This window comes from Agelaius tricolor, unplaced genomic scaffold (genome assembly GCF_023055355.1).
Source record: "Agelaius tricolor isolate 1412-34295 unplaced genomic scaffold, bAgeTri1.0.p SCAF_10, whole genome shotgun sequence".
NCBI lineage: Eukaryota > Metazoa > Chordata > Aves > Passeriformes > Icteridae > Agelaius > Agelaius tricolor.
This window is the reverse complement of record NW_027269270.1, coordinates 16254120-17146620: the sequence shown is the minus strand read 5'-3', so window position 1 is coordinate 17146620 and position 892501 is coordinate 16254120. Positions and strand designations below refer to the sequence as shown.

At 38.6% G+C, this 892501-nt stretch overlaps 22 protein-coding genes and 1 long non-coding RNA gene across 41 annotated transcripts; 16 read left to right on the top strand and 7 right to left on the bottom strand.

The window, feature by feature from the left end:
- The first annotated feature begins 17952 nt into the window (after window positions 1–17952).
- Window positions 17953–115724, top strand: CERS6 (ceramide synthase 6). The gene is made up of 11 exons (XM_071434972.1): window positions 17953–18294; window positions 51735–51840; window positions 54199–54329; window positions 67112–67169; window positions 80367–80417; window positions 82998–83090; window positions 89080–89208; window positions 92582–92688; window positions 106429–106585; window positions 107557–107580; window positions 109869–115724. The coding sequence occupies exons 1-11, from the start codon at window positions 18125–18127 to the stop codon at window positions 110028–110030; spliced, it is 1188 nt and encodes a 395-aa protein (XP_071291073.1). The 5' UTR covers window positions 17953–18124; the 3' UTR covers window positions 110031–115724.
- Window positions 115725–117960: 2236 nt separating this feature from the next.
- On the top strand, window positions 117961–124446 carry LOC139593715 (uncharacterized). Its single transcript, XR_011680378.1, has 2 exons — window positions 117961–118431; window positions 119222–124446. It is a non-coding gene; the product is annotated as an uncharacterized lncRNA (long non-coding RNA).
- SPC25 (SPC25 component of NDC80 kinetochore complex) lies at window positions 121691–125182 on the bottom strand. 2 transcript variants are annotated; one of them, XM_071434970.1, is made up of 7 exons: window positions 125011–125182; window positions 124583–124751; window positions 124429–124494; window positions 123555–123701; window positions 123302–123406; window positions 122902–123000; window positions 121691–121948 (listed from the first exon to the last, which is right to left on the bottom strand). In XM_071434970.1, exons 1-7 carry the CDS (start codon window positions 125164–125166, stop codon window positions 121815–121817), a joined length of 876 nt encoding a protein of 291 aa, XP_071291071.1. In that variant the 5' UTR covers window positions 125167–125182; the 3' UTR covers window positions 121691–121814. The 2 variants fall into 2 exon arrangements, with proteins under 2 accessions (XP_071291071.1, XP_071291072.1); XM_071434971.1 differs by lacking the exon at window positions 125011–125182 and adding an exon at window positions 124861–124975.
- A 6673-nt stretch (window positions 125183–131855) lies between these two features.
- G6PC2 (glucose-6-phosphatase catalytic subunit 2) lies at window positions 131856–140471 on the top strand. Its single transcript, XM_071434962.1, has 5 exons — window positions 131856–132073; window positions 132393–132502; window positions 135559–135670; window positions 136493–136608; window positions 137817–140471. The coding sequence occupies exons 1-5, from the start codon at window positions 131856–131858 to the stop codon at window positions 138326–138328; spliced, it is 1068 nt and encodes a 355-aa protein (XP_071291063.1). The 3' UTR covers window positions 138329–140471.
- Window positions 140466–173086, bottom strand: ABCB11 (ATP binding cassette subfamily B member 11). Of its 2 annotated transcripts, none has more exons than XM_071434967.1 (24): window positions 172854–173086; window positions 171092–171179; window positions 170073–170206; window positions 169238–169409; window positions 166968–167092; window positions 166015–166189; window positions 162837–162950; window positions 160782–160892; window positions 159715–159840; window positions 158719–158922; window positions 157318–157488; window positions 156735–156936; window positions 155900–155978; window positions 154826–154961; window positions 153102–153260; window positions 150369–150473; window positions 150109–150270; window positions 148122–148325; window positions 146024–146265; window positions 145767–145923; window positions 144814–145011; window positions 143840–144046; window positions 142976–143122; window positions 140466–142418 (listed from the first exon to the last, which is right to left on the bottom strand). In XM_071434967.1, the coding sequence occupies exons 1-24, from the start codon at window positions 173075–173077 to the stop codon at window positions 142218–142220; spliced, it is 3843 nt and encodes a 1280-aa protein (XP_071291068.1). In that variant the 5' UTR covers window positions 173078–173086; the 3' UTR covers window positions 140466–142217. The 2 variants fall into 2 exon arrangements, with proteins under 2 accessions (XP_071291068.1, XP_071291069.1); XM_071434968.1 differs by having other exon boundaries at window positions 155900–155975.
- Window positions 167394–191155, top strand: DHRS9 (dehydrogenase/reductase 9). Of its 3 annotated transcripts, XM_071434965.1 has the most exons (8): window positions 167394–167485; window positions 168686–168775; window positions 169146–169449; window positions 181982–182105; window positions 186093–186423; window positions 187971–188229; window positions 189453–189616; window positions 190448–191155. In XM_071434965.1, exons 4-8 carry the CDS (start codon window positions 182058–182060, stop codon window positions 190696–190698), a joined length of 1053 nt encoding a protein of 350 aa, XP_071291066.1. In that variant the 5' UTR covers window positions 167394–167485; window positions 168686–168775; window positions 169146–169449; window positions 181982–182057; the 3' UTR covers window positions 190699–191155. The 3 variants fall into 3 exon arrangements, with proteins under 3 accessions (XP_071291066.1, XP_071291065.1, XP_071291064.1); XM_071434964.1 differs by lacking the exon at window positions 169146–169449; XM_071434963.1 differs by lacking the exons at window positions 167394–167485; window positions 169146–169449 and having other exon boundaries at window positions 168352–168775.
- Window positions 191156–192760: 1605 nt separating this feature from the next.
- LRP2 (LDL receptor related protein 2) lies at window positions 192761–303658 on the bottom strand. The gene is made up of 79 exons (XM_071434966.1): window positions 303443–303658; window positions 288564–288671; window positions 286484–286606; window positions 283951–284067; window positions 275922–276032; window positions 275709–275822; window positions 275129–275245; window positions 274158–274301; window positions 272618–272737; window positions 270801–270929; window positions 269493–269662; window positions 267053–267276; window positions 266073–266279; window positions 264881–265083; window positions 264109–264249; window positions 262990–263193; window positions 262064–262256; window positions 260799–260924; window positions 260362–260492; window positions 259467–259604; window positions 258256–258537; window positions 256821–257060; window positions 256072–256191; window positions 255607–255723; window positions 254084–254461; window positions 252962–253210; window positions 250564–250775; window positions 249911–250095; window positions 248796–249024; window positions 247534–247711; window positions 245433–245561; window positions 244289–244455; window positions 242485–242628; window positions 241408–241517; window positions 240332–240509; window positions 239808–240021; window positions 239110–239349; window positions 238787–238975; window positions 236882–237802; window positions 236168–236333; window positions 235533–235691; window positions 234327–234616; window positions 233123–233326; window positions 232513–232755; window positions 231783–231908; window positions 229974–230093; window positions 229029–229160; window positions 227973–228174; window positions 227225–227520; window positions 226208–226724; window positions 224339–224491; window positions 223718–223888; window positions 222201–222424; window positions 221614–221791; window positions 220486–220682; window positions 218679–218924; window positions 217896–218024; window positions 217619–217738; window positions 216955–217071; window positions 216568–216684; window positions 215030–215167; window positions 214159–214281; window positions 213138–213266; window positions 210881–211012; window positions 209442–209573; window positions 207650–207793; window positions 206733–206898; window positions 204942–205070; window positions 204057–204277; window positions 203449–203625; window positions 202812–202931; window positions 200851–200941; window positions 200215–200282; window positions 199935–200055; window positions 197475–197604; window positions 195450–195569; window positions 195247–195354; window positions 194751–194822; window positions 192761–194271 (listed from the first exon to the last, which is right to left on the bottom strand). The coding sequence occupies exons 1-79, from the start codon at window positions 303534–303536 to the stop codon at window positions 194110–194112; spliced, it is 13986 nt and encodes a 4661-aa protein (XP_071291067.1). The 5' UTR covers window positions 303537–303658; the 3' UTR covers window positions 192761–194109.
- A 21407-nt stretch (window positions 303659–325065) lies between these two features.
- On the top strand, window positions 325066–357838 carry LOC139593431 (collagen alpha-1(XXVIII) chain-like). The gene is made up of 35 exons (XM_071434255.1): window positions 325066–325225; window positions 326000–326568; window positions 328215–328235; window positions 329549–329608; window positions 330742–330795; window positions 330873–330917; window positions 331736–331762; window positions 332041–332085; window positions 332739–332783; window positions 333419–333472; window positions 334224–334292; window positions 334976–335044; window positions 336807–336875; window positions 339091–339159; window positions 339591–339659; window positions 339746–339814; window positions 340981–341049; window positions 342249–342320; window positions 342902–342970; window positions 343608–343679; window positions 344539–344607; window positions 345031–345099; window positions 346801–346869; window positions 347913–347981; window positions 348437–348505; window positions 349884–349952; window positions 350661–350729; window positions 351543–351623; window positions 352652–352687; window positions 353813–353849; window positions 353978–354535; window positions 355216–355457; window positions 356012–356099; window positions 356184–356273; window positions 357624–357838. The coding sequence occupies exons 1-35, from the start codon at window positions 325066–325068 to the stop codon at window positions 357821–357823; spliced, it is 3591 nt and encodes a 1196-aa protein (XP_071290356.1). The 3' UTR covers window positions 357824–357838.
- A 1810-nt stretch (window positions 357839–359648) lies between these two features.
- BBS5 (Bardet-Biedl syndrome 5) lies at window positions 359649–370459 on the top strand. Its single transcript, XM_071434959.1, has 12 exons — window positions 359649–359793; window positions 360978–361060; window positions 361876–361941; window positions 362772–362821; window positions 363349–363476; window positions 364350–364485; window positions 365489–365584; window positions 366091–366153; window positions 366820–366954; window positions 367066–367149; window positions 368906–368929; window positions 369044–370459. The coding sequence occupies exons 1-12, from the start codon at window positions 359732–359734 to the stop codon at window positions 369143–369145; spliced, it is 1029 nt and encodes a 342-aa protein (XP_071291060.1). The 5' UTR covers window positions 359649–359731; the 3' UTR covers window positions 369146–370459.
- A 606-nt stretch (window positions 370460–371065) lies between these two features.
- On the top strand, window positions 371066–378015 carry KLHL41 (kelch like family member 41). Its single transcript, XM_071434961.1, has 6 exons — window positions 371066–372354; window positions 375048–375205; window positions 375297–375404; window positions 376240–376425; window positions 376909–377055; window positions 377881–378015. Exons 1-6 carry the CDS (start codon window positions 371098–371100, stop codon window positions 377990–377992), a joined length of 1968 nt encoding a protein of 655 aa, XP_071291062.1. The 5' UTR covers window positions 371066–371097; the 3' UTR covers window positions 377993–378015.
- Window positions 378016–379220: 1205 nt separating this feature from the next.
- On the bottom strand, window positions 379221–398688 carry FASTKD1 (FAST kinase domains 1). Of its 2 annotated transcripts, none has more exons than XM_071434957.1 (17): window positions 398555–398688; window positions 396731–396890; window positions 395223–395309; window positions 393960–394461; window positions 393528–393596; window positions 392534–392659; window positions 390960–391358; window positions 389766–389876; window positions 388471–388602; window positions 387019–387505; window positions 386156–386270; window positions 385569–385697; window positions 384671–384802; window positions 383541–383654; window positions 383123–383261; window positions 382043–382160; window positions 379221–381054 (listed from the first exon to the last, which is right to left on the bottom strand). In XM_071434957.1, exons 4-17 carry the CDS (start codon window positions 394292–394294, stop codon window positions 380965–380967), a joined length of 2496 nt encoding a protein of 831 aa, XP_071291058.1. In that variant the 5' UTR covers window positions 394295–394461; window positions 395223–395309; window positions 396731–396890; window positions 398555–398688; the 3' UTR covers window positions 379221–380964. The 2 variants fall into 2 exon arrangements, with proteins under 2 accessions (XP_071291058.1, XP_071291057.1); XM_071434956.1 differs by lacking the exon at window positions 398555–398688 and adding an exon at window positions 398004–398125.
- Window positions 398689–398783: 95 nt separating this feature from the next.
- PPIG (peptidylprolyl isomerase G) lies at window positions 398784–424865 on the top strand. Its single transcript, XM_071434958.1, has 13 exons — window positions 398784–398924; window positions 406452–406531; window positions 406644–406718; window positions 408830–408937; window positions 409435–409479; window positions 411369–411456; window positions 412551–412580; window positions 412673–412812; window positions 416183–416387; window positions 418089–418256; window positions 418725–418809; window positions 419614–419750; window positions 420078–424865. Exons 2-13 carry the CDS (start codon window positions 406471–406473, stop codon window positions 421195–421197), a joined length of 2262 nt encoding a protein of 753 aa, XP_071291059.1. The 5' UTR covers window positions 398784–398924; window positions 406452–406470; the 3' UTR covers window positions 421198–424865.
- A 2228-nt stretch (window positions 424866–427093) lies between these two features.
- On the bottom strand, window positions 427094–435321 carry LOC139593702 (cilia- and flagella- associated protein 210-like). 4 transcript variants are annotated; one of them, XR_011680375.1, is made up of 8 exons: window positions 435004–435321; window positions 434087–434243; window positions 432962–433101; window positions 432475–432667; window positions 431766–431930; window positions 430973–431079; window positions 430069–430266; window positions 427094–427518 (listed from the first exon to the last, which is right to left on the bottom strand). XR_011680375.1 is itself a non-coding variant. In XM_071434947.1 (7 exons), the coding sequence occupies exons 1-6, from the start codon at window positions 435099–435101 to the stop codon at window positions 430978–430980; spliced, it is 855 nt and encodes a 284-aa protein (XP_071291048.1). In that variant the 5' UTR covers window positions 435102–435321; the 3' UTR covers window positions 427094–427518; window positions 430973–430977. The 4 variants fall into 4 exon arrangements, 1 of the variants encoding a protein (XP_071291048.1); XR_011680376.1 differs by having other exon boundaries at window positions 430069–430234; XR_011680374.1 differs by having other exon boundaries at window positions 430069–431079.
- Window positions 435322–435345: 24 nt separating this feature from the next.
- Window positions 435346–445508, top strand: PHOSPHO2 (phosphatase, orphan 2). Of its 4 annotated transcripts, XM_071434950.1 has the most exons (5): window positions 435346–435483; window positions 440501–440632; window positions 441597–441750; window positions 443140–443260; window positions 444192–445508. In XM_071434950.1, exon 5 carries the CDS (start codon window positions 444194–444196, stop codon window positions 444917–444919), a length of 726 nt encoding a protein of 241 aa, XP_071291051.1. In that variant the 5' UTR covers window positions 435346–435483; window positions 440501–440632; window positions 441597–441750; window positions 443140–443260; window positions 444192–444193; the 3' UTR covers window positions 444920–445508. The 4 variants fall into 4 exon arrangements, 3 of the variants coding, with proteins under 3 accessions (XP_071291051.1, XP_071291050.1, XP_071291049.1); XR_011680377.1 differs by lacking the exon at window positions 441597–441750 and having other exon boundaries at window positions 444237–444254; XM_071434949.1 differs by lacking the exon at window positions 441597–441750.
- CFAP210 (cilia and flagella associated protein 210) lies at window positions 436841–443532 on the bottom strand. The gene is made up of 9 exons (XM_071434944.1): window positions 443436–443532; window positions 442131–442342; window positions 441715–441888; window positions 441424–441620; window positions 440372–440528; window positions 439225–439364; window positions 438224–438416; window positions 437735–437899; window positions 436841–437240 (listed from the first exon to the last, which is right to left on the bottom strand). The coding sequence occupies exons 1-9, from the start codon at window positions 443476–443478 to the stop codon at window positions 437031–437033; spliced, it is 1491 nt and encodes a 496-aa protein (XP_071291045.1). The 5' UTR covers window positions 443479–443532; the 3' UTR covers window positions 436841–437030.
- Window positions 445509–445642: 134 nt separating the features above from the next.
- Window positions 445643–453748, top strand: KLHL23 (kelch like family member 23). The gene is made up of 3 exons (XM_071434943.1): window positions 445643–450803; window positions 452414–452566; window positions 453089–453748. Exons 1-3 carry the CDS (start codon window positions 449591–449593, stop codon window positions 453397–453399), a joined length of 1677 nt encoding a protein of 558 aa, XP_071291044.1. The 5' UTR covers window positions 445643–449590; the 3' UTR covers window positions 453400–453748.
- Window positions 453749–456396: 2648 nt separating this feature from the next.
- On the top strand, window positions 456397–465273 carry SSB (small RNA binding exonuclease protection factor La). The gene is made up of 12 exons (XM_071434945.1): window positions 456397–456454; window positions 459647–459721; window positions 461237–461340; window positions 461508–461682; window positions 461805–461912; window positions 462003–462103; window positions 462298–462369; window positions 462453–462495; window positions 463100–463240; window positions 463604–463787; window positions 463962–464093; window positions 464818–465273. Exons 2-12 carry the CDS (start codon window positions 459656–459658, stop codon window positions 464913–464915), a joined length of 1224 nt encoding a protein of 407 aa, XP_071291046.1. The 5' UTR covers window positions 456397–456454; window positions 459647–459655; the 3' UTR covers window positions 464916–465273.
- METTL5 (methyltransferase 5, N6-adenosine) lies at window positions 464932–470477 on the bottom strand. 4 transcript variants are annotated; one of them, XM_071434952.1, is made up of 8 exons: window positions 469308–470477; window positions 468833–468954; window positions 468062–468176; window positions 467453–467634; window positions 466986–467068; window positions 466661–466712; window positions 465949–465998; window positions 464932–465039 (listed from the first exon to the last, which is right to left on the bottom strand). In XM_071434952.1, exons 2-8 carry the CDS (start codon window positions 468939–468941, stop codon window positions 464992–464994), a joined length of 639 nt encoding a protein of 212 aa, XP_071291053.1. In that variant the 5' UTR covers window positions 468942–468954; window positions 469308–470477; the 3' UTR covers window positions 464932–464991. The 4 variants fall into 4 exon arrangements, with proteins under 4 accessions (XP_071291053.1, XP_071291054.1, XP_071291055.1 ...); XM_071434953.1 differs by having other exon boundaries at window positions 469655–470477; XM_071434954.1 differs by lacking the exon at window positions 466661–466712.
- On the top strand, window positions 470449–567914 carry UBR3 (ubiquitin protein ligase E3 component n-recognin 3). 4 transcript variants are annotated; one of them, XM_071434940.1, is made up of 40 exons: window positions 470449–470995; window positions 482485–482624; window positions 483012–483170; window positions 484159–484302; window positions 484924–484973; window positions 487550–487616; window positions 491193–491323; window positions 496553–496781; window positions 498786–498965; window positions 499702–499835; window positions 501966–502052; window positions 502502–502567; window positions 502656–502745; window positions 504263–504391; window positions 504489–504541; window positions 505167–505300; window positions 505790–505877; window positions 507278–507417; window positions 510462–510558; window positions 510978–511119; window positions 513351–513455; window positions 514316–514489; window positions 514708–514737; window positions 515956–516416; window positions 519322–519410; window positions 525881–526030; window positions 526453–526586; window positions 528158–528268; window positions 529821–530021; window positions 530815–530951; window positions 536480–536565; window positions 543925–544030; window positions 550955–551055; window positions 557210–557334; window positions 559844–559951; window positions 560503–560613; window positions 561435–561611; window positions 563230–563439; window positions 564716–564855; window positions 565467–567914. In XM_071434940.1, exons 1-40 carry the CDS (start codon window positions 470550–470552, stop codon window positions 565582–565584), a joined length of 5580 nt encoding a protein of 1859 aa, XP_071291041.1. In that variant the 5' UTR covers window positions 470449–470549; the 3' UTR covers window positions 565585–567914. The 4 variants fall into 4 exon arrangements, with proteins under 4 accessions (XP_071291041.1, XP_071291039.1, XP_071291043.1 ...); XM_071434938.1 differs by having other exon boundaries at window positions 529821–530033; XM_071434942.1 differs by lacking the exon at window positions 514708–514737.
- Window positions 567915–580733: 12819 nt separating this feature from the next.
- On the top strand, window positions 580734–767716 carry MYO3B (myosin IIIB). Its single transcript, XM_071434937.1, has 36 exons — window positions 580734–580793; window positions 580994–581030; window positions 600907–601090; window positions 602512–602646; window positions 605823–605927; window positions 606191–606290; window positions 609827–609903; window positions 622015–622160; window positions 643160–643225; window positions 654355–654510; window positions 664660–664756; window positions 665636–665752; window positions 666582–666686; window positions 668817–668900; window positions 669569–669771; window positions 670134–670232; window positions 670837–670951; window positions 671342–671468; window positions 671612–671822; window positions 672892–673039; window positions 673276–673429; window positions 675899–675987; window positions 677495–677624; window positions 691476–691555; window positions 694614–694634; window positions 695662–695739; window positions 697679–697884; window positions 706564–706675; window positions 707763–707925; window positions 708625–708705; window positions 717346–717466; window positions 724454–724517; window positions 725401–725539; window positions 765299–765405; window positions 765780–765826; window positions 767084–767716. Exons 1-36 carry the CDS (start codon window positions 580787–580789, stop codon window positions 767214–767216), a joined length of 4044 nt encoding a protein of 1347 aa, XP_071291038.1. The 5' UTR covers window positions 580734–580786; the 3' UTR covers window positions 767217–767716.
- Window positions 767717–787833: 20117 nt separating this feature from the next.
- On the top strand, window positions 787834–790173 carry SP5 (Sp5 transcription factor). Its single transcript, XM_071434936.1, has 2 exons — window positions 787834–788032; window positions 788583–790173. Exons 1-2 carry the CDS (start codon window positions 787982–787984, stop codon window positions 789633–789635), a joined length of 1104 nt encoding a protein of 367 aa, XP_071291037.1. The 5' UTR covers window positions 787834–787981; the 3' UTR covers window positions 789636–790173.
- A 25563-nt stretch (window positions 790174–815736) lies between these two features.
- Window positions 815737–849094, top strand: GAD1 (glutamate decarboxylase 1). 2 transcript variants are annotated; one of them, XM_071434934.1, is made up of 17 exons: window positions 815737–816401; window positions 817546–817691; window positions 819432–819494; window positions 824747–824905; window positions 825609–825851; window positions 828546–828636; window positions 832707–832819; window positions 834168–834283; window positions 834420–834499; window positions 834704–834758; window positions 835745–835861; window positions 836021–836085; window positions 839350–839428; window positions 841030–841179; window positions 842479–842586; window positions 843275–843364; window positions 844930–849094. In XM_071434934.1, the coding sequence occupies exons 2-17, from the start codon at window positions 817622–817624 to the stop codon at window positions 845101–845103; spliced, it is 1773 nt and encodes a 590-aa protein (XP_071291035.1). In that variant the 5' UTR covers window positions 815737–816401; window positions 817546–817621; the 3' UTR covers window positions 845104–849094. The 2 variants fall into 2 exon arrangements, with proteins under 2 accessions (XP_071291035.1, XP_071291036.1); XM_071434935.1 differs by lacking the exon at window positions 815737–816401 and adding an exon at window positions 816999–817021.
- A 17122-nt stretch (window positions 849095–866216) lies between these two features.
- On the top strand, window positions 866217–881896 carry GORASP2 (golgi reassembly stacking protein 2). The gene is made up of 10 exons (XM_071434933.1): window positions 866217–866369; window positions 874600–874680; window positions 875403–875606; window positions 876049–876135; window positions 876585–876715; window positions 877312–877444; window positions 877567–877690; window positions 878048–878134; window positions 880073–880168; window positions 880858–881896. Exons 1-10 carry the CDS (start codon window positions 866307–866309, stop codon window positions 881175–881177), a joined length of 1326 nt encoding a protein of 441 aa, XP_071291034.1. The 5' UTR covers window positions 866217–866306; the 3' UTR covers window positions 881178–881896.
- Window positions 881897–892501: the final 10605 nt, after the last annotated feature.

Below are 892501 nucleotides of genomic sequence, written 5' to 3'. Positions count from 1 at the left end.
TTATTTTAATCAACATTACTGTAATTTGGGCCAAGGTTTTTTAAAACCTGTCTCTTGCCATTTGTCTGCATTTTGGTTTTGGAATACAGTCTTTTGGGGTGGCACAGACTGACCAGAATAAATGCTTCTGGGGGCACATGGGGCTTTATTTGAACAGATTTCACTTGGGGCAATGGTGCTGCCAACAAGTATCCTGGGGGGGCTCAGCTCTCCATGATCAAGGGATCTGGTGTGACTGAGGGTTAGAACTGGGTAACAAATTACCATGGGCAGTTACTATTTCAGGAGGCAGAGTCTATCAAGCAGTGTGCCAGTCAGTGAAACACTTCCAAGGGCCATACAGGCAGGTCCCAGGGATAGTTTAAGAACACTGAAGAGCTGAGCCAGATCCCGCCTCCACTGAAAATGCAAGAGATCGAGCTAGAAATGGTGCCTGAATTCTGCACAGACCAAGAAGATTTGGATGCACAACAGATCCAAATTTCAGGATGAATTACCAAGAGTCCTAGTGGACTTTAGGACTCTGCCAGTAATATCATACACTACCACACTACCTATTTACTGTGGAAATTACATTTTTTCCTGTTCTGCAGACTAAAATTATCCCTGTTTGACAGCTGGAGAGGAAGCAGAACTACAGTGATATGAAGCAATTTGTCTAAGGTCATGTTGTGTTCCTTTCACAGACATAAAAACATGAATTCATGTTCCTTGGCTCGCAAGCTAGTTCTGGTTCCTATTCTTATTCTTACATCTTAATCAAGTGATCCTTTTTTTAATGGTTTTTACAGATTTCTCCTCCTGACACAATGATAAATGGTTGTGAGCATTTAAGTAGCTTGCTAACCTGTTTTAAGACAGCAGTGGAATGTACTTGACATAAAGGCCAGAATCAATTTTTGAAAGCTGAAATTAAGATACAAAAGGAGCTCACTCACCTGATAGAAGTACTTTTGTGGCCAGTCGTTAGGCAGCTCTGCTAAACTGGTTTCACAAAAGTATTTCATAGTGTACTCATGATGAGAAGTGCTGCTGAACAGTTCATTTTGTGTAGAGCAAAGCACTTAATTCTCAGCTTCAAGGAAATCTTTGATCAGATTGTTCACGCAAGTGTCATTGAAGGCTTGTCATGGCTGATATGGCCAGAAAGTATCAAACAAGGAGGGTAAGCACACATGCTCTGGTATCACTGAAGCTATCAGAATTTTCCCAGGAATATAATAATAAAACAGCACCATTATGCTAAATTTAGGTAACTAATAAGAAGTTATTTGCCATATTTTTTTAAAAGGCTAAAAAAAAAGCATGTTTCATTAATTGAATACACTTGACTAAGTGGGGTTCCTAAACACATTTTTAAGTAAGGTTTAAAAAATCTTACAGCAAACAGGCTTGTTTCATAATTGCCAAAAATTATCAGTATTAGTATTAAAATAGCTTTAAAAACTTACCCTACAATTCCCCCAAACTCATAATTTCCTTGCACGTCTAATATTGTGAAATTGTAATATAAAGGTAAATATAGAGGTATTTTTAAAAATTATGTTTTATTTTTGTCACCCCAGTTTACTTCCACAACAGAAAAGAAGATGAAATTATCTAGGAGGTCATCACGTAGGAAATTATCTAGGAGAAAGCATAGCTCATGAAAAGAGAGTGGAATATTTTAAAACAGTCTTTCTGAAGTTTGTCAGATGAGACAGAAAAGATTTTTCAGTGCTGAAACATGCAATCTATTGTAGATTGGAAGTGAAAAATTAAACTAATCATATGTTTCATAGGAGTCCAAACTAATTTACAACTTAAAATGAAGCAGCATTGCAGGTTTCTCAATGCGCATTGGTGGCCAGAAGAGCAAACAAGTCAGTAAAAGGCAAGAAAAGAATAGCAAATACACTGAGATGGAAAAAAAATCTGTCATTGTTTGTATTAACACTGCAGCATCAGCTGCATAGTCTTCATAACTACATTTCAAATGGATATCACAAAGGGAGTTAGAGTGGTTTCAGAAAAAAAGGTAAATCAAAAAAAGATGGGAATGGAATCAAGGGAATGGAAAAACTCTCACATGGAGTCCAGTTAAAAATACAAGATATGTTTGCTTTAATGTGAAGATAAATAAGAATATAGTAGGTAAAAATTATATGATGAACTTACTTGAAGCTTTCTGTCTGCAGTACTTTTACAGGAAAGAACAAGACAGCATTCAATTACACTGAAGAACGGGCATACAAAATGAGGCTCTACACTGGGCAGCTAATATAATCTTTGTATTCCTCCAGCATGAGGAAAGTGATGAAGACTGACAAGTGATAGTCAGAGTTTCTCTAAATAACAAATAGCCAGAGTTTTAACTATGGTCAGAGCTCTCGGAAAGGTTTTTTTAGGTATTTAAAAATCTCTATTAGATCAGGAAGAAACCAAAAGCATGTGCAGGGTGAGAATAGAAGACACAATGTTTCCCTCATACACTGGCTGCATATATTCTTCTGAAACACCTTGTACTGACTGCTGGCAGACAAAAAGAGTCCTTGGTCTGATTCAGCTGCCAAGTTCTTGATTTGTTCTGGGACACATCAAAATATTAAGTTTTTGACCTTACCTTTCAGAAATATATTAATTGCTTTAACTGCACTGACAATCAATCATGATGATACTAAATACTAGCATGTGCCTGATGATGAATTTCAGACACTAATTTAGAAGGCTGGAATGCCCCTTTGAGTCTGTTTGCAATGGCCTGCACTATGTGTCAGAAGAGCTGCAGAGCCCTGTCCCAGACCACCTGCAAAGGCTGTATCTGCCCTGAACCCTCTGGGCTGCATTCTCACCACGGGGCTCTCTCTGACATGATGTGTTTTTCTTCAGCCTCCTGCAGTCATAAGCTCCAGAGCCTCTGCTCTGTCCTCCTGCAGGCCTCCTAGTAGAGCAGGCCAAAGGATTATGAGAGGTTCTCCCAGCAAAGCAAGGTTTCTTGTGCAGTAGGTATCTTAAAGCCTCAAACAGGAGAGGTCTCTGTAAAACTGTGCCGAAAGGAAGTGTCCTCTGGCTGTAGCTGCTTGAATTTTTGAGGTATCTTTGCTCTTTTTCTGCAGGGATATTGCTTTGTATTTGGGACAAGGGCAGGGTGCTGGGACAGTATTCCTTTAAGGGAGGAGCAGGCTAGGTGTGGGTAGAAGGAAGTAATTTGAAACTACTTGTGTTTCAGAGGTCTCCAATTAAAACACATCAGAATACAAATTGCTCAGCTTATATTAATATTTCCAAACAAAGCAATTATTGAAAAAGGAATACACTTCATCCAGACATTATTATTCCTAACATAGTATTTAAATGGTGAGCAATCACCCAGTAACTACTTTTGTTCTGGTACAATGAGAATCTGTGGTTTATACACTGTTAGCTTTTCAGGCCAAACCCTAGACCTTATGCTAGGTTTCATTTTAACCAGCTCATGACTGCAAACTTTTCACAGCTTGGTTTACACTAGGATTTGAAAAGGTGTTAATAAACAGTGCATGTTAAACTGAAGCATTCTCCAGCAGAGAGGCAGTAGGGTAAGCATAGCCACAGGGTACATAAGGAGAACAGCTGCCAAGTGAACTGAAGGATTTTTCACGATGGGGTATTCCTTTCTCCCCATTCCCAGCCTGGCAAGATGGATATGATCTTGCTGCCAGCAAATGCCACTGCCCGAAACTCTTGCATGCCAGAAAGCTGACTATTTGCAACACTTGGTTTCCACACAGCATGTGCACAAGGAGGCCAGATTTCCAAACAGCAGAGTTTGCCTTACAGGTGAGGCCACATCACTCAGACTTCCAGGGAGTTACACAATATCCATACCAGCCTCCTACTTTCCTGCCAGAACATGGTCTCCAGACTCCCTAAGGTTGATGGCTTGGCTTTTTTTAATCCTGCCTTCAATTTTGCATCATGCTCTCCTGGACATCTAGCCCTTGGGTTAGCTTTAAGGTATGGTAGATGTAGCACATTCTTCAGTAATTTGTCTGTAGTGTGAAGCCAGGAGGAATGCCCCAGGAGAAGACTGTGTGTTTGCCATGCGAATATATGCAAAGCAATTGGAGTAAAATGACTTCTCCCCTGGGGAAATCTGTCTCAGAAAAGAACTTTGATATGTAATGATACCTACAAGGGTCCACCAAAGTGAATGGGTGTGGGACAGTCCCACTGTGCCTTCCGGAACCCCGGGCATGTGGGCAGCATGTGGGCTGCAGCTGTTGCTCATCCCTGTGGCATGTTTCCCTCCTGGCATGTTCACACAGGTGGCATTGCAGTGTGGAGTTTTCTTGGAAAGCATGTGACTCTACTTGTTTATGTTTAATTAGTGTATTCCTCATTCATCATCAGTTGCAAAAGGGAGTGGACCCCCTGCACCTTGCCCTGCTGGCCCATTAGCATGGGGGGGCAGGAAGGCAGCACCAGTGGGAGCCCAGGGTTAGCTGGGAGGACAGGGCAGCGTGGGCTGTGCTGCACCAAAGCCAGCTGCTCCACCAAGGCCACCCCTGTGGTGGGGCACCAGGCACCCTTGCAGCAGTGATAGAAGTCCATCAAGGAGTCAATCATTTCTGTCCCCCCCAGCTGCCTGATGAGCCACAGCCTGCTCTCCCCCAGGTTATGGCATCTGAAGACAAAAAATTCAAAAGGTCCATTAAACAGATTTTTCTCTGAGTAAATCCCAGTCTAGAAGCCTGAAGCATAATGGAGTGCCAAGTCAATTATTTTTTCTTCCAAGTGTTAATCTTCCTTAGCTTCTGGCTGTCTTTTTGCTGATTCTCAGAAAGGGTGATTTGTAGGTGTTTATTGCTGGAATTTGAAGTGATTTAAAATTAATGATTAAACGTAGTATGTCTTTCAGAACTAAGTTATTAATATATTACTAATTTTCTAAGCAGTTAATACTTTTTAAGGACTCTTGAAATTTACTAGCACACTTCATATATTATAGTTTATGCAGAAATGCCAATTAACCCACACAATGTGCAGTCAAGATAGATGAGGATTAAGTCCCTACAGCCATTGTAATAGAAGAGATGCAATGACCTGAAAATTGTGTCCTTAGTTCCTTTGCCTGTAATTAATATAAATTCACCAGTGAAGTGCCTTTCCTCTTTTTATTAATCCCTTCTCTACAGTCCTGGATCTCTGTTGTTCAAGCAATTAGGACAGATGTCATATGTTTTCTTGATTCTTCAAATCTGACTTCAGACTTGCAAGGGCTGCACAGCCAGGCTTGCTAAGCTGGGGGCTTGGGAACAGGATACAGCCATCCTGGATATGTAAAATAAATTTCCAGCTATGCAGAAAATGCCAAGGTATGTAACCAACCAGCTCTCCAGCTCCTATTTTTTGTGCCTTTGTCTTCCTTGCACATCTGTGAATAAGCATTATGTCTCCTCTTCTTTACTCAGTGTCAGCCCTTCCACATCAAATTTTGTTCATTGCTGTCTGCTAGCTCACAAGTAAAACAATCAGTGCAGAACTATGGAGGATGTTCTATGGGCCTGGAGCAGAAGCTGAGAATGAAGGACTCATGACCTTGTCTGCAGTCACAGAGGCATGGATCAGGATAGGATGACCAAAATATTTTAATAGGGGGGAGAAGTTACTGCTTCCATGCTGTCCCCCATGTTTCCAGAGGCACATGGTGAAAGTAAAATCCTACTGTTCTGACTCCAGTTGCTGTGGATTGCACACATTTTCACACATTGTTTCTGGTTTGCAGTTCAGAGCTACACAGCTGTCACTGGAACCAGGGAAATGAGTAGAGTTGTAGATACATGTGGTTAGCTGAGAGAATATTTGAATATTCAAATAGAATAGAATATTTGAATAGAATATTTGAAACTGCTCAAATCCTGATGTGGCTATCAGGATATCAGAAAAAAAGGCATAACTAACAGAGGCTCTGAGAGACCAGTTGTGGTGAATGCTGTGAGGTAATTCAGATTTCAGGTTGGCAAAGAAGTCATTACAGTATTCCTTTTCCCTCTGTGAAATTAGTTAAGATTTAGCCTCAAAAAAAAAAGAGAGAAATGCAGTCCCTTGTTTGTCCATGAAGACAAAACATGCCGTATACTGTTTCTGCTATTTTACAAATGCATAAATTAAGGTTAAGGGAGGAAGTAGGACTTCACTGAGACAATAGAATTTCAAAAGTAATAGGATGCTTATGCTGTTTAGTGTCACAGGAAGACTAACCAGTGTTTTGGTTTAGAAAGCTTGTCCCATCAGCTGAGTTATTTATAACATTATACTCCCCTATGTCCTTATATATACCTCATTTTTTTTCAGAAGGAGGGGGTCTTAAAATTGATAAAATACTCCTTTAAGAAGATCTGAAATCAAGGAGAACTAGAAACCTACAGCAAAATGAAATTATGGAGAAGGCATGAGTCAATGTGTTGGGAAACAAGCCAAGAGTCATGGTGACAAAAGGATCTCTTAGTCACCACCTCACAATCCTATAGTAGGACCGTGGAAGGAAATGCATCTAGTGACTTAATAGGCAATATTGATATGATTAGACCAGTGCTGAGAAGCAGCTGTAGAGTCATATGTATAAGATGGAATTACATTAAAATTAGAAGGTCAGAGGATTTAAGGATTTGGAATATTAAGCTTAGAAAAATGGTAAACTCAGAAGTCAAAGCTGCTAGACAGTTGGTCTTTGGCACAGTATCAGTTACTGCACCAGGGGAAGAATAGTGGCATTTAATTGGCATAGCTATGTAGTTTGAGCCATGTAAAGAGAGGCACTTGTCCTGCTTGTAAAACCACCAAAGTATCTTCAAGTTATGCATACACTTTTTTAAGGCCTTTAATGCTAGCTGGGAAGGCAAAGATTGTTAAGAGTCTTTTTTTCAGTATCCATCCTGATATGTGTCAACAGTGCAGACAAGATGAGAAGAAACTTGCTATTAATTGCTGGAAAATACCACGGTACTCATGGTGATTTCTGTGATGATAGTGGAACAGTTCACTGTTAACAAAAGGTAGATCTGCTTTCCATTTACAGTACTTCTACACAGGTAACACAGACATCCTGTCAGCTGACCCCCAATATTATGACATGGCCAACCCAAAGAGGGGCACTCAGTGGCTGCTCTGCTAGCAAATCTCATTCATGGGCCAGGGCTCCATAAGGTATTTTTGTAGTGCTTTTAGCTACTAGATTGGGAAATAGCATATGAAGCGTCCCTTAAGGTAAGTGCTGGGTTGTGGACAAGCCACTGGTCTCTACTCCTGCCAGGCAGACAGGAGCCTTCTCACCCTTAAATAATTTATTGTCAGGTGCAGTTCCTTTCATATCTTCTTCACTTGATCCTTGAGTCAATCTGAGTTACCATCAGAGCTCAGGCTTCTGCTACTGCTGCTTCCTGCTCCTCTGAAGTCGTGGCAGCAAAATCCTGCTGCTGGTAGTGTTTCTCATGCACCTTTCAGTCACTCTTTTTCTCTGTTACCTCAGCTTTTTGCAGAATTAACAGCAAATGCTAAGGTAGACAAAGAATGAAAGATGAGGTTTTAAAAAACACAGATCCATTTATCTCCTTGGCAATATGCATTCCTTATAGCTGGTACCTTTTTCCATACTAAAATTGAAAATCTGGTCATGTTGTTTCACATCCAATTGGTATTAGATGCATCCTTACTCGTATTTGCCTTGCTGGCTTAGGGGACGACTAAACATGCTGAAAATGTTTTGGTAAACATGACAACTATTGTCAATATTTCTGGGTGAGTGATTTTAAAAGCATATTTTAGCACCCTCTTAATTCCTATTTAAATCAGCCTCTACCTCTATACTTGGTTCCTAGGATAATCTAGTAATCAAATCAGCATGAAGTAAAACAGAACATCATAATTCTGTGAGTGCACTAATAAACACAGTGAATGTCTCAAATAATACTTCAGTAAAAAGATACATATTTTCATGGCTTAACTTTACTGAACATTGTATTTGAATAATAACTGAGTGGGAAAATGGCCACATACACAGGAAAGAACAGAAGAGAGGCAGGTAAGTGAGAAAGAAAAAATGGCATAGAAGCTAATAAAAAGTCTGCAGAAAGAAAGCATTAAGAAATTGTTGATGCAGAAAGTCAAGGAAATAAATAGCAATTACAGATTTAAATACATAATTAATGTTATCTTGTTACAAAAGAACACCTGCAAAGCACTGGCAGCTGGTCTTTTTACAGTTACCGATTGGTGGAGTAAAAATAAAAGGAGAAAATTGTCACTGCCAAGTGTTGTTAAAAGGAGTTGACAAATTGACATTAAGTCCTCCCTCACATGGTGACTATCCACACTGTTATTAGCTCAGCCCATCCTTGCAGATGCTTGCACTTTGTTTAGTGCTCAGTGTTATGATCCCTTAATTCCTCCTCAGTTTGTTCTATATCATATATAGATTTGGTGAAACACAATTCAACAGAATAAACTAAATTTACCAAAGGAAAAGCAGGAATGGTTTTCCTATTTTACTATATTTTCTTGATGAATGACTTTTAATTTTAAAAGTAATTAAAACTTAAGTATATGGATACTGACAAAATACTTGTATTTATGAAGTGGGATTTTTCTACATTTTATAATACTACAGAGCCTGAGTCAATATACTGTAGTGTGTAACTCTCATAAGATTTGTTTTGAGGGTTTAATCCCAAGACTTTGTTAGGACCCTCTACTTTCAGAGTGACTTATGGAATATTATTGTAGTGAAATAAAGACATCAAACATGATGTTATGGTACATGGAAAATCCTACACACATACTGGAACAAGCAGAGGATTATAGCAGTTGTATTGTGACTGTACCTGCTGACTAACTTCAAACAGGATGTAAACACTCATGTAGCAGGAAGGCACAGCATATGACCCAAAATAACATGCCAGAGAGTTTTCATTTTGCTTTTCAGTGAAAACTCAAGGTAGAAACGATATTTTCATTAAAATGGTAGAACTGTGCCCATCCTGTCGCCATCATGCAATAGCCTGCCCTCCAAGGCATCCTCTAGAGGACGTGAAAAACATAACACAACATTAGTGTGTTTTAAGGAAGTGGCATTTATTTAAAGACAGGCAAATTGGTGAGGGGGGTGGGGTGGACTGGTTGGTATATTTTGGAATTCAATGCAGCTCTGTGTGTCTGCCTCTGCTTAACCACAGCTCATGTGAAGGGGGTTTGTGTTTGAAATTATATAGCTACAGGATTTTAATGAAATTATATAGCATGTCTTGCTCTATCATTTCCAGGAAAAGTTTGCTATGGTGCAGGCATATCTTATTCCAAAAGTGAGGCAGCAGCTCTATTCCCCATTTGTAAGGGCCACAGCACATCACGAGCAGCATAAATTGAGCTCTGAAAAGGAAGACTGAAGAACCTGAACTGGTTGTGGCAAGACTGGAGAGAGCTGACCTCATTGAAGAGATGTGGGTTCAGCTGTAATAATGTCAGAGTGCTTCTCTTCTCGAGGGCAGAACAAAAGTAACTTGTACTTGGTGATCAAATCCACTGGAAGGTGCAACAGGATAAAGAAAGATAGTATTTAGCTTACTTAAACTATGTCTCTGTAACTTCCTTTCCTACTCCCACTGTCAACACCAAGTCAGCTGCATCTTCATTCTCTGCTGATGTCCTAAGTGCACAGTTAGAAATGAGTGCATTGTGGTTTGCATTATTTCATTTGTTTCTGTGATGAGTTCTTATTTCTAGAAGCAGCATTTTCTTCCTGAGGTTTAATCACTTAGGGTTTTAGTAAATTAAAGTCTCTTTTATTGATAAACAATAGCAAATAATGACAGTGATGAGAATGCTAGTTAAAAGATTATGATTAAAATGAAATTATACCGTTTTCTCCCTATGGAATATCTTTTCCAAGAAAAAGTCATTGTATTGACAGAAACTGCATAGATTTTTTTTTAAAGAAAGTCTGCCAATGTTAATTGATATTATTCAGCTACCTTCATTTGCTTGGCTCAGAGTACTCCTATTTAATTTATCTGCCTTGATATGGACCTCATCCACCAGGGAAACTCCCTTACTTTTGCAGCTGTATTTATTCTTATCTTTTATGAAGTGGGTTAGCTAACAAAAAGTAGTTTTCAATGTACAGTTTATGTTTGCAAAGTACCCAAATTCCAGCCAGGCCCCCTTCATTGTGCAGAAGGAAAGGCTTCCTCAGCACTGCAGCAAAAGCCAAAGTGTAAGGAGGCCACATTAGCATGAGCAGGGTTTTGCAACAGTGCTGATCAGCATGTAGTGTGATGCCTGAATTTGGTTAGTCTGGAATGAGCACCACCAACATCAACAATATCTTTAAAAATCCTCAACGATAACTTTAACTGGGAAATGAATGAAACAGTACAACTGTGCTGCATGTGGCAAAAGGGTGCCCTTCGGCAAAAGGGTGCCCTTCACCAAAATTCTACTTCCAGAAAGTTATTCATTGGTGTACCTGGTTTGTTCAGGTCAGTTTTATAGAAATTCATTAGATGGTACATCTAATCAGTTAAAATAGCCTTCTCCTATTTTTTTGTTTCCGATTTATACAAAGTTTAAATGTACACTAGTTACAGAAAAATAACAAGAGCCTGATGACAGAGAAAATAATAAGCTCAGCCCCTGCCTTTTCTATTAGTCTGGTAATATTCCTTAGAAACCAGAGACAAAACTGCCACTGACTTCAGAAATGGATTGCAAGGAATTTGGCAGCAATTTCAAAAGCCTTCAGCAAGGCTTTCAACACTGCATCTCACAATATTCTCCAGGAAAGGTGGACTGGATGAGTGGACAGTGAGGTGGATTGAAAACTGACTGAATGGCACATCCCAAAGGGTTATAATCAGTGCCATGGGGTCTAGTTGGGGGCTTGTCACTAGTAGTGTTCCCCAAAGGCTCAATAGTGTTTAACTTATTTGTCAGTGATTTGGATGGAGGGGGAGATGCCTACTCAGCAAGTTCACTGAGGACACAAAGCTGTGAGGAGCAGCTGATACCTCAGAGGGCTGCACAGCCCTTCAGGGCCTTTATTGGTTGGAGAGATGGGCAGAAAAGAACTGAAATGCAAAAAAGGCAAATGCAGGATCTCTTAATCCTGCATCTGTGAGATAATAACCCCATACACCAGTACAGATGGGGGACCTGGGGGTCCTGTTGGACAACATGCTGTCCATAAGCCAGCAGTATGTCCTTGTGGCCAAGGTGGCAAAGGTATCCTGACTACGTTGGGAAATGTGCAGAAACTGATGCACAGGAAGTTCCACCTGAATATAAGGAAGAACTTTTTACTGTGTGGGTAACCACACACCAGAACAGATTGCCAAGAAAAGTTGTGGAGTCTCTCCTTCACTGCAGATATTCAAGAACCCTCTAGATGCAATCTTGTGCTCCAGGATGAACCTGCTTGAGCAGGGAGGTTGGACCACATGACCTGCTGTGGTCCCTTCCAACATGACCCATTCTGTGATTGTACACAAATTATATAAAACCACAAAACCACTAATACCTAGGGCTTTTTTTCTTAACGCTACACGCTTTTAAGAACTCTGGCTTCTAGGTCAAAGAGACAAAGACATTAGAGCTTTAGAATCTTTTCTAAAAAAAATCACCTCAACTCTATATACATACATTGTGCTAAAAATAAGTTTCTAATAACCACTTTTAGTCCTGTTTGATAAAATTTTGATATAGTTAAGTATGCAGATTATAAACTTAGAGTTGCATGTCTTTCCAAGTACTTCTTGTTAAGTTCCCTAGGCTGAGTGAGAAATTTTGCAGCCTTCCATACCATTCCATGAGGCTGTCTGTGATGCAGTCAACTTTAGAATCAGCCTCATTTTATGGAGCAGGAGGAGCCTTGATCACACCAGGATTTTCCCCTGCACCTGAGAATAAATTGAAGGAGAGATATATCCCTGAACAGATTCTGCTTCTGTGCCCATGCTGCTGTGCCTGGACACAAAGCAGCTATTAGCCTGGGTTGACCAGTTGATTTGGAGGATGGATAGCAGCTTTGGGTATCAAGAGGGAGACAAAGGCTCTGAAGAATACAAATGGGCTGCAGCCATTAACTGGAGGAGTGTTATCCATAGGAAGAGGTAAAATGATGACACTGGTAAAAGACTAAATACAAAATTTAAATCAAGGTGTAAATAAAATGTTTTGTGTAATAATATAGTACCTATACATATAACCTGGCAGACAAAGGTTTTTGGGCTTTTTGTCTTCATAGGAGGAACAAAAACAACCCCTTTTTCATAGCTGGGATGACAGTACTCTCATTTTTCTGTTGAATAATTATCCCCCCTAAACTTGTAAAAGACAAAGTGTTGTTCTCTGGTTTTGCCTCTCCACAAGTCCAGAGAAAACAGAAATAGAGTATTATACTGGCAATTCAGAAAATGCTTAAAGCCATGCCTAACTAATCTACTGTGTCACTGCCCATAATAGATGTGGCCTGTATCAGAGGGAGGAGATAAGATAGCCAGGTTCCATTTTTGGAGTCAGGACTGTATTTACAGGACACAGTAAGTTGTCACGTTCTCTACAGAGCATAAACAGTGGTAGTTACCCCAGCAGGAAGTATGGCCCATTGAGTTACCACTTCTGCTTTCTGGTATCTTTTCCACTTAACTGATTTCAGTGCAATAATGTGTGACTTATAATCTTGAGAATTTGGACACAGTCAGTAAAGCTAAGGAAATCTTTAATTACTATCGAGAGTTTTAAAGATAAACTTGTAACAAACAATTACTGTGTGTCTGATTTTACCCAGTCCTTTGATTTATATTTTACTTCCAAGTCACATTAAAAAATGAAACAACCTTATTCTTGCAATGTCATTATGAAATTAAAAAAAGGATGTTTCGGTTTAAAAATGTCAGAATATATACATGATAATTGGTGGAAATTAAAATGTTAATTTAATAATTTCAGCATTAATTTAGCAATATTTTCAGCCAACCTGAATGTATATTTGTAAATTCTGTACAGCTGTGACATAAGTATAGTGAAATTCATAAAGAAGATATTTAAAACTGTGATAAGAAAATACAAATTTATTGCTAGCTGTTAACTGTACCCTAGCTCCTAGGAAAATAGTAATTTACATCTAGATGGGGTTTTAAAACCAAATACTAAATAGCATTGTTGATATTCAGATATGAACACAAAGTATTACCAAGTAGCTGCCAGATGACATAGTGACAATGATGTTAAATGAGCTTTGAAGAAAAATCTGGAATGACCAGGTGAACGTTCTTCTGAGCGGAATGTAATTACCTTGGAAGCTGTCTGAAAATGACTAGAGAATAAGAAAATTTAGTTCTGACAGTAATTTCTGGAGTTTTGGGGTTTAATAAGACAGCAAATGACTGCCAGGCTGACAGGATTGGAGCACAGCTTAGAGCCACGGCATGGGAGGTACTGATCTCACAGAAGTTCACACTGACAATGCAAATTCCCTGTAAGTGATATGACAGGTCAGCATTGCAGTAGCTGACTTTTTATGCTAGATTAGAGCTCCCATTGCATGGAGAGCCAGGTATTGTCTGTCCCCTCATAGCTGACACAAAGCTGGCAGAGACTCCAGATTGCATGTTCATTGACAAGTCGGGCACACCAGTGTGGCTGGTCAGAGCCCAGATTTCACTGAGCACTGGAGACAAGGCCTGGCTGCTGAAAGTCTGCAGTCCCATGGAGCATGTCTGGATGCTGGGGAAACAAGATACATTCAGTATACAATAAATTTTGGTGTCATGCAGGTTTGAAAAGTCCCTTTACTAAGTAAATTCTAATGTGACTCTATAGCCCAAACTTAGCCACATGAATGTTTCTGGAGGGCCAGTTGAAGTGTGACACAGTGTATCTAGTTTAAGATAAAACCGGCACTTTTTCCAGCTGCCTGTCTTTGCTGAGTTGTGCAAACCTCATTATAAGGTTTTTTTCCATGATAATTTATTTAAAATTGGTATGGAAGACTCTGACTACTCTTACTGTAGTTTGAGTGGGCCTAGTTCAGTGTGGAATACATTTGGGTAGTTAAGTAACATTGCAATTAAGTGAACTATGATGGTATCATAATTAGGACATACATTTTCACACACTTCCTCTAGAAATCTAGAGCAGGAAGCCAAATCAAAGTGAACAATGAAAACAAATGAAGCATGGAGACATACAGACTCAGGCAATCCCTGCTTTCTACTCTCCTTCTGAACTGTCCTCACAGGGCAGCTCTGCTTCAGCTCAGCACAAAGCAATAACCATCCCAAGGCTTGTAAACTTTTCTTTCAGCTAGAGCTATTTGTCCATGTATCTTCCCATGGCATGTCTTTCCAAGTGACAAAACTTGCTTGTCTGCCAAGATAAAACATTTGGAGGGCTGTGAAGTGATGTAACCTGGGTACACCTCTGTATTGCTGTATTTTCAGTGCTAGTACACAGAGCTGTTAGTGACTTGGATTCAGGGCATGTTGTGTGGGGATTGGGTGAAGCCAGACTGATCTCTTCAGACTAACACAACCCCACAGAGCAGTCAGGACTGATGTGACTGGCCTGGCATAGGTTTTGTAATGAAGACTGCTGTTCTGTTAGTGTGATTTTTAGGTGAAATTATTAGAAAAGCTGGCAAAGCTAGTAGCACAAGAAGCTAGAAGGGAGCACAAAGCTGCTGGGACCAGCAGGTAGAAGACATGTTAGAAGAATGGCAGCTCATTGCCATGACTTGCACTGCCACTTCCCCTGTGCCCATGGTCCTTCATCTTCCCCAGAAGGGCACAGAGCAGTCACACAACACTCGGGCAGTCCTTGGCCATGCTGCTTGGCACATCATTAGCAGTCTAATGACATTGACCTATGGAAATGGGACTGGCACCAATGCTTTTACAAGTACCAACCATAGCCATCTCTTCTGCTTAGGAGCAGTTCAGATTTGGGTAACAAGAAGTCTCAGTGCATCGTGTTATTGGCACCTGTACTACCCAGTTCATTAAAGGGACTGGCCCAGAGTCTTATCACAGCTGCCTATGTGCGAGCCTGATGCTACTCCAGAAATACAGTAGACTAAATGAGATTTTTTTTTTAAATGGCTGATTACTTTCAAATCTTCAGCAAATCTTTAAAATCAAGAGGTTTTTCTGCAGCTTCTCTTCTTTTAGTGGACAAACTCCTCCAGGTGGCCAGCAATATGGCTCAAGGTCTTGAACTAGCAATGTGTAGGCTATCAGTTTTCTTTTTTCCTTTTTGGAATGGTAACATAAGTTCAGTAAATTTTGCAGAATCCATGTATCTGGTTTTGTTTAGTTAGTACTAACTCTTGTTAGTAATTAAAAAGTTCCCAGGCCGGGCTTTTGAGGAAACATTCTTAGTTTCAGCCCTTTACCTTCTTTTAGGACAGCCAGGTTTTAACACTATCTTGGAATAAGTTCCTTCAAGATATGGGACCACGGTTTTTTAAGTTCTACTCGGCTCCATTTTGTGGAGGGCAGGAAAGAAAAACACCGTGGTAATATCTCCCTTCAAAGCACAATATTCAGGCATTCTTGTTCCATAGTCATATCTTGGCTACAGCTACAGTTTGAATTCAATTAAAAGCTTTAAATTGGTCATCCTTCCAAATATTTCCAAACTGTCATTCACTTTCACCTAGAGATCTATTGTCCTAACATAATTTCCGTCTGAGACAGAAGTCAATTACACTAACTGTGCAGCAGGAATTAACCTCTTCTGCATCATCAGATTATTACTGTTGCTAGGTTCATTTTGCAAAGATCTTTCCTTTATTTGTACATAAGTAAAGATAAGCACCAGCGCTTGTGATTCTCAGTACTGACTGGGAAATAATTACCTTATTGGAATGAGAACAGACATGTATATTGAATGTACTTCTAAAACTGATTAGAATATTGAAATAGGCTGCAAAAAGACAGGTCACCTTCAGCTATGGGATAATGACACTGATTCTCTGATCAAAAATAGCTTTGCCATAAACACAATTATTAACAAAGTAAATGGTTATCTGTGTGTTGACAGATAGTAAAACAATATCTAAAGAACTTTTAATCAAAGTTGATACTTCTGAGGTCATTCTGAGGATGTGCCCTTATACCTCCATTTAAAACTCACTTGTGCACGTCCATTGAGAAAATGGAGTGATCTGGAGGATTTGAGAGGCGTATGTGTACGTGCAGGAGCCAGCTCAAGTGTAAGTGAGAATGTGGTGAAAGACAAGCTCCCAGGGGAAATTCTAGGAGTTCTCGGAGTTCTAGGTCAGCTGGAAGAGAGACGAAATATGATTGTGAGGACAAGGCACAGAAGTTGGAAGGAAGAAGGATAGGCAATTTTTTGGTACTGGATAAAAGCACTCTTGATGATCTGAGTGAATAAATGTTTTCTTATGCTCAGAAAATCTTATTTTTATGTGAGGAAAACTTCATTAGGGATGTGGAACTCATGGTCTGCTTTCCCTCTGAACTGAAATTCCAGCAAAGCCCTGGATTTTGACAGGTCATGTCAGAGAAGAATCCTGAGACAAAATGAGGGAAGAGCTGGGACCAGGCAGATCTGGCAGTGGTGCTAGAACTCACACTTTTTTCCAGACAATTTGAAGGAGAGACTGTACTCTCTCCCCCAGAAGCAACCACAAGAACTGAATTGGAATAATAATACAGCCACTTAGGAAATTGTCTCATCAATAAAACAAAAACATTCACTGGCAGCTTTACCTGCATGGCTTGTCAGCCATCCTACCAAAGCATTTCCTGAAACTTCCCTGAAATGTCCTAGATGGAAATTATCTCCATATACAGAAGTTGTTTGCTTCCTTTAAATTGATGCGGCGTTTTCCACAGCATTATGTTTGACTTATGATTTTATTCAGCACAGAAATGAGGAGCTGTGCAATTAATTTTTCAGGAAGGGCAAATAGAGCCAGTGGGGTAAAAAGAGCAAGTTAGCATAAAACATAAAAGTGGGATGATAGAACTCTGAACTATGTGCAGAGGTCTGAGTCTCAGTATTCAATAGCCTGATGGAAAGTGTGATGATACAGTGAAGAAAACAGAAGGCATCTAAAATAAACTGAGGCAGGGCAGAAAAACAATGATGTTACAGGAGCTACTACTTCAAGTAATTTTGTGTGTGCCAGGACCACCATCCATACAGTCCTGTGGCAATAGCTATAGTAAAGCCTGCTGTAAAGTTTAGTCAAATCAATTGTAGTTTTCCTCTTGCAGCATATCTCTAGCAACACATGGCAATGATTTAAGGAATCAGAGGTAAAAATCTACGTAAAACGAAAGAGGTTTTTTTTAGTCAGGAATGCAAAGCTACAGTCCTAACCTCAATCTTGTTGCTGATGAGTCGTGTGCCTTTAGATGTGTTTGGTGTACTCGCGTCCAGAGTAAAGTCACTGCATGTTTGAGAGCCCTTCACCCGGGACAGTCCCGTTCCCGGTTAAACACCTCAGCAGAGAGGGCGGGGAGCAGCGCTCCGGGCAGGAGCCACTCTAAGGGACCGGTCTGCGGAAACCGACCCCGGCCCACCTGGCTACGCAGAATTCATAGAGGGCTCTTCACTGCTGCCACCTGCCCACTCCTGCCGGGCGACAGCCTTTCAGGCTCGCCGGGACCCCGGCTGGGCGGCGAAAGGCCGGGCGGGTGACAGGGCGCGGAGCCGCCAGGCCGGCGGGCCCCGGGCCAGCGCTGAGGCGGAGGCTGCCCCGGTGGGTGCAGCGCTGCTGCTCGGGGCCCCGGCCGCGGGAGTGCCCCTGGGACGGGGTCCCTCTCGCTCGGGCCGCGTCACTCCGGCCTCGGGCTCCGGTGCTGTCTTTAGGCAGGGGAAAGGGGCGGGGGAAGGCGGCTCCGGACCGCCCGGCCGGGGCCCCGAGCAGCGGCGGGAGCCAATGGGTGCCGGCGCGGCCGTGTGACAGGCGGGGCGGCCGCTGCCCCCGCCGGGCGGGGAACCTGCACGGCGGCGCTTGGCAGCATCATCCGCGGCTGCGGGGCTGACACACGCCTCCATCCTCCTCTCTCCCGGCAGCCGCTCACACGCGCCTCGCCGCGGGCGGAGCGGAGCGAGGGGCGCCGCGGCAGACAAAGCAAAGATGGCAGGGATCCTCGCCTGGTTCTGGAACGAGCGGTTCTGGCTGCCGCACAACGTCACCTGGGCGGACCTGCAGAGCACGGAGGAAGCCGCCTTCCCGCAGGCGGAGGACCTCTACCTCGCCTTCCCCCTGGCCTTCTGTATCTTCATGATCCGGCTGCTCTTCGAAAGGTAACGCCGAGCCCCTCGCGTCGCCCCGGGCTTGGTGGGTTGGGCGGGCCCAAGGGCAGCCGCGGAGCTTTGTCAGACCGGCATCTTCCCCGCCGCCGCTGCACTGCCGGCCTTACCGGGCCCTTGCGTTATCCCTGCCCCCTCGGTCGGTCACGTAGCGGGCCCGATGCAGGAAGGTGGAGGGGTTCGAGAGGCAGCCGGCGCGCCGCTCCCGCTGCCTGCAGCGCGGCCCGGCGCGGGCGCTAGGAGGCGAGGTCTGCCCGGGAATGGGCGCAGCCCTCCCGCCACCTGCGCCGGCCGCGGCGGGCGGGGGAGACGGGCCCTCCGGCACCTGTGCGGATCGGGGCGCCTGCCCGCGACCCACGGGCTGCGGCGGGGTCCTGTCCGCCCCCATCACGGAAGCTCCGCCAGAAGAGTGGCGGCCGGCCGCGGTGGGAAGCGGTCCCGGCAGGAGAGTTTGCCCGCGCCCCCGCCGCAGGGCCGCTCTCCGCAGCGGAGCCCGCGCTGGGTCCGGGAGCGGCCGGGAGCTGAGGCCGGCGGCTGTTCCGCTGTCCGGCTGTTCAGCGTGGGGCCTCGGGCGGGAAGGGGCAGTTCTTGGTGAGCTGAGCAGAGCTGTGCGTGGCCAGTGCAGATGGTGTCGGTGAGCGATGCCGAGTGTTGGAGCACTCCTGGGGCTGTCGGAATGTGGAAGCTCAGTGATGAAACGCGCCAGGCGCTGTTCATCTCTGAACCAAACTCACCGTTCATCGAGGCTGCTGAACTCATAAACCACGTTTCACAAATACATAAATACGTATATATGTATATTTAAACATAAGGCGTCCGACTAACGATCGGTCGGCAGGGACGGTGTTTTCTGTGCGTGCTCCCGAGCGGGTGCTGAGCAGGGGCCGCCTGGCACGGGGGGCAGCTGAAGCCAGGTGGGTGCTCGCTTGCGCTCGCTGCTGCGCCGCCTGACAAAGGTGCTGCTCCCTCAGCCGCTGAGAACAAAAGAGCGATTCCTTATGCCAACACCTACGTGTTTTCAGTGTTGTTTTCTTAGGCATGCTGTTAGGGTAGTCAAAGAAGATAAAGAAAGACCGGTAGTTACTACATGCCAGAGAAGGGCTGTAAAGATACTTTAAAAATGATAAAAGAGCTTATCTGCCAGGTACTACTTCAAATTTCCTAAGCATTCTCTCTCCCTGGTTAGAACTTGCCTGTATTCCTAGCTTGGTTGAGAGAACCATATTTGTTTTGAAAAATAAGCTGTCACAGGCTGTTGTTATCTTCTGTGTTGCTTTACAGATTTACTGAACAGCAAAAATTGTCATCTGCCTGAAAACCTGAGGTTGTGAAAAGTTAATCGAAGCAATTGAGTTAAATACTGCAGTATAGTTACAAGTGGAGTAATGAGTGCAATTACAAGTATTTAGATTATGTCAAATAATTAATCTTTTTTTGCAATCTGTATGGTGTGTACTTCTGAGTGTTGAAAGCGGGTGCATGATATTGCATCTCTTGTCATCTGAACTGCAATAAGCATCACAGCAGGACTGCGTTTGATGGATGAACAGCTAGTCAGAGATACAGTTTCAGCCTCAAGTTTAACTCACGTTTCTGCTAATCTTGAGGTGGCTTGATTGTAGAAGCTACTCTGATTATGTAGTAGTTTGTATCCACTTACTCTGGTTAATGTTTAATTTTGCAAAGCGTTATATTTTTAAGTGTTTATTATACATATAGATGAGAATACCAGTATTTTTTAAATTCTCTTGTATTCATTAGGCAGATTTTGAAATTTATATCTAGAAATGTGTTCTGCTAACCTGATTGTAGGTGAGAGACCTCCAAAGATGTTTTATTAACAGTTACTTGGGTATGTGTTTTTTCCTTTTAAAGGTAAAATCAATTTCATAACTCCCCTGTGAGAATAGGATCAGGCTGTTTTGTGTGGGATTAATCCACATGGCATGGTACAACAGTGATTTTTCATGTAGAACATTTTATTACAGCAGGCTGGGCAAAAGCAACGGAGCCTGTTTCCACTGATGAAAGCAGGGGGATTGTGTATGACTTTGAACGATCAAGCTTTATTATTGCTCTTTGTTAATTGGTTTTTTCAGATTTCTGTGCTTTGGTTGTTGGGAGCTACAGAAATCCTTCATGCACATCGTCAATTAAAGATCTGAAATTATGCATGATTTAGAAGGGGGAAGAGAGGAATATCTTTAAAACTGATTTTTTTTTTTCTTCTCTATATTAAAACATGGGGTTTTTTTAAACTCAAGTTGTGGATGACTGATGTATGTGCTGCATCCTGCAACATACTCTTACAGATGTTTAGCAGCTATGGTGATAGCAGCTAAAGAAGAAATAAAATTAGATTCTGTGACACATTTTAGGAACTTGCAGATTTATTTTAGATCTATGACTGTACTGTAATATTTGTAACATCAATGTATTGTCTATTTTGTTTTGTAAGATACCCTAGCTCCAATACAGGTGCTCTTGTAATTCTGTACACTGGTAGGTAAGCAAGGTGTTAAGAATCTGATGATGCGTTTTATATCCATTATTTTCAGACTGCTTCATAGCAGCTGACTGCTATGCTGCTGTAGTAGTATGGTTTATTCCTCTGCTTCATAGAAAGGGTTACTAACTTCATGGATCCTCACAATTGTAACAAATACAGTTTGGGGGAGGTGGACTTTACACGTCTTTGCTTACAAAGTTCTTGACATGTTTGGGGGATGCAACTTGCAATGCTGAAAGTTGATATTATGTTTATATTCTATATACATATGTATTTGTGTGTACATATTTGCAGGTGGTATTGAAATGATAGAACTTGGAAATTTTGTACATATACATGCATTAATTACAGAGTTAATCCTAGGAAGATTGTTGTTGTTGTTGTTTGTTACTGGTTTGGTGAATCAGCTAACCAAGCCAAGAAAATAAGCTAGACACTACTTTTTTTTTTTTTTTTTTTCTCCTTTCAAATGGGTTACTTTTTTATTGATTTCCTTGTCCTGCTATCCCTGACCAGCCCTCTTGAATGAATGGAAAAGAATGATTAGAACATTAATGGTATGCTCAGTCACCTCAGCAAGTGGGTCTGATGATGATGAGTGCTCCCAAAATAAGCTTTGGTCTGAGGTACAACCTCATAGCCATGAGATTTAGTGGTTGTATCTGCTGAGGTTATTGTAGTTATGGTGAGGTGTTAAAATACCTTAAAAGCCTTTTTTCCCTTCCTTCTAGTCCATCTTTCTTTAAACACAAAGTACATTTTAGAAAATTACAATAACTAAGCACAAAGATAGTGTTACCTAGTAGTTTGGAAGATGGCAGAAGTTTAGCAATGCAGTGAGTAATGTGGAACATATTTCCCCTGAGTGTGTGTCCATTTTGTGTGCCTTACTATGTTTTTTAAAGGCATGTAACAATTAAGGATACCCCCTGTACTATACAATGCCTTAAGGTAATGTAAGTCTCAATAGTAAGTCTCTGTCTCCCTGGATCCTTTCCAGTTCTGCTGTGGCAAAGACAGCTTAAAGCTGAATTGAAACTGGTCTTACTAAGAGCAGGGTGTTGTAGTTTTGATTGGCCTAAAAAAGATAAATAAACACCTGTTGTTCTGGGTAAATATAATTTTTCTTCTTTTGTTTATGGGATACCATGGCTCTTCTCCCTCTGTGCTAGACCTCACTGCTCAGAAGCAGCATCCTTTCCTAAACTCCTAAGCATTTCCTCTGTGAGGATTGTGTGCTTATACAGAAACTGTATTCTCTCAGCAGTCAGTGTGCTTGATGGACACAAAGCAAGAGGGTAACACTTCTGTTTTAGAGACTTCTCTCAGAAGAGAAATTGACTGAATTCTCCAAAAGGATTCCTGGCAAAACAGATTTCTGATGCGGTCCAGCAATCTTCTGAGTCAAGCAGCCTGATAGTACTGCTTTCTTTACACTTGGCTCACCTATTGAAGTTACTCATACTTCATCTTTGCACTGTAGTTGCACTTTATTTTATTTCCCTCATCTTGTAAGCAGCAGTTTAGGCTCAGATCTAATGAAGTCACTCAATGAACCAGCAAACCGCTTATACTGCTTATATTGTAATCCAGCCTTGATGGGGAGCAGTTCTCAAAGGTGATGCTGATATCCTGCAGTTGATGGAATGGCTCATAAGGTCAGAGATAGCTTGATTATATATAGCAACAGCCCTCCAGCTGCACTGACTTGAGCTGAGCCAGCCACATCAATTACTACTACTCCAATCAAGATACTGTAGACACTGAGCATATGGAAATTCATGGCTTTTATTCGAAACTGCTTTTGTAATGATAATTCAGTCTCAGAGGTAACCTCAGCTGATTTTCATTTAGTATGACACAGTAGAATACCTAGTGAGTCTGGGTGACATGATACAATGACTGTATGAGCATGTATATATATTTTTTTCCTACCTTTAAAAATTCATTCAGATGACAATACATACAGTCTTATGAGTGTTTCTGGTGTTTAGTGTATATGTACAAATTTTATTTTTTTACTCCATAGGACACCTAGTATCAGTGTTTTTTTACAATAAAAGAGGCTAGACAGGATACAAATTTTGGAAGTGACTGTATTAACTTCCTGTACTTCCAGCGGCCCAGAACCTCATCTGGAGTGGTTGGGTGGGGCACTGATGGCTCTTTCTGTCAAAACCTTTTTCCAGGCTGTAATATTTATAGATTTTTTGCTTACTTCCCTGTGTGTTAGGCAACATCTGATCATTCAGGTGTAATTCATTTGTATGTAATTGGGTGCATGTGTTCTGACAAAAACTTTCTCAGTTCTTTCTTTACCTTTTTTTTATAATTTCTTTTTTTTCATGAGATGACATATAGGGCTTTTTCTTTTTACTTGATTGCTATTTACTAAATGTTTAATTCTGTTGAAATTGAATAGGATATTGAAATTGCTAACTTGTATGAAAAGACAGACCCTGTAAATAAAATAACTAAAAAGCTATTTCTTTTCAAGTTTAAATCAATTTCATTTTAAAAAGTAACAATAGATCCTTACCAGTAAATAGCTTTAAAATGCATTTATAGCTTGCTGATTGTACTATTCATTTCTATGTGTTTAAGTTACTAATTTTCTGTCATTTATCTTTTTCTTTATATAACCAGTTTTTGTTTCCTAGGGTTTCAGGGTTGGGCTTCAGCCACTAATACTTGCAGACGAACACTTCCCAACAAAAGGATTGTTTTACCTGGAGAGCTGCTGTCTGTCTTGGCCTCTTACCAGCTCAGACCAGTGCAGTGCATGCTCATGCACACCGGTGCTACCAGTGCTGGCTGGTACACATCTCTGCTGTGTAATGTGGTTGTGTGCTCACACAGAGGCTTGGAGTGTTCCTTTAAAAGAAGGTGGAGTGGATAAAATGCACACTATTTCAATGTCCTTCATATAAGACCATTTACAGATGTGCGTTAGTGTCGGTCTTAAAATTAGGAGTTAAATGGGAAACGCGTGCTGAGCTACAGAAGAGAATGCCATTAAAAGTGATTCCTAAAATATCCACGTGAGAGAAGTGTGACAGCTAAGCCACAGCTCTGCCAATGGAAAGGTTTCAGTGACAGGTCACTAGTGGGTGCTGGGAGCCTATTAGTGAGGCAGAGCCACAGTTAGTGGGGTTTTGTCTGAGTGCAGGTTCCAGTTACTGGTAGCAACTCCAGTTTGGTTCCAGCCTGGATTCCTGCAATCGCGCAATTGGATCCAAATTACCTGTGTTATGTCTCTTTCTGCTGCCCTACTTCTGCCCCTGTCACTGATTAATAGGTGTTTGCCAAGGATTTATTTTTGGAAAAAGAATAGCTTCTGGTATGCTGCCCCTTTCTAAGCATCTGCAGACCAGTGTCTTATTAGTCCATATGAAATATTTAGTAAATTAACATTTGGGATATTCTGTTCCCTTAAATCTATCTCTGTTCCTGTCAACAGGGTTGATGCCTGAGCTGAACAGCGTTTATTTGACTGTATTTTGGGGGAAGGTCTGTTCTTTTTTCTCAAGTTGTTAAATATCCCATGCCTGCCCTAGGCTGACAGTTTATCAGCATGTGGTGTTTCTGTGCCTGTCTCAAGAGGGTCTTGGAGTTTTGAGAAGAAAGTTAAAATTACAGCATAAAACTATATAACTTTTGTAAGTGATGTAACCTTATATAATATCCAGCTGTATGCTTAAGACTGTGGTTGACACCTGATGGACAGTGAGATGCATATGATGTGTATCAACAGTTCCTTGGAGTTGTTGATCTAACACCTGGATTGCCCAGTGAGTGACTTCCTTCACTCACTGGGCACTTACAGATTTTGTGAGACAGCCAAGGGAAAGGAAGGGTCTCTGACCATGAAACACGTGAATCTCTGATTATTTGGAACAGGAGGAATCACTAATGTCTTGCTTTAAGGCGAGCAAAGTTTCTGACAGTTAGATGGGCTGAGAACTTCTGTCCTCTGGGAGGAAATGTTTTTAGCACATAGTCCTTACAGAAGACCAACTCTACACCCTATGGTGTCCATCAGTTTCTGGTGATGCCTTTCTGGTTATTCTGAACTGGTCAAACTGCAGCCAGGGTGAGAGAACTGGAGTATTTAGCACAGTCAGTTGAAATCTTAGAGATGGTTTTCAGGTGGAACTGTAACACAAAGTTGTGACTTCTGCACATAAAATAGAGAGTAAACTGTACTTTTTTTTCCCCTATGTAGTTAATACCTCTCTTCATAGCAAATTCTGCTGTTGTTAAGCTTTAATGTTTCTGAGCAATTGTATAGCCTCATGTAACTATTATTGATGTAGCACAATCAAATTTTAACTCTCAAGGTAATTGTACAATTAGTAAGAAAATTTAAGAATTGTAAAGGAGCGTAACATCCCGTTAACCATGTCATGTATATTGGCTATTAATCCAAGTTATGTTTTGCACAGGGAGGAATGAAATGCTAAGGGTCTCCAGACTACCTTGTATTAATGAAATAACTTTCAGGTTCACTAACCTAAAACTCATTTTAATATTATAAATGATGCACATTAGTTTGGTCTGAAGTGATGAAAAGCCTTCTCTGTGCTCACAGGTCACACTAGGATAGTTAAAGCAAAATAGCTAAATCACTTGTATTTTTTTGCAGTGCAAGTGCAGTAGAAGCTTCCTTTTAATAATATCTTCACTGTATTGGTTTCTCCTGTATGGATGAGGGCAATAGCCTATAGTACTATATTAAAAGAAATAAATCTAGCTGACATAGTGAATAGTCGTGCACAAACAGAGGTCAGAGTTTGGAATGTGTTCATTGCCATCAAATCTTACGTTCTTGAGGCTATTTGAGTATTTGTGCTCTCAGTAGTGTTTATCATTTGCAAAAGCTAGTAGTTCTATTTTTACCAGTAGTGAAATAACATAACATGTGGTGTCATCAAATCTACTCACTGCCCATTTGCCATCCTCTGAGGTAAACTTAGTATTTTTTAGCTCTGCAAGCAGAAAGAGAAAAAGACTTAATTTTGATTTAATAAAAATGATGCTGAAATCCTCACTTCAGCATTGGGATCTCTTCAGTCCCTTTTCACCTCTGTTCCTGACTGATTTCAGTTTTATATGACATTGAGGAAGTTCAGATACCTGAACTTTAATTGGGACTGCTGTTTACCATGTCTGTGGGACTCCTGTCTTTTCACTGAGAAGACAGTGGAAGTGAAGACTACTCTCAGTTCATACTTTCCTAAGGTTTTTGACAGAACTTTAAACTATGAAAACTGCTTTTGTACCGATACTGTCTACCTTGAAATGGTACAAACGAGCTAAACTGCCTAGACTAATGAGAGATGCTTTCCTTCAGTGGCAGGGAATTGCTTATTTGGAAATAAGACTGTGCTCTATAGCTCAAAGTAAAGAGCTTACTCAAAAGCAGTCCCTGATCACAGAAGTAATGTGAAAGGAAGATCAGAGTGGTGTGTTGTGATATCCCTTGTGCTTGCTCTTCCTCCTGTCTGTTGTGACTGTGTGATGTATGTATTGCTGAGACACAGTTGCCTCCATAGTTATAGACTGCTTGGTGTGCTTTTTTTAAGGGCACTGCTCAAACAAGGTGTGTGCTTAAGGTGCACAGAAATTAGCCTTGATATGGCAACTGCTGAAACACTGTAAGTGGGCAGTGTAAATGTGCAATGCTAGTGTAAACCAGTGGGCATTACAGTGTGACAAAACAGACAAAATTAAATCTACATGAAATGAAAGTGAGCTCAGAAATTTTTGGAGTGGTGGGTGAACTCAGGTAGCACTTCTCAACCAGGAGGAGACCTGTGCAGCTGGGGAGCTGGAGGGCTCCAGTCTCTCATCAGCTGACTATCAGGGCTACAGCTCTCCTGAGCTCTGCTATAGCAGATGAGACCAGTGCTTTGTCAGGACCAGAATCCCCCTTACAACTTGTAAGACCAGTTGTTTCTGTTGAAAACAAAGTTCTAGGAAATGAGTGGGTCATGAATATGTGCTTGATGACAAGCTTTTCTGCATTTATCCATTAGCTTTTCTCAAAGATTTTCTGCATTTGTCCATTACCTTTTTCCACTTCAATACTTGTGGTTGTCCAAAGCATGCTGCTAGCTGATGTGATCAGGTCCAGTTGGGTATAATTAATTCCTGTTATGGGCATCATATTGGAAAGAAACTGTTGAGAAAAAGAAATGCAGATGGTTAGACCACAAGCAGAAACGTGTTGTGTATGTATTGAAGCAATAATTGAGTGGTTGATTCTTATCTGTCAATTTTTCCCACACAGTGGTATGAGAGGAGGGTGAGAACTGATATGATAAGAGAGTAGCCTGAAAATATTTCAGTAGTTCCGGCACCAAACATTTCCCAGTGTTACAACACTTGTACTAAATTAACAGTGATTGCATTGTTATGATGATGACAAATTGAACTGTGGATGGAGTCCTGGGAGTGCTGGTGGACACAGATTCTTCTTAGTGGTGTACAGTGAAAGGACAAGAGGCAATAAGTAATCAATATGCAGGAAATTCTGTTTAAACAAACTTTTTCTTGGGATGGTGGTGAAACACTGTGACAGGTTACCCAGGGAGGCTGTGGAGTCTCCAGTTGTGGAGGTACTTGGAGAACATGGACATAGTCCTGCTCTGATCCAGCAGACTTGGTGATCTCCAGAGGTCTCTTCCAACCTTGGTGATTGTGTGAAATCACAAACCTCACAGAATGGCAGAGGTGCAGGCCTCCAGGGCACTCCTGAGACCTGTGTCTGGATGAAGTTTGTAAACTGTGTTGGAAAACTGAATAGGAGAGGATTAAGTTGAAGTTTACTGGAAGCTTACAGAAGAAAATCAGGGCAGAGCACGTAACATTTGATTGAATGGACATCTGGAGTTCCCATTTTCTGTAGGATGGATCTTTTGATTTTTATGGTAGTCTGGTGTGTGAGCAGACGGGATGTAAATTGATAAATAGATGTGGACCTCCTCTACCTAAGACAGGAATTAACTTATGGGTACCCAGAATGAAGTCTGAGTTGCTTTGAAATAAACACATTCTGTTCCCCTTCAAGGAGGAATGCTTTGAGTCTCCTACAGCACAAAATTTGAATATAATAGGCCATTTTGAGGATAATTATACTTTTGTTCCACTTAAGTTTTTTCTTCTCAACACTGCAATATTTTAAGATGATTTTGGGTTTGAAAAAATTCATGGAAAGAGGTGCTTAGACAACAGAAAACAGAAATCACATGCTTTACTGGAAAAGCTTTTATTCCCTTTGGGTTCAGGATAATAAGAATAGATCAGACTTAGGGAAAAAAAGAGAGAAGGCAGTCTTTAGTCTCATGTTCAGTAATTCTTTATATTGGTAATAAAATGCATAGTTGAAAATATATTTGTATATGTGTGTGACAGAGAGTAATTTATATGCCACAGTGGTGTCATATCACTCTGATGCAATGTGCTTTTTTCTATTTTTTTTTAATATCCTTTAATCAAAAAATAGTTGTAAGGTGTGGATGTAAAATACTGACTGCTCTAGAAAATGAGATATTTCAAAATGTCACTTTTTGGGGTGATAATGAAACAGTGATACTTGACACAAGAAACATATCTTTTCTCCTAATTAGAGGTACTGTCATGTGTGCTAATCTGGAATTGTTATTTTCTAGAGCATTTACAGGAAACATGAAAAATACTTGATTTTCTTCCAGTTTGGAATGAAATGGAAAGTTAGAAATGTCAAAATTTCATCAGGAGCAGATGTCCTGGCTTTCAGCCAACACTGATAAATGGATTTGGTTACAAGACAAGGATGTAGAGATAAAAATGAGATCTCTGTAGCATTACCAGCCTCCAGAATCACACATTCTATTCTCACCAGAGTTAGCCAGTTTGTATCATGCATGATACACAGAAAGTTTCATTGTGTTTTTCTGCTTGTTTGTTTGTTTTGTGTTTTATTGGAGGAAAAAACTACCCCTTAACAGGTACTGTGTAAAATTGCCTCTTAACAGGTTGATTTTTTTGAAAATAGGCTGATGGTTTGTTAGAGATGGCAAGAGTTGGAATCTCTAGCCTGACATTTACCTTCAGTTGCAAAGATGAAGAGTGATGGCAGAAATAGGACACTACTTCATCTTGCTTACTCTTTCACTCAGAGCTGCCTCCGAGGTTTGCAGAGAGCCCAGCTGCTTGCATCCATCGCAGGAGTATTCCCTGTGTTTGGCCTTGTTTCCCCAATAGCTCAGGTGTAACACCTGAGTGGTTTAGAGCTTTAAATACTAACAACAAACCTCTTAAGTAAGTTGCTTCAAAGGAAAGAAAACTTCAAATTTCCCTTGAAGGATCTGCTTTTACACTTATTTTTATGGATTTCAAGGTTTTCAAGTTGATCCTAATTTTATCAAGGATCTTTCTCAGTTTGGTGGAAAAACAATGTGTTGGTCATCCTCAACTGAAAACCCTTCATGTGCTTATCAGGAAGAAACCATAGCTTCTTTGACATTTTCTCTCTGTAAAGTCCTGTATCTATTACAGGAAATATTTTTTTTAAATGGTTTGAAAATAACCCAAGTGCATTGACTAAGAAAATGACATCTGCTAAATAATCTGCCATCCTCTTCCAGCTCTCAGACTGGAGCACAGCACATTGAGAAGCTATAATCAGAGAGGAGGTATCTGTCAAAGCAAGGACGTTGCCAGCTATGTGGTCCATAAAGTGATTCTGGGATTTCAGTCCTCCATATCCAGTGTTTTGTGCACAATATGCACAGGACCTCTGCTTCCCTTGAATACCCATGGCTGACTTGAGACCTTGACCACAATAGGAAGGTGATATTATGGACTTTGTTTGACTTTTTTGTTTATTTGTGGTGGTGGGTTTCTGTCTTGGGGAAGGCTTGTTGGAATGAAGAGCCAAGGCACTAGTATCCAACATTTTACCTTCCTGTTCAAATGTAGAAATTTCAAATAAAAAGCAAGATTAGTTCATCTTCATATATAAAAACAGTCCTTAGAATCCAGATATTACCACTTGCATCTTGTCTTCTTTTTCAGACTTGTATTAACTTCACCTGGGGCTCCTGTGAATCTCTTGCAAAGCTTTAGGCCTGCCTGGTGCACATGGACTGGTAAATCCTAAGTCATACATGAAAAAATAAGGGCCAGGGGTTTTCATGCTCCCATCTCAGTGACTTCATAGAGTTTGCTGTGGAGCATCCTGGATTCCATACATCAGGGTAGTTGTTGGTCTTCCAACATTAGCATTTGTTTTCTTTAATATAAAAAGAGCATTAATTTTGTGAAACTGTATTACATGCATAAAGAGTTTTTTTCACACAGTTTTATCAGGTTATTTGCAAACAGTAAGGTCTGCAGGAGGTGTAAATTACAGTGTCTTTGAGGGTGGTTGAACTGATTTGAGGATCTGCATTACAACTTGAATATAATTTATTTACTCAAATGTCCTGAATCTGATTTTCTGCCAATATAAATTAGAAATCAACTTTTGCTGAGTTTTACCAGCATACAACTTCTGTGAAAGACCAGAAGTTTTATGACATTATGCATGGTCATGTGTATCCATGGAATTTTAGTAATACAGTAATCTAATCTAGTAATTAGGTTGCTGTTTTAGTAATTATGAAGCAAAGCAACTCTATCTCTACCTGTATATATAAATATGTAAAAAAAAATTTTTTTGCACTGCATTTTTCTTTCCTTGACTAAGTGCCAAGTTTTCCCCCCTCTTCCATTTTTTCTGGACTAGTAGTATGTGTGCAGCCAAAAAGTATTAATTTTGTCTGAAAATCCTCACACACGGAAGGTTAGTTAACATTTCATGTCAACTAGAATGACTTGTTCTTTTTTCACAGAGTAAGAAGTGCTCCTGCATTCTGCAGGATGATGGAGCAGTGAAAGGGAGCACACTGAAGACTTGCTACTCCTTCCCTCAGTCCCTTTAACAAGAACAGCTCTAACAGTGACTGAAGCCTGAGCCTGCTGCTCGGTGACAGGCTGCTGGTACACACCTTGTGGGCAGCTTTTCTGTGTCCTGCCTTGGTTCTGCTCTTGCACAAAGCTGCTTTATGGTGGAGAAGAAGGTCTGAAACATCTGTGCAGTGGTTGTAGCTGCCGTCTGCATGTGGTCAGGGTGGCCTGGCAGCAGTATTCAGGTGTTGCCCTAGCAGGCAGTGTGCTGCAACTGCAGTGCTGTCAGTCTGTGTGATAGGCAGTTTAATGTGAACCCAGGCATTCCATGTGTACTGTAGTCACTGCCACAGTAACAATATTAGCAGCTATTGAGAGCTCTGAGTACAAACAGAAAAAGGAAAGTGTCTTCCTTGATGATGACAGTGTTTGTTCCACATGTGATGATTTTGTGATTTAGAGAGTACAACAGGGTAGGTGTACATGTTGATATTAAAATAGGTTGTAATGATGACCTCCATCACTGTCTCAGCAAGTCTGCCACTCTGCTTCACAACAAGGCTTTTTTGCCTTGCCTGCTACTGCTGCAGGTATTTGTTTATACTGAATGACATAAAGAGGCCTCTGAATGAGTACACTTGCATAATGAGCAGTGCATTCATTGGATCCACCCTGTGTTTTCTTCCAGCCTCCATTCACTGAGCTTTCTTCAATTGAAGGCTTGGCAAATGTTCCCTCTCAGCTTTGCCTACAGAAGAGTGGTTACCAACCAGGAAACTTAATCATAGGAGTGAGCCTTGCATCCTTCTGACCCTCCACACTTCTGGCCTGTAGGAGAGTAATGAAAAGTATTTTGGTCTGGTTTTGCTGTTGACATTGAAAGAGTGAGGCTCCTGATCTCAGGAGGTCTAAATTTGAATATTATAGTCAAGTAGAGGACTAAAACTTAGTGTGCTTGTGTTTTCTGATTATTTTGAGTAATCTATCATGGGGCCTGGGATCCTTTTTTTATGATATGGACATAACTTCAGTAACTGATTGTTGATTCTAAAAAATTTTTAGTGAGAACTATCACAGATAGCAAGAAGTTTTTAGAACTTAATGCAGAGTGAGAAGCTCTAAGCTCTAACAGCCACTGAAGAGTTAATCTTTTTTTTGCTTCTTAACACCTTCTTGACTATTGTCTTGCCTGGAAATTTTCTAGCTTATTACTTAAAAGAAAGAAAAGAAACTTCATGGTTGCAAAATGCAAACTGTCAGGTTATCTTAATTTTAATGGTATCACCTTGTTTATCCATTTACAGTGTTCCCAGAAGAGTCATACACATTTTCCTTTCTCATTTCTTACCTCAGAAATTGTATTGAAAGCATAGTAATAATAACAGTAGTAATAGTAGAGTAGATTATTTGCCTGTTTTGAGGGGGTGTTTTCTGATGCAGGTCTATAAAGGGAACTTAATGCACATGAACAGTTGAGAAAGGTCTGAACAATAATACGATGATTGCATCGCTGCCTGTGTCTAATAAGGCTGTGTAAAAGTAAAAAACCAGCAGAAGGAAATGCTGATGCTGTTCTACATTTGGCATGGGATAATGCTTGGCATGAAGACCTGTGAGTGGAGGAGTAGCAGTGCACTACACCAAAGAGATGTGTCCTCTTTATTCGGCTAGAAAGAAATAAATTTTCTAACTCACTAAAAATATGGACTTTAATAATGCTTTTGGACACCTGAATCTTATCTAGGACACAAAAGAAAAAATACTTACAAAGTTTTTCTCTTGTAATTGTTGTAATTTTAATGAAGGACTTTTTACCCTTAGGGTTTATTTATGACAATAGCGCACTAGTGGAGTGTGCTTCAGCTCTGAGTTTGTAGTTCTAGGTTTAGATCTTTCTTCTGCAGCTGGATTATTTATGGTATAAACAAAATAATGATAAAATGTAAGTTCTTTTGGTCCTACTGCAGAACAAGCTGAGCGAATTTGGCATTCCAAAACCTCTTAACAGCATTAAAAGAATGAGTTATAAAACCAGAAGTTGGAATACTTCTGTGCCATCAATAAATATTTGCATCTCAGATGACAGATCATGACAAGTCAACCCCCTCATGAGTGTGAGTAATGTAGATAATTTTTGTGGAGATGCAGTGCAGCAGCCACATGACTTGTGGTGTGACAATCTGCTGCTCTTCAGTATCTTGACACTTCTGTTGCTTACTTGAAATTTAAAGTTTAGAGAACTAATTACTCACCAAACTCTTCCTGTACTTGCTATTTAAAAATGATTAATGAAAGAGGTTGAGGACCAGAGGTAGGGATGGGGCAGAGAAGTAGAACTGGAAGGAGCTCACAGATATCTTATGGAGTGGGAGAGGGGAGTGGGACTAAAGATATGTTGTGTGTGGGGAAAACATGACTGTGATGTAAGTCTGTGCACCTGGGCGGACTGTGGTGTAACCAGGCATGCCTGTTTGTTTGTGTCACCAGAAACAATGTGTTTGCAAGTATTCCCTTCAGATACACTTCTAAATTCAAAGGTATATGAGAACACTTATATCCTAGGCAAGGAGGAGGCTTGATGTATGCATGTCTTGTCTTCCTCAAGTTGCTAGTGAAACATGAAACAGACCTGAAAATTCTTCAGAAGAATCCAAATTTTACCTTTTTTAAATTTTTTTTTTGGCAGTAAGAAAGCCATAGCATTGTATTATTGCGGTCTGGTCCCACGTGGAAAGGTGTAGCATGCCTGGGCCCCACACCCACCTTCTTGCAAAATCATTAATGAAGACAGATGACAACTAAGAGTTGCCAGCTGTGTCAAAATGATTATGGACTGGTATATATTTAGCTCTTCTGATGACATCTAGAAATCTGTTATTTGGGAGGGACAGCACCCTTTCTTCTCTTTCCAAAATAAGTCAATTAATAACCTTCCAGGTTTGTTTGGAAAATGTAGGTACTGTTATTTCTGGAAGATCTTAGTGGTAGATTCAGCAGAACCCTGGATGGTCAGTGAGACCAGGAAGTGGTTTGAAAGGTAACTGAAAGGAAATAAAGGAGATTTATGTAAAGTGTCATTGGGGAAAGTGACTTGCATCTGTAGAGGTTAAAAATAGTGTTAAAATGAGATGATTTCTGATTGATGAGCTGAGAGTTCCAAGAACAGAGGATTTACAGCTGAGGTGACAAACCCCAATATAGCCAAGAACAACGGGAGACCTTGAGTATGGAGCAAGTAGGTGAAATTTGAGTCCGGTGAGCCTTTTGTGAGAAAGAGAAATATTGCTATTGTTACTTGTCTAAAGTGAATTCTGCTTTGTCCATTGCAACTGCCTGACAAACTCTGTTGTTGGCAAACCAGGACTGATAAAAGGATTCTTGATTTTAAGATAAAGAACATTTCCAATCAGCTAGACAAGGCATCCTTCATGTTCTCAAGCTATCACAGTACAAAAGTACTGCTTAAATCATCTGGGGACCCTAATAGCGTGCTACTCCTATAACTTGAATAGGAGGGAAAGTTTCTTTTATGACATTAAGAATAATGCTAAAGAATTGTTCGTGTTTTATGGTGTGCTGTAAGGGGGGATGTGTGCCTGTGTGTGTGAGAAAAATGGTAATGTTCTCTAGTAACCCAGAACAGTTATGATTGCCTGGATCATCTAGAAGCACAAGATGTTTTCAGCAATTAATTTATAGACTGAGCAGATGTTCATTGTGGCAAGAACCCAATAGAGGACTAGAGCTGTTCTCTGAAAGACTCACAGATATTTTCCCAATAACTGAGGCTTAGGGAAAAAAATCTGCAAACTTTATTTGGGGATTTTGAGAAACACCTGTTTCATAAAGGAGATCTTCTGTTAAGTTTGTCTTTAGACTATCAATCATAAGATACATTAATGATCTAACACAAGGAATTTAACAACTGAAAAAAATTGCTTTCTTTAAATAGTTTGAATGGTTTTGAGAGCTATTGTAAATTGTATAAAATATTAGTTTGAGTAGCTTTTTTAATAAATGAAGGAGAAAGTAATTTCCAGCTTAATTTTTGTGATGTCAGCTACTATTTTAGAAGCCAAAATAAACTTGGCATCATAGAGGAAGCAAACCTAGCTGACAGTGTTGATCTGCTAGACATCGTTAAATAACAGCACCAGTTTCTGATTGATTTGTGGGGAAAAAAACCCCATACTAATGCAAATGAAGTTTCACAAGTTATTGTACAATTTATCTATTGAATAGGGTAATGAAAAAACACCTTTTTGAATCTCAGTGTTTTTCATTGTGGGGCAATATTTAAAATGAAAGATAAATGAAGGAAGTATTTAGGTAAATGCAGACATACTATCTCACCACTGTTCAAAGGATTAACACAAAATGAGTTTTGCATTTTTCTAGAAGCAAAAGATCTGTTTTAGACCATCATGCATGAACACAGCTCAAGGAGAAGTACTGAGTGTTAAAGTACAGGCTTCAAAACCGAGTAAATGTGCCAAATGTTGCTACCTGACAACGTAGTGGTTCCAGAATGTTTTTAGTTTGGCAATTCTCTTGCAAATGCTTGTTTTTCCTACTTTACTTTGTCAACTCCTCATATCTACCTCAAGAATTCCATCCTTGCCATTTCTTTGCTCACCCTCTGATCCAGTATACATTCAACCGAGGGTTCAAATTCTGAATGTCTTTCTGGGTTCAGGTCCAAGATGCTTCCCCCTTCTAAATGTTTCACTGTTAAAAACCTGATGAAACAAACATGAACCAATCAGCCCAAAAGAGAGCCCAAATGTTTTCCTCAGGATTTCCATAGTTGTTTATCTAAGGTACTAAGGCAGTAATTGTTTATGGCTTAATGAGTTAAGGGTGAAAAATTATTCAAGACAATGAAAGTACAGCTGTAACTGCTATAAATAAGATACTACTCAGAAACAAAGGCTAAATGGGGCTAGTTTAGATGAGTTATGTGTAGCATAGCCTCAGCTTCAAAGGAATTTAGCCAAAGGCAGGAATCGTAAAAGTGAAAAAAATTATCAAAGACAAAGGTTCCCTGTGCACATTCTAGAGTTTAGGGTGCAGTCTGTGTAGTCTGCTACTCAGCTGTATACTGTGCTCCAAATGGCTTTTCTGGGTGGTCTGGGATAGTCCTGGGTTTGCTGGGGAGAGAGAATGGCTTCAACAGCACGACATAAACTCTGCACAGCACCTCTGTGGAAAGTGAAATGATGATGCTTTCCATTGAATTGAACTAAAAGGGCTCAAGACTGGCTGTGAATTTTGCCGGCCGGCTCTGCATGTGTCACATTGCACGCTGGCCATTCTTTTCCACAAAGGAAATGAACGAGGCACTCCTGCCCAGCAGCAGCACCCTCCCCTCTGCTCCAGCACTTGCTTTCCCACCACTGGAGCCCCTTGGCTGCAGTCCAGTGCCCCTCACATGGAAGGCACCAACAGCAGCAGCACACAAGGCTGCTGGCACCACATGGTTCAGGAGGTGCTTGTCAGTAAGAGTTGGGACTGGTCCACCCCAGCCTTCAACTGCCAGTCAGCAGTCCTGTGGCCCTGTGGCATTCAACCATGTGCAGGCTGTGGTATGAGCCTTGCCAAACCAGTTAGGTTGGCCATCACTGCAGTAAGTCAGGAAGTTGATTTCTTCACCTTCTTGCACAAACTTGTCCGGTAGCACATTGCATCTGGTGGAAATAGGGTTCAAGAGTGATTTGTTTTAGTATTTGCCTGATACAAAATGGCAAATTTTTTATGACCATGAAATAGAGTCTCTTCTGTCTCTGCAACAGAAGGAGAGAAATGAGTAAAAATGAGTAAGCTGCAATTCGACTGCCTTAGTCCCTACATTTTGTGAAGATTGAAAAACCCACTTAATGCCTTTGTGATGGTGAATATATGAATTCCAGTGTGTGAGTCCTTTTTTCCAGACAAGAATTGTTTAAACAATTCTCAGGGTGATGAGTAGATATAAACCTAATAGTATAGTTTCTCTTTGAAATCTAGTGTCAAAATGGAGATATTTATGAGATTTCTAAAACTGTTCACCAGGAAACTGTACAAAATACACTAGCAAGATATCATTAAAAGCAGCAGATGCTATTATGGTTTTGCTGCAAGCACAGCAAAAGTGAAAGCACAGCAATTCCTCTATTTTTTCTTCTTTCTAGCCTATATTTGTCTGTCTCTTGCCCCTTTCCTTCTACATCTATTTTCTGACATGCATCATTTATTTGATTGCTAATGGACCCTAGTATATTGAGTACATGTGCTCTAGGATTAGGATTTGTGAATAGGAAAGACTATAATGATTTAATTTTTTCCCCTTCCATCTGTAGTTGCACAGATGACCCCTCTGATATGTACCAGGCAGAAACAATTTGAGACCTGCATGACAGGTCTGTTAATTGATTCCTTCAATAACTGCTGAAATCTAAAGGGGGGGAGGGCTGGGGAGGAATGGCAGTGAGGTTGACTAGCAAAAGGTTTGACCTAGTTTTTTCAATCTGCATGGCTGTGCAGACAGACTCAATTATAAATCTGCTGCTTTAGAAGAGCTTTTTTTCCCCCCATGTGAACAGCTGCATTGATTTTGAATGTTCAAATTTGGTGTGTTAAAACATAAAATTTTGTCATTATTGTACATAGTGTAATGTGTCATGAAATATGCATGTATGGTGAGGAAGTAAGGGAAGTCACCTACTTCTGGTGGATTTCTGTGGGGTTTGCTGCTTTCTGCCCTGCTGCTTGATCCTCTCCTGTGTGACATTCCATGCTTGGCTTTTTGTCCTGCCTGCAGTATTTCTCTGTACGTGAAATACACTCACTATTTGCTTTGCATAGGAGTTATCTGGTACTGCTTTGCACACAAAGCTAAAGGAGGCTGAAAGACTTTTGTTTTAAATTTTTTGATAGCATCTCTAAACTAATAATTTGGCCTTCTTATATCTATTTATAGCACTTGCCCTGGCCTTTGCTTGGTTTGCTTGTTTGTTTATTTTTCTTTCCTTATTTAGCAATGAAGCACCAGGGATTAGTACTAAATTCTGCAGCAGCATGGGGATTCATGACAGGCTTTGACCAGAGCTTTGATCCTCCAGATGCTCTGAATAAACATGACAACAGGCATTTGAAGGGATATTCAGTTGCTGAATAGATTTATGGATAATGTTTTTCTTCCTTTTGATTACAGATTCCTTCTAGAATGCTTGGTTAACTGATGGGGTTGGCCAGCCCAACAAGGGATTTTTACCTCTTCTGCATTTCTTAATAACTGGTTTGGTTGTTGAGCTGTTTGCATCTGCTACAGGAAAACCATAACCAACTGAAAACCAGGAAACTGACTTCTGTTCCTGAAGCTGCTGTGAGATCCTGCTGAAATGGAGACTGCATAAATCCATCCTTGCTGGTTACAGCCTGGCTTCTTAGCTCTCTGCCTGGAGGCTCTCTTTCACTGTGCTGTAGGCAATGGCTTAGAATATGGCTTTGTGCTGCTTTGCAGTTTCTCACTATTTGCTTGTGATGTCTGCTCTCTTATGGCACTGGCTGTGGCTCCAGTGTTGGTTGGTGCCAAGTGGAGAGGCTCTTGAAAGGGCAAGAGTTTGCAGCTCTCAGCTGGCAAGGAGGGGACCAGAGTGCTGGGGAAAGAGCAAAGCAAAGGTGGTGCTTGGAGCAGAGGAGGTTCTGTAGGCTTTGTGGGAACTCCTCCCTCAGCCAGCCTGTATGTGTCAGTCAGCAATATTGCCCTGCATTACTGGAACTGGATACATGCTGCTGTGCCCTTGGTGTAGCACCATTCATCAGCCCTCCTTCTTCCTTCCCCCTTTGGTTTGCCAGTGCTTCTCTCTGAAGCTGGAGGGATATCCCTCTAGGTAGAACCTGATCTTGCAATAGAATCATTTCATCACTGTTTCCTATTCTAAAGGAAAATTTGGAATTATGCCACAGTCCAGGGTTTTCTTTATGTGCCTGGCTGTAGCTGGTGGAGTCAGCAGTCAAGCTTTTTGGGAGCCAAGCTGTGCCAGTAATATTTCTCTAGAGGGTCATGGCTAACATGCATGTCAAGAAAGTGACTGTCAGCCCCAGGAGCTGAAAGGAGGTGCTCTGAGTATCCTTCTTTGGCATCATATCTGCTGGCCTGACATTCCCAGTCCCACTCTGAGCAGTGATCTTGGGCTGAGGTACTTGGTCGTGTATCTTGGGTATAGACATCATGTCTAATTTGTTCTCAAGGGAGGACAGAGTTAGATCTGTGATTCTCTGTAAAGTTGCTAATTACCATGTCCTCAGTGCTTGCAAAGCCTTGCTGCAGTTCAGGCACTGTGCAGACACTTAACTGATGTGCATGCTGAGTGTTTGGAGTGTATGCAGCAGGGAAGTGTGAGGGTCTGGGCAGCATGCTGGCCAAGTGCATGTGGTGGGCTGTAACATCTGTGTTTGCCTAGGCTGTTATGGGCAAGGCTTCAAAAGGAGTCCTGCAGTAACTCCTGCTTCAGTATTTCTCCTCCCTATTCCATCTTCTCCTTTCTTTGTCCTCTTGCCAAGTGTACAGCACTCCAGAGTTCAAGTGCAGCAATATTGCACATGGCTAATCTCTAACCCAGCTGGGTGAGAGACTGGCTGTCGCTTCCATTTGAATTGTCAGATGAACAGAGTAGATAACATTCTGGAGAGACTTTGTGCTTTTTGGGCTGAGCCGCTTCATAATTGTCCATGTGCACCAGAATGCTCAGTTTAGTGCAGTACCCAGAGCAGTGGGAAGAGCTCTGAAGATCTGTGGAAGAGCTGATCCCCAACAAGGCAGTGTGTTTGTATCTTGTGTTCTGCTGGGAGGGTTTTGGGCGAGCTTTCAGAGGCATGTACACACTGCTGCTTTGCTCAAACTGCACCCAGACATTGCCATCAGAGTCGTTGTAAAGGATTTTTTTTCCTTTTTAGTTGTACTCTTAAGAATTACTCAGTGACTAACCTTAGAAATTATGTTTCTTACCATTAAAAAATGTAACTGACAATCTACAATTGTGTAAAAATCTTCTATAATTATAAAACTTGTATGGGTTCCCAGTTTTGGTTTGCATCCCAAGCAGCATGCATTGTGGTGTGTTTAAAAACAAATAAATAAGCAAGACAGTTCTAATGATCCAAAGGAGATGAAAAGGATTATGGCACCCTAAACAGGAATACAAAGAGTAACAAATACTTGCCACTTGAAGGTTTTGAGTAACTATTTATCTTACACATATTTTGTGACCAGCCAGGGGAGATAGGTGCTCTGTGTACTTTTCAGCATGAAGCACCCTTCTTCTTATTTTTTTCAAATTCTTAATAGTAAAAAGCCACCTTTTCTGTTACTATCTTAGCATCACTTATTTGAGGCACCTAATAGCAACCACTGGGGAACAATGTTACAGCGTCAGCTCAGGCTTCCTCAAGTACCCACCTGCCCAATTTATTTTTTTTCCTTCAACTTCTGCTGGTAGAGGTGGCTGTTTATATTGCAATACTATTAGGAAACCACGATTTGGTCAGGTGTCCTGTAGTCAGGTGTCGTTTGAAATTGTAGTGTGCAAAGTTGCTGACAAAAATCTTGTCATGAGCTAAAATAAAAAATAATTGCAATAGTTTCTTGTGTGTTTTGATGTAGAAAATACACTTGCTTATGGATCCAAAGTGTAAATCATTCAGAAATACCCAAGACATGAGATGACTTCTTTTTTTTTCATTTGACACGTGCTGCAGCATGTTCAAATGCTGTCAAAGCTGGGGGGCCAGCATTGCTGCTGCAGGGTGAGCTCCTCTAGATGGCTGATAGCTGTGCGTGCAGCTCACCAGTGCATCCTGCCCCATGGCTCCCTTCCCTGGCTGAGGTTTCTGGCTGCAGCAGCCCAGGGAGTTGTTTCCAAAGTGTCGTTTGGGTGATCCGCTAACAAATCCTATTATTTGTTAATGGGATTTGTTCTTGCACTGTTTGGTCCGATCACTAATTGTTTATCATGCATTAGGGCTACAATGAGATGCCTGTCAGCTGTGTTTTGAGCTTTCTGTGTGCAAGACTCATTGTTTGCCTGTGATGGCAGGTTTTGCTTTGGGACAGCCTTAGTGTGGAAGGCAGAAAACATAAGGCTGTGCATTTCAAACACTGCAGTGTAGTATTTCCTGCACTCTGGTGGGCACTGCTTTCCCCAACTCCCCAAGACAGGCTCAGAGGGTCAGTAACTCATTTGGGGGCCTGGGTGTTCTGCACTTCTGCATACAGAGCTGCAGCTGCGTTCCAGATTGCTGCCCTACCTTTCTGAAACAGTGTCCTGTTGAGCTGGCAATTAAACAAGAAAGCTTTAAGAATATTTAGTAATAGAATAGAAAGATGAAAATGTACAGGAACACTTGAAAGCTAGTGAGGCCTTGCTTTTCATCTTTGTTGAATGTTTTGATCAGTCCATATGGTATTTAATGATCATACAATGCAGGTAGAAGCTACTTCTTAAAAGGGGTCCATCTGAGCTGGCTTTAGAGATTTTAGGTGTGAGCACTTGTATAAGTATTTTAATAAATCTTTTTCTGAAGCACTTATTTGGAAAAAAATATAAAAAATCTTTTGAATTATAGATATCCTAACATGTTTTTTAAATCTTTTTTCTCAGAAGAGAATACACTGTAAGAAATACAAAATCAAATTTCCAAAGCAGAATCTGAATATGGTCCTGTGATGGCTTAACTTGAGCATCTAGATAGTTCACCTTCAATTTTCCAGTGTCTCAGTTTAGTGATGCTGTGTTGATAGAGTGAATAAGATCAGATCACTGATCCAGCTGAAAACTCCATGCTCTTCTGGGCTGGTGTGCAGTGATAGTCTTCAGTTTCTTGAAGCCCAAATCGGCTTCTTCTGTGGCTGCAGTAAAAGTGGCAGAAAGGGACAAGTGAGGGAGAGGGAGCCCAAGCATTCAGGGCTGCCCTCGCTCAGGGTGTGGTACCTGGGCAGGTAGGAATGGCTCAGACCAGCCTGCCACATTCTGTCTGCCAATTTTGAACAGTCCTTATTTGCTTAAGTAATACCAATTCAAGGATACAACAGGGAAAATAATTTATTGTGTTGTTTGGCTGTATGCTTCTTTAGGAATAGGTTTCCTGAATATCTACATGTGTCTCTTACCTTTTTGTATTGGAAGCTAATCAGAAATAAACCAAGGAACTACATTTTTGTACCAGATAGGAACTGGGTTTTGTTCTGAGTTTGTGTAAAGTGTCTGGAAAGAAATAAGGCTCTAATTCTTGTATTTTAGTAGTCAGACACTATGCTGAAGTTTGATTGTATATACACACATATACTAAATGTACGTACACACAAATATATAAAAATATATTCTATTACATATGGTTTATATATATATATGGTTGTTTCAGTGTACATATATATTTGTGTTCATATACATACAGAAAATACAGTGAATTAATACTATTGTGATCATTTTTTGTGGTTAATACCTGCCAGCCAGAATGAAAATTGGTTCCTCTGGAAGCTCCTGCAAAAGATTTGATGATTTCGTGACCTAGCTCTTGGAATCAAAGCTTAACCTCCAAGTCAAACCAACCATCCCTATTTCCAGTACTTGCAGAAGTACAACCATCCTGCAGGGAGGAATCCATGACCAACAATTCCCTCTTCAAAGGGAACAGACTAAAGATTTAGTATGAGCACTCTACTCAGAGCAGGAAAGTTCCTGAAACATGTCCTACCTCCTAAGAGAAATAGGATTTGCACCAGAGGTAGTGGCTTGCCCATAACATTGAGGCACATATTGAAATTCTCTGTCTTATGCCATGACAGCCCACCAGCAGTACAGAAGCTGAACTCAAGGACAAAGAGAAATCTTGAAAATATTGAAATCCTTTGTTGTGTGTGCTTTTCTTAAGTTTTTGGCACTGCCAGGTGGTGTAATGACAATGTTCAGGAGCAGAGCATGCGTTCAAATCATGCAGGCAGGCTGGGTCATTTGCTCAAACACAAATGCACACTTGGAGCAGTCAGACAGAGGTTTGGGCTTTACTTTTCTGGCAGCTCCTGCCCTTGCTAAGGGCCTTGTTGCATAACTCATGGAGCAGGGCAGGAGGTAGGATCCTTGTGCCCCTCAAGCCCAGAAATATTTTAGCAACTTAATTGTTTTTTAATGTTCCATTGAATATAAAGCATTATTTATCTTCTCTGCTTTGAAAAAATGTTTTCTAACCTGATATAACTTAATAAGTTTCTGTTCTTGGTGTCCAGTATAATTTCCCAACATTTCAGATACTTGTTAATATTTTCCAGGAAGTTGTTGCTGAACTCTTCAAGTTCTGTTCTGTGACTTGGTAAGATCTTTAGACTGTTTGTTGTTAGTGATTGCTAGCGGGCTAGGGGTTTTTAACAACATCCTTCATTATTTGGCCTTCTGGTAGTAAATAGATCAGTAAATAGATCAGAAGGCAAATACATTAGAATGTAAGGGGACTTTGATGAGACAAGTTACCATGTGCTGATCAGGCTGAGACCTACCATGGGGGAACCTGGAGGAGTAGCATTGACTTTCTAGTGGGCAGAGCTATGTTATTTATCAAAATGATTGCTGAGACTTTTGCTTTAAACAGTTGCTGTAAGCCACTTCGCAACTTTTGTGTCTTGCCCAAGTGGCAGGTAATTGCAGTTTCTTTTGCACGTTGGAATCTGCCTTGGTGGGTAAAGGAGAACTGCAGTACAAGAACGTGCACCTGTCAAGAGGCCAGTGGACAGCATGCCTTGGCTGTTCCTTTACTGTAGACATGGGGATCAGTCACAATTTTTAAATTTTTTTTTTCTCATATGTTAAAGATATGACCAAAGTAAAAGATAAAGAGATGCTGCAGGGCCTGGGGGATTAGAACAGTGTCATTGTGTTATGGTAACCTACTGCAATTTAAATATTAATTTCAAATTAAATTTTCAGTCTTTAATTTCTTTCTGTGCTGTCTTCCTGCCCTTTTCCCTGTCCAGCATCAAATCCCATTTGGACCCTGTGTCTTTTCATATGTAGATGTTTTATGGTTGGTTCCTTGCTTTGGTTGTCCCACACTTGCCGAAATGAAGCGACTTATCAGCTCTGCATTTTAGAATTGGCAGAGGAAAGTACGAAATCTATAGAGTCAGGAGGGACAAAGGATGCTTTGGGATTGACTGTGCATTTTTACCCAGTGCAAGAAATGAAAAAGCAAAACCAAAACTGGCCAGCAATGAGTTCAAAATGAAGTGGATGGTTCTCCTCACGGAGTCTGAATTTACACTGGAGAGCTCTGCCACAGACCGTGGAAAGTTTTCACAAGCTCAATGAGCTACTACTGCAGCCTGGGGAGGAAGGGTCAGCTCTTTGGGGACTGCTATGTGCAAAGATGCCTTTTTTGGTCTAAAAAGTCCCTAAGCCACAACTTTCTAGAAGTTGGGAGAATATTTTTGTCTTCAGTGACCTTTAGCAGTGGGCTACAATTTTGGAGCCTGAATTTTACCATTGACCCTGACTCGTGTGTCCTGATTTTAATGCAAAAAGGGTGAGAGTGATATCTTCAGAATTGTATCATCCATACCATCTACTGCCTTGGTGATGGTGGTGGAGGGCAGCTGAGAGAAGGCACCATGTGTTAGAGGTGGGGGGACTGGAGTCTATCACCATTTCCATTCCTTCTCCTTCTCCCTGATCTGTGCTTGGAAAGTTACAGAGTGACTAAACTTTATTTTTAGAGATTACAAAGAAAGAAAGCATTAGACAGCTGGCTGCAAAAATATTTATTTGTGACCTTTGTCTGCATTTGTGCAGTGCTTGTTGCTATTCTGGAGCATGTAGTTTCCCTTGATTTCACTCTTAGAGTTTAAGGAGAAACTGAAATGCTTAAAACTTAACGCATATATATATTTTAAAAAAATTGCTTCTATATTTGGAAAAAAGAACTATTTCTGTTTGTAAAGTGCTGGCCTTATTTGTTTCCCATTTTTGTAGTAACATATGGACTGGAAAAGCAACTGGAGCACTGCTGGTAGAGGCTGGGCTGGAGTAGTCCCATAGTGGTGGCAGAATACCTCCTGCATGAGTCAGTGCCATTATGAAGTAACCTGCAGAAAGGATGAAGTAGATTTTCCAACTCTGTAGGGCACAAAGGATTAGCACTATGTGGGAATAGGGTCTGGAATTGGGTCAGTGATCAGTGGGGTCTGGCCTGCAGCTTGTGATGGGAGCTAGCAAGTATGCAAAGGTAGCTCAAACCAAATGTTACTGGGCATGGTTTTTGTTACTGGATCAAAATCTTCAGAAAATGGGAGTATTTTTAACTTTGCACCATGAGGAAATGTGTCCTTGAGATGTGTATTTTCAGTCAAAAAGGCAGGAAAATATAAATGTGAGAAATCCATTGCGAAGATGAAACAGTTTGACAGTGATTGAAAGAAAGGTATGGGTCAGTCATATCAGTTGTGTTTCTTAAGAGTAACTCTGTTAGGACAAAGCATTTCCTAATACTGCTGTTGAGTGATAATTTGTTTTATTTACTTAAAATTATGTGGTTTTGCTCTGTACTAACCAGTAAGTCTGAAAGCTGAAATACAGATACCAAATCTGTTTTTTTACACAGCTACCTTAGCTTTTGGTTTTTTGTAAACACATGTGGATTGCCCCATATAGTTTTTATTTTGTATAATTTAATGTGAGGTATGGGATAATGATGCTGATGTGGGAATTACAGCTAATGCATGGAGAGGAGAGGAGAGCATTGAACATCTCAGATGAAAGGCAGGTACCTATGTGTGCTTTTCTGAAGTCATTGCAGCAAGGTTTGGAATAGATCCCCCTGGGAGGCTTGGCTCTGTGCTGTCCTTTACACTGCCCTCTGAGATGCTGCTGAGGATGCTCTGTGGGAGAAGGCTCTTGCTGACACACCGAGTTGTGTGCTTGGCTTTTTGCTTGGGCAGACAGGTTCTTTCCTTTGAAAAGGTTCCATTGTGGGAGTTCTGACCCATTTCTCAGCACATCCAAAAAATGTCAGTGAAGTTAACTTTCCTGTATACATACATTTTGGATGAGATTACCTCCATGAAGAGCCCTGTCTGTGCTTCAGACATTGTGTCTTATTGGATCTTCTGTAACATGAATTATTGTGAAACATAAAGCCAAAACCGCTGCTGGGATAGGTATGCTGAAGCAACAACCCTGTTTACCTACTGATTTTGTTCTAGAACTATTGAGATTTTTCTGGATTTTGTAGGGTGTTTTGTTTGTTTTATTTTAATTATTGCTAATACAAGTAACTTCTGAGTTAAGTAGGCCAGCTATACCAAAATAACAAATTCAGCAATTGTTTTTGAGTGTTGTGGCAGTAAATCGGTTGAGCATCTGCTCAGAAACAAGCCTCTTCTGCTTTTACTGATCCTTTGAGCAAATTTAGATTGTTTCTGTTTAAAAGCAGCAAGCAATGTCCAACAAGTGCAACAATTGTAATCATAAATCCCTGGAATAATCTGTGTTTAGTGAGCATAAAGTAGATGAGCTGGGAAAATTTGCTCTGCATCACTCTTTCAAAAAAGGAGCCAGACTCCTCTAAACAGATCTGTGTACATCTATAGCACAGAGAGGAATTTTTGCTGGTTTAACTAGCTGCCCTGATATCTTTTAAGTGTACTGATAGGAAACTGAGATTTTATGGACATATTTGATTGGCAAGGAATAGTTTGCTTGGTTTTTTTAGGAGCTCACAGCTGGCTTGTGTTAGCAACATGAGCAGACTTTTATGCAAGCATCACTTGAACTATGCCAATGCCTGAGAGTTTTTACCTGTTTCACAGGGATACTGAATGTATGCAGTCAGAGCCTACCACTTATCTAGAGTGTGGTATCCCTGGAGATCCTCTAGTTATACTTGGGGTGACTCAGAGATGTGCTGCACACCTTAACATTCACCACAGTTTTTTCTAATTACTGTACATAGATGCATCCTCAGCACAGAAAGAGGAGACTCGCCTCTCATCGTGCATTGACAAGTAATTAACTCAAATATTATTGTGGACATGAAAGGCTAAAAAACCCCTGCATATTCTCAGGGTACATGGGGATGTCATAGCTTAGGTCCTGCCTGTTTGCTTCATGATATTTTTCATCTGTTGGCAGAGGTCATGTAGGAGCAGTCTCCAGGGTGATTTTATGCAGATCCTTTGTGCCATGCTGAGGTATCTTATCAGAAAATAGATTGTTAGTTAGGGAATGGATGGTATGTAATAACAGGCCATTAGTCATGTCTCTTGGTCCATAATGTGACCTACTTTTGATAAAAATGAATGACAAAAGTGACTGATTTAAGCTGTGATTAACCAAGATATTTTAAGAAAGTGTGAAATATGCACTGGCTTAGCTTTTCTCACTTGCACTAATGAAAATTTCTGAGTGGGCTTCTGTATTGAAGTTGGCCACAAAATAAAGTTACTTAAGTGAGGGAAGAAACTTTGTGTGCTTAAAATCCTACTAGGAAAAAAAAAGGCTTACTAATGCGTGGGATGATGTGTACCTAAAAGATAACAATGACATCATCATCATCAACAACAACAACAACAACAACAACAACAACAACAATAATAATAATAATAATAATAATAATAATAATAGTCTAAACTTACTTTGCCAGTTATTGCTGGGTTTGAGACCTGGTAGGACTCTTGCAGATCCTTCCCTCTGATGATGACTTATTTTAGATGTGCCAGTTTTAAGTGCAGAAGTATAAAAAACCCTTTTTCCTCTGTATCAACCACCCTTGTTTTGATTTCGGTTCTGTTGAATGGGTAATCTTATCCTTTTGCAAAAATAATTGGTTAACATGTATCACTTACCTAACACTGTCAATTATTTTTAGACTAGTGTTTCTCAAATTGATAGTTTAGAAGAAGCATTATTTTCTTTTCATACATTAAAAAGAGTGTGAGTTACATGAATCTAATATTCATTAGCTCTGTTAGCTTAATTTTTGGGTTTTTGTTGGCTTTTCTGGGTTTTTTGGCCCTCTTTGGAAAGCCTTGTTAATTCTTGCAGACCTTTAAGTCTGTTTAAAAAATCCTGAACCTGTAATCCCTATTTACCTGCTGTGGGCTCTGTTGTGGTTTAAATATGTACAGAGCTGCTGAGAAGCTGACAGACATGGATTTGCTAAAGGGCAGCTACTCTGGTCAGCTGGGAAACGGCAGATGACCTGCTGGTGTGAAAGCACTACATTCACATCCTATCAGAGGGCCTACAGGCACATTCCCAGTGCCCCAGATGACCAAAGAGTTCTGTATCTGTGTCTGGCCACATTCAGGGCAAAGATGACATGTTACAAGTAGGAAGTAGGCCTGTTTGATTTATAGTAAGGAAAGTTAAAGCCTTGGGCTTGGGGGGGTGGGGGGGTGGTTTAAATGTGGCTTCTGTCTGTGAATGAGGAACCTGCCTTTAAGAAGGGTACTGAATTTTGATTTTAATTCCCTTGTTTGTGTTAGTCTTTCCTTTCTAGATCCAGAATAGATGGGGCTATATTCAGCAAAATGTGTTTGTCCTTAAATTTCTGTGTAATTGAATACCAGCTTGCAATTCAGCTGTACTGAAATCCATTGAAAAGGAGATATTAATGTGGTCTTGGTTCAGATTTCCATGTTTTAAAGAGAAAAGCTGGCAATATACTCAATTCCACTCTCCTTACTCTTTCACAATAGTTGCTCCCTCTTAATTGCAGTACCTTATGCAATAAATGGTCCCATGGGATTCACTAAGACTGTTTAGGGAATTGAATACCACAGTGCTAGCAGAAATGGAAAAAATTAACAGTGCTTTTAAGAAGTACAGCATTTGGCAAAACACTCAGTTTGTACATGTATCAAACATTAATTCTGTTTTTCTACTTATGAATCAATTTAAATTATTACAGAGGAATATCATGTTAATTAAGCTTTTTATGGCACTTGTGAAATTTGCGACCCTGTTAAATGAATTGTACTTTAAATGACTTTGAACTCTACTACTGTAGCCTTGAAAAACATTCTTTATACTCTAAAGTATATCTTGATTTGGTTGGGTTTCTCTTTGAAAAAAAGAATCTCACATTTTACAAGTTCTGCCAAAAGCAGTCACATGGACAAAGCTTGGCTCATGCATACTTGAATTAGTGCTCAAACCTGCTCAGTATTGCAGGTGTCTAAAATGTTTCAGTTAAAACTGCTTTTTCTTGAGTGTCCTGGTGGGACCTTTGTGGGTTTTTTGTAGCTTTGCCTGTCCCTTTATCACTGACATAGTTGGCCAAAATAACCCTGGGTCTTGCAGCTGTGTACTGTGGACAAGCTCTGCTTTAAGTCACATGCCCATCCCTCCCAGGCATGTGACAAACATAAGCAACAAAGGCAGAAAAGCTCATGTTTGTGTTTAGAAAATGTGTTTTGTTTTAGGTAATGGGTATAACATCTATATTATAATTTTAAGGTTAAACAAACATCCCACTGGGTCTGTGCTTTGTCCTGGATTTACCTAGGCTATTCATTAACATCACATGTAATTTTAAGAATATAATTTAAGCAAACCCAGCTGGTTGGCTTAGATTTAAATTAATATCAGCTCAGCATGAAACATGTTGGAATTATGTCTTGTTGAATTTTTTTCTAACTGGGACTTTTTATCTGCTTTTTTCCTTTTAAATTAACATGTTTAGGGAACTGCCTTTCAATTGGAGTTATATCATGGCTATCACATTCCTTCACTCAGGAGAAGGAGAAAAGCAAAACAGAAGTTGCAAGATGTATTTTATTAAAAGAATAGCGAACAAATAAAACAACAGAAAAACCCCCAAGCAAACAAATAAAACCCCCCAAACCCTCCAAATAAACAAAAAAATCCCAAATCATGTCTCATTTCAGAGGAGACTGACTTAAGAAGTGCACAGAAAAATCCATCTGAAACAATTTTTATTTTGATTTTTGTGTTTATTTAATGACTGTTTCTTGATCTTGCTGTTGATGGTGGAGGCTGAGCTTGGTTTCCTCTGTGAATGCATAAAGCTGCTGCAGTTGTCTTCTGTTTCTTTTATTTGTTTTCGCTCTGCCTACAGCATTCCCCTGTCCCTCTACTTTTAAATGTTTCCTCTAATGGCTTCATAAAATTAGCTTTAATAGTGATTGACATCACCTTTATTGTCTCTAAGGATTGACTCTTGTCTAGCTCTGTGGCTTACTCTTCAGGAAAATGTTTTATTGTCTTTATTATTAAAGACTTGAATTTCCGGCTGTTTTACAGCTTTTTGATACAAAATAAGGACATAGATGATAATATTCTGAGCCCTATTGTTACATTATGAAGTGTTTTAGAATTCTTTAGTAAAGTAAACTTCTGAAATCAAATTGCATTGGCTTCTTCAGCTGTCTTTTTGGTTATCAGTTAGCAGCAATTACCAGCACTGCTTTGGTTATGTTTTGAACTTAAGAATGCAATTCTCACTTCTTTTGTCAGCTTATGCTTTAACATACAAGTTTCCAATGTGGCTTGATTAAACTGTATTTACATCTAACATGTGCAGAGCTTACATGCTTCTTTTTCATGAGTAGAAGACTGGATTGCCTTCTTGAGCTTAGTAGTGAAACTGGATTCATCAAAGCTCTGAACTCTAAAGCAGGGAATTTACACCTGATGCAGTGCCTTTAATTTGGTTGATGCTATAGAGGTAGCATGATGGTTACAATCTGCAATCAATTTAGGTTGCCACCAAAGTTTTACAGAGTATAAGGGTTTTTTTTTTTCTTCTGTAACACGCTAGGAGCAAATAGTGAGATCACCAATAGCATTGCATGTGTTTTTGAATATTTGTCCTCTCAGTCAATCACCAATTCAGGCTACAGAATTGTCTTTCGTATGGATTTGTGTCAATGTATCAAGAATTTTTCTCCAGGAAAACAAGGTGGTCTGGCATCACCCATCTTTGTTTACCAAATGCTATTGCTGTAACCACTATCACACTGATTAGGACTTAATTCCCTTTAATCAGCAGTGCTGTCTTAAACATGGCAGAAACAGCAGTTGTAGCTCATAACAGGGCTTAAAATGGGGCTCGTGTGTGCATAAGAATGCTGGGATTTTTTGTAGCTTGTGGTCATTCAGCTGGATAAATGTGGAACCACTTAAGTACCAAGTGCTGTTTTGGTCCTTGTTGGCAAATGAAGTTTAGGGAAAGAGAAGCTGTTTAAGTGAAGTAATGAGTTATATAGCTCAAAGATAGCAGAGGTTCATAGTGTTCAGATATGAATGGGATTCCTATACAATGCTTTTAGCTTTCATGGGAATTCCAGATTTAGACTCGTAGTTACAAATAATTTAATTTTTTGTGAGTAGAATGGTGGTCTTTGACTATATGTAAACTACACAATTCAGCTCTAAAATGTCTCAGAGAACTTATGGATTGGTGTTAGGATTTTGGACAGCCTCATACTTCATCAGAAGAGAATTGCTTGTGTCTCTGTACCATGAAAATTTTATGCTTTTTGGAAATTGTATTGACTGGGCACCTTAAGTGCTTCCTGCCTTTCAGGATTCAGAAATTCCATTGTGCCAAAGGAGTCCTGAGGTGGTAGCTACTTTGGAAACTGATTTTTAAAAAGGCTGTGTTTGGAGGATAATATATGCTCCTCAAACTGCCCTGCTCTTCTCTTTAGTTGGTGCTTCTCTAGGTGGCATTCCTCTCAGGCTTTTGTTCTAATCTCTTTCTTCACAACATGAAAGAAAATCCTCTGTTTCATGTGTTCTAGGAGTTCTTTTCATCTTTCGAAGTGATGTTCCTTACTTTGTGATGTAATTGCCTACATGAGCTTGTTTTTGAGCTGTAAAACTAGGTATTGTTTTTGTTGGCAGGGTTATAATGTTTGCCATTTACCACATGCCATTGATTGGTAACAGTAATGAAGTAAAAAACTGAATGTTTTCTTCTCTCATTTTTCTGTTTCTCACAGGTTCATTGCTAAACCATGTGCCTTAGGCCTTAAAGTCCAAGCCAATGGACCACAGAAAGCTCAACCTAATGCTATCTTGGAGAAGGTTTTCACAGCTATTACAAAGGTAATGTGTCTGACTAAAATATTTACCTTGTGAAGTGGGATGTGGCACTGTGAACTATGTCTGAACAAAGCAAGGCTAACAGATAAATGCAGTGCTGCTCAAATCACAAATTCAGATATTGGGGATGTCATTAATGCCAGCTTGAGCAGTTGTGTATCCCTTTATGATGTCTCCTGTAAGTTTTCAATAAAAAATTGTCACAGAAACACATTGTAGGTGCCATATGGCCACCTACATTTTTTTGCTTCTTATCTGTTTTTGCTTCTTATCTATTTTGTATCAATTTTGCAAAATTGTTGGGGTTTTTAGAAAAAAAGGGTTCGTTGTAAGCCAGTAATATTGATACTGAGTTTTCTATGAAACTTCAAAGCTACTCCTTCTAGGGAAAGGCCTGTTTTGCTGGTGTCCCAGCTAAAGGAGAACAACCTAGAAAAGTGGGGAGAAACTGACTTAAAAATGTTTTGTTTACAGCTTGCATATCTTTCTTGTACAAGATTTCCCCCCACAACTTACATAACTGTCTCTACATCTCACACCATATGACATCTCAACCTGTTTGTTGTTCTGTCCATGCTTTTCAGGCATCCCAAATTTTTCTGCAGGAGCTTTCCATTCCCACCTTGGCTCCAGACTGCAGCTGGGCAGCAGTGTAAACAGAGAGTATTAAAGTCATAGAGGATAAAACTGGGTTCAGTGTCACAGACAGTGAAATAGGCTGTGGATCTGTCTTGCTTGTGTGTCCTATACATCCCAGAGATCACCATGGCACTTGCTGTGACTTTGTCCTGTTCTCAGGGAGGGAATTGCATGTGCCTTGTTTCTGAAAGCTTCAGGTTATACTCTCACACAGACTGAGCTGAAGGAAGAATGATTAGGTTTTGTTAGTTGTGGGGTTGTTTATTTGTTTGTTTTTAATATTTCGTCATAAAATCTGGTAGTCAGACAGAGGGCCTGAAATATCTGTGAGTGTGAAGAGCTCCAAACAAAAGTGTCTGCTTTCCTGCAAGAATCTGGTAGCTGCTCTCAGAGAAAGTGTCCAATTTAGCTACCTGCCTTTTTTGAATCCTATACAGCAGTTCCCTCTAGTCCAACTCCCAAGAGCTGCATCAAACATTTCATTTTTCTAAGGTTACAGAAATTGCTTTTCTTAACCTTCTGTTGAAAAACTAGTAGATACTTTGGTTGACTAAAAAACTTTGTTGAGATGGATGCCAAATCCATCCAACTTCAACCTTCTCTTGTCTCATCCTTTAATTTCCTTCTCTTTCCTGTGTTTTCTTGGAGGCTGATAGACAAAACTTCAGCCTAACAGAAATTTGTTCGTTTGTGTCTTGCAACAATTAAAAATTTAAGGCTCTTTGTTGTAAGAGCTCTTGTACTTTATTCAATATATGTAACTGGTTTGCAGAAATAAAGCTAAAGTTCCAGAAAACAGATTGTGCATTTTTCTGTTTATTTAAAAAATGATGTGATCAGGAGAAATATATAAGTAGTACATATGCCTCACTGTACATGTAGAATTGCTCTATGATTGGAGATTTGTCCAGTTCTGCTCTTCTAATTAAAGACAAACTAATTTTCTTTTGCCTTACCTCTGCACTGGTTTGCACCCACGCTAATGATGTGAGACTTCTACATTTTCTGCTTTGGAGAATATTCGTGTGTATTAGTTTTACAGAAAACAATTCCAGAAAATGTCTCCCTGTTGTCAAGGTGATTTGCCTTTTGAAGTTGCCACTTTGTTTAGCGACCTCATTTTTTAACATTATTGTGCAGAAACATGGGATTTATCTTTTTTGCGTGTCAGTCAAACCATCTTCCCTAGTGCAACAGTCGATAGGACAAAGATCCTGATGTAGGAGAGTGGAACAGGTATTAGGACAAAGATCCTGATGTAGGAGAGTGGAACAGGTATTAGGACAAAGATCCTGATGTAGGAGAGTGGAACAGGTATTAGGACAAAGATCCTGATGTAGGAGAGTGGAACAGGTATTAGTGTGTGGCAGGCAGTGGAGTGTTTGTAAGAGCCACTGCTCCAGAAATGCATGGCATTTTATGGCTGCTAAACTTCACTTCCAAGTTTCAAGTAAGTTTCAATCCCATTGTCCCTTAAAAGTTTTTTATCAGTAATGGACCAGCATGGCATATTACAGCATCTGTCCTTCTAGATTAATTGTCATTGTAAATGTATTCTGACGGGAATCTGCCAATAGAGATTTCTGTGAATGTATTTCTGTGTATCCATGTGTCTGACAGACAGCCTTGGTAAGAAGGCAAGAGTCAATTTCACTGGTTCTGAATTTAAAGTGTTAATGCAGTTGAGCTAGGGAATAATTTTTGTGCTTCTCTGTTTTGTAGCATCCAGATGAGAAGAGGCTGGAAGGGCTCTCCAAGCAGCTGGACTGGGATGTGCGCAGCATTCAGCGTTGGTTCCGACAAAGGCGCAACCAGGAAAAGCCCAGCACCCTTAGGAAGTTCTGTGAGAGCATGTAAGGATGCATGTTCTCATCTTGAGTCTTGTTGAGCCTGTGTTCTCATCAGTTTTCCCCTTTGTTTTTCACAGGTACTTTTGCAGACAGTTAGAAAATTATACAAATTGGTAGAATATAAATAATGAGAAAATTAATCTTCATTGTCCTGGAGGAGTCAGATTGTACTTTTCAGGTATTTTCAGTGGTCAAAAGCTTCCAGAAATCATGTTGCTGTGATTCTACACTATCAGGGCACCAGCTAACACCAAATCACCTGATGTTAGTGTGCTGTGCTTACAGCATTACCTTTAGCCATACAAGCTGATGGATGTCTGAAATGGAGGAATAAAGATAAAAGGCAGTTGGGTTGTTAAATAAAAAGAAGACAAAAGATAAATTGTCTAAAGATGATTGCCCTTAGTTAAATCTGTCCATCACAGCGCTAAGTGAGGTACTTCAGAAAGTTTTGACCAAAGAAATCCTTTGGTATGGGGTCTGTAGCCTTTTCATAGCTATTCAGTTAATGGGGTGGCTTTTCAGACATGTAGTGACTGTGTGTGACAGGTGCTTTGAAGCTCTGAGCTCCTGAAGTTCATGTTCCCACAGCAGTCATGGGAAGGGGAGCACTCCAGTCTTCAGTAATTCAGGTGCCAGGGGAGAGTTTCGACAGAACAAAGTGTGCCCTTATCTCATAAGCAAGAGCAGAGCAAGCAGAATGACAGTGATCTCTGCCTACACCTTCATCCTGCTGAGCTGCTGTTGTCCCTCCAGAGAAGGCTTCAGTTTTCCTGGGAACAGCACTGATTGACTGTGGCGTGGGAAGAAAAGTGAGAGAACCCACGGCAAATGTGGATCTGCCTAAAAAGAACTCCAACTCTTTTCACATGGAGACGATTTAATTTACTGCTAGACAAAGTGTTCCTTGGGCCCAGAGTGGCTTTTCCATGATGAAGGGGAAGAGGAGCTGTGCCAGAAGGGCTGTAGGCCATTTTTGACTGCCTTATCTTTCTTGCAAATGAATAGCGTGGGCACTATCTAAGGTAGAGTAGCTTCAATGTGACAAAAGCTGAGAGTGAAATTTAATGATAAACACACTTGCCTGAGATGAATGATGCCAAAGATCCAGCTCCAAACACACTATGCCAGTAACTTCATTACTAGATTCTTATTGTCACAGATTTCTCACGTTTTCTAACCCTTCCCTTCTTTTCAAACAATTACAATTCTGATCATGAACAGAGTGCAGAGAAACCCCAAAACCTACACTGCTCGCTGCTTCTTGAGAGGGAAGGGGTGTTTGGTGGGTTTTTTAGTTTTGTTTTGCTTTTGTTTTGTTTGTTTGTTTTTATAGGTTTTTTGTTGTTTTGTGCTGTGGGTTTGGTTTTTTTTTGTTTTGTTGTGGTTGGTTTGGTTTGGGTTTTTTTTTTTTTTTCGTGGGGAGTATTTTTTGATGGTTTTGTTGGTTGTTTGAATGGAATAATTCCTTTGCTGCCAGCGTTTGTAAGATATTCAGGCCACGGGCAGATGATGGTTATATGAAGAAAAACACAGTAGTAAAATCTCCTGTTTATAGATACTGTTTGTGTCGCAGCATTATAGTGAAAATAAATTACTTTTTCAGGAACCTTTCATAACCAGTATTCACGCCATAGAGTTGTGTCTGTCAATGTGGAAGAGAAGGTGTAATTTGATTTTTGGAGCCACAGAGACCCTAATGGTAGACCTTAGTGGTGTTACATACCTGCTTAAGCTTTCAGATGTTATGGTGATAAGTATTTATATGAAACATGAAATAGATAATTTCACTAGGTGGTGATTAATGTACATAATCACCAGGTGGTGATTAATGATCCAGTCAGAAAGTAATAAATGCAGCACTGAGTATTATTTTACTAGCAAGTCAGTCCTCATATCCCAAGGATTAGGTGATTCTGGCATGAAACCTGGAGTTCAAGTCACAGTTTGTAGTCACTAGGAAAGGTATCCACCTAGTAAACCTCAGATTGTAAAGCTCAGGCACTTAGCCCACTCTATTAGTTGCAGAGAATAGTCTGTCCATAGCTTTTCTTTCTATTTTGTGAATTTAGAACATTTGCACTCCTTTCTTCAACTTGAAAGTCCAATATGCTTAAAGGAGGGGAAAAAAGTGGTCAACTAAGTGTGCAAAATGAACTTTTCTACTTCCATGTATTTCTGTTGGGTTTTTATTATTCTTTTTTCTCTCTCCCTATGGCGCAGCCTAAATCAAGAATATTACTTTGCTTATTGCCACACAGAATACAGAATCCAATAATGTCTTTGTTAATGTTTGATGTGTCAGAAAGCCAATGCAGGAGTGATTCCCAAACCACTTCCAGTGTCTTCCCAGTTTCAGTGTATTGTTTCTGCTCATACTACCAGTGTGTAGGCATGTCTGGTTTTCTCAAAGGAAGAGAGAGCATTCTGTCCTCTCCCCTTGTTGTCTGGCACAAAGGGAGAGAACCTGTGATGCTGTAAGTTACTAGCCTGGGATTTTGGAATGTCATCAGGCCGATGGCTTGTCTGTCCTACAGCTATGTACATTTAAGCAAGCTGTTTATTAGAGATATTTATGTGGTTTCTAAGGAGTGTCTGGAAGAAACATATGGCCAAGAGAGATGTTTTGAGTTTATGCAACATTCTGCATGTGAAAACATGGAAATGTGCAGACTGAAGAGCCAAAGATCTATTTTTTCCTCCCCTTTATTCTCTAGAAGAAGCTTGGATACTAAATTGTCTGTAAGTAGGGTGTCTTTTAGTTTTGATGTAGGGGAGAGAAGAGCCTCTCTCTTGTATCCTAGCTAGATATTCTTTTTACTAAGGAATTGAAATTTTGTTTATGCACATTTTGTTGTTGCTTTGGAGGAAGATTTTATCTGTCTGTGCCTGTATATATGTGTGTGTGTGTGTGCACATGTATGTGTATAGATGTAGAGGAGTACCAATTGGGAGTTTTTTTGCTTGTTATATGCATTTGTGTGAAAATTCTGTGGGCTGTTTGCAACTTCTTGGACATACTGCTTTTCTCAACTAGCAGAGTAATTCTGTCCTACAAAGTTGTACTGGAAAAATAACTGTGCAAGGGAAAGAAATGAAGACAGCTGTTTGGTTGTTGAAATTCTGAACTGTGCTGATGCACATGATAACAGAATGTGTGAAAGAATTAATCAATCTGTGCTCTGTGTTGAGCAGTAAAGCATTAGAAAATAAATAGGCTTTTAGCTCTGAGTATTTAATAGCACCAGGCTCTCCTAGGCCAGCTTCTAACACACTTCTGATCTGAGGAAAAATTTGTGGTAGATGGTACTTTGAGTCCATTTAATTTTGATTTGTCAGCTGCTCCAGTGCTAGATGGAATGAAGGACTTACCAGTGTTTCATGACTAGAAAAGCAAAGGGGGGATGAGTCTGTGAAGACCCACAACATGCTCTGCAGCAAGTCTGGTAGTTACTCTTCAGTGGCCACAGAACTGCACTATCTCCTTTGTTTTCCTTTGCTGTTTTCCATGGAATGGGAATTGCTGTTACTTGGGCAATCAGATATTTTGTATTGTGTTGATAAGTGGATTATGACATGAGGGGCAAGTAGGCTCAGGTGTTGGCAGAGTCACATTTGTGAGGCAGCTTTTGGATGAAGGATGTAGATGTTCAATGAAATGTGAAGGGAGTGGGAGTCTGTGAAATTGTTCCAGAACAGGGAAGATGTGACTTTGCTGAGTGCAAGAGGTGTTTATTATGGCTTCAGGTGGTAGGGCAGTTGAGAAAGGAGACTCTTAATTGCTAATAAATGGTAACTGAAGCGCAGAGTAACAAAGATGATCTGGCAATTTTTATCTGTCCTAAGCATGTAAAATACTGCCTTTTTACAATAGCACTATAAGAGTTGCATGTAGACTCTGGAGTTAATACATTCAAGGACCTATTACTCTCTTAAAAGAATTATGTCTAGTAACATCACTGAAGAGAAATGTGCTCGAATGCAAGGCCTCTGTAGAAAGTAAAAGTGAATGAGGCATTTATACTGAGACTCACGTCAGGGAAACTAGAGCTATACAAAAAGGCCTGGAGTCATGTTTGACTATGTAAAACCAAGACAGAAATCCTGATCTGTTTTACATCAGGGTAAGATGTTGCTCCACAAGAGTAGCACTCAATAGTTCTGCATGTTACTGATTCCTTTGCTACTCTCTAAGCCATATATGAAGTCAGTATGGAAAAGTATTGATGGAGCCTTTTATTTTATGTAAATGTATGTTTTTGTATGATGTCATTCAACACTGGTTCACTGATGGCCTCCCTGCTCAAAGAGAAAGAGAGTTAAGACAGTATTGATTGCCTTGAGTTATGTAATACGAAGTAATTTCTAGCTTGAGTCCCTGGACACACAAATAAGTGAATGGCTGGCAAGTTGTCCTAATTTTAAAGTTGTGAGAGCACAGTGCAGCCATGTCAGCAATTTTAATTCTTCTCTAACACTTGTTCTCTGCTAAATCTATATTAACCATCTTCCATGTACCTCCTCTCCAGTACACAGCTTGCCCAGCACTCACACTTCCAAAGGCAGACTCTGGGCAATCATGCCCGGCTGCTACAGCGTGGTTTGCTGTGGGTTTATGCCTTCAGCTTTGCCTCTTGGAACATCTGTCTTTTTAGGCTGGGCCTCAGGACTTCTCACTGCCCTAACATGGTGTTAGGGAGAAATTACAACATTGGTTAAGTGTCAGCAGTTGCCAACCCTCTTTCCCTGCTATTCTGCTGGAGCAGACAGGCAAAGATGTCCATGCCGTGTCCTCAATAATATGCTCACTGTATTTTAAGACTTTAGTGCTTTAAGCGCTTATTATTTTGCATCTTGTGAAATTCCCTCTTCCCTCAAGTTGAATTATTTAAAATTATGAATTCCCTGCCCTTACTACCTTCTGTGACACAGTTTTTAACACAATTAATAAATTTAAATTAACTCATGCGCTCATCCTGCAAAGACACCATCACTTAGCATTATCATTGTACATTAAGCAAGGTTATAATTAACTAGTTTTCCATTCTCTTGTGGGTTGTATGGGCTCACCATTATCTTATATTGTGGAAATTAAATAATTTCTCCCTAAGTTCTAATTAATGTGAACACAAATCCAAAATTACAGTCACAGTATAACAATTTAAGACAACTAAAGGAAAACTGAAAAGACTGCAGTAGCTACTGTTTTCTTGTGTTCTATGCACCTTAAACTGTCTAGTTCTTCATTGTGGCAGAACAAGCTGCCACCTTCAGTCAGCCTCAGCTTTAAATGAAGTTGGCAAACTGGAGACAAGTGCCTTGAAAGAGTTAAGTGGCAGTAAAATATTATTTTATACACAGCAATGAATGAATTTTATTTTATATACTGCAAATCCTTACTTCTCTCTTCTCCCTTGTATTTATGCTATTACACAATTTTATTTCATATTTGATTGCCTTTCATTTTATAGATCCATGGACTATGCCTCTTCACAGAGACACAGAGTTAAGAGGAGAATTAGCTTTCACATTGTTTAACATTTTTCACTTACATATAACTAGGCATATAACTACACTGTTTTCTGTGTTAGTAAGTTGTCTGCCAATGGCAAGGGGCTTGCAGCTGTCTCTGTGAGAACATGTACGTGATGCTGATGGAGATGAGAAACTTCCTAGTTTGTCTAATGCTTTTGGGGATGATGGTAGGTAATGTAGCTATAGGCACATGGTAACCTATGTTTGATACAGCTTCTGTCTTCTGCTTTGGTGTCTCACCATTGACCTGCTGTGGCAGCACACAGAGCCCAGGCTGCACTGGGGACCTTTCTGGTAACTTCATCTCTATGCTCCTGTTTTGCATTATATGTAAACCCATGAACTCATTACATTTTACTGATACTATCAGTGTGACAGGCCCTTCTGCTTGTATTGACTGGTGACCAGGATTTGCTCATACAGGCATGTTTATTTTTCACTTCCCTGAAGTTCAAGAAACTAGCAGATTTAAAAAAGGGTATGTGAGATTTAAATACTTCACTAATTTTTTCAGAAGATTCAAGTAGTGCATCAGCTCATGTAGTCCTGGTTATTGGCAGGGTAAATCTTCTAAGCTCAGGCTCTGAAACAGCCTGAAATTGTGACTATCAGACAGGAAGTATTCAGTATAAGGTGCTGCAGAAAGTGTGCTTTGAAATTCTTGATGCTATCCCTTATGGTTAGTTTTTGAAATACTTTAAGACTAATGAATATAGTTTGGTTAGATGGTGCTTCCTGGTAAATTTGGAGTTCTATCTTCTTTATCTGCTCTGATAAAAGCACTTTTGCAAGAACAATAGTACAAAAATTTCCTGTCCCTCTTTCTTTGTACAGTGCTTGGAATGCTGAGGGAAAATAAATCTTTAAAGATAAAAAATGGACCAAAAAAAAAGCCTTCACTGTAATGAGCAACTTGTAGAGGTTTTTTTTAAGTTTTCAATGATCCAACAAGCAATGAATGAGAGACACAGAAAGGATGGAACATAAATGACAAAGTAAATACATTTCTTTGGCATGTAAAAGGGAAAACAAAATTGACAAGATGAGGTTTGAATACTCTGCTATAAACATTGCTTATCCTCCAATTTTAGCTAGAATAGCCCTGCAACTCCCACTTGGAAGTTGGGGAGGTTTATCTTCTGAAATGGAAATACAGAATGTGAAGACAAAGCAGGCCCTCCCTGGCAGACTGATCTCTGCCCGTGTAGTCAGAGGCTGTGTGGCTGCTGTGCACAGCCTGGGATGTGCTGCCTGGATCGAGCACAGCCAGCAGCTTCCTCAGGGAAATGGGGAAGCAGCACTGGCACCCAGCCTGCCTCCACACAGGTCATACCCCTAAGGGTTCAGCATCTGCTTCAGCAGGGCAAAAACCACTCTGGGGCACGCTTAATGCTACAGGAATGTAACATTCAGCATGGGAACAAAAGAAAAGAGGTAATGCAAGTTGGTCTAAGAAGGTGGTTACCTGACACAAAGGTGCCCTATGCATACAAATGTTGGCCATCATTGCTGGACAACATTATTAGGTGAAATTCAAATGCAGTCTGGAAGATCCAAGTTTTCATTCCTCTAGAACTGTAAAGGAGTGGGACAGTGAGCAGCTGCTGTGTCTGCAGACAGGTGAGTCGTGAGATCATTGTGAGAATGGAGAGGGGAGGTCCCTGTTAGAAAGACTTTGGATTGGTTTCTCTCTCCAAGACTCATCAGCTGTTTGCATTGAGCATCACTGATGAGAAAACAGGTCTGCTGGTCAGACCACAAGGCAGCAACATCTGGTTTTTCTGTGTGTGCTTCCCATGAGCTTTCCAGATAATATCTCTTTGTAGGTCAGGATTTGGCAAGGATCATAGGTCTCTGAGGTCTTATTTTTATTTTATGTAGCCCTCAAAGTACTCAGAAGAGAACAGTTGCATAATCATTGAACAGAAACTATGAGGCCTAGAATGAGTTACCAAAACACCTTTTGTATTATACATATTTTCTGGCCTAATTATAAAACCACACTTTATTATTTATAAAACTGCATCACTTCAAAATTTATTACTGTGTTTCCTTTCCTCTTTTCTGCGCTACTAAATTTTGCTCTTAAGACTTTCAGAGATGCATTTCGAGCATACAAATTTAGGACAGGACTGGTCTCAAGTGGCAGTGTAATACTAAATATTAAATAACTGATTCAAACTGCAACCAAGAGGAAAATCAGATGACAGTCAAGTCTTAATCCAGAAGATTGAAGAGGAGAGCAATGCAGTGTTCTCTATTTATCATGCCTGATATTTTACACATCTTAGTGAGTTGTACATAACTGCCTTCTTCCTTATATAACATCTGCTTAACCACAGTGCAGGAACTATTTACCATTTGCATGGTCCAGGCTGACTCCATGCCAAAAGAGGCAAGAAGATTTTATTCATTTATTTACCTATGTATTATTTTCAATTAACATTTTTTTGTATCTGCTTGCATCTGTCAGGCTTTGTGGAAATGCAGCAAATTATCATTACAGAAATCTGGGAAGGCAGGAAATTGGAAGAGTGGAACTTCTTCCATCAACCATACAGTCATACTTGGAGCTTTGTATTAGAATAGGTATCAGGATTGAAGATAAGTAAAGATTTAGTGGAGTCTACTGTTTGACCTCCTATTTATTGGATGGATTAAGCATTATTTTTCACTGTTCTGTCTTGTATTTTTACATGATTTGTTGCCTAAAAATAGTATCTTTAGGGACATTTTTTGTTGGTTTTGGGAGAAGGGTTACCTTTTGTTGTGTTTAGTTTTGGTTTTAACTTAAAGTTGGAGTAATAGGTAGGTAGACAATGTCACAAATATTAAGAAGTTGATCCAGAAGTTCAGAGTCCATTTTTTTTAGGATGATCCTGTAAATATTTGTCTTTAGAGGTAGTCATCTAGAAGGAATGTAAACCTCTGGCTATGTCAGAAGCAATATTAATTGGATTAAGTATTCTTGAGTGAATCAGAAAGTTGAAGGCTGTCATACTGTAGTTGGGGGAGCAGAAAAATGCAATTTGAGGATAAAACAGACTGCTTTAAGTCACAGTGAGCATGTGTGGAACTTAGTGGTGCTTCTCATTTAAAAGAAATGAACACTGAATACTGCTTAAGCTCAGCCTCAGAAATGCTCCTTTGAGCACTCTCACAGTGAATAAAATTTTCACAGCCAAAGGAAAGCATTGCAGCAAAAAGTAGTTTTCAGTCCCAGCTAATGAGTCCATAGCCCAGGTACATGTTTGTGCAGTCCATTCAGATTGTGAGGACTGGAATGGAGAAGCTGTGTAATGGTACTTCAAGCCTTCTCATCTCCAGAACCAAGACCTGCAACTGTGGAGATTGCATGAAGCTCAGTTTGACTTTCAGTCCAAAGCCTGAGCACAGAGGTCTGTGAGCCACTGCCAGAAGGTGAGCAGGGGATGATGGAGAACAGCAAAACTTACATTTTACTGGAATCCTTCATTTACACATGGAAGTGTATTTCCATGGAAAAACTTCAGGCATCTGCATTTTCTCTGAAAATAGTTTTCAGAGCCAGAGAGCCAGTTTCTTCAAGTGCAGACAATGTGGTGAGCCTATGACTAGTTGCTAAATAACAATGAGGTTTTTTTAAGGTTAACTGTTTTGAAGTGTGGCATTCTTACATTGCTGTTTGTGGCCCCGTCTGTAGCAAACCACTGGCAAAGGCATCTCTGTAAATAACAGCTACAATTCTGCAAGAATGATGGGTTTTATGTTTTTAACATTCTGTATTTACTGTGTTTGGTGTTTTGTTGTCAGCAGTTAGATAGCTTTGGATCCTTGCTGAGCAGCAGACACTGGTTTGGCATCAGAGCCATAAGCACTGTGCACTGCGAGCTGGGTGCTGCAAAGTTCTGCAGGAGTGCCAGTGTTCACAGCCTGGCCACTCAGTCTGCCTGCAAAAACAGTGGAAAAAAGGGAAAACTGCAGGAGCAGAGAGGCCTTGTGGCTCTTCACCCTTGCCCTAGGGAGAAGTGTTGTCCATTTTTCTTAGGGAGGCACCCCTGCTGAGCTCACTCAGCTGGACATGAGCCCCATGTGGTGAGTTCTGCAAAAAGTATGGAGTAGGGAAGTGCTTTGCTTGACCACTGATTAAGCCTTTTTTTTTTTTTTTTGTTAGCCATAGTTTAATTGCATATTTCAGTGCAAAAATTCAGAGGAAAATTTAAAGGAAAAAATTTCATTGGTGTGATGAAGGGAACCTGACAAGACATAAGCATGAAATTGGTGAAGTGCTTGCTCAAGTGGGCACTTTAAATAGTTTTTGCTGAATTGAGCATGCCATGGGTATATCAGGTTAGTTGGTGGAGGCTCTCCAACTTTTCCATCTTTTTAGATGATGTTCTGTGTCATGCTGAAGCATCTTTAAAATTTCATTAGCAGCTCAAAGTTAAAGGGGTTGAGACTGCTGTGGACTGGGAATGCATTCAAATGTAGAACAGGAGCAGTCAGGTCTGCTGCTGCACCTTTGAGGGACTCTACAGCATTCTTTTTAAGACTACATTAGAAAATAATTTATTTTTCTGTTATGGCAGAGTCACTCTTCAGCTTGACTTTTGCTGCAGGGTGTCACATTCATGTTTGAAGCACTGGCCTGGTAAGCAACAGCACAACCTGAAGAATTTGCTGGAAGGTCCATAAGTCCATTTGATCTCCCTTATTCAGATGCAAGCCTGGTTCAGTTTGGAAGTCTTATAGTGGAGGACTAAAGTGAACCTCATAAACCTTATTGTCAGCAGAGAGATCAGGTCTTTCAGAGCTCTTGTGCCTTGAGTGCTTTCATCTAGGTTTGTTGGATTTAAACTAACTTCAGCCTTTCAAGCAGCACACTTAGTCTGTAAATGGGTAATTCAGGTTTTGTCTCTATACAACTGACCAAAGGAATGTTTGAAGTCTGAGGGACAGAGTAAATTCTCACAAAACAGAGAAGCTTCAGCTGTTTTCATCTTTCAGTCAAGCATGAATTGATGTGGCAGTGGCCCATGATGGAGTGCTTCACCTTGTGGCCTCATCTGTAGTCTTTAATAGGGCAGAGAATATTGCTGGGGGAAAAGGGGAACAAGAGATATTTTAGTGTGCATCTTGCCTTGCTTTTCCTGTTCTCTTGGGCTCTGCTACTGCTGCCTTAGAAGAAGTTGCTTTCCCTGCTGAAGACAACCAGCTGTGACCAAACAGCAACAGTATCCAGTGACATGTGGACACTCAGCATGAGCTGCTGATGCTTAAGGAGGATATTAGAAAGTGTCCTAGGAGGCACCTAGGACATCTTCCCTTTCTTGGGTTCTCTAACTATTCAGACTGTGCTTAGGCTAGAGGCACAGACTTTTCAACATTAGATTTGGGACTACTACCTAGGACAAATTTGAGACAGCGCTTCATCAACTACCACTTTGTGAATTCAGTTGGAATAAAACTCAATAACCACACACTAAGAAAGGTGTCCTCTTCCATGATGTCCTGTGCAGACATTTTGCCCAAGTTCCCAAATGCAGAGATGTTTTGGACACTGGGCTAAACCGTGAATAGGTGTGATTACTGCTCATAACATTTTCCCTTTATTTGCATTTCCTCATCAATGGGCTTCAGTGAGACCCAAATAGAGGCATTAAGAAGTATGTACTGTAGATTGAAATCCATCATTCATATTAGAGTACTTGTTGCAAGAGAATTGATTTGAGAGTTCACCTTTGGAGGAATCTTGCTTGGACATATCTGCACTGTATGAAAGGTATTTCTCACATACATTCTGTCCAAGTACTCTATGTTCACAGTGTCTTGAAAGTGCCAGCATGAAAACAGTGTGCCATGTTACTACAGTGCCCAAACCCTTGAAGGGTTTGCTATTTCTCTCATATCAGTTTAATAAATCAATTTCTTCCATGCTATAGGACTACAGTGTAAAATAGAGTTTCTGTTCAACTGAAGTATTGCACTTTAAATCTCATTGATGTTCTTACACTCTCTTCAAATTGGCAGAAGGTTATTTATGTATGACACAACTGTCTTTCTAAATACTTGTAAAAGTAGTTTTGAAGATAAAGGTTTGGATTAACCTTTAACATAGGAACATTTTCAGTTTTGTAACCATTCCAGTAATGTTTGAAAGCACTCCAGTGCCAATTAACTGGAAGCTAATAGTTTTGCCAGTGGAGAGAAAGTTGTAAGTGCTGTAAAATTTGTCATTGAAGATGATTCACGTTGCAGCATTGCTTCACACTAAGGTAGCTAAATCTCATCCTGCTATAAACATTATGATTATTACTTCTCTGGTGTTTATATTAAGCATGTTTGTGTAGTCAGTCCAACCCTTGGGAAAAAAAAAACAAATGAGGAATTCCTCTAAGAATTTATACGGCACAAGGTTGTGATTTTATTTTCTTAGACTTACAGTAGTTCTTTCATAAGTGAGTAATGGGTCCAAGAGATAGGAAGTTACTCTGTCTTCTTTTCTTGAAGACTGGAGAAAGACAGAGGTGAGGATGATTTTGTATTAAATCTCCTGGTGTTTTCTCTTATTTTCCATGGAATCCTGTTCTTAACTTCTAGTTTGCCTCTATCTGAAAAGAAAAACCAGAAGCTCAGCAATTATTCTGAGTGCATTTGGGAAAATGTAGATCATTTTTATCAAGGGATGCATGGGAAGTGGATGTAAATTATGGATATATATCTGTATCCAGCATATCTATCTGTCCTAAATGCACTCCCTAAAACCAAATGTGGAGTGCTGGGATCTGCCAAGTGAATTTCCAGCTCATTGTGAATGGCACTTTTCATTTCTAAAGAGTCTGTTTGACAGGCAGTACTCCCAAGTCACCTGTTGAAGTCTTAATAAAATTCTTATTATCTTTTTCCTGGTGTCTAGTAAGAGATGAACTTTCCTGCAACAGATGGGTAAATTGTCCTCTCTCCTCCAATGTCCTGCTAGTTTTCATTAAACTTTTAAAAACTTAATATCTTTGAAAATGTGTGAGGATTTTCTTCCCTCTGTTTAGATAAAATCAGCAAGTATTTTCAGAGAGCTGATGAGAGGCCAGGAAAAGCAAAATGAGCACAATGCTTGATAACAGAAGTTGTAGAAAACCAGACCAAAATTTTGCTTCAACTTCTGTTAATTTAACCAGGGTGTGGTGGTTTGGTGGTGAAATAAGAAATCATGTGTTGAACTGTAAAATATGTAAACCTGGTATCCTAGAGTTAATCTCTTGTGCCTTTTGCAGGTGGAGATTTACATTTTACCTTTATATATTTACCTATGGAGTACGGTTCCTGAAAAAGGTAGGCACTTATATTATTATACTTTCATAATCACAGACTTGAAGTCTTGTACAGGTACAATATAAAGCTCAGGAATAAAGTCAATGTTCACAAGGAGTGAAAATTGAAATTTAATTTGCATTCATAAAATGCTTTGCTACTAGCATTGGTAAGGAATATAAGTTCTTATCAATATTTAATGGGGTTCTTCTGTGTGAGGAAATGGACCAAGATACCAACTTTGAAAGAGAAGATGATACTTTGTTACTAGCTGCCAGCTCCAGTCTTTACTGTTTTTAGATCAGGTTTAAATTATTTGTGACTGCAGAGTGGGTGGGTGGCCCACAAAATCATTTAATGTGAAGCATTTCCATCCAATCCTCATTGCCCCCATTCTTTGTAAAATGGCAAATGCTAGATGTGACCATCCCCATCTTAGTTTTCAGACTTCTGAATGAGGTGTTTTAGCACTGAAGGACAAAAGCTAGCATACACTACAGCATTCTTTGTATATTTATAAATCACTAATATTTGAAACATAAAAGATAAGTAACCAATTAAATTTCCACTTTGATCATGTATATGCAAATTCTTTGGTTTCTGAATGAAACTGAGATTTTTCAGCTCTACCATTTGTTTCATTTGCATGTCTACAAAACACTTCTTTGCAGAGTACCACACCAATAGTCATGTCAACAAAACATTAAGTTCCAGTGAGTGCCAGTGGCATTAAACTGACTGCTTTGCTTATCATTAACACAGGAATGAGATAATGTTTTTGTTTTCCTCAGTAATATTTGTAGTTAAATAAATGGTGGCTTTGCTCATTAAGAGTTAATGGTCTGACTGTGCTCCAATTAAATGGAAAAAATATCATTATCTTTGGTGATAAAGAAACAGAGCAAAGAGTTCAGGATTAGCTTGTTTCTTGCTTGCTCACCCTTGGTGCTAAGCAGTGCCTGTATAGTGCTGTAAAATGAAAAAACAAGCATATGGAAGCAAAGCTTCCAGGTGACATATATACACTTTTCACATTTAATTTCCTTTCTTTAATTGCCCATGAGAATTAGAAACTCACAGAAGAGGATTAATTTTCTGTGAGTCTTCTGAAGTCTGTACTGAGACTTGGAAACCTGAAGTTGCATGTAGGTATTCTACTGGGAAAAGAATCATCAGCCTGGATAAACAAATCAGACTGAATTTTTCAAATTCAGTCTTGAAGATGATACAAGTATGCTGTGGCTATATTTAAAAAATGCTAGGTGCAACAAGCTTCTGTGTGTATGCAGCTGATGGAGTGTCCTTCCTAATGAATCACCCCCTACGGGAGGACTGAGAACTGTCTGGTGGGTAGTTACAATTTCTAGTGGTACATCTAGCTTGCAAAAGAACAGGGAAAGCCATGTTGAAGTGTAAATTTGACTCCAAAAGGCCACTCAAGGGACATAAATGTATGGAAGGCAAATAAAAAATAGCAGGGTAGTATGAAGGAAAAAAACTCGACAGGTAGAGCTCCACTTCTTCTGTTATGAAATTTCCCCTTTCTTGAAACTATAGGATGTTTCAAATGAAGGAACTGAAGTGCTTATCCTCATGTGTGCACTAACCACTGAGCCAGTGAGCTTCTGTGTGACAGCAGGAGATGTTCTGTTAGTGGCCCACAGTTTCTGTGTGCACATTGAGAGAAACTGGCTTCATGCTTTTTTGTGAGAGACAATGTTGTGTTCTGTTGCTCAGCTGAGTTGACTGATTCTTTGCCTCTTTTTGGAATAAAATAGCAGCAGCGATACATGCACATGCTATAGCCCAGAGAGAGTACTGTAGAAATTGTGATTTGTAATTTTCAGATTGCTTGTAGTCCAGAATTTTAGAGCCTAAAGTCAGACCACCTTCATTAGAAAGACATGAAAAGAACTTGTTAATAAAGTGGTGGCTGGTTATTGACATTGTTTCTGTATTACAGTTCACCTATTATTCAGATTGTTAACTTTAGATGAAGAAAATAATAGCTGTTATGCACAGCCACTTCATAAAATTAAATTGCTATATTCAAAAAATATACTGGTGCTCTAGACAGTTTTCAGTCTTTGTAGCAGTAGGACAGACTTGATTTTGTCATAAAATTTCCTCAGCTATTGGAAAGCTATTTGCAGAACACATTGCATGTTACATCATTTGGAGCAGAAAAAATTACCTGCATCAGAATATTCAATATTTCATTTATTGTTTCCATCTTTTGTTGCCCTACCTGCTGCATCTACTTTTTCATGAAACTAATGCTGCTGCATATTTTGTGGAACAGAACAATAAAAGAAATGCAGCATCTTGGAAAAATGCATACCACTGTTTGGATTAGGTCTGATTGTCTGATTCATAGAATAAGACTCCTTAAAGCAGGTAGATTTTTTTCTGGTTTTAGCACTGAAATACCAAAGCATGAGTTTGGAAAATATTTACCACCTTGGTTTAAATCACAGCTGATTCTAGCAAACAACACTGTGGCAAAAGCTGGGAGGGAGGGGGTTTACCTCCAGAGCTCTTGGTGTCTCTTTCACTTATTAATCAATTGAGCAGGCCTTCTGCTGGGCACATTTTCTGCTCTAGTCTGCATCTGTTGTGATGCTTCCTTCCCACATTCTTCCCAAAAGGTTGTTATATTATCTGTTACTGAAGCCTTGTAATTCCTTTTGTTCAGAGAGCTTATTTGCCCAATGCTGGATAAATATTCTCATTTAAATGAAGAATGCCAGAGGCCACTGTGGAGCCCTTTTAACACAATGCTGATATTTGATATTGTACTGTGCTATTAGCAGAGGGATAATGTGATACATAGGCCACTAAGGGAGGAAATGAAGCCCGCATTTGGTAGATTGTACTTGCTTTAAAATTGATTTGGATTCTCTGGAGGGTTTGATTCCTTTTTTATTTTTTACTCATAAAACCAATTTCTGAGTTTCTGTAAGTCATGAAAATTTTTAAGCTAAAATAATTTTGGATGTTAAAATTGAATTATAACCTTTTTCCTTTCTGTGAAAGCAGGGCTGAACATTAGGTGATAAATAAAACAATTTCTAATTCACTGAGTGAGCAAAAAAGAATACCTATGCTCTGGAGTCTTTTGAAGAATGCCATTGTGAGAAAGGGGAAATACCATATTACATTTTTAAATACGCATCACAAGTGGAAAAGGTTTCCAGGAAGACCATAGTTAGATGCTATCTCATGGAAAAGGAATTTGTTTCAGATTTATCTTCAGAAAGGCATAAAATTTGTTGAGGGCATTTAGGAGAGATTGATAGAGTGTTTTGAATGCCTGAGATCTAAATCATGAGTCATACTGTGAGAAAGATCAAAGCTACTGAAGAAACCTAGTTTTAAATGACTGCAGCACCTCGGTGTACATCAACAAGGAGAATGAAAGCATTTTGGACAATGAGGCTTTGTAAGAGAAGGCGAGTCAGCATAGGAAGTAATTCACTGTGTAAGCTGTTGGAAGTTAAGATAATAACTGCATCAGGCAAAAGAGGACAAAGCTAGGCAAGCTGGCAGAATTTATTTCTGGCTGAAAGGAAACTGAAGGGTTTTGAAAGAAAAAGCAAAAGGAGAATATCAATGGTATCCTAATTCAGTAATAGGATGACAACAGGACTTTCAAATGTATACAACGGGGACAAATTTTACATAATCATAGGAAGGAAAAGCAACACACTAATTTAAAAAATGCGTCTAGAATTGAATTTCACTTTATCTGTTTTGAATCCAGCTGGGGGTATTTAATAACATCAGAGTAGTAAGTAAATGCTGTGTAATCATTAAATTGGCAAGTTAAGCTGGTACTGAGCCATGTACAGCATCTCTGCTGCTTGTGCATTGCGCTGTCATTTGGGGCAGTGAAGGAGGGGCTGCCACACCTCATATCCCCCTGTGGACTGGTTGCTAATTTTGCCTTCAGCACAGTCAGTATTCATTTTCTTGGCAGCCCAGCTTTCTGAAAGACTGAAATTTTTTCAGGGTCATATCATAAAAAATGGCAGATATAGAAAAAATTCCTCACAAAGTGTTATATTTGGGCAATTTTATGATAAAAATAGTATTAATTCATCTGTAAACTGAGGTAGCTCATTCATACCTGTAGTAAAGTATTAGCTCAGCACTCTATTGCCATGAGCTTTTCATGTTTTTCTATTCAAATTAATGAAGCAGTCCTGTTTTTCACAGCTAATTAAACCTGAGCAAAGAGTACATGTTTGGATGTAAGCAATAGTAATACAGGTTATTATACAGTAATAGTAATACAGGTTATTACTAATGTAACTGGTGCCTTGCATTGCCCTTGTTCAGTTGCACTCACTACTGACTTGGAGGAGGATAGCTGTATTCTCAATTATATTAGTAAAACCTGTCGAACAAAATGTATTTTTATACCATAAGTGCTTCAAATCATTAAGCTGCTTCATTTTATCTTTCAGTAGTAGAGGAAAAAGTCTTGGCAATGAATAAATATATCATCAATGATCTTTTTTGGGTTTTTTCCTATTATATTCCCTTCCTATGTTAACCTGTCACAGCTCTCAGAGCTTTATCATTTCTTCTCCCTATTGATGCTCTTGGCTACTGGCTCTTGAACAGTGCCAGGTTAGCATGGGGAAGTACTGCTGTAAATTTGAAACTAATTCAGAGTTTTGCTTCTATTTTTTAATTGCTGTTATCTCACAGGTAACTTAAGAAGTTTCTTCAGGGATTTTTGTCCTGTTCCCAGAAATTGTAGGCTCAAGAAGATGAGGAAGAGAAAATTCTTTCCTCTTGCCCAGTTACTTTAGGTTTTTTTCTGTGGCACAAATTTACTATTTATGGTTTTATACTAAAACTTAGTACAAATTTGTGATTTATGAAACAAAATCTTATGCAATTTATGATAGTTCCCTTGTTCTCATCCCTACCAGCCAGTGTTATTGCTAGTTGTTTTAATAGATCAGTTGCAGAAAACTGCAAGTTATGTCAGTAGATCCATCAGCAGATGACAAATGGAAACATCAGACTTGTGTCTTTGCTCTTCCTTAGCAGGAGGGGAAGGTGAAAAACAGAGAGAAAATGAATATAACATTTTATGTAAGTTTAGACATTCTGGGAAATTATTTTGGCTGTCTTCTTTTGCTTTAGAGAAGAAAATGTTGTTATTATGGTCACTGACTCAGAACTGAGCAGGAAAAAATTCCTTGCAAGCTGTGTTTTTATATTTAAATTAATTAACATTTCCCCCTTCTGTCTTCCTGTTAGAGGTAAACACAATATGAGAGAGATTCTCTCACTGGGATTTTTTTTCATTTAGTACTTAGTACTTGTGGCATTATTACATACACCAAGAAATGTGATTCTTGGGGTGTTCTCTGCAGGGCCAGGAGTTGGACTTGATGATCCTGATGGGTTCCTTCCAACTCAGCATGTTTTGTGATTCTAAGTATTTCAGTTGTAATGAAAAAATGCAGTGGTTGCAGGAGTGGAAGGGAAGCAGCTGCTTCAGTGTGTCCTTACTCACTGTTGCTTAGGGTTGTGCCTCATTTTAGCTGTGCTCAGTGACCAGGGTGCTTAGAGATGGGTTCCAGTGCAGTGCCCACACACTGGGGTGGCTTTTGGCCTGCCTGTTCCAGCAACCTGTCTGAAGGAGTTCTGCTTGCTCAGTCAGGTGGGACTTGTGGTGTCTGTGTTGAGAAGCAGTCAGCTCCTTCTGCCAGGGTTTTAGTGGCACTACTTGAGAGTGGGAAGTTCACTAATGAAAGCTCTTCTTCACCACCTGCCCATTATGGCACTATGTGATTCAAATATATTCTAGCCTCTCCAAGGCCCTGTGAATTAGAGAAAACCTGTATTTCCTATTAAAGATTCTGCAGTTGCAGTAACTTCCTAATTTTCAGACTGTCAGGGATGATCCTGAGACCTTGCTACAATGTGCCTATATGAAAGTACAGTAAAAGACATCAGCTGGGGCTTTGGTTTGGCTTTTCTCTATACAGTGTGTTTCCAGTAGGCAGTGTAGGTTCATAAATACCACAATCTTAAACATCTGGGTTCAGGCATGAAATTTTATTTGATATTTACCTTGGTATGGAGTTACTACTATTAAAATTTGACTCTGGCTCCCTTCATGGACTGCATGCAGTGGTGGAACATGTTGTATGTCAGTGAAGCAAGCCACAGCGAATCCTGCAAGGGAAAGCAGCTGCCTGAGGATTTCCAAAACTCAGCATCAGGAGTACAATGAGTCTGGTAAACACTTGCCATCAACACATGGTATTGGAAGGCAGTGGCTGGCAGAATCAGACACATGGACTCTTCTGGCAGAGCAGCCACAAATAGGAACATAATTACAGAAAGTAGATATGTAATGTTGAGTTTAATTATTCACCACTTTCCTGTATGCCTTTGAGTAACCATAGTATCAGAGCACTGGAAACCCTGGAGCTTTGTTGAAGCTGCATGCTGTAGGAAAATTAGGAGTAGTCTGAAATGATATTACTCTGCAATGATCAATAAGGGTTGAAGTGCCCTATTTTATTTTTTTAATGATTTGCTCTTGGGATTTTTCCTGGTCTCTTAAAAGGTTTAATTTTATGCAGGTCTCCCTCCTACCAAGATAAGGTTTCCCAAGTGTAAACTTCAGTACTCTCTCTGAACAAACTAATTTCAGGCATGCAGTTATGTGTTGCCTTTTTAAATAAAGTAAATCCATAAATATCCTCCTAGATGCAAATGCTAGGCTAATTGATGTGGTCTGGCATCGTGATCAAAAATAGAAGGCAGCTCTAAAGCTAATGTACAGCTGCTTTGCTTCATCAAAGGGTTGTCAGGCATCTGGAGTGCTTGGGTGAATGTGTCCACTACTTTCTATGCACAGTTCTTACAGTGTAGATTGAGGAACTACAAAATACATTGAATAGTGTTTCTGGGAACTCTAATCTAGCTCCTGTAATATTTATGTAGATATCCAGCTGCTCTGAAATGTCATAGCACCAATGGCCACTCAGCTTGCTCATGACCAAACAGTCCTTGAAAACGTTGTCATTACACATGAAGGCAAAAGTTTTTATAAGTTTTGTTTACTACAAAGCAACCAGCAGAGCAAGTGTCAGAAGAAGAAGGTACACTAAAGAGAGCAAATATTTTGATGGCTGGGCTTGGTAAGGGGACTGGTGGCTGTCTGGGAGAGGAGAAAGAGGAGATGCTGCAGTCACCAAATTCTCTGTCTGGAGTGTTCTTCAATTCTGTTCAGTGCATTGCCTTAATATTAGGACCCTTCCAGATTCTAATTATCAGTTCCTTTTGCCAGCTTCATTTTCTTCATGAGCTGTAAATTGAAAGTAAACTTTTATCAACACAAGACATAAGCTCCAGATCTCTGTACATAATATTTTTAAAGAGAAAAGTGGATGTGTGCGTGGAGCTTGCTCTGCCTTTCCAAATATCATTTTATATAATACATTAAAACTTGAATTTGTATTTTTTTCTAAAACCTTTTTTTGAACACACATATATTTGCATTTGAATGTCAAGTGCATTGTGCAGTGATTGTTATTAATCTTAGCCTTTATAGTTCTTCCATATTTTATGGTTTCCCATTAGCAGAAGTGTTATGTTTGGAAGTCAACAGTGCAGATTGCTGAGAGGAAACACTGAGCACTCTTCATTGCAGAAGCATTTTTTCCCCTAAAACCTTTTTTCTACAGACACAAAGCACTAAACTCTAGAGGGAAAAAAAAACCCAGTTCTGCAGAAACTTAAAACAGCTTGCTTAGTCACAATATATGAAAAAAGAACCTCAGGAGGTTCATTGACAATGTGTCATATTGTCTTCACTTCTGTAGTTAGCTATGCCAAGAAATACCAACAACTGCTTGGATCTGTGAAGGATTTATGAAATTTCTATTCCTGGTGTGAGAAGCAGCTGCATCCTAAACCAAATCAAGTCACTGCAAGGAAGAACCTGCACAAGTTGATGCAAAATAGTAGCCACGGATTTTGTTGTTTTGCTGAGTCCTCTTTGTTCCCAGCATGGTGTTTTGTCAGAACTCGGTGATTTTGTGGGTAGGGGGAAGCATACATGATTTTGATGTGTAGGTGACCTGCAGTGGTGCTTGCAGAGTCAGTTTATTGCACAGTTCAGCCTGTGCTCTTGGCATCGTTGGCTGCTAAGGCCGTGCCCTCAGAGCCTGTTGTGCGTGGCCAGTGGAGACCGGCAGCTGTCTGATGTGTGCTTTAAATCAGCGGAACTTTAGTCTGAGAAATTCTTAAGTAGTAGCAAAACAAATACAACAGTAGCAAGGGATGTTGCTATATTCAGGGCAGCTTTTCAGAGGATAGTAGGAAAAAGCACATCTTTAGGAAATCAGAGAGTTTCCAAGACATCATAAGCAGACTTAGTGGAAGATGGTAGAAAATTTGAAAAGCTGACTCAGAAAGTTCTGGTTGTTGCGTTACGAATTTTCTAAAAATCAAGAACAATGAGGAATCATTTCATTTTCTTTCTGCTGGAGAGAAGGAAGCAGCAAAATATTTATACTTGTGAAAAAAAGAAAAGGTGACTTTTATAACTTTTTAAGTGTTGGCTTGTTTTACGACAATTAATACCTAGGAGTTTTTCTGTAGTTAAGAGGAATAAGAATGTATTTGTTTGTATTTTATATGCAGAAGCAAATATTTTCATGGACATATATGCTCCTTAAGAGTGAAAGATGGCAGCAGTCTGCAGTTACACTGATCTTCATTGAGCAAAGAAGATAGGGAAGGAAGCCCAGGATCATTGTGGAATTTGTATCTAAGAGACTAACTTATTAAAACATCTCTTGGGTTTGCCATGCATGGATGGAGTAATTTTTATAGTAGAACATAGAGCCACTGGTAGAGGAGAGTAAGGAATGATGCTTTTGGTGTTGCCAGGTAATCTAACTTTCCTTCTAATGTCAGCAGCCATCCAGCACACCATGCCAAGAGGATGCAGGTGTTGCAGGGAAAAAAAAGAAATCGAGCATTTCAATTTACCTCTAAGCAAGTGCTTATTCAACCAAGTGATGTCCAAAAGGAATTTTTATTAATACATTGTAAAAGAAAAAGGTTGCTATAATCCCTACCCATAATTGGGGGAAAATTACTATTGACATACTATTTCATTTAGACAAGTAGAAATGCACAAAAACAAATCCAACCAATGGAATAAAACCTAACAAAAAAAACCTACTACCCAACACCCCAAAAAACCTGTTAATTATGAATAGTTGTCCTTCTCCTAATGTTATGAAAGGTGCAGTTGACTAAATGGCTATCAGTTCCAGTTCCTGGATAATAAAACATCTGTGCGCAGTGTCAAATGTTACTGTATTTTGCAGTGAACAGAAAGCTGGTAGTCTCCTCCTGTGCTGTTGCAGTTGCACTTTGGGTAGATGAGATGTAAAGCTGGGGATACACTGAAGGAGGGAGGGGTCTGCCAGGGGGAGCAGGAGCTGCTGCTCTGCCTGTGCTGGGACAAGGCAGCTGCTGCTGAGGAGGAGAGTTTGGCTGTGTCTTGCCCTGTACACGGGTATCAGACAGTGGAGGTTTGCCCCTGGGGTGTAAGAGCAAATTGCACACAGCATTTTGGGGCTAAGTGAGAGCTGATCAAGAGGAGATCTTCTGGCCTTACTTTGCACCACTTGTTTCTGTGAAGAGCAAAGCAAGGACCTGCTGTAACTTAATGAATGTAGGTAAAAATGCCGTGAGACATCTTTGGCATCTTTGCCTATATCAGCCCCAAAAAAATGAGATCAGGAGAGCTTTGCTGAAAGTATATATTATCTTGACTGTAATTAATAGTGCTTATTTCCATTCCACTTAATATTGCTTGTAACAAATGATACAAAATTCTATTCAAATGCATTAACCAAGACAGATAAAAATCTTGGCAGAGTAGTGAACATGTACACAGTGAATGCTCTGTATTTTGCTGGTTTTGTTCAACAGTTTCAAAAGCTATCTAATTTGAAAAGCAACTTTAAATATTTTCTTTTTGGACTAAGGATGTCTTATTTTGATTTGAAATGTGTTTTGAACATAAATTGACTCTAGTGAAATGTGGGGATTCTGTCTTGATGTTCCTGGATTTTTACATGCTGGATTCTGGTAAAAAGAGATTTCTTTTTTTGGTGGAAAAATCAGAGGATTTTTCTTACTTACCTAAGAATTTTGGAAGAACCCCTTTGGGAGCTAAACCATGACCTCACAGTCATGACTAAATCAGGTGCATAACAGCTCTTTTGTGATAAACAGGAAGTTTTTTATTGTACTGCTTATTTTTCCCCCTTCATTTACTTTCACAATTGACCTTTCACATACTAGATTCTAGCAGCATTTTTACCAAGACCTGGAGATTTTAACTTCTTAGGACTTTCTAAAAGCCAGGGGCCAATTAGATGCTTTCTCTAGAGATAAGTAAATGAGGCTTCTGGCTAAGTGTGCAAACATCAAAGATAATTTTGGAAGGGTTTTCTGGTTTTTTTTTTCCAAAATCCTTAGTAATTTCCTTGTCTCAAGAGAAGTTTTCTTTCTGAAGGAATTCTTTAAAATTACTCTATTTAATCACAGAGATGGAGAGAGATTTGATGGAGTTTTTAATAGATATTCCTGTAAAGGAATTATGGTGATTTGTTCCTTAATACTGTAAGTCTCAACAGATTGAACAGCTGTTTACATCCTCTGTCACTGACATTGCATTCATTTGGCACTGCACCTAAGTGTGGTAGAACTTCAGTTTCCATCTGAGCTCCTTTATGTTCCGTAAGGCAGGCTGTCAGTAGTGCTGGTGTGGTCCTGGTGCTCTGTGCCTAGCATAATTGGTACTGAAGTTTTTGGTATTCTGTTTCCAGGTTAAGTGGGGGCCTTTTTGTTATCAGGATCATTGCATTTCCTCTCTTCCCCAATCCCCTTGTGTCCCTCCCTTCCTCAGACATTATATACCAAGAATAGGAAGTAGAATGAGAATTTGGTATTCAGCAGGCAGCAAAAAGAGAAGGATGCTTTTATTTTCATCAGAAAAGGATTTGTTGTGGAGCTAAGTCACTGACCTTTTCTTCTCATCTAGCATGGGATTTTCAGGCCGAACTGTGCTCTGCTTCACAGTGACCTTGCCTGTTATGAGGAAATTTGCAGACGTCCTAGAAGCACACACAGGACTCACTTGAGCCCTGGAATGTTGGTCTAGGTCCCTTATGATTAATCCACCTTTCACTGGTGGGTCTAGGTCTCACACTGCAGACTCTGTGAGCTTTTTTTAGGTTGTTGCTTCCTACTGAAGCCTCTACACAGTATTCCACAGTTGTGAAGTTCACAGAGGACTAAATAAGATGCTTCTTTGTCCAACTGTAACCATGGTTTACATTTAGGTGTTGAGTGCAGTCTAGGGCTGTGCTCATTGTGGAGGTCAGAGAGGAAGGCTGTGCTTAAACCAAGCTCTTCCTCCACCTCTTCCCTAAAACCCTCCAGACAAGCATAACCCAAGTGCCCTGCTGCTAAAGCTATTAACAGCAACTCAGAGATGCCAAGGCAAGTCAAGGGGAAGGGGACACTGGGGAGCAAAGAAGGGTAAGAAGGTGCTGCAGGCGCCCTGGTATTTTAAGTGCTCTTGCCCACAAAGGATCCATTAGGTTCCCAAACAGCTACTCAGAAGCATTTTGTCTGAGATGGCAGCATGGCTTTCTGAGCCTTATGAGGCTCAGAAGGGGCATATATTCTGCTGCATTGGTCTTTGAGGCTTAATGCATGCATTACATTATTTGTCAGTTGTGATACCCTGTAGGGCTTTGTGGTTATAGGTTCATCAAGAAAGGCCTATTTTATTTAGCAATCAGCATTTAAATTGCTCATAAACCTCTGTATCTGTAGCTCCTGCAGCAAGCATCTCTATGAAGAAGGCTTAAGATGTCATAATATTTGAAAGAGAAAAATATGCTTTTTTTGCTAGGACCTGTAATTTAGATAGAAAAATAATTGGGTAGGAAGCATCTCTTATCTTTTGATGAATATGATATGAAAGACAGTTACAGCTTTTCAAACCTGGCTAAAACTATGAATTATCCTAGAATATTTATGTGGATCTAATTTAGGCACCTGTCAGACAGAAATATTTTAGATTCTTTATATTGTCTTGCAGAGATACTGTGGCTGTTTCCAAAGACCTTTTTTTATTGCATGAAATGAGGGAAACTTGTATAGCACAGTAAATACTGTGGAGACCTTAGAACTAAATAATTGGTTCCATGAAGAAGTTATTTATGATGGAGGGAAGGATAAATTTGGATGGGCTTTAAGCATTCTTACGGCATCCTTGAGAGAGGCATATCAGAATCTCTAGGAGGTCTGTTACTGCAAATGCTGGCATACCTTTCAGGCTACTGTAAGAACTATTCTTTGTCATTTCAGAAGCACTGGGGGTATTAGTGTGAAAATTTCATTTCATCTTCTTTTTCATTAAAGGGCATATTCAAAAATCCTTCCTACCTAGCCTGATTCTCAGCCTGGGGGCTTTACCATTCTGCCTAGTGTCTGTTTTCTTGCTTTGATGCTCACCCACTGTATTTTGGATGAGTTTGATATGGTTTGCCTGAGCTGAGCTGCTCCATCTGATGGTAAAAACAAGAACAGGCCTTCTCTCAGGCAGTGAGGATTTATCTGAAAAACTGTGATCCAGGGGAAGCATTTAATGCTGTAAGTGTAAGCTGTGTGCTGCCTTAATCCAGGAGACTGACTAATGATGTTCTGTCCCCTTTGTACTCGAATGTAGAGTAGATAAGGCTAGGTAAAGGTGAAGGATGGATCCTGTATGGGAGAATGCCTATATATAATAACACATGCAAGGAATCTTCTTTGAAACATTTAAGCTGGCTGAGGTACAAATTTCCTGTGCTATTGAAAATAGTGTGAGATACGACCATCCAAACATGAGCTGGTTACTTTCAGTCTGCACTCTTGCAGAAGTGAGGTCATGGGGTACCAACAAAAACAGGCGAATTGCTCTAATTCATGCTCTGAAACTCTGAGAAGTCTCCTTGTTCTATTTGGTTTTCATAGTCTCTATCAAAAAATGCAAATTCTAAGCTGTTCCTATATTTTTTGTCCTTCATTGGTATTGAATATGTACACTTAACATAGCACAAAGTGGTCTGTACTGACCATTGTTTTGCTTTTTCTTCCTTTCAGACACCCTGGCTCTGGAATACCAGGCAGTGCTGGAGTGGGTATCCATATCAGGTAAAAGTTACAGTGCTGTCTAAGAACAAGCACGACACTTCTACAGAGCCCTGGTTTTATAATGGTGGAGCTTTGTGCCAGTATGTTTGTGTGAATGGGCTACTCAGCATTTCAGAACGTTGCTAGATTCTTCTCATCTTGCTTGAGTTCAAGATGGGAAAGATGGACATAGCTGTCATACCTGAATTCCACACAATAAATTCCAAAAGCTCCAAGAAGAGTTTGCAGTTTAAGGAATTTGACTTAGGGTGTAAGTATACATGTGTGTGTGTATATATATGTATATATACATACCCTATATGTATAGGGTATTTTTTTTTCCTTCTGTAAGAGCAGGGAAGGGGGGAAAAAAGCAATTGCCTGACTGGAAAGTGTGAATAAGAGTATTTTCCCAAAGACACATGAATCCCTGTGACAGTCAACAGCCCTTGACAGAACAGAGACTGAGCAGAACTGTGTTTGGATGCTACTGTTCTTGAAGTTTGTGTCTCTGTTGGAAATAGTTCATAGAGACAGTTCAGCAGAAATCTTGATCCAAGAAATATTGAGGGAATTTGGTCATGTAGCCTCAGAAGAAATAATGACTTAAATTCTATCCAGAGACTGGAAGGTGAACTAAAAAACATTAGGGAAGCAGCAGCAGAAATTGAATGGGGGAAGTGCTGAAAGTTTATCCCTCAGAAACTTCAGGTACAGTTGTTTCTTAGATTGATGTAGCTACAGTCACTGGTGCCTCTCAGCCCCATTTCCTACTTTTTTTGTGTTATTACATGCAAGAAGAGGTTGACTGAAAACAAAAGACCCTGAAGGTTACTGATTGAAGAACATATCTTTACCAGACTTACCAGAAGAACAAAGTCATTTAAAAGTCGGTTACAGCTTTTAGAGTGTGGGAGGTAAAATTACTATATCTAATATTGTTCTAGTAGTGGTGAGGGTCCAACATAAAGCAAATTGTCAAATTAAAGTCATTATGAAAATCACTGTCTTGAAGATAAAAATATCTACTAGGTGCTAATCAGGGCTAAGTCCTGGGGTTTCAATTTTTTCTGTTGGTTTTTTCCACAACTAGATAAAATTTCAAATCTTTTATTTGCTACAACTCCTTTGTAAATTACTGAACAATGCACTGCAGAAATCCAGCTGGACTTTACTGTAGACATAGTCAAACGGATCATTTGGGTGATGACACAGCCATAATCACAGGTTAACCTATTGAGGTTAGGTCTATGGAGAGCTGGAACCTAACATTTGAACTAAGTTAAACACACTATTGATCCAAGAAGGAATCTGTGACATCTTTAGAATTGTCCTACACTATCACTATGTATGGCTTGAGAAATACAAATGCTGTTGTTAATAAAGCAGCTGAAAAATCTTCATTTTTTTACTAGAAGTTTTCCCCAGAGAGTTCCCTTGCAATAATGATGCAGTTCATTGCAAGCTCTTATTTCTTTCCCTCTTTAATTATACATAATCAAAAGTCTGTTGGCAGTCTCTCTGACTCAGAAAAGAGTTATATTGGCCCAAGAGATGGCTTTAAAGGATAGATTTTGAGTTACACGTTTTTCATAAAGCATAAGCATATGTCTATGTTAAATTAACACCCATAGCATATTTCCTGGGAATCCAAGGCCTGGCTTTCAGCTGCAAGGAACTTGTCTGCAAAAGGGAATGGGAATAAAAGGTGCAACTGAAATACCTCTTGCCAATGGAAACAGCTCATACCCTCCTTGGCTGCACAGTTGTGCCAGTGCAAGGGGTTCTAGAGATGATTTATCTAATCCCTTGGGAGATGCCCTCAGGAGCTTCTCCTTTGCCAGTGTCCCTGTCTGTGCTGCCATGGAGGTGTGACTATCATGGAGGCACATTTAAATTAGAGTAGCTCCTAGGACTGGCTCTCTTAGGCTGAGGGTCAAAGTGTTTATGTGTGCTAACAGTTACCTTCTTTGAAGTTACCCCAGGTTGGTTTTGGTTGTGGATTTTTTAAATTTCTTTAATTTTTAAACAACTCTGTAACCATGTTGTATAACAGACAAGATGCTTGCATAAATTTATTTTACTCTCTTCTTTCCTAATGTTAATATATCCCCAGAAAATGGTTAAATTCTTCAAAAATGGACATTTGTATTATAAAGAGCTCTGCTCAAAGCCCACATTTTCATCATTATCAGATGAGATTATATACTAGCATTACTTTTTTTTCTAGTCTACTCTAGTATTGGTTTTTTGCTATGCTTTAAACTCACATTATTGATATACAGCAAGATCTTTCAAGTAAACTTTCAAAACAGACTTAGAAATACTCAGAATTTAGTTTGCTCTGGGTTCCAAATGTACAACATCATAATTTTTGGTATTACAGTATTGTCTGGGCTAAAACATTAGAAGAGAGTATGTTGGGAAGCTTTATTTTTCCAGAGCCATCAGAGTTTGAAAGGGGCAACCATCATCTTTCTTTATATAGGATACTTATGTATAATTCAACAATCCCCTGCAATTAAACATGTTTCCTATAGATCACAGCTGCCTGTAATGTCAGTTAGACTCTATTAACATTTTCTCATCTCCATCTTTCAGCCCCTGATTCCTGACCTGCATTACTACTACATAGTTGAATTGTCTTTCTACTGGTCCCTAATGTTTTCTCAATTCATTGACGTCAAAAGAAAGGTAAGAACAACGAGACTGAAAACACAGAGAGCTTTAAGCTTTAGCATATAATTCTTTACTTGAGGAATAGCTGCATTACATGTGCAGTGAACTGGAAATACAGTTCTTTCCAGTGTTCAACTCTTGCAGATACTCATCACTGAGAAACTGTGATTGTCTTACTCTGCTCCTTGTTGCTGTAATGTGAGGTTTTCCTGCACATGGAAAGAAGAGCCTGGAGAAAATATTGAAGGGCAAATAGCAGAAGCCAAAAGAACCTTCTGGCTTTCATGCAGTGACTTGAATGGAATTGAACAGGTAGTATCTGGTAGATGTGCTGCTTCTTCTAAGAGTTAAACAATGAAAGACCAAGAAAAGGGCAAGACTGCCTCATAAATTCACAGTATCACTTTGTGAGGTAAGATCTATGAGGGCTTTCAGATTTTTCTACAAAAGGACAACAAAAACATTTAATATTAAGAAGTGATGTTATATTTAATTTTTACCCTTCCAGTCATGTAGCTGAGCATTGCTATTAGAGAGTTGTTAATGAAAAAAACCAAGACTCTATCCAAATAGAAATATTTTTCCAGAAATAGTTGCAACCTGTTCCATATTCCAAGTTCTCTCCTCTGAGGAGAGTTCTAGTCCATAGCAGAACAAGCAGCACAACTCTGTAATAACAGTCCATTGAGCTATTCTTGCAGGGGCTTTAACATTTCAAAATTGATTTTTTTAAACATTTGAAAGGATTTTATAATATCTTGACGTGTTTCCTTCAGCTGTCATTTAAATAAATGATTATAGGCTATGCTAATGGAAAAATTCCTCTTTATTAGAATTGTAGCAGGAGCATAACTCTGAAAAGAGTAAATGAAGGATGCATTATGACCTGAATAAACTCATCTGTCACTAGAACCACCGTGTATTCCTGGGAGTCCTATGCCAGAGCTACCTATATAGAAACACACTCCTCTATGTGGATTTCCAGATTATTCCAGATGTAGAAATCTCAAGAAAACATCCACAAAATTTAAATCCAAATTGGAGGATAAATTGTAAATAAAACAACCAATTTATGATGAATACATATAAATCCCCTGCTTGCATTGTCTGTATATGCTAAACATCTGTTAATCATGAGCTTGAAATGAATACAACAGTTTCACAAACTGAGATAGAGACAATGCTTAAGGGAGCTGTATGATAATGGAGATGAATTTAAGTCAAGAGAAATATTAACTAATATGTTACACTGCAGGGGCCAAGTCTGTTTCTTAGTTATATAGAAATGACTTGTACTTGTTATCAGAAAAACCTTGGGGCAACCTGCTGTGGAAATAGGATGGGACCTGGAGGTGGGAAGTGAATTGCTAGCAGCCTATTGACACCCCAGCCACAGCTCCTGTCCCAAGCACCAGCTCTGTCTGAGAATGTGCAGTGTCCAGCAGAGAGCAGGAGCACATCTGCAGTGCAATGATAGCAAGTCAAAAGCCTTTCATTATCAGCAGCCAGCAGGGAACAGGGGAGATGCCATATTTATAAATGACCTATTAAACCACTCACCGGTTTGGACTGTGGAGACAGCTCTTTTTGTAGTGTAAGCAGAATTGATAACGAGAAAGATCAGATTGGAGAAATGCAGCTGTGCCCTGGTGTAACACAGTAAAACTGTTTGGAGTGCAAGCTGCCAAGGAAACCCACTGAGCTGAAAAATGTTACTACTGGAGACTTACAATAGCTGGCAAAAAGGAGTACAAGCTTGACAGAGACACCAGTTCTTGCAACACCATAGTAGTTCTCTTTTAAAAGAAGGCTGAGTTAAAAAAAATGTGGAGGCCTTGTAATGCACCCCATATGCAATGTGTGGAATGGTGCCCACATGAAATAGGGATCTGTTCAACAGGAAGCAGGAAACTTGCCAGCTAATATCAGATGTTATTGTAATATTTCACAATTGACTTGTATGGAGCAGATTAACAGTTCTCAACCTGAGTAAGCCACTGATGTTTTCATGTTACAGTGAAAGGAATATTTTTATCTAAATCTTGGTTATCATTTTAGATACTTTAAATTCAGCAGCAGTGGCTGTGTTGTATTCTGGGACAGTCAGAAGTGCCCAGGCAGTTTTGAGCACTGCAGGAATTCAGCCAAGTGTTTTTTTTCATGTAGTTGGGTTTGTCTGAAGGAGAGGTGCAGTGTGTCCTTGCTGGAAGCAGCAGCCCTCAGCACTGGCCTAACTCCAGAACTGGTCTTTTATCTACTGTAGATCAAGAGAAATGTACTTACTGTTTCCCATCTCCATTTTATTCTTCTCTGATAGCAAACTAATGACTTCAAAAATTACTTCCAGGGTTGTTTTTTGTTTTTGGTTTGGTTTTGGGTTTTTTTGACTTTCAAATACTTGTTTATCTTTATTTAAGTGTTACAAATTCCACCAGATTGTCTTTGCCTGACTGGAGGTGTGAGCAAACTAGGTTGCTGCACAAACCTACTATTGGCATTAAGTCAGTGAACTGTGTGTATCAACTTCTACAGTTTTATAATGGCATGCTTTTAGCTTCAGAAATAACTACTATTTTGCCATAATGATTTTCTCCCTTAAGGGTGTTCATTTCCAAAGTATGAATTGTTGTTTTATCATCTTTTTCCAGCTTCCCATGCTCCTGTTTTGTAAAACACTGAAAAAATAATTAGAAAAATAAAAACTGAAGTTTGTCAGTTTCAAAAGCACCTGATAAACCTTAAAAGCAGTGAGGCTTATTTACATGCTTTCTGGATACCTGATGTGTTGTTTAATAGAAAAACATTTGGCAGGGACATTTAAAAGAATATATTAAACTTCTATTCAGAGTTTTAACAGGTTTGCAGAAGGACTAAGAGACCTTTCTGTGTATTCACACCTTTTATTTCCAAGCATTTGGCAATTCCTAGAGCTTCTGTGTTTTGCTTTTTTTTTTTTTAATGACAGTTCACTTATTCCAAGAACAAAATTATCTGTAGCTGCTGATTTTCTTGAATACTGAAATTTGATTCTAGAAAATTTACACTATATTTTGCTAGATTTGGATACTAGATTTCTTTCTTCAAAGAGACTTTTCTTAGCAAAGAAAGACACACAGAATTGGTTTCTTTTGTTTCAGTGGAAGCAGTTTAGATTGCATGTGTTTTGCAGACCTTTCCCTTTCCTTGTTGATCTGTAATATAAGCCATGCAGTTGCTATTTTGCCCTTCAGTGGCACTAATGCTCCATGGCCCCTTGGCAGTTCAGTCAGTGAGTGTGACACGTTAAACAAATGTGGATGGCAGAGGCCTTAATTCCAGAGGGCTTGTCTACAAGTTGAGACCCATGGGGTTTCTCTGCTGTCTGCCCTCTGTTCTTCCCACTGATGGTGTCTAGAATAGGTTCCTTCTCCTATTCTTAACCACAGATTTTCTTAACCTAGGCACATGACATCTTCCAGCAGTTACAACTGGAGGCTATGAATCTTCTGTAAATAAACACATCTTTCACGAACGTACATGTGATTTGAAATACATTAACAAAAAAACAAACAAAAAAACCCCACAAAAATTAAGAAGCCCATTCCTGTACAGCTGCTACTGTATGTGGGTGAAAATGCTGGAGTAGGATGGGAACACAGGTACCACTTGGTATCTATGTGTTCAATACCCTTGTGTATAACTAAAGTCTAACAGGTAGCATATTCAGAGCATAGTATTAATTAATGACTTTTGAAAGTGTCACAAAGAGGAAAGAAAAAATCCCAATAACAAATCAGTATTATTTATATAATTACTACTTTTTTTCAACAGTTTTCCGTAGGTCAGTCCAGCACCTCTGTTTCAGAGGTGGCAGAGTCAAGTAACTGTCTTTTTTAAGAAACATTATTACAGGAGTTCCCCTGACAGCATTTCTTTAAGAAGAGTCATGCAAAAATGCAGAAGACTGCTGCCCAAGATCATTAGGATTTCTTAGGAATAATCCATATTGTCAGGAATGCCTTGAAGAATATCCAAGAGGGACTAGAAATCTTGTATTTGTAGAACATGAATGTGTCAGCTGTGAAAATAGAGGAGATTTTCTACTTGACTTTTTGCCCCATTAGGACTGCCTATGTGCTAACATAATTGCTTTTGGAAGGGAAATTAAGAACAGTGCCATAGTGCCTGCAGGTGAAGGAGGTAAAGAGCACTATGACCACAGGGCAATAATAGTAGCTTACCCAGGGCAATAACAGTAGATTACCCTTGTAATCCCATGTAAGAAGGTAGGTGCTTTGCTGGTTTTATTATTGTGATGTGGTGAAATGGTCTTTATGTGTGTATTTGTAGTTCCTGAAATGACTGAGATGCCATACCCTTGTTTTCCCTCAGGACACTCAGAAAGGCAAACAGCCTTTGATTGTCTTTTTCTTCTGTCTGTGTTGGAGGTACTGGCAGTGCCTACTGAGGAGCAGGAAATAGGATCTTGTAGCACCTGACAGCACTGAACATAAGTGATAGGCTGGGAGCAGGCCCTGTCCCTCTGCAGTTAGTGAGACCGCCCAAGCTGCAGGTTTTTCCATGGACTGCAGGTGCTGGTACTGGGAGGCAGTGGCACTGCACATCCTTAAAACCAGTGGTGCCTGCTGCATTCCCAAAGAGAGCTGTGGGAACACTGTGCAGGGTGCTTCTCAGGACTGAGCAGACAGTGCAGTCAGGGGCTGGAGCTGCTGCTTTTCCAGAGCTGCCCCTGTGTTAATTGGAGCTCATGGCACTTTCCATAGGGCCCTCCTGCTCAGCACAGGTTCCCTTTGCAAACCAGATGCTGCCCCTCTAAAGGCACAGTTTTGGTTTTCTCTGTTGTAGGCCACTTAGCTGAAGACTACCACAGCTCAACAGGACTGGCCAACAAAAGCTATCAGAAAGCCAAATTCCACCTCCCAATACACTTGGTGAGCAGGCTGCCTTAAGGAACTGCTCCTTTTGACTGCCTGGATCTCTCTCCTTTCTGACAGCTCTGCATGAGAGCCACTGAATCTGCTGGGAGCTGTGCTACAGATTTTACATCTGGTGCATAGAGAAACTTCCCAGTTAAATGTTGCCTGTGATCTTAAGGGTTTTAATATCACTTCTTCAAAGCTGTGCAAGTCATTCAGCAAATGCCAACAAGACTATTTTTGACTGACTCAGTGCCTTGCTGAGAAGAGTCTCATTAGGTCCTGTTCTCTCATTAATCAGTCTGGGAGCCTCGTCCAGGCAGGCAGGTTGTTCCCTCTGCTTTATCTGCCCCGTGGCAAGTATCTGTGAGGGTACTTCTGGGAGCACCTCCACTCCCAGATTTTTCAATAGTAACAGTTACTTTATGGCCAAATAACTGAGTTACCGGTGTGGAGACCAGCTAGCCTGCATCATTTGGGAGGCAGTGGGTTAGAACCAATTAGGAGGAGATGCTCCAGCTCACTTGAAGACTTTCCTGACCCTGTTACAGTGTGAAGACAAAACACCTTGATTAAAAACAAACAAATAAAAGTCTGGATCTGGGATTCTCCCAGTTGTTCTTGGTAGGTGCCTGCTGTCCTAGTGTACTAGTGCCTTCCTTTGTAGCTATTTTCTCTCTTCTGAATGGTGAATTATTTGGCACTTGGTTATGCATATTGTTATAATAATATGTTACTTGATGCATAAAAACTACAGTGGAATTTGATTTGCATGTACATATGCCTTTTCAAAGTAGCTTCAACTGCAAATGTTTACTTTATTAGGTTAAATTATTTTGAACTGAGAAGTGTGGTCATTGCCTAGTTTTCAATAATGTTTTTGCATTTGGTTAACATATAATGATTTTTTTATTCAGTCTAAATGAAATATAGAGCAGGGTGTATAATACACTTATATAGTAGATATTTTTTATAACTTAAATATAATGCTGGATTTAAGAAACAACCGTCCAATTTTGTATATGAGTACAGAATATCAGTGTTTGCTTCATTGTATTTTTTGTTTTTTATGTCTTCTGCTTCTCTAGGACTTTGGAATCATGTTTACACATCACATTGTAACAGTCACCCTGATTACCTTCTCATATGTGACCAATCTGACACGAGTGGGAACCTTGATCTTGTGTCTCCATGATGCAGCTGATATTGTCCTAGAGGTGAGATCATTCCTATGTCATCCTGTCTCTAGGCAGAACCTTTTTACTATGCAGAACAAGTGTTTCCTAAGCCATTTCAAGATGGTAATGGTGATTAATATAGTGTATTTCCTTGCCTAAATATCTTGCACTTGTAGCAGTGCATATTTCTGACTTCAGACTGGTTTCTCCTTCAATATGTTTCTTGTACAGAGCAGAGACTGGTAATGCATTGCATGCCAGGGAGGGTTACATACAGATTCTAAATACAGCATGGGAAAATCAAAAGCTAAAATTGCAAAATCTGGAAAGTGGTGAAAGTGGCTCACCTGGTTCTTAACCCCTGTGACGTGGTGTGTGGAGCAATGACACTGACATTGCTGAAAGAATCAAGGTGTCACGGTGTGTTTCTGTTCTGCTTTGCTGGGCAGAGGGTGTTGGACAATTTAGTGGCTTATTTGGGCATGGCCAGTGAGCTGACCTCTGACTTTCCAGGTTCCCATGCCTCTGGATCCCAGTACCAGCAGCTGTATTTGGAGAAGAAGGGATGATTGAAATTCTTTTAAGGCAAGATGGTCTGAACTTCCATAGTGGCAACTTAGAGATGTTATCATCCTTTATCTGCATCAGTTATGGGTCATGCTGGAATTTTACTGTCTCTGAACTCTCCTCCAAAGTTAATAACTATTTTGTCTGAAATTATTTTTTATTCAAGTACCTGCAAGGATACCTGTTATGCAAGAAAATAGACTTACTGCGTGAGTCACCTATTGCAAAATCAAGATCCTGCCATTCTGATTCAGTAGTGCTGTAAATATGTTGTTTTTTTTTTAATCTTTTTTGATCTGGAAAGCACATGGCTTCCTGAGATAGAAACCAAAAAAGAATATGGATTTTTTGGGATAAAAATAATCATATCTTTGCAAGTTTATTTTTCTGTTTTAGCGATGTGTATAGCTAGCTGTGACTTCACCTAAACTTTCATCATTCCTCTTTTCTCACCACCAGAAAGAACTACTTAAAGATGTTTATTCTAGATCAGACCAGTGTCTGTGGAACTATAAAAACACTAGAGAGCAGCTGTACTAGGCTAGCTAAAACTTTACCCTCTGGTTATTAACTGAGACAAAGAGGAATTGCTGGTGTTCTCACCAGTTGCAAACATTGATCAGATATGCTTCCTCATGAGGCACATACTTAAGTGGGCTTTCTAGTCAGGTCTTTCAGTCTGGTTTGACTGGAAATTCTGCTAGGGCAGTGGGTCACAGCACTGGTGCCATATGAGAGGAGATGGACTCTTGCAGAGTGCTGACATTACTGAGGGGAAGGTCAGTGCAGAGGAAGAAAACTATCAAACTGCAAAAGAAGTTGGTTAAATGGCTTGCGGTGATGGGTCAGTTGTTCACCTGACTTGTGTTACCTATTACATATTTGTAAAAATGAAAACCTTTTTCTGGAGGGCGCTAGACTCTTTCCATCTACCATTTCATAATGGAACACATCCACTGGAAAGCTGGAAAGCACCATTTTTTGTTATTCTCGTTGCAAAATGTAGTGTGCATTGGTGGGAATACTGGAGGTGATATTTTTTCCACTGATCTTAAGGTATCTGGAAGTATGGAAGAGCCATAGTAGGATTTTCAAGAATTTTTAATGCTGTGTTCCTCAGTTGTAGTCATGGTTTTTAAATTCAGAAGATAGTGTTCTATTGTCTTAGGTGGCCAAGTTCCATCCAACAACAACATATTCATTCCCCTTTTTTCTAGTCTTTCTTTATCACTATAATCTGTAGAATTATTGTAATTTGTTATTTGAGAACCAATGCCCAATAGCTGTACTGTTTTTGAGAAATGGCATGATACTACTACAAGTTGCTATAGTAATATCAGCCTCATGCACTAAGAAACCAGTTTTTCAGACTGCCACCATGGAAATACATCTAGAATTCCTGGACTGAATTTTCCATCATCTGAAAAGCAAGGAAGTTAGTAATGCTTCTGCTTTGAATATTGGCACCAAAGTGTTCTCTTTCCCTTCAAACTAGGCTATTTCCTTCAAACTGCTAGGAAATTTGTGTGTGTCCTCTAGAAAATAGGACTGATTCAGAAGGATTATGTTTTCTTCACAGCAGTGATGTCTTTCCTCATATTCTGGGAGCTTCTTAACTGGGTTTCTTTAGTGAGGAATAATCTTCATGTTCTGGTTTTTAGTTGAACATTGAAGAAATTGGGTAACATCCAAAAGTGCAGGTTTGGTTTTGGCATGCAGATTATCTCTTTCTCTGGTTTGAATTCTGCCCTATTCTGTAGGGCTGGTTGTAGTAATTTTGCTCCCTCTTAGTACTCTGGAAGCCTGCACAAGTATCTTCTGGGGTACTGGGAGCTGGATGCAGGTCCCCTCAGAAAGGAGCTTTGAAAGGGTTCCAAGTGGCTTAAGTGGACACAAAAGAGTTCCCAGTGTCTTAAGTGGACTTTCTGGATACATTTGACAGAAAACATGAAGAAAGACTGACCCTGCCTCAAAGCAGATGTTATTTTAAAATAATTAAGTGCTTGCACACATTAACACTGTAGAAGCAGCATGGACATCTTAAAACAAGCTTCCTTCCCTATATACCATTTTCTTCAGGGAGAAAAGGGTAAAGAAACTTCTGGGAAGATCAGTGTTTTAATGAGCAGTTTCAGAGAAGAGTAATGAATTAGTGAGTCCTTCACTGGGAAAGAGTCAGAAGATTGCATGAAGACAAGTGAGAAAAGCATGTAAATATAAGCATAAGACAACAAGTTAGAAAGCAGAAGCTGAAAAGAGAGCCTTGGGAAAATACTTGAAGGGGAGGGGTATAATCTTTGAGGTGGAAACTATTCTGTTTAGGCAGAAAAGGAAGAGATGCTTCAGAAAAATGTAGTACATGGGGTGTGCTGGAGAAATTGAGACAAAGTTTATATATAGCAGCTACTAGAAGGTCAGAGAGCATGGGGCACATGGAAGGTAGATGGATGCTGAAAATGCCAGTGGAGCATACTGGAAAGGTGAGAGATAAGCAGGTAAAGAGGTTGGGGACAAAGACAACATAAACATACTGGGGTTCAGTAAAAGGTTTAGTAGAGTTTTGCAAATCTGAAATTGTAGAATCTCAAAAATGATACTGAGTGGGAAATAAAGAAATTAAATACATACTCTATTTTTATGTAGTCTGGTTTGGGATTTTTTCCAAAGAAGATATTTTTCAGCTGCTTGGTGAAGAGGAGTTCCAAGATCACTGTGAGGTGGCCCAGTGAAAATGTTAGCGATTTCATAAAAATTTGATTTCTTCTTTTTCTTACAGCTTATATACACAGTACAAGAGAATTCAGTTGTCCTCATGGAAATAAAAAGACATATTTTTCTTTTGCAGGCTGCCAAAATGGCAAACTATTGCAAGTGTCAAAAACTGAGTGACCTTCTGTTCCTCACATTTGCCGTTGTCTTCATTGTCAGTAGGCTTGGCATATATCCCTTATGGTGAGTAAGGACATTGTTTTGCTCAAGCTCTAGGCACCAAACAAGCTTGGAAATAACTATGTTATAATTGAAAACGATTCATTGCTGTTACTCTGTTTCCCAAAGCACCAGGGAGGGTTTCAGACATAACCAGGTGTTGAAACAGCCTGTTTGCTAGAGTGCCATTGCGTTTACTGTGTGCTAGATGAGAAATATCTGGCCCTTCTGCTGGTTTTAAGCTAGAAGTGGGCTGGAGACAGCATAGCTTCAGACTAGCAGGTGGCTGGCTGTGTTAGCAAGAAAGGAGAGGAAAATGAAAATATTAGTCACCAAAAAAACCAACCAGCAGCTAAGCTTGAAGCTAGAATATTCTCAGTAGCTTTCAGTGCATGCTTCATGAACACCTTCAGCTTAAAGAAAAACACAGTGGAATAAGTAAAATCTGACCTGCTGAAATACGTATAAAGATGTTGTTGCCATACAGATTGAGATACTGCAGACTACTCCTTTTCCACCTCTCCTTTGAATTGGGGCCCCTGGGGCAGCTGTGTAACACTTCTGTCCAGGTGTGAAATTACACAGCTCTTACTGTGGTCTCACATCTTCCCAGACAGTCAGCTGCTTGCATGTGCTCACACTCTTGTAGGTACACAGACATGCATGCACACAGACTGAGCACAGTTGTTTGGTTCTTTAGCTGGGGTCTTCTGATCAGGGGGCAGATGGCTAATTAGGAAACACATGGATGTACTTCATGTAAAAATGCATTAAAGTTTTTCTGCATCCTGTACACTATATATGAGGAGGGCTGAGAGAAGGTGTTGGCCTTGGCTCTTTTTTCAATCTTTTCTTTTTTATAAACAGAACTAGCACAGATACCTGTATTTCCAGGCAAGTAAGAGAGGTCTTTCATTGCATCAGAAGATTACCAATGACAGTTTTGTTTTTGGGAAGCAGCAAGAAAGCCAGAAATTGTACCCTTTGTAGAGTTTATTTAGATTACCACTGAGCTCCTTATATGCAGAGGATTTACAGATGCCAATGTCAACCTCCCTGCTCCAATTTCCTTTCTAAACCTCGCTAATGATATCTCTTTGAGGTTTTGTTAATGCAAACAGGGTAAGAGCAAGATGCCCTTAGGGAGCTGTGTCATCAGCTCTGCTTAACCCTACAATGTAGAAGTCTCATTTAGCATTTGATGACTCCAAAGATATTGTCATAATCCCTGCTGTGTTGTGAGTTGGTGAACAAACATGAGAAAACACGAAAATGGATAGACACACAATCTGCATGTGTGTGAAACACTTGTTATTTTCTTTGAGGAGCATTTTTTCCTTTCTTAAACAGTTTTGCTTCCCTTCCTCTGTCCTTCCTTGAAGCCAACTGGGCCATTCACTGAATTTCTGTAAATGAAATAAGCTGGGTTTTTTTACTTCCATGATCTCAGATAGGAAAAATGGTGGCATTCCTGCTCATAGGATTTCACCTGACCCCTGTTTTCTGTTTTATATTGAGAAATGGAGGGAGGACCCAATTTCACCAGTGCATTTGTGCTGCTGGAGACTGCAGTATATGAGTGTGCTTAAGGGAGGGCTCAGTCAGATGAGGACTGGATGGGTTTGCAAAGGGGAACTCATACTTGGCCAACCTGGTAACCTTCTATGATGAAACTACTGGCTTGTAATTACATAATTACTGGATTATTGGGCAGAGCACACCCTCAGCATGTTTGCTCATGTTCTCACCTGTGAGGAATGGCTGATACACCACAGGGTTGTGCTGCCATCCAAAGGGAAGGAACCTCAACAGGCTGGAGATACAGCAAACAGGAGCCTCAGAAGTTCAGCAAAAGCAGTGCAGAGCCCTGCAGCATTTTCTGGGGGCTGATCACCAGGAAAGCAGCCTTGCACCAGGGAACTGGGGGCTCCAGTGGACACTGGGGTGAACATGAGCCAGTTCTGTGCCCTCGGGGTAACAAAGGCTGCTGGAACCCTGGGCTGCCTTAGGAGGGGGTGGGCAGTGGGCTCAGACAGGTGACCCTGCCTTCCTACCAGCCCTGCTGAGGCCACATGCAGAGCACTGTCCAGTTCTGGCCTCCCCAGTAGCAGAGAGGCACAAAGCTACTGGAGACAGTCCAGCAAGCAGTCACTGAGATTGATCAGGGGACTGGGGCACCTCTCACATGAGGAGAGGTTGAGACAGGCAGGATGGTTTAGCACAGAAAAGAGAAAGCTCAAAATGGGTATTATCAATATAGAAATACATGAAGGGAGATTGTAAAGAAGAGTGAGCCAGGGATTGTCCATTGACAGGAATGCAGCAACTGACAGTGTGCTGTGTGCTCCCTGTCACAACCGGAGTGGTTACCCTGGTGATCCCTTTGCTTTGTCATGCTTTAACCCCAGCTGCCAACAAAGCCCCAAGAAGCTGCTCACTCACTTCCCACCAGTGAGATGGGGGAGAATCAGGAGGGTAGAAGGGAGAGAACTCATGAGCTGAGATAAAAACAGTTGAATAGGCTGAGGCAAGACCACACAAGCAAAGCCAAACAAGGCTTTCATCCATCACTTCCTGTGGGCTGGCAGGTGTTCAGCCATCTCCAGGACAGCAGGGCTCTATTTGTAATGGTGACCTGGGAAGTGCAAACACTGACACCCTAAACATGATCCCCTTCCTCCTTCTTCCCCCAGGTTTGTATGCTGAGCATGACACCATATGGTGTGGAGTATCCCTGGGGGCAGCTGTGCCAGCTGTGTCCCTTTCTAAATCCTTGTGCAGCTCCATTCTCCTCACTGAGGGCTGTGTGAGGAGCAGAAAATGCTTTTGCTCTGTGTGAGTACTGCTCAGCAATAACAGAAACATCCTGAAATTACCAACACTGTTTCCAGCACAAATCCAGAATATAGCCCTATGCTACCTACCGTGAAAAAAAACTACGCAAGCCCAAGCCAGTGTATCCCTTAATCAATGAAAAATACATTTATTTATTTGAATATGCAAATAGTTTAGTGTGGTATAAAAATTTTCTTTGATTTTTTAAAGACCCTTTTATTTCCAGACCAAAGCCTTGATGTTTGTCAACTTTGAAGCATTGCTGGTAGGAGTACTGTATGGGCCATTTGCTTAAGAGTTGGACTCGATAATCCTTGTGGGTCCCTTCCAACTCAGAATATTCTGTGTATCTCTTCCTCATGGCTACCCTTAGATAAAGCCAGAGGCAGTTTCATTGTTCTCAGCTGTACTGCAGGCAATGCATATGGGAGTCAGAGTTGGCAGGGATGAGCCATGGCATACATGAGCTTGTCTCCCAAATCCTTTTCCTCTATGAAACAGCAATTCTAAATCTTCAGTTCTATTAGTTTGCATGTCAGCAAAGATGACTCACTGGAGTGGCAGCAGGCCAGGAAGTATAGTTTTGCTCTTCTTTGCTGAAAATTCAAAATAACAAAATTTGGTGCCTGATTAATATTACATAAATATGCAAATTTTGCTAGCATAAAGGCTGAGAGGTATAAAATCAGTGTGCATGTAATGTAAAAGCAAGGCTGTAATTTGTAAGAAAACTTCCCCCACACAGGAAGGTGAATACCCCAGACAGGCTGGCAGAGACGTCACTTCCCAGGCCCTGCTGTGCTGCCCCTTGGCACAAGAGCCACTTCATTGTACATAGAGGTGCTCATAGAGAATTCAGAATGTATCAAATGCTGTTGTTTGAAGGGTGTTTAACAGCAGGGCTAAGACAAAAGGAACTGGCAATTAGGTATATATTTAGCAGTCTTTCTGCAGGCATCTGGAGTTCATTTCAGCAATAATTCAAAAACCCCAGGATACTTTCTGCCTCCTGCTGCTAAGTGAATGTAGGAGTAAAACTGCTATTTTCACTGACAAGACATTTTGCTTGTGAAATTCTCCCACTTGCACATAATCACTGTTCTAGCAAATTACAACATAGAACACAACTCTCCATGAGTCAGGGGGAACATGGTGCCTTCTCAGGTGAACCAGGATTGTAGGAAGAATGAAAGCAATCTCAACCAAAAATTAATATAAATTATACAAGCCCTTGTCTAGTCTAATCAGGCTGGGTAAAGCAGTTAGTTCAAGCTCTCAGGGAAGATGGGCTTATATTTATTTACCAGGTTTAGGGGCCAAGCCAGTTAAATTCAGGCTCTTTCAAATTTCTCTGACTAGTTATTAGCATGCAGTTTTCTGGAGTTTTTCACTTCTTTTGATTACTTTTATAATGAGTTATATTGTCTGGGAGGTAAAAACGTGTGTTTCAGGGAAGTGTTGCTGACAAGTACTGCTGTCAAAAGACAAGGACACAAGCAAACAGCCTTGGCATTCATGGCTTGACCTGTGAATTCTCAGCATGCTCGTATTACACACATGCACTGAGAAATATAAAATAGTGCCTTAACAGTGCAGATTTAAGTGAAAGCCTGATTGAAGCAGATTATAAAGAGCAGAGGTCATGTTCTGCATATGCTGTCCCACAAGTTCTCATCTGGACAAATTTGGTATAATCCAGGTAGTCCTTATTATGCCCTTCTGTTCTTGATCTCTTTGTACACTGTCAGTGTCCAGAGTGTTGTATCACATTAAAAGCTGTGAAGATGGACAGTCAACTACTTTGATTAGTTGGTATAGTCTTGTTTCATGCCAGTAGGTACATCTTAGCTGGATCTTCTTTTTGTGAGTCTGTTTGGAAATATTCTGGGGGGAAAAAATGGAAAAAAATAATTCTCACTGTTAAAATTCAAAGCTGTTTCAGATGTATGTCTCCTCATCAACTGCAGTGTGTAGCTTCTAAATGAGATTTTGGTGCCAATGTACCTTATATAAGTATGGGTCAGCCAATCCTCAGAAGAACAGCTTTGTTCCTTGCTATTCTTTAATTTTTAAAGCTTGTTCATGGCAGTACACACAGTCTGGCTCATGGCTGATAATCTAATTGCCTTTACATGGCAGTGAGTATCTGCATGAACCAGACAAGCCTGGTGTGATTCTTCATGAGTTACAATTCACTTCTGTTCAGCATGGTGAGCTCTAATGAATCCTAGTTACTCATTACCAGAGCTGCAGTCATCTCTGCATGACTGGCAGGACAGCTCCTCCTGAGTTCCACCACTGGCTGAACACCAGTGTGGGGCATAGCCCTGTCCTTAGTGCACACACTGTGTTTCCAGACAGTGATACAGTACTGCCAGTTTGAACTGCTCTCTTTCCTTTCATTTATCCTGGAATCAGCTTCTCTCTGAGCAAATAGGGCACTGCAGAACCCCCATAAGAAGCAGCTGCTACAAAGATTTGCTGACCCTCTCATTTTGTTCTTTAGCTGATATTGGCTGGGTTTGTACAGCTCTTAAGAAGCAGTGAAGTTGAATTGTTGTCTCTCATGCTGGTTTTCTTTCCTGGCACGTTTTGTCCTGCCTGGCCCTTGGAGTATGTGCGCTGTGTGGGAAGACAGCATGTGGACCCCAGCAGAGTCACTCTGCTTCACTCCTCTGAACTTACTGGTGAAACAGAAAGCTCCAACCTACCCTTTAAAGCACCCTACAGTGCCAAAGCAATACATAGGCAGTGGTTAAAGCAGAGTCCTGGTCAGGTTCTCCACATAGTGAGAATTCAAGTAGTTAGATGAATCCCAGCTGCCCAGACCTTGTCTGCCCTCTGAATGAACACAATTGTTTTGCAATGGTTTTGGTTACTGTTGTTGGATTGTAAACCTTTCTAGCCTAGCTAGGATAATTTAATAATAATAATAATTTGTTAAGATGATCTCTTCTGACACTGTTTTAAGCTCATTTTGCCAAGAATATTGTCTAAACCAGGGCACAATCATAATCACATGTTGCTTGTGGGTAGCAGATACTGAAAGAATAAATTATGATTTTGATACTTGATTTCTGATGCTATTCATACTGTCATTGAGTGGATGCTGTAGAACTAGCAAAAATTATCTGCTTACATTTCAGCCTGTTTGTAGTTTCAGCAGGCAACTTATAATCAATCAGTTTATCAAGACCATTTAATAACAAGGTTTTGGCAAACTAACAATAGTATATTCAAATATGGATTAAAAAGAATGTTTAATTAACTAAATCTCTATAAATTTACTCACAACTCTCATCTTAGCTCTTTAGAAGAGTGTATATAGTGTTGTCATCCCATCTGCTTCTGACAGAACATTATCAGATGTTATCCTTTCTAATGCCTAGTTATTTTATTTCCTTCAATTTTTTACAGCATTTGTGAACTCAGGCCTCTGGAGTTTTACAAGAAGCAAGGGTGAAATCTTTGGAGTACAGGTTAATACTTATCCAGATATTTACAGGGAAGCTATAAGAAATGGAAAGGTTAGAGGCATCAGTCACCATTATGGGCTTGCAATGTAAATAACAAAATGTGGCATTTGCTCAGAGTTGCCATTTTTAAAATTTTCGTGTGATCATAGCAGGAAAAAATTATATGAAAAAAGATTTCATCAGACTTCCAAAGCCATTCTTATCCTCATTTTTAGTTTCTATAGACTGTACTCTGTGGCTATAATAATTCATTCTGTTGTAAAGGATAGCCTATTCAGCTGGGTTCTTACTTCTTTTTTAATTAAGAAAAATGTCCTGTCTAAAACCTGTGCTCCAATTGGAAACAGGACAAATACCTGTGCAGTGGCACTTCTCTTGCTCAGAATTATTCTGCCATAAATGTGTCAGGGCAAAGGAAGCAGCATGGTTGTTTTTCTTGTGGCCAGACATCTTAGCCACTTTTAAATCAGCTCAGGTAGGTAGTTTGAACTTGTGCAAACATTCTGCCTCTTCTCAGCCCCTTTTCTCTTAGAGATATCTTTAGCCCCAGGCACATATTTTGTGGTGCTACAGAGTCAATACAAAAGCAGAACAATGCTACTGCAAGCTTCTGACAGATGTGGGATGTAAAAATCATAGCTGTGCAAAAGCAGGAGAGTAAGTTAACTTACCAGCTTGAAACAGTCAAGACTTTTGACCACCATGATCAGCAGCCCTGATGGAGCTGGCATCTGATTTGTGTTCAGCTAGGAGGGGGTCATGGTGGCTGAGCACCCTGGGAGAAACCTAGCCCCATGTAAATGAGCACATTCCATAGCTTTCATTGGTGTTGCACAATAGCAGAGCTTGACCCTTAATATCTCTGAAAGCACAAATAATTATTAAAAAAATTGGATTAAACTGAAAACTGTTTAGAGATGATTTCAGCAACATTGATGTTGCATATAGTTAAGCACAACTGCACTTAGTTTTACTCAACAGAAAGGGGCAGGAGGATGGCTTTTTTATACTCTGATACTCTGTTTTGCAAAGATTGGAAACTATATAGTTTACAAGAAATGCTTTTCCTCTTTGGAGAATAACATGCACTCCAGGAAAATGGATCTTGATATATGTTCTCTGTTGCTCATATAAAAGTTTTATATGTGCCTGAAGATTTTCAGATTTGGAAGTGTCATTCTTAGCATAACACAGTTCTTCAGTACATGTGAGTTATTATCATGGGCCTTTACACAAGCATTTTGTCATAACACATTACTGATACAACATCTTGCTGACTATAATTACCTTCTGCTAGGAAACTTGAGTTCTCTCCATAACCTGATGTCTATGAAGGACTCTTCTGAGGTTTGAGTATGGATTGTGAAAATGCCTTGTATCTTTTTTTTTTCTATCCACAAGAGTGTAAATGCTACTATTCATACCAGTGGCTGCAAAATCAGCTAATGGGCAGTAACTGCTGATGAGAAGGAATTGAGTGAAAAGCACAGCTGTAACCAGGACAGTGACAGCTTGATCAGGTCTCTTCTACAGTACATCAAACATGAATAATTTCCTGCCTGCTCCATCATTTTAGTTAAGTAATTGGAAATCCTATTGATCTGCACACAGGACTTAAAATAACAGTCTCAGTGGCAGGGCTGTAATTTCTGCAAAGACATATTGTTGCTGATTAGCATTAGGACAAGAGCCACCCATCCCCACAGCAGCTGGGCATGTATTGGTACCCTGTCAGGAGATCCTCTGCTGTGGGGCTGCTGCAGGTGAGCCGAATGCCGTGTGGAGGTGACCTCACTGATAAAACTGAAGTGTGTGGATTTAATGTTGCTCTGAATACTGACTCAATAGGTTATATTCTTTCTGTCACTGCATTTTGCAGAAATCTTTCATCAGCTCTCTAAAAGAAGGAGGGTAATGAGCATCACCAAGCAAACAATCTGATGAATCAGTCTGAGATGCTGTTGAAAGATCATCTCTCTCTCTCTCTCTCTCTCCCTCTGCCTCTCTCCCTCTCCCAGTCCTTTCCCTGCTTCATTGCTTCTGTGTGGGTGACTGGTTCATCTGACTGTTCTCTGTTCACAGTGGGTCTCTGCTACTTATCTTGTATTTACCATGCACTGAATACTCTGGAGGGCTGAAAATGTAAGAGACAGCAGGATCTGGAAAGGGAAACAAGCTTGTTCTCCCACTCAGCAAGAACCAAGAAGCAGAACAGTGATATAGACACAGCAGCTGGCCAAGTTGAAACTCAGATGAAAAACTTGGCAGTGTAGCCCTTAATGTACTGGATTTGCTATAATTAAATATTTAGCTGCACTGCAGCTTGAGGACTCCAGTACATGGAGTGCTATAAACCAAAGTTTCCTCAATTTGATGACTGTTTTGTGTATGATTCCATACACTTCTCAGGTAAAAGGCTGTTTAGGTCATTTGAAGTTTCATGCAGAAACATCTGTGTGTAAGGTCTGTTGTGTAGCACTGGCCTTAAAAGTAACTAGGACAGCCTGGGATATGAAGTCCCATCTGATTTCAGTCAAGGTCTAAATCCTAGAGATGAATCTTGCCCACTGATGAAAGTATCTGATTTATCATCCTGTGGCTGATCAACATGTGCACATACATGTACTCTCACGCTCCACTGCTCTTCATCTATCTGTGAATCTCAGTGGCATTTTTTTCTACCTATCACTTTTATGGCATCTGTTAAGGAAGTAGTTTTTTATCAAGCTAATAACTCTCACAGCATCTTTATGTGGCCAACAAGGTGTGCCAATACTTTGTGCCCATCTTTACCAAAAAATGACTTGTGTAAAAAAATTTGAGAATTTCTTACATCACATACGTTAATATAACAGCTAAATCCACAATTTAGAACTCCTGACTCTTTATTCTCTGGTCATAGTCACTTTTACCACATATAATAAAGAATAAATGACTATGTTTTGGTGCAAATGTTTGGGTTTTTAAAGGAAAAATTTTAAAAAGGGGCAGAAACTTTGAAGCATTGCTGGTAGGAGTACTGTTGAGTTACTTGCACCAAACGGGATAATTAATGTAACTACATAATTACATAAATGTAATTACGTATATTCTTGGTAATGTATGCAGTATTGAAAGGTGTCCCAATACAGGTGTTGCGGTGCAATATAGAATACTGTTGTCTAATATACACATAATGGGGATAAAGACATTCATTCTGAATTATTTAGACAAGCTGGTATTGTATTGTGCTGTCCTTGGTCATATCTGAGCCTTCCATCTCTTGTGCTGTGTTAACAAAGTGACTTTAATTCAGCATGTTGCAGCAGAATATGGGGCACTGGACAGTGCTGCAGAAGGGAAGGCAAACTTGCAGTAGCACTAATTTCAGCTGCAGTTTCTGCTCCCCTTGGATGTGATAATAGTGCCCATCATGCTGTTATGCATCATTCTGCAGAGTTTATCTCTAATTTCTTGCTTGTCTGGAAGAATACCTGTTCCTTTCACATGATCTTCCTTTTCAGCTCTTTTTGTTTCTCTCAGGATCCTTTCAGAAGCAAACACAGAATATTTTTGTCAGTTCTCAGACAATATAGATAAGGATTTTACTCTTCCACCCATTCCTCTCTTTCTTTATCTCCCTTCATCTCCAGGTTTTCCTTTCATCCTTAGTGCAAGACAAGGAATCAACTTGCCAAGAATTAGTAGCTGACACCCAAGAGCCTGGATTTGGGCCCACTAAGTAGGGGAGTGTAATGTTAATGAGTCACTGTGGATCTGTTACCTCTAGTGTCCCAAGTACGGCTTTGCTGGCTAGATAAAGAGCTAGACACTAGAGGAAAAACCTGTGTTACTGTTGGTGTGTTGCAGGTGATTGTTTAGTAGTTGTTGAAAATGTGTTCATTCTATTCTGAGTGTTTAATTAGAGTGGTACTACAGTAAGTACAGGATTATCTCTCCCAGTGGCTCTGATATTGTGGCAGCATTCCTGAAAAAATACCACAGATTTCTGTAAGAGTAAATTGGAACTTAAGCGGTGAATTTATTTTTATTTGCTTTCATCAGCCATACTGCTTAATTCAAGATGCTAAACTGAGTGCTTCACACAGCCAGGTGCACAACCCTCCTTGGAATGCATTTAACGAGGGAAGAATGCCTTCTATGAAATTGTGTTGTGTTCTCCAGCTTCTCAAAATCTTCCAGGGGCTCAGAAAACAAACAGTCCAAAAATTATTTTCAAAAGCAGAAGCTAACATTTAGTTGCAAATTGCAAAGACTTGAGAAATGCTGACAAAAGTTTTCAGAAAGGTAGAGCACTTGCAGCTTAACGTAATTTTCCCCTGTGAGATCAAGTCCAGCTGTTTCCAAGTCAGAGACCCAAAAATCAAAGTTTCCACCATTCATTATGAAAAGCTGCAATTTAATCACTGGAGAGCTTTGAAAAGTCCCAGCAAGAGTGTTTACAGATTTAAGTGCTTTTCTGACTATTTTAATCCAATATTTATTTGCATATGCATCTTATAGGCACTTTCTCCTCCATCTATTTTTGTGCTGCTATTTCCAGTCCCTATTACTTGTGTAGTTGATTAAAATGCTTCCATTGAATACTTGAAGCAGTGAAATTGATGGAAAGTGGTCTAACCTGTCTCTCCTCCCCTTCTTCCTCAGTCTCTACAAGTAGAATTTCTCTGTATATTCTGACTCATAACCTTATGAATTTTTTCCCATTTCAGACTTCTAATATGAAATTATTTATTTATTTATTTTGAGAGTTTATTTGCTCACTTCTATTTTTTCTGTAATTTTCTGTATTTTTCACTCAGGTTCTGCTCTGTAGGTGCTTAGATATAGCCTTAGCTCCACATGAACACCTAGCCTGCACATCAGACCACTGAACCTTCTTAGCATTGCTGGGCAATTAATGGGATCCTTTTTGCAGCTTTAATGGAGAATTCCAGTCCTGTCCTTAGTTTGCCAGACATAACAGATTAGAAAACAGTCTTCTTTTTCACTGCGGCTTATTTCCCTATCTAATGCACAATATATGAGTCATTTGCACATGGGACTGTTTTTGATACCAAAAGCACTCTTTTTGGCCTTGCTTTCTTCCTGACTTCTGCAAGAGTGGACTAACTCATCTCTAATGCTGCTTTTTTTTTACTTGACTTCTGTGGAAGTCCCCAGAGATGAATTTGGTCCAGTTAATAAAATATAAACAGACACCTGCAGAAGGTTCACTTACAATTCTGTGGCATTTGAAGTTTTAGACATAGAGACAGTTGAGTGTAAACAATGGTAACTTTATATACAGGAGTTGTTGATTTCAAGTTTGAATTTGATATAATGGTTAGAACTGCAGTAAGCACTGGTGAAGTTGAACAGAGCTGACTCCACATCTGTTTTGATGTGATGAGAGTGTCCCCTTGAACTGTAAAGTGGGGTGTTACTGTGACAAATATAGCTACCACTGGCAGAACAAATTGCACAAAGCTGAGACTGAAGAGTTCCACCTGACAGAAGCAATAATATATTGGGGTTTTTGCAAACTGGAAAACATTTTCTGGTGCTCACACCATAAACAGAAGACAGTTTAAAAACACTGTCTAGGAAGGTTATAAAACATTCAGCTTCTGTAAGAAGGCAAAAATGAAAAGGTAGAAGTACTATGAAGTACCCCTACAGTATTAAGTCCAGTGTATGAGCAATCACTGGTTGATTTTTGATCAATGGTGTTACACACATTGGGTGTTTCATCATTACCACTAAATGTGGTATTCCGGATTTTGTTTGTACATATTTCATACTAGTACTACTTTTTTTGTTTTTTAATTGGTTTTATGTTTCTGGAAAGAGCTGTGGGGAATGTGGTTGTTTATTAGAAAGATGAGACAAATGTCCATAATTTCTCCGCGGAGCTGAGCGCTGCTCTGTGCCCGTGCGGGGTCCCGGTGCTGGCCGGGCTGAACGCGCCATCTAGTGACCAGCGCGGCTGGGCGAGTTAAAGCAGGAGCAAAGAACAGAGAGGCAGCGGAGTTTTTCATGAATTTCTGCATCAGCAGGGAAAGTAGATGAAGTTTGACAAATCCTTATATTGCCTTATTTTTTCCCACCTAATTAACAGCCGTTCCTAGATTGTTATTTGTTTTTAAAAATACCATTGTTTCTATTGTCTGTTCTCCACTCTGCTCTCAGGCTGTTTGCTAAGATAGATTGAAATCACCTGCTGTGGCAGGGTATTTGAGCAGAAAGTTAGTGCTGGATTCACAAAGCTTCAGAAGTCATTATAACATCAGTTTACTGCCTGCATCTGAAATGCTGATTCTCAAAAATTTGTTTCAAATGTGTAGAACTGCCTGGATTTCTTAGGGTCATAGAATGATTTGGATTGCAAGGGATCTTTAAATGTCATTTAGCCCAACCCCCCTGCAATGAGCAGATGTTGTCATCTTATTGCAGGGATTCCATACTGTTCTCTCCTTATCACAAAAGTTTCAAATCTTCTTGCTGTTTCTCGTGGGCAGCTCTCAGAGCACCGACTCTTCTTCATAAAGTGGCCAACTGACTCCAGTTCCCTTCTCAACCACCCACCCCACGCTTTTATAGCACTCTTCTTCTCATTGGTTACAGCTGTGGCCTGGTAAAGTCAGGCCTGTTCCTCATCTTTGATAATTGCCCAGCTGCAACTCCTTAGGAGTAAGATTGCTTTCTACACTATCTTGATTTGCTTATATTCTATCCCACTACAAGCAGGGACATCTTCATCTAGATCAGATTGCTCAGAGCCCTGTCCAACCTGGCCTTGCATGTTTGCAGGGATGGGGAGTCTAAAACCTCTCTGGGTAATCTGTTCCAGTGTTTTACCACTCTCATTGTAAACATCCTCTTCTTTAGATTTAGTCTCAATCTACCCTCTTTTAGCTTAAAACCATTAGCCATTGTTTTATCTCAACAGGCCCTACTTAAAAGTTTGTCCCCATGTTTTTATAAGCCCCCTTTAAGTACCAGAAGGCTGCAATGAGGTTTCACATCCCTCCCTGTCCATTGCCCACCTGTCCTGGATGTAACTGCCAAGCCTCACTCTTGGTTGTACATAAGTGGTGTGCAAATCGGATTTAGTGCAAAACAGTGGCTAATATGGGGGCCAGTAACTTTTGTTATCAATCAGGGAAGGAGTTATTTGGGTCAACCAACACCTGCTAGCTGTAGAGATGAAGAGAAGAAATGCACACTGAAGACCTTTCTTTTTTGTATGCAATGTTTACAAATCAAGTTAAATATTGAAAGCAACATTTGGGTGTTGTTTCTCTCTGGAGACACCTGTGTGATTCAGTCCAAGTCACTGTTACTTTGAAAACCAACTGTCCATGTGGATTCCATCTAATGAAGTACTTGTCATTTTGATTTTAAAATAACTTCTTTGAAATTGTTGGCTTAAGGAAATGGTTATTATTTTTCTGTCGCTTGTTTTTTCTAGGATATTAAATACAACGTTGTTCGAACTGTATGAAGCTCTGGGCAATTTTCCTGCCTTATGGGTCTTCAATGTGCTGCTTATGGTTCTTCAAATTCTGCACTGTTTTTGGTCTTACCTAATCATAAAGGCAGCCTACAAAGCTATTTCAAAGGGCAAGGTAAGACAACACGGTTCTGTTTCATGATTTTAAATTTTCCATTATCAATAGAGGTCACTTTTTGTTTGGGTTCATTTTTTTTTCTAATCCACAACATACTAGTGAAGATGCATCTTGTTTTAGATAAACTCTTCTTTCCTTTCCTGAAAACTTTTTCCCACTCCTAATGATTGTCAGATAGGTTAATAATACTCTGTATAGTGATTGTCTTTATATGTACTTCTGCAATTCCTTTTTACAATGTGGTACACTGAACTAAACTACATTAGGGAAACCAGGTTAAAGAAACCCAACAAGTAAACTGCTTTCTTGGGGCTGCCAGTTCTGTTTTTCTTCTTTATAGTAGTTCTTAGCAAAATGTTCATTTCACAGCTGGAAATGATAGCAGTAATAATACAAAATTAAATTCTGCTGTGTTTGCTAGTGGCAAAATTACTGATCACAGCCCCTTCTGGGTTTTGGTATTAATGAGGTATTGCAAAGAGCTCTGTATTTTCTTTCTAGTATTCCCAGAGCAAGACTGTTTGGGCTAGACTTTAGTGTCTTGCTGCCTGTGGTACATTTGACAGGAAGATGTCACCCCCAGAAATACATTACAGTTGCTGTGCAGACACAGGGCTTGTGTGCAGATGGTAAAACTAATCCTTACAGATCATGTAAAGTCAGGACACTTTGCCCCATTGATGTGACTGACCCAAAGTGAATGGGATTGTTCTCCAGAAAATTGCTATCTATGAATGTACTGGAGAGCTCGGCCATGCACTGGCAGAGCCCAGAATCTGCCACTCCATCTGTGAAAGACAGTGCATTCACGAGCTGTGTTTTGCCTGGTAGGCATGCTTTAGTCTGCTCTGCTTTTAGAAGTTATTAGCCTCAGCTGTCCTGTCTGAATTATACCAGTGACTTCAAAGACTGCTTCCTCCTGTCTCTTACTCTGCTTGTGTATGCTTTCCCTTGTGCTGTGCTGGAAGGCTGGGAAGTGGAACCCCTTGCACGTAAGTTTCTTTAAATTTACTATGCAAAAGATTTATTCTGACAACACTGGTGTTTGTGGTTTGGGTTGCTTTGGTTCTTTTAATTTGTGGTTTCTGCTTGGTATTTATCCACTGTTTGTATTTATATATTTAAGTAAAGACTATCTTGAAAGCCTATTTTACTTCTTGGCTATGCATCACCTAAAACCATTCAAACCCACTTCTATCTGTAGTATCTGGGTGCTATTATGCTTCACCTTTTTACATACAGGGATAGATAAATACATAGATAGATATAGAGTGTGTATACACATACATATGTATATATCTCAGCAGGATAAGCATCTGCTCTGTCAGCATTCAGGGCACACACTTGAGACTGTAATTCCTTCACCTTGTAGTTCTAACAATTGCACAGGAGAAAACTGAGATCTTACGGAGTTAAAGCAGAGTCAGACACTTGCAGTAACACAGTGACCAGGTTAGAGATGGATATGTATGACATATATACAGAGGATTAATTTTCCCTCAGATCTTAAGTTCCTCACTTGCAATGCCATTCTTTCTATTTCTGCAATAAAAGTAAGAACTGTTTTCACAACACATTACAGATATCTTACAGATAAATACTAAGTACTGCAAGACGTGTTGCATTCATATCAGGTTTTAAGTGCAAAGACCTTGCCTGCTTTATTGCTGCATTTAAAAAAAAAATGGGATCTGCTCCCGTTTTGCAGAACTGGCTACAGCATAGAATCTTATTTTGATTTTTGGCTTTGGGGCAGGACCCTAGCAGAAAAATTGGCAGTGAATCTACTAAGAGAATTTAAGTTGAAGCAGAATTGTTCAGTCATCTGCTCTGCCATCACATAGATCACAGATGCTCCGTACTGTCTGCTGAGACCATTCTCTTCTGTCTGATAAGGGTATAATTCTAAGTGTATTTCTGTACTGCCGCCAGCTGCAATATAAAAGTTCTTTCATATGAAAGACGTTGAAGTAACCTATTAATTGAAGCTCTGTAAAGTATGGAACCGAATTTCTGACCTCAGCTGAAGTCCAGTTTCACAGGTGTCAGAATTGTGGGCTTGCTAGACATTGGCATTGAAAACTTTACTTACTGGGAGCTGTATGGGAACTGTTTTCTTTTTTCACTGGTTCCAAGCAGAATGGTGTCACTCAGGTACTGTGATTTTGCAAGGGCAACACTGAGAGCTCCAAAGGCAAATGGCTCTTTCTGACATGAGAATGGAATTGTCAAGAAGACTTTGCAAAGGAGAGAATGACTGTAAGCGAAAAATTACACAGTGGCCCTGTTCTTTAAGCATTTTTAGTTCTTCAGGAAAAAGACTCGCCATGTGTTTGCCCCCTTTTATGTCCATTTGCTATAGTGAAGTCAGCTGTAATTGCCTGATTTTGGCAACCAGCAGATCAATTGTGGGTCGATCATGAAGAAGTTGGGATGCTCAGCTATACAAACAGGAGTAGAAGCAGGCATGAAAATGGTATCCTTAGAGCTGCATGCCAGTTAAACTTCAGACCTCTTTGTGTTGATGCTGGTTTTTTTGTATTATATCTGGTGGACTCTTGATAATTTTGGAGATTTTCAAGATTTTTCAAAGAAGTCAGTTGAAAATTAGCAGGAAATCCCTAACAACTAAGGTCCACCTGTTTCTGAAACCCCTTTCCAGTGACACAGTGGGGCGCACAGTTGAACTGTGATTCCTGTTTTAGAGATTGAACACGTTTTGCAAGTGCCATTCTCACCTCTTGTCTGAAGTCAGAGACTGGAGTTACTTGATGTGGTGGGTTTTATTTCAAGCAGTACTCGGGTCTCCTCCTGCGAGCACACAACGCTGTTCCCTGGAGCCATGTGGTCTCCAGTGAATTGGGAATTAAGGGGCAGGAAGTTGGGTTGAACATTTTGTATTACCAAAGAGCAGCACTTCAAATGAAATACAGTTGTAGTTAGTAGAGGGGCAGAGGGGCTGAGCCTAGGTTGAATTTGGGAGCTTGGATTGTTGTTTACTTCGGTCTGTGCAAAACTCTTTGCCTTGAGCACTTGGCCATACTACCTGCAGTGCACCAGTGCTGAGTTCTCATCCTGCCTTTGCACGTGGCATAGTATGTGCAGACATCTGTGTTTGAAGTGAGCACAGGCAGGCAAAGACAGAGAAGTGTGCCAGAGCTGAAATCGCCTTCAAAACTCAAATTGAAAAGATGTGTGAATTCTCTGATTCTCTTGAACCAAAGAGCTGAGTTGTTTCCTTACAGTCACCTACTGCCCACTTCTTTTCCACATTCTACAGGTAGCAAAGGATGCCCGAAGTGATGTTGAGTCAAGCTCAGATGAGGAGGAAACAGTACCTCGCTCAAAGGCCCCGCACAGCACAGTCGCCACCAACGGCACCAGCGGTGCCAACGGGACAAATGGGTATCTCACTGGTGCCACTTCCTCAGAGGAGCATTAATCCTTCAGTTCAATCATGAGACACGAACAGAATGAACTGTTTGCTACTGGAAGTAAATTATAAGTCGTGAATGCAGTTTATTCATGTATTTCAGCATCAGAAAAAAATTAGGAGTATCAAAGCATTCTGATAGCGCACTGCCATATTTCCTGTTTGTGAATGAAGACAGCACACCATTCTGTATACGTAGGCATGCTGAATGTGTATGTAACTGACACAATGGGAGCAGTATTTTCACTTGTACTGTCTGAAATATTATTTATTTTTTATTCTTTTGGGAAATTCTGGACAAAAGGGAATATCCATTCTCAAACTTTGTGTCTTGGATTCTCGGTAACGGAGAGCACCGTGCTCAGATCTCTTCTGTCCATCCCTGTTGGTTTTGCTGAATCTGCTATAAGTAATAGTTGCTTGATTTGTTACTTACAGTAAGATAGAACATAGCTTTATAGATTTTAGATCTGCTTCAGATATTTTTGCTATCTTTATGTTTTAAAGTACTGGTTTTGAAATTGCCTATCAAATCACAGTTACTGTTCTTCCAACATAATTTGGGGGGGGGGGGGGGGGGGAAGTGGTAATTGTGGGATATTATTTTAGCGTAATTTAAAATTCAATTTGATGTTTAAATTGCATTAGAAGTAGACTTGATTTGTTGTGCAAATACCCAAAAGCATTGTTGTCAGAACTTTGGATAAATCCGTTACTACCTTTTATTTTGGCCTTTCAATTTTTGACCTCTACAGATTGTAGCTTTTTGCAGAGATTCCATGTAAGAAGGTGTTTCTTCAAATGCACCATTCTGAATCCAGACTTAACTCCTGAAATTGTTCTTGCGTGTTCACCTGATTGAGAGCAGGGGTGTAATAGAAAAAACAGCAGATGAAAAGTTCATTTCTTCCTCGGACTCAGCTCAGTTTAGGTATTGTTCTCAAAATTATTGCTACTTCCTTAGCAGAGTGAAGAGAGGGAGGGCAGAATGTCATACATTACTAAAATTAGTTTATTTTTCACGTGTAAGAACTTGAGCAAAATTCACTTAGCATAATTCACAGCAACCTTTGAATGCTCAGCAGTATTTCATCACCTTTACAAATAAAATTAGGGGGCGTTTGTAAAATAACTTTGCATTCCTTTTTATCCAAGATTTACAAATAGTGTCCCAAAGAAGACATAATAACAGCCTAAGTAAACATATTTTCAAACATTATATACGTACTTCTTCCAGTCTCCAGATCAAAGTTCGATGTAGAATGCTAAGGATCATACAGCTCTTGCAGGACACTTCTGTGATTTGTGACAGCAGGGCCAAAAGTAGGCAGGGTTCTTGGGTAACAGATTCTATGCAACCTACTGTTCAACAGTATTGTGTGTGCACACAGAACTTATAGACCTTATAGACCAAAGACTGACGTACACACACAGACCACAGACATGTATATATACAAGTTAAAAAAATAACGGAAGGAAAAAACCAGGGGAAAAAAATCTCAAGTGTGTCTTCTATATACAAAGGGATTGGAGTGCTGTGTTCAGCTGGAAACCTGAGCCCTGAGGTCGTTTCTGATTCCTTCCACCTATGCAAACAGTAAAATATAGATGGTTTCTGATGCCATAAAACATGTTTAAAGACTCTGTTTATATAGACTTCAATGAAGAAAGTTGTGTTGTCACTTCTTTCTTTTGAAAACTGAGATTTGTCCTATTCTACTGGTCACTCTTTAAAACTTCTAAAACTTTTATTATCCATAGAAACTCCTGTGTGTTAGGAAAAAGGTGGTGTGCTAAAAGCAAGATTGGAATGGCATGAATGGAAATAGTACCTCAACTTAGTAAAGAATAAAGGTAAGAAAACTCAGAAACTCAGATCACAAAAGATCTGTCAGTTCTACTACCCACAGAGCATCTTTTGAAAAACCCAGATAACTTTGTAATCCAGCAGCTGCATAGCTTATATGTCCATGAATATATCTGAGGGAGCAAGGGAGCCTTACTTAAATCTCCTTCTCCCCATAAAGTTTCTCTGCCTCTGATTTTTTTCATCTGTCTCCTGTGCATTTGATTTTATACAGTTTTCTGCAGGGCAGGTTATACATGTGAAAATATGCTGATTGCAATGGAAAGTATCCTATCTATGGTGTTTGCAGCTGTGTAGTAATTACTGTGAAGATGATTCCAGGATTTTAAAATAAAACCATCTTGGGACCAATTAAATTAAGATTATAATTTTTGAAATCTGACCTGCTAAAATGGTAATGGAGAACATCAGTTTAATTTCATGGTGTTGATTACTGCCACTGAACCATTTCCCTTCTGCAAAGATGGTTACAAAAATGGCATTCTGGCAAAATATTTTGCCTCACATGAGAACAGAATGTTGCTCTGAACTGTCAACATGCACAACATAGACTACATGCTGCAATGTTGGTGATGCAGGGCTGTCCCCAGCAGCAATCCCTGTGCCAGAGGCCTTTAGTCCCTGTTGGTCCTCTTCAGCAATGCTCTGTAATGTTCATTCAGATGTAGAGTCAAGGCTACAACCCTTGAGATGATTTACCATCACTGCATATGCTGTTAGGGTATCACAGAATCATAGAATGTTAAGGGTTAGAGGGGACCTTGAATCATCTAGTCCCAACCCCCCTGCCATGAGCAGGGACACTTCACCCTAGGCCAGGTTGCTCAAGACTTTATAAAACCTGGCCTTGAACAGTGCCAGAGTTGGGGCATCCACAGCTTCCCTGGGCAAGCTGTTCAGTATTTTACCACCTCTGAAGTAAAGAATTTCTTTCTAATAGCTAATCTAAACTTTTCTCCTTTTTGCTCCAGTCCTCTTATCAACTTCATAGCCCTTCTCTGGACGTGCTCCAACACTTCTATGTCCTTCTTATGTTGGGGACACCAGAGTTGGCTGCAGTACTCTGGGTGGAGTCTCACGAGAGCAGAGGGACAGAATCCCCTCCCCTGCCCTGCTGCCCTCACTCCTCTGGATGCAGCCCAGGATACATTTGGCTTTCTGGGCTGTGAGTGCACCCTGATGGCTCACAGTGAGTTTTTCACCAACCATCACTCCCAAGTCTTTCCACAGCGTTGTTCTCAATCACTTCTCCACCCAGCCTGTAGGAGTCCCTGGGATTGCCACAACCCAGGAGTAGGACTTTGCACTTGGCTTGCTTGAACTTCATGAGGTTTCCATCAGCCTCCCTCTCAAGCCTGCCAAGGTCCCTTGAGCTCCACTGTTAAATGGTGCATCTGGGATTGAAACTCTTCACTTGAGGTTTAAATTCAGTTGCATCTGTGAAATGCTAAAGCATGTATGCAGTTACCTTGGTTCAGCTAACACACAATGACATACTTGGCCCCTATAATCCTGGCTTTTTGGAGTCTGTTCTTAGCAGTTAGTATAAACTTCATACAGATAAGTCTGGAAAATAAATGAGGTAAGAGAGATTCAAATGACACATGTGGGGGAATAGGGTAAGAGGAAGCCTTAAGAACTTCACCAACCTTTGCTAAACAATGATCTTTCAAGCTAGAGGTTTGTTATAAAAATTATGAATTCACACTTTTTTTCTGTCTCTGGTGGGAAGGACCAAGTGATTTAGTGATCAGACATGGCAGTGTGCTTTAATTCATTGTTTCAACTAATGGGTGTGAAAACTTTGGCTTCATCTTCCACTCTGCAGAGAAAATACCATGCAATTATTTCCTTTTTCATTTGAATTTGATTGCTTTTCTGATTAAGAGCTTTGCAAGGTGCATTTGGAGGTCATCGAGTATTTAGAGGTTGATTGCTCATATTTTAGAAGATTGACTGAAATTATTCGCATGGTTCATGGTAAATGTGAGACCTTAAAATGTTCTGTATATTCACACCTTTTGTAGAATTGTAATTTAGTAATTCTAGAAATGAGAGTTTGTACTCTATAACTTCTCTGTCTTTGAGTTCTATGGTCCTTGTTTATAGTACAGTACATGACACAGTGGTTGAGATGTCAAGGTAGAAAAATGAGGAAATTAGAGTTTATTAGTAAATAGTAAGAATTTGTCTTCTCTCCTAGACAGAGCCCAGATTACAGTAAAATAAGATTCAGGTTATCCTTTGTGTGGTGTTTCCCATATTGGCATATTTTGTATCAAAGAAAAATACATGGTGGGTTGGTGGTTTTGTTTGGTTGTTTTTCATAAAGAACAATATTGCAGAAAAAGGTAAAAATACCTGATCAAACAACATGGGTGGACATTGGAGTCTTTTGGGTCTTGATCAATGTTAAGTAGTGCTAGTTTTAAAATACCAAAGTGCCCCATGCTGTTTCCTTGTTGCCCTTTTGTAGTTTTTTCTATCTGTTATTTATTTAATGATTCCAGCAGAATTGGTACAGGTGTCACAGCTTCATATCTCCTGCCTCAGCCTGTGACCATTCTGTGACCATGTGATTGCCAATGCCAAATGCTTTTTCTGAGACCAAGTACATGCACTAAAGCTTTGCTTACAGTGAAGTGATTCTTGTCTTAAATCTGTATGTGATTCAGGTGAAAATCACTTCCTGGTTGTGAACAGGACATGAGGGCGAAAGCTGTGACCCTGCAGCACACGCCACTGCTGCTCACTGCTGGGTGATTGAGGCACTCCCTGTTTTACTCAGAGTGCTCCACTGGGAAGCCTAATGCCCATTTCATTCATTTTCTCATTACCACAGCCTTCTGTATCTCAGAGAAATATGGGCTACCATTGGTTTTATACAGCTGATGCTTTGGTATTTTCTTAATCTCTTTGCTACAACTCATTTTTGTATGTCTCCTATTGTCTACTTCCTGTGACATTTGTGGGAGAGGAGTATTAAATACTTTTTACCCTTCTTGTAATGTAGACCCTCTTAGGCCTAACTTCAGTGTTCTGCAAACTACAGTTGCCTTTAAACCATGAAGCAAAACCAGTTTGTATTACTTGTTTTGACTGGTTTTGATTTGGAACAGGGACCTAATGGGAACTTCAGTAAGACAACATTATTCTTTTTTTCCCTTTTCTTTTAAAAAGCTCTAGTGGAGGTTTGGAAAGGTGGTGTACATGTACAGCCTTTACACTGTAAAGATTTCTGATTGTAGTTGCAATGAAAACACAGTGTTTGAGTGTGTCTCTGCAGACTTCTCAATCTTTGAAATTGCTTTCATTTAAAAAACTGGAGGAAATACCATGAAAGGATGTTTTGGAGTCACGTCAACGATCACACGTGTCAGACAAAAGGCAAAAAATACTGTCTTACATGACTTAAAATGGGTGCAACAAAACACATTTTCTGACTTCTGCTGAGCTTCAGCTTTTTGCTGTTCTTGTTTACACAAGCTCTCATACCATACTGTGCATGTTGACTGCTGCAAGTCAGGGGGAGGCAGATGTGACACATTTTCACCTGTGTTTTCATACAATCCTGTGCTTGAGCAACTCTTTCAGAAATCTGGTGATGTGTAGGAACTCCACTGTTCTGGATACAGTGATGCACTAGCTAGAAGTCCTTTCATGTATAGCTATTGTGTGGAACTTTGGGGGTTATTTTGTCTTTTATTTGACTGGGTTTGGGGTTTTTTCTAATACGGAGAAAAATTATTCCTCATAAAATCTCTGGAACCAACCAGTATTGTGGGCTATTTTAATTTGGAGACAGTTTCATAATAAACATAAGTATTAGAAATGTAGATTTTGTTTTCTTATTTTTTTCTATGAGATGCAGACAATGTTTTCCTTTGTTTTAGCTCAAAGATTTTTACCCACACTGTAGACTCCAACACTCTTTGGACAGATCCAAGTATGTCTTTGCTGTATTCATCACTCTAGTACTTTATGTTATTTCTTGTATGAAACTGTTTGTAACAGGAAGTGTTGGAAGATCAAGTTCTCTCAATACAAACAAAAATATTTTCATTACCAAAAAAAAGGACAATTTTCTAGGATTTAAACATCAAAATTTTGCATGGTAATAACTCCTGAATGTCCAACTGGGCCCACTTTGGAAAAGATGTCTTTTTTTCAGTGAGCAGATTTTCTTTAGAAATACACATTCAGTTTTCTTTTAAGGAGAAACTGTCACTCAGCAAAGCACCACCTACTATCCTCCTGTGGAAGTGAGAGAAAAGAGCTCTCTTAGGACTGGCTCTCTATAGGAAAAGCTGCAGCTCACCAAAGTAAAGCCTACAAAACACCATTATCAGGCAGGCTCTGCTGCAGCATTAAAAGATGATGAGGAAGTACTTAGAAATGGGATGCCTTAAAAAATTCTGGTAACTTCAGCACAAAGAAATTTAGGCAATTTAGTCCTCATAACACAAGTATCAGTCATATAGGGATCTTCACACATCAGTTGAAGTTTTACACTGGAAGAGAAGTAAGCCTTTTTGCAAATGGGGTGTGCATTGTGTTAAAGAACTGTAGACCTTTAGCAATTGTAGTTGTTAATATGGCTCTGTGATAATATATAGAGACTCTTGTGTTACATTTAATATAGCATTTCAATTCATGTTTATTGAAGGTATTTATGAAGAGATTTACTTATGTGGAATATCGTCCAGTGGTATGTCTAATGTCTTTTGCTCCCTATGCCACATATGCTCCTCAACTTATGCAGCACAAGGGAGAGCCAGTGTGTGCATAACGTGATACAGAGAGAGACCTTAATGCTCTGGCTCTAAGTCTGTAAAGGACCCTTTGCACAGGAAACAGTGGCTCTCAGAGGACAGCAGGAGGACAGCTGCTTCAGGAGAGTTAGAAGGCAATGACACAGTTTCCTGTAGATTTAGAAGGTGAGTGAAGGGAATCCAAATGTGTAGCTGTACCAGATGAGCAAATTTCTGCACGACTCAGTAGCTCATCATGCTGTGATGGACAGAGGCTGGGAGCTTATGTGGAGGGAAGTTAGTCCCAGGTCTGCTAGTGTGGGTGGAGGGTTCGTTTCCCTAAATTGTGCTGGGGTTTTTGGTCTTTTTGGTGATCCATTCTGCTGCAGCTAGTCCTGCCCCTGGACAGATTTTACACTGTCTACTCTTGTCAGCCAGTAACCTTCTTAAGTGGCTTAAGTGGGTTTCACAGAACAAGATGCCAATTTGTATTTTATGCCCACCTTCTCCAGCCCTGAGTCTGCCAAACCAATGATGATTCTTGTAGAGGGATTTCTTAAATGCAGAGTTGTGTGCAACAATGACATGTTCCTGAGGTTCTGACTTTCAAAGGTTATTGTTTACATGTGAGACACAGAACTGTTAGCTTTTGGTCACTGGAAACTGTAATATAAAAGTAAGTATTAGAAGTTGAGTATTGAGGGGTTTTAAGAGTAACATGACCTACTTGTAATGTTACTGCTAAAGTTCACTGATCAGATGAAAAGGTAATGTACTCTTAAGCTACTGGCTGGCAACATATATTTACATTCCTAAATTATTGCTCTTTCATGGACATCTGAAAAACACCACAGTGGGTGAGGTTTTTTTATGCTTTTTAAACATTTCAAAGTGTAAGGTACTCTCCCTAGAAAATACTGTGCAGATTATTTCTCAGTTTTCCAGAACAACCAAGCAAAGTCCCTGCACAACTGCTATATTTCTTGCATATTTACATGAACTTTTTGCAATCTCCCCTCACAAAAAAAGTCCTGAAACCCAAAGATGAAATGTGATCCTTCCTTAATTAAACTTGCGTCAGCTCTCTCACATTAATCTAACTAGCAATTTTATGTCCTATTTCTGAGCCTATGATGAGGATAACCTCACCTTTTAATTCACAGTAATGGTAATTATAATTACTGTTGGGTCTCCTAAGGTGTCTTTGAAGGAGCTGCTTCCTACCAGAAAGCAGCTATTTGCTATTTCATAGTTACTTTTGTTTAGTCCCTCATTTAGGCTTAATTTAAACTTAATTCATCCAAAGCATTTAGTTCTCATTTTTACATGTGGTTTCTCACAGAACTATCTCCCAGGGGAGATCACTGCCCATAGCTGTTACTTTATGGGACAGTGTATTCATATTTCAGTTCCAGAAAGGATTTGCATATAAATAGTCTAGCTCACTTACAGGTCCAACATTTGGTCCTTCAGCAATGTTGAGGAAGTGATGACCCAAGTTGTGGCACCACCTGGACTGGGTGGATGTAAATAACAGTCAGGACTGCTGTCCAGACTACAAACAGCCTTTTCACATGATTTTTTTTTTTTAATAACTGTTCCACTTTAATACAAATTTCCTACTAACTGAATCTCATTTTTTCTAAGGCTTTTTGTTAAGGAGCATATGAACCATTGAGATTATGTATAGTTAAGCTGTGATGGTCTGCACTACTCTTGCAACTTGTCCAAGCATCCAGCACAAACACAGCAGCTGTTTTGCATAGAAGAACTCCTCTGTAAGATTTGTCAGGTAACTATTATAGACTGCTAACTGTATTATCTGGGAGAAGAAGAATGGGTTGCTAACAGCAAAGGGAAACAGCAGGAGCAGTTGGGAACAGTAAACCATTTTTCTTGTGTAAATTGCATTCACATTGATTGTGGATTTCATATTTTGATTCAATGGGATGCCATTAGCACAACACTTAGTAAAGGTGATGCCTAGTGTACTACAGTCCCAAGCAGACTGTCAGAATTGTGGACTAACCTTAGAGAAGGCTGGAGCCTAAAAAGATGGGTAATTGCTGCAGAGTTGCAGTTGACAGCATTGAGAATTGCATGCCAGAAGAGGATTTTCTTCTTTCCTTTAGAAACATGAGTTGATCAGATGGCTTATCTGCCTTTGCAATAAGTGCAGGAAAATACAGGCCAGTAAGTCATGCTGATACAATACTAAAAAAATAAAATTACCTATTTGCTGCATTGTCTTTCCATTATAAGGTTGGGTCATACATGGAGTTAAACAAGCAAAATTCTCTCATTAGCTTTGCATGGGAAGATAAGTATTAGTTGTTTGCCTATGAGGTAAGCATTTACATTAATGTATTGTGCTGTAACTTAGCTAGTAAACCACCCACGAGGTCACCTATCACTTCGACCTATTCCTCACTTAGCCAAAAGGTTAATGTATGCAGTCTTCTCTGAAAAGCCTGATTTCCTTTATGGTAATTGCAATTGCCATCAGTATGAAATGTAGCATGCTTCTAAATCAAAATAGTGATACATAGCTGGTGTTCTAACAGACCTGTTTCTCTGCCCAGCCAGTTATTCCAGCTGAAGCTGTAGAGTAGAAGATAATGGATAATGAAGAATTGAGCTCATGATCCAGTAGCTAGTGCAAGTCAGTCAAAGAGCATGTTTCCACATAGAGAGTTATCTATCAGTTACAAAACAGGTGAGTTAGTAGCAATTTGCATTGTTCAACATGCTGTGACTGAAGAGGGAGAAAATCACACTGAAGTTAATTGTATCTTATTTCAATTAATCATTTCAGTGCATAACTACTTATGTATATCCATAAAAACGTCATATGAAAAACCACCACATGCTTGCATGGCTAAACACTATTTTTAGCTTCTGTCAGTCTCCCCAGCAACTTTTGAATGTGTTGCTCAATTAGTCCAAATTTGAAAAGAAGATTGTGTTGCAGTTATCCCTGTCCTTATAATGTACTTAAAGTTAGCAGTCAGGTACAGAGGAGAACCACAGATCAATGCACTGGACAAAGAGTAGGCAGGGTGCAAGTGGTGTCCTGCAGCTTCAGCAGCAGCAAAGCAGGAGCCAAATGGCATAACTCAGGAGTGGTTCTATGGCTCTGATCCTTAGAGTGTAAAGAAGAGCTGAATATCACAGTGAAGAGAATGGCACTGTTCAAGGACAAACCCACAGATCTGGAGGAAATCAGGCTTCATTGCCTCTGCTTCTGCTACAACAACTTATAAATAAGCTCAAGACTCTAAAGAGTTCTCTGTGTACAGAGCCGTCAAAGTAATTAGGGATAATATGGATAAAAAGAATGGAGTGCCACTGTCTGGCAATCAGCGCCATTCCTCCCAACCCTTCAGGCATACAATCCCGTTCTAGCAGTAATGCCTCATATAACTGAATTGCAACTATTGCTTTCAAAAAGGTAAGACTAATACCACAATCATTTAGTATAGCTTATTCACACAGTTGAAATACATACTCTTACTGTGCCTGTGGGACTGATTTATGCATGCATATCTTTGTTATGTCAAGTTCCACAAGCCTTTTAAAAAGTTATAAATCACAAGTGAGTTCACAGCAATGTTACGGTATTACAATGACAAAACTAATTTAGACAATTTCAAGGTTCTGAATAAATGCAGTTTATTGACACAGTAGAGAAGACAGTATGGCACAAACAGAGCATTCTTCCTGAGAAGTACCTGCAACTTAAATCCTGTTAATCTGATTGAAAAGAAAGCAAATCCACTAATGAACAATGAGACCCTAAAGTCAGGTTCCCATCCCTCATCTTTTTGTACCATTGCCAGTTACAGAATTCTAAGAGAGGACACAGGGTTTGTCCTGAGAGAGGACACAAAGCAGAAACTGAGGATTTGTTTTATTTGAGATGTCACTATAGTAATGCTTAGTAATTCTCTGCTGCTATTCTGTTCCAAAATTGCAGTGTAATCAATTGGCACCTTTACCTTTCTTACTGTTCTTTGTGTATAACTGGCTGTAACACAAGAAAAAAAATCAATAGGGCACACCAAGGAAAATGATGCACTACTTAGGAAAACAGCAAATTATGCCCTATAGAGAAGAAGAAATGGAAGATTATCTCTTTTACTTTTTTTGTTAAGTTGTGCTCCTAGAAGATGAGCGTGTAAGTCTGTGGTGCACCCATCAAGCTATATGGTTAAGTTCAGACAAACCAAATTATTTAAAATACAGTTCACATGTGACTGGGAAATATTCCCAACTGTACTAAGAATATCTGATCAGATCAGATCTGATCTGATCACCACATTTAAACATGCCTAAATGACTAGGTCGTACATATTAGTTTTTGATTCACTAGAATTTCTAGGACTGAACTTCATCAAGACTTTATTTGAACTATGGTATATTATCAAATGAAGCATTTTCTTTCTTGTTATAACAGTCCTTTTAAATATTTCTGTAAAAATGAAAACAGTTTACAGGATAGAAAAAGAATATTTTCAATCAAAGCTGAGCATTGTGGTAGTAATAGTCTTCTTGATAAGATTAAAAATACACACATGATTTATCTGTCACCACTATATTTCATACTTCAATACACTATACTTCAGGCTTTGCCATGTCAAAAGATTTCCAATGACAAAGTTTAACAGACCAGAAGAAAAACAACCATTTAGATGCATGAATAGAAATGCTAACACAGTAGAGTACAAGTTAAGGTAAAAATCAAGACAATGACCTATGACACAAGTAACTGAAGTAAGTGCTAAGCTTCAGCACACTTTTTTTAATACGTTTCAGGCCTACTTCAAATATGGAAAAACTTTAAAGACACATCAATGCTTTTGGAAAAGATAATCAAAATAAAGTAGCTTCTGTAGTTTGTGTATCTCCCTGGGGCAGCTAAATACAAACCATTGCATCATTAATGCACGTAATGGATCAAAATTTACATGTCCAGAGACATTCAGTTAAGGCAGTAGTTGGTGATACCAATGTTCAAAGAATGATTCAAAATGTGTCCAGATAACAGTAGATTAAAATACTGCTTTCATTATCTTTATTTAGAAATTAGGAGTCAAACATTGATAAATACACCATTTCACCAACAGGAAGGGAGTAAGAGTGCTCTACATCCAGAAAGAGAGGTACAAACCAGTTTCATGCATGCTGTTTATATGATAAAGCAGTGAAAGCTTTTCTGATGTTGGCAACAAATGCAGAAAAATTGTTAGTTTCTCTCAGTTTAAGCTGTAACTCTGCAATACAGTCCAGAGGAGGAGTACAGGAATTCACTAGAATGACACAAATTTGCAAAATATTAGACTACTATTAAAAGAATAAATCCATACCAGTGTTTTCCTGCACCTATGAAATACTAATGTAGTTTCTTGTCATTTTATGTTTTCACTTCCACCTGCATTATTTTGGAGAAGCCTCATTTTCTTTCAGCAAAGAGAAAGCCTCAAAGAACTTAACAGGTTTTTTGCTTTACTGACCTCCCACTCAGTGCTGTGCTCCTGCCTGAGTTGTTACAGCAATTCCCAGGAATCCACAGCCTACTCAAGAACTGAAACACATTCCTAAACCATGTTGTTGCTCTGCAGACAAGCAGATTGTAAACTGATGTAGCCCAGCTTATGATAGACTTTTAACTTCAATAGTTTAGGTCTGAATCAGTAAAACCAGAAATCTGTTCAGTTCATACCCAGAGGCATGGCAGAGCCCCAGTAGCATCTGTCTAGAAGCTATCCAGCACTCAAATTCCATAAATGAACTAAGATCCATATAGCCAAACCAGCTTTGAGATCCAAAAGGCTGTGCCCTTACAGAAGGGGAATGCTGGATTTCAAGTTTTATTCTTTCACCTATATCAGTCACCCTTCTTTTGCCTCTAGGCTTCTAGAACAAGTTGAAATATGCCTGTCAGCATACACAGGCAGAAACTGTAGCAGAAACAAACTGCAAATGAAGCATCCTCATCTCTGTATGTGGTCCTTCTCTTGCTTTGCTTGATACAAAGTAAACAGCATCTCCACAAATGGAGGGCAGTGAATTTAAGCAGTCCTATTTTCATGTAAGTTAACAAGACAAACATAATTAAAGAAACAGTATTACCATTGCAAGATTTTTCATTTGGCAATTGGAAGATAAAAGATTACAATTAAATTGCACTTTACTCCTCTCCTTTTTTCAAATAGACGTGTCAGATTCAGTCCTCTACTTTAAGTATTCAAAATACACATACCTTCATAGTCACCTTGTTCATTTATGGAAAGGGTACACACATATGGCTTATCAGGATCTTTGTGGTCAATGTGTCTGAATATAAACTGTAATTGCTCATCTAAAATGAACACAAAAAGAAGTAATTAATTAACTTCTGCTGCAGAGTCACAATGATGATTAAAAATCACAATACAAAGTTAGTTTCAATTAATATTCTTAGAACACTGACAAATTAAGCAACCCTGGCCTCTTTGCAAGACAAATGCATTTTAGCATATTTTGCCATTTGAAGGACAAATGTATTAGCTGGGCTAATCCAACTGATCAAGTGTGTAAGCTATGTGCTCTTCACTGCACAATCCAACATGAACCACATTGTATCAGTGCACACAGAAACTATGGAAGCTACAGAAACCTACCTGGAATTCTACGCATCTCCAATGCAAGATGCTCTTGAAACAAAGTTTTAATCTTGCTCACTTGTTCCAGTTTCTCCTTGGCAGCTTTATTTTTAGAAGATTTTACTAGAATTTAAAAGTCCGTCGTAAGTATCAAAGGCAAAACAAGCACATAAAAACCATCTAGAACAGCAGAAAAGCCACAAAGAGCAAGTGTTAAAAACAACCCCTCCTTCAGTTACAAAAATTTACTTATTATCCTTTTCTTTCTTACTTTCCCTTTTCTTCATCAACTCTTGTTTAAGCTCTTGGATGCTGTCAGTCAAGTTCTTCTGCTGCTCTTGTTCTTGATTTAGCTTTGATTTTATTTCTGTCAACTGCTCTTCCTTTTCTGCTATGTATTTGCTCTGCTGGAGAATCTCTGAAAGGAGGCAAGAAAATATGAACATACACAGTTGATTAAGTATGTCCCTGCTATTTAAAACTTAAGTAGTTTGAAATTATTTGTATTAATAAAACACAGTGGAATGCATGCTACCATAGCTGCAGAGAGAAGTCATTCCTAAGAGAAGCTACAAAGTATGGAGCTGCTCTGATACTTAAATGAGATGAAATTTGTTTCTGGTGCCAGCACTACATTCATCTCAAAGCATGAAGATGGTGGCTCCTGCCCACAGGTAATGACAGAAAGCCAAGAATGGAAACACTGACTGATATGAGAGCTGCAATCATTTTTACCTGATATTCTGAAGTTTACAAAATTCAGCCAAGTTAACCCTAGACTGATGAGCTGACAGTATTCTCTTACTAATATGGAAAAGACATAAATAACTTCACAATACTTAGCTTTACTAAGCAATTTAATTTACTTTTCCTACTGCAGTCAAAAAATCTGACACTATTGTTTTAAATACTTATGCTCTATGCAGAAAACTTATATTTTTGCATCATCAAGGAAGTTTTTCAACAAATTGATTTTGACTTGAAATTTACATTGTAAATTTATATTGTAATCAACCCATTATGTTTGGGTTTAATTCTGTCTTCATTCTGATGTTATTACTTACCTTTTCAAACGTGAAGCTAAACATACTATTCAGCTATACTAAGTTAATTTTATAAAGGTTGGACACAATAAATAACCGTACCATTGTTATACTCGTGAATTTTGTCAATCATCACGTCCTCTTCTTTCAGCTTCTTGGACCATTTCTCTGTAAGGGAAAGTTACTTCAGTTATCTGAAAAAGTTTGATGACAACTTGCAAAAAGCAGAGTTAACAGGAGCATAGAGCCTTTGTACCTGTAAGAGCTTCTAAAGTCTCCTTGCACAAATCTCTCAGAGCTGAAGTCTGGTTGTTCTGTTCAGTGCCATAACTGATTTTAAACTGGATCCAAAACTCTTTCATATCTCTTTCAAAGAGTGTTACTTCATCTTCCGCCGGTGCATTACCCATAGCGCTGTGCCAGACCTGTGCGGGAACAGACGCAGCGTCAGGGCACGGGAGGCAATGGCAGCACGGCTAACTCAGAGCGCGAACGCTCCGGGCTGGTTCTACCGCCCCGCCTTGTCGTTCAAACCTCTCCGCGCAAGTTGTTTTTGTTGTCACCATCGGCTCACTGGGAGCCACGTTTCCCTCGCCACTCTCCCGACGCTCAGCTCCCGCGCCAGGGGAGGTTCCCCCCACCGCCCCTCACCGCCCGCCGGCCCCATCCCCGGCCCGCACCCACCGCGTCCGCGCCGCGCCGCTTCCCGCCGCCAACGGCTGCTCCCGCCCGCCCCGCAGCAAGCGCGCCGCTGATTGGCTGAGCCCCGTCCCGGGCCCGCCGGCCGTTGCTGCGGTGACGAGCGCGAGGCGCGGCCGGCGTGAGGGGCGCGGCCGCCATGGCGGGGCGGGCTGGCGGTGCTATGAGGGGCGGCTCCCGGCTGCCGCCCGTTCCCCTCGGGATTGCTGCTTGGGAGGCGCTCTCTGAGTCTGCTGCCTGTAGGGCTGGTGGGGGAAACAGCCTGCTCGGTGCTGAGCAAACAGCGCTGCTCATTTACGCTCCTCTGAAGGCACAGCTTGTTCCCCCTGTCTGGTTTACTCGTGGAACACACTTACGGTAACTGATCTTAAATTTTGTGAGTTTCCCGATAGCCTTTTAATTTGACCGACTTGAATTCTCTCAGGAATGTGGATGAAGTTCGTTCTGACAGGAGAATGACCTGCAGGGGTAATTGCAGTCCTTTTGGTGCAAACAAAACCACCATACAGTAGCCCTCCCTGTACCCAGCCAAACATTTGCCATAAATGTCTGTCAAAGTGAGTTTGCTCTCTATGACAATGTGACTGGTTTTTCTCCAGTTGTTTATATTCCCTTTTAGCTCTTGATAAGCACTAGTTTGTGATCCAAGGTGGCAGCTTTCAATTTATTAAGAAAGCTACTTTTAATAATTTTTTTGCCATAGCTAATGAATTACTCCTAATTTTAGTTTATGCTAGTGCTATCTAGGTAATCCCAGAACAATGTATATTTAGCATTGCTTTGAGGATTGCTGTCTAAAAGTACTAATTACTATCTTCCACCTGTGCAATGCTTAGCGAAGTCTGAGCTGGGACCACCAACCATTAGTTCCATTACTCTTACACAGATTTCTTGTATAAACACTTTTACCCCACTGTATTCCTGTCTTGTTTAACTTGGACACATTGTTCTCCAGATTTCAGTTTCCTCAGCATTGTTCCTAAAGCTAATAAACCCCTGTTTCTTACCTGCTTCACACTTAAATGTGCTGAAGTTGGGCTGGTCCAAGGATGATTACCTAGCTGCAAATGGATTTGGGCACTCTGAACCTGTACCTTATGGCTTTTTTTATTTAGCAACATTTCTTGCCTAGGCAAGTGCATGCTGTTAATATAAAGTTTCAGTGTTGCTCCTGACAATATTAGCTTTTATTATTTGAGTTCATAACTTTCTGAATACACAATTTTCCTAGTCCCTGGAGTTTTGTAAATACAAGTTAAACTAATCTAAACAAGTCCTGTTTTCTCAACCATAATCTTTTGGTGGGTTCTACAGCTGGATAACACAGATAATGAGTTCACTCCACAGTAGCTGGCTCAAAAATGTTAGGTATCTTTTCTTCATCAGTGAAGTTTTTCTAGACTCATTAGTCCTATTTCTTTGTTTTACACTTTCACCCACCAAAGACTAAATGCACGTGACATTTACTGGCAGAATCCATACCTTAATTTATCTCTTTTCTGATTATTTAGAGGTTTTGAGAGACATGAACTGTACTATAACCTATCTTCAACCTTTCCCACTACTGTCCACCATCAGTTTACCAAGTGTGTGTTTCAGGGAAGCACAGTGATTTTGGCAAGTCCTAATTTTCAGTTCAAACTGATGGTTTTTTCCAGCTGCAAACAGGAATGTGGCTTCATGGCCCAAACTAGTGCAGGTCAGATGCTTCTTCAGTCCTCTTCTGGGTCTGATTAAAGAGGCTCCATAGACAGAAATGCTGGCAGCCAACCCACCGTAACTCTAGCCCAGACAATTGTTCTGAATTTTTGCTTTCCAAATGTCTGTCCTAGCAAGCCATGGAGTAGTCATGGATGGAAAAAAGTTTCATGGTGATTTACCCTATTTTTAACACTATGGGCTTGGCTGGAGACCATTAATTGTGCTATTTCTGCATTTTCCAGCTCTTCATGGGTGTCCTTTTAGGCCCAGCCTACTTGGTTAAACTCAGGGTTCCTGGGGGTACAGCAGCAGCCACAGGGTGACAGTTCCCTGCAGTCAAACTGAAGGGCAGAATGTTGCCGACAAAAATCTGCTGCTTTATTTTATTGGTAACAGAAAGTATGTCCTGGGCAGTTCTGGGTTAAGAAGCAGCTGAAAAGTCTAGCTCAGGGCTGGAGAGCTGCTGAAGCTTATAAGGACATTCTAAAGGAGCACAGAATTGACAAGCTGGTAGTAATAAACTGACTCAGCTACTTCTTGTGGCAGGTTTCTGACTCCCAGGGCTATTGTTGGCATAGAGCTAGTTTTAACAGTTAGAGCAGGCTAGGGATTAGAGAGTGACAGTAAGGCAGGAATCTTATTGGAAAGGGAATTGAAAAAATGGGTTGGGGATTGTTGCTCTAATGGGTTCAGTTCCATTTCTGCCTGCAGTTCATGGAACTTGAAGGAATTTTACCCCTCTAGGTTGCTTCTAATTTCTAAAAGGTAGTTCTTCATACTTAAAATAAGTAAAATTCCTTATATGTGACTTTTTCATAGGCATGCCAGAATTGTATTCCATGCATTGTTTGTATAATTTATACTGTTGCACTTATAAACAGAATGAAATCTAATTACATAACTAATTTACATTACTAATGTAAACAAATATTAAGGTCTGGCAGGTCTGGTTATTGTTATAGTGCACAGATTAGTTTTGTTGGCTTTGTGTGCTTGCATAGTTAACTTTATAGCAAAGAGTAATGACTGTACTAACTGGGAAAGACTGGATTAAGGTGGCAGAATGAAGAGAAGGAGACTGGGTCACGTTAACTATTGCTAAACCTCTATTGGTCAGCTCAACCCTAAAAAAGCCTGAGTCCAATGAGGAATGCTTGAGGACATGGAATAAGAAAGAAAGTAAAAAATGAGAGGGCACAAGCTTCTTGAAATATTCTTCTCTTCCTAATTAAAAAATTAAGGTATATCTTTTCAGTGTTCCTCTAGGAAAACGTTCACACCTGAGAAAATGCCTGTCAGCTGTTGTATAGAGTGTCTGCTGGTGAACTTAGCAAATTGCTTGTTAATCCTTGTAGTTGGTCCAGTGTTAATGGAAATACTGGTGTGGAAATTCATGTTATTGTTCAATTAACTAAGCATAATGTACCAGAAAGTTAGACCCATTACATAGGCGTCCATTAACAGTGTTTCAAAAAATGTTTGCTTTGGTGGCTTTTCCATGCCTTGCAAACATTTACTTAAAAGCATCTGTTGACTGTTATGTAATATTTGCTCTAATATGGAGGTGCAAGGCAGCTGTAAACATTTTATCCTCCCTTCAGTGGATCATCAGCATGACTCTTGCTTTTACATTTTATGTGTGTGTATATATGAAGTCTTTGTTTTTGTGTGTCTTGGAAAACACAGTAAATCAAGAAATTATCAATAAATTTTAAAATGTATGAACAGATAGCATTTGAAAGGTTTTTGCTTTGAGCTAAGAACTAATTTATGTGAAGGCCAAACCTTGGCTCTCCAATATCAAAACAAGAGAAAGTTTCAATTTAAAAACCTAATTGCCTACACATTCTGACCATTTTGTATAGATCATTAGGTTCCCTGCAATTCCCCATACTAAAATACAGGAAACAGTTTTATTTTGAGTGAGTTTGAAGCACTAGGGGGATTACAGAAGCTTTTTGCAGTGCTTTGCATAGAGGAGTGAGGGAAGGTCTATTGAGGAAGTGCTTTTCCTTTGTCAAACAAGTTACTAACTATAGTATTTCAAGTCATGTTTCACCATCTTTGTTGGTTATTACAGCTGGGAAGGTCTTCAGTGTCTCAGAGTTGTATTGGCTGTGTAACACAACAGGCAGGACAAGAGATTACTAGCATGTCAGTTATTGATTTCCTCTTGGATGGAGCAGAATCATGGCTGACTCCAGGCACGGTGGGAACTGCCTCTCCCACAGAAACACACTTACCTGTTCCAAAACTTCCATGGTGTCTGTGAGGTTTTTTAAACATCCTTTATAAACATGATTCCTCTGGTATCTCTAAGGTGAGGATGTAGGAGAAAATGAAAGACTCAGAAAGAATATAGGAGAAAATGAAAGCCTTTTCTCTTACTGTTAGTCTTTATTATGTCTAAGGTGCTTATCTTTCTCTATCTAAGCATAAGACTCAGCAGCAAAATCCCGGAAGTTAATATCAAGAGGTCTTGAGCATTTATATTAAAAGAGGTTACTTTACTGAAACATTGCCAAGACATATCTTCAAGCATTAAATTTACAACGTTTCTGGAGGGCCAAAGTGTGCCTGAGGGGTTCTGTGTGAAGAGGTCAGCCTGAGCAGATGCATCGCTGTCCTGGTGCATAGATAATATGGGTGGGTGGGTGGGAATTTACAAATAAAGCAAACATGCAAAAAGTTATTGCAATTATTGCAATGCTTTTGCACATCCTGTGTCAGAGGCAGTTTTTCAGATACCACTGACTAACAGTGGTGCCATTAAAGAGGGACTGTAAAATGACCTATTTTATTACTTGGTAGACTCTCCTGAGGACATTAAATTGTATTTGATGGAAAGTTATGGACTGCAAAGTATTTTTTCCTAATAGGACAATAGTTATTTAGACTTAACTTCATTATAATTGTTACTCTTTCAACCAAGTACTAGAAGTAAGATGTCTGTTATTCAGCTGCCAACTGACTTGGCATTTGCACTCATGTTTGAAGCTAACTGTCCTTGCTGAACTAGATTGGAAAACAGCAGACCTCAGATTTTCTACATTTCTGCATACTAAATCCAGACATGTCTAAAAGAGTGATATTTTTATTGTTATAGTAAGTCTTACTTATCTTTAAAGGCAAGATACTTTAGCTGTAAAAAAATGTAGCGAAAGAACGTTTTCTTCAGCAAGAGAGTACAAAGAGTTATTGGAGAGAGATTTCTAAATAAGTATGGTCTTGAGGAAGTACTGGGAGAGAGAATATTAATTCCTTCCATTCATTTCTATGAGAGTTGCCTTGCTACACACTCTGGAAAACAGTAAAGGTATACAACTTAGCAAGAAACAAAACATCCTCAAATATTTTCAGCTAAAAAATCTAGGATGGATTTTTTTTTTTAAATATCCTGAAATTTTGAATCTGGAAGGGTTTCCCTTGAAATCAGATACCACTACTTAAAGTGAATAATTCGGTCAGTATATAGAAAAATATTGTAGTTATTCAGAAGTAGCACATTGAAACTTTTAACTTTAAGGTTTTCTATATGGCTTAATGCAATTGGTAGCAAGAAACATACAGGATTTAAATCTGCTAAAAAATTTCTGAAACCAGACTATTATTAGCTAAATTAAATGGGAGTAGTTAAAGTAAATGTGAGGTTGTGTCAGGAAGAGAAATCTTCTACGTCCATTTAATTGTCATGCCTTATTTGTTGAATCTACTTAGTGTTTCCATGTGACTTCCCTGACCACACATCATGAAGCCCTCTTAAGCCATTAAGCCCCTCTTCAGCAAAAACAGTTAAGTGGTTCATATCTTTGTCTCCACAGCTTGTGCAGTTTAGCTTGAAGTGCATGGAAAGAGTATTAGGGAAGTGTGCACTCCATATATAGAGCTGCTTTTGTCTTCTGACTCCCACTGTTTCAGATACACAGATAATAATTTGATATAAGATATGACTACATCAGAATATTAGAGCCTGATAAAGAGCTTGAAGTTTTCCTCTGATTATATCAGAAGTTGGTATCATCAGGCTTTTATTATCCATTTAATCTCTTGTAGAAAAAGTTTTTTCATGAAGCCACCTCAAATGAACGTAATATTTTATGCTACAGTTATTAGTACTAATATTGATAAATCTGATATGCTAATATATTGTCTGCTGAAATCTTTTAAACTCCTGCAGTTTGGCAGACTCTGCTCTTGGCTGTTGGTTCTGGAGAACTGCTGTGCTTCACTTGGGAATAGTTCAGGGAAATACTCCTGATGATGTGTTCCCAGCCTTGCTGTGGTTCGTACAGCAGGTCTCATTTCTGTCCGGCTGGGCAGCAGAAGGGGGGGCTGCAGCCTCTCCTGGCAGAGGGCGCAGGACTGGTGCCATGTGAGCAATGCCCAAGAATGGTGGTACCGAAAGATGACTCACACTCTGAGCATCGTCTGCATTGGGCCTGGATTAACAGGCCTCTTGTAGGAAGGAAACAATTGTTTTTCAGTATTTTAAGGATATTGTTGCTTTAAAAATAAATCTAGAGCTCAACAGCATGGTTGATATAGGGATGCTGGTTGCATTTTCCCTGACTGAAAAAATGTGTTGTGCAAAGTATTAGTAACAGCCAAGTTCTGTTTCAAAGTGAAATGTACAGCTTCAGTGACAGTTCTGTGAAGATCAGTAATTTGTGTATTCTTTCTATCCTCTGCACAGGCAACACTTAATGAAGTACACACATTAGTAAGATGTCCATCCTGCTGAGAAATGAACTGTGAAAAAGTTTAGGCAAACATGTTCCAGCTGCTCCTACAAAGGATTGCACGAGTCACACATTTTGTTTCCACAAAACTTTCCCCACAATTTGCTGCTGCTCAGCATGTACTAACATGTACTTCACTTAGCTTCCTACAATTAAAATTTGCAAACAAAAAAGCTTTCCAGTGCTAGCAGACTCGTATGCTTTCCCAGAGATTTGGAGCCACGTGTTTCAGGAATGGCTGGGTACACCACACCAATATAATATAAAGGCAACGTCAATCACCTTCTCTCACTTTTTAATAGCTCCCCTACATGATTCTCATTCTCTGTCACTAGAAACTTAAGATTAAAGGAACTTTACTGTATTTCAAGTATAGTTTAATCCATTAAGATGGATCTCCTCCACAGCAATGGAGTGCTTATCATTCAGCATTTACAGAGGGACTACAGGGCTTACCAGGATTTCCTTAATTTTATGTCACATGTTGGTGATCCTCGGAATATATTTTCAATTTATTTTCCTCTTTGGTTTCAGCTCAACCAAGTGGTTGGTACTAAAATGATATGGGTGGCTGTCATTGGTGACTGGTTCAACCTCATATTTAAATGGTAAGAAAAATTTGGTATTTTTAATAATAGTTATTATATGTACCTCAAGTTTAGAAAATTTTCTGTGAATAATGTACTAGTAGATTTTTCCCTGGTAATTATAAAATAGAAATTCACAATGAAGATATTGAAGATATGTTTGAAACAACCTTGTAATAAGATGAGAAGAACCTGTAGAACTATTATAGAATAATTAGCTTTGCAAATATAGCTCTTCATATTATTTGTAAGATTCTTTATCATGCTTTGCTGAGGCCTTCTTATGTAAAAATATTTTAATTTAATTTCTTCCTTTTTTTTTTTTTTTTTTGGGGGTCAGGATTTTATTCGGCCATCGCCCTTACTGGTGGGTGCAAGAAACAATGATTTATCCTAATCAGTCAAGCCCATGCCTTGAGCAGTTTCCTATAACATGTGAAACTGGACCAGGTAAGAAATGTTGCAGATTTTCTTGGTATATTTGATAGGGATAGCGGCTTCAAGGGGGAGAGAATGGCACTTAGGAAGGTCTTATATGATTCAGAAATCTCAGAGCTCATGCATAAAATAGCACACAAAACAAGTAGAGGAAAAGGAAGAAACACAATAGGTAGGTATTTGCTGTATGACAAGAGTATTTCCTTCTTTTCCTTTAAAAGATGCAAGGGAGGGGGACTTGCTTTAAAAATAACTACTACTAGAATGAACTGGGGTATTGGAAAGAAATTTTCACAAAACTTGTGAAATACATTGTTTATTGGGTTCCAAGTCAGGTCCCAGGGCTGTTGAGTTTGAGGGCTTGTTTGCTGTTGCAACAAATATTCAAACCCCATAAACTAAGTAGATGATTCAGTGCAAATAACAATAGTCTCAGCAATTGATTACATAATGTATCACAAGGGGAAAAGAACCAGAACCAGACACTGCCACTGAATGTGTGTGTGGGAGTATGTGTACAAATATAAGGGGAAAAATTATTTTTGAATTGTACCTTTTCAATATATTTTCACTTTTTATGTCTCATTATTTTCTCTGTGGAAATCAAATGCAATACTGATCAAGCTAAATGAACTTGTGCAACCCTAATAGGTGCAATAAGATGAACTTGCATTGAGCTAACTGAATTTAGTTTAATTTGTTGTGCAAGAAAATACCAACTGTGGAAATTATATGCTTTGCATCTTGTCGATGCCACTGGAAGCTTTGAAACAGTTTGCACAGCTGTATTTTGTTAACAGTACTCTGCATTACATCCCATTGTAATTGTGAGCAAGAAGCTTAAACCCTTGTATGAGGCAGGGTTTAATAATGCCTGGTCTTTATGTCTGCAGTCTCTTTCAAGTTACTTCATTTGATACCTAACACAAAGTATTGAAGCCTTCAGATCTTCTCAAAAGCCTTGAGAACTGAGCCCAATCAGTGCTGTGTAGATCCGAGCCCTGGCTCAGGAGACAGTCAGTCAGTGTGTTTCATTTTGATTCATTGAACCAGAAGGCGTTTCCTCTTGTTACTGTCTTTCTGAAAGGTCATTCCTATTTCTGTCCAGTGGGTACAACTGTCATACTGATTCCTTCCTTGCACTTATAATGACCACATTTTTTCCCACCTCCAGACTTGCACGGGACCATTAAGACTGTCACTGACCTGTTTCTCATTAACAAGAGGAGGCACAGTCAGTGCCGGTGTTACACGCACACAATCATTGTATAAGCTTACATACTTTTAAAATAGCAATTTATGTTAAAAGATTAGAGAGGCAGCCACAGACATGAGAAAAGCAGCTCCAAATACTGCTAGGATAGCCTGAACCCCAAACTCCATGTCTCAGCAAAAGGGAAAGCTGAGGGAACTGTTCATATGACTACATGGCAAACAGTTTAGGACCCGAATTTGGTTTGCATTTCTGGAATTAACTGAACTAAAACCCAGCAGCCATTTGTTTTCTAATGTTTGTAAAACTTTAAGAATCTAAACCTTAGGGTAGAATTTATGCTGTTTTGAGTAGGTAATTTGCAGATAAGCTAAGAAATATTATTCCTAGATGGCATTTTCCTAGATGACAACAAAGAGACGCTTTTCCATTGCTGACATACAACATTATTGTTTCCTCATCAGTGACATTTGTTCCATTGTGAGGTTTAGGAGTGCACATCTGATAGGAAATTAACAAAAGAACTGGTAGAGTGACTCTAAATGTAGTGCCAAGCAGAATAGCAAAAATGAATGCAGGGAGTTAAAAATCATTGTGCTCATCCTGCCTAGACGTTTCTGCTTTGCTACTTCACTGAAATATTCTTTTACTCTACACACTACTAGATAGTGCTGGCTCATAACACATTCTTGAGCCCAAATTATTTCTTCTGATAGTGAAATAACCCTGTCCCTTCTCTGTCTCCACAGAAAGCCAAGATGTTAAGGTCCCAGGTTTACAGATTCCAATGATCTAATTTTTTCTTTCCCTATTTTGATTTGTTGAATGTAAATCTGGTGAACATGAGAAAGGAAATTGCAGAGTAATTTTAGGAATCACTTCCCTTGCATCATGTCATCGTACCTTGTTTTATTGTGATTTTCACAGTTGCAGGAACTTCTCTGTGGTTTCATATTGCTTCCAGTAAAATTGAGATTTTACTTTTTAAATTAAAACAAATTACACACATACCTGGACTAAAAAGAAATCACTGTTGTTCTCTATATGAGAGAGTATTCCCTATTATAGACTGCTGTAGGTGGACTACTGTGTGCTGTACCTGTGGGTACAGCAATTAGAGCGTCATATCATGTGCCAGTTTCATTGACAATCTGCCTTTAATCTGGTTGATATTTTACAGCTCCTTAAACTTTATAAAATTAATCAAAGTAAATCATAAAGACATATTTTTTTTTCTGTGTTTCAGATGCATTTCTAAAATTATTACAAAACTACTCAAAATGTTAATTACCTGCATTGTAATATTGCTAATGAGACACAGCTCACAATTGTTAACACCATGGTAATTGCCAAAGCAGATAAAAAGCAGCTTGGAAGTGCTATCTAAAGTTTTACTGGTCCTTTAGTTTAGAATGTTACAAAGAGTCAAATTTCTGTTGCTCCTGTTAATTATGGGGAGGCTCACTCCAAACTTTTTTTTATGTGATCCTCATACATAATTTCTACTTCCATGCTACAGCTCTAAGACAGCCCTAGGTGCTTTTTAAAATTTTTTAATCCCAAGTAATGGGAAAATTTCCTATCAAGATTCCAACTCACACCAATATAAAATGAGTAAGCTATTACCTTTTTTATTTCAGACAAGTATGATGGATTCCCTATAGATGAACCTTCTGAAAAATTCTTATGGAAAAAATTAACTTTTGAGAAGCAGTTTCAGCCTTTGTTAGCCATTTTCCTTCTAAATTATTAGGTGCCTGAGTAACTACCAGTAGACATTTTCTGTATCACAGACATTTTCTGTATGTCACAGTCTTCATTCTTGAGTTGAATATTTCCTTTTTGTTTTTACTAGGAAGCCCATCTGGACATGCCATGGGATCATCCTGTGTTTGGTATGTAATGGTCACAGCAGCACTTAGCTACACAGTTAGATGGAAAGATAAATCAGCTGTTACTCTTCACAGGTCAGTGTCTTTCCATGATTCTAATTCATTATATTCAGATATTTCTTTAAATATATGCTATGTTTTTAGTGGACTTAATTTAAACAAATATTCACAGTTTGGTCTATTTTGTGAAAAAAAAACAACAACTCTTTATTATGCTCTACTTCAGCTGAAGAAGAAGTATATTAAGACGATTTATCTGTTTGTATAGTCTGGTATTTATTTACAGACATTGCATACAATTACAGACATTGCATACAATATCTATGAATCAGTCCTGAATCTTCAGTGCTAGAAATTTTTAATTCTATAATTGTCACTATGTGTTGGATTTTTTTGGTTAGTACATAAATTTACTGCTTTGATGGTTATCCTTCACCCATTTTAAAGCAAGTGCACATAATGCTGACAAAATTCACTGTAATGTGTTGCTCAGCTCTATGGGAAAGTCCTGCAATTGCTTTGGTGGCTGTTCTTTCTAAGGCTGCAAGGTTGTTTTCACACCGTGTGAATTTTGTCATGAAATAATTGAGTTTTGCATATAGTTATGACTTCATGATAAGAGATATATTTAAGGTATTAGTCCTTATTTAATCTGCCATTGATGACTTTCATCACTTAAACCACAGAGGTGTCTTTGACCTGAAACTTCTGAGATCTTTTCCTGTAACTGCTTTTGATAATATTTTAGTACTGACTTCAAGTTTTAATCACCTGATTCTAAACTACTCAGTAAACGTGTGCTGGTAAAAGCATGAGCCTTACATGATGGGTTTTGGGGTAAATAAGTAGATGAAATATCTTGTTTTAATTTTTAAGCATCTTCCTTTTCCCTCTTAGACTAACATGGTCATTCCTCTGGAGTATTTTTTGGATTATCCAGATCAGTGTGTGCATCTCAAGAGTATTTATAGCAACACATTTCCCTCATCAAGTTGTTCTTGGAGTATTTGCTGGTAATGCTGCTATTTTTTCTTTCCTTTTTAACCTATATGCAATTATTTTTTTTTTAAATATGAGAGAAGACAAGAGATTTTTAGTAGTTGGACTTTTCTTGCAGCCCTGGTGATGCTCTCCACTCTCTGGAAAATCAGCGATTTGATTTTAGTCCGAAGGTAAAATTTGTAAGGTAGAATGTGCCTGGTGCCTGTGTAATTCACAGTGAGGGAGTGAGCCCTGGTCCACATGCCAGTTGATGCTGACTGTATTGTGTCCACACTGCCCCAGACTGGCTGTGACTGCTTTGGACTGCCTGCATCTGATCTTTAACTGTGGAAGACATCAGAGAGGAAATTGCTCCTCCATGGCTCTGACCTTTCCTCTCAGGAGGAAGATATTCGGGTCACTTCAAATGGCGTCCAGGTGCAAAATAGCATGTGTGCAATGTGGACAAACACAGAGACCTGGGGCAAAATGGAAAAAAATTGTAAATAGCAGGACAAACTCCCCTGGGTGATTTAAGATGCTAAAATACATTTTTCAGAGTTACTTAAGCATATTATAAATTGGTACTCAGGGAGTGCAAACTATAACAGTATCTCTGGTATCTATATGATTTTAAGGAGGGTGACCAGTGCTTTGAGCAGCGGCTTCCTGCTCATGTTCTCTTTCATGAAAGCAGTGCAGCCTGGGCAGCCCTGGCTAACAGCTTTCCCTCTTCACAACCAGGATAAAATGAGTACAAGAGAAGATAAGTGTGTTCTGTGTCTTTTCCTTCAACACTCAAAGCCTGTGTGGGAACTGGTGTTGAATTCTGCATTGCTGGAGCCAGTCTTTGAGTGAGGGACTCTTTTGGAAAAGGAATGTTCCAGTTTACATCTAATATTTGATAGGTTGTCATCTGGGAGATGCAATCAGGCCTTAAGGTATGCCTCATATCAAAACCATGTAGTGCTTGGTTTTGGGTTTTTTGGGTTTTTTTTTCCAAAGTGGCAGTTTTGAGTGGGAGGAAAGGTTTTGTAATGTATTGCAAAAGGGGTAAATTGTGTATGTATATGTGTGTGTATAAATATATATATAAATATATATAGACACACATGTAGGTATTTATTACATAGATATATTCTTCTGTCTTTAAAAGTCAAATTCTATAGGGACACTGTAAAAAATGCTTTTCAAAGTACAAGTGTGTTGTTCCTTGTAACACTGAGTTTCTAATCCACAGGCATTCTTGTGGCAGAAGCGTTTGAGCATACCCCTGCTATTCAGACAGCAAGCTTGAGAATGTACATCAAGACAAACTTGTTTCTTTTCCTCTTTGCCCTTGGCTTTTATCTGTCCCTCAAGCTTCTTGATATTGACTTGCTATGGTCTGTTCCAAAGGCTAAGAAGTGGTGTGCCAACCCAGACTGGATAAACATTGACACAACTCCATTTGCTGGACTGGTGAGGAATTTAGGTGCACTCTTTGGTTTAGGTCTTGGAATCAATTCTGAAATGTTCATCACGAGCTGCAAAGGTAAAAATAGCTGCAAGATAAGTTTCCGCATATTGTGTATAGCTGCTTCTTTAGCTACCCTGCAGCTGTATAATTTTGTTAAGATACCTACTCATACTGAGTATTTGTTCTACATTCTCTCTTTTTGCAAGAGCGCAGCTATGCCTCTCACTGTAGTTGCCTTGGTTCCGTACTGTGTCCACTCGTTAATGAGGACAACTGAAAAAAAACTTAATTAGGTAAAGTTTCAAAATGGTTAGCAATGTGGGGATGGATGTGAACTGTTTGAGAACCCCCTGCAAAGGCAGTTTTGCTAATTCATTTAAACCAAGAGGATGCCACTGCATCTGTGATGTGCTCCTGGTAAGTAACCAGTACATCCAAAATCAGTACACTCAAGCAGCTGAGACATATTAGTTGCTGATTTTATTCCTAGAAATATTGCAAGCGCACTGCAGTATGGTTAGAAATGGCTCAATACTCTGGGTCATAATGAAGTTTTAAAGTATAACCAACCATCTTTATTTAGCTATATGGTGGTCTTCTAGTTCTGTCCATCTCTAGCTAGATAATGCTTCAAGCATCAGCTGTACATAGTGATACTCAATGTTTCATTTTTTTATAAATAGATACTGTGTGTTATACTGCTACATAATGGTGTGACAGTATCAAACCACCTACTGTACCCAGGCACTGTGAAAAAGGCCAGCATAGTTATAAACAAGGCTTTAGATTTAATTTATTGAGCTTCCTGAGCAAACCAGCTTCTGATTAAGTCAGATGAGAAAAAAAAAGTTTATTTCCATTGGACTCTGTAGAATATATTTTTGCATTACTGTGTGGTTTTTGTAATTTTTACTTTTTGGAAGGGGTCACATGAGTCATGAATTATACAGATCACAACTTTGATAGGGAAAATGCTTAAATATGGTGTAAAAAATGTTTGGTTTCTGTACATCTACGCAGAGCAACAAATGAAAAAAGGTGTCAATAATGAAACTATCTCAGTATATGACCTCAAGAATGTTGTTCATGCTCCTGTATTGCAACATTAATTCCCTGCTAATTCTCTCAGATCAACAGTCACAAGCCTGAATCACTGTTAGCAGTTGTGTAAATCATGAAAATATGGTTGCAGACTGTCATTTCAAGTTTCTATTCTTTGTTTAACTAAGCACACAAGTAACTAATATGTTGAATATATGTTTGCTATATAAAATGGATTTTCTAAAGGGGTACTTTCCATTTTATTCATTATTTGGCATCTATTGTTGTATATTCCCTTTCAGTGCACAATCTTTAAGTAGTACTTTGCTGATACCATCCCATAAAACTCTCTCTCTGTCTATATATATATATAGCCTTAGTATGCCTGGTTTGAGTAATGAGGGCTGCATATATATGATCTGAAAGCAGTAAGACTTAGAGGATGTAAACATTATATTGCTTCTAGACTTCCAATTAGGTAGGAGGTAATTGAAAGAATCTTATTTAATTGGGTAAACAAGGTAAATAGTTTGGTGTTGGCCTTTGGGAATGAACAAGATACAAATTATAGAAGCAAATCTGAAACAGGCATCCTTAATTAAGAGCCTAGTAAGACTACCATGACTTAAGAAAATTAATCATCTGCTTTTAAGTCTGAGGAGTATTCTGCCTCATGTATCTCCTGATAGCTTCTCTAATGGTTCTCTGAACTTCTTCCCACAGCAGCTGACCTGAAACCACTCTTTTCTATAATTGCGACTCCTTAACCAAAATCACTAAGTTCATGGGACTAGACACAAACAATGAAGAACAAAGACAGCTGGGACAAAAATTTCAGCTGTGTTCAAGTTGCTGTGTGCTTTGTTATTCCCTACCATGTGAGAGGACCTACAAAGCCTTCGCAGAGCAGTAGCAGGTTGATTGAGTTGTTGTTCTGTTCCTGGCTCCTCCTAGCCAGCAGTAGGAGATTCTTCATGCACAGCTGTCCAAGGTTCTTACAATAGCATTTGCATTTGGTGGCAATTTGAAGCTGGGAGTTATGGGTAGGGATCACATTTCGAGGCTTCTAATCACGTGAGAGTCTCTGTTTCCCAACACTGACAAAGAATCTGTTGGAGTAGCACCCTTCCCAAAATTTAGCTCTCTGTTTCCCAGTTGCCTGGAAAGAGGATAACGTTATACTGAAGAGCAGCAACACAATCACCCAGCTTGGGCCCTGGCCCTGTGCTCCTGCAGGGAGACAGCAGGCTCCTGTGCAGGCAGGAGTTGGCCTTGTCTGCAGCTCTGTCCTGAACAGCAAACCCTTGTCACAGACATGGTACTTGCTGGCTGCTGCCAGATACTCAGTGCTTAGCTGAAGGGTAAGAGAAGAAATGCTAGAGCACAAGAGCCAGTAAAAAAATACAATTTATTGATTTAACTTGGGTCACAAAGGTATTGCCCTTTAGGAAAAAGAATTATTAAATAAGTTTACATAGTCATCGTAATTTTTAATGAAGAGTTATTATTTTTCTGTGTCCTTAAATAATAATATTAATTAAATACCATATACATATGTCTGCAGGTTATTGATAGTCACTCTGTCAATAGTTTCCTGAGCCATCAAACTACTTATTGCTCTGAAATGTAAAAAGGTTAAAAAGATTAAAGCAAATAATGCAGCTTTTTCTTTTACTTTTCAGTTAAGGTTTAAAATACAGACTTCCGCAGAGAAATTGCCATTTCAGTGCTGGTTGTGTGATTTCAGTAGGCTATGTGGAAGTGATTCTGTTAATGGAGTTGTATAAAAGTTGAAATTGTGTTTTGCTACCTGGAATTAAGGGATGTATCCTAATAACATTTTTACCCTTACAGCTCTATTTACAGTACTGCTACTGTTGCAGTGTTTTATAAGTGGTGTGACTTCTTATAAAGTGAGTAGAAACTTGCCTGCCCACCCCCTACCCAGCCCAGATGCAGATTTTAGGACATGGAGAATGACCTCCAGTTAATACTCTGTTGTTTAAAATTAATATTTAAATATTGAAACTTTCTTTCTATCTGCTTTTCTCCAAGATCCTAGTCACTAAAGGAAACAGTCCTGTTCTGCTGCAGACAATAACCAATAACATATTTCAGTGAAACTTGTAGTAGATGCTACAATAAACTGTGACAGATACAGGTTTCTACCAAAAGAAGCTCCTTCCTGACCATTGTAATTTATGAATATATTGCTGCTCTGTTATCAACTGTATTTAATACAAAGAACTAATAATGCCTATTTTTCCCACCTGCACTCATGATTGCATTACCTTCTGAAAAAAGAACATATCCATCACCATTTCAGTAGAAGTGGCTTAAATAACTGATTATTAACCATAGAATTTTACATTAATTTAACCAAGGCATTTATTCCTATTCAAAAATCTTTTTGACAGCTGATTAGAATGATGAGTATTAGCTGGAGAGTGGTGGACTAGGAAATGATCCTCACCAGCTTCTGTTCCTTACCTTGGTTGCTTTCCTTACTTTTGTGGAGCTGCCCTCTTTGTAAGTACTGAGTGGTTTGTTGAAGGGGCACAGCTGTGTCAGTGCTGCAGGTGCACACAAGGGAAGCCCAGCCTCCCCCAACAGAACAGCTGATGTGTGTGGCACAGTGGGTGAAAGAGTGGGGCTTCTGCTTGCACAGGAAAGGCCTCTGCTGAAATCGTCTGCAGACCAAACGTTAGCACAGATTGGGTCCCTTCAGATGTACAGCATCATGTGAAGGGTTGTTTTCACTCATTCAGCTTACCTAGAGAAAGGACAGTTTCCTGAACACCAGAGTCTTCCTTGATTGCTAGGTGAGGCATCAAAGGACTGTGCAGTCTGACTGCAGGTAGTGGCAACTCCCCAAATCACCAGGAAAGATCTTTCCCAGTTTCAGGGTTTTTTTCCCTTATCAGTGGGCTAAGATACTTCCTAAATGCATCAGCCTGTGCTTAGTGCCTTGCATGTGCTGGCCAAGTGTGCCTGATGCAGACAGCTACTTACATTAAGGGTTCCACAGATCTCACTGTATTGTAGAGCACTCCCTCTGTAGCACAATGGAGCACCAACATACACATACCTACCACAAAGTATTTGCTTACAGAAATCTTTCAAATTGAGAATCACAGTAATTCAGCTAATTGGGGCTCCAGTAGTAACAAGTTTCCAGTAGGCTCCTTCCATGGCCATCAGTTCATCATGAGTGCCCCTTTCAATGATGAGTCCTTGGGACATCACAGCAATGATGTCAGCGTTCTGGATGGTGGACAAGCGGTGGGCGATGATGATGCAGGTGCGCCCTTCTCTGGCTTTATCCAGCGCTGCTTGCACAGTCTAAAGGCAAGAGACAAAGTGTCTGAATAAAAATGTGCAAATACAACAGGGCTCAGAGCTGGAGGAACCCAGTTGTTTCAGATTAATTAACCATATTGTGCAACACTTGTAAAAGGGACAGTGGGACTAAATCAGAGGTTCCGATATTGATGTGCTTAGCTAGGTCATGACTTCTGTTTACCAGTATTACAAACAAGAGACAGCTAAACATAGAGGTAGAAATAAAGGAAGGTCTTTACTCTGCTGCCATGCTAAATGTCAACTGAATGCTTTGAAATCCAGGCAATTCAGACATTTCTGAAGAAGTGCTGCCTCTCTTTTCAGAAGTTTAAGAGCACCTGGGGCTGGCTGCTTTTTCTTACAGCTGTACCTGAAGTGCAGGCACTCCTCAGAAAGATCATTAAAGGTGAAAGTGCTGAATTCACAATTTGGAATAATGTGCAGTCATGCAGCAGAGTATGCTGGCATATCTATAGAACAGAAAAGGTGGTATGGACCAGCTATGTATGTTGTAGGCCATTAACTTTTCCTTATCAATATCATCACTGCGCATTTACCTTTTCACTTTCTGTGTCTAAGGCAGATGTAGCTTCATCCAGTAATAAAATTTTAGGGTCTCGTATGATGGCCCTTGCTATGGCAATGCGTTGCTTTTGCCCACGAGACAGCTGGGATCCCTGAGCCCCAACATTAGTTTCATATTTCTGAAAAATACACAAAGAGATTATTTTATTCAGGTGTAATTTAACACACCAGTAGACAGCTAAAGCAAGAGCAGGAGAGAGGCAAGAAAGTCGACCACTGCGGACCACTTGCAGAACCTGGGAATGCAGAAATAATGTACAGCAGCAAACATGTTTGGGGTGAGGTTTCCAAGCTGTTCTTTGTCTGCACATGGCCCTGAGGCCCAGGCAGCACAATCATGAGCCTGGAAGGAAAATGTGATAGCAAAATGTTAGCTGATTTTTCTGAGGCAAAAAGAATTCTCCCTGCCCTAGATTTGGGAGAAGAGGCTGAAAGTGATTTAAAGGCTTTCTAGAAAAGTGCTTTGTTTGGGTCCCTAAACTGTATCCATTCCCTATATGTTCTTTTTATATTTATATTATTTCAGTGCATTTAAACTGCTCAAGTGTACATAAGCAACCAGCTTCAAATATTTTTTGTCCAAGTGTCACGTCCTACTCACAAGGCAAATCTCCCACAGCTGGGAACAGGATTTATGTATGTGCCTACTGTCTAAGAATTCAGTAATAACTCACACCCAAGTCTTAAGGAACACAACAAATGGTCACAGCACCCTCTTGCTCCTACTGTCACAGCTCTAAAAGGACATAAAAAGTGCATGCATGTAGCAACTTCATCTGGTTTCAGAGCAACTCCTGCAATGAACACTGAGCAGCCAAGGCCTTGCAGGTACTTACGTTAGGCAGAGACATGACAAAATCATGCAGTTGAGCCTTCTGGGCTGCTTCTATGACTTTTTCCATCGTTGCTTCTTTTGTGTTACTGCCGTATTTGATATTATCAGCAATGCTGCAGTCAAATAGCACAGGCTCCTGTGACACTATTCCGATTTTTGATCTAAGAAACTGCACATTTACGTTCTTAGAGTCATGTCCATCTATTAACTATGAGGAAATGGAATAAAACTTGAAACATCATTACAAAACAGCAGCTTGCAACACCCAAATAGTTTATAGCAAAATAAGTGATTTAACCATATGATTAAAACACAAACACAGCTGATTGAAAGTGGTTGAATTGCTTGTCTCTGATTCCTTTGTGCATGATGTGTATTTTGTGATACGGCTTTGATCCATACCACAAAATACACTAGACCATTTGCTCAACAGAGGTCCTAGTGAACTATTTAATTGCTTAAACTTAGGCACATGCTTTATTGTCCTCCTGACACAGTGATCATCACACAGATTTTTTCCAGAGAAAGATAAATAAATCTAGATAGGTAAATATTTACATTAGGAAAACATAAAAAAGCTTTCTAAGGTATCAGTAATTGAATAACTGGAAGTTAAATCTAGGCAAGTTCCAGGCTCTTTGTTGCTCCATTCAGACTTGATTTTGCTTGTGCTCTCACAATTCACGGCACACATTTGTATGTTTCATACAGAAGCTACCAAGACAAATGCCTACAGCCTACCTAATGCATAAGACTGCACCTGAGGCAGGTTGTTCTCTTATCTTATCTGAATATGTCTGAGATTATACTTGGGAACTGTCGAAACAGTCCACATGTGTCCTTTTGAGAAGGAGAGGAAGCCTCAAACTGCACATTATGAGCAACCACTGCTAGGCTGCACAGTAGGACACAGGCAGAAGGCCCTTGGAGCACTGCTGAAAACCAGAGGACAAAAACCACATTTTCTTTGCTTACCACACTTCCTTTCTCAGGGTCATAGAAACGCTCCAGAAGTTGCACACTGGTGCTCTTACCACAGCCACTACTTCCAACAAATGCCAAAGTCTGTCCAGGTTTAACAGATATAGAGAGTCCTTTCAGGACCTGAATATCAGGCCGAGAAGGGTATGTGAATTTACAGTTAAGAAATTCAATGCTTCCCTTGAAATCATCCTGGTGAAAAGAAAAATGAGAAAGATGTTACAGTGAGCTTGAGCTCAACCCTGTAAAGTACAAGACAGCTCTTCCTCAGATCCATTCTTGCATCTTTTGCTTAAAATTTGACATTTGTACTTATGAAATTATCTCAGGAAAAGGGAGAAAACCATACTGGAGTAGCTGCCCTAGGGGTGAAGCAATTAGTGATAACACTGTTTCTCTGCTTATTCTTCCCTGCATGGCACTGGTCAGAGGCATAAATTGGAAATGGCATTGCCTTGCCAATGGACACGTTTTTCATTTTAATATAGACACTGTGTATAAAATAAATCATTTCAATTTTCTGGGTCTGACTTTCCAATTCACCAGAAACTGAGCATTTTCATTTTGTCTGACTGAACAATTCTTTGCCTCCTTATGAACACCCACCACCAGTTTGATGTAAATGGAAAAACCTCCATCATAATCAGCAATAGTAAGATTTGCCGTAAAGCAGGAAATAAGAGCTTGCCGTTCTGTGAGTCATAAAAATCAGTTCTATTCCAATTTACAGTAGTTTTACACTGACAAATTCCTACTGGCTGATTTTATACTACTCTTTATGTCTAGTACAGAACTTGCTTCAAAAACAGCAAAGACAAACAAAACTTTTACAATCAGCATAACCTTCTTGTAAAGCATTGATCCTCATTGACTCCTAAATCACTAGTGCAAAATCCATGCCTGTAGTGAGCTGACTGACATCACAAATTACACATCTCCATTCTTACCCATTTCTCCCCTTTTTCACTGTAAACACTTATTTTAGGATGCCGATCAACCAGTTGAAAAAAGCGTGCAGCAGATGTTTTGGCTTTGGCATAGTTTGGGGTGTAGGAAGAAGCTCTTCCCAATGCAGTTCCACTGGTGACAATTGCAGAGATCACCCTGTGGAGAAGGGGGAAATGGTCATTCTTGGGAAGCCATCAGGAAACTGAACACCACACCGAGTCCAGAGACCTCTTTGTGGCTCTGAGCAGGCTCTCACCTGAACACAAAGCTGTAATGGAGCCCTTCAGCGTCAACGAGAAATCCCCCGTAGCGGTAAGAGACAGAGTTGGCAATGAACACAATGCTCTGGGCAAAGCCAAAGCAGATTCCGTACACGTGTGCTTTTTTGATTGCAGCTTTGTAGGGCATATCCAGGTGCTTCTCAAAATTCTCAATAAACATCTTCTCTTTTCCTATCCCAGCTACTGTTCTGATGTTAGAGAGAGCTTCACTGGCAATCTGGAAGAGAGGAAAAAAAAAATGGGTAAAAGCTCCTTATTTTTACTTGGAAATGTAGAGTCAGGTCTCACAAGTGCATGATTCTTTCATGAACTCAGGACACTGATGCAATATGTAAATTCATTCAGACATGATACAGACTGGCCCCAAACATCATACAGCCTAAAGAGAACTTTTCCTACAAGCAATTTCCTATTGATTTCCTCGAGAGCAATGCTCTGCCTGCTCCGCTGGAGCTGTTACTGTAAGCACTTTTAGGGAATCAGGCACGTGCTCTAGCTTGTGACTTATTTCACATAATGTGAATAAATGTGACACCCACAAAAGGAAAAATTGTTTTAGGAACTTCTTTGGTTGCATGGATTTAATATGTTTATTTCAATTGTTTTCTGTTACTTTTAGCAATAGTCAAAGAAAGAGTTAAAAGGAATAGCATCCCCAACTACCATTTCATAAATTGAATCCACTTGAATTTACTAAGTTTCCTCACCTGCTCACCCTCCCTCCTGCTGATGTCCAAAAGGCTGATGAGATAGAACATATGAATCTTCAGTGACAAAATTTCCAAGATTTTTACCTTGTACATAGGCAAAGAGTAAGCAAATGCTTGCCTATGCACATATGAAAATGGAACACAGGAAATTATGAGATAATCACCACAGAAACTTGTGTGGGACTTGTATTAGTTGTAGGCTTCATATTATAATTTATTGCCAGTCAGAATTTGGGTTTATATCCCAACAAAAGAGTACCACAATTTCACCTACAAAAGTAAATTGATAGCTTGTTTGGTCCTAATTTCACCCTTTTAATCTCAAGTAATTTTACTAAGAAATTGTATTAAAATGCTGTTGTTTGCTCGGACTTTGATAGTAGATTCATAATGTAACACATTCCTTTGGGAGGCAAGTGTGGTATTATAGCTTATGAATGTTTTCAGCATGTAGGAAAAGATCTGAATGTAGACAATCAGAAATCCAGTTTCAGGGTTTGTTTTTTTTCTGGCCAAAATTGAGAGTCAAAGTCTTGCATTATCACTCAATGTGAAGGAGCAGATAATAGGTATTGAGAATTGGATTGTGCAGACGTTTTCCATGTTTAGCATGGCTCATGAGCAATTGCTTTGAAAGAATTCAGTGTTTTTTGCATTTGGATGCAGTGCTGGCAAATAAATTAGAAAATAACACCAGAAACAATCAATCGTCACCAAAACTGCTGAAGCATTGCTTAAAATATGACTTCATCATAGCCTCTGGGTTGTTCTATGTAAGAGCTGTTGCCTGGACTGATTAGTGAAGTTTCTCTCCTTGTCAAGAAGTATTTTTATTTAAGACTTTTGTAAATAATTAATTATTCTGGTTGTGGGCAATTGGTCAGGTCCTAATTCTTAAGATGGAAAGGGCTAAGAGCTTAATTCTTAAGCTGCTATGACCAACCAAAGGCACAACTGTCCTTTTTAAAATCCACAGACTGATTCGTGGTTCAGTGCCAGATTCTCAGGTGCGAGCACTTCTAGGTGAACAGCTATCACTGCTTTCTGAGGGCAGCTTAATCACTGGCCATCAGCAAATGGGAGTTTAAATAAAACCCAACAAAGGTGAACCAGACTGCTGAGAGATCTGTGTCTGCCACTTCAGTCCAAGAACTTTTGCAAGGTCAGTCACAGTCCATGCAGCAAGTGCTTTTGCAGTTAGGGAGTTCCCAATGCTGTTTCAATGGTTTAACAAGCTGAAATATTGCAACTTATTCACAAACCATTACCAGTTCCATGACATTTGAATTACTGATGGTCCCTAAGGACTGATTTTTCATCTACGTGTGACTGTGAATATAAATTAGTCTTTAAACAGCATTACCCGTCCAGTAGCTTCCAGTGCTTTCTTGTCCTGCGAGGCAAATCCTGTCAGCATTTTAGCCTGCACAGCTCCAGATAAAGCCAAAAATGGCAGGAAGCACATTATTACCAAACTCAGTTTCCAGCTGAAGTAGAAGGCAATGACCATGGCCACCCCAATGTTAGTAAAGGAGTTGACAATCATTCCTATCTGCGATCCAGTTGCCTTTGAAGAAAAGAAACAGACATCATTGATATGTACTTCAAAAACAATTTAAACAAATCTTCCGATAAAACTTAGAAAACTGCAAATTAAAATAACATAAGACACTAACAGCTAGACTGCACTGGAGTTCAGCCAGTCTGGATATACTGGTTCCAGTTATTTGGATGAAGAGCGGGACTGCAAATGTCCAATATTCCTTTGATCCACCAAATTTTCCATTGAGAATTCAGAAGATTGTTTCTACTGTTTGTGAGAAAGATAATGTAATTATTGAAATCTGTTGCCTTGGTTCCCTGGAGAATAACTCATCTGAATACATTGTTTAGCTTCTACATTTATCTATGTAGATTTAAATAATCAGCAGGACCATTTTATAGCTTAGCTATTAACAACAAAGCCTCAGCAGTGCTAAAATCAGTAAACGACTTCACTGAAAAGGGATGAAACGAAGTTGTATTTCTGCCTATCCCTTTATTAAGGAAAAAAGTTAAATACAGCTTTGACATCATCTTTATTGAATTTGTCTGCTCCTTATGTACTTCAACAATGCTATTCTTTCTAATAGACTTATTTACTCAAAATTAGTTTTCTTTCATAGCAGTAAACAGCACTCTAAATAGGAACTATATTGCTATGTATTAGAATAAAAATGTACGTTTGATATCCTTGATGATTTTTCAGTCAAACTCATTTGCAGAGTACGAACTTGGCAGCACAAAATGCTCATCATCTCCTCCTCCTCTGACCTGCAGCAAGGTCTGTGTTAGGCAGTGAAAGGTGCAGGGCACTGCTGCACAGGTAGCTCTGGTCTCCCTCACCCCCTGCAAGCTGTGGGTTGGATGGCTGTGCCTCACTGTTGTGCTTCAAACAAAGATGTCCCTTAGGACATTAAATGTTTAGTCAGAGTTTTACCAGTTTATTTATTTCTATTAAGACACCCTGTGAGGTTTCCAGCAGGTTTCCCTGATTCTGTAGAAATTGCTGCTGACCAGGGCTTTTGGAAACCTCTTCTCTAAAACCCCCCATTAAAAGTTTTTTAAAACTAACTTAAAATCTTCAGTCAAGCTGAAACATGACAATTTTTGCAACAAAAGAAATCTCTATGTCTCCTTCCTTGTTTCTAGAAAATTGCTTGCACTGCAGCCCAGCAAAATGGCATCTGACTCACTTCTACCTAAGGATCAGTTCAGATAGGGAACATATATAGCTCAGCATGATTTAACCCTCAGCCACTAAGGAACACAATGCATGCAGCTGGGGTGTCACTTTCCCAGACACTGAAACTGGCTGCAGGATTCCCAACTGGAGCAACAGCCACTACTGCAGATTGGTTTTTCAAGTGAGTTGTTAGTTTAAATCAAAATTGTCACAACATGCACAATACCATGCTGAAAACTGGAAAACATGGTTATTAACGACTGTCAATAACGTACTATTTTGACATGTTTTTAAAATAAACCCTTTAACATTGTGACAAAAAGCTAATTCATCTCCAGAAAAAAAAGAAAATCAAACTTCTGCACTGGGTGTTCCTTCTCATTCCATTGTTGGTTGGTTTTTTATTGATTTTTGTGTTCTTTTTTTGTACTTTTAGGGTATACCATATACTAGTATTGGTTCCAAAGTGGCAGTCTATTAATAGAAATAGCTGAATTGGCTTACTAAGAACTGACCTACACTGATCTGGCTGGTTGCATGGCAGCTAATTTCTGTGAACCACATGCCAAAATAAGCCTTCAGTCAGTGTCTACAGTAAAACAATTCATAAGGTGCCAGGTCTTACCCCTTGGACCTGTGAGGCATCTGTTGCAAGCCTGGTAGTCAAAGCCCCAGGGCTGTTCTTCCGGTCATCAAACCAACCAATGTCTTGCCCGAGCATGGCCTGGAAACCAATTTTCCTTAACCGTCTTGTAAGCAGCTCACCAGACTTGGCAAAGGTGTATCCCTGGGGTACATGAGAATAAAAACAGACTGTGCAGAGAGAGACACACACCAAGAAAGGGAGCAAAACCAAAAATATGTATTGCTAAATTGGACTGTTACCTGGAGGAACTGTGTGAAAAATGAGAGAACTCCGACTAAGACAAAGAGCACACAGACACCATTGATCTGGTTTTTTTGGTTTTCTTCATCAAGAATGGAGAAGGTCTTTGAAAAAAAAATAATAGAAATGTCAGTTTTGCTGTGTGTGACATATGTACTTGATTGCCAAGTGCAGAAACCCATCCTGCAACCAAAGCCAGAACACAGAGCTCTCCCTCACCCCCTGCAAAGGTCAGATTCTTTATTTTTCCTAAGGTGAGCCTGGATTAAAACATAATGGGTTTTACTCCTGTTAACCAACGAGTTCAGTATGCTTGGTGTCTGCACTCACTACTCCTATTTGTGGCCTATCCCTGGTTATAATTAACCACTCATCCCCCACTGTAAATAATGATAACAAGAAAATAGCAATGTAATAAACAGCATAGCAACAAAACAACAGTAAAATCTGTCCTGTAAAATCAAACCATCCCATTCCGCAGCTATCCTAACATGGTTACTTATGTTTTTAATCTGTGCTCTTTATTAAAAAAATAACACTGATCATGGCAGCATGCAGCATGGACAACATCAGCAGTATTAAAAAGAAAGATTTGTTGCTGAGGTGTCCATTTTCAGATCATATAAGTCTCAACAGTTTTAGTGTGGACTGTCTTTCATCTGGAGCCATGGGACTCCATGCTCAATAGGAGTAAGAGCACACCTTTCAGTTGAGTTTCACTGGAAAGGATCCATATTCTGAGACAATTCCACAGGAAGAACCAAAGCATCAGTAAAAGAAACTACTGAAAACATTGTTCAAAAGGTACATACACAGTATCATCTAGTTCTTCATTGACTTTTTGGGACTTATTTCTGAAAACTTTGAGGGCAGACTTAGCTAAATTTTTCCTTTCACTTCATAGCTGTGGGGATTTTACCCTCACTTCCCCAGCATATTTGTCCCAGAGTACAAGCCCACATGTCTGACACAACAACATTGCAGATATTTGGGCAGATCTGAAAGCAGATGTGTATTCCATCTGCCTGACTGCTTTGGCACCAGGCAGAAATATTTTATATTTATGAATAATAAAACACAATAATAAAACACAGATATTGGATATCACAGATATTATCCCTCATGTTCATTATGGCTTGCTTTTTCTTGCAGCCTCTCTCCTTTGATCGACTGAGGCCTTCAAAAGAAGGAATTAATCCTTGGCAGTGAAGGTATTTAGCATCATTAGCCCCAGACCTCCCAAGGTCTAGAAGACTCCTTTCCAAAGGAATCAAAGATTCACAGTGGAATGTGTATAGCAGTGTCTCACCTGCTGTCTAGTGAAAGCCACAGTCCTTGACATGAGGTCTGGACACTCAAAAAGTGTTTGGAGGTGGCACACCTATGCCTACAGGCCGAGGATTTTGGGCAGAAATTTTAAGTGGATCAACAGGGCCTGGAACATCCTTTTTTCTCCTGCTCACGGGATCTTACTTAAATGCAAAACTGCAAGTAAATGTGATTCAAAGTTCTAAGCAACTTCCCAGTGAGAAATGTCTAAGCCAAAACAATACTCCCAAAAAACCAAACATCAAAAGGTCAATCTTTTTTTTTTTTTGACAGATTGTTGGCACTACTCTTAGAATCCTTTTCTATCAGGAGCTCAAATGCTGGGTCATTCATTCATTCATTTGCTTTTTCCTGCCTGTAAGGTTTTTGACCTCCAACATTGTCTACCTTTTAGGGCATATATTTTTGCACTCATGTGTACCTACCATGACCTCGGCAAGTGAGTGAGAAGCACATCAGATGGGTAGCAAAACCACAAAAAACCCGTGGCATTCCCATTTTGTTCCCAGTGAATGTGTTGTTTACTTAATAAGATACAGCTTGAACAGATGGGATTTCTCTAGCCTAATTCTTGAAAATTCAGGACAATTTCCTAGGCACCAGTCAGAGCAGCACTGAATATCTTCAGGCAGCCTCCACTTCCCCACCAACTTGGCAAGCATTTCCCTAGAAAGCTTCTACACAAAAGGGGATGCACCCTTTTGTCTATCACCACAAGTTTTTGAAGAAATAAACACTCATTGAACTTGATGTGTTTCAAGAGAGGTGGTGGTAGCGGATTTTGATAATGTTGTATCTTTTAGTGAATGTTAAAGTTTAAAGCATATTCCTACTTCCTGCTTCCAAAGCTATCGATGCAGGCCTACTTGTTGCTGGTGGCTGTGGACCCAGGTACAATTACCTACCTCTCCCTAGGCATTCTGCAGAGAGCAGGCAGCAAAAATGTGCCTGAAATATGTAAACAAAAAAGTGAAGTATTTTTTAGATATGATCCAAAGCTTTCTCAAAGTCTTTCCAAGTCTGTATAAGAAAATTCTGCAGAGAATGACCTTTGCATGTGTCTCTCTCCACTGTACCTGCATGTGAGGTATTTTTTGTCTCATCTAAAATAAACTGTATGCAAGTATAGAAACCCATTCCCAACAGTTCCTGGAAAATGAACAAAAGAGATAATGAAGAACACATGACAAATGCTGATAAGCTTGCCCCTTTAAAGAGCTCTAATGATAGTTTGATGACAGTGATATAAATATCTACTGAATAATTGTTTATAGGCAAGAAGGTTAACCCCATTTTCATTATGAGATCCAAAGATTTGCCAAAACATGTCAAGTTAAGCATCATATATTTACTCTCCTCTGTTGCAGAGCTAAAATACACTTTAAAATGTTCCCATAACATACCCCAAGAATCTGACTGAATAACAAAGCATAGAGTGGATTGACGGCTCCATTCACAGCTGCTGCCAGAGATCCAAGCACCAGGTATGGCCATTCAGAGGCATTGTATTTCAAAATTCTGGTAAATGGTACAGGCTTGGCATCTTCCTCCACAACAGGTTCCTAAAAAAAACAGGTTGGATTTCTGAAGTGAATGCATTCCATCAGTGATTCTCTCCCTTTGACAGTGAGATAAAATAGTGAGCCTAGTTTGTTAAACTAGTGGACCAAACAGCTGCTCTAGCTTTGGACAGGAGGGGCAAATGGACAGGAGGATGCTGTCTGGACCTCTTTTGTGGACCTAATAAGTCAAGTTTAAAAAACACTTAAATAAACAACAAACTTTATCATGCCTGGGGGAAAAGAGAGAGATTCAGATCTTTTGCAGCTCTAATTGTTCCAGCTGCAGAGGTTATTTACAACCAGTTTGAGATTTTCTGCCACTGAAACTCAGGCTATTCCCTTTTTCAGCTGTCTCTAGACAAGGTGTGATGAAATACCCAGTGCCAAAACTTAAATTCCCTCCTCACAAGCAGCTTTATCTGTCACTCATTCAATCTCTTAAATACTATTTTAAAGTATTGTGAGTGACCACACTGATCAGACTGCATCAAATTAACAGGTATGTGATATCATTAAAACAAGAGAGATTTCAGAGTGATAGCTGGATTCAGGCTTTTTACATGGTAATTATGCCTCCCTTCTGTGAAACATCCTCAGACTATATGCTGAACTCCCATAATTATGCCCAGAAAGGGAATATTCATCATCAAATTATAACTTATCCTTCAGTTTGATTTGTACAGAATTTTTGTAACACTTTGTGTGCTCAGCCCTACTCATCTCCCTCAATTCATATGACTGGAAACAGTCAGACAAAAAAGACACTGTGAAGACCTGTCTTTTGGAAATATGCAGGGAGGAGTGGGTGGAAACATCCTGTATTTTCTCTTTTTTCTGAGCTGGTGTCAGAGTGATAGCACTCAAGCCCTCTATTTATCCACAGAATAGGCTTGGCAATAGCAAGAAGGGTAACTTCTATCTGCTGCTCTCTGTACTGAACAACTGCGGCCATGCAGATTGATGCAGGGAGCTTCAGAGGCACTTTGGAAACCCATTGTGTAAATTCCTACATATTCTGTGTCATTTTAAGGCATGCTGGCCTTTATTTTCCATGCCAGTTGATTGCATGAGGATACTGAAGTGAAAGGATTTTGGGTTAGGTTGCAGTGAGGGTGTCTCTCTGCTCAAGTCTCCAGATGATTTTTAGATGAAAGTGAATTTATTCTTTACTGAACAAGAAGCAGTGCCATTTATATCACTGAGGGCCCATTAATTACATTTCACCCACTGAGCATTTTGCTTTTTGTCCTTTAATTCAATTTTTAGGAATGTATGTTTTTCAACTAAATTTACATCATATTTACCAACAGGTAGAGAGCAAATAGCAAAATTTCTCTGCTAGAAATTTTATATGGACCAATAATCAAAACAGCCCTCAAAGTGCAGCCTAGGGTTTACACAGAGATAAGAATTGAAGCTGTGGTTTTGTTTAAGGAGAGAAAAGGATCAAGCCAAGATGTACCTGCCAAGAACTCTTAAGGTAAAATCACACAGGTACAGGTGATCATTAATGAGTAATATAACCTATTCAGTTGAAAATTTCATAACAAACTATTGGACCTGACCTTTTTTGCTTTTCCATCATCTTCTCCATAAGAAGGGGCAAGATAGTTAGACTCTGCATGGTCTCCTCCAATAGACAGTGGAGGGTCAGGGACCACGTTAGAGAGCTGGGATCTTGAGCGCTGCCGGAGTGAAGCTCTGCAAAGAGAAAAGAAATGGCCTGCTCTTTACAGCTTAGTAAAAACAACAATTGCTTGCAAAGCAGGTGCAGTTTTCATGTCAATTAAATCAGAATGCACTGAAGCAATTCATAGGAATCCCACAGATTTTTTCTTTCTTGAATATGTTCTCTCAACTTCTCGGGAAGAAAATTTTTCACCAACTGGGACAAATACTTTTCAAAATCATATTCCACTCACACCACTCAGACATTGTCTTAGATGGACCATGTATTGTGTATTTGTTAAGTAAAACTGGGGTGTGTCCTAGTACATTTGCACAAGTTATTAAGACACCAAGTCAAATCACCACTACCAGTAATTCAGTCCAGCAAAACAGGAAGCTGAAACAAAGCACCTCTCTCTGACCAAACATAACTCTGCAATGTAGGAGATGTATTCATTTGCACATGCCTGACATAGGCTTGCCTGGAAGAAATAGTAAGTGTCTAGATACAAAAAGTCTGGCTGTAAAATGCTTTAATTTTCATCAAGTAGAAGCCATAATAAAAATGTGCTTGTGGATTGCATTGATTTCTCCAGTAATTGCACAGCAAGTTATTTTTCAAACAGCTGGACAAAAAGTGCATTAGATATTACAACTAAGGCTGTATGTTAGTAATATCAAACCCAGAACATTAACAGAGTAGATCAAAATTGGAGACAAGGTACTACGGACAGAAAGGACCAAAATTAAGAGCCTTGCTATTTATCCATGGATTTCAATCAGTAACATTATTACTCAAGCTATCTCTTTGCAAGAGAACTCTATCTCAGTAAAATGCTCGCAGCCCTTCAACCCTCTTTTATATAGCACACAGAAAAGTTATTTATTAGGATTTTGGAATGGTGGGATGAAGTAGAAACATTGAGAGTAGTCTGGAAACATTGAGATTTACAACCATTTTTAAGACTCACCGCAAACTGGCCTGATAGCTTCCCCTGCTGAATGACTGAACATTCTCAAGATTTGGCTCAACCACATTATTCTCCGCTGCTGCAAAATACAGTATAGAGAGCTCTGAACTTAGTGCCAAAATTGAATACAACCTAAATACACTGTGGTTTTGCAAAAAAGTGCATAGCCTCCAAGCCATAAATGGAATACTTTGTATAAGGAAAGGGATGTATTATAACCTTGCTACTCAACCTACATGTTTCACAAGGTTTACATTTGTATTTGACATAATGATGTTAACTGAATATTAGCTCAAGGACCGTCTCACTTCAGATGTGACTGCTAAAGTATTTTTACCTATTTTAACTCTGCAATTGCTCTCTTATTTCAAGATAATAATATCCAATGCATGCTTCACAAAAATACAACAGATCATTCTATTGAACCTCAATTTCCAGAAGCTTTAATTCAAATCTGCCTCTAGCAAAATACATAGGATGATTTCAGCATAGTCTGTAATGTGCCTGAATCCCAAATGCAGCAGAACAGGACTTTTGACACTCAGTGAAGTTATAAAATGATGGATATTTCAGGTCAGAACTAATGTTTCAGGGCAGACTTATATTAGGAAGGTCTTTCAGTGCGTATGCAGCAAAACCACTTTGGCCAGGGCTATCAGTGTATTAATTCTATGAATTATAAAAATCAGCCATAAAAGGAGAAGAAAAAAAAAAAAAAGCAGCTATTAGCCCTCACAAAAGGTAAAAAAAAAAACAACCAAAAAACCCCAACCAAACAAACAAAAAAAACAACTCTGCATTCTGTGGGATTTTATAAAAGAAAACAAATGCTTACTTTGTGTTTCTTCTCTGTTAGGTGCTGTGTCTCCTTTGCTTTGTAAGGTCACCAACATGAAATAAACCCCTTTCCTCTGCAAGAGTTCCTCGTGAGTTCCCCTCTCTACAGCCCTGCCGTGCTCAAAGCCGACGATGACGTCGGCAGCTTTGATGGTTGACAGGCGGTGAGCGATGGAGATCGCCGTGCGGCCGAGCCGAGCCTGGGGGAGACAACAACAGCGCCACTCCCAGCACAGCAGCCTGAAATGCTGCCAAGGAGCTCTGCAATCTAAAGGCTCGTCAAAATAACTGGCGTCCTTCTAGTGGGTCCTTCAGCCCACTTTAACTTTAGCTCCATCCACAGCAGATGCAGAGAAGCATCTGTTTCTGGGCAAAGGGAGCTATAGGTTTCTGTTGATGTCCCAATGTAAGTAAAAATTATTCTCAGTCCATAATACTAAGTTTCTACTTGTACTTATAAAACAGTAGTTATTAAGAAATGCTTCTGACTGATTTGTTACAATCCAGGAGCACCCTCTGCAGAGTGCATTATAAATAATTTCTGCCCTTTCGAGTCTGATTTTTGCTATACTATAGCAAACCTTATGAAGCGCTTCTTGGACAATTGCTTCACTTTCATTATCCAGTGCTGACGTAGCCATATCCAGGAGCAGGATTTTGGGGTTTCGCACCAAAGCTCGAGCAATAGCTATCCTCTGTTTTTGACCTCCACTCATCTGGCTTCCACCCTCTCCAACATGAGTGTCAAATTTCTGTGTGAAGAAAAAAAGTTAAAGAGACAAGCAAAAAGCCTGTTAAGATCCTGGTGAAGGTGGTGGTAAAATGTCTCAGATTTGTCCTTGGAGTAGACTTGAAACAAAAACATTGTTAGTGTAGTAGATTGAAAGAGCAACAGGTGAAATAACTTTCCTCATAATGTACAAGATCATTTTGCCTGAATCAGGTTTTCAACCCCATACCAAAAGTATGCACTTAAAAAGGTGAGATGTTCTGGTTCAGCTTGAAACAGCTATATCAGCAGAAACTGAAATGGAGAGGAATCACCCACCCACTCTCCATCAGATGACAGACAAGCAAACTTTTCCTAGCCTTGTCTGCTGATGACCTGTGACTCATGAACACTGTCTGCGATTCACGGGTACCATACTCTGGCAGCATTGGGTTCAGGTAGAGAATTAACACACAAAGCCTGGCATATTGAGAGACAGGATCATTATATTCACTTAGAGCTAAAGCTTTTTTATTCCTCCATTTCCATGAAATAAATAGGGGCCTTTGAACAGCCTTTCAGTAAATAGTTTCCTGGAAGCCTTGAAATGCATAGATGGAGGATAAAGAGAATGTACTAATATTAGTTAAGGGTACTTGAATCATGTCAAACATTCACTGTTGTAACATGTCATTTCAGAAGCTACTTGGCAAAATAACATTCTAGAAAAGTAGAGAGCTCCATACTACCCAATTTGGGTTTGTAAGGACGAATGATTGAAGCCCTGTCATCATTAGGGAAGAAACTGGAGAAGAAGGAGCCTCCAGCTGGTTTACAGAGCTCGTACAAGGAGGTGAGGTTGTGAGCATCAGTACAGACAGGTGAAGTAACAAATGCTGGCTAGTGAGAGGCTGAGCTCTACATTGCTTTTGGCCTGAACAGAAACAGATCTCCAAAACATGAAAAATACAAATTTTTAAACCATGCTGTGATTATTCCCATAATATTGAATGTTGTGTAAATGATTCCTGAGGAATTAATTCTTTTCAGGGTTGTATTTTGGGGTGGGATTGTTTGCTTTTGTAACTTCATAGCATACATGGCATAAGACGTAAATGACTGTGATCAAAGGAAAGGCAGTTGCCTCCTATCTGAATTAATCTTATGTCTTTCCACTTGAGCACACATTGCTGCAGGCTAGGAGGGACAAAAGGACAAAAAGATTGTTTTTTCTTACCAAATTCTGCCAAACACTTTCCAAGGCATAGCATACCTGTGGTAAGTCCATGATGAAATTGTAAGCATTGGCCTGCTTGGCTGCTTGGATGATGTCCTCCATGGTAGCCTCGTCCCGGCCGTAGCGAATGTTCTCTGCAATCGTGGTGGCAAAGAGCACTGGCTCCTGCTCAACGACGCCGATCTGTGAGCGCAGCCACTGGATATTCAGGGAACGGATGTCGTGGCCATCCAGGGTAATCTACCATTAGAACATGGACACAAAATCAGGGAAAAAATCAGGGACGTTGTGCCCTCCACTTCAGGGACAAAGAAAGACACAGTAGAAGTGAAGGGCCTGTGATGCTGTGTTTCCATGACCAGCATAAATATCAGATAAAGAAGGCGGTGCAGCGGTAGTAGGAATATTGGCTCTCAGAGTTGTGCTCTTTGATTTCATTTCCCATTTCTGCTTGGCACCAGAAATAAAACCAGGTGAAAAGTAATCATGAAAGTGATGATTATGTTATTTACAGTAATTTGTTTCTTTGTTTTTTATATGTTCAAATACAGGTCAACATGTACGTGCTTATCTGTTCCTGATATAGGAACTCATAAATGGAATGAGATTTTGAATAGCTATAATTCATATTCTTAGCCAAGGCATTACTAAGTGGTAATTGCATATACTTAAGTGATATTATGGGTTAATGTTTAAATGTTCAATACTGTGTTTTCCAGGAAACATTTTTCACTCCTGAATTATCATTTCTATAGGTATAGTTTTTACACAGATTTAGCACTGAATTTTTATTTTCTCCTAAACAATTTGCTTTTTCACATAATTGTTTATAAGACTACTAAGCACAGCTTTATAAAAGAAATGTGTGGAAAGATATTTCACTCCTTTAAAAAATAATTGGGAAAAAAAAAAAAAGAAGAAGAAATAAATGAAAAGGAAGTTAGTACTATTGCCTCCCACCTTGGAGAAGAAACCATGCTATTCTTTCAGTTTCTGGGGCCAGAGAAACACATTGTAGGCTGGGACACTCACCATGCCATCAGTGGGGTCATAGAAACGCTGGATGAGCTGTATTGTTGTACTTTTCCCAGCTCCACTAGATCCAACAAAAGCTGTTGTCTCTCCTGCTTTAACCACCATATTAAGGTTATCCAAAATCTGGATAGGAAAAAGAAAAGAAACAGAATCTATCTATTTTAATTCTCCACGGTCATACAACCAAGTGAGTATATTCTGTATCTTAAAGTAAAGATTCAGAGCAATTTTACAAAATTCAGAAAAGTATTATGAAGGAAAAGGATAAAGCAAGCCACATATTTTTACTCTGTTTGAAGACTTTGTAGATGCAGAGCACACATTTCTACAACAGGCAGGCAGATTTTGACCTTTCATTGTTCCTGTTGTTTATCATAAAGAACTAGTCAAGTTAATACACTAGAGAAGTTAATTAATTATATTCCCTTTAAAGAACACTCTGTGTGTATTGTGAATATATGTTACAGCATAAATATTAAGAATGTAACATGAAATTTTGTAGAAAAATCTGATACAACATGTGCTTCCATCTTTAGAAGTAATAGCACTAATATGCTTGTCCAAAAACATGCTTTTCCAAGGAGAATTTGCCAATTCAAACACAGGAGTAGAGAAAGAGTGGGATATACAGCCTACCCTCCTGTCCCTTTCCTAGCCTTTTAATGGGTCACATGGTGCATCCCCAGGGTAATGGAAGAGTTTTATAAAATCTCCTTGCACCATTCAGTTTATTACTTTGTGTTCTGTCTCTTACACATTGATACAAGGGCATCGCTGATTGCAAGAGAAGCTGTACGCAGGTGAATTTGCCCAAAATTACAGGGAGTTTATGTTCAGCAGCAAGGAATATGCAGATGTGACAATGGATGTGTCAGAATGGTAAAATAAGCCAAACAGTAAGCAGAAGAACACTTTAATGGAAGAATTATTCAGTCTACTTTTAAGCAAAGAGTCTGGGCTTCTGGAAAATAATCTCTACGGAAAATCTAGAAATTGCTGGCACAACCAGGATATTTTTCTTGTTTACAATAATTGAGTTCACAGCATGGGTGATGAATAATTACCTTTATGTCTGGTCTGGATGGATAATTGAATGTTACGTTATGAAATTCAATTTCCCCTCGTACTTTATCCAGCTTGTAGCCATCTTCTGACATGCAGTCAATGGTGGGTTTCTAGGATGAAATTCATTGGGTTATTTATTTGCTGTTAAACAGTCAAGAGTGCTGCAGTAGATAAATGCAACAACATACAAAGCCATGGCACTTCTGTTTGAGCAGCACTTGGCTGCGTGGAGCCAGCTGCAAGCTCTGCCCCAGGGCTAGCAGGCAAGGGACATGGGATTGAGGGCCAGAGTGATGGGGGAGTTGGCACTGGTGGGTAGCACAGACAAGAAGGATGCATCCTCTTCTCATTGTAGGCTTACTGCAAACACCACGGCCAAGGACTCAGGCAGTTTTGGCTGGAACTGAGCAGCTGACTGACAGAGGCATTTTGACTAAGCTAATTTAGCCAGCTCCTCAGGGATAAAATGGCACTACCTCACTCAAAAACATCCTCTCACAGCACTGAACAACCAATTTATTGCTGAAAATCTTCAGGCCTTGCCACTTGGCAATTAAAATATCTGTCCTTGTGCACCCAGTCCTAAGAGCTGAAATACTGTAGTTTTCCTAAGAAGTGCTTCAGGTCTCACATAATTTTGGCCAGGTTTTGGGTATTGTGGATTTCTAGACATGAGCAGAGAACTAAGAAATTTGAGGAATCACAAATAAAATTTTCTAAGGATAGATTTCTGAAGCATGGAATACAAACAGTAAATTAAAAGTATAGCAATGAATATTTGATAACTGAAATGTGCATGCCTTTTTAATATAGCCTAACAGATTGAAAGGAAAGTTCAAATGAGAAATGTGTATGTTCTAAGATGTTAAGAACAGCTACAAGATTGGTTTCACTTTAGGAATATAACTTACTTAAGTTCTGATACTAATCTGTGATGAAGTTTCACTGATCCTGCCAATGGGAACCTCAACATGACTAGTTTTATTACCAGGGCAGAGCTGTGCTTGTACTGTCTAATCACAAATCTACAAATATGGCAAGCAGATGGATGTAATTTTGTCACCCTTTCTCTAGATAGATGAAATGTGACGTTTGTTTGCTTTTTTTACCCTAAGATTATGTGACTCAGCCTTATTCTGAATATTGTGATTAATCCTTACTGTTGCAACTCTTTTTGATTTTAATTTTTTTCTCAGAAAAATACATCCATAATCCATCTCTATTTTCAGTTCATTTTAGAGCTTTAGCTTATGAAGTGTGTGTGTTTTATCATTATTACAGAAGTTTGAAGGGTTGCTAAAAAGTTTTAGCATTACCATAGCCTTATGTGCTCTGTAGAAGACAAACAGCATTTTAATGTGTTTACACAGCTTTCAGCACAATAAAGCTTGTCAGTGAACAGAGATAATACATACTTTAAGAAATCAGCAGTATATTTCCAACCACTAAATTTATAAAGCTATAGAAAGGAATCTTCAAGAAAGGAATCAATAAATGTCAGTGGCATCTCAGGGTCTCTCATACAATTATTTCAAGTATCTGTTTAGATAATATTGTGATTAACATTTATGACAGCTGCATGATCAGTGCCTGTGCCCATTTGGTCCCATTTCTGCTCAGGGTAGCTCTGGGACAGGTGACAGAGGCCACCTTCACCACTAATGCCAACAGAGCCACAGCTTTTGATGCCATCTGGAGTGTGGGAGCTATGGGATGGTTGCTGCAAGTGTGGTTGCAGAGTGGCTATTACTGCCTGCCAGTACACCTTCCATGGGCCAGCACTGATAAGTAATTGCCTGTAAGGAGAAATGGGAACAAGGAACAGCAGCAGCCAAGGTAAAACGTCAGAACTCACAACCAGGGCACTCAAGAAATCTGTTCAATGTGTTCTTTGAGTCCATGTGCATCCCACTAGACTTTTCTATTGCAGTCAGTTTTTCCTTAATGAGACTCATTTTTCCTCATTTACACTGCAGATAAAACTAGTACCACTTCAGCCATATTTAATTATTTTTGCACTACAAAGTAACACAGCTTAGAAATGCATTACTTACTTTATCTATTGTCTCAAAAATGTTTGTTGCAGCCCCACGACCAGTGGCAAATGCTTCCAGACAGGGAGATGCCTGGCCAAGATTTAATGCTCCTATTAAAACACCAAAGAAAACCTGAAGAAGTGGAAAAAGAAGTTAACAAAATATGACATCACATTTTTACTATAGCTTACAGCTTAGACAGGCAAACCCAACTACAGTAGCTTTATGATTTCTCATGCATCTGCTGAACTGAAGTGTTCCACTATATGAGCATTATAAGCCAACAAGAAAGCAAATAAGTGCATTTCAGAAGGTATTTTTGCTGTCTTTTACAGATCTTCAGCTTGAGGCTGAAGTAAATCAACTCATATTTGTCTTTGCCTAAAAAGTTTGCATCTGGGTATGTACTGAGATGCCACTGATATATTTTTAAGCCATCTCAGTTTGACTGGGTGCCTTTTCCTTGAAACAAGATCCAGAACAGGACATTGGTGGGAATTAGATTATTTCAGGGATGCCTTTCACCAGTAAGCAAAAATAGAAAGAAGCTTAAACCACTGTATTACAATCTTTGTATATTGCAGCTCCTGTGTGATCCAATACTCACAAAGCTTACTTTTGAGGGAAGAACCAGCTATAGAGAATATCTTTTCTTTGTCTCACAGAGGAATTAACTGTAAGGGTTGCTACAAACACTGGATAAGCCACTTTTTGATGTGAAAATATTTTATCATTTTGGGTGAAGATTTTCTACAGGTAAGACGTACCCAATGGGCTCACAGTTTTAAGTCCTTCTCCAAGAGCCAAAATGAAGAGTTACTCACTAGTAATCCCCTTCTGAAAGCCCAAGGATCCCCTTTTTGCCTAAGCCTAGGACAACATGAGAGAAAATGAGCAACAGCATCTGCTCTTCCTGGGAAGACTGACAGACAATAAAGGCAGCTGGATTGAGTATTGAATATCAGAGGACCCTCGAGTCCAAGAATTCAGCCCTGGTGTGTGGCCTTGTGATCAGAAGCAAGTGAAGCTGTAGCATATCAACTAAAACACAAAAGTGTTTGTTAGAGATTTCCTAAGAGCTGCCAATACTTCATTTCTATGAAAGCTTTATATGAAGGTTCTTAAATATGGACAGGAACTAAGACTGCAAATGCTGGCAGGGACTTCAAAGAACAGGACACTGGAAGGTGGTGAACATAAAGAAGGTAGAGGCTTCTTTAGCACTTGTACACCACATAGATGCAAATTATTTCATTGTCTGTTTCTGCATTGTATTGTAAGCATAGCTTTTTCTTCTCTGTGCTACCATATGGGGTGTGCTTTTGAACACTGTTTGACAGGTTTTTTCCTAGAATTTGCTCTGTTTAATTCTCCTTAGTTTTTCAATTACAGAGGTGTTTTGGCAGGTAGCTGAGCTTATAACTTAGGTTATAAGGGTTGGACAATGCCTTTGGTGTAGGCTTTTGGTCCATTTTGTTGCTTTATTGTGGGTGCTAGTTTAAACATTCACCCTGCACATAAAATATGGAATGCTATGTCTGGTATGTCACCATTTGCTCTAGCCTGGCCTGCAAATTCTGCTAAGAAGCAATCAAGGACCCAGCTACACTTTTGGATATAACACAAACAGAACTCAGGATAAATGGGGCAAAGTGTGTAAGGAAACACTACAGTTGAGAAAGAACATAGGACAGTAGAAAGAACATAACAGTACATAGCACTCAGTTCTCCTTTGCAGTATAATGATGTTTACTGGGAATATCCCTGTAGCTAAAGTGGAGGAATCTACTGAATGCACACTGTGCACTGCAAAGGTCTTCACTGGGATGTAGAGATCATGCCATACATTTACACTCAGCTTTATTACCAGCTGATTTTCTTGTGGGAATGAGTCTTAAAGCAAGGGGGTTCTAAGCCTGTCAGAGTCTGTCATGAACAGGAAGGAGCATGTTCTGTACACCTGGCAGAAGAAGAAGGGAAGGCAATACTTAGTACATCTCAATGCAGTATGGTGGCTGTATGACTTTCTGAGAGAGCAGGAAAAGCATATTTCAATGTTTAGTATCTAGAAATTCCCCCTCCTGCCCCCTGCCAAACTAGGAGTGTATGGTAGAAAATAAAAAGTAGAAGAAAATGACTGGAAGCTGTGAGGAAAGGTATAAGGGACACTCTCTCCATTGGCAGCTACAGTTTTTCAGCTACAGGGTAGCTCCCCACTGTTTGCCATTTGTCATTTGGAAACACTGGACTATAGCAAGGCAAAAAAATTGCTGATTTTGTTTTTCACAGCACTGCCTCATATCAACTATGGGTATTGAGAGCTGGTGCAAATTATTTCCTCCTTGAACAGAATGACTCAGGTTTACAATGTTCTCAGGGTAATTTGCCAAGTTCCATTTAGCAGGAAACTTTGCACTGTGTGTAGCAGGTGGTTGGGAACTCTGATGGTATGCAACAGGCAGAGAAGGAGCAAAAGTACATGTCTCATCAGAATACCCAGCACTTACTAAGGTTCAGGAAAAGTTGTTCTGAGTTTGGACTGGAGTCTGCCATTTGGGCAGTCCTGGCTTAAGCAACCAACCAAAATACCTGTAGATGTTGGCTTTGTTGCATTGAGGCCAGAAGTGTCTGAAGCACCTACTGAGCAGAAGTGAATGCATGAGTGCCATGCAGGTTAACACAGTTTTTGTACATGCTGTAGGAGCCACAGCCAGGTGTGTTTTTATCTGCATACATGTTTACATGGCCTTTGTAAAAACAAAACAACAGGAAATGGTTTCTCAAAGGAACACAAAGTGTTCATGAGAAATTAGATGTGACAAGGCTTTCTTTGGTTAGGTGTCTCTTTACTACAACATTTTTCATCATAAAATTCTTCAGAAAAGCCAACATCCCAGAAGCCCATGCTGACCCACAAAATGGAAAAGCTAGTTTCAGGCCTCTGATAGTTGTGTGGGCTGTCAAATGAAGGCATTATTCTGATAACCATAGGTAATATTCAAAATATTTAAAATAAACATAGATTTTTTTTTTTTAATCTTATCCACTTGTGTCATACATATAGTGAGTAATGATCTTTAAAAGACATAAATAATGTTTGTTACCATGGAGCCACCAGACACCACAACAGATATGTGTTCCAGAATTATTATTTTAAGAACAGTCCAGAAAAGTTGCATCAAGCTAAATTGAGTACCTGCAGAAGAGTGCCAGGTGAATATTCTTCTTCCTCAAGGACAAGTTTAGAGCCATACCAAAAGGCTAATGCATAACTTAGAAAAATTATACACCACATGTAACCACTGAATAATCCCATTATCATTCCTTTTCGAATTCCCCAGTGCTGAGCAAACACCAAATTCTTATCATATCTGTAGAAAGAGAGAAAAATAAGGGGGAATTAAATAAATTTGACAGAAATTTCAAAATGAGCAAAGTTCATATGAGGCACCTTTGATGACTCAGCAGAATGTCCACACATAAGGTCGAAACAGAATCACTCTGAAGTGAGAGATCACTGCTGAAACCAGCAATGCTCCCAGATCATTAAATCCTTGTATGTTCTAGTGTAACAAGCACAAGAAAAGCCACACTCATTGCAGATACCTTATAAAGGGGTTTGGAGTTTTAGCAGATTAACACAGGATTTGAGAATCTGGCCAACACTCCAGAGCACATCCTACAGCCATATTATGTTTTCATAGAATTTAAGAGAAATTTGCAGAAGAAAAACCTGATGTTTTTCTGATGAAAAATGATGTCATGATTGAATGTCATCATGAGGATGTCCTGATGAAACTAATTCTCCTACTTAGCTTGAAACTACTCAAAGTTTCCAGATATGCTGCAAAAGTGATACATCAGACAGCATTTAGGGAAAAATTTGACAGAATGTTCCTACAGGTAAGCGTGAATGAAGATAGTATTGCTGATGCTTTATTTCTCTGATAGACTGAATTATAAAACTAATTCTCCATACACTACTTGAAACCTAAATTTCTGAAACATACATGCATTTAAGTTTCAAAGCTATTAGATAGTCATAGTTGTAGAATATAGCAATTAATTGTTATGAATCTGATGTGCATTACAGCATTACATTGCTTCAGGAAAAAGAAATCAGAGACCTTAGAGTTTGTTCAAACAAACCTTTCAACTTCTTTCTTCTCCCCACCAAAAGCAGCCACTGTTCTGATGGATGAGAGCACTTCGTCAGCCACAGCTCCAGCTTTTGCATAAGCCTTTAATTCTCGGCCTGTTAGTTTTGCCACAGCCTACAAAGGCATAAGCAGTGCTGGTTACACCTGAACTTCAGGTACAGAAAAGGACAGAGATGAGCAATGCTGGCTATCACCCTGTGCTGGCTGCTCTGCACTGGGTCACCTCCTGCACTCCAGGCATGCTGCACACTCAAAGACTTAGATCTTCTAGTGCTAGGGCATACACCTTTGGAGCATATGTTTTGCAACAGCTCTGCTCCAAGTAGCTGACAGAAAGAGCAGCTGACAACTGCTGCTTTCCCTGCCTCCCTCCCTCCCTCTCTCTGCTCTAACTAGGCTGAAGCAGATTGCACACTGAGGGTTTGTGCACAGTGGGAGGAGGGGGAGCTTAAGTGCCAGGAGCAGCCCTTTAACCACCGTGGCAGATCCCAGCTTCAGGAAGAAGAGGTAACCGTAGTGGTGGGGGAGGATAAAAACAGATGTTGCCACCACTGTGCTTTGTTTCATGGGCTGTTAGCAAACAGGTCCCTACACAACAACCAAGAGCTCACTGGATGCCAAAAGCTTACTTAGACTCAAAAAACTGCTCAAATTAATGGAAGAAAATGTAGTAATTTACAATTCTATGTGACAGTGTTCACAGGGGTTTTCAGGTGAGAGAAGAGACGAAAATGTTGACTTATTGTTCAGAAGGCTTGATTTATTATTTTATGATATATATATTACATTATAGTAAAAAGAATAGAAGGAAACGTTTCATCTCAGAAGGCTAGCTAAGCCAAGAATAGAAAGGAATGAATAATAAAGGTTTGTATCTCGGATAGAGAGTAAGTTAACTGGGCTGTGGTTGGCTATTAATTGTAAACATCTCAGATAGGCCAATTACAGATGGACTTGTTGCAGTCTACAGCAGCAGATAACCATTGGTTACATTTTGCTGCTGAAGCTTCTCAGCTTCTCGGCAAGAAAAATCCTAATGAAAGGATTTTCATGAAAAGATGTCTGTGACAATTCTATACAGAGATACCACATTGACTTGGGAATGAGATATCATTAGAAAGTGTAATGTGTCAGTCTTTGCTTTCTCTTTCCAAATACCCTACCCCTTGCATCTATTAGTCCTTTTTGAAGACAGGAAACCAGGCCAGATTGACTTTGGGTCTATTTTCTTTATGGTGTAAAACAAAGACTTGGGCTGGAAAGGCTCATAATGAGGAAAACCTTAAAAGTAGGTATGTGTCTGGAAAGAGATGGGTAAAGTAAGAACGGAAAAGGAGAAAATTATAAAGATAAAGGGGAATAAGGCGGAACAAATGAAGAAAAAACATTTTTTGTTTTATTTCATTCCCTGCCAAGCTTCTGCTCTCCCACTTCACATGAGTCATTATTCATATCAACTACTTGCAGCCAGCACAAGGTGATAAAGGAGAGCTGGAGGACAAGAAATTAGTCACAGTTACATTAGGTGTTTTTGATAGCAAAATGATAGCAAGCTGTTCCTGATGTGAAAGAAATGAGATTGCCAAAGGACTGAACCCAACAAAAATGAAGAAGATGAGCAGGAATTACCCAGCCCTGCTGAGTGTGGGAGAGGAGATGAGAGGGCAGAGGATCCTGCAGTTTCCCTTTTCACTGTCCTTTGTACAGTGACAGGAAGTTTGTAGGAAGTGGATGGAGAAGCAGAACAGGAACAACTGGAGAAGGTGCAGCAGCTTCTGGGAGCAGGGACAGTTTGAGGTAAGTTTGAGTAGTTGTTTTCAACCATTTTATGTCTCTGAAACTTAGAACCCATAATGTCACTAATTTACATAGAGAAATCAAGTCCTGTATCTTGTAGCCAGCCATCTAAAGCAGGTATGTAGTAATTGAGAAAGGCAAAGACCTGCTTCTGATCTCAGCATTAATACCTACAGGTATTAATGGACCTACACAGGACCTACAAGAAGGTAAGCTTACACTCCCCTCTAAGAAGCAGGTTTTATTACTCTGGGAATCAGAAAAAACAGTGAGAGCAAAGCCCACCTCCCCTCTACCACACCCCTCCCTCTATCCTGCCCCTCTCCCTCAGTGCTACTGGGACCATAATCTGTCTCTCTTCACTTTTAAGGGGTGTGATCAACTTCACCAGTCCTCACAGCTTTCTGGCCAGATCTTTCCTGTTCATTATTGCTCAATGGGAACCTTTCACAATTCACTTACCAAGCCATAGAGAGCTGCTCCAACCCCAAGCAGAGGGCTGACTGCAATGATAACCAAGGTCAGTTTCCAGCCACTGACAAATCCCAGGAGGAATCCACCTACAAAGGTGGTTATGCGCTGGATGAAGATTGCTACTTGATCAGCAATAGCCTCATTAATTTTGTTAACATCACTGGAAAACAATAACAGCAACAAAAGGCAACAGAAGAGTGGTGAGCATAACTTCAGTTTGTGTTGCAGGTCTTGGCCACATTTGGGTTAGTTGCTTTTCACTGGAGAGGGCCCATCCTCATCCCTATTCTTTCACCATTACCCCATACAAAGACCCTGGAGTACAATGAGAAAAGCTGATGCCTTTGCAATGGCAAAGCCTTTTAAGCATGAATATTGCAGAGAATATACTGTCCTTTCCCAGGAAATGTTCTGGCAGCAGACTGACTCACTAGCTGGCTCTTCCTACTGTGCCCCAGCTGATTCAGGAAGTGTGCACTGGCAGCCAAATTACACATCACTCTGAAATGACTGGGCACAAAAGGAGAAGAAAGGAGAGGACAAACTGGAAAAAAAACTGCACCCCAAAACCCATCTAACCCACCACCCACCCACCCACACATTTGCTGTCAGACAAGGCATGAAAGGGAAATAATTGTGGTTCAACAGTTATGGTACTTAGTTCAAAGATGGGAGGGCTGATCAGTCTGGTTGCTGCTCCCACGAACATAGCTGTATTTCTACCAAAAGGTGTTTGTCACATGCCTGGTTATTGGCATTCTGCAGTGTTTGGAAAGAATTGCAACATATTTTCTGTAGCATATGAGTTTCTTAGATTACTTACTCAGAAATTCGGGTGTTCAGTTCTCCTACAGATGTACAATCAAACCAGCCTATATCCATTCGCATTATTTTCCTGAAATAAGCTTTCCTGATTTTCTGTATCTGACGAGCTGCAGACATAACCCAAAAGCAGATCTGGGAAAAGCACAAAATAGCTGATAATTGCAGTAAAAAGTCTTTCTACTCCCAACAAATCAGAAAAAGCAATTTGACTAGAATGGGAAAGGCTGTTGATAAAATTACTATTCAGGTAAAATACCTTCTGGCTGCATAGACATGATAGCTGTTTCGGTCTTTAAATAATCCAACAATTTTATATAGCCTCTGGATCAGGCATTTGTCTCAGTTCTGATAAAATGGGAAGAGAGGCAAGTTACTTATGCTGTTACATGACTGCCATATGGACAACATTTTTTTCCATCTACAAGTATAAGTAATACAGAGATGGCAGCCATCCTACCTCTGCAGAATTCTTGGATAGTTTTCAGGAAGAAGATTGACAAGTGATGTTTGCGATTATAAAAAGCTTCAAAAGCCATGGGCCCTTGAGCAGACTTTGCAGGAATCATCCAAGCTTTTGACTCACTTCAGTCATAAGGACCAAACAATTACTACAGAATATGTAGGGTATAATTCTTGTTCAACATTAGTTTTACACTAGTATTGCTCTGTAATATCTCTGTAACAGAAACAGGGCTCAACACAGTTGAGATGCCTACTGGGAATCTGCATGCCCTTCAGCTGTTATTTTTGGAGGGCATGTGGATTCCATAGTAGCTACACTTGATCAAGTATTGCTTGTGGTATGGGTAAAATGCATCCTTTTACAAAGGTATGCATGCCCAAATCCTAGTAGCTCTCAGATTGCCAGAGCTAACATATTTCAGCGATGGAATGAGAACTGAAAGCATCTGTTCTGCTCAAATAAGTAGCTAAGCAGTTAAAACCAACATAATAATTATAAATTTAATTATTTAGTGATTTAAACTTTGAAATCAAAATGGAAAACAAAATACTGACTTGGAGGTATCCTAACACAAGTATGGCACAACCAATTCCTGCATAGTATCCAGCAAACTTGGTCATTTCATATTCAATGTCCAGCAGCCTGAAAAAAGGAAAAGGAAAAAAAAGGGAAAAAAAAGTGAGTAATACTTTTTTAAGTTTCTCACACGTTTCTAATCTGATCCTCAAGTTAGATTCAGAGCAGGTGGAAGTCAGCTTGTTTTGCTAACAGAGGCATTGTTTCCCAATATCAAAGCTATTGCAAGTGGCTGGTTTCCTTGTTCTGGCTGTTGCAAAGGGGTTGGGAGCTGGCAGCTACCAAAAGAAGCCCCACCATCCTGCAGCACCCCTGAAGTCCCCAGGCAATGCCCCCCGACTGCCTGCTCCAAAACAGCACAGGTGAGAGGGGGTTTCAGAGAAGAGCTGCCCAACAAGTTTTCATTAGATGTTGAATGTGCTTGCTTTGTGCCAAGCAACTAATAACATTCAGATTTCAACTTCATTTTATAGGGAGAAGTGAGGGCTGCTAAAGTCAAATAAAATATTACTTTGTACCATAAACTCACTAGTCTAAAATGATCATTTGTTCTGTTACACAAGTAGTAGTGATAATTACTCCTCATATCAGTGAAGGGCACTTAATTGCTGCTTATGCATTTAATCGACTTTGAAATAGGTTGTTATAGGTTATGCATTTAGAAAATTTTTTCAAAAACATCCTGCAGAACAGCAAATTTTATTTAACTTACCCAAAATTTTGTACCCTGAAATTTTAAACCACAAGGTAACATTCTGCACCTGACTTCATCTCTGACAAAAAACAGTCATGGAAACAACTTAGGTTTTTAACCTAAGTTATCTGACACAGATATCCAGAACAATTTTACATGCTAATTAGGATCATGGAACAGATCCTCCTAGTAACTGTGCTAAGGCATATCATAAATAAGGAGATGACTGGTGACAGCCAGTGTGACTTCACTAAGGGCAACTTATGCTAGACAAATTTGGTGGCCTTCTATGACAGAGGTACAGCATTGATGGATGAGGGAAGACTGACTGATATCATCTTCTAACTGGATTTGTGCAAAGCATTTGATACTATCCTGCATGACATCCTTGGCTCTAAACTGGAGAGATGGTGGATGGACCACTTGGTGGATAAGGAATTGACTTGTAATGATGCACCAAGAAGTGATTCTTAGGAAAGGTTACAGGTTCAAATTTGGCCTTTACAGATATCTGAATGAATTCTCTAGACTCCATTTATTATATTTAATGGAAAGAAACAGCAAGTCTTATGGGGCAGTTCTTTTGATCTGCCTCAGACATCCCCCATAAGCTAAGATGAATTGCATTGTAGAAATGCTCATTTCTCTCTGTGACAAAAGTTTAGGTAACTTGCTCAGAAGTCAGCAGGCACCTACAGGTAACTAAATTCTGACCAGAATGACCAGAAGTCATTACTACCTACAGTGTAATCAGAGAAAATATATTCATGAACTCAGATATTTAGCATATATATCTGTTATCCAAACAATCATAATAGAAAAATATTCTTGCTGACAACTATAACTGAAAGACCAAGATCCAAGCTAACCTTCTGTCCCTCCAGATAATATTGCCAGCTCAGAAACAGGACTATGTAACCAGAACCATCTTATGAACAGAAAATATAAGATTTAGAGGCTGAACAGAACCTTCAATAGCAATGCATTCTCTCTGACAAGCTATGATAACAATGGGATATGATAATAATGATAACATCTATACTTACCCACATCTGATTGTGGTGTTCTTTTCATTCTGATGAATAGTACCATTAATCCACACTATGGTATTATTTACACATGTCTTGTTTGGGTCTTTAAGCTCTTGCATTTCAATGTCATATTCAATAAATGTGTCTGCCATTGCACCAAACACAAGCAACACAGCTGGTTGGGCCACTCCGTGAACAACAGCACACAAACTACCAGCAACCATCATTAAAATCTCCATAGATGATGAAAATCGAAACTAAAGAGGGAAGAAAAAATTATGGTCTCTGCTGTGAGGCAGTCCTCATACTGGTTGTGTAAGGATAAATCATTAATTAGGTGGATCAGATAAAAAAACATTCTCTTTTAATTTCAGAATTATCTTCAATATAGAGAGAAGAAAAATCTCTCTGTCCAATCTAATCTAATTACATCTGTGATTTCAGCCTCATAAATTATTACAAGCTTCCTTTTAACATGTGAATGAATGTATTATCAGATAACATTAATAGCTCAATATCATTCTCCATGATCATCATTCCAGAAACTAGGTAAGAGATTAAAAATAGTAACTATAATTCATATATATAGTCTGCTTTGCAGACTTCCAGTGGAGAAAATGGGAGGGGAGGAAAAAGCCTTAGGGCATTATGTAGAGGCTCTGAACAGAGTCAGCCAATTTCTCAAAAGTCTGTGGTGCTGTGGTAGAAAACCAACTAAATATCTCAGAGCAAGTTTTCATAGCCAAAAATGCATTTTCATTCTAAAATGCTTTGGCTGAGCCAGGCTCTTAATCTGAGAGAAATGTGTAGAAAAGAGTTTTCACACAGGTAGCTCGGTAAAGATACAGTGATTTAAGTTGCCTTTGTCATGATTGCATGAAATCTGATTCTCAGGGCAAAGTCAGGTGCAAATATATAGATTAAACTGTCCATATAGACTATCAGTATCAAATGCTATACATTTAAAAATAGGAGTGTCAAGAGGAGTCGTAGCCTGCTGAGGAACCTGTCCAGGTTCTGTAGGTGCTATAATGTGTCCTAGAGAAGAAAGGGTGGGAATTTACAGCATCTATGGAAAGGGACATTAGGGCAAAGACAATAGAAAGGGAAAACCAGTTAACACAAAAGATAAATAAAACATCCTTCTACAAAAAAAAGAAGAAAACAAGGTCAGAAGAAAACTGTACCTCTACACTGTTTTACAAACCTTGCTCATAAGAAGCCTAGGAATTCACTTGATTTTTGAAAAAAGCACACAGAAAATGCACAGATATGTGATATCTGATTTCTCAGCACATCTGAAGCAAACATACTGTATCCACCAACTGCACTTCAGGAGTTAAATATCTGTGCAAACCTCTCTGCTTGCCTTCTGTGGGGACAGACTGTTGTCTCCACCCAGGCAGAGCTGAGATACTTAGCCAGGGACATTGCAAGGTATGTTACTGCACTAGCCTGCTGCTACAGTCAGGGCCATACTTGTTTGGACACATTACAGACTAACTGACTGGGCTGTGTGCAAACCAGGAGTAGTAAGATCTCTTAGCTGCATGCTGCTGGGTTGGATACCTCTTGACTACATTTATTTTAAAATTTAGATGAACCCATTGTAATTACATCAAAGGCTAGATGTAACTCATACCATATGGTATTGTGCATCCACAAGTTTCCATTGCAACCAAATCTTCTAAAACCCATGCAACAATTATGAGGGAGCTAAATTGTCTGCCAAATATCACACAGAAGACTTCTGGCAGAAATAAGAATGAACCAAGGTCACCTAAGTCCCTGCTATGCAACTTAGCTCATTTCCATTATGTACCTGTAGCTTAAATATAATGTGTTTAATAGACATTTTTGACACCAAACTGACAAGACAACGAGGGGTTCTAGTGAATTCCCACTGAATTTTATTGGTAGGATTTCAGGCCAAAAGATTTAATCCTTAAAAGTTCAGCTTAGTCACAGCTATACCCCGAAACAACCTTATTGGTTATTGTCACTTATTCTGCAACATAATACATGTCAAATATTTATAGATATTGCTTTCATTACCAGCTGAAAGAAGCCAACATGAACACTATTTTCTTTCTTCTTTGATGACCTTCAACAACAGAAAACATAAAATTATGAACTTGTATTTTAGTACATATTTTGTTTTATATGCTAAGTATAAAGAATTGAACTTAACTCACTTTTCACTTTTCTTCTCTAGAAAAGGTTCTTCAGATGCATAGAAATTTCTGGCAAAAAAGATAAGATTTTACATTATTACTTTTACTCTCTTGGTTGCTTCTCTAAAATTACATTTTACTTGAGACATTTTGCCCAGAATTTTAAGAGACAAGCTGTTTCTTTCAGATTTCCTTGGAATCAGTGATTTGATGGTTCCTTGAAATTTTAGACAGAGACTAGAATGGAGGTTAGGTTAAAATTTTCTAAAGGTTTCTACTTTGTTCCATAAGCAGCTCCTCAACACACTGTTCCTATAATGTAGATTGTGGGTTCTTTAAGGTCTGCTAAAGAAGAAGAACCTACTGCTCAAATTGTTGGATAATCCTTCCTTTAAGACAGAGAAAGTTCCTGTTCCTATAGCAAGGGATCCTCATCAGTTGTGTACATTCAGTGATGAATGAATAGGGATATTCTGTTTGTGGTGGGTTGTTTCGGTTTGGTTTTAATGAAGCAAACTATTCAAGCTGTATTTGTCATAACCTGTTTTCAGAAACCAGATCCTAGAAAGCCTAAAGGAAGCTTTCCTTCAGGTGTGTATGGATCACATGCGTGTTACATGTGTAACAGAACTTGGGTTTCACAGTGGAAAGACATGGTAGACTTCTAATACTGGGCTGGTGCTCTCTTGGCTCAAATTATAGTATTGCTAGTGGCCAGCCTGCTACAGAGTTGTCCAAAGGTCTAGGAATGAGGGGGCTCTTAATTCCAATCAGACCTCTAATAATAGCTGAAGGTCAAATTCTCTAAATCATCCCAAATTTTGACTATCCAGAATTCTACACTTAAATCTTAGTATCTGAGAAATTTTGTTTTAAAATCTCACAGTTAAGTTTTAAGAGAAATTAATCAAGTGTGATTAAAATTCCTGAAAAAGTGATTTCTCAAACTAAAAACACTGAAGAAAGATAAATTTGAATATCAAAAACATTTTCAGAAGGAAGATCATATTGCTAGCATTTGTGTTTTTGAAAGTTTCTAGGACTGCTTTGGTCTACCTGTTACAGTTGTCTCAAATAAGGAGGTTCAACCACTAGAGAACAGCTTTTTTTAAAAAAAATAAATATTCCATCAATTTGATCCAATAACATTAACTTCTTTGAATATTCCTAGAAATATTGATTGCTCCAATAATGTACATGACTTACCCTGATTTCTTGAAGCTGTTACCTGTGAAGGAAAATAAATACACAGTCTAGTTAATGATTATTGTTAAAGTACATAACCTTCTGTAGATATGTGAAACATAAACTCTAGAACTCCATGGGATCTGATCATTTGCATATTGCAAAGGAAAAAGGGAAAAAAGACAAGCTCTGATAAGAAGAGGGAATGCAGATCTTAGCATTAGCTAAGATCTTAGAATTAGTTCATTAGAATTCTGCTGAATACATGCATGACTACAAATATGAGTGTTTGCTGGGAGAAACTGTGTAAGACAGCACTTTTTACTTTTTTTTCTTCAATAGAACCCTTTTACTTGTACAACAAAGTACTGAGTGCAAAAACCTATGCAGATACCTTGAACTTGTTAGTTTATAAACTTGTATGAACTATATATGAACTTGTTACTCATAAAGATTGTCCATGAGTAGGGACTATTATATTTTTTACAGAAAAGTTTTGGGGGCAGCATACTTATGACAGCAGGTACCATATAATCCTATTTATATAACCCTATTTATTCCACAGACTATTTGCTTGTATTCTGTAGACTACTTCCTTTGCTTAGGCCACCCACCACCTATTCTACATGCTTTATAACATAAGGAGGTGACTACAGAATAAACTTCTTACATTTGCCATCTGAGTCAAAAGCATAATTATCCTCTCCCAGTCTCTTGATGCTACGCAGAACTACTGGGTCAGACATGATGATTATTAACTTCAATCAAAAATCCTGAAAAGAGATGAGGTGTGGGGATGGGAAAAGAAAGAGTATCAGCTTACATTTGTTTGTGAACATAAAACAACATTGTGTTAAACTCCCCCTTTGCCCTCATGATCCCAGAATGATGCCACTGATTACAGCACAAGTTGTTACAGGACAGATGTCATGGACTCAGTGAAACCCCAGCATAGAAAAACACCTCAGAGAGTGCCCAACCCAGCCCTGGCAGGCCTATGAGGAGGCTGCCCTGCAGGGCTTGGCAGCTCCTGGCAAACAGCCCTGTCCCCAGGCAGGGCTCTGCTAAAGTGAACTACTGCCTCTGTGGGTGGCATCTGGGAGGGTAACTCAGAGGCTGAGACCATAACAGGACAGATCCTGCCTCAGTTACAAGGGAGCAGCAGAACCTGCCCCTGCCTTGTGCTGTCCCAGCTGGCAACAGCTGGGAGAACCATGACAGGGGGCAACTGGGGCTCGGGAAGGGAGAACGGTGGAAGCCCCATGGCCACATCGACATCTGTGCCATCACCACCAGCTCACTCCCACAGCTCTTGGCTACCAGAGCTGCTCCTCTGGGCAGTTTATTCCTGTCGTCACACTGATGTGCTGAGCAGATATCATACATGAAAAGAAATAAGAAGACAAAGTTAATACCTTTTTGTTAAAGAAGTGCTTTCATGAGGAAAAATCTGCCAGGGAAGCCTGGCATCCAAGATGCATCCAGGGGGAAATGCTGCAGAAGTCATCCCCAAAATAAGCCCTTTCACAAGCAATGTTTTCTCATCTACATCTTTTCTTAGTGTAATGTATCCCAAGGCATAGTTATTGCACCTTCTTCCAGTCTTTAAGTATCAACACTTACATGATTATATGTCTGTATAAAATACTCACAACCTCTCATTTTAAGCATTACATAACATAGTTCAGTTGTCCTTATTTCATTTCAACAAATGTTTATCAATTTTGTAATTGATAATTGTAACTTTTTTTAAAGCCTGAATGCTGATGCAGTTTTAAGTAACAGGAAAAGTAGGAAAACACCAATGATTGACAGACTTGACTATCCCACATTTCTGAATAATTTTTCCTATTTTTTCTAAAGCTCAACACATCAACTGCTGTCCTGTTCCTTAGGCATCATTCATTAGCTTACTTAAACAGATTAGTACAGCAGATTAACGTGCTGTACTAGATTATTAAGAAAACCTTCCTCAGGGTCTGAATTTTTAATGGGGATCACTTAGAACATCTTGAAAAATACTGTTGTTGATGTTGCAATTTAAAATCAAGATAATAGAAATCAGAGAAAATATAAGGTAATAGACCTACCCATGTGTGTGCAGAATACAACCTAGTAGCAGGGAAATCTCAAACTGCACTCAAATGAAATAGCATCTTACTCTAGCCAGTTACAGCGCAGCTGCTGGATTTTTGAGAAACAAAAATCTTTGAGGAACTCAAAATCCAGATTTAAATAAGTGATATTGAAATATGCTAACAAAAGAACACATCCTGTAAATCGAGTAACATTAGGACCTGATCCAAAGTCCTTTGAAATCTATTTCAAATCACCTCTTTATACAGATCAGATCTTTAACATAAATGGGAGTGGAGGGGTGGAGAAAAAAAAAAAAAAAACAATTAAAATTATCCCTGAAAGCACTATCCTTCATGTTTCTCTGAAGTTAGGTTCCTCACATATTGGTGATAGCATTTATGCAGAAAGACATATATTAATTCAAAATAGAAGTTAAATGTCTTGTTCTTCAAACAGTCCCATTAAAAAAAATTAAAACTGAAGAAAAAACCCAAAACCAAATGAAAACAAAAAACCACCAACACTAAGTGTGCACAGGAAATGCAGCATTTAGGTTAAATTGTCCCAAAGGAAAAAAAATACCAATACCTTTCAGTTCAGAAAGTGTCATCAGTTAACTCTGAAATAATAAACAGGACAAATTTGTTACTCACCTGTGGCTGTGAAAAATCATAGGATCATAAACAAATTGCAAGGACTCTGTTCAATTAGTCAGTAAAGCATTTGAGCATTTTCCAGCATATTTTTCATTATTTTAACCCATTTGTCAGAACTGAATCTTTCAATTGGGCCTTGGCTATTTGCACCTGGGTCAATAACCATGCGGTCACAATGTTTTCAGTTCATTGACATCTAATGGAGTGTTTAAATTTGACTAATGCAATCTCAAAACAAAGTCAGTGCACTTTGAAAACAATTATACTTGAGGAGACCAGACAGTTCTCTGGAAAACAACTCACAGTTGAATGCACAGAAAGAATTAATATAGTGTAATTTTATCAGCAACTTTATTTGGCAGATAATAACTGTGTATGCTCTTGTCCCAACCATCCATAGCAACATCAGCTGAATAATGTGAGAATTGGTTCAGAGATTAAGCTAAATTCAGATTAAAAACTTGCTCAAAAGCTTGGTTTTCTAACTAAGTCTGCCTGTTTCCACATGGCTTCTAACTGTTTCCAATTTTTCCTTTGAAATGAAGATTTTACAGCCTGGAAGCTCCTGAGTAGTAGTGAATTTTTATTGGATACAAGCCCTCCATGAATTTTTCAATAAGGGACACTGATGAGAACAGAGTGCTATGACCTCAGAAAATATCACCGCATAGCTTAGAGGGAAATGGCAAACAGGGTTTAGTTCCTCTGTGAAATCAGTTCTCACTACAGAGGCTCCTGACTGAGAGGATAAGATAGAAAGACAATGTCTTAATCACAGTGATTGTCAGGTCTCTTCAAGACTTCTGTGCTCTCACACTTCCTATGATAAAGCCTCATGCCCACAAGTGTGTCACAATTAAATGTAGCTAAGCAGAAATCCAATTTTCCTCAGTTAGCATCATTATTGTGTTTACAATGACAGCATAACTAAGGGCAAACCAAGTGTCTTGCTCCCACTGTTTTACAAAAAGAAGTCTCCAGCTATACCGCTGTACACAGCAGAGATTTAAGAATAACACTATTGGAGGTAACATCACAGTGATAACAATTAGTCCACCACGGCACAGAGTCAGAGTAAAACAAACAGTTACTGGCAGTGCAGGGACAGTTACATTCATGTAGTGGAAAGGCTGGAAGGAAAATTATATGATGAGCAGAACTCTGCTTTATTTCAATACCCACTGACAGCTTCTTCAGGAGCAAAGGCAATGCAATGCCTTTGGTTTCTAGGTACTTTAGCAGAGTTCACACTGGCACACTCTTGATGAGCCCTTTGGGTTTTTGGGTTTTTTCATTTTTGGTTTGTGGCCTCCATAAAAAAATGCAGGTAGATCTTTACTTTGCAAAGTTGGACAACTGCAGACAGACTGGACCTGTCAGTCTCCCTGGCAGGCTGGAGATAAAACAGACTGTGGAAAGCGCTCTAACTGAAAGCCTTGTAATTACAGCACTTCTATTAATTTGATATAAAGTTCCACTCACTGATGAAAGCCCACAGGGATCAGTTTAAGTCCCATGTTTGTAGACATGTCTGTTGTCATGGCAAAAACAGGCTTTTTTTCTTCAGTCCAGCTAAATTGGCTTTTATTTTTGTTTATTGACCAGACTGCAGATCAAGCCAAAACTCTGTTGTTTTTATATTGATTTACAAATATACATTATAGACTGCAACACAGCTGCAGGCAAATGAATGCTTCAGCAAAGGAACACAGCAACTCCAAGCAGAGTAAGGGATATTATAAAGAAAATGGTACTTTTAATAAGGTTTGCAAGAGAAGGAAAGCCAGCCTGTGTACTGGGTCTGTTCTGCAGGCATACATATGCCAAGAGAAAAATTTCCTTGACCTAAAGGAACTCAGAAACACCATACAGGGAAGGCAGTTACCTAATCTGTTCCTCATACTTTCTTCACTACTGATGCTGCAGAGGAAGTAAAGCAATAAAAACTAGCATCTCTCAATTGCAACTTTTACAACATGCTGGGTAACTTCCAGCCAGCACAAGAAGCTGCATTTCAGCAGCATACATATATGTAAAGCACCATAAGCAGCCATAGGGCTTGCAGTAAAAATGGGTGTATTAAACCTGCCATGTCAGAGCAGAAAGCAGATATATGAGCAGAAAATAAAAGCAGTGATCCTGTTCCTACTATTATGCTTAAAAACATGTTAAGTGATTGCAATTTCCTTTTAAATTAAGCTTAGCCAGAGCAGAATTTGACCATAAGTGCAACTTCATTGCATCTTGCCCTGCAAGAGATGGATTGTCCACAAGCAATCTCTAAAAGGTTCTGTTCTCTAAATCTGTTTAAATATTTTTTTCTTTGATTGCATTAGGCATTCTCTGTTTTCTGGGCCAAGAGTGCTCACAGAAAAATATAACTGAACTTTAAGCAGAATTTCATCCGTCTTATAAATTATTTACTTATAAATTGACTACTAAATCAATTGGTGTATAATCCCAGATATGCAGGCTCTTCCCAAAGGTATTTTACAGTATTGATGTTTTCACACAGCCTAAGTTTCAGCAGGTGAAGTGCTCCAACCTGCACCCTCATTCCTGTGCTCAGGGACCACAGGCAAACCCCCACAGCCTAGTGGTGCAAATTTATTGCTTCAGAGGCAAAGAGGCTCCCTTCTTTTCTGACACTCCAGCACTGATAGCAAAAGGTTTTAGTAAAATAAAGCTTTTCTGGGCTGCATTACTTCAGTATCCACAGTAATGGGAAAGGTTCTGGGTCCTGCTTGCTTTGCTTGACTTTTTGTGGTCTGTTGGCCTCAGCTCAGTAGATTAGTTCTCCTTAATGAGCCTTGACTGTCCCCCAGGCTCTTTAAATCACTATATATAGTCAGCAATGCTACTACAACATACGTAGGTGAGGCAGGCATAGAGCATAGCCAGAAGATTAATACTAAGCATCCCTAAAATAGACAGATCACGGTACAAGTCATTAGCAATAGCAGGGAGAGGGGCCCTGCTGATGTGCTGATTAGGAAAGTACCACCAGACACAGAATTTATGAGATTTTTTTCTTTTAACCAACATGCAGGTCTTGGCACACAGGTTTATGAGCAAATTGGGCTGTTTCTACGTTCTGACACTGGAAAAAACTGTGAAGGCAACTCATGAGCATGTGGAGGTATAGACTGAGCTTGCAGATGTCTCCCCAGAATGTGAGTAGAACTTACATCTACTGTTATAGTGAGCAGTACCTATTATATGCATTTGCAGGATATCTAAGAGAACTAAACATTTGTTTTCTAGTGCACAGACAAGAGAATATGCAGTCCCTTCCTTTCTAGAGTAATTTTAAGAATTGTTGCTTATCTTAACACCTACAGGGTCTGAATAAAATGCTAACACAGAAATGTTCTTCCCAACATGTGGAATCTTTCCCTACTTCAATTTTCAAATACTGGATCTGTGATCTATGATTTTAAATGGTTTTGTTTTCCTAGGGCTTTTATGATGCTGTGGTAAAAATGTGAAGCACAAGCCATACAAAGAAGATACAATCACAGAGTTTTCATCAGCTGAAAACTCACTGTACCAGACTACATTAATCTCCCTACAAAATGCTGTATAGGAGAGTTTGGAAGTGTATTTCTTTTCAGGTAAAATATGAATTTGTTGCCCACCAAACCAAATTATCACATATTTACACAGCATACCAAAAAGCACTCCTTTTTCCATGAAACAGAAGTGCAAAGCTCTGCATGTACAGGAACAGCTCACCCAAGAGATCTGATGTTTTGTGACTGCCAATTTGTTCAATTAATTAACTGAAAATTAGAGGTTTTTAGCTATGGAAGGGTGACTCTGGAGAGCTGCTGGATGATCTTTCAGTGGGCTGCCTGATATATATAAACCTTCCACTGTGTGCTATGTGAGTGCTCATTCTGAAGAACCACAGTGCCTAAATTTCCCATTGGCAGTTTTTCCTCAGGATGCCTGCAGGTCATTCTAGCCCTTGCAGAGCACTGACTTCTGGAGCTTCGCACTGCCTGCACAGTGCGGGGTGAAGGAATCCAAATCACACACAGGCCCCACACATCACCCCAGCCTCAAATTCTTTGGCATAAGCAAACTTCCTGTGGGAGTAAATTAACACCCTCCTGCAATTATGGGGTCTGTGTGCTTTGGTTTCCTTTAGTGCAGAGCAGCAGAGGGATGCTGTACTTTGCATCATCTAGGGATCTTAGAGGGCTCTCAAAGCAGTGATGCTGCTTTTCTCTAAAATCAATTGCTTTTATAATGGCTCATGTGTAGGCACGAGAAGCCAAGCTCTATCACACAAGTTCTCAACTTGCCAGGCAAATATCAAAGTTTGATGGAAAACAGAATTTGCCTTTAGTTATTTACTGGCTACATTATTAATCCAAATGCAATATTTATGAAGATACGTCAATACTCTTGAAATATCATGCTGACATTTTCTCTGGAAATGCACTGTTTGCAATTCCACGCAGCTATTTCAAAATCAGTATGATCTTGGAAGCCAAGTGGCTTTTTTTTTTAGCTTTTGTAGAATCTTCACAATTATCAAACAAGAGATATTTTGAATAACATTGTGCTTTCACAGAATTAGAGGATTTTCTTGTGAGAGAACTTTAACTGAGACTTTTTCTCTTGGTCCTGACCCCAGGTTCCTTCCAGTAATGACATCATCTAGCAGAATACATAAGGCAGAAGGCTCAGGCAGAGCAAAACCTACCATGATGCTCAGGTCACTGTGTTACTGGAGAGGGAGTGCTAGCACATGGCAAGAACTAGGCAGTAAGGAAATACAGACTTAGTAACACTGGCCCAGGGCTGTCAGGGGAAAGAAGAGCAGTGGAGACTCCACAGTGCTGCCCTCTCAGCTGCCTCCCCTAATCTTTTGTCTCACAGAGCTTCTGTGCCAATTATTGCTACATAAACACAGTGGCTAACACTAACCAGAGCAATCCCTGGCATTTTCCTTGCAGAAGCCAGGTTGGCATCCTGGCCAAACACTCCAGCTCTTATCTACAGAGCCTCTTTTCAAATTTAACTTGTTTTCCAGTAGTGCAAGCTCACTGCCCACTGCTTCCTCCCTACAGCACAGCCGAGAAAGGAAGATGTGATTTACAAGTCCTGTTTTCAATTAGGTTAATTGTTTGCCCAAAACATGAATTATTTTGTTTAATTTTGTTTTGGAAAAAAGGAAACTTGAGTCCTAAAGTTATGTATATGTGTCACTGCACTAGCTTGCCAAATCCCTTGCTGTGATTTAGTGGCACGGGGTTACCAGAGTCTGCTGACAGCAGGTCCTCTCTCTTTTTGTGTCTAGCACTGCTCCAAATTCTAAAAGGGCAGTCAAAGGAAATGTCATTGCCTGGCACATCATTGCAAATGGACAGGGGGGATCCATGATCAGCTGCTAAAATATTCTGTTTTCAGAGACTTTATTTTATATTACAAAAGCCTTTGTTAGCCTTAGTGCTTTCACATTGTTGTGGTGGCACTTTGTCAGAGCACTCTCTGAGTCCTCTCAGAAAATAAATGTCACCAACACAGGGAAAAATTACAAAGATGATTTCAAAGTGCACACATTCAGGAACACTGCAATCCTTGTCAAATTTAACAGGGACATTCACAGCAAGAAAGCCAAGTGTCTAACCAAAGTACTTGAGCTAGAGGGTTGATTATGTCAACCTCAAAACAACAGTGAGATGGGCCACTAAAATAAGCACTGCAAACATCCCAAAAATTTGGGATTTCAGTTTTCTTCTCCTTCTACTGCAGTTTACAGGAGGGCTTTCACTGAAAACCCTCCAGTAAACTGTAGTAGAAGGAGAAGAAAACTCTTACCTGTATATATTTGCTTACTGGTTCAAAATCAGAGGTCATTAGTCAATGGCTCAGAAGTTCATATTGATGGCTACTGAGGCACTCAAATATCATTAAGAGGTAATGGATGTTGTCACTTGTTATACTTTATTAGCTTTGTAACTGATGTAATTATTTAATGAGAGTTCAACATCCATTCACTATCAGATTCTGAGAATTCTTTCCATAACTACTTGGTGACGTGACAGCAAAATTTAGGATCAGAATAAATGCAAATCAGTTCATGAACTCAGTAGAGACAAGAACAACAGACAGACTCTAGCAAACAGGCCTAATAGATTGAGCTTCCTTTAATATTCATGTCTTGACATAGAAATAATGTTACACAGAAGGCAGCCTTTAAAAATGTCACATTTAAAGGTGAGATGTCTGCACATCTATACATACATAGGTAACTAGAGCCTAGGTGACTGCTTAGAACCTGTGAAAAAATTTCTCTTAACTCTGGAATGTGCTTGTTGGCTTTTATGAATTAATTTGGTTTAGTTCTTGTAAAAACCAAAATACAAATAGAAAACTAGTAATCAGTTATCAAGGTTAGGAAACCCTGAGTTTCCTCAGGGCCTTTTTTTTTTTTTAAGGCAACATCTCCATGCATTTCCACATTTCTTTATATAAACACACTTTCTATATAGCATGTTCTGCTATGCTGTGTATCACTGCTAAACAGGCAACAAGTGACAGAAGACTCAGGCACTGCCCCAAAGTCTACCTTGTCTAAGGGGCAGAGAGCAAATCACTCACTGTCACACAAGTCACATACCAAATTAGTCATCAGATCCACCACTGCAGCTTACACTTCTCTTGAGTTGTTCCTGGGGTCACTCTGCTTCTGTGTTACAGATAAGAAAAGCAGCCTGGGTAGCACCATAAAAGTGGTCAAAGAGAATCATCCTTTTTCCCAGGGGAATTTCTCTCTCTGGTACCAGCATAAATAATGACCAATGTCCACAAATAAAACCTTTCAGAACTGATAAGGTCATTCCTTTCAGTCTGAAATGTCCTTAAAGGACAGAGCTGACTAGAAAGTCCGGTCAGCAAAGCTTGAAAGCAGGAAAATCTACTGAGAAGAAAGATACAGAAGGTTTTGTCAAGGCACACATTATTCATGGATCCCGATCGCATTGTGCCAAAGCTCCTATTCCTGCTCTCCTCTAACATACGGTGGTCTGGAAGGGCTGCAACCAGGAACAAAGCCCCTACCAGGAGTTGCATCCCAGGAAGTTGGAGGGTTGGCTGAGCACATTTGCTTCATTGGGCTTCCACATCATTAACTTATTTGCTTGTAGCTCTCACTTTCAGACTCACTGCACATAGCAGTTTTGGCTTCCATACTTTCTCTTATCATTTACTGGATCATCAGAGACAGATACAGAGTGAGAAACCTGAATGGAAAGCATGTCTTCATAACAGGCTGTGACACTGGACTTGGAAACTCACTGGCTAAATGGCTTGACAAAAGGGGATTTTGTGTCATTGCTGCATGTGCCACAGAAAAAGGAAGCCAAGAGCTACAGTGCTGCTCTTCACTCTCACTGAAGACAGTGAATCTGAACTTAGCAGACTCCAGCAGCATTGCCAGGGCTGTGGTGTTTGTGACTGAACAGACAGCTGGCAAGGGTAAGTGACAAGGCAACTTCTCAGAAAGATGATTCAATATAACCAAATCTAGTCTAGCTAAAAGTTCTGTTGCCTCTCTACTCACTGCAGAGGCATTTTTAATCTCACTGATGAAACACATTCACTCCTCAGCTCTGTCATTTCTCAGTTCAAAGATATTCTCTCCAGCAATACTGCCCATTGCTTTCACCAACAGGATACCTAAAAATCTATATGCTCTGTCTGTTAAAAGCAGATCATTCCCAGGTGTGTTTTTTAAACTCCTTCTGATGTAGTTGAAGAATGTCACTGGAAGGAAGGTACTAACTGTACCAGGAAATTTTCTTGACAATTAAGCCCACTCAATTAAAAATGGTTAATTCAGGGCCTCTGTAGTCCTCCTCTAGTAAAGATAAGAGTATATTTTTGCATGCCTTGATAAGTCTGACATTTGCATTGTACTGAACAATTGCACTGACTGCAACAGTGAAACACCTGCAATTTCAGCCAGTTTCGTTAGAGTTGCTGTAGCTGTCACTACCCCTATCATACACCTCTGAGTACTCCTGTAAAAGAAGAGGAGCTCACCCTTTGATACCTATGAGACTTCAGTGTTGGGTTTGGCTAAAAAGATCTGCATGGTAAATATATTCGACTGTGGCAATACACATTTATCAGCATTGATAGCTCAGACTAAAGGCTACCAAAGGGCATCACAGCACTGTAACTACCAGTTGTAAACACAGTTACACCAACTATTCAATAGGCTTATTAATAAATTAAGTACTTAAAACAGCAAAACATGTATCTTCTACCATAAGACTTTCTCCTCAAAGCTTGTAATAGGCTTTTGGCCTTATCGTGAATATTCCAAACCATTCTTGAATGCAGAGATTGAGAGCAAGTATAACAAAATTATTAGCACTTACCTCCTCCAGCAGGCTCTTGCTCCCAACTTGTAGAAAGCCCCAGGTTCTCAGCCAGGACAGCCACTGCTAATGCTTTCCATTCAGTGTGTAAGACTCTTTATGGAGGCTGAGTGCTGGACTTTCGGCCTCTCACCTCAGGCACAGCCTGTCCTCAGCAAACTCTAGGAAACGTCACTATTTATCTGAAGTTCCTCGAGTAATTTCTAAAGGTAGTAAAGCAGCAGTATCAATACACAGGGCTAAGCTAGTATCTTTAGAAGCATTGACTAAGAACACATTTGGTTCAGACCTTTAGACCCCAAACCTGAACAATCAGTCTCTCCACTTCTATGCAGACCATTTGATTTTCACAGGAATACAAACGCGTATTAAGAGCCTACATACCTGAGCAGATCTGGATAAAGCCCAGCACGGTGGCCCACACCTCCAGACAAAATAGCTTTCCTTTAACACTTTACCCATGCTCTTCAGCAAGTTCTAACAGGTGTACAAACTAGACCATCCAAACATATCCCAGATAACTGTATTCATCTCAGTGAAGTTTTTGCAGACTGTGTGCTTGGTTCCCAATGCACACATGATACTCCAGGGTAAGATATTGCCATATACTGAAATAAAATGGTTTTGCATTCCTCCTAGGGCTTTTTGGCTTGGTGAGCAATGCTGAAGGATCAGCACCGGTAGGACCCACTGACTGGCTGAGGATTGAAGACTTCCATTCAGTCCTGGATGTTAGCCTGCTTGGACTGATTGAAATCACACTCAAGCTTCTGCCACTTCTGAAAAAAGCTGAGGGAAGAGTTGTCAATCTAATTAATGCCAAAGGTCTCATGGCTTTTGTAGGGGGTGGCTACAGTCTGTCCAAATGGGGCATGGAAGCTTTCTCTGACACTTTAAGGTAAGTAGCCAGAAACACATGCGTGAATCCAAGAACAAATTCCAGACATGCTGAGGAAGGGTGACTGTACGTTTGCCCATTTTGATTCTGCTCTGGAAATCTTGCCTAAAGGGGAAAAGGAAAATAAGAGGACTGGTCACTTTTTTAAGATTTCACTCTCCAGTACTATGGACAGACCCAGCAAGAGGCTGCACCTGGAAAATTTTCATGTCCCAGACAAGTTGTAAGTATGCAGATTTCAGGCATGTGAATCCAGTGCATGCCTGAAAGTAAATCAAAAATATAGCTGGTCAGACATCCAGTTTCTTGGGCAAGTTATACTTGCTTGTATATTTTGCTCTAATTCTCCTCAACAATCTGAGCTGGGAAATTCTAGACAGCAACCATACTACCAAAGGTAATTGTAACTTCAGAAAATTAAGCTGAACACCTTTGCTGAAACAGCTGTATTGCACTGCTTCTAGAAAGCTAAGGCCCAGCCCAGTGAGTCAAGTCTTCATGAGTCAGAACGACTAGGAAAGCTGGTTTCAAACCATTATGAGTACTTACTTAATGAAACTATATATCCCAAAGAAATAGAAACTAATGGCTAACATATATGTGGTCCATTCCTTTACACACTGTAGAACATGGGTTCCTCGGTCTCTTAAGCTGTCCAGCAAGACAAAAATGCCATTTTCACCCCAAAAGAGTTGCACTGCAACTTGAAATTACATTGAGGGAACTACACTATGAGGAAGCCCACTAACCTTTATTGCATTAACATTTAATAATTTAACCATAGCCATTTAGCCATAGGACAGAGAATGAAGTTCTACTCTAATTGAAATTTTTTTCACTTTTACATTTTTTCAGACACTTTAATGATCTGCTCTTGCTGTGAACTAAAATAATGCAACAGTATATGAAATTGTCAAAAGCTTTCGTATGATAAGACATGACTAAGATGCACTTAGCTGTTACACCCTTTACAAGAGTCCAACATAAACCACACAGAGAATTGTGAATCTACTTGACACTGCTTTTTTCCCGTCAGTTGTCTGCTCTGCTTTTACAGAACAAGTACACTGTTATGAATCTAATTTGAACCTTTCAAAATAATTCTGATATATTAAGATAATAAAATTCTCAAATATTAATGTGACAGATTTTCAACTTACTCATGATTCATAGTTGCGCCATTATTGGATGTCAGGGAGATTACTGGGTTTCTTTTCTTCTAGGATAGAAATGCGGCATTTTGGAGTGAAAGTAAGCATTGTTGAGCATGATTTCTTTAAGGCAGAAGAAGTTAAGTCAGAAATCATTGAGAAAAACCTCTTCAAACTTTGGAACAGACTGACTCCTGAGATCAGGGACTCCTATGGAGAAAAATACTTAGTTGAATGTAAGTAGAAAAAGGATTGTATGAAAGCTCAGGGGGAATATTATTAACATATATAAATACCTGAATTGAAGCTGTAAAGACAACAGAGCCAAGACCTTTTTAGTGTTGTCCAGGGATAGGATTCAAGGCAAAGGGCACACACTGAAACACAGGATGTTCCTGCTGAACATTTCAGTGTGAGGGTGACTGAGGAGTAGCACAGGTTGCCCAGGGCAGCTGTGGAGTCCCCCTCTTTGGAGATATCCAAAACCATCTGGACATGTCCTGGGCAGCCTGGTCTAAGTGACCCGGCTTAAGTAGTGGGGCTTGATGCCAGGGGTCCCTCTCAACTTCAACCTATCTGAGATTCTGGGAACATTTACTTGACATCATTAATGCTCATTAAGGACCCATCACTGACTGTTCTTTACTATGTGCATGTTAGATGAGGCCTGAGATATTACTTCACACATGAGACTGGTGAGATACAAGGTCATGCTACCTTTCCTTGTCCCTCAATACTCACAGGCAGGATGCCCAGTGGAAATGAGCTGCTATGGCCATATGCTACATTTATTGCTTATTGGTATCTGAAAATTTAGTGCAATGTGACACAGAACATACTGTACAGAACATCTGGTTCAAGTATAGGCCAGAGAGGTTTTTGTTTATTGGACTTCTGGGTGTTTTGTAGCCTTTATTGTCTCTGCTTTGCTGTAGCTATACTGCTTTCAGCACTTGAGACAGTAGTTTAAAGCAAGCCTGAAGCTGTAGCCAAACCTTTGGATATAAAGAACACCCTCACAGAGATGTTGCATATAAATGCTTTCAGGATTATTTTTTTCTTTACAGATATGAAAGTCCAAAGATCATCAGTGAAAAGACTGTGTGACTATGATATTTCTAATGTCATAAAATGCATGGAACATGCCCTGATAGCAAAGTACCCCAGGACAAGATACAGAGCTGGATGGGATGTAAAGTTCTTCTGGCTGTTTCTCTCCTATGCCCCGAGCTGTTTGTCTGATATGCTGCTGCGTATTACACTTCCAGCTCCAGCAGAGAGCAGGAGACCAGTTCATGGAGTTCTGATGAGTGTCTAGAATTAACACAGTATCAGCTGTGCAGAAATAAATATTTATCCTACCAAAACTAATGTCCTCTTCTTTACCAGTTATTAGACTGTTAAAATTCTTCTCAGAAGACATTTTCTCCATCCCTCACCCAACCTTACCTGAAATTCTGAGTTCACAGGTAGGCTTGTAAATCCAGCATGTTTTTGAAGGCTGTTGCTCAGAAATTATACCTCTGTAGGATCTGCATTCATAAAATTTTCAGCTACAAAACTAGTTAATACTATTCACACAAGACATGATGTCAAATAATAATGAAGTCCAGCTATCACAGCATATTCCAGAAATTACAATTATAGTATCTGACCACTTGATTATTCAATTCTGCAGGAAAAAAACCACAAGCAATTTTACAGATATGCAATTCTAGGGAAAATCAAAACTTCACTGTTCTATGCAGAGTATCGAAAGGCATACTTTTACTGTCTTCCTAATATTAGTATAGTTTATGGGGAAAATACAAAAACAATGTGCATTTGTATTTCTTTCATCCTCAGTGTGTTTTGCAAGCTAAAATTATTGTTATTTCACTTATCAGATGAAGTAGGTCATTAGTGTAGGCTATAGCAAATCCTTTCAGTTGTACAGAGCGTGTTCAGAATGGCAAAACATAAGCTGACATTACTGCACCTTTTGTACACTATTTCTATCTCTTGAGCTGTTGGCCAGAGGCTTACAAATTGGTGCTCCTAGAGATATTAAAATTGAAGGGGTAAAGGTTTTATTTGCTGAAGTGCTGTGCTGGTGATTAATCATTAATGTGCAATTCAATTAAGCTTAAAAAAAATACCATGTGCAGGTCAGAACTCCAAACACAGGAAAAGAAGTTTCATCACTATGTATGAGAGGGCATGTGTGTGTGTTTGCAATGGGAAAAAAAGGGACAGTATGTAAAATGTGCTAGTAACCTTCAAGTATTTCATTGAAGTTCTATTCTCTAGCAAATGGCTTCAAGAATAAATATATTTTACTTCATTTCACAATAAATACTTGCAGAGAGAGAAATCTTTCTATCTGGCCAGGCAGCTCTAAAGAGAATCTACATGAAGAAATTAATGGTGTCATTTATCAGCTCTGTAGTCGCAGAATACACGCAGTTGCTGAAATCTCTAAAAATCAGCTTTCTTTGAAACAGAAAGAGTCCAAAATTTAAGAATTCAAGCAGGGACTGTCCTGATAATGGAAAAAGAATACAAGTGAAAAATTAATATAATCTAAAACTTCTGTTGTACAAAGAACCAAAACCTAAATTTTACATAATCAGAAGGGTACACTGATGAAGAGTAGATAATCAGAAGGATACTCAGTAGCTATGCTGCTGAGAGGAGGAGTCCCAGTTGAAGCTTAGGAATCCTTCACCATCAGATATGCTAAACAACCAAACCTACATACTACCTAACTAGGGAGTAACCCAGGGACTGTTTTCTTCCATATCTGAAAAGTTAAAATTATTACAGGAAAAAAAATAGTATTTCTGATACATGGCTCACATATTAGCAGTTTTCACCAACACTGGTTCCAAATCTTTGAATCTTTGAATTCTTTCCTTAAGAACAGCACCTTGCATCTCAAAGAAATCCTTACAGATGTGTCTGTTGTGTTGAAAACTCTAAGGAATTTTCTACATTAATGCACTCCAGAAAAAACTCTTTTAAAAACACATAATGTGCTTAAAGAAAAAAAAAATCAAAGCATCAGATTCTGACATCAGATATGAAAGGTAATTGAAATAAGGTTTTAATCACTTATGTCCATACCACCTTGATTGTCAGTCTCTCAATAGTTAGTGTTTCCTGCTTCAAGGGCCAGTTTATTGAATGTCTGTAACAGGGCAGCTTTCACACTTACAGAGATACAGTGTCAGTATCAAGACATCATCTTACAGGAAGAACTTTAGACAGTTGTGTAAAGCAGTAAGCACTATTCTTATTTGATTTTATCTAAGGCATTGTTGTTTTCATCTCAGAGTTCATGGAAGTCTCCACAACTGAAAAAAGTACATAGAGCCTTGACACAAATTATGGAATAGGAATGTGATAAAATAATATGTTTATTAGACTTATTCAGCAGCATCATTTTACAGTTGTCTTTTCTAATTAAAGTATGTTACAATGTAATTACAAGCATTCTAATTAGAAATAGTATATATTTTGAGAATTTAGATATAAAACAATTAAGTAGCAAAAGTCTCAATCATTATAAATTCAGGAATCTTTGTATGAGTAGCTAGCCAGGAATACTGAAGAACATGGTCCTGCAATCAGAGTTTTCTCAAATGGTTCATGTTGTGGAAGCTATTTTGGCTAATTATTAGAAGAGCTAAAAAGATCAATAGTATATTCTGATGGAAGGTTAGAGGAACAACCAGATAACTACAAAGACTGCATTAGTAGAAATTGTTTCCCTTTCTATTAATATCCACCTCAGGAAATAAATAGTCAATAAAATGAAATTTTCACATTTAAAAAAAACCTGAAGGAATTCTGAAATGAACCAATATCTTTCACATTTTGCTGTTTGGAAATAAGCTGCTACAGAAACCTATCTACGTCATAGTACAAATTGGTTCCAGAGACTCCAGCCAAGAACAGAGGTATTCCACTGATGAGCCAGAGAGAAGCTCATTAAGTAGTTGTGGCACTAAAATCTAAATATATCCAGTATTCATAGGAACACTATTAATGGAATTGTGTTAATTGGAGCCTAGAAGAAAAGTATGTGTCTTATAGATTGAAAGGAAATTATGTCAGGCAATTAAAATATTGTAAGAACAACATTTTGCACAGGTAACTATTCAGCATAATAGTGCTACATTGACTCTTTCATCTTTTGTTTAACACAAGAGGAAGAGATACCCATTTTTATATACAGTACTATATAAAATAGATGGCAAAGATGCCCAGAGCACCAGTAGAATTTTTTAAAGGTGCTGTTATTAAAGGTACATTCTAAAGAAAGACCCTGTAACTCAGTAATGTTCCTTTATTTGCCTTGTTTGGTTCTCTTTTTTTTTTTAGTTTTAAGCATTTATATAATTAATTTAGCCCTAAATATATGACTGATTCCATACAAATTTCTACTAGCAACATCACTGAACAAGATAATCTCAGAAAAATTTACAAATGTACAATATATTTATAACATTACTTTCAGACAGTTTCAGTGCAAAGATATACATATAGTACATCACGATAATCGTTCATAAAAATAGAAATTGGCATTTGTCAAAAAAACAAGGCATAGTTTCAACATACATCTCCAGCCACTGGCTAAGAGATGTATATATTTTTATAAAGCATTTGAATGTGAACCTTACTCTTCTGTTTATAAAAAATATATGTGCAAATGGATGTGTCTAATTTCCCTAAATGAGTTACCTAGTTACACCACAGAGTCCTCTTTAACAAGGTTGGCGGTGTCTTTAAATGTATCCTCTGTTGCTGTGTAAGCTAGTGGTTGGTCTCTCTTCAGAATAATCTTGGGAGGCAGTGAAGGAGAATGGGTAGGGACATTTTCTGTGTCCTGTTGCTGCTCCTTTTCCATCTGGAACAATAATAATAAAATAAAACCTTACATTCTAATGCACCATACATCCAATATTAGCTTTCAGAAATAAAGTAAATAAATAAATATTCAGTAAATAAATATTCCTCAAGTTAAATGTCATGATATAAATTATTTCTGCAAAACACCACCTGTAACAAAATGAAATGCTAATTTCAGCTTAGATAGTACAGCTGAGTAAAAACAATACTAGAAATTTATACTCCATACACTGAAACTTCTACTCTAATGCTTAATGTCAGGAGCAGCTGTGCCACCTGAGCCAAGCCTGCTCAACACCTCATTGAGCATGACATTTAGTAACCTCTGACAACCACTTCATTCCCTAACCTGCACTGGAATTTCTGTGCTGTTCCACATAGCAGCAGAATCTACCAATAATCTTTATCCTATGAAAGCAAGAACAAAGTCCATCAGTACATTGGCTGAAAAATAGAATTATATAATATAAACAATACCTCTGCATATATTGGGTTTTCAAAATTAGTGTTTTGTTTCTTTTTTCTCTTGAAGAAACTCCACTTTGATTCCTGAAACATAAAAATTATTAGAACTTCACATATTTTTCTCAAAGCTTCTCTGGAAACTGCCATTACAGTGTTGGATTTCACTTGCATTGACTGCTACCCCAGTGACTTCAGATGGATGTTCTTACATCACTAGGTTGTATAAGCATGGAACAAAAATTTATTTTTTTCCTAGATTACCAAGTTATTTCACCTAAAGAAGTATTCACAAAAGACTAGCCAACAAAAATTACCAAATTACTTCATGAAATCTTATATACCAGACAAGTATATCAAAAAGGAAAAAACTATCTTGAAAACAACACAAGGGCAATTATTGAGGGATATGAAACTACATTAAGTTGACTGCATCTTCCCTAGCAATTCAATTTTTCTGATCTGGAGCAGAACATAAACAAGGCAGCCTTAGAGCATTTTTATTTCCTACCGGAGGTGTATCTGTACTCTGAGGGGTTTCCTTCGGGCTAGTAGATATCACAGAGGAATACACAGGGTTTTCAAAATTTTCATTTTCTCCACTACCAGCTGCTGCTACCTGTTGGAGAAGGAAGAAAATCAACATTCTTCAAAGAAGAAAAGGTGGTCATAAGGGAAAATGAAAGGTGAAAGTCAAGCCAAAATTTATCTTACAAGTGTTGGCCGAATGACTGTAACTGCACCAGCTGTGCTGGCTCCACCATCTCTGGTTGTATACATTGGATTTTCAAACGTGATTGGTTGTTTCCCCGACTCCACTGCAAAGTTTTCATTCTATGGAGGAAAAAACCCAACAACTGCAGTGGAATAAACACCTCCATACTCCTAGGAATTAATGTGTAGTCAAACTCTTCATCTTGGGGAACAACACATGGTTACTTTCATGTAGGCTTAGACAAAACCTTTATCTGTTAAAATCACAACATCAATTTACTTTTACTCTCTGACTTGGCAGCCTGGACTACTGAATGTTCCAGTATTACCCCATTTCTTAGATGGACAACCCCCCTACACATTTCAGTACTTGACTCAAAGTATTTTATGATAAGGAAAGATGACTTTCATAAATCATACCTTCAACAGGGAAGAGACATCAAAGGAGGAATAATATCCAAATAAATATTTTAATTTAGACTTCAAAATGACATATGAATTAATAAGCAGTAACTGATATATAAGAGAAGGGGATTCATTAATTTTGTCCCAGCAAGGAGATTGCTGTATTTTTTGAGACAAAGCAGTGTGTCCCCTCAGTTACGTGAGATGAGTTACAACAGGTAAGAGGATAATGAAAACAAAACCCCACCCAGACGCACTTGTCCTGCTCTTTGACACAGCCTCATGACAGAACCAGCAAGGAATAGCACAGGAATAGTACAGCAGCTAGTCCCTTAAACCTGCCTCATTTTCACAAACACTGCTTCATGCCCAACGGATTAACCTTTTTGCTACCAGAATATGGCAGTAAACTCTTGTCAGCTCCCTCAAACTAGACTGACTAAGAATAGCCCCATGGAAAAATATCCAACATCTACTCAGGCATATATGACTTTACAATTTTATGAGGCATATCCCACAGTTCTTCATTACTGTACACCAAACCTTTTGAATTCTTTTCCAGTGAACACAACAATTTTTTTGTTTATATTCTGATTACTAGGGAGAACTAACGTCACACAAGTAGAGAGAGTCTTGATACAGACCTGTTATTGGCAATGTATAAACTGCATTGTTTGAGCTTCAGGATGTCAGTATGAGGCCAGAAAATGCCAAGCATGGACAAGTCCTTTGTGCATGAAGAAGTTTTGGGGTAACATACAAGCCTAAAGCTATTTTTCCAGTATTTACCAAAATGCTTATGTGGATGTTTTGTTACACAAGCTGCGTAATTTTAACAATTACTGTGTTTCTTCATCTAGGCAAAGGTCATACTAGCAGCTTATCTTCTTTAGCTGTTTCATTTCATATCTATTCACCATCAGTTTAGGGAGTTCCCACCTTATACTTGGCAGCAAGCGCTTACTATTTAAACATACCCATGATCTGTTTCCTACAAGCAAAATCATTTGTACACTGTACTTGCGGTAAATGGGAATAATACAGGGATCTGCTATTTCTCAGATGTGCATAACAAAACGTGCATTAGGTAGAGTTACACTTTATGATGTCCCCATAACTGTTAAATGTGATTTGTTTAAACTTCATAAACTAAGGAATTTTCAAATCTATACTGTATTGCACAAAATAGTGAATCCTGTGGTTAGGAATGAGTTTTACCTCTGAATGCTCTAACATACTATCTGGTTTTGAAAACTACACATTTTAAACTGTTCTATGGAACACAGAGATCCTAAAGAATTCCCTGTTACAATGCTTTCATTTGTCTAGTCATTCCCTTTATATCCCATGAACGTACTGAAAGACAAAAGAGAGTAATTGACCTAATTTCTGCTATATAAATCTTAACAAAATGCACATTATTTTAAAGAACATCCTATATTTGTCCTTGCTTTCAAATTATGAAAAGCTATTTCAGGAAACTATCAATCATTGTTCACTTCTTTTCTAGAACACATTTATCATCCCACTATCATTTTATAGATAAAAGGCTCCCTTCTATAAGCTACTAATTACATTAAAAGAACACAATTAAAAAATTATTTGAGAACTAAACCTTACCATTTGCATTGCTCTGTCTATAGCAGAATCTCCCCCAAAGCCAGAGACTCCTATGTCCATGGTCACATCTGCTCCCGACCGGAAAGTTACCCCATTGCCATTTTCATTAGATTTTACAAGACTGCTCAAACTATAAAAAAACCCAAACAGACAAAAACAAACAGACAAAAATAAAAAGAAAGTAGAAGAGATTACACAGAAAGAGAGTTTATAATACAGTTTTTTTCAGTTGCATTTCTAAGCATAATTGTCACTTTGAATTTTGGCAAGCTAGCATCAGAAGTTGTATTTCTTTATTAGTTTAATGAGTTTTTCAACCTAAGTTAGCCCCCTCAGAATCATCTCAAATACCTTTGTGTGCTCATGTAGACATCAAATGATGTCAATGAAATAAAATTTCACAAAATTTACCTACATTTTGAATACACTTAATGTTGATTTAAAGACAAATGCATGGATCCACTCAATTACTCAAATTCATTGAAACTGGTTTTTAAAACACACATCTGAAATTTGACAAAATAAATCTGCCAACACCTATACTGAAGATTTATGCATGCAAATAATGAAGATACCTACAAGACACTGTTTTCATACTAGTGAATGTTCAGTCTGTGTATAGATTTATGACAACCACAAGTGCACTCTAGATATTTATGAATAATAAAATAAAATGAATAATAAAAATGGAAATGGTCTGAAAGCACACTGTTGGGCTAAAAAATAATAGGAGAAGGGAAAGATAAAAAGATAAAAAATAAAAGTAACCAAATACAGGACATTCCCACACAGAAATCCGAGTATGTAACATCCCTGAGGCATCTAACTACAAATCTGCTCCATAGCTAACCTTTGGTTTCATTTTGTCAAATTTGCCTAACTTGAAGGAAGGCAGAAGTGCTGGAATTGTATGTCCAGTTGTATGTCCTCACTGGATCTGGCTCATGGTAGACTTCTTTCCTACAGCTGGTGCTGTAGGAAACGTCACCAGTCGGCCCTGTAAGCATCAGCTGATTCAATTTTTAAATGGTAGCTCTTAGCTACAAATCCTGTACAGGGACAGGTCTCGTACCACAGGCAAGAGTAAGCTGTAGCTGAGTTAAGTCTGCTGTAAAGGTATGAGTTCTGAGTTAAAGAGGGATTGAGCAATGGCAGCACTAAGACATATGGCAGAAATAAATAAACTCATGAAAAAGTTGGATTAGAATCACAGATTCACAGAATGGCTAGGGCTGGAGGGGACCTTAAATATCATCTATTTTCAACTTCCCTGCCATTGGCAGGGACCCCTTCCACTAAACCAGGTTGCTCAGAGCTCCTTCCAACCCAGCCTTGAGCAAATGCCAGAGACGAGGCATCCACAACTTCTCTGGGAAATCTGTTCTAGTGCCTCACCACTATCACAAAGAATTAATTCTTAATACCTAATTTAAACTTACTCTCTCAGTTTGAATCCATTCCCCCCTTGTCCTGTCACTATGCACCCTTGTAAAAAGTCTCTCCCCATTTTCCTTCATCTACTAGAAAATCATCCTCAGGCCACTCCTAAACCTTCTCTTTTCCAGGCTGAACAAACCAAGTTCTCTCAGCCTTCCTATGTAGGAGAGTTGCTCCATCCCTCTAATTATCTTGGTGGTGTTCATCTGGGCTCACTCAGTGACACTAGTTTAGTGTTATCCTCCAGTGAGGAAGCAGTTTTAGCTTCATCCACATTACTGACTACAGTGATTTAATTACTACAGTGATTTAAGAGCTATAACTGGGAAATTGGTGCAAGGATTATGAAATGTGCTTTTATGCATTTTAAAACACGTAATTAGCTTAAAGCTAAAAAAATTCAAAGCATCATATTCTGATATCTTTTCTAAAACAAATTAATTTTAAATAATTAAAATATATTTCCTTCATCTTCCTTTGATTTAAAACATCAAATATTTTTGATGTCATTTCACAAAGCTGGTTTTCACTCAACAGTTTGACTGTCAGCAGCGTAGGCATTGTCTCAGGCACTGGAAACAAAAGTTTACTACACACGTGCCATATTTTTAAGCACATGAATACAGCACTGCAGATGAGTACAGACTTTCACTTAGTAAAAGATCTCTTCAATTCATCTCAGGTCAAAGTCTTAGAAAAAATGAAAACATTTCACTGTGGTCTTTTTTATCTTTTTGAACTGAATATGCAGCTTCAGATCTGGTAAATGGTCTTCTATATTGCCCATTATTTAAAAGCTAATTTAGAATGTCAAAGAGCTTTACAGTCATCCTTTGTTATACAATAATGATCAGCTATGGTATTGCCTGGAATGAAAAATTCACTGGAGATACTGCAACACTGCACTTCCCATATTCCACCAGAAAGGGCACATGGCAAAAATTGATTTTTCAGAAATATTTAGAAACAAATCTACATTTCCAGTTCACAGACATTCCTGCTCTGAAAGTCTTCAAAACTTACCTTGGTAATTTGGGAAGCGCGGGTAAAAGGGAGCCTGTCCGTCTGTAGTTGAAAAAGCCTCCGACCGCTAGCACTCCAATGATGATGATCAGTATGACTGTCAGCAACACTGCTACTGCTGCTGCCAAAGACAGGAGAATGAGAAAACATTCAAGCAAGCATAGTTCTGTGCAAAACAAGAACCCAGAGAATTAAAAGCCTGACCCTGAACAGGTATCATGGTGAGGTATTACAAATTCTTTAGCTCAAATGTCAAGTGCAATATATTCTTGAAGCTTACTTGTTCCAGGAGGGACTCCTTTCGACAATCCTATTTCACAATAATTCCCAGTGTATCCATAAGAACATCTGTAAATGTAAGAAGGACAGCTGACTGAATGGCTTTTATTAAGTTTGGGATCTCAGCTATATGATTATATTCTGAAATGTTTATCTACGACCCAAAAATTTTAACTCCATGCTCAGTAATTATATATTGCACTGACTGTATGTAAATGTAGTATGTCTCCTATATTCAGAGAACTAAAAGTGAAAATAAAAAGTGCTGAGTCAAAGGTCTGGTTTCAGTGGAGCACTGGTGGCACCTGCTGGCTGTTCCAAGCTACATTTATTGAGAGTCACTTTTCCATTGTTGTAATTTTGGGGTATAGCACTTTAGAATTTTCAGAGGTTTGCCTCTTTGGGGTTTTGGTTTTGGGGTTTGTTTGGGTGTTTTTTTCCCCAAACTGATACTTTTACTTTACTTATTTGTTGATATTTTTATGCATGTGTTTTTCAATAGTTGTTTTAAAAATGCTACTGCAGATGTATGACATCTTCTGAAGTGTTTCCAACAGATTTCAAAGAGTTTAATTGTTTCATGAGACTAAACCAGCACAGTCTGAGCCAGGACTACCCTAACAACATACAGACTTACTTGCATTTGGGAAGACTGCTTTCATCTATATAGCATGTTCCACCATTCATGCACCTGCAAGCTGGTGGCATTGTGGGAGGGGATTCAATAGCTGCAAAATTCAGAAGCCACATATGCATTATCAAGACATCCTTAACAAACTAAATAATATCAAAAATGCATTTTCTTTGTTTCTATAGATCTTGCATGTGCAAACTCACAGGCTGCTTTTCAGAATTTTTGATTTTGATAGTACATGTTCTAGTTGCTCTTGTGTCTATTTTTTTCTGCCAAATCAACTTAAATTAATTGAAGCAAAACCTCTTCTCAGAACATAGCAACTTAGCAGAGTGTAGGCACAGCCAGCTCAAGAGCTCTGTGTCTGCTCACTTTCTTTTTTTCATGCAATACAGCCCAACACCACCCTTCAAACCTCTCCATTCAGAAAGCAGCAATGCTTTCTCTCTTTTAGACTCTTCCATTCTACCAGCAGGAAGTTATACAGAGAAGGCCAAACTGGAATGCAATTACTTGTGAAGAAAAGCAATGGATGGAAATACACATAGAGGAAGAGCATTATTCTAATGGTGAATCAAGTGGGGAAAAAATCATACTAGTCTTCAGTAAGAGCTCTGGATATACTGTCAGAAAAGTGCACTTAATATAGGAAAAGCCCTGGATCTGAGCCATTATTACAGGCTATAGAGCAAGGATGTACATAAATCACAAAATTGTTATCAGCCAGAGGAAGGGTGTTGCTACAATGTTTCTTACAGGTAAAACACCCTTCAAGTAAATGAGGTACAAAAAACAGGAAAGGAAGAGGTTTTACAGGCTGTATCTCAGTAGCTGCACTAGGACCAAATAAACTAAATACATCTACAAAAGCTATGTTTGGTCACTGCACAAGCCCAGTTTTCTTAATTCCCAAACATTTTATATAAAGCAGTGTGAGTAAAGAATATCAAATTCAGTGTCTCCAGAGCAACACGCAGCAATTAGCAAATGCAATCAACACAGTTATTGATCCCTAATTTAAATGCATATTGCATATATTCATTGACTATTACATATTACTATAACCTCTTTCTGCAGCTCACATCACATGGCAATAGAAAATATCACTACTAATTATTAAGAAAATTTAATTTAGAGGAAAGGCAGTGTCAAAGTGATAACATTTTCTCTTTCAGTGCAATAACAATATAATTCAGAGAAAATTAACCATAGGAAAGATGCCAGACATAATGCTACAAATCATTAAAGATCCATTCCAAGGACAAATAGAAGGACATCTGGCTACCACCTCCACCACTCTAAGCTAAGAATGCAGACTCTCAGCTAGAGAGAAATAGAAATTCTGCAGTGGTATTTTCACTGTTCTCAGTAAAGGCTGAGAAATTCTATTTGATTTGTGCTCCTGGAAGCACTGTGAGGGTTTTGCTGCAATGCAACAAATGCATTGCAAGCATGAAATTCTAGTGCCTAAAAGACTCTCCAGAGTACAATTATCCAGAAGTTATCTCTGTTCACACTCTTGAGTTCTGTAAACTTTAAGCTTCTATGATACTGATTAAATAAGAGCTTCCACAGAATTGTAAACAAAATTGTTAACAATAATTTGTCAGAAACTCTTAGTTCTGAAATCAAGACATTCTTAAAAAAATACTTTTGAAATTTCAAAAATATTTTGGAATTTCAAAACAAAAATCAGAAAGTGTGACCAGTTTTGTAGCTGGGTCTGGTTTGGATGGATTGACAGACCTATATCCATTTTACAAATGACACGCAAAGACATTAAAGAAAATGTACAAGATGACCACAAATCAGTGATGACTGAGAATAAAAGCCAGATATTCTGATTTACCAATATCTATTACATCAGTTAGCATATCTCTCCATACTTCTAATTCAGTAATGCATTTGTATTCCTAAAGAAAAGCTTCTGTTGCTTTCATTTCCAGTTTGACAAATTATTCTACCTGCATCACATTCCGTGCTGCTGCCTTCTAGAAACCGAGTCCCTTGAGGACATGAGCAGGTGTATCCTCCTGGTCTCAGCAAGCAGAGGTGGCTGCAGACATCTTTACAAGGATTAGGCACTGAAAAAGTGATAAAGTGATAAAGATTTGAAGAAGCAATGTAGCATATTGGTAAAGGTAAAGCAGGGCAATTCCATAGTCAGTTGTGTCAACACACCACATTTATACTAAAACCTTCTCTCTGCCTTTTCTTACACCCTTACATTCTTAAGGGAGAGACAATGGCTGCTGAGAGCCCATATAGCACCAGGAACAAACTACTCCAAGTATTAAATGATCTGCACTTTGCCAGGATAAATATATATTATGACTGTCCTTGTGAGGGAGGGGGAAAAGAGAAATGACATGGTCATATTTTAGAGACTCGAAAGACCGGTGTGTGGTGTTCCACTATTGATTTCATCTTGGCTGTGCAGGAAATACTTGTCAGCCTCTATTTAATTTTTAGGTTTTCAGAAACTAATATTATCATTTACTAATAGACACATTATCAAAAGTTTCCTAAGCTCTTTGCAGACATCGATACCAACTTCAATTTCACAGCAGGAAATGGCTCACTGGGATCCTGATTACCCACCTGACTGATTGTATCTGTGCTGGTGATAGATGCGCACTTGGGTAAGCCACGGATTTACGGTCAGAACTTTCACTTTTTCTCCATTTCCAAATTTATCCTTCTTCCAGACTTCTCCTCGTTCTTTAGCTATCCAGTATAAATGCCCTTCAAAGACATCAAGGCTGTATGGACTGCCTACTTCTCAAAGGAACCAAATAACAGACTGTTAGCAAGCAAATCTTCAGTGGAACAGACAAAACTGCTGTTCTTCAGCTTAAATACATTATTTATTGCTTTCATTTTAAGACACATGCAGTCATATGTTTATATCCTCATGTGCCAGACCTCTTCATATCTCAGTGGCCACACTGATTAATACTGATTAATAGTGTACATGAAAAATAAGAATCTAGTTTTCCACATTACTTCCTATTTGGATCACAAACTCCACTCTGGGAGTCTAGTTACCAGGCATCCCTGAACCTGGTGTGCCATTGATCACTGTATAAAGGAGAAAACACTACCAAGACTTAATGTTTGAAAAGCTCCCAAATGTAGCCCCACTTGTGAAGCCCAAGTGCTTGTTAGCACACATCTTGGTTACTATTAATTGCATAGTACATTCTTACCTCCATGTAGTACAATGGTTCTGTCTGTCCCATCAGGTCTCATGGATTCAATTATATTTTCTTTAGAATCACTCCAATAGATCCTATCATTGTTCAAATAATCAATAGAAAGACCAGTTGGCCAGCCAAGGTCTTCAGAGACCAGAGTTTGTCTTTGTTGTCCATCCATCCAGGCACATTCAATCTTTGGCTGCCTTCCCCAGTCAGTCCAATACATGAGCCTGAAAGGACAGAATGAGAAATGGATAAGGTTCAGAATTTGGTCACTGTGATTATCCTTTGGAGTTTCATGGAAAAGGTCAGTAATGGAAAAAAAGCTGTTCAGCAACTTATGTTTTGCAGATGTGATTGGGAAGGTCACAGAGAGTTCACTGAACAATAAATACCAAAAGAACACCCATCAGTCACAACAAAGCTGTAGCATCCACGTCACTTCATGGAGCTATGCTGCTGTAGCCCAACTGAGAGAAGCACATATCACAATATCTCATGATCTACCATTTAATCCAAGTTGCAGCAAGCCCAGCTACTGAATTTACAAGTGCATTTACATTGCTTTTCCCCATGGAGGAGGCTATGACTGTCCTGCTTGGAGCTGGTGAAGAGACAATCCCATCTATTTCCCTGTTTCAGCAGTAACAAAGAATCTTGGTGGGCACATTATAATGTAGAAAAGAGATTTTTATTTGAACCATCTGGTCTTGTCACTGACACAGGCATCCATGTTAATCCTAAAATGCTTTCCCATGCACACAAATTTTGCAATGTTAGTAAAAGGAAGTTCCAGAAAACATTCCCTTAGTCTTTCCTGAAAAATTACCACGGTGGGGTTTTTTGGTTTTGAATAGTATTGGAAATAATTCTGGTAAATCCTGCAATACTCACCCACGTTTTGGATTGACAGCAATAGCTGCTGGTTGATCCAGGTGAGAAAAAATAAGCCATTTTCTATAGCGTCCATCTAACTTTGCCACCTCTATGCGATTAGTTCCTGCATCAGTCCAGTAAAGATGTCTGAATTGCATAAAACATAAAACATTCCAAAAGTAAATAGTTTACACTTGGAAGAGGAATAAAAAAAGTTAAGACACACTCTATCAAACTTGAAGAAAATTAATAGTATGAACCTGTATTGATTACTGAACTTGTATAGAATATACAGACCCTAAATATAGGTAAGTTTAGCAAATGTGTGTGATCTGTTGGCTCACTTGTTTTTCTCCTGTGAAAAAGTTTCTGCAGCTACCTCTGGTCCCTGTCAAATAATCTTCATTGAAGGACTACTGAAAACTGTCATTGTTACTTTTAAGCAGCAGAAGTGGCTAGTAAGCATCTTTAAAGACTCTGTTTTTCAGAAGATGATGAGGTTCATTACAAATAAAAATTCATTTACCATGTAATTTATGCAGCAGCTCTGGAGATATCCAGCTTATTAGTTCACAGCTCCTCTCTAAACTATTGTCTTCTGACAGAGATACTAATGAATAAATTGTTCCCATATCAGATGAAAATGCTTTTAGTCTTAATAAACAGGGTGCTCAGTCTACTCTTCCTTGAATTTTGTTTATCTTTATCATCATGCCTTTATAATTTTTAATTTTTTTGACCTTAGATAATAAACAGACTCATTATTATGCACTCACTAATCATACGGTGCCTTCTGCTTGAATAAATTATCTCCTAGCTGACCTGGGAATGTGAAAAAATACTGTAATTTCTATTTGGCAGATGAGCAGCAAGACTAAGTGTTTCAAACCATGTGTAGCATTTTATATAATGTGCAGATAATGAAACATAGTTTTTTAAAATACATTTCAACATTGTTCTGAAATCGGTGCAGCACTATATTTGAAGTGCTGAAGTTGCTCACCAAGATGAAGCTGAAGCCTCACCAGGATGCTTGTGATATATTATCCTGGATGCATCAGGTTCCTCTCAACATTAATACCACATGAGCTACAGCTATACCTGTCCACCATGTCCTTTAACAGTTATATTGCAAGATGAAATGACACCATAAACTGAAATCAAACTTCCAAGACTCAGGCCCAACTTTGTCCCAGCTCTTCTCCAAGGTACTAAACATAAGGAGTGATCTCATGATTTCTATGATTAAGTTTAAAAAATTACCATGTTTTAGGCTAAAAATATCCACAGTCAGTAAAGAGAGAAAGACCTCTGAAACACAATTACAAAAACTTTACCATTTTCTGAGAAAACACATCTATTCATCAAACTTCAGAGCTCCTTCTGTTTTAGGATTGCTCATACAGCACAGGGTTGGTAAGGAATGAGCAAAGATAAAAGATAAAATTCTACTGTGGGCTGGGGAGCTTTCCTTCCAACAGCAAAGAAAGCTTGTTCCCTGGAGTGTACCTAAGTCATTGAAGAAGAATCCATCTGATATGGAGGCTTGAGTATTATCACTTTACTGATGCACAACTGATCTGCCAGTTGCACAGAATATGTGATGCAGTCAGCCACATGCACACCTATTAACCTGCTGTCTGGGCAAGGACAGCTTACTACATTTTTCTGACCTACCTTCAGACTAGACATATTCAGAGACAATTCATAAGGAATAAAAAAGTGGATTTTGCACAGCCTGATCAAATTCACAAACTGACACATAGAGAGAGAAGGTACAGCATTTTTCTAGCTTTTCAGTGTACTTACCTTCCAACCCAATCAACAGCTAACCCATCAGGATTAACTATGTATTTGAGATTCAAGTCAACTTCCTTTGTTGGATTGTTCCTACTGCTGTCAAATGTGGGGAGATAAGCACGTTTGATGGCTCCAAACTCAGAACCTTGTCCCAGAATGCTGAAGTACACAATACCTTAAAAAAAGATGAGAAATGTCTAGTTAATTACGTATTTGTCAAAAATTCTAATTTTTCTGAGGCTCTTATGTGAAATTACCAGCCCCATTTATTTATGAGTAAGGTTGTGTCAGTGTCTAGTCATCCATCATATGCAAGATACACATCCAAAGTCATCTTGAGACAGATTATCAAGAAATATATATCACATTTTCAAGAGCAGAGGATCTTAGCTCTTTACACATGATTTTGAGAGTAATTTAGACTCTCATGGAGAGTCATGTCTCATACTCTAAGGAGCAAGTATGGCCCAGAACAGTGGCCCTGTGGAAAGAGCAAAGAAAGGGAACTTGAGGAATAAGCAAAAAAAAAAGTTAATACAGGGATCTTTTGGCCATTTCTGCTTAGTTTAAGTTCTTGCAAGGTTTGGGAACTTTGGGCCAGGTTTGGGAACTGCAGAGGCAAAAGGAAAAGGAAGGGGTTAATAACAATCTTCTATTGCAGCATAATCCTAAAGAGCCACAATTCTACAGCTAAACTCACACTCAAACTAAAGGAAAACCAGATCAAAATCCCACTAAGCTAAATTAAAGCATTAAAAGAAATCCCAGTGATGATGGAGAATGAGTAGAGGGGAGGGGCACATTCAGTGGAGACCTGGCCAATTGATCTAATTTGATTTTGCTTTCCAGTGTAAATTAAACACCCACGCTGCAGAAATGCATCTTTTTAAACCAACCACTGCATGATTGAGTATTAGCATACTCACTCAGGCCTATTCCTTCAGGGTCCCAGTCATAATCCAGAGCCTGGATGCGCTCCTGGTTATCGATGTAGTCAGAGTACTGTTCTGATGAGATGTTGTACCTTCGAATGCGCACATTATCTGGCAGCAGTAACAATGGAGGATTACCTGGAAAACAATCATGAATTTACTTTCACGTATTTCTCATTTTAGAAAAAACAGATGAAAGTCATTTCTAATTAAACCTAAACGGGATTTTCACAAGTTGCATCTGTACAAGAAGCAGAGGGAATCTAGGGCCTCTTCTAAAGCTTCAGAGCTATCCAAACTTCACAGATTTCCAAAATTCATAAAAATTTAAATGCTTACCACTGAGGGTAGTATTATCCCTTTCACCATAGACCTTGCACAGACATAATTCCATAAAAATTCTTAAAAATTCTATTGTTGGCATATCACTGCATCTCAAAAACAGAATGCCACTACACACTACATGGTTCCACTTTCCCCCTCAAAGTACAGCAAACTATTTTGAAAATACAAATAAATTGCCAGTCCCTTCAGCTTTGACATGTCCAAGTTCTACCTTAAAGTTTGTGAATTCTAATGTCTCCATATTCAGATGAATGTTCTCCTGGCCACAGTTTAATTTTGGGTTAGTCTGATAAAATCCCGTAACACCCTCATTTATGAAGGCTGTGAGATGGTATGACAAAACAGGGCAGAGTTCTATTCTACAGAAATAGAACTTAGGCACAACAGTTTTCATTGTTACCAGCTACAATTATATTATCTTCTATCACTTAGCCTTCAATACTTTGTGTGTCTAGATGCTTCCTGAACAAAGCCTGTGAAGAAGGGTATCAAAAAACTGGATTTCTGACACAGGCATAAACAGGCAGCCAGGCAGAAACTGAACTGGAAATGTCCTTTGCATTTCCAGTCTAACAGCAGTAAATACTTGCTGAACTAGGCCCCTGGATGGGTAACCTGGAGACTTCATTTTCTTGTAGCATTTTTCATATTACAAACAATTTTTAGGTTTCAAAGCCTCCAGTAGCATGTAAGTTTGGTCACAGGCATTCTGTTCTGAAGATTTTATCATTTGACTAGGCACACCATATGTCTGTCACTTAGCTCTTAAAGCTGTTGAAGTGTAACTACTTTTCTAGATACAGTACTGCTTTCGGTTTTTATATAATGCTGCTCCATTGTCACTTTTTTCTCTTTTCTTCACCTCTTTATTTTTATTATTACTGATTTATTACTATTATTTTCTGAGTCAACTCTGCCTATTCAAGGACTGTCACACACAGTAGTCCCTGCACTGCAGTATGATAAAAAGCTACTGACTGATCTGAAACATTGGCTAAAGTCCTTCTGTTTGTGTGCACTAGTCCATGAACAATGAATGGCAACCTGTCATCAAACTGCCTTTGATTTATACCAGTTTAATGCAACTTTTTTCTGATGCATTATTTAGTTGAAAGAATCTAAACTTCAGGAATAGGCAACATTAATTTCCTTCTGATGATAACCAGAGGACAACAGGTTTTTGTTTGCAGAAAATTTCAGGAGAAATGAAGGCAGGCATACAAATCAAGGTATCATTTCTAATGTTTACAATTGGAAGCAGAGATGAGCACTTTCATTCCTAATTATGGAATAAGTGGAATACACAGATAGTATTGTCTTAGAGAATAAGGTTTAGCTTTGATTATCCTCTTCTTATAAAAGAGAGGATTACATTCATTAAGTTGCTATATAGCACTTGCTCTTTACAGGTGGCATTCAATCTTGCTATCAGTTAACATACCATCAGCTGCACACTGCTTCCCTTGTTGATCACCCACAGACCTGAAGCCATCTGCACAGAAACATTCATAGCTTCCTTTGGAATTCTTGCAGTCCTGGGTGCATGTTCCAAAGATCTCACACTCATTGATATCTAGACACAAGAAGAGAAAAGATTCCTAAAACTTGCTCTCTTTCTTGTTTAGTCTCTAGAGCCTTGTTGCTCTATACAATTCCCTGAAGTGAGGCTGTAAGTGAGGTGGGGGCTGGACTCTTTTATGCTGCCTGCAGTGAGAGGAGCTGATGAAATGGCCTTAAGATGAGACAGGGGAAATTCAGATTAGATATTAGAAAAAAACTTTCACTCTAAGGGTGGTCAAGCATCAGAGTAGGTTGCCCAGGGAGGTGGAGTCACCATCCCTGGAGGTGTTTCAGATGCATCTTCATCTGGTGCTGGCTGATGGTTTAGTGATTTAGGGGTTACAGTGGTGGTGCTGGGTTGATGGTTGGATTGGATATTTTTAAAGGCCTCTTCCAACCTTGATGATTCTATGCTGGTCATCTTTACTTCATGAAGTGGTAGGTTTGTGCCTTCCCCACATACTCTAAAAGATCAGTGACCTCATAAGTGATCCTTAAAATCAGCATCTATTATCAAACAACTCCTCATCACTCATCTGCTGTTTACCATGTCTTAACTACAGATTGCCAATAGTTACTCCAATCCTGCTTAACAGATTTATTTTCAGAGATGCATTTTTGTGTTAAATCAATAAGGCAAGACAAAAGATGAGGTATGACTAAAATGAGATGCAAGAGCAAAGTTTTCTTGAAATGCTGAAGACAAGACACATAGTCCTCAGAAACTATATCAGCAGGCAGGAAAGGGAGGGGTGGCCTTGGATCATTTTCAATAAAACCACACAAATTGTCCACAGGAGCTGGGAGAAACAAGCAGAAGGGTTCTCATGAAAACAAACTGAAACACCAACTGGGAAGGTACTATATCACATGACCACAAACCATGGCCTTTGAGTAAACTCCTCACCACATTTTATCTGCATAAAATCCACGGCAAAAATACGACACAACACACCTTTACAGCAGGTCTCTTCAAGAACAGAACAGAAGGAGAGTATAGCCTGCAGTAAGTCTGTTTTTAATAAGGAAAAATAAAACAATCACATTTCTATCCCCCAGATTGCAAAAATATGACAAAACCTATGTGCTGTAAAACAAAAACATATCTACAGCCAACAAAAGCTTAAAAGAAGTCTTAACTGTGGAGCCAATTTTTTGTTGAATGAAGCATACATGTTAGAAAATATGATTCAGTGGCAGAACTTTTTAGGAAGCATCTGATAAATCCTGTTAGAATGTGAAAATGAGTGGTCACATTAGAATGATGAAGTGACAGGTGAACACTTATCAGCAAGCAGACATTTTTAAGATTAAAAATACCTTCACAGGAGTTGCGATTATTTTCACTGGCCTTGTACCCTGGCCTACAGGAACAGATAAAGCCTCCTTCATTCAGATTGGTACAGTTATGTTCACAGATATTTTCTGCACAAGTTCGCTCTGTTCCAGGATCTGAAAGAAAAAAAAAATTATACAATTATAACCAAAAAATGAAGTGATAAGGGGAAGGCATAATAATTTTGATCATTATTACAATTAAAATAGTTTTCAGAGAGATTAAGTTAGTTTCTTTTCCTTTTTTTTTCTGATTAAAGTTAGAAGACAACGGTAACCACTGGTTAAGAGAGCTGTCAACGAGTGAAGAGGGTCAGGAAAAGATCCCTAATCATTAAAGCACACCTTCCTTAACAGAAATTACATTCTAAATTACCACCAATCTGCAGCAACTGCAGAATTTAAGAGATTTGAATCTAATGCCTAACTTTGCCAACAGGGCTCATTCTTATCCAGTGCTTTCTTATCATCTGAACAAGAAATACTCTCAATTGATATCAAGTATAACACAGGACCTACATTATTAACATCTGGAAACTAGAGAGAAGATGGCATGTAGTTCATGCCAAACCTAATCTAAAGCCTACTGCAGACAGTACAGGTCATTGCACAGAATGTACTGCCCTTTAAAACATTCCTATAATGGAAAAACCAAGTCAGGGATAATAGTCAGTCTGTAACAGATAATGAAAATTACACACGTCTTAAAGTACATATAGAAATCTATTGGTTTATAAATACTCTATATATGCATCAAATACTTGAGTACAAATGCAAATCTGTTATATAAGCAGAAAAGATAAATAGTATGCTTATTGGAAGATAATGAGGAAAAGATACAGATGTATAGCAAAAGCATTTTAACATTAAGCTGATTATGTTCTTTTTCCATACACATTCTAGTGCTGATTAAATTAAGTTTAAACAACTAATTTCATATACATGTAGAAGCATAAATTCATTGTACACATACACACACAAATATTCCACTTTCATTATAGCAGGTATTTGAAAGGCTCCAAATGTCACCATCTGATCTGTATTCACATTTATCCCCAAAGAGCTGAATGCAGACATCAGGTGGTGTCTGTTTCACACTGCTTCATTGCCTTTTTATACTTCTATATTTTCATCAAGTCATTGCATTGGGCTATATTACCTAAAGACCATTGGGATGGTAATTGAAACAGAGAAATTAGCTGCTTCAAAATGGACTACACTATAGGCTTCCAAGTTATTTGTGTTTTGGAAGTCTGCTGGATTGCAAATCACCCGTGTAGCATTTGGCACATATTCACTTGATGGCATCACAGCCTGACAAATTGAAATTACAAGTGTATGCTCATATTACCACTCTGCAGCTGTCTATACATTGACATAAACAGTCAGGATTTTGTTTTGGTTTTTTTCTGAGGAATACCTCAGAAAAAGGTTTGGTTATTTTATGGAGTACCTCTCATGTCAAAGTTCAGGTCAGAGCTTTTACATTTAAATGGATGCTAGTAAATATATAATAAATAGTGCATAAAAGCTGTACAGAGGATCTGAGAAGGCCAACAGGCAAAGGACTAGTGGTCCTTAAAGCATTCTGTGGTCATGTCTGTAAAAAGGAAAATAGAAGCATCTCAATATACTTTTATTTTTAATAGGGCTAGAGCAACATGTATCAGTTCAGAGTCTGCCTACTAATAACTCCATAGGTTGGTCTATTGCAATTATGGTTGAAATAGATGGATGTTCTTGCCTCTGTAACACAGCCTAGTTTAAAACAAGATCAGAACCAATATCAAATATTTTCTTTTTTTGATGCATAAATACTCTAAGCTTAAAAAAGACTGTATTCAGATCACTGAATTTCATGAAACAATGAAATTATTCAAGCTGGAAAAGATCTTTAAGATCATCAGGTTGTATTATAAATCAAACACTGCCAAGACCCACTAAGCCATGTCTCTAAGTAACACATCTATATGTTTGTGGAAGACACAAAAAAATGAAAACATAAGAGAATTAAAACAAAATAAATTAAAATAATGAAAGAATGAAAACAGTAAATATTGTCCTAGCTAACTGAATAATTCTAGAACAGGCTTATTAAAAAAATAAGGAAATTCACACAGGCTACTTAAAAAACAATACTTCTTAGTATGGTATTCAAGAAAAAACATTCATTGCTTTCAGTTTCAGAAATATCTATTTCAACAGCATTGTAATTTTGTATTTTATTGATATTATTACTTACTGCAGCCTATTTCATCAAAATGGTCTCCGCAGTCATCGTAATTGTCACACACATAATGTAGGGGAATGCAATTTCCATTACTGCACTTGAATTCTTCAGCTTTACAAGGTCTTGGGGTTGGCTCTCTACCTACAATCAAGAAGAGAAATATTCCTCTGTCACAGTTTAAGCTATGAAGTACCAGCAGACAGCCCTATTCCCCATTGCTAATGGGGAAGCTGATGCCATCTGGTAAAACAGTAGCAAGGCTACTTTGGAAGTCTGTATAAAGTTAAAACCATAGCCAAGATGTAACATCGTGATTTCTAGTCACATCTCCATGAATTGAAAGAAGTCCTGCTGTTTTACAAAAAAGACAGAAGGAAAATTCTTTGTGTTAACAGTTGACTAAACTTTCCTTTTAATAGTGCAAACTTATTAATATCCTTTAATGATATACTTCATACACCTACTGCAGATTTCAAGAAATTATAGAGATATTAGTAAACTATTAACATTTAGAATATTGTACAATAAAGTCAGCAAACAATATCATTGAGCAACTAAAACTATTATTACACTTGAAAATGTACAGCACAGTCAGCGAGAACTACATAAGATTTCTGAGGGCAAAAACCTACTGAATCTTAACAGAGACACAACTTCAGGAAGTATTACCATTTGTTTATTTTAAAAGTCCCAGTTAGCCATCCCATCCAATTTTACCATACAGCCAAACTCTTTCCTCTTCCTCCTTTTAGGTAGAACTCATAATAAGATGAGCAAATATGTAGCTGGTGCTTATAATAAAATCTAGTATTGTTTGAAAATCATGCTCTTTACTTTTCAGAAAAATGTTTGACCATTTTTGCTACTTGTACAGAGAGCTATAAATACATAGTACCAATAACCATAGTTAAAATTATTTCATAGTGAGCTCTTGTTTTCATTATCTAAGGTTAACTTTGACATCCCTTTGGTATTATTAAATATTAAGCACATCAAAATTACTGAATTTGATGCTCAGTTTTTGTAAACATACAGTGTTCCTCTTTCTCATCACTTCCATCTCTACAGTCGTCCTCCTGGTTGCACAGCTCGTGACTGTAAATACAGCGATTGTTGTCACACCGGAAACGGAATGGAGATTCACAGGCAATATCCACTAAAAGCACAGAGGTCAATCAGTCACATTGTGATACTTCAGGCCACTGGGTCACAAATTATTCATATGACTTTTCTCTTGGAACATTTATGTGTTTTGTATATTTCAAAAGGTAAGGAGGCATTCAGACAAAAAAATACTTTCTGTATATTTTGGTGATTGTATGTTAGGATATTACACTTTTTTTAATCAGAACACAGTACCTCATCTTTGGCCAAAGACAAATCTCTAACTACATATAACACTGAGGTTTCTAGGTTTGTTTATGAAGGAAATTGACTGGAAATCCAACATGTTATATTTAAGTGCATTACTGACAAAACCAGTTTAACTAGCACCTCCAACACCTAATTATTAGACCTCAAGTCAGGACTTCTTAGCCATATTTACAAAGATGTCCTGGCAACACTAATAGCTTTGAAAGTTCAGCACTTGTGACAATATACATATCTGAATTAATCTTTTATTTCAAACTGACATTCTTATTTTTGATAACCAACTTGAAAAATGTGAAATAGTGAAACGTGAATAATGAAGCTTATCTCTGATATGCTTCTCCCTACTTTCATAACCACATATACAAACATCTGCAAAGCAGTGAGAAATACTGCCACAGAATGAAGTGAACTTTCATGTAAAGCAAAATTCTTAGCACTCATCCCAAATAATTACAATTTATTTTCAAATTGATCTATTATATTTAGAGATTAAGCATATTGTTCATTTTAATATCGTTTCTCTCTCTTACAGCAAAGATGAAGTTCTTCATCAGAGTCATCTCCACAATCATTATCCCCATCACATTTCCAGTATGGCTGAATACAGACATGGTTTTTGCATTCAAACAGCATGGGTGGACAGTATGTACCATTAGGATAACGTGTTGCTGAAAAAAAAAGAAAATTATTACATTTTCATTTACAATAAAAATGTTATGTTTTTTATGAAAAATAATCAGTCCAACCCCATATTGTTTTTAAAAACACTTAAATCCATAATAGGAGATACTATATGAGGTGCTTCAAAAATGTACAGCAACAACAGGCTGCAAGGACTGAAGATTTCTTCACAGCTACAAGTAATTAATTCAGGTTTCAATGAAAAGTGAAACAAGTTATGTTAGACAAGCTTTTGAAAATAAAAAAATTAATTTAACAAATGCTACTTGAATTTGTTATTGACAAATCTAGTTCAATAAAAAAGATAATTAACCTCACTGGCACCAAACAGGAATTATTGAAGGAGCAGGTAAGATATGCAATTTCAAAAGGAGTCATGTTGATATAGCAAAAAGTTCCCACTCATATTTTGTAAAAACTGTGAAAGGAACTTAACTAAACCAAAAAAAACCCAAAAATATTATTCTACCATCCTATATAAATAAACCATACCCTTGCGCTTTCAATACCTTCTCATACATTTTATCCTCCATTTAAGAACAGTCAAATGTTTTATAACTCAGGTTCTGAAAGACAACTGCTGTGATGTATGTAACAGGATGTGGTAACCATCAGAAAAATAAAGATAGTACTGTGCAGATGCCCTTTCTTACTTAAAGCACAGGTGTTAAAATTAAGTACGTGGAAAGATGTACAGAACTGCCCTGATAGCAACATGAAGAGAAAGGAATTCTCCCAAGTACTGAAGCCTAAGATCATGGGAACATGTAAGTCAGAACCAGCACATCAGTATCACCCAAAAAGCCGATGTCAGTCAATGCAGATACAGCACAGAGGGAATATTTTCATTCCAACTGGGAACAATACTTTCTGGGTAAACTGCTGCAGCTGTAGATCCAGGCAAGCTACAGACATTTTTTTCATAGTAGATCAATATACCAAAGAAAAATAGAAATGGAAAAGTGCATTATTTCCTTGGGTTCACTGACACTTTAGGACACTTTACACTACTTTGAGTATTATAGAAAACAATCTCATTAGAAACCTTGTTAGAATTTGGTACAACTGAAACAGTTTGGTTCTTGCAGTGCTCATGGGATAGTGAAAAATTTTAATTCAATCACATGTGTATCTTCTCCTGGACTTGGTAAACACATTCATTTCCTACCATTAAGAATGTGTTTACAATCAGTGTAAGAGACGGGAACCCATTATTATGTTAAAATGCTGATTCAAAATATTATGCTTATCCTGAATTTTTACTAAAATCATTGAGCATTGTAGAATTCTATATCTCTAAGGAGTCATCTCACTTAAAAATAGGGAAAAGTGCAAATATTCCTGGAAGTGACTACAATGAGCACCAATTGCAAAGCTTATAACTCACGACAAGTTGCTTCATCAGAGAAATCAAGGCAGTCTGCATTTCCATCACATCTGAAGCGCTCTGCAACACAGTGTCCACTCTCACACTGGAAATAACCTGGGTGGCAGGTTCTCAACTCTGAAAAGATTAAGAAGTAACTGTTGAAAGATCTTCTTGTTCAAAGACAGAAAAACTTTTTATATTTTGAAAACAATCTTCTAAAAATGCTGGAAAATCTCAGACTACTAAAACTGTGGTATTCTCTATTTTTGGTGAAGTGACTAACATGACAGGGTGAACTTTACTTCTTTAAAGATGCTTCCCATAAAAGATCATTTTGCAGAATAATTTATCACATTAGAAACAAGAGTGTGAACATGTAAGAGGTAGCATTCAGATAATACACACCACAGTCACGTTCATCTGAATTGTCCTCACAGTCGTCATCGTGGTCGCAGATCCACCGGGAAGGAATGCAGCGCAGGTTGTCACAACGGTATTCACTTTCTGTGCACTCACGAGGACCTTCATTTAAAAATCAACATACAAATAGGAAAAGTTTCCCAAATGCAAAGTTAAACATCCACACCTGTCTCATTGAACCAGACAAAAGTAATGTGGGCAGAGGTAAAATCTTAAAAATTAAATTATGTTAAAACATCATTACCCCCAAGTACTCTTTAAATATGGTCGATATTCCATGTCCCTCTTGACACAGAAAAAAGGAAAATCACTGCAGACTTTGTTTCAAAACAGAATTATACAGAAGCTTTTAATTCAAATAAGAGAAAAAAGATCCACTGATATTGTTTAAGAAACTATACATTTGCACACAGGATAAAATTCAAATGTCACTTCTCAGTGGAAAACAGGAATTTGTGTTATTGTGATGACTGGATGGATTAGTGTTTTTATGCATCCTTTATATCAGTGTGGTATTTCAGCAAATAAAAGAGAGACTACCATATAAAACAAAGGGTTGCATTTGAGAGCTGCTGTGTTCTCATAAAAAATAGAAGGATATTTAAGTCAAAAGTGGAACTGTATAGTTATGAAGAAAACAAGAACTCACTGCAGTTATGCTCATCAGAGTTATCTCCACAGTCATCATCTCCATCACACTTCCAGCGCAGCGGGATACATCGATGATTGTCACAACGGAAATCTCCAGAAGGACTGCAAGTCATCTCCTCTGAAGTGTAGACAGGTTGACAACAAAAGAGCACATATTAGCATAGTCTTTGCCCAGGTACATTATTACTGAGGGCTTTCAGAAAATCTGAGTGTTTGCAAATTGGAGAAATATTCTAGGCACAAAGTTACGTTTAAATGACCATCTCCAAACTTACCACAGCCTTGCTCATCACTGTTGTCTCTACAGTCATCATTCCCATTGCACACTGCCCACAATGGTACACAACGGTAGTTGGTTCTACAGCTGAACTGTGTGTGATTGTCACACCGATAAGCAGGTCCCACTGAAAGAGGCAGTTGTCCAAATTAATGGTGTTACTTAGCCATTAACCATCCTCTATGCTTTTCTGCTTCTCCTAACCTTTTATGATTTACATTCAATTATTTTGACTAAAAAGAGTGTTGTAAAAGAGAAAGCATTAAATGAATCTGATTTTACTATCTTTTCCAGTCTATGCTGCTTGTATTCTGCATATGCTACAAACCCATCACAGGATCAAATCACACTCATTGTGGTTTTCCCTAAACTATTCAGACCTGGTGACACTGGCAAGAGCCCCAAATGTGGAAGCCAGAGGAGGCAGCTTGTCCTCAGATGGCAAAAAACTGGTCACAAGCTCTTGAAGACACCCATTAGTTCAGAGAGACATGATAGACCATATAGGAAAATCCTAGCATCAAGAAAGTCAGAGTGAGATGCTTCCAGTTTCTGATAATCTGGCCAGGATAAATAGGCTTTCTCTCCTTCAAGAATATGTAAATAGTAAATTATCACATAGTCTCTATGTTTTCTAACACTCTTTACTACACAAATGCAATTAGCTTGCAGAAAATACACCTTTCCAATAAACTTTCAATCTCAGGAAAATTAAATTATGTGGTTCTCTCTGCTATTAGTGCACTTTATTGTAGGCATTTTACTACAGCTGTGTGCTTACTGCATTCGTGGAATGGCTCATCAGAGTTGTCACCACAATCATCATCCACATCACACTTCCAGGACTGTGGGATACAGCGGCCATTGTCACATTTAAATTGGCCTGGGGGACAGGTTCTACTGGCACAGTGATCACTGTCTTCATCCGAGTTGTCACCACAGTCATCCTCTCTATCACACTGCCAGGCTTCTGGGATACATCGTTTGTTGGCACACTGCCACTGATGAGTTTCACACTGGTGATTAGCTGAAAGAATACAGATCAGCTGTTAGGATACTGAAACTTACAGAAATCATCTGCTGCTGTTATATCAATTGAGCCCTTACGTTTACATCAACAGTTAAAAACAAAGCCAGAAAGAAATTTAAAATGTCACATATACTTGCCCAGTTAAAGCAGTTAAGGTACACATTTCTAACATGACATTTCACATTTTCCCCAGGTATCTTCAGACAAGCTCACTAAGGCTCTACAGTTTTCTAGGAGCAAGACATATACTACCTTCTCCTAAAGCAGAGGGAAGTAAACCCAGCATTAAACATGATTGAGGCAGGGTCTCCCACTCACTTCACAGAAGAGCTAAGTGGCATTTTGGCTCTGACCATGCTATCAGCTTAGGTGTGTATTGCCTGATGAGCCTGTTTCTCAATGAATGAACATGACAGAAAACATAGGAGAATACCATGCTAATATCAACTGCACAACATAGAAAAACCTCTATTCCCAAAGGACAAAGCACTGAAAGGTGATATCAGCGGTCCTGGCAAACTGGGGTAGCTCTGAAAACAGAAGTCAAAACTTATCCCTGTTTCCAGAATTTCCTGCCATACTCCACTCTACTACTTTCTTTTACATACAGTGCCAAACTGTTCTGGAGAAAACAGTGTATTTTAATTTCCATTAACATTCTAGACCAAAGGATTCTGTTACCATGCACGAGATAACAAGTAAAAGGAATTCCATAGGCCTAAACTGATTTTTATTGTACCCAGTATGTTATGCTGTACCCAGCATTACACAGCTGCCATACTTCTACTTTTAAGTTCCCCTGTGGCACACTTAAAATCTTAGCTATTTGAAACTCAGTTAAAATTGACATTTCATTTAATTCTGTCATTGTTAGAACCATGTTGGAATGGAAGGCAATGACACTATCAGTTATATAACCACACTACTTTCCCTTTTGCTTTATATTACTTGCTTGCAACTGCCAGAACTACATTATTTACAAAAAGAGAAGGAGGGATAGGCTTTTTAAATTAGACATAAGTATGTGGAATAGCATACGTTTTTAAGGAGATAACATTATTCCACAAGCATAATTATGTTACATTTCTGTAAGACTGCTATCACAAACCGCTCTCCAAAACAAATCTTTCCACATGAACTGGATTTTGTGCAATGCAGAGGATGTAATAATTTTGTCCCATCACACAAAGTAGAACAGAGAAATTAGACTGACCTGGGCATTAGGAAGCCCTAGACTCTCCATAATCACCATGGCTTTACTCAGAGCAAAACAAAGTGAGCCCTGTTTCTAATATTTGATATCTCAGATGGTAATTTACCTCAATGCAAATTTGTCTTGGAGGTATAGAAACTGTTTATGTTTTGATATAGTACATTTTTGCTCACCTTTACCCTGCTTGCACAGAGGTGAATTGCTCCAGCAGGTGCAAGACTACAGAAGACTACATCTGTCTATCTCACCTTTTTATCTTTGAAAAAGCTATAGTGATTATGAAATTTATATGTGATTACATGTTTTCTACTGGAAAATCAGCTTAATTTATGTGCTGGAACATACCACAAAGTACAGGATCTTCGTCTGATCTGTCATGGCAATCCGGCTGGGCATTGCATAAGAAGTGTGAACTTGTGCAGTTCCCATCATTGCACTGGAACTGCCCCACAGGACAGTACCGGTGCGGACAGGTCGGGGGCTCATCTGAGCCATCTCGACAGTCCCTCTGCCCGTCACATTTCCACCAGATGGGAATACACCTACAAAGAGAAAGCAGTGTGTTCTTTGTTGAGGATATGGCTTTACAGATGTACAACCATCCTTTTACAGCACAAAAGACAGTCTTGTCTTAGTGATAATTTATTGAAACATCCAAAACATCTTGAATTTTATGCCTTCTATTTCGTATGTTAAATGCTAATAAAATATGCCAGAGTACTGTCACCAGAAACAGATGATAAACAGAATATATTGGTCAACCTCTAGAAGGAAGTTCACAGAAAATAATAAAGAATTAATTTTTATGTTTATTTGGGGTAATCCTCTCTGATATTTTTTAGATCAACCATTTATTGAGGTCATATTTCAATAATTCACCCAAACTTTAGCACAAAAAATTTCACTAGAGATTATCATTATAACACTGCTTCAAAAGGCAACCCAATAAGCAGATCTTCCTCATAGGCTCCAGGGTGATACATCAGTACAAGAGCTCTTATATCACCATTCCTCTCCCTCCACTGCTGTCTCAGTAAAAGGGGTTAGAAATGCGCCCTCACATCAGCTAAATGGCTTTCCTGGGACACTGGCAGACAGTATATTTTTGGCAGAAACAGATACATTGTAAAAGATGTTTAAAAATATATATAAAATAAAATTCCAGGTTTGAGAATTCAACAAGAAATGTTTTCTGGAGGTACATGCTTCTAACAACCCAAACTTTGCTACATCAGCAATGCCTATAATAGAAGGAAAAGTTAAAAAGTACTACTTAAGGAACCAGCCTAGAAGTACTCTTCCAAAATGAAAGCCTGTCTTCTTGTTTTTTCCTAGTTTTCTCTCTGCAAGCATGTCACAAATTCATAATGAGAACAGAAGGAAGCCCTAATTTCCTGCCCTTTTGAACAGATTAAACTGTAAAACATAGCCTTAAAAACACATGGAAAAAGGGATGGTGAGACACAGACTTACCTCTCAGTGTCTGCACAGAGAAACTGGGTGCTAGAGCACATTGGAAGGCAGTGGGCTGTATTGCCAAACTGTATGACCATGAAGTTATCAGGACATTCACAGGAAAACCCCTGACCACCAGCTTTTATTAGGCAAAGATGGGAACAACCACCATTATTGGTGCCACAAGGATTATTAACTGGTAAAATAGAAGAGTAAATATTACCATACGTCGTAAATTCCAGAACACAAATGTTTCAATCTATGACAGATTCCTCTAATACTGTTTTGAAACCTTAAATGTAAGAGGTTGAAAACCAAAACCTAGATAAGTAGACATTTCATGAGAGAAATATGTGTCATTTCATGTACACAAAATCTATGCTATCAAGCAATGATGTTTTAGAAACTAATTTAAAATTATGCATTAGCAGTTATTGCTTTTCAAAGAGAGGGCAATTCATAAATGTAAACTAGATGCCTACATTTAATCTGTACCTTTTATTCCAGTCAGCAAAGGCAAAAGCTGAGTGCACTCAGAGTCCTTTACAACTAGTCCCCAGATAACAGCTGACCCTCTAAATGCAAATCTAATTCTGTTTTCTCACCAAATGGTTGTCTGTATGGATGGTAAACATGGATGTCAAATGGTCTGTGTGTGGTATTCACAAGAACAGTCCTTTCTGATCCATCATATTTATTTCCTTTTTCAACTGTCCTTGTGTTCCAGTCAGTCCAATATATTGTGTCTTCAAAAACTGTTATTGCAAATGGATGAGATAGAGTCCCATCATACACCGTGTGACGATGATGTCCATCCAGGTCAGAGTACCTTCACAAAGAAAAATTTGTGCAAAACATTCAGATAAATGCTAAAACTTCTTTCCATCTTTTCTCTTCACACATTATGTATGCTTATGGTCTTTCATTATTGGTGACCAGAAAAATGAAATGTAGAATTGCAGCTTCTTTATGCCCTAAAGACAGATGACCATCCTTAGCAAATTCATTTTAGTATATGGAGGAAAGTAAAACAGGCTATTTCAGGGAAATAAATGGAATAGAGTAACATCCACTGAAATGTACAGTCCTCCTGAAGCACATTAGCTAGAACAATGAAATTTTGCACATTTATTGCCTTAACAGCGAGTTATTTTTGTCACAAAAGAGACTAGCTTGCCTAGGTGATTCAGACTGCTAATATTGAAACACTGAAAACAATAATAGCCTTCCTCTATTCCTAAATTTTACATGTCTTTCTGATTTAGAGCTTCCTTTGTTGAGCTATCTTTGACAAGATTTTACATTTTTCTATACCTTCCTCATATATGGGGAAATTATGAAATACAAGAGAGGAGAGAGAGAAAGAGAAACATACACATAATTAACTCACATTTTTAAAAAGACATCTCTAATACTTTATCATAGAAAAGGCTACCAGAAGAATTAATAGAGAAGAATAGAAGTAAATACAAATATAAATCTAAATGTGCAGGCAAATATGAATACAAATATGAACACTAACATAAATACAAGTTATTGGTTTCAAAATATTTCAGTATTATGAGTTTCAAAATTTAATTAGTCAGATAACTATTACTTATTTTTACTGCTATTTAGGTGGAATTTTCTTGTACTAGAAGCAATGTATAGATTTTTCTTGATTGACAAAAGAATCCCACTTGCCAACAGGAAATCCCATATCAAACTTATGGGCATTCAGACATCTTCTAAAGGTTTGTATACAACTTATTAGCACATAACTAGTTTAGTTACAGCTCAATTCTCATCTATAACCAAAAACAAGAGAATCAAAAAATAGGGAATTTATAGTCAATTTTGCTTTGTTTCAGGTTGCATAACTAGACACAGAGAAGTTGCATCTTTTAGTACAGAGTGTGAGCCTTTTCACTGTAATTTTTCGAAAATTTTCATTGAATGTAGCAACTCAGTTACTGTGTCATCTAATGATCCATATCATCTACTACTCCAGGCATTTTGACTCCAATTTTCTATAAAGTCAGTGGGCAGAAGTATGTATTCTTTTCACAGCACCAAGAAATTCTCCCACCACAATCTGACATGAGCACTCATTTGGTTGTTTTAATATTTCCTGTGTACATACTCAATATAATTTAGATGGGCATCTGTCCAGTAGAGCTTGTCATTGGTGTAATCTATGGTAAGTCCATTGGGCCACTCTAACTTTGTAGAGATGATTACAGTCTTCTCCTTGCCATCCATGCCAGCTCGTCCAATATAGGCTCGATCTGCCCAGTCTGTCCAGTAAATCTGTCTGTTCAAATGAATACCTAGAGTTAGGATTGTTGAAGTAAACACTAGAAGCCATGCCTCAAATATAGTATTTCCTGCCAAGAACTAAAGCAGAGATTGACGAAGAAGAAAGCTAATATATTTCTTAGTTTAACTGCTACAGCAGACAATTGTGCAATCACAATTTAATTCAGTCAGCCCTAACACCTATCAAACCATACACACTTCTACCACCCTTTTTAGCCTTGCAATCAGAACTTTCTAGTCCATATGGAACCAGATTCCATTTTCATTGGTAGCTGACAGCCATGCATATACACCCACAACAGGCAAGCTACTATTTCTCCTAAGCTGCAAATAAGTACTAACACCACAGAAATCTAAATGCAAGCAGCCCAATCTTACTTCAGATTTTCAGAATAGTGCAAGATTATTTGCAAAATAAAGGAAAAGGACTCTTGGAAAGTCATACCCATATTTTGGATGAACAACAACTGCTCTGGGATACTGAAAGCAGAAAGTATTGTTGGCATCCACACACCGATCCAGCAGTTTTTTCCGGAATCTTCCATCAAGTTCAGAGACGTAGAGACAATCTCGGTAGGCATCCACCCAGTACAATTTTCTGAAATATTTGAGAGTTAATTTATTAAATATTTTTCCCCCTTATTTTGCTTCACAACATCTTTAATTTTTTTTTCTCCTAGAAGCAATGCAACCACTGCAAAGGAACATATACTTCATTGACATCTCTTCTACACCATGCTCCAGGCTGCCCTTTTCACTTCTGTTTTCCTTGTAACCACAACCAGTGGTGCTAAATTCAAACTTGCAGGTGCCCAGTTGAGTAATAATATGCCATTTGCCTACAAATTCCTGAACCCCTCTTCCCTTTCTTTCCTACCAACAATGGCCAGGAGCAGGAAAACAGACATGCAGTGCAATGGACTGTGACCAGGGCTGTAAGGCATTGTAGAGTATCCTCAACTGTTCCATGCTGCCACCTCTGCTATCGTCAAAAAGCTAGAAAAGTCCCAAGTAGTTTCACACCCTAATTTAAACTTCACCTTGAATTTTCTAACACTTCTATTACTTTGCCTGGGAATTACACACAGCTGTAAGCCAAGAAATCATACAAGCAGAAGCGATGATTTTTTTAAAGCATCAAAGCAAAGCATTAAATTCAATTAGAACTACTGCAGAATCCTTTGAAATTCTCTGCAGAGCTGGCCAGCTCCAGCATCTACACTGTCATTCCAGAAATAGCCTGACAGATATAATTCTGCCTACACCACCCTAAGTAGCACCATTCCCACCAGGAAGGAGGAGAAAACAGTCTTCTCCAACCTGCATCTCATGGCAACTTTTAATCCTCTCTCTGCACAGAAAACAAGCAGGAAAATTCAACCATTGTACTGTTCTTCAGCCTGCCTGGAACACCTAAACAAGAACTGACTGAAGACATAACTAATGGTAGCTGAAATAATTCAAAAGCTATATTAGAAATGAAGCTGTAGGACCAGTTCAGCTAAAATTTGCCTTTTGCTTCATCATCTCTCCATGATTCATAAAACATTTGGGGCTGCCGGCAACATTAATTATCATTAGTTTAGAGACAAAGTGGCTTAAAAATAAAAACTATTACATAGATATAGTCATATAAACACTCTCATATAAGTTCCAAAAGTGACTTTTTGAACAATTCTATTTGGTTTACAGTCTGATCCATGTTATTTAAACTTTTCATACTTATATTACTGCACTTGGAAAGCAAGAGGAAACACAGCAAGACCACTGTCAGAGTGGCCACCACATAATGACAGAGGTTCTGGGGCAGTAAATCAGACTACTTTTTGAAACACAGCAGGCAACTAAAAATTTACCATATTGAGATGTGTTTTCCAATTACCTCACCCATATGCTGACCTCTTGACAGAAAATTATGTGGGTCACGTTGTTTGAGTGTGTCAGTTAAAGGTGCATTTTTTAAGAGCCAAAGACACATGCTCTTCACACTGGTAGAGGAGCTAAATTTCATTAAGGCTTACTGTTACTTACTCCACTGGGATCTAGAACCTGCATGCCAATCCCAACAACTGCTAGCAAATGATCAATGGGAGAGCAAGTCTGACAGAACCTCAGTATACTACATATCAGAGTAATTTAAGTATTAGATGCTAATAAACAATTTCAGAGCAGTTGTGTAATACTACATCCACAACCCAAACTATTTCATTACTCATCAGGAATTTCATGTGGAGTGAGGAAAAAGCCCTAAGATAAAATTCTTCACACATCATTTCTTCAGTAGCTCAGAAAGACAAAAAATGTATTTTCTTACCTGCCAACCCAGTCAACAGCGATACCTTCCCCGTTGGGCACATCATCACTTATCACTGTCTCCTTATTTGTCCCATTTAGGAACATTCGTTCAATGACATTCCTCCCCACATCAATCCAGTATAACCTCTTTTCCACCCTGTCAAAGTCCAGTGCCACCACATTTCTCAGTCCTTGCAAAATGAGAGAGTAAGACTGGCCATCTGCTGTGAGATTTCTCAGATAGTAACGGTTGCTAAAAATAAGGTATGGGGAGATATTACTATTTTGCCGGCAACTTTTTCCATCAGGCTCCCGGATATAGCCTGGGGCACACTTACAGATGTAGGAGCCAGCTGTGTTCTCACAAATCTGGCTACATACTGATGGAGTTTCATTGCACTCATCAATATCATCACAAGTCCGTTTATCAGACATAAGTTTGTATCCAGGATGACAAGTACAGTAGAAACTTGTCTGTGTGTCTGTACAGTCATGATCACATCCACTGATTGAAGGGTCACTGCATTCATTTACACCTGGGAAAGGAAAGGAGTTCTATTCAAGGAGCCAGCTAGCAGAGTAATAGTGCAGTCACTTTCCAATGCCCTCTGTCTCTCTCTCCTTGCTACCACCTGAAAATGCTGAATGTGGATGTGGGCTGCTGTAATAAAGGAAAAAAGTAAACAACACAATCTAATATAAAATTATTCTACCACCTCTGAAGTCTGTCACAAAACACCGAGTGCAAAGTATGGGCTATGGCATATTTTGGAAATGCAAGGGCAATGTGTAACAATGTATGAAATACATTTTGTTTGTATCATTAGCTCATCAACACAGTCAGTTAAAGCAGAGCATGGTAAGTATGACTTAACTAAAGCAAAAACATTTAAAATTTACATTTCTTATAATTTTAATTTCTGAGAAACAGCCATGGAATAGATATGATTGGAATTAAGGAATTTTTTTAAGAGTGTATTTTATCAAAGGTGCCTAAGATTTTTAAATTAGACAATACAAATAAATGTATACATACCACATCCTTTTTCATCACTGTTATCTAAGCAATCATCCAACCGATTGCAGACTTTAACCAGCTCAATGCAGTTTCCATTGTCACATTTAAAATGATGGGGAGAACAGGTTGCTTCTGGTGTACTACAGAGATGTTCCAGCTCATCAGATTCATCACCACAGTCATTATCCCCATCACAGATGTAGGCTTTGGAAATGCAGCGCCCATTCTGACAAGTAAACTGGTGCTGTTGACACGGTTCATAGATGCATCCTCTTTCATCACTGCTGTCACCACAGTCATTCCGCCGATCACACCTGAAGAAGAATGAACACTCTCTTCAAATATAAGAAGGCAATCACTGTCTTCAGGGCAGATGAATATATACACTCTCCCAATTTTCAAAGAAGGTTGATATTTTTAGCTCCCATAGAAAAGACTTTCAGAAACTGGGGTGATATTGTATAGTCTGATCTTGTGAGTCCCGCTAATATTCCCTGTGTGCATAACAAGCTAGACAGAATCACCACAGGAGTGGTTACTAGTGACAATAAGAAGGATTAAATGCTAATGGTGAGCAATAGGAATATTAACAGAAAATTCTAGAGCTTTTTCAAGTCAAAGCTAAAGCACAAATGCAGAGCAGATAAACAGTTTCATTACAACATGTATATCTAATTACAACTAAATGGTGTGAAAAAAAGGTTAAATTAGCCCTTCACAATTAGCAATTTTGAGAATCTCTACAGCTGCTTGGGAAGTTACAAACCTGTATGTGCTACGGATGCACAAGCCATTACTACAGGTAAACTCATTTTCTGTGCAAGATCTTCGTGTGCAGTTCTGGTGTTCATCAAGAGCATCACTGCAATCAGCATCACCATCACAGACCCATGCCCGAGGAATGCACCTCCTGAGGGGAGGTCGATTGTTGGCACAAGTGAACTCTGCTGCTGTGCAGTTGCGGTTTGCTGAAGGAAAAGCACATCCACTAACCAAGTTACACTCTGTGTATGTGACACCCTCCTCCACCACCCACACAGACAGCTTGGATATCCACCATAATCCACAACAGAGCCATGTCCTGCTGCACATGCAGAGATAGATACCACTGTATCTTCTCACTGACAAACTGCACATTGCCTTTCGTGGAGGCTGAGTGGGAGCTAAAGCATTCCTATGTGCAGAAATCTGCATCTTACTGGATTCTCAAATAAACTTTTTCAGCCAGATTTTCTGGGAGCTGAACAGCCTCTATTCCCTATTTTGTTCAAGGTATTCTGTGCTCCAGGGAGCAAGCAGAGGTAGAAATATTACAGTTAATAAGGGCAAGGACTACAAGTATAACCAGCTATTCTTGAAAGAATCAAGAAGCAGGACCAGTCTTGGTGAACCTCCTTCCTTTGTTCACCTTCTGAACAGATACACTTATTTTGTTCACTAATTTTTAAAGATTTTAGGCCACAAACATGTGGTTATTAATATGCACAAGGTGCAGTGCATGATCACTAGGGAGTACCTCCACTGAAGCTGCTCCAGCTGCCCAGATCACACACACAACCAGGTTAATTATATCTCCATTTCAACTCAACAATTCAAAGAAGAATAACTGCAAAATTAAAACAATGGTTTTTTGGGGTTTTTTTACTAGTAAAATATTCAATTTAGATTCAATATCATGAAAAGGATGGTATAGAAAGATTGTACCTCATGCTTAATGTGCACCTTTTATGGGGTAGAAAAATAGGCAGTGTTTGGGGGTTGGTTGTTTTCTAAAAAACATCTGCAGGACAAGGTGCAGTATCTACTTGTATTAACCACCTACCACAATTATGTCTTTGATCCTCATCGCTCATATCCCCACAGTCATTATCACCATCACAGATCCACGTTGCTGGGATACATCTGCCATCATCACATCTGAACTGGTCACTCGAACAAGTCCGCATTTGGGGCACTTAAAAATGAACACAATCCTATGTTTGTTAAACTAACCTGCACTGCCATGAAATCTACTGAGGACTAGTTCAGTCAGAAGCTTAGGACAGTGAAATGTAAAATGAAAGCTTAATTGTAAAATAGTTAATGTATAAGATGCAAAACATTTTCTTAAGCTAAAGATGCAACTCCAATAATGTGCAAAGCGAAACCACAGAAGAATCTTTCCTTGTGTTATTCTTACTTTTACAATGAGAATAATAACTATGTTATAATATCAATTGTCAGTGAGTTCAGTTAGCTCCTTCTCTTCTTCCCTGGATATCACTGTCCTTTTTTTCACCTCCTACCCTACTCCTCTGCTTATTCCCATCAGCTTCTATTGAACATACAGGATTTTTTTACTGTAATACTATGATACCCATATACTGTGTCAACACCATTCTCCTCTGCATCCCACATTCCTTTTTTCCCCAAATGTAATACTGCATGCACACTTTCTGAACAGCATGGCATCTGCTTTTATATGCAAAACAATACCAAAATACTTGCTATTTTTTGCCATTTGATTCACTACCATCATAGTCTTACAGGGATAGGAGATTATACATTAAGAGTATTACAATTAGTTGTTGCAACTAAAAACCTTCATATTTCATAGACAGCTTTAAGGATTTAAAACTCAAATTACTCAGTGACTCAGTTTAGCGAGAGTGAATAAAACCCAGAAGATACTTATTTTCCACCTAGTCTGGATTAAAGCTTCTGCCTACAAGACAAAGTATTGATTTGTCATAACCCATCATGTTGTATCTTCTCAGTGCAGACTTACCACAGGAGGCAGGTTCATCAGAGCCATCAGCACAATCTATTCCTTGATCACAGTACCAATGGGCAGGAATACAACGTCCCGATGTACAACGAAACTCACTATTTGTGCAAGTCAGAGAGACTGGAAGAAAAAACCTATGCATGACTTCTTTTTTTCCCCCCTACCCTTCCAACTTGTTTTAAGTTGCTTTTGAGTCCATGTTATGCAAAAAATATTACAGTCCCCAAAAAAGAAAGAGAAAAAATTATGCTAGGAAGGATGACTTTTCTCAGCCTCTCTGGAAAGAGTTCATTGTACAAACCAGCTTGATATTGGTACGCAAAAGAATGTGCTCAATTTTCTCCCTGGGCATACGTACCAGCTAGTAAGTAGACAGAATTTGCCTTGGAAATAAGATTGTATGCAGCAACTGTAGATATATTCTACATCTATGCTTGAGATTTGTGCACAGGAAAATGACCACATTCCAGTGCACTCATTTCTCCAGTGCTCAAACCAGGAATAACAGACTCAGTGCTCTACAGGAAATCAAAATGTGCACTAAGGAAGCAATATCTCATGGTAGAGAATTTTCCTTCCAGCAATTTTTCTTCACTTGCTGGTAGGAATCTTTCCTTACTGGCAGTGAAGAACAAACTGTAACACTGAGTAGTTCCAGCTCAGCATGCTGCAAGTACTCTCTGCACCTCAGCCAAGCCCCTTGATCCTGGCATGTATAAAGGGTTTTGACAATTTCTTCAGCAGTTACCAATATTTTCCTGTACCCTCTGATGGTTTCAAAATACCAGAAGGATTAAGTCTGGCCTTTTAAGTTGCTCTTCCCTGTGCCTTTAATGATGGAAAACAAGGACAGTTAACTGTTTCTCATTAACATCTTGGTGTTTCTTTCATCTCTCATTCTCTCTCTCCCTCTTCCTTGCCCTTCACCACTTCTCAATTTATGTAATTCAGCAGGGACATAAACAGTAGAAGGGACAAAGCACACCTTTGACAAGTAGAACAAGGCTCACTATAGCCACATATTCTTGACGCATTGGTGTCCATAGATAAAAGTGGCCCCATTTTGGCTACAAAAACTGAACTCATATTTAAAAAAACTCTGGCATAGTTAGTTCAAGGCACATACCTTTAGAAAAAATAGTGAAAGCAAAAATTATCTACTCAGACAATACTAAAACTAAATCACGACCTGAAAATATCCATTATATTTTACAAATTGATCCATAGTATTTCATATGGGAAAACTACTACCTAACTTCTACCTAATAAAAATGTCCTAGCAAAGTTAATCTGGTTTGTAATTAAGGCTGATTGAAAACTAGGCACTTCCATATCGTAACTGGAAGATACAAGAATCAAATCAAGATAGAAGACACAAAATCAAATAAAGAACATATCATATGCTAAAGTATAACCACATGAAAGAGCTAAAAGAAATTTGAGACCATAGACAAATTCATTCAGTTAGAAGGAAGAATATTCCAATGTTAAAGGTATGGAAAAAGACAGCTCTCTATAATACTTAAGTGCCAAACACCTTGTAAAACAATAAAGAATACAGACCAAAATAAGCAAAAGGAACAATCTTCAAATGCTATATTAAAACTCTGCAAAATTTATGATCTTTTTTATCCAATGAAACCATTATTTAAATAATTATAATACAATAGTATCATGTATATATAACTTCAGTATTACAAAAGTAGATGCTTTGAGAACAGTTGGAGTTACATTAAAAGAAAAGAGCAGTGGAATAAATTACAGAACTATCAGAGAAATAACACAGGCCCTTTAACTCTCTTAACTTACCACAGTGAGTAGGACTCTCATCACTCATATCTCCACAGTCATTATCACCATCACACAAGTACGTTCGAGGAATGCAAATATTTGTGCTTTGACATTTTGTAAAACCAGACTGGCAGGTACGCTCCGCTTTAAGGAGGGAGGAAAAAACCAAAAGTGCTTTAGAGCTATTTTAAACACTGTTATGCCGTTATTTTCATGAACTGCAAAAGTAGCCAATATTGAACTAATCACAGTTTACATCTTAAAGAAAACAAACATAACTGATAACTTTTATAAGGCGAGTAATTTTAAACTGTGCCATTATGGGATCCCAATATACGCTCCGGATTATTAAATATAGTATAATTAATATAGCATGACACAAAGTAAAAGGCCGCTGTCAAATTCCAGGCTAATCCTGCAAAAACATAAACCCTGAATCCAAGTTATCTGAAATAATATTTTTGAAATGTTATTCACAAGAATTAACATTACATACTGCATGAGCATTTGTTGCTTCAAGGCAGACTACTTACAGCAACATTTATTATGTAATATCTTAGGGTGTTCCAGAACATGATTTAGCAACTCCATTTGCTTCAAACAGCACTAAACAGTATGTAATGTAAATTTAAAAAACTTTTGTCCTTCTTGCTGGTTTTGTCAGATTTCTTCACATAAAACTACATTTCCCTCTTCCTGTCTAGACAGTCAGACACCAACAGGCACTAGGTACTAAGGCTCAACTTACGACAATTCCTCTCATCTGATGTGCCATTGTCATAACAGTTGTTTACTCCATTGCAGACATACTGAAGGGATATACACCTTCCATTATTGCAAGTAAATTCCGTGTGGGAGTCACAGGTTCGGAACAAGCAGCCAAGCTCATCACTGTTATCTCCGCAGTCATTGTAGTGATCGCAGCGGTAATGATAGGGTACGCATCGCCCGTTGCCACAGGTGAAAGCTGTTGGCTGACAAGTATGGAAAGCTGCAGAAAATAAAAAAGAAAAAAAAAAGTGCATAAAATATAATCTAAGTTCTCTGACAAAGTAACAAGTAAAATCACAATATTTTTACCTGCCAGAGCAAACACAGCTGCAAAACGGACTGCATGAAAAGTAAAATACATATTTAAATTAAAAAATTAGAAATTGCCTATACATGACAAAAATTCAATACTACAGTGCTTCTGGATTCTAAAGCAAACCACTAGTCTTTCAGACCTCAAATCTGTGAGCAAGCAAGGGATTGTATCTAAACTACAGCCATAAGATCGATGAATATAAAGCCATAAAAGTGACTACAGAACAGGCAAGCAGAGTATCAATTCTAAAGCAGCTATTTTAAATGCTTACCACACACACTTTCCAACTCATCACTGCCATCACCACAATCATTGTCATTGTCACATTTCCACCGCTCAGAGATACAATGTCCATTAAGGCATGTGAAGAAACCAGTATCACACCTGGTACCGTTATCCACAATACAGTGTTTGTTGTTATTGGCTAAATACCAGCGACCTTCAGAGGGGCACTGACATTCTGCACCAGCTGGACCTAAATTTATGTTTGACAGATTAAAAAAAATTAAAATAGGACACAACAAAAAGGACACAAATTTAACATTGATGTTTCATATAGACTTCCATGAAAGTGTTCACAGCTGTAACACTGGAAAAGGCAAAGCAATTTTCATAATTCCTATACAATCCATTTGCTTAGATAGTAGTGTGGTGACTTAGCCAGACTTTTATCTCAGTTAAGCATATGCAAACCCATTAAAACCCACAAAAGTTATTTCAGAGTTCTTTAGAGGAACTGAGATCAGAATTTGGAGTATCTTAGTACTTGCTTGTTGTCCAAATGCCCTTAGTGGCAGCAAGATGGCATGTTATGCTTTCAAATATCACAGCTATATCCACTGAGACTTTATCCCTCAAAATCAAAACAGGTGTTCAAAATTTCTTGTAATAGACAAACTGCTCTTCTCAAAATTAATGAGAAGTTTGAGTTGTTTTCAGGCAAGATAGATCTTTACTGGTATTTAAGATGCTACTAATGAAAACAGGCACTGAATTACTTTTTCAAAGTCAAGGATCACAACTTCCAAAAATCTACAACACATGAAACAGCTTTGTAACACTTATGTAAAGAAATAGCAACCATAAATTTTTAGAATGTCTTGTAGGAAACATCTGATTAATAAGAGCATATACTCTTAAGGTAAGCATATCCTGCAGCACTCACTTCATATTTCACCCAAGGAAAGTTTAAACCCCAGAAAAAAATGGTTTGGCTTAAGTTTGGTTTAAGAGAAACCCATAATTTTCACTTGCAAGGATTCTCAGACAAGATTTCACAACCCCTAGGTGTGTTTGTGAAACACCATGATCTTAAAAGGCAATTATTTTGATTGCATTTATAAACAAAGTAGATATTAAAAATTTGTGAACACTAAGAAATATTTCAGCTGTCCCCATGTGACTAGAATTGTTATAATCTAAAGTCTAATACAGGCAGGAGTAATAGCTTACAGTCATCAAGCATAACAGCTTACCTGGTGCACAAATGTGACTGCAGCCACCATTGAACTGGTTGCAAGGGTTCATACACTGCTGCTGCTTACTTTTTGCCCAGACATGAATATCCATTGGTCTTTGTGGAAGATTCATGATCATTACAATCTGATCTGAACCATCATACTTATTAGCTCTGTAAATGCTTCGTGTGTTCCAGTCTGTCCAATATATGTGCTGATCAAACACTGTCATTGCAAATGGATGCAGAGCAGTGCTAACAATTACCTCACGATTTGTACCAGTGAGAGAGCATCTCTCAATCTTCTGCCTACAATAACAAAGAAATTATTACATCCTAAAGTCTTTTAACTTATGTATAAAACCAAGCTCTAATTAGTCTGGCAACTGACATCCAGCATTTCAGTAGTGTTCACCAATATCTCGGGTGCTGCTTATGTTCCCCCAAGTCCATTAACTAAAGTTTGAAACAGAAAAGTGTACGTTCCATTTGACATCCTGAATTCCTCTTATAACAGACATCCCATTACAAGTGCCTTGCCCTCCTTCATGCAGATAAATCCAACAGCCACCTTCTTCCCAGAAGATTCCATAGAGACACAGGCCATGGGATTTATATTACACTACAGAGAACACTCTTCTGATACAAAAAAAAAGTCTGAAAAATAACCTCTATGCTGCAGGAATCAGAGGGGAAAGGTCTGATTGCTGCAGTGGTTTCTCTGAGACCATGGGTAAATTTTAATGCTTAGAAAACAAAACCATTTTTTAAAACTTTCCTGCTGATGGAAGAAATTCTGTGGCATAAATTCAAGGTAGAGCTCTGCCTGGTAGGCAACAGCAAGAATATGAGGCCCAATTCCACAGGTGATAGGCATTAACTATGAACAATGAATACTGTAAAATGCGTACTGCAATTGTATTTGTTGGAGAAGACACTTATGAAAATCCTGAATTGCATGTAAGACAAACAAACTGACAGCGGGTGCAAGTGCATAAAGCAGAGAACTACACCGTGACATAATGTAACTTCTTATTGCACAGCAGTTTCACAGCAATATTAAAACTTGACATTGCATTGCTATTAAGTAACTCCTAACATTCTATAATGTCAAGTGCCAAATTCAACTGAAATGCTGAAAATCAGCTAAGAAATGAGGAAAAATAAATAAAGCTATTAAAATATTAACTAAATGTAAACCAACAAGTGTGTTTTCAATACATACAGATTTGCATCAGCCCAGTACAGCTGCTGTTCTTCATAGTCCAGGGTAAGTCCATTTGGCCATACTAAGTTTGTGCTCACAATGGGTGTTCTGAAGTTTCCTCCAAGTGTAGCTCGTTCAATCTTTGCATTTGAACTCCAGTCAGTCCAATACATATACCTGTCAATAACATAATTATATTTTCATAAAACAAAACTCACAAACTCTGCTTTTGGTAGCATTTCCACCCTCATGTCCCTTACTGAAGTGTACATTGCAAAACTACAAGAAAAGATCTTCTTTCTCTATTTTGGCTCGCATTGACGAGGGAGTCTTCTAGAGGGATCACTGGGGTCCACTGCAGTGAACTTCAGAAAATTTTTTCCAGCTCCTATGTGAATTCACTAACGTCAATTAATCTCTTTTTTATCTTTCTTAATTATAACACAGCATAACTGGTAATGAAATTAAAAGCACACTATCATACAGTAATGTCCCCATCCTCTCAGGAAATGTTGATACTGAAACAAGAATTCTTCTGAGGCATTCAAGGAATACAACAGAAAAAGGGTTAGGGTTATAGGAAGTCTCTGGCAGCCTTTGTCAAGGTCTAAATTGTAGTTTCACCTGCAGTTAAAACCAAGTGCAACACATACCCTCTGCAGGGATCTAATACAATGGCTCTCGGCCGGGGCACACGGGCAATCACGGTGCGGTTTGATCCATCCACAGCCATCGAGCTGATGGTCTGATTGAGGTAGTCGCTGTAGTAAACTCTGTTGTTGATCCAGTCAAAGGCTATGCCATCTGGAGTCCCCAGGTCTTAGGCACATGCAAGCAAACACACACAAGCTCAGCATGGTTTCCTGAGATACTTCAGCACTCTCCATCTATTATAATTTGGCTACACTGAAGACTTCTTTGAAATGCCATTGGCACCAGTGCAAATCTGTCCATTCAAAAAACTGGAGTAGTAATACTTGGGAATCAGGCAGACCTGGGTATATAACAGTGTTACAAAGACATTTCCCTCACATAGATTTAAGTTCTGCTTGCTATTCTTCATGTAGCAGGAATCCTCCCTTACTCCATTATATTAATTTATTACATATAATTTTAATTTATTGTGTACCATTTTATATACAGAATAATATCTATCCAGTTTTATATTTCCATATCATTGGGATCAAGATAAAATAAGAATCTCAAAAAAGGAAAAAATGAGAAAGAAAAAAGAGCATTTTATTAGATATCTTAACTAAGTGGTCAACCTTGACCTTTAATATAAAAATACCTAGGCTAGTGGTAGGTGCTGCAGGTCATTTTTTTTTAATATCTGATTAAGTTCTACTATATTTCAGTGCACTTACCAGATGCAATTACAGTTGGAGAGCTAATTCCTGAGTAAATACTAACATAACTGATTCTTCCTGTTCCTGAAGGGTAACTTTGTGTAAAATATATTCGGTTGTTTATGCTGTCAAAATCCAGGGCCACAGCAGTTCTTAACACATTGACTGCGCGGAAGGGAGGACTGTGGTTTTCTGGATCTAGGTGGATACTTCTGAGGCCGTTTTCAAGAGCAAAAATCAGGTAATCATCTGTTGAAATGGAACATCTCTTGCCATCGCTGCCTAGTGTTCCAAAGGCACAACCACATTTCGGTGTCTGAATGTCAGGGAGAGCAAAACAGAGGTGAGAACAACCTCCATTGTTGTCCAAACAAGGATTGTTGTTGACATCAAGGGGAGAACGTGACTGGAAATTAGTGTTGTAAATTGTAACATCCCTCAGCCAATTAATGTTATCTCTTATTACTGTTGGCTGATCAGTATTGCCTGGCTGCTTGCTGGCCTGGAAGACTTTTTTCAGGTTTCGATCCACCCAGATCATGGAATTGCCGAAGATAGTGATACCATATGGAGTTGGATAGCGACTGCCATAACGCACAATTTCAACATCACCACCGTCGGGCTGAATTCTTGCAATCATATCTAAGGAATCGTCCACCCAGTAAACATAGCCATTGCTGTGATCTATGGCCAACCCACGAGGTGTGACAATGCCCTCAGACACAAGAACTGTTCTGTTGGTGCAGTCAAGAAACGCACGTTCGATCTTTGGATTTTGCCCATAATCAGCCCAGAAGAGATATCTGTTTTTTGGGTCAACTACTATGTGCCTTGGCATGTCTATGGTAGTTTTCAGAAGCACACGGCGATAAGTTGTGTTTAAACGCAAAACTTCTATAAAAGTCTCTGTCAGGAAGGCATTTGTAAAATAAAGATTTCCTGTATACAAAAACCAAAACAAAACAAAACAGAAAAGCAAAAGAGAAAGTTAATATTAGCATCAATACCTGAGAAACCCAAGTTGCTAAGACACCAAACCACAAAATGAATAGCCATCATAAATATGTTAGTACTTGGATGCATAAGGTATTCACCTACCATCAGATGAATTAGAAAGAAGACAGCCAAATTGACAGTAGACAATTAATCTAAATTCTCATGGATGGCCATGGGTATCAGTAGTACAGTTGCCTTTTAAAACACACAACTATAAAGTCCATGTTATGGCACAAGACTGTATACAGGAACTAAATTAAGTGTTTACAGCAGATGATTATTCTAAAACTCATCCCAACAAGCCTATCAATCAACTGAAGAACTTTTGCAAAACATATATACAGTACATATATATATACAAAACTAAAGTATTAATAGTAATTGTTGATTAATACATTCTGAAGAGTTAATATTTTAATTAATCTCTAATATGTTTAAATAGGAACAGGAAGTGCACATGTGGAAATTATAGATCAAAGATAAATATTTCTTCTGCTTTTTTTACTTTTCATTATAACTTATAATATGTGTACACCGGAATCTGAGGGTAGATAAAAAGTCCTTTCTTATTTACAATGTCATAAGACAGGTTTTGTGCATTCCTCTCTGGTACATGCTTTCACAATGGTAGTTCACAGCTACTTACAAATGTACAGACAAGTGCAGAGGCCTAAGACAAAATATTAAAGCATCAGGAGAGAAAAGGCTCTGTACATCTTCTCTGATAAACTTTCACCTTTACAGATATATATAAATAAATGTAAGAGCCATTCATTACTCCCTCTTATTTTAAAATTAGTCCATTAAACCACAAGCTAGAACCATGGTATTTCCATTCAAAATAGTTCCATTAGAATCTGCTTATGTTAGCCTAAAAATTTTATAATATGCAAAGAATAACATTCTCCTAAATTCAGCTGTGCTTACCTGCTACCCAGTCAATTGCAATGCCACGGATCCCATTTCGTCCTATTCCATTTGTAACAACATTTCTAAAATAAGAACCATCAGGTTTAATTTTACGTATTGCATTCTGAGAAGAAACTGTGCTACTGAAGTCACACCAGAAAATGAAACCAGAAGGCATGTGAACATCCACATGAAGTGCATTTCGTCCTGAAATATTTTGAAAAGTATTAATTAATGATTATTTTATAGAAACTAAATTCTTTAAAGTATGTGCTATGTTAGAAAGAAATGCCAAAATACCAGGCATGACAAGATTTTTTCCTATTATAATTTTCACATACCTCTTCCTGCCAGTGGTACCATGGCTTCAGAGTGATCTGATGTCTCTAAACTAAATCCTTTAATTGCAGAGAGCATAGAAACAACTACAAATGAACTGTATGGGGAACAGGTTCTGTTATCAGGATTTAGCTGAAAGCCAGTAGCACAGGCACAGGTGAATAATCCACCAGGTACAGGCAGGCAAAGCTGCTGGCACACTCCAATATTATTACTGCAGCCATTTGTGGAACCGGCAGAATCTGCAAAAGACATACATGGCAAAACAAAAATCTCAACTGCATCATCACAAACACCCATAGATATACACCCAAATGCATATAGTTGCATAGTATTAACAATCAGCTGACAAAAATAAAGATCCTAATCAGAATACATTTTAGCACAGATGTGATAGCAATGGGTTTACTGGTCTCTTGTCATCTAAGATCAATGGGGCCAACAGCCAGATAAAACAAATTTGAAGCTAAAGTAACAAAATTTCTTAGTCAACACAACTTTAATAAAACTACATGAGCCAGTAGATGCCTTAACTAGATGGTGGAGCATCTCTTTACCAAAACCAGGCAAAATGCTGCTGACACTTTTCCTGTAAGCCAAATCAAAGAATATCCTTTGAAAGAGCAACCATTCTGTCTCTAAGGAAAGTTCGAGTTTTTGCAAGTTGAATATCCTGAAACACCTCTCTACAAATACTCACTGTCTCTGTAATACACTCGTAGGCTCTTCAGTCTTGGGACATTATCTCTCAGTACTACTTTGTTTGCACCGGTGGCCTTGTCAACTCGTTCAATTACTTCATAATCTCGATCAGTGTAGTACAGAAAGGTACCGTACACAGCAACTCCCCAGGGATGAGAAAGATGAACCACGAGAGTCACACGATTTGTACCATCCAAATTGCCTCTCTCGATCTAAGAAATCATTTTAAAGATTAGGATTATATTTCCTATAGCAACAGTTCAGGTTATAAAACAAAAATGCAACGCATGATACTAACATCTCTTTTGTGCATGAAATCTTTAGGTACAAGGTAGGACGGAAAGGCAAGCAGTATATGATTTCTGATCTTATACTTTTGATAGTATTTAATAACAACTATCCAGATTTTGCTTGGTCCTGCAACTCCCATTTATAAAAGAAAATTGAAGTAACTAAATCACTCATGTGAACCATAGATGCAGAGACAGGTAAAGAAGCAATTATTAAAAATATATCTCCTACCATTCCTGTGCTTGTGACAGCCCAGTACAACTTTTGTTCCTTAATGTCAATGGTAAGAAACTCTACATGGTCCAGGTTGCCAGTGAAGAGGGTTTGTATGCTTGAGCCATCCATGTTTGCACTGGCAATCTTTGCTGGGACTCCACTGTCAGTTCCCTGGTCTGTCCAGTACAGCTTCCTGTAACAGACATTAGCAGATCTGTTAGCAAAACTAGAAGCAAGAGAAATCAATGGACCAGAGTCGCTTGAGCATACGCTTAAAACCAATTCCTCTGTCAAACACCTCAGCACATGCTGAACAGAGCTCATGCTGAATCAAATCACAGTTAAAAAGAGCTTATTTGAGAAAGAGAAGAATGCTTGTTCTCTCGACAAAGAGAAACACCTGCTTCTCTTGAAAGAGAGGAATGCCTCTTAAATAATTTTTAGAAATCCATAACCTCGCCTATTTTGTCCCATGATACCATCAGCAAGTAAATGCAGTAGAGTATTATGACCATAACATAAAGGACTCCTCTTTATAATAATAATTCTGTTTCACAGATGGCTGCAACATTTCAGAGTGAGTTTGGTTTCAATTTTCAATTAAAACTACAGAATTAGAAAAAATCTAGATGAAACAAAAAAAAAAAAAAAGCAAATTGTTCTTTTTGGGAACAAGCAGCGAAATTATATTTAGTGCTATACTTTTTGACATGTGACATTTTTCCCATGTAATACGTATTTCTAGGCTTAAGTCAGACATCACAAGATATTTTACAGAAAGACACTGGAGTACTCTTTATTCTGGGTTCCCATTTTTCAGGGATTTTTTCACAATCATAATATTCTGAGATTTTCTTTTACATTAAAAAATGGTGCTATACAAGCATGTTGTAAATTAAGGAGGATGAACATCTATGTAATAATTTAGGACGCTATGCACTTATTTTTTACAGCTTAAAAAGAGTAAATAAATTCTGTCCAAACATGAAACAAACCAAACCATGTCAAATCCAGGATGAAAATCCTAAAAAACAAGAAAAATATGGAGAATATATTCATGAGCAAATACAACAGTAGTTCTGGAAATTTACCCTCTTGCTGGATCAACTGCCAAACCAATTGGTGTGCCAGCTCCCAGAGAGGTGCCATCATTGGTAATCAGTGTTTTCCTGTACATTATGTCACCATGCAGCTTCAGGACCTATGCAAACATTGGACTTATCAGATCATGCAATATAGAACTTACAGTGCATTTTCAAATTACAGGAATGAAGCCTAAATCAACATGGAGTTGAAATTGCAGAAGACTTTCTTGAATACCATGAAGACAAAGCACATTGTTCTGTACTCTAACCACCGCCTTTCTCTAACATGCACCCCTTGAAAGAGCTGCTTGCAGCTAAGAACCTGCCTATGATAACAAGGAAGGCTCTTAAGCATAAAAACAATTTATCTTTCAGTTTCCATAATATCTTGAAGGACTGAATGGGTAGATGAAATTCTGATTTAGGAAGTATCCCGTTTCATTTGCTCAAATTAGCTGCCTTTTAATTTAATAGTAGGCATTTATATTTTGGAACAAGAACTAATGACTGGGTTTATTCACAGTCATTACTATATAATATATTACTTATCCTCCATTTCCCTACTCTGAATGACAATTTTATCATTCACATACCATGAGACTGCTTGTCTCTAGAAAGCTACATGATACATTATCAAAGCATTTGGGAATGGATCTTACTGCGTTCAAGGGCAGCATTCCTTTACTATCAGGGGCATTGCATTCGGATCATTGATTTGAAGGAAGGATAATACCAGAAGTAACTCTAGTCATCATAGTGTTAAACACACCTGTGTGTTAAACACTAGAAGCCTAAGGCATTGTAGGGAGAAAACAAAAAAAGAAATTTATACACAAATAAATTTTGCAGGGTAGATCTATGCACAAATAAAGTGTCCAGAATATATCACTTTCAATCTTTTTGACTATGTTTAAATTTAAGTTTCTGTTCAAGTTTGAGAAGTATTTTTCTACTGACAGATTACACTTTAAAGTAAATCTAATTTAAGCTTTTCACGAAATAAATATTACTAATTTTAACCTGTATACATAGCAGTGAAAAATCTAGCCTCTTATTTTCCAATTGTCCCTCTTAAATAATTACCTCAATTGACTGTGTCCCTGGGTTCGTGTAATACAGGTTTGCAGATATCCAATCTAGTGCCAGACCAGTAGGAGCACCAATAACAGCTGCTGGAGCAAAAACTGTCCTGTTGGCTCCATCTGACCTCACTCTGTGAATTTCGCCCTTGGAAAGAAAAATAACAAAAGTTTAAAAAGTGTCAAGAGCAGAAAACACTCTTCTATTCCAACTACACTAGCACTTCTTTTATACTGCAATCATTTCTAATCACAGTTCTAGGCAGAAGGCGGCAGAGGCAGAGATAGGGCAGAACCAGGAATATAAAATGGAGAACAGGAATACAGAAATATCTTTTTTGCAGAGGGTGTTCCATGACTGACACAGGTGTCTCAGCTCTATTTGGGAGCAACCGAAGCCTGAGGCCTGCAGGTCAGGGGAACAGCTGGGAGGCACAGCCCAGAGGCACACCTTTGGCAGGCCTTGTCAAGACCCACCTAAAGCAGACCTAACACCTAACACTTGCCCTGTGAAGGCACCTGCCATTCCACTTAGCAGGATTTAACTTGCTGATAATGGATGTATTAGCCCTTGACTGCCCACACTATTGTATATGTCAGCTGGGTCTGCTGGCTGACATCTGTCAAGAATATTTTTTCAGACTGCAGGGAAGATGAAACAGATTCCCAGGTACTTAAGTAATTTCTCGGGCAAAGATTTGCTTAAATAGGTCTATTTAACTACTTCATTGAACTAAACATTCTAACTCTAAGAACAAATGATTAAACAAAATGTAATTTCTTTATTAGTGGCATAGAATACACTTTAAAATTAGTTCTTTTAAAAATTGTATTTACTTCAGAGCTGCAAAATGTAAAGAAAGCAGATTGGGAAAAAAACCCAAAAATCTTGTGTGGATGAAACATAACAAGTTTGTGTGAATTGTTTCTGTTAAAACATAATTACAGAAATCTCCTTATCTACCATCATATTTCTCCAAGACCTAATTATTGCTTTTCTTGACAAAAAGAATTGTTTTTAAGTTTCCAAGAGTGAAGACATATTGCAGAATCAGTAGTTTCCTATCACATCGGTCTCACAGACTACCATAGATTTTTTCCTTTTGAAGTGTCCATTCACAAAAATTATGTAATTTTTTCCCCTTTTGTTTTTTGTGACAAGTTAGCCTTATAGAACACACATAGTTTCTTAGTTCATGACCAGCAATAAAAGCAATTAGTCAAACAATTATAAATAACTACTAAAAATTAGTTCAAATTCATTTTTAAATCTATAAGCCTCACATGTGCTACCTGGAAATTCTTGTGAGTTTGCAACCATCTATTTAAAGAAAAAGATGCTTCTTTATGATGTCAATTCATTAAGTGCTCAGACTAAATGCACATACATTCATTCTAATGCTGTGTCACTGTGTCCAATGCACTGCTCCCATGGAGAAGTGCTCTGGCTGTGTTTGCAGAGTTGACTGCTAAGTCAAGAGAGCAGAGAGAGCAAACTACAGCACAGCAGGGCTGAGAGCATGGGTCTGTCAATGCTCTCCAGTATTTCCTCTTCATGTCTCTGAGCCAGGAAAAAACATTAATCAGATGTTCCTGCTGACAAAAATAAGAACTACTTTACAAAAGACACAAAGCTTCTTTACTTGCCCTGGGGGAACAACCAACAAAATAAGAAAAAATTTTGAAAAAAAAAACCCACCACACCACACCAACAAAAAGAAATGCTAACATATTTCAGTCCAAAATACTTCTCAAAAATAAAAAAGGTTTTAATTTAGTGCAAATTTTGAACACAAATACTAACTTACTGGATTTTCAACCCAATAAATCATCTGTTCAGAGTCATCAAAGTCAACATCAACACCATTTTGAACTCCTGCTATTGGAACCATAGCATCATTTGTCTTCTCCTCAGGGTTCAGAGAAATTCCATAAATTATATTATCTCTTACAGCAATAAGGAAAGGGTGTTCAACTGTGAAAACAAAGAGTAATTCAGAGTTGCTTCTGGTCAAGAAAAAGGCATTATGATATGCTTTTGATATGCTTTCGCCCTCCCACCCAAAAGTTCCCTGATGCTGAGAATGGCTCAATATTACCAGTGATGTTTTGAAAACACTTACAAGAGGTTTGTTCCCTCACTAGGAACAAGGTTATCAGTTATTTAAACTGCTGTAACATTTTAAGTTTCAGCACTGTGCAATCACAAGGCAAATTCTTGTGATTGAGCAGAAGGAAGTAAATAAGGCAGGATCACTCACTGCCAAACAAAAGAAGGATATTTATGCAGCTGCTCTAAGCTGCTTTTTCAAATCTTTGAGAAGGGGAACCAGCCAAAGCTCTGAGGATTCTGCAGGACCTGCCTGTGATAGGTTCTAATGCATATTAAGCAGGACCTACAAGCATGGAACAACATCACAGGGCAACTGCTGATCATTATTACAAAATATAACTGCAGAAATGTTTTCTGGTTTTATCCCTAAGGGAACAGACATACTCCCTTTTGGTATATTTATTTTTAGGTAAACTTGTACCCTTATGCTTAAATCTTATTAACAAAGGGCAATGCATTGGGTGATCTGAGAAAGTGCATCAGAGAGCTGCAGAGTGAGAGTCAGCAACTGCATTTCTCATCTGCTAGGGACTAGGGGAAGAGAATCTCCTGAGCACAGATTCCCTCCCCTTTTCCTTGTGCTTTGGTCTTTGGAGAACAAATCCTACCCTCCTCTTCCCACAGGCACAAGCTACCACTTAACAGGGAACTGGGCTGTAGAAGTAACCCATTGAATCTTTTATAATAGATCAAATACTTGGTTGGTTGGTTTGGTTTTGATTTTCTTTACTGGCTGCTTAACACCTTCATATAAATTTTGCAGTAAAAAATCTGGCACGAAAAACCACAAAACACAGCATCACTGCACCTCTCAAAATCTCATTCATATACTGCCCTACCTCTCATGCAGTTCCTGTTATCAGGAGAAAGGATCCACCCTGAAGGGCAAGCACAGGAAAAAAAAAGTGGTCCAGATGAAGAAAGTAAGCAGAGATGGCTACAGGGGGATGATGCACAGGAATTAATACCTGAAAATAAGAAAGGAGCTATTAGCAGCTATAACAATATAAGCAACTAGAGACAATATTCTCATTGCTCCTGACATTAACCCAGAACTAAGAAAGTTTTGCTATTTCCTTAAGATTAAAACAATGAAATGATTTCTAAGAACAACAAGGAATACAATATACTTGTGACAGGATACAATTTTCCATGGAAAACCAGTACATTATCATAGTAATCTTTGCAATTTTTATGCATCACAAAAAAAGCTTTCAAATTCTATTTCAAACTTTTCTTAACTGCATGAGGAAACCTGTGGGATTTGCAGTCCTTGATTGTAATAACCCTTCTAGATGGAGGATTTAAATTATTTGCTGAAACTTCTTAGAGAAACTAAAGAGAAAATAGTTGCAATGTCTTACTCAAAGATAGTGGGAATTCAACACCAAATTTCTTAGCTCACTTTAAAACTGTGAATCGAAAGTTGTAAAATGTAAAAAAAAGACACTGAAAATGTCTCCTGACTGCTATTATTACTATACACTAAAATTCAATCTAAACCACTTCCACAAACTTGCTACTGTACAAGATTTTTCAGAATGAGTAATCTTCATAAGAAAACAAAAATCAGATTTTGAGTACATCCTTAGCAATGGCAGCAGACCTTACTCTAAAAAGCTTGGAAGTTCCAGGAATTTACACAATTGTTACTAACATAAAAACTAACAAGAACTGAAAACAAATTAACATGACAATAAAATAATGGCATAAACTCAGAACTCAAACTGTAAGAAAATTGTTCATGTCATCAGTATAAAAAATCTAAACTCTGGTTAGTGTAAGATCCAATGGTTTACAAAATAAGAGAGTGGATGACAGTTTTATTACTGCATCTGGAACTTCAATCAGCATGTAATTATTCCTTCATTTGTCAACATCAGTGTGTTGTGCTATTCTGCAAGGACTCTATTCTCTCCCTTTTCGCCTGGCCACATAGAGTACAATAGAATAAGTCAGAATGAAAAATTATCAAATGTACTAAATACAATGAAGAAAAAGAAGAAAAAATTCTCCAGGGATAGAATTTTTTTTAAACCTTAGGTTGTAAAATAAAACCTCTCAAACCATAATTATGATGAATCAATTAAAGCTATGCCCTGCTAACTGAACAATTGACAGTGAGAATAGGCTTTAGTTTTGAACATGTCTGAGGAAGGCTTTGTTCCAAAATAAATCCAGCACTGAAAGTACTAGTGCCTTACTCAGATACTCAGGGAAGTCTCCACCTTCCCTGGCATGGGGGTGTATTTGAGGAAAAAAAAGAAAAAAAAAAGTAATATTTATTAGCTAGAAACACTCCATACACAAGAAATATAACTGAAGCTGAAAGATAATATTCATATCAACATGCTCAACACTCTTCAAGTCATGCTATGAAATAACAAAACAGTCTGATATGAAAGATCTCTACCTAACAGAAATAATTTAGGGTTTTTTAGTCTTTAAGCTACAAGAGATCTCCTGCACAAGATCTCACAGAGAATATTTAACGCAATGAAGGGGATTATTTATCATTATTGTTTCATTGACTAAAATAATGTAGAAGTACTTTCAGAGAAAGTTGATGACAGTAATCTTTTCAAAAATTATTATTACCACACAAGAAATTGAATCTAGTATGCCACAGAGAGAAATTTTTTAAATTAAAATGCTTTCCAAAAATGCCTCAATTGTCTTGTAAAAACATTCAGAACAAAGTGCAAGAAAATGGCACACACTACCTCCTTCTTTTTCTTTTTGGCTAGTCATCATCCTGAAATGCTGCCTAGGTGGTTGCTTTCCCTAGCACCAGATTGAACAGCTGCAAGTCAATAGTATGAATCATTTGCTTGTTTTAACCCAACCCATTTGCTGAAAAGACTGATTCTTGGTGTTCCAATGAATGACATCACTGCATGCTTATTTCTGCAATTACCAAAGTTGTTTTGATGAACTTACCATTAGGCTGCTTTACAGGATGGACTGCCACAAGACCCAAAGGCTGGTGAATGTTATAAATCATAACTGTCTGGTTTCCTCCATGCCATTTATTGGCCCGAATTACTCGATTAGTATAGCGGTCACTCCAGTACACAAAATCTTCAAAGACAGTTAGACCATGTGGATGCTGCAATATCTAAAAAGGCAAGGTTGATTACCAATTTACTTCTGGAGATTTGCAGATGTAAAGCTTGCAATGAAGTAATAACAGAGGTGAGCATAATTTTTAAATAAATAAATAATGAAGCAACGGTGTCTCAAAAGATATTTTTCAGAAAAAAAAATGAAATGTCATCTATAGTCTAAAAATAATACATTAATAATGAGGAAAATATATATTGTTTTAAAGTGGAATGCTATAGAGATCCTGTGAGATAAAGAGAATGAGGAATTAAGAAAGCAGTCTAACTACTTTGGGTAGAACCCACAGATAAAGAGCCAACTGTAGGTTTTCAAAAAGCACAGGAGGAAATGTCTAGTAAGAATTATGGATTTGTCAAGAACCTGCATCCTTGATAAGCTCCCCTAAAATTTACCAGAGGATCAAAGAATGAGGTTTATCTAGATTTCAGATAACCAGGAGTGGAAAGATTGCCTTGGCTCCTATATCACACTAATTGTCTCTCCAGCCAAAAGTAAAAACCCAGGAGTCAATTATTGAAAACATTCACATGGTTATTGATACCAGCTTCTGTGTGCCAGCTGAACATCTGTGCTATTGTTTTGGTACAAGGACAGTGCTACAAGCTGCCAGCAGCACTTCACTGGGAGACAGACTGTAAGAAGGATTGTCTTGATGGAGTTGCTGCACACAAGTCATAGCACAAAACCCTTCACTCCTGTCAAGAATAGTAGCAATAATCACTCACAAAATACCAGGAAAAGTTTCTCCAGGCTTTCTCTACTATACTTGCCTACAGAAAATGTACCACCTAGTTGCAGCAGTGTCTGATGTCACCTCCAGATTTCACACATGCAGACAGAACAGATGAGAATGCTATAAAGCACCAAGTCTACAGGCAGCTCCAGACTCTGCTGAAGATCTCCTGAGAGACTGAATAGGATAGCAACTTCTCTTTTTCCAGCAGCAGGAAGCAGATAAAATACTTCACATCTGCTTCACTCAATAATTTTGAAGAAAAATGCACCCAAGTCTATGACAATGCTAATATATTTTTCAGTACTATCAGCAGGGACACAGTTCCTTATTAATGACTTACCAGATCACTTGCAACCACCTGTCGTCTGTTGTTTCCATTGTAATCACAGAAATCGATATAATCAAGATAAGCATCAGCAAAATAGAGAAGTTTATTTGGATAATCAATGGAAAGTCCATTGGGCCAGTAGATTTTATTATTGACAATCACTGTGCGCATTTTGCCATCCATGCTGGCTTTTTCAATTCGGGGGTTTTGGCCCCAGTCCGTCCAGAACATTACATGAGCACTGAAAAAAGTAATTCATGGTTAGCAACCTGGGAAAAAAACTAGCAGCCTATTGAGAAACATTCCATAAAGAATCATTAGCCAAAAAGTAGAAGCAATCTTTCTATGAACAGTCCTACATAATGATACTGAAATAACTGACTTTAGCAACATGCTTACTGAAGATATTACAGTAATTTCTGTTATAAAAATTCTTTTAATACTTCTATTGTTGTTTCTATTTGTCAATAATAGCAGCTACTGGTTTTGTCAATATAGAAGCTACTGGTGTCACTGGTTTTTAACATTTATTATAATCTCATCCTCTGACTGCTACATAATAATTTTATACAGGCTTACACTCTAACAGGTATGCATTGATAATGTTAACAGCATTGAAACTGGCAGTAAACAGAGTTCAAGGCATTGAAAACCTCAAAAAAAGAGTAAAATTTTGTACATGAACAGTTCAAATCATCACATTAACTCTATACCACTTGCTATCTGAAATGGGAAGGTGCTTTTGTGATAACAATACAATCTGGATAATTATTTCAGACTTGGAACTATGAAGGTAGGCATATGACATGACATCACATTGTTTGTGGTATACCACCAACTGAAGTGATACATCATAATTTTGAATTAATACTTCTTAACTCAGAAGCAAATGAAGAAAAATCTTTTATAGGTGAAAAACCATCTTGCTGCACTGAAACAGAGCAACATATCACCAGTGATTACTTAATGACTTGAAATATTAATCAACTCTGCAAACACACTAAATTATTCTAAGTTGTTCCTTCCACTTGTCATTTACAATTCCAATACAATTTGGACATGTCTTAAATTTTAATAGTTACATCATAAAATAAGCATCTTAATAAAAATAATATGAAAAATCTTACTCAGTTCTAGGATCTAACACTAGTCCTCTTGGGTTTGTTATATTTTCACTGATCAGCACAGTCCTGTGGCTCCCATCCATTTTGGAGACTTCAATTGTTTCCAGAACAAAGTCTGTCCAGTAAAGGTTACGACCCACCCAATCCACTGCTATACTTTCAGTCACAGTGACACCACTGTCAAACACCTGTTCAAGAACAAAAAAGCAGGTGGGGGAGAGGAAAAAAAAAGATTATATTAAATTTTACCCTTTGCATTTCTATAGATACGGAAAATTATGAACCAAGTTTCCAAGGTCTTCTAGGTCTACAATGCAGAATGAATCACAACGTACGTATTCAAAATGATGGCAAAGCATAAACCCAAACACTCCTACTAACTTCAGGAGGCCTATTGAAGAAGTTAGAATTTACTAATAGGAAAATCAGTTTATATTGTGATGCTTAAAGAAGGGCTTCTTGAAAGCATTCAGTTTCCCTTTTCAAACAGCTATTTGAAATGTTAGCTTAGCTTATCTACAAAGTTATTTCATTTTGTCTCTGTTATCTCTTTTCTTACTATATATGGATTTTCCTCTTCTCCTTCATTAACTAAAGATACAGTGTCTTCATTTTCTCTCCATAAAAGACAAGAAAACTTACTCGGCAAAACTTACTATTTTTCGGTCACTCCCATTTTGATAAGCACTCCAAATTTTATCCTGTGTTGTATCAGACCAAAAGATACGATCTGTGACTGAATCAAAATCAATAGCCACAATATTTGTCCCATCCCGAACCAGAGAATAAATACTGTGTGACTGAGAAGTGATGTTATCCACAACAATTTGGTTACGACTTGCCACCAGCAAAAGAAGATTCCCAGATTCTGTCAGAGGAATAGAAATTAAAATAAACCAATTACTATTCAACAGTAATTGGGAGAAAAAGAAACCCTGAATAATTTAACATGACTTTCTAGCATCAACGCTATAGTATCTAGACATAAATATTGAAAGGACAAATTTAAATCAATTCCCAGGCCAAGATATAGTATCATACCCAGTCTGTCCATCCTGACTTTTAAATATACATTGGCTTTTCTCCATAACTCCTTTTACAAACTTCCCTCCCAGGCTCCTATCTGGACCTTAGGTCCTATTGCCCACTGTCTAACCAGTTTGCTGCTGATATCCAACACTCATTCCTCCATAAAACTCTTTCATCTCCCACTCCCAATTCAACTCCCAAAGTTTTTGGCACTTCCAATTAATCTACTCAGCCTGGTCTCCCTCCTTTGTAACCCACCTTCTCTTTTTTCCCCCTTTGGACCATGTGGGAACAAGGGAGAAGAAGCAGATTACAGGAAAGCCATAGATTGCTGTAATTAGGTTGCACAGATAAGATGCTGAAAAACAACTGAAGAGCATCAACCATAAAGACAGCAAAGTACAAGAAACTCCCTATTAGTAACGGCCAAACATATGTGCAGAGAAAATGCAAGTGTCTTCCACAACCTGAGTATATCCCTAAACCAGGAAACTTGTAGAGATAAATTCCACGGGGTTTATGGCTTCTCTTCCCTGTCAGTGTACTACAGAAGAGACAGAGAACAACTGGCATCTAGGCTGCATCAGTGATGTCTGCTCCTTAGAAATGAGCAAAGTACAGCATAGGCACCAGGTAAGTCTTATGAAAGGCTGGGATTTTAACACTTTGTGAGCATTGAACTTTATAAACAGTTAATTTTGGCCTACGGCTTACAAGCCTCTGACATTGCTTTTCTTCAAAATATATTTTTGATCATTGCAAGCTGAAAAAAAATAGCGTTCATTGAAATATACTAATTCTATGAAATATTAGTTTCTAATTAACCCTACAGCTGACAGTTTTAATTCTCACGGTCATCTGCCATGAACAGCTCTAAAATCAACTCTTTTAAGAGAAAAAGATCATAATGGCAAAGTGTTGGCAGTTAGATTTTTCCTTTAGTTCCTTTCTCTCAGGGAATTTTCTCCAATTTGTTGCTAAAAGATAATTAAGGACTGGTACTTAAGAGAGACAAAGGATATAGCCCAGGAGAAGGGGGATGAGTGCAGCTGGCTGCACTATCTAGCTGAGGGGCATTTTCTTGGGAAGGGCAGCAATACCTCGAGATTTTGGCTGGGGGGTGAGGGGCTGGGCTGGACTCCATGCTTTTGCTGTCGGCATCGGAGGAGGACGGTCAGTCGAGCTGATGCCACTGCCACCGCCCCACCCCGTACTGCTTCTTCCTTACTGTGGGTGAGCCTCGGCTTGTAAGAGCAGCTGGTGGACTGGCACCTTCTTAACACCCTACCGCACTAGAAAGGGCCCTCACCACCTACCTGAGTGCCTCAGGAGAAAACCTGGGACCCCCTCGAAGGAGGCTCTCCTCCGGCTGCACGGAGCGGGTCTGCCGCTGCCCAGCCCTGTCGTTTTTCTGCCACTGCTCCGGGTTTTCGCTACACTCCAACCCCACTCCCCTGCCTGCTGGGAAGCCCCTGAGGCTCCTGCTACCGCTGTGGAGTTTCTGATACATTTCCTTTCCTACTCTGGGGTTGCAGCCACCGCTCCGAGGTTCTTACCGCAGCCCAATTCACCATCCCTCCCGTGAGGGGGACGCGGCCGATCTCGCGCCACAGCGCCCCCTGCCGGCGCAGGGCAATCACCGCAGCCGCCCCGCCGGGCCGGAGCCAGCAGCGCCCCTGGAGGCCGGGAGCGGAACTGCAGCGAAGGGAAGCGCCCGCAGCCCAGAGGAGGCGGCCCCGGGCGTCCGGTTCGGTTCGGTTCGGTTCGCTGCTGCTACAGGGGTTGGCTATTTGTCTTGTTATACATATCTACATGTGTATATATATTAATAAAGAACTGCTATTCCTTTTCCCATATCTTTGCCTGAAAGCTCCTTAATTTCAAAGTTATAATTATTTGGAGGGAAGGGCATCATATTTTCCTTTCCACCTTCCTTGGCAGAGACCTGTCTTTCAAACTGAGACACAAAGCTGGACAGTTTTCAGGCACTGCTGTCATTCTTAGACTAACATCAATGTTTCTCACCTGCTGCTTTACAAATCCTCCCATTGGCTTCTAGAATGTATCCTTCATCACAATAACACCTAAAGGATCCTCTCTCGTTGTAACAGTGCTGACTACAAAAGCCTGGAGGGTCACATTCATTAATATCTTCACAGGTCTTGGAGTCATTTGCAAGCTGGTATCCAATAGGACAGGTACACTGAGCTCCAAAAGGTCCTTGAATACATTCATGAGTGCAGCCAGCATTATTGTCAGAGCAGCTTTCCTGATCTGAAGATGGGTTGGGGAAAGAGATAAGCAAATAATCAACAAATGCTTCCTGTGATAAATTTAAATCTTTACAATTGTATTATTAGCCAAAGACTGCTACTAAAATGACCGCAGAATCTCAGTTATGCAGTGTGAGAATGGACTGTGATCCTTATGCAAAATACAGCAAACACAGTGCACATTAAGGCAGGTAACAACATCACCTGTACTGAATCTCATCAAATGAATGCCAAACAGAAGGCTAAGTATATACAACAACTTTTTCAAAAATAGATAGAAATATACAAAATTTACTTTACCACTCCAATCTTAAAGTTGTATAAATAATAATTTAAAATAGTTTATAATCATACCTGGCTGGGGTTCATCTGAGAATGTGCATTGATTAAAGAGAAGAAGGAGGAAAGAAGGAAAGAAAAAGATTATGTTTAAATCAATTAATAATCAACATAAATACAAATTCTCACTACAAATGAACTTCTTGATTTTAATCATGATTCTTGAAGTTAAAAATTTACAAGAGAATATTAAGGATTGAATCACATTGCATCTGAACATAAAGCATATTATGCTTTAGTGAATGTGTCCAGGAACACAAAGTTCGTTCCCATGTAATTATATAAAAATCTAAAGTCAGTGGGAATCACACTGGAATTCAGAGCACAAGACTGGACATAGCGAATGAATTCCTCAGTCATCATTGCAGTATCTTTTCACTGGAAGCAAGTTCTACTTAGAAATGTGAGTTCAAATTACATTGTGCTTACATTTCCACCAGAAACATTGTGACATTAAATAGAGCATGCTGAGTATTTCATTTCTTCCTGAAGACATGACACATAGTCTACAGTAGATACTTGAAGAGTAACTTACTGCACAGTGGGGATTCATCAGCTCCATTAGGACAGTCAGCAGAATTATCACATACTTTGCTGAGATTCACACAGATACTGTGACCTGGACATTGCCACTGCCAGCTGGGGCAGCGGAAGGGCTGAGTTGGACAATCCCTCTCATCACTCATGTCCCTGCAGTCGTTATCCCCATCACAGATCCACGCTCGGTACACACAATTGCCATTATCACAGCGGAAAAGCGAGGGAGGACATGTTCTGGGAGGACACCTGTGATGTTCATCTGAGCCATCTGCACAATCAACATGGCCATCACATTCCCAGTGATCAGGAATACAACTGCCATCTGATTGACACTGGAATTCATGCTGGTGGCACATCCCTGGTGGTCTTGTAGCTAGAACAGTGACAGTCAACAGTTCAGAAGCTGTTTCAATTTTAGACAGAGAAGCAAAAACACTATGTGTATTCATCCCTTATATAACTAGTTACAGTGCTATTAAGAAATGTGTTGCTTTTAGATCAGGGCATAGATTCACAGTCAGTCAATTTTGACATTTCAAAATGTGACTAATTTCACTCCTACTTTATAATGTGGTCAACAAGGCAATTCAACTATTGTTATACTTTAAGCAAGCACATATTTATACCTATGTACCTGTCCAAAGCTACAGAAAATCAGTTTCTCTTTCACCACCCTGTGTTGTAGCATTTTGACTAATTTAAGTATAAAAAATTACTAAAAAAAAAGTTTCAATATAACTCTCATTAATACCAGGTTTTCATATTAATAAACTTTATTTTGCTTTAAAATCCTGAGACTGAAATGCCAAGTAAAACAAAATGTTATAGCCAAAAGGAATGCAAACTGTCCTCTTTGTTTGGGCCATCTACTCTTGCCAGCATAATCTGCTTAGTCTATTCCAAGATTGTTAGAGGGATGAAGCACCTCTCCTACAAGAAAAGACTAAAAGAATTAAAATTGTTCAGCCTGGAAAAGAGTAAAGCTTAGGGGTGATCTTATTGTGGCCTTTCTTATAGGCTCCCTTCAGGTACTGAAAGATGGGGAGAAAATTTTTACAAGGGTATGTAGTTACAGGACAAAGAAGAATGGCTTCAAACTGAAAGAAAACAGGTTTAGATCAGATATTAGGAATAAATTTTTTGCTGTGAGGAAGGTGAGGCACTGGAACAGCTTTTCATGAGAAATTGTGGATGCCATATCCCTGGAAGTGTTCAAGACCAGGTGGGATGGGGCTTTGAGCAACCTGGTCTAGTGAAAGGTGTCTCTGCCCATGGCAGGGGGGTTGAAATTAGATGATCTTTAAGGTTCATTCCAACCCAAGCCATTCTATGATTCTATGACATTCTTACACTGGAACCTATGTTTGAAATTCCTGCTCAGGAAAATGATGTAAAGACAAGTTTCCCTGAAAAGAATATTAAGATTTCAAGGACAGTATTTTACATAACAGATTAAAGGAAATTTCCAAAAGCATCACTTAATAACTGAAGTATTTCTTTCAGCATCAATATACTTACGGCAATCGGCCTCATCTGAGTGATCATTACAGTCAAAAACACCATCACACTGGTAATAGGTGCTGATACACTGGTCTCCACTTAGACATTTAAACTCTGTGGCACTGCAGTTATATACTACAAAATTCAAAAATATTGAATGTTATTTATTTATTTTACAGAGCTAGACTGCATCAGATTTATCCTACAGGTGCTTAAGTCTGATATGGTATCAATTCCACAGAAGACCATCATTTCCCTAAAACACAGAAAATGCAGTGACTTTGCAATTCACAGAAAACAGAGGAAACAGATTTCAGCCCTCCACAAGCAGCCCAGAGATCAAAAGCATCACAAACAGGATTAATTTATGGATAGGTTTATTATGCTATCTTGGAGCTGGTAATATGAGATGACCAAGGACTCCTTTGGGGGCAAGAGGGAGGAAACAATAAAGAGACATTGCACAAAGAAAGTTACACTTACTGCAGTCATGCTCATCAGCACCATCTATACAATCTTTGTCCCCGTCGCAGACATAGAATGGGTCAATACAGCGATGGTCTGGACACTGGAATTGCCTGGGTTCACAAGTACCTGTGAAAGCTATTAAGAATGACAATAAAAGCAAATGTGTTTGTTTCCTCTCTTTTGAAATCAGCATATTGCTGAGAAAGTAGAAAAACATTATCCCTAACTTGCAGCATATAATACAGCAACTAGCCATCATATAAATTATAAGCACTAATATCAGGTAATTTTTCACTTATATGTAGGCTTGGGCTCATGGAAAATAAAAAAAAAGATTCCACATAGTAGTAAATAGCTCAAAAGAAAGTATATAAAAAGCTACTATCTTCGTCTGGTAAAAACTTTGAGCCTAGGTTAGCTGACTACACCATAAGCCATCAGTGAGATCACTCATGAAGTAGGTGTTTAGAACATCTCAGCATTAACTGCTTTTTGCTAATTACAGTGGATGACATTATGCAGCACCATGATTACGATTATCACATTTTCCCCTTTTAATTTTTTTAAGTATTTCTCTGCATTCTACTTGGCCCTGGAACTTCAAATTAGACAAGTTTTCCACATCTAAAAGACTACAAAATATCAGTCTAAATTAGATAAGAGTCCTTTTTTCCCAATTTCATTTATTGTCCTTATACCAACAGATATATCTATGAAGATATGCACAGCTGACTATAAAAACAACAGATAGTCATAATACTCACTGCAGTTTTTTTCATCTGAGCCATCACCACAGTCATTATCAGTATCACATAGCCAGATTCTTGGAATACACCTTCTATTATCACAGGTGAACTGGGTTGCAGGGCATGAAGAGGGTCCTTGTGTAGGACAATTCAATTCATCACTGCCATCAAAACAGTCATTATGTTTATCACAATGCCAGCGCCCCGGAATACACTGTCCGCTGGCACAGGTAAAAGCTGAAGAAGCACAAGTATTGTCTGAATAAAAAAAAAAAAGTCTTTATGAAGATCTTCAAAACTTGCCTTTCCTGCAACAGTTATCAGTACATTCATTACACGTAGAGAACGCCTAAAATATGCATCAAATTCCAAAGTGCACATTGCTTAGAATTAAAATGTCTGTTATGCAACATGCTGCAGAACTGAACAGAATACTTACAAGCTTTTCTTAAACTGCAAGAAGCAATAAAAATTTAAACAGTTAACCACTCGACAACAATCTAAAGAACAAGAAAAGGAACATCTTCTAGTGACCATTTGCTTTATACTTTTCCCCAGAAGATATTCTAGTTATTCTAAAATGGCCCATTAATAAGAAACAGTTTATACCTCAGTCGTACTAGTTAGTCCTGTGCATTAGGGAGCACATTTTACTACTCTGTCCTATTTTCTTGTTTGTGATTTAAAATAATTAGCTCTGAAGAAGCACCAGATATGTCATAAAAGCCTCTTCAATATCTTCAGTATCTTATCCTCTCTTCAATTCCTTATCAACTGTGATTATCCCACTGTTCTCTCATTTACTTGAACAACAAAATATTTACTCTACTGTAAAACCAGGAAATGAACCACTGTGTTTTTAATTTACTTAACTGTTAAAATCCAGATGTAGCAAATAGATTAGCATTGCCCAAATATTATGAAAAACAAATCTTTTATTCTGATGTTAAGTGAAATAAAAGGTGCCGCTGTTATCTTAGAGGAAGGTTAGGCAGTGTAGATGGTTTTATTGTTTTTCTTATGGTGCTATTTTTGAAGTGTCTTCATCTATACTAAGATGGCTTGCTCCTCTCCACGCATCCAAATTAGGCAAGCTATTGATTTTTCAATATCTTTCAAAATTTACCAAAAAATAAGAATAAAGACAACATTTTTCTTTAGAAAATAAATTTTTGTTACTCTGTAAATTGAATTTTGAGAATGGCGAGATATGAATATTTTCATGCACTGTTTAGGTGGCTGATACTGAATCCAGTATTACTATGATATAATTTCCAAAGTAACTAATTATATTCCAAGTAATTTCCAAAGTAACTAATTTCCCAGGGAGATTTCAGATTCACAGATGCAACACTAAAAAATTGGAATTTATTCCAATGAAGCCATACTGACCCATAAAATTTCCTGAACTGCAAACAAGGAACACTAGCTGCAGGTTACAGGGATTACTTACTTAAAGAACCACAGTTTTGTTCATCACTGTTATCATGGCAATCATCAACACCATCACACTGATAGTATCGAGGCACACATCTTCCATTACCACAGGAAAATGAGTGGGAGCCACACTGCAAGGTGGGTGGCTCATTGGATGGATCTTCAACGCATGTCAGGTGATTCAGAGCCAGCTTCATGCCATAAGGACACCCACAAACTCTCTGAAAATTTGGTACTGGGAAGCAGAAATGGCTGCAGTCTCCATTGGGATTTGTGCCTCTATTACAGTAGTTAGAGCCTTAAATAGTGATAGAGAAGATCAATGCACACACTGCAGATAACATCTTGGCAACTATTACAAGTGCACAATAACTGTAAAAAAAGTGCTGTAGCAAGTCCTGGTTTTGCATACACTGCACAATAAGGTCAAGCTCAGTGACAGCAATAGTAGCAGTATCATAAAAGAGTGTTGGATTCCATATACTCTTCCTGACATAAATGTTTATGGAAGACAAAAACATACTATTAAATTTCATCCCATTTTCTGACAATTTTCAGCAACTGTCTGGAAATTAATATACTACCACAAAAGAGAATCTCTGTCTGATCAAGGCTGCGAGAACAGATGAATCTTTTGATACCAAGTAGTCTGTGAACCTTAGATTAAATCATATGTTTGATGAGTGTATTGGCTGTTTCACAAAATTAACCACAATACCAAATACTTGGCTTAGATCATACAATCGCATAGAATTTGAGAAAATGAGAAAATAAGAAAAAATTAGTGATTTATACATAGTAATTACTTGAAGAATAGTTATTTGATTAATAAACATTTACCCAATTCTTCAAAATAAATAATTTTGAATAAGTTTAAATAAAACTTCAACCAGAAAAGGAGAAATACAAAGTTGCAGTTGGTGATACAATTACACAAAACACAATGGAATCATAAATTCATTTTGCTTGGTTGTTAAGTACAGTAATAGAAGGGATAGAGGGAAATTGCATCCAGTCACAAAGCAGCGACTGGATGCAATAAAACAATGGATTTAAACAACTGGAAATAAACAATGTGTGATTACAAGTGCTTATGCTGCCTCCTGTGCGTGTCAGTTATGATTCAGTGAAGCTATTCATAGAATTGAAACTGGAAATCTGCTGTCCTGACATTTTGTCTCTTATTCCCTACCTCACATCCTCCCTCTGCAGAAGAAAGAGGCTCACCTATTTGGGAATGAGCGTCGTATGCTTTAACATGCATGATGTTACTAATGCCCCTCCTAATAATAGTCATTTCTCCTCCATCAGACTTCCTTACTCGAACTATTCCACCAAGTCTCCAATCAGTGAAATAGGCATAACCTGTTTTGAAAAATATTTAACATATTATACAGAAATATGGCATAAAAGAGCAAGTATCATAAAAAAACTTTAGAAGAATTTTCATGAAAATTTAACCATTTTTCATAATTGTTTCATGAAAAAGACAAAAGGACCTTCACCACTTATAATGCTGTCAAAGTGAGCCTTCAGTCATAGGCAGACATAACTTACATAACTTAGGGAACCCTCTCAAATTTTATTGAAATTGGCTCATAAAAAATTCAACTAGAATTTCAAATTCCAAGGCAATTTTAAGTAATTCATTAAGACTACTTCACAGAAAATGTTAAAGTATTTCTGAAGATATTTTTATACATGATCAAAAAAGGTCACATACTGACATCTTTCTTCAGACACAACATAAATCCAGTAACAAACTTTAAATATAATTGTTAGAAATGTTGACCATCTCTGGAGTGGTGTTTGACTTTGTCTGTTCAGCACGAACAGCTCACCTTGGAAGCTATAATTAGTACAGCATATCTGACTTGTTGCACTACATGAATTACCTGACCTATCTAAAATGATTTTAAAATAAATATACACAAAACCAGTTCTAAAAACAAGCAAGAAGTATTAAACACATATTTTTAGTAGAAAGTTTCAAGAGTGCTTTTTTGGGAAAATCAGTATTGCAAAATCTCTGCCATTTTGTGTCACAAACTTTCATATGTTCACCATATGAAAAGAAAAATCTGTGGTAATAATAGATAATATTTTTCGGTGCCAGACTTACCTCCAAAAATTGTAAGGCCAAATGGGTGAGTCATCTGAGTAATATGTTCAAGAGTCCGTCTGTCCAGCCCATCAAAGGTGCTGTGCTCAATTTTATCAAAAAAAGCGTCCACCCAGTACAGCCTCAGAGAACTAGAAATAATGAAAATGTTATATGAAAATGTTATATCTTTTTAAGTGACATTATGTCCATTACAAAGCACTAGCATTTTCTTAAATAATAATCTTCAACCTACAAGAAGCTATTGGGGAGTGTGGGGAGGGACTCTGAGAAAACCTTATATTGTAAGCCTTTTCATCCAATTGAAAGATAAGTCTTCAATAAAAGAGTGCCAGTGCATGCAATCTGACATCATTCCTTTATTTTTACTCCCTAACAGTTTAAAGGAAGAACCATGTTTGCTCAGAAAGCTTCTCTGCCTTCCGCGTTGCCCTTACCTCCAGTCAATGGCAAGGCCATTGGGCCAGCCTAGCGTAGTATTGACAATTGGCAAGGCATGGGATCCATCGCTCCAGGCCCTCATGACTTTTGCCGGACGGAACCAATCTGTCCAAAATATGTACCTGAAAGAACACATGTCAGAAGACACATAAACTAAATTATATCATGTGATTAAACAGAGCAAACATTTGAAACAGCATTAACATTTTTCTTTGTATGACATTCTTTGCATAACGTTAAAAAATACCATTTTGTGTTGTCCCTCTCCTCAATTGGCAGTAGTACCAACAAATCATTTTTCCTGTATACAACCACCAGAATCTTTGGAAGTATTTTGGTCCTTTAGATATAAAATATCCATAATTTGATTAAAGTTGTTAAGGTTCTCATGTAATTACTGACAGATAAATAGAACCAATAAAAATGCATCTTCCAGCATGAATACTACAAAGAATTTTCTCCAGATCCATTTAACTTATGCTTACAGTCAAAGAGTTGAAGTTAATGTTAAATAATTTTATAAAGCAGCAAACAAAAAATGTTGGGATATCCAAGGATCCAGGTTCAACATTATTGTTATGAGATTACTTTCAAAATAGTGGATTTGGTTACTCATGAAAAATCAATATCCAAGAATCAAGAAATTCAGTAGTACAACATTATGAAGCCAAACTATGCTGTGAAAGTAACACTGCCTAGGCATTGGTAAAGAACACAGAGTATGGAATTTGAAAGGAGGCATTTCCATCAAAGAAAAGCAGGGTTTATTTTGTGTATGGAGTCACATATTTTAAGGTCTGTATCAAATACAAACAGTAGTATCCAATATGGTTCAAATAAAGAAATTCAGAGAGATAAAACTATAGAATCAATGTTAGCAGTCTGGAAATTGAAAGTATATTAAAAACAATTTAGCAAACTCCATCTTTCAACTACAAGAAATAGCTTTGTGAGTGATACAAAGAAACCAAGTTCTTTTGCTTTTTTATCAATGAACAGGAGTAAAAGGAAAAAAACATAGTGCTTTTGAGGAGAGTTCTTTTGAGTGCTTCTGTCATGTGCAAGCTCTCTCACCATGCCCTTTTCTCTGGTTGCTGAATCCTAGGCTGGAACAAAACAAACAAAATAAAGACAAGACAACTGAAAAGAGACGGTATTTTGAAAAGAACAAAAATCCAGAATCAGATGTAAATCTAATCTCACCAGTTCTGTTTAAACCATGAATTTGTACATATAGTTTAAAATGAGAATCTAAACTTACCCAATAACAGGGTGAACCACTATTGAACGAGGATTATTTAAATTCTGAACGATAGCTCTCCTGGATTTATCTGCCAGCCTCATCACACTAATGCTCCTGTATCGAGGATCTGTCCAGTAGAGGTTCTTTGAGATCCAATCAAAAGCTAAATCTTCAACACTTTCCACTCTATTAGCAGTCAAGATCTCTCTTCCTAGAATTTATAACACACATGATTGCAATTGTTTAGGAACAGGGGAAATAACATGAGTGCAGTATTCTATTGACAAAACTTGTAGTTCCCCTTGATAAAAATGCTACCTCTGTGCTACTTAAAATAAAGACAAATAACTATGGGGAGGGGAGAGGTGGCCTTTGCTCTAGACAAAGAAGGTGTATGTCTATGAGCACAACTGGAAAAGAGGGGAAAAAGACTAGCCAAAGGTCAGAGAAAAATCTGTCACTAAGTTTACACTGAGGATTTTGCAAATGAAGCTCAGTAAGGTCAGTGCAGTAATGACATCTTGCTCAACAGCCAGACTTTATCTACTCTTTGCATAATAATGGTCAGCTGCAGTCTACCATTGACCTGACCCAAGGCAGCAAGCAAGTGCAGAAGACTATATGCTGACATTTGATCATCGTTATAAATTGGAGAGAAACATTCTTTACACTAGCATAAATAGGATTTCCAAAAATCTCACTAAGTTAATAATCTTTTTCTATATTACAGTATCATAGCAAACATGCTGCTCTCCAGATATGATTCAACAAGCTTAATATGAGTTGTACAAACATTTTTGAGAAACATTTTCCAGGTTACTGGGGTCACACTGAGATTTATCTGTATATCTCATAATGTGACTTTTCACTATTTTTTTTAGAAAAAATAAATATTACAGTCTCCTTACCATAATTACTCTACAATTCCCAAGCATGATTCTCACCTGAACCATCAGTTTTCTGTTTATAGATCATGTCTTTACTTGTGTCTGAAAAAAAAATTGTGTCATCCTGAGCAGAGAAGTCGATTCCAACAAAGTATGAAGGACTCCCTGTAACAGGTATGATCACATCTTCCTGGGTAGAGAGATTGAATGGGATTCCCCGCACTGCCGTCTGCGATGAAAACAGCAGAAACTGTCGCACAGCTGTGAAAGGAAAAATCAGACACAGGCTTTACTGATTCACAAGGGAGGACACCTGAGCATTAAGAAAACCTTTGTTTTATTTTAACAACACTAATAGCCTGAAAGTAGAAAAAGAAGAATGAGAAAATAGGGATTTAAATACTGACAAGACTTAAAACTGAGGAAGAAAACCAAAACCCTATCCAAAATATTATGTAATGTGGTCAAGTATTCTTTTTTCATTGTTACTGTGGTCCTAATACACTTTAAAAGCATACATTGTGCCTATGGAAGCAGAAATCATCTTCTGTACTCTTCTCTTTATAATAATCTATAAAAAAATAAGTCACAGGCTTTGTCGAGACACCATAAAACTAGACAATACTTGGGGTATCCAGATAAATGAATGGCTAAATACTAAAATTATAGACAACATATATGACATACTTTGTCAGTAGACAGTCATAGTAAGTGTGCATCAGTGACAATTCTGTACTCAAACAGGAAGCAGAAGATTGCTGATGGAAACACACAGCTCTAAACCTGTGTCTATTATTCTTGCCATGTGTTCAAAGGGAAAAGACCAACCTAATCTGTGCAGCACTCCACAGGAAAGCAGGCTTATATGTTCAAATAATGCAAAATCTGCATATTAGCAAGCATTCATGCTTGATATCAGGATTAAGAGCTCAGTCATACAGCTGTCTACATATATTCCATATTTAACTCAAAATCCTCATTAAAGGAGGTGAATTGAAGTTGTGGCTTGAAAAGAGCATCAGCAGAAATGACTACATTTAAAGCTGTCAAAAAGAGTTGTGGTGACAAGACAAAAAGCCCTCAGTATATTGAAGCTACTGAGGAAATATGTTCTAGAAACAGCTCTAGAGCTAATGGAGTAGCATTACTTGCAACAGTTGTAAGACATTTTCTTACCAACACAATGCCGTCCATCCACGTGTAGGTCAAAGCCCAGGGTACACCTGCAGCGATAACCTAGGCCATCATTATCTGTTTTGTGGCTGAGAACACAGACCTGTTCACATCCCCCATTATTACTTCCACAAGGATTTCTTACTGGAAAATAATACAGATAGAATTATAACTTCCCCTATCAACCAAATGGCATCATTATCTTGATTTTTCAGGGTTTTCTCCAACATCCACAATAAATCATGTGGATTATGTGAGAGTTACATCCCATGGACAATATACCCCACCAGATCTAATGTGGAACACACCAAAATCACATCAGAGGTAACCATCATTAAGGAATTCAGCTTATACAGAGACACTCAACACAAAGCATTAAGGCCATAATTTGGGCTATAGTCTTCTGCACCATAGACCTACTTCAGAATTATATCTCACAGAATTAATTGAATACTGGTAGCCTTTTCACTGCATTCATTGCAGTGTTGAGAAAAAAACTCCTAAACACCAATACTACTCAGACCCACAGGTTTGACTCCACCAAGTATCAATCTATTTATAAAGCTCCCCCTACTCTTGAATGTTGCATTTGACAGTTCATCAGCTACAGGAGTTGGATGAAACAACTGGGTGATAAAAATTAGCCCAGTTTTACAATACAAATCTATGTATCATAATTACAGCTCCTTACAGCAAAGTAAAAGTCTCATAATTTTTACCAGTTTTTGGTAACATACTTCCTAAATCTCCCTTCATAATCTACTTGTGGTCTTACCAAATGGCTGCCTGGCAGCGTGGTAAACTGTCACTCCATAAGGTCTCAGTGAAGACTGGTAGATCACTTGAGGGTTAGATTCTGAAAATTTGTTAGCTTTCACCACTGCCATTTTGGTCCAATCAGTGAAATAAACATTGTGTTCAAATAAAGTGATTCCATATGGATGAGGAATCAGTGAGCCTCCATGAGCTACTGTTTTCCTGTTATAAAGACGTTTAACATTATTTATCAAATATTACCTAGACAATAACATTATTAACAGAAGAAAGGATACAGTATTTTTAATTCACTCACTGGTTTTTGTTTTAACATAGAAGCTACTAAAGATCAAACTAAAAAGATCAAATGAACTGAAGAGAAAAAGCTAAACATACAATTCATCAACGTAAAGGATACAGCAGTGAAAATAGAGAAAAAGTGGTAGCAAATTCCAAGAAAATACAGTGAGTAAAGATGAGAGGAGAAAAGATACCAACATTAATTTTATAGTTTAGTAAGTGAAAAAATACATTGAACAATAGACCTGTCAAATGAGCAGAAGACTGTTTTTTGAAGTCAATATATAGAAGGTATGGGTATGCTAGAAGGGGACATTTTTTTCTTGTTTTGAGTAACAGATACTAATCAGAGATACAGAGATAAGCAGGCTTCTAAACAACACTATGCTGTAAGACACAGTCCCATAAAAACTCAAGGACTCCCTTCTTGCATGCTGTGATTTAGTTTCCCCAGCATCATAATAAGGTGAAGGATGGCTTAACTTTTAACAGCAAAGATTTATAAAATGTAACAAAAGCATTTAATACTTATCACACAAATTAGTGTTTTGATGTGGGATAGTTCATATAAATTCATTCATGAAAAAAATGCAAAGAAATTATGATGGAAAATAATATAACTGAAAAATAATAAAAGGCAAATGCTCTAAAAATGTGTACTGTACTGGTGGACTATAAAATTACATTATAAAATAAGGGCAAGAGGCATTCAAGGTCGAAAAAGAGCAAAGAATAATGAATTAAAGAATGTCTAGAAGCAGCGTGACACCATAGAGACAAAGGTGCATCACATTCATTGTGTTGGAATTTTCATCCTTTGTGTATCTCGTTTTGTTAGAGAAATCTTTTTTTGAACTAGACATAAAACAATCAGTGTATCTGTAGCCTCCAAGGAATAATATTTCACCTACCTTTGAAGTCCATCATAAGTTACAGTCTCAATGTAATCAAACCGGCTGTCAACCCAGTAAAGCCTCTTTGACACAATATCCAGGGTTATTCCAGCAGGCCAGCCTAATTTTGTTTTTATCAAATCCTGACGATTTGTGCCATCCATGAAGGCCCTTTCCACTTTAGGATCACCAGACAGACTGTCCCAGTCTGAGAAAAACAAATAACTATAAAGAGATAAAAAAGAAAAAAGGTCACATTTCTTTGACATTTTATAAGAAACCCCAGCATTTCACATGGAATTTAAAACCAGCACCCTTACAGAAGAGAATTTGTTTCTGGCATACTATGACAACATACTTTATACTTGCTACACAAAAAGTAATTTTCATTTTCTTTTATAGAATAAATCCATAAAGAAGCATGCTTTCACCCAAAAGACCTCAGAAGTACTAGTTTTCTTTAGTAAATCACAGACTTAATTTTACTGCCAGAAATAAACCAGTGACAAACAGTTGCATCATGAAAGCAGCAGCCATGACTCCAAGTTGCATGAAATTCCTCTTCCCATTCTCGGAAGATCCACGTTTTCATGGTTCACATATACTTGTGAAGCATATGGATTAGGAGACACTAACTTTCCTGGCTTCATTCCATCTCCTTTTTTCAGATAGTAGGAGATCTGTGGGTTCTACCATAACTGAAATCTTTAAGGATAATACTCCTCTACAGGGCAATTCCAAAGGTCCAATTTTCAGTGCTGCTCATGCACACAGAACTCCAGCCATGAAACAGATTCCACACATTACAAATAAATGCACTGCACAGTCCTCTCATTAATTAAGGTGCAGAATAGGTTAGGATAGAATGCAAATGTTCAAAATATTTTATATCTGATTCTAAAATGACTATTCTTGCTGTTTTCCTAGTTGTTTTCCATTTACATGGGGATAAGGGAATTTCTGACATCTTTTCCCATTATCTGATAAGTATCACTTACCCAACAGTTGGATCAAGTGCTATTCCTCTAGGATTTCCAAGATTTTCAGCAATAAGAGTCACACGGTTTGTTCCATCCAAGTTAACCATATCTATTCTGTTCACACTGGTCTCAACCACATATAGCTTATTGTTAACCCAATCCACTGCTAGATTTTCAGGTGTGTCAACTGAAATATTTAAAACTTCTTGGAAATCAGAGCCATCAATATTAATAGAAAAAACCTGAAAACAATACAAACATTGTCAGTACCCACATGATGTTTTGACATGGTATTTCTCTTTTATCATCACACTGATCACCAATCCACAACTATATCTGTATCTGCCAGCAGATAAAAGCAAGTTACCCTCTAAGTTATTCCTTAGGTAAGGATTTTTTGCAAAAATCTGGAAACCAATGCAAAAATTGCCGAAGGCTTCCCTTCAACAAGCATTTCTGCAAACTGGACAAGATAAAAGTCTAAAACAGCCTTGTCTGTTAGCAAATGGTTAAAAAAAATAGTAAAGTGCATTTGCTTTCCTGGAATCTAGCAAACCCCAGAATTTTTATTGATTGAAAACAAATTATCATGCTTTGGTAAAGCTCTCAACAGTGGCCAGAAACAAGAGGGGGAGCTCTTACTACAGCTACCAGGAAGGGGAACCAGCAAAATGAAGAAAGTAAGGGAAAGCTGTCCATCCTCACAGAAAGGAGCTCTCAGCTTGTGGTCTCCTTTATCTAAGGCTAATTTTAAGAGCATCCTGCTCAAGAAGAATAATGCTGTTATTTTACAAGCAAGTTCAGAGCTACATGAAGTAAACAGCCCAAATACAATAATTTTACATATACAGTAATTGTGTGATTATAACACTGGGTAATATGAAAAGATAGATTTTTTTTTTTTTTTGGAACAACAGCATAAGATTTGAAATGCATTTACATGAAAACAGACAGGACCAAGTAAATATATGCAAGAAAACTAAGAGCTGAAAGAGTTGTATAATTTTAAATATTCTTCAGTTCCAAGTAACAATAATCAAGATAACCACTTAACTGTCTACTCTGTTCTTTGGAAACCCTGTTGATGAAAGAGCTTATGGGCATTAGGTTATCTGGCAGTACAATAAATTAGATAAAGATGACACAAAGCACAACCCACAATTTTCTGGTTTAGCTAATGTTTTAAACTTAAAAAAGAAAAACAAAAGGCAAAAAATGCCCTAGTAATATTATTTTAGGACATCGGGTGGAAATACTCATCATTTAAGAAAATTCTAAATGCAAATGTTTTCGTCTGGATAGTCTAGCTAGGACTTAATTAGATTAATTAATCTTAATTATTAATTAGGATTAAACTATATTGGGCAGATAAAAAGGCAGTCCTGGCCACCTGGGGTGTGCAGCAAAAACCCCCATATTATCTTTTATTTACACCTATTACAAAGACAGAATAAATCTCCTGTCTCATAAAAGTGCAGATTTGACCCTGACTACATTCAGCCATTCACAAAGCAACTGCAGCAACAGGAACCTACTACAGCCACAATAAAAATGCCAGAACTGTGAACAAGTCAAAAACTGTGCACACAAATCTTGCTCTACTTGACAGCCATGCAGTGAATGTTCTTTCCACAGAACCAGCATGGAACTGTGGTGAGAACTGTAGTGTTTATTGGATGTCCTATGTGTAGGTTCAGAATTATGACAGTGACATCAAATTGATCCATCAGTGGCATTAGCAGGAGCCAGGTCACAAATTCTCCTTCACTCTGCATGACAATCAACATGAGGACAAAGACTATGAAGTTTCAGCATTTGATCTAAGATTTTCTTTGGTTTCCGTAAGTTATGCATAGAAAAAAAGAACAAGGGTGCCATCCAACTTCCACAAGAGTCTCCGGACTGTTTTTTTTTTAAATTACTTGGCTCTACAGTGTCTTGAAGCTAAAATAATTACTCTTAAAAAAAAAGAAAAAGAGAAAAGTAACACAATATTGGCTCATTACACAAAATACTGTCAATATTTGTTATTCAAGCTCAATTACAGTGCCATTTGAAGTATATGAAGAAGTCTGATTTTTATCATCTTGGAAGGCACACAGCTTTTACATTTTAAATGATCATGTTTCAAAAATTACCAAGAAAAATTTGTTCCGTTTTGAAAGAATGTCTACTATTTCTCTTAATTAGTGTTTTGGACTCAGTCTCAAGTAAAATTAAAAGTTGCTCAAGACATTCCCATATAATAGGATTCTTTGTTTAATATGTCACATGTAATAGTATAGTTGAAAAAATGCAGTCATTAACATAAAACATTTCAAGGAGCTTTTTTGTTAGAAAACAAAAATACAGCCAGCTTTGGCTCTCAAAAAATGAGGGCCTATCAACACATTCTGCCTCTTGAAGTTCTCTACTTCCAGGTACACAGAATTACATTCTTCTTGAAACTTCTACCAACCTTATCTTGCACTGTGTCAGTCCAAAAGATTCTGTGCAAGTAAAAGTGAAAGTCCACTCCCACTGCAATCCCACGATTCTGTGACTGCACCAAAGTACGAAAATTCCTTCCATAAAGATCTCCAATCAGTAAATCACGGCCATTGGAAAAAATAATCGATGCAACACCAGCTGAAAGCAGGAGGGACAGAGACATGATTACTCTGCAGGCAAGATATTTTGCAAAGGGGCATTGCAATATATACACATTGGTTCATACACATTGGACACAAAGTTTTAAATAGATGCTCAGACTACAACCTGTATAAATGTTTCTGTGTGAGTACTAACTTGCTGTGATTTGTGTTTGTATACTTGGAGCAAATCAGGCAGGAACATGTATTTAAAGCCATACCAGCTAAAACTTTTATACAACCCCTGTGCAATCACCAAAAGACTATTTCTATTAAAGCTAAAATGAACCCACTGAAACTGACTGACAGCAGCTACGAAATTCTCCCATTTATGAGAGAGAAATAATACTTAGAAAATGGTGAACTGAAGACTGGTGGCTGAAGAAAGAAGGAAGGGGGAGGGAACTGAGCAGTTTTTGCTTTTCTAAGAAACAAGACTGCTAATCAGCTATGCCAAGAAATTCCCATTCCCACCAATTCTCTACAGGCAGGAGCACCTGCCTTACACTACAGCCTGTTAGGACATTACATCTCCACAAAGCAGAGTTTCCTGGGGCCTGCTTTCAGAACTGAGCAGGTCAGGAGAAGGAGCCTACAGCTGATGAGGAACTACTCTCTGAGAGACAAGTATTCTTCAGAGTGCAGACTCTGGGACACTCAAAGCCAAGAGCATGGTTTCTCTCACAGGTAAGTGTTTGATCTCACCATTCAGCAAAACCATCTTCAGGCACAGTTCTAGAAAAAATTAGGTTTCCTGATTTCTTGACAACACTAAGTTCCACAGAGAGCATGACAGAAAACTCCCTCACAGAAATAAGAATATTTTTTTTGTTCAGGAGTGCTCTGGCAATAACCTCCCAACTCTGAAGAAGTCAGGAGTGAGGAAAACACAATGGAGCCTAAAAGACATTTGTTGATTAGAGGAGAAGCAGCCCTGATGAGGCAATCAACACTGACTTGCACACGCTGGCGGATAGAGAGTTCTAACATTTGCTGGTATTCTGAAAGCTGTCCTGACTGTAAGTCCTTAAGGGCAGAGTTAAAATCAAAGAGAGCTGTGTGGCACAGACATTAAAACTACCCCATTTTACCTGGCTATATCTATTTGCTCAACAAGACACTTGAAGTGCACTAACCTGAAGTGTTGGCCCGACAATGCCGATGATGCTCTAGGAAATAACCTTCCACACAGTGGCACTGGTGGTGTCCCACACGATCTTCACACAGCTGGTCACAGACACCCCACATCTGACAGTCATCAAAATCTGTCAAGTGAATAAGACATATTTATAAAAAACACTTGGTATAAAATTCATGTCATAATTAAGACGCTGCAAGTTTGTCCTCTCTGTTTGCTTTATATCTTTTTGCAAAACTATTGCATGAGGAAAGTGAGTTTGCATGTTTTTCCAGTGTTTCAGTTCTGTATTTCTGGATAACAAAACCCTCTTTCCTGCCCAAGGACCTACCTGCAATTCTGCCCCCCATGAAAAAATACTAACCAACCAACCAACCAACAAAAAAAAAAAAAATCTAAACCACACCTGCCAGAAGAAAGGAAAAATCATTTGAAGGCCTGTCATTGTCTACTTTCCACAATACAGAATATGTCTATTAAGCATTTTTCCTGCAAAAGGTCTCTATACTTGGCACACACACTTGGCTGGATTTAAGCCCACTCTGAAGGTGAGCTCCACCTTTATTTTAGTGCAGTGCTTAAGCCTTTAAGTCCTACTTGAAGGCAGTGTTTATTAGCTCAGATTTAGTACCACGCTAACAGGTATCTGATTTACAATTAAAAGCTGTCTGTGCACCAGCACCAGCAAGAAAAAGTTCCTTTTAGCATGCAAAATACCATATAGGTAAAATACTGGAACTTGAATTATACAGTACTGACTGTCAACCATTCCTTCATGACAAGTTTTGCTCTGGTCACAAATATATGCCTAGATTTCAGCAAACCAAAATACATTGACTCAGATTTACAAGCCAGAATCTGATAACTAGGTTTACAGGACAGTCAAAAAAACAGAAGACTCTCTGAGACTGCACCAGGTTTGGGAATGTGTCCTTCATGTATTTCCCACAAATTGTGAAAAAATGGAGGAAATTTCATGCCTTATTTTTCTGCCTCTACAAAGAGCAACCATTCTGCCATTGCAGCTTATACAGCCTTTTGAGAATACACCCAGTATTCTCAAAAATATAAAAATCTCATTAGAGACTGAGCATCTGAAATGCTTTTTTAATGGCACAAACACCATAGCTTGGGTTGAACACTCATAACAGATATTTACCCCTTTTATTAGGCAGTGCTAACTTTCATGATTCTGAAGCTACTCAATTTCCAGCTGCTGAGATAAATAATTTCTGCTACCAAGTTACAGCAGCTTTACAGTTACCCTTGCATTCTCGTAAATATTCTTCTTTTTCATGTAAATTATGTATATACTGAAACCCCACAGAAGACACAACCTTTCCATAACGCAAATACAAAACAACCTTTTTATTTTCAAGTGTAATGTTCTGCTGTCTGCATATACAGCCACTTTCCAAGAGTAACAATCAATTCAACATCATTAACTGTTTTTCCAGGCATGCAACACACACTACTGAGGCAGAACAAACTCTCTCTATGTAAACACTTAAAGACCAGTAAAAACTCTTGATAATAAGCCAGCCATCCAATAGTACATATTTTTAAACCTAATCATGCTGTCATTATGTCTTTAGGTCAAAGTGAAAGAGGTCTTTATGATATCTCTGTGGTTGGTTTCTGTACCACTATGCTGCCATTGTGCTACTAAAATTTTCATACATTTGCTGACTCCTGGGATTTTCTCTTTGTCAGTACCTCCACACAATCTGAACTAACTTGCCTTCCTGGAATCCCAGCTCTCTCAAGGGGTTGTGAGAAGGTACTGGATATCTCTAGTCCCTGAGCTTTACTCACCAATACAAGTACGACTGTCATTGCTGCTTATGGTATATCCTGCAGGGCAGTAGCACATCCCTCCTGAGGGAGAGGAATGGCAGCGGTACTGGCAGCTCAGCGCAGCGCAGCGCGATACGTCTGAAAGGCAAAGACAATATTTCACAAACACTCCTATAACAGAAGAACAGCTTTCTGCCTTATTGAGTTACAAAGCTGAAGTCTTTTCTATGATGAGCCTTCAATTTCAAGTACAGCTTCTTAAAACTAATCTGCAGAGAAAATTATGTACAAAGTTCTACAAAATCACATACATTTACATACATGCAAGCAAGGGCATGGAACACAGAAGAGAAGGTACTGGTTTTAACAGGTTTTTAGAAGAATTAAAGGATAAGCATCAATTTTATATGAACCACCAATGGCAAGCGCTGTGTAAAAAGGTGACTAGAGGAAGCCATCTGTAATGCCCCAAAACTTTCCATGGTTCCACAAGACCTGCTTATGAGCTCCATCTATTGGTACATAACCACATCATTTACTCTCCTATGTGAAAAACCCCTAGTATGTTATACTAAGAAGGATATGTATATCATTCCAATGTATTAGAATATACTGTTTGCATTGTGTTCATGGACAAATGATTCTTTATCCGTTAGTTCTCCCGTTCTCTCATTTTTCCCTCACTAATTCTACTAGTATTTAATAAACAATTCAGTGGCAAGCGAGTAATGATTATAAAACACTTGAATTATGATTGCAAAACACTTGATAAAGAAGGAGGTGAAAGTCAACATTTTCCTTTTCCTCAAATTCTTCTGTTAAATGTCTTGCTTTGCAGCTCGTACTTGCTGTAACTACCAAACCACTCATAAAAGCAAGAGGTGCTTTTTTACAATAAAGTTTCATTTCCCCTTATTTTTTCTGCCCTCCTATTCCAAAAGGCACAATTTTGTTAATAGGAATTTTTATCTTCCTACAAAATAAAATACACTCATCTTTGTCCTCAGAGGAATTTGATATTTGTACGATTAGAGTGAAATTAACAGGAACTATGCATGCTCATTGCCTCCAACATAAAAACGCAGTGTACCATTAACTGGAGAAACAGACATCCCAGGTAATAAGATTTTTTTTTTTAAATCCTAATCTTTAAAGTGAATTAGTCAAAGCTTAGGATATACTTATTCAATTCAATCAAGTGTTTTGCAATCATAATGTTCTGATCAGCACAAATCATTACTTCTTACACAAAGGGACAAACAGATATTTAAACAAAGAAGGCATGTAGCACACCCTTCCCTGACTTCACAAACATATTTTAGGGTATGGAGAGTAAGTTAAAATCCTTATTTGTGAAATTTCATGTACAAATTTTAAAAAAAGAAATGGTCTTTTTGCAGCATATATGGCTCTTCCAGATCATCCAGTCAAAACAGTGACAGTGAAAATAGCGAGCTTCTAAAATTTCAGTATTGTTTAGGAGACAAAAGGCGAATGTAAAAAGATGTCAGTGCTGATATTCCTGCTAGTCTTGTATGTGTTTCATTCTAATACATACTGCAGTGTCTGCCTGCAGTGATGTTCGTTTCATCTTCTCCTTCAGGGCAGTCTGCGGCTCCATCACACACTTTCCCAATTGGAATGCAATGCCCTGATCCAGGGCAGGCCCACTCTCCTGGGTAGCATTCATGGCGACCACTTTCTGTGGAAAAGAAAAACAAGAATAATGAAAAATATATTTCAAATACTAAAATTTCTTCTCCAACAGCTTCCCAAAGCACCTCTATCCTTCAATATCCAGTTTCCATTTCTTGCACACAGCTGGGAAAGACTATAAAGAAACACTATTTATACTTACTTGTCATGCTTACTTTTACATTCAAACTACAATGCCAATGATACTTGGGTAGACAACATATGAATCTGTTTAGTTTTCCGTTTTGTTAGAAACAGTAACACCATTTAGCTTTAAACTAACCAGTACACTAGAAAGGGAACTATAGTTTTGTGCTTTCAAAACATATAAATGCTATCTGGACAACGAGAATCATGTTCGTCATAGAAAAGGCCAATGAAAAAGAAATCTCATTCACACTTTCATTCATTTAAGCTTCTGTTTCTCACACGACAAATCTTGGCTGGATCTGAGTAAATTTCATTTTTAATCAATGGGGTTTGGTTATTAGAAGCCTCGTGTCTCTTAACAGATGATCTGAAAAATCTCCACAGGCAGAAGAACCAAAACAAAATATAAAAGAGAATATATAAAAGAAAAAAAAATATATATATACACATATATTGCTATATGCTAAACTTAGTTTGCATCATACTCAGTATCACAATAATTCTCACACACAACAACAAAAATATTGCCGAAGTTAAAAAAAGAAATAAAAATGAAGGTGGAATTCTAAGGTTTTAAAAGAAATGAAAAGTATTTAGAACATCTTGACTGGTCCAAATTTCATAGATGTAGGTTAGTGTCATCTTCCTCTGAAAGTACCATTGGAAGTTAGCAATAGTATTTACCACATCCTCTTTCATCTTCATTGTCTTCACAATCATCATCTCCATCGCAAATCCAGCTCTGATGAATGCAACGGCCACTCGGGCAAGTGAAGAAGTTGCCTCTGCAAGTTGCATAAGCTACAGAAAGAAACATTAGAAAATCTAATTGCTCTAAGCAGCTAAACAGTTAAAGATAACAATATTGTCTCATATACAATCATTTATTATACTGGTTAAGACATTTAGGCAGTTCCATATTTTGAATGTATTGCAAACACTGCTGGTTTCTTCTCATTTAGGTATGAATTACCTTTCATGCTGAAATTAAGAGGATGGGAACAACATATGTGTAACTATATGTATTAAGAACCAGACTGTCACTCAGTCCAGCAAATTCAAATAGTAATGACATAGCCAGGAACCTAGCAGCAAAGAAAAAGTCCATCAAAATAGCACTGCAATTTTCATCTTTCTGTACAGAAGAGTATTTGTAGAACTATGATTAGCTTTTGATGGCCAAGCAATCTGCTTCCAGCTATCTGCTTGAAACAGGTCTTAGTAAAACAGTTGGAGAAAGTGGGGAAAAAAAGAAACATCATACTGCAAGAGTTTTCATCACTCCTATCTCCACAGTCATCATCATGGTCACAGATAAAGGCTTGCGGGATGCACTCTCCATTAGCACACTGGAACTGCGTACTGGTACATCCACGAGCTGAAAAAGATTTTAGCACAGAAACAGAAAATCCTTTTAACTCCAAAAGAAGGTCTATAAAGCAAATTTGTTTGGGATCACTCTACACAGGGGACTTACTGCAATTAGCTTCATCAGAAGAATCTCTGCAATCAACTTTGCCATCACATCGCTGGCTCGCATTAAAGCATGCTCCATTTGCACATGATAACTGTTCACATCTTGGATAGTCTAAAATAAAAAATCCTTTATATTAGCATGATGTTAGACTATAATGAGTCATATCCACCTAGTGTCAACAGAATATCTTGGTTTAAAGGAAAAAGGGAATACAAAACTCCATAACTAGTAGTCCTATACTAGTAACCCATTTATACAGTATACTGTCTTCTCCAACAGATACTAAAGAATATCCTCTAGATGGATGCTACAAAAACTTGCAAGCAACAAGAGAAAAATTAAATGCCTTCCCACAGTCCAAAAATATTTGCTACCCAAACAGTTTACAATATGATAGAATTCAATGGAACATAAAAGGAGAGCAAGCAGAGAACATTTGTTTTATTTCTTTATACCTCAGTTTTACCCTATCCCGATCTTAATAAAAGTATTTTGATAGCAAAGGATTTCCTGAAATTTACAGTTCCTATGTCCTCTTCAAGTGTTTTGAGTTCTCAAACTCAGAGACCTCAGTTTTAATGGTTTTGTATAAATGAAGCCAAGGATATTAAATTTCCAGGTTCCATGAACAATATTAGAACTTTGGTTTTTATTACTTGCTTCCCCCTTCACAAAAGAAAACAGATTCTGCAGAAATGATGGCTTTTTAGGTTTTGGATATTCTACTTATATAGATGACCTATATGCAAATGCAAGGGATTGTTTCAATATTTCAAATTAAAACAAATTCTGAGAACACTTATTCATACAAGCAGTCAGTGAGTTCAGTGGAAGTATCCAACAAATTAAGCATATGCACATGCTAGAGTTGAGTAGGAGAACATGAACTCATAGTTTATCTTGTTGCTATGTAGACAAAACTTATATTTTTCAGTCAAATGGCAAGTAAGAAAGCAAAGAATTGGTAATTTTAGAAATCAGATTTCTTGAACCTTTGTCTCTATATAGAAGATAAATGAACTCAAGACACAGAAGAGCCAAAAAACATTTTTCACCTTTTAGATTTTCAGTTTGAATTCTTATCCCATTTTACTTTTCTAAGAGTTAATAAAGCAGATAGAGAAGGCTCTCATTTAGGCACATTTTCATTCATATTTCATTGGATTCCTTGGAATCCAAAACATGGGTTATAAAATCGCTTCAAGCAGATATAAAGAAACCTGCAATTTTTCCAGACAGTGGCAAACTGTTTTGCTTGCTTCTGCTGTTCCGTGTATTATCACGTTCCCACAAAACTTCAATTATCTATGGAATAGGCTTATATGATTTTAACTGTTAAATGTTAAAATGAGAGGATAAGTAGCTGTGTTCATGTCCACTACAAGTCCAGCCAGACTTTCTCCCCAGCTGATTCCTTTACAGTTCATTTGTTTTCACTGCAGTTAATATAAGGTGGCAACCTGCATGTAGGAACAGAGTGTGCCTGAGTGAAGAACAGTAGTTACAGATTAGCAGGGTTCCAGCTTCAGCATTGCTGCCTGTGGCCTTCTAGGGATAGTTCCCAACCTTCCATTCTCAAAGTCTGACAATGCCAACATGCTCCCTAAGCATCCTTTGGTCCCACTTCTCAACCAGACAATCACCTTTCTAATACATCATTTTCTTGCTTCAGTTAGGCTCAGATAAAACTCATAATGCTTTGGAAATAACATGGGTTTGAAGTGTTACTTCTGCCTACAGAAAGGACTAAAAAAAGGCCTGACCTGGGGCCAAGTTTTAAGTTCACCATGGAATTAATGCTTTTTCCCTGTCTGAAAGCAGAGAAGGCATCACAGGGAGGAACCATCAGGAGTTCTATGAGGCCAGCAGAAACAGCTACGGCAGTACACTGTATTATAGGGCAGATGGAAGAAAAGGAGGAGTACAAAGCATGTGCTTGTAAATGCACAAAGTAGAAAAGCTTCCATGGGATGCATAATGGATAGTTTTGTAATTTTCCTCACTTTTCTTCACATCCCACAGAAATACCCCCAGTGATGTTCCAAACTGTTTCCAATGAACGGATGTCAAGCAAATCAACAATTGAACCCATTGCCTTGCACTGCCTGTTTCTTCAAGAATGCCCAGGCAGACTAAGAATCTAGCCAGTAATAGGATTTTTCTCAAGCTTATATTAAACTCCCTTACAAGAAGGAAAACTTTGTCAAAGTGTTCTCTCCAGTAGCAGGTCTGGAAATACCCTCAGCCCAGCAAAATCTTTATTATATTATAAAGTCTAGTGTGTTGTATAAACACTATAAATCACTATAAAAAGATACCAAGAAGAGCCAAGATACTCTGGAAGTAAAGACATTTTGAAGATACTTCAAAGTATTCATTCTGACCAAATTGGTGTTTTACTAGAATATGAACAAATGTTTTTTCTCTTATTCTCTTTTCAAAACTGGTGTACAGATTCTTTATTTTAATTCTTTGAAAAGCCTGACAGAGATTAATATAATTTTTAACTCTACAGGTAATCTCATTTCCGATCCCTTGTCAAAAGACCAAGGTTAGTAAATTATAGTTCTGATCGCAGACTGCTCACTGATCTGAAAGATATTTTTCACTGCATTCTGCACTGCAGATTGTATCCCTTTTACCTTATAGGATATTATTTTATTAAATTGGTTCTAATTTTTGGGGGCATTAAGAACTAAGCCTCATTAAAATTGCCAAAGCTGTGAGCTGCACCAAAGGCTGTATGTACTGCGTGGTTCAGGAGCATCTGTGCCATCAGGATAGCTCCTCAGTACCTGGGTTAGTTTTTTATAAGGAGAAGTAGAAAAGGAAAAGAATCAAGGAAGAAATGCGGGCTTCTGTGAGGGCTCAATGCTGAGAGAATGAAGGAAGCCAAAATAGAAGTTCATAACAATACTAGGATATCTGAAAACAAAGGAATGACTGTCCTTGCAATTGTAAAAACCCCAGGACATAAACTCCCTTTTTTTCTCTCCAAAATTTAGGAGACAGTAGCCATGAGCTTAGTTCTTCTAGTCCTATCACCAAATGGGGACTTGTTAAAAGGAAAAGAAGAATCTGAACCTTGGCAGCAAGAGGGGATGAATGGGATTAATTCCCTAAACAGAATGACCTGTACAATCCAGCTTAATGAAAAGCTCTCCAGCAAATGAAGTTGGAAAGTGAGTATCACAACATTTTAAATTTAAGTGGAAACGTCTTACATCAGTCACTGCACTTAGGGCTTGCAAAACAAACATTTCCTAGCTTTTATTTGAATTTTTATTTAAACTAAGAATTCTCTATACACACCTCATCCAAGATCAGTGCATTTGAGTATAAAGTCCCACAGCCGAGCAAGAACTGATAACACTCAGAGAAATTGATCCTACTGTCTCTGTTGTAGGGGGCATATGGAAAAGGTGTCAGTGCTCTGGGACTGACTTGAAGGGGTTGCCTTCCAGGCAATGGAACTTTATTTTCTTTCTACATTGGTGACAAATGGACCAGAAAGAGCGAAAAGGAAGGATTAGGTTCTGAGTTAAAAGGACAACAAGGTAGGTAGTTTGCACCTAAGGAGGCCTGGGATTACAGCAGTACAAGAAAGTGAAAGGGGACAATGTGAACACAACATTAAGAGAAAAGTGAAGGGACAGAAAAAAAATATAAACACTGTTTTATTTCACCTTGTTTTGAATGGTCAATAGCCTCCAATATAAACACTGCTTCCTTTATCTTCTCCTCCCAAAAACCTGCGTCTAACTTTACAGATAACTAAAAAGAAGAAATGTAGTCATGACAGTTCCGAGAAGATAATATGAGCTTAGTGAAAACAGGGGGAATGTTTTTCACCCATGTTCATTGCAATACTCTGGAAGAAAGGGAGTTCTTCTTTGTCTCCCCTCCCCTCAAGTTTTTTTTTAACCAAAATAGTTCTACACAATCTGTCTCCCTGATGCATGCCAACACTTCAGTTGCAAAACATAAATAACTCGCAAACACCAGCACAAATGACAGATGAAGCACCTCGCTCCTTGTAACTGTTTTGAGGCAACACTTGTGAACATATTTAATGGCATCTTTCAATGGACACATGGAAGATGTTTGAAACCTATGTCACAGGGATTGCTAAACCTGCATAATTTTGCACTCTGCCTAATACTTCTGTTCTGCAAGCTGGAAATAAATCCATACAAAAACAGCAACAGGAAATAGTTGCAACTAGTATTTGATTCAGCACAAGCTGATTTCTGTCATAGTCAGCAGTGCAAGCTACTATAACCCTAACCCATGTTACAAGCAGTAGAAATAAAAGGAAAAGAAAAAAGGCAATTTCCTATTAACAAGTGTCTTTTATTGCAACATGTAAAAACATTTTACAAAAAAATGTTAATTAAAACTCTTTGGTTCACTGCCACGAGTCACCACCTCACAGTGGTCAAAGCATTGCCCAGACAGCTCACAGCCTACCAGGGACACCAGGAGGGAGACTTACTTCAAGCCCAAGAGTTCTATGAGCTGCATGATACCAGGCAGTGTTCATAGCAGAGATGCTTTCAGAGCTGGCAGACAGACCAGACCCTCATTCCTGGCCTTAATTCCTGATTTTGATCCCTGAGACTCTAGTCTTTGGCTGCCTGCCTTAGATTGGTCCAGTTCTGCTACTTCCCTGTCCCAAACTCTTCCTGGCAGAGATATTTCCTTCAGCCTGAACTTCTCCCTCATCCTACAGCTGCTAGATGCAATTTGTCCAACACCCAGAATATTAGTGTCTGACTATGGCCTTTTTCTTCTTTCTTGGGCTACATCCCTTATGATCTCCTCAGTACTTGATCTCTGTTCATTTTCACCCTGGTCTCTGCAAATTAATCCCAGAGCTGGCTGCCCACTTCCTGACCACAACAGCTATTTAGCATAGCAAACAAGAGGCAGGAATTCACAGGTTAGGCAGCTGACCTATGGCAGCAGCTCAACATCGAAATTAGAATCAAAAATCCAGTGTATCTTGGAAAACACTCAGCCCACTAGCTTTGAACAACATGTCTTTAAAGTACTGCCCCTTTCTCCCTCACAGCCTCAGTGTAGTGCTCAGCTACCAGAGCAGTATCCAGAAAGGTTGTTCTGTCACAGCAAAGCAAAATGGGCATGGCTGGGAGTTTCATTTCTCAACTATGAAGCTGAGGCAGGAGAGAGAATACTATTTTAACTGAAAGAAATAAAGTATGTAACAGAAAAATTATACCAGTATTGCCTGCCTACTCCCAAAAAGTGCTTGCTACCCCAAATAATCTGCCATTTCATTCTGTTTCTAAAGTTTTAAAATTAAAGCATTTGCTAGCTGCTGACTATTCAAAAAGCTAGAAAACAGCCTGATATGTGTATTCAAAAAAACCTAAAAGCCATAATTTTATGAAATCAAAACAGCTTCAGTGCACTAATCGTATGACCTGTAGCTGAAGCATTTGTTCTGATGTTTATCTTAGTCTCTGCATGGGCAGATTTCCCTTGCTGTTAATCCCATTAGCAATAAAATGGACTAAGGCTCTGAATTCCTTTGTTCTGGCTTTTTACATGTTTAATTGCAGACTTACTTTATATTGGTGACATTTTGCATTCTACTACTTTCTTATATAACGTAATTTATTCAGGAATAAAACTATATCTTCTTTACAATCTAAATCTGCTTTCTGACAGATGAGTGAGTGCAAAGCATAAGTAAAGAGACCTAAGTTTCCTTTTTTTTATGCTCCATGAAACACCAGAATCAATTATAAATTGCTTTATTCTTCTGTTGTTCATGGATGTTTCATTAATGAAAGCTTTTAGTTCAAAGTAAAGAAGGGGAATTTAGTGACAAAGAAAAAGGCCAAAATAGCACTATTCCTCTCACATTTGTTTATATCAGATAATGTGGAAAAGGAAATAGATTAAACACTGGGAAAAATGAACATTCAAAGCAAGTATTAGAATCCGCTCCAAAACTAATGTGCTAGTACACTAATTTGTACTATACAGTTAATCATAAAATCCCCAATTTGTAAATTTTATTTTATGGCTTCTGTTGAAAGTTCCAGGCCTTGCAAAGACAAAAAGGGAATAAAAGGGAATAAAATTAACCAGCTTTCCTCAAGAGTCTTGTCATTACATTCTTCTTGGATCCTCTTGACTTCAGCATTGTCACATTTCTTTAAACTAGTCTAACTGCTTTCAAAGTTCCAAGTCACAGTCATTCTTCTGTCTCAGAGGGACTGTCAACACATATTCTAATAAACCAGAGTGGAGGCTGTTGAATGACAGGAGGCAGTCCCTCTCCTTTGGGCTAAATATGCTGCCCCCACAACAGTCATGGGGCCCATTTGCTGATGCAGCAATGACTGGCTTTCCCCCACAGCAGTGGAGTGCTACTGTTAATGGATCTAGAGGGCCCTTTCCTAACTGCCTTTTTAATTCACCTAGCTGAGAATGTTTAACATGAAATAAAATGTGCACTTCAATTTTCAAACATCACAGCAGCTTCTAGTTTGAAAAAGAGTTTTAAGTATCAATCTTAGGACTCCACTCCAGACTGACACAGATTTTCTGCATTATAACAATCACACTATGGCACCTTGCTGTTCCACACTGTATTCAATGGCTACTCACAGGTATCTCAGAGATGCTCAGCAGTTCCAGTTCTTTAATTCACAGATAATACATTTTTAAAACAGGTATCTTTTCTTCAGGATTTTTTCAGGTTTAACAGATCTACTAAATTAAGTTTTCAACTTCATTTCTTACTCTAAACTTTAAGAGAAAAAAATGCCAGTCTACAGAAGATATTCTTCCAGCAATGAAATGGGATACTTTGGATCTTGGCTTTTAGCCATTTGTATTGGTGACCAGAAGTGACTGTGGATCTATCACATGAAAAATTCCAAGCTGGATGACTTAGCAACATTTTATTCCAGAATATCATATAGTCCTAAATACCTTTTCATTCTGCACAGGGACAATTTCAGCCATTTGTGAGTTAAGGATAAACCACATTAGCAGTCAGATGACCATATAGTCTTCCTTTAAACAGCATAGGCATATGCCCTTTTTTCCCCTAAGCATAGCATAACAAAATTTAATTTCTTGTTTCTTTGTCCATCCATTACCACTCCAACCTCTTCCCCCACCTCCTGCCCTGGGCATGGTCCTAAGTAGATTTTACAGTTATGTCTGTTTCCCAAAGGCACACTATGTTCTAACAGCTGGAATAGCAGCTTAGATGTTAGAAGTCACTCAGGATGTGTGAAGCCTTTCCTTAAGACTAACAATGAACAGACATGTCTGTTACACACTGTTGGGGAGGTATTAGACAAAAGTATTCCTGAAAAACATGGTCTCTATTCTGTGGTCAGCTTTCCTTTCCATCAATATTCAACCTAGGCCAGAATTTAGGGAGACTGTCACCAGACAGGCAGCCTCAACTCTGGGGAAGGTAGAGTGAAGAAAACTACATGTCCACCTGCATTTTGGTGATGGACAATATAAACAACTCGTCTGAGTACAATATGACTAAATCCACAATATGACTAAATCCACAAGAAGCTGCAGTCTAGAATAAAATGCTTTTGAAGAGATCGAATCTCCTCAAATAAGTCATTTGGAGTCAAATTTTGCTTTTCTGTACAGGCTATAACTACTACTGATTTTATATGGAGTATGCAAAAACAACTTGGAAAACTTCAGCAAAGTTAGCTTTGAGTGTCTCAAAGCCATAAGACAACTAAACATGGTTGCCTTTTTACAGTGCCATATTAATTATCTTTCAGACAATGAGAAACAATATGACCTGATCCTGTGCTGACAGCTTGCACTTGAGTTCTGTGGTAACAGATCTGTATCAGAACATCAGCTCTAATACACAGAAGAATCTGAAATGAAACTCTTGTAACAAAAAGCATATTGTGGTCATCAACAAGCCCTTTAATCTTACAAATGTATTAAAATCCCCCAGAGAGATGAGATGAAACCAGATCTCATGCTAGGAGTGAGCACTCACGGCAGCCTGTCTCATCTGTCCCGTCGGAGCAGTCCTGCACGCGATCGCACCGGTACGCGCTGGGGACGCACTGGCCATCGGAGCACGTCAGCTGCTGACTCGAGCACGTCCTCCCCGCTGCAACAAACAGGCACATGTCAGTCCTTCCTGTCAGCCAGGGCTGTTATCAGGAAAAATATTTCCCTTCCTCTTTAACTACTTCATCTTTCTCATAAATATCAGTATAACACTTTCTCCCCCTGTATCTTGGTGTATTGAAGAGGATTAAAGAACACTTGACAAGCACATAGCAGACAGCATAGCTCTGGAGGGCTCCTGCAGTCTGCAAGGTCACTGCTTTTCTCCACTGAAGAACTGACCTAGGTTAAAAGTACCTCCCTATAATTATTTTGCCTAAAACATTAAATTATCAATTCTCATTGATTTAAAGTTTTCTATAATTTTATTTACTGGGTCAAAATCTGTCAGTAGGTCCAAGCTATCAGTCAACTGGAATGTCACAATGTAAACACAGCAGAGTTGGAGGTAAGGCACCGCTTTCTAATACAGCCAGGGCCTCAGCAGTCAGGAATAGTTTGCATATGTAACTAATGGAGGATTGAGAATGATTATGTCTCTTCTCTTGACAGCTGCCAGGAAAAAGCAATCACATAAAACTGTTCACTTCTACTTTGATTCCACTACAGCTGAATTACACTTCCAGTTTTTAGGCAAACTAACATGAATCTGTGAAGATAAAGTTGAAGGACAGGCTTACTACTAACTTTCCCTTCCCTCTGCCCCTGCACATTTGTTTCTTTCAAACTCATGTTGTTTCTCAACATCATTCGAGTCTATACATTGGCATCTTGTCATCTGCTGCTCTGCAGGGGCTTTCTCTGCTGCCTTCTGTCAGCAGCATTCCCAAAATAAGATCAGCTACTGGGATACTAGTGTCATGAGGAAAAACAAGAGCATGACAGTAAAGTAAAACAAATTTCTGCATTTATGACCTCCAGAGCTGTCAGACAGTTTTCCCAAGAAAAAGTTTTAATACTTCAAGGTGAAAAATCTCCTCCAGCTTTCCAAGACACTGAGATAAAAAGTCCCTTTAGAACAACAAGGACACATACCAGGAGATGACTCAAAAATGGCAGCAGCACAGTGCCACTGTCTAGATACTGACACTCATGATTAACCAGAACATGGTGAACAATTTACAGTGACCCAGTTCCAAGGTCAAACTCAGAGCTTTTGCTCATTTTGCATTTTGTATCTACAGATTCTTTAGTTAAAACATAACCAGCAGTTGTGCTGACTCTTCTCAGAGGAAGAGGGAAGCAAAAGGTAGTGATCTATCATTCAAAAATTTCCATCCTCAGTGGATTAAGATGGAATCAAATAGAAAAGCAAAATGCAAGTCTGTGAGCAAAATCCTTCCAAAATAAACATTTTAACTTCCCCAGGGGTTGGTGAGTAGCTCCAGAGCTGCTCAGTTCAAAGTTATCAAAAAATTATACACACAATCAAAATGAAAATAAATTAATCTTATCTTCATCACTTAGAGTAAGTTCTAATACTAGAAATGGCAGAAAAACCATCCTTCAGAACACTACATTTGTTCTCTTGTCTTATGCAATAATGCAGAGAATGTAATTTGGTGCAGTAATCAGCTCAGTTCAGTGTTCACCACTTTGGCATGTACTTATAGCCCTTCAAATGCTTAGTCATGAAATTCTAAGCCAGAGTAACATATCTTATTTGTCTATCAATACTAAGAAAAGAGCAAAGCCTATGGTTGTGGCAGTTAGGCTGTTAAACTATTTTCTTGATCTAAACTGTACAGAGAACACTAAACACTTTACTTGAAAACAGGAATTCAGACCTGAATAATACACTGTTTAGCACATTTAAAGTGAAATACTAATCAGAATTATGTTCTAAGTTTAAGCTGTCCAAATGATAATGAAAGACTAGACTCCTACCAGACATCAAGACCATAGATATTTCTCCTCTCTGACTGTGAGAAAGAATGGCTCTGTTAATTCTAAATAATAATGCTACTAATAGCATTGCTAAAACTAATGCAATACTGGCCAATGTTTGCTGATTATTGAAAATTGATCCAGTTTTATATACAAATATATTTCAAAGTAATCTAAAAATAATTATATTTTGTTATAGATAGTTCTCAGATGCCACTGTGAATTTTGCTAGCCAATGGATAGAGCACATACAGAAATATGTGTATTTCACCAATTTTTTAATGGTGAAAATTACTAAACTTTTTATTAAGTATAAAACTAGTATACACTTTATATTTTTTCTCTTTTTAACTAAAAGAAGCATGAGTATTTTCAGATTTCAAGACCTGGAGATATCTTTTTAGACATATTTTCTGTATTTTATCTACTTCAGATTACTTTATTTCTATAAATACCTCAGAGAGGCTTCTGTACTTACAGAGGGCTTGTTTCTCTATATTCTCAATATACTGCCAGTAAATTACATTATTTCACAAAGCTGGTATGACACCAGAAGTTAAAATACTCACGACATTGTTGATGTTCATCTGAGCCATCTTCACAATCCTCCTCATCATCACAAACCCATGACTGTGGAATACATTCCCCATCAGTGTGACACTGAAATTGATTTCCTTCACAGGTAGGTTGCGCTAGTGTAAGCAATGAAAAAAATTGTCATTTCACAGACATCTGTGAAAGCACTTTCAAAGATAATAATAACGTAAGGGAAAAGTAGTTCTAAGATTCAAGTGTTAATGAACAGTAACTTCCATGAAACACATGAAGCATTCAACAGATCAAAGAAAATGGACAGACCAGAGAGGTGAAAAGTGGACAAGTGGACCAGCAAAAGGATGCTCAAAGGCAAAATTCAGCTTAGTAAACTCCTGCATGGACTCTTCAGCCTTATATCCTCTCCTGAAGACACAAGCTTCTCTAGAAGGGAGACCCCAGAAAAGGCTGTTGTATAGAGTCACAGTAGCTTCCCCAGTCTCACAGGGGGTCTGTTCAACTGCTCTCACTCCACCTCTGTTGCTTTATCCCTGTAAGAACATGATCTCCCAAAAACATGATTCTTCCCTGTGAATTCATGAGGCAAAATTGAGGGTCAGATCAGAACAAGCTGAATGCTGCTGTTCCAGCTCCACTCTGTACTCTTCAAATAGACAAACAACAGGGAACCATCAAAGAGAAAGATCAAAATAAGTGTTTGAAACTGTGTCACAGCTCACTCCATCCCTAGTTAATACTCCTGGAAGAATCTCTAGTACAACACAGTCCAGTAAACAGCACTCTGGTCTTGATCATCTCTGTTCTCAGGATTATGTTTTTGCAGAAATACAAGGTCAACTTTGTGCTCATGAGATGATATGCAAGCACAACTATCAATTTAACCAAAGCACGAGGGAGAAAATTAAAGCAATTTGTAGATTTAGAGTTAAAAAGTACAAAATAACATCACTAGTAAACTAAGTAGAGTGATAAAACTGATCACATACTACAGACATGTACTTCGTGTATACCTTTTCCCACGTCAAGAACCAAAGAATAATCTTTTAGTATGATTTGAACCTCAGACCAGTTTTAAACAATCTTGCTAGCCACTCATGTGCCCCACTACCTATAGCACATTAACATATTGTTTTTAAAGGACAACTAACTCAAAAAAATGAAGTTTAATTTTAATTACTGCTGTGGGACAACACCATTTTGTTTTGCCAGTTTAGCGGCATCTTCATTCAGGACTACGCAAGTTTTTTTGGACCTAAAGTGCTAAGCCACAAATCAGACTGCCTAGACATGTCAATGGCCCCCAATTATTACAGGGGTCAAGCAGCAAAAAAATAACAGGGCAAAAAGAATAGATATAAATTAGTCTCACTTCCTGTCAGCTGAGGGGCAAAAACTGGCCTAATCTGTAAGTGGACTGATAATTGCACCAACCCACAAGACTCAAAGAACTAGAAAAGGTAAAATACCAGAAAGTTCCTGAAAACAGACTATGGAGAGCAATTCTTCATTTTCACAACTTTTCCATTCAGGGAATCCATTTTCTCCTTTTGAGAGAATCTTTGTGCATGGACATTACAGTCCATATGAAAAAAATTGTTGTCTGTGAGCTGCTGACACAGCACAATCAACTCTAGACAATGAAGTATGACTCTACTTTGGGCACATTAGGTGCAGTTAGTTGTCCAGGGTCTGAAAAATCCAAAGATTTTGAGCACAAGTGATGCTGGTGGTAGCAAATATTCAGGATTACTACAGTAACATACATATATACATATATATATATATGTATATATATGTTACAATAAATTACATTTCTACATCTACTTGGAACATTAGTCATAATATGAAACTGCATTATTGGACAGTCAGATTTTTTTAAGAAAAGGTTAAAGTCATGTTAGAAGCTGAGCACTGCTTGATTTTCTGTGCATCAAAGCCAAATGAGCTCATGGAATATGACTCAAATAGATTCTGGAGTATCTCATGACAACTCCCAATTCAATATTCACTCTTGTACCATAGGTACAGTTGAGCACACTGGAATCTCCCAGTTTCTGGGGTTACAAAGGAGCTGCTCTGTATGGTTTCACTTACGGCAGCCAGCTTCATCTGTGTCATCCGAGCAGTCTCTGGCCCCATCACACCTCCAGTCTGCGGGGATGCAGCGACCGTCACCGCAGCGGAACTGCCCCCGCTCACATCCTGCGCCAAAACACCGAACACACAGCTCAGCAGGACAGGCACATAAACACACTGTGACACTCATCAAGAACTCTGGTTTATCCACAGCCTTGCAGCGTGGAGATTAAATGATAATATGAAAAATAATAGAAAAGATACTACAAAAATATTTAAATATATATATGAGTTCTATATACCCAGTCAAACAAACAAACAAAAAAAAGCACCATCTTCAACTATTACAGAAATCTCCAACTAAACTGCTAGAAAATTCCAATAATTTTAGTGTTTGTATATAATACAAGCAAAACAAAAATAGTCATAAAAAAGGAAAAAATAACCCAAACAGGTCTCAGAGTACATACACTACAGAAACCTATTTAGCAGGAATGTATCAATTTTAAATTCCCAAGCAGTATAGGCTTTAAATAAAGGTGGGGCATCATTTTCCACATTATATCTAAGGGCTAAACATGCTAAACATTAGGGCTCTCCCAAGTGTCAGAGGATTTAAAAACATACAACAATAATCCCCTTAGCTGATGTGGAAATCATGTTTCAGTGGTAACTGCTTGAAAGTATAGAAAGATCTCAGTTTTGGTTTGCTTTTTAATAATGCCCTCATACTTAAAATATTTCCTCTGAAGTACAGGAAAGCATGTCTTGAGTCAAGATTTGAATAGCAAATAATTTTTTAAAAAATTAAGCTTTCAGACATTTATGGCTGATCAAAAGCTATCCTGCTGTCATTCTCTCCTGCTTGATCTACTAAGGATTAAGAGCTGATAAAGAAGCATTCATTCCCAGGTGTAAATGCAGCTGGATCAGGCCTTTATTAGAGTCAACTAATGAAATCTCCAGTCTGTAGGAAAGAGAAAAGGCACTGTTTATGGTCGTTCGTTGTGACTACAGCCTCATAAAAAGGGAGTGAACAGTTTTATAGATCCTCAAAACAACAAGCTACAACATAATTAGGTTCAACAGAGCTCTGTTTCATGTTAATCTGTTGTCAGCACCTCACAGTGGGGAACACTGAAAAAACCAGAAGTAGTAGTAAAATCCAAATCTGAAAAAAAAAAATCCCATTTCCTGATTAAATTAATAACCAGATAATAAAATCACATCTTTCAATTCTTCTGAGTGATCTGTCCAGAGAAGATAACCTCAGTATACATAAAGCACAACCACCTATTTTCTGAATTCATGATGACATAAATAACACGCTACCTAACTTTCATGTAAAACCAGGCATATCAACGCTGTCACATAAACACAGTTAAGTGATGTATTCCTCAGGGATATAGGCAAGCTGCTTTATGCAAGGAATGTTCAAATCTGATTGTCTGTTAGTGACACCCTGATTTATAATGTATCCTGCAAATGGTCAAAAATTTCACTTGGATAAATGGTGGTACGGAGTGGTACAGGAGTATGTTCACCCAAATACCTTCTATAGACTAATGCATGATGGTGGTTGGTGGTGCAGGTCTGGGGTTGGTGGTGCAGGTCTCTTATCAACTACCTTTAAAACACAACAACCTCCCTTGCAAAAATGCCCTGAAGGAATGTACAAGTTCACTCTGGAATCCCAGGCCCTCTCCCTGAATTTTGCCCTACAAAGCAACATTTTCATATGAGATTAGCAGTTAAAGCTCTAAAAACACAACATATAACCCACCATTTATCAATTGCAATTACTATGCAAAACAAATATCAAATCTTCTCGTATATTTAGTCTATTATGGCCATTTATAGTCACTTACTTAAAAAGGAAGTTACAATATAGAATCAAATCTGCATCCCCATTAGGATTTTTAATGAAACATGCTTATAAACAAGCAATATGAGCTACTTGCATATTATTTCTAAATCATAACTAGATAAAACAAAATTAAGTGCTATGTACAACAATAATTTATTCTGCCTATCTTGTATTAAGTTCTTATAGTTAAACATACCCTTATAGTGACTAAAATGAGGTGATAACACTGATAAACCTTTTTAAAAGCAGTATAAACACAGCAGTCTTTGTACAGTACCAGAAATGGTAACTGAATGTTAACAGAAAACCTGCAAGTCACACAGTTCTGTTACTCTCTATAATACTTCTCAGAATTACAATTTAAGATGCTCACACCTCTACACAGTAAGCACCATATCCATGTTTATTTATACAATTCTTCATCAGACCTGTTACAATTCAGTTAATTATGGCATTAAGCTTTACAATGTTATCTGCTGTGCTTACTTATAACTGAAGGCAAAGAGCTCTGAAACACCTACAAAAGTTATGAAAGACTAATACTTCAATTATCGCTGTTTTATATTATCTTTAGAACAAAGAAAATTACCTAGCAGATAATTATGTAAATTCATTTTAAAAAACCAATCTTTGAAAATCAGTAATATGAAAGAAGTAAAAGTGATCTGCAGTATTGAGGGCACTTCTCACAGAGGTTCTAAAAAGCTTATGTTTCATCAGTGAGCAAAAACAATTCTAACTTTGATAAAGGAGAAAGTAATCAGGGGAAAAATACATGATTATAAAGTTACTGCTACAAATACCCAGGAGAAAGAACCAGAATGAAAGAAAAATAACCATGTCAGTAATAACCAGATTTGGTATATTCTGTGCAATGTGAGCCTGCAGCACCTGGGTTTCAGCAAGAGCAGGGACTGTCAGAAAAAAAGGAGTATTCACTTGTTTATTGATATTATTTGAAGTTTCAAGTCATTGAAGAATTAGTAATCAGTAGTTTTATGTGAGGTTTTCCTTTCAATAAATTTTTGTGGTTTTTTAAAATGGTAAGGTAGCTCATTAATGAGTCAGATATTACAAAAAAATTATACCAATGAACTAATTTCCATAGAAATTCAGATTTATTCTGACAAATGCTGATAGGAAGGAAATAACCACTGAGTTTAAAAATGAGCAATAAATAATCAGTATTCATTTTCATATTTAAAATTTGCTAATAGAACAGAATTTGGGTGACTTTTGAAAGTTCAAGTTCCAGAAATTATTGAATTTTTGGTGTTTCTCTACTACTACTATAATTCAATTTCAGTTTTCTGACTATGATTAAAGCACTACTAAAATATGGGCTAAAAAATGCATGGCAGATCTTAGGAATCACATCAGAACATATATACATAAAGAAGAATCTCTTGGCATTAACAAAAATAATTTTGAAAGGAAAAATTGGTTCCAAATGCTCAATATTAAGGAAAACACCAAAGAAATAACAAATCTATGATATTGGCTTTAATATAAGCCAGTCTAATACTGAAATTGCAAAGCAAAGATCAGAAGCATTACTGGAAAAATGTAGATCAAAGTACCGTTTCTAAACTTCTTATTATACTTACTATCTCAGTTCTTCATGCTAAATTGGTCACTGGAATTTATATTGTTCTCTGTGTCTGGGATTCTCTTGTAAGAGACTCTCAGTGGATGTTTCAGATTCAGAATTTGCCCAGATAAAACAAGAAGGCTTATGTTACTAGCTCTGGGAAAGCTACTGGCAGAAAGGTTTTGTCAGGTAGTCATTTTCCACTGGAATAGAACAACATACTAGTGATTTTATCAGACAAAAGATTGAGCTAATTACTAAACACTTTTAATTTATTAAAAATAAGTGCATCTTCTACCACTATTCACCTTATTTTTCTGCAACAATTGTTGCCTGCATATGAATGAAGTACCCTATGGTAAACCACTGCCAAAGACAAACCCCTCTGCCATAGGGGATGGTTCTCAACATTCACACCACTAATAAATGTTACTCTATGTCACATTAAGTCACAGGGAATTCCAGCAGAAGAGAGAGAAGTTAATAGCGTCACACATTTCACAGTGCTATGCTTTAACCCACAGGGCCACAGTCTTCAACAGGAAGGCAGTCCACTACACACTCTCAACCTCCACTGGGCTTCATTTCACGTCGAAATATTTTGTTTCAGAATTAAAGCTAAAATTCAATCCTTTTGTATTAAAACCAGAATGTTATGTTTGGCTTATAATAGAACCAAAACAGCCTTACTCTTCACCCCTCTGTGTTACTTTTGACTCCTTGCAGTACCTCCCTGAACAGTTCTAGTCTTGTGTATTATTTGCATATATTTTCTACCTGCCTATTTAACCTTGAAGTCCCTCACACTTTTAACTTGGACCACACATCTTCTGAATTACATTTGTCATCCACACATTAAGGACCATGACTGTTCATTCTGACTACACAGAATAGGCCAAAACCCCTCATTTGTTCTTCCTTCCTTGTGCTCACAATGCCTTTGAGAACTGCTAAAACTTCTTTAGAAGTTAAGTGTGAATGAAGAATTTAAAGTAATGAGGAATGTATTAAGCCCAGGGTAGATTGTACCACTCTCAAACTGTCCACTCAGAAATCAAACTTACACTGCTGCAATTACTTTACACTTCAGGAATCAACACTCTCAACAGATTTATTTGCATCTAAAAGAGTCATGTTCTTCCAGGCAATATTTTTTCAACTGAGCACTTAACATTTGTAATACATCTTCAGATTTTCAACAAATAAATGCAAACAGACTGTGCATTACAAACCTCTTCCACACAAAATTTACAAATAGGAAAATAAGTGACAAGCTCTTCTTTTCTCCCTTTCTGGCTTCAAAAAAAGGGTGTTCTCTTTTCCATTTGGCCCCCAAACAGAGCACCCTTCTATAGGGGCCTTGGAGGTAAAAGAATCCTGAAGAATCACCTTCCATACACTTTGATGTTAGACTTTTGCCCAGCTTAATTACATGTCAAACAGCCTGAGGTTTTGGAATGCTTAAGGAGGGAAGGCTGAAATTGTGGAAATTCTATTCCTCCTCACTAATGTAGAAAGAAGCAAAATTCAAATTTTAGGAAAAACCTTAGCTTATTTTCAAATAATGCCCTATGATTCTAAAAAGCAGTATTCTGTTAGCAATTATAATCAGAGAATGAACAAATATTATTTAATAGATAAGAAAAATAGAGTCTGAAGAAATTATGCCAACTTTCATATATCTCAACATGACATTTAACCTTCAGTCTTTCTACACTCTTTAAACTTCACTACATTTAATACAAACTATTCAGATTTTTAAAAAACAACACAGACCACACAAACACTTTTAGTTATTACACCAAATAGTAAAAGGTTTATCTGCAGTTTTCAAGCCCTTGCAACACAAAAGGTATTTTGTACCTACGTATCCCTAAATTAAATTAAAGAATTTTTACTGGCAATAGCAACAAAAAGACAGTACAAATGTGCATCTGCACCCACTTCACATGACTGCAAGATCTTTATAGACAGATTGATAGGCAGACAGAGGAGTAGTCAAGGGACGATCTGAGGCAGAAAAGCTGAAGTGCCAGATATACAGCAATGCATTGTTAAAAGGGAAGTGTAGGATTTCTTTTACTGAATTATCATCCAATTACATATAACAAGATTATTATTAGTAAAATAGCATCTACAGACACAGCAGCTGATCAAGAACTCTTTGTGCCTTGCACTGTACAATCAAGGGCCATGCCCTGGATAGTTTGCACACAAAGACAGGAGGCTCTTGAGCTCCCGGGGTGTGCCAATGGCAAGAGGCCAAATGGGCCTGTTCTTCCTTTCACCAACACAGATTCATATTTTATTTTTAATCTGTCAGCACTCAAAAAAAGTCACAATACATGAGAGGCACACTCTGTTTTGCTGGTATGTTTATTAGACAGTACAAGAAACAAGGCACATGTCAGATTGGGGGTGGGAGGCAGGGGGCAGTGGTGGAAATGAAAAAGGACTGAACTTGAAGCAGAAGATCTGGTTCTTCACCAGTACTAGCTTGATTTATTTTTGAGTAAATGACATTCTGTGTTCAGCACAATGACAGGTATCAGAAACTATAATAAACAAGTTCTACTCTTAGAGGTAAGATCCAATACCTACATTTGAAATTTTTACTCACCGATTTTTTATTTTTAAAAGCACTTTAAAATTCAGGACCAAAAGTGAAAATATTGTCTTTCATTATGGACTTAGAAATACCATGTTTCCCTGCAGCATCAGCATAGTTTTATGGTTTGCCTTTACTTGCCAAGCAGGAATAAGACCCAGCAAAATCTACATTATATTCTGTGTTTTGTGTCTGCATGTTCTTGCACATACAGATATTTGTCAGCTAAAGCAATTGTTACGACTAAAGCATCAAATATCATTTTATTAATGCTCACATGCAAAATCTTTGATAAAAATACTTAAAATCATTGTATTCAACGTTAAACTATTTGTTTTCAGTTAATACAGTTATAAAAGGGCTATAGATTAATTTCTACTAATGCCCCAACATAAATCCAAGAATTAAAGAAATTCAGGATTTTAATCTACTGAAACTAAGCAGGAAAGCTTTCCTGCAAAGAAAAAAGGGTTTAGGTCTCCTGCAGACAAACAAATGACACTGAAAATGCTTCCTAGCAACATTAAAGATATTCATAATCCTCATCTCCTCTACCTTTCAGTTTTATTAATTGAAAAAGCAGCAAACAGACTAATAAAAATGGAAATTGTTTATTAATTTGTTCTTAACAAATCCATTCAATTTATCTTTTTTCAATTTTAAACCTGAACCAATAAAGAGAACAAGCTCTCTTTTTTTTTTTTTTTTTTAATATATCACATATGGACCTCCTAGGGAAAAAAAAAATCAGTTTTAATTTTTTTTCTTAAGGCTCTGGTATTCAGAACAAAACAACAATGTTTTCTACATTACCACTTTCAAACAAATTATTCTGGGAAAAGTTAAAAACAATTAAGATATTCACTCTTTCAAAGTTATTCACATTGATCCTAAATGTAAAAAACCTAACCTTATACATTTAAAACCATGACAGTTTATTTATTATACATGCTTACAAAAAGTACATATCCATACTATGTATCTTTTCTATCACACACTACTACAAAAAAAAATTAGGTTACTTTATAATCTTGTTTCAACTCATTTTTTTAAAGCAACAAATAAACTTTTATTATCTTTTTAGTCCTATATCAAGGCAGGAATAAGAAATAATCCTTTTAAGCAAGAAGTAATTCTCATAGACAGGAGGTGATACTCCTTTCTACTGATAAAGCAAATATTCTTTATATTGAACAGACCAGGTTCCTTCTTTCATTTAAGTCATTGACAAATTTCTTGTACTTCAGTGGTAAATGAGGGTAAGCCACTAATTTTTTCTTGGACACCTTCTTTAATCTAAACTGCATATAAAGTACTTTCCAAGAGGACACTAACAAAAACTATTTGTACTCCTTAGAGATTTTAGTAAAATTATTATCTCTATGGCCAAATTCAAGAGAACCAGTACTTGCAGTGCTGCTGACAGATTAGTCTTCTGAATATAAAAATGTTTCAGATGTTACATGTGAAGAACGCATTCTGCCTTCAACTGGAAAACCCCACCCAGTTGTCTTGACATGAGGCATCTTAATCCACATAAACCAGTTGTAACTGTGTTAGCTGGGGAAGGGAAGCAAGACTGTGCATCTCTAGGGAAGCATACACATCCCAGCTCTCCTAAATCTTAGTAGCTTCTTTTTCATGAATGGCACATTAAGTAGGCAAAAATCTGTTCTAATTGACCATATGACATAAAGAGGAAGAAGAACATGCAAACACCGTAGAAATAAAGACAGCCTCAGTTACTCACAGAAGGAAGCATCCCAAGCATTTTCATAAGAATGAACCTTGCTAATGGCCTCAAGGCTGCTGCAGAATAACAATTGGGTAACAAAAGGTGGGGGGGAATATGACCAAAAGAGGAAAATCCTCAAGACTAGGAAGTACTTACAACTACACAGTGTGTGGAAAGTGAGGGGGAAAAAAAGTGCTTAAACAACTTAGAGAGAACATGTACTGTATATATCAGTGAGAAGCTTTTATCATTTTGAAATCCCGAACAATTTTTAAAATAAGTTTACCAACCCGTGTGCTGTTTTTTCTCAAAATTAGACCCCATGATGAGATGATGACCTGCATTCAACTCTGTCATGCTCTCCTGAAAGCTGATGAGTCATTGTAGCACTAGGAACTGGCCTCAGTAAGAGCCTTGCTGCACAGCTCATGACAGTGAAATTGTTTCATTTTTGTATTTCTTTTCTGCATCACTGCTAGAATGAAAACGGCTATGCAACATATAATATTTTGCCAAATTACAAACCTTATGTAATTTTATATTACAAGTTATTACATGAAAAATGAAACCTGCCATGCAAAAAATAAGCCACTTTCCTTTACAGATAATAAACGCAGTAAACACATAAAATGAAAGTTATTTCTCTCAGAACACATATCCATAACAAATTCTTTAGCATCATACCAGTATGACTCTAGACCAAAAAAAAAGACACTTTAAACTGTGTCCCAAAGCTTCACAGGGCACTAGTCATTTTGCACAAATTTCAAAAATTGGAACAGTTACTCATTGCAAACTAAACATGTGGGATCATTGTCAGAAAAGCAGAACTGACATGTCAGTACAGAATAGACAGACCACATGCTACAAGCATCTAGTGTGCCTAGATAGACATTCTAATGCTGCTTACTACTGCCCATGACATTGGGAACTACATCTACTCCTTTGGATGCACTGACACATCACATTTCTCCCTTATTCAGCAGTGACTCTGTTTCAGTTAGCAGCTAATGGCTGGTCACTCCTTATCAAGGTTCCCAAAAAGGAAATTCCATATGGCAAAGCAGGCCTGAGTAAATGATGGATCATAGAATCATAGAGGGGTTTGGGCTCAAAGGGAACTTAAAGATCATCTAATTCCACACCTGCTGCCAGGATCACCTGAACTGAAACAACAACATTGACTGATGTGCTCACACAAAATGCACATCAATGAAAATGAACAATAAGAATTAAATAATCCTTTGGCTGTTTTGTTTCTAAGTGTAGCATATTTTTTTCTAGTTTTTGGTTTAAAAAATAATTTAAGAAATCCTTTTACACAAATAGCAATATTAATTATTGCTGTGTGTCATATTAAAAAGATAGTCCTTGAATTCATCAGAATAAGATAAATACAAGAAATATCATCTTCTCCTGAAACATTACTCTTCCTCTCAATCCCAATGGAAGCATTTTACCTATAATTTCCATAAGCATCCAAAATCTATAACTCTCAGATTTACTCACCCATTTTGACTTTTAAGGATGCTTGATTCTGCTGTGACTTCCCTTCATTAGTGGCTGCTAGGACACTATATTAAATAATTCTTATTTTAAATAATTTATAAATTATTATTAAGACATAATAATTAATAAATTAATATTTTAAATCATTCTTTAAATTACATTAGCTAACTACTCTAAGCAGCATTCCAGACACAGAGGTTAATAGTAGGGAAGAACTTCTCTAGCTGGTATAGCTGAATAAGCCCTACACTTGCAAGATGCTTGGAAACACAAAAGCATACATATATTGCACCCTATGTCCTTACAACAAAGGCATACACTGTCTCCCAGTTATCTCAGTGGTAACACACAACATACAAATCACATTGCTCAGAGGACTGCAGGCACTTGCCTACAGGTCTGCAAACTTTAACTTGGAATCCCCTCCTCATAGCAATCTTTCTGCCAGTCTTTCACAATGTCTGCTAGGAGAAGATTCCAACCATGCCTGTTATATTGCTTTCCAGAGAGTCAGTATCTCCACACAGCCTGTTTAAAGACAAGAATTTTCTTTTAGCAGAAGATAAAAACCATTACCTAGATTTTAAATACATCAGTAAATGTATCAGTTCCTGGGATATCTTGTGGACTACGCCTTTTTTTTTTTTTTTTAAGAGATGCCACAGAACACAACTAAAGCCCCAGCCTTCTTGGTCCAAAAAGCATGACCCAGCAATTCCCATTTAAGGGAGTCCCAATTCCCCATTCTCTGACTTGACTCAGCAGGATGTAGTATCATGACCTGGCTGTGCAGGAAAATAATTGGGCAGACACGCTGCTGCTGTAAACAGTGCCCTTTTGCTGAAGATCTGGCTTTTTGATTGTAAAACAAAGGCTGTGTTTTAACTTATTAATGTTAAAACTATAAAATAGAACAGGTCATGGAAACAGAACCATTTCAGTCAACTTTTATATGTTGTTTCATTAATCCAAAACAAAACTTCTAACAGCGCTCCTTTGATCTCTAATCCACTTTTAGCATTGCAAAACAAAGAAAACATTAAAACCCCTGAAACCAACAGTCAAAGCTTAAGGAATACACTAAAGGCTATCCACAGTTCTATGCTTACTCATAAAGCATATTTTTTTTCAACTGTTCTGTAAGTGTACTAAGTCAAGGGAGAAAAAAATTGTTAACAAGAATTAACACTATCATAATGAAATGGACTTCAAAATGCACCTCAAACAATGAACAGCTATTTAAAGAGATGTTTACTCTTCACTGAATCATATTTTCTGTCTTAGATCAGTACAACTTGGCAATTTCTTTGAAATTAAAGGAATCGCACCGCATTGACTCAGAAGAAACCTTGTTATTTTTTCATCTAGAAACAGCTCAAGGTATTTTTAAGAACATTATTATTATCAAATTATATAAATAGGAACTTAAGAGCTGTTTTTAAAATTACTAATCTGCCACATTCAGTGTAAGCTATTAAAAAGAAACTGACAAATTATTATTATCATCACTAATTAATCTAAGTGGAATAAAAACATCCACTTCTGTTTAAATAGAAGTCAACCTGTAGATTCTTAATTAGAAGGGACCTTTAATGTTTTTCAACAATGACAGCTTCTAGAAAGTGTAAGTTCCTTTGAAACACCCAAAGGATTATATGGTTCCAGTGTCTTTTAAGTAGAGTTCTGAAAGAGAAGATACAACTCCTGCTTAAAAAAGTGATAGAACAGTGACTCAAGTTATATATTTGTCTATCTGAAAAGTTATCACAACCACTCAGATCTAAAAATAACTATTGTAGAAGACTGAATGGATTCAATAACATAGATAAAATAAATTACATCTGCAATGTGCCTGCTTACTGCTCAACTAAAAAGAAGAGTATTCATATTTAGAAGAACCTCCAGGTTCAGTATTAAAGTATGAGAAGTTAAGAGTGCAAGAAGTGCATGGAGGGGGAAAGCTCCAAACAGTACAAGTGATTTCATGTCAACCCAGGAAGCCCAAAAGGAAAAGAATTAAAAGGCTGTAATGAAATTGCAGTCTACCTTTACCCCGAATGAATCTTTGCTATTTCCTGCAAAACACATGGCAAGTAAATCTGGATTAAAGTAGGATTTCATTGCTCAAATTTCCAATCAGCTCAATTTATGAAAGAAGGTTTTGGTTTGTCTTACAGGGAAATAGAAGCATCGCACACATCACACATTTATCTTACTTGAAATCTCCTTGGATTCTCTGTCTCTGTTTGTCTTCACTCCTGTAGCTTAATTATTTACTGTAATTCTAGCATTTGGCATAGAACCTAAATCTAACCAGGTGTCATCCAATTACTGCTTTCAATATTTAACTAAAATTCTGGGATTTGACCCATTCTTTGCTTTAGCTGATTACTTTGCAAATACCTGATATGCTTTACTGAACAGAATACAGAAAAAGAGTGAATTATTAAGAAAATTCAAGAGATGTACTAGAAGTGGGCTATTCATTAAAAAGAACAAAGAAAAAAACCCCAAAACCCCTGCTAGTGCACAGAAAAGGTCATTAAAATGTGAGAAGACGATAACGTGTTTCACTGACAGATACTTGCAAATTGCCAGGCCCCATGAAGTAAACCAGTTTAGAAGCCAGGTAGATGGACACGCACTGCAATTTGTGCTCTTCATTTTGTGTCAGTACATCTCCCAGAGAAACCAAGAAAATTGTCCTAGCGCAGCATTATCACCACTGAAATGTACAAAACCCAGTAAATTGTATATGTCAGGATTGCATCAGTACATTTCTATTTCTTGCCTTCCTTTTTCCCTTCCCATTACTTCCAAATCCGCAGTCCCCAGTCACAAGTCTCCAAACTCTAGGTCTTGGCAGGGGTGGGATCTTACAGACAGGCTTCTCTCATTTAAAAGTGTGCAGTGCTGTCCAAGGAGGTACGAACAGTGACTCTGACCTGTCGCCTGTAGCAATGTCACTGTACATCATCCTACAGACAAATGAAATAGTTTTGAGTGAAGACAATGTCTAAAAACCACTGGATTATTAATTTGGAGATTGAACTATTACAATGCCTTCTGGAAAATATGTTTCTCCATTACTCCCAGAAAGAACTGCTGTACCACTTCTCTACTTGGTCTTACCATACCTATTTCTTAATGGCCTGCCACACTTCATGCAAATGTTCATTGTGATTTCTGATGTATCTTATACCATACGCATTCATTCTCAGAATAGCCTTCATTCTCAGCCTAATAGAGACCTCATAATGGTAACAAATTTTAGTCATACTTGCCTGGGATGTATCAAGCTGATCATTTATCACTGCAGAGGTGCAGGATACAAACCAAATTTGGTGCACTAACATCCATCCATTGTCTCTAGTTTATGGCTGAGTGTGAAGCACTTTGATATTTCTCAAAACAAACACCAGTAATAGTCCTGTGATGCTCCTGCTTGACACTACCTTCACTTAAGTACTTTTTAGATTCCAGTTACACTTTTTTCTGGCAACAATTATTCCACAGACAACAAGACCTATTAAGGTTGGAGAAACAGGCCCTGTACTGCTGGCAATTACAAAACACAGCATTTTTATTCTGTTTATGAGCACTATGGTTACTCTCAGTAAAACCAGAATTAGGTAAATCGAGGAAGAGTATCATTTGAGCAAGTCCTTAGGTGAAAGGAATATTCTAGATGTTCTAGAAACATCCATCCTATATTGGGAACACTTAGATATTGCCAACAAAAATCTCAAAAAACATCAGTGAAGTGCCTTTGGAAATATTGAGGATGAGGCAACACAACAGATTTTCACCATATTCCTTCAAAGGCTTGGGATTGCTTTCATGGTTCTCCAAATTTTCTATTGGAAATAAGAGTCTGACATGATCTCAACAGTCAAGGAACTGTAACTTAAGGTTACCAAATATTTCATTATCATAATCACAGTGCAGACAGAATTGCTATCTAGGTATTTTGCTACTATCAGTCAGCCATTACTAAAATTATACTGTTTGTTTTCCACAGTTATTCTACTGTGGAAGCAGGGGGGAGGGGAAAATGGGAGAAAGAACACCATAAAAGTAAAAAAATTTTTGTACTTCTACTACTTATGGATACTAGTTCAAAGCCTCTCTCTGCTTGTTCTGTCATGTCTTTTATCAGGTACGTTCTGGACAATCAAGCAGCTGTAGAACAAAAAAAAATTTTTGATCTGTACTGCAGGTTCCATTTTATCCAATGTAAAATAAATGCATAGGATTAATTCTGCCCAGTGTGACCTCCTTGGCTGGAGTTTTTGCAGGTCTCCAGCACATTAGCTATCTCTTATTTCCCTGTTCATAAGTGGGAGCTGCTAGCAGCAGTTGCTGTATAATTACTTAGTTGATTCTGTCTAAGGAGCTTAAACTAAGAGTTGAGCAAAGAAAGCAGATTAACAATTTGAACACACACGTAACCCACAGAAGCAGCAGAACTGCAGGTCACTACGTGGGGCAGAGAAAATGCACTTTAGCCACTCTTGCTCCAACAAGACAGGCTTGATTTTCAATACAAGGCGATTAAACAGCGCGAAGAAGGGGAAGGCAGGAAGATGGGCTGCAGTCACAGCCGGAGGGAGCACTTGGGCACACGGCTACTCCATCCCTAGCAGCCAGATTAGCACCGGAGGAGCGGCACTCAGCCTGCTCTGCCAGTCACATGCTCCTCCATGTCGCCTAGCAACAGTAAAGCCCAGAGAAAAAGTTCTCCCTCTCTCAACTTCAAATCTGCGTCTGAGACCGACTGAGGGGAGCTTATTGTGCTCCAGACTAAGCATCTGTTTCTTTCTTATAGCCTTCTGTAAATGACCGCATATACCACACGTAGGCAAGCATGTCCATGCAGAACCCCCTTCCCCCCAGCCCAACCTGTCTACGTGCAAGGGCTGCAGCCTGTGCACTCCTCACCAAAAACAACTCCAGGTACAATTTTAGTGGTCACCGAACACGCTCTTGGAATGCAGGTGGACTCTGCTCTGCAAAACCACCCGTATTTCAGTAGCAAGAAAGGCACAAAGATCACAAGGAAAAAATGCAGAAAGTCTGAGGTGATTTTTTTCTTTTTCGGCCTTGTTCACAGCCAGTAATCAGCACTCACAGAAAAACCTGCCTGATTGAATTTCCACAAAATCATGAGTTTAGACTGTGGAGTTGCAAAGTCTGACAGGTCCCTCAAAATTTAGCCACATTTGTGCGTTGCTGTCTTACACAACTAGGAAAAATTTTTAAAAAGTTTGTACAAACCAGAAAAACAATCAAAGGAAGCATCCTAGGATAATTTAAAACCAAGATGAAGTGAAGCTAAAGAATCGGTGGTGTTTGCAGTGCTTTTAAGGCGCTACTTACTTTTCCACAACAGAAACCGACTCCATCAAGTGACTCCTGGAAAGAGCCAGCCGTCTCCCCTAGCTATTAGAAAGAACTCCTTGAATCAGCGCCCGTTAACCCTCTACTTTCAGACACTTTGGGCTTTTTCTAATAAAAGTCCCTGGAGTAGGGATATGCTCCTTGCCGTGCAATTCCCATTCCGGAGAGGCTGGAGCACAGTGCTTACCTTGGCAACTGCCCTGCATTATGCATGCAGTGAATAATATGAGCAGTTTGCAAGCAGCTGCTGCTCTTCCATCCATCCGATGGTGAGGTCCCATCTGGGCTGGGATGCTCCAGCTTCCTCAGAAGCTGGCTCCTGGACTCCGGGGTGCTGATCTGCACAGCAGCAGCACAAGGAGCTTGGTGTCTTTTTCTTATCCTGCTAGTTGCAGAAGAAAGGCGTGTTCGCCTGTTGAGACATCGCGTTTTCTATAAACTCCCACCCTCCAGACATTGCATAAAGCTCTTTATACCCGGCGGCCCCGGAACCAGCATGAGGGAATCAGGCACTGCTCCAGGCCCTGCAGCCACAGGCTGCCTCTGCCCCTCCTTCCACACTTCGCAGGATAGCCGAGATGCTTCCAAGACCCTGCACTTTGCTGACTTCGTATCAGAGTCCATTGGGGCTGTATTTAATGTGCTTACCTGTTTGGAGTAGTTCTGGGAATTGCAGGTGGCAAGTGAAGTATGTCACAGTTTTAGTGTCCCAAAGGCACACTCCAAATAAGAAAAAGTATTTTTGATAACTCTGAAAAAATCCAACATATACTCACCAATGCAGAGGTAAACCTTACAACTTAGTAGTCCTCACAGAAATACTATGAAAGGAAAATGTAGGGATGAAACTTACTTTTGCACTTTCTTAGCAGATAAAATCAGTTTGGTAAAGTGCTTTGGCTGTGAATTCTCAATATATCAGCTGGAGACATGCTCCTTTAGTTCTAACTCTACAACAGTGTGTGCAATACACAAAGAAATATCTCCTTGTGTTTTACTGCTGCCATTTCAGGAACCATATATCCACTAACAAGGGAAGAGCAGTATGTAGGATCACAGGGAAAAGATAAAGACTAACTTCAGGCTGGAATGCAGCCTTGGTAAAAAGGACAAACATTTTGGAGGCTTTGCTTGCAGGATCAGAAGCATCATATATAAAATGATAAATCTTTTTTTTTTAATATTAGTCAAAAATAGTCTTTCATGTAGGAAATTTAGTTATGTCAAGCTGTACTTTCACACATACACATGCATGTCAACAGTGACTACTGTGCATACATATCATGGGAGAAAGACAGGTCTATTTGTCTTCCAAGATGCTCTCTCAGATCAATTTTAATGACACCACCTTTATAAATACCACATATCTTTTGCATTACCATCATGCCATACTCATTATACTGCAATGGCTGTTTGCTGATGCTGCAAAAGAACTTAAGCAATACTTCAAACCTTAACTCTTCTTCTTTTTGCCATGGATTGCAAGTTCAATAAAGGGGTAGAGGTGCCTCTATTGTTCCTGCAGAAGTTGCACGGAACATGTTGCTGCTTATTAGCAGACTGTGATTTCTCTCCAGGTCCTGGAGGACGCTAATCCCTCTAAACCTTTCCGTAAAGGCTTTCTATCTATCAAGATAGTAAAGAGGGGGGGTGGGGAGAGAAGATGTGGAGCGTAGGCTTTTGCAAGGTTGTGATTTATGCAGGTTCAGGGCTGTTTGGTGTAGTGGTACGACACAGCACCGGGGTCAAGCCACAAGAAACACTGGGGGCAGATCAGAATATTCAATTAGCTTCCTGGCACCTCTGAATCACAAAGAGAGGATAAGATCTCTCCATCACAAGATCCAGAGCAGCCGGGGGAGGGGGAAACATGCCCTCTTCAAATCTCCCTCCTCCCTCCCACCCTCTCTCCTTTCACTGTAGGGGAATAGTGCCTGAAACATTCCTTTCTGCACGGAAGGTCTTTTCCTATTGTTGTTTTCTTTGTGTTTCAGTGTTGCCAACTTACTGGAATTCTTGTCGTGGTTTCACAGCAAGGCTCAGGCTGACCAAACGGAACCAGCTGCGTTTGTGTATGGGGCCGCTGCTGCTTTAATCTCCCAGCAAGGCCGATGGGGAGGGAACGAAGGGATCCTCGGAGGGGAGCAAGCAGATCTGCTCTCTACAGATGGGGGCTTGCAAAGCCATCACAGACTGACCGTACTTAATTAGAAGAGGAATTGTTTAAAGCAGTTCACACCCCAGCAACACGCAGAGAGGGCAAACAGTGCTTGGGAGCTGCACCCCAGGCTGGGAGCTATGTGTATTATTCTGTCACTGTATGCTTGAAGTGACCTGGATGCAAGCTTTGGGAGGGACCCACCTGTTTCACTCCCTCACAGTTGGCAGCCAGAAGTGCTCCAACCCCATTCACCATCACCATTTCTACATATCTGTATTTGCCATAGGTGAGAGGCTAGAAGGAGTCTCCAACAGGAATGGTGGCGATGCTGTTGACAATGAGCTGAGATGGTGGGTCTTTGCACTCACAAGACAGAATTTTCATTTAGAGACATATAAACTGCTAAGCCCAGATACTTTACTGCTGAATAATAATAACAAAGGGGCCAGCACAGGATAATGCTATCCTCTGCTTACTTCATCTTAAAATTTTCACCTCTCACTTTACCATGGCACCTCATCATCCAACTAAAGGGACCCTGTCCTGCTGGACACCATTAAATGGGATCTCTTAGAGACTAGAGACTTCAAGATCAGAATAAAAACTCCTCAAGGCTTTCCCAAAACTACACCCAAAATTGCTTATATGGGCACAACACATATCTTTCTCTCATCTTTCTGTTGACTGCTTCTGCTGGCAGCTCATGATTTCTTATTGAACTAGACCTAGAGATTTTTAGTTGATTATGCATGTTTAAGAAGATGCAGGGAGAAAACATAGGCAATGCTGCTGTTCATTGAACTTTACTTTTGATTCAAAATACAGTTTGGGATGTCTTTTCTTGCCTGGTTTTTAGTGTAAGCAAGCACTCAGAAAAGCAGTTCAAGGTGTAATTTAGAACTAACAACGACACTGCTTACTTATTAAGGATATCTGCTAAGCAAGGAAGTTAAAAATTAAAAGGCTTCATTTTCACAAGGTTCAGTCTAAATTAGTGTCCAAACTCATGCAGTTCTTCACAGATAGATAGAAACATCAGGGTTGATGTATGACTAGATAAAGATAGAAAGTTGATGGTTAAGGATGGTTAAGTAAATACATATATATATATATATATATATATATATATATATATATATATATATTCACTATAGGAAAATGTGGGTCAGATCTATAAATTTGTCTCTTCTGAACTTATTGGAGCTAGGACAGTTTAGAGAGGCTAAGGATCTGCCCAGTGCATTATCCAATAAGGCTGTAATTGCCATTGGCATTCAGTAATCTTGTGGTCAATCTGTCCTCAGATAAACCCAGGTGTTTCCACATAGAAAACATTTTAAGTTACAAGCTGTGTTTCCAATTTCACATTTAAAGTTTAATCATTAAATCCTATGCCTTTATCATGACAAGCTTTTTTTGCTATTTTTGGGCAATCATGCTAAAGCAAGGCTACATTTTAAACATACTAAAGCCGTGCTCATTTTTTGGAGAACACTGGTAATGACAAGTCATACAAATCTAAACTAAAATCTGTCTGTCTGCCTGGGTAATAATATAAGTACCCAACAGCAGCAATTAACTCTTCAGATTTCATCCATCTTTGCTATTCTACCATCTAAAGTGTCCCATTTCTTTAACTGAACCTTAGTTTTATAGCAAGCAACAAAAAAAAAATGTGTGTGTGTGTGTGTTTGAGTGTGTTAGAGGCTTCCTTTCTTAACAGGCTATTAATGGCAGGATGGGCTCTTCTGAGATACTATTTTTGAGACATTTCCTTCACCTAAGGCCCACTTCAGTTTGCATCAAAGACATCAGACTTCAGGGAGAGCAGATTAAGCTGTTTTCATGGGGATCCACAGTAGCAATGTGTATTTGGACTTCACCAGTTATTTTTTCCAAATACATGTGTTGTGAGCAGAAATTTCCTTAAAAGGTCATGTTTTAGGGAACATGCATCTTGTACAAAGGACGAGTATTAATTTCAACTCTACAACACATGAAAAAACCAAAACAGACAATAGCCCCAACTTCATCAAGTGTCTCATATAAGCCACATCACATTTCACAGTATCTAAAACAATGGAAATTATTTGCCAGGGAAGTATTTTCTTCCAAGGATTTAAAGACAAAAAAAAAAAGTCCACCTAATCTCAAACTAAGAGAAAGAGAGCCTTAGTTGATACAATACCCAAAACTCTAATGCATATTCGTAACTAAAGCACAGATTTCCAGAAGACTAGATCAAAATTGGGTCTCCAGACCACATAAATATGAGAAACATTAAGCTGAGGAGATGTGAATTGGTCCAGAACAGAAATCACAGAGTCAGAATTGCACAATGCAGCTGGCACTGTGGCCAAAAGTTTCCTCAAGGTCTTCTGGTTAGTGACATATTACAACTTCTCTTTCAACCTGGCATTATATTACTGCATTCTGGAACAAGAAGCAGGAACATGCCAACTTTTTTGGTAATTGCCACTGAACAAGTGAGACTAGTAGAAAGACAGTCAGTAAAGGAGCTTCCAAAACACCCCAGGTATATTTCATCTGCAGAAATGGGCCTGTGGGGGAGTTTAACAGTAACTATGTAGAGATGAGAGAGTTTTTTTTATTCACCTGGAAGGATGAAGAAAGTGGAGAAAGATTAAACAGATTGCAGTTATTCTTTCCAGTTGTCCTTTGGTCAGCACTGTCTGGTCCACCCTGGAAGTCCCTGTGCCCCATCCTGGAGACACAGTCACCAAGTAAGGACAAGTATGCTCTACTTCAGCTGCATCTCTAACTGCCAAAGATCTTGGTACTTGCCTTACTGCAAACAGATTTCTTTGGAAGTTTCTCTGTCTCTAAAGAACAAAGGTCCTCATTTTTGCTCCAGTCCACTGGCCCTTCAGTACCATTCTGCCCTGCAAGGAAGCAACAAATGGGATTTGTACTTGAAAAGGAATGGGAGGTAGAGAAGCATTTGTAAATGACTTATGATATAAAAACTTTATAGGGAATTCACAAGGAAAATAGGATAGGCTGGAATAACTCTGAATCTCCCTTACTCTTTTCATTGGTTTACTTTCCTCTTAATAACAGATATTAGGTCTGTTCAGGACAAACATCTTTGTAAGTGGTATGCACACTAAAAATAGTTAGGTATCATTCCTCCAACAGCTAGGATGAAATGCTTGAGAGATCACAAAAGCAGTCAGTCAAAAGACCCAAGAAATGATAAATAATAAGACTTCTGTAGTATTAATTAGAATTCCAGGCCAAACCCAGGGTAATAACAGTAAACAAATGAGAACATGGTGTAGCAGTACAGGGATTGCAGTTGACAGATTCTCACAGTTTGGATATGTATTTCAGAACACCACTGCTTACTTATTAAAAAAAGTTGAAAACATAGTCTAACTCTGAATTTTCTAAACAAGCCTCCACACTTACTGAAAAAGAGAACTAGATATCAATAGGCCTATTAAACACCATCTAAGAACAAAGTCACTGAGTGTATGGTGAAAGTATAGCTACCCCACAACACCCTGTGAATGAAAACCACTGATTTGTATACAGAGATATTTGTAATATAAATATATTTTTATGTTAAATTAAATGGAAAAACATGAAGAAAATCATAGCCCAAAATAAGGCACACTGTAGCAATTCTTAACTGATTGCTAAGGAACAATACCCAAAATATTTGGTTTGAAAATAGCACCTGATTCAGTCAACCTGCAAAACTACTTTGACAAGAAGAGACCAAACTCATGAATGCATGAGGTCAAAAGGATTACAATAATTAAAAAAACCTAACCTCTCTCCTCCTTGGGAGACTTGTTCACAGGAATGAGATATAGGACAGTTCAGTGAGCACAAACTTTGGTAAGCAGGGCAACTGGCTTTACTAGTCTACCCTTCCCCCTTATCCACTTTCCCTCAGAGCTGTAGCACAGCCACTGCCAGTCCCTTTTGTCCCCTCAGTCAGCAGATCCTTAGGGGAGCACTGGTGGCTGTGCCCACTTCACAGCACAGCCCCAAATGCACCACAGGGCAGCAGATAGCAGCAGGGACACCAGAGCCTCACTGCGCTGCACTGCTCTGCCAGAGTCTCAGCAGCTTGTACTGGGCAGGAGGAGCAGGGTACAAGCCTGGAGAAGCTACATCCACCTGAGCTACCATGAAGAGAGTACATAATGGTATTTTTAGTTACTTTACAGAATACAAAATTGTGAGGCAGAAGTTTGCCATCAAAAATAGCTGGATGGCGTGATTTGGATTTTGCAAGATAGCTAATTGAATTCCTCCTTCCTTTCAGCATAATTTTTTGCATTCAGAAGTCATTATTGTATAATCCAGTTTCAAAATTTAAGATTTTTCCTAATTAGGATTCGTCTAAAGACCTCGGCACAGTAAAGGCTACCTCCTGTTGCTTTATTTGAATACATGGTGATCAGCATTATGAAGGATGAGAACTCAAAAGCCACAGGGAAGTTACTTTTCTAGTAAGAAAAGGAACTTCAAGAAATTTCAGATATGCAACACTTGAGTTTCAAGTACAGCTGCATAGTAGCATAAGCTGAAGAGCATATTCAAGAAACTGAAACACATTCTTGACTCCTTTTGCCTAAGTTCTCACTGGAACAGTAGTTTGTGAGTTCTAAAAATATGTATGAGAAGCTGCTAAGCAATATACCCATTGTAATGACCAGTGTCTTAAAATGCTTTGGAGGGGTTGTTTATTGTTTAGGTTTTTTTTTTCTTTAAGATAAGTAATTGTGCTAAAGTGTCATTGTAAGCAAGAGCCAGAAGCTATTAAAAGGAAATAGGATGTTACATGCCACATCCCCTAGTACTAAAACTTCTCTGTTCCTTAAGAGCAACTTTAATACTTAGCCTTCTAGAAAAACTGAAGCTATGTCACTTTGTGTCAGACACTTTAAGAGATACTAATGAAAATGCCCTCAGTCCCCATAATCCTCTGTGGCTGATTAGGTACAGTAGAAGTTGTTTCATTAATTTGAAGACCATTAGCTTGAGCCTCATATTGACCTGAAAGTAATGTTTTATTCATATTGTAGTGTTGTAGTCGAAACTCCAGAAATAATTAAAAGGACAAGTCTCAAACCTTGGACCTTTGATTTATGAAGCTGGATACCCAGTTAATAATTGCATGATGAAAAAAGCGGAGTAGGAAGCCAGCAGTCCTGATATATTATTATTGCCATCTTCCTTTGAAAAACCAATGGGTAATCAAATACATATCAATAAGAATGTCTTCAAACACAAGCATTCCAATTATTTCCACAGGTCACAGTTAAAAACCTTCCTTCTAAATTTAAAAAAATAAAATAGACATTAAGTTAAATTCAGGCTCCATTAGACTTTGGAGGCAAAAGTCCAAAGGTCAATAGTTTCAGTTAAGATTCATCAGCAGTTAGTGAACAGCTACCCATAGCCATTATTCAAATGAAACACAAGATGCCTGGATCTACTACAGGAACAAAAGAGAGCATTTTTTAATAAAAGATTACAAAAACCTATGCCTGACTTTAGAAATTAGGTTTATTGTTTTCCTAGATATAAGTAGGAACTCACTGTAGTCAACAATCAGTTCTTCCAGTCAACCTTTCAAATAATCAGTCCCCTGAATTTTTATTAGCTGTTGTTTGAGTGGTGTTCAAGGTTTGATACCTTTTGAATGTAATGAAATGTTTCAGCCTGAAGTGCAAAGGCACATACATATGAATGGTAAAGTTTTTTAAAAAAAAGTTGTTAAAAATCTGTCATCATCCAACAGGCAGCCAGTGATATTAAGAAATACTGAAATAAAGACCAGCGAATAGAACGTCTGCTGATCCATCTTTACCTTTTCCAGTAGAAGTATTTCTCACTCTCTTTATATCCAGCAAAGAAATGTAGTGAAAATTCAAGACAAAGATTTATGCCATCTGTAATCAACACAGGCATCCCACACCATTCTTGCAGGATGATTTAGTCATATCTGTTCCTTTATGCACCTCATTGCCCAGAGTCACTGTGGATTCCATTTTTCCTGGGATTTGACAAGTCTTGTGAGTGTGGCAATACATTACCTTTAGATTAGCTTTTTAATATTTTAAATCAAGTGAGGTAAGTGAGCTTCAATGAAAGTTACAGAACATATGCAAAATATGTGAAACTCTTCTCATGTTTTACTGTCATTCAACTTTTCCATGTCATCAGACTACAACTGCTTCAAATATTGAAGCACTGACAACAGTCAGCAGAGATTCAGATAATATATCATGTTAGTGTCAGCACTCTTCCATTTCTGCACCAAAGTATTTTTAATAAAAGAGAATATTAAACCCAAATTTTGCTCTCAGAGCTACAGCACCAATAACCATTTACTGTTCTCTTAAAGGATATCATGGTCTTCCCATTATTTCTGTTGCTGTACTTGCACTTATTCCAGTATGGATCACATATTCTACATTGCTCTTTCCTTTTCCTTCATTCCCAATATATTTTGGTCTTCCTAATATTTCATTGCAGATTAAGTTACAAGACAGAGCAAAGAGGAATGCAAGCCAAAACCAATATAATCAATATATGCAGAAGTCCTTACTACTCCTCTTACAGCAAAAGAATTGCTTTGTATGTGAACTGATGTATTGATCAAGTTGCACTAGGAGATACAAGGTCAGATTCACACCTATGAAACTGCTGATTTGAACTAACTCACCAGTATAAGAAAAACCATACAAAATGAATATAGTTTAAGATCAGCAGAGCAAATCTTACTCCAGCACACAATCAGAATACCAGAAAGAGATGAAGTTACAACACCACAACCTCCATATTTTCCTACTTCACAGGGATCCCTGGAAACTATGTATGAGATAGAACATTTCATTGACTACTTACTATGCCTGTGATGCTTAAATCCCCATTAACCAGGATTAGGAAGGGACAAAAGGTACTTTAAAGACACCTGTCATTATCTCACACTCATCCTGAGTTAAACACAGTGAAAGACTAGGGATTGGTGGGTAGTTTTCCATTTTTGTTTGACCTTTAGGTTTTAACAGTATAAGGTTATATTAGAAGAAAGCTATGCAAAATATCATTCTCGCGGGGATCCAGCTAAGGGCTAGAATAAAAGAATAAAGAAATAAAAAATAAAAACATGTCAGAAATTACTGATTTCCACAGGGACACAATTGCACTCCATACCCTCAATCATATGCTGCAGGAGGTGCCCTTTTTTTCCCTCCGTAGCAAAAGGTAGCTTCTCATGGGTCACATTCCCAAAACAATGCTAAAGAATCTATCATCCCTGCTCATGTTTCATTATTTCTAAACATAGACGACATAAGGATATTTCAAATATTTTTTTTCATTAAAACCTACCATCTAGGAGGCTAATCATATAAGCAATTTGAATACACTAAATATTGGTTTAGTGGGTTTACCCTAGAAGATAATAAAATATCCCCTCTTAGTTTTGCCATTTTGATCTTGATGTCCATTTTGATCTTTATGTCTTCATTCTCCTATCTGCAAAACAATGCAGAGATCATAACTCCTGTCACTTGTTTTCTTAAACCAAAATAATAACCATTAGTGAGGAGGATCAGAGGTAAAGTTTTCCAGTGAACATAATTTAGTCTGAACATTTTCAGACTACTTAAGTTTGCAACTTAAGTCAGTTTAAACTAACAGTCAGTTTAAATAAGCCAAAACTAAATTCAACAACAAGAAACCTCTCAGATTTCAGGTTGCAGCTCTTTTAGTATTTGATTTACACAATTTTCCATAGAGGATAAATGATACAAAGGATTCAACAGAATCTTTTCTATCAAGTCAAATGCAACATCAAAAAAGAGTTCAGTTGCACACACACATTTGCCAAAATGAGCTCTGTTTTCTTTGAATTTGTATTTGTGCACATGTTAGAAGCAGACTCAAATTCTGCAGCTAGAGTCTGCTCTTTTTCTCAGCAAATTTCTTCAGGTGAAAAGTGGGAAATGGTTGGAAGGGAGCCTGGTTCTTTTAATCTTATCTAAGCAGTCCTGAAAGGAGTTGCAGCTGAAGATAAGGGGTGTGGAGTCACATGCCTCTCTCCCTTGGAGTTTGTATTGTGTTATGGGGAATGATCCCATTTCTGCAGTCCCAATTTGAAGCTACTGCAATTCCAGCGTCTTTACAGGAGATGTTCCTAATATGCACAAATATGAAGAGAACTAGGCATAGTCATAACATTTAATTGGGGCAGTAAAATTAGAACTACCATCTACTGCCACTGCAATGCCATGTTTAAGAAAAAAAAAAAAAGCCATGCTTTGCCTTTGAAGTGATCTTTACTTGGGCTGTCCCTGGCTAAAAGGGTTTAAGGGGAGGAGGTGAATTTTTTCCTCATCTCTGAGGTGACATTTAACAGACCTGGGAAACAGACATCAGCTGTGATGGTCTACTCAGGAAGGGCTATGCCACGAATGACTTCTAAAAGCAAATAAAATAGTAATGCATTCAGTATACTTAAAATCACATTCTTTGACAAAAGACTTCTTCCTTCTTGACTTTATCTTCTTCTTGATAATAACTGTTACCAACAGGGCTGAGATGGACCAAATACTTGACACAGCGAAGACTGTAGCAAAAAACACAATACTCAAAGAATGCTACTTCAAAATCCTTGTAAACTGCAAATTCCTCCTGCTTGTATTTGACAGAGTAACTCTGAACTATGCACAGCATGCTTCATAATACACAATGATTAGAACCAGAAGCAAGCATTTACATTTGAGGCAACATCACTTTTTTCCCCCTCAAATCATTTTAAAATCCTTCCACTAGAGCGGCATATATTTAGAGTGGGGTAAGAAGTTCAACTCCAGGATAGAGTTCTCAAGAGGTTCTCAAGCCAAGGAAGCAAAAAGATCTAAGATCCACTGTTTTGCACCACAGCACAAGTAACAGGCAGGTTGTTTGTGTGAGTGGTTGCTGCTTTGTCTAGGTCAGGCCCCATGAGCACGCAGGAAAAAAAAGTACTGCTGTTTGCTAACCTTACTGCATCATCCATCATCTCCCAGTTCCCAGTTACAGCTTAGAACCATCATCCCAGGAATCAGCAGCCTCTACAGGCATGTGGTAGTTGTCATTGCATAACTCATGGAAGCGAGTTTTGAACCACACTTTGAGCACTTCTGTCCCACAGTGCTCCCAGCATCTCTAATGTCTACAAACCACTGTGAAATAATTAAAGATGCTCCGCAAAAAAAAGTCACTAATCTGTAAATTAAACTGAGTTCCCATATGCACATAAAAAACTGCCTAGAACAGAAAAAATGTAATGAAGATGCTTCAGGATCCTGCTCACAGGCACGAGGCCTTTCAATGTTCTCATATGCAGCTAGCATGTATTTGAAGTTCTCAGCTCAACATATCATCTCAAGAATTTAAGAAATACAAAACTAAGAAGTTGCTTAACTTTAACCAGAAGGAACATTCCTTCCCAGTTATGATATCTTCATCAGCCCTACCACCTCATTCTTGAAAACTTTTATCAGGCAAAGAAGATTTCCTGAAAATGTGAGCAATGAATGCAGTTAATTAAAAGAAGTAGAGAAGGAGCAGACTGTTAGGCTACCTTTGGATCCAGAAAAAGACAGAAAAGATGAAGCTTGTTATCTGCTCACTTTAGATAGCTTCTTAAATGATTTTCATTTAACTAGAATTATATTTTTACACACTCCTTTTAATTTGGTTACTCTTTTCTGAAGGTCTTCATACTCTGAGATGATCCAAAACAGAACTCATTTTAACCACTAAAACATTACAGAATATTAACAGTCACAAATAGAGTGCAGCAAAACTAATTTACTATTTGATGCTCTGTAAGTAATGTTTTTATTTCCCTGTCCATCAGGTGAAGATACAGTTAACATAAGGAAATGCAATATAGCCTTAGACATTTATTGTGTATGCAGTATCCAAAGCTCAGTAAAAAACACCTTAGTGAAGAGAGTGTAGAAATCTATTGTTCAAAAATCCACTTTATTTTCCACAGTACAGAAAACCCGAAGATTTTAAGAGGTTTTCAGAAAAGAAGGCTGAAGATCTGTCACATTATAATAACAATAAAAAGGTCTAAGTTCTTATAAAAAGGAAAAGTACATGCAAAGGGCAACAAATACTAAGCAGCCTAGGTTACCTAACACACTCTCTCTGCCATTGCAATAGGTGACACTTTCATACAAGAGATCTTTTCCCTGTCTCCCTTCATCTCTACTTCAAGGACCCCTCCGGCAGCCCATGCCACATTACAGACCAGGTAGGAGGATAAATCAGCTATTCCCCTCCTGATATTTCTAATCCATAGATAGTACACAATGCCCAAGTAGACCATTCAAAAGACAACTATAAAAATACCCACCATGTTTTAGTCTCTTTTTGAACCAAAGTGGCTACAGTGATAGCACAGTGACTCCTACATTACATAAATTTCCTGAAGTTTAAAAAAAAGCTGTTAGCTGTAGCACTGATATTAATAGCCTTGCTCTATCAGCCACCTCGTGCAGCCAGAAACCACTCAACCTTCAAACGTGAATCAAGGCTGACACCCCGTGGACGTATCTTGTAACTGATTTGTTTGGGTTTTTTCAACCTGACTTTTTAAAAACTGAAATTGCATATTGAAATTTTACTCCAGACCTCCAGGACCCTTCTGAAAAACATTTGAAAAGATTCAGTTGTTCAAAAATATCAAAAATATTTGACAAAAATAAATCATCTGAAAACTCGCATTATGTATAAAATTACCTGTTTTCTGAAGAGTCTCTAAGAAGTCAGATGTTTTGTAGCACTACACATAAGCATTTAGCAAGTTAAGAATCCTGCAAGCTTAAAAAATTTAGAGAATCTAGTCCCACCTCTATAATTGTTACAGTTAATATATGATAATACCAAAACTAGAGTAGAAGGATGTTCTAACATTAAAGCTTTGTGTAAACTACTTCAGAAATGGACATCTATTTTCTGTATTTCCACATAATCCTTTTTACAATCATTCCAAAGAGTAAGCATGGTATTAGATTCGAGTATTAGTGATTATTTAGAAACTACAGTATAAATAAACACTTCTAGACATTGAATTTCAACCTAACACCAAGAGAAGTAATTTTTTGTGGAAGTAGAATACACAACACATGTAAAATGACCAATTATACATCAAAAAATAAGTTCACTTTCTATGTCTCTTGGTTCATTTATTTCAGAAGCACCGATGCTATCACAGACAAGTCGAATTTGATTGGGGGAGTACCACTAAATCTAACAGAGAAATAGGCAAGCTATGCACATGTTTGCAAAATACTGCAAAACAGAGTTTACATTATTCTCCCTCAAAGACATCAGCTATTACGATTTTGTCCTTGCACGGTTCCTAAACCATGTCTTCACTACAAAAACATGTTATGGTGCACTGAAGGTGTCACACAGCTCTTGTGAATACTTAAGCATTAAAAAACCCAGCCTCCTCCTCTCAGCTTCACGCTGCAGACTATACTCCCTCACTCCTGCACAGTATTTTATGGCTATCTCAGATGCTTAAGCAACCTTCTAAGTCATCCGCAATAGGAACCAGGTCTGTCCTTCAGAAAGCCACTAGCCATTTATTGTCTCCACTCCTGGAAAAACATTCCTCTCAGCTTAATTGGACTTCAGCCTTCCGAGTTCAGGAGGCCTGTACAGCAGCTGCCGCTCAGAGGCAAGCCGGTGGCACTGGGGAGAGGAAGGAGTTCCCTGGCTGGACGCAGAGACGCCGCAGCACTTTCAGCCCTCCGTACAGCTCAGCAGCAGCTGGCAATCAATCAAACGCTGCCTCTGAACAGCCGCAGCCACCGAGGCACGGCCGGCACAGCCCGCGCGTCCCGGCAGCGCGGCCGGTCCCCACCGCGGGGCCGCCTACGCGCCTCGCTCGGCAGCTCCACCGCAATTCAGCTCCCACCGAGCGTCACTTTAGCACCCACGTATCTTAAAGCGCCTTCTTAACCACCTTCTGCTAAAAAGCATAATTCAGCAGGCTTGGTGCTACACGTATTTAAGTATAAAGATGATTAAACACTGCCTACTGCCATCAGTTATACCTGTGCAATTACATTCAGTAATAATTGCATTTCTTTAAGCTCTCAGCTCACCAAACCATACTGCAGACTGCTTCAGCTAATGCGTACACAGAAAAACCGACTGTGCTACAGGTGCACCAAAAGGAAAGAGCTATTTGAACACCACAAAAATTAATAGATAAGATTTCACCCTAACACAACTCCACAAAAATGCGTTTACATTCTACAAGTTTTCGTTTAGAAATCATACAATAGTTTGAATTGGAAGGGACCTTTAAAAGTCCCCTAGTCCAACCCCCCTGCAGTGCAAAGGAATACCTTCAACCAGATCAGGTGTTCAGAACTCCATCCAACCTCCTTTGAATGTCCCCAGGCATGATACCTCTACCACCTCTCTGAACAATCTGGCCCAGTGTTTTATCATACTCATTGCAAAGAACATCTTCCTTATAGCTAATCTAACCTCTTTTAGTCTAATACCATTACCCCTTGTCCCATTCCAACAAGCCCTGCTAAAAAGTCTATGCCCATTTTCCTCATAGGCCCTCTCAAGTACTGGAAGGCCACCATGAAGTCTCCCTTGAGCCTGCTGTTCTCCAGACTGAACAACCTCAACTCTCTCAGCCTTTAAACATATACTTACACATACCTTTTTTAAAGCTCTGAATGAGGTAGAGGTTTACTAGTTTATGAGTGTGAAGACCTACCTCTGTCTCCACTAGCACAGCATTTCACCACAAGCAAATGCTGCTAAATAGGGCTGATATTTCACTGAGGGCTCTCTGAGGGGTTTGAGAAGAGCTATAGATACCCACTGACATGGAGATGCCTACCAGCATTCATGATGACCTGTAAATAATGGCACCAATTCTGTCAGGAACAGCAGAACAGCTGCATCCCCAGGGCAGGGAGAATTGGGAGTTCCAAATGGGACAGCAGAGCTGGGCTTCTAATCCCACTGCCCACAGCAAGGGACATGGGCTGGGAGCAGCCCCTAGCCCAGGGTATCGGGCACCAATATAGGACAGGACAGTATGGAACACCAGCATACCCAGACAAGGCTGTGGCAGAGCCAGTGACCCACCTGCCCTCACACCACTATGGGCAAGGTGGATGGCCTCAGGCTGAGCTGAAATGGTGCCAGGGGTGGGGGTGTCAGCTGAGGCTGGTCAGGATCACTAAAGGCTCTGAGAGCTAGTTTACAAGCACAATTACTGCTCTGAGCTCAGAGGCTAATGTGTATTACAAGCAGTTTAAAAATAGGTCAAAAGAACTAATTCTAACATTTATGCAAGTTTAGAGTTATATTGACAGTGGTTGTAAGATAAATGCATGTCTCTTTACAACACTATAAATAATCACCTCTCTGAAAGAGAAAATCTGTTCCCAGCATGAAAAGGATCACAACTTTAGAACTGTATAGAACATGACTTTTTCTACCAAAACTCTGTCATTTGCTAATATGGTGTACCACATACAGCAACATGCTTTAACTACCTGATTATGTTTTCAGCAGAGTTATTCCACTTAAAATTATTGGAAAATATCTTCTCAAAATGTGCTAGGTGAGATTAATGCATCTGCTATTTATTGCACCTTCCTTAAAAACATGAGTTTCTACTCCTTAAAAATGAAATTACTGTATTTTAAAAAGAGTTTTGCATTGCTAATTACAGTTATCAACATGAAAATCAGGCAGGTGGAAGAAGATAATTATGAAATTGTACTGTACAATAAGAAGTAACTGGCACGTAACAGCAAATTCAAAATAATTTTTGAATTTTTGAATACTTGTCAAATACATTTTCATTGGCACCAATGTAGCAAATCAAATTAAATCTTTAAGAAATAATGATTTTAAAAGTATTCTTGATCTAGTTAAATGTTCATGTTTGTACCATCAAATGTTAAGTCAAATATTTTGTATGTTAAAACTGTAGCTGTACTATTTTATTAGCATGCTTTCATTCTCTTGTTAGGCTCAATGCTTCAAATATGTTTGAAAATAACTTGCTTATGTATAGATATGCTTACATACTTAGGCTGTAAGATGGAAAATATCTCTTGGTGAGGGAAACTGAAAATGAAAGGAGAATTATTAAAATAAAGGCAGAAATAAATAAATACCTTAAAAACAGAACAAAAGTTTTGATATTGATTGATACTGCATGCAGGCAATGAGTATTTAATTACCACTAAAATACTCAAAGTGACTTTTTGCCTATATTGTCTCTAGATAAAAAAGAAAAATACTGAAGACAGCCTCCTCCCTTTTATGCCTTGTTAGAGTCTTTTTCTTGCCACACCTCCTGAAAAAACATTGCAGAAAAGCAGTACTTAAAAAGAGGAAAATGGAGAGCCACATTCATACCAGCTGCAAAAGAAAAAGACATGTTGACTACTCCAGTCTCAATCGCTAAAATCTGTTGGGAACTATACAAAAAGTAAGTCTCTGCCATCAAAGCCTTTGCCTACAGCATTTTCTGTGTCAGTGGGGTCAGAGGAAAACAGCTGATTTGCTTTGACAAACCATTTGCATTTGCAGAATGTAAGTCCATATTTAAAAAAATTTAAACTGTAGCCTCAAGAATTGACAAACAGAAGTCAATTTGTCAAGACTTAACCATGATTAACTGACTGCTCAGTTGAATCCTGGGCTGTCAAATTCACTAGAACACATTTCACTAGTAGTCAAAAGGTGAAATACAGGTTTTTATCTTTCTTGACATATAATCCTATGTAAAGTTCTAATCTTTAAAAATTTTCTTGTTCAATTACTTCAAGTATTTGAACTTTCAAACTATTTTTCCCAAAATTTGCCTATGTGATACAACTTACAGGACTGTGAATTCCTTATAACATTCTTCTTTAGTAACAGGATACAAAATGTTGTAAATTATGTGCTTTCATTATTTTACAAGTTCAAGTCAGGTAGGTTTTTGTTTCTTCTGGACACTTTGGTCATGTACTAACATGTATAATATAATGAAATAAATACACTTGAAATACCATTACACCATGATGCAGTCAGGTTAAATGGTCAAGGCTTTCTTGAGGCCATGAAACACCAGAAGAAGTTTGTGTGAAGTGTGTGTATTTTTAACAGTTGACAGCAGACTTGATATGTGAATTATTCACACTGAAGTAGCAAAAAAGTGCAAACATATTTCAGGTACATCATGTCAAACTCTTTGGGACAAAAAAATTACCATCAGAGCAGAGGAAAATCAAAGGCATGGTTTGTCTGCTTCATGCTACTCCCACAAACTGGCCTCCCTGGTGGTTCAGTATTCCTTTAGCATGTGGAAATATTCAGATGGTATTTTGCCAGCTAAGCTGGCTCATGATTACTCCATATCCAGTGATGTTGCAGGCTTGTAGGGACAGCTGAAGGGCTAGTCAGGACTTTATCACATTCTTGTGACATGATATCATGCTAGAAGACATTAGTTACTCTATCTTAAGAGAAATTACTCAAGGCTTCTCAATAATGTATTGAATTTTCTTAAACAGTGGATGAAGGAGTCACAATTGAGCCAGACCAGGCTCAAGAGCCTGTGTAAAGGAGGTACCCACAGACAGATGGGAGGGGCAGACAAAGAAGAGAGCCCTGGGGAAGAAGTTTTGAACTGTCAGGCTTGCTGCTTCTTCTGCCCATTAGGAAGCAATAGTGAGGGCTGCTGCTGACACAGGAGGTCATGCTACACCACAGCAAGTGGCATCTGAGCCCCAATTCCTCATCCAGTGTCCCTTCAAAGTGCCCTTGCAACCTCATGCAGCTCTAAAGCTGTCATCACCTATGCAATGGTAATGCCACCAACAAAGGGCTATAAATATCACCTTTTTTTTTTCCTTTCCTAAAAGTGCTTAAACACTCTCACTTGCAAAAAGATCTTGCAGATCTTTCTTCATTATGCCTTTCCTCATGGTTCTAAAATGATAAGGAATTCCTTTTGATTGAGTATAACCTACTTAGATGTGATTTTAATTAGCTCTCATATACCCCTCTATTCTTTGAAAAAAAGTGTTAGACCTCATTTCAAAGATTTGAAATACTGGGATCAGACAGCTGAGAACTCTTGGATTTCAAACAGTGATGGAAAAAATTCAGAGATCTGAATATGCAGCTATATCTGTGATCTCAGCTTCACTTGGTGCAACCATAACATAGCCTTATATTCATGTCAGTCTTTGACTCCTGCAAAGAGCACCAGTCTTAATGTAGGAAGCATATATGAGGTAAGATAGCTGGGCCCAACTTAGTCAACTAAGTACAGAAGTCTGTAGTGTCACCTCCCAGAGATGTAAAAGATAACTTAAAAATATGTCAATATGAGTGGAATGGAAATGCAATTAATTGTGTGCAGAAGCATCCAATGTCTTGATTCCTCAAGAAAAAATACAACACTTTTTTACTCCTTTACAAAAAAAAATTAAAATTCAGCAATAAATTTATAACACTTAAATGACAGCATGAATGTTCCTTAGCATAGGTTTTAAGGCATTTATTTTATTTTAAAAATACGTACAGAATAATGGCATTAAAATATTAAATAAGAACTAAGTAACGTTTGTTGTACATAAGGCAAGAAATCTTGCTGTTAATTTTTAGTTTTAAGAGTTATTTCAGATGTATCAGGGCATACATATTTTACATTGGTATCATTCAGGTTTTGATAAGCTGTCACCATAAGAATAGTGTAGGTATTGAGAACTTCCAAGTTCAGCAGACTGGAAGTCTAGAAGTGTACTTTGTTATGTCACATAGCTGGAATTTTGGACAGAATAATACCATGCAAACAGGTATAAAAATGTGGAGGCCTCACTAAGCTTTTAAACTAGCACCTGGCCAAGATAAAAAGATAAAAACTTGTCCCGAAGGTAAACATTATTCACCAATAAAAGGAAATAGCCTGAAGCCAGGAACTTGCCACTAAACATACAAGCAGAATAGTTATTTAATTAAGAAAATATTTGCCAGCTATGTTTTGAGGTAGGAATTAGCAGTGAAAATGAAAGAAGTTCAATTTTTTGCTTATGGGAAGCATATAATCCCAACTGTAAATAACATGCTTTTTCTTGCTAAAATTAGAATTTTTTTCTCATTAAGATTTAGGGGCTAGGGGAGATTTATTATACCTATTTCAGTTAAACACCATATAATTTGTGTTCCTAAATGGGAAGATATTGCCTTTTCGTTCCTTGCCTTAATCAAAATCTGATTATGACAGTCTAAGCACAGAAAAATCAAAGTGGCTGGAGAGAAATAAACATAAATTCTTTCCAGCCCTGAAAGAAGATTCTTTCTTACCTGTAATTGTGGAACAAATAGCTGTAGCTGAGTTAGTTTCAGCTTAGGTAAGGATAAGCAGCCATACAATATGTAGAGTTGCATTCAGCCATCCTAGTTCACCAGTTTTGGACTAACTACTGGCAAATAGAGAAAACAGAAGATGGGGTTAGAACCATGGCAAATGGCTTCAGCATCCAGCTGCATTGTCCTGCCAGCGTCTCTCATGTACCTAAACTGGAGCCAAAGCTGCACTCTTTCTCCACAATCTCCTCAGCTGCCTTGGCTGTGCCTGTGATAAGTGGGCTGAGTTGGCTGGACACTGAAGATGGAAAGGAGGACAGCAGTTAGCACTGGGTCCTCTTTGTGTGCCTGTTGATGGAAAATGATGAGTCCACAGTAAAAGAAAAAAAGGTATTTCTGTGAAAAAAGCTACTTGTTTAATATGTTAATTTGGAATGCAAAGTTTTCTGAGGATCTTTGAAGAATTAGGTGACAAGCTACAATCACTGGTAAAAGAGATAGCCTTCAGGATCCTTAGCCACTCAGCTTAGATTTTGAAGGCATCATACTATGTGTCAGTCATTGTTCCCTATTAGAGTCTTTAAAAGGAGATATGGGACAAAGACAAATCTCCAGAAACTGCCACTGGCTTTCAGATTGGCCTGCCTTATTTGACCACCTCATGCTGGAGAGTTTCACCAGGAACTGAAAGTTCAGTTGGCCAAGTTCACGGGACAGTAAATATCTTTTTCATTCAGTAGTAACAGTAATCACTCATTATGAGGAGATCCTTTTAGGTTTGAAAGGGATCCTACAGCCATCAGCTGCTACGATGATGTTGACAACATGATGCCCATTACAAAAAGCTGCCTAGTCAAACATGAGAGATGTGCAAAGTATGAGGGTAAAGTGTGTATGGTAGTGATGGGAGAAGAGAGTGAACAGCACTGGGCTGGTGTGTAGGGAAGCATGCTGGGGTAAGAACAGCCCTCTTCCATTCATGTCCCAGTTACGGATGAGCATTTTCGTGTGTAAACGGCTGTGGGGGCTGAACTCGAATATATACGCATAGCCTCGGGGGCAGCAGAGGAGCGGCTGGCTGCGGAGGAGGGGGAGCCAGGATTGCTGTTCTCTGCCTTACTCCATTCTGCTGGCCCCTCCTGACATATGACACCGATTCTCACACGAGCTTGCCGCCCGGCTTCTCCCTCCTTTCCTCACAGAGCGTCCATCACAGGGAGGGCAACGCAGCTGCCAGCGAGCCCCGAGCAGCATCCTGCATCCCTGCACAGCCTTTGGCTTTGGAGCATTGAGGTAAGGACCCCCTGCCCTCTCTGCCTGTGTCTGTGGGCACAGGAATTCCCACCCTAAACTATCAGAAGCCAAGAAACGCTGCAGTCAAGCTGTGTTAGGGAATTTTATGAGTCAGGTGATTTAAGCTCTGTCCTGGGAAGTTGATCCTTGCCACCAAACTGCCCTTTTGGTATGCACTGTAGCTACCTGGGGAGAGTTTGCAGGGAGATGGCCATGAAACCGAAGTGCAGCAGGAATGATTTATCAGACCCTGAGCAGGCTGTGAGCTACTCTGGGTGTGCATGTGAGGGCAGGACAAACAGTTATAATCCCTTATGAAGGAAAAAGTCCTATCAGTAGGTAGCTGTTGAGCCTAGGCTCAGCACTCCAGGCCCACATCCCCAGGATTGCACAGCAGGTACATTCATGCCTTGACAGCACCCTCAGGCCATGACTGTTCTCCATAGGACTGTCGAGGCCAGGGGACTGAGATAGCAGGGAGAAATGTGCAGTTCTTAAGTAAAGAGAGCAGAGAAAAACTAAGGTTTGCCTCAGTACCTCCTTCTCTCCATGTCAGCCATGGAAAAAGCCAGTTTAGAAAAAAACACCTCTGTGAATTACACTTGGGGTTCACAGTGCATCCACACAGGTACAGCCATGGATTGTACAAACAATACCAGGCAATGAGAGAGAACTGAAGTGTGTTTGTAAAAGTCTGTCTCCAGTGCGGAGAGATGTATGTGCTAGAACGATATGTACTATGCTTGAAAAAATTCCAGTATGTCTCCATTTATTATTTATTGTGTGGTTTTGAAAGGATTTTACCCAAAGAAAGCAATATCAGCTTGTTTTTTGGGATGGTAGTCTAAAATACAAGACTGCTAAGCAACCTGTTGAAGCAAAATCGAATCATGTTTTATCATCCTTGTGCTGCTGTGCTTCTGTATTTTTGTTGTTTAGGAAACAAACAAATGATGTTCCTCAGATTCTGGTGGCTTTTGTGGATACTTGAACACCATGAGATTTTAGCAGAAAATCCCAGGGAAGAGAAGATATATGGATTGAGAAGATTAAAACCTAAACACATTCTGTCAAATATTGTAGAAAAATATCCCAGCTCAAGTGATCAAGGTGAATATTGTAATTCTAAAACAGGTGTGATTTTAAACATCCTGATTTATTTGGATTCTGGACTATATAGTTAACTTGCCTTCTAGATGCTTATAATCAGCCAGGTTTGCCTCATCCTACATTTGCACATGCCTAATTTTTGCACTTTTATCTTTTTACTCACATATTTTCTCTCCCTTTTTGTGTATTTCAGAAAAGGAGACAGCATCTGTATTTTGTTATGATGTGGCTGAGAGCCTCTTACTGTCATAAGAATAATAGCCCATATAATTCTATTTTCATAGAATTAATGTCATTAGTAGTTCAGAAAACTAATTCAGATCCTGGTTTTGGAAATTTTTGTCACTGGATGCAAGTGTTAGTACTAGGGACAGTACTAACACTCACTCAAAATCCAGCTCTGTCAAATCACATTCCAGTGTCTTGTTCAGTAAGCCTCATTTTCTTATACATGACTTCCAGCTATGTTGGTAGGGACAGTGAAGTACCAGGCAAGATGACAAAATGAAATTTAAAAACCACTACAACATTTCTCATTTCATACTACATGACAACAACACACCTTCAGGTTTTTATTCCTTGGGGCATCTGTTTTGGAGCAAATCCCTCAGCCTCTATCAGCTCTATCTTCATGAAGGGCTCACACTTGTGAACACAGATGTCATCAAAAGTTTCCACAATTCAAATGCCATTCTTCAATCCTAAAATACATGTAAGGGTAGAATGAGATTTAGATGTAGTCACTCCACTCACCTACATACCTATTTATTCTAGATGAAGATTGCATTCTGGAAATTGCTTTTTTACTGGACAGCTCTGAAAGTGCTAAGGACTATAACCATGAACAACAGAAAAGATTTGTACTGCAAACAGTAGACAGAATGAAAAGTCTGCAGCTTAGTTCTGGACGTACCCTGCGTTGGAGGATGGCCTTACTTCAGTACAGCAGCACTGTTTTCATTGAGCAGACTTTCCATGACTGGAAAGGTCCTGAAGCATTCAAATCCCACATTGCTCCCATCACCCACATAGGTCATGGCACCTACACAACTTATGCTATAACTAATCTTACCCAGCTCTACATGTCTGAAGGGACTTTGGGTAGTGTCAAAGTAGCCGTGCTTTTCACTGATGGAGTGGATCATCCAAGAAACCCAGACATTTTTGCAGCTGCAGCTGATGCTAAACACCAAGGAATTGTATTTTTCACAATGGGAATGACCAGAGTGGCTGAGGAGGTTAGCAATGCTGCAAAGCTCCGGCTCCTGGCCAGTGTCCCAGCATCCAGATTCGTTTTCAACCTCCAGGAGAAAGGAACGGTGGAGAAAGTTCTCAAAGAAATGGTATGTATGAGAAAGAATTTGAAATAGTGTTAGGAACATATGTAAATCTTATATCCAATATTTTGAAAATACATTTCTTCAATATACCATTGAAGAAACTTGTACATTTTACATGTTAAAGTAGCCCAATTATTAATGAGATCACTGTGCCAAAATACAGGTTTCCTTTCTCTTCCCACCATACAGGTCTTGTCATCCAAAGGATTTGACATTGCAAACTGAATTAGATTTAAAAATTATTTTTATCTTTGTTTTTCCTCCTAAGAAAGGTATTTCAAATCTCTTGTCTTAAAAAACACTTTTTTTTTTACATCCTAGTGCTTTATTCTGTAGCAAGTAGGAAAGTGAAGCTGCCTTTTGTATCAGAAAAAGATGCAGCTCTTGTAGAAGTGAAAATAAATTTTCAGACCATGGAGATAGCTCAATTTAGACAAAATTTGAACTTGGTGATAGACATCTTTAAATTTCAATGGAAAATCTACCACATAATCAAGAGGAAATATGTAAATTGAACTTGAAGCTTTGTTTGGATGCCTTTCTTCTCCATTTAAACTTTATATATAAATAACATTCCCTGACAAGTATGGAGAATAGAGCCATATTCTAGCCTATAACCCTGGTGACACAAGCTGTGGATGGAGTCCTTATCTGAGCATGCACAGAGATATAAACTAGAATTATGAATAACAACCAGGAGACTTCTGCAATGAAATGGACACCAAAGTGATCTCACACAGGCCTTGAAACTGCACCTGTGTTGGTTTGCCTGTCTCCCTGTCCTTCACTTTGTTTGCACTGGTTCCCTGAAGAGCGCACTTCCCATCTTCTCTGGTACTATCCCTTTTTCCTGTGTCACAGTAACCACCTCTCAAGGAACAAAACACACTTTATTTTACCTCTCCTAAACAGGCAGTCATCCTCAGGTGCCATCTTTCAATAGCATGGCTGCTGTTTGCTTTAAACAATGGCTTTGTCAAACTATACGCGCATGCATGAAAATTTTAGAGATCTGTATTGCACTGCTGCTCATCAACACATTTATGTCCTCTCAAGAGACTGCATTAGTTGTGGAAAATGGGAGGAATGCATTGCATGCGGGTGTCTCAGCTCTACAGATCTTCTCAAAAATAACAGCTAAATCAAAAATGATAACTTTATGTGATCATTGGCAAAGTCAAATCTTTTTTAGGGTGTACATCCTGTTCTCATTTTGTGTGTGCTTAACAGTATGAATACAAGAGCTTCTGATTTTACAAGTGTAGAACATCCATCCTTCACTCCTACTAAAGAGCTGCTGCTATTCAGCAGTTTGTAAACAATGCAATTTGTGGGTGCATTGTTCCCATATATCTAGCTAACCTGTTTACTATTGTAATTTTAGAAAATTATGGCTGAATATGGAGAGTCAGTGATTTCAGTCAACAATGTATAAAAACAATTGAAAATATTGAGATTTTTTTTTGAGTGGAGAGATTGCTAGAATGTTTCTTAGAAATTAAAATTTAATTGTTATTCAATATATTAATTGTATAATTTAATTAGCTAGTTGGTGAATCTATTTATTGTCACATCTTGCAGTGTCTTTTCTGTAGAGTTGGATTAAGACTTTAAGTTTCTAATGTTGTTTTCAATATCTGTCTTTACAGAAAGACCTGTCTGAGGAGGAGGTAAATCTTTTAAGTTTTTGGTTTTTCTTTTCCTGTGTAGACTTACTGCTTAATATATATATTTACAATTATATGGAAACATAATTCAGGAAAACTGATAGCTCAGGAAGCTGGTTAAATGCTGAGTTAATGGAATTGTCTTCAAGTTAAACATGTTTTTGAATTTGCAGGACAGAGCTTTAATTTGCTACCCTAAGGTAATTTAATAACATATTTAGTAATTAATAATTTGTTAATTTCCTAACTACAAATGTAATTTGCTAACCTAAAGTATTCTCAAAAAAAATGAAACAATGTGTGAGTATTCAGGCTAGCAAGAATTTGACAGGTCTGGCTGGCATTTTGTGGGGAATAAAGTTAGTTTTCCTTTTAAAGATGTTAATGATATTTAAGGCACAGTTATCAGACAAAAAATGTTCTCCTAAGCAGCTCAGGCAAACTGCTAAATAGTATGAGCGTTCATAAAACTTTGAAAGATTTCCTTTTTTACTAATTTCCACTGACATGTTGGTTTTTCTCTATCTATATAGAAGTAGTAAGACAGTCAATGTTAGCCTTGGAAAACATATTGTGACTAATTTGGATATTCAGATAAGAATGATTTTTGAACCCTTCAGTTCTAGACATCTTCAAGATGAGCGGAGATTTAATAAATAACTAAACAAAAAATTAAAATTGCATTCCTTATCCTTCCTTCAAAAATAACTCCAGTATCTATGATAGCTCTGTCATGATCTTAAAGATTCAAGAAGATCTTAAAAATCACATAAATACATACCATAATGAGGTTTGACTGCAACACCTGATGGCAGAGATAACAGAAGAGAAAGAAAGATTATCAAGTATTATAATGAGTTGCATTAACAAAAAGTATATATCCATTCATATTTTGTTTATAGATCTAGCTAGAGCTAAACTATGAACTATCCTGCATACAATGGAATTAAGTAAAGGGATGTAAGATGCTTTTTTACTCCATCTTCCTGGCTATCTCTACCGTGCCTAGTAATGAAAACAAAACAGACACAGCATACCCATAAACTGACCTTGTGAAGAGTTTGGAGGTAAAGCCATTATCAAGATGATTGAAATTTTAGGAGTAGGAATGATACACAATTTTGGATGGAGTGTAGGAGGTCACATTCCACATGAGTAGTAAACTGATAGTTAAAAGATTTCTGTAAAACATTTAAATATAATTTCTGGTCATTCCAGGTGTAAAATTTAAAGCCATACAGTAACTTATGCAAATGTCTGTGTGTTTTCTATCTCTTCCATTAAAATGTGCTGATTTGTACTATTTTCATCCAAAGTGTCCCCCGGTTGACACATGTAACTGTGAGAAGGGGGAAAGAGGCCTTCCTGGTCCTGCTGTAAGTAGCTGTCACTCAAATAACTGATCTACAGTATAAGTTAAAATGTAATTCACTGTTAAAAATTTTAAAAGAAATTGTTTGAACCCAAGTCCTGAGATCACAGAAATTCAAGGGTCAATACACACTCCTCCATGAAGATGCCCCAGCAGCAGGAAGTGCACAGAGAATCCTTAGAATGCCATGAGACACATCCTCGGTGTGGGGACAGACAGGAGGGTGAACAGTGACATGTGGTGAGGCTCTCCTGTGAGCCACAGCAGTATGAAAGGCTGAAAGGAACACATTTCCTGTTGCAATCAGACAAGACCAGCTGGATCTAACTAGCCTCAAATCAAACATTAATATCCAAAAAGCTTTTTGAAAGCAAGAGAGAGAGCAAAATACCGAAGCATCAGGAACAACTGAGACAAGAATAAAGTGGGCTGGACTTCTTTCAGAATAGTCTAGGGGGTTGCTTCATACAAGGCTTGGTGATCTAAACTGCAGGGCTTGCATTTCAAAAACAACTGAATGATCTGCTATTATACCCCTGACATTGAACTAGAAGCACTATAGTACCCTATAGCCCTTGCTCAAGGTGAAGGGGACACTCTCAGAGTTTGAAAGAGAACCCTAGATTTGCCCATCCTCATCCTTTTGACCTGAATATCCTACACATACACAAACAGAAAGACACCCTGGTTTATGCAGCACAGTACAATGCACTTGAATTGAAAACGTACCCTCTACTGTGTGCAAACAGTACTTTTGTTTGGGTTAATATCTGCTGTTTTCACTTGGAAAGTGCAGGTATTGCTTACACAGAAGCATACACCCCAAAGAGTTGAGAAGAAAACAAAACATCCACTTAGCAAGCTGGGTAGTTACAAAAACAACTGATTACCTCTCCAGAGAAGAACTGAACAAACTAGTTTTGTTTATAACAAAGTCAAAGGAGAAACATGACTGCCTATTGAGTTGGTCCTGCTGTTCCCAGATATTAAATTTCAATGATATTAAAATTCAGAGATTTTGAGAAATAAATCTATAGGAAGCAAATATCTTAAGTTTGAGAAAAACAGCATATGTATTGTAAAACCAAATTATATTTCCTAACATATATCATAAGAATTGTATTTTGTTGTTTCTAGGGTAAAAAGGGTCGCACTGGGGACGATGGAGCTCCAGGCTTGAAAGGAGCAAAGGTGATTGGTTTTTCACATTTAGGAGAAAGATCTGTCTTGTCTTTACTTCACTGATCTTGATGTTGAATTATTCATAGGGGGACCCAGGTCTTAATGGAACCCCAGGACGAGATGGAATAGAGGTAAAAAAATACTTTTTTTCCCCCGTTTTCTCCAGCGAGCAGTGCTCCTTTAAGGCAAAATACCACCTTTTTTATTGTTTTAAGAGCAAATTTCAATTCTGGTTTACCATCTAATGATTCATTAACATAAGAAGAACTGAAAACATTCTCATTGCTTAATGAAAAGGAATCATTCCTTCTTATATGTGTATGTTTGTGTATGTGTAGGATATTCAGGTCAAAAAATACTCTCCAATAATACATAGTGCCTCCAAAACATTGAAATGCTCTGATGTGATAATCTAAGAACATTACAGAAATTGACACTCTGCCTGCATCATTCTGGGCTTATTTAAATTTGACAAATAAAGGACCCCGTGTATAACAGCAGTGAAAAATTTGAATGAAATACATATAGGAAGTAAGTGTAGGACCAGTCTCTTAGTGTATAATTCTGAATGCATTCACATATGAATCCCTCTACTTTATGCTTTCTTATTTATTCAGTACAGCCTCTTTAATTAGTATCTTTTTCTTGTTTTCTTATTTTAGCATGTTTTTCACTAAGATGGAAATATCAAATCTACTTGATCTGCTTTCACAACACCAGAATCCCAGTCTAAAATGATACATTCATACAATTTATTTACCCATACCACAGCATCTACCATGACTAAAAGGCACAGTACTTCGAATCATATTGCCATTTATCAGAGTCATCTTTTCTATTTGAAATGCTATTTTTCTGAAGAGAGTAGAATATTAAGGAAGCCAATACTCATGTTCCTACTTTTGGGTTATGTATTGTCACAACATGCTTTGCTTTTTTGTTTTCCCAGGGGAAATCTGGATATAAAGGAGAAAAGGTATGTCTTTTAGTCAGAATTGATTCCTATATCTTTGTGGTTATTTATTATATATAGTCCTGTATTTCACTTAAATACTGGTAAGGAACAATAACATCATCTTAGCAGCTGCTCCACAAGCTGTAATAGAAGATGTAACTGTTCCTCAATGAACTTGCAGCAAAATTGCTATAATATGTCCTGAATAGAATAACATTTAGGTTTTCAACTAAAGCACCTAGAGAATAAGGATGATATGCCAATGTAAATCGTAAGTATTTATTCCTATTCCTTTCCAGGGTGAAAGAGGTGAATGTGGAATCCCAGGAATAAAAGGAGAAAGAGTAAGTAGAGTAAGAAAGAGTAAGAGTAATGTATGTAAGAAACATAACAAAGTTATGTTTCCAAGAAATACAGTTTAACCACAAAAAAAATTTCCTTGAATAACAACCATGATGATAGATTTAAGGCATATGTTAGTTCTAAGGCTGAGGGAAATTGACATCTGACAGTTTTGAAATATGCAGTGAGCAAGGACACCATTTTTACTAACTTTCTGAACTCTTTCTACATTTTCGTATGATTCCTCTTATGGCCCAAGGCTGAGCCTGTTTAAAACAATGGTAAAACTCTACTTTAACAGAGGCAGAAGAAATAATAAGCAAAGGTAATGAGACATAAAAATGAAAATAAGGTTTCTTACTCTAAGATTTAGTGCATAATTGCTTTAAATATTTCAAATAGAGCAAATAGAGTTTAATCCTGGATTACTGGTCCTTGATAATGAACTCTGTTCATCATCATGCTGTATTTTGATTACCAGTCAATTTTAAAATATTTATCTAATACTTTGTGGCTGCTGAGCTTCTCTTAAATCTAGTTTTGATTTTAATGTAAAGATATCTAAACAAGATACCTTAGTAAAAAGTTACCTAAAAGTGGTTTTGACAAAATCTAAAAATACAGCAATATATCATTTTTTTCACTTATCTTTCAGGGCCCTGAAGGTCCAGTAGGCCCCAGAGGAGTAAGAGGGATACAGGTAAAAGAAAAAGAAAAACTAACTATGAAAACAACAATACCTGGTTCCCTGGGATTCAATGATCTGAAATAATATCATACCCCTACTGACATGGAATCTTTGAGTTGCTGAGTTCAAGGCACCCAAAACCTATCTTCTTATATAGCAAAATTAATAAGAATTTGGAGAAGCAATCTAGACAAATAAATCATCCTTATAATTCATTCAGTCTCAAAGACCACAGCAAATACATTTCCATAAAAACCAAAATCATTCATTTCTCTTTCAGTGTCTTAACTATTTCATTTCCTCAAGAAGTACATGAAGAATATTTAGTCTCTTGTCATCCCAATACTCTCAGACTAATGGGCAAGAAGCTTAGCCCATCGTAGGTGTTTCAGTACATCTTGACTGTAGATTACCTTTAATTGTATTCAAAAAAAGGGAGAGCAAATTTCTCTCCCCAAATACCAGAACCAGCTCCAACTGGATTGAGTAACTAAAAATGTACACGCATCAGAAAACAAAGCTTCAGTTCTGCTGTGTTTAAAACTCTTATTTTCATGCAGACTTCATCAGATAATAAATTGTTTTTCAAGATGTCATTTTTTATGAAAGCTTGAAAAGTCTCATTGAAACCACTCCTATTTTAACAGGGTCTGCCAGGGCAATCTGGAGATCAAGGGCCTGAAGGCCTGCAAGGATCAAAGGCAAGAACTGCTCTATTTCTTCTCTTAATTAATGTTAAAATGTATTAATATAACCTCACAGCAATTATGATTTTATCCTTATATTCTATACCCTTCTTAGAGTGGATGGTTTAACTTGACACAGATAGAAAATTGTGTACTTTTTGTATTCTACAAGGTTCTTAAGAAAGGTATTTATTACTTTGTTCTTTGTATTGAATTCAGGTCCAAATCACACTCCCATCTTTATTAATCAACAGTTAAAATATGGTTGAGTCACAGAATACTACTTAGCATTGAACTTCCTCAGTTTTCAATTTAAAACTTTCTTTTTCCCTAAGTGCCAAATTCTGTTTGTCATCTCAAATCAAGCCTTTTCTAGAAACAGAACATTCTCAAGAAGAATTCTGTAGTTCAAAAGGAATATTGTCCTGAAAAAAAACTTGAAAATAAGCATATAAGGGACATTATTTCTTATCTCTCTTGATATCTTTGCACCAGCTGGCCAACAGTGATACACAGAACAGCTGAGTGTCCAAACTTATATGATATGAAACATTTTTCCTTTTATTTAATCTCATCTTTGTACAAGATAAATTATTACCAGGGAATTGTAAAGCTTTGAAAGGATGAACAGATGAAGTACTGTGTGAGACAATTCCAATGGGCTGAAATTCAGGATGCACTAAAAATTAATCTACGATGTGAGTTTAACTGATTTTCCTAGACACCAATTTATAAGCAAAGTTGTTTTCTTTTCATTCTTTTAAAGGGTGAAAGAGGTCTCCCTGGGCCACCTGGCTTGCCTGGAGAGACTGGAGTAGGACTGCCAGGCCCAAAGGTACAAAAATCTCATCTTCTGTATTGCATGTATTGTAGCATAAGGATCAAGACAGCTGAGCTAACAGACTTCCTGATTCACAAGAAAATTCAAGACCATAAATGCTGGTTTTGTGGTACTGGAAAGGTATTTTGTATGTTATCAAAACTGTTTACAAACTGTTGCAAACAAAAAGTACATTTTAAGTATATACTTTAAAGGATTTTTTTACAGTAATTGTTATGCTTGACATAAACTCAACCCAAGAAGAGTATGATTAGGTAAAAACAAATTCATAGTCTTAAACAGAAATTAATCTGTGCAAAACAGGCTTGTTGGTTTAGATGACTGGCATAAAAATAACAGAAAATGCATGATAGAAATACTGACTTCTTGGGAAAGGACAGTAAGTGATACATGACTGGGTGCATGAAGGGAATAATGAATCTTTTAGACTTTTTAGACTCAACATTGTCTTCTGTCAAATGCAGAACTGACCTCTCCCCTAAAGCTGTGACACTGCCCCAGTTCAAAGCCTGCTGGGCCTTGTGTGGTGGATGACTCTGAGGACACAGATTGTCTCTGCAGTTCCTGTATTCTCCTACATCCAATTTTTCCAGCACAGAATGCCTGATGAGTTGTTATATGCTGCACACATAAAAATTCCTAAATCAGGCGTATTCAAAGTACATCTTTCTTTGAAGGGTGACACTGGTTTGACAGGAAGACCGGGCCCTGTGGGCCCACCTGGAGTTGGTGAGCCAGGATTTATGGTATGTCTGTTTTTTATTTGGTGAGAGGAAAGCAGGACAAAAAGCAAAACTTCTCCATGCTTTCCCATAAAAATGTGTGCTAAGTTATACCATCTCTTTTCTTTCTTCTACCATTTCTCACTCTTACACATATTACGTTGTCTGACTCTCATTTCCCCCAATAAACTGGAAATGTTTCCAATTTCTTAACTTTTCTAATTATCATATCTCCAAAACGGGTATGAAAATATAACAGCTGATGCAAAACCACACAAACATATAAATAAATCTGTCCCCTGATAGATTTAATAGTGTCAAGTCCCTATGTGATAACTTTGAAGTTGACTGCTTTTCACTATCACTAGAACCTTAACATCAGCATGGCTTTGAGGCTTTGAGGAGGAGACTTACAGAATTTACAGTAGGTTTGGCTCTGAAGTCTCTTCCTGCTTTTCCTTCCCTTCCTCTTCCTGGCCATTGTAAATGCCATCTCTTTGTGGTAATTCAGAAAACCAGCAGGTCAATTTTATGGTCCTTTTTTTCTAAATATCAGGCAGCACCTTTTTACAAGCTATTTACAATACAGCAGACTTAAATTCATTCCTCTTCACCTGGATGAAAGATTTCTAGTGCAACCACAAAGCAAATTTTGTTCAGTTATTTTACAAGTACCTTTTTCCCATTGACAAGGCAAAATTTGGAATAAACATTTCATAAGAGGTGCTCCCATGAAAAAGAGAATCATGGTTTGGTAGGTGAACTGACTGATTTCAAACGTGCTTGAAAATACACTACTGGAGAGCAATGAGTTCTTGCTGAGAGCCCAAGGAGAAGAGCACAACAAATAAGGCTGGTGGTGGCCATCAGTCCAAGCAGAGCAGTAACACTTCCAGTCCCTTCAGTAACACCACAGAGCTAAGACCCACTCTGTGGGGGAAGAGGTGCCTATGATGTGAATCTTTCCTAGGCAAAAAAATACTGCTATAACAAGAGATTCTGATTTTTTTTAAAAAATATTCTAAATATGCTTCCTTTATTTATTTTAAAGTTTATTGGCTTTGAAAGAAATTCATTTTAATGGCTTAATTGAGTCCAAATATCTATACCTTAGGAATGACTCTAAAGCTCTGTGCAGGAGAAGCATATTTAGGTTATGCAGAGACAAATCTACCAGCATTCTGCGATGTATGTGTAAGCCCAAGCAATAAATCTGAGAAAAGATCTTTAAAAAACAAGAATACAAAAAACAAGATACAAGAAAACACTGTGAAGTAGGCTTAATATGCACAGGTGTTGGACATGCATTTTTTTTTTGTTATTTCCCCCTTGTGCTTCTATCAGATCTTTTTTCAAAAAGAGAAGGGCATGCTATTTCTCTCTTTGCCAATTACAGTCAAATCTTTCTACAGCATTGTTTCTTTCAGCATTACTCTGCGTGGGCTTTAATCTGGTTCTGTCTCTCATGATTATACTGATACATTATTAAGGATTAGCAAGAATTTGTAAAATGGAAATGTAGGGAGTGAAGATTTCCAAAATGTAAGGAATAGAAATTTCATCTATATAATCTGTGATTCCTTAGTAACCTGAAGGGTATTGTTACTGCTACGGGCCAGAATGCTCATCACTTATTCACTGGGAATGCTGTGTTACTGCATTATCTGTAACAGATTATAACTACACCAACGTCTGAAGACATGCTTATAACAATGACATAGAATACACAGCTGCTCATCTGAGTGATTAATACATTTTCTAGGTAATTTTAAACTTCTGTTAACAGGGGCCTCAAGGACCACAAGGTGTTCAAGGAGAAAGAGGTTCACCAGGAGAAGGGCTTCCAGGAGCAAAGGTACAACAGTCAAAGGGTTCTAAGAGCAGAGCATCACCATTAAATGAGTGCATGCCAAAACAAGTTCATAGAAGGCACAGGAATCTGAGAAAGTACCTTGTAAATTAATATTAAGATTTTCCATCAAACAATCCAATATATTTTGATGGAATTCACTTGGTTCAAACATGACTTGTAGGCATAGGTAGCCTTTGGGGCCTGTAAAGCCAATATTTAATTTACCTGATGCTTGATTTGTGGGATCTAAGCCTGGAATGAATTCCATAATTTTAAAACAGCCTAAAGCATTTGACTCTAAATAAAATACCATTAAAAGGTTCCTAGATGAAAAATTTAGCATTTTGTTCTTGGGTTTTTTTCTTAATCCTTATATAGAGATCTTTACCGTCACTATAAAGACAGGCTAAGCTTCTTACATACCTCAGCCACTGGCTTATGCATTTTAGCAGAAGACTGAATTCAATTTGTTGGAAAAGAAAGGTGCTGTTACTAATGTGCAGATCCAGTGGCAGTAATGAGAGTGGCAGTTGTACCTACATGGATGGACTTACTAGAAGATTCTTTTGCTGCCCACTGAAAACCAGTTCCTTGGCTGAGTTGTTGCTTTGGCCTTTGGTTACAAATAACAAAGTGACGCAGATTGTACATGAACTGAATGAGCAACTAATCAATTTTCTCATTTTTATGCAAGCACCAATTCTGCTTGAGAATACAAAAAAAAAAAAAAAGGTTTCACAGATGCAGAGCCCAACTAAAAATCAGATTTTCTCTGAGAGTAGCCCTTTACTAAAAAACTTAGGATTTCTGCTTAGTACAATACTATTGTCAGCTAGGTGGAAATTTAACTGCTGCTAGCAACATAGTATCTTCAAACATCCAGTGTGTATTTTTTGATGATGAATTATATACATTATTTAAGCTCATTGTTGATGGCTTGTATCTGCTAGCAGATCTCATGAATGAAAACTAACAAAAATACAATTTGAAGAAAATGCATTTCAAAATCACTCAACTGCTGAAATACCAATTCATGTGGGAAGAAAAACTACAACTAATAACTAAAACATGGCAACAGGGCACAGTGGGAACAAGTACAGATGAATGCATAATCTAACCAAAACTATTAAGCAGTTGAGATGGATAGGCAGAATAAAATTATCAAAGTGAAATTCTGTCAGCATTATTGGAACTCTTCATTCTATAAAAAATGTACTACTTTTTATTGCCAAGTCTGACCTGGAGCCAAGCATGTATCAACAGAGTCCAGATGTATCTCTTATCCAATCTATGGCTGCCAAGCATGTCAGTTCTTTGGTTTTAAAGACATTTTAAACTGGTGATTTGTTAATCTAAGCAAATTTTACAGTTGTTTTCTTCATGACTTTTTACTACAAGCTCACAGTTTAGTAAAAAGGATAATGAAGACAGATGTTCTAAAGCATCAGGAGTAAAGAATGTTATTTTAAATACAAATCCTCATAAGGAGTTTCTGTCAAAGTTTAAATTATGGAATTGGTTACTAAGGATAGAAAAGATCTGTCTGGGGTGTAATTTTATTGTTTTGGATGATTTTTTTACTATTTAAACAAGCTAACATCTGCCTCTACGTGTTTTAGTTAGAGAAGTACAGGAAAGCACAATATTTGTACCTTTTTTAGTAGCTGGTACTTTCCCCAAGACCACTATTTTGTAAATGAACATTTAGAAAGACAATGACATTTACAAGTAGACTTCTATAACAATACTGTCAACCTGGTCTTCATTCTGGCAAATGCTTAGTGGGAGCCAGAGCCTAATTACCCCACTTCAATGAGATTAACCCACACTTTAATGAGATTAACCCATGAAAAAAAAAATAAGCAGAATTCAGTTTTCAGTTAGTCTCAGTACTCATCCCTGCAGGCCTTTAAATCAGCTGTGGTTTTGCCATTGATTTGAGAGGAAGCAGAACAGGACCTTAAGTAATTGAGGTGGGCAGAAAGATAAAAAAGAAGCTTGTTCAGCTCTTTCATCAGCAATTCAGCAATTTCAAATTGCAGGGCAAACTCTTTTGAAAAGATAATCTCTTCGGTATCCTAGAACACAGACCCAGGAGCAGCTTTCTGGTTCTTTTCATTTTGGTTTTCATTATGACAGAGAAAACACTGTCTCTAGTTACTTCAGAGAGAACAGCTGTGTGTCTCCACAGTTAACAACTTATTATTTTTTCATGTAGGGAGATCGTGGCTTTGATGGACCAAAAGGCCCTCGTGGACTTCCAGGCATCAGCATAAAAGGTGAAAAGGTGAGCAATAAATACACCAGGGGATTAATGGAGCGCAAATAAATCTGATACAGGGAATACAGGGTTGATACTCACTACAGAAGGTACAATGAGGCAAGGAACCCATAAAAGACACTGGATAATGTGGTATTTAGTTGAGATTTATGCCAAATAAATTCTCCCAATCCATTTTAACATCCTCATATTAAAACAGAGGATGTTAGAAAAAGCATCTGATTCCGTGTGAAAGTTAAGGTTTAAAAAGGGGAAAAGGGACTAGAGGTTGTTTGCAACTGAACCAGTGGGGAATAAATGCATGTGTGAAAGATAAAAGGTCAGATCCCCAGCTTTACTGACTTCAGAAGAAGTCAGCATGTACTGACTAGCAAGGCAGTTGTCCCAGATTGTTAATGTATCTTTGCACAACTAAGCTACTGTTCTTTGTTTGCCAGGGTGAGTGTGGTCCCCCTGGTTTACCCGGACCAGTTGGATTACCTGGAATTGGAATTCAAGGAGAAAAGGTACAATTTTCCCCTCACCCCACACTTCAGTGTATAGTAACAGAGACTATTTTATTTTTTAATAATTACTTAACTACTCTTCTCAGGGAGTGGAGGGCCCAAAAGGACCACCTGGCTCTAGAGGGCTACCAGGACAGGGGATACCTGGACCAAAGGTCAGGGAATTTTCTGAAGTAAAAGCTACTGTGCTGCTTTTATCATTATGTTTCATAATCAAGAAATGGTCGATCTCTGTAAATATTTACATTAAACTGGATTGCTGAAAACCAATCTAAGTATTGACATAGATGCAGGAAAATATTTTCTTTATTGATATTATAAACCATACAGCAGATCCTACTCCACTGAAAAGCCTTGGTAAACTAAAGCCATGGTTACTTATTTAGGTTTTTGTTTGACTCGCACAGAAGCTTTCAGGTACCACATACCAGACAGTGAGCTGCACTTTGCCTGACACACTTCCACTGGGAGGGTTGTCTGCCTTGAGCTTGTGGTTTCTTCATGGCACATGGAGGTGCAGTAAACCTGTTACAAAAACTAGTTGCCCTTAAAAGAGAGGACCATCTCAATTTCCATATCATCTTTTATTCTCGCTGTACTGTTTCCATTCCAGCAAAATACATACATAGATACATTAGAGATTGACTGCCTTCCTTGCAACTTCTTCCACCTATTGTCTCACCTGAATTTGTGTACCTACGTATCTGGACATAAAAAATGGTCCATGGTGCAAGGAAGACTACTTTTTCAGAAGAAAATCTCTCAGAATAATTTAGCCTTAACTGATTCACAAAAAACAGAACTGTTAATGAAAGACATCACGCTAGAGGTGTTTGGAATGGAGATTAAAGTAATTTTCTGAAAGATGTGACCAGGTTCTGAATGACTGAAGGCTATTAAAGCATGGTATAAAGGAACTAGAGGTATAAGTGGGTCAAGTGTCCATGACAAGTAAAGAACTTTGCAGAATCAAGTATCACCTCTTACACTTTAAGTGACTGTGCAGGGATATGATTACCACTACTAAAAAGTAAAAAAACCATTTGTCTTTGGATGTCATATCTGCTCCTGAAATATCAGCTCTTTGGCAGGAAGGATTCCCAAGGACATACAAGTGTAGATTTACAGCATTAATAATTTCCACTAACAGCTCCTTGGTGACAGCTCAAAACACGTGGCAAATTGCCAGTCTTTGTGACCAAAGGTTTAACACTTCTTACTACAGACAAGATTACACTAATCTTTCTTAAAATTTATGCAATGAACCATATGCTTTTATATTTTTCATAATAATGCTGTTAAAAACTAATATCTGTTTAAGGGTGAGCAAGGTTTGCCAGGAGAGACTGGAGTGCCAGGAGAAAGAGGTATTGGAGAACCTGGTTCTAAGGTACATTGTTAATAGTGGAATTATTTAATCTATTTATTTATTTGGATTATAAATTTATATTTCCTGAGTATGCTTTATGAAGCCACATAAAAACAGGCTTAGAAATAGCTTTTAGGTTCTTAGTATTTTGAATTTTTAACACAGACTTTCAATAACCTCCAGATATGGCAGCATTTTAAATACCCCTGTTCTGCAAAAAATAGTAAGACTAATGGTGACTGGAAACTTCCACCTGCCTGGCTCATGCTCAAGTCATCATTGCACAGAGCTCACCTACAGCTCTGTGCAGAAAACCATCCAGAATATTAAACAGCTGCCAGAACTTGCAGCCCCAAGTGTAAGCTAAGCTGTAGCCAGAGAGGTGAAAAAAAGCCCTGAACAGTGGTTATTGTGCTCCCTTTCCACACAGAATAGGGTGGAAACAGAGCAGCTGCCACATCCTCACACCTTCATAGGAGAAACCAGCTGTGCTGGGGGCAGAAAGAACAGTTGAGTTGCTAAGAGGAGAGGAAGCTGTAACCAGATTATTTCAGTGCTGAAGTGCCCAAACAGTAACCAGTCCCTATGGCATTAACAGCCAGGTTAACATAGGATAGGGGAATCGATGAAAAAGTACTTTTGTGACAGTGGAAAGGCACAAGGCTATCCTGGTTTTGGTCTTGTTTGTTAGGGATTTGTGACAGGGGCTGGAAAAGAAAATAAATTATTCAATGTCTCTCTTTAATTTCACAAAATACAGTAATGCTGATTGAACCCATTTGACCCCAAATTCATCTAAAACCAGGTCAGGCTCCTGAATCTTACATAATAGGGCCATGGTAATTCCACTAACATTAATTGATTTGCATTGCTATTCATCAGCAAGATGTCAGTCATTGTGCCACAGTCAGTTATATCTGATATTTCCTTCAAATGCTGCCACTTAATGAAATGATTGCATTATTTTTTAAGAATAAGCTGAATCATTAACAGCTAATAATTTTAATTGCATAGATAAAATGCACACTTCAAAACAATCAGACAGTAGGACAAAGTAATGAGAACTGTCTTCATAAAAAAAAGACAGGACCTCATATGAATAAATGTTTTCTACAAATATATTTAAAGTTCAAAACAATTAAATCGATTTTCCTTAATTCAGAGAAGGAATAGTACTGAGTCTGCATTTAATAGAAGAACTTACTTTTTACTGATGTCAGGGTGATCCAGGGCCTTCAGGACTGGCAGGGCTGCCTGGTCTTCCAGGAGAAGATGGAGCCCCTGGACAAAAGGTTGGTTCATCTCTCTCTGCAGTCCATCTGCTTCACCCAAAGCATTGCTATTCTCCCTCTGCTGACACCCAAACCTAGAAGAGAGAGTGTTCCTGGACAAGGGGAAAAGGACCACTTTCTTTTCAGAAAAAAAATCTCTTTTGAATATACTTTTTTAGGAAAAACTTCACTTTTTCTAATTTTTTGGGGTGGGGCATTGCCTTATCTTGTTTACTCTTGTGTGCTTTGTGTAACTCATTAAATGCCCTGCAGCTCAGGAGGGAAACCACTAAAATGGCTATGGGCAAGCTTTCATGGCCTTCTGACTGCATTTTTTAATAGATTCAGAATTTAAGGTTGTATACTCAATGTTCAGCTGTCTCTAAGGAAATGTGCTACTTCTCATACTCCACATGGAGTTGTATAGTGCTTGCTTCTGAATATGGGAAAGAGCCCCTGGACACACCTGACATCAGTGGGAGTTTTGTCATTGATTCTGAAAGGTCTATGGTTTTCATGAACTTATTCAAGGGAACACCAAGTTTGTCTTGCACCATGTCCATGCAGTGCTCTGAGACACTCCTTTGATTTTTCTATTCAAGGGTGAACCAGGGTTGCCTGGTCTTAGAGGTCCTGAAGGTGCGCCAGGGATTGGAATACAGGGGGAAAAGGTGAGGATTTCTAACTAAAGGTTTCACTCAAAATTGGAATGTTCCAGGAATAGTTTTGGCAAAGACTTCTCTTTTTTTTGTCCAATATAAGTAACAAAAAATATTATTCTGGACTCATAGTTGTTTCATTTTTTGTTGTAATTATTACAGCCCAGTAATCTGCTTGAACAGCAATTTTCTATTGAGAAATTTACAATATTCTTAGTTTTTCTTTGTGATTAATTAATTTGTCCTATTTGCCTTCAAATTAAAAAAAGAACCAAGTACTAGCAGCCAGATTATATTTTCCTGTTTTGATTATTTTTCTTATTTTTTTAATGTAATTACTTAACTTGCTTTTCAGCTGCAATTATTCAACCTTTAAGATTCCTTTTGGCTTTTATTTTCTTCACAGTATTCTGTGGTAAACTGATTTATTTAATTTCAGATGAAATCTATGTCTTTTTAATTGTACAAATCCAACACTGGACAATTCCTGAGCAGAATTAACTGACTTGCCAGTGAAGGCAACAGGAACAGCTCATGCACCCACCTACAAATAGATGTTTGCTATCTTTCACTGACATTTACAATTGATTTCAGTTAATACATTCTTAAATTATTTGACACGTGTGACATGTCTTTTCCATTTTTGTAGGGAGATCAAGGACAGAGAGGAATACGTGGATTAACAGGACCAACAGGAATGCCTGGACCTGTTGGAGCTAAAGTGAGTTTATTACAATGTTATATGTGTAAAATACTCTCCCAAAGTTGTACATTGTTCCAGACCTCAGAAACAACTGCTCTAGAATGAACTCACTTTATAAAAAAATAGTTTCAAAAAAGTTCAGCAAAGGCTTCTCTCAGCGAGAATCACCATGATCCCTACCAACAACTAGCAGTGTTTTTTAAAAACCTTTGCATTTACCATATTGCCTCCCTGTTGGTTTGGAAAAAGTAAAGCTATATACTGGTATTTTTATACTGAAATATTTGAGAAGATAGTATGGTGTATGGCATATAAATACATGACAGGACTTTATTTTCCCTTACACTGACTCATGGCTAATATTCTTTTATGGATTTGGAGTTTCTGTTAAAATTCTCAGTACTTAATGAAAGCTACTCCAGGTTTATCCTCCAGTTCCTTATTCTTTTGCTATTTATACATACAAGAGTATTTCCCCAAAATGAAAAAGAGGCATAAAGTAAACTGAAGGATACATTTTAAAAAATCTACTCTAACAGAAATGTATAAATGTTTTCAGTATACACTCCCAGCTGGGCAGGGAATCTTGAGCACTGTGTGTGGTGGACCAAGCCTTGAATACACTAAGAAAGGGATTTCTAAAAACATGTTTGTTTAGTGACTGAGAAGAATCTCATTTCCATGGAGAAAACAGAATATGGTAGTTATCAGTTCTCCAAATAGTTAGATTGATCTCTGAATAGAATAGGTTATTAGAAATTCTAATCAAATTTTAATGGAATTAAATGTAAGTTGTTGGATAAATGTTTTCTCTGTGTGATTTTCACGCTCACTTTCAGAAAAATCCATTGTTTTTTCTCTCCTACCTTCACTGCAGGGGGAGCCTGGTGCACCAGGACGTCTTGGAATGCCAGGCCCTCCTGGAAGATCTGTGCCTGGACCAAAGGTACCATCCATGTTCCATCTCCTAGTGCTTAGAAACCCAGGGTGAAAACTGAAGTAGGCTATGTTAATATTTGTGTCAACAATTCTAGCCTTATGAGGTCAACTAAAACTTCTTCTGGACTGCATCCAGTCTAGCTACCATTGTGCCCTGGTATTAATTGTATGCCAGCTTGAGGTGTGGCCTACCTTTGTTCATTTCTTTATTTTGAATAACTTTGGATATCAAAGCACATTTGTTTATTCTTTGTATTTTTTCTATTTACTCTTTCATTTTTATTTATGCTTTTGGTGTTTTTAATGTTTGCAATAGCAATAAATAAAATGAGCTGTTATGTTCATTATATATGAATTTATATAAAGGAAACCCACAGCCTGTGGTGTTTAATAAGATATGTAAGGAGAGGATTTATTTTCTTCATTGCAGGGTGACATTGGGTTACCTGGTATTGCTGGACCAATTGGAGAACCAGGTTTTGGGCTTCCTGGGGCAAAGGTAGTTTCTAAATTGTTAAACTGATTTCTGATACAACTGTAAAATAAGGCAGGAGGATTTCAGTGAAGCAGCAACAAACCTCCTAGGATGGCCACAGTGTTCCACTGAACTGTTCCACAGTTAATGTGTGTGTCCTACAACTCTGGCAGAGTATAAGGATTTGCAGAGCTGGAAAACCATGGATGATCAATCCTCCAGAGTCTGTAACTGTAAACTTTCAGATGGCAGGGAACCAGGAGAGGAATGACTGTTTCTAACTGATGTGAATTCAGAGAGAACACCCCATTAACCCTGCTTACAAGAGCCTACATGTTAATTAGCAAGAAGCTGATTTTTCTCAGCCAGGCTCCTTTGCTTCATTCATAACTTCAGGGTTAATTTCATAACATTCATAACACAGGGTTCTAGTGTAAGAAGAACATGAATATGTAGCTAATCTCTAATGGCTTCTGTGTACCACTGCCTCAGTGGTACCTAGATTCAACTTTCATAAGCCACTCTTCATTAAAGGAAAGATTTTGTCTGGAGACCAACAAACTCAGGACATATAAACCTGTGTTTCTCCAAATATACTGGATCTTGCCTGCCCCTCCACCACCTTTTTTTCTTAGTGAGTTTGACAGTACTTTTGAATACATCCCTAATCCCTTGTTCTTGGAGTGAACTGACCAGAGTAACAGAAGCATGAGAAACAGGTGACAATCTCTATCTCTTTTTGATCAGTCAGTGGTTTTCATGATTTTTACATTTATTTTCATCAGGAGGAGATTATGCTGATGGAATCACATAATTTTTTGGTATAGAACAGTCAATTCAGAGAACTTCATGTTGTCCCATTTCTGGGGATCTAACAGGAATCAATCAACTGGAAACATATCCTTTGCTCAGAATTGCAAGTCTCTCTCCCTCAACCTTGAGCCCCCCAAAGCTCTTTCAATTGGGCAATACTGCATGTTTCTGTGACTACATTCTTCACTTCTTGCTGTCTTTGTCAGCATTTGTGGTTCTGCTTTTGTTTAGTTCTTAGATACACAACCATATAGAGTAAAGCCACAGAGGGTAAAGCTTTTTATAGCCTAATTTTTTAAAGTTATTTTTGCATGGGTCTTTTTTTGCCACTGTTTTAAATGCCCATATTTTGGGTAGCTACAGGAACAAATGCAATCTTGATCATCCATTCTATAGCAACTGAGCAACTCGCTGCACACCCCAGTGTGGCTGGGAGGGTTAAGGTCCTCTGAGTTTTCTTGGTAAATCTGTTCCTGAGATACTCCAGCTGTCTGGATCCATGAAAGGAGTTTAGCTGTATATTTCCCATAGGAAGATCCTGTTATACTCAAAAAGTTTAATGAGGTTCCACAGCATTACAGGAAAATAGAATTCTAGAACAAATTATGATAAATATATGAGAAATACAACTAAAGTAATTTCTTCTTATATGTAGGCCACAAATGACAACAGACATAGGTCTTGAAAAATATTAAAATTAGTGACTCAGGAGTGTAGATGATGAGCACTATTAAATGTCACTGGTTTAGTCCAGGATTAAATAAACCTAAAATAATAATTCACATAGTAAAATACATTAGCCGATAGACAGATAAAACCAAATTATATATATTTGCCAAGTGAGTTTCATGGATAATTTCCTGCTAGCAATTGTCTTGGCATTCACTCAGGTGTTTCTCCTGCCTTCATCAGGGTGACCAAGGCCTTCCAGGACCCCCTGGGCCCTTTGGGCAAAAAGGAGATGGTTATCCCGGCCCACCCGTAAGTTTATAGATTCTTCTTTTATGTGAATTGGGAAGAAATAAGTGCTACACCTAAGGGATTATCCTACATGTCTGACATGCTAGGAAAGATTTGCTGGTCTAAAAGCCTAAAAGGCTAAAACTCCTCAACTGTGGAAATGCACTTCAACACATTATAAAATGAATCTCTCTCTGAAATAGCACAAGATCATCCCTGTCCTTTTCTCTTGATACACCCTGTAACATATTCCAGGTGGGTTCTTTTTGCCAAAGTATCACTGATGTTTCAATCAGTTCCCTCAAAATCTTCCTGCAGGGTCCTGTCTTCTGCCCAACCATAGAAAATTTATTCCCAAACAGGAAAATACAATCTAGCTAAGCAGCTGGATCCATATACATCCCAGAACCACTGAAAAAGCAACTGGTGTGCAAAGAGCCAGAACTAATGTTTACAGAGGCCGTTATTGGTAGATATAACCAATCCCTTCAAAGAGATGCAAAGAGAAAAGGCTCCTTCTTCTCCCTTCCCTGCACGTGTGCAATGCTGAGGTCACATATCCAGTCTGCTCTCAGCGTGCTCCACCAGCCCTGGCAGTTACCTGCCTGTGCAGCGAGGAAGTCTCAGAAAGATTGCTGGCTACAGGCAGGGAGTTTGGACCACACATACTTGCATTTGCCTGTGCTAAAGACAACAGCAAAAGTGCTTGCATTTGCCACACTGAGGAACCAAAATTAACAAATATAACGTGGAAATTGGAAATTGATTTATAATACCTTCTGCTATTTCTATGCAACCCAATGAAGAACTGCTTCTGCAACTGCCTCTTCATATTAGACCCCTCTACCTTCAAACACATTCAAACCCCTGCATGACATGCAACACATGTAAATGCTACTGATACTACTTCTGGCATATCAGAGTAAAGTTTAACCAGTTGTAGATCACAGTGATCCCATTAAGAGACAATATAGTTAAAATACTACCATGAAAATATTAACAAATGCATGTAGTCAATGTAGCTGTAAATTAAATTTATATTTTGTTTGTGCAAACAATTTCAGGGCTTGCCAGGCCTCCCTGGGATTCCCGGTGAACAAGGCCCAGATGGAGTTGGACTACCAGGACCTAAGGTACAGGCTTCAAGTTCTAGAAAAGCAAATGCTTGTGTATACTCTACTTCATAGAGATACAATTCCTACCTATAGGTCTTAGTCAGAATACCTATTTAATCCACCTTTAACTTTCTTCTCAGTATATAAAAGGTAGATCCTTTTTGGTTTAGGTTTGTTGAGTTTTTTTTTTTTGTTTGGAGAATCTGGAATTCATTTTATAATATAGGAATTGTAATTCCTGTGTAACTGTGGATAATTTACTTGAATACATTTAGACCACCAGCCACTGTTTATCCCCAATAACTTCCTTGCCCTGCCAGCAATATCCTTGGGTTAGCATTGTTTGGACTTGCACAGTGCAGTTCAATAGTTCTCTTCTCTTTGTCCCATTTGGGTGTAACAGATGCTTGGAGTTCTAGAGATACATTAAACTTTGGTATTCACTACTTATTTCTTAAACTATTGGCTTTCAGGGTGATCCTGGTAGTAGGGGACCAGCTGGCCCCGTTGGTCCCCCAGGAAAAGGCTTGCCAGGACCAAAAGTAAGAGATTTCAACAACTATGTTTCTCTTTGTCTAATTTCCAAAATGGGGGGGAAGTATACTATAAAAATGTGTGATTATGTATAGACATCTGCATGTTTTCTGTCTTCACTGGAAACAACTAATCCAACAAATAATCTTTATTTTGTAGAAAATCAAAAATATTTCTGGTGACAAGCCATAAGCCATAGCCTCCTTGTGGCTGCATATGATAAATGATAAGGTGATAACCAAGCAGTGAAGATCAGTGACAAAACATTTAGCTCCTGCAGACATTAGCTGCAACAGAGTGGCAAAAATATCTTCAGATCTAGCATTGGTCAGAATTAAGGGCCGGGCAAGCACTTGCTATGTCTTGCCTACACTACTGTTACAGCTATAGGCACTACTGATGAGTTCTTCTGGGATTAATTCCTCTTTTTTATTGTATAAATCAAAGAATCATCTAATAGCCAGTATGAGGATTGATCCCTGCAAAAAGGATTATATTTGTATTTATTTTGTAACCATGACAAAGGCCTAAAAATAACTGTAACTATAAAAAGCAATTTTCACTGTGAAACCTCCCAAACTGGAAATTCTCATGCTTCTACAGCTGTTTTAGAAGTCTAATGAATACAAAAGAAATTGTTTGAATGTAAATTTAAAGGAATTCAACAATGTCAAATGCAAAGATTATGCAACATAATAAGGAGTTACCAGCACACTGTGACTTACAGGTCCCTGAGATCCAGTTCCCATTGCAGGAAGGCGGGGTCCAGAGAAAAGCAGTGGTGAAGCACCTTCTCAGACAGCACTAGTACCAAGAGACAGCATGTCCATGGGATCCTCACAAATGAGGAAATTGAGCATTTCATGCAGGTTACTAGAATAGCAGTACAGACATAAAATTAATATGTACTGTGTGGGTTTTGATTGCTTCCTGTGAGTAACACGGAATGGGAACATTTCTCCTAGAGTTCTATTGAAAACTAGCTTATAAATTAGCAACAAGTGTTTATTTGCAATGCCACATTAGTATGTATATGTATAGGTCTTGCTGTGTAATGCTGGTAAAAGATAAAAAAACAGTAATAATCTTCTCTTAAATTTTAATTGAGTCCCCAATGTGGCACCAATAAAATCCATCCTTCAATGCAGCATATATCTCTATCAGCAAGGTGATTCATGTTCACTAAGTATTAAGCCAAGTGACTCCTTCAAAGTATAAACTGGATTATTAAAATCTGATAAAGGCCAAAAAGAGTATTTCTCAGCTAGAGCAAACCAGCCTTATTCCCACTACTTATAAAAGACATGTTTGAGGGTAGAGGAAGGACAAGAAATTACACAGTGGTATAACAACTTCTTGTGTATTTTTATTTTGAACATTCTCTAGGGAAGCATAGGACGCCCAGGGCCACCTGGCTCTCTGGGACCTCCTGGTGAAGGTATTCAAGGAACTAAGGTAAAACAACTCAGTGTCTTCAATATTTAACCTGTGCTGAGTGGTCAATCTGACCATCACGGTGTTAAGGAGATTTCACATTGCTTCTTATATGAAGAGAGCCTCAGGCTAGAAAATGAGAAGGATAATGTGAGCACCTGCAAAGTATGTTCTGTCTACTGCTGCAAACTAGCCCAAGCATGTGTGTGTTGAGGAAAGAAGAATAAACTTTTATCAGTTAAAGATACCTTTACAAAATTAAAAGTACCACTCCCTCTTCCTCAACTCTCATGCCCACAGAAACAGTCTGAATTAGTTATGTATACTACCACTCTATTCAGTAGAGAAAAAGCCTCCATCCTGAATGTGAGTACTATTAATTTTGCCTTGTAATATGCACTTTTACCCAAAGCATCAGTCAGATGAGACAGACTCAAAAGATCGAAATAAAGGCAAAATGAGAAGGTATAAAATGGGATGGAAAGAGGGGAAAAAATAAAATTGCAATCAAATCAAAATTAAATCCAATAATGATCATATGTGTTTTCAATATTGTATATCTTTATACTGGAGAAGTATTTGAGAAATATAAGTTAGCCACTACATTGTCTCAAGTGCCTCAAGATCCTTGTTAAAATGCAGTTTAAAAAAGTTTCTCTTTGAACATTTTAAATGACGGTGTGATGAATGATTACAAAGGGTTAATATCACTACCTGTTTTATCATTAGGGGGAACAAGGCATTCAAGGAATGCCAGGACCACGAGGCCCCCCTGGAGATGGGCTTCTGGGAGAGAAGGTATGATGTCTAAATCAGAGATAATAGTGAGATAATGTCCTAGATGGAAGCCAACACACTCAAAATGATCTTTTACAGTCAGTTCTCATTGAAGGCATGTGAATTCTGTGTAAAAGGAGCCCTAGACACCAGAAGATTATATTATTGTTGGAATTATATTGTCACAAGAAGTTATATTATTCTTTTATTATTAAAACAAGTATTATATTTAATATTAATTTCTTTCACCTATCTGCTATGCAAGATATTTTAACTAAATCAATGTTAAGAAAAAGAGAACGGTGGGCTGGAATCAGTTTTTAGATGTGATCACAATGGCTCAGAAAGGCTGTACTAAGTCCCATAGTCTACTAAAAATCAAACCAAGGTACACTAATACACCTATGTTTGCTATGCCAAACACCTTTTTTGGGCCAAAAGGTTTCTCACAGTGATATTCCCTTTATTCATTCTAATGACACCCTTGGATTTCTTTTCTATTTCTCTAGTGTTATCTTATTTTTCTAAGGCACAGATAATAATTTCCATCATGCAATAGCCCATAAAACCCCTCAGTCTGCATGTAGTTGTTTGAGATGTTTCATTGTTCAAACCACTTCAGGTAATCTATGCCCATAAAAATGCTTAGCCAACACTACAAGTTATTAATGAAATTAACAAAGTACCAATTTATTTAAATGATCTCTAACAAAGATGTCTTAACTCATGTCACAACCTTAATGTGCATTCCACAAAGCCTATGAGAGAGAAATTTGAAAAGTGTAACAAAAACTGACTTACAATTTCTGTCTGCTTACCACCATGGTTTTAAAGGGAGATCGAGGAGCTACAGGTGACAAGGGGAAAAAAGGAGAAAAAGGTGATGTGGGTGACCCTGGTTTACCTGGAGAACCCGTGAGTAACTCAGGTTTATCGCAGATGTTATCATAAACCACTCAGAAACAAAGCTGAGTGTGTGTTCTTCTTTCTCTTTAATTACATATAATCTGAAACATTTAAGAAACTGAAACTATTAAAAACTTTAAAAACACAAAGAAGACATTTACTTGATTAATACCCCACTTCCCACATGGATGTGGTTTCTTCCTTAAGGCAGTTGTCATGAACTCAAGCAGCAATTAAATACGACACAGCCACTCAGTCATCTACCCCCCAACACTGGTATGATGGGGAGGAAAATCAGAAGAAAAAAAAGTAAAAAAAAACATCTAACAAGCAGAAGACTCATGGATGGATATAAACCAGTCTAATAATTGAACCTATAATAATAATAATAGTCTATAATAATAATCATAGTCATAATCATAAAAAAGCCAGGTGAAGCCCAATAAGATTGCTGCCCACCCTGTGATGGGTGCCCAGCCCACCCCCGAGCAGTGATGGGCCCCTCCCAGCCGACTCCCTCAGTTTCTGTGCTGGGTGTGCCCTCCGTGCTGTGGAACATCCCTCTGGCCTGGCCAGGTCAGCTGTCCTGGCCATGCTCCCCCCAGCTCCTTGTGGAGCTCCTCACTGACAGGGCATGGGACACTGAAAAGTCCTTGACTCTGGGTAAACACCACTTAGCAACAACCAAAACAGCACTGTGTTATCAACATGATTCCCATGGTAAATCCAAACCACAGCATTGAAACAGCTACTAAGAAAATGAACTCTATCCCAGCCAAAACCAGGACAGCAGTGAAAGACAACTGACAGTCAGTGACCCAGCGGGAGACTTGAGGTCATCCACTCCCCATAAACCACCTTAGGACGCTGCAGGTACTACATGCACAAGGCAGTGCATGTGCATTAGAAGCACAGGTTTTCTAGTTTAACTTTCTATTGGAAAAATATTATTCTAATAATGGTATTGATGAAGTTGTATTCTGAATTACAATGTTACTATCTAATTGCAATAACTTAATTAGCAATCACTGTTACAGGGCAAAACCGGACCAAAGGGAGACCAAGGCCTAACAGTAAGCAAATTCCATTATTTAAATCCCATTACAGCAAGATATAAACAACACTATCAGATGAAACTAAGCCTTTTAATTATTTTGGAAAGAGCTTTCTGATTAGAAACTGACTCAGCAATAATATAGAAAGAAACCAACTCAAAGATTTCTGATTTTTTCTTATCTACTTTATGCTGAAATGGAATTAAAAGTTCCTGGTGACTTCAGGTATTTTGCTGCTATATGTTCTTTTATAGCTAGTGTTAGATCACCCAGGTGTGTACTTGCTGCAGGAAGGTTTTTTTGCAAATATTTAAGAGTATGAAGAGCAAAGATCTTCAAACTTGTCATGGTTTATCATGCTATGAACTTATTTATATTTCTGCTAAGCCTGTACCACATTTGAGTCAAATTCAGTAAAGTATGTCAGTGAGTATATAAATATCACTACAGTTTATGATGAAAGCTGAGAAGCAGTAGCAAAAGGTTGTATTTGAAAGACTGATTCAATGCCAGATGAGTCCTGTCATGCACTTCAAAATATGTAACAAATGATTGCTTTGAGAAACACTTTGTTCACATGTCACAGAAGCTCTCATTGTTCTGAACAGACAGCTCTGAAGGCAGCAGTGTGCTGATGAAGGCTGGGTAATTGTGGGCCAGGTACATCAGGGCTGACAACTCCCATTCTGTATTGGTGCTCTGGCACATGTCAGCTCGCTACAAGCAATCCTATGCTTCCTAAAGTTGGGTCTATTTCTCTGCTCCCACAACATTTAAAAGGGATATCATATTATGCAGATGCTAAAATATATATGCCTTTCAGTTTAAATGAGAATCAATTAATCACAAAACATTTTTTTAAATAACAGGAGTTAATTGTTTTCGATAGAGATGTTAATGTGTTGTCAAGTTATTGATTCTTGTATGCATATGAAATAGTTTATTGTAACATGTGGAACTCATTCCCAAGTTCAGAAGTTAAACAGTAATATTTTTCTCTGTAGGACACAAGACTTACAGTGTAAGTCACTGTAGGACACAAATATTGATTATAAACAAAATATTGGTTAGTGTTAATATTATAGCTCATTTGAAAGAGGCAAATTGTAAAATATTTTAATATTTAATTTTTTTCACATCTAGAGAGAAGATATCATTAAATTAATCAAAGAGATATGTGGTAAGGACTCAGGAAATCTTTATGTTCAAATTCTGTATTTCCTTCACTACATTTGCATTCTTCTCTTTTCCTAAAACATGCCAAATCAAGTCATTGTGATCTGGGTTTCTTTTATTTTTCCTTTGTAGGTTGCAGTATTAAATGTAAGGAAATTCCTATGGAGCTTGTATTTGTGATTGACAGCTCTGAGAGTGTGGGACCAGAAAATTTTGAGATTATCAAAGACTTTGTAACTGCTTTAGTAGACAGAGTAACTGTAGGCAGAAACGCTACCAGAATTGGCCTGGTGTTATACAGTTTAGAAGTTCGGCTAGAGTTTGGTCTCAACAAGTATCCCACCCGCCAGGATGTTAAGCGAGCAATTAGGAAAATGCAATACATGGGAGAAGGCACTCACACAGGAACTGCTATCCACAAAGCAACCCAGGAAGGATTTGCTGGTGCTCGAGCAGGGGTGAGGAAAGTAGCTCTTGTGCTAACAGATGGCCAAACAGACAAGAGGGAAGCTGTAAAACTAGAGCTTGTTGTTCGAGAGGCCCACGCAGCAAACATCGAAATGTACGCAATAGGAATAGTAAATACTTCAGATCCAACACAGGCTGAGTTTGTGCAGGAGCTAAATGTGATTGCTTCAGACCCAGACGGAGAGCACATGTATCTCATTGATGACTTTAACACCCTGCCAGGTGCGTTCAGAGACATTTTATTCTGCCTTGTATCGGATGCTTCTCATTTTATTCTGCCTTGTATCGGATGCTTCTCTCCCAGCCTGCCCCCCTGGGCAGGCTGGGAGAGAAGCATTATCTTTGTGGGTATGTTTTGAAACTGCAAAGTAATAGGAATCTAGAGATACAGATCCCCTTTGTTTATGGTGTCACATTATGGGGCAACTTGCCAATGGGGGAATGTCAGTCACCCAGTATAGGAAAACAGCTGCTTAAACAAGTTTTCTAAGATGAGTAAGTGCTCATGCACTGAAAATCTGACTGTAGATCAGAATGAAACCCATTGTCGTAAATGCTACTTGTTCGCTCCCCTGGGGAAATAACCCGTTTTCATGTGGTTATTCACAGCAGCAAGATAAGCAGTTATTTTCCTGTTACCAGCTAGTAGTTATTACTAAGCTTAGATGAACACCCTTACCGAAGATCCCTGTATTTTCTACCATGTAGAGGACTTACATGCTGGCAAATTTGTGACCAAAAAGAACATACTCCAAAGAGTCTGGAATAGTCTTCTTAGATGTGTGTAAACAACCTGAAGGAGTTCTGGATTACATGCATATTAGTGACATATATAAGTAATCCAAATTTTAAGAATACATTGAATTTCTCAGTATGATAAGTTTTCTACTTTTTTTTAACAGCTCTGGAGTCCAAATTAGTCAATCAATTTTGTGAAGATGAACATAGCACCTTACTATACAACCATAATGAAAATGGTGCAAGTATAAGTGGGCAATCCTTCCAGTCAGTATCTCCAAGTTCTTTACATTACATACTTCAGAAGAACAATGTTAACAGACAATCACTTTCAGCACAGACACTTAGAGTATCTACAGTAGAAAGTCCTCTGAGTCCTGGCCATCTTCCTCAACCATCAGCTCCGGTATGAAAATTCAGCAGAAGTTTAAAGTAGATATCTTTCTGTGCCACCTAACGTAATTTGTACCATTTCCCTTAATTTTCTGCAGGACAGGTACTTTAACTTGGTATGCTCAGAGCTGGTTGTTGTGAGTAAGAGCTCTGATGTTGCATGCAGGCAATTAACTAATAGCTATAACTTATTCCTGATACTGTTACAAGGATTCCTTTGTTAAATACAGTAATATTTGTGCCACAGTGTGATTCATAACAATATTAAAAGCAATTACACTGTTATAATTAAGTCTAAGAACAGTAATTGAACTCAATTGTAGATTATAATTTTAAGTGTATAAATAAACTTCCATAAAGCTCAACTAAAAAAATATTTATCCAACATTTAGATATGACAGCTTTCCTGGTAAACCAACCAGGAGAAGTTGAAATTCTGGTTCTTAACACTGAAGTCAGGGTAAATGCAAAGGAAAAACACTAGCAAATCTCTAAGTCATGGAGGGCTTGTTCACTTTGGAACACTTCACAGTATCTGGAAAGAAAAAAATCAAATGCTTATTTCAGACCAACGTACCTTCTGTAGTCTATGACGCCTACGAAGAGGAACAAGATGAAGAACAACAGCCAACCCTGCTGACAGGAAACACTAGAGGTATTTCTGTTGTCATTCATTTCTTCATTTTCATTTTTGGCTGAAGAAAAATCAATGTCTTATTCTGATTCTTTTCACCTGCAGCTATGTTACCATTATTTTCATCTAAACAACCACCATCCAATAAAGGGATAACATCATCTCTCTCAACTGCAGGCCCCACACCAAGACCCGGTGGGTAACAGATCATTCTTCATTTTTTTACCTCTTTGCCTGGTACTAACTTTTAACAAGGCTTTAAATCAGAGTAATTTTGTTCCATCCTCCAAAGACTTTGTGAGTCCGTGATGTAGAAGAGAAGTAGTTTCAGGATTTTATAACAGATCTAGTTGCAGTTCTTGTCTTTCCAAGTTCTGGATCCCATTGCTCCACTTAAAGCAAAAGCAAGGTTGTCTACAGCCTGAGAGGGAGCTCCTAAGGGGCATCAACAGGAGAACACAATGCTCCCTGAGGGTGGGCCAGTCAGCAGGTCATTCATCAGCCAAGGAGGGGCAGTCTACAGAGGGGGAGACTTCATTAAAGGCAAAGACAATGATTTCAGAATTGGACAGAAAGAATGTTTGTCTCTTTCAGAGGAGCAATAGGAAAAAAGCAGTGTTTAGTCATTTTAAGTATAATAAATGGCTGAGTACTTAAAGGGTTGATTCTTTTTATATGAAATGTCCAAATGTATTTTGTTCATATTTGGGGCATTTTCAGTTTCAGTAATAGTGTATTTTGATGGGAGCAACAGAAGAGAGCGATAGAAACATGTTCCCAATGTTTCCTGGGAACAGTGGCATGACTTATTCAGTCTCTGGCACTAACGTTTTTTTCAAAAAAAGTGACAAGATACCAGTTGCAAAAGACAAAACATTAGTCACAACTTTAAACTTCACAGAAAACTGTTTTCTATCTCATGATGTTATTAAGGTGAGTGAGACTAAATTAGTATGTTACAGTCCTCTAATCCATATTTGTAGGAGTTTTAAATTCAAAACTTATGTACATGATTCCTACCATTTTATTGGATAAGTAGCACAAATATCATACAAAAGCAAGACAAGAGTTTTATATTCTTCTGAGTATTTAATGTCCCTTCTCCCACACCAGAAGGAAAATTAATGTATTGCAGAAGGATGCCTCAGATGCAAAAAAAAGCAGATGCAACTAGTTTACAGCTCTTTGGCTTAAAATTTCAGTTTGCTCACAAGACTGGTTGAATGTAATCAGATTTCAAAAACTGTATTTTAAAATTCTCATATTCATATAGTTCGCTCTTTTCGTATGTGGAGCCATAATATTTTTATTTCTGGAATTACTAGAATCATGCCTGTAAAGGAACAGTTTATTTGACTACCAAGATGCACTTATAACTTGTCTTCAATATTAACATCTTTAGAACTAAAAGTGAATCTTAAACTATTGTGTAAGACTAGCAGGAAAAAAAACCCCAAAGTAAGAGTTTTAAAGGTAAAATCTATGAAATATAATTTACTTTTACAAACGGAATGGTTTCTGTTCCTCTTTTTGTTTTCATTTTAGAAAGTACTGTGGGCCTGCGTTGCAAGCAGAGGCTGGACCAAGGGCCGTGCCGTGTTTACACAATCAGATGGTATTATGACAAACAAGCCAATGCCTGCGCTCAGTTTTGGTATGGTGGCTGCCATGGAAATGCCAACCGCTTTGAGTCGGAGCAGGAATGCAGGCAGGCTTGCGTATTTTTTTCTGGGGGTAGCAATTAGTCTCTACAATAAAAATGATAAGGTTGAAGCTATTGATTGTTTGGCTTTTTTTATCAAGTATCCAGCGTAGTATCTAAAATCAAACCAAATAATTTATGAAATGCTAACATTATGAAGTCACATGCCCACTAACTATGAAAAGTCTACCTATGCAAGCATACTTAAATACTTTTAGTATTTATTCTATGGCATAGGGGTTATAACAAAATAGCAAATTTTCAACATTATCAAGAGTACAAAATTTCCTTTTTTACTCAGTTATAGTTAGACCAGTGTAGCATTTGTCATAGCAGTTGCCCTTCCTTCACCTAGATCTTTAAATACTAGCATTGTACAATCACTAACTAGACCTTATTTTAAACTACATATATTGCTTTGGAAACCAATCCTTGGTCATTATGTAAGTTCTTTTCCCTTTGTTATGGAAATCTAATATTTGGCATGGATTCTGCAATGAAAGCTTCACTTCTTTTAAATGAAACTATTCTCACAAATAGTATTTTACTATCTAAAGCACAAAACATCAACTTCCAAGTGACACGCAGAGTACTACTTAATACAGATAAATACAACAAATGCATCAACTTGTGGCCTACGTGCTCTCTGGGTCCCAAGAGAGCAGTACAACCAAGCTGAAGGGGAGGTGGTTCAGTTACCCACCTTCCCCAAGCACATCACAGGTACATTTCATCCTTTTTATTTTCAGTAAACTCTCCTCAGTTTTTATTAGCTAGCCAAGATCCAGGACAATTACAGTTAAAACACATTGACAGATTTCTATGAGTGAATATACCAATAACTGGCATTACTGTGTTTTGGTTAGTTCATGTCTAAAATGGTCCTTCCAATGTGTTTCTCTTCTGAAAGCCAAGTCTAATTTTTAAATGCATTTTAATATTTTCATCTTCCTTAGTTAACTATTTAAACTTATGTTTAAAACATTAAACGGCACAGTTTATTGTCTGCCACTGTGATATTACTTTTTACATTTATATCTGCTTGTACATGTTGAATTTCCTGTTATTTAATATACTTTAAAGCTTATTTCTAATAAAACATTTTTGGTTTTACTGCCAGGCCAGAAAATGGATTATGGTACATTTACAGGACTAAAAACTTACCTCACAGCTAAATGACATTCATTGTGTCATGTGCTTCTCACAACATAACCAGATTTCTGCCACGGCCCTTATCAAGGCCAAACATCTCAGATTATGCACTCATTGATCATTTTTTGTTGGATTTGTGTGGTTTGTTTGGCTTTTTTCCCTGAGCAAATGGTAACGTCAAGCATATCAACAAAAAGCGGAGTTTGGCCTCAACTAAAACACCCTCCCTCCTTTGTGCTCTCAGAACCCTCAGCCCCTCTCCTCACGGAGGGAGGTCGGGGCATTTCCCGCCCGCTGCTTAATTTCATCCAGCGGGCGTCCATTTCCGAATGGGTGCAACGGGCTCCTCGCCAACCCAGGGACAAGCTTTAGGGGAAGAACTACCAAAGGACAAGTTTTTTTCTTATGAATCTTATTTGCAGTTTGCTGGGGTTTTTTAAATTTTAAAGTGGCAGGGCACTGCGATTAAAATTTGGATACAGTTTTCAAGTCATTCCAAATTAAAAATGACACACCTCATCAATTTTAAAATAAACCCAAAACCACCAAAGAAACACCCAGTCCCACACATCCCCAGGGCTCAAGGCTGCACCACCGAGAACGCCAGGATCCCTCAGATTTTGTGTTTGAGCCCCTCAGCCGAGCCGGGGGAGGAGCCAGGAGGAGGAGTGCGCGCGCGCTCCCCGCGTGCGGCGCCGCAGCCAATCCCGGCCGCCGCGGGAGAGCGAGACTCCACCCACCTCCCCCCCCCACGCCGTTGCCAGGGCGGCGCGCGGACTCGTCAGGGCGGGTGGCGGCCATGAGCGGGGTGTTGGACGTGCTGTGGGAGGACAGGGATGTCCGCTTCGACATCTCCCCGCAGTGAGTGTCCGTGTCCGCGTCCGCGTCCGCGTCCGCGTCCGCGTCCGTGTCCGTGTCCGTGTCCGTGTCCGTGTCCCGGCCCCGCCCTGCCCTCACAGCGCCGCTCTTGGGCCCGCCCGGCGCCGACAGGCGGCTGGCTGAGCGCTGCCTCCGCGGCTGAGGCCGACCACTGGTGTGGGCGCGGTGCACGGCGGGAGCGCCCCAGCGTGTACCGGGAGCGCCCCGGTGTGGCGGCGGCGGAGCAAGGGCGGCTTCACCTGGCCGGGCGGGGCCGGACGGCACGGGGCGGTCTGTGCTTGCTGGGTGGGGTCCACGCACCGTTTCCAGTCTATAAAAAGAAAATAAAACCAAACAAAAGATTGGACGCTGGAGGACTGAGGGAAGGGCGTATACTTTTCCCAGCTGAGCTTTTCTAGCACTAAGTACAACCAAGCTGAAGGCGTGTGCCTGCGGGGACGGTGGCACTCATGGGTAGCAGGGCTTGGCAAACGGGGCGGCGGCTGGGCAGTATTCCACGAAAGTCGTGTCTTAATAATACGTTTTGTTTCTGTCATGCCATGCATGGGGAGTTTTGGCCGCTTTTGACAATACGACTAAAGTACAGCAAAAAATCACACTGCATTGGTTGTTATGTAATTAAGTGGTTAGATCACTTAAATAAAGCAAAATAATAATACAAACAAATAAATAGAAGACCTCACAAAAAAAGCCAAACAAACAAAAAGCCAAAACACACCCTTTGTGGAAAATTTAGCAGAGCATTTCACATATCCTTATGCATCTGATATTTCTTTTGCTGGAATCTCTTCTTTCCTGAGCCTAGCTCCACTCCTTATGACCTGAATCTACATCAAGAGGCAATAAACTCTGTCCCCTAAAAATTACATGAATGCAAGTGGGGTTTTTTTGCTTTTCCCTCCATTTCCACAAACTTTGTCCTTATTTTGGGGTATAGTTTTCATGGTCACACTTGCTACATAATTATTTATTTATTTACTGTTATAAGGTAATCATAAAGATATTCATATTTTTCATCTGTGAATGTAGCGATAATTTCAGATATGTAAAGTTGATTTGTGTGCATGTGTGGATTTTTCATTGCATGATGTACTGAGCAGAAAACAGAGGAAAGCAAAGCAGGGAAATAAAAATGGCCTTAAATTAATTATTTTTCCTTTTTTTAGACAAATGAAAATGAGACCTGGAGAGGTCCTTATAGACTGCTTAGAGTCTGTTGAAGATACCAAAGGAAACAATGGAGACAGAGGTAACTGCATACTCAGGGAAATTGTAAACTTTCTACTCTTTAACCTGTGTAGGTTTATGAAAGCCGTGGCAGGTTCTCATTGCACTCTGTATCAGTGCTCTGTTGCACAGAAGAGATCCTGCCTATTTCTCACATCTGCCTTGGAATGTTTTTTTTAAAGTTGTAGGAAGGTGATTCTTGACTCAGAATTTGCTTAGAATTGAAAGCCTTGTAGGAACAATCCATTTATAAACAGTGTGGTGCTGTTCTGCTGTAATCCTCTTTAATGCTTAGGTTGTCCCAGCCTGTTTTTAACTGAATCTGAAGTAAGGAATTAACTCACTGAAGTAAGGAATACGTAGTGGGCAGGGGCTGAAGCTGCCAGCATGCTGAGATGACCCTTCAAGGGGGTTGGATGTGCTGCTCTCCAGGGTCCAGAATGGAATAAATTTGCATATGGCAAAGGGGTGAGGTTTTTCATGAACATTGCTGTGATAGTTAACTCACTGCCTTCCCCTTCTTCTCACCAAAGCAGTTCTGCATTAATTGTGTCTACATTTTTCCTATAAGCATCTGGATTGGAATCAATAACTGCTCTTGGTTTGATTTTGAGGAATGCTGGTATATAATAGAAATTGTTTAATTTGTTCCTTGTTGGATTTTCTCTGCTAGCATTTTAAGCATTTAAGTGTTTAGTGGTTTAGTGATTTTTCTGGTGGAGTGTCCTGTGCTTTTCTTCTTTTTCCCATCAAGAGGAAGGAATATCCTGTTGTTTCAGAACATTTCATTTAATGGAATTTATTTAGATTAAAAATAGCTACACTCTTTATCTCCAGGCAAACTGCTTGTGACAAATTTGCGGATCATTTGGCGCTCACTGTCACTGCCCAGAGTCAACCTCTGTAAGTATTACCTTCTGTTTCCTTTGTGGTGCCTTGCTGTTCCTTCACAAAGTATTGATTTCAGTACAGAATGCTGAAGTATTGCTGTGTTGCTCTGGAAAGTCTGAAACAGTGAACTGTTACTAATGAATCTCTTTATAATATAGGATCTGAGATGATAATTCATGGCAAAATAGTAATACTCAATATTCTATGTTAATTTCTCAGAAAAGAAGTTGAACAGTTCTTCAGGCATATTTTTCATTTGGCCAATGTGGGGATTCACATGGTTTTTTAGAAAAAAAACATTTGAGCTTCATCATACATTGCTTTACTTGTAGCTCCTGTTGCCACCTGCTTATTCACATTCTGCATTTCTCTATTTATTCCCCACAAGTACCTGCCTTTCCAGTTTTAGTACTGTAAACTCTGGATAAGTTTCTCATTTTAGCTGTATGAGTTAAAACTGTACAAGCAGTGAGAGTTTTGCTCATATTTAATTTAAAATGCTTAAACAGGGGCAGGATGCGATTCCTTTGTACACAAATTATTTCCAGTGTTCAGTGTGCAATCCCCTTCTGTGGAAATATTTCTTGAATTGGATAGTACACTGGGCAGCCAGAATTGGTCCTGATTTGAGAAGAGCACTTGACCAAAGAACCTTCCCAGATCCTTTCTAGCTTAAATTAGTCTTCAGGGTTGTGATGAGGACCCAGAGTATTAACCACAAAGTGTAATTCTCACACATAGCATCCAAAGCTGCACTAAAAAATTCAGTAATATACTTTGTAATTTTGACTGTTATTTTTCTTGTTCTCAAAACAATGTTTTTTTATCCCTTGACTTTTAAGCTGTCGGTTACAACTGCGTTATAAATATAACTACAAGAACTGCCAACTCAGTAAGTTCCAAAAAATACTTTTAAAAATAATAAAAGAAGCTGTAACTAGTTGCTTATGTTTGCTGCACTGTATCAACAGTAATCTGAAAGTTTACTTGCAAGAACAGTAAAGAATAGTAACGAAAGTTTTGTTTTAAAAGTGGAGAGCTCTCAAATACATAGCCTGAATGGAATTGCATGCAACTGTGAAGCTGTTTGTTTGACCTGCCACAAAGAACTAGCAGGTAGATGATGTAGATTTCCTGGGCAACCATATGATAACAGAACCAAAAATACAGTTTCAGTCATATTACTGCAAATGTAGAGCAGGCAGGCTGCATTAGTTTTACTGTTGATGGAACTGCTAGTTGATCAAAAAGAAAAATAAGTTCAGTTGAAGACAGCGGTAGATTAATGGTAGAATCAGGATTACACCTCCATAAACACTGTTTAAAACAATAACTTAGAAAACATCTGATGATTATTTATTATTTGTACAATCAAGCTACTATATTGCCAAAATGTAAAATTTCATTTTTTCCTTACAGAAATTACGAGGGCAGACAGAAGCTCTGTATATATTGACTAAATGTAACAATACTCGCTTTGAGTTCATATTTACCAATGTTGTTCCTGGAAGTCCCAGACTCTTCACTTCAGTTATTGCTGTGCACAGGTAGTGTACTTAAAATAGTGTTTGATCAAGGACTCAAATATGGGTGATTACAACTGCTGATAGACACAATATATGTCCATATTCAACATTCAGAAAACTTTCCCTAAAGAGAACAATCTCTGGAAGGAAGGAGGAGTGTGATCACAAATTTTAGTAGATAGCTGCACATAATGAAAATTAATGTGTATTTCGCTAGTTATTGATCACAATTTATACACTTCGTGTGTATAAACTATCTGAACAAATAAGAGTATGATGGAGCTAATTCAGTGTGCATTTTCTAGCTATAATTTGTGTCTGCAATAATTTCCTGTAATTTCAGACCATGTAAAGGAAATGAAGAGTTAAATCCTGGTCCAAACTCTTCATTGACTACAAAACACTATATGCTTCCCATCTAAAGATGAGTCATCTGAATGAATGTGTGCACAATACATTGCCATGGGTGTCTATTTAAGAGCTATGGAATACTGACATATGTATTGGATGTGTGTGATTTAACTGCCACTGAAAAATAAAGGATTGTTAATGTCCATGCTATGTGTAGCATGGGACCCAGAGAACTTATGCTTTGTAATAGAGGCTGGGTAATGACTGTCTTAAGGAAAAGGAAAAAAAAAGTATAGACATGAACAGTACAGGAGATCAAAAAGTTGTCAAAAACCTGTCTTAAGTTTAAAGATAATTTCATTAAGGAAAGCTGGAATATACTTAATTATGTTGAAAAATTTGTAATAATACTCTCACTTTTGTGCAATGTGGTGATAAAAAAAGCTGAAAATATACATTTCATATCTGTACTGAAACAAAAGGTAAAGATAGTAGAAAAACAGAACTATGTATAAACTAATACATATTTTATATTTTTTGCAGAGCTTATGAAACTTCCAAAATGTATCGTGATCTGAAGCTGAGAAGTGCATTGATTCAAAACAAGCAACTGAGATTGTTACCACAAGAACAAATATATGATAAAGTCAATGGAGTTTGGAATTTATCAAGTGACCAGGTATAGTAAAGAATCAGAATATGTTGACTACAGAAAAGTGAAAATGTTTCAGCTTTCATCTAGCAATTGTACTCCTGTAGTTTTGTAACCTCCAAGGAATTACCCTAATGCTGTTCATGAGCTGATGCCTGCAGAGAAACTGATCCCATATATTTGCTACTCACTACAACAAAATCTCCTTTTGGTAATCTGAAGTCTACATGACCTGGCTACTATGCAAGGAACTAGATATACAATTTTTGTTAAAAAGATATATTTAGGAGTCTAAAGCTCTGTATGATACTGAAAGAAAACCATGTTTCTGAAGTGCTCTGCTGAACATTTGTATATTTACATGCAGCTTTGACTAAACAGTAGTAAGATTATATTGTCTATTGTCTTTTGATTAATGAAAATTGAAAATACTGGCAGGGATTCTGTGTCTTAAAAAAACGAAAAACTTTAAGATAAAAATAGAAAGCATTTATTATTTTACAAGGCACTAGTTGCAAGCATTTCCCGGAGCAGTGAAACAAAACAGGAGCTGATATTTCTGTCTGTGCAATTTTAGTCCAGAATAGAAATATGATCCACTCTGACAAGCTAAAAAGTTCTTTCCTCTACATTCCCTTGGCACACATCTCCTCAATTACCTAAGTTTAACCCACATGCCTTTATACTTACGCTTTCTGCCAATTCCAGATCTGTACAGTTAATAACACTCAGATGCTTCATGTATTCCCATGAGGTTGGCTGGGCTGTGACTTGATCCAGCTTTGCTGCAGTAGTAGGTGCTCACAGCTATTTTCATTACTCAGATTCACATAGCTTTTAAAGATAGGATCCTGCTTCCTTGCAATCAATAGAAACATTTCAACTGGGTTTGGTAGGGAAGAATCAGGCTTTTACTGAATAAAATATGAAGCTGTATCTTGCTTATATGTAAATGGGTAGCAGTAATCATTGTGTTTGGGAAAAAAAGCTCTGTCCTTAAAGCAATTCTAACATAACTTTTCTTTAATAGGGAAATTTGGGAACATTTTTTATTACTAATGTGAGAATAGTTTGGCATGCAAATATGAATGACAGCTTTAATGTCAGCATACCATATCTACAAATTGTAAGTATCTTACAACAACCATTTTCAGAATGAAACAGCATATGTTCAAGTCTTTGGTTAAAACTCCCAGGTTACCAAAATTTTATTTCATGTCTCTCATTCAGAGAGGAACTTAGTTTTTCCAGCATCAACCACAGGGTATATTTTCTTTTCTGTCCAGATTAGTTGGAGGATTTGCTGGGCAGGTTCAGGTGTTGAAAATGGCTTGTATTTCAAACTTTTTAATATTTACTCTGATGCTTCATGCCACCTACATACACTGGGATTCATGACCTGTGAACCTGATGTTCAGAAATTTACTGTTACCACTGTTACCATTTCTAATAAAACACTTTTCCCTGAGGTTTCAGGGGTTCAGATTTGTAATGGTAAATGGGAGGGAATGCTGGTAGCCAAGCTTCCAGAGCCAATAATTGTAATTATTACACTGTAAAAAAGAAACTGAAATGAGATTTTTACCCAGTAATTACAAAGTTTTTAACAGCATTATACCTCTTTATCATTAGCGTTCCATAAAAATGAGAGACTCAAAGTTTGGCTTGGCTCTTGTGATAGAGAGTTCTCAGCAGGTAAGAAGCTTTAATAGTCTTTTTCTATTGATTACATTTTTATTATACATATATACAATATTTCTCTAATTTTGAGATGTCATGGGTCTACTTTTAAGTTACATAGAGCATTTCTTCTGTGTGGCCTTTTGAAAACTAAGAGAGTTCTCTGCACTGCTTTAAGTGTATGTTTTGGTCAATATGGCTATTGGGAGTTACAGTTTCTCTAAGCAAAGCAACAATAGGCCAGCATGACTAGCTTATAACTGTCAAATACTCTGTCTTCTGACAGATTATCTTTGGGATCTAATTAATTCTGTAGTTAATTAAGACTTTATTTCTGTGTATCTGAAAGCTTCTTTAATAACAGCATCAAGACCTAAGAGACTCAGCATTTGCTGAATAGCTGGGAATAAATCATTAATATCACATCTGAATTTGTCTCACCTTTGTTTGCTTGTGGTTTTCTGTATAAGGAGTTTGTTCCCCTTTTATATAACAGGCTAATGGTTAAAAGTTTATCTACCTCATAGAGAGGCATTGTCATTGTTTTATTTCACCCATGATTCAAGTTTTCTCAGCAAGCTGAAAATTGCTATCATTTAACTGGAAATCACTATCAAGGAGAAAAAAGTGTTTAAAAAGTAAGACTAATAACAGATGTTGTCTTTTTTCTCTGTTATATAGAGTGGAGGATATGTACTTGGTTTTAAAATAGACCCTGTAGAGAAACTACAGGAGGCAGTGAAAGAAATTAATTCGCTTCACAAAGTTTATTCAGCTAATCCTATATTTGGAGTGGATTATGAGATGGAAGAAAAGGTACTCCATTTATTTATTTTAAATTAGATACAATACTGTGTTAACAATAATAAAAATATATTAAATATATTAGATATGTGAATTTACTTACTACAATGTTACAATTTGCAGCCCCAACCCCTTGAAGATCTAACAGTGGAGCAGGTTCCAGATGATGTGGAAATAGAAGCTGATGAACATACAGATGCTTTTGTGGTAAGGGGCTCCACAAAAAAAACAGAAAAATAGAATCTTTCTTGTTTGGTTATTCAGATTTAAGCAATGTACAGCTGTAATCCTCTGTTAAAGATAAGCTGCAACTGTACTTTCTATATTTAAAACACATCTACATGCCTTTTATTAAACATCCTGATTATTACAGGAATTTATTCTGTATATGAATTCTTAATTAATTCTTTAAATATATTCTTAATATGAATAATATTTGAATAATAGTTTGTTCTTTAAGAACAAACTATAATTCAAATATTATTCAAAAGAAATATTAGTAGATATTTAGAAGAATTTTTGTATGTAGTTCCTCAACACATTAAAATTGGGAATGGCCTGAAAATCAGCAGTACAATATAATCAGATACATTATATTGAAACAATAATTCATCTTCTCTTAAAGCAGACTAATAGATGGTGATATCTATATGCTCAACATTTATCAAAGATTCAAACTTGGAATATTTTTAGAAAGGCAGCAATAATTTTACATTATTATGTCTCCCAGTATTTTGGGAAAATTTACTTTAAAATGCATTAGGTTGCTTAATTGACCTTCTTTCAACAAATTTCCAAACTTGAAGTGCAACCCAGTAACACTTGGTTCCATGATTGACTGCAAGGGTAGATGGCACATGTTTTCAAGTGTTAGCCTTGATGTATTGACCAATCTCTGAAATTAGATAAATTAACAGGCCTAGCATGAGTGTTATTTCCACTCCTTTTAATTTTGCGGCCTCTTACTAACACAGATAAGCTCTTGTTTTTTCCTTTCCCTCTTTCCTAGCTTTTTGGCTTATTTCTTTTCATTTTTGCACATTTTTATTTAATCTTCAGCACAGTTGAAGACATACCTTCTCCTTAAATGGAGATCTGTTTGCTTTGTTGGTGCCTTTATCACCTGAACTAAATAACTGTGCTTTGTATATTCTCAAACAAAAACTGGAAGCTGAAAATGGTTAGAAGTTTGTTGCTGGAGAGACTCAGGTTGCCCAGGACCCAAGGAGCAGCTACACACCAATATTCCACAATACTTGATGCCGCAGGAAAATGCTTTCTTTGCTGCCCCTCACTAGTCCACAGGGGCAGCTGAAGCAAGACTGGGCTCATTTTTGGAAATAACATCTAGAACCTGCTGGTCCAGAGATTTCTAGAGTGTGGATATTTTTGGAGATCTGATATCCCTAAAAGTTTGAGCCTTAATTTCCACCCACACAGAATAGGAAAGATGGTATCTCTTTCCCACATCTCTGTTTATGGAGTTGTTCTATTACTCTATGTTCTTTTCTTAGATTGAGTATGATGTCAACTGAATTTTGATATTCTACATTTTAAGCTAGTTTTTGATGTTGAATAGTAAAAGCTGCTGCACATGAGGCAAAAAAATACCAGGATGCTGTCAGTTTGTCTTCATATTAATATTCCTTATAAAGTGTTTGTCAGTGTAACAAATGTAATACAAAAATGTTGCCATTTAAAAAAGTCTTTCTTTATTATGATGGAAATTTCAAAGGTTGGTATTTAATGAAAAATACCATAATCCAGTGGTATCTAACCTATAATCCAAAACAGAAAATCCTGTTAGAACCCTTCTGTAAATTATTTTAACATAGAAGTAAAACCCATGTAGACTGCATTCTTGTGGAAGACCTACTCAATACAGTTTTGACCCCAAGGAATTGTAAGCAGATGTGGTTTTTGGACTCTTGTTTTCACAGTTCTCTTTTGTTTTCCTTTGCAGGCTTACTTTGCTGATGAAAACAAGGTAAGGAGATACTTTTTCATACTATCAAATACCTGTTGATAAAATGGGATAATGAAATTAAAAAGTGCCTTCTGCTTTATTTTATTTTCTCTTATATGTCATGTATTCAAAAAGCAACATGATCGGGAGCCTGTGTTTTCAGAAGAACTGGGACTTGCAATAGAGAAGCTAAAGGATGGATTCACACTCCAGGGACTCTGGGAAGTAATGACCTGATTTAGATTGGCATGTTTGCTTCTTAAGCAGGGAAAAACTCTGTTCTCTGGATTTAGATCTGTAGAAGATAATTTAGAAATATCGGAGTAGTAGAGAAAGAACATGCCAAAGCTAAAGAGCAGGCAAATATTATATAATAAGCCCTCAGGCTATGTAATAAAAGAAAGGTTACTCAAAAACCTTGTACGCTTAAGCGGTGCATTTCCTGTGTTGCCTGTGTAAGCAGTGGGAGGAGAACCCCTCTGAGGCTGCTGCGGGAAGCGCTGCCCCCTGCAGGCCGCTCGGTCCCCGCTGTACGGACCATTCCCTCTGTCTGTTAGACTGGGAGCACCTGGGGGTCCCTCCAAACCCCCTACAAATGGCGTGGCAGCGCCATTGACACACTTGTAAGCTCCGCTGTTTTCAGGATTGCCCTCTGTCTCCCTCCCCTGACAGTGCAAATTCGGCCATGGTGTTTCAGACACCATTTTATGGCGGGTAGCCACCATTTTTTTATAACTTCATGGCTTCTTTGTTTATGTATTGCCCTTTGGCTGCCAGGACCAGGCACTGCTTGCTATTTGACACAGCACTATGTCAGAAAAAGGAGCCTCCTCTTTTTCTGAACATGGAGACCACTGCTTGAGACAGGGCAGTGTGAGGTATGCAGTTTGATGCTCAATTTCAAGTATTCATGTATTTATACAGAGTGATGTACTTTCCCATAATGATTGTTTGAATTACATTTCCATAACTTGTTTAATGATATGCAACACAGAAATACCATCATACAGGGAACATTTTGTATGTAGGCATATTGGCTGTGTTATTGATAGCTTTAAGCAGAAGCAATCCTGTTCCAAATAATAGCTTTCATATTTCATAATTTTGCTAAATGTTCAGCATGTATTATTCCAAGTTTTAATTGTAATCCAGATATCCTCATACAGTTGTTGTTTGTTTGTTTGTTTTTGCCAGAGCACTTTTTGAAGCAATGATCTAGAAAACAGGGCACATGCAAATAGCTTCTGTGAGTCATTAGACCTTTTATGATGTTATGTGTTAATGAGTCATTTATTGTTTAAAGGAAGACACAGCTGTTACGTTTTCTAGTGAGATAAAACCTCTGTGCTGTTTTCTATAAATGGAAAAAGTCAAATGAGCTGTCCTCTCAGCTGTTGTTTCAGCAGCTGACTGTTAAAGTAGCTGTGGTGCGAATGTAATACTGGTGTTTGTAGAAAATCTTTCAAAGTATATACTTTAATGAAATACAACCTATATTGAAAAGCAGTCATTACTTCAATAAACTTTGATATTTTTATATATTGTTGTAAATCTTGCATTCAAGTAGTTGTATTTTGTATTTTGATCCTGTTTCCATTACATTCAAAAAACATTTTACCATATGGGTGGAGATTTCAATTTGAATTATTTTGGAAAGCAAAACTTTACCTGAAATAACACATATTTTATGTCTAAACAGTAGTGTTTGGTTTAAAACCAAATGGATATTGAGAAGCAGCCCAAAATTTTGAAACCTGAATATCTGAAGAAATTGTACATGTGATATGGTTGTGTATAAAAATTATCTTAAAACAAGAGCGATCAATACAAAGTTTTAGAGTTTTTTAGTATCTTTATGACTGCAGCAATGAGCTGTATTAAGCAACTCTGAAAAAGTGAGCAGTAGTTAAAACTGACTACTCGATTAATAATCTTTCTATTTCAGAATATTTAGTAACATATATCTGTACAATCTTGCTCATAGCTGTCTCACTGAGGATCAGATTCTGCTGTCCTTACGTCAAATAATTTATTACATTGCACATAATCTTACTGATTCAATGTGGAGAATGATGGCAAAACCTGACCATAGTGACTAAGAGCAACAGTTGCTTCTTTCAGTCTTTGACAGCTGCAAGAGCAACTCTGTTTTTCCAAACCGTCCATCCCAAATTCCGACCTGTAAGAGTATGTACCTATATTTAGCCAGTGAGATTAAATTGCAGAGGCTTCAAGCAGGGCAAAAAGCACATTGGTCTGCCTTTTTTACAGACAAACCCTTGGGCAGACAACAGCTAAAGCTTTCTACTCCCTCCCCTTTCCCAAGTGTTTGCGAAATGGATTCCCAAAGGGAACTCACTGAAGAGCTCAGACTTTACCAATCCACCCTCCTTCAGGATGGCCTCAAGGAACTCCTTGAAGAGAAAAAGTTTGTAGATTGCTCTCTAAAAGCTGGTGACAGAAGCCTGCCCTGCCACAGACTGATTCTGTCGGCATGTAGCCCTTATTTTCGTGAGTATTTCTTATCTGAGCAAAATGAAGAGAAAAAGAAGGAAGTAGTTCTAGATAATGTTGACCCCAACATCCTGGATATGATTGTCAAATACCTTTATTCAGCAAGTATTGATCTCAATGATTCTAATGTGCAAGATATTTTTGCTTTGGCCAGCCGCTTTCAGATCCCTTCTGTATTCACTGTGTGTGTCTCCTACCTTCAGAAGAGGCTTGCTGTTGGTAACTGTCTGGCCATCCTTCGGTTAGGTGTTCTGCTTGACTGCCCGAGACTTGCATTTTCTGCCCGTGATTTTGTTTCAGATCATTTTGTGCAGATCTGCAAAGAAGAGGACTTCATGCAGCTTGCCCCTCATGAACTTATCTCAGTTATTTCACCTGACAGTTTAAACGTAGAGAAGGAAGAACTGGTATTTGAAGCAGTAATGAGATGGGTCCGAACAGACAAGGAGAACAGAGTAAAGAGCCTGGGGGAGATTTTTGACTGCATACGTTTTCGTCTAATGCCAGAAAAATATTTCAAAGAACAGGTTGAGAAGGATGATATAATTAAAAGCAACTCAGACCTTCAGAAAAAAGTTAAGATTATTAAGGATGCTTTTGCTGGAAAACTGCCCGACTCTAGCAAAAGCACAGAAAAGTCAGCCAAAGGGGAGGTGAATGGTGATGTAGGAGATGAAGATTTACTGCCTGGCTACCTAAATGACCTTCCCAGGCATGGCATGTTTGTCAAAGACCTGATTCTTCTGGTTAATGACACTGCTGCAGTAGCTTATGATCCTCTTGAAAATGAATGCTACCTAGCAGCCCTCGCAGAACAGATTCCCAGAAATCATTCCAGTATAGTCACCAAACAAAATCAGGTCTATATTGTTGGAGGACTCTATGTGGAAGAGGAGAACAAGGATCAGCCTTTCCAGTCATACTTCTTCCAGGTACAAACTTTATATTTGTTGGTATAATAATAGGTGCTTATGAGGGTTACTGAAGAGTGTTCTGTCTGCAAGTGGGTTGTCCAGTGTCTTTGTATGGTGATGGAGAGAAGTATCTAGAGAGAGTTATTTTTGTCTCAGAGACAGAAATGAAACTGAGGGCCTTGCATCTTCTTTTTCAAGATTAACTGCTGGTGACATCTCAGAAAATATTAAAAAGATTAGTATATTCTGTCTAGGCTCTGCTTTTCATTAAGGCCCGGATTTTTCATGGTGCAGATGTCTAAATTTAGGTCTAATAATATTTTTGTAAAATACTTTTTGTGTATTTTTGTTAACTCTGATGAAAGTTGGAGTGCTTTAGCTGGTTTAGATCTGATGAGATGTCTTTCTTTTTTGCATCTAAAATACTTTCATGACAGCAGTAATGTGCGTATTTTAAGTGCAATTTCTGCTACTAAAATTGCAGAAGTCCTTTTGTCATATCTACGTTTGAAAGCCTAAGGGCCATATAAATAGGTAATTTAGAGGCAGAAGGTTTTTTCCTTGGCAAACTGTCAGTGTCAGTACACTAAATACCATGTTTCAACTGAGTGTAATTGTATATCTTCGTAAATCTGTATAATACAAGGCTGATTAGTGCTAACTGTAACTCCACAATATATTTCAGGAAAATTAACAAAAATGCAGTTTGTCATGCTTATACCATAAACTAAGTCTGTTGTGTTTTTAGCTACATGCTTTGGTGTATATTTAAACTATTTTGTGCTGAATTATGCAATATGCTGCTGGCCACGTCCTCTCTTTAGGCACACTGGCCTAAAAGAGTAAAAGTAAGTCCTTTTTAAATATGAAATAAAGCACAGTTATAAACAGTGATAAAATTTTGAAGCCTTCAGATATTAAAAAATGCAAATATTGTTTAAAGGAGTATGGCTCGCTCATTTCACACACAATAAAAGACTTGGTTTCAGACACTTGTTACATCAATGAGAGGGAAGTCTTAGTTTGTGGGGGAGGGACTAACACTGTTTCATTTCCTTATGTAGGTGTAAAACACTAATCACTGAAGTGAAAAACTTGTTACAAAAATATTCTTCCAATAGAAATAACACATTGATGTAGTAATGTGTATTTAGTCCAGAACTGATTAAGTCTCAGGCTACTAGAAAGGGGCCTCTGAGAAACAAAACCTCAAGACCGATCTAAAAATAGATGAAGTTTTCAAAATTCTACTTTAAATGTCAACATCCATTTCCTGAAGTCATGTTTGTTTGCTTGTCATCTTTAAGCTTGCTTACTTCTGCTGTTCCCTAAAGTTACAATACTTATCTGCATTACCCGTGTGGCTGTTGTTCTCTCCAAAATATTAATGCAGTGCCAAACCAATTCTCACTTGCTGATCTTCCTTTTTCTACCAGTGAGGCATTGCATTTGGTAGCTTGCAACCTGGGAGAAAACAAGGCTGCCACTGGCTCGAAAATGCATGACAAGTTGATGCCCTATCAGCAGTAAATATGTCATCTTGAAGACTTGGGAAGTAAGCTGTGATCTCTGTGATCTTCTCATTGCCCTAGCCAGATCCAGCTACTGGGGAAATCCATGTCCACAATATACATTTCACTGTTGCAATAAAACTTTCTCTCCAACAGGGGTGGTCTGTCAAATTTGGGCGATGCACTTAGCATGGAAACCTTGACTGTGGAACGTACTCCTGGAAGAAGAATGTCACCAAGCTAAATTCTGAACTTTATTTTGACTGAACTTTGTTTTACTTTCTATCAAATGCCTTTACACCCACACAAACTTCTTACCCTCCCTTCCTATACTAATTCCAGCAAATCTATATGCAGTAGGTCTGAGAAAATAGTTCTTTTTCAATGTTAGAGGTAATTCAGGTTCAATCACAAATTCTCAGATCAAAACAAAAAATAAGTACCACAGGTACTTATTCTAGGAAAATCCTGGTTTATTTTGTCATCTGTCCTCCTGCTGCTACTTCTCCTTAGCTGTTTTCAGCATACTGGATGCTAACTCATTGAGAGAGTCCTGAGAGTACTACAGTAGAAATGACATCAATATTGTTGCCGAGGGAGCTGCAGTGAGTTCCTATTTTACTTAAGAGTGGGTTTTGTGTCTTCAGTGATCTCATGAACTTTTGAAGGTATTTGTGATGAAACACACATCTGTTGCCCTAGGGATTGCAAAAGAAACATCTGTGCCCTTTGCCATGTGATGTTTCCTGATCAGTAAGAACTGTGTGTAAGCATGTCTGGCACCTCACTGTAGCGATGAGCACACCAGCTAAACACACAGGTGTGCAACTGCAGGAGTGGCTGCTCCCTCGGGCAGGAAGAAGAACCACCGGTTCTCTCCAACATGATAGGGAACCGAGAGTGAGGGACCTTTGTGTAAGGAAGAAGAGCTTAATAAGGAGACAAGGAAACAGTGAGGGTGAGCCGACACAAAGAGAGTTGTATGGCATTGACTCTGCTAGATCTCAGCACAAATAAGCATGGGTGGGTAGAAGACATCATTCATTAGCTGCACTGAGGGAAGGGCAGGTTGTTCAGATAAGCAGATTTGCTGGTGAGGGACACTGAGTGCCAATAGATAAAATCTGTGGAATAGTATTCATTGTGTGGATTTTTTACTCTTGGCCTTTCCTAACCCTTGCTGTTCTGATGCTCTTTCAGCTGGATAGCATTGCTGGTGAGTGGGTTGCCCTTCCTCCCCTGCCATCAGCCAGGTGTCTCTTCGGGCTGGGAGAGTCAGACAACAAGATCTATGTCATAGCAGGCAAGGACCTTCGCACCGAGGAGTCGCTAGATTCAGTATTGTGCTATGACCCTGTGTATGTTCCAAATTCAATTATGCCCTCTGAGGACATATGTAGATGGCCCATTGTTAGTTGAAAAAACCTAACAGTGATCTTCTTGTTCCAGGGCAATGAAATGGGGTGAGATCAAAAAACTGCCCATCAAAGTATATGGCCATGCAACTATCTCAAACAATGGACTGATATATTGTCTTGGTGGAAAAACTGATGATAAGTGAGTTTCTAAGTCTTTTTATGACAATAACATTATCTTCTTGGTCCTTAATAAATAATATGTCTCACACTCAGAAATTAGGTTTTCCCTTTGCTGCATCTCTGATATAAGGTTGCTAATAGTCTGGCAGAGGGGAACACATTATGGTATGAAGGATCTATTTTTTGGTGATAAGGTAAATTACATATAAATTGTAATCCAACTTGCTATTTTAATAACCATACTTATTTCCAAGGCAAATTTTACTTACACTGCAGACAAATTAATAATAGATAGCTATGAGGACCTTCACTGAAAGTACTCTTTCCTTTCAGATAGAAATACCTAGGTGCCCTGGATTTACAGTCTGTTTTTCCAATTTTCTTGCCTGTGATACCTGTTATACTTTATTGGGTATGACATTAGGAAAATAAAAGTTTTCACTCACACTGAACAGGGGGTGGTAATTTTTAAGTGTTTTATAGGAGATATTTAAGATAAAAGTTTGTAATATCAGCCAAAACTTCATCATAAACTTTCCTTTACATAACCTTTGCTATATTCCTCCACAAATCCATCTGAATACAATATGCTGGGAAAGGACGTTGTCTTTCTCCTCAAAAGTACAGTGAAATGGCAGCCTTGTGTAATGTAAACCACATCTGATTTAGTCCTATGGATGTGAGTAATGCTTTGTAGACATTGCAAGGATTCTCAGATTAGATACAATAAAGGATTCTCCAGGATAAGAAAGAGGTGGTATAGATAAACCTATACAGTCTACCTCAATTAGATCTACTTGCAACAAGTCAAAAGTTCATTAGAAATGATCACCAATTTTCTTTTTGCTCCCCAGGAAATGCACTAATAGGTTATTTGTGTACAATCCCAAGAAAGGAGACTGGAGAGACCTGGCTCCAATGAAAGTGCCTCGCTCGATGTTTGGAACAGCCATCCATAAGGGCAAGATCGTCATTGCAGGTGGTGTCACTGAGGAAGGCCTTACTGCATCTGTTGAAGCTTTTGATCTGACCACCAATAAGTGAGTGCAATATTCAAGCTACTTTAATCAAGTGTTTTATCATCTATGCTTTTAGGAGCCCTGAGGTAAGAGTCTCAAAGCTGTTCAGGTACCTATACTCCCACTGAGACATTTGGTCTGCAGTCACGTGTTCAGCAGCAACAGCAGCAGTTTACAGAGCAGGTCTGTAGATGTTTCCCTGCACCTGCACACACTCCAATTATTATGCTAATGCCATTTTGTATGAAGCATATTACTGAATCAGGGAATCTGTAAGAAGTTGTCCCTGAGATGTCTTAACAATGTAATTGTGTAATTTAAGAGCTGCAGAAGTCCCTGAGGGGATGGAGACACTGGAACATACTGCTGATAGATCTCAGAATTTTTTCATTTTATTAAACCATGGTCTTGGTACCTGAATTTGTTGCTCAGAGAAGTGTTTTAGTGCATTCAGTTTACAATATTTCTTATGTGTTTAACTTGACTTTTTCTTTTGATCCTTAGATGGGAGATAATGCCTGAATTTCCCCAAGAGAGAAGTTCCATTAGTTTAGTCACTTTAAGTGGAGCTTTGTATGCTATTGGAGGCTTTGCAATGATTCAGCTTGAATCTAAAGAATTTGCACCTAGTGAAGTCACTGACATATGGAAGTAAGTTTCCTTTTAGTCACTCTTTCCTGGTCAAAGGTCTTATCTGAAATTGAGGTTTGTAGACACTGGAGGCTAACGCTATTTTTCTGTTTGACTCTGAATATGATCCATAGCACAGGCTGTAAAGCATTTGTTGACAGATAAAAAAGTTTGTCAGAAAGTAACAAATAAACATGAGACCCGGATCTAATGACTACTTCCACCTACTAATGATTTGACCAGTCCAAATCACAATCTTCAGCTTCTTTAGAAGAGTAAATTGCCATCTCTTGGCATTTTTAGCCTTGCCAATAAAAACATTCTTCTGTGGCACTGTGATGCAGAAAAGCACGTATATACAGAGGCCTGTACATACTGATGTGTTGATGGTCAAATGAGTAATGTTCCAAGAGAATGAGAAGTCCCTATCTCCTAGGGGTTTTTGAGCTAATCACAGCAGCAGTGATGAGACATCATATAAGAGTTGCTGTGACTCTTAGCTGCCTATGTAAATTCAGAAGCTTTAGTTGGCAGTAGGAAGGAAAATTCCCCAACTTTACATGCAAGAATCTGAAGAAATTCAGAAGGGATGCTTAAGGAGGAAGCTTTTTTAAAGCATGACACAGGTCAGCAACAAGCTTTAGGGACCAGGAAAAGAATAGCTTGTGTGCAAGAACATCTTTCTGTTCTGGAGTAGAGGACAAAAGCAGCCTTTCTTGGCACCCTTGAGCACACAGTCGCTACAAGCCTTTGCAACAGGTGGACTATCCTCCTTTTCATGTATGTGTGCTGAAGCATCAAAGTCAAATTTAAAGAAGCTATTTCTTAACTGTTTTTAAAATGCAGGTATGATGATGAGAAGAAAGAATGGGTTGGCATACTGAAAGAGATCCGATATGCTACTGGAGCCTCCTGCCTGGCCACACGCTTAAACCTCTTCAAGTTATCAAAACTGTAAATAAAATGCTGGAAGATGTGATATGGCGAGGGAGTTCTGACAGGCTCTTCTGGTTTTGTTGCATGAAAATGTCCCCAAATTGTACAGTTTTATAGCAGCATACTCATCATACTGGGAACTGTTAAATAGTTCATTTGTCTGTTCAGTTCTTAAGATACTTTCTAGCTAACCAACAACCACAGAATTTTTGCCAGTGTTTAAATTTCTAAAGGGTTATAGTTAATGTTGATTAGATTAAGATTTTGGCAAGAACTCAATTTTCCACTCTGTGAAACTGCAAACAACACTAGTTAGCCTTCCTTGCACTCAATACAATCCAGTTATTGGTGGCTTGTCCTCCAAACAATGTGCATGAATTAATTGTTAAGTTAAATACAACTATTAGGTAGCTAATATTATTCTAACTGGCTGTTTGTAAGGTCAGATTTCCCCTCTTAGTAACGTATGTAAATCCTTCACTCTTCAGCGGTATCTTGGAAATATTCTCATCCCAGACCTCAAAAAAAATTTAGCTTGGAATTGAAATGAATGTTTTAAACAAAAGTGGCTTAATATTATGTGGCCTAAAAAAAGCCAGTTTCAGCCAAAGCTATACTAGTAGACAGAGGAGAGGGTAGAGAGAGAAGTTTATAAGGTTAGTAGCTCTACTGTTTTACCTACTGTGTTTAGACTTCTGATAACAAGGATTTTCCACTTTTTTAATGCTTTTATATTTATTTCCAAAGCAAATATTTTATGGAAGTTTTCTCAGAGATCTGAGGTCAATGGCAAGCATTAATGAAAAAGTCCTAAAAGAGCTATCTTTAGCAAATACCTGTGACAGAGAGGACTTTTTCATTTACTATAGAGTTGATGCATTTTGATGTTGAAACTTTTAACAATTAAACTTTGTTTTTAAAACTATAAAAGTATCACTTGATGGCATCTTTTTTGAGTGATTAGCTCATCATCACTATCATATTGACAGGACACAGATCTCTTAGTACAGCCTTTGCCCAAAGTAAAGCACTCAGTTTTCTTCTTCTTCAGAACTTACCATTTTTTTGTCAAGTAGCTCTTCAAAGGATTTCTCCATTGCATAAAGAGGCTGTCATCAGTCTAAAGGATTTCATAAATTTAAATCTAAATTGGAAAAGAAGGCCACCACACCTGACTGAATAGCAATGCCAGCTATCAAATGACCTCTTGCATTGCCCTCCTATGAGACAGAAGTAAACATATGCAGAGGCACAGCCATCATAGTTTATTTCAGTATGTTATTGACAACTAGTACTTAATCTGGGGGCATCTTTAGTACCCAAATCTGCAGCTGTGCTTAGCACCTATGTTTATTGGCTCCAGTTAGATCACTGGTTTACACCACTCATCTGCTCTAACACTTGCTGATTTAATATAGAAAGAATGAGTGCAAAGAATCAAGAACAACACTTTTTACTGAATTGCTTTTTTTTTTGCTTTTCTTCAATGCCCTTTCTGGACCACTCATAACAAGTTTTAATCCTCTTCCCATTGTGCATACTCATAACTTTATCCATACATAATTTGAAGAAAACTGCCTTGGTACAGTGACTGCTAGAACTCTGAAAAGCAGGGTTCAGCTCAAACATGACCACCCTGACTGGTAACTTCAGCCACTGACACTCCAAGGCTGCTGCTTGAAGGCTGTCTGTACAGAAACACAGTCATGCGAGAGTCTTTGACAGGTAGTCCACCTTCTGAAATACTAACCTATATTTATGATTGTTTTCTCCATTTTATACAAAATATAATGCACACAGAACCTTTCTATGTGCTGTGCCTTCAATGACATTTCCTCCAAGCAGTCATTACATCTTGGAGCCTTTGTCCATTTGATAACCCTAAGTGTCTAGACTACTAGTTTTGTCAGTCATCCCACAAACATGAGGGCTGCCTCAGGAGGAAAGTACCTTACAGCTTAAATCAGTTCTGTTGGTTTTTCCTGACTTTCCATTCCTGTCCTGCCTTGTATTCAGTTAATAAAACATTTTTCTTCTGCTACTGAATAGTAGAAAAAAAGGTGACAGCCAGATGCATAACGGCCAATTCAGATATGCAGTTGCTTATCTCTGCCAGGTTTCAGGTGAAGTGATAAAAGAATGTGTTCTGTTTCTACTAAATAAGCAAGAAAATATCTCCTCTTGCACATGTGAGAAAACAGGCACAGCTGGCAGTCACCCTAAGGTGATGGCAGCTGTAGGCACAGTGTGGCTGCCTCTGGAAATGGGATGATTTGCCAAGCATGACACCCCTGCAGTTACTGCTCCACAATGAACATTCTCCTGGCTCTTCACTTCTTCCTTCTACATCTCAGTATCTTACACCTCCTGCACAAACCCTGGCTGGATTTTCCAGTATGTGAAGGTGTTCCAGAAGGCTCAGCCATTCTTCTGCATATACCAGATCTAAGGGTAGGAGAAGCAGCTGGAGGTTCCTCACCACACAACACTCTCCCCACAGTACCTCTGTTCTGAGAATGGAAACTGAATGGCTCTAAAAGCAGCCTTATTCTTAGAAAATCTGCATTTCAGATATTGTTTGATTCCTAGCTGCTCATTCTGTCACATAGTGGAGGATAGACAGTTTCCAGTAGATTGCTGACTCCGCTCTCCTAGTCAATAATATATCCAACTTTTTCTGTGGAGAGTTTTTTGTCTGGCTAAGCTTCTGTGCTATTTATTTAGGAAATAATAATGTAATTTCACTGCAAAACTGCCAGATTCATGTGCTTGTAATAGCTTCCAGATAACGAGAAAGTGTAAGCATCCTTACCACATCTTCACAGCCCACTGTGACCTGCCTTTTGCAATCCCTAACAAAATAAGGATTAAATCTCTTTACAGCTGATGACCTGGGCAAGCCTTAGCCCACCTGATACAGATAAAGAGATTTTATGAGATGTTTGATGATACATAAACTGTTTTATAAAAGTGCTTTAGACTGCATGTCTGACATCACTGTATTCCATACAGCTGCTGTCTCAGGTATTCCAGCTGTTCACTTTTTGTTGACAGAACCATAGAATTCCATTCGAAGTGAGGAATCTGTAGAACAGAATGGTACAAACTGACTTTTAACATTGGTATAAGCCACATACCACATAAGAGCAAAGAAAAGGCTCTCTGATATCTGTTGTTCTTCACCTGAAGATATTTACCACCTCCCAAAAGCCTGGCTTACTCTAATACTGAAAAGATCCATTTTTTATTGTAAGATTCTCCTTTATGTAAGTACAGTCAGTCTGCTTCTAAAAAGCAGCATAGTTGCAGAGATATAAAACAGATGCCCACACAATATAGGCTGTGACAACTCCATCACACCCTCCCCTCTTTTAAAACCCAAATTGAGAGAAAAATCCCAGGTCACTGTAGTTTGTAATGCTAATGTAGCAGACTGGAATGGTGTATGAGTAGTGTAACATGTAAGATGATTATTCTGTTTAAAAAAAAACCCAGCTAACAAAATTTAAGCTTAAAGAAGGATTCTATCTAAAATTAGGTTAGGTGAGTAATTAAATATATAGGAGCCTCTGCATTAATGAATCTCCAATTCCCAAATGTTTCAGTGCTGGTGGTGAATTATGTCTGGCCTCTAGTGTTCCTTGTCACAGCACTACCATTGCAGCAGACAAACAGCATCCATATCCCGTCTGGCAGCTGCCAAATTGTCTTATCACTCAAGGAGGGTATGTTCAATCTTTTTCTACCATAGAAATCTTCAGTGAATTGAACTGAAACTCTCATTTGACTTTTTCTCCTTTACTCAGGCTGCAATGAGATTGCTAGTTTGCCTGCAGTAAGGGCAGAGTGGGACTTAAGCTTTGCTTCACCCTCTTTCAGAGAAGGTATGTGTTTTGTGAAGTCCTTAAATCATTTTGAGAACAGCTTGGAGTTTCTCCCCAACTACAAAAATTGCTCTCTCCCAGTAGGTGCTTTTAAGATAAAACTGCTCTAAATCTGTTGTGAGGAAAATGGATCATTTTGCACTGCTGATACAATCCAGAAAGGACACAAAGTATTGCTGACTGCTCACCTGAATGACTCGGTACCCCAGCATTTCCAGGTGTCGCTTTTTCACTGCAGGTTCTCCTTTCAGATGATGTGAATAATCTTTGCTAAAAGCTTTTGAATCAAGAAATTCCAAAGCAATTCTGCAAATAGTAAAAATGTGCATTTACTTCCACATCCTACCTGAATAGCAAGAAGTGACAGTTCTAGTTCAGTACTGATAATTACAGCAAGGCTAGACAAACCTGACAATTATCAGAAAACAAAAATTAAACAACTCCCTGGAATTAGACAAAATATTTTCCTCCTATTTATCTAGAGATACTTGAATTCAGAAAAAGCATTTTCTCCCTGCATCAGTTTTGGTTCCAATGGTAAAAACAACTAACCAACATTTTCAAGGTTTGCATTTGAAAAGGTGTGAGGAAAACAGTATTCCAATCTCACGACACACATGTCAAGAACCTGTACTGGGTTTGGCTGGGATGGAGGTACTTTCTTCATAGCAGTTGGTATGATGCTGTGTTTTGAACTTGTGACCAGAACTGTCAATAACACACTGATATCTTGGCTACTGCTGAAAAGTGCTTGCACAGCATCAAAGCCTTCCCTATTTCTCCCCCTGTGCCCACAGTGCACACAGGCTGCATTGACAAGAGCAAGGGACACAGCTGGGAGGGAACCTCAGCTGCTGAAGTGGTGTTTCACACCATCCAACATCATGCTCAGCAGTAAAGCAGAGGGGACTTTATCCCACACAGCCATTGCTCTGGCACAGGTCTGCTGTGGGTGAATGACTGCATGGCCATCCATTGCTTTGTTTCTCCCTCCTCCTTTTTTTCCCCCTACACTTATTAAACTGTCTTAATTGCAACCCAGGAGTTTTCTTCCTTGCTGTTACCCTCCACGTTCTCTCCCCCATCACACTGCAGGGACATGAGCCATGCCCTGCAAATGGGAGGGAGCAGCTGTGGCTAACCCACCACACCCCAGAAGGCTAAACCTCATTAGACTTTGGAAAAAGGAACAGAACATTAGAACATGAGCATCAAAAACCCAATCTAAAGTGGATGTAAGCCAATGTACAAGAATTCAATGTACTGACCTTTGAGCTCCTGGTGGCAGAGCCTTTCTCCCTTCATCCTTGATGTCATGTCTCAAGGGTATTCCCCCCACACCACCCAAAGCTATATTCTGAGCATAGGAAAGAGGCTTTTTATTTACATCCAGGACACACTCAAAATCTGCCAGAAAACAAAACAGACCTGTTTACTGACAAAATAAAAATGAAAGAATTTGATCTGTACAATGTTTACTTGTAGAAAAATGGATAGCCACAATTAGAGATACCCAACATTATTAATACTACAAAGAACATTTTGGAAACTGTATTTTATACAACAATTTCTTCTTTGCAATATCTTGTGTTATTTTGGGGCCACATGACCAGGAACTTCCTAATCTCGGTAACAAGAGTGATATGAAAGGACTTCATAACAATTTTTAGAGTATTAACTTCTCACCTATTTCATAGTAGTACGGTGTGAGAACAGATACTCTTGAGTAATGGCTCCCTCCTAAGATCTCTGTCAGCATTCTCTGAATATGCTGTCGCTGTGGATTTGTTTGGCTCATGCCTACAAAGACAAAATAAAGAATTCATACATCAAAACTTCCACAGCCAAAATTCTGAAAATAGTGCTTTGAGACATTGTATTTTTGACAGCCAGGCTACGGAATTAAATCTTTTCCACGGATCCCGAGTGCTATTCCATCATAATTCAGAGACAAAGTGCTCGTATTTTAGCTTGAAAGTGACAGGTGCATGCTATTAAGTAAATTTCAAATCCAGAGTTTAGATCCTAGGATTTTTTCATTCACATACTACAAAACCTCAAGTTTTAGGTTTCACCTGGTGGATTTTATTTGCTTTTAGTTATGTTTAGACATGTATTTACTCACCTTGGGTTGATTACAGCCATACCCCACTATCTGCCACTTCTCTGTGCGTTGCAGATTAACACCCTGCTCCATTAAACATCTTCAGTCTTAGAGACAAAGCAGCCGAGTTCTGTGGATAGCACAGCAGATCTCCCCATGAGAATCAGTGGAGGAGATCCTGTGTTTGCATTTGATGGATTCTGAATTGATTACTGTTCTGAAAGATCTCAGCTGCGACACTTGATCACTAGCCTACTTCTCTATCTCTCATCCCTGATGGATCTTGATTCTTGTGAAGAAAAAGGGAGGATTAAGTTCAAAAGGAGGCAGTAGAAATGTTTACCTTGAAAAATTTAAGTCAAATGTTCAGTTTTGTAAGTGAAGCAGGGAGCAAAATGACCCATCTCTCCAGTACAGAATGATCTTCCTGCCTTTCCATCCTTCATGCCATATACCCAGTTTCTGTGTACTTAAATTTTAATTCTTCTGCAGAAATAACCCATCTCTACTACATTAATTCTCACAAGGAAAACCAGTTTGCTCCCAGTTGCACTAATAAGTGGTTGCACTACAAAATGCTCAGCAGAGAGGGGTGTGCATCTATTGTGTGCTAGTGTCAGTATGACAGCTTTAGAAGAAACATTTAGTATATTTCTAAAAAAATAGACTATTGTGAGTAACAAGGGCAGCTTTCCTGTCCTAAATGACTTACTGTTATGAAAGACACGTTGGCAGTATGGCTCATGAAACCAAGGGATGTGAAACTCTGGGCACTCCAGACAGACTGCTCTGTTCAATTTCATGAGGCTCGAGTGGACCCTCTGCTTCACCGTATCAGGCAGGACTGATTAAAAAAAAAACCAACATAGAAATGTGTGAACTGAAATGTGAAAAATCCAACAAATTGAATTAAATGGTAACTTCTGAATCTTTTACTAGAAATGCAAATATCTGTATACTATGGCATTTATACAACTCATGCTGCAGAATTTTAGAAAGGTTCTCAAAATCCCTGAGATAATAAATGAAAAAAACACAGCTCTGCTCAACATTAAGAACAACAGGAAGACAGAAGACAGAAATTAATTAAATTTACACAATAGAAGCCAGTAGTTGAGGGCAAAATGGCAAGAGTACATTGATAATGAACAACACAGATGGGTAGAGAGGAATGAAACAGTCAAGCACTCAGTCTCTTATTTAGAGAGAAGAGACAGGTAGGATGCATTTCTTGAAGACAAGGATCCCACATTATTCCTTCAGCTTTGTGACTACTTCTAGTAATAAACACCACAGTCAGGTAATTTTATTTCCAATAAAATTGAAGAATTATTAAATACTGAGTGCAATAAGTTGACTATAAAATTAATTTTATATTACTTTCTCTCATCTGCAATACAGGTCTGTACTTTAAAAAAAAAAAACCAAACATATTTTTGTTCATTTCTGCCCTTTTAGCACTCAAACTATGACTATATTATAAAGAGGGTGTCTTTCCCAAAAGCAGAATCATTTAAAGAGTAATTCTATATCTCAAGTCATATGTGAGTCCAAATTGCATTTTATGCCAAATGCTACACAATCAAATTCATCAAAAGCTAGATAGCTACCTTTAAGTTGAGCATCCAGTTTGCTTAGGAAAGAAATATTAAATATGGTTGTTATCAGAACTGGAGGAAAATACCCAGCCATTGCCAAAACATGACCAAGCAGCACCAAGTGATAATTTTCAAGATGACCTTGAAAAACCAGAGAGAAACCCATATTAATACATGACAAAGTTGAAAGGATTTGCAATGCCCTTTACCTGGCCTCTCAAATCATCTGATTTTCCATCTTAATGTACAACACAAATCCATACCTACTTCCTCCACAATTTTAACTATTTCTTTGTCATGAATCGCAATATGTATCCTGTTCCCAAATGATGTTTCCTTGGGGAACACAACAATTCTAACCAATAACAGCACAGTGAATTAATCAGAATTTTCACTTATCTTTTACTATGCCAAAAATTCCTTTGCTAGTCCCTTATCAAGAGTCATTTTCAGCAGGTGAAACAAAACCTAAAATTGAATATTTGTGATGGTTTAACCCCAGCAGGCAGAGTACTAGCAGTAACATCTTTTCTTTGCTTAATCAAATTCCATTCTATTCCCATTTTCATTCAGTAAAAATCTTTGTCTAGTGCACTTACTCAAGTTAGAAGTAAGATGTTGGATACAACTCCTAAAGAATTCTTCATTGTCAGGAGGGTCATAATTCAAAGCAGAGAAAAGGAAGAGAATAAAATAGATTTCAGAGGTGAGAATCTGAAAAAAAAAGACATCCTAAATCAAGTTACGGCAAAATATCCTACTATAGCTTCATAATAAAGAAAAGCTTTATAATTAATTCAGAATTTGGAGATTTAGGAGTAGATGAACTATTTTCTAATTTTTTTTGGTCAACTTCTCTGGAGAAAATAACAAAAAAATAAAATTGTTGAAATTGGAGCCACAACTAAAACTTCAAATTTATTTCATGTAGGTGATCCAAGTGTTCCTATACACTTAAAGAACCTTTTAAGAAGGTTTTGCATTAAATGTTCTTAAAGAAACTCATTCTGCAACAGAATAAAATTGAAGATTTATATGAACAACAGATGGAGAATGAGAAAAAAGACAGTATGAAAAAAAGAGTAATTTTGACCAAATAGACAGGCCATTGGGGAAATCCCCACAACAATTAATACTGTTAAAATACCTACCATGTGATGTGACTATTTCTCAAGAAGTTAAAAAAAATTAAGATGGTCAAATGTAAAGTTGAATGTAAATTATGGCTGACCTAACACTGAGTGAACAATAAAAAAGAAATGAAAATTAATGATAAACGCAAATTTAGACACATAGAAGTAAAACAGCTTTAAGTAAGCAGAAAAAAACATTATCTCCAAATCAGCTATGCTGAAGAAAACTCTTAAAAACATGTGTGGATTGTGCTCTGAAACACATCAACTACTGATGTGTCCTTTCTTACTGACTAACTCACAGTGGATAGAAAGAAAAACTGGGACACCTTGTCTATATTTTCAACAGTCACAGATGCGATTCTGTCAAATAATGCAGGACAACGGTGCTCTGATTTTATGAGGAAAAAAGACAAGGGTAAAACATTTGCCCATGTTATTTGATCTATCAAGTGCTGACACATGGCCAGAGTTTCCTCATTCAGGACTTCTTCAAACCACTCTCCATTCACATATGGAAGCTCTTCCAGCAGAAGATTTAAGTTGTTGGCTTTCTGAAGCCTCTGAAATGCACAGTCATTGAGTTTTTGCAGAAGCTTGGCACACAGCTCAGAGCTGTTTTGCCAGTGAAACTGGCCATGATGATTCCACTTGACAAGAGCTGTAGCAATGCAATTCAAATGATGGAGTCTGCATTGAGGCAAAACTGCTGCTGCTTTGTTTATAATCATTTCCTCCACTTGGAAAGAAGGAAGCATGGCCAGAACACGAATTACAGCTGCAGTATCAGCAGGTATCACACTAGATTTTAAATAACTGGAAGAGAGATAGAAATAAAAAGCCCATCAGTAGTGACAAAGTGCAAATATTTAAACAAAACAAAAAAAATTGCATGCTTGAAACTTCTAATTTGGAAGTCAAAAGCTGCACATCAAATATAAAATAAGAAGAATATTAATCACTTGGCAGAAATTCACACATCTTTTTTTTTTCAGTGAGACTAACTTCTTCCTTCTAATTTGTTCAAAACTGAACAAGGGGAAGAAGACAATGAGCAGCTCAGTCAGCTGGTGAGACTCCACCTGTTACTGATGAACACAGAAGTTCTTAGTAAGGCCAGAAGGTCCACATTTGTCAAGGTAATCTGTGGGGTTATGGGCCTGGTTAATTTCTGTGATTTCTGTCCTAGGGAGCACCAGGTTTTAAGGAGTCTGAGGAACATGAGGACATTATCCACCAAAAAGATATGTACAGCCAAGGCATTACATTCCCATAGAGGCTGAGCAATCAAAGCAAGATCTCGTATCTGGCACCTTTCTGTTGTTCTGTAGAAGCCTAAGAACTAACTGGACGGTTCTTCAATCAAAAGAGTACTTCTGTGTCACACTTTCACTTGTCCCAACCAAGGCATTCTGTCTCTTTTTCATTACTTCTTCGGTCAAACATCAAATACAATATTAATATCTACCCATCCTATCAAATACCAATCAAAATTTATTGTCATTTCAACATCATTATATTACAGTGGTCAGAAGAAAAAGGGAAAAAATATTTTTAAAAGGTACCATATATTAGCAGATACTACTGTTGGGTTTCTAGTCAAGACAACATCTACTTTCCATCATCTGATTTACATGTTTAATAAACCAAATACTTGTAACACTTTGTTACTTCTTCGTATTTTATGGGTGGAACACTAACATCTTAGACTGCTATTTAAAATCCTAAGTAGAAAACTGTTTAAAACTCAAATAGCTACATTTCCAAGAATACACACTTACCCTAATAGTAACATTTTTAGTTTGGCAAACAGCTCCAGATCCTGGCAATGCAACACCACCAAGTACTGTGTTAACTTTACCAACTGTAATACATGATAGCTGTCCAAGTGTCTCTGCAGAACAGAAGCCATCCTGAATTTAAAGAGGAAAAGATTACATGGTATTAAGCTAATACAAAAGATACTGCAAGCTCCAATGTGCCACATGAAATAGAGGTGTCTTGTGATGCACAGTACCTGTGGGGAGGGTTTTACACACCTGCACTCGTCTCCACATTGATTTTGATGCTATTCCATTTAGAGCAGCCTCTCTCCACTTACTGAATTGCAAAATTAAAGCCACACAACAAAAATTAAAGTCATCACAACAAATCAGCTACTTCACACTACTATTTTCTGTTGCAGATTTCACAATCTGTTCAATTTAGAGTGGACCCAGAACATAAACTAGAACAGCATCAGCAGCTCCAGCACCACCACATTCACAAAACAGTGGTTGCTACAGCTGTGCTGGTCTAAAGCTGCAGAGGGGGATAGATTTGTAGGGAAAGATAATACTTTAAGACCTTCTTTAGACAGTGAGACTCAGGAACAAAAGGCATTAATTCACCTGATCTTCCTTTTAGTATCCCTTTCTGCCACAGAACACAAGTATGTCCTTTTTCTTTCAAGGATCTATTTGATTCATACAAGTACCTTCAATCCAATAACTGTTCACAACCTGCACTTAATTCTGCTGTATCTCTGACATATCTAATGCTACATCTTCTGTGCCTAAAACATCAACTTCCTTTCCATTCACTGTATGACAGACACTACCCCTCCCTATAAATAGTTTTCGGTTCAAAACTGCAGAAAATGTGGCCCAGGTTCTAAAAAACACAAGCTTTAATAGTCCAAAATAGGACACAATGACTTTTGAACAAATAATTCACAAAAGTAACAGGATCTTCAAGACAGGATATGTTCTCTGCAACTTACCACATTTCATTTGCACTCTCCCGAGTTCACAGTAATTGTTAGAGGTGAAGTTTATCACAGATTTGTAAATTAGACAGATGCTATACAACAGTAACTTGGTAAGGGTGAAATGCCTTTCTTCAAAATCCCTAAATTGCCTCAATTACTTCTGGGTCAAACTGCAATATTCTAGAATCTGTAATAGCCGATAAGTTATAGTGTATAAGAACTTGTGTGCAAGTGCTGCTCCTAACTTACTGGATATGTCAAAGTTTTCCACACTAAATGGAAGTTTACCTAGAGAATACAACATCTTAGTAATATAAAAACCATTACTTTTTGACTAGATGAGAATTTCTGCATTTCATTTTCCGCATAGTTTTCAGTATCAGCAATATTTGATGACTGCTAAATTCCTCTGCCATGTTTACTGCAGTTATCAGCAACCTAAAGAGGAAAAGACAATTTCCAATGAAAAACAGTTGAAAATCTCTGGCAAACATTTTCTTTACCTATGAGGAAAAGAACCAAAGACTATTTCTGGAAGCAAAATTATCCCAAACTAGAGACTTTTGTTCTGTGGACATTTCTTCTGAACAGCTGGTCTGTCTAGCACAAATAATGGGGTTGGATCAGTGCATATTGTTCTGATGCTAGAAAACAGCAAGTCCAACAATTCTAAAAGTAGACAAGAAGTAGGGAAGGTACTCTAAGACACAGAACAATTCATAATCGACCAGCAAGCTACAGATAACAGAATCAAACATGAACTGAACTGGTTCTGTGTTAATTAAATCCAATGTTTATCACAAACAATATAAATTAAAAAAAATGAAGAAAAGCTTTTGGAACTAAATCAGCTATGGCAAACCAACACAGGCTTGCAGCAAATCTCTGAATAAAGGAAATGTTCACAAAGAGAAGTAGGAAATATGACTCATTGTAATTAATACAGAAAATTCTGCCTAGAACTGCAGGCTTTGAGAGACCCATGAGTAATGTCAAGCCCAAACAGGATTTTGTGGCACAAGAAAAACAGGTAGAGAAAAAAAAAGTGTCACATAATACTATGCTCTAAATAAATGCTGAAGTGTTCCCTGATGACGATCTTTCATAAAGAACAGGATGTCAGCAGTCTAATATAGGACAAGACTCAGTCTTTTTCAGCTACTGACAGTCTTAAAAAAGAAAAAGCAACACATATCACTGCATAAAGAAAGACAGAAATGTTTTTACTACCACCCAGTGTGAAAGGAAGGCTGTAATCTAAGAGACAGAGCTACAGGATGGCCTTGCATAACAGCATTCACACCCCCCTTAATTGATGGATCTGATTCAACTTCTTAATAAAACATACTGCTTTGACAGTGTTTCCATGATGAAATCATCCATTGCTACACTGTTACAACCAGGAAACCTAAGGCTCAGCTCACAGATGGGCTCAGAAATTCCTCCAAACATAGGTACATTTTTAATTTCTGTGTAAGAATACATGTATCGTAAATAAGACAAAGTGATTAATAAACTTACCTTTCTCTAACCTTAGATCCTGCCAAAGGCCCAAGAGAAAAAAATAATTTTGCAAATGTCTCAGGATCATAATAATCATCTATAGCTTCAGATAGCAGCTGTTTAGCAATCAAGCGAAATTCAGCACTGCCAAAACCCAGCTGCTCATACAGTCCAAAAATATGACTAATACTGTGTATATCAAGAAGGGAGGCACTTTTAAGGAAAATCCTGTTGCATTTTTCTAGCACTGGATGATGTCTCAGTTGAACATTTTGGAGAAACTGTAGTATTCTTCTGGCATAGTTGAAGTGGACTTCATGCTCTTCTTCTAACAGCTGTTCAGCCTTGTGTAGTAATCGATCTCGAAAACTCTCTGTGATAACTTCAGATATGCTGATCATCAAAACTGACAAGATCCTAAAAAATTCAAAAAGTCTCCTATTTACACATTGAATATAGTAAGCAATACATTTTATATTTATTAAATGAAGTGCAAAAAGAAATTAATGGTAGTTCAGGTGGCTTCTGTGCAAAAAGAATTTTAAATCTAATCCAGAAAACAGGGATGAGTAAAAACCATTTATCCTACTAAAGTAAAGATTCTGCTTTCAGTGAACTTCTGAAATGATTTGAATTTTTCAGCCATCTCTTAGAAAGTTACACATGATAAAAGTGATTGCCTAAGGCAAGACCCTGATTTGCCTGATTCATATTTGCTAAAATATCTTTAATGTTCAGTAGACACTAAAGAAGCCTGAACAATTCACAAGTGACAGGATGGGGAGAAGAGTCATTGTCACTCCTAAAGAAAGAATCCCTTCCTAGGGGAATAAAACTTACGACAATAGAGAAAGTGATTTCAGTAAAGAAATGCAGTCCTGTTCAAAGAGTTTCATAAGCAGGCTCTTCACATCTGAAAAAAATCAGTGGTGGGACTGCTGGTGCTATATAAAGCAGAAGAAAGAAAGAGAAGCCTTTGCTTTAACAGCCCCAGGGGAACAGAAACAAGAAAAAAATTATCTTGGTCTTCTTTGACTAGAGCTATGCTTAAAGTAGTTTAAATATGAAGGTAACGTGCTAGACATGCTAGCGAGAGAATTTATTAATTCAGCTTGACCAGAAAAACAATGCTCTGAAGATAAATAAACATATTATTGTTTTAAAACCCCTTACTGCTGTTAAGAAAGACATGTCATGGTAGACATGAGAAACTATCAATGTCAAGGGAGAAAAGCATCTTCTGGTGAGTCAATAGCCTCTAAATTACAAAAAAAAGTCTATGTTTAGAATCAGGATAATGCTGATTGTAAATATCTGCAGTACTGTAAGTAGAACAGTGGAAATTAATTAAATTTCTATAAACTAAACAATCAAGCTGTAGTTTCAATCATTTAGACTGGTTATAAGGAAATTCTTTGTAAAGTCATTGGGAAAATGCATTCTCTTGTGAATCAATGCACAAATACAAAACACTTCTTTCCCACAAACCCCCAAGTGAAGCAAAGTAACCTCCGGCTTAGAAAAAGGCAAAGTCTTCAGAAAAGACAGACCAGTAATTGAAACATTTTGTTTCTTCTGCTTCTGACACTTACCTTATATCCTGTATAGAATCCAGTTTCATGTCCACAATATGAGCTACTTGGCCAATTATGGGACTGAAGTGCCTGTGCTGCTTGTATAAGCACAGAGCGAATTTAGACAGACAAGGCAAGCTAAGCCTGTCAAGACATTAAAGACAGTCAAACAGGATATCTACCTTTTATTTCTAATCAATAATTAAAGACAAAAATATTTTAACAATTCTATAAAACCCAAGGTTATAGTCAAATTACAAAACAAGGAAACAAAGTATCTAAGCAAAAAACCAAAGTGTTTATATGGAGTTCTACAAGAACTAGTTGTACTTCACTTAACCAGCCTGAGAAATCTATAAAGATTATATTCTCAAGCAATTATGTCAAGTGGATAAAATGAATGTGAGCAATTTATTACTTGAATATAATTTTGCTTTCAAGCTACACTGTATTTATTTACTTCAAGATGCTCCACGTATAAAGAAGGAGCAATTCTGTGATGCAGGTACCAAGACTGACACTCGGTTCTGCCATTATCCCAAGATTAAAGAGTCAAAACTACAATATCCCTCTTCCAAAAAGGAATCAAAAGACAACAAAACACAACAACAAAATGCACAAATGGAAAATGTTGCTGTTTAAATACAAAATGTTTTGTAAAAATTGAGATAAGCATGGTTCTAATAACCATTTAAGACCTGGACAGCAAGCACTGAGGTAAAATTGTAAATATGAAAACCTGCAATTCACTTCAAATACATAATACTAGACAGACAATATATTCCAAAATCTCAAATGCTGGACCCTCTTGTTGCAGTATCTGAATCTCTCAAGCATTTGTGTACCAAATAATTTGTATCATTTTCAAAACCTTCAAAAATACAACTGACATTTAAAACACTCATTATATTTTAATCATAAATACTCTTTGAGAACTCTTGAGTAACCTCACATGAAGCAAATCATGCTTGCAACTTATACCTTTCACAAGGCACAGCAGGACAATACTTGCCTTTCTAATCTTTTCCATGCTTCTGTAACAAGCACTTTTGTTAGAGAAACGTGGTCTTCAACATTGAGCCTGCAAAATACAGACAATGCTTTACTTCAATAGTTATAAGGAAATAAGACATATGTCTTTTCATTATTTATCACAATGTTTTACTTTTCTATCATTCTCTCCATTCAAACAGATTGTAAACATTTGTGCATGAATAATCAGAATTCATAATAGTCATAAAACATATTTAATGGGACTGCAAAACAGATCTGTTCTGCCTGTATCTCCAAAAGTGAGGCACAGGACATTATGCTGTGTCACACAGTCAAGAGTGCAGAAGCTGTGGCAGGGCAGTCTCATCACAGTCTCCTTATGAGATAGCCCTGTAGTCAAAATTCTTTCTCTTTTTATTACCAAATACAAAATGTATTTAATGCTCTTTACCTCAGGATGCTGTATAAGGTGTCCACTATCACCTCATCTTCCATGAGTTCCACCTTGTTTTCTGCCAAAACGCAAAGGGTGAGAAACTGGGAGTGATTTCTTACATAGTCACTAGTCCTTGAGAGAAAGGGCCTCTCCTTTTGCAATTGCCACAGCATGCTCAATGCAATTCCCACATGCTTTTCAGAAAGTCTGGCCTTGTTTCTTCCAACAAGGTTGAACACTTCATCTTCATGGGTGCAGCCATTTATCTGGCTCAGAAGCAGATCACGACACAGAGCCCGAGCTTGGTAACGCCTCAGTGTGAGCAAGCAAACCTGCCTCAAACAAAGCATTTTGCTAATCCTACCAGCTAGCTTTAAACTGTCCAGAAAGATTCTTCTTTCACTTTTCACAGAAAACCATGCTGCTACAGACAACAAACTCAAATATTTGAAAAACAGAAGACCATTTTTCTTTGAGCCTGTATGGTCACTTTATTAAGAAGTCAATTCGGAGGTACCTGAAATGAGAAAGTATCAAAGTGCTTAATTTCAGTCACAACAATAAAGTAAAAATCAGTGTCTCTACTGATGATGTTCTAAGTAAGATAAATTTAAGGAGAACCTACAGCCTGGACTCTTCTCATAGAAAAGCTCCCAACATCAAACACTGACATGCTCACAAGTACTGTGAAGTTAGTCCACTTGGTAAGTTTTTAAATTTATAAAACTGCCTTTAAAAGGTCACATGTGCTATCAATGCAACTACTGAGAAGGAAAAGCTGAAGACTTTAACATTCCAGCACTGCATGACTAAGGGAGGCTTGCTCTCACTAGGCCATAATCCCAAACTGGGTTCCAGGAATTGCCAGAAAATACAACTATTGGTGGAAAAATGAAGTGAGATGGCTTCTAGTCAAGAAGGTTGATCACCTTTGTATTACAGGATACTGATCAATCACATACCATCAGCTGAAATTGCCACTGCACTAAAGAAAAGCAACCTGATTCCAAATTATAATAGAAGCTACAGCCTTATCTAATCAAATTTATTAAGTACACATTTGTTTTCTTAGAATATACCCCAATTTGTACAGAGTGCTAACAACTGTGTTCTACAACCTACATAATTGATTTCAAGCTGGAGTACACAAACCACAAGTGATAAAAGCCTTAGTACACCAAAGAAGCCTCATCAAGTTCCCTGAACTTAGAGATCATGGAAAAGCTTGCAAATCTTGCTTTAGAAAATATAATCATTAACAACTAAAAGTATCAATACCTTCAGCAAACCTGAATGCTCTTCAACTGTAGGCATGATTCCATTAGTGCAATGTTATCAAGGCGATGGCAGCAGTACCCACTAGGTCTGTTGAGGAAGAAAAAACCTTATTTGTGCAGCCTGTGCAAGGTACTGAAATCATTCCAGAAAGATGGATATAGGTGGATTTCCTTTGACATCTGTACAATCCTCTTCCTAGAACAAAAAGCTATACAGCACATTGCATTACACTGCTGTCACTGACACTGGGGCAGACACTAGCAAAGCTAAAATGAAGTAATTTTAATTTATGATCTGCTATAATAAGAAATCTTTTCTTTCCTATTCAAAATGAAAGAATACAAAAGAAGGTACAAATTTTTCACATACTATGTATTAAGTACTTTTTATAATAATGATTTGCTTTATAGTCCCTTTTCAGATATTACTTTTATTCTTTTCATACGGTAGTTGCCTTTAGAAAGAATTTACTTCCTACAGTAGTGGCAAGCTAAGTGCAAGAAGTCAGGATAAAGTAGATACCTGAAGTAAATATAAAAACCTTCAGACTCAGTTTCCTGTAAATCTCTGTGCCACATCCTTTCCCCTTCTCCTGCTGCCAAAGACCTTGCAGATCATACTGTTGGGGAACCAGGATCTCTATCTAAAACAGCTCACAGGAAGCTTCAAAATATTTCTCTATTCCATTGAGCAGATGCAAGTGATTTACCACAAACTTTTACACCTTTTAAATCATAGTAAATTCCAGTATCTTTCAAAAAGTTCATCAATAGAAAACATCGGATGTTTTCAAACATAGAGTAAAACGAGAAATTTGGATCTACCTAAAGAACTCTTTCTAAGATGTCCTACTTACCATGCAAAACACACACTAGAAGGACAAGGTCTTTAAAATTATTTTCTATCGGTTGAAACAAAATTAGCACTTTTAAGTCTGTATTACAAAACACAGCGAGCCAGGAAGTCTTTCAAAAAGGAGCAAATGTGGACACTCACCACTCCCCAAATATAAGAACTACTAGAGATTTAAGTAAGTAAGGCTTCAGAGAGCTGCTTGTGCAGTGCAGGCACCGGCTCGCCTCATTTCCCGTGAGCCCGGCCGCGGGAATACAACACCCCCGTTCCCGGGTAGGAGCGCTACCGCCGCACCGCTCCCGCGGGGAGCCCGCCCGCTCCGGCACCGCGGGGAATCCTGACCCAGAGTGCCCCGGAGAGAGCGCGGGAAGGGGCCGGGCCGGGCCGAGCCGAGCAGGAGGGCCGCGACCCGCGCCGCCAGACTCCATTCCCGCCTCCGGGGGCCAGGGGCACCGCTGAGGGGCGCTCCCTGCGCGCCTGAGGCACCGGGCGGGCGCGCACGGCACAGCTGCCGGCCGGAGCGGGGCGGCAGCGGCTGCCAGCGCTGGCTTCAGCGAGGGCTCGTCACACGGTAAACCCCACCGCCCGGCGGGGTTAAACGAGAAGGCAAAGGAGCCAGTTCCGCAGGAGCCGAGGAGAAGCTCTGGGTTTACCTTTGCACAGGACCCTTCCTGCTTTCCAGCCTCCAGACGCGGGAGGCAGCAGCCCCAGCGCTCCACGTGCCCGGGCGCCGTCACTCGCCGTGCGCATGCCCCGAGGCACAGCACTTCCCAGGAAGCGTAGGGAGAAAGGGAAAAGTCCAGCCAGTTAAGACTGTCCAAAGGAAATAAAAATAATAATTAAAAAGGTCCAAGGCTCATACTGACTATTGCATATTAAATAAAGCAACGTTTTTATAATCCATTCCGGGGGGGGGGGGGGAAGGAAGTCTTCCCTGCCTAGGAAAAGCACAAAGTTCGGAAGGGTAAAGTTGAAGAGCTAGGCTTTGTTGTAGTGCAATTAATGTTATTTTACTGTACCATTTTTTAATGCTTTGCGACAACAATAAATTTAAAATGAATGAGTTTTAGGGGAGAAATCTAATCTAATATATCTTGCAACAAGTATGTTGCTTATGTGGAATGTGCATAGCTCCAGGTCATTTTTCTGGACCTTTTCTCACCACCATTGATAGCAGCAAAGACATTTAGAAAGAATGATAAAAATCTCAGATTGCTCTAAATTCTATCCAAAAAACAGAACCATGACCATGACCAATTCTGACCAGCTGTATTGCAGCTGTCTATCAAATGTTTCGGGGTTTTAGTTTTTGTCTGTCACCTCCTAATATATTGGATACCTATGAATATGGAACTCACTCAAACTAATAGAATAGAACGTAATTTATCACAGGTCTGTAGTATTTTTGAAAAAGAGCATGTAATTTTTTCAAACTGGATTAATTACAATTTTTGTAATTGTGGTATTTATAACTTGGACAGGTTCTGTATCATCTTGCTAACAAATTCCAGATTACCCCAGTTACAGTTTACACAGGCGTGCAAGTAACAGAGTGAGACCCAAACTCTGCCAGGTGAGCTCAAAGGGTGGCACATAAAGTACCTCTTTCAAGAACGTCAGGCCTTGTGCAAACTCACATAACAATTCCAAGGCATCTGAGAGGAAAACTGTAGCAGAAAACAATTCCATGGTCAAATAAAGGAGACTTCTGTAAATCATACAGATTTTTCATTTACAAGATGCTGAACTTTTCACTTTTGACTTGTGAAGTACATTTGGATAAAATAAAATAATGCCTAAACCAAATTAAAAATGCTAGATAATGCAGTGACATTTTAAACTGGAAACATAGGGGAGGAAAGCAAGACTTAAGAAAGCATGCTGTACTAAAGCCAGTGTTGATTTATTGAACAGATGTTCACTCACCAGCTTCTTCAGGATTCCAGAACTCACAGGTGTTAGTTTCACATTTTAAACTGGTTTTGTCGGGTTATTTTCCATAAAACCATAAGATCATTGGGGTTTTTACTTCAAACAAACTTCTCATCAGCCAGTCACATAACTTCCATTACTTCTCATTATGTATGTGATTATTGACCCAAATGCCTACTGGTTAGACTTAAAACCCATCAAAGGAGGTACATACTTCAGTGCCAGTCTTAGTTAATTTTGAAGGTGCTCACAACTTTAGGCATTGCCATAAACTTTCATTCCTTAATTTTAAGATACATTAACTTTGAATTGCAATACATACATATGGGATACTATTATCAGTTACTCATTTTTTGCACAGTTGGCCTAAATTCCCGTTTTAATTCTTTACAAGCCCTAGCGAGGTGTACTGCTGGAGGAACCCTACGCGCTTCCAGCACCGTGCAGGACGGTTCATTTACCGGCCCTTGGCCATTTCGCGGGCCCATCGGCGGGGAAGAGCAGCACTGTTCTCCAGCACGTTAGGCTGGGAAGGGCCCGTGTACCTGCCGCGCTCCAGCCCCTCCGGCTCCTTCCCGCGCCGCGCCCGCTCGGGCCCGGCCCGGCGGGGCCGCGAGAGGGGCGGAGCGCCGCTGACGAGACCGAGGAGGCGGGAGCCCCTCCCCCAGCCGCTCGGGCTCCTCGCGAACGGCCCGCGCTGCCGGCCTGGGCTGTGTCGCTGCTCGGGACCCCTGCACCGTGCCCGGGCCGGGGGAACGCCGCTCCCGTCGCCGGGCTCCCCCGCCCGCCCCCGGCGCGCCGCCCCCGGGTCGCCGCTCCCGCCCCGTCCGCCACTGACGCAGTCCGTGCCGCACCAGCTCCAACATGGCGGCAGCGCGGCGCTGAGCAGCGCGGGGCTTCAAGGGCCGCCAGCGGGTGAGTGCCGGCCGCGCCGCCGGGCAGCGCCGGGCGCCGGCCCGGCAGAGTGAGGGCCGTCGCCCGGGCCGCGCCGGGGGCCGTCGCCCGGGCCGCTCCGGGGATCGGGCGGACGGTGGAGGAGGAGGAGGTCGCAGCGCCGCGGGGCCTGAGCTCGGTCACGGCGCGGGTAGGAGCTCCGGCCCCTCCCGACCGGCGCTTCGGAGCGGGCCTGGGGCTGGCGCCCCCGCCGCCTCCTCGCACCCGCCCCTCGCAAGGCCCGGCCGGCCGTGTGCGGGGGACAGGCGGACCGCGGCGCTCGGCGCATCCCGGGGAGGGTGGCCTCTGGGAGGGAAGCGGTGTGAGGAACCGCCAGCGCGGCCCGAGGCAGGCGGGAATGGCAGGGTGGGTGAAGCGGCGCACGGGGCCTGGCGCGCGTTGCAATAGGGGTCGGCTCTGCCAGGCCGGCTGTGCCGCTCCGCAGCCCGGCTGGCCGCGGGTCTGTGTGCGCAGCGAGCGCCCCGCTCGGGCTCGGGTGCTGCCTGGGGAGTTTGAATGAGTCTTCCCTCCTCCCCTAGACGAGCAAGGAACGGGGCTGTCTGCCTGCCACATGTTCTCTCTTCTGCAGGCCTCGCCTAGGAAAGTGGAGCCTGTAGGGGCTACCGTGTCTGGCAGGAGACTCCTTTGCATCTCTCTTTTAGGGATTTCCTAAGGCGTTCCAAAGACTTCTATGAGTATTGAGTTTCAGGCTCATTTTGTTTGTATCCATGACATACTGCGTGTATATGATTGTACTTTGAGGCCTTGAAGAGGCTTTGAGAGACTTAAAAGACTTAAGAAATAGCTCACTGAAACTGTGGACAGAGTATCTGTTGTAATGCTGAACATTGCCTTTAAGTTCAATCACCATTAGAAAATTTATAAATAATGGTAAAGTTATTTTGTCCAGTAGTTTCCTAATGTTTGACTGGTTAAGTTAATTATATTTAGTACTCATGTGAGACCTAATTTAAGAGACATGTCAGGCCATTATTTTGCATATAGTCTATTTTCTAAGTTGCTTTTTTTTTTGAGAGAGACTATTTTGGAGGTTTTGTGGTTTTTTTCTATATTGTCAGCAGAAGAGGCTGTTCTTTGGACAAGGATAAATGTTACTAGTGGGTTTTTTCGGGGTTTTTTTGGTGTGGTTTTATGTTGTTGGGTTTTTTAAAATCTTCCTCCCGCCATTTTGTTTCACTATTCCCATTGCATTGGGATCCAGCATTGCTCAGATTTTTAGGTGCTACCACGATAAAAATAAGGTAACAATTTGTAGGTTAGACTTGATTTATGAAGCATTAGTTCGTCTAAACTCACAGAGTTTGAGTTATCCTTTTGTAAAAATTATTTATAAATATTTCAGAAATAATGTATTTTCCTGTATGTGCAGTAGATCTGAGGGGTAGCATAAAAAGGAAAGCAGCATTAGTAGTTCTCTGAGAGCACCCTTTGGGACTACATTTCTCATTAAGACTTCCCATTCTTTCACTTCTGTGAAACAAACATTATTGCTTTAATTAGCTAGCAGTCATCAAGCTGCTATCAAGAGAAGATTTGGGTTGTTTTCCTCACAGGATCTCAGAAAATCTGAGGATTATGAGGGAATTGAGAGTGAAAATATGTAACAGTGAAGGATTTTAGTGTGTTGCAGCATGATTTCTCTGATGGTAATTTAGAGGCCAGCTTCCATTTGGAAGAGAGTCAGTGAGTGCCAGGGAAAAGCTGTGGCCATCTTCTAATGCAGTGAGGTTTAGGTCAGAGGCTGGGATGAAGCATAGAAGGGATCTAGAGGAGTAGAGAAAGGGGTAGAACACAAGAATAAAAGCTGATTTTTTGTTTATATTGACAAATATGGGTCAGCATTCAGAGCTGTCTCTTACTGTTGCATGGTTGTCTTGCCTTACTCTCATCTTCAGTAAACGGTAGGAAAGGATTTCACTGCTGAAATTAATTTTGGGGAATTTGCATGACTTGGAGATTGCACCCTGTTAAAGGTTTTTTCCCTGTTTCATAAAGAACATAAACTTGCCTTTTCTTAGCACTTTTTAAGTTTTAAAATAAAAGTTCACGGATCCAGGCCTATTCAAATTCACATCAACAAGTGCACTTATTTGTGTACAGACCTGACAGAAAGCACCTGTATTTTTTCACAAATTAGGAAAAGAAGTGCTTTCTGTGTAAATTAGATAATAGGAAATCGTGACTAAGACTTGACAACATAGATTTTTAGTTGCAAGTGACAAGAGCATATTTTAACATTCTTCATTGAAGGAATCCTTTTTCTAGAAAAATAAAGGGGATGATCCAGTAGGAGCCTGTATTTCTGTGTAAACAGTTTCAGAATGTTACTACCTTCTCAGCTGAATTTTATGCTCTCCCAGCTGGGGTGTTAAAACTGGGTATGCATTCATTATACTTTAGTACAAGAAGACTAAATTCATGTTTATAATTGCAAGAAATCATACTGAAAGTGGTATAAGTGATTTACCAGTGCAGTAGGGTTAGGAGTATGTACTGCATATTTAGTCAGGACCTATCTAAGGGTGACAAATATTTTCTAAGGTCTCCCTTGCCTCATGTGCATGGAAGACAACAGTTGATACTGTCAGGTGTCTGATTTCCTTTTTTAGAGGGAAACAAATCCTATGTTGGTAGTCCAGTAAATACTTCTAACATTGTTGTAGAGAGGAGGCCTGGTGAAAAGTGGTGTGAATCTCTTTTTGTCTGCAAAAATGTCGAAAGTTTTATTTTATAGGTGGTTTTTCTTTTCTGTCAGACTGAAAGCTTATAATGCATGATTTTTAATGATGACTTGAAAGTCTTCCTACATAAATTTCATAGAGCTTTGTAGAAAGCAGATATTTTCTTTCTTATAGGTGTGTTAAATCCATGTGTTTGCAAAGACGTCATCCTAAATCTGAAATGTGTTCTAGTGTAGCACATTATTCCTAAATTTGGCAACAAAAATCCTGTGCTGCTGGCTAGTGAAATGAAAAAAAATCATTTCCCTAGATGTCATTGCTGCTAATTCAGAGTTTTGAGATCGTGAAGTACAGAGGAAAAGATGGTGTTGTTTATAGAAAAATGCTAAGGAAATTACGGAGATAGAGGGTTGATGTGTTTAGGGTTTTGTTCACATCTTTGGTATCATGCTAACACAGCTGCAAGCTCTGTCACAGGAATGGATCTGTGAACAAATTTTCATGTCGCCCATTTCAAAATCATAAATTCACTTCTAGTTAATCCATGCTGGAAAGAACTTGTAGCATTTTTAGTCTGTGCCTCTGCCATCACTTTAGGCTGATAGGTGCTGCTGCAGTATCATTCGATGGAGGGAGGAGGAAAGGGTGGTTTTTATGCAGCCAGGTAGGCACTTGTATGCAAGCCAAACATGTGGGTGTAGGAGCCCTCTGTTGTAGTATCAGCCCACATTTATATTGCGTTCAATTGACTGCAGCCACAGCCTTAAAGGATATATGCTCTGTGTTCACTTTGTGCATTTGCATTAAAATGCATTTCTGCAGATTCTGCATGCCTGTCTTTGAAATATGTATCTAAAGGCATCTTGATGCCTTTAGATGGTGTGAAACAAAATGCTAGCAATGTGGATTTATGTACTTTGTTTGCTTCGTTTGGACATTGAATGAAGATCAGTGCAGGTAATTGTAGGTTGATGCAAGGAAGCACATTCAAAGGCAAGGTAAAGGAGAAATTCAACATCTGGAAGAACTGGTGATGACAGGGAAGCAAGTGAAGGAATAGGACACAATGTATCTTTTTCCTACTAAATAAGTCTTTGCTTACTATTCTGTAGTGTACTGGGACTGAAACAAATCAGTAGTTCAGCACAGTTCTAAAGAAGGTTGTTTTTTCCCTCCCATAAAATGAGGAAATACTGCTGTATTGCTGCTTGCTGTCACCTTCTTTGGGCTGCATGACGTGCTGATACTCAGCTGATGTGCATCTGTGAGTGCTTTTTGGCCTCTTCAGTCAAAATGCTCTAGTATGTGTTAAAAAGTACTATTACCAGATCCCTGCTGGCACGGGTGATTTTGGAAATAAAATTCCCCAAGATGTGTTTTTTAAACGCATCAACAAATGTCAGTGATAATCCCTGGTGGAAAGATGCTTGTGAACAGTTTGGGATAGTTATCTTTTCCCATTGGCACAGATCATTTTGGAGGAGAAGGCTGCTGGTAGCCTGGCCTTGAGCTGGCCAGCTTTATCCTGCAAATATTTAAATAAAATAATGAGCCTGATGGAGGTGTGAAGTAATGTGAACCCTGAGGGACACAGTTGGTGAAATGTTGGTTGTGGATGCAGCTGTTCTGACAAGACTGAGTACTTTTGATGTATTCATCAACAAATACCAATATGCTCTAAGCTGAACTGTAATTCTACTTTCAGACATAAAAGAAACAAGCCCTTTGTTAAGTATGCTGAAGTGATGTTCTAGGTGCTTGGTTGGCTTTGGGTTTTTTTTGGTTATAGGTTCTACTTAGACTTGAGTAAGAGCCTCTTCAAAAAGAAGGTGGTTGAGAATGATGAATAACTTGAAAATTTCAGAGTAGTACTTGGGCTGATATTTTGTCCTTCCTTAGAGTTTTGGAAGGAAGAGGTGAGCTGACTTACCAAGATTGTCCTGAATTTTTTTGGAATGTAGGTATAGTAAGCATCTTTTGGGTTGACATCAAATTCATATTCCTTTCACTAGTGAAATTCCATCAAGTTCACAATTAAAAAATGCAGGGTATTGAGAGTTAAGAATATCCATGTTCTAACTGAAAAGAAATTTTGAGAGAGAAATAGCACAAATAATTTAAGCCCTGTTGTCAGACATGTAGTGCTACTGAGCTTATGATTTTCTGACTTCATTGTTGATATTTTCTGACTTTATTCTTGGGATATTGTTGGTGGTTTACTTCGATGATTTTGTATTTAACATTTAGACCCCCTGTACTTGCTTTTAATATGGACAGGTTTTAAATGATCAGTATGTAGAAGATTGTGTTTGGTGTTACTACATGAATGGAAATTATTACTTTTAAGGACCATTTATAACTTGGTACTTTGCCCTCTAGCACATCAGGAAAGGGTCTGGCTAAAGTAACAGTGCAAAGTATAATTAAGTATATTGGAGAAGAAACACTCACTTGACTTGTGAGGTAGGTAGGATAAATGTCAGTGATATCTTAGCCTGGTTTTCTGGGCACCATGAGCTTGAGAGTGAGATATATTTACTTGGCCTGGTGTCAGTTCAGGGGGTTCATACTGACCCATTGCTTTACCTGTCATTTAGAATCTAGTGCAGCTGGTGTTTAGGGGATATTAGAGGATTTAGAGAAAGTGCAGGGTACACTGGAGGTGGTGGTTAGAATATGGACTAACTTTGTTTGGTGCACTGCTCATGAAACAATGTTAAGGTAGAAAAACATCAAATTGAGGAAACTTGGTAGGGGTAGGGAGCTGGGTAGAATTCTTTACTTCTGATTTCTCTCTCCCATCATCTACAAAACAGAGTTAAAAATTGACTGACATAGGTATATTTATTTTGTAACATAGCTTTAATCATTATCGGTGTTTGAAATAAAAATTATTTTATGTGTCAGGTATCAATTATTTCATGTGTCATGTATTACGATAGTTGTTATTTATTTTGGCTAAAATATTGTACATAAATGTTGAGGCATTCCTCTACATTTCTCAAGCAAACTGCATGTAAAGCAGGAAATCCCTTCTCACTTAAGCATTAGAATTTAATGCTTAAAATTTGAGTACAAGCAGCCAATCAGTTGTGGTACTGATGTTCCTTAGAGGTCTCAGTTCAGTTAAAACTGGCAGTTCTAGCACCAAACAATATTTAGGACAGCATTTATTGTGAAAGATTTATTTGAAAAAAGTATCCCCATGCAGCTGTGTGGTCTCTTGTACCCCTGACAGTGAGTGCTTGCTTTGGGGGGGTCTCAGTTCTGAAAGCAACCTGTCCATCCCATCCCATCCCATCCCCTCCCATCCCATCCCCTCCTTGGCCACACCCTGCCTGCCTTGGCTGCGCTGGCCTGGGCAGCCTCCTGCTGACCTATGGCATCTGAGGTTTCAGCTATGGCCATCTTCTCTGCTTGTTTCCCTGCCGGCCACAAAATTGGTTGTACTAATAGGAGAGAAATGCTCATTCAATTCAAGCAGGCTGAGATAAACCTGCTCCTTTGGACCAGTGTCTGGCCTGTGTGTATGTATGTATCTGTTTCACACCTAGAGAATATCTAGTGAGGTTCTGCATTTTTTTAAAATCTCATTCTAAAATCACATGAATAATGAACTACAGAGTGGTGTTTAATTTAAACCAGTCCTGCATTGTTCCTGTGATTTTTGCTGTGTAATCTTAGCAAAATGTTAGGAGTGACAGCACAAGTAGGGAGAATATAGGCTAACATGATTACACTGCTGTCTTGGGTTTTTTACAGCCTCTTGTTCATATGCTGAGAGTGACAGATGGTAACAATTGAATTTTTCAAGCGTGTTCTGTGGTACAGCTATGAGTGAAGCTTTAGGAGAGATGTGTGCAGTGTATCAGCTAGATTTGAGCCATATTTTCTGGCAATAAAAAATAATTAGGACTGAAAATGTATGGATTATATTCCAAATTCTGGAAAAAGTACTCCTGTCTTACAGATACTTTTGCTGTCACTGTTTTTGGTTTTTTTTTTTTCCCAGTCTGAGGTAATTCAGAGAAGATAGGGATTTAGAAAAGGAAAAGAATATGATTGTACATAATGTTGGAATGTTGGAGATGCAAATGGAATTTTAAGACATAGCTTATTACACAAAAATAAAAGGATTTATATAGTCTAAGGCAAAAGTTGCATTAAAATTCTCTCTAGGCTGGAAAAATACCTTAAGATCATTGAGTCCAATAGTAAATCTAGCAGTACCAAACCATGTCCTTAAGCAGCACTATGCATCTATACACCTTTTAAATGATACCAGTGATGGTGTCCCAAGAAATAAACAATGACATAAAAGGAAAAGAGACAATGAAAAGCCAAAATAATTTCACTTAGCAGCAGTTGTGGAAAAAATACACCCTTGTATTTTTTTGTCAAGAATGGTTTGAATCCTAATTGGAGCAATGCCTGGTAACTGCCATGACAGGAATCCAGGAAATACTGAACTTTGAAATTTGAAAATTGAATGCTAAAGTCTTGCCCGTATCTCACAGTATCTTTTCCTTTTGTATTTCCCCACCTGAAGTACGGCACTCAAGTTTAAATTGAATGTTATTGCAGCAAACATGAAGAAAATCACTCATTTGGGGCTACAACACATGAAAATGACCTCAAGTACTTGGCATTTTTTGAACTTCAAAAAATGCTAATGTTTGCTGTCTGGGGTTTTTTGTTTGTTTTCTCTAGTTTTTATTGACTTTTGTATTGCCTTACACCTGTATTGACTTACACATGATTTCAGTGCACAGAAGGAAAAACTAAATTTTATTTTCATTGCTTACAGTAATTAGACTTCTGAAGCCATGGGAGTAAAGGTCCAGAGACCGCGTTGCTTTTTTGACATAGCCATCAACAATGTACCCGGTAAGAAAATGAAAGTATCAATTCAGTAGCATGATATTCATATGAGATATGTATAGGAAAAAAAAATAGCATTTAACTTCACAGTAAATATGGTGTTTGTTTTTTTTTCTAGCTGGAAGAGTGGTCTTTGAATTGTTTTCAGATGTGTGTCCAAAGACATGTGAGAATTTTCGCTGCCTTTGCACAGGTTTGTAGATTTTACTATTTAATCTGTAATTTTTAATGTAATGCCATGTTAATTAATTTGATCTCTGTTATTATTTGTGACATTTTCTTAAATGTGGAAGTAAGTTCAGAATTGTTTCTTGACACCTCCAAATATTTCGCTGATGGTGCACATATGAGCCTGCAAATACGATGTAAAGCAAAGCAGTTATAGCTTTGGCTTAGTGTGTTGCAGGGAGTATATACTAACCAACTTTAAATACAGGCACAGTAAGCTGATTTTCTGTTACTAGCACAGATATTACTGTTCACATTATGTAACATCATCCAGTCTTGAAAGGTAGCCAACAAGAGGTCAACCATGCAGACTTACATTTCAGTCTTATGATACTTTGTGGAATTTGAAAGGTGATGCTTTTATTCATCAGTTGTTTTTTCTGTTATTATAATTTCTTGAGGGACACTGGTGATTTCTACTCCTATTGAAAGTGTATTTCTTGAGGAAAATACTCAGGCGATTCTCCCTTGGAAACATTTACAAAGAGAATTACTTTCCTGTGGACTGCATACTTTTGTTGCAAATGCTGACAGCTTAGCAAAACTTGAGTTTATTGTTGCAAGAATAACTTTGTGAATACATAAATAGCATATATGCTTTCTGTCTTCAGCTTTTTCTGATTCCTTCCAGCTTGGTTATTTTTCAGGTCAAGAGTCTGTAGCTGTTAATAGTGAATCCCTCAGCAGTACTAATATGATCTGAATCAGGTGTGGATACATGATTGCATTCATGTTAAGTTAACTAGATCATGCAGCACACCATTCAGGATGTCTGCAGGAATGTAGGCATTATCTGATCTGATAATAGGTTTAATGGCAAAATCAAATAATCAAAATTTGTTAACAAATATGAACTTTAATGATTTTTAATGGCTATGACTATGTTAACACGTGACTGTGGCATTCCTGATCTGCTGTCAATCTCCCAAAAGTCAGATTATTGAATAAAGGTGTTACTCCCCACTGCTGCCGTATATTTGTGATTTGAAGTCTTCAACAGTGTTTCAGGTCAGCAACACTTATAACTAAGTTCATCCTTTGTTGCTGACATCCATAATCAAATTCACATCCTGAACTATTGTGCTGCCTTAACACATATAAGAATGGAATAGAAAAAGATGCAGAAGGTTTGATATTGATCACCAGCAAATTATTCAAGCTTTTAAATTTTGTTTTCCTTACTCATCTTTTTTTCTGGAAGTTCTGAAAAGTGTGTGCTGCCTTAGTAAAACAGGGATCCACAGCTCCATGTTTTCCTGGCATACACCAAGTTAGTGGAACATACACAGCATCACATTCATCAGAGTTCCTATCAAAAGTGGGGTCTTTTTCTAGCTATTTAAATCCATATGGAGATACCAGTCTGTAAGTTCAGAGGAACTGCCCTTGACAAAAGCTTCCAGTTTAATTGCTCAGAATAAGATTATAGGAAGATGCTGTCTAGCAGTTTGCTAGCATGAAGAGGAAGTGGTCTTCCCTGAGAAGTCCCACTGATTACCTTGCTGTTACCTTCACAGGACACACCATGAGCCATTCATCTGGCTAACTCAGCAGAAATCCTCTCTCTTTGAGCAGGGAGAGGCCATTGTGTTGTAGCTGGAGCAGAGTTTGCTTAAATAGCAGTGCTGATGCAAGGGAGGAAGACGGCAGTTGTCATCATGAGCGAGGGGGGAATGAGAGTCCTCCCCCTTCCCCCTGCCTCTATGGCTTTCTTACAAGTTTTTATGGTACCTTAGCCTTGCTGTTTTTTAAGTACAGATCTGATTGTTTCTTGCATGTTTCTGAGCAATACTAGTTGTCATAAATATAAACTGGATGTTTAGCTTCAGTCAATCTGCATGGCAGTGACCAGAGTTGTATACTAAAGTCAGTAAGGTGTTCTTCTAGTATAACTGTAGAGACAGACAATAATCTCTGCACTGCTTTCTTAAATGCCACTTTCTTACAGGTAAGTCTGCCTCACAGGCCAGTTTTTCAGAGCACAGAAGATGATTTTGATTGAGTGTTTTACATAGAACTTTTTTTGTAATGAAGATGCAGAGAGTAATTTTTGGTTTTGTTCATTTTCTTCTTTAGGTGAAAAGGGTACAGGAAAGTCCACCCAAAAGCCATTGCATTACAAAAGTTGTCTGTTTCACAGGGTAGTGAAAGATTTCATGATCCAAGGAGGTGACTTCAGTGAAGGTATGACATGAATCTTTAAAGAAAATTTTGCCGCTTATGTAATAAAACATTTCAGAAGTTCTATATAGACCCATTTACTTAATTATTCTCTGACAGATATCACTGCTTTTTCCTCTTTCTTCTGTGTGAGATCCTTTCCATGAGGATTTGTATAATAAACTTTTATATGTGCATTCACCCACTTTTGCTCAAGTTATCTCAGTCGTTCAGAGAACCAAATACCTGCTACTGAAAGGTTGAAGCATGAGAATTAAATATTGTATCTGCTGCTGGGAAATAAAGAAAAGAGGGAGACTGTTGCTGAATACATGGGAAAATATTTTCTTGTTTTCCAAGTTTTTTGCTTCTGGATTACAAAGATGCATCTTGATTGTGTTTGCATATCTTGAAGAATAATGTCAGTGACTTGGATGCAGTTACATCAGTGTTATGAAGAACCTTCCACATAATGTAACTCTTTTCATCACTACTTTAACTGTCACTTTTCCTCTTTTAAGGAAATGGCAGAGGAGGAGAATCCATTTATGGTGGCTTTTTTGAAGGTAAGAGTTCTATCAGTCTGTTCTATTTTGGTGTTAAATTAAACAATTACCTTTACATTCTGTAGTCTCTGTTCTGTAAACCAGAATTCCATTTTTTAAAAAGATTTTGTCTGGTCTTGAAGGCCTTTGACTGTCCCATTAAAGTTATTTTACTTTTAAGATATGAACCATTTTAATGAACAAAAAACTAAAACTGAACTCCTTTGTATTTGTCTCTTTTACCAGACTTACATTTTTATTGCTGGTTTTAGACATTTACTTTTGGCTTGCTCAGCTAGCTAAAAGCTGGGGATGATCTTCTCTTTGAGGGAAAAGGAGAAAGGTGTTGATGGGGTTGGGTTTCCTCGCAAATTTTTATTTAAAAAACAGACAGAGCCCTGCTTTCCTGAACCCAAGATGGCAGAACTTTTAGTTTTCTCACGGACCTGGTTCTTTCTCAGCCAGTGTTGCAGAAGAAGCTATAGTTGCTGCATTTCTCAGTCTGTGTTTGCCCAGAATGTAGTGGAGCATATGTGTTTATTGGAGCAGTTGCTGTGTTATACCTAAGCCCAGGTGCTGGGTAGCTGCCACCCAGGCAAAGTTAAGCCCCTCTTCCCTCCCAGATACTTTTTTTTGCCATTGGTGGTTGTCTGAGCTTGCAGCACACACAATAATTACTCATTGCTGTAGTTGGGCCAGGCTGCAAATTTATATGAGAACTTGAGTGGAATCAACAGTTTGCAACTGCTAAAAGAGGGAGGAGGCCTTACCTTGCACTGACTCTCCCATCAAACTAGCCTGATTCAGCTTGCTACAATGCCTAAAGATTATTGTAGCAAAAAAAAATTTATATATTCCCATGTAAGTGAGTGGATCCAGTTTGGCAAACATAAGAAGTAACACAAATGAGTAGCTGGATTTGAGGAAATGTATGGCTGGGAGAAATGGAAAAATGAGCACAGCCTCCACTTACCTTCTGGCAATAGTGGGCTGGCTGTTCAACTTGGCTGGTCACAGTGTGGAACTGAATTTGTGGGAAGTTTTGCTTTTGTGGATCAATTAACCAATGCACCATAGGATTAGGTTGGCACTTGATGCTATTGTACAGGTGATTGGAGAGTGAGTGGGACTGTCCCTTTCATGGCTAGTGACAGTAGCATTATGAATATTGTACATTTTTCTCTGTTAATACTTCCTCCTGCTATCTGTATCCAAACAGTTGAACAAATGTCCTCATGTCTGCAGAATTTCCTTCCCCCAAAAGCCTTTTTGCTGTTTTGGGAAAGAAGGGAGAGGATTATTTCTTACAGGTGTCTTAAATGAAGAATAGTGATTACATTTTACGCTTTTTTCATTTCATAGTTTCATTGGGATTTAGTTTGAACTATTAACAATTCCTTGCTCGTAAGAAGTAGGATTCATTGAAGTTAAACTGATTTTCTTAATGGCTAACTTGATAAATACATCTCTGTCTGTCAGACAAACAAGCTGTTTGGGATTCCTATCAAACTCTCTGTGTGTACTTAAAAAAAAAAAAAACAAACAACAAAATGCCTGAAAATTAGGGATTTATTAATCATTAATACACAGCTTCTGTTCCAAAGAAAAATAGAGCAACAACTTAAACATCTCTGCTAGTGTTGGTAGGAGACAGATCTTTTGTGCAAGAATACTAAATTTTAATTTTTTTTCCTCTCAGGCTATAAACCATTGGATTCATATTTCTCCTTGTTACATAGAATGAACAGAATGATGTTTTAAAATAGCTGTTATTTTTAGTCTATTTTTAATACAACTTTTCATTCAAGTGGCTAACAGATTTATTTAATTAGGATTCATTTACTTAGTTGATAGCATTTTCCTAAGCATATCTCATATGCTTAAAAAATAACTGAAAACACTTTCTTTAGATGAAAGTTTTGCTGTAAAGCACAACAAAGAATTTCTCCTTTCAATGGCCAACCGAGGGAAAGATACAAATGGTTCACAGTTCTTTATGTAAGTATTGAAATGTCTTGAAATGTGTTTATGGTTTGCTATTTGTAAGCTGTTAAGGGAATCCTTTTAAATATTGAAGACTAGCTCCTGTGCAAAGCCAAAATTGATGGGTTTTTACCAGGTTGCCTGGAAGTAGCCATTTTCCTAATGTACTTATTTTTACCCCTAATGGGCTTATTTGTATTTAATTTTCTGTGCAAAAAGGCTTTCAGTAGTTTTCAGTAGCTGTGTTCTAAGCTGGACAAAAAAGCAAACCTGTTAGTTCCTTGTAAAATTCTTATTACTCTAATAAATTGTTTTCAGGAAGGTGGCAAAACAGCTCTGGGGGCTCTCCAAAGTAGTAGAGGGCTTTTTCTAATCACAAAATAGCTTTCCAATACAGTCTTACTTATAGGTAAAATTTAAATTCTAAAAATACATTGCAGCAGACTCTTTTAAATTCTAAATTATCTACAGAAAATATCCTCAAAATACATCAGTCTTACCCACGTTTCATGGCCTTAGTTAACATAAAGAGTTGTGGATGTCAGCATTAAAACCTTATTTTGGGATTTCTAAATGATCATTAATCATCCCAGTTTTCTACTCTTCCAAAACTGACACATATACCTTAGTAATGCTAGTATGGGGGAAAGCTGAGAGAGAGTCAGTTCTTCTGTGTCAAGTAATCTCTACATGCAGATACTTTTTCTTCCAGTTTTCTGGTTATTTTCTAATGTGTAAAAGGTTATTTGCATTTTTCCTGCAGACTTTTGTATCTGTTCCAGGTAGTATCTATATAATTCAATGAGTAGGAGCTTATTATGTCCTTTATGAGGATTCTGTCTAAAAATCTATGTGCAATTTTGGGGTTTTTTTCAGTAAAGTGTAATAGTCAAAGTGTTTCATTGAATAGCTAGTATAACATATAAAACATTAACTATTTTTAACTGCACACAAACATAGACTGATATATATTGGTTTTGTTCAATTTTGTTAGTACACTCAAAATAATGTTCATCTTCCTATGTGTAGGTTACATGCTTTGAATTCTGACAGCTTTTCACTAATACTGCTTTTGTTTTTCTTTTTAAATTAAAATCTGGAAACAACAGAACAACTAAACCTACACCTCACTTAGATGGGTAAATATCTCTTATTTTCTTCTTACATTTGTTTGGGAGCTGCCTTGAAAAGCTAAGTGCTAAGAATACTTACTTTTGTTTATGTTCTTCAGGCATCACGTTGTTTTTGGACAAGTCATCTCAGGTCAGGAAGTTGTGAGAGAAATAGAAAACCAGAAAACAGATGCATCTAGTAAACCATATGCTGAAGTACGCATACTGAGTTGTGGAGAGTTAATTCCAAAATCCAAAGGTAAAGTTGAACTGTACATATGAGGTAATTTTGCTTGTTTTCTTCCATGCTGGCTGCTTATAAAAATATTTCGAAGCTTACTTGTGATAGATGATGGCATGGTTGGTGAAAAGGTGTATAACATTGCAGAGCAATCTGTCTTCTAAAGAACTTAAAATTTGTTGATGCAAAAGACATTAAAGAACAATCATGCTTTTTTTCAAAGCTTCTCCTGTCTTGAGTTTTCTTATACTCAGTACATTTTAGTACAAAGCTGGCAAGCACTTGTCGTATCAAGTAGAGTGCTGTGTTAAGAAGATTGGTGGCAGCCTGACTTATTTGATAACTCATACTTCTTTGGAAGGTACTGAACTTGTTTCAGGTTGCTCTAAGGTAACTCTTCAAAACAGGCACTTAGATTATAAAAGTCTGGGTTTGGCCCTTTAGCTCATACACTTTATAAGTTACTATAAACTATTCTTAAAGAGGAATATGACAGAACCTGTCTTTCTGGAAGGGACGTCCTGCTCTGCCATTGCAGAATTGAACATGGTATGAGAGCTTGGATCAAGCCTTATTTTATAAGAGAAGCAGAACCTAAGATGTTCCTGTCACCATGGAGAATGTCATTAGCAGAAAGCCAAGATGCTTATTTTGTTTGCTATTTCATTCTTAGCACGTTCTGTTATGCACTGGGAAGGGTTGCACCAAGGATTTTGAAGCACAGCACAAGAATAATGGTTTGTTTGGGCAAAGGAAAATACAAACATTTGAACTTCAGCTTCTTGTTTTTTCACCTCCTTGTTGCTCATTTGTTGTGATATTTGGTAGAATGACTTTGGCGTCTGAGGCGATCTCTTCAATACCACAGAATTCCAAGCAAAGTTATCTTTTGGCTCCTGATTTCCAAAAGGTTCTGGATCATGCCATGTGTTAGGATGAAATTATGGTTTTTTGGACAGTATTCTGTAGCATGGCATCTCTTGGGAAATGCACAGGTGCTGTAACTAGAAAATAAAAGAGTACAGCTACAGGGTGGATGAACCTAGGGAATGAGACACCCACTTGCATAGATGTCTTCATTGGATTGTTACACTCCTTTTGAAGTCCACTCTAGAACTCTTGAATGACTTAAATGAAATTTTTATCACTGAGCAGTGATGACCTGCAGCCTTTAAGCAGGGCTTTAAAGTGCTTGTCATCCAAAGAGTGAGTGATATAAATACAAAAATTCTGTTTTCCCTCTGACTTCTCTTAAAACAGAACAGGCTTCTGAAAGGATTTGACTTGTGTTGCCTTTACCCTTTTGTCTATGTTCTTGTGTCTCTGACTCAGTACTGATGCATTCATGGCAGCTCTGGTTTCTGTAGCTGGCCTGGTGTGCCAAGGAGGGAAATTGGTGCCAGGGTGATGGGATACGCAGTCGATGAAGCTGTAAGGCTCAGTTCTAGATAGTGATGGGCAGTGGGAATGTTTGGAGAGCAAGAAGCCTTACACAGCAGGATCAGGCACGTGAAGGGCAGAGCAGAGTGTGGGGGAAGACAATGGCCTTGATGGGCCCTAATGCACGGCCAGCATGATAAAGATGCTGTGACAGACCATGGTGTGTAGAGAATCCTGCTTTTGAAAGGGGAAGGCTGTGTGTAAGACCTCCAGTGAGAAATGGGCTGCTACTGTGAAAATGGCAGCATGGCTGGAATTGTTCTTTGAATTGTGGAACCTCTGATGAGCTGTGCTGGCCTGAAGCAGTGGAAAAAGGAGGAACAGTGTGATAGCACATCAGCTGAAGCAAATTTGCCAAGCAGTTGTCCAAAGGTAACAAGTGGAACAGGAGACGTCCTTGGACTTGTCAGTTACTGGGAGGACAATCCAGATAGGAGGAGCAGTTTCTGGGATGCAGTCACTGTCATGCAAGATCATCAGCAGAGTTATCTAACAGTGGAACTGTTTGTGGTACAGTACTGTGGGAGGTAAAAGCAAACTGATTATGTGAATTATGAGGCAGTTATCAGGGAAGGCTGCTTTTAAGAACTTAATTTTAAGACAAAGGAATAAGGAGGCTGCCTGTGAGGGAACTACAGTGATGAATTTCTGTGGGAGGGTACATTAGGGTACCAAGGGAGTCTTAAGTATTTATTATATGAGTTTGTCTGGTAGGCAGCACAGAGAAAGGAATTAGGTCTTCATGGAATGAAAATAGAACTGATGCCTGGCTTTAACAGGTAAGATGGCTAAGATGTTAAGATGCCACTAGCAGAAGGAATCACAGTAAAAGCAAGGTGCTTGGTATGAGTGTTTTTGTCATAGGTTAAAGTTGAGGAAAGGTGATCTGATTTTCACACAGTGAATATCCAGATGAAGTGCCTCATCAACTGTGCAAATTATCTCCTTAGGTGGAAGAATTGGATTTATTTAGGAGTGAATGGATGATGACTGAGCCATGTTACAGGATGCTGTAAATTGAATGATGCAGTGATAACAATTACAATATTGCAGAGGCCTAGATAAGCTTTTAACATGGGATTTGAGAGGATGATCACCTAGAAAAGTGGAATGTTTGTCATATTTTCTTTTGTTTTTCTTTTTTTTAGTTCCTTAAAGTTGGAGGAATAAGTGAAAAGGAGAAGTTTTTAAAAAATTATAAAAGAAGAATTTCTCTGGCCAAGTGGTAGAATTTTTAGAAGATCTTAAAGTTCTAGGGAAAATCTTAAGTTCTGGGGAGGAAAAAAAAAAGGACGAAAGCAAAGTAATAACACAGTATTTAGAAAGGTTATTACAGGCTAGCTAAGCTAATACAGCTCACAAAAAAAATGTGGAACAAAAACTGTTACATTAAATTTCTTAATTTAAGGTGGGAGTTTGGTACCAGTTTTGTAGAAGAGGTCCTAGTCAAAATTGCTCTTATTAGATTTGATGAATGATTTGAAATCTGATTTGATTTGATGAAGTCAGGTGAAACCTGAAGCTAAAGAATTTTTTTAATAAACACTTGTAAATACATTTTAATGACTTCTTTGTATGTAGGTTATGTTGTATAAAATATCCTCAGAAAACTTACATGGTTCTGCAAAGTGCTTGACAGTATAAATTTTAGACTTAATTTCATAAATCCAAATTATGAAAATGTCTTGTTTTCCTAGACGTATCCTTTATGGTATTGTATTGTATTGTTATGGAGAAACAATGTTTTTCCAAAATGTCAGTTTGTTCCTAAGTATTTTGATGAAGTAATTTCATGACACAATTAAAAGAATCTGAGAGATACAAGATAGAATGGTCCGGTCCATACCAGGATGCAAGATACAGAGACAGGTACAAGATGGGTGATTTTTCTGAGATTAGTTTAGAAGTGTTTGGTATTAAAATGTGTCTTTGCTGTTCTGATCTAAAGCTAAGAAAGAAGAAAAGAAGAGACACAAGTCATCTTCCTCATCCAGTGACTCAGAAAGTTCAAGCGATTCAGAATCATCTTCTGATTCATCATCGGATTCTGAGAGTGCTTCAGAAGAGAAATCTAAAAAACGAAAAAAGAAACACAAGAGAAATTCCAAGAAACATAAGAAAGAAAAGAAGAAGAGAAAGAAAAGCAAGAAAAGGTCAGTTTTGAGATTTGTTTTGTTACATGTACACCATACAGTACCATTCTCTTGTCTTAATAGCTACAGACTACGTTTGTGTAAACTAGCGGTGCAGGGTTTGCAGTCTGGGAGGTCCTCGGTTTCCATATACAAGAATAAATTATCTGATGTGATCACAAAGGGTCATATTCATGTGCCCATGTACTGCAGCATGTAAAGGAGTAAACAAATGAACTCACACTTCAGTTGGCTTGAAAAGTTGGAGTGGTAGGTTTGAAATGGGTAGGGATAGTTTGTTGCCATAAATTTACTTCTGTACAATTCATTTTGAACTATATGTGATGGAACTTGGAAAAATGTAGTATGCAGGAATATAGCAAAATTAAACATAAAATTAATAAATTGACTTCTAATAAGTTCTTAAATAATAATTCTTAAGTAATTAATACTTCAATTTTTTCATCTGATATGCCAAAACTCTTGCAGTTTCACTGGAAGATAATAAAATTAAGAAAGCAGTCTTGCTTCTGAGAATGTTATTTTGAAACGAATAGTTTTGTTACAGTTCAGTGTGAGATAAAAGTTGTGTCAGTTTGTCGTGATATAAGGCCAATTTGGGAGGAAACTCCTAAAGGGGTCCCTCTAGAAAAGCAGATTCAAGTGGCCCTTCCCCCAGCTGGTTTGGGAAAGGATTTCCTTGGAGAAAAGTAGAAAAAAGTGTTAATTTAAAAAGCAAAGTATTGACAAGCATTAAAAATGAACAATATTAAACAATAAAACCTCTCACTGTTCTGAATGGATGACAAATTCAGAAAGGCCTTGTCATGGGCTGTAACTGGGCTCACTCAGTCTGTGTTCAGTCCCTCCAGTGCTGGAATGCAGTGTCCCAGACCCTGGCGGCCACAGGTGTCAGCTCCTGGTGCTCTTCTGGGTTTTCAGTCCAGTGCAGGTTCAAACAGTTCCCAGAAAAAGAAAAACCACAGTCCAGGGAAATTCACTGCCTCAGCCACCTAAAAACTAACTAAAAGCACAGGAGAGCTCTGTCCCACTGCCTGTGCTGCAGACAGCACAGTCCAGGAGAAGGATGCAGGGGAGCAAGTGCAGCTCCTGATAACAAATTCTGGGATTCTTCTCCCCACTTTGCTCTCAGAACCAGCCTTAAAGGTGCAGAACCTAACATCCAGCATAAACAGAGCAGATGATTGAGGATACAAGCATCATAAAGGACACAGTGCAAGTCATATTTTTCCAAGCTAGCAGTGGAATTTAAGAAATGTTTACTTAAGGCAGTGCTGCCTAAATGCTGTTTCTGTGCACCTAAGGCCTTTTCACAGAAGCTTGTAAATTGCTTGGAATTACTATAGTCTGTAGACAGTTACAAATTCTAGTGTAAAATCTGAATTTTTAGTCTCCTGAAAGTGTTTTTAAAAGAAAATAAACTAAAAAGTTGCATAAATAGACAGTATGTCTATGTTCAGTGTTGCACCATTGTCTTTAGTAGAGAAAAAGTGTTGGTCAGAAATCTACTGCTGTTGTATAATTTGGAGCAAATATACCATGGGAGGGAAAAAAGTTGTTTCTGAAATAGCTCTGTTTTCTGAGGTTCTTGTGGTATCATTGTATATTGAATTAAGACAATTGTCTGAATATTTAAATAGATTGAAGGGTCTTCCCTCATCCAGATAATTCATTATCCATATTTTCTAAACAAAAATAAAGCTCATCCAGTGAAAGTGAAGATGAAAATACTGAAGCACAGCCATTATCTACTGTCCGTCCTGAAGAAATTCCTCCCATACCTGAAAACCGGTTCCTGATGAGGAAAAGTCCTCCTAAAGTAGATGAGAAAGAAAAAGAGAGAAAAAGCAGAGAGAAGGAAAGAGAGAGGTAATATATCTGATTTAAGTCTGACTATGGTATGGTCACATACTATAGTCTGGCAGTGGTATGGTCACATTGCTGTTCTAGAGCTCTAATGTTGAATCTTTTCCATGTTGAACAGTTCTATGTTGTAAGCACTGCTGGATGAAAAATAGATTTCTCTGTTTATTGGAAACTGTTTTCTTTGTCCTAGAACACAGGCTTAGTCTTTGAAAATGGTTTTAGTGAGTAAAGAATGTATAATGACTGGCTTAATTTCATTTAGCATACATTGCAACTGTCCAGTCTGAGTCTAAAACCTGGAAATCTTGTAAAATTATTGTGGTCACAAATTGAAGTTTTATTGTGTAGATATTACTGTCTGCTGTAAAATAAAATGGTGTGTTTTCATTTAGTTTCTGAAGAGGTTGTAATACTGATTTTCCTTCTTTTTTAATTGTACAAACAATATCATTCTTTTTAAATTATTTTTAGTAATCTGTCAAACTCACAGTCAACATACCAGAGAAGACTGTTAGTCACCAGATCTGGAAGGAAAATAAAAGGAAGAGGACCAAGGGTAAATGTTTGAAATCTGTTCTTCAAAATAAGCAAGGTGGTAGCACAGTCTCACTGCTGGTGTTAATAATCATATTCATTGGGATAGTTGATTTAAAAAAAATAAGCGCATCGTAATTGATTTGAGGACTGAGGCTTGAAGGAGGACAGGAAAGAGAAGAAGGGGGTGAGAAAAAACCATCAAAATATTTTATTTAAGTTACTATGGTAATATTTAAATCGGTGAATGCAGCTAGTTCAAGAAGGGTTCTAGTGAACACAGAACCAGTAACATCAGTGCCAAGAATGTGGGCAAGACTTCTCCCCCTTTAGGCAGGGGGGAGCTGTCAAATTGGCTCTTTCAATATTGTGAAGCCATATGCTATATGCTGCATGTAGCAAATGTTTTTAATAACTGAAGTCTCTATCCCTCCAATTCTTAGTAAAATCCAAATCTTAGTAAAACAAGCGTGAAGTATTGTTTCTGCATTGCCTGTCAAAGATACAAATCTTCATTGTCAGTAAACAAATATTAGCGTTTGTGCAAATCAAAGTAGCAGAAAACCTCTCATCAGACTACAAAAATCCTGATGTAGACTTCACCTTAAAATCAGTTATTTGATCAGAGTTGGTGTATTCCCTCTTTAGTTAACTGTCAGATACATTTTCAGTAAGTTAGTAACTTGCCAGTGGAAACTTGGTATATACATGCAAAGTGTCCTGTTAGGTGCTGTGTAGAACTGAGTGCCAGGGGTGCAAATGTTGCTTAGGTATCACAGCATGTGAAATTCAGACTAAGGTGGGATTTTCTCTTCTTTCCTCCAAGCGTTACCGGACACCTTCCAGATCCAGGTCAAGAGATCGATTCCGACGCAGTGAAACTCCTCCACATTGGAGGCAAGAAATGCAAAGAGCTCAAAGAATGAGAGTCTCTAGTGGAGAAAGGTGGATAAAAGGAGACAAGTAAGATTATTTCTTTCTGGAACATGTGCATGTGGGTTTTAAAAAAGTTTTTAGTTCTTAATTTTTTTTTTTGCTTGTTTAATTAAAAGTAATACCTATTACCTTGGATTTTCAATTACAATTGCCTTCAAGAAGCCAGGGTGCTGACTTGATTATTCCATTATTTAATTGTGTGTGAGTTTAACCATGCTACTGCAAATACATAGTTAGTAATAAAAATTATCTAATGTGAAGTTTTAGTTATGAAGCTGTCTCACTTCTGGTTTAATTTTTCAGAGTGGAGGGAAATGAAAACATTTTTTTAAATTGTATCTTTTTCTCTCCAAGGAGTGAAATAAATGAAACCAAGAAAGAAAATCAAAAGAGCCCAGGAAGAGGAAGAGAGAGAAGAATATCAGACCACAGGCAAGTTTCTGAAAGTCCAAGCCGAAGAGGGGAAAAAGAGAAGAAAAAAGATCACAAATCCAGCAGTAAAGACAGGGAGACAAGAAGAAATTCAGAAAAAGATGACAAGCATAACAGAAGCAAATCCAAGAAGAGAGCTAAATCTAGAAGCCACAGTAAAAGCAGAGAGAAATCAAAAAGTAAAGAAAGAGACTCCAGACACAGCAGACATGATGAAAAGAGACTAAGATCAAGAAGCAAAGAGAGAGACCATGAGAAAGGTAGAGAAAAAGAAAAGCACTATGATTCTAGAGGGAGAGAGAAAGAAAGAAGTAGGAGCAAGGATAGAAGTAAAAGAGCAGGCTCAAGAAGTAACGAACAAGAGCATAGGAAGAGCAAAGACAGGGAGAAACGCAAGTCAAGAAGCAAAGAGCGTGAGCATGCTAGAGGGAAACACAGCTCCAGCAGCAGAACAAGGGATCGCAGCAAAAGCAGAGACAGGGGTAGGAGAGGGAGATCCAGAAGCAGGGACAGGGATCGCAGTCGAAGTAAGGACTATTCAAGGAATAGAGATAGAGAAACAAGGAGGAGAGGAAGATCAAGAAGCAGAGAAAGGAGAGGTACACCAGATAAATACAGAGGAAGAGAAACCAGGAGGAGGAGAGAATCAAGGAGTTCAGAGAGAGATGAAAGTCAAAGCAGAAACAGGGAGAGGTATTCAAATAGGGAAAGTAGAAGCTCATATAAGAGGAATGATAGTGAAAGCCAAAGGAAGAGGCGTTCAAAAAGCCGTGAAAGTAGTAGTCCTGAATCTGGCAGAGATAAGAAGTCTAGTAGAGATCAGGATAGAAGTCCAGACTCAAAAAAGAGACCAAGTAGCAAAGAGAGAGAATCAAAAAAATCATACTCGCGCAGCAGTAAAGAAAAGGAAAAGACCAGATCCTCAGCAGAAAAAGAAGTAAACCAAAAATCAAAGAGTCAGGAGAGAGATCATGCCCCTAGTAAGGATAAAAAATCTGATCGTGAAACAAGTCCTGGAACAGATGATGACAGGCATGGATGAGTTTGTGGACTTAATGTTTCCATTGTCTCAAAGTTTTAGAGACGTTTTGGGGAACGCCTTTTTTAAAGATGTGGACTTCAGTTTGGTCTTTTGATAATCTAAAACCTGGATCATTTGTACTGCTAAAGTTTTAATAAACTTGAAATGAAAAACAAATTACATGTGTAATACAGTGTGCTGTGTTTTAAATATTTCATTGGATTATGTATCCTTCTTGTGTGTTGTCAGCTATAAAGGTGACTTCCATGCCACTTTTATTTTTTACCTGATGAACATAGTTCAGTGCAAGCAATGGCTGCCTGCGAAGAGGCTTGTTCCATATATGAAGAAGAAAGCTGCAGATAAACTACATGTCATCTTAAAGCTAGGAGAATATTGCAAGGTGTCCATTACTCCAGTCCTGCTACATCTGTTTTTCAGTAGGTATAAATCCTAAGGAAATTAATTTGTAGATGTAAATTATGTTAGTTTTTATTGTAATCACAAAGTGAATTGATTTAAGTAAATCTTTGTAATTCTGTCACTGCCAGCAGTAGAATTCATTCACGTAGTAAGGCAGTCATCTGTGTTTGGGAGTTATTTCCTTGTCCTAAAAAAAATTTTTAAGTGCTCATCAGCATAACTTTTTTCCCCTGTAACCTCTCCATTCTGTGCTTTCATGTCGTCTACTGCAGAAATGAATGCTTCAGACTGCCCTGCTTCAGTTGCCTAATTAGTGGATGCACAGAGATGAAACAGATTACCAGAGTTTGCAGGGGTCAGATAAGGAACCAGGAAATCCTTTCAACTTTTGTTTCTTAACAAGTCCATGTGAAAACTCTTGCAGTTCTCCAGTACTGGTTGTTGGAGTAGTTGAAACAGAATTTCAAGTAATGTTTTAAAACATGCTCTTAATTTTATTTTTTTAACTGAAATTTGCTTTTTTCCTTGTTTCCCCTCATTCTAAAGAATGTAACTCTGAATTCCTTCTCATTCTTTACTATGTCCCTCAAACCAATTCCCTCCCTTTTCTGCTTCCCTCTCCTGCCTCTAGGTCCCACCCCAGTTTGTATTTCACCACCACCCCTTCATGTGGAAGAGAAGGAGTTTGGTTTGTGCTGCTGCAGCAGTGCCCCCATATGTGCAATCTCCAAAGAGCAGCTGCTGTGTGGTGACTCAGTGCAGTGTCTGAAGGGATAGATTTGGTACAAACCCCAGTGCTCCTTTCAGTCCATGAAACTATTCACATCTAAGACTGGCAAATCTTGAAAGTTGTAAAGGCAAGTGACAAGCATTAATCTTAACCTGTGTCAAAGCAAAACAAAACTGCAATCGTTGAAATTTTTGCCAAATCTTGCACTAGATGGCACAACTTGCTTTTACTCTCTTGGTAATGAGTTAACGTTTTCACTTTGTGATCAGTGTTTGTTGACAGCAGATTAGGAGAAATGTTGAAGCTTGCTTGACATTGTGGTCCAGACAGTTGTTATTCTAAAGAAAAATTGTTGTGTCTTGAAAGCAAAAGAAAACCTAGAATTGTGAGCAACATAAGCAATGTTTTTAAAGGAAGAAAACTGAAGTGTGTAGAGTGACTTTTTAGCAGAATGGTTAGTGGAGCTGATTTGGCTGTCAAGTGCTTTTTTACTTTTTTACTGTCTTTTAGAAACATCTCCTATGGATTTTGCATTTCAGTGGTCATCTTATGCAGAAGGTTAAAAAATGTTCCTGGTCCACGTGTGGGTGGATGACACAGCAGTTACTTAAGAGAACTCAGAGGAGTGAACCAAAGACCTTTATGGTGGATCTCTTCTGTCTGAACTTTGTAGGACTTCAGAGAAGTTGTAGTCCTATTTTGGGGAACTGTAGTAAGAGTAAAGATAGGAAGTTAGGCTTCAGAAAATTTTGCGTGATAGCTTAACCATTTATACTGTGCTATGCATGCCATGTGCTTCAGAGTCCCATTTAAAAACTTTGCAATGTTGTTTCATTATTTTAAATAGAGCTGACACATGAGCAAGCTATTGCTGAGGAAGTTTATTTGCACTACTGAGAATATTCTTGCCAATATCACTGAAGCTTGTATAAGCATGTAAACAAAACAATCTGCAACTATACTGACTCTGCTGTAGATGAAGGGGGGAAAATACAGGCAGTCAGCAATACAGCAATCCATAGAACATTTTTTTATTGTGTTTAGTTTAAAATCTCGAATATTAAATCCAATTGTAGTTTGCAGTTGTAGCTACTTATTTTAAAATATGCACTTGCATACCCTTTTGTATGGACTTTGTTACAGTTGAGAAAATTATTTGTACAAAAATGGACTTTATTCTTTCATAGCACATTAAAGATTCATCTGAGTTGGTGGCACAAAGCCCATTTTCTTTTTTTAAATGTACTTGGGTTTTGTTCAAAAGCTGGCTACACTAAATTGCAGGTGGTGGGATACAGTTGCCTGTGTTGTATTTGGTAGTAAATTGGTATGGTGCTGAGCACTTATTTTAAACAGAAACATAATTGCAGTCTTATACAAGGGAGGGTTTGCCAGATTTGTGTTTTTCTTTATCAAACTGGAAATTGAGAATATTGATTAAGAATTTGTTAGGACTAAAGCCCAATCCCAGGGACAGCAAGATGTCCCCAAGCACTAGTCAGTTCTTGCTGCCTTGTCAGGAGGCATTGACTGTTGCTCTTGCAGTCCTGAGTCTGTTTATTCCCTCAATGACAGAGCTTTCCTGTTCTCAGCCTCACAGGAGCCACCTTGTGCTGTAGTCACAGTATAGCTCAGTGCCATCTTTAACATCTGTGTCATGTCATTCATTGGCTTTTGGCTCAGAGGACTGGTTTGGAAGAATTTAAGTATTCCAGAGGCAGTAAAAACAATGCTCGTGATCTTTTGTTGTGACTGCGGGAAGAAAGTAGTAGAGTGCAGCTTTTTCTGCTGGTACCCCAGAACTGACTTTATTCCAGGGAATTCATGAACCCCAGTACACAATGTAAAGTGAGGGCAGGGATTACTGGACTAACTTTCTAAGTGTATGTTGAAGTGTCCATACAGGCTTGAAATAACTTCCAAAGGTTAGACATGCTTTCTCTGTTGTATCTACAATAGATGCTGAGATTTTACTAATACCATGCAACATATAGATACCTGGAATGCTGAATTTATAATTGACAGTGGCTTTTCAAACTTTGTTAGAAAGAGACTGTTACTTTATGCTGGATTCTCTGGGTACTGCCATCAACTCAGAAGCAGAAATTCTTGCTGAGGGTGGATAGATAGAATGTGCAGTTATGTAGATGCTATTACCTGTAAAAAATGTGTTGCTGTCTGCTAATTCTTTAACACAGCCATAGTGTTTCAGTTGTTGTTTGTTTCAGTTGGTTGTTTTTAAGAAAGAAAAAAGGCAATGGTTACATTTTAATGCTTTGTTCTATTTGGTTGTTAGAATTTTAGCCTGAAACTTTGCACTTTGTACTTGAAATTCCTGACTACAGGCTTTTCTTGCAGTGTTCTTTGTCAGATGCGTTGAAGAATTTGCAGTGATCCCCAATAATGTCTGATTTGTAATAGTGTCAGCCTGGCAAATGGATTTTAGGTTAATGTAAACAAAAGAAGCAGTCCTTTAGCTGCCTTTTCTGGAACTGTTGATTTATTGAAGCAAATAAAGTATTTTTGGAAACACCTATGGGGGCATGGTAGACTCATTGTTTTTCTGATAAGCAAAAATGTATATTCCTGCTTTTAGGACTTTCCTTGTAATAGAAAACCTAAACATATACAGATATACTTTTATAAAAGCAGCAGCCATTAAAGTATTCTATTTGGGAGGTTGTTAATTTTGTTTTGGTGTTTTGAAGGGTTTTTTTTTGCGTGGGGGGACATGGTTGGCCACACTTCCAGAGTCGATGTAATGAAAATGTAAAGAGCTATTATGTACCTTCCCTTTGCTGAAAATAGTAATTTTCACAATGCAATATTTAACTAAATTATTAAAGAAAATGCATATCAAAAAGTCTGTGAACTGCATTTTGCAAAATTTGAATTTACTACAGATCTGCAGTTGCCTAGCAGAAAACTCTAGCTTTCCATTTTGGTTTAGTCATACTTCTCAACCTTGAACAATTCATGTCATTATGACCACTGTTTCAACAAAACTTTGTTGTGTAAAGGCCAAAAGTAATGTTCACCTGTTTGTTAGATTTAAGTATCATATGAAATTATGTTTTCTGGTTCTAGTATGAAATCTCACAAAAGGATTAGCAGTAATAAAATATAAAAAAGGTGATGAGTGTAGATAGTAAAACTACATAAAGGTAAACGTATATTTTGTGAAAATATTAATAAGTTAGTATCTTTCCTTAATCAGACAGTCATTGTTCAAATAAAACTAATAGGGCAGTTAGCATGCATAAGTTCAGAGGAGAAATCTTGAACTGCTGAATATGCATATAATTGGTTTTAAATTTATATTTGTACTCATGGAAGTTCTAAGACATTAAAAGGACTAAATAAGCTGAACTAATGCAGCACCCTGATTTTGAATTTAAATTTTGCAATATGTAAAGCACTTTTGGAAACTTGCTATTTTTGGTAGGAAGTTAGACATGGCTACATATCCCCATTATAAACGGTAGTCTCTGTGTGGCATTAGCCATAGCTGCTATTGGAAAGAGTGGTTGAAAGGATTGGAAAGAATTTCAGCATATTAAATTGTAAACAATAGTAAGAGAAGCTAGCTGATAACTCTGTTCTTTCAGCTAAAATAAGTATTAATTATACCAGCAGTATTGTGCATGTAGCATTTAGCAGAGTATTTTGTAATTAATCAGAGTCTTTTGGACATTTTGTAATTTATAGTTCGTAACAGGGAAGATTATTTAGTTGTAAGCTGAGAGAATGAATTCTTGATTTGAAATGTGCAAGTTGTGTACCAAAGCACTTCTCAGAAATAAATGCTTTTTTTGCTTACTAGTGTATTCTATGTCTGCCACATGTGCTTCTTGCAGTATTACCGTCTTCTGTATTTAGAGAAATAATCGTTTCTAAGTCATATTTGCAACCTGTGCTTGTAAATTCACAGGATATTCCAAGTTGGAAGGGTCCTACAAGAATCATCAGGTCAGCATTATTAGCACCATGAGCTCAGCATTATTAGCACCATGCTCTGACCAAGTAAGCTCATCTCAGGGTAAATGTGCTTGGCCAACCTCCAGCCTTCTGACATGCTGATACTTTGAGTACAGATTTACAAGGCAGAGTGATCTGATCTCAGGATATTACCTCCTCAATTAAGCCAAGATCAATAAATTTTTACTGAAGATGTGAAGTTAGACTTTTATTCCATGTTACATTAGATGATAGTGTCAAACAGTCGGTGCAATTAAGAATTTCTACAACAGAATGGCAAATGAGAGTCTATTATGTCTATATTGTAACATATAAAAATGCAGCTATGTAATGAAGCTGGCCTAGTGTCTAATTGCAAACTCTGCTTGTTGCCAACTATGGTCTTTTACTTGAAAAAAATACAAGTCTTTGTGTGTGTGTCTGAATGTGAAGCAGAACAGTTTTCACTACAGAAGAACTGTTTGTTCATTCTCAACGTAAATGTAATGAACACAGCTTACAGTCAGTTTAGAACTGAGTGAAAAAGCAACTTTTAATCAAAAAGTCACCTACAGCAGCATCACAGCCTGGCTGGTTGGCAGCAGAGTGCTTAGGAGATGACAGGAAAGTGTTTTTCCCATTTCCTGTAGTCAGGGTAGCTGGAGTGCTAGATGCAGTCTTGTTGCAGACATCTCTCATAAAGGATTAAAAGACTCAGACAATGCCACAACTTCTCAAGATACTGTTTCTACCTTTCATTGCATTCTCCAAAGTAAAAGTAAGTAGAAAACTGTCACCAAAAAAAGGTACAGTCAACATGGATTTTATTGTTACAGACAGATGTATCCAATTCTATTTGTTGAGTAGGATTTTTTTTTTTTTTTAAGTCAAAACAGAAGGTTTTGAGCCTGGAGGCCCAGGAATATTCAAGGAGTACAGTACAGATGAACTGATAGTTTACCTTTGGTTGTTACCACTTGACTTTCTGAAAAGAATACTGCTTTGTTCCATAATAAAGTTAACTAGTTCAAGTCCAGTTGCAAGCTATAGCACTTGTTTCTTGAGCTTGAGTTATAGGCAGGTTGTAGCAAATAGCGTGTCTTGTAACTTGGTCCACAGTTAGCTTCTGCTCTTAGGCACTGATTGGTTTTGCAGGCACACAGAACTTGGAAGGAGTTAGTGGCTAGCTTCTTACTCCTTTGTAGATGCTTCTGTAATGGTAAAATATGTTTCTGAAGAAAAAAGAAACAGTTTAAGTGTATAATTAGTTTCTATTAATTGTATATGCACTGATAGATTGTAGCTGAAACTAATGCAGAAATACTTAATAAGTGTTACCAAAGATCGTTCCAAACTTTGCCCTTGTGCATTGTGCCAGTTGTTGGATTTTTCTTGGTCTGCTCAGTAACACACACTTCAGTACATGCTGCTTTTTCTTTCTAATCTTTGCTTATTTTCCTTTTACACAGAAAAGGAGTCAGATGCTACTTATTGTGGGGGGGTGTGTGTGCAATTACTATGTTATCAGAGATGCATGTTGAATTTTCCCGGACCTGCAGTGCTGATGTTAAAGCCCTTCAGTACCCACCAGAACTGTTAATTTCTCTGGATAATGTATTGGAGCTGAGGCAATCCACAGAAAAACAAAGTGCTGTGCTGGTTTATACAAAATAGTGTCAGCAAGCATCAAAGAGCTCTGCTTTAAGACTGCTTACTAGAGACTGGTTTACCAGATCAGAGGACAGATTTGAACCATTCATGTATCACTTAAATATCTAGTAATAAAAAAGCCATTATATACCAAAACAAAAAGAAATTTAGATTAAAATGGTGGGAGTGCAGTAGTATGAAAGCAGTGACTTCACACATTACAAGCCTAACAAAGCCTATACCACAACTTAGTCTAAACAGAAAAAAAATTAAGATAATTCCAAAGAAAATGTCTCATATGGTGTTCTCTAATCTCTCACCTTTACCTCCCTCTACCATCTTAGCCTTCACTGATTATGGGGATTTTTGTATGCTTTTTAGAGGTAGTGAATTTTCTGTCTCTCAAAAATACCCTCCAGAACATGAAGATCAGTATCAGAAACAAGGATGCACTGCCAGAACAAGGAGGAAGATTACAGACTAGCTGCAGCACTCTTCCATTCAAGAGGTAACAGGAAGGCCTAAGTTAATAACAGACATTTGAAAGAATTTAGCTGTTAAAACAGTAAATTATTTGACCTCACATGACAAGGAACATGTTTCAAGGAAGCTTTGAAAAGATTTTTTTTTCTTTTTCAGAAGTATAGAGCAAGTCTGTATTGGGATGTGAAAATGTTCATCCTTAATTGTCCCATGGTGCCAGCTCTTCTGTTCGTGGGCCATTTGTTTCCAGGTATGTATCCTCTTCAAACTTCCTCAGAGCTAATTGGTAACAAAGACATGCAAAAAGAACTTGCACAGACCTAGTAAGTCCAACCTGGAACACTAGCTAAGAGTAAAGAGCTGCACAGTTAGTTAATTCAAATTCCCTTAGGATATTAGACATTTTAGAGAGCTGTTCTCTTCCATTTGCCAGGTAGGAGTTGTATTAGATCCATGAGAACAGTACTCTTACATGTCCACCACCACACAGGTGTGAGCTGAAATACTCTTGGGAGAGTGCCATGTCAGACACTGGAGGCACACACGTTCAAACTAAAGTTGCTGTTCTCTTTCCAGAATTGGATCACAAGTGTGGAAAAAATGCAGTTGGATTTAAGGTCTCAGTTTCAGTCCCTCTGAGGGGTTGCCTTGCATTTCTAAGGTCTTGGTCTTCAAATAAGGCTAATATCTATCATGACTCCCACCTGCTGCAATGTCCTGAAGCAGAACAATATCTGAGAGGATGCTTTTTTGAACATAACCAATAATTAGAGTTTACTAGTCAAATTATTTCTCAAAGCATTTTCTGATTTGCTAGCTTTTAATTAAAACTTTATAGAATTCGGACTGGAGGAGACCTTTAAGATCAAGTTCAGCTATTAACCCAGTATTGAAGTCCAACACTAGCTAATCCATGTCCCTAAGCACCATCTACACATCTAAATACCTTCAGGAAGGATGACTCCAGCTAATAACTACACAAGAGTGGCCCTAGGCATTAAATGAAGGTACTTCTCAATGAGTAGGTTCTTCCAGGTCAACAGTTTCTTTTCTTATCAGCTGCAGTTTATCTCCCTGTATTTTAATCTCCCTATCTTTAAATGGCAGCTGAGAAGGACTCTGGTGAGCAACTAGACCAGCCTCCTGCCTTACACAGGACACCTTTTACCAGCAACCTTCCACCACCTCTGGCCATTCTGATCTAGTGTCATCATACTATGCTTTACAGAGGTTTTACAGAAAATTACTTATTAGAATTAGTTATCTAAAACAAGCATACGAAGTATGTGCATCTCAGAGTCAATAGAATAAATTGAGATCATGATTGCTGCTGGATTTTTTTCATGCTGCATTTAGGTAACTAAATGTATATTTAGCCAACATGCTTTAAAAATATACATAATTCCCACTTTATTCTAGGTGTACTGAAATGAAGAGTTGTTTTCTGGTACTGGAGTTTAATGGGTTTGATGGGTTTTCTGTTCAAAGTAAAAGGAGTAGAAGCCTGATGGAAGTAGGCTGTAGACTTCAAATGTAGATGTACGTGAACTGCAGAACAGGACATTTCTGGAAGCTGAGTTGGAAATGAGGCTGCAATCCACCTTGTTTCTTGCTGCTGTGGAAGTAGACTAAAAACCCATTGAACTCACCAATTGCATAGTAGTGAGCATGTGCAAATTTGCACTTAGGGATTCATTTGGAGCATTATCAAGCTCTGCAGGTTTCAGCACCACTCCTGCTGTAGTCAATACTTCTTAAGGCTCCAGCTTCTGCCATCAAAAGGCTTTTATAAAAAGTTTCCATTCTTTCTGCTTGCTGAAAAAAAGCTTGATGTAATAAAATGAGCACTGGCTCAGAGAGAAGGGAAATAAATTTTTCATTAGTGAACAAAGGAAGAAAGTACTGAGGGACAATTTCACAAGTTAATTGCCACATCTCTTTTTGTAATATGTAATTTTCAAAATTAACTACTCCAAGATAATTGGAGAGAACTCTGCGTGACTTTTAGTTGATAGTGCAGCAATGTTAGTCTTTTACTTTAGATCTGAAGTGAGGTTTTGAAACAAGTCTTCATTATTTCTACTTATTGTGCTTTGGCATACATTACAGAATAATGGGCCATACTAATTGACATGGGTACAGAGTCAGTCAGCTCCACCCAGCCATGTTCTTCTATCCAAAAAGTGTGCAGCTGCCCAGACCACAGCAGGACTGACCGAGACAATAACAGTCTGTGCTGGCCCTGAGGAGAGTTCTTGGCCCTGCCCTCAGGCAGAGCTTTGAGGGCCAAAGCAGGCTTTAAAAGTCATGGCAAAATGCCAAGTGTTTTCTCAGTCCTGAGCAAGCTGGGGGCTCATATATGAGGCAGGAAGGCATTGCATCAACCATCTTTATCCACCCACACCCCAATTTTTACTGTTTTTAATACTGCAGATTATCCACTCCACCATTCTTGCAGTTGTTCTCAATAGAAAGCCCGCATCTTGTTCCTTCCTTTAATGTTTGGATAGAATAGAAGGTACATCCAGTAATGGCACTGATTCAGTTACTCACTGCCTTTATCTCCGAAATGCTCGATCCTGATGGAAAGCAGCCTCTCTCTGAGCATCATAGTCCAAGTCTGCTTGCTTTTCCTGCTCTTTTCTTGCCTGCTTTTCAGCCTGATGAAGAAAGGGGAATAACAAAGCTTAGTACTTTGTTCTCAACATCACCATCCTGTAGAGATGAGAGAGGGTAAAAGCTTACAGAAGGTCTGTGGCATGAAACTTGGCACTTATCATCCCTCCCCACTTCTCTCCCCTGCCTTATCTCCCCAGAAAGGGTACATTGAATAGCTGAGTGAACATCAGCATTAGCTGCTGCTCTTTGGTGACCTGCCCAGAAGATACAAGAGGACAGCAGTGCATGGTTGAAAAAATGTCCTAATGGCACAGGATAGGATGTGATCTGCCAGTGTTGATCTCTTGTTACCAGCCCTCACAGTAATCCTCCCTGACTCATATGGGCCAAGTCCACCTGGAAGAGGTTTCTGTTCTACTGCTCCAAGAGGAGGCCCATAAACCTCTGAAATTTGTATCATGCATTGTCAAGTTTTCAGCAGTAAACTCCTCACTCCACAAACAAGCCTCCTGTGGCCCATAGATACAGTCAGTCACCTCTCCAACATCAGCAGCTCCAGTGCACACAGGTAAAAAACCAAACCAAACAAAATATGTACATCACACCCATAGCAACCTTTCTCTCTCTCTCACCCCCCTCTTCTCTTCTGTCCAAGAGGTCTAGTACTATGGATATAGAAGTGTGCTTCTTTCTGAAGGGGCTGACAGTATACAGTTTTTCTATTTACCATTTGCTGGAGCTGAAATTTCTGTATTTCCATGTTTGCATCACGCTGTCTTTGTTTCTTGGCTTTTTCCATTTCCATGTAGACATCATTTTCTGTCATCCACTGATTACGATCCTTCTCATCCTCTTCTTTTTCCTCTCTCTTCTTTTCCTCTTTTAAATTCATCTGTAGTTCACAGAACACACAGGAGTTAACCAAGGAGCTGGCCTGCTAAGCTGGAAGTTGTATCTCCGTGCAGAAGCAGCCCTGAATCAGCGCTCTGATCAGCACGGTCACTGTGGCTGGCCAGTGTCCAAGCCCAGGGTTTTCAGCAGCCCTGGCAGAGGTGTGCCCAACACAGAAGGGGGAAAGGGAGAGAGGGGACTCCAGGAAAGGTGGCAGCAGACTTGCTGAAGCCTGCTGATGCTTGGCACCAGAGTCACCTGCTGTGGATTGGGCCAGGCTCCTCAGCTGGAGTAAGCAGTGCAATTTGCACAAATTACAGAGCCTTCCCAGTCTAATTTTATTGAAGAGAGGATCACCATATATGCTGCCTGCACCCTTCTTAAGGATTTAGTTCTAAAATTCTAGATGATAAATGAAAAGCAACTGGTGAGAATGTGCATGTGTGTCTCACTCCAGACTGTGCTAGAAACTGGCATTTCCAAACACTATTCCTACATACAAGTATATGACAGAAAGAGGAACAAGGACAGCCCCCGTTTCTTACCACAGTGACTCTGTTTTCTTCAATGGATTCAAGAGCAGCCTTTTTTTTCATTTCTTTCTCTTTATTTTTTATTTGGTACTCAACTTCTACCTCTGCAGCTCCTCTAGCAAGACGATCATCTTCAATCTTGAATTTCTCATTCATCTGTGCATTTAATTGTTCAAAAGCTTTGTCCTTGTCCTTCTCTGTCATCCTGCAGGAGAACATGAATTACTGTAACATCCCAGGACATCTGCTCAGATTACCAGAGGCAAGTGGTACCTATTGCTTCTAATAACACCAGCAATCCTACCTCCACCCCAACAGCACCAATAACTACTGGAACTGGTAGGCATTTTTTCTGCACTTTCTACTCCAAGTTTTAATTACAGAAAACTTGCTTGCATCCAAGTTCTGATCTCGATGATATAACAACTGAAAACACTGTTTGTCACAAAATGAAATTGCAAGTTTGAATCTTATCACTGAAAATTATCCCTGGACTCACCTGTTAGTCTCTGCATTTTTTTCTCTAGTCAGATCAGCCATCATTTCTTTTCCTTTAATATAAGCCCTAATCCGATCATCATCTTTGTCTTCTTTTTGTTTCTCTTCAGCTTTAAATATTTTCTGTTCAGCTACATATTCCTGTTTAAATGGAAAACATTTATTTTCATGTAGAACTAGATTCTGGAAACATGAACTAAAAACAAATTCAGCAAATACTTCAGGCTAGCCAGTAATAAGGAGTTCTTTAGATCAGAAGTTCTTTACAGAAGATAGAAACCCAGAGATAAAAGAAAATTTTTATTATCTACTTATCACAAACCACAGCAAAAGTAAAATTAGTATGTGGTTGCAGCTCTGGGCTTATAGCATCTTTCTATTCTCTCCTCTACATTCCCAGTGGCTCCAGCTGTACTGTTCCCATCCTGTCTATCATTCATATGGTGCAGACTCTGAAGAGCTTGAACAGTAAGTCTGTAGACCATCAAAGTAAGGCATTTTGTAATGACTCAGAAATGGCACTGTACTGCTTGGCAGTATGTATAGCTTTTGTTGCACATACAAGGTTGGGGGGGAATAGGGGGAAATTTGTGTACTTGGGGTGAGGAGTATGAAAGGAAAAAAAGCAAGTAGGGTTTTAGTGGAAATTCTCTCTTTTTACTCCCTCACATGGTAGTGAATCATCACAGTTCCTCTACTTCAGTTTCCCTGCTCAAGGAGGTATTGGCAGGAAAACAGAACTCAGGTCATCGAGTTTATAAGATATTGTCATACTCAGGCTATTCCCTCTCCCTAACAAAGAAAAATGGACTTAAAACAGAGCAAGTACATGGAACCTAAATCCAGTTCTCAAGTAAAGGACAATCTCCTTGCTGACTCTTGCAGACTTTTCCATTGTAAACCAGTTAAAGCTCAGGTGCCTCATTAAAACTTCCAAGAGGTCTTTCTCAAAAGCACAGAGGAAAGACATGGCCTGCAACTGGCAGGGTAGCCATTTGATCCCAGGCTACTAAAGCTGTCATCAAACACCCTGTTACCCACAATACTGTTTATTTGTGGGCTGAGTCCAACCATCACAGTCAAGGTGAAATATGTATTTTGAACTGTCTGCTTTCCTACTACTTACATGATGCTGCCTCTGGAATTCAACTTTTTTCTCCTGATCCTTCTCTTTATCTCTCTGAATTTCCAGTTGGTACAATTGGCTTGATTGCTGTATTCGTTCCCCTTCTCTTCTCTTTTCCAGCTTAGCCAGATCTGCTTGATCCTTGTGCTCCTTTATTCTGAATCAGAAAAGGGAAGTGCATAAATGAGCTAGGGACAGCATGAAGTAATAATGAACAGATACAGATTATGCACATCTATAGGTACTTTAACAGTAAAAACCCTGATACTTCAAAGTAAAATATCAGAGATCAAAACCAGAATAAGTTTCTATAAGCTAGCGCCAAATTCTTTGGCCAAAGCTCAGTTCCAGTCTGAGGGCACTAGGGAAGTCAATACTTCCCAAAAGTGAACATGAACAGTGTATGGACTCAAATATTAGATTGAATTTGATTTGCCTGTTTCATTGTTATCCCACTCCCTGTACAACCTCGGCCTTTTCCAACAAGGAGTCTTCTAAGCAGTGCCACAGCACTGTGCAAGACATGGCCATGATGCCCATGCCAGCTGGAAGTGTGAAGGCTTCTAGGTAGAGGGAGAAGCAGCAACAGTCAGACAAGCCACTTGCTCTCGGTGTCAGAATTGAGCCAGTCTTGTTGGGATGGACATAACCCTGACAGCAAGAGACCTTTCTGAAGCTGGAGAACAGAATTATAGAGGATGGGGAAAGGTCAGTCCGACCACGAGGTGAGGATGATCTAAAACCCTCGTTGAAAAGCAGTGAGTCACGGAGCCCCGGGCACGAAACGCGGGTTAGCGCCCAAGAGCCGCCCCTTTCGGCGGGCCGTGGCGCCGGGACCCGCCCGGGCCGGGCTTGCCATGGCGAGGTTTTAACCCAAAGCCCCTCGCCCCGCTCCCGGGCCCCGCCGCCGGACTCACTGCGCCAGCTGCTCCTGGGCCACGGCGCGGCGGCTCAGGTAGCGGCCACGCTCCACCTCTGCCTCCTGCCGAACGGCGTCCGGCCCATCGCGGTCCATCGCCGGCCTTCTTCGCCGCCTCGTGCAGACGGAGCCTCTGCCGAAGGAGAAGCAGGGATCCTCACCGACGGCTCTGTTTCCGGGAAATGGGGGCTCCCTCTCCCGGCCCGCTCAAAGGCGGTGGCCGCGGAAGCGTTCCGGCGCCGAGGCGGGAATGGCACCCGAGTGGGCGGCGGGCGCTGTGTCGCGATAGATGGAGCGGCACCGCGCCCCGCCCAGCCCCGCCCCGGGGAGCTGCGGGCGGGCAGCGGCCGGTCCGTCACACACGGAGGGAGGGGAGGGGAGGGGCGGGGAGGAAGCCGTCCCCCAGCCCCGGAGGCCGGACCCTTCTCCAAAGCCGGTTCCGAGCATCTCGTTTCCCTGCGGAGCGTCCGTACCGTAGGTAAGAGGCTGAAATGGCTCCTCCGCCTCTGTCCTTCTGCTCCCGCCGGTTCGCCGGGGCCGGGGCCGGGGCGCTCGGCCGGGCTCCGTGCGCCGCCGCGCCTCACAAGAACCTTCGCCCGGCCAGGCCTGCCTGTTGCCGGGGCCCGGAGCCCTTGGCGGCTCTGGGAGTTGGATGAGGAGGTCGGGCCTCCTTCTCCTTCCAGGGATTCACCCCTTGCCTTGCCTGGGAGACTTCTCGAGGAGGTGAGTGCTGCCCCCGGGAAGGACAGCACCGCCCTTACACCCAGGTTTGCACAGTGTAGGGAGGTAAAGCCAGTTCGGCTTGGCCCTCAGCTCCCTGGAAGTACCTTGCCTCCAGGGTAGGCTCGCATCTTCCTCGAAGCCCTGTGCTTTTTCCAAGGCCTGGCTGCTTTCGGCAGCTAGGCCAAGGAACTTGAGGACACAGCAAAGACCCACGTTCAAAACTAAAATATTGGCAAGTGTCCTTTCTGGATTTTTTTTTGGATGTATTATTTTCTGGTCTGGCCAGCAGAGACTGGCAGCTGTGGGGTGCAACAAAGCAAAGCTTCAGGTTTCTTGGACTTTGCTTCCAGTGAGCACCAGGCTAGTGGGATACCCTGTTTAAAGGCCAGGGGGCTGGTGGAGGAAGTCATTTCAGGAATCCCTAATTTCCAAGGCAAGGAAATGAAAGAAGCCTAAGCTTAAGGAGGGAAATGTATCTGTGACTTGGGTGTTGGTGAGTAAAATTGCTGAGGAATCTGAGAGACAATTTTAGATCACATCTATTTACCTATTAAATAGATCACATCTATTTACAGCCTGAATTGCTGCTAGTCTTTTTGAAGGAACAGCCCAACTATGTTGTCTCTTGTTGATGTGCTGATTTTGTAGGCCCTATTTACAGCTGTATTGGGACCTGTTTGTCTCTTTGGTGACTTTTTAAGGGCTGGAATCAATTTACATTAACATTTTCATGTAATAAAACTGATTTATAGCATGACATTTGTTTTTCAGACATAGGTGCAAAATACTACCAAAACTGCACACCCTAACTGTTCTAACTTTCACATATGTTCTCTTTTTTTGGTCCCCTGTAGTTGTAACCTGGGATAGTGAATTTTTAGATCAATGAATATTAAAAATATAACAGAAGTAGTGAGCTTTTGGCTGGAATGGCTTACAGTGACAATTATATAATATGAATTCCTGTCTCAAGTTTAATAAACTAACATTGATGAAATAGGCTGGGGATGTTTGAATATAACCAGTTATATGGCAATCTTTTATTTTTTCAAATGGAAGTCTAGATTCATGGTATATATTTGATATAAATAATTTACAGTTAACTCTGCCTGTATGGTTGAAAAACATATTTATTTAACTTGAAAATGGCTTCTGCCTTTCCTTGGTGGACAGTTTAAAAAACTTTTTTAAACAAAAACGTTGCTTCATTTTTTTGTTTCTTGAGCAGCACTACAGTTACAACAAGGTAACTGGGTCCCAACATAGAATTATATGTTTGGAAACTAGTATGTATTTCTTCTCTCAGAAAAACGGCCTATGTCCAAGTCCCCTTCCATTTTCACATGCTTTGAGAAGAGGATAAAGATGATGTGTCGTTTTGGATTCTGTTTCAATTAATTCCTTTGCATATTTCTGAAACTCTTGCTCTTTATAAAGTGCAATAGCCTCTCTCTGAGCATTGTAGTCCAAGTCTGCTTGCTTTTCTTGCTCTTTTCTTGCCTGCTTTTCAGCCTGATGAGAAAAGGGAATAACAAAGCTTAGTACTTTGTTCTCAACATCACCATCCTGTAGAGATGAGAGAGGGTAAAAGCTTACAGAAGGTCTGTGGCATCCTTAGCTGAAACTTGGCACTTATCATCCCTCCCCACTTCTCTCCCCTGCCTTATCTCCCCAGAAAGGGTACATTGAATAGCTGAGTGAACATCAGCATTAGCTGCTGCTCTTTGGTGACCTGCCCAGAAGATACAAGAGGACAGCAGTGCATGGTTGAAAAAATGTCCTAATGGCACAGGACAGGATGTGATCTGTCCTTGCAAACCACCCTTGATTTGCACCAATGCTCTGAGGAGGCTGGTCTCCAACACCAGCATATGCCGAGCACATGTGATTAAAAACAACCCAACAAACAATAAAATCCAAACAAAACAGCAAACTTCTTCTCTCTCTCTCAGCAGGAACTAGTGTATTGGTTTAGGTGCAAGCTTTTTCTGAAGCTTTCTATTTACCATTTGCTGGAGCTGAATTTTCTGTACTTCTCTGTTTGCCTCATCTCGTCCATGTTTTTTTTTGTTTTCCATTTCAAGGTGGATGCGGGCTTTTTCCATTAACCTATCACGTTCTTTTTCAGCCTCTTCTTTCTCCTGTCTCTCCTTTTCCTCTTTCAACTTCATCTGTAGTTCACAAAACACACAGGAGTTAACCAAGGAGCTGGCCTGCTAAGCTGGAAGTTGTATCTCCGTGCAGAAGCAGCCCTGAATCAGCGCTCTGATCAGCACGGTCACTGTGGCTGGCCAGTGTCCAAGCCCAGGGTTTTCAGCAGCCCTGGCAGAGGTGTGCCCAACACAGAAGGGGGAAAGGGAGAGAGGGGACTCCAGGAAAGGTGGCAGCAGACTTGCTGAAGCCTGCTGATGCTTGGCACCAGAGTCACCTGCTGTGGTCTGGGCCAGGCTCCTCAGCTGGGATAAGCAGAAGTAAGATCAGCCCAAGTTTCTTACCACAGTGGCTCTGTGTTCAGCAATAGATTCAAGGGCAGCCTTTTGTTTTGCTTCTTTCTCTTTGCGTTTTTTTTCTTCTTCAGCTTCTATTCTTGCAGCATCTCTAGCCAGTCGACCATCTTCCTTCCTTAATGCCTCACTCATTTGTTCAGCTAATTGACTAATGATTTTGTCCCGTTGTTCCTGTACCTGTCTGCAGAAGAACATGAGCTTCCATAACATACCAGGGCAACACATCTGGGTCTACCTGAAGCTACCAAACTCAGCAATTCTGGCTCTAGAGCTCTCTCCTCTTGAACACACAGGCTGCCCCACCCACCCAACTCGTGATCTCCTTCTGTTCCTCCTGTTTGGTTTATTTTTATATTATCTGCTTTAGCAAATACATGTTCCCAGTGTTCTTGTATCACTAGTTTCTGTTCAGTAATGAGCTGGATCACTCAGTAAGGATTCCAGCAAGCATCTTGCCATCAGGAGGGGATTGTTGGCCAGAAGCAGGAAGGGAAGAAAACTCTTAGATTGACTCAGTGGTATCATCACGTGGTACCCTTAATGTTAAACTGATAAAATATCTCCCCTTAAGAAAATGATGCTGTTAATTAATATTTGGGCCTTGTTGAGAAGTCAAATAATTTTTCTTGAGCTGACTCAGAGAAATATAGCTTATACTCAAAAATATTTTCATCAAGGATCTTAATTGTCTTAATTGTTGAGGAGGTGGAGATTTGGCAGGCCATATGAAAATCACTCTTCACAATACACTGGTGCAAAGCTTTGCACTTTAATAAGCCTCTGTACTTTGAAAGGTGAGATTGCTCCTAAGGAACCTGTGAAAAAATTTCCTTCTTCTCCTGAATTCCCTGTTCTCCCTATGAGTAGAATTTAGAATAATGTGTTAGAATAACTGTTGATTGTGTTACATCATTAGTCTAAATGATCTGAAAACAACTACAGTATAATTTTTAGATCATTTATGATTTATACTCTAGCATTGCACCTACCTACGCATTTCAGCTTCTTTCTTTTTTCTCATCCGGGCAATAATTTCCTTTGCTTTGAAATGAGCTTTGATCCGCTCATCTTCTTCCATTTGGTTTTGTTCCTCTATTGCTTTGATTATTTTCTGGTCATTTACATACGCCTGTATGGGCAAAATGGTCCTGATGTAACAGATGATGTTTGGAATATCTGCACCTTGGGTAGCAGCTTATAGGAATCACTCCCTGTTCCCCCTCCTCAAGTTTCTTTCAAAAACAGAAGAGAGAAAAGGGATCCTCAGGAAAGGAGAGAGAAGACAAGAAAAGAATACTTCCACTTACTTCTGCCTCCCTATTCAAACATGCATCAAGAGGAGGCAGTCAATGTGAGGGTGGGGAATGGAATTGAGCATCAAACAGATTGAGCATCAAACAGCTGCTTCTCTGGTGCATCACACAAACAAATTGCTGTGCAATGCAGAGAGCATTGTCCATGCTCCCACTGACACACATGGGCCAGGGGGATGGTCCAACCACCACCCACACAGATCATTCTGCTCCTGGCCCCACCTCATCCAAAACTACCCCTGTCTAAGAGCTTAATCCAAAGCACAACGGAAGAGGAGTTTTCTATACTTTAATGTAAAAAAACAACTGTCCTTTGCATGCTGGCCAGAACTGCTCTGAGGCAGTTCTTGTTTGTACCTTAGAAGCATGCCTTTGAAGAAGAAATGAGATGGTAGCAAGTCTTGACTGAATCACTAAACCTCTGCAATCATAAATATCGAGTCAAATTAAAAAGATACATTCAGTGTCTGTCTATTTCCTCTTTCTAACAAAGAAAAATGGGCTTAAAAACAGCAGGGATGTGAAACTTAAATCCAGTTCTCAAGTCAAGGAGATATTCCTTGATGTCTACAGCAAAATCTTTAACCATAGACCAGTTAAAGCACCTTCAGACAACAGAAGGGAGGGGCCTCCAAGAGGTCTTTCTCAAAAGCACAGAGGAAAGACATGGCCTGCAACTGGCAGGGTAGCCATTTGATCCCAGGCTCCTAAAGCTGTCAGCAAAGACCCTGTTGCCAGTAGATCCCTTTATTTGTGGGCTGAGTCCAACCATCACAGCCAAGGTGAAATGCACTCTTGAACTGTCTGTTTTCCTGCTACTTACATGATACAGCTTCCGGCGTGCAAGTTTTTCCTCATGTTCCTTTTCTTTTTTCCTCTGAGTTTCCAGTTGGTACAGTTGGATTGATCTCTGTATTTCTTCCTCTTCTCTTTTTTTTTCCTCTTTGGCCAGATCTGCCAGATGCTCACGCTCCTTTATTCTGAATCAGACAAAGGTGAATAAATTGTCTAGGAACTGCATGAAGTAATGAACTGCACAACCACAGGTATCTTGCAGTGAAAAATGTGATACTCTGAGTTGAAGGTAGGTAGAATATCAGAGGTGAATAACAGCATGATTGTTTGTAATGGTAACCCTGGTCAGAAATGAGCTGCATGGTATGCTCACAGTTTGCAGTGTCGTGGTGAGAAGCTTTAGCTGGATGACTCCTTAGCACCACTGCATTGGTAATGCTCTGGCCTATATCTGCAGCATCCTTGGAGAGAAAGATTTCCCCAGTATGACCCACCATACCTGTGTTTCTTCTGGGCATGCGGGCAGCAGCTTAAACTGGTAATGTTCTGTACTAAGTTCTGCAAAGATCTATGTGTTGTGTCTGGAATATGTAAGACCAGACTTTGAACCCTTTCTCTGCCTTGGGAAATTCGATTCCTTTTATCAGATCTCCATGGCCAGTCCTATAAATACCACTCCATAAGATTTACAGAAAACCTGAGAGAAGGAATAGAAATGACAGTAATGCCTTCTCTTGTGCAATCTGGAAGCTCATTATGGGTAAATGGAAAATCTAATTTAAACTTTTCCTTGTCTGGAACAAAAACTGAGTAAAGTACACTTAAATTTCATTAACAACATTTGAACAGTGATTTCACTAAAACCTGCTGATGCTTCCAAGAGGCAATTTTGCATACAGACTGTTGGCAACTAAAAATGCATGTAGCTTTTCCCTTTTGGGCAAGATCTTCTGTGATCTTCTTTTAAAAGAATGGCATTTGTGAAACTATTAGCAAGTTTTTTGTAAAAACCTCATAGAATGTATTTTGAGAAGAGTTTAAGTAAATAATGAAGTAGGGTTGCTTTTAATTATTACTTACTGTTGTAACTGATCTTTGCATAGTGCCTGTTTATTCATATAGTGCTGATGTGCTTTTTCTTGCTCACTGAGAATGTATTCTTTAAATCGACGTTGCTCTTCTTCATAGTCCTTCTTTTTGCTATCAACTAATCTTGACTTTAGAAATTCAACTTGGGCATCTCTTTCTTTTAGGACCTTAGTAAGTAGAAGTGCACTCTGCAAGAGAACATTTAAAGTCATTTTTATGTTCAGAAGCCTTTAGAGACATTCAGTACAATTTCAATGTAAAATATATAACTTGTCAACAGACATGGAACTGTCTCATTCTGTCATCCTGATAACATAGGTAGGTTTTTGCACGATCAATAACCTCCTTCCGTTTTGCCTCTTGGAACTTTGCTTCTTCCAAATCAAGTAACTTTCTTTCTTCCTCTTCCTTTTCTTCACGTAATTTTTTGGCTTGAAGTTTCTGTTTTATCAGGTTCTACAGTGCAGACAAAATTAAAAATCACACTTAAATTTTGGATTGGTTTTTTACTTTGCATTTTAGCTTTAGGTAAAAAAATACAAATGTTTAAGTTAGATGTTAAACATATTAAAATGGCATTTAGCTGAAATACATATTCAAAAGCAAATGTTAAACAAAGGGAGTATAGCTAGAAATGTTACTATGTGTGGTTTTGTATATACAAAAGCAACTTGTGTACAAATGTATCTTGTTCTTACCAGAGTGGCATTGCGCGGGTCTTCTTTTCCAGCAGCTTTGGAGTCCAAGTCCACTTCTTCCTGTTCTTTTTTCTCATCAATGTGTGGTGCTTCTCTAATGCTGCCTTGAATCCTTTCCCATTGTGCTTTTGGCAATACAATGACCTGACGAAGATCTCTTTCTTTTCGAAGGAAATACTCATCTAGAATATTCTTTTCTTTCCAATGATGTGCTGTGCAGAGGGAAGATAAAATATGAAAGTTACTTAACCAGAAAATCCAATAATCAAATGTGTATCAGAATTTGAATGCTGGCATGGTAGTAATAGTAAGGTATCCTTAGTGTTACTTAGTCCCCCATCCCCAAACCCCAGAGCTAAGACAGGGTATCTGTATCTGTAGTCTGCCTACGAGCAGTGCATCTTCTTGGACAGGCACTGACTGCCTGGACTTTGTACTGCCAAGTACTGCCCTTGCCTGTTTGTGTGTCTGTGTGGGCTTGGCTTGTAGTAACACACTTCCCTGGCAATACTTGGGCATGATTCTTAGAACAGCAGGGAGCAGAGACCATTCCCAATATGAAGAGGAATATTGTTAAATTCATTCTGCTGGCTGGATGAGGCAGCAGTTTGAGCACAGACTGTGCCTTACTTCCATGTCCTGCATGCTCATCATATTTACTGAAATAGTTCTGTTGTAAATCAGTTTTTGATTTGTTGGCAAGACTAAGATTTCTTTGTTGCATTAGGCCCACATACACGTGTGAAGGCGTAAATGCAGCTTTTCTAGTTGATGTCTAGGTTTTGTGAAAAGCTCTTTCAAGTGTCACCACCCGTTTTGAAGGGAGTGGCAATCTGTACAGGCTGGTGTTGTGTAGAAATTGTGTGATTTGAGCAGACTAACAGGCCATGTCTGAAAGGTAAGGAGGCTTTCTCTTAGAGTGACACCGGTGTCAAACTCTGTTTTCCAGATGCCGTTGCCGATCAGTCTCCCGACAGGGATGGGACCTGATCCTCTCCCTCTGTCCTAGGTGAAGACAGCCTCAGCAGAAGTAAAGGCGCACTGATGCGCCCTGCAGGCAGGACTCTGCCAGCCCCTCGTTCTTCCCCAGCCGCTGCCCCTGGAGGTTACTGGACCTGCGCTGCGTTCAGGTCAGTTCTCTCCACTCCGTTCCTAGGGAGAAACAGCCCCTCTTGCCGTCTGCAGCCGGGGGAGCTTTGGGGAGAGTCTCGCTGGGCACCCCTCCAGCCTCCCGGAGCCGTGCGGCCGCGGGCTCGCCACTGCCCTCCCGCCGGGTCCCGCTGCCCGCGGGGCAGCCGCACTCACGGGCGCCGCGCCGCCGCCGCCGCCCCGCCGTAGCCGCCGCCATCTTCCCGGGCCGCGGCGCCGTTGCCGGGCGACCGGCGGCGCGCGGTCACGTGACGGGGCGGGGCCCCGCAGGCCGGCGCTGCCCCTTCCCCTCACGGGCCGGGCCGCGGCACCGGGCGCTGTTCCAGCGGCTGCGGCCCCGCCGGCCAGGCTGCTCTGCCGGCTGCGGGGCCCGGGACAGGGCTGATCCGCCCGGGAGGGGCCGGCAGGTTCCGCTCCACTAACGGCTGCATTTCGTTTCGTTGGCTGCCTTGATTTAGCGCGGCCTCGTTGAAGGTTCGAACCCGTTCCGTCTGTTTGAACAGACGGTGATCGTTTCCTTTTGAAACACCTATTGAGGCGTTTTGCCAGGAGAATCCCTGTTCGGTCGCATTGGAGAGTGCTGATGGAGAAATTAGTGTCTGCTCAAACTGATGGTATGTGAATACAGGAAGATTGGTGCTGTGTTAGCAAGTATTAGTAAGCATGAGTTAGATACTCTCACAGTTACTATTTTAAACAGAAGTTGGACACTGAACTTTGGCATTTACAAATTGCATTTTTAGCTACAGCACAACTTCCCGTCATGGTAGTGGCCATAAATAGTTTATTTTGTTCCAATATTTTCTTCCAGAATTTTTCTCTTCTGAACACAATGTCAGGGTAGAAATACAGTACTTCTGTTTATATAAATAATTTTCTTATTTGTTTGTTTTGGAAACTATTTTCTCACAGCTATGAAATTTCTGTTGGTTTTTGATTTTGACCATACAATCATAGATGAAAATAGTGACACCTGGATTGTGAAATGTGCTCCTGAAAGAAAACTTCCTAATGGATTAAGAAACTCTTACCAACCAGGACATTGGACAGAATATATGGGCAGAGTCTTTGTCTACTTGGGAGACAATGGTGTCAAAGAAGATGAGATGAAAAGAACTATGACAACAATTCCTTTCACTGCGGGAATGATAGATCTTCTGGGATTTATTGGCGAGAACAAGGAGTTGTTTGATTGTATAATTGTTTCAGATTCTAATACAGTATTTATTGACTGGATTTTGAAAGCTGCTGACTTCCATAAAGTGTTTGATGAAGTGTTTACAAACCCTGCAGCATTCAGCAGTACTGGCTATCTTACTGTACAGCACTTCCATGCTCACCATTGTGCAAAATGCCCTAAAAACCTTTGCAAAAGGAAAGTTTTAAAAGAATTTCTAGATAAACAGTTGGAGAGAGGAGTGAGTTATACACAAATTATATATATAGGTGATGGTGGGAATGACTTATGTCCAGTAATGTTTTTGAAGAAGAATGATATTGCTATGCCCAGGCAGGGGTATACCTTGGAGAAAAGGATTTCTCAACTGGCCCAAAGTCTCAGTCCTGTACAGTGTTCTGTTCTGGTTTGGTCATCTGCAATCGACATTATGTCTTACCTGAAATTACTTATAAAGGAATGATTCAAATGATAAAAGGAAACTGATGCAGTTACATTTTAGCTTATTGGGAGAGAAAAACTGCATGTGTATAAAAGCTCAAAATTGTAAAATTGGACTATTTTCTGAAATTATGGGGTTTTTAACCACAACATAAAACTGTTTATGTTCAATCCTGGTGATAATGGGAAAGTGCAGTAAAAAAGGCCTTCTAACACAGTACAGATTCCAACATAAGTGGAGAAGGGGTGTTGGGACAGGACTTGTCATTAGTTTTTGGCTATTCCCTCCCCTCCAACCCTTTACAAGTATATAGCTGATATATACTTGCAATCCCACACACTTAGGGGAAGGAGTAGGATTCCTGTTCAAAAGAATGAAATTCTTTATTAGAAAACATTAGGTGCCAGGAGCACCTAGGTTCTAGACCTGTTGGCTTTTATGCTTCTCTGATCTCATGGCAAATTATTTGCTTGTAATCTTGTTTAATCCAAAGATGCACTTATATTTTCAATCGATTATTTTACCAAACAAAATTACTTTTTAATACTTTGTATTATCTTGTATTGTAAAGACAATAAAAGTTGCTGTCGCTGACAAATGCAACACAACTCATTTGTGTCATGTATTCTGCTGGTCTGTGTTTCATCAGGCATGGCGAGAGTAGACACAAGTGTAGGTGTCAGCCTTTGGCCGGTCAGACCCTTTCTCCTCTGCAAAGCTGTAATGATGTTGCTTTTTTGTTTAAAGAAAAGTCTTTCTCCCATTCTGACTACTGCCCTGACAGTGTGCTACTGCCACTCTGTACAGAGCTGGCTCTGCTTTGATCTTCCATGCTGGCAGCTCTGAGTCAGCCAGGTGCCTTTTTTTCCTCCTTGGTTGCTGCTGCAGTGCACAGGCTCACAGAATGGAACATACATATGCATGTATACACTGATTTCACCTATTCATTCTCATTTATATCTACAGCACAATCTCTTAACAGTCTGGAAGGAAGCATCAATGTCCATTTTAACTTTTAAACAGATTGTTCTGTCTAAGTAGTTCTAAAGAACTGTTTGTGACTATGCAGTCTTTCTCTTTACCACTGACAGTGAGATAAGCCCCAAGTGTTGGTGCACATAAAGGTACTAAAACTAAGTCTCATTAAAGTTAAATCATGTGTTTTCCTGCCAAATGATTTTATTCTCATATCTCAGAAAAGGATCAAAATGCTGATGTAGTCTGCTATTAAACTGAGGTCATATTTAGCTTAAGTGCTTTAATAACTGAGAGATTAGGCCAACTTTCACAGTACCTCAGTTGCAGATGTCTGAGGAGTAGCTCAGCAGCCTGCAGTTGCTGTATCTGTCTTCTTTTGTTTTCTGTGCAATGTTATTCTCATTTTCTTTTCAACATTTCATGATATCACTACCTTCTTTTTCCTTAATTGAAGATTTTTGAGTGGTCTTTCCTGTTTTCAGGCTGCTGGTTTACATTAATTTCCCTTTTGCACTTCTTTCCTTGCCTCACCTATTTTATTGTATTGTAGAAGGTTGCTTTGAACACTCTGTTGCCTAAGATGTCCAAAGTAATATACTTCAGTTCTCAGGAGTCTGGCTTTAGTGATGGATATTTGGTAAGTGTCTGAGATGTTCATATTTGGGATCTTGGCCTATTGTTTTACTCAAGGGCACAAAGACATCTAAGGACTGGTGGGTCTCAGGCTGTGGCAGGTTTGAGTTGTCTGGTTTACAGGTCATACAAAAGAATGATAATATATGAAATTGCCCTGTTGCAAAGGGCAATTTCATATATTACTTGGGCTTTTAAGTTGTTGCCATTGTTTGACCCCAGCTGGCAACTAAGTGCACTCCAATCCCTCCACTGAGTGAGGAGGAGAATTGGGGGAAAAAATTAACCTGATGAGTTGAGATGGGAACAATTTAATAATTGAAACAAAATAAAATATAGCAGTACTAAATTACTATAATTGTAATGAAAAGGAGAAAGAGAGGAATGAAGTGATGTATCATGCATTGCTCCCCACCCTGTGATGGGTGCCCAGCCCACCCCCGAGCAGTGATGGGCCCCTCCCAGCCGACTCCCTCAGTTTCTGTGCTGGGTGTGCCCTCCGTGCTGTGGAACATCCCTCTGGCCTGGCCAGGTCAGCTGTCCTGGCCATGCTCCCCCCAGCTCCTTGTGGAGCTCCTCACTGACAGGGCATGGGACACTGAAAAGTCCTTGACTCTGGGTAAACACCACTTAGCAACAACCAAAACAGCACTGTGTTATCAACATGATTCCCATGGTAAATCCAAAACAGCACTAACCAGCGACTAAGAAGGAAATTAACTCTATCCCAGCCAAAACCAGGATAGTTGTATGTTTCCTTAATTCTAGATGTGCTGCTGAATGTTCCAGATTCTGTGCTGGTCTCGTCTGTGTTTTTCAGAACTTGGTTATGGACTAGCTTGCTTTCAGTTTGTCCACAGATCTTGGTTACAGCTTGCTTAAAAACAAACAAAAAGTAGTATAGCAATGATTACTCAGCTTTTTCTTCCATTTACACTAACTATTGTTGTTTTAGCCTTAAGGGACCTACCTTGTAATTTGCTGTGAGAGTGAGATATTGGGTGAGAAATTGTTCTTCATCCTCAAAAAAGGATTTTTCTGTGGCTTTGATTAAAGTGCTGAAGCAGGAGTTGAGAGTAAATTATGCAGAGTACTTGAAATATTAGCAATTATGTTCTAATCACTTTAAGTAGAGGATAGAGCTGACAATATTTGCCAGCCAAAGTGCATGTTGGAGACAGAAGAAATTTTTCATTTCCAGTAGGCAGACCATTAAGCTATTAATTAGGTCTTGTGTGGTTTTTTTCCCCCACTTAATAGAAGTGAGGATTTTTCTGAAGCACCACAATTACCAAAATTTTCCACGTTTGGTTACAATGGAGGGGAGATAAGTATCTCCAGAGAGTGAAGCTGGTTGAAGCTGAGAGCCCAGCCAAAAAAAAGGGAAAAGCTCCTTGAAGGCATGTTCAGTACTAAGTGTTGCTGACCTCCTGACTTGCTCTCTGGGAAGGAGATGACTTAGGGAAAAATGTTATGAAAAAAAATGCATAACAAAAGTCATATCTGTATGGGAAAGGTTCTGTATGGTAGCAGGCGTGCTGTCATACACCATGACTGTGCGAGTACTTAGCCTTAGAATCGTGTGCTAGTGCAATAGCCGAGACTTCAAAGAAGTTCCTGCTTGTCCATAGGAAGCTGATGAAATGGAAAATGCAACCAAAACAAAGCTGTTGACACGGGGATGTATAAATACTTTGGGCTGCACAAGAGAATTTTCTGGCTAAAGAAATGGAATAATGTAGCTGGAGGGACAGGCCCATGTCAGACAGCAGAGCTGTTGTAATTACTGGGTTACACTACAAACTCCAATTCTCTGGGCTAACAATGCATCCAGAGGGGTTGAAAAAAAGGAAGGTGTAGATGTATGTAGGTGTGGGGAAATTTTGGTATGGTGGGTTTTTTTGTTTGTTTGGATCATTTTGTCTCATGTTACTCACCCTTTGAATCCTGGTGCAGGGCTAGCATGGGAGGAAGGATGGCAGAGGAGTACAACCATTTACACTTTCCTGTTTGGATTTCCTTAGTTCATACTTCTGCTTTGTGGCAGAAATACCACCAGCAATTAAAAGAAAAATATTATGCTTTTTCATCTGTGTTGAGTGGGAACTATCAAAATTTCTCCTTTTGGGTATTGCTGGCACATAGCTAATAATAATATTCGCCTCCTTTTGGTTGAAGAAATTACTGGCAGTTCTTTCAATCTCCCTGCTCTGGTAGGGCAGGGAGAGCCTGGCTGCTGGATGCGAAGAATCTGAACCCTGCTGGAGATGGAGAGCCCACAGCTGCTTGAACCCGGAGGATGCTGTGTTTCAAATAAAGAAAATGTGTAGCTAGCAGAAAAAAAAAAAAAAAGACTTCTTAAATTGTGAATCACATTTTCAGGAGTTTTAAAAGCCCATATAGCCTTCTTCCTGAAAAATTTACTTATAGTTGGAATCTGTTTGTGGGCATAATTTATCACTGTCCTTTGCACCCTGCCAGATTCAGGAGTTTGGGGAGAGCTGTGGCTGCTCCCTTTCGGCACCTGCTCTCCGGTAATGGGGGAGCCCTTGGAGCTTGCTGCTCTTCCCAGTATCGCTCCTCCAGGCGCCCTGGGAGCGCGGGGCGCCCTGCGAGAGGCGGCTTTAGGTCGCTAACAGCGGCCGCCGAGGCCCCTCGCTTTGTTGTGTGGCTGAGTGACACCGAGCTGGTGACGCTCCCCAGGCATCTGCTCCTGTCCCTAACACGGCCGGGCCTTCTGTCACCACCGCTGACAGCCTTTAACCCCTGCCCCGGGGTGGGGAGCGCCGGGACGGAGGCGGCAGCGGCTCGGGCCGGACCTTTCGGAGGCGAGCGGGCGAGCGGGGGCCGGGCTGGGCGCCGGGGCCCGCCGGCCTGGCTGAGGGGTGCCTGGCAGGGCGGGGGCGGCCGGGACACCAAAATAGGAGCTGTTTCTGCGGCCCCGCTGCTCCCTCCGGCAGCGGCTCTTCCAAAGACGGTCAGGGGCCGCCGCGGGCTGGGAGCTCCCGTGTGCCGGGCGGGTCCGCAGCCGGAGGGCGGCCGGGCTACGCGGACAAAGCGGCGGGAGCTGCGGGCGCGGCGATGGCCGCGGCCGGGCAGGAGGAGTACGCGTACCTCTACAAGGACTCCGCGCACCCCGCCGGCTTCTTGGAGGCGTTCCGGGCGTTTTACCTGGACGGGCTGTTCACCGACATCACCCTGCAGTGCGCCTCGGGGGTCATCTTCCACTGCCACAGAGCTGCCCTGGCAGCCTGCAGCAGTTATTTTAAAGCCATGTTCACAGCCGATATGAAAGAAAAATCCAAAAATCAGATCAACCTTCCCGGGCTCAGCCATGCAGTACTGGAAGCTCTCGTGAATTATGCATACACATCACAGATCCAGATAACAAAGAGAAATGTCCAAAGCCTACTCCAGGCTGCAGACCTGCTCCAGTTCGTGTCAGTAAAGAAAGCCTGTGAGCAGTTTCTGGTAAGGCACTTAGATACTGACAACTGCATTGGGATGCACTCCTTTGCCGAATATCACGATTGCTCGGAGCTGGAGAAAGAGTCCAGAAGGATATTGTTATGGCAGTTTGAAGAAGTGTGGAAGCAGGAGGAGTTTCTGGACATTGGCAAGGAGAAGCTCTCTTATATTCTCTCCAGGGAGAATCTCAATGTTCAGAAAGAAGAGGCAGCCATTGAGGCTGTCATTAAGTGGGTGACACACAACGTGGAAGGAAGAATTGAAGACATCTGTGAAGTGCTGAGCTGCATCAAATTAGACTTAGATAATGTGTACTTAAGGTCAGCTTTAAGCCTGCAAAAAAAATGCCGACTCAATGACAGTAAGATAAGGTCACTCATATATAATGCCCTGAACCTCAATCCCAAAGGTCTTTCCAGAAGATCCACAGCAGCCATGTATGTAATTGGAGGATATTATTGGCATCCCTTATCAGAAGTGCATGTTTGGGATCCTTTAACTGATGCATGGGTCCAGGGAACAGAGATGCCAGATCACACCAGAGAGAGCTATGGGGTCACCAGTTTGGGACCAGACATATATGTAACAGGAGGTTACAGAACAGAGAGCATTGAAGCTCTTGACACCGTGTGGATATATAACAGCGAGAGAGATGAGTGGACAGAAGGCTGCCCCATGCTCGATGCCAGGTATTACCACTGCGCCGTGTCCTTGAGTGGCTGCGTTTATGCATTGGGAGGGTACCGAAAGGGAGCTCCAGTCCAAGAAGCTGAGTTTTATGATCCTTTAATACAGAAATGGCTTCCCATTGCAAACATGATCAAAGGTAGGTAAACTTTTGTATAGGGTCTGCCTCCAATGTCAATTCTTTAGTATTTGCCATTTTTAAGTGCCATGGAAACATTTAGGATTTGATCCAAAATCTAGAGAAATCCATGGGAATTTTCTGTTAATGTTGGTGGGCTTTGGTTCAGGTCTTCACTAGCCAAATAACCACAACCATCCAAATGCTATATTGGGCTGTGCCATAGAACAGCGGGTAGAAACGTAAGTGGTAGTCTCAGTTTAATTTTGCCTTTTTCATGAGTAAAATTTCTGTTCAAATTAGAAAGAAATCAGAAAACTACCCAGGATAAGAGTCCAACATTGCGGTGTGATTTCAGGGTTTACCTCAGAAACCCATTCAGTACACAATCAAAGAGCAAGCTTCAATAAAGGGACTGTATTATTTTTACATATGATTTTCCATGCAGTCATTTACAAAGGTGTCATAATTTAAAACTTCTTGCATGGAGTTCCCTCCTATTTCTGTGTATCATCTGTTCGGGATTCTTTGTTTAATCTTTAGTACGAGGATAATGAAAAGCACTAATACCTGTTTCTAGCAGCCAAAGTAGTGATCTACTAAAAATGTATGAATCACAGCCTAACCAAAGGGTATTAACTCTGAGATAAGCTCAGTTGGTGTGAGCCTGGTGCTAAATAATGCCAGGGTCACTGGTTTGATCCCTATATGTGCCATTCATTTAAGAGTTGGATTTGATGATCTTTCTGGGTCCCTTCCAACTCAGACTATTCTGTGATTATTTTGTAACAGTAACAACAATACTACAGTTTAACATTTTATCATACATTTTTATAAATGAATGCAAATATTTATAATTAGATATAAAAATTTAAGTTAATGCAACATAATATTTTTCTATGTACAAGAGAATTTTTGGATGTATATGTAAAAGAAAAAAAGCAGGCCTTTACAACTTTCTCCATTGTTTGTATGTTTTCCTCAGACATTGCTACTATTTTCTTTTTATTTCCTTCGAAAGTAGAAATGCTATGTTAATCCTATGAGTTACACATTCTATGCAGTTGTTTTGCCAGTTTTTATAAGTGTGAAACTAAGATGCTCAGACCCCCCTTTGCTTTATTTCATTTTGTTGTCCTAGAGACAATTTTAGAATGGCTTCATTCTGTTTGTGTCCTTGTATATACAATAGCTTAATTAGTAATACCATGAGAATGACCAAAAGTATCAGAAAAGATACCCCAAGACACTGAAGAATCTCTACTCCCATTATCTTTGCTCTTGCCATCTAAGTGATTTTTTTAACAACTCTAACTTAGTGAAACAGAGAAACTAATTGCCTATTCCAAAATCAGTGAGACCATGTGACTTTACTTACTGTCTAAAAATCCTGTGAACTATTGGGTGGCCATATTATGTGCAATATATATTGGTTACTGCAATTTTATTTAGTCATTCTTGACTTTTGCTGATATCTTCATAAATCTGTTTTATTCACATTCAGTTAAATACTTGCAAGCATATAGTGTTAATAAATATTACCAAATCATTTGAAATGGGGTTATGGATGGAAGAGGCCATGGTTATTGCGTGCAGTCTGAATGCATGTTTGACTTTCACACTGTGAACAGGAGTTGGAAATGCCACTGCCTGTGTCCTGCATGAAGTCATCTATGTCGCTGGAGGTCACTATGGGTACAGGGGAAGCTGCACCTATGATAAAATCCAGAGATACCATTCAGGTAGCAATGAGTGGAGTATAGTCACCACAAGTCCACATCCAGGTAAGTAATTTCTCTAACAAACATAGAGCTTGATTTGATTACTTGTACTTGGGAGTCCTTAAGCCCAGTTAGGGGCATATTGGCATATTGGCATATTCCTAATTAAAAAAAGAAATGCCTGTAGGGCAGCAAGGGCTGTTTCCAAACTCTGAAAGTGGAAAGGAAGACCTTCTTCACGTATCTGTTCTACAGAAATCACTATATAAACACCGAATTAATGAATGTCCACATTCTATTAAATAATATAACTTTCTGTAAAACCTAACTATGCATTGACATTTGGCAAAAACTATTTCTATTAATTTTAAAAGGGTTTTCTCTATGTTCTACATCTGGTAACTAAGATTTTAAAGCAATTTTCACTGAGTACTGGTGCTGTAGTGTAGCAGAAAATCTTGAGGTGTCTCCTGAGCTCAATGAGGACATTCAGCTGCCCTCAGTGGTGCCCAATGTTTGTCATGTACTTGCAGTTGAAGTTAATGTTATCATGCTGAGTTGTACTGTATTCCTTTCTTTCCAAAGAATATGGATTGTGTTCAATTACGTTACAAAACAAGATCTATTTTGTGGGTGGACAGACCACGATCACTGACTGCTATGACCCAGAGCAAAATGAGTGGAAGCAGATGGCTCACATGATGGAGAGAAGGATGGAGTGTGGCACGGTGGTCATGAACGGATGCATCTATGTAACAGGAGGATATTCCTATTCCAAAGGAACATACCTGCAGAGCATTGAGAAGTATGACCCTGAACTGAACAAATGGGAAGCAGTGGGTAATCTTCCCAGTGCTATGCGGTCACATGGCTGTGTCTGTGTGTATAATGTGTAAGCATTTCATTTACATCTTGCTGTTACAGAAAACAGCAGATGCAGTATTCATAACAGTACTGATTACCTCATGAGGGGTTGTCTAATACAATCACTTAATGCACATTGTTTATAACTAGATATAATTTGTTCTCATTTTAAACAGCTCAGAAACATAAATGTGGTAACAAGATTTCCATATATTTTTCAGTCCAATCATTCTTTGTCATGGAAGTTCTCAAATTGGTCTAATACTTTGTACAGCAACATAGGAACTACTGTGAAAAATGGATTTGCTTTTGTTAATCACTGGATGAAACTATGACTTGGTGCTAAGATGAGTAAAGCCAAACAAAATACAGTTCTAAGGACTACTGGCCTTAAGATGAAATCTTTGTATTCTGAAGGTAGCTGTAGAAATGGATCATTGACACAAGCTAAGTGTATGGTGTATGCAGAGCAATATCACTGGGATAACCAGGTTATCAGATTCAGAAATGGGCATTTACAGGACGCCTCTAACTCTACCTTCAAGTGCCAAAGCAAAAAAGAGTTTAGGCTAAGAATGAGGAAAGAAATGTTGGTAATTGCCCCAGAGCATGGGCCAAAAGCATGCACTAGTTTTCCTGAAGGAGAAGTAAAAGAGCATTTCTCTTTGCCAGTCTCACACTCTGTTCGACATTGCCAATGAGAAATGAAAAAAGACTCTGCAAGGCTTTGCAATGGGATCTTTGGCTGATGCACAGGTATTTGTAGTCTGGGTGTTTTTTGGGGGGAGGGCTGTTCAGAGAAAAGCCTTAATGTGTTAACTCTTTTTTTATATCAATTCAAGATGTGTGCCTGTGTGGAATGGAAGGAGGAAATGAAAGAGACTGGAAAATTAACATCCACCTGAGATTCAAACTTCTCTATTTTGTATAATGCCATTTGATCTTTTCTAAACTGTGACTTGAACAAAGGTAACAACTAAAGAAACTTGTCAAAGTATGTTATGCATGAAGAAAAAACATGATATATAGGATCGATTTATTTATTATTTCTCTCAAAGCTTAATATGGGATCTTCAAATTCTGTGTAGAGAGTAGATTTTTGTAAAGTGATTTACTGACAAACAGATCACACTCTGTGGCCTGACAGTGGTGATCCAAACGAAGAAATGCTTTGGGGAACAGAGAAGGCTCTTGTAGCACTGATCCCCCAGTCCAGTTTATAAAATGACTGCAGAAAGAGCTGTTAGAGATTGATGTGAGAGGCAGGGACAACACAGGGCTGCTGTAGGGTGTGGTGGGAACTTCCCACACCAGCACTGCCATCTAAAAAGAAATGTAGGTTTTATTGGATTTCTCATATACAAATAAAGGGCTTTTCCAAGCAGTAAGCTCTGAGTTTATAATATTTCTTTGCGTGATCGTAAGCATTTTCAGCTTTTTTAAATTCTTTTGCATTTTTATGCTATTTCTGACTTGCATTTGACTGCTGGTAGCAGGTGGCACTCATCTCTGGCTTTGATGTGAAGTTCTGTGGTGTATATGTACAGTTATTTTTTTGATATTTTCATATGTTGCCTCACTATGTCATAAGGTTGTGTGTGTTCAGTGTTTTGCTGTTACCCATCTCACTGAGATCTATTTAGGGATCCCATGTTTAAAGACTCTAAAGAGGGGTAGAGAATTGAACTCCGAGGCTGTTTGAAATGCGTGGGCCAAGCAGGTGAGCAAGAGATAAATTGAGTTTGTTTCTCCTGGAAATCTCCACAGCTGACAATTGCTCAAGGGCAGGTGGGGATTGAAAGGACAACATCACAAGAATATGAAAGTGATCTTTGTATTGAATGAAACCACACTGAACTCAATGTGTTTATGTAATTTTTCAGTGCAGATTATGAACCCATGAGGCTTCATGTTTGTTGAAAAATACAAGCATAGAAGAGCTGCTTGTGGCCTTGAGGTTCATTCTGGTCTGTATCTTGTCACCAACAGTCATGAGTCAGTGAAAGCATCGAAGAACAAAGTGAGGACTAACAAAACCAAACCCCTCAGCATCCACTTGCCAACTGCTTGCAAACCAGGTGCGTGATGTTGGTGAAAGACAGTGCTGGGGATTCCAGGGCTGGGGCACCGGCACAGGAAGCTGGACTCTGCCTTGTGCCCCTGGACAACCTGCAGGCAAGCAAATGCTGCTTTTTGGCCTGTGTGTTAAGTGCAAATTGGAGAAAAAGCCTTTAGTTCTCCACTGTCAGGAAAGGGTTTGTTGGTCTGGCATAAATAAAAGTCAAAGAAATTACTGCTTGGTACTTCAGTTGAATCCTAATTTCTTAGAGATTTTCAATGCATTAGAATAAATGGAGAGAAGGGTAAGTTCAGACTAATGGTTAAATTTCAACTGGTGCTATTTTTCACAATAACCTACAATGCCCTTTTAAGTTAACTCATGTAGCACATCCCAAGAAGATGTGTTGCAATCAGGTCTCGGGCACAGGCAGGAACATGAACTCAGCAGGAGGAATAGGATTCTGACCCCTGGTCAGCAGCCTACGAGGAATCTCTTGGCCATCTGTGTAGTATGTTTTTAGAAACAGTTGAATGTAAACACTGAATTATTGTGCTATTGGACCTGTACTGTGGTAGACACTGTTTTACTGTTTCACGTCTAAACTAGAAAATGAAGTAATATGGAAGTCAAATCAATTGTAAAGTCAATACTATTGCTGAAAATTTTCAGTTCTGCGATTCCCCTGTTTGTAGCATTATAGATACCCACAGTACATCTGTAGTGTTTAAGTGAATGTTTGCAATACTTATTAAATGTGAATATACCAGTACTGTACAAATTCAAGTTGTCAGTTTTTGTTCCCAGCGCGCAGGAGCGGTGACAGAAGGGCTGACCGGGCGAGCACAATCCCCCCGTTCCCGGCCCTCACGAACGCGCGCGCTCCCGGCGCGGGGCGGGGCCGCGCTGTGGCCCCTCCCCGCCCCGGAAGTGGCGCGCTCGAGGGGCGGGCGGGTCGCGGGGGCTGCTGGGCTGCGCGGCGCCGACTCGCGGTTTCTGGAACGGCGGAGCGGGGCCCGAGCGCGCAGGTTCGTGTGCGGCCGCTCCCGGCGGCGCCGCTGCTCGGCCGTGCCCCGCCGGGCCCGGTGCTGGTCCTGCCGAGGAGCGCCGGACCGCGCCGGGGCAGGGCTGGCGGCGGGGCGCGGCGGCCGGGCCGGGAGGGAGGGAGGGAGGCAAGGAGGGTTCCAGGAGCAGGGGAGCACGTGCCGTCTCGGCCCGGCCGTGCCGCCGCCGCCACCGCGGTCGCTTCCCGCCAGCAGCGCTTCCCGCGGCGCTCGGTGCGCGCTGCGGGGCCCGGGCTCTGCCGGGGAAGCGGAGCCGGGGGCAGCGTTCCCGCTGCGGGGAGCCGGGCCCGGCCTGAGGGCAGCGCTCCCGCTCCTGCCGGGCAGAAGTGTCCGCTGGGCGGGAGGCTGGGCCACGGCGCCCCAGGCTGTCCGGCTGTGTGTTGCCGCTGCAGGCATGTACAAGCGTCGACAGCAAACTGATGCTCTCCTGGCACAGTTCAGGGAACGACATTTCAATTGCTTAAAGAATTCTAAGAATTTTTTTCTTACATTGCACTGATTCTACTAAAAAAAAAAATCAGTTAAAGTGACCATCTGTGAAAATGTGTGGCTGTAATTAATCCTTACCCTTAAATAAAAACCACGCTCAGACCTCTTATGCAGGGATTCCTGAAGGAGGCACAATATGAGTACAGATCCATGTTATCTTAACGGGAAAGCTTTCTTTTTAAAACAAAGCCTTTCACTCTATTACAGTAACAGCAGAATAATCAGCCTGCAACTAAACTTTGTCTTGAGCTAGAAACTAAATGCCTGGTAAGAGGAAAATCTACTTGGGAGTTCTTGTGGCATGATCTAGCTAATACAGTGTGGGATCTAATTCGGGGGTTGACTGTAATTGTTTATCATTTAAACCTAATGACTACTTGCTTTATTTTAACCTGGTTTTTTAATGTTTCATGTGGTATTGATACAGACTTTTGGCATATGGAAGGAACACGTCAGTATAGTTTATTAAGAAAGCCCTTAAAATGTTTTGTAGGATTTTGCATGCAGTTCAGACTGTGATTGCTGTTCATTGGAGCTTTTTATCAGTCATCACTGCTGCACAGCAACTGAAAACTATTGATCTGGAAGTTGTTCTTGTGCCAAATGACTGAGCTAGAGAGTCTGAAGTGAGCATGTGCATGTGCAAAGGCTAGAATTTCCCTTAAATTAGAAGTCTGCTTCTGCTTTTGTTCTAAATAGGTTAGAGCTCAATCACTGAACTGAATTCCATGCATGGCAAGTTTGAGTCTTTCTTAGTCTTCCTTACTAACACTAAGTTTGTTACTTGCAGCTGAAAGGATGCTTTTTAAAAAAAAACTTTTCCATGTGTAAGACTTATTTTAAAGGACTTGTCCTAAGTCTTGTGTTCGATCATGCTTTTTGGTATTAACCTTGAAAACACTCTAAGGAAGTAGACTTGGTTTCTTTCTCTTCTTGACAGTGAAGCTGAGCCTTATGTGGAAATTGAGTTTTTGGTTTTGAGTTTTTTGGTACCTGGGCTGAGGCAGACTGGGACAGCAGGCAGAGACTGCTCTGTAGGTTGCCATTAAATTAGATCAAATTTGGTGTAATGTAAAATAGAACACTGATTTCTCTCACAAGGAGGGTGCTAAGACAGTACCAGCACCTGAATGGTGGTGAAGCATTTGTCCGCTCTAGTCAGGGTGGCTCATGTGGGACATCTCTGAAATAACTGCAACGCTCAGCTTGGGTGCTCTGGCCTGGGTTTTGTAAAGTGCTTTTTTAATGGATCACACTCAGCATAGCTGGCAACTACCACTTGCTGAAATCATGCTTTAAAGAGTGTTACAGTGTTAGGTACAGGTGAAAGCACAGCACCTTTCAAGGCTGTAAGTGCTGAAGAATTACAGTTAAGTTCCAAGGCTTGAATGTGGCTTTGAGATCAGGAAGAGGAGGAAATGGCAATACTGCAGACTGCAGTAAGCTGAACAGTTACTGGGGAATTAAACTACTAAAATAAGAAGAGGAGGCTGCTAACGGGGCATTCTGCTGAAGAACATAATTTCCTGTAACAAGGGCACCTCAGGGGAGTTTTCCCTGCTTCTGTGTTGCCAGTCATTTAGATGCTCTGAAAGATGTTACTGCCTGCAAGTAGCAGAAGGTGTATGGTCAAATCTCCCCATAAACTGTGCAAGACATGAGTGCAAAACCATCTTTGCCAGCAGCCTTTGTGATCACAGATCTATGAACTGGGGTAATACAACCAGGAAACCTCTTTAACTTCTGCAGCTGGATTTAAAAAGTGTGGAAGAAAGAAGAAGAAATCTCTGCTTCATAGTTCAAAACTGAATTCAATCTAATTTCTGACAGCTTCATAAAGCTACATTTTTTCTCAAGATTTTTTCTCAAGATTAATCTTCACACTCTATCCTTATCTTAAAAGCAACTGGATAGAAAATGTTTGATCCCAGTTAATTTTCTGGCCAGTAGCTGCTTTTGTAGTGACTGCATCTGATGTACTGGGATTATACACTTGCTGCCAGTTAAGTAAAGTTACTTCCAAGTTAAAATGTCTTATGTTACAAAGATACTTGATTCATTATTGAAGCAGAACTGCAGTGAAGACACATTTGTAAGGGAGAGAAGGAGACATCTTTAGGATGTGTCAGTAAATGCAGATATTTTCATTCCATCCTCCAGTAAGTTCTGTGAACTTTCCAAAGATTAATCACGAGGCAGAAACTTCAGAAACACTTTCTCATTATACATGTGTAGGAATTGAACATTTTTGTTATTGATTGCTTTGCCTAGTGATGAGAGGTTGGATTTGACTTAAAAAACAAATGTTGTTGGCTCTCAGTTTCGTTGTTGTTCTAAACTGAGGATATGTGCCTAGAAAAAGGTATATAACAAATAAGGCTGAGAAGTGCCAGCATTTCCTAAATTTTATCTTGACTGCTGAATGCCAAATGCTGCCCTAACAACCAAAGTGAGGGGATTTTTTTTCCCCAGTTGTTTCATAGTTTCCTCTTGGAGTTCTGCAGTCATGTTAGTAGTTGCTTCACAGACATAAATGTATGGCTAATGAACTTGGCTGTTACCTTATTTAGATGAGGCTGCAGTGAAATGCAATGCTACATGAATGTAAGTCTGTAGAAAATACTATTCAAAACTTAGTGCTTTTGGTCTGTATTCTCTTCAAAACAGCTGGTGAAAATGGCTGAAAATGGAAATGGTGAAAACATGTCTATCTTGGAAAGCAAAATCTGTCAGCAAATTGAGGTGAGTTCAGTTTATAGTTTGGGATCTGGACTGAGGTGTTTTGGGGGCGTTCATTGGCAGGGACTTGGCTAACTGGAAGCTAACTTTATTGGGAGTTAGACTCAAGTCTTCAGCTCTTTAAAAATGTCAGAAGTCTGTAATAGCTATTTAATACTTTAGGATAGTCATAATTGTAATTTAAGTTGGAAGCTATGCTTCTCTAGAGTTGCTTGTAAGAACACCATTTCAAAATAGAAAAGGTTTAATTTGCTAGCATTTTAGGTGCTATAGCAAGTGAATCATTGAACAATTTATTACCATGTTTGCTGGGGTTATTCTACATGTGCAAATAGGAGAAGAGTGAATTTTAATTCTGTGTGCCTCAATTTTTGTGGGAAAAAAATCCTCCTCCTTGGGAATCTCTGCTGGTCAAAATAGTAGCACATTGCATAACTTGCTATTATGATTTACTTCTTTGTAATTTATTGCTACAAATTACAACTAAACTTATATGCCTACTTTGGATTAACTCTTTTTTTCTTAAGAGGCTTGCAGGGTTACCATACAACAAAAAACCTGAGCCCATTGCTTTAAATGTCATGTAGAACAAAACCACTTTCCTGAAGGACAAAAACATAGCTGCATGCCCATTACCATATGGAGCCATTATTCATATATAACAAACAAACAAAATGTGGAGATTCCTCAACCTCTACATTTTGTTGGTTTGTTATATATAAATAGTTGACAAAAGTAGACTTTTGGTAATGTGAGTTTGAGATGTACTAGAGGAAGAGGTAGTGTTGTAAAACTTGCACTGACTTTTCAAAGCACCACGATATTGGTGAAAATATTCCAGCTTACCTTATGGTTTCAAGTATTTGACCTTTGCTAGATGACTGCAGGGAAAGAATCTGATTAACTTGTCTGTCTTGAAGTGAATTGTCTTCCCATGCCGGACAAGATCGAAATAAGAACATAATAACTAAAATTAAAAATTAAATAATGATTTCTTTATCTTAGAGTGTTTTCTCAAATGAGACCTAGAAATTCCAGTCTGTGTGTATGATTTTTCAGTGTGCATATACCATATTCTTGCATACATACTCCTTAAATAAGGAGTACAACCTGGATCTGCTGATGACACATTTGACTTCTGACTCTGCTAAGCTTGATCTCTTGGTAGAGAGGGTGATAAATGCTTATCATGTTAACAGAAAAAGCTTTGCTCCTTTCCTAAACAAAATTGCAATCTATTTTTGCCTCATTAATGCCATTGGATGAAGAACTGTTTTGGTGTGGGGTTGGTTTCTGGTGATTTTGTTTTTACAGCTTACACATTGCAGCTAACTTTTTACAAAGTATCACATTAGAGCAGGAAGTAATAATTTCAGAATTCTCAATTGTTCAGATTAATTAATTAGTTTTCGTATGTCTTAATCTACTGCAATAAGCTGTTAGATGAAAATGAGATTTTAAGACTGAAAATTTAAAGACACATCTCTCTTTCCTCCCCTTCCCCCTTCCTTTTTGCAGTACTATTTTGGCAATCACAATCTACCAAGAGACAAGTTTCTAAAGGAACAGATCAAACTAGATGATGGCTGGGTACCTTTAGAAGTAATGATCAAATTCAACAGGTAAAGCAAAGTACAACTAATGTGGATAAAAGATTAACTTTCAGCTACCTATCTCTATTGGGGGCCAAGTGTTCCTGATGTGCATTTACTTTTCCCATCTCTTTTTTAACATCTGGCTTCAGTTTTGCCTGTGTATTTGTAATAACCCCTGTCTGCTTACTCAATAGGTTAAGTCGTCTTTCAAAAGATTTTGGTGTTATTGTAGAAGCACTTAGAAAATCCAAAACTGGTTTAATGGAAATAAATGAAGACAAAACTAAAATCAGAAGATCTCCAAATAAACCCCTTCCTGAATTAAATGACCAGTATAAGGCTGCAATTAAAAACAGATCTGTATACGTTGTAAGTAAATTTTTCTCTACTTTGTGCTGTCCTGCATGACTTTAATTAACACGTACTATAGAAGTTATAATTTTTAAGAGTCACTTTGTGGCATATAATTGAAGCTCATTGCTATCTTGCAGAAAGGCTTTCCACTAGATGCTACTCTTGATGATATCAAAGAATGGCTTGAGGATAAAGGTCCAGTTGAAAATATTCAAATGAGGAGAACATTGCAGAGAACGTTTAAGGTAATGATGAACATTTAGCCCTGGGGCAGGGATCCCTCCTGGACAGCATTCTGTTCAGTTACTCTAACAATATCTCTTATCACTTAACAGGGCTCAATATTTGCAGTTTTTGATAGTGTTGAATCTGCTAAGAAGTTCACAGAGATACCAAATCAAAAGTATAAAGACACAGAGCTGATAGTACTTTTCAAGTAAGTCCACTTAACTGGTACATGAACTAACAGTGGTCAGGGGTGGATTTAACAAGAACCAGGCTTGGCCTGAGAAGTGAGTTTTTCATGGCTTTTGGAGACTGAGACTTAGCATCTCAGCTTGGAAAAATAATTTCATCTGTTTCACATCTATTATAACAGAGTATTTTAAATTAACCTATATTCTGTTGAAGGGAGGAGTACTGTACAAAGAAGAATGAAGAAAGGAAACAAAACAAAGTAGAAGCAAAAGCAAGAGCTAAACAGTGAGTCACTGCCAATCAAAGTGTGTGTCTTGCTTGCCTGACCATGCTTGAACTGACTCATAACTAATTTAACTTTTTTGCAGGGAAAAAGAAGAAAAGCAGAAACAAGCAGCAGATGCTGAAATGGTATGGGTTTCTTAAATCACCTACATTTTATAAAGCTAACATGGAATATTCTGTTTGAAATATTGTAATACAGAACACTTTCTAGAAAGTCACTTCAGCTTTTACAACTAACTTACAGTAAGAGTGTTTTGTCATGGTGTTTTAATATTATTTTCAATAGGCTAATTTTGTTTAAAGGCTCATGTTCTGAATTTACATTATTAGACATGTTTGTGCATTCAGAGTGTTCCTGAATGCACTACTGTGAGATGATGGTTGTTCTATGGTATTTAAAGGATCCATTAAGGATTTCACCAGTATTATATAAATTTTTAACCTATCAGCCTTCAGAAAGCTGTTTTGTAGAATTGAAAGAGTGTAATTAATATGGGAAAAAAGTCCTAAGTTCCATATAAGTGTATCACAGTAAGCAAAGAAAAAGGAGGGGACACAGACTGTACAAGACCTGGACATCAGCAGGACTAGGTTATGTAGGAAAAATGCTTGAATTACTGTAACTTCAACTGCTTGTTTACCACTAGTATGTTTAACAGGGTTGAGGGGGAATATGAATATTCAAACTTGACTCTTCAATGATAATGTGGGGGTTTTTAATTGAATTTAGAAGTCTCTGGAAGAAAAGACAGGATGTCTTTTGAAGTTTTCTGGTGATCTAGATGATCAAACGTGCAGAGAAGACCTCCATGAAGTATTTTCTGGTCACGGAGAAATCAAGTGGATACACTTTGTCAGAGGTGCAAAGGAGGTCAGTAATCTTAGACAAGGACTTAAGATTTCAGTATTGAAGTTTGAAAATGGATGATTAAAAGTTTGTTCTTTTATGTTATCGAGTAAGTTATTGTCTTGTGAAATTGCAGAATATTTAGAGAATTAATTTTTTCCCTTCTTTCAGAAGAACAGATAAAGGTTCCAGCCTTGTTAGTTGAGAAGGTCAAAACTAAGAATGTTCATTAGCACAGTCTGAGGGCTTTGCTTCAGTCTAGTCATGTTATACAATCATACAAAAGTAATGAATTTGCTGAGGCACTCAACAGGATATATTGTTCGTCATTCTAGCTGAATGTTTTTGCAGTAAGATTAAAATGAAAATACCACTCTTCTTTTAAAGGGAATTATCCTATTTAAGGATATTGCCAAAGAAGCTCTGGAAAAAGCCAAAGCAGCACATAATGGAAACTTGCAGCTCCGGAACAAGGATGTTTCATGGGAAATACTAGAAGGAGATGCAGAGAAAGAAGCTCTGAAAAAAATCCTGGAAGATCAGCAGGAGTTGCTGAAACAGAAAACAAAAGGTTCTCCCTCCACTTATGAATTTAAGCCTTTATAATGTCCTAGAATTGGTGGATGAAATTCACTATTAAGTAGTCGATATATACTACAGACTGACCTTAACTGTAAAGCAGCCTCTGCAGCTGGCCAGTTAAGAGACAAATGATACAAAGTTCCCGATCTTATGTCTCCAACAGGGCGCAAAATTAAAGGAAAAGGAAGAGGAGGAAAGATACCTCAGGGTGCACAAAAAGGAAAAATACAGTTTCAGGGCAAGAAAATAAAGTTTGAGAATGATGAAGAAGATGGTGAAAATGATACTAAAACAGGTATGTCATTCTGTGCACTTGATGCAGCTTATTCAGTACTTTTACAGAAAGTAGCTCCATGTACTTGTGTTTCACATTTGGTTCTGCTTTGTGTCATTTCTGCCCTCCTTACAGTATCTGCCTTAAGAGTCTTATGCTTGATTCCTTCCACAACTGTCCAAAAAGCATATTAAGATAATTACGATATAGATATTAATTATCTATATAGGAGTATATAGGTAAGGCTATACTGCATGGTTGTGTAAAACAACCATGCATTGAAACATGGTGATTGTCAGCAGCATTACACAACTGGACAGACTCAGTCTCTTGAGTGGTGCTTTTTTTTTTCCTTTTAAGGATATGAGAAGATTTAATAGCTCAGCCTGTCAGTATTTAGCTGGGAGTAGAGGAAGAGCTGGGTTTTAGTTAAGCAGGTGCTATATGCTCCTGTTTATTCCATATAGCACCTGCTTAACTGAAACCTAGTGACCCCTACTCCTGGTAGATTCTATTCCTTCATTTTCTTACCTGCCCTCCTGCTGTGGAGTTAAGACAGGGGTGAAGCTCTTCAAATGGGGCATTCTAGAACATCTGAAAGCTTTAGTGACAGTAATAAGCAAACCCTCTAGTGTAGCTGTAGATAACTGGGACTCAAACTTACATGGTGGGAAGAGTTTGGGTTTTTTCAGATTTCAGGCAAAGCTTTCCTTTATTCTAAATGACTACAAATTCAATCTTGCAGAACCAGCAAGTCCCAAGAAGAGACCACTAGAGGAAACAGAAAAGGAAGAACCTGCACCAAAACAACTGAAAACAGAAAATGGAGATGGCAATCAGTAATAGTCAAATAAAAGAATTAAAAAAATTAGTGGTTTTATTGTTCCATTTTCAATAGATTTTAAATACATGCCTCAGTTCAGGACTTTTTGGCAGAAAATCTAATGAAATCCACTTCAATGTCAACCTACAATTAGAGAAAAGTTTCATTTTATTGGATTACAGCTTTTTTGTTTTGTTTAAGAAGCATGCTTACTGCTGACATAAAACCCTGGACAACTTTTCTATTTATAGTTTTGTTTATACTGTCACATCTTCTCAATTTTTCTGGCATCTTATTCAAATGTAAAAGGTTTTGGACTTTGTAATCTTGTGGTTATGTTTAATAGCAGCTGGCAATAAATTCAGAACGTAAAACTGCTTTCTACTGAAGCCTGGTTAATATAATGTTTCAACTGTGAAGTAGCAAAGATAAGGACAGACTTAAATAATTTTAAGTTCAAGTCACCAAGAGCGTAGTCAGCAGCTGATTAAAGCTTCTGTTTGCTGCTCAACTTACTAAACAGTGTTCCAACTATTGCTTACTGTCCTCTCTCCTTTCCTCATGCTAAGGGATGGGGATACATGGCTTCCAGGCCAGCATTCAGTAGCAAGGAACTTGCTGTGGGCTTTAGGCTGCCATACTGTGGGCCTGGACTGTACCTTTTACCAGTGAGCACCAGTTCCTCCTGCTGCCCCCAGGCTGGCTCTGAGATAATGCTACTGCTATAATATCCTTGTTACTGTGGCCTTCAACACTGCATCCACTCTGGTCTGAGCTGCAGAGAGGACTGAGCTAAGAGTTATTAGGAGTTGAGTCAAGGAGGCTGCCCTTAGCTTTATCACATCTAATTGCAGTGCTACTTTAATCTTTGTGTAGAGCTTTGGCATTATTGATGCTTTTCCCTGTTCAGCTACAAAATGGAGTAACAGCAAGGATGTCACTGAATGCTGTGACCATTCTTCATCCAGTACATATGGCCCTAAAACTTAAATTTCATTAAGGAGAATTTATTTATCTCAGCATTTTCTCAGTTATGTTAGGTTTTATACTTACTGATTTCTTCTTATGGAACTTGTATGATGCTGGTAAGTCAAACCTAAGTTCTGTGAACAGTATAAAGAATACATGTTAGATTAGGATGATAATCAGTCACTTAAGCGCTACAGCCATGTGCTTCTGTTTCTAATGTCTGCATCTGCTGTGGCCTATCATACCTGTTTTATGTCTGCACTACATCATGACTAAACATTGAAGCGGTCCATATCAGACATTTAAGTGGATGGCAGTTGTGTTTCAAGCACTTGTGCAACTTCACATCTCAAGTTCTATGACTGTAAAAAGCATCTGGTTAGCAGAAGATGGGAAGATACTTAACTGGCAAAAATATTCAGGTGGCTAAGGACAGGATGCTTTTTTTGTGTGTGAGAACTGACCTGTGTTTCACTTGTCTTTTTCAGCAACATGCACTTTGAAGCAGGAAGAGGTAATTTCTGTTTGAAAACAAAATCTAGTCCAGGAACAAACCTAATTCTGCACAGAATAAGTATTTCTCAGAGCTTTATTAAGTGCCTGCTTGTATTCTTGCCAGGTAGCAAAAAATTTAAAAAAACATTTTAAAAGTCTGCTAAAAAGAGAAAGACCCGTGTCATTTCTGTGTTAAATCACACCTAAATTTATCTTGGGCTGTTATGACTGGCTGATAGTGTTAGAGATAATGTATAAAACCAAAAGATATTGGGTTTTTTTCCTGTTAAATATATATTACCTGCTAAGACTTCCATCTTCACTTCCCATTCTGCTGCTTTCTTTTGAATGTGCTACAAGTAAAAATGAGCTTTTAAAATTATCTGTTTTATAAGCATCTACACCTCTGTACTTAATAAGTCTCCTGTGCTTTTGATTTTCATGCCAAAGCGTTAGATCACATAATTACCTTGATGTATGTGAGATTGCCGTTATTTGATGTAATTAGTATTTATCCCAAACATACCCCACAAAGCAGTTGACAAAACAGTGAAGCTATAAACATCTATATAGCCAAATATTTTGTTGTCTGGTTAGTTCCTGCCCTACTAAAATGAAGAACTTACCTGTCGTGTTGAAGTTTTGTGAAGGGAATATACAGCTGTTTTTGCCATTTGTAGAGCAGTTTTCAGAAAAATCATATCAATTCCTAAAACCATAATGAAATTATTAGAATTGTTAAATGGAAGTGCAAAGATCTGCTTAATTTTTTCTGGAATAATAGCTACTTGAGAAACAGCACTGAATACATTAAGGTACAGAAAGTATTTCTAAAACATACTCAATTGCTTTTAATAAAATAAAGATGATAGGGATAGGAAATATCTAGTATTGTTTATTTCAAACCCCAGTGACTTAGTTACAATGCTGAAGTTGCTAATCTTAGGAAGCTGATTCCAGATAAACAAAACATTAAGAAATTAGAATATAAACAATATAAACTATTTAATAAACAAGGGAGTTGTTTCATTGAAAGCATTTCTCTTGCTGTTTCATTTGTGATAATTTCTAACTGAGCTTCACAATTACCAACCTTTGTTATGCTTGGTACCAAATGGAGGGTTCATAATAACTGTGTCAAAAGTATCTGACATGCTGTCAGATAAAGAACAGATGTCACACTGAACCATGTTGACATTCGTGAGCTCAAAGTCTTCAATATTGCTATTAAATATTTCCAGTGCATCTGCATCTATGTCAAGGCCCACACAGAATCTATTAAGAGAAGTGGCACATATTAGTCTACAAACTAAAATGCTGTTTAAATTCTACAGTAAGGGATCTGTGTACACAACTTGTTTTCTCTAGGAAATGTAACGAGCATACATAATACATTCAGTGCTGATAAAAATGCAAGCACTTCTCTTGCCCCTTCTCAGGTATAAATCTAAATTTTGTTAAGGGAGTTTCATATGTTCATTTAATGCTTCTGGGGAAAGCAGATGATTTCCAAATTAATGACAGCTGTCCATCACTTTCACAGTATGAATGGCTATTGATAGTCAAAACTTGGTAAATATTAGCCTGATTATGCACCATATTATAAACCTGAAATGTTTTAGTTCAGCAGTGCTATATTTTAATCTTACTTTCTACTTTTCTATGCCAGAAAGAAATATAACCAGAAATATTAAATACTTACCCTGCTCCTAACATTGCACTTCCAATGCTGAGCATGCCACAACCACATCCTAAATCTGCAATTGTTTTGTTTTCAATATCATCAAAAGTATTGTGAATTGTATAAAGCATACATGCTGGGGAAAAGAAAACCCAAACAAAACAGGTCAATGATACCAAATATGTATGTGATTAATCAAGAAAAGCTGTTTCTGCCTTCAGGAAACTCTTAATTTTGCATTAGAAAACCCCTTTAGTTAAACTGATATTCTCACTGCCTGTAATTCTCTTTTTCATTTATATGTGAAGAGTCAAAAACATTTTGACAAGTCACAAACCGTGGATTTTTGGTGGAGAGATAGAGCTCTGAGTATTGCTTGTAGAAAAAGTATGCCTCTAAACTTTTTTTGGGGAAAAACAATAGAAGGATATAAAATATGGAAAAGAGCATAATTAAGGGTATAGATGAGCATCTGTATATATACTTTTGCTGGTTTTGTGGGTCATGACATAGCTCCATTTCAGCTTCTACAGTTACAGATTAAGATTGCCTCTATCACAACATTACCTATTAGATTAATTAATTTGATTTTTGGATTGGACATTGTCTTAGGTTGCATTTTTCAAACGAAGACAGACATTACCAGAGTACTACTATACACATTCCTGCTGGATATACTTTCTTAACTACTTTCAGCGTAAAGCCTTCAGACAATGCAGTAGAAAAAACTTTTTGAATTAAAAGTGTTGATGAAATAGTAAAAGAGGAAACAGTGGTGTGGGTCACCTCTACCTGCAATATGAGGTCTTGTTGGATACTGTTCAAGGAGTAGTTTTGGATTTTCAAAAGTATCAACTTGTTGAAGACAGCTTTCCAGTTCTTTAAGCTTTAATTTCTTCATGTTTATGGTTTTACTAAAGAAAATAATGTGTAATCAGTTACAACAATATAAATAAACCACGTATGATCTTAAATTATTTCATACTTAAAAGCCCCTGGTACTCTTCAGCATCTCCTGGGTGTTTTCCATCTCCTGCCGTTTCCCGGGACGCAGCTGGTGGCGCACCGATGATGGGGAATACCCGGGCGGCTGCAGCCCCGCTCCTCACTGGCTCCCGGAGTTCAGGCACCGGGCTCCGCTTCTACAGCCCGGGCCCGCCCGCCGCCCGGCCCTAAGCGGGGCAGGAGCTGAGCCCCAGCGACCGCCACCACCTGCACCGTCCGCTCGGCCCCAGCGCCGTCCCCGCTCGGTACCGCGCCCACTCACCGCAGCTCGGCCGGGCCGCTCCGAGCGCCACCGCGCACTTCCGTCTTCCGGCGCGCCGTCCCGCCCCTTCCCGGGCTGACGGGCACCTGCGGGAATGAAACGGCAGGGAGCTTCCCCGTGTGGCGTTAACAAGTGCGAGCTTTGGTCTCGTTTATTATAAACACGAGGCATTTTATTGCAGCCTTACGTGTCACCGCTGAGCGGTGCCTGTGAAAGCGCCAGGGACACACCTGGCAGAGCGGGCTTTCTCGGTGGTCCCGCTCCTGAGTGCCCTTAGGGACAGAACAAGGAACTGGAATTTTGCCGGCGCGCTGGGAAAAGCGGTCGTGGAGAGGAGTAACATTCACCTGGAACTGCAGCGCGACACAAGCCGCCAGCAGACCGGCAGCCGTAGGAAAGGCAGGCAAAGCCAGAAGTGAGGCAGCTGCCTTGAGGCCCGTAGCTGTCGGGTAGAAGGTTACTCCCATTTAGGAATAGATTTTTTCGTATAAGGCTTTCCATTGCACAGTTGAAAATCTATTTATCAAGGTTTAAAGCCGCCGATCGGTGTGCGAAACACGATAACTCGCATCCACATGGGTTCTCTCCTGGTCGCAGGAGAGGTACGCTGGTACCTCTGGGCGCGGCTCTGCGGCCACCCTGGGGTGCGGTGCTGCCGCCGGAGCCCGGCGCTGCTCTGCTCCCACAGCACAGCTGCATCAGCAGCGAGGGTAGAACCGCCGGCCCGAAGCCTCAGAGGTGCCTCCCACATTCCCCGCAGTTGTTCCTGCCCTCAAAGCCGCCACCACCTGAGCCCGGCGAGACCCTTGTGGTCAGGATACACGGGCTGCAGCGGGGCGTCTCACGGCAGCCGCTTCGCTGCATGCACGGCTCGGTAACAAACGAGCTCCGCTGCCGTCGGGGCCGCCGGCCGGCCCAGGTGTACCCTCCACGCTCCTCGCGGCTGCCGGGACCCCGGGAACGTGAAGTTTCGGGCCGGCGGGCGGCGACATTTCGTGCGGCGGCGGCGCGGGGCGCGCACCTGCGCGCTGGGAGGGCGGCGGGAGGGCAGGGGCGGAGGAAGAGGAGGGTGGTGTCAGGGGAGGGGAGAGGCGGTGTCGGGAGGGGGGCGCGGGCGGCGGGCAGGGCGCCGGTGCCGCGGCTATCGCGAGAGGGCGGCGCCGCGGGGCGGGGAGCGAGGGCGGCGGAGGGATCGCGGACCCGGAGCCCGGCGCGGCCGTAACGGCCCCTCGGTGTCCCGTCATGGCGGGGGCCGGCGCCAGCAGCAGGGACAAGCGGGAGACGGCGGCGCGGCTGAAGGCGGCGCTGGGTGGCGAGAGCGGCGCGGCGGCGGCGGCGGAGCTGCGGACGCTGCTGGAGCTGGTGCTGGCCCCGGCGGCGGGCCCTGGCGGTGGCGAGGCGGCCGGCGAGGCGCTGGAGTGGTGCCGCTGCCTGCTGTCGGGAGGGGAGCCTTGGGACAGCTTCGTGCAAGCCGTGCGGGCCTACGACCCCGCCACGCTATGCGGCCTGGTTTGGACCGCCAACTTCGTGGCCTACCGGTGCCGGACGTGCGGGATCTCGCCTTGCATGAGCCTGTGCGCCGAGTGCTTCCACCAGGGCGAGCACGCCGGGCACGACTACAACATGTTCCGGAGCCAGGCGGGGGGCGCCTGCGACTGCGGCGACAGCAACGTCATGCGGGAGGCCGGGTGAGCGCGGGGCGGCCGCGGCGGGGCGGGCGGGCACCTGCCGGCGGGGGCGGCCCCGCGGGCGGCCGAACCGTGCCCGGGCCGGGCCGGGAGCGCGGCCCCGGCCCGCAGCCGCCCTGAGGAAGGGCAGGAGGTGAGGCCCCTGCCGCCTTCCGGGCCGCCTGCCTCCATCCTTGGCTGCGGCTCGGACCGCGGGCTGAGCGAGGAGTCCGCCGGGGTTCGGCAAGGTGGCTTTGTTGATGTGGGCGTGCCTTTTTTTTAGGACGCTCGTGCGAACCTTGTTGCCCTTGCACCGAGTGCCAGCCTTCAGGGAAGTTGATAAGGCAGAGTGCATGGGAGGCAGTACCTGTCAGCTTCCAGCTAGCAGCCTTGGCCTAACACAGCTAGCCGAGAAGTCAAAATACTTTGGGACAGCATGTGAGCAGATAAGCCAAAGTGAACAGATTGAGTAAGAGGGACGCATTTTTGTGTGATTTCCCAGTCTGCAATTCATTTTACCACCTTAGCTTTAAATCAAGGAATGTGGTAGCCCTTGGATGAATACAACAGGGCAGGTTTTTGTGGAAGTCAAAGGTCTTTTCTATTCTGACCTACTGGAGGCAAGACTGAAGTGCCTGGTCAGAAGAAGAGGAATCGGGTACCTCGTTAAACCCTCCTTTGTTCTCATATGTACTCAATGGTGAAAGGAAAAATCAGTCAACCAGTTACTGGATGAAGGTGATACCTAGCCAGTAAACTTCAAATTTTACAACTGAGTGTCTTCTGGAGCTCCCTGTGTTCCTGTTGATTCACCAGCTAGGCAAAGGCTTCACTAGATGACAGTTTGCAGGGCTTGAATGAGGATTCTCTTCTGACAGACCTTCTGGAATAGTCTGTCTTGACTGTCTTAGCCTGGATGACATGGTATGCTGTTGAATTCAAATTGTGGCATACCTAGCAGAAAACACGAGGAACATAGAGAAGTTTTAAAACATTTTCCTTGGTTATTTTCTTGGTTTTGCAGCTTTACAGGCTATAACTCTGTATCATTCACTCAGCATATTAAGAGTCCTTCTCTTTTTGCATTCCTACTTAGAGATTTAATGACTTCTTCTTTTTCTGTTTCTTGAATGTTGTTGCCTTGACTCCAATTCTTTGTGTCTGTATAATCACTGTTCTCCTGCTGCAAGCCTTGAGGTGCTTTTCTCACCTTTTCTTTCTCTTGCAATCTACCTTCATCATTTATTCATTCTTTTTTGGTGGACTCTTTTCTTATTGATGGACTTACTCCAATGTCAGAATTTTCTTCCTCCTTTTGTTTTCAGTAATCTAAATGGTTTCAAGTTGCTACTGCTGAAGTGATTCTTTCTTTATCAGTTCTTCTTCAACTTGTGGTGATTCTGCTTTCCTCAGCATCACTGAAGTAAGAGTTTCCATTGATCTTGAGAAACAGGAAAAAAAATTAATACTTCTTCCACTGTTCATTGTGGAATAGACTTAGGGCTCCTCTTAGTGGCAGGATTTTAACAGAGCACACACAAATTGAGCTACTTAGGGTGAATACTAAAATGACTTGTGATGCTGTGCTCATCCCAGACTGTATAGCTTTCACAGTTGTCTTTTCTTATTTTGAACAGTTTTCTTCTTGAGGAAATCTGGTTTAATAAAGAAGAAATAAAAAATGCTCTTAAATTTGCAATGTAAGCACATGCAAACCCCGAGGGAGTAACAATCTCATTTTTGTGTGCCCTACTTACTACTTTTAATGGTAGAATTTGAGAGTAAATTTTCTTGTTTGTGAGGTAGGTCCCTTCAGGAGTTTTGGTCACTAAAGCTAAAGAATTGCTGAACAAATGAATAATATTTGTTCAGAAACAGCACTTGGCATTGTGCAGTAGATTTTCCAGTCCTCTTGGACATATAAGGAGGGCAATACATGGCAGCATATGGGGTGCCTGCATTCAACTTAAGGTCACTTCTACTTGTGTAGACAAGAACTGATGTTAAGCCATTGCAATTAGTGAACTAGAAATTTGTTTGCTGTGCAAGACAAAGTAAAATAAACTTTCACCAATGTAAAAACCATTATTGTGTGCAAACACACAGAGTTTTACCTATTGACTTGAATTGCTACAATGCAGCATGTTTAGATAGTGTTTTAACTTTGTGTATACAAATCAACTGCACAATTACAAAGGTAATGCTTTGCATGTCAAAGTTAGGAGGCCTTCATGGTGGACTTAGGAAACTGGAGTGTGTCTAGCCTGATATAACCTTGGCCACCACAGCCTAGGCTTCTATTAATAGCAAGGGAATCAAATGTGGAGCCTACTTACAAACTTTATCTACCATCTGTCTGCTCAGACACAGTTTTGTGTAGATGCTGTATATCAATATTATAGTAGCATTCTTTTGTTTCTGTTCTTGTTATCTGGTCTTCATATTCATATTATTTATTTGATGCAGCTCAAAAATACTGTTCATGAAGTCTTAGTTAACTGATCTGCTATAAAGGAAATATCTCCAGTTTAGAATCTGGAATATCTTCTCATTGCCTTTAAGATGGCTAATGTAAATCTAGAAATGGTTTATCCTAGAGTATGAGTGTGTGTTAATCTTTTAGTGCTCATTAAATATAGAATTTGCTTTATAGAGATACCTCAGTGATAGTTTTTTTTTATTTCTGATGCCTTTATAAATAGAAGCTGGACTATAGCATAATAGATGGATACTGATTTGCCTTAGGTATGTAGGTTTGCTTTAGGTAACTTGTGTAATTCTCATTTGTTTTAGAAAAATCAGATTGTCACATTTTTGAACCTTTTGATTTCCATGCAGATTTCAGTGGTTTTGTTGTTCAAGTTAATTGCAGTTGGTCTGATCTACTAGAATGTAATGTAGACTTTAGAAAATATTCAAGTTTGTAAATGTAGCTGCTTGTGAAAGCATTAAAAATTCTACCTGCGGCAAGGTTGAATAGATTTTAAAATCCATTGATATGTAAGGAGGCAGAAACAGTTTGTAGTTGTCTCCCATATGGTATCTAGCTATTTGCAAATGAAATCTAGCAAGGCCTTCAGAGGTAATTAATAATGTTCCGAAGAAGCAAAAATCTTCGGTTCTAAAGCATTTTGAGTAGACATATGCTCATAGTTCAAATGAGTTCATCTGTTGGATTAAAAAATCTCATGCAGTTGGGCAGGGGAAAATTCAGACTTGAGTATTTTTTGGTTGGTAGATGGTCTTGTATTATAATGAAAGTGATAGTTTATGAAATGAGCTTGAAGAAAGCAGTATGCCATATGGTTATTATAAGAGTATAACTAGTCAATAATCTGTTACTGCTGAGTACCATCTTGTTTCTATGGCTGTCTTGTTCTAAATCCCCTCTAAGTTTGTAGACAATAACCTGTCATACTAGAGAGCCTCAACACTTTGGCTATTGCCTACTGCCGTGTCCTGTTTCAGAGTCTGTCAGTTTGTTGACTTATTTGTTAAATTAATCATGTGGAAAGCAGATGTTTTAGTACTGCATTACAGTACAACACGGATAATACCTCCATCAAGGGTTGCATATCCTGAAAGGTGAAAAGCCAGGTTAAGAATTTTGGTTAATAGGCTTTTGCAGTGATGTTTTTTATTTATTTCTTGGTAGTTATGGCAGCCAATGGTTCCATTGACATAGTGTTGTCTTCTCTTATCTTTCATTAAGGGATTAAGGTGTTACCCATTTCCACTTGCAACAGTGGGCTGTTTCTTTATGGAGTAACAAGTCCTATAGTTGTAAGAAAGGTAACTCTCACAGATTGGTGATATATGCTGTGTGTTCAAAAGCACCTTCAGGTTCCTAGCTCTAAACTTCCTGCAGTTCTATCTTTACTGATCCCTGCTTATCTTTCCACAGTAGATCAGACTTCTCTCTGTTTTCTTTTTTGTCATCATGATGTCTCTCTTGGAGACAAACATATCTGTTGGCTCTACTGTGATCCCCTTGTGAAAAGGCCAGACAATTCTCTTTGCCTCCTTTTGCTGGCAAGTATGAGAAGTATATTCTGTTTCTAAATAGCTTGGTTTTTTCTGCTTTAATTTATTTAGAAAAGGCTCTGATTTTTTTCAGTGTTTTAAAATGTTTGCACCCAGCAAGGATTATTGAATGTTTTTGTTAAATTTTGGATACTTAATAGATAGATACCTAATTTTGATGACCTTTGCTATTCTGTCCCTATAAAATTCAATCTTCCTTTTATTCCTTTTCAGAGATTGGGAGCCATGGAAGATTATATTCTATTTCTTTTACCTTCTCTAGCTAAGTAAGAGTAAAGGAGCTTTTTCATATTCTAGACTTGTAGAAAATGAAAATCTTAGTAAGTGAAAATTTTAACAGTGTGACCATAAAAAAGGAAGCTTGTTCTTGAGAGAGCTATTATTGCTAGCTCTCTTTGGATGCATTCTGTGCATATTTATCATGATTGGTCCTTTTTACCATCTTGGGTTGTGGAACTGGGATCCCCTTAAGATGAGAAAAGTCAGATCTGCTTGTGGCTGTGTTTTGGGACATACAGGCAATTATTGTTTTACTGGCACAAAGTGGATTACTTGGCTATTTTATGGAGTGTCTTGCAACAGCAAATCACCTGCTTAGCATATATATAACATGCTGCTGCTTCAAGGTCATCCCTTCCTGTGTGACGCTATCAATTGTCTTGTTTAACAATTACCAAGAAGTTTTCGGTTCTCCAGGACCTAGGCTAGGTTTGGTAATGCAGCCTCAAAGAGATAAGGGTGCTCTTTTGGAACTTTCTTCAAGAAGTTGGTGAAACAGATGCTTTATCAACAGGCTGAGAGCCTACAAGTAGCCAACTTTAGCTTAGTCTCTGAGTTTTATGAAACCATGTTAAAATACATGTGCGTTCAGGATTGTTGAGCTGGTACAAATGGTGTTTTGTAGGGTCTCTGTCAACTCCATGCAGCTTTTCTGTGACTGAAGTCCTTTGGGCTACCAAGGAGGGACTGGAGAGAAGTCTGAGCTGTAGTGGCTGTTAGCTTAGTGTGAGAGTTTGGATAAATCCATAGTCATGTATGATGGATGTGACTCTTCAGAACAAAACCTCCACCATGTTCATCCACATACAAAGTACAGGAATTCATACTGGGATTCACAAGGACCACAGAATTTGAAGTTACCATACATTTATAAATATCTGATTTCCTCTATTCTCCTTCATGCTTCCTCCAGACATAAAGCTCAAGATAATGTCTTGCTTCTTAGGATTCCAAAGTAACACTGAGTATTTTACATAGAGCTTCATGTTAGGCCTTATCCTTGGAAAGCAAAAGACATTGCAGTTAAGTCTATCATGTCATACAGTCAAGTCTCAAACCTGCCTGACTTGATTTCTTTTAAGAATGTCTCTAATTAGGACCACATCAACCTCTAAATTACTTGCTGAGATGTATTGCAAATGGTCAACAGCCCAGTGCTACTTTTGTATTACTACCTTTGGAGCTATGACCTGACTAGATGCATTGTTACTTTCTACATACCTCTGGAATCATGTGTAGTTGTTTCAAAGTCATCAGGAAGATGTTGAAACATATAAATATACACAACTATAAATATGTAGAAGCCTGAACTCTTGCTATGTTTGTTACTGAACAAACTTAAATGATGGTTTTAACCCCAAAGGTTTGCTGATAGGACCAGTCTGATTTGAAGAGCACAGCAGTGCTGTGAAGGCTGAGTTCACAAGATATGGCTACTATATATCTTGCCTTGCCTGAAATTTGGCTTACTTATTGTATCACTAGTCTATTGCTTCATAATTTGCCTTGGTATATATTCAATTTAAGAAGAGCTGTGTTTTAGAGCTCTCTGAAACAGTCTTGTTTAGATTTGGGCTAACCAGTTTTGATTTTCAGTTCCTTTACTTTGATCCCACCAAATTGTAAAGCTGCTTTTATACTTTTCATGAACGTATGATCTGCCCAGAATTCTAAGTCCACTACATCACGGTGGAGTGTTATTTATCTGGTATATATCTGATCTATATGGAGCTGTCAGTGGACCTGTTGGCAATGGAACAAATGTGGTTTTGGGAGTATGTTTAGGGAACACATTCCTAAAGAGCTGTTGTTTCTTTGATCTTTCTTAATGACCATGTAGGTTGATTCAGATTTCAGGCCATACTTCCTTATCACTTTTACAGTATCAGGAATTTTACGTTTTTTAAATATCCTGGAATAGTATCTGAGAGCTGCAGGTGATTTTAAATAATAGTATTTAAATATTAGTATCTGGTGCCTTCCTCTGTAGAGGGTTCTGGTAATAAGCTTTGAAAACAATGAATTTTCTTTGCATTGAATTAATAGAATGGCTATTAGGTAACAAGGACTAAATGAACTACTTCCTTCAGGATGCACCTCTGTTTCTGCACAGTTCCTGCACTGATAATAGCTCCAGCATGAAACACGTAAATACTTTCCAAGAAAGCTGCAAATTACCTATATATACACCTTGTCTGTTGGAGGCCTGGCCAAAGCTTAAGTTGATACCTATTATTAATATTCACACATCTCATTCAAGTCCTGAAGAAATGAAGGTTATTTTTGCATTTGTCTAGCACTGTGTAGTGACTTAGATCTTTGTCATATGAAGTATTTGGGTCAAAATACTACATGCTGTATGTTTGACCTGTTTAAATTCTCTTTGGAGAATTTTCTTAACCAGAAAAGGTTTTGTTAACTGTTTTTTGAAACCTGTTTCTTGATTTTTGTTCTTTCAAGTAGATGTACTGTCCATGTACTTCAAGGTCTTGGAAATCCATTCCTTCTCCTTCTTACTAATTTTTTCTTTAAAAAAGTCCTTATGATTGAAACTACTGCCAGATCTACTGTTTCTGGTTGATAATGGGTACTTGCCTACTAATAAAAGTCATTGTAGTTTTGTCTACTATACAGGATGTTTATGTCTCAGGACTAACAGAATACTAGAAATGCTCTGCAGAGCAGCTTTGACTGCTTTTTTTTTGACCTGGTGTGCTTCATTTAATGTAGCACTGAGCACCAAGAGAGCTTCTATGAGTCATTGCCTCTCTTCCTGCTGTTCTGCAAGGATTGGAATAACTTCTTATTGTCCAGTCTCTGATTTCTAGCCTCCTAACCTGGCCAGCCAGCTTTGCCATGAAAGCTTAAGGCCTGAAAAGATTTCCTTTAAAGTTATTGGGTTTTTTTCCTTGAGAAGCCACTAGTTATTCTGCTGTGTTTCATTGTCCTCCGCTATTGACTCTGTTGCCTCTATTTTGGAAATTTTCTGGTTAGAAGAGTGAGACTGACATCTTTTCAGTTGGCTTTGCCCCTCATAGCAGAAATGCAAGTATTCAGTTTTGTCTATGAGCTCTATAGCTTGCAGTTTTCATAAAGAGCAGAAGAGTGCTCATTGCTTGGTTCTCGGAGTCAGTACCACATTGATTCACTTTTGGAAGCCTGTTTTGCAGGTGAAAGGAATTTAACTAATGAAGTGCAGTTATTAGGGTGTGTGGGGGAACATGCTAAACTTAATAGGAACAGTGGGTTTATTTCTCTGCATTTCTTCAGAATTCCCATTGTATTTGTAATTGTTAGGGACAGTGGACTTACATCAAGCAACCCTACAATATATCAAAGCCCTTTTTCATCCAGATGATTTTCTAATCCTGATTAGAAAGCTTTACTGTAAAACAGAAAGTTTTACTTTGCTCTGAATTAAGATTTGGTTTGATATTTGAACTGCAAAGGTAGGAAAAAACATTTAAACGCATAAGAAATGATGTAATGGGTTTGTAACAACTCAGAAACAATTGTAGCACTCAAAAAGTACTTTGTATCTTGCATCTGTTTTGTAGATTCAGAGTGTGTAAGAGTAGTATTTGTGTGTTAGCTTTACAGTGGAGACAGAACACATGCTTTTTAAAAAAGTTGTGTTGAATTCATATTTATAAAACTTCACTTGAATACTTTATGAAACATTACATGATGTCAGTCATGAGGTATACATTATGAATATGTATTGTACCATATATACACATATGAAATGTATATTATGTTTTAAGTAAGAACTCAGTTTAGGTATGACTTACTGAATTGAAGAATCAAGTAGAGCTTTACTTTCTTTGCTTAAGAACTGATTTCCAGCAGTTTCCATTTCGATTCTGTTGCTTGGGTCCCAGATCCTCATCCCTAAAAGCTTCTGTCAGAGTCAGGTACTCATAGCGCTGTAGTACTATTAAGAGTGTGAAATTGGGATGTTTTCTTTTGGCAGTCTTATGATCCAGTTTAAAAACAAATGACTTTTAAACACGGGGAGGCAGGGGACAAAATAGTGAGAGAAAAGTGAGGGTAAAAATAGTCCATCTGTATATATGTGAACTTATGTCAAGTTTCTGGAATGCAGCTGCAACTTGAGACACTGTGGGATGTAGTGGATGAAGGACTGATCAAATGCTGTAAAGGTGTGGTCTGGCTGGTACTGAAGGCATTTATCAGCTGCTATGATAACTGTGGAGATAAAAAACTCTCCTTTGAAGTGATGGAATTGCCTCCACAGTGAGCATTGTATCTACTTCTTGTGCTGGTTGGTCAGGATGGCATTTTCCTGAATGTCTTTGTTTGAGATTTTGGTTTATTTTGTTCCCTGTGTTTTGCTCCCTGTCAGGTTAACAAGGAAAGAGGTGATGGCAAAATGATTTGGGGATTTCAGTGTGATTTCCAAGGAGACTGGTCCGTGAGTTTTGGTGGATTTAAACTGGCCTAGTGACATTTTTTATATATCCCTATAAGTAAATAGCTTCCACTGGCTTAGCTTCTGAGCTGGTTTAACATAGGATCAGTCAAGTGCTAGTGCTAGGACCAATAAGAGGGCTGAGGACAGAGTTGTGGCAGGACTGATCTAATTCAACAAGGTGTGAAGCTGTAGCCTAAAGGAGTTATTTCACCTGAAGCCACTTGTAGAATGCATTTTTGAAATTCACAGTAAAATTATTAAAAATGGAAATAGTAGGAAATAATGGAATAAATCTGGGAAGTTTGACGTTGAAGTTGTTCAGAATATATTAATGCTGCTTATGTTTGTAACAGATGATATTGCTTACTCATGTGGACGTCAGCAATGGTCTGCTTTTCACAAATAAGATATTAATGCAGTGTAAGACATGTCAGGTTTTTTTTTTAATCATATGGAGAAGATTCTTTGTTAAACTTAAGTTTTTATTTAATTACAAGTTTGCTGTTTGTTCTCTCCTTTTGCTAAAATTAGTCTTATCTTTTTGTGAAAAAGTGATTTCAAAGGTAGGAAAATACATTCCTGTTTGAAGCTGCTGTGGTTTATGCATGTGACAGTGAAAGAACTTTTCCTTACAGGGAATTGAATCTGGGTCCTTTGTTGGTCTTCCAGGGTCTGTGTTAATATAGCATTAATAGCACACCTTATAATTCAATAATCTTTTCTTGATATTCTCAAGAAACAACATAGCCATAACTTTCATTTTCAGGATATGTGAAACTTGGGATGGTTAATCCATGCCCCTGAGATTGGTGCAGTTGGTTAGAGCACAGAGTTAGTAGTGCCAAGCTCATGGGTTCGGTTCCTGGAGGCACCATTCGCTTCACAGTTGCCCTCCATGATCCTTCTGGGTCCCTTCTGACTCTGATTCTGTTGTGATGGATTCAGAACTGGCATAGTGACATCGACTTCATGGGGAGCAGAGCTTATTTCTGTGGAAGGAAGCCTTGTGCTTAGCAGAAACTGGGATTCAAAATGACTTTACCTGTGTGTTTTGTTACAGTGGCTTCCTTAGCTTGTGATCATAACCAGTGAAAACATCTTTTGACAGAATGTAAAATGTATGGGGGGGTGGTGGGCTGTGAAAGATTTGAGAGTGCACTGTGTTCCTTCCTTTTGTGTCTTTTAGATCTTTATTTACTTTTGATCCCTTCTTATAAGGACAGCGGTGAAAGGAAAATCAATTACTGTAAAAGTATGAAATACCATATTTTAGCATAGATGAAGCCACATCTGTGATTTATAGAAGTTCAGGTTTCTGTATGTGGAAAAGATAAATTTTGGATGACTAAAGAGAAAAAATAAATGACTTTTACAGGTCCCTTTGAATTCCCTGCAGTTTCAAATTGTGCTGTTTATCCATACTTGAACAATTAACATGGAATGACTTTTCATAACTTCTGTGAATGTAGTATGGAGAGTAGAAGGCAAAAGTGAACACTATTTATTTGGGCATTAATTAACAGAAAGTTGTCAGTCATCATTGAGCTCTTTCTGTTCCAAGGATATATTGGGTTTATATACAAATAGCAAATCAACAGGCTAGTACTGTCCTTCTGTACCTTTTCTTAATAAAAAGTCTCATTTCTAATGTTCAAAAGCAAAGGAGAAGCTCTTAATCTTTATTCTTGTGAATTTGCTAGCCATTTTTGTGAATTGCCATTCTAACTGTTGGACTGGTATTGGTTTTTTTGGGGTTTTTTTGCCTTTTTTTCTTGATTCGCCTACTTTCTATGTGCCTTTCTTCTATTTCCTTCTTCTCTTGAAGATGATTCTTCAGTGGTCCTCAAAGAAGAAAGGCTTAAGTTTTAGAAAGTAACAGGGCATAAATTTGGAAAACAGTTTCAAAGTCAAACAAAGCTGTGTTTTTTTCCTCAATTTTTTGTGTTGAAAAATTGTTAGTAAAATCTGGTGAATCTTTTCAGTAAAAGTTTATTGTTGTGTGATGTATTTTTAGACTATTCTTTGTTTAGTGTGGTTTTTGATGTGGATAAATAACTCTTTGATGTTGTTATATGTCCTTTCTAAAAATAGCTTGGGAGTTGAAAAGTATTCAGTGTCTCCTGAGTCAGGCTCATGTTAAGTGAGTAGGAAATCATTCTGTCTGCTCTAATGGGGTTTGGCTCAACATCATGTCACTGTGCATTAGCCAAGCCTCAGCTACTACCACACAGGAATTTTCCAAAGAATAAATGTTTTCTTTTCTTTTTAAATGAAAGAATTTTGTAAGGATTTTGTAAATCATAGTTGCTGTACATTTGAAATTCACACCGATCCTGCAAAGTCTTATGCCTTTTTAAGTTTTTTTTTTTTTGTCAAAAGACATTTTTAAAAGTCATTATCTGAATGAGGACTTGAAAAATCAGACCAACCTCTGATTATGTCACAGAAAGAAGAAAGTCAGTGTTCTTCTGATTGTTCAATGGAAGATACTTCTGATACGTATGGGAAGAAGCTGAGATGTTGGATATGCGAACTTTGAGCAGCAGAAAAAAAATTGGCAGCTTTATAATTCTCTGGCCTCAGAATCACAATGGGCTTGAACAGAGTAGTTGGAATTTCAGAATACCATTTCCATACCACCTTTAATGTAAAAGCATCTACTCTGTGAAAAATGGAAAAGGAATGCTTTTCTTAGTATATGTTAACACTGCTGAGCTGTGCTTGGCTAACATTTTTCTCATCTGTTTTCTAGGTTTTGTAAAAGGCACCAGATTAAATCGAATTCGAATGTTCCATGTGTTCCGAAACACTTGTTGATGATGTCAGAATTAGTTCTTCCACAGTTCATCTTTAGTCTGATTCAGCATTTGCGAGAGGGATATAATGAGCCTGGTATGTTTGGGATTTGCATGTATCTAACAATATCTTACCCTGCTGTTAGCTCTTTGCAGTCTATGAAGACACTGTACATGAATGCTATCCATAGTTTATGTCGTTGTATTTTGTACCTCTCTTCCTAACAAAATTACAGCCTGACTAGGTGATTTGATTTTATTACCTGCTTGCATGCTTAAATATGTTTTAGGGGTTACTGGGCATTGTGCTGAGCTCTTCCAGAAAATGAAATGAGGTATAGTTTGAAATTGGTATGTGTGAATTTTAGACCATTGTGAATATATAAATTATTTTCATTTGCAATGGTTGTAACTGTTCTGCTTGTGACAGTTTTGGCTGAATTATATTACATCTACGCCAAAAGTTCTTCTTCTGTGGTTTCAGCTCTTGATCTGCCATCAGAGAAAGACCTTCATAAAATTCTCCAGGTTTTGGAGCCTCATGTTTCCTTCCTAGAAGACCTGACCAAAATGGGAGGTGCAATGAGATCAGTTCTTACCCAGGTTTTAACTAGCCAACAGTTCTACAAAGATCTTAGCTCTGGTATGTTTGTGTTATTTCTAATAATTAGATTTTCAAACTATGAAGCATTAAGGGCATAAGTTTTGTTTATAACTTCAGTTTCTGCATGTTTTTATTTGACATCTCAAAACACAGAAAAAAGCGTATTTTTAAGGCTATTACGTTGTTAGGAGGGTGAGCTTCAGGAGTGACTAGAAACATTTGTTATTAAGATCTGTAAGAGAAATATCTGATCTGTGTCCCAAATAAATGTATAAATAAACATCTTTTCAGAAAAGTTTTTATAAGAAATCCATTCCAGCTTAGTACTTCCAAACTAGTCATAATAAGGTTATTTGAAGTGGAATATTTCTAACTCATTTTCACAGAGGTTACTGGAAGAAACCTGAATGGCAAAAGGCCATTGTCTGTCCTGCATTTCTGTGCAAAGCCTTTTTCATATTTTTTTCTTAAACTTAACCTCCCCCCCCCATTATTTATTCAATCCTGTACCAAATCACAATAACACTGAAAATGTTGGCAGTCACAACTAACCCCAAATCCCTAGTGTAAATTAACTCCATGTTGTTTTCTTGTGATTAAGAGTCCTTTGCATAGGGACAGAACAAATAGTGATTACTGTAGTTTTAAGTTGCCATAACTGGCTTGGGCAGCAGCTACTTAAAGAGCAGGCAATCCCCAAACCTTTATTTGAAAGGAGGAACACTTAGTAAAGCTGCCTCAGGAGCAGTTCTCTTTATTCTTTCCTTCCTTTCTCTCTCCTGTTATAGTATTCAAATGGGAGTAATTTAATTACTTCTCTTTCCTATATGTGACGGATTTCCTGATACAGAAATACAGAAAGGGAATGGAAAGTAAGACATGTTTATCTGGACTCTTGAAATGGAGAATATGTGTTATTAAATTAAAATATTGTGGGCCATTTTTTAGATTGCTTGCATAGAGTGTGAAGCATATGAACCGAGGAGCTGCTTTTGTGCTTTAATACTGTTTTATGTGTGTATTCAAGGTGTTGGAGAGAATGCATGTGCAAAGAAAAGTCATGAAAAGTACCTCATTGCTTTGAAAGGCTCTGGGTTGGCATTTCCTGAGGATAAAATTGCATGTAATATGCAGGAACAAGGAGCTGGAACTAGCACATTATCTGTTCAAGGTTTGTGTAGAAAAATATTTTAAGAGAAGACTTGATTATTGATGGGTTTTATATAAACTGCTTTGGGTTTATTTTTAAGAAAAGCTAATCTTAATGAAAGTTAGGGAATTACCTGTTATTTATTGCATTACCAAATTACAGGACTCTTACTTCTATCAGCAAAGCTAAGCATGTTAACTTCTTGTTGCTAATATGCTAAGCACCATTTTTCCAGTCATAATATTAGTGGAATTTGAGTAGGCAAGATGTAATTGCTAATAGTGAAATTTTGCCACTGCAACAAAGTGATTATCAATCCACAGCACTTCTTCTTATAAAGATTCTGTGGATTTTATTTTGTTGATCACTGAAGTCCATCAGACTTTATTATTTATCAGAGTTTTTTATTCAATTTCTGAAAGAATGTTAACACAGCGCACTGAAGTTCTGCAATGGCATGGATTTGCAAATCTCTGGTTTTGTATTGCTTGGAAATCTTACTCCAACTTCAGTCCACTGCTCTGTATCTTTTATAGAAGATTAATGTAGTGTTCCATTTCATGCTGGCTTAAATATCTTAAAATACTGCCTTTTCAATAATAGACTTATGAAAAGAATCTCTGAACTTTTTTATTTCAAAAGGTTTGGCAGGTGGTACAGCAACATCAGGACAAGGGGATTCTTCAGATGAGGTGAGGCTTTTTAAAGACTGTAATGACCTGCAACAGAATATTAAAGGGAGAGAATGCTTGCAGCCAAATCCCACAAATCTCATTACTTATACTTGCCCTACATTGTCCCAATTTTAGTAATTAGGAATAATGGAGGTATGAAGGATAGATCTCATGCCTTTGATTTACTAAGGACCTCTTGAAAAATCCTGAGGTTTGCTAATACTGTTCCAGTTTAATTTATGTATGTAACTGAGAAGAAACCTGTGTAGGTATTCCAGAAATCACTATCAAGTAAATTGGGCTTGATTAAAGCAAACTTAGAGCAGGTAATGCTATGAGTGGTGTTAGCAGTTTTTGGCACTTGAGAATCCAGCTGAACTGGTGATAGCAGCAGTGAGAATTTCTCTGTAGATAAATTCCCATGTGTAGACTTGACCTTACTTACCAAACATATGGAGTGGGAGTAAAAAGGAGAGAATCTCATTTTGAGTGGAGCTTTAATAAATAAGTGGAAGAAAGTTAAATTCTGGTAGAGTAACTTCATCAATTTTTTCAGCTATTTAAAATCTAATTTCAACTAGTAAGCCTTAGCAGACATTTTGGTAGGGCAACATAACAGGCTTCAAATAAAGGAAAGAGATATCCCATATAAAAACATGAATCCCTCAGTGTGGCAAAAGCATTCATGGACTGTGTTTCATTTGATTCCTTGGAACATAAAGTCTTGAACAGGGGGACAAGTTTAGAGAGGGACTTTTTTCTCCTTTTGCAGAAAGGAAAACATGAGAAATAACAGCCATCCTACAGATTAATCTTTTACTTCAAACCATCTACTATTGTAGAAGTAAACCTAAGTACTGAACTGTGCAAAACTTTCCCAAGCTGTTTAGTTCCCTGCAAAAGTACTGTCCTGATTTGTGATCTATGTAAATTTTGTAATCTAGTGTTCCATCTGTGAAACAATGCTACCCTTAGATCTTGGTGCGAAAGAACATTTTTAACCTTTCTACACTCATTTTAAATACTGGTAGAAGAAAATCCTGTTAAAAGTGTACTCTTGCCACATTTCTTAATTATAACATAGTTTTTCTCTGCTCTAAGAGAATATAATCAGGTATTAAAAGCAAACTGTAAATGCCCTGTGTAACTGACATGGGAGTACAGAGGAGAGAAAGTTATTTTTCTGATAAGCATTTCAGCTTTCCATCTGCACAGTCTATTTTGATTTTTGGATGAAGGGTGTGAGCTTCCTGTTCAGTAATTTGTATTTGCAAAGCAGCTCATGATTAAGAAAAAGATTATAAAACAAATAATTAACTTTTTTTACTGATGTTTTTTTCAGGGCAGGAGACTTGAGTTGCAGAGTCCTGCAGTTCATAGTAATATCCCAGCAAGTTTGATTTTTTTTCTTGAGAATACATGGCCCCTCTGACTGGGGACTGGGCAGTGGCAACACTCTGAGAACTTACTGACTCATTCCTGATGGAAGTACCAGAGGTACCCTGTGATCACAAAGACCACAGGATGCCTAAGTATTCAAATGTGTGTCCATCTTAAAATGAATTTTCAGATGGAGGAAATGAAAGGGTAGACAAAATCAGACCTTTCATTTCCACCATGCTTGTGGCCAGTCCTTAGGTATAAAGTGTGAACAATCTCCTTCCTCAAGGAAGAATAGTAACTTCTTGAGATTCAGGTTCTTTATCATTCCAGAGAAGTTTGGAAGTAAAACATGGCATTTGCTTAGGGGAGAAGGATATTGAGTACTAATTTTTAACAGTAGATATCTGTATTAATTGTATCTCATTTTATTAGCTCCAGTAAGAATCTTTATTTCTGGTTTCATTAGGACTACCAGTATTGGCAAAGATCCATGAAACATTTAGTATACTCCTGTGATGTCATGTGCTTTTTTAAGATGCAGTGTTAGATTTTGTGAAGTGGTGGTGGAGATGTTGTTAACTTGTATTACATTTTGGAACCTTTGCTGTTTAGTTTAGTTTGTGGAGTACCTTGAAAGCTTCAGATGACAAGTGCCTGTGTAAAATGTTTCTGTTATTCTCTAGGGAACAAGCAGTTAGAATTGGCCTCGTAAAGGTGTCAAAAATACTTTATTCCTGCATCAAAAATTTATATTGATTAGAGAGTATATAGCTAATTACATATGTTGCCAACTTTGATACACATTATGTTGGCTGATATTTTTTCTCTGAAACAAAACCTGGCAAACCCTACAAGTGGATAAGGTAAAATCTTAAGATGTGCAAAGATTAGAAATTTTGTAGTGTTAAACTTTTGTAGCAATCAGTTTTAGAAATCAAAGTAACTAACCTTACAAAATAAATGAAATAAATGTGGATGATAAGGCTGCCTGTAGAGGGAAAAAAAGAACTGAAAAAATTGTTTTTCTCTAAAGGGTTGCTCACAATGCGTGATTCCTGTAAACAGTAAAAGTGGTTTTCTTGTAAGAATATGTTGAAGGCTTCTCTGTTTTAGTTTGGTAGTTAAACCAGAATTTTAAGAGCATACAATCTCTTGGCAAGAAGTTTCTAAGTATATGATTGTCAATTTTTAAAACTCTTCCTCTGCCCCAGGAGGACCAGGATGGTAGCCAAGGCGTGGGAAAGCGCAAGAGGGTGAAACTAAGCAGCACCACCAAAGGTATTTATAAAGTACTGACCTCAGTTCATCATGTTTGCTTTATGTTTGTCTTAAAAAATATCCAGGGATACTCAATTCACTTCCCAAGCACTGTAGTGCTGCATGTGACAGGTATTAACATAGCATAGTTTAAAAATGAGTAGCAAGTGAAAATGTGGTAATTGGCAGGTTAGATTTCCCTTGAGTGAGTACCTCTGTCTGGGGCTCTGTTTGACCATTTTGTCACCTCTGTGTTGTAAGCTGACCTGCAAAAATTCATTCTGTTTTACTGTGTGCCTATCAAGGCTGCAATATAGCTTTACAAAACAGGTGTTTGATCTATCTGTTCTTAACAATTTTTTTTTTATTGCGTTTGCAGCCAGGCAAGAATGGTTCTCTCTTGTTCTGGTTGGTCTTTTTGTAGTTTATTAATGTTTAAGATAAAATACTAGAATGAAGTCTCTTTTGAAACCACTCCATTTTTTCTTCTAGCTTGAAATTAGTCCCTTTTGCAGTTTGTAGTCCAGCATGAGTAGCATTCACATTGAGGTCAGTGAAAGTTTTAATTCAAGAGCAACCATAGGCTAGACAAGATAGTTCTGTCTTGTGCTTGACATGTTTCTGTGCTAAAAAGTGTTTATTAATATTTAAATGCTATTGTTAAATAAAGAAGAATTTTTTTGATTGTGTTTTTTCATTATGAGTGTGAGGAGACTGACATAGGAAGTGCAAAGAATTGAAAGCCTTGAGAAAAGAATATTTGGGTAGAGGAATTGTAATGAAAGTTGGAATAAAGTTTCTGGAAGGTCTCTGGAATGAAGGTTTGGAGCCTGAGTTTTTAATTCAGAGGTTCATGAATCAGTAGTTTTGGAGATATGCAGGAAACATAGAGGCATCCAAGTAAGGTTCTCTTACTTGGATTTAAGAGGCTGTTAGCTTGTCTAAAAGATGAACTAAAGTCAGCTAACACAAGAAAAAAATGCTGCTGTTCTGATGCATAATAACTCATTAGGGAAAGAGGCAGGGAGGAAGCCCAGATTTAGAAGCTTCCTGATCAGAAAACCAATATCAGCAGTGGCATTTCAGGATAAGTGATACTTGAATTCCACATTTCATTTTCCCCCAGGATTGTAGTCTTCCCCCTCTGAGGCATCCCAACATGGACTATGATCATGATGTTGATAGCTCCTAATATCTGCCCCAGAGGAGGGAGTCTGACAAAGGGGGAAGGGTAAGTATCTGTTTTTATTAAATATCAAATAGTTTTCTGAAGTTTTCAGTATTCATATTTTATGTCCAACAGGGTATAAAATAAGAGTATGAAAAGAAAATTTTGGAAAACTGAGTATTGAATAAAAACAGATTTACCTTTTCCATATAAGCCAACTCCCTATCCCATACTAGCTCTGCAGGTACTGTCTTCATCAGGGCTATATACTGGGGGTATATTGGAATGGTACATCTTATATTCCAGAGAGATATTTACAACACTCTGTGAGGTGTTTTGTGGCACAAAGAAAGAATAAAATACTTCTTTAAGGAAAGTACAGTTTTTAAGCTGAGGTTCACTCATACGGGTATGGGACTGAGTACTGAGATTTTTTTTTTACTTTGTTTTAAAACCTCATACTGCATCCATCTGAAATACCAGATGTTTTTTAAACCCAGAGACACTATTTTTTTAAAAAATAAATTTAAAATCCAGTGATGCTTTTCAGAAGAGTGGTAACATTAGTCCCAGCATTCTTGATAAATGTTCCAGGTTTGGTTAAGAGCATTCTGTCTACTCAAATTATATAGCAGGTGTAAGCAGGTGTGTATTGTGTCCCTGCCTCAAACTGCTGCATAAAGTGTTGGATATGCCCTGTTCACCTATGCTGTGTGTCAGAGAAAGCTGCACACTCAGTGACAGATACAGTGTTGTGTCGTGTCCATGTCCACTGTTCTCACTCAGAAGCACTTGGCACGTACCTAAACTTGTGCTCTCTGCTCTGTGGGCAGAGGACTTCAGTCTTGCATGGTTACCAAGCTTTCCTGGGCAGTCAAATCACACATGCAACTTCATAACAAGAGATGAGGAAGAGAACATAAATGAGCATCATATGTTTGTTGCTGTAGGTGATGTGTAGTACCTTACAAATTAGTTTAATATTTATTAATATTACAACATATTATAATATTTTAATATATTTTATGATCATATAAAGGTAGTGTTTTATATCAATGCTTGTCAAATATATTGAATAAAACATACTCATTTTTTTTTGTGACTTGCTTGAGTCTTGAGGAGAACCCTAAAATTTAAGTCTGGGCAAATTGGTTACTTGCCTGGGGAACTCTGACACTTGGGAATGGTGGAAAATTGAGGTAATTCCTGCTTCAGAAGAGCACAAATGTCTGTCTTGCCTAGAACAGGCACAAAGCTATCCAGTGCAGCCTCTAAAGCTGTCACACTTCAATGAAGATGTGAGTCTTCAAGGCCAGATGATGTTCAGTGCAAATGTTTTTGGATGTGTACAGATGGGAGCACTTCATGCACTCCTGTTGGAATATGTGATTTGGTGTGGAGCTATGTATCCTCAGGTGTAATTGATTTCTAGGTATAGAGAAGCAGTACTATTATTTCTTTCTTCTTTAGTCCTCATATGTTACTGGAGTGAACACCACCTGTTGTAGTTGTAAAGCATAATTTTTCAAGAGGTTGATTATCTATGATGAAGAGTCTTTATATTTTAGTTTTTTGAAAACAGAGTTAATATGATTTATGCTCTATCAAGTGATCATTTCATGTAGTTTTTTCTAGCAAAGGTCAGATTGCAGCTTTGCAATCAGGAAACTGATCTGCTTGAAAACACAGCTGACAAAATGGAAAGAGCCTGGACTTGATTCCTATGTAGGTGCCCCACAGGGATCTACTATCAGTATGAGCAAAGGGGCAGAATGAATGGGTGGAAAAGGGGAAAGATGAGACTGTCTCTCCTGCTACCATCAGGAGTTAGTGCCTCTTGATTATCTGGGTATGGTAATTTTTGTATTAAAAACACCCCAGCAAACAGCTTAGTGGTTGGTCAAGCAGTGCATGTATTGCTTTGAAAGTAAGAATAAAGGATACATTATTGCTTCTATTTATTTTGCTTAGAGCTTGGTAAAGTGTTGTTTAGGTAATAGAATTAATCACTTAATCATAAATTGTATTTTTTGTTTTGGTATTTTAACTTCAGTTAAGCAGTACTCTACAGTGTTTCCCCTGGTTGAGTAGTTGTGTAAATACTGTGCAATTCGCTGTCATGCATTATAATCAGTGTAGCTGTTACAGTCAGGTGATGTGATTCAATGCAATCAATGAAGATTGATAGAATTGTACTGAAAACTTTCACTGGCTTCTCTGGGAGATTCTTTTTATAGCTACAGACTCTGACACTCTGCAGTATTGGTGATCTTCATTTTCCCAGTGTTTAAAAAGAAATTATTTACAGAATGAACGAAGATGTTCTTAAATTTTTGTTCCTGAATTTTTATGACTGCAACAGCACTATTATTGTTCTTAGTTTTAACACTTACTGCATTACACATGCCCTGCTTCAACTTTTTATGCAGATCAGTCTATCATGGATGTTTTGAAGCATAAATGTTTTCTAGAAGAACTATTATTTTGGACAATAAAATACGAGTTTCCACAGAAGATGGTGACTTTCTTACTCAACATGCTACCAGATCAAGATTATAAGGTACTTGGCCTTACTTAATTCAAACCTAAGTATCTTTTTATATTCACATGCTTAGTGTGTATTATCCCTTGCAGGACACCATGTATGCTTATGTTTTAATAATAAGTAGTAAAATAATGCAGATCTTTTACCTTGTTCTGAGTATTTTATAAGAAGTTCCTAAGTGTTTAGTATTTGAAAACCAATGTGGACAAAACAAGATGGATAAATCTGGAGCAGCACTATTAATTTGGATTGATGATTTATTTTCCTTTTTGTCTTTGCCTTTAGTGCATGTTTGCATGTGTTGGATTTTCTTTCATTTTATTTTACTTTGTAATTTGTTTTTTGTCACTAAAAGCATGTGGATCAGCACTGTATGATTGTGTAATGTGGTATGGCTAGGGAATAATTGCAGTGATTTCATTCCTATTTCAATTATTGTAGTAGGCAGTGGTTTTTCCACACAGGCCATTACAGTGTGAGTATTCTTGCTGCAGCTATACCCTAGGTAATTTTGGCAGCCTTCCAGGTGCTTCCTTACAGAGTTTTGCAGTTGTCCCTATGAAGTATCTCCTGGCCCAGAGTTGTGGAGACTGGATGTCATCTTCCTGTTTTAAATCTTGGTGTGCAGCCAGGTTTGGTTGTTTGCTCCACATGTTCCCAAGACCTAGTATACATAGCAATCAGGCTTAACATTTTGCTCTGATCATGTCATACCCTTGAGCCATGCAAATATTTTGGACCTTCTCAATGCCTGCTGGGAGGAAATTGCAGTCCAGGCATGCAGATTTTTTCAAAAATGTCTGTTTATAATGGGACAACACTGTATTTGTGCCCTCTTAAAACCTTGCTGCATCAAAACAAAGGAATGAAGATTACTTGCAAGGAAGAAAAAGCCAAGATACGGGCCTTGAGTAGTACTGTGTCCATCTCAAGACACCACTTTGATTTGGGATACCAGCACAGATTCGTCCTGGTCTTAGATTCAGCTAATACATGAGGAGACATTAGGACTTCCTAACTGATGATCCATTGCTATGAAGCTTGAATTCTTCCTGATATTTGGACACACACATGGACATCCAGTTCTCCTGATCCATTGCCAGCTAAATTCCTGCCTGTAAAAACACCCAGCTGCTAGCAGCATGCAGAAGAATCTGGTAAGTGTTGCTGTGTTTCCCTTACAACTGTACCATGTAATAACATCAGCTTCTAATGATTGTGGGATCTTTCTTCCTTTGACAGTGAGCCATAGTCTTCAGTGACGTTCTTTATTCATTTTCTTTCTTCACTCAGAATGGAGATCATGGTGTATTTGGTCTCTCTACTGATTGCCACCTTTAACTGGAAATAGTCCATTTTCCACCCACCAATACAGCGTGCTCAGATTGAAAGGTTTTTATAAACTGTTTTGTTGGTTGGTTTTTTGGTTACCAATTTCGTACTGTTTTTCATTAAGCAGCTAATTCCTACATTAAAGCTTTAGTAGAAGCCCAAATACCAAGGGTTCAAAAGTTTTTTAGAATCTGTGTTTAATTGTCATGGTCGTCTAAATGGCATTTTAAGTAGTAGAGGAAGCTCAGAGCAGGAAATGTATCACATAGCAGTACTAGGGAGGCAGTAAACTTTTTTTGCAAGAAACCTTTGCTTTGTTGCAAAACTGTCAATGCTGCATGAATTTTAAACATGTTTATGAGGCCTGTGGTTAATTTACAAGGAGTGGCTCTACCTTTTACATGGAAAAGAGAGAACATAACATTTTGGGATGAGTTAGAAGAATGTTTTATCTTACATGCTTCCATTTAGCTTTTTTGAAAGAAAAGCTTGTTTGCTGATTAATCATACTGCATTCTCAAACAACAGGAATACCTCTAGGGATTTGAACTGCTCCAAATGGTCCCGCAGCTTTCTGCTACTTTCACTCATCCCATCTACACTACATGTACTGTTCTAATTTTTTCTCTGTCTGCTGTTGTGCAATTTATCTGATTCTTTGTGAGGTGATTTAGCTCATTAAATCAGCAGAATTCTGCTAGGTTGGATTCCTGGTAAACTGAGGGAGATAGGCAGCTCTGTGCTCTGTGTCCAGCTATCTGCATATGCTTTGAAATTGTTGAAATCTCTGACCTCCAGCATAAGCATATGAGAATCTATCACTGCCCTGTGTAGCAGTCACTGAACCACTAGCAATCTCAGTTACACAGACTTTTTTTTTTTTTGAAATAGGAAAACAAACTTCCCTTTAAGGATTCCCAGTACTGAAAAGAGGTGTTGAAAGGGGTGGGCTAAAACCCTGGGTTAACTAGCTCTTCCCTCTCTCCCCACTTTGGCAAATGAGAGAGATAGCACAACAAAAAGTGTGGTCTTTGCCTTACAGATTTGGGCTTGAGGCATCCCTTCCATCACTCTCTGACATTTGAAGCTTGGAAGACTTACAAGTGAAGAAAAAGAAAGCAGAAGAGAAATTTATTGAAGCTTCCAAGAAATTAAAGATGTTATGGTGTGGACCAGAGGAGAAATAAAAGGCCTGAGAAAGAGACTTTCCTGTGACCAAGGAGAAGGCAAAGAATGTGTTGGCAGTAAACAGGAAGATGCTGGAAGAGTGTAAATCATCCAAGAGCAGAGCCTTGCTGAAACTGTGCTGAAAAATGCAAAAGCATCTGATGGACATAATGAATCAACAAACATAATTAACAGAAATGCTGTTCTGTGTCAGGCACCTCCCATAGTGACCCTTGGGGCAGCTATTACAGCAATAGGACTTCACCAACCTCTGGATATGCTGTTGTACAAATTCTGTAGAGCAGTTTTTCTATTGGAACCTTAATTTTAGTGCAGCATTCAGCTGGCAGAAATAGTTTACATCTTAGCATTGAGAATATAAACATGGGAGATGTAAGTTCTAGCTGAAGCATGGGGTTGGTGTTAGTCTCCTGAGAGTTCTGGGATTGAAGTTGAGTGGTCACCAAGAGGAAAGGCTAGCTGAAAAAATGAACTTTGTTTTTCTAGAGGTAGAAATTTAAAAGCTGCTTAAGGTCATAGAGAGTAAGTCAGTGAAGATAATTCGATGCACAGGAAGCATGTGTGTCTTAGGAACCTCTCTTGCAGAAGGTTGGAGCTGAGTATTTGGAAACATGTTATGACAGAAATTGCATTCTTGCTGCATTCTATATTTTTCCTTAGTTGTGTATATTGGCCACTGAGAGAAAGGATATGTGGATGGACTGATTTGGCCTACTGTGCCTGGTTTTATGTACTGACTGCAGTTTACCACAGTATTTCAGCTTCTTAACTTTTGGAATGAGTTTGGTTTCTGCCTCTCAAAATTGGAAAGGGTTGGATTTGTTTGTTTAACTTGCAAGTGAATGTAGGAGTAAAGCTTCTGTCTTTCCTTTAGTTAAGTGTTTTCCAGAGTCTCTACTATTATACTGTAGTGAGAGCAAATTTACAGTACTTTCAGAAGTTCATTATGGTAAACGAGTGAGGCACAAAAAATTTTGATGCATGCCAATGTAAACTAAAGAAAAAAATTCCAAAATTTGTCCTTAGAGAAGGACCTTGTTTTTGCAGTCAACTTGAATTGAGCATGCTGTGTAAAACAAGTGAAACATAGTTTCTTCATCTCAGAACCCAAAAATCCTATTTAAACATAATACAGTGTGAAGAAGTAATACACAAATAAAGTATACTCTTTTACCAGCAGCGTTAATACACTAACTTCTTAAAATACCTGCTACATATTTTCTGTCTGAGGCTTAATGTGAATTAGGGTGTAATTAACATTAGTGTGAATGTCTTGATGATAGGTGCTAATGCCAGTCATGAAAATTGTTTCAGGCCTTTAACTTAAAGGAAATTATGTGATGGGAATATCTGTAATACCAGAATGATATTGTATTAACTTTGCTCAAATATTGAGAATATGTTGTGCCAAAAACGCTCTAGGTGAGAACAGTTACCATTGTTGGGTGCTGTGTGTGGAACATACTTTCAGTTATTATACAGGTTTCCATCACTGTGGGCCAGGTATAGGAAGGCAAGTTAAGTATTCTTGCAGTGTTTCCTGCAGTGATGTCCCCATTCTCACCTTGGTTCAGTTTCTTGCATCAGCAACTTTTTCTTTAGGGGTATTTGCTGGGAGAACCAGTTTCTGTACCTAACAGCAGAATTATGTCATCATGATTTTGGAAGTACTTCTGGGGTGATAATAACATGGTAGTGCCATAATAAAAATATGAGAGCACTGACTCTAAGGCAGATCAAATAAAGTAGTGATCTGTATACAGTCTGGTGAAAGCATGGCTGCTGAGGGTGATTTTAAAATTTCTAATTCTATGCTTATGAAAGGTTAATACTTCCAGAAGGAATAGGCAAGGGATTTTTAGACTTTGGATTTTTATCACTACACAGCTTGTCTTCTTACTAAGCCAAGCAAGTCCAGATGGTGCTAATTCAGAACCTAAAGTACTAAGTGAGAAGTGATTTCAAAGCTAGCAGATATGTCATTGATGTGCAGTGAAAAGGTTGATTTATCATGCATTTTAGGCTAATGGAGTGGAACATAGAACTATACTAAGATATTTATATATATTTATATATGTACAATACATTTAAATACTGATCTGGTTAAAAAAAACCCCTAACAGTTCTGTGAAGAATAACAAAGCTGCATATTAATTTAGTTATTGAGGAAAAAACACTAGAGGTTTATTTAAAAAGTATAGGATGCTATGACAGTAGAAATGAAAATCAGTGTAGAAATGTCTTGCTTGAAAATAAATGAAAACCTTATTTCGTGGTTAGATGGCTGCAAGTGATGAGGCAGCTTTATAAGGCACTACTAAAATAATTGTTCACAGTGTATCATTTTAGGACATCCTGTTGTAGGATGTACAAATTTAGGATAAAATAATTGTTAGAACTTTACTACTTTCACAGGCATGCTGAGACATTATATTCTTGTTTGAACATTTCTGGGTTGGCTTTCTTTAGTCTGGGAAGTATAGAATGAGAAGATTAGATTCTGGGGAGAGGCAATAAAATTAGCAGCCTAAGATACCCCTTCCTATAAATAGGTCTTTTCATTTGGTCTGTTTCTAGAAAACAGTCATCACTTTTGGTTTGTCATAGCAACTAGTGTTTCCCTGGGTATGTTGATTGTACATTCATAAAGGAATATTTTATAATGAAAGAAAGGTAAGTTTTGTATGATGCTTATTAATGTCAACATTTCTTTATAATTTGCAGATTGCTTTTACAAAAACATTTGTTCAGCACTATGCTTTTATTATGAAAACACTGAAGAAAAGCCATGAATCAGACACCATGTCTAATAGAATTGTGCATATCAGTGTTCAGCTGTTCAGCAATGAAGAACTAGCACGCCAAGTAACAGAAGAATGCCAACTGCTGGATATTATGGTCACTGTTCTGTTGTACATGATGGAAAGTTGCCTTATTAAAAGTGAATTGCAAGGTAGGTTCAGTTGTTTGTTTGTTTGTTTCTTTCCATGAATAATAAATTGATTATAGAGGAAATTTAATCTTTCTTTGGTGATCAATCCACCCCACTGATGCCTTTCCAAAAATGTACAGGATCTAGCAATATATGGTAGAGGAAGATCTCAAAATTCCCTGGGAATATAAAGGTAGTTATCAGGAGTGATACTAATGTCTTATCCTTTGGTTTGTATGGGTTTTTTTTTAGGAATGTTACATGATTTAGAATGCAGGTTATTACTTACTAGTTAATTTGTTGTGTGAAGTGCATAAGCAACTGTTTGAATGAAAAATTATATACACAAATTGAGACCTGTATGAATTAAAAAAATAGCTTTTGAAATTCTTTGAAAATATTTGCAGTATTTAAAATTGTTTTAATTTTTAAAACTTGTGATTGCCTTGATATAATTAGAGGAGAATAATTCAATAGTTTGTCAATATAGCAATTTTATCAACCTTTTGTTTGACAAAGTGGCAGTTTGAATTTGAGCTATTGTAGACTGTAAAACTTCTTCAGTGAAAACAGCTGTTCTATTTTCACCCTCCTTGTTTTACCTGTCCTTATATGAAAATGGCACAATTGAATCTTTCTGATGTCTGATAGTCACACTCTTATGTGCCTAACAGACTGGAGACCTCAGCCTTCTTCATCCTAGTTTGAATCTGAAAGTACCCCCTAGACAGGCTGAGTGCTGCTGCTAAATAAGTATCACAAACTTAGGCATGAGATTGTATTTTTTTTTCCCCAAAGTATTCTTGTCTCAGAGTCCAGTCTGTGTATAGCTAAACCAAAATATCTGTGCAGAAGTGGGAAATCCTCACTCATCTAGCTATCAAGAGTGCCCTCATTCAGCAGCACTTCAATATGAAAAATGTTTCTGTTGCCCTACATAGACTGCTTTCCTGAATAAAGGACTTCCTTTATTCAGGAAAATGCTGAATATTTAATAGTTTGTATATCAGGTGATTTTTGCTAAATAAATGCCATATTGGTGGAATGTAATTTAAAACTCTTTCTAAGCATCTTTTGAATGTTACTTTTTGGTCAGTATGGGATGTTGCTAGCATGGTGGTAGGGTTCTGTAATGGGTCAGAATTTCAATACAGCAGAAAAAGGCTGTACTGGACAGGCCAAAGAGAACCACTCTACATACAGGTTTACCTCATCATCCAGAGACTGGAGTCTCTTAGTAAGTGTCTTTTCTTCTGTTCTTCTTTCTGTTGAAATAGAGTATTAACTGACATGGGTACTGGAAGTTGTTTCACTTGGATCGTGAATCCAGAACCAATTCTGTTTCCATTCTGATCTTTCTAGGAGTCCCTCTTATGAAAAGGAAACAAAGAGATTTATTTGGCAGATGTAGAGGATGGAACTTCTGTGATTTGGGGTGGGAGAGAAAGAAACACCCCCAGGCTTTGATTTCTCATCCTCCTCTTCTAGGAACCTTATCCTGCCCCAGTGTTGGGCAGGCTGCATAAACCCTCTCTGTCCCAAATTCAGAGTGGAAATGTTTTGCTCTGCTCTTTTCAGACTCAACATGCCAGTGTAGGTTTTGATCTCCAGATATGTTCTTGAATGCTGTAAGGTACCTTGCTCACTGGGGTTATGTCAAATTCAAAGTAGAATGCAGGTGTCTGTAATAGGAATTGTATTATTTGTTTTTTTAATAATTAGAAATATTGGAAGAGCCATAGCTGTGATGGTTTTCCTAACATGCTACTTTCCAGAGGTTGTGATATTGTTCAAAGTTTAAGTGACTCTTGCTGAGTGGCATCTGTGTAGGCTAGTCCATGATGAAAAAACAGCTTCAGGTACGTGAAAGAACCATTTTAGTTTTCTGCAGTTTTCTCTGTGTGTGTCTGACCCCAGCATTACAGTACATCCTAATCGATATTTTTGCATTCTTTTGTAACTTTATTAAGAAATGAAAGAAATTACTTTGTGTTCTCGTTTTGTTTTTTTCTTTTTTAAATCTAGATGAAGAGAATAGTTTACATGTTGTGGTGAATTGTGGGGAAGCACTACTGAAGAATAACACTTACTGGCCCCTGGTTAGTGATTTTATAAACATACTTTCACACCAAAGTGTGGCAAAGAAGTTTTTGGAAGATCATGGTCTTTTGGTAACATGGATGAATTTTGTTTCATTTTTTCAAGGTATGTGACTTTTATGATCAGTACTAATACAAGGACATTAAGACAGTTAATGTTCACTGTAGCGCAATCCCTACAGTTCTGTATGTATATATTTAATCTATTAGTATTCCCCCAAGACTGTATTTCTTGAAGAGTACAGTATATTCTAGAAAACAGGTTACAAAAATTATCTAATGGATCTTTTTCTTGTGTGAAGTAGTTGAAGAGCAGTCACATCACACTTAGTCGACTGAGATCTATGGTGCAAGAATTCTGAGGTTATACTTAAAGTACAGATCACAACTGTAAACCAAACTGTTTTACTGGTGAAGTTCAAAATTTAAATATACAGGAAATTAATCTCATATATCTGGATCTTCTTCTAAGTGTTGCTTTTGATTATATAAAAAAATATTTTAAGGTAGTGTATCTCAATGCTGATAAATGTTTTGCTTAGAAAGACGACCAGCATTCGGATGTTCTAATTGACTGAGTAACATTCAAAGTAGAAGTTCATGTTCCCTGAACAGCAAGGACTGCAGTTATTAGCCAGGTTTTTGTCTTTTCTGGTATATTTCTGTTCAAACTTTGTTTTATCAGATTCTTCCACTAGATAAAATAGTGTTTGTAATAGGAATTGGCTTACACTTAGTGGAGTTGTTTTTCGAGGTGTGTAAATGCATAGTACTAAAAAGACTGCATTCCATTTATCCCTAGTTAAATCTTGGGTTGTATAACTCTGCTTAAATCTTTGAAGGTATGAATTTAAATAAACGGGAGCTGAATGAGCACGTGGAGTTTGAGTCGCAGACATACTATGCTGCCTTTGCTGCTGAGCTGGAGGCCTGTGCCCAGCCAATGTGGGGTCTGCTGTCACACTGCAAAGTTAGGGTAAGGCTAACATGACTTATTCTAGAATGCTCAATCTTGAAAAGACTGTCTTTTGTGTTTTGAAAAGACTTTGGTTTGGCTGTCTTTGTCTATTTAAATAACACAAAACTCCAATCAACTCGGATTCTGTGTATAGTGAGTGTAGAATTCATGCTTGTACATAATTTATTGTCTCCAGTACTGGGACTACAAGTTCAGGATGTCTGCAGTCATTTCATATGAGTGTACATATGGAATAACTTCAAATCTAATGAAGAACTTGATAAATGTCTCTGAGTCATTCTGCCTTTGTTCAGTGGGAATGGAGATACATAAGTCATCCTAATGTGATTCTAATGTTGGCTGTGTCTGTGAATAGACACTTCATTATGATGGGAGATGGAGTAATTTATGGGTTTGTGTGGTTCTCCTATCAATTTGAGGTGAAAACCTCTTTGGTTCTGACATCAAATGGTCTCCAAACTAGAGCAAAGACTTGTTGCTATTTGCTAGACTGTAAATTATATTAAGTTACAGCAAAAATAGAATCCATTCGCTTTTAGGAATATTTAACATATGAAAAATACTTTTTACTGTTTTTCTGTGAAATAAATACTTGTATTCGAAATTAGCTTATTAAGATAATTAATAGTGTCAGTGAGACAGTACTGACTGGATTGAACTGCACACTGAGAAACCGTGCAAGCAGTCCATGTGATTTTAGAACAGTTTGAATCAGGCAGTTGTGAAAGCCTTTCTGTGATGTAAATTACACTGATACATTATGAATTTATCAATTTATGAGTCTACATTGGTTTTTGAAAACCGAATTACAGCTTCTGGCTGTTTGAAGTGCTCCTTTCATTTTTCCTTAGTTATGGGATGGTCTTTTTTTTAAGGCCATGCTCCTCCATCAGTTGTCTTGTCAGTCATGTCTTCAGCCACATGTTTGAACCTTTTGGTTATTATCAATAAATCTGAAAATGTTAAAGAAATTTCATAGCTTAGTTGTTGTACTTATGAAACCTGGAGGGTTGGAAGCTCATGTCTCACAGGATAGGGAAAGCCAGCAGAGCCTGTCCTTCATAGAGTGTGGAGTAACAGGATGGGAGTGTGGCTGTTGTATTTCCTGATGTGAAAAGGTGCCTGACTGAAATAGCTGCCACTTGCACAACTTTTGGCCGGCCTGAACACTGCTGCCTTTTGCATGAGAAGTGTGTCATTGGATATTCTGAGAGTGTGAGGCAAGTCTGGAGTCTGTGTTTAGGGAGAAGTGAAGATTAAAGGAAAAATCTGTTAAGAAAGTAGGCTTTGCAAGTTCTGCTGATCACAGAGCAATTTGGTTTAGCTTCTTTTCTGCTTTTTCTTCTTGCACACAACTGCTTCTCTCCTGGAAGGCAATGTACAGCTCTAGCCCTGAAACATGATTTAACCTGAAATATAGTGTAGTTTTATGGCATTCTTACAGTTATATCATACAATCATAACAAGGTTTGCTTACCATTGACATCCATGCAGTATTGTGGTCTCATATCATTTAGGGTATCTTGTGTTAGCCAACTGTAAGGACCTTCTAAGTAGATAGAACTTATAGGCCATTAACTACAGTAGAAGTAAATGGATAAATTAAGCAACAGTAGGCACTGGGACCACCTAGAGAGTGAGTCCTATGAGGAGCAGCTGAGGGAGCTGGGGTTGTTCAGCCTGGAGAAGAGAAGGCTCAGAGGTGACCTTACAATTCTCTGTAGTACCCTGTTAGGAGGGTATAGCCAGGTGGGAGTTTGCCTCTTCTTACAGGTAACCAGCAACAGGACAAGAGAAAATGGCATCAAGCTGCAGCAGAGGAGATTCAGGTTGGGCAACAGGAAGAATTTCCTCATGAAAAGAGTGGTTAAGCTTTGGATTGGGCTATCCAGGAGTGGAGTCCCAATCCCTGAAAGTGTTCAAGAAACAACTGGACCTGGCACTTAGTGCTGTGGTTTAGTCAATAACGTATTGTTCAGTCAATGATCTTGGAGGTCTTTTCCAACCTCAGTGATTCTGTGTACTGTAAAAATATTATTGAAATAATTGTTTTATTTGTAGTAGGGAAACAATGGCACTTAAAATTTTTTTGGCTCATATAAGTGTACTGGTTTCTCTTAACTGCAGGAAACACAAGAATACACACGCAATGTTGTCAGATACTGCCTTGAAGCACTTCAAGACTGGTTTGATGCCATCAACTTTGTAGATGAGGTAAATATCCTTAGTGAATTTAAGCAAAGCACTGTGAAAATCTGATTAAATTTAAAAGGTGATAACGCTCCCTACACCCAGCCCCCTCCCCTTAATTTAAGTGACCATTCAAGGTAGTGCTCAAAAAAGGATTGCCTTGCTGAAATTAGAGATTGTAGTTAATACTTAAAATGTTATGTCCTAGGACCCTTTTTTTCCTGTAGTCTTGGTGATTTAGATTTGCTGGTGCAAGCTTAAGCTGTGAGTTTTTAAAAGCAGTGCTTTCCCTGTCTGAGGGAAACTTCTGAATAATCAGAAAGACAGGGGAATGAAATAACTGCTGTGTTACTGAAAAAGTAAGTCTATCAAATGAAGACATGTAAAATACTGCCCTTGGTGGTTGTGCCAAAGATATTTGTATGTTTGTTTTGTCCAATATATTATATTAAATACCTTTATTTTACTTTCAGCCAGCACCTAACCAAGTTACTTTTCATTTGCCACTGCACCGTTACTTCGCCATGTTTTTAAGTAAGGTAAGCATGTGTTGTAGTTTCACAGAAGATGGAAATTCCCTGTGGAATGTAATCATTCAACACAGCATATGCTTGCTTTTGTTTCTAGGCTGTTAAATGCCAAGAACTAGATCTGGATACCATCCTGCCAGATCAGGAGATGCTGATGAAACTCATGATTCACCCACTTCAGATTCAGGTACGGGCAGACTTCTAACTTAACAATAGGAAGTATGTCTTAATTGTGGAATGTAAAAATAAGCCCTATGTGACAATAATAACTACAATATACTAAGTAGTTAGGGTAACATCTTTTTTTTTTCCCCTCCTCTTTCCAAAATTAAAATGGGGCATTAGTTATCATACTCTGAGAAGCACATAATAATAGTATTCACTACAGCTCTTCAAAAATGGTAGGATGGACCGATCCTCTGGAAACATAGAATTGTAAAGTGAACAGAATGGAGTGCAGTTTGACAAGAAACCCAAATCTTTTGTATTTTAAATTGAGAGTGAGTTCCAGAATGGATGCACAACATTTTTATTTGCAAATTTGGACTTGTGCATAAGTGGCAGTGAGAAGTATTTGTAATCACTGCTTTTAGATCTAATCCCTTTTTAATCGTGATGCCTTAATTTTTGGTTCATTTTGGTACCACAGTACCTTCATTTTGAGTTGGTTTCAAGATTTTAAGGAATAACTACATGTATAAATCACATCATTTGTCTTTGATTACTTTCATTGTCTGAAATACATTCTTATATGAAAGTATGGTATCTGTTTCATAAACTTGCAGTGGATCTTTATATCTCTTACTCTCCAGAAGTCAATTAGTATAAAAAAGTCGATAAAATTGTAGTATGTATGCATGTCTATGTGTAATGATAGTGAATAAAATGATGAGAGGGCTGGAGCACCTCTGTTATGAAGACAGACTGAGAGAATTGTCGTTCACTCTGGAGAAGAGAAGGCTCTGGGGAGACCTTAGAGTAGCCTTCTACAGGGGCCTACAAGAGAGCTGGGGGCAAACTTTTTAGCAGGGCCTGTTGCAATAGAACAAGATTAGTGTGTTTAAAGTGAAGTAGGCTTGGTTTAGATGACCTGTAGTACCTTTTTTGCTACGAGGGTGGTACAACACTGGAGCAGGTTGTCCATGGAAGTGGTAGATGCCCCATCCCTGAGAACATCCCAGGTTAGATTGGGTGGGGCTCTGAATAACCTGACCTAGTTGAAGATGCCCCTGATGATTGCAGGGGGATTGGACTAGATGACCTTTAAAGGCCCCTTCCCACCAAAACTGTTCTGTGACTCTCCAGGAGAGCCCCAGGGGGACTTCTTACAATGACATGTAGTGACAGGACAAGGGGGAATGGCTTTAAGCTGAAAGAGAGTAGTTTAGAGGAGATATCACAAAGACATCCTTTGCTGTGAAGGCGGTGAGACACTGGAACAGGTTGCCCAGAAAAGTCAAGGATACCCCATCCCTGGAAGTGTTCAAGACTAGGGTGAACAGGGCTTTAAGCAAACTGGCTTTTAAGCACCTGGAAAGTGTCCTTGCCCATGGCACAAGGGTTGGAAATCTTTAAGGTCCCTTCCAATTCGAACTGATATCTGATTTCTATTTTTCTATGGTATCATACTGATGATCTGCTAACATTGAACTGAGTAGCTGAACATCCCTGAAATGTTCATAACTTTTTATGTTCCCTGAACAGGCAAGTCTTTCTGAAATTCACAGCAATATGTGGGTTAGAAATGGTCTACAAATTAAAGGACAGGCCATGACTTACGTGCAGTCTCATTTCTGCAATTCAATGATTGATCCTGACATTTATCTGCTGCAAGTAAGTTATGTTTTCTGAGAAGCCAAGCCAATATTATTTACCTACAAACTATTGACTAGAATTAATTTAATAAAATTAATTTACTCTCTTTCTACAGGTCTGTGCCTCTAGACTGGACCCAGATTATTTTATTTCATCTGTTTTTGAAAGGTAGGACTAAAAGATGAATCCTCTTGTTTGATGTTGTGCTGGCTGTTCTGCTAATTTATAGCATGTAAAAGAAAAATTGCGTATCTGATACATATCTTCAGTGATACAACTCTGCCTAGCCAAAACTAACACCTAAGGCCTCTACTGAAACAGGTATCTCTTGATTTTATACAGCATTGGCTTTTGATTTACAGGGCAGTAGGGAAGATATTTGTTTTCTGAGCATCTTTAGGATTTTTTAAGTTTCTTATGTGTTCATATGCTAGGATATTCTATCCTGAAGCAGTAGTAAGAGACACAGAATGTTTCCTTTTCTGGAAGAAAATCAGGGTTTGAACACCAATTAGTATGCATTAGTTTTTATATGTTGTTAAATATAAGGTGTTTTCATATGGAGTGAATATCACTATAGCACATTCCATCAATAGTTAAATAAAAATTGAAATTTAAAAAGAAGAGGGTTTTCATGTATGTTTGTTCGTACTTTGGGTTTTCATTTGGGCTTTTGTATTTCATTTTAGGTTGTTGTGAGTGCTATCCTGAGCTTATCAGTAGGTTTCACATTGGTGTTTTAATGTTGGAGAATGTTTAATTGTTGTTTCTGACTTTGCTGTTTGCTGTGTAGATTTAAGGTGGTAGATCTGTTAACGATGGCTTCACAGCATCAAAATACAGTTCTTGACTCAGAACATGAAAGGTCCATGCTGGAAGGAGCCTTAACATTTTTGGTCCTTTTGTTAAGTCTTCGTTTACACTTAGGTAAGAGTCACTACTTTAGGAATATCTGTATGCAAATAACATTATTACACCTTCATTTATATTCAACACTTAGGAGGTGCCTTAAAGCTGTTTAGCCATATAGTAACTTAAAGCATTCAATACTCAGTTTCATCTTTGCCAGTTACTGTATTTTAATCCCTTATGAAATAGAAATAGATATAATACATAACAATGGAAAAAATTTGCTTTAATGGAAGTGGGTGATTTGTGTAGGTGATGACATGAAGATTCTATATCTTTTCCAGAAAGACAGCAATTTGGGTTTATACTGGTATTTTCTGATTGAGGTTGTGCCTTTCATAATATTTGCATGTCCCCCTTTTTTTCCCCCCTGTATTTTTAAGGCACTGTATCATTACTTAATATTAATTTGAATCATGTTTGACATGCTTTTAATGTCAAATGAAAACTGAATGCGTGTCTTAAAATCATGCTGTTTTAACAGCTCTTTACATTTCATTGTTCTAGGAATGACAGATGATGAGATCCTCAGAGCAGAGATGGTAGCCCAGCTGTGCATGAATGACAGGACACACAGTTCATTATTGGATCTCATATCCTTGGAATATATTCACTAATGTGTCTGAATGAGAATGACAGGTGTCTGGATTGTAGTGAGGCTTGAACAACATGCTTTTAGGTTACATAATTAAAAAACTGTGTGAAGGTGTGTTTGTAGGTACTTACTATATGTATACACACAGTATATACTGTATATACTTACTAGCAAAGGCTCCAATTTTGGTTTTTCTTACAATAAATACAATACTTTTTTTAATAGTTAAAATTACTTTTGATACAAAATGCTGTACTGGTCTTTAGAAGTCTTTTAGGTGTAAGGTAAAATGTGTGTTTTCCAATGGTGTTGTAGAAAGTTTAGCAAAGCATCACATTTGTCTGGATTTGAGCCTTTGATTTTTGCTAAGTTTATCCCAATATAAAAAACAGACATTCTACATTATATTGGCTTTTGCTATCAATAGCTGAAAATGCAAATAATAGCAATACTACATGTTGCTTTGACATTAGAGTGAAGTGCATGTGTTATGGGGAAAGAATAGCAAACTCTAAGAGTCCTTCTGCACAGACATAGGGTTCATGTCCCTGGACAGCTGACTATAAATATGCAGGTTTTCCTGTATTACTCTTGGCTGTGTAGGCAAATTAAATAGCTTGTTCTGGTTGCATGTAAGAGCTTGCAATCCAGGTATGGGCAATGAGCAAAAATATTATGAATATGAAGATAGGAAAGGATGAGATTGAGACTAACAAATGAATAATAAGAATAACAATTATTATTATTATTACTATTATTATTTGCTCTAGTAACTCAGTCAAGTATGTAAAATAAGTGATTACTTAGACCAATTCACTTAAATGAATGACTTAATTATGTAAAATAAGTGAATAATTTATATAAGCAATTACTTATCACTGAGCAGAAGTTTACTTACTTCTAAGTGCTGCTTGTGTTCTAGAGTAACGAACGTCAGTAGGTCAGTTAAGTATTGCTACCAAAAATGAGAAGTGTGGAATCCAAGATGCAGAATTATTCATTGTGTTTATGGATCCTGAACTATTTGCTTGCTTTTTCTGCACTTGGATGTAAATGCAAAATATTCTCCCTATGAAGAGAGACAAAGTGTTTGTAAGTGAAGACAATCACAGAAACTTTATATACACTACAGGCAGTGGTTTCTCATTAAGTACTAACAGCTTGAGCCAAATATGTAGCAAGTCTTACTTTAAAAAGTTTAGCCTCCTAGCTGAGAGGCTTAGATTCTCTTCAGTACCAGTTACTGTTCTTAGCAGCTGGAGCATACAGACCTCTTGTGGTAAGCACAGAGCACTGCTGAGATGTGGTCTGAAATGACTGATGGAAAATATCAAGAGGGGAGGGAAATTCTGTGTCCTGCAACTAAATTAACTTTGCTTTCCTTAACATAAGCATTACATTCCAGAAAACCCTAATCCTAAAAGTGGTATTATTCCAGGAAGCTTAAGCTTTGAGTCAGTCCTGTCAGCAGTTGCTGACTTTAAAGCCCCTGTTTTTGAACCTGGAGGTTCCATGCAACAAGGAATGTACACACCTAAAGGTACGGTAATCAGCGTTCTCTTGCAACACAGTCAGTGGTAAGATGCCTAACCAGGGTTTGTTTGGTTTTGTTGTAGTAGGTTTTTTTTCTGTAAAAAACTCAAAAAGCAAACCCAACCTACCAGTGTTGAAAACTGCCCCCCATCCTCTCCACAAAAAAAGCCAAACCTACCACAGCCACCAAAACCCCACAAAACTTGACTTTTTCATTATTGTCCATTGCTTATTTAAGAGCATTGTTAAAGACTATCAGTAGTCTTAAATAAATTGATTTTGATCTAGAGTGAAAATGAGCTTCTCATACTAAACAGGTACCTTCAGAAAGCAAAGGAAAATATAGAAATGAAAAATTACCTTATTTGTATTTTACTGATCTGCATACTTAATTATTCCTATGATTTAAATAAATTGGTGTATATTTAGTAGAGTCTAGAACTGTTTGCATTGGTGAAATGTCAAAGATACTTTCTTTGAACTTCTCCGCCTTTTGACTATTAAAGATACCACAATACGTAATTCTTCATTTTATGTTGCTTAACTGTATTAGCATCCTGTAAAATTTTTCGCTGTCAGTAGTGAAGGCCTAGAAAAAAGTTCAGGCTAGACTTATTATAGAACATTGTTCTGTAATTCTACAATGCATACAGTGCAAAAATGACAAGTTTCTTTCCCTGACCAGCTTGTCATCTAAATTGGACTCAACACAGCATTGGTATATCAAAGGAGAGAAATAATTTAAGAACTCAGTGTTCCATTACTGTGTCATGTCACTAAGCAGATAAGCCTGTAGAAATCTGAAATGCTCCATGTGCTCTGGTTGTGCCTCAGGCTAATGGCAAAGCTGAAGAGAGATTAACTCCTTCCTCCCCCACATACCTCCCTTGAGAACTGGGAAGGTTAGAGTCTGGCAATTTTGAAACCATTTGGTGGTGGTTAATGTAGGTACTAGTGTTGTAATAACTTGTAATTGTTTGCCAGTTTTTGTACTGGGAGATTGAAGTGTCAATAAAGCTCTTTTATACAAATTACAACTAGTGAAATAATTTTGTGAAACCAGAGTTTTGGAAATTGATTCATCTTGGTTCTTTGATGTGTAATTAGGCAGCTTAACACCCATGTATCTAAAATAACTTAATTTTATTGTTACATAAACTGCATTTCCTTATGTCCTGTCCAGTTTCTGGAGCTCATTACGTGCTGGTCATTTTCATAACACAATGTGAAGGAAAAAGAGATGGATTATTCTGTTTTTAATTATAGCACTTCGTATTTAGGGAATCTAATGCTAGATTACAGTGTTTGCAGTTTTTTGGGTTTTTTTTTTTAACTTAGGTAAACTGTTTATTCCAGAGGTAAACTGTCTTAAGCATCTCACTTATAGCATTGAACAATGAAGTGGTTTAAGACACTATACAGATTCCCTTTTTTCTAAAGTAATAAAAGCTGAAAAATCTTCTGTAGGAATAAAAGCTGACATGGCTTTCTTTGCCCTCTTAAGTGTTCATATTCCCTGTAAGATTATATAGGTTCTCAAACCCTTTGCTTTTAAGAATTGTAGTCTGTGGCCTGTCATAGTTAAAGCAAGTAATGATCAGATCAATTCCCTCTAATCCTCTAATCCCTTGTTTCCCTAAATTTGAGGGGGTGGAATCTACTTTATGTTCACAGATTCCTAGATTTTGTTCCATTAACCATCATTTAAAAAAACAAAACCAACCAAAACCAACTTCCAGAGCCAGATTCTTTCTCACACTGTAGATTTGTGTGCTGAAGATGAGCTCTATGTGCATTTCCAATATTCACTGTATGGCTCACTCAGTCCTTTTTTCTCATTAGGCATTAGCAGCCCAAGCAAGCTTGGTGTGTGCTCCAGAGTGTAATACTAAATTCTGTTCAGAAAAAAGTGGGGTTTTTTTCACAAGCTAAATTTGATTGTGTTTAATACCTAATGGAAACTTTGCTAGGTGTTCTCCCTCAGCAGTCTACGAGGATATGTGTAGAACTGTTAGCCTTAGCAGGGGTTAATATACAGAGGATAGACCACTAGGTGTGAGTATAGACACTTGTCTTCCTGCCTGGGGAAAATTAATCTCAGAAGTGTGGTAAAGCTGCTTATTGCTGCCTGTGGGAACTTTGAAGAATGTTGTGAGCACTGGTGTTACGTTACGCCTGCTGGTGGAGCTCAAATTCTGTATCCGCTGGGTTTCTTCCTCCGTTTGGGGTCATTGAATCTTGCCTTCATTTTTTTGTGTTATGAGAGCTAAACACTTCAAAACATTTCATAGAATTAATGTCTTCATTTGGCTTTAGATTGAAACTTAGTTTTGTTTTTTAGCGACTTGTAAATAGAAAAAAAAGACATGAAATGGGATATTTTTATAGACTCTTTAGGCTTTTCTGTTTGTGATTGCTCTGAACAGCCACTCTGGATGTTACTTTAGAGCTACTAAATTAAATGGATGTAACTAAGATTTTAATGCTGAAATAATGCATAATACTAGTTATAAAACAAAGGCATATTTGTTAAGGATTGATCACAAATATAATTTGATACAAATCTTGACCATTTTTGATACCGAACAAGACTTGTGTTGTTGCAGCAATTTTGTTCACTGCACTTAAAGGTAAAATATCATCCACCTGCTAACAGCTCCACAGTCTTTACTTCCTCCTTTCAAGAGGCTTGTGCTTATCATGTACAAAGTGAAAAATAATGTAGGCTTTTTCTCACAAGTACTTGGAAATGACAAAGAGAAAAACAAGTCGCATACAGAAATGATGTTTTGGGGGTTGCTTAATAGAGTGTTACTTTTTTATTTTTGAAACCAATCAAAATTTTGCAACAAATATTTTTCTAGTTTGATAAAGAGTGGTAATTATTAGTATAGAAAGTATTATAAGTAAGAATTATTATAAATTGCTGTAGTTTGCCAGGAAAAATTATATAATAGAAGTGACATAATTAAAGCTAGTTAAGGAGAGAATCTAAAATAAGTGGTAAGGTTTTTAAAGAGAATGTTAACATGTAATTTCTTTAAACAACAGCTGAAGTTTGGGATAAGGAGTTTGACCCTGTCATGGTAATACTTCGAACAGTTTACCGCAGAGATGTGCAGTCTGCCATGGACAGATATACAGCGTTGTAAGTTGGATCATTTTTAGAAATGCACCATCATTCTCTTGCTCATTCCACAACAAATGTTTTGTTTTCACTGCCTGATAATGCTAATCACTTTATCAGTGTTTTCCAGCCCCAGATTTGTTCTTGAGTAAATAGTCTATAACAAGCAATATCAGAGCTTTGGTTATCTTAGTCTGTTACTCTTCCATAAATGTTTAAAAATACACCAGAAAGGCCACAGACAAAGTAGTGAATGTCATCACAGATAAAATATTTAACCAAAGATATTGTTTAAAAATAATTTACAACTTGAAGTCTTATCTATTTTTATTTAGTTTACACTTAGGTACACAAAGCAAGGTTTATCTATAGCAGTGACAGGTTTCTACATTATTGCAGTGTTTAACAGTGGTTTCAACATTTAACATTTGTTTCAACAGCTTAAAGCAAAGTGGCAAATTTCCTGGAAACCCATGGCCTCCTTACAAGAAGAGAACACCACTACACCCAAGTTACAGAGGGCTCATAAAGCTTTTGCACTGTAAAACTCTGCACATTGTGCTCTTCACACTTCTTTACAAGGTACAGTCATGATTTGCATTAAGTGCATTGGTTCACTTTGACATTTTTTACAGAAGTTCTTAGGAAGCATGACTTTGTAAACTTTATTTGGAATAGTCAGGTTCCATTGTATATAATATTTTTGGTTTTGGTTTATTTTTCAAGTCTAGTACGAGTTTTTTTCCCTACCACTTAGATTATTTCATGAATGATCGTTTCATATATACACACACTAAGTCAGTACCCAAGTGGATGAAAGATCCTGTTCCACTTTGAGGAGCACTGTATTAACCATCAGAGTTGTCATTCAGATTGTTCTTCCATGATGGTTTCAGGGAGCACAGTGGCATAAGTGGTGTTCTTCTGGCTCCTATTGCAGAATTTTAAGGCATCAGCAGTGGCTGTTCAAAAATACAAACTTTAATAACTTTAAATCCTCAATGTCAAATAAGTCTCATAACTGCAGTTGTTTCTGTCATCATTTCCCAAATATATTCTGGCTTTTGATAATGTTACAGCAGCCGTTTTTTAGGGTTAATTGGTGCCTTTAAGTTATGTTTGGTTTTATCTTTGATAGTTTGCTGCTGTCTTAAGAGAAGCAAGGCTTTTTGAAGAGTCCATTCATCAGAAAATGGACTTTGAATCTGTACTTAGAAAGTGTTTTCAAAGCAGTGTGCTGCAGAGGCAGATGAGGGACTACACAAGTTGCTTTGTTTGAGTAGCGTTTTTCCTGGGCAGATTTTTCCTTTTGTGCTCTTCTAAGGCCTCCCAGCTTACCTAAAACTAGTATTTTGTTTCACTGTTAAATTTCTGTTGAATAGAAGATATCTCTTGTACTACAGGAAGGCTGGTGAAGGAAAAGAGAGCTTGGGACTACATAGAAGATCAAATAATGTTTTGACATGGAACAAAAATGGAGACTGTAGGGAAGGAATGCATCATCTTTTACTGTCCTGCTTGGGTGTCTTTGGCCACTTTTTCTCTTAGTCCATTAAGAACCCACAAGGGCTTAAATCTTGAGAATCTTAGCCATAACTGGGTTGCTGTTTTGGCTGGAATACCAAATGCTTTCCCACCAGATTCATGGATGGTGGAAAATACATAGTGGTTGATTTGTAGGGCAGGCTTAAGTAATGCCTGCCCTCTTTGTGAAATTTTGCCAATTGATGACAGCCTTTATTATATCTCTTGGCTTTTGGGACTTCCTGTGGAAGAGCCTTAAACTCTGTTTGGTGATGTTACTTTTCAGAAGCATTGGTCAATATGACTTTTGATTCCAACAGCCACAATTACACGTGCTCTTCATATTAACAGAATACTGAGTCCTCTTTAATTAAATAACCTCTATCATCTCAGATTTGTTTGGGCTTGATTAAATCAGCTCCTCAGTCACTTTTTAGAAAAGCTACTGTAAAACAATATTATTTTTAAGAACTTTGTCTCTCTGATGTTTCTAATGGCTTTATCTACTTAGAAAATTCATCCATTCAAAACCAAGTAATATTTAAGACTTTACTATGCTACACTCTACAAATACTAATTTGTATAGTAGCCTATCTACCATGAAATTTTAAACATATTTTCTCACCCACTTTTTTGGTAACTTGCATTTTTTTGCCATTTTCTTTCCTTCAGTACAGACTATTCTCAAGAGGAAAGTTGTCCTGGTTTTTAATTTTAGCAGTACTGGTTTTTCCTATCAATGCATTGAAAGCTGTGTTGGAAGAAAGATATGGCCATTTATTAATTTAAAGATAAGGTCTTTTATAAAAGATTAAAAAAAAAGATTATGTGAAGATGGTTATGAGCTAAATTGATGTTAACCTTTTTGGTACTCCCACTTATGCCAGCATCACTGATAGGACTAGGACCTTGTGAGGCCTTTGGTGATTGATGACCTGAAAAGGGGAGGGAAGGCTGGGAGCAGCTTTTTGCATGTAATTGGCAGTAGTGGTGTCTGTGCAGCTGTACCTGTCACTCTGGTGTTCAAGTAAACCACAGCTTGAACTAGTAATGGCTTTAAGGTAAAAATTTGTTTGACTGGAAAGACATAAAATCAAATTTTGCTTTTGTGCTGATGACCAAAGGTTAGGTTTTTCCTAAATCTCAAAATAATTTTAAATCAAATTTAAAACAAACAAACAGAAAAATCCACAAAAACTGAAGAGTCCAAAATGTATTATGCAGAACACTCTTTCGTAAGTTTAGATATACTGAAGCCTCAATCTTCTGTGGTTTGTCTGTTTTCCTAGATATTGATGGATCATCAGAATTTATCAGAGCATGTGCTTTGCATGGTTTTATATTTGATTGAGCTGGGGTTGGAAAATTCTCCTGAACAAGAATCAGATGAAGAGGTAAGAATAAATACCATCATTTTCTTCAAAACACAGAGGTATTTTTTAATGATTCAGTATTCTTTAAAATTAGATTTTAGCATAGTAGTTAGAATAAAGTATCTTTATTAACTTATATGGGGAACAACTAATAAAACAATAAAAACCTTTGTTGTGAGGAAGAATGTGGTATCTTCTGTTTTTCAGCAGTTTCTGTATATGAGGTCTGACTACACAGATTGATTAGATCTTTACCACTGTGTAAATTAGAAATTATGCAAAAAAATTTAAATCATTAAGCATAAAAATCTCTAAATTTTCACCTGAAACCCTTATCACTGAGCATTTTATTGCTACAGATCTATATCTTCAAAAATATGTGAATAAGTCAGAATTTTAATTCTACTTTTAATTCTACTTTTAATGATATTTGAATATAAAGAGACATTATTTTTGTGATTCCAGATTCCCTTCTATTACCATAGTTTTTTAACTGATCAACACTTCTTTATGACTAAGAATTTGCCACTTTTTTTTCCATAGATTGACTTCTGTATAATTCTGACTTTTTATATTAATCTTCAATTGTACAATTTAGGATGGCTGTCTGGAGTACTTCTGCTAGCTAGCACCAATGGCTGTACTTGATTATATTCAAATAAAATACTTAGACCTATGCATTTACCAGCCTCACCGGCTCACATCAGTTATCAAAATTAAAAGGTATATTAGCTTTGTTGAGGTACATAATGTTCAACATACTGTTCCTATCTCATGAAGATATTATGGCCTCTGTAATACAGTTACAAAAGCAGCACAAATTATTTAATATGAGAAATTTGATAAGAGAAAGTGTACCACAGTTTTCTTAATTGTTTTAGGAGTCTGCACGTGGACAAGAGCGTTGTCACGATAGTTGGTTTCCAGGCAGTAATTTGGTTTCTAACATGCGTCACTTCATTAATTATGTCCGAGTAAGAGTACCAGAAACTGCTCCTGAGGTGAAGAGAGAACCACCTGCAAGTACAAGTTCTGATGGTTTAGCTTCATCACAAGTAAGTAGATACAAATACCAGATTCTCTAGGTTAGTTTAAGTTGTTGCCTGTGTTGGCATTTTTGTTAGTTTTCTTACTGTTTTTATGAGTTCCTTAGGATATTTTTTCCTTCAGTTATTTTTCCTATATTTACTGATAGCAGAAATAGAAGTTATTTCCTATGATGCTTCCTTCCTAATGATGTATTTAATGACTTTTTTTGTCCTCAATCTACCAGAGTTCAAGGCGGAAGAGCCTCCAGAGAGAGGTAGATCTGTGTGCAGTTTGTTCTCCTAAGCGATTAACTAGCAACGTGCTTTAATTGTACTCACCTTAACTTTCAGTGGAATCTTCTAATTTTCCTGAATTTCCTTTTAATTCATATTGCAAGGGCTCATGCTTTTTTTCATGTTCTTGATGGTAATGTTAGCTGGTAGACTTTGAAGCAATAAAACATTTGTAATATGTATTTGGAAATAAAAGCTTCCTATCGAATATAAAATGCTGTTGATAGCTTACTGCTTGAGCTTTGTGTTTAGGCCTGTTTGATCTTGCCAAGATACTACTAACATTTAATAATGTAGAATAGTCTTAGCTTTCTTGAGTCTAGGTAAGTTTAACCTTATATTGAAAGGGTTTTTGAAATTACTAATAGCGATTTGTTGTTGTTGTTGTGAAACAAAGGAATACATAAATGGTGGGATCCTGAAAGATTTATGGCCAATAGATGATACAATCTCTGGGTCAGTGTTGGTTTTGTATCTGTGGGATACAGCACTTCAGATTACTGTGTGTCAGATGTAGCAGAATACAGTGAATATTTCTTTTGCATGTTCATGTCAGAAAAATAGACAAAATCTAAAGTAGGGACATGGCATATATGGTACTGCAAGCAAGAGTAGTATAAGATAGATCTAAATGTACTCTGTCATTAAAGTAACTGCACTCCTATGCTCACATGCCCTGGATAGCAAGTTCTGGCAAACAGGCTTATATGGCCTCTGGATGCTACCTAATAAATCCAGATAAAATGCACAATGTTCATGGAGATCTGTGGGCTCACCTGTATTCACCTGTGTGATGTAACGAGTTACATTGCGCAACAGTGCTTGCTAGATTTGAATAGGCATTTAAATGACATAAAGATACTGAAATTATTACCATTCTAGAAAAACCAAGGAAGTATTACCTGGATAACAGAATTGTAAGTTAGACTAGAGTAAAACCAGTTGCTAGTTTTTTCGGTATGGATATTTTCCTTTGGTACTTGGCTTTTTATGCAGTTGCATATAACAGACTTGTACAAAAATACAATATGCAGGTTCAGTATTTTGTTATCCTAACTTTCAATACATTTTGGGAGTGGAGAAGCATCTTTAAGCTTCATGGTTTTCTTCCTAGCTTCAAATATTTTCTGTAGTTTTAGAAATATGTGGTTTTTATACTTGTATTTTTTCAAATTAATCATGATAATTTTTTTCCCAAGAACTCAGGGACAGCTCAAGTGTTCAGTTTGGTCGCAGAACGTAGGAAGAAATTTCAGGAGATCATCAATCGGAACACCAGCGAGGCAAATCAGGTGGTTCGGCCCAAAACATCCATGAAATGGTCAGCACCTGGTGCAACTCCACAGTTAACCACAGCCATTCTAGAAGTCAAGGAGAGCATACTGTCTTTGCTGATTAAATTGCATCACAAACTCTCAGGAAAACAAAACTCTTACTATCCCCCATGGCTGGATGATGTGGATGTTTTAATCCACCCAGAAATTCCGAGATACTCGCATGGAGATGGAATGACAGCAGTAGAAAGAATTTTACTGAAAGCTGCTGTACAGAGCAGACTGAATAAACGTATCATTGAAGAGATATGCAGGAAGGTGACACCTCCTGTACCACCAAAAAAGATGAGCTCTGCAGAGAAGAAAACTTTGGATAAAGAAGAAAGGTAACATTAATAACAAGATAAAGGAGCAGTAGAAGGACAGTGTGTGTTGTGCATCTATTGATTGATTTTTAGGATTTTGTATGAATTACATACTAAAAGAATGAGTCTGGAGGGTATGAGAGACAGAGATTGACATTTGGGGGATGTCAGACTCAGCCACAAAGAATTGGCTGGAGTGGGAAGAGACTGACACTTGGCTGGTGGAAAAGGCTGGACCATGGGATTTGAGGGGAGTGGACAGTGCATAGTGTTAGAAGGTTAGGGCATACAAAGTGGGGAGTTCAGGTCAGAGTACTTACCACAGTAGCTGCAGTAGAGAGCACAGGTTGGAGTGAACAAGAAGACAATTGAGTACTTGTTCATCCAGTATTTTGAAGGGTTTATGTAACCAGAATATGTAGTAGCGGTTCTAGAAATTTGAGTAGAAAAGTGCCGTCCTCTGACTCAGTAGGTTTCTGCATTACTTTTATTTTTCTGCTATTTTATTTGTTTGAAAATAAATTTTTAATGAAAATCTCTCTGATATGTCCAAGGCCAACACTGTACTGGAAAATAACACATGGGAATATGGCAAATAGATTTAATATATTTGTATGCTACATATTTTACAAAGTAAAATTATTTTTGTCCTGCTTCATTTAATAGTTTAATTTTCAACACTGTTTGTAATAGTTCATTTAATGAGTGAAATAGTCAGGGTTTAGCATGTAAAATTGCTAATCAGAAAGAGCCAGAATGAATAGCTGCTTTAGATAAAACACAGCTACATTTTGGGCACCTAATCATTAATGTGGTACTCAATAGTGCTAGATTTATGTACAGGAGAAGCAGGGGCATGGATGAAACAAGTAACTTTTCATATAGTAAAAGGGTAAAGTCATTCCTTTCCCTCAATAAAAGGATGTGATATTTTCAAGGATCTGTGGGAGGCCCACTAAGTTTTCAGTTAAGTTTGGGGGCTAAAGCAATGGTAAAAGTGAATGTTTCCCATTTTTTGTTGTTCTGAGTGATTATCTTCTTCTCAAATTTATAATGGTATTGGTGGACTGATGAAATTTATTGAAGGACAGTGTGATAACTGAAATGGCTAAAGACAATGTAGAGTGACAATGTTCATAAAGCCAGGATGCAATTTTTATCCTTTCAATTGTTTTAATTTTCCCCCCAATTCCACTTTTGTGTCAGTGAAGACTGAGCAGACTGTGAACGTTAAGCAATCACCTTTTTTTAGCTTCAACATATAATGGCATCACTCAGGCAATGGATTGTTGCCATAGAAACTGAAATAGAGGACTAGAAGCAAGCTTGAGCTGCTTGCAGTATTTTTTCAATTGCAGTGTCATATTCCCATGGGCCATCATGGAAAATTACTGAGCTGTACTGAATCTGTCAGAGTTTGTTTATGTCTTCTTATTAAATGCATCTATTTACAGTCACTCTGCTTTTAGTTGAGGTGTTGAGAAATTTCCAGGGAGAAATAAATAAAATCAAGTTTAATGAATGCTCTGGTCTGATCCTCAGAATAATGAATCTTAGTGATGTCGTAAATAGAAGTTATTTTGAGAAATGGTGACTGTAAAATGTAGCAGACAAATGGGCAGAGATATTGGGGTCTTTCAGATGCCTTTAAGAAAACAAATTAGAAGCTTTGACTTGCAAACAAGTCCCCTCAGGATGACAGGTTACACTCTGTGAGCTGCTTTGGGCCTGTGCATGCCAGTTCCTGTGCAGGACACTGATAATCACACAGTGCTTGAGACTTAAGAGCACTCACCCATCAGGGTATCAGACACCAAGTGATATTTCTAAAGCCCATGTTAGTTACCTGAATCATCTCTGAGCACTGGAAAAAAATGCCTTGTAAATGCTGATGCACAGAATTTGTAGCTATGATAGAACTTCTGTAGCTGCACTGGGGAGGTGCTGTGTAACCCCCTCACACATTTTTTGTGTGGTGAGCAGCTGTACTATAGGGCTTTTGTTTGGTTTTCTCACTTCCACACTCCCATTTCCTCTGTTTGTAAACTCATGTCAAAGTAAGGAAAATTAATGTCTGTTTTCTTTGTCGCTTTACATCCATCAATATTCCTGTACCCACTGCAGTATGTATTTATATAGGGAGTTATAGAGCTGGTCATACAGCCTTGTGCAGGTCACTGAAACAGTTTAAGCACTAGAATAGACAAGAGTAAGCCTCTGGTGTTTTTCATTTATAAATCCAGAGCTGTGACAAACAATGAGGAGAAGTTAGTGAAGTCAGCTTGGCCTCTGGGAGATAAGGGCTTTTAATCTGGATGCAATCTCAAGGTTCTTTAAATCCCAATATAAAAGTTGTTGGTGGCCAGTATTTTGGGTGGAAGTGGGCGAGAAGGAACCACTGTGAGGAGGCTTAGCTGGAAAATAAATTATTCATAATTGTTTCCCATGCCATCAAAAGCTTGATATCAAAAGGGAGTGAGGTAGGCTTTTAGTATTTTTGTTATTAATTTGCAAATGTTGATTTCTGACAGAAGTACTCATTTTTGTACAAATGACATTGCTCTCTGGTTTTCATCCCATGTGGAACAGATAAAAAAGTTTCAAGATTAAGGTATTGAGTTCCTTTTCTTGTGATGGTATGGCCTAATCTGTTAAAAGATCTTGTGGTGAACACCTTTGAAGGTTGTTTCAGGACAGGATTTTATTCAGTTTTTTTCAGACTCAAAAGAAAGTAACACTAATTTCTTTAAAAACTCTGCTTTAGAAATGCAAAAGAATTCTTTTTTAGGCTTGGTAATTATCCCTTAATATCAACCTTCATTTGGAATGATACTGTTTAAGGTGGTAATTGTAATCAGCTTGACATTTTCAAGGGGGTTTTTTTGCTCCATGTTTATTTTTTTTTCTTCCCCCTTCCTTCACATAGACGACAGAAGGCCAGAGAAAGGCAACAGAAACTGTTGGCCGAATTTGCCTCAAGGCAGAAAAGCTTCATGGAAACTGCCATGGATGTTGGTAAGTTTTTGTGTGGTTGACTGCTTGCTTTTATGCCTTTTCCCACATGTTAGTATTAAGGTTTCTACTCAGTTGAACTTACAAAGACACACACAAAAAAAACCCCAACCATCTAACCAAACAGGAAACCCTCCCTCACACTCTGCTTTTGTATCCACTTGTTAACTTTACACTTAGGGAGCCTAACTTTGATTATAGGACAGATATTACTGAATACATAATTGCTAAAGAATAGATTAAATCTGTTGGACATAAATTTATTCCTAGTTTTTGTTAATATAGAGTACATGAAATGATTGAATATGTGATATGTTTTAAAGTATTTACATTTAATATAAAATGTCCCCAAATTAGTTTGTCTTTTTAAGATTGTATTTTTCTTTAATCTGTAGTAATAAAATTTAAGATTATTTCTCCATAGAGCCTCAAAGTTCAATATGGTGAAAATTTTAGCTTTTAAATGTGTTTATAGATCTAAGGAAAACATAATTTTTAGATCACCTCAGTTGCTATAAGTGATAATGTATTCTCTTTCAAATACTGTCTTTACACACAATCAGGTTTTGTTTTTCTTGAGGGTGAGTTCTCTCAGATTCTCATGCGTAGAAGTGCATAATCCTGATTAGTTTGTGTTCAGCTGAGGAATAGAAAATATTTTTGTCATTTGGGTCACTTCATAGAAAATTAGCACTTCTGAAAGATAAGAAAAAGCTGGAATCTTCCCAGACCTTCCATCAAGTCTCATCTGCTGTGAAGTTCTGATTTGAATTTAAGCATTGGTTAGAAACATTTTGACAACTGTATTTGCTGAAAAAGTCTGTCTTGTGAAATTGTTAAATTCCCTTCAGTTCATAGGTAACTGAGAAGATTGATTCATTTAGACTTACTAAGGTTTTGGATACCTTAGCAAACTTAAATGGGGCTCTGAGCAACCTACTCTAGTGGAAGATGTCCCTGCCCACAGCAGGAGGGTTGGAACTTGATGATCTTTAAGGTCCTGTCCAACCCAAAATTACTAATATTCTATGAAATTAATCACTCTAAATACGATGGTATGTTTGGAGGATGTGCAATACTCTAATTTTCATCTGTGAACTTTGTATTGTAAGTCAACCTCACTAAATGGCAGCTATTTGTTTGTAATCTAATTGTTAAAGTAAGGAAGAACAACCTTGCAGTTCTCCTTATTAAAAATTAAGTTTTTATATGGTCATGGCTAACTGAAAGTAACTGGGAAACTTTGAATCTTCAGTCACTTATATTTTGAATTTATCATATTGCAACTTTGAAATTGATGGATTTTATATATGAAATCAGATATATATCTAAATATTTATATATGGATGTAGATGGACCTGTCAATAGCTATACAGCTATATTTGCCTATATGCATAAATGTGCATAATTACTTCCAGGCACAGGTTTTATAAGTTATGTTATAAGATACCTGCTTTGATTTGTGGATGAATCATGGTAGCTAAATCAGTAAATTACATAGCATTTATTTTTGTGAAGGACTGTGAATACTTAGCTTTTAGTTAATTCATATTAAATTCTCAGGTAGGCAGACCTGGGCCTTTATTTTTATGATTGTGCATTAAAAAGTTCTTGGGCATGCAAGATTTAGATCACTTGCTTCTTAGTATTTAAGAATTAGTACCTCCAGATGCCTCAATGTAAAATGTAGTGTTTATTGTCAGTTATACCAGATCATGCACAGCACTAGATAGAAATGACTTAATAAACTACATTTTCATAAAGTTAATTCTTCATAAAGATATTTGGCAGCAACTTAATAGAATTCCAGGCATTGTGTTAACTAATAATTACTTTGCCTTTCCACTAATTGTTTTCAGTGTCTTCTATGTTGTCATTCCATTTTCTGACTTTGTTATGAAAATGCACTGAAGTAGTACTATAGTCCAGTACTAGCTTTTATGTTCTGACTGGCATTAAAATAGCTCTCAGAAAGTAAGTTCATATGCCATTATAGTGCCTGGGGTTTGTTTAAAAATCTAGATTAATTTTTGCCAGGAATATTTTCTTCAGTTTGTTGAATTTAAGTGGTTTGTTTGGCTGTGAATTCAATCTCTATATGATACAGAAAATGACTGAAAATGTTGCAGAAACTATTGTTATTCTAATTTTAAAGCACAAAACACAGTAAGAATTTTGAAACTAGTCTTTTTTGAATGATTCAATTCAAAACTACTCTTATGTAATTCATAGGTTTACCCTGAGTCATAGCCTAACAGTGCTGTAATAGCTGTTAGAAGGTAAAAAATCCTTTCATACTAAAATCAGTAGGAATTCGCTCCCCTCTCAAACAAAGTCTGTTACCTGTTACTTTTCTTATAGATTGAAGCCCAGCAGTAGGTTTGTCTTATTTTGTTCACTTGTTGTAACAGTAATACTGTCAAAAATGCAGAGATGGTGAGGCCTCAGCTCCCTTGTTTTGTGACTGTTTCAGTTGGTGTTATTTGGGCAAATTTATATTATTATCACTGGTAAAACGTGAGAACTGTTGTAATTGGTTTGGGGCATAGCACTTAAAAACTTCATAATACCTTTCTATTGACAGTGTAGAAGATTGGAAATACTCTGAAAAGAAATGTGCCTAGGAAGAGATAGGAATAATGGAGAATAGCCAAAGCTTAAAGGTTATTTTATTATAACCCACATACTTCTTAGTTTCTAAAGTATTTAATAAAGTGCACAGAGGCACTGTTAATTCCCTGAGGTATTCCCCTTTGATTGTTGGGATGCTGCAATGAAACATGGCTTAAAAGGAAGTTACCTAATTACATGTTAATTATTCAATATTAAATGTGTCTCATTTTACTAGTAGAATTTATTTATTTGAATTGTCATCGACAAATTCATCTGAGATTCTGAAAATAAAGGTTGGCATTTTCTTTCACATAGTTACTGGAGAAAAAAATCCAATTATGTAGCACTTTCCATTTGTGCCCCCTGTTACTTTCTATTTATATTCTGTGACATCTGCAGAACTGCATTGCCATTCAAGCCTGCCTGGAAGTAATTAGGTGAAATTTAGAAACAGTTATGTTAATGAACTAGGATAGAACAGCATCCACTGTGCTGTCTTTAGCTGTTTGACTGCAGGATAAACAAAAAAGGAAAAAAATAAACCAAGCAAAGTGTTCTAAAAACAGCAGATAGAGCTCTTAATGTGTCTGGGGCACTGTCCAGAGAGTCAAAAATGTGGTGTTGGTTTCAGCTCCACATGTCTTCCTACTCCTGGTTATAGCTCCTGGTTACAGCTCCTCTGAGCTTCACCAGCACTGCCCCAGGGTGACACCATGGTTTTTCTTGTCATGTGGAACTCTGTGCAAGAAATTTTTAAAATTTCATAACCTTCAGAAGGGACTTGATAAGAACAAAACTAAACCACTCAGTTCTAGCTTTGTGAAGATTTGTCTGTCTGAATTTTATAAAAACAAAATGTGATCTGTTCCAGGCAAACTGCTGAACTACTTATCATACTGAAAAATTGCAAATTGGTTAAGTTGTTAATTATAAATGCTAAGATTGATTTCTTCAATAGTTTTCATGTCTCTGAAGTGGCTGGTGTAATTTTAAAACTTTTTTTAATGCATCCTGATAAGTATGCAGATGATCTTTTCTGTCTTTCTTACAATGTGTGTCTTAGCAGGATGACATTTTGTCCTTCATGAAACATTCCTTAGTTAGACTTAAAAAGAAGCTCAGAGTCTTAATGCAAGGTGACATATATTTCCTAACACTCAAGCTTCTGAACCCAGATAGAAAAATAAATTAGGTACTGATCTCTTGAGAATGTATATGCTGGGTCAGGGCAAAGAATATTAGCATACTAATGGTTGCTTTGATACCCAGGGGCCTCTTTGACACAATGTGTGCAGCAGGACAAATGTTGACTACAGCCAGTGGAGATTGTGAACTATATGTACTGTGTTTACAAAGCCCTTTTGGTTTGGGGGCTTTGCTGAGTGGAGGAAATAACAGAATGCATCCTTAGCTCTGGAGAGTAGAAATGAAATTAAATTCAGGTAGCAATGCATTCTGCAGTACATCAATGTGCTAGTTTGATCAGTAATTTGTTAGGAGGTAGGAAGTGCTAGGTTTTTGTAGCTTTGTGTCTCTACTTGGTACAAAACTAAACAAAGAGCTAAATTATTAACTTTTAAAAAACTCTTGGGAGCTACAGGGTTTGGCTCTTCCCTGGATTTCTGTCACAGCTTATAAATTTGTCCATCCTCCTTCAGTGTTTTAAGGTTCATATTTATTCAGATTTGTGAAATAATTCCTAAGGACATAGAAAAGTTCCAGAACCCACTGAAAGGGGATGAGGTATACTACAACATAAGACAAATCTCATGACAGAGGCTTGGTGAACTGATAGCAGTACCATGTGTTTTACCTTGTCTTTTTCCTTGGCTCCTTCTTTACACACTGCCATCGTTAGGACAGGTCTGTGAAATCAATTAGGTTAAATCCTTGGAGCTAGTTAAAGTGAGTAATTAAGGTTTATCAGAGTCCATTCAAATGAAGTGAGAGGTTTTGTTTGGTTACAGTTTTTCTGGTATGCCTACTTATTTGAGATTTAAATTTCTTGCCAATATCCCTTTGTTTTCTTTTACTAGCTCAGGTGCAAATTACTTTATTAGGAAGTCTTCCTTGGTGCTAGTAGCTACTTTCCTTGGAGGTTTATTGTTTGCCAGAATAGCCTAGCTACATCCACATCTAAGTAGTTGTGAAGGAAGCATGCACTTAATCACTGAGTTCTAAAAGTAAATTAGCCTGATTTTTATGTGCCTGTTCCCCATAGGCACATAGGCAATAAAAGTATAAATTGCATATATTGAACAGATTTTAAACATCTTTTAAATCCTAAGTTCTGGGGGTTTTTTCCCCTCAAGTTACAAAATAGGCAATTTGTGATGAATTAATGGTATTTTGTAAATTAAATATTGACAGATTCTGATGACTTCCATTGAATTGCTGTAAATCAGATTGATACATTGTATTCTCTTTCTATGCTTCTGAAAAATACCGAGTGGTTGCATATTTTTTGTTGTATTGACAATATTTTAGAAAAGGTGGGAAAAGAAAGCTGGAACTCTAGGCCTTGCCATTTCTTGCATTTGATACATAGGTGTACATGATTGTGCATTGCACAATTATGAGGTGATGTTCAATATAAAAAATAGCATATTTTATGCTCGCTCCCTTCTCTGCCACCATTTGCTTCTTAATTTCCTGGATGTTTTGGAACATTTGCAGTTGATGCATTGTGCTTTTTATTTCACTGTACAGCTGGTTACCACTAGATGGTGATAGACATGTGTACAATATTAACAACTGCACATCAGTGAAGATCAGGGCTCATTTTCATATGACCCCCAATAACTGACTAGGAAATCAGTACTTACTAGAACAGTGTAATTTTGATTCAGCCCTGTGAGCAAGAGCATTGCATGGAGTTTTTTATAGCAAAGAAATATTCTGCCTGGCACCCAAGACGCCTCTCCTTATGGCAGCAGCCTCCTGTGCCAAACTTGTAGTAGACTTTCAGAAGACAGCAGTTGTCCTAAAAGCAATTCTGCATGAGGACTGTTGTTCTACTCAAGGTTTTTGGATTCTCTATCCAATACTTCTTCCAATACTTCAGCCTACTTAATCAGAGGGATAAAGGGTATGGTAGAAGTTAGGGAGGAAGTGTTTTCCTTTAGAAAAATTTTGTTCTAGGAAATACACAAAGAAACCCACATATTCTAGGTCAAGAGGCTGACTGTATGTGCAGCAGGAGTGGATCATTTAGTCCTAAGGTGCTTTTCTTTCAAATCAATAAAGAATTCTTCACTTGGATGGTAACATAACATAAAATGGTTTGCCCTGAAATCAGCACCACCTACTGTCATGTGATCAAAGCTGTGTGAAGTGCAGTGGCTTTGATACTTCAGAGCTGGGCCTTAACCTTGAACATTTCTGTGCACCTAGGAAGGAGCAATGTGGACCATGAAGAAAACACATAATCATTTTTCCTTCTAATGGTTGTTTCAGTCAGCTAATCTGGTTTAACTAGAGAGTCATATTGTTGTCCTTCATCTCTGTATGTTCAAAGTTTTCAGTATATCTAATGAGATAGAAGTTAGATCTCTCTTTTATAGAAGTTTTTAAGAGATCAAGTTTAATACGAACCTCAAATAAAGCATTTAATTCCACAGGGAGTAATTTTGCCTATTGAAAAAACACGTACTTCATTTTGTAGGTGTCTATCCTGGAAGCAGAAAGGTTTGTTTCAAGCAACTGACAATGTTTTAGTTGTAGATAAACTAGAGAAAATATTTTGTAGTTTTTTCATCACTACCTCAATGCAGATGGGTTTTTGGACATCCTCAGATGGAAATCCTCAATTGGATTTCTTTACTTCTGTTTAATATGATTTTTTTTAAATTTGTTTTTAGAATCACCAGATGCTGACATTGCCATGGAGGTAGCTACATCTGAACAGCATGTTTCTGAGGCAATATATGACTGTGTTATTTGTGGACAAAGTGGCCCTTCTACTGAGGACAGACCTACAGGGCTAGTTGTACTATTACAGGCATCCTCAGGTATGAATGTGTGGCTTGTAGGAAAAACAGTGTTTCTGCAGCTTTTAGCATGTGTGCATAAATCCTGTTGTGTCTCCTTAAGTCTTGAAGCACAGGGTTTCCTATTTTTTTTTCTTTGTGGACGGTCCTCTATGAGACACGTAAGGAACTTCTAAAAAGTTTGGGGAAAGAACAAATTGTTTAATTCCTTCCTACTTTCTATTAGCTTTTGCAAATGCAGAAGTATATTACAGAGCTGCAGGAAAATCAGTCCTGGAAGGAAAAAGAAAATTAAAGAGCCATCAGTGCATCTGCATGTAGATATAAATGTTAGTGGATATGGGTGTTTGTGTGTATGTTACAAACCAAACTGGCCTGATTGTTCTCTGAGTTGTTCAGCCTGTTGTTACCCATGGCCCTGTGTGTTCCCTCTCCTGTGGCAGTGTTGGGGCAGTGCCGCAATAGCACGGAGCCCAGGAGGCTCCCCACGACCGAAGAGGAGCAGATCTATCCCTGGGACACCTGTGCAGCGCTGCACGACGTCAGGCTCACAACGCTGCAGCGCTACTTCAAGGATGTAAGCATTGCATGGCAACTAGGCTAGCACCTAACAACACTTGCATGTAAAAAGAGAATGAAATTGCAACTTAGAGCTCTCCTAGTTTCGTGTCTACATTTAGCAAATGCTTTTTCGTGTTGCAGTCATTCTGAAGTGTTTACATTTGATAGGCTCCTTATTTTTAAATAGTTTCTGGCTTTCTTCCATTATATTTTGGCAATAGGCATCTAGTATATCTACAGCTACACAGTCATTAAACATCCACACAGATGCTCTCTAGAAGAAGGTATTTCACGCTCCCGTGTGACCACACAAGTGAAATTTGTGTTCACTGTCTAAGCAAACATCAGTTCTCTTGTAGCCATTCAGAAAACCCAGTCAAGGAATTGCTCTTAATTAGGTAAAAGTATTTTGGAAGTGCAGAGTAAGTGGAAAGATTTCTTTTAATCTGTAACAGGTTTCTGAGCGCTACAGAGAAGGGGAGTATGAGTTGATGGGAAGGAGAAACCTGTAGAAGGCATCCTCTTCTACTGAATCCTCAACTCTGCACAATATCTGAAGTTCAATTTTACATTTATTGATAGTAGATGTCTGCTCTGCAGTTCTGTTAGCTGTTCCAAACAGTTTTACAGCACTTCACAAAGCCAAGTTACAGCTTTTCCCATTTAATTTTGAGAACCAATTCTTGTTGCTTAGCAGGACATACTCAATTGTAGACCTTAGCAGAAGGGCTGCCTGTGACTTCCCTTGCTAGTGCCTAAAAGAGCTGTGTAAGATAATACACAACTGTTCTGAGAAATCATTTTCAGGAGAATAATATGGAACCTTTGATCCTAAATTAGCTTCTATAGATTAGTCCTAGGTGAGATGCCAGCTTTTCAGTGTATCTAACTAAATAATGAGCCTTTAGAAGCTTGAAGATTGTCTTTAAAGTGGAAAAACTGGCAATTTTTATTCTAACATAGTTGCTAGCTTTTTCATAATGACATCCACAGATAATTAAAATTTGCCAACTGCAGCCAAGCTCGTTTATGTAGATTAATGTAGAGTAAAATTCTTAATTGTTTTGATACAGTCCTAAGAATTGGTCATTTTTTCAGAAAGCATCTTATTCTAAGGAAAATATGCATTTTCTTGCTAGAAAGTGAAATTCTGAAAGACCTAAGCAAAAAATTATTCTTTAACAAACTATTTTTTAGCTGAGAAAGAATTTGTGGACATGCTTTTCTTCTTTTGACATTGATGATACTGGGTTAGTGTATCAGTTAATTAGTATCTTTTCCTGCTGAAGTGATAAAAAGCATTGAAGTAGTGCTGAAGTGGAGCTTTATTTTTACATGTTGGCATACTGACAAGAACTGCAGAAGTTTTACTATTGGAAAGAATAGCATAAGAGCTGTCATGTCAGTCTGCATAAATAAACACTTTTTATAAATTCTTTTTTTCTTTATTTCCTCAGGATCTCTTTAACTAGGTAGCATGCAAATAGAAATCTGTCTATCTTGTAAATCTTGATGTTTTATTAAATACTTTTATAGCTTTATATATTATAGTTGTTGTTTTTTCTTCCTGTTGTTGCTTTGATTTAGAGTTCCTGCCTACAAGCAGTGTCAATAGGCTGGGAAGGAGGTGTCTATGTACAAACCTGTGGTCACACTTTACACATAGATTGTCACAAATCTTACATGGAATCCTTACGGGTGAGTAAAGCTGAGGCTCATAGTTGTTTATTTGGATCTGAACTACTTTTACTGAAATCACTTGGATTTATGCTGTTCAAATCAATTCAATCCCATGTTTTGTATGCCTGTACAGAATAGTTTCATTGTGTTTCAAGAACTTAGTCTCTTACTGCATCTTGACATTATTAACAAAAGTACTTTGTTTTCTGTTATTCTGATATATCAGAAGAAATCTCATGCAAAATTAACCAGCACAAAAAAATAAAGACTAAATGATGACTCCTTGTTTCATATGAACCAGCATTTTTATTCAAGATGACTTTACAGGATATTTCTTCAGGTTTTGGGTTTGGTGGATCTTTTGGTGGGGTTTTGTTTGTTTGAGGGAGGGGGATGGTTGGTGGAGGAGGGTGTTTGTGTTTTTTGTTAGTTTGTTTTTCTGGTTTAGAATTTTTTTTGTAATTCTTGTTGATTTCTTTTCATTTTGAAAAAAGCTGTGAGCAACTCTTTGTGTTTTTAGTATCAGCATTGCTCCTACTGTGTGAAACTTAACCTCTAAAGAAACTAGAAGGTGTGCCAACTTGGATCCCATGATGAATTCTTTTCCATATTCATTTAAATTTGCTTGCAACAGTAATTGCATCATCAAGATAAATATAAAATAACATAAAAATCACATAAAGAATACAGCAGCAAAATCTGGACTTTCATGATAGAGTCTCACTTTATAGAGTTTTGGAAAAGAAGATTTTTTGCACCATATAAATTCTGAAGTCATTTTTTGGTGGATTCTCTATTAAACTTGAAGCAAACTGTTACTCCATGTAATTGTAATCTTGAAGATTCTAGATTATTTAAGTGAACTTCTGCTCCTAGCATGTTTTACTAGTACGTAGATGAGTGCATAATAATTTTGACTATTTACTACCATTTTTTGGACTGAAATAATTTATATAGAGCTGTGTTCATCTGGATAAAACATTTATTTTTACATAATACAGTTAGATATCAACATGGGAAGCCACAGAGGCAATTCATGAAGCTGAAGCAAGGTTTCTTGCCAGTTTACAAGAGTATTGAGGACACATCCTCACTTTCCAAATGTGTATTTCTGTGCCCATTCTTTCATCCTTCATGTGATACAAGAAATAATCAGGGTTCTTTTCATGCTGCCTGCCAATGGCTACTTGATTAGGCTTTTTTCAGCCTCTACTTGGAGTCTGTACTTGGAGGTTAGGCCATCTAATCTCTAGAACTTCATGGGAATTGTCAGAAAGAGACAACACACTTGAGATTTTGGAAATACTCCATTGAAGACTTTCTACTTTATTATGGGGATATTGTTGACAATGGAGAGTGCTTAAAAATCAGGAAAATTGAGTTGGAGGATTGTAAGACAGTCTCTAGTAGCTAAGACCTTTGTCAGTAAAATGGGTAACTATTCTAATTATTCTTTCTTTACAGTTTTAGGTCTTAGACTTAGTTTTGTTCAGTATACACCTACAATATCAAGCTAAAAAACCAATAATCATTCACAAATTTCAGCTCCATCTCTTTTATTTCCTTTTAGAATGACCAAGTTCTCCAGGGCTTTTCAGTGGACAAAGGAGAATTTACCTGTCCCCTGTGTAGGCAGTTTGCCAACAGCGTTCTTCCTTGTTATCCTGGAAACAACATGGAAAGAAGCGTTTGGCAAAGTCACAGTAACAAGTGTTTGCAAGATCTTGTGCAAGAGGTGGAAGAGCTTCAAGAACAGCTGGGAACTTTCCCAGTAAGCATCAGTGTAAGGCAGAAAGATCCTTGTTAATTTGCCTCTACCTTTCAGTTTTTTACATTATATTGCATTTGTGATCTCTTAGAATCCTGGCAACCTCGGAAAGTTCGTTTTCTTCTGATATTGAAGGCAATATACCATTGTTTTCTTATCAAGAAACTCAGAGCATTTGCTGTGTTACCTACGAAAAATAAACAGTTGAAAGCTGTGACAAAATGTGATTAATATAATTTTTTTATTGGGTACATTTTCAGTTTTCTCCATAGTAATTTACATAGAACAAAGTAATGTAATATAAAATATATTTGTAATTCTCATGCAATGAAAAAACAGCAATAGTCTCATAACTGGAAACTATTTAAACTATGCCTCTTAAGAACTTTATAAGGTATGGATTATTCATTTTACAGAAAGAGCAATTTGCAGATGCTCATGTTTTACAAAGCTTCATGAGGTCCTCTGAATGAGAGAATAAATTATATTAAATTTTGTTACCTTCATGTCTCAATGGAGATGCTTTGTGTTTTTGTGTACCTGTACAGTGCAAGTATACTTTAAAATAGCACAAGCACTGAGATTCTTAAACTTAGGAGATGGAAAAACCAGTTCTGTTTTCATATTCAGAACAAATCAAAATAACTATCCAAAATATCCTGACACTTCTGTGAATGCACATTTTTTCATAACCTGCAAATGTGTTTTACAAATATGAAAGTGCTACGCTTTATAATCAGCTACTGCATTTCTTCAGGTAAAATTAACTAATCTTCTTTTGTGTCTTTGTTCATAGTCTGAAACCAATCTCAGTAAAGAAATGGAATCTGTAATGAAAGATATAAAAAGTACCACACAGAAGAAGTATACAGATTATAGTAAGACTCCTGGATCACCTGACAATGATTTCCTGTTTATGTATTCTGTAGCCAGGTGGGTATGTTTCCTTTATATTTTTTCTTCTGTATTTCTCACTAATGATATTAGTCACTAGATACCTTTCTTCTAAAAAAAAAAAGGCATTTAAAAATATTTCATCCTCTCCAAAAAGGACTTTTTGCATACTCAGTACATCAAGGTTACATTTTCTGATTTTCATATACAGGCATTATGCAAGATGAAAACATGTGTCTCTCAGTTCTTTTTTACTATTTGTAGCAGTGGCACAAAACCCAGAGAACACTCTCGTATGCTTATTTAGTTTTCTTCTTAATTCAAGGTTTTGCTTTCCATAAATCAAAATTTTATGTTGCATTTCTTGTTTGGCTTTCATTTCCCAAATTGTCAAATCTACTTTATCTGTCTTCTACAGAATGAGATTTTTTTCTGTATCACTGCCATATTTCTAGTTTTTTAAATCACAAGGTGTTTTTTATCTCTCTGTCACACATTAGTTTTATTTACTTAAAAGAAGATCACAGAAGGAGCTTTTTTATTACATCAGTAACCAGGAATTTCTCTTCATATAGTCTTTAGACTCCTAAAAAACTGTCAAAACCGGCAGTGTTTATTTGGTGATGTTTGATTGTAGTTTTAGAGCTGTCAGTGTCACATACGCTCTCCAAGAAAACCAGCCCCTCCTTCTCTACCATTCATGTTAAGGTAGTCTGAATGGTTAATCTATTCAGCTACTGTAATACCAGGTTTTCCCATAAGAACTTGATATACTCACTAAGCAAGTAATTTTCTAAACTCTGGCTTAGTGAGGCCTGCAGGGAAGGTGCTGACAGCAGAGAAACTGCAAGCATAGAAGTGATGCCATTGAGTAGCGTTTTTTTATTGCAGTTTCATAAACTCTCATTGCTGAGTGTCTTTAGTGCATAAGCAGGGGAAATATTCAAGCCTTGGCTCAGCAGGACTCTGAGATTCCACTTAGCAGGACTCTGTAAGGTTCTGCTTTTCACCAGAGGTTACACCCTCTAATCTCTAGAATTCTCCTCCAACTCAGATCATTATATTCTTCTGTTAAAAGAAATACTATCTGTATTCTTTCAGAGTATTTAACTGATGCTGAAGAGCTATGAAATTCTATACATAGCAACTTTAAAGGATTATTCTATATTTTTAAGTGGTATATGCTCAACAAGGATAAGTAATGTTGGGATGTTAGCAATTACGTGTTTGATCAATACAATTAAATACCCTTCCAAAAATACAAAGGACTCAAAACTAATATTTCACGTATCAAAGTATGATTACTTATAACCATAACTTGACATGCCATTTAAGATAAAAAAGGTGTTAAAATACCTTCCTGGGTGCAATGTCATAATAACTTCTAAAATGCTAGCTAAACATATTTTAAATGTATCTATGTATTAATTTTATATTTGCACAGAGAGCTCAGGATTTGTTTTCATTCAAAGAGTTAAAAATACCTCAAACCAGAGCCGCATTTCTTTGCTGCTTGCACTGCTGGAGAGAGAACTCTTGGTTGACCACTAGGATTAGGATATGTCACTTGTACTCCTTGAGACCTCTTCCTGTTAGGGTTAGACTTGTGTCACAATTTTCCATTTATCCATGTTTGAGGAATTTCAGGTGTTGGATCCAGCCTTCTGTATTGTTACTGTAACTCATAAGATCACTTATGAGGGAGCCTGGCACATCAGCTTCAAGGTGGTTAACTTCTCTTGCTTTTCAGTGCAGCAATCCAGATTTACATTCTTCTACTACTTGATAATTGCATAAGAACTACAGGGTTAAAAAATTAAACTTTTAAATAGACATGTTAATATAACTTTACAGTTCGTATTTATGGAAATAAATCTGTACATCATGTTCCAAACTGGAAGAGTTTGCTTTGTATGATTTTATTATGCGTTTACTTTTAAGTAATCAAACAACGGACTATCCACAATTAAAATTACATACTGAAGTAGTTTTACTTTCTGTAAATTATTTCTGTCATTCTACCTATTTCTTCCTTATTTCCATCCATCCAGAGTTTCTCTTGAGGTGATGATACCCTTGTGTTCCTTACCAACCAGTACCCTTTGAGCATCTCTAGCTCCAGGTGTTCTGAAGCATTTAATTGTTTTTGGTCAGACCATCTACAGCTGTTTCACAGTTTTTCCTGGTATTTAACCCTTGCTTAGATGAGCATTTGAATACAATATATCAAAATCAAATGATCAAATCAAAATGATATTTTGATTAACTCCATATATTTCCATGTGAATTAAACACTCTTAATCTTCTCAAAAGAGTGTTCATGTAAGAACATGACTTCTTTTAAGTCATGTTCCATTTTCAGTCAGAAAATGACATCATCTCCTGTCCTGAAAGATGCTGGTTTACAGCTGAATGCCAGCTTTGCAGTGGATTACTGCATGCTGGAATGAGAATGTGAAACAATACGTAGCCAGTTGCTGCAGGTTATTCTTTCTTCAGGAAAAAAGGAACTTACTTTTCTTCAGTTTTGCTTACCCAGGTATATGTCACTGGTAGCAGAGAAAAAAATTACAAAAGAACTCTTTACCACCTTGTGGGAGGGCTAGCTGCTGCCTGCTTTCCTAGCAAAAGAGGCATTCTGGGTCTGGCATCCTGATTTGCATGCACAGCTGGAACAGCAGCTCCTTGGCTACCTCCTGCTTTTCCAAGAGTCATAATCTTGTTAAATTTGGACCCTTTTCATGCATTTCTCCTTGTCTTTGCTGACATTTATGAGATGAGTGTAGGTGTCATTCCCAAATCACGTGTGCCTAGCTTTAATTTTCATAGTTCCACATTCAAAGCATTGAAGACTGTCATTTGTGGTGATATCTTGGAGGACTGTTTATGTATTGCACAGCAGTAGGTCTCATGCTTTTGTTGGCTGTGCAAACAAACCTTTTGGCTTTTCTGTCAGCTGTGTATAGACAAATGTAAGAGCCATGTGTTCTTTCCTTCTGAGTCTGTGTCTCAGTATCTGGGGTTTTTCCTTGTATGTGTTGTGTTTGTAAATTGAAGTGAGAAAAATGATAGTCCCAATAGGAAGAGCAAGTCCATCCAAATATATTCCCTTTCTGGAAAGGATGTGGCAATTTTACTTCCCTCTACTCTGTCTTGTATGAATTCCCAGAAATGTGAAATCACCCTTCCCACCCCCAGTACGTTCCTTTAACCAAAGCCCCCAGGAAGGGATGAAGTAGGTCTGCTTTTAACCAGGAGCCAGGACAGCTGAGAGAAATCCATTCTCTCTGGGTTTTTCCTGTGAGCGAGGAGGATAAAGGCAGTGTCCTACAAAATGTTTTGCTGCAATGAATGACACTGAGATTTCTAGATAGGAAAAGAAGACACTTATATAGATTTTCTTTCTCATTCTCTTTCCTTTATGTTGAGGATTCTGAGATAGCAAAGGATTCTTTCAGAGACCACTCTGTGTTCCACACTCCTATCAGATGCCCCCGGTTTTTCTTCATTACTTTTCTTCAGTAAAGGGCAGGGGATCTTCAAGGCAGAAGGGAGCTCAAATTAGGGAGGAGATACACTGGTCTCCTCCAAAAATTATTGAGGTCTGTACCTGATGTAGGGTATTTTCTGAAGGATAAGTGTTCATTTTCACAGAAGATGCTTTCTCTACTCTACATTTTTATGCCAAGTTATAGATATGTTTTCAAAGAGACATATTGAAGGAAAAGATTAATACTTACATTTCCAAGAAAGCTGAGCTATAGGGTGCTGCCTTTGAGGAGCTGGGGACAATGAAGAAGTGTGGGAGGTGAGAGTTGGTATTGTATATGTGAACAGAGTATGTGATTACAGAAATAACTTTCCTTACATTCCTTATAGTAAAAAGTACTATATGACACCTCATATGTAACAGCAAGAGGTACTTTTCAGAATTGTTCTGAGGGTTTTTTTTGTGAAATGGCACATATGCTTTGGTGAAAGGAAAATTTAAAATTGTAGATCTAGAAAATTGTTCTTAAACATTCAGGTAGTCTTTTGATTTAAATCTTAATTATCCTCATTTTAATAGAAGACTGTCATTGATTTTGTTCTACAAATTAGTTATCAGAATGTTCGTAGAAATAAAACATCCTGATTTCCTTCATATTCCCATGATGAACCAGCACATGCTGATCTACAGCTGCTATTTTGTCCACTAATATGAAATCCCTGTCCCTGCTTCCTTGCTGGTAGATTTTCAGAAGTTCAGTGAGCACTGCAAATCGCCTGAAGAGTGGAAAATTCCCCTGTCACACAGATGCCCTTATCAGCAGCAACCAGATGGAGCTCTGAGCAGGCACATTATCAATGTTAAATTGCCTTTTCTGAGTAGAGAGGATTAAAGCATTCCTTCAGAAATGGATGGCATAAGCTGCAAACTTAGGGATAGGAATATTCAGAAATGTTGCTATTTTAAAAACATAGGAAAATATCTTAACAAACACTGCATATCAAAGTGTATTATTCTTTCAAGTTGATGAAGCTGAAATTCTTGAAAATAATTTGTTGTGAGTAAAAATCCTCTAGTTTCTTCTTAAATGGCAGGGGAGGGGTGTTCTTAGCTTGGATATGTTATGTGCCTAAAATTCTAGAATAGATTTTAATATGGATTCAGTCACATTATATCAAACCTAAAATTGTTTCATTTCTCATTAAAGGACAAAATATGTATAGAAAGAGATTTGCAGTTTGGATTGAATCAGCAAAACAACACTTCAGAATAATAGAATTATATTCCTTCTAATTTTTAAAATGTATGTTGACTTACTAAAACAGGCTCTCAGAGAATATAGCATAAAGTGTTTGTTACAAATCTTGACAGTACAAGATGCAGCAATGAAACATCCAATTCCAAAATTAAACAAAATTGTCAAATTTGGCCTAAACAATTGGTGCCTAAGTATCAGATTACAGTAATACTGAGAAAGAAAGCATCAGTGTGGCATGCAGAGATTCAGTGACACAACTACTGGTTCATACTAATGAGCTGCAGTGAATAGCATTTCATTCAGAATTAACCTCCAAGGCTTTTATTAACTAACTTATCTATAAAGGGCAGTGCTTTAATTATAATTTAGACTGTATTCATATTTAGTTGATGCCATATCCATTGTACTCTCTGATTGTCTGAAGTGAAACAAAAGCTTTGCCAATGGAGAGAACACTTTTTAGATATATATGATTGACTGAAAGTTAGCCAATCTGTATATTGTCTTTCCAGATTTGCACTTAAATTCCCTTATTATGCTGTGTGTGCATACAGAAGAAAGACACAGAATTAACACTTTTTAATTCTTCTCTCACAACTCAATATAGTACTGTGTTAATATAGTACTTAAAACCATATATGACAATATCTTAATAAAGTTTATTTTGTTCTGAGCTGTATTTTGGCAGTATTTCACACTGAAGATTAGTTCACAGTATTATTTTATTTAGTGTATGCTGGGAGTTTGTCATGATTCATTTGTGTCTGTAGAAGCTTGAATAATGTTGTTCCATTCAATACTATTATGTTTTTCTTACAGAACAAACTTGGAACTTGAGCTGGTCCACCGAGGAGGAAATTTGTGTTCAGGAGGTGCAAGCACAGCTGGGAAAAGATCATGTTTAAGTAAGTTCCATGTTATTAAATGCAGTATAAATTATTAGAATATTGACTAAAGATGTCTGGTTTTTCTGGTATTTTCTAAATTACATCAACTTTTTCCTTCTAAAACCATTTTTTTTCTGCCATAAGGAGTCTTTGATTTTTTGTTTCTGTTAGAGAAATATGAAAAATAATTTGCACAAATTCTTCATTAGAGCTGTTCATGTCTTGTGAGTACAATTATCTAGAAATCAATTGTCATACTATGCATGTAATATATTTTAATAACTGCATTTTTGTGAGTAACACTAGAAGTATATTAAGGGTGAAGCAGGAAAGCTTTGTTTCACCCTGGTTGTTGCTAGCAATAGGAAAGAAGTTTGTTTTCTGAATGCTAATATAGCTCATGACTTGGTGTCATACTTAGAAATATGCAGCTACAACATCCCATGTCTTTAATTTGTCTAGTTCTTCCACAAAGTATTTCAAATTTTCTTTCCTAGAAACTTTCAAATTTTGTTGTTCTAAAATCTTCAGTTATTGTCAAATAAAGCAATTTCTTGCTGCCAGAAGTGTTTTTTTCTTAAAAGAAAATATTTTAATCTTTTATTGGAATATTAACAGTTACAAGTAGACATTTTCTTTTGTCAGGAAAAACTGGAAAGCCTGCCAGAATACTGCTACTGCTACTAATGCTTATTTAAGTCAAGCTTATGTAGCAATAGCAGCAGATTTGGTAGGAAAAAAGAAAGCTTAGGCCCATCTCTGTCTTTTGTACACAATTTCTGGGGGATGCATTCCTCATCCTTTGAGGTGACGAGCCACCCAAGAAATCTCACCAGGTTGTCATTATGCTGGCCACATTCCCTCTAGGACAAATATCCTCTGCTACTGCCCAACTAATTTCATTTGTATGTTGTTAATTTAAAAGGTCGTTTTAACCTGTACTGCACATTGTCTTTCCCCACCATCATTCTCCCCCTTTCTCAGCCGACCAAAGTACCTGAAAAGTGCACGTGTTAAAAAGAGCATCTCTAGATCACTGTGTGCAAATTTAGTCAGCCAGGGTTCTGCAGATACCACTCTGTGGTAGTCTTGTAACACCTGTGAAGTTTGGTGATTAGATATTGTGGGAAATGGAATATATTGTCCCAGGTGAGCTGTTACAGCAGCAAACATCAGGGAAGATGGTGGGAACAAATAGGTCAAGAGCTGTTTAAATAGATTGTACCATGAGGGCAGCTACTCTTGGGAAGTAAAATTAAGAATGATTAATGTAGCTCTTTGTATCGCTGACCAAGTGTGTGTGAGAAGAATGGTAAAGAAAATTTGCCTGCAAAATTGCCATTTTAAGGCTTAAAGTTTTCTATGTGTGTGCAACCAAAAATCCAAATAGTATCCTATTATTTTTTACTTAAAAATCAAGTCCTATTTGAAGGAACACATTACAGTTTTAGAGTCTATGGCCTTGCAAATTCTCATGAGTTTAGGGAAAATTATGATATATAACAACTGTACAAGTCTTATTTCTCTGTTTTAAAGTGTAACAGACCTGTTTGTCTTCATTGTTCCATATTTACAGAACAGGGTCACAGCACAGCATTAAGGCTGAATAACTGTGATTTCTCTGTCGAGTTTTTATATAAGGCCTTGAGTAACCTGTCTAATGGAATATGGCAGGGTCTGGGTGGGGACTAGGTGATCTTTAAGGTCCACTCCAGCCTTAAGCATTCTCTGATCCTGTGCCTCTCTTTAACTTACGTAGATGTTTTTCTTTGCTATTCGTACTCTGGTAATCTTGCACTAGTTGATGAACAGTTCCACAACATTTTAAAGTTACATATTAATGAATTTATAATCTTCCTTTTTTAACTTTGAAATAGTGCTTTTCTTTCTGTCTGTCTAGTCTCTTTTTTTTTTGTTTTGTTTTTTTTTTTTCCTTTTTCCCCTTTGTGAGAAGGATAGGATTAGGGTTTTGGGTAAAGATTAAATATTTTATCCTCTTGTTCTCTGGCTGCAGTTTCTCTGTAAATGAGCTCCTTATCCCACAAATAGCAGTCTGGCATTGCACCATCAACTGCATTAATTAGAAAGGACATTATTTACAACTGGACATCAAAAAATTATTTAAGAGTTGTTTAATTTCTTCTTAAGTAGGATATCTAGCACCTTTGTAACTTCTGGAATGGCTCTAAACATTGAGAAACAGTATTGCTTTGTGGGAGTTGTTTTGGTTGGTTTGTTTTGGTTTTCTTCTTCTCATTCATTTGAAGCCCTTATCTTGATTGTGGTGTATCAGTTTTATTACTGCTTTTAGTGTTTTTGTGAGCATAGAAACTCATTGTTTCTCTTCATGATTCTTCTTTATCAAATTTTTCAACCATGTTTAAAGTAACAGCTGTCTCCATTTTATCATTATGAACAGTGACACTTGGAGCCACTTAGTATTTCCTGTTGGGAGAAAAACCTGATTCTGATTTGCAAGATTGAGTTCCAGCTGTCTCTTTCCTATAGTTGTTGATGTAGCTATGGTTGCAAAGAGTCCTATACAGCTCTCTGCAGCCACTAAAAACAAAGAGATTGAAATAAGTTTTTAGGAATGTCTTGCTACAGCAGGTTTCTGTCGTTGATTGGGCTTTTTGGTGTTGCAGGATTTGGGTTTTTGGATTTGTTTGCTTGGTTTGGAGTTTTTTTTCAGGTAGGAGCTGTCAGTCTGCTGTTCCTTGGTGCCCATTCGTGCTAACTTGGAAAAAGCAGTTTTTGTCACCAGCAGATGATCTTAAGTATTTTTTAAAACACTTGATATGCCACTAATATGTAGTGTGGGAGAAGCAAGTATAGTACTGTTAGAATTCTGTTGCTAAAGTTGATTTCATACACTGGTGAGTTTGGTATAGAGGGTAATAGCTGCTTCATCAGCAATTAGTGGAGATGTAAGAGATTTTGTAAAGACTATCCAGTCTTAATGCCTTAATAGGCTTTTGCTGACCTTCATGGTTTTTTAGTGATTCAAGTCTACTGGATCAGTGATGAATGGGAAGATGTTGTCAACAGGTCTTTGCAGCTGCTGTTGCTAGGTGGACTATGTAAATCTCTACCAGGAGAAAAATATTTCTCAGTCTCCTTACTGACAATCAAGTCCCATCTGGTTGTATCAACTGGTTTTAGTGGTAATCTGCATTCTTCTTGATAGTCCCAGGAAACTATGGGAGAAGAAGGGGAAGAATCCATGGTCTGGTAAGATCTTCACAGTTGAGACAAGGATGTTTTCAATTCCACCTGCGAACTGCTGTGTCACTTTGTGATGTTTTCACATTGCCAATATGAATACTAATTTAGGGAATGTAAAAAGGGAAAATCTGGATCAAGACAGAAAATTCCATGACAGCAGTATATGTCCTAAAATAAAGAGAGGGGGTATAAACACATTATCTAGCTCGTTCCTTTGTTTGTTTTCATTATGACAGCACATTGCTCTACATTGTGGAATTAGAAAACATCATCTGATTTGAACTCTGGTAATTTGAGAGTTTACTTTACCAGTCAAGAGACCAGAAAAAAACATGTAGGAAAAAAGGCAGCAAAACTTGCACAGAAATTTGGGATCAGCTCAGCAAAGATCAAACCAAGATTACGAGACCAAAACTTAAATCTGAACGGAACTTCCTGAATCGCTAATTTTTGTCAGTTGAGCACAGCATTTTTAGAATTTCTACCATTCATCTATCAAATTGTTGTCTTTTTATGTCTTGAATTTAGTCTTCTTTTGTGCTGTGCATATCACACTAAAACTGAAAAGGGCTGTGAAACTGCCTTTGTGGAATTCTGCTTTTTGCATTGTAACACAGCAGAATATTTTCAAGACCTTTGTCAACATTTGTAAAATGAGTCTGCTTTATTATTAAAAACAGTAAAGAATGCAGCTGCAAGTGCTGGTGCAGTGTGGATATATAGACAAAATACCCATTATCTTTGGGGCTTGTGAGAGGAGCAGTATTACAATGCTTCCTTGTACAGCTTCACTCTCAGTGCAAAGACAGTGTCTTATCCATTGAGCTGCTCTTTTGAAAGTACAGATTCCAACTGAGTTTATTGCTCCCCTCTCACAATAGATTAACTCCAAAAAGTAAATCTACCAAGAACAGCAGTGACACTAACAAAATAACAATAGTTATTTTCATTATTTTTAGAAATGGATTAAGGAATGCTAATAGGACTGAAAGCTAGTTCTAACTGCTAATCCAGATGATTCTATGAAGTGTTGTTTAAGCTTTACATGTATTCTGTGAAAACAAAGACATAAACTGAGAGAGTTTGCCAGCAGTGCGTCAGTGTAGGCAATACTTGAGTCTATGATCATGTTTTAAAACAGTAGTAATCTTGCTCACTCAAATGTCTAAATTTTAGAACTCTCCCAAGTACCTGATGACTTGCAGCAATGAGTTATATTGTGCATCCAAATAGTGTGATTTTTATATTTATTCAAATTACCTGGATGCAGCCTGCCTCAAATATTACAAGGTTATTAGGAGGATCATATTCAAATTTTTTTCAAATTTTGTTGCTGCTGCGCTTTCTGAAATTAATATTCTTCCTACAAAAATTGGATAAGAATGATCTTTTAGTGACTCCAAGCTGCAGCCAGGTCCTGCCCCTTACAAGGGTGGGCTCTCCTGGAGAGAATTGGCTGGAAGATGGACTGTGAGGGCCAGAGGGCTTTGGGATACCTGGTGAGGTTATGGCCTCCCTTCCCACTCTTCACTAGCCACGACTGATGTTTGTGGGCCATTGTCACAGTAATGTTTTGCTGGTACTTTTTTAAAAACTGTCCTTACATGTATTTTAAAGGTTCCAAGTAGGCTATAAGTAAATGGGAGGACATTCAGTATTTTTATGCTTATGTTTTGGAATTATGCATTCCACAAATACTCAGGAAAAGCCCTGGACTATTCCTCTGGCCCAAGGCAGGTTTGTGCCAGACACTCAGGCATAAGGACGTGCTGCAGCACCAAGCACTTGGTGCTCAATCGAGTTGCCAGTTCTTGCTTCCCAATGCTCTGGTGTTTCCCTTGGCTTTCTCCAGTGGTTCATAGTCACAGTAAGTGGTAAGCAAAGCAATGGGAGTGGCTGTAGTGTAAAGCAGAAAGGAAGCTCGGTGTGTGTCTCGGCCGGAGCTGCTGCGGGGCCGGGCTGAGAGGAGCCGCTGGCCCGTGCGGCCTCCATGGCAGCCCCATGAGCTGCCTGTGCCTTCCCGGGCTGCTGAGCGGCGCTTTCCCGGGCACATCCCGGCACTCCCGCTGCGTGTCTCCATTCTCACGTGTGGAGATTACTAATACATTCTCCAGGGCTAGAATTTGATGCTTGCCTGCTTAATTTCATATTAGTAAAAGCTCTGGAGAGTAGCTGTTAAAGGAATAGGGGATGAATTAATTACCCTGAACAATTTTCAATTTTTTTTTTTTTTTTTTCATTTTGCGTAGTTGTCTGTTTCTGTTTAAAGCAAGGAATAGTTGAGGGAGAAAAAAGCCTTCATTTTAGTGAAAAGGCATGGATATTTTCATGGGTTTCATTCCAAATAAAACCATGCTTGAGGGGTTTTTTTTATTATTTTGATAGAATACAAGTATATTTTCAGATTTTATATTTTCAACTTTATCAGCAAAGCAGTGTTTTGCTAAGAATCTCTTGCCAGGAGAAAAGATGACTTATTTTGTCCTCATTGACTGTTTTTATTCAGAAAGCAGGTGGCAGCTATCAATTCCAATGCCATCCACAGCTCCAATTATTTTACAAACCCCAGGAGCTAATTACAGCCCTCAGGCTCTGGCAGTCAGCTGATTGCATCATGCGACTCTTTTGGCCATTGCGTACCTCTGAGTAATTGTCTATTTATGGAAAATAAATTAATAGCTGCTATTTCTACTTGAAAGAGAGGACCTGTAAGTGTGTAGGTTGAGCAAGTGGGTTTTAAAGAGATGTAGAGAGATTTAGAGAGAAATATGCAAAGGGATCAATTGATAGAATAAGGGGTGGAGAGGAAAGATGATGTCAGGATACTAAGGAAAAAAGTTAAAATGAAAGGGAGAAAGAAAGCAGGGTCCTAGAAAACTGAACAGGACAAAAGCATGACACCAAATAGCAAGATATAGTGTGACAGGAAGAAAAAAGTAAGCAAAACTGTGGGAAATGATACTTTAATTATTTGAGTATAAACCTATGAAGATAAAAAAAGATTCATTGAAATAAGTGAAGTCTGAATCCCGAATAGTCCCTGATCTAGTTGAAGATATCCCTGCTCATTGCAGGACGCTTTGACTAGATGACCTTTAAAAGTCCCTTCCAACTCAAACCATTCTGTGCTTTTTATTGCTTTTTGTTGCTTTTTATTGCTTTATAAATTATATTAAAGAGCATTTTCTGAAAATGCTCTTTACCTAAATGGTGCTTGCCTTCTTGGGTGGCTTAATGGAAGGAAGGGTTAGACGTTGTCTTTGTGATTGTATGATTCATAGATAAATATAAAATGTGCATTTTAATATAAAATACTGCAGTAAATCACCATGAGTATTTATGCATCCTCTGTCTGAAAAATTCTACAAGTGTTTTGCAAATTATATTTTTGATACAGTTGAAGTACAGAGGTTTTGAAATTATGAATATCAGCAAACTCTGCCTGCAGGTGGTACAGACAAATCTGTGATGTTATAAAGACTGTTAGTGTCATTGATGTGTAATCAGACTTTTGTTGGTTTGAGGATTTTTTTTGTCCAGAAGTTACCTACAAAATATGAAGGCAGAAAGAATAATAAACCTTTTAAAGATGAAGAAGCAAAGTGATCCTGCTGTAGGTCAGGACTTGTAGCAATTTCAGATTAAATTTCAAATATGTGGTGCTCAGAACCTAACAGTGAGAGAGAGGATTGGGAGCCAAAAGTAAATAAATCAAAAGTATATCAGTCTCTGTTAAAAATAATTGTTTAAGAAATCACTGCTTCTAGCATAAACTGGAGAGGCAAACGTAGTGAGCACAGAACCTTGGCAATATAACAGCATATGAAACAGGATTTTTTAAAAGGGCCTGTAATTAAGAACATGGAGCACCAAAACAACTGAGATCTGGTCAAAGCTTTCTAAACAGCCTTTCTCTGAAACATTTTTCTGTATATCTGCATGCTTTCACTGCCTTCTATTGAAATCTTACTTCTCTTCAAATCTCTTTTTAAAAAATAAATCAATCCTTAATAAAAATATGCTTGTTAGGGTACCAGCTTATTTGGAATGACAGGCTTCTCAGAATCTCCTACAATACACAATGGCAATTAAATGTAAAAAGTTCATATCCCTGTATATAATACTCAGCAATGTGTCTTCTTCCCCTTTCAGATCAGCTGTTCCACGTGCTGGCCATGCACATGCGCCTCTACAGTATAGACTCTGCATACAATCCCTGGAGGAAACTCACCCAGCCCTCGCAGGAGAAAAACTCAGAGCAAGTATTTTAATTTACCCAGTATCAGTTTTGCCTGGTGAAAGAAACATGCTTACAGAGGGACTTTGGGTAACTTTGTCTTAATTTAAATTCTCTGTGAGGTATGCTGGTGGAGACTTAACATCTAAAAATTGTATGTATGAATTTATAAAATATATTTTCAGATTTCTTTTACATAAAAATCTGACCAGTTTTGAGCTAAAGTTTAAATGCACCTCTTGCAGGCTTAAGCACAGCAAATTAAATAGTATTGGGTAAGTGGATAGGGTGCTGCTGTTCTTGACATGGATGCTCAACAAAATTTACATTGAGATAAGCTGGTAGTTTATGGAAAGTTGAATAATGATTAATACCTGTAAATAGGTCTAATATATGTGAGAAATAATTATATTTTAGGCTAAAAATTTTCATCAAGCTTATTATTTTTAAGCAAGTTACTGATCTGAGTTTGCTTTTAAAAGATGAACCTTACATACACAGCTGTACAAGGATTAACAACATAATAAATTAACCCATGTACTTTGTTCTGCAAGGACTCATCTCCTTACTTGACTTAAGACCCATCACTTTTCAGATTCTCCCTTGATGATGAGGAGAAAGGTTTCTTGCCTAAAACCAGATCATGATTTTTCCTCGTAAGAGGAAAACAGTACATATTTTTTCTCTTAGCACCTTAAGCATCTTCCTCATCCTAAGCTCTACATTTTGTAGCTTGCAGTTATGTCAAAAGACTGTCCTTTTAGTGCCTCTCCAGCTGTGTGTTTGTGGTGCTTCTGGGAGCCTGAGGTGGAAAGCATCATGCAATTTCAAAGACTGATCTAGAATTGTGATATGCCACAATCCTAACTGCAAAGTGGGGAGGACTATTAAAACAATTGTTCTCATTTCTAGTTTAAGATTTTATTTTTCTCTTGGACCCAGGCTTCTTTTTTGCAATGAACGTTAGGTTACTGGAGTAATTAAACTGTATTAAGAGAGTAATTTATAAACTATTAGCAGAAGAAAGCATCAAGCATTTATAACCTGAAAACCTGTTCAGCATGCATTCAAACTGCTTTGAGAGTCTGTTTTCATGTGATTCTGATTGAACCCTGACCTAGATTGAGTAGTGGGATGATGTTAATGAATTTGGTGTATGGTTGGCTGAGTTATAAGCAGCAGAATTAAGATCATGTGGCCAGAATGGCTGTGGGACAGATCATGCACTTCTCATTTTGGCATTTGAGGAGCTTGCTGGCTTTGGAAGCAGCTGTTAATAGAGGGGGCCTGCAGAGCTGATGGAATTCACCGTGCATTGGTCATGTCAAGGCTAAAGGGCAGTATGTTAGATTTCACTGGGCAATATTTTGAATCACTTAGAAATTAATGTTACTGCAGCTCTGTAATGCCTTGCTTTGCAGAAGGGTTTGCATGCTGGAAATGCATTTGAGCAGTTCTTGTGCCTTCTGCACTGGTTTTCAATATTTCATGGTAGACTTGATGATACTGGTTTGGCACAAAGTCCTAAATGGTTTGTAGGAAGCTACAACTGAAATAGCATCCATTTTGCCATGAAATAATTTACTGGTGAGAGGCACAGATGCTTTTGAGCTGGAATATTTTTGCTCACTCTTGGAATGTTTTTCCTTCCTTAGTCTGCAGGCATCAGAACACTACAAAGGAGGCAATTTGAGGACGTGTTTTTCATGTATGAATTGGAGCATAAAATGAGTATCTGTAATTATACTGCAGAAATTTGAAGTGCTAGTTTGACTGGAAGATGGCATTCTTAGGATTGGTGTGCATGATCTGATTGCACACTACTTAAGAGTCACACATCCTTCTGAGAATAGCAGATTTTTTCAGGTACAGGGAAGAGTACTCAGAGCAGTTAGAAGGTGACACACTGCTGAAAACTGAAAAAGCTTAAGAGGATGGTGGAGAAATAATCATTGCAGATTTTAGATGTGAATGGTATTCTGCTGCTTTGAAGTTAACCAAGTCTCCTAAAGCATCAGCCTGACCTGCACATGAGACTTCAAGCAAAGACTTAAAATAGAAAAAAATGTCAGTGAGGGAAAAAGTTCTATATTTTCTGACTGTATTACTGTGATTCCAAACAATTTAACTTTGGGGAAGTCACAGAAGAAAAATATCATCAAGCCAATATGCCATCTTTTTCTATTTAATTTTCACTTTAAATTATTATTTGATTTGAAAGCAGTTTTCCAGAGAAGCTAGTTTATCTTCATTTATTTAAAAGGATGATTTTTAAAATGGAAAGAAAAAAAACCCACTCACAAGCAAAAATCTGTGGAAAACAAGTCCCCATTACATTGTATTCTCATTCTCCTTTAATTATAGCTGTTTTCTTTAAATATACATAAATATTTACAAATAGAACTACTCAGATGTAGAACCCACAATTTTTATCTCCATTTTCTGCAATTCAGCTGTCATTCTTCATAAATAATGCCTTAGATTTCCTGTGTCTGGGAGAACTGATCAAAGTACCTTGTAAAGAGTCTCTCAGAATTCCTTCACTTCCCAAAACCACCAGTTTTGCCCAGTGTCTTCTACAATTGTATTTAGATTTCCTTGTAGCTGAAAATGGCAAATGAAAGGAAAGATAGGGAGAAGCTCAAGTGGCCACAAGCAAGGTTAAGTAGAAATAAGGAAATCTTGAGCAAGCAGATAGCCTATCAAAAAGGGCCTAAATAATGTGAGCTGTTTGGAAGATAAGGGGGGGAAAGGAAGAAGCTGAGTCTGGTGAACTGTGAATGGTTTAGTAGATTATTTCTCCTGTGCAGTTTATGTTGCAAAATTCAATGTACGCTTGGTCCCACAGGCTGTACTTAAGCAAATTGTTCTTCTGGGGCAGATCTGGTTTCAATAGTGATCAAATAAACAATTATTGTGGTGCAAAGGGGGAATAATAGCTTCTGGCAGGGGGCAGGCAAGGAGCAGCTGGAGGCAATAATTACTAAACCCAGATGTGAATTTAATGGACTAGTCCAAACAGGCACAGTTTCAGGAACAACAAACATGAGATGAAAGGATTATACATGTTTTTAAAAATTTATATCTCTACGAAGGCTGAAATTTTTGTGTCTATTTTGACAGACAGAATATATCAGCAAAGAATGGATTGATAAAACATTAAGGATCTTTGCAGTAGAAGCACTTGGGGGGAGGAACTGCATGATAAACTGAAATGCTGGGTTATTTTTTCTGCAGTGTTTCACTGATGTTTCATTCTAAGCTAGGTCACTTCAGAGACTGTTTATGGTGTCATACTGGGGCAACAAACTGCAACTCGGGGATAGGACTGAGCAGCTTGTGTGTAGGAACCTCTTAAGTCACATCTCCATCCCAGAAACTGTTGTGAAATGGGCGAAAAGCCCACAGTTTTTGTGAAGATACTCTGAGACAGGGAGAGTAGGAATGGTGGGATAGCAGGGTTTAGTTAAGGTTTATGTGGGTGGTGGTCTATACATACATGTGCTGCAGTAGGACTTAAGTCTGTGTTCCACACAACAGAAATCCTGCCTGGAACAGCTGGCTCTCAGGACAGATGATGCAGTACCTAGGTTTTCACAGTAGTGCCAGCTTTGGAGTATTTGCTCTTGGCTGTTTCTTCCTTCCTACACTACAGCTCACCATCTTCTTTGGCTGTGCTGATGTTACTTGGGCGGGCTGCATGAACAAAGTCAAGCAACAAATCCATGTTTTAAAAAGCTTAAATTGAATGAGTTTGGGAACGGGTGCCAAGAGACTGCTGGGGGCAGCGTGGTAAAAGAGAACAGGAGATGCCCAGTGTTAGTTCTGTCAGTGAATGTATAATGAGAAACTGACCTGCTGTAAAATCTGCTGTGACACAACGGAGAGCAAATATGAAATTGTGATTATATCCTAAGGTGCAGCCAGAATAAATAGTAGGGTTCTGCTTTCTTGCAGTGAATATCAGAAGCTGTGTATTAGTTTGACCTCTCTGCCATCTGGGATTTGTGTGCTTTGCTTCTTATCCTGCAAATTGTGGAGAAAATATAAGTTTGCCCTAGTTGATGAAGCTTTAGTTTAGGTGTACCTATATCCCTGTGTCTCAAATTTTCTGTGTCAGACAGTTCAAAGAGGTGTGAGGCTCAGAGCTTTGACTTTACTTACTGAATTTCAACCTTTATAATTAGTTGGAGTTAGCGTCAACCAAAAACTTTTAAGTGTCTCTTGTTGAGAGAAGAGGGAATGGGGAGCATAAATATAAGGAACCACCATCAGCAAAATGCTGCTTATTTCAGAGTACAACAGAATTTCCCATTTCTCTGTATCCATTCCCAAAGAAATGACTCCTGCCTAGCAGCTCTCCAGGAGGAGGATCCAGAATACAGAGGCAGAGTTTCTCAGCTGTCAGGGGATAGGCAGCCCTGGTTTTGGCACAGAGAGGTGCAGCCCAATTACCTTGGGCTGGAGGAGAGGTCATTTCCATAGGGAAAGCTGAGGTTTGCATTTTTCATTTTAGGACATGTTCATTTTGCACTGGATAGTTTATTTTCACCACCAACTCCCTTTAAAAAATTGCTTCAGCATACAGCTGTTACACATTTGAATCATATTGTATCACTTTGGTCCTATTTGCTGTTGTACTTGCTTTCTTTTTATTAAGTGCTTCTGTGGCACAAGTTTTTGTAGTCAGATTTATCAAGCTTGCATATTTGCATTAGGGATTAACAGAATGGGCAATTTCCATAAAACACGTTTCTAAACACATTTTGTAATTTCAATTCCATTTTCATAATGTAGAAGTTTCTGAGGCTCTTAACAAATGACAGAGCAATTTTTAAGTGCTTCATGTGCTGCAGTACTTGATGTAAGCAAAAGCAGCTTATCGAAACCCCTGACATTTAATGTAGCTTTGCTTCTCAATTCTTATGAACTGAATAAATTAGGAAAGTAATTCAGTTGGTCCTGCACGTGCAAATGAGTTCCTTTATGTGTGATGTTGAAGCCAATCAATTATGGTATTCTGTTGATGTGTGTGTATATATATATGTATATAATAATTTGGACAGAACTGGTATTTGACCTAGTTGTTACATAACTATTAAACAATATTGATCCCTCTGTTGGAAAGAAGTGTTCAGCTAAATGTGAGCAGAAGGAGTCAGCTTTTTTTATGCTATTCCAAATTAAATTTTTCCCAAGTATATATAAATTAATAATTAAAAATGAGAAGTAATTTAATTTAAGGGATGTCCATGGTTTAAAAGTCATTACACAACGAGGGTTATTTTAAAATCCGGTGTTGTAGATCACAGAGAGTAGAACTAGCTGTACGTAAAAGTAGAATTAGAGAGACATAGTGAAATGAGTATCTTCATGGCCTGTATAATTTTGAAAATGAAGCTTAGCAGTGTGATAGAAATTTTTGCCCCCCTTATCTTTAGAATTCAATATACTGATTTTTAGAATATTTGGGTTTTTATATATATATATGTGTGTATTACAGTGGTTTGAAGCAATAATTTTATTAAATGATTGATTATAGCAAAAAGGTTATAGATGGTGTTTATTCTAGCTGTCTGGGTTCATTAATTCAAAAGGACCAGTTAGGCCATGTTTTCTCTCCCTTCATTTTACAAGATCAGTCAGCCATGTGACCGTAAGTGTTCTTTTAATCCTCCTCTTGTATGACTGCTTCTGAGTGTTAAAATTCATATCAGATGACTCCTGGAAGTGCCTTCTGTAGAGAGATGCCTGAATTTTTCAGGAAATCACTGATTATGTAGTCTTTTTTCAAAAGCAGGATAATGTTTATGGGCCTCAGAGATGATGAACTGGTTGAATCCCCAAAGCTGCTAGAGGACACTGAAGATCCCACGCATGCATCCACATCCCACCTCACGTGGGCAGCCTTCTGCAGTCCATAGAGTGCAGGAGCTCAGTTGGTTCCTCTGCAGCACTGCTGGCCACTGGCAGAGGACTGCTTTGCATGGGAGATTCAGGGTCAGTGGGGCCAGGAGTTCCCAGTGTGACTCCTGCAGTGCAGATCAGCAGCACCACGGGCAGTGCTTGCCAGGGGCAGTAAGAACACACCCAGCTCTTTGCACCTGTGTGTGTTGCAGAAGGGCAAGGCTCACGGGGAGGGTGTGTATCATATTTTATCTCAAGCTGCCCCTGCTTGAGATCTCCATCACGCCCCATATCAGTTAAAACTGGCAACAATGATTTTTTTTTTGGCCATTTGACCTGAAGAATACTGTTGGTTGGAATTTTGTTGAATATTGCTACACAAAGCTAGAAACTATCCTATCTGCAAGCATTTTTTGTTTTTAGTGTAGGAAAACAAGATGATGTTACATCAGTAAATCTGGATGGTTGAACAGTTTGTATTATCTCTGTGCTTATTTGCTTCCTTCTAGACATCCAGGGAGTTTAATAAAGACTGTGTGTAAGATTGCATAATCCCACCTGTCATGGCTGCTTGAGCCTTCATTTCTTCACGTGAAAGAAAGCAGTAGCTTTTCTAAGGTCTCTGTTTTGCAATAGGAGCATTCCCTGTAACTTTAAATGTATTTTGAGGATTCCTTATTGTTACAGCCTGGTTACATGTATATGTGTGAAATGCCATGCTTTGGAAACCAATTCAACTGTTTGAATATTCCTTGACTCTCTACATAGACATAAGGAGTTCAGGCAGTTTTGAATGTTTTAAAACATTTCAACACAATCAGGTACCCAAATGCTAATTTCCTCTTGAGTTATTATATGAGTAACATTAAATTTTTGAATTGAGATCCATTTTATAATTGAGATCACCTAGCAAATTGTCGGGTATTAGGCATCTATAAGCTTGATATCAAATGTAATATTATTTCAAATAAATACAAAATAAAGTAAGAACATGGGTTTATAGTATCAGTTGTGATTTTCTTTTGGTTTTATTTCCAGGCTGGTAAGTGAAGAACTGCCAGAAGTTCCTGTGCTTTACAGAGATGTCTCATCCCTTTTACTTATCCAGATTTTAACCATGCCTCAGCCATTGCACAGAGGTATGTTACAAAAATATGTATATTTAAATTATTATGTAGATGAGGCTGCTTTCATGATGGTTTGCAGGATGGTAAATCACAGCTGATCTACTCTGTATTCTAAAATAATGTTTCTGCCTTATCTACAAAAGGTGGCATTGAACAGAAGTTTTTGTTCTGAGTTGACAGGTTTATCTGTGTTCCCTGTCTTTTTACCTTATCAGTCAACTATTCATTAAAGATACAAGAGCTGAGCAGAAACTATTAAGTATTTCTACTGAAAGAAAAGTGTCCTTTGTTTGACCTTCATCTTTTGCTTGGAGGGACAGCTCAATACTTCAAGTTCAACTGAGTGCCTAAGGGCTAAAAATTTGAAAGACTGTAATTTAATTTGAATTTCAGAGTTTAAATTGCAGCAATTTTATGTAAGAGTTCATATATGAAGATAATAATTGCTGTAATGCAGCGATTTCAATAGAGACAGCATACAGTGTAATTATGAATAAATATTAAAGAGATATTAAAAAATTAAATATTTCATTACTAAAATCAGAACTGTCTTAAAACCTAAGTTTCTTTTTCTGTGTAAAAGGACCAGCTGAACCTGGTTCCTCTTGCTAATAGGTAATGTATGCTCCAGAATAGGGGTTCAGACCCTCTGGTCTCTGGCTTGTTTATTTGTAATTGTACCTTTATTTGAAAATGAGGACAAACAAAGTAAATATCACTTTACTGTTTCATATCTCCCATGGGATCTGTGTGGCAGTTTTGATATCTGCTGAGTTTTGGTAGGTTTTGAATAGGTAACTTTAGGAATTGTTCTGCTCTTGATGCTTACACCTTAGCAGAAACTGTTTCCCTGTAAGAGGTGTTCAGTCCTTGGTATTGAATGTTTAAATTCAACTAAAGTGACTCTGTATGTATCCATTAACATTGTGGGTTTGTTTTTTTCAATTCAATACACTTAAAATTATAGAATCATTTAGGTAGGAAAAGACCTTTAGTATCACCATATACAATTGTTAAGTGCATGCTTATGGATTAAGTATATCCAAAAGATTATTAGAATATGAAAATACTAAAAGAATAAAATGTTTTGCATAGGAAGACTATTGTCAAAAATGTCCTGTTTTTTAACAACAATTTAACTCTATTGGAAAGACTCAATCAAACTAGTATAAAAACAGCAAATAAAAGTTTAATGAGACTAACATCTGAAATTCACGGAAGGAAGTGTTGAAGATAAAGTACAAACCAGTGGTGTCTTTGTAGTCAATATCCAAGCATTGAATACCACCATTTAAGAAAGTATATTTTATCCTAGAAAAGACAACATTCAATTAATAGTAATGCATTCTGTGGAGAATTCTGTGAAGTGCCTCATATCAGCAGCATGTGTTGTCTTTGCTTTTAGGTTTACTGTAGGTTGCAGTTGAGAAGGAAATGGCAAGTGGCAGATAGAAAATAAATGTGTCTCTTTCAAATCTGTGAAGCATTAAATTGGAAATAAATTGCCTTTTATCTTCCTAATTTTTGTTTCATCAAAATGGTTAAGCAGAATGAAAAGAAAGTCTTTCATAATTCTTTGTTTGGAGGTGTGGAGCGGTGTTCACAAAAATAAGCCATAACAAATTTGTTTAGTACTTTTACAATGGGTTTGTAGGTCACAGAGTCAAATTCAATATCATTAATTCTTTGTAGAGGGCTGAGGTATAACTAAGGTAAAGTGGCTTGTGAAATGTCTCATGGTAAGCACAAGGTCAGCAATAGGGGTGAACAAAATCTCTGTTTGACCCTACTGCTTCTGAATTGTCTGTGCTGCCTTGCCCTTGCCATGCGGGAGCTGTGGACTTGGCTGTGCACTGGGATACACACAGGAGGCTGATGCCTGAGTGTGTTGACAGATATTTCCAGTAAATTCCTTTAACAATAGACTTAAGTGAGCATTGTGTCCTTAATCAAATATGACATTGTTTTTCAAATGTGTATTCAAAAGCCTTTTTGTTTACACCATGTGTTTTTTAAAAATAGAGAGCGCTCTTTAAGGAGGACTCAAAATCTCATCTCTTGCCCTTCAGGTGGCAATTGTATTAACTTCCCTATTAACTGTTAATTTTAAATTCAGACTGGGAATTGCATTAACTTCCCTATTAACTGTTGGATGGGTGTTGGTATCTTTTTCAATCTGACATAGATTAAAGCAATAAAAATGTCATTACTGTTCAGCCTCTTCATTCAGAAGAGAAAATTGATCTGAACCTATCAGAAAGAAAGAAGACTGCTACAGAAAAAACTTAGTGGTAGAGGTCAGAGCATTTACAAGCATTAACCAATTTGCAGAGAAGGGAATGAGACTGATATGTGTCCCTCTGTGTAGTGTAGCAAGCAAATAAATACTGTGAAACCTCTTTATTCTTTTGAGTTTCACACTAGGACATGGGCAGAACTTTTAAAGGCTTCAAATGTTTAGAATTTTGTTTGAAATTTTTGAAACTGTACAGGGCTAAATGCATAATAATCCATGTAGGAGTTTTCTGCTTCAGTTCTCTGGCAGTTGTTGTACAGAGGATGGAGTGTTCATGATGTTTTGAACTGGGACTCCATACAAAATAAAGATTTTGCTTCCAGCTCCTTTCTTACAGAAATAGCAAATGATGGTGTGTGTACAGAAATAGAGAGAGTGGCTTGGTGGTTATCAAAACCTAAATCTGTCTTTGTAAATTGAATTCAATACCCCCCTCCTCCCCACCAGTCCTTTCTGCAGCACAGTTTTTGGATGCTGGAGTCATTTAATTGAAGTTGGATATTTCTTGTTACCATCAATAGTAAAAAGTTTTATTTTCCCACCACCTGACTTGGGACCCTGTGTACAGATTTCTAGGAGTACAGAGTGTAGCTTCTAGTGATTTCAGTTCCTGCATTGCACTGGGTGTAAGGAGCAGCACGCTGCAAGCACTAACACTTTTAAAAATTATTGGATAAGGATATTGACTAAATATATAGTATGGATGTAATCAGCTTGAATACTATCCAGTTTCAGTATGGAAGCTCAAATATTTATCTGTATCTTGGAACTTTAACACACCCTTCATGGATTATCTGAAGTACAGGGCTGTCTCCCTTTGTTCTGAAGTTGTGTTTTCAAAGAAGCATTCAAGCTTTTGATCAAGAAGAATATTTTTCAAAGGTTATTTATACAAAGATCTCCTTCTAAATTTAGTAAAAAGGGCCCTATGTCCTTAATTTTGCATCTGGTTCTCTTTGTAGATTCCTTCTGTCATAGGGTATACCATCTAATTTGATATTGAAAATAAAAGATTTATATTGTTGGTAATATGCTTATTTATCAGCACATTTCTTGCACTAATTTTAAAATTAGAGTTCCTGAAGTGTTTCCTATTTAAACTTAGTTTTTAAGGGTGTTGGTTGATGCATATAATGGGATGAGATGCTTTGAAATTATTTGGTTCCAAAAAGTTTTAAAAATAGGAACATAAGTGCATTTCTCAGTATTATTGAAAAATAAGTACAAAAGTTCTGGATTAGCCTGTTTTGATTAGATTAGCCTAGCTATAGTAATGATACTTTCAGACTGTCAGACTATCAGATTAGGGACAGGAGTCCTAAATGCATTTCAGTGCAGAACTTTGCTCAGTGGCTTACTTCACATAATTGCAAGCTTTAGAATTATTAAATTGAAAAGATGATGTAGCAAAAGCACAGCCTGCCTCAGGGGGCAGCAGGAAAACAGCACACAGCCCCCACAAGCACACTGCAGGAAGTCGAATAAATTTGCTCTTTTCAGTAGACAAGAAAGCAACAGCTTCAGCATTACCTACAGCTGTCAGATATATGGCATTTAAAGAGGTAATATAGTAATGAGGTGATAATTGATGCAGTGACTGATGTTTCAGTATGTTTCCCACGGGCTGTTTCTATGACTATAAAAAAGTCTTGGTGCTCATTATACAACAGGTGGCCTCTGAGGTGCTCCTGAGATATTTTCCTAAGGGGAAAAAAAAAAAAAAAAGATGATGTTTGGGCAGAATTCAGGACTTCTTAAGGGTGACCTAGATGTGGGAGTGTGCAGTTTTTGTCCAATTCTGGATTCTCCAAAAATGTAATTCATAGTAATTTATGAGTCACATACATGTAAGTAAATACAAGAGAATTCATTTAATTGAGACATAACATGGGATAGACATATTTCTGGTGAATGGAACAATTAGTATTAAGGGGGGGGAGTGGGGGACAAAGAGTAATTCTATTTAGCAAAAGTCAGATTTTTTAAAATATGCAAAGACACCCAGTATTGAGCACTGCAATCACCTGTGCAGAGCTACAAGATGTGCAGGCTGTGGCAGGCTGGAGCCTGTTTCCAGCAGTGTGCCTTTGCTGCTCTGCATGCAGGGGGTTCCCTTCGTGCTTTCAGTGGGAAATTGATTTGTATTGCTTGTATCTCCTCTTGAGGGGTTAGAGCTCAGTACCTGAGTTCAGTTCTAGCTATCATTACAAACTCTTAACTCGGGCCAAAGAGGCAATTTTTACACTTCTCTGAATGTGTGTGGTTCCATCTTGTAGATTTCAGTCCCAGAAAATTTCCTGCAAGCTTGCCTGCTGTTATTCCTCAGGGGTAGAATTGCTAAGAAAATGGAGGTTTCAGCAGAGATAAAAAATATGGCCTCAAGATCTAGTGGATCTGGTAAATCCCCCTGTTGGGGAGATGTGAAGAGGAAGGATCATTATAATGCTGCCTGCTCTGGAAGGAGGGGGGGGATGAAGTAAAGGACCATTCATTGTCGTGTTTAACACAAGCTCCATAGGAATATAATACAGAAAAGTGAATTTTAAATTACATAATAAGAAATGATGTTTAAGATGCTTAAATTGTGCTTATAGTTGATACTCATATAAGCTTATACTCAGAGACATTAAAAAGTTTCAAAATCCTTGTCTGCATTGATTTGTAAACACTTGTTACATAGACAAACAATTGTTATTTCAATTATATTAATTATGTACTCAAGTCTTAGCGGTGTATGTTTTATAATCTAGTAGTGGGCTTTGATATTAGATGCAGGAAAGGAGAAGCAAGGTGTTTCATTTTCCTGGCCTCCTCATTTTCACATATGAAACTCATTTAAATCCTTTGGGAAGAAAGAATGAATTTAACCCAGTTTTTGTGAGGTGCTTATGTAAATTGTTTTGCTTGACTTCAAAGCCTGAGATGACTTCTTAAATCCCTCATTTTTGTCTACATTTTTTTAGATATATATTAGTTATGTTTATGCTTAAGGAGTGGTGTAAGTGATGATAGAAACTTCTTTGATCTGCCTAGATTTAAAAACAAACTAGATAATTTGGGACTGGAAATGGAACCTAAAGTAAAAAGATAAAAAAGGACTGCTTCAGTATCTTCATTTCAGCCAATGATCTTTTTTTTCCTGTTTCCATGTTAGGAAATCTTATTTTGCTTCTGTTGCTAGCATCCCCCAAAAAATTTCAAAACCTTTCTCCTGCAGCCTAGCTCTAGGAAATAATAGTCTTTTAAATATTAAAAAAATAATTATAAAGATCTTTGAAGATACAGTAAATGCCAGTCTTGCCTTCTGCCTTCCTTCTGTATGCATGTGAGGTCCAGTAAACAGGTACTCACTCAAGAGTGTTTTGCAGCAAGTGCTTTATGGTGGGATCCATATCTGGAAGGGAAGGGTTAGAAACTGATATACTAGATGTTCTTGTGATGATTTTTTTTTAAATTTGATTCTTCCAATATTTGTATGAGTGTCACCCCTGATGGGAGCCAGAAGAGATGGTAGCCTATGCATTTGCTTACATCTACAGTAATCAGTAGCTTAACTTATGTAACCTTTGGACAAAATATAAATTTGTATTATCACCAGGCCACTAGGATGAAGTCACTGCTAACCAGGATTAAGATGAAAATAAGGAGCAGTGGAAAATTACTTGCCCTGTACTTGTTCCATTCACTATGGCTGCCAAGTCATATCTGAAAGCCAGTAAATATATGTTGTTTTGTATATTTTGAAGAGCTGTTCTTTGTGTAGCACTTGCTTTTCATTTCAGAATTATCATTTCCATAACTAGAGACTCTGTAATCATTATATTTGCTAAAAAGATCAAATGTTTAAAAATTAATTTCTTTGTTTTACAGAACACTTCACCTGCATTATAAAAGTGCTGTTCACTTTATTGTATACTCAAGCCTTGGCAGCACTTTCTGTTAAATGCAGTGCTGAAGATAGGATGGCATGGAAAGAGTCAGGAGCTCTCAAAAAGGTTGGTTCGTTTATTAAAACAGTTATGAAATTCTGCTTAAGTATTTCTAGTATGAATGTAACAGATACTTCTGCTTTGCATGTAATAATTTGCTTCTGTTTCAAAATCCAGTAATTTGCTTTGTAATTTCTGCAGGTTTTTGTACATGATGAGACTTAAAAGTTTCACAATTTGTGCCTCTATAGTTTCAGTCTCTGCATTGTTGCAGTGATTGTAATCAGTAAATGCAGCTTTCCTTCCTGTGAAATTGAAGTTATCCTATATAAGCCATGGGCATTGATCTGATGCATTTCTCTACAGGAAAAGCAGGCAGCCTTGTTGGAGAAAAAACCCTCTTGACTTTTCCAGCTTGCTTGTGCTATTTGTGGCTAGCTATACAAATTTCTCTCACTATGTGGTCGAGAGTGCTCATGTGATGAAGAGACAGAGAAGGAAATTTGCCACCATTGTTTCCTTGACTTTTGGTAGTATTTACAAGTAAAGTGACAGTGCATCTTTCTATTTCAGTTCAGCTGATTGAATGCCAGCTGCCAGCCAAGACAAAGTTCTCTGCACTAGCACCAGCATTCATTTAATCCTTCAGTTAACTTTTTGCTCCACAGATTGCTTTTCCCAGAAGGTCAGAAGAATGCCAATGTGAGACCAAAGGAAAGGATACAAATGTTGGGACCAGGAGAAGAAATGGGTATTACCCCTTTATCAACAGCTGGGCCTTAGATGTAAAATGAAGTAAAGACTGAGAAGCATGACCTGCCTTTTCACGTGTAACTTAAATTTGTCATAGTGGTCAGTCTGAATTCCAAGGTCTTAAGGACAAATTATCTGCTGGCTTGCTACTAGTAGAATTTTTTTTTACATTGGGATCACTGGACAGTACTTCATTTTGTTAGGTCCCTATCCAGCCCTTCTTTCAATATAATATCATTGTCTTAGAAATACAAAGACATTTGCTTGAGGTTGTTGCTAGTGATGGGGTTTTTTTTTCATTGTTTACTCAAGTGATTCTCAAGTGATACATAATTTTGCAGTTTAAAGCACTCAGGATTGGCCAGTGGTAATCACACAGCTCCCTGTTCCTCTCTCCCAGCCCTTTGGCTACCCTTCTCTTCTTCAGCCTGTCCCTCATCCTCCTGCATCACAAGGGAAGCTGGTTTTTAATTTAGAAACCCAAGTTCTTTCCTAAAAGTTTCTTTAAGCCCCCATGGTTAAAAACATATGGTTCAGGTTGGTTTTTTCTGCTCTGCTGGTAAGATTGACATTTTAATCCTGGCATGACTACACAGATGACACCTCCCTAAACTTTTGTCTATGGATAATGCCAAGTGAATCTATTACAGTTTGGTATTCCAGACTTTAAATATGGGCTGAAAACTTTGCTTTATATTTATGTTAAATGATCAAACATCATGAAGAGTTTAATTTCTCAGCAGGGCTGATGGATATTGTACTTTTGAAACCAAATTCACCCTCATTATCTTTGCAAGGTGTGTTACAGTGTCATAGGAAGCACACTGTAAATGCCTGTGGAGTAAACTTCCAGGAATAACATAGGTTATTCCTATGGTTGGTTTTAGCTGCTGAATTAAGTGTGTGTTGCCTTCTGGTTCTTTGACTATAAGCATAAACAGTAAATGTGTGGTCCCAGTATGAAAGGTGAAGACCCCATCTAAAATGGAGAGTGAAAGTTGATGTCAAAATGCACTAAAGAAACCAACTGATGAATTATATACATCACTATGTACTGAAGTATTTGGTTTCTTTAAAGAATCACAGTAATGTTCCACTCCCTTGTTTGTTCTGGTGAGAATATACTAAGGGAACTCAGAATTCATATCCAGTCATCTTTTTCCAGGGTAGAATTTATTCTGACTTGGAAAAATACTTAAGAGAATACTGCCTTCTATTTCTTAAAGCTTTCTGTGTTGCTTTTAAATGTAGTTGCTTTGGCACAAAGCTAAGTGGCTATTTATTCTTTACACTAAATATATTTTCCATCTGTAGTAGACATTGTTCATTCCAAATGCAACTTTGTACTTTCTGATAGATTAATTTTAACTTAAAATACATAGCAAGTGTTTGTCATCCATTCTGGTTGGTATGTTCTCAAAAACTACTTTTTTAAAAAAAAAAATATCTGGTATTAGACTTAAAATTCTTTTGGAACGAGATGTATCTGTGAAGCGATTCTTTCTAGTTTTAAAGTAAACATTTATATACTCACAGAGAAAATGTGAAATGCAAACCTTATACAACAGCTTTCATAAAGCACTCAGTTTAGAACATATGTAATTCAAGTAGCAATTCACATTTCACTCTTGAGCTAAATGCAGTCCCTTTCTGTAAAATTATATATTTGTTTTTTAAATTTTTTTAAGCATTGTGTATCTTTGTAGGTCAAAATTCACATGTTGATCAAAAGGAAATATTCTTCATTGCTGTTGCTATTACAGAAACATTTTCTCCTATTTATAACCAGTTCTTTTTGGATTTCTTTTCTTCTCATTTGCAGAATACATCCAGTGGAGAAAAATCTTGGGAAGTATTGCTGGGTCATGTGATTAGTGAACTGTCTAAGGGGAAGATATATGAAGAAGAAGAGACTGAAGAATTAGCAGTGGTACTGGCAAATTTCTGGAAAATTTATCCAGCATGTCCCCTTGAAGTTTTTTTGCCTCGTTGTTATAATGATTTTTCTCTGATCTTGCTAAAGACTTGCAGTGCAGCTCTTTATTTTCTAGATCAAAGCATAACCCTTGGGGACAGTTTGCCTTTGCAAATGCCTCTGCTTCTTTTAATAATATCACATGTGGTCAGTGCCACATTGAGAAAGTTATTGACAAATACTTCTTATAATTACAGGTTTTAATCATATATATATATATATTTATACTTATATATATGTATATTTATATGGGTTTTAATCATAAGTTCGAAAGACCTTTCAGAAACTTGAAGAAGTGAATATTTAAGTAGAAAACCCATTTGTCGAGGGGGAAGAAAACCTATAGAGGTATTTCAGATTATTAGTGAAATGCTGCCTTCGGAATGTATGTTTGATGCAGTCATTTATTTAATATGCTTTAAAAAATACTTGGTTCATATTGGACTTTCCATACTTAGAGGATAATTTACTGGGACAGAATTTAGTAATAACTTGCTCCTGTCTAGGTAACTCCGGATTCTGTTGAGTGCTATCTGCAGCAGTTCTGCCTGCCTTTCCTCAGGATCACAAGCCTTCTTCAACACCATCTCTTTGGAGGGGATTTGCCTAGTTGTCAGGTACAGAATGAGAGGGGCACACTCAAACGTTTCCATATAAAAGCTAGAGATGAAAAATTAAACTTGAAGGAGTCTCTTTTTCAAGGTATACATTTTCTATCCTAAGATTTTTAAAAAATCATATAGCACTGCAGCTTTCAGAAAAATGGTATTATATTCTTAAACTTCAGCAAAGTCATGCTTATTTAATTAGGTCATAGGTGATTGTCTCGTAAAATACCAAGATACTTTTAAAGCTTGTCCAGCATTTGCAGAGATGGTGTAATTCCACACACAATGGAATTCAGTACTGATTTTCTTAATGCCTGTTAATACTTCATTCTCAGAGATATTGCATCAGCAGACAATTATGTTTAAGTTCCATGACTAATTTAAGTAGAGTTTAGGGAGTAGAGCAGGTCAGCTCCCTCTTTTCCTTGCCTCAACATCATCTCCTTTGTAAAACAGCTGTTAGCTATTTTGGGGTGCTGAACAGAAAAAAAAGTTATTGTGGAGTTTGGGGCTTTTTTGTTTTGTTTCTGTTTCTTGGATTTGTGGTTTTTATGAGGGAGTTGTGTTTTGTTTGTGGGGTTTGGTTTGGGTTGAGGTTATCAATTTGGTTGGTTGGTTTTGGGTTTTTTTTTTAATGATAATTTTTTTGTTTCAAGAGTCCAGTTTGAAGTTATCTGGTGAAATTGAAGCTTCCTATGTCACTAAGCATGACTATTTGCATCTTAGTACTGGAATACTTTTTAATTGAAATAGCTATATTTTTAATAAACTATGTACAAATTAAGAGTCTAGGTATTAATCTAAACCTCTCTGATTTCATGCCTAAAAAGGAAGATGAAGAATTCACCGTTCTTGCAAGCTGCCTGGGTCTGTTACCATCTTTTCAGTCAGCTCATCAGTTCACCAGTGCCTCTTGTCTTGATTGGCCAGTGCCAGCATTTGACATGATATCACAGTGGTGCTCAGAACTGGCTTCATTTGCAGGTAGACATCCTGATCAAGTAAAGGTATGTAGCAAAGTTATTTTTTCCAAAATAGTCATGATATGGAAGCAGCTGTTTATTGCTTGATGCGTTATGCACATACATTCTCCAATCCTTAGCCAAGTGTAACCTTGTAACCTGTAAGTGAGAGAGAAATTGCAATGGGAAATATTGGTAAGTGGATGTGGGTTGAATTGGCTAAAAACAGGAATAAAAGAAGACCTATGTGGTTTTTATGATTGCTGGAGACAGAATATAGAAACACTACCCTTAGGTGATACTAAGTGTGCACCTGTCTTCTGCACCTGTAGCCAATAAAGGGCAGGTAATAGAAACTTTAAGAAAATAGCTATCAGAACTTTTCCTTGCCTGTTTTAAATTATTGTAAAACATTGCATCTTCAGTTGCAAAACTGAAAAAAATGAAAAGGTTAAAATCTGTTTAGTAGTTACTGATGAATGATGGTACCCTTCATTTTCTCTGAAGGTTAAAGAAATAATACCAAGACTTGAGTTAGTGCAACTGAAATAATCAGTTTTGAAATGGAAATGTTTCAACATGAGTGCATTGTTTTGATGACAAAGCTGCATCTCAACAATTCAAGTCCCCCTCTCCTAAATCTGTGGTGTCAGGGGAAAGCCAGATGCGTTCCTCACTCTGCAACATGATTGTTCCTGTGAAAATTTGAATACCCAGATTAATCTCAAAATACAGTTCCTGCTACTCTGCTAGATATTATAGATTGCAGTGAAATTGATAGCATTCTTCCCATGATTGGAGAGTAACCAGGTACAAATGCAGCATTTCTTTTTCTTTTTTTCTTTTTTGCAATTTAGGTTTCAAGGTCATGCACTCTTAAAAAAAATTTTTGGACCTTGCAAAAAAGATCCCATCTGACCACTACGCTCATCAGTTATGAACACAGAAAAAAATTACTATGTTGAAGGAAAACATATTTCTGTTTAAACCCCCCCCAAACAACATAAAATTGGACAGTGTTTTTAAGAGCAAGTGAGAAGAGTTAGGCTTTTCAAAGCAGAATTTAAGACAGGCAGTGCCTGTCTTATCAAAAATTGTGAGTTCTAGTAACTTCTTAATGGTGGGTGTCCAATACAGTTTTGAAAAATGGGCAGATGTCTTCAAATACCATTTACAGAGATAAACTTCAGTTCTGTTTTTGAAAATTTGAGTCTAAATTTTAGCTAGGAGACAGCTTTCATAGTCAGTGCCAGAGTTTGGGAGTAACACCTTGAAACTGCCAAACAAACTTAGTGCAGGGAGTGAGAGTCTTTCTTGTAGGTGACTCTTAATCTTCTTGTTTAAGCTGTGAAGGTTTTTGTACTTGAAATATGTCACATGTAGAAAACATCCCTGGGAAAAGGCTGGTGCCCATTTTGTACCTGTTACAAAGGATGACATGTGACTGCAGTTGGGGAGGGTAATCAGCCAGGAGCAGGTGACTATTACAAGGTGACATTTGACTTCTAGATTTGTGAAATGCAAAAGAAATGAGATATTTTCAAACTGCATGTTTCTTTTATGTGGTATTCTCTTTTTTTTCTTTCTTTCTTTTTTCTTTTTAGAAAATATGAATGCTTTAAAAAATTGACTGAACTGATACATATTCTTACCTTATTTGTAGGCTTTACTTATCCAGGAACCTAAGTGGGACTTGCCACGCCTCCTTCAGTTGCCTGAGAATTACAATACCATTTTTCAGTATTATCACAGAAAAACTTGTTCCGTTTGTACCAAGGTTCCTAAAGATCCTGCTGTTTGCTTAGTTTGTGGTACTTTTGTATGCTTGAAAGGACTGTGCTGTAAACAACAGAGCTACTGTGAATGTGTACTGGTAAGAGAGAGTTAATTCAAATTCTGTAATTGATTCTCACACTCACTGATATTTGTTAACTCCACTGCTTGGTTTCCTTTTCAAAATGTGTTTATATAATCATAGAATAGTTTGGGTTGGATGGAACTCTTGAATGGTCATCTAGTCTTAACCCCCAGTGATACAGTTGAGTGCCTATTTCTGAGGGATAGACCTAGACTGGATTCTGGAGGGCAATTTACTTGCATAGCAACCTATTTCCCCTTTTTGTGAAAGTCTTACTAAGCCACTGTGTGTAATGTTGACACGTGGTTTTGATTCACAACCAGTTGAAATTGGTTTACATTTGGGTTGTTCATATACTATTTTAATTTTCCTCTGGTTTGTTTCCTTGCTTTCCAAGTACATAGAAAATCAGTCTGTGGTTGATTTGAGTATTTTCTGATACCCACCACCTACTAGAGATCTACAGACTGTAACTACATAGGTGCTGATTTAAGGTCTTTGACTTTTTCAGTAGCTAAGTTTTCTAGTCAGTATATACATAAGTTCTTTTGGGAGTCTGAGTTGGATGACATCTATTACTGTTTTTCATACTATGATAAAGTTTTGCTTTGATAGGTTTTTTCTTTACTTCCATTGAACAGTTAGGGGAAGACTGGAACTATATGGACTTCACAAAACTGTGCGAGCAGTTTGTTAGAGAGATATTTACAAATGGGGCATAAAATGTCAGAGATTAATGACATATTCAACAAATCAAGAATTACTTAAAATTTTTTTATTAGATTTGTAGATCCATAGACTAGATCTGTGAGCATGGATAGAGAAAGCAAATGTTTAACAATATAGACTGTTGTAAAAGAGGTAATACTATGTTTTTCTAAATACTTTCTCCTTTTTTTATCTATGGAAAATACTTGGTTATCTATGGAAAATACTTGGTAATCCTATACAGTTTGCTATACAACAACAAATTCAAAATATTGTACATAAAATTTTTGTTTATTTTTTGTAATTCATTTTTTTACATGGTAACAAATATCCTCCCTTGCTGAGTAGGGGAATGTTTTTATATGCAGGTGGTGTTATGGCAGCACAAGACACTAAATTCCAGTTTGGATGGAGAATTTTGGGGCAGGCTATCCTTTGGCAAACTGTCGCTTACTCAATAATGTCTTTTAAATGTTATTTGAAGGAAAACAAAGTATTATTTTTTAAATTTCTTCTGTCACAAAGCTGACAGACATTAACAGAATCTTTGCACTCTTGCCTTTCTACACCCATAACATTACAGCATTCTCAAAACTGTGGAGCTGGGACAGGAATATTCCTTTTGATTAATGCATCTGTAATCATCATCATACGAGGCCATCGTTTCTGCCTTTGGGGTTCTGTTTATCTTGATGCACACGGGGAAGAAGACAGAGATCTAAGGTAATGTTTTCATTACAGCTGTGTTTCATTGTTGGTGCCTCTATGTAGATCAACTTTGTCTTGTAACATACAGATTATAATAGATCTCTACCTTCCTTGTGTGGAAAAATGGAAAATCCCCATTTAGTGCACTTGGACTGACTTTCATTGGTTTGGTTTTTTGAGGATTTTTTGGCCCAGAGGTGGTGGTGTCACGATCATTGAGTTATACCAGGAACCTAGCAGACAGGTTACTATGTTGCCATTCCCAACTATGGTTAATTCTGTGTTGTGTTGGGAAACACTTGTCTCCCAATGTTGTTGTTTGGCCTTTAATCAAACAATGCAGTTGGATTCCAGTGTAGGGACAGGGCATAACTTCCAAGCTGCACATGACTGAGAAAACAAGTGATTGTTTCTGGAGTCTGCTATCCAGTGTAAGGAAGGGAAGTCCCAGTAGTTACCCTACCAGAAGCAAAAATGAAAACCTCTCACCAATAAAAATGCATGTTTACCCTGCAAAAAAGTTATATGAGTTATATGAGTATTGTGTTGATTATGTAATGAAGCATCTTTCCATTTACTTGGTATATTAACTATTTATTTTCTTCTTCCTTTTTTTTCCTCCACAGGCGTGGTAAACCCCTGTACATATGCAAGGAAAGATACAAAGTGCTTGAACAGCAGTGGGTGTCTCATACTTTTGATCATATCAATAAAAGATGGGGGCCACATTATAATGGCTTGTAAATCATCATCATCATCATCTACACACCATGTAACTGCTGTTTCCATGAATGAATGGATCTTGACTGACAATAGCTTTAACTGAACGGGAGTTTGGCTCCTTGGCTCGGGGTGGAAGTGGGTATGGGCATAAAAGGGAAATGGAACTTTGTCAACTTGTGGAATCTGTGCAAAATGAGCTGATGTTGCTACAAAAGAATGATACAATAATTGAAATTAAATCCTCAAAATGGTGTGAGCAATCTTATTGCACTCAGTAGTCTATTTTTCTTGTGTTTTTTAAAGTCCATTATTGTTAAGAAGCACAAATTTACTTGGAGTTGTTTAGAGGCTCCAGGGGTAGCTGTCTGGGTTTTATTTTACTTTGCATGGAATTGAGTTTTTAGCAATTTTTGCTGAAACGGTGTATATGTCTATTACATCTACTAAGTATGTTGGATGAAATTTCTTTGCCTTTTTTGTGTTGGCTTGAGGTTTTTGACTTGATAGGCATTTGTAATTAGGTCTGTAAAACAACTGTGAGACTGCATGGTAATAATTGGTCTGAAAGGTGAATTTTAAAGAGTATTTCACTTATAGAGGTCTATTGAAATATTTCAGGCATTACTGAAAACTTACACATTCTCAGGAACTTCATTTTTTTTTTTCTCCATAAGTAAATGAAATAACTGTAAATTAGGTATCTTACTGCTCTTCATGTAATCCAGAACACACATTCTGTCTTCATTTTTTTTCCCGGGAAGGAGCATTTCTTTTTTTCACATCATTTGAATAAATTGTTAATGATAACATACAGAAATTGCTGTATATAGGGAATTTGTTTGGTGCCCAACATAGCAGATCCCAGTTACAAGCATAACAACCATAAGCCTGCCTATCATTCCAAACCAGATGTAAGTTTCAGAATGATTGGATTAGGAATGTGCAGGCTATTCTAAAAATGAAACATCATTTTGTATCTTTACTGTCATTTCAGGAGCTTCCTCAATATTGTATTTGTTTAAAGTAATCACTGTTCTTTCTGCTTGGTTTCCTAAAAAGGAAAAATTAAAAAAAAAAAAAATTCAACAGAGGTAGCCAAGATGAGCTACCAGTGCATGTGCAGCCTCACTGGATGAATGCCAAAACAATTTATGCTTAGAGGACTAAAAAATTCATGAGAAGAGGCATAACTGGGCTAAAATCCATAGTGTAAGTAGGTAGGAAAGATTATAGTCAAAATACTGGTATGTAATATATTGCTACTATTGTTTTTCACAAGTCTTGGACATTTGTGGGCTATTTCATACAGTACTACCAAGCAGTTCCCTGGTAGTTTTGACTTTCACAGCTTGTGTGTAAAATAAACTTTGTATGTGTAAAATAAAAACATCTTATGATAAAGCCACATATACAAAGAAAACAATTCCCCAGTGGAAATCATTATCTAGTGAAACGTGTATAGGGGAAATAAAATGACTGTATAGCAATCAAGAACAGACCGAAGGAAAAGTAAATACAATGAGTTTTTCTGGATACCTGCAATTTAAAAACCCTACAATAAAGGATACTGGTTTTTATACATACATATAAATATATATATATATATTTCAAAAGTATTACACTACTTCCTATAAGATTAGAATTATCCTGTTTCACTGACTAAATGGCTGTGTCTTTTCCAAAATATTACTTTTTTGATACTGTATTATAAGTTCTGCCTGTGATATTTTTGCATTGCTCATTAAGAATATCAGGCCATTTTGTAAGTGTGGTTAAAGAGCAAAAAGATTCTTTACATTGCCAGCATAACATTATTACAGGGCTCATGAACTTGAGTGATCTGTAGTTTGAAGCTCCAATGCTTTATTTACAAGAGATAATGTGTCCAGAATTTGATTACTGTGTTTTATTTAAAACAGAATGTTCTCTGATTGTGCATATGGATGTGAAGTAAAACTATTAGCCTTAATTTTAACATTTGGGTATTTCATAGTGGTTATTATAGTACTGGTGAATTAGTCACCAGTCAATTTAAAAACTACAAAAAATTACTTGGTTAAAAAATTGTACTTGAATATCCTTGCATGCTGCTAAACAAGGATTTTTATTTCCCCCATAACTTTTTAAATCCTACTTTATTAAGCTAACCTTGAAAAATAACAGGTCCAAACTAGAGTGGTGTGTGTGCGTATTACTCAAATGTTCTGGTGTGATATCCTGTATGAATGATCATTTAAGTACAGTACATTACTGTAGACTCTAAATCAATCTTTATAACACATCAGAAGAGTACAAAACTAGGAATACAATAATTGGCATTGTAAGATATGTTAATAAAAGTCTACTGTCAATCTGTGTGTTCATGAAATTTTTTCTCTCTGCCCCAGCAATACAAAATGACACTGAATTCCACCCAATAGCCAGGCAGTTATTTAAATGTTAAAATCTTATGCATGCAAAGTACTTTGCATAGAGAGTAAACCTGGTAAGTCTTTTAATTTATTGCAATAGTAATTTGGATTATTTTACTCATAACTATAGCACTTGAAGTAGTGCTTAAGTGTATTCCAGCATTGCTGCTGCAAACTACTAAAGTTAAATTGTTGAGTTGAGAAACTACTTTTGGGAAAACTGCTTGATCTTTTCTGTCAAGTCTTATTCTGGAATAACGATTACTTCAATTTGATGAATGCAATATTTATGTACTAAGTTTTTTTCTTTTCCTTTGACCTTTGAGAGATTTGGTGGAACGGTCTTCTTTTGGCCTTGACCTTTGGATAACAGCATCTTTCCTTTTTCAGTGGTGGCCTGAATTTTTTTATTACTATTTTCATCACCCCTGCAATAGGAATCTTGTATAATCACAGTATTTCACAAGGAAATTACATTTTTCTTTTAAAAACAGGATCTTTTCCTACAGTATCCCAGAAATGTTATTCTTTACTTCAGAATCCCATGAGATCAGTTCATGTTGTGTGCATAGCTGCCAGGGGAGACTTGAGTTTTGTGGTGATTTTGATATAATTTCTATCTGATTTTCATCTAACCCAGATGAACAGGACAGATTCTGCTGTCCTGTTTTTCAATTTCTTTTCTCAGAGGTGGGGGCAGTGATGAATGGAGCCTGTCTGACTATTAGCATAGATGAGAATGAAATTATGCTGTTTGCAAAGAAACCCACAGGAATGACCTGAGCCAATGTGTGGAGGTTCACAGTTCTGAATTTCCAAGCCCAGGAGATAAGGAAGTGCATGTAATCAGAGAAGGCTGGCTCTGTGTGACTATTTGTGTTGAGTTTGTTTTTGTTAGAGTGAGATTGCTCACTGCAGTCAGTGAGATCTGTACTGCTGGGCTGGTGGATGTCTCCTTTTGGTAGGGCACAGTGCCCAAAGCCCCTGCTTGCATGTTGTCTCAGATGGGCAGAGTAGTTCCCCTGCCAATTCTCTTACACTGAGAAACTGCTGTGAGTTCAGCCTTGTAGCTTACCCTGCTTCTTCTCCAACTGCAATCTCTAATACATTTCCCATTATAGGATACTTTTGACTCATTACTGCTAAGTTTTTTAATAATTTTAATTGAAAACAATTATGTTGGACTTACTCCTCATAGAAGGGTTTATTTTTAATGTTATAACAAAACCAAGCAAGATAACTTTCAGAGATTAGAGCTGGAAAAAAAACCAAGTATTCTTCATGCCCAATACTGAGAAAAGTATATATAATTCAAATATTTACTGTCCCTACATTTTGGCCTTAAATCTGGTGACCAGATATGCACAGGTCACATTTGAATGTAGAACACAAGTGCATACTAAAGCATTGGCCAAATCAGAACAACATGTTCTCAGGGATTACTTGTAATACTGGCAAATACCTAAAGTAGATAATGAGCCTTTGTTTTTCAGGTGTCAAGGAATATACTTTGCACCTTGCAGTTGAAGCCACTAATACAGTTTGAAAAGTTACTTTCCTTCTGTTTCCTTGAAAGACTGGAGCTCTCCTTTCTTTCATGCCTTTGTTGTCTCCATGTTGTATATGAAAGTGCTTTGTGTAGTACTGCACAACAAAAGAAGCCTAGACCAGCTGGAGAGCCCTCTGCAACTGTACAGCAATACTTTGTGAATAAATTGCATTTTCTCAGGGTACTAGAGATAGCTGGGGGTGCAGCTTGAAAGTTAGTTTGTAGAGAGACTGGCTGCTTTCGTGCTGGTCATTTTAGATTTGTCACATATCAGCTTGGAAAATTTAAAATTAACATTGCATTTTTTCCAAGTATCTCTGCAGGCCCTAAAAGAAACTGCCTTTGTTCTAGGATAATTTCCCATTGTTCTCTAGAGAGTTTAGTATGGAACTTGGTGTTTTAATCTCAGCTCTGCAACAAGGTACTTGGTGACAATGCTGGTGTAAACATACACATCATATAAAATACAGATATGTAGGTTTTGTTAAACTAAGATCTTCAGGACAGCTGAAGTCACTGTTAGGTATTGTTTCCTTTAGGTTTTCTAGCTGTCTGCTTTAACCTGCTTGTTTTGTCTCAACTTGTAAGCTCCTTTATCCAACAGGAACACCTCCTGTTTGGAACAGTAAGTCCTGCTCTGTTGTAATGTTAGATCAACTGGTATTCGAGAAAATCCAGGTAGTAGGGTCTTCCATCATCAATAAATTTAAATGTGCACCCAGGACTTAAGTGAGATATGGCCCTTTCATGTTGATGCTTTTTGCATTTTTTCAAACTGCTGCCTTCAACCTCAAATATTCCTCCTCACCTAGGTATGTTGGCAGTAATCAAAATCAACAGGAAACTAAAATGGGATTGTTTCCCACAATCAGACGTGATTCTGGACAGAATAATACCTCTTCAATATCTCTATATCACCTTTTTTGTCCTGCCAAAAGCTGTTAGCTCAAGAAATAAGTACTTTCTGAGAGTTAAAGAAGCTTATTGCCTTTCAATACCTAGTGCAGTATTTGTATGACTAATACTCACAGCAGGTGACTGATGTAATTCAAATAACCTTCAGATACCTGGCTATTCAGAAATGGGTCACACTTCCACTTTCTCCCGACTTGGATTGGGTATTTTAGTTACATAACTTAACAGGAAGACTTCTTACAGAACATTTCCCTTATACAAGAATATTTAAAAAATAATAAAATTAGAAGGATGCTATTTTAGCAACACTTAATTCACAGACTGGTGTTCTTTCTCTTTTAATCCTGGGCAAAATTAGGGACTATTCATCGGATTACTGCATGTAGTTTTACAATTCCAGTCCAAACAAACAAGTAAGAAATCCACAGCAATCTGAAGCTAAGGTACTACAGCAGCAGTGCTCTTTTGTGGGAGAATATTTCCAAGAATGCTGCAGTATGTTTTTTTCACTGTATATTGCAGGGCTGTGTTGCATCTTGTCCTCTGAAATATATGTCAAGAGACATGTTATGTGTGTGAATAGCAAGGTGGTTCCCTAGCAACAATAAATAGAAGAAAGCTCAGCCCATTCAAGTGATTTACCTTGGTAAGTGTGTGGTAGCAAAGATGGATTTTGAATACTAAGGGAACTCATTAGCTGGAAGAAGAAAAGCAGCAAATAAAGAACAGTAGATACATCTTACCCAGCACTCCTATTGTGTACAGCATAATTGGGAATTTGCATAAGATATTCTTAATGTGAAATATCATCTCATTTTACTCTTTTCTCAGCAGCTTTTAATTTTCTGTACTAAAAGGGGGGGTAAAATGTTGCCTGTGGGAAAATGTAAGGAGAAGGTACTTTGGTTATTTGTATAAATTCACCTTCCAACTTCTTATTAATGTCCTGTGTGCTCAGACTGAGCATTGAGTGATACAGGACACTCAGTTGCTCAGATGTTCATCCACTAAGGGTAAAGGCATAGATTTAAATGTAACAACAGGCACATGGTATGACTCATGGGGATGGTCCATGCAGACCTAAGAGTTGGACTCTGTGATCTTTGTGGGTCCCTCCCAAGCAGGATATTTTGTGAAAATGATTAAAAAATAATAATTAGCTATGAGATGTAATGGCACTCCCAGTTACGCTACTGCTGCCCCTGTGAAGAAAGCTTCACAAAGAAGAGTAAGGATTACTCTTGGGAGCATCACTCCCAGCTCTGTAGAATAAAGAGAAATTTTATAGTATTTGGGTAATGTTACAGAACAGATTACAGAATCACAGAATCACTGAGTTGGAAGAGACCTTCAACATCATTGAGTCCCACCCATGTGCTAACATCTCAACTGAACTGTGGAACCAAGTGCCACTTCCAGTCTTTTTTTAAACACATCCAGGGACGGTGACTCCACCACATCCCCAGGGAGACCATTCCAGTACTTTATCACTCTGTGTAAAAAACATTTTCCTCATATCCAACCTATATTTTCCTTGGTGCAGCTTAGGACTCTGTCCTCTTGTTCTGTCAGTTGCTGCCTGGAGAAAGAGACCAACCCCACCTTCTAGGGGGATAGAATATAAGCAAATCAAGATAGTCTAGAAAGTAATCTTACCCCTAAGGAGTTGCAGCTGGGCCAATTATCAAAGATTAGGAACAGGCCTGACTTTACCAGGCCACAGCTGTAACCATTGAGAAGAAGAGTGCTCTAAAAGAGTGGTTTGGCTGGTTGAAAAGGGAGCTGGAGCCAGTTGGCTGTTTTGTGAAGAAGAAAGAGTCAGTTCCCTGAGGAGCTGCCCACAAGAAACACTGAGAAGGTATGAAACTTTTGATAAGGAGACAACAGTATAGAACCCCTACAGTAAGATGACAACACTACCTGACTACAACCACCTTTCAGGAAGTTGTAGAGAGTGATAAGGTCACCTCTGAGTCTCCTCCAGGCTAAACAACCCCAGCTCCCCCATGTATTCCTCATAGGGCTTGTGGTACATGTTGCCAACTAGACTCTGTGGCTATTGCTATCTAGAGTATTCACTGTGTAGGCTCTTCTATGTGTATTTTTGTTGTTGGCTTTTAAAAAAGTCCTTTGAGTCACCTTCATCTGGAGTTTAGTTGGAATGAATCCAGTATAATTGTAAGTCACTTTAGCTCAGCAATGCTATTTACATTTCACTGCTATCCTTCCACCAGGCATTCCATCTCCCCCCTTCTGTTTCCTGGTGTCTGCCCGAGGTCTGCAGTCTGTGCTTGTGGTTTGTAAGGGCTGGACTATGGTTATGTACCTTGCACTTCAGTCTTGGCTAGAACTGTTACATTATTGACCTGCTTCTCTGCTCTTTCCTGATGCAAGTGTACTGCAAATTTACTCTTCAGTGCTGGGCTGCTGCCTATGTAGTTTTGAGTTTTGCTGTACTTCTGCAGCTGTTGGCTTCTTTAAATTATCTTTGCATATATGCATAAAGCGCCAATATTTTTCTCACTGCTTCCATTGATTTCAGAGATGTGGTGGAACCCACTCCTACACTAACATTGCTGATAGTTAATTTCCTTCACTACTGAAGAAGTTTTGAATAGAAGTTTTCTCCTTTTCAGTCCCCTTTGCTGTTTTTTGCTTTGATCTATGCAGCAAAACTCAGTTGCTTTGCCCTTTCTGTCTTCAGTATTCAGGTAATGCAGTAGTTTCCTATTCTAGTTTTCTTCTCTTTTGAAATAGTAGAAGAAAAATCCTGATGTCTCAGCTAGGGCAACAGTCTTTGTGTGCAGGTATGCACAGACACATTAAAGGCAGATAATGCCATTTCAGATGTCAGTTTAAAAACATAACTGCCACAAGACCTTGGCTACCAAACCTCTTGCACAGTTTGTTTCCCTCAAAATGGTGGCAACCTTTAAACAAAGTGCATTTGCATTTATTTTAAAGCTAAAAAAGGAAAACTGGAGCAGCACCTGTGTACATTTTAGAACATTTCATTTAATAATAGCTTTTCATCTTTTGGCATCTAGCCATGACCATATAAATGACACATGCTCTAATTTTCTAATGCAGTCTAAAGTAAGGCTAGGAAGGACTTGGATTAGTGCAGCAATTGTATGACAGTTCTATCAATATTTTTTTCAGTATGTATGCCATGTCACTCATATCTTCCCCTCAGAGTTCTGTCTTCCTCCTTGATTTTTTCCCCTGCTTTTGCAACATCTGTGAGGTTAGTTTTGGCATGTTTTGGTCCTTTGCACTGCACCTCATGTAATCCCAGGCCATTTTCTTGTAGTCACTAAGTGTCCCGATTTTCTGGGTTTTTCGGGTTTTTTTTGCATTGCATTTCATTTTATCATCTCTCCTTTCTGGAGTGTTTGTAAGGCTTTCTTTTCTGTTTGGCATGATTTTGTTTCCCTTCCTGGAAGTTCAGTTGTACTTACAAAGCCACTACAATGCAAATGGCTGCATCATGGAAGAGCACTGTGGGTTTGGAAATGCAGTATGGGATATAAGCATGGCACTTGTGTCACTGCAATCCAGTTTAGTCACCCATTGTCACTGTACCTGGACTGTAAATGGTTATGTTGAACAGGCTGGTAGAGTTTGGAAACACGATTCTAGCTGGACAGCAAGGGCCTAGTGAAAAGGGATTAAAAAGCCATCAGCATCAGAACAAAATAAGTAGGTACATGAAGATAAAGAAAATTATTAAACAAAGAGTTTTGTACCAACTCACAAAGGTCTAGATTGCATGAGCCAAAATTATGTAGCAATAAATGAGGAAATTTGTATGGTTCAAAAACTAACATAAGAATCTGGGAGAAATGTGGGAATAACTAGAGTTTCTGGGTTTGATTATCAAGGAATATATATATATATACACACACACACACACATATATATATATATAGCTCTCCAATTTTTTTCTTTTTTTTTTTTTTTTTTTTTTGTACTCATGAAGATTACCTACAGCGTACTTGTTAAATGCAGATGAGAATGACAAGCGTGTTTGAAGTGGTACCGGAGGCTGTGCAGTGAGTCTGCCCTTGTTGGAGCTGATGGATAGAGCAGCCGCTCTCTGTAACACTGAACGAGGCAGGGCACGGTCATGGTGGGCTGGCAAAGGGCAAGGAGAACTGGTGCAGGGAGCTGAGTGTGAGGGAGTCCCCGTGATGTGCTCGCTTGGAAAGGGCATCGGCATATCGAGCAAAAGAATAACCTCCCGGTTTCCTAAGATTTTTTGTAAACAAAGAAAAGTGTCAAAAGAGAAATACATACCTGCATTTCTTCTCATCAATCAACCTGAAAATTGGGTATGACCGAACTCAATTCAGTCAAATAGGTACAAAAGGAGAAGCCCAAAGACGGGAGTTCTCCCTGTCCTCACGCCTTAACAGGAAGAAATGCTTTCTAAAACCGTTTCCTTCACCAGGACCCATTTCTCAGAGCACAGACGGAGCTGCGCTCGCGATTCATTCTTTTCCACAATGAACTGAATGGACAGAGGGGACTGAGACGTTTACTCCCGGCGATACTGCTAGCTATGCCTACCTACGCATCGCTTTTATTTCCATCACAGCTCACTGCACCTTTCCCTTCCCTTCTCCCGGGCCCCTCTCCGGAGCCCCAGGCCGCGCCCGCCCTGAGGGGCCGCCACGCGCCGCCTCACGGGGCCGAGCGCCGCCCCCGCCGCCGCTCACTCAGCGCGGGGCCGCTGCCGCCTCAACTCGGCCCGGCGGGCGAGCGGGGCTGCCCCGCGTCCTCAGCCGTGCCGAGCTAGAGAGAACATTGTCCCTCTCAGGTGTGCCCAGCTCCGCGAGCTCTCCGGCCCTGCGGGGCCGTCCCGCCGCCAGTTGGGGTGGGAGTCGCGCCTCAGCCGAGAGGGGCTTCGAAATGGCGTTCGCCATTCGCCTTGCGGTCCTCTGGCCCTCAGAGCCGGACAGGGGTTGTCACCTCTCTAGCGAGTCGCTATTGGCAGGGCTCAGTGTCGCCGGGAGCCGGTCGTGGCCCCAGCGAAGTCTGCTCTCAGCCCCGCGGACTCAGGCGTGGAGGGAGGTGGCCTCAGCCCCGCTGAGCTGGGTTCTGGGCTCGCTGGGGACACGGGCGGCACCTTGGGAGCGCCGCTGCTGAGGCTGTGCGGGTACCCCGCCTCCGGGGGGAGGCGACTAGCTGTACCTGTTTTTCCAAAATCATAGGTGAGGAATGCTCAGGAAAAAAAAATCTCCATGATTATAAATGGCAGAAGATACTACAAGGCAAGAAGTAGGCGTGACACGGGATTCAGGCCCATCGGGACAAGGCCATGAATAACTGAAGAAAAAGTTTCTGTAAGTTCCCTAAATAGATCTAGCTCTAGTGTATAGTATTTCCTTAAGCGACCTATAGTAACTAGTGGACCATAATATACATTGCAAATACTATGATAACACTTGATAAATTCATTTAAGCAAATCTTCCTCCTGGATGCATACAGGTATGCAATTATTAGCTAAAGAAAGGAAAGGTACTGTTATCCATAGGCACGCAGACTGAGATAAGGCTAACTTAAAATGTCTTCCCATTTATTTCTCTGAAGTGGTGCATTTAGTTTTGTGAATACAAAATTGTTTTTAGTTTTGATTTTTAAAAGCCAGATTTTCTTATTTCATCTGCCCCTTCAAAAGCTGCACTCTGGAATTTCAATTTCATTGCACTGGAAACCAAGGATCAGTGTTTTGACGTTTTCTGCAGTTATTATGTGGAAAATTATGTTCTTGTACAGAAATTTCAGTTAGCATGATGTATAGTAATAGAGGTCACTGTCAGCAAGTTAGATGCAGTTACTGAGTTTTTTTCTGTCAAAAGCTATAAATTGTATCTTAACCTACTGTGGAGTCTTGCAGAATATGCTCTGAAAACACATAAAATCCTTTTTCAAGACCCTTTTTATATTCCCAAATTGAAGTCCAGCTCATTCTTATGTCAAATTCAAATTGTAATGCAGTTAATATTCCAGCTTTATATAATTGATTCCTTCAAATGTTAATCCAAGTTGGTGTTAATTATTGACATTGTAACACAAAAATGAAAATAGAGTTCACCCAAGTTTTATTCAAACAATAAAAATGGCTTGAACCAAGCAGAGCTATTTTTCCTTTGGGCTAAGATTTTCCTATAGTAATCTGGCTAGGAGTCAAGCTGGATATAGATTTCTAAAAGCCATTTCAGACCCTTTTAAAAATGGAAGTCAGTTTAAGTGCAAATGGATTGTTTTAGAAACAGGGAGAATATGAACTTCTGTGCTGACATGTGCTGCTTGGTGGTGTTCATGGTTAGGAAGCTGTGGGAGCATTATCTGCAGCACTGTGTGTGTGTGCATTGGAGAGAGGGCCACTGGGAGATTCCTTCCTCAGCGTTACCTGCTGCCCTGTTGGGGTATGTGCAGAGTAAGTAAATTCTCCAGTACCATCCAAAATCCTTGATGTGAAGAAATATTGTATCTGTAGTATTGACTTTCTAACTGCAGAGGAGAGGATTTAGTTAGCAGTGCTGAGGCTATTTGGTTGCTTTAAGAGCTTGCAGGACTGGTTTTGCAGTGCTTTTGCCAAATGCTTTCTCAATAAAAAGTTCATTGGACAAAGACAATGATTCTTGCTGTGCTAATGCCTGGAGAGGCTCACTAACAGGGGACTCCTGAGTGCAGGCTGTCTGGGGAGGAGAAACATTTTGTGTTACAAAGACAGAAGTTACTGTCATTACCAGCCTTCTGGCCACTGAGAAACTGGAGAAGAAGAGGGTAATGAATTAAGTGCTGATGCACTGTGCCATGCTGTGAGAGTAATCAAAGAACATTTGTGTACAGGAAGGGGGTTTGAAGTCCTGAAAGTTATCATGAGGGTTTACTTTTGTTCTGCCTAAAGATTTGGTTTTTGTTGTTTGGGGTTTTTTTAACCTAGCTAACCTAGTTTTAAGTTATCATCTGAACACACTTAGTGAGACACATTCTGTGCCTGTAGCTTCTCTTTCATTAGTTTTTCCAAACTTACTGCCCCTAGAAGTGAATTCTCATGATCCAAGAAAATACAAGGGAGGAGTATGGATCAGTAACAGAAAAGGAGAAGGAGGAAAAAAGCCTCATACAAACCCTGAGCATAACTGGTCAGGTGAACACTAAACTTTTTTTGTCCAGTCTACAGCTGAACTTCAGTAATGTAGAGAGCCAGAGAGCAGAGGGATGTCTTGGGCTTGATTGCTGTAGGGAAGTTGGGAATGCTCTGCACCTGCAGGAAGAATCAGCACTTCATTCAGTAGGAATTGTTCTTTTTGTTTCTGTTCTAATTTTCGTGAGTTTAAACTGAACTGTACTGCAGCAGAATAAACAACAATAAACAAGCAATAAACTGACTTTCCATTTTTAAAAGGGTCTGAGATGGCTTTTAGAAATCTATATCCACCTTGACTCCTAGCCAGATTACTATATGGGGCTGGCAGTCATCCAGGACACAAGTTCAGAGTGGCATTTTTTGTAAAGACTCCTGTGTTACATGTGAAAATATGGAGGCATATTCCTCGTAGTGCTAACCTGAGGAATCCAGCACCAGGACTCACTTGCTGTGATGGATTCTGTCTCTTCTGCTTGATAAAGCCATGTTGCTCCTGAAATGTGGAGGGGTGATAGGAAGAAGGTGAGGGAGCTGCAGCAGCAAAATCTAAAAGGACACAGTGAGGATGATGTCACCTGGGGGGTTACAGTGTACAGCTGAGGGAAACATCCATTCCTCTGTGACAGTGGGGTGACTGCTCTTCAGGTAGAAATGGAGATGGATAAATAAAATGCATCAAATCAATCTTCTGCTAGTTCCTTCCTAACTTGTTCTGCTTTTCATAAATCTTTCACATCTCTGAACAGGTCTTGTTTTGAGAGTTGAACATGTGACATAAATAGTGAAGAAACACAGCACCACATCAGAAATCTGGAAAATAATTTGAGAAACTTTTGTTGTTTATTTGTGCAAAATCGCTGCAAGGAATTTTTCCCTCTCTGGGAAGGAGAACTTCTCTGAATAATGCATTGTGTAGGGCCATACGTGCTTCCCTGTTGCCAAAGCTGAAAAGCTGTATGGCAGTAGCTAGAATGGCACTGCTCTGGGATAAATGAATGCCAGTGTAAGGCTGAGCTTCTTCATCTGAGTGCTATACAGTAGGGAAAAGCTCTGCTGAACACAGCTGAGAATTGGCCTGTGGTGAGGGGGGAGGAAGTACAGCATTTTTCATTTGCTGCTGGTGGTGCTTTGTAAGGAACAAGTTGTGTCATAGCTTCTTGCTGACTGGTCCTCTTTCCCTCCACCCCTCATCTGGTTTCTTCCTTAGACATGGCCTCTATCCTGCTGCGTGGAGAGGGAGTACTGACACTGTATGTGGAAAAAGGAGACATTGGCAGAACTACATGTATGAAAACAGTAGACTAAGCTAATTTTACAATATTTCTTATGAAATAGATGAAAATTGAGGAAAATTTATTCATGTCCTGAAGCATGGTAGCATACTGACTGTGGAGAGAGGTGCATTCAGTACACTGGGGAGTGTGGAATATGTTCAGCCCACTTGAAATAATGGCATAATTACTGCTATCAGTCTCTTCAGCTGTTTTCCTAATATTTTGCATGGACTTTTTATTTGTTTGTTTTGCTTTGACCTTTCTCACATCACATACACTTTCCGAAGTTTACAAGAAAATTTCATCTCCTTCAGTCTCATGGCACTTCTGTGGCAGAAATAATAGCGATACATTTGTCCCTCTGATTCACAGAGCAATGCTTGCAGTAACCCCTGGAGATTTCTGTAGTTTGCAAACTGAAACACTTGAAAGGGATATAATTTCCAGAGGGGTCAGTGTTCATGGCTGAAAGCTTCAACAATATATTAAGCTGGGCATTTTGATGGAAAAAAAAAAAAAATTACTTGTATTTAATCTGAGCAGAATTACTATTCCCACATTGTGTGCAATGACTGAAAATAGTGTATTAAATAGCAAGGTTGACTCTATAAAGCAGATAATATCTCTGTTAATAAACAGATGCTTCCTGCCTTGTATGTACCTGGAACTAATATTAATCTCTGTAATTCAGGAAGTAATTGTTCATCTTCCTTTGTGTCTAAAGGTGGGAATCTGCCACTTTACTTTTGGCTGCCTGTGATTCAAACCTGTAGGGAGTTGAGATTAAGGTATAAGAAAGAAAGGTGAATTCCAATTAAGGGGAAATATTTAAGTAAGGAAGTTAAATCTCTTGATTCCAGTTTCCCAGAGGCACTGTGCAGACAAAGACTTTCTTTTCTGAGTGATGCTCTCCTCCAGGCCTCATATGCTGGTCCTATTTTCTCATTGTTGTGAATGTCAGTTTAAATGTCCAACTTCCATGTGGATATTCACATTTGTGTACTTAAGATGAGTCCTGTGTCTCCCATCCCTAGAATTAGCAACCTAACGTTTAGATGGAACAGTATGAAGTGGCTGGACAGATAATGTAATTTTCTGAATGCTGTGCTAATCATTAGTGTCTTCTTCATGGCATTGAAAGTGATAATAAGAATTCTGCAGAACAGAATACAGAGGAACTAGAAAATTCTCTCTTGAGAGGATAACTTGGTCTCAATATCTCCTTTTGTCCTGGCAAGGTTTCTTATGTTCGTTGGTACTTTATAGTTGCTATCAGCACTATCCAAAGACACAAAGTTATGTGAAAGAAGTTCCAGCCTTTGCCTAGATATCTGTAGCTTTCATTCCTGCTGTGCTGTGCCATGTTAAAAGTTAATTGGATGACCCAATTTTAAACCTGAAATAGAGTATGAACCTAGAGATGGTATCAGTGCAGTTGTAAGTTGCTTGAAGAGCACATCTACAATGTTTGGTACAAAAAGCTGGAGGCCAAAATAGAGTGTTGGAAGCACATTAGCAATTAATGACTGAAAAGAGAGGTGACCAGTGGAGTGGGAATGTTTACAACCACCATATAATAAAAATCAGATATTTCTATTTTAGTCAAATTCTACATCGTGAGAGACTGGTAAGAAGACAGTTTAGGGGAGTGTGTTCACCCTTCCCCTGCATTACAGCAAAACACCATCCTGCTTCTTTCCATGTGCCATTTAGTGTTCAAAATAGATCAACTGAGCTAAGTTTCCTTTACAAACTAACTCAGACTGTAAGCTTTGTATTTCTGTTTCATTCATCATGTGCTTTTAAGGCCTCCTCGTGTTCTTGTTAATAATTCAGCCTTTGCCTATTCTAGGTTTATTGCTCAGAGAGACAGTACATTTTGCTGGCTTGAGCATATGGCTAACAGGAGCTATGTCAGGTAAGGAATTCAACCTTTAGTTTTTCACCTATTCTCTTTTGTTGTTAGTCAGCTTTGGAATAAAATTATAATGCAGTTGGGTTTGTAACAACTACTAGCTTGGGTAGCCTGTTACTTTGAAATATCTGGAAAAATGCCAGAGATCTCAAGTGTCTTGAAGACTGTCAAGCCTTGGCTTTTTCTGTTTCTTGTTGCAACAGATGAGAACACAGCAAGTCCTGAAGCAAACCAGTTTAGGTAAGAAAGTTTTTAAATGTCATCATCTGTGGCACCCTGGAGAAAAACTAAATGTGTTGTTCTGACTTACTTCCACAAAATAGACAAGTTCTTGTCTCATTCTGCTAACAAGTCATAGTTGTCTTAGATGTCAGCTGGTAGCTGGGGACTGTTTCTCTGCTTGGAGTTGTATTTATTAATTTGTTTTTTGTTTTTGTTTTTTGTTTCTCGTGTAATGAAATTAAGCTAGTGAGCCAGGCAAAATAGCTGATTCCTAATTTCATCTTAATGCCAAGAACACTGCGAAAGTTATGGAGAACATGTAATTAAATCTAACAGTTACTGACAGTTGTTGCTTTGCATTGAGGCTTTCATACTTTCCTGTATGCCTGTTCTTTTCTGTAACAGCCCAGCTATACTGGATAGGTTGCACTAGAGGTGTAATTCCATTTCTGAACACTCCCTGAGGGTAGAACTGCCCATGCAATTTTGGGCTTTTTCAGCCCTTCTCTTTCTAGGGCTGTTCAGAAACTACTTGCTGAAGTGAGACTTTTGAACTGAGTGGTATGGGGCATGATGAAATACAAATCTCTGTGACTGGTAAAATTCCTAGGTATGGTTTTTAGCTAACTCTAGTCTCACCTCTGAAAGGAAATTCAGTGCCTGGTTTCTACAGGCCTTACCTGTTGTCTTCCTTCAGAAGAATGATTGTTATAAACCTCACCTTAAAGGCTATTAGTTTTGACTTAGGAGTTTGTAGTGTTGATAGTTATGATGTGGGGCAGTGCCTAAAGTATTGGAGGAGGAATAAGCTTTTTACAGCCTTGATACAAAAAGAAAGGATGGATTGTGGAGAGTGCAGCCTGTACTGCTTTCATTATAACTCCAGTCTGAAGAATTGACTCATGGTATACCTTTTCCTGCTTGGGTTCTTTGCCAAAGAAATAAAATGGTAGCTTTCTTTCTCATCAGGATTCATGGCCCTGTCACTGTCAACCTATTGTGAAATGAAACCTGGGGATTTCATTATCAAAAATTTTTAAAAGCAGAATCAGTTCACCGAAAATATTAATGCTGTAGGTAACAATTTCCAGCTAAGGATTTGCACATTGTGTTAGCTCTTTTTAAAGAAGCCCAAAGTTCTTCCACGTATGTGTATAGTAACAGTAGTAGCTCTTTTTAAGTCGTTGTGATAATGGAGCTAATGACAGGACAGTTGGCACTGTCGCGCTGAGGTGATCTTCACCCTTGCAAGACAAAATCTAGTTAGATTAGCACAATTTTTGCAGAGATGCACAGTTATCCATGTGTATAAAAGATTTGACTCCTGTTAGCTAGCAGATGCCTGTGTCCTTGACAAAGCTGTTTTTGCAAGATAGATATATCTATAGAATGCACAGTGATTTCTAGTATACATCACAGCTTCTTCTCCAAAATGCTTTGTGACTTAAAAGCATATAAATGTTTTTTGGGGACTGTGTGGAGAATCTTGTGGAGTGCAGTGATGGTACCTTTACTGTTAAGGCTCCTCTAAGGCCAAGGTGAATCAGATTGTCATAGTACCGAGTAAATCTTGTACTCTATCCTTGACACAGTTCTGACTCTACGATGGAGGCTGTACTGACCTTGTAGGTATGCAGATATGCCTTACCTTGGCTGTCTTCCCAGCCTTTCCTCTTGCATTTGGACCCAGGTCTCAAATAGAGCTCTTAAACTGCATTCCTGCATCTCCTTGTTCCAGGTGTTCTATCTTCTACTTGTGACTTTAAGAAGACAGAAGTTTTTTGGAGAACAGTTTTTTAGGAGGACTCTGTGTCACTAATAAACAGCATATTGTAAATGTTTTGGTAAAGGCTTTATAATATCCTACAGTGGGGGAGATATCTTGCAAAGGGGAGGCCACTTGTTTTACCATGAGCAGCTTAAGTACAGCTGTAAGCAGATACTAAATAGAAATTTGAGATTTATATGGAAATGATGTGTTGTATGTAAAAATAGATAGAAAGTAAAGGCATCTCTGGCACTTTTTCGTGGATAATCAAGGAAAATATAGAAATATTTAAGGGACATTTTCTCATGGCACTGAAATCTGAAACAACAGAAAATGCTGCTTAAAACAGTTTGGAAGAATGCTGTCTCCACTCATGATTTCCTGGGTAGGTACAGAACTAGAACAGTGGTCCTGATCCCAAAGGGAATCTTGTCTTTGCATTTGACTGCTTCTTGGAAAAACAAAAATCCCATCCACTGTTTTGTTTCCTAAATACTTCCCTGCACAAGTAGAATTTACCGAACTCTTCCAGGTGAAAAGTTTCCTGATTTCTAGTGTTCTGTGCTGCTTCTTCCCTCAGCTTAGGCATTGTGCAAATGTGACAGAAAGAGGGAAAAGGTTCATGGTAATTCACTGTAAGAATAATTTGGTCTATTAGTCTTTACTGACCAATGCTGTTGAGATTTCTAAATCTCGTCCATGGTCCTTGTCTTCTACTATTCTCTGTTACTCAGCCTGGCATGAACAGAGGGGTAGAAATGAACTGTGATTAATTTGGGCCTGAAAGACATACGGGACAAACATTTTCAGTAACCCTCTCTCCCTCCCTTTTCCCCTCTCTCTTTCACTCTCTCTCCTTTTTGTATTGTTTGTAAGTATGTGCAGAATATATACAAAATTTTAGCACAAAGTAAGAATTACTATGAACAAGAGAAAATGTAAATGGAGAAGTAGCTTAGTGTGGTGCAGTGATTTTTCAGAGTAAAGGTTTCTTATAGGACTAAGGTATCCTGAAGGTCAGTCCTCTGAACGTACCAATACTCTGGCTGATGGTAGAAAATTATTTTCATGAAATGCTTAGCAGCTCACTGTAGATTTTGCAGAATCTGTCATCCTACTGAGGCATTTGTTTTAAAAACATTTTTAAAACATGTTATTCCATATAGGTGAGGTTTTTTTATTCAGAAAAAAAAAATTGTTGCAAAATTTCCTGTCCCAGTTACTGCGTACTTTTTAATACGTTAACAAGTATTAAAGGTTATATGCAGAACAGATGCTGTCTTCAAGTTTCTGATCTGTAAATAGGTTACTGGACAGTTTGGATGTTGTAAATGAGTAAAATTCACTGACCCTCTCTCTGCCATGGGACAATTCTGTCATGTTGTGCTATGTCCATACAACTTGTCACTGAGCTGTTTGATACATCATTCTGTTTGCTGTACAGAATTGGTATAAATTCTGTTCAGAAAGAAAAAAAAGCAGCCCTATTTCTGATATTGAAGAAATGCAATATTGCCTTTGATTGCAGTTTTCCTGAATAAAGCAGGAAGAGTTGTAAAACATGTAGAGTGGGATGGCCTTTTCCATGTCTCCTGGTGTATTTTTTACACTGTTATTTTAAACCTACTGGAAGGATGAATGATAGATGCGATTAATTCCAATTCACTTGAAAGAAGAGGGCATGTTTGCTGCACATCTTGTTGTCTCCTCTTGTTCTCTCATCATTTCTGTCAGTTGTTACATGAATGATCTTTATAACTTGTGTTTAGCCTGTGGAATGGACATAAAGACCTGTCAGACTACCCTTTCCAATATATTTTCTTCTGAGGAAACAAATCTAACGTAAATGTCATCTGTGGTATGAGCAACTGTAGCAGATGGAGCAGAGAATTAATGGTTCTGAGAGGCCAGCCAGGAGAGATGATAAGTACAGTAGATATAGTACATAATTCAGAAAACTTCCTGTGATTAAAAATGAATTCAAGGAAAAAGTGTATCTTCAAAAGTCAAGAGTATTTAAAAATCACTATATCTTTTTTAGTTTTGGAAAATCGTTGAAAATCATTTGCAACTATATTAATGAGGAAAATTCCCCATTAGTTAAATTAAAAGGATATTTTTCAGCTGTTGATCTTGATTGTTTTGTAATGAACATTTTATACACGCCAAAAGGTAAGCAGTTTGCTTATAAGCTATATCTAGTATGATGCTTCATGGTTTGTGGTGAAACACTGTCTTAGTGAAGAATGATTATAAAACTAAACTGATTGCTGTATTGAACACATGTGTATTGTCATTAAATGAGGAGGAAGGACTGGTATTAGATTAAGTGACTTGAATTTAACAACTCCTAAGATGTAGGAAAGTGATGTTAGTGCAACTCCCTTGCTGATATGTTTGTTTTATAGCTCCAGAAGTAATTTATATGCTGGCAGAAGGTGTGGAGGCTCTGCAGAAGTCAGCTAATGATAAATTAAAGAAATATGTTGGTGATTCATATAAGACTTAAGTTGCTTCTCACTAGGGATAGTTTGACCTCTTTCCAGTTTCAAGAGTGAAGGACTATGGTGCCTGATTGTAATAATAGATATTGTAATACAGAGAAACTAACTGATTTATTAGCTGGGCAAAAGGTGGTAATATGGTGATTTCTGATGGGTTAAGGTTGCTCAGCTGGGAACTTCACAGAATTCAGCAGCATTCGCAAGAAAATGTGTTTGGTTTCATGTTCCCTCATAGCAACAGATTGGCTGCTGTGAAAAGAGCACCTGTTGACCAATCTGCCAAAAGGCCTTTGGAATAGAAAATTCATCTCCTGTCTGAGCTGGAAAGTGAGTGAGCTCTTTGTGACAGGCTGAAAGACTGAGTATGAAATATATACGAGCAACACCTGAGAATGCAATTTTGTGTACTTGTTAAATCAGATAAAGTGCTTTCCCCATAAAAAGTTGTGGTGCAGAATCCACGCCCTACTTCCCCCTGCTTAAATTAGGGTGATTTTTCCACATGTAAAAGTTCTGTGTCCAGGGGCACAACTTTTGATCTCTGATTAGTTCCACAAGAACTGAAATGGAAAAACCAGCATTTTAGGCTTCATGGTTATACTGTGGACAAGAAGGCTGCAATGATTCCATATCCTCAAGGTATGGTTTTTGATAAAACTGTCTTAAAGTTTTGTTGCATTTGCCTCCCCATGCTGTGGTGTAGCTTTTATTCTTTATTTAATCTGATTTTTATGATCTTAATGATACATCTGGAAAGATGTAGAAAATATAGTGGTAGCTTGAAGTTTTAATGGTGAAAAACTACTGTAAGTTTTGGGTGATGTGCGTATATAAACTTTATTTTTCTACCTGAAATATGGAGTCATCTTTCTAAGTAAATTTTAAATGTATCTAGTACTGTGTTGTACAGGAAAAGGAAATTATTAGGAGTGGTTCAGGAGACATTCAGAATTAAACGAAGGAAAGATCTTTGCTAGTCCTTTACAGACAGAAGTGAGAAGGCTGTATTCCTCCTTGTTAAAGTCTTGATGACAAATGAGTATGACTATTTCATGAGGCAGAAGAATACTTTGTTAGCATTCAAACTTGATATTACTCTTGTATGAATTCCAGAGACATAAAAATCAGAATAATTTTATCATTTCTGGCAAAGACTAATTTTGTTAAATAATACATACTGAATTGCCAGGATTCTATAGGAGCTGTCTATTTAATAGAAGAAAGAAAATTATTAAATTTGAAATTAAGTTTTAGTAAAGATAATTTTTTTAAAAGCTATCTCTGAAATAAAGTTCTACTTTACAGTGTGGTTTTTGTGTAATTAAATATTGGTTGTCGAAATTATTATTTAACTAAGAACAGAATGTTCTTATGGCCTCAAATGCTTGCTTATTCTGTGTGAAGGAGGAAAAGGAAAAAATACAAAAAGGAGTTTGCTTGCTTTAAAATATTTGCATAACAATTTCCGGACTACATTCTTTTTTATTTCAACAAATGTTTTCTATAGAAACAGTGTTACCATGAGGAATGGACAATAAACATTTGTTTAAGAGTCTGTGAACCCTAACAGTTATAACCAGATAATGCTGTAGCATGTGCACCTTCATTTGTCTCCTTTTTTAGAAGATGAAAATAGTAATCATGAGAAAAATGTATCTGGCTCATGTGTCAATCAGGCTCTTTGGTCTCACTGGTTTTGTGTCTTGATACCCAGTCAGGGATCTGTAGATCTGCAGGACTCACTACAGAGAGAGAAAAGTGTGCAAGCTTTTGCATGCTCTGAGGGAGGCTAGCAGGAAAAAGGCTTGAGTAAAGTACCAGGGGGCACTCTGCAGTGTGGGCTGGGCTGCCCTGGGAGGGCACGTGAGCCAGGAGCCATGGGTGCCAGTGGCCACACTTAGCTGGGGCATCCTGTAGGGACCACAGGCAGGTGTGGGGTCAGGGATGGCAGCCAGTCAGCTGACAGTGCAGTGACAGGCAGGCCTGTGTGGAGGAGCAAGGCAGACTCCAGGTCTGTTGGGAAGATCAAGTCCATGGGTTGGTGCCTGGGTCTGGATGAATGGGGTACATGCTTGGGCAGAGACATGGCTGTAGGATAGCCTGGACAGTGACCAAGGACAATAGCCTCTGGTTAAATGCAGCTTCCATGAGAAGTAAATGCCCTGACCCTGCAAGCTTTTGCAAAATAGCTGGGCATTATTCTGGGTTCATTGTTGTAGTTGATAAGCTACATGCAGTTCTACATGCAGCTCTTTGCTTCAGTCAGAGCTCACATGCCTGTCTGCTGCAGGTCTGTTTTCTCCTAATGTTTTGAATTCATGAACACCTTCGTTATGTCAAAGTACAGCCCACTCAAGACTGGAGTCCTTCTGGCTGACTTCAGTTGCTAACACAATCTAATAGCCTTGTCAAGGATTAATTCTGGATTTTGCAGTATTTTCCTTAAGTTTTCTACCAGTGACCTATTTAAATTTAAAATTTGCATGATCATCTCTTCATCTTTTGACAGTCACATTCTTTAAATGTTTTCTTTGTACATGTAGTGAAACTCAAATCTGTAATGGATTTTGTTTTTATGTGGAGTACCATATGGCTTCTGATTTTGTGACTTTGCACTGTACTTCCTTTCTGCATCTGAATTAGCTAATACATCCACTGCTTTAGAATCTGTCATCTGAAAGATTTTTTCTTTCTTTTTCACTGACAATCAGTAGTTGAAGGTACAGAATGAACTGTGGCTTACATCTCCTCATTTTTTCTCCTACTTTTTTATTCCTGGAATCTAGGAGGCCTGTGAACAATTTCTGAAATAACTGTAGATTTGAGGTCCTTGAAAGAGTTATTGTTCAGAGAACAAGTCCAGCAAATGTAGCTTTCCCTAACCTGTCTCTGTCAGATGGGTTGGTTTTTTCTCCCTAAAGCTAAGACACAAATTTGCAGTTTCAAAATCATTATTCATTTGTGGCTGACCTTTCTTAGTAGTGATGAGAGCAAAGCAGCATGGGTAGTCTGGAATGTTGTTCCCTAATGTTTGCAGTAGTACCTTTGCTTTGTTACAGCATCCTTCAAAAATAGGATTGCATGCTAAACCACTGACTTCAGCAACATTCATTATTATCACATGCAGCTTCTGTTAAGACTTGTTTAACTATGGGACACATCTTGATTCTGTTTATGTGTGTACACAAATGTGTAAAAAGTAAATGTTACCATTTAGAGAGGGTTTTTTTTTCCCTTGAGGTTTAGCCATTTTCCAGCTAATGTTATCCTTCACAATGGACTAATAGATTGTAAGAATTTGAGCCAAATGAGAATAATAAAAAAGCCAAATGAGACTTTTCACATGAGACCTAAAGCAGTCAACTTCTCCAGAAGGTGAAAAGCAATTATTTGATGGACAAACAGATTACTGCCTTCTTAGATAAATGATTGTAGTGTGTGCTTTAGAAAGTGCAGACATAGACATAGGTGAATTGCCCAAGAGGCAGGGATGGATTATGAAGGGGGATATGACTCTGAATGGATGCAGACTTTTTTTTTTTTCCTTCCAATTTTCTATTCTCTTTTGACTTTACAAACCTTGCCTTGTCTTACTATGAATGCAGTAAATAAACTCTTTTTCTAGCTGTTTATGTTGACCTGTTTTGGGTGTGGGGTGATATCAGTACAGCCAACTAACTTGAAGGAATTTGTGTCTGTAGACTTGCAGTCCATAGGTGGTACTGAACTACTTTCAGGCATCCAGCAACCCAAAATATTTCTTAGATGCTGTAAAGATAGTGGAGTTGCACAGGTCAATGGACAAACCAATAACTCCTTGTCTGAGATATTTCCATTGCTGAAGAGGAATCTCTCTGTAATGCTAGTGAGAAGCCCAGGGGTTGCAAAGGAGTATGGTTAGAGGATATTACCACTCGTTTTACCAATTGGAAGAACAGAGAGACAAGTGAGAATTTTTTTCTGGAATACACACAGAAATATTGATACCTTAGCCCAGTGCTGTACCATGCTTTCAGGAGCAGGTTTCTTTCACCTCCTGTTGCTTCACACATAGTGGTTGTCTTCACTAATGTAAAAGTTGAGCAGTCTGTAAGGTCCCCATGCCTCTGAGATAACATCCCATTTTAGAATTACTTCAGTTTTCATTAGTGAATTAACTGAACATATAAATATTTAAGACTGTCTTAGGTGTCTATTACTACAGGAAATAAATAATTCATTATAGAGAATTACCTTTGTAAAATTGTCAACACAAGGATATAAATCAGATATGGCAATTTCCAAAAATGTAGCACAATATATTGTTTTTGCTGAAACACCCTCAAGGGAATATCTTGTTGATGCAAGCATTGTTTTTCTAAGCTGGGTAACAAACCTTCCATTATGTGAAGAGTAGTGATGGGAGAAAGTCCATTTACAGAAATGAGTATGGTAAAAATACATTGACAGCTGGGACAATTCAAGGAATCTATATACAATATGTAATTTCTGTTTGACATTGGGAAGGTTTTTGTGTAAATCTATCAGACTACAAGCATCATTTTGAATGTGGTTTTATTTGCCTTATTTGATATGCTTCTGCTTCTGTAGATTGGTTGAAATAAACTTTGCACCTGCCAAAAGCTAGAGGAAAAAAGAACAAAAGTAAAACAAATAGGAAAAATTAAATTTTGATGACTGAGTGGCATTAAATAAAGGATTGAATACTCAGTGTGACAAATCAATTATCAAACTTTAAACTTAAAGTGGGATGCTGAAATTCAGTGGGAGGTTTTGGTCACACAGTGTGTTTGAAGAGGAATGACGCAGCAAGGCAGGGCAGAAGATTAGAGGAAGGGGATTCTTATCAGCCATTTTGAAGGAAAATCAGCCTCTCTTTTCACAAAAAGCCAGCATGCTGCAGAGATCAGGAGAAGGGATTTAGAAAAGAAGAGCAAATGTGTTTCAGAGTAAATGACACAAGCTTGAAATGAGGGACTGGGAACTCCTGGTTATAGTAAAAAGCTGAAAGAGTTTGAGATGTCAGGAAGCTGAGATTGACAAGTCAAAACAAGATATCTGTTGTTTTTATTGTTTATGTTCCTTGCAATAGCTGAAGGGGTTTTCAGAAACCCTGTGAAGTCTGTGCATATATTTATTTCACTTCACACATATGTTTAAAAATACCCTTGCTGTGGAGCTGAGAGGGTTTCAAGGCATGAGAGAAGAAGCTGCCAGCATGGCTCTGTGGCTAACTGAGATTGTCTACAAAGTCACATGTCTGATGAGAGTAGCCAAAATGTACCTGCTTGGAGCTTCAAGGGACACTTAGAGCAAACCACGGGGCTGCCTCTGCACAAGCAACTGGCAACAGCTGATGAGACTTCTGGCAGGGCTGTTGCAGTGGGACATTGCTGTAATGTGTAGAGTTGTAGCTTGGGATGTCTGTGTAGGAGATACCTTTCAATGCAAGGTATTACTGGTGGAAGGTACTAGTTTGTCCAATTTGTAAATAGAACCTGAAGAATCATATAAATACGATTTCTGCAGTACAGGAGTGAGTTCTAGTCAAGAGTTCTCTGAACTCTTAGGCTTGTATTTGAAATGTAGGCTCTATTTGTAATGCTATCTTGTAAAAGGAGCATCCTCATTGCACCACATCACTCACACTATATAAAGATATCCTTCTTAATTGGATCAAATTGGATCATGTCAGTTTCTGTTTTGCTCATCTTGCTTTTATGGTGCTTCAGACTTTGTTCTTTTAGCAGGCACTCCCTGCATAAACAGTAAGTTAGGAACTAGGGCTGTTTGCAAAGGGTGTCCTTACTAAAGGGGAAATGACCCACTGTCATATGAAGTGATAGAAAATGGCTGAAGGTGAAACACTGTTAAATATGTAATACAGTAGATCCTGTTTCATATTGTCTGTGCAATCTAATCTACTTTTAATCTGCCTTAACTGGTAGTTCAGTGCTGCTTGTGGTGACATACAACTATTTTATCTCTTCTCTTTTTCTGTTTTTTTGAAGGACATCACAAAATGTTTTTCGAGTTCTGAAACTTCACAGTACTGAAAACAGAGCTGTTACATAAACTGAACAGTATGTATAAAAGAAAACTAAATAGCTGCTAATGAACTGCTGAAGGCTGATTATTCTAGGTCACAGTTACTGTACCCAGTGTGTGATACAGCATTCTTACCCGTCATATTTTCTCTTTGTAAATTAAGTTAAGGAATTCTCTTAAGTTTCTTCCAGACCATCTGCAGCAACCCAAGAGTTAATCTAGGGGAGAGGCTAGTTTGTTACTTTATTCTGTGTTTAAATTCTATTCTGGAAGTTCATGGACAATTTTGTTGTTATGAAATTGTTTCTCTTCAAGATCTCAGCTCTTGGAGGCATTAATCTCCTTCAAATCCCCTGAATCAGTAGGAATTGAAATTGATTAGTGCTCCTCAGTATGAAACAGCTGACAGGAGCAAGCTCTGAGAATTTTTGCTCCCGTTGGTATTGGCATCTATTGTTTCTCCTGGGGTGCTTGTATCTTTTCACTTAATAGGATAGCTGAGTATTTGGGGGATGTGTTTCTGTATTAGTGGACATCAGGCCTAAATGTCAATTGTGTAGACTTGTGTGATAAAGATAAATCAGATCTTTGTATTGATGACCATATATCAGAATGTGTAGTAAAGTGGACCAAGGTCTAAATTACTCTTCAAATTTATAAGGTCAGACATTGTACTGGATTACTATCTGAGAGAATTGGAAAATTGCAGCAATATTATTTAGTATTCCCATTGTAGAAATGCATAAGCCAGGAAGATAAGAAAAGGTCCACCAGTAGTTATATCAGTATGTTAAGACACTATTCTTCTTGCTTTATCTTAATATTAACAGGTGGTAAGGTCTCTTTCGGGTTCAGATCAGAACAAAAAGAAAAGTTGGTTTTGTAACTCTGTGTAGAATAAAGCATTATTTAATAACATACACAGGTATAACAGCTCTGAGCTGCTTCTGTGTTTATCACTCTGTCTTTTTTTATCTGTACCCCCAAAATCCTAACTGATTTTCAAGTTCACTGTGAGCAGCAGTGGGTACTGGCATTGTCCAGCTACCTTTAGACAGTCAAGAATCACAGAATATGCTGAGTTGGAAGGAACCCACAAGGATCATTGTGTCCAGCTCCTGGCCCTCCAGAGCACCATCCCCAAGAGTCACACCATGTGCCTGAGAGCATTGTCCAAATGCTTCTTGTACTCTGTCAAGCTTGGTGCTGTGACCACTTCCATGGGGACCCTGACCACCTGTTGTGAAAGATCTTTTCCTGATGTCCAACCTAAACCTCTCCTGACACAACTTCAGGCCATTCCCTTGGCTCCTGTCCCTGGTCACCAAGAGAAGAGATTAGTGCTGCCCCTCCTCTTCCCCTCACAAGGAAGTTGTAGACCTGTGATGAGGTCTCCCTTCAGTCTGTTCTGCAGGCTGAACAGGCCAAGTGGCCTCAGCAGCTCATACAGCTCCCCCTCAAGGCCTTCACCATCTTCATTGTGCTTCTTTGGATATTTCTCTGTAGTTTAATACCTTACATTGTGGTGGCTAAAACCTCACACAGAACTAGAGGTGAGGCAGCCCCAGAGCAGAGTGAGACAGTCCCTCCCTTGCCCAGCTGGTGATGCTATGCCTGATGCCCACAGGACACACCTGACCCTCCTGGCTGCCAGGGCACTGCTGCCTCACATCCAGCTTGCCAGTGAGCAGGACCCCCAGGTCCCTGTGGCACTGCTCCCCAGCACCTCATTCCCCAGTCTGTACATCCAGGGTTGCCCAACCCCAGGTGCAGAATCCAGCACTTTCCCTTGCTAAACTTTATATGATTGATAATTGCCCAGCCTTCTAATTTGTTGATGCCTCTCTGCAGGGCCTCCCTGACTCTGAGGGAGTCAGCAGCTCTTCCCAGTTTTGTATCATCTGCAAACTTGCTTAGTATCCCAGTCCTGCCTCTTGTCTGGGAAGATGTCAAGCCAATTGCTTTGTGGTTTTGCCTTGGTCTTTGTTACAGAATTCAATGTACATGGCTATAGGCCCAGAAAGCATAACCTAAATAATACATTTATAATTTATTAAACTTATTTCTATAGAGCTTCTTCTGATAACTGCTCCTTGAAGATAGCTGCTGAAATTAGTTTAAAATAATGGATTCTATCTCATATGCCTGTTATTATTTTTGAAGCCTGTTAGAGGAGAGAAATTATGCAAATTGGTGTCACACTAGGCTACTTCACACAAGCTGGTAATGCATAACAACTAGCTCACTGATGAAAATGCTTCATCCTAAGCAAGAAGTCATTGTCAGCACTAAGGGAGATTCTTCATATCATGAATAATAGTTTATTATTTTTCTTATGGATAAAAGAGTATGTCTTCTTATTAAAATCTGCATTAGAATAAAACTGCTGTAAAATAAATACTGGAGAATTATGGTGATGAATTAGGATTGATTGCATTATACAATTAAGGTATATTGTGAAACAATAGGAAGATCCCTTCAAAATATTAAGTAGTTATTGCTCACTCTGTGTGAATGACGAAGTGGCTTTAATTCTTCAGCTCATGCTTGTAAAAGACTTGTTAAATAGATCAAGCTCAGTATCAATTAGTGTCACAACGATCTTTAGCATTAATGAAGTGAAGCTGTTAGGATTGGACCAATTTATTTGTAGCTCCATGACTGCATCTTAAGCTAACAGATACTACACACACTACTGTCGTCTAATACTGGGCATGAAAACCAGTGCATGGAACACAGTTCTGTGCAGCACTGGCTGAAACAAGCTCTCCCTGTGAGGAAGCTGTCTTGGTGCTGAAGAATTCTGATATGCTTAGCAGGACAGAAATCCAATATAAGATAAGCTGGTTTCAGAAAATAGGTCACTAATGTAAGGTTGCAGTTATTTTCTTCCAAAGTTTATCCTACATCTGTCTTAGATTTCTTCTTCCTCGTCCATGCACAAAGCTTATCAAAAACTTTCTGATTAACACTGAAGTGAAGAGCCTGGTTTTGGTCTGTGGGTCGCCGTTCTATTGCAGCCCTTCATCCTTCCATTTTAGCACTAACACATGCATTTTTTTTGCCCTGGTAAATTGCTACCAAAGGAGGCAGAGAAAACCTTCTCAGGTATTGATTTTTCATGCATGGGGAGCGTACCTGGTAGCCACCTGATCTGCCATCTGCAGTTTATAACTGAATGGGGTCATGGGATTATAAGCTTTAGTTTAGTGCTGAGTTCACAGCCTGAGATGGAACTGATGTGTTAGATGTTAGTCATTTGTAACTGCTTTAGTGTATTTAGCTTGTTGGAATTCTATTTCAATAGCTAATGTAAATAGCATTTCTGCAATAGGAGCACCAGTGATCAGAATTGATTGTTTGAGTTGTTCTTCTTAACAGGCTTTTAGATATTTGGATCTGGTCTTGGAAAATAACTTCTGCTTAATAATGTTTAATTAATTTAATAATAATGCTAAATTACTAGATACAGGATTTTATTCAGCATTTGGTCCTTGGAGTTGAAGATACAGAACTGATTAATTAGCGTTCAAATAAATGTAATGTATTATAGCTCTGTGTGAATGATCAGGGACTTTATTTTCAATGGTATTCAAAATTTCAGGTTTTTGTTGATTTCTGTTTTGTGACTCAGCAATGGAGTCAGGAGTTCCTCCTGATCTGACACAGTCCTGCTGAAAAGACTGAAAATGCACACCCAGTCAGAAGATTGCAGGGGAGCTGCTCAGGGCCAAAGCTGTACTTGACCTTTACCTTTATGCATCCTGGATCTGTTTGTTTATGAAACTGGCTGGTCAGGATAATGTATTCACCCCTTACCCTGAGTAGTTTGATTTATATGGACAATACAAAAATGATCAAACGTTATTGGACAAAGGTTGATGTTGCTCTCATAAATATAAGGGTCCAACACAAGTTTACTTACAAACGTTTGTAATGCAGCACATTATTATGCAATGAATCTAAATGAAAACATGTACTGAATTGTCTGGACTAGGCACATATATATTTCCGACCATACATTTTCCAGGATATTAATGAAGAGTTTTCTGGTTTAGATTCAAAAATTTGAGTTAAGGTTATGATCTTAGAAGCACCTTCACTTCAGAACTGATTTAGGAGTGGTGGTGTGAAATTTTTACCATTTGACTAGGGTGTTCTTTGTTCTCTTTATTCTTAGAGAACTAGGTGACATTTAGATTTCTGTGCCACGATGGTCAGTAGCTACTTTTGTGGTCAGATTATTATGGTTGATATTAGGAATGTGGTTGTGATTCATACTGTGATGAACTGGAAGCAGACAAGACAAGGGAGCAAATAATCACGATGCTTTCATCAGAGCTGGCATCCAGACACAATCCATTGCTCCCAGTTATCACTCAGCTCTGGCCCTGTGGCTAATACTGCAAGTCTAAAAGCCTGGAGTATCTACTCCATCCATACAAAGGAACCAAAAGAAAAGAAAATAATGAAGATACTCCTGAATTTAAAGGACTTTATGTAGACAAAGAGAATGTATGTAAGCACAGATAATAAAAACTTTAAGTTAGAATATGTGGAGAGAACATGTATTCCCACTTATGTTCTCTCTGTTTCCAATTTGAACACCCAGAGTTGATTTCATGGCTTGTGTATTCAAGTGAGACTTGTTCTGTGAACTGAATTTAGCTGGAGTGTTCTCAGAGATCTACCTTTCATCTATATATAGCAGCAGTTCTATTCTGGTTGTGTTGTTCTGTGCCTTATGTTTGCCTAGCGAAAATATGTGATCAGCTACAGTATGGTTCTCTTTTTGTTTATAAGTTTTATAGCATCAATAATAGCTTTTGAACATGCTTCTATCCTTCTCCTTCATCTTCTTTCATCATTAACTTTCATCTCAAAAAAACTATCCACAGCACATTCTGCAGTCTCTCTTTCTGGGTCCAACTGAGAACAGTTATAGGATGGTATCTTCATAGATTTTTTTTTTTTGTATGCTTAATTTCAAGATATTGACATTCTCTTTGTTTTAATGTAGCCAGTGAGAAATAGCAGGAGGAGAGTAGCAGAGGATGCTGTTCTGACTATTGATTTTCTTGTTGGTTCATTAATTCCTCTAACTATTGCTTCTGAGGTAGTTGTCTGTGTGTGACCCCTACTAGCCAACAGAATAGGGTCTGTCATGGATAGGTGAGGCTGTAGCTAACAATGTCAACTTTAGCTTCTGAATTCTTCTGCCAAGGAGTTACAATTTAGTGTCCTGGGACCAATACTGAGTTCTCTGCAAAGAGTGAAATACCTTACTTTTGAATATGTCATTGTTACTCTTCCACAGTGCGCTTACACGGCATTTACTGAAGCCAGCTGTTTCATGAGAGAGACAAGAGGGCAAAGACAAATGGCACATTGCAGAGAGGAGCCCTGTCCATGCATTATTTGTGTGGAAGCAGTATTTTCACTACTTTCACTAGTATTGGCTGGTGTTGCTATCATGTCCCTCCCAGCTATAAGAGAACTCAAGACTGTCTAGTACTGTGTATTATGATTGTTAGAAAGCACCAGGCTGAAGTGAGACTCTTACTAATTCTAAAATCTCTATAGATAATGTCTCTTGCTGTAAGTAGAAGAGGGTGCATTTTGGAATGCAGAAGGGATTCACTGTTGTGTGTAGGATTTGAGTGAAGTGGTAGTGAAAATAGAACAATAATTGTAAAGCTGTTTCTCTGGCTTGTGAGTCCCTTTTCTTCCTGTAATTTTTGAGGAAGAGAGCTGTGATAATAAATTTGCAAGGAGAAGTTGCTGATTTTATTCCAGTTGTAATTATTTCATTAACAATATCTGCATGTTGAATATAGAGTTTGGAATTTTTTGTTTTGCTTTCACAGCCTAGGCACGAGTATCACAGTAGAACTTCTGGGACACCACGTATTTTTCTAGATGGCTTTTCTGAGGCTGTTTAGAGCCATGGAATATAGTTGAAAGGCTGTGGTTCACAGATAGAAAAGTGATTTGTGCACTGTCTGTAATCTGTACTTTTTTTTATGATATCTTATATGATGTACATAATACATGTAGTCTCTTTATCATGGGGATGCTGTTAAGGGATGATAATATCCAGTCATTGATTCTAATGTTGATCTTCAGGAGAAATATTTTATTTAAAAGTAGAAAAATGTTGCTTGCACATTTTCCTGACTGCCATTTAAGTTAGTCTGTCATGCCTGGTCTGATTTAATTTGTTCTGACAGTAAAGGTTTACAAAATAGAAGAAGTCAGGTGTTATGAGAGAATCATGAAATTTACTTGGATGGGGAATATCTCTTTTCATGGATAAAAGAAAGAAATGGTGTCAGTGGCTGAAGCCTATTAATAAATATTTGTCTAATCCTATTATTTGTCTTGGTTGGTCAGCTTTTTCAAGATTTAAGTTACTATCTCTTAGAAGAAAAAATCATGCTCTTTGTCTCTCAGAGCAGCTTGAGTAGACTCCATCAGGTTGGCCTTTTGCTCTCATTCTGTCTTTACCCAAGTGTGCAAAACAGGGTAGAGCACTAGGGGTTTGTTGATGGCATGTAGTCCTGCCTCAAATTGCATAAACATGTGCAGTCCCAAATAGCTTTGTGTAGCATGTTCCCTAGCCAGTAGAGTTAATTGCCAAAGTGTAGTTTTTCAGCATCTGGTGTTGTCTATTTTGCTTGCCTAGAAGAAACAAATTTAACTACTGAGAAGTTTTCTATAACTGATGGCAGAAATATTTGTAATTGGAGGTCTCTAATATGTTGAGGCTTCTTCTGGGGAGGGTACTGCTGAGTTTTTTACAGCTAGAAGCCAATCTTTGTACATCATTTCAAAGCCCAGAGCTATGTAAGGGGAGTAAAAGGAGAAGTTTTTTCATAAATTTCAGGTGCAATATTTTAGTGTTTAGGTCTTCTGAATGTGTGGTTGTTGCAGAAGTGGTTGGGTTCATACATAACTTTTCACTGTATAAATAAAAAGTGAATGGCAGCCTTTGTTAAAACAAGGATGTTTTAATTTCTGAAGCTTAACAAATCAGGAAATAGAAAAAGAAAAGCACAAACTTACTTCACAACTTCAGCCATTCCCCATAATGTTTACATTTTGTGGTGGTTTCAGGTTTTTTAAATCCAGATTTTTCATTATTGAAGATATAGCAGATACGGTTCTTTTGCTTTTTCGTACTGTAAAATAATGACTTCTGTTGTAGGAATGCAATGATGTCTTAGATGCAAAAGGTACTTTTACTGATGACAGGTGTAGAGCCTTATTTAGATAGATATTACTTGATTTCAAGAGGAGCTTGTTTTGGTTTAAGCAGGCTTATGGTACAAATTTCACATCTCTGATTCCAAGTAATGCATAAATATGCCATCTGTAAATGCTGCCATGTTATCACAATGCACTAAAATGCTCACAAAAATTTTTCTTCAGTCATCCATCATGATTCCATCTGTAAAAATTTTGCATTAGATTTTATTTTGCCAACATTTTCTTCTGGTACAAAGAAATGTTAATGTAAATGAAATGTTTGTAAATGAAATTAAATGTTTGGATATACCATCTTAAGGGTTATAATTTTCAGAACAAGAGCATGCAATGACATCAGATTTTTTCTTTTTTTAAGGAAAGATGTATTTATCCACAACAATTGCTTTGAGGGACACATCATAATATTGTGTTGGTACAAAGAGTGCCATGCATAATTTTCTGGCAAATCTCTGTGATAGGGTAGTTCTTATAGTTACCGAGATCTTATTTTCAATCTGTCTTTGTTTTCCTTGTAAGGTTGTATCAAAGCTATTTCCAGTCTATTCTCTTTCTTTGCACATGAATGTCTTTAGCATTTTACTTAAAGCATTAAAACCATGTGTTCAATACCTTGTTGTGTTGCTTTTTTTTGTGAGACACAACTGTTCCCATCTTTGTATTCTCCACCACACCCACCCTGCAAGCAAACCTTGTTTTTGAGGTTGGCTTATCAGGAACTCCATATCTGTAGCTGCAGTTTCAATGCATGTAGTACAGTCTGTTCACTGATTTCAGAGAAGTCTTTCAGCTCACCTCCTTCTCTGTTTATGTGTTCAGAATACTGTTCTTTATTTGCAGCATTGGATCAAATATTGAGGAATTGTCCTAATAACTTGCACTGTTATAGCAGATAAATTATAACGATTCTGGCTTTTTTTTTTTTTAAACTTACTCCCCTTTTTTTCTGCCTTTTTTTTGGCCTTCTTTTGGTGAAGAGGCCAAAGCAGTTTCGTACATTATTTGGCATCAGCTTTGGTGCAAATACAGGTTTACCAAGGAGGGAAGTAGAGGTTTTCTCTGGTTATCACTCATGCTAGAAATGGTGAAGAGGTAAGACAGCAAGTTTTAAAAATTATTTCAGGCAGATCTGCAGCTATCAGGTGTGCTTAGAAAGAAATGGCTCAAACCTTAAAGTGTAAGTGTATGTTTGAGGGGCTTGTTGGTCCATCTCCAAAGATTGGGAACTTTTGCAGTCAGTGATGGTGTTGCCTTCAGTTGCCTTTGTCACTGTCACACTCTTATGATCGGACACACTTGGACTTAATATCTCCTGGTTAAGCACACAAATAGCTAATATACCTACTGACAGCCACCAAATGGGCAAAAAATTTTCTTTCTCAGAGAAGCCATCAACCAGTGAGCTTCTCTAATAATGATTAATATGGGAAAGTTAAGTTAATACCATCTTAAATTTAATCTTTCCTTTCTATTATTCCAGTTCGGGGACAAGATGAACTACTATTACTTTACATGAAATCCTAAAATGGTACTGTCATTTTCATAATTTCCAGAACTTACCATATATGTAATTCCAGGGTGAAAAGGCACCCTTTGCAGTGGTCCATTCAGGAGTATCTGGGGAAACAAGTCCCCTCACCGGAAGATCTTGTGAGGTGTTTAGCCAGTGTAACAGACCATAGCACTCTCTGACATACAGAGAGCCAAGTGCAGTTGTTGAGAGACAGCCCAACAGTGATAGAACACCCCCATGATGTACCTGTTGCTCATTTACAAGTTGGCTTGTACTTTGATACCAACCAGCCAAGTCTTAACTTTTGTTAGCTGTATGTAGCCCTCTTTTATATATATCAGATATTATGAGGCTGTACCTCATGTACTGAATGCCTGTCTGGCAATCTCCAGGGGGCATTACACAAATTTATGGAAAAACCCTGACATGGCTTTTTAAAACCAGAAATAGGACCTCATTTAATGAGCTGTGTTAATTCAGTTGTGTAAAATGTCCATTGAAAGGTGTGCAGTAGAGGGCGGGGTAGATTTTGTCAGAAGTTGTTAAAATGTGTTTAGAATGGTGCTGCGTATGGGACAATGTTTGAAGCAAATTATACACTAAGGAAAGAGTAGCAGTCTCCAGTGTTTTCTTTCCATTGAGTGATCTTACATTTCTGTCTGGTTTTCATTTGTGATTCTATCTGTATTTCTTCCTTAATTAGGACAATATTTGATTTCTTTATCATAAGATGCCTTCTTTAGTACCAAGTTACTTAGGGCTTCCCACTGTATGTATGTCTGCTTTATTTTCCAGGAAGCCATTGTATGGATTGTTTCAATATAATTCCAGTATGATTGGACTAGAATCATTAGCTGATCCCTCAGATACCTGGGAAATCATAGAGACTATTGGGAAAGGCACTTATGGTAAAGTCTATAAGGTTGCTAATAAGAAAGATGGAAGCTTGGCAGCAGTAAAGATTCTGGATCCTGTCAGTGTAAGTAAAAAATGTTAAACTGTAACTTCAATGTTAATTTAAAAGAATTCTTAAACTTGAAATGTAAATCAAACGTGTAACATATTGAGAACATCCAGAAGGGAACAGTTTTACAGAATGCATTTACAGAAGGAGTTTAGTACCAGCAACTGAATGGCAACTTAGAATTTCATCATCTTATCTGAGGACAGCATTTGCCTGGTTTCTGTTTTAGATCCATGTAATTCTTCTGCTACAAATTTAGTTATCTTTGCTTGGAGCATGCAAATCATGAGGAATGCCACAGAGTAGGGAAACTGTAGCAGGGAAAATACAAGATGCAGTTAATCCTAATGTTCTTGTTTTATTCTGTGTACTCCCTAAGAGAATTAATTTTCACATCATAGAAACATTGTGAACTTTATGATATTTTACAGTTACCTTTTATAAGCAGATAATAGTGTGAGGCAATAATTAAGACAAAAAGAGAAGCGCACATCCCAGATCCTCAGAGGTAGTTCTGTGCCAGCTCTGGTTTTAGTGGGTATTAAATGCCTAGCTTCCCATGAGAACCAAGGCCCTAGTTTTCAATGGAAAATTTAACTGACAGCTGTTAGGTTGGATCAAGCTGGAGTTTGATCATGATAGCTGGGCTAAAATATTTACTAAAAAATGTTATGTTTCTGTCATCAACCACGACTGAAATTTATTGTGGTTTTCTCTTGTATGGATCTGAGGAAGGTACAGGCTTAAATTTTCTAATAGCTAAGTCTGTGCAGAAATGAGGGAAGTTTGAGCACTTAAGCACTGTGGCCTGTGTACTGGTATAAACATTATTTTGTGACTGTCACAGAATTCTTTCATTAACAAGTACCTAGTAACCTTTTCTTATTTCATGGGTGGTTGTTTTGTGTCTCTTTGATTGTTTCTGGTGTATGTCATTCATCATGAGACATATTTGGTTTTATTGATGGCCCCTTTGAGGCTTAGTGAAATGGTTCTCTGTTTAGTCCTATCTGATGACCATAGAAAAAGGAATAAATTAACGGTTCATGTATTTAAGTTTAGCTCACATGTTAAAAACATGCATGATTAAAAACAGGTTAAAAGTCATACATGTGTAAATTTCTTACTTACACAACTGAGCAGAGTTAATTATATTTTTTAATTTTCTTATTAAGTATATTTATGTACAGAAAGAATTCTTGAAGAACAACTGCTTGATTTACACAGGCTTTACTTTTTTTATATATAAGAGCACAATTGTCACAATTCTATATGTATTACATGTCCAGTATAGTGTACTTTTAGCTGCATTAAAGTAAAACTATTTAAAAGTACAAACTAAGAAAAATTAGTTCATTTTATCCATGACAGTTTGTTCTTGCTTTATTTGGAGTCACTGTCTTTATATGTTCTGTATGTTTGTGTTTTTTATTTAGGATGTAGATGAAGAAATTGAAGCTGAATATAATATTTTGCAGTTTCTTCCCAATCATCCTAATGTTGTTAGATTTTATGGAATGTTTTACAAAGCAGATCAATATGTGGGAGGACAGCTCTGGCTAGTACTTGAGGTAAAAACATTTTGACAATATTACATCTTACCTTAGCATATGTGGTTGGATTTTTGTTTTTGTTAAAAGAGTCACAGGCTTTCATAATTTTCTGATAGGATGATGTGTCCTAGCCTACTGTTGAAAATCACGTCCAAACTTCAAAATGTGTTTAATCAGAAATGGTCTTGCATTTAATTTCTGTTTGAGTTGCTAAATTCTGCCTCCAAAATAAGCAGCTCTTTTTTTTTTCTTGTTAGAGGAAACATTAGATAAGACATTTATTTAAACTTTTTGGAGAACTCAAACATTTGAGAGGAGTGCAAAGGATGATGAAGTAGTGATGTGGAGGGTAGTTAACGAATAAGCTGCCTACTGCAAAAGTGAACAGAGAAAGTGTAATGGGAAAGTCTGTTTTATGGTAATTTTAAACCAAGGGCTGGTTGTTGTTGGAAACCTAGCAACAGAAATGCCTTCTATTCACTCTTCTTTTTCAGTGCCAATCAGTACTCTTACAATGTCAAATGTATTTTGGTGGTCTTGTTTCCTCCAAAGTTAGGTGACTGCCAAAGGTGGTTGTAAAATGAGGATTTCTTTCTAGGCTTAATTGATGCAGAACTCTGCACAGGCAAACCATTCAAGCATTTCTTTCTTTCATAACTAGACTGGTAAAAGCTAGGACTCACTTTTTAATTATTGATTGTTTTAAAAATTCCACTCCCCATCTTTGAATGGGGAATCTTTATTTCCACTACAACTTGTGGAATCCCAACAGAATATCTAACTTTTATGTACTGGAGCAGTATGTTGCTTGAATAACAACTTTTGAATGTGTTTCCTCTTAAATTTCAGTAACTGTTGAAAAGTGACCTTAGTATTTTTGATTTGGTGCTGGTTTTTTTATATGCGTGCTGTCTTTGTGTTGAGTTTGGGCTTGGTTTCCTTTGTGTTTTCTTTTTTAATAAAAGAGTCTTGTGCCAAAGATCAAGTGCCAAATGACAGAATTTTATGGAACAAAATCCTCGTATACTCTGAAATAAAACTTAATGTAGAATTTGAACAAGTTGTAAGTGTGTGTACTTTATCAGTGTGCATTTCAGGTGGCTTTTGGTACACATAATCCAGATTTTGGAAGAAATTTGACATTATTAAAAATGTGTTTTCCTTATATGGAAGAATTTATCGGACAACCCAAACTATTCCTTGCCTTGGAATTTACAGCATATTTATCCATGCATAACAGTGACTTGTGATATTATAAATTAATTACTCGTTTTCAGTAAAAGGGAATATACAAAGTATTCAGACTTTGATCCCTAAGTCTTTGATGAAATACAGTTATTTGATGTGTGACTTCCAAAATTTGTAATAAAAAGATGGATTTTTTTTCTCCTTTAGGCACAATTTTGCCGTGTTTACTCACTACAAGCAGGAACTTAATTTGATAAATGCTTGTGATGAGGAAGGGTGGCAAAAGTGACAAAAAGGGTGATAAAAATACCTTAAGTATTTTTATGATGATGCAAGTCTTGGACAAATGTAAAGCAAGCTTCTCAACTTTTTCATATAAATGTGCATCTCTCCACCTATTGAAGTATTACCATTAGGTGTAAAGTGGTAATGAAAGTTTCAGATTCATTCTGTTCGAGGTCTTTGCTGAGTTTCAAGAATAGTGGCACAGCTGCAGTAGTGTTTGTGGGATATATTTTTGAGTCAGGCATTCATTTACCATATCCTACCAAACAGCTGTCAGTCTGTATTATTTTTCAGTTGCAACCAGCTTGGGTTTTTTGTTTAAGTTTAGGCATACTTTTATATATTTTATGAGTATTTTATAGGTTAGAGATAAATTTAGTATAGTCTGTCTAAACAGAACATTTAATGCAATACAAGGAAAACTTTAGCTTAATGACTTGTCAGCAAATGGTTAACCATGGGAAGAATAACATGCAGTTTCATGTAAATACATCAAATTTCATTTGATAGTTGATACTGACTTGAATGCTCCCACAAATTTATGAAATATAAGAAAAACATTCCCTGCTAATGAATCAAAAAATAAAGCCAAATTCCTACAGAACTTGTCAATATTTTAAGTGATGAAATTTTGCTTCAAGGTCCTTTTCCATTAACTCAAACTTCTAGTCTAGCGAATTTTTTTTTGATGAAAGGGGAAGTTAGTAATAAGGTAAGGAAAGTATTAGCATATAACAGAAAATAGTGGTTGAATTGATACACATTCTTTCATAAAAGCTACTTGAAAGATGCAAATCTTGAGAGTTTGTATAACTTCATACTATTTTCCTGATTTATGCTGTGGTATTTTAAACTGATAATGTTAAATGAACTTGTGTTGCAATGCATGTGATTCTCTGGCAGGAACATTGGTAAGGGTGCTGGCCACAAAACCAGCATAGATGAGAAAATTCAGCAAAAGAAAGGCAGTCAATTCTCCCATCTTTTTCTTTTTTGGTCAAACAATTGTGAATATCAAAGTAATTAAAGGAAAGAGAGAGGAGGAAGGATGGATATCAATACCTGCTTAGAATGGTATGGACCGTAAACTTAAGGTGTGGATGAGAACATGTTTTCAAAGATTCTAATTTTATCTTTTCTCCTCCTCTTTTGATGTTTAGGAGCCAATTAGTAGAAAATGCTTGCAAGAAGCTGCTTCTCTAGATTAGAATGTTTCTCTCTTGTTGACAGTATATGGCATCAAATCTGAGTATAGATATATGGCTTCTATCTATTTTATATTGCCTGCCATCAGGAGCATTGATGGAGTGAAAGTTTAAAATGACCAATTTGTTGCTTCCCAGTTATCAAGAGCATCAATCTTTTCTGTCTGGCCTTTGCACAGAAGGATTTTTTCAAAAAGACAATGCACGTATTGTGAAAATACTCAAATAATCTAAACTGGATTTATGAATCTTCTTTTGAGATACGGTCTTGTTCATATTATTTTTATCTTTTTTGTTGCATTTTATAAATTGCACTTTACAATTTTCTGTTTTCTCTTCCCTCCCCTTACTCAGGCTGCTGTGATTTATATTAACATCACCAATAAAAGGAGTTGTGTTGTTCCCTGACTTGTGTCGTAGCACAGTTTTGCATGGTAGGTGTTTATAGCCTAAACAAGTATATTGAGTAACTGAGGACTTGCTTTTTTCCCCTCCTCACAACTCCCCCCTTTCCAGCTGTGCAACGGAGGTTCTGTCACAGAGCTTGTCAAAGGCCTGCTGAAGTGTGGCCGAAGATTGGATGAAGCTGTCATCTCATACATCTTATATGGGGCTCTCTTGGTAAGGATCTTCATTGGGCTTGCAATGACAGCAGAGGCTGCAATTCACTTATTGCATACATACATTCTCCATTTATAGAGTGTGGGAATGGGAGCAATATTACATGGGCTGTTACAACAGCAGGGCTTGTATAAAGGCATGTCATCCAGTGGACAGCTGTTTCTGTAGAGTGTGTGCAGATTTTCTTCATTGTGTTCCCTAATAGCAGGGTAATTGTTTTTAAATAAGGGAATAAACTTATTTTTGTTACTGCTGGTATATAGGGCCTTCAGCATTTACACAATAACCGGATCATTCATCGTGATGTGAAAGGGAACAACATTCTCCTGACAACAGAAGGTGGAGTCAAGCTCGTTGACTTTGGTAATGACCACTTCCCCTTTGTTTTCTTGATACATGCAGTTTAGCCAAAGGCTCTGTTCACTTTCCCCTGGGAAGGCAGAATGTCACAGCGAGACTTTTTCAGAAGCATACTCAGAATTATTTTAAGAAGGAAAAATGCAAAAGGAACCTGATTAGAGCAAGCATAAAACTTCTAACTAAAAATCAGTAATAGAGTTTTAATTTTTAAAAGCTTAAACATAATTTAATAATTTTTGAAATTCTGAAGCTAGCATTTTATTTACAAAGCTCTTTTGCATTTTAGAAGAAACGTCAGTTTCAGGGCAGTTGTCCTCCTAATTTAAATTTAGATATTCTGTCTTTTGCATATGAAAAGGAAACATTCTTTCTGAAATGGTTTTGATAGCCTTAAGCATATTTTTTCCCCTCTGAGCAGAAGGTAAAATAGTCCCTCGGGTCCAAAACCCAACATCCATTTAATTAGTGATGATTGCTCTTAGATTTGAGCATTACCAGTCTGGATATGTCATAAGAAACAAGAGAGAGAAAGGGAGAGAGGGTAGAAAGGCACTTGGCAATGGGTTTAAAGTCAGTTCAAATTTTATTTTTAAGAATATGCTCTTAGAAAAAAAAAATAAACAAAACTCTTGTCCCTCAGATATGTATGCAAGGGAGTGGACAATTTTATTAAAAGTAACAGAAGCAGATCATTAGTAATATGATTTATTAATGAAACCATATAATGCATGAGGTAATCACCACTGAAAATAGTGAATGAATGATATGTTTGTTTAGCAGTGCATGAAGGTAAAGAAAAATGTTCACAAAATGAGAGTAGGGTAGAATGATATGTCAAAAAAAATCTGCAAATAATATTTTTTAAAAATCCTAAAATACTAAATTTATGCAGTGGAAAGAAAATTGTGTACTGGTGATGTCATGGTATTATAAATTTAACACACATATGTATTGAAGATGCTAAAGTAAGTTGTCACATAAGAGATTCCTTAGTATCTACTAGGGACAAAATTCATTATTTGAATTATAAAGGCAGCAATTAAAATAGTGCTAGGAGAAACTTAGGACCTGAAGCAAAACTTGGAGTGAGTCCCTGACCTAATAGAAGAGAGGAAGATCCCTTCTCATTTGGGGAATTTTGGCAGTCTAATCTTTGTTTTTACTCCATTATGGGAAAAGTTAGCTTTTCTCCCCAAAGCAAAATGTTTTTATCAGATGTATTAAAGGCCTTAAAGGCAGGCCAGTGTGCTCCACCCCCAAGTGGCACATTCAGTGAAACTGAGACTCCCAATCTTTCTGGTGTCCCATGGGTCTCTGAGTCTATATTTAAGTTTCAGGGGTTTTCTCTTACTTTGTATGTTAGGACAGTAGCACTAGAAAATTGCAACAAATATGACAGGCTCAGAAAAAAAATGAGACTTAAATCTCAAGTGTTCCCTACTGCTTAACAGTTAGGAAATGCCAAGAAATGCCAATATATCCATGGGCTTTCTGATTAAAGAAGTATCAGGTGCCAAGCTTTTATTAAGTTGCTCTTTTTTCTGTCTTAGTCCACTGCTATAGCCACAGAACAGTCTCTGGGAATTAAGACTGAGTCACAGGTGATACTGTTTGTAGAACTGTTTTGTCTCATTTTTTTGCAGAAAGTAGAAGATAAATAGTGAAATTCCAAGGAATTCAGGAAGAGAAGGGACTCGCAGTTGAGACAGTTGAATGGCGTCAAATTGGAGATTATTCTTCTTCTGCTGAAGGGTCACTTACATCAAACTCAGTTCCTCATTTTCCCAATAGTCAGTTTGAAACATCTTGTCCTGCTTTGCAGAAGAACTGTGTGTTCTTGAACTGCTGCTGAGATCTGTTATAGCTGTAGTTGAGGCTTGTGGAATGCCTGACAACTGAAAGATCTCAGATTAAGTAACCAAACACAGTGGATGCTTTGGATATTTTTAGGTTAAGCCCTGGAACTAATAATCCTCTGCCATTTTTGTGGGAATGTTAAGTAGATTTGTTGCTTGGTGAGTGGGGAAGGAAATATGTCAAAAGAAAAATAAAATAATAATTTTAAATTTAGTATAGGATTGGATATATTAAATAAGAAATGAGAATTCAAATCAATGGGGTTAAAAAATTAAATTAGACCTATTCAGTGAATGTTATTCATTCAGTTGAGAGAATGAGGCAGAATCTTGATTTTAAAAAAGCTGCTTCATATTCAAGGCTGTACATATGGATATTAGGTCACAGAGAGGGTTACACAGATATCTTTAATTGAGGCTTTTCTTTACTGGATGACTTTTTCAACATAACACACATTTCTACCCTCAACTGCTGTCAACAGCATAATATATTTGAATAAATGATGGTCACAATAAATAGACCTAAAATGTCTGCAACTTATCATTCATTTGTGCTCATGCTCACCCTCTCTCAGCTCTGGTATTCTGCACTGTTTTGGAATATCCCTAGATAGCAGCTGTGAATTAAGGTAGCTGCAGAGAGATCACAGTGAAATGAACAGAAGCTTGTTGTATGTGCTAGCTGTTAACTGTTTCCCAGTGGTAGTCACAAAATCACTGAAGACTTGCAATTACACTGAAAAATTAAAAATAAAAAAAAATTTAAAATATAAAATTGAATTTTGGAATCAGAAATCAAACAATTTAACTTATGAGTCTAACTTTTTTATTTATTGGCAGCAGTCAATGCATGTTATATGTGTTTCTGCTCATTTTTGTCTCTGGGTAATGCCAAAAGAGCAAACAACTGTGGCTTTTGTTTTTAAAAAATGTTAAAGCAAAATGTATTTCTAAGTTATTATTGGCTTTGTGTCACCTCATTGGAATGCTACTGAACTGAACTCATTCAATTATATGTTGACCAGAGCAGAGAAGATTTGCTGTCAAAGTTCATTCTGATTTGTTAATATTATTTGATTGCACTCTAGTTCATTCTTTTGTTTTTTGGTTTTTTTTTTTCAGTTGTGCTTCAGTAGGTCCAGCCCCAGTCAGCAAAGCTCTGAAGCTAATGTTTTGTTTTAAGTATTTGTTTAATTCCCTAAGTACAAGCTGCAGTGTGAGCTTCAGCTTCTGAGCTTTTCTCATTAGGGAAAGATTTAAGCAGATGCATAAGTGTTTTGTTGAACTAATGAACAAATTCCCTGTTTGTGATGTTCAAGCAGTACATTTCTGAAACAGAAGTTTTAAAGTCAAGTTGTAATTTTAATAGTTCCCATTTATACTTACAAAAACAGCAGAAAGAAATCTGGGATATTTATGTGACAATGGAATTTTTGAGTTTGAATAAAAGGGCTTCAAACTGAGAGTCATTTAAAAAAAAACAAAAACAAACCAAAAAACCAACTCTGATAAACTGAAGAAGACAGCAAGCTGAAATCAATCAAACAAATAATTTACCCCTACCTTGGCCAGGTATTCTGCAGCTGTGCTCAGGTTTGGGTTTTGTTTTCCAGATACTTAAAATAAACTTAGTGAAATGACAGTGAATTTGCAGCCAAGTTTCTTTGCTCTGTGTTGTTGCAGGTGTTTCAGCCCAGCTCACCAGCACAAGGCTGCGTAGAAACACCTCAGTGGGAACCCCCTTTTGGATGGCACCTGAGGTAGGCAAATGTGCCTGTCTGGCTTCTCTCCATTCGTGGCAATACACACTTTGTTGCCACTTCCCCATGGTAGGAGGGATCTTTTCTTCCCTCCATTATGGCTGTGTTTCTGCTTTACATCTTGTCCTCTGTTCAGTAAAAGTAATATACTATTAGAGTATACAAAAATGGATTTCTAAAATCATTATTTTCTTCTCTGTAGTGTTTCCATAAAATTACAGGAAATCTACAAATAAACAAGGGTCCTAAGAATGTTACAACTTTCCAGTTGAATATTGTATATTTTGGGGTGCTTGTCTGTGATATAAATACAGACTGGGGGGAGAAGGAGGAATTCCTTCTTTCCAGTCTTGCTATAGCCTGGCACGCTGCAAAACCCTGACTGACTGGTGTGTTCTTTAACCTTAATCATTAACTGGAGCCTTTAAAATTAGACACGGGGGCTTAAAAAATTGATAAAGACACATAGATTTAAAAATTGATAAAGATAATATACAGGTAGCTTAGCCCATTTTCAAGTATCTTACATAATTTTACATATTACTGTCCAGACATAACCCTTTGCCTTCTATTTCATGAAGCTCTAAAAAGTTTTAACACACTGTTAAACAAAAGCTTGTACTTTACCAAAGTAAAGTTTGTTCAACAATGTGTTTTACCTTTACAATATATCAATCTTGGCACTTCCTGCTTTAAGGAGCACAAAGTACTTCTGGAAGATATGGATTGTGAAATTTAAAAACAAGGATTGAAACAGGATTTGTCTGTAAGTTGTTCAGCCTTTGGAACAGAACAAGCCTCTTTTCTGGTAATTTTGGGGAATTTGGGATGGAATTTATCTATTACAAATGCACACAGGTCTATTTCTGTAGGTTGAAGAGTTAAAAGTATTGTGCAAACATTCATTTTAAAACATTTCATAATTTTTATGCATCTGTTTTTGTTGCTAAGGAAGGCTGATTATAGCTGAGCAGAGAAAATACACTGCAGTAAGGGGTCTAAAATTGATCTTGCACAGTCTCACAAAGGGTGGTTGATATTTCACCATCTCCATAACAACCAGTTTACGTCACAAAGGAGACACAAGATACCTTAGAAACCACTGTGAAAGCATTATTTATGGAATCACCTTGGTTGGAGACATTTCTAAAATGAGACCTCTATAAAATACTTCTCTAGATAATAATGGACATATTATGAAAGATTTTCTTGAACATGGATTATAATAGGTTATTTTCGTGGTACTGCTTTGCTTGAATAATTGCCATCAAGGGCAGTAATTGTACCAAATTTATTTTCCCTGTCATGTGGAACGTATTTATTCTCGTGGCAGAAAGCCAGAGAGATAAGCAGATATTTTGATCTGAAAAATTTTGACATTACACATGTAATCAAGGTATGTTATGTACATGGCATGTCAAACAGGAACAGGTGTATTTGAATTCTTCCTGTTTTGAAAAGATCTCTTGAAAGAACCAACTCAGTAGCATAACCATAGTAACTCATATTACATTTCCATGCCTGTGTGAGGCACACCAGGCTCCATAGGTGTGTCAATCTGCACAACAGCTGTAAGGTGCTTAGATATCCATTATGCTGTTGTTGGAATGGCTTTTAAATGACAGGTTGCATAACATGCTTGCCCAAGTCACTGCAGTTGCTCATATAAATGACAGGTTTTGAGTGATGTGCAGGATGCATGCAATTTACTTTATTTCTGGGGAGATCGTTGTGGTACTTTTAAAATATGCACCCAAATTTTTATGTGAAAGATGGAAGATTAGGACTGCAATAAAATGAAAAGAAAATGAAAAGTTATGCTTGGGTAACAGTTTATTAGGAAGAGTGTTTTCTAGATGAGGTTGTGGTGAGATCAGTAATACACTAGAATGGCACTTAACTCAGTTTTTTGCACTCATTTACAAAAAATCTTCCTGCCTAAAGATTTTTGACAGAGGATAGAATTTATTTCAAACCCCAAAATATCATAAAATAACTGAACAGGAATGAAATGTTACTAATCGGAGAAATAAAAAACATGAAGGATTTTTTTAAATTGTCTTCATCTACATGTGAAACATAGGTACCTCAGTCAATGCATAAGGTAATCATGGGATCTCATGTGGCAATGAGAAGGATGATTTAATCTGAAAGGGGAGTGAAGAGAGGAGATGAAAAAGCTTGTCTTGGAGGAAGAGACTACAGTAGTGTTTCAGAGTAGAATAAAGCTGAGAGGAAATATTGTGCAGTGTAAACCCCAAGAAAATAAAACCTGGAGAAGAATGATGCAGGATGTTTAAGGCTGACAAATAGGAATAACTGGATATAAGCAGGAGACAAACACACTGAAAACTGGAATCACTAGATCAACCTGGGTCACAAATGGTCTATAAAATGAAGAAAACCACCTTTTAAGATTAAGTTTGCAAAATATTTCAAAGGGATTATATGGCATGGTACTTGAAATAGCTGAAGCCCATAGGAAAATAGCAGTGTGTGAGGGTGGTGTAAGGAAGGTGTTCAACTCAGTGTTCTTACTGGCAGCATTGAAAGTAACAGCTTAACTGCTTAATATTTGAGTGACTCAAGCATCTTGGCTCCTTTTTTTTGATGACTCTGAGGCTTGCTTAGCAGTATCAGGACAAAAAAGATCTGTCCTTGAGCTTTGTTTTGAGCAGAGCTTGTGATTCACAAAAATATTGCTGAAAAATGAAAATACAGGTAAAAATTAGGCTGTGAGGAAGCAACAGAGAGTGTGACAAGGATAAGTCAGTTTGAGAGCAGCTTTAAAATAGACTCACTGAAAATGAATAATATTTTTTTACCCTAATTAATATTTTTTCATGCTTACAAATGTAGACTCTCAGAAACTGAAACACTGAATACAAGCATACCAATAAAAGATAAATAAGGCAGGATAGTTGTTAGTATGTTTAAACCTGCCTGTTATCAAACATTTAAGTTACCTAAAATCTGCTTCTGTTGTGCTGAAATAAATTGTATTATGTGCTAGCAGGATGAATCAGATTTGAGGCTTTTGTACTGAACTGCCTTAACATCTGTGGTTTTAAGCATTAACATGTCTTGTTTTCAACTTCCAGTGCACAACTGAACAAAAACTAGTTCAAGCAGAATTTCAGATTTCTTTTTCCACACATATGAGTAGATTATTATGATCTAGATGAAAACTTGACTCTTGAAACAAACTCAGAATGTCACAGAATAGCAGGGTTACAGACTCAAGTAGGTGGAAAAGACCTCTGAGATCATTGAGACCAGCCAATGACCAAATATTATGTCAACTAGACCAGGGCACTGAGTGCCACATGCCAGTCTTCCCTTAAGCACTTCTGGGGATTGTGCCTCCACCACCTCCCTGGGCAGTCCATGTTTCATGCTTATGTTTAATCACCCTTGCTGTGAATAAATTCTTCCTAATGTCCAACCTAAACTGTCCCTGTCACAGTTTAAGACTATGACCTCTTGTCCTGGTTGAGATTGCCTTGAAAAAGAAGCTGCCCCCCACCTGGCTACACCTCCTTCCACCAAGTTGTGGAGAGTGATGAGCCTCCTCTTCTCCAGGCTAAACACCCCCAGCTCCCTCAGCTGCTCCTTGTGGGATTTGTGCTCCGCAGCCTTCACCAGCTTTGCTGCCCTTCTCTGGACCTATTCCAGCACCTCAATGTCCTTTCTGAACTGAGGTGCCCAGGACTGGACACAGCACCCAAGGTGTGACCTCACCAGTGCTGAGTACAGGACAGTCATTGCCCCTGGCCCTTTTGGCCACACTATTCCTGATACAGGCCAGGATTGCCCCTGGCTTTCTTGGCCACCTGGGCATGCACTGGTTTGTGTTCAGCTGCTGTTGACCAGCACCCCCACATCTTTTCCCACTGGGCCGCTTTCCACTCATTCTGCTTCCATCCTGTAGTGCTGCATGCTCAATCCCCTTAATCAGCTCATCAGTAAAGATATTAAACAGGACTGGGCCCAGCACTGATCCCTGGAGGACACCACAAGTGAGCAGACACCCACTGGGTGCAGCACTGTTCTCCACCACTCTCTGGGCTCGGCCATCCAGCCAGTTCCTAACCCAGCAAAGAGTGCTCCTGGCCAAGCCCTGTGCTGCCAGCTTTTCCAGGAGTGTGCTCTAGGAGATTGTGTCAAAGGACCATCTAGTCCAGGTAAACAGCATCCACAGCCTTTTCCTCACCCACCAGGCAGATCACCTGGCCAAAAAAGGAGGTCAGGTTTATCAGGCCCTGCCTGCCCTTCCTGCTGGCTGGATAGGATCCCTTGCTTGTCCTATGTATGCCATGTGATCACACTCAAGATGATGTGCTCCATGTAGAGATATATGTACATGTTTGGCCCAGATTTAGTTTTAAGAATGGAAATAGAACAAGATACTTGAAGTCAGAAAGAACTGGAGAGATGCTGAAGATAATTTAAAATTGCAGGGTATATGCTGTTATAGTTTACTGATAACTGCTAAAACTTACACTGGTGAATGTATATTTATATTTTAAAAGGAACATAATTAAAACATAGTTGATCATTTGAAGGATTAGGTGTTGAAATTTGACACATGAGTAGGAAAGGCTGTGATATTGTGGTAAAGATATATGAACTCTGTAATAACGAGTTAACCAGAGGTAAAATCTTGGGTCTATTTTCCTATTTTCAGAGATATTTCAGATGTCACAGTATTATTTAAAGCTATTTCAACTCTGTGTTTTGAATATTTGTTACTGTGCTGGCAGGAGGTAACAATGATCAGTAAGATTGCCCCAGACACAGTTTCCCTTTCTTCTGCTGAATCAAGGCATTCTCCTGGGATAAAATTCAGTACATCTGAGGATCAGAATAAATTTCCAAAGTGTTAGAACAGTAGGTGAATAGCTTAAATTGCCTTTCTTTTCCCAATGTTCCTTTGTGTTCTTTTTAAACTTTAAATCTGATCATGTGTGTGTGAAATAAGTCTAATCCTGAAACAATGAATAATATTTGCATTGTTTCAGTGCAAAGTTGTTTGTCTGCATAGTATAATGAAAAACTAACAAAACTAGCTGGTAAAAAAGCAACCCAATAAGTGACTTGCATTAATATAGTTTAAAAACATACAAAAGAAAAATTCAGTTTTGCAAAAACCTCGCATCAACTTTTCTGCTGAAGTCAATATTTATTACAATAAGGGCTGTATTCAGGTCTTAGAATTTGGGAAAAATTAATTTATTTGTAAATATATTTAATGTGTTGTTTAAATACTGACTTTGGAAAACAGCATAGAAAAGATAATCCCATCACTAACCTGGGCTTATTAAATGGTAGAATCATAGGTTTGGATCATGAAGGTCATCTGTTTCCAAGTCCACTGCCCTAGGAAGGGACACCTTCCACTCGACCGGGTTGCTCAGAGCCCCATCCAACCTGACCTTAGACACTTCCAGGGATGGGGCATCCACAGTTTCTGTGGGCAACCTGTTCCAGTGCCTCACCACCCTCACAGTAAAGAATTTTTTTCCTAATCTAAAGCTACTCTCTCTCAGTTTGAATCCATTCCCTCATATTCTGTCACGGTATGCTCTTGTAAAAAGTCTCTCTCCATCTTTGCTTTCATGTTTTTAATTAACTCTAAACAGGTACAGTGATGCATTCCCATGAAGCCATTTAGTATAGTCTCATCTTCTCATATTTCAGCCTATTCTGTTTGTCAGCCCATGCTTACATCAAGAGATTCAAGGTCAATTTGCTAAAATTAGCTTTTCCATATGCACATCTTCACTATACTTTTAATTGCCACCTAAGCAAGGAGTTTTGTGCATGCTGATTTATAATGAACTGTAAGAATCTGCCACTTAGTATAAATAGGATATGGATTTCAAGAATGGATATACCCTTACTTTTCTGTCTGAAAGCCATTTGAAAACAGTTGTACAGTGGAAAAGTATGCTTATTTTGTGATAAATAATATTACACCTTCTCTAGTAAGGAAAGTTTTGAAAATATTTTAGTATCTTCTGTGAAAGTATAATAACAATTCTTGTATACCTAATAATAATAGATTATTAAATTAGCCCTTATTACAGCTTTCAGTTTTATAGTCTTTTTACCTTGTAAATTACAGTACATGAGATAAGATTGAAAGCATAATTTAAAAACAAAACCCCCAAACAACTGTCCTCAGAGTAAAACTTTACTGATAGAAACAAATCTGCTGCTGCTTTTATAGAACTTTTATAGAATCTGGCATCATGATTAATCAACAGTGAAATATTTAAAGATTCCACACATTTAAAGGGTAAAAATAATAAATACAATAAATAAATGTTAAAGTTGAAGGTAAGTAGCATTAAATAATTTGCCATGTAGGTGATACTATATTAAGCCTAGGGTGAAAAGGAATTTCCCTCATGACATACATTATGAAATTCCATCCTGGTTTTCGGGAGGTTAAGGTGCTGGGACACTGCAGTGTACTGGTAATTATTTTTAGGAAATACTAGCTGTCCTCTCAAAATGCAGCACTGCATTTGAGTGCAGAGCTGTGCTTCATGTGGAACTAGGAATAGGCATGCCAGAGAGGAACTGCAGAAGTGTAAGTGTGGGAAGGCATGGGGGGAAGAGTGGGAACAGTTGCTCTAAATAGATAGGGCAAGACTGCATGGTTGAACTGAGGGACATAGAAGTGAAGTGATTTGCTTGAGAACTTAGAGCAGGTCAGTGGCAGAATGTGGGGTAAAATTAAATCTCTAAATGGCTGCACATGGTTGAAATGCCTGTGACTCTGAGATGCCACCTTCTGAGAGTGACAGATGATTTTAAAATAGATTTCTTTTTCTGAATACAGATTTTTATTTCTTCAAAGAAATGAAGGAAATTGCCTTTACTCTCCTGGTTTTTCCCCTGCTTGCTTCTTTTCTGTGACTCTCAAACTGCAGCTTTAACAAACTGCTGTAGTAAGGAGTTATACTGAAGTTACTTAAAGTCCATAACAAAAGCAGTGGATTTGGAAGTCTGAAATGGAATACAGCGGTTTCAAACTTTAAAAGACATTACATACAAGAGAGGCAGAGAGCACAGCAGGACAGCACCAGCAAGCTGTCCCTCAAAAGCAGGATCTAGCAGAATACATCCCCTCCTTTGCCTCCAAGAGAGCTGACCTCCACCTGGGCTAGCATGGAAGTGAAAAGTACATGGCAGCTGGAGGAAACCTCAGGGAACATTGCCAGTAGCATTGATGACATAGCTGTAGTCTGGTGAAGGGGTGTGGAGGAGTTGCTTCTATTTTGTTTCAACAGCTATGGAGGGATTGTAAAGCTTTCATGTAGGGTGTTTAAAGATTTAAAAGACAAATCAAAACAACAAGCCCAAAACATCAGAGAAAATCAGTTCAATACCACGTGGGTCTGCACTGAGTTGCCTACATGAAATATGTTTACTTAGGAGGGTGGAGGAGGAGGAGCTCTTAGTTTTTGCTTTCTGTGTGAAAGACCATTTGAAAATCTGTGTGAGGTGTTGTAGTATATATACTTACTTGTCAGGAGTACATCTCTAGATCAGAAGCAAAATGTGCCAGTTGTATTATTATGAGTAGTATTGAGTTTGTAATGGTCTCATAGTATAAAGGCAAGATTTCTGTGCTTGAAAGCCTGTTTTTCCTTACTGTATCATGTGGTCCAATAAAAGGTATTACATTTCCCTACAAATGTGGCCTGTTGCCAGAGCAGTCTAATGGTCTCAGGAATATATCCCGTGGGTGAGTTAAAAATAAAAATGGATTACTCACAGCTGGTAAAATTTGACTGCTTGACATATAATTAATTTACAATAAATCAATATTAATTGTGATAACTACTTATAGAACTTGTTTTAAATGTTATTTACTACTTATTTTGGAAAAACTTATAACAATGAAATAATTTTCTGATATACTATGGAAACATTTGTATAATGGGACAAAATAAGCAACTGAAATCCAAATAAGAAAATGCAGGAATATGGAACCAATTTCAATCACAAAATTGCTTTTTATTCAATATATGAATGTGCTTGAAGAGTGGGAGGGAAAGAGGAAGTGATGGAGAGATAGAGATAGATAGTATCATTTTGGTTTGTCTAGTTCGGTATCCCCCAGTGCTGCTGTGTGCTATCACGAAAGGCTTTTTTGGTTTTGGTACATAGGAGTTAGAAGAATATTTAATATTCTATTTCCAATGTAAACAAATGAAGTTGGGTTGTGTAGTGTCGGATGGAGCCCAGTAGTTCCGTGGGTTGATTTCACTTGACTGGCACAGCTGGCAGTCTTGTTTTCCTTGCAGCAAGGGTGCCAGCTTAGTGCCCTGTTCATTTGCCCTGTGCAGTGCTTCTCAGCAGCGCTCACAGCCACACACGCTGCTTGCCTGGCTCTGTCAGCCGAGGCAGCCCCGCCTCACCCCGCAGCTGCAGCGCTGCTGGCTCCAGGCTCCTTCCCGCGGGGTCAGCAGCGCTGATTGTGCAGCACTCCTCTCCAGGTAGCACATCGGCGCTGCTGTTGTTAGCAGCTCTGCTTTGTATTTACTGAGGCAAAGTGAAAGTAAGTTCACTTCTAATAATTCTGGGTAAACTTGAAAGGGTTTGATGTATTTTGCTTCACCTGAACATGTGCATAGCTTCCTCTCTCTGCGCAAGTCAGTATGACCACTGTCCAAATAATAGGTAGTTCTTTGTATTAACTGTTTTCCTTCTTCTGAATCCACCTTTGATCTGCTGCTGCACTTGCTGAAGTTCAGAGAAATATTTATATTGATTTCAGAACAGGCAGAATTATATCCTTGAATATAAAATTTTCTTGTCAAGATATGTGATCTTGTCTGTCTCTGAATTTTTGTGTTTCTGTACAACTTATAAATTACACAGAATGCCTAGGCACTGACTTGTCTAAATTCCCTCCACTTAGTATGACTGCTTAGTTTATGTACAATTTTTCCAGACCTGTGAATTCCCTATCCCCTCATTCTGTACCAGTGTGACCCTCAGCACAATTAGTGTTGACAACCACTTTCTGTTTCTCTGTCTGGTGTTTGAATGCTTTTCAACCTACAGCAGTATGACTGGGCATGAAATACAACTAAAACAAAAGATGACAGCCTGTCTCCTTAGCAACCCAGGCCACTGTGTGCATGCAGCCAGCCCATGCTGAAGTGAAAGACTTGGTGTTTATTCCTGTGATGTTTTCTAGCAAATCTCAAGATTAGCTACATCATCCTCTGAGGCTTTGCCGTGAACAAAATATTTGCAGCAAAGCAAACTGTGTCTTCTGTTTCACTTTTACAAGCAGGGGAGGATTTTGCTGGATACCAAATTGGTAAAAATGTGCTGTCATTGCACAAGGAAAGAAAGGGAAAAGCATGTTCTGCAGTTTCAGATCATGTCTTCTGTGCTCTCTTTCTTCATACCCCACTGGGCAGAGCAGGCCTCAGCAGTGCTGAGTGGTACTCTCAGCTCCAAAACTCCAATGAAAAGTAGAGATGTTTCAAAAAAAAAGCGTCTCTGAGTTCCTGATAGAGACAGGAATATAAAGAAAGATAAGTCAATAGCCCCTTTTGGTTTTGTCTCTTAGAGATTTTTGCTCTGCAGGGAGTAGCAATAGTTTTCAAGGAAATACAGGACTGGGGCATTCCTGAGGACTTGGCTGGCTTGGAAACTGTGACTTAAAGAACACTCTCTTCTTCACATTGCAAGAGAGTATGCTCTGCTACACTCTCTTGCCAACACGTTAAGCAAACTGCTTATGCACACCTTTCATCAAGGAAAAAACTGAAAATTTTGATTTGTGTTTTAAAAACTGAAGTTAGTCGCATCTGCCTTTCTCCAAGGGGTACATAAATTGGCAAGATTCTAATAATAAGTTCCACAGAAATTAAATACTCGTTTCAAACCAAAGTGATTGTTACATGCATGTACATTCTGCATGTTGGGTGAAGACAGTGGTTAATTTTGTATCTCTTCTGTGAGGCTCATCTCACTATTGTCAAGCTAATGGTCTAAAACATGCTGGTTCGTATGGTCCACTGGCTGAATGTCTTTTATAAAATAATATATATTAAGGGGAATATTTTTTCTAAAATAATCACCATAGCCTCTATAATAGAATGGAGGAGAATCTAATGGTGTCCAATTCCCCTAGGTTAGAATGGCAGTATTTTGCCATAGTGTCATTATACTGCCATGTACTAGAGGTTAGGTGTGGAGCAGAAGACACAAAGATGTGTTATACAGTCCTTTCTCTTTGGTAGGTAATACATTGTGAAGATGAAAAAAGCTCTAAGACTTACTAGTGTAGTTTGTTAAACTTTGTAAGACCAAGATATACAGCAAAGTTTGTCATTGTCCTGTAGTTAGAAGCAATTGTGATGGGCTTATAAGGAAAGATCATGATATCTTTGAATAGGGGAGACCAGCTATGTGTGTGGCATTGTTGATGAAGAGAAGGGAGGTGGAGAAATGATCTTTGTGTGACAATTTTGAAAAACACCAGATTAACTAACAAAGCTCTGCCTCTTCAAGTTGAAGGAAAAAATCTTGGAATCCTACTTTGTGGTCGTGACTTTCATTTTTCCCCTTTCTCTGGAATACTAACTGAAAAAATTGAGGAGAAGGAGTGATCTTAACACTTGTCAAAACATTGATAAAAAATTTGGAAGCATCGTCATTTTTCTTGACTGATTTGCCCTAGGAAAAGAAAAGGAATTAACTGATGTGCAACTTTAATGCAAACCTCCCCCACCCCCAAACATTTCAGTATTATTTTAACTGTGTTCAACACCCTGATTTCTGTTCTGATAAAATAAATGATGAGTGCACTACAGTGGGGTCATGAGACCCAAATAAGAGACAGAATTTCTATGGGCATGTTGGACAGAATCACTACCAGGGTCAGGAATGCCTTTGTTAGGTGCAGTTTATGGAGAAAGTAACTAAGAGCTTAAGATGGAATCAGCAGCTTCTCCAGGAAAGGTTTTCTTATAACAGGTGACTCTGCCAGCAGCTACTCACGTTGCTGACTTGCATGTTGCAATCTGTGCAAAGTGTTGTTCCAAGCTGAAGCCCTACCACAGGAATGGAGAAGTAATACAGAAGTTAAAAAAATATAAAATCTCTTCTGGAGCATAGGTACAGCCACCCTAGGACATGTTATTTTTATCTTACGTACAAATTATTAAAGATACTTTATAAACTTCCATGGTTTTTCTCATAGCTTTTACTAGCAATGTGCCAGGATCCAACAAATTATTTTAAAGTAATTGTTTAATTGATGAGATTTGGGAAGACAAACTTGAGACACAATTCCAAATCATAATAAAATTATTATTTTATTGCAGTGAAGCTGCAATTTTTGTCTCATCCCTTTGTAAATATAAGGGCTAAATTTAAACTTTGATTTGAATCTGGCATTTAGATTCAGCTGACATGAATAGTTAGTGTATTAGAATGTGATCACTGAGTTGGCCAGAAGTGTGCATTAAGTCTGTGATGTAAAACAGTTCTGATTTCCAAGGAGAGATTCCTGCCTGCTTCCATTTTTCTTAGACAAGGTACATGGTTTTCTACCTAAGATTTTTTTAAACTACTCAAATGCAGTAATACAAAACAAAACGGAAAACAAACAAACAACAATGAAAAAGGGAAGAAATTTCTGATGGAATATCCTTATCTAAAAACCAGCTGTGCAAATCAGTCTATCCTCATGAATAGTCATGGAAGTTAATAAGAATAACAGCAATAGGGTTCTCTGCTTTTATAATAGGTCCCTGTAAGTCATTCTTTCAAAAAAGAATTTATTATTGATGTTCTTTGTATAGATATTTGAAGCATCCCATGGAGCTTAATGTATTTTTTTAAAAAAAGAGAGAGATTGTTTTTAAAGAAAACAAACAAAAGAGAAGTTCTAATTTGCTGTTACCTTTTTGTGATGTTTCTTTTGTCTGGTATATACGGGCAAAAATGATATGGATTTGATAGCTGCATAGCATTTTAGACATGACTCAAAAAAGTACTTTCATGCTATATTGGATGACACGAGTTACAAATTAGATTAAAGCGTTGCTTTCTGTGCTTCTCCTCTGATAGGTCATTGCTTGTGAGCAGCAGTATGACTACTCGTATGATGCTCGATGTGACGTGTGGTCCTTGGGAATAACAGCTATTGAACTGGGGGATGGAGACCCTCCTTTATTTGACATGCATCCGGTGAAAACCCTTTTTAAAATTCCAAGGTATGGCACTAGATGGCTCTCTTCACTCACTAGTTTGTTCAAAGGCAGTCTACTCAAAGGAGAACTATTTGGCAATTTTTTTGCTTAAAATCCTACGAATCTCTTCTACAAAAAGACAATAAAAATCTGTAATGTTAAAGATTTTTTTTCAGTCTGTCTTCTACAATAATTTTTATTTAGAACTCCTTGAAATTATAAAGACTTATTTATTTTATTCTAATCTTTGAATATAAAACCATATAATATCCAGGTACCTTCCTTCCAACAGAACTTTTCTTACCTACTGCTGATGAAAACGTTTATTTCAAATGGAGAAGCCAACATTTGTTTATTTAACATTATTTGTTAAATAATGTTTTCAAATATTATTCCTTAGCCTTGGGCTTGTTTTACTGTAAAAGAAAAACATACAATTTTGACAGTGCTATGAAGCAGTCTGGCAGCAAACTGTAGTCATAATTTATTTTCTCCTTTACCTGAGGATGTTAAAATTTGAAGATTTGGATTGTCATCCGTGGACAATCCAATATGAATTATATTAGATTAGCTTTGAAAAAGGGATATAAATTCCTTTCTATATATAGTCATATGTAAATTATCTGTATTATTTCATACTGTCTATATTTGATTTCATTTGTTTTCATTTCACTGAGTCTTCCTGAATAAGTGAGATTGACAGTGTGAACTAGAGTTTAGCAACAGAGCAGTTGTAATAATAGAAGAAATATAGAAATTGTCCATCATTGATTAGGCTGGCATGTACTGGTGTTTTCCACATTTTGGCTAATGAAGAATCACCACTTACCTAACAGTTTAAAACCTTCAGCAATACAAGTATTTGACCTTTTGTTATCTACACAGTTATCATAGGCTTTTAAAATTTCATCTGATTGCAATTTGCATTTCTGATTAAGTCTATTTATATGCAGATGCAGTTGTGCTGAGTTCTGGCTCATACAGTTATCTCCTTCTCCCCAGCTCAGACATGAGCTACCACCACTCTCCAAAATTATTTATCCTGAAGCAGCAGTTATCTTCTTGCCTTTTCATGAGTGTAAAGCGTATCTGGGCAGTTAAAGGCAAGGGAGGCTTCAGATTACTAAAACAATATTAAAAATTTTTATCAGTGCTCAAAACCGTTTAAGAGGACAGAAGTGATACCAAAAGTAAGAGCAAGCAATAGGAAGATACAAAAAAAGAGAGCATGTAGAGTCTTTGATTTCTGTCTACAGATTACCTATTTCTCTATGTGCTGTTGCATCTCTGTATGACATAGCAAAACAAAGGTGAATTATCTATCTGATTAATCAAATAATGTGTACATTTACCAAATAGAATAGTATCATTTTTTAAGTTGAGATATTTTCCTCTGCCGTGCGTTATGTGAGCTTTGGCCCTGCTGCTTCTAACTATACATTCTTATTAGATGATGTGAACTATGATGAGTGTTGGATGGCATAAGAAATGTCTGTGTGTGTTTCTGTAGACTTCTTCCATTCTCAAATGGTCAAGTTTCTATGTCAGCTTAGTCATTTAGTCTCACTTTTTTTCTAGTGAGAGGCAATTGTGCTTTTAGCCTTGGCATTGAATTTCAACATAGTGAGCAGCAGAGCTAGACCTTAGTCTTAAATGAGTATAATGTAAATCAATGAGTCTTTACTTCGACTTTATAGGATTTGAATCAACCATTAGATGAATAGTTTTGTACTGGCAGTCAGAGCAGTTGGATACCCTCAAGATCTTTGGAGATATCTTCTTGTGTAGAACTCAAGTCAAGGACTTCTGTTAAACTTAACTGCTTCCAGGTTCACATCTGCGTTATGTAATTTGGACCAGGCATTGTGGGAAGAGAAGGCGTCTTATGCCCATTTAAATTCAGATTTTCTATCATTGGGTCAAGCAACATAAAATGTGACTGGGGACTGAATTTATCTCAACAAAATATCTTATTTCTAGAGGACAGGTGAACCCTCAGAAATCACCAAGTACTTCAACTTGGGCATAAGAAAGGTGATCCCACTGTGCTGCACTTCCCTCAAAGCCTGACTAGTGTTTCACAACAGGAGATGCTGCCTGCTAAGTGTTTTTGAAAACATAATTTTTTTTTAAGATATCTAAGTATTAGCTTCATACTTTTGATAATATGGCCTGAGCTGTGAACGAGATGTTTAAGCAACTTCCCATGGTTAAACTTTTCTTGTCCTACAAAATTTGTCTGCAGCAAATACTCAATAGCAAAAGTGGAGTGAAAAGGAAAATGTTAGTTAATTTTTAAGTTAGATGTTTCATTAGACTCTGGACCTTATTTCTATGTATGTTATGTAGGTTTAGAAGAGCAGGGGATACAAGTTCCTGGACTAATGCAAATATAAAAAACCTCTTTCATTCATGAACGTTTTGTTGTATGAAGGTGCAGTATCTTAGAAACAGTTGTGATAGCACATGCATGGGATTTTTCTTAAAACTAATGAGAAGGAGCCATTATCTTAGAGCAAATGTTAAGGTTCTGTTTTGCAGTAATGCACATATTTTCTCGCATCAAAATGGATTCTTGGCTCTAACTAATAAATCTCCTGAAAAGGGACCTCCAGTGCCTAGAGATAAGAGATAAATCATACTGCGAAGATACTGAACCATGAAATTATTCTGTTAACATGTCATCTGCCTAGAATATATTTTCAAATCTCCAACAGAAGGGTCTAAATTATGAAAGGAAGGTGGCCTAGCAAAGTTGGTAATTTGGGAGTTGATACTTTTAACCTCTTCCATCTGCTGTCACTACTTAGGTGTGTCGGTTTTGGCAAAAATATTACAAAATAAAAGATTCTCAAATACCATTACACCTAAGCTTTTTAAAGTAAAAGAGGTCCATAAATTCTTCAAACGGTGTTATCTTGTGAAAAATATTACATCATCTCAGTACTATCTCTTAGGGTATCATGACAAATTACAGCCAATTGATTGAAATTTTGAAAAGTAATGGCTATAAAAAAATCGTGTGGCAAAGAGGAGATAAAGATAGCATGTTGTTGTCTGAAAAGGGTAGTTGGAGTGTATGTACTAGTATAAAGTGAGGATTTCAGATCATGTTGCAAAGATCCTGCTTTTCAGGATTTGTCTCTTTATATATAGTCTTTTTTACAGGGACATGGTAAAGAGCAATTTTTCTAGGTTACCCTAAGAGCTAACACTAACAGGAATTAACCCAAATTCTTCACTCATGTCTATCACTCAAGTGTTCTTCTGAGAGCAGTGGAAGGCACCTGTTTTAAAATTGATTGGTGATAAAAAAATGGCTATTTGATTTTCTAACTCACAAAATCTGAGAAATTTCATTTAACATTATTATGCTTCATTAATTCATGTTAAATAGCCAGGAGTGAAATGGAATTGAGCTTGTGAGTAGTCATTGAATGGTGCAGTTCTTAACCTGTGTTGTACTGTGTTGAGACTTACAGCTCTTGGGAGTACTTATTAGTTTGAATTTACTGATGCTTGACTGTTTCAGCAGCTGATCTGCATCCAGCAGGATCAAACCGCCTCCTACCCCATTGCAACTTCAGCTTCATAGTAGTTTGTAAATAGGCAGTATCTTCATACTTTCTGCGCCACCATACACTCACCTGTTATGTTGGTAAATAAACTCCAAAGAAGTTCTTCAAGAGTACTCGGTTACAGTCATTTTTAAGGTATGATCATGTCAAGAGAGAATAGACAATAGAATATAATTTCAGTAGATAGAGTGACTGTGATACAGCCCATTGCACCTTTACCTTGCTTTGGTGTGTACCTGTGAGGCATCTGGTGTACTGCAGGTAGTGTCATCCATCTGGACAGCTAAGATCCATTGTGGGGACATTTGAAATACTAACATTTTCTAGCACAGCCTTTCATATTGCAACCTCTCATATTCCAACTTTTCTGTAATTTTGCCATCTGCATTGGTATTGACATGATCCTGATATATCGTGTAGCATACACTTTTATTGCTGTTGCTTGGCATGGTAAAGAAACATAAGCATGTGTTGTAGGAGAATATAGCTGAGAGTTGGTTGTTTTTGTAAAACAAAATCCAAAAGAATTAATACAATTTTAGTTACTTAATAAGAAGTGTTTAAAGTAATTAAAGGAATAAGCTGAAAATAGTCTTATGGTAAATAATTTGACATCAGGAATAGAAGTTTCAGAGCACAATGTTGTTTATTTCTGAATGTGAAGTGCAGTTGCAGTAATGTGACTAACCGACTTCAGAAGACCAGATTCTGCCTATGGTTATAGGTAGGGCATCATGGTGTCTGTAAAAGCTATGTTTAATTGTCTGAGGAATAAGCTGATTTTGAAACAATATGTTATTGTCTGATACATTGGATCCCCATTATTTTGTGATTATGGTTTTACAGAAAATTCTAAATAATAAAAATGTAAGGTGACATGTTACATTTAGTGATGAGAACTAAATGTCCTTGGGATTCTCCTTAGTTGGTATATGAATAGCAAAGCAGTTCAAGAATAGTCTATCTCTAGCTGGAAAAAAAAGGATGGGTCTGTGACTAGGCATTGGAAAGACCACTACCAATTCTTCAGGAGGTTACAGACTTGTCATACAATCTCAACCCAGGGAAATATGACTAGATTTTCAAAATTATTTAAGTCCCCAAATGTGTTGTTGGCTAGCTAGTGGAATTTCCAAGAAGCTCTTTGTGTTTTATTTCTGTTACAATGCTTTAAATCTCCATTCTGTGTTTATTTTTTTTCCAAAGGGTTCAGGATCACTGGTTTCACAGCAAGTGAAGCATTGATATGTTTTTGAAAATGTCAGAAAGTCTGTGTGCTTGGCTGTATTTTCTTCCATAGAATCGCAGAATGGTTGAGGTTGGAAGAGATGTCTAGAGGTCATTTTGTCCAGCTGTCCTGCTCAACCTGAGTTATCTGTAGCAGATTCCCCAGGACAGCGTCCATACAGCTTTGAATATCTGCAAGGATGGAGACTCCCATCTTGTCTGGGCAACCTGTGCCAGTTCTCAGTCAGACTTAGAATGAAAAAATATTTCCTGATGTTCAGGCTGAACCTTCTGTGTTTCAGTGTGCGCACATCAACTCTTGCCCTGTCATCTGGGCACCACTGAAAAGAGCCTGACTCAGTTTTCTTTACACTCTCTCTTCATGTATTTCTACATTGATAATACCCATTTTGAGCTTTCTCTTTTCTGTGCTAAACCATCCTGCCTGTCTCAACCTCTCCTCATGTGAGAGGTGCCCCAGTCCCCTGATCAATCTCAGTGACTGCTTGCTGGACTGTCTCCAGTAGCTTTGTGCCTCTCTGCTACTGGGGAGGCCAGAACTGGACAGTGCTCTGCATGTGGCCTCAGCAGGGCTGGTAGGAAGGCAGGGTCACCTGTCTGAGCCCACTGCCCACCCCCTCCTAAGGCAGCCCAGGGTTCCAGCAGCCTTTGTTACCACGAGGGCACAGAACTGGCTCATGTTCACCCCAGTGTCCACTGGAGCCCCCAGTTCCCTGGTGCAAGGCTGCTTTCCTGGTGATCAGCCCCCAGAAAATGCTGCAGGGCTCTGCACTGCTTTTGCTGAACTTCTGAGGCTCCTGTTTGCTGTATTTCCAGCCTGTCCTTCCCTTTGGATGGCAGCACAACCCTGTGGTGTATCAGCCATTCCTCACAGGTGGGAACATGAGCAAGCTTGCTGAGGGTGTGCTCTGTCTCATCATTAATGAAGATGCTGAATGGGACTGGACCATTTTTACCCCTGCAGTACACCTCTAGTGGTGATGTAGTGATGTGGGTGTTTGTAGGATTTGGCAGTACATGTGTTAAGTCCACAGAGAAACAGTTTTGTGCTAAGAGGACAAGGTATTTTAGTATTGTTACTGTCACTGTTCCAGAGTATGCAGCAGTGCCAAAAGCCTTCAGGGCAAGGGCTCTGCCCTTATAAGGATGTACAGGACTTACTCATTACTAATTCATTCTTAACAGGTATGTGAATTGATAAAACATCAAATGCATCCTTGGGTTTAAATATCAGATTCAAATAGATTTGTGCCAGGGTTTAACAGAGTAATGAGTACCTTGTAGTACTTTTACCTTCATTATATCATCTTTATTTAAGAAGCAGAGAGCAATTTCTAAGACTGTTCCAAGCATGCATCTATAACTGGGCTTTTAAGTCTGGCAGTAGATCTAGAAATTGAAGTGTATGCAGTTAGCAGCTATATCATAGCAAAATGGGGTCTGTTTTCCATTTACCTTATGACATTTTAATATATTTGAGAAAGTGGTAGAATATTACAAGTATTTTTATATATTACATAAGACAATAGGGAATTAGCCCTAAAATTAAATCATCTTGGTGCAATTTCTCTCCTTTCCTTCCTTTAACTGTCCAGTTATCACATAACTTATCTACAACTGCCTGTTTCTCATTGATTTTGTCTTTCTCTTCCTTTTTCTAAGTCATTTACAGATAGAATTTGATTTTGCAAGTGCACTCAAGTTCATATGTATTCATAGCCTAATTTCAGCAAGTAATTCTAATTTGTGCTCTGTGCCTTGCTGTTGAATAGTCTGTTGTAAGCATTTACTGTTTTAGCTATTAAGGAAGACTTTGACTGCACAGTATGTTTCTGATTTTTGATTCATTAAGAGTCTCTCCTCCAACTGGCTTCCTCATGAATAGAAGGGTACTGTTTTATAGGTATGTTCTTTGGTGCTTATTTAAAAGAGGCTGTTTCACCAAACGTTTCCTGCCAGTATAGTTGTTCTAGAACACAGAAGAGCTAAAATGTACGCAGCTGAAATGAGTTCATCAAGAAACTTGATTAATTGTGAAAATAAATGTGCTCAGCTCTCAACCATTTTCTGAGCAAGTAAAAAATAATCTCTTCTGATGCTCTGTGTTACTCTCCATGCTGCACTCAACTGCCTCTAAACCCTAGGTAGAAGCTGAGATGCCTGACAGATGTTTTTAGTGACTCCATATGCAGTTAATTTTGTGCATTAAATGCACATAAACTGTTTTAGTCATCCAGTTTCTAAAGTAAATTATTACTTTTCAAAATCCATTGCATAAGTAATAACAGACTGCTAAGATACTGTGAATGCCATTTTGTTTTGCTCTAGTGGAAAATTTCTTGCTGACAAGGTCAAGCCTTGCAGTCTGAGAGCAATCATGTGATGAAAGGCACATCCAGCAGGAGGAGAGGTGGGAGATGGACATCTACAGTTGTCTCCTTCAGAAGTGAGGATTTGAAATATGTTTCAGTCAGATTTAGGGGATAGAGCTGACCTAGCAAGTCTTGCTTTTATTATTGTAGACTAAAATTATGTTTGTTTTAGTGTGCTTTGAAAACTGCTCCCTGTTTCTTGACAGGACTGCAGTAGTTAACAGCATTGTCTGTAGTTGTCTTTTGGCAGTAATACTGTCAGTGTAATCCTTACACAGAGTATATACTGATTTTTAAGGAGATTCCTGCTGTGGTGCTCAGTAAAGTAGAGGTTGCAATGGAGAAGATGTAGCATGGCTGCTTTTTTATTTCTAGTGCAGCAAAATACTTGTGCTCTGCATTTAAAATGAGTTTGAAGATTGTGAGAAAATCTCACAACCAATTTTCCACTATTTACCCCAGGGAATAGCATCCTTTCAGGTAGATAGCTCACATGTAATATTGCATTGCCATGAGACATTTAATCTTCAGGTATTTTTTTGATTGATTGATATACATTGTCATAGAGATAGATTTCTTAGGATAAAATAATTAAGATAGGCTAGGAGTCAAGTTGCTCAGCAAACAACTAGGTAGCTATATTTTCAACATATAAGCCTACATTGTTACCATAGGTTGCTGAGAGGCTGCTGATGCTTAATAGATAAGGTTTAGATAGATTACCTGCAGTACTAAACAATTTACTGGGTACAGAAAATGGGCTTCAAATGCAGTCTAGAAATGAAACATCACAATTATTTTAGGTACTCTGTAACCTTGGAAACAATTGGGAGCAGTGACATCAGCAACAATTATGTGCTATTTTGTCTTCAGTTTATCACCAAGGTAACCAGAGCAGGTTTCCCTGCTTGAAATTTTAAGAATGTCATAGTCTGGTATTAAGTGAACATTCATGAAGCAGACTACTTAGGGTCTGTTAAAATTGCACTCTGCTTCCATTTTAAAATGATCCTTCAGGATTTAAATTGTGTAAACTCCTGTGGGTTTTTGGGTTTTTTTCCTTTCCCCTCCACTTTTTTTTCCTATGAAACAGCTGCAGGCAAATAAAGCCTTAGTTACTGTGCTAAATTCTCTAAATACTGGAAAGAAGGAAAATTTATTTCCTTATTGATTCCTTTTTGTGGCCCCCAAATGCCAAGTATTGCAGCTGCATACAAAGGCTGCAAATAGCATGATGTTATTTTTGGGCATGGGATTTACCCACAGTGGAGGACACATGATGTTACTACTCTGAACTTCCTTGAGGGGAGCTCTGCATTAAAGTCTAGTTTCACAAGAGACTTGTATTCAGTGCTGCCAGAGGAAAATACTGATGAGTTAGACTTCCTGGCTATCAAAGATCCATAGTCTGCCTACATCACCTTGTGGCTGTGCCACATGATAACCATCTTCATGCTTTAGTCCAGAGAGGTGTTTGGTTTTTTGCAGTGGATTTGGAAAAGGTGATGTTTGAATTAAAGTTTTGTTGCATGACAGAAAATCTGTACTCCCCTTTTTAATTGCTTTCTGATTGGACAGTTCTGTGGTGTCAGAGCTGTAATGCTGACTGGCAGGTTACTCAGACCATACAGTCTCTTGTGTGTGTGACTAAATTTTAGTGAGAGGTATTTATAGGAAATGGTGATAAAGCTTATCTGTCAGTCATGAAGGAAAAAGAGGAGACTGCAAAAAAGTTGCTTTTTTTGGAAGTTTGGAACAGTGTCTTGGTTGAAAGTCATATCAAAGCTATAAATTTTCATTCATAAACTTTAATATTTTGCCTGCAATGTCTTACCTTGTCAAACATCTTTTTTTTTACGTGTGTCTTTATCCCTAGATTGCTGCCCATGCAAAACACAGTCTTGTGTTCTGTTGAGTTATTGTTCATTTAACAGGTGGTTTTGCAGGGCCCTTGGTGTACAGGCAACTTCTTGTACTTGTGCCTTGGAAATACAAGTTAGAACTTAATGTTTGAAGGAAAGATATAAAATTCTGTTCTGGTTTGTAGTGCAGTCCTAAAGAAGTGAAACATCACTACATTCCATTAGCCTTGTGGGGTTCCAAAATAAGCTTTATAGCCTATGTTTAATATTGGAGTTCAGTAGCCCACATCATTTATAATGAATTGAGCCAAGTAAATGAAATTAGATTTTTGCATGAACAAAAGATAATCTCTTCACATAGTTTGGTATTGCAGAGTGAATAAGACACCTTGTACATTTTGCAGTTCCAGAGACTTTTATGGGAGGTAGTTGAAAAACAGATGCCTTTTCTCTATTCAAAATAGAATATTGATGTTCATTTTATAAAGGAATTAATTCACTGGCTGATAGAAGCAGAAGAACAAGAAAGTGAACTTTTTAGGTACTAGCTACATTCTAGCAAGATTGTAATTATCTTTAGGATCATAATGAATGTGTGTTGGTTATCTTTTTGTAATGAAAAGACCAAATGCATATGTGCTTTGCTCTCTGAAGTAATTTTCAGAAATATGCAATAAAAAGCAATTTTTATTTGCAAATATATTTGGTGAAAAGGAGCTGGGCATTGAAAGGTATTGATTTACTCGTTGCATTTATCAGTTTGATTAATGTTAAGATTTTATGCAGTATATTTAATAATTACTCAAGATTAGTGCAGTAATAATGCACTACACATACATGCACATTTACTATTAACAATTAGCAGCTTATATTTCTTTCCTATCAGAGATATAGTCATAAGTTAGAACTCATAAAATTTTTAAAGAAATATTTATTGGAGTAGGTATTGGTCATAAATCTTTATAACTCCAGTATTCAGGGAGTAATAATGATTTTAGTGGGTTTATTTCATGATCACGAAATGCCGTTTAGATTTCTCTTGTACTGCAGCTTCTCCCAAGAGTTCCTACAGGAGGTGCAAGTTTCCACAGCTGGCATGAGGCCAAGGAAAAACTCCCTGGCAAGATTCTAGGTAGTGCATTCTCTGCAGAGAGGCCACATTTTACATGTGAACAAACTGGAATGTAGACAGATTAAATGACTTTGCAATGCTAGGTTCACAAATGTTACAGTACTGTTGGAAGAAATAGCAAGCAGGGAATGGAGAAAGGAAATAGAAGAGGGGGAAAATGGTAAATAATGATGAAGGCCTGGTGCAATGGCCTGTAAGTTGGTTCTGTGCTGATTCAGTATTTATATATGGCTAAATGTGATCTTGGGAGGGTAGGGATACAAAGCAATGGCCATGTTCAAGGGCTGGGTTTCAAAGTGCTGACTTCCATGATAACTGAAGAGTCCCTACTGAAAATTGACTGAAAATGAATTTGAAGTGTGAAGACCTGAGAAAATAAAGCCTTGAGAAACCTGAGCTGAGCTCATAAATAGTCCTGCTTTGAGCAGGAGGTTGGAATAGAGACCTTCTGAGGTCCTTTTCTGCCTGTGTTAGTCTGTGCTGTGGGGAAAAATGTTCACTTCACCCATATAGGGGTTTCAGGAGAAATTTAAGCAGTAAACAGGATAGTTTACTTACTTAGCCTGTCTGAATAAACAATTACTGGACTAATTGGTCTAGTGTTGCTAGTAACCATTAAAAATTTGCATTGAAAGCATACAGATATAAAGGTATAAAAGGTTTGAAGACTGAAAAAACCTGGTAAAACTTATCAAAACCAAGTGAATTTTCCAAGGCACATGTAATTTTTTTTGCAGAGGTCTATATTTGCTTTATTGAAAAAGTGTCAGCATTTTCATAGTGTATCCAAAAAAAAGTTAAAGGTAACTTGAACATGGCCCTGCTTATCTCTAAGATCTTAGATCTCTAAGATATAAAGTAGATATCTAAGATCTTGAAGACTGGCATTTTAATCTACTTGGCAAATGAATGTTGAGATCCCATGAATAAGAGCTGTATTTACAAAAAAAAAAAAAAAAGAGAAAGGTATGTCTGTGAGAACAGAGCAAGCAACGAAGCAATTCTTGTGCTCCTGGAAAGGGAGCACTCACTTTTCTTTCTGTGCAAACCTTTCTTCAGTAGCTTGGACAGTGACAGGGGAAAGGAACATTTCTCCTTTTGAGTGAGTTGGTATCTCTGCTTTGGCATCCAGCACCACAGTCTCTGAGAGCGTTAGGAAAAAAATAGTAGTAACATCTTTCATCTTTCTACTTGGCTGACTGAAGGGATTGACTTTATGCAGTTTAGTTCAGTTAAAATAGCTAAATTGTGACTGCTAGGTTTCTTCATTCCCAGTATAGCTATATCAGATTCCCTCTTATCAGACTGTTCACATATTAGTACAAGTGCTGGATAAAGATGTCTTGAATTACAATAAGGTAGATTCACTGGGCAAGTTGATGATCCATGATCTGTTGCCAGCTCACAAACACATCAGACTTTTAGAGCAGGCAGCATCTGCTTGAACTGTCTGGGGTCACAAAATGAACAAAAAAGTCTTAAATTGCAACAAAACCAGAGATCTGAGTTTATGGAAGTATAATTTTCTTCTTTGTTTAGCCATTCTGTGTGTTATTTAAAATTGAGTGCTCATGTCACGTTAAAAAGTATGTAATCACCTTAGTTACTCATAATTAATTACTGAGAGGAAATTCAGGAAGGAAGAAAGAATTGTGTTCCATCTTATACCCTCTATTTTTATTGTAGATGTATTTTTACTTGTCTATCCTAGATTTGCCTTTGGGGATTTTGGTTTGTTTGTCTTTATCATCTTTTTTGTCCCTCATTTTTACTTTTTGCTCTTCTCACTTCGTTAGTACTTTGATATTTTTCCCAATCTTGGCATTGTCTTTTTCCTTTTGCCAAGGTGCTGCTTCCCATCTTCAAAATGTTCCCTTGTCCTGTGTCTGTTATTCACCATTGCTTCTTTCAATTATTCATTTTCTCTGAATTCTTAAACTTATCCAGGAGATACTTCTTTTCAGAGCTTACCATAGAATATTCACCATGAGGTGAAGATTAAATCTTGCATTAAATAAAAAAATCACCCCTCTTGGTCTTCATGTGTTCCATGATATTTTAATAGATCAGTTCTGTAGTGGTTGTTTTGGGCTCTTCTTGCATCACTAATTGCTCTGCTACACCTTAAATCCATCACTAGCAGCTTTTACCTTCCATGTGGTTGAGCTACCTTTATCCTTTCCTAGATTCCCCAGCTTACATGAGTCAATATTTTTCCCAAGATATTTTCCATGGCCTGTCCAACTGTTTCAAGAAGCACATGAGTTTTAAATTAGCATCTTTACAGGTTTATTGGGATTCAGTCTTACTGTATTATTGTCATTTAGTTCTGCCTAAGAGAGGGTTTATTGGAATTGCAGTCATGGGACCTTTTTGGTAATGAACAATTTTTTCATGTTTCTCATGCTATGTTTATTGGTCTTCACCCTAGATATAATGTGCAGGTATTCCTAAGCCTTACAGGTTGGGTTTTTTTCAAACAGACAAAATTTAAATATTTTAGAATAAAGCTTATTGGATGGAATAGGAGAGGGAACAAATAAATTTCATTCCACATCCAGTCCTCTTGCTCAGAAGACATATTCCCTTAAATGATAATTCCTTTTTAAAAAAAATGGTACTCTTACACATCTTGCACATTTCTTTAGGTTTCAGCATTTATTCAGTCTATTGCTTCAGAATATTTATAATGATCCTCCTAATGGTCCATTGGAAATGCGCCACCTTGAACTAATGTATTACTTCTGCAAGTGTTTATTTCTGAACTAGACTGGCAGAGCTATCAGAATAATACCAGTTCATACAATACTAAGCTGAAAAACGTAATAAAGTTTGAGTCATAGCATACAAAGATCCTTAATTCCTTTGAAAGTGCAGGGTTTAAGTGCTTGCTTTTGCCGAGTGTAATGATTGAATGGCATGTTCAGTACCAGTCACATCAATCATGTGGTAATAAACTTCTTTTATGGGGTTACTGTTAGGTCTATTTGTACTTCTGTAGAGCCTCAACTAAGAAAATGCTTGTCTTTGTGAAATGGAAGGAGAAGAAGGTGTCTTGTCTTCCTCTTTGAAAGTAAGAGTCACTATGGCATGACAGGGCCTTTGCTCTCCTTTGCCCTCCTGGGCAGAGGGAGATCTCAGCAGGAGCACAGGACTGTGGTACACTGTTCCGTGGCAGACTCCAAATGGTCTAGTTCTTCCCTTGGCAATCTTCCTATGCTTACAAGAAACAGTTTGTAGCATCCCTCTGTGTCTTTCTTGAGCCAACTTTTAGCTTTCCAAGAGTGGATCTGCTTCACTGGGCAGGGCTTTCAGGCAGGTCCCACTCACTCCACTGGCTCATGTACAGTGGGAGTGTGAAATACACACAGTTCAGGAACTGTCCTTAGAAATTTGTCTGTGGGATTTTCACTTTAAGATGTAAGAAGATATTTTACTTCTCCATAAATTTCTACAAATATGCTGTGTAATTGCAGTATTTTAATATTCCAGCTACAGGTGTGTAGTGTCTAGACACCACCATATGTATTTCAGTCAGGCACAGAAGTATTGCTGTCCTATTTTCATTTCTTTGGCAACTGACATTCTACTGCTTTGCAAATTCACAGAGCAATGATTTTAATAGAAAAACAAAATACTACATTGCACTAAAGATGAGAACTGGTTATAAATAAAAATTGTTACTATTACTTTCCCTGTTTCAATTGCTCTTAATTTGCTTGTGCCTCTTTAACTCTCTGAAACTTCTGTGAATAAATGAGATAACAAAGCATAATTATAAGTCAATTATGCTGAATTTTTGGTTGGAAGGTTGACCACTGGAATGCAAAGCTGTATGTTTTCCCCTCCGTCCAAAAATATTTCTGAAATTAAACACTTGTTTCTGTCTCAGTGAAGCCAGAAACTGAAACTGGAAACTGAAGAATAAATGACAGAAATAAATGATGCCATGTCAGGTTCTGAAAAAGGCTAATGAAACCTTGCAGATGCCAAATCTGACTGAAACCAGTGGCCTGTGAATTGCAGTGTTCAGGGGAAAAAGTCAAAGATAATCCAGATGTTCCCAAGCAGAACACTTTGCAATACTTTTTCCATCTATTTCTTTCTGTTTGTATGGACTAAAAAAATTACATGACTGAGATTTGGTTTGATACATTTTCTGAAGGTCATTATTTGACCTTCAAGATAATTTAGAGTGCTTAGCACATTTTTCTGTCTGTACTCATTACTTTAAAAGATGGTGTTTATCAGATACATAGCATTTTGAATCACAGATTGTTCCTGTGATGGAGGTTTCTTAGAAAGCCTCTTTTGACAGCCTGTTTTTAGTCTTCCTGAAGCACCTCTTTTTTGGCAATGCATGAAGTGAATCTTGACAGTCAAAAGGAGATTGTGCCTAATTCTGGAACTGACTACCTTTTACCATTTATTTTTGCTCATTATTTTTCTGCCTGATGAACTATTATTAGCAGGAGACTTGTGAATAAATTTTGATTTAAATGTGCTTTAAAGAGCTAGTTGATATTTTGTTCATTGGTGGGTTTGAATTTGTTTTGCAGTTTAGCCCATATTTCATTGTTAATCTGCTAAGTCACCTACTTAGTGGCAACAAAATTAATAGTCATGTAAAAACATAAGCAAAAAGAAGCAAATGTGTTATAGATTACATAGCTGTCCTTCTCTTCTGAGAGAGGCAAAAACAGATATCCAGTCTGGTTTTTACTAGATCAGGAGCCTGTATTACAAAAAAAACCAAAAAAACCAAAGCCAAAAAAGTGCATTACTACCCTTGACCTTTCCAGGTAATTAGAATCCTGCAGTCTATTTAACTTTCAATTCAATATAAATTCCTCATATGCTGTTGGATTGAGTCCAGACTTCTGTAACTGTGTATAGCCTATGGAAAATTCCAGTGAAGGGGGAATATCAGATAACTCTGTTTCTGTAATTAAAAGATAGTAAAATACTTAAGCAAGGAGAATATTTTTGTTTCAGTAATGAGGCAGCAATGTCTTATGTTCTACTTGGTTTTAACCAATTCTTTTCCCTCAGTAGATTTTGGTCTTGATTTAAAACAGCACAGCCTTGCTAGAATTAAGGTGCTTAAACATTATTTGAATAGATATATATGGCTTTGATAATTCTAGAAGAGAGGTTGTAAGTTAACACTTTTGTATTAGATATTTACAGAAGAAAAGGAGTCCTCGGAGAAAAGGGAGGGGGGGAGAGTGAGAAAGGAGATGAGAGTGTTTAGAAGTGAATCAGTTGCTGGTGAAAAGGTGTCTGGAGAGCAAACTCAGCAGGAGCATACTCCTTCTTGCCCCTTTCCTCCAATCTTCCCCTAGGATGTACTGCATCTTTCATTTTCACAGAACAAAGATAATTTTACCAGTGTTCCCTAGGGGTTCAGGAAAGGGACATTACTGGAAGACTTTGCAGTCTAGTAAGGACCTCTAATGGCTGTCCATTATTGGTTGCTCAAGCTGGCAGTGATGAAATAAAAAAGAGAAATCTGAGGGCAGTCAAAAGAGACTTCAGGACCTTGAGACGATTGAAGGATCAGGAGCACAGATAGTGATTTTGTGAATCCTTCCAGTAGCAAGGAATAATATTGATAAGAATAGGCAGATCCATCAGGTCAATGCATGGCTCTGAGACTGGTTTAATTGGAAAAAATGTGAGTTTATTGACCACGGGACGATCTGTTCAACACCTCGTCTACTATCACCTGAGGGGGACATGCCTCTCTCAAAGGGCAAGAAAAGAGCTCTAGCAGAGGAGCTAGCAAGGACTCATTGACTGAACTTTAGCTTGAAAGAGGGAAAAGGAAAATACCAGTGATGAGTGATGGGATGGTGGGCCAAAACTTGGGAAAATGAGTAATCATAGGATCCCTCAATCTGCTTCATGAGACATTGGCTACAAAGTACAGCACTGAAATGTTTCTAGACTGGTGCACTTTGGATCCCCCTAGACTACTCAGTTGGCAGACAATTGCACTGATCTGGAGCTATTTTGCTGCAGTCTCATGCTTCTGATATAGCTTCCAGTTTTGTTGTAAATCCTGTGTTCTTTCTGATCTCCTGGTCTCTTGAGCCAGTTGCTGCTGTGGCTCCCAGCCATGGAGGCTCCATGTAACAGCATTCACATTGGTGATATCTTTCCACTAAAAGCAACCTAAAAGCAACTTCAAAGGCCTCCCTCTATATACAGGGATGATTTTGTACTGATTCTCCACTTCTCCAAGTTTCTACAGTTTCTATCTTAACTTCACAGAGCTGATAACAGTACACTGCTTCCTGCTGAGTGGACTTTGGTGAAATATATTAATGGAAGTCAGTTGAACTTCAGTGGACTTTAGTAGGAGACAGATGAATAGGAGAGTGTTTAGGGTCTGAAATTTTCTTTCAGATCAGTGAACGCCTCTTATTAATTTGAATGGGCCACAAACCAAGTGTATCAGGAAATCTTCTGAGCTCTTTTGAGAATTACCTGGTTATTTTTGGAGGATTACACAAGGTGGAGAGTCCTGCTCTGGAGTGGCAGGACTTTAAACTTGTAGGAGAATTTATATGGTATTAATTATTGTCAATTATTCATGTATTTTAATAAAATAATCCTTTTTCTTTTGTAAGGAAATCTTATTCACTTAGTGTTTTGAAATATGCCCAAAAAGTGTATTTTTATGTAAAAACTAGCTGTATATAAACCTAGGAAACTGTCAACAGAACTGTAGTCTCTTCAGCTGGCTAGAAGAATAGTTCAGCTTATGGGGGGTGGTGATTGTCAGAGCCTGTACTGGTGACAGGTGTTGGTTATTCATCTGCTAATTTCTCATTAGGAACAATGTGGTGGGTTGATCAGTTGCAGTTTGGTAATTGGAGGCACTGTCGTGATTTCTATTGGTAAAATTTATGAATATGTTTACTGAAGTACTTTAAAAAATAGTAGATGTGTTTTCAGTTTTTAAAATTTTATAATAAATGGAAATATTTCTTTTTTCTCATTATCAACAAATATTTATTATCCATGATCTGTAATTAGGTTCACAGTTTAACCTGTAAAGGATGAGTGGTGCTCACTGGACTGCATCATTTGCCTTACTGTGGTAAAATGACCAATTTTGCCTCACCAGCTGTGACTTTGGAGGCACTGACTTTGGAGCCAGTTTGAATGATGGGAACACATAAAGCTGTATAGATTAAAATATTTCCAGCGTACAGCTGTGTGTGTATCAGTCAGAATTCAGCAGCAGTTCTTGCTTGATAAGCTTGCTAATGTCTTCTTGTCCTTAGAAGGAGCATTGTTCCCCTGTATGGGTGTCTTGTACAGTCTCAACCCTGCTTTCTTTGCTGAAGCAAAACTCTCAGTGAAAAACAGCATTAGTGTGACCGTGGAAAGCACTGAATACAAGGATAGAAAAACTACTCACAAGGGCAGTGATTAGAGTAAGGAAATAGAGCATGTAGTTCTGTGACTAATTAGGAATTATAGAAAGAACTAAAGGAAAAAAGACAAAGTTGGGAAATAAATGGTTGATTACTCATCTTGCATCAAAAGAGGGCATTTTCAAAAGACAAACCCAATTATAGCTGCTTTTCCCAATAATATTCCTATCTACGTCTCACAATTTCCATCAAATATGATAGAAAATAAGACTGTATTGTGCTTGAGCTTGTGGCAAAAATGATTGAAAGATTGCATGCAGAGTGTTCTAATTTTACATTAAAAAAGTAGATTAAGTTATGCCAGCAAATTAATGAGAAGTAGGTTTTTAGTTTTTCTATGAATGTGTTTTGAGTGCTGCAGAAATAGTCAGGTGTTGATGAAATGCAATGATGTTGGCTGGTGCAAGTACACAAAAGCCACAGAACTCCAAATAATAGAATTAACACAGTCTGGAATCCAAAATGGCCCTAGTTTGATCCTTGAGCTGAAGTGATCAGGTAAATGTTGTTTCTCTGTGGTTTAGCATCTGATGATGCAAATGAGTTGTTTTACCTTTCTCTTTAATGAAATATGACTCAGGATATGAATTGGAGGTATCTTAATGATTTATTAATTTCAAACTGCAAAAGGCCAGGTGTGCTTATGGAAAAAGTTTAGAGTTACCTTTACATTTCTGCCTTTTCCTATTACCCTAGAACTTAGAGTCTTTACTGCAGAAGTGCCCCTCCAGAGGTGCCATGGAAGCAGTGGTGTTTTCTGGGATCACCACAAAACAGTTGCTAGTGTCTTAGGCAAAGCGAAGGTAGGAAGCTGATGTCCTTATACCTCTTTTTGGAAATCATTTATTCACGTGATACCAGAAAAGGATGCACTGATTTTTTACTTTGTAGTTAAAGTAATGCTTTTCACCAAGGGAAACCAGTGTAATTACAGATGCTAATGAATTAAGGTTCTGGCTTTGTTTATCAGCTTAATTTTGCACATGGAGTACCTGAAACATGAATTTTTAGTTGTTTAGGTACAGAGTTGAATGGTTTTGCTACAAAAGCACTAAGAATAACATAGTATCTTCTATCCACAAATACAAAAGTATCAAGATAACATCTGTAGTTACTCCCTCCTTGGTTGTGTTGATTTGGGTCGGCCAAAGAGAGTAGCTATCAGTGAGAGCTTAGTAGTTCAGTAATTTGTTAGATAAAAGATGTTCTGTATGGTTAAAAAATGGCTTTCTCCATTAATCATTAACCTGCAAATGACAAACTGTATTTCCTAAATGACATGTCCTCTGCTGACCTGTTCTTCCATGATGAAATCCCACTTGTTTCCATCATAACATCTGCAACTAATGTAAAGTATCTCTGCATCCTTTTTCAGAAAGTTCCTTGGGAGATTGTTAACAAAGCCTCCAAACCCATCTGCTTTTTTGTCAGCACTATTGTTACCATCTGGAAAACCTTTTGGAACATTGTGAATAGAAAAGGCAAAACTGTATACTTCATTAATAGTAATTGAGCTTTTGAAAAAGCAAATTGCTTTGCAATGAAATTCAAAACTTCACTGTAAATATTCAGTAGACAGTGCTAGTATAATTCTAAAAGGAAATACACTGCACTTCACAGCATAATAGAAGCTGGTTGTTCATCAGAATCCAGATGTCTGATAGAGTACCACTCCTTTAATGTAAAGACTGAAACATACAGTAACCCCAGCTGGCTGTTTCTTAAAACTCTTTGCAGTGGTCACATATGTGGGATGTCTGGGCTTATAACCATTTTTATTATAGAAAAAAAGATGTTTTTAAAGTTTACCTTTCTTTGATATAGGATTTTTTTTTTCTAGAAGTATACCTAGAAATAGTCTTTTTTTTTTTTATGCTTGTAAAAAAGTCACATTCTGTGATGTGCATAAACATATGAGCCTGGTGAAGGGGAGGCAACCATGAAGTGTTATTGTCATTGAAAATAACCAATGATATACTTTTTTCTTTAATAACACATTTGCTAAGTAATACACATCTCAGACTTTCTGGATTTCTTCACTTCATGAAGAAAATTCCTTTAGTCTTCTGAAGCAAAAGAGAAAGGTAATAAGATAGTAATTTCAGCAAACTTGTCATGCTGCAGTGCAATTTTTTGGCTGAATTTGTTTTGAAAAAATGCAGATGAAAAAAATGGTCTATCTATTACAAAGCCATGTAGCAATTTTTTTAACCAATTTGCTTGCATTTTTTAGAGTAATTGTTCAATGTAGCTCATTTTTCAATGAATATGCATGAAAAACTCCTGACTATTGAGCAAATCAGCACTAATTTATGTTGCTTATGCTGTTTTCCTTTTTGTTTTGTGAGATGTTTCCAAGCAATGCTATTCTGTGGAATGTGGCCACAGTATAAATGATGTGATTTGTTATATAATCCACAGTATTATTGTGTGTTTCTGTTGTGGAAGAAGTCTTACTGTGATTGTTTTTCCCTGCCAGTTCAGTAATATGTGACCCTCAAATGCAGCAAAAGATAGATCATTAAGGTTTCATCAGAGACCTCTGCAAGTTTAATCTTAAAATGTTCAATTAGGCTCTGCAAGTTTAATCTTAAAATGTTCAATTAGGCTTCAGTACTTAGCAAATTTTAAGGTGCAGAGGAAACACCTCTGGAGGATAACATGGTAGAATATAATATATGATTTTATGAACGATTCCTGCTGTAAGTTGGTCCTCCTAAATTTGAGCCTCTTAAAATTTGGTTCACTTAATATAACCTGTAGGTCTTGCTTTGTATGTTTATGTAATTAAATTGTAAGGTAAAAATCAGGAAGGAAAGGAATTTTGTGTCAACTACCATGGAATGTATTGGAGTTGAAAAATTATTTTTACAAAGGCTGTCTTACTATTTAATATAAAACTACTGTCTGCTGGATGTCAGTTTAAAATTAACATCTATTTTTAACAGTTCTAAAGTTTACAGTGTCATTCAGACTGAATACAGGTTGAAAGCCAGACTGAAAATCCTACAGGTCGTTCTTATCCATACTTTAAAAGTTTTGATCAGAATAAGTGATCTTGGGCAAAGGGTTAAAGTAGTTTGATGGCTAGGTTAATACTGCATTTTCAGTCAGGCTGAATTGAAAGGGACAGGTTGGGAAGTACACTGGGAGGTGTACTGACTACCAGCTTCAAAGCTGTTGACATAAAAGGAGAAGGACAAGAAAAGAGAGCTGCCAGTGAATAAGCAACAGCAAGAAAAAACCAACATGCATCTCAAGGCATCACAGAGACAATTTAACTGTTACTTTCTCAAGTATCATTTTCTCCCTGCTGGAACCAGGAGCATGTTTGATCTGTGAGATAACATTAACATTTTTAAATTAAAATCTTTGTTTTACAGAAACCCTCCACCTACTTTGCTACATCCTGAAAAATGGTGCAGAGGATTCAACCATTTCATTTCACAGTGAGTTTTTTTTCCTTTTAAAACAGCTTTTTCAGCTAGACCTATGTGTGCCAATCTGAAAACAGAATTTTCTTATGGAGTTAGTGCTTTTGTAGGTTTTTGACTACAGTTTTCTTTTCATAATTCTAGACCGTGCTTCACTTTTCAAAAGCTTTACAGCACAGTTTGATCTTCTTATGTAATTTTCTTCATTTGAGTGTCTCTTGATTTTGATGGACCTGGAACAGATTTATAAAATATACCTGATTTCCTTGATAGTTTCCCATTGAAATTTTGTGTTGAGGAAAAAAAAGGATTAGTGAAAATAACTACTGGTCAATTTAAAATAAGAATTTGAAAGATAAGAAGGAAAAGAAATGCCTTTTTTCCACTTCAGTAAGGTTCAGTAGGTTATATATATATATATAGTCACTATATGTATTTAGTTGAGCATCAATAGTATGGAGAGCATGATGAATGCAGCTGTCCTCAAACTAAAATATGCAAATATGCTTTTGCTTTCATTTTTTCTTTTTACAGTGACACTAGGAAATCATGGTTTAGTAGTTGCTAGCATTGTATTCAAAAATCTTACTGCCACTTTTATGAGTGATTTTTAATATTCTTCAATATTTCATTGGAACCAATTACAGCCCATATTGTGTAATGTGGTGAATACTACTATATCATCACTTGTCAGTACTGACTTTTCAAGATAGGTTTGTAAATATGCACATCTGCATTTTGAATCTGTTCTGTTCCTTGGTGTATCCAATTACTTGCAGAGTACAATATCCCTACCTGATACTTTTTTCAAGTAGTTGTGTAGTAATGTACTTCCATTTTAGAAGAAGTTGAAAATAAAAACAGTAATGCAAATTCTATTAGTAGTCTGTGAAAAATGCTGTTCTTTACTATGCTGATCTTTAAGCAGACAGGAAGGTGAGATACAGTGTAATGTTTGACCTACAGAGGAAGGATGTTATTGTTATTGCTGCAGTGTAACTCAGAATCTCTTCAGTGTAGGTAGCAGAAGTACATTCCTCTAGAGCAGGTTGATCCAAGTTCTGATTCTCCATAATGCATGTCCTTGTTTACACAGCAGGGTACATTGGCATCTATAGCAGATTCTGTGTTTAAGTACAAGGGTCACCAAGTGGTGGATAAATTTCATTCTGTATAAAAAACCATTGGTTGCATTGTATTTAAAGGCTGTAGTCTATATTCTGGGGGGGGCAGTACTAATGGATTATATTCCACTTGTGCTTTAGAAAGTCACTGCACCTGGTAAATAAGATTGCATTCCTGTGTCAGGAACATTGTGCATTAACCTTCAGCATTGTTATGTAATTTTTCCTTTCTTGGTGTCTTCCCTTTTAGAAGTCCCTGCTGAGCCTTGGAACAATACAAAAAACTCTGTGAAACATTTCTTAGCATTTGTTCAGTCATTTAGTTCAACATGCACTGGTCATAAAACAAGTCAGATGTTAATACTTTATGGCTAAACTTGCTTTTTAATCTTTTCTGTTGAGGTTTTTTATATATTGAAATTGTATCTTATTAATCATATGGATTATTATTTACTTTTGCATAATTACTTCCTCATCATCAACTTTTGCAGGTTCTCAAGCCTTGCTTTTCATTTTTACGGTGATGTGCATGGTGAAGTAAGGAAATATGCTCATACATGGTTCTCTTAACATGGAGAAATGCAACAATTGTAATAAATACCCTGTGCTATAGCTGCCTCTACTGAAATTGAATTCTCTCTGACACTGTTCTATTCTTGGGCATGTGTTAGTAAAGTTGTTACGATACAGAGGTTACAGGATGTTTTTATGGAGGCTTAGATTTACATTAGTGGACTTTCTAGAAAAATTTAGATAATGAAACATTGGATCATACAACTGCAAACCTTTTAGCCATTACTGATAATTGGCTCATTTATATGCATTAGTTATGCATTTGTTGATGCCTGCCTTGTGACAGCCTAGTTATGATAAATTAAAAGCAGTGATTGTATAAATTCCATAGTGCCTTTTGTCCATATGTTAGGACCTTGCCTGATGTTTCTGTCACCCTTGTGATGAGTGGTTAGCTTTTGAATAATTTCATTATCTACCTCCTTCTTGATGCTAACATCATTTGCATAACAAGCTTATCTGTTCACGTTGCAGGCCAGACCTGTGTATTGACCAAAACTGAGCACGTAGCTTTGGCTAAGCTTTTGATTTCAGTTTGGTTTATGCAATAATTTTCTTCATGCTAAGATTGCCAAACCTGGTCACTGTAGCTTTTTTCCACCCTATTTTGCCATCCCTTGAAATGCCATTGTCTCGAGAGGCTTTTTTTTATAAGTGGTCTCTAACATATTCCAGCGATTTACAACATTCTTGAGCTGGAAGTTTCATTGTTGGTAAATCTTTAGGGTGCTAAAATCATGATCATATATTTTTCAGGAATAAAGTCTATATTGTAAATTATGATACTATTAGCCCAAGAGATGAAGATTTTGCAGCAGCATTTTAGTCAGATGCAATGTTTACAAAATCTGTACTGGGAGTGTGAAGATGGTTTTTAGCTTGGTGAATCTGTTTCCATTCCCAGCTCCGTTGACCTCGACTTGAGATGAAGACTGTAATGTGTTGTTCCCATAAGAATTTTTACAATGAAGACAGGGAATCTGAGTTAGATATTTTGTTTTTAAAAAATACAGAGAAGACACAATTTCAGCTCTCCCTTCTGGCAACAGCCTAATTTTGTATTTGGTACCTACTAAGATAAAGGCAGCACATATATACTTTATTGATACGAGGTCAGTAAGTTCTGTGTATGTGTACTCATCTAAACTGCTGTGATTATGTATGAAAATTTGGCTCTCCAGTCATCATGTGAGCTATAATTAATTACCTTTATCTATATATCAATAGGACTTATACCATATGTGTAAGACCATGTAAACTACCACTGCAGTGGCAAATAATTTTCTTGGCTTGACTGATCTTAAGGGATAAATAAGAGAGTTAATATGTTCTTGTAGCAGAAGAATGCAATAAATTTATTTACATTACATCACAAAATGGTAATTTTAATTAAAATTAGTAGTGGTATCTCCAGAGACAGACATTTTCCTTTTAAATTTATTTAACCAATGATGAGCTATTATGGTTCTTTGAATTAATTAGTCATTCTTGAGCTGGAGGGGATTAAAGAATTAAGAAATTCAGGAAGTAATAAAGTCAAAATGTGAACTTAAGGATTTATGGTCATGTTTATCATCAGAATGTAACTTCTAGCAATGACAAATTGCAAATACAGTACAAAGATAATTTTTTGTCCTGATAAACTCACTTTTTTGTACTTAATTTAAACACAGCTTAGCCAGCTGAATTTCATGTTGATGAGTCTACACTGAGTTATTAACTTAATAGATCATCTAGATTATATAGGTTTTAAGTGGTCCATTTATATTTAACTTCTCTGAATGCAGATAAAGTTTTTTTCACAATTTAAGCAATTGTTTAGTGACAGTCTGTTCATGTTACATAAAGAATATTTTACATTTCTTTCACTGAGAACATGATGTGCATTTGACATAACTTATTAATTTCACAGTGTCTGGGAAGGCAGAGGTTTGCAAATGTCAAAAAGATACAGACTGGGATGTGTAAGGTTATCACCAAATCTGTACATTTTTGCATTTCATTCATTGATGTAGACTCTCAGAATCTGTCTGCAGATGAACTTGAAATACTGAATTAAAGTACCTGACAAAAGATCTCTGCCACTTTTGAACATTGCATGAAACATATGGATTTATACAGAGGAATGGACATATACTATTACTACAGTTATCTTCAAGTTTCTAATGAGTAGTTACAGTAAAAATCCTGCCTCAAATCAGCTACATGCTATAGTGTCAAAGTGGGATGGGTACCTCAGGGAGAATATGTGGTACACATGCAAAACATACTATTTCTAATAAAAAGCTTCAGTTGTCCAAGGTTCTAAAGGGTTTTTGTTTTTCTGGGCCTTGAAAGAGAGAGCAAAGAAACAGAGCAGACTCATTTCTGGTGAAAGGCTATTCATAAATGTCATCATTCAAGAAATAAGTGTATTGTGGTTTTGAGATTCTCCCTAGAGTTGTTCTGATTGTATTTCTGTTGTCACTGGTAAGATTTCAACATGAACAATTGTCAGATCCATGTTAAAGATCTGCAAGAGGTGCAACTCCCTAGAGTTTCTGTTGTTTGTTCTCTAAACCATATATATGAGCCCAAAAAATTGTAATGCTTACTCAGCCCAAACAAGGCTGGGAAACCTACTGTAAGTTTTGAAGATTTAGAAGAGGTAAAGGTATTTACTACACCTAATTTTACAATTTCAGAGCAATAGAATCTTTGTTATGTTTCAGATGTGTGCTCTAAATTATACTGTATGGTACTTGATATTGAACATTAAACTGAAAGAAGATTTATTAAGAAAATAGGTGATGGTGACATTTCAGTGTTTGAGTATTTGTCTCATTCCTAGGGAGGATTAGTAATTTACAGCATTTGCTACCAAAAGGCAGATCAATAATGTTACAGATGTGTTCTGACCATCAGAATTTACACCATGCATGTGATGATTGAGTTCTATGTCATTAATTCCGTCTTTCATCCTGATATCTAATTGTATCAGAATGAACAGTAAAATCCTCATTATTTATCATGGGATGCTGTGCAAGACAGGAGACCTATTTAACCTACACACATATCCCTAGTGCCCAGCATTTACTTTCTGCAAAGGGACAGCTATATATAGTCCTGAAGATAAGGTTATTTCTACCCTGTGAGTCCTGCTGAATTAGGACTGAAAACAGAAATGCTGTTGGCAAAGCTGTCACAGTTTTTTAGTTCACTTTTGTGAATTAGTGACCTGCAGCAGTGGGGGTTGGGCAGGCCTGCAAGTGGAAAGCAGGGAAGTGTCAGAGAAGCAGGCGCATTCCTGCATCTCATTACAGATGTAGTTTATGAAATGTCTTCTCCACCTCTTGGCTGCATGTAACTGACCAGTGCCTGCCACAGCTACATGTGGTACAGAGGTAGAAGGAACACTCAGATACTGAGCATTTTAAGCAGCTAAAATAATCTCAGAGATTATTTTTCCTTCCTTGACTGGAAAGTTTCTGGCCTAGATGATCCTGCTTGTCAGTGTCTGTCCTCCCATTTCTCTAAGCAGGGGGAGTCCACCCATTTGAGGTCATGGTCTTGATTTCATTAATCTTGCATCATGAAGAAACCTTGTAATGTAAGTAATCAGGTAAGTATGCAGAATCAAAAAAAAAAGTCTCAGAACCTAGACACCTCATTCTCCCTGCTTAAGAGAGAGAATGCTCCCTCCTTTCAAGAGGATATGACCTTACTCTTTCCTTTCTTCCTCTGGGAAATTTCCACTCTGGAACCTCAGCTGAACCATTCTAGAACCTCTCTATCTTTGAGGGCAGTCTGGTAACTGTATTTTCTGGGACTGGGATGAGAGTATCTTAGCATTTTAGGATGACCTGGAGTCTGGTTCAAGACCCTGGAAAGTTCTTTTATCCTAATAGCAGAGTCCTGGAAAGATTCCTCACCGCCAGACAGCAGGTACTTGTGCAAGGAGTGAAATAATATGTCGAGGGCAGGAGAGATTGGTCTAGAGCTGTGAGAGGAACAGGTGATGGGGAAAGCACCCTGATGAGACAGAGAGTGGCAGGGAGATAGGGACCAGAGGAGTGGCAGTGAGGGCTTTACCTAACAGATAACAGTTGAACAGCACAGGGACTTTATATCACTGTTACCCAGAGGCTGTTGTGTGAATTCCCCAGCTCTAATGTAGTCTAATATACACAGTCATTATTTCTTCCAAATATTAACCTATGTGTCTTCCATGCATGTAGGTATTAAATAGGTGTTTGAAGTCTGGTTGGACATTGGGGTTATGAGACAAAATTACTTCCAGCAATATACTTCTAGCAGATAAGAAATCACAAGAAAATGTAGCATTTACAAAATGTACTAATTGAAAAAAACCAAAATGCTGGTGATAAATCATAGTGTAACTAAGATGTGAGAGTTGCAGCTACTTGATTTCTTTTTCTTTAAAGAAAGTACTTGGGGTCAAATAGATCATAATAGATCAAATGAAAGAGAATTTCTGAAAGAAAGAACTGCTGCTGCTCTACTTAGATTTCGCTGCAATAGTGAGTGATGTTAGTAATTATTTTTCTATTTTTGAACACACAGAAGACTTAGACCACCACTGCAGTTCTTATGAAATCTGTTTCTTTCCACTTATTCATTAGTAAATATTAGCTCATGAATGCTGATAAATATCTCTCCTTCTGACTGAGCCATCTGATTCGCTCCTTGTGAAATGGCTGTTTACACTGTCGAGACCCAGCAATTCCAACAATGTTATCACCCGAGTGCAAGCAGCCAGTGAATTTTTAGAGGCTGCCTCAGATGGGCCCGTGTGGATGGGAGGCTGCTCTTATCCTCTGCTAATAAATGCTTCATCTTTGCTTGTAATTGTGGCAGAATGGAAATGGTGCTTAGGAGCCTGGCTGTGAGATTGCAGCAAATGGCTGCAACCTATGTTTAATGTAGTGACGCTAATGAATTCTGAGAATTAATTTTCTGCTAAGAAAGCGTGATGGAAGATACTAGAATTTCCAATTAGATAATGGATTGACTTTCATCAAGGCAAACCTACAATTTTTGTTTCTTTTTTCAATCTCCACTTGCTTAGCCTTTCTATTATTTTAGATCAAAAAAATAGACTAAATGTGATACTTTCATCATACCTTATTTGAAACAAATCTTGTAGTAGATTTTCTAGTCAATTTGCTCCATTCAAGCTAATGCACCACCTTTTATTTTTTTTAAATTTCCACGAGCCAAACAATTTGGCTGAATTTGCAGGTGCAGCACATTTGCTGGTTTTATGAATAATTGCAGTATGGTTGATGTTTGACAGTGTCTGAGCTAACTGTCCAAACTGGTTTTAAATGAATGCTCAGATGAGAAGCTGAAGATGTTTTTGTTTTCTTTTTTCCTCAGAAGCAAATCCTTCATTAATAGGGCTTTTTATGTTATATTTCACTTGTACAACGCATTGATTTCAGAATATTTTGTGATGAGGGAAATTGTAAAAGCTGTTTTGTTACTGCACTCTTCCAAATGTTGACATTACTGAATGTTTATTACTTTTTGATTTCCTTTTTTTCTGGCATATATGTTGGATACATCTTCTTCCTGAATTTACTGGCAAGTTTGAACTCAGACACTCATATAGTTAACTTTTCCACACATTATAATTCTATGTCAGAGTGCAGGTCATTAGAAAATGTTGTGATAATTCTCACCTTTGTGCAGGCTTTAGAATTGTAAGAGCTGATATTCTATATTTGTTTTTTTCTGAAGAGCATTATAGTGTCAATACTGCTTCTAGTAGGGGATGATGACACCTTATTGAACACCTGCAGTGACACCAGCAGTCTGATGCATCATTTTTCATTAGCACTTAGGTGGTGGCCCAAGAATTTTTATTTTACAGATGATGTTTACTAAGAACAGCAGCAGCAGCAGGCATTCGTGTTGCACTAAAAGCAACACAGTTGTACTGACAGTGTGTAGAAGCAGAATATCAATAGGCCTTTCCTACATAGAGAGGAATAAGGACAAAGGACTATGCTCTGAGAAACATAAGGGCTATGTTTTCAGTGTCACATGACAGCTTTCCATCCTACATTCCATCACAGCAAGCCTGGTGAGACATCAAATTGGCGCTGAATATTTGAGTACAGACTGAGCCCTCAGTACCTACAGTGACTAAGCTGCAAGCTGTTTACTGCATTTGAAACCTAGCAAGGGCTAATTTCTAGAAGTGACTGTGTCAAAACTTCTGCTGTTTAGAGGCAAACGAGGGTGTGTGCCTCATACACTTCAATTCCCTATGGCCAACCTGCTCTTTCTGCTGCTGTGTTTTGTGACACTAGTGCTAGGAACTTGCCATTTGACTTGATGGATTAAACCAACTCCAGTGGAAATGTTCATTCTCCTGTTAGTCTCTTCCCTGAAGCTGAAGTACTCGCAGATGAAGCTACAGACATGAATTTAAGCAGCTCTCCCTCAGCCTTGCACAGCTGTTAGTTATTAGCTCTCTGCTTTGGTGTGTCATCTCGTTAACCATCTGAAAGGACTCTGTTCTTCCCATGCAGGCACAGACTTGGCACAAGAAGAGGTGTGCTCTGTCTGAGCTTGGAACAGAGAGAGTTTGATCACAGAATCATGTTGATGTGTCTTGTGTCATTAACTTAGTCATCCTGCAATTTAACAAAGTTTTGGTCGTGTTTCAAGCGAAATCCTACGTGAACACAGACTGCAGCAATATCCTACTGCCAGAGGATGAAGGCTGCATTTAGATGAAACAATAGATAAACATTGGTTGTTGCAAAGGGGAAGCATGCACACAAAGTGAATGGTCAGTGGGGGATTGGTAGGATTATGGACAGAAGCAGAGATAATCTGAAAGATCTCCAAGACCACCTCCTTCACAGAATTTACCTGTGCTCATTAAAGCATCTTCCAGATCTAAAAGCTCACATTTCAGGCATGCTAGAGAGAAGCTAAGAACTTTTTTCTCCAAAATGTCTCTTCTTGTTAGGCTTCCACAATGAGTGCAGTATCCTGGACATTTTGATGTCTCACCTAGGGGCCATGTATATAGAAAAACTCTCATGCAACTTCTGCATCCTGTCTGTAGAGTGGTTTCGTGAGTGTTCAGAGCTCAGAGAATTCATATTAATAACTGCAGGCCACCATGTCTAAGATTTGCATGTTCTTCACACTTTTGATAAACACAAGATATCCTGTCTGGAACTGTGTAATTTTTTGAAGATAATCCATTTAAACTGAAAAGTTAGTGCCTTTTGCGATAGGACAAGAGGTAATGGTTTTAAGCAAAAAGAGAGTGGATTCAGACTAGATCTCAGAAGGACGTTTTTTGGGTTGAGGTGGAATACTGACAGAGCTTGGTAGATGCCCCATCCCTGGAAAGAGTCAAGGTCAAGTTGAACAGGGTTCTGAGCAACTTGATACAGTTCATGTCCCTGTGCATTGCAGGGGGTTTGAGCTACATGACCTTGAAAGGTCCCTTCCAACACAAGCTATCCATGATCCTATGATGTAGATTCACTTGGATTCAGTTATAGTACTGAAAAACTCTAGATGAAATCAAATTTAACAAGAACATTTATTTATTAACAATAAAACATAAATACTGTAAAATTGGAATCATTGATAGAATGGTAAAAATCATGAGTGCATGAGCTTTTTCAGACTGAAATCTCTACTTCAGGTACTTGCCATCAATCTGTGAATTTGTATAATGCATAGCACTTATTGTTTTGTTCTCTTTTCCTCTGTCTTCCTGATTAATGTTGTCTTTCTTTTCAAATGCTTTTTTCCTTTTTCTCAGGAAACATGAATTTAAACAGGATTGGCATAGATTGTATTGTCTGTGTGGGTGTATTGACTTTTAAAACTCCCAGATTACAAAAAAGAGAAGGGGTAGGGAGATTGTCAGAACCTGTTCAAGGCTAATGATGGATCTTTTCCTGGAGGGGAAGGACTGGTATTTATAGCCTTGTGCCCAGAGGGGTGGAGATAAAGCAGGTGGTGTTGCTTTAGTGTTTCTATCAGGAGGCTACAGTTCCAGCCTGTAGCAAAATTCACCAAAACAGTTCCAAAACTGGTAACACATTTTACAGACTTTCTTTTCTGGAATAGATGTACAGAACAGGTTAGTAAAATGATTTTCAGGAACCTAAAGTATTAAAGTTATGTTCAAATATATTTCCAGGATCATTTTAAGACCAGACTTTAGTCTTCAGTAAAGTCTTTGAGGTGAGGCTAAACTTTAATAACTTGCTAATGTGTTTGGTAGTATTTGAAATCAATTAATGTGTATGATTTTTTGTAATATAGTTTAAATTTTGTACATTGTTACTTTTATTACTAGAATATAAATTCTAAAAGGTATTGAAGTTTCACTGAACTTTTGGCTAAAATAATAGTCTTGATTTGTGGTATTTGGCCCTGCAAGGGAAGTACTTAGGTACTTATTCAGCAAATATGAAAGGAAATTGTAAAGTATGTAATATGAATGCATCTCATCAAATAAATTCATCTTGAGCTATAATTTGCTAAAATTATAGATACCAGAAGGGAGGTATATACTGAATTGCAGCACTTCTTTTTCACATTCTCAAATAATACCAATATCATTATTATTTGAGCAAGATGAATAGAATGATTTAATATTATTAATTAGAGGATACTTGAAAGCAGTCTTATCCTGTTGGATCATTCTTGTGTTTGAATGGTATTATTTCAGCTTTATTATGCAGAAAATAATTCAGCTTGACTGATGGCTTCTCCAAACTTAAATCTCAATTATATAAATTAGTATGGTACTTTATTTCTTCACTCATTACTAGTTCACCTGTACTGCACCAGTTCACAGAAAGAACTTTGGTACCATTTAATTCTGACTGATTCCTTTCTCTTCCAGACTGAATTGTGCAAGTTTGCAGAATTTTCTGTGATTCTTATGCTAACACTCATCATTGCGATGTACAATATCTGCCCATTGCATTCATTTTAAAACCAAAGCTGTATGTCAGATCTTTTTGAGCAGTGTTGTACCACAGGTTTCAGTTGGGATTTTCAGTAGGCTGAAATCCTACAGTTCATGGTCAACCTCTCATCAGAGAATAGATAGAAAATTAAAATGAAGTATTGTCTATTCCTCTTAATTTTTATGTCTATTAACTGTACAGCACTTACAGGATACAATGTCATTTTTTTTCTTTTATCTAGTGGTAATTAAAAAGAGAGATAAAATAAGCTCAACTTTTTAGCCTTTATACTAGTATTCTTGTGGAGTGCATTCACTTAGCTAAGTATTTTATGCCAGATTTATTGCAGTATGGAAGAGTCTTGTAACATATTGAGGAACTCAAATTTGTGGGAAAAGAAAACAGAGTGACAGCCACAGAGTAAGCTGACTCAATTCATGCTGTAATGATAACATCATTGTCTGAGACCCCGACTTCTCTGTTACAGGTGTCTAATCAAAGATTTTGAGCAGCGTCCTTCGGTCACCCATCTATTGGAACATCCGTTTATTAAGCAAGTACACGGTAAAGACATGTCTTTGCAAAAACAGCTGGCTGAGCTCATCCAAGAACAGCAGCAGCTAGGCTCCATAGCCAAAACAAGGTACTGTACAAGGTCCTGTATGTAGCAATATTTATGCTGCAGCCCTCCTTCCCCACACTTATACTGGAAGCACAAATTGAAACTTTGGATGTGACTTTTACTGTTTCAAATGATCACATTAATGTGTTGAATGCCAATATAATTAGCAACAAGTGCTGCTTGCCTTGTGAATGTAAGAGTCGTGTTGTCCCTTTGATACATTTTAAAGCTAGTTTAATCAGCCATAATGCAACTTTCTTTGCCTTTCTTTCACCCACTGAACTCTGTTCTATAGTTGTTCTCATTTGGCTCAATCAGAAGTGTTGTTAATTCCAGAATGTTCTGATTTGTGGAAATATATGTTGGCACAAACCATAGAATCATACTTTGGTAACAGATCTTTAAAAATACAACTGTGAGCATTCAAGTGACTACTAGAAAAAGTTAAGAAAAGAAAATTTTAAAGTTTGCTGTTTTATTAAATCCTATTAGTAAGAAGGCTGTTCAGTACTGAAAGTAGTTTTGCCTGTATTTAATAGTAACTTCTATTTTTCCATTCAGCCCAATAATTAATTTTAAAATGTGCTTAAAAAGCAACGCATGTTTATCGGCAGGAGTGGCATCTTTTGAGGCTGACTGTAAATGTGTCTTAGTTTAGTTGTTGTCCAGAGGGTGGCAGAATTTCACTGTTTCAAAAGAGAATTAATGCAAATGAACATATTGTCCCAAGCTCAGCAATCATTCTGTAATATGAAATTCTAGAGTTAGATAAGCTCTGGCCCATTATTATAAATAACCACCGACTTATGTTGATGAAGTAAATTAGATGTTATGATTTAGAAGTCATAAACGTGTATATACTTATATTCCAGAAATCTCTGTAGCTGAAATGCTAAAGGCCCAAAAAAAAAAATGTACAAGTTAAAGTAAGGGAATGATTGTTAAGTATAGTTTCAAGGTGGAGCTGACTTGTGTGGGTGGTGAGGTTTTTTTTGTTTGGTTTCGTGGGGTGTGTGTGTTTGTTCTTGTTGGTTTCTTTGTTTGTTTTCTAGGAAAACACACCTGGGAATGCTCACTGTGGGTGGGAGTTATGCCAGCATTACAGTAGAAGTTACAGCTTTATCTCATTTCCTAAGATTCCTTCCCCATATAGCACCTGACAGATCACATTGCCTACAGCTATGGCATGGCTGGCCCAAGAGTATAAGAATTTTTCCAGCTGTTGACCTGATTGCACATTTAGACAGAGTGAAATGATCCTTGTGCTAAGAGAAGCTCAGAAATGGATTTGTCATGGTATTCCAATACATTCTTCTGGGATTGAGCTCCATAATGTGGAGTGACAAAGAACCAAGACCACGCCAGCATTTCTTTCCTCAAGCCTTTTCATGTATTAACTGGGTATGCTCTGACAGACAAGCTACTGCACGTTAGACATGACTGGACTGTAAGAAGGATTTTGCTTCCCAGCACCCTAGTATGAATCAGTGCTCATCTAAGAAAGTTTAGCTCCTTGTCTGTCCTGTCACCATCTAACCCAGCTTAAATACTTTATTTTCAAACAAAAATCTTTCTGATTGTTTTAGCATTATACTATGGTATCCTTACTTCTGTGAAGCACCTGCCCACTGTGATGGGGTCGAGAGCATGTTCAGTGAGGACAAAAATCTACTTACTGTTTACCTCTGAAATCTACAACATATTGTTCAGTGTGATATTCTAAAGATTTTAAGCTTGATCAAATTGGTACAAATTTAATGAGATAGCAAAAGTACATCCCTGCAAAATATTAAGTCCGTGGGCCAGACAGTTGATGCTGGACTAGAAACATGAGATTATTGCAAAAGAACCAACCACTATGAGCATCTAATTAGAATTTTCCCCAGAGGATTGGCATAGCCTCGTAACAGTAAAAAACTTGGCTCTGTAATAGGGCTATTGTACCCCCTAGAAAAATTTTTACCCATTAAAGGCCTTTAAAACCTTTGTAATGCATCTACAACATAATTTTCAATACAAAATTTGACATGCAGAAGAACATATGACCAGATGGTACTGTAAAAAATTTACTGGCATTCATTTGTTATGATCTGTAGAAGTCATCTGAATGTATAGTCACCACTTCAAAGTAAATAAGGCCAATTCAAATCCATGTTAGGTAAAACTTTTCTATTACAACATTGAACATAGTGCATGTTTTTTGCTAGGCTTAACTTCAGTACATTTCTTCAGACCTCTGAACTAAAGGGGCTCTTTCTTGACCTTGAGCTCAAAGAAGTCTGTTAACACACATTTGTTGCTATCGCCACTTTGTTGCTGATGAACATACTGTTGTTACTTTTCCATGAAGCAACTTACTAGAAAATTTTATATTCTGATTTCCTTAGTTTAAAAATTATTAATAAAAATAAAATGCTTATGCTGGTAAAAGACCACTTTTAAAATTAACATTAACATTAACAATTCATCCTGTCTTTTTACTGAAAAGGATACTCTTTGAAACTTTTCCACTAGTTCTGTTTTTCCCTAAATCATTTTCATTGGTGAGGTGCAGATATCTTTGATCCTTATGCAAATAGGTGTTTTTAGAAAACCCAGCTGGAATATCCCTCTTTCCACACTTGTAAGGAGAGAGAATATTCTTTTTTTCATCTATTGGCATCTTTTACACTGAAATTCTTGTGTTTTGGCATTTCAGCGTTAGCTTTCCACTCCTGCATTGCCTGTGTCTTACACTCTCATGAGGAAAAACTTGGTGAGAAAGTCTAATGTCACAGCTGTGTAAAGATGAGCCCTGGGTCTTTTCTTTCTTATCCATATCCCTTTTATAAGCTATCAGTTAACTGTATTCGTTTTCTAACAATACCAAAGCATAAATTGCTAATTAGCATCAATGCACTGTCCATTAACAGCTTTGACATAGTAACAATTACATGAAGTTTAATTCTAAGAAATTTATTCAGTGTTAAGTAGTCCACTAGTTCTATTTTTATAGAAGTTCTTCAGTCCTTGAAAAATAAGGGTTAGTACATCAGAATGTTGCTTCACATGTAGTCATTCCAGCCATGCAGAATTTTTCTTCCCCATCTATTCTAAAGTCAAATACAGAATTCTTTTTTAACACATGGATACTGATTTCTAGGTCATCGTGGGAGTCACAGCAGTCTTATTCCTATCAATATGTAGCTGCCTCTAGGCAGGAAGCATTTCTTAAAATCAGGGAGGATGCTTTCACAGGATCTCACTCAGTTTTTTCCTATTTTTCCTTCTTTTTTTTTTTACTTTCATGCTTCTGTATTCACACAAATACTATAAGGTGGTTGTTCACATAGTGTCCTTATGCATAGAAACATTGTGAGAACAAGAAATATCATTCATTCCTAAAGACTTGTACCTCATGTAGCATAAAATTGGAGAACGGAGGAAAAAAGAAGGAATTTAGGTACAGCAAGGTACATTGCTGAACCTCAATGTTCTGTGCCAGCAGAACAAGCAAACATTGGTCAGGAATGATAAGCAGAACTATAAATATGTTTTTGTTACAAAAATAATAATGAAGTGTTGATATACTCAGTGTGTCTGAGTGTGATTAATAATGTATTCTCTAGGTAAGAAGGGTACACAAGTCAATCTTACCACAAACTTGCTGTACTTCAGGGGTAGGTTCCTCAAGAATTCCTGTGATCGCTTGTCATTACAATGCCAAGAATGTTTAGGCACCTCCTGAATTTAATACAATATCATAGTAATGGTTGTGTTCTGTTCCTGAGTCTCACTCTGATTTGCTGTGTAATCTCTGTTCTATCACTTGTCCTCAATATTTCTCTGTTCCTTTCACTTATGAAATGGTTATTAATAGTTTTACTTAATATATCATACCTATGGAAAAGAGCAGTTTGCTGAGGCAAGAACTTTGTCTTGTTCTATAAAGCCATACTGTACTGTACTGTTAGGTTGCTGCAAACCTGGTAATGAGGAGAAACATGTATAATGCCTGGAGCTCTAGCCATTTTTATATTCATTCTTCCTGCCCTAGAGCCTGGGGAATGCTTTGGGAAGGCTCTAAGCAGAGATATGTTACAAATTATGGCTATTATTCATTCTCATTTAACAGTAAACATTTTCTTTGTGGATATTATATTGTTGTTAAATAATGTTTGAGTGTGTTTGATAATCCATTAAGGGAGGTTATGAGAGAGCTGCTCACTTTCCAAATACACCTCTTGATCTCTTGAACCTATTAGTGTGGTTGGTTGTTTTTTTGATTCATAGTACAAGGGATTCCAATATACAGCCTGCTTAAGGAGAAAGTCAGAAGAGATTTAGTGTGTTTCCTAACATTGCTAAATTTTAAATGACTCTTTGTGCTGTCTACACTGGCAAAATGCACTGCAAAAAGTGAGTGTACTCTCTGGTGTTTGCTTATAAACATCAAATATTTTCCCCATATTTTTGTCCTCGTCAGGACTTTATCTCAAGCTGGCAAAGCCAGCAGCTGCTTCAGTGTTGAAAAAGTTGAAAAACAGATGTAAAAACTTTCAAAGCCTTTTAAGCTAGGAATTATACCAAGTTCCATAAATAATGTTTAAAAATACAATGGAGCTTGTCATGGAGACATTGAAAAGGGAAGCTCACTTGGAACCCTGGTATTCTGTCTGTTGTCCCAGCCCTTCCTTGCATAAATTATGATGATAAAATCTTGTGTCCTTTAGGAAAACTTTCTCCAAAAAAAGTAACCCTTCCATTTTATTCCATAAAAAAACAAACAAACAAAACAAAAAAAAACCAAAACAACCTCTTTCATGGCTTGTGAGTAGAACTAATGGAAAACTCTAGAATTTTAAATCTTTAACTGAAGGCCTTGAAAAGGACCATCAGCAAAAGGAAATGAAATTAAAATGTTCTGTTTTTTTCTTTTCCCATTTGAATGTACCACAATTAAGACATTATCTACTTGTGCTCAGTCTTAAAATAACAGATTGCTCTGTCCAGAATAGCACATAGGAGAAAATCTAAAAAAGAAATGTCATAACAGTACATGAGATGGAGAAATTCAAGTGTAGTAACAGATCTATTAGCTGCCTTTTTACTGTGGTGGGGAAGCAGAACATGAGGGAGGAAAATACCTGATTAAAAGCTTAGAACTGGAGACAGGGAAGAAGAGTCTTCACAGAATGCACTCTAAAACTTTTGCTCTTGGTAATATTCTTTGAAACTGTCTTTCAAAATTTTAGATATTGTTGGTTTCTGTGTGGCATTTGGCTGTTCCTTCAGAGGAGGTAATGTGGAGCATCTCTATGAATTGCAGTAGATAAATCTATATTAATTTTGAAGTAATAAAATATTTAATAATCACCATTTGAAATCTACATTTATTCAGTTAGCTCTGTCTATCAAATGTTGCTGGAGGTGAGGTTGAGAAAAAACAGGGTCCTCTGTATTTCCTCAATAACCAATGGTATTAACCTAACTCCCAATGTAAAAGTTATATAATGATTTGATGTTTGACAGTTAATGTTGATCAAGCATTGAATAGTTTGGGTTTTATGGTTCAAAGTGGCAGCTTCCCAGTTATCAGCAGGTTTAAAGAGGCCAGCTTCAGACATGGCTCATCCTTCTCTTGGATGTTTTCCTGCAGAATAAGTATCTTATGTTCCTGTCTGTAAATAGGTTTCTTCATAGGAATCAGAAAAGACCTACTAACCTCTGGTTTCAGTTTTTAAAAGCATGAAAATCTTCAACACTTGCATGAAGATGGTTTTAAACAAGCTTAAGGTAGACTATTAATAAGGAGTTCAGAGATTACAGGTTTGGATGATTCTGGGTCAGTGTGCTATTGCTGGGTCACCATTTAGAGGTTTGTTTCTGTAGTGGGGAACAGACACTTGTGAAACCTTGCATTTTGAAGGGAAAAAAGCAAATCTGTACTTCGAGAAGAATCAAACTTGAAGAAGCCTTGGGAAAAAAGTAGAAAAGGGGAAAAAAAAAAAAGAAAAGAGCATTTAATGTTTGAGAAGGGCAGGAATATTCAGGCTACCTTGTCAGATATTAGAATGACAGTACCATGTCTTGGCAGCTTCCCCCTTCTCGTGAACCAGCTGGATTGCAGCAGCAGTCCAAGGAAGTAATTCTTACTAGCAGATATCAAGCTTCTCTGCCAGCTCACATTTCATTTTGAAAGCAATTAACAGCAAGGAACTTGATTGCATCCAGCCAGTAATTTTCTTTGGACTCTGAGATAATAACAGAAACAGAACAAAAAATAGTTCTCTGATGCTATACACAATGTAATTTAAGGCAATTCTTCCAGCCTCCTTCTATATGAATATTAGGTAAATGAGTTTAAAACTCCTTTTTCTCCCTTTTAATATATTTTTTTAAAATCTCAAAGCTCCTGTAGCCCCCCAGAAGTGATCCTGTTCTGAGTATAGTGCATGTGTTTTTTACTGGAGGTTGTAAAATATAGCTGTAGCATTTATATTGTAATTAAGGCTGTGCTGGTGTCTCTATAATGACGTTGCTTCAGCAAATTACTTCAGGCTGAAACTTGATGTAAAGGAGCAAAATTTAGTCTTTGCACTGCATGGAAAGTAGTCTGTGTATCTCTGTGTGGCAGTATCACACTCTCCCTTTTTTTGTTTTTCATTGTATTGAGTATTTTTCTTGTAAATCTCAGGAATTAATTTTAAAATTGGCAATAATCTAAAGAAGACCAAATACAGAAATTGTACCTTTGTGAATCCTAGAAACAAACAGTAAACATAAGTGCTTAACTGCACCAAGAGGCCAAAGTAAAGGCCACTTGCAAGGCCCTAAAGATGTTAGGGGTGGAGGAGCAAGATTAGGGAAGAAACTTCCCAAAGAAGGCAAAAATTCTTGGTCTGTGTTGCTTTGTTGCTTAGGTTGGACCTGCCAGCAAAATGATTTTTTGATCTAGAAGTCAGTGTGATCCAGCTAGCTTTTCTTTCCCCATCCCTTGGTAGCAGGATAGAGGAGTGTACAGCTATTTACAGTGTACTTCTACTACTCTAACTGGTTACTTTCTTTCAAACTATATCTTTACCACCAGTAGAACAAATGAATGCTTCCTACCTTTTCAAGAAATGGTTCTCTCAAGGGAGAAATGCTTCTTGCCTTTTGCTCCTCCTACAAAAACTGCCCCTTCCAGCTACTCCTGCATGATCAAATGGTAACAGGAGGGTGCTTCAGAGCATAGAGCCTTTTTCAACAGACAGTGCTCAGCACCAGATTTCTGGAATCAATCTAATGCTGATCTTCAGGTCTCTTCTGACCCAAACCATCCTGTGATGCTCTAATAAAGTTAGGTACCTTGAGTGACTGGCCCTTTGCAGCCTTTATGGCAGTTGTTTTGTTTTGGGAAGAGACTGCATCTTGCAGGGATTGCTTCAGAAAATTACTGTAAGCTTAGGGAAGATAACATAACATCTTTGGTTTCCCTTTTGCTTAGAGTTTGTACTTTTTATATATTGCCAGAAAGGAAAGATAATTGAAAAAATGGTTGATAATTCTACTTTATTGTAGAATTATCTAATTCTCTAATATATTTATTATTAATGCACTAAATATACTGATAGTTATTTCCCCAATTAAGAGTTTTTCCTTCTGCTTTTTAAGAATTTTTAACGTATTTATTAAAAGCAGATTGTCTTTCTGGTGTAAAATTGTGGAAATAATTAAAGGTTACTGTCTGGTTTTTTCCTTCCCACTCTATCAATGCACTGGAGGACATAGGGTCAGTAGAAAACTGATGAGGCCAGCAGGAGATTGGAAGCTAATGTGATGTTATGCTCCTAATATCCTCTTCTTAATCATGTACTTAGGAAAATGAGTTCAGTGCTGGAAAATATTTACACAAAGGTATATGTGTTTTACTTATATTTAATGCAGACCGGTTTCCTTATATATTTACATAGTTTTAAAAGGAACCCTTTCCAATAAAAAAAAATTGATTGGTTTATCACTAAAGGTGAACAAACAGCAGGAGTTTAATACACAATCAGATAACAGATTAGGTTACAAAGCCATTCTTCAATTAGACATGCTTAGGTTTGAATGTGCCCTCTTCCCCCTCCTCCTTGCACCTCTGGTAGATGTGTCCCTACTTGCAGTTTGTTGCAATTCAGTATTGTGGCTATGATGCTTTGCTCCAGGAAGAAAAAGCTTCACAGATGAGTTATGTTAGCTAAAATGTCTAGCCATTGCTTTGTTAGTTACATCTTAATGAAGTAAAGCAACTTTTAAAATATTTCCTTCATTTATAGACTGAAGGGTGCTCCCGTCTCTAACTGATTTACATTGCTTACAACATTATTTTTCTATGCAGTAAAATAAGAGCTTGAATTCTGGTTTGAAAGGGAAACAACACTTAAAAACCCTAGTAGTACATCATGCATTCTAACTCCTTTGAGGAGTTGACTTGTCAGCAAAGTGTAATATTTTTGCATATAGTGACTCAGAAAAAAAAAAGCCAAAAAGAACCCACAACCCGATACCTAATCAAAGACCATAAAAGGGAAGATTTAACTGAATGGAGTTTTCAACAAATTCAAATGGTCTCCATACTGCCCACTGGAAATGATACCACTATAACAATTTTTCTTTCATAGCTTCTAGTCTTCTTGTGTCCTTTCATTGTTTCATATGTACAACAGAAAGCAAACCACCATCTGTGGGAATGTAAGTGGGACTGTCAGCAAAACCTGCTGTCTTCCCACTGTTTTATTTCCTAGCTGACAAAACAGTTTGCATGGTTTTATTTAGTTTCAATTCAAATAAACCATTATAGTTTTCCAAAACTCATTGAGTAGCCAAAAGGAAATGAGGAAAATGAATAAAAATAGACAGAAAAGTATGATCATTTGATGTGACTCACAGTTACCAGGCAAGCTGTATTCATGACTAACACTCTTCTCCTTCCTCTGTATTAGAGGCTTTCCTTACAATAATTCTTCTGATGATGTAATAGCTCTTGGATATGAAAACATTCTCTTTACTGAATGAAAGCTGATTAGCTTGAAATATAGAAGCATACATAAAGGGAGAAAATGAAAATGCCTCAATGTTTATTTTTTAAAAAGGATTCCAAGAGCATATGAAGATATGATTAAGGAAACCTGCTACATCTTCATATTAACCTTGAACATTATATAGATAAACAAGTATTTCCTGCCAAGTTACAGTGCTGTTCTGTTACTGCTTGGTATAATATTTAGCCTTGTTTTGGGAGGCCTGATCATGTGGCTCTTACTTTCTACATGGCAACCAGTGCAAAAACAATCTGTCAAGGACTGTCATTGAGGATCAATGCTAAATGTTACACAGCAGGATGCAGACTGTATCTCTGTGGGTGTCCTTCTACTATGCTTTGATTATGTTTGTTGTAAAGAAAAGCAGAGTTGTGCTTACAGCATTCATATTTCACACCCTCTGTGCAAGACATGTTACAGCCTTTAATTTGTTCCCTTTCCAACGTGATGTGTTGTTTAAAAACATTACACCACAGTTTCAAAGATTCCTTCAGTATAATCTGATTATAAAGGGGTTATGTGACAGTTTGTCTCTGCTGCTTGTTGTGTGGCTTAAATCTCTGGAGACAAGCTGACTGAACATCCATACAATTTAGAGTCTGATGGCAGCTGTGGTTCAAAAACGTTGTTTTGGGCCACATCTAGGGTCATCTGAGGAGGCACTTTGGCATACATCAAGGTAACAGTAGGATTTTATCCTACTTACTGCTTCTTATATCTTCTTTAGATGACAGTACTATAGCTGGGCACGTGGGGGTAGCATTTAATTAAACTGAGTGGTAGTTTATTAACTTAGAGCAGGGAGGGAAGGGAAAAGAGGAAGAATTTTTTAGTTTACTGAGTGTGAGTAAAGGAGTAGTGAGTATATAAGTAGTAAATCTTTGCTGGACATGGATAAATAGATAGGGTTATATATTGTGAAAGAGAAAACAGATAGTACACCAGACAGCAAGCTGACCTATTGCTTTTATAAAAGGATACTGCAAGGAAAATTCCACATTTCAGAGAGCAGGTCTGTGTTTGTGCATGACAAAAACATTCACCCAGGACTTCCCTTTGCATCTTAGTGTTTCCTGTCTCTAATACACTTTGATAACCCTGGTGCTCTGCTAACAACTTCCAGGCATGAAAGAATACATACTAGAAGATCCTACCATGTGGACAGAGCTGACAAGTTCTCTCTAGATGATGATCTGGTAAATCTAGAAGTTCTCAATGAGGTACTGTATTGTCTGGGTAGCAGCTTCTGACAACTGCACCTCACATTCTTGCCTATTTCTGCTTTTTAGGAATCTCTTAGCAGAATGAGAATATTTCCTTCTTGCAATCTTTTGTCCCTTCAAGGCAAAAGAATTCTCACGTGACTGATCTGCTGCCCTCACTTTGTTAATTTATATAGTTGCGTAAAAGTAGGAGCAGTGAATACTATAATGTGGAAAAGCTTAATTATGAATGATGCTAGTTCAAATTATTTTTGTGAGTTTCCTAAAATGCCAAGTTCAGTCATAAAGATGTAGTTTTAAGTGATTTTTTCTAAAATAATTGATTTATATAGGATAACATATTATCTACTGCTTCTGGCTAAAAAATGACAAAACTATCCATTTTATATTTCACTGTATCAGCTATTTGCAAAGTATCTGTAAATTTTTGTGTTGATAATCCTTAAATTACATGCCAGCAAGAAAAAGGCATAATACTAAACTGTGCTATTGTCCTGTTCAAACAGTTTTACCACTACTTAAAATTTAATCCTTGAAAAATTATTATCCTTGTTTCATGGCCAAATAAAAAAAAAATTAAATGGACATGTACTGTGAAGTGCAGCAATAATGTCTTACCACCATTTTCTCTTCAAAAGATTTACTTCTCAGGCTAATATAAGAAAATATTCTAATTTCCATTTAGGACTTGCCATTTAAGTTAGTTTTATGACACTAGCAAGAATTTTGAAAACATTTTATTTTGTGCGCTTGGCATTTAAAATATAATTAGAAACACAATAAGTATTTCTTAAACAGTGATCTCAGTATATTTATAAAAGTCTCCCTAAGTGGGAAAATACTCTATAACTATCAAACTTTCTTTAATTTTCTCAGGATACCATTATCCATCAGCTGCAAAAACGTTATGCTGACTTACAGATTTATACTTATGTTGGAGACATTTTAATAGCCTTGAACCCCTTCCAGAATCTCAGCATTTATTCTCCCCAGGTAAGAGAAATTCCAAGCTGTAGATGGAAGTTGCTTTACATTTTATATTAACACCACTAGTTAAAATACTTAAGTGATGCTGGAAGTTAGGAGCACAGACTAAACCTCAGCCTTTTCTTTTTCCAGAACAGTGTGGCTAAAAATTTGGTTTATTTTGTTTGTTAAATTTGGTTTCATTTGATTTTATTCACTTCTTGGAGGCACAAATTCCACATGAGGGACAAAGATTACCCCAGGCACAGCTGTGCCTCTTGCCTAGCATTTAGGGCTTTCTTCTTGGAAACAGAAGATGGTTATATGAACCTCCTCATCCTGAGGTTTTTGCTTGCTGAAGAATTGCTCTGACTGAAGCTTATTATATGTTCTGTGCCATCAGTTCTGCCTTAAAAGAAGCAAATCAATCAAATGCTGTAAGCATAAGTTTAATTCCCTACAAATATGAAGAGAGGCGGAGCTAGAAAGAACTTAGTCCCCATGGATGCCAAAATCAGGGCTTCAGATAGGGGGCCAGAATTCAGATTCACTGTAAGTTTCTTTTGTATGAGCTGGTTATCTCCTTGATTGAAGGCTTGTGTTTGAAATTCTCTTCCTTGTGATACAGCTCTCTTCATTGTCTTGTGTGGGAAACATCAGTGTTGTAATTTGTGTACTGGAAGTTGGGTAGTGCCAAGAATTACCACTCCTGTTCCAGCTGATTCAGTGGAAATTCTGTGGTATAACAGGCAACTCCTTTCTGTTGAACAGATGATAGTCACTGTCTTCTTCTCAGTTCTTAGTTATGTAGCTGAGTTGCATGTTTTGACTATTGTGTGCATTTCTTTGAATTTAGTTCTCCAAGCTTTACCATGGTGTGAAGCGTTCATCAAATCCGCCCCACATATTTGCCTCTGCAGATGCTGCCTACCAAAGCATGGTTACATTTAGCAAGGATCAGGTAAGGATCTGTTCATTTTGGTTTAGGTTTTGTATTAATCATACTGCCACTGTGCTACAGGGCTGTGAATAATGTTCTGTTAAGTTGTATTTTGGGAATTTTTTTCTTTAAGCATTTTATTCCTAAATCAGCAAAACCAGAGTAGAAATCTGGTCAGATTTGGGAGTTCTGAAGAGGACACAGTGATATGAAAGGGACTGAAAGGTCAAATTAGATGATGGAGGTACCTGACCAATATAGTTTCCTGGACACCCATGAAGTTCTGGCTGTTGACTCCAGCAGCAAAGTATTGCAAATATTCTGATTCTAGGTCTGTCTTGACTTAGGTATTTCAGTAATTTATACTTGTGCTAAATAGAGGGTTCTCAATGCCATAACAGATGTTAGCCACTTTTCTGCTGCAAAAAGACACTAAATCACAGAAAACAGGAACCAGTAGCAAAATTTTTTAGTAAAATAAAGTATGGTTCTATTATAAATGTAATAAAGACAAAAATCCAATTATATAGCAATCATTTTAATGAGAATAAAATACCATGTGGTGGAAGATTTTACTACATTCTTAAGATTATAACTTCATACTCTTTCTAATTTGGTGTGCTGTGTGTACAAGAATATTGAAGGCTGATAATTATTTTTGTTTATAAAATTCTCCTTATTTTACCCTGGACATCACACAATAATTAATAGAAAATGTTCTCTTAAAGTCACAAAACCAGAATAAAGTAATAAAAAGCCTGAAATCAGAAAATGCCAAGAAAATAAGACAAATAAAAGAGGAATTGAAGAGGAATTGAAAATTGAAGAGGAATAAAAAAGGAGTTTTACTGTTATATGAAAGTACACTGGCCTGGGAGATGGGTAATACTTCTTTAATGACTTACGTGTTCTTTGATGGAGGTATTAAAGAAAAGAAATACTCATGTTAGAGTAACTTATGTGAGAATTTGTTATCTGAGGAAAAATATTGGTCACCTTAGGACAGTTAGGTGGTGTAATCAATGTGGTACCTATTTCCTACAGCAAAAATAACTGACAGGAAGCAAATAAATGAGCTGCAAATGTCATATTGCATACATTACGTAGAGTTGGTCCTTGTTATCTGCTGTCAGACACCACAGGGTACCACCAGGTGACTGCTGCAGCTTTCAAACCTTTTCACAAAATTCAGTTCTATATGAAGGGGCATTGCAACAAGTATTTTAGGACCTTGTATCTTTTCCTAGCAAAGAATCTTATGTATACACAGTATCATGCAAATAGTTTTTGGATGTTTGCAGAAAAACCTGTGAATCTATGCAACTGCTCAGTGTTAACATTTTAATTATATGTCAGTTGATAATGTACCTTAAGTAGAATAATATTTGTACTAGTGGTCTGTAGAATATATGGGGGGAAAAGGGTAAATAATAAATGCTGTTAAGAATTCAAACTTTCCATGATCTGCATTCTTCAGTGTTCAGGTGGGAACTGGTATTCAACTTCCATTTTGCCCATGAAGCATAACAGCAGAGAGAAGGAAAGTGATTTAGACCATTCTAGGTAGCCTCTTGAGTCTGGAAGCCTTTTGAAGAGCCTATAAAATACCATGTGTTAGGGACTGCTGGCACAGGAAAAAGGTGGATATGTCCTCCCAGAATCACCCAGTGAACAGTTGCACATTTTTTCTGAAATGTTTAGGTGTGCTAGTTTGCTGTTCTGGCTTGAATATCAGCATCACCTACAGAATAGCCTCTCTACACAAGACCTATTATTTAAGATTATTTTTCATAACAAGCTTTTGGTCAGTGTGTCAAAACCAGCTGTACCCTGTGACTCATGTTAATTCACATGAAGTCAATGTAGTGAGCTCAGACATGGTCACTTGTTTATGTACTCTAGCCCTTCAAAATTCAGTCACTGCTTCTCACGTGGACCTTGGGATCGGGCATTGCAAGATGCATTTTAGTAATCCAGGGAATAAATTACTACACTGAGCCTTTGCTGATGTCTCCTTTCAGAAGGGAGTTGACCCTTCAAGTATTCTGTAGTTTTGGTACTAAACATGAAATAACAGGTAGGAATAGTAATAGAAGAAAAAAACAACCATACGGTGAACTATGCACTTAAATATTTTGTTTTTGTGTTCAGTGCATTATCATCAGTGGGGAAAGTGGTGCTGGAAAGACAGAAAGTGCCCATCTGATCGTCCAACATTTGACCTTCTTGGGAAAGGTATTTCCTAGCCAATTATGTAAAATTATGAAGAAATCCTCCCAACTCTATCCCAATGTTCACTTTATTCAATCTTTAATACTTAAAGCTGTTCATGTGAATTGTCACCCTTGATTTAGGGACATAGTAATCATGCATGTGAGAGTATTGAATTAAGATCTGAGAGTGTGACTCACACCAAGCCAGTCAATAGTTTTTTAAAGAGAAGGTTCCAGATTCTGAGTGTTCAGTACCTGTAGGTATGTACAGTGTTTATCACATATAACATTATTTATACAATAAAGAATGAAAAATATTATTTTGCTCTAATCTTAGATGATCTTACACATTTAAATGTTATGAGTAATTCTATTAACACAAAATAATTGGAAAATTAACCATGTCAGCTTAGCCCTGAGTAGGCATCTTTAGTCCACTGTGCTTTTAGTACTCTTAACTAATTGTAAAACAGGTCAAAGGTGGAACAATTGCAGAAAAAGAAGTTTGCTACCTTTGGGAGATTTTATCAATTTGTTAGACCTCCTATTGTATAAATAGAAAGGTTAGCACAGTACCTCGTTCCATACAAGCATGAGAAAAGGATTCTTTGCTTCTGGAGCAAGAATTGGATTGGGGGTAAGCATTATATTATCTTAATTATCCTTCTGATTTGTATCCCTTCTGTCAAGGCCAATAACCGTGCTTTGCGTGAGAAAATTCTCCAGGTGAATCCTCTGGTGGAAGCATTTGGGAATGCCTGCACTGCCATCAACGACAACTCAAGTCGCTTTGGAAAATATCTGGAAATGATGTTTACACCTACAGGAGCTGTAATGGGGGCAAAGATTTCTGAATATCTACTTGAAAAATCAAGGGTCATAAAACAGGCTGTGTAGGTATATTAATTGTCTGTCCTATAGCATTTATGTAATGTTTGAATTGATTTAATTATCAAAAATTCTGTGGTTTAGATACTTTTCTGTTCTAAAATAAAATCCTTTGTACCAGCGCTATGACAACAGAATGGTCCTGTTCTTTTGGAGTTAAAACCAGAGCAACTTAATTCTTTGGGATAATGTTGTGTTCAGTGGGTTTTCTGTGTTTCACAGCTGCTAATCCTACACTACTAAAACAAGTGGGAGATTTGCTACCTTGCTTCAGTGAGCTCATGATAAGAACTACTTTTACATTTGTCGTACAAGATGCCACAAGAATAAACACAGATGCTTTAAAAGGACACTTTTTCTTTTCCAGGGGAGAAAAAAATTTCCATATATTTTATTATATTTATGCTGGCCTTTATCATCAGAAGAAACTTTCTGAATATAGACTTCCTGATAAAAAGCCCCCTAGGTAACTATTGCTCACTTGTTTTAACTGCTCATTGTAATTAGCTATTGATCAGCACTTGCTTTCAGTATGATGCCTTCAAATCTCTCTTAATCCTTCTCCATTCCTTAAGGATCTTTTTTAATCCTCCCAAGGTGGGAAGAAGATGGACACTAAGGCATTATATTATTTGCATTTGTTTGAGAAGTTGAACTATTAAAACAGAAGGAGGAAGAACCAAGCTCATTATGTAGATATTTTGTCATACTTTGAAATGCAGACAACCCTCCTTATGATTTCCTACTGTAATGCTTCAGGTTCAGGAAGAACCCAGAATATGATTTGGAGGTTTTTAATTGATGTTTGTACTTGGAGTGCATCTGGTCTGTACTGGGTGGGGGGGGGATGTGTGTGAAATATTGGTAACATAATTAGACATTAACAAAGAATAATGCAGATGTTAATGCAACAGAAACAAAAGCTTCTTATGAATTAGCATCAAAATAGATCATTGAAAGTTATTGAGATAAATGTTGTTTCCAGTTACTGGGGTACTTGCATTTCAGTCACTGGAGCTTGTATTGGCATATGTGGTAGTGTGATGCCTTCTTTCTCTCACTCTATTTAGATATATTGATAATGAAACTGGAAGAGTAATGCATGATATTGTTACTAAAGATTCCTATGGAAGACAATTTGAAGCAATTCAGCATTGTTTTAGAATTATAGGATTTACTGATGAGGTAAGAGATTCAGTTGCTAAGCCATTATTGACCTTATTTAGGAAAACCACTACTAGTGCTGCCCTCTGATTTTGTGGATGTACAAAATCTCTGTTAGAGATATTTGTTTAGAGCCACAAAATCTCTGTTATGACAGAAGTGAACAGTGAAAGCATAACTCCCCACTCAGAAGGCAAGACCAGCCTGAGGTCCCAGTTAGTCCTCAGGCAATTCTGTTGTGCTATTTGGTGTGTAAATAGAAGCTTACTTGAACTTGTAGAACTTGATCTCAGAGAAGGCTACAAGCTTTAATATCCATTCTAGTATCCATTTTTTTTTTCCTTCATAGCCTAAATATGATGTGTGTATCTTGCTGAATTCCTTTAAAGTGCTTCTTGTCATCTTTTACAGGAAGTGTATTCAGTGTACAGAATACTGACTGGAATCTTAAATACTGGAAATATTGAGTTTGCTGCTATTTCTTCCCAACACCAAACAGATAAAAGTGAGGTTCCTAACCCAGAAGCCTTAGATAATGGTATATACCTTTCAACATTGTCAGTTCTGTATATGCAATTTGACTCTATTTGTGATAATCTCTAGCTCATGGTAGCAGTTGGTCAATGCTGGTGGTTTCCACCGCATAACCACAATTGTGTGTCTTTTTCCACTGTCTTTCAGCTGCTGCACTGCTAAGCATTGGGTCAGAAGAACTTCAAGAAGCCCTAACATCCCACTGCGTTGTGACGCGGGGTGAGACCATTATCCGGACGAACACGGTGGACAAAGCCGCGGACGTGCGGGATGCCATGTCCAAAGCGCTTTATGGGCGGCTCTTCAGCTGGATCGTAAACCGCATTAATACGCTGCTTCAGCCAGATAAAAATATATGGCAAGTTACACATCACTGAACCATGTGTACTTACTGTGCACGTGTTGGATGGGTTCATCCATTTGTATATTTTTGATTTTGCAGAAAAAGTGCTGTGTTTATTTTGGCTAAGGCTTCAAAATGGCTTTCATGCTGTGAGACTGAATCCTGTTTCCAGGACATTAAGCCCATCATTTTCAAAGAGCTGAATAGAATTTAGCTACTGAAGTCAATGGAAATTGGGTGGTTGAAGTGCTGTCCACTTTTTTAAAAGATGCTTCCTATGTAATGAACATGAAAATCATACAAAAGGCTGATAAATAATTGGAAGTACACTGAAAAAAATTCAGTACAGTCCTTACTGTCCCCCTGCTTTTGTAAGCAAGTAATAAATGCAGATTTCAGATAATTATTGTGCTGGTACTTGAGATGTGATTATTTTTAAATTTTTTACAATTACAGAAACATTATATTGCACGTCCTTATGATTTCATTGCCAAGCACTCATCTGGCTGGTTTGATCTTTTGAAATAGCTGTAGAGATTTTAGAAAAAAGGAACCTCTCAGCAAATGTGAAAATGCCTCTGATCTGAGATCTCTACTTGCTACTTCACTATGTCATATAGATATATTCTCATCCATTTCATGCAGTTCTGGTAGTGACTGAATGTACTTGAGTTAGCACATGGACAGTCCAGCTTGTAGCAGCAGCAGATTTGGTAATTACCTTCTGAATGAGTGTGGCAAAAATGTACCATTAAACCTTGACACCTTTTCTCTGCCTGGAGGAGCAGACAGTAGATTTTATTTGGGATATGCCTACTGAAACCCCTTGTTTCAATATGGCTGCTAAGTGTCTGTTACTCTGTACCTATGATTTTTCTGTCTTCTTCATTTACAAGAAGCAAGTGGAAAACAGAAGTCTTAGCAATGCTGTACAAATGCACAAGTTGTCTTAGGTTCAGACACACTTTTCCTCCTTGATTTTTGCAGCAGAGTGAATCATTTATACAATGTTAGTTTAGCAAATTTCTTTTTCTTTTAACTTGGTGTTGCCCATAATGAATTTTGTTTGTATCTTCACATGCAGCAATGCTGAAAGTGGAATGAATGTTGGGATACTAGACATATTTGGATTTGAGAACTTCGCAAGAAATTCTTTTGAACAGCTGTGCATAAATATTGCTAATGAACAGATCCAGTTTTACTTCAATCAACATATTTTTGCACTGGAGCAGGTAAATTCAACTCTGTTGAGGTCTAGCTGAATTCAGCATCCTACACCATAATTCTATTCAGGACTACTTTATAAAATGAGTATGTAATTTAAATGTGAGATAATGACATTGTTCTGTTGAAGCTGTGTAAATAATGTTGTTGAGGCCTATAGAGCATTGCTGTGCATCATAAATGCCCTAATGATGATGTTGCTTTTACTGTTTGGATATTAAAACTGTGCTGGTGACTTTTGTAGATGGAATATCAGAGTGAGGGAATTGATGCCACTACCGTGGAGTATGAGGACAACCGTCCACTTCTAGATATGTTCCTTCAGAAACCCATGGGTCTCCTGTCTCTGCTAGATGAAGAAAGTCGATTTCCTCAGGCAACAGACCTAACTTTAGTCGGTATGTGCAAGTAAAACTCTGGGAAAGGTCTGGGAAATGACAAATGCATATACAAATGCAATGTCATCTTTATTCAAGTTTTCCTATCCTAACTGTCCTGAGGCTGTGTCATTTCATTTGACGTTCTAAGTATATTTTTCACTGTGCTTCATCATTTTTCTCTGCTTACATGTTTTCTATCCTTTTGAAATTGGAAAAGTTGTCTGAAATATCAGGTGGCAAGGGCTTATTGTTTTTTTCACTGTTACAAGGAAATATCCTGTGTCTTGTCCATGTATGTAGCATTAGTGTTGAAAATAAAATTTGGATTTCCCAGGCTCCTAGGCCCATGTTTATCCACTTAGAAAATACTGCTTCACTCCAGATTATCTCATAATACATAGGAAGTGTTATTTCTGGTGTGCCATCTGGCTGAGTATTTCCTTGTCTTCATACATATTTTACATAAATTTTGACAAATTTTGGTGCCAACTTTAAATACACAGCACATGCCATGTTTTAAGCTGTTGTGTTATTTACTAGAGCTGCATTTTTCCCTGTGATATGACACAGAGTTCCATTTCTGCCAATGGAATGTGCTGCAGAGACCCAAACAGTTAGAGAAAAACAACAGTTTCCAGTTAAATTGCACAACACATTTTTCACTACTGCTAGGCTGAGCTGAAACTGGAATTCAGGTCACAGACAGAATGAGTACTATGGTTTTATTCTGCTTCTTGTCTTGGTTTGAAACACCGGTGTCTGCCAAGGTAGGCAGGAACCTTCTTTGGAGTGGAAAATATGACCTCTTTCTCTCTGAGTTACAATAATAACTTTGAAATTAAGGAGTTTTCAGGCAAAGCTATGGGAAAAGGAATAGCAGTGCTTTATTAATATATATATACACATGTAGATATGTGTAACAAGACAAACAGGCAACACCTCTGGCAGCAGCAGCAGCGAACCGGACCGGATCGGACCGGACCGGACCGGACCCTCGGGGCCGCCTCCTCTGGGCTGCGGGCGCTTCCCTTCGCTGCAGTTCCGCTCCCGGCCGCCAGGGGCGCTGCTGGCTCCGGCCCGGCGGGGCGGCTGTGGTGATTCCCCTGCGCCGGCAGGGGGCGCTGTGGCGCGAGCTCGGCCGCGTCCCCCTCATGGGGTAATGGCGGCGGGCTGGATGGGGAGTTGGGCTACAGGAGTGGCGGCTGGAGCCCCAGGAGCGGGCACACTCCAGGGTGGACTTCCAACACTCCTCCTTTGTGTGCTAAAGTTGTCTGGCTCCCTATCGGCTTTATAAATCAGTTGATACTGAATACTGAACTTCTACTTCCAGAGGTACTTTCCCTTGTCCAGTGCTGCTGCGCCTTACTGCTGATGTGTACGCAGCACAGCAGGCTCCCTCAAGCAGGCAGCAAAGTGGGATATTTTACCCTGTCCACGTGTGCCAGACAATCATTAATTCCACACCTCCGTCCCAGCCTCTAGAAATTCCAAACTTAGTTATTTTTGCTTTAAATACAAGCTCAATTAAGTGGTAATAGACAGAAAAACCTAACAAAAATGTTACTGGATTCTAACATTAGAAAAAATATTTTAATAATATTTTCTGATGTACAGAGCATGACAGAGAATTTTATCAACTGATTCTGGTCTCAGGTCTCAAGTTGCTTGTTCAGGTAAATTGGTATAAAAGCAAGCTTCACAGTATAAACACTAATTCTTACTAAAATGGGTTTCTTTGGATCCTGCTTCTTTCAAGGAATGTTTCCTTGTCTCAGCAGGTGGGAATTGCTACCTGGGTCTTCAGTGTTGGACAGAGAGCACTAATTTAATTACAAAACATTAAAGAGCCTACAAATATCACCTAATAAGGGCCTAATAAGATATTTTTCTTAGAAACCCGTGTTCCTTCTTCTGTCGGCTCTTTAGGGGTAATCACAGGAAGCAGAAAGTCTCCTTAGAAGGTGTTTTATAGAGAAGCTTCCTTTTTTCTGTAGAAATCCAAAGGTACATGAGGTACAATTTCAGACTGAGCACATAAATATATCCTTAAAACCTGATGCACAAAGCTAAATGGATGCAGAAAGGAAGGTAGAGAAAATACAAATAGTAGGCATTTAAGTGACTGTGATCTATGCACAGTTTTGAGTGTACGTATGTATAAGAAATAAACTCACCCCAAAACCTGCATATACATAAGTAAATTCATTGCAAAATATGAGAAATCATCACATCTTCTCATTAGGTCTTCCTGCTTAATACTTTTCCATGTACAAAAGCATCCACAGTGATTTTTAAAGACAGTCTTACTGGGCTAGTTGAAAATGAACTGTTCCATTCAGATGTGACAGCTTGGTATTTCTGAGCAATCTGATAATATGTGTTTATAGCAGTTCTGACTTCTTGAGCAGCAATTTAGCGAGCTAATTAGGATGAAGATTGTAGTTAATCACTCTGTCACTTAAATCAACATCTTTTCTCAATGTCTAGATAAGTTTGAAGATAACTTACGATGCAAATACTTCTGGAGACCAAAAGGAGTGGAACTGTCATTTGGAATTCAGCACTATGCTGGAAAGGTAAGGTCATGTGATTTTTATTTAGTTCAGATAATAGTGGTATGGTCATCACTTGTTTTTATCTGAAATTTCTGCTTTGTGGTTCTTTTCCCACATTTTAATAGAAAAAATGATAAAGTTTATGCAAACATACACTCCACAAGGAAACTTTTATGTGTAGCAGTCGATTTTGGAGCCTATCCTTAGGGCTCTTGCACAGATTCTGTAGACAGTAAGCATCCTTTTTCTGCAGGAAACCTGGCCTCAGAAATGCCATTTCAAAGGAGGGACTCCATGGAGCCAGGGCAGGCTGTGTCCTTGCTAACAGCATGTGAATGCCGCAGTAGTTCTGTGTGAGAGTCTCTTGCAGAGTGTCATGCAAAGTACATGCATGAAAAGCAGTGTAAACCTGTATCTGTAACAGAACTTAAAGTCCCTATAGAGTGCATTGAAAAGACTGAGACTTGCTAGTAGAGGTGTTTTCTTGTACTTTGTATCTTTTGTTCTCAGAGGTTCACATTCACCTATTACTTTATATGGAGAGTAACATTCCAGTTTTCACCATAACGTGAACTTTGCTTGCAGTTTCAGGCCCAAATATTTGTTCATAGACAAAATCAAAATATCCATGTTTTATATAGTTATCAATTAAGTCTTTTCTCTGGATCATTATAAGATTCCAAAATTTTAAGATGTATTCCAGTAACTTTGTCTTGTTAAGAATAACTATTAAAATTCACACAGTTTTAGTTAATTCTTTGTACCCACATGGCCAAATAATAAAATACAATAAAATAATAAAAACAGTACTGGCCAGTTTTCTATTGTCAGAGAACATTCAATTTCGGTGCAAATTAATGGACTTCAGGGAAATTGGGCTAGAGGGGAGTATTGCAAGTGATAATAACACAGCTCTAAAAAATCATTGCAATTAAACAAAATGAAACACTGATTGTTATATTAATACAAATATCCAGTCATTAATTTCTAATCAAAATGGTTAAAATAATTGAAATAGAGGAATGTTTTGTTGTCCTAATATGGTTTTCCGTCCATGAGAAGCTGATTTAACGTACCTACATTGGGTCCAACTTATTACCGTTCCTCCAGCAGGTCTACTTATAGATCACAGGTTTGATGCAGACAACCAATAGAAAGTGACCACCTGGGAACCATTTCTCACATCACAAGTAAATGATCAACTGGAGCTTTCATGAAGTATCTCAGTTGTATTCCATCATGCTTAGAATCGTTTGACATGGCCAAGCATAGCACAACAGGATTTAAGCCATTTAACCCAATTTGATGTGCAATGGCATTCTATGAATACAGATACTCTGTATAGCTAATTTGCCTTCTGAACACACTGCTGTAGTTCACTTCTAAGACCTTTGCAGGTAATTCGTTTGCTTGTCAGACCAAGCTAGCTGGTCTACTTGGTCATCCTGACCATTCACATTTTAAAGAACATAGTAAGTTTTAGGTAACCCTTTTCATCAAAATTTCTAATTCTGTTTTCCCACACCAGGTATTATATGATGCCTCTGCATTCCTTGAGAAGAACAGAGACACTCTTCCTGCTGACATAGTGGTGGTGTTGCGAACTTCAGAGAACAAACTTCTTCAGCAGCTGTTCTCTAGCCCATTAACAAAAACGGGTATGTTCTGCACAGCTTTGCTGACATTGTAACTTCTTCAGCTACCTCTTCCTCTCAAACTCTTACTTGATTCTGGACAGGTTTTTTTCGATGATTTTATCATATCTTCTTTCCAGAGTGTTTGTTCTCTGATTTCAAGATTTCATTTTCTTTCATGAATCTTGTGCAGCAAGATTCTTCCCTGACTCCAGAGAAAGGAAAATTATCAGATGTGTAGGGCAAGAGCTCATTCTCAGAGCAGGATAAAAATATGGTAGTTTCTAGTTCTTAGTCCTTTACTAAGATCAGTACCCAGTTGGTAGATTCTTGTGTACTGGGTCTTACAGTTCATAAATCATGTGATACAGATCAAGGTGTTTTGGAGGTAATATCCAGCTATTTAGAAGCACTGATGTAATACATAGTTTCTTACAAATTATAAAAGCCATATACTAATAGGCTAGAAGTAATTCCGTTGATTTAAAGCTTGTTGACTTTGACTTACGTGAAAGTGCCAGATCTGTAGCTAAATAAAACAGCAAGATGAAGTTTGATTACTCCATGGATAGATACCAGAATGCCAGTACCATATGCAAATGATAGTTCTGCAGTATCCAGGCAAACAAGCCAGCAAATGAATACTTCTCTCAATACTTTTAAAGCATCTTTTTCATAATGGGTGAGAAAAGTATGTAATACTAAATCTAAATATAGTGGATTGTACTAGATTGAAAAACTATTGTGAGCTAACATATGGAGATGAGGTTGATGTTTAGATAGAAATACTTGGTAGATGCATTAGATAGTTCTGGGTAGGCTTATTGTACATTGGCTGTAGATGCAATCCTATGTCTGTGCAGCAGCTCTCTGCCTTGAATTTCTTGACTGTCAGTAACGCAGCTGTAGCCTCTGGTGATGCATATAATCTCTCTTGACATTTCTGTGTAGAAAAAGAACATCTGGAGAAAAAATTATATTGAGCTTTTTTTGCACATGTAAAATTGATATCATAATATATGTTTATATACTACAGAGGATAGGTTCCTGTTACAGGGTAATTCTTCCTGCAATTGAAAGGCTTTCGACTACCCCGCCTCAAATCACACTTTCAGAGGTCCTTGAGAGGTGAGGATCCAGTGAGGAATCTGCTTCTCCTTTCAGCTGTAATGAGTTTAGATGGAAGGGAATATAGTTTATGATGGAGGATTGGTATGTGCCCAAGTGGAGAACAAAGGATCTTTCTAAGTATTACTACTCTACGTTTGAGTCTGTGTTAAATTGATAAAAGAGATTCTGATCAAGCAGAGCAAGAAAGAAAGCTCACACATGGTCAAATGTGTGTCCACACCCCTCTTTACAAGCTGTTTTACACCTTGGAGTTATTTTCAGAATGAAACCGATTAGGTGCTTTGTCCCAGTTATCAGTCCAAATTATTGCAAACATACTTTTTATTTTATTGCTATTTTTAAATTGGAATGCTGATGCCTTCATGCAAATTCATCTTTTTCTGGCCTTACAGAGTTATTTTCAGTAGCAGCAGCACTCAACTTGAGTGTTTTGCCTGAGATGCATAGAAGATTCAGTAGGATATACTTCTCGTTGCAGTTAATGTAAAGTTACTGTTGTATTGCACTAAATAGTTTATTTAGTTGTTGTTTTGCACTGGGTGATGGGAAATTTGTACTGAGTTACCATGCTGCTGTATTTTACCTACTCTTTTAGGTCTCTTACATTCCTTCCTTGTTCCCTATTTACAATCATTGAATGCTTTCTCCCTCTATTTACCTTTCTATGAAGAGCACACAGCAAGTTAGGTGTTTTCTGTATTTCTCAAGTTGGTACAGGACATCCTGATAAAAAAATTATTGTGCATGTGCTTCTATGCATGGTGTTATAAGAATAGCTTCAAGCTCTTAGATAATTTTTATTTTTTAAAAGCCTTTGTGATTTTGCTCTTTTTTTCCAGCTGTCTGATATAATTGACATTCACATTCTGTGTTGGGGCCTCTGTGTTCTAGAATCAGATTGTTGCCAGGTTTAGTTTTTGGCAGCTTGCAAGATAAATGAAAGGTTTGGCTGAGAACAGAAGGCATTGCTGGCAATGCTACTTCATCTGCTCAGTGAAGAAAGATAGTGCTATTCTTTTAACTTTCTACAAAGATGCTTTTGTAAACAAAAGAGTAGTGAGTGTGCATGTATCCCATTGTACTCTGTCCCTGTCTCTTAGCCCTCTTCCCTCCTCGCAACATGTGCTTCATTCCTAAAGAAAACCAGAAAAAATACAGATTAAGCTTCATAATCTTGGTACAGCTTTGGTCAATTGCTGACTAATGCAAAAGTTAGTAATTTACATGGGAAGCCATATTCCATCTTTCCAGGTAACCCTGACTTGAAATGGGCTTTCTGGCAGTATGTGTGATATTCTGTTTGAAGATGAGTGAGAGCACTCTCACATCTGCTGGCAGCAATCTCTGGAACGTGCAGTGGAGCTGGGTTTTGCCAAGCGCGGCCTCCCGTACGTGCTGCGGCCACTGGGTGGTGCTGTCCCAGAGGCGTGAGGGAATGCCAGACTAAAATCGTGGGGCTGACAAGGACTGAAAATGTAGTTCTTTAAATACCAAAAAGAACAAAAAGATGCCTTTCCCACCCTGAGATGATCCTCTGTTTGAAGTATATTTATATAACTGTCATATCTTCCCCTGTCAAAAACTGAGCAGCATCAAGAAAATAAATACCAAAAAGCTAAATTCTTTTACTAATTTAAGATCACGTTAATCCTTGTAATTTATCAAGTACACTTATCCCTTCTCAACAAATGCTTCTATTTCACAGTAGCAGTTTTTGCAGTTTAAAGGGCCAGAAATTAACAGCAGGACATTAAATATACATTTGTAATAGTAATTTATTGTTAATAAAGTATGCAACTACTCATATGAGACATTGGAACTTAAACATTCTGGAACTAATTTTGTAGCATATACAGCTTGTTTTTCATCTTTCAGTGGAAATTTAGTAATGTTCAGTGTGTTCTGAAATCTGCACTTTCTAGGGACCTCTAACTTCAAAATTGAATGAATGTATTCTGATTTAACCTAACAGTTCTCCCATTTGCTTCCATATCTGTCACTTTTTTTCTATAGACAGAGCTTCTTGTGCTGCCACTACTATAGATGAATATGCATGTTCCCATTTAGATAGAATATATTCCTGATTATCTCTGGGTTTAGTTTGTCACTGTTGCTGGTAAAGCATCAGAGAGAAAAGGAATCACATGAAGTAGAAAATAGAGTCCCCTTGTAAAAATAGAGGATTTTTGTTGGAAAAATTAAAGACAGCCTTGCTACCTTCACCATTGAGGAGTCAGACCATTTTGCTCACTGTCCTGATATTCGATAATTTTTGCAGCATCACCTATAAGGGGTGGTACTGTTGGATTACTTGGACAAAGCACCCCCAGGGGTTTTTGAGAGTTTATCTTTTTAGAAAAGCTGCATCACAACAAGATCTTCTACTCTTGAAACACAATCTCTGCAGACTTTTGTCCTTGCCATGACTCACAGACCTTTAAAACTTCGAGAAAGTTACCGTCTGCAGGGAGGGGAAAGGGAAATCCTTCCCACCAGAAGAGAAGAGACACTGCAAAACCCTTGTCCTTGCTCTGAGGATCGGTAGGGCTTTTGCTTGGCTACAGAGAAGAAATACAAGCAACAGAAGAAATACTACAGCAACATTATACCTAATAATTTTAATAGCATTGGGTATTGCTCACACATTAGGGTAATGGAGTATCCATTATATCCATTATATTATATATAAAAGTATATCATTGCTTAAAAACACTCCTTGTATGTGGTGCCTATATATTTAATCATAAATATAATATATATTTAAATGTAAATATAATTCTCTGTCAAAGAGAATTGGGATGAGTGTTTTCACAACTGGGATGAAGGGTTTGGTTAGTCATGTTTTAACCAGGTAATTTTTTTGTCCAAAGTAGAATTTTTTCCAGACACAAGTTATTTATAATTCACCTGTTTAAAGGTCATTTCCCCTCCTCAATATTGATTTTTAGTCTGTATTCTTTCTGCCTTTGAGTCTCTAATCTTGCTTACAAACATTAGATGAAAAGTAATTATAAATAGTGTATGTTTGTTTACCAAAACAAATAACTAACTGACCATGTGCTAAGAGAAAATGTGAAAAAATGTTTCAGGTTAGCTTTATGCACACTAAAGAACAAAAGAACTATGGCCTTTTGCAAAATCATTTTAGAGGACTGCTTTTCACCACTTCTTGGTGACAAGAGTACTATCTTTAACTTGTGTGTAGTTTTTGTGTAACTGTGATAGCACATGACTCCTCATGACAAGTCAGAAACCAAAGGAAAGTGATTTTCTTGCATTTCAGTCCCATGAACAGGTACTACTGGGCATACATGGAGTGTAATCTTGGTAAGTCAAAATCATAGGTGCTTTGCCACTGTTTTCAGTAGAACCTGGTAGGTTTGAGCTGTCCTGGTTGTCACTGTGCACTCCTATTGAGCACAGGCCCTTGCTCTGGCAATATATAGTGGTAGGTCTCTTGGTTTGGTGTGTGTCATTCACTGAAATACAGAATGTTTCCATTTGGGTTTAGTGTATTTCTTCCTCTTATTTCCATACATCACAATAGAACTAAAGGCTCAAATACATTTTAATTTTACTAATTTATTCCACAATAAAATCTTCTTATAATGGTACTTTTGTGTTAGTATTTTCACCTTTGAGAGATCAGGCACTCTTAAGTCAAATGAATTGGAAACAAAATCATTGTAAATACAGTATCTCTACTTAAAAATTAATCAGAATTTATATTTTGTAAGAATCTTGGTAAAGTTTATGGAAGCTGTGTATTACACTCAGGACATGGAGGCTTTCATACTTCTAACTGGTCTGTATGTTAAAAACACAAAAATAGTTTTTGCTCTGCTGCCAGTGAGTTGTATGGAAAGAGAAGCTTTAAACCACAGCTGTGCAGTGTAACAGTCATGAACTTTACTGGGTTGCAGATGTGGGACATCAATAAACTCAGTTAATTGTAGCTTAACTGATTTTGGGAGGTAGAGTGATGAATAACTTTTTAGAGTTCTGCACTTGAGCTTTTTACAGCTCAGTGTTTATTTTTCTTCATGTCCTAAGGTTTTGCATCATAGGACAAACGCAGTACAGACACTCATAAAACTTACTAGCAATAGGATCCAAAAATTGCTCTGAAATAGCCCTAAAAATGGAACTCATCCAGAAACAGAGCCATCTATCAGATCAAAGTTAAGGTCTCAGTCCTGCTAAAGCTTTATATAAAGCATAACAATTATTTACTGTTGAGAATTACTCCCTATAAATAGTGTCAGTGCATCTCTGGAATTGCACATGGCAGTAAGCACAACAGCTGAGAATTGTCAAGTTAGATTTACCACAGCTATGTTTGTTAAAGGGTGTTACCCAAACAGAATTATGCTGGGTTTTAATCTGAGACTTCACAGATTATATTGTACTGAAAATGAGCAAGGGGGCATAGATTTTTTTTGTCTCAAAGTGCTTCAAATTGAATTCTAATAAAAGTAGAAGTGGACAAGTTTAAGAATAGATCTTAATTAATTTAATGATTTGATTTATAATAGATCAATCTCTCTAGAACAAATCTTGAGAATAGTAATTCTTTACCTTTTTCTCAGAAGAGATACCTTTCCCAATTTTCATGTTTGTGGCCTAACTTCTCAATCCTATAATAAATGTGATTTCCCAGTAGTGCATAGTAATTAATCTTAACACTGCATTGTATACTAATTAAATTCAAAATCTATTGATATTGAGGAAACAAAAGATATATCACATAAAAGATGTTACTGTTTTTAATATTAATGAGCGGACTGTGGTGTTTCACTGTACACCAGATACAGAATTTAAATAGAGAAATATTCAGAGAATTATACCATTGTTTTAATGAGTAGTTTACTTGACAGTTTTAATAGGCACTGTAAGGCCAAACAAATTATGTCAAAGATGCTCAGTATGTCATTGGAAGCATTCAGTAGCTCTGAAAATCAAATCCTAGAAGAGCATTATTTTTAAATTTCCTAGTGAGTTTTCAGAGCAGATAACTTTGTTGAATATTCAGATAATCTTACTCATATGAATATCCATGATGTTTTTTGGTGTGTCCTTAACAAAGAATGTGCTTATATTTCCCACTCCTTCAAAATAATTGCATTAAGGGATTAATATATCTAAAGGATGAATGTAGTGGGTGGAAAATAAATCTCTGAGTCTGTGCTAGAGCTTGTATATTTATTTCAGAATATTTCATGCAGTCTTACTATGATTTTGTACTTTTATCATTTTCTTTATTCCTTCACCTTACAGCAAGCTGTAAAGGCCAGTACTTTACTGAACCAGCATAATATTATTATTTGACTTTGTCTCCCTTACTCCAACCTGACTTGTCTTGATGCAGGAGTGGTTAATTGAGCTGCCTGGATAGCAGGTCACAGTGTGTGACAAAGCAAATGTGTTTGTGGATATTTGTATGAATGAGTATTTGTTTCATTAAGAGCAGAGATACAAATATAATTAATGTTTTGCTTTACTGCAGAAGTAACTGATTTTGTATCAACTGTGATAATACACAGAAGTGCTGACATCCAGGGGAGCAATGGTTCAGTTGAGAAGCCTTTGAGACTTGATTAAATTAGTCGTCAACATCAATAATGCCTGCATTTCAGAAATGGGAAGGTCTGGGACTTTTATAGACGTTCTGTAACCTTGTTTCATCTTAAATTAACACTTTAAAAAGACAGTTCTTGCCTTGTAGTTTCAAAACCTGGTTTTGACTGTCTAGCCTTAGGATCTTGATGACTGGGGATAGTGATAGTCACAGAGGTCAAAGAAAATGTTCCGTAATTTTTTCCATGTGCTTTCAGTTGCATCTTTACACCTGAATTTTTGTCACTGGAGCAGCTTCAGCAGCAGGTCCAGAGTGATGGAATATACACTGTAACATTTTTAAACATTGTATGGAGAATTAACGTACTCTGGATATACAAGCAAAGGGCTAGAAATCCCAGTTCTTGACTTCCCCTGGATTCCTGCTTATTTCTGCTTATTTACTGTTGTTGTAGAAACTTACTTTGGCTTCAAGTTAAGCTGGGTGCTATAAAGCTTTATAGATAGAACAATAACTACTATGTTCTTCAAAACCATACTTTTGCTTTTCTGGATAAAGCAAATACGATTGGGGGGGGGAGGATTTCTTACATAACATGCAAGAGGAAATATATCAACTACATAAAACAATGAGGGATACTAGAGCTGAATCCGACTGTGGGATAACTGTATTTCCAGCCTGTGTATGGTTTCAGAACTATTCTTCTACATACCTCGGGAAGAAGAAATAAACTTGTCCAGCCTGAGTAGATGTAAGTAGAACAAGGTTATTTTGACCAATAAAATCAGTGAAGAATTCCTCAATGATGAAGTTTCACAGAAAATTCACCTCTGTAGTTTTTTTCCAATCTCAGTTACAGATGTGGTAGCAGGCCAATCTGCTGGGGCAGCACAAAACCTCGTATTGATGGAGGGGTACTGTCCTGACAGCAGCAGTGTTCTGTCCTGTCTGCTGTTCCCCAGAGAAATCAAGGTTTGTTGTACTGAGCTGATTGCATACAATAGCATTAAACTGTGCACTACAAGAGATATGTGAGGAAATTGCTAAAGACCATATCTGAAAGAAATGGCCCATGTCTTCTGACAACATATAAATCATAAAAAGCAGAGCCAATTTGTTCTCTAATGCAGGAGCTGGAAGCCTGACTGGATCAGGCTGTGACCAGCCTCTCTTCAGCCAGCCAGTTGGTCAGGTGTCCAGCTAGTCAGGCTACAGACCTGACTAAAGAAGATAGTGAACATGAAGCAGTAGAAAATTGCAGTATTGTTTATACAAGAATTTTTCCTTTTCCAAACTTTTAAAGTGTATTTTATTTTTGTCTAGGTGCAGCTTCAGGTAGTTAGCACTCACTGTACCTAGTGTGCCACTCTTATCCTTAGTCCTGTGTTTGGACAGAGGTGCCCAACCTATGCCCTCCTGCCTGTGGCCAGATAGCAATCTAGTCCCTGCTCTGCCACTCTGTTTTCCAGAACCACCATGATAATTCCGTGGCCTGTGGCTAGGAACCTTTTTATCATGCCATCAGGCTGTACCATACGTGTTTTGCCTACTGTGTGTAAGTTTGGTCATGTCCCAGGACTATGAGAATCATACAAGCTTTCTTGTATGTCCTCTGACCACATACTGTGCCCATGAGAATTCAGGAGAGGTCCGTGTTTCAGTGAACATACTCCCAGTCAAGTTGATGAATGCACATTTGGTTCAATTTAGCTAGAAAATTGGGCATGTTGCTTAAAGCAGCAGTTAGTACTCAAGGTTGTGTTAGAAAAATACCTTGGGCAGTACCATTAACTAGTTTAATTAGTACCATAAATTGTTCTTTAGTAAGTAAGGGTAAAAGTTAAGACCTTTCTTACTGACTTCATACATTGACAGATCTATAGTATGTATAGATACTATGTATGTAGATATGTACAGAATACAGTAGGCGGTTTGACCTTCATTCCATCTCAGCTGCTGTCCGTGTCTCTGTTCCGGTCTACAAGAAGCCTACTAACCCACTGTGTTGAAACAATACTTTAACATGGCAGTGTTGATGGTTACAAGCAAGGTTTTATTTGTTGCTGTAGACATGGTGCTGTGTATTTGCCAGTGTGTGCCTTCCTAATGTGGGAAGTGACCACTGAAGTGCCTGCAATGTGTGCAATAGAAAGCATAACAGCACTGAACTTATACTCAAGTTCTCCAATCCCAGTCTAGCAATGTAAAGTTTTTAGTTATCTGTAAATATGATTGGTGTCTACTTCATGCTAAAAAGACTAAAGAAATCCTTAATCTAATTGAGAATCAGCATCATAATTCCTCAGTTCACTGTGTCATGGATTTTTCATTTCAAATAATCTGGGCCAAAAACACACATATTTTTTCTCCTGAAGCAAATATTCATAATTAGATTATTCCCAGGTGGGCTTCACTATTACTAAGCTTTTATGCTGATTAGATTCTGTTTGGTTATATGTATCTGATTTTGGAAATAATATTTCTTGATTTTATTTTGAATAGAAAGTAAAGTAATTGTCTTTTCAGAAGAAGCAGTAGTTGAGGTCTATCTTTATTGATAGTTGTGCTCTACAGACAGTATTTTTATAAATGCATTCTTGTGTAAAACGTAAAGTATATGAGAAAATTGGATTCTTTGCTTTTTTATTGCACAAGATTAGCTTAAATTACTTCAATGACTCTCAATGACTCAAAAGAGCAGAGTTTTGATAGACAGATTCAAATTAGTACTCAATAGAAAAAGTACATGTGTTCATTTGTACTTGAGCTAAAAGCTTAGTCTTACAGTAGCAGAAGATGAAAATGCATTATGGAGATAAGCAGTCGACTTCCTTTGGCCAGATAAAATGTACTGAAAGGAAAGACAGAGAAGATTCTGAGTATGTCAAAGACATTGTCTGGCCCTGTACCTCTTCTGGAGTGTGAGTGCTTAGCTGTGATTAGAAGTAACCTCAATGAAATATGAATGCATTGTAGCATTTCTGACCATATTATACTGTATCTAAATGGTGTTTGAAGTAACCCCTCTTTATCTGAACTAGAAGCATGAAAGAAATTAATAAAATGTATGAGGATAAGGAAAGAGCTTGTACTTGCCCCCTATATAATAGTAATATCCCTGGTGCAACATGCACAGTAAGGTGACATTGTCATTAGGCTTTTTCTCTGTAAGTCATTTGCACTTTACAAACTGAATGTTGTATCAAAGCTTAACATATTTCTTACCTGGCATGCTCTTACTTTGGGAGGAGTGATCTCTATTGCAGGCATAACCAAAATGAGATTATAAATACAGTGCTGATATTGCTAATATTTGCTTGGTACTGCTTACAGAACCCATCACCTGAGAATAAATGAAGCACAAACCATAGGTAACATCAGAACATCCAGCCAGAGTGTGTACTTTTCCTTAATAGTGCATAAAGTCAACAGCCAGACCAGTCATTAATTCAACCAGATCACACAGTGAGTAACTACCAGGAATGCAAATGAGAAGCCAGGAATGCTGACTAGTCCTTTTTGAGATCTGGAGACCACTTCCAAAGTCCAAAAAGAAAAAAAAAGCACATTTCTTCTTTGTGTGTGTTGTAAAGACTTTGAAAACTTGTTCTGCTTGGCTTTGCATAATAGAAGAGATGCAGTTCTTTGATAATAAGGTCTTTCTCACCTAGCTGAAATGAGGCATCAGTAAAGAACATTTTTTGCAGAGATGTGAGATCTTCTAAACAGCTTCAAGACAAAGGGAGGTTTGCTGAGCATTGACACTAAGCTTAGCAAGGAGTGCATAGATTTTGTGCTGCTACTCCTTTTTCCCTTGAAAACTGTAAGATCATTTCACAAACTTTTGAAACTTCTCAAAGCATTAAAGAGAATGCTTTAACTTAATTCTTAACTTTATTGAACAGAGGCAAAAAAGAGAAACACAAGGTCTGCCTGACTCCTCCATTGTCACAATGAATCCCAGACCTTAGTCTCTGATCCATGTGCATTGGTAGGAGCCTTAATTGTTCAGATGAGCAGTCCCATTGAACTGAAGTGCATGTGAGTAAAATTAAACATGTACAAGTTTAAAAGATGAATCCTAATTTTAACCATTAGCCATTCTTTCCCCCCCCCAAGAAAAAAACCAAAAAAAAAAAAAAAAAAACAAAACAAAACAAAAACAAAACAACAAACCAAACCAAAACCCAAACATGAAATCTACAAAACATAAGACAATTTTGAGAGGGTTTTATATTACTTAGTTGGTCCATTTTATGGACTTGGATTTAATGTAGGTAGCATTTGGTCTGCAGGGGTGTAATTTGTATTTTGTCTAAAGTTTTGACTATATAATTGGTGTGAAGCTGGATTTCTGAAAAGCGCAGTGCAATCTTTCACCCTTTAACCAGTTTAACCTTTCAAAGTACCCATGACAGTTCAAGCTACCCATGTTATTACCTATAAACATTTGTTTTTTAAATATTGATGCTTTTCACAAAGTGGATTAACATTTAATTATTTTTGGTGTGTTAAGGTATAAATTACCTTGTAAATTAAAATCAAATGCAGGGATAGATGCCAAATTTTACTGACTGTGAACACCATGCTAACCCTGGGTGAAACATTTCTTATTATGTAGACTAATTTTCAAACCACATTAATTCTGTTCATTAGTTTTAATGGCTTACACATGTTAAGATTGGTAGTTACTTTTCCTGAGCATGAGCTACATGGGATAAGTAATTCAGAAATTTTTATTGAAGTATCATTTTGTGTTTCAGCTGAGAAAGAAAATCCTAGTAATATTTTTTCCATGGATTCAATGTAATGCTACAAATTATTACATAGGAATTCACTTGACACATGAAATAAGCACTGGTAAGAGTCCATTCCTAGAAGGAAGTAACTACTGAACAAAGGCATGATAGGTAAAGCATTTCTTTTTTTAAGTGGGCACTGAACACTTTGGGGTTTTTTGTTTGTTTGTTTGGTGGTTGTTTGTTTTGTTGGTTTTGGGTTTTTTGTTTTGGTTTGGTTTTTGTTTGTTTGTGAAGTCATTAAAGATTTGTGATTAATTAAAAGGTTTATTTATTTGCTTGGCTTACCAGATGAGAAACGTTTAGTTTTAGTTTTGCATGAGAAACTAAGGGAGACCTCGGGGATATTAATTATGAACCCTAGAAACCTAATGCCAGCAGTGAGCGTGGTGAACCTTGAGCAGTTGTAGAACCATTCTAAATTTTATTTCATTATAAGAGTTTTTAAAGTTTTTACAAAATGCAATGAAATTTTAGTAATTTTAAACAGTCTGATTCAAAGTCCTTTCTTCTTCCAACTCTCCTCTTTTATCATGTGTTATCTGTTTTTCAGTGCGAGGTTTTTAAGCTTTAGACTTGCTAATCTGAAACTTAGACAAAAACAACCTTTCCAAGCTATTTTAGCCAAAAAAAGGCCCCAAAGAGTAATTTCTAACATACAAAAATAACAAAATTGCAACTGAGAGAAAAATTATTTCACCATCTACTTGTTCATTAAAGTCCTCATTTTAACTTTGGAGAGATACATGTATTTACAGTATGTACCATGCATGTGCATCAATATTCCAGATTTCCCAAACAGTTGTGGTTCTCATTAGCATACACAGTATAACAGCCTGAAGCAGTTTCCAAAATAGTGGCCATACCTTGTGTTCTGGACCATGATTTAAACTGTCAGGTAACAGACGATGTTAGATCTGGAAATGACATGCCAGTTTTGCAGTATTGTGTCAATACCAGTGCCAGCAGCTTAAAAGATAAATACTTCTTTAAATGAATTCAGAATGTTGGAATGAAGAGTGCTGTGTTTGAGTGCTGGCCTCCAGATTATTTTCGGGGGTTTGGTATTTTTCTTGTTCAGAGGAAAGTAAGAGCAAAAGTTCCGTTCAGTGTTACAGTGGTCCCTGGATTTGCTCTGCTCTCTTAGGGCATTATTACCAGCGTTTGGGTTTCTTTACCGGCGATTTGGTGTTCTTGGTTTTTGTTTTTCCCGTCGTGCCTCCTTACTAGTTATGTAATGCAGAGTTTAGCAAAACTCTGAAGACTGTTTGGAGTTACTGCCTTTCTGTAAAGCTAACAGCTAAACACCGGAGTTGATGCAAACAAGTCATTTAGCATCTGAAAGAAGTGTTAACACTTTATTTACATTTAAATTAAAATAGACACTTATTTATGTGTTCTGGTTCTGAAAGGTGTGTGGTACATCTGCAGAGGCCTATTGTTTATTCATGCTGTAAATCCTTTGAAATGTGTTAAAATGCTTCCCACTCATTATAAAAATCCTGCCACCCATGGATTAGGGCTTTGATGTCACCAATCCTGCTTCAAAGGGTTCTTTCAATGCTATTAATCACAGTTTAGCCTCTGAAGATATAGCCAGAGAAAACATTTGGACATCTTGTGCTAGACTTGCTAAAACTTTGAAATATACAGAGTGTCTTGCATATGCAAGTCCGATATCACTTCCTCTCTCTTCTCCTAGGCTTTATTTTGAAAAGCTATTTTGTGATGACTTTGGCTTTCTAGAAGTACAGAAGAAAAAGTTTAGGACACGTCATACCTTACATTTTAAAGAAGGCACTAGTCTTTCGCTTGATACCACAATATATTTTTGCCAGGGAAATTGAGTCAGTCTTTAAAAACCCAGAGTCACAATAAGATTGAGAATTATATGTCAAAAGGTCAAAAAATGGTGCTGTCTTATCATTTTCTCATCTCTCTTGTTAGTTTGTGAGTTTAAGATACTGTCTTAACACTTGAGGATCCCTGTGATTTCATAGAAACAAGATTGATTCTGTAGTCTTTTTGCTCTTTGAAATCTCTCAATGAGTCACAGAGAAATTGATTACTAGTGATTGAGCTGTATGCCTTTGTGCTGTCATTGTTTTCATCAGCTCAGTAGCTAAGGTCAGTGACATACCACCTTATCACTGACTTTTTCCTCCCCTCTAAATCAACACTGCACTCTGTCATGCCTGTGCTGAATGCTCTGCAGGCACAATTGGTAATGAGAGGGGTGTGGAAGAAGTGTGGTGGTGTCTGCTATTTTTAGTACTATTGTACAAACTGATTTTACACGGTAAAAATTTTTCTCTTCGAAGTTTCTTGAATAGTTTTTGCAGTATGAATTTCTTTCTTTTTGAACAGGTAATTTGGCACAAGCAAGAGCCAGAGTGACAGCAGCATCTCGGTCTCTGCCTCCGCAGCTCAGTGCTGGGCGTATCAAGGTTAGTAGTGTTCCCTTTGAGGACAGGCAGTTGTTTATAAACAGCTGTGAGTATTGTGTACAACAGTGAGACTGTGTTCACAATACTTAGCTGACGTGGGTATAGAGTGAGGTTATTACCATATAAGAGTCTGCCTTTACCACCAGTAACATGCACCTTGTCTTGGAGCATGGTTCCCAGTTTTAGTGATGACCCTATTGTAGAATTCAGTGAAGAATCAATTTACTAATCTTTAAACCTTTGGAGTGGAATCTGTTACATCAATATAAATATCAGTCCTTTTGTTCCAAAGGGGTCAAGGTTCTCCTCTAACAATTTTGATCTAGGAAGAGGTCTTACTAGGTAAAATTTGAATAGTGTATTTAACAGTATGAAAGGCAAAATAATTTTTTTACAAAATACATATTTCTTTTTTATTCAACTTGAAAGTGAAAAACCAGGAGATGTTTGTGACTGGTAGATAACTGGAAAAACATTACTCAGCAAAACCACTATTCTGTAAAAAGAGCTGTAGAATTGAAATGCTGCTGAATTTTGCCGTGAAAGTACATAGCATAACTGCAAAAAGATAGGATAATTTCATGGCAGTTAGTAGGATTACAACTGAGTACACTTAATTTGTGAGGAAAATGTTGTCACTTGAAGCTGATGGTATGTACACTCCCTCCCTGCTTCCTAAGTGGTACTTGTTAGAGTTATCTTAGTTAAGGTTTGGGGGTTTGGGTTTTTTTCCAAAGCAAACAGTAATAAATTTTTAAAATAAGAGTGGTAACAGCAACTGTTCAAAAGTCTACAAAATTTTATGTTTTGAGTTTTCTATTTCTTCGTGTTATCTTTTGGTACTTGGAGCTCAGGTTCAAACCTCAGTGTGGTGATTTATGTTATCCAGATGTCTATATCCTTCACTGTACCTGCAAATACAGATGTGGATTTCAGACTATTATTTCCTGTCTGGTGTAAATACTTTCAGTGCTGAAGGGTGACCTTTCCAGTTTTCTTGTGTCACATACACATTGTCTTCTACATCCAGCTATATTCAGCTCAAGCTTTCTAAGCAGGCATTTTAGTGATACAGCAGGATTGTAATAGAGCAGTTCGCTTCTACAGCTTTACTAAACACAGTCAGTTAATAAGTACTGTTTAAGTGGGCTTTACTCATCCTTCAAACTTTTTAAAAGGAGCTAAAAGAAAAGACATGCAGAAGTGCAACACGATTCAGAAAATGTTCGTTTCAATACTTTTTAGATAAAATAAACTATTTCTTAGAACTTTGTAAAGCACCTAATTAAAACAATTTCAGGAAACATATTTTAAATTATTATTTTAAAATTTGCTTTAAAAAATTCAAATGTAATAATTTTGTTTGGAAGTTTTTTTATCATTATTTAATTTAAGAGGGTTTTTTGCTTAACATATTTTTTGGTTTTATAGTATTTCATACCATGCCAGCAGCAGGTGTGGTCAATATGTAGAAAGTCATAATTTGGAATGACTTCATAAGGTGACATAATGTCATAAATTGTTCTTTTAATATTGTTTCAAAACTATTAGAAGGAATCTTTTTAGTGATGAAACAGTTTGACTTTTGTAGGTCAGGCTGTTTTCCATTACAGTTGTAATTATATGAATTCATATTGTAGGTCACTATGGCTGTCATGTAAAAATGTGACTTAATAGTTGAAATATCTTCATTTTTGTTTAAAAAGAGAAGCTAGTGATTTAAAATATGAGGTACCATGACATACTTATTCTTAGATCATGGCATTCTTTTTATTGCCTGTCACTTTCTAGCAAGCCAGTTGAGAGAAGGCCTATTGTCTGTTGTATGTGAGGTTGTTGCCCTGCCATAAAATTGTGTGGCTTCACAGACAAGCAGTGTTGTACATTAATTAGAGACAAAACTTCTTAAAAAGTCTTACAAGAAAATCCCCTCAGCTTCAGGGTCTATCAGAATTTTTCTGATGAAAACTTCAAACGTTCCTTGTCAAAAAGATTTGGAAATTTATTCTAGTGCTTACATATTGCAGAGATCTGAATTTACAACTTCATTCATAGGAAGAGAAATCTAACAATACTGCTTTTAGCCTAATTTCCTGAGAAAAATTGTTTTACATCTCCTCTGTGAGTGTTTTTGACCATCTGTCTTTCTGTGCATTCATTCCCTTTGCCACCCCAAAAAACCTCAAACCAAAACAAAACTCTTTTGAGCCCAGCAGTTGTAAGCCATATTTGATAGAGTGGCAGTCCCAAGATAGCCAGATTCTACAGTTTTGGTGAAAAAAAGCAGCCATGAAAAGGAGATGGTACTGCCCTTTATTGACCAGTAGATATATGAGAAATGGATATAGGAGGCTGTGAGTGGTCAATCTCCAAAAACATCACTGAGTCTCTGCTTTTCTAGACAGAGAAGAATCCTATTTAAAACCTCATTTTCATTGGCATTTGGGCTCAGATCAGTCCTCAAGCTATTTGCTCTTGTTCTTTATTTAATCTTATTTAAAATTAAATTGTGTGTCTTTTAACATTAAATATTACCAGTTATTCTGAACTTGCGGTCAGTGTTCACTGTTATGGCTTGTGTCTTCTACCTGACATCTACTAGAGATTTAGATAACAGTCCTCAGAAACTAGATGTCTTTCCAAGATAATCCTGAAACATTCCCATATCCTTCCCCATGGGCATGCCTGCTGTTTTGATTAGTTCATTGATACTTACTTTGTCACATAAACTCATAAGATGTTTGATGTTACCTGTGCAGATAGGGCATTTTTTCTGGAATATATTATAGAGTGTTCTGTTAACAAGCTGCATCTCTCTTTTTTATTCTTTTTTTTAATGTATACCAGTGCATGTATGCCACTCTGGGCCAGAACGTCAAGATTACAAAAATATATTGAATTTTTTATGGTCATCCTTATTGAACTCTGTCTTCATTTGTGCCATCTGTGTTCTGAATCTTGACCTCACTAGATTTCTTTGGATTTCTTCCCCAACACAAAATCCATTTTTTTATCTATTATTACTTAGTGCTTCATTTCCTTTATATTTTGCATGCAGTCTCCTAAATACCTCCTGAAGGTAAGAGTCTCAGTTACTTTATTGAGAACTGTAATCTTTCAGCAATTATTTTAGTGTCCAGAAGAGTGTTTTAAAGTCAGTGAGAGTTAGAAATGATTGTGTGGAGCAAAGTCCGGGGAGTGTAGCACAGGTGCTGACAACAGCATTGTCTGGTTTATACAAATGCCACCTGGTCAGAGCAGATGGTAAACTGCCACAAAGTAAGTGAATGCTAAAATGCTGTTAATGCTCCATGCAAACAGGGTGCTGGTTAATTTTCTTTAATTTTGTTGGGCTGTAATGTAGCAACACAATCTGCGTGTTATGGATAACCACAGTTATACTCATTCATAAATTCTGGTTTCATTTTGATATGAACAGCTGTACTAACAATATAACTGAAATCTATAAGGAGCAGTATGTTCACTGTCCATGTATATCCTCTAAAAATAATTCTTCTGCAATGCTGAAAAAGTGGTGTGCTGTGGCAGTTTGGTAGGATAAGATTGCTGAGATTCTTGGCATCAAAATGGCAATATAAAGTAATTAATAGTAACCACAGTAGGAGAAGGGAACAGACTTAGATGTTCTGAGACTACCTACTTTGTTTGCCACTCATTATCCTACCGTATTTTTTCCATACATGAGCAAAATGAGGCAGTTCAATTTACTTCCTGGCTATTACAAATATGATAACTCTTCTTATAGATACAAGTCCTGTTGGAGTTCATTGTAGTGGCAATATGAGGAATACCTTTTAGAAATCAGTTCCTGAAGTGTTGCAACTTGACAGCTGTTTCGCTGGCTGAGTATTATACTATCATAAATCTACAGTGCTCTTACACTATGAAAAAAAAATTCAAAATGCTTAGAGACCTCTCCAAAATCAGTGTGTGTCCTGCATCTTGCTATCTCTGATAAAGTATTCTGAAGTACTCACACCTGAAGGAATGACTATAACAAAAACTGAACCCAGCTTTCATAGGCAAGGTGGGGTGGGTCTGCAGTGTTTCTGGAACAGTCCTAACACCAGAGTTTTGTCTTCCAGGTTGACACAATGGAGGTTATGCGGCATCCTGAGGAAACAACTAACATGAAGCGGCAAACTATGGCTTCCTATTTTAGGGTACAAAAGTTAAAATTAAAACAAGCATTTTGATAATAAGACCAATAGATATATGTAAAATATTTGTGGAAAAGTAAGATCAAAGAGCAATATCAGAGAAATTTTTTATTCTGTTACAAGGCCTCTGTAGATTCTAAACCCTTTTTTGCTTTTTTCTCTTTGTTTCCTCTAACATTATTATTATTATTATTATTATTATTATTATTATTATTATTATTATTATTATTATTATTATTATTATTATTATTATTATTTCATTGATTACATTGATAACAGAATCTAGAGCCTAGACTATTTTCTGTCTAAAATGCTAGAGGTCTAGAACAGGTCTCGTTATAAGCAGAACACCAATTTTGTGCAAATAAAACAGATGCTATCACTAAAGTCTTCAAATTTTCTCACAAGCTGAGGCGTACATACCTTTAAAGATTAAGATTTTTCATTTATGCTAATAAGTAAAAAACAATCCATCTTTTGGAAGTACTATTGTAAATCATACAGGTTGCCATTTTATCAGTAGTAATCCTGTCTGAGGTAATGCACATTCTGCTCATGTGTTTATATCAAAGAGGCAAGAAAAGGGCATTGAGAATGTTGGAACTGGAAGCTTAGGAGTCAAGAAAGTGCTAGTCTGAGACTCTTGGTTATTGTTTTTTTCTTGCAATCATTGCAAAGTGGAAAAGTTTTCAGCAGTTGGGTCTTGGGCTGCACTTGTGCCATGCAGAATAGGGAAGTTCACAGAGTTGTTCTAACCAATGTGAGTCAAAGCTTCAAGCTGTGTAGGACTGCCTGATCAATTTGTTTTGTAGAATAGTGTAAGGAAGGGTACAGAGGAAGCTGGTGTGTACTGAGATGTTGCCTCAGTGTGCAGAGTGCAAGGACACTGACATTCAGACTTGTCATACAGGTGTGCACTTAGAGTGCTCTTGCACAGAACCACACAACCACACAAATTCCAGCTCTGTAGAAACTGTAAAAAGAAAAAAAAGTGTAATGGGGGAGGGAGTGTGGACGTAGACTGTAATACACGTGCAACCTGCAGCAAGGTGATGACAATGAGCTTGGAATTGTATCTGATTTTGAGACACATATGGTTATATGAGATTGAACATAGTTGACAACACATGCTTATTGTGCAACAGCTCAATCAGGTGAGTATGGAGCAGGAGTATCAGTATTCAGAGGAGTCAGTGGAAAAAAATAAATATGCTCTGATCAAACATTTTTCATTTCACTTTAAAATGAAACAGAGTAAATTGTTTTGTGTGTCTAGGGTGGATAGAAAAAGAAGTAATGGACCTACATTTTAGTGGCAAGATTTATGTTAGATGCTAAGAACTTTATGAATAGTCGTGATAATATAGCAGAACAGATTTCTAGGGAGACTGCGCACTTTATATTCTCAGTGATTCTGAAAAATTCATGTAACAGAGATGTACCTGAAATGTTGAAGATACATCTGGTGTTCTCTGTGGACAGAGCACTGAACTGATGACTTCTTGCAACCCTTTCCTGGGTTCAAAGATTCATTTGCTGTGAATTTCAGTGATTGTTTCATGGTAAAGCTTGTATTTCTGTTGGGGATATTTGATCAATCAAATGTGTCTACAGTAGAATTATAGTTAGGACAATTTTCAACTTCATTTTTTTTAATGGACATTCTTCAATTACAAAAATGTTATATAAGGAGAAGAGAAAGGTGTAAAAAGTAAGAGGTCAGATTCAGAATATTTAAATTTTTTTTACCAGTGAAAATTTTTAATAGGTTCCATGTTTCAGCTGAAATCTTAAAAATTAATAAAAAGGCAATGTAGATTAACATTACAGATTAAAATACAATCAAGCATTACAAACTGTTTACAAATATGAATCTCCTGCTTAAGTCATTCCATTGCAGTTTTTTGTCAAGAATGTGCATCTTCTTTATTTTCCTCACTAGTATTCCCTCATGGATCTTTTATCCAAAATGGTTGTTGGACAGCCTCACTTTATCCGCTGCATTAAACCTAACGATGATCGAGAAGCGCTGATGTTCTCTCATGAGAGAGTTCTGCTGCAGCTGCGATACACTGGAATTCTGGAAACTGTCAAGATCCGTCAGAAAGGGTATTCTCATCGCATCCTCTTTGAGGAGTTTGTAAAAAGGTAAGACTTGTCTCATAGGGCTCTTTTCCTAATATTCTATTCAGTTATATACATTCTATGTTTAAATACAGAAAGTTCTACAAATGTTGTTCATAGGTGTGTGGTCTCAATGTCTAATGAGGACAGGGACTTTCAGAGATAAAGACTACAAGACATATCTGATCTCTAATGGAAAACAGTCAGTGTGAAACCTGCAGTGAGCACAAGTAGCAAGCCTGTCCCCATGGTTCTCTCTGTAGAGGCAACAAATGGAAATTATGCATCCTGCTCAGATAATTCAAGGATTTTGGAAGGTCAGTTACCTTCAGCCATCATATGAAGCCTAAGGTGCACATGTGTAAGAATGAACTGATATGAAAGCTTCAGATTTAGCTTTGCATTGTAATTTATCTTGGAGATATCATGAATGATAATCAGATCTCTGTTCACACTAACCCTTCTCATGGCTGCTATTACTGGATTTAATACATATTCTCAATCTCAAAAAGTTATACATTTTATTCAGGAAATGCTATTGTCTTTATGATGGCAGTGTAGCTTCATGATAATTATGGTTTCCTCTATATTTTAAATGTGTCTTTGTGTAGTATTTACTGGTTTTCAGTGTGTAGGACTGGCGATTCAACAATGAGCAGAAGCACTACCATTAACCATTTAGGCAACAGTAGGAGCAAGTAGTGAATGGCTAGATCATGGTGTGATATTTTTTGAACTGGATGTTGCTTATCCAGACAATATAGAATTAATGATTCTACTGAAAGCAAGTCATTAGTCTCACTTCAGTGCCTGATAAAGTTAGGGAGAAGATTATTATGGGAGGTATTGAAAAACACCTGAAAGACCAGTGCAGTCACTGGTCACAGCCAGCACAGCTTCACAAGAGGAAAGCCTTGCTTATCAAACCCGATTTCCTTTTATGACAAAGTAACCCACCTGGCTAACCTAAGGAAGAAGCAGCTGATGTCATCCTCTTGGATTTCAGTAAGGCTGTTGATACTGCCTCTCACAGGATCCTTCAGGACAAAATGTCCAGCACACAGCTGGATAAACCAGTCAGTGCAATGGGGGAGCAACTGGCTCACAGTTTGGGCACAAAAGGGTTATAGTGAATGGGGTGACATCAGACTGGTGTCCAGTCACTCATGGGGTTCCACAGGACTCCATTCTCAGCCGTGTGCTCCTCAACATCCTCATAAATGGCTTGGATGAAGGCTGGAAGTGATACTCAGCAGGTTCACAGATGATGCAAAATGGGGAGGAGCTGTTGACTCCTTGAAGTCAGGAAGGGACTGCAGAGAGACTTTGACAAATTAGAGGGCTGGGCAACACCAACCATATAAAGTTCAGCGAGGGAAAAGTGCCAGGTTCTCCACCTGGCATTGGGCAACCCTGGATGTACAGACACACTGGGGAATGAGGTGCTGGGGAGCAGTGCCACAGAGAGGGACCTGGGGGTCCTGCTCACTGGCAAGTTGGATGTGAGGCAGCAGTGCCCTGGCAGCCAGGAGGGCCAAGCATGTCCTGGGGGCATCAGGCCACAGTATGGCCAGCTGGGCAAGGGAGGGATTGTCCCACTCTGCTCTGTTCTGCTCTGGGGCTGCCTCACCTTGAATATTACATGCACAATATAAGGCATTAAAACTATACAGAAGTGTCCAAAAAGCACAGCAAAGATAGTGAAGGGCCTTGAAGGGGAGCCATATCAGGAGCAGCTGATGTCACTTGGTCTTTTGTGACCTTACTAATTTTAGTAAGGTCACACCATTCTAGAGCACATTTAACAGATTAATTTTTGTGATTGTTAATAAATGTAATCAATTTGCAATATCCTGAAGCAGCCGAAAGCAGAATTATTAACCACAACTTTTATTCAATTTACACGTAAGTGAACTAAGATTAACTCCACAGGAATTAGTGTAAATTGAGAGGAAATTAAGCCTTCTCTAATCAGGAGATCCTTTTCTTTCAAAAATGTGCTGAATTTGAGAGCAACCTTGAAAACTAATGGTAATAAAACCAGCATTGACTGTAGCTTAACATTCCTGCAGATAAGAGCAAGTTGTGGTTAACATCTTGTCAATTACTCCCCAAGTTTTTAGTCTAACTTGATGTAATTTGTTAAGGAAAGAAAATCAGCACAAAAAGGGTAGGAGAGGGGAGTAGATTTAATTTCCACAACAGTAAAGACTTCTAAGTTCAGAATATAAGTGAAAGGAGGAGGAGGGAAAGGAGATGTTCTTGCTCTTTTGTTCAGCTCATGCTTTATTTTAAAACAAATTCTATTCTTTTTTGCTCTTGCAAATAAAATCAAACAATATTTTATAAAGCTATCAGTGAAACAAGAAACATTTTTCCTCAACTTACAGCTATGACTAGTCAAGTGTTTTTAGGAACTAAGTAGTTGAATACATAAAAATGTTTGAGAAAACAGGTCAAATGCTAAACAGATTGGCACTTCTTTGTTCATAATCAAAAAGACATTAGGCAAGTATGAAGAAGAGTTTCAAAATGTCAGTAAATGTAAGGATATCAAAGATTTTTTTAAGCCAGCAAGTTAATTGGTATTTTGATCCTTTTGAGCAACGGAACAACAAAATGGATGAGCCAGCATTTTTTCTCCCTTGATGTTATTAAACAAATAGGTGTGCTTCTTATCTGCCTATTCAATAATGCTGTTTTGTAAACTCTTAGCAGGAAATATGAGGACAAAACAATCAAAGGCAGGGAGCAGACCCATTCAGAGTTTATCAGGTGGGAGGTAAACAAAAGATAAATCTCTGTCTAACGTTACTCTTTACTGTCTTCTGTTTTCATGCAGAGCAGATTATTTGCAAACCTGGATGTAGTTTATTGGGTTAAAAAACAGATGGTGAGGAGAGGGCTTAATTGTAACTCATTCACACAATGTTTCTTCAGCCAAGTATATTACCATCTGTTTTATGTATATAAATATACATATTCTTTTACTTAAAGTAGGAAAAATGTAATCTGCAGTCCCTGTAAACACTGTATCCCTGTCAAGTCTTAGATGCTTCATCTCCCTTGGCCCTGTCTTGCACCCCGTGACATCATGCATCTGTCTTATGTTTGCTGTGAAGCAACATGGCTTTCAGGCTGGAATCTGAGATTTTAGGTACAGGTAATTAAGTTGATCAGTCAGCCAGGTGTGCCTGCAATGTGGGGTCATGTGGTGACCATGCACTGCACAGCAGTTTAAAGGAGCTGTGCTTTCTCATGGGGACCTGCACTGAAGGTCCCACTGGAAGGAACACTCCTTGCTGAGTGCCCCTGGAGCTTCACATGACATGATGTGGTGTGCAGGTATGTCCTCACCACACAGCCCCCAGCTGGATCCTGCTTTCGTGTTGCATGTTCTGTGCAGTGGCTTGGAAGATAAGGGACTCAGTAGGCTGATGGTACTAAATGGTGTCATACTTGTGTTGCTTCATCGGCTTATAGGAGTGTGTTGAGAACTTTTGCACAAGTTTCATTTAAGGATTATCTTTTTTTCTTTCCTGCCTGTTTATGTTAGACATCAAAACTTTTGTACTGCATTAAGATGCAGGATAAACTTTTACTATAAGCCATTTACCTATTCCACAGTAGTCAGATGATCTCTGATCATACAGTCATGGCAATACTAGTGTTATTACTGTAACAGTGATCCCAGTGAGGCTGCTTCTGCTTTTTCAATCTCACAGGACAAATTTACATAAGGTCACTGTAAGTACACATGGTATACACAATTTCTAAACCACCAGTGTTAGATTTCTCATGACCACATAAAGTCTCATTGGCCTTGGTAAGTCACATTTTACATAGAGTGGAGCTAGGAATTAAAACTGGTCAAACATTACAAAATCCTGTAAAACATATAACCTCAGTAAGTGCTTTCTTCTAATGCCAAAAATTTGGTGGTGATACACTTGCTTATGCAAAATCAGGGAAGCACTGAATTAAATGAGAAGTCAACAGACTTGCTACAGATAAATTCTTTCTTTATAAATGATGCATTTTAAATGCAAGCCTACTCTTAACACTAAACTTGCACTATATCAAAGTTTGTAAGTGATTTCTGTAAACAAAATTTTAACATTGCCTGATACCTTGATTTTACTATTATTTATGGAAATGTTTATTTGTTTCAGTGGCTTTAAGATTTCACCAGATCTATAGAATATTCCCATGCACTTTAACTATGGTGAACTACTGTACCTTCCATATACACTTTCTAGATGTTTCCCATTCACAAAACACTGGTAAGTGGTTGCAGGATGGAGATGATAGGAAAACATTAGGAGTGGAAAGTCTGCTAGCTGCTTATGAATAGATTATGCACATTGCACCAAATTAGGCTTTTCTGAGAGTATTTCTGATTCTGTATAGATGATTTACAGCGTAGGTGCTAGGTATCTGTTACTAAATATCAAGAGTGTCTTAGATGTTGTATCATTTTTATTTATAATTTTGAATTTATACTCTTACTTATTTTTGTGAATTCAGATTTGAAAGTTTCTGTAAGAGGTGAGATACAACCAATACAAGTTAGAAATTTTTTGAAGTAATTTTACAGCTCTTGTAGTTCTAAAAAAAGTGTATTTTTTTTTAAAGTTTCTGGTTCCAGGGCTGAGAAGGAACAAATAATTTCATGATTCTGAGAATCTTTCTACTGTTTGTGGTCTAGCTAGAAAGGGATTTTGTACCTCATGCTTTTCTCATACCATTATCCATTATCCACCTCAGGTCATTACATTTTAGTACAAAGATTTGTTTTAAAGAGAAAAAGGGTTAATCATTACTGTTTTGAGTTAATTATGTAGAATGGATGCAGCCTTTAAGTCTGAAATGTGAAGGGAACTTCAGTAAGAGACACTGGTATAGTAGTTAATGGTGCTGTTTAAATGCATTTTATGGAACAGTTCCACAGTTTAGCCTTTAGGGAGGGGTGGGAAATGGAACCATTTGTTTGCAGTCAGTTTATTTAGTCTGAAACCAGCAGCACTAAAATGCCTGGTCCCTAAACAGATAGTTAATGCATAGCATCTTCCTGACATTTTCCATATCTTTGCATACTTTGATGTCTTTAGCATTTAACCTTACTTCTGCCCATCCTAGCTTTGCATTCTAAGGTTAAATTCAACTTTTAAAAAATGTTGGTTTATTTCTAATGACTAGCAAGTACAGTTAATCCCATTTTAATATAAGTTTTTTCTGAAATAATATTCACATCCATGAAGAATAGTATGTATTGCAGAGTAAAAACCACTAGTTAAGAAATGCAGAATTCCAGAGTTTCATCAGGTTTGAGAAATCAGTTCTTCTGAGGGGAAATTACCTTCATCTTACTTAGTCTTACTGCTAGTGAGAATGTGATTAATCAAGTACTTTTAGGAAACATGTAGATGAGTGTGTGCCAGGTGTAGGAAATTTTCAAGCAGGATATATAACCAGGAAAAGGATATGTTTTTGCACAAGTATGTGTGTGTTTATGAAATAGCACATGAAGCATAATAAACATATATTTTTAAAATGACAGTAAAAGTATTGGTTTAATGTAGGACACTAAAATATTCCTGGCTGCCATAATTCATGCTGAAATAACAAGTGCAAATATGGAAATAAAAAGGTGGAGTTGTGAAATTTTCATCTCATCTGAAAACAAATGTGATTTCTAGCCCTACTTTCCAGAAAATAAGTTTCTGGTTTCTTGATTATAGTTGCAAGTAGCGGTCACTCTGTGATCTCTGCACAGTAGATTTACATAAATACGACAGAGATTAAATGAGACCAGTAAATCAAAATGAACAGTTGTATATATCCCAAAGCTTTTTTTCAGGCCATTCTCTGCCATTTCACCATGTAGAGTATTTGCATGCTTTTGCCAGATACATAAGGGTGAAGCATTTTACCTTCCTCCAAAATTTTCCATAGGGTCCATTGCTGTACAAAGATTTTTAATTACATAAAATAATTGGATGACCCTGTGTGGCACACACTGTGCTGCCATACAATTATTCTGAGCACATAATGTCAAGCTACTTGGGTGTCTGTAGTTATGTGATTCAGTCATGAAAACAGGCACTAAACCAAAGTGTTTACTTAAAAATACCCACGAAACACATGGATTTGAGCTTTGGAACACAAATCCGTAGACCTAATGTGGTGCAGAATGCACACTACAAAAGGAGTTCTGGAGGAGAAAGAATTAAAAATAAATAGCCAGTCTCATATTGGTAGTCCTTATCTCTGATGAGTACAGTCATTTCTGCCTTACTTTTCTTGGGGGAATGGCCTGAAGTTGTGCCAGGGGAGGCTTAGGTTGGATATCAGGAAAAAGTTCTTCACCCAGAGGGTGGCTGGGCACTGGAATAGGCTCCCCATGGAAATGGTCACAGCACCAAACCAGACAGAATTCAAGAAGCATTTGCCAGGGCTTTTGGGCACATGGTGTGACTCTTGGGGATGTCCTGTGCAAGGCCAAGAGTTGGACTTCATGACCCTTGTGGGTGCCTTCCAACTCAGAATATTCTGTGATTTTTTCTATGACATAACTGGAAAGCAACAGTAAGTATGTTTAAACAGGTATAGATGTCTTCTGTGCAGTAGTTGGATCAATCAAAATGTTTGGAAAATCACCATTTAGAGGAAGTTTGTAATAAATATTGAGAGACAATATGTTTACATACAGAATCAGTGGTTATTCCCATGTAGTTACTACTATGGTTTGTAAAGTTCTTGTCATTCTGAATAGCTTGCTTTCTTAGACTGTATATACATTTAAATTTATAAAAACATTTGTTAAAATAGGACTTGATAAGAAAAATAACCATTGTTTTATTTATGGGTTTTTGTGGAGCACCAAAGCGACTGCAGTCTAGATCATGAAAGAGAGCTATTGGAGAGGGTACTATCTATGACAGATAATGAAGTTTGGCATGAACAAAATGGTGTAGTCAGGCAGGTAAATCACACAGTTCAAGAATACTTTTTACTCAGATATTTGTCACAAATAAGTTGACTTTTCAGTAAGTGGAATGCCAATGATAAGATTAAAGAATTATAAGATTTCCCTTGAATATTTTATTGCATCAGTGCTATCTAAAAACTGTTCCGTGGGTGTAAAATTCCCATCAATAACTACCTTAAAAGATATAAGAACAACCAGTGTCACTTCCTGCCTGCCTTCCTTCCCTCCCTTCCTCCCATATGTGTAACTCACATGGCCATCTGAACTGGCTTTTGAAGCAAACAGCAATTTACTATGAGTGTAACTTCCCTCATGTATTTGTCAGCTATCTGTTGAAATTGTATGACGTCAAAAAATATTTGTGATCCATATATTTTAAATCTGAGTTTTATTAGTGCAACTTAGTACTGTTTGTTTTGTGAAAACTGGCATCATTAACTTCAGTAATAAGGTGGAGGAAATGTACTTTTTTTCTTTTGAATACACCATGTTTCTCCAAACCTACTAAAAGGCATGAGTTGATATTTTGAGAGACTTGCCACATGTAGTGACTTTCATGTAGTGACTGATATTAAATGTAGTGACTTTCTCAACACCACATTGTTGAGAAAGTCACTACATTTAATATAACTCGGTAATACATAGTCTCTTATCATTATTCAGAGTTAGCAATGTCTCCAGTTGGTGAATATCTATGTCTCTGGTCCAGAACTTATTCCAGTACTTCTCACTTCAGATGTCATTTTGTTCCTGTTTGATCTTAACTGACTGTTTTAGTGGGTTTTTTCTTTCTTGTGACAACTGGAGCTAATATATAGAGATTAACTGGAACTAATAATTGAAAATCATACGATTCTGACTTAAAAAAAATAAAATATTGCAGAATTCTAAATTTTCTAATTGCTTCTCCATATTTTCTTCAGTATAAGGTGGGATATTTTCTTGAATCTGTGTGGCTACAGAGGAATCTGTCTTTGAGATCACTGATTACATTCTTCTCTTCATGTTTTAAAGAACATCTGATCACTCTTCCCCATGCTAATAATTAGTAGAATGATTTGCTCAACCTGCCACCTCCTCTCAATCCTAATGTACATAGAGTAGAACCTTTAGAAGTATAGCTTAATACCAATACAACACATGGCAGTTAATAAGAGAGCTGAGGTGGCAGTTGCTAGCATCCAAATGTACTTGTGCCAAAATATCCTTAAATTTGTAAACTAACTGACACATGTTCTAGCTGTTACTTAACATAATTGTTTGCAAGTAGGTTTCCTTAAATACTATAAAACCAGTCTTCATAAATGCATAATGGCTTTATAGATAGGAAGGGACTGGATCTTAATTCAGTTTAAGCATGTTTGTATCCCTTTTTCATTAGCTATAGGTTATTTAACATAATTGTTAGGAGCTGTTCTTTGCAAGGGAACATGGACAAAAAAAAAAGACAATATTGTTTAGTATGGGTCTGCTCCAGACTCTTAAAATTGATCATAATCATTCCAATTAATTGTTTATTGTAATCATTTATATGTCCAAATATCTATTCATGACAGCTGTGTCATGATTTATGAAGACACAGCTGTCATGAAGTATGTATGAGTAAAAGGAAAAATTTGGCCTATTAATTCTATAGATAAAGCTTGGAGCTAGAGAAAACCAGTGGAAGTACATATTGCTTGTGATTCAATTCTTTCTTTGCCATTTTGCAGGTATTACTACCTTGCGTTCAAGGCACACGAGACTCCCCTTGGTAGCAGAGAAAACTGTCTTGCCATTTTGGAGAAATCTAAACTAGACAACTGGATTCTTGGCAAAACCAAGGTATAGGGTGCTAACATTTTCTCAAGGATAGTATACCTTTATAAATCATGTCTAATAGGGGTTCAAAAAGTACTGCAGGAATGAACAAAAGAGCAAATAATTTGCTCCAATTAGCTTGCCAGGTTATGGAAGTGCCCTCCCAAGCCAGCTGAGTTAGTGCTGCGAGAGGAGGGGTGCATTGGCTACCTCCCCAAAGTGCATCCGGCACATGAATGCCTTGATAAGGACAGTACCTCTGTCAGTGCCTGCTGTTGTGTGACTTCCTGAAGTTTCTCATTTTCTTAAGAATGCCATGGCTGAAATGTCACAATTTGACCCATCATATGAGCCTGGCTGGCATCATTATCCATTCATGGAGTTTCAGGTAAGCTCCTTCTCTCTCTCTCAAAAGCCTTTGTTGATGGTTTAAAATGGAGCGATTGACTTCTTTTAAAAGGATCTTACACAGTACTTTGAGTTGTTTTACATTACACAAAGGAAAAACTGTGAAAATTTTCTTGCCCAAGATCCAGAAAAAATGTCTGTAAGTGCCCATATGATTTGCCTCCTTAGGGAGAATACTTTTAGACAATATTATATCTAAAACCAAATTCAATCCAGGATTTGTGTTTCCGCTGACAAGAAAGGTCATCTTTCAAAATTGTTCATAACTGAAAAGATCTCACTGTCTAATTTACTTTGTAAAGGGGGTAAATGTGGGATTTATTTTCACAGGATCACGGAATATTCTGAGTTGGAAGGGACCCACAAGGATCATCAAGTCCAGCTCCTAAGTGAATGGCCAATACAGAGATTGAACCCCAACCTTGGTGTTATTAACACCATGCTCTAAGCAACGAAGTTAATCTCACAGTTTGCAATGGGGTGATTATAATCAATGGAATAAAGAAGTTCCACAAGTACACAAGAGGAAATAATTGATTTACAAAATTGCTGTGATATGTACAATCAGTATTTTTCTAGTTTTCTCAGCAATTACACCCTTGAATAGGCTGCTGGAGGATTAATGAGAAGGCAAAATAAAAGAGGTTATAATACTGATTATAATACTGATTTTTTTTTTTGTTTTGCTGTTGTTCCATTACAGGTTTTCCTTAAGTATTACCATATAGAGCAGTTAAATTTGTTCCTGAGAGAAGTTATAGGGAGGGTGGTGGTCATGCAAGCCTATATCAAGGGATGGCTCGGAGCAAGGAGGTACAAGAAAGTAAAAGATAGAAGAGAAAATAGTGCTATTACAATACAGTCAGGTAAATGTTCATAATCTCGTTTTACTAAGTGTCTTTGTATTTCAGTCAGTTAAACTGCGTGTACATTGTTAATTTATTAATTACAGTTTATTATGAAATGTAAATGACTGGATGTGTTTTCTCTCTAGCTCATTGATGCCGATGTTACTGATTTACTTCTACTAAAGTGTCATCTTAACATTTAGGAGTGTCTTTATTTAAATATTTTAATATTTTGAACGTGATGCCTGCGCACAAAATAAAAATATTGTTAGGTATGTCTATAATAACATGGAGCTTATAATTGAAATGCAGTAGCACATGTCCCTGCCCTGTACCAGAACTGCAGGCATTCATCAAAAGATGGGCCTGAGAGGCTGATTATCAGTAATTTAGCAGGTTTCCTTGTATTGATTTAGGGAACTGTGTGAGCAAGAATGATGACACACCCTTTTTTTTTTTGAGTTAGGATATCAGTGAGCACATGGTGGCAATTAAAATTTGAATGAGAGAGGAGGTGTTTGAAGTTGTGAGGAAGTGAGTACTGCAGTCATGAACCCAGAGTTCAACATGTGGGTGGGTGGGGAAGAGCTATTGGGGGTGGGGGCTGAAGTAGTTATGGCAGGAGAAATGAAAGTTTCAGCACATCTCTGACCCTGTAGACTCTGTAGCAATTCCTTAAGTAAATGTAATTTCCAGCACATGGTTTTGTATTTTTAGCCTGGAGAGGATATGAAGCTCGCAGGAAGTACAAGGAAATAAGGAACAGAAGAACTGATGCTGCTATACATATTCAGGCAGGTAATTAAAACAGTATTTCAATTGCCAACACCTATTTTTCTGTGGGTGATTTTTTGTGTCAGTGTTTATAGCCAAAACAAAAAGTTAAGTCCAAACAAAAGCTATCAAAAACATTACTTCTGATTATCTTTGCTTCAGTGTCAAATGATATCAGTGATAGGTATCACACACTTTAGACCTTTTATAAGTACGTTTCTGAAAGCAAAATATAGTAATTAAAAGCTGTTAAGTTAATTCTTGGCCAAAAATGTGGATGGAAGACACTAGACATGCATTTCTGTCTTTGTTTGGAGCACTGATCTTGGGAGGTTGCCAGGTTTTTGTTATGACTGCTTGCTGGGTTTGCCAGCTTTGACCAATCTTTTGACAATCTGCCAGACTCCTATGCAGCCATATCAATATGAATTTGAATAAACTTTAAAGAGATTATTGGAGGAACAGGCCCATAGGGCTGTGTAGGTCTCTAGTAGAGAGCAGAGTACCATATGGCACAGAAATCTAAGAACCAGTGCTGTGAATGCTGTGAACTCAATGGTGTTTTCAGATGCTGCCAATATGAAGCAGCCTCCATATGATGCAGTGCAGTACACCTTCTCTGTCCAACTCCAGGGTCTAAGATTGGGACTGATAAAAAACCATTGCAACTAATGGGTTTACACATAAACCAAGATATCACTTTTACCACTTTCCTGTGCTACAATTCCTTAAGCTTTGTCTCTTCTTGTTCTGTATCTTACGGGCTGAAATTTATATGAAAAATATTTGTTGTAATATTTTTTTTTACTTGTTCTCAAACCATTCTCAGTAAATTCATTGATTTTTGTGTTGTCTAGTTGGCTACTCTGAAATTAAGCATTGCTGTGACTTTCAGGAGAAAAGAGAATGCCATTCTTACCAAAAGGAACAGAATATCATTAGGATCAAATAATAATTTGTAGCTTTGCATATGTGCTGCTATGTAAAATCATGAAGCTCTAGGGTTAAATGCAGTATATTCTATTGAATGGAAGAAAATTTTCCTTGCGTTAGCAACAAGCACCAAAGGATTGCACATGTACTCTCTCTCATTCTTCCTCTCCTTTATGTTGTCCTTTTCAGTTGTTTTCATGATAGCGCGGAGAAAAGATCTTAAAGTACCCCCTGCCACTATTTCCTGGAGTATTTGCTACCTTTACAAGTATATGCATACCTGAACTTTGATAACAACAGCCTGTTGTTGAAGAAAGGAAAGTGAAACTGTTAACCCATGGCAGTCTCACTATTACCAGCTCCTTAAGATGAGAGCTACCTCAGGTGCAGTGGGAAGCTTGTGTGTAGCATTATCACTTGGAGGCTGCAGGGGACATTCAACCTTAGAGTTTTATCCAGACAGATTTTTAGGTCTTTAGAGAAAGATACTGATGTATTCTGCTGTTAGCACACATGGGAGACATTCAGAGCTCTGTTGCTTCCTTCCATCTTTTAAATACTGTGTTAAACATGGCAGAGCAGAGGCAGTGGGGACACTGTTGAGCCCTTTGGACCTAATGCTGGAGGAATGTTATTAGTACTCTTCCCTCCAACACACACAGTGTTTTCCTTTGTAACCTGGCACTTGACTGTTTCAGTGATCAGCCTAGGTGAATAAACATTAGGGACTACAGGGTTAAGAGTGACACAGTGAACCTTTGTATTAATTAGGCTGGTTGCTCCTCCTGTCTTTGGTAGTAGAATGGGAATAATAATAGCAATAACAATAATAGCAATAATGATAGTAATCCTCAACACTTTTCTGTCTGCCTTTGGAAACCTATATTTAGGACTTCTTACTTGAAAATATTTCTTGTGCAGGTTTTCTCTTCTCAATATGCTAATTATTCTGTGTTTCAAATCAAAGCTTATGCTTGCTAATCATGGCCATTTTCCAGGTTTTACAATACAGTGACAGTTTTTGTGTTGTTTACATAACGTTGCACAGTCCAAGTGCCTAGTGACATGGAGACAAAAGGTACTCTAAATCTCTCCTTTCTCTGCACATCTTACAGTGTGGGGGTAGCTCAAGCCAGCTTTCTAGTAAAATGGTGTACAGTCATCTCTGTATTTTTTTTAAAGAGCCATTTCAGGCAGTGAGATAAATTGTTTGCATTCGTCATCCACATTAGCAAAACCATATAATTAAACTATATGTACTTCCCTCTCCTTTCCCTCCCCCCTGCCCCGCTCAAGCAGGCCTTGGAATTTAGGAAGCATTTGGCTTACATGTTTCTACAGAACAGCGCATATTGAAATTTGTTTTCCTTTCATCTCTTTCCCAATAAAAGCAGCCGCTCAGCTTATCCCTTTAGCTTCCTCAGAACTTCCTTTCAGAATTCCCGATCTATTACAGCACATTCACATACCAGAAACAAGATGCCTTTTCATGCTGTCAACCTTTTTCATCTGAAATGTAAATTAATTCTTGCTGGTACGCTTTGACAGAGATCAAAGTAGGGGTATTAACCTTATTGGGCCTTCTCCTCATCAGAATCAGTTCCAAAGACTGCAAGGGTAGTGTTAGGAGGCCAGTCTTCACTGTTATCTATGGCCCTCCTCCAGGCAGTCCTCTGTCTACAAGTCAGCATTTCAAAGGCGCTGATTTCTTTTGTAAATGACCTTATCATTACTTTAAACTGTGTGAAAAATGATTTGCCTGAATAATTCTTGCAGGATTATCCTGCTCATTTTAATTGTGGGGGGACTTCATTCAGGTTCCAGGATATTGTTTAAGTGGTTTTGACAGCAAGTGATCATAGCTTGATAAAAAGGAGGAACACAGCTCCTGATTGGAAACCTCTTGACTTGTTCAGATTGTTCATTTCTTGCGAGTCAGTCTTTGAGGTAGGCTGCATTTGCATTTTAAAAATAAACAGATGCCTTTCAAATACATGAGCTGGTGGTCTGGAGATCTCTGTGGGCCCAGCAGTTCACTATCCATTGAAGAAATGTTGGAAGAAAAAACAAACTTAGAAAAAAAACAACGCTCACAATATACATGAGGATAAAATTCCTGAGTGTATTATATTACAAGAAAAAAAGTCATTATTTCAGATGGGGGGAAACCCTCACTAGGAAACAAAATATTACTGAATTTAAATTAAATGGGGAAGAAAAAGCTACCCTACTTCAGCATATCTACATCTCAGGTTCTCAGAATATAGAGATGTTATTAGACTCATGGCTAAAATGGTACACAGGATAAACAAGACCTTTCCTCCTACTTCAGTCACAATTTCTCAAACTGTGTGGGTTAGAAAATGCTACTTTTTAACTCGGAAACAAATTGTAAAGGATGATTTTGTGTTAAGTGTTTGAGTTGACAATACTTTGCATTTCTGAGTATTTCTTTGTAATTGGAATTTACAGTGTTTCAATTCACATGAGAGGGCAATTCAATTCAATTCTACATGAGGGAAAAATATATTGTCAAAGATTTTTTAAAATTATTTTCCAGATTCACAGCTGGTTTAAATCAGTGTATATCCACCGAATCATCTCACTGAAATATTGCTTCATTTATTTACCTCACATGCAAGTCTCGTAAAATGTTTATTTTAGAATAATTAGAATTTAGAATTAACTAGAATTTAAAGCAACAGATAATACAATTATGAAAGTATGTTTTCTAGTTATGATAGCATTTATTTCCATGCAGTGTGACTTGTCCCAAAAGAATTAAGGGAGGATTTTAATCTGGTTATTTTATTTGTGAACTGACATTGCCAAAATGCCAAATGAGTGGTGCATGCAATTCATTTAGATCTGAGGTGACATCACTGAATTCATTTTAATTAGGTCCACTTTAGCCATCTGGAATATACTGTGCAGCTCTGGTCAAGACTGAGTTTAACTATGCTTCCAGAGGTGAAAGGCAAATGATTAATCCACTGAGCCACCATCTCCTCCTCCAACACGTGCTCACACACTCACCATATGTCATACTGTATTAGAAAATTCTTTATCAAGAACTCTAGATTTGGGCTCTTTTCCTTAAATAAGAAGTGATGGATGTTCAGGAGGAAGGACCCCTTGTAAATTGCTTTCTTTCTGTAACTTCTGCTTTTCTTTCTGTAACTTACATATCTCTAACTGTACTTCTGGCAAAATTTATTCCCTTTTAATAAAAAAGAGGGACAGAGAACAGCTGCAATTTACTGGTTTACATTTATAATAAATGTAATATTTTAATAAAAGCATTGTCTTTGGGACTTTCAGCAGCAAAAATATAATGTTAGTTTCAGTAGAAGACAAGGAAGTATTTTTTGCATATTTATTCCAATATTTATTCATCTATTTGTATTACTATGTATATGTGTGTACATGCACTCAGCTAATACCATTGTATAGGTGTAAGAATTACACGAGTAAAATCTTCCAAAAACTTCTAAGCATTTGATAAATATATCAAAAAATTTTCTTTAAATTTTTCTTGAAAATGACTGCTAAGTAGCAGATCCATTTTCCTATTTTTTTTATCAGTAGTTTTCCTTCTTCTAACTACATTGTCAGTGTAAAAAACATTGAAGACATGTCTTTCCTAATGGCAGCTGAACTGATTTATCATATTATCCTAATTTCCCAGTCAGGGTAAACCAGACTAGTTTGTACAGACTGCACAGCTGTGGTTAACTTTACTCTCCTATCTTGTTGTGTCCTGTACTAGCTTACAGCATCCAGTAATTCTTCATGTTTAGTATGTCTCTAATGCTCGTATGCAGGGAGCATTTTAGAAAAGTGAGAAGGCATTACAGTTTTAAACTATGGGGGTTTATATTCCATCCCCATCTCTGAGCTAAGCTCTGTCAATCTCCAAATGTCTGATTTTTCTTCTGATTTTGAGGAGAAAAAATTGAGACTATTCTTACTGGATTTCATGCTAAAATCATGAAGGGACAATGTACAATAAAATCTCTTCCTTTTCCTTGCTGATATTGCCAGAATTTCATAGTCATCTTCACTTTTTTATTTGACCAAGTCTCAAGATCAGAGACTGTGATACATGGTGGTCACAGCACCAAGCCTGACAAAGCTCAAGAAGCATTTGGACAGTGCTCTCAGGCACATGATAGGACCTTTGAGGATGGTCCTGTGCTGAGCCAGGAGTTGAACTTGATGATCCTTGTTGGTCCCTTCCAACTCAGCACATTCTGTGATTCTGTGGATTCCATGTCCAAGTGTTGATGTGCATCAGTGACACCAGACCTGATGACAGCCTTAGTGAGTCTTGCTAATAGTCACTGTTAATGATAGTTACTGCTTGGACATGAGAATTCATAACTTCCTTCTCATAATACTTCTGCTAGAGAACTTAGGAGTTTTTTTCTGCTGTTAAACATGCATCAACCAGTATCCATCTAGAGAAGTGAAAGAGGGGAACTATTCATGGCACCCAATAAAGGATGTGACTCTATGCCATCTACTGCTTATTAGAATTAATTTGGCATGGAGATTCATGGGCTCTAATTTCTCTCAGATGCTGTTAGTTGCTGAATGCTCTTTTAACTAGACAAATTAAGAAAGTGGGAAATCAACTACCTTCTCTTTAGGAAGCATGAGCTTTCACTTCTGAGTTGCTGTTATATGCTATTTTAGGTGATGTTAGAGAGTAAAAATGTGTATGTGTAGAAAAAGTCTGTTTCACATGATTTTTTAATGACTGAGAATTAATCCTTCTACTGTTTTAAAACTACTTCATCTCCTTTCTCCTTTCTTTATAGTTCTCTCATAGACCTGTGATTGTTTAGCTTTGATCTTTTTACACTGTGCTTCACAATTTGCTCTGTAATTCTATATTTCCTGTGGGACCCAGAAGGCAAATGCCTGGACTTTTTCTATCTGGAATTGTGCATTATTGTATGTAGTGTATATTGCCTTGGTATTTAGACCTTAAAAGTTTGTAACTGCAAAATGCTACATTTCAGACTCCCTGAGGTAAATAGATTCTTGGTTTGCTAGGTGCTGAAACTGACAGAAAACTCTTTTTGTGTGAAAAATGATCAGTACAAGAAGTAAAAATTCATGTCCTAATTTGTGGCACATAAAGCATTTAACACCAAGTTACTAATAGAAGTGTTAAAATTAAGTTCAGTTCCTATGTTGCTTGTCAGATCCTGTCATCTTTGGCTATGTAAAGATCAGGGCTAAAGCTACTGTTGCTGTTTGGAAAGTTTGGAATATAGACTGAATAAGGTGAAAATGAGGTGACAGCTGGTAATCATTCTTCTTCAATGATGCAGTGATTGTTCATGGAGCAGTAGCAACATGAGTCTGCTAATTTCACACTCTTTGAGCCAAGTGCTTAGTGTCAAAACCAGCACCAGTCAGTAATGCAAATTGCTGTGATGGAGCGGCTTCCCAGCCTCTTAGACTCCCCCAGTAGAATTCTCTGCATATGTATTTCTTTTGAAGCATTATAGAGCCTGTTAATAAATGTTGAAAAGATGCAGCCCTTCTAGTGCTTGATGAAGCTTTTGAGAGTCCCAAAGAAGTTTGTTTACCCTGTACTTCAGTTGTTCCAGGAGTCAAAAATAGGAAAAATACAGCTATTTACCTTTCAAATTCAAGGTAATTTGGAAGAAAGTTAGAAACCATCTTGTGGGAAGAGGAGTTGATTTTGAAAATACCTATGAAAACAGAAGATAGGGCAAAAACTGTGTTTATTAAGTCAGATATAGCAATTTTTACACAGTGGATGGGGCAAAGACCAAAATGGTTATACTGGCATTAGTAAGAATCTCTGATAAAAAGAAAAACAATATTTAAATATAAAATCACAGCAAGTATCAGGGCTGATTTTATAGACACACATGCAAAGAAGTACTAAAAGGTGAGAAACTACAAAGGATAAAACTGAAGTTTATCTTATCAGTTCATTTGTTTCAGTGCTTCCTTATAGTAGTTCAATCGAGTGATTGACACTCAGCATGTTTCAGCTGCAGAGAGGTGACTGCTGGCCAGCTGTCTCTGCTGCTGATAGCAGAGTGGGATCCTTGGCTGGTCAGTAGGGGATAGTTAAGGATTGGAAGCCTGATCACATGGGACAAGTGAGAGCTTGCCTCATCTCTGTCAGATAGCAGACTTTCCTAGTTGGGAGTATCCAGGGTGGAAAGTTCCTCAAGCCTCAGGATACCTGAGCTCTGTATTTGGTTCAACACCTCAGCAGGTCGAACTTCTGTCATGACTTCTGTAAAGTGAATGGTTGTTTATTTTCATAACCTCTCATTAAAAGGCAACTTTTGTCGCTCCTTATCCCAGAAACCTCAGTGCTTTTATGAAAAAGTCAGAAGTGTGAGATACAGAGAAATCTTGTTAATCTTCTGATCAATTTCTCCGTTCCTCAGTTTATTCAGTATTTGTCCTACCTTCTGATTTCCTTCAGTAATCTACAGTGTTGATCCTGATCCTACATGAGGTTGCCTTAGACCTTATTTCTGTGCCTATCAGTGCCTTTAATATGTAACCCTGGACCCCAATGGGAGGGCTGCTCTTCTCCTTTGGGTATTTAATCTTCAGAATTACTCTGGTTTGTGTGCATTTAGTGTGCATAAAAGCTTTTCCTGGACAGGAAACATTTTTTTAAAAATCCTATCTCCTCAGCTTAGTTCCACTATTCGTTTAGATACTGTCTCACTGTTAAAACTGCAGTCCTGCTGGACTAAGCTGGACACAGCTCCTTTCTCTCACAGCCCTCAGCCTTATTCAGCAACTGCTTGTTGTACACTGAAACAATGGCACTGATACTGTAGTTACTTTTTCATTATTAAGTCCTTTCTCCCCTTAGGTATTTCTACTTAAAATAATGCTTGAAATAAACCCTACAAAATCAAATCTTAAATTTTGTGAGTTTAAGTGTATATTGCAGCCTTTTTAGTCCTTTGTCCTAAGTGCAGTATGCATCACTATCTTTGGTTTGTGCTGGAGCTTTATTACTGCTCACAGGTGTAAAGAATGCAAGATAAAACTATAGAAATAATTATGGTATTCAGGTACCCGAACCCAGAGACAGTCTATAGAAATAAAGGATGTTGCTATCCTCTAAATGTTATTAATTGTCATTTTATTTACCAATTCATTCCACTATGATTTTTTTTTCTTTTTTTAGGAATGGTATAAATTTTAATGTCTATAATTTTTTTTCCCTGATTTTATGAGAGAGAGGCATTTAAAATGTTTTATCATGGTTACAGTTAATTTAAAAAATAGGAGAAGACTAACTGAATATATCTGTCCCTGGCTCTGCACCCCATTGTCCCACAATAAAAGAAAGTAAAGCTTCTGATTCTGTAAAATTATGACTAAATCAAAGGGAAGTTGTGATTAAAAAAGTTGTTTTGGGAGTGATTTTATTTTAATACATTCTGAGTTGGATTCATGTTTAAATTAGACACATTCTCTTTTTGAAGCCTGTTTTCCTTGCCTGGACTGTGCCAAGTGGTCAACAGTGAGAGTGTAAGGCCCCGTAGAATGTCTGGGTGTTGGTAACATTGCAAACATTGGAGTCACTCCTGTGGGCTGCTAAGTGTTCCTGTACACAAATTCAGTAAAAGCTGGGGACATTCAGGTCTGTGCTGCAAAGCCAGTTTCAGTTTCTGCAGAATCTTCCTGATTCAAAACTATGTTTTTTAGCTTTTAGGGGATATATTGTTCGTAAAAACTACGCAAGATTGAAAACCAGCACTGAGTGTGTAGCAGATCCTCAGCTTACAAGCAGCTGCTCTACTTCTGATTTTGGTTGTGAAGAAGACTGGTAAGTTGAATCCTTTACTACCTATTCTTTAATAAAAGTGATTTCCCATGCAATAAGATCTGAAAGGAACAGATTTGTCATCATGATTCAGCCAGCTCTTATAAATCTGCCATATTCTGAGGATGAGCACCTGTAGGTTAGCAAGTTCTCCCTCCAGCTTAATCATCTCAGTGATCTCCCAATTAGTGGAGATGTGTGGTTTGCTCTGGATTGCTCTCCTGGTTTTGTGCACTTCTTGTAAGTACCTAGAATGCTGCAGATTGCAGACAGAATTGCAAGAGCTCAGCCTTTCAGCTTTCACTGCAGTGCATGTTATTAAATGTCCAAGAGAAGAAAGTTACCCTTCTGTGCCCAAAAAGCTCCATGCAGACCAGCAATGAGACAGGGAAAAGAGCTGTTAAGAGCAGATGGACACTTTCTGTCACTGACAGAAAGCCTAGGAATGCTGTAAACCATGGTGGTGCTCTCTTTCTTGAAGAGAAGAGGTATTTTACCACTTCAAGTGATGGATTCACTCCAGACAAATCTTCCTGTGACACTTCCTCAAGTATAAGAGGCAAAAGGGATCTGTTACGTTTGACTCACCAGCATTGTTCTAGGGCAGGTGGCTGCATTTGCAGGACTATTCCCTTCCATCAGTTTCAGTGACTAAGAGTTAGGAGATCTCTCCTGCTGAAGCCATTCTAGAGAAGTTAACAGTTATTTCTTTTTCCATGTATGCTCATAGAATTGAGTTTTGTTAGCTTCAATATATACACAGCACATATATACAGCCTTTAAAGACATTTAGCCACCAAAGTGACGTTGAAGTCAGTGTCTAAATGCATTTAGATATTTGACCTGAAGATGTCCATGTAAAATACACTGGCAATTCAGAGTCTTGCACCCAGTTCTGGTTGCAGTTTACAGTCAGATAGATAAATATCTTTTGCCTGGAGTTGGGAAAGTGCCATTACTGCTGGCAGTTCTTAATTAAAGAGAGATTAAAAGAGCAGCAACCTGCTGATCTTTTAAAGATCTGTGTAAAAGCTGAGTTATAGTGTTATATGTAAAGCACTCAGTTTTACTAAGTGATGAATTTCAAAGTGTTTGGAAGAAATGAGTACTTTAAAAAATTAATTCAGGAGAAGAAATTGAATCTCTACACCTAGTTCATGCTCTTCAGTCAGTGGATGCAGGACATAAGCAAACTGAAGCTAATAAATGACATGGCTTCCTAATTAAATGCACACATTTGTTCATTTAGTGTTACGTGTTAAAATGTTTCATGCATTTATATGCTTGACTTGGTTATCAAGTTAAATGCAAAGCTGATGTCACAGGTAACTAAGGATGCATGGAGAGTTGACAAATATCTCTGATTGGAGTAGAAATAGATAATGTAAATGTTAGCAGGGAAGTGGCTTTGTCTCATTGAAAAAATGTTTTCCCATTCAGTTCCACAAATCTGTGGAAGTGTCTGTGACTCCTGCTAAAACAGGATCCTGGGAATAATTGTGCACCTGGGAAGCTGACACTAAGTTTTAATTATTCCCCAAAAACCATGCATGTATGAAACACTTGCCAAGCCTTTTCTTGACATCATCAGCCACAGAGAGGAAGCAGCAGGCCTGCGTGGCATCAAGGAACTGAATCACGATCAAAGCTTGAAAGGGGCAGTTATTTTAAAGTCAAACATGATCAAGACATGAGTAAAACATGGTTCAAATGAGGAAAGTAGAAGCCTTTCTGAGCCATTTTTACAGCAGCTGAATAGCTGATTTACCATTCTGTATAGAGCTGAATAGGCAGCAGAAAAGGGAGGAGTGCGATGGGGTCTCCTGTTTCACAAGGAGAGCACAGACACCAACCTTACTTAATGTCTGCCTCCATTTTGCAATTGATCATTGCAGAAATCAAAAACGCTGCATTTTGCAATGGCGTAGCTAAAATTTCAGGTTAGTGTTAGGGATCTTTTGAGCTAATTAGGAATAATTTATGGAGAAGTGAGAAGTAATTTTCTAAAACATCATGTGATTTGAACTTGTTAGATTGACATATCTCTAGTGAATATATTTTTCATAAATTTTCTTGCTTGGCAGGATAATCTACAGTTCAGTGGCTAAAGACCTTAATCTATGCTACCTTGTTCATCTTCTTGTTCAGACAGAGCTGTCATTCTTAAATATCTTTAAATCCCTATAGAACCCCATCAAAGTATCTGCAACCTGCGTGTTCCACCATCATCATCCTTTCTGTTTCCTTCCCAAATGAGAATTGTTTTAAGTAATACTGATTTGGTACTTCCCCTGGAAAACACTTACTGCATTGTTAATTTTTTTTTATCTCACTGTACTATGGCTCAATGACTGCTAAACATCACAATATAAGTTAGTTACATGTACACAATCAGTGCCATCATGCTGTGTTGTGTAGAAGAAGGCATCGTTTCCACATAGTGACTTTGTTATCAGTTGGGTCTTGTATCCCTTACTCCTTGGTTTCCTTTGGAGCTCTGTGTGTTAAGAGTAGAAGATACCAGACATCAACACCAGTTCACACTCTTGAACTGAGTTCATTGTGATTTTTTTCTCTTGTATCTTTCTCTTTTTACCTATTTTCTGTCATGTCCAGGCTTTGATCAGCTTAGGTTCTCAAAACCATTATTTTTAGTAATGACATTCACGTGAGCCTTACAGAACCAAGATTGTATAATAGTCAGTACAAAGCTACACAGGCACACCAACTTAGATGTTTAAAAAAATATAGATGAAGAATAATTATCAGCATTTTTCTTTTCTACAGGAACTATGCGTGTGAAAGTCAAGTTCTGGAAATGGGTCTATTTCTGCTTTCTATTGGCTTGACTGATAAAGCAGAATCTGATTACTATATTTGTATCAGTACTAAGTCAGTGGTAGTCCAAGGGCTTGAGAGGGTAGGATTGAAATTAGAAGCAGTTACATGAAATGTAATGAACTGCAATATGAAAGTCAATAGTGCTCCAAAGTTTACATTGGGAGGTTTGCTAGCAGTGAGAATACATCAACTCACATGTGCATCATAACATTTTGTCATCACTGCCAAGACTTGGTTAAGGTAGTATATTAGAGACCGCCCTTGAAGAAAATTAACAAGTCCTTTGGCATCAAAACTGATCACATGTCTCTGTAAACCATGGTAAAGGAAGGTGTCTAAGGAAGATGAAAAACTAAGGGTCATATGGTATCATTTCTCCTGTCATGAAAGGCTGATGTGAAAACAAACTGATGGTTCTCTGTTGAGAATCAAGAGAGAAATAGTGGGCTTGCATTGCAGCACAAGAATGTTAGGTTAGACATAAGAAAAGCTTACTAATGGTAAGTTGAGTTAAACCCTGTGTAGATTACCTTGAAGAGTTTTGACAGTTCCACCACTACAGGTTTTTAAAATGAGATTAAGCAAATATATGTGAAAAAAAATAGGTGTAGCTGATTTTTCTCTGAAAATGGGCGTGACTTAAATGATTGGTCAAATTTTTTTTATGATTTGTAAACACATAGTGAGTTCTTGAACTGTAACATTTCTGAGCCAGTGGGTTTGGCATTGCAAGCCAGCTTTTATAGCATCGTAGTGCCACCAGCTGTTGCTGCATCAGTATGGGAAGTAAGTATAGAAATGGATCTGGAGGAATTCTCCACGTCTGCTTTACTTGCAGTGGCATTGTTGCTGTGCCTGAAAAATGAGTGAGGTTCATTTCTCAATGGTTTGCTAGAGCTGGAGGCCCATTGAAATAGCACACAATGTGGATTTACCTGCATGGGCACTGGTGGATTAGCACATAATGACAGTGTTCTATGTATCACTGAGAGATTAAACATGATTTCAGTCACATGAGCACAAATTCATTTAGAAACTGGTTACATGTGAATTCTCCTGTTTTGTATAAAAGCTCCTCTGTCTTTGCTGTGGTTTCTTTGACTTGATCTGCAGCCTTCATCTCACTAAAGTGAGGTTCACTCTGTCAGTCAACAACAAAACTTTCCAAGAATTCTTTTGATGAAAACTAAAATAAAGATAATCACTATGTTGATGTGTTTCTATTCTTCATGGAAAGCTGATTGAAAGGGTCACATCTCTACATGTTAAATCTATTTTGTTCAGGATCTTCAGAAGAATGCCATTGGGTCCTGGTAATTTATGCCCTTACACCTTTCCCATACTTTCTCCTTGGGTGATTTCAGTTTTTGTCACGATCACATTGCAATTTCTTGTATAAGGCATCTTTTGAATATGAATTTTCATTTCTTTCCACAAGAAAAGCTGGTATAAAGACATTCTGATTTCCTTCAATAGCTTCACTTTCCTATTTTTAATCATGGCAAACATTGAGATTATTGCTTGTGCTGAAAATAGGACGTCTGCAATCCTTGTGGCATGCAGTAGAATCCATGGGCCTGATTCTGATGTCATGTGAGCTTCTAATTACTTTACTGTTCCTAAGTTTAGTTACTCAGGATTTTTAAAGGTGTAGATGAGAATTTGAGCACAATTTTCCAGTGTCATCTGGTTTTTTGCTTGTTCCCACCCCTTTGGAATTTTTCATCTACTCACGCTGGAAGGATTGAATTTTTTCTATTCCATAAAATACTGCTTTTGCAAAATGAACTGTATTGTTTCTAGTAGAATACCCAGTAGTGTTTCTAACATTTTCCAAGGCATTTAAATAATGAAAGTAAAAGGGCCATTACTTATACTGGTAATGGCCAGAGTAACTCCAAAACTAGGTATTTTTTCTCCAGCATAAGTTAATCTCCATTACTAGATTTATGTTGCCATGGTTCAACTGCTTTTAATGCTAAGGATAGTGAGTCTATACACTATACAGATGTGTAGACAGACCTTAAGAATCAATGTTTCTTTCTTTTTCCAATGCTTCTTGCTAGTGGAGTGATTTATGGACAGCCTGTATGTGAAGACTGAGGCGTATTACAGCTCAGTAGCTGAACAGTCAGCAGCAAATTGTTGAGTTGCCTGACTGAAACCAGGTCCATGAACCCAGATCTGCAGCTGATACCACATTTTCAGAAGTATTCCCTGCCAGTTTGACGCTGTGGTGGGCTGACCTTGGCTGGCTGCCAGGTGTCCACCAAGCTGTTCTGCCATTCCCCATCTTGTCAGGACAAGGGAAGAAAAATGTAATGAGAGGCTCATGAGTAACAACTGGTACTCAAGTGCATACTTCTGGTAGCAACAGTAATTCTGTGCAAGGTTGGGCTCCCTTGCAGCTAATACAACCCAATTTAGGATTGTTTTAATCAGAAACAATGCATCACTGGGATCCTGACAGAGAGTTGGGGTTTAGGGGCTTCCAAATTGCAGAGGCTGATTTTTGCTAGCTTAAGCTGTACAGAAAGGAAGTAGTTGATTTTTGCCTTTATGCTTTAAACAATTATATAAGGTCCTAGCTGTGCAAGGTTGTGTATTTTTTTTTAGTAGAAGACAAAGATTATTTTCATGCTACTTATTTAGATCCAGATCCAAACCACTCCAAAATCTGAATATTTAAATTTATATGATGATTCAGTCTGGTTTTGGCATTGTAGGCCATTTGCAACATACTGATCTGACAGCAAATGTTGATTTTGACATCCACCACAGTGATATTTGAGGATTATTAATAATTTTTACCTTGTATTTGATTTATTTTCAGAAATACTGGGGAAAAGGGGGGTGCACCATCTCAAAAAATGCTTGAGGAAATTTTGGGGAAAAGTGGCAGGTTATCTAACCAGTGACACTAAATAAATTATTATCTAAATAATATATAATAATAATTATTAATAATAAATTATTATCTAAATAATATATCTAAATAATACAAGATAAATAGTAATAAAGAACTTTACAGATAATATAGTATATGCACAAATACAGTGTAAAATAAAGTACTAGACATATGTTTTACTTTCTACTTTAAGAAGTGTGCCAGTACTAAATGACAATTCATTTCTAAAATGAATCCTTTCCTCCAAGGAAATCATAAGTTTAAATTCAATTTACATTTTAGGGAAAATGTTTTTCTTCTCTTTCTTTGTGTCAAAGAATAAAGGGGGACTTAAATTCCCCTTATCTGACATGCAAGTCCGAAGTTCCCTCATGAAATTGAAACATTACAGAAAGATGAATGTTTACCATGTTTATGAACTTCATTCTGTTTTGACAATGAAAAAGTCTTTGTTTGAATCCCAGTTTGAGGACCATGAGCATACCAAATAATTTCTATGAGCCTCAATTTTTTTAATCCACTGAATGAAATTGGTAGCAATTTTTTTGGTACTGCATAACTGAAGATTCTGAAACAAGTTCTGTCTGGGTGGACTTTACTGTTGAAGAAATCCATTGACTTCAAAGGCCTGACAACGAGGATCATAGTCTGCAGAAGGTTTTTATGTTACTTTAATCAGCATTAATGAAGTAGGAGTTGCCCTTTAATATTTTGATGGCGACATAATGTGATGGTAAAATAGTAACAGATATAGCTAAAGAATCTAAGACATCTTACTTCTTGCTCTGTCTTTAACCCACATGGCTTTAGGAGAGCACATGTGTTTCACTTCTTGCTCATCCATCAAATTTTGTGTGTCTAAGTTTGAATTCTGTGAAAATAGCTTTTCACAGCCCAGGAAAAAATATTTAATGTAAAATCTGAGCAAATTAATACATTACTTAAACTTCATTGAATTCTTGTAAACTCATTTTACACATCTGTACAGACACACAAATTTTTAATGACAAATTCATTGCTCATAACCTGTTGCTGTGTTTAACAGTATGCACTTTCTTACAAGGGGAAATGGGACTGGTCTGGGTTTTTTTTTTCTGAATTGGTTGTATGTGCATATTTAGAAATAGGGGGAGGGAGAAAAGGGAAAATCAAGACAAAAAGTGTGTGTGCCAGTAAGCCTTTTATAAGAGCAAAGAAATTACAATACTTAATCTAATTTTTTTCTTTTTCTTTGCTTTTAGGCAGCAAACCAGTAACCAGTCTTCTCCCGTGGTGCCTGATTTTCTTGAGAAACAAACTAAAAAGGTACTACTATGTTTATATTCTAAAACAACATCCCATTATAACTTCAAATTCCTGAGTCCACAGTTCTGCAATGTGTTCATGTCTGCTTGGCATAGCCATCTGAACATGAAACCGTTAGTGATGTTTTGAAGTCTTTGAGACAAAAGCCTGCTTGCTAAGAACTTTAGTTCTGTAGAGAGACAGGGAGGTACAGTGAATAAGAGAATCAAAAGGCTGGAAATTTGCTGCTGAGAATAAATGCTAGCTGCTCCCTGAGGTGATTTGTCTGTGCACTTCACTTTCTACAGATGTTAGAGACTCTTTTTTAGTAAGGACCTGAGGTTCTTTGGTAGCACTTTGATATCCTGCTCGAATTCAATATGTGAAATGGAGGAGTCGCTCTGTGACTTGGAGCACAGCATAGTCTTTGAAGTCTGATCCAATTTTTGCTGCTTACCATTTGATGTTGAAAGGATGAAATGGAGAAAATGTACAGTTTTTGCCAGTAACTCTGCTGAGCATATGTAAGATTAAAAAAACAAAATCCCTTGGATGATGTACTTAGAAATGTTAAGCAGATTAATACCTTCCTATAGCTTTTTCTAAAGATACAAATTAACTATGAGAGGAAATCAGCATACAGTGCATGCTATGATTTAACTGCATGAGGAAAGGGGATAAATAAGTTAAATGGAAAAAAGTAAACAAATGTTTGTGACACGGGTGCTAAGTCGGTGTTGCTGAAAGCCACAAGAATCTTGTGTAACTTAAATCTAGCATTAGATGTTTCAGAGAGTCTTGGGAAATAACAAGTTGCTCTCTATGAGATCACAGCTGTAAGTTATCATAAGCAAGTGGAATCAATACATTTCTTATGTGCCTAAACCAGCATTCTTTATTCCAGAATAATTTGGATGAGATTTCTGCTTCTCCATTTATTCGAAAACATTCATTTGAAACGAATGATTCACAATCAATTAGCCAATCCCAGACAGTTGCAGACCATCAGTTGTCAAGTCTCTTGACATCCTGTAAAAAAGGAGGTAAGAAATATATTAAAGTAGCAGAGATATTTTGTGTACTGCTTATAAGCTACATGTTGCCAGCAAGTAACTTGCTTTATATATTGATGAGATCATTTAACAATTCGTTGAAAGGCAGGAACATAATAGAAAAACTTTCTTCCATACACTTTCACTCTGGAAATATGAAAAAGCCCTTAAGTCTCTGTATTACTGAGGCAAAAGTAAAATGATTTTTAAAATACACTTTCTGTTAAAAGTGTCATTACTAATCTCAAAATACCCTTTTAATGAAATCAAATCTACCTTCAAGAGCTTCAGCTTTCCTTTGCCTTCCAACCTCAGAAGTCAAAGACAGTAATGAAATCTCTCCTGTTGGGCAGAATGAAAGACGACTGGTTTGTTCACACACACAAAGATTCAGTCAGCAGCACGGGAATATCTGCAATACTTCTACAATCTATGGAGTGCAATTTTTTAAATTTTTATTTGCTGTTATCTTACTTTTGCCATGTTCAGCAAGAGTTTCAAAACTTAAAGTAAAACATTTTGACATTTTTTGAATTTTACCTGGTTTAACTTTGGATATACCAGGAAATCATTACTTATCAGGATGATTATAAAACCCATGATAAGAGAAAAGTATTCTATCTTTGCAAATCTATGAATGCAGACTTTATTACTAGACTGTAGAATAACTTTCACAGTTTAAGATGAAGTAGGTTGATAATGTGATATCTGTAACCAGAGCCAAAAGGTATATGATAGTAAATTAATTTCTAGATTAATACTGAAAATTAGTTGTTTATAATGTCATGCTATTAATTAACATTACTGTTTATTTATTTAATGGGATACCTTTTGTCTCCTAAATCTATAAATATTTATCGGAATAATTAACTGCAATTTATGTGTTTAAATTTTACAGAGTTCAGTAAAACAATTTTCAATGTTTAATGTTTAATTTTCAATGTTTTACCTTTTCAATGTAAAGGTAAGATAGGTATTTATAGGGAACTTGTTCTGTTAATTCAATGGTTGTCCTATTTTAAACAGGTATAATGTGCTTTCCATGCTAAAAGGTGAATAGTATTTAAACAGAGCAGATTGAGAAATCCATTCTTCCCTCCTCATGCATTTCAGTCCATATTGGTTTTGAATCTGTAGTGTGGAACTGCAGGGGAAGTTTGCATTGCTATCTTAAATTATTGCATGTTAAATAATAAACCTGTCAAACAGAAATATCTTCATTGCAGCAAATCCTCTTGAGGAAAGCAGTCAAGGCCCAAATCCATCATCTTTACTCTCACTGCATATTGTATTTTACCTTGCAACTGGTCTCCTTGAAATCTAAGACCTTGTGTCTGAGGTAAAACAATTAGAGTAAAACTGGCAGAATTACACCCTTAGCAAACATAATTCAGAACCCTTACTCAGTAATTTAGAGTGTCTTCAAAAATGTGAAATGATAGGAGAATAAAATTTGAAGAGGAGATAAATGCAACATTGATCTGAACTATTCAGACATCTATATTTAAATGAATTAGCATGCAAATGCAGAGAAGTAAGGAGTTTCCTAGATAAGCATGAAAATATGCAGATAGATGATCATATAAATCACACTTCAATGAGTAACTATTAAGAAGTAAACCTGATGAGGAATAATAACTTCTTTGGGTGCTTTTAAAAGCACGGCTTGCATTCAGAGATGCAGATGCTTTCACCTGGTGCTTAGTCTGTATTCAGCTGTAGTGTATGAAGTACACTTTTAAGCAGGTAGTATTCCTATACCTACTGTGAAAACCAAGTGAAATAGGAAATATCTCTTTGGAAGAAGAAAGCATGTATAAAAATATGTGAGCTTTACAGTGTTGGGTGATACTACATAAGCTGCTATTCACACTAAAAAGCTGCCCACTAGGTAGTCCAAACAATGCAAAGACTGTTATTTTTCATAGTGAAAAATTTTTCTGCTATGTTAGAGACTGATTTTTAGTTCTCTGTGAGTTACATTACAGACAGCACTAGTCTGCCAGCTTGGTGGTGCTTGGACCTGAAATACAAAGGCCAGTGGGAAAGGGAACGTGACAGGTTTCTGCACTGGTCCGTGACCCAGTTATGAAGCAGTCTTGGTGTTTGCTTAAGGAATAAGTCTGTATGCTTAAGCACAAAAGGAAGGACAAGCTGCTTATTTGTCTTGAGGCCTTCATAGGTGAGGGTCTAGTTCAGTCAAGAGGGGACAGAACACAAAAGGACAAAATGGTTGATATCACTTTGCGTGTTTTTGTATTAATCGAGCCGTCTGTTCTCTCATATCTTGTTATCTGGCTGTCTAATAGCACGTGCTGCCTGTTCTTAATAACAGATTGGCAAAGGAAGAATAGAGAAGGAAATTTCCACAAAAATCATGCAAAGACTATACTCTGTAATTAATACAGAGACAAAAGCCTCTTTTTCACATCAAAAGCCTTCTCACTGGGTCAAAGAAAGACTGAGCAGTATGGCCAAACCGCAAGCACAGCAAGTGCATGCATGTGCTATAGTTCTATAGAGTCACAGGGGCTGGCTTTACACTGCACAGACATTTCCCTGCACTCTGCCAGAGCACTGGGGCAAGACCAGTAAAAATGCTGAGGATTCCCTCCAATGTTTCTGCTGTACACAGTGCCTGGGCAGAGAGTCCAGTCATTAGTAACAATTAAGCCAGAAGTTAATTATTCTAGTCACAATACAGTACTGAAGGAATCGAAATAATATAATCTCCAGAGGCCAAGTAGTGGTATTCTCATAGATGAGATAGAAAGTGAGGATGTTTGAAATTATTAATGAAGAGTGCTTCATAGGGAATTGACCAATGTAACTTTGCTTCAAAGGTAAATGTGACAGATTTTCTGAGATGCAAAGGAAATACGTTTGCAAAAGGAAAGCTAATAGTATCTCTGCATTGACCAAACGATGACGTATTTTTTTTTGCTTAGCACAGACGTTTTGAACAAGTGAGAAAATACACAAAGAGTCTCTGGCCACGGACATTCTCTCATGGGAGAACAATGTGACTTATGGATATGTTCAGTTTATGCCTTGCACCCTACATTGCAATGCTGAAACTTTGTGAAAAGTAGAGAAATTTGCCAGGATTCTGTGAGGTCTGGAAGTGTAGTCTTCAGTGTTGTCTGCAGCCACAGTGTGGGGCAGTGAATAGTCCATTTCAGTACAGCCTTTGATTTTAGATTCTTTAATCTTTTATATTTTCAAAATTAGTGGAAATTAGGGCTTGGTATGTTTCAAGCTGGAGTCCCATTAGTCAGTGACCCATTTTTTAATGTTTTGCTTGCAATTTGTTGGGGTTTTTTTAAATGTTGATAATTTTTTCTCTTCCTTTCTGGTAAACCAGTCATAAAATGGGGTTTGGTGAATGTAGTGGTGCTAGATTTGGAGAAATGTGTGAAGTCATTGGGTTTTGCACTGATGAAGGACAAGCAGATAATTAAACATGTCAAGTTACTGCTTGATGGGGAGGAAAGCTGCTGCCCACCTTGCCCACTGTGGACAGGTTTTGGTAGGGGCATTGTGGGCATTGGAGACATTATTCCCAAAATGTTGCTCTGTGGTTGTCATCACACAGATGATATTTACAGGTTCATCATCCTAAACAAGAAATTAAAAATAATGATGACTTCATTAGAAGTTCAGACTTAACTGCAGTTTTAAAGAAGTGATCCAACTTTAATGCTAAGAAGCATGATCCTGTTAAAATACCCAAGCCAAAAAGAACAGTGGCTTGGATGTTTGATCTTTGCTTCAGAGTACAGTTTTCTTTGTGCCAGACTTTATTATTGAAAATACTTTAAAGTGCCTCAATTCAAAGTACAGTCTTGATTCAATGTCTTGTGCTTGCAAGTGAAAGGTGCTTAAATATAGAGAAGTATGTTACACTACATGGTAGTTTAATGTTGCAGTAGAGTTTTAACTCTGGTCTCATTTCATTCTTATTTTTGCATTTTTGGAAAAAAAGTTAATGATGATGGCAAAGCAATAATCAGTAGTGACTTGGAAATGGGGGCACTTTTTATCCTTGTATTCACAGAAATTCAATATCCCAGCATGACTGTGATATCATAGTATTAGAGTAAAGAACGGGAAGTATCTCACGCCAAATGTGGTATCAAGGTCTGGGTGTGCCTTGTAACGAAAGATGCCACTTCAATTTGTGCAAATAGAGAGAGATCAATCCAAGCCATTCAGCTGTTTGTGTAACTCAGCTTCCTGTTTGATTTCATTATAACAAACCTTCCTTTTTAAGTAAAAACAAAACCACTGCTACGTGATGTACTGTGAAATACTGCATGAACTTTCAACTAGTTTTCACTGGTAGATGGGATGATATTGACACATAATGCCATTCCTTTCAGAATCCTATCACTCAGGAATTTAAAGGAAGGAATTTGTAATCTATTTAGAATTACTTTTGGTTGTTTAAACAGGAGTTTAGTTTCATCATTTTTAAGCTCTCCACTGAGGCTAATCTTACACTGAGGCAATATAAATCATGAAAAACTTGACCGTAGTCAGTAAATCATAACAGTGAGCAGAGTCGGGTCTCTTGGTTGTAAAAAATTGACATGAAAAGTTTTCTGCATATCTGGGGTTATGGGGAGTTTGGGGCAAAAGGGTGTGGAATGTTGAGTCCTATGAGGAGCAGCTGAGGGAGCTGGGGTGTTTAGCCTGGAGAAGAGGAGGCTTGGGGGGACTTTATCACTCTCTGCAACTTGATGGAAGGAGGGAGTAGCCGGGGGTGGGGGGGGCAGGCTCTTTTCCCAGGTAACCAGCGACAGGACAAGTTTTAAGCTGTGCCAGCAAAGGTTTATGTTGGACATTAAGAAGAATTTCTTCACAGCAAGGGTGATTAAACATTGGAATGGACTGCCCAAGGAGGTGGTGGAGTCACTGTCCCTGGAGGTGTTTAAGGAAAAGACTGAATGTGGTACTCAGTGCTATGGTCTAGTTGACCAGGGTTGGATTCAATCTCAGAGATCTTTTCCAACCTAGTTGATTCTATGGTTGTGTTTCTATCATTATAGGAAAGGATAATCACCTTTCTAGGCTTGTGAGGCTGCATGGTTATACAGGTGGATGCTCTTGGGGAGCCTGGTACTGTGCATTGCATTGCACATGGTGGGACCCTGCAGAAGCCCCTAGGAGGGACCATCACCTCCCACCCAGTGGAAACCCTGAATTTTTGCTTTCTGGAATTGTACAGGAGCCTTTCAGCTTCACTAGCCAATAGGGTGAGAAACAGTACTCATTTTCAGGATTTCAGTTCTTTACCATATAATTCAGTGGGAATTTAGAAAATCTAACTGCAAACATAAGTGACATCAGTTGCACTTCTCTCGGCCTTATGTAAATTTTTCAGCTGAGACTTGCAGTGATGATGTTTGCATTCTGAACTGATTCACCCATCAGTGGTTTCTGTTAAATCTTTTGCTACTCTGTAATGGCATGATATGCAGCCTGAATTTTGCCAAAGTATCAGACCAACAAATCTGAAAAGAAATTGGCTGTTCATAAATCTTTCTTTACTGCACAGCTTCTTAATTGTTTTTTTCCCCTCCAACAGGCAAAGACACAAACAGTGGCAAGTGATAAATACAAGCTTTGATTTGTTAAACACATGTTAGCTCTATGTTTAGCCCTAGGCAGTGAATTTCATTATAGGCTGGTTTACTTCTGGATTCGTTATTGTGATTGCTTCCAATTCAAAAAGATTTGACCTGCAGCCATGACTGATTAGTATCAGAGGTGAGAGATAAAATAAGATGCAAGTAAACTGCAGAGATAAATTGCAATAGAGTTCTCCAGAGACAACTCAGTACTTGTTCTATGTAAAACAAGTTGAAATTCAGCTTGTAATGACTGCATTGTGATAAAAATGGATTGCAGAACTCTCTCGTTGAAATATCAAAAAATACAATAAGAAATCCAAGAAATTTAATGAAGTTGAATAATAAGTACATGATCATGCTGTGCCAAAACCGTGTAAGTTTGAATAGGGGTCAATTTTTCCTCTTAACACATAATGTCCACTGGTCCAAGCTGCTGTTCAGCTGCTCTTTCTCTTCATTTTCCATCCACAACATACAGGTTTGTTTGAATACTTCTTTTTGTTGTATCTTTGTGAGTAGTTAAGTTTTTTGTCATGCAGCACTTCACTATCCTGTTGTTATTGTTTGAAAATTCTTTTAAGTATTCCCTATCAGCCTTAGTTTTGTTATTTTCCCACAGTTACTAGTGCTCTGAATCAGCAGCATATCTCAGATGACTGATGTACTCCGGCATATAGTGTTGCTCCTAATTCATTACTTTTCTGTTTCTAGAAAAACCACACCATTTTTTTAAGTAAACTTGTTTAGTGTTAGTACAGCAAAAATAACTCTAATAATATTTTCACAATGGCTTTTTTTTTTTTTTTTTTTTGCAAATTGCAGAATTTTTAAACTTCTTCTTTATTTCTGGGTATTTTGTAAGAAAAAGACTAAGACCATTCATTGTTTGCTTTTATAGAGCTGTCATTTAATCTGCTAGCTGCATGTTACCAAACAATTTCTGGATGTTTGCTGGTATTTAAAAATCTGAATTCACTCTATTGAATTCCCCACAACTGAGTAGTAATAGCTGGGTTTCACATCTTTCTAGAAGACACTGCATCCTTTCACAAATTATTTTTATATTTCTTCATAGATACTCTGAAGAGATAACATGCTAGTAAAAGCAGTAACATAATTAATGTGATGTTGCAGAATGTTACATGTGGTGTGTGGGGTAGTTCAGAAAGTACCATAACAAATTAACTTCTACTGTATTTTGTACAGGTTTGGATCTTTTTCCTCTCTACTAAATTTGAGTTATTATTCTAGTGGATTGTGATTAGCTGCTGAAAATCATATACAGCTCAGTAGAAGCCCAAACCATGGCATATAAAATGCATGGCTGACCAATGCAAATAAAAAAACCCCAAAAAACTGAAACAACTCTGACAAGTAAAGGATAGATACTGAGGACAAAATGTTTGTAACCACATATGTGAAGATGTAGATACTACAAGTTACTCATAGATATGGTTTGATAAATAGATATTCCATTCACTAAATCATTAACTGGTTCTGAGGTGTTTGGGTGGAAAAAAAATTGCCTTAGTGACTTAATCATTAGCTCTGCTCATGACAATGATTGTATTACTTGGCTGTCCATCATTACTTCTCTCTACTCACTGGAAGTATTTAGTATTTCAGTTCTGTCATGGATAACTTCAGATGATTCTAATGATTATGCTGAGTAAAGCGATAGCCAATAGTAGCTTGTTGCAGTAATTGTGAGCTTACAGAGCTCCCTTCTGACCCGAGGCAAGGATAATCTTTCTGGAGGCTCTTCCTTGCCTATGGAGAGAATTCCAGGAACAAGTTGTTGTGCTCAAGTGTTGGCAGTACAGCAAAAAAATAATACCACACCCCTACCTTCCTGGCTTATAACACCTTTCCCCTGAGGGAAGGTCAGAGTACCAAAATCACAGGAAATATTGTTACTGATGCCAGTGGGAAAAAGAGAAGCTGCTTTCCTTTGTGTGGTCAGGCAGGCAACAAGCATATCTTAATCATAACACAACATGTGTAAAAGAAAGGTTTAATGAATTCTAATATTTCTTTTCCTAAAAATACCTCAGTACCTGTTCTTTCTCCTTAAGGTTTGTCCTGCCTTGTACATGTGAAAACAAGAAGCACAACTGTGTAATTACTACGTATTGCCTCTTGCTTGTCAGGTTGCTCTGCCCTACCAGGCTAAGTCTGACAGGGAGAATGCAGACATGACTAACAAGCTGAATAGCAGTAAGAATACCCATGAAGATTTGATCATCTTTAATATTGATATTTTATATGTCTTTAATATATCCTTCTTCATCTGACTGTCTTACATTTTATTGGGAATCAAATATAGATAATGCATGTGATTGCCTAGTACTAAAAAGTTGGAAAGCTGTGCCAGCTCTTTACCTTCAGTTACAGCTAGTTTTTGTCCTAGGAGGAGCTTCTTCAATTCTTTGTCTGTGGCTTTGTGAGTGTAGTGCTATTCTTGGGACTCCGTCACACCAATGTGCTTATGTTGCATCCTGCACACACACAAAAGTTACATTCGAAATAGGGGAAAAATATTACATTGTTCCAGCCTCTATTTGTAGTTCTGGGATTTGCAAACACCAAAAATGCCCTGCAGCAAAGTGGTGCAATTGTTTTTTCTGCATTCTTTTAATGTTGTTCTTTACTGCATATTCTTAGTCACGATAAAGAGCATGACTTTCAAATGAATAACAGCAAGCTTGTCAGTTTTAAAGGGCTTACTTGGAATGAAAAAAAACAAACCAACAAGTTTGCTGCAGGTCTTAAAAAAAAAAAAAGCTAAATTTAGTAGCAGCATAGATAGGTGGAGTTTCAAAAATTCAGAACAAATAGTTGCTATAGTTAAAAATTGGTAAAAGGGCTACTTGTGTAACAAAAATCTTTGACCTGTTGATTTGTTTTCAGAGACAGGAGAATTCAGGTCTGCATACTGTCTCACCTAATGTCCCAAAAGGGCACAGGAAAAAGATTTCCGTTTGGGCTAGCCCCTCATATTTTGCTCATCAGACTTTGAGACTAAGTGATATAAATTTCTTTCATCTCTTTGTTGTCAATGTGCTTCCAATTAATATTTCATTCATAAGAAACTGATAAATTGGAAGTTCTTAATCTCCTCACGAGGATTTGCTCCTTGCAATGGTATTCAGAACAGCTGTAAGTTCAAGTCCATAGTATATATCAGTTTTCTGACTGCATATCCAGGCTCACACTTTGTGCCTTTTGATCATTGGTTTAGGGCCCAAGAAGAGTAAATTCCTCAGCTTCATATCCAAAGGAGCTTAACTGCTTTAGAAAAATGAAATTTTGCATGACTATATTTAGATATTTATTTGTAAACCATAGTCTACTTTAAAATATTCCCTGGGAAGAGCATAGTCATCAGACAGCCATAGACAGACATGTCTCAGGGCATTGCAAATGAAGTAGGGTTTTCAATATTGTCTTTCATCATCGTAAGCAACTTACAACCTAAAACTTTCAAAATCAGATTGCCTACATGGTAGTAGCATGCCACACAAGCTAATCATTGACACATATTGAAGAAAATCACTGTTAATTCACAGAACTCTCTCTTCTTGTCCCACCCACAAAATAAATATGCACAATCAGAAAGCATCTGCCAGTTTTCTGCTTAAATTCTGTAACTTGTTTGCAGAATTGTAGTCACTTTTGGTGTGACTTGCAAGGAAAAAAAAAAAAAGAAAAAAAGAGGAACCAATCTAATTTTTTTTTGAAAGAGATTATAACCGTAAGGCAGAAAATGGTGACCATGGAAGATGAAACAATGATGAACTTCACATGTAGGGAAAACGTGTGACAGACATGGACAGACATCATGGAATTAAAACCAAGCCAGAAGTGGAGTGAAGAGGGAATATGCCATCAAAGAAGAAAACCTGTGCAGACAAGCATGATAGAGGAAGAAGCAAATGAGATGAAAAATGAATAAGATGAGATACTGTTCAATTTCAGTAAGAACAGAAGGCTTGGTAGCCTTGGCAAATGTCCTGCTGCTTTCTGTAGCATTTCTTTGCTCATATCTAGTTTTTCAGGAAAAGTGTAATTCTGGTTTAGAGCATTTGAAAGGAGAATTACAATTCATTCTCTGTTTTAAAAGATAAAATCTTTTTGAATGGCAATACTTACCAAACAATTTTCTTTGCTGTACTGCCCAGAGTATTGCATCCCAGTTTGCAACACTTTCTATCATTATTTGCAACATCGGGGGGTTTTTTTATGCTTAGGAAGCCTGTGTCTCTGAAAGGGTAGAGCATTAATTGGTCCAAAATCTTTGAAAATAAAGAAGAGACCAGATGATATAAGGGAAATTTTCCCTTGTGTAATAACAACCTTTTCTTCAGTGATCCTTTTTTATGTTCTGTTTATGAACTTTGGAAGCTAACCAAACAAACAAAAAAAAAGATTACAAAGAATGTAAGTATCTATCGTCTCATCAGGAGAAGAGACAAGGTAAAACACAATACTCTAGATAGTACAGTGAATTACACAATTAATTCAGCCTTAAAACAAGTTTCTAGACGTTAACTGAGACAGGAGGAATTGAGATTGCCCCCGCTGGATTTCTAAAACATACTGTCTTACATTCTGTATTTCACTATTACATCCATTGCAGCTGTACAGCCATGATGTTTTTGTCTTTGCAGACAAGGACTGAAGACATTTTCATTGTTATTTCATAATGTTATTTTTACTTCCTCTGTTTGTGCCCATCTCCATGTTCAGTGTTTGACTTAAGTAAAAGCTTTACATTCTTAAATTTAGTGATGTTTAGTGTCAAGCCTAAATTCATTAATCTGTGACTTTATGACCTATGATTAAATCTATGATTTTATTACTGTAAACCTGTGAGAAGGACTTGAGGGTTCTCATGGATGGAAAGCTGGACATCAGCCAACAGTGTGAGCTTGTAGCCCAGAAGGCATGGTTCCATCAGAAGAGGAGTGGCCAGCAGGTCGAGGAAGGGGATTTTTCTCTTTCACTCTGCTCTGATAAGGCCACATCTAGAGTGCTGCCTTCAGCTCTGGGGTGCTCAGCACAAGAAAGACATGGACATGCTGGGGTGAGTCCAGAGGTGGCCGTAAAGATGATGAGAGGGCAGGAGCACCTCTTCGACTAAGTCTGGAATAACTGGGGTCATTCATCCTGGAAAGAGAAGGTTTCAGGGAAACCTCATTGCAGCCTTCCAGTGCTTTTAGGGGGGCTTGTGAAAAAGAGGGAGAGCAACTTTTTGCATGGGCAGATAGCCATAGGAGAAGGGGGAACCATTTTAAACCAGAAAAGGACAGATTTAGATTAGAAGTTAGGAAGTTCTTTACTTAGAGTGTGGTGAGGCACTGAACAGTCTGCCCAGAGAAGTTTTGGGTGTCCCTTCCCTGGAAGTGTTCAAGATCAGGTTGCACAGGGCCCTGGGCAATCTGGTCTGATGGGTGACGTCCCTGCCCGTGGCCGAAGATTGTAACTAGGTGATTTTTAAAATTCCTTCCAGCCCAAGCTTTCTATGATTCTATGGCTTTCTGCATCTTATCTATCTTTCCAAGTGTAATGGAATGTTGGCAAGGGCTTTAAATCAAGTTCACACTATTCTAGAGCTTTTTGTGGTAGCTTCTTGACATCTTATGATTACACAGTGTGATCCACAGCAGAGGATGTGGATGTGCCTTTCTTTCTGGACATAATTCTTTAAAAGTAACAGCTTTCAGCTCTATTGATGGTTGCTTTTGAGAACCAGAACCAGATTTATTGTTTGAGTTAACAGTTTAGGATCAATATTTAAGGTCAGCCTTTACCAGTGGGTTATCAAGATCTTTTGTCCCTTGTTGCTGAATGAGTGTGTCCCAGATTGGTCTCTGGTTAAAGCCTTTAGCTAGTGAAGTAATAATACCAAAAAAAACCCAAAACAACTCCTTACTGGAAAAAAAAACTTTGTGTTCTTATGTTCTTTCTTCATGCTCTGTTAAAAAATAAAATAAAATTAGTGGCAGATGACATACATATTCCCTCAATATTGTCAAATGCTGCAAATAAGAAATCCCAGGAATAAGAGCTGCATTGTCTGCCTTTAGGTTTGTAGTTGCTTTACTGTAGTCAGAAAAAACCAAACTCAGGAAGTACATGTGCTCTGTAAGACAGCTGAGTTTAACTGTAAAGGAGTTAGAGTTATGTCTACCATGTGCTTTGCAAGCCAACTGGAAAATTGCAAGTGCTGAGTTGCTGCAGGATGAATGTCTCTCATAACCTCTGAGAAGGTACAGCAGAGGAAGATGTCCCTATATCTGCAGAGGTTGCTCCAGTTCAACATCAGCTGAAAATGGGAAAGACTAGAAGATGTGGGAGAAATATTATTTCTCAGGGACTGCAGCCCTTTATCCTGGTGGCTTTTGTTCAGGTTTGTGCTGCCCTGCCTTAGAATGATTCCTATCCTGAGACAAGTAGGAACAAAGAAATGGAGCTGGCTCTGCATGCAGTGAGCAGGCCCTCTGTGCTAGGGATGTTCTTCTCTGAAGAGGCCTCAGGGCAGCTCTAAATTGGGCCTATTATGCTCAACATCATCATGCATCTTCATGCTGCACCATGAACAAGCATGGCTGGTCTGTAAATCTAGCCCATTGTATCTGGACTACATTTGTTAAACTAATGCTTGGGGTTTTGTCTGGCTTTGCTCATACCAATACCGGAACATTGAGTAAGAACAGCAAATCAGAAACAAAAAACACAAGCGTTTTAAAATATTGCTCCCACAGATTTGAGCCCCAAGTGTGTTTTATATAAACATTTTGAATTGTGGCTGGATTTTTGACCAGATTGTTTCCCCTGAAGGATCTTGTGAAACAAAAACAAACTGAACAAAACAAGTTTTGGTGGGATGGGTCTGTGCTTGTTTTCATGTAAGCTGATGACAAAGCTCAGAGCAGAAAGGCAGCAGTGTGCTGGAGTCTGGTGTACATTGTGTTCTGCATATTGCCAGCTGACTTGCCAGGAGTGATCTAGAACTGAAACAAGAATCCATTTTCACTAGGGCAAAGGAAAAGAAGTCATCATTAATCTAAAACGATTCGGCTGTTTTAAAACAATAGACTTGGTTGACATGATATCCTGCTTGTGGCTTCTTCTCATGTGAGTGTGTGGCCTGTGATAGGTTAGGAAGGTGAGCACTTTTGAGAACTATCCTATCTCTTGTATGACCCATGAAAGTAAAGAATATATCACTGTGCCCTCTGTGCTTCAGTGTGGGTATATAATCTCACAAAGGAGATGAGGAAGTGGTTTGCTTTAGCATGAAGCGGTTTCCAGTGGAATTCTAAGGTTATATTTATGTGAATGTGCCATGCATCATGGGATTGTAGTGAAGGAAGCAGAAGGTTTCCACATCCAAGTGATGAAAAAAAAAAAGGAAAGTGAGGAATGCTTTGCTTGTAATAGCTGTTTGAATTTATTTTAATGGGGTCACTTCCATGAAATACTGTAATGCAGTTTCTGTGGATGCTGTATCATTGAGCAAAGTAAGTCTGCTACCTGAAGCAGAGGTGAGAGTGGAGTCCCACTGTGTAGTGTTGTGCTTAAGTTTCAAGACAGGAGACTGGGAAAAAGTGATACAGATTGTTAATGGTATTGCTTGTCAGACTTTTTATTTAGCTTCAAATTTGAAAGAGCTACTCCTTTATTTCTAAACCTTCACATTTGCATCCCTTTGATATGAAATACTTGTGAACTAACTAGAGAACAGAGCTGTGAGTTCAGTAGCCAAGAGATCCTTCATTTATTAACATAGAATTTCACAGGCTTGTGTGCAACATCTCCTTGTTCTGCATATAACAAATGCAGCAGTCAGAGGCAGAGGTTCATCACAAAGGTCCCAGTACTTCAGGGTGTGGCAGTGGTTACCCACACATCTTGTTTAGCGTTATAACAATCGTTGCCTAAGTAAGACCATTCAAATTTTAAAAAAAAAAATTGAAATCTGAATTCAAAGTAACTGCTTAGAAATAGATGTTTATAGTACAACTTGAAAAGTAAATGGGTTGAAAAGCATAGACACTATAGCATGGCTGTGAACAGACTTTCCTATTTGATAATTTTCTTGTTTAAGACAAAGATAATATATATCTGTGTTGTGAAACAGTAATGAGCAGTAATTACGATTTAAGTACATAAAGCATTTAAACTGTAGTAACTAACTGCTGCATTGTCCCCTACAGTGCCATTAAGACACTTAAAGGGGAAATTTAAATTACTTCTAAGACATTCTGTTACCTAGTTTCTCTAAACACAGTTGGGGATATACAGTTGCTGCTTCAATTACTAACACCTTACTAATTATGCTTTTGCAAGTAACTGTGGGAAAAAATTTTAATTTAGTTGCATAGAAATTTCAAAATAATATTTGTGGTGCTTATCAGACTCCTGAAAATTTAAGAACTCTGATGTGCCCTCTTTTTGGTATATGTGTATGACTATGGCCTACAGATTTATGTGAAATATGTTGAATTTTTAGTGTGGTCTTTTGCAAGATGGCATTTGGAAAAAGAAGTCTGCACTGAACTGGCAAGTTAGGCTATATCTGCAGTTAGAAGACTTTGAAACTGTAACTGTAGTGCAGATGTATGACAACAAATTTCCTTTCTGGAAAGACATGCATCATAGGAATGTTGTTAAAGCAGTTTGCCAAATGGATTGAGTTGTCCAGGTCAAAAAAACAACAGTGTTTCTGGCTGAGGACTTCTGCCAATCCAGATGATGTCAAGAAATAAATGCATTGGTAGCCTTTGCTGGTATAGAGTATGCCTTAAACGAGACTGTTATTCAGAGCAAGGGCCTTTTTTTTTTCTTTTTCTTTCACTGCCCTTACTGCTATGGACCTTCTGCTTGGTGTGCACTCAAGGAAGTCATGGTTTATACGTTGTACCATAGGATTAAAGAGCTCAGGCTCAGGTTTTCATTTTGAGTGGACCATGCTAAGCATGGCCTCATGATGCAATTTAAAGAGGAGTGATGTGTGCTCTTAGATGTATTTGAATAAGCACCAGTATTTTTTCCTGTAGATTCCTAAAATAATTGAAATAAAAATAAAGTTCTAAATATATCAGGCTGTCAGGTTTCTGTCCTGTACTCAGAGCTCAGTCAAGATAGTGGAGAAGGTCCCAGTGGATTTTGGATCAGAAAAAAATAAAAATAAGAGGAATTAAATGGACCCTGCTGTGGCAAATTTCCCAAAATATGCCTTTTCTGATACTGAGGAATAATTTTTATTTTCCAAACAATTTTCTTGTAGTATTTCTCAGCAGACACAGAGTTTTCAGGGCTGAAAGGTAGGGAATGGATACCTTACACAGGCACTGCACACATGCTCTGGGGCAGGCAATGTGCTTGCAGCTGTGCAGCATCCTCCCTCCACCTCTCAGAGCATGGTAGTACTGAGTAAGGTTTGGTTTCCACAACTACATTTTCTTAATTTATTCTGAAAACTCTCGGCATACACTTCAGCAGTATAATGTAGGCAGAGAAACTTGACAGGGCTAGCTAAAAATATTATATATTATAGAAAGAGCAAATGTAAAATGATTGGCTAGACTTCTGTTTTCAGACTAATACATTCATGAACCATATTCATTCAACACTAAATCCAAATGCTTCCCATATCATTGGCGATTATGTACAGTGTGAACAGGGGCCAGTCTCATGTGTCCTCTTTGCTCTTTTTTTGTATTGGTAAGTCCCATAAGTTTCTCCTTTCTGCTTAACCATAACGTGCAGACAAATGGAAATGCACGCAAATGCAGTGTGCAATGGTGTTGGAAAAACTATAGATTAATTAAGATAACAGGATATTCTGTAAACTTGAAAATAAATCACTCTGGTTTTAATGTCTTACATTGAAGGTGAGTTTTTTAAAAAAACTATAGCGTTCTTCTAAGGCAGTGCATCTGGAATTAGCTCAACCTGCGGAAACATTCTTTTCCATACAGAAATTAAATTCATTGACCCCTTTTATGTACATGTTCTTTAATGGCCTTTTGCTACTTTTAATGTCAATTTTAGGTACAGCTGAAGCTTAACAACTGCAGTTTATGTGGTCATTATATAATTCATCCAGATTGATCAGTTTAATATCTGATTTTTCAAGATTTCCTCACAATTCTGGAATTTCAGCAATGCAGATATTTTCCTTTTGCCCAAGGCAATAATAGATGTGGTGTGCAAACACTGCTTTAAAGAGGGTGTCTGTCTGCTGATTTACATATTTTAAAAGTATTAAGATCAAAAGTAATGAGAATTTAATCCATATGGCATGTAAAAGATAAATAGGAATATTAATACTGTATCAAATACTAATTAAAGGAAACACCAGTCCTATTTTTAAAATCTTGCATGCAGATGAAAAAGAAGTCATTGCAAAGTTAAGATCTGGTTCTTAAAGAAATTAAGAATTTTTTTCAAGCCCAGATTGTAACTGAGACTGGGTTCATATGCTGGGCTAAATTCTGTTTGCATAGTACTTCTCAGTGTCACTGGAGTACCCCTTTCTTTCAAAGTATCTCATGTGGTTCTAAAACTGAAAACTGCCATCAGCTTTACTACCAGCTTTTAATATGGAAATTCCCTTTCATTATCCAAGAAGCTGAAATACCATTGTTTTCTAATGCCTAAGTGTACATGTCTAGGCTCTAAAATAGCTGATTCATGGGAACCCAGTTGGATTTTGATCAAGTCCTGTGTGCAGATTGTAGCAGGGGGTGAAGAAAATGTTGTCATCTCCTTCGAAGAAAACCTTAGACAAGAGTGGTCAAGATGAGCCGTAAGTTTTCTGTGTCTTTGGGCTAGACTTAACTTCTGTCCTTCACTGTTATGGAATTTGTAGGTGAAAGTACCTTGGGATGTGTGCTCCTGGTAGAGTAACTAGTACTCAGAAAAACTGGCACTGGTTGTACTGGAGTTAGAAGCTTTAGTGCTGTGCCAACCTAACACTCCACACACACACAAATCAGCCATAGCTAGACATGTATGTATCATGGAGATACATTTAGAGCTTCATTATTTCTAAGACTGTAGACCTTCAGATCTCTATTAAGCCTTCGTTATAAATATTAAAAGGTAGGGTATACTTTTAACAGAGAAGTTAGCTTGCAGTGAAAAGTTTCCTTTGAAATATGAGAAAAATAAACAGGGAGAGCTTATAACAAGTTTTGCTGGTACTGTAGAGTCTTGTAAATGAAAGAATAAATGTATCATTTGCTGTAGGAGGCTGAAAAAAGCTTAGAGTGAGTAACTAGAGTGATTTTTCTTCATTTGCCCCTTGCAGAATATGTGTGCACCAAAGCTGTCTAGACACAGCTGAGCCTGCCAAAGTGGAGAGAAAAGTCTAGAATGTTAAATCTTGCTTAGTCTTGTGCATTACTTAAACTCTAATTCTTTCCTGTCGTCTGTGGTTCCTATGTGTTTCTATGTAACTACAGCAAGTAGTTATATATCACTATAGAGTAAATCTTGCCCTCCACATTTCATTTGAGGAAATGGGCTATGATCAGTAGACTATTTTCTGCTTAGAGATGGCAGTGACTCTACTGTAGAAGGCAATAAGACACTCTGCAGATTGCATAAACCTCCAGTGTTGCTGCTATGTTCCCTTCAGCCAGATCAGAGTGGTCAGGACAAAGTTGTTTTGGCAGCAGATCAACAAATCACAATTCTTCTGCAACCTTCCATCCACTTTGAAAGTGCTACACCATTCTAAAGAAAATGGTACAGCCACACATCAAGCATGGATCAGTTGTTCCATGCATGCATGGAGCAAAATTGTCCAGGAACTATCCTCTTAATCCAAGGGGCAATTTGATGTAGAAGGAAAAATGCAGTCAACTAGAGAAAGGATGTGAAGGAGAGTGCTGTAAAACATTCCCAGATGCATGTATGTAAAGCCAGTTTAGCCAATCTGACAGATCATAAGTGGGGATATAGACCCATCTGCTTCTTGTACTCTTCCAGGAAATATTAGGTAGATGCAGTAATTGCACACTGTGCCCCTTCTTTGCCGTCAGTCTAAGGATGATTTTGCAAAGGTACCAGCCCAGGTACATCTAGAAGAAGCTGAGCTTTGTCCTGGGTAAGTTAATGCTTTTTTCCCTCAGTTATAATTTCAAATATCTGGCAAGAGTGCATTGGCTCAGTGCCTTCTGAGTCACGGTCTCCCTGGGAAGGAAGGATGTGGTTAAGCTCACTGAAGTTGTTTTGTGGATTGCTGAGTGGCTACAGGGCTTTGTATCCCAGGTGTGGGTTTTTTTCTGTTCACTTTCCTGCAGAATAGCCCAGGTACTTGTTTTAGTAGTTTATGTGTATTTTGTAAAAGACCTTTTAAATATTGAATACATTTTCATTTTCAGTGGAAAATTAAAACATAGCAGTGTATCATCATGGTTCATTCAGTCTTGAAGCAATTTTGAAATGTTAACCAAAAAAAAATCTCTCTGCCTTGGAGCATTTTTTACTTCAAACATTCCATGAAAATATTTTCCTGAAACTCTTCAAGTATTTCCAAATATTAAAGAAGAGAGATGACTTTCTGAGTATTGGTGATGGATAATGCAGATAGTATCAAGTTCACATTTAAAAAAAAATCAAGTAATGTAAGCATTACAGTGGGGGGAGACTGACCAGCATCACTTGTCACTGGCACAGGCTGACACATTGCCAGTGCCAATTCACATTCTGACAGAGGTGTTGTAGACACCAAATAAACAGGTAAGCAGTTTTACAAGCAGAGACAAGAACCAAAGAGAAGTAAGCAAGTGGCACAATAAGTAGTTTTGGAAATAAATATACAAATAGGTATTTTCCTCCCTCCCCACACCATTCCCGCCTCAGCCCCATCTTGGTTTAGATTTTGAAATGGTTTCTAGTAGCCATGCTTCATTGCCCTTTTGAGAGCTAGGGAAGAGTAAATTTTGGCGATTGAAAGAGGGATAATCAGCTTTTCCCTTCAAGACAGGATGATTTCCCAAAAAAGGAAGATTTTTCATTCCTATAGTGTAGTACCTGTAGATATATTTGGAATGTACTGTTGCCTCTGTATCTATCAGATAATAAAACTCATCTTGGATCAGCATTAAGGTTAGCTTAGTGACCTCTAGAAATTTATTAGGCAGAAGTTTATTCTTGGAGTTTATTGTGGTTCTGAACCTAAATGCTTTCTTTACATCCTTCCTTGACTTTTGTAGTTTTTATCTGGATAATTCTTAGCCCTGTCCTCCAGCTGGAGGAGCAAAGTACTTCCTAATCCCTGCCTGTGGATTTAAAAGATCTCTGCTTCTTTCAGGGGGCAACTCAGAAATCTGAAGCCCTTATTCTCATCATATCCTCCTCTGTATTTATGATAGCTTTATATCTGTATTCCAGGAAAAAAAAAAATAGATTCTGGTGAACTTCTACTTGGAGATGAGCCCAAATGAGTAGAGCTGGATTGAAAAGATGCTAATCCTAGAGCACACACTACTTCCTAAGGATGGTGCCTGTGTTGCCTTTGGGCTGTGGTTTCCAATCTAATTGCAAGACAAGGACAGTCTCCCAACAGCTCCAACACCTCTGTGTAGTAGAAGTTCCTTCTATGAGCCTGGGTTGTGTAACACCTCATGTTTGCAGGTCTGAATGCTAGGCTCTAGTATTTGCTGTGGATCAGTGTCATTGGGACAGCACTATTGAGCTGAGCAGCTGGGTCACTAAGGTAGCAAAGCAGCATCTCAGTCAACTCAGATAATACTCAAGAACAAAAACTCATTCAAACTGTACTTGACACAGCCATTTCTTCCATACTCAGCCAGATCTTTTGCGGGACACGCTATCATTTTTTTGGCCATTTTTGCACCTTTCCTGAAACCTGGGTTCTCAGTACAGACACTTGTGGATTTTTCTGCCTTTGAGATAAAAGGCTTCCAGAAGACTGTGACCACTAACTGGTAGCTATGTGTGTGATATGAGTATTACTGATTATTTGTAGAAGTCAATCTGTGCAAAGCATAGTCTGAGACATTTTTCATGAATCTCTGAGCATAAAAGAGGTTTTCAATATTGAAGTGTTCCTGAGGTTCAGGTGCTATCCTGCTAGATGGACAGGATATTGTAGCTGGTGTCTGATGCTGGAAGATGTCTTTCCTGGGTGTTACATGCTGCCAGTTTACAGAGCAGCTCAGAGAAGCAGCCTGCAATTTCTTCAGCCTCCTCATCTTGTGCCTAGGCACTGCAAGATGCCTCTGTGTATGTTTAGGTTTATTGGTTTGTGGAGGATGTAATGCTTAAGAATGACAGCATGCCCAGAGAAGCTATGGATGCCCCATCCCTGGAAGTGATCAAGGCCAGGTTGGATGGGGCTTTGAGCAGCCTTGTGTAGCAGTAGATGTCCATGCCCATGGCAGAGGGGATGGAACTCAGTCTTCAAGGTCGCTTCCAACCCTAACCAGGCTGATTCCCTAGAAACTTCCCTTAATGCAAGCTTTGACTTACAAAGTGAAGAACAAAGGTATTTTTGGGGAATGCAGGATATAATAAGCCTGTGCTTTATTTAATCATAGTTAAAGGAAAATTAAATGAAAAATTTTGATTTTATTTCAGCATACTGCCTAGTTCTCTTGACCAACAAAATCAGGGACAAAGGCTTTTCTGCCTTTATTCTCATTTCACAGCAGAATATCAGCTAAATGAAGTTTTTTTTAGTGACTTGATTGATCATTTCATATCTGTTACAATTTTTTATCTTTCTCTGATACCAGTCATGAATATACCTTTTGAATACCCCTCTCTGTTGATGGACTTCATCGGAACTGAAAAATCTAGGCATTATATCATAAGTCATTTTTCACTGGAAATGCCAGTTGCTGCGGTGTTACTCCCTCCAATGTTCACAGGTAATTCCTGTTACTACCACCACAATTGGGTTAAACACAAAAACAAAAGGCAAAGATTTCTTTTCCTAGCAGGCTGGGGATGGCATGGTATTTAATACAAATTTTAAAGGAGTATAGACAAGAATACTAATGCATAACATTTCATAACATATGATTTCAAAATTATTTGTATACAAACAAAATAGGCCAATGAATTACTAGCATCTGAAGTAGACTAGAGATGGCAAAATGAATCAATTTAATAAACATCTTAAATGACCTTTGAAATGGGCATTGAGCTTCACTTTAATGACCAGGCAAAGCAATATATTCCATCTTTGGAGCATCTGAAGATTGGAACAACCCAAAGATTCTTATTAAGTGTAAGGGTTGTGAGAAAAGTTTTCCTTTCGTGTGCAAACAGAGATATCGCAGTGTGAAGTTACACCCATATGGGTCAGCCATGAAAGCTGCAAGTGGGTACCTTAGCTCTAGGCAGCTTGGCTTTCCAGAGCTGGGAGGAGTCAACAGAACTGTGACTGCCTAACTACCCCCAGTAATTTGTTCACCTAGGCAGTTACCTGCTCAATCCTGAGTAGTGCAGCCACCCAACATATGACAAAATTCCAATAATAATTATTATATTGCAATTTAATTCAGAACATTTAGATATGAGATGCTTTCATTGCTGGATAGATGTTTAATCAGTTGTGTTCAGCACACTTACAAAATCCATTTGCTAAGAGTATAAAACCTGTTGCCTGATTTTGTAGGCTTTTTCCTCTTTTATTCCCTCATCCAGGGAATACTAAACCCAGCAGTATAGGACCAGGAATTATGAGTAGAAATCCTATATCTCAAAAACCTAAGGGCTGTAAAGTCATCACCAAAAAATGCTCAGAGCATAATTGCCCTGAGGATGTCTTATCAGCACCAACATGCAGCTTGCTATAGTTAAAACTTTTAAAGCAACTCCAGCTATGCTGCTGTCCTCGTATGATTCAGAAAGCTGAGTACATGGAGCACACTACAGAGAAAGCACACCCTGAGCAGACTCAGCCAAGCAGAAGAGATGAGGATGAGCCTATGCATCAGCAATTATAGTTACCTAGAAAAGGGTCAAAAAACATTATTGGTGCTGCTTCAAGCCATGGGTAAAATGGCAACTGCAGTGAAGTTGCTTGATAGTCTTCTCTTGTCTGTGTATGGAGGGAAGATTCTAGTCCTTCCTACATTCCTCTCAAGCAAATCTCAATTACTTGGAATTTGTTCAGGAGAAGGGTAAATTTTACCCTGAAGGAATTAGGAAGCATTATAGATTCAGCATATGAGACCATATGTCATTTGTATTGTTTCCAAATGTTTCTTTCTGAGCTTTTTCCCTCCATAGCAAACAGATTATTTCACCACACATTGTCTAGAGAAGGGGGTTTCATATTCCCATTTCTTTCATTTAGCCACTATTAAATCTATATCAGTTTCATAATACTGTTTTTCAACATTATTTCATCCTTTGTCTCAAACATGCACTCCATAAGTGTGGTTTGGGGCAAGTGCTTTTAATATGTTGTTCAGGCACTGCCAAAGTCAATGGCAGAAGTAGAGAATACAAGCAGAGATGGTCCTAAACCAAAATATTCCACTTGTTTATAAGGCTGGTCAAAATCAAACCAAGCCTTTTGCTTGACCCTTAATAGAGGGAAACCAGCAGTGATGTTTGATTGTGAGTCTAATTAAACTAAAATTGGAGATATGTAGATTCTTCCTTCTCTTTGCTATGCAGATCAATATTCTCATGTAATGTAAATTGAGCTGGTCTTTATCTCCCTCTTTTCCTGTTATGTTCTACTCCAGCCTTGGAGAAGAGCTCTGGTGTCCAGTGACATCTGTTCTAAATCGTGTTTTGGAAAAAATGTAAATACAGAAAACTTGAGGTCAGACCCAGACAAAGCACTGGGCTAGTTCCCAAGGCCTCTCTACATCTGGGTTTGTTTGATGTCAGGAAGGCTGTCCACAGAGTCTTCAGTGGTGGTAGCAAAAGACCTTTCATTTAAAGTTTTCCATGGATTTTTGTACAGGTACTGTAAATATTAAAGCCTTTTGCTGCGCTCCCTATCTATAAGAATCTGTGACTGGCTGGATGCTGGCCTCCTCTGAAAAGGAGAAGGTCCTGAAGTGCATAAATTCTTCATCCTGTCCAAATGAATGGAGATGGTCTTCTGTGACATTCTCCAGCCTCAGGCACTCTCATACTTGTCATGTTCTTTGTAATTTGGTTTTTTTTTTTTGTGTCTAATTCTGGTAGTGTTTGGTTGCCTGTCTGCACAGGCCTGCATAGTTCCCAGATCTTTAATTTATCAGAATTTATAGATTTAAAAGATGCAAAGTTTTGCTGGGCAGTGATTGCTTCATGTTGGACTACATGAGGGCAACATTGCAGAAGCAAGTGCTGAAGGTCACATTCATGAAAGAGTTGAAGTGACATAAATGGTCTGTTGAATTGTACAGAGCAGGCATCAGCAGACCTTAAATTCATGGGTGTGTTAGAAAATTGCCCTAGGCAGAGGATAGTAAACTTCTTGGGCTCTGTAAACTTGATAGTTGCTTTTTGTTTTCCTATTCTAAGGCCTTTTGGCACTGTCTGGGCATTATTGTTTCCTTAAGATCAATAACTGTGAAAATCAAGCTCTGTTGGAAAAACCACAGAGAAGCAGAGACTTCTTAACTAGAAAACAGCTTTACAATGTGGTACAACTTGGAGTTGGCATACGTTTTACATTTTTATCGAGTGTGTATTTACCAATTAGTCAGCAGCCTGAGCCAGTAGATTTAATGAACTTTGTGTGATTTATGCATAGCTTTTATTAATTGTGCCAATAGGGATAAACAGTGGATACAAATAGATGCAGATGTCTCACTTCTTTCTCCTTTAAGTAATACTATTTCTTGTCATTACTTTATTTTTTTATCTGCTCTATGCATTAGAAAGTGATCATTTCTTACCTTCTATACTACTGTCCTTCCAAAGGTAAAGCTCAAAACTTTCACTAACCCATATTCTCACTGGTCTGGGCTATGCCCAAGGCCAATACAGAAGTTCAGAAAAGAAAGCATTTCTCCCCTTTCTCCCATCAGTGCAATGTATATTAAATAGTAAGTAGGCCACAGAAACAGAGAGCATGTGAATGACTTGAGATCCTGGTAATTTGAGCAGTCAGAGAAAAAGGGGCCAGCACCTGGCTTTCAATCTCTGTTTGAATGAATATTTAACTACTTTATGTAAAGTGGGACACTTTCAACAAATGAGGCTGAGAGAAAGTTACCTAAGAATATTTTCTAACCCAGCAGTTAGGCTGCTCTCCTGAGAAGCATGATGTTTGGGTTCAGATCCCTGTACCAAATCACTTTAAGGAGGTGCTTGAAGCTGCATCTTTTACAATCTAAGAACATGGCCTAATCACTGAGCTTTTGGATATCAGGGGTGGCAGCACTACCTCCTCTGTTTTGGGAAGGGAGTCCCCTTGTGACAAAATCAAAATGTTTTGTTTTTTGAGATGCCAGAATGAATTCTTTCAACATCTCTGAAGTTTTTTCATGTTATTTCAGCTGAAACTGTTAGTTAATATGACCTGAATACACAAAAAAAAGTTTGTTGCCCTAAAATTTCAGTGTTAGTGAGGGAACAAATTGATAAAAAAGAAGTCTCATTAACTTCTAACTCAGGTTGGACACTCTGCAGTTGTCTGGTCGTGGCACTTCCTGAATAGGGATCATCAATGGCTGTGCTTGATGGTTTTTATTGGGATGCTTCCCTTCCACATAGGTGGAAGTTCCTCCTCTTTAGAAGTAAGGAGGACTCTGATCTTGAGTACCCAGAATTGAAAGAAGATGTAAATTATCCTGCTGCAGAATGCTAACAGCCAAAATGTAGGAACACCTTTCAGAAATCTTTAGGCATTTTCATCCATTAAATGCCATTTGGAACTTACACAACTAAATACTAGGCTATTTTTAAAGATAAAACTCATTATGCACATTGGCAAGTGTAGTGAGATCATTTTATTGACTTTGTGTGCTACTTCAATAGTTTCTCATCTTCAAATGCTATCTTTTGAAACCATAAAAAAAAAAAAGCAGAATCCAAAACATAGTCAGTTTTTGTGATGTCATTGACTTTTTCTCCTTAGTGAGTGAGTACAATAAGCACATTTTTCTGATGTTCTAAGTTAAATTGCAAAGTTTTATTTTTATTAGATGTTAGAAATATTTGGGTGCCATTGTAGTTACACTTTGGCAGCAGCAGAGTACCTCTTATTCACAGGTTTGCCATAAATTCTTTAAAATTATGAGAAAAACACAATTGCAGGCATGATTTTTGGTTTTGTCCTTTTGCTTCTACATGAAGGACAAACTTTGTTGCCTCTTTAGTGGTGTGATAAATGATAGGACATGAAACATTTGCTTCTGAATATTTTCATTCCAGAAACAAAACTAGAAAAGGTAATCAGCCATGCTCTCTCAGCTCCCTGGTCACCTTGGACCCTCTCTTACCTTGGTGTTTCACTGAAGTCTGATGAGCTCAGCCTTCTTTTGGTGAGCCCAGGTTCCCAGCTAGTGTTTGGACACTCAAGTCTTTCTTGAACAGTGGCACAAGCTACTGCTGTTTCTTGTAAAAAAGGAGCAATATATCGTGGGGCTCTTCATAGTAGGAATTGCCCTCTCTTCCTCTCTGTGCATTGAGCTGCAGTGAAATAAGTAATGATAATGTTTAGAATGTCATCATCAGACATCTGAATTTTAATACTTCAGCAGAGGTAACTGGGAAATTCGTCCCTCCCGTTCTGTGTGTGTTCAAACAGTTATCCTAATCCTGGCTGTCTGCAGCCTTGGAGGAAAGAGAGAGAAGGACAATGTAATGAAATATTGGCCCTGTGCTGGCACTGTCAGATGGGACAGGCACCTCCTCCTCACAGGCCACACAGCAGCTGTGTACCCAGCCTGCCCACATCCTACTCCGCAAGGGATTTTGTTGAAACCTAGCAACTCTCTGAAAACTTAATACACAAAACACGTAAAGCTGAGACTTCATATGTCAAAACAGCTACCTAATATATTTTGTATCTCTGCACAAACTTTCCAGATCAAGCCCTAGTAGCAGAGATTGAATTGCAGAATGCAAAAAAAAGTATGATAAATATATTGACCTCTCCTATGTATTTTACAAATAAAAATAGGGATTTATGGTTCTGTATGAATAATATTGTGAACAATGCTAAAAAAAACATGAAAGAACAGTAATATGCTTTGGAAAAACATGTGTTATTGGTTGAGAGTAAGAAAAAAGGATAAATCACTAAAATTAACATATTTTAAGGAATATGGCTGCCATCTCATAAGACCTCACTTGATCCATCATTGTGCAGTGGGATAAAAGATTGACTTCATGTATACTGCTGGCATGAATGAGTGTTTGCAGCAAAAACTGAAAATCTTGTTTTCCTGTATGTGGTGTTATAGATAGTTTTCTTCTATTAATTTCCATCTTCAGAGTAGAAAAAATGTCTTTGGGACCTCTTGTTTTTGTGTCTGCATTTTAAAGTTACTAATAATGTAAAATGACCTAATCAAAAATGAAATGTATGACAAGAGGGAGACAATTTTCTGCTGCTCTACTTTGCGAAAGCAAACAATGAATTGTAACTTAGTATCCACAAGTTATGTTTCTTTCCTTGTTTTCTGTTATAATTTTTTTCCAAAACTCATAGTTTTATGTGTCTCTTTGAAGTAATTTATGTGGTTTGTACATTATTTGAAAACATAAATTTTGCTAATTATCTTCAATTTGCTTTTGCCCACCCAACAGTTTCATATTCATTTAATTTAGACAATGATGAGCAGCTACACATTGATTCATACTCTCCATGAAAGCACAAGTTATTCTTACATTTATTTTATTGAAGAACCTAGCATAAGAATTTTTCATCAAAGCTTAGCCTTAAGTACTCTTACATATTATTGTGGGTTGTTAGAAAGTATATGGCTCTCAGTTATCTCTGACTTATAACTGCTTCATGAGTTAATTTGAGTATTGTGTAGATAGACTGAGTGATGAACTTTAAAAATTTACTGTATCTTCTACAAGTGAGGAGAAATGCATATTTCTCTCTTCCCATAGCCTTTTACTTCACAGTGCTCTTTAATAATGGGAATAATTAAGCCAATCCTTTCTAAAGACTGGACTTAAAATTCTGTTGCACATTTTCATTTTAATCTTATTTCTCTAAGCCACGTTAATATCAAGGTGTTTTTCTGATACACTTTTTCCCTTGTATTCATATGCCTAACGTTGGGACTGGCTTCAGAGGAACTTGTTCCAGTAGGGAAGGTGTGCGCCCATGTTAGTGTTTTCAGGATATGAGCCTTCCTGCTGGGGCCAGGATATTGTCTTTATTATTATGGCATTACTTCAGTAGGAGACTTTGATGGCTGTGCTCACAGGTAAAGCTGATTTTTGGGTTTTTTCTCCATTGGAAAGTTGGTAAAGTGCAAGGCTGATATTAATTTATGATATAGCAACTACTCAAGGCATGCCAGTGCTTTGCAAAGCTGTTCAGGCTAGATGTGAATCAGAGCCCGAGGCAGAGTAGCTGGATGAGTGCAGTGCCGTGCCTAAGCTAATTAGTCCTACTGAGAAGTAGGATATGTTATGGAAGAGAGTTATGTTAATACGGCCATACTTCCTGGCTATCCAAAAGAGAGAAATCAGAAGTGGCATTCTGTGGCAATAGGTACACTTGCAATGCACCAGTTTGTTCATGTTGTAATTCTTTGGGGTCCTTTGTAGGTCATTCACACAAGGAATTAGTGCACAGTAGTTAATAAAGTGTTAATTCACAAACTTTGCATACTCTGCAATACCCACAGACCCAAGTACAGAATCAGGACACAAACAGATTTTGATGTTATATCACAAGCTATTCTATAGGGATATGCTATTCAATAGCAGCCAAGAATCTAATATAGACTTGTAAGAAAGGGGTTGAGAAAAAATCAGATATCTGTAGTAATTAGGAGGTAAAAAAATGTCCAAATCAACTCCACCAAAAAATTCCAGAAATCACTTAACCTGTATTTTCTGGAGTGACAAGAAATTCCATGTACCTGCAACAACACACTATGGAAGAGCCTGATTTTCTAGAAGAGGTAAGCTATAATGGTTTAAAAATCAGCCTTTCCAATGCCTCAGTTTGAACCTTGAAATCAATGCTCATTTTTCTAAAAAAGTGTTCATCATGTTCTGAGGAATAAAATGTCATTAAAGTCACTTGAATTAGTCACATATTTATGAGAGAAATAAAGAATCTAACTAATTCCATAGCATTTACCATTTTCAAAAAATACACTCCAGAACCAAGATTGTGTTCAGAGGGGAATATAATACAGTGAGCTGATATATTAATGCAAGCTGTGCCTTGTCAAGAACAAAACAACACACTGTCACATAAGCAGGTCACTATAATACCAGCAGGTCAACTTACTTTATTTGTATATGTGCACATATATGTACATCTTCCTCTGCCCCTATGAGCTGAAATCTTCACCAAAATTTTCTGTAGAAGCATTTAGGAAAGATCAGATGAAAATTACACATATTCTGTGTGCTTTGCACTCCCCAAACTCTTACTACAGGTAGTGTTGCTAAGTACTATGAAATACATAGCTTAAATTTGCTTTATTATTACTGAGATCCCAGGGTTGGAATTCTTTGCAGACCTCCCTCACTCTTCTTTAAATATCTCTTCTACATTTTCTGAATTTACTTTGGTATTACTGGACACTCCATCTACTACTTCAGGTGAAAGATAAGGAATTGCACCACTGAAAATGATGAGCCCTTATTTTTATATGTATCTAGCATGCTTCCACTAGGTTCATACTGTGAGTTGTCAATAAAAGTTGTGAGTTGGATTTGGAAGTAGTTAAAAAAACCCCAAACCTAGATGCTCTTTCACAGGTTAACAGACATCTTTGAAGCCTGAAGGTTTTTTCTACTCCTGCTTATTTTTAAATATCTGTCATTGACTGAATAGTTTGCTTATGCTTCTTCAGTTTTTCTTTCAAAATATTCTTTCAGAATTTAGTGGCCAGAGTTTTATCTGTAGATCAGTTCTGAACTATCACTAATTGAGGGTCCCAGTAGCACGTAACAACTCTAAAAAGAATCTACAGCAATCTGTAGTTCTAGTTCAAAGAAATGGATTGCTGTAGAACTTAGGTCAGCAGCATCGGTTTCCTTTATCTAGCCAAGGTACCTCCTTTAATTCCAGCATTTACAAATGTCAGACCAAAGTACTGTAGCAACCCCAGGAAGCAAATATCTAACTAGTGGTATTTTTACAAACTTCAGTCAAGCTTGCTTTCATACCCCCTTTAAAAGTTACTGCTGCCAACTACCTTGAATTCAGAAAAAGACCTTCTTTCTTAATGAAGAAATCTACTGAGAGTTTTATCTTGGGCTTCTACCATTTATTCTTTGAAATATATGCTGAATCTGCTACACTCAAATTTGAGATACTAGTTGTATCAATATGGACCCATGGTTTCAAGCCTTTAGATATGCAAATTGTGTTTCTGTAACGAACAAAACCTTAGAGACCATGCTGTTGTGGTTCCACAGAGCCTTTATTGCGCCTCATCATTATGCTAAATTAATACAAATTTCCTGTGTGTCCGGAATTCAAAGTCAATCAAGTGGCTTAATCTCTGAGGGCATGGGATAAAAATGCTATTATTACAGTTTGGAAGAAGGTGAGGGATTACCTTTAAATGTATCCAGGCTATATGCTACAACAGCAACTCTGAAACACAGACCATTATGAAGCACATCTTAATAGAGTGTGAACTTACAGATTGCCTCCTGCCCTACTTTTGATCGCACACACTGACTCCCCACGTTGTACTCTGCATTCTACGATGCGTTTTTGGCAATGCAGTAGTTGGCTCTGTAGCGAAGTAGTGCTTGGAAGGTATTTGTGATTTGTTACTCTTCTTTAATGCACTGAATGTTTTGACTATTTTTGAAAGTTAATCTCACTGTTTACTTTTCATGTTTGTTTCATCTTTTCCCCCATATGCTTTCCTTTTCTTAGCATCCACAAGATGAACCAGTGCCAAGTGTCCAGTGAGTTTTCTGAAGCATATTAGCACATGAGATGCAGCTCTTAAGATCCACAATCTGCAGTTTGAAAACTTGTGTATTAGTAGCTCCAAATGTGTTTTGGAGACTATCTCTAAAATTGATGATACTGTCATGTTATTTAGGATTTGTATTTTAAAGTTGCCAAAGCTATTTATTTAATCATATTGACTAAATAATCATCCTAATTCTTCTTTGAAGAAATAGCTGCCATTTAATTGTGCAGAAGTATCATGAGTTGCTCCATTGTTTGTGTTTGTAGGAATTTTTTTGAAAGCTTTTGTTTCTGAGCAATTTTGAAAATTTCTCATACCTCCAACATGCTGCATGGTTTTACTTTGGAAGACAGGGAAGGACAAAACATTCACTTGAGATTCTTTCTAATCCTCTTTTCTTTAACTTCACTAAATAAATAAACTGCATCAACAGTCTGAGTGCCAGCCATGGCATAATGCTGAAGAGACAAGCTTCATGGCAAACCTCTGAGTGCACAGTGCCTGTGTAGGTGTCCCTAGGGTAGGTGTTTCTACTTTAGGACTAGTACCTCAGATAAAAACTCATGGAGAAGGGAAAATTTACCATGTGCAGAAAACTGAAGAATTACTGGCTTTCCTTTGTCTTGATCTTTGCACAGAATTTCAGCTTCAGCTTCCAGAAACTCAGGCTGATCTGGTGCACTATTAGCAAAGAGGCAAGTGTAATACAACCTTCCTGCCATAAACAGTTGATCTTGAAATATCTTTACAGTGAAGATTCTGATACTGTTCTTGTGAAAAGTTACCTAAGATCAACAAATATAAAAATCCACCACCCATTAAAAAGAACATTTCCAGTCCCATCCAAGTCTATTTATCCTAATTTTCTCTTTCTCACAGTAACCAAGAGGGATAGCCTAGGGTATAGTATAAAAGTAGGGCAAGCAAAGATATTTGCCCACAACACTCTCCAGCCAAACATGGTTTGTGGTTCAGGGATATCTTGATCTGGAAGTGATCTCTTCATATTTAATGGCTCTCTGTAGGCTTTTCTGCTGTGAAGTTCTTCATTAACTTGTAGTGATCATATGGCATTGCTCAAATAGTGAGAGAGACATCACTTAGCTAACATGATAATATGAGATAGATATTTTTTATCATCTGGTGGCTATTGTATTAACCAGGTCTTCTAGAACTAGGAAATAGGCTATGATATGTAGTAATTCCAGCATACCCAGAATGACCTGGTTTTCATCAGTAACCATCTCTTCTGAAAAGATCACCAGCCAACTGCATTGTGGGATGCACTCTCAGCAGCATAGCCAGCAGATCATGGGAGGTAATTCTGTGCCTCTGCTCTGCTCTTGTGAGACCCCACCTGGAATGCTGCATCCAGCTCTGGGTTTCTGAGCACAGGAAAGGCATCAATATTTGGTCCAAGTTCAGAGGAGGGCTGCCAAGTTGACTATAGGTATGGAGCACCACTCCAATGAAGAAAGGATGGAACAATTGGGGTTGTTCCGCCTGGAGAAAAGGTGGCTTTGGAATTACCTAATTGCAGTCTTCTGTACCTAAAAAGGGGGCTCACAAGAAAGATAGAGAGGAACTTTTCACAAGGAAATGTAGTGTCAGGACAAAGGAAATAGCTTCAAACTGAAAGAGAATAGGTTTAGATTAAATATTAGGAAGAAATTCTTTATTCTGAGGCTGGTGAGGCACTGGAATAGGTTGCCCAGAGAATTTGTAGATGCCTTATCTGTGGAAGTGTTCCAGGCCAGGCTGGATGGAGCTCTGAGTGACCTGGTGTAATGGAAGATGTCCCTGCCCATATTAGGGGGGTTGAAACTAGATGATCTTTAATGTTCCTTCCAACCCAGGCCATTCTATGATTTTATGAATTAACCAAAAACTTCCACAACCACCTTGGGTTAAGTTTGAGAGGGAAAGAAAAATAACAATCAGTTAAGTCTTCTGCATTGTCCAGAAGTAGTTTCTGCCATTTAGATGGTTTAGCATAAATTATTTTTCCCTGAAGTTAGTTGTATTTGTGTAAAACTCTTGGATTTTGACTAATTGCCACACCTCTGGAACCTGCTATTAGATGTTATTATGTGCAGGGCTTATAAGGGCTTCTGTATATTCAACATCTAGGAAGACATCTTCAGGACCATACTTGTAGAAGCGTGCTGTTTGCTGACAGGTTTGAATCCTACCCGTGTTAGTCACTGGTAGTTTAGTTCTTTGGTATGCTTTGTTTAATCTCTGCCTTTTTTCCTCTACAGTCAAATCACTCACAATAGAAACTGAAAGAACTGACAAATACTGAAGGATCAGAACTGTGCTGGAAAGAAAAAAAGCAGCAAAAGCCAAGATTCTAACTATTTATGGATCTTGTTTCCCAACAAAGTGTATCTAAAAGCCATTGTCTCAGGGTTCAGAGACAGCTAAATGATTGATTTCACATAAAATATTTGTTGTTCTAATTACAGTATCATCTGGGTCATTGGCAACAAACAGATGCAAAACCAGCCTTTACATAGCATCTTGAAAAACTTATGATTTGCTTAGTGTGCTTTATAATCTAAAGCATATGGCTTTGCACATGACTGCAGTATCCAAAATGAAGCTGTACGTAATGAATCACTGGGTGGGAGAAAATGCATTGCTTCTGTTACAAGTTCTTTCAGCGTGTGTATTCAAATGGTTCTGTTTAGGGTTATAAACAAAAGGATATGCTCACAGATTCAGCAGTGTGTTACAGATTCTGGGATGCACATGACATCAAAGGGGCTACACTAATTTCCCTAGCAGTCTATGGCTCTTGGCACTATGAGCACACTCCATCTGAATAAACAGAATTCTAGTTCACCACAATTGTGTGGGGGATCCAAGGTGATAGTGAAGCTTGGTTTTGTTTTATTTTATATCTTTCTATAGGATTTTTTACTCCTTCAGATTCTGTGTGTTCAGTGAATTGAGTAACTACATTTGAGCTATAGACTACAAAGTACTTGACACTGAAAATTATTAAATCTAATATATTATTTTTATGTAATGAATCCAGGTAAGAGCTTTAAGTCCACTAGAGTTGCTAAGGATTAATCATTCTTTCAAAGCATTAATATATATATTTTTTTAAGCCATTAGCATCCTTTCCATTAGCAACACTTATGTGAAGATTCAGTAAGATACTTTGTGAGTTAGCAAGGGCTGAGGTCTTGTAACTCCTCAAAGCACATCTGATTCATTGTTCTTTCCATGCTTGCTTGTCACTAGCAGCATGAAGAGTGCCAGCTCCTATAAATATTCCTGGACACTCTAATGTACAGGAAGGGACCAAGGAAATTTGGTGGCAGGAATGGTTCCCATTCATACTTGATCTCATTATATCAACAGAATAGATGGCCTTATTGAACATTTGCAGACATCTGAAGTTACTGGTAGGTAAGCATGAAATATTCTGGAGAGAATTACAGTTGTTAATATATTATGTCAATATGCCTCCAGGCTCCTGATGTTACTAGATTAATTTAATCCTCTGATGCCAGAACATAGGTTCTACTGCTGCACATTAATGGTTTTTATTCCCTTTTCTTATTTTCCTCCGTTTCTCAGTACCTTACTTAATCCTTTAATTTTTTTGTCTTTTTCCTTTTTTGTATAGTTTTCTCTTTTCCCTCTTCCTAACTTCAAAAGGCAAAAAAACATAATGAAGACATACCTTATTACTGAAGTCACCAAAGAGTCTTGCTCATTATTCTCACCTACCCTGTGTTGTTGTCTCTTGGTGTGGTTTCGCTGGACTGAGATTAAAATCTTAGAGAGACAGTGTGTTTATTTTCTATCTGCCTCCAGCAGAACTACCATAATATAATTGAATTTATAGTATGTCACATAGACACAGTAACTTCATTATTTCCAAATGAAGCTACAGATTACAGATTATATGTTTAGTGAAGCCTATTAGACCTGTTATCCTGTCCTTGTTTCTGATACTTTTATAGTTGGTAGCATTCACAGGCAATGTACACATGCCCTGTGATGTGAGCCAGGTATCTCTTAGTATGTGCTCATACTGAAGTCACACTGACTGCAGCTTAGTACAGGGATATGCAGCAGAGTTCTGCACAACAGGATTGGGTATGGCAGGCAGACACAGCAGGAGCTCAGTGGGGACTAACTGCTTGAGTATTCACTCTGCTGCCCAGGCACATTTTTCATTTTACTCCTGTTTTACACTTAAGGTATGATAAAAATTTGTGCAAATGGTGGAGAAGCATGGCAATAGAAAAGGAAGGAAAATACATTTGTATGAACAGTCATAGCCAAATAGCATTGTGTGCCCTTTGTAAATCACTCTTTTTAAAAACAAAGCTGAAATAATGAAAATTATGAAGTCTAGTTAATTTGCAGCAGTTTTTACTGCATAAGTGATGTTCAGTCAGTGCCATTTAACCCTGATATGAGTGGGACCAGAATCATTAACCCCTTGAGTTCTCTCCTTGAACAGACTTGCATAGCACACAGGAAAATGTAGCTGTTCCTTGAAGTCAACATGCTGCACATAATTATCCACTCGCATCCAGTCCAGGAGGAGGATGTATATTATCATTGTCTGTGAGGTCATTTCTGCATTTGCCTAAGACTTCAAGAGGAAAAGTGAAGTTAACTTACTGCCTTGAAAAATGATTCAAAACTGGAAACTTGAAAATATCAAAATACATATAAATTATCAAAGGAGAACAAAGACAAGTTTTTTCACAAAAGTCTTCTCCCCAGGCTATAACAATGCTTTACATAGGCATGATCAATATATCCAGGCTTGAGAACCAAAGTCTTTTGGAATAAATTAGACTGGCAGGAAAAGAAACAAACAAAGAACAAATTAACATGATTTTAAACATTGCTTAAATTTTCATGAATGTAGACCTTGAGATGTTATGATGAGATCCCATGAGTCTGTGCTAATATTTGCTTATAATTAAGGGTTGCACTTTCATGTTTCATCTGATATTATAGATTGGAAATCAGCTACATGCTTACTATTTTTCTTGTCATAGTGATTTCTCTACTTTATTTGCTTACTCTGTTAATCATATATATGATTCCTTAAATGGCCCCATTACCTTTCCTTTGACAAACTGCCCCTTCTCGTACTCTAAACCTCCTTGTTTGAGTAATTAGGGAAAAACTACCCTTCCTGTGATACCAAGTTTGTGTTCACCTGCAGCAGAAAAGGAGGTAAGACTAACCCCTCCCAAACCTGCCTGGGCAAATGGCTTCAGAAGGAAAATGAGTGTACTCAGCTCTACTCTTCAATATGTGTTGTGGAGGATGAAGTCACTTCAGCAAGGGAATTGGCAGCAAAGCCTCTTCAGGGCACTGACATATTGGCAAAGACCTCTTGTGTGCATTCCTTGCAAAAAAAGTAAGATGTCAACCAGTGTTTAGAGCCCCAGGTGTGCTGCACCACCCTTAAAACAATCTGATTCACACAGGTTTATTTTTCAAGTTCCAAATGCAATAAAGCTGCTTCCTCACCATTTCTGTGCAGAATTCTCCATATAGGAAAAATTAGCAATGTTTGGCAAGACTATCAGCACCAAGAGGTTTTTGAAGCAAGAGTTTAGTCATTAAGAGTTTATGGAGACCCTTACTTCATTTCAGCAAGCAAAATCTGATGGTTCTGTTCTTCTGACATGGCTGCCTGGTACCCATGCTTTCAATACTAAGATAATCGGGACAATAAGGACACCTAAGATGAGATCTTCACTGAATATCAAGTGAAGTCAACTGCTCCAGGGGAAGTCATTAGAAAAATACATTTTTGCCACTACTGTTTTGAAAGTATTGGTCAGGGCCCAAATCCTAGATGCAGAAGTCCATGTGTCAGTGCTAAAGAGCAGTTTGAAGTCTTTTGTTAAATCTTACTGCTTGGCAGTTTGTGCGTTTCTGAAAGAGTCCTTTGCAGCTTAGGGAAAGGATGGGTTTTTAAACAGAAAAATCTTCTAAATAAGATAAAAGAAATGTGCTAATCATCTCCAAGCTAAGAGATATCATTAAAAATGTCAGTATAATGGATATGATGGCTAACTGAAGAAAAGTATTTCCATTACATTTTTTTTCTTAAGAAAACAAAGAAGAATCATGTGGAAATTCAGAAACTAATCCCAGAATTTAAAAGATGAATACAGATCTCCTGCAGACTGAGACTTCTAATAAAAATCACATTAGAGAAATTAATTTTTGTTAAAATAGATGTGATCTCTATCACATCTTCAATAGTTTTTGCTTAAGTCAAAGCATGCCTTTCTAAAAGTTTGTAGTCTCAACCTGAGTTTCCATCATACTGCTAAATATTTTTTCTCCTAGTTGATTGCTTTCAGTATGTGCTGTAGTTCTGGTCTAAAATTTTATTCTGCTTCTGACCATTAGTTAGTCTAGACTTTTGTTTTTGAATTTGAAAAACCCTCACCTTCTATATAGGGGTTTACACTTGCTTCAGATCACCTCTTCACCTTCTTTTGAAAAGAATGAAGTAGAATAATCTTATATTTCTCACCATGTGGCAGATTTTTCAGAGTTCAAATTGTTCCTGTTCTCAAAACATTCTGCACTTTATTCCATCCACTTTAAAATAATTCTATACACAACAATAAGACTATTTTCTGTTTCTATTGAGTAGTCTTCCCTTCTTTGCACCCAGTCTATTTCATATTCAGCTGAATATCTGTAGCTCCCAAGTCTCTCCTGGAGACACTGCTTTCCAACTATGTAATTCCCAGTTCATAAAAATGTATCTCGAATGTTTGACTTCACATTTACTTGAAAAAAATAATCTCTTTTTAATCTGTCTGAGCTCTGCAAGTCCTGTTTTTTTGGCTTGGGCTCTTATGTATCAAACAAATAAAAAGGATAACCAACAGTGGTAATAGAGGACTAAACAGAAACACCATCAGTTTCTTTACTTTCTTTACCTTCTACTCCAACAGATTGATCCAATAGCCAGTTTCTATTTCCCTTCCCTGTAAGCCACAACAGTTTTGTGGTGTCTTTAGGGAAGCATCCCCATGAGCCTGCTCACCCGTGTGTCAGCCTCTCTGAGCTCCAGTGAGATGAGGATGCCCAGAAGCTCAGCTATCCTGCACTTAGGTCAGCTGACATAGTGCACTTGGCAGAAAGCATTTTGCCTTCTCTCTGTTATTTCTGCACTGCAGTAAGTGATTTATCAAATAAGAAATTGTAACCTGAGGAATTTCTGTGCTCAGAGATTCAAGAAAAGTTTTTCTTCCAGACAAAAGGGGGTCAGATCTCTTTCTTAAAGAGTGCTAAAGGACAACCTGAAGAAAGTGCATGTGCTCACCCTCTCATCTGGTTTTTAAATTTGTAGCAAACTAAGGAGCCTGGACATGCCAGAGCAACATGGCACAATTTCTGTGCAGTACAGACAATACCTTGTTAATAATAGTGGTGCTGCTACTATTTCTATTAAATTGCAAGTGACTTTTTTCTTATTGGTGGCTTTAAGTTTGTCATCAAAGCAAAATATTTTAGAACAGCATTTAAAATGCCTATTCAACTGCTGAGTGTTGAGCACATGTTAATACCATTTTCTCCAGCCATGGTAGTTTATGATAAACGTTACCAGATTTTGTACTGTTCATGTAGTGTGCAACTAAGACAAATGGGCCCACTGAAAGGGTATTTCCTTTGGAGAACACAAGCTGCAGACCACCCGTAGGATACACAGAAATAATTAAGTGTCAGGATAAAAAGGTAGAGCAAAATATTAGTGACTCAGAATCCTAATGAATGAAAGACATTAAAAAATCAGCCTATGTATATGTGTGTGCTTTGAAAAAGAAAATATGTGAAGGCCTCAAGAGCACTTAGGGGAAAGGGAAAAAAAACCTACCCCATCACATTATTTTAATGTTTAAAAGTTTCTAAATATTTTTGTGCTGTGGTTTTACTTCTGGCAAGCTGCAGAGAGGTGTGTGAAATTATGCAGAACAGTGAGTACCTGAGTTCATACCAGCCTCTTTCTAGAATAAAAAAAATCATAGAGAGGTATTCAAAAACTATATTGCTGTAAGAAAAAACTCAGCTAGCTCTCTGACTGAAAGTATTGTTTGCAAAAATTGCAGACCCTGCTGTCCTGAGGGAGGAAGCTCTAAGATCAATTCGAGTAACTTTCAGAGCAGAGAGAGGCTAGAATGTAGGTATGACAAGTTTTCTGCAACATTTTCAGACTTCAGAGAGAACAAAATTGCATTTATATCCTATCTGAATCATAGTGAAAAAAACTTTCAAAAAACCAGATATTATTTGGGCACCCAATTTCCTCAGAAGTATTTTCTGGCACAGCTTCTGCCTTGTCTGTTTGTATACAATATAGGCAAGTAGCAAAGGTTCTGGCTCAGCCATCACAATCTCTTTAGCAAAAATATAAAGTTTACTTTACTGGAAAGTATAAAGTATTGAAGCATTAGGTATTAAATTAGCAAGCAGCATGAGTGTATTATTTTAAAGTTTTTTTGTGGTAGTGGGTAAATACAATCTTTCTCTATAAATCTGAGTTTGAATTTTAGACCCAGCTCTGGTGATTGTTTAAGCCACCATCCCTCCCAGGTGCTGTGATGGAATGGAACAAATGCTCCTCTCCCATGCAGGGCATTGCAGTTGCACACTGAGAGGAAATTAATATTTTTTAAATTTTATTGTTGAGCACAAGAAAGTGAAAGAGACAAAATCTCTCAGAACAGTCAGTCTTTTGGCTGAAAAGGCCAAAGTTCAAACATCTCCTCTACCTCGTTCAGATTGCAGGTACAGACTATAAGCCTGAGTGCATAATAAACCTCCTCTGTAATGTTACCTGCTCCTTAAGGCCAGATCTTGTCAATAGATTTGTGAGATTAGAGCCCTGCATCTGCAAAAGCCATATTAACTTCAGTTTTGAAGTGTTTAAAGGAATTCATGCTACTTGATCTTTGTGCTGATCTTTTGTATAGAAGCAAAAGATCAGCACAAAGTCTTTTGTGGTATGGAATGCAAATGTATAAGATGTATATTTTTCCTTCAATGCTGCCAAACTCTGTTTTTATTCATACTGTCACTAAAATAATTTTTAACAGGGAGATATGAGAAAAGTCAAAGGCATGGGAAGAATCATCTGAAAAGTAAATCACCTTTCTTTACTCCCACAGTATCTTGTAGTAACTTACTAACTTAATGAAAATAGTTACCTTGTAATCCAAAATATGTACCATGGAAAAAAACCTGGTAAAATAAAATATAGCACACCATAATGTCTTTCCTCCATATTTCTAAAAAAGAAAATTTAAAAAACAACTAAATAAACCACACCACCTCAAAAAAAACCCCAAAAAATTAAAAACCACCAAAAATCCCCAAAACTTAGCAAGCTGTTAGTTCTTTTCAGAAACCCTTCTGAAATACTTCCTTCATCTTTAAATTCTGCTTTCCAGATGACTTTAAGCAACTGTTACTTTACTGCACATCACAAATTATATGAAGAAAGTGTAATTCCAAACTGATTCATTTAATCTGATTAAACAGAGAGCCATGTCAAGAAGGTAGCCTTTTTATATAAAGAAAATGATGATAATAGACCAAGTCTCATCAGTCAAGAGACTTTATTACTGTCTACTGTGGAAAAACTATTTTGTTGCTGCTGAATGATACGTTCCTAGCTAGTCACAATATACCTCATTTCCTGCTTAGATAACAGAAGATATTAAGAAAAAGTGTGAAAGGAGTAAGGAACTGTGTGATATAGATATACAGAAGAATAAAAAATGTTAAAAAGTGAAAATTAAGTTCTGCATCAAAACTTGCATTTGAGCCAAATTTCAAAAGAGAAAACAAAGATTCCCAAGTTTCTGTTTGCTTACTTTGAATGGAACAGACTTGCTAATAAATCCAGGACCAAATAGGACAGAAGAAAAGACTGTTTACAGACTAAAATGTGCTAAGACGTTCACAGCACCTGGCACAGCTTAAAACTAAATTGTGTTATCTTACTGTAGGTTCAGAAAACTGTCTTGAACAGAAGCTGAGAACACCTCGTCGACGATGTCAGCAGCCCAAAATGCTGAATAGCCCTGAGGATAACATGTACTATAACCAGTTAAATGTGAGTTCAAAGTGGCAATAAAGCTGTTTTACTGGCTTTGTTTCCAGTTAATAATTCTGTTATTAATACCTGTTTCAGCCCCTCCAGCCCCACCCCCACGTTCTTCTGCTCTCGTCTTGAACATGTGCTTATGCTCTTTATCTGTTGCTTTCATGTCAGGATGTCTGCCTTCACGGTGAATAATTGATGTGGTTTATCAAAGACGAGCAAGATGCATGCTTCATCAGGCTCACTTGAGCCCTTTGATCAAAAAAATTATGCTGTGACTTCTGATATTATCAGCATCTGCTTGCATTCAACACAAAATCACTTTGAATTAAAAATTAACGACTTGCTGCTTTGCTTTGACTGTATGTTCTTGGCCCTCTCCACAGGGAACTCTAGAATATCAAGGGAGCAAGAGGAAGCCAAGAAAACTTGGGTAAATATCTATCTTCTTAGTTCTAAGCAACTGTAAACAGAAGAAGTCCTTTGTGATATTACAGAATATGCAAAACTTTCTAGAGAGGTTTCTAAAAATAAACAATTAACATATTTCTGTGCATTGACATTGGACATTTTCTGCAGAGGCAAATGTAAAACTTGCATGTACTGCTGTCTGCAGACACTAGAACTGATTCCCACAAAATATGCTCCCCAGCTCTCTCTGCGTACTATTATTACCAAAAAAATAGCATTGTTCATATTTTGAAGCTTGTTTCCCACAAGTGGAAGGTGCCAGCTGAAGGGTGTTGGAACTGAAGGGCTGTGATCTAGAGCAGTGCCAGAAGCCCTGCCAGCCCCACAGCAGCACAGTCACACTGGGCCTCTTTTCTTCCTGGGGAGCACATGTGAGGGGCTGACAGAGGCCACTGCACAAAAGGGAGTCGCTGCTTCTCTGTTAACTCAGTCAGCTCTCATTGCTACATGAGCAGTTACCTCCTGGAATAGGTAGAATAAACTAGGCTGGCTCCTCTACAATTGCCAAAATATTCACTTGCCTGATCACGTGGATCAGAGAGAACTGATGGGTGCTTACAGACACATATAGTCCAAAAATTTACCAGAACCTTCTGTGTTTTTTCCTTTGGTTTTTATTAATCTTCTGATTGTAACTGTATGAACAAGACATCTTTGAGTCAAGCTCAAAGTCCAAATTTTTGCAAGACTGTGCAAGATTTGGTTTATTTTCTCTCCTTTCCCTAGTTTAAAAAAGTTTGTATTCTGGGAATAAAAAAAATAACATCAGACTGCAGTGCTCATCATACATCACAGAAAAATGAAAACCCCTCGCTGTCAGTAGGGCAAAATTTGATGCTGTAGTCCTTGGCTCATATTCATAGCAAACCATCATCTGAAATATGATACCAAAATCATATCCTACTTGTGGAACATACACAGACAAAAAAAGCCACATTGCTTAAATTAAATGCCCATTTGGTGCAAGTAGTTGTTCTATCATTCTATACTCCCAAACTGTAAGATGATATTGGATTTCCCTGATCCTCAGAACCATTCAGAATATACAATATAATAGCAGTTGAAATATGTATAAAAGCTGTATCTTTCTCATCAAATCATCCCTTTTTTTTTCCATTCTTATAGTAGGGCTTTTCCTTTTTACATCCACAGTGTAGTTTTTATTTCTGAAGATATTGACAGTGTTTAACTTAAGGAGTGTTGTTTGTTTATTTTCAAGCCAAATCAAATTACTGGATGGAGAGGATGAGTATTATGAATCATTATCAGCTGTTGAATCTACCCCTGAAGATGACAGTTTTCTCAGCTCTCCATCTCCTCCTACAAGAGATGTGTCTTTTGCACAAAGCTGAACCTCACTCATTCTATTGACTAATACTGGTAAGAGTATTTTCCTGCTGATAAGCTCTTCCAGTTAACTTTGTTTATGTGTGTTCATATAATATATTAAAAATATCATGTTAGCCAGTTACTTTAGTTCACTGTTTAGACCTGGGTTTGCAGGTGTACACTGTCACATTTAGCTGTATTTCTATAAGCAATTGCAGTAAAGGGGAGCAACAGTACCTGTATGTGTTGATGTTGATAATGGACATACTTATTTAGCAGCAAGGTTAATTTATCCAATTCTAGCCTCTTCTTTCCTGCCTTCCCCTCCCCTGGCTGCTGTTCCCACCCTGTGCCATCCCTTCTGTTGTGCTGGCACAACTGCTGGTAGAGCTGTGTGAAAAGTAAGATGAAAGAACTGAACTAGATTAAAAGAACACTGTACTAAAAAATTTAATTTGGGGTCATAGTGAAAATGTTTTGTATTTCATTTGACTGATATTAAACATTGTCCTTTATAACTTTCTCTGCTGTGTATGGCTTTTAACACTAGAAAAATGTACAGAGTAAAATAATTTAAAATATAATTGTGTCTCAGTTTACCTTGCAAATAGTTTTCTTCTAAAGTATTTGTTTACTGTAAGCCTAACTCTAGGAATTATTTCAAATATAAGAAGTAAAACAGTTTTAAAGCTAATGTTTCACACACTGCTTCATCTAGTCCTTGTGACTGAAACCATCATTATGACCTGCTATTCTTGTTATCCCTGCAAATATTTAATTTATTCCTTAAGCTCTATGTCTGGGCTCCAATGACTCCTACATTTCCACAGCCCTCTTGTACGTAGCAAAGGGGAAAAAGTCACCTGCAAATTTTTCTACTTGCTTTTCACTTTCTTTGAAAATCCTTAATGATAACAGTATGTGACTTTCTACAGAATACTGAGATTCTTTGACAGTTTTTGTTTCCATGGCAGAAGCCAACTATTTCACCTTACTCTTTTATTTCTGGTGCAGAAGCACCATTTTGACCCATGACCGTTCTTTGCTTCTTTTCCAGACGTGCTCTTGTCAAAAACTTTTGGAAATAAAATGTTCACATTTACTGCCTTACACATTTGCTCAAAATTATTTATTTTTTCCTTTTTTAACAAACAATACTGATTAAATCTGACTGTGTATTTTACAGACCTGGCTATGATCCTTGTTTTTATCTCTGCTGCAATGAGTTTACCCTGATCTGTGCTAATAGATCTTCCTATTGGAGATGCACCTCACACCTGTTCCATAAGCTATATCATTTCTTACCATCAATGTTTACTGACATCATCTTATTGACTACAGGACAAGGAAAGGTAGCATGAGAAATGAGACCCAAGTGCGGTCACGATATCCCCAAGCTAGAATAGGGTTCAAAAGAAGAAAAGGTAATGAAATAGATAGTTCCACAAAAGCTTTGTTTCTCCTAACAAACACAGAAATTAAGTTAGGCAGGGTAGATGAGGATGAGCAAAGGAGTCCAGGAAGAATAATTCTTCAGTCATTCTTCACCCAAAATATGAGAGAAGGCTGAAGCTGGAAGTTCTAATCCTGACAGGCACTGAAGTCTTTCAGTTCACTCCTCATTCTCCTCTGATGTACATCTAGGTAGGTGTATTTTAAAGGCTTTAATTCAAGAGCTTTTGAAATTTAGGAACTCCTTCAACAACAGAGAATTGGTGCAGCGTAAATAGAAATGGCAAATAATATGAATGCATGTGTACAGATCAATTTCTTTATATTTTGTCAAAATGTAACGAGAATGAGTATGTTATGATAACTCATCAAAAATTATGTCACTTTCCCTATGCAATGTGTACATTCTCAGTTAATTTGTAACATCTGGATAGAAAATAAGATTATTTTTAAACAGTCAAATTACCTGCTTTACTCTTCCATTGGCATAGATCACAGAGAGTTCTAGCAATATTGATGCCTTCTTGTTCCATCCTTCCTTTTTGAAAACTATTAGAGAAAATAGAGCTTTATTATGACTGCAGTTCACATCATTATGTATAGTTAAGTGTTTATCAGTTATTTAAATTGAATGACAGTGATGTTTCCAGATACTGTGTCACCTGCCTAAAACCAGCATTTTACCTTACACCGAGTAATACATTGTTCTGAGTAGTTAAGTTCAGAAAGAAGTAAGGTAAAGTGAAAAATAATATATAATTCAGTGGAGTACTTAATCCAAAACTGAAGTTCTATTGAAATCAATGAAATTTTGGCATGTGATAAGTGCTTTGCTGAATGGGGGCTTGAGTCAACAAGAGCAGCATCAGAACATTAAAGTACAGGCAAAATGCAAAAACTCTCCAAATACATCCCTTAGGTTTCTCCCTTTCTTCTCTTCCAATTGTTAAGCTTGTATCAATCTCAGCCATCAGAAATGGACTTCAGAGAGATTTTAAGCAGTCTTTAATTGCATAGAAAGGGTAGAATACAGTATTTTCCTTGTTTCATACAGTGCCACTGTCTACATCTGCTGTACTTTTTCATATTAGTTAATGTCACTAATACTTTAATACTGAATTTACTACCTAAAAGCTGCTGTTGAGTAGTATGTGTTCATTCTTGTTGCTTCTTAGCTAAACACTGTTCATGAAGTTGGTCTGTGTATTTTATTCTTTCCTAAGAAAGGAAAGAATTTACCCCCTTTCCTTATTTTTTTGTGCTTTATCCTCAGCAGATGACCCTGTGAGGAGGTGGTCTCTCATCCTGATTTTAGGACACATGTTTACCTTTTGATTATTAAAAGCCTTGCTGTAGAGCCAGGCAGTCACACTAAGACTGACCAAAGAGTTGAATTTCTGTTATCATATTGATAGAAGTGTGTGTTTGAGTTGATTGATTTGTGTGTGAAACAGGAGGTATCTCAGTGTGATGATCCTGGTCAGTGGAAGCGTATCAACAAGAATTGCTTGGATTTTCTTATTTGGCTTTCACAACCTTGAAGCATTGTTCTGATTTATTTCCTTTCATGTATATTATCCTGAAATATTAATGTATTTTGCTTAATAGTTCATAACGTATCCTGTTCTTAATATTTTATAAAAGTAAAGAGTTTAAATCCTGTTAGGAAGAAGAAAATTTCTTAGTATGTAATATATTAAACAGTTTTCAGCAGATGGGAGAGAAAAGGATGAAGCTCAACAAGGGATTTTAGTAGATTTCTTCTGTAGACTTTAATGGCACTAGAAACTGGTTCTTGCTAAGGACAATTTCTGCCTTTCAGTTATGGCAGCTGAAAAACTTGTCTCTGTGCCAAAAAAAAAAAATCGGGCAGGGAGCTTTTGGAGATTAGCCCCTTTCATTTGGTAATTTTAAATGTGCTTCTGACTTAAACATTTACATCACTTTAGTAACATAAAGGGACCTTAGAATGGGAGTAAATTGCAACCATCTTAAATTTGCCCTTAACGTGACCTCCCTCACCCATACACTGTAAGAGTTGTGGAAAGGGTCTTTTGTGTACTGAAGGTCTTTTAAGTGGCCCCTATCAGACTATCCAAGGACTTGTTACTTAGAGGCTTATAAAATGTGGCTATAAATTATGTGAAACTGGGTGCTACTATCTGTTTTACACCATATAAAAATTGATATTAAAATGGGATTTAAGTCCCAATTTTAAAATTTCATCTTTAAAAAAATTATAATTGAATGTTTATACCCTTCTGTTCTAAGATTTGCAATTATAAAGGAATATTGCTTTTTTGTTGTAAAATAGCTAGCAATGAGATAAATAACTCAAGTCTACCATACTCTTACTTCTCATTGCCTCAAAACAGAAAGAGAATTTGGAGAGACAGCGAAACTCTGGCATTTTTAAATGTCTTCAGGTTAACCAGATAAATATAGTGCATACAATTGAAAATCAAGCCATATGGCACAAAAGGATCCTCCTATGAGAAGTGGGTAAATGGTTTAAGTACCAATATATGCATGAGACGTGGCACATACTAAACTTACCCATCCTGCTTTTAACTCTGACAACAAAATGTGAGAAGTAATGTCAGTTTTGTTGTTAACATTAAAAATACATTTTGATAACACACCTTGTCTTTAACAGTACTCACCCTAGGAGGAGTTGTAGCGGAGTGCATTCTTAACAGAAACTGTTTCTGCTTGACAACAAAGCAGTTCTCCCAAACTGACAAAAGTAGCACAGGATGCTTTGAAAACCAAAGGCTGGGGAACAGCCCTCTGGGTCAGAGCTAAAGATTACAGAACTCAGTGAGAGGCTTTGTGTCTCATTTGTGATGGGCACTGGAACAGATAAAGGAGAACGTTGACAATTCATAATAATAGGGCCTGTGTCTTTAAATACACAGGCTGGTGCCTAACTCATCTTAATAGATTTGTCAAGAGTTATTGGATATTATTTTATTATGTCTATAAATCCAAGGTCAGCCAGAACAGTAAATATATACATTTTGTAATCATGGAACTGTTTATTGTAGTACTTATGCTGTGATGCTAAAGGACATAGAAGCAGATAAGTGAAAAGCAAATCTTGGACTAATGTTTCCAAAAACCAGATTACATATTATTGATCAGGCCAGTAATAGGTAATTTCCTCGCTTTTGTTCAGCAGGCTTATTTCTTACTTAAATTGCAGAGAGATATTATTTTTCAGTAACTTAACTAGGATTTTATAATATAGTTGGCAAATGGAGATGGCAAGTAGGTAGATCAATGTGTGTGCTTTTTTCTGCAAAAGATCCAAGCCTCAATTTCTAAGCCAGTACCAGTGAAAATCTCATCTCAATCTCTAAGTGAAGCAATATCACCACAATAAAGATTGGATGTCATCCATTGGGCTGGTGGAGTTCAGTGCTGGGAGGCAGGCTGGCCTGTCACAAGTGTTTCCAAAAATTGTTGTGCTACTGATCATGGCAAGTCTCTGACAAAGACCTATCTAAAACTGGAATAGTAGAACTGGGGGTCCCATACTGTCTAATGCACTGGTGGAGATGGTTGAGGCCAGGACAGGGGTAGCAGAATCTTGAGGTTCTGGTGGAAGTGACCCTCAGAAAGCTGGGTTCTGGAGTACAGCATCGCAGTACAGCTCAGAAATGGGGGTATGGAGAGGCTGCGTTGGGGTCCCTAGCAAAGGAAAGGAATGGGCAAGAGGTACTTCCACAAAACTGTGTGACATGGTTTATTTAGTGATTTCTGGTTTTGCTGCTGCTCCCTGTTATAAGTAATAAATCAACACAGTTGCACAACTGGAGAGATTATGTAAAGACTTCTGTGATAAAATGGCTCTTACTGAGATCGCAAAGTCTTTGAAACAGAAACTTTAGTTTTGTAATTTCTACTACCCCAGGAATGAAAATTCAGTCCTTGTTCTGTAGGATTAGTTTGATGGAAGTTTACATCCAAATCCAAAGGTAAGTGCTGTACTTAAGGCAGACACAGACTTGATTTATTTGATTAAATTGACCTGTTAGAAATTAAGTTTTGAAAGAAAAACAAAATGTGAAGCTTCATAAAACTGTAAGTTTTGGTAGCTTGTTTTGCAATCTCAGTACAGATTTACAGCTGAGTTCCAATTGGAAATTGGTATTGATTGATTAGGTTGCTCATTTAACATTCCAGCATGCTACAACAATAATGCAACAGACCGTGATAAAATAGGATGTGATCTAACAGGACATGACCGATGGGATGCAAGTAAAACGCTGGGTTTGCTAGTAGTGCTGTGCAGTAGCTCAGATTGGCATCTTGTGTGCTTTGATTGTTCATTTCATTTTACTGTCATCCTACTGAGTTGAACATTTTAAAAGACAACGGTGTTTTTCCATCTGTAAGTCATGGAAAGACAGATGGATGTGGAGAATCTCCACCTACAGCTCCTTGACTGAATGCCACTGCCCACTTAGTGGTAGAGAAATCCCTTCTGGAAAACCAGAATGTCTTTAAATATATTATATTGTGACATGCTTTTTTATTATGGGAACTTAGAGTTATTGTTAATTCTTTTTAATGAGTACAAGTAAAACAAACTGGTTCTTATCAACATAGCTGCTATATTATAAACACTGCTTCTGTTACACTGAAGTTAATCCCCAGTCCTTTTACAAGAAACTCATCCTTATTAAAGTAACATTAAGAGCTTCTTTTTATTGATCTGTTCCTTTCACTTAATGATAGGAACTTACTGATGTTTTAGTAATAACCTTGCAAGCTTTATCTCATTTTACTTCAATGTGTGTTACAGATAGATGCTGTGGAAACTAACTTAGCATAAACATTTTGCAGATGTCTTTAAAGGTTAAGGAAAAAAAGGTTTAGTTGCACTGCATGTTAACAAAGATGGCTGAAAAACTGCAAGATAAAAGAGAGCCTCGAGTATGAACATCAAAGAATTGTTAATGACAAGAAATACCATTAGGGTTAGCATCCCTTTTGTTTCAGCCCCCTCACACCTGCAGTGTGTTGCAGATTCTGTCTTTGTTGGCACATCTGAATTACTTCCATTAGCATTTATAGAAAAGTGGCTGCAAAACAACAGAAATGTACTCCTGATTTTCTCTGTTGCTCCAAAAAAGTAACATATTAGGTTCTCTGTGGGTTTTCTTCAAGGTACAGTATCTTATTGTAAAGGAGACTGTAGAGCCAGGATTCCGTTGATTGCAAATGAGCTAGGTTGAAAGGAGAGGGAGCTTTTGATACTGCTAGAGAACTAATATAAGCAACTACAAGAAGCACACATAAGAAGCTCAGACATTAGCAATAGCAAAATCAGAGCGTGAAATTCAGATTAGCCCTCCACAGGCTGTGAGAGGGAGGGGGTATTGGAAGACTTGGCATGGCTAAAGGTGTAACCTGTTTCATTTGGCCCCTGAAAATTTTTAACAGATGGTGGGACCAGCTGTCTTTTTCAGCCATTTAATAAACTCTTCGGTGGTAACAGTTTGGAAAGTGGGGGGTTTTGAGTTTTAGGCCAGAGGAAAAAATAAAGAAATCTGTCCCAATTGTCTTTGCCAAATAGAGAAGTCTGGAAACATTATGGAAAGTTAAAGTGAAAAATCTAATTGATGATATTGTCCTGATTATACATTTCAGCAGAAGAGAAAAAAAGAACTGCTTGTGCCCAAGTGGACCAGTGCATTAAAAAATGCCTATTATGTTGTAATCTTTATCTGTCATTTTAATTTCAGCTCTTGCAAAGAGGCACATAATGAGAAATTTTAAATGAACTGTAGAATGAGAAACTGCCTTACTTTTTGAGACATGATACTATGTTAAAGAAACAGGCAGGGTGATTTCCCATATTAAAAATGAAAAATACCTTTTGGATAAGATTAGGTTTACACTGTCTGCCTAGGTGAGTACAGTAGTCTCTGAACTTGCATAACACAGTGTTATAAAATGACAATAAACTGCTGTTTGAGGAACATACTATGTTGAGCCTCTAATAAAAGCCTTAGTGATATGTGGGATTTTATTTGAGAGTTTACAAAAAAAATTTCAGTGCAACTGTATTTCTTCAATGAAATTATTTTTTTTAAATTAACATTTCCAACACAACACTTAAATGGCAACTCTCAATTTTATGAGATGTTTTATTTAAAAAGCATGTCTAGTGTCTTTGAACAAAACAGTTCTTTTTGCACATTTACATGCTACCCAGCTGAGCAGCCAACCCTTCCATTTGACAAGGGCTTTGTTCTGCCTACAGGCCTATTATAAGCCCTAGATTGTTTGCCCTTAATAAATTGCAACAATAAGACAGAAACCTCTTTCAGGTTAAGAGAAATAAAACATGTTGCCTACATAGCAAAGCATATGAGGTTTAATAATGACAACAGAAACATATCTACTAAATCTCATTTGCTTTGCTCCCGGATCACTACAGTTAAGATAGTACAAAAAACGTTAGCATCTTTCCATGCATCAAACAAAAGATTAAAGAAAACAAGAGTGGGACAAAACAGCTCCAGCTACAAAATGTGGGTTTTTTCACAATAAAAAAGTCATACTGAATGCTATGTAATAGAAACTAGTGGGAACTAAGCAGAAAGAAATATGAACCTGATTAAACGTAGAGCAAAAAAATGTATTTAACTGAAACGTATGATTTTGTATTATCAAGAGGAAGAAAAGAGTGCAAATTGTTTAAATTTAAGAATTTATAGTACTCTCCAATGTGTTGGTGCATCTGCTTGTATGTACCTTTCAGGCCCTCCCCTGAAACACAAAGCCCTACCAATTTTACTTTTATAACAGCTAATGAGCATTCTTCTGTGGCTCAAGTGTTGGTGGAGAACTTGTGATCTTAAACAAAATTGTTAAGCCCTGTTTCTGAGGCCCCACTGGTAACATTCAGCTGTCAGCTGTGTTGTGTTTGCTGAGATTGTTAGAGATGGCTACCTTTGTTGAACCTAGATGTGCATGAGTTTTACACTTAAGCTGGAAATTCCCAGTGGTTTTTAGAGTATATCTGCAAATTATGGAGAAAATAGGAGGCAAAAAAAGACAACATTTTGGACTCCCTGTGCAACAGTACAATTGAAGAAGGTGAGCATAAGTGTTATTAAACCACTAAGTATAAGCAGTAAGAAAGAGTTTTCTCTATTAGAAACTCATTAGTAACTCAATATAGTGCTTTCAGAAAGAAATTCCAGTCAGTGTTCCATTTATAGCTTACTTTTTTAAATTCTTTTTTTAATTTGTACATGGAAGTTCTGAGAATATAAATATTTCCTTCCTTTGATTATAAGACAAGTGCATACAGGTAGTACTTGAAAATGTTGCTGACAGGCTAGAAGTGATACAAACTTTCGGAGGAAATACAGTGTTTATGACAGGTATTGATTCAACTGCATTAAAGGCTACTTTCTTTTAAGGTATTTTTTGAGCTATGGACAATACTCTGAGGATTATAAGATACTTTCTTGGGAAATTTCAGTATTTCCTACTGAAATTTCTCTTGCCATTTCTGCTCAATTACAGCATGCAGGAAACATGGTCATGGTTTTTCTCTCTGTCTTCCTTTGTGTTAAAAGAATTAGAGGGGGATTCTTCACTGTCTCTGCCACAGTGCAGTGGTAAGGTGCCAGCTTCACTGCTTCTTCCAACTGCTGCATGGAACCAATGGAGAGCACATGATTTGTTATTTCTGAGGGGGCAGAGCTTGCTTGTTTCACCCTGTGGCTTCCCACAGTGTTAATCTCTGTTGTATCCAATTTCTGGGTGACACTTGGGGGAGAACTTTCAAAGGATGGGCATGAAGAGAGAGATATTAATGGTCTTTCATAAGGGAATTAATGGCCTTGGGGACAATGCAGTAGAAAACTTCTATGAGAGAGACTTAGAAGAAAAGAGAGGAAGCTACATGAGACAAGAAGAAAAAATACATGAACCATTAGGTTTCATGGTAGAGGCAACCTTTAGTAAATTTTTGAATATTTTTCTCATCGTATACTATAATAAGGCAGTAAATCATCTTGCAGAGTGTCTTAAAATGTATGTAATACCTGTAGGAGAAAACCACTTTAAGATGCTTTAGAAGCTTCTTGAGAAGCCAAGTGCTATAGTTTAGAACAAAATTACAAATGGATTAGTAATTCAAATTACAAAAGTAAAGGCAAATAAAATGTTCCTGATATAAAATTCCTCCCTTTTCTACAATGGGAAATTGCTGTAATACTGCAATCTGTATCTTGAGATCTGGTTCCTCTTTCAAAGATCAGGGAAAAAATCTTCAATTTTTGATGGTTCAAAGTAAAACATTTTTTCTCCTCTAGACCTGCAGTACTTCATCAGTATCAAGTTTTTAAAGGATTATTTTATAATCATTATCTTATATCTTACTGTAAGCTTTGGAAAAAGTATTTTCTGTCATAAGTTTACAGAAAATGTCAGCACAATAAAAAATCTGGAATTATTAATTTTCAAAAATAATAATTGTTCAGTATGCTAGAAATTTAGTGGTTTTAACTTCAGAAAGACAGACTACAAAGCAGGTGATAAAAATCATAAGTGATGTACAGTATATATTATCAGCAAATATTTCTCCAGGTGTCTCTCTATAAATATGCTACTAGATGGTGTGATGGAAATATCTTTTCTTTGATTTCTCCATCATTTTTTAAGCATTTTGAAGCAAAAATAGTGGTAATCTTTCATCTGAGGAGATTGTTTTCTCTCTTTTCTTCATCATGAGAATGATGTAGTGTAAAAATAACTTACTTTTCTCCTTTTACTGAGGTTCATTACATTTCAAAAAATGATTGGCTTCTTTAGAGAAACTGCACAGACATGGATATTGCTAGCATATATTTTTCACCTTCAAATTAAACAGAGCAAGAGATCAGAAAAATACTCAACAATCAAAATACATCACTTCAATTTTTGCAGATCGGTCTTGTAAAAACCCTTGCTTCTCTCAAACATCTAAATATAGATACTATTCGTTTCTCCATTTATAAAGATCTCAGATATTTACAGCCCATTACAATTAAATATATAATCTGTCTGCTCAGACAGACTAAACCTGGGTACTTGTATTAAGATCACACTGGTTTTGGTTTTGACAAAATAATTAATCAGTAGCTGGAAATTTGTGTTTACCAGTAGCTCACATACACTCTTGACAGGCAGGAATACAAACTTCTCAATATCCTATGATCTTCATTTAGCTCTTTGTATATCAGCATATATTGGTAAAGGACAACAACAAAACCTGGATTGAATTTAGGACATCAAGGAAGGGTGCTGAACAAGGGATAGACATAAATAATTGTCCACATCCTCTAAATTCTTCTGAATGGTCAAGAGCAAAAAATAGCCTAAACTTTTATTTCCCTTTTGTACTCTCCAGACTTCCATTATGTGAACATGCTGCTTCCCTCATAACTAATGCCTGTAAGACTGTTAGAGGGAACCAGCCAAACATGAGTTGATGGTAAGGGCAAAAAGCCGTGTCCCAAAACTTAGCTGATCGAGCAATATAGTTGTGAGTTTGTGCCTCATGTGTTTGCAGAGGATCAGATTCACTATGTTTGACCATATACAGTAGTACAAGTATTCACTGGGAAAAGTTGGTGGAACACTTACTCAGGGTGAGAGAAAACTGGCATAGAAAAAGGGTCTACTTGAGGTGGAGAAAAATTAGCTCTTCTAATTGCTCCCACGTGTGAGATCAATGAAATACAGATGATAGCGTTACTTGATTCCCAAAGCTGTTTCTGGAGCAAAGCTTGCAGATCTGTCCTCAAGGGAGGTCATCACCACTGAGAGTGGTTGTTTTCATGATTGGCAAGTGGAACTAGTGCCTTGGATAGAATCCTGTAGTGAGGAGTTTGCTAAAGCAGAGAAAGGATGGGCTGTTAAAGTAAGCAAATACCTAGTTATTTCTGCTCAGTATGTTCAGTGTTAGAGTTATAGAAGCATGTCTGGTTGTTAAGTACAGCCCACCTAATGTGTATTTTGTATACCAAAGGTGCTGGGCTCTGGTTTTTACCTATCATATGCTCTCATCGCTGTCCACCAGGAAGAGTAGAAATATAGGTGTTGTGGGTGTGTTGGTTCATGCAGCTTTATTTGCATAGGCTGCATGTTTGTCTCTTCATTGCCTCCACAGTCTCACTGTTGCCTCTCTGCATGTCCAAGTTTATGTGGGTTTTACTCTGTCTGAAAGATTAACAACTGCTCATAATTCAAAAGTTGTTAAGAGAGTGTACAAGTGTCAGAAGAGACTGATGTGAAATCAGGGGGATGGGAGTGCTATAGAAAAGAGTTTGGATTTTGCAAGGGAAATAAGTTGCAACATGGTATTATTTGGTCCCAAGTTGTGTGCCTCTGCTCATCAGTCCAACTCCCTGCACTTCAGTAGGGTTAATATATGACATAGAACAAGGTATGTGATCCCCTGTGTTGCCTTTGATAAAAAAGCTATAATAACAGTACATCTTTATAGAGGGGTTGTGAAGATAGATGCTTTAAAGATGATGTGCTCAAAGTGACTAAAGCTCCTCCCAGTACGTTCACTGAAGTTTGACCTCCTTCTTACTCAGGACTGTCACAAGATTTTGCTTATTGATCCTATTTCTTATGTGTCTACCCAGCTCGGCAGCTGCCCTCCTGTTACTCAGAAAAATATCCTGAATATTCCTCTCACACCTGGCTGGTATATCCTTACATACCCTGTCACTGGTAAGCTTGGCAAGTTGACAGCTTACAAAAAGAAGAAAGGGAAACTGTGTAGTTGCTTTTCTGGCTGGTGGCAGGAGAGAGCAGGGAAGGGGAGACAAAGTTTCCACCCCTTATCTAGGTTGGATGTATGTATGAGTTGAATGTCAGAGGTGGCTGTATATGGCTGCATAGAGCGAAATGTTGAAGAACACCCCACAGAGATGAAAACAGCTTCAATCAATTGCTCAGGCTGAGCTGCTCCATTCATCTTGGTATTCTCATAATCAGTGTCACCAGTATTAACATGTGTAATTCCATGCTCATTCTTAGCTTCCACAGTCAGTCTCAGCACTGATGTGCTGTCTGCTTGGAGGTTACCTTTTCTCTTCACCTAGATGGTTAGGCTTTTGCTTCTGACCCCTGCCAAAATGCTGGGCTACATTCAGACATCTGACCAGTGTAAGTTCAGAGTCTGTGCAGCTCTGTTTTTCATACATTCCTCCTCTGCTGTCTTCCAGTTGTTGATGCTTTACTTTGGAGCACTGCAAATAGTGTCTAAATTATAGTGGAGAAGCATATACCAAAAAAAAGAACAAAGCAGACTAGATTGTGCTATTTCTAAGTATTTATAAGAAAATACTGATCAGCTGGAGCCTGTCTGACTGGTAGAGCAACAGTAGGTAGAGGAAATGATTCGTTTTATAGGCAGTGTGATCAAGATCCTGTGAAGGCTGTAACATAGAGAGCAGCAGTTGAATTGATGACCAGTGAGGCATATGGTATCTAAATTAACAGCATAGGATCTCCCAGGAGGAGGAGGTCACCAGGGTATCAGAAGGCTCAAGCAGAAAGTTCATTTTGTCTCTTCCCATATTGAATTCCTGAGATGAATGCTATACTAATTTGGAAAACTAGATAAAACTGGAGATGTAACACCTTCTCTTGAGTCTTTGCAATAGACTTTAATGGATAAAGTTAGGCACATTCCTAGAACTACCTCTAGCCTCACTGTGTACATTTCTAAAACTTTATTTAGAGGGATTTTGATTACTGTGTTCTCTTGTAAACAGTCTTACTTCTAGAATGCAAATTACCTTACCCTTAATGAGAACAGGCAGCAGAAATTCATAAATCAACTGATAACTGTATCTCATTAAAGAGAAGCCCTGGCACTACAGAGCAGCTTCTTTTTGAATCACTCCGTGTGCCAAGTACACTTAGCATGTGTAGCAATGGAAGTAGAAAAAAAGTAGTAAATCATGAGCCCAATTCAGTTTTTCTGGGCATCTACTCCAGTGCCTTCTGTAAGAATCTTGACAGAATATTATTTTTCAGCCCCATTGTGCATTGATAAGAATGGCAGCATTTTATAAAGTTAGTCTGATTACAGATTAAATTGCATGACTTGGCATTTGGATTTTTCTCCAAGCTTCTTTTTAAGACAAATAATTTGGGAAATAGTTCTTTGTGGTTTAGTGTGACCTCCTAAGATGCAGTCAGTGGTTTTCAGTTGCAGATTTCTATATCATTTGGGCATTGGAGTGCCAGCACTGCAGCATCGTAGTCTCATTCCTATTTCCAGGCATAAGAACGAGGTAATTTAGACTAATAAATTTCCACTTTGTTGCAGTATCTGTGTTTTGCCATGTACTCTTCTTTCTTTCATATGTAATATGTGTTTATGTCAGCTCAATGCCAGTAGATTATGTGAGTTTTCTTCATGTAGTAGGAAAATAGGAGTGTGAGATTTACTGAGGGAGAAAAGCCCAAAAATGTAACAATTTGAAGATCTTATCTTTTTTCTCCCTCTGTCTCAGAGATTCCAGAAGTGTGAGAAAAATTATACTGTTCATTAGACTAGTTCATGAGTCATGGCCGTGCTGATATACTCATCTTTGAGGAGAATATCCTTTCTCCTCATCTTGTCTGGGTTCTCAAACAGCTGGTCAGGCTGTTTGGCCCTGAGCAATAGGAGCTGATTGAAGACTGAAGTGAAAGGTGATTTATTCCCAGATTAGGGTTGTTTGCTTTCATTGGCATGGCCAGCCAGCCAGCAGAAGGTGCATGCCTCAGCCAATACTCCTGAGGTTTCAGCTGAGCTGGGGTAAGTTGTTCAAGGTTTGGTGAGGAGCAGCCTCATAATCTATGTGCAGAACTGAGGCAAGGAGCTCCTCTTTTCAAGCCTGGAGCAGTTCTGTGTATGGCAAGGGTCATTCCCCTTGTAAAGAAGGGGAAGGAAGCTGACTCTAGCATGTAAGAGTATGGTTAGAATGACTTCATCTTTTTATAGCTCTATGAAGATGGAGAGCATAGTAAAAAATATTGTGTATTTGAAATACATTTGAAATAATTTTATTTATTGTATTTTAATTTTCAGAATTGGAGGGAGGGAAATTTATATTTGGGTAGTTAATGTAATTTATGCATTTAACTATTTATGTATTATTCTGCACCACTTAAAGCGTCAATTTATGAAATGACGCAGAAACATACTGTACACTGCTTTCCTGAAAAGACTTTTCTGCCAGTCTATGAGAGCACTGTTCAGCTAGGGAGAGATAAGTCATTTCAGAATTGTAATTTAATTTTCCCCAATCTTTCATGGGATCCTGAACCTCTGGTGGCAGTCAAGAAGACTGGCATTTAAAAAAAACCAAACACCTCAATTTAGAAATCTAGTTTTTCTAGGTGCTGTTCAAAAACTCTCCCCCTGTTGGGGGCACTCACCTATGTCATAGTTTATAGGCTGCCTTTCACTAATATGTATGCATAACTGGAAAAACCTACCTTGAAAGCATTATACAGAGAGGGTCTTCAGATTCTCTCCCATAGGGTGAAGACAATCTCTTTCCTGAGACACCTTTAATGCCAGTCATGTACCATACCTGTGTCCCTGTTTTGATCCTCACAATGCAACTATTAGGCTTTTTCTTCATATCTCTGGGCTTTTCTCCCCAACTAAAGTGAAGTTGTTGAAGAGTTTATGTAGAGCACTTGCCTTTTATAGCAAAGATTATGGACATTTTTATATGTTCTTTTTCAGTAGTCCTTGAAGAGTGGGTTATTTCAAAAGTTCTTCTTGAAATATTGAAAAACACTGCCATTAGAAAATACTATTTTCTCTACCAAAAGGTTCTAAAATTACAGCATGAATTTGTTAAATAACAGGTGTATTTTTACAGTGTTGGATTGATCCACTCAGCCAAATCAACAGCAATGTGGCAGCCATGTGATCGTCCAGTATTTGTGTGTAAGTTAAACAAGGATCTTTCTGGATAAACTTTGTGCTGTTTCCAGTTCTAACACAGTGTAGACACAGACAGCTGTTTAATTTTTCAATAAGTATACTAAGTAACTAAAACTAATTATCATGAGACAAATTTTTAGATAATATACTCTCTGTAGTTAAGAGGAAGTAAATAAAAATTTAATTACCTTTTCATTCTATACTAAATGCAATGTAAAAAAATTAGCTATATGTATCTGTAGTCATAAAATTAAAAGTTCCCATCCAGTCTTCCCCAAACAAATGCATTCCATCAAAAATACAGAGGCTTTTTTTACCTAGTGTTTCCCCAAAGGAGAGAACAAGCAGGATGCACACAGCAGATCCTTTTCAGCTGCTCACCAGAGTCTTGGTTTGCTTTCTGTTTTGTAGGAGTCCATTTCTAGCTGTTAGAGCTGTGACAAAAATGCAGCCATGTATGCCAGAGGCAGAGAGCATTTCCAGAAATATTGAAATTATCATCTTGAACTAAAAGTGTCCCAGGCATTCCAAGTAGAGCCAAGAATAACACTTTCAATATTGTTATGATTAAGAGTCTGATTCTTTTTTTAAAATATGGAAGCCAGGGAAGTAAGTATATCCAAAAATGTTCACCAGTGTTCCCCAAGACAGGAGGAAGAGTCACAAAGGGCCAGCCAAAGATAGAGCAGAAGATGAATACATTAAGATATTTAAAACTTCAACAACAATTTTGTGAGGCATTAAACTTTGTGAGGCATGAAACTTGTTCTACTTCTCATAAAGGGCAACTCAGCTTTCAGAAGTTTGGGAAATCCTCTATTAATCTTTGTCAAATCTATACCTACACTGGGAGATGTTGAGGCAAGCCTTTAAATCCTAAATATGCCTTAACATGTGCCAATCTTGTCTAGAATTTTGTGGTTTTCCCTAAAGCACAGGAAAAAAAAGCAGGAGATACCATAGCAGTTTTTAATGTTTTTAATTTTCATCTACTGATGTTCAAATTACACTGTGTGAACTGGTAATCATCTTATGCAGTCATGTTGTCTACTGTAAAAATGTGAATATGCTGAAGTAAATAAAAATAGTATTAATGGCACATACCTCAGAACTATTGACGGTGTATCCACACGTGCCTGAAGCTATATACCTAGGGTAATTTACCTTCTGGTGAAACTTCTTGCTGTTGTGGATGGGTGGATTCTGTTAGTACATCTTTAAACCAGAAATGAGGGATGGTGTGAAGACACGGCCTTCTGGAGTAAGCTTTTTAAAGCTTTTTCAGGTTTAAATTTTGCCACTCTTATGGACAACTTGACTAGGAGGTTTGGCTCAAAGTTAATGCAGCTGTTCACTTTAAAATGATCCTGTCTCTGATTCTTTGTCACAATTGCTAAAGAACAGTGTTTAGTGGAAAGCAATGCAGGAACCCCAGGCTGTGGACAGGCAGGCGGCCAGAGCCGATCAAAGTTTGATCATGGGGGGGGTCAAGGCAGATGACTGCAAATGACTTTGGAAAAGTGAATGTCATGAGAGGACCTGGCTGTGGCAGCGTGAGCCATCACTGGGACAGGTTGTGGGGTAGGCTCCAGGGTGAGGTACTTGGGGCCCTGAAGTCAGAGGCACAGCAGAAACCATGGAGGGCACCACTGGCATGCAAGCAGCTGTTATTCCAGGTATGCTGCCTGCATTCAAACCAAGGTCCACAGAACCCTGCATGGTGGTACAGCCACTCTGGGATACCTGGATCTGAAAAATCCTGATTTTTAAGACACCTATCTAAGAAACGGTGATGGTGACTCGTGATTTACACCTCCTGTGTTAAATCGACAGTATCCATGCAGCCCAGTGCAGCCTGAGCCCCTCTGACCCCGGGGGCGGTAGGGGTCTCGCCGCCCGCCGTAGCAGGCAGGGTCCCATGGAGGCAGCGGGGCTCCGGGAGCTCCCTGCGCCTCAGCCCCGTGACTGGAGCAATTCAGGCTCCGGCTCTGCCTTGGGGCCGCCGGGCTGCCCACGGCGCTGCCCTCCCTCCCCGGTGGGCCCAAGAGCTGCTCCGGCCCCTACAGCCCCGCCGCTGGGGACCGGCCCCTTGGGCTGCGGGCCAAAGCTCCAGCAGGGCTGTGCTGTTCAGCGCCGCTCTCCGAGCTGCCCCTGGCCCGGCTGCGGCGCCGGGAGCAGCCCCCAGCGCCCCGGCCCCGCGCTGCAACTCAGCTCTGGTGTCCCTTTGCTTTACACTAGGACCGAGCGGCAGCCCATTTCTCATGGAAATCGTGCTTTGTGTAACTGAATTGACACTTGGCCTTGATACCTGTATCTCCTGATAACTGAAACAAATTTCTAAAATAAATATTGTACTTTGATCTTCCAGCCCTGCATTTTTAATGACAGCTCTGAACATCACTTCATTAAGAATACATTTCAGGAGACTGAAATGCTCCGAGTTTGAACACTAATTATTTGTACAGAAAATTATGATTGCAGCGTTTCATTTTTCAGCCCATTGGTTTCTTCGAGAAATGAGAATTTATTCTCGATTTTTAGGTAATGTACTTTCTAGGATGCAGATTTATGGCATTTGTAGTGTAGAAACTTATCCAGTTTTCCACTAACTTTTTTGCAACTTGACAAATCATTTTAGTTCGTCGAGATATATGGGGAAATACCGTACTTTAGAGAATGGAGGGAACCTCGGGGTGTTCAGTGTCTCCTGATCTACCTATCCCCTCTCATTTCGTTTAGAAACATTGTTCTGAGTATTCATCTAGCAATTACTAGGTAAAACGAATTAACAAAAATCGAGGTAGGGGTTAAATCGGGCATCTCGCATATCTCTGGGTTTGACATAAGTTTGGAGATACGGAGGTTTAGGGACAACGCAAGCGCGAGCGCCGCCGTTCCGCTCGTCTAGCGAGTTATTGCTCCTCCGGGAAGCCGAGGTGCGGGTCGGGCTCCCCACGTGGGGCTCCCCCTCGGCTCCGGCTGCCCCAGCTACAGCTTAGACCAGAGGGGACGACAAGTGCGCTCCTGCCCCGATGCGGCTCTAGGGGCGCGGCTGGAGCGTGGCAGTGAGCGGGGGGCACCCGAGGGCTGCGGGCAGGGGTGCGCGGGGTAGTGCCTGTGTGCGTGTCCTGCCGGCCGCGCTGTCGGCCGGGGCTCGCTGTGGTTCCCTGTTAGCCGCCATGTCCCGTGTTGACGCGGCGCAGCCCCCGGCAGATCGCTCAGCGGCGGTACTGGGAGGTGTTCGTGTTTGGTGGATGGAGGTGCCGGGCCGCGGGGTCCTGCAGCAGCGGCGAACCTTGCCTCGATGCATCAGTGCGTGGTAAAAGCGCTGGATGCGGGACCTATGTCTTCCTGTTGCCAACCTGGTGAAGCGGTTACCTGGCACATGGGAAGAGCTTGATATGGCTCCTGCGTAGTGTTACATGGGGTCGAGCTTTTATTTCTCCCCGGGACTCAATATGGAGCCGTGGGAGAGGACTTGGCACTTTAATCCCTTCAAAGAAACCGATCTAATTCAAGCCCTACAACTCTTGAAAGTCTTTGAGCGCACAGTGATTGTTTCCACAGGAAAGGCAGATAAAGATCTCTGTGTGCTGGCGTTTAAAGAGACTTCAGTGGCGGTGCGAATACAATTGAACCCAGCGACTGCGGGGAGGATCGAGTTACCTGTGCAAACAGCTCCAGAGGACCAGAGCCAGCCGGCATCTGCCCGAAAGAGTACCCCCACCTCCTCAAGACGGAGATGAACGTCCTGGTTTGGTACCTGGCCAAACAGGCCGGCGTTTGCGATGGCCTCGGAGCAGATGGGGAAGCGGGGAGGAGAGGAGCGCGTTTCCAGGGCCCCCGGCGGAGCGCGGAGCTGAGCGGGCCCGCGGAGAGGCGCGGGGCCCCGCCTGCCCCTTGCTGGGCGGCACATGCGAGGGGGCCCGCCAGATCTGCAGCCCACTGAGCTCAGCAGCCGACGGTGGCGGCAAGCTGTGACCCAGATGTGCCTGGTGCTGGTTAGAGGGTCAATAGCCTCACACATGGTCGAACGCAAGACAGGTTAGATCCTTCATACACACATGCGTATAGAGATGTACAGACAGAGGCCGAAAGGTGCGGGATGAAGTAACAAAGCGCTTGGGGCCGACTTTGTCTTTGGGGCAGGAGGTGAGAGAGCAGGGGAGGCAGAGACCCGATAGCAGCGTTCGTGCTCCCGAGGAGCCACCCCGATCTCCACTCCCCGCCGGCGCAAGACAGGCCGGCTCGGCAGGCCCGCCAAGAGAGACTCCGGTCTTCATTTAAAGAAATTATGCTCCTTACACCCGGCTCCCGCTAGGGAAGAGGAAACTTTTCCCTTCTGTTTCCCGGCTGCCCGGTTTGTCGGTGTGTCTGTCTGAGAGAACGGTTGCTGCTGGTGGCAGCCCGCTGCTCCTCCCCGGGCCCGGCTGGGCGCCTGGCCTGGCCCCGCGCCAGGCGGGGGCTCCCGGTAACAAGGGGGCAATGCCGGCTGAGCGAAGTGAAACAAATCCAGCTACCAGAGGAGAAAATGCGCGGTTATTTGCCGAGTCATATCGAGGGCATACCCCTCAGCCTCGGGGGAAGGGCGGGCGGAGGGAGGGAGCGGGGAGGAACCACCGACAATTACTCCAGGGAAGTTTGACGGCTGGGATTGACCAGCCCCGACCAGGTGAACTCCATGTGCTATGTTACCTTCAGTCTTTAAACACTATCAGAGGAATCCGGAGGCAGATTCCTCGAGCGATAACAAAGACGCGTTGTCACTTTAGGGCTCTGCCACAAATTTAATTGCAAAAAAAAAAAAAAAAAAAAGGAGGGGAGATCCAGTGTCTTGCACATCCAACGCGAGGGTCTCTAGGCGGTAAGGGGTCCTTTGATCAAGAAAATCCAATTATTTGTGTATATACATTTCCCACATAGTGATTACTTCATTAATTGTCCCGCCTTTATCTCCTCCCTTCCCATCCCCCCTAATAATCAGTTCTTTTATCCAGACCAACAAACACACCATAGGAGCTTTGTGGATTCAAAGGATTTGCTTTCGCTTCTGAAAGAGCCGCTATTCTTTGATGATTGGGTAGCGGCAAACTTCAAAGCCATAAATCTTCCCTCTGACTGGTTGGCGGCCCGGCAAAGTCCTTATCAAATTCTTGGAGGTGATCCTGGCGCAGTCAGACAGTCCGCGGAGATCGCGCAGCGCGGGGGGGTGGGACGCGCACGGAGGCGAAGAGATCAGAAGGAAAGGGAGAGAGAGGGGGAGAGAGAAGGAAACTGGGCAGCTCCTCGTCTTCCCCTTGGCGTCCTCATGCCGCGGCAGTGCCCCGGCGCCTTCCCTTCGCCCCGGGCGCAGTAGCCATGGCCGCGGTGGCAGTCCTCCGGAACGATTCCCTTCAGGCTTTCCTCCAGGTCAGTACCCGCACCCGGTGTTCCTCGAACTGCGCCGAGTCCCACGGTTGTGACCCGCATTGCGCGGGGGCAGCTGGCGTCAGCCGCCTCCCTCCCGGGGCTTTTCCCGGCGGGCGACCCGGAGAGGTAGGTGGGGACCCCGCGGTAGTAGGAGGCCGGGCTCGGGCTTCTAGGGCCTGGAACTTCCCTCTCCTACCAGCAGCCCGTTAGTAACTCCAGGCAGTGCTCCGTGGCAAGGGGTGTGGGGGGCGCGGGGGCTGCCTCCCTGCCCACAGCGGCTGCTTCCCCAGCCCAGGAGCGGCGGCGGGGCCGGCAGCGCCGGCCGCAGGCGGGACCGGTCTCTGGGCGGAGCGGGGGGGCCGGGCACGTCCTGCCCTCTGGGTGCGCATTGTTTTCGGAAAGTTTACCGGCCGTGCGGGGAGCGGCGGGCCGGCCCTAGCCGCGCACGGGCAGTGGTGCGGGAAGTTTCTCGCAGGCCGGTGTCTGCGGGCGGCGAGTAACGCGCTCTCTTCCCTCCTTCCCTTCTCCCCTCCCTCCCGTTCCTGCGCAGGACCGCACCCCCAGCGCCTCCCCAGACTTGGCCAAGCACTCGCCCCTGGCTCTTCTGGCCGCTACTTGTAGCCGAATCGGGCAGCCGGGCGCAGCGCCCTCGGATTTCCTGCCGGTCTCCTACGACCCGACGCTGGGATCCCCCTCTAGGATCTTCCACCCGTGGAGCGGCGAGATGCCAGCGCACTCCCCGGGAGGGCTGCCGCCGCCGCATCCCAGCTTGGGGTTGACCCCTCAGAAGAACCACCTGCAACCCTCCTTCGGGGGTTCTCACGAACTGCCCCTCACCCCCCCGGCGGACCCCTCCTATCCCTACGAGTTCTCCCCCGTCAAGATGCTGCCCTCCTCCATGGCCGCCCTGCCGTCCAGCTGCCCGCCCGCCTACGTCCCCTACGCCGCCCAGGCCGCCCTGCCGCCCGGGTACTCCAACCTGCTTCCGCCCGCCCAGCCCTGCCGGCAACTGTCGCCCAACCCGCCGCCCGAGGACATCCCCTGGTGGAGCATCCAGCAGGCCAGCGCCCCGGGCGGCTGCGGCCACCGCTTCCCCGCAGCGGCGGCGCTGCCGCGGAGCCTGGTGCTGGGGCACTCGGACTTCGCTCAGTACCAGACGCAGATCGCCGCCCTGCTGCAGACCAAGTCTCCCCTGGCGGCAACGGCCAGGAGGTGCCGCCGCTGCCGCTGCCCCAACTGCCAGTCGGCCGCGGGCAGCGCCCCTGAGGCGGAGCCGGGCAAGAAGAAGCAGCACATCTGCCACATCCCCGGCTGCGGCAAGGTGTACGGCAAGACCTCGCACCTGAAGGCGCACCTGCGCTGGCACACGGGCGAGCGGCCCTTCGTCTGCAACTGGCTCTTCTGCGGGAAGAGCTTCACCCGCTCCGACGAGCTGCAGCGGCACCTGCGGACTCACACGGGCGAGAAGCGCTTCGTCTGCCCCGAGTGCGGGAAGCGCTTCATGCGCAGCGACCACCTGGCCAAGCACGTCAAGACTCACCAGAACAAGAAGCTGAAGGCGGCGGCGGACGGCGTCAAGCGGGAGGACAGCCGCGACCTGTGACCGCCGGGACAGCCGGCGGCTGCTGCCTCCGCGGGCCGAGCCGAGCCGCGGCGGGACCCGGGCGGGGGGCGTTTCTCCGCCGGGGGGAGGGCTGCGGGGAGAGGGCGGCCGGCTCTCGGACTCTCGCCGGACACGGCGAGCAGTACCCCGGCTGGGGGCGGCCTCCGCGGACCCTCAGGCCCGGACTGGACGCTCATGGGGCCCCGGGGCCGTGCCTGCCCTGGAGCGCGGCTGAGGGGGGGACCCGGGCGCTGGGGCTCCAGCGGGGCCGGCCCGGGCCGGCCGCGGGGGTCGAGGCTTATAGACACCTGGGGGTGAGGTGGCAGCGCCGGTGTGGCCGTGCTGGGGCTCGGCCCTCGTGCTTTCAGGGTAACAGACTGAAGTTTTGTGTACAGGCTATTTAATAGTTACGTTTGAATACACGTGTTCCCCTCCGTCTTCGACCCCGCGCGGGGTCTAGCATGAGATGTTTCTGTAAAGCGACCCGCGACCGCAGCGTGAAATAAACACGTTCACACCGGGGTCAGCAGGGACGGTCCCGCCGCGTCGGTCTCGTTTGATCCTTCCCCGGGTGCCCCGCGCGCGGCCGCCGCCTTCCCGCCATTTCCCGCTGAGGCGGCGGGCCCGCTCCGGCCCCGGCTCCATCGCGGCGGCCGAGCGGAGCTCGGCGCACGGTGACCCGAGAGCTGCTCATGGTAAACACCTTTAAAATCCCGGGAGCTGCTTCGGACCGGTGTGTCTGTTGGCTTTGGTTGGTGGGTTGGGTTTGGGTTTAGGTTTTTTTAATTAGTTTCAATATTTTGTTTCCCACACATGAAGCCGAGGGAAAAAAGAGAAATGCATGGTGCCAGTACTGGGAATGAACATACAGGTCAGGTTCTAAGACCGGGATTTATATTTCTGCAGAAGTGGACAGCAGTCAGTGTTAGTGATGCCCCTTCTCAGAGAGGTCCAGGCCACAGGGCCAGCCCCAGACAGCCACTCTCAGCCCGAGCTCCTGTGGCACAGCAGAGCTAAAACATGCTTCCCGAATGTTGACTTTCTGTAAAACTGCACAGTTGAGGGGCTGAGATACGTGTTACCCTGCCAGTACAACAAAATGGCAGTCACTGTCCTGCGAAGGGAAAGACCCTTGGCACAAAACTGTGTTTAGAAGTATCTAGTAGATAGTGACAGCCTTTTAGGGTTTCTTATCTCTCACTGGCCATCACGTAAGTATAGACGTATTTCTTTTAAAATAATAACTTTTTTTACTGCAGCGAGATCCCTATTTATTTTTTAAATTGAAATCTATGTAGCCAAATAAACTGAGCAACCTGATCAGTGATTTGCTGAATTTTGCATTCTAACATTGAGAATACTCCTTATTTGCTCCTTATATTTTTACAACATCAGCTTTATTTTCTGATTACCTAATGAGACCGTGAAATAAAAAGTGCCTTCAAAACTTCACCAGGACTAATCTGGAACTGTTCAGCTTCAGGTGAGATCCTCTGGTGGCAGTTGGCAAGCAAGCTTTGGCACAACTATGTTAGTAGAAATACACTTTGCCATGGACTTCTGAATTAAGAAAAAATACAGCTCAATAGTGTTTGGAACTACAGGGCATGTAAAACGAATGTGGTTGCATCTATGTCAAATACCACCAAGAATCTCTTCTCCTGGGAAATAATGAGATGAGACAATAGCACGAGAACCCTCGTATCTGAAGTAATGAGAAGTTAAAGGACAGTTACCATGGTACAGGTCATTAACAATATTTTAATATTTATTATTCTGAATTAATTTCCTACACCATATTCTAAGGGTCAGCTTACTGAATTAATAACTAAGCAGCTATCTTCTTTTCTACTGAAGAATCCTCTATAAACTGTTGTGTTTTAGAAAACATTGAGAGGAATATGTTTAGCTTCATCAGTTAGCATTTCTTTACCAAAGATTCAGGTGTCAGAAGCGTGTAGTAGAGGGATATTAAGTAGAAGATGTCTTTAGTGGTCCAGATGGAGTGACAGCAAGGCAAGAAATAAACGATGGACCTGATCCAGAAGTCCTTAGTAAAAGAAATCTTTGAGACAAAAGTGCATCCTGTTTACTACTGATGTAGGATTGAAATATTTCATCAGAAATTACAGTGTTTCTGTAATTTTAAAATGTGTTTGTGCAAGTGTTTCTTGCTTTTTAAAATGTTTCATGGCACACAGTGGCAATCTGGTTCCTTTTATTGATATTAAATTACACTAAGAATGTAGAGTTAGAGAATTTCAGATTGCTTTAAAAGAGAGTTTGTTTCACTAAATAGTCTTTCAATTCTGTGTATGCATCAAAACTACTTAAAATGGAGATTCGTGGAAAGTGCTTTTGTTGGTAGCAGTACAGGAGAAACAACAGTATCCCAGAGTAGGAGAGCTCTCTTACAGGACAGAATAATTCCCACATGGCAATGGCCTTTCCTTCTGAGTGTGTGCCAAGATGAAGATGAAATATTCGTGTATTAGATGGAGTATTAGTGTATTGGATGGAATATTAGTGTATTGGATGGAATATTAGTGTATTAGATGAAGTATTGGTGTGAGCTGAAGCAATGCCTTAGATGGCTTCTGGGGCAAGTCTAGCCTAAGAGCTACAGACCCATTCCTCTTAGAGCAGATGTAACTAGCAGAAATTAGCTTGATAATGGTAGATGTGGTGACTTCTAAGCTGGACCCTTATGGAAAGATTTTTCTCCAGTTTGATGACATGCTGAATTTGCTAAGCATGTATGTTGTCTGGTCTAGCAGGCTATTTTGGGTTCTTATTCATTCTACAAGACTTCCAGTATTTCAGCTTGTACTGAAATACTGAAAGTTGTACCACTCACTTAAGTATGAGCCTGCAAATAATCCAGGTTTGAAGCAAAAGACTGCAGCCCAGGCAGTGTCAGCACCATTTCAAAAGGGTGGTGGTATCTGATTTACCAAAAAAAAAAACCCCAAACCACCACAGTGATGTTGTGTTGTAGCCTATGCACCTTGTATATGTGTGTAATGACTACATTAAAGCTTGAAAGTGCACAGGTTAAAATACATACAGTCAAAATTAGTTAAAAGCCTGTCATGAGAGAGAGAAATGTATTTAAGTGAAAACCCATAGTATCAAATGCTAATGAAAATCTTAATCTCTAAGAATCACACACACACAAAAAATAAGGCAGAAAACTAAGGACTTGGAGACTTACTTAGGTAAGTGAAACTAACAGTTTATAATATAAAAAATATTTAATAAAACTATTTCTTTGTAAAGCTTTTAAATAGTTCATTGGGCAAAGGAAGTATAAATGCATCATAGCTGCTTCATACTCATCTGTAAATAGCTAAATCATATGATAGTTTTTCAATTGAAATCATTAAACTTTTTTAGTAATATGGTATTTAAATATACATGTGACCTTTCTGATGTATAGGTAGAGCATTACAAAAATATATTGCTTACATCTCGAGAATTTATTTCTAGTTGCCAAATTGCACTCCATAATAAAATTAACTTTTAATTTTGCATTCACAAAATACATTTTATACTTTTAGCTGTTTCCAATCAACTAGAACAGCTGTTCATTTTATAAAATTAAATTATTAATATTCTTCTTAATTATAAATTTTGAGTACATATGCTGCTCAAGGTCAATTCACTTCCTGATTTTAAAACTTAAATGTCATTGGTATAATAGACATATCCTATAAACCAATTCATCTGGTATTTAATTCAAATGAGTTAACCTCAACAAAAAAATGGGATATAGTAAAAAAAGTTGAGATTTGGTCTTTAGGCAGCGAACATTTAAAAAAATCCACAACTAATCAACATTGTTTTTCAGATAGTTTGGGGTTTTTTAATATGTTGGTAATCAAATTATTTTTAGTCAAAGGTCAAATAGAGTAAGACTTTCACCTGGCAGAAGGTTCCAGGATTGCCCTTTTGGTCCCAGCTGACCAGATTTTCATTGCAATAATCCAACAAATTTATAAAATTATGTTTCCTACCTCCTCAACTACTATTATAGAAAAAGATAAAGTTTTTTTAAGCTGTACTGGGAGATGTACTTCCTAAAACTATCATAGTGTAATTTTTCCTTCCATATTAAAATAAGGGTGTAATTTTTAAAAGAAATATTTAATCTTGAATTATTTGCAGATTTTGATAGATTGCATTTTAAAGTAACTACAACTTAACTATCTCATTTGGTAAATTCACATACCTAGTAATAGTGTTGAATACTGAAAAAATAGGGAATATAATATGCTGCTGTCTTGAAACTCTTAGATGAAAGATACCTTTTACTGTTCAGTGATAGTCAATGACTCAGGAGACACTCAGAAGTTCATAAATAGGTCAGGTTTGTGTCTCTGTGCAAGTACTTGCACAACTTCTGAGGCCCTTTTAAATGAGTCTTGTAATATTTATGGATCTTGTCAGCCTATTCTCATACTGAGCAGTAAGAAACAGAAGTATAATGTCCAGCTTATTGTCAGATTTTATAGTTTCCATAGAACATTGTTTTTCCTCTGTTACAGTTTTTGGCATTATTTCACACTTTTTATGAGATTCTTGTGAATGTGGGGTCTTCCACTCTGGCACATGATAGAATCAGCTCAAAGACCTATTAGATTTTTCTGAAAAACTTAAAAAAAAAAAAAAAAAACTTTTTACCAAAGAGGATCCCTTAGTCTTCAAGACTACTGAGCTTTCCTTCAAAGGAATTGCCTAACAGGTATCTTTAATAACTTTGTATTTAAATATTGTCCAAGCCACCGAGGACCTGTAACTGTGCAGCACCCAGCAAGGCTCACGCTTGTCAGGTAAGTGTTAATATGCAGCATAGAGAAGAAGGATCCAAGGCTGATTGAAGGAATAAAAGTGCATGTAATCCAAAGGGTCTTTTAAATAACTTTATGGGTTTTATTCCCTGTTAATATTTACTCCAAACTGATTTGAAGTCATGTAGGTGTTTCAGTATGGATAATGAAAATCAGAGAAAACAAACATGTTTTGACCTTCTGACTGTGACAAGTCAGAAGGAGATGATGGATAGTGAAATTTGGCTTTTAGCCTGGAGGACATCAGTGCTGTTTTTCTTCTCATCATCTCTTAATATCTTTTGTGTTACACATTTACTTAAGGACACACCAAATCCCATGATGTCCCTGACCCAGGCCTGGTGATTACATCATTGCTTAGCCATGTCAGCAGGAGCGAAGCTGGGGCGGTGTACAAAGCCTGTGTGCCCCTGAGAAGGGTTATGGATGTCCACTCAAGGGCATGGAGGGACATGTAGATATGTAGTAGGGCTCCATCTCCTCTTCAGGTGGCTCTGGGGTGCATCCTGTGCTGCAATGAACTGAAGTTAGTGGCCAAGACCTTCTGAAGAACTGCCAAGTTTGTACTGAGGTACAAATGGAGCTGCTATTCACTGAACAATTAAACTGCACTCTTTAAAGGTGCAGAGCCCTTGTAGAGTGTCTGTATAAATTCAGATTCTACAGTGCTCCTGTCTTTGAAGCTCTTAGACGAAATATACCCTTCACTGTTCAGTGATATTCAGTGAATGTAGCAGACCACTCAGAAGTTCACACATAGGACAGATTTGTGTCTCTGTGCACATGTTATCAAGGCACTTTTAAAGGAGCCTTGTACTAAGGCAGCTCATCTCAATCTGCCTTCTCTGGAGTATTGGTCGTGGCCATTAATGCCAGTAATGAGCAAGTAACTCCTGTCAACCTGTGCCGTCATAAGGTGCAATCTTTTTTACATTTTTAATTTTCTGTTGCCACTGAATTATAGTCCTTTACCATGACAATGACTGACATGTCCTGAACTGAGTATATTACATAACCATAGCATTTAGTATGGAGGAATGATGAACCACAAGGGGGGAAAATAATACTCAAATGCCATAAGATGATATTTTTCACAAGTTAAACGTGTCAGTTTGCAAATACCAAAGTCAGCAGCTTTATCAGAAACAATAGCATGTACCTATGTTTTTGCATTTTTAAAAGGTAGTGTTGTCTGCAAAAGCAATATATTCCTATTATCTGTAAGTTCCTGTTCTTATAACAGTACTGGCTGTTTAAACAATGTTCCAGCATTACCCTGTAGAGTACTCGAAAACATTTTTCATTTTCCTTTTTAATAGGAACCAGACATCACAGAGCACGCTTTCAAAACAGGCTCTAATTATAAAGCAGGTTAAAAGAAATTTTATTAGCCAAAGCCCATATCTTCACTTAGGGTCATATCCCACATGCTTTTTTCAGGATCAGATGGTGTGCCTGTGATCTCCACATGCAGATTTCTCATCTGTATGGAAAGGAGATGTCAGTCACACTGCCACATTCTCCCGTATTTCAGACAGCTCTCCACAGGTCTAGAATCCACATGTGAAGAAGAGAAAGGAAAATGCACTCTATTCACGCATTAAAGATTAGACAGGAAAGATAACACAGCCTGAGAATGTCAGGTGGTCTCAGCTATCATATGTTAACCCCAAAGGAGTGTGAAAACAGCTTCATTTCTTCCCCTCACATCTAAATAATTAGCTTTTCTTCTGAGCAGGAATAGTGGTAGTGCTTTGCTCTTGTTTAATTCTGCAAAGGACAGCCAAACACTTGACATCTGCTTGCTTTGCGTGTTCTAAAACATTGCTTGTGCACCTTAGCAGGCTAATACAGGAAGCCCATTCTTCACAGCATGACCTGACCCTTCAGCAGTGTGGCTCCACTGACTTCTTGCTATTAATTTGCTCTGAAAGAACTGAAAGAGTTTTAAGCTGGCAAAGATTACACTTTTATATTTTCCAAAATATTAACCAAATCTTCTTATGTGCCTACATGAGGCCTAAGGCTATGTCTGAGCTTCTTAATAAAATGCTTAAATAAATTGTATAATGACACTGAGAAGCTACTTGCAAAATACAGTAGTCAAAGCTGTGTTTGGTGGTTGAATACTTAGGTTGGAGAGAGCAAACTATGAGCAATCTTTTTAGGGGAAGTATGTTCTCTGTAACATTTTAAAACTGCATGTGAACACTGGAACTGTAACTCTGCTACCCCAGTGGGATCATTAATACAGAGCAACACTAAACATATTCAGCATATTCTGGCAGTCTACAGGGAAATGTTTTTTTCTCATGAGAGGAAAGGCTTGTTTAAAGTTTTTTCCCACAAGAGGGGGAAGAAGACCTTCATGGATCTGAAGATTATTATGCTCCTGTCAAGGAGGAGGGCAAGGGAAAAAACAAAGTAGACAGGCAACCTTTCCTTTTCGTGGGCCACCTTTGCTTGCCCTCACAACTCTCAACACTAGTAAGGAAATCTGGGTTCCCCTCACATCCTAGATGAAAAGAGGAAGCGTAAGACCCAAGAATTTTTTAGAAGCCTCAAGCTGCTTCACTTCCCTCAGTTTCCTTTTACATCTCAGGAGAGGTTTTGGTACAACCCCAGAGTTTTCTGCAGGGTGTTCCACTATGCAGCTGTTACATTGCATTAATGTCCACAAAACTTCAAATCTCTGTGCCTCACTACACGTGAAGATGAAAGTTTCCTAAGCTACATAAAGTGATTGTAAAGTACTGAAGTCACTGAGATTTAAATGTGGGAATTACCTTCTAGATTTATCATTCAATTATTTTTCTCATTAGAACCACAGTTTTAATCTGCTAAGAAATATTAAATATTAAATATCCAGTAAAGCAGAATAGTATGTTACATTAAACTAATTCCTTATAAAGTGCCTAAGTACATTAGAATCTCCTTTGTCTTTTTATTATATGCATTCATTCACCCTAGACTTAATTTAAAATGGGTGTCAAGTGTCAGATATAATACTGAGATCTAGATTCTGATCTAGTTGCTAGAACCTCTGACATTTAGTGAGTGTGTTCAAGGAAGGACAAGGAGGAGGATAAGTTCAAGCCTGTTTTTAATTAGCTACAGCAATTAGATGTTTTGAATACCCAGAATGATATATTAGAATTACACAATTATTTGGTTTGTTTGGTTGCTTTTCAATACACTTGAGAACCAGCTCCTAATTAAGATACACACACTATCAAAGATTAAAAACTTAGATGATGGTAAAAACAATTAGAATGATGATGTAGGTTTAGATTCCCCATGGTTCTTGCACGGAGCTGCAAGACAGCATAGAGTGTGAACACATAGAATTTACTCTCTCTGCACAAGGTCAGAAACAGCTTCACTGTTTATGTGCCCTACAGGGGCATGGGCCGCCCCAGAGCAGGTGTGATGGTTTTCCCTGAGCTGGCTGGGTCCTCTGACAACAGGAGCTTTAGCCTTCCTGGGAGCTGCTGCAATCACCCATTGCCTCTGGGTAAGGAGCTGTTCCTCTCTGCACAAGGCCCTCTTGGGTGCCACTGTCCTTACCCTGCTCCCAAGGCCAGACTACTAGATCACAGCAGGGCCTCTACCAGTTCAGAAAGCATTCTTTCCTATTTAAAAGGTGTAAAAGAAAAACACAGCATACAACAAAGCACATTTTTTAAAACAGAACCCAAGATCCAATGATTCAACCAAGATTACCTCCAATTACAGGTGTGCCTCACCCCTTTAAAATTAAATATGTAATATACCATACTTAGTATGTCCTGAATGTTTTGCTCTTGATCTCAAAAGCAGTAAGCACATTCTCTCATGAAATCTTGCTGCAGAAATGACCGAGTTCCTACCATCTCAATGCCATGTGATAATCTCAATTAAAGCAGCCAAATTTCTTGACTTGCTGCTGATTCCGCAACTTTTTTTTTTTTTTTTTTGTAGTGATAACCACTTTTCTCTATCATCATTTATTCAAAAAGGTAAATCAAAAGCATAAAATAGTCTCATCTGAGTTCTTGCCTGCAGGAGATGTTCTTCTCATCAGTTAAGCCATGAAGTCTTACATCAGTCAGAGATAAATTATGGCTCACCTGACTTTCTCTTCTCCTTTTCCATGTATAGAGGCTTCTTATACACCAGTTACAATCTGGTTTTAGAATAAGAATTTTTAAAAGGAAAATATTTTTCTTCAGCAGTTTGGCTGACACAAAGAGGTACTTGCTTTTAGAAAGCTGCAACATCTTTTTATTTGCTGACCAGAAAGGCAATTTTCTATTAATCCTAACAAAATCATCTGAATATATCACTAATGCCTGTTAGTGTGAGATGCATTTAGAGCTATATTAATGATGATTAATACCAAGGATTTTTACAATGTGAATTCTACAAATAAATTCTAACATTTGTGCGGGTAAAGTCACACTTTTTCACAGTGTGACTTTTACCAAGCTTATTTTCATTTAAAATAAGTCATTAGAAATTCACTTTGAACTAGACTGCAATAAGCAGCACTTCATCCAAAAAGGTTCACTAAATGATTGAATCAGCCCTGAAGACCTGTCCAGTGATAGGTGGCATGTCAGATTACACAGCTTATGCCCCCAAGTTTTTGTGACAATGGATGAGTGTGGTTAAGATCACATCTTCCTGCCTTCAGCTTTCAGGCATCAGTAATTAGGCTCTCATTAGTACCTCTCCACCAAGTCTCAGTTTTTTCCTGACTTCTTGTGGGGGGGAGCTCTGATTCATATTTCTGGGATCAGAGTATTTTTCCCACTCCACTGTAACGCTCTCAGGAAAGACCTAACAGTATCCCAGCTACATCTGTTTAAAATCATTTTGGTGCCTTTGGGGGAGCATGTGTTTAAGGCCATAAGGAAACTGCAGAGCTGCACATGCCCCTGGAGCAAACCACATAATCATTAGAGAGTCCCAGAATGCAGGGTGAGCCCCTGCTACATGCAGGGCAAACAGGAATGGGGTTGCTTGAAATGGTTTTCTCAGGGGAAATGGTAAACATAATGGAGATGCACAGCTATCATGAGCCAGACCAAAGGTCTGTTTAACCTAGGAGCCTGTTTTCCAGTAACAGATGCCATGGAAAGTGAATTTAAAACAAGGCATATATAAAACACACATTTCTCTTGGCACAGCCTCTCAGCTTCTGGAGAACAGTGCTTCAGAAACTTCCTGAGCTGGAATAGCATTTTGTTTGTTGTGTTCAAAAGTCACAGGTTGGCCAATCCATCACAGATTTGTCTCACCCCGTTACAACTGAATTTACACTTTGTGAGTCTCAACATCCTTTGAGAGTTGTTTGAGCATCCATGATGACTTTATAACCATTTCAGAGTTGCCCGAATACCCCTTAACACTGAGGAACGGCGCAGAATCCCATTCTCCAGCCCGTTCCCACCCACACATCGCACTCCTCGGCGCATAACCCCAGTGGCAGCCGCGGGCAGCAGCGGCTCGCAGGCCGCCCCGCTGACCGCAGCCGGGCCTTCCCGCCCGGAGCAGCCGTGGGACACCGGGCCCCGCCCCCGCCGCAGCAAATCCCGGCGGGGCGGGACAGCGGCAGGTGCCGGGGAGCAGCGCCCGGGCCCGGCCGCGCTGAGGCCCCGCGGGGGCGGCTGCCCCGGGCTGTCGGTGCACCCGTGCGGCTCGGGGCCAGTGCGGCTGCCCGGGCTCTCGGTGCACCAATGTGGCTGCCCCGGGCTCTCGGTGCACCCGTGCGGCCTGGGGCCAGTGCGGCTGCCCGGGCTCTCGGTGCACCAATGTGGCTGCCCCGGGCTGTCGGTGCACCCGTGCGGCTCGGGGCCAGTGCGGCTGCCCGGGCTCTCGGTGCACCCGTGCGGCCTGGGGCCAGGCCGGCCGTGCCGCTGCGCTGAGCAGGTGGGCTCGCCCCGCTCTTCTCTGGGACCCGTGGTAGCCGTGAGGGCTTGGGGAAATAAACCTGACAGGAACCAGCTGGACACATTTCAGACTTTTTTTGCGGCAACTTGGAAATAATTTTGCAGAGTCATATGTCCAGTTGTAGATACCTAAACTTTTTTATATAGTGGCTTTTGGTGTGTTGTTTTTGGTTTTCTTTTGGGGTGTTTTTTGTTTTTTGGGGTTTTTTTTGTTTTTTTGGTTTTTTTGTGTGGGGGAGGGGGTATTGGGGTTTTTTGGTTGATAGTTTGGTTTTCGTTTGATTTTTCTTTTGTTTTGTTTTAAATGCACATGGCCCTCGAGACTTCTGGCTTTCGTTTCTGTAACGTGGGTTGTTCATCTTTCACTGCAGTGGGATAAGCTTTGACATTGTTATGGTTCATTTTTTCTGAGGGTCAGATGTGCAACAGTATTTCCACAGAGCTCTGTCCTCACAGCTTGTCCCTGGGCTACAAAATGTCTCTGTCTCTGAAGCAGGCTATGTGAATTCCAGAGAAGCTTTTCTCTCATTAGTGGACAACTTTGGAGTTAGAGGAGTGAGTTGAAATATAAGGTTTTTTGTCTTTGGGATTTTTTTTTGTTATATGCCTGTATAGTATGAAAGCTGATTTAATTTAAAATATAAGACATGATTGGACAAGCAGTCTTGACCTCTATTTTTTCCCTTTATTACATCATACAGAAAGATGAAAGTATTTAAGATGGTAACATCTGAAAGGTGATAGCCCCTCTGATACTTTCTTTTTACCAGGATAAATTTTGTGACATGTTATTTTTGTCTGACATATATATTCTCAATGCAATGTACAAGACCTGTCAAGTTTCCTGAATGCTTCAGATGATGGATATTTATTGCAAGAGGCATGGCCAAATGTTTGGACTCTGCTACTTAGGTGAGGTTAAATAATTACTGGTCTTCTTTTTTTCTTCCCTTTGTCCGACTGTTTTGTTCCTACTCTTGAATTAGCCCACACAAAGTGTCTTTTAACCAGATCTAGCTAATATGAGCTGACTGTAAAATAACCTACCTGGATTGAGTCTCATCAGTGCCAAGTTACAAAAAGTACCAGCAGGTGAGAATAAGGCAAGGGTAGAAGCAGCAGCTGTGTAGTGCTGCTGCCAGCTCTTGGGGCAGCCCTTAGGTGTAGGCAGAGTTGCACTAAGAAGTCTACTAATCACCTGTGCAGTGCTGCCACGGTTATTTCAGTGGCCTCTTCTCTCTTGTCAGAGGAGTGAGTAGGATCACACCCAGGGTGTTGATGAGCTAGCTGAAGTTCAGCCATCTCCTCAGGAAGTAGCATTGTTTTCTGCCTGTTATTTCACCCTGTTGAAATCCCCTCTGGTCCCCACCTGGAGCACTGTGTCCAGCTGTGGGCCTCCAGCGTAGGAGTGAAGTGAACCTTTGGAGTGGATTCAGAGGAGGCCTCAAAGATGATCAGAGGGCTGGGGCACCTCTCCTGTGAGGAAGGGCTGAGAGAGTTGGAGAGGTTCTGCCTGGAGAAGAGAAGGCTCCAAGGGAGACCTTAGAGCACCTTCCAGTACCCAAAGGGGCCTACAGAGAGTTGGGGAGGAACTTCTTGCAAGGCCAAGGAGGGACAGGACAAGAGGTAATAGGTTCAAACTAAAAGAGAGCAGGTTTCAATCAGATATTAGGAATAAATTCTTTACTGTGAGGGTGGTGAGGCAGTGGAACTGTTTGCCAAGAGAACTTGTGGCTGTCCCATCCCTGGAAGTGTTCAAGGCCAGGCTGGAGGGGGCTTTGAACTACGTGGTCTACGGGAAAATGTCCCTGCTAATGGCAGAGGCTTTGAAACTAGATAATCTTTAATGTCCCTTTCAATCCAAACCTTTCTATGTTTCTATAAATACACACAATACTGAAGAAACTTGCTACTCAAGACCTCTTTCTGCTCCTCATTAACTTAAAGGAATAACTTTCTCTGACTTTTAAGGGAGCAGGGTCTGGCCCTGCAGTGGAATTCAAACATAAAACATTGTGCCTTCCTGACAGCTGTGTGCCTTCTGTGAGGGGAGCCCAAAACCCAGCAACAAAATCCAGCTTGCTTTAGCTGCTTCAAAGTGAGAGAGCAGCAAGGGGAAAACATTTATAAATGCCAGTACTGGCAAGGAGAGCAGGGAGATGTTGGTCTGTTGCTTTCAAGGATCAGCAACTACTGTGTGTTCAGGAATTCTGCTTTTTGTTATTGAGCTTCTGAACTTCTAATTTGTATGCTATAGAAAAAATGAAGGTATCCTTAAGACTGACCAGAAAAGTTGCAGATCTTTTTGTTTAATGTTCCTAGGGGTTATTTGGTATATGACTACTGTGTCACAGATCCTTTCAGCCTAAGATTAAAGGAAAACAGCTGATTCTGTTTATAGGAACCTTCAGATCTCTACTAGATTTTATGTGGATATGGTTGTGAAACTTGTTTTAAAATTATTTCTTTATGTTTAATTTTATTTTTCAGGGGTTTGGAGTGCCAGAAGAGATAATTTCAGTTGTATTTTCTTATGAAGGGTCTGTGACTACAAATAATGTGGTAGTATTTTTAGTAAGAGTTTTTAATTTCTAAGTCTGTTATTAAAATGTTGGAAAGTGTGTTTGCTATGATAGCATCAGTAACACATTTTAGTACCTAATGATTTTATTTTTGCTTTTTAATCAGTTTTTTAAGAAATATTATTGATATTTGTATCTTGTCTTTTGTGTGGCCAGGCAGACCCTGCTTAAAATTAATAATGGAATTGTAGTGTAGTATGTGGGGTTTATAATGAGCTGACATATCCACTTGCTGGAAAATTGCTCTGACAAGGGTATTCTACTTGAGATATCTAGCATGATAACACACATGTTCCCACTCATGTCCCAAATAAAAAATGAAATTTTTTCAAGACCTCATTCCAACACCTCCTTCTCATGTAAATGTATAACTACAAATACTATATTTCAGACTTTTGAATGACTTTGCATTATTTATTTATTTATTTATGTAAACCATGCCTTTTAAACTTTTATTGTCTCACATAAGATAATCATGTAATTTTTCCCCCATTCACTAATCCCTAACATTTAAAATAATTTCTCTGTGTTTGTTTGTAAAGTTGAACGCTTTTTCCTGAGGATGTTTTAGGAAAGAAAATAAACCCCACCCACCTTAAAAGTTCAGTACACATTATATTCTCAGTAGTATATGTAATTTGTTCTCTATTCAGCTATCACATATAACAAACCATTCAAGATTGTAGTTTCCAGTTTAAATACCATTTTAATTTTGTTTACATCTCATTTTACTGTTGCTACATAAAACCATTATGAGCATGTACTCTGAGAATTGCGCAACGCCAGCCTTGTAAGCTCCTGTAAGTCGTATTTACCAATCATGGTCTCTACAAATGTGTGTGTATGCTGACACAAACATATGTGTGGTTTATTTTAAAAAGATTTTGTATTAATAGGACTGCACAGCAGAGGTCTATATAGAACATCTTATGCTGTTAGGAATAATATCATGCATTAATGTTTCTAGTATGTTTTATGGATGATCTCTTAGCATGTGACCACTGGGGTAGTAGCTCAATTTTTACCACCTTTACACTTACCTTCCAAAGTATTTTCTTATATGATCATGAATCATCTCATAGACAAATATCTTTTGAAGTACATGGAAACTCCAAAAATGCAATTCTAACTTTATTTTTGTAAACTAATTAAAATGAGAAATAGAAATAGCAAATAAGAAAGCATCCATATATATAAATTATATTAAATATACTGTGCCAGTTGTTTAGATTAACTTATTCCAGAAACATCTATAACTGGCAAGGCAAGAAAAGAAAGACACATAATGACAAAAGCTTTTAGAAAGCTTTCATTGTGTGAAGGCCATTGGTTATACTGATTTGGCAAAGTCCAGTGCTAGATGGTAGTCTGACTAAAACCAGCATTTATTTGTAAAAGTTTTTCCCCCAAAATGTGTGTTGTGTTATTTAAATGAGGGGTTTGTATAGCAATGTGGAGCAATATATTATATTTGCAGTTAAAATGTTCCTCCTTTAGATTTTGATAATTTATGCCTTGCCTAATACCTACAGCAAATAAAAATGAATTGTTTTATTTGTTTACTGTGATTTGCAGGGATATTACTCCATGACAAGGTTACATTGACCTATCATTTCATGCATCAGCAGTTCTTCTATTGCACTGATTTGATAGCGCCTAGTGGATAAAAAAGGAGCAATCCACCCAGTGGACTAAGCTAGAATTATAATAAATAGTGCACATTCTGAAGGGCAAAGTAGGTTAAGTATGGTACTTACTGTACTGGGCATGAGTTTTGTGATGTGTCAAAATTTAAGCTTTTTTTATTCCAATTTCTACATTCAAATTTTGTACTTTGATTTTATGCAGTTATGGAGGTCATGCTGTAGCTACAGTTGAGGAAAAATGTAGGGTTTTGTAGCTACTGTAGAGTGTTTTTAGGTTAGGTACTCGTGAAAGTGCAATACATCTCTTGGAATTCACACTCCTTTCTGGATGAACAATTCTAGATACTGTTGTTGCTCCTCATGCTGGAGAATTTCCCCATTGTACAGTCATATGATGTCAAATAACCCTTCCAGTCATGGTTTGACATCTGCTAGACTGAGGAAAAGGGGCTGCATGGCTTACAGCTTCACTCTGCTTCTAGAACTGTCTTGTTCCAAGCTTGCTCTCCTTGAATTCCAGCAGTAGCTCAGTGAATCAGGAGGGGCTCCATCCTGGCTGTTCTCTCCCAGGTAAGTTTTTTAACTCCTGTTATCCAAGGCGTGGGCCAAGGTGCCTGTTGTATGCAAGAGGTGAAATAATTGGTAAATTTAAATGTTATTTTAATAAGACATACCAAATCAGAGTTTAAAATTACTCTACAGTAAGATTTCTGGCTATTAAAAATAGAAGCTTAATTTTTTGCTTCTCTAATGATGAAGAGTAGACATTAGACACATTTTTAAAATCTCTGCATGTTTGTTCCATGTTGCTTTGTTGTGGTGATGTGCTAGGACTACAGAAATCTACCTGTAGTGTGTGAGGGTTTAATAACAGTGGAAAAGCAAGGCCATCAAAAATTATAATCACAAATTCTAGAAAATCTGAAATGCTAAAGAGCATAATTGTTGCATTCATGTGGTTTGCTTACTGAAGAATCCCCAGAGAAATTCATTTAAGCACACATGTAAGTTTTAGTGATCTCAGTAGGATGTGAGAACAAGCTGTGGGTGTTTACATAATCAGGTAGATCATGAGCTGTATATCAGAGTTTTGCTGGATAGATGACTTATAATAGTGATGGAGACCCCAGCAAAGGAGCCCACCTCAAGAACTTGTAGGAAAGGAAACCCTGTTCCAGTCCTCACTGGTTTACTTTCTTTTTGTTTGTTGGATTTTTTCTTTGTTTAAGTCAATATGAATTAATTGTTTCAGTAATTGAAGTGAAGTAAAAATGTGCTGTCTCAAGACTTCTTTAAAAGAAAAGGAAAAGGGTGTTCTGTTTGTTCTGCTGTTCAGTGTCTGTTCAGACAAATTCTGATGGTCTGCTGTGAAGAAAAAGACATAGTTGGTCTTTTGTTTTGTCATTTCATTTTCTACTAGAGACAGTTGTTTAAAAAGGACAGAGACCAACAAGGTAAGCATCAGCTTAGTCAAGAATCTAATATACACCTCCTTTGGTGAAATAGATTATTGAATATTTTACATTCCATTGCTTCACATATTCATGCAGTTAATTAAGTCATTCCAAAATTTCAGGTTATCCTTACATGGATTTGTGTTGAAACTGGTGAAAATTTTCACTACCTCAGGACTTAAGTAATACCATGAATATAAATTTAAAGTTACTATCTCTATTTTGGAAGCAAACACAATGAAAAATGATGTGTTTAGGGGCCAAAAGGTAAATTATTTAATTAACTTTTATAATACTGTTCGTTTTAACATACTCATCACTTAATCAGGGAAATTGAACAAAGCATGGGGTTGAACAATTTGATAGTGTATATTTGAAGTGGAACTTTAAAAAATTTCACCATAAACTTCAAGTCAAAGAAATATTTGATTTGAGGAACAAAATTCCATCAGGTGAACCAAAATGTGAAACAACTGTTTTGAATTTGCTTTTCAGAAGTGGCAGTTCAAGCAGTACCATGGTAATATGTCTTCAGTTTTGCAGCTGATCTATTACATGCTTTTTTAAGCAATTAGAGCTCAATAATACAACAATTTGTCACCCAATTAATTTTGAAAGACTGGAAATGCATGGATGAACTATTTAACCTGTGGTTCACTTGGCACCATTGTAATTTAGATCAAATAAAACATAGTATTGGGTGAGCTACATTATGGGAACTCAGCATCTTCATGTTCTGTGACTTGTCCTATAATCTGTTTTTATATTTCTATTTTAACTATAGGTGAATCTATAGATAAATAAATATAACATGCCTTTGTTTTGTATAGAATGTTTAAATTCATTACAATTAGAACCAGTAGTTGAAAAAACATTTGTGAAAGTGTTTCTCCAGGGACCATTCTGTGCCCCAGCAACAACAGAAAGTGTGTCAGGAGCATTAATGTATGTGGATTTGTGAATTGTATTTCCCTTACTACTTGGAAAACTTAAGCACTGCAGCTAAAATTCTTACAAGGCTAAGAGAAAGCTATGAGCATGTCAAGTATAAACCATACTGTGTGGTTTTTTATCCTTCTGGTCTTGAAGTCATGTGTGTATATGTCCTGTTATTTCAGTGCACCAGAATGCTGCTTCATTACAGGGTTCTGTTCCTCCTGGGGAGTCACAGTGTGAGGGAAATTTCAATATAGGCAATGTACTGAGGCCTAATTTCCAGAATTTCTGCACTTGTATTCACAGCACATGCTGACTCAGATTTCGGTAATTTTGAAGAGGTGTATGAATTGTGGAATAATACAATAGAATCATAGGATAGTCTTAGTTTGGATGGACCTTAAAGATCATCTAGCTCCAACCCCCTGCCATGGGTAGGGACACCTTTCACTAGACCAGGTTGTTTAGACAGCTTTTCTTTCACAGACCTAGATTTACTCAAGATTTTGGTTTATAGTGAGAAATGCCCATGCTACATTGTGTCAGTCATTCCTATGATTTCCCAGTGACAGCACCCGATGAGAAATAAATTTCTATGTTTTGCTATGTTTGCAAAGCAGCACAACTTTGGAGGCCCTAAATACATGATTCTCAGGGCTATATCAGTTTCTCTTTCACCTGCCTGACTGCTGTCACTTAATTTAATGGTTGGCTTTGGTATTTTATTCTTTGATGTCTGTTGCTGTTGTTGCCTCCAAGTGACTTTAGCTCATTTCTCCTGGCTCCCTGTTCATTATCTGGTCACAAGCTCCTGCATGCATTGTTTTTTAGGATGGGGAAGGGAATCTTCATTTCAACTACTGCAGCTGGGTTTTGTAGAAAATGCAGTAGAGAAGGAAGATGGATAAGAGGAGATAGGATGGCAAACCCCAAAATACTGGCACTTTGCTATAACAAAACTAACAAAATTTGTGTTAGCTTTTGAAAAATTACAATTGCACAGCCATTGTCTAACAGAATCTTGTAGGATGTAATTAGAGCAATTTTCATCTTCAAATTTATTCTTCTCTGTGAGATTTTTGAATTTGGTTTTGCTCACTTTTTAGTGCATATGTGCAAGTGGTATGCAAAATAATATGAGATTTTAATGTTTTGCCATTGTGGAGCAATAGCAAAAGTTCAACCTGGTGTTGAATTTGCTATGTCTGTTTTTCTTCTATTGCTTGTTTTTGAATTTGTATTTTTTCCTAAGAGAAAACAATTTGCTGAAAAACTAAGTGAATTCATATGAATGCTTTTACTAGTGACAGGAAAAAAAAGTGGGCTGGGAGTCATTCTTCTTACTTTATAAATATGCTTATTTTTCTGGACTGGCATTAAAACTTGAAAATGATTCAGATATGCTCTTAAGAGTCAAATTCCCCTTTAGTAGAGTAGCTCAAGAATAGATCATATATAAAAACTCAAGATGGTTTACATTTTATACTAATATCTTTGCCATTTTTAATGCAGACATCTATGTGGGATGTCTGCCATATGTATTACCTCAAATCAGTTGGTGTCCACATGGTGAGGACTAAGTGAACCATGTTACAATGCAGAAAGAAATAGATAAGTTAAAATATTTTTAGAAGTTTGGATATACATTGGCTGACATTCCTGTAAAAAAATATGCATCTAACTTGACAGATAGTGTTACTTTCTGGTTTTAAGGTGGTGAAAAAGTACTTTGATTGAGGCATGCCACTGCAGGTAAGGCTTGTACTCAACTCCTACTTTATTTACGGGGGTTTTTTTAGATATTAATAATTTTACTGTACAAAACCTGCAGTTATATGGGTGTGGAGAATTGGACTGAGCGTAATCACATTCAGTAAAGTTAACTAATGAAAACCAAACACAGCTAACATGCTCTTCTGGGGTAGACAGGAGAAAAGATATCATAAACATATTTTATTTAACACATGAGTACATTAAAATTTAGTATTGCTTTTCACTGCAGAAATTCTAGGGCCTGGTAGTAGTATTTAGGACTATATAGTAACCATTTCATGTTATAATATTGTGTATATTTCTTTTACCTTAGCGTAAGAAAAATCTCTGTTTATCAATGATGTGTCTAGATGATAGTTAATGAAGTTTATAAGTCTTGGAGAAATAACAGGTTAATATTCTCATGCTTAGATATGTGTGCCCATAAAAAGAACTTCCATGGATTTCTTTCTGCCTTTAGCCAAAGTGATATCTCTGTGTTGTGTTATTTTCCTTTCAGTAATTCCTGATGCAGGAATAATAGGATAAACATGACAGAGAATGGTGATCAAAAACTTGTGTCTCTTAACAGGGCTTAGCTTTGTAGGGTCTGTTTCTTTGTCTGACCCCAGCATCATAAAGAACATGAAATCACAGGTTTGGAGATTAATTACTTAAAGAGATCTTCCTGTGTTGCAGAAGTGCCTTTGTAGGTCTCCAGTACTTTATCTTGGTCCAAGGTACAATATTCCAGTATCCCAGTGGCATCTTAGGTCATTCCTGGAGTCACTGTCATTACCAGTGTACTCTTGTTCTTCTGTAGAGAATTAATGCAAAGTGAAAATTAAGGATAATTGTTGGGTCTTGTATGGTTTTTGAAACGATTTTGTGTCTTTTGTGCTCAGTTAGTTAGCTGGCTGGCTGGCTGGTTGGTTGTTTAAAATATGCATTTTTAAACTGACTGTTGACTAAAAACCATTTTAAAATAGCAGATCAATCTGTAGTGCCTTTACTTGAAGAAGAATTTCTTAAATTTCTCAGGAGTTATCCTTCACCCACCTGGATCCCATGCTGTATCTTAGGAAGATTCTATTCACTCACTTAGACAGTGATTTTTTTCAACATGTTAAAACCCAGTGAGCAGAATGCAGTCCTGCTTACTGCACCTGAAGTCTGCTGCAGCATTTTATACAGCCTGTATCTAGCAAGCAGTGGTTATGTTCATATCTGATGACATTTAGGGCTAATTTACACCAATACACAAGCCAGATTCCATATCTAACATTTCATATTCTGGAGAAGGAAATCCTGACTCTTTAACATTCTAGAAAAGCTACATGTTGTTCATTCTTGCAGTTCTTCAGATCCCTAAAGCCTCTGTAACATAATTTTCTCTGAAGGAGGATGCCAGTGGAACATCTGTAAACTTTTCCATGTGGCATGACTAGCTTGAGTGTCTATATCTGACAAATCTTTCAGCATTTTTGCTAGCTCATGTTACTTTTAGTGGAGTTGAGACATTTGTTTACACAGATTAATAATCTCTGAAGAAAAAAGATGCCTTTTAGAAGAATGCTGAGGAGTGAAGTCCCAGGTTGGTGTTCTGTTGCTGGTGTTCTCTCTGTAGCTGGAGAGGAATGCAAGCAGCCTTGTTACCTTTGTTACCTGTCCTGGGGAGAGCAGAGCAATTGGAAACCAGAGCATGATCCATTGTGCTCTCTTGACTCCCTTCCCAGACAGTTCCTTTAAAGCCTAGCAAACATTAAGTATCCCTTAAGATTGCAAAGAGAGAAGTTATGCTTGATTCACTGCTCAGAGCGGTGCTGCTCTTTATCTCCTGTGTATTTGCTTTTAAAAACTTTGTTGTGGCTAAACTGTTAAAGATAGCATGGCTAAATTCTGTCCCCTGTTCTAGTGCTGAGTTGCTAATGCTGTCCCAGATGACAGCAGCTCTGTTTCTTCCTGTGGTTGTCTTCTTCAAGTGCAACTATCAGAATACCATCAACAGGAATCAAGAGCATTAGGTAAGTGTATGCTTGCAGAGGAGTTCTGAAAGGCCAAAGTGGACAAGATTTTATTACATAAATAGATTGGAATATGTGTCTGTAACAAGTCAAGTCTAATCTGATTTTTCTGTCTGGGAGATGTCTTCAATTTGAATTACCTTTCTCTTAATCTGGGAGGAGTGGTTTTGTCCTTAAAAATGCCCCTCAATATTTTCATAATCTTCCATACTTGTACTGAGTAGAGAAGCCCATGTAACTACTGATTGCTTTGCTTCAAGTTCATGCACACTTCTATTACCTCCAAATAGGAGTCTGAGAGTTGTAAAAATGCTAATGAAATCCACTCAGAATAGGGAAGATGAACTACTCAGTCTAACAGAGAGAAGGGATTTTTTTTCTTACCTGTCCATCTGTTTTTTCTGTTGGACGAACACATCTTGGTAGACAAGCACATATCACTGTACTTTTCAGAGTACAGTGTGCCAGTTGTCCATCTTTGTAGCTGTTCCTACCATCCTGTTTGTGTTTCTGTGCTTTGATTGCACCATGTTAAAAAATGTAAGTATTGGTACTTTGTTTAAACTCTGTATTTCAGTCAGGTGCACTCAACCTTCCATTTTGGAAACAATTTTTTTTTTTCTGTTTCTGTACTATTGTAGCTATAAAGAAACCAGAAGAAGGAAGGGTTTCAAATGCAGTGCTGTGGGAGGTCTGCTATAGCCATAGTACTGATGGCAATCCAGGGCAAACGAACCAACTTGTCAGGGCAAAACCTGACTTGTCCACCAGAGAGGAAAGAGAGGGGGGGAAAGGGGAAAAAAAACAAAACTAAGCAAACAAAAAAAACCAAAACAAACAAAAAATCCAAAGAAAGCAACCAAAACAAAACAAAAATCCTAGGTAAGGTCACAACTCTAATGATCCTGAAAACTTTTGAGACTTGCAAAGCCCGCACCTGAAATTCAATTATGATTTGAGAAGTGGGGTTTTTTTAAAGTAACAGAAAAGCCCATGCTTCTTGTTCCCTGAGGATTATTTATGAAATATGCTTAATTTAAATAATCATGTGTTGAAAAATCCCAGAATCCAGCTCTCCAAATTTGTTCTGAGATTGGAGAGTCAAACTGCACAATCTCCTGCAGCAGCATTCCTGAAACTGCTGAACGTTCTCATTGTAAACTGATGCCCTCCTATGGGATAAAAAGATATAATTCAGTGATATGTATCAATTATAATATCATAAGGGGAAATATATCCAGGCATTAGCTGTCTTGGCTCTACAGGGTTACTGGACGAGATGGGAAATAATTTTCCTTTCAGACACAGGATAAAATTGCAATTTCCTAAAACTGGTAGAGAGTGGACTTACTGGTGTACTATCACTTCTGTTATTCTTTCAAGTTGCAATCACAGTAACATAACTTAAGTAATTTTGTTTGATCCATCTTGATAAAAAAGGTTTTATTTTGTTACAGCTTGGGAGTAAGGGGATTCTTTGTTTCTTTCCATTTTTGCTTGGGGGTACTGGGAGTTGGAATTTTCTGCTGCTATTGTGTCAGTATGTGGGTTGTTCTTTGGGATGTTTTTCAGATGAAGCAGATCAAAATGGACCACAAGACATGCCAGCATGGATCAGAAAGGGGACATTCTGAATCAAGAAGCCACAAAGTATGTAAAACAATGTGCTTCAGATTAGACTTTTCTAAATGCCCTTCATCACAGCAGTGCTGAATGTTCTCTCTGGCAGTTCATATTGAGCTGTCTTTGAAATTTAAGTGATGTACATGATCCTTAAATATGGGCCAGTTGGGTACATCAGTGCTGACTGTTCATAAAACCCAAAGCAAACATATCATTCATCTTTGATTACTTTTTGTCAAGTTACAGAAAACAGCAAGTTACCTGTAGAGTAGGAGAATAAATCCACAGACTTCACCAAATTTCTATTTGTAGAATTTTCTGGACAGGGCCAAGTAATCCAAATAATCAAAGCACTAATTTATTTTCTCTCGGCATGTTCATTTTTTTCATTACAGATATATAGGAAGTTATTATCTGTATTTTTAAGTACTGAAGATGATAGCTGGAAAAGGTCTGAAACACTTAGTTTTGAACAATTTTCCAATTTTTCTATGTCAAGAGTTAATGAAATTTATTATTTCAATTATTCCATTTTATCTAAGATACAGGTAAAGTAGACATTTTTGTATACCAGAAATCATGGAAAAAGAAAGATACTGGATGCAAGAAATATATTTTGTAATAATGTATTGGATTACAAATTATAGCTGTATTACTAAAAAAAAAAAAAAATCACAGGCTGCAAAGACAAAAATACAAACCCACAAGTCCAGAAACATCGTAGATGTTCTCTGTACTTACTATTGTATACAGTTTCAAGGGAAGAGTTTGCCTAATCCCAGCCTGCTAAAATATTCGTAATCCACACAAAATGGCAATTAAAAGGCAACAGAGCATTTATGGAGGGAGCCCTCCACAATAATAATAATGATCACCAGAAGTCAAATTTGCTGCCCTGCCTGCAGATAAAAGCATATATAGCATGACTGTAGTTCAGAATATGAAGAAATAAGAAGTGTTATGGCACAGGGACTTCTCTCTATTTGCCTCTCCATTTCATGGACCTATATTGTGACTTCCTTACAGTGTAGGCAGGAGGCGCTCATCTCTCTTAAAATATTGTATGCATCTCCAAACACAGTGACTATTCAAATCTACAGGCTGCAATAAAAATAGTGGGGTTTTCCGGCATTGTTTATATCTCCACATCTATTAAAACTATATAATTATTGAGTAGACTTTGTTGCCAAAGATATTTATTGCATCACGTTCATTCCTTTGCTGATTCAGGGTATTCAAGATTCATATTTTAGCATGTGCAGTTTGTGGATGGAGGTGAATTCAAGAAATACCCCATGGTCTGGCTTTTTAAAGTGAGTTCTAACTGATATGCTGCTTACAAGCTTCAGCTAAGGGAGTTATATATCTTCATCCTACTGCCTTGATGATACAGTGCATCAATGGTTTTTCTGTGTGTTTCACACCCTCAGTAAACATCTGGATTCAAAGCAAAGCCCAAATCTTCTGGATCCCCAGCTGCGAAGATATTCTCTGTAACCTGTGCCTAGAATGCACTCGAGCAGTAGCCTCAGGGAAGGGACAGTTACATGCAAGGAGAAAATAGCAGATTGCTTGAGCAGCACAGCTGGAGGGGAACACTTTGAACTCTCTCGGTGAAAGCGGCACCTCTCTGAGTGCCCTAGCCTGGGCGTGTACAGCCTGCAAAGGTGTTTCAATGATTTCAGTTGGTGTGGCGAGTTCTGAATGAAGCCGCTCAGCTGGAGTGGTTCGGGTTTAGGCCGGATTTTCAAGCGGGTCCTTTGCAAATAAAAGTCAGCAAGCGTTTCCAGGCGTGCTGTACAGCCACGCTGTAGATGAGCGAGGGAGGGACGCGAGGAGCCGCAGGGTTCGCTGCTTTCCCCTTGCCGCCGCCGGGGCCAGGACGAACAGCTCGTGGTGAGCGCGGGCTCGGAGCAGCCGCGGCCGGGCGGGCTCTGCGAGCGCTGTACGGAGCGCCTGCCTTGAGGCGCAGCGCCACCCAGAGGGGCCGCGGGGCGGGCAGCGGGGCCGGCCTCGCTGGGGTTCGCTCTCGGCGTCCTCCTGCACGGCCGGGAGGGAGCGAGCGCTCCGCACACCCGCCCGGGCCGTGGGAGGCTGCTGCCCGCGCCCCCCGACCGTGCTGCTCGCCCTGCCGGAGCTGCGGGGCCGGGCCGGAGCGGCCGCTGTCCGCGGTGCTGAGCGGAGCGCCGGCAGGGGAGCGCCGCGCCGCCGGGCTCCTCGAGGTGCTGGAAAGAGTCGTTGTCTCCAGCGTGACCTGGAAGGCTCGCTGACTTCATTGTCTGGCTCCTTCCCCTCCCGGGCCTCAGATTCTACAGGGTTGTAAAAATTTATGTTAAACCATGTCTGTTTACTCCAGACACACGCACTTCTGGAAAGCCAGAAGGGAAGGAATAAGCGTGTCGGGCATCCACCCGGCGGGGTCGCGCTTCATAGTGACTGATGGCTTAGGGGTTCTTTGTGTGGTGTTTCATTGACTCTTTGTACTGCAGTCCTGCCATGACTTCCTTTGAACGTTTGTTTACGTTTATAAACATGATTAGTTATAGATATATTATTATTTCTCATACTCCGCACTGAGCGAATGCCTTGCTCAATTGGTTGAAACCAGTTTTAAAATGATGATATGAGAAAAGGTCGTGTTAGCTAGGGCCATTAATATCTGTAAAGCTATGTTTAAAAACTGGCCCTTGTGCTGTCGGTGTTTTTGTCACACGTCTAGTTCCTAGAGAGTAAGTGTGCTCAACAAAGCAGTCGTCTTGGCTACTTAATGCTGTCAGTCGGACGGTTTCCTTTCCCAAACGGGCTTGTAAGTTTTTGCTTTTCCCTCGAGTCCTTCAGAAAGGACACAGCCCTGCTGCTCGTTGTGCTGCCCAGCGTCTCCTGCACTGGCTCCATCGGGCTGTTTCCCCTCCTCTTTTCTCATTGCGGATTCCTCCCAGCCCCTTACGTGACATCTTTTTGAGAAGCTTTTGGTTTAGGCATCTGCGTAGCTACCGTGGCATGCTGAAATACAGCACCGCGGTCACAACCACAAAATGTTGGCCAAGCATATTCGGAAAGTGGGATGGAGTAACGCAGACCCGGGGTTGTCAGGGGTGCAAAAAGCTTCTTATCTTGATGCTTCTGGTTTTAGCAAAGGGATGTCTGGTATAAAATCGTAATGGCAACACTGAGGGCAAGTCACAGGCATCCAGGTGTTCGCTGCAGCGGTACCCGTGCCTCTGCCACCCTCTGGCGGGAGGAGCGGGGCGAGCCGCGGGAACCGCGGGCTGAGCCAGCGGGTCACATCAGACCCTCGGCACGGCGGAGTGGAGGACAGGGGGTGTTGCTAAGCTACAATTCACACGAGCCCCGCCTGGCTCACTCGAGTCCCGCACCACGCTCAGGGGAGGGCCGGGGCCGCAGGGACGGCCGGGGCGGGAGTTCGGCCCCGTCGCCTCAGCGGTGCGCCGATGTGTGCGGTGCCTGTTAGCACAGCTGGCGACCTCGGGTCAAGCCGGTGCTGTCTAGGGAAAGCCTCTGGCTCCGTCCGCACGAGGGGCTCAGCGAGGGGCTCGAACGCGGAACTGCCTGCGTGGGGTGCCGCCCCTGCCGCGGCTGGACAGCCCCACCCGCCGCCTCGGGGCGAAGCGGACCAGCGGCAGCCGCCGGGGCCGGTGGGCCGCCCTTCCCCGCCCCAGCCCGCCGCCCCAGCCGTCCCCAGCCCCCGTGCGGAGCGGCGCGGAGGCGGTGGCGGCAGTCCTGTGACTCATGCCTGCGTCGAAGCAGATCAACCGGCGATTCACGCTTTTAAAAAAGCAAATCCGAGCACTTCTGGAAAAAAAGGTCATCTCGCATTAAATTCCGCGGCGCGATTGGTATTCCGACGTCGTTTCTGGCAGAGTTTATAAGCGGCGGGTCGCTCCCAGGCTAGAGTCGCCCTGCCAACCTGGACTACGGCAATAAGAGTGTCCGCTCGCTCCCTCGGTAAGTGTCCTCTAAACAGCATCCTAATTTTTTCAAAGCCTTTGGGAACATCTGGAGCTTTTTTTTCTCCCAAAAATCGGTTTTGGTCGCTGTCGTATGAAAAGAGGAATAACGGGTTTTTTGATACAGCTACCGCCCTAGACATAGTGTTAACCTGTTACTTCACCTCTAGGCATTGTCTAGAAAATACCTTCTGCTTACGGCTGTTTTCTTTCTCGTCTTAAAAAATTTAAATGCCTGTTTTCCATTGAAATCATTGATCCGTTGCATTTATACGCGGGTGTAAATCCACCCAGCAGTGGAAATGAATCGGTAGCTACCGGTTTGAAAAAAGCTGCTAACAAAGAAAGCATTCTTTCGTTACCGCGACCTTCATTTTCTTTGCAAGGGGAAGAAAATAAATCGCAGGTAGACATGGGGACAAAGAGACGAGCTGGGCAGTGACCCGGCAATTCTCGATCAGCGACCCTGTATTGGTTATTGGAACGCCGTGTCCACCAGGAAAGAGTTGAACATCTGGCGAGGAGCGAGGGCTGGTCCTGAACCTTCCTTTCCCCAGACAGACGTGCCTCTCCTGCCATTTGCGCCGCTAAAGCGAGCACGGGCACGGGAGATCACTGGTTAGTGCTCGAGCACAGCGTGGCCCCGGTTTGCTGAAACATGTGTGTGCAAATACACATGTATGTGGCGCCTGTCATTGGACCTGGGCAAAACGCACCTTTGTGGTGGCGGGGTTTTATCTGTCAGTCTTTCCTGAATGCTTTAGCCTGACGTGTGTTTGGTAGAGCCCAGAAGCGGGCTGTGTTCGGGATTGTAGGTCGTTTGGGCTGGTGATTTCGAAGCCCGCTTTGCACGTTGGTCTCCATTTGATGCGAGCCATATAACTGCCCTGCTCAGTGGCCACCGATATAATTGCTATAGGCTTCATGCTCTGCTAAATCCGTCATTCCAGCGCGGGGGGTAGTGCCCTGGAATCTAACGAAGGGAAGATTTTGCTCTTCAGTCTGTCGAGGCATTTTCCCTGTTCGGCCGGTCCTGCCGCCGCCTCGGGACCTGCGCGGCTGCTGCCCGCTGGCGTCTGGACGGGACTGTGGTGCGGTGCTCCAGGAGACTAGACTACTAAACCCACTGTTCTTCCTTCCAGCAAATTCCTTGCTGCTCACCCCTCAGAGGAATATCGAGAAAATACGAGCTCCGAGGACTGGGGCTTTTCTGAAAGGATGGCTTCCTCCGCTCCCTCGTCCTCCAACGATGCTCCGGACCCCACCCCACCTAATCTGCGACCTACAAGTAGGTTTTAATATTTTCCTCGTTTTAAGTGTTTTGGAGGCTTTCTCCATTTAGGCTCAGAAAGATCAGTTTCGAAACGAAATGATACATCTGTGAAGCCCAGTTCCGCGCCATTAAGCAAGGTGCGGAAAGTGCTCTACACAAAGAAACCATCTTCCTACTGGGAACAGGAGAGGTCGGTCCGTGGCGAGTAAAACGCTGTGAGAAAAGCCCACCTTACCGGCCAACATTATCTTTATCTTACAGCCACGTTTGAGAGATGCAGACAATAAACTGACCTCCCAGATGGACAAAGAAATCGGGATGTTGGAAGGGGTGCGGAGAAAACGAATCAGTTAAAGGGCGAAGTTACACCAGGGTATTAAAGCAGGTGTCTCCCAGCTACATTTTATAAATGCTAATTCTGCAGCTTCTTTTCAGCCTACGCTGAAGCCTGTAATCAAGCCAAATTTGGATGCTAATTGCAGCTTTTCAAAGCGTTATATTCCTAATTGCTCTGAATTCGCCTTGAGTTATTGAGGTGTGAGTGGGAAGCAAAGGCTGCTGCAGGTGGATAGAGAATCAGTTTATAGCCCTGCCAGGCAGTTCAGACCATCGCCTACAGGAAAAAAAATTAAAAACAAAACAATAAGAGGCTCGATGCTATGAAGCATCAGAGACAAAGAGCGGGCAACAGTAAGAAATGAAAGGTTGTCAGGGACAGCAGAGCGGGTAATAGCTTTTACCCTGAAAGAGCTACGAGACACGAGCATCGAAGTCATTATTGTCATTATTCTGAAACTGGAAAAAACGGGGAAGGGGGCGAACGGCAGCACTGGGTCTTGTTTCAGGCGCGCATAGCAGGCGCTGCTGCCTTCGACTGAGGTGCCACACGCAGAAATCGAATTAATTGGTATCACGGCTAAAACAAAGATAACCGCTGGCAGCAGCATCCCGCCCTGCCCACACGGGCTCCCCGCCCCCGGGCACTGGCAGCGCCCCTGCCGAGCGGGCTCCTCCGCCCGGTCGGGAGCGCCGTGCCTCTTCCCCCGCTTCCCCCTCCCGAGAGTCAGGCCGCTGCCCTCCGTGCTTGGGTGAGCCATCCTCCTCCCGGTTCCTCTGAAACCTTCTCCCCTCGCCCCCCAACGCCCCCGGTCGCCCTCTGGGGTCCATCGCTGCCGGACTTGCGGCTGCCCCGTGCCGCGAGAGATGGACGGGAGAGGCTCGGTAGTGGCCGCGGCCGTGGCTGGTGCACCCTCCACCTCGGTCCTGGGCTTCGTTCCCCGCTTCCCGTGGGCTCAGCTGGGGCTGACCGGTGCGTGTCTGAGCCACGACTCAGGGGCTGGGAAGCAGCCTGTTCCCCCTGGGGGTGCGGTCCCGATAGGGCCGTTGGCGGCCCGTCAGTCCGTCCGAGGCTCAATGATGCGAGTCCGATCATCTAGTCAAATACTATTTTTCACCCAATTAATTCCTGAACTCTTTTGTGACCCCATTTCACGCCACTTTATTTTAAGCTGCTACTTCCCTGGAGCCCCGCCAGTAAATGATGAGATGTCGGGTCCCGGGTGCCTTCTCTTCTCCTCTGGGCAGGCCAGCATGTCACCTCGCTGTCATCCGAGCCTCAGCTGCCCCGCGCCCAGCGCCGCCGGGCTCGGAGTCAGCCCTTTCTCACGTCGATGCAGCCGTGCGGGGCACCGGGGTGGGGCGCGGCGGCCGGACAACCCCGCCGCCCCAGGGGAACACCTCTGCTCTCTCTTCCAGCTTACGACTCGTGGTGCGGCGTGGCTCACGGGTGCACCAGGAAGATCGGGCTGAAGATATGCGGTAAGTGCGGCCGTGTTTCCCCGTAGGACACCCCACACAGCACGCGTGACGGCGCGGCCGTCCCGGCGGGGGCAGCGCGGCCCGAGCGCCCCCCGCGGCCCCGCCTCGGCCGCCCCCTGCCGGCCGCAGGGCGGCTCCGCGGCCCCGGCCCCGCCGCCGCCGTGCCCTCCCGCGGGCTGGCCGTGGCCCGGGTTCTGTCCGCCGCGGGAGGGACGGCGGCGGCCCCGCTGCCCCTCCTGCCACACTCGGGGGTGCAGGCGCCGGGCTCTCCGGGCGAAGAAAGCGCAGGACCCGCCGGGGAGGCCGGTGGGAGGAAAAGCGGGAGGCGGGGGACCGGTTCGCCGCTTCTCACAGTCTGAAATTTTTCAACCTTATCTGACTAGAAAATACGGATCTCCTGGGGAAAAAAAGATTAACGAGAGCCTTATTAAAGAGCAATTCGTCAGCTTGCTGTGCTGGTAAGATAGCGCTGGCAGCCAGTCAGCGCGCAGGCACATGAAATGCAGAAGGGAAACAAATGCACAATCAGATCGCAACGTTATAGCAAGAGATTCATTTGCAGATAACAAGCTGTCTTCCTTCTCTAGATATCTCAGTAGCGCCTTCGCTTTCAGAGGCTAACAGTCAAATCTTCATATTCTGATGGGGGAATCATTCCGTTTTGCCCATCCCCTTATGCATAGAAATTATTTCCCCTTTTCCCCCTCTGTCTCTTGGGGGGGGATGGGAAATATGTCGTGGGAGAAACTAACCTTTTTTCGATGCAAAGGAGCATTTAAAGCTCTTTCCCTGCTTGCTCGAGTCGAAGTTAATTCATTAAGCGTTTTGTAACCTGGAAGTTTGAACGGGAAAAGAATCAGGGTGCAAATGTTTAGCCCTGTGTCTGTGAGAGATTTCACTGGTAGCCGCTGGCGACGTTAACGAGTAGTCGCTTAGTTCTATAAATAGCTCCTGATCTGGGTTTAATGGACCATTTCCCTACCAGTCCCCTCAGTGGCTGGAGCGATGGGCATTTTCACCATCATTTTAATTTAGCCCGGCAAGCAGAACTGATAAAGTAACGCGCATTTAGGCTTGCTCCGTGTTGCTAGACTACGGGGGTTAGAGAAGGACAGCGCAGCTTCTCTCAATGAGATCAAATACACTTGAAAATGAAATATCCCACCATTTTGGATTTGAGACGGGCATAAGAGAGAATAGTGAAGGCTTTGTGAAGGGAGTTCAATACAAGCTGTATTTCTGGTTGTGCTTTGTTGCTCAGTTTTCCTTTGCTGGCTCTTTTCTGTTTTACATGAAAAATACACTCTGAATAGTCAGTGATGCCGTTTTGGAATACTCAGATTTGATGATGAGCACTGTTTTTGCTTGTATGAGCCCTCCTATTTGAATCGAACACCTTCACAAAGACATACAGGGAAGGTTGCCTATGGTAAACAGAGTGTGGTATTAAGGTTGCCAAGAATCCTAATTAAACATGCTAAACGAGTTGACATTTGACTGTTGCAGGTGATACGTCCTTGTCCTTACCTTTCACAACATATCATTCCAGACCCTAAATATTGTATAGTCACAAAGGCGCCTTGGAATTGTTCCTATTGTGTGTATCACACTGAAATCGATTAATTTTAAATGCAAACTTTAAATAAGGGTTGACCTCAGAGAAAAGGCAAGTCTTGAACAATGAGTTGGTTCTTCCATCTGAGTTGTATATTATGGGTTTGACATTTTCAGTAATTACGTATCCAAGATGTATGTAATTTCTTCTTAAATAACGGAGCGATTTAAGGATTAGCTTTTTTTCCTTTTCTGGTTGAAAACCACTGCCTGAAAAGAGCACTGCCGCTACCACCACTCCCACCCCTCCCGACCCCTTCCCCGCCCCTACTCTTCGTCTCTGCACATATCCACCTAAAAAAACCAACCAAACAACAACAACAAAAAAACCTCCTAAAAAACCCAAAAAAAAAAAAACCCCAAACACCAAAGAAACAACTAACTCCTATTTTAAGCGGTTTAATGAAGTGTCACGGCGGCCAAAATATGGGCAGAATTCCCCCTGTATCTGGATTTGTATGCTACACTCCCACCATGGCAATTGTTATTGCTGAGACTGATCTTGTTAACATTTGGCACCAGTGGAATGTTCAACGTCGTAAAATTGCTCCGGTGCGTCTCCTGTTTGGCCTCGGCCAGCTGATGATTCCAAACCCAGTGAGCAAGGCGGGAGAGTGGGGCTTCCAAAGCAGCCATGCATGTTAGAAACCGGGCTCGTCTCCGGAGTCCGTGGGATTGATGCTGCCAAGCAGACTTTAGGTAGGACCGCTGCGGGGTCCAGGGTCTCCTGCAGCCGCCACCGACGTGCACCCCCGATGGCTGCGGTGCCTCCGGGACCTGGCGGGTCTGTCCCCGCCCCGCAAGATGTGTCCACCCAGGGCTGCGGTGCCGAGGGGGGCTCACACACCTGCCTTGTGCGAGGCCTGATGTGAAATCACGCCGAATTTGTGGTCGCGTTGCGCACCGAGGTACTCCCTCGCCAATCTGGTGTGACTCGACTCTTGAAAACCCGGTTTCTTTAAGCGCATGAAAATGCACCTGCGGAACGGACCTACTGCTGGAAAAGGCTGCGCTCTCCGCTGCTCTAGGAGAAGCAGCGCGGACACTGTTTCGTATTCTGCTACTTGCTGGAAGTCTCCTACACCGGCCTCGCTTTTCAAGCAGGATACAGATGAAAGGTCGGCTACAGTCATGCTCTTCTCCCCGGGAGCGGAAGGAGCCTTCGAGGGCCGGCTGTTACGCTTCTCTGCAGACTGCGACGGCGCTGGGGAGCGTCCCACACCCTCCTAGGGAGGGGTTCGGCAAACGACATGGTCCGGCGGCTCCAGAGCGGGGACTGTCCGTGTCCCACGGGCTCCCCCTCACACCGAGTCTCCAGGTCCACGAGACACTGCCGTGGCCGAGGGACTTGAGCGAACGCACATTTCCTACAGCCGGGTGGGCTGATGTCGGCCGACAGCGTGATCCTGCCTTCAGGCTTTTTCCGTCCTCTCATCCCCGCCCTCGAGCCTCCCGAGCGCCGCCGCGCAGCCCCGGGTCCCCACGCGGCGTGGGCTGACAGGCCCCGTGCGCGGCCGCTGCGAGCCCCAGCTGATCCCCAGCCGGCCTCGGGACTCAGCGGGCCCGGGGAGCCTCCGCGGGGAAGAACGGCCGCAGAGTCGTTCGGGCAAGGACTGAGCTCCCTGCCCGCAGCGTCTGGTTAGGTCAGACCCTTCAGCGATGCCACGGCCTCGCCGGGCCCGATGGGAGTTGAACTGGATGCGACTGCAGCCTTTCTCTGTTGCCGAAGCGGTGCTCCCTCCTTCCCCAGCGCCAGCTGTGCGAAGAGCTTGGCTCTCGGGGCAAGCGGAACGCGGCCGCTCCTGCAGGCGTCTCTTCTCACGGAACCCGTCCCACCCGAGCATCGCTACTGAGAGCCTGAAAAAAAGACGGGTGTGGGGAAAACAAAGCAAAATCAAGCCCCAGAACCCGGTAATAGAGGATTCATAATTCAGATTAGACTGCACCTGCTTTGATATCAGCTGCTTCTCTTAATGAGCAGGAAAATAGCACTAGCTATTGCAGGAGCTAATGATCGCTGCAAGAGCCATTAGAAGCAGTAACAACATAACTAAATACTACATATATATATGTATGTGTATATGGACGGCTACTTTGAACTTATGCACGAAGAGAGTTTCCATTAAATAGTCTTTGTCTCATTCATAAAAGCATCACAGAAAAAGACTAATCAGTAGAAGATCAGAATTAAAAGGCAAAACGTGAGATGTTCACTGGAAGTATGGCTCCTACAAGCTTACCTGTGAGCGACCCTCCTGGAGACTCGTCTGGGTACCCGACTGATGCAGAAGGGCCTGCCAGCCGAGTGCTCCTTTTTCGATGGCTCTTTCGTGACTGCCTGCCTGGCAGCAGGGTCCGAGGCACAGGTACCGCGCCGGGAGCAATTGGCCCAGTAGCTCACTGTCGCTCGCTTTTCTCCCCCGGCGTTCAGCCCCTAAGCCTGCCCAAGATGCAGGAGTCCCGTACGGGCCGGCAGTGGGCGCCGGATGGGAGCTGCCCACAGTCTCGGACCGCTGTCACGGCTCCGAGAGCAGGGACACATGGCCGGAGGGCGCTGAAGAGAAGCGGCATCGGGGAACATGAGTGAGCGAACTCAGGACGTTGTTTTTCCTCCCTGCTAAGCCCTTCTCTCTGACGGATATCCCCAACCGCGACGAGCTTTGTTTTCGATCGTTGCTTGTTTTAAAAGAAAAGAAAGAATAAAGGAGACCGGCGTCACAGTAGTGCCTCTTCCAAACATACAGGCACACTCGGTGCAACCCGGAAGGTCAAAATCCGACGCTGTCCTTAATGACAAAAAGCCCGACACTGTGCGTGTTTTAGCGGGCATCATAGATTTAATATATCAAATCCAGAAAATTAATTGTTCTCCCTGCCTTGTTAAAGTAGACAGATCTCATTACTAGCTGCGGACTCTGTGTGGCTTCCGCCCCAACAATTCTTGGGGTGAGTGGGTTTATTATTGCCATGACATATAACAGCAGCAGTTGTGTTCGGGTTCTGGGCGCCAAAGATGCGTTCCCAGTGAGAGCAGAGCTCTTAAAACCTCCGGGGACGATTACTGTTAGCATCAAAGCATCTTTTCAGGTGGAAAATCCGCATCAGTACTTACTGATAATAGGAAGGTGGGGTTACATGAGTGCTACTGGTATCCTCAGAGCTCTAGCCCTCTCAGGACAGATGCTCCAGAATGGCTGCTTGTTCTCATGCCTTTTGTGCGTGAGAGCACCACGAGGAGAACTGAAAATGGCCCTGATTTTAATCATACATCATTGCCCCTGTCTGCTAGGTCCATAAACTTTGCCTGCAGGCTGAAATAGCATTGACTCATCCTGAACTCTCTTCCAGTGGCTGATTACTGAAGTGGAATCTGTCTGATCGACTTAATAAGAATTTACCAGTGCACTAAATGACAAAATTTTGTTTTTTGCATGGCTGCGTTTTTGCAGTTGATGGCATTTTGAACTCTCCCTCCTGGAGGCAAATAATCCCTATAAATACCCTTATTCCTGACCTCATTAGTCAGATCTAGAGCCAACACCGCTTTTAACTGTTGTCTAGAGAGCTGCTTTAGATATTTCTAAACATGTTGGGAAGTCAGAAAACTCTGACCTGTGCACCTTGCAATAATAATGTAGGGTTCCTGCAAAGGACCAACAGCCTGGAAGACAAGGGCCGGATCGTCAGTTCTCTGAAGGAAAAACAGTCATCCAAGAGCCTGCTGGCATGCGAGAACAGTGAGAAGGAATCCAGGTTCCGGCGCACCGAGACAGACTTTTCCAATCTGTATGCCAGAGGTAAACACTTTACAGTTTCTCCTTGCTCCAGCTCAGGCATGTCCCTTAATAGTCCTGCCCTCATCTCCCCTGCAAGTGCAGCCATGCTCAGACCATGCTTTTCCTTGGCTGTTTTTGAAGGGAGCTCTGTGTCTGTGTTTTCTGGGAGCTGCACTGGTGATGTATGCAGGCTGCCTGAAAAGCAGTTTTACGTACTTTGCGCTGATCACCTGCAGCTCACCTTCAGTGGTTCCAGGGGTTTCTCCAGATCCAGCATCCAGGAGGAGAGTAATTCTATGTTTTTATCCTCCTTAGTAAAATAATAATGAAGGAGCCTGTGATTGCTGGTAGGGGGCTATTGCAAGAAGAGTGAGAAAGGGAAAGCAATCCCTTTGTGGGGCGGAGGTGGGAACATTGTGAGGTAAGGGCAGGTGAGGAGGCACTCGCCTCCACCCAGAGGAGGTGAGTGCCTCACACCACACAACCTTTGTGTGGCAGGGTGTGCTCTTAGGCCAGGCACCTTGGAGGTCCCTCTGCTGCTGCTGTGGGTGACCTAGGCTTGCCCTTCTCCGTGGGGTGAGAGGGACCGGGAGTCTGCCCGGCTGCAACCAGGCAGTGCTGGGACCGTGGCTTCCAGGTTCTTGGAATGCTGTGGGCAGCCGAGGCAGGTTCATCTCTGCTTCTCTCTCCCAAAGCAAGTGCTGACAGCTGGTTTGCCCCACAGATTTGTTGCCCTCCAAGAATGGTGAGGAGCAGACCATGCAGTTTCTGCTGGAGGTTGTGGACATCCTCCTCAATTACGTGAGGAAGACTTTTGACAGATCCACCAAAGTGCTGGACTTCCACCACCCACACCAGCTCCTGGAGGGCATGGAGGGCTTCAACCTGGAGCTTTCGGACAACCCTGAGTCCCTGGAGCAGATTCTGGTGGATTGTCGGGACACTCTGAAATACGGAGTAAGGACAGGTAGGTTTTTGCACACTACTCTGTGGCGAGTCCCTCCTGGGACTTTTCTCAGGCTCATGGTGAAGAGAGCTTGACAGCTCACGGAGGTAAGCCCACACCCTCTCTACACCCGTGACTGTGCCTCTGTACAGGCTTGGCTCCAGGGCTGGCTGCAGGTGCTGGAAATGTTTCTGCTCAGAAACTTCATTTATTGATGACCATCCGTCCCTGCCGGGTAGGGCTCAGTGCTATTTTTAGACCACAGAAACAAGTTTTAAAGACGTAATCTCTTTCACTTGATGAAACGCGAGCTGTCTGTATCTCCGGGGAGCAATATCATTAGGTAAATGAGGGCATAAATGACACAGAATTTGCAATTTTTCTTCTTTATGTTCATCAAACGTTTAATGAAAAAGAGACTGAAATCCTAGGAATCATCAATAAAGGAACCCTGTGGATTTCAGCCCATTATCCAGGAGCCCTGCCCGTCCAGGTCCTTCTGAATCAAACAGAAATCCCGGGTTGTAATCACTTATTTAACTGGGTGAGCTGTAGCCAGCCTCTAGAGCAAAGTCAATGCTCTCTCAGGCCGTTTGGCCTGAAATGTTTTACATTGGATCCAAAGGAGTCTTGGCTGGCAACTAGCCCTGACAGCCTGTGCAGGTCAGGAACTGGAGCGGTAATGGAGCGCGCCGAGCTTCCTGTCCCCAGCCTTGCTCCCGCGTTTCAGGGCTGCTGAGCTCTGCCTGGCCGGCTGCCCTCTCCGGCACGGCACGGCTCGGCTCTACCGCCGGCGGGCGGCGGTCTCCCCGCGGAGCCGGAGGGCGGGAGCTCGGGCCGGGGGCTGTTTCCCGGCGCTCTCCGGCTGGGCAGCAGCGAGCCATGGCTCCTGAAGGACGGGCCGCAGCTTTCTGCTGTGCTTCGTTTTGGAGCCGTGAAGACCCAATGCAGTGCATTCAAGGAGCAAAATCTTGACAACAGATGTGGCGGGTAGCGTTCTGTCTTTTTTCCTATTGACATGGTGGTTTGATCGATTCAGTGGAGTCAGGGGTATATTTTGATTTTTGTACTCTTAATCAAAGGGGAGAGTTGTTTCACTCCCAAACGCGTGGGTTGTTGGACAGGTGGCCTGAGGTTAAGTCAGAGTGGCTGCGCTCTGTGCGCTTGCACCATTTTTCTGCTATTTATTGTGCCGCAAGTCGTGCAGCCTCCTCCCCTCACCCCAACCTCCCCTGGAGCTTCTGTGGGCCAGCAGGACGTGTTCTCGGGACCTGAGGGGCAGGTATCCGACCGGACACAAGCTCTGTTCAAAGCGGTGTCTGGTGCAGCTTTAAAGTGCTGCTCGGATCGCCTGAGTGCCCAGGACACGCATTCTGCTGTGGGCTCCTGGGGCTCACATTCTCTCTCAAGCTCCCTTCAAAGTCACCGGGTCTGAATCTGCAGCCCAGCCCTAGGAGATCGCGGGCTCATTAACAGCTATGGGAAGTCAGCGAAATGTCGCTGAAGATAACTAGCCGGTCAGTGTGTCCTGGAAAGGGAGAGAAGTGCTGATTTGTAAAGCAAACAGCTAAGCCGCGGTGGTGTTTCTGGGCTCTAGCCCCGAGCCGTGGGTTCCCCGGGCGGGAGCAGCCCCCCGGCTGCGGCATGTCCTCTTCGGGAAGTGTCGCGATGTGGCAGCGCCGGCAGGCTCACGCCTCTAAAAGATTTCTGCTGACATCGCTCGGGGCAGAATCGCATTTGTTTCTTCATGTCAAAAGATGCTGATGTTCCTCGTGTTGAACCGAATCCGACGTGACAGGGTCCCCTCCAGGCGTCGAGAGCTGACCTCTCTTCTAGGGCCGGGCTGTCCCCAGTGTGCTATCTGCGTGTCCTTCTCCAGAGAGCCGAGGTCTAAATCATGGCACCGCCCACCTCCCCTCAGCGCCCGATGCCAGTTGTTAGGAATTTCCTCTCTTCATGCTAGAAAAGTAGGTCCCCAAGACTCGGGATTATTGCTTATGAAAGTCGTTAAAGCAACTTCGGCTGAAACACAGGGATGTGATTTGCTTCAGTTCAATAGCAAACTCTGTTTAAGGAGGTGAATTCTAGCTCATAAACCATGTGGGGAAAGGGCCCGAGTCGAGGGCCTCTGGGAGGCCCTGTCCCCCCTCTGCAGCGCTGGGACATTGCTGCCGAGACGCCGCAAAACGTCTCTCCCGTGTCCTTGTAGCTCGGGAAGAGACGGGCTCCTCCTCAGCCCTGTCTCATTCCTGCAGCCCCAGTTCAAGCGCCTGAACCTTCCTCTCTTGCTCCATTCAAATGCAAATAGCCCCGGAACCTAGAGGTTGTTACTGCCGGGGGGGTCCCACACCGTGTACTCCTCTCCCGAGTTCACAGCGCGGCAGAGGTCGGAAGAGGGCTCTGGAAACGGGCTAGCCCAAGCCCCTGGGCAGGTCCCGGAGGTGTTTACAGCCTCAGTCGATTCTGAGGTTCTCTTTTAAAGGCAAATGATTCCATTCAGGAGCTCCCATCCGAAACATTTTTGAAGTTTGTAATAAGACACCCGTGAATGTTGGCTATCAGTCTCCCCATAAGCAAGACTTGCTTTGAAAACTCTGCTGCAAGTATTCTGAGTACAAACCTGTGGTTTTTGTCAGAAAAGGTGGATGGTATAAATTTGAAACCTGAGAGATACCGGTAGAGTTTGTTCTAAGTTGCTCTCAATTCTCTTTACAGGTCACCCTCGCTTTTTCAATCAGCTGTCCACAGGACTGGACATTATTGGCTTGGCTGGGGAATGGCTGACATCCACTGCTAACACAAACATGTAAGCAGTGTCTTGTCACCAGTGTCTGGGACTGGTGCTTACACAGGCTGCCATGTATCATGGTAGATAGGTATTATCACAGATATGAATAATTTTCATTTTTAAATGATGAATGTTACATCTTCCAGAAAAATGTCTCATATATTTCCAAATGTGTCAGTAAGACAGTGAAAATAATTACATGAAACTGAACAGTTTTATGTTTCTTATAAATAGAAATGCAAATATCTGAGAGCACATGGTAAGTAAAACATTATTATTCTAATATAAAAACCTGAAATTAGTTTTCTTTTTTGGACCAATCTTCTCTATATTTTTCTTTTTTTAAAAAAAGCTTTGTCTCTAGACTGAACAGGTCTGCAGCTATTCCCATGCTAACACTAGAACACAAGATATGGAAAAAATTTATTTTCTTCTCTACTGTTGACTTCAGAGATAGCAGGCTTGAGGCAATACCTTTTGTTCATGTGCTAGTAAAGAACTGGCTTCTGGGTAGCTTCAAAATTATTAAAAATGTAACACTGAAAAATAATTTTATGCTAATGAAGGAATTAGTCTAAGATTAATAAAGTCATGTGTAAATGAATAAAGGGAAGTAAAAAAAAAGTAAAATTTGACATCTGAATGCATCAAATAAGAAACTTTTCCTAATTTTTCTTGACCTCAGAGTTAATGAAAGGTAAATGTCGGTGTAAGGTATTATGATGAATTTTTTCAGCAGAGTGCAATTAACGAAAAAAACTCCAAAAACAACACTAAACAAAAATATCCACAAAAACAATATATGTTTTAATTATTAAACAAGTATTGTAAAAGCTTTAAAGTGCTTTGAGGTGACTTTTTAGCAGCACAATTAAAAGTGAAAACAGTTCTGATCACATTTCTAAACAAAACTTTGCTTAAAGGTTGTTTCTCTGTTTCTCTGAAATTGGTTTATATTTCAGTGTCACTTTTCCAAGCCCATTTGACTAACTTAGTTATCCCAGTTTAGTTATCCTTTTGTAATCAGTGAAATTACACAAATCTGATAAGACATAAAAGAATTCAGCTCTATGGCAGACTGTGACAGGTAAAGAAGTACTGACATCATTATTAATAACATTGCACTCAATTCGTCACTTCTTAAAAAATAACTCTTTTTAATTGATGTTTTCCATTTGTTGAAAGTAAGCTGTTAAATAGCTAGTTTCTCAACCATTTGTGCTTTAAAAAAGAACTCATCTTGAAAATACTTCTCTGTGAACATGAAAATTTAGTATCTATTTGTTAGCATGAGACTTAGTGTGCCCTTTTTTTCAGAAAACCAAAGTCAACATGGTGTGCTTTCAAGTAACACACTAATTGCAAATAAGGTTAAAGGAAGATGTTTGTAAAATATGATTCTAAGAACTGACAGAGAAGGTTATTAAAAATAGCCAAATCACCTCTGTGAGCTCTGGGGAACATGGTATTTGTTTTGAGTACTGTTCCAGCACACCAGAACAGGTTTTGACCTTTACCTAGAAACTGTTCCAACCTATTACAGCTACATGAGCACATAACACAAAAGCAACCATAATATTGAATTATAGTAGGGATGTTTTTCATATGCCATTTTTTCTTTTCTACAGATAAACAATAATTAAAATATTTATGAACAATTAAAAGTATGTGTTTTCTTTTGCAGATGATTTTTGAGTAATCAAAACATCTGTACTCCCTTAAAATTTTAAATTATCATTAGGAAATATTACTTAAGTGTCACGGTGAGGATTATATATAAAAATAAACATAATAAGCTTTCCCCATTGACTTGGAAATAATGTATCAATGTGCTATTCATAGCTCAATCTCTAATCATGAGACCTTCAGCATGGGAATTTCAGAATTTCATTATTCATCCAGTTCTGTAGCACAGGGCATTCTGTCACCATGCAGCAGCCAATTGAGGTTAAAAATAAATATTATCTGGAAGTTCTGTTTATGCCCGCTGTTAGCTGAGACAAGGGAATACATTGGTGTTTTCAGTATTGTGCAAATATGCTTATGAATAGAAAATTGATGTAAAATGTTCTGTGTTTATTCTCAGACTGCTTTTTACATGCTGGCCAACAAGAGAATGGTAGCTAGAATAATTTGGTCTGATAAAGTGATTTGTTCTTTATGTGAGAGCAGAATTATGCCAGCACTGGCTTCTACCAAGAAACCAGTTAGTACATTCTGTTAGTAACGAGCTGATACTCATGACTGTGATAGTTAATTCACAGAAATACCCGTAAATGTTGTAACTATAGGAAAATCTAACCAGCTTTTTTTTGGAGATTGATTCTAAAGTTTGATGGTTCCTTGTAAGCCAAACACATTTTTTGGGTTTTTACAGAATTTTTCAAAATAATTTAAGTTTAAAACAAGTAAGGTGGAATGACCTTTAACTAGGTGTGATTTGTAAATTCATACCCATCAACTAATACAGCTTCATTGGCCTTGCAGTTTATAAACATCTACTATCATTTATTTCTTGTCAGTTCTTGGAGACTTAGAAAATAACTACGGAATAGAATAAATAAATAGTATTTTCTTTGTGTTTAAATATATTCAAAATTCAGTGTGCAAGGGCAAAACCCAAAATGTGTTTAAACTGGTGGGGAAAAAATAATCACATTGACTTAAGAGTACCTTGTATTGAGCTACAGTGTTCTATAGACTGCTGAGTTCCTGTGGACATTGGCTGATCATTCTGCCTAAATAAAAATTGGAATCTATTCTAGACTTGCAGTGCTTAAAAACAAAACAACCCCAAACCACTATTAGCAGACACTGGTTTATTTATTTTGTCCATTTGTAGATAGTAGCAGCACCCAAACTTCAGATCAGTATTGAACTGTCTCTGCCAGTTCTAATGATAATAAAAACAAAATAAGTAGTATTTTGGCTTCTGAAAATAGCAATCACAATAATTAAACAAATTAGAAATCTTTAATATTAAGGGAATATTTTAAAAATAATGGTGTTTCTCTGATGGACTAAGGACACATAAAAATTGAAGAAAATATTAAAATATTAACAGTGGAAGCGACCAGTGTAGCTGGAAATAAAGGACAAGCTTTTTCAGACACTTGTTCACTTCTTAATATCGTGTCTCATTCAAGTTTGCTGTACCTGTTCTCAAAATATCATTTTAGTATTAGAGAGACAACACAGACGTTTTGGCAAAATTATTCAAGCAGAGAACATCAATCAAATCCGAAGTGTCAGGGTGTCATACTCTTACAGACTCCTTTGGAAATCAGAGGTTGATTTCTTCATTTCTCTCTGCTTCCTTTTCCCCCTTACTTTTTTTTTTTCCCCACAGACAGTAAGCAGAATTTGTTTACAGCAGTAGTAATTTGTCCATCTACCTCGATCACCAAAATAGTTGTATGGTTGTCAATTTCCATCCACATATCTGACTCTGACATCAGGGCATGCCAGGATATGTAATGTTTTTTGCCCTCATTAAGTGGATACAATAGTTGACTGCTGACTTGGTTTTGGTAATTGGTAATTAGAAAATCATCATTTGTAATTACTCTTGACAGTTATTGATCACATTGTATTGTAGAAGTAAGTTGTCCTTGGAGATCATCAACAGAATAAATCCACATAATTAATTATATTTAAACTTTGAAACCCTAGCTCAATACTTCTAATTATGGTTTTATTTACCTCAATGAAGTTCACTGTTTTCATAAGGACTTAGCAGCATGTTATTCCACAAGTGTGGAATTGGCACTTTGGGAAACAGTTGTTTTAAAGGACAAACTTGTACAGAAGTCAGCAGCCTTATGATGTTGAACATTAGGTCTTACATTCACTATATAGAAAGCTGCAATATATATATTACTGCAGTTTTTATTCATCAGTACTTCCAATATTGTCTTCCTGAGGATTTTTGCTTGGGTAAAGTTCCAGGATCAGGACCTCAGGTTACAGGAAAACTTTTAGAAACCTCGAGCATTTTAACAAAGGATCACAGTCTGGGAATTTATCATGTGTTTTTAGAATCTGTACCTATATCATGCTTATTTGGTATTTTTGCTTTATCCATGCAGGTTTACCTATGAAATTGCTCCTGTCTTTGTCCTCATGGAACAAATAACACTTCGAAAGATGAGGGAGATTATTGGATGGTCAAACAAAGATGGTGATGGAATATTCTCACCTGGTGAGCTTTTCTTCTCTGTTTTGGTGGTTTGACTAAAACTTCGAAAGTTAAAATAACCATAGGCTGTGTCTGAATACTCACACTACGTGCAATTTAGAAGTTGGAATGCTATGTTTAAACATCCTACAAAATAGTTGGGGCAAAAAATTATCTCTGTGTATGGCTATGTACTATGGCATTTAAAACTTGACCACAGTACACAGTTAGGCATTTAAACACCCCTTTTATGAGCTTCATTTCTGGAGGCACAGCTCCTTTTGACTAGAAGTTCTCAGAAATCATGTACTGGTTTTTTTGGTGGTCAGTGAGGATTTGGGCTCACAGTCAGGAAAAGTTTGTGGTTGTCTGTCACTTTCTGGGACTTGTTATCTGGGATATAATCTGATTGCATTCACAAGTATGACTGTGGTATAAAGACCAGGACAATGTGTCTTCCCATGCAAGGAACATAAAGGCAGTGAGCATTGACAGAAATGACTGGTGATGAAACATGTGAAGGTCCTGGGCTAATGTATGGACAATGTGGATGCCCAGCAGGACTTTTCTGGGTTTGGCATGAGGGAACACCACCCTGTCACAGAGCATAAAGGACAAAACTACCTCATTTTGGAACAGCCCACATAAAAGTGCACACTCCATTCCTATCTGCTAGAAAAATACAGATATTTCTGTGTTCTCATCAATGACAACATTTCAGAGGAAGAAGTCATCCTAGGCTTAGGGGTGAGATTGATCTTATTAAAGCTTGAGGTCTGCACCAAAGAACTGAGCTAATTGTTCAGGGCTCTTTTTAGCAGCAAACCAAGATAAATAGGTGCTTTCCCTGTATTCAAATTCTTCAAAATTAAGTGTGAAAATAAATTAGGTGAATCATAGCCTGTGACATGCCTCTTTCCCCTAAATGACTGTGAGGGAGTTTAGAAGAAGTAGCTCAGCTGTAGAAATCTACCTTTCAGCATCTACTTCTACGTCTACAGTAAGATGGGATAAATCCATCTAAAATGACATTTCTTCAATCTCAGACAAGTTAATAAGTTCCTGTTGTTCTTGCTAACAAGAAGTTTACACAAAAGCAGCACAATGGAAGCTGAACTTTTTAGGAATATGTTACAAAATGATAGCAATTGAAAGAGATGGCGCTTAAGAAATTCTGATTGTTATTCTGGCTTTCTCGAGAGTCTGTCCTGTGCTATTCAGACAGATGCCAGTGTATTTCAGAGAAATGTTTTTTCATAGTTCACTGCCACTTTCACTGCATTATGCAAATGAGACACAATTGTCTGTGGTATAATATACTTTTTGTTTTCATTATCACTATTGTATTACTCATTTATTTGTTCACTCGCAGGAGGAGCGATCTCCAACATGTACAGCATAATGGCTGCACGCTACAAGTATTTCCCTGAAGTTAAAACCAAAGGCATGGCAGCAGTCCCTAAACTGGTTCTCTTTACCTCAGAACATGTGAGCTTAATACACTGCTAATTCTTAATTTACATAAGTTTACATTTTCACAACATATGTCATAACATGACATATGTTGTGAAAATGGTTCACCATTAAACAACTGCTCCATTTCGTGTTCATTTGTTTGCTGCAGAGTCACTACTCAATAAAGAAAGCTGGAGCTACACTTGGATTTGGAACAGACAATGTTATTTTGATAAAATGTGATGAAAGGTAGGATGAATGCTAAAGTTTTGATAGATTAAATGTGTTCATGTGTTAAATTTGTTTTATTGTGTTTAAGGACTGATTTAGTACAGTGTGTCAAGTCGCTAATGGCCTGTTGAGAAAATCCTATTAAATTATTTCAACTGCAGCTATTATTTACATATACATTCTTTAACTTTCTTTGCCTTTCTGTTTCTGTGATAATTACAGAGGCAAAATAATACCAGCTGATTTGGAGGCAAAAATTCTGGAAGCAAAAGAAAAGGTTTGTGTTTTAAAAAATTGGTGCTTAAATGCTTGGCTTAGTAAAATTGCTTTTTCCTTTGAAGCCAGAGTGTGGACGTTAAAGAGAACATTGTAATGATATAAATACAATAACAGTATTTTTATATGTTTAATTATACATTCATGTATTGTTTACAGAATTATCTGTATGTCTTGGTGAGGTTTCCATTTCCTGTTTAAAACCAAAAGTCTTTTTAACTCTTGAACGACAACTGTAGCTCATGATTTTTAAAAATAACTTCCTGTTTGGAAATATATGGAAACAAGCATGGAAACACAAAATCTTTTATCTAAACTTTTAAGCTTAGCCAAACCCATAAAAGATTCTACAGAGCCCTTAAAAATCCTATAGATTTCATGTAGGTAGCACGTATATTTGTTAAATATAGACAATAAGATTAAATTTTTGGCATTAATTGCTATTTCTTGAATCAATGCAGTGGAAAAACCCATGGATTTTTAATAAGATAACCAAAGAAAAATCAAGGTTGTTTTTTTTTTATTTCTTAACTTCTTTACATTTGGGAACTCTATGAAATAGCAGTTCACATTTATTTCATCTAATTCAAAATTGTCTCTCTTTGATCTGATAGTTTCTCATTTATTCCTTTTGTTTTAGATTGCTTAGTTTTGCTTTGTTCTATTTATTAGTAGATAAGGACTAAAGGAACAATTTCAAGCTTTCAAATCATGACTTACAAATCATATTTAATTAATTTTTGTTTATACTGCTGTAAAAGTCCCACATTTACTTGAATATTGTTCATCTTCCACTACATTGTTTGAATCTCTTCTCTGAAATAGATTGAACAAAATAATATTCTTTATAAAACATTTTTAGGTTACAAAATGAGATAATATTTAATATTTCTGGAATTATTTTCCTTTTCCTTTTTTCCTTTTTTTTTTTCTCTCTGAAAGTGTTTTCAATTTATAGTTGACTTTTTTTTTTTTTTTTTTTGGTAGGGATACATTCCTCTTTTTGTAAATGCAACTGCAGGCACAACAGTATATGGAGCCTTTGATCCGATACAGGAGATTGCAGATATATGTGAAAAATACAACCTCTGGCTCCATGTTGATGTAAGTAACACAAAAGTGCTGCTAGTCGGGCAAAAGAGGATCTCAGTTTACATGTTTTTTTCCTTGAATTAAAATACTTACTACTAGACTCTGAGTAAGCTAAAATCTGTTGAGCTTTTCCAAAAAAATGAGTCTTCTCTTTTCTTCTGTCTTTTCCAGGCTGCCTGGGGGGGTGGACTCTTAATGTCCCGAAAGCACCGTCATAAACTGAGTGGAATAGAAAGGTACTACCCAGGGCTTCTTTGTAATTCTGTTCTTAAAGTACTTTCACAAGATACCTGACACTTCAGCAATTCATGAAAATGTTCCTGTGCTACGGTGAGGAGTTTAACACTAAATTAAACAATAGTGAGGCACTAAACTAAAAGGTTCAGACTAGGGAGATGGAAACAATGCTACAGAAGAAATCTGTGATGTACCATTGAGTGAGAGGTAAGTTTTCAGCAGATTTGAAGGAAGACAAGGATATTACGCAAAGTTTTGGAGGGATCATAAGTCTGGGAATGCATGGAGAAGTATTTGAAGAAAAAAATGAAGTGTGAGAGCTAGACAATCTCTGAAATGTAGGGCTTTGAGAATACCAGTGATAAATGAGGGATCCGGGGAAGGTGTTTGAGCATGAATACCCACAGTGGGAATTTGTAGAGGTACTCTCCTGAAAGATGTTTGCAGGTTTTCTGGAAAATAAAGAGTGTATGTTCATGAGTTCTGTAAATGGAACACATACATATGCTTAGTCTTATATCACTTTTATTTATACATACACACACACACACACACACACACACACAGATAGGTGTGTACAACAATGAGAGGAGGTAGAGACTGAATTAGCAGCAATTTTCAGGGGCAAGTTTCAGTACCTTTAAGGCTTGAAAGGACTGTGATAGACAGAGCTGCTACACTTCTGCTGTACTGTGGAGAAGACTGAGGTAATTTACAGAGAGGCCAGAAAGGGTCACAGATGTCACCTGTCTGAGGGCACAGGGGCCTGTGTGTTGGTGCCATGTGGGGATTACGTGAAACAAGCGGGAAGCTCTTGTTGAGGTCAGAGTGAAGTCTGCAGAAAAGAGCATGTGTGTACCCCCAGGCAGGTAACCCAGTTTGCCAAGATGCCCACTGAGACCAGAAGCTGGCCTTTGATTGAATCAAACTTAAAGAGGCAAAGCATTTGTATTGGTAGTGACAGCAGGCTGAGAATGTGACCCTCCCACTGGTTCTTACAGTTTTGACTCAGGAGTCATTCCAGGCATAGTCTTTGGCACAGTTGTACCCATATCCAATGATGACAAGTCTGTAGAAGATGCTATATTTATAATCCCATGGGTGTGTTGATCTCTAGATTTTCTCTGAAAGCACTCAACCATAAAATGGTGCCCATCTGAAAAAAATCAGAAAAGCAATGAAGAATCACAAACTTTAGATCTTTTCCATCATTGCAGCTATCAGCCTTCAGGGAAGCAAAAAATATTTGAAGCAAGCTCTATCCATGTACTTTTAAATTAGCATCAAATTGCTCCCTTGAGTTGGCTATTCTGAATATGGGCACTGTGTAAAATAGTAAAATGAATATAGTGAGCAATGCTCTTCCTTAGGGAAAACAAACTGTCCTAGGTGTGGGCATCTCATGCAGTAAGTGAAGAATAAGTACAACATCAAGGATAGTGTATGGAAGGACTGGCAGCAAAACCATGGGGACCTTTCTGTTGCAAGGACAGCAGCATGTGGTGTGGAGTACCCTGAAGCAGCAGAATCCAATCAACATTTGCCCAGCCCAATTTACTTGTGACTCATGGCAACATGTCTAATATTAAGTCAGCATTACAAAATAATTTTCTTAAGATACAGAGGTTTAGTCAGGAGTTTGGCACACCCCTTTTGACCTGAGGTCAACCCTAAGGTGCTAATTAAGGCCATAATTGTAAGTAAATAGAGAAAGCAGCAGGCTATGAAGCGTGAAATTATTTCTTTCCCAGTCAGCCATACAGGTTTCTAACATGGGATGGGGCCCACATGTACAGGATAATTGCCTGTCACGGGCCCCAGCTGGGCTCTCTTGATAACACAGGTTGTACTTTGCCTGCTTGGACACACTGGCATGGAGGACTGGCATGCTGCCAGGGCACAGAGCTGGGACTGCCTGTGGTGGGACAGCCTCTGGCTCGGGCTGCACTGAGGAGAGAGTGACAGCTTCATGTTAACATAAACCTAATGCTCCTTGTGAGGAACGACTTGAAATTGTCTTTGTTTGAAACCCTGAAAGTTAAATGAATGTGCTAAACTGAAGGCATGGTGTTTTCAAAAGGAAATAAGTTGTTATATAAATTCCGTTTTCCTGACTGCTTCATCTGAACTATTAGTGAAGTTTTTCTAAAAGATAAGTCTGAGCTATTTATCTGCTGGTTTGCACTGCATAAGCAGCTGATGTCAGATGGATGGTGAGCTCCCCAGGTACAGCACAGGCTGCACTGTTCCTTCAGCTGAGGGGTGCTACAATCTAATCTAGCACATACAGGGATTGGAATTGTATCTAGAAATCAGTGGTCCTCAGACTGGGGTGAAGACATCACTGTGTTACTCAAAACAGAGAAACTGTGGTTGTGTCTGTGTCCTCTGAGAGCAGGGTGTAGAAGAGGAGGGAATACCTTTTAATTTTCTTTCAACTACATTGTAAAAACATGCATAGTCTGTGAAATACAATTATGCACTTTGCTTCTTCGGAACATGCAGTGAATCAAGGGGACGCTTGGTAATTAATTACTTGGGGTGAAAAGGTCAATGGATGTGCAACGTTGGCACATTTATTTCAGTGTCACCATTAAACTGTCTAGGATAGTATGTTAAAATACAGAACATCTGTTTGACTTGTAAATTAGGTGATCTTGTGGATTGTAAGAAATTTTAAGCTTTACATAGAGAATGGTAGGATAAGATGTAAGGTTTTAGAGCCTTTTAACAGTCCATGGGCTTGACAAGCAAGGGCTGTGTCTCTAACTGGGAAAGCAGGTAAGCATGCAGAACATCTTTTTATTTCCTTTCTATTTTTCCAGCAGCTGTTCAGTAAAGAACTGTATTCTCCCACAATTCATATTAGTCCCTTAATTGTCTGACACCCCCACTTTCCCAATCAGTACCTTGAATTGATAGAATATATCAAAGAGGTTTTGTTATTTTTATTAGTGCTATTTCTAGAAGAGAACTCATCTGGGGATGATGTTACTGTATCAGCTAATCAGTCTGATACTAATTAGCTGGTATTAGTAATAAAATAAAATAATCACAAGTCAGACATTGCAATGTTAACACGAAAAAAATTCCTTTCCCGGACAGCATAGCTGGGAAGACAATTAAGACAGCAATAATACCCATAGTGATATCATCATGGTCAAAACTCCATGTATTTCCAGCTGAAAGCAGAAAACAAAGGTCACTGCTTCAGATTAAGTTTCTGTTTTCCAAACCTATCTGAATGTGTAATTTTTTTGCAGAGCCAACTCAGTCACTTGGAATCCACACAAGATGATGGGAGTGTTGTTACAATGTTCTGCCATTCTTGTCCGGGAGAAGGTCTGCCTTATATTTAATAATTAAACATTAAAAAAAAATAAATATCAAGCCCTACTTTTTAAGAGGGTACTGCAAAATCTGTTTGATTTCAAAACTTCTTTTGGAAGGAATAATTGTGTGGATTTACATTGTGTTTTGGAAGTTGTTTTATCTGTCCTGGGGGTTTTGGCTTTTTTAAATTAAAGTTGTAGACAACATGGGTCAGATCCTCACCTGTTGGATCTTTGCATATTCTGATAGCAACAACAGAGCCATGCCAATGTACTTCATCTGAGCACCTGCCCCCTTGTTTCTGTGATACATTGAACATAGGGCCTTGGCTTTAATACTTGGTCACAGTCTAAACTGCTTAAGTAAGAAGCAAGTTTTTACCTTACATGGTGGTTTAGAAGTTTCCCAGTTCTGTTGAAAAGAAAACATGCTGGTCTTATTATGACCCTTTTAGGGCTAGCGTCTAGGTTCTTAGTTGTCATCAATTAAAGGAAAACCTTGTGTCTTGTTTCTTTTAAGCAATACGTTTTTATTAAATGATTTTAAAAAAATCAAATCATATGTGGTATCATATGTGGATAGGACTAATGATGTTGCCTACTAACCTCTTGTATGCCAATTGCTACTAGAAGCACTTAGTTGAAGAAGTAATCCCTGCACACAGAATTGGAATGGAAGAATCAGAAGTTGCAGCCCTAGGTCTGCCATTGTTCTTCCAACCAATCCATCTCTAAACTGAGGACTGCAGCATTTATTTCCCTTTGTAAAACTCATCTACGGAAGGGAAGCACAAGCCTTTGTTGGTGGCATGCATGCTTATTGTGCCAGCTATTGCAGGATTTTGGCAAGAGTTTTTGTTCTCTATATGAGAACTTTGATAGATGTTTTTGTATTTATGAGACACACTGGTGTCTTCAAGTTTCTTGCAAAAAGCAGTTTCAAACTCTAAAGGAAATGCGAACCATTTTAGAAACGTCACATATGAGACTTCTGTGTAACATAAGGAATTTGCTGCTCGGTGTTTCCACCAGGCATTTTTACCTGTAGTAGTCCCTAGATTTCTATTGGTCTGTGAACCATATTTATTTATATGCAAAAAATGTCCAGTTTGTGTTATTTGTGCTTATACTTATCCTTAATGTTGTGTCATAAAGCTGAACAACATTCAAAGTTTAAACCTTCAATTACATTTTTTCACTCCATTTTGTGTAGCAATCTGTTGCATTGAGAGACCACAGCTTTATTCTAGTGTGTAATTTAACAAATCATGAATTTAAGTTTAAAGAACATAGCCTTATAAATTGAAGTGGTGAAAGCTAATATCACAAACTAAGTCTCCAAATTAATCTGTGAATATTTTCTCAGGGGGGTGTTTCTGTGTGTAAAACCATATGGCTACTCAGAGACTTCTAAGAGAACCACCTTAGGTTAATGAAATTAATTTTGTGGCTCAGGTTTGCAAAACAAGGTCAGTATGTTATAATATGTCCCATCAAAGAACAATCCTCCTGTACAAGTTTGAAATACATTTTTATACATTATTAATGTGTACATTCTCTCATGCACAAATGCCAGGTAAGTCATGTAAGTGTACGTGTTTTTTGTTGTAGGGTATCCTTCAAGGCTGCAATCAAATGTGTGCAGGCTATCTCTTCCAGCCAGACAAACAGTATGATGTCTCCTATGACACTGGAGATAAGGCAATACAGTGTGGTCGACATGTAGACATTTTCAAATTCTGGTTGATGTGGAAAGCAAAGGTAAATAACGAAAGTTTATCTCAAAAACCAGAAATGCATTTATTTAATTTCTACATGTCATGTAATGGAATAATTAATTTTAACATAAATGTTTGTGTCATTACAATCTCTAAACACAGAAATATCCAAGTACTAACTCAGAAAGGAACTATGTGAATTGTAGAACAATGCTAGCTGTAAGTAAATTCAGATGGCAATTAGAAGAAAGATTTAAGTCACTAGATGAGTCCTGCAGAAAAACCATTGAGTGCAGGGCACCAAAATGATCTCTTGTTGTGATGCTCTACACTTGGATAGTATTTTATGGCAGATTACTTGTAACAGCAGAGCAGCCTTGATGACTTAAAAGGGTCCTTTGAATATGACATTTCAATGCATAGATTTTATAAGTGACTTTTAAAGTCAAAACAAGGCATTTTTCTGAGCAAGCTTTGCCCAAGTGACGATTCCACAGTTATTCTGCTACTACTGGGGTATGCCTGGATGGCTGAATTTAAGCATGGGCTTTTGTCCAGGCTTACATGTTCACAAGATGAGGATTCATGTAGTCAAGAAAACACATTCCATTTTTATTGCTTTATCTGCTGTCATCTCATTACTGTTATTCTTGATCTTCTGCTGGCAAAATGGGAATTCAGTTGGGTAACCTGTCCAGAGTCTAATTTTTAAAATAAAGTTGATAATAAACTCTAAAATCATAAACCAATTTTCACTTTGGGAGAAAATGCTTGCGTCTTCATTCATGTACAAAGTGTACTTAAAAAAAAAACCCAACTATTTATTATCAATATTCATATACTTTTTCTGGGATTATGACCTTGACAAGATATCAGTGGGTAGGCAAGTGACATAGTAAACATGTTGCAGACTTTTGCTTGCTGGTTAAAGTCACATTTCTAGCAAACTGTTCAGAGAAAATATTTTACTTCCCAATTCTTACACTTTCAACTGAATTCCCATTCCAAGTTTCTGATCTTTCAGCAGCAGCTGTGAAGCCAGAACATAATATCCATAATATTTTTGGAAGCCCCAAAAATATAAAAGACCTAAAATAATCTACTAAAAATAGTGAAAGTCCTTGTTATTTTCATAATAAATTCTCTTAAAATGAGACAACTGGGGCCACCTCTAGCCACTTTTTAACCGTTGATTAATGCTACTTTTATGTTACAAGAAATAATACTGTTAAATGTTTTCTGCCTGAAAATATTTAAGAGTGAAACTTATCTGAAAAGGTGATTGCATCAGAGCAGGAAAAAAATGACCATATAACTAATACCTACTTTCTTATTAACATAGGGTACAGTAGGATTCGAAAATCAGATCAATAAATGCCTGGAGCTGGCAGAATATCTCTACACTAAAATCAAAAACAGGGAAGAATTTGAGATGGTTTTTGAAGGGCAGGTAAGTTTGCTTTCCCATATGTATGAGCCAAATATGTCTTCATGCTTCTCACAGTTCTTCAAGACAGCTATGCAAAACTGCTCTGATTTTCTAAAGAACTACATAACTATTGGCATCTCTGCAGATTTTTTGTCAAATACATGTGGTTTTATACCATAAATGTCAGGTTTATCTCCTCTTCTTCTGCAGAGGCCTTCTCAGTTTAGGGCATGAAGATTGCCTTAATACAACCTACTCATACTGAGATTATTAGTACATAACTGAGAATCTGCTATTTTTACTGTATATTCTTTTGCTAGTGCCAGTACAGAAACCTTTGGATCATAGTATAAACTTCATTTCCCCCTTTGCTAAGGAAAGGAATATTGGATTGCCCTTGCTGTGATCCTGAAAAACAGTTACTCATAGAACTGCACAAGGGTGAAAAGCACTTGCACTTCATTAGCAACATAAATATTGCAAATGGGACAACGTATAGGGAATCTAAGGCAGCAGTGGCAAGCAGCAGTACTGCAATGCATTTCTGTCTGTTTAAAATGCAGGACTAGGAAAGTTAATATATATTGTTTTAATATTAATATATTTTGTTTTTCATGTCTGTGATAAAATATGCTACTGACTAGCCTTTAGTGTGGGAATGATCTGTGTAATTTTTTTAATTGATGCATATGTTTGGTTCTTTTTGCAGCCAGAGCATACAAATGTATGTTTTTGGTATATTCCTCCAAGTCTCAGGGGCATGCCAGACTCTGATGAGAGAAGAGAAAAGTTACACAGGGTAAGTATTTTTGGTTAAATGTAAAAGGATAATTCCAAATTCTGTGACGTCAGTTCTCCATTGCTTGCAATGACCTTGATATTTGTTCACTTTTGTCTTTCATTTATGTTGATGCTCAAGTAATGTTTTCCCTATAGAACAAGATTCAGAATATATTCAGTTATCCTGTGCTCAAAGTGTTACAAGCCTTCAAAAAGTAGCTAGGCCTACAGACATCACAGTGTTCTTTGGATAGGACAGCTTATCTACAAGAGAAACAGAGGGTAATTGTTTGAAAATGCTTGGACAGGTAAAGGACATGAAAACCTGTAAGTTCCTTCTCGGGTATTTATTCTGATTTTAAATGCCAATGCATTAATGCATTTCAGTGAAAATGAAGTCCTCCACCCTTTGGAGGACTTTGGGATACATTTATTTGAAGTAGTAGAGGAAAGTGAAGGCATCATAGAAGCACCACCAGAAAAGATATAATGTTATTCATAACTTGAGGGAAGCAAAATACAGTAATTTTGTAATGGTGTTTTAGAAGTGGAATGAAATACATTCAGAAGAAAAAAGAATGATATCATGGTGTCAAAAATAATTGCTCTTTTGTGTCTGAGTGTGAGAGTGTGTGTTAAGGAAGGGAGAAGAATGAGCAAACTTGGGAGATTTTGTAGAGGATTTCATGCCTGCATCACAGTGGGGGAAGAGAATAGAAGAGACCAGAAATTCCTGAGTAAAATTCCTGGGTCAAGCCAGTCCCATGTTAGATAAAGAAATTGCCAAAACAAAGAGAGAATAGAGGAAGATAGCGGTAAGAAGTAAGAAACAGCAAGAGGGATGAAATATTTGATTTAACCCTGTTAAATGTTAGAGGACATCATAAAGCATTCTACAAAACAGTGAAGGAGCCAGACATCTGACCTTGCCTGGCAGAGAGCAGAGCAGGAGAATGAAGGTCTGGATGGAAAAACTGGGCTTAGTCAATACCAAATATTAAGACTGTCAGAACATTATTCCTTGTAAATTAAACCAAGGAAGTGAGCTTGTGGTAAATGCACAGTACTGCAAAACTACTGGAAGGTTTCCATGGCTTATCCTAACAAAAAAATATTCTTTATGACATAGATCTTGAAAAATTTCCATTGTTGTCTCCCCATACAAAATGCTTTGAGAATACATAATATTCTCATGGAAAATATCCACTACCCTCAAGAAGGTCTGAAGTGGACATTCATACAGAAGCAGAAAATGTTTCACCATGACAAAATCTTCAGCACAAAGAAATGATATACATTTAATATATAAAATTATTACACAGCAAATACTCTGGGGTACTATTAATTTGTAAATCAAAAAGATGGATATTATTGTTGTCAACTTTTCTTTAAATAGCCAATCTTACATATTTAGTTTTTCAAGCTTTTTCTTGTTACAGACATTTTTTATTAAAACAAATGCCTGTCAATTTATTTTTTCTGTATTAAGAAATGCTGTGATATACAAGGAAAGAATAATTTTTTTCTTCTCTCTTTGTGTGTGTGTGTCTCTCTCTCTTTTTTTGTTTTTTTTTAATGATAAAGGTGGCACCAAAAATCAAGGCATTGATGATGGAGTCGGGTACCACCATGGTTGGATATCAACCTCAGGGTGATAAAGTCAACTTCTTCCGAATGGTCATCTCAAACCCAGCAGCAACTAAGTCTGACATTGACTTCCTCATTGAGGAAATTGAGAGGCTGGGGCAGGAGCTGTAGTGATTGAATGATTTATTTCTTGAATTCACTGTTTTCCAGCACTGGCTATTTTTTAAACCCAGTTCTGCAGAACATGTTTAAAGGAAATTCTGTAAGTTGCAATCTCCTAAGACATCCTTAAACAAAACAACTATAGGCTACTGAAATATATATGTATTGGTAGATCATATTATTGAGGGAAAATGTATTATCTTGAAGTTGAAGTACTATTGACTCTTACATTGGTCTTGTTTATTGTAGACAGCAGAAAATTAATAGATATTAAAATAGCAAATTAAGAACTCTGCACAGTATATATGTACAGTATAAATAAATATATATAATTATATATATACATACATATATATATATATAAAGTGGTTATAAACTTAGATCGAAGCCACAGCATGTTTTCCACTTTAAGAAAATTAAGTTTTCCTTCAACAACTTTGATGTGGATAATGTGCTACAAGTTTTTCTGCCAGACAGAAATAGACATATAGAAACATTTCTAAAATGTAGATTCTTAGGAGCTAAAGAAAATGTATAACAGTATTAGATCTTATTGTTGGTGCTTTTCACACATACAAAACAGCAATCTCTAAGAGCACCTTTGAGTAAAATAGTTGTACTTGCCCCTTAGTGTCAAATCAGGGGATGACAGTAGCAGAGTCATTGTAACAGGTATATTATTGCTGTATTTTTAGAGGTTAATTTGTGTAGATTGTGTATATTATTGTTAAATTACTTTGTGTAAAAGGATTTAAATGTAATAGTTTTACAGCAAGATAACTGTTTAATTGTAGGTATCTGAAACATTTGCTTATTTATATGCAGAGATTTACCATGCTGAAGAGTTGTCTTGTATTTTCTTCCGTTTGTAATGTAACCTATTTATATATTATTGAAGTTCTAAATAATGTTTATGGTATTTTAGTGTCTTTGTGAGCCAAAGAAAAAATATGAAAATATTAGTTGACACTTTTGTTTAAATCCTAGTGCCCTTAAAGTATAACTTACAGATAATTTTACTGAAGATAAGGAATTCTGACATTGTGTATAGACTATCAAATTATGGGATCCCTTTAATCTATTAGAATTATTAGAAATTTCAGTTTTATTTATTGTAATGTCAGACTGTTCAGTGTTCTGAATGCTTTTCTAGTGAATATTGATTGCTAACCAAGGCCCCTGTTTTTGAGTTTTATTTCAGAACTGACCTCTGTGACCATTTTAACTAAATTCTGTGGGAGTTTTAACTACATCATTCTTTTAGTGAAATGGAATTTCACTAAAATGGAATTTGGAGCTTATAAAATAAATAAAACCAAAAGGAATCTCAGTATCTTTTAATACAGCCAGCTTGTCCCAATAATTTCAACTGGTTAGTCTTTTCAAAGTATAGACACCAGATTCATCTGCAGCTTGATCAATTTTAATCATTAGCTAATCAATATTACTGAGTGGAAAAGTCCATACTAGAAACAGAGTAGTGGAACAAAATGGAGATTCAATAATCCTCTATTCACTGAGTTGGTGTCATGGTGATAAATGGAATATGCTAATTTCAAGTGTTTTCATACGTGATTCTTTGCAAAGCAGTAATTAATTGCTTTTTTTTTCCCTCCCCTCCACCTCAGTAATAAAATTGAATTATTTTAGAAACTTTCAGTGAAATACAGTCATGCCATGCAGTTTTTGCAGTCTCTCTGGCCCCTGTCAGTCCTGTGGAAAGACAGCTACAGGTAAGAGAGATTTCCATCCTGCAGGTCCCACTGGTTGTCCTTTGAGGATGGTGTCTCAGGTTTGTGGCTGTGTTAGCACAGGGAGAAGGAAGAAGCTGTTACAGAAAATGCTGTCTCCTACAGCACAGCCTTTCCAGGTTTTCATAGAACTCGCTTATTCCTCTTTCAAAATCTTCTGTAAAATCTATTCTTCAAATCGAGTTGAAGCTAAAAATTATTGTAAATTTGTCACTGACCTTTAGATTTATGAGTATGATTTTCTAAATTGATCTGCATTGTTACTCCATATCATGAAACCCCCTAGCAATCTTACCAATACAGTTTTCCTTTCATTAGATTTTTTCAAGACAGTGTAGTTGGTTTCTTGCCTTCTTGATCTCAAACCTCAATCTTGCTCAATTATAAGCCTATTATATTACTTTGTATTCAATACTTGACATTTCCTGATGGAAACATCCATGCTGTATGACCTGAGGCCTGCAGTACAGGTGTAGTTGGCATAAACATTGACTTTAGTGCTAACTTCCATAATATTGAATGCCATTCTTTAAAGATACCAGCTATTCATCAAAACTAGAGGACCTCTCATCGAGAGCTGTTCTTAGAGTACAGAAAGAAGCTTGTTTTGAAGAAGCACATGTCACATTTTTATTTCAGACTTCTGTCTGAAATCTGGTCTCAGTTTTACTTTATTCAAAAGGCAGCTACAGAAGATTGAAAAAATTCTTTCAGTCCTTCTTGCTTATGAGAAACAATATGAGCTAATATAATTAATCCAAAGACATATAACTGGTGACTTAGCTTCACTAGAGGATTTTAGGTCTTCCACACAAATGCCATAGTTCTTATGATTTCCTCAGTTCTTAGGTGGGAATTTCCAATTTCCTTCATCTCCCTTGTCAATAACAGTATTACTAAAGCTCCATCTTTCCCTCAGTCCTCTAACCTTAATATTTTAACCTCAAGAACCCTGTAACCAGATCACCATCTCAACATTCTAATAGTAGTTTAATGTATCTGAGCTGTTAATTCTCCTTGAAGCAAATAAATGAGGTGAAGAGAACCATCTTCATCCTGATCATGAAGCTGTAGGAAGGACCATAATACAGCTCATGGCACTCACACAGCACAGCCCTGTTCTGAAATGCAGTCAGAAACAGATCTAGACCTCCTCAGTGCATGTATAATGTTTTGCTCACTAAAATTTCTGCTTCTTCCTTTTATGAAGTACCTTGTGTTTTGAAGGTTAAAAGCATCAGAGGCTCTTCCTTTTGCCATTGATAGTTTGCAGCCAAGTGGGAACAATGGAGCTCCTCCTGCTTGTTTTGGAAGTGAGAGAGTCAATGCATAGTTGTTGTCTCTAAAGACAGAGGGCTTAGATTTATCTTCCTACCCTCTGCATTAATCTTGCTTTTCTTCAGTGTTGTGTCTTGACACAGATGACCACCATTGGATTTTTGCAAAGCTTTTGATTCTAATATCAGATTCTGGGGTGCTTTCCTATTAGATATACTGTGTTCAACAGGCACCGTGCTCGTATTAATTTCTGACTTGGTTAACTGATTTTAACAGAGCAGTTATAGTCATTAGTGAGAAAACTCATCTTTTTTCTTATTAGGTCATTTCCATCTGAGTAATATGCCACAGCTTCTCAGAGTAACACTGACCTGGAACTTTCCTTCTTTTAAATCCATATGCCATTGACTCTGAGAGATTAGGATGTATGGAGATACAGGAGTATTGACTAATGTAAAGCATTTTAATTCCAGGTGAGCAACTTTGTTTTTCTGAGGTTTAAAATACACTCTGAGCTAGCAATTTTGCCTTTAAAATCACAGGGACAATCACTGTAACTTTGCATGGGTGAATTCAGATCAATTAAACAATAGGCAAGATCTTAGCTGAACAAGTAGCTGCAGTGCTTATGAACTGATATAATTTATTTGGAAAAGACTGACCACTGGATAAAAATCAAGAGCAGCTGGTGATTTTGAATGAGAAAAATTCTGATTGTGTTATTAAAGGTAATTTTTAGAGAAGATAGATTATACCATTCATGGCAGACAGCCAGAAGCAGGGGCCTTGAGAATAATCCAGAATTTTAAGATCATCATGAAGTTAGCTCATAATCTGTTTTTTGAATGGTGAAAAATATGAAAGGATTTTTTAAACAGAATCTCTGTTTTGTGGTTTAAGAAATGTTGAAGTTATAAAGAAGTTATGCAATGCACTTTTAATTTTTCAATAAAAGTTTATCTTAAAAATTACTAATTTGTCTCATAATTTTTGTCAGATCTTTTGTTTCCTTAAGAATATGAGACAAAAGCCATGCAACATTATCCCTCACCTTAAAAATAGTAAGGCAAATGTTAAGGCAACTATTTAAATTTAATTGTGGGTTGAATGTGAGCTTGTACCAACAGTGGCTGAGGAAGAACCACAAGCACAGAACCTTGGTCAGTTTGGACAGGATTGTTGAGACATTACTACTGTGTGTAATATGAAAAATGTGCTTTAAAATTGTGGATTCTAGACCATGCTTTGGGGTAACCCACTATTCTCTTGTACTCTTGCAGGAGATAAAATAATTTTAGGGTTTTTTCACACCAAATAGATCGAAAAATAAGAGTACATTTTGAATTCATTAAACTATAAAATTCTTTTTTTCATGGTATAGATAAATTCTGATTAATTGCTGCTCTATGCATTATCAAAATCAACTGTCATTGATTTTAACAGTATATAGGAAATTTTATTTTGATTGCTTTAAGGTAGGATGAACATCCTGCAATTAGGATGAATTTTCTTAAGAACAGTTTTATTTTTAAGTTAAATATTTTATGAAACAAATTAGTCATGAGAAAAATACATACAAAGAAACTTATTCAGTCAATTAGTGTAGCATACAAATACCATCATGTAGAGCACTAAAATTTATGGAAGATGATTGTATGGTGTGAGTATTAAGGAATGTTCAGCTTATGCACACACTGTTCAGTAAAATGTTAGGACCACAACAAGGCTGTGTGTAGTTAGCACAGCTCTCTGTGGTCAACAGAATTACACCTGCCTGGATTTCTTCTGTAGTGTTTTATAATTTGCAAGTTGTGACAGTTATGCTGAGGGTGATGATACATGAACTGGGAGTACTGCTCACTCAAGAGCAGCAACTAAGTGAGGAGGAGATGAGAAAATGCAAGCACTGTCTGAAAGCAAAGGATGAAAGGAAGGATGGCTGCAAAACACAAAAGGATTTCTGTTTCCTTTGAGTATTTGAAAGAATCAGACTTTTGGACAAAGTGAAATTAAAATTTTGGTTAGAAGAAAAGGTAAGATGCAAGAAGAGGATTTTAAGTAGACCTGGTAAAGACAGAGAAAAGTTCTGGTTCTCTGCTTTAATAGATCTATCTACTGGGGAAAAATGGAACATTGTTTAGTAATGATGATAACAGAAAAAGCTGAAGACCTTGAGTTATTTCTGCTATGTATAAGTATTCTGTTCAGCATCTGAATGTAATTATTTCAGATTGGATAAGTATACTTGAGATGTGTATTTGTGAATGTATTTATATGTATTGGTATAAATGAGAAGAATGGGTGCATGCCTTACATACTCAGTGTGTATCAGAAAAAAAGTTTTGCACAATGATTACTGTTTTGTGTAGGATTTTTCAGGACAGTTGAAATATAACATTGAACAAGTATATAGTAAAGGAAACAGTAAATTATTTTCCCCTACCCTTTAAAGTATGTGTGTTCAATATTTATATAAATTATTAAATCTCTATCATATCAAATTCAAATTCTCAAATTACATACCTTTTAACAGGATACCAGTCTGGTTCATCTACAAATAGTTGGTTTGATGCAGGAATTACTGTATAAAAATTTATGGCCTTGTTTTTTGTGGAAAGGTGTGGAAAGTCGTTGTGTCACGACTTTGTGAGCACAAATATGTAAGATCAATGCAGATGATAGGAAATGGAGAAAAACTAAGTTTAACATTCAAGAAAACCTAGAAAAAATGTCACTGCAAGCAAAATCAACACATGTAAGTACAATTACTTTAGCTTAGATTATAAAAGTCTATTGTCTGTGACCACAGTGTAAGCTGGTTTGAAGCAGTGTCTACTCAGTGTGACATCATTAAGAGTTTCAATTATGCTGGTGCATAAAGCAGGCATGTTGGCCTTCCAAAAAATAGAAACTTGAATGCTACTTTAAATCCAACAGGTGAAAGTGTCTCTAAAAAGCAACGTGAGAAAGGCATAAGACATTTCTCATTCAGTGTCATATGCTATTTATATCTTCTAAAGTTGGCATGTATTATAAATTACATCCACTGTTTAACACATTGCCTTATTAGGACTTTCCCTGGGTCTCAGCAAAAAAGACCATTAATCTCAATTAAGCTTTTCCTTTACTTTTGGGAAGGTTGTCCACAGGGTAAGACTGACATTTATTCTCGTGGATATACATCCAGTCTTACCACCAGATAAATTCTTTATTTCCATTAGGCTGAGGCTTTTTGTAGTTCCTTGTTGCATTTTCTGGCTGTGAGCAGCCTCTGAAGACAAGGCCCTTATTGAGTGTCTCTTTCAGGTGATCACTCTCCTGCCACACTCACAGCCCTGGCCATCACTAACACAGTGGCACAGCTCTTGGTTATCTCAAGGAGTACAGCTTCACTGGGCAGCAGGCAGCAGACCTCACCATGCTGGCTTTACCAGTGCTGAACTAAAGAACCACAGCTGTTTTGATTACAGCAGGATTTCCTATTTGTGGAGAAAAAAAGACTTTTACTAATTCATTATAACCACTACTCTTAATTTCCCAGTAAGTGTGCTGCTACAATAATTCACTGTGTTCACTTCTCTTGGTTGCACTTTTAAAACTATATTACCTGTACCTGACTCAGGTGTGTTTCAGGGGTACTATATTTGTTCATACTGTTTTGGACATCATGGCTCTTCTATTTTAGTCTACAATTTTTCAAGAGGTGTGGGGGATTTTCCCACTACAAAAGAATCAAGTGTAGTTTCTGTACTACAAATACCCCAAATCAGTGAGTAGTTGTTAGCTTTTACTCAGTCATAGCAAAAGTAAATGTAATTATTCTGTAGGTATAAATTAAATACCAACTTTATCTTACAGTATAATGTGATGTGTCTTCGTTTGTCTTCCCAAGCATATGAGGCCTGTCTTTCTGCAAGCTATGATGTCCCACATTGCTAATTGTGACCTGGCTCCCTGGCAGTAAGAACTGTAATTGCCATCAGACAGCTCCCTCTGCTTCCTGAAGTGAGTGTGTGCAGACTGATTCCAGCATTAGATCTTGTGTTGTAGGTTAAAGAAGTTTTAAAAAAAATTCCTTTCAAATACATCAATATTACTTTAAAAAGAACTACTAGGCCAATAATTGCTACAATTTTCCTTCCCTAAAAGCCTAGCAATTTTTTTCCTCTCAGAAATTCTGTGACTACAGTGTAAATAATTATGCTTAGCTATTGTTGAACGACTTAAGAACTCATGTTAATTTTCTATATATAATGCTGCTACAATTTTACAATTACTGCTGTACTGGAAGCAGGCCAGAGGTGGAATAGAGGTTCTCAGGGGAGTTTGAAGGCTCTCTCATTTATTCCATAGCTCAGATCAGAGCTGTCTCCATTAAGCTGGCAAAGTGGCCCAAAAAGTCACTGAAATCACTGGATTATGCTATAGAGAATTGGTTGGATTCTCAGAAAATGTACATGGCTTGAATTTCCAACTGGAATGCTGGTTCCCCTCTAATCTTTTAGCAAATACATTTAATTAAAAGAGCTTCAACAAACATAGGACCCTTACTTGGGACCATGCCCTCAGTTTAGGGTTTATGTAGTGAGCTACTAATTCATCCATCTACATAGGTAATTTCTAAAAAGGCACAATACAAGTGTACATCTTGTCCTGGGGTGACTTTTATGATGCTTGTATCCCCATCCACACGTTCAGCCCAGAAATAAGTTTGGCGCTTTGAAGACTGGTTCTGAGAGCAAAGGGGGGAGAAGAATCCCAGAATTTGTTATCAGGAGCTGCACTTTCTCTCCTGCATCCTTCTCCTGGACTGTGCTGTCTGCAGCACAGGCAGTGGGACAGAGCTCTCCTGTGCTTTTAGTTAGTTTTTAGGTGGCTGAGGCAGTGAATTTCCCTGGACTGTGGTTTTTCTTTTTCTGGGAACTGTTTGAACCTGCACTGGACTGAAAATGCAGAAGAGCACCAGGAGCTGACACCTATGGCCGCCAGGGTCTGGGACACTGCATTCCAGCACTGGAGGGACTGAACACAGACTGAGTGAGCCCAGTCACAGCCCACCAAGGGGACTTGCTGAGTTTGTCATCTCTCAGAGCAGCAAGAGGTTTTATTGTGTAATATTGTTCATTTTTTTTGTGCTGGTGAGTGCTTTGCCTGTTAAACAGGTTTTTTTCCACTTTTCTCCAAGGAAATCTTTTCCTGAACCAGTTGTGGGAGGGGCCACTTGAATCTGCTTTCTTGAGGAGCCCCTTTTGAGGTTTTCTCCCAGATTTGCCTTAAACCAGGGCTGTCTCTAGGCTTGTAACAACAAATTATTCTGCAAATACAGGACATCCACAAAATTTTAGAAGCAAATAATATTTTATATATTATCTGTCTTCCCAGCATTCCATATTTCTCATCCTTCCAGTGAATGGATCAATAGATCCTTTCAAATGTGTGTACAGGGGAGAGAGAGTGTACAAGGAAAGCTTCTGTGCCAGGCTGCCAAACCAGTCCTTTATGCCCATCCTTGAATGGAAGACCAGATTGTGAGGTTGTTGTAACACGAGAGAAAAAAAACCCACCAGGCTTTCTTGGGTACAAATTAAACGGGAAAGAGAACTGGTACACCAAAGAACAGTCACATAGGGCTAATTTCAAAATAGTAAAGTTGTCCAGCAGGCAGAAAGGAAATGTACAGTACACTTTTGTACACTTTTGGCTGTGGTGTTTTACCACTTTTACAAAGTGGTAAAACATTAGAAGAAGCCAAGAATTAATTTGATACCACTTAAGTGATGTTCATTGCATATGGTTTGAAATAGACATCAGCATAGAGTAGGTTATTTTGTAAATAGAAATGTAGATTAATATATACCAGTCCTAACCACTTACTTATATAGTTTTAGATCCATAAGGTTTTTCTGGCAGTAATATTTTTTCATTACATCCACAGGCACTAGGAACCTTTTTTGCCATCTACATCACTCAGCAAAAGGTACTAAGAGGAATTGTGTAGAGGTAAAGCTTTCTTCCACCCACTTTATTTACTTATGTTTATCTATGTTAAGTCAGTTTAATTTTCTAATAGTGTTGATGTCTGTAAAATTGGGTGTTGGTTTCCTAGGCTAAATCATACAAGTTTCATTACTAAAATAATTTGCTATGGCAAAGGGCAAAGTTAAACAGTGAAAAATAAACTGCATAGAAACAGATGTGTAGAAAAAAAGTAGTCTGAGCTAACAGATTATTCTGTCTCTATGTGATTTGAGTCTGATGTGCTCTCTGAAATGCAGATTCAGCAATCTGAGCAGCTGTTCAGCAGTTACAACAAAGAATACCAAGGATTTAGAAAAATTGAGGCCCATTTCCCTATTACACTGTAAAATCAGGCTTTTGTCTCCAGTTGTGAATGAGATGTGATTTGGTAGGTTCTTGTCCACTAAAACCAAGTCATATTCAGACTTTGACAATTTTTAAAAATAAAACAATTACTGTTTGAAAATCTTTAACATAGTAAGTTATGCAGAATCTTCTCATGGAGAACTGGATATATATTTCTAAATCAGACCAAATATCTTAATCAGTTATTATATAAGAAATGAAGAAAACAATATAAAATAATTGATTCAAAGCATGCATATAAAAATACATCAAATGTTAGAAATATTTTACCCAGAGTATTTTGATTTTACATTCTTTTGTTATGCACTACATCCTACAAATAGCTTTTAAACTACCTTAGAAATTGAGGAGTTTTATAATTTCTTTGTATTCATCCATGCTCTATAAGCCACATTGTAATTGTAGCTAGTTTTATGAGCCTGTATTATTTGTAGGTCTCTGGACTTGGTAACATTTTATAAGATGCAGCTGTTGAACTGCTTTTAGCTGGTTCAGTAATGGTTGCAATTGTTTTGCAGTTGACTGTAATTCCTGGATTTAGTTGATTTGTTATTTAAAAACAACAACAAAACAGGAAACCTTTGATAAATTACATTCCTAATTTATGCAGTTATGTTGTAATCTGTTGATGGCTCTCTAACAGATCAAGACTTAACAGCATAAATAAAGAGGTAGTTTAGAACCTAACATTAAAAAAAAAGTGACTTCACCCTGGTGTAATGCTATTGAATTTTAGTGCAGTTACACTAAGGAAAATTAAGGTGAAAGTGAATGAACTAGAACCAGGTGTACTGCCCTGCTTCTAAAAGGGATGTGACCATAGTAGAAGAAAAAAGTAGTTTAGGCAAAAATAAGGTCAGGGTGATCACAAGAGATGCTCTGCATCCCTTTTGTCAGCCTGCACCTTGGTTTTCAGCTACAATTTCAGGGTCATATTTCGTGGCTGAACATCAAACAACTCTAACCTGCCAAACTTTGCTGCTGTGGCACAGCGGCATGTAATGGTATAAGAATGGTGGGCACTGTAATTCCTCTGTGACTGCTCAGGTTATATTGTCCAAGACCCCTATTCAGGTTCATGTCCAGATTTCTTCTTTAATATCTCTAAGGATGAAGAATGAGGATGAATCTGATATCTGGTGTCTCCTATTTTCCTTCTGTATGTGATGGTGAAGCCTGAGCGCATACCTGGAAGTGAGAGTAGATTATTCCACTTGCAGTTAGGAGGGAGACCTGACTAGTACATGAATAAAATCTAAACTACCTTAAAATCTAGAGACCTGCAAAAAATAAAACAAAACAACCATTCCCCAAACAAACAAACATCCCCCAACCCTAACCAACAATAAGAGATCCAGTGTAAAAGGAGACTAAATATTTTCATCTCCTTTCCAGGTATCAGAAGAATCAAATTTCAAGGTTTAGATCTAATAATCTTTTATATTTATTTGGCCTGAACAAGTATAATACTAAACATGCTGGAAATATCTCACAGGTGATAAAAAATTGTATTGAGTATTTACAATGGAGAAATAAAAGCATTCCCCTTGATCATCTTAATATTTTTGATAAGGGTGAACCATTGGAACTCTCTTATATAGAGTAAGGAGTTTCACTAAGAACAGAGAAAATATTGAAGATGAAGGAGATGGGGTCCTCTGTGCCCAATGTGCTTGGACTTCTTCATGAATGACTGGTACAGACTGAGACAGCCTTCCAAAATTGTGTTGGTGTTCTTAAAGTAGTTGTGTTTTGATCTGTTTCAACAGCTTTGCTAACACTTTGCACTAAACAACAATTTGCAATCATAGCTTTTTAAGGCAACTAGAAACTAACCTGCGTTTTTCTTTTCTTTTGTTTGCTTTTTAACTGAGCAGGATTATCTAAGCTGTTTTTTATTACAGTAATTAATTCAAAAGCTCTCTAATATCTGTTTCTCATTATGACAGAGTTAGGTCATGAATTGTGTATTAAAAAAAAAAAAAAAAGAAACAACTGTAACAAATAAGAGTCCCTGTTCCAAGATGTCTGTAATTTTGCATTTTGACTGCATTTTGCACTGATCAGACTTTAAAATTGCTACTTTCCAGTTCACATTTTCCAAGCTCAGTCCCTGCATAAGGGACATTTTAAAGATTGAGCAAAAGGGAGGGTACAAGGAGATAAAACAAGGTTAAACTGAGATGAGCTAGAAACCACCTACAAATCTTACATTGTATATTTTAAAAGACAAAATGGGCTTGTACAAAATGGAGACCTATTGGAAATAGACCCACTGCCTTTCAATATTCTAATATGAAAAAGTACAACTCTAAAGCTTGTGTCAGTAGCCCCCAGTCAGCAGCTTTTCTGTTTCCCACTGGGCTTTCATTGAAGAGAAGCAGTAAGAAGAAGCAGTTGGAGAGAAGGCCAAGGGAGCAAAACTGAGCACACAGGTGTATAGGTGAGGACAGGTCTCACCTCAGGACCTGGATCTGAGAATTGCCTGTAGGTAGGACTGTGGCTGTAACCCTGGGCTTCTTCCAGCTCCTGCTGGATCAGGGCCTTAGCCTGCAATTTCTGGTTCTTGCAGCACTCTTATGTTCCTTTTCTAAGCAGTTCTGTGGCTTCCATCAAAGCCAGTGGGTAAACTGCCTTTCCTCTGCTCGTTTTTGGCTGCAGCAATTTCCTCTGTGCTTCTGTTTCTTAGTCTCTTATGGTGACCGCAATTTTTCCCCTTGATGCTGACTTAAGTAGGAAAAAATTTCAAATTATCATGATCATCTGTTCCCAATTTTCTTCAGCCATTTAATTCTTTCCATCCTTGATGTTGTTTTGCTTAGCAGATTATTGGCCCAAATCTCTGTTCCAGGAGTGTCTGGGCCTAGGACAACATCCAAGTTTGTGCTGGAGGTTAAAAGCCCCATGTAACATCACACAGTTCACTGAATCTGACACCATATCAAGAAAAGACACTCAAAGAAATACACTTGGTAGGTGATGTCTGTCCCTGAAAACAAATGAAACATCTTCCAGAAACATCTTTGAAAGTCCTAGCTAATGCCTTGTACATCACTTCTCTCTAAAGTCACACTCTAGCACTATCCATAAGTCAGAAGGAAGAAGCCCTCATGGTTAAGGTTCAGTCATTTATGTGAATAACACCACACTCTTCACAGTGTGTTCTAGAATAAAAGCTGGTCCATATATTCAAGGAGGTATTGCAGGACTCAAACCCCTGGCTCTAGTAGTGATCTACCCAGAGCAGCTAGAGGAGGAGTCAGTGCCAGCAGGAATAAAGGGGCAGCTCCAGAAACTGGCTGGGTCTTTCCAAGTGGTGCTATATCACCAGTCCTGTCAATTGCACTGACAACTGTAAATCCCATCTCAAAATAAATAAAAGCTATTCCAGCACATCCAGCTGGGCCCACCAGCTCTTGTTTCCCAAACTTTGTGCTTGCTGAGAAATGAATCTGATCAGGTGGCATTAGCAAGGGCCATTGAATCATTCTTGTCAGCAGTATGGGAAAGCATTGTTGTTCTGTGTCATTTGGCTTTCAGTGCAGTGATTTCAGATGACAAACTGCTAATTTGATTTTTAAGCTCAACACATGGGTGACATCCTCAGTTGCTGCCTTTGGGACACTGCAGAAAGCAGGGAGAGCTCCATCTGCCTGCAGTGAAATGGAAACCATGTCAAACAGATGCTTGTCCAGGGCCAGTGATTCTTGTCATAAACTGCTCTTTAACTTAGTTTAACATATCTAGGTAGCTGTGAAAATGACTTCTGGCTCTTTTTCTTGTGCTATAACTCATTGGTTTTGCTAATTCGCCTAGGAATTCCTTTAGCATTTCCTCTATGGAAATGGTGCTAAGAGCACTCATATAGCCAGCAAAGGAAGGATTAACCTAAGCTCCAGCTTCTAGCTGCTCTCATTAGTACATGTGAGAGAACAGAAATTCCAATTTTTTTTTGGAGAAAGGTTGGGTGCTGCTTTGGGTTGACACTGCTTTCTGGCTAGGCTTATAGGATCTGATTATATCCTAGGATTTTGTTCTCTTCCTAATCAATTTTATTTGCTCCCTCCAGCAAGAGCTCGTTAAGAGAACAGTCATCTGGCTTTAACAAACTCCACCTACAGAATAATTCTACCCAGTAGTATTCTTCCTAGGATTTTAAGGCCATTATTTGAGGATTGCCACTCCCATGACATGTATTACATTACCAGTTTTTTAAATTGTATTCAAACTCCCAAACATAATCTAAAATTAAATAATGTTCACAAGGACAGGCCTCCTGCTTTCTCAGGGATGTGATAAATACCAGCAGAAGCTCAAAAAATACATTTCCTTGTTGTGGAAGATAGAATCCTTCTCCTTAAGACTTGCAGGAAAAGAAGTTATCAGCTATTGAGGCAGAAGAAAATTAATCACAAAAGACTTCTCAGGGAAAGAAAAGATAAAGGACAGGGAGTTGAATATTGGTTTTGTTGGGTTTTTTTTCTGAAGGGGGGATTAAAAATAACTTAAGAAATGCATAGTTATGGAACCTTTCATATTACATGTCAAGATGAAACAATTCAAAAATATAACAAAGACTAAAAGGGTCTTTTCCTGAGGCTAAAGCAGATTGAGCTTTCTCTGAGAGCAATGTATTGTTTCGAGTCTGGCTGGAAAGAGGCTAATGGTGCTTAGTTTGTAGCTGTCCAAAAGATGGAGGAATGTGCCCTTCTGTGACTAATGAATGCACTTAGGAGGGCTGTCAGAGAGCTGGAGCTCTGTGGGCAGGAAAGAGGAGTATTGTGAACATGTATAGCCCATGGGGCCAGATCATCCTTGTGTCAGAGTCTGAGTGCAGCATTTGTCCTGTATATCTCAGGTTCCCTGTGATAATGTTTGTTTTATTCCTTCTTTCTGTGAAGAAGGACCTTCTAGGACCTTTGTATTTCTCTCTCTTTCACCCTATTCACATGTCACAGGTTAGCCAAAAGAGAAGTAGCCCAGTCAGAGCACATGTGCAGCACAAGTCAGCGTTTATAGATTGCCTGGTTTCAGAGGACCCCTGTTCTGGGCTTAGGGATGCAGAAGAAAATGACAGAGCTTCTGGGAGAGGCAACTCTCTGGTAACTCTGCCTTGGTACAAAGTGAGAGTACAGTTTTAGAACCGCTCCTGTACTCTGACAACCAAACCTATGAAGGCCAAAGCAATAAAATCAAATACTGTGGATGAAACCATCACAGGGATTTCTTTTATCTCCGATATTCAAGAACTATATTTGGCACTTCTGCTTGGTCAGAACTGTCAGAGCAGGTGTAATTTCTCTTTTTAATGTTCAACGTGTTTGCTATAACTCTGCAAAGCCTACAGAAAAGGTCTGGACTTTTTTCCAAGAAGGACCTTTGTGTCAGGCTCAATATATGGGACCCTGCTCAGATCAGGACACTAAAGGATTTAATATATTCATCATTTTTAAATACAGGGGGTTTGTAGTGTAAGACTTTCTCCAGTACTGATTTCTTCTAGAAGAGTCTTCATCAAAAGCTGTTCTAAACATCCCTCAGTGGACTCTGGCAGTTTGGTAGTACTGTCAAGCTGTAAATTTGCTTTCCTATCTTATTACTCTTTTATCTTAAACTGTAACATTTGAGTTGGGAAACTCCAAAGTAAATTTTTTGTTTTGGGAGTTTTTTTACGTGGACCAACATCTGTCATTAACATTTCAGTCTATATTTTAGATAAAGGGCTCTAGAGAAACTGTAGATAAAGCAAAATGTAGAGCTGACTTCTTAATTCACAATCAAAGAATTTAAAATGCTTTATAGGACTAAAGCTGAAGTAGTACACATCACTATACAAAGTACTGAGCACCCAAAACACTGCAGAATGGAGTCTGTGAGCAAAAAAATTTGTCATTTGATTTGTTGTATTTAAGAAAACAGGATTTTAAACATCCCTGGTAAATAAAAAGGAGTGCAGCAGCAAATCTTTGACTATCAACAAAGTCTCTTAGTATAAGCAGTTTCCAAAACTCCAGATTTTGGACTAACCACTTGGGTCAAAAATGACTGACAACTCATGTAAGTATCATGTAATGAATTGGTTGGAAATTACTTAATTGATCCTTCATTATGAACCCTTCTTCACAACATCCCTAGCTGCAGTACTCCCAAAGCCAGCTGCCATCTACAGCTGAACAGTAGCAGGCACATTAAGCCTCTTAAATACTTGCATTGTGATTCCTAAATTGGGTGGCCAGAACCTTAGTCTATGCAATTGCTTCTATAATTAAGATTCTATCTGTGTTTCTATAATGAACCCTGTTTTCAGCTCAATACATTTTAAAGAGACTGCTTTTCGTTTTTAGCAGTGATTTCACATACATTGTGTTATTTCCTGGTTAATAATGAAGTGAATCTTTGAAACATTCTGACATTTGTCATAAACTCTGTGGCCTCTCTTAACCATTCACCAGTGCATCTTTTACTGTGAATACATCTATTTAAAGGTTATTCTCCTCTATTATGTCTCCTCTTCATAATACACTGTAAAAATTCTTAACACTATGCTTCAGGCCAGAATTTGTGGGCTGATGTCTGTATGAAATGGGACAACAAGCTAGAGTAAGGATTGCAAGTCTAAAGTAATTACGGCGGCAACAAAGAGGACATTGATTTTACTAAGCCCATTCCAATATTCAGGCACACATTTTCAAAGCTTTTTAGGAGCAGAAGACATCTATTTTTGAGCTTAATCAGTCTTTAAGTCTCAGATGAAACCCCTGTAGCAAGTAAAAAATCGAATAACAAGCCATTCTGTCAGAAACCTATGGCTATAATATCTTTAATAGTCAAAGCTGTGCCTCTCAGATCTGTGTGAAAACTATTTACCAGTGTCTAACTCAGAGCTACTGGCTCTTCAGCAGCTTTGGGAAGACAGAGTTTAACTGTATTACAGCCAAGTCAATCGCTTTTACCAGTTAAAGTAATGAAGGCTTTAGGTAATTTCCTGTGTCCTATTAATAGGACCTCCACAAATTAGTTTTGCTGAGTTTCTGGTTTCTGAAACAAAAGCCTTGATTCTGGTCTCAACTGACTTGGGAAAGAGAACTGTGGGTTACCTTTACAATTCTCTGATCCGTTGATGGCATCTGCAGTCCTTGGTGCAAATTACAGCAGCCAGAGGAACTGTTCCTGATAATAACCAGAGCATGACACACTGACTACAGCTCTAACATGTGCCCATGCTGGGAGCTCTGGGGAAAAAGCAGAGAGCATTTCTGGCAGCTATCTGCCACAGAGCACTCCCCTCACAGAGATGCAGTGTGCTCGTGCTGATCCTGAGCCATTGTGGCCCTTCCCTCCCAATGCAGAAGAAGATTGCTGTGTGTTGCAATAGTACCAGTTTAGAGTGTTCAGCTGAGGGTTTATGAGCTCCAGCTACTTCCTTGCTGGATACAAGTCACTCTTAATTGTCTCCGTGAAACTGCTTCCCTTCCCTTCTGCATTACTGTAAATCAGCCATAATGCAATAGAAATTGATAGATATTTAGAGTGGTAAAAAATGTCAAGTGGTCAAGACTAGGTGCTTTGTGTTTGGCATGGTTTTTGTGCCTCGAGGAGCACCAGGGGAGAACCAGCCCTGCAGCATTCTCACTGGCAAAACTGCCTCAGGGTAATTTGTCCAGCTAGTGCCTTCTTCCCTTGCATTTCATTCCCTGTTTAGCTGCGTAGCAACTAATGACCATGAAACCAGCTTTATAAAAGCCCCACACTACTTCTGTACTTAATTAACTTTTAGAGCATTAGACCATAGTATTTAACCATAACCTGCTGAGTTTCAGGGCTTCTTGTTTGGTCAGACACTCACTAATGCTTGGCTTCCATTCAAAGTGCTTCACTGTTAATTTCTCTTAACATTCACACATGGTCTGATCTTTTCACAGCTGCTCCCAGCAGCAGGTCAAGAACAGGCTCAGTCTAACACCCCCTGACATTTTCAGGTAAGCTGACCATTGCTATCTTATTTCTTCTCACATTGCCTCAGTTCCAAAGCATCTACTGCTCCTGGTCTCCATTGTCCAAAACTGTGGGGAGTGTTTGTGAGTACTCCTGCAGCCAGTGGATGGGTAGGTGGCTTCTCTGTGTCAGCAGGCTTTTACCAGCCATTTCTGTGATCGGGAGCTACATTTTTGTTTTTGTAGAGCTGAGGGGCCTGTGCTTCAGGTCTTCTGTTGCTGTGAAGTTCTAAGTATTGCAGGTGCACAGCCAGGTGGATGCCTTCCAAATAGCAGTGGGTTGTTCCCTGTGTGCTTGCAAAGGAGATAAAATCTCCTTGGGCTCTGCTAACATATGACTTGATCTTAGACATACATCAGACTCTTTATGGCTCCTACCAAGCCCAGTCCTGCTCTGCTGGGACTGAAGTCAACAAGAAGATATTCTGAACTGCAATTCCTCATATCAGGCATTACATTAGGAGCTGAAATTAATGAAGTCATATATTGATTAGGGGATAAAACTAAGAGTTATATATTATAATCCATCTGCTTCTTAGTCACTGCACACTGCTGGTGTATTTCCACCTGAAACTGTAGCCTTCCTTTAATGTTTGCTTACTGGGACAATCTCTTTTATTACTGTAGGCCTTCCCATGACTCTGGCAGTATTCACTTAATTTAATTTTAAAGGCACCCATTAATTAAAATTATTCTATTTACTGATTCTTAATAATGCCTCAGAAGCTTTTGTTGTGGTGTGCATGTCTGTGTTTGAGCTAAAAACCGTTTCTGCAATAAATCATAATTTTCTGCCTGTCTTAGCCTCTAAGTGATTTGGGTCAAATAGACTGATTTGTTCACTGCAGCTCCCTTCCTGCCACACATGCCTGGGTTTCTGTCCATTTTCATTCCTGTTTGCCCAGCACCAATAATACAGAAGGGTTAAAGGAGAAGAAAAGAAAGTGCAGTTCTTTTCTTTGTGCACTGCATATCCTGCTCTGCAGAAGGATGCTGGCCCTGCTGGAAGCATTTACAGCACATCCTCTGCAAAGGTCAGCGTGGCTGCTTCATCTATTGCAAACTGGATTTTAGCCAGCAGCTGTAGCTGACAGTTTCAAGAAGGCCACTTCCCCATCCATCTTCCTCAGACAATTGTGAGCAGTCTCCAAACTAATAATTCATCATTTGCACATGTGTGCCTTCTACTTTGTTATTTTATGAACATATTAGAAGGGCCCTGCTCTATTTATTAAATTCATTATTATTCTTATCCAATGATGACATGTTGTTAGCCAGGAAGATGCACTTGCTATCTCACAACTAATTATTCCAATTAAGTTTTCATGATTCTACCATAAAGCACAGCTCATTAACTTTAATTACTTTTGAAATGCAGCTGCTGAGATACAAACATAAAAGAACAGGTAGGTTATATTTGTTAGTTAATTTCTGCAAATGGGGTTTGTTGTCATTAGGTCTTAAGTGATACTTTCAGGCAATCTTGTTCCCACTTTCTAAGGTAAGATTTGTCTTTTTTATCTAAGAGGGTTCTAAAATTCGTTTGGTTTTTTTACAGACTAGTCTTTTGCCATAGAATATTGGATCAAATTCAAAGATATTTCTTCAAGTAGACCTGTGTGTTTCAGCTGAGCCCTTAACTGAATTGATGGACAACTAGGTGTCATCTTTCTTTGCTGGAGTGGAACAATCCCAGAAAGGGTGACATCACTTTGATGGAGAGCTGAGATGCTGTGGTAAGGCAAAAGTTCTGAAGGAAAAGAATTCCAGGTCTTGCAGTGATGTGTGTAGTTTATGTCTCCAGGGAGGGGCCAGGTTCAGATTTCTCTGAAGAGTTGATTTGAGTGATTGTCCTGTTTTGGCTGGGATAGAGGTAATTTTTTTCTTAGTGGATGGTTAGAACAAAACATAGCTGCCTATTTTTGAGCTCATCACATGCAGGCATGAAATGTCTACAGACCTCCTGAGGAAGAGGGAAATGGAATCTCTTTGTTGCTTTGAAAATAAAACAAACTGACTGCTGGTGCAATGCTACTGACTGGGTCTCAGAGGTGTAATGTGTGAGCAGACTCAAGGAGCTGCAAAATCTGTTGCCTTGTTTAACCACCAGCACCTTTAGGAAATGTGAAGGGCATTCCTCCTTTGATAACACTTCACTCTTGCAATTGCAGTCAGAGTAGATATAATTTGTATTTCCTTCCACAAACAGTTGGATGGAATAGCTGCTGCAAATTGCCAGAGTGCTCTTCCTCAGCCCCTCAGACACCTCTCAATGGTCACAGGAGCAGAATTCAGCCATAAAGTGTTACTGCCAAAGACAGGGGTGGTTTTCACCTTTAAAGTTTGTAAAGTGATGGGTTTGGCTTTGCTATTTACTGGGAACTGTGTAATTAGAAGTTAGGTTCATAAAGTCAGCACTGTGTAATTTGGCCAATCCCAGTTTTAAGGCTGTTTACATGTTTAGAGGTTAATGGAAGTGTGTGAAAGGCTAGTATTCACATCACAGATTTTCAAATGCATATTCATCAAAGTGGCAACTTTTTAATGGCAAAACACTGATACTCTTTTTGGTCCTGGTGTTGCTGGGCAGAACTATAAAGGTTTTTCTATTTTCCCAAAGAAGTAAAATTTTAGATCTTTTATTTATAGTTTTCATTTACATGGGAAGGGGCTTCTAATAGGTATTTTGCAGTGTCTGTTTTGCAGTCTCGATTTTGTGGAGTCCAGAACTGGTCATGTCTGACGAGAGTGCCTGGAGAAACACAGTCTGTCTGCTCCAGTGGAAACAGCTGAGCACAGTGAGGTGGTTAAGGGTGGAAAGGGTTTGGTCATCTCTGCAGGCAGCACCGGGGTCAATCCCAAGCACGGTGAACAGAGGCCTTTAATACTAAGCAGTGAAGCACTGTGATAATACAGAGGGAAATGAGTCCAAAAGAAGTGAAGTAGGCTAATCCGAATATCCTTTCCATACTCTATTAAGAATCTTTAACACTGTGCTGCAGTTCACTATTAAATAGTGTTTCTGCATCACTAAAAGACCGATGACAGCAGCATTCCTTAAAGGTCACCTCTCTGGGGGTCTGCGGGATCGGAACCAGGACGCACTGGTCTGCGTGGGCAAGCTGTGAAAAAGCCTTCCAGGAACAAAGAGAGGGAAGATCTGAGGCTGACATTCGTGGTGTTCCCTGATCCCGCACCGTCCGTCTTCTCCGGCGGCACGGAGGCGCCCCGTGGGCTCAGGGCCGGCTGTCTCCGCTGCCGTGGGGCGCTCTCCCCGCCTCAGCGGGTCTCTGCCGGCAGCGAGCACCGGCCCCGTTATCGCGCTCAAGTTTGCGGTGCATGCCTTAATGGCGGTGCGTTAAACGGGTTAATCCAAAATTCGGCCCTTGGGCAGCATTTCTCGCTCGCTGTACCGGTGCGCCGCTCCTCCCGCTCCAGCTCCAGCTTCAGCCGGGTTCCTGCGCTGCCGGCGCCGCCTCGCAGGGGCAGCGGCGCTCGGAGCTCCAGAGAGCTGTGGGAGTAGAGAAGGCAGAGTAGGTTATGAACTGCCACCTTTACGTTCTGTGCACACATCTACCATACCTTATTCATGCAGCTAACGCTAATAAATTAATTAACTCTTCGGTCTGGCACCGCCGGGTGCCCCCGCCCCTCACATGGCACCGCCGCTTTCGGCCGCCAGGGGGCGGCACGGGTGCAGACGGGAGCGCGCGGCCGTGGCCCCTCGCGGCCGCCGTAGGGCCCGCCCGGCGCCGGGCGGGGGCAGCGCGCGGTGCCACGTCCCCGTCGCGGCGCGTTTGCGGCCATGGGCGCCTCGCAGAGCATCGACATCCCCGGCGGCGGCACCGAGGGCTACCACGTCCTGCGGGTAAGGGCGGCGCGGCCCAGTCGGGCGCCCCGGACACTCAGCCCGGCGGCGGCCCGTGGGCGCGGGGCCTGTCCCGCCGTGGGGCCGCGCTGGAGCGGCCCGGGGGCTCCCGGGGCGGCCTCGCCGCTCTCCCCGCTCGGCCCCGGGGACGCGCTCGGGCAGCGGGGCCGCCGGGGCTCCGTCGCGGCTCGTGGAGCGGTGAGGTGCGCCGAGCCCGCGCTGCCGCTCCCGGACTGGGGCAGTCTGGAGGAAGAATTGGTCCAGAATAAACAAATCCCGGGCCGGGTTGTGCCGCCAGGTTGTGCCTCCGTGTGCCCAGGCCAGGGCTGGCGCATGGGAGGTGATGCTGGGTTTGGGCAGCCTTTGAGGCGAGGCCGCCTCTCCTCCCGCAGACGCTGCTCACAGCCCGGGCCGCGGGTCTGGGCTGCGCTCAGGGCTCTCGGGATAACGCCTCAGCCTTGGCCTGGGCGCTGCATCAGGGACTGGACTGGACCGGACTGGAGCTGCTGCCACTCAGGGGTGTCGGATCAGGGTGTTCGCATGACAGCACCTGAGGGCTGCACCTCCAGTGAAAGTACTGTTTTTCGTAGGTACATTGGTTTTATATGCGAAATACAAAATGCCTGATTAGGCTGCATTCTTGAGGTTCTGTGAACAGCCTTAGAAAGCCCTTCCGTTTGCTTCCAGTGGGCAGCAGACTGGCTCCCAGGCGGTGCTGTGGAATCTGAGGCTCTGGGCTACCGGGGTTTGCTGGAGTCGGTCCCTGCCCACAGCACGGTGCCTTTGCCTCTGTGGCCGCAGTGAGGGCTCACTCTGGGTACCGTGCTGGGCTGGTGTGTTTGCTGGAATTGGTGCCTTTGGGATAACTTCTCTCTTTTGAGAAGCACATACTGATGTTCTGGTCAAATCCAAACATTCTGTTAAAATTTATGTAAGGACTAAAGCCACAGTGGGTTTTTTCCTCCCTTTTAATATTAATGGTATATAAAAATCCAGCATTATTAGTTTATGTTAGTCCACTTTGTCTTCTCCTTATCCCCCAGAAAAACTTTCCTGCTGGTTGGTAAAACTGGCAGACTTTTGTCTTCTTTTTTAGCATAGTACAGTGTAAATTTCATTAACTTTTTCCTTTGGAGACTTGTAAAATCAGTATGTGCTTTGCAGTTAGAATATCAGTTACATCAGATTTATGAGTTCATACTGTTTGATTAAAACATGTTAATAAATTGAGATTAATCTCTTTTATGAAGTAGAATCTACTCATTTTTCTTGTAATCTTGCTTGGATCTGGCACCTTTTGTTTTAATTTAGGCACTTTTTTGTTGTGATGTTTTTGCTATGACCCAAAATTGCAGTCTTTTGTTGCCAGTCTTTGTAAATGTAATTGAGAGGTGCACATTAAAGGAGTTGATTTCCAAGAGCACATCCTTATTTGTATTAAATGCAGAAAAGGACCTGCCTGCTGTCTTAAAAAGACTGGTATCTGTATTTTTCACTGCCTTGTCTTCTTACTGATATCCTGAGATGCCACAATAATAAATGATTACTATTTTTCTGTGGACAGGCATCTTAAACTGCATCATGATCCCAGCCTAATAGTTATCATTTAGGATGTTTTTATTGAAATGCATGTGGCATGCATGAATGTGGCTAGAATTTCTCTCTGTAGTTTTTCCAAGTTTAGTTTTCCAGTTGCCATTCTGGAGTAAGTTTGTTACAGACAGCCTTGGGCTCGCACTGTTAGAGGAGCTCTGCAAGTGCTTTGTCTGCAAGGATTGACCTTCAGTAGAACTTTGGGTCAAGCAAAACTGCTGTTTTGTTCTAATTTACTCTCAAGTACATTTTCTTTCTGAGCTCAGTACTTTAATGAAGTAAATGAGAATGGTAGAAAGAAAACAGCAGTAGTCTTCCAGTGTTACAGATCTAATTCAAGTAAGATCAGATTTCTTTGATAACACCAAACTTCTGTAAATAATGTAAAGTGATTGTTTAAAAGATTCCATTACCTGTGGGAAAATTAGAGAAATGTCAGAAAAAATTTTCAATTACTGGAAGAAATTGTTTGGGTAAGGCAGATAAATGAAAATATGTGTTAAATGGCCATGAAACAAAGAGATTTACATTGTTCAGTGTGACTGTAGGAGCCAAGCACAAGTTGCCAGAGGGATGAGCAGACTGAGACTGTTGCAAGTTACAGGTTTTTTACAGTGAGATTTTTAGACTGTACATGCTGTCTCCCCACAAAAATAATAAAAAGTCTCTCTCTCTGCTCACTTCAAACAGGAACAGAAATATATGCAGCAAGTGAACACTACCATCATTAATCTTCAATGTAAGATTTGGAGATGACTTAATTCTTTTGGCTACTTCTGCTGATATTCAGTGCAGTATTGCTTTCACTGTGAGCTTTATCACCAGTGCAGTTGGAAAGGGAATTAGGAACCTTCCAGGGCTGAGGCACTGTCAAAGGAAAAGAATTTCATCATATGCATACTTGACAGCAGAAGTTGCTCTGCATTGCATTGTTGGTATTCTAGACATTAAAATGTAGGGGTGTTTTTTTTGTTTTTGTGGCTTTTTGGGTTTGGTTTGGTTTTTTTTTGGTAAGAGGGAGAAAAAGTTGTTAAGTGTTCTGTTGCCCAAGTCTCTTCATAAGTAGACCTAGTAATGAGTCATTTGTTTGAAGCAATTCTCCTCGAGTTTCCTTTAACATAAGGTGTGTGGCTGATAAGACCAACTGGCCGACTCTGTGTATTGCTCAGTATGTGTTTGTTTCTGCTCTTCAAAACAGAATGAAGGAAAATTTTGAGTAATTTTCTTGCTCAGCAGTGTGAAACTGCTGTAGTTTGCCCAGGCTGATGTAATGACCTGACTGTAGATGATGTCACAGCATCCCAGTGGCTGGGGGCAGAGTGACTGGAAAATGGTCCAGTGGAAAAGGTCCAGGGGTGCTGGTAGACAGCAGCTGAACATGAACCAGTGTGTGCCCAGGCGGCCAAGGCCAGTGGCATCCCAGCCTGTATCAGGAATAGTGTGGCCAGCAGGGCCAGGACAGTGATTTTCCTCCTGTACTGGGCACTGGTGAGGTCACACCTGGGTGCTGTGTCCAGCTCTGGGCTCCTCAGCACAAGACAGATGTTGAAGACTCTGGAACAGGTCCAGAGAAGTCCTGGAGCACAGCTCCAGAGCTGTGAGGAGCAGCTGAGGACCTGGGGGTGTTCAGCCTGGAGAAGAGGAGCTCTGGGGAGGCCTCATGGCTCTCCACAACTCCCTGAGAGGAGGGTGCAGTGAAGTGGGGGTCACCTCTTCTCTTAGGTAACAAGTGATGAAACAAGAGGAAAGAGCCTCAGGTTACACCAGGAGAGATTTAGAGACTGGATTTTAGGAAAGGATGGCCAGGTATTGGAATAGGCTGCCCAGAAAAGTGCTTTAATCACCATCCCTGAAAACATTCAGAACACATGTAGATGTGGCCTTTGGGTTAGATTTAACTGTGAACTTGACAGTGTTGGGTTAGTGGTTGGACTCAATGCTCATACAGGTCTTTCCCAAATGAAATTGTTGTAAGATTCTGTGTAAGAATTCTTACGTGTGAGAAATTTGTACGCTGTCATGTTATGTGGTGTTCTCCCTAAAAGATACTGGCAGCCGTGCCCAAAGTTTAGATTTTCCACTCCTGTGTTTGTGCTTCAGTTTGTTGTAATAGTGATACAAACATGTTGCATGAAGTGATCTTTTAAGTGAGGTTCACATTTTAAAAGCTTGAGTTAAATTCTCTGTGCTAAAATAAAAGGTTATCTACACAGATAGAATCTGTTTTCTTACCAAAAACTTATAAAGCTTTTTCTTTTGAAAACTGTGTTTCATCAAGAAATTAAATTCAGTTATACAATGTAAAGTATTAAAATAACTGACAGAAATCAAAGAGATTCTACAGATCTAACAGGAATTGCTTATATATATGATACATAATGAAATTTTACTGCCAGTTATGGAGTGGGTGGAAGAACTACAAAAAAGCCTTTCTGAATTTCTTTGCTAATAAAGTAGAATACTGGGGAGAGTTTCTTAGGAGGGGAAAAAAGAAAGCCTTGGAAGTTGTGTATTTAATGCTTGAAGCTAAGTTTCTAAAAGTTTAAAAACTAGTAGAAGGTAGCTGACTTTTCAGAAGTGGTCAGAGCCTTCATCTGCCTCTGAAAATGCACATTTCAGTGCCTAGTTCCATTTGTAGTTGCACTGCTCTCTTGGGGCTTCGTATTGTGACCACTGTGCTGCTGAGCAGACTTCTTAAAATATGTAATGTGCAATATATTGTGTAGGCCAACTGTGTAGGCATAGAATGATAGTGTTGGTATCAGTGTTCAGCAAAGAAAAACTTCATTATTTACCAGGAAGGTCTTTTCAGGACTGCAAATAAAATTGGTGTACTGACCTTGAAACCTTTTTCCTGTTTAATTCTTGACAGTGAATTAAAAGTGAAATCAGTGTGTGATCTATGTACTCAGCAACCCTGCTGTCATCTTGGTGAGAAACTGAAACCCTGCAGCACGGTGTGAGGCCCTTTTCTGCCCTCTGATATTCAGCATTTGACAGAGATTTTCTTAATTTGCTCTTAAAAAGGTCTGGTATTGCATTGCCACAGCTTCTTTGTATTTTCTGTGCCACTGTTTGTCTCTATTGTTAGAAAATCATGATGTTTACCCACACAGGTCTGTGACTTGTATTTCTGAAGTAACAGCTGGCTTTGAGAGAATTGGGCTTCCCAAACTGCTGGGGATGGTATCTTGCCTGCAGTAGCATCTCTTGTAAATTCTATTACTTGGTTATTTCTCAGCAGTTATTCAATTACAAAGGCAAGTTACTAAATACCTACTTGGGGCACCCAGCAAAGCTGCATAAAGCCAAATTGCTCAAGAGGCACAGAGTTTAGGTACATATCCATGGAATCTTTATTATCTCCATCCTTAATAAAGGTAGAATAATTTGTGTCCTTGTATTTTCTAAGGTCCCTGGTTATCCTTTGTTGCTGTAGCTCCTGGAAGAGATCCTGGCCACAGAGCTTGGAGCAGAGAGCTGTGCTGTGCCTCTGGCACTGTGTGGTGGTGATGAACTGGGCAGGCAGTGGCTCAAAGTAAGATGGTGTGACAAAACCTGCATGGGGTCAGTGCCATTGTCATGCAGGGCTGAGCCTATCACTTCTTTAAGGAGGAGACTTTTCATGTGGAATGAACTCAGAATTTCTGGGTGCCATTTCTGGGACTGCCAGGTGTAAACAGGCTTTTCCATCAGTGAAGGTAGACCAGGGAAATAGAAACTCTGTGACAACCTGTGCACAGAAGGGCTGCACGTCCCTGCTTCTGAGGTGTGATTGACACAACTCTAAGGGTTTGATTTCTTTCAGCTACAGCTTCCTGGTAGTTTTTACATGCCCACTTAGAAACAAACCATGCAGAGGTGTTCAGGATTGTGATGGGTTTGGGGCAAGGAGTTCAATGTCTGAAGATACTTTCTGCAAATGAATCATTTGGAACTTGGAAACTCTCTCAGTCCTTTCATCATTTTGGGGCAGAACACAGATTAGGTATTCTAAGTAAATTATTTATCCACCCAGGTGTCAGTGAGTTTGACATTGATGGATGCTGAACATATGTAGTTCTCAATTATTGTATGTACTCCATCTTATTTCAAAAAGTTGCTCTATTGAATAGTGGCCACTCTTGGCTCAGAGTGTTCAGGATATAATCTCTTGGAGGTCATTAGGGAGGGATACTGTCAGGATGCAGGGGGTTTGTTGTGATTTTGGTATGGTTTGGTTTTTTATTTCAAAGAAATTTTGTTTAGAAATGGAGGAAAATCTCTGAATGAGATGAAGCTTGGCCTTTGATAATTTCAAGGCCATGACATATATCCAGTCCCAAAAATCTGATATGTTGTGCTGGATGTACTGATTTTTAATGCTGAGGTTTAACTAACACGTAGCATCTTTTTTCCCAGAAACTGTTTTCCCAGAAGGTTCTGAAACCATCTGCTGATTTAATTTTGGTATAAAGCCTGCATGTCAGGTTCATTAAAAACACAAACTGTAAGTTCCTGTATGACCTATGCAATAGATGGTGGAATAAGAGAGAGAGAGAGGTTATTAGAGTATTTTCATGTCACTTCTCTAAACTGAGGGAAGAACAACAAACAGCATAAACTCATCCTACAATCACTACTCAAACCCAGGAAAGGAGAGGATGTCTTGAATTACTTGATTACAAGAGAAACTGCAAGTCTGAGAATACCGTTATGAATTATGTCTATAGGGAAGCAGCGTTTTTTATTCTCCTTTCACAACACTGTTTAACCTCTCTTTGACCACGAGGTCTCAAGTATTCAGTATAGTAAGTAAATGCTTTCTGTATTTGGGAAAAATAATTCATGTAGTGAATTTTAGTCTCTGTCTCTTTTCTCCTAAGCTAAAATTTCTGTTTGTGGAGGCTGTCCTCAGGTAGCCATACATTACTGCAAGTTTGAGGAAACAGTCCACAAATGCCAAAGCCACACCCACAATGTGCTGGGAATTTCTGTGCAGCTGGAAGCAGGCTGTCTGCCCCATGCAGCTTGGCTTATACTTTTACCTTATTACCTGGTGCACAGTTTGGTGTCTGGTCTCTGCCTGTTCTTGGTGAGAGGCATGTGGAACAGACAGGGTGAGTAAGTAACATGGAGGCAACAGTTTGGATCTAGTTAGAGGGACTGCAGGATATTTGGTGACTGGGAGATGGGGTTCTTTATACTTAATTCTTGGAGAGGGAGAATACCTGTACCCTAGCTGTGGGACATTATTTCCAAGGAGCATACAGACATCTTGAAGAGACACTTTTACAGACACACTTCAAATCCTAGTTAGAAATTATAAATGTGGACTTTGGGGATGTTATTGTTGCCTCAGTGATTCTTATTCTTAACTTTGGGATTCTTAACTTTGGGATGTTGTTGATTTCGTACTTTTTTGCTGCTTTACCAATCTTGGACAGCAATCAATGTGTGTGTGATGTGACTCTGGAATTACTAATTCCAGACTTAGGTTATGTGACTAATGTTCTAAGCTTTGGGCATCCCACAAGTAATCTGAGTTTTTTCCAAGCTCTGATTTTATGAACATGTTGGGCAGAGATAAATAAAATTCTAGAAGAACAGTTTTATTAGTAATCAAGCACTTTTAAAATTCCATATTGGAATATTTTATTCTAGATAGGTCATGTTAAGAAAATTCAGTTCCTGCAGAATCAGGCCAGTATTGAACAATCAAATACATTTTTACCACTTCTGTCAGGTAGAATAATATGTAATGTAAGGAACTGCACTGTAAAGGGTAATGCTTTTTAGATCTTTTTGAAAGGCGATTGTAGTACATAAAAGAAAAGGCCAGTGGGTAAAATTAATCAGCTTCCATGCAGAAAAAGAGTGTCCTTACCAAAAAAGCTGTAGGAAAAATCTGACAGCCATGTTAGAGTTACTTTTCATTGTCAACAATGCAAGCAATAGTGAAAAAATAACATTGGTAAAATGTCTCTCAGTTATTCCATTTGGAATTAAAAGCATACTTTTAGCTTCTGGAAGTAATGTGTATCCAAAACTTAAGCCTTGTCTTAGTGGAGTGGTTGAATTATTTGAGCTGCCGTGGCTGCAAAATTGCATGTGTCTTTTCCTGCAACTTGAAGGGCTGGTAATGAAATCTGGTTGTACAGATGCCCTCTGTGGCTCAAGAATGTCACCAGGTGTTTCATCACGAGATAACAGCCTGTGCTTACAGATGTGACTCTCCTATTCCTTTAGTAAGCATAAGATAAAAAGCAAGGTCCAATGTTGGTACTGCTGTGGAAAGATAGTATTTTTTAACCAACCTTTTCAGAATTCATTAACCTTTCACTATTATCTCCTTTCTTGAAACAAATACAGCTTATCTGATGCAACTGTTAAGCACTTCTTTTCCCAGGGAGTGGCTACTGCTGTGTCATTCCTCAATTTATAAATTACTAATTATTTTGAAATATCTGTATTTTATTTTTTTTAAGGGAGGGAGTTTTTGGTTCTATAGATTATATGATTATATTTGAATATTTTAAAATTATATGTACAAACATTAGTAGCTTCTAGAACTACAGCTGGCAAAAGTAGAAATATAATTCTAATCTGTGAATCAGCATTGAAGCACTTTTACTAAATTCTTATTTAACTTTGTTAGGTACAAGAAAACTCACCCGGGCATAGAGCTGGATTGGAGCCATTCTTTGATTTTATCGTGTCCATTAATGGTTCAAGATTGGTAAGTGTGTTGCTGTTTTATAACTTTTAATATAAACAATGGGTTGAGAATATGATCTTTATAGGTAAACCAATGGATTTGTTTTATTTAAATGTATATAAAATATTTCTTCTTACTTTAAAATGAGGAAGGCAAAGTGCATGAGGAATTGATTTCCTTTAGCCTGTAGGAGCTGTTCTGTCGGGTTTAGTTGGAGGATAAGACAGACATGCTCTCTGCAGACATCTGCACCAAGACAGAATTGCCTGCTGATCACCTCTCATGGCTCATGCTAGTGCCCTCCTAGTTCTGTTTGCTTCCATGAGAACTCACAAACTTCCCACAGTCCAAACAGGCTGAGTGAAAAGCTGCTGCCAGAGCTGCTGGCTGGGCAGGAGGCATGGGGGGAGCTTCCAAGCAGAGCTATCATCAAACAACAGACCATCATAGCAGTGGAAAAAACCAGCTGTGGGAAGCTCTGTGCCAGTATGCCTGCATTCAAGAAAGCCTCTGAACCAGCTGGAGTGTTTTCCTTTTGGAAAGTATGACCTGTTACTGTGAAGTCCCAGGGGTTTTCCAGTGTTGTATTCTAAAATTGTGAAGGGACTGGAAACCTGTTACAAAGCAGCTGTTACTACATGTTCTGGTAATGTGCAGTGTATCTTTGGAATATAAGTGTTGCTGTAGAACTGAATGCTTGGTCTGTCAAACACTGAGCCAAACTCCTTTTTAAACATTTGCAGAATAAAGACAATGACACTCTCAAGGACCTGCTGAAAGCAAACGTTGAAAAACCTGTAAAAATGCTTGTGTACAGTAGCAAAACACTGGAACTGAGAGAAACATCTGTAACCCCCAGCAACATGTGGGGTGGGCAGGGCCTGCTGGGAGTGAGCATTCGCTTCTGCAGCTTTGATGGGGCCAATGAAAACGTCTGGCACGTCTTGGTACGTATGGACTTGGAAATGTTCTCATTCCTGGTGTGTCTGACTTTCTGTTGAAAGTAACTTGATGGGATGTGCAAGTTAACAAGTCATGAGATCAAACCGGTCTCATTAATCAAAATGGCTTTGATTGATTTTGGGTTTGGGAAGACTTTTGAACCTTCTTTGAACCTTCTGTCAGGCTTTGAGAATTCTGTACAAATTCATTTCCCACACAAATGTATATTTGTGGCTGTATTGTCAAGTCTTGTATTTAAATGAATGGGTTTGTACAATACTCAGAGATACTGTATTTGGTACAACACCAGAACCATATGGAAAGGGAGTGCCATAAGCCAGTGTTTCATTAGTTTGTCTGACACAGCTTGTGTGAAGTGCATATCTGTCTGTCCTGCTATACCCTGACACTTACATCGTGGTTTGTAACTTTCCATCTTAAAACTAGGAGGTGGAGCCAAATTCTCCTGCTGCATTAGCTGGACTTAGACCTCATAGTGACTATATCATTGGAGCAGATACTGTCATGAATGAGGTAAGTATAAAATATAAGGTCTTTATTTTTAAAAACTAAAAACCCATTTGTACCAGGGCAGTGTGAAACATCCCTGGCTCTGTCGCTGTTCAGTGTGAATGGAAATCAGATGCAAAGAGGAAAGAGCTCTGGCATGGTGCCTCTTCTTAAAGGCAATCCTGGAAATAAGAACTGCTCTTAAATGTCTTCATGATATGTCAGATACAAACTTTTGTACTCTAAAATTAATATTTTGCATAGCAGATTTGAAATCTGGGCTATGCCACATGTTCTGAGTTGTGCTAGCAAAATCCATTTTAAAGTTGGCCTTTTGATAAAACAGCAGCACTGCAAAAACTGCAGCGTGGCTGTTACCAGAGTCCATTACAGAAAGTCAGGACTAGGATGATCTAATGCCAAATGATAAAATAAGGATAAGAAAGCCCTTACTCATTTTTCTCTTTTTGCAGTCTGAAGATCTCTTTTCCCTTATTGAAACACATGAAGCAAAGCCATTAAAACTTTATGTGTACAACACAGACACAGATAATTGTCGGGAAGTGGTGATTACTCCAAATTCTGCCTGGGGTGGAGAAGGCAGGTAAGGAGACAATGTGTTACAGGGGGATGAGGCAACTTTCTTATAGCACCAGCCTGAAAACTACTGGATTTAACTTTTCCACAAAGACATGAAAAGATTGCTGTTATATCAAAAGCGTTTCTCCTCAAATTATATATTTACTTGAAATTCAGACACACTAATGAGAGGGGTGTAAATCAGTAAATTAGCTAGTGCAGAAGTGAATAAAGTGCAATGGTTCTTTCTGCATTAAATTCCAAATAGTCATTAGCTTGTGGTACATCCTTGAAGTATTGTGAGTAGCCAGAACACAGCACTGCAAGTAACAACAGAGAGTTGAATTCCAAGCTGTATACCTGGTATAGCTGCTTGGTTTAAATAATAATGAATTTTACTTTGTGCTGAGTATTTATTGCTAAAACTACAGATTTTCTTTTCAATTGTTTTGTATTGATTATTTCTCCATAAAAAGTGAGGCAATGTGGGGGCAGGAGGGGAAGGTTGTACAGCATTTACCTTGAAACTTGGTGGTGTCTTGAGTTGTTCATGCATTGCTTGCTGTAGTCTGTAGCTGTAAAGTCACTTAACCTGACTTAAAAATCTTCCTATTTTAAAAGCCTAGGATGTGGCATTGGTTATGGATATTTGCATAGGATACCTACTCGCCCATTTGAAGAGGGAAAGAAGATTTCTCTCCCAGGGCAGTTGCCTAGTGCATCTCTCAGTCCCCTCAAAGATGGTTTCACAGAGGTAAGTTGTGATCCCTCTCCTTTGCCTTGGTAAAAATGGATGATGATTTTATTGCTTTTCTGCCTCTTGGTTCATGTAGAAACAAACCCTAATGATGCAACTTTCTTTTCTCTTTCAATAAGGTTCAGCTATCATCAGTAAATCCCTCAAGCACCCTCCCTCCTGGGTCAGCAGGCCTTGAGCAGAGTCTCTCAGGACTTTCTATTAGCTCACCTTCAACTACTGTCAGTAATGTTCTCAGCACAGGTTGGTATTGTAGGGAACTGACCTGAGTGCATGGCTTTTTTGACTTTTTTGTTTCACAGATGTTTCTAATTAATTGAATAGACGGCAGAAGAGAGAATAAAATTTTCTCCTAAATTTTTCTCAACAAAAAGGCTGATGTACTGGATTTGTGCCTTACTTGCTCACAAAATAGTTTTAAACAACTTCTATTAAAAATACCACGTGTATTACTTAGAATACTATTTGGCTTATCAGCATTTTAATGTTAAGGCAAATAGTAATTCTCCTGTAAGCAATTATTTATTTGTACTCCTTAGGGAAAGAAGATGAAGTGTTGCATGCTTAAAATCAATATTGTTTCCCTGTGTACCCCACCAGGTGTTCCAACAGTTCCATTATTACCACCACAAGTCAGTCAGTCCCTAACCTCTGTGCCACCAGTTAACCCAGCAACTACATTACCAGGTGAGTAGGTAAAATTTCTTAAAACATTTCTGAAACGAAAATCTTACAGGAGCAAGAGAAAAGAGCTGCCTTTTCCACTGCTTTTGGGGAAGGTATAACTTCATACAACTTATGCATTTCATGTAAGATCTCTCTTTATGCAGCCTCTACAGTGTGAAGAACTATTTTACTTGGAGTATGTTGACAGCATGTCCGTAGCACAGAGGGTGACCTGGCAACAAGAGTTACCAGTTTACCTTTTAGGGTTCCCTGCACAGTGGATGCAGTATTCAGAATTTCTCAGGAAGATTTTGCTTTGCTATTTGCAACATTTTAGGAAACCCATTTTTAAATACTCAGCTTGATCACTATTCTAGTATAAGTACAGAGCTAACAATATAGAATTTATGTTGCAGTTACTGTTTCTGAATTATATAGGAATTTTAACTGGTATAATACAAGTAAGAGTCCTTCTACAGCATGGTTGTTTCCTGATAATAATGAACATTTAAAACACTGCTATTCCAGAAATATTCACAAGGGGTAAAATAAGGATTGTATAGGATTTTGCTGTGGCATTGGTGTGCTGGTACAGGACTCGATTGTGCCTTCCAGGACACTGAAGGAGTTGTATTTGATGTTTGACTTGTTATGAGACAGGTAGATAAAGATGTATCCATTAGATAACGCTTGGAGGAACAGCCTCTAACACAGAAAAGATGTGCAGTAGAGCTCAGTGCATGCAAACAAGGGCAGAGAACTCTCACAGAAGCTGAACTTGTTAGTAGTTTTCTATTTTATCTAGGAAGAAAAAGATTATTGTTCTTTTCTTCCCCAGCTGCCTAGTCCACCCCTTCCCTAAACTCTGCAAATACAAGGTTTCTGTTCACCATTTTCTCTGAATAGTATCATTGCTTTTTTAAAAGCAAATTAGAATACTTCTTGCAATTTGCATGGGTGTACTAGTGCAATATTCTTACTAAATATACTGGAGGCTTAAAATTTGAGTGAATTTGTATGAAGTTCAGCTTTTTTCAGATTACAAAACAAACAAACAAACAAACAAAAAACCCCCCAAAAAACCCCAAAAAACAAACAAACAAACAAAAACCCCAAACCAAAACAAATTTGCATATAGCTGACCTGAGAGCTCTTTGAATCAGATTATGTCAATTCACTATGGCAGATGAATTCATGGGTAGGTAAGGATGGCTGGGTTTTAATCAAAATCTCCATACAGTGGCCTTGCTTTAAGACTTTTCTCCTCTCTATCCTCATACTGCAGTATCAACAGTTTATTTCTGAATTAGCCTTTTCTGAAATAAACACAAAGTACAAATAGAGTCCTTGTCCCAGAAATGAAGCTGTTCTAAAGTGGAAAATTCAGGAGCAGAAGGATGTTCCATAGCAAACACAGTGATGGAAGGACATGTGTTGCATTCATTGTATGTTTCTCTTCTACTTTCAGTCCTTTCTGACTTTAAAAGTTCTTTTGTCTTGCCTTTTGATATACATTTTTATGATTAACTCTAGTCATGAACTAAGTAGAAAAGACTGATAATAGAGTGATCAAGATTAGGGATCAGGGAATACTGTGTATTTAATCATATTATTATTGTTTGCCACTTAAATTGGGAATGGAGAACTTCTGGTATAGTGCTGTGGTGAAACAACTACCTTTGAAAGCTGAACTTGGAATGCAAACCTTCTAATTCTGAAATAAGATTCTGCTTTCCTCAGAAAAATCTGAACGGTTTGGGATTATGTATTTGCTAGTCCAGATTTCCTGCAGCAGGTATCTGTTCTCACTGTGCAACTTAAAAGCTGAATTTGCATTCTTCCATGTAAAAATTATAATCAAGATTTAAAGCAGGTTTTAAATTATCAACAAGATCTAAGAAACAGTTAGAAAAAGACAATTTTAAGTTTTCAGATGTAACTGTTCCACTCTTCTCTTAGGTCTGATGCCATTACCAGCAGGGCTTCCTAACCTGACTGATCTGTCCAAACTTAATTTACCTGCACCACAGATTGTTCCAGAAATGATACAGCCTGGTATGTGCTTCTGCAAACTGAAACTCTGTAATTAGAGTTATCCTTGACAGTCTAATTTAGACCCATTTGGGGGAGTCCTGAAGGGGATAAATTAAATCTTTGCCTGAGATGGGAGTGGATGTTAGTGCCCAGATCAGGTAGATGAGGAATATGTCTTTAGATAAACTAATTCTAAACCTGTGTCTGTGTTTAGATGTTGCATTTTTTTAATTACCTGATTTATATCTCAGAAGAGATTGTGCCAGAAGTGGACGTATATTATTTTTGGGTAAAAGAAAATGTGAATTGTTTCCTTGTAAGATAGATGAGGAGATTGGAGCTCCCTGAACTGAATGCCAGAATTATGAACTAATATTAGATTTATAGTTTTGAATTCAGCAGAACTGCTGAAGGTGCTCATGGAGCAAGGAAAAAGATATTGGAAGCTTGTGTGTAATATGGTTTTTGTTAACTTCTTGTTTCTGACAGTTTCAGTGAAGGCCAGACAAACCTAGTCACAGTGTTAATGCATTAAATGCCTAGTCTTCTGGGGAGGTACAAGAAACCTTGAATTTACTCTGATTCTTCAATTCTGAAATCTGAAAAGTGTCAGGCTTGAAATGAACCTGCTGAGTCAGTGCTGCACAAGCACCATTTGAGTGTGCTGTGCAGCAGCTCACTGTGGTTTTTTTCCCCTTTTTTCTCTTTAGGTTTGCAGCCCCTTCCCCCCTTGCCGCCTCTGCATCTGATGGGAATAACACCTCTGTCAATGCCACCCAAGTGTGTTCCTGTGCTTCCTTTGGTCACAGAGGCATCCACTGTGCCTACAGATTTGCTTCCCTCTATTCCTCAAGCTGGAAGCTTCTCCGTCAACCCTGGCACTCCTGAAAATGTAGAGGAGACCTCTGCACTCACCTTGGATAGTGCTACTCCTACTTCCAGGGCAACTATTGTTGACAGATCAAATGAATCCTCTGCAGCTAATGAAAAAACAGCTGGAATCACAGATACACAAGCTTCTGAATCATAACTCCAGATCACTCTGTTGGATTGGCTTGGTATTTATTTAGCCATGGGATACCTATTTGAAAAGCAAGCTATCATTAATTTCATACTAGTTTGTACTTAATCTTTAGAAGTCCTGTAAATAATATGGAGGTATAATAAAAATAAAAGGGGATTTATAAAATGTGGGGGGGAGGAAGAACTTGTATGTTACCAAAAAAAAGTCAAGGTGGTAAATAGAGTTCCACTGCCAAACTCTGAGGTATATGTTTTTAATATAGGCTGACAGCCTTACCCTGCTAGGCTTGTCCTTGCTTATAATTAGCAATTTTTGCTTCTGACAGAAATGAAGCGGGTCCTGCGTGTGACATTTACGTACCATAGTTCTTGTTCTTTGCAAGTATCTTGTTTCTACAGTGGGGATGAGAGTGTTTAGTCTGAGTTGTGAATTTTAACGCTGCAAAACTTCCACCTGAAGATATTTCTGTTAAAATTGCTGAGTGGCCTGTTAACTGACATGTTGTTATTCAACTTGTACACAAACCTTTGTCTTGAAGCTCTTGAGAGATGCTCCAGCCCTGTTTCGTGACCACTGCTGCGTTGTTCCATACGCCCACTGTAAAATGGCATCTGGAAGGGAATACATGGAATGTTAAATGTAGCACACAATTTGGCACTTCATGACTACTGTAAGGTGAATTAATGGATTAAGCATACATATAGCAATAAATTCCTGGAATTTTATTCTTTGTGTGACAAAATAGCTTTTTTTTTTTTAATTCTTTAAATCTCATTTTTCTTAGCTTAGCTCTCTTGAGCACAGATCTGTGAAAGGGCCCCCTTCCAGAGGAATGGATCCAAGAGGGAATGCCAGACATCTTAATGGCAGGCAGGATCAGCACTTGTGTTAAATCCATTGCAGCAATGAGTCATTAAATCTGCCTCCATATGATTCATACTTGGCTTTTTAAATTCATATTTAGGACAAAAATTGCAGATTAACTGTAGATTATACCTTTGTAGAAACTGTTATGTGCACTGTATTCCAGGTGATAGCATTTGCTTTTGTTATCGGGTACAGTTGATGAGGAAAACTCTTCTGTACCACTCCAGTCCTTCTGTATTCCTGGGATTTCATTTATATGTGGTTGCTACAAGCATATGCAAACTTACCCATATCATCAGCAGGCTTGAGCTGAAGTCTGTCTCAACAGCTGTGGAATTAATTTTGGCAATGTAGCTTGCCTGAGCAGTGTTTGGAACAGTAGTTGCATCTGACTTCTGATCATAATGATAATGTCTCAAATAATTTGTTCAAGTGGAAGCCTTATCTAATACCTGTTGTCCTGTCTTATCTTTATCACCTAAGTATTTGTCTTTCCTCTGCCCCACTGCTGCACATTTCTCATCATCTGTTATGGCAAAAGCCCATGTCAAAGACAGACCCCAAATACTTTTTCATACTGTAAGCAGTTTCTTTTCTCAGCTGCTTGGAGTGTGAAATCCCTCTGCCTTGCTAAGTAGGGCACTTGCTGTTTTTCAGAATGTATTTTTATTTACCTTTGTAAATCCAGTGTCGTATACCTCAGAATTAAACCTTGACATGAGAAGAAGGATGTTCCCTTTTTTCTTTCCTCTAACAGGGACTGTATGTTGGTATCAAGCTTCATTGAGCCTCACAGGTCTGACAGCCTTTCCTGCAACTTTGTTCCAACACACTTCCAACGCAAGAAGAGTAAAAATATGTTTATCACAAACCAAATTTAGAGCAGTTGCTGATTGTAATCAGATGTTTTTAACTAGAGTCCTTGGGTAGATGTTTTTTTCTTGCAGTATGGCACAGTGTTCTCTGGCAGGATTCTATGCTTTGCAACAGCAAGCTGCAAACTTTCATAGGTCTTGTGCACTTGTCTCTAGTAGCAGACAAAAGAAGATGCTTAGTTTGAAGTTTAACATTTCTGTTAGCTATTTTAAGTCCCTTGTTGCTGACTATATAGCCAGCCTTTTGACAGCTACAAGAGCAGTGGAATCAAGGCAGTGTTACCATCAGCAATTCTGCTGAAGAAAATGTGACTTCAGATTTGGAGATGATTCAGTGGTGCAGATTTAAGCTGTAATCTCTTAGCTAAAAAGTCATGAACATTGGGAAGTTGAACATTTACTACTTAAAATGAAAACACAGGCCTTGAAGTCATACTGCTCTACTCTGTCCCTCTTTATCTAATTCCCTCAACTTGATGTGATGAAATTTTACCTTAATCACGTCTGTCTCTTAATTACTTGATTTTCCCACCAAAAAGAGAGAGCACACAGGAATAGGAACTTCAGCTACACCAAAGACCTGACAGCTGATGTAACCTTATTTTCATGAGTTCATATATTCAGCTGTTAATGAACAGTTAGGAACAGGCACATTAGCTTTATTTAAAGCATTGACACATGGAGTTCTTTAACAAGTCCTGACAGCAGATGAAAAAAGATGTACCATGAACATCCCCAACCTTGCATGTAATTAAAAATTATTTACATGTGTATGACCTACTCTAAAATGAATACAGTAATATCCTGCTCCACCAAAAGCTGATCTGGGGGCTGTGTTCTCTGGCACCCTGGATTTGTTGTGAGGACAGGGTTGCCTCGACAGCCATGTGAGCATGTGCTGAAGAAGTGCTCTTTGCAGTTTGATGCTCTGCTGCTGCTCCAGGAAGCAGCTGCTCAGGCTGCAAGGTCAAGGCAGGAGTGTGGACAAAGCACTAATGGTGAACGTTTCTTAGCTTGGGGGGGGGGCGGGGTCAGAAGGTGGGGCTGAGCCTCTGAAAGCCACCTTTTAAATCCTGTCCACATTAAACCTCGTCGCAACTGGAGCTCCCTGCGTTGCCGCGAAATAGCTGTGCAGGGCCACGAGATGGCGCGCACTCGTTTCTTTCGGCTGAATTTACAGGATAAGACTCAGCAACGAGGGTGGTTGGTTCCCGCCCCCCCCAGCAGCAGCAACTGTAGTCAAATGGATGCCAGCTGGATGCAGAATGATGGTGCTTGGGAACTGTAAAACCAAACTGATCTGAAGGCAGAAATGGGCTGAGCTTAAGCTATTTCTAAATTTCAGAGTTTTGCTGGCAGTTTGCTGACTTAAGTTAACCATGAGACTGGGTGAAAGTTTTGAAGAAAGCAAATCCTTACAGGCAGGGACTTGTTTGAGATACTGTAATGCTGAAGGAGAGGCCTGTATAATAGTTCCAGCCTCTCTGTGATCTAAGTGCTGATTATGGAATTAAGTTGAAGGGGCAAGATAAGGATCAGGGACGTTTCATTGTGGCACTGTGTCTTCCCTGATTGTACACAGGCTTTGTCTGTACCAGTCAAACAAGTGCTCACAATCACTCTGTAGCACAGGGGTTTAGCTGGCACCAAGCTCAGATTTTTTGGTTCTTCACTTGGACTTAGATACCTAGAATCTGTTTCATTTTAGATTTGAATCCTGTAATGTTAGACGAGAATTAGACTGCAGAAGTGTTTCTTCATTTTTAAGTGTCTGTGATTCGTAACTAATTCTTGTAATCCTACTCTGTACATTCTTAATGTACCAAGGCTTAATATATATTTGTGTAGTCCAGCACTACAGTGTCTTGCACTGTGCTGCACCTCCTAGTAAAAACCTGTGTAGGTCAGAAAATTAAAATCTTCAAACTGTTTTCCCTGTAATATCTGTGGAGAAACTGGATTTTTTTAGCTGCAGTCAGAGCCAACACCTGCCACAGCACAGTTTTAAAGTTAAACACCTAAAGTGCAAGAACTAATCTTAAAATAAACCAAAGCCAAATTCACAGCCTCAATCAAACAGAAAACTTCATTTAGCTCATGTGAATCTCCAGCACTTCTGCCCTGCAGCCCTGGTGAAAGAGTTAAAGGATAGTAATCTGCCATTTTATGGAATATCTAAGAGATTTGCAGATGGTGGCTAGAAGCTACTGAGCTGAGCCAGGAGCAGACACCTCCTTTTCCTGAAACCTCAATTCATGTTTATCCTTAGGCCAGTGTGCAGTTAGCAATTTAGAATTTTACTTGGGTACATGACTGGTATTTCTTAGGAACAGCCTGTGCACATGATTTCAGTTTAGTAACAAAGTTCTGGGTTTGTGCATGTGAAACTGCATCAAGACTAATGAGTTGAAAGGCTAGAATATGGCATGTGGGGACCTGCTCTGGGTGGAAGGGGTGAGGTGGTGTACGTGATTTTGTTCCTTTACTCACAGCAGGAGAGTGCAGTCTCTGTCCTCTGGCCACATGCCTGCCTCTCTGCTGCCCTTCTTGCACCTGGGAAGGAAGAATTCTCTCCTAGGAGGAGGCTGCAAACATTACTCTGCACTGACAAGATGACTGTGACCCTATCAAATAATTATTCTCAGCCTTGGAACTTTTGTCCTACAGGATCAAAAGTTATGCTTCATCCTTAGTAGTGCAATGTAAAGGTTTTACTCTCTCTGAACAGTTTCTTTTGTTAGGTTCACAGTTAATCCATCTTAAGAACTGCACTCCAGCATTGCTCAGCTTGCCCACAAGAGAACTTCAACAAACAACCACAGAGGTCAGGCTCACCTTGGGCAACCAGGAAAGCCTATTCTGCCAACAAAACAACATTTTAATAACAACTCTCTTGTCTGAGAGCTGTTTGCTCTGCCAGCAAGTGGTTGCATATTCCCATACTTTGTTCATGGCCCTTGCAGGTTAGGTGAGCTATGAAACCCCAACAGAAGCTGAAAACATAGGAAACATGAGTAAACTCAAGCTGCTAAACCCATAGTCAACATAGGCTTGCTAGTTATGTAAGAAAAGCCTGCAGTGGATGATTATAGTATTAGCAAAAGCAGCACAGAGCTATGAGCTTTGTGTTTGATGAGGGCACTGGAGGTAATGGGACTCACTGTGGGTTGACTTCTCTGATGTGCAGAAAGGCCATTATAGCACTGCCCAGGTCCTGCTTCCTGAACACATCTTCTCCCACCGCTCCAGAGTTCATCTGCAAACATCCTCTGCTGGCAGCTTGCAAGAACAAACAGCTCATTTCAGTGATCTTCCTCCTAAATGAATGCTGGAGACAATTAGCCAATCTTCAGGAAAGCCCACTACATTCTCAGCTGCCATAATAGAAACAGCTTCCAGTTCTTGGTACTGTGCACAGAGAGCAGACAGACACTTCAATAGCCGAGACTTCTCAGTGACCATTTTGCTGCCATCTCACTCTTACCTTTCAAGCTGGTTTCCCCTGAAATTCTGTTTAGTGAGTTTTCAAAATGGTCTTTAAAATCAAACTGAAGATTTTAAACCTCCCATCAAGGCATTTCAAAGGACCTATCCATTGCATGGGCTTGGAGCTGTGCACATACCGTAAGCAGTGCTTACACACATGAAAGAAAGAGTCAGGGAACTCAAGTGCAACTTCTTTAAGAAACATCAGAACTTGTAAACAAAAATTGCATTTTTTGCAAACAGCAGCTCGGTATTAACTGAGTCATCAGTCAATTACTATTAACTATGACACTAAAAGCTAGAACTGTAAGAAAATCTATGAATAACTATTTCACAATACTGCTTATGCCCTCAGGTAAATAAATATGTGTTCACATGAATCAGGGAATAGAAAAAGTGTCGTCTCAGGCAGTGACACTGCTTTACTAAGGCTCAGAAGTCTGACAATAGGAGATGTTTTTGTAAATATAAACAGTACTTAGGTAAATCCTTTAAGAGAGCAACTACAACTTCTAAAGAAAGCAACTGGAAGTATTTGTATTGCCAAATAACATGCCATGTACTAGAAATTACTGAATTAGTGAATCAGTTACCTTTGTTTCAAAGCTGCATTTTTATTTGAAACAGGTTTCTTACCTGTCTTACTAGTAATACCTCTTCAGAGAGAAGACAAAAAAGCCCCACAACCCAAAACCACACTTGTCTGGGTAATAACTGTTTAATAATGAAAAGGAATTTACTGTTCCTAACCCAGTTCCTGACTGTTTTCATTCCTGACTACTAAGAGTAACAAAAATAATGTACTTATGGATTGCATTGTGCTTCAGAATATTTTTAGCCTAAAAGTATGCATCAAAAAGGAATAGAAAGACCTGGAGGAATTCAGGGTAAAATATTGAGGACTGTGGGGAACTGAACCAAATATTTTTCAAACTCTTCTTGGAAGCTGCCATATGTCACTCACATGCAAGTCTCCTCATGCATCCTTACCTGCAGATAGGCACTGCTGGAGTTCAGTATAGGCTGCTCCCCAGTGCCTCACCAATTTGCAGAAGGACTTGTGTCTGCCTTTACTCCTGTCTTGGCAATGCCTACTTGTCAGTCTATAAACTTCTGCCTCTGACAGCTCAACACCCTCCCTCAGTAAGTACATGGCTAGCTCCTGCTCTAAAGACTTGCTGCCTTGGTGGTTGCTGCCATAACCAGCACTACTGAGGTAATACTTCAAGATAAGGCCTGAAGGCCTCTCAGATTCTTGTCCACTTTATCATCTTCCTCCCCTTTTTCTTTCTTCACCCTACTCTACCTGTCATTTGTAGATTGGAACTTGTAATATGATTCAGACAGGCTACAAGGGGTTGCCAAAAACACAGAGAAATTTCTTGTAGTGTATAGGAAGAGATGGTGAAAGAGAGCTGTTAAAAGGACAGAAGCCAGATGGCTGTCTTCTCACTAATCACTGCATTTGGCACCCTGCTTCGCTACTCCATGGAGCAGAGGGGTCCTACTGTCACCTCTTGCAGGGGATTCCTCATTTACCATCCTTGTACAAGGAGTGCCCATGCATTTTCAACTGTTTCTCCTTGGAACTCCCAAGAAAGAAGTTGCCACCCACATCCAGTGCCTGGCATGCTCTGCACACTCTGGTCACCCACCACCCATCCAGCCCCAGCCTGTGCTCACCTCCGAGCCCTGCAGCTTCTGTGGAAGATGTGGGCTGGCCTGCGAGAGGATCCGAAGTCAGTGGGTTGGGAGAGAGGCACTGCCCACGCCTGCCACCTGAGACACCACATGGTGTCACTGTGATGGCTCAGCAGCACTTCTCCAGGTCAGGTCAGCCTCTGGAAGCAGCTTGCTCCGCCCACACCGTTATGCGTGCTGGAGGAGAGGCACCACACTCCCTTCAAGGAGAGCTCTTCAAAAGTATTAAATGAAAATTGTTGTTACTGCGGTTGAACTTCAACAACCTTTACAACTGATTGTGATGAGCAAAGCTCATGAGCACAGTGCAGCTCCAAGTGCAAGGTCTTTGCTTCTAGCCCCATATGCTGTGCGAGCAGAATATTGGCTGTTTAAACAGAAGATGCACTTCACTAGGGAAGGCTGCTTGATGAGTCCTGTACATATCTCCTTATAAAGACTAGAAATGTGCTTTCTGAAAGAAATACAGTATTTAAATTGATTAGGCAAATAATAAATAATGCCCCCAGCCTCCTGTCTGCAGCAGTCTGAGAGCTGGGCATATGGCACCTTTCCAGACCACATGGTGGCCAATGAAGCAGAGCTGGGGATTATTATTTCACCCACCTTTAGCAGGAATAAAACATCTGTTTACTCCTGACAGTGGGACTCCCCAGCAGTTAGGCTAAGATGGTTCAGAAGGAATATAATTGTTAAGGCAGCAGAAAGCAGTGATAAGATATCAATTTTTTTAAGTCTCCAGTCTCTGACACTTTGAGAGTCATGGGATTTTTTCATGGCTGTAGACAATCAGGACCTCTGTTTCACAGCTCAGTGAGAAAGAAAAAGGGCATCTTTTCAGCAGGAGTCAGTGGACAAGTGGCTGTGGCTCTGGACTGTTCACAAGTGGAGCAGCTGTACTTGCTGCTGCTCTCAGTTCTGGTTACCAATGGTGTTTTCTCAATGCTGTTCAACCACAAGGCAGTGTGAAGAGCTTGAACACTTGGACTGTCACTGTGAAAAACCAGCAAGAGCAGACGTGCCATTCTGTGCAATATATAAGCAGATGAAGGTATTTTTGGGGTGCAGAACAACTTCTAAAATGATGCCTTCCCCTGGAAAATTAAACCCAGTATTACTGACTACCAGTAAGTAGCCAGAGGGCTGACTGAATAGCCTAGCTAGGCAATGATGAACAGGAAGTACAGCTGCAAATCTCACCTTATGGAACAGCAAACAGGGCACTAAGTAGTCAAAAGAGACAGTCTCCAAAAGAGAGCAGGGTATTTAAGAGGGTGACATAGTCAGAGGGATCCAGTGAAACTGAGCAAAGGGAAATTGAGACCAAATGTTCGTAACAATTCCTATGTCTTAGATTAATTTGCATAGCAGTCTTAGCAGGGAAGCGTTCAAATCCCCTTCCAGAAAAGGACAAAACAAAGTCTTGGGTTCAGCAACCCAAAGGATAAGTCTGTGCTGAATTACTGGACTATGATGAAAAACATTTGTTGTTTTTGTGGGATTCTTCTCGCTCTATCCTCTTCCTATCCAGCAGAGCTTAGAGACACTGTAGTGCTCCTCTTTGAACTCGTTTGGCTCAGTGGGTGGACAGGCATTTGGTTAGTGGTGGTCACTTTGGAGGGAGGAGGGTTTGAAGAATCTTTACAGGCACTCACTGAGAACAGATTCCTGCTGGCTGCAAGCACTCCCACTAGGATGTGATGCACAGCAAAGTCTCATGCTCCTGAGCACCCCTGTCAGCCAGTAAACACAAGCACCCTGGCATGCATGGCAGCATTGAAATGTACAGGCATAGTCATTGTTGTGCTGCCCCTCAGGAAACAGCTGATTTTGCTGCAGTTTGAAACAACAGATGTGGCTTAAACCCTCAAAAAAATCGGTATCCATTTGAGGCATAATTAAAAGGAAACCAAAGACAAAACTGAAAAGCAAAAATGGAACTTTAGTAACCTGACTTTGCCTATTGCACACTTCTTTACTGGCTTTGACTAGCAAAAAAAAAAAAAAAAGTCGAGCCCCTGCAGCTGCAGGTAGCTGTTGTCCTTTGCTCAGAAATACAATCAGCTATTGGCACAGAGCTGAAACAGAGGCTGCTGTTCTGGTTATGGGCTCAGAGCTACTTAAGTTGGGCAAGACCATTATCCACCCAGACCTGCTGCAGTATGCCCACCACTAATTGTCACCAAAAGTTCCTATGCAAGCTTCACATTCCTGCATGAGTTGGAGCATATTATTGAGAAGGAATTCAAACTTCAGTTAATAGAGGTGCATTATATACCTGCAACTATTAAAACTTTTACTGGATTTTGTTTCCCTCACTGGAAAGGGTGAACTTTTCTTCCCCATATGGTCTTTGTAAAATTGTGTGCATTTTTTTCAAGGGTACACTGCACAAAGATTGCCTGCTTGACTGTTGGCTACATGTTCACAGGTGTCTTTGCTGTCAGTTATTGATGCTATCAGGAAAGCAGCATCTTTTAAAAGGCTTCCAACTGAATTTTAGCTCCAGGCCACATACTTTCTCTCTGCAGGGTAGCTTTTACCATCTAATCTCACTGGAACAAGAAGGCTTTAAAACTAGGAAAAAATGAATGAGGAAATCAGTGATACCAATTATACACCAAAAGAAGATAAGTCCCTCTGTCTCATTAGCACTGTTTAATTATGCTTGGATTTAAATTCTAAATATAGTTCATACAAATTCACAAGGGCAAGTGTTTGCTTCCCCTGTTGTAATCCTCTTCACATCTAATACTCCTCTCTCCTATGAGATCAACAGTTTTAAGGACCTGTCCGCTTGAATCATAAATAGAAAAGATGCTGACACTTCATCCCTCACAAGTGAGAAATGTTGGTTAAGCAATGGCTTATGTTTTATATTTGCAGTGCTGTGAGAGCCCAGAGGTCTCAAGTGACTTCTCAGCTTCCTGTGCTGGGTCTGTGTGTACATGTGGAGTACCTGCTATGGGTTTCTATACTTCTAACAAAGCAGAGGCTGTATATTTTCCATATGCTTGTTGTTGTGACCTATCATGATGTTCATTATAAACTCTCATCAGGCTGAACAAAGGCACCAGACCAGGTGTCAGGAACATTTATACTTTTATTGTACAGTTGCCATAACTGTAGCAACCAGACCACTGTTCAGACTAAAAGGGTGTTGGCTAACAAACTCTTAAATTCTTGCAATAGGCTTCCACAAAGGTGTTGGCTACACAAGCCCTTCATTTTGTACCCTTCAATAAGTTCTCACCTCCCACAGCAAACTCATCAAAGGTGCTGTCACACAAGCCACAACACAGCTCTAGAAGCTTCCCACTCCCACAATAAACTACAGTAATCTGTGACTTCTACCCAGGGGTTCAGCTGAGAAAGAGTGGAGATCCACTCCCCTACTCCCTGAAGAAAATGCCCCCCAGAGACAAATCTCTGCTCACTGAGAAGGAGCCTATTCTTAGTCCATGTGCAGAGTAACTGTCCAAAATGCCAATGAGGATGTCCTCCATTTGAGAAAGATGGGGTTTAAACAAGTACTTCTGCACCAGCTATTCTGAAAGGAAGGAATGGGGCAGGGAGGAAAGATGCAAACACCTGTTTTCCTTCTAGGTCTGCTTAAAAATTCAGTTAAGAAGCTGCATCTAAAAAGACAAAGATTTGAAAACATCACCAGCATTTCTAAAAGCACAGAGTGCAAACATGCTCTCTACCATGACCTTAGTATTTGCTATTCCTTTATCAGTGGTTTTGTTTGACTCAGAAATACTATTAATTAATCAAATCACATATAAAAACTATTGAGTGAGAATTTTACTGCCCTCAAAACTAAAGTTTATTGCACTTATGAAAGCATTTTACACTTGCATCCTCAATTGGTATGTATCTGCCAAGAACAGATGTCACTGCTTAGTCACAGAGTGCAAAGGCATTTGATGCTCAGTGTCACCTCAGATTTGTGTGTCTAAAGGATAACAAACATAGATGCAGTATTAGATTAGAGCTTCAGATGCTTGAATTCATGCAGCACGTAGAGGAGCTACACTTTAGTAACGCTGGGATATGGAATAATTAGAACACCAGGTTCTTCCTGCATTAGTTTAGTCAAGGAATGCTTAAAAATGATGGTGGGTTTTCATAACTCCTACCCCCTGGAGACAATTGGGCAGAAATGGCACTGAGGGCTTATACTGGTAAGCACCTAAATCTCTGTGGTAGCTGCTGTGATTGTTGTTGTTTCTTGGAAATTTTGGTTGGAATCTCATGCCTGGAGAAGGAAATCATCTGTGCATCTCTGGCAAGATGTCCACACACTGAAAATTTGAGACTACTGGTAGGACAGCCAGCCAAGTGTCCCCGTAGGAGAGGTGCTCCTCATGAGGGAGAGCCAGCGAGCAGAGCCCAGCC

Bases quoted from the DNA above. Each gene is read 5' to 3' on its own strand.
- UBR3 (XM_071434938.1), top strand. From the start codon at position 470,550: ATGGCGGGGGCCGGCGCCAGCAGCAGGGACAAGCGGGAGACGGCGGCG. The intron at 491,324-496,552 runs GTACTTGGCCTT...TATAATTTGCAG, and splicing joins TACCAGATCAAGATTATAAG to ATTGCTTTTACAAAAACATT. The intron at 502,746-504,262 runs GTACGGGCAGAC...TTCCCTGAACAG, and splicing joins TTCACCCACTTCAGATTCAG to GCAAGTCTTTCTGAAATTCA.
- SP5 (XM_071434936.1), top strand. From the start codon at position 787,982: ATGGCCGCGGTGGCAGTCCTCCGGAACGATTCCCTTCAGGCTTTCCTC. The intron at 788,033-788,582 runs GTCAGTACCCGC...GTTCCTGCGCAG, and splicing joins CCCTTCAGGCTTTCCTCCAG to GACCGCACCCCCAGCGCCTC.
- PPIG (XM_071434958.1), top strand. From the start codon at position 406,471: ATGGGAGTAAAGGTCCAGAGACCGCGTTGCTTTTTTGACATAGCCATC. The intron at 406,719-408,829 runs GTTTGTAGATTT...TTTCTTCTTTAG, and splicing joins TTTTCGCTGCCTTTGCACAG to GTGAAAAGGGTACAGGAAAG. The intron at 409,480-411,368 runs GTAAGAGTTCTA...CACTTTCTTTAG, and splicing joins TTATGGTGGCTTTTTTGAAG to ATGAAAGTTTTGCTGTAAAG.
- ABCB11 (XM_071434967.1), bottom strand. From the start codon at position 173,077: ATGGAGATTTTAATGATGGTTGCTGGTAGTTTGTGTGCTGTTGTTCAC. The intron at 169,410-170,072 runs GTAAGTAATCTA...ATTGTTTTCCAG, and splicing joins CTGAACACCCGAATTTCTGA to TGATGTTAACAAAATTAATG. The intron at 159,841-160,781 runs GTAATTATTCAT...TTTCCTATCCAG, and splicing joins CATCCAGACCAGACATAAAG to ATTTTGGATAACCTTAATAT.
- MYO3B (XM_071434937.1), top strand. The intron at 581,031-600,906 runs GTAAGAAAGTTT...TTTATTTTCCAG, and splicing joins CCTGAAGCAAACCAGTTTAG to GAAGCCATTGTATGGATTGT. The intron at 673,430-675,898 runs GTATGTGCAAGT...CTCAATGTCTAG, and splicing joins AACAGACCTAACTTTAGTCG to ATAAGTTTGAAGATAACTTA.
- GAD1 (XM_071434934.1), top strand. From the start codon at position 817,622: ATGGCTTCCTCCGCTCCCTCGTCCTCCAACGATGCTCCGGACCCCACC. The intron at 825,852-828,545 runs GTAGGTTTTTGC...TTCTCTTTACAG, and splicing joins GAAATACGGAGTAAGGACAG to GTCACCCTCGCTTTTTCAAT. The intron at 836,086-839,349 runs GTACTACCCAGG...ATTTTTTTGCAG, and splicing joins AAACTGAGTGGAATAGAAAG to AGCCAACTCAGTCACTTGGA.
- KLHL23 (XM_071434943.1), top strand. From the start codon at position 449,591: ATGGCCGCGGCCGGGCAGGAGGAGTACGCGTACCTCTACAAGGACTCC. The intron at 450,804-452,413 runs GTAGGTAAACTT...CACTGTGAACAG, and splicing joins CATTGCAAACATGATCAAAG to GAGTTGGAAATGCCACTGCC. The intron at 452,567-453,088 runs GTAAGTAATTTC...TTCTTTCCAAAG, and splicing joins CACCACAAGTCCACATCCAG to AATATGGATTGTGTTCAATT.
- KLHL41 (XM_071434961.1), top strand. From the start codon at position 371,098: ATGTACCTATATTTAGCCAGTGAGATTAAATTGCAGAGGCTTCAAGCA. The intron at 372,355-375,047 runs GTACAAACTTTA...ATGCTCTTTCAG, and splicing joins TCCAGTCATACTTCTTCCAG to CTGGATAGCATTGCTGGTGA. The intron at 375,206-375,296 runs GTATGTTCCAAA...TTCTTGTTCCAG, and splicing joins GTATTGTGCTATGACCCTGT to GGCAATGAAATGGGGTGAGA.
- METTL5 (XM_071434952.1), bottom strand. From the start codon at position 468,941: ATGAAGAAATTAAAGCTTAAAGAACTGGAAAGCTGTCTTCAACAAGTT. The intron at 467,635-468,061 runs GTAAGTATTTAA...TTCTCTTAATAG, and splicing joins AGTGCAATGTTAGGAGCAGG to ATTCTGTGTGGGCCTTGACA. The intron at 465,040-465,948 runs GTAAGTATAAAA...CTCTAATTGTAG, and splicing joins AGTTCCATAAGAAGAAATCA to GTTGACATTGAAGTGGATTT.
- CERS6 (XM_071434972.1), top strand. From the start codon at position 18,125: ATGGCAGGGATCCTCGCCTGGTTCTGGAACGAGCGGTTCTGGCTGCCG. The intron at 67,170-80,366 runs GTAGGCACTTAT...TCTTCCTTTCAG, and splicing joins GAGTACGGTTCCTGAAAAAG to ACACCCTGGCTCTGGAATAC. The intron at 107,581-109,868 runs GTAAGTTTCTTT...CACATTCTACAG, and splicing joins GGAAGTGGAACCCCTTGCAC to GTAGCAAAGGATGCCCGAAG.
- CFAP210 (XM_071434944.1), bottom strand. From the start codon at position 443,478: ATGGCGGCGGCTACGGCGGGGCGGCGGCGGCGGCGCGGCGCCC. The intron at 442,343-443,435 runs GTGAGTGCGGCT...CCCTCTGCACAG, and splicing joins GCGGCGGCGGCGCGGCGCCC to CACATCATTGGAAAGAAAAG. The intron at 439,365-440,371 runs GTAAGTAGCAGG...TTGCCCATACAG, and splicing joins CACGCCGGAAGCTGTATCAT to GCGTATGTAAATGACCAGAA.
- SSB (XM_071434945.1), top strand. From the start codon at position 459,656: ATGGCTGAAAATGGAAATGGTGAAAACATGTCTATCTTGGAAAGCAAA. The intron at 462,370-462,452 runs GTGAGTCACTGC...ACTTTTTTGCAG, and splicing joins GCAAAAGCAAGAGCTAAACA to GGAAAAAGAAGAAAAGCAGA. The intron at 462,496-463,099 runs GTATGGGTTTCT...AATTGAATTTAG, and splicing joins AAGCAGCAGATGCTGAAATG to AAGTCTCTGGAAGAAAAGAC.
- LRP2 (XM_071434966.1), bottom strand. From the start codon at position 303,536: ATGGGACCTCACCATCGGATGGATGGAAGAGCAGCAGCTGCTTGCAAA. The intron at 267,277-269,492 runs GTTGGTAGAAGT...TATTGTTTTCAG, and splicing joins CTGACACAGTGCAAGATAAG to GTTTTTTCTATTAATATTGA. The intron at 224,492-226,207 runs GTAAGAAAATAC...CAAATATTTCAG, and splicing joins GCTGTTGACTGGGTTGGCAG to AAAATTGTACTGGGTGGATG.
- FASTKD1 (XM_071434957.1), bottom strand. From the start codon at position 394,294: ATGCTTTGTTTGAGGCAGGTTTGCTTGCTCACACTGAGGCGTTACCAA. The intron at 391,359-392,533 runs GTAAGTGTCAGA...TGAATTTTTTAG, and splicing joins GATTCTATACAGGATATAAG to GATCTTGTCAGTTTTGATGA. The intron at 388,603-389,765 runs GTAATGGTTTTT...CTTTAAATTCAG, and splicing joins AATTCTCATCTAGTCAAAAA to GATGGCTTCTGTTCTGCAGA.
- PHOSPHO2 (XM_071434948.1), top strand. From the start codon at position 443,863: ATGGAGAAATTAGTGTCTGCTCAAACTGATG. The intron at 443,894-444,191 runs GTATGTGAATAC...ATTTTCTCACAG, and splicing joins AGTGTCTGCTCAAACTGATG to CTATGAAATTTCTGTTGGTT.
- LOC139593431 (XM_071434255.1), top strand. From the start codon at position 325,066: ATGATGTTCCTCAGATTCTGGTGGCTTTTGTGGATACTTGAACACCAT. The intron at 350,730-351,542 runs GTATGATGTCTA...ATGGTTTTAAAG, and splicing joins ATGGGCTTCTGGGAGAGAAG to GGAGATCGAGGAGCTACAGG. The intron at 352,688-353,812 runs GTAAGCAAATTC...TTTCACATCTAG, and splicing joins AGGGAGACCAAGGCCTAACA to AGAGAAGATATCATTAAATT.
- GORASP2 (XM_071434933.1), top strand. From the start codon at position 866,307: ATGGGCGCCTCGCAGAGCATCGACATCCCCGGCGGCGGCACCGAGGGC. The intron at 876,716-877,311 runs GTAAGGAGACAA...CTATTTTAAAAG, and splicing joins GCCTGGGGTGGAGAAGGCAG to CCTAGGATGTGGCATTGGTT. The intron at 878,135-880,072 runs GTGAGTAGGTAA...CTCTTCTCTTAG, and splicing joins CCCAGCAACTACATTACCAG to GTCTGATGCCATTACCAGCA.
- SPC25 (XM_071434970.1), bottom strand. From the start codon at position 125,166: ATGGCGGCCGCGCCCCTCACGCCGGCCGCGCCTCGCGCTCGTCACCGC. The intron at 124,752-125,010 runs GTGGGTGCGGGC...GTTCCCGCACAG, and splicing joins AGCGGCGCGGCGCGGACGCG to GTCTGGCACAGCGCTATGGG. The intron at 123,407-123,554 runs GTAAGAAAGAAA...TTTAAATTCTAG, and splicing joins GTTGATGAAGAAAAGGGAAA to TAAAATCTTCTAAAAATAAA.
- LOC139593702 (XM_071434947.1), bottom strand. From the start codon at position 435,101: ATGGACCGCGATGGGCCGGACGCCGTTCGGCAGGAGGCAGAGGTGGAG. The intron at 434,244-435,003 runs GTGAGTCCGGCG...TTTCTGATTCAG, and splicing joins GCCCAGGAGCAGCTGGCGCA to AATAAAGGAGCACAAGGATC. The intron at 432,668-432,961 runs GTGAGTCCAGGG...GTTCTCCTGCAG, and splicing joins AAAAATGCAGAGACTAACAG to GATGACAGAGAAGGACAAGG.
- BBS5 (XM_071434959.1), top strand. From the start codon at position 359,732: ATGAGCGGGGTGTTGGACGTGCTGTGGGAGGACAGGGATGTCCGCTTC. The intron at 366,955-367,065 runs GTACTCCATTTA...TACAATTTGCAG, and splicing joins ATTATGAGATGGAAGAAAAG to CCCCAACCCCTTGAAGATCT. The intron at 368,930-369,043 runs GTAAGGAGATAC...GTATTCAAAAAG, and splicing joins ACTTTGCTGATGAAAACAAG to CAACATGATCGGGAGCCTGT.
- DHRS9 (XM_071434964.1), top strand. From the start codon at position 182,058: ATGAGCATGTGGAGGTATAGACTGAGCTTGCAGATGTCTCCCCAGAAT. The intron at 182,106-186,092 runs GTGAGTAGAACT...ATTTGCTTGTAG, and splicing joins TGCAGATGTCTCCCCAGAAT to CTCTCACTTTCAGACTCACT. The intron at 189,617-190,447 runs GTAAGTAGAAAA...TTTTCTTTACAG, and splicing joins AGAAAAATACTTAGTTGAAT to ATATGAAAGTCCAAAGATCA.
- G6PC2 (XM_071434962.1), top strand. From the start codon at position 131,856: ATGGATCTCCTCCACAGCAATGGAGTGCTTATCATTCAGCATTTACAG. The intron at 132,074-132,392 runs GTAAGAAAAATT...TTTGGGGGTCAG, and splicing joins TTCAACCTCATATTTAAATG to GATTTTATTCGGCCATCGCC. The intron at 136,609-137,816 runs GTAATGCTGCTA...TCTAATCCACAG, and splicing joins TGTTCTTGGAGTATTTGCTG to GCATTCTTGTGGCAGAAGCG.